General features: G+C 44.9%; 1 protein-coding gene across 1 annotated transcript; it reads left to right on the top strand.

The window, feature by feature from the left end:
* The first annotated feature begins 278422 nt into the window (after positions 1-278422).
* LOC146822828 (cytidine monophosphate-N-acetylneuraminic acid hydroxylase-like) lies at positions 278423-960507 on the top strand. The gene is made up of 15 exons (XM_085607021.1): positions 278423-278543; positions 440424-440627; positions 522136-522227; positions 635670-635782; positions 751060-751250; positions 757066-757213; positions 792716-792797; positions 797098-797235; positions 818369-818504; positions 835196-835339; positions 862461-862635; positions 915279-915395; positions 917826-917941; positions 928380-928493; positions 959709-960507. Exons 1-14 carry the CDS (start codon positions 278530-278532, stop codon positions 928465-928467), a joined length of 1758 nt encoding a protein of 585 aa, XP_085463147.1. The 5' UTR covers positions 278423-278529; the 3' UTR covers positions 928468-928493; positions 959709-960507.
* The last annotated feature ends 192926 nt before the right edge of the window (positions 960508-1153433 follow it).

Here is a 1153433-nt window from a genome sequence, read left to right as displayed (position 1 = left end):
CACGCACTCGGTACGCCCCAGCCCCTCACTGCACGCACTGGGTACTCCCCAGCCCCTCACTGCACGCACTGGGTACTCCCCAGCCCGTTACTGCACGCACTGGGTTCTCCCCAGCCCCTCACCGCACGCACTGGGTACTCCCCAGCCCCTCACTGCACGCACTGGGTACTCCCCAGCCCCTCACTGCACGCAATGGGTACTCCCCAGCCCCTCACTGTACACACACTGGCTACTCCCGAGCGTCTCACTGCACACACTGGTTATTTCCGAGCCCCTCACTGCAGCAGGGTTTACTCCTGAGCCTCCCACTGTACGCACGGTTTACTCCTGAGCCTCCCACTGCACACACTGGCTACTCCTGAGCCCCTCACTGCAACCAGTGGTTACTCATGAGCCCCTCACTGCAACCAATTGCTACTCCTGAGCCCCTCACTGCAACCAGTGGCTACTCCTGAGCCCCTCACTGCACACACTAACTGCCCCTGGGCCCCTCACTGCACACTAGGTACTCATGGGTCCCTCACTGCACACACAATGTACTCCAGAGGCCCCTCACTGCACACACGATTTACGCAGGAGCCCCTCACTGCACACACGATCTACGCAGGAGCCCCTCACTGCACACACGATCTACGCAGGAGCCCATCGATCTACTCAGGAGCCCATCACTGCACACATGATCTACTCCAGAATCGGAGCCCTCCCTGTGCTACAACGCACTCTCACTGCACGCACTGGCTACTCCTGAACTTCTACCTGCGCACTGCCTACTTCTCAGCCGCACACGGTTTACTCCTGCGGCTCTCACAGCATACATCGTTTAATCCCGAGAACCTCCCTGCACACACAGTCTACGGCTGATCCTCTCACTGGGCACACTGGCTACTCTGGAGCCTCACGCAGGACACGTCATCTACCCCAGCGCCTCGCGGCGGGCACACTGGCTGATCTGAAGCCTTTCACTGCACTGCAAATATGTGTGGAGAGATTAGGGGTGGTAGATTTAGGGGGCGGGTAAGAAAAAGCGCTCGAGGGAGGCGGGGAAGGGCAGACAGGTAAGGTGAGAGGATGAGGGGGAGGGGGGTGTAAAAAGGAGACGGGAAGATTTTAGCAGGAAACGTTAAAAAAATAAAGAGAAAGGCAGGGGCGGCTGAGGCGCGGGGGGCGAAAGATATGAGACTGCAGGAGAGAGGGAAAAGGAAGCGGAGACGGGTGGGCGAGGTAAGGTGGAAGAAAGGATGATGTGAAAGAGGGCACGAGGAGGTGGAGAGCAGAGAGGGGGAAGGGGAAAGGACGTTAGAGAGATACATGGTGGGGGGGACAGTAGAGAGCAGTCACCAGGAAGAGGCGTGAGGGGGGCCGAGGGGTGCATGGAGTGGAGAGGGTGAAAATACTGGGCAAGCATGAGGGCGAGGTGAGAGAGGAATGTGCCTGGCTAGAGAAGGGGGTGGAAGAGGAAGAGCACGGGTCAACGGAGAGGAGTGGAAGAAGAGGGAGTCGGCTTGATAGAGAGAGATGAGTGGGGGGAAGAGGGCAGGACAGAGTAGAGTCAGACATAAACAAGCACACCACCGCCTTTCTCCGAGGCAAAGCAGAAATGCCTCGGAGAAAGGCAGCGGCGATTTCGGATTCGGGGGCGTGTTCTCCTCTTGCCATTGGCTGGAGGAGATAATTAGATTTGTTGAAAAAAACACGCCCCCGAATCCGAAAAGTACGGGGCCTGATCGGAGTGACGGACCTCTTCTCCAATGGCTGGCCAGCATTCAAGAGGCCAGCCAATGGAGAACAGGGGAGAAGAGGGACGGGTTCAAGCCCCTCTAAGTAAATGTAAGCTCAGACTGCACTACTGACAGTTGTTAGAGTATAAAAATGTGCACACACTTTTTCAATATTTTAGCAATGTGAGGCTAAGTATACTGCTCTCAGAATGCTCTTCAATTAGATGCTAATATTTGAGGAAGCTTGAAAGGAAGACTTATAATTTTTTGCTTTCAAAATAAAATGATCACAAAAAATAAAGGCAAAAACATTACGCTAAACTACTGGAATAAAGTAGGTACCATTTCTTTGCAACATAAAAATTAGAAGGGAATGAGAGACATTTTATTAAACATATAAGGTCATTGTTAACGCCAGACCTAATTAGGGGCCAAATCATGAAATAAAGTGCACCCATGTCCTTGTATTAAGTGCAGATATACAACTGTTGTAAATTCACAAGACTTTACAGAAGTAGGCCAAGAAATAGTACTCCTAGAAAGTATTTGTGAACTGCAGTTAAGCATGAGAAAATATGCAGGTGTAGATTTGCTCAAGCGAAAATCTGAGTTATTCCAAGTCCACTTTTCCTCAAGCCAAATTTTTTTGTGAGCCAGAACTGTTGCTTATCATTACCTTCAGCCCCAGTATGTAGATCTGTGGGAAAGTGGCAACATAAAGGAATTGTTAGTATTCAAAGCCTACTATGGAAGGAGCCCTAACTTATATACTGACATTGCTGCCATAATTTGTCGCTGCATTACATGGCACAAAAGGGACACGTGTATTTTGTTACAGGGCAAGTATATTTAAGAAGCAACCTGCCCCATGAACAAGTAGATATTTCATTAAATTCCACACCCCTTTGTGCCAATCCCTACACCTTGAAACCTATTTTCAAACACCCTGAAAGATTGCACCTATATATTAAAACACATATTAAATCTGTACATATTGTATCCTTGAAACATTATAATATGAAGCACAGTTATTCAATGCACACTATCCTTCTGTATTGGCATATACTCATTACTAATGATCAATACATAAACATAATATAAACACAACATTACTACTTTTCCTATTACTCCTATCCTTTGTAGTCCCTGGCGAATGCGCTGTGTTTGAATGCATTTTAGCACATTCCACCGTACAATGTAATTTGTTACAACAATATTCTCTCCAACTCTGAAGAACCTAGGAATGAAAAACTTTATTATACATACACATTATTTCTTTTAGATACACATATAATAACAGCACTTCTCCTTGCGCCATTCAAATAGTCAAAACCCTTCTAGAACGCAATATACCTAGTGCGATTATTTTTATATATATATATATTCACTGAAAAAACCATAGGTTTCACACATGTTATAGTTAGCTGGACATTTCTCTCATACAAAACCAATGAAATTCCCCCGTTATAGTTAGTTCAGCTAACTATAACTCGCGCGCCCGCAATGCACTGCTGATGACGTCACATATTACATCACTCATGACATGGTCAGTGACATCACTCATGACATCACTGATGACATCTCAAATGACATCACTCATGACATCACTGATGACATCATCCAGTGAATGTCTGTTTTTCTGAAAATTAAATATGTTTTATATATGTATATCTCAAGGTTGATGGAAGAATAAATGGGTATATAAATGTCTAAATGGATGATTTGTTTTTGAAAAATTGATTGTGTAACTGACTGATTAAGTGTATCATAGTGAATACATGGCTTAGTGAGTAATGTTTAAATATGTAAATATCTGTATCAGTCTCTCACTTTGTGTATAAGTGGCTGCATGGGTTGGTGAGTAGCTACATGGGTGTCTATATAGGTTATTAGTTGGTTTTTTGAGTATCAGTCTGAGTGTCTGCATGATTCGGTGGGGGGTATTACGTAGTGCATAGGTGCATGAATGAGTGACTCACTGTTTGTATGTGTTGAACACAGCATGTGTGCAGGACTGTATGGGTGGATGAGTGTGTGTATGGTTGTGTTAGTGAGTGAATGACTGTTTCAATAGTGTCTTTATGAGTAACTACATATGTTTTAAACTAGTATATGTGACTATCGGTGTATATAAGTGAGTATATGTGAGAGTGAGAGATTGGAAGAGTTCCTGTATGAATAAGTATGTGTTTCTATAAGTGATTGTTTAAAAGACTAAGTATGTGTAAGTTTTCATAGAAGTAAGTGTGGTGGTGTGTGTATAACTGTATATGCAAGTAAATGTATGTTTGATTCTTTATTAGCATGAGTGTCTATGTGTGCGAGTAACTCTATGGATGAGTGGCATTGTGTAACAGGATGTATAGGTGTATAAGTACATATGATGAGTGAGTACATGTATGAGTGACTGTATATGACTGTTGGTGAATGAGTGGATGTGTATGTGTATCTTAGAATTACTGAAGAGGTTGTTGTAACTGGTATTGGTATGTCGATTGTTTTGAAAATTTTAGTCTCTATTTTTGAATGTGTGTATCAAAGGTTATATTAGGGGGAGAGGAGGTCTGCCACTCTACCACAATGATGATGTCATCAGTGATGTCATGAGTGATGTCATTTGAGATGTCATCAGTGATGTCATGAGTGATGTCACTGACCATGTCATGAGTGATGTAATATGTGACGTCATCAGCAGTGCATTGCGGGCGCGCGAGTTATAGTTAGCTGAACTAACTATAACGACGGAATTTCATTGGTTTTGTATGAGAGAAATGTCCAGTTAACTATAACATGTGTGAAACCTATGGTTTTTTCAGTGAATTTGCAAGGTTTTTTAAATGCTAATTCCTAACTATAACGTGTGTGAAACCTTTGGTTTTTTCAGTGAATTTGTACGGTTTTTTAAATGCTAATTTTTGAATTATTTAATTAAATATTTTTTTTTTATAATAAAAATAAAATTCCTATGTATTCACTTATATATTATCTGTATCCTTTTATTTGTTTTTGCTCTTTTTTTAAAATTTCAATTAGGATAAAGTTGAACAGTTTATTAAATTTTTGCAATTAATTTTTCTCCACTTTTTCTTTTTTATATAAATTCTTGGGGTGCGCGCTCTGAGCGCGCTCCTAGTACAATTTCGTACGTTTTTTATGAATACCGTTGTACGTTATTTACGTACGCATATATACGTCATAGTGCGCGCTGGGAGCGCGCACCCAGTACGTATGCGTACGTACGTACGCATGCGTGCGTGCGTCCTACGCGCTCCACGCGGTTCACTTCCGCATACGCTTAAATTACGCGCAATAATGTTCGCGTGTTCAACGTATGCGCGTTACGTGCGCGCATATGACGTATGCACATGCGCTCCTACGCGTTCGCGCATGCGTAATCACAAGGTGCGCGCTCGGAGCTTGCGCAGTGCTCGCACCTCGGGTTATATGCTTAATAAAACAACACTTCTTATTGGTTATCATTACTTTCAGTTTCTGATTGTTTCAACACCACACCCAATCCCCTCATGGCAAGTCATGTGATCATGAATCATCACTTTTGATTGGTTTGAAGTACTTTCAGTTCCAGATTCTTCCCAAACCACACCTACTCCCCTCATTATTAGTTCTGATTCCTTTGGAGAAGGAGCTATTCTGTTGTTGAGAGACAATGGCTGAACAGCAACCATCTTCAGACAGTGACCAGGACACTCTTGAGAGGCAGAGGAGCAGGAAGCAGAAAGACAGCTTTATATGGCAGTTTTCACTTTTCCAGAGGGACAAAAAAAGGTAAATGCACCTAAAGTTCCTTGTGTACTTTGTCAAAAAGTCTTGTCACGTGGGAATCCTAACAAGAAGTATTCTTTTAGCATTCACACTATGTTGAGGCATGTTGACAAAATGCATCCAGTGACTTTTCGTCGAGCTTCTGGAGCAAACCCTCCACCTGCTCAACCGACGACATCTGCAGGAGCTCAGCCGAGCACATCTTCGGCAGCTCAGGCGAGCACTTCTTCTGCAGTGGTGCCTTTGCCTTCTTCCACACCTCTTTTTGGACCACCTTGTTTTGCGAGGTTGTCCACACGCTGCATTGATTGCGGTCGACTAATTTCTGTGTGTAAGACCAGTCTTGATCTCATTGAGAGAAAATTTGATGCGCATGAGTGCAGTAGGCCATAGATGTTTTTTCTTTTTTTTCGTTTTCTCTTCCTGTTTCCCTCCAATAACTCAAGGGCTCTTTTAAGAGCCACTTAAAAACTAAACCCAAAACATTTTTGGGGGGATTTTTTTTTTTATTTTTATTTTGGGTGCGCGCACCCTGCGCGCACCCAAGGATGTTTTTTTAATTTTTTTTTTTTTTTTTTTAAATTTAATGTACAAAAAGAGGTGAAGAAATGGAAGCATGAAAAGGGAAGATTGAGAAATACAAATATTTTTCACTTATTTTTAAAAAAAAAAAATTATTTTGAATTTTTTTTTTAGTATTTTGCAAGGGAACAGAATTTTTTTTTTTTTCTTTCTAGTTCTGCAAAAAAAGAAAAAAAGTATTAATATTCAATCATACATTACAAAAAGCATAACATGTTTTTACATATTTTCCAAAGCAATTTTTTGCCCTTTTTTTGCTGTTTTCAGAATTTTTTAATTTTCACTTAAAATAGTGAAAACAATTGTATTCATCATTTAACAGCGGGAAAAAAAAAACAATCTGAAAGATTGTTTAAAAAAAGCCCAAAAACTATCCTCACTAAAATATACCTTGTTAGAAATATTACATATATATTACAAGTACTTTTCTAGATGAACAAAAATTTTCTAGATAAACCGTCTTTAAACCTTGTCGCAAAAGCACACATGCCAAAATAATTTCTGTCAAAGGAGTCCACAATTGTTTTTATTACTTTTCCTTTAGGCCAAATAGTAATTTTAAAATCCTTTTTAAGTGATATCTTCAATTATAATCCTTTAAAATTACAAACAATGCTTTCTTCAGATGCAGTTTTTAGTTTTCAAAATTTAGGTTTCAGAAAAATTAAATAAGAATTGGGTAAATGATAAGGCAAACGTTGCTTGAAAATCAATTGGGAATCATTACACAGTGTCCATCCTTTTTCACATTTAAGATAAACTGTGTAATGTCCAGAAGTTACAGTAGGTCCTTCATGAAAAATTATTGCAACTGTAACAAAAGTTTTTCCAGAAATTGATAATTGTTGTCCTGTAAACTTCTTTATTAAAGTATCCAATTTTGAACCATCAGCTCTACAACGTTGCATCATTAAAATTACATACTGACCATATTTCTGTAAAAATAACGTGGAAAACATGTCAGATTTACATTCAGAACATTCCATGTTGTGATTGGCATCTTTAACTAATTTACTAAAAGTCACTGATTTACTTTGTGGTAATGGTAAAAATATGAACCTTTCTGAATCAACATTACTACTACATGTGTTCATACAGTTTTCACAGCAATGTTCCCATTTGTAAGAGACACCAAATCAGTTTTCTACTTCTACTCCTTCATCTTCAAGTACACTCAAAATATATATTAAGAATTCCTGTGCATCTTGCTGGACATTTTCTTTAAACTGTGTAGAACCACAACATACATCTAAAAGATTTCTAACATCAGTAGCACTTTCTATTTCAGTTTTATCATTACTCAGCTTCTCATAAAGGAGACTCAGCAGAGAACACAATCTTTTTCCATGATTTACTATTATCTGTTCTAGCAACTTTTCAAGATAAAATACAACATTCAGCACTACATTTGCATAGCAGTTGACACCAGAGCTATTTTCAAAATGGCAACAAACAACCTCTTCAACACTGTCCTTTTTCTTTTTCCTTGCTATCACAGCACTGTCCTTTTTTTTTGTTCTGTTCATCCACATTACAGATATTTTCAAATCTCCTTTTCCGAGAAACAACATGTTTTTCAATCACAGGATACTGACCTAAATGAGGAGCATAGGTTCTTCTTAATCTATTATACTCCTTTACACAGTTTGCATCAGCACTAACTTTTGAGTCATCAAAGTCTATCATAAATAAACCAGATAATGTTTTCACTCGTGACAAAGCAACATATGCCATACCTTCTTTGAACACAGTAGAACCAATGTTTACAAAAGCACTATCTACAGTCAATGCTTGAGACTTGTGAATAGTTACAGCATATGCTAGAGAAAATGGAAACTGCTTCCTACGTACATATAAGTCTTTCACAAGCATGAAACGAACTGAACAACGACAAATGTCTTTAACTTCTTCTATCTGATCAAATTTTATTTTTAAACATTCAATTCCTTCTTTTTTCTGATAATTAATAAAACCCACAACTCTTCCCATAGCTCAATTCACTAAACCTTTTTCTACATCCAAATTTCTCCTTAAAATCACTCGACAATTCATGCAAACATAGGGGGCCCGATTCACAGAACTAACTTAAGACAAAATCCTAAACTTACTACCATTTTGGTATTCACAGAAGGCACTTACTCATTTTGGTATTCACAGAAGGCACTTACTCATTTCGGTATTCACAGAAGTTAGGAGTCCTAACTTTAGGACTCCTAAATGCCTTCTGTGAATACCGAAAGTCTTAAAATTAGGATTTTTCTCAGTTTAGCAGTAGTATAGTTAGGACTCCTAACTTTAGGACTCCTAAATGCCTTCTGTGAATACCGAAAGTCTTAAAATTAGTATTTTTCTCAATTTAGTAGTCCTAAGTCTAAACTTAGGACTACTAAATTGAGAAAAATCCTAATTTTAAGACTTTCGGTATTCACAGAAGGCATTTAGGAGTCCTAAAGTTAGGAGTCCTAACTATACTACTACTAAACTGAGAAAAATCCTAATTTTAAGACTTTCGGTATTCACAGAAGGCATTTAGGAGTCCTAAACTTAGGAGTCCTAAACTTAGGACTACTAAATTGAGATAAATCCTAATTTTAAGACTTTCGGTATTCACAGAAGGCATTTAGGAGTCCTAAAGTTAGGAGTCCTAACTATACTACTACTAAACTGAGAAAAATCCTAATTTTAAGACTTTCGGTATTCACAGAAGGCATTTAGGAGTCCTAAAGTTAGGACTCCTAACTTCTGTGAATACCGAAATGAGTAAGTGCCTTCTGTGAATACCAAAATGAGTAAGTGCCTTCTGTGAATACCAAAATGGTAGTAAGTTTAGGATTTTGTCTTAAGTTAGTTCTGTGAATCGGGCCCATAGATTTTTTTTTAATCCAGCTGTTTTGGAAATGTTCTTCTCTAGTGAATCCAATTTATTTTTCAGTTTGCCTGTTAATGTAAAAGTAATTCTTTCATGCTGAATTTTGTCCTCTGCTTCCATTTTCTTAATCTCTTCCTTTTCCAATTTCAAAAGTTCCTCATTGAATATTGAGCACTCACGTAGTGTTGGCATTAAGCAGATTACAGTATTTTTTTCAGCAATGTTCTTGTATATTTTCTCTGCAACTATTTCTTCATTTGGAAATAAATTATGTAGCAACCGACTCTGTAATGCTTTTTTGCCAACTTCTGTGAGTAGTCCAATTCTGATATCTTTCAGAATACTTGCATAATCTTCGTTGTTTGCTTGTCTCATATTGGTAGTGAGTTCTTTGTACTCAAAGAACGACCAAATATTCGCATTACCAATGCTTCCTAATGACTTCTTCGTGTCTTCATGTGTCACAGTATTAAACACTGGTTGTCCTTTAACTGGAGTGAGCTGTAAAAGATCTCTAAAAACTATGACGTGTTTACCTCCAAATAACACGTCATAGTCTCTCTTAAGAATTTGTTGCATTCTTAAATGCACAAAGGCAAGCATTAAGTTTGAAACCATGCTCACCTCATCAATAATGAGAACTTGCACATCTTCTTCAACACTCTTGAAACTTCGAAACATGCTTCTCCAGTTAGCTTGTGGTATTCTATTTTGTTCTCATGCTCCACTGGTAACATTAGCAAGCGATGTAAGGTAATTCCTTTTATGTTATAGGCTGCTAACCCAGTTGGAGCAGTTACCACACAAGACAAATTTGAAGCTGTTTTTTGCTGTAGGTAGCTTCTGATGACTTTTATTAAGAAACTTTTACCAGTTCCAGCTTGTCCACTCACATACATCCTGATTGGTTCAAATGATGTGCATGAGCACTGGTTTTTTTCATGTAGTAATCCATGATCAATTTTTTGGTGACTTCTTCATAAATTTGTTTTTGTTCTTCATTCAGTTGTTGTTCCAGATTTAGTAAGTCGATTGAATCTTCCTGTGCTTGATTCATAGCCGTTTCTACTTCAGTCATGGCTACTGCAGCTTCATTTTCTATGGTTGGTTGTCCTAGGGGATCTTGACTAAGTGTTCCTGAACTTTGGCTGTCTTGAGAACTGTCTCTAGCTACTTCAGCTGCAATTTTTGCTTCCTGTTCATTTTCTTCATTTAACATTTGAACATAAGTTGTGAAAGTACTGCATTCTATGCTATCTTTGCTAGCATTAAAAGAATCTTCATAGCTTTGAAATTCTCCCAGTAGTTCGTCCTCTGAACACCATGGTTTAAACAGCTGTAAAAGAGCCAAGTAGTAAAATTTCTTTTTGTCAGTAGTGTCGCAACTCAGCTTCCTGTGATTTATCAAACTTCCTTTTGTTTGCTTCACCAAACATCCTTCCTCACCAATGACTTTATATTTTCCATTGTTGATGTCTTCTGTGGCTTTCCGTGAAAAAATGTAGTTCTGCAGCACTTCATAGAGACACATGTTCTCAAGATGATGACTTCTTTTTGGGTAATATGTATCCAACATGTTTGTTTTCAAAATATCTGTACTTTCTGGGTCATTCTCGGCCAAATATTCTATTTCTCCAACAGATTTCAGTACCCGATTTCTCATTCCTGCAAGGCCTAAGCTTACCCAAATTATTCTTCTGGATTTCGAGTAAAGACTTGCAGATGATAACCTATCTGAGCATTCGTAGGATACAATTTCTCGATGCGATAACATCTTTAAACTGAAACTGTACAGCTTCTTACTGACAGTCTTCTCGTGAGAAATCTCTTCCCACATTTCCTTCAATTCTGTTTTCTCAGATTTAGTGATGTAAGATGTGACATACCGAGCAACAGCAATAGAATTGTCTGCCACATACTGAATATCCATGTTAGCATTCCACATGGATAAAATGACTGGGTTGAAGTCATTTATACATTTTCACTCTTCTTTTCTTTTTAGGTTGCATGTATTTTTGGGAGATTTTCTGGTTATAGTATGTCGCACAGCTGACATAAAACTGTTGACTCTTCCTTTTGAAAGAACAGGTCTCGGAAATCCAAATCGACACTTTGTGTAGAATTTATCTTTGGTCTTGTACTTCCGTCGACAGTATTTTCCACACCGATGACTTTGGAAACGTAAAACTTGTTCTTTTAACTTTTTCTCTTCTGTGCTTTTAGGTATAGCACATGTCGCATATTCTTCAATGAAAGATAACACTGCTTCATCAGCATCTGTTCCAAATTTTGGGGCATCCTTGATCCACAACAGCATATGAATATGAGGAGCACCTCTTGCTTGGTACGCTTTTCTCCAAAAGAAATCCACTACTTCTCCAAGAGGTGGATTTTTTTTATTGCAGATGAAGGACATCATAGCCTCAAATTTATGATTGAAATATCTGCAAACATTAACCGGATCCAATGAGCACAGTTCTCCTGCTGTCTTGTATTCAATGTTTTTAATGTTTGAATTTGCCTCTCGTAGAAAATCCAATAAATCATCCCAAGCGTACTCGGCACAGCTTAGGGTTACAAACCATGTAGGAGTTCCTAAATTCCGTAACATGCATTTTAATTCACCATGGCGTCGGTACCAATATTCATTTGTCCCATGCTGACAAGCCATCAGATTGATCAGTTGTGTTTCCAAATGATCATCTCGGTGCTGCACTTTCTCCATAAAATCCTTAGCAGACACATTATGTAGATGTACTCCACTTTTTAAAATGTGATTTACTGCATAAGATAATGCAGACAAGTCGCTTTCAAATAAAAGATGAAACAAATAAGGAATACTTTGACGAAATCTTGAATCTTCAGCATATAGGTGCCGATCACGATCCGGTAAAAACCGGGTACGAACCGTCGGACGGAGCATAATCTCCGTCCGACGCGTACCCGGTCGTCAATTTTTACAAACAAGGAATCACGATTCGCACGGGTACACCATTACCGTACGAATCGTAAAAAAGCCCGACCGAACCAAAAAACACCAACCAATGCGATCCGGGAAAGCGCCGACCTGACGTCGGGACGCTCGCAGCCAGCCATTCACGACCCAGGAATCACGATTCGCACCGACGTCACCCCGCACGGTGAATATTTTGCGGCAGCCAAAAACTGCCGGGAAATCAGGACGACGCGAACAAGGACCACCAGTACGCGACGGACAGACGACGACGCGAACAAGGAGGACCAGTACGTGACGGACACACAGGACGACGCCACCAAGGAGGACCCGTACGCGACAGGACGACGCGATCAAGGAGGACCCGTACGCGACAGGACGACGCGAGCAAGGAGTACCAGTACGCGACGGACAGACATGGACCCGAACCTACGAGTCATCCCTGCCCTCATATCAGTCCACCTCCTCTACAGGTTACGACGCAGACGCCGCAGAAGGTCAGAATAACTAAGGGAGGGGGGAAAGTGGGGTGGGGTGGGGGTGGCAGGACCAAGGCAGGCCACAAAACAACCACATAAGTCACACACCACACATGGCCTGGACATACCTGACTCCCATGCCCTGGTCACCACGAGGGGGTGGGGGCGTGTCCTGATAAGCCAGCGACCGCCACAACGGAAGTCCGTCACCACGCGAACCGGCAACACAACCAGACAGGTACGTCCCGTACCCACGCCTGAAGAGCGTGGGTACGAGTCGGACCACGCCCACACACGTCACCCCAACAATGGCGGGACGGATCGCACCCACGTGGCAAAGGCCTGGGTACGGGCCGCACAAGCATCACATAGCGTGGGCACGGATATGTACGGACCCTACCCCCACCCGCGTATGCATGGAGCGCACCCCCCATGCCAACAGTGTAAGTACGACTCGAACCCTCACCCGCGTATGCAAGGAGCGTACCCCCCAGCCCAACAGTGTAAGTACGACCCGTACCCCCACCCGCGTATGCATGGAGCGTACCCCCCAGCCCAACAGTGAAAGTACGACCCGTACCCCCACCCGCGTATGCATGGAGCGCACCCCCCATGCCAACAGTGTAAGTATGACTCAAACCCTCACCCGCGTATGCAAGGAGCGTACCCCCCAGCCCAACAGTGTAAGTACGACCCGTACCCCCACCCGCGTATGCATGGAGCGTACCCCCCACCCCAACAGTGTAAGTACGACTCGAACCCTCACCCGCGTATGCAAGGAGCCTACCCCCCACCCCAACAGTGTAAGTACGACCCGAACCCCCACCCGCGTATGCATGGAGCGTACCCCCCATGCCAACAGTGTAAGTACGACCCGTACCCCCACCCGCGTATGCATGGAGCGTACCCCCCACCCCAACAGTGTAAGTACGACCCGTACCCCCACCCGCGTATGCATGGAGCGTACCCCCCACCCCAACAGTGTAAGTGCGACCCGTACCCCCACCCGCGTATGCATGGAGCGTACCCCCCACCCCAACAGTGTAAGTACGACCCGTACCCCCACCCGCGTATGCATGGAGCGTACCCCCCGGCCCAACAGTGTAAGTTCGACCCGTACCCTCACCCGCGTATGCATGGAGCATACCCCCACCACACCAGTGTAAGTAGACTCGTACCCTCACCTCGAATGCATTGAGCGTACCCCCACCGTGTATGTTCCAAGCGTACATATCCTGAAATCGGAGGTGTGTGTGCAGAGTCCACCCAGAAGTGCCCTGAGACAGGAGGGGTGGGTGCCTATCACTCCCAGCATTGCCCTGAGACAGGAGTGGTGTGTGCAGAGTCCTTCCAGCAGTGCCCTGAGACAGGAGGGGTGGGTGTGGAGTCCTCCCAGCAGTGCCCTGAGACAGGAGGGGTGGGTGCAGAGTCCTCCCAGCAGTGCCCTGAGACAGGAGGGGTGGGTGCAGAGTCCTCCCAGCAGTGCCCTGAGACAGGAGGGGTGGGTGCCTATCACTCCCAGCAGTGCCCTGAGACAGGAGGGGTGGGTGTGGAGTCCTCCCAGCAGTGCCCTGAGACAGGAGGGGTGGGTGCAGAGTCCTCCCAGCAGTGCCCTGAGACAGGAGGGGTGGGTGTGGAGTCCTCCCAGCAGTGCCCTGAGACAGGAGGGGTGGGTGCAGAGTCCTCCCAGCAGTGCCCTGAGACAGGAGGGGTGGGTGTGGAGTCCTCCCAGCAGTGCCCTGAGACAGGAGGGGTGGGTGCCCATCACTAACAGCAGTGCCCTGAGACAGGAGGGGTGTAACACATGTGTGTGAGGCCAGAATTATCCACAGGCATACTGGCTACAAGGGAACATGTCCCCATGAACTCATGTCAACAGACTCCACACACAAGTACAGTGATCACCAAGGATGGCACGATTGTTGCAGGTGGAGACATGGCCCTGCATGCATGGCCAAAGTAGAAGGGCTCCGTCACACACACAGCTCATGTAGACACAGCTCTGCGCTAAACATTGGGAACACCCTGCAGGGAAGAAAGCTGGGTACACAGAGGAAGGAATACACCCTGGGACAAGTGCACCATGCAGTAACTGCTTACATGAACAAAGAAAGTTAGCCAACACCTTGTGATGGCACACAGATCACAGGGTCCCACCAATGAGCAGTACACTACTACATATCCCACACACCCAAACCCTTACACACCACCCAAAACCATGTAGCAGCCCCACCAACACCAGCATAGCAGTAGTGTGATAATGAAAACAAAATTAAGCTTTATTCAGCATGAGCACAATGTCCGTGGATCGCAGGTAGTTCAATCTTCACAAAGCCCATAGGGCAGTCAATGATTCTCAGCTGGATGGGGGACACAGTGGGATGCGTGTCCCCTACCTTGCCTGCACAGTCAAATGGCATCGTCTTCCACACTGGTGAGGGCATCAGGGGGGGGGGGAAGCAACAGGCACCGCAGGGACATCAGGGCAAAGGGGCGGCGTTGTGGGTGCAGGGATGGAGGACTCCACCACAGGGGGTGGGTCAGTGCCAAAGGCGGAGGCCAGGATGGCACTACACACCTTTGCAAGGTCCTCCAGGGAGTCCCCTGCACCCGAAGGGACCTCAGGCCCCAAGGAGGGGGGGGGGTCAGAGGGATGGGTCGCAGCGCCACCGGGGGAGGGTGGAGACAGGGGGGGAGACTCAACCACCCTGACCGGGGACCTCCTTGACCGCTTGCGTGGTGGTGTAACTGTGGGGCTCAGGGACAGAGCGGCCATGAAGGAGTCCTTGGGGGAGATGTGGCCAGGAGAGCTGAGGGGAGGGGATTTGGAGGGAGTGGACTGGGTGGAATGCGGACTCCCACTATGGCTGCGTGTCACACGTTTGCCCCCCGACCCAGTGGGTGTGCCTACCTCACCCTGTGTGTGCGTGTCAGGAGGAGTGCGGTGGACCTTCCCTGCTGGTGTGGTGCCCGTGTCCGTTGATGTGGGTGCATGCCGACGTCTGGGTGTACGTGGGACAGGCATGGGAGTGGGAAGTGTGGATGGGGCAGGGGTAGGTGGGGGGAGGTCGCGCTGCAGGAGACCCACTGCTGCAGTCAGTGTGGAGTCTATGGACCTCAGCAAGTTGCGTTGGTCAGCCTGCGATGAATGAATGCCCTCCAAGAAAGCCTCGATGTTGGTGAGGGTTTTGCCGTGGGCATGGAGGACATTAAGGATCGCAGCCTGACCAACCTGCAGTTGCCGCTGGATGTCCACAGACTCTGCATTGGCGGCAGCAGTGGAGACAGGGGCAGGGGGTGCGGTGCCTGGCAGGAAGGAGACATGCTGTGACCGGGCACGCTGGGAAGGGACACGAGCAAGTGGGAGGCGGCTGGTGGAAACTGAGGGGGCGGTGCGAGGTGTTGTTCCGCTGTCAGCTGCTGGTGCAGCCTCCGCCCACTCGGAGACATCCTCCTCGGACCTGTCAGCTTCGTAGTCTGATGTGCCAGTCGACAGGTCCTCGGCCACACTCTCCTCCGCCTCTGTCCCACTCGATGTGCCAGACCCGATGTCACGGCTGGCACTGGTGCTCGGTCCCTCCGCCTGGTCTGTGTCCATGTCTCCCTCTGTGTCCCCCGACGATGCTGTGGGCAGGGTGGAGAGACAGAAATTAATCAGACACCTGTACACATCTGTCACATGAGTGCAATCTACATAGGTAACATTGCATGGCCTGAAAAGGAAGATCCCTAACATCTACTGAACAGGGTACCGATGTAGGGCATGAAACACACAGTTGGTTGAGCCACCATGCCACTGAAATACCATGGAGAGCATGAGACAATAGTTAAACACAGGAAACGGAGTCTGACATAGCACCCAGGCCCTGGGGACAATCCAGCACTGCATCTGCACCACACAGCGTTGGCGAAAATACCGATGACCAGGGAGCATATCCATGAACTTGAGACACATGCTGCATAGGTAATGCTGAGAACATGCACAACATGACTCGGTCACTGCACATTGCGTGTGTGTCCAGACACATCACACACTGCCCAGACCCAGCAAGTGGAAATCAGGAGTTAACACATAGGCATTGCCCGCCCCAACAAGACCCTACACGAGGCAAATTGTTGTGACACAGGTGGCACCAACATCTCATAGTCTGGGTGATACACACAGGGGCAGGCAAAAAGCAAGATTGGACGCCAAACAGCCAAGGTGCGCCTGTACAAATAATGAGGTACCAGTGCCCATCCTCAGATGAGTATAAAAAGACACACAGGCACTGGCAACTGTGAGTATGAAGAAGGACAATCAGGTCAGGCTGCACAGTGGACACCTGTACAAAATAGCACGTCTATATACATGGTGACAGGGGACAATGGCACAGAGCACAACCTACGCTGTGGACACTGAGATTGGCCACGTTTATGATGACACATACACCACTGAGGAAAAGGTGCCCCAGGGGACAGTAGTGGGCACGCAACTACATGCTACTGAATGGTAATGACTGCAACACACGTCACCATCCCTGCACTATGTGTATCGCACACTCATGCACATCATGTCACAGGCCACTACATAGGACATGCGCGCTGTAAGGCATGACACATGAGAGACCAACTCCCATGTCTGGAGTCAGCATCAGTGCCAACTGACATGGAACCCACATGCAGTGAACTTGACAGTGCACAGACAAGGTCCCACAACCTGTTACACACCACCCCCACACATGATGCTACAGTCATTGTTCTCGTGGACAAAGCGCCAGCCTACATTACCTTGTGAAGGAGTGACTACACACAGACCAGGGAACACATTGCAAAGAGGGGAAGGGTGGCAGGGGCACAGCGCTATACTGGGGCAAACAGGATCTGCACAGCACCTTTAAACCCTGCCAGTGAATTCATGCTACTGTGCCCATACAAATGCCGGTGACACACAACAAACACACATGTACCTACCCCCTTCCGGCTGCTGCATCGCCTGTAAGCGCCTCTCCAGGTCTGGAAAGACCACCGGCAGCACACGCCTGTGGAGGTGGCTCAGACGGCGGCGGCCGCGGTTCTTGTGGCTCTCAGGTGAGTCCCCCAGCAGGAGCCGTGCAATCCTCCGCGTCCAGCACCGGATATCCTGCCAGCGTTTCCTCACCTGGGGCAGGCTCCGCCTCCGACCATCCACACCCCTCACGGCACTGACGGCGGTCAGCCAGATCTGCTCCTTGGCAGTGGCGCCTACCTGTGAGGAGGAACAAGTGACACCACATCAATACACCAGCCACATGTCACAGAGAGACATATGGGTACAAATTAGCTGGTTACAACAAGGCATGTCATGCAGCCAACGCATTGCACCTTTGTCATAGGGACATCATCCCCTGGTGAGGGCAAAAGCAGTACGTGCCACAGTGGGTACACAGGTGGAATGATGGCAATGTCACAATCAATGATCAAGGCTCACACTGTGCATCACACCCACCCCTCCTGTCTCAGGGCACTGCTGTGAGTGATAGGCCCCCACCCCTCCTGTCTCAGGGCACTGCTGTGAGTGATAGGCCCCCACCCCTCCTGTCTCAGGGCACTGCTGTGAGTGATAGGCCCCCACCCCTCCTGTCTCAGGGCACTGCTGTGAGTGATAGGCCCCCACCCCTCCTGTCTCAGGGCACTGCTGTGAGTGATAGGCCCCCACCCCTCCTGTCTCAGGGCACTGCTGTGAGTGATAGGCCCCCACCCCTCCTGTCTCAGGGCACTGCTGGGAGTGATAGGCCCCCACCCCTCCTGTCTCAGGGCACTGCTGGGAGGACTCTGCACACACCCCTCCTGTCTCAGGGCACTGCTGTGAGTGATAGGCCCCCACCCCTCCTGTCTCAGGGCACTGCTGTGAGTGATAGGCCCCCACCCCTCCTGTCTCAGGGCACTGCTGGGAGTGATAGGCCCCCACCCCTCCTGTCTCAGGGCACTGCTGTGAGTGATAGGCCCCCACCCCTCCTGTCTCAGGGCACTGCTGGGAGTGATAGGCCCCCACCCCTCCTGTCTCAGGGCACTGCTGTGAGTGATAGGCCCCCACCCCTCCTGTCTCAGGGCACTGCTGGGAGTGATAGGCCCCCACCCCTCCTGTCTCAGGGCACTGCTGTGAGTGATAGGCCCCCACCCCTCCTGTCTCAGGGCACTGCTGTGAGTGATAGGCCCCCAAACCTCCTGTCTCAGGGCACTGCTGTGAGTGATAGGCCCCCACCCCTCCTGTCTCAGGGCACTGCTGTGAGTGATAGGCCCCCACCCCTCCTGTCTCAGGGCACTGCTGTGAGTGATAGGCCCCCACCCCTCCTGTCTCAGGGCACTGCTGGGAGTGATAGGCCCCCACCCCTCCTGTCTCAGGGCACTGCTGGGAGGACTCTGCACACACCCCTCCTGTCTCAGGGCACTGCTGTGAGTGATAGGCCCCCACCCCTCCTGTCTCAGGGCACTGCTGTGAGTGATAGGCCCCCACCCCTCCTGTCTCAGGGCACTGCTGGGAGTGATAGGCCCCCACCCCTCCTGTCTCAGGGCACTGCTGGGAGTGATAGGCCCCCACCCCTCCTGTCTCAGGGCACTGCTGTGAGTGATAGGCCCCCACCCCTCCTGTCTCAGGGCACTGCTGTGAGTGATAGGCCCCCACCCCTCCTGTCTCAGGGCACTGCTGTGAGTGATAGGCCCCCACCCCTCCTGTCTCAGGGCACTGCTGTGAGTGATAGGCCCCCACCCCTCCTGTCTCAGGGCACTGCTGGGAGTGATAGGCCCCCACCCCTCCTGTCTCAGGGCACTGCTGGGAGGACTCTGCACACACCCCTCCTGTCTCAGGGCACTGCTGTGAGTGATAGGCCCCCACCCCTCCTGTCTCAGGGCACTGCTGGGAGACATCAGGCACCCCCCCCTGGGACCCCCCCGACAGTACATGGCATGTGTGTTACACCTGGACGCAATGGCAGAAGTCACAGTCACAACATAGGGACAGTCTGTGGCAGTGGCCTATGCACTCACCTGATACCCTGGTCGCCCATACAGCATGGAGTACTGTGGGAGGATCACATCCAGCAGAGCCATGTTCTCCTCCAGGGTGAATGGCTGTGTCCTCTCCACAGCCCTTGACATGGTTCCAGGGAATCAGTAGCAGCAGCTGGGTCGACGAATGCAAAGATGTGCAGGCAAGTGCTCCCTCATGGGACCTGGCTGCCTTATATGTGCCCTTCTGCCCAGTCTCATGCACAGGAGTACAGAGTGATTGGTCACTCACATTTGCATCCTATGTTTCCACCTATCCCTTCAAACCTAGCAGTCTGTGGGTTCTCTATCGGTTTCATTCTCCTGCATGATGTCAGCCCCACAAACATATTGCAACAAAGTAGAAGAATTCCAACTGACTTCTGCTGTGCACCTTCCAGAACAATTTCGAATTTTGAACTTGGTCTCCATGACAACCAGCATGCATGTAGGCCTTAATACTTGTCCCCTATGTAATTTGGAGCATCACACACAGGTACGGTGCGTTTCGGGGCCCTAGGGCACCCCAAATGCATGGCAACGGCCCGTACATGCATGCCTACGCTCTCCATCACTATGGGTCTGCACGCGTATGCGTACCCGTAGTGTTACGGACCGTACACACGCATGTACGCTCTCTATCACTATGGGTCTGCATGCGTATGTGTACCCGTAGTGTTACGGACCGTACACACGCATGTACGCTCTATATCACTATGGGTCTGCACGCGTATGCGTACTCCTAGTGATAGTGAGCGTACATGCGAGTGTACGGTCCGTACCACTACGGGTACGCATACGCGTGCAGACCCATAGTGATAGTGAGCGTACATGCGTGTGTACGGTCCGTAACACTACGGGTACGCATACGCGTGCAGACCCATAGTGATAGTGAGCGTAGATGCGAGTGTACGGTCCGTACCACTACGGGTACGCATACGCGTGCAGACCCATAGTGATAGTGAGCGTACATGCGTGTGTACGGTCCGTAACACTACGGGTACGCATACGCGTGCAGACCCATAGTGATAGTGAGCGTAGATGCGAGTGTACGGTCCGTACCACTACGGGTACGCATACGCGTGCAGACCCATAGTGATAGTGAGCGTAGATGCGAGTGTACGGTCCGTACCACTACGGGTACGCATACGCGTGCAGACCCATAGTGATAGTGAGCGTAGATGCGAGTGTACGGTCCGTAGCACTACGGGTACGCATACGCGTGCAGACCCATAGTGATAGGGCCGTACACACGCATCTACGCTCACTATCACTATGGGTCTGCACGCGTATGCGTACCCGTAGTGCTACGGACCGTACAAATGCCTGTACGCTCACCATCACGATGGGTACACATACGGCAGCACTCCCACAGTGATTTGGGAACATGCACAGGCCCTCTCAGCAGCAGTACGGCGGTTTTTACACATCACTGTGGTGATAGGCGACACACATGTAGGAATAGGGCGGACATACTTGTCCATGGATGGACATACTTGTCCAGGAATGGACATCAAGGCATCGTCTGTGCATTACTACATGTGTGGGGCACAGGTGTCACAGGCTGTGATGTGGAACATGCCTCCTGAGTGGAGAAGGCACCAGATGTATGATGAGATGTGTACATGTGTACTGTGTGAGGGTGCAATGTGTGCCAGGCATGCCCTTGACTCCTTTGACATGTGTGCATGTGGGACTGCGCACTTGGGGTGAGCGTCACTGGCATGGCACGGACACCAACACACGGAAGTGTCCCATGATGCCCGGTACAGGGGTCATGACACATGACTTGTCACTACCCACAGTGCACAATGTGACTATGTCATATATGTGTCCGGGATTTACATCAGGTTGATGTTGTAGCACCCTCAAAAGCTGCAGCCGTTGCAGCAACCAACATGTGGCTGTGTGTAGATTGTCATTGCACACTGTTCCCAACACCATGCCACATGTGTCATCGGATGTGAGGTGCACATGTATGCATGGGACACGGAGTAGCGTGACAAGGCCATGTCAGCAAACTCACAAGGAATGTGTGGTGAGTCATGACATGTGCACCTTCATGGCAAGGTGTGTGGGCTGGACTAGTGTAATGTCATGTGACCTGTGGCTCCAGTGTCCCGCTACCAGTCTCTGCAATCGGCATCACACTTCTGCTGATGTGTGGGTGTATGTCACTCCTGTCTTGCGTCGGGCAGTGCACTTGCACTGGGACACAGCTATTTCCATGGCGTGGCATGGGGAGGTTCTCAATCACCGTGTGTAGCTGGGTCTTGGAAGGAGTGTCACCTTGCATCCATACGTGTCCTGGGCATGTAGCACATGCCTGACTCCCTATGTGGCATGTGTGTATTGCCAGATTTACATGTGCTCAGTAGACATGAGTTGTTCTCGTAGTGCACTCACTCTTCCTTGTCACTTCCAAATTACTGCAGAGCGCCTCCTGTTGCCCGAAGAATTCCAGACTTGGCTACCATGCAGGAGAATGACAGGATCCGGCTCTACCGCTTCACCCAACCGTTGATTCTGGAGCTGACGGCGAGACTGGCACCACACCTGCAACCGCAGCACAGGTATCATACGGCACTGACACCCCAGCTGAAGGTAATGGCTGCCCTACATTTTCTGGCCACGGGTACCTTCCAAAATACCATAGCTCATGTTGGTGGCATGTCCCAGAGCATGTTCAGCGGTGTGCTGCATGATTTCTTGGAGGCCATGTTGATTCACCTGGATGACTTCATCAAGTTCCCAACCCCTGAACAGATGACTGAGGTCAAGCGTGGATTCTATGCCCTGGGAGGGATGCCCCATGTCATTGGGTCCATAGATGGGACACATGTAGGTTTGGTACCACCACACGCACGGGAGGTGGCGTACCGCAATCGGAAGCACTACCACTCCATCAATGCCCTTGTGGTGTGTCTGTCCAATATGGTGATTTCACATGTCTGTGCTCGTTTCCCAGGATCAGCACACGATGCCTACATCATGAGGCGTAGCGGGATGCCTGATATGATGATGCAGCTGCGCAACGAACGGGCATGTGTTGTTGGTGGGTACAGTCTGTCTGTCCTGTATTCTGGATAGCCGACCAGCACGACCGCTACACCAGTTCTAACGATGTCCATGTGCTTCCCATGTAGGGGACGCTGGCTATCCCAACATGCCTTGGCTGCTGACACCTCTCCGCAACCCCATCACGCCGGCCCAGCTCCGCTATAACACCGCCCATGGCCGGACAAGGCGAGTGATAGAGAGGACGTTTGGCATGCTGAAGAGCCGATTCCGGTGCCTCCACAAGACCGGCGGTGCACTCCCTTATGCCCCGGCGAAGGTCTGCAAGATCTTCATGGTCTGCTGCATGCTGCACAACATGGCAGTTGAAAGAGCTGTGCCACTCATCCTGAATCAACATGACGAGGACCATCCACCCGTGGAGGACGAAGGGCTTGGCAATGGGGCTAGTGATGTGGAGGATGTGGAGCCGCAAGAGGACATCCGGACTCGGCTCATACGCGACTTCTTTGCTTAGTGGTGAGTACCAGGGTCTGAGTGTGCACGCATTGGTCCCCGTGTGGCATGCGTTGTGATGTGTGTCTCCACCTGCATGTATGGCACGTGGGTCAGAGGTGTGTGTGGGTGTGTCACTGGAGTGATGGTGGCAGTGATGGTAGTATTTCCCCAGTCATAATTGTGACCTAGCATGTTGTCATCCATACATGTGTCGAGTAACTGCACATGCAAGTGGCTGTGCTTTTTGTGGCTGACTTCTTGTGTGTCTCTCTTCCCCAGGTACCTGCGCATGCCGTTTGCTGGTTGCATTGTTGTGGCACAGCTATTCCTCATGGACATGACATCGTGGGCTGACTCAGCGTTACAGGCATGGACACGTTTGGAAGTCTCCATGGGGTAAGGGATGCATCTGGGGTGTATTGGGTGTGGCAGTTGTTCACGATGTGTGCACTCTGCCCCGGTCGGGGTTTGGTTCCTCTGCAGACATGTGGCATCCCCATGGGACACGACATGCAGCTGGGTACACCTGAATAGATGGGCTGCCTGGTTGTCAGTCATCAGTGATGGGATAGTGGATTGTGATGATGGCATCAATGTGTGTGACACTGCCCTCGGACACATACGGTTAACATTGTCTTGACATGGCGTGGGACTTCCACATCAGCGGATGTATGGTGTATGGCAGGCTCTCCGTGAGCAGCTGTGGGTGTTTAGCTGTTAGCCGACGCTTGTGTGCCAGTTCCATGGCTATCACGCATTTGTGCTGCAGAAGGGGGGTGCCAGTGTTGGAGCCACATGTTACTCCACATGATGTGTTCATGTGTACTTCAAGTTGCCTCTGCAATCCCAAAAACATGACTAATAAAGGTGTCCCTATGCCTCCAAGGTGCCTCTTCTCAGTCAATGCTGGTGTGTTGGCACGGTGCATCCTGCATGTCTGGCATGGTATTCCCTGATTGTGGCTCTGTGTCAATGTGTCGAGTGGCAAGATGCAAGCTGTGTGTGTGTGCTGAGACTGTGTATTGGGCATGATGTCCATGACTGTGTGGGTATTGTGACATGTGCCATCCCCATGCATCCAACGTTGTCCATGACCCCATTCTCTGCATCCACCGGACTCAAGCTTGCAGGACATGGTTCTGCCACCTGTCTACACATACCTGGGTGCCCCCCAGGACACGGGCCAGGATCCCTGACCTCTGCGCATGACTGTTGCTGTACTCAATGTGTCTGTCAGCACGGTTGTTCGGCCACCCCCTCAGCTGGTTCTGACCATCACGGGTGTGTATGGTGCTCCATGTCTGTCTTGCCTAATACACTGTGACCCATGTGTCCTGTGCCAGACTCAGGCCCCAGGGTGTGGATGGTTGAAGTGAACAGATGACTCAGGCATGTTTAGACTGTACAAGACACATGTTAGGTAATAATGCTTCCAGCAGGCATCTATTCTTAATAGTGTGATTTATTATTGGGGGGGGGGGGACAAAGTGAGGGGCTTTCCGGGATTAGGGAATCCAAAGTTCAGTAGGGGAGTTGGTGTCCTTGCCATTGGAAATCCTCAGAGTCCATGCCACAGTCTTTGTCAACATTGGTCAGCCAGTGACCAGCAGGGCCATGTGGCAGAGAATGTCTCTTGATGCTGTGATGCTGTTGCTCCAGTGGGCCAGGTGCCAGGCCAGGTGTCCTGGGAGATGGTGATGTAGCAGCCACCCTCACGGTCCTTTCCGTGGACGACCCGGCTTCCTGCGGGGAACCTCAGCAGCAGGCCGTGACGACGTCTGGGATGCTCCGTCGGATGTTTCCTCCTCCTCCTCATGATCCCTCCCTGTGGGTGGTGATGTTCTCCGCCTTCTGGCACAGGGAGGGTCGGCCATGGTGTCGGCCATCCGACGGAGTTCAGCGTGAATCCCCTGGGACGCCGTCACTTGCTCAGCCTGTCTGTCATCCATCCTCCGTTGGTGTACCTGTAGACAGGCTATTAGCTCCGCATGTTGCTGGGCCTGCTGGACCTTGATCCCCTCGAGGACGGACACAACCTGGGCCATGCCCGTGGTGTCCTGCCGGTATGAGTCCAGGATGTTACGGACATGGGAAAATACCGGATCCCCAGCCAACTGGTCAGGCTCGCGCCTCCGCCGTCCTCCACTCCCACCACCCCTGCCCACTTGCGTCTGGCCTGCACTTGTGGGAACATCGGGTCTCCGGGACCCCTGAGGGGTGGCATTGGCGTTGTCGCCTGCCTCCTCCTGGGTGCCCGGGACACCGTGTCCCTCCTGGCGAGCCTGGCTGCATTGTGGTGTTGGGGCAGGGATCCTGGGTGTCTCCTGGGATGTGGCAGGAGTGGGGGTGGTGGTTGGCACGGTTGTACCTGACGCAGGTGCTGCAGGTGGTTGGACACCAGAGGGGCCAGGTCGGTCGGGGTCGTCCGCAGAGTGGTGAGAGTGGTCGCTGCCGGTGGGATCGGTCTCCTGCAGATCCGGGTCCTGTGAGTGTTCCCCCCCAGTGTTGGGGGGTGCAGCACGACGTTGACCTGTGTGTGAGAGAGAAAATGTTAATTTTGATCCATGCAACATCCATGTTTCATCCGTTACGAAGTTGGCACATTTCCTCTTGGAATTAGGATCTGTCTTGCATTCCACTCACAGTGCACTTGTGCATGGGTGTGTCCCTTGGGCACCAATTTGGCCCCTTTAACTATGTGTGGCACAGTCTTACTTGCTGCGTCAAGTGTGACTGCAGTCAGCAGTGGAGTGTGCATGTGTGGCGAGCCATGCATTTGCGCCTTCCTTGTAGCACTGTACATGTGCACATGGAGTGGATCCACACACTTATATGATGCAGGTGGCTGTCCTTGTGCTCGTGTACAGGTTGTGACATGGCCCTGCGTTTTGCCATGATGAAGAGGGGGGGTTCTGGCACTGGCCACCCTTGTCTACATGCACGCAGTCCACCTGCTGACGAGCAGACATTCCCACACACCAAAGGACTGATTTGCTCTCCCTCTGTCTCCCTCCTTCTCTGTCCCCCTCTCCCTCCCTCTCTGTCCCCCTCTCCCTCCCTCTGTGTGTCAGCCTCCTCCCTCTGTCCATCTTCCTGTGTCTCCCTCCCTCTCTGTCCCCCTCTCCCTCCCTCTCTGTCCCCCTCTCCCTCCCTCTGTGTGTCAGCCTCCTCCCTCTGTCCGTCTCCCTCCCTCTCAGTCCCCCTCTCCCTCCCTCTGTGTCCCCCTCTCCCTACCTCTCTGTCCCCCTCTCCCTCCCTCTCTGTCCCCCTCTCCCTCCCTCTCTGTCCCCCTCTCCCTCCCTCCGTGTGTCAGCCTCCTCCCTCTGTCCGTCTCCCTCCCTCTCTGTCCCCCTCTCCCTCCCTCTCTGTCCCCCTCTCCCTCCATCTCTGTCCCCCTCTCCCTCCCTCTCTGTCCCCCTCTCCCTCCCTCCGTGTGTCACCCTCTGTCACCTTGGCCCAGCTTCCTGGGCACACACTGTTGGCAGATCTTTGAGTGGCCCTTGGCCTGTTGATGTGAGTTTGTTTCTGATCTCCAGGCACCCATTTTGTCTGCTGTGTGTCTGTGCGCTGCTGCTGTGGTGGTGTGTGCTGCCACTCTTTCACAATGTTGGCTGTTCATTAGCTGCTGTCATGTGCAAAACAGTGCCTTCACCCCCATGTGTTGATGCAAGGCGTCCGCCATTTGCTGGCAAGTCATTCCTGTGTTGGGACACAGTGTTTGTCTGGCTGTGACCTAGGCCATATGGGCAGAGGGCATTGTTGTCTGCTTTGGAGTCGCACTATGTGATTTTTTGTGCCCAGCCTCCCGCCATCTGGGTTACCGTGTCATGTGTTGTTGTCTTCTGTGGCCTGTGACTTGACATTGTCCAGCTGGGTGCATGGGGCATGGTGGCAGCAGTGGCATGTGCCTGCTCATGGAGTGTGGTTGAGTCATGCTATGGCTTGTGGTGGTTGCGTGCCTGTTAGTAATTTTGGTTGTGGTTGCAGTTCCCCCCATGTGAGGTGCGTTGTTTGTGTACTCACCCGGGTCTTGGAGTCCTTCTACTCCTTCAACTGCCTCCACCGGCAGTATGGCCATCACCCTCTCCTCCCAGGGATGGTACTGTACGGGTCTGCGGGAGGGCCCTCCTCCGGTGGCGTTGGCCTGGTCGTGTTCCTCCTGCCTCTTGGCTCTGACCCTCCTCCGCAGATCGTACCACCTGTTCTGGCAATCCTGCTTGGTCCTCCTGGTGTCCGCAACGGCATTCACAGCATCGACGATGGTCTGCCACATGGCTGTTTTGGCTGCCTGGCTGGTGCTTCTGACCAATGTTCCAAAGATCTGTGGCTCAACTCTGAGGATTTGATCAACAAGGACCTCCAACTCTCGGTGACTGAACTTTGGATTCTTGGTAGTGGGCATGGTGAGGGGTGTGGGTGGGGATGGTGTGGGTGTGGGGGGTGTGTGGATGTTGGGGGGGGGTGTGGATGGTTGTGTGTGTGTGTGAATGTGATGAGAGGGTGTTTGTGAGGGTGGTCGTGTGAAGGTGTGCAAGTGTAAGGTGTGGTGTAGCTTGTAGTCTGGTTCTGTGGTGTCTGGCAGCAGTGAGTCTGTTGCAAAGGCTCATGGTTTGTGTGTGTGGGCCCTTTTTATTGGTCCATGGGTGGGTGTGGCAGTGTTTGAATTTTGGGTGGGTGTGTTATAAGGAGTGGTGGTGTATTGGGCCTCTGTTTGTTTTTGACAGTTGCAGGTCAGTGATTGTGTTATTTTAGTGGTTGTTGGCCATGTTTAGTGGCTGTGTGCCTTTCGAATGGTGTATTCTTGTGTTGTTTTGTTTTGTCCTTGTTGTGTACGTGCGTTTTGAGCGTGTGTACGGTGTGTACATGGGCCATTTGGTTGTACGATTATGTCCTTGTGTGTGGCTTTGTACGACTCGTACATGCGGTTGTGATGTTGGGGCATGGGGTGCGCTCCGTACTTAGGAGGTTGTGTTGGGGGTGCGCCAGGAACGTACTGGGGTGTAGGTACACGGGGGGTATGACACGTACTGGGGTGGGGGTACGACTGGAACGTACTGGGGTGTGGGTAGACGGGGCTATGACACGTACTGGGGTGGGGGTGGGGCTCGAACGTACTGGGGTGTAGGTTCACGGTGGTACGACATGTACTGGGGTGGGGGTACGACTGGAACGTACTGGGGTGTGGGTAGACGGGGCTATGACACGTACTGGGGTGGGGGTGGGGCTCGAACGTACTGGGGTGTAGGTTCACGGTGGTACGACACGTACTGGGGTGGGGGTACGACTGGAACGTACTGGGGTGTACATGGACGGTGGTACGACACGTACAGGGGTGGGGGGTGTACATTGACGGTGGTACGACACGTACTGGGGTGGGGGGGTGTACATTGACGGTGGTACGACACGTACTGGGGTGGGGGTGGGGCTCGAACGTACTGGGGTGTAGGTTCACGGTGGTACGACACGTACTGGGGTGGGGGTACGACTGGAACGTACTGGGGTGTACATGGACGGTGGTACGACACGTACAGGGGTGGGGGGGTGTACATTGACGGTGGTACGACACGTACTGGGGTGGGGGTACGACTGGAACGTACTGGGGTGTACATGGACGGTGGTACGACACGTACAGGGGTGGGGGGTGTACATTGACGGTGGTACGACACGTACTGGGGTGGGGGGGTGTACATTGACGGTGGTACGACACGTACTGGGGTGGGGGTACGACTCGAACGTACTGGGGTGTAGGTTCACGGTGGTACGACACGTCCAGGGGTGGGGGTACGACTGGAACGTACTGGGGTGTGGGTAGACGGGGCTATGACACGTACTGGGGTGGGGGTGTGGCTCGAACGTACTGGGGTGTAGGTACACGGGGGGTATGACACGTACTGGGGTGGGGGTAGGACTCGAACGTACTGGGGTGTAGGTTCACGGTGGTACGACACGTCCAGGGGTGGGGGTACGACTGGAACGTACTGGGGTGTAGGTACACGGGGGGTATGGCACGTACTGGGGTGGGGGTGGGGCTCGAACGTACTGGGGTGTAGGTTCACGGTGGTACGACACGTACTGGGGTGGGGGTACGACTGGAACGTACTGGGGTGTACATTGACGGTGGTACGACACGTACTGGGGTGGGGGTACGACTCGAACGTACTGGGGTGTAGGTTCACGGTGGTACGACACGTCCAGGGGTGGGGGTACGACTGGAACGTACTGGGGTGTACCTAGACGGGTGGGGGTATACATATACGGGGGGTACGTGTCGGACGTACGGGGGCTGGGGGGAGTGTTGGGCGCGTATGCAGGCACATGTCTCCATGGTTGCTGTAGGAGTTCGGTGCGGACGGTGTTTTTTCCATACGGTTGTAACCTCGGATGCACGGGATGGATCGTGATTCCTCGGTCGGACTTGGATTTTCACGTTTGTAAGGTGAATCGTCCGAGGACGTGCCGGACACATTTTCCGACCCGAGGACGTGTGGGGAATGATTCCCAGTGCGGTTCGTATGGACTTTTTACCATGCGAATCGTGATTGCCAGTTCGTACGGCACTTGTACGATTCGTACGGTAAAAAGACCCGATACGAGTCGCACGGGGGAATTTTTTACCGGATCGTGATCGGCACCATAGTCTTGTAGTCCGATACTCAGAAGCTGGAATCTGTTCTGGACATTCATCATATCGTCCACCTTTTCCTGTAGGAAACAGCTGAGGAAAACATCGAGCTTCCAAGCTCTTCTCCCATACACTCACGGGAGTTCCTTTTGCTTTCTTCATCTGAAACAGATCAATAGTGTCTCCCATAACTTCTTTTGAATGAAGAGGATGTATGCTAAAATGTTCATAAATTTCTTCTTCCTTTGACTTGTCCACGTTTTCAATTTGACCAGTTGGTGTTTCTGTGTCTTCTTGTAAATCTTCTTCTTCTTCATCTATATAAATTGATTCATACCATTTATTATTCCTTTTCAAATATAAATTTGCTCTTTGTACTTTCCGTACATCTACCAGCTCCTGCCAAATCTTCTTATTCTTTGTAGGTACACCATTAACCAGAATAACTAATGGTTCAGTTTCCAAAGTATCTGCATCAATAGTTTCCATATTTTTTTTCAAATCCAAGGGCAAATACACCACTCTTCCTTTTAAACCTCTCAGTAAATCTGAAGGAGGTAATTTACCAGTTTTGGGCTCCATACGTACTATGGTCTGGAACGGATGAACACATTAAATGAGTATAGACTCATATGTATTTAAATCAGAAAGTTCGGCAGGAATAGCATCCAATTCTAAATTATTATGTACAGCTCTGGTCGGCATTCTATTTTCTTCTAACTTGTTATAACAGTATTTACAAATACGCTGATCTTCACCCAATTCAAAACAATTTTCAAGAAATATATATGTTGCAAAATCTTTCCACTTATAATTATCTTCATTTTCACTTTTTTTATACAGATCAACATTCCTTGTTTGAATTTTATAATGGCTTCTGCGGCAACAAATACAAGTAATATTTGGTCTTTCATTAGAGATGATAGTAAATTTTGTCATTTCATCCTCAAAATTTTTAGTAATAATGAGTTCTACATTCTGTTCCTCATTTTCCTCATTAACTGTATCCTTTTCTGCACTTTCTTGTTCTGGACCAAAGTAACAAAACTGAATCTCATCAGTAACCTTCACTACATCTGATACAGATCCACGGAACAGAGCATTATTCAACTCATTCAACTTTACTGCTGGACTTTTAGCAAAATACAATGTTCTCACAAACTTTCTCATTTCAGTATGATGAACAGCCAGCATCCTAAAATGATGAAAAACACTTTTACACACTTTTCTAGATAGACAAGCCAGAGAGTGTCCTTGCAAACCAGTATTCTCTCTCACTCTGCATGGATCTAGTGTTTGAAGCACCTTCATCTTCTGTTTTACACTCTTTTTACTATATTCTCTTAGAAAGTCACGTAATTTATCAATAGATTCCTGACGCACAGTACAAATACTACTACAGTTCCAAGTGTACACTGGGGCTTTTGGACGTCTCCCCATAGCCTCAGCAGCCATTACTTCTTCCTCATTTCTTGGGACCATTTTCTCTTTTTCCATCACACAACCATCCTTAACTTCATATACTCTACCATTGGTGTCAACTGCATGCAACAAACTATTACTTTGAAGATAACTCTCTTCATTAAAAAATGGTTCAGTACTTGAACTGTGTTTCCATTCTCCCAAGAACACTTTACAAAAGTTACTTTTTTTCACTTCTCTTTTCCTTTTGCTTTGTGACTTCATTGCATTGACTAATTTATCTAATCTACGCATCCTATTCAAAATTAGAATAAAAAGTTTTCTTTTTATTTCCAAAGCCTTACTTACAATATTTTCTATAAAAAAAATTTTCGTAATAAATTTTGATTTTTTCTTATATTTTTTCACATCCTTTAGCAAATTTAACATCACTCTTCTCTGAAGCATTTTTCGACGAATGTTTTTAAAATCTAATTTTCGTGTTAAATCAGTTTTACATACTTCTGATTGTACATTAGCTTTTGTTTTTTGCTGTTGACTCTGTTGTTGCTTTGTACATAAAACACTGTTTGTTTTACATTTATTTTTGCCATTTTCTTTTTTTTTGAAGATATTTTTAAAGAAAACTTTAGTTTTCTTACCAGTAGAGTTTTTCTTTTTTCCATCACATGCTTCTCCTCCTATTTTTTTTTCCCCAGTTTTGTCCAGATATACTTGTTGTTGCTTTTCTTTCCTCTTTCTTGTCCTTAAAGGCATTTTTTAATTTTTACACTGTTGCTCAGCAATACCTGCAAGAAACTTTAAAAAAAATCTTTTTTGTAATTATAATTCATTAAAATATTTCTAAGCTTTTCATTAATTTCAAATATTTTACCATTTGCCTCTCATTTGTAATTTACTAATTTGTGCAGAGTGCTAACCACCACAGTTGAAAAAAAACAAGCTGCCCCTTTCCTGCAACTGCAAGTCTTTCAGAACAACTGCAACAGACTTTAAATCTCTGCCCACAATTCCTGTGCGCACACAGCCTCATGGTGTGATTCTAGGCAGAAAACAATATTTGATTGGCAATTTAAATGCACATTTACTACTGTGGTAGAGCAACTGATAATTGCTGTTACAGCCTGACACATTTTCCTTATAGTTTACAGAGACAGAAAAGAGCACATTTCCTAACAGCTACTTCATACCATAAGCATCTGCAACCTGGGTGAGTGTTTAGAGTAGAACAAAGAAAATGAGGCCTTGATGATGTTTTTATGTGTTTGCGTTATACACTGCTTTCTGAAACATCACACAGAGCTAAGTACTATGCATGGGAGTGTTGGAGAAACTGCTGCATGTGTGCCAAGAGTGTGTTTCTGCAGACTATGTATTGTCAGCTGCAAGAGAGATGAGCAAGGAGACTTCCAGAACTGCATGAAGACTGCAGGGATGTATGTAACAGTGCATGTGTGCTAAGGGATAATTTGTGTAAAGACAACAGGCTGCCCCTTTCCTGGGACTGCAATTCTTACTGAACAACAACTTCACAAATTTAATCTCTGCCCACAATTCCTGTGCGCACACAGACTAATGCCATCATTTTATGCACATAACACAGGCTGCCCCTTTCCTGGGACTGCAATTCTTACTGAACAACAACTTCACAAATTAAATCTCTGCCCACAATTCCTATGCGCACACAGACTCATGCCATCATTTTAGGCACATAACACAGGCTGCCCCTTTCCTGGGACTGCAATTCTTACTGAACAACAACTTAATAAATTAAATCTCTGCCCACAATTCCTGTGTGCACACAGACTCATATCGTCATTTTAGGCACATAACACAGGCTGCCCCTTTCCTGGGACTGCATTTCTTTCAGAACAACAACTTCACAAATTAAATCTCTGCCCACAATTCCTGTATACACACAGACTCATGCTATGTTTTTTGGAACAAAACAGTGTCCCTGAATAGAACCAAATTACTGTTACAGCCTGACACATTTTCCTTATCATTTACAGAGGCAGAAAACAGCACATGTCCTAACAGCTCCTTGAGACCATGACCATGTGTTACAGGGTGAGTGATTAGACTACATCAAAGAAAATGAGCCTTGGTGACGTTGAATGTGTTTGCGTTACACAGTGCTATCTGAAACACCACACAGACCTGAGTACTACACATGGGAGTGTTGGAGAAGCTGCTGCGTGTGTGCCAAGAGTGTGTTTCTGGAGACTGTGTATTGTCTGGTGCAAGACAGATGAGCAAAGAGACTTCCAAAACTGCATGAAGACTGCTGGGATGTATGTAACAGTGCATGTGTGCTAAGGGTTATTTTCAGTTTTGAACATATGGCAACTACCTGTGCCTTTGCTATTTTGAAAGGGAAATCTACCCTGTTGGTTTCAAATGTTTTAGCTTTTGCCTCTCATTTGCGATTAAGTAATTTCTGCTGAGTGCTAACCACCACATTTGAAGAAAACAAGCTGTCCCTTTCCTGCAAGTGCATGTTTTACAGAACAACTGCAACACAAATTACATCTCTGGCCACAATTCCTGTGCGCACACAGCCTCATAGTGTGCGTCTAAGCAGAAAACAGAATTTGATTTGCAATTTCAAAGCACATATACTACTGTGGTAGAACAAGTGATAATTACTGTTACAGCCTGACACATTTTCCTTCTAGATCACAGAGGCAGAAAAGACCACATGTCCTAACAGCTACATCATACCATGAGCATGTGCAATCTGGGTGAGTGACTACACTAGAGCAAACGAAATGTGCCTTGATGACGTTGAATGTGTTTGCGTTACACAGTGCTATCTGAAACACCACACAGACCTCAGTACTACACATGGGAGTGTGAGAGAAGCTGCTGCGTGTGTGCCAAGAGCGTGTTTCTTGTGACTGTGTATTGTCTGGTACAAGACAGATGAGCAAAGAGACTTCCAAAACTGCATGAAGACTGCTGGGATGTATGTAACAGTGCATGTGTGCTAAGGGTTATTTTCAGTTTTGAACATATGGCAACTACCTGTGCCTTTGCTATTTTGAATGGAAAATCTACCCTATTGGTTTCAAATGTTTTTGCTTTTGCCTCTCATTTCAGATTAAGTGATTTCTGTTTACTGCTAACCACCACATTTGAAGAAAAGAAGCTGTCCCTTTCCTGCAAGTGCATGTTTTACAAAACAACTGCAACACAAAATACATCTCTGGCCACAATTCCTATATGCACACAGACTCATGCTGTGTTGGTAGGCACAAAACACAGGCTGCCCCTTTCCTGGGTCTGCAATCCTTACAGAACAACAACTTCACAAATTAAATCTCAGACAACAATTCCTATTTGCACACAGACTCATGCTGTGTTGGTAGGCACAAAACACAGGCTGCCCCTTTCCTGGGTCTGCAATTCTTACAGAACTAATGCTAATTTAAAATGTGCTGCCATTTTCCTCTCTTTTCTTTCAAAGTGATTTCTGCTAAATCCTAACCATCACAATTAAAAACAAGCTGTCCTTTCCTTTCAACTGCAAGACTTACTTTTCAACAGCAACGCAAATTAAATCTCTGTCAACAAATCTTCTCTGCACACAGACTTCATGGTTTGATGGTAGGCACAAAACAGTATTCCTCATTCTTACCAGTACACATAAACTTATTGTGAAAACATACTCCATAATATCTTACAAGTTCAAAACAGTTAAATATCTTGCAAACCTCAAAATGTAAAACATAACTTTTGAAGAAGATTCACAATTCTAATATTTATCTCAAAAATCACCACATACATCCCCTCTCAAACTCATAACTCACCTTTTAAAATAGTTAGTTGAGAAAGAAATGTGCCACTCAAACAGCAGACTATCAGAGTCAGAATATCAGAGCTCCACACCTCTCTCTCCTCTCTCCAGAACCAGTAAATGGCAATGTTTCCCTCTCTTTTTTCACACATATACATGTTAATTTCAAATCTCAGTGCTTCCCACTTTTTTTCAAATGAAATCACACATTTCTATTGGTTGAAAACTTCAACCCCTTTCCAAATGTACCCATTCCCCAACTTGTCTCCTGCCTGCTACCATAGCAACAGGTCATGGAACACTGCTGTGAGGAGAGAGGTCAGAAGTTCAGCAGACAATGTTTCATATCCAAAGAGCAAGAGTGCTTGACTTTTCAAACCTAACAGCAAATCCATAGTAATGTTCTTTGGTAACACATTTTTCTGAACCAATACAAAACATGCTTTTTAAAATTTAAACATACAGCCTAGTTTTTAGTGTAGAATGGTTTGAAACAGCCAATGAGTTCTTTTTATAAAAAAAACTATGTGTGCCTCCATTTTTCAACTGTCTTTCATTTCATATTGCCTTTCTACTGAAAGACACCTCCTGAGTGCATCCAGATCTCCTTGGAAGATGTTCACAGTGTGGATTGTAGGTCACAGCTATGTCTTCTGGAGTGAAAAATTTGCAGAAAATAGAGGTATGGTGAGAGACCTTGCTTTGCCAAATGTAGACATTAAATGGATTGGTCAGAGAGGGTTAAAGTGGCACCAATTAATGCCTTTGGTGAAAACCTTTCTACATCTCCCACAGCCTAACCTTATTATTGTGCACTGTGGTGGAAATGACCTAGGCACTTTAACTGGGGTAGGTCTGCAAATGCTTATTAAGGACACCTTTGTGCAATTGATGTCGCTTTTTCCACAAACAGCCTTTGTATATTCTAACATATGCCAAAGGCAAAAGTGGAACTGGTCCAACCAATTTTGTCCGCACATTGACAAAGCAAGGAAGCACGTCAACAAATCTATTTCTGCTTTCCTCAGAGACTATGGTATGAGTTCTATATACCACAACAACTTGCGTTACAACATGCAAGACATTTATAGAGGAGATGGTGTACACTTCACTGATGAAGGCAACAGAGTCTTCCTCTTGAACTTTAGACTCTGCATCGGTACTTACTTGTAGGTACCAAAAAACACACAATAAACACAAGGGCTCTTTTTAGAGCCACCTTATATCTTTTCACTTAATTGCAAATTTTTATTATTTTTTTGTTTTAAAACATTTTTCGGGTGCGCGCTAGGTGCGCGCACTCGGCGATATTTTTTTTCAAAATATAAATCTTTTTTTTTGCCCTACAAGGTCCTACTGTGACCCCCTTACAATGCCTAGTGGGTCAATATCTCCCCACTCTGCCTCCTTTTCACGTTCTCCCCCTTTGTTTATCACCCCCTCTTTATGCGAGAGACAAAATGGCGGCCGCCGCTTCCTGATTTCCACCGATTCGAATGTTTACTGACATCTAACAACCAATCAGAAGTGCGCTCGCGCACGGCAGGGTGCGCGCACAGGACTTGCTCAGTGCGCGCACGCTGCGCGCGTACAGATATATATATTGATTTAAATGCTAATTTCTCAGGAAATACTGAACAGATTTACACCAAACCTGCAAAAGGCACTTCATGGACCTTATGGCTACCTCTCTGCCAAATTTCACATAATTCTGTTCAGCCGTTCGGGCTGTAGCTGCGACTAAAGTCCCTATGGAAAAATGCATGGGGAAAACGCGTTTTGGGACCCCCCTTTTTTCTCGGCCCCCGCTTGACGAATCACCCCGAAACTTTCAGGGTAGGAGCTGAGCGAAGTGCCCCATTAGTTTTGAAAATTTCGCAAGGATTCGTCAACCGGCACCAAAGTTATTCAAAATAGAATTTTGAGATTTCCTATGGAAACACGGTCCTAACTATAACTACCTACTGGCGACGGCCAGTAGGTAATATATATATATATACAACACCAGTCCCGCTTTTACCTTAAAAAACGGGTCAGACACATGCTGGAGATGCTCTGCAGTAAGTTTAAATGCCTCCATTCACACTTTATTAAAACAAACAAACGCGTTGTCCTCATGTAACAGCTCCTGGCAGACGCGTTTCGGTGGATGCCTTTATCAATGCCGGTTTTCAGCTGGATAGTCCAAAAGTGAGGATTTTAGCGGGGTGGTGTTTAAATATCTGTATGGAGGGATCTCATTGGCTGTCTGATGTAGCCATCGAGAGAGGACAGAGAAAGTTCCCAAAAGTCAGTACCTTTCCTCGCCCAACATGTCAATCAAGATTCCTCTCAAAATGCCCAGTGCAACGATCTTTTCGCCGAAAGGAATAAGCAAGTCCAAAATTGCGAGTGCGGTATAATAACCCGCCCGTGCATACAATTGTGCTCTGACAAAGTCAGCCTTTGTTCTGCTCATTACTTTACTCTGGCTTGGTCGATGGCGGACTTCGTCACTGCTGAGCATCTCTATCAGCAGACCAGCTGCTGCTCTTCCCCCAGTGCCTACACCACAATCCAGGCTGGGGGGGGCGCCACGCTGTGCAGTCCGTGCACTCAGCCACAAAGTTTGTCGGTAACGCGTGGAGCTCCAAATCAAGAGGCATGTCTGAACGCGGAGCCGACTTCCGCCATATGTACAACACCAGTCCCGCTTTTACCTTAAAAAAACGGGTCAGACACATGCTGGAGATGCTCTGCAGTAAGTTTAAATGCCTCCATTCACACTTTAATAAAACAAACAAACGCGTTGTCCTCATGTAACAGCTCCTGGCAGACGCGTTTCGGTGGATGCCTTTATCAATGCCGGTTTTCAGCTGGATAGTCCAAAAGTGAGGATTTTAGCGGGGTGGTGTTTAAATATCTGTATGGAGGGATCTCATTGGCTGTCTGATGTAGCCATCGAGAGAGGACAGAGAAAGTTTCCAAAAGTCAGTACCTTTCCTCTCCCAACATGTCAATCACATATATATATATATATATATATATATATATATATATATATATATATATAAATTCACTTAAAAAACCATAGGTTTCACACATGTTATAGTTAGCTGGACATTTCAGATATTACAACACTTATTTACCCATGTCTTCTTCCATTAATTTTTAGCTATACATATATTACAAATATATTTTTTTCAGAAAGACACATATGTCATCAGTGATGTAATATCTGACGTCATCAGCAGAGGATTGCAGTCGCGTGAGTTATAGTTGCCTGCACTAACTATAACGGGGGAATTTCACTGGTTTTTCACGAGTGAAATGTCCAGCTAACTATAACATGTGTGAAACCTATGGTTTTTTAAGTGAATTTGCAAGGTTTTTTAAATGCTAATTCCTAACTATAACGTGTGTGAAACATATGGTTTTTTCAGTGAATTTGTACGGTTTTTTAAATGCTAAGTTATGTATTGTTTTTTTTTTTTTTACGTTTTTAAGTTTTTTCACCGTGCGCGTACCAAGCGTCCACAATGCGTTGTTCGTGCCGTGCACGTACGGTGCGCGCACCCCGCGATTTTTCGCCAAAAAAATATTTATTTTTTTACCCTTGGGGGTCCTTCAGTGACCCCCTGACAAAGGCTAGAGGGTCAGGACCTGTCCATCCTGCCCCCTTCTCACGTTTTCCCCCTTTGTTTTTCATTGCCTCAGACTGCGAGAGACAAAATGGCGGCCGACACTTCCTGATTTCGACCGATTCGAATGTTTACTGACATCTAACAACCAATCAGAATTGCGCTCGCGCACGTCACCGTGCGCGTACGGTAAGCATACCGTACGCGCACGGTGCGCGCTTATAGATATATATATGCTTTTAACTGCAATTTTCTCAGGAACTAATGAACAGATTTACACAAGACCTGCAAAAGGCACATCCCTGAACTGAGGTCTACCTCTCTGCCAAATTTCAAGTAATTCTGTTCAGCCGTTCGGGCTGTAGCTTGGACTAAAGGTCCTATGGAAAAATGCATGGGGAAAATGCGTTTTGGGACCCCCCCTTTTCTCAGCCCCCGCTTGACGAATCCCCCCGAGACTTTCAGGGAAGGAGCGGAGCGGAGCGCCCCACCTATTTTGAAAATTTTGCGAGGATTCGTCAATCGGCGCCAAAGTTATTCCAAATAGAATGTTGCGGATTTCCTACGGAAACACGGTCCTAACTATAACTATCTACTGGCGACCGCCAGTAGATAATATATATATATGTATATATATATATATATATATATTACCTACTGGCGGTCGCCAGTAGGTAGTTATAGTTAGGACCCTGTTTCCATAGGAAATACGCAACATTCTATTTTGAATAACTTAGGCGCCGGTCGACGAATCCTCGCGAATTTCTCAAAATAGGTGGGGCGCTACGCTCCGCTCCTACCCTGAAAGTCTCGGGGGGATTCGTCAAGCGGGGGCTGAGATAAAAGGGGGGTCCCAAAACGCGTTTTTCCCATGCATTTTTCCATAGGACCTTTAGACAGGGCTACAGCCCGAACGGCTGAACAGAATTACTAGAAATTTGTCAGAGAGGTAGTCCTCAGGTCAAGGAAGTGCCTTTTGTAGGTTTGGTGTAAATCTGTTCAGTAGATTCTGAGAAAATAGCCTTTAAATCAATATATATATCTGAGCCAGCTTACGGTACGCTTACCGTAAGCTTACCGTACGCGTACGGTGGCGTGCGCGAGCGCGATTCTGATTGGCTGTTAGATCTTAGTAAACATTCGAATCGGCCGAAACCAGGAAGTGGCGGCCGCCATTTTGTGTATTTCACTCCGGTAAAAAAGAGTGATATCTTGAAAAGGGGGCAAGGGAGAGAGTTACAGACCCCCTACCATTTGTAAGGGGGTCAAAGAAGGACAGAAAAGTACAAAGAAAACATTTATTGATTTTTAAAAAAATCACGGGGTACGCGTACGGTAAGCTTACGGTAAGCGTACGGTAAAAAAAAAAAAGAAAAAAAAGAAATGAAATTCAGATTTAAGTGTTTAGATATTAGGGGGCTCTAAAAAGAGCCGTTGTGTTTATTAAGTGATTTTTTAGTGGTACCTACAAGTAAGTACCGATGCAGAGTCTAAGGTTCAAGAGGAAGACTCTGTTCCCTTCATCATTGAAGTGCACACCATCTCCTCTATAAATGTCTTGCATGTCGTAACGCAAGTTGTTGTTGTAAATGGAACCCATACCATAGTCACGGAGGAAAGCAGAAACAGATTTGTTGACGTGCTTTCTTGCTTTGTCAATCTGCGGACAGAAATGATTGGACCAGTTCCATTTTTGCCTTTGGCATATGTTAGAAAACACAAAGGCAGTTTTAGGGAAAAGTGAAAACAGTTGTGCAAAGGTGTCCTTCATAAGCATTTCCAGACCTACCCCAGTCAAAGTGCCTAGGTCATTGCCACCACAGTGCACTATTATGAGGTCAGGGTGTTGGATTTGCATGAAGGATTTCACCAATGGCATCAATTGGTGCCACTTTAACCCTCTCTGACCAATCCATTTAATGTCTACATTTGGCAAAGCAAGGTCTCTCACCATACCTGTTTTCTCTGCAAACTTTTCACTCCAGAAGACATAGCTGTGCCCTACAATCCACACTGTGAACATCTTCAAAGGAGAACTGGATGCACTCAGGAGGTGTCTTTCAGTAGAATGGCAATATGAAAAGAAAGACAGTTTGGAAATGGAGGCATACATATTTTTTTTAAAAAAAAAGAACTGATTGGCTGTTTCATACCATTCTAGAATAAAAACTAGGCTGTATGTGTAAATTAATAGAAGCATGTTTTGTATTGGTACAGAAAAATGTGTTACCAAAGAACAGTACTATGGATTTGCTGTTAGGTTTGAAAAGTCAAGCACTCTTGCTCTGTGGAATTGAAACATTGTTTGGCGAACTTCTGACCTGACTCCACACAGCAGTGTTCCATGAGCTGTTGCTATGGTAGCAGGCAGAAGTCAAGTTGGGGGAAGGGTACTAGGCAGAAGTCAAGTTGGGGGAAGGGTACTTTTGGAAAAGGGTTGGTTTTCAACCAATAGAAATGTGTGATTACATTTGAAAAAAAGGGGGAAGCACTGAGATTTGAAACTTACATGTATATGTGTGGAAAAATAGAGGGAAACTTTGCCATTATTTGGTTCTGCTGAGAGGAGAGAGGTGTAGAGAACAGAGATCCTGGCTCTGATAATCTGCTGTTTGAGTGCCACATTTCTTTCACAACTAACTAATTTTAAAGGTGAGGTTAGAGTTTGAGAGGAGATGTATATGGTAAATTAAGAAATGAATAATAGAAATGTAATTCTTTTTGTTGAAGTTGCGTTTATTATTTTCTGTTTTGGGAGAAATTTAAATGTGAGGAACATGTAAAATAATATGGACTATGTTTTCACGATAAATTAAGGTGTATTGGTATAAAAAATGAATAGTTTAAGGGTTTGAGGTTGGACTCAGTAATGCAAATACATTCAGCATCACTAAGGCTGGTTGCCCTTGGTGGAATGTAGGCAGTCACCCAGGTTACACATGTTGGGAAATATAGGCAGAGATTTATTGTGTACAACTCTGGTAATTTTATATTTGCATTAGTAGGAAAAAGGGGGAGCGATTTTTTGGTGCAGAAGCAGACTCTTAGCACACACCCAGCTCCTTTCCATGTATAATCATGCACAGTATTTACAAGCGAGTGGGGTTTGAGGTTTCAGTCTGTAATGCAAATACATTCAGCATCACTAAGGCTGGTTGCCCTTGCTGGAGTGTAGGCAGTCACCCAGGATACACATGGTGGTGGTCTGAAAAAGCAGTCTGGACATGGGCTTTTAAAAAAATCTGAAAAGTGGATTCATAATGTGTCAGTCTGTAAAAGTGATTATCACTTGCCAAAAAAAAAGAACAGTAAGTGTGCATTCAAATTGGCAAAGAAATTTCGTTTTGTGACTAATGTGAAAACATGACTCTGTGTGCAAATAGGAATTACAGGCAGAGATTTATTGCGTTTTGCTCTGGTGATTTCACAGTTGCATTAGTAGGAAAAAGGGGGAGCGATTTTTTGGTGCAGAAGCAGACTCTTAGCACACACCCAGCTCCTTTCCATGTATAATCATGCACAGTATTTACAAGCGAGTGGGGTTTGAGGTTTCAGTCTGTAATGCAAATACATTCAGCATCACTAAGGCTGGTTGCCCTTGCTGGAGTGTAGGCAGTCACCCAGGATACACATGGTGGTGGTCTGAAAAAGCAGTCTGGACATGGGCTTTTTAAAAAATCTGAAAAGTGGATTCATAATGTGTCAGTCTGTAAAAGTGATTATCACTTGCCAAAAAAAAAGAGCAGTAAGTGTGCATTCAAATTGGCAAAGAAATTTCGTTTTGTGACTAATGTGAAAACATGACTCTGTGTGCAAATAGGAATTACAGGCAGAGATTTATTGCGTTTTGCTCTGGTGATTTCACAGTTGCATTAGTAGGAAAAAGGGGGAGCGATTTTTTGGTGCAGAAGCAGACTCTTAGCACACACCCAGCTCCTTTCCATGTATAATCATGCACAGTATTTACAAGCGAGTGGGGTTTGAGGTTTCAGTCTGTAATGCAAATACATTCAGCATCACTAAGGCTGGTTGCCCTTGCTGGAGTGTAGGCAGTCACCCAGGATACACATGCAATATGTTCTGAAAACAGCAAAAATAAGGCAAAAATCTTTTTTGATAAATATGTAAATATGTGTACTGTATTATAAAATGTTTTAAAAATATTAATACTTTTTTCTTTTTTTTCAGATTGTTATAGAAAATTTTCGAAAACTAGAACCATTTTTAAAGCAATTTTTAAAAAAAACAAATGAATATTTTATTGAGTGGGTATGGTAAGTCAATAATAATAATTGTAGTCTCTCAAAGACCTTGTAATGTGATAATTGATTTTTAGTGTTTTTTTTAAAAAAAATAAAAAATACGCGCACCGTAAGCGTACGGTAAAAAAAAAAAAAAAAAAAAGTTTTTAAAAACATATATAAAAAAAAGATGAAAGATAAGGTTGGCTCTTAAAAGAGCCGTTGTGTTCATGCAGGGACAGAGGAAAGAAAGATTGGGAAAATTAGTCTCTGCGACAAGTGTGCTGATCTATTTTGAGGTTCACTAGGGAAACACTGGTCTCCCTATGACAAATTAGATCATGACAAGAGGCGCATCGAATATCAACCCTCAGAAATCGAGGGTTAATTTCCAGAGGGCCAGCAAAAGGAGATGCTCCCCCCACAGATGAAGGGCTCACCTAACCTGCAGAAGAAGGACTCAGCCCTGCAGATGATGGTCCAGGCTGAGCTGCTGTGGATGTGCTTGGTTGACTTACTGAAGGGTTACCTCCAGTAAGTCGAGCATGTGTCCTTTTGTGTACATCCTTGAGGTGCCTCATCATGGTATGATTCCCAAAGGAATACTTCCTGTCAGGATTACCTCTTGAAAGTACACGCTGACACAGTTTGCAAGTCACTAAGGGTGCATTTACCTTTTGCTGGCCTTCAGGAAAAGTAAAATAATCCCATACATAAGAGGTCTTTTTTTTCCTCGCTCTCTGCCTCAAGGTAGTGCTGCTAGTGCTAGCCTCACTCTCAGAAGGGCTCTGCTGTTCTGCCATCGTATCACAAAGACAACCCAGCTCCTTCTCCTAAGGGATCACAAGCAGAAATGAGGGGAATGGGTGTGGTGTAGGAGAGTTCTAGAACTGAAAGTAGTTTCAACCAATCAAAAGTTGTGTTTCATGATCACATGACCTACCGTACGCTTACGGTACGCTTACGGTACGCTTACGGCAAAAGTACGCATGCACGTAAAAAAGACACGCGCTTGCGCGCATGCGCGCATGCGCATAACAGTCACTACCCGACACTTCCGCGTAACGTGCGCGTGTAGCGTACACGCGTACGCGTCCCACACGGAGTTCGCGCAGCTACGCAAATTGCGTAACTATACGCAAACAGCGTAGATAGATTACGGACATTGCGTAAACCGTACGCTTACCGTAAGCTTACGGTACGCGTACTAAAAAAAAATAAAAAAAAAAGGAAAAAATGTATTGCTAATAAATTTTACCTGTTTATTTTATAAAATATTTAAAAAAAAACATATTATAGAATTTTAAAAATGTAACCATAGTCTTAAAAAAAGGATAGAAAATTAAAAAAAAAATATGTTTAAAAAATAGAAGAAAATAAAAAAATTAGCATTTAAAAAACCTTGCAAATTCACTGAAAAAACCATGGGTTTCACACACGTTATAGTTAGGAATTAGCATTTAAAAAACCTTGCAAATTCACTGAAAAAACCATGGGTTTCACACACGTTATAGTTAGGAATTAGCATTTAAAAAACCTTAGAAATTCAATGAAAAAACCAAAGGTTTCACACATGTTATAGTTAGCTGGACATTTCACTCGTAAAAAACCAATGAAATTCCCCCGTTATAGTTAGTTCAGCTAACTATAACTCGCGCGCCCGCAATGCACTGCTGATGACGTCACATATTACATCACTCATGACATGGTCAGTGACATCACTCATGACATCACTGATGACATCTCAAATGACATCACTGATGACAACACTGATGACATCATCCTTGTGATAGAGTGGCAGACCACCTCTGCCCCTAATATAACCTTTGATACACACATTCAAAAATAGAAATTAAAATTTTAAAAACAATGGACATACCAATACCAGTTACAACAACCTATTAAGTAATTCTAAGATCCACATACACATCCACTCATTCACCAACAGTCCTATACAGTCACTCATACATGTACTCACTCATCATATGTACTCATACACGTATACATCCTGTTACACAATGCCACTCATCCATAGAGGTACTCACACACATAGTCACTCATGCTAATAAAGAAACAAACATACATTTACTTGCATATACAGTTATACACACACCGCCACACTTACTTCTACAGACACTTACACATACTTAGTCTTTTAAACAATCACTTATAGAAACACATACTTATTCATACAGGAACTCTTCCAATCTCTCACTCTCACATATACTCGCTTATATACACCAATTGTCACATATACTAGTTTGAAACATATGTAGTTACTCATAGAGACACTATTGAGACAGTCATTCACTCACTAACACACCCATGCACACACTCATTCACCCATAGAGTCCTGCACACATGCTGTCTTCAACACATACAAAGAGTGAGTCACTCATTCATGCACCTATGCACTACGTAATACCCCCCACCGAACCATACAGACATCAGACACTGATACTCAAAAAACCAACTAATAACCTATATAGACACCCATGTAGCTACTCACCAACCCATGCAGCCACTTATACACAAAGTGAGAGACTGATACAGATATTTACATATTTAAACATTACTCACTAAGCCATGTATTCACTAAGATACACTTAATCAGTCAGTTATACAATCAATTTTTCAAAAACAATTCATCCATTTAGACACTTATATACCCATTTATTCTTCCATCGACCTTGAGATATACATATATAAAACATATGTAATTTTCTGAAAAACACACATTCTCTGAATGATGTCATCAGTGATGTCATTTGAGATGTCATCAGTGATGTCATGAGTGATGTCACTGACCATGTCATGAGTGATGTAATATGTGACGTCATCAGCAGTGCATTGCGGGCGCGCGAGTTATAGTTAGCTGAACTAACTATAACGGGGGAATTTCATTGGTTTTTTACGAGTGAAATGTCCAGCTAACTATAACATGTGTGAAACCTTTGGTTTTTTCATTGAATTTCTAAGGTTTTTTAAATGCTAATTCCTAACTATAACGTGTGTGAAACCCATGGTTTTTTCAGTGAATTTGCAAGGTTTTTTAAATGCTAATTCCTAACTATAACGTGTGTGAAACCCATGGTTTTTTCAGTGAATATATATATATATATATATATACATATATATATATATTATCTACTGGCGGTCGCCAGTGGATAGTTATAGTTAGGACCTATTTTCCATTGGAAATCCGCAACATTCTATTGGGAATTTCTTTGGCGCCGATTGACGAATCTTCGTGAAATTTTCCAAACTTTTGGCCAGCTCCGCTCCGCTCCTACCCTGAAAGTTTCGTGGTGATTCGTCAAGCGGGGGCCGAGAAAAAAGGGGAGTCCCAAAACACATTTTCCCCATGCAAGTTCCCATAGGATCTGTTGTCGCAGCTATAGCCCGAACCGCTGAACGGAATGACACCAAATTTGACAAAGAGGTAGTCCTCAGTTCGGACTCGTGCCTTTTGCATATTTGGTGTGAATCTGTTCAGTAGTTCCTGAGAAAATTAGGGTAAAAAAGTTAGTGATATCTATGGCTGCGGAGGATCCGCGGACCCTACCCGCACCGCAAGCGAACCCTCCCCGAACGGAGCGCGCACCCTCCCGATCGCGCGCTGAATGCTAATTGGCTGTCGAGCGTCTCTCTACATTCGAAACCAGGAACTGTTGGCGGCCATTTTCTGCCTCGGTAGAAGCGAGGTTGAAGAAGCAAGGAGAATAAGTGCGTAAAACATATAAAGGGGGCAGAGTGGAAATACTCTGACCCTCTAGAGGTGCTTAGGGGGTCCCAGAAGGACCCCCTGGGGCTCCCCTTTTTAAAAAAAAAAAGCGGCGAAATGCGCGCACGGTGCGCGCATCCTATCGCGTTGGATGCACGGATTCTCTTGCGGTGGGTGCGCGGATCCACGGCAACGTTTTTTGAAAAACAACAAGAAATCATTGGTTGTATAACAACTTTCTACACTGAAAGGTAGGGTGTATATTTTTGTTTTTTAAAGATTGTTATTGGTTAACAAAAGCAGATTGTAAGGAACATTATATATGATAAGCTGATATGTTGAAAAGTCAAGCACACTTCCTGTCTTGTGTAGGAACATTGTGTGCTGAACTTGTGACCTGTGAGCTCAGTGCAGTGTTCCATGACCTGTTTCTATGGTAACAGGCAGAAGGCAGATTGGGGGAAGGGTTGAAATGTATTTCAGTTGGAAAGGGTTGAAATGTTTAACCAATAGAAATGTGTGTTTGCGTTTGAGTTTATGTGCGAAGGATTGTGATTTGATGTTTACATGTATATGTGTGGAAAATGAACGGGAAACTTTTTCATTCTTTGCTTTTGCTGAGAGGTGCAGAGTGCAGAGATTCTGTACAAGGAAATATGGTGAGTGATTGATATACTCCTTAATCTACAAAAGAACTTGAAAGATGAGTTATTTAATTGTGAAGAGATGTATGTAGACTATTTTAATCAGACTAATGTATTTTTCCTGCTAAAGTGTAGGGAATACTTTTTTTCTCTACAATGTGTGTGCATGTAGAAACCATTCTGTGATAGGCATTTGTGTTTTTCATGTGTTTGTAGACAGATAACTGTGCAGTTTTTATATTTTGGTAGAATTAGAAACCAGTCATTGTTTATGAAATGAGTTATGTTATATTTCTATACTAAAATGTAGTACTGCTTCTAGATGAAGAAATGTGTTTTGATATAGTGCAAGGGATAGTGTTGTTTGTCTAGAATCACACAGTGAGTCTGTGTGCATTTGGGAACCACTGTGAGAGAAGCATTTGGTAACATCATGTATTTGCTGACAGATAACTGTTTTAAAACATGTTATGTTGTCAAGTTTTAGTAGCATTAGAAGACAGTTAGGGCTTATGCTTTCATTAAATGAGTCAGGCTTTGACATAAAAGTGCAGTCCTGAAATATGTAGATTGTGTGCAGTTCCCTTACCACTTGCACTGTAGTGGATGAGTTTTGGTAAACTGATAGGGATAGTGGTGCTTGTCTAGAATCACACTGTGAGTTAGTGTGTATTTGGGAGTGTGAGAGAATCATTTGGTAAAATCATGTATTTGCTGACAGATAAATGTTTTAAAATCTGTCATGTTGTGAAGTTTTAGTAGCATTAGAATCCAGTCTTTGCTTATATGTTGATTAAATGAGTCATGCCTTGACAATGATTTGATGTACTTAAATATGTAGATTGTGTGCAGTCCTCTTACCCCTTCCACAGTAGTGAATGATTTTTGGTAAAGTCCTAGGATAGTGTTGATTGTCTAAAATCACACTGTGAGTCTGTGTGCATTTGGGTAAGGATTGTGAGAGAAGCATTTGGTAACATCGTGTATTTGCTGACATATACCTGTTTTAAAACCTGTCATGTTGTGAAGTTTTAGTAGGGTTAGAATCCAGTCTTTGCTTATGCGTTGATTAAATGAGTCATGCTTTGACACTGATGTGGTGTACTTAAATATGTAGATTGTGTGCAGTACCATTAACTCTTTGTAAGACCTGGGGTCACCAAGCCCTAAGGGGGTAACGTGACTCGAGCGGCTGGGCACCCAAAGGCTTTTGTGTAAAGCGACCATACAACACACACCCCCTCTGAAGCAGGGAACGCACACAATAAGGGACGCCACACTGGAGGGTTTTTGCAATAACTCAAGTTTATCCAAGCAGATAGGCATAAAGACAATTCAGTATATGTAAATGCAATTCATCAGATGTAAATGCAGTTCATTAACGGTAAATGCAATTCATTAGATGTCAATACAGTTCATTAACGATTAGCATAAGTTGCACCCATCAACCATAACAGTGCTGTAGGGAGTATCTGATACTATCTGGAACAGCGCTCTAGAACCCAGCGCTACTCGTGATAATTGCGCCGTGAATCCTGGTGAGCAGAGCCTGCGGACACAGCGTTACTCGTACTAAGGGAGCTTCGAACACTCCAGAGCAGAGCCTGCGAACACAGCGTTACTCGGGATACTGGAGCCTTGACCGCTTTAGAGCAATGCCTACCAACACAGCGGTACTCGTAATAATGGAGCATTGAACACTTTAGAGCAAAGCTTACCAACACAGCGTTACTCGTAATAGTTGAGCATTGAACGCTTTAGAGCAATGCTTACCAACACAGCGTTACTCGTAATAATTGAGCATTGAACACTTTAGAGCAAAGCTTACCAACACAGCGTTACTCGTTATAATTGAGCATTGAACACTTTAGAGCAAAGCTTACCAACACAGCGTTACTCGTAATAGTTGAGCATTGAACGCTTTAGAGCAAAGCCTGCGGACATAGCGTTAATCGCAATAATGGAGCATCGGGCACTTCAGAGCAAAGCCTGCAAACATAGCGTTAATCGTAATAATTAAGCATGGAACGCTTCCGAGCTCAGCCTGCAAACATAGCGCTACTCGCATTAGTCGGGCTTCGAGTACTTTGGTGCAGTTCGTGGGGCACAACGCTGCTCGACAGTCTCGGAGACGAGGGGCAATCCCTCGGCGGGATGTCAAAAAAGTCTTGAGGGGACAGGTGGGACTCCCACGGAGGGGAACCAGGGTCTCAGGGTGCAGTGCTGCTCCCGGCCTGTAGGGGGCGCACCGGGTCCGGTCCAAGCCTCCCGGGCTTACCTTGATCTCGACGTCTTGAGGCGTCCCCACCAGCTCCGAACTCCGCAGTCAGTCCTTCCGCGACGGGGGCAGGCCACGGCCCCACACACCTTCACCAGCAGCTGCGACGGCAGCGACGGGGCACTGGGCTTCTCCGCGGGCCTCGACACGATGAGGGGTGATGATGCACACTTCAGGCTTCCGGGCCGCAGCGGTGAGCGCGCTCTGGTCCCCGCACTCCAAAGGGGGGGGTCAAATTAAGCGGAGAGGTCCGCGCTCGACGGGGCTTGCTGCAGGGGATCCCAGGCCAGGCCAGGGAGCGCAGGGGTCACAGCGCTACTACCTGGTCGATCCCCAGCAATTCCACAATCAGCTTTGGCAATAAGGTTCAGTTGTCAGTTCTGGCATGCAGTCTCAGCATTCAGTTTCAGCATGCCGTGACATGAGGTTTCAGCATTCAGTTTCTTCATTCAGTTTCTGCATTCAGTTGCTACCTGAATTCTTGATAGCGCAGATGTCTCTGGCGCCCTTGGGGGGTTCTGTTCCTGGGGGTAGGGATTGAGTTGGCGACTAGGTCCTTCCTAGTCAGGCTGGGCAGAGGTTCCCTGGGTCCTCCTACTGCTGGGCAAGATCAGTGGGCTTTACAGGATCCCTCACTCACTTAATAGGCAGCACCTAAATCCTGTCACTCTCAGAGGCATAAGTCCCTGGCTAGGCCCTACCGCCTAAAACTCCTGCGTGGATTCTCCAGCTCTGCTTTACCCCACTGGCCAACTAACTAGAAAAAGTTCCCTCCCTCACTTAAGTAGCCCTAGGTCAGGTGACCTCTAGCCAAGGCGGGAAAAGTAAAACCACACCTCCCTTCTAGAAGGTTCCAGCACATTCCAGGAGCTTCCCCATTCTACCTATGGGACAAAAAAGGCGGGCTGGTGTTGCAACATTGTTGTGGGGTTCCAGCCAGCTCCTGGCAGCTAGTGTGCTACTAATGCAGACCACTCTGCAGTAGCAGGGGCCTGTGGCAGCCATCTTGGGAGAAGGGAGCACCTGCACCTTAACACTGATTGACAATGAAAAGGCGCCCGGAGACCTAAGTCCAACATCAAAATGAAGGGGGAAAAAAATGAGGCACGATCAAAAATAGAAGGGGAGACCACCCTAGGGCTGACAGGTCCAACACGCGTCCCCCCAGCCGAAAGAGGGGAGAGCTCCCCACCCTCTCGGGAGTTCTCATCGCTAAGGCGGAAAAACCTGGAGAGACTGTCAGCATTGGCGTGGTCAACTCCGGGCCGATGTTCCACCCGAAAATCCATCCCCTGTAGGGAAATGGACCACCTCAACAACTTGGGGTTTTCGCCTCTCATCTGCATGAGCCAGCGAAGGGGCCGGTGGTCGGTCTGAATGAGGAAGTGAGTTCCAAAGATATATGGCCTCAACTTCTTCAGAGCCCAGACCACCGCGAAGGCTTCTCTCTCAATGGTGCTCCATCGCCGTTCCCGAGGGAGGAGTCTTCTGGATATGAAGGCCACTGGTTGATCTTGGCCCTCGGCGATGAGTTGCGAGAGCACCGCACCTATGCCGTGCTCTGAGGCGTCGGTCTGTACAATGAACTCCTTACTAAAATCTGGGGTTGCTAGTACTGGAGCGGTACACATCGCATGTTTCAGCGTGTCAAATGCTGAAACAGCCGTCCATATAACCTTGCGAGGTTGCTTCTTTGAGGTCAACTCTGTCAAGGGGGTTACGATGGTACCATATCCCTTGACGAACCGGCGGTAATACCCAGTGAGGCCGAGGAAAGCTCGGACCTCTGTTTGGGTCTTGGGGGGCTCCCAAGCCAAGATGGTTTCTATTTTGGTCTGGAGGGGTTGCACCTTACCTCCGCCCACCAGGTGTCCCAGGTACACGACAGATCCCTGTCCAATCTGGCACTTGCTGGCTTTAATTGTTAGGCCAGCACGTTGCAGCGCCTGCAATACCTCCTGGAGGTGCTGCAGATGGTCCTCCCAGGTGCTGCTGAAGACAGCTATGTCATCCAGGTATGCTGCTGAGAAGGACTCCAGACCAGATAGTACCTGATTCACTAACTGCTGGAATGTGGCCGGAGCATTTTTGAGCCCAAAGTGCATCACTCGGAACTGAAAGTGGCCCTCGGGGTGGAGAATGCTGTCTTCTCCCTTGCTCCATTGGCCATGGCAATCTGCCAATATCCGGATGTCAGGTCAATGGTGCTGAGGTACCGAGCTGCTCCCAGCCGGTCCACCAGCTCGTCTGCTCGTGGGATGGGGTGAGCATCTGTCTTCGTGACAGAGTTCAACCCCCTGTAGTCCACACAAAACCGAAGTTCCGGTGTGGTACCCGGTGGGGCCGCTTTCGGCACCAACACCACCGGACTAGCCCACGGGCTGCTGGAAGGTTCTATCACCCCCAGCTCCAACATCTTGGCTACCTCACGCTGGATGCTATCCTTCACTCGGTCAGAGAGCCGGTAAGACTTGTTCTTCACCGGGGGGCTGTTCCCTGTGTCCCCATCATGGGTACACAGATGAGTGATTCCAGGCGTGAGGGAGAACAACAAGGCGAACTGTCCCAGGACATGGTGGCAGTCCCTCTGTTGCTCTGGGGTCAAGGATGGGGAAAGGACTACACCTTCTACCGAGCCTTCCTTCTCCTAGACCGCTAGAAGGTCAGGAAGAGCTTCACTCTCTTCCTCTTCGCTCCCATCCGTCACCATAAGGAGAACAAGCTCTGATCGCTCATGGTGCGGCTTCAGGCGGTTGACGTGGTATACCCTCAGGGGCTGTCGGGGGGTCTGTGGTAAATAATTTTCCTTTACCAGGACTGAATTTGATACAGAAACATAATAAAATAGCTCAGTAAAATGAGAGGCAGAATCCGTGGTATTAGAGGTTCGGAATGGGCTTTATTCCAATAATCGATTATAATCGGATGCTCCAAGTTCCATCACCACGGGGGTTCAGGAAGTGAAGTACATACATTATTGACATGAAATGACTTTTATAGTACATACATTACAATGAAGCGAATGCAGTAGGCGTAACAATTGATAAGGAAAATGACGAGTTGTCTGCGTAACCGAAAATGGGTGGAACAAGGAGTAAAAAGGAACATAATTGGTTGTGATGTCACCTATAGGTGGATCTATAAGATAATACTTGGCATAGATGCGCGCGCAGCAGCATGACGTGTAATTGACGTGTAACTAGGGGGTGAAGGGGACTTGACATTTAGCTCTACATGTGGAGACAAGAAGTCTGGGGGGTCAAGTCAACCTAATCCCAAATCATATCTAACATCCTATGTTTAAAGAACTATGTTATCCATAAAAGAAGGACTCTCGGACAGAATCTATTCTATACTGACTGTGCGTGCGTGTACAAGCGTCTAAGTGTCTACACTAAATGCGAGGGGGTAGAAATATTCCATGGTGACAGGACTATGAATTACTTGCATGAGGACAGAGAAGCCGGGCCCTTTGCTTGGTAACTGGAAGAATGTTTACTTAAACTACTAGGCAGGAATGCATCGGCTGAGGGGGAAGCAGATAATTCGAAGGTGAAATACAGTTCTTGGCAGAGAATAGGCTGATGTCAGGCTTCGTGAGCCGCGCAGAGAATGAGACAAAGTTCATGGTCACAGATGCAGGCTCGAACTGGAGCTTTCAGAGGCAGAAAGCAAAAAGAGTTTGATGACAGAATCTGGGCCTACTTGCCTGGACTGTAAAATGGCATAAGTGAACCATATAAAGCCGGTGGCCTTTCATACTTAGGAATGGAATATCCGGCCTATTCATGGCGGATCTGACAGAGGACATGTTGACGGTGGACGCACATGTATTTGCGTCTTCATAACTGGAACTGGAGGGAACATACATGTACTTGTGACATGCACATAGAACCGTTGGGGTCCAAGATAGGGGACATAACTGACCAGAAAAATCCATATTTCCACATTCCCTCCTTGTCCCCTACTTGCCCGTTAAGAGATATCAATCTTCATTAATCCATTGATCTGTTAATATAACATCATTTGTTCTTCTTTCTTCTTCCGTGACGAATGAAATCTTGGTGGTGGAATACATGATGTGGCACACAGACCACAGATCGCTGGTCCACATTGTAGACATAGACAGCAATTGAATAGTATGAGAAGGCCAATACCTAGGAAGGATAGAACTCTCCATCCCCAGGCTGATATCACACTCCAAAACCAACTGGACCAAGTCCAAGTGCCTGGGTTCTGGTGTATCTGGTTTACAATCTTATGAAGGCGAGTTATGGCTTTATATACTGATGGCGAATTTTCTGGTATGAATACGCAGCAGCTTGATCCGATGACCCTACAAGCTCCGCCCCTATCAGCCAGGATGACGTCAAGGACAAGACGATTTTGAAGCACAACAATCCGCATAGCAGACTGCTCTTCTGTTAAATTGCCTAGGGCGGAAATAGTTTCATTCACTACTGCTTCAAGGGTTCTAGTTAATCTACGTATCAGTTTACTATTAGTAACAGTACCTATATAGGGAAAGATGCCTTTATTGAAATCTGTGTATTTCTCCCATGCTGTTTCAGTATAATCGACAATTGGGAGATCTCTCCGCTCTCTGTTGTGTACTAAATGAATATTTCTGTAATAATCCGGAGGAGCTAGAAAAACAGGTGGCAAAAGGAATGCAATGTAGCAGGTACCGTCCCAGTCTAGAGGCAGACGCATATATGCAGTCTGACCACATATAAAGTAGGAGTGGTGATAAGCTCTAAATGAAGATTTGCCTTGATCACTGAATTCTACTATAGTAGTGCATTTACTATGGCCCATATGTATGGAACCAACCTTTCTTACACATAATTCCCCTTTTGCTGGGAATACTGACATGGTGGGTAAGACTAGTTCAACTTCGGATATGACATTTAGAATCATGGGATTAGGTGTAAAATTACCTAATCCATATACTTCATTTTCTAGATTAGTTCCTGTTCTTTTGGGGCGACCCTCCTTGTCAGGGTAGCAGACCTTGAGTAAAACTAGGTTCAGATTTCCCCATACCCACTGATCTTGGTAAACAGCTGTGTCTGAATCTATGGAATTGATTAAACTAAACCATGCTCCACAGGAGCCGTTATGTGTAAATGGGTGTGGAAAGAATGGCAGGACTCCTTCATAATTCTGATAGGGAGGGAGCCGACCACACACCCAACAATTAGTGGCATTACTAGTCTGATGGGAATGATGTAACATACTAATGAAAGTGTTATTGCGCAGCGCAAGTCTATAAGACAATTCATGCGGAGGTAAGTCACTAAAAGAATGTTCAGCAGTAACATTATAAACATGTCTAGAAATAGGGTAATATATGTGCAACAATATGCTTGCAGTAATTATTAAAAGACTCAAGAAAAACAAGATTATTAATGTCACTATGCAATGGCTACGCAGTAATTTACAATACGCCTGTCGTTTCATCATTTTTCGCGACTGTCCATGATTCAGGTCTAGAGGATACATGTCAGAGACAGATTCAACCGCTTCACCTAGGAGAGGACTTAAACAATCAAACCGTCTGACGTTCTAGGCCTCAATTTAGCTTTATAGAGTTCATTTTCAGTTTTTTCAACCAAAGGAAGTTTTGAATTAGTCTGTGAGGGAGTGCAGGGCACAATGTCTATACCCGAGTATTGTCCATGAAATTTCTTGATATGACTTGAATGAATCCAGCCCTTGCGGCCCTCGATCTTCACGGCTGTCCTTGTGGTTAGCAGAACCAACTTGGGTGTCTTCCACCTGGGCTCCAGCTGAGTCTTTCGGTCGAAATTTCTCACAAATACAATATCACCCGGAACTACGTCATGGGGTTTCACCTCAGTGTTGTCGGGAAAGGCTGCAGCTACCTGTGAACGACAAGATTGTAGTGCAGACATCAAGGAAGCCAAGTAATCTGTCAGCATATTACAGTCAACATCAGTTATTTTGCGTGGAAAAGCGTCCCCCACATATTTGGTGGTCTGCCGAAGATCACCTCATACGGGGATAGCCCTGTTCGAGAGTGTGCTACCATTCTCATGTAAAAGAGTGCAACTGGTAATGCTACTACCCAGTCGACACCTTTCTCTCTGCATATTTTGGACAATCTGATTTTCAGTATCTGGTTATGTCTTTCTACGAGACCTGCTGCCTCGGGGTGTCGGACACAGTGGAATTTCCACTGATATCCTAACAGAAGTGAAACATGTTTCATTAATTCGGATGAGAACGGCTGGCCGTTATCTGAGTAGACAACACGTGGTAAACCGTATCGTGGGAAGAATTCTCGAACCAACTGTTTGGCAGTAGTCGGGGCAGTGTAATCTGAAACCGGGTATGCCTCCGTCCAACGGGACAGAGCGCAGACGACTACGAGAACATATTTGAATCCTCGACATCGTTCCATCTGGATATAATCCATCTGGAGCACTTCAAAAGGGTGATCAGGAGGATGAAATCCACCTTGTTCTACGGGAACGCTTTTTCCTGGGTTAAACTGACAACAGATCATACAGGTACGGACTTTTTGCTTTGCGGCTGCTCATAAATGTTTATTGAACCAAATGTGTTGAATGCTGTCTAGCATAGCTTTTTCTCCGAGATGTGCTGGACTATGTGTAGTGTTAATTATAACTTGGACCATTGAATCAGGAAGGAACCATACAGACTTTTCCTTCATCATCCATCCTTGGTCCGTTTGGATCCCTCCTAATTCAGTCCATTTCTTTATTTCGTCTTGTGTAGCATGTGTCTGTATGTCAATTACGTCAAGAGTAGGATCTTTAACTGTCATACAATGTGTCGGCATCGGGACTATTGTCTTTGTCATGTCGGGGGTTTGAGTTTGAGCAGTCTGTTTAGCTGTTCTGTCGGCTAGATCATTGCCTTGGGAAATTATATCAGTAACCTTCGTATGAGCCTTACATTTCATAATTGATATTGCAGTGGGCCGATGTATTGCATCTAATAAAGCATGAATGAGGGGTCCGTGCTGAATGTGGGCACCGTGGGAAGTTAAATAACCTCTCTCTCGCCACAGCACGCCGAAGTCATGTACAACTCCGAATGCATAACGTGAATCAGTGTATATGTTGACTTTTTTATTCGTGGCTTGAATACAGGCTTGTGTCAGAGCGATGAGCTCTGCGGCTTGAGCTGACAAAGTATTTATACGATTAGTTTCAATGACTTCAGTATCTGTTGTGACTGCGTAAGCGGCCACTAACTCTCCTGTACTTGTTCTCATACATGAACCATCTACATACAACGTCAGGTCTGGATCTGACAATGGGACATCGGTTAAGTCTTGTCTGGGTTTTGTCGTTATAGTAATAACTTCAATACAGTCATGAGCTAGTGGGTCTGTTCCGGTTACTGGCAAAAGTGTGGCAGGATTCAATGTGTTACAGCGTCTGATTTCTATGTGTGGCTGAAACAATGTAAGTTCATACCCTGTAAGTCGCGCTATAGTCAAGTGTTGTGTTTGCGTTCTATTTACAAGAACCTCTACTGCGTGTGGTACTTGAACTGTCAATGGATGTCCTAACACTATGGCATCGCTTTGTCTGATTGCTAAAGCTGTCGCTGCTACTGATTTCAGGCATGCAGGCAAAGCCTGAGCTACGGGATCTAATGTACTAGAAAAATAAGCACATGGTTTGTGTGCTCCTGCTTGTTCCTGTGTGAGTACTGACAAGGCAGTACCTTCGCGTTCTGTAACAAAGAGTGTAAACTGTTTTCTGTAACATGGCGTTGCTAAAACAGGTGCTTGACATAAAGCTTTCTTTAGGCTTTCAAAAGCTTGTGTATGTTCCTGAGTCCAAGGGAGAACAGTCGATGTGGCTGCCTCCTGTGTTGTCAACTGAATGAGTGGTTTTGCTAGAAATGCATACTGAGGGATCCACTGTCTACAGTATGAAGTGAGGCCTATGAAAGCCCGTACTTCCTTTTGTGTCTTGGGTATTGGCATGTTAGCTATTAACTGAATGCGGTCGGGTGTAAGCTGTCTTCCCTCCTTGGACAGCGAGTGTCCAAGATAAACAACTCGCTGGACACAGAATTGCAGCTTATAAGGGGACACCTTGTGCCCCTTTTCGGCTAGAAATTTTAAAACTGTCAGTGATGCTTTTTCACATTCCGGTTCGCTTCTTGCGGTGATCAGCAGATCATCGACATATTGAAGCAGAGCAGTGTTAACTGGCATGTGGATACTATCGAGTTCTCGTTTCAGTGCTTGGCTATAGATGCTGGGGCTTTCTGTAAATCCTTGAGGTGCGCGTGAGAATTTAAAGCTACGCCCATTTAAACTAAATCCGAACAAATATTGGCTTTCCGGATCTATTGGGACGCTGAAAAAAGCATTCTTGAGATCAATTACAGTAAAGAATGTTGCTTCGGAATCAATAGCTGTCAGTAATGACGAGATATCTGGGACCACAGGGAATTGTGGCACAATGCATTTGTTTAACTCGCGCAGATCAATAACCAATCGATAGACTGGCGGGGCCTTAGGATCTGTTCGTTTAAGAATCTGAATTATCGGTGAATTACATACATTGGAGTCCGTTTCCACGACTACTCCTTGGGCAATGAGCTCGTCAATGATTTGTAGTAAAGCCACTACAGCATCTGGTGGTAACTTGTATTGTCGCATTCGTGGTAGCACCACTCCTGCCTTTAATGTGACTCGATATGGTGCAATATTCATGCGTCCAACATCAGTAGGGCCTTGTGCCCATAGATGTGTAGGTAATGTCTGTAGTCGGGGATCCATGTCTCTAGACACATAGTGACCTTTAAAATCACGTAAAAACAACCTTACTCCTTCCGGAGAACAACATATTATGGCTCCTAGAGCTTTCAACGTTTTTATTCCTAGCAAGTTTTCTGGACATGATTTAGTAAGCAATAAATCTGTAGTTCGGGTCAGAGGTCCTATCGTAAGTGGCAGTGGCTGTGATACTTCATTAACAATAGCTTTTCCTGAAAAACCAAGGGAAATATTCTGTGAGCCTGAGAGGGGTGCCCCTGGAACTTCACTACGTTTTATGGTCGTTCGACTTGCCCCTGTATCGAGTAGAAATTTTCTGTCTTGGCCTAATAATTCACTATGTACATAAGGTCCTTCTTGATCTACTGGGATTTCAATAAGGGGTAAGTCAACTTCCCTCTCTAGGCTAGTTCATGCGTAACGCTGATACTCAGGATATTCATACTGTGCGGTCTGATACATTTGTCGTGTTGTTGTCTGTGTGGCAGCAACAGGCAACGGTGGTGCAGCTGGCACAAACTGTACTGGCTGTTGTGCGGCTGGCATGGCCTGGGCATGCTGCAGAGCTCCTTGTTCATTCTGCTCTTGTCTAAATGGCCGTGATCTTTCTTGTGTTTTACCTATGCTGATATTATGTTTTAAAACTGGACAATCGTGTACGTAATGACCTGGCTTTTTACAATAATTGCATGTCCCTTTTACAGGTCCTGCTGAATCGGAATGTGTCATACCCTTTTTATGTCCTTCAGCTGGAACTGTCTGGGAAACTAGCATTTTCATTTTCGTGTCTTTCATGCGTCTGTGTTCATGTTCTTGTTCCTCTCTAATTCTATTGTGATGGTACTGTAACATTTGTAACATTTGTGATGGAGTGTTACCTTGCCAGGTACTCTCGAATTTTAATACTCTATTCTTTACTGGGGGCAGGGCATTTTCTACTAATTTTGTTACAAACAGATGTGGGTATGATTCGCTACTTGCTTTTATGCCACTATTTATACCAAAACATTTTTCAAATCGGGCATAGTAATCACTAGTGTCTTCATCTTGCTTCTGTTTACAGGCTGAAATTGTACCCCAATCTTCCTTTTTCGTAGTTAATAAACGTGGCAGTACCTGTACTAATAAACCTGGCAGTGCTTTAGTTTTATCCCCAAGTCCTGCTCCTGCAGTTCGGGCCTTTTCTTCTGCTTCTAACACTGACCATTCTATCTTTTGGTCTCCTACCTCCCACTCTTTTTCCTTGAGTTTCTCATAAATACCAGCAGGCATCAATACCTTTAATATTGTCATAATGTCGGGATAGGTATACTCTCCCATGAGTAGCATGTCTTTAATTTCTCGGTGAAAACCCGCTGGATCTTTGTCATGACTGGGTACCACTTTTTTCATTTGTAACAATTCTATTTTTGATATGGGCGTATATACAAATACGCGCTTAAACTCGTTGTCCTCGCCTTTTATTGGGTGTACTTCTCGTAAGGGATTCTGTCTATCCATGTGATACGTTGTTCTTTTCTTGACGGGCAATGAGACACGGTCTGAACATACAAAAAGAATATACTGCTTTCTTGATTCTAGAATTTCTTTAATTAATTTAGTACCTGAACCTCTCCATTTATTCATAAGCAATTCGGTCAATATGTCAGGTAAGGGACCAGGGTCCGAATGCTGACTCCGATATAGTATAATGAGTTGTTGAATCATATAAATCCCAGCTAACCTCTGTTCGTCTGGGGTGAGATTCAAAAATGTGCGTGCTACTGTATCATCACTATATTTTCCGGGACTGTCCACCCAATGGACAGCTGCCCTGGCTAAATCTTGTTCATCCATAGAATCGAGAAAATGATAACCCCTTCGTTCTTGGAGTAGTTTGTCGGCGGTTTGGAACGAATGCTCGTTAGACCTTATATTAATTATAGGTATTTGGAAATTCCTGTTATTATCTGGACATATCGGACGTATCGAGTCAGTAAGACATCTATTACTATTACAAGATCTTCCTCTACCTACATAGGCTATGGTGTCCGACTGTCCGGTGGGCAGTCCTGACCCTTCTTCCTCGCTTTGTTCGAACTCGTCTACCTCTAATCTCTCTTCGTGTAGGCGTTCTATTTCTTTACGGATCTTTCGGCACATGGCTATTATACAATTTTGTTTATCATGTCTCCCTTCTGATATATTCTGGCTCCATCTTGTAAGAATTTTCATTGCTTCCGGGTCTACCCCCGGTCGGTCTTGATTTCTGATCACACAGTTTATGAGGAAACGTAACAGTTCCCCCTGTATCTCTACTTTCTGGTATTCCATAGCTCTGTTAATACATTCTGGATCTCGCCCTGTTTGGACAAAATGATATATTTTATCTAGATGCTCAGTCATTCCTGGTAACTTTCCTAAATACACTGCGGCTCGTCTGATACGCAATGATGCCAGGGTCATTTCGTCCTCTTTACCGGGCACAGGGTCATATCTGCAATCTATAAGAAGTTCCTTCAGCGTACGGGCACTTATGAGTTTCGGTGTACGTGGATGTGCTGACTCTTGAAAAGTAAGTTTATTTATTCTGGGTGGCGTAGAAAAAATGTTGCTAGCACCTTCCGTAGCCCCATCTGGGGTGTCGGGCGTGAAAGGATTCGTCGAACGTGACACAGCAACTACAGGTGTGGACACAGCTATAGAAGTAGCTGTAGGAGCGGATGCAGAAACAGATGTGCTTGCCGGAACTTGTGACTCGATTTGTTGCTGTAGGGATACGGGCACTGGATCTTGGCGTTGAACCTCCCTGATATGCGGTCTATGTGGGGCGGAATTTGCATACTCGGGAGCTGCGTCATCTAAATATGAGGAAAGAAAAACATCTTCTGCGGTTCTAGGATGCCCCTTAGGATGTACCTTTATTGGGAACAATGGGGGTGGCAAGTCTTTCGGTATTTCTGGAGTAGCCTTAGGTAATCCTTCGGCCAGAAGGGGATACATACCATTCATAAGGGCGTTTCTTTGCCTATCTACTTGTTCTGATTTCACTCGGATCCCTTCCTCAATTAATAGATTCTCTCGAACTTTATTTGAACTTTCTTTATTCTTTTCTTCCTGTCTACGTGCTTTTTCTGTGCGTCTATGAGATTCTTTACGCCATAACTCAACGGCGTCTTTCTGTGACTGTCTGACCTTCCTTTTCCATAACTCTTCCTCAACTTTCATGATGCACTCTGCATCCCAGGTTCCCGCTGTGGGCCCCCTCTGACTTTCTGGTAATCCCTTGGTGTAGTCTACCCATAAATCAAGAAATAATATAGCGTCTAAGCCATGTTTGTGATACATAAAGTGCCCTGGAGTGTCCCTAGGAGGAATAGGAACGGCTTCTTCGAGAACCCCTTTTCTCGTAGTGATCTGTCTTAATTTCGAAAAGAGCGGCATATTGAGAACTGACCTTATACTTGATTTTGACCAACTGACCTGATACTTGAATTTGAACAGACTTAATACAATAAACACGATAATGAACAGTCATTCATACCACAATATGCAGGACGTTTTTAAACACATTAAACATTAAACATTAAACCTTTAACTGACACAACAATGATGATCGTCTGCATAACTAATCACCAAGCTTAATTCTTGATACTTCGGAATACTTGATATACTGCTAAACAGTACAGATACACTGCTAAAACAGTGCAGACCGGATTTGTGTACCCAAACCCGTCTTGACCGGCACAACCTATGTGCACGTCAGAAATGCCTCCCCAGCAATGGTACTCACCGGGTAGCTTCGGAAACGGAAGGCCTCGGTAACTTGAACTTGAACCGGACTGGACTCGACTCGACTCGTCGGACACTGGACTTGACTTCGAACTGGTGGGTCTCTGTATACCTCGGATCTTGCTCTCTCAGCTAGGCTCTGGTCGGGATACTTCGCACTTCTCACCGCCTCGTCTGGGTGTTGATCGCAGTCTCAGTCGCCCCCGCTTGACCGGAGGGAGATACAGGAAATCCTGCTGGTACGCGTTATTGTCCGTCCAGCTGTGGCAGGGGACCGGGCCTGCAACTCACCGCCGGCGCGTGAGATGAGAAAGTGTCCCTGTTCGGGCGCCATTCATGTGGTAAATAATTTTCCTTTACCAGGACTGAATTTGATACAGAAACATAATAAAATAGCTCAGTAAAATGAGAGGCAGAATCCGTGGTATTAGAGGTTCGGAATGGGCTTTATTCCAATAATCGATTATAATCGGATGCTCCAAGTTCCATCACCACGGGGGTTCAGGAAGTGAAGTACATACATTATTGACATGAAATGACTTTTATAGTACATACATTACAATGAAGCGAATGCAGTAGGCGTAACAATTGATAAGGAAAATGACGAGTTGTCTGCGTAACCGAAAATGGGTGGAACAAGGAGTAAAAAGGAACATAATTGGTTGTGATGTCACCTATAGGTGGATCTATAAGATAATACTTGGCATAGATGCGCGCGCAGCAGCATGACGTGTAATTGACGTGTAACTAGGGGGTGAAGGGGACTTGACATTTAGCTCTACATGTGGAGACAAGAAGTCTGGGGGGTCAAGTCAACCTAATCCCAAATCATATCTAACATCCTATGTTTAAAGAACTATGTTATCCATAAAAGAAGGACTCTCGGACAGAATCTATTCTATACTGACTGTGCGTGCGTGTACAAGCGTCTAAGTGTCTACACTAAATGCGAGGGGGTAGAAATATTCCATGGTGACAGGACTATGAATTACTTGCATGAGGACAGAGAAGCCGGGCCCTTTGCTTGGTAACTGGAAGAATGTTTACTTAAACTACTAGGCAGGAATGCATCGGCTGAGGGGGAAGCAGATAATTCGAAGGTGAAATACAGTTCTTGGCAGAGAATAGGCTGATGTCAGGCTTCGTGAGCCGCGCAGAGAATGAGACAAAGTTCATGGTCACAGATGCAGGCTCGAACTGGAGCTTTCAGAGGCAGAAAGCAAAAAGAGTTTGATGACAGAATCTGGGCCTACTTGCCTGGACTGTAAAATGGCATAAGTGAACCATATAAAGCCGGTGGCCTTTCATACTTAGGAATGGAATATCCGGCCTATTCATGGCGGATCTGACAGAGGACATGTTGACGGTGGACGCACATGTATTTGCGTCTTCATAACTGGAACTGGAGGGAACATACATGTACTTGTGACATGCACATAGAACCGTTGGGGTCCAAGATAGGGGACATAACTGACCAGAAAAATCCATATTTCCACAGGTCTTTAGATCCACTACGTATGTGGTCTGGCCTCGTCGCTCCACAATGTCATACGGACCAGTCCACCGGTCCTGGAGGGCACAAAGCTCCCCAGGTTCCATGACCCACACCTTCTGTCCAACGTCCAACTCGACCGTCCGAGCGTTGCGGTCGTACCACTCCTTCATAACGGTCTGGCTAGCCTCCAGGTTCTCTGAGGCCGCCTTCCACAGCTTGGCCATCTGGCTGCGGGACGCCAGAAGGTCAGGAAGAGCTTCACTCTCTTCCTCTTCGCTCCCATCCGTCACCATAAGGAGAACAAGCTCTGATCGCTCATGGTGCGGCTTCAGGCGGTTGACGTGGTATACCCTCAGGGGCTGTCGGGGGGTCTTTAGATCCACTACGTATGTGGTCTGGCCTCGTCGCTCCACAATGTCATACGGACCAGTCCACCGGTCCTGGAGGGCACAAAGCTCCCCAGGTTCCATGACCCACACCTTCTGTCCAACGTCCAACTCGACCGTCCGAGCGTTGCGGTCGTACCACTCCTTCATAACGGTCTGGCTAGCCTCCAGGTTCTCTGAGGCCGCCTTCCACAGCTTGGCCATCTGGCTGCGGGACGCCAGCATGTAGCTGACAATGTCACGGGGAAGCTTCTGCGAAGCCTTCTCCCACCCCTCCTTCACTAAACTGAGGGGATCCCTAACGGGATGGCCATAGAGCAACTCAAACGTGCTGAACCCGACTCCCTTCTGCGGTACCTCCCGGTAGGAGAACAACAAGCAGGGGAGGAGGACGTCCCATTTACGCCTCAAGCCCTCTGGCAGGCTTCGGATCATTCCCTTCAAGGTTTTGTTGAAGCGCTCTACGAGCCCGTTAGTCTGGGGGTGGTAAGGAGTGGAGAACCGGTAGGTCACTCCACACTCCTTCCACATGGCCTGCATATAGGCCGACATAAAATTTGTGCCCCTGTCCGACACCACGACCTTGGGGAATCACACTCCGGTAAAAATCCCCAACAGTGCCCGCGCCACCACCGGTGCAGTGGTGGTCCTCAGAGGAATAGCCTCTGGGTACCTAGTGGCGTGGTCCACCAAGACCAGAATGAACCGGTGTCCCGCTGCGGTCGGAGGGTCCAACGGCCCAACAATGTCTATGCCGACCCTCTCAAAAGGGGTCCCGACCACCGGGAGCGGTTCCAAAGGGACCTTCAATTTAGTCCCAGTCTTGCCACTTGCCTGACAAGACTTACAGGTCTTACAAAAGGTGTCTGAGGCGATCCTCATCCTGGGCCAATAAAAATGTGGGAGCAACCGCGCAAAGGTTTTGTCCTGACCCAGATGTCCGGCTAAGGGTATCTCGTGCGCTAACTCCAGCAGGAAGGCCCGGTAACATTGGGGGACCACTATGGCCCTCGAAGATCCATGTACCGGCACCTTAGGCTCACTGTACAGGAGACCATCCTCCCAATACACATGATATCCGCCCGCCTCCTGACTGGCCACTTGGGCTTCGGCCTGTCGCCGCATGCCTTCAAGCGTGGGGCACGCCCTTTGTGCCTGACAAAATTCCTCCCGGGGAGGCCCTCCTTCCACATGCCAGTCGGCAAGGGTCAGCAAGTCCCCCACGGAAACGACATCCACCTCTGCGGCCTCCCCATCCATCTCATGGAGCGTGTCCTCTACCACCTTCTTCTTTCCACACTTGGCGTTGGGTTGGGCCATGATTCCAGGCTCCAACCCGGGTTGAGTTCCATGCCGGGCTGCCATGGACCGCGTGACTATGCAAGTCCACCCTGGTAATCCCAGCATCTCGGTATGCGCTCGAAACTCGACATCTTTCCACTTGGTGTGCTCCAGGTTGTTCCCTAGCAAGCACCCCACGGGCAAGGCAGGGCTCACCGCAACTCTCAGTAGGCCTTTGACTCCTCCCCACTCAAATGGAATACGAGCCACTGGATAGTGACTCACACTGCCGTCAGCCAATACGGCCAGATGGAACTCCTCGGGGACTACTTGGTCTGGGGACACCAGCCGCCTCACTACGGTGGTCATGCTGGCACCTGTGTCCCTCAGAGCCTCCACCTCCTCCCCGTTAACTTTCACCCTCTGCTGATATTTAGCAGTGTTCGGGGGCAGGGACACTATGGGGACCACCTCTCTATCCCCGAGTGAAACCAGGGTCAGGCCTGTCCACTCCCCTTCCCTATCTAAGGGCAACTCCACCCCAAGCGCTACACTACTTACCCCGGGGCTCTTCCCGCCCGGTGGGGCTGGGGGTCGCTTGCGACACTTGGGATCTCCTCTGTAGTGTCCAATCTCCCCACATTCATAGCACCTCACCATCCTTGGCTGCTGACTCCTGTCAGGGTAAGTGGGTTTTGGGGAATTGGACGGGGGTGGGGTTCCTACTCCTTTCCCAAACTTATTTTGGGGGCCTTTTGAGAACTCCACCTTTTTCTCTCCCCCCTCTTTCTTCTGGGGGAAACCCTGTCCGCCTTTCGAGCCATCTCCCCCGGGGCCCTTGTGAGACACCCGGGTGTTCACCCAAATATCTGCCTCCTCCGCAAGCTCACGGGGATCCATTAGCTTGCGGTCCACCAGATGTTGGCGCAGCTCCGGAAAGCACTTATCCAAGAGGTGCTCCCGTAAAAAAAGATTGTACACCCCTTGATAGTCCTGCACCTCGCTGCCACGCACCCAACCATCTAGTGCCTTGCGGGCATAGTCAAAAAAATCCACCCACGTCTGTGTGGACAGCTTATGGCTGCCACGGAATTTCTGCCTGTACCTCTCGGGGTTGAGACCAAATTTATTGAGCAAGGCCTCTTTCATCGGGGCATACCTGACCTGATCCGCCTTAGTTAAGTATAATAGGGTGTCCCTGACATTGGGAGGTATATAGCGATACAAGCCCCCTCCCCAATTGCTCTCGGGAACCCCATGGGCAGTCAAGGCCACCTCGTATGCTTCCAACCACTTAGCAATATCGTCCCCCACTGTGTAGCTGGCAATGACTTCTTTGGGTAAATAAAATTTTGAATCATGGGACTCTCTTGGTATGCTGCCACCATTGTCCTTATTGGATGCATTTATCTGGAGGGCGCGCAGCTCCAACTCCTTCAGCTGAAGCTCGTGCGCCAGCTTCTTTTCCTCCATTGCCCATCTCTTGTTTTCTCTCTCTTGTTCCAATTCGGCCAATTCCCTTTCTCTCTCTTGTTCCAAGTTGGCCAGCTCCCACTTTATCTGCCTCTCCTCCCTCCTGTCCTCATACTCCATTGCAGACGCGCTCCTACTAGACCCTGTCCTACTACTGGCCCCAGAACGTCTCCCTGGGGGCACATTTTCAGACACATCTACATTTAGCATGTCTAGTACTTCCTGGGCGCTCTCCTCCTGAGGTGCATCTGGCGCCTCCCGTCCCTCATCCTCTCTCCCATCTGGGTGGGCCTCTACCCATGCCCTTAAGGCGGTACGGAGTTCCGGTCCTTTGGCCCTCCACACCCCAGGCACCCCCATCCCCTGCCCGAATTCTCTCAGTTGCCTTACAGTGTACCCCTCGAGGTCAGCTAACCGGAACTCCATTGTGACAGGTGGGGACCTAGATACTAAGGAAGAAGAAAAAATTCTAGGGAATGGGTGACAGTTGCAAGCTAACCAGGATTTCTACACCCTCAGTCTGGACAGTGGAATGTAATCAGTGCAGTAATAACAGTTGCAGAGCTTAAATACAATAGGCGTTTAATTGTGGCGCCCTCCGCTTCACGGAAGGGTGCTGTATGGTCACAGGTCCTAATCCCACCGCTCGCCAACAATGTAAGACCTGGGGTCACCAAGCCCTAAGGGGGTAATGTGACTCGAGCGGCTGGGCACCCAAAGGCTTTTGTGTAAAGCGACCATACAACACACACCCCCTCTGAAGCAGGGAACGCACACAATAAGGGACGCCACACTGGAGGGTTTATGCAATAACTCAAGTTTATCCAAGCAGATAGGCATAAAGACAATTCAGTATATGTAAATGCAATTCATCAGATGTAAATGCAGTTCATTAACGGTAAATGCAATTCATTAGATGTCAATGCAGTTCATTAACGATTAGCATAAGTTGCACCCATCAACCATAATAGTGCTGTAGGCAGTACCTGATACTATCTGGAACAGCGCTCTAGAACCCAGCGCTACTCGTGATAATTGCGCCGTGAATCCTGGTGAGCAGAGCCTGCATACATAGCGTTACTCGTACTAAGGGAGCTTCGAACACTCCAGAGCAGAGCCTGCGAACACAGCGTTACTCGGGATACTGGAGCCTTGACCGCTTTAGAGCAAAGCCTACCAACACAGCGGTACTCGTAATAATGGAGCATTGAACACTTTAGAGCAAAGCTTACCAACACAGCGTTACTCGTAATAGTTGAGCATTGAACGCTTTAGAGCAAAGCTTACCAACACAGCGTTACTCGTAATAATTGAGCATTGAACACTTTAGAGCAAAGCTTACCAACACAGCGTTACTCGTTATAATTGAGCATTGAACACTTTAGAGCAAAGCTTACCAACACAGCGTTACTCGTAATAGTTGAGCATTGAACGCTTTAGAGCAAAGCCTGCGGACATAGCGTTAATTGCAATAATGGAGCATCGGGCACTTCAGAGCAAAGCCTGCAAACATAGCGTTAATCGAAATAGTTAAGCATGGAACGCTTCCGAGCCCAGCCTGCGAACATAGCGCTACTCGCATTAGTCGGGCTTCGAGTACTTTGGTGCAGTTCGTGGGGCACAACGCTGCTCGACAGTCTCGGAGACGAGGGGCAATCCCTCGGCGGGGTGTCAAAAGTCTTGAGGGGACGGGGGACTCCCACGGAGGGGAACCAGGGTCTCAGGGTGCGGTGCTGCTCCTGGCCGGTAGGGAGCGCACCGGGTCCGGTCCAAGCCTCCCGGGCTTACCTTGATCTCGACGTCTTGAGGCGTCCCCACCAGCTCCGAACTCCGCAGTCGGTCCTTCCGTGACGGGGGCAGGCCACGGTCCCACACACCTTCACCAGCAGCTGCGACGGCAGCGACGGGGCCCCGGGCTTCTCCGCGGGCCTCGACATGATGAGGGGTGATGATGCACACTTCAGGCTTCCGGGCCGCAGCGGTGAGCGCGCTCTGGTCCCCGCACTCCAAAGGGGGGGGGGGTCAAATTAAGCGGCGAGGTCCGCGCTCGACGGGGCTTGCTGCAGGGGATCCCAGGCCAGGTCAGGGAGCGCAGGGGTCACAGCGCTACTACCTGGTCGATCCCCAGCAATTCCACAATCAGTTTTGGCAATAAGTTTCAGTTGTCAGTTCTGGCATGCAGTCTCAGCATTCAGTTTCAGCATGTTGTGACATGAGGTTTCAGCATTCAGTTTCTGCATTCAGTTTCTGCATTCAGTTCCTACCTGAATTCTTGATAGCGCAGATGTCTCTGGCGCCCTTGGGGGGTTCTGTTCCTGGGGGTAGGGATTGAGTTGGCGACTAGGTCCTTCCAGGTTAGGCTGGGCAGAGGTTCCCTGGGTCCTCCTACTGCTGGGCAAGATCAGGATCCCTCACTCAGTTAAGAGGCAGCACCTAAATCCTGTCACTCTCAGAGGCATAAGTCCCTGGCTAGGCCCTACTGCCTAAAAGTCCTGCGTGGATTCTCCAGCTCTGCTTTACCCCACTGGCCAACTAACTAGAAAAAGTTCCCTCCCTCACTTAAGTAGCCCTAGGTCAGGAGACCTCTAGCCAAGGCGGCAAAAGTAAAACCACACCTCCCTTCTAGAAGGTTCCAGCACATTCCAGGAGCTTCCCCATTCTACCTATGGGACAAAAAAGGCGGGCTGGTGTTGCAACATTGTTGTGGGGTTCCAGCCAGCTCCTGGCAGCTAGGGTGCTACTAATGAAGACCACTCTGCAGTAGCAGGGGCCTGTGGCAGTCATCTTGGGAGAAGGGAGCACCTGCACCTTAACACTGATTGGCAATGAAAAGGCGCCCGGAGACCTAAGTCCAACATCAAAATGAGGGTGGAAAAAAATGAGGCACGATCAAAAATAGAAGGGGAGACCACCCTAGGGCTGACAGGTCCAACACTCTTCCAGAGTAGTGAATGAGTTTTGGTAAACTCATAGGGATAGTGGTGCTTGTCTAGAATCACACTATGAGTCTGTGTGCATTTGGGAACCACTGTGAGAGAATCATTTGGTAACATCATGTATTTGTTGACAGATAACTGTTTTAAAATCTGTCATGTTGTGAAGTTTTAGTTGCATTAGAATCCACTCTTTGCTTATATGTTGATTAAATGAGTCATGCCTTGACACTGATGTGTGTACTTAAATATGTAGATTGTGTGCAGTCCCCTTACCCCTTCCACAGTAGTGAATGAGTTTTGGTAAAGTGCTAGGATAGTGTTGCTTGTCTAAAATAACACTGTGAATCTGTGTGCATTTGGGTAAGGATTGTGAGAGAAGCATTTGGTAACATCGTGTATTTGCTGACAGATAACTGTTTTAAAACCTGTATTGTTGTGAAGTTTTAGTAGCATTAGAAGCCAGTCTTTGCTTATGCATTGATTAAATTAGTCAGGCATTGACATTAAAGTGTAGTCGTGAAATATGTAGATTGTATGCAGTTCCTTTACCACTTCTACTGTAGTGAATGAGTTTTGGTAAACTCCTAGGGATAGTGTTGTTTGTCTAGAATCACACTGTGAGTCTGTGTGTATTTGGGATCACTGTGAGAGAAGCATTTGGTAACATCATGTATATGTTGACAGATAACTGTTTTAAACCTGTCATGTTGTGAAGTTTTAGTAGGATTAGAATCCAGTCTTTGCTTATGCGTTGATTAAATGAGTCATGTTTTGACACTGATGTGGTGTACTTAAATATGTAGATTGTGTGCAGTACCATTAACTCTTCCAGAGTAGTGAATGAGTTTTGGTAAACTCCTAGGATAGTGTTGCTTGTCTAAAATCACACTGTGAGTCTGTGTGCATATGGGTAAGGATTGTGAGAGAAGCATTTGGTAACATCGTGTATTTGCTGACATATACCTGTTTTAAAACTGGTCATGTTGTGAAGTTTTAGTAGAATTAGAAGCCAGTCTTTGCTTATGCTTTGATTATATGAGTCAGGCTTTGACATAAAAGTGCAGTCCTGAAATATGAAGATTGTGTGCAGTTCGCTTACCACTTCCACAGTAGTGAATGATTTTTGGTAAACTTCTAGGTATAGTGGTTGTTGTATAGAATCACACTGTGAGTCTGTGTGCATTTGAGAACCACTGTGAGAGAGGCATTTGGTAACATCGTGTATTTGCTCACAGATAACTAATTTAAAACCTGTTATGTTGTCAAGTGTTAGTAGCATTAGAAGCTAGTCTTTGCTTATGCATTGATAAAATGAGTCAGGGTTTGACACTAAGGTGTAGTACCATGTACTATTCTGTTCACTGTGGCAGAACTGAAAATTTAAACGTTTTACCTAAGCACTGTCCTAGAAGTAGTCTGATTATTTAGTCAGAATCTAAGTACCAAATAGACTGCTTCAAATGTCTATGCAGTATGCATGTAGTGTTCTAACATACTATACACTTGTCTTTTACACCTTCAATTCCCTAGTCAGTATCCATACACTTCCAGGAAACATCCTGTCACTTCCTTTTCAGTCCTCTAGAGACCCATTCAACAGCAGGTACTAATCCATTCACTGTGCCAAAACCCAAACACTTATAAATTCACCCAGACACTCTCTTTCCAGTACTCTAATGATTCAGTCACTGCCTAAGTATTCATGCACAGAGCCAGGTCTTTGCATATGGACTTCTTAAAACCCCTATCCACTATGCATGCAGTCCTCTAAGCACATACACACTTGTCTTTCACTCCTTCAATTCCCCAGTCTGTATCCGTTCACTTCCAGCAAACACCCTGTCACTCCATTTGCACTCCTCTAGTGACCCATTCAGCATAATGTATTAATCCATTCACTGTGCCAAACCCTAATAAATTCACCCAGGCACTCTCCTTGCAGTACTCTAATCATTCAGTCAGTACCCAAGTACTCATTCAGTGACCCAGGCCTTAGTATATGGACTGCTTCAAACCGTTATCCACTATACATGCAGTCTTCTAACCACCTACACAATTGTCTTTCTCACCTTCAATTCCCTAGTCAGTATCCATACACTTTCAGGAAATACCCTATCACTCCCTTTGCAGTCCTCTACTGACCCATCCAGCATCATGTACTAATCCATTCACTGTGCTAAAACCCAAACACTTATAAATTCACCAAGATACTATCTTTGCAGTACTCTAATCATTCAGTCAGTGCCTAAGTATTCATACACTGAGCCAGGCCTTAGCACATGGACTGCTTCAAACCCCTATGCATGCAGTCTTCTAACCACCTAGATACTTGTCTTTCACACTTTCAATTTCCTAGTCAGTATCCATACAGTCCAGCACTTGTGACTGCCTTTGCACTCCTCTTGTGAGTCATTCAGTACCAAGTACTAATCCATTCCCTGTGCGAAAAGCCTAGCACTAATAAATTCACCTAGGCACTCTCTTTGTTGTAGTCTAATCATTCAGTCAGTACCCAAGTAGTTATGCAGTGAGCCAGGCCTTAGCACATGGACTGCTTTAAATGCCTATGCAGTATTGATGCAGTCCTCTAATCACCTACACAGTTGTGTTTCACACCTTGAATTCCCTAGTTAGTATTCATACTCTTCTAGCAAACACCCTGTTACTCACCCAGTATGTCTCCTGTAATCATTTAGTCAGTTAGCATGTAGTCTTTTAGTGAGGTAGGCTTTAGGGCATGAACTGCTTCAAAGTAGTATGCACTATGCATGTAGTGTTTTAACGATCGTCACACTTGTGGTTCAGGGCTATAGTTTCTTAGTCAGTTTTTATATAAAATGTGTTTGTACAGTAATGGAATAGTATAAATTTGAAAGTTATTAATATACATTTATTTGTGATTCTTTTTTACAGATACAGAATAGGAGTGTTTCTCATCCGTTTGCACTCTTCTCATGCAAGATTGTTTGGATGAAGGGTCCTTCGGTGTTTCATCATACTTGCCGGGCCGTACGAGTATTTCTTGTTAGGATCCCCTCGCAACAGAACTCTTTTGCAAATCTTGCACGTGACCAAGGTGGCATTGATCTTTGCTTGCCCCTTGGGAAAAGTAAAACATTTCCACACCACTGAAGGAAAACGTTGTGGGCGTGGTGCCTTCTGCAAAAAAAATTCCTCAGATTCGGTAAATATTTTAAAGCGGCAACAAATACAGTTTTTGTAAGTTAAACTTATAAAATTTTGTTAGCTGTATACATTTTATATATCTGTGATTGGTTTCTTGCGTATTTTGTTAAGAATACCATGTTGGTTTTTTTTAAACAATCTTTTTGATTTTGCAGGTCTGTCATCGACATACGTGGTTCCCACAGGAGTGTTCCGCTTTGTTGTTTTGTATTATGGTTGTTACATTTTGTTTATTAGTTTATTGTTTATATTTATGTTAATAAAAATATCAAGTTTGAAAATAGTTTAACGTTTATATATTTATTATTATAAAAAATAAAGTTTGAAAAAAAATTTAATAATGTTTTTGGTTGTTCTCTTAAGTGCTGTGTGACTCTTTCTTGTTCTTATTACTGTTATTTGATGGAGTCCACCATGGTGTTACATTTTGGGGCACTTATCGCTGGAATACTAGTGATATCTGCAGTTTGCACCAACTTCTGAATAGTGTGTTAGATTTCTCTGAACTTTACTTCCGTTAAAGTGCTGATAATGAAATAGAGAGTAGCCGTTCCAGTGCAAAAAGACATGAGGTGCACGTTTGCGATTTATTCTAAATACTAAAATCCTGTATTGTATTGCACTGAGGTATTGGCTGCACTTACAGTGTACCCACGAAATCTATTAAGAAATCTCATTGTATTTATATTGATTGGGAATAGTGTGTCAGGTGCTGGATCTTGACGAGATACACTACTCAGTTCGTATATTGTTCTGCACACGAAAAAAATCACATCACAACTTTCACAGCAATTGCAATGCGAAACAAATTCCGGCGATAAGACACGTTAGCACCAGGGATTTTACACCTGCTTTCTGCTGGTGTTAAGCAGGACAACTACCTGCACCATGAAAGGGAACACAGCCAAGAGCCACACCAGAACACCCACAGGTGCCATAGAGTCAATGAGCATGATACAGGGATACCCATGAGGGCCAGAAGACTCATCGCAACAACTCCAGGACCACCAATGCCCCCCAAACCCATATCTTAGTAAGTGTGTCCCTGTGGTCATTGTCTTAGCATGATAGGCACGAGCCCTGCAACATCACAGTGTGCTGTCACCTCAGCGTTGGCAGTGAGCCTGGATGTGTAGCTACGTACGCATCCTCCTGCATGCACAACTGGCGTGTGCTGGTCTGGGGTTCACAGGTCAGTGCAGGGGTGTGCCTATCCGGCAAGGGGAATGGGGTGTCTCGGACATGTCTGTTTACAAGAAGTGCGGTAAGTGTGTCTCTGTGTTCTGGTGTGGCCTGTTGCAAGAGCTGCAGCAGTCGATGTTGTAAAGTGGCATGCACCACCTCCAAACGGCACTGTGATGTTGTAGTTGGAATGTAGCAGGACATGCGCAAATAGGCATTACAATGGCGTGCCGTACGAGTGCACGAGATACAACAGCTCACCGTACAAAAGTGTGGGGGCTCGTGGGAGGAAGGAGCAGCCGTTTGGCAACATAACACACAGTGAACTCGACCATGTGCCACATGCTTGGCATCTCATCCATGATGACCACGGTCGCAGACATCCCACAACACCAACGACTGGCCTTTGTCCACATCCTGTATGAATGCAGCGTGGTTTTCACTTCTATGCTCGTTCAGTGGTGTGATTTTGGCGGGTTGTGTGACTTGTGCTCCTTGTTGGTGTGTTTCATTTTGGACATTGTTAGTCTATATGTGTGTTGTACTTAATTCTGCATGTGTGCCATTCTGCCCATCTCCTCCCCTCCCCCCACACCCTGCTTCTTCCTCTTCCTAGTGCTGTTGTGCCTATAATTTTGTTGCTGCACACATAAATACATGTAAACAATAAATTAGAATAGTTCCTTGATTCTTTTAGGTTTGAAAACTTCTCTATTGGTTTATTTTTAATTTTCCATATGAACTGTTTTTTTAATATTGAACAACACATAGAAGTCAGAAGTGCAACGTATTCTATCAACACACTTTCTAGAACATTCTACAACACGTGCAGGTTAAAAGTTCATCAATTTTTTAAAACTTAACGATATTTTTCTGTAACATTTTCGTGAATATTTAATGACACGTGCAGGTTAAAAGTTGATGATTGTTTTAAGTTCCAACAGTGCCTTCCAAATGCAAGTAGCAGGTGTGGTTGATCTGAGCAAATGTTATCCTATGATATGTACTCCACGTTGAAACTGCTTTTTCTTAACCAATCACAAAGATGCTTTTCCACAAAACTAATGTGCACCCTACTTTTAAAAAAGAATGCATTTCATGATATCTTTAGAGATAAGTTACAGATAGGAATTAGCATTTAAAAAGCCTTTGAAATTCACTGAAAAAACCATAGGTTTCAGGGGCGCTATAGTTAGGAATTGGCATTTAAAAAACCTTTGAAATGCACTGAAAAAACCATAGGTTTCAGGGGCATTATAGTTAGGAATTGGCATTTAAAAAACCTTAGAAATTCACTGAAAAAACCATAGGTTTCAGGGGCGTTATAGTTAGCTGGACATTTCCCTTGTACAAAACCCTAGAAATTCCCCTGTTATAGTTAGTTCAGCTAACTATAACTCGCGCCCCCGCAATGCACTGCTGATGATGTCACATATTACATCACTCATGACATGGTCAGTGACATCACTGATGACATCACTGATGACATCTCAAATGACATCACTGATGACATCACTGATGATGTCATCCATGTGATAAATTACAGCATCTTCTCACACCCTAATATAACCTTTGATACACCGACTCAAAATTTCAGACTTCCATTCTCAAAACCATAGATACTCCTAAACCAATATCTACATACCCACTCATTAACTCTTAGGTCTACATACACCCCCACTCATTCACCTGTACAGTCACTCATACTTACAGTCACTCCGTACAAGACTATCATATGCATTTATACACCTACATAGACACTCACACACCACCAATCATCCATAGAGGTACTCTCACACCTAGTCAGTGATGCAAATAATTAATTACACTCCCATTTACTCACCTATGCAGTTATACACACTCAAGTTCACTTACTCATAAAAATAGTACCACATTCTTACGCTCTTATACAATCATTGATACAAGCACACACTTATCCATACAGCCACTCTCACAATCATACACTCTTTCATATACCCACTCATATACTCTTACACGCATATATACTGCCTTTAACATATGTAGTTAGTCACAAATGTACCACTGAGATATCCATTCAATCCCTAACACACCCATACATACACTCACTCAACTATACAGTTCATCACAGATGCAATCTTAAAACCATGCACCCATAGAATCACCCACTCACACATCTATGCACAGAGTCACACACAGCCTACGCACACAAACACTCAGGCACCCATACAGATACTCAGACAACCAATCAATAACCCATATAGACACTCATATAGCTATTCACAAAACCATGCAGCCACTTATACACCATCACACAGACACATACAGACATTCACACAGTTTAGTCACTAGTCTGCAGTAAGATACATTTAATGACTCACTTATAGAGTCAGTTCCGCACCTAGAAAATCATCCATTCACACACTTTTACACCCACTCATTCTTCAACAGGCCTTTCAATATATATATTAAACATATTAAAACTTTACAGAAACACAGACTCACTGGATGACGTCATCAGTGATGTCATTTCAGATGTCATCAGTGACGTCATCAGTGATGTCAGTGACCATGTCATGAGTGATGTAATATGTGACGTCATCAGCAGTGCATTGCGGGGACGCGAGTTATAGTTAGCTGAACTAACTATAACAGGGGAATTTCTAGGGTTTTGTACGAGGGAAATGTCCAGCTAACTATAACGCCCCTGAAACCTATGTTTTTTTTCAGTGAATTTCTAAGGTTTTTTAATTGCCAATTCCTAACTATAACGCCCCTGAAACCTATGGTTTTTTCAGTGAATTTCAAATATATATATATATATATATATATATATATATATATATATATCTATATTACCTACTGGCGGTCGCCAGTAGGTAGATATAGTTAGGACCCTGTTTCCATAGGAAATCCGCAACATTCTATTTGGAATAACTTTGGCGCCGGTCGACGAATCCTCGCGAAATTTTCAAAATAGGTGGGGCGCTACGCTCCGCTCCTACCCTGAAAGTCTCGGGGGGATTCGTCAAGCAGGGGCCGAGAAAAAAGGGGGGTCCCAAAACGCGTTTTCCCCATGCATTTTTCCATAGGACCTTTAGACACAGCTACAGCCCGAACGGCTGAACAGAATTACTTGAAATTTGGCAGAGAGGTAGCCATAAGGTCAAGGAAGTGCCTTTTGCAGGTCTGGTGTAAATCTGTTCAGTATTTCCTGAGAAAATAGCATTTAAAAGCATATATATATGTGGGCGGAGCCTAACCACACATCTCATCCTGAGATCTGATTGGCTGTCAGCAATTCATCCAAGAAGTGTTGGCAGCCATCTTGGGACCAATATACATGATAGCACCTCATTAAAAAGCATTGCAGTTAATAGAAGGTTTTAAGACTTTAGTTACATTATAAATCATTTGTTGATGGTACCATACTCATTTTAGGAATTGTGGTATGTTCTAAGGTGATTTCACCATGTGAAAAAGCCTTCTGCTGGGATATCATGATTGAGAGAAAAATATTTTCTCATGCTTTTACCACAGAGGTTTGGAAGGTGATCTATAGGCTAAACTGAGAGCTTATTTTCTGTAAATTCACATTATCTTTCTCAGTCATGTGAGAATGAAGTCTGACATTCTCAGTAAAACATGTACATCCAACAAGGGCAGAGACTGTCAGTTGATTCCTTTGTGTTCTACTGCAGCTTCCCAGAGTGTTCCAAAGAACTACTAGAGCGCTAACAGTCCTACTTATGATAAACGTATGGCACACCTTAAGCCATCTTGCTTGGATTAAAGTGGTAACTCTTAAAACATTTAATTTAAAAAGGAACAAAATGAGGGGGTTCATTTTTCCATAAAAAGTATGATTAGTGCTGCAGAAAGAAAAATTAGGGCACATTTTGAGTGACTTCTCAAATCCTCTTCTATTTCATTAAAGAATTCTGACATGCAGACTGAAACATGCACTTTCAATACCAGCAGCAGTTTTCCCTGGTGAGCAGTAGCTTTACTACAGTGATCTAATGAGCAAAAAGAGTGCTAACATTCTGAATTTATGGCAAATGTGTGACACATCTGAATGCCTTCTTGATGGAATCAAAGTAAAAAACTGAAAGTATTTCCTACTGAGGAGACTGCAGTAAATGAGGAAATTAGGAAACTTCATAACAAATAAGTCTCCCAAGATGGCCACCAGAGACAAAAGAGCCCAAATGTAGCCCAAATATCACCCAGATGTAGCCCAAGTATAGCCCAATGACAGAATGTCCCAGAATGTTCTTAAAAACAACTGGAGCGCTTACTGTCTTCATTATGACAAAAGTAAGGCACACCTGAAGCCATCTTGATTGGAATAAACTGGTAACACTTAAAACATTTAATTTAAAAAGGAACACAATGAGGAGGTTCATTTTGCCATAGAAATTATGATTAATGCTGAAGAAAGAAAATGAGGGCACATTTTGAGTGACTTCTCAAATCCTCTTCTATTTCATTAAAAAATTCTGACATGCAGACTGAAACATGCACTTTTAATACCAGGAGCAGACTTCCATGGTGCAGTAGTTTTACTACAGTGATCTAATGAGCAACTAGAGTGCTAACATTCAGAATTTATGGCAAATGTGTGACATATCTGAATACCTTCATGATGGAATCAAAGTAAAAAACTGAAAGCATTTCCTACTGAGGAGACTGCAGTACATGAGGAAATTAGGAAACTTCATAACAAATAAATCTCCCAAGATGGCCACCGGAGACAAAAGAGCCCAAATGTAGCCCAAAATCACCCAGATGTAGCCCAAATATAGCCCAATGACAGAAGTGTGCAAAACACTTATTATTTTGTGTTTTTGCAGTGTTATATAGTGCAGACTTGTCAGGTATTGGAGTGCTTTACATGAGCATTGGTTACATCACACAAGAACAAATTCATTTTGGTTGTAGACATGGGGAGACTAAGTGATTTGACCAGAATCACAGAATGTCGAGCTGAAGCAGAAACTTCAACCTGGTTCCCCAGTTGCAAAGTCTGCAGTTCTGGAAGTAACACCACATCCTCTCCCCTAAGTGCAACATTTAATCAAGTGGTCAACTGGATAAAAAAACAAAGATAACAAATAATTTAAAAGTGCTTTGTCGCTATTTGAAAACTCAGAAAATATGTCCTTATTTTAGTCTTTTAGAGCACTAACCATAATTTTGATGCCAATAAGACCCTCTCATATATGTAATTTCTAAAGGAAATGCTCTAGGTATTACAGTTTTGATTACATCAAGATGATGTCAGGCGTTCCACACTTTTGTAATAAATATAGAATGTTAGCAATCTAGTTGTTCATTAGGATACTGTTGAGAGGCAGAGGCCAGGGGCACGGACTCTGAAAATTGAAGGCAGGTAGGAGGGTGCAAAGGCAACAATTTAACCACACTGAGCAGGCAGGAAGGGCCGTGGAAGCACAACAGACTATGGAGGGCAGTGGAAAGGGGGGCAGGGGCAACAAACCAACAATACAGGACTTGCAAGAGAGGCTGTTGGAGGGAAGATCTATTACGGGTCAAGGAAGCTAGGGGCGGTCCCCAGATCCCCGGGAGCCACCACAGAACTGAGCAGGAGAGTGAGTCAGGGACAAAAGGGGCACCTTAATTTGAGCCGGGGTGCCTAGGAACGCTTGCTCCAAAAATGAAGAAAACAGACATATGAGACATGGAATTGGAGGCAGAATATAATGGCAGTTTAATGAGAAGATGCAACTTCAAAGAAACCGCAGAATAGAGACATAAAGTACAAAATACAGAATCCAGATAATCATACAGCTGTCATAATATTCTCTGTATCTCAATTAATGTACTGACAGAGAGAGAGAGAAAACACATCTATAAATGCATCATGAGAAACAAGTTACACCAAGGAAAATGTTACCTAGGAACACTCACGTTTACTCTTAGAGCAAGCATTCCTGCAATTACAATACAAAATCTTTTAAATGCAAAAGTAAAGAGAACAATGGTTAAACATAACATGACATTTCATATAGGTAAAATAGAATAAGATACTTCAAGCAAAGCAGAGCAAGACATTTTAAGCAAAGGAAGACAAGAGCTCCCAGCTCTTGGGGAAAACCTGCACTGCCTGTTAACCTACATACAGACGGCGAGGTAGTCCGTCGATATCTGTGGGTGCTCCCTTTTTATATCATTTTGTGGGCTCCTTTGCACGCTACATCTACCTACGTATGCTACCCAAAAGCTTCGTCTGCAGATTTTACCAGACATTTCGTCATTTACCCACTTAATGCTGACAATGGACTGGGTGAAAAGGTCAGTCTCTCAGGCCAATCGCTTATCGTAAGTTCCATAGAGCAAGCAGAAAATAATGGGTATTGTACGGGAATTCAATATATTCATGTATAAAATCTCCTCAGTTCTCCTAACTTGACGCTCTGCGGTTGCCACTTCCTTAAAAGCGGGAAACCTGCCCAGGAAGCAAGTACCAGTCCAGGATGCAGCCTACTGTATGTCGACAGCTTCAGGGGGATGTTGAACTTTGATACCGAGCACGGAGCACTCGGGTAGGGTGGGGGCTACTAGTTTGGATCAGAAGGCCTCGCAGACCTGCCTTCAGACTGCTATACACTAAAATTGCAGAGCTATGGTCAATTTAACAAAGAGGCCTACATATTGAACAGAAGGGCCTACACAGGGGTTTTATGCTGGCTGAGTGGTAAGGATGTCTCAGGATAATTATATAGCAACACAGGACCCGCTGGTCAATTTAATACGGCCTACAAATGCAGCTGGCAGGGCAAGGACAAGGGTCTCATACTTCAGGTGTGGACAGAACGGGTCAGGGGCCCCCTGTGATACAAAATCTACCCTCCTTCAAGGCTGTGGCAATGTAATAGACCATTGTGGGCAGAAGGAAGAGGCAATGGTAGTACAACCATACATGCCAACAGACCCGATTCAGCCAGGAAACGTCCAATGTTTTTAAGCTCAAATGGGCTTTATTTGATCTGTCTCCTGTCTACAATATCCTCTTTTTCAATGTAACTCAAAGGGGAAAATCAATACCCCAGTTTTTTTTCAAAATCTCCCTCTTACCAAGTTCAAAATGTTCGCAAGTATGGTACATTGGATCATGGAAGGAAATGGGATAGGGACATGGACTTGGATAACAGAGGACAGGAGGGACATGGAGAGGTGCACCAAACTGACCCTGCAGGGCAGGCATCAGGGTTTGCAGCAGCACAATACACCACACAGGGCATGCAGGACGGGAGTGCAGCACAACAATCCATAGAAAGCAAGAGGGAGGGGACATGACCATGCACATGGACAACAGAGAACAGAGGGGCAAGAGGCAATGGTAGCTAGCTGACCATAATGGACAGACAGGAGAGAAAGCTGCAGTATAACAGACCATAAAGGGCAGAAGGGACGGATCAGGGGCATTACAATGGAACAGACAAGCCAGGAGGGAGGGAGTAGGGCTGGGGGCAAGGGGGCAGGGCAGGAGCAGCAAGATAGCCATGGAGGTCAGGCAGGATGGGCACTAGAAGCAAGACACACCATGAAGAGCAACAGTGAGACTGTGATGGCATACACACAGACCATGGAGGGAAGGTGGGAGGGGGTCAGGGGCAGCTAACTGACCACACAGGGAAGGTGGGAGGGGCCATGGCAGCACAGAAGACCATGCATGGCAAGTGGGAGGGTTAGTGGCAGCACAATGGCTATGATGGGCAAGAAGGAGGGTGGAGGGGCATGCACAAAGGACGATGGAGGATAGAAGGAAGGGTCAGGACCTGTGCACAGACAAGAAAGTTCAGGGGAAGGGACCTCACAACAGACCACACGGGGCAGGCAGGAGGAGCAGTTGCAGCACAATAGACCAGGGAGGGCAGAAGGGTGTGGCAGTACAATGGACCATGTAGGACAGGAGGAAGAGGATAGGGGCATGGCATGTGGACAGGCAGGGTGGAGGTGGCAGGGACAGGTTACAGTCATCTGACAATGCTAGGCAGGTGGGAGGGGAGTGGCAGCTCAACAGAACACTCAGAGTAGATAGGAGTGGCAGGTCCATGGGACATGGTGGGCAAAAAGGATGGAGCAGGGGCATGCACAAAGACATCGGAGGGCAGGGGGAAGGAGAATAGGGGCAGCAAGCTAAGCACAGAGTTTAAGCAGGAGGTCAATGATGGGGCATAGAATTGGGCAATGGAGGGCAGGAGGAGTGGACTGGTACATCATACTAAATTGAGGGCAGTGGCAGCACATCAGACCATGCATGGCAGGAGGGAGGAGGCTAGTCCATGGATTCACACAACAGAGGATAGGGAGGAAGGGGATGGGGCCGCAAGCTAACTGTTCAGAGAAGGCGGGTATTAGGAACTTTATTGTTTTTAAAACATTGTGTCTGTGCGAACTACTTAAAATATGAACAAGTATGCAGCATAATCTCACTTTTATTCAGGAAGAAGAGGACGTTTGTGACTGTGACTCCGGGCTCACTTGGCAGAAACACCCCCTGACCCTCCACCCCCTATCGCAAAATGTAATGCCCGTGAAAAGGGTAGGTGAACACAGTGTTATATAGAACATAGTCCTGAGAGCACGATTGAAAATGAAAACTAGATATAGTGTATGGTATAAACTATGCACCAAAAAGTGTGATATAAGATGAACCGGGCGTGAAATATAATATGCAATACATTGTGCGCAATGACAGATTCATGGGAGAGCGCGAGATAGCACAGGCACTAGCGCGTGCTATGCGATATGCGCCTTGGAGTGTAATATGCACAGGGCAGTGTTGTGTAACCTAACTAGTCTCTAAAGTTGTAATATAAAATATGTGCTGGGGAGTGTAACGTTGCATATGCACTGTGACAAAGATATGGATCCCAGATTGTAATATGTATGGCATAGCACTGTGCGTTATAACATAGGCATCGAGAAAGGCACGTTAGGTGGGGCAATATAACCCGTGCGAAGACAAGTGTGGCATGACATATTCACGGGGTGGTGTTACAGTGCATATGGGCTAGAGAGTGTCATAGCATATGCACTAGCTAGTGGAATACAACACAGAGGTGTGTGGCACTCGGCAGGCAATGGTGGGTGTAACACAGCATTGGGCTCTGTCAGGAGCACGCTGTGACTCTCAAGTGATGTTCGTCCCCTTTCCAGAGAGTAAAATAAAAAGTATTACACATCCGGCAGTGGATGTGTGTTTTATTAACCGTGAGGGGGGTTTCTTGCATAGTTTTGGTCGAATTTTTGTCGAATCCCCTTTGAATGGCTTGGTGTGCATGTGTATTAAATGTGCCCGTCAATAGCTACCCATGTTTGTATAAATAAACGACAAGGGTGTCTACCAGGATTAGGCACGGTAGGGCATCAGACATGTCAGAGCTTCACTAGTGGTGTAAATACATTCCACGTGGATTCATTGCATGCATAGTCGCCTTTTAATGAATATCACGCAAATCGTCATGGTGATAGGTACGTACGGTTTGTCCAGCATGTCCTAGGTGTGTCTATAAATATATATTTTTTTAAAATAATAAAAAACAGTGGCCGGCCCTGGGGATTGGGGTCAAAAAAATATAATTAGGAGACTGGCCCTGGGGGATGGGGTCATCAGGGCCAATAAATTAGAATAAGAAGGGGAACCAAACAGCCCCCCTTCTTAAAAAACTAAAATAAATAAAAGACTGGCATCGTGCCGGAGGCCATGCCCCCTCCGTGCAGCACTCTGCAAACGCGCCCCCAACAGGCATCTCCAGTATGCGCCAGGGAGCTGCGCTGCAGCCAGGTGTTCTGAGGCCAAGCCCCTTTTTACACCTCTCTGCAACGCAGCTCTGTGGCGCTTACTGGAGGTACCTAGTGGTCTAGTTTGACCCTAGGGACCCTTAGGATTCAGGGGGACTTAATCTCTCAACTTAGAACAGCCACAGGGCGCGTTTACACAGTGGTGAAGGGAGGGGACGGGGCCTGAGGTGACGTGTGCAAACACGCACTATGGCACGTTTTAAATTGGGGATATAATTTCCCTTCAATACTGAGGGCCCCTGGGGGCTAACTAGCCCACCAAGTGCTTCCAGTAAGCGCCACTGAGCTGCATTGCAGAGAGGTGGTCCAGGCCGTGCCACTTTTTACACCTCTCTGCAACGCAGCTCTGTGGCACTTACTGGAGGTACCTAGTGGGCTAGTTGGACCCTAGGGACCCTCAGGATTCAAATGAACTTAATCTCCCAACTAAAAATGGACACAGGGCGTGTTTACACAGTGGTGAAGGGAGGGGACGAGGCCTGAGTTAACGTGTGCAAAAACGCCCTGTGGCCTGTTTTAAGAGGTAGTTTTAATCCCCATGCCCTATTATACACTAGGGGCTTACAGAGGAGGTCATGCTAATCACAGGGGGACCCCAACGCATAATGTTCCCTAGTGTATGTAGGTGTTTTCACTGTATTCTAAGTGTCTTTTAACATAGCACTGGCTCTAGGACTGGTTAGTCAGACTCAGTTACCACCAGTATCCGTCTGAAAAAGTTGAGGGCACAGGATGATTTTGCAACAAGGCTTCTTTCTGCTCTTCTTTTTGTTCTTTCTGCACGTTATCCTTCTTCCTGCACTTATCTTCGTATTTGAGGACTTCTGTTGCTTCTTTCTGCACTTCTTTTGTTTCTTTCTGTGCATTTTTTCTTCTTTCTTCACATGTCCTATCTCTGTAGGCATAGTTAGAAATTAGCATTTAAAAAACCTTTGAAATTCACAGAAAAAACCATAGGTTTCAGGCACGTTATAGTTAGGAATTAGCATTTAAAAAACCTCAGAAATTCACTGAAAAAACCATAGGTTTCAGGGGTGTTATAGTTAGCTGGACTTTTCACTTGTACAAAACCATTGAAATTCCCCCGTTATAGTTAGTTCAGCTAACTATAACTCGCGCGCCCGCAATGCACTGCTGATGACGTCACATATTACATCACTCATGACATGGTCAGTGACATCACTCATGACATCACTGATGACATCTCAAATGACATCACTGATGACATCACTGATGACATCATCCTTGTGATAGAGTGGCAGACCTCCTCTTCCCCTAATATAACCTTTGATACACACATTCAAAAATAGAAATTAAAATTTTAAAAACAATGGACATACCAATACCAGTTACAACAACCTATACAGTAATTCTAAGATCCACATACACATCCACTCATTCACCAACAGTCCTATACAGTCACTCATACATGTACTCACTCATCATATGTACTCGTACACCTATACATCCTGTTACACAATGCCACTCATCCATAGAGGTACTCACACACATAGTCACTCATGCTAATAAAGAATCAAACATACATTTACTTGCATATACAGTTATACACACACCACCACACTTACTTCTACGGAAACTTACACATACTTAGTCTTTTAAACAATCACTTATAGAAACACATACTTATTCATATAGGAACTCTTTCAATCTCTCACTGTCACATATACTCGCTTATATACACCAATAGTCACATATACTAGTTTAAAACATATGTAGTTACTCATAAAGACACTATTGAGACAGTCATTCACTCACTAACACACCCATACACTCACTCATCCACCCATAGAGTCCTGCACACATGCTGTCTTCAACACATACAAAGAGTGAGTCATTCATTCATGCACCTATGCACTACGTAATACCCCCACCGAACCATGCAGACACTCAGACTGATACTCATAAAACCAACTAATAACCTATATAAACACCCATGTAGCTACTCACCAACCCATGCAGCCACTTATACACAAAGTGAGAGACTGATACAGATATTTACATATTTAAACATTACTCACTAAGCCATGTATTCACTATGAAACACTTAATCAGTCAGTTACACAATCAATTTTTCAAAAACAAATCATCCATTTAGACACTTATATACCCATTTATTCTTCCATCGACCTTGAGATATACATATATAAAACATATTTAATTTTCAGAAACACACACATTCACTGGATGATGTCATCAGTGATGTCATCAGTGATGTCATTTGAGATGTCATCAGTGATGTCATGAGTGATGTCACTGACCATGTCATGAGTGATGTAATATGTGACGTCATCAGCAGTGCATTGCGGGCGCGCGAGTTATAGTTAGCTGAACTAACTATAACGGGGGAATTTCAATGGTTTTGTACAAGTGAAAAGTCCAGCTAACTATAACACCCCTGAAACCTATGGTTTTTTCAGTGAATTTCTGAGGTTTTTTAAATGCTAATTCCTAACTATAACGTGCCTGAAACCTATGGTTTTTTCTGTGAATATATATATAGATATATATAACAACCAATTGATTCCCAGTGTCTGCGTGCTCAATACCTGGTGCAGGCAGCAACGGGTAGAATCGTTACCCGATATTTAAATACAGAAACACAAAGGATGCTGCACTCCAGAAATAGGTTTCAGAGTTGCTTTATTTTCACCACCACTACTACCAATTGTGGTGAAAATAAAGCAACTCTGAAACCTATCTCTGGAGTGCGGCATCCTTTGTGTTTCTGTTATATATATATATATTTGTAAAAGAATGTTGCGGATTTCCTTTGGATAATAGTTCCTAACTATAACTACCTACTGGCGACCGCCAGTAGGTAATATATATATATATATACAAATTCACTTAAAAAACCATAGGTTTCACACATGTTATAGTTAGCTGTACATTTCACTCGTAAAAAACCAATGAAATTCCACGTTATAGTTAGATCAGGTAACTATAACTTGCGCGCCCACAATAAACTGCTGATGACGTCACATATTACATCATTCATGACATGGTCAGTGACATCACTCATGACATCAATGATGACATCTGAAATTACACATTGTGGATTGCGGTCGCGCAAGTTATAGTTACCTGATCTAACTATAACGTGGAATTTCATTGGTTTTTTATGAGTGAAATGTACAGCTAACTATAACATGTGTGAAACCTATGGTTTTTTCAGTGAATTTGTACGGTTTTTTAAATGCTAAGTTATGTATTTATTTTTTATTTTTTTTTCTGGTTTTTCACTGTGCGCACACCCTGCGCGCACTGTGCGCTTCGCGCACCGTGCGCGCGCTGTGGGCGCTCGGTGCGCTTCACGCACCGAGCGCCCCCGTTGCGCAGTCCATGCCGTGGGCGCCTCGCCTTTTTTTACACAGTAACATTTGTTTTTTTCTCCCTTGTGGGTCCTTTAATTTATTTAATAAATGTGATTGTTACTTCTTTATTTTATTTTTTTATTTTTTTTTGCCGTGCGCGTATGGTAAGCTTACCGTACGCGCACTCCGCGATTTTTTTTTTTTAATTATTAAATGTATTTTCCGTACTTTTGGGTCCTTCTTGGACCCCCTGACAAACACTAGGGGGTCTGCAACTCTCTTCGTTGACCCCTTTTCACGTTCCCCACCTTTGTTTCTCAGTGCGAGAGACAGAAAATGGCGGCCGACACTTCCTGATTTCGACCGATTCGAATGTTTACAGTCATGTAACCACCAATCAGAATTGAGCTCACGCACGGCACCGTACGCGTACGGTAAGCTTACGGTAAGCGCACGGAGCGCGCTTATAGATATATATATTGATTTAAATGCTATTTTCTCAGGACCTACTGACCAGATTTACACCAGACCTACAAAAGGCACATCCTTGACCTGAGGACTACCTCTCTGCCAAATTTCAAGTAATTCTGTTCAGACGTTCGGGCTGTAGCTCGGACTAAAGGTCCTATGGGAAAATGCATGGGGAAAACGCGTTTTGGGACCCCCCTTTTTTCTCAGCCCCCGCTTGACGAATCCCCCCGAGACTTTCAGGGTAGGAGCGGAGCGGAGCGCCCCATTAGTTTTGGAAATTTCGCGAGGATTCGTCGACCGGCGCCAAAGTTATTCCAAATAGAATGTTGCGGATTTCCTATGGAAACACGGTCCTAACTATAACTATCTACTGGCGACCGCCAGTAGATAATATATATATATATATATATATATATATATATATATATATATATATATATATCTCCGCTCCGTCGCACCTTGACAGCGCACTCATGAGCGGGTGCTTTGATCGCGGAGGTGCGTCTGCGAAAAATTATCGGCGCTCACCCCTCTTGATTATCTGTATCCAAGAAAGAAGCACTCACGGGGATTTTTTCTCCATCCATTTTATTCGGGAGCAAACATGAAGCGTTTCGGCATCTGCCTTACTCTAATGTTTGAATAACGCACCAAAAGGTCGGTGCATATTCATCATGCCATATATCGGCATTAGGTCACCATTGAAAATAATAGACATATATTCAATACCATTATTTTATTTGCAACTAGCAAAACCGCTCCTGAGCATACTTGTTATGCCGTGTATCGGTATTTGGTCACCATTAGAAATAGTAAGCATATGCTAGATGTCACCTTTGATTAAAAAAGCCCTTTTGGTAATGGAGCACATTTCGAATTTAAAAGAATTCATACAGTATACATTTCATTTTCAATTGTTAACCACAGACAATTACATGATCTTAAACATATATCATCTCTCTCTCTCTCTCTCTCTCTCTCTCTCTCTCTCTCTCTCTATATATATATATATATATATATATATATATATATATATTACCTACTGGCGGTCGCCAGTAGGTAGTTATAGTTAGGACCCTGTTTCCATAGGAAATCCGCAACATTCTATTTTGAATAACTTTGGCGCCGGTCGACGAATCCTCGCGAATTTTTCAAAATAGGTGGGGCGCTACGCTCCGCTCCTACCCTGAAAGTCTCGGGGGGATTCATCAAGCGGGGGCTAAGATAAAAGGGGGGTCCCAAAACGCGTTTTTCCCATGCATTTTTCCATAGGACCTTTAGACACAGCTACAGCCCGAACGGCTGAACAGAATTACTTGAAATTTGGCAGAGAGCTAGTCCTCAGGTCAAGGAAGTGCCTTTTGTAGGTTTGGTGTAAATCTGTTCAGTAGATTCTAAGAAAATAGCCTTTAAATCAATATATATATCTGAGCCAGCTTACGGTGCGCTTACGGTGCGCTTACCGTACGCGTACGGTGGCGTGCGCGAGCGCGATTCTGATTGGCTCTTAGATCTTAGTAAACATTCGAATCGGTCGAAACCAGGAAGCGGCGGCCGCCATTTTCTCTCTCGCTCTCTGAGTTGGGCAGCAAAAACGAAGCCAAAAAATGGCTAAAGAGGCAGTTTCGTCACATCCTAACCACCCAGCATTGATATAGGGGTCCCCAAACAACCCTCAAGCCCAAAAAAAAACAATTTTTTTTTTTCGGAAATTCGCCGATTACGCTTACCGTACGCGTACGGTAAAAATTATAAAAAAAAAAATTATCCACATTCTCCCCACCCCGTGTGCAAATGGTGCCCGAAGGGCACCATTTGTGCATGGCATATTACACATATCAAATTAACAAAGAATACATTTCAAAAAGATGCGCATAATATGTCCCCCATGTGCGCACGGTGCCACCCCGTGTGCCAATGGTGCCCGAAGGGCACCATTTGTGCATGGCATATAACAACAATAAAATTAACAAAGAATACATTTCAAAAAGATGCGCATAATATGTCCCCGCATAATGTGGGCACGCGGTGCGCGCAGCGCGCCGCGTGACCACCGTGTGTGCATGGCACTAACTGCGTAAAGTGGGCGCGCGGTGCGCGAAGCGCACCGCGTGCTCACTGTGCGCGACGAACTGCGTTAACTGGGCGCGCAAGGCCACGAATGGCGTAAAGTAACTTAGCATTTAAAAAACCGTACAAATTCACTGAAAAAACCATAGGTTTCACATACGTTATAGTTAGGAATTAGCATTTAAAAAACCTTGCAAATTCACTGAAAAAACCACAGGTTTCACACATGTTATAGTTAGCTGGACATTTTACTGATAAAAAACCAATGAAATTCCCCCGTTATAGTTAGTGCAGGCAACTATAACTCACGCAACCGCAATCTTCTGCTGATGACATATGTGACTTTATGAAAAAAAAATATTTGTAATATATGTATAGCTAAAAATTAATGGAAGAAGACATGGGCAAATAAGTGTCTAAATACAGTATTAGCATCAGCAGAGGATTGCGGTCGCGTGAGTTATTGTTGCCTGCACTAACTATAACGGGGGAATTTCATTGGTTTTTTATCAGTAAAATGTCCAGCTAACTATAACATGTGTGAAACCTATGGTTTTTTCAGTGAATATATATATATATATATATATATATATATATATATATATATATATATATGTATATATTACCTACTGGCGGTCGCCAGTAGGTAGTTATAGTTAGGACCCCTTTTCCATAGGAAATCCGCAACATTCTATTTTGAATAACTTTGGCGCCGGTCGATGAATCCTCGCGAATTTCTCAAAATTGGTGGGGCGCTACGCTCCGCTCCTACCCTGAAAGTCTCGGGGGGATTCGTCAAGCGGGGGCTGAGATAAAAGGGGGGTCCCAAAACGCGTTTTTCCCATGCATTTTTCCATAGGACCTTTAGACAGAGCTACAGCCCGAACGGCTGAACAGAATTACTAGAAATTTGGCAGAGAGGTAGTCCCTATGTCAAGGAAGTGCCTTTTGTAGGTTTGGTGTAAATCTGTTCAGTAGATTCTGAGAAAATAGCCTTTAAATCAATATATATATCTGAGCCCGCTTACGGTACGCTTACCGTACGCTTACCGTACGCGTACGGTGGCGTGCGCGATTCTGATTGGCTCTTAGATCTTAGTAAACATTCGAATCGGCCGAAACCAGGAAGCGGCGTCCGCCATTTTGTCTCTCGCACTGAGTGTTATTTATCAAACATGATGCCCAAAAACATGTTACGGGGCTGTTTTGACAACTCCCTCCCACATAGTCATGTTGAGGGAGTCCCCAAACATCCCCCAAGAGCAAAAACGGTTTTATTTTTTTTTCGGCAATTTCGCCGACTACGCTTACCGTACGCTTACCGTAAGCGTACGGTAAAAAATAGAAATAAAAAAAACACTATCCACACTTACCCCACCCCCTGTGCTTTTGGCGGCCGTATGCCACCAAATGTACAGGGCTTATTACATCAGTAAAAAAACTATATTTTGGCAACATGAAATTATAAAATCGAAATAAAAAAAACACTATCCACATTGACCCCACCCCCTGTGCTTTTGGTGGCCGAAGGCCACCAAATCTACAGGGCTTATTAAAGTTGATAAAAACCGTGCACGGAACGCACTGCGTTAAGTGGGCGCGCACGCCTCGAATGGCGTAAAGTAACTTAGCATTTAAAAAACCGTACAAATTCACTGAAAAAACCATAGGTTTCACACACGTTATAGTTAGGAATTAGCATTTAAAAAACCTTGCAAATTCACTGAAAAAACCATAGGTTTCACACATGTTATAGTTAGCGGAAATTTTACTGATAAAAAACCAATGAAATTGCCCCGTTATAGTTAGTGCTGGCAACTATAACTCACGCGACCGCAATCTTCTGCTGATGACATATGTGTCTTTATAAAAAAAAATATTTGTAATATATGTATAGCTAAAAATGTATGGAAGAAGACATGGGCAAATAAGTGTCTAAATACAGTATTAGCATCAGCAGAGGATTGCGGTCGCGTGAGTTATAGTTGCCAGCACTAACTATAACGGGGCAATTTCATTGGTTTTTTATCAGTAAAATTTCCGCTAACTATAACATGTGTGAAACCTATGGTTTTTTCAGTGAATATATATATATATATTATCTACTGGCGGTCGCCAGTAGATAGTTATAGTTAGGACCGTGTTTCCATAGGAAATCTGCAACATTCTATTTGGAATAACTTTGGCGCCGGTTGACGAATCCTCGCGAAATTTTCAAAATAGGTGGAGCGCTCCGCTCCGCTCCTACCCTGAAAGTCTCGGGGGGATTCGTCAAATGGGGGCTGAGAAAAAAGGGGGGTCCCAAAACGCGTTTTCCCTATGCAATTTTCCATAGGGACCTTTAGTCCAAGGTACAGCCCGAACGGCTGAACAGAATTACTTGAAATTTGGCAAAGAGGTAGTCCTCAGGTCAGGCATGTGCCTTTTGCATATATGGTGTCAATCTGTTCAGTAGTTCCTGAGAAAATCAAAAGCAAAATCACATACATATCTGGGCGGAGCCTAACCACACATCTCATCGTGAGATCTGATTGGCTGTCAGTACTTCATCCAAGAAGTGTTGGCAGCCATCTTGGGACCAATATACATGATAGCACCTCATTAAAAAGCATTGCAGTTAATAGAAGGTTTTAAGACTTTAGTTACATTATAAATCATTTGTTGATGGTACCATACTCATTTTAGGAATTGTGGTGTGTTCTAAGGTGTTTTTACCATGTGAAAAAGCCTTCTGCTGTGATATCACGAACCATGTTTGAGAGAAAACTATTTTCTCATACTTTTCCCACAGAGGTTTGGAAGGTGATCTATAAGCTAAACTGAGAGCATATTTTCTGTAAATTCACATTATCTTTCTCAGTCATGTAAGAATGAAGTCTGACATTCTCAGTAAAACATGTACATCCAACAAGGGCAGAGACTGTCAGTTGATTCCTTTGTGTTCTACTGCAGCTTCCCAGAGTGCTCTAAAGAACAACTAGAGCGCTAACAGTCTTACTTATGACACAAGTATGGCACACCTGAAGCCATCTTGATTGGAATAAAGTGGTAACACTTAAAACATTTAATTTACAAAGGAACAAAATGAGGGGGTTCATTTTGCCATATAAATTATGATTAGTGCTGCAGAAAGAAAAACTAGGGCACATTTTGACTTCTGAAATCCTCTTTTATTTCATAAAAACATTCTGACAAGCAGACTGAAACATGCACTTTGAATACCAGCAGCAGACTTGCCTGGAGAGCAGTAGCTTTACTACAGTGATCTAATGAGCAACTAGAGTGCTAACATTCAGAATTTATGGAAAATGTGTGACACATCTGAATGCCTTCTTGATGGAATCAAAGTAAAAAACTGAAAGTATTTCCTACTGAGGAGACTGCAGTAAATGAGGAAATTCGGAAACTTCATAACAAATAAATCTCCCAAGATGGCCACCAGAGACAAAAGAGCCCAAATGTAGCCCAAATATCACCCAGATGTAGCCCAAATGTAGCCCAATGACAGAAGTGTGCAAAACACTTATTTTTTGTGTATTTGCAGTTTTATATAGTGCAGACTTGTCAGGTATTGGAGTGCTTTACATGAACATTGGTTACATCACACAAGCTCAAAGGGGCACAGACTCTGAAAATTGAAGGCAGGTAGGAGAGTGCAGAGGCAACAATTTGACCACACTAGGCAGGCAGGAATGGCAGTGGCAGCACAATAGACTATGGAGGGCAGTGGAAAGGGGGGCAGGGGCAACAAACCAACAATACAGGACTGGCAAGAGAGGCTGTGGCAATATAATAGACCATTGTGGGCAGAAGGAAGAGGCAGTGGTCATACAACCATACATGCCAACAGACCCGTTTCAGCCAGGAAACATACAATGTTTTTAAGCTCAAATGGGCTTTACTTGATCTGTTTCCTGTCTACAATCTTCTCTTTTTCAATGTAACTCAAAGGGGAAAATCAATACCCCAGTTTTATTTCAAAATCTCCCTCTTACCAAGTTCAAAATGTTCGCAAGTATGGTACATTGGATCATGGTAGGCAGGAGCAATTGGGGTAGGGACATGGACTCGGATAACAGAGGACAGGAGGGACATTGAGAGGTGCACCAAACTGACCCTACAGGGCAGGCATCAGGGTTTGCAGCAGCACAATACACCACACAGGGCATGCGGGACGGGAGTGCAGCACAACAATCCATAGAAAGCAATAGGGAGGGGACAGGACCATGCACATGGACAACAGACAACAGAGGGGAAAGAGGCAATGGTAGGTAGCTGACCATAATGGACAGACAGGAGAGAAAGCTGCAGCATAACAGACCATAAAGGGCAGGAGGGACGGATCAGGGGCATTACAATGGAACCGACAAGCCAGGAGGGAGGGAATAGGGGTCTGCACATGGAAACAGAGGGCTGGGGGCAAGAGGGCAGGGCAGGAGCAGCAAGATGACCATGGAGGTCAGGCAGGATGGGCACTAGAAACAAGACACATAATGGAGAGCAACAGTGAGACTATGATGGCATAAACACAGACCATGGAGGGAAGGTGGGAGAGGGTCAGGAGCAGCTAGCTGACCACACAGGGAAGGTGGGAGGGGTCATGGCAGCACAGAAGACCATGCATGGCAAGCGGGAGGGTTAGTGGCAGCACAATGGCTATGATGGGCAAGAAGGAGGGTGCAGGGGCATGCACAAAGGACCATGGAGGATAGAAGGGAGGGTCAGGACCTGGGCACAGACAAGAGAGTTCAGGGGAAGGGGCCTCACAACAGACCGCGCGGGGCAGGCAGGAGGAGCAGTTGCAGCACAACAGATCAGGGAGGGCAGAAGGGTGTGGCAGTAAAATGGACCATGGAGGACAGGAGGAAGGGGATAGGGGCATGGCATGTGGACAGGCAGGGTGGAGGTGGCAGGGACAGGTTACAGTCATCTGACAATGCTAGGCAGGTGGTAGGGGAGTGGCAGCTCAACAGAACACTCAGAGTAGATAGGAGTGGCAGGTCCATGGAACATGGAGGTCAAAAAGGATGGAGCAGGGGCATGCACAAAGACATCGGAGGGCAGGGGGAAGGAGAATAGGGGCAGCAAGCAAAGCACAGAGGCTAAGCAGGAGGTCAATGATGGGCCATAGAATTGGGCAATGGAGGGCAGGATGAGTGGACTGGTACATCATGCTAAATGCAGGGCAGTGGCAGCACATCAGACCATGCATGGCAGGAGGGAGGAGGCTAGTCCATGGATTCAGACAACAGAGGATAGGGAGGAGGTGGATGGGGCAGCAAGCTAACTGTTCATAGAAGGTGGGTATTAGGAACTTTATTGTTTTTAAAATGTGTGTCTGTGCGAACTACTTAAAATATGAACAAGTATGCAGCATAATCTCACTTTTATTCAGGAAGAAGAGGACGTTTGGGACTGTGACTCCGGGCTCACTTGGCAGAAACATCCCCTGACCCTCCACCCCCCATCGCAAAATGTAATGCCCGTGAAAAGGGTAGGTGGACGCAGTGTTATATAGAACATAGTCCTGAGAGCACGATTGAAAATGAAAACTAGATATAGTATATGGTATAAACTATGCACCAAAAAGTGTAATATAAGATGAACCAGGGCGTGAAATATAATATGCAATACATTGTGCGCAATGACAGATTCATTGGAGAGCGCGAGATAGCACAGGCACTAGCGCATGCTATCTGCTATGCGCCTTGGAGTGTAATATGCACAGGGCAGTGTTGTGTAACCTAAGTAGTCTCTAAAGTTGTAATATAAAATATGTGCTGGGTAGTGTAACATTGCATATGCACTGTGACAAAGATATAGATCCCAGATTGTAATATGTATGGCATAGCGCTGTGCTTTATAACATAGGCATCGAGGAAGGCACGTTAGATGGGGCAATATAACCCGTGCGAAGGCAAGTGTGGCATGACATATTCACGGGGTGGTGTTACAGTGCACATGGGCTAGAGAGTGTCATAGCATACGCACTAGCTGGTGGAATACAACACAGAGGTGTGTGGCACTCGGCGGGCACTGGTGGGTGTAACACAGCATTGGGCTCAGCCAGGAGCACGCTGTGACTCTCAAGTGAGGTTTGTCTCCTTTCCAGAGAGTAAAATAAAAAGTATTACACATCCGGCGGTGGATGTGTGTTTTATTAACCGTGAGGGGGTTTCTTGCATAGTCTGGTCGAATTTTTGTCGAATCCCCTTTGAATGGCTTGGTGTGCATGTGTATTAAATGTGCCCGTCAATAGCTACCCATGTTTGTATAAATAAACAACAAGGGTGTCTACTTGGAGAGTACCCACCAGCGGGGGAGCCGGGATTAGGCACGGTAGGGTGTCAGACATGTCAGAGCTCCACTAGCGGTGTGAATACATTCTACGTGGATTCATTGTATGCATAGTCGCCTTTTAATGAATATCACGCAAATCGTCATGGTGATAGGTACATACGGTTTGTCCAGCATGTCCTAGGTGTTTCTATAAATATATATATTTTTTTAAAAATAAAAAACAAAGGCCGGCCCCGGGGGATGGGGTCCCCGGGGCCATAAGTGGCCTGAGGAGGGGGGCAACACAGCCCCCCTCCTAAAGAATAAAAAAATAAATAAAAGGCCATGACCTGGGGGTTGGGGTCCCCGGTGCCGAATAAGGCCTTGGGAGGGCCAAATTAATTTTTTTCAACAAAAAAAATTAGGGTGCAGGCCCTGGGGGATGGGGTCCCCAGGGCTAATAAATTAGAAAAAGAAAGGGGGCCACACAGCCCTCCTTCTTAAAAATAAATAAATAAAAGACCGGCATCGCGCCAGAGGCCACGCCCCCTCCTTGCAGCACTCTGCAAACGCGCCCCCTGGCCAGTTGTAAGTTGAGGAATTAATTCCCCTTCAATACTGAGAGTCCCTGAGGGTCAACTAGCCCAACAGGTATCTCCAGTATGGGAGCTGCGTTGCAGACAGGTGTTCTGAGGCCACGCCCCTTTTTACACCCCCATGCAACGCAGCTTTGTGGCGCTTACTGGAGGTACCTAGTGGGCTAGTTTGACCCTAGGGACCCTTAGGATTCAAGGGGACTTAATCTCTCAACTCAGAACGCCCACAGGCCCTGTGGCGCGTTTTTAAGTTGGGGAAATAATTCCATTTCAATCCTGAGGGACCCTGGGGTCCAACTAGCCCACCATGTCATGAGTGATGTAATATGTGACGTCATCAGCAGTGCATTGCGGGCGCGCGAGTTATAGTTAGCTGAACTAACTATAACGGGGGAATTTCTATGGTTTTGTACGAGTGAAAAGTCCAGCTAACTATAACGCCCCTGAAACCTATGGTTTTTTCAGTGAATATATATATATATATATATATTATCTACCCTGAAAGTCTCGGGGTGATTCGTCAAGCGGGAGCCGAGACAAAGGGGGGGTCCCAAAACGCGTTTTCCCCATGGATTTTTCCATAGGAACTTTAGTCGCAGCTACAGCCCGAACGGCTGAAAAAAATTTGTTTAAAAAAATATATTAATAAATACATAACTTAGCATTTAAAAAACCGTACAAATTCACTGAAAAAACCATAGGTTTCACACACGTTATAGTTAGCTGGGCATTTCCCTCGTAAAAAACCAATGAAATTCCCCCGTTATAGTTAGTGCAGGCAACTATAACTCACGCGACCGCAATCCTCTGCTGATGCCGTCAGATATTACATCAATGATGACATATGTGTGTTTCTGAAAAAAAAAAAAAAAATTAATATATGTATAGCTAAAGATGAATGGAAGAAGACATGGGTAAATAAGTGTCTAAATACAGTGATGTAATATCTGACGTCATCAGCAGAGGATTGCGGTCGCGTGAGTTTTAGTTGCCTGCACTAACTATAACGGGGGAATTTCATTGGTTTTTTTACGAGGGAAATGCCCAGCTAACTATAACATGTGTGAAACCTATGGTTTTTTCAGTGAATATATATATATATATATTACCTACTGGCGGTCGCCAGTAGGTAGTTATAGTTAGGACCCTGTTTCCATAGGAAATCCGCAACATTCTATTTGGAATAACTTTGGCGCCGGTCGACGAATCCTCGCGAAATTTTCAAAACTAATGGGGCGCTACGCTCCGCTCCTACCCTGAAAGTCTCGGGGGGATTCGTCAAGCGGGGGCTGAGAAAAAAGGGGGGTCCCAAAACGCGTTTTCCCCATGCATTTTTCCATAGGACCTTTAGACACAGCTACAGCCCGAACGGCTGAACAGAATTACTTGTAATTTGGCAGAGAGGTAGTCCGCAGGTCAAGGAAGTGCCTTTTGTAGGTCTGGTGTAAATCTGTTCAGTAGTTCCTGAGAAAATAGCATTTAAATCAATATATATATCTGTGGCAGCGCTCCGTGCGCTTACCGCGCGCTTACGGTAAGCTTACCGTACGCGTACGGTGCCGTGCGCGAGCGCGATTCTGATTGGTTGTTAGATCAAAGTAAACATTCGAATCGGTCGAAACCAGGAAGTATCGGCCGCCATTTTCTGTCTGTCACACTGAAAAAAAAGGTTGATAACATGAAAAGGGGGCAACAAAGAGAGTTTCAGACCCCCTAGCGTTCGTCAGGGGGTTCACGAAGGACGAAAAAGTATGAAAAAAAAATTTAATAATTTTTTTAAAAAATCGCGGGGTGCGCGTACGGTAAGCTTACCGTACGCGTAGGGTAAAAAAAATTTTTACAAAAATAAAAAAATTAACAATCACATTTAATATATAAATCAACGGACCCCCAAGGAAGAAAAAAACAATTGATATTTTGAAAAAAATGGCGAGGCGTGCACGGTACGAAATGCGCAATGTGGGCGCTCGGTGCGCGGAGCGCACCGTGCGCGCAAAAATTAAAAATAAATACATAACTTAGCATTTAAAAAAACGTACAAATTCACTGAAAAAACCATAGGTTTCACACACATTATAGTTAGGAATTAGCATTTAAAAAACCTTGCAAATTCACTGAAAAAACCATAGGTTTCACACATGTTATAGTTAGCTGTACATTTCACTCGTAAAAAAACCAATGAAATTCCACGTTATAGTTAGTGCAGGCAACTATAACTCACGCGACCGCAATCCTCTGTTGATGCTAATACTGTATCTTTAGCTATACATATATTACAAATATTTATTTTTCATAAAGACACATATGTCATCAGTGATGTAATATCTGACATCATCAGCAGAGGATTGCGGTCGCGTGAGTTATAGTTGCCTGCACTAACTATAACGTGGAATTTCATTGGTTTTTTACGAGTGAAATGTACAGCTAACTATAACATGTGTGAAACCTATGGTTTTTTCAGTGAATATATATATATACTGGAGGGGTTGTGTGGTTCAGAGGTTTTGTGCGTTGCCACTCGCACTTGAGCCCCCACCCTCAAGAGCTCGGCGGATCGTGGCAGCATGGTGTAACGTCTCAAGGCGCTTGGGAAAACGCCGGACCACCGTAAACTCTCAACGCATGGCTTTGCCGGTGCAAACTGGGTGATGACTTCATCATGTTGCCTCTGCCTACTTAGGAGAAGGGATCCCGGTGCGCTGGTGGTGATATCGGTTGGGTGAAGGTCAGTGAATTCAGCCCCTTACACTACAAGATCCACAATGCAAAGGGAGCTGCAGGCACCGCCCACTGGGGCAAGGACTTCGACATGTGTTCCTGCAGCAAATGAACTCGAGGCAGCGAGTCCGGGAAATCTTCCTTTAATGGTGGAAGGAGTGTCGCCACCGACTTCAGTGAGACGCTCCATGTCTTCAAGTGAACAGTGAATTTTGGAACGAGCAATGGCATCTGAGGAAGGCACTTTGTGTTGAAATGCATTATGCCGCTCGCTTTTAACTGCAATTAAAGGACGTTGGATTCACCTACCTGTGTGGGCTTACATCTCTCGTACTGGAGGGGTTGTGTGGTTCAGAGGTTTTGTGCGTTGCCACTCGCACTTGAGCCCCCACCCTCAAGAGCTCGGCGGATCGTGGCAGAATGGTGTAACGTCTCAAGGCGCTTGGGAAAACGCCGAACCACCGTAAACTCTTAACGCATGGCTTGGCCGGTGCAAACTGGGTGATGACTTCATCATGTTGCCTCTGCCTACTTAGGAGAAGGGATCCCGGTGCGCTGGTGGTGATATCGGTTGGGTGAAGGTCAGTGAATTCAGCCCCTTACACTACAAGATCCACAATGCAAAGGGAGCTGCAGGCACCGCCCACTGGGGCAAGGACTTCCACATGTGTTCCTGCAGCAAATGAACTCGAGGCAGCGAGTCCGGGAAATCTTCCTTTAATGGTGGAAGGAGTGTCGCCACCGACTTCAGTGAGACGCTCCATGTCTTCAAGTGAACAGTGAATTTTGGAACGAGCAATGGCATCTGAGGAAGGCACTTTGTGTTGAAATGCATTATGCCGCTCGCTTTTAACTGCAATTAAAGGACGTTGGATTCACCTACCTGTGTGGGCTTACATCTCTCGTACTGGAGTGGTTGTGTGGTTCAGAGGTTTTGTGCGTTGCCACTCGCACTTGAGCCCCCACCCTCAAGAGCTCGGCGGATCGTGGCAGAATGGTGTAACGTCTCAAGGCGCTTGGGAAAACGCCGAACCACCGTAAACTCTCAACGCATGGCTTGGCCGGTGCAAACTGGGTGATGACTTCATCATGTTGCCTCTGCCTACTTAGGAGAAGGGATCCCGGTGCGCTGGTGGTGATATCGGTTGGGTGAAGGTCAGTGAATTCAGCCCCTTACACTACAAGATCCACAATGCATAGGGAGCTGCAGGCACCGCCCACTGGGGCAAGGACTTCCACATGTGTTCCTGCAGCAAATGAACTCGAGGCAGCGAGTCCGGGAAATCTTCCTTTAATGGTGGAAGGAGTGTCGCCACCGACTTCAGTGAGACGCTCCATGTCTTCAGGTGAACAGTGAATTTTGGAACGAGCAATGGCATCTGAGGAAGGCACTTTGTGTTGAAATGCATTATGCCGCTCGCTTTTAACTGCAATTAAAGGACGTTGGATTCACCTACCTGTGTGGGCTTACAACTCTCGTACTGGAGGGGTTGTGTGGTTCAGAGGTTTTGTGCGTTGCCACTCGCACTTGAGCCCCCACCCTCAAGAGCTCGGCGTATCGTGGCAGAATGGTGTAACGTCTCAAGGCGCTTGGGAAAACGCCGAACCACCGTAAACTCTCAACGCATGGCTTGGCCGGTGCAAACTGGGTGATGACTTCATCATGTTGCCTCTGCCTACTTAGGAGAAGGGATCCCGGTGCGCTGGTGGTGATATCGGTTGGGTGAAGGTCAGTGAATTCAGCCCCTTACACTACAAGATCCACAATGCAAAGGGAGCTGCAGGCACCGCCCACACCGGCAAGGACTTCCACATGTGTTCCTGCAGCAAATGAACTCGAGGCAGCGAGTCCGGGAAATCTTCCTTTAATGGTGGAAGGAGTGTCGCCACCGACTTCAGTGAGACGCTCCATGTCTTCAAGTGAACAGTGAATTTTGGAACGAGCAATGGCATCTGAGGAAGGCACTTTGTGTTGAAATGCATTATGCCGCTCGCTTTTAACTGCAATTAAAGGACGTTGGATTCACCTACCTGTGTGGGCTTACATCTCTCGTACTGGAGGGGTTGTGTGGTTCAGAGGTTTTGTGCGTTGCCACTCGCACTTGAGCCCCCACCCTCAAGAGCTCGGCGGATCGTGGCAGAATGGTGTAACGTCTCAAGGCGCTTGGGAAAACGCCGAACCACCGTAAACTCTCAACGCATGGCTTGGCCGGTGCAAACTGGGTGATGACTTCATCATGTTGCCTCTGCCTACTTAGGAGAAGGGATCCCGGTGCGCTGGTGGTGATATCGGTTGGGTGAAGGTCAGTGAATTCAGCCCCTTACACTACAAGATCCACAATGCAAAGGGAGCTGCAGGCACCGCCCACTGGGGCAAGGACTTCCACATGTGTTCCTGCAGCAAATGAACTCGAGGCAGCGAGTCCGGGAAATCTTCCTTTAATGGTGGAAGGAGTGTCGCCACCGACTTCAGTGAGACGCTCCATGTCTTCAAGTGAACAGTGAATTTTGGAACGAGCAATGGCATCTGAGGAAGGCACTTTGTGTTGAAATGCATTATGCCGCTCGCTTTTAACTGCAATTAAAGGACGTTGGATTCACCTACCTGTGTGGGCTTACATCTCTCGTACTGGAGTGGTTGTGTGGTTCAGAGGTTTTGTGCGTTGCCACTCGCACTTGAGCCCCCACCCTCAAGAGCTCGGCGGATCGTGGCAGAATGGTGTAACGTCTCAAGGCGCTTGGGAAAACGCCGAACCACCGTAAACTCTCAACGCATGGCTTGGCCGGTGCAAACTGGGTGATGACTTCATCATGTTGCCTCTGCCTACTTAGGAGAAGGGATCCCGGTGCGCTGGTGGTGATATCGGTTGGGTGAAGGTCAGTGAATTCAGCCCCTTACACTACAAGATCCACAATGCAAAGGGAGCTGCAGGCACCGCCCACTGGGGCAAGGACTTCCACATGTGTTCCTGCAGCAAATGAACTCGAGGCAGCGAGTCCGGGAAATCTTCCTTTAATGGTGGAAGGAGTGTCGCCACCGACTTCAGTGAGACGCTCCATGTCTTCAAGTGAACAGTGAATTTTGGAACGAGCAATGGCATCTGAGGAAGGCACTTTGTGTTGAAATGCATTATGCCGCTCGCTTTTAACTGCAATTAAAGGACGTTGGATTCACCTACCTGTGTGGGCTTACATCTCTCGTACTGGAGGGGTTGTGTGGTTCAGAGATATATATATATTTATATATAAAGTCACAAATCCCCACTTAGCCAATAAAAGAAGGGTCCGACACTGCCAGGATACAGCGGGAGGATTTAATTCAAAGTAGCTTCACAGCGCAATGCTAGGTAACAATGTGGCAGACGCGTTTCAGCAATTCAGCTTTCTTCAGTGCCTGTTACAAACAAACAAACAAAGAGTCTCGCACCTGGTGGCTTTTTAAATATTCCCTTGACCACTCCTGAAGTTTGGCTCGAGGCTCCTCCTTTACTTTTAAAGGGATATTGTAACTTGCGCTGTTGAAACGGACTGCTGCATACTGGGAGTCGTAGTCCATATACGGATCCCCCTTAAGTAAGTGGGAAATCCGAAAACACCAAGTGGCATCCCATCAATGTGGCCTCCGGACTACACCCAACCACAGCTTTCCGTTAATTAACAGTCATCTCTGAGACCGCTCGGTGCTCCCTACAGTCAGTGCTGCTCCTCTCTCCCCACGCAGTGATGTCTCCATACTGTGATGGTTTAGATCCGCGCAGGGGGGCGCCGCGTTGTGCATAAAAACAAAAGTCCAAAGGTTTGCTGGCTAACGCGGTGCTTCCTGATCGAGAGGGCGTGTCGGAAAGCCAGTGCCTGCAATACTGGCAAAACATAAAGTCCAAATCCCCACTTAGCCAATAAAAGAAGGGTCCGACACTGCCAGGATACAGCGGGAGGATTTAATTCAAAGTATCTACTTGTGAAGATGGTGGTGTTCCTGTTGCGGCTGATCACCTGTCCTCTTCCTCTTTGGACTCAGAAATGATGGGGCCCTTCTTCTGCCTGAATACCTGAGTAGAAAGAAAACTCGCAGCGCGTGTTAACTTATACAAATATATGTCTACTTTCATAATTTCAGTGTCACTGTTTGGTCGAGTTGATGTGACTTATACATATATTAATTGTTCAGGGAGAAGTATATGGGGCGTTATGTTGTTGTCAGAACATTGTAATATTTGTGAGTGAAAACAGAGTGATCCATGGGCAATAAACTATTTTTGCTTTATTTTATTTATTTATTTATTTCCTTCAATTGTGGCGCTTATTTTGCCTATTTTATCTTTAAGCAGTCCGTTCAGGCATTGCTGAAAGTTGTTCCTATTTATATTTTATTTCTAACCAGAAACTTAGGAAATAAAAACTTGTAGTGGTCGAACTGCAAAATATATGCAACCACCTCTAAAATCTGCAACTCTTAGAAGGCCTCTTTAAACTCACACCTATTATTCTGGCAATACTGCGATACTGAGCATTGCTTACCGTCTTTTAACATTGAAATCTACTTTATATCTGCACGTATTATTTATTCTTTCATATTTTCCTAGCACTGGGGCATGTGGTGGCTACCTGTGGTAATCTATTACTACAAATCTCTGGTTGTCTCATATTTTGAAGGCTGCACACAGCTGTGCATATCCGAAAGCTTATGCCTTACCTCCTCTCATCCATCTGCACATAAACACATACATATTCCTTCACTAAACTGCACAACGTGAAACCTGAAACACTGCATTCAATCTCGGCTTCCCCCGTTACCAAATTGTGTGATTCTAGGCAACTTATTTCTCCTTTTTTTTTTTTTTACCTTCCATATCCCAATGTATAATATATTTCTACACATACATATTTTTCCTCTCAATCTCATGTTCGTTGCCAACCACAGGAAGTCTCTTTCTTATCTGGCTCAACGCCCAGAATCTGTGGTCGACCAGGAATGCTACTTTTGAAGCAAGCCCAAAAATCTGTTAACCCTTCAACACCATGTAATATCCAGACACGTGTTGTCTTTAATTTTTCGTAAAATATAGCTTATTTTAAAATAATATGGCTTTTTTGTAAAGCGCACGCTTACTCAGAATGGTATTGTGGCGCAAAATAGCAAATCTTTATTGTTCCCCTAACTCAATGGTACTCATTTTATCCAACTTGGTCAGATGAAAGGCTGATGAGACCTAGCAGCATTTGACGTGTGACCATGAAGTCAAACCATGAGTGTAGCTAGCGTGCATTCCCCTCCATCATTTTACCTCTCCTCTTTTGTGCACTTCCGTGCACAAGAAATTGGAAGGGAACAGTCTTAACTTGCTTATTCCAATCTTCTGTCTAATGTTCACCATCTGCTCCGACATTTACATTGCTCTAAGTCTAGTGTCACTAGCTTTCTTGGCCATGAGACACAATTTTCAAAATTTTCTCTATTGACTAACCCCAACTGTGTGCTCTTTGTGCTCTTTGTGGCAGCACTTACTGGATCTGCCCTAGCATTCGGGCTACTGCTTGTGCCTGCTTCATTTGCTGCTGAATTTGGATGCAGGTAAGAGTAAATTATTCTGTACTTAGTTGCTCAGTACTGCAGCATTTGGTGTAATCTTCAGTGTGAATTATAATTGGCCATCCAAATAGAGAGATATTCATATGCATTTGAAACTGAAAGTATCTTCTTTTCTGCCAGGAAACTATATTACTTATATTGATGGCATTTTTAGTCTTTTAACATTATGGGCCACAGAACATTGTATGTACTATGTTAAGCCTATGATCCAAAAATATCAAAGGGAATAGCTCAATTTTACCTGGTATTACATCTTCTATCATTGTGCTCTGGGCGGTAAGGGATGGCAGTCCTTGACCTCACCTCATTATGTCACTGTTTCTTTTGTGTGGCTTGTCTATCATTTGACGCTGGTCCAAGTCTAGGGCGTAATAGCAACCAGAAAACGTAAAAAGGTGGCTTGTGTTGTGGCGAGAAATGCATGCCAAAGCCTTCCTCCCCATCTTTCTACCACTTTACTGAATATTCAAGTGGGAGGATCCTTTACTATGCCGTGACACACTCCTGAGGCGGAAAGCCGGGAGACTGCTTGTTTTTAATAATTTGCTGCTGCCAAATTGATTGTTTTAAGATTTCACTCACCCCCACTCTGCACGCTCGAAAAGCAGACTCAGCACTCACTGTAATTGTTGTGGGACGCTTTCCAGCGCCTCATTCAGCCCGCAGGCCACGCCCCCTGCAGAGGCCACGCCCACCGATCGTCACTACAAAGGGGACGCTGTTCACAAGCGTTCCCACTTGCCGTGACACACTCCTGAGGCGGAAAGCCGGGAGACTGCTTGTTTTTAATAATTTGCTGCTGCCAAATTGATTGTTTTAAGATTTCACTCACCCCCACTCTGCACGCTCGAAAAGCGGACTCAGCGCTCACTGTAATTGTTGTGGGACGCTTTCCAGCGCCTCATTCAGCCCGCAGGCTACACCCCCTGCAGAGGCCACGCCCACCGATCGTCACTACAAAGGGGACGCTGTTCACAAGCGTTCCCACTTGCCATGACACACTCCTGAGGCGGAAAGCCGGGAGACTGCTTGTTTTTAATAATTTGCTGCTGCCAAATTGATTGTTTTAAGATTTCACTCACCCCCACTCTGCACGCTCGAAAAGCGGACTCAGCGCTCACTGTAATTGTTGTGGGACGCTTTCCAGCGCCTCATTCAGCCCGCAGGCCACGCCCCCTGCAGAGGCCACGCCCACCGATCGTCACTACAAAGGGGATGCTGTTCACAAGCGTTCCCACTTGCCGTGACACACTCCTGAGGCGGAAAGCCAGGAGACTGCTTGTTTTTAATAATTTGCTGCTGCCAAATTGATTGTTTTAAGATTTCACTCACCCCCACTCTGCACGCTCGAAAAGCGGACTCAGCGCTCACTGTAATTGTTGTGGGACGCTTTCCAGCGCCTCATTCAGCCCGCAGGCTACACCCCCTGCAGAGGCCACGCCCACCGATCGTCACTACAAAGGGGACGCTGTTCACAAGCGTTCCCACTTGCCATGACACACTCCTGAGGCGGAAAGCCGGGAGACTGCTTGTTTTTAATAATTTGCTGCTGCCAAATTGATTGTTTTAAGATTTCACTCACCCCCACTCTGCACGCTCGAAAAGCGGACTCAGCGCTCACTGTAATTGTTGTGGGACGCTTTCCAGCGCCTCATTCAGCCCGCAGGCCACGCCCCCTGCAGAGGCCACGCCCACCGATCGTCAGTCCACTCCTCTATAAGTCATGTGCTTTCCCCGGAGGCGCAGCGGACGAGCGCAGCGGGCGCGACGAATGCGCGCCAAAGGTAAGCCAAAGGTAAGCCCGTCTGCGCCCGTCCGCGACCGACCGGGACTAGGGGCATCTCGTAATACCCAAACACCCCAGTATTCTAGGGCTGATTTATTGGAGTGCAATAAAAATATTGATTATTTACTGCTATCGAAGGACACACTCTTCCAGCTCTGTAAGAATGGTATATTGAGACAAGGCTGTCACCTTTCCACTCGTGCAGCATGTGTGGCTCTACCCAGTCCACCCCTCAATTCGCTTGTTATCCTCTACCTCAACACTCGTTCCCTTGTCAAGCATCAGATGGACATCTTTCTGTTGCTTGACACAGAGAAACCTGACATCCTTTTGCTGGCAGAAACGTGGCTATCTTCCACCTCAGCACCTGATATTATAGCAGCTCTACCACCTGACTACTATATTATCCAGGCAGACCGCGCTAGCGGGAAAGGAGGAGGTGGAGTTGCGGCGATCATTCGCTCTAGTCTGGATGTCACTACTCTTACTTGTCTGACACTAGTCAATACAGATAATCTTGTATTAAAAATTGTCACTACTCACATGACTGTAGCATGTGTTCTTTTGTACAGACCGCCCATCTCCATGGCATGGTTTCCCTTGGCCTTTAGTGAGCAAGTTGCTAATCTAGCTTTGGATCACGCCAGGGTCTTGTTAGTAGGTGATTTCAATTATTGGTATAAAGATCCATTAGAGGGCTCTCAATCGGCGGAACTGACCGACCTCCTGTCTAACCTCAATTTTAAGCAACTGGTGCTTTCCCCCACTCACGATAAAGGACACATACTGGATCAGGTGTGGTCTAATACCACTTGTGTGACCTCTCCGCTAACTTTGCCTTGCCTATGGTCAGATCACCTTATTCTTAAATTTAAAATTTGTGTTACTCACACTAGGACCACTGTGCCAATTGCGGGCAGATTAGCCAGGAATTGGAATTCTATGGATAAGACTGCTTTTTTACAGTCACTAGCCAATGATGTCCCCTTCCTGAACAATGACATAAATCTGTCAGTTTCCTCCTTAACTGACTGGCTACAAGTGGCCAGCAATCTCCATGCCCCGTACAAAATAATCAAACTCGCACGGCGCACGGATGCTAATAGATGGTCTTCCGCTGATCTGAAAAGCAGGAAACTGGCTTTACGTCAGCTTGAGCGCTTGTGGCGCCGTGATTATGACACTGAGGGGAAAATTAAATATACTAGGGCGAGGAAGGATTATATGAATGCCATCTCTGCAGCTAAGGTGGAGTATTTTTCTTCCCGCATTCTTGATTCCTCAAACAAATCTAAAGATATCTTCTCTGTATTTAATGAACTGACCAACCTGGAGAACGTTCGTCCTAAAGTAATCCCCACCCAGTGTCTGTGTGACTCCCTGAACTGTTATTTTAGTGACAAAATCACTGACATAAAAACGAGCATTCCCCAATCTAAGACTTTAATAACAACTGGCATAGCAATAAAGACTGGCTCTGCCACCCTTAGTAATTTTCAACCCATGACCAGCTTTTGGAACTAATGATAAGAGTCAAATCGGGTTCCCCACTGGATATCTGTCCCCCGCGTATCCTGAAAGAATGCTTCTCCACCTACCCAACCCCTGTCCTTGCCCTTCTAAATGACTCCATCTCGTCGGGCATAGTCCCGTCCGCTTTCAAAGAAGCCACGGTCATACCACTATTAAAAAAACCCGGAGCGGATCCTGGTTGTAAGGCAAACTACAGGCCCATCTCCCTATTGCCTTACCTGGCAAAAATCCTGGAAGCACACGTGGCGAAAACTCTTTCTAATTTTTGGGAGGAGTCCTCCTGCTTTGACCCTCATCAGGCTGGATTCCGGCCTGCACACTCTACGGAGGCAGTGGTCACTGCAGTGTTGGACACACTTCGAGACTGCGCAGACAGACATTCTCCCCAGGCCCTGGTGCTTTTGGACTTGTCGGCCGCCTTTGACACGGTCGACCATAATATTTTGGTCGAGCGTGTCGGACAGGCCGGCATACAGGGCGTGGCGGCCTGCTGGGTGAGGTCTTTTTTGGAGGATCGCTCCCAAGCCGTGCGTCTGGGGGACTTGACTGGTGTTAAACAGTTCATCTCATGCGGAGTGCCACAGGGTTCTTCCCTGTCACCCCATCTTTTTAACATATACATACTCCCCCTCATACAAACCTTGAGGGACAAACAGGTGAGAGTCTTTAATTACGCAGACGACCTGCAGTTACTCTTTACCATTGACAACTCTGAAAAATCCGTAAGTCATTTCCAGTCAACAATGAGGTTTATTAAATCCTGGATGGATCAAAATCAATTGAAACTAAATCCAGGTAAAACCGAATTGGTATTGACCGGGGACAGTGCTAAGTACTGGGGCCCTCACTACTGGCCTTTGGATCTGGGTCAAGCTCCGCAACCCTCACCATCGGCCAAAACGCTTGGAGTCATTGTGGACAGCGACCTTTCACTAAAGGCACAAGTAGGACAAGTGGTCTCCAAGTGCTTTTATCAGCTAAAAAAAAATAGGAAGGTCAGGCGATTTTTAACGCAAGAAGCAATTACCCAGGTTGTGATCGCCACTGTTCTGTCCCATCTGGATTACGCGAATGCCATTTACTTGGGTCTCCCAAACTAATTACTCAAGCGTCTCCAGATGGTGCAGAACCATGCTGCTAGGCTGATCCTGAAGCAGCCTAGGTGGCAGGCGGCTACTCCTCTTCTTATTAAGCTGCACTGGCTTCCGGTCATGCAACGCTGCTTCTTCAAAGCAGGCTGCATGATCTTTAAGTCACTACATGGTAAAAGCCCTAAATGTATTAATCAACTAATCTCCAGATATGTTCCTCCCCGTAATCTTCGCTCACTCCACTTAGGCTTTCTTCAAACCCCTCCCTTTAAACTCAAACGCTCTGGTGGACGTAGATTTGCCACACTGGCCTCTTGCCTATGGAACACCTTTCCCCTGGAAATCCGGTCCTGTCAAAATCTCTTACTCTTCCGGAAAACGCTGAAGACATGGCTCTTTAGACAAGCATGTTAATTCATTTCTTCCGCCTTTGATTGTGTTACTGTCAAGTTAGCGCCAAGAAACTAATCAGTGTTAGCGCGCTTAACAAATGACTTAATAACATAACATAACATAACATACTATGGGTGCAAGCACGCCAGAAAGGTGAGATGAGAAGCATGAGGTCTGAATGTACTTAATTCAGTGTGTAATGAGTTAAAATAGGGGAGCCTATTTAAAACCGTGCTCAAAAAGACGTAATTAAGAGTCGTGAAGGCAGCTACTTGGAAGCTAGACACTGTATTCACTGGATGCACCGCGCACCAATTGCGTGGTCTCTAATTGAACCTGTCTCAGTTAAAGTGGGTGTGCCTGGCACGTACCCAGATGTTCCTGCTGATCACTTCTCACTGCAGTGCACAAGAGACGTACACCTATATATAACATCTCATGTGGTACCACTGTGAGAGAAAGAGACGAGAAAGGCCCATAAGCCAGATAAGAGAGGGAGAGCATGTAACTGAAGAAGGCGGAGAACAAAGGACACTTTTTACAATGAAGAGAAAAAATTGAAAGGCGTTGGCTGCTGCCAGGCCTAAGATAGGAAACCACAATGCGATGTGATGAAGGAAAGTAGCTCCACTTTTAGAAGCACGCAGTTGAAAAAAGACACTTTTAATCTCAATGCGATAAGATGCCTCCCACTCATTGCAGAAATAAACGTTCAAACAATACAATCTACACCAAATAGGTAATCAAAATTCAAAACAAATTTGAGCTGCCAGACGCAGTCCCATAAACATGTATTTGTGGCACAAAGTAGGAGACGCCAGACGCAACCTCCTGTCGCCAAGTACATACTTCAAAATATAAATGTGAGGAACCATTTCAACAATTCGGTGTATGTTGTTGTGCATTACGTGGACAGTTATCTGAAAGTGACTTGTGCTAATTAAATGTGGTGTTGTGCCACATGGGTCAAACAGGCAGGGGGGGGCAAGGGGTAACTATATAATGCTACCTATACACAAAACAGGCAACAGCTTTGATATTAAAAAAATAGTAACAATCCTAGTTATTATTGGTCTTACTAAATACATGAAAGGTCGGTGCGCCAGGCACAGATGCTTAAAAAGACAACCACAATGCATGCTAAAAAAGTCCATAATAAAAAGACATTTGACCGTAAAATATTCGCACTTCAATTATACAAAATGTGAAGCATATTATGTACACGTCTATCTATATATATAAACCCACAGAGCTATTTGTGCATTCTCCTCTTCTGGCCTAAATGCGTACAGAAGGGTGTCTTAAAATAACATAGCAAAAAATAAACGTCTTTACATTTCATTTTAACACAGGAAGAGAACAAAAAACCACATTGGAAGGTGTTTTGTTCAAAAACCATAATCACACAATACTCATGTCTTTGGAAATAAAAATATACACTGACAGTCCCTCGCAAAAGCCGAGACAGTATGATAATTGTTTATCATAAATCCTCATGTGCCAGTCACAAGACGTAGAGTGGCACATCTTATCCGGGACTCGAACCACTCCTGAGCCCGCAAAAAGCTGAGATTTGCATCATGCAAACTCCTTGCCTTCCTGCACAGGCGTAAACTCTATCTCCGTTGCACAAAATATATTTATATACTAATAAAGAACCAATAATGTAGGTTCTAAAAAAACAATGTGAAAGCTAGCTAAAATATAACATCTAATACATCATCCCGGGGAGACCACTTCTTATCTACTCTCAACAGAAGATAACCATAAGCCCGTTAGCTAGGCGGGTTCGGAAATCAACCTCTTCCCTATTAGTATTGAAATAGGGGCCCCCTCTGAATCTTCAGAGAGGCACCAAAATGGCTGCTAGAAAACTCAAGACGCAGTTTACTCTTCCCTATGTAATTACGATAGGGGTATTCTCAGAAAAGCACATAGAGAACCACTGAAAGAAACCTAACGCAATCTTCCCAGGCTCTCAAAAAGGCACAGTAACAAATTATAACAACAATGAAGCAAAATGGCCACTGAAAGATGCCAGACGCAGTCTTCCCTCTGGCTCTACGAGAGGCACAGTAATAATCTATGTCTATTTATTGAAAGATAAACACATAATTCACAGAACTTCCTAACGTCACTCCCTGGCTCAGAATTCCACTTCACACACAATTTCCCTCAGCTTGAGAATGTATTATTTTTGTTTTTAGCGAGACCAGCTAGATAGAGAAGAAAACTGAAAGGAGCGGAACGCAGATGCCACACAAGCGCTCCTCTCAAAAACTGTTACCAAAAAGACACAAACACATCAGGCAGCAATCATAAACTTACCCGAGCGCTGTTCTCTGTAGTTCAGTCAGAAAGGAGGCACGAGTGTTTAATCTGCTCCTCTCCCGGTCCCAGCCGTCTCCTGTCTGCCGGTGCTGCTAATCCGAGTCACTGGGCACCAAATGTTCGAGGGAGATTTTTTAAAGGGTCAAGAGGGCAGTGGGCTGAGCACAGGGCTCAGGGAACCTTCACCGTATGATCGAGGGAGTGAGTTAGGGACAAAATGGGCACCTTCATTTGAGCCGGGGTGTCTGGGAACGCTCGCTCTAAAAATGAAGGAAACAGATATGTGAGCCATGGAAACTGAGGCTGAAAGTATAACAGTTTTATTAAGAAGATGCCGCTTCAAGAAACTTCAAGAAAAAGGCATAAAAATACAAAATACAAAAGCTAGTGACTTCGCATTCTCAGATAGTCACATGGATAGGAAGGCACTTCTGCATGGAAGCATTGAACTCGTTTGGAGAGAGACACTTCAGAAAACCTCAAAGACACATTTATAAATGCATTATGAAAAACATGAGTTAAATCAAGGAAAATGTTCTCAGAATGCAAAACACACTTGATCTAAAATACTGAGAATACTCACATACCTACCTAAAACCTAAAAAAAAGCAACCTTGCAAATGTAATATAAGTATGAAATGCTCAATAAGAAAACACCAATTTAGGGACAAAATAGCATAGCAAAATAGCATACATAGCATATACAGCAAATATATTGGTAAGTTAAATTGTATCTTAAAAACAAAAAACAAGAGTTCTTGGGGAGCACCCCTGCTGCAGATCGACGCATATAAATTCTCCCTACTGCCACGGACAGAGTAAATCTACAGTCACACCCACATACACTCTTCATACGCTAGGGCCCATCACACTAAATTCACACTATTACTCTATCCACACTGTATATAGGAGAGTAACCTAAACCAATCTGCATCTAATGCGAGGCCAATGCGACCTTAAAGAAATTGTCCTGAGTCATGATTTTAAACATAGGAAATACATCTGAAACTCAATAAATGACAAAGAAATAACCACCCGACACAAGATTTCAAGCAAATGCTTATTTATCTAAATTAGTTCAAAAATGGAAATCAATCATTAGCAAAATCATTATTCTCTTAATTACCTATTCTAGCTAAATGGGTCAGGACTGGTCTCTCGGTAAAGTCTCTCGAGCTGCCGTCCTCTGCATGAAGTCCAAAACGCGATGACCGCAAGGAACGCGATGAATGAAAGAAGCGCAATGAACATGGACCCTCTCTAGTCTAACATTTTTATAGGAAAAATAACAAATTAAAGTTACAAACAAATTTTAGATATCCGTTGAGCCGCTGAGCAGAGCAAGCAGGAAAGGAAGTCTCTTGGTTACATTTAGAAAACCTCCGCTCAGGGAAAATCACAAAAATAAAAAATACGGAAGAAGGAAACTCGAGTTTGCAAATGTTACTTTCATAAATGCTCTTCCTTGGTATCATAGCAGAGCCACCGCAGTCTGGTCATTGTTCATTGTGGCTTTATCCTTCTCCAAGGACAATTGGAACCGTTCCCGGAGCTACTGTCCTCACGGAAACTCTCTACACAGGCAGAAGCTGTGGTCAGGTGACTTTCGACCATGTTCAGCAAGGCCTCTCGTCAAAATTCAATCACTCGAGTGCAGGCTGTAAATGGCAGCCATCTTGTTTTAGGCCAAAACGGACAATCTTAATTAAAAGAAACACAAAACAACGTTACCACATCATAATGATTAAACAGTGTTAATTCCCACTAATACCCCTATGTGTATGTAATTATCTAGCCTTCTGCAACGCAATAAAGCATTAGTACACGTTATTTTAAACGCACAAACACAAAACAAATAGCACTTACAACACCCATTTAATAAACCCGCACATTATTATTAAGTAACATATATGCATCCCACGTGTAGTTTCTCTCATTAGTATTGTTGATTCATTTTAGACTTTTAACAAAACATACTTTTAATTAGTGATTACAAATTAGTAATATTATTCATAACATATAGACAAAACTGGAGCTTAAAACTCAATAAATTTTCAACAGAAAATTCTGCTCCAGCAATCCCCCCTTTGGTGATATCTTATCACCACAAAAACCAACCCAAAAAAGAAAAATTTAGTCCCAATTTTTTGATGAGAAATTGAAAATGTCTTTTATGAACATTAAACACCAGACTCTCTCACATCATCCCTCTTAGACTCCAAGTAAACACTCTCCCTCAATTCTTCTAATTCTATTTCTTGTGGGTCTCTCCTTGACCTCTTTTGTTTCTTTTCAGTATCCCTTCTAATTATTCTCTTTTTCCCTCCCCTGTTTTTACAACACAAACACCCCAATCTTAGTATCAATAAAGCAACAATTACACATGTCAATGGAAATAATATTTTACCAATAATGGTACTACCTATCTTAGCAATAAAACTCTTAACAGCAACTATTTTATTAGCTATTTTAGTCCAGATACTTTCAGCTTCCAGCGGTACTAATTCTTCATGCAAATCAGTAATATTTTTGATATAGACCTTTAGGTCTCTGCTTTCATCAGGAATGTAAGTGCAACAATGTTGAACTTTCAGCATTCCGCAGACCCCACCCTCCTTTGCTAACAGAACATCAAGGGCAAGTCGATTTTGCATAGACATGGCACGTACGGCAATCATCTCCGTATTTACCAAAAGAAACCCTCCAGCGGTACTTGTCGATAAACGATCCACCACTGTTGACAGTTTCCTAATCCCATATGCATTCAAAGAAATTCCCACTGCTGGAATCAAAGCACCAAAAATGTCACCTACAATTTCTGACCAACTTTCTCTCTTAAACGTGTTAGTAGATTAATATGTTCTACATCTTCTATCCTATCTATATGAAAAATCTTTGGAAAGACCAGGCCCACATAACACGTGCCATACCAATGGTCAGGCAACTTGTAATAAGCCTTGTTCCCACAAACATAATACACTCCTGGGAAAACTGGATCCTCACCACCTTTAAAACCCCATCCTGTTGCAATGAAGTATATATCATGACACTCACTAGTCCCAACAAAATATGTATCATATTGGGATCTCTTTCTGGTAATGCATAGTTTACCCTTCTGTGGCGCATCTAACGCCAAAGTCGGACTAGCCCCATTCTTCAACTCCTTTCCCATCTCAATGTCCCATATTGTCTCACTCACTTTATATTTCCCTGCCTTCTCATGCATGCTCATTTTCCTTTCCTCTACCATGTTTAGGAAAGCCTTCTCCTCTTCTTTCAGACTGCAGGTTAAATTGTTTCTAAAAATGTAATCTAAAGTTAATTCTTCTTTCTCAATAAAAATCTCACCAAAAATGTTAGCTTCTTTAGCTGGATTCAGCCTTTTGTCCACAGACAATTGCCCAAAAATATTATCTTTGTTAGACATTTCATAATCTATTTTCCCTAACAAATAAAAAACACTACTTAGCACACTACATGAAATTCCATACGTAGCTGGTAAATGGTGATAAGTAACACCCTCTGAAACGGATGCAGGTAATTGCATACAGACGTAGCAATCCCTAACTTCCATTGTCTTTACGTATTCATGCAACAACTTTGAAAAAACATTGCTAGAAAAATCATTAATTGACCTATCTTTATGTACGTAAATGTTACTAATTCTAGTTGGAACTACTTTCTGTGAATTCTTCTCTATATTAGTCACATTTTCAGTATGTATTCCAAAAGTATCTATTGTAACCCTAAATGTAACTAATAGAGCTAATACACCCCATAATAGCATTAATAATCCAGTACAGCAGCAGCACATTTTACACCATCTTTTCAAGAAGGCACATCTACTTTGATTATTCTCTGTGTTAGCCATTTTACTACTTTGACAGTGTCTTTTGACTTAGCCTCTTCTACTCCACTACTGAGTTTTAGAACTCTAGATTAATTCAAACAGCTAATTTTAGATTTTCCACTTTTCACTTTTTCTCCAAGTGACTCTTTCAATTCACTCAGTTTGGATTTTCATCACTTTTCACTTCTTCTTCAGCAACATCAAATTGTATCAGATCATCAACAACATCCTGTGCATCCGACTCTTCTCCAATGTCAGTCAGGATAACTTTCAGGATTCCAACAGTTTTCTCCTCAACCACATCTCGTACGGTCCCCTCTGGATTTTCTTGACTCTCTGCCTCTTCACCTTCAGACAGTGCCACGTACGTCCATTCCGGTGACCTATACTTCTGGTTAGGTTTTCTGATTCTCTTGATCTCCTCTGGTTCTTTTGTAACTTTTTGTTTTTCACCTTTTGTTTGATTCTGACTCGACACCTCGTTCACCTGTTCAGCTTTCAATGAATTTGCTCGTGTCAGTCTGTACCTCAGTCTCTTTATCCTGTTGGGCCAAAGATCTCCTCTTACAACCCTCTTTGGTCTTACCTCTTTATTATTTCTTTCTCCGATCCAAGTTCTCTTTCTCAGAACTCGACCCTCTGATTTCTCATTTTCACTCTCATCCGATTCTGTTTCATTTACCTCTTATTCTTCAACAATTTTCTTTCGCTCCACAGTCTTTTCCACCACTGATTGAGATTTCCCTAATTCTGTCCCTCCTCGGGTCTCCGACACGCAATCTTCTTGCTGTCTACTTGTCCCTTCACCTAGCTTATCAGGAATGTTCCCTACACCTCCTCGGGGGTCTTCCGCAATCTGTCCCTCTCTATCTTCTTCTGACCCTGCTTCTTCAGGTGTAATCTCAAGTGGATTTTCAACCTCTTCATCTGATTCACGTGTAATTTCTGTGGAACTGCTCTTTTCTCTTCTACTGCTTGTTGGAACCTCAGGCACTCTTACAGAATCCGATCTCTCCTCTGAGACTCTCAATGTTTCTCTTGAAGCCTCTCTCGGAAAAGGGAGAGAATCACTCAACTCTCTTTCACCCCTTTCAGGATGTTTCCCCCTTCTCACTGGTTCAGTTTCTGCATCATCACTGGAATCTGACTCTTCAAAATACTCCTTACCAGTCCCATCTTTTGGATTTGGAACTCTTAGAGTATGACTCGCATGCACCCAGTTTTTCACACCAGCACACTTTACTGCAGTTGTTGTAGTCAGAATAACTTGTCTTGGCCTTCCCCACCTTGGAACCAAGAAATTTCTTCTCCTGTGCACCTTAATCCTCACCCAGTCCCCTGGACTCAGATCATGGGCTTGCTTCTTCTCAAGTGTGGTAGCGTCTTCTCCAACCTGGTGAAACACAGAATGAACTGCGTCAGCCAGGCCTTTACAGTAATCCAAAATCATGTCATCAGTTATTGTCATCAACTTGTTGACAGGCACAAATGCATGTCTCATCGCACGTCCCATTAAGATTTCGTGCGGACTTAAACCTGTTGTTCTATCTGGAGTAGACCTAATAGTCATCAGCACTAGAGGCAAGACATCAGGCCATTTCATTCCAGTGGCTAAACACATCTTACCAATTCGATTTTTTATTGTGCCGTTCATCTGTTCAACAACGCCAGAAGCCTCTGGTCTGTATGCACAATGTAGCTTCTGCTGTATGCTCAATGCTTCACAAATTAAACCCATGAGCTCATTGTAGAAGTGTCCACCTCTGTCAGACTCAATGGTCACTGGGAACCCGTACCTAGGAATCAACTCTCTTAACAGTAACTTTGCAACTGTTATCCCGTCATTTCTCCTAGTCGGATAGGCCTCCACCCATCTTGAAAACAAACAGACTACCACTAGAACATACCTCAATTTATGCACTTGGGGCATTTCAATGAAATCTATTTGCATTCTGGTGAAAGGACCTCCTTCTCTGCCTATTGTTCCTAGGCTCACCACTGTCTTTTTCCCAGTATTGAACTGTTGACAAATCAAACATCTCTGACAGATGCTCTCTGCAATCAACCTGAACTTTGCATTGTACCAGGTTTGCTTAAAGGACCTAATCATTGCGTCCCTCCCCAGATGTCCTTGGCCATGATACATTCTTGCCATTGTCGACAGCATTGAGTTGGGCATGACTGGTCTACCATCTCTGTAGATCCAAACATGATCTGTTTCTCTTGGGGCACAACCTGCCTTGATCCAATCTCTCATTTCCTCATCTCCTGCCTCATCCTGCAACTGCTTCACTTCATCCCACGTTTCCAGGACATTAGTAAACATCACAGAACAAAAAGACATTTCCCTCTCTCGTGCCCTATTAATCGAATGATTGTTTTTGGCACAATACTGTGCTATGTCATTGGCAAATCTATTACCAAGAGTAACAAAATCATTTCCTTGTCCATGAGCAGCACATTTCACAACTGCTAACTCTTTAGGCAGCTGTATCGCCTCAAGCAATTTTCCAATCACTTCAGCATTCTTTATTGGAGTCCCACTCGACGTCAAGAAAACTCTCTGTAGCCAAAGCTGGCCAAAATCATGAACGACTCCAAATCCGTACTGACTATCAGTCATCACAGTCACTCTCAGATTTTTCCCAATTTTGCAAGCTTTTGTCAATGCCACCAATTCAGCCACATGAGCAGATCTTACTCCCTTCAAAGGCGAAGCTTCCATTACTTCTGAAACCTTGCACACCGCATATGCTGCACTCAGCACACCATCATCAGTTCTTAAACATGATCCATCCACAAACAGCACATGATCACTCTCAGGCAACGGCAAATCTCTTATATCTGGTCTTGGTTTCGTGCAGTAATCAAGCACATCCAAACAATCATGATCAACATCATCTCCCACATTCACATTGTCAGCATCCGGTAACAACGTTGCTGGATTCACATTCACACATCTCTCAAGAGTCACATTTGATGCTCCCAGAATGATTTTCTCATATTTAGTCAACCGACTATGTGACATGTCCTGCTTCTTGTTAAAAGAATTGCCACATCATGAGGTACGAATACCCGTACAGGATATCCCATTATTATACCCTCACTCTGTTCCAAGCTTCTGCATGTAGCAGCTACTGCTTTCAGACAACCTGGCAAACCCACAGCTACGGGGTCAAGTGTCGATGAGAAGTACGCAATCGGCCTTCTCAATTGTCCATGCTTCTGAATTAACACTGAAAGTGCACATCCATTTCTCTCACTGCAGTACAACTCAAACTCTTTCTCATAGTCTGGCATTCCCAAAGCAGGGGCTTCACACATTCTGCTCTTTAACTCTTCAAATGCTGCCATTTGTTCTCCATCTAGTTCCAATGGGTCTCTCAACTCACTTTTTTTTTTTTTTTTTTTTAAAAACCTTTATTACAGTTTCAGAGACATACAAGTATGGGCCTACAACCAACAGGCCGGCCGCTAATGCACACTATAAGCCTAGACACAGCTTAACAACCACATCGATGAAGCAATAAGAGAGCTACTGGAGTGCTAATCAACTCAGCCGGCCGCAGCCGCAGTCCATAGACAAGCAAAGAAAGGTTTCATATTTTTGAAAAAAAAAAAAAAACGAAAAACATCACACACACACAAGGCAGAGGAGGTTAATGGCAATAACATGTGCTCCCCGTATCGAAGGAGTTAACAAACCCAGGGAGACAGAGGGGGGGGGGGGACAGGCAGAAGAAACCAAATGCGCATGTCGCAGGAGCATATAGGAATGCGCGGGCTAGGGAGACAGAGCAGCATCCATCTCACGCGTCTGGGGCGGGGCGCAAATACCTCCACGATAGGAGTTCCAGGGACCCCACACCTTAATCCACTTCCCAGGCTTGCCTCTCGCCACATACACCGTTTTCTCTCTGAACATACACCAGTCCATGTGTTCCTTCCACGCTGAGACCGTTGGTGGCCTCTGGGAGCCCCACAATTGTGCAATGTCACGCTTCGCAACCATATAGCCCAGAGTCACCCACTGCGTCTCCATCACATTGTAATCAGTCGGCTCCCAGACATTCAGCAAACATCTCCGTGCCTCCGGCAACAAGGCAACATGCGTGACTTCTTCTAACACCGCATGCACTCCACACCAAAACCAAGTCACCTCCGGACACTCCCACAGGATATGGAGGAAAGTCCCCAGTAGTCCACAGCCTCGCTTACACAGACCATCCACCGAATACCCCATACGCATCAAACCAGGCCCCGTGACGTACACTCTATGAAGTATCTTAAGCTGGACGAAACGCAAGCGGGCCGGGATAGCCACCTCTTTCGGGGTGGTCACCGCTGACACCCAATCCTCGTCGTCAAGTTCCAAACCGTCGGCAATCCATGTCCCCCGCAATGAGGTCAGCAAACCCATTCGATCATTGATAAGCTTCTTATAAATCAGCGAAATGGTGCTATCCGGCACATAGCCGTCCAATACTCTGTCTTCCAACGGGGAGGACTCTGGAATAGCCGCCACGTCCGGGAACACGGAACACAAGGCATGATGAACCTGAGCATACCGAAAGTATTCCCTATCGTTCAACTGATATTCAGTTTTCAGCATGTCGAACGTCTTAAATTTCCCTTTCGTCCAGAGATCCCCTACCTTGCTGATACCAATCATATCCCATTTCTCAAAGCCTTTCGTAGTACACAGATAACCCAAACGCTGGGAAGCGTACAATGGCGTTGCCCGAGTCAAGCGATCCCTCCACCCCATCGCCGCATTTGCTGCATGCCACACCTGCACCGCGACCCGCGTCGGGCCTGTCAATCGCGCATCAAGGGACCCCGAGTATAGTGCTCGATTATAATCCCCGCTTGGCAATAACAATTTGTCCATCTCAAAAGCCGGGTTCAAAGCAGGCCCATACATCCCGTGATTGACAGCAGCCAACTGGGAGGCCCAATAATATCGTTTAATGTCAGGGAGAGTGACCCCCCCATCATACCACGGTAGGGTTAGTTTGGCAAGAGCAATCCGCGGCCGCCCATCCCAAAACAATCGACGCTGAAGACACTCCACCTCCCGAAAATAGCGGGCCGGCACTACGTTCATAGTGTTCTGTAGGGCGTACAAAAAGCGTGGAAGCGACATCATTTTGAACAACGCCGCCCGGCCGAGCGGCGAGAGCGGCAGCCGCCGCCAACCCGCCACATCCGCCCTTAGGCGCTGAAGGGGGGGGAGAAGATTCCGTTCATACCGGGCCACCGGGTCCAGGGTTATAAAGATTCCCAAATACTTGAACCCCGACTGCGCAACCTGGATAGGGCACCTCCGCGGAAGGGGGGGGGCCTCCCCGGAGAGAACGTACACACAAGACTTAGCCCAGTTAATGACCAATCCGGAGTTGCGACCAAAGGAGCTCAACACATCCACCAATACAATGAGCGATTTGCGCGGAGATGCAAGATACAAGAGAATATCGTCCGCATATAGGGAGACACGATCCTCGTATTCCGGCGTCCATCTAAGGCCACGCATCGAGGGGTGCCACCGCAGCCGCTCCGCAAGGGGCTCCAAACAAAGCGCAAAGAGAAGAGGCGACAACGGACATCCCTGTCGCGTGCCCCTACCCAAAACAAAGGGAGCCGACACCCGTCCGTTGACCACCACCTGTGCCAGTGAGTTATCATAAAGCAATTTCACCCAACCAATAAACCCCGGGCCAAACCCAAACTTTGCCAATGCTGCCCAAATATACGGCCATTTCAAGGTGTCAAACGCCATGGTAGCGTCCAGGGATGCCAAAATGGCCGGCTCACAGATGAATGGCACTCTGGCGAGGACGCCATGCAGTCGCCGCAGGTTCAAAGCGGTGTTGCGATGGGGTATAAAACCGGATTTATCCTGATGAATCAGGTCGCCCACGACCCGGATCAGGCGATTGGCCAGCACCTTGGCAAGGATTTTGGGCTCCGCGTTCAACAAAGAGATAGGCCTGTAAGAAGTACACCGATCCCGCGGCTTCCCTTCCTTATGGATAACAACAATAGTAGCAAGACGTTGGTCAGGGGGGAGGGAGCCCGCCGCCTGTGCCTCAAGGAACATGTCCCGGAGATACGGCGCAATCTTATCTGGGCGCAACTTATATAATTCGATGGGAAGGCCATTAGGACCCATGGCCTTACCAGAGGCAATAGAGCGAATGGCCAAAGCAATCTCATCCGGCGACGGGGCCGCGTCCATCAATAATTTATCCTCATCAGATAGAGATGGCAGAGCAATGTCTTTAAGCAGCAGTCGAGAGTCTTCCTCCGATCGCTCAGAGACCGGAGAGTAAACCCCGTGAAAATACTCCGCAAAGCAATCAACAATATCACCGGGGTCCGTCACACGCACACCATCCACCCTCTCAACAACCGGCACCACTCGACTCGCTCTCTCCTTTTTATCCAACCAGGCAATCAACTTCCCCGCCTTATCACCCATATCGTACAATCGCCCCTGTTGCTCCCTGCTCATACTCTTAGCAGATTCAGTAACCAGCGCCTTGTAGTCGGCCTGCTTAAGCCCCAGCACATGCAGTCTATCATCCGTAACACCTTGCTCCAAATCGATCTCCAACTCGGTGATCTCATTTTCTAGTCGAACCACCTCTTTCGCCTCGCATTTTTTGGTATGGGAGATAAGAGACAGAGCCTGGCCCCGGAGCACCGTCTTAAAGGCCTCCCAAAGGGAGACGGCGGAAGACACCGACCCCACGTTGTCGTTAAAATAGTGTTCCAGGGACTTAACCAGGTCTGCACGGATCGTGGGGTTTCGTAGATACCAGGGGTTGATCGGCGCCACCCTCCCCTCCGCCCCCAAGGCGATATCTAAGTGTAGCAAAAGAGGGGAGTGATCAGATATACCGCGGGCCAAGTGTCGCACCTCCCCAATCATCCCAACTTGGGCCGCAGGCACTAGCATATAGTCAAGCCTCGAAAGACTACCGTGGGCCCCGGAGTGTAAGGTATATTGCGCTTGTCCAGGGTGTTTCAACCACCAGCAATCTATCAGTCCCAGGGTATCCAGAAAGCCCCCCAGCCAGTTCTGGGCCCGAGGGAGGTCCCTAGGGGGGTGTCGATCCTCAACTCCGGAAACCACTGCGTTAAAATCCCCCCCCAAGACCAAAACCCTCCCCGGAAGCCCAAGTAGCAGGCGCCCCAAATCAGCAAAGGTGGCCGTCTGCAGGCCCGGCGGCACGTAGACAGTAACCAGCGAAATCAACTTACCCTCCCATCTCCCCACCAGCGCAGTGTAGCGCCCTCTGTCGTCGTGGAGCACCTCATCCACCTCCAACGGGAGAGAGGTCCTAATTAAAATGCCCACTCCCCTCGAGCCAGAGGTGAAACCAGAATGGGCCAGAAGGCGATATCCTCACCTGTTCATGGCATGGAAAGAGTTCCCTATGAGGTGCGTTTCCTGCAGAAACACAATGTCAGGCAAAATACGTTTCAAGAACGGCAGGACCACCCCCCGCTTTATCCTGTCCCCCAGCCCATTCACATTCCATGAAAGAAGTCTCAACCCCTTACCCCCCATCCCTCCCAGCACAAACTATCCCCCTCCCGGAGAGCACAATCATAATAGCACAACAGAAAACATTACCCCGCCTTGTGAAGCAAACAAACAAACCCCAACCCCACCCCATCAACCCCAACAAAACTCCCCCCTCCCTGCACCCCTGCGTGAGCCCAAACAGCCCCCCCAACGTGCAGTGTGCCTGTCGCCCCAATATGAAACTCACTACAAAAAAGACAAGAAAAACCCCAGAAGGAGGAAAGGGCCCCAGCAAGCCCCCCGCAACCTCCAAATACCCAAGGGCAAAGTGTTACAAACTGGAGTCCAGTGCAGCCACAGGTGCAAAACGTTACCAGTCCGGTCCATAGCCAGGATCCCAGTTCCATTCCTCCTCCGTCAAACACTCTCCGCTCTCCGCCATCCGACCTTCCCGACCTCGACCCCTAGGTAGGGCATCCAGCCACTCTCCCACCGCCTCCGGCCGGTCAAAGAAATGTGAGCGACCCTCTAACTCAACCCGCAACCTAGCCGGGAATAGCATTGCATATTTCAGCTCCATGTCTCTCAAGCGCCGTTTGATGGCCAAAAATCCCAACCGTTGCTTTTGAACCGCTTGCGTGAAGTCTGGGTAAAAGCTAACATTAGAGTTCTCAAACTTTAATGGCCCAGCCACCCTCGATGCCTGAAGGATAGCATCTCTATCCCGAAAATTAAAAAGTCGGGCAATGATAGGCCGCGGGGGAGCACCCACCTTAGGCGCACCACCTGGAATCCTGTGGGCCCGTTCCACAGCGAAGAACTTGCTCAGCCCCTTGGGTGCTAGATGAGTCACCACTAGATCCTCCACAAAAAGATCCGCAGCAGACTCCTCCGATCGTTCGGGCACCCCGATAATACGGACATTATTCCGCCTGGCCCTGCTTTCGGAATCCTCAAGGCCACGATCAGTCAGGTCACTGGCGAGCTGCAACCTCCGCACCTCCGTCTGCAAAGCGGCCACATCTACAGTTAGGCTCGACGCCGCTTGAGTCAATGAGTCGACCCGGTCATTTGTTTTGGACAGGTCCGCTCTGACCAAAGTCACATCAATCAACACCGAGTCCAATTTATTAGCCAAGGTATCAAATTGCTGGTTCACAGTCGCCTTCATCTCCTCAATGGCCCCCATAACATCCAGCAGAGTCAATTCGGATGATGTGCCCGAGGCCTCCTTGGGCGGCTCAGGCGATTTATGTGATCCACTAGGGGATCCCTTTGGCTGCGCATAGCGGTCCATGTTGTTGGCCTGGGAATAAGCTCCCCTCCGGGTAGATTTGGGTTTCAGCTTGTCGCCGTCCACTCTCGCCGCCATCATCAGCGACCACCAAGGTCAGCACCCTCCAGCACCCGGAGGAAGGCCAGGCGACAAGTGCAGGAGATCCGGGCCACCAACTGAAATAGGCCCGTTTACAGTTCGAGAGTCAGGCTATGCACTCCGTCCTCGGCGCTGCTCACCCAAAGTCCCGACGTCAGTTTCCGCAGATCAACTCGAAACTGAAAGTGAAAGCACAGGGTCCGGGGCAGGCCCAGACTGGCATGCCGCTGTTGTTCACTTCGCACCCGGGCACCTCACCAACTCGAGTTCAGGACCAAGGCCGGAGAAGGCCGCAAACTTCAGATCACCACCAGTCCGGTTCCCGGAGTCCAATTTCGATTTGGAAAACGAGTGGCACCTTAGCGCAAGATCATAGACAAAAGCCCGTCTAAAAAACCAGGATTATGACAGGATAGATGTGGGAGGTTGCGGAGGCCCTCGGGAGCCACAAGCCTACGCGGCCATCTTGGTTGCGCGCTAGGCTCCTCCCCCTCTCACCTCACTTTTTGTCAGCTTAATCAGTGGCTTTGCCATCAGGGAGAAATTACTTATCCACTGACGACAATAGCCCACCATTCCCAGAAACATCCTCACTTCTCTCTGGGTCATTGGGGCTCTCATTCCTCTGATAATTTTGATCCTGTCATCAGTCACCTTTCTCAGACCCTTTTCAATATTGTGTTCAAGATAATGCACCTCTTTCTTGCAAAATTGCAATTTGGCTGGAGATACCTTTAACCCTCCATCTGCCAGATGATTCAGTAAAGCTATGGTATCTACTTCACAAGCTTCACTTGTCTTCGATGCCACAAGTAAGTCATCGATGTACTGCACTAGTACTGAACTTTCAGGCATAATCAAACTCTCCAATGATTTTTTCAACAACTGATTGAATATCGAAGGACTCTCTGTATACCCCTGTGGGATACGACACCATGCTAAAATACGCTGGCCAAACCGGAATGCAAAAATCCGCTGGCTATCATGATGCAATGGAATTGAAAAGAAAGCATGACACAAATCAATCACTGTGTACCACTCAGCATCATGTGGAATCTGATACAAAATCACTGAAGGATTTGGCACAATGGGACAACATGCCACCACAATTTTGTTAACTTTTCTCAAATCTTGTACAATCCTGAACTTTCCATTAGGTTTCTTTAGCCCCATTATCGGTGAATTACACGGGCTGCTTAGTAACTCTCTCAAAACACCCTGTTGAATCATCTTGTCAATTATAGGAGTAATTCCCTCAATTATTTCCGGTGTCAATCTGTACTGAGGAATATTAGGATAAACAATCCCTTCTTTCACTGAAATTTTCACTGGATCTACATTATTCATCAATCCCACATCTTCTCCAGTAAAATCCCAAACTGCTGTTTTCACTGTGTGTCTCAACTCCTGTGGCAAATCATCTGGATTAAACACAGCATATGTACCAACAATCTCACTCTCTCTATTGTCTAGAGTCATTTTGTACAAAACATCCTCATCTGGTGTCTCAAAAGCTATTCCATCCGGAGTACAGAAAAGTATACAGTTCATTTTGCACAATAAGTCCCTACCTAACAAGTTCACTGGACTGGTGTCACAGACCACAAATCTGTGCATGTCTGAAAATTTCCCTATTCTTACCCTTACTGGTTCGGTAAGACGAGTCTTAATCTGTGTATTGGCTACACCAACTACTTGGATTGCTTCGTCCGAGAGAGGAAGATTTCTAATATCTGCTGACCTGACAGTTGATCTCGTCGCTCCTGTGTCTACTAAAAAAGTAACACTCTCCCCATTTATTTTCCCATCTACAAATGGTCCTGCCTGGTCTATTTCTAGAGTTGCACCAAGTATGCACTCTTCCTCCTCTCTTCGGCACCGTCAATAGTCCCCTTCAGACTCACTCCCCTCATTCTTTAACCAGTACTGCTGTACCAAGTTAGAACGTCTCGGTTTGTTTACCTGCTCATCATTGTAGAATCCTGAGTCCTGGTTATACTTTTGGGACCCTCTATTCTGCGGCAAGGGCGGTTTTGGCTCTTGACTCTGCTGTCTGACAACCTTCTGCTGTTGCTGCTGTTGATTACACCCCTCGTTATGCACCTGTTGATTTAAGGTTTTATTTTCATTACTCACTAATGGTGGATTGGTACACTCGGATCTCCAATGCCCCAATTGTCCACAGTTGTGACAAGGGAACTTCTTCTTTGCTTCCTCTAAATTCCCTTTTCCTTTTCCTGTAAATCTAGGTCTAATTGCTTTATCCTTCTCCAAAGACAATTGGAACCGTTCCCGGAGCTACTGTCCTCACGGAAACTCTCTACACAGGCAGAAGCTGTGGTCAGGTGACTTTCGACCATGTTCAGCAAGGCCTCTCGTCAAAATTCAATCACTCGAGTGCAGGCTGTAAATGGCAGCCATCTTGTTTTAGGCCAAAACGGACAATCTTAATTAAAAGAAACACAAAACAACGTTACCACATCATAATGATTAAACAGTGTTAATTCCCACTAATACCCCTATGTGTATGTAATTATCTAGCCTTCTGCAACGCAATAAAGCATTAGTACACTTTATTTTAAACGCACAAACACAAAACAAATAGCACTTACAACACCCATTTAATAAACCCGCACATTATTATTAAGCAACATATATGCATTGCACGTGTAGTTTCTCTCATTAGTATTGTTGATTAATTTTAGACTTTTAACAAAACATACTATTAATTAGTGATTACAAATTAGTAATATTATTCATAACATATAGACAAAACTGGAGCTTAAAACTCAAAAAATTTTCAACAGAAAATTCTGCTCCAGCACCCCCACCTGCCTGCCATCTACTAACAGACGGGTGGGGTAGTCCGCCGAGAATTGTGTGAGCTCCCTTTTTATACTGTTTAAGGCTATGAGAAGTGCCTACAGTAACTTCATCTCACGCCACTTCTACCTATGTCAGTCACTTAAAGCATGGTCTGGAAATTTTATCAGACGTGTCGTGTCTATCCTACTAAATGCGGAACGTAGACTAGGTGAAAGGTTATTTTCTCAGGCCAAGGGCTCGTCGTAAATTGCATAGGGCAAGCAGAAAATATGTAATGCAAAGAAACAAAATATATATATATTTATCTAGATATATGTGTCTGCGTTGCCACATTCATCACGCGGCTGCGGTGGGAACTTCTCTATTCTCATGTACAGACCCAGGATGTGATGTGCTATGTCGACAGAATAAAGAGACAGTGAACTCTGCGCCAGTGAAGTTTGTGCACGAGTAGGGTGGGGACTCTTTAGTTTGGAGAAAGAGGCCTCGCTGAGACAGGCTGGCTGTGATTCTTGGTCAGACAAGCCTAGAGCCTGCTGTTCAGTAAAATGGGTGCAGAACTCTGGTCAACTTAACAAAAGGCCTACAGATCAGGCTGGCAGGGCCTACGTAGGGTTCATGCTTTGCTGAGTTACAAGGATGGCCCAGGGTATTTGTTACATAGTAACACAGGACCCTCCGGTCAATTTAACACGGCCTACAAATTAGGCTGGCAGGGCAAGGACAAGAGTCTTATACCTCAGGTGTGGACAGAACGGGCCTGGGGTACCCTATGATATAAAATAGACCCTCTCTCAGTAACTAAGTAAAAAACTCTTATACCCCCTAAGAAAACAGATTGGACAACGTTAGCGTCTTGTAAACAGAAAGCGGATGAGTCAGTTTCTGATTTCTTTACACGATTTGAAGAGATATTCCATGACTTTAGTGGGCAGTCATTGACAGATGACACGGGTAAACATCTGTTCGTTGAGAAATTTGTCACTAACATTTTGCCATAAAATAGCTAGTCGCCTTAAGGCCAGCGAGAGTTCATGGACTACGTCTTCCCCAGTTTCCCTTTTGACTATGGCCCAGTATTATGAGCGTCAGGAATTGGAAGCAAAAGGCAAAGAGGACAAGAGGGTAAAGGAGTTAAAAACAAAAGTTATGTTGGCTCAAGTATATGGTCCACCATTCAGAGGTGGTGGTAGAGGTGGACTTGCAGTATATACCCCTGGTGTACCCCCTTTCTCTCGATCAACTTTGTCTTCTGATTATTGTGCTTATTGTAAAGAGATTGGACACTGGCATTCTGAGTGCCCCCTTTTATGAGGTCAGAAGTATCAACGGGGTCGAGGAAGTATGAGAGGATGCCCAGGGAATTCAAGAAATAGGGGCGGAATAGAAACCCGTCTCAGGTTTGAGGCAGTTGAACATGGGCCAAATTATTCTAATACTTTTGACAGACGGAATCAATATCAAATGTCAGATGGTCTTCGGGATTCTGATTATGCATAGGAATGCCTAGGATGGGGTAAGGATCCGGTTGAGGTCCCAGTAGATCAGAAAGGTCCCTATGTTGACTCAACAGTCTTGGGTTCTACTGATCGGTTTCTGGTTGATACAGGAGCTACTCGTAGTGCTCTGTCTAAAGAATTGGTTCCTAGGGCTCCCCTGTCTGGCGCAATGATATCATTGATAGGATTCAATGGGACACCTACATCTAGCCCACTGTCACAGCCACTTGCATTTAGTCTTGATAAATTCACTTCAGCATGTCCATTTTTGCTTTCCCCTACCACGCTGGATAACATTGTGGGTATCGATATGCTCAAACATTTTCATGCTACAATACGTTGTTCCCCAGAAGGTGTGCGTGTTATTTTAAATGATAACTATCCAATGGTTGAGAGGTCTTTTTCATAAAGAAGATATTGCTTTGGCATTGTAACCTAGTACTTTATGGGCTACATCAGATACTGATGTGGGACAAATGGTTATTCCACCAGTGCATATTCAAGTGAAGGAAGGTGCTTCATTGCCTTGATTGCCCCAATATAAAATATCTCGGTAAGGCGAAGAAGCATTGACGCACATTGTTCAGGATTTGATCAAGGTGGGGGTTGTGGAAGAAGTCCCTTATAACATTTGTAATAGCCCTATTCTTCCTATTTTGAAAAGAGACACTGATACTAAAATGTACAGATTCATTATTGATTTGCGGGAGGTTAACAAAATCGTAGTGCCCCAATATCCGGTCGTTTCTGAAATCACGACACTTCTCACTATGGTTCCTTCTACTGCCTCTACATTTAGTGTAATTGATTTGAAAAATGCATTTTTTTCAATACCTATTCACCCTGACAGATTTTATTTGTTTGGCTTCACTTTGAATAATAGATCAAACAGATTCTGTACAGCTCCACAAGGGTATACAGAGAGTCCTAGCATTTATAGTCTGGCATTGAAAAGGCAGCTTGATTCTTTTCCTGTCCTGACAGGGTTGGCTCTTATTAAATATGTTGACGACATCTTGCTGGCTGCCGATACCCCTGAACAGTGTAAAAAAGGAACACTGTCATTATTGTCATTTCTTACCTCTCATCGTCACAAAGTCTCTCGGAAGAAATTGCAATTTTGTAGACATCAGGTCACCTATTTAGGTCACCTACTGTCTAAGGAGGGACGTGCACTCACACCAGACCGCATTCAGACCATTCTAGACACTCCTGTGCCCCGTACTCAAAAGGACGTTTGTGCACTGATTGGCCTTACTTCCTTTTGTAGGCAGTGGATCCCTTGTTTCTCGTACGTTATTAAACCCTTGTTGGCGCTTTTGACTAAAGACACTCCAATGCCTCTCCCATGGACTACTGAATGCCAGAATGCCTTCCAACAGCTACGTCAAGCGCTTTGTTCTGCACCAGTATTAGGAACTCCAGACTACACTAAGACTTTCACACTCTATGTACACAAGAGGGAAGGTTGTACCCTCGGTTTTAACACAGACACACGGTGATAAACAGCATCCTTTTGCATATTTCTCAGCTGTCCTTGATCCAGTTGTCCGCGCGCTGCCTGGTTGTTTTTGAGCAGTGGCAGCAGCAGCTGTGTCCATACGTCAGAGCGAGGGAATAGTCTTGTCACATAGATTGTTTGTTAGTACCTGATTCAGTTGATGCCTTGCTAAATCAAACAAAAACACAGCATCTGACTAGTGCCCATTAGACAGGATATGAACTGACACTTTTGGCCCCTCATATCACGTTGAAAAGATGTTTAACTCTGAATCCTGCTACAATATTGCCATTTCCAGCTACTCAGTCTCAGTCACAAGAGTTACATGACTTTATATCCCTTACTGAAGAACAAACAATGGGTTGTGTTGATCTACAAGATACACCTCTTTCTAGTGTTGATGGGGAATTGTGGGTTTATGGGTCCTGCCTGAAGTTGCCTGATGGTACTACATCTGCTGCTTATGTAATTACAACACTTCAGACGGTAGTTGAGGCGGCTCGCATCCCACAGAAGTCAGCTTAAGCAGCTGAGTTGATAGCACTGACAACAGCATGTGAGCTTAGTACAGATTTGCTTGTTAACATTTACACTGATAGCCGATACGACTTTGGAGTGGCTCATGATTTTGGGCAACTCCGGAAAGAAAGAGACTTTCTTACTTCACATGGGACACAAATAGTGCATGGGAAATTAGTACATAATCTCCTTACTGGCTTGACCTATCCTAAGAAAGTAGCAATTGTTAAATGTAGCGCACACAAGAAAGTGACCGATAAAATAGGAGCAAGCAATGCCTTTGCGGATCACACAGCTCGGGAGACCACAATGCAGCGAAGTACCACATCTATGTATGTAGTCAAATCACAGACTGAACGTTGGCATGATGCCACGCAAGAGGTCCTGGACATGCAACAATCTGCCTCTGTTGCTGAAATAGACCAATGGTCCAAGGAGGGAGCATTGGATGATGAGGGCTGTTGGAGGAATAAAGAAATGACCAAATGGAATTACCCACAGCTTATTTACACCCTATGATTCACATGGCCCATGGGCCAGCACATGTTGGAGCATCCTCAATAGCAAAGCAACTTATGCAAGTTTGGGATCATCCAGAGATTGTCGGTACGGCTAAGAAAATAGTCCTGTCCTGTCTGATCTGTCTCCAATATAATCCTGGAAAAGGAACACAAACTCCAATAGGAGGGTTTGCAATACCTACTGCACCTTTTGAGGTCCTGCAAATGGATTACATACAGCTTGAGCGCTGTAACAACCTGAAGTATGTCTTGGTAGTGGTTTGTGCCTTCAGTAAATGGGTGTAGGCATACGCTACAAGGTCCCGCTTCGCCTTGGAGTTTCCTTTTGATTCGTGTTGAAACATTGTTACCTGCTGTGTCACAGCCGAGCTCTTTTGGCCGCATTGAAGCTCCCGCTGCTGGTCTCTGCTTGGGCCGTGTGGACGAAGGAAGGAGGGAAGAAAACTACCTTTCCCAGGCACCCTCTGCATACTTCACCTGTGCCTAGGGCCGCCCACCGGACCTCCCGCCCACAGGTGCTACAAAAAACCGCGCGGAACCCGCTGGCGCGGGTCCCGCTTCGCCTTGGAGTTTCCTTTTGAGTCGTGTTGAAACATTGTTACCTGCTGTGTTGCAGCCGAGCTCTTCTGGCTGCATTGAAGCTCCCGCTGCTGGTCTCTGCTTGGGCCGTGTGGACGAAGGAAGGAGGGAAGAAAACTACCTTTCCCAGGCACCCTCTGCATACTTCACCTGTGCCTAGGGCCGCCCACCGGACCTCCCGCCCATTGGCTTATATAATCTATCCTCAGTTTCCGCAGCGCGGAACGCGCGCGGGACGAGTCCGGGCGAAGCCCGGGACAAGGGCGGGACCATCTGTGGCCGTCAGGGGCCTAGGGAGGCCGTGCTGGGCCACCCCTCTTGGTCTTCCTGTATGATTGTTCTGTCTCTGGCTAAACGGCTTGTTAATCATTCATTCAGTCATTACTTGTATTTTTGATTTAATATCGTCCCCCTCACTTGTGTTTATGGCTATGTCTACACGTTCAGGAAAGGGTGGTGGGCATGGTGGAAGCACCGTTAGCGGCACTCTAGATCACTTTATTATACGTGCCTGCTCAGTGCTAGAAAAAGAAATTGCTATTACGGAACGCCGTCTATCTCTTGACCAGCTAAACACCAAGCGTTCGTCGCTGGGTAACATAGCAATTGCAGTCTCCCCTGTGCTAGGTTCTGCCCAGGTTATCGCGCCGAGTTCAGGATTTAATCATTGCACAGAGCATAGTGGGGTCACCTCTACCAATAGCTCCCCCAGCCACGGACCTCTTCCACATGGGCCATATGTAGGTAGCCCAATACCGGTCGGTAACGGCCGATTTTCGGTAATTATACCGTTACCGACCGGTATTTAGGCTTTTGATATGTAGGGGGATCATTTCTGTATTCGGTAATTTACCGAATCGGTAAAATTACAGAATCGGTAATTTTACCGATTCGGTAAATACCGAATACAGAAATGAGATGTAGGGGGAGTGTGTGGTGGGTGTGGGGATTCGTTATTTGCCACCAACTGAAAGTTGGTGGTAAATGACGAATGACTCAGTAAATGCATTTTTTGGCCCTTAGATGTGTGCAATGTGGCAGACACACATGCCCTCAGGGCATGTATGTGTGCCACATGTGCACACATGCAGGAATCAGGGGTGCGACAGGGTGTCAATGTGACACCCTTTCACCCTTGATTGAGCTCCCCCCATTACCGATTCGGTATTTACCGATTCGGTAATGGTAACTGGCTTCCCATTGATTCCTATGGGCCTCCTGGCCCATAGGAATCAATGAGATACAGGTTACCATTACCGAATCGGTAAATACCGATTCTAAAATACCGACACTTACCGAATTGGTATTTTTTTACCTACATTACATTTACCGATTCATAAATACCGAATCGGTAAAATTCGGTATTTAAGAATCGGTAAATGTAATTTACCTACATAAGGCCCTTAGACTCTTCCCACTCTCCATCGCAGGCAATTCATCTAGAGCCCCCTGAGCCGTCCTCTAACTTAGTTTTAGCCCGTGTCACTGCTCCTTCTCCTGATGCTTCTAATATCGCAGGGCTAATAGTTGTCCCTAGCAAAAGGAAAAGAGCAGGTATTGGTCATAAGGGGGATCGCCAAAAAGCATCTAAGAAACACAAATCTAAGTTATGTAACAATACCAATTCTAAATCTAGCCGACCAGTGTTACCTTCCCCTTGTTCCCAAAGAAACCACTTATCCCCTTTGCTCCCTACTAATCTAGCCCCTGATTCACTATCTGCTGAGCAGCCATCTCTTAACTTGGGTGCTCACGGCCCTGAGCCCCAAGCTACTCTAGTTGACCAAATTGAACTTCTCTTCAAATCCTTTACACTTCCTTTAATGCAAAGAGTGAAGACCTTGTCCGAGAGGCTTGAGAGGTTTGAACAGGCCTCTCTTGATAATTTCTTCTCTCTTAAATCATTGATCAAGTTGCATGCGAAGATTGGACAAGGCAATCCTGTTATTGCAGAACCTATTTTAAATACACCAAGTGTGCCCACCTCCCAGCCAATCTTGTTAAACTCGAATACCATCTCAAGTACCAGGCCCAAGAACGTAGCATTTACATCATGTCACAATCTTGCACTATCTTCATGTTCCCGGAACAACAACTCTACGAATAAAGACACTTTAGCTCATGGTCAAACCTCATGCCGTGATAGTGTAGGAGCGTTGACTCATGAGTCAGAATCTACCAAGAGCCAACCTAATTCATCTAGTGTGAACTCGGTATCAGGCCACTCGAATACTATTACTGCCCACACTCAGCAAGTATTACCACACATTAACCTACCTCCAGAGTGTCTACCTTATGTGGCTGTTTTAGTGGGAGTTCCTCATCTTAAAGCTGGTAAATCTGAATCTTTCTCCGAGCTAAAAAATAAAACAACCTATTGGCTGAATAAAAACAGGCTGCTTCCGGGACACCTGGATGGTCATGTTCTTCACGTCAGAAGGGTCTCCTGGGTGGGCAACAGACGTAAAAACATATCTGGGGACTGCATCCTTGTAAATTTCAGGGATCCTAGGGTCCCTAGGTTTATCTGTAATCATCATCCTGGTTCTGCTTTGAATGGCATAGGCTGTTTCGATCTTAGCCAATTCGATTCAGATTTGTCTTATTTCCAACACTCACAGTCTTCTTTCCATGCAGCCTATGATGGGTCTCAAGATGGGACCCAGTTGACCAATTACACTGACCCTGCTATTCCCTCCCTTTTTAGACATTATGCACCTCACTTCCAGTATGACTCCTATTGACATGGAAACTTTCCGTTGGTTGATTTCTGTATCCCTGTAGGCGAGGCTTTTAGTGATGCAGCAGAATCTATCCCTGAATTGACTGGGGATTCTCCCCCCAGCCCCTTTCTACCTTGTGATCTCAACCAGGGGCCACAGCCCGGCTTGCACCTCCAGTACAAAAACCATCTCCCTTCGGTCCCCTTACCCAATTGTCCCCACGGCGTCTCTAATCCAGCAACTTCACTACCCCCTTGTGATTCGCCTACAACTGATCCTCCTCTATTGATTCTAAGCTGGAATTTTGCTGGTATCTCTAGCAAACTAGATCTTCCAACTTGGAATTCCTTGATCGCGCCCTATTGCATCTGCATATTTCAGGAGACTTGGAGTACAGTGCCCCACCATATGGTGGGTTACATTACCTTCTTTGAGCCGGCCATTATATCCTCGTCTGGGAGAGGCCGCCCGTCTGGCGGTCTCCTTATCTGGGTTAGCATCTCCTTGGGATGCACTGTCAGGCAGGCTTGCCATATTTCTCCTGACATACTTAGGATCACCATCAAGGGAGCCCAGGGAAGCAAGTCTCTTGTTCTATTCAATGTCTATGCTAGAGGCTCAAGCAGGGGAGCCCTGCCATCAACTCTCATATCCCTTGAATGTGAATTGCGTAAGTGTAATCATGCATCTCACATTCTGGTAGCAGGAGATTTCAATTGCTCCTTTGAGCCCCTCTCAGTTTTAGATTCCCCCGAGTTTTTGGAGGACGATGCTAATAGAGGCATTCCCTCACTATCATTTCCTCCCATTAGGAGATGGTCAAAGCCAGTTATGCTTATGAACTCCATGACCCTAGAGTTTGGTCTAAGGGCGGCTAATGGCAGAACTCGATCGGACTCACATGGTGCTCATACCTATAACAGGATAGACCATTCTTCGAGGATAGATTACATTCTCCTAGATCTCAAATTGTGGCCATACGTCCAAGACATGGAAGTAATTTCGGCTGCTGATAGCGACAACAACCAGCTATCTTTAAGTATTTATCCGTTTTGGGAGGGACTGACTGGTCCCACGATACCGCCAGCCGGTTCTTTTATGTCAACTCTTGAAGTATGTCCCTCAAATTGTGAGAGACGCCTTAAATGGCGCAAAGTGATGCTTGACGCGAAGAAAGTCCAGTCGATTGGATCCATCTTATGTATAGCACAAGAAGAGTTAGCTTCCCTTCATTCCCACGAGACCGATTATGCCAAGGTTTCCACTCTTTTCCAAGGCCTCATTAAAGAATTGGGGACTCTATTCTTAGCAAATGGTACAGGTAGACAAGTAACTGGGGGAGCCAAGCAGAATCTATCAGGTGGTTGGTATACACAAGATTGCAGGTGGAAGAAATCTGCCCTAATCGGGGCCATCAAAAGAAGAGCTACGTCCGAGATCCAGCTGGCTAGGAGAGAGTATAGGCTCTGTGTGTCTGACGCCAAAAAGGCCTGGGAAGACTCGTATTGGCAGACACTTAGGGAGGCCTCCCTTAAGCGGGATTCTGGTCTCTTCTGGAGCACAATTAGGACCAAGAATAGACCCGTCCAAGATCTTATTACTTGTAATATTCCTTGTGCGGCTTGGTTTGAACACTTCTCCAAGCACTATTCTTTTCGACCTGAGAGTGAGGGGGAGCTTCCCTGCTTGGAGGTTCTCCCGTCCCAGGGTCAAGCGTCTATTAATCCCTTTTGCGAAGGGGAAGTGGTTAATGCCATCAAATCCATTGTCCCCCAGAAGGCAGCAGGACCTGACGGTATCCCTGGGGATATACTTAGACTAGATCCAGTTAGATGGGGGAAGCTTCTCTCAACTTTACTCAATGCCATTACCATTGGCGCCTCGGTCCCGGAATCCTGGAAGGGGGCCGAGGTAGTCCCGATTTTTAAAAAGGGTGGCAGGGACGACCCTGCTAATTACGGCCCCATTAGCCTGATAGACTCAACCCAGAAGGTTGTTGGGAAGGTGATCTTGGAAAGGATATTATCCTGGATAAATGATAACAATATCCTCTCAGATTACCAGGCGGGTTTCAGAATCGGGACAGGTATTATAGAGCAGGTTTTTAGACTGCTCCTTATCTACTGGAAGGTTGTTTTTCTTGGTAAGGGTAGCCTTTACCTCGCCTTTATAGATCTTAAAACAGCCTTTGACCTAGTCCCCCGTTCTACTCTTTGGAACGTCCTTGCCAGTATGAAGATTCCATCCTACTTACTGGCCCTTCTAGTCAAACTGCATGAGGGAAACTTCGCTCAGGTACGCTGGGGTCCCCAGGGTCAAAAAACGGTGAGAATTCCAGTGAACAGGGGTGTCCGCCAGGGATGTGTTCTTGCCCCTACTCTTTTTTCACTCTATGTGAACGGCGTAGTAGAGCATTTGTTGCAAGTTCCTTCCGATGCACCATCCCTGGCGGGCGAACGTATTCCAACTCTCCTGTTTGCTGATGATACTCTCCTACTATCTAAATCACCCATGGGTCTCCAAGCTCTACTAGACAGCTTTCAAACCTTCTGCAACAATAGAGGGCTCATAATTAATTCCACAAAAACTAAATACCTAATTTTGAACCCTCCAAAAAAGTTAGGTCGTCCCCCCGTATTAAACAGTCAATTTGGACAGGGTAAAAGAATTTGACTATCTGGGCATTCGCCTTTCCGATACTATGCAATGGTCAACACACATACACAAGATGCTCCTAAATCATAAGCGAGTTACTGGCGCCCTCCTCAGAGAGCATCGAACTTCCTCTTCGAGACCAATAGCACCCGCCCTTGAGATATACAAAGCTAGAGGTGTAAGTTCAGCACTTTATGGAGCTGAATTATGGGGCATGTATAATATTGACGAGCTTGCCAAATCCGACTCGAGCTTTTTCAAGGAACTAATGGCCTTACCTCAGAGTACACCTGTTGTACCCTTATTAATGGATTTAGGGTGCCAGGCTTTGAGAGATATGGCAAGAGTTCGCCCCCTTCTCCTATGGGCGCGGCTATGGCGTACTCCGGAGTTAGCGAAGTATGCCGAGGGTCTGTCCGAAATTCTTTCCATGCCTTGTTGGCACAAAATTAAATGGTTAAAGGACGTCAAGACTTTACTACTCGATCTTGGCCTAAAAGATGCTTGGGTGAATAGAACTTCTCCACCTAAATCTGAACTCAAACGAATATATTGGAGATGGGTCACCGCGAAGAGGATCTCAAGCTCTCATGGTGCTAGATGCACCATCGAGTTCTTAAGGCTCAAGGATGAAGTGCGTTATGAGCCTTACCTTGATATTATTCAAAAACCTTTTGATCGCGCACTTTACTTCAAATTCAGGGTTGGCACGCTTCCAGTGCGCGTATTAACCGCACGCTGGAAACCTCCCTTACAAACATCACCTTTTTGTCCTTTTTGCGAGAATAGGCCTGAATCAATCGCACACATTTTATTTGCATGCCAAGAGTATAAAAACCCAAGGACATACTGGCTTAAACCTTTGTGCAGAGAACTTGGGACAAGAGATTACACTATAGCTTTGCGCATCTTCAAATCTGATACCAGATCTTTGTATGTTTGCGCACTCTCTAAGTTCCTTAGGTGGGCCTGGCTTTTAAGATCTAAAGCCCTCGCAGCCCAAACGTAATGCGGATTAATTATTAGGTCATTTTGTCCTCTGTTATCTTTTATAATGCAATTGTCCTATTTATTACGTTATATGTATTGTTTTTAAATTCTATTTGCCTAGGAACTCTGGTGATGTTACTTTTTTATTCTTAAATTTTGTGATTTTATGATTGTTACTTTTTATAATTGTATGTGCTTTTAAGATATACTTATATCGAAATAAAGCTTATTCATTCATACAAAAGATAATACAGCTCTTACTACAGCAAAGGTGCTCCTAAAGAAGTTCTTTCCCCTATTCTGCATTTGCCGAGTTTTGTGGAGTGACAACGGGCCCCATTTTATTGGGCAAGTTGTTGAGTATCTCATGAAAGGGTTGGGAATTAAGCAGAGGTGTCATGCTGCTTTTCACCCACAATCAGCAGGACTAATGGAACGTTATAATTCTACCCTGAAATTAAAAATTGGCCAAGATACAGGCTTCCACATCTTTGAAATGGCCTAATGCACTGCCTTTAGCATTGCTATCCATTAAATCAATACCACATACACAATCTGGCCTCACACCGTATGAGGTGGTCTTCGGAAGGTCAATGAATTTTGGGGGATTCCTAAGCCACGCCCTAAACATGATGTACCCTATGTATTGATGAATGACTATTTGTCTCAGTTGACTGACAGTTTGTCTTCTATTTATCCACAGGTTCGGGAGACTCTTCCAGACAGGTCGCAAGGTGAGGGCCACTACTTGTGTCCTGGTGTCTTTGTGGTCGTAAAGTCATTCCAGAGGACCAGCTCTCTAGCACTGAGATGGCGAGGCCCTGAGCAGGTGCCGCTGGCTACCAGGACTGCAGTTCGAGTGACGAACCGGAAGAACTGGGTCCATGCGACACACTGTCGAAAAGTGTTTCAAGACCTAGTGATCCCAGCTGCATTGGCAGATCACCGCGATATCCTGGTCACCGAGAAAAGACAAGCCATATCACCTGAAGGATCTGAGGAAGTCTTTCCGGACCACATGATTCCTAGTACATCTTGATATCAGCTGCAACCGAGGAAGAAAGATACTTCGTTGCTGAAAAAGACTGGTTGAGCCACTGTCCTGGGTGGTTAAAGACTGACTACAAAGGGGGGTAGTCTATTAGTGACTACTCGTCTCAACGTTAGTGAAGAAACCAGCGCCTGCCCGGGACCGTAGGGCACCATCTGTTTTGTTATTTGTTGATGAAATAAATATGCCTAAGGAGGAGAAACCAACTGCTGCAAGAGTTTGTAGAAAAAGAACAATGATTGCTACTGGACTTACCTTGACTGTTGTTACTGTTGCTATAATAACTTGGATTGTAGAGGAAGTAGCTCCAGTCCGAAATTTACTGACTGCTACTACTCCTGTCCCCATTGAACATCACTACTTTACTCTTCCTTATCATGAGCAGAAGCACAGAATGTCCTACCTCAATGACACTTTCATTCAGATGTTGCACCATACACACAATGCGACGAACGTTACTAACTGCTGGGTATGTGGAATGGTGCCAGCTCATCAGAAAAAGGGAAGAACACCTTTTACTCCTTTGCCGTTTTCACATAATGGCTCCTGCAGAACCTGGTTTGCACTATTGTGGGCTTCTCATATCACTAATATTACTAACTTTGATGTAGGAAGACTTAACGCTCAATTGAATAAAGTCTGTTACCCTGATGAGGAAGGAGATCCACAAGCTAAAGGAACTGTATGGGAAGTAGAGGAGTATAATGGAAGAAATTCCCCCACACACTATTGTGAGTAGTTGGCCTGGCATATGCTGGTCACTAGTTATAGTGGCCACCTTGAACCAGTCCAATTCGACTCTTATGGTAGATAGGTTTAAGACAACCTTTTAAAGAAAGCTATCCTAGTGGTAGCTGTGGAGAGCAGCCTTTCAGGCTAAGTCTCAGAGGAATGTAAAGCAGCTTGTTTTACCTTAAAATCGCTTGAATTACCAAATGAAAGGGCACCACACAGGTATATATATCAAATATATATGTATTTATTACTAGACACACTCTACTAATCTCTTTATGAGATTAGAAGCCAGGTACACATTCAAATGTCAACGTTTCACAATAGATTAAGCACAAATTTGGCTGGAGCCCTAGGGGCGTACCAGACCATATACTAAAAAAATGGTATAAGAATGTCGACTTGCAAAATGACAAGACCTAGGGCCTGGGGAATCGCTGGGGCTTCACTACTGCAGTGTTGGCAGGTAAGTAACAGGCCCACGGGAGACGCGTGCAGTGTGTGAACACAGCCGCGGGTTCCCTATTCTTTCTTTCTTTCTTTCTTTAAGCTTTATTTCGGCTGATATAACCATAAAAGCAAGAATACATAAAAACATTTCCAACAAGTAAATATAAATACACAGACCAAATATTCAAGATAATACATACAGAGGGGCAAACAACAATTAATCACCTCATCAGTTGTGCAACTTGCAACTTTAAAATCAAAGACATACATAATAATTTTATTTAAAAAGCCAGATTTTTTTTTTTTTAACTTTTTTCCTAAAAACACATCAAAAAGAGGAATCAGTACATTTCATAATAACTAACTAGGTCAAGGAAGGGTGCAAACCGCATCGGTACATTACAACTTGCAACCTATCTGTTTCCTTGTAAGGTACACATTGAATAGAAACCTACTTATACAAAACACTACTAGTTGCGAGGTATTTGACTTGAGTATACGTTCTGCCTCTTTGTAAGACCTAATTCCCATGTTTTTACATAAGGGTTTGATCCAACGGTCCCTTGATTTTTTATAAGCTGGACAGAATTAAAATAGGTGGACATCATCTTCTTTTGCTTTTTGAAAGCAAAGGGTACACAGCCCACTGGCCTCCTTACCCCCCCACCTACAAGTGTTTGCAGAAGTCTGTAAGACCCCGTATCTAAATTGCAGATATAGTGTTTTTGCTAAGGGTTCCCTATTGATTACAATGGTGCAAATCGCGGTTTGATTTTTTAAGTTTTAGGGTACTTCGAGGAAGTCTACAAGCAAGCCACTTACTAGGTAAGTAATTCGACGGCCAACACACACTAGGGCACCGGAGTGCACGGGTTACCTCACCCAGGGAAGCCGGGTGCATAGGTGTCTTTTGGTGTTGGGTTGCGTCGCTGTTTTCTATGGGGACCAAAGAAGACTTGCTGCTTGCGTCGACTGAAGAAGTGTCCGGTGGAATCCAAGGGTGGATTCAAGATGCAGAAGACCTGAAAATTGAAGGGACAGTGTTCAAAGTCACTTGCCAGTGACCTGTGGCCAAGAAGATGGATGACCACAGATGTTGTGTGATTTCAGGTCATCGATGGTGTTTTGACTCTTCGCTCACGAGGTCCAGGAGGGATTGATGATGACTAGCAGGTGGATTTGGAGTGTCCCACAACGTCTGCAGCTGACTGCTGTGTCGGTAACCGGATTGGAGCCAACAAGCCTTGGCAACTGCAAGTCTTGTGTAGACTGAAGAAAGTCGATGGTGCAGACCAGTAAGGTCTGAGGGACTCACCCAGCGAGGGTAAGTGAGGGCAGGCCTGGAGCAACCAGGGGAGCCCTTTGAGTTGATAAAGTCTTCGGGGGACCCACTAGCCAACAGGCAAGTGATTGCAAAGATGCCTCTTCAGGAAATACTTCACAGGAGCCCACGGTCACTTGGGATGGGGTAGGCCTCTGATTTTCGCTGCAAAACCTGCTGGAGGCTTGAGACACAAATGTTCCAAAGCACAAGTTCGTAGAATGTCGTGAAGGGATTGCACTTGATAATAGTGAACGGTCCCTGGGTTTTGCTGTTCCTCGTCACTCGTGGGGTCCACTTGCCAAAGCTTTACTGGGGACTCACAATGGCCGTCAAGAAGTCAGGAAATCTACTTCTGGGGCAGCAGGGACTTCGAACTCCGGCCCGAGCGGGAAAGTTTGCAACCATTGATTAAGGTTTTTGGTGCCTGCCAAGCAGGGGAGTCACTCCTTGACTCCAAGGGAGATTCTTCTGTCTTCCAAAGGTAGTGGAACATTGAAGGGCCAGGATTCTTCTTTGCAGAGCGTCGTCCAGGGTTATCTGATTTGCAATGTCAAAGTTTGCTATCTTATAGTGAAGATAGGGGAGGGACTAGCACTATGACCACTCCTCAGGGAGGGTCAGCGTAGGGGGTGGTTACACCCACTTCCCTTTGTCCAGTTTCGCGCCAGAGCAGGGACAGGTAGCCCCTGAACCGGTTTGAGCTGGCATATGCACAGAGGAGCCTACTGCTCCCCCAGTGCAGGACTTCAAAGCACTCTAGGAGTGCATTCACCCAGCTCCAATACATTAAATCCTGTCTGGAAGGTGGTGACACCTCCCTGTGACAGGATGCCTTTTGTTGGGCCTCCTCCACTGCGAGTTTCAGTCAGCAGCAGGAGGGCAGCCCAGTGTCTGTGCTGGTGGCATCCATTTTGTGATACCAGGGCTCTATAGGATTTCTATCGTTTTACATGTCGCCCCTCAAGAAGGGTGGGATCATGCTCCCACATCATGGACTGATGTGGGGGTATGATTCCAAGTTGTTTGACACCAAACACAACATGTTTTGATGCAGTCATTCCAAAGTTAGCATTTTAATGCACTTAAGAGTATATGGTTTAACCACATCCACAAACAGCCATAGAGAATAGACGCTGGTAGCTGCAGAGGGGCTCTGCTCATGCAGAGGCACCCCCTCACATTGTAAACCAGGCACCCTGCCCTCAGGATTGATAGGGCCTGCCATAGGGTTGGCTGACAGGTTTATATGTGTGTGTATGGTGAGATATAGGAACCTATATATCTGTGAGGAGTGCTAACACTACCTCACACAGGCTGCAGTAGCAGGCCTGTGGTGTCAGATTGAGAATGCTTCCCAGGGGTGGCAAAATACATGCTGCAGCCCCTGGCAGACCTGTGAAGTGCCGATGCCCTAAGGTACCATAAACTAGGGGCTCACAAGGTACCACAGTATCCAATCACTAGTGCATCTAATATGCACACCAAGTCGTTTAGAGAGAACAGAGAGACTGGGGCCCTGATTAGCAGAGACCCAGCCAGACTATAGCCAGAAACCAGTGTATACATCAGAAAAAAGTGGGGGCAACATAAGCGCAGATCCTACTCTCCTACAACTATGTTTTCCCCAACACTCAAACCATCAAGGGAAATGGGCCTCCTGTTATTGCTGTTACTAGAGCTCGAGCAGATCTTTGTGTAAGCCGTATTGGCAATATACCTGCGGGAAAAATTGACTGTACTTTAGTGTTAAATATTACTGGAATGAACAATAGCAGTTTTTTGTCCTCACACAACACCTATTTCATTTGCGGAAGTAAAGGTTATTATCATCTACCTATTGGTTGGTCTGGCATCTGCTATGTGTCCTTTTTGCTTCCACCTGTGTTTTTGAATAGTTAAGAACAATGGTTCAAGTATGGCCCAAAAGGTCCCAAAGCAAGAGGGGTGACCCAAGGAGGGGCACTGCTTTTTCTAAAAAGTGAAATCAATTCAGTAGGGAGAAAGAGACAAAGTACGTAAAGGGTCATGTAGGTCAAAAGATGACAGGTATTTATTCAAAACAAATTCAGTTGTAGAGTGCTCACATAATAAGAAAGCGTGGTGTGAAAAAGTGATAGTGTATTTAAAAAGGCATCGCATTAACAACAATAAAGTAGTTGAACTCCATAAATGATTTTAACAAGTTATAAGGAATTCATGTTGTGGGGTGGTCGACGGCGTTTTGAACCCAATTATTGGGGTTCATCTTCAGGACAGTGGTGAGCAAGTTGAAATGAAATTAAAACTGCCCGTAAAGTTACGGTGTAGTTCCTAGAGGCAGTGAGACGGGCTGAGATCACACGCAACTGTTTCTGAGTAAGTAAGGAGACACAGCCAGTTGTTGCATTTGTGTGACGTAGTTTAACATATTGGTACAAAAGGGGTTGGTGATGGACGGAGCATCAGAACCAATCAAACACTCACACCCAGTCAACAGATCTGGGTTTGATCCATCACCGTTCTTTAGCCCACTCTGCCACCCCAGTTCAGACATGGCCATATGCAAATCAGTCTGACCCTGTGCCTCATGGGAACAGTCCAGCCCGAACTGCCAAGCCATGCCTTCCCTGGACCGGAAACAAGCTTTCTAGGACCGGTTTCTGGCATTTCAGCCGTCTTCAGCCAGGCTTGCTTGAATCCAGTGGCAAAGTGAGCAAGGGACTCACTTCTGAGCATACCCTGCCAACTTATGGCGAACAAAGCGGTACAAAAGGGGGTGGTGATGGACGGAGCATCAGAACCAATCGAACACTCACACCCAGTCAACAGATCTGGGTTTGATCCATCACCGTTCTTTAGCCCACTCTGCCACCCCAGTTCAGACATGGCCATATGCAAATCAGTCTGACCCTGTGCCTCATGGGAACAGTCCAGCCCGAACTGCCAAGCCATGCCTTCCCTGGACCGGAAACAAGCTTCCTAGGACCGGTTTCTGGCATTTCAGCCGTTTTCAGCCAGGCTTGCTTGAATCCAGTGGCAAAGTGAGCAAGGGACTCACGTCTGAGCATACCCTGCCAACTTATGGCGAACAAAGCGGTACAAAAGGGGGTAATATATTGGCACTACGCCACTACACAAAGGGCTCAACATGCCAGTCCCATTTGTAACCACCCTATGCGGATGTCATGGGTTAAGTCACCCAGTTAAGTAGTCAAAGTGTGGCCTGCATTAACGCCTGCAGCCACGCACAACACTGCTGGATTCCCCGAGCAGACTGTCATCACAGTGCCAGCCCCATGACGCCTGCTGCTCCTCCTGATCTCAGTTGCAGGGGGCGTTATACTGCTGCGACTCGTCATCTCTACACTGTCCCCCACATCACCTGCCCCAGTATTTGCAGCATGAGTAGTTAGGAGCACTTCAAGTGCACTTGTAACCTCAACAATCCCCCTTGAAACATCACAGCTGCAGTGTGCCAACCCTTCCTGCATGGCCACGGAGCACCTGCAGAGGAGAGAGGTGGCTGTGGAGAGGAGGTTCACCGCCTTTGTATGATTGTCCATCTTCTGCCTCTCCCTGCGCCGTGCCATCCTGTCCTCATCAAGTTTGCTGCACAGCAGCATCACTGAGCGGGACATGTCCCTCATGCCCTCTGCCATTTCCTTCATGCCCTCAGCGAGCGTCTTGTTCATAGAGCAGATGCCCTTCTCAATGTTCTGCATGTTGGCATTCACTTGCCTCACCTGCCGCTGCACTGATAGTATTGCTTTCCCTTGCAGGCACTGAACCTTAACCATGCTCGCCTCCAGTCTTGCGAACACACCATGCTCCTCACCCTTCAAATGGGGACTGGGTTCCCTAGCCCTGCGGCGTCTGGCACCTGTCTGTGCTCGCACTGTGGGGGACTGCGATCCTGCATCCACTGGCACAGTTGGCAGTTCGCCACCTCTGCTGTCTTCCAAGGACAACTCCATCTCTTGGAGTATGGCAACTGCATGCCTCCTGTGTCTTGTTACTGCCAGTGGTGACGCTGCTGCTGCTGATGGCAGTGGTGGTGATGCTGGCAGTGGTGTTGTTGCTGGCAGTGGTGGTGATGCTGGCAGTGGTGGTGATGCTGGCAGTGGTGTTGTTGCTGGCAATGGTGGTGATGCTGGTGGTGGTGGTGTGGTGTGCTCTGCAGTTGCACTGGCTTCCTCCGATCTCTCCCTCCGGGGTGCCCTTCCTGCCTTGTCATGTGCAGACCTGCGCGATGTCTCGCCTATGGACACAAATAGTACATTAGCTCACTAGTCTGGCAGGACTACGTACCAATAATAAATTTACATTTCTGACAATCTATCTTTCTGTCCTCTGCTTGCTTATCACTGATGTGTGTCACATGCCTTTGTGTCCAGTGGGATGTCTGTCATGATAGGTGTTACACTAACTACATCTCCCATCATGCATTTCTGGTGTGAAACCTGTACTGAAGTGGGATGTGCACTGGCTCATTGGGGAATGGGGTTAGGGAGTGGGGGGCGCAGCTTGGTGTGCATGCTTCTTACCTTGTTTGTTGGCAGCTCTGGCTGAGCTGTCTGCATCCCCGATTCCGCTTACTCTGTCAGGCTCTATGGTGGACTCCACCAGCTGCACCAGTGCAGGTGCCCTGTTTCTTCCTCCTCCTGTCAGGCTTGCTTGTTTTTTAATCGCAGTCATCTTCTTCTTTGTTTGACTCCTGACATCGTACCTTTTTTTTAGTTCTTCAAATTCACGAGGGTCACTTCTACCGCATTCACCTGTGCATGGATTCCAAGCCATATTCTCCGCTTCTCAGATTCTGGCACTTGCAAGGACTGCTTCCCAAACAGCTTTGTGTGATGTTTCACCACCTCCTCAATCAGGATCTGAAGCTCCCTTTTGCTAAATTTTAGCTTTCTTTTCCGTTCGGCAGCTTCATTTTTGGTGTCCTTGTTGGCCATTATGCTGTATTTTTCAGGTAACGTTCTCACTGTTGCTCCTGTGTACTCCTCTGCACTCCCTGCCTCTCCAGAAGGTTCAGATACAATGCACCTGCATGGGTGTGGCCACTTCCTGGTTGGGAGGTGGGGTGGATGCACAGGATTGGCTGATTCCTCAATTGCTGCTATTTTGAAATACCGAATCGGTATTTACCGATTCGGTAATACAGATTCGGTAATACCAATCGGTATTAAGGATTTGGTATTGTTTTTTCAGAATTTTACTGAATCGGTAAAAAATACAGATTTTTTTTACCTACATCGGAAATACCGAATTCTTAATACCGATTCGGTAACATTCGGTATTAAGAATTCGTTTTTTCACTTTTACCTACATATGGCCCTAAGTAATTTCCCATCTGCCCATGTTTGTCGGTAACTATTCCTGTGTAGGCCTATACCTTTCTATTTGTATCCACATGCTTACCAGTGCAGAAAAAGCTGTATATAAGGCCTGTGTTCTGTGACTTCAATGTACTACCTCAGGCAGCACTTGACAGTGCTGTGTGGACGTAGTCCCACTCATGAGTGCTTAATAGACGTGTTATTTGAATTCCAGCTTCAGTGCCAATCTCTATTTTGTTGCTCTAAGGACCCGTGGACAGAGAAGGGTGACCCCTGCACCTGTGTGCTCATTGAAAAGCACATTTCCACAACAGTACATACTTAAACTGCAGTGGGTACAAAATGCTGCCGCCAGGATGCTGCTGAACATTCCTAAGTTCCAGTCTGTGTGCCAAGATTTAAAAAAACTTCATTGGCTCCCGGTCAAAAAGAGGACAGAATTCAAAGCTCCTTGTCTAGCATATAAAGCTGTACATGGAACAGGACCTGCGTACCTAAAACAGCATTTCTTATGGTACCATCCTTGTAGAATGCTTCACTCAGCTCAGAGCAAACTTTTCCAGACACCTACATTCAGGAAGGTTCGCTGGGGAGGAAGTAGCTTTCTCCAGAACACCGTAAAATTCTGGAGCGTGCTCCCTTTAGCCATGAAAACCGCCCAACATTACTTTATTTTAGAAAAGCACTGAAAACTTGTATTTTCTCAAACTAAATCCTATGTCCTACTGTTCACCTCCGGCAGATTTCTCCATTGCAGCACCTAGACGCCCCAGGTTATTCGAGCGCGATATAAATTTCAAAATCAAATCAAACCATGTTTTTATCTCACATTTTGTGAACTGTCTGTCTGAACTGAGACCTTCCTACACAGGAAAATTCATTGTGTGAGAGTGTAGCCCAATACACTTGTCAGACGTATGTGTGCTGTGTGGCTACCACAATAGTGCGCTCATGTGATGCTGTTTAAGTGGCTAGAGAAATGCACAGATGTGGACTCGGGGAGCAGTGAGTTGGTAGAGGTCACACCTGTCCCATGGGTCCTTTTTTCACAATGATAGAGATGACAGCACCATTGCAAAACATATTAGCCTAATATCATCAGCATGGCATAACATGATATAATTTCCTGCCATAGTGACAGCAAGTGCACACAGGTGCTGATTGGGTAGATGGTGATGATTGCAGTGATGCATTTGCTGACTTGCATTTGCCATTTGTGCACATGGCAACATGACTGGGATGGTTAGACTGTGATTTAAATGCAATGTAGCTGAACCTGGCTATTGTGAAATTGTTTTGGCACTATGGCTCAACATGGTTGGATGTGATCAGTGGGTATGGCAAATTGTGATGTGACTGAGATGTTGTACAGTAATTTGAAAGATGATAAGGAACAAAGGTTTGTCAGAGTGTCAATCCTTAGTATGTATGCATTGTGGAGGGGTGTCCATGTGCATCAGTGCATGGTGAAGTTGTGGCTAATGCTTTTAATCAGTGAGTGAATTGTTGGCACATTGATGTGTACTCAATGTCATCACTCAGCACAACGTAGGAATGTCATATGCCAGACCCTAGTTATTCTCACCCATTAGCTATCATAATGGAGTCCACCGACTTCATCATCTACAGAATACACTATCCTGCCTTGGATCAAAGAGGGCCTGTCAGGTACTTGTGGAGATGTTGGTATGTGACATGTCACAACTTATGAAGGCCTCTCATGTTATTGTGCTTTGTCTACGTGACTACATTGTTACATTGGGCTTATTTGCACTTCATTAACAAATAAGATGTGGCCTTGTGACATATGCTGCAGTGTGAGTGTCAGAGACTTCAACTGGCAGTGAACAGCAGTGAGCATCATGTTACTGTGCATTTAGAGATGTGTGCTGTTGACATCAAATACATTGTAACATCTACACAGCTGACACCAATGGACAACTGTAGTTGTTCTTCAAAGCCCAACATAGTGGATTACAGGAGATGATCTCCCTTGCAAAAGGACATATTTGACTTTGTATCTGTGGTGTTCCATGAAATATACTTCATATGTGACTGAGACCACATGTTTGGATGTATAGCTATCTCACCTACAGGCACGTAGGTGTGCCTGCAGACAATTGTATGTGTGGTTACAGGTAGGCACAGGCCCAGCTATTTGGCTGTGTCAACACAACATGGAGCATGACTATCAACTAAGCATGTTTCCATGCATCAGCTGATGATTGCTTAAATGTGGCATATGCTAAAAGTACATGGAGTAGTTCAACATGGGAGTTTCATTTGCAGGATTGGAGTTTGTATTGCATATGATGTTTGTGAGTATGGCACTATACTGAACCTATGTCTCTGTCTCTTGCAGCATCTACGAGGGCAGGGAAGGACAGGGGCCCGACAGCGTTGGGGAAGCTACTGACACAACTGGGACACTGGAGTTTACTGACACTGAGGGGACCAGCTCCTAGGAGGGGGACAGGAGTGCCCTGGAGGATTCCTGCCCGGACACACCAACCTCCACCTCTTCCCAGTCCAGTGGTGAGTCCTCGATGTTGGCAGGCACCGGAAGTTCCAGATCTGCATCTTCTTCTGCCACACCTCGTCCAGTGCCCATTCTTCCAGATGCTTCCCCAAGTGCTATCTGTGCCCACAGCCCTAAGAAGAGTAGAGTCTCCTTCCCCCAGGCACCGCTGCCCCTGCCCGTCTCCCCTGCTGCCCTCAGTGTGGTGGCCGTAGACATTTTACGGCAGCTGTGTGTGGGTCAGACTGCTCTCCTGAATGCACTCCAGGATCATGGCAACAAGTTGTCACAGGTTGTTGGGTTCATGGAGGACATTCATTCGGACATGGGTGGCCTACACCGAACTGTCCAGTCTTTGTCCTTCACAGTGACGGCAGCCATTTAGCAGTTCCAAGCTCCCAGTCCAGCTCCTGTCCCTTTGGCAACCACTCTGCCGGTGGCCCCGCCTGACCACACACACCAGAGCCCTTAGGTATCCAGTCACCCACACGCAGCACACAACATCCACACTCTAAGCATACCAGACACCATACACCATCACCACAACACAAAACAAGCACACATGACCGCACGACAAAAAGCCCGTCACAGGACACTCAGGGACATAAGGCAAAAAATCTTGCATCCACATTACATTCCTCCAAATCATCACCATCCAAGGGCACTCCCATCCCCACACCTGATCCCAAAGATACACAAACACTTGCCCTGTCTGCAGTGAACCTGATGCCTGCCACAACTAAGCCCAAACACATTCTGAAGTCAGTTTCACCCAAAACTTCGACTCCCACACACACCCATGTGAAGCATGGACAAGAGAGCAAAGTGGGGAGTGTACATCAACAACAGGGGATGCAGGAAAAAAGGCAAGCCCACCCCCAGCGTACCACCAGGTCCATCAAATCCCCATGGGGAGAGTCACCTGTACCTGCTACACCTTTGGGGAAGAGTGAGGCTGTTGTACCCACCTCACTTCTCACTCCGGCCAAGACACTTGTGAGATATCGGATCCCCAAACAATTGAGACCCAGCCCTTAACATTCACCCTCAGCCACTGAGGCTCCACACAGCATGTCTCCGCCTCTCCGTGCCACCACTCCAACCGGTCCAAGCAGCCCTCAGGCTCCCACATCCATGGATCCCTCTACCTCAGCCAGTTCTCTCCCTCCCTGGTCCAGTCCTCCAACTGGCCCCGACAATCAGCCCCCTCCCAGTTCAACTTCAACCCAAAGTTGAAGCCTAGTCCCCCTCTCCACACCATTTCTCCCAGAGCGGTACCTGGACTGCCCATTCAAAGCCCCTGACCGGTGGTGATTCCCATGTCAGTGGACTGCGTTACTTATTTGATGTGCAAGTTTTCATGCACACATGTGTGGACTTGAAATTTGGACTGGCCAATGGCCTTGATGTTTTGCACTTTTGATGCCTATACAGAGTTTTAATAACGACTGTTACTCATGTTGTGAGCTTTGTCGCTGCCCATGCTATTGATGCAATGCAATGTATGTGTAAATATTCATGTGACACATGCTCTGTATGCCACATTCACATTGGCATATACTTGATTTTCTTTTGCAGAGGTTGTCAGAGGTTACAGCCACTTTGGTGCTTCTTGACTCAGAGGTTTGAGGGGGCAATGATGGTTGTCTGTGATGATCTACTCTTATTCTAATCATTCTATTGTCAGGTCTATAATTTTGTACACGTGTCATATTTGGATGTTGTACCACAACAGAAGAGAATTCTATTCACAGGATAACTTACGTGGTGGACAGGGTCCGTCATATTTGTGGGATCTATCTTGATGTGTGAACAACAGTGTAGATGTGTAGTCATCTTGTGTAGGCCTGGCTTCATAGTCACATGGGTACATTTGAATGTGTGCACTTGAGTAGTCATACAGTGTGATTGGCCTGTCATTGGCTGAAGTGTTGATGTGTATGTGCCCCTGAACATGACACCTACACACATGTATGATCCAGGTAATGAGTGCCTGTTCGTTTACATTATCAGATACGTGCTTAAGCTTGTGGGCCCATGTAGGAGTTGTTGGTTGAGCACTGTGCAGTGTGTCGGTATGACCTTGCAGTCCTTGGGTACACCTACTTGTTGCTGTCAGTTGTGACTATGCAGAGTGTGTCACTGCAATGTCTGCGTTGTGGTTTGATGATCAGCCATGGCTCTTGCTTATGTTTGTTTCTCATACATTGATGTCATTTTACACTTTTTTTGGACAACTGTATGGTATTAAGAGTCATACTATCCCCAATAGTCTGCTTTTGATGCCTACACATTGTGAATTACTCCTCTATGTGTGGATGGTTCACTGCATGTATGAGTGACTGTATGGGTGAATGAGTGGATGTGTGTGTAGACCTAGGAATCAATGAATGGGTATGTAGTAACTGGTATTGGTGTGTCTATGGTTTGGAAAATAGTGGTCTGTATGTTAGAGTGGGTGTATCAAACGTTATATTAGGGTGCGAGGAGGTGCATCAGATTATCATGTGGATGATGTCATCAGTGATGTCATTTGAGATGTCATCAGTGATGTCACTGACCATGTCATGAATGATGTAATATGTGACGTCATCAGCAGTGTATTGCGGGGGCGTGAGTTATAGTTAGCTCAGCTAACTATAACAGTCGAATTTCTTTGGTTTTGTACGAGTGAAATGTCCAACTAACTATAACGTTCCTGAAACCTGTGTTTTTTTCAGTGAATTTCTAAGGTTTTTATAATGCTAATTTCTAACTATAACGTTCCTGAAACCTATGTTTTTTCAGTGAATTTCAAAGGTTTTTTAAATGCTAGTTTCTAACTATAACATAGCAGTCGCGTTTGCAGAGTGGTGGAGAAAGGTGAGCGTGGCCTCTGAACACTTCTTAGCAATCCCACTGTGTGAGATTTACTGGAGGTAGCAGGAAGGGTAGTTAGCCCCTAACGTCAACCTTGGGGGCCAACTACCCCTCCTATTACCTCCAGTAAGGCCCACACAGCAGGATTGCTAACTTCTCATACTAGGCCATGCCCCCTTTCTCCACCACTCTGCAAACGCACCCCCTGGCGCGTCCTAAGTTGGGGGATTAATTCCCCTTGAATACTGAGGGTCCCTGCGGACCAACTTGCCCACCAGGTTCCTCCAGTAAGTGCCACAGAGCTCGATTGCAGAGAGGTGGACATAGGCCACGCCCCCTTTCTTCACCACTCTGCAAACACGCCCCGACGCGTTCTACATTGGGGGATTAATTTCCCTTGAATACTGAGGGCCCCTAGGGACCAACTAGCCCACCAGGTACCTCCAGTAGGCGCCACTCAGCTGGATTGCAGAGAGGTGGTCCGAGGCCACTCTCCCTTTTTATACCACAGTGCAAACGAGCCTCTTGGCACACTGCTGCTTGAGGGATGAAGTCCACTTGTGTCCTGAGGTCCTCAGGACTCAAGAGGACCTCATCGCCCCACCACCAGTGCGCCAAGAGGCGGGTTTGCAGAGTGGTGTAAAAAGGGGCATGGCCTCGGACCACCTCTCTTCAATAAAGCTGTGTGGGGCTTATTGGGGGTACCTGGTGGGCTAGTTGGCCCTCAGGGACCCTCAGTATTCAAGGGGACTAAATTCCTCAACTTAGAACGCGCCAGGGGACGCGTTTGCAGAATGCTGCAGGGAGGGGGCGGGGTCTCTGGTGAGTTGCCGGTTTCTTTTTTCTTCTTTTATGGACGGGGGACTGCATGGCCCACTTCCCTGGGCCACTTTTAGCCACGGGGACCCCATCCCACGGGGCCTAGCAGCCTTATTTTTTATTATTTTTTAATGTTTTGGGGGAGGGGGCCCACGTGGCCCTCCTTCCCTTGGCCACTCTTGGCCCCGGGGACCCCAACCCCCGGGACCTGGCCAGCCTGTCTTTTTCTTTTTAGGAGGGGGGTCGCGTGGCCTGACCTCTTTAGGACAATTATGGCCCCGGGGCCAGCCTTTCCGTGTTTTAAAAAATATATATTTAAATAATTGGGGAGGGGGGCCACTTCTGGCCGAGGACCCCATTCCCTGGGGCCTGGCCTTACCGTTGGGGACCATGGGGGAGCCTCAATGCCCCCACGGTCCCGCCAGCTCCCTGCCTTTTGCGGGAGCCGGCATTGCTTTTGAGCAAGGGGAGCTGCTGACAAGAAGCTCCCCTTGCTCAAAAGCAATTCTGCTTTGCTTCATTGAAGCGAGAGCAGGTTTTCCTGCTCTAGCTTCAATGAAGCAAAGCAAAGTTTGCTATTACAGGGTGGGAGCCGTGCTCCCGCCCTGCTACAGCAAACAGCAATGTCCCGGGGGTGGACACCCCGGGATATTGCAGGAGCCGGCCCTGGGGGGTAGCGGTCCCCAGGGCCATCAAGGGCTCGCGGCCCCCCTCATTTAATGTACATAGCCCCGGGGAGGTGGTAGTCCCTGGGGCCGGGGTCCACTATGGACCCACGCATTTCAAAGAGTATGTGCCCAGGAGAGGTGGTAGTCCCTGGGGCATGTGGGGGCTGTTGCCTCACCACACATCTTTTTAAAAATTATTAAACAGAGCCCCAGGGAGGAGGCCGTCCCTGGGGTAGCTTGGGAGGTGTTGGGACCCCCCCACGCATTCACTATAGAAGAAGCCCCTGGGAGGTGGCGGTCCCCGGGGCTGTGGGGGGCCGTGTGCCCCCCACACATAATTATCATAGCCCCGGGGAGGTGGCAGTCCCCAGGGCTGCGGGGGCCCCCACGGGTCCCCGCTATATATTTGTGGCATTGCCCCCGGGACCTGGCACACCCAGGGGCTCACTTAAATGAAGAGCGGAAGACCACGCTTCATTTTTTAAAATTGTTGGCAGAATTTGCGCACCCAGCGTGAATTCTGCTGATTTTTTTTTTTTTTTTAAATGCTTTTTTTGGCCTTGGGGGTCCCTATGGGACCCCCTGAGCAGGCCTAGGGGGTCAGGGTGCTTTTCTTGTTTTTACCCTTTTTTTCTGTTTCCTTGTGACTCGGTTACCGAGTCACAAGATGGCTGCCAACACTTCCTGGTTTGGAGTAATGGCAGCCAATCAGAGTGAAGCTCGTGCCAGGAAGGGTTTGCGAACCCTCCTCGGTGCTCAGATATCGATATTTTTCTCAGGAACTACTGAACGGATTTGCGCCATTAAAAAAAAAAGGTCTCTTTCTGAACCAGGGGCTACCTTTTTGGCAAATTTGGTGTAATTCCGTTCAGCCGGTTCCAATTTTTCCCATGGAAATTAACATGGGGCAAACACGTTTTGGGACCTCCTTTTTTCTCGGCCCCTGCTTGATGAATCACCCCGAAACTTTCAAGACAGGAGCTGACCGGAGAGCCCCATTGGTTTTGAAAATTTCGCGAAGATTCATCAAACGGCGCCAAAGATATTGGCAAAAGAAAAAACGCTTTTTAAATAGAAACGAGGCCCTAACTATAACTGCCTACTGGCGACCGCCAGTAGGTAATATGGTAAGTGTTTTTTTACGGTTTGGTGTGGGTATGGGTTTTTGCGTGGCAAGGGTCATTTTAGGGTGGGTATGGGTGGCAAGGGAATTTTTAGGGCTTAGAGTGGGTATGGGTTTTTGGGTGGCAAGGGGGGGTTTAGGGCCCGATTCACACGATTCACAGAACTAACTTAAGACAAAATCCTAAACTTACTACCAGTTTGGTATTCACAGAAGACACTTACTCATTTTGGTATTCACAGAAGGTACTTACTTATTTTGGTATTCACAGAAGTTAGGAGTCCTAACTTTAGGACTCCTAAGTGCCTTCTGTGAATACCGAAAGTCTTAAAATTAGGATTTTTCTCAGTTTAGTAGTAGTATAGTTAGGACTCCTAACTTTAGGACTCCTAAATGCCTTCTGTGAATACCGAAAGTCTTAAAATTAGAATTTTTCTCAATTTAGTAGTAGTAAAGTTAGGACTCCTAACTTTAGGAGTCCTAAATGCCTTCTGTGAATACCAAAAGCCTTAAAATTAGGATTTTTCTCAGTTTAGTAGTAGTAAAGTTAGGAGTCCTAACTTTAGGACTCCTAAACTGAGAAAAATCCTAATGTTAAGACTTTCGGTATTCACAGAAGGCATTTAGGAGTCCTAAAGTTAGGACTCCTAACTTCTGTGAATACCGAAGTGTGTAAGTGTCTTCTGTGAATACCAAAATGAGTAAGTGCCTTCTGTGAATACGAAAATGGTAGTAGGTTTAGGATTTTGTCTTAAGTTAGCTCTGTGAATCGGGCCCTTAGTGTTTAGGTGGATATGGGTTTTTGAATGTTAAGGGGTTTATTAGGGTTTAGGTACATGTGGGTTTTTAGGAGGCAATGGAATTTTTATGGTCTAGGGTGGGTATGAAACTTACATCATGGGAGCACGATGTACAAGCGGTTGAAAGCTCTGTGGTACAGCAGCCTTTACAGACTACTTCTCAAGTGGTGAAAGCACAACCATACTTTTTGGATTCAATTAATTCAGCGACCCGGACTGAGATACTTTACATGAGATCACTTGCTCTTCCCATTTATGACTTTAATCCACAGTGGCCCGGACTGGGTATCAACAACGCCTGCAGGTTATGCCACAAGAGCCAAGAAGCATATATTTGCAGCAGAGGCTTTTTCTAAAACCGGTTTCTCAGGCTGAGGGTTTACAGATTTGCAACAAGGCATCCTTTATTTGCTTCAATAGCAGGTCACCTCACCTAGGGTACTGGGAGGATGTGCCAAATATGAGAATTAATTGAAGCATCAGCTTTATCAAGCTGATGACGCTCATTGTCTTTGGTTGCGCTGGGACGCCCCGTTGCTGGGGCAGCCATGCGCTATATAAATCCGACAAATAAATAAAGTCACACCTCCCAGAGGGAACAAAGAAAGACCTTAATTACATCTTTTACCCTGCCCAAATGTAAGAACTATGTGGGCACAAAGTCAAGTACTGTAAATTCTTTGATACCTGATCAGCTCAAGTGTAACGGACAGTTTAACTGTTTAAATAAGGTTTTACGACTGACGGGGTATTTTAAAATGTTTTGTAAGAAGCTAAATAAAGCACATAACCAAAAACATTGGAACAGCAGGATGAGTAATTTAATGCATATGTGCACTTTAGAACAATGTGTTTAACCACAAAACCTCAGGAAGGACCTGAGGGAGGGAACTAGAGGCTCGGGGTGCTAGGAGAGGCAGCCTCCAAACTATAATGTTTACCACAAAAGAGCCGCTCCTAGTGTAGTGACCTAGGTGCTACAGTGTAATAGTGTTAGTTTGTGAGTGCAGGCATCTCACAAAAAGTGAAAGACTGGTCTCACACACCACCTGGTGTCATGCTTCATCATTGACCAGTCCTCGCCCTCTAAAAACTTGGTTTGATAGAGTGCGGTCATACACCTGAAGACAGGGATGCACTTCTAAAGCTAAGTGGGGGTCCATACAAAAAGTGGTTTAAAAAACCATTACAGGTGTCATACTTATTTTAATGTAACTGGCATCTGTATGTTGTTTAAAAACAATGGTCGGTGTGATGGGGATTCTATTGTCCCCCCACCGTACTACAAGTGGTCAACATGTTTCTGCCTGCTGGTCCCAAGGGGTCCGTGGAATTCATCAGGACCTATAATGCGTAAATGGGCCCCACCCTTACTGTGTTCTGTTGGTGAGGGTTCCACTTGTTGGGGTGAACAATTTCACTCGCCACCGTGTATGTGACTAAGTTTTTATGCCTGTAGAAAAGAAAACATAAGTAAAGTCCAGACAGAAGTGATACAATAACAAGTCTGGAAAAGGTCATATGGTATGCCACATACTCATGCATTTAATAAGTGCGTGGCTATAAGTGCATCTAGTCGTGCCATTCAACTGTGCACTTAGAAAACGGGAAACGAGGTTCCCAGTGCTTACCCTATCAGATGGGACCTATTAGCCCCATAGGAGAGTGAGGAGGGGAGACCCCTTTGGTCAAGCGCTACATGAGGAGAAAAAAGAGAAATCCCAAAGGGGAGTTTAAAAACATGTCCCAGGGGTATTCTGGGTACTGTAGTTAGCAATGATGTCAACAGCTAATCAGATGTATACAGCATGTTATCAGAATCATCAACACATTCATCCATCCATACTCTTACTGTGACTGGAAAGAGCTCCCGTTTCTACACCTGCGTCTGATCTCCTCGCTTCCTCGCCGGTAAATGGGAGAGTCAAACTATGCGCTATTTATACCCAAGGACGTCTATATCTGATCGTTAATTGGCCAGAAATAGCGAGGTTCCGGTGTCAGGGACCGAGCTTTGAAAGATTTGTCTGGCCTGCCTGTAGCTCGTTGAGGGCCGTAGCGACCCTTGTAAGGAGATCCGCTGTCCCCGAGTTTGTTTGCCTGGATGGTACGGCGGGGGTCTGGGCCGTGAACGCAGCTTGCAACCATCCGTTTCCAGCGCAGGCGCACCTGCTTGTGGGACACTGCGACTGGTTTCTTAAACCAATAGTCCAGAAGTCTCAATCCTATCTAAAAGATACCAAAGATGTTTTGTGCCTACTCGTAGGAATTGTGAAAAAGCCTTCTGCTGTGATATCATGAATCATGTTTGAGAGAAAACTATTTTCTCATCCTTTTCCCACAGAGGTTTGGAAGGTGATCTATAAGCTAACTGAGAGCATATTTTCTGTAAATTCACATTATCTTTCTCAGTCATGCGAGAATGAAGTCTGACATTCTCAGTAACATGTACATCCAACAAGGGCAGAGCCTGTCAGTTGATTCCTTTGTGTTCTACTGCAGCTTCCCAGAGTGTTCTAAAGAACAACTAGAGCGCTAACAGTCCTACTTATGACAAACGTATGGCACACCTGAAGCCATCTTGGTTGGAATAAAGTGGTAATTCTTAAAACATTTAATTTAAAAAGGAACAAAATGAGGGGGTTCATTTTGCCATAGAAAGTATGATTAGTGCTGCAGAAAGAAAAATTAGGGCACATTTTGAGTGACTTCTCAAATTCTCTTCTATTTCATTAAAAAATTCTGACATGCAGACTGAAACATGCACTTTCAATACCAGCAGCAGACTTCCCTGGTGAGCAGTAGCTTTACTACAGTCATCTAATAAGCAACTAGAGTGCTAACATTCTGAATTTATGGCAAATTTGTGACACATCTGAATGCCTTCTTGATGGAATCAAAGTAAAAGACTGAAAGTATTTCCTACTGAGGAGACTGTAGTAAATGAGGAAATTAGGAAACATCATAACAAATAAGTCTCCCATAATGGCCACCAGAGACAAAAGAGCCCAAATGTAGCCCAAATATCACCCAGATGTAGCCCAAGTATATCCCAATGACAGAATGTCCCAGAGTGTTCTAACGAACAACTAGAGCGCTAACAGTCTTACTTATGACAAAAGTATGGCACACCTGAAGCCATCTTGATTGGAATAAAGTGGTAACACTTAAAACATTTAATTTACAAAGGAACAAAATGAGGGGGTTCATTTTGCCATAGAAATTATGATTAGTGCTGCAGAAAGAAAAATTAGGGCACATTTTGACTTCTCAAATCCTCTTCTATGTCATAAAACAATTCTGACATGCAGACTGAAACATGCACTTTGAATACCAGCAGCAGACTTCCCTGGTGAGCAGTAGCTTTACTACAGTGATCTAATGAGCAACTAGAGTGCTAACATTCAGAATTTATGGCAAATGTGTGACACATCTGAATGCCTTCTTGATGGAACCAAGTAAAAAACTGAAAGTATTTCCTACTGAGGAGACTGCAGTAAATGAGGAAATTAGGAAACTTCATAACAAATAAATCTCCCAAGATGGCCAACAGAGACAAAAGAGCCCAAATGTAGCCCAAATATCACCCTGATGTAGCCCAAGTATAGCCCAATGACAGAATGTCCCAGAGTGTTCTAACGAACAACTAGAGCGCTAACAGTCTTACTTATGACAAAAGTATGGCACACCTGAAGCCATCTTGATTGGAATAAAGTGGTAACACTTAAAACATTTAATTTACAAAGGAACATAATGAGGGGGTTCGTTTTGCCATAGAAATTATGATTAGTTCTGCAGAAAGAAAAATTAGGGCACATTTTGACTTCTCAAATCCTCTTCTATTTCATAAACAAATTCTGACATGCAGACTGAAACATGCACTTTGAATACAAGCAGCAGACTTCCCTGGTGAGTAGTAGTTTTACTACAGTGATCTAATGAGCAACTAGAGTGCTAACATTCAGAATTTATGGCAAATGTGTGACACATCTGAATGCCTTCTTGATGGAACCAAAATTAAAAACTGAAAGTATTCCCACTGAGGAGACTGCAGTAAATGAGGAAATTAGGAAAGTTCATAACAAATAAATCTCCCAAGATGGCCACCAGAGACAAAAGAGCCGAAATGTAGCCCAAATATCACCCAGATGTAGCCCAAGTATAGCCTAATGACAGAATGTCCCAGAGTGTTCTTAAGAACAACTAGAGTGCTTACAGTCAAACTTATGAAAAATGTATGGCACACCTGAAGCAATCTTGATTGGAATAAACTGGTTAAACTTAAAATATTTAATTTAAAAAGGAAAACAATGAGGGGCTTCATTTTGCCATAGAAATTATGATTAGTGCTGAAGACAGAAAAATTAGGGCACATTTTCGGTGACTTCTCAAATCCTCTTCTATTTCATTAAAAAATTCTGATATGCAGACTGAAACATGCACTTTTAATTTTAATACCAGCAGCAGACTTCCGTGGTGAGCAGTAGCTTTACTACAGTGATCTAATGAGCAACTAGAGTGCTAACATTCAGAATTTATGGCAAATGTGTGACATATCTGAATACCTTCTTGATGGAATCAAAGTAAAAAACTGAAAGCATTTCCTACTGAGGAGACTGCAGTAAATTAGGAAATTAGGAAACTTAATAAGAAATAAATCTTCCAAGATGACCACCAGACACAAAAGAGCCTAAATGCAGCACAAATATCACCCAGATGTAGCCCACATGTAGCCCAATGACAGAAGTGTGCAAAACACTTATTTTTTGTGTATTTGCAGTTTTATATAGTGCAGACTTGTCATGTATTGGAATGCTTTACATGAGCATTGGTTACATCACACAAGATCAAATTCATTTTGGTTGTAGACATGGGGAGATTAAGTGATTTGACCACAATCACATAATGTTGAGCTGAAGCAGTCATTCTGACAATGCTAGGCAGGTGGGAGGGGAGTGGCAGCTCAACAGAACACTCAGAGTAGATAGGAGTGGCAGGTCCATGGAACATAGTGGGCAAAAAGGATGGAGCAGGGGCATGCACAAAGACATCGGAGGGCAGGGGGAAGGAGAATAGGGGCAGCAAGCTAAGCACAGAGGCTAAGCAGGAGGTCAATGATGGGCCATAGAATTGGGCAATGGAGGGCAGGAGGAGTGGACTGGTACATCATGCTAAATGGAGGGCAGTGGCAGCACATCAGACCATGCATGGCAGGAGGGAGGAGGCTAGTCCATGGATCCAGACAACAGAGGATAGGGAGGAGGTGGCTGGAGCAGCAAGCTAACTGTTCAGAGAAGGTGAGTATTAGGAACTTTATTGTTTTTAAAATGTGTGTCTGTGCGAACTACTTAAAATATGAACAAGTATGCAGCATAATCTCACTTTTATTCAGAAAGAAGAGGACGTTTGTGACTGTGACTCCGGGCTCACTTGGCAGAAACACCCCCTGACCCTCCATCCCCATTGCAAAATGTAATGCCCGTGAAAAGGGTAGGTGGACGCAGTGTTATATAGAACATAGTCCTGAGAGCACGATTGAAAATGAAAACTAGATGTAGTATATGGTATAAACTATGCACCAAAAAGTGTGATATAAGATGAACCGGGGCGTGAAATATAATATGCAATACATTGTGCGCAATGACAGATTCATTGGAGAGCGCGAGATAGCACAGGCACTAGCGCGTGCTATGCGATATGCGCCTTGGAGTGTAATATGCACAGGGCAGTGTTGTGTAACATAACTAGTCTCTAAAGTTGTAATATAAAATATGTGCTGGGAAGTGTAATGTTGCATATGCACTGTGACAAAGATATGGATCCCAGATTGTAATATGTATGGCATAGCGCTGTGCGTTATAACATAAACATCGAGGAAGGCACGTTAGATGGGGCAATATAACCCGTGCGAAGGCAAGTGTGGCATGACATATTCACGGGGTGGTGTTACAGTGCACATACGCACTAGCTGGTGGAATACAACACAGAGGTGTGAGGCAATCGGCGGGCACTGGTGGGTGTAACAGAGCATTGGGCTCAGCCAGGAGCACGCTGTGACTCTCAAGTGAGGTTCGTCTCCTTTCCAGAGAGTAAAATAAAAAGTATTACACATCCGGCGGTGGATGTGTTTTTTATTAACCGTGAGGGGGGTTTCTTGCATAGTTTGGTCGAATTTTTGTCGAATCCCCTTTGAATGGCTTGGTGTGCGTGTATATTAAATGTGCCTGTCAATAGCTACCCATGTTTGTATAAATAAACCACAAGGGTGTCTACTTGGAGAGTACCCACCGGCGGGGGCGCCGGGACTAGGCACGGTAGGGCGTCAGACACGTCAGAGCTTCACTAGCGGTGTAAATACATTCCATGTGGATTCATTCTATGCATAGTCGCCTTTAAATGAGTATCACGCAAATCGTCATGGTGATAGGTACATACGGTTTGTCCAGCATGTCCTAGGTGTTTCTATAAATATATATATTTTTAAAATAATAAAAAACAAAGGCCGGCCCCGGGGGATGGGGTCCCCGGAGCCATAAGTGGCCTGAGGAGGGGGGCAACGCAGCCCCCTCCTAAAGAATTTAAATTAAAAAAAGGCCATGACCCGGGAGTTGGGGTCCCCGGGGCCGATTAAGGGCTTGGGAGGGCCAAATTAATTTTTTTCATCAAAAAAAATTAGGGTGCAGGCCCTGGGGGATGGGGTCCCCAGGGCCAGTAAATTAGAAAAAGAAGGGGGCCACACAGCCCTCCTTCTTAAAAAAATAAAAGACCGGCATCGCGCTGGAGGCCACGCCCCCTCCTTGCAGCACTCTGCAAACGCGCCCCCTGGCCAGTTGTAAGTTGGGGAATTAATTACCCTTCAATACTGAGGGTCCCTGAGGGCCAACTAGCTCAACAGGTTTCTCCAGTGTGCACCAGGGAGCTGCGTTATAGACAGGTGTTCTGAGGCCACGCCCCTTTTTACACCTCTATGCAACGCAGCTCTGTGGTGCTTACTGGAGGTACCTAGTGGGCTAGTTTGACCCTAGGGACCCTTAGGATTCAAGGGGACTTAATCTCTCAACTTAGAACGGCCACAGGGCGCGTTTACACAGTGGTGAAGGGAGGGGACAGGGCCTGAAGTGACGTGTGCAAACACGCCCTGTGGCGCGTTTTAAGTTGGGGAAATACTTCCCTTTCAATCCTGAGGGACCCTGGGGGCCAACTAGCCCACCAGGTGCTTCCAGTAAGTGCCACTACTCTGCATTGCAGAGAGATGGTGCAGGCCGTGCCCCTTTTTACACCTCTCTGCAATGGCGCTTACTGGGCGTACCTAGTGGGCTATTTTGCCCCTAGGGATCCTCAGGATTCAAGGGGACTTAATCTCCCAACTTAAAAAACGACCACAGGGCATGTTTACACAGTGGGGAAGGAAGGGGACGGGGCCTGAAGTGATGTGTGCAAACACGCCTTATGGCGCGTTTTAGGTTGGGGAAATAATTTCCCTTCAATCCTGAGGGCCCCTGGGGGCTAACTAACCCACCAGGTGCTTCCAGTAAGCGCCACTGAGCTGCGTTGCAGAGATGTGGTCCAGGCCGTGCCACTTTTTATACCTCTCTGCAACGCAGCTCTGTGGCACATACTGGAGGTACCTAGTGGGCTAGTTGGACCCTAGGGACCCTCAGGATTCAAATTAACTTAATCTCCCAACTAAAAACGGCCACAGGGCGGGTTTACACAGTGGTGAAGGGAGGGGACGGGGCCTGAATTAACGTGTGCAAAAAAGCCCTGTGGCGCGTTTTAAGTTGGGGAAATAATTCCCCTTCAATCCTGAGGGCCCCTGGGGGCTAACTAGCCCACCAGGTGCTTCCAGTAAGCGCCACTGAGCTGCGTTGCAGAGAGGTGGTCCAGGCCGTGCCACTTTTTACACCTCTCTGCAACGCAGCTCTGTGGTGCATACTGGAGGTACCTAGTGGGCTAGTTGGACCCTAGGGACCCTCAGGATTCAAATGAACTTAATCTCCCAACTAAAAACGGCCACAGGGCGTGTTTACACAGTGGTGAAGGGAGGGGACGGGGCCTGAGTTAACGTGTGCCAACAAGCCCTGTGGCGCATTTTAAGTTGGGGAAATAATTTCCCTTCAATCCTGAGGGACCCTGGGGGCCAACTAGCCCACCAGGTGCTTCCAGTAAGCACCACTCCGCTGCGTTGCAGAGAGGTGGTCTAGGCCGTGCCCCTTTTTACATCTCTCTGCAACGCAGCTCTGTGGCGCTTACTGGAGGTACCTAGTGGTCTAGTTGGACCCTAGGGACCCTCAGGATTCAAGGGGACTTAATCTCCCAACTTAAAACGGCCACAGGGCGTGTTTACACAGTGGGGAAGTGAGGGGACGGGGCCTGAGGTGACGTGTGCAAACACGCCCTGTGGCGCATTTTAAGAGGTAGTTTTAATCCCCTGCCCTATTATATACTAGGGGCTTACAGAGGCGGTCATGCTGATCACAGGGGCACCCCAACGCATAGTGTTCCCTAGTGTATTTGGCTGTTTTCACTGTATTCTGAGTGTCTTTTAACATAGCACTGGCTCTAGGACTGGTTAGTCAGACTCAGTTACCACCAGTATCCGTCTGAAAAAGTTGAGGGTACAGGATGATTTTGCAACAAGGCTTCTTTCTGCTCTTCTGTTTGTTCTTTCTGCACGTTATCCTTCTTCCTGCACTTTTCTTCGTCTTTGAGGACTTCTGTTGCTTCTTTCTGCATTTCTTTTTTTTCTTTCTGTGCGTTTTTTCTTCTTTCTTCACATGTCCTATCTCTGTAGGCATAGTTAGAAATTAGCATTTAAAAAACCTTTGAAATTCACTGAAAAAACCATAGGTTTCAGGCACGTTATAGTTAGGAATTAGCATTTAAAAAACCTTAGAAATTCACTGAAAAAACCATAGGTTTCAGGGGCGTTATAGTTAGCTGGATTTTTCACTCGTACAAAACCATTGAAATTCCCCCGTTATAGTTAGTGCAGCTAACTATAACTCGCACGCCCACAATGCACTGCTGATGACGTCACATATTACATCACTCATGACATGGTCAGTGACATCACTCATGACATCACTGATGACATCTCAAATGACATCACTAATGACATCACTGATGACATCATCCTTGTGATAGAGTGGCAGACCTCCTCTTCCCCTAATATAACCTTTGATACACACATTCAAAAATAGAAACTACAATGTTCAAAACAATGGACATACCAATACCAGTTACAACAACCTATTCAGTAATTCTAAGATCCACATACACATCCACTCATTCACCAACAGTCCTATACAGTCACTCATACATGTACTCACTCATCATATGTACTCACACACCTATACATCCTGTTACACAACGCCACTCATCCATAGAGTTACTCACACACATAGTCACTCATGCTAATAAAGAATCAAACATCTATTTACTTGCATATACAGTTATACACACACCACCACACTTACTTCTGCAGAAACTTACACACACTTAGTCTTTTAAACAATCACTTATAGAAACACATACTTATTCATACAGGAACTCTTTCAATCTCTCACTCTCACATATGCTCACTTATATACACAATAGTCACGTATACTAGTTTAAAACATATGTAGTTACTCATAAAGACACCATTGAGACAGTCTATCACTCCCTAACACACCCATGCACACACTCATCCACCCATACAGTCCTGCACACATGCTGTCTTCAACACTACGTAATACCCCCCACCGAACCATACAGACACTCAGACACTCATACTGATACTCAAAAAACCAACTAATAACCTATATAGACACTCATGTAGCTACTCACCAACCCATGCAGCCACTTATACACAAAGTGAGAGACTGAGACAGATATTTACACATTTAAACATTACTCACTAAGCCATGTATTCACTAAGATACACTTAATCAGTCAGTTATACAATCAATTTTTCCAAAACAAATCATCCATTTAGACACTTATATACCCATTTATTCTTCCATCGACCTTCAATCAATCAATCAATCATATCACTTGTATAGCGCGCTACTCACCCGGAAGGGTCTCAAGGCGCTTGGGGGAAGGGGTCCGCTACTGCTCGAACAGCCAGGTCTTGAGTTGTCTCCTGAAGGCGAGGTGGTCCTGGGTCAGCCGAAGGTGGACGGGGAGGGAGATCCATGTCTTGGCCGCCGGGTAGGAGAAGGATCTGCCTCCGGCGGTGGCTCTTCGGATGCGTGGTACGGCGGCGAGGGCGAGGCTAGTAGTCCGTAGCTGGCGGGTGGGCGTGTAGAAGGTCAGGCGGTCTTTGAGGTATTTGGGGCTCAGGTCGTGGAGAGACTTGTGTGCGTGGGTGAGGAGTCTGAACGTGATCCTCTTGTTGACGGGGAGCCAGTGCAGGTCCATCAGGTGGCCGGAGATGTGGCGGCATCGGGGGATGTCCAGGATGAGTCGGGCGGAGGCGTTCTGGATGTGTTGGAGTCTTTTCTGTAGCTTGGCTGTGGTTCCGGCGTAGAGGGTGTTTCCGTAGTCCAGTCGGCTGGTGACGAGGGCCTGGGTGACCGTCTTCCTGGTTTCGGTCGGGATCCATCGGAAGATCTTGCGAAGCATACGAAGGGTGTGAAAGCATGATGAGGAGACGGCGTTGGCTTGTCTGGTCATCGAGAGGGAGGAGTCCAGGATGAAGCCCAGGTTGCGTGCGTGGTCTGTTGGCTTTGGGGCGGTGCCCAGGGCTGGGGGCCACCAGGAGTCGTCCCAGGTGGAGGGTTATGGTCCCAGGATGAGGACTTCCGTTTTGTCTGAGTTCAGTTTCAGGCGGCTGTTCTTCATCCACTCGGCGATGTCTTTCATCCCCTCGTGTAGGCTGGTTTTGGCGGTGTCGGGGTCTCTGGTGAGGGAGAGGATCAGCTGGGTGTCGTCGGCGTAGGAGATGATGTTGAGGTTGTGTTGGCGTGCGATGGCAGCAAGAGGTCTCATGTAGACGTTGAAGAGGGTGGGGCTGAGTGATGATCCTTGCGGGACACCGCAGATGACTTCGGTGGCCTCGGATCGAAACGGGGGGAGGCGGACTCTCTGTGTTCTTCCCGCGAGGAACGAGATGATCCACTCCAGTGCCTTCTCTTGGATGCCGGTGTTGCTGAGGCGTTGGACTAGGGTGCGGTGGCAGACAGTGTCGAACGCTGCGGAGAGGTCCAGGAGGATGAGTGCCACTGTTTCCCCGTTGTCGAGCAGGGCTCGGATGTCGTCGGTGGCTGCGATGAGGGCGGTCTAGGTGCTGTGGTTGGCTCTGAAACCGGACTGCGAGGGGTCGAGGGATCCGTTCGTCTCGAGGAAGGCGGCAAGCTGTCTGTTGGCGATCTTCTCGATTACTTTGGCAGGAAAAGGGAGGAGCGAGATGGGTCGGAAGTTCTTGAGGTCGGTGGGGTCCGCTGTTGGTTTCTTCAGTAGGGCACTGAGCTCAGCATGCTTCCAGCTCTCCGGGAAGGTGGCAGTGTTGAAGTAGGTGTTGATGACGTCCCGGAGTTGGGGTGCGATGGTGGAGTCGGCCTTGTTGAAGACGTGGTGGGGGCAGGGGTCGGTTGGAGATCCGGAGTGGATGGTGTTCATCGTGCGGGCTGTGTCTTCGGTGGTCACCGTGGTCCAGGTGCGGAGGGTGGCGGTGGGGTGCGTTGGTTCGACGTTTGGGTGCGTGGATGGTGTGCCTTAACTGTTGTGGATGTCGGCAATCTTGCGGTGGAAGAACGAGGCGAGGGAGTCGCAGAGATCTTGTGAAGGGGTGATGTCGTTGTTGCCGGTGCTGGGGTTGGAGAACTCCTTGACGATGCTGAAGAGTTCCTTGCTGTCGTGGGCGTTGTTGTCCAGTCGCTCCTTCAGTGATTTCTTCTTGGTGGTGCGGATGAGCTGGTGGTGCTTGCGGGTGGCGTGTTTGAGGGCGGTCATGTTGTCAGTGGTCTGGTCGAGGAGCCAGGCTTTCTCGAGGGTGCGGCAGGTCTTCTTGGAGTCCTTGAGTTCGTCGGTGAACCAGGGGGCCTTCTTGCTTCTGGGTCTGCTGGGAGAGTTCTTCAGTGGTACGAGGTCGTCGGCGCAGGTGGTCAGCCACTGCGTGAAGTTGCGGGCTGCTTCGTTGGGGTCCGTTGTGCTGGCAGGTGGGTTCTGGCTGAGGGAGGTGGTGAGTTGGTCGGCGGTGATCTTGCTCCAGCTCCTGTGAGGAACCTGCTGCGGGTGGTGGTGGGTTGTAGTTTTTCTGAAGCTGAAGTGGACGCTGCTGTGGTCGGTCCAGTGGAGTCCGGTGGAGTGGCTGAAGGTGATGTGCTGCTGGATGAGAAGACGGGATCAAGCGTGTGGCCGGGTTGAGATATACATATATAAAACATATGTCATTTTCAGAAAAACACACATTCACTGGATGATGTTATCAGTGATGTCATGAGTGATGTCACTGACCATGTCATGAGTGATGTAATATGTGACGTCATCAGCAGTGCATTGCGGGTGCGCGAGTTATAGTTAGCTGAACTAACTATAACGGGGGAATTTCAATGGTTTTGTACGAGTGAAAAATCCAGCTAACTATAACGCCCCTGAAACCTATGGTTTTTTCAGTGAATATATATATATATATATATATATATATATGTCGGAGGTTCTTGTGTGGATGTTAATTATGGAGCATGACCCACTCGCTACACTGGAACCTACGAGGGTGAAGCTAACACAGCGAATTACAGTGCAGCGATGGAAGGGATTCCGTGTGGAGAACTTCCACACTGATCGTTCTGAGGACTTGAGGTTTTGGACGGAGTCCGAGAACAGTAAGCATTCACTGTAATATTCAATCACGTGACTGCATTTATTTCAAGATCAAATGCATCGGCATAACGCAGTGAGCTCGGCATCAGCTGTGCCACAAGAATAATGAACTTTCTGAGGATGTATCCAGCATCACAGTGACGTTCCGAGTGCATTATGGAACATGCAGTTTCACAGATAGTCACGTGACTTAAACATTTAAATTGCGTGCATTAACGCACTTGTGGTTGACTTCCTTCCGTGATCAAGGCCCACCCGCTGAAACATGTTGGAATATGGGAAGCTTTTAAAAATGCCGCATGACCCCGAATAAAGCCTTTTGCCTCAGTATTGGGCCTCTCTTTGCTTCATTGGTGTGATGATTTGACGGGCTTCTCCGTGCCTGCCGTAAGAAGTCGCCCTGAAGTGTCGGGGGCTCCATGTCGGAGGTTCTTGTGTGGATATATATATATATATATAACTAAACAATAAACTTAAACGAATAAAGCCTATATATATATATATTTAAAAATATATACATAAATAAATATATATATATATATATACATAAAAAGTATAAAATACATATATATTTAAAATATATATATTTCCTACTGGTGGTCGCCAGTAGGTAGTTATAGTTAGAATGTATTTTCCATAGGAAAAGCGTTTTTTGATTTGCAAATACGGCGCCGTTAGATGAATCTTCGCAAAACTTTCAAAACTAATGTGGCACTTCGGTCAGCTCCTTTCTTGAAAGTTTCGGGGTGATTTAGCAAGTGGGGGCCGAGAAAAAAGGGAAGTCCCAAAACACATTTTCTCCATGTTAATGTCCATAAGAATTTTGAAACGGTTACTGCCCGAACTGCTGAACGGAATTACACCAAATTTGGCAAAAAGGTAGCTCTTGGGTCAGAAAGCGACCTTTTTTTTTAAATGGTGTAAATCCGTTCAGTAGTTGCTGAGAAATCAAAAAATAAAAATATCGATATCTGAGCACCGAGGAGGGTTCGCGAACCCTCCCGAGCACAAGCTCAATTCTGATTGGCTGCCAACATTCCAAACTAAAATGTGTTGGCAGCCATCGTGTGACTCAGTAACCGAGTCACAAGAAAACAGTACAAAAAAAGGTGAAAAACAAGAAAAGGGGGCAGGGTAGAAACAACCTGACCCCCAGGCCTGCTCAGGGAGTTCTACAAGGACCCCCAGTCCAAAATAAAGCAGGTTTTTTTAAACGGCCGAATTAGCGCTGGATTCGCGATGGTACAGGTACTGGGGGAAATCAGTAATTAATTTGTGGAGGCCTGGGGGGCCCCCACAGCCCCGGGGACCGCCACCTCCCCAGGACTTAGTTTATTGAATGTGGGGGGCACAGGTCCCCCGCAGCCCTTGGGACCGCCTCCTCCCCAGGGCTTCATTAGTAAATGTGTGGGGGGTTCCCAACCTCCCCACGCTGCCCCGAGGACTGCCAACTCCCCGGGGCATTTTTAATTATGAGATGGGGGCCTTGCTGGCCCCCCCAAGCTCAGGGGACCACCACCTCCCCGGGGCTTCAACATTTATTTGGGGGGCCTCGCGGGCCCCCCAAGCCTTGGGACCACCATCTTCCCGTGGCTATGCAAATTGAGGGAGGGGGCTGTGCGGCCCCCTCCAGGAGCCCTTGATGGCCTTGGGGACCACCACTCCCCAGGGCCGGCTCCTGCAATGTCCCGGGGTGCCCACCCCCGGGACATTGCCATTTGCTATGACTCCCACCCTGTCATAGCAAACTCTGCTTAGGTTTTTGGATGTGAGAGCAGGAAAACCTGCTCTTGCTTCCAAAAACTAAAGCAGATTGCTTTTGCAGAAGGGGAGCTGCATGTCAGCAGCTCCCCTTCTGCAAAAGCAATGCCGGCTCCCGCAGGAGGCGGGGAGTCGGCGGGACCGTGGAGGCATTGGGGCTCCCCCCCACCGTCCCCAACAGTGAGGCCAGGCCCTGGGGATAGGGTCTCCGGGGCCAGAAGTGGACTGGGAGGGGGGCAGCGCAGCCCCCCTCCCGCGATTTAAAAAACAAAAAAAAGAGGCAAAGCCCTGGGGGATGCGGTCCCCGGGGCAGGTAAAAGCCTCATGAGGTGACCACGCGGCCCGCCCTCAATTAAACAATAAAAAAAAGTGTTTCTGGCCATGCCCCGGGGTATGGGGTCCCTGGGGCTGAAATTGACCTCGGGAGGGGGGCTTCGCGGCCCCTTCCCGTTTTTTTGTTGTTTAAAAAAAAAAAAAAAAGGGGTCCAGGCCCTGAGGGATGGAGTCCCCAGGGCCCGAAAAATTATAAAAGAAGGAGGGCCGCATAGACCCCCTTCTAACAAAAATATTTTTAAAAGAGCCGGCATCACGCCGGAGGCCCCGCCCCTCCCTGCACCATTCTGCAAACAAGCCTCCTGGCGCGTTCCAAGTTGGGGAATTAAGTCCCTTTGAATACTTAGGGTTCCTGGGGCCAACTAGCCTACCAGGTACCTCCAGTAAGCACCACACAGCTGAATTGCAGAGATGTGGTCCGAGGCCATGCCCCTTTTTACACCACTCTGCAAACGCACCTCTTGGCGCACTGCTGGTGGGGCGATGAGGTCCTCTTTTGTCCTGAAGACCTCAGGACAGAAGTGGACTTCATCCCCCAAGCAGCAGTGCGCCCGGAGCCGCGTTTGCAGAGTGGTGTAAAAAGGGGGCGTGGCCTCGGACCACTCAGAAATGTTGGTGTGTGCCGCTTACTCAGGGTACCTGGTGGGCTAGTTGGCCCCCAGGGACCCTCACGAATGAAGGGGACTTAATACCCCAACTTACAACACGCCAGGAGATACGTTTGCAGAGTGGTGGGGAAAGGGGGCATGGCTTGTGTCCACCTCTCATCAATCCCACTGGGGCTTTCTGGAGGTGAGAGGTAGGCTAGTTGGCCCCTTGGTCCTTGGGGGCCAACTACCCCTCTTGTTACCTCCAGTAAGACGTCTTCAGAGGCCATGCCCCCCTTTCTCCACCACTCTGCAAACGTGCCTCCTGGCAGATCACGGGATGGGGGATAAAGTCCACTTTACTCCTGAGGGACTTTGGAGGCCAAGAAGCCCTCCTGGTACCTCGTCGTAAGTCCTACCAGCGGAATTCTTGAGCGCTGGTCGGAGGCCCAGCACCCTTTCTCTACCACTCTGCAAACGTGACTACTAGTTAAAGTAGCATGTTTCTTCACCTCTGACTTAGAGGTAGATTTAATCCCCCTGTCCTATTATATACTAGGCCTTACAGGGGAGGTCATGCCAATCACAGGGGTACCCCGACCCATAGTGTTCCCTAGTGTATGTAGGTGTTTTCACTGTATTCTAAGTGTCTTTTAGCATAGCACTGGCTCTAGGCCTGGTTAGTCATAGTCAGTTACCACCAGTACCCATCAGCAAAAAGTTGGGGGCACAGGATGACTTTGGAACAAGGCCTCTTTCTGCACCTCTGTTGGTTTTTTCTGCATATCTCTTGCTTCTTTCTGTACCTTTCTTCCTCTGTTGCCTCTATGCATTTCACTTGGTTCTTTCTGCGCCTTTCTTCCTCTTTCTGCACATGTCCTACCTCTGTAGGCACAGTTAAAAATGTGTATTTAAAAAACCTTTGAAATTCACTGAAAAAACCATAGGTTTCAGGGACGTTATAGTTAGAAATTAGCATTTAAAAAAACCTTTGAAATTCACTGAAAAAACCACAGGTTTCAGGGATGTTGTAGTTAGAAATTAGCATTTAAAAAACCTCAGAAATGCACTGAAAAAACCACAGGTTTCAGGGACGTTATAGTTAGTTGGACATATCACTCGTACAAAACCAGAGAAATTCGGCCGTTATAGTTAGTTGAGCTAACTATAACTCACACCCCCGCAATGCACTGCTGATCACGTCACATATTACATCAATCAATCAAGGAATTGTAAGTACGCTACTCACCCGTGAGGGTCTCAAGGCACTTGGGGAGTGGGGTCAGCAGATCTGTTTAGCCGAAGAGCCAGGTCTTGTGGGTCTTCCCGAAGGTGTTCAGGGAGAGGGTGCGTCTGATGTCTGAGTGTAGCTCGTTCCAGGTCTTGGCTGCAATGTGAGAGAAAGATCTTCCACCTGCTCTAGCTCTGTGGCTGAACGGGGTTTCGGCCAGTGTGGGGTTGGAAGATCGGAGGTTTGGGTACGTGGAAGTTGATTCTGTTGTTGAGGTATTTGGGTCCGTTGTTGTGTAGGCATTTGTAGGCGTGAGTGAGGATTTTAAAAGTTACTCTTTTCTCCACAGGGAGCTGTGGAGACTTTGTAGGTGTTGGCTGATGTGTTCGTGTTGGGGGATGCCGAGGACGAGTCTGGCGGCGGTGTTCTGTATTGTCTGGAGTTTGCGGAGTAAGAACTTGTTGATGCCGGCGTAATGTGCGTTTCCATATTCCAGTCTGCTGGTGATGAGTGCATGCGTGACTGTCTTGCTTGACTCAGGGGGATCCACTTGAAGGTCTTGCGGAGGATCCGGAGGGTGTTGAAGCATCTGGAGGTGACGGCGTTGACCTGTCGGTTCATGGTGAGTGATGAGTCAAGAACGATGCCGAGGTTCTTGGCGTAGTCTGGGGGGTAGGTGGGCTTCTGAGGGATGTCAGCCACCAGGTGCTGTCCCATGCAGAAGGTGTGTTACCGAGGACGAGGACTTATGTCTTCTTGGCGTTGAGCTTCGGGCAACTGTTGGTCATCCTGACTGCGACGTCTTGCATTCCTTTCTGGAAGTTGAGTTTGGCAGTGGTGGGGTCTTTGGTGAGGGAGACGATGAGCTGGGTGTCGTCGGAGTAGGATACAATGTTGAGGCCATGTTGTTGGACGATGGCTACGAGGGGGACCATGTAGATGTTGAAGAGGGTGGGGCTCAGTGATGAACCCTGTGGGACTCCGCAGGTGATTTTCGTGGGGTCGGAGAGGAAGGTTGGGAGTCTGATCCTTTCGTTTCTTCCGGTGAGGAATGATCAGATCCAGTCCAGGGCTGTTCCTTGTATGCCTGCGTCATGTAGTCTGGTGACTAGTGTGCGGTGGGAGACTGTCGAAGGCCACTGATAGGTCGAGTAGGATGAGGGCTGCGGAGTTGCCTTGGTCCAGGAGGGTGCGGATCTCGTCTGTGGCGGCAATTAGGGCGGTCTCTGTGCTGTGGTTGCTTCGGAATCTGGATTGGGCCGGGTCGAGGACGGCGTTCTCTTCAATGAATCGTGTCAGTTTCCCGTTGACTGTTCTCTCTGCAACTTTAGCTGCGAAGGGGAGGAGCGAGATGGGCCGATAGTTCTTGAGGTCGGTGGGTTTCTTGAGCAGGGGTCTGACTTTTGCGCTCTTCCAGTCGTCTGGGAAGGTGCCTGTTTTGAAGGTGGTGTTGATGGTGCGTTGTAGTTTGGGTGCCATGGCTGCGGTTCTGTGGTAGATGTGAGGGGGGCAGGGGTTGGTGGGGGCCCCCGAGTGGATGCTTTTCATGGTCGAGGCAGTGTCTTCGGCCATGATCGGTATCCAGTTGGAGATGGTGGGCTGGCTACTGTTTCTGGGGGGCGGGGGCCGTCTGTGGAGCCTGGTGGATGGCCGATGAAGTTGTCGTAGAGGTTTTGGATCTTGAGGTGGAAATAGGTTCCAAGCTTGTCGTAGAGGTCTTGGGATGGGGTGATGTCTGTGGCTTTGCTGCGTGGGTTGGTGAATTCTTGAATGACACTGAAAAGTTCTTTGGAGTTGGTGGAGTTGGCCAGGAATTCGTTGTGGATGAAGTTCCTCTTGGTGGCTCTGATTTGGTTGTGGTAGTCCGTCATGGCGTCCTTGTAGGTGGTGTGGTTTTCGGTTGTCTTGATGTTTCTCCAGTTCTTCTCCAGGCATCTGCAGGTGCGTCTGGCTTCTTGGAGAGCGGTGATGAACCAGGCGGCTTTCCTGGGGCATTGTCTGTCGGGGTTGCATAGCAGAGCAAGCTCGTCTGCGCAGTTGGAGATCCAGGTTTGGAGTTCTCTGGCTGCGCTGTTTGCGTCGGGTGCCCAGGTGTGGTTGTCTTGGGTGAGGGTGGAGTTAAGTTGGTCGTTGGTAACCTTGCTCCAGTTCCTTCGTGGTGAGCGTGGGGCTGGTTTGGGTGCCTTGGGTTTGTTGATGGCAAAGTGTACGCAGTAGTGGTCGGTTCATGGTGGCTGTGTTGTGTGGCTGAGTTGGACGCTGTTTCCTGCCATGAAGATGGTGTTGAGGGTGTGTCCTGCTCTGTGGGTCGGTGTGTTGATGAGTTGTTTAAGTCCGATGCTGGCGAGGTTGTCACGAAGGATAGTAGAGTTGGGGTCGCTGGGGTTGTCGAGGTGGAAGTTCAGATCTCCAATGAGTATGTAGTTTGTTGAGGAGATGGCGTGGGGTGCGACAAAGTCATTGATGGTGGTGGCAAAGGGTGTTAGGGGTCGGGGGGGTCTGTAGACGAGGGTTCCTCGGAGTGTGGCTTTGGGGGTGGTCTGGATCTGGAAGTACAGGTGTTCGACAGAGGGGAAGGTTTCGCTGGAGGTGGTGAGGAGGAGGGTGCTCTTGTGGGTGATGGCGAGGCTCCCTCCTGGGTGATTGGGGCGGTCTTTCCTCTGGATCTTGTTATCGTCTGGGATTGCGGTGCTGATGTAGGGGGCGGAGGATGTGTTGGTCCAGGTCTCTGAAGAAGGCGATGTCGGGCGAGAGAGATTAGAGTAGGCTCCAGATTTCTATGGTGTGTTTGTGTACAGAACGTACGTTGAGGAGGATGCATTTTAGGGTGTCGCCGGTGCTGGCATAGGCAGTGTTGGAGGCCAGGGTGTCGTTGAGGGTCTGGCGGCAGTAAAGGAAGGAGAACTGGCTGTGGGTCCTGATCGGCGAGGCCTGCTGGCATTCTCTAAGTCTTCCAGAGTTGAGTGCAAGGAGGGTGGTGGTGTCGTAGCGATGGGTAGTAGGAGGTCCAGGGTTCCTGGCGCTGGCCATGGTCGGGTCGTGGACAGGCGCAGACGGCTTGCCTTTGGCGCTCCTTCAGCACGCCGGTGGCGCGTCTGCTGCGCGACCGCGCAGCAGCTGCCATTAAGTAGGGGAGGTGGGAGGGAGGAGAAGCTGGGAGGCAGGAGATGGGGAATTCCAAGGGGGAATTCTGGGGGCGAGGAGCCGCAGGGGCAGCAGCGACAAAAGGCGAAAGGAACAGGCAGGCACGAGAAAATAAAAACAGTGGTGGCATTAGAGCAAGACACAGATGGGCACAATAACACTTGCACAATAGGGAAAAATTAAGAAAAAAATGGCTGAGAAAGGTTACGGTGTTTGCAGGCAGTCTGGTCCCAGTTGGAGCGGGCAGCAGGCGCAGGAGCGGGCAGCAGCCTCGAACCTCCCAAGGAGGAGGTCGGGGTCTGGAGGCAAGAGTTGGCACAGCGAAGCTGCGGGGAGAGAGTGGACCTAGACCGTGGGTCCGATGTCATTCATGACATGGTCAGTGACATCACTGATGACATCACTAATGACATCTCAAATTACATCACTGATGACATCATCCACGTGATAATCTGATACACCTCCTCACACCCTATTATAACCTTTGATACACCCACTTTAAAATACAGACTACCATTTTCGAAACCATAGATACACCAATACCAGTTACTACATACCCACTCACTGATTCCTATGTCTACACACACATCCACTTATTCACCCATACAATCACTCATACATGCAGTCACTCATCAATACAGCACTATCATATGCACTCATATACCTATACAGACCCTCACACATAGTGACTCACCCATAGAGTTAGTGACACACCTAGTCAGTCATGCAAAAAATCAGTCACACTCCCATTTACTCACCTATACAGTTGTACACACACCACATCACTTATTCATACAGATACTAACACATACTTACTCTCTTATACAATCACTGATACAAGCACACACCCACCCACACAGACACTCAGGCACCCATACAGATACTCTGGCAACCAATCAATAACCCATATAGACACTCATTTACCTACTCACCCACCCATGCAACCGCTTACACACCAACTGACAGACTGATACAGAGATTTACACAGTTTAGTTACTAACCCATGCATTCAGTAAGACACGTCTAATCACTCACTTATACAGTCAAACACCTACTAAATTATCCATTCGGACACTTATACACCCACTCATTCTTCGATACACCTTGCAATATATATATATATAAACCATACTTAAACTTTTCAGAAACACACAGTCACTGGATGATGTCATCAGTGATGTCATTTGAGATGTCATCAGAGATGTCACTGACCATGTCATGAATGATGTAATATGTGACGTCATCAGCAGTGCATTGCGGGGACGTGAGTTATAGTTAGTGGAACTAACTATAACAGCTGAATTTCTCTGGTTTTGTACGAGTGAAACGTCCAACTAACTATAACGTCCCTGAAACCTGTGGCTTGCGGGGTTGCGTCACACGTCCCTATAAAAGAATTTATGTCTGGTCCACAAATTTACATTTTAATAATCTATAATACACATAAACATTACGTTGTACGTTTTACCGTATTTAAAGGCGAAGGGTTATCGTTTATCTGGCGCTAAAAGAGACTGTTTTCCTTGAGGTAGTGCAACGTTACTGTTTCAGGAAGTTCAGTGTCGGTGAAGGATGGACTTGCACACTTGAACTTTGCAAGATAAACCTATTCAACTTGCACCTCCCCTGATCACTCCCTACCATCCAACTAGCGACTCACTGCTAAACTGCCCTCTGTTGAATAGCTGTGTCTTCTTGGCATCATAGAAGGAAGGTATGTATGTACTGGCCTGCCTTTGGCTTATTTGACAAAAAAATAATGGCTGCACTGGTTCGGTGTTGATTGGTCACTACTATATTAAAGCTACATCTGATGTGTCTGCCTTCATGAAGTCCATGTATTTGGAGAAGGTTTGGCGTATTGCTATGGTTTGGGTTTTAAACATTATATGGATTATCTGTTTAACTGTTCTGAGCGACGGAAAGCAGCGTTGGTGTTTGAAAATATTATTAACTGTCACACATCACTTTTATGTTTTTATTTAGTGGGATTATCAAAGTAAAGCTGTTATGAAATAATTCAAATTGTAGACTGTCTCTATGAAAAGTTGAACGCGAAAAAGAGTGGTGACTTGCCAATGTTTTACATGATGTATTATCAGCACTCACAGTTTCCCTTGTGTATCATTTAAACTTCAATCAGTCAATCAATCAGGGGGTTTTATTCGCTCTACTCACCTGTGAGGGTCGCAAGGCATGAGGATGGAAATTACTCGGGTCAGTCAAGGAGCCAGGTCTTGAGTATCTTCCTGAAGATGTGCAGGTTGGGGGCACGTCTGATGTTGATCGGGAGCTCATTCTAGGTCTTGGCCGCAATGTAGGAGAAGGTTCTTCACCCGTTCCTGCTCTCTGCGGATATGCGGGGGTTAGGCAAGTGCGAGGTCGGCAGATTGGAGGTTCTTCTTGGGTATGTGGAAGGAGAATCTATTGTTGAGATTAGGGTCCGGTGTTGTGGATGCATTTGTAAGCTTGGGTGAGTATCTTGAAAGATACTCTCTTCTCAACGGGGAGCCAGTGGAGGTTCCACAGGTTTTGGGTGATGTGTTTGTGTCGAGGGATGCAGAGGACGAGTCTGGCTGCTATGTTCTGTATGGTCTGGAGTTTGCGGAGGAGAGACTTGTTGATCCCGGAGTAGAGGGGTTTCCGTAGTCCAGTCTGCTGATTATGAGTGTGTGGGTGACGGTCCTCCATGATTTGGGGGGATCCATTTAAAGGTCTTTCGGAGGATGCGGAGGGTGTTGGAGCAGCTTGAGGAAACGGCGTTGACCTGTCGGGTCATGGAGAGGGAGGAGTCGAGTACGATGCTGAGGTTTTGGGCATGGTCTGTGAGGGTGGGAGGCCTGCCGAGGGCAGTGGGCCACCAGGTGTTGTCCCATGCAGAGGTAGAGGGTCCGAGGCTGAGGACCTCTGTCTTATGTAAGTTGCTGCTCATCCAGGATGCAACATCCTTCATTCCTTCCTGTAAGTTGAGTTTGGTAGTGATGGGGTCCTTGGTGAGGGAGAGGATGAGCTGGGTGTTGTCGGCATAGGATACTATGCTGAGTCCGTGCTGTCTGACGATGGAGGTGAGGGGGGACTTGTAAATTCTGAAGAGCGTGGGGCTGAGGGACAGTCCTTGGGGTACTACGCAGATGATTTCTGTAGGTCCGTAAAGGAAGGGTGCCAGTCTAATTCTTTGGGTTCTGCCGGTGAGGAAGGAGCAGAGCCAGTCGATGGCAGTTCCCTGTATGCTGGCGTAGTGGAGTCTGGCGGTGAGTGTGCGGTGGGATACGGTGTTGAACGCTACAGAGAGGTCAAGTAGGATCAGGGATGTCAAGGAGGGTGCAGATGTCATCTGTGGCGGCGAGTAGAGCGGTCTCAGTGGTGTGGTTGCTTCGGAATCCGGATTGGGAGGGGTCAAGGATGAAGTTTCCTTCAATGACTTTAGTTAGTTGGGTGTTGACGGTCTTCTCTGTGACTTTGGCCGCAAATGGGAGGAGGGAGATGAGTCGGTAGTTCTTGAGGTCCGTGGGATGTGCTGAGGGCTTCTTGAGCAGGGGTCTGACTTCTGCACGTTTCCAGTCATTGGGAAGGATGCCCGTTTTGAAGGTGGCATTGATGGTGTGTCGTAGTTTTGGAGCAATGGCGGCTGCGTCTCTGTGTAAGATGTGCGAGGGCAGGGATCCGTGGGGGCTCCTGAGTGGATCCCTTTCATGGTCGGTGTGGTGTCTTCGGTGGTGACTTTGGTCCAGGAAGAGATGGTGGGCTGGCTGGCTTGGCTGGAGTACAAATTGGTTTCGGAGTAAGGTGTCTGGTTGTTAAAGTTGACGTAGAGGCCCTTGATTTTCAGGTGGAAGCAGGAGCCGAGCTTGTTGCAGAGGTCCTGGGAAGGGGTGATGTCGATGGTTTCGCTGGGGGACTTGGTGAATACCTGGATGATGCTGAAGAGTTCCTTGGAGTTGCTGGAGTTGGGGAGGATATTGTTCTGGATCTGTAGGAGAGTAGGATCTGCTTCTTATAGTTACCCTCACTTTTTGCTGATGTTTCACTGGTTTTGACTTAGACTGGCTGGGATCCTGCTATCCAGGACCCAAGCCTAGCTGCTTTCTCCTATAAATTGATTTCATGTATTTTAGATACACTCCAGTTTAGATTCTGGGGTACCCTTATAAGTCCCTTGTATATGGTATACTATATACCCAGGGCATAGGTACCCCAGAGGCCTCTCAGGGGCTGCAGCATGTTTAATACCACCCCTGGAAGACCATTCAAAATGACACCACAGGTCTGCTACAGCAGACTGTGTAAGGTGGTGCATGCACCCCTTACTTAGATATAGGTTCACTATATCTATCCATATCACTGCACACATAAACCTATCAGTCACCCATATGGCAGGCCTTATCAATCCTGAAGGCAGGGTGCTGGGTTTTATGTGAGAGGGTGTCCATGCATGAGCATAGCCCCTCTGCAGCTTTCGGAACCGATATTCAGGGGTTGTTTGTGATGCAGCCAACCATATATACCAGCATGCACTACAAACCCAACCAAACCACATCTATACACCCTTCTATCCCAACTACCACACATACCCACCATCACCTACAAAAAGTACACAACTCTATCCTATAACACTAACCAATCCACTCATCACTAACACAACCCCATTCAACACCATACATAACTACATCCCATCCAGACACACGTCCCCTGCTCTAATTACACCTAACAGACCACCTTTAATCACTAACAAACATATATTCATCCTTCCATCATTTGTCCAAGCAACACCCTCCTCTCCCTACTACCATAATAACACTAACGCACAACACACACACTGCACAGCACCACACTTTTTAACTCTTGCATCACACCAGTCTAAGACAAACACTCTTACCTCTTCTTCATTCCCTCCTATACACAACTGACACTCTACTCATAAACACATCACAAACCTCTCTTCCTCACAACTTCCTCTCACAAACAATACTATACAACCAAATACATTGCATGAAACAAATACACCAGCCCCCCTTTTCACTACTCTTCAAAAACAAAACATGTCACACACACCAGCACAACAAGACCCTCAAAGCGCAAAACGTCAAAATACTTACTATCAGAAAATACAAACATACACCCACCTTTCAAACCACACAAAGGAACAAACTCCAAACACCACACCTAACACAGATACAGCAACACAGCAACTCTCTTCTAACAGCCTCTCATCCATTGGACAATTTAGGACCTTACTACATGACCCACATGCTGCACCACCACCCCTGACTCATACACCTTCTGCCATAAACATACGCAAACAACATAAGCGAAGTGCCACACCTCACAACTCTGCTTCCCCATGTCTACTGCACAACAATATTACACCACGAAAACAACACAGCACACCAACTCATTCTCAAACACCATCTCCACCACACACACGCCGACCCATCAAAATGCCTTCTTAGCATGATGGATGAGAAACATGATACAGAACAGCCACACGATTACTATCCTAATGCAGCTAATGCCAGCACTAAAAACACACCTGCTGCAAACACACACAATACTGTTCACTCTACTACAAAACAAAGTCTCACTATCACCAAAGGCCATTCTCTAAACTGTCTACTAATAAATGCTCGATCCCTCTCTAAAAACAAACATCACATCTACGACCTTCTCACTGATGCAAACCAGGCATACTATTCATAACTGAATCATGGTTGGGAGATGATATGGCTCCAGTCCTTTTATGAAGCCATTCCTCTAGGCTATCAAACGATCACCCAAAATCGTATAGGCAAAAAAGGAGATGGTCTAGCTGCTGTGTTCAGGCAAACATTACATAGCACTAAAGTTGATGACATCTCCATAAATAATTGTGAGGCTCTTCTAGCAAGATGCAATACTACACCGTCTTCATCCTGCAACTTCCTGCTCCTTTACAGACCTCCACCTAGCAAGGCGACATTCCCAGATGCACTTCTAGACACAGTTTCAAACCTGATAACAATACGCTTCAACCTATGTGTTCTGGTAGACCTTAACATTTGGTTTGACAAATCCAATATGACCCATCCAAAAACAATATTCACTGGCCTAGACGCACTGAACCTGCATAAGGTTGTCCACAAACCCACACACATTGCTGGACACATCCTAGATGTCATTTTTGCTAATAATTAACTAGTTACCTTTCAAACTATTAACTCCAGTCACATGGTCAGACCACCACTTGCTTGCTTTCCAACGTAAAACAACACTAAGGGACTCACCTAAAACTAGCCTACATCCATCCACTATCGTCCGAGGAACAAACTCAATTTGGAACACTTAGAAACACAACTAACATCAAGTACAAATCTGGAAACAATAACTTTGGTTCAAAATCTATATGAGTGGCTACAGGAAGCTTTTGACATCCTGATACCACTCAAAACCACACAACAGCACAAAAGAAAAAAAAGCGCCTTGGAGAAACTTAGAAATAAAATACATAAAACAACAAATTAGAAAGCTGCAACGTACCTGGCTCAAAACAAACGCCAAACAAGACAAACTTCACCTACAAAAAATTAACAGATTATACAAGTCAGCTATCAAAAAAGCTAAGAAAAGGTACTACTCAGATAGAATTCAAAATGCTAAATGTGCAAATAAAGAATTATATAAAATACTCAATGAATTTCGCAAACCAAATTGCCTAGAATGAACTCATCCTGTTACTCAAGATTTCACAAACTGGCAAGTCATTACACAGACAAAGCAGACACATTGGACTCGTACTTAAAACAGAAACAAAGCATCAGCACTAACCCCTGTACAAAACAACAATCCAAGAATACTCTAACGCAGCCTCTCTGTTTCTTCCAACACATCTCACACGATGAATTTAGGGACCTGGTTAAAGCAAGCAGGCCTGCTGGCAGCCCTTCTGACCCCTGTCCACCGCAAACTTTCAAGACAATTCTTTTAACAACCTCTGCTGCCACTCCAGTAAGAAGAATCATCAACGATTCCTTAACTACCGGAATATTTCCAGAAGAACTAAACAAAATCACACATACGCCCTTTACTGAAGAAAACAAACTTGGACCCGCTGAACCCTGACAACTACAAACCCATTACAAATGGACCTTTCCTGGGCAAACTGATAGAAAGAGCAGCGTTCGCCCATATGTCACAATTCATTGAAGAGAATGACATACTCTCAGACTTCCAAACAGGATTCCGTTCGGGAAGAGGCACTGAATCTGCCCTCCTTGCCATCTGGGATGACCTGAAGAATACAGTTGACAGCAGCGGGGTTGCTGCACTACTCCTCTTGGACCTCTCGGCTGCCTTTGACACGGTTGACCATGACACTTCGAAACAAAGACTCTATGAAGCCGGCATAGAGGGAACTGCTTTAGACTAGATCGCCTCCTACCTTCAAAACAGAACTAATGTCATCCATACCCCACCTTTCTCGTCCAAACCATACTCCACAAAAGCAGGGGACCCTCAAGTTTCTATCATCTCGTCCATGCTTTTCAACATCTACATGAAGTCATTACTAAGGGTGGGCGACAAATTCCGTTCCGCTCGCGGAACTTGCGAAATTTCAGCCTTTTCGTGTTCCACACGGAACCCGAAAATGTTGAAACTTCCGCGATCCGCTGCGGAACGGAAATATGCAGGGCAGGATTCATTCTGGCACGATGCTCCTGTCACTAAACCTCAACAGGAAGCACTTACAGATATAAATAAAGCAGGTGCCCGAGTTGAAGCTCAAATTCTGGAATGCATTAATCTGCCATTCGTGAACATGGTGGTGGCTAAGCAGATGTCAGTTCTCCCCATTTCCACTCTGAAATGCTAGCTGTAATCCTTGACAATGGTGTTTGCATCCTTCATTTTCTCGAGCGCAATACTCGTGTAGAATTTGTGAGCGTGGTTAAGCAGATGTCAGTTCTCCCCATTTTCACCCTGAAATGTTAGCTGTAATACTTGCCGGTGGTGTTTGCATCCTTCATTTTCTCGAGCGCAATCCTCGTGTAGAATTTGTGAGCGTGGTTAAGCAGATGTCAGTTCTCCCCATTTCCACCCTGAAATGTTATCTGTAATCCTTGCCGGTGGTCTTTGCATCCTTGATTTACTCGAGCACAATCCTCGTGTACTTCCTGTGACAAGGAGGTTCCTTCTCCTTGTCTGCCTCAGAGACCCTGCTCTGATCCTTTATAAACAAGAGGCATGTGAACTGGCCTAGAAGCCCCACCCGGTTGGCCCCACACACACTAGCAGTGTGCAACGTCTTCCCGCCCTTTCCCCACTATGATGGACAGCTCACTCAAGGGACCCCGGCGCCCATCGGCGCAGTGGCAAAGTTACAGGCACACATGGTCACTAGAGACAACTCTTCTGGCCCTTTACGCAGCTGTAGTGTAGGAAACGGACTATGCATTTACCCAATGAGGTAGCACTTACTGATTAGCCAGTAGAAAGTACTCCAGTTGAGTAGAGATATTGGACAAAAAGGTGGCATCTTCTTGGATAAACATGCAGGGAAGGATTCATTCTGGCATGATGCTCCTGTCACAAAAATTAAACCTCAACAGGAAGCACTTACAGATATAAATAAAGGAGGTGCCCGAGTTGAAGCTCAAATTCAGTGACAAATTAGTCAACCCAAAATCTCCGAGAGCACATGAAATTTAGCGTGTTCGTGGAGGTTTTTTGCCATTTTGCGAAATTTTGCGAAAGACATTTTCGCAAATTCCGCCCACCCCTAGTCATTACCGGTACTGATCAATCAATTTCACCTCACGTGCTATAACTATGCTGATGACACGCAAATACTCCTTCAACTGGGATGCCCCAAAGACATTGAAAAATCCCCAATTTTCAGTTGTCTCAGACCCGTGGATCAGTGAATGACTTGGTGTCATCTCAAATTGAATGCTTCAAAAACGGAAATACTCATGTTTTTGCGATTGGAAACATTACGACCCCCTTGCCGCCTGGCCTGATGAACTGGGATCACCCTCTAAAGTATCGAAGAAAGTAAGAAACCTGGTAATGACTTTGGACTCCAAGTTGTCGATGAATGCCCAAGTGGACAAACTAGCAAGATCAAGATTTGTCACTATAAAAACGCTGCGACGAATTTTCCCTCATTTGGAATTTCCACACAAGGTCCATGCTACCATCTCCCTTGTTCTGTCCAAACTCGATTACGCCAATAGCCTCTACCACGGATCACCTTTAAGGACCATGAAAAGACTACAACGGATTCAGAACTCGGCTGCCAGACTACTCTTGCATATCAAACCGCGAGACCACATCTCACCTGCCTTGAAAGCCCTGCATTGGTTACCGGTTGCCAGAAGAGCCACGTTCAAGCTACTTTGTATCACCCACAAAGCAATACATGGAATGGGACCACTCTTGATCAGGAATAAAATCACCAAACACATTCAACAAAGGAACCTACGTTCAAAAGGGGTATCTTGCCTCAAAACCCCAAGATACAAGAAAAAAACCATGGGTGGCACATCCTTCTCTGTTCAAGCAGCCAAACTATGGAACTCTTTACCCCCTAACATAAGATCCACCGACAACCACCTTATCTTCAGAAAACTGCTCAAGAATTGGCTCTTCCCCACATAAGCACCATAAACAAACAGAAATTTACAGCATATTCCTCTGTATATAAGCATTTATTTTCACTATAGATATGTACCTATCTTTGAGTATTGCTTTGTATAAACATATAGAATAATTATGTTGTTGTAAATAAATAAATAATTAAATTAAAAAAGAAAAAATCATCTTTGGTCTACATGTACTTAGTTCCATTGTGCATCTATATACCTTCCATGTACTTGGATCTGTGTGTCTGTTACCTTTCTCCTGAAAAAGCATATCCAGTGCACTACCCTATTTCTCATCCTGTACATCTATCAATATCTTTAATCTATATATACTTACCTCCTCTATGCATCTATATATTTTCAATGTACTTATGGATCTATATATGTATCCCTTTCTTTTAATTTAGCATTTCAAATGCACTACCCTATTTCTCAGACTATACTTCTCTCAATATATCCTCTGGCCCAACCTTCTGACTCATCTCAAACTTCTTTCTACTACTATTTCCAAAGCACTACCCTATCTCTCACCCTATACATATATCAATATATCCTCTACATCCACTCTCTCATTCATCCCAAACCCCATACCACTACTATGATCCCCAAAATAACCCTTTGCATTATCTGACACCTCTTTTTACTATACTGATCCCCCAAAACAAACCTTTATAAACTCTTCTCTCTAAATCTTCTCCTCAAACCCCTTTTACATATGCAAAAGCCTCCTCCTGCTGCTATGACCTAAAAAAAAAGAAATCTCACTCTACTGTTCCTCCACTATCCCTTTCAATCAAAATAACAGATTAACATGTTCACTTCTCAATTTCCATATTCCACTATACTAATTCACCATTAATCCTTTATGGGTTCCAGAGTAGCATGCTACTCGCCAATGAAGCGCCTCAAAACCCCATCAAGGGTTAACAAGCGCTATATAAATACAAACCTCTTTCCCTCTTCTATTCCGCAACCTACCCTTCTCACTCCAAATAACTGACTAATATGCACCACTCAAATTACTTTCATATTTCACCATAGTAATTCAGCACTAATCCTTTATGGGTTTCCGGAGTAGCGTGCTTCTAGATTCTGCTATCTTTCAGAATCCAAATAACTGACTAACCTATAACTGACTAACCTATCCACCACTTAAAATTTACTTGCATGTTTCACTATACTAATTCAACACTAATCCTCTATGGGTCCCGGAGTAGCGTGCTACTCGCCGAAAAAAGCGCTTTGACGCCTCGTACGGGGTAGTAAGTGCTATATAAATGCAATTACAATACAATACAATACAATATATACTTAAGTGCATTATAAGCTCGCGGTAAATGCTAACTTTAAAACTGCTGCATCGAAACATGTTGTGTTTGGTGTCAAATACCTTGGAATCATACCTCCACACCAGTACCTGGTGTGGGAGGTATGATTCCACCCTACTAGAGGGAGAAATATGACAACACCGGTGCACCCAGTACCAGCTTTACAAACTGTGGCATCACAAAATGGATGCTACCAGCCACAGACACGTGTCTGCCCTCCTGCTTCTGGATGAAACTCCGGCAGGGGAGGCTGGACAATAGGTTTCCTGTCACAGGGAGGTGTGACCACCTCCCAGACAGGCTTTAGTGTATTGGGGCTTGGTGAGTGCACTCTGAGAGTGCTTTGATGTTTGCACTGGGGGCACATTTGGTGTCCCTGTGTATAGTCCAGCTCAAACCGGTTGCAGAGGCTATCAGCCTCTGGTCTGGCGCAAAACTGGACAAAGGACATGGGTGCAGCCAACCCTCGGTCCTGACCCTCCCATAGGTGGGTCCCCAGAATTTGTCCCACCCCTTCCTTGAGTATAAAGTAGGAACTCCTGGCTACAGGACTTTAGATTTACCTGGATGAAACTCTGCTACAGAAACCAAGAACTTCAATTATCTACACTACGTTGGATGACCGAAGAATCTCCCTTGGAGTAAGGGAGTTACTCCCTTGCAAAGCAGGCACCTGAAACGCATCTGACCAGTTTTGCATCTACGCAGCTCCTGAAGGACTCCGAAGATTTTGCAACACAGGAGGTGGGTTCCCAAGCATCCCGAGGCCGACCAGTGCTCTCAGCAAACCTGAGACCCGCAGTCCTCGTAGGGACCGAGCAACCTGTACCCCTGGTCACTGTGCACATTTGCAGCAGTATATGCATTTTGGCGATCCCTGCGGCTGTGCTTTGGGTTACTTGTAGTCCAGACCCCGAGCAGTAATTCCACCGAAGATTACCGGCCTACACTCCACAAGTGTTCCGTGGGCTGGTATTTTGTGATTCCTCTCGAGGTCCCTTCGCGATCCCTGGTCCGTCGACCTGTGAGTCCCTGAGAAGGGAACTTTAACTTTCAGTGGGCTTTCCTGGTTGCTCCAGACGTGCCCTGACTCTCCATCGCTTGGGAAGTCCCCAGGACCTTGCTGGTCTTCACCGAAGCATCTTTTCTCTAACCGTGTGGGATGCAGTTGCCAAGGTTTGTTGGTCTCCAATCCGGACACTGACCCCCCAGCACTCGACATCCTTTGGGGGACAGCTTACCTGTGGACTTTGGTCATCGTCGACGTCTCCTGGTCCCCGTGGCAGCAGAGTCAAGCTTCACCTCATCTCACCTGAAACACCCGACATTGGTCGACATTCGTCTGTCGTGCTCCTGGTCACTGTGAAGTTACCCAGACTCTGTCCCCTCTGCTTTCAGGTTCTTCTCAGCTCCGATCCAGACTTGGATCTCACCAGACACTTCTCATCTTCCCGGCAGTAGCACTTTGCAGCATCACGCCATTGAAAACAACGAAGATTCCCGACACCATTTGACACCTATGCACCCGGCTTCCCTGGGTTAGGTAACACAAGTACTCCGGTGTTCACATGGGTGCTGGCATTAGAGCCTTCTAAGATTGAAAGGGTTTGCTCAAAGTCCTCTTCTAAGTGTCCTTAATGTTTAAACTTCCAACCACGACTTTCCCATAGGATTGTACGCAGCTTGCGGCTGTGTTCTCACACTGCACGCGTCCCCCGTGGGTCCCCTGTGTCACTACGTTGGGTGGTTCCTTGGGGTCCCAGCGATTCTACGTGTTCTAGGCACTGTGACTAGTCAAGTCGTGGTTGTTATACCACTTTCTTAGTATATGGTTTGGTCTCCCCCTGGAGCCCACTGTGTATTGTGCTATTTACTGTTGTTCTAGTGCTTTAATATTGTGTATCTTGTTCTCTAATCTCATAAAGAGGTTAGTAGAGAGTGTTTAGTAATAAATACATATATTTTAAATCTATACCTTGTGTGGTTCTCCTTTCATTTGGTCATTCAGGAGGTTATAATCTGGTAAACCAAGCTGCTTTACATTCCTTCGAGACTTAGCCTGAAGGCTGCTCTCCATAGCTACCACTAGGATAGCTTTCAATAAAGGTTGTCTTTAACCTAACCATCAATAAGTGTTGTTTGGACTGGTGCAAGGTGCCCACTATAACTAGTGGACACCATATACCAGGCCAACTTCTCACAGGATCATGGTCCTTTTGGTGGATCTGAAGCGTTGGTGGTATTCCGTCATGGCGTTCTTGTAGGTGGTGTGATCCTCCGACGTTTTGCTGTTTCTGCAGTTTTTCTCGAGACCTCTGCAGGTGTGTCTGGATTCTTAGAGGTTGGTGCTGTCTGTCGAGGTTATGTAGGGGTGCGAGCTTGTTTGTGCGCAGTTGGAGATCCATCTGTGGAGTTCTTTGGCTGCGAGGTTGGTGTCGGTCGATGTGGTGGGGGCATCGCGGTTGAGGATGGAGTTGAGCTGCTCCTTGGTGACTTTGCTCCAGTTTCTTCGTGGAGGGCAAGGTGCAGGTTCGGGCGGTGTGGGTGTGTTGACAAGGAAGTGTATGCAGTGGTGGTCTGTCCATGGGGGTTGCGTGGTGTGGCTGAAGTGGATGATCCCACCTGCGAAGATGGGGTCGAGGATGTGTCCTGCCTTGTGGGTAGGTGTGGTGACAAGCTGTTTCAGTCCGATGTTGGCAAGGTTGTCCAGGAGGGTGGTGGAGTTGGGGTCGCTGGGGTTGTCGAGGTGGAAGTTCAGGTCCCCGATGAGTACGTAGTCCATGGAGGTGATGGCCTGGGGTGCGATGAGGTCAGCGATGGTGGTGGCGAGCAGAGCGTGAGGTCCAGGGGTGTCTGTAGGCAAGGGTGCCCCGAAGTGTGGTTCTATGACTGGTCTGGATGTGGAAGTGCAGGTGTTCGGTGGTGGAGAAGGAGCCATTTCTGGTGGAGGTGGAGAGTCGGAGGGAGCTCTTGTGTGTGATGGCGAGTCCTCCTGGGCGATTAGGGAGGTCCTTCCTCTGGATCTTGTGTCCGTCTTGGCAGCGGCGATGTCGGGGGTGGAAGAGGCGTTGGTCAAGGTTTCTGTGAAGAAAGCGACATCTGGCGAGAGGGTGTCGAGGAGGTCCCAGATCTCTACAGCGTGTCTGTACAGGGAGCGCACTTTGAGGAGGATGCATTTCAGGGCTTCAGTGGTGTTTGCGTCCGACGTAGGGGCGGTGCCCGTGGGAGTGCGGAGGGTGGTGAGGGTTTGGCGGCAGTGACGGCAGGTTAACTGGCCGTAGGTGGTGTTCGGTGTGGACAGCTGGCAGTTGTTGTTTGTAGGAAGGTGGAATCTGACTATATGGTTGCCCCCACTTTTTTTCCTGGTGTTTTGCTATTTTATGATTTAGTTGGCCTGGGACCCTGCTATTCAGGGCCCCAGTCTATCTGCTTTCTCTATAAAATGGTTTCCATGTACATTAGGTACATATCTAATTGGATTCTGGAGTGCCTTATAAGCCCCTAGTATATGGTATACTATGTACCTAGGGCATAGGTACCTCAGAGGCCTACCAGGGGCTGAAGTATGTATTATGCTACCCCTTGGAAGCACTCCAAAATGGCACCAAAGGTTTGCTACTGCAGCCTGGGTAAGGGTGTGCTTGCACCCCTTACAGTGGTATAGGCTACCTATATCACTACCATTGCACACACATATAAATCCTATACGTCACTCCTATGGCAGGCCTTAACAATCCTGAAGGCAGAGTGCTTGGTTTTTATGTGAGAGGGTGCCCCTGCATGAGCAGAGCCCCTCTGCAGCGTTCGGAGTATCTCCTCTGATGCTGTTTGTGCTGCAGCCTGACCATATACTCTTAAGAGCATTATAACCTTGCGGTAAATGCTGACTTTGGAATGGCTGCAAGGAAAAATGTCATGTTTGGTGTCAAACGCTTTGTAATACTACCCCCCCCCCCCACACTGGTCTAACCCGGTAGGACTTTCAAAAGCCCTGGCATCACAAAATGGATGCCTCTGCCACAAACACAGGTCTGGCCTCCTGCTGCTGACTGAAACTCCGGCAGGGGACAATAGGTTTCCTGTCCCAGGGAGGTGTAACCACCTCCCCAGACAGGCAGATGTGTATTGGGGCTGGTGGGGGAGCACTCTCTGGTGCTTTGAAGTCCTGCACTGGGGGCACACTTGGTGTCCCTGTGCATAGTCCAGTTCAAACCGGTTGCAGGGGCTACCTGCCCCTGCTCTGACGCGAAACTGGACACAGGAAATGGGTGTAACCACCCCTCTTTCCAAACCCTCCCATAGGTGGGTCCCCCGAGTATGTCCAACCCCCAAACTTTGCATAAGTATGGGAACCCAGTCCTTGAGACTTTAGATTACCCTGGACGAAACTCTGCAACATATATCCTGGACCTTCGACGTTCTACTTTGCTTAGAAGACTGAAGAAATCTCCCTTGGGGTCAAGGAGTGACTCCCCTGCTTGGCAGGCACCAAAGAAGCAACTGACTGGTCTTCATCGCTGAAGCTCCCGCCGGACGCCAAAGTCTTTGCATCACCAGAGGTGGATTTCCAGACTTCCCCGAGGCTACCCTGAATCCACAGCAAAGCTGAGGCCCGTGGGTGACGTGGAACCGTGACTCCTGGACACCGTGAACTTTTGCAGCAACACTATCCTCCTGGTCTTCCTCGAAGTTGTGCTTTGGGCTCCGAGTAGCCCCAGCCTTGAGCACCTCCTGTAATGAAGATTGCTGACCCATGGGCCAGTTTCAAGTCTGACCGCTCGAGGCTCCTTCGTGATCGCTAGCCCTTTGGCTAGTAGGTCCCCACGAAGGCAACTCCTCTTCTACTTGGGCTTTCCTGGTTGCTCCAGATGTGCCCCGACTTACCCTCGCTGGGTGAGTCCCTCAGACCTGGCTGGTCTGCACCGCAGTCCTTTCTCTGATTTCCAGTGACTTGCCGTTGCCAAGGCTTGTTGGGTCCATTCTGGTCGCCGACACCGCAGCACTCGACAGACTTTGTATGACAGCTCGAATCCAGCTCGTGGACTTCGTCGACGCCTCCTGGACCTTGTGGCTGAAGAGTCAAGACACCCATCAACTCACCTGAAGCACCCAACATCTGTGGGCATTGGTCCATCCTGCCCCCGGTCACGGGCAAGTGACCCAGACTCCGTCCCCTCTGCTTTCAGGTTCCTTTAATCCTAGATGCAGGCTTGGATCTCTTCGGACACTTCTCCTCTTCACGGCAGCAGCAGTTCTTCGCCAGCTTCCATTGTAATCGACGACGTGACCCGACACCAAAAGACACCTATGCACCTGGCTTCCCTGGGTGAGGTAACACGAGTACTCCAGTGCTCCCGTGGGTGCTAGCCCTAGAACTGCTTAAGTCCAAAAGGGTTTTGTCCTGACTCTATTCTAAGTGTCCCTAATCTTTAAATTTCCAACCGCGACATTGCCCATAGAAGCTAACGGGGTCCCAGCGATTCTACAGGCTCTAGGCCTTGTGTCTAGTTCAGTCGTGGTTCTTATATCACTTTATTGGTATATGGTTTGGTATGCCCCTAGGGCCCAAACGTGTATTTGTGCTATTACTGTTGATTGCTAACTTGTAAATTAAGTACTTCGAACTCCACTCTCATAAACAGACTAGAGGGGTGTGTTTTATCTTAAATACATATATTTTAAATATATACCTGGTGTGGTTGTCCTTTCGTTTGATCACTCAAGAGATTATAGACTGGTAAAACAAGCTGCTTTACATTCCTTCAAAACTTAGCCTGAAGGCTGCTCTCCATAGCTACCACTAGGATAGCTTTCAATAAAGGTTGTCTTTAACCTATTCACCATAAGGGGTTGTTTGGACTGATACAAGGTGCCCACTATAATTAGTGGACTGCATATATCAGGCCAACTTCTCACATTGTTCCTTCCAGGGTTGAGTGTGAGGAGGGCGGCTGAGTGGTGGATGGTGGTGAGATCCAGGGTCCCTGGTGCTGGTTGCGGTCGGGTCGCAGACGGGCACAGACGGGCTTGCCTTCGGCATGCCCACTGCGCGCAGCCGCCAATAAATAGGGAGGGAGGGAAATGCAGCTGGGAGGCGGAAGCGGGAACCGGCAGGGGGGAGGGGCTGCGGGGGAAGCAGCAATGGGGAAAAAAGGTGGGAAGAACGGGCGGGGAAAACGGGCCGGGGGGCACAAAATAAGGGCACAGGTACAAAAGAGGAGAATAAAGGGTAAAAACACTGAGGGCAAGAAGAGGAGAATAAAGGACAGAGACCGAGAAGCAAGCTGAGATGCGAGGCAGAGTGGGAGCAGGCCTTGAACCAGGGTCAGCGAGGGTGCAGGAGACGGAGGCACTCAAGGTGGAGCTGCGCGCCTGGGAGAGCAGTACCCTGGCCCAAGGTCAGGGGTCTTGCTTTGATTGACCGTTTTAAATGATTTTATGACACATTTTTTACATTGGATTGTAGAATGGTACCAAAAGGTTAACTACACTTCTGAGAATATAATCTGTGTACTGCGGGTAACACGCAGTGGTCGGTCATTACCAGTAAGATAGCTCAGTAAGCTAAGCGCTTCCTGCTAACTGCAGCCAGTCCCTATTGAGAGAAAGTTTTATTCGCATTAAAACATTGATTGTATGGGTGGCCTCCTTTGGAAGGGGAGTATTTAAAACATGACCTTACAGTAACCACTAACTATATACCACTAACTAAAAATATTAACTGTCGCATGACCCTTTTATGTTTATTTATTGTGATTATCAAAGTAAAGCTGTTACGAAATAGTTCAAATTGTAGACTGTTTATGTGAAAAGTTGAATGCCGAAAAAAGCGGTGACTTGCTAATAATTTGGATTTTTTTTTTATAAACCTTTTTATTGGATTTTAACACGTTACAAGTCATACAGTAATCAGCTTAATCATTTCAGTAGCACAAATTACCAATATCAGCTTTATGACAAGGGTAGCGGAGTAAGCAGTCACATAGTGGATTCATTGGTGGAGGAGGGGTATCCCTCCCATCTTCTCCGCCGGAGGTGCCAGAAGGCATCGGGCGGCAGTTGGTAGTAGAATTACCGCCGTTCTCCGACCCGTATGCTCATCTCTGATCCAAAACCCCTGTGTAGGGTATCATTCATAGATAATCCAGTTTTCAAACTAAACTTGGGGGTGTGTAACTCGGGAACTATGGGGTCAGGGGGGGAGGGGAGGAGCCGGAGGCCGCAGAAAGCATGGGTCAGTGTAGAGGGATCCCATATCAGTACGCTAGCGTCGTGCAGTTTACCTACTCTTGGCCAATGCAATGATTCCGGGGGGATAACCCGGGTGTAGCTGTCGTCGTATGGAGGAGGGGAGGGGGGCAGGGAAGACTGGACGCGTGCGCGGACTGTGATGCAGGTGAATCTGGTGACACCTGGGGGTTTTGCGCGTGCTCTGTGTCATTCGTGTGCGCTTGTCTAAAGTCTTGTAGGAGTGTCGCCCATTCTAATGAGATAGGTCGCTGCTGCATACCACGGGCCTCCTATTGCGAATAAGATCTTCCTCGGCTGCGGCCCACTTCTGCACCGCCCCCCACCATGCAGCTATTGGTGGCCCCTCTGCCGCTCGCCAATGCGTTGCCACACCGTGCTTGGCCAACAGCACGGCTAGCAGGACAAATTTGGTCTCTACTTTCTTCCGTTTGTTGCGTTTAAAAATGCTTAGGGCACATGCCTCCCATGTATGGAAGTCTGTGAGATCTGCCACTGTCTGCATGGTGGTGTGCACCGTCGTCCAGAGGGTTTGTATCACTGGGCATGACCAAAACATATGAGCAAATGTGGCTTTCGAGGTGTGACATCGGGGGCAGTCAAAGTGGGATGTCGTGAAGAAGCTTTTGAGCCGCGCCGGTGTGAGATAGGCTCGGTGTAATATGTTGAACTGGATGTTTTTGAACCTCTGATTGCAGGACACTTTTGGTGGTGCTCTAGGGCCATCCGCCATTCACGATCATGAAGGGCGCGTCCGAAATCCTCCTCCCAGCGGAGCCGTAAGCGGGTTAGCGGTACCTGTGTGAGTTCCATAATGGATTTGTAGATCCATGTGATGTGGTGCCTGCCCGCCCCCATGCGTAATAGTGTGTGCAGCACCGGGTGAGTATTGGGTTCCCCGTTCCCGAGGTCCCAGGTCCACTCACAGTCCGCTATCAGCTGCCTATGCAACAGGAATTGGCCGGCTGGAAGCCCGGTCTCTTCGACTAGGTCTGCGAACGGGATCAGTTGGCCGTCGGAGAACAGGGCCTTTGTTTCCGTGATTTGGAATTCGGTCCAGATTCTAAGCTCTCCCGCGGTGTAGACCCCACGCCCCTTAGGGAGGCCAGCCAACGGTAGTAATGGGGAATACAATGGTGCTCCCTTGGATATGCGGTGAACTCGCATGGTACAGGCTCTGGCTGCCTGGACCAGCAGCGGATGGGCTGGATCGGGTCTGGTAGGAGCATTCGGGTCAGCTCCAGGACCGTCACTTGTCTGTCCTGGGACACCGTTTCCCCAAGGTTGCGATGCGCCGTCTACCGCGATATCCACTGCAGCTGCGCCGCCAGAAAATAGGCTTCAAAAGATGGGGCGCCCATCCCTCCCTGATCGCGGGGCAGCTGCAGGGCCGAAAGGGCCACTCTGCTGCGGCCCCTCCCCCATATCAGGAAAATTAGTAATGAATTGAGTTCCTGGAAGAAGGCCCGTGGCGGGACAACTGGAATATTGGTGAAGTAATATAGAAGTCGGGGTACCATGACCATTTTAGATAAGGCTACCCTCCCAATGGGGGCCAGGGGTAGGGTCTGCCAGAAAGCAACTTGACTTTTAAGTCCCAGTAGGGCCCGATAGTGGTTGCCCACCAGGAGGTCTCAGGGCTCATGACAGAGCCTGACGCCCAAGTATCGCGGGGCGTCGCCCGTCCATGCCAGCGCGGCGTCTCCGATATGTATCTCCCTATGCGGGGTGTGCGGATGCAGCGGTAGAGAGAGGATTTCTGCCATTTCACCCGAAGTCCCGCAGCCCTCTTGAAGTCTACGAGTGTGGCCCATAGGGTGGTGAGGTCCGCTGTGATGTCCCTAATGTATATAAGGAGATCGTCCACATACAGGCAGACGCAATGTGTGTGACCTCCCAGAGGGATGCCCCATTGCTCGCCCACCTCCCGCAGCTTAGCCGCCAGAGGCTCTATCGCAAGAGCAAATATGACTGGGGACAGGGGGCACCCCTGACGGGTGCTGCGCATGATCAGGATGGGAGAAGATACGGAGCGGCCTATTCTGACCCTTGTGGTGAGATCCGTGTATAAAAGCCGGGTGTACGCCGTAAATTTGGACCCTATACCCACCCTCTGTAGTACCACGCCAGGCTGTCGAACGCCTTCTCCAGATCCAGCACGAGGCACGCCGCCCTCGGGAATTTGCACCGTACCCCGTCCTGGACCCGGAACAGTCGCCGTATATTCTGGGAAGTATTTCTCCCAGGGACGAATCCACTCTGATCTATGTGGACTAGTCTGGGGAGTATGTCAGTCAATCTGTCTGCTAGGATCCTTCCCAAGATTTTACAATCCGTGGTCAGGAGGGTGATAGGTCGATAGGAAGCTCGGAGCAGAGGATCCCGATCGGGCTTGGGGAATGTTACCAATACAGATTCTCGCATCGATTGAGGGAGGAGTCACACTTCTAGCGCCTCCCAAAAGACTGTGTCATGCCACGGGACTAACTGCTGGGAGAACGTGGAATACAGTTTCATCGGGAACCCGTCGTCACCCGGAGCCTTGTTTTTGGCCAGGTGGTGTATGGCAGATTTGATTTCCGCTGGCGTGATCGGGTTATCTAACGTCTTCCGTTCCTCGTCTGTGAGTTGGATTATGGTACGTAATGTCAACATGTTCCAAATGGGTTCCCCCCTGTCCGGCATTGGCTCCCTATAGAGCATGGCATAGTAGCCATGGAAGGCATCTAAGATATCAGCTTGCGCATACACTACCTCCCCCGCGGCGTTTCGAATACTAGTGATCGGTTGTATGTGTGTGTCTTGACGGATGAGCCAGGCCAATAAGGTGCCTGCGCGATTACCTTCGCTGTGGACTCTGGTGGTGTACTTGCGGAAATTCTACCGGCGCAGATCAGCGCATGCCTCTTCGTATTTGGTTTTGGCCTCCGCCAATAGTGTGGGGGGGGAGCTCCCGTTGGTCGGCCGCTTTAGAGAGCCTAGCTACTTGTTGTTCTGTGGTCTGCACTGCTCTTTCTAGTGTCTGCTTCACTCCTGTGATTTGTCTGAAGCATTCTCCTCGTAGGACTATTTTGAAAGCGTGCCATTCTTGGGCCCTTGTCGAGGTAGTGCCTGTGTTTTCAGCAAAATAGTGTTGAATGGTTTCTGACTGTTCGTGTTTGAACACTGGGTCCAGAAGGAAGTCCCTGAGGAGGCGCCACGTAGGTATCGGTGGCGCTGGGGGTCACCACACTAGTGTTAAAGTGTGCGCGTCGTGATCCGAAATTACCCTGCCCAAGTAGTCCGAGTGCCTGATGCTGGGAATGAGAGACTGTGTGCACATAAAGCGGTCCAGACGGACTCGTAGGTCCTGTGATATCGAGTGAAATGAGTATATTTTGGAGGTCGGATGTGTGTGCCTCCATGCGTCCACCAGGGACCAGTGGGCAGCCCAGGTGCAGAATGTGGCTGATTGTGCATGGGTTGGGGAGCACGCGGCAGGGGTGTAGGATCTGTCCAGTGTGAGGTCCAGAGAGCAGTTGTAGTCCCATCCCAGTATCCACGGGGACTGTGTGTATCCTTCAAAACGGTGCCTGATCTACATTTGGGGGCGTATACACTGCCTACAAGGAGGGGCAGCCCATCCAACAGCCCTTCTAGTAGCGCATAGCGGCCCTCAGGATCCACTCGTCTGCCGGTTTTGCAAAAGGGCACTCCGGGCCGGATCCAAATGAGCGCTCCTCTCGCGAAAGCGGAGTAGGTCGTGCCGCAGAAGGTGCCCCACCACTTCTTCTGGAGTTTGCGCAGTTCCTCCCCAGTGAGGTGGGTCTCCTGAAGGGATATGGTCTGTGCCTGCTGTCGCTTGATGTACGCATATATTGCATAGCGCTTCCGGGCTGTGTGCATCCCCTGCACGTTTAGGGTTAAGAACTGGAAGTCCGTGTGTGCCATAGTAGAGTCGAAATTGGGTCGCAGTTGCGTTCTATTCCCAAGAGAGGGGAGCCTCCTTTCACTAGCCAGTGAGTGGCATGTGCGTAACTATTTGGGGATGTATGTGCGTGCCCCTGCCTCCTATCTGGGGAGTAACCAGAGATCATGGCGAATTGAGTGGGTAAACTGAACTGGGGTCGGGAAACAGTCCCAATACTGGGGACCTATCGCTGGGGGCGATACGTCCAAACTGACGCTCTGGAAGAAGGAGAGTGTCAACTAACAATTAACAACCTTGGGTATGGTGGTTCGTGTATGCAAGGGTGATCCGTGGACAGGTTCTGGAAGGATCACTGTGCGTCATTTGGTCCCTGACTGCTGCTGGGCTGTGGTGTACAAGTAGTATGAGAGACCTACCAGTGTATGTGGGGGGGTTCTCCCTCGATCAGCTGTGATCAGGGCCGCCCCGTGTCCATTCGCTACTAGAGTCCCATTACCGTTTCTCCCTTGCAGCCTCGGTGTCGTGAACCTGCGTGAATCCTACCCCATAAAATCTACTGTCTGGGGGGTGACCTGCGGCAGGGTGACGGAGTCCCCCTTGGACGATGCTCCGTCACTGTCCTCCTCGCCCGCGGAGGAAAACAGGCGCGGGGGTCTGTCCATGTCATCTGAGGGCGGGGAAGTCTGCAATGCCGAGACGGCCCGGAGAGCGTCCCGGCGCTCCTGCATAATCTGCTCTATATCAGGGGAGTCAAACGCCGGGCTCCTTGCCAGAATTTCCCTGCCCTTGTGTCCCTTATTGGGGATGCGTTTTCTGGGCCTCGGCGCCCTGTTCCTCTGTCTTCGCTCCATTCCTGATCCGGGCAGCTGTGGGCAGTACATGTCCGCCCAGTCTCTCGCCTCCTCCGCACATGTAAAAAATAAGTTTGAGTCTGTGTAGACGATTCTGAGTCTTGCGGGAAATAAAAGGGAGTACTGGATATTGTTCGCACGCAGCCGCCGCTTAACCTCCAGAAAGAGCGATCTCTGCTGCTGTACTGCCCTCGCGTAATCCGGGAAAACCGTCACTTGTTTATCCTCGACTCGGAGGGGGCCGGTTCGTCTAGTGGCCCTAAGCACAGCATCTCGGTCCCTAAAATGAAGAAACTTCGCGAGCATCGGTCGCGGGGGTGCTCCGGGTTGGGGTCTGCGCGCCTGGACTCTGTGAGCGTGTTCAATGGAGAAGAAGGCTGACCTGTCCGCAGCTGGGGTAAATGACTTCAGCCATGCCTCCATGTGACCCACCGGGTCTTGTCCCTCAATCCCCTCCGGTAATCCGAGCACCCGTATATTACAGCGCCTGGACCGGCCCTCCAGGTCCACCACGCGCCCCTCCATTATAGACAGGCGGTATAGAACATCCCAAATCGTCTTCTGCTGGTCTTTCATTGCAGGCTGCAAGTCCACCATGATCTTACCCTGTTCGTTGACCCTATCAGCCAGCTTCCGGTGGTCATCTTTGATGAGGGAGATGTCGGTCGTCAAAGTGCCAAGCCTCTCCTCCATTGACACTCAAGAAAGTTCGATGGCTGCTAACACTCGGTCAAGCTTGTCCGATATGGACATGTCGGAAGGGGTCGCTGTCAGTGCGGCCCCCGTCTTGGATTGTGACATGTTTTCGTGCGCAGTCTCCGGTACCGCGGTGGTCTGTGTGGTTCTAGGTTTCCTCATCATGGCACCCGTACAGTCCAGTTGCGCTCGGGTCCGCGCGATGCGGGATCGGGTGTCACGTGGGGCCGCTGTTCCTTCTGGGGTACGTTCTGGGTGCTGCGCGCTCCCCAGCGAGCACTTCCGCCGGTCCGTCTGAAGGCGACCCCCACTCCGTTGCGCGCTGTGGCAGGCACCGCGTAGGTTACCCTGTGGGGGACCACTGTTGCTGGCGCCCCCCTCCTTCACTCACCACCGTCCTTGGCAATGAGCACTCTCAAGAGCCTGGAGCAGTTGTAGTCCCCTCCCAGTATCAGTTCAGGCCCCCAATGCCTTGCCGTGATATCGATGAGTAGGTAGCTGCCGGCCAAGTGGAGGGGCAGGCTATCAGTCCTGGTGTCGAGCGGGCTGCCCCTTCGCCATCTTAGGGCCAGGTAATATGTACTGATGGGCTGTGGCGGTGGTGAAGGGGGCACCCCACACACCCCCGGTATCAGGTCGCCCCATAGGGGTGTTTAACCCCCACCACTCACCACCTGTAGGGTGCTGCCAATCTGTCCAGTGTTGGCCGGTGTCTCGCTCTCTCCCTGTGGACGCTCACCGGTCACCACCGCCGGGCGCCATGTTAGAGACAGGCGACCTCGGCTGAAATGGCGGCCCGGCGTCCTACTGCCGTGGGTACTTGGACCACCCATACAAGTGAGGTAACATTTCTATTGGGATACTTGGAGAAATGCTGGGGGGGTTGGAAATGTGTTGTTTCTTTCTGCAGCGTGAACATTTTGGCACAATAATGCATGGAGAATGTGACAGTCACATTTTGAGGTTTGCAGAACATTCAGGCACATGCATCAATGTAAAAACCGGTCGCAAACGGGCAGATTCTCAGAATCTGCCCCTTTGCGACCGGTATTTTTGCATTTGGGATGCATCATCCCAAATGCAAAAATCGCAATTTAAGGAATCCCTAAATTGCGATTCCTTAAATTGCGATTGCATTTAAGGAATCCCAAATTGAGATTCCTTAAATGCAATGCATGAAAGTGAAAAAATTTGCGATTTCGCTAATAGGGGGAGCAAATTACCATGAAGTTGAACTTCATGGTAATTTGTAAAAACTTTGAAAAATGCACTTTTGTGCATTTTTCAAAGTTTCATGTTGCGCACACACATGCCCTTAGAGCATGTGTGTGTGCAACATATGTGCACAGATCAATTTCAGGGGAGCAATAGGGTGTCATTTTGACACCCTTGCACCCTTGAAATTGCATGAGCAATTTGCGAGTACCTACTGGTACTCGCAAATTGCTCATGCAATCTCCAATTCATTCCTATGGGCCTGGAGGCCCATAGGAATGAATGGGACGGCATTCCTTAATTGCGACTCGCAATTTGCGAGTCGCAATTAAGGAATTTGTAGGAATCGCTATTTTTATAGCGATTCCTATATGCATAGGCTTTTGCAATTCCTTAATTGCGATTCCTTAAAAATCGCAATAAAGGAATCGCAAAAGTCTTTGTTGATGAATGTGCCAGATTGTGGGTAAGATAACTTGTTGGGATCCACAAGAGAGACATCACCTTGCACTCTCATGGGTGTTTAGTTTACGACAATATCTACAGTTGGTAGGTTTTTCTTAGATGAAATGTACACCTTGGCAGAGAGACAAAAAAGACAAAGATTACTGCACAGCCATCTAGTCCTCAAGCACACACACATACTGGTTGGATTTGGCACGAGGGCGAGTGATGGTTCAGTATATAACATTTTATTAACAAGAGATTTCATAAAAATGAAATACACTGTCAATAATTGAAAGGAGAAAAAACTGAACCAATGACTCGCAGGTCTTGAGCTCTAAAGCCACGTCAAAGCCCCAACCGCTTTACAGGCCATTCACACACCTTTCATACGTGATACACACAGGACCATTCACACCACCTGGCATGAAACCAACACATTACAAACTTCAATAAAAGGGACAAGGTACACCCTGCTTGAGAAAGACAGAAAAGACAAATATTTCTGTACAACCACTTATTCCTCAAGCACACATACATACTGGTTGGGTTTGGCTTGAGGGTGAGTGATGGTTCAGTATATACAGTTGTATTAACCAGATATTTCACAAAAATGAAATGCACTGTTAATAATTGAAAGGACGAGAAACTGAACCATTGACTCACAGCTCGTGAGCTGTAAAGCCACGGCAAGGCACCAACCTCTTTACAGGCCATTCATACACCTTTCATACGTTTGACACATACAAAACCATTCACACTGCCAGCCGCGGGTCCAGCACATTACAACACTCACACCAGCAGACAGCGCCATTCAAGGACCATCACTTTCACATGCCCACATTCCTGACACAGCAACCACACCAGCTCACGGATTGCGTGGAGTGGCGTTTGGCTAGCAGTGTGTGTAGTGACCAGCAGCAAGTCACTACTCACAAACTGCCAGCCAAGTGCCATTCCACGCACACCGCCAACCAAGCACCAGTCGACGCACATCAGCAGCCAAGCGCCAGTCCACGCACACCACCAGCCAAGCGCCAGCCTACACACACCACCATTACATTTAGGATTTTTTTATTCAAAAAAGAAAACACTAACTAATTGCAAATAGATACAAATCTACTAACACAAAATCTGAAACTAAATACACAAATGCCAACCTTGAAACTGAACAAAAAATATAAAACAATAGAGACCAGGCAGTCCACTTTAACACTCATGGATGCTCCCATAAATTATTTTACATGTGGTATATTCTAAAACAAGCAGGCACACACAGCGCAGGGTTAGAAGCACACTTTGGACAGTACATACGAGTCTCCCTCCGCGTACCTGTTCGCCAACAGACTCTACATCTCCTACTGGGAAAGTCTTTTGAGGGTGTGGGAGGAATGTGATCAGGAAAGGGGCGATCTTTCAATCTAGCCACATCCTCCACCACTCCAACTCTAGGAACACTTGCCTGTTCCACTACACCAAGGCTGCCTATTACAGACTCCTGAAACTTAGCAAAAGTAATAGTTAACTCAGGACAAGAATCCTTGAATACAACAAAAGCATTAAAGGTTGCCAAGTGGAAAAGATGGATAGCCAGCTTCTTACACCAAATGTAAGCCTTACGAAGAGCAGTGTAAGGTTCCAACCTCTGATCTACTCTATCAACACCACCCATGTGCCTATTATAATCTAAAATGCACACAGGTTTGCGCGCTTCAGCAACCTGGCCCCAAACAGTCACAGGTGAAGTGCTTTCATCATGGATGGTAGTCAGCATGTAGACACCTCACCTGTCTGAAAACTTCACAGCTAGAAGTTCCTCGCAGCGCACTGCACTGTCCCAGCACAAGCTTTTGACAAACAAGTTCTTTTGGGAAACCTTTACGTTTAGAGCGGATTGTGCCACAAGCAACAGTGTCCACTTTTGCCAATTCCCTGAACAACTGCACACCAGTGTAGAGGTTATCTACATATAAATAGTGACCTTTGTTAAAAAAGTCCTCTACCAAGTTCCCACAAAATTTTCTCAGTCACTCCAAAAGTGGACGGACAACCAGGCGGGTTAATCCTGGACTCCTTACCGGTGTACACCCTGAAATTAGAGACATATCCAATCCTACTGTCACACAGCATATACATCTTAATTCTACAGCGTGCCCTCTTACTAGGAATGTACTGCCTAAAAACCAAGTGACCCTTGAACAAGACCAAAGACTCATCCACTGCTATTTCTTTCCATGGAACATAGATCTCAGAAAATAGATCTACAAAGTGATCAATGACAGGCCGAATCTTAATAAGACGGTCACAATCAGGGTGATCTCGTGGCAACGCTAAACCTTTATCGACAAAATGCAACATCCGCGCAGAAGCAAATACCTATCACGACTCATGACTGCCGGAAATATAGCCGTGTTCATCAAGGGACTAGTAGACCAATATGAAGACAATGATGGCTTCCTTAGCAAGCCCATCAAAAAAGTTAAACCCAAGAACTTCTTCATCTGTTCCATGTTTGTGGTAGTCCACCAGGTAGCTCTAGAGAGGGGCTTAAGGCTGGCACTGTTGTCCCTCAAAAACTGTTCAACATACAAATTTGTCTGCTCAACAATCTCAGCCAAAAATACATCGTCCATAAACAACTGAAAAAAATTTATCGACAAAAGGTTTTCAGTATTCGCTCTACACTCTGGAAGACCAGTAAAGTCTGTCAATGCTGGATGCACCATGCCTGGGGAACCCAGAGGTCAGCAGTTCCAACGGGAAGCCTTGCAGCCCCAGTCTGCAGCCCAGATGCCTCTTGCTGAACTATCGGCACATCAATGTCCTCCTCTAAAACAGGCACTTCATCCACACTGAGAGTAGCTTCATCCGCACTGAGAGTAGCTGCATCATCCAATGATTCCATTTGGAGAGAAAACTCACTGCCTGAATCTTCCACTCCCTCCTCTGCCTCAGATGCAGAGTCAGTCTCTGAAGCATGGTCAGAGGAAGACTCAAAAACATACCAACAACCTGCTGAGCAGTAATCCTGCGGCTAGCCATTATCCTTACTAAGAAAGGAGACTGCACAAACAAGTCAACAACAACCTACACTGTGCAAAATAAGTAAGTAAAAAAATGTGTTCCTTTATCACAAAGATCTATATACTCAAAAACTATACGATTCACTTGCAAGAGACAGCTACACCCACCAGCACCTACTCTGCAGAGAGACAGCAAAAATCAACAATATCCCACTAGAAAGAAAAATACAAAACCAATTACTCACTAGACAACAAAATACACATCGAGAACAATTGCAAAAAGTTTTTGACACTCAAAAAACAGAAGCCAAACATACTGCTACACCATTGGCAAAAAACACATTAATGCAGAGAAATGAAACTAATTTTCATTGTACAAAAAAAGTCTCTTATCAAACACATGCAACTACACAAACAGCAGAACCACCAGTAATGAAACCGCAACCTAGAACAGTCTAAAGAGCAAAAACCTTGAACTAGAACTAAAAGGGTAAATAAAGCATTACAATTGCAATTCACAAGAAGTAAAACAATTAACATTATAACACGCTATGTCACTACCCAAATGGTCAATCTGCCAGATGGGCCTTCAAATACGGCTGAGAAACATGGGGGGTGATCTTGCCCAAGCGATCTGGTGAGGTTGTCTGAAAGACCGATCTGTCCCCCGGTGGGGCAGAAAACAGCAGACACAAATGTGCCTCCCTCCTCCCGCCTAGGGCAGAAAGGCCAAAAAAAGGGGCAGATTTGTCCCCAGGAGGGGCAGAAAAAACATGAATCAAATTGTACCCCCTTGGAAGCAACCATGTCGCTTCCATTACACGCAAAACAAAATCCCTGGTGCCTAGTGGGTTGGGGGGGCAGAAAGGCCAAAAAATGGGCGTACTCACATAAAAAAAATCTGCCCCCTGGAATCGACCCTTGCCCAAGGAGCCGGTTTCATTTTAATTTTAAAGAACTCCCTGGTGTCTAGTGGGGTTTCCTGCCCCCCCCCCCCCCGGGAGGACAGAAAGGCCAAAAAAACAGGGCGATCTGCCCGGGGGGGGGGGGGGGGGGGGAGGCAGAATGAAGTTTGCTCACCGAAAGCAATCCTTGCCCAAGGAGTCGCTTCCATTTAAATTCTAAATAACTCCCTGGTGTCTAGTGAGGTTTTCTGCCAACCCTGGGGGCAGAAAGGGGGGCAGAAATGCCAAATAAACGGGCCGAATACACATTAAAAAACAATATGTCCCCTGGAAACGACCCTTGCCCAAGGGGTCGCTTCCATTTTTTTTTTAAATCCCTGGCTCTAGTGGGCTTTTCTGCCCCCCCTGGGGCCAGAAATGCCAAAAAATGCAGGCAATCTGTCCCCGGGGGGGGGGGGGGGGGCAGAAATGTCTTACAAATATTTTGGCCCATAAGGAAGCAACCCTTGCACAAGGGGTCGCTTCCATTCAAATTTTAACACACTCCCTGGTGCCTAGTTGGGGGGCAGAAAGGCCAAATAAACAGACCGATCTGCCCCCAGGGGGGCCAGAATACACTTAAAAAAAAGATGTCCCCTGTAAGCGACCCTGGCCCAAGGGGTCACTTCCATTTACATTTTTTTAAACTCCCTGGCTCTAGTGGGCTTTTCTGGAAGGGGCGCACTTAAAACGTTACAATTCAGTAACCACTAACTATATACCAATAACTTATTTTTATCGCGTTCATCCATTGCTTTATTTGTGAAAGAAAGAATGCTCGAAGCGCTGCAAAGCCGGCGCAATTAAAGGTGTTCACTGGGAATACTAAGGCCGGTATCTTTAATCTACTACCTGGCACTCTCTGGCCCTTCTCACACCTGCAGGATCCCGCTTTCTGTTTATGATGCTTATGATCTTTATCTAGTTTTATTAGCATAACTATTAAGGCCTCCCACAACCTAGGTGGTAAAATCCCGCTCTCATATTTTTCCGCATATACTTCAACCAGCTGCAAGGCCAGCAGATCAGCATATGTCTTGTAGAATTGACCAGGCAGACCATCTGTGCCCGCAGCTTTAGCGTTCAGCAGGTTTTGTATGGCTTCTTTGACATCATCTACCGTTAGAGATTGGAGCAAATACTCCCTTTGTCCTGAAGAAAGCCATCCCAATGCCACATACTTGAGATAATCAGCTATCTCCTAATCTGTAGCCCCAGTTTGGAGTGCGTATAAACCACCATAATACTCAGTAAAAACTGATAATATTTCCTTTGTCATGTATCTCGGCTCCGAGTCTGTGTCCAATGACTCAACTATGTGACCCTGCTCTCTATGTTCAGACAATTTTGTAGCAAGCATCCGCCCTCCCCATACACTCTGGCCGTCCAGCGTCTAGACATATAGTGCACCTCCTGCTCTGCGGTTTCTGCATGTTCTGTAGTTAACTTCCTCATTCTTGCAAGAGCTTCAGTGTCGGTTGTAGCCAATACTGCCTTTCAAGATTTTGGAGCTTACTCTCTATGTCTGCCATCCTATTGCGCAAAGATCTCAAGACGCCCGCTTGCACTCCCATGAATTCACCCTGCATCGTCACTTTAAAGGCTTCCCAAAGTGTTCCTACCTTCTTTACCGACCCCTTACTATACTGGAAAAAATTGCTATTAGCGGTCCCTATTGTAGTGCAAAAAACTGGGACGCTGGCTTTAATCACCACTGAAGTGGGGCCCTAGTGAACGTCGGGATTGCCAGTTCCAATAAGACCGGAGCATGAACAGATAGCGTTCAAGCAAAATGTTCCACTCTCACTGCCCATGCACTCACCTCCTTAGATAACAGCCAATAGTCCAATCAGGACCAGGAACCATGCACAGAGGAGATAAATGTACCCTCTTTAACACTCAAATAACGTACCCTCCATGCATATACCAGCCCTTCTGCATGCATAATCTCCTGTACTGTAAGTGCCGCCTGTTTCCCATGCCAATCTGTGGCAGCAGACCTATCCATAACCGGGTCCAAGTAGACATTAAAATCACCACCCCAGATAACCAGGGTAGAGAGTAGTAGACCCAATCGCCTCCAAACTTCCCTATAAAAGTCTGGGTCATCAACATTCGCCCATATGTATTAATCATCACCACCCTCAACCCTCCCAGAATGCACTGTATCAACAGGTCTCTGCCCTGACAGTCCAAATTAGTACCAAGGAGCGTAAATGGAGTGCCCTTTTTTACTAGAAGCAGGACCTCTCTAGAATACGTGGAATATTACGAGGCCACCCTAACAACTGACCATCTCTTCCCCACATTCTGCTCAGTGTGCTTGGTCATATAAGTTTCTTGCAGCAGGGCCACTTGGATCGCATGTCTATCTAAGTATGCTAACACCGGCCTCATTTTTGTGGGATTGTTCAGGCCCCGGACGTTCCACGTCAGCATTTTAATAATTCCTCCCAGAGGTTCCATTTATGTTCTCAGGTCTCATAATCAGTTGTGATGTCACCCACCCCAACCAGACAACCCTGCAGACTCACACGCATGTATCCTGCACTGTAATTACAACAAAAACAGACTCTGCACACACCACCCCCCACCCACTTTAGCCAACCCAACTCACCAAAGACATTCCTTTCCCTCAGAACTTTGTTCACGCAACAATCGTACACCATCAAAAACATTTGGGGTGCTGCCATCTGGGGGCCGCTAGTGCCTGTACGTCCCCTCCCGATTACAAGGGAGATGGCCGAGTGTTCGTATTAACTCAGCAACCAGTGTGCTTATTTACTGTTTTCCATCAAATCGCCCCATTATCCCATGCCCTGTATATCAGCCCGATTAGTGGGATATATAGAGAAGCCCTCGTGCCTTACAACAAAAACAGACTCTGCACACACCACCCCCCACCCACTTTAGCCAACCCAACTCACCAAAGACATTCCTTTCCCTCAGAACTTTGTTCACGCAACATTCGTACACCATCAAAAACATTTGGGGTGCTGCCATCTGGGGGCCGCTAGTGCCTGTACGTCCCCTCCCGATTACAAGGGAGATGGCCGAGTGTTCGTATTAACTCAGCAACCAGTGTGCTTATTTACTGTTTTCCAGCAAATCGCCCCATTATCCCATGCCCTGTATATCAGCCCGATTAGTGGGATATATAGAGAAGCCCTCGTGCCTCCCACAAGCCCAACACCCTCATATTGACAACGACCCCCCATCTTACACAAAAAGAAGACAGTTATCCAGCATTCCCTGCCCCCTTACTCATCGTCAGATTGAAAGTTCACTGGACTTTTCATGTTACGCTGCAATGTCTTTACATACTCCATTGCACTCTTGGGGGTCACGAAGATCTTCTGCTTTCCCCCCACATCGAAGCGCAGCCGAGCAGGATACAGCATTGCATAGGTAATATTCTCGGCCTGCAGCTTCTTTTTCATTGGGAGATGTTCACGCCTTGCGGCCTGTACTGCGACGATGAAGTCCGGATAAAACTCTATTGCATTCTCTTCGTATGTTACCTTTTGTTTCTCCCTTGTTAGACGCAGCACAGTGTCCCTGTCTCGGTAATTCAGAAGTCGTGCAATCACCGGGTGCGGCGGGACCGGCCAAGCCGCCAACATTCGATGCGCACGCTCCACCAGCATGACCACAGAGAGATTCTCCGGCCCAAACACCTCCTTAAACATCGTTTCAATGTAGATCGCCATCCGACCCGTATTGGTGGACTCCTGCAGACCCAAAATGCGCAGGTTGTTCCACCGCAATCTCATCTCCAAGTCCTCATTTTTGGCCTGGATGACGGCCAGCACCTTTTCCATATTCAGGCTCTTATTTGTCACTGCTTGAAGGCCATCCTCCATCACCAAGATGCGCTGCCCTGCTTCCCTCCAATCGGGCACCTTGTTTGTCCAGCTGCGTTGCAAAATGGTCCATGCGCATATTTAAAGCATCTATTTTGCCATCGATTGACTGGAGGCAGGTTTGCATTGCCAATAACTTTGCCTCAAGTACAGACAATTCTGCCTCCAGGGGGGGTGGGTCCTGCTCCGAGTCAGACTGGTCTCAATGCTGCGATCTAGGGAGTTTGCGGGCCTCAAATGTGAGGCACATCTGCTGCTTGTCCATCTTCCCCATAGTAGGTTTTTTATCCTTTGTTTTGCACTATTCACTGTTCAGCCTGTGAATTATCCTGCAGCCTTGCAGCCCAGCAATGTAAACCCAGGCTAACTCCGGTTCACGCACTCTGCTCACTAGTTTTCCTCAGTATGAGCCCCAACACCCTGCAGCTCGCCTACTTCATCGAAGTTCACACAGGGCCCACACCATGCATCACCCACCAGCAATCTCCAGAGCCCGGCGATTCACTTCACTTTCCGCTCAGGCCAGCTCCAGACCCCCCCAGCTGCCAGGTGCACTGCGCATAGGCCCGGTCTCTTTATGTGCTATTGGTACACAGCCGTCAATGCAGCGCTCACGTGGCCCCTGGAAGCAGTCCTGCAGCCCGCTTCACACTTAGGCCGCAAGCTCAGCTATTGCCACCAGGGGGAGATAGGCCGCCACATATATTTTCCGGGCCCACAGGCCCCTTCAGCAGTTGGATCTCTCACGCCAAAGGCCAGTCCATACACCAGTTTCTCACTGGCACACCAGCCGGGCCACAGATGCAGTCAGGTCTCTCCTCACCAGTACAGCAGCTCCGATGCGATCCCAGCCCTCAGCACCACATAGCAGGCAGGGGCACCCCAGCCAGCTAAGACTCCTCGCCTGTTCCGTCCACCTCAGCCACAACACTTCCAGCGCTTGCAGCAGTCTCTACGCCCACAGGCAAGCTCTCACTCTCAACTCCGACGTGGAGGGGGAGGGTCACCACTCACCTCTGCTTATATCTGCACGCACTCTCGAGAAGACGGGGGCTCCCTCAATTTTCGCTCGTGCTTGCCGCAGCTACAGCCATTTTGCCAGACTCCCCCCGCTACTCCAGCACCGATCACTCCCGGCACTGGGAAGGGGGGGTCCACAGCACCCTCACAGGTTCATAGCAGCTCTGGCCCCACATCACAAGTATGGCAGCTGCCATCTTGCTGGTATGCATCCGGGCCTCCGGCTTCAAATTTAATTTTCTGGCTCAGCAGGGCCGCTCGCCCTCTGCTCCAGGGCTCAAAATAGTCACAGCTGTATTACCGGTCCGATTCTGCTGCTTACAGCTACAGATGCACCGCTGTAGACACCGCTACAAATATAGTTCCATTATAGGCACAAGACCCCACCCACACCACAGCAGAATAGGCATGCATGAATAAATACACAACACAACTTTTTGTTTGGAGAAAATATTGCTGCAGGTTTATTCCATACAAAAGTATGTAAATACGGTGGGTTATCTTACGGGCAATCCAAGGGCAGGCAGCTGTACCAAACTATGCTGCCCTGCCTGCCTGATGAGCCAAGCACTGTGGAAAACCCAATCAGCGCTACCCTTATAGGGGTGATCCCCTTACTGGATCACATGACACATTGGTCCCTTATTTCTCACGCCCCTTTCAGGGCGGAGCGTAGCAAGGCCCACAACTGCCCGAAGGACTAACGGGGCGCCAACGTCATTGTTTCAGGACTCTCCCATGAGGCTCCTGGGATTTGGCTCTGGCACCCCTATTGTGCTCTGGCAGAGGTATCCTTCTGTACCCAAACTGCTTCCAGATCGCCCTGTGACTCCGCCACAGCTCTGGAGGTGGCCCCGTCACCTAAAGAGCCCCCCCACCAACACAGCTGTATTCTCACTTGCCACCTGCAATTTCCTAGGCCTCATTCATGTCCAGTAAGAACAGATTCAAGCCCATCTGTGCCAGGTGCACCCCAACTTTGTCAAAATAATCTTTGGTGTTCGCCCGGCATAGCCCATGCCTGCTGGAGCCAAAGCCCCTTGCTCTGCGAACTTGCGCATGGAGCTGGTTATCCTTCTCTAGGAATGTACCAGTGCCTCACATGACCTGCAAGAAGGTGATGGCTTCCCAGGAGGGAGCTCTCTTAAACATCGCTATATTACCCTGCAAGCTGATGTGGCTCCCACCTCCTGCAACCTGTAGTTGCAGCCTTTCTAGCATTTTGTGCTCCCTAAAGCCTGTTTTCCCAATTTATGGAACAGCAGCACGCTTGCTAAGAAGACCGCTTCCACAACCAGCCTATATACTTTGGCTATGCGGACGGGACATTTCATGCTTCATAGAGCAACCCGTGACCTGCCCTGGGAGCAGAGTGCACCTACTTTGCTGAAGTTGACCAGACATGTGCACAGACCTTTGCGATTAATAAACCATGGCGAACAAGACTGCTCGCATAGCGCACACTATTGCAGTCACAGCAACCATATGGAGTGACAACTTACGCCAACTACCAGGCTTGCTTAACTAAAGCTGGATCACAGATGCCCACATACCTGCTAACCAGCTGTGACCCATGATGCTCTATAGGTCTTGCCCCCACTTTATTTATGCAGATTCCTCCAATGTACCCTTCTGCCCCTGTATGGGCGGGAACATATCTGTAATATTGCAGATCCCACTGCACTCACATTCTCAGGCAGTCCAGTGGGGGGGAGAGGTCCTTAGCATTGGTTCTGCTACATTGCCTGGCCTCCTAGCCTGCAAGCACCCCCGTCTGACAGCAGACTATCTGCTGTGTCGCCCGTGCAATGACCGCACCCTGGCACAAGATGTCCCGTTCTACACCTCTGATAACCGACTAGCTTCCGTGAGGCTGGAGTGAATGGTTGTATGTTGTGCAGCTGACCCTAAGAATTTTTAGTTTGCTTTGGCAGGGATCAAATCGTTGCACCTGTCACACTCAAAATAGTGCAATGTGCAGTTCTTTTGCATTCTACACTTCCGAGTGGGACTACATACTCCACGAGACCACGGAGTCGTGTGTATATTACCAATGATACGATTAGAATCTAAGGTTCCCTATGTCAATTGGCGACTATCCCGCCATGGAATATGTGACTCAAGCAAGGGAGTCTTTGTGCACTTGCCATTATCCCCCCTGTCGTACGGTAATTTTGCCTTTACAGTTTAATCTGAGGTATTCGCCCCCAGACTTCCCAGGCTGCGTACTGCTGGCGTAATAAGGGAAACTCCCGTTGCAACTTGCAATAAAACAACACCCGCTTGAATGTGCTACGTTGTACGCAATTAAGTGCCTAACATATCTCATCCCCTCGAAAAGATACCACAAACAGCACTGTTCATTAGAACCTTAAGCAGCTCACAATTTTCCCTGGGCATACCTCTAACTGAGAATGGCTCTACACATAACCTGTGTAACTCCATAACTCCATAAGGCCAGAAACACCCATCTTTTACATATTTTCTGGGTTTGCCACTTGGCACCCTTCTGGTTCGTGGTACGGAACCTTCAGCATAAGCTGACATCCTCCTGTACAATAGTCATACTGCTAAGTGGGCAATTGATTCAACACCCCTCCTTTCCTGCCAAGCTGTTGCCTGTTCAGTTTATTATGTGGTGACTGCACCCAGACCTCCCAGGCAGCTTCGTTGCTGACAATGTGACCAGTTGAAGGAATCTCACGCTTACCACTTGCAACTAAAGCAATTTAAATTAATATGATAGTGTATCTGCGAGAACTATGCTCAGGTAACTGACACTCTACCACGTGCAGTTGCTGTGAAACCTTTTAGACTAGCCCATCAAATTCAGCCACCCACCCCCCTAGGTGGAGTTTAGCAGTCCCAAACTTCTGCTAGTGTAAACCACGGTCACGCCTCTTGTTCAGTTGAATTTAGTAATTCACGACGCTGACAAACCCAGGGGCCTAATACTGGGCTGTGTATATGAGGCCCAAGATGACCTCACATAATCGGCTTGGAGTGGCTGGATGTTAACGTTGCCTAGCTGAAGTGCAATACCTTTGACTCCTGACAAGCTGTGCCAATGCAGAGAGAAGTAGAAATTATCCAGCCCGCCTTTCTTCCATCCCCAGATATCTGTGTATAGCGCTTGTTGGAGCATGACGCTTGTGTATTTTTGAAGTGCAAGTGTTCCCGTAGGCATGTTGCTGCTGGATCAGAGATCTTTCTTACCCCGCTACTGATATTCATTTTAACAACCACAGAAGGAAGGAAGGTTGATTGAAACCCGAAAGTGGCCAATTGTCTGACATCCCAGCGGGACCTGGCAGTCGTATTTCAACTTTATATCCTTACAGCATGGCAACACTCACCGCTGCAAGATGCCTTGGTGCGTAAACACCTGGTAGTTGCACTACTCCATACAGCGATTATTTAAATGAATAATACTGTGCATATGAATAAAACTATGCACCAGCAGCTGAACACTTTCACACGTTAGTAAATGTGAAACATATTGGATTTGTCCAGCGCATTAAGCCAGTCACCCCCCTGGTGAAGTCTTGCCCTCCAAAACTTCTGCTAGTATACCAGGGAGCAGACAAGACAATGGGAACAGAAGAGGAACAATATGTATCAATACCTGCCCTTTCTTGAATACTGGGAATGCCAAATGTTCTTCAATACATTGTAGCCTATTTTTGCCTTAACTTATTGCCCCCACACAGTTTGACCACAAAACTTTGGGACAACTTTAGTAGCAACATGCCCTTAATGGTATGTGACCTTCTACAAGCACTGCGCAGAAATCCCACTTTGACCTGCTCGAGCCTGTGGCCATTCTGCTGAAATCCCTGTGGGCCTGGGGGAGGGGAGTGCTACTAACCCTCAAGTCCTGGCAATCCAGAAGCATCCCTCACTGCTGCAGGTGCCCCAAAACATTTATTATAAATAGGCTGTCCGGAATTCGGTTAAAACCGACTCTGCCCGAGATTACCCTACCGATTGCAAATCAGCTGACCCGGTTAAACCGAGTATCGCAGAATTTTTCAAATTGGATTCACCACTCGGCCATTTGCACCTTTTGGCTACTTGAGGGAGCCAAAGCAGTACAATCCAGCATCCAAGCTAGGCATCGGTAATTCCAATGAAACATTTCACCCTCCTCCGCTGTTCATGGCCTGCAAACACACTTTTAATTTCAGCGCGGTGCTCTTGAAACTGGCGCTGTGCTTTGCACTAGGCGATAGTTCTGTGTCCCTCCCCGCTGTAGTGTATGTCTCCCCCGGGGCTTAAGTTGAAACCGGAGCGCCAGTGTCTTTTAATTTCAGCGCAGGGCCCTTGTTTTAATTGAAGTAACAAGAGGAGACACACTCCTCCTCTCACCCTGCTGTCAGCCTTATTTTTAAAAGTTATCATCCCTTTCGTGCTAATTATTTGGCACTGTTTTGCAACTCAATTACAAGTAGTTCCACCTTTAAGAAGGCGAGTCTTCTCCATAAATGTGCAACTTCCCCCAAAGCCTGGAGTTTCAAGCCATCTTCTGGTATCCGCTCCTCCCAGTTCCATGGGGTCTGCATTTTGTATTAACTGTGGGACTGAGACTCGCCGCCAGTGTCTGTGCCCTGAGGAGGAACTGGCTACATACACCACAGGAGGTGCCGAGGTGAGTGTTACACCCCTGTTGAGACACTTAACGAGGCATTGTTGTTCTTTCACCCGAGATTCAAAGGAGATTCAATAATAACACCTCGTCCGATTTTATGCAGGGGGGGAGGGGGGTGTTCACACATGGCAGTGCCTGCTGAAAACATGGAAGCGCGTCACCGGTGTTAGCATTGATAATTGCTATCGTTGCAGTGTATTGTTTACTTTGGAATCAGGACACGTGGGTCTAAGCCCGGCTTCACCACGTTCACACACTCAAATCTTTATTATTGCTTGCGCTTTCATAAATGACAGAGCTTTGAAACAATTGGGAAGTTAACCTCTTCCTCCTCGTAGCATTTCTTAATGTTAGCCCTGAGTGAGAAGGTGCAGCGGCAGCAGTGTGCAGTACTACATGTATTTATTTACTGCAGTTAAAGCGCCTCAAGCTTCCTTCCTGCTGCTTCAAAGCGCCGAATGAGCACAATGTTCATGCCGACCTTCTTCATCAAATTTGTTTGGTTAGAGGTTTTGTGAAGAACCGAAGGCATCTCAAAAAAATCTTGTGTTTATAAGATGAACTGGAACCTTTAGAGCCAACTGCCCTACTTACACACGCGGGTACGGAGAACAGGCACTGCACAGGCAGGAGCGGTGTAACCTCCCTATCATGCTGTAAATAGATACAGCTCAGGCAGAAGTGCTTAGTTTGTAAAAAAAAAAAAAAAAAAAGTGCCAGGGCTTTGTCAGGAGGCCACTGTAGCCTGCGCCACCTTATTGCCCCTGCAAGTCCAGCCAATGACAGTACCAGCAGAACTATTACCATCACACTGCTACAAGTGTGACTAGTCAGGCCATTCCAGATACCCAAGGCTGTTAGAATGGCTTGAGCAGAGGTATTTGTCGTTTCTAATGTATATCATGTAATAATACACTTTTGTACTAATTTCTAAATTAGACAAACAGTATGGCAGACTGTCATAAGAGTCGATGTTGACAATTCTGCCGAGCGCCAAAAACCACTGGCTCAAATTAAGCACAGGCAGCCACTGAACAAGCATCCCTCACACAGATAAAACAGGCAAAGCACACTTTCCTTTCACAAGCAGAAAGTACAGTGGAGAGACACCAGAAAGTCACTCGAGTTGAGCACACCGAACAGCTACATAACAGGCGCTAGAACTGAAACAGTACACTCATTAGGTGAGCAAGCTTCCGCCACCTAGGGTCGGTAAATAACAGACAGCAGCAGTGCAAGAGTCTATCAAACACACAATAGGAACAGCACAGCCATGCACCTTCCGCTGCACGCACAAAAGAGGCACAGCTCAAGTACAGCAGTGCAAGCTGTATGCACATTCACGGAACGTATACAGCTCGCAGTCCCAATAGACCTCACGCTCCATTCACTTCAGCAGCCACGGCAGTATTATATAGCGGGAACTCGACCCAAAGGTATTGGAGCTATATGTGAGCTGGGGCACCATATTCAGATATTGGATACTATGGCACAGCTGGCCAATGGTACCCACGCGTAAACAACGCAGAAAATGCAATATATGCGCTGTGAGCCATTAGTTTGAAAGACACCAAATGAAGTACCAAATAGCATTTCGCGCACTCAACACGTGTGAGGTCGCTATATCGATGATACAATGCAATGCAACACCCTCTGAGCAGGAGAGGGGTAGCGACTCTGGAACACAGACTGTAACTTCCAACTTGCTGAGTGACCAATTCACGCTTTCATTTAAAACAAGCATTTGCAATGCAATAGGTCTCGCATTTACGCGAGTTTGAGCTATTGGCATTGCAAATAACAATGCCTTTTATTTTATTTTCGTTTTTAAATACAATGCTAATAGCTTAAACTTGCATAAATGCGAGACCTATTGCATTGCAAATGCTTGTTAAATCTGAGCTGCAGAATCAAAGGACAATGGAAAGTATTTCATGACTGTATTAAGCTTCTGAAATGTAGAGCAGTATACAATTTCTGAAGAATGTTTTTTTTTTTTTAAGGTTAAGGCCCTTGAGGTATATATGTAAATCGATGTTTAGCAAAATATAAAACTGTAGAAAAAAAAAATCATAAAACAGAAAATATCCAGGGCTGGTTGCTCCGTGGACTGATACATCCATTGTAGGGACCTCTGTTTGACTTAATAGAACCTAGTTCAAATCCTGGCACATCCTTTCATCTTCTGAGGTTGAAAAGACGAGTGCCACAGAGTCGTGAAACAATAAATATCAGTTATTCAGCACTGTGGTGCTCTTTGGGGTGAAAATACACTTTCTAAATATACTTTCTGTTCTGCTCATCCAATGTGTAACTTTGTATTATGCTATGGTGGCACATATGAACACTTGTAAATCATGTCGTCCGAAGCTCCCAGTGATATTGTAGGGTAAATTATGAAAAATGATCCGAACTGTGAGACGTTGCTGGCTGCCACAAACGATTCTCTGTAATTCGTACCTATATACACTGCTTGGTCTGGTCAGATGGTGACATTCTGGCATTCATCTCTTCAGCACACATCATGATCGCCCTCTTATCCACTTTAAATGTCATACAGTGTGGTCCTTACCATGGCTGGGGCCTGACGAAGAAAGCAAGCAATAATAACAGCAAAGCATTCCATAAACACCGGTAAAACACTGTCTCAGTTGTTTTTTATGGTGCGAAAATGAGTAACCACTGAAAAGCACTGTTTTTTTGAGGTATTGAAATCACTGGAAAACACTGAAAAAACACCACCTGAATTTACCAAAAATAGAAACTGAAAACAGGAAAGCCTAATTATAAAACATTTAATGGGTAACAACCCGGTTTGCGCCCACCTTAATGTGCCATGCTGTGAGCAATTAGGTGCCCCACATCTCTTCCCTATGAAAAGATTATAAACAAATCGGCCAAAACACAATGCACAGGCAGTGAGTGTGCCCAATAAGACACCCCCAGTTCTGTGTGATACAACCCTAACGTACCCTGTGCCAGTTTGTGCATATCCTTTTGTGGTGACCAAACCCTATTGTGCCCCCTTACCTGGATGATCCCCAGTACAAGGGTACAGACACATGACCAAGTGCTGCGCCAGTCAATGAACATGTAGACATGGAGTGGTATTCGCTCCAATTAACGCTATCTCATGCACAACAAGGCCGCTCGGTGACCACCTCGCCTAAACAAGACATGGTTGGATCACCATGTCCTTTTTGCCTGCAACCCCCCTCCGTCATCTGCACGAAGTTGCTGTGTCGCCCTGCTGGTGTCCCACAACCAGCATATGTATCCCATAACAACTTTTACTACGGTATCCCAGTGTGCCAAAAGGTTAGCAAATGTATTTGGATATGAGGATAGGGAGTAAACATACGCAACTATACCTGCCCCTTCTGAAATAGAAATGCCAACTGTACTGGTAATTATCGGCAATTGTGCTACAGCCACATCTTCCCAGACTGCTGAAAGACAGCACCCATTCATAAAGCTCCTGGGATGGTGAGAACACAAACCTTTCAAATTTCCATTTCTGACTAATTGTGAATACCTTCACCCCATGGTATCTTGGTGCTGACTAACATGGTTATTGTTACTACTCACTGGTACTTGTTTTATCGACTTCTGAAGGATGAAATGCTAAGTGGACCTACCAGGCTCTGAACTTGTGACCAGGAGGTCGAACACAAGCCCCCTTCTGTTCTGCCGCTCCACAGACCTGTGAAATTGCATCCAAGTGCAGACCTCTGGCACTTGAACCCTTACTTGTACAGGCCCTAGCTAAAAACCTTCATCTAGACGGCCTGCCAGCCGGCTGACCGCTTCCCACACCAGAGTGTCACTCAGCCACCCCTTAGCCTGGAATCTCAACCAGATATAGATGTATAGGAAGACCCATCTCTTGTCAGCGGATGTATGTCGTTACAACGCACACTTTTACAACGCATGCACTTACAATGCATTTTTTACAACGCAACATCCACTACAACGCATTCCATTACATCGCATGACACTACAACGCATTTTTAAAAACTACCTTTACAACGCATTCCATTACATCGCATACTACCTTTACAACGCATACCATTACAACGCATAATATTACATTGCATTTAAGGTAAGTATTGGATAGTATAGGGTTAAAAATTACTATTCTTACTCCAGGGGGTGCAACAGTAGGGTAAGTGTTGGATAGTATAGGGGTAAAAATTACTATTCTTACTCCAGGGGGTGCAACAGTAGGGTAAGTGTTGGATAGTATAGGGGTAAAAATTACTATTCTAACTCCAGGGGGTGCAACAGTAGGGTAAGTGTTGGATAGTATAGGGGTAAAAATTACTATTCTAACTCCAGGGGGTGCAACAGTAGGGTAAGTGTTGGATAGTATAGGGGTAAAAATTACTATTCTAACTCCATGGGGTGCAACAGTAGGGTAAGTGTTGGATAGTATAGGGGTAAAAATTACTATTCTAACTCCAGGGGGTGCAACAGTAGGGTAAGTGTTGGATAGTATAGGGGTAAAAATTACTATTCTAACTCCAGGGGGTGCAACAGTAGGGTAAGTGTTGGATAGTATAGGGGTAAAAATTACTATTCTAACTCCAGGGGGTGCAACAGTAGGGTAAGTGTTGGATAGTATAGGGGTAAAAATTACTATTCTAACTCCAGGGGGTGCAACAGTAGGGTAAGTGTTGGATAGTATAGGGGTAAAAATTACTATTCTAACTCCAGGGGGTGCAACAGTAGGGTAAGTGTTGGATAGTATAGGGGTAAAAATTACTATTCTAACTCCAGGGGGTGCAACAGTAGGGTAAGTGTTGGATAGTGTAGGGGTTTTGATGTAATATTATGCGTTGTAATGGTATGCGCTGTAAAGGTAGTATGCGATGTAATGGAATGCGTTGTAAAGGTAGTTTTTAAAAATGCGTTGTAGTGTCATGCGATGTAATGGAATGCGTTGTAGTGGATGTTGCGTTGTAAAAAATGCGTTGTAAGTGTAGTGCGTTGTAAAAGTTGTGTTGTAAAGGTTGTTCCCCCTTGTCAGCTGTCTGCCACAAATTCCGCTGCATGTCCTAGTCTGTTAAAACCATCTGAACCCTTGACTTGGACGGGGCCCATGGCACCAGATGCGGATAACTTCTCCTCTGCTCTGCAGGTGTAAGATGCACTGACTGCGCTCGTCAGGGCACCAGCCACTAAATTATGAAAGCATATAGGAGCATTACCTTGGAATCTGCAGGTAATGGCTTTCTAGGTTGACCCATATGGAACAATGTTAATCTGGATTTCCATTATCGTAATAATAGGGTAGCTGCTTGAAACCAGAGCCAGGATGTGACTGGGGACTTGCTGTGACCTGCCCTGCCAATGTCCTGGTCAACGGTTCCCCTGGGCAGACCTTCGATCTCTTCTAGGCCGAACCTAACCCATTACACCTACTTATGCCGTGCCTGGTGTGGTCATCTCTAAAATAGACAAACAGTGGCGGACTGTCCCAAGTGCTAGTGTAACAATTATGTAATGGTGCCACGCACCAGAAACCGCTTGGTCAAATTTAGGTAAACTTGATGCTGTAATTTACCCTTAGTAGGCCATTGCAGCACTTAAAGGACAACACAGTTTGTGCGAAGGACACGTGAATATGCAAGCAACAAGCTGCCAAGTGGCTGCTTATGGCAGCAAACTCATTTCTTCTGGTGCACATGACCAGAAGCATGTTTCAGTCTTAAACTTCATCATCCGAAAAGATTTGACAAGCAGCGTCCCTCCCCTTCCCCCAATCCAGAAGCACACCAAAGGGAAGTATGTGCTCCAAGGGTGCTGATTATTTTGACAGCATGTCGAACGCAGACAGGTGTCACTACCTGTCACTATATAGACAGCCTCTGGCTTGTTATTGTGGTCTGCCTCATAGGCCTTAATAAGAGGCATCTAATGCCTCGGAACAGCAACATCTGATTCCCTAAACATGAAAACTCTCTTGTTTCTGTATTAAAGCTGTGTGTGCTATCCTTCTTATGTGTATTGGAGCTTATTGCTTGCATCCTGTAATAGTGCAGCTACACTTTGAGGCCTATCAGATCACGCATGACTCTAGTCTTTGAGGCTGCAGTTTGCCCCACTTAGGACACTGTAGGTTCCAACATGCCAAACTTTCACACCCATAAACCGAATGTAAAACACAACAGTGGAACAGTGCCACCCGGTGGCTAAAACCCGTGACACAAACTGCTGAGCCCCCTGTCTGGAGCCAAAAACCACCAAAGAAGGACAAGCCAATGCCAAAGCCACTCAGCCTCAGTTGCCAATGGGACCAACATTGCAACTAAAGCCCCAAAACCAACTCCAGTCCCCCACTGCGGCACAAAGTACAATCAATCGACCTCCCCCAATGAGGCCGGGCAACACCATGAGTTGGGTCTGCAGATGCACTGGCCCCGCGGGACCCACCTTGGCTGCATCAAACACACCAACAGATTCCGTTGTGCCTCGTAGTCAAGGGGCCCACTTGGTCAGCCAAGGCAGCAACCTAATGTCCCCGTGGTACTTCAGTGACCTACTTCACCCCTCTCCCCTCCCCATGGGAGACAGGAGCTCCAAGACATCTTCCAAACGGCCTGGAACAAGCGCTGAGAGGCCGAGCTCAAAGCATCTAAGTCTCAGGTAGGACTTGCCCGAGGGAGGTTTACAAAAGTGTGGCAAATATTAACGGCTACGCAGTAAATTGCCACACGGTAGGCACACTAGCACGTTTCTGATTCCATTTTCAGTCCCAACTGGATGGCCATCATGGAAAACCATAGGGTCCAGCAGTCGCACCGGGGCCGACGGTGCCACAACACATACCCTACTACTAGGAGCCGCACATTAGGATGCGCACCACTATTTCTTCGCTGTAACGATGAACTGCAGGCACGCCCTCGCAGCCGAGGCGCCATGCTGCCAAGCCGTAGTGCAGTGTACAGTGTACAGTGCGGACGGGACGACTGAGACAGTGGGCGCGCCTCTTTGCTTACAGCTTTGTCTGTTACCAGGATTACTTCCACCTATGCAAATAAATGTGCTCCACAGCATAAGGCAAATTATTAGGCAAGCTCGCTCTGTGCAATTAGGTAAAGGTACTTACGCCAACCTGTAGCGCGTTTCCACTCGCCTGTGCTGCGTAGCATATATTCCACCCCCTGAAAATCACGGCGCTCCACAAGCGCAAGCCCAGCCGCTCCTATGTCGAAAGCGTGACCCTCCATTCACCCCACGCCTGATAGCTCCAGGCCAGACCTGCCCCAAATACCCGCACACAGGGACAGCCGGCCCTAAACAGCCCTGTCGCCTCTGCCCCTGAAATCCAGCGAGGGATTCGCTTGTTGGAACCAGACAGTGGGGACCTGGCCGGTGATTGTCTAGCAGAAAATGTCTGGCAGAAAATGGGGGCTGGGGCGTGCCTAAATTCAGCTAGGGGCGCTATCAGACACCGCAAACCCCATGAACTCCGGTGCAGGCGGGCGACTGACCACCCTCGACCGCGGTGCCCTTTACAGGCACAATTGCCCGGGAGTACAGAACCTCCATATCTGTCGGCCCACCTGCCCCTCTCCTAACCCTACGCTGCAAATTGCTTGCGCGCTCCGTGTGGGGAGTGCCAACTCTCAGAACCTCAGGGGACCGTACTGCTCCTGCCGCCGCGGGGGCCAGTTCAATGCCATGGGTCACAGGCACCTCCACCTCCCCACTGAGGTTGGTGACAGTGTCCAGCACCATTGCCTAAAAACTGTGAAATTCTGACCTCTCCCTCTGAGGGTGCCGCCTAAGCGAGCAGCCTTAGTGTCAGAAAATATGTGCTGCTTCAAACAGGCGCACTTCTTCAAACAATGGCATACCATGAAAGACATGCTAGCGAAAGCTCAACGACACTCTAATGCGAACTCCCTGGCTAAAAGCACAGACCCGTCCTTCAACCGGAGAAGACATGCGTTAAAGAAACCCAGTACACACTCCAAAACGCGCTACTGTTTGCGGGGAACATGCTGGCTGAAACCGCCGTCAGCTCTCAAGATAAGCCCGATCGCATCCCGACTGCCGCTTCAACTTTTTGAATCGGGTGACTCAGAAACCCCATGTGTGGCTGCCGAATGTGTCCTGTCTGAAGGATGAAGAGCCAGCCGACCCATCACCCATGGGGAAACAAGGCGCATCAAATACACTTCGTGTCCGCAGACTCAGTGTAGTAAATTAACGCATACCCGTTGTGCTACATCTTCAATTACAGAAACACATTACACCCAATGCAGCAACAATAATCAGCGCCGGTGCCCGGTGGCAAGCGCTATAACCACCAGCACAACTTGAGCGCTGCTAAATTACTTACAAGGCAAACGCAGTCCTTTGTCTACCGTCACTGCAAACTACAAACGCGAATTCATGAGGAGACATTATCCCCTGCTGGGCCCATGTCACACGTTGTCCACAGCAGGGACGGCTACAAAGGTTGAATGCTCACTCTGTAAACACTTCAGGCCCGAACATCCCGGGAGACGATTGCCCCCACGGCTCACATTACCGAGCTTATCCAAAACCTCCCGGACCCCGCACAGTGGTGCCATTTTGGGAACACGAAGGAAAACCCATTTGGCCATAAAATAAGGGACGTGCACTAAACGTTGAATGAGGCATGAATCCCACAACTCCCAAAATTCAAACCAGAAATATGAACAATGTAGAGAGATTGGTCAAGTGTTACAATGGGGAAATAATCTAAAAACAGTAGCAAACCGACCCTAACGATTGCTCGTGTGCCGGCTTCGATCGTTCCTAAAATTACAACCCTGTAGGGAAGGCAAGAGGCTACACGTTAGTAGGCGCCTACTGCCATCTGGTGGCAGCAGTTAGTGTCTGGATAATGAAGGCAGCGCTGCAAAAGAAACTACCGTCAACTCAGTCACGCTGCCTTTAATCGAATGGGATGAGGCTGGCTTCCTTGTTTCCCATCAACGGAAACTGACCCGGACGGCGCGCCCTAGCCGACTGGACCCCCGTGCTCTTTCCGGTCCAAGTGCTCAACTCGCCCCAGGCCCGAACGGGCAACCCTTGTGCCTCAGCCCAGCCGGGACTAGCATGCAGACTAGCGCCTGGTCCAAGCCGCATCAAACAAGGCTGTACATTTGGGTGGTGAACACCCCCATCTGTTGATCTATCCCCGACCCCACACCGCAGCGCACTTTGGCGCATCTGCATCGGTGGCCAAAGTCCAGGGGCTCGAACCTGCACCCTCGGTGACAGAATAAATGAACGCACACCATGAGGACGTTGAATTTACGGCCGCCCGCTGACTCCCGCAGACTAAACCTCTCCGTGCCACAAAACCAGGGAGCCTGATCTAGTACCCAGGGAGCTCCTTAATATGCCCCCCCTCCCCCTAGGCATCACAAGTCCAGCAAAAGCCTGGCAGCGCCTACACCGTAAAGGCTTGGGGGGGGACAGATGACTCACCCTCACTTGCAGCTCCCTCAGAAGGCATGAAACTGAGCAAGGCAAGACGGCGGGAGACGACCGACCGGACGGCATGCCAGGCAACAAAGAGGGCCCAAAATGGAGGGGGGAGGCCTAAATACCCTCCCCACCCCACAGCACGCCGGAGATGACGTGTCTGGCGTGCCCAGTAAGCGGACTCCTCCTGGAGTCCCGCAGTAGTGAGTGGGGGTGGGGAAGTGCCCAAATGGATCTAAGGGGGGCCACCCTCTGAGGTGGCCCCCTGAGGGGGCCGTGGGCAGCCGCATTTTTGCTGCTGAGACCGGTCTGGCTGCTGTGGGAAAAGATGCTTTGAGAGGTGCGTGGTGCACTTTTGGAATCTCTACTAGCAGGGAGTTGCCATAGTTCAGTCTACATAGTACTAAGGTGTGAACAAGGTTTTTGAAGTCAGGCTGTGGAATCAATTATTTGATACTTCTACGTAGTCTAATTTGGAATTTTGAACCCTTCACAAGATTGCTGATGGATGCTCATAGGTTTAGGTGCATTGTGTGGGAATGAAACTCAGAGATTTCTCAGAGTCGTCAAAGGTTGAATTGCTCTTAAGAATGAGAGCCTGATTTAGAGTTTGCCGGCAGAGTACTACCTCACAGATGCAACAGATTACCTGTTCCACCACCACTTCGTCCGCCTGTTTTACTGTGAGTCAGTTGACCCACCAGCTTTCTTTTAATGGAGCCCATTGGTGCCATTGATGGAAAGCTTCATCTGATGGACCAGAGCAGTAGGGTCTGTTGGAGGGACAACATTACACCGGCCACCCTTTTTACAAAGTGTGGCGTAAAATATTTTATTTTAACTGTTCTTCATGGCCAGGAATAACATGGCAGTGACATACAGGAAACACGCATTTTCAATGCAATCGTTCTCGCCTTTGGGACCTTATAAGTATTTAGCCATGCAGCAGATTATCCTGGGTGCTGCAACATGGAAGCTTCAACACGAATAGGAACACCAATGAAATGTTGCAAACTTTCAACACACTACAGATCAAGCAGGAACAACACTACATCTTATACTGGTAAAAAGAACTACTGATGACAGCAATGTGAGCATACTGGAAAGGAAGGAGTAATTAGGAGCAAAATCTGAAGCATGTGTTAGTGTATTTAAAAAAAACATACTGTAGTATTAGCTCAGTTTTGAAAGGGGCTGTTAAGACATGACTTTAAAGCTTTGTCAGAAATACAGCTTTCAATGCAAGCAAGATGGCCGACGGGAGAGGAGCATACTGGGAGAGCTCTGCTTGCTTGGGATCACTCTCCGTGATATCCCTGTTAGCCCCATCGGAATCTTTACCGGACACATGGTAACGATCAATTACAACAAAAGTAACAGGAGCAGCTACATCGCTTACCTTGATAACAGCGGAGCAAAGTTCGAGGGCCGGAATCAATGAGCTTCACCATGTTGCAGCGCAACCGACATCCTGAAATCAGCGGTTCACACTAAAGACTCGATCCCCCCTGCGCGATTGGAAAACACGTCGACTACACTACCCCTACGGTTCGGGGACACAGGCGACTCGCATCAGGGTCTACGGGCTGATTCCCACCAGCGTGCCCGCTTACATCAAATCGGTGACCAGTGAGAAGGAGATACAAGATAAGGCTTCCAGCTGGACCCAGAGATCTAGATAGCGGGACATCTCTGAGGACAGGATCACCCCTAGCTGGCGAGATGGCCATGTCAGTGGACTGACTGCGGTGATCTGGAGTTGCAGTGCGGGGATGGCGTGCATCGCTACCTCCTCGACATAGCCGCGCCAGCTCTTGGCAGTTCTCACCATCACGCAAGGCAGCAAACGGGAGCTAGAAAGCCGAACGTCTCAACTAACCACACATGCATATCGCCCGGGAAGCGGGACGGTGTTGAGCCGTTTCAGTGCGCGGAGGTGCTCAGGACTGGCGCGTCTTTAAGATTTGGGCAGAGACACAGGTTTTGGCGCCTCCCCCACCCTGCTAGTGCACGACCATGAGCAGAGGACACTGAGGGACCTGTTAATCAGGTGAGTCAATCCGCGCGACATAAATGCAGACATGACTGCAGGTTCTGCATATAACTTGTGCATCATTTGGTACTGATATCACTATGCGCACGCTTGACACACTGAAGCAACTCTCACCGGGGCACAATACGAGGTACTCTTGACTCTGGGGGCGCATGGGTTTTCCACAGACTACAAACCACTCAAAATGGCCGCAATAGCTCCAAACAGCGATAAAGGAATAGCTAATCAGAGTTTGACTTCCCCATAGGATTCATTACTTGGAAAATAAAGAAAGGACCAATCTCCACTGTGTTGGTAGACATAAAAAAGGGACCACACCCTAGGAGGACACTTAATGGAAAGTGAAAGAGGACTACATTGCAAGAATAGGTCTAGACAGTAAACAGGGCGGCCATCTTGGACTGGCACATTCAAAATGGATGGACTCCCAAAGAACACAGACAACATCCTCATATCCTTACCCAACATTTACAAAGGTGAGAGTTCCATACATCAGACCTAGCTCCATCTCCTCACCAAGGTGCAAACCAGTGCATGTACCCCACACGGTTCCTCCCCCTATTACAAGCTTAATCTAACATTATGGAGCACACAGGCAGCCACACCTATTCCATTAAATACCCCCTTAACCTTACAAAAAAAGCAGCTAAAGGCTTTAAACATAACATTCTAAAAGCACACCCTGAAACCCCAATCTCAGATCACTACTTCTCAAGTAACTAAGGGCATATTACGAATGACATCATCTTCTATACTAAAAGAAGAGCTCAATGGAGAAAATAATTTCTCGCTCTACTCATGGTCACCACAAAGAGGAAAACAGCACACGGACTCATGTTATCTATCATCCCCTCCCCATTATACAAAGCAGCAGCTACAATCACTGTCTATCATAATGGGATCATCCTTATGCAATCATCGGACCGTAACCTAAACCTTCTAGAAAATATCTTTCCTCGCATCAAGAAACAAGTTACAAGAACACACCCCACCCCCCTAGCCAATCACAATCACGGTTCAATTACCAACTCCTGATCTGATTCCACATTAATACAGGATTCCAAGCTGTCCCCCCCTACGCATACACCCACCATAGACCTAACCGACGCCCGGGCTAACAGCAACACATACTGCCCTAAACCCCACTCGCACCCTAACACTACAACCACTCTCATGGCCCTACTCACTCCCCATACTCCTACTGCCCCTCACCCCGCCGTACCTCCCCCCCCAGCTCCTGGCACCAATACTCCCACAGTCCCACTCACTCCCCTCAACCAATCCATCACACTTCCTCAAGGCGCCACCCCTCTCCCCCATTCGTTTTCCTCCCCCTACAACAATAATAATCACACGGGTCCAACCACGGCCCTACTCACTCCCCATACTCCTACCACCCCTCACACTGCTGCACCTCCCCCGCCAGCTCCCGGCACCAATACTCCTACCATCCCACTCACTCACCTCAACCAATCCATCACACTTCCTCAAGGCGCCTCCCCTCTCCCCCGTTCGTATTCCTCCCCTACAACAATAATAATCACACGGGTCCAACCACACATATAACCCGTACCTCCCATCATCTTAACGTTGCAACCGTCACCTCCATCACCACTTGTTCTACCACAGTCCCTTACACAACCCACATCCAGACCCCACCACACCCAGCCTTTGCACTCCCCCTCACCATTGATAATCACACAATAAGACCTCAACACAAAGATAACCACACAGAAAGATCTCATCACAAAGATCCAGAATACGACTCCCCCTCAATAGCCATACTAGACATAACCACACCTCCCTTTCTCACAACCAATCCATTAAATAAGGAAACGCTCACTCCAGACCCCAGACTAGACGAGATATTACTATCTCTTCAACAAGTCAAAGCTGACATACAAACGCTACACAATTTGATTCTTCGGCAACCCAAGCTCACGCGCCCCAAATCCAACTTCAGAACATACACACACTTCAAAATTTCGAATAACACCCACCCACGACACAAAGTTAGAGTACAAGGCCTTACCCCAATGCCCCATCCCGCCCAATCAGGATGAAAAACCCCCTATCATCTAACAAACTATTCTCCCTACTCAGCTCTTACGAGCTATCACACCTCTCACCTAACACTGAGCACACAGATAATTCACATATGGATTCCCTAATCCAATCTATCCCTATCAACACCCACAGAGCAACAAAACACTTGTACAGAGACATAGTTGAAAACAACCCCACAAGAATCCCTCTCACACTTGAACCCACTACAGCACCTAACAAAATGCGGCTAAAATGCATGCTCCTAAATTGCAGGTCAGCACACAGACATGCAACCGATATAGCGGACCTTTTACTCGCTAACGAACCAGACCTCTTAATCCTGAATAAAACATGGCTGAAGGATTCATCTACACCCATCTTGGATATACTAGTACCCCCCAACTATGACATTACCATACTAGATAGGCCGGGTGGGGGGATCGCTTGTATACATCAGAGCAATCTAACAGTTAGTAACTCTAATGCCCCTGCATTATCCTCCTGTGAATACCTTGGTTTAAACATCTCTAGTAATAACAAACAAATATGTGCACTTCACACCTTCTTTCACCCTCCAGGAGAGAACCTCTCATTCATAGAACACCTCATGGATATTCTAGCTACAAATGACTTCCAACAAATTATGCAAATATTCTTGGGTGACTTCAACCTACACTGGGAGGACCAAAACTACCCAGGGGTCAATAGACTCAAAACCTTCCTCTCAGACCTTAATCTTTACCAAATCTGTAACAGCCCCACACACGACAAAGGCTCAACCCTCGACCTAATAATCACCAAAGCTGACTCCATTCAACTTGACTCAATCCTCCCCTGTGATTGGTCAGACCATCACATCATTACATTCCATGTCAGGGAATCAGTCAAATGACTTTCAACACAGCCCCCGAGAACAAAGATCTGGAAGAGGAATCTAAAAAAAGTCGGTTCCGACCTACTCGCAAGCTTTAATCATAACATCTTACAGCCCCCGGAAGACTTAACAGATGTACAAGGCTTGACCAACCACTATTTCCATTCCATGATCAGCTTATTAGACAAAATAGCTCCTTTACAACTTTAAAGAGTCACCACAAAAGACTCAAAACCCTAAAACCCTGGTTTGACAATAGACTTAATGAAGACATGCGATCTCCAAGATCAATTGACCGACGGTGGAGATATGCACCTTCAGCTGTCCACCTCAAGCTACTAAGATCCACCAGAAACTCCTACTTCAGAAAGATCAGACAATCTAAAACCAACTTCTTCAGTAAACAACTTGACCTAGCCAAGAACCGTCCCAAAAAACTATTCGAGTTAATCAAAGCCCAAACCAAGAGTGTACCCACCAACCCCAAGGCTACCCCCGACACCCTACCCAACTGTGAGGATTTTGCCTCCTTTTTCCTCACGAAGTCAGAAACCATAAAAACCGCCCTGCTCAACGACCTTCTTTCCCTTCCTGCCCAGCAAAAGTTCTCCTATTTGCCCCCGACAGATGCCCCAGCCATAGGCTCCACTAAATTCAACCTCAAAAACAACGCATCCTAGTCCTCCTTCTAAACGTACAGTGAGGATACTATACTAAAAATGCTAACCGCCTTAAATCCCTCCAATCACTTCACCGAATATCAATCAGGCTTCCGACCAGGTCACAGTACGGAATCAGCCATGACCCACATAATAGACGACGCACTAAAAATTCTTGATCAAAACGAAGCTTGCTTATTATTCTTACTCGACCTTTCATCAGCATTTGACACTGTCAAACACGACAACTTGCTAGAGCTCCTGAGATACAGAATGGGATTATCTGGATCTGTACTTACCTGGTTCACATCTTTCCTCCAAAATAGATCTCAAAGATTCAAGGTCAATAAATCCCTGTCCAACCCAGTGCCAGTCTTGTTAGGAGTACTGCAAGGCTCTTCCCTATCACCCACACTTATCAACCTATTCATGGAGCCACTCACCGAACTTCTCAGTCTCTCCAATGTCCACTTTCACATGTATGCTGACGACACCCAACTATACATCAGGATCCACTCACTTGAGGACCTCAAATCTCTCAACTAAACGCAACAAAAAACTCAAATATGGTTGGCCGAAAACCATTTGAAACTGAACTCTCTCAAAACGGAATTCCTCCTATTCGCCCCCCCTCAATAAATCTCACATCATCCTCGATTGGATGAAGCACCTAACAGCACTCAATGGACAACCTCTCGTCGTCGAATCAGTGAAATCGCTGGGTGTGACACTGGACAGAGATCTAAAGATGCCCAAACATATCAGCGCCGCCACAAAAGGAGCAAATTTCCACATAAACACCCTGAGAAAACTGAAACCCTTCTTACCAGCAAACGACTTCAAACAAGCTGTTCAAGCCCTAGTAATCCCAAGAGTGGAATATGGGGCGGTAGCCCTATGTGACCTCCCCAGATTGACGACAGCCCCACTTAGAGCCTCTATCAACTCAGCTGCGAGACTCATCACTGGTTCAAAAATAAACTCTCACATCTCTCCTGACCTTAGAGCCCTCAAACTGGCTAACGTTCGAAGCTAAAATTAATCTAAAAGTCGCTTGTATGACGCACAAGTCCTTACATGATAAAACTCCATACTACCTAGCTCAGAAACTGGTCCTCTCCTCTGGTAATAGCGCCTCCAGAAGCTCCAGGAATCTTCCACTGAGACCAAAACGATTTGCCAAAAAGAAAACTTACAGCCAATCCTTCTCTGGAATGGCTCCCAGGTTCTGGAATGCTCTGCCCTCTGAAACAAGACTGAACCCTTCCAAGACCTCATTTAAAAAAGAAGTGAAAGCGATTCTCATGGCCAAATTCACTTGATTTATTTACTTATTACTGTAATATAATTACTAGTCTGTATTATTGAGCACCTTGTATTGGAATCACCTATGTTTAGATTTTTTTTTATGCCTGTACCTGTTTCCGTCATGTGCCATGTAAAGCACTCTGATACCCGCAAGGGTCTTATTCGCGCTATATAAAACCTTCAAATAAATAAATAAACACGCTCTCATAAATATGTAGTGTCACTCAATTCCCTCCATACAGAATTATGTAGTGTAACAAAATGCACAACTAATTTGTATTTAACCAAAGCCAATCGGTCTAGGCAATCTAAGAGCTAATGGCATTGTCAATGAGTTTTAGCTATGTGTTGTGGAGTGGATGTATGACGTGTGAAGTGTATTTATGTAGGTTGGTTTGGAATTGTGTGCCGTGGAATTGTGTTATGTTGAGTGGAGTTCTGTGTAGTGAAATTGCGATTCTCCTATTAACATGACAAGAGAATCTGGATTTCATTAAAGACTACGAGGCTAAGATTATGCATATAACTTTTAATGCAGTCTCTAAGCAGCCACATACATCATAACGTAAAGGTGTTCCTAAATAGAACATTCAGAACAAATAAAAGGTATGAGCCCATAATACACAGCCTCTTTTGAGTGTGGCGTAAAACAGGAAAAGTCTCGTAAAATTGAAGTCCAAATAGTCCATTAAACCATCACCAAACGAAGAATATGAAGACTGGAGAGTGCAATCAAGGTCGAGATCAGATCATGAGAGGTTATCTGAAAAAAAGGAAAAATAAGTAAATAAATTCTTCAAAAAGAAAGACAAGAAGTAAAAAGTTTCTTGGGGTAAACAATGTCATTTAAAGAAGGTATTCCTGAAAGGAGAGAACCAACAGGTAAGTTAGGTACAATGATAATAGGCACAATCGAAAAGCAAGAGTAAATATGCTGTAAATATACTCCAAATAAAAAATTCAATAATAGGATACAAAGGTAACAATAAATGAATAGTAAGCTTTATAGTCTCAGGGGAAAGGGTGGATGGGATAATGTTAGCCTCCGAGTCTTTAATGAAATCCAGATTCTCTTGTCATGTTAATAGGAGAATCGCAATTTCATTACAAGATCGGAGGCTACCATTATGCATTTTGGTAGCCATGTAAATCTACCTCAGACATATGACCAATTGGTTTGCACTAATGCTGTGCGACAGTACTAGCATTAGACCAGTCGGCAGCTTTTAGAATATCATCCAATTTACCACCAGACCAAAAGGATTTACTGGCCATAGCACCTCTGATCGAATGAGCTTGGAACAACTTCAAATCAATGCCAGCTAAATTCATAACTATTTTGACCCATCTAGAAATAGAAGTAGAGGTTATAGCTTTGTGCGGTTTAACAAAGGAGATAAGTAATTGGTTCACACCTGGAGGGCGAAGAGGATTCATTCTGCAGTCATACTCTTTCATACAATCAACCATGCAAAGTTTTTTGCATAAATCGAAGGGTGGATAGAAAATAGAATCGGACATAGTCTTTGTTCTTTTAAAAAGATCAAATTTGACTCCAAACATGTTATAGGATCTACACGAAATTTCGAGAGCTTTAACATCAGAAACCCTACGACAAGATATTAGACAAAGCAGTGTGGCAGTTTGATAGAGAGGTTTTTCCTATTCAGGTGAATATTATCGGGCCATCTAGAAAAAAGATCAAGAATTAGGTTAATGTCCCAAAGAGACTGGTATCTGGGTTTAGGAGGTCTCCTGAGTCTAAAGCTTTTGAGGACTCTACAGATGATGGCGTTTTTACCTACTGTCTTACCATTGACGAGAGCATGACCTGCGGAGATAGTCGACCTATAACAATTAATAGATCTATAGCTAAGACCTCGTTCGAACTGTTCAACAAGAAAGTTAACTATGTCAACGATAGGTGCTTCCACGGGACCAGGATTTCCATATGCTGTTATATCGGTAGTGTGTACCGGGGGCCCAAGATTCTCCGAGAAGAGCTGCAGCTGTTGACAAAGGTTTTGAGAGGTCGTTGGATCTCCTGACACTCTCCAGGCAAGTAGGTTCAATGTCCCTGCTTGAACTAGTGGGTGAATTTGCCCGTCTACGTCTGTAGAGAAGGAATTAGGAAGGGAATGTCGTAAGCCAGTTCCAAGGTAGTGGGGAACCAAGCCTGAGACGGCTAGAAGGGAGACACTAGGACAATGGAGCATTGTTGTTATCTCACCTTCTGAAGGACTCTCTGGATCATGGAGAAGGGGGGAAAGGCGTATGCATTGGTCCACCTCCAGCATTGAAGGAAGGCGTTCACCGCTAGAGCACCCGGGTCGGGCATCCAGCTGTAGTAGTTCTCCAATTAGAAACTTAGTCTGCTCGCAAAGAGATCTATTTCTAAAGGACCCCATCATTTGTTGAGAGAATTGAAGATGGAAACGTTGAGTTTCTAGTCGCTGCGGTCTAAGAGGAATCTCGAATTCCAATCCGCACAGATATTGGTTTTCCCTGGAAGATATTCAGCTTTCAGAGCAATCTTGTGTTCCAGGCAGAACATCCAAAGTTTCTTGGCTAAATTCAAGAGATCTGCAGATTTCGTGCCTCCCAGACGATTTATATAAGCAACCACGGACATATTGTCCATCTTTAAAATGACTGATCTGCCCTGAAGAGAATGTTTGAAACTCATCAGTGCATAGAGACCGGCAATGAGTTCTAGGTAATTTATGTGGTGAGTGGATTCTTCTTGAGAGCAAACCCCGCCAGTGTTTTGGTTCAGGAGACAGGCACCCCAGACATGAAGACTCGCATCCGATTCCAGAATAAATTCTGGTGCAGAACCAAAGATTGCTCTCCCATTCCAGGCATCCAGGTTCTCCAGCCACCAGGTCAGTTCCAATCTGGCTTCCTGGTCCAGAGAAATGAGATCCCCATACCAGAGGCCCGATCTTAAAGCTCTCACTTTTAATCTTTGGAGAGCTCGATAGTTTAGAGGGCCCGGAAAGACAGCTTGAATAGAAGAGGAAAGGAGACCTAGAAGTCTGGCGAGTTCCCTTAAAGATAAGTTCAGTTGTTTCAGAACGCGTCTTATCTCTTTCCTGATTTTGGATATTTTCTTCGGTGGGAGTAGGAGAAGGCACTTTGTGGTATCTATGGTGAAACCCAGGAATTCCAGGGATCTTGAGGGGATAATATTGACTTGTCTCTGTTTATGATGAAGCCTAGTCTCTCTAGAAGATCTATTACAGACTTCAGGTCCCGGATGATTTGAGAATGGTCCTGGGAAAGGATGAGGATGTCGTCTAGGTAAATGATTAGACGAATGCCCTTTTCCCTTAACCCCTTCCCCGCTCATGACGGAACCGCTCCGTCATGAGCCACGGTTGCTGTGTGCTCATGACGGAACGGTTCCGTCATGCCACGACCGTTGGCGGCCGCTCCGCCCACGCGGCGCTGTTTCCCCGCCTGTGCGGGGGGACAACGCAACTGGGCGGAGTCATGACGGAACCGTTCCGTCATGAGCACAGCTCAACCGTGGCTCATGACGGAGCGGCTCCGTCATGAGCACAGCGCCACCGCGCTGCCCCCCGCACCCCCCAGCGCCGCGGCGGAATTCCCGCCGCGGCGAAGGGGTTAAGGAGGAGGCGATCGATCTCATCACCTTGGTGAAACACCATGGGGCAGAGGAGAGGCCGAAAGGGAGTGCTTGGAACTGGAAGAGATGATTCTTCCACATAAACTGGAGAAAGGGTTGGTGCACTTTGGCGATAGGGATGGTAAAATAAGCGTATTTTAGGTCTAATTTGACTAGCCAGTCCCCTTCCAATAATAAGTCTCTCAGAAGATGGATGCCCTCCATCTTGAAATGTCTGTAGACGAGGTACTTGTTGAGTTCCCTTAAATTTATGACGGGTCTCCAACCCTTGTCCTTTTTCTTGACGAGGAACTTAAAAAGGTTAGCATTTCCAGAGGAACTTCTATAATAGCGCCCTTCTGAAGCATAGACTGTATCTCTTCCACTATTATTTTCTCCTGATCTAGAGTGAGAGGAATATCTCTGAGGAAAGAAGTTTGAATTGGAGTTTGTAAGAAATTTATTGTAAACCCTTTCACAGTATTTAGGATCCAAGGGTCTTGAGTAATTAATTTCCATTTCTGATAGAAAAATTTGAGTCTGCCTCCCACCTTCGGGGAAAGGGAGGGGGGGGAGAAGGTAAAGTTGTATTCACTCTGGGAGTTGTTGTCGTTGGAGATCCCTCTTGCTCTGAGGCCTCTGGAGCGGGCGCCTCTTCCTCTCCTGAGGGTAGAATTGAGGGGTATTCAAGGGTTGATAGCCTCTCCCATATCCTCTAGATCTTGGATAGGGCCTGCGGTTGAAGCGGCCGGAAGAGAGACCCCTTCTTCCGGCCCTGCCAAAAAGGCTATTGTTGAAGACTCTTCTCATGTTTTGGTGTGCCTTGTCTAAGGCCGTAAATGTCATAACGTATTTGCCAAGGGTCTTGATAAGATCCTCCCCGAATAGTAAACCCTTGGGGTTCATGGAGGGTTCTTTATCAGCTAGATCGCCCAGCTTAGGGCTGATTTTAGTGAGGACCACCCTTCCCCTCGCGGAGTTCAGGTTTGCGTTTGCGTTGCCCAAGAAAATTAATGACCTCTGGGACCAGCCTCTAATTGCCTCGGTGTCTAGAGGTGTGCCGTTGATGTGGCTGTCTTCTGCTCTGTCAATGATCCTTGCAAGGGGACCGAGGATGTCGAGAACGCGATACTAGCACCCTTTAAGGGACTTCTCCATTCCCTTTCTCGGGTCTCTCCCGAGTTTGAAAAGGTATTTGATTAGCTCGGGATCGAGATTGGGAGTATGGCATACTTTTTCATCTATACAGGGTCTGGGGCATTCCGCTCTGAGTAAGTTACGGGTATCTCTCTCCAACGTGTTTCTGAGACACTTTTTGATGAATTTGCTGACATGCTCTTGCGGGTACCATTCGGAAGCTACGAGGGTGCTTTATATTAAGGGGAGAAAACATCTCTTCTCCTGAGGGGTCTAGGATAACGTCTTTGGAAGTAGAAGGGAGTTCCTCATCCAAGGATTGTTCGTAAAACTCTTGATCTTCATCGTCCAAGATGTATTCGTCGAAAGGGTCAGAGCCATCTTCTTGTCGTGAGTCATCATCATCTCCCAAAAAATTACATTGAGCACTAGGATAGTTTATGCCGCTAGGGACACCCATAAATTGTGTGCCGCTGAGGACACTTTTATAAGTTGTGCCGCCAAGGACACCCGATGTAATTGAGGTGCGGTGACCTCCGGTAATAGTAGAGGAGTTTGGACCTCCTGAAGTGCTCCTGGGGGTAGTATAGTCAATATTTTAATTCTTTTTAATTCTTTTCCCCCTTAATTCAATGAGATCATCAGCAAGGTTATTTTGCATGTTGCTTGTGTCGTCCACCACGATAGGGAGTGATCTTTTGGATGGCATAACTATTGAGAAAGTTTCCAGCATGTAAGATCTCATCTCATTATGGATGATGCTCTTAAAGGCCTGGTTATCCATACTAGGGATAGGGGCACTGGCCTCATCGGAGTCTATGTCAGACATTATCTCTCAGTATTATAAAGGAATGCCCCTTTTACATTTGTTTTTTGGAGCTATATAAATGAATGGCACCCTTTTTCTTCTACTTTTTAAAAAAAAATGTGGGTAAATGAATGGCACCCTTTTTTTTTTTTTTTTGGTGGAGAGAGAGACAGTAATGAGTCGCTAGCTGGAAAGTATAAGAAAGGCAGGTATTTGTAGATTAAATTCCTTTTCCGGACGATCGTCGTTAAAATTACCAGCTGATCGTGAAACGTGAGCAACCGACAGTAGGCTCGAGCGTCCGATCTGCTGGTGGCAGGTTGTCAGGGGAAACTGGAGGAAAGATCCCTGACAACGCATCTACGTGACGTGTGCGTTGCCAGGGTATCTTCCTCTAATGTGGGCTAAACTGTCTCCGAAGAGGGAGAGACGTGCTGAGGCGGTCAAGCGGGTCGGGGGTGGAGGGGGGTCAGGCGCCGGTCTCCGTAAATTGGAGAGTGGGATGACCAGGATATAGAAGAAGAGAGGAGCGCGAGCACCGTGAGATATAAAACGGTAGCAAACTAACACATTGATAAGCTTAAACATTGTTGAAGTAAAGCATCAGTAAGTCGGAACACCTGCAAGTCAATAAATTACAAGTTAAAGCATTTAGCAAGTAAAAACGTCGCTTAACAAGAAAGAGTAAATGAAGGCATAACGTTTAAGGCAAGAGTAGAAGCAAAGTAATGAACTTATCTGCTTGGAGCCGCATTCAAAAGAGGCTGTTTGTTATGGGCTCATGCCTTTTATTTGTTCTGAATGTTCTATTCTGGAACACCTTCACTTTATGATGTATGCAGCTGCTTGGAGACTGCATTAAAAGTTATATGCATAATGGTAGCCTCCGATCTTGTAATGAAATTATGTGGCATGGTGTGCAGTGGAAATATGTAAATAGCAATTATGTGGTAATGAGTGTACTTAGATTATGTGAAGTGACATTGTGTGTTATGGAGTGTAGTTAAACTGGTATTTTGTGTTGTGGAGTGGTATGTAGCATAGTTTAATTATGTGGTATGCTATTGAATTTTGTGGCATGGTGTGGAATTCTGTGATGTGTATTGGATTTAAGTGGTGTGTTATTTAATTGTGCTGTTGAGCTGAATTATGTGGTATGAAATGAAAGAAATTAACATGCTGCGAGTTTCCATCCCTCAGAGACAGCAGCTGCATGACTTTAAAATGGAATCACTGAATACAGCTCAGTGCAGTGCCCACTAGTGAATGTGCACATGTTCTAGCATGGCAGCAGAATAATTCATATAATGATTCATGGAGATGGCACCCTGCTCAGCAGAACATGAACGATGCAGGCTGGGAGACAGTATCCACGGCGAGGAGCCAAGCCCTGAGGGGTTTGGTGCTGTGTACTAGAATAATCTTAGCCCTAGTTTACAGTGAAGACTGCTGCTTGCTAACTGGGAGAGTAACTTCACATGTTAGATTATCCCCGATCAATAAAGGCTGTGTCGCTAATAGATTTGTTATCTAGACAAGTCTTAAAGGCAAATAAAAATGTGCAGAATTGTATAAAAAGCCACAATCAAAGCAGACATATTAGGCAATACAAAATGTGCATGTTGACACAAGAAACACTAAAGCCCACACTGGTGAAAAAAGGAAATCTGAGCAAAGGCATTTGTTTTTTACTAAAAGAACACTGTGCGCTTTTTACATGCCAAAGCTTGCACATAGACTGACAAGTTAGGGTTTTTTAAATATCTGTTGAATGAAGCAAAGTGGAAATACTCAAAAATGTTAAAGCTTTTGAGAGGAGTAAATTAGACCTGCTTCACCATGAATGAAGCTCCTTTGCACATGATGATTATAAACAGGGCTCTGAGTGGGCCAGGTCCTGCCCGTGCTCAGCACCGGCAGTTTTTAGAAGCAGCTGCCGAGACCAGTCCCTATTGGGCTCTTCATTTTTACCCTCAGGGTTACAAAATATACATCACTGCTTTTGATGTAACTTGAAAGAGACTCATTTTTCAGTTTAATATAGCGCAAACTTGGAGCGCTTTACATGAGCACCAGTTACATTGCACATGGACCTAATCTTTAGATTTTTTGAATCACAGGAAGTCAGGCTCGAACCTGTTTTCTCAGCTCCAAGCAGATTTGTAGCAATGATATGTGACAGGAATATCTGTCCTTATTCTTTTTGGTGCATTTTTTGGTGGTAATGTGTTTTGTAGTGTTTATGTTTTTGTCTTGCATAATTGCTTTGTGGTATTGCTGTGTTGAACTGTGGTTGTTATGTGGCATTTGTTTTTCCTGTCTTGTTTTGCCCTGTGTTGTTTTAGTTGTGTGTTTGCTTTGCTGTTATTGTGCTGTGTTCTGTTGTGATCTGTAATTACTTTAGAGATGTTAGCAAATGCTTTTCCACATTTCTAGCAAAAAAGCATATCATTCTTTTAAAAGTTCGATGGACAAAAACCTGTTTCTTGAGGTAAAAAATACACTGCTCCAGCCCGCCAACTATTATGGACACCAGTCAGCTCAAAACTATCTTGATGTCACTTACTTGGCCCCTGAATGTTTACCCCTGGATCCCGTTCAACAATATGGGTTTATGGACAGGACTGTAGCGGTCTAGTGGTTAGCCGCGTAGACCCCATAGAGACCCCACCCCAGAGCCGTACACCAACATTGTATCACCTTCTGGCCAGGCGTGGCCAGAAGGCTTTAAATAAAGGGACCGGAGTTGTTCGAGACTTCCGGTCCATACCAGTGGCCCATGTGTCCGTGTCTATCCTTTAATAAGCGTAACCACGTAGCTAACTACATGAGTGGCCTTTACCCTGGGTCAACGACCTAACACTGGCGACGAGGGTGTGAGCGTGCGAGACCCCTCACCTCCACTGCGGATCCTCAGCTGCCGACGGCGAGACCTGGTCATGCAACCCGGTGACTCCGGCCGCGTGGGATCCGCTCTGCCGGCGGATCGGGGTGCGCGACGTCGCCCGCGAGCGGTATCAGGTGAGCCCTGCCTTCGCTCCCTGCATCATCGCTCTGCTCCCATCAGCGGCGCTCTGGCTCGCGCTGCCCCAAAACCCACACTTGATCTGGGAATGCGCTGAGGCCTGCGCTCCTCACGGTGGGGCGCGCATGCACGTCAACGACCTTCACCTGCCCGGAGTGGAAGGTGCGACTGAGCCGGCTGACAGCGCTCCAATAACAAAACAAACCCCAACGGTGATTACCTGCCGTGCACCGGCAGAGGCAGTTTATCAGACACGCGAATACACAAAGTCAACAAGCATTGGCAAATTCACAAGGAGTCTCCAAAGTGCCGTCAAGCACTGGGGAAGGAGCATACTGTTTCCACAAACAAGCATTGGGAATGTCTCACACGTGAGCAGGAGGAAGAGGCCACAAGACCTCGAACACACTGCAGACCTCAGGCATGAGGAAGGGCAGTGTAGGGTGCTGAAAGATCACTAGGAAGCGGTGGATCATTCAAAAAAAAAAAAAAGGAAAAAAAGAACATCACACAACAGAGGGACAACATCACAAGAAGAAAAGAGTAAAGTGGATGGACCGAAACAGACCGAGCTCGCCTTGGGAAGTTGTGGCGAGTCCATGAAGAGCTGAGCGCCGCAGCGAGCGGGGTGATGTTAAGATGTTCGCGCATTGTCATGCCCCTAACCCTTCAGGACCAAGTAACTGCCCTAGCCCACAAGGGCCACCAAGGCACCAGGAGGATGAAAGCCAGGTTGAGGGAGAAGATCTGGTTCTCAAATCTAAAAGAAATCGTAGAAGAGTTTGTGCGCGGGTGCCGGGCATGTCAGTTGACAGGATGCTCGGAAGCTCCAGCCCCGGTGATCACTGAGGAACCGGCGCCGTCACCCTGGGCATGGCTCAGTCTTGACTTCTGGAGCTTCCCCGATGGGCGAGTGACAGCTGTCCTGATAGATGGATACACAAAATATCCAGTGGTGGAAGTGCTACCGTCAACTGCGTTCGACCACCTACTACCAATGCTGGACAAGACATTCGCACTCTTTGGACTACCGCAGGTGGTCAAAACGGACAATGGACCCCCATTCCAAGGGCACGAGTTCAAGGATTTTCTAGGGCACTTAGGCGTAAAACATCACCGCATCATGCCGCAGTGGCCCCAAGCAAACAGAGAGGTTGAAAGGTTCATGCGGACATTGAACAAGGTGCTTGGAATATCTGTGGCTGAATAGTCCGACCCGGAAGTCGCGTTCCAAAGGTTCCTGCGGGAATACCGGTGCACTCCGCACTGCACCACTCAAAGGTCTCCGTGGTCACTGATGCTAGCTGGGCAACAGCGGCACAACATTCCTGTAGCAGATAACTGGGAGCCTGAACCGTACGATCCCGTGGGCACGCAGGCAAGGAGAACAGGCAATAATGAAAAGGCGAGTAGGAGGAGACGATCACAAGTGCGGCCGATGACACCAGGCTGCGTGGTGCTAGTAAGGAATTGTCGTAGCGGGGAAAAATTCCGCACACCTTATCAACCAGGACTATGGGTAGTCAAGAGCGTGAAGGGCACGGCAGTAACAGCCGAAAGAGATGGGGAAGTCATCACTCAAAACATCTCGTGGTTCAAGAGACTGCCTGACTCAAGAGGAGAGAGGCCAATGATCGAGGAGGTCCCCTGCAGAAGCCAAGGTCAGCTAGGCGTAAGCCCAAGCGCGATAAGCAACCCGAGTACGGATGGAGCAGGTCAGGAGAGTCCCAGGGATCTTAGGTCAGAGGAAAGATCGACGGTGGAAGAACAAACAAACCCAAGAGGTGACAACTAACGACATCGGTACAACCTAAGGCCCCATCCGAAGCCCAATCAAAGGCTTACTGACTATGTGTGTTAATTTCATTTTGTTTATTCAGACTGATTTGGGATGGGATGTAACGGCCTAGTGGTTAGCCGCGTAGACCCCATAGAGTCCCCAACCCAGAACCGTACACCAACATTGTATCACCTTCTGGCCAGGCGTGGCCTGAAGACTTTAAATAAAGGGTCCAGAGTCACTCGAGATTTCTGGTCCACGTAGCTAACTACACGAGTGGCCTTTACACTGAGTCTACGACCTAACAAGGACCACTGACACAGCTGTTACGCATTGCAGCTTCAGATGTAAACCACCAATAGGGATTACTGCAAGAAGATATACTTACTAAAATAAAGTGTTATGCAAATGAGAAAATCAATATTTTTGTACATTTGTGAAGTATTGTAAAAGAACAGTTGATTAAACTGATGGGTATGTTGTAATAAAAAAACTTTAATGGATAGTAAACTTCGATGGCACCAAGTAATCGAAGGTCGTCGAACCGTACAGAAACTGCGCATCATAACATGCAAATTAACAGTCAGACATCTACAGCTGCTGTGACGCGCTACCCTGATCACTGCATGGCTGCCGCCGGGACAACAGTGGCGTCTGCGCAATGTGGTTTCTACTGGAGGCAATGTGAGCTGGCCAATGCCATGAAAGCTTAGCAACTCGTTGAAAATAAATCTAGTTTTGGAATTAAAAAGCAATAGAATGAAAACACGGCATTTGATATGAAAACTCATAAGAAACGTACCTGAGTGAGTGTAAAACCTGGAAACAAGCAGAGACAGTGGAAAGGGGACCGTCAGTGCAGTTTTATACCCTTTGAATATATATTCCTGATCCTAGTCTTCAGATTGTAAAGCTTCCGATTTCTAGTTTGGCAATTAAGGATTGCCAATAATCATAATAAACCGCAAGGCAAAAATGAAGTTAAACCGCTCTCTTCAACTTCTAGAACCCCCAAAAAATCTAATTCCTTTTACATGAACTGTCCCTGCAAGTTAATATAAAAGTTACAAGACAGACAAACAGTGGGAAACGTGGAAGATGCAATAAATTGGAAGCTACGACGGGCGGCGAAGCAAGCTGAGCACACATCCGAAGGAAGGTAAACAGTGTAATATGAATAGGGAACAGACGGAAGCAGCAGATTTAAACAGGAAACTTAAAGGCATAGCGAACTTCACAATTCCATTTGATTAAAAGTTGCGTGTGAACTATTAATAACACCCGTAAGCGTGTTTTTGTTTTTTCCACGAGGTTTGTACTAGGCAGAAACTTACTATATGTAAAACACTGCACAGACTGGCAGATGCTACGGCAAACAGAGTGCTATGAATAGCAGCCAGCAACAGCCATCGCTTACATTGTGCCTCTGTCAGGTCAAACCTCTTTTGCCCAATGTGAAATTTATTGTGTACAGTTGTCCAGCGTGCAGCGGACTAAAGTATATGTGCGGTTTTAGACAAAGCTCGTCCTTTTAAAAGAAAATGTTATTTTACTAACATGAGCTTCTGTTAGGATATCACTGCAAAACGAGCTGTGCACTTTAAAACTCTGTAAAAAGACGCCAGGGTCCTCTGCTACAGCGCTACTGAAACGTTGGTGTGCAGAGAGGTCAAATCGTATTTTGCAAGAACCAGAGAAATAAAGCTCCCTTTTGACTCAGGCTGGGAGGTTCGCCGAGGGAGGTACTTAACCAAAATAAGCCGACACGCAAGCCGCCGCGAATCAGATCTGACCGACCTCCCAAACATGCCAGCACTGCAGTGCGCTTCCCTTCCGCCTCTGCTGGGGCTGCCTGGGTCCTGGTAAACACCTTCCTCTTTGTGCACAGGAGCGTCTGTATAGTGGCTGTTGGACCCATGCGTAATATAGCCATCTGGACAGGTTAGGCAAAATATAGTGCTAACTCACCCAGCCAATCCCAGTAGAAAACAAGCATTTACGAATGCAATAGGACTCGTATTTATGCGAGACCTATTGCATTGTAAACAAAAGTGTGGACGTCCAAGAACATACGTACGGGAGAGGGGGTGGCCAGACAACTTACAAACTGCGGGAGGGAACAGGGGGAGGCAGGGGAACAAAAGAGTTTTTAAAGTAAAGGGGCTGATAGCCATGGAAAGAGAAAAAGGACGACACGGCTGTCAAGAGGAGGGACTTACAAGCTCAAAGCCAATGAGAATGCAGGATTTACAATTTAAGTCAATGAAAAAGATGCTCGAAGAGTGGGCGGAGCTTCCCCCCACTATACTGGATACTGCATGCCTCGCAAAGCGAGCAACGCATTGCACTGCAACGCTATGCGAGACCTAAAAAGACAATAATTACCCCACACAATGATCTATGTAAATTAATGGGAAAACAAAAAATTAAAAACCACATTAAAGGAAACCAAATCATAGAAAAACAATTTTAAGGAAAGAAAATTTTAATGAAATACAAACAAATAAAAAATTAAAGGAAACATTTCATAAGAAGTGTACTTTTAAGGAAAACCCCCAAATTACTTAAACTTGCATGAAGTTTAGGACTAGCGATGGATTTTGAGTTCAGGAATGGAGTTCAGGCATAGAAAGGGGTTTTTAGGGTTCAGGAATAGGTGGAGTCAAGGGGTGGCAAGGGCTTTATTGGAATCGGAAATGCATGGAGTTTAGGGGTGGTGAGGTGGTTTTATGACTTAGGGATTGGTGGAGTTTAGGGCTGTTGAGTGTTTTAAAGTTCAATGATGGGTAAAGGTTAGTTGTGGTAAAGAGTTTTTAGGGTTCAGGATTGGGTGGAGTTTAGGGTTTTGAGTATTTTTTTTAAATTTCAAGATGGGTAGAATTTAGGGGTGGTGTTTTTTTTAGGGGCATGGGTGGTGTTTAAGGGCGGTGATTTTTATTTAGGGTTTCAGGATGAGTGGAGTTTGTAGGCAGTGATGTTTTTTAAGGGATCAGTGATAAGTGGGGTTTTGGTGTTGAAAGGGTTTTTTAGGATTCAGAAATGGGTGGAGCTTAAAAATATTAAGGGGTTTTAGGGTTCATGGATGGGTGGAGTGTAGGGCTAGAAAGAGCATTTAGAGTTTAAAGATGGGTGTAGTTTGGGCGTGATGAGGGGTGTTTAAGAGGCAGGGATGGATGGTGTTTAGGGGTTGAGAGGGGTCAGAATGGATGGAGTTTGGGGGTGGTGAGGGGCCAGCATATTAAAAGCATCCAAAGCAATTGTTTGACAATGTAAAAAGATATTTGTCTGAAATAGAGTTGCCTGAAGTATAGCTCTAAAATAAATACCTCATACAAAACTGTTTGTGAAAGTAAGATTTTCAACCATTGTGTTAACACACATTAGGAAATAAGCATGCGAAAGAGAATTTTGAACAAAAAGACATTCTATGAATTGGTTTCCATTAAATGTAAAGTACCATTCATTCTGAGTACTTCGATTAAACAGTTTAGATGAAATGATTTCTCAATAATGGTATTCCATTCAATCATTTTTCTATTAAATCACATACAACCCCCCACACCCTGGGAGAAAACTGCCAGAGTGTGTGGGTCAAGCTTCCACTTTGGGATTTTCTTTGTGAAAAACAAAAAGTGTCAAAAAGTTTGGTGTACTGCCATTGAAACTGATTGAGGATGTAAACCAAACGTTTGTTGTACATTCTCATTGAAAGGAACCGCCATGACAGTGGTTCCTTTCAATGTACAGAGATGTCCATCGGTCAAGCGAACACCTGTAAATTTGGTGGGCTGTAGTCTATCAGTGAGGCAGAGGTAATGTCCTTCACTACCCTGATGTACTGTACCACCAATCTCTAAAGCAGGCCCTCAATCTTTCTTTGAGGCAAGTTTGGATTGGAATGTTGCAGTTGAGGAGTAAGCTATGGACAGCGTCTACTTACATCACGTTGAGATGATTAGAAAACTTCCAGGATTGATCCCTGTTGAGAACTTGAGCAAGCCCATCAACATCCTCTTGATCTGAGAATTGTGTGATTGGTGTAGAAATGATAATTGATGATTAAATAGTTTAAGAGGGAGATAAAAGCACTGATGACCCTCGTGGGGCAACACCTGCAGCAGGCCATTATTTTTCCTTTTCCTGTGTCTCTCGGCAGGATTCACTGCTGGTGCTCTCTCTGGTACAAAACGTCCTTTTTAACACAGGTTTTCAAGAAGTGTTAATGTAAGCCCATTAACAGGAGACGCATTTGCATCTGAAAGGCATCTCTGCCCTCTCATCCACTAGGCTGTTCAACTTGTGAAAGAAAAATAGCAGAAATCCAGAACTACACTTTATTTTTTCATTGAAACCACCAACAGTCCAGGAAAATATGTGGATACTGCATTTTACTTGTAATTCACACGTACACAGACCCTGTTTATTAGTCATTGCCGTTTTTATCTTCTTATCTGCATTACATGGGTTCAGGCCAATTCTAAATTTCAATACCGCATTTCTAAGCTTAGGGTTAGGCATGGCCTCGAGATAGGGGAACGTTTACTAAGAACTGGGTGGACGATTTGCTCCCCAAGTAACATAAATCTTCGTCTCGAGCCTTAGTGTTGATAATAGCACGTAGCACCTGTTTGGGAATCTGCGGCCCTGATTTCCATTGATCTGGTTCTAAGGAAAGTTTAGCACACAACTTATCTAACTTATGTCTAACTTAGGATGCCCAGTTAAGTCCACTTTCCTTTATTATTTTTTTTACAAAGGTTTGATATTTTGGGGCGTCCTTTCTCTGTTCAGTCTCTGCCAGAAGTTCAATGTAGCTTGCATTCCCAGGAAGTTCCAGGCTGTAAGTTGACATTCTACTCTCACCGCCTGTATCATAGTTGATGGAGGGAGAGCAAGGAGCTGTTTCACACATTTACCCTCCTCTAAACTCCAATCCAATTTGCCACCTAAAAATAGAACCTCTGCACCATATTGGAATTGTGGGCAGACCATTGCATTGAAAGCTGATACAATTGGCCGCAGGGAAGGGCCTCCATACTTCTGCTTAAATTGTTTAAGGCCCCATACTGAGGAGAGAGCCGTTGAGTTTAATGACTGTATGTGACCCCTCCAATTTAACTTGCTATCGAATCACATTCCCAAGTAATTATATTTGCCCACAACTTCGACTCTGACCTCTCCCAGTTGCCAGTAAAAAGAACTCTTTCTTTTCCCAGCACCATTATTTTAGTCATTTCTAAATTGACTGTGAGGCCTTTCTTTAGATAATAATAGTAAAAAATGTCCAGTTTTTTTTGCAAACCCAGCTCTGTCATGTCTGTTATCACTAGATTGTCAGCGTATAGCAGACCTGATATATGAGTCCCCCATCTTAGGGCTTAACCCACCAGCCTTACTTAATATGTTTGGTAAGTAGGAACGGAACACAGAGAATAACAGTGGGGCCGAGACACAGCCCTGGCGCAATCCATTCTTTATCTGAAATTTCTTGGATAGAGTTCCAAGGGTATCCAAAATTACCCAGGCCCAATTCAGTGAATGCATTTCCTGAATTAGTGAGAGTACTGTTTTGTTGATTCCGAGCTTTACCAGCATATTCCACAGTATACTACGATCTACTAAATCGAAGGCGGCTCGGATATCAACAAAACTGCAGAACAGTTTGCCTCGCAATTCAATTGCCTTTTTTGCCATTGCCCATAAACTAAGGCATTGGTCTATTGTTGAATGGCCCTCTTTGAACCCACCTTGCTCTATTGGTATCAAATTGTGCTGTTCTACCCAGGTCTTCAATACGCCTAACAATATCTTGGAGAATACTTTCTCCCCCACATCGAGGAGACTTATAAGGTGATAATTCTGGGGCTGTGTGGCGTCCTCCTTTTAATATATTGGTCTAACAATGGTCCCCTTTCAACTTTCTGGGAAAATCCCGGAAGTTAAAATATTTTAGAAGGTCACATTTAAAAAGCTTGCCCACCAGTCAGTGTTATTTTTAATATCATTGCTGGTAGGTTATCTGGCCCTGCGGCTTTAGTTAGTTTTAAAGATCGGATGGTTTCTTTTATATTTCTTGCACATCCTTGGACCTTATTTCCAAGGTCATGTCCAACCTCTTACCATTATACAAGTTACTCAATTGGTTAACCCAATTATCTTCTTCCACTAAACACCGCATTTCCCCTTGTATGTTTCCCTCTCTTACCAATCACCAGAATAATCTTATATTATTTGTGCTTATCACTTCTAACATTATTTGCCAATTTTTGGACATATATTCTATTTACCTTTCCTTCAACTTATTTTTATACACATAATATACAAAGGCTCATTGTTTCCTTATCCTGTCTTTTTCTTAGCTGTCTTTCCCATTTTCGTACCCTCAATTTTAGGCTCCTACACTCATTATTAAACCAACCATTTGTTATCTTTCTTTTCTTGGGTGCGGGTCCTGATTTTACATGTATCCAGTCAAGACCCTGGTCTCTAGTATTCTTGACAACACAGGAGCAGAACGATGCCTAGTTCCCAATGACCCTCTCAGAACTTTCCTGCTAGGTATAGTAATCCTTCACAGGTAAGTACTAAGGTGGGAAAGGGGATTGGGATAGAGAAGAGACAGCCGGTGGTATTCTGCCTGTTCTGCCTCGTCTTCTTCTTTCTTCTAACAGTGCTGTAAACAAGGACATTCCTTAACAACACTTCTCAATTCAAAACTTACTGTATTTTTAAATAAGAAATCTTGTCTTACCAGAATAACCTTGGAGCTATGCCTCTCTTCTATTTACTTCTATAATAATGTTGGATAACAGTTTATTGAGAAGGTATTAACTCGATTCTCTATCTTGCAGGATAAGACTGCACGTCTTCTAAGCGTGGCTCTTAACACAGAGAAACATGAGGTAAGTTAACAATATACTCCCGAATAACCAAAATGAAGACTATCGGAAAAAATACTAATTGTGTACTGTTACTCACTGAGAGTTAGAGTTTCCCAAATTCTGTATTTATGAAGGACTTCTATATTCTGACCTGAAACCCTACAGGTTTTTAAACGAAAAGAACAAGGATGGCTAGGACTGGTTGCACAAGGCTCTATAACTATAGGCTCAGCAGGTTTTGTAATTTATTTTTTGCCAAAATTAAAAACAACACTTGAGCCAATGGTTTAATGCTGCGTGAGGAGAAATACACGCCCGCATTAACCAGGACTCACAAAGTCTCACGTGGAACACTACTCAAAGCTGACATGCACAGAACTCGAAATGATGAGTTTCAGTAAAAGCGTTGATGATTCACTAGTCAAGTTTAAATGCGACGTGAAGAGTCATACACGCCCACATAATACTGACAGAACAAGGCCCAGGCGGAACACTATTCAAGCTGACATGTGCTGAACTTGACAAAAACGAGTTTCTGAGCATGTGCATGCTTCAACACTAACCTGGAACTCGGGGCTGATGACTGGAACTGCTGAAACTAATCACGAGACCCCGAACGAAGCTACCCTAACTAACAGTCACGACACAGATTCAAGGTGAGCTGCTGTTCGGGCAGAATCTCCGGTGAAGTGCGCCTTGGAACGTTGGTGCACGCTTCACAGACCCAAAATTCCTAAGAGAGACTAGACTGCTGAACAGCGGGCATGCTGGTGGCCATGTTTGAAGTCCAGCGCCGCCAGCATGCTCGTCGACTAAGGGCACAGCAGAGTCCCAAGCTAGGCCGGTGGGGTTGAGGGGCAGAGACAATGGCCACAGCAGAGCCAAGAGGAGGAAACCTCCTGTGAACCCTGACATATCCTTAAACAATGTACCACCAGCTCAATTATCTGGTTGTACCATGTTAGGGTTTTCTCTCTTTTCTCCAGATTACCAAAAGACGTATAATCAATCATCAGGACATTGACCAATTTCAGGCTGTCCTCGGTTATACGGGTGGTTATGCGTCTAGGGTGTTCTATCTGTAAAAGGACCACTCTTTCTGACTCTTGTTCTATCCTAATAAACTGTTGTAGGGGCCAGTGGTGACTGCCTTCACTCTGCAATACCTCAAATCCTTCTACTTCCTTAGAGTGTCAAGCTTTTATAAAGGCATAATCAATTGGGCAATTCTGATTCCCTATGCGTAAGGTCTTTCTTGTGGGTGGTCAGTCTCAGCCCGTCCATTGGCACAAAATAGACCTATGGATCCAAGAAACTTTGCTAGAGATTTGTCTAGTGCAGAACTACCTACTCCAGCAAAGATTGCTGGGGGTACCTGTGTCATGGTTAATAGGGGCCCGATTCACAGAACTAACTTAAGACAAAATCCTAAACTTACTACCATTTTGGTATTCACAGAAGGCACTTACTCATTTTGGTATTCACAGAAGGCACTTACTCATTTCGGTATTCACAGAAGTTAGGAGTCCTAACTTTAGGACTCCTAAATGCCTTCTGTGAATACCAAAAGTCTTAAAATTAGGATTTTTCTCAGTTTAGTAGTAGTATAGTTAGGACTCCTAACTTTAGGACTCCTAAATGCCTTCTGTGAATACCGAAAGTCTTAAAATTAGGATATTTCTCAATTTAGTAGTCCTAAGGACTACTAAATTGAGAAAAATCCTAATTTTAAGACTTTCGGTATTCACAGAAGGCATTTAGGAGTCCTAAAGTTAGGAGTCCTAACTATACTACTACTAAACTGAGAAAAATCCTAATTTTAAAGCTTTCGGTATTCACAGAAGGCATTTAGGAGTCCTAAAGTTAGGAGTCCTAAATTTAGGACTACTAAATAGAGAAAAATCCTAATTTTAAGACTTTCGGTATTCACAGAAGGCATTTAGGAGTCCTAAAGTTAGGAGTCCTAACTATACTACTACTAAACTGAGAAAAATCCTAATATTAAGACTTTCGGTATTCACAGAAGGCATTTAGGAGTCCTAAAGTTAGGACTCCTAACTTCTGTGAATACCGAAATGAGTAAGTGCCTTCTGTGAATACCAAAATGAGTAAGTGCCTTCTGTGAATACCAAAATGGTAGTAAGTTTAGGATTTTGTCTTAAGTTAGTTCTGTGAATCGGGCCCTAGATCTTTAAACAGTTTGTCACTAGGGGAAGGGTCCTGTTTGTGATTAAAACCTCCTAGTGTCATTATCAGTTGTGATGCCTTTGTTGTACAGATGAGCTCCAGATCTTCCTCTAGCAATACCTGTTGCTCTTCATAGTCTGGTATGGCTCCTGGCTGAATGTATATATTGATCACCATTATTTGTCTTCTTGCCCACGTGCCACTATAGAGCTCTACCTGACTAGCTAATAGCCACCTACAGTTACCTTTTAACTTGGTTACTTTGTTGGCTATTTTTGATGATACCAACGTAATCAACCCCCCTGAAGGGCACCCTAAGTTCATACTCACTGCCTCTCTAGTAAGCATAGAGAAAAGTCTATTGGTTCGGGACCTCGCACAACCACGACTACTGAAAACACATAATTTCATAACTATCCAACATTTCTCTAAAGGTGTCTTGGGTTACCTGTCTCTTATACTCCCCCTATTTTCCACGACAATATCCGTAGGCTGTGCGAGAACCCCACTTCCTAATCCAGGTCACTCAACCCTTCAGTCATATTATCATCCCAACATATGAAAGTGTCAAATAGTGGTTCAAATCGATTGTTCAACACTGAACCCTTTACAGCATTTGCTATTGTTACTTTTATCCCTCCCTGATTTTTATCAGTACAAATTCTTCTATGCTGGGCACTTAGTATATCATACTGTATTTGCTCCGGTCGTAGTCCTGCATGGTAGGTGAGGGCCCCAGGGTTCCCAGGGTTACTCCCTTCTATACCCAGTTCACCATCATGCACGAGTCTATTCCCCTCCTTTTCCAACTCTCCCTCTGTACTTATCACCATCTGCTTTACACATTCATAATAGAAGAGGACCTTTGTCACCTCATTTCCTTCCAAATCAGTTGCAAAACCTATTTGCCTTATATCATCAGCTGTAACCTCACCCAATGTAGGACATTTAACCTGTATTTGTAGTTGGTTTGAGCGATTTAGGGGTTTTATTTTCCTTTGCCGCTTTCTCCCTAACCTTCGCCCCCATGGTTCCATAAACACCCATAGGCTATCTCTGTTATTATACTTCCCTTTACTCCTCCCGACTATAGGTACTATTTTCGGTCTTGGGCAGACTCTTTTCCCGGGTTGATCTGATGAGGGCTCTCCCCTTATTCTTATGCTGGACGGCTCACCACCCACCCTGCTCCCCATTCTTTCCTTTTTCCTCTGTACTGCCAGGCCTTGGGTTTGCATACTTCCAAACGGTTTTTATGTCTTTTCTATTTAAATTCCCCCATTGATCCCTTTTTACTTCTGGCTCCATCTGTCAATCGTCTAGCTAAGTCTGGTGCTGCCACACCCTGCCCTTTCCTCCAACTTGATTTTAAACCCTTTTTCTTTTTTAACATTTTCTGCGGATTCCTTCTAATCATTTGCTCAGATATATACCTCTTAATTCTCACATAGGCCCTTCTCTTTATTACCAGCATTGGGCATTTTGAGATATATACGGTAGGTGATCTCTCTTCTCTATTACTGGTCGTACTATAGTAGGCATACGGTTGTTAACTTGTTTTAGCTCCTCTGCGATCTGCTGTAATTGGGTTTTATGGGTGTTCCCTTGTCCATTATTCTCAACTAGAGCTTCTAATATTGCCTGATGGGTCTTTTGCATTAAAAACCCCACTTCTAGTAATGACGAGGCCGAGGTTGCTGTCATATCGAGTGCCAAGGACGACTGTCGGGTATCAGGGGAGGTAGAGCCTAGCTGTAGGGTATCGGTTCCCTTCCTTCCCTGCGTAATATCTGGTTGTTGCGACGCTTCTCTATCCACCGTGGGGCTATTAATTCCGCTACGGGAGAGGCAGGGTGACGATGATATCCTAGGTTCGGATAAGAACAACCCCCCTTCATTTTTTACACTTGTTCCGTACTTTAAGCTCTCTTTACTGTCTTTTCCTTGGATACCCCCGACGCAGAGGAATGATCACAAAGATCAGGTTTCCTTTTGAAATATTCTCCCACAAATTCTTTTATAGATTGCCCCAGGGGTGTCCCACTCACTTCTTCTGTGGGGAGTAGCAATGTATCTTGCCTACTAGATGTCGACATTTCTTCTAGGGGGTCAATGATAATATTCTCTAATGACTTTGGATGCTGGTCCCTTTTGCAGTTTCTTAGTACAACAACTTTCGGTCCCTTTTTAGCCCTGCGTGATTTTCCTTTTGACGGCATTTCCCTTTATAACCTCTGGGTCTGTGGCTTCAATATAGCCTGTGACACGCGCGGTCAGCAGCCGCTGACTTTCTATCCTTCACGGCAGCCGCGCACTTTTTCGCTGCTCCTCCGTGCCGTTTTCTTGTTATCCAATCTCCTTACTGCTTTCCTACTGGCTCCTCCGCGGTCCTAGATGATTGTTAATCCAGGAAAATATATACCGTGTTTGACTCCCAATACATGCAAAGATCCTTTCTGCCTGTGCCTTTTTCTTTTTCTTTTTCTTTTCCTTAAAAAGGCTAATATTGAATGTCCCACTCCCCTGTCCAAATCCTTCAGTGGGCCTCCATAGCTTGGGCAGGATGAGGGCCCAATGTTAGGAGGAATAATGGGGGGATAGTGGGGGGGGTGAACAGGTAGAGTTTGGTCTGCTGGTCAGCTGCCACACTGTCTCTCACTACTCTTCTGCCTAAAATAACCTCTGCCCTAGCCCTCCCCCGCCTATGCTGTAACAAGTATGGGCAAGGGGAGGCTGAAAATAGTAGGGCAAGAAGGGCTGGTGCCAGACAGGGATCTCTGGAGGTAGACCGGGTTAGACAGCTGGGCGGGCGAACCGTAAGTGGCCACACCGGCTCGCAAGTTTCACCAACCTAGCGCCGGCCGCTTCTGCGAGGGCGAGTGGTGCCGCAGCTTCTGAGCTCCAAATCGCCGCCCACACCTCAGCGTCTTGTGGGCTGAAGCTGGTTGGCGCACAGCAGTTGTAATGCAGCAAGGGCGGGGCAAAGCAGCAAGACGAGCGGGATAAGGCGAATTCCCAGCGCAGCGCAGCGTAGCAGACGGAGTTCCTGATGTTGCCGATGGTCCCAAATGGAGTGCGCTGATGGCCGGCTCAGACAACAACCCCCTTGCTCACTGCTCACCGCTGCCAATGCCACCACCGCTTGCTGCTAGCCTCCTCTCACAGGGGACAGCATTTACAGCGCTGGTAATACCACGCAGGTAGGTTACAACGCGGACGTTACACCATCCGCGTTGTTACCACGCATCGCATTACATCGCAAGTCGTTTCTGCGACTTCCGCTAAATGGCGCGCAATACCAGGGAATGTACTGGATTTTAAATCTAACACATTCCCTGCTGTTGCGCTAACTGCAGTAGGAATAGTAATTTATACTATTCCTAAGTCCAGCGCGCCTTCTAGCGCAAGTCGTAGAAACGACTTGCGATGTAAAGCCATGCATGGTAACAACGCTGAGGATGTAACGTCCACGTTGTAACCTACTGCGGGGTAATAGATGGCGTAGTAACGTCATACATTCCTCGCTCACTCTGCTCGGCTCCGTTCGCTCCATCTGCTCTGTCTGTCAGCTTCTGCTTCCGCTCGTTGAAGGAGGTGCGCAAGTGTTAGCCTGACAGGCCTTGGCATTTAATGCAAGTGCACTAAAATACCTTTTGTTCTTTACAGGATGAAGCACCAGTAGAGTAAATACTTATTTTCGTAAAACGGATGCAGCCTTTGCAGAAAGAGTGCAAGCTTCCCTCCTTCAAAGGATAGGTACTGCTAGGGTAGCATCAGCACAAGCCTTTCCCATCACGGGACAGAAACAAATTGGGAAACAGCAGTATAAGCTTCGCTGCCTCTCAGAGTAAGGGCAGCATGGCAGAAGCAAAGCAAGCGTCCCTCTCTCACGGGAGGCGTAAGTACAATCTTCCATTTCCCACAGAACAGATCCTGCAGGGCAGAGCTGTACAAACTTTCATCGCTTACAGAGTGTGTACACTTAAGATGTGAGTGACATGTAAGTTAAAATCAGATCTCTAGAGTAGGGGCTTCACTCACTGAGAAGAGTTTATAGCAGGAACAGTGATTGAAAATGCAAGATATTTCAGTTCACGCCAAGTGCTGATTCTTTAGTTTTCCATGTATTGAGAAATTTCAGTAACCTAGTGGGTCAAATGATATTTGGAGCTGTCTTACTACACCCTAAGTAACTATGTTCTAGAGAAGCACACAGGTGCCAACATCTTAAAAAAGAAGTGAATGCATTTTCCTTAGGTTCGTGCACAATCCTAGCCTTGGAGCTGCACCTGTTCAGAAAGTTTAGGGCTGCCAGTGGGTAAGTGGTTATATTTATATACTCATACGGTACCCGTTTTAAGCCGTGAGTAGACCCTTTGAGTACATCTGCAGAGTTGCAATTTAAATTGGCTATTTTGATGCGATGAGTTAAACTTTCTAGGAATTATGAGAACCATTTAAGAAATGAGCTTTAAAGGCAATTATTTATTTGGGTCTTCTCAGAGAGTTATGGGTCGCTGTGTCAGAGACAATGGGGAGGCAAGAACTGCCTTCATCCTAAATGTGAAGGTTGTCATCGACTATATTTAGGGTTACAATTTCAATTTAGCTTCCTACTGTCAAGCCAGTGTGTAAATTACCTGACTTCTCATGTTCTTCAAGAAATAAATGGAATGAAATGACTCACGTTTCTAAAGTGCTATTTCACCCTGAGGTATCTTAGCACTAAAAAGAAACAATTCTGCCAGGACAACACAAGAGTCACAACTCTCAAACCTTTAAAGCAAAGAGCCAGGTTTCAATCAATTGCCTAAACTGGTGATGATTATTCATAGCTTCTATTTCAACAAGGAGGTACATCCAATATTTGGCAATGAGCAATGAAAAGGACCTGCCTCCCCAAGTACCACACTTCACTCTTGGCACCATAACATCCTCCCTCTCTGAAGATCCGAGTTGCCTTCCAGCCACCTAGCACTTGAGGATATTTTGGATTGGTCTTGGCCCTCTCTCATGCAGGGTCTTATGCACCATACACAGCATCTTAAACATTGATCGTTTTTTTAGGTCTCGCCTGAGCCAGCGCATACACTGTCTCAGGCTAGACATTTAGTATAGGGGATTTCAAAGTGCTACCAGCGCTGGCCTAACGCTTGCGTTCACTCGAGCGTGAACGTGCACAGCTGCCAGCTTTCAGCACCAACTGGAGCGTGATTGCATTGCTTTCACTTTTGGCGGTGCTGCGTGCGCACCACTCGCGTGTTTGCCGGCGCGCGCGCGCACCCCTGCAATGCTTGTTCCCTTGCTCTTTCTCAGTGAAATGTAGAGCAGTCAAGCAGCTGTTAAGTACAACAGGGCTGCCTAATGACTGCGCCGTTTCTATAGCTTGGTGTGAAATACTATAACGTAGACATTCTTTGTTTTTTTTTGTTACGTATGCACTGTCTTTGAAGAAATAGAGATTTGTTCCGCATTCTTGAGATTTTCATACAAGCCTTAAAGCGGGTGGCTACAAACCAAGGGCTGCAAGCAGCAGAGTAAACGCAGAAGTTATTTCCCAATGTGTACAGTCAGAGACAGTTAACAATTGCTGCAACACCTCTAAAACCTTTCTTTAGTTTGGGTGTGATTTGGCACTCCAGAATTGCTGCTAACTAAATAAAACGCTCACTTTGTTTCAGTGTGTATAGTGTTAGTTCATTATGGTCATGCATATCCAAGAGCTTCTCTTTATGGAAGAACTCCTTATGGAGGTTTTGCACATTGTGTAATCACGTGTTGTAGCCGCCACTTCAGCCGTCAATGTCGTTGATCCATTTTTTTCTTTGCCTCTTGTTTCAAAATGCGTTATATACCAAATACTCAAGGATGAGAATGATTAGTACTACGATTGTTGATCACCCTATTTCCACCGCGTAGAAATCAAAATTAGAGGCCTAAGCTTTGGCAACATCTTTCTGTGGTCACAGTTATGATCGAATATTATAAAACATGATACAGTTCTCTTTTTTTGTAATTATGGTGGCTGAAATACAATGATTAGAAATATTGCATGCAATGCAACAGGATTATATTCCCCTGGATCTAGAGACTTCACCAAAAATGCTATTCTGTCTGTTTGTCATTTTTGCATGATGCTACTCATTATAAAATCTCATCTATTTTGATTCTACTTGATTTACCCTAATCCTTTCACATTGTCGACCATTGTTCTTGCCATTTCTTCCTTCGTTATCTCTAGAAAAATGTTGCATTTATTTACTTTGTATTTTTTATGTGCCCTCTTGTCTTATAAATGGCCTTACGTTACTTTGGCGCTGTCATCTAAATTTTACGTTTTCACTCTAAATATTCTACTTTCATTCTTATTTCTTTATTTAGAAGCAAGGCTCATATTTATGAAGGCGATTCACAAATATGTTTTTTTTCCTAATTATCTGCTTCTTTCCATAATAACATGTCAGCTTGATTGTCTTTGATTGTGTCGTGCTTGGCATCTTCTGTTTTTCAACCTGAAACCGAAGAAAACTGATATGCTCTTTTTCTTGTCTCTATGACTATATTGCCACCAGTTTCTGTTTTATTTTTTCCAGCTCAACAGTTTTTTTCAGTGTCCGCTCATACTGATGGTTTTGTCTTTAATTCATTTATGAATATATTTCTCTTTGGTTACTTCAGTTGAAAATGTTTTACCAAATCCCATTTTATTTGCTATTTTGCCTCGGGACCCGTGTTTGCAGCAGCATGCTGCGTAGGAAGACAAATGTACAAAAATGAGCTTTACTGATATTCTTAGGGACTTTATCTGTATTTATATTGAAAAGGGGAGTTGCTTCAGAGTCATTAGGGTGCCTGTGCCTATTTTCTGTGGCAGTCCAACACTGGCCCCATCATGTAACTGAAAAGAGGGGTCATTCAAAAGGTATTAATATGGGATTTACCATCAAGAATGGTGGCCTGTTACACTGCACTCTCCTCATGGTCGGCATGCACATGTGAAATTCTTTGGTCCCTTAGCATATGTCAGATTAATTCAACGTGCATCTGTCTGATCCATGCAATGTAATTCATTGAGCCAATCCGGATTAATTATTGGTCTTCCTCTCAAATCTATGCCGGGGGCAGCTACAAGAAGGGTCCTGACAAAGACCCCTTTGAATGCTCTTGAAATGCCAGTGATTTTTGTTTGCACTGACTTTACAAAATAGTACAACTAAAAACAAGCATTGACAAAGCCAATAGATTTCGCCTATGCGAGACTCAGTGACTTTCTCAATGTTTTTTAAAAAATGTTCCACAGCAGCCCATGCTGCAACATGGCTCAAAATAAATTTTTAAAAAATGCTATGGCGTCCAGCATTGATGATAATAATGCAAAAAGTATTGGGACCCCCTCTACACACAGTACTTTTCCAAAAAGGTCAGGGAGAAGAGGGGAAGAAATAAACAACCTAACAAATAATGCTCCCTCTAGACCTATATTCTAATTTCCAATATTTAATCAAAATTTTAATAGAAGATCTTAATCAGCATGGGCTAGCACACAAAGAACAACAATTTATATCTTTTACTTCTGTTTATTATATTTTTGTATTATCCTTTTTTTAAAATAAATATAATAGAATTTTATACATATAAATCAATCTTCATTAATTACATCATTATATTTTACACATTTTTAATGTCAATTCCTTGATGCACAGTATATTATTCCAAAAACAAAACAAAAACACACGAGCAAAAACCCAGGGAGAAGAACACTGCACATTCATACTCTTCATTCATACACTCACATACCAATCACCCCTTATAGATGAATCTCAATAGTTATCCCAATTAGCGCACTTTAGTTGTAGAGTAGTCCTTATGACCCCCAACAGGGAGCTACTACAAAAGTTGTAGGATCTACAAAAAAGACTTGGTCGACGCGTTTCGGTGGCACGAGAAAACATAGGAACCACCTTCATCAGGACCCGCTTCTTCTCATATTGCAAGTTCTCTGAACCTGGGAATTCCTAAAAAGATACATATATATAAAAGTAAAATTAATCACTAGCCACAGAACAATATTTTTAGAAGTTTTATACACTTTAAAAAAGACACCGATTGAGCCAATTCATACATATAAGCACCAAGGTGAACCAAATAAAATATAAAGAAAACATGAACGAAACAAAGTTAGTCTAAGAAGACCAACATATATAACAATACAACTAGAGCTGCTATCTCTAATGAAAACAAATACTTTTTAAACGGAAATAATTTGATCAAAGTGTGGGAGGAAGTGGTCCCTATTGTACTCTACTCTGACTGCAAGAGTTTAAACTCAGCATAAAAAAAAGGTTTTATATTCTAATTTCTGCCATCAAAGTAAGCGAAAAATCCTTACTATTTAAAGGAATAATATTGATCTACAATGCTTGCTGTTTGTGCTGTAAGAGGTAATCACAGTATTTTCCTTTTTTCTTTTTTTCTTTTATCTGACGATACCTTGGTAAGATTTAAAACACAACAACCAAATCAAGGTAATTGCATTTATATATATCCATATCAATACCCTATTTAAATCTGTCTAGATCTTATTTTTAATTCAGCGCAGTATTTACATACCCGTGAGAATCACCTCAATGTCCCACTAGGTACAGGATAAAGCCACGGTCCATCCGGTATTTATTCAGTAATGTTCCATATATCTGTATAAAGAAGTTATTATATACTGCATTACCAATTGTAACAATTATAAGGGGATTCCTTACTATATTCTGGCGCCAAAATCAAATAACCATAGATACCTTTAAATAATGAATTTCGTAAAGGTCATCGGGGTATTTCTATTTCATCCGCACCCAAATCTGGGAAGGACCCCCAAAGAAACAAATACACAGTTTTACGATTCTTCGTGGTGTACCTATAATAACAAGGGTACAGAAGAATATAAATATATCTCTTTCCATAGTCAGAGAAAGATAAGGAAGAGGACAAAAAGAACACTGGAAATCACGTATTCTTAAATACCAAAATGTAGTGTCTAGGTCCAAAAGCAGGGGACCACAGTGAAGTACTCGGGCACAAATGATCACAATTATGCGCTACTTACCATAATCCTAACCCAAACTAGCAAGAACAAATGCAAAAAAGTATATCAGAAATCCCTATGAGGTCCCTATGAGGTCGATACCAAAATTACTACACAGCTCAGCACGGATGTCCGCCCACATTTATTTCCGAAAGGGTTACGAAACCTAATCTTTTGATGCCGCCGAATACCCAACCAAATGTTTGGCCACAAAGCAGAAGACTAAGCCAAACGGCCCACAGAGGGGAGAAATCTCAAAGTTACCCAAGTTCAATCACCGGTTCAACCCATTCCCTTCTGACTCACCATTTCTTGAAACATCCAAATCCTTTAATAGCACGTAGGCCTCCTCAGATCATCCTCCCGTCAGCAAGTGAGCCTTAACCCAAATGCGTGTCCCTACTAATACTACTCCGGTCTGCATCCAATCGACCAAAAATGCCTAAGCAGCTTAGCCTGCGAGTTAAGTAGCCACTAATAAGGGACTAAAAAAATGACGCTACTCAGAGCGCCATCTTGGAGAGGTATATTACATGCCCTAGTACCTTATTTCCAAATTCCCACAGCAACCTGATCTGTGACACATCGCCTAAAAAGATATATGTAATAATAGGCCACCTATATTTCGTAAGTTGAAACTCACACCTAAGATCCCCATACAGACCACACCTTCATACGTCGGTCCACAAGAAAGAGCGATTCTAAGCTAAAAGAACTTTTTTTCGTCAGCGCCATCTTGGAGTGGTATATATCAAGTCGTCAAAAAATGGGAAAAAGGACTAACAGAATGACGCTACTCAGAGCGCCATCTTAGAAAGATATGTTTCATGCCCTAGTATTTTATTTCCAAATTACACAACAACCTAAGTTGTACTACATCGCCTAGAAAAGTATAATCACCGGCCACCACTATGCATGCCGGAGCTCACACATAGGGCCCCCTAAGGACCCCAACTTCATAAGTCGGTCCACAAAAAGGAGCGATTCTAGGCTAAGATATCCATCAGCGCCATCTTGGAATGGTGTCTAAAAATTCGTCAATATTGGGAATCTAAGGATAATGCACATTAGGTCATGTGGATGAATTTTTTATATATATAACCCAAAAGAAAGGGGTCGCTTCAGTTCCTTTAGTCAATCAAATACAACAAAGACAGCCTACCACCCAACCACTATATTTCTGCTAAATTAAACAGTACATTGTGCAAAACATATGCCAACATCTATGTGAAAGAATCATACTTTCACTACAAAAGAAGAGAAAAACAAAATTCAAAGAAGGGCAGACTTTCTGAAGATATAAGCCACAGTCCAAATAACTATTCAAAAGGGCTATTATAAAAGCAATCAGATCCAACAACAACTCAAGATTGTCAAATGTACAATTTTAAGTGTCCCACTTAGAAGAGGCAAGCAAAGAAGAATATTTACCCTTAACAAGGGACTCATTAGAACTGTTCATATTCGAGTGTATGACAAGGTTACAAAGCAGTAAGGACACTCATTATTGCAGTCTAACCCCTATGTCATAAACGGGCAGCCGCCCGTTATCCAGATTTCATAGATGCTAACGGTAAGTCACTCATCGGACTCGCAAAGATATAACTCAGAACCGATAGACAAGAAGTGGCTGGTATCTAGAGATGGTAAAAAAGAAAAAAAAGAAACCTACCTAAGGACTCACCATGGTTGAGTAATATTCCATTGAATTTCCTCATTAAGGCCATGTTTCACGCTGTTAAAAGTAAAGATCCAAAAGGTCTCTCTCCTTTTTCGCAAGATTTCCATAGGGATCCCTACTTGGCCTTTTACTTTCTCAAGAATACACCATTTAATATCTTTTTCAGTGTGGTGTTCAATACAGAAGTGTTGGACAAGAGGAGCAGAGGCCTTACAAGTATGTATCGCAGACTTATGCTCGCTAAAGCGTACCCTAAATTCACGTGCTGTCTCCCCTATATATGCGAGATTACAAGGGCACGTGAGGATGTAAATAACATTTTGACTTCTGCAGTTTGTAAAATCTTTCAATTTAGCATTGTATCCCTGATACACAAATACATCCAGAACTAAAGCAGAGTCACAAGCATGGCAGGAGCCACAAGTATGATTTCCCATTATAACTGGTAGGCCCGTTATGGTAGTTTGATGTGGAATTTGGGTGGTGCTCGATCTAGTGTGCACTAATATATCACGGAGATTACGATTTCTGGATAGGCTACCAGTGGTTGTTCTAGCTGGGTTTCATCAGTGTTAGTGTTCAAGATTTTCCAATTTTTTTGGATAATATTTTTAATCTTGAAATTCAAAGGGAAATGATTGATCACACATACCACTTGTTCCTTGGTAGCACGTTGTGCTCCCTCCAATAAGGCATCACGATTGTAATACTTTGCCCTCTTATAGGCGTGACGTACTAATCTCTTCGGATATCCTCTTGCCAAGAGTCTCATTTTAAGGGCATCACCATGAGTATGGAAATCCGACATATTTGTGCAATTTCTTCTCACCCGTAGGAACTCCCCAAATGGGATAGAGTCCTTTTGGATGTTAGGGTGATAACTATGGTACTGCAGGATGGTATTTTTTGCAGTAGGTTTCCTGAATAGGCTGACTTCCAGGATATTGTTAAATCCCGAAATCAAAATATCTAAAAATTCCACAGAGTGGGCACTGCTCTTCACTGTGAAGTTCAGATTGTCATCACTTGCATTCAACCATAAAATATATTCACTAAGTGAATCATTGTCACCCTTCCAGATAAAGAAAATATCGTCAATGAAGCGTCTCCAATTCTCCACATTGTCAAAGAAAGGAGCCGCCTCATTGAAAACATGCTTGATTTCCCATTCCCCCATATAGGTATTGGCAACACTTGGAGCAACTGAAGCTCCCATACTGGTGCCTTTAACCTGTTGGTATAGGGAACCATTAAATTCAAAAAAGTTATTTAAAAGGACAATCTCCAGACAGTTTAAAATAAAATCGTCTGGTCTGTCCCCAGGGAACCTCCGAAGCAAAGAGGTGACAGACTGTAACGCCTGACATTGAGGTATGTTGGTGTACAAAGCCTCAATGTCAAGCGTTACCAAAATTTCAGTTATGGGGTTGAATGGTCTACCCTCAAGTTTACTGATGACATCTCCGGTATCGCGGATATAGGAAGCATAGGTCTGAGTAAGAGGACATAAAATGAATCCACATATTTAGAGACCGCATAGGTGGATTATGAACATCCTTATGAGTTTTAGGGAGACCATAGAGGGCTGCAGTTTTGGGACAAGTTTTGTTCAAAAATGTATATTCCTGTTGACAAATATCACCAACCTCCAATGCTCTAGTTCTTAATTCTTGGATTGTTTTTTTCAAATTAGAAAGCTCTCTGGGATGCGATCTTTTATAGTGTTGGGGACCAGCTAACATATTAAGGATTTTATCGTCATAATCATTCTTGTCCATGACAACTATTCCACCACCTTTGTCACATGGTTTCACAATAGGGTTGTTGTTGGATTTGATCTTCTTCAAGGCATTATTTTCAATAGGGGACAGATTGTTCCTTACCCATGGTAGATGTTTGGTTACTTTAACAATTTCCTTTATAACATTCTGTTAAAAAATCTGTACTTCTGGGCCAACCATCTGCAAAGTCGGAGTGAATTGAGATGGAGGTTTACACTTCGACTGGTTCTCATCATTAATTTCTGATGGACGGTCCAGAAAATATTTTTTCAGTCTGACCTTCCTGAAGAAGGTATACAGATCCTCATGTAATTTGAACAGATTTGGCCGTGTGGTCGGGACAAAAGACAAACCTCGATTTAAAACGGAGCATTCTTCTGTATCTAAATTAACAGATGACAGATTAAAAACGGGTAATACATCGTCTATTTTTAGACATTCGTCCATACTGATTACTGGCGCCAATATTGTTGGTTCCGGGTTTTCAAGTATGGCTGCTGATGTTGAGGGGCCATTGGTTGTGGGTACCCCCTGTCTGATGCCCATCTCCTGTTTCTTCCTCGATATTGGCCCCGTGATAAAAAAAGGTATCTGGCCACGATATGACTGTGCTCCCATCTGTCTGCCCCTACGAGCGCGGAAATCATACTGAGCCTCATCTGAGTCTTGTCTAGCCTCATTATCAGAGTCCGATGAGAACGTCTTCTTTGATAATTATTGTTCCTACCTGGATAATCTTGATTGTAATTTGGGTCTTGGTAGTAAGTGGGGCAAAGATATGGGTATGCCTTCTCCTGTGTATACCACCTGATATCCTTTCTTAGTTTATCAGTTTTTTTGTTGGTCAAATATACCTCAAAGTCCTTCATATCAGTGTTAATTTTTTCCAATCTAGCTTTTGCTTCCTCTAATGCCGTGGAGGTATTCAGTTTTTCTTCCAGGGATGTAATTTCCTTGCTCAGGCCCTCCATCATTTCCCTGGTGGTTTCTATTATAAGAATCATCCAGTCGCTGGAGCAGCGGTTCGCAATGAGCGACCACCGCTCCAGGAACTTGTGCATCAAGGAATTGACATTAAAAATGTGTAAAATATAATGATGTCATCAATGAAGATTGCTTTATATGTATAAAATTCTATTATTTTTTTTTTTTTAAAAGGATAATACAAAAATATAATAAACAGAAGTAAAAGATATAAATTGTTGTTCTTTGTGTGCTAGCCCATGCTGATTAAGATCTTCTATTAAAATTTAGATTAAAAATTGGAAATTAGAATATAGGTCTAGAGGGAGCATTATTTGTTAGGTTGTCCAGCATTGATGATGCCACAGCGCTTTGCTTTTATTTATTTTAAGCCATGTTGCACAACAGCCCGCGTTGCTGTACAACATCTTTAAACAAGCATTGGCATAGCCAATAGGTCTCGCCTTTGGGACCTTATAAGTGTTTATTTATCCAGCACAGTATCCTTGGTGCAACAACATCAAGTGTTGCATGGCTAAACACTTATAAGGTCCCAAAGGCGAGACCTATTGGCCATGCCAATGCTTGTTTAATTGGCAACTACTGTAGTCTCTTTAAACCTCCTCTTGCCTCCCACCTCAATTAATGGACTAATGTATGGGTATCCATAGGAGTAATCGAGCGGCCACATTCTGTGCTAACTTCAATATTGAGCACAGTAGGTGTCAACTACAGGACATTGCAATATTCCAAACGAAAAATTATCAGTGTTTGGATAATTGTTTTACAACATGGACAAGAGATATATCGAAATATTGTCCTCAACATTCTGATAAGGTAAAAACAAGAAGAGGCCACATGAATTCTCTGTGTTGCAGAGGCAAATTTTCTTTTTTAAACTACGCCCAAATTCTGAGCCAAGTCCAATAGTGGGGGCACGGTTCCAGATTCGGTAGGTAACCACAGATTGAATTGAATTGTTGGGTTAGAGCCAAATATTAAGATTGCCATCTCTTACCATTTAATTTTAGACAGATGGTCTTTATCCAAATATCTCACCCTAATGGAATTGTGAAATTGTTCTGCAACCACTAGATGATCTTTGGCAATATTAATCACAATTTGGGTGTCATCCAAATAAGATGGTAACCCAAAGCCGCTGATTGTACTAACTCAGCCAACAGGACCATATACAGATTGAATAGTTTTGGAAGGAGTGCAGAGCCCTGTGGAACGCCACACGGTAGTGCAAATGTTTGTGATTTCAATGGTTTGGATAACACTGTTTGCGTTTATCCTGTTTGTTGGACTTGGCCCTTTTTGCCTTCCTTCTGTATTTTTTCTGACCTGTTGTTGGCTGTTTATGATTCCGGGCACTTTACCACTGCCGATCAGTGCTAAAGTGCATATGCCTCCATATTATAAATTGATGCATTGATTAGTGATTTCATGATTGGGTTATTTGATTTACTTGTCAGACCCAAGTACAGTGCACCATGGGTACCCAGAGCTTGTGAACCAAATGCTGCTGGAACCGGTCCTAGGATGCTTGTTTCCAGTCCAGGGAGAACCTGGCTTGGCAGTTCGGGCTGGACTGTACCCATGAGGCACAGGGTCAAGACTGATTTGCATATGGCTGGGTTCAAACTGGAATGGCATGGTGAGCAAAAAAACGATGGATTTAGGCCCAGATCTCTGTACTGGGGTGAATGTATGACATTGTTCTGCATTCTGTCCATCAATTGTTGTTTTTGCAGCTGGTGGGCTTGCAGCACTGGTTGTGCCACTCACAGAAGCAGCCTGTAAAAGTGTGTCTAAGGCTTGCCATTGCAGAGCCTGTGTGCAGTCTGGTACTGCCATGCTGACTGGGCAAGTACACCCACTTGCCAGTCCCTAAACCTTCCCTTATCTTCATATTAGACACCCCTATGGTAGGCCCAAGTGCAGGGTGCATTGTAAGTATATGGTAGGACAAGCCCTGATGTGTGTGGCATGTCCTAATAGTGAATTACAATCATTTTCGTTTTTCACTATTGCAAGGCTACCTGTTCCCCATAGGCCAGAATGGGCAGTTTGATTATGACATCTTATAATCCTAACTGACTCAGGAAACATGGTAGAAATTCGAGTTTAGTATGCCTGAACTCAAGCCTACCTGTTCCCCATAAGCCAGAATGGGCAGTTTGATTATGACATCTTATAATCCTAACTGACTCAGGGAACATGGTAGAAATTCGAGTTTAGTATGCCTGAACTCAGAATGATAAAATACATCTTTTAGTGAAGTTGGTTTTAACATTCTGTGTTTGAAAATAACACTTTTAGAAAGTAGGTGTTTTCTTGTCTAACCGTCCAAACCTGCCTCTGCTAGGTTGTGTATTTCTTGTCTGGATTTTGAGTGACAGGAGCTGGGGGATTCCAGGAGGCAGGGTGAGTCAGCACAGGACTGAATAGAGAGATCTGCATCTAGATGGGTGGGAGGAGTTGCACCTGGGACCTGAATAGGGCTGTGCCTTCCCTCCACAATGCTGGCTCCACCTCCTGTGGTGCTTCTGCTGTCTCTGCCCTGCATTCTGAAAGGAAAGAAGGAGTCTTGTCAACAAAGTGCTCCAGGACTGACCAGAACTGCTTTGGACTAGGCAAAGACATCTCTGCCTTCAGAGAACAAAGAGAAACTGAGTATAAATATTAGGACCCAAACCCGAGAACTTTAGATCACTTTGGGAAACAAGAAGAAACCTTTGCTGAGGAGAGGAACCAGAAGAAACTGAGGACAGACTATCCCTAAGCTGAAGTGCTACTTGGGGGATTGGCCTGCAGTGGTTGCCTGACTGCCAAAGAAAGGAGACAGGAACTTTGTATGTACTTTATTCAACTTGTGAAGGATCTCCAAGGGCTTGAGAAAAGAGCTTGCCTCCTGCTGAAGTCTCAGGGACAACAGACTTCAACCACCAGCTCCCCATGAGTTCTTTGGCAGTGCCTGCAGCAGTATTGGGCCTTCTGAGGGACTGCGTGTCGCAAAGAGCTGGAAGCGCGACTCACAAAGAAGAAGTGCGTCGCAGCCGCTGCCGTCGCATCACTGAACAAGGGTGTCGCCTCTGTAGCTGTCGCATCGCATCTCATCACATCACAAGAAACGTCTCGCAACACCGAAGAAGCGTGTCGCAGCCGCTGTTGTCGCATCCCGGAACAAGGGTGTCACCGCTGTAGCTATCGCATCGCAGAAGCACCTCGCATTAACAGAGAAGCATGCAGCGGCTGCTGTCGTCGCATCACTGGACAATGGTCTCATCTCTGCAGCTGTTGCATCGAGCCAAAGCATCTTGCATCATCGGAGAAGAGTGTCGCCACCATAGCCGCTGTTGTCGCATCACTGAACAAGGGTGTTGCCGCTGCAGCTGTCGCATCGAGTTGAGACGTCTCGCAACATCGGAGAAGCGTGTCGCATCAAGAAGAAGACGCCATCTTTGTTTCATCGCACCGTATCTTCATCGCATCACGGCGTTGCTAGCCGCATCACCGTTCCTGCGTGTAAGGAACTGACACATCACCTTCCCTGCAACACTTTCGTTGTATAGCGTTACGCATCCAAAGGTACATTGACTCAAAGTGTCGCATTTTAACATCTAAAGAGAACTAAGGTAATTCTACCATTTTAAGTACAGTGTTGTGGATTTTTGTCGTTTGTAGTCTTGTGTTAAACCTATATAAAGAATACTTATTTTTAATATACAACTTGTGTGGTGTCCATCTGTAGTGTTGTCACTGGGTTACTGTATGTGTTCACAAATGCTTTACACACTGCCTCTGAGATAAACCTGACTGCTCGTGCCAAGCTATCAAGGGGGTGAACAGGGATTATTTTAGGAGTGTACCCCCTTACCCTGACTAGACACAAGGGTCCCTATTTGGTCAAAGGTACATACCTCTGCCAACTAGAGACCCCCAAATCTAACACTGTTAGTAAGTAAGACAGGAGCCTAAGAGCCTTAGGTTTTGTTTCCCATCTTAGAAAGTCACAGCAATAACAGAGTGGGTAACTGTGTCAAATGCTGCAGACAGATCTAATAATATCAGGGCAGTTGCACCTCCAAAATCAAGGATATTTCTAATGTCGTCTATGACTGACATCAGCACCGACTCTGTGCTATGTCCTTATCTGAAGCCTGCTTAAGAACAAATTGTAACCCTTTATGACTAGAAGCACTTCTTGACTAAGTGCTTTCTCCAAAAGAATCACTGGTAGTGGCTGGAGTGAAATAGGTCTATAGTTTTTACATGCCTTAGAGTCATCATTCGTTTTCTTTAATAGTGGAGTTATTGTAGCTTCTTTCCATGGATTCAGGAAAATGAAAGACTCAAGTGCAGAATTGTAATAGCATGAGGGTTTTAGTGATAATATCTGAAGATGTGTGCAGAATGTGTGGGGAGCATGGGTCAAAAGGTGAAACATTTAGATGTCAAAAGAAGTTGTTTAACTTGGGTTTTGGTTAAAGAGGTAAATCGCATTAGGGCTAGTGTCTGTGTGTCCGAAACTCGCTTTGTAATAATCTGCTTGAGATTGGGTAGAGTATCCAGCAGAAAATCTTGATAGATGTCTTTAATTTTGTCCTGAATAAATGTCTTACTGATTACACATTTCTTGGTAAGGAGAAAGCTTCATTTGAGTTTGTATAGGGATTCCTAAAATATTGGTTAGGAAAGAATTGATGTAGGATGAAGTTTCTTTTGGTCATCATGATCCGCTCCCTGGTTTTAAGTCTGATGTTAGGCAAGGTGTTTGATTTTACTAAAATTATATAGTATACATACTTATATGGGCTTTGAGATAGCACTCTTCATCCACTGCTCTTGTGTTATTCCAATTTTGCTTCAACCCACCACAGAATATATCAGGGGACAAATGATCTGCCAACTTCATCCACTGGCTCTCTTCACTGTGAGTGACAGTGTGAGAGATGGTGTTATTGGTGAGGGGTGGGGGTGAAACCCTACTGAAGCAACAACCAAAATACTTGTCAACATGAAACAAAAACAGACACTAAATTAACCGGTACTTAACCCTCTTCTAGCTTGAGTCAAAGCAGTCAGGCTTAACTTAGAGGCAATGTGTAAAGTATTTATGAAGCACTTCAAACAGAAATAAAGTGAAAAAACAAAACCGGAAAATCCGACACAAAAATAGGAAAATACATGAAACTTTAATAAATGATTTAAGAACAAAACGACAACATACAATTTGTATAACCTGAGATATGCAATTTGGAAGGTTTTGAAGAAAAGTAGCACTTAGAAGCTAGAAATTACCTGCAAGAGTGAGGTAAAGGGACAGGGTGTGTCTGGTGCTGGATAAAAGGGGCATGAGATGTAATCGAGAATACGCAGTGTTGCAGCCGGCTTCTCAAAGCCACTTTGCGTGTGTCTGAGAAGGCTTCAAAACTCTGGAGTAACTCAACGCAGAACAAATCGCTCAGCTGCGTTACTCTGCCCTGGGAAGACGTTCCATACGGCACATTTTTTTAATTGGATTGAGCAATGTCACCGAAAGGTTGACTCTAAACTGATGAGAATTTGATCCATGTACTGCGGGTAACACACAGTGGTAGGAAAATTAGGGATGGGCGGAATTTGCCAAATTCACTTTCGCAAATTATCGCGAAAATATAAAAAATCTCCGCAAACACGCGGAAATATCGCAAAGATGCGGAAGTTTTTTTCCCGCCCGTTCGCGGTATTTTCTGCGTGGTCGCGGCTCAACAACTTGTTTTCACTTGTCTCGCGGTGCATGATCGTGGGAAGAAAGACGTGTTTGCGCGACGAATGACGTTACTGCGGGAGCGAACTGTTGCGAGACAGCGCAAATGGCTACCAACAATCCAACATCTCATGGAGAACGCGACCGGATCGGGAAAACTTGACGGCGAACGCGGGGATTCAGGTAAGGCGATCGCGCGCACACGAGAATGTATTATTTTACAGCGCGAGCAAGCAAAAAATTTCCGGTAAAATGCGGATTGCGGAAATTTTGACATTTTCACGCTCTCCGCGAAACGCGAAAATGTCAAATTATCGCAATTCCCGCGAGCGGAATGGAATTTTAGCCCAGGCCTAAGGAAAATGCCTCATTGCCAGTAAGATAGTTCAGTGAGCTAAGCACCAGCTGCTAACTGCAGTCGTCCCTATCGAGAGAAAGTTTATTCAATTAAAATCTTTCATGAATAGGTGGCCTCCTTTGGTAGGGGCGGGTTTAAAACACGACTATTCAGTAACCATTAACAATATGCCAATTCCTATTTTTTAATGCTTTCATTAAGTTCTCACAAAAACACAGCGAGAATGATGACGTACATGCGTACTTGAGCGGGACAGTATGTATTTCACTAGTTTCTTCTACAAATAGGGCGGCACTCTCCAAGCCGTCAATATCAGAAAATGAACATTGTACACCTGCAGGGCCGGCTTTTGGCATGGGCGAGACTGGCCAATCTTCAGAGGGGCGCACAGAACTGTCTGCATTAAAGCCCTGCAGATAGCAGCGTCCTTCTTACTTGACTCCAGTGGTTCCGACTAAACTGCTTTTAATCAGTTTCACTTGCTGCAGGTGCCGTTTTGCACCCATTAACCCACTTCCTTCCCCTCCCACTTCCCTCTCACTACCCTGCCCACACACACCAACATGGCTATTGGGTACCACCAACAACTTGGCACTACAGTGATCGAGCTATGCTGTGAGTAAATCTGAGTACTTGGGGTAGGTGCCGAGAAGCCTGTGCTCAGAAGCCTGTCAGTGCTCTGATGTGTGGCTGGCCTGTGAACACAAAATTAATCCCCTACTAATTACTACCTGATTTTCTTCATCAGCTGCTGCGTAGGTGTCAACTTTCTCCAGCTCAGGGCGCTATGCCAGCAAGGTTCGGCTCTTTCACTTGCCAAAGACGCACGTTTACTGATGCACTGTTGTATAACTGTCAAGGTAGTCTGGGCTCCTCGCCCCATTGCTTTCTAAACATCAGTGCTTTTGTCCCGCACGATCGCCCTCAGGGGGAGGAGTCAATGTGTTGGTTGAACCAACCGCACCTAACAAGAGCCACTCGACTACGACTTTATCTTCCAAGCAAGATCGTTAATTCTGCTCTCGATTACAAGAGAGAGCTGTGAAGATGGCAGCAGCACCTGGGGCCAATATTATTGTACAGTTTTCCGTCCCAAGCCCGTGCACAAGTATTTGCAATTCTTTTTGGCGTCTTCAGCGCATACATTAACTGGATATAGCTCACACTTATTGACAGCAGAGCTCGATCACAGTTAGAGTCCTGTGCCCTGTGTTTCTGAACTTTGCTGTCAGCACAGGATACCTTAGCTAGAACAGGCGCGCAACACCCATTGGACTCAAAGGGCTTCATCCCCCCCACCCCACCCACCCCCACTCCCCCGTCGTGTGTGGCAGCCCGGGATGAGACAGCTTCCCGGGTACACACACAGCCCCATCCGAGCACTTCACAGGTCTTTAAAAGACCATTTGCATGTTAATGAGTCCTCGCTGTTGTTTCACCCCTTCTAAGAGCCCCTGCAGCACCACTCTGCCTATTGCTTAAAGATTCACCCCCCCCCGAAATTTTTTCTTAGCCCCCCCCCCCCCGAAATTTGGCTCTAGTTGCCCCTCTGAGCTAGAAAATATATCAAATGAATGTATGCACAAAAGTTGCCAAAAAGCTGGAACCCTAATCTCTGAGTGTTTGAGGGGTTTTACTCTGAACATATTTTGAGAAAACAATGCTAAATTTACATTTAGATCCAAATTTCATATACACTACCAAAACATCCAGGCGTTCTGAGTGACCTATTCAGGGCCGGACTGGGAACAGAAACCGGCCCTGGCAAACTGCTCAGCCGGCCCCCCCTGGGGTGAGGGGGAGTGCTACCGAGCAGTTTACGAGGGCCGGTTTTGGCCGATTTTGTTACAGGGGGCCAATATTGCCGACCCCCGGTAACAAAAACGGCCCCCCAGGGGCCCAAAACCGCCCCCCACCCTAGCGGCCTATAGGGAAAATGCCCGGTGCCCGCTATGGCCAGTCCGACCCTGGACCTATTCCAATATTGTCTTGTGCTGGTCAAGCCTTATTCTCCCCACAGAGGTGCTGGAGCTCACCCTTCCCAAGAATATCTTTATAAAAATCGGTGCAATACAATTAGGGCTCCTGGTTTTATGGTGTTTATTTATTTGTCATTTCCGTCTGTATTTATCCATATTTCTTTTTTGCCAATTTTATCTATATTTATCCATATTTATTATAGGTATTGTGAAAAAATAAAGCTGAACTTGGTATATTTCCACATTTATTTACCCAATAAATATGCAGTCATGCTTGAATGCCTGCCAGGTTTCAGTGATATGAACACCAGCAGAAGATAAATCTGTGCACTCATATGAAAATATGGACATTTCAGTATCAGCCTTGTACGGTTTGAGCTTCTTTACTAAAATACCTTCCATTTTTAACACCCTTACCTATCTATCCACACAGCTATTGGCCTGGCAGTCATGACAAAGTGTATTTAGAATCACTTCAAAAGCACGCAATTTCTGTTTTTATCCGCATTTAAAAATAAATACAGACAAGAAAATAAATGCTTTTCTGTCTGTATTTATCTGTAAAACTCAGTAAAATCGGAAAACAGGGATCCTTAAATATAGTTGATGTTGCTTACAGGCATCAAAAGGTTGATATCCGCTGGCCTAGTCAGTTTGGGTAGGATACTCCCACAAAAAACACAGCCCACCAGCTGGTCTGGGGCACAGGCCCATTGGCCGATGGCCGACTGCTCCCCTCGCCAGTCAACCCTGGTCCTCGGTCTAGCACAGGGGTACTCACAAACTTTCTCTTGGGGGCAAAATTTACAGTGTGGTTTGTGGCCGAGGGCCGCACCTTGGGGGCGGGGTCATTGGGGGAGGTGGCGGGGCTAGAGCAACAAAAAAAAATGTGACCATGAGGTGGAACACAGGTCCCTGCAGCAGACGCCTTCGTTCACTGAGCCACCGGACCCGGCATACACATATCTCTCTCTCTCCCTCCCTCCCTCCTCCGTCTCCCTCCGTCCTCCATCTCCCTCCCTCCTCCATCTCCCTCCCTCCTCCGTCTCCCGCCCTCTCTCCTTCTATCCGTCTCTCTCCCTCTCCGTCTCTCTCCGTCTCCCCCTCTCTGTCTCCCTCCCCCCTCTGTCTCCCTCCCCCTCTGTCTCCCTCCCCCCTCTGTCTCCCTCCCTGTCTCCCTCTCTCCCTCCCTCTCTGTCTCCCCCTCTCTGTCCCCCCCTCTGTCTTCCTCCCTCCCTGTCTCCCTCCCTCTCTCTCTCCCCTCTCTCCCCCTCTCTCTCTCCCTCTCCGTCTCCCTCCCCCTCCCTCCCTCCATCCCCCTCTCCCCCTCTTCCCCTCTCTCCCTCCCTCTCCCTCCCTCTCCCAGTCTCCCTCCCTCTCACGTCTCCCTCCCTCTCTCCGTCTCCCTCCCTCTCAGTCATGGTTACCTTTTTCCTTTTACACTCATTATTCTGAAATTAGTGAGTGCTTTTGCATGAAAAGGTAAGGCCATGACTACAGGGCCCGGAAGGGACCCGTTTCAGTGCCCATTGCTTATATTCTTTCGAAACATAGGCAGTATGGTATAAAAAGACCACATGCGTAAACACACAGTCGCTGTACACATTTTGTTTTCCAATTCACCCATCAAGCAGGTATTTCAGTACCTCCAGGCAAGGTGCACTTTCCCACACAGGGAAAACTATGTTGTTCAAAGAGAGAGGAGTAAACAAAAGTATCACTTCACTGGCAAACACTGTAAAGTGGCACTAATGTGTTTAGGTGTAAATAAATCAATCTGGCCACCTTGCAACCACTCTGTCTTGCTTTAATTAGTTATTTATTTTTCACATTTGGAATGTTTTATTTCTCTCCACCTGGAGGAGGCTGCACTTGTGTCAGAGAAAGACAACGTTTCCAGCAAAAATGTTATTCTTTTTTGGATCCATTTCACAGGGGAGCAAATAAAGGAAAGGAGGAAAGAGAGGGTAATACCCTTTCTTGAAGTCTCGGTTTTCATTAAGGAGCGAGATAGAATGAGAGGGAAGACTCGGAGGCTTAGATGCCGTCACCGTGGCGCGCACAGCTTAATTTATGGGGACTTGGGGAGGCTGAAGAGGATTGCTTCCAGGCGCAGCCGTCTCCCTCGCTTAGAGTGAGGGGCCCCTGGAGCGTGGGGGCCCGCACCATGGGGGATGCGTTATGCCCCTGGCAGCTGAGGCAGCTTCCTTTCCAGGGCACACACACAGCCCCACCCGAGTACTTCACAGGTCTTTAAGAGACCATTTGCATGATAACGAGGCTTTGTTGTATTTCACCTCTTAGCGCCCCAGCAGCTCCACTCTGAGTATCGCTTGAATCCCTGGGCCCCCACAGAGCAGAGTCTGTGTTTGCTGCAAGGTCCGCGGGCCGCCAAGAAAGGCTTGCCGGGCCGCTGCGGCCGCAGGGGCGGCCTTAGGCATGTGCAAGCTGTGCACCTGCACAGGGCCGCCAAATCCCAGGGGCCACCACGAGGAATCGGATACAATACATATTCGTGGCGGCCCCTGGCAGGGATTTGGCGGCCTCCGGCTTCCAGGAGGTTGGGGGGTTAAGCCCTATCGTTGGTGCAAAAAGTGCCCTCACCGCTGTATTCTCTGAGTGAGAGCATAGGGTACACCCACACCTGTCTCCTGCTGTGGCTGGAACCAACCTATAGGCCCGGTACTCGGAAATAAGTAGGGAGAAGAAGAGCATGCACAGGGCTTTAAGTTGGGTGAATCCTGCCGGTGGCGGTACTCCGCACTCCCAGTAAATGAAAAGGCTTCCCCCCCCCCTCCGGAACCATTAATCATGCCATTAACTTTACAAGAAAAACACTGATTTCTGACAATGTGTGCAAGAACCTTTAAGCTGATCCCAGTCAGTGACTCAGTCCCTGTTAAAGTTTGTTCGCTTTATGCAATGGTGAACTATGTGTGCACTTCTATTTCCTAAGAATATTTTCATATCTCAGATGGGTTGTTTCAGTGATGTTGTTTTTCATGCAATGTACGAATCTTGCATAACCGCACTGCAAGCCCAGTCACCTCAAGATGTCTGAATGAGTATAGGGTGTGGGTGATCTTTCATGGCTGGGCATGATTGAGAACTGCAGCTCAGGCTGAAAGCAGTTCGGCATTCTGACAGGGTCTCGTATCAAGGTGTTCTTACTAAATGCTCATCCAATCCTTGGCCTCTCTGCTGGGCGCATAGAACAGAGCAAAGGGTGTAAGTGAATAACAGAGATGGAGCCTGCAGCAGGAAGTGATGCGACAGGAAGAAAGTGAGTTACCCCTTCATGTACATTGGATAAAAATCAGTGCTAACAAGCACTGGTACAGCTAATGGGTCTGGCCTGTTTTAGGTGTTTGTGCTAGCTGATGTATGATGTTTTTAGAAGCACTACCAGAAAACACATATAAAGGCGCCGGAATACTTGTCAGGTGGCATGCAGCGTTCAGTTCACATTTAGGCCCCACCCATATTTGCATAGGCCATGCGTTTTGCAAAGGTTTCCTAGTTACGCCTAAATGGCAATGCCACTTTTGGAGACCCCACCATCGTTTCCATCCCACTTAGAGCACTGACATGGGAGAGGTGGTCCCACAGAGGATGCTTGTATGTTTTTTGGAGAGAGGCAAGGCTGGGAGAAGAAACGGGTTTGAAAGCCATAGGAGTACCACAGGTTAGTGATACAATACAAGCGGCGATTATTCAGCACTCCATCTTCCCTCCTTCCTCTCACATGCCACCTTTTCTGTTGCTTCCCTTTCCTTTTTCTTCTTCTTCTTCCCGCTTCCTTCTCCACTGCTGCACACTCACCCAGGACCACTGGAATGATGCGATGCTGCAGTTATGGTGTTTTTCTCATAATTAGTATTGTGCCACATATTTCATTAAAGGCCAGTGGACGTTTTATTAAAACACCTTCCTGAGCTCCGCCCCGCCCGGACCCCCTCTTCCGGGGCCCCCTACCTATGCTCTCTGCACAGGGCCACCACGAGCCTAGAGCCGCCCCTGGCGGCCGCACTATGAGTACCCCTGGTCTAGCAGGATGCCTATGCACACTTAAATGCCCTTGAGATGACCTTTGGATTCTCCTGCCAAGGCTCGGGTACAATCTGACTCACAGAAAGAGTGGCAGCACATGAACACACCACGCTCTTGGAGCTGAACGTAGCAGGAGAGCATGTGGGGGCTCTGCTCCTGCCCTCCTCTTGAGAGGGCGGAATATGGAATGGTTTTTTTTATTCATATCTATTGCAGCATTGAAATGTGCACAAAAAAGGGATGTAACTGTAATGTCGAGCCTAGAAATACTTCTATGACAAACACAAGTTATAACTTTGTTAAAAATGTGATTTGCTTCAAATAACTCGTCTGTACATTATGACACTGGAGTTAACTGTGGGGATGCTGTGTAAAGCGTTAAGAGCAAGAGTTCTAGAGTTAAAACTATGAAAATGTGAAAACGCAAAAACACATTTATGTTAAATTCACAATGGCGTCTTGTCTACAAAATTAGATACTAAGGGGCATATCAACAACAACCGGCGATAATTATCGCTCAGCGCTCTTAGCGTGAGGATAATTATCGCCGGCTAGCATGAATTTTTATCGCTGAGATAGCGTGCTATTAGCAACGCTTATCTCAATAGCGATAAAAATCTACACGCTAACAGGCTAACGTGAGATTATCGCTGGAAACCCAGCGATAATCACACGTCACCTTGTTGATAGGGACAGGCAAACTTAGCCATGATATCCTCCTTCCATAGGATATCATGGCTAAGTCTGAAAATTAGCAGACGTAAAAAAGCAGCGTTAACCGCGGTTAGCGCTGCTTTTTTTGTCTCTAACAGGGTTAGCGACATTCTTGATAAAAGGAGAAATGTCGCTTAGCGACATTTCTACTATTATTTTACTCTGGAACGCCCCCTTTGCATCTCATTAGAGATGCAAGGGGAAGCGTAGAGTAAAAGGGTGCTAACATGCAAATTTGCGTGTTAGCACCCTGTTGTTGATAGGGTGCTAGTTTTATCTCTGCTTTTTTGCCTTTTAAAGCCAAAAAAGCAGAGATAAAGCCCTTGTTGATATGCCCCAAGGCACGGGGTCGAAGTGTGCGGGATCTGAGAGGCGTGACGTGCCCATACTTTTTTAAACCAAGAAAACCAGTTCTCCTACTTTTCGTGGAATGACAATGTCCCTGGGACGGTTAATTCCGAGAGCTGAAATGCAGTTGAAATGTAAGGCAGGGATTCTCCTGTATTGTGCAACCAAGGGAGGGGCAGACAACTTAACATTTGCCATCTGGACTGAGCGAATGTAAATGTGCGCTATTGGTCAACCTGCAAATGTAGAGGGTGCCTCGAAGCCAGTATTGGCTTCAATGGAATCTCTTGAAGCTTTCTGATGAGACATGTATTCTTTTTGAGTGGTGTTGCAATGGATTTACCAGCTGAGCTGTGAAATATGTGCTTTTACAGGGCAGATCTAAAATAATTGGCACTATGTGCAGTCTGGGGATGACTACAATCTATATTTTGGAAGCAGTTTTTTATCTTGACTTTTTTGTGCATTTTGTAGCAGGCTACCATACCATGTGTAATGGAAGTTTCAAATAATGACTTACATATTCACAGTGCTTTCTGTCACAGACTGGGTCCTCGTAGCACTAAACATACACAAGACACTATTCTCTGCTGCACCCACCAGGATTCACTTCTGTGGCTCTCTGGTTGCACACACAGACCTCTGCGGTGCACTAACTAATAGAGGTTTCAGGGGGGCATATTATCAAGACAGGTGATAAAATGATCGCCGATTTGGTGGCAGAAAACTGCCGCTAAAACGGCGATAATGGGCTTGATAATATGTTCTATGGAATTCCAATTGAAGCCCATGTTAGACGTGCTTCACATTTAACATGGGCTTCAATTGGAATTCCATAGAGCATATTATCAAGCCCATTATCGCCGTTTTAGCGGCAGTTTTCTGCCGCTAAAGCAGCGATCATGTTATCGCCTGTCTTGATAATATGCCCCACTATTATTTGGAGGTTGTAAAAAAATTGAATGGTAGTACAGCTTTGCATTACTATAAAAGAATTGATGGCATCTCCACGAATTCGCCGTTTAATAATCTATAATACACATAAACACTGCGCGCGTGTGTTTTACTGTATTTAAATGCGAAGGGTTATCCTTTAACTGACGCTAAACGCCACGGTTTCCGCCGAGGCAGCGAGAGACGTCCTGTTTCATGAAGTGTCTGAAGGCTGGGCTCGCATACGTGAACAATGCATAGCAATGTAAACGGGTTCAACCTGCCTAACCCATCACTCCCTACCCTCCCACGAGCGCCTCGCTGCTAAACTGCTGCCTGTTGAACAGCTCTGTCTTCTTGGCATGATGGAAGGAAGGTATGTGCTGGTCTCTCTTTGGCTTGTATTTTTTTAAAAATAATGGCTGCACTGGTTAGGTGTCGATCGTCACTACTATATTAAAACGACCTCTTCTGCCCCTGCCTTCATGAGGTCCAGGTATCTGGAGGTGGTTTGTCATATCGCCGCCGAGTCTGTGGTTGGGCTCGCGAACTTCATATGGATTATCTGTTGAATTGTTCTGAGCGACGGAAAGTGGCGTTCATGTTGGAAAATATTATTAACTGTCACGCGACACTTTGATGTTTATTTATTGGGATTATCAAAGTGAAAGCTGTTACGAAATAGTTCACATGTTGACTCTTTATGTCAAAAGTTGCACGCGGAAAAGAGCGGTGATTTGCTAATATTTTAGATGATGTGTTATTAGTACTCGCAGTTTCCCTTGTGTATAATTTAAACTTTGGTTGAAAGTTTTAATTGATTATATGGCACTTTTTTGAAATTTGATTGAAGAATGTTGCCGAAAGGTGGACTCCACGCTGCTGAGGATGTAAACTGTGTACTGCGCGTAACAAACAGTGGGGCATATTATCAAGAAGTAGAGTTAAAATTATCGCCGCTTTAGCGGCAGTTTTTTGCCGCTAAAGCGGCGATATTTTTAACTCCATGCTTGATAATATGCCCCAGTGGTCGGTCATTTCCAGTAAAATAGCTCATTGAGCTAATCTACGCTGCTGAGAATGTAATCTGGGGCAGATTTATGAGACCCTTGCGCCACTTTTGCGTCACTTTTAACATGGAAAAAGTGACGCAAAAGTGGCGCAAGGGGCTCATAAATCTGCCCCTCTGTGTACTGTGGGTAACACTCAGTGGTCGGTCATTTTTTTGTGGTTTTATATAGCGCGATCTCGACCCCAAGGGAATGGAACGCTTTAAATCAACACCGGTTACGTTACACAAGGACACATTAATTGCCAGTAAGATAGCTCAGTCAGCTAAGCGCTTGCTGCTGCCTGCAGTCTGTCCCTATTGAGAGAAAGTTTTATTCGCATTAAAACGTTTCGTGAATAGGTGGCCTCCTTTGGAAGGGGTGCGCTTGGAACGTGACCATTTAGTAACCACTAACTATATTCCAATGATTTATTTTTCTATAGTTTCCAGTACTTAATTTGTGGGGGGGAAAACGGTGCCGGTGCTCGAAGCTCTGCGAAGTCGGTACTCTGCAATCAGTGGCAGGTGCAATTAAAGGTCGGCGCTGCTAATACCATGGCCGGTAGCTTTAATCCAGTACCAGGCACTTCCTGGCCCTTTTACTTACACGTGCAGGCTCCCACTTTCTGTTTATGACGGGGTTGCCGTCTTTTATCCCTGGTCTTTCCGATCTGTGTTTTCCTCTCTTGAACCCCATAAATATCTGATACGGGAACAATAAGTGCCAGTTCCTAAAATACAAGTGCCAGTGCCCCCTCACCTGCAACCACCGGCTCAAATTAAGCACGGCGTGAATTATGAGGCACGTGGGTAGCGAGCGCAACAGTTTGTATTTCACTCATTTCGTAGGACGAATGGGCGACATTCTCTCCTAGCTGCCAGTATCAGTTAAACAAGCATTTACAATGCAATGGTCTCGGCATTGTTAAAGTTGAAGCTATTGGCATTGCTCATGACATTATTTTTGTTTATGTTTTTGTTTTTAAAACATTTAAAGAAACAGCATTGTTATTTACAATGTCAATAGCTTAATCACTCTCAAATGCGAGACCTATTGCATTTACACCCACACACAGAGCCACACACCCAAAGCCACCCACACACACAGAGCCACCCACACAGAGCCACTCACATAGAGCAACCCACACACAAATAGAGCCACCCATAGAGCCACCCACAGAGCCACCTACACACACACACAGAGTTACCCACACACAGACAGACCCACCACGCATACAGCCACCCACAAAAAAGCCACCCACACACACACAGAGCCACCCACACACACACACAGAGCCACCCCCCCACACACACATAGCCACCCCCACACACACACACAAACAGCCACCCCCACACAGAGCCACCCCCACACAGAGCCCTGACAGGAAGGCAGGGTAATGCTGGCCTGGCAGGCTGCGTGTGGTCGGAAGTTTCAAGACTGGAGATAGTCGTGTTCTGTATTCACCACTGTGATGAGGAGGGGTTAGGAGTGCTCAGAATAAGGGACGTACTTCAACTCAAACTCCGAAGGAGAGGCACATAAAAGTGGGCCTTGTGGGTACCGCAGCCACAGAGTTCTGCATTAGAAGGGCAATGTCAGACATTCTATTAAGCTTGGTCTTTCAGAGTGTGCAGGACTGCCTCACGGAATCTTGCAAAAAGGATTAACACACAAATCCCCTTTTTTAGTGGCAGGTCGACGCCCCTACCAGCTGAAGCCCTTCCTGCACGTCCAATTTGCTCACACCGGAGCATGTGCCCAGAAGCCCCTTCGCTACTGTCGGGCAGATTTCACATGGCAGCCACTCACCTGCCTCCAACATGCAAGTCACCAACGTATAATAAAGATCTGTGCTAAAAATCTTTATACTGGCCTCTAGGTTTAATAAAAACATTTCGCTAAGAGAATAGAAAAAACCCAAATAGATGGGATCAGAAAAATCTGTGTGTTTAATGTCACGAAAAAGGAATCCCTTCCTCGGCCAGAACTCCATGAAAAGGAGCCCCGCATCGCCGTATGTAAGGCGAGGGTGTAATCAGAACACATCACGCCGCCCAATGACCTCGGCTGTGTGCAGGTGAAGGTCCGACAGCTGTACCAGCAGGCCTGTGGACGATGATTGCCGGGGAGGGGCTGAGACATACCAGAGCCTCCTAGCCAGGCATCGGAGGTGACTGACTACATGTCAGCTTTGCCTTTCAAAGCCTGTCCTTCCAGGGAGAGGGAGTGCGTCCGTGGGAGGGGGCGAGTACCTGCGCGCCACTCGGGCAGATGTGCACGCAGGCCACTGCCAGGGGTGTTGGTAACTCCAGAAGTCCCTGAACAGTTTACTGATATATAAAAACAGGGGATGAGGAGGGCGGGGCCGAGTCAGGCAGCTCGAGACCGAGGCTGGACTTAACATCCTGCGCTGGGCTCAAATGGTAGGGAGCAGGAAACAGAGCTAGAAAACACGCTGCGTGCGGAGCAGCAACCAGAGACCAGAGCAGCAGCCGAACACTGGAGCCGACAGCAGGGGGAGAGGACGCCCTGAACACCGCCACCTTTCTCCGAGGTCAAGCAGAAATGCCTCGGAGAAACGCAGCAGTGTTTTCGGATTTCGGGGCGTGTTTTTCTTTCTCTCCTCTTGCCATTGGCTGGAATGTTTACATTCCAGAGGAGAGAAAGAATCGAAAAAACACGCCCCCGAATCCGAAAAAGACGGGGCTTGTTTGGAGAGACAATTCTCCAATGGCTGACCAGTATTTCAGAGGCCAGCCAATGGAGAAGAGGTAAAAAAAAGGGGCGGGTTAAAGCCCCACTCCTAAACGTTAAATCTCGGAGCGAGACTGCGCAAGCGCAGCCTTCGGGCCGAGATCTAAAAACAGTGTACACCTTACCTTCATTTGCAAAGGACTGCACCTTTAACTCTACCTTTAGCCAGTTCGGGGTGTTTTAGGTAATTAAGGGATGGTTGGCCAGGTGGTGGGAGAGACCAGAATCTCTTGAACTTTTAACAGGTTCCCGGGCAATGCTCGCACAAAAGAAGTAAGGGGCATATCAACAAGAAATTGCGATAATTATCGCTAAGCGCTGTTAGCGCGAACATTTTTATCGCCGGCGAAGTCCTCTGTTTATCGCCAACTAGCGACGTATTAACAAGGCGCCGCTAGCCAGCGCTTAGAGATGGCGATAAAATCTTAGCGCCGGCGATAAAAAAAGTACGCTAAGCCGCGAAAAGTAGAGCTAAGCAGTTTATCTCAAAATTCAGCCTGACAATTGACAACAGGCCTGCATTTTGCACGCAGCAAGCGGGAAAATGCACTATAAAAGGCCCCCAAGCAGGGAAAAAAAAATGGATTCCAGTGACCAGAGAGCAGACCAGACCATAGACATGGAGGAAGCAGGACCAAGCGCAGAGACCGCAGCGAACCCCACAGCCAGCCAGGAGGAGCAGGGAGAGGACCAGGGGAAGGAAAAGAGGAGGAGGAACCCCAGGTTCAGCCACCAGGAGAATCAGGTCCTGTATAGCCTGGTGGCTGAACACCAGCAGGAGCTGTTCATAAGGAAGACAGTGCCAATGTCCAGAAAGAAACACATCTGGGAGGAGATCACAGCTAAGGTCAATGCTGTGGGAGAGAGGAAGAGGAGGACCGTGGAGGAGGTGAAAAAACGCTGGAACGACAGCAAGAAGAACACCAAGGAGAAGATGCCCGCTAACCGGAGGGCAGCCATGGCCACCGGAGGTGGTAGCCCCGTGCCGCAGCTGGAGCTGGATGAGCAGGAGGAACTGGTGGCGCAAGTCATCACAGAGGAGACGGTGGTTGGAGTGCCGGGTCGGGACACCGCTGCAGGTCAACAGACACAACCACAGGGTGAGTACAAACTATGGAGTGGGTGGACGGGGGTGGATGGCCACAATGGCACACATGTACAATAAATAGCATTGCATACCCACAATTACTGTGGTTCAGGTCCCAGATAGCCCTGTGCATGATGACATGAACACACATAAACATTGCTAGACACACTTTGACGGACACACTGACATCGAAATGTGCACTGAAACCTCAGAAAAACACAGTCTAGCTACATCATCAGACCACAAAATAAGTGCCACATCACATACCAAAAGGCCACATCACGTAGAGACGCACAATGCTCACAAAATGCACACCTTGCACCATCACAACCTATATCCAAATCATCTCCACAAGGCTGCAACTCACAGGTGCCAAAATGAGTATGCAGTGTGAATGTGACTGATCACGCGCACGTGTAAGCATGCCAACAGCTAGAACAGCACACCTGCAAAATAGCACATGTGGCTGACTTGAGTGCAAGGATGTGTGTGGCCAACCAGGGTGACTTGGCGGGCCACATACAACCTTGCACACGAGCCAGACACATGTGCAATGTTGCAGTTGTGCTGAGCCTGTCGCTGGCATGCTTACTCGTGCACGGGACCAGTCACATTCACACTGCATACTCATTTTGGCACACGGGAGTTGCGGACTTCTGAAGAATATTTGGATAAGTGTGGTGATGAGGCAAGGGGGACAATGTGACAACGCATGCCTGTACTACAAAAGTGCCCCCTTGCCTGTACATGCTATGCAGCACTGTGTACAGCAAGATGAGAAAGTAATGAGTCACTCCGCATACCGACAACACATGCAATGTCACAACAAAAATACGGATTATGGGGCATATTACCAAGGACGGCGTTAAAATATTAGCTGCTTGAGTGGCCGAAAACTGCCACTAAAGTGGCGATAATGGCCCTGAAAAAATGCCCTGGAGAATTCCAATACAAGCCCATGGTCACACCAGAACATGGACTTCTATTGGAATTCCCTAGGGCATATTATCAAGGCCATGATCGCCGCTTAACCCCTTGAGTGCCCCGCCCTTTCCACGCCCTGTGCCGGGCGTTTCATTAGCGGGCGGGGCTAGATAGTCTCGTCATGGGCACAGCGCAACCGCGGCCCATGACTAGACCATCTCGTCATGGGCACTCAAGGGGTTAAGCGGTACTTCTCTGCTACTCAAGTGCCGATAATCTGTAATGCTGTCCCTGATAATTTGGCCCTTAGTTGTGTGTTCTCCATTGCAAAATGCAATGTGGGGCGCACCATGAAAGCCATTCAGTCATCCAAAGGCAACTCACTTGCATGCACACATATCCCTGTCCATAATACCCACCACCCTCTCCCGCCCCACATCAACACATGGCATGTACTATTTTCACTAGCAAAATGTTAAATTCCTGAAGTCTGCGTAAACTAGATCTTCAGATCTAACAATTGTGCAAACCTAGGGACATATTACCAAGATCAGCGTTAAAATCATTGCTGCCTTAGCGGCAGGAAACTGACACTAAAGTGGCGGCAATGGGCTTGATAATATGCCCCAGGGAATTTCCAGAGAAGGCCATGTTCACACCAGAACATGGACTCCTATGGGAATTCACAAGGGCCAATCATCAAGCCCAACCCCGCCGCTATAGTGGCTGTTACCTGCCGCTAAAGCCACAATCATATTAACGCTGATCCTGATAATATGGCCCCTAGTCCATCTCCACTCACTATGGTGTTCATGTTTCTGAGCATAGGATCCTTGGCTTGTTACAATGACATGTCTCCTCTACTACCTTCAATATTAAGAACCATGTAAAAAGGGGCATACAAAACAATTAACAACACAGGCCATATAAACCAACATCACCAGCACTAATCCATACGAAAGTCTATTTCACAATCCCTCAAGGCATGTCACTACCCATGTTGCTCTGTACTCCTTGATAGCCTTACCAGTACGTAATCTGTGGTAATCTGTGTTATCCAGAAGCTAAACACCAAAAACACAATATACAGGCTGCCGCTTGAAATTCACCCATCATGCATGTCTACAATGGTGTGGAATGGTCACATCTATGCGCTATAAAGGCACTAGCCTGGTACCAGCTCACTTGGCTCAGTGTTGACGTTGCACTTACTATCTTCCACAAATGGGCCAAAGAAATGGTCACATGCCCTAGCCGCATCAAGTGATCCCTTGCCCACTGTACCCTTGACCAGTAGTAGCCTAACTATCCCATCACATTCTGCCCATTTGGTGAACTGGCACTCCCATTGATCTAAACTCGTGGCCCCACTTGCCTTCCAGTGCATCGTAATATCCCCTCATGGCCAAGAATAATACCCTATCCATAAACTTGCGGCAAGCACACGTTGAGCCGCGTGTGGGAAGCAATGTAGGATACAAGCCCCCTATGACAGATCAACCACCTTGTCTGTCAACACCTTCAATACTGTCATCAGTATGGTCCAATAAGTTGCCTAAAGTGGTCACCCCCAAATCATGTGAGGAAAGTTTGCCCCTCTCCCTGAACCCTTGTGCATGCCTATGAGTCAGTGTAGAAACATGCATTGACTTTCTGCCGGTGTGAGGTAAGGCAATGTAAAACATTTTAAATAAGCCTTTGGAAGCGGGTGTGCCTGCTGCACCTCCATGCTTACCCTACAATCTCTGCACAAGCCCTTTCCGGGATCTCTCAAACTACATCTACCTCCCATTTCAATTCAGTTTGTGCAAAGGGGGCAGCTCCACGAGACCCATGCGCATGTACAGGCATGTGACTGCCTTAAACTTTACAGCTGCTGTCAATATGTATTGGCACCCTACAGTAAGCTCAGGTCATGCTTGGTCCCCTTTACAATGCGCACAAATATCCGCTGTGATCGCTGCATGGAGTATGTAGTCCCCCCTTTGAAAATCAAAACGCTCATGCAGAGTCTAGAATGTTTGCGCCAGGTATGATGCACAATACGGCACAACACTGCCACACACACTCCACATGTGGGACAAAATCTGTGGGTAATGGGTGTGGACACTGTCTGCTCAGATAGCAACAACATTTGCCATACATGCTACACCATACTCTGAAAGTGTAATCCAAAAGAAGTGCAGGAAGCAAGATTAAACATGACAGACGCAATGCACACAACACAAATTGTAAGGAGCTAAAGCAACTTAGAGGCACATGTGTCCTACACAGTGCAGCTTTGTAGAAACAACACGGCACATATAATCAAGGAAGTTCTGAAAATTATCACCACTTCAGCGGCCTGAAACAGACACCAAAGTGGTGATAATGTGCCTGATAACATGCAGCCGAGAATTCTAATCAAAGTCCATGTTCACACCAGAACATGTGCTTCTCCTGGAATTATATGTGGCACATTTCCAAGGACATCTTTGCCGCTTGTAGCGGAAGTCTCCTGCTGCTAAAGTGCAGATAACACCATGGACGTCCATGATAACATGCCCCCAAGTAGGCTCCCATTGCCAATGTGCCAATAGTGGGCACTCATCACACATCACCAATAGCATACTAAACACATGCACATGTGCAAGCCCCCGCAAAGCTGCAACTCCTTGAGCCACACTGATAAGGCATGTGATAGGGCATGATGGATAGCATGCCTGCAGAACAAAGAGATTCACATGGTGCAGGAGACCTCACTGATGTTGCGGAGTGTAGAACTCATCCTCAAGGGAGCATGTCACACCCTGGCACAAACTTATGTACACACAACCCCTGATGTGAACAATACACTTGACGACCTACTATGCACAAGTGGCACTACTCTGACAAGGATACACCATCCACACAGATTTACACATGTCTGCATTGTCCATACACAGAAGTCAAAGGCCCATTTCATGAAAGGGAGAAGGGGCAGCTAAACAAAGGCAGCAGGTGCCACCATCACACAATGCAGTGTACACACATACTAATCGGAGTACATCAACATTGCCTAATAGGTGTGGCGGACTGCATCAGTCACATAACACAAACCAAGACACAACAGGTAGCATTTGTGTGTAGACACTGTCAAGACACATTTCTCACCTAGGCAACTTGTGATATTACAACGTACAAGTACACACACACATCTGTGATATCTCTGAAATAATCACCATCCAGTAACTAGCATGCATATTGTACAAAAGATCTATCATGTACAGTCTCCCTCAGTCTGATTGTTAAGTCAAATAATACATGCCCATACATGGATACCACTGTTAAACTGTATCTCCCATGAACATTTCAGAGGGAGCGACAACACCTCCTGGACAGCGGGATGACCCACTCCACCACGATGACTTGTCCCAAACACCAACTATCAATATGGACGAGTTTGAGCGTCTCCTCGATTCCTTCGCAACACCAACTCCAGTAGCAGGGCTACCCACCAGCATTGCGCCCAGCCCACCCCCTGCACAAACCACCCAGCAGCAAGCACCTCCAACCACAGCTGCCTCCCAGGACCCAGCCAGCACATATGCGGCCTTTCAAACCATGGTGCTGGAGGTCCAACGGGAGACACAGGACTTTGTGTGGGTGGGCTTGGAGAGCCTGGCAATTCAACTTTGTGGAGCTCAGGGGGTGTCTGAATCGCCTTGAAAACAACTTTGCAAGGCTGCCAGACATCCACACCTCCCTCAATCACATCCAACGCTCCCTGGATGACATTGCTGGGGTCCTGATCCGGAGAGTGGACACACTGTCCCAGCAGGATAGCTCCAGCAGTGTCTCTGCTGCATTATCCCGACTGGCAGGGGTAATGGAGTCCAGGGAGAGGAGGGAGCTCCAACAGATGGCTGCCACGGCTCAACACCAGTGCAATCTGGAACAGATATGGCAGGCCATGCTTCTCCACATGCCAGCTTTACCTCCCCACAGTCTTGTGACATCTGCTGCTTGCGCATCCACATCCTCAGCTCCGCACCCTGATGTGTCCGTGCCTCACAGTGCTGCTCCCACCATACCATCGCCCACATGTGAGACACACAACACATCATCGGACGAATCTGAGGATGAAACTGCCACCATGGTGATGCGCAAGTTCAGCTAGCAGTGATGTACAAAGGCCTGTCGGTTTGTACACAACAACATTTCACTGCCCTTCCTCTCCCACTGCCTGCCGACGGCCATCAACACAGAGGGTGGACCCACACATTGACCCACAGCAGATCTCCTCTTGTTCATTGACAATGGCACTGGCACAGCTAAATCCGCCTCCTCCCCTGGCTCTGTCGCTCGCAATGGACTGCCAATCCCATGTCCTATGGTCAAGTTCTGGTCAATGCCAAACCACTTTTTTTTGTAAATAAATGCACTTTAATCACACAGGTGCGTGTGTCCATGAACAATCAAGTATTTAACTTAGGTAATAAGTAAGGGGCAGTGAATTCACAAGAAGGTCCAGCAAGGCCTAATCAATCAATGTACATGTGTCACCTGACACGGATAGGCAGTGAGATGGCCGTGTATGTGCAAAAGCAATCTAGACAATTTTCCTATGACAACAACTTTAAAGTGCACCACTAACCACTGAGTGTCTCAAGGAGCGGGGGTGGGTGGGAGTCTGCCACTGCTTGCAAAACCCGTTATTGAGGAGTCACATTAATGTCAGCATGTGCTGTGCCTGCTGCAGGAGGGTGGGGAGAGTGTTCCAGTTATTTGCGTTGAGGTGGCATACTGAACTCCTGCAGGAGTTAGCTTTCCAGATGCGGGGGACTGTGGCAATTGCAATGTCAGCATAGCGGACCTGCTAGATTAGGCTGCAGAACCTGAGTCGTCTGTTGAGGTATGCATGTCCGGTGTTGTGGAGTGGCTTGTGTGCGTGGTTCTTGTGCGTGGTTCTTGTGCGTTGAGGTGAGACACTTGTTGGCGGTGAGCCAGTGCAGGTCTCACAGGTGGGGTGTGATGTGCTGTCGTCGAGGGATGTTGAGGACCAGGCATGCAGAGGCGTCTTTAATGCGTCTAAGTTGTTATTAGAGTTTGGTCGAGGCTCCTGCATAGAGGATGTTACTGTATTCCAAATTGCTGCTGCTGAGTGCCTGTGTGACTGTACTCCATGTCTTGGTGGTAATCCACCTGTTGAACTTGACAAACATCTGGAGGGTGATGAAGCAGGAGGACGAGATGTTGTTTTACTGCTTTGGCATGGAGAGAGTAGAGTTGATGTTGAACCCCATGGTGCATGCGTGGGTGGTTGTTGCTGGATCTGTTCCCAGGGCTGCCGCACACCAGGAGGTGCCTCATTGAGGATGAGCATTTCTGTCTTGCCTGATGTACATCTCCTATTGGCAGTCCTTCGTCCACTCAGCAACGTCTTACAGTCCTACATGGTGTATGGTTGTGTAAGTGAGGGTGGCCATGGTGAGGGAGAAGATCAGCTGGCTGATGTTCTCGTAGGAGATGATGTTGAGGTTGGGCAGTTGGGTAACGTGTGCAAGTGTTGACATGTACATGTAGAGCAATGTTGTGTGAGGGATGAGCCCTGGGGTAATCCGCAGAAGATTACTGTGGCAGGAAGGGTGGAGGAGGGTGGACTGGGTTTTGCCGTAGAGGAAGGAGTCTGTCCAGTCATGAGCCCTGTCTCGGATCTCGTTGTCGTGTATGCGTGTGCATAGTGTGCAGTGCAAGACAGTGTTGAAGTCAAATCACAGATACTGGTCAATGAGTGCTGCTCTTTCACTGTTGTCCATCTGTGGCATTATGTAATTGGCGGCGGAGATGTGTCCAGTTTGCTGCAGGAGTTGCCGCTGATGCGCAAATGGGACGGATCCTGGATGCTGTTCCCATAGAGTTAGTAGGTCAGTTGTCTGTTGATGGTCTTTGCAATGACACCTCACACGAATGGCAGCAGAGAGATGGGACGGAAGCAAAAGGCGGTCCTTGGGGTCAGTCATTTGTTTGTGGAGTAAGGGGTTGATATGAGCGTGCTTCCAGCTCGACGTCAATGTTGTATTTACGAGGGAGATGTTGATGCTCATCTGGAAATGGGGTGAAATGGTGGGGCTGGCTTTGGAGCAGATGTGGTGTGGGCATGTGCCTGACGTACATCCATAGTGGATGTAGTACCAGATGTGCATTGTGTTTGTGTTGTTTACGTTGGTCCAGGAGAGCAGGGGCTTGTCGTGTATGGGATCTGTGGTGATGGATGCCTCAGTGCTAGTCGTGGCAGTCGTGGCGTTGTAGCTGTCGTGGATGGCTGCACCCTTGCGATGGACAAAAGTAACTAAGGAGTTGCACAGGTCTTGCAAAGGTGGGATGGTGTTGTTGTTGGAGATGGTTTAGGAGAGTTCTTTCACTAGGTTGAAGAGCACTTAGCTGGTGTGTGCGTTGTTGCCAATGCGGTCTTTGAAGGAGGCCCAATTGCGTATCTGTGGAGTTGATGGTGTCTTTCTTCACTAGCTCATGGCAGGGCAGGGAGGCATTGAGGCCTGGTGTTCTGCATTGAACCAGCTGGCTCACTTGCTGGTGTGTCTGTTGGAGTGTGTCTTAATCTGGGCGAGTGGGTTTGCGCTGTTGCCTATCCCTTGTCTGACGTTCTGGGCACTGGAGTGAGTGTGGGTGGTTGTGCCCCAGGCAAGGTTGATGGTTAGCTGTGCTTCTGTGACTGTGCTCCAGCAGTGCCAGTGGATCTGTAGGGTGTGGTGGCGCGTGGTGTCTCCATGGAATGCGAATTTGCTGCGTTGATGGTTGTTCCAGTGGAGGTTGGCTCGGTGGTTGGAGTAGACGTGGGAGCTTGCGGATAATATTTTGTCAAGCGTGTGGCTGTTGTGGTGGGTGGGTGTTGTGACAAGTTGTATGAGCCTGAGGGTGGCCAGGGTTTTGGTCAGGGTGGTGGATACGGTGCCGTCAATGGACACGAGGTGGAAGTTCAGCCCGACGTGAAGGATGTAGTCTGTGGATGTGAGGGCGTGTGTACCGACAAAGTTGGTGATGGAGATGCAGAACTGTGTTCGGGGTCTGGAGGCTATGTAGACGCGGGTTACTCTGAGGGTGGTTTTTGAATTGTTGTGGATCTGGATGTGCATGTGTCTTGCGTTGATGAGGATGTTGTCGTGGTTGTTTGAGACTCTGCGAGTGTTCCGGTTGACGATGTCAATTCATATCCAAAAAATCAATGGTAGAATGGATCACTGGTCCTGGGAAACCAGGGTATTGCATGGACAGTACATTGTACCGTATAAGAAACCCTCATTCACGTTTTTGTTGGGATCGAGATTAGCGGTATATCTTGATTCTCCGCTGACTGTGGTCTTCAACGTGATCGCATAATCATTGGGTCAATCCAATGCTTCCTCCACCCGGAGGCTTTTAACCACTGGTTAATCACAGTAGTGATCGTGAATCAAAAAAGAAGGGTGAGGTGATCGTGATAAAAGGAAAAGTGTCTTAAAATTCTCGTAAAACCAGTAGATTTTTTTATTGGTACTGGGTTCGAGACCAAGATAAAAAAGTATTGTCGTTGTGCACGTGTCTGACTGGTTATGGTCAGGTGCACTGGTTAAAAACTGTGTCCAAAAAAGGTCGACATGTTTCAGCCCTCGTCAGCCCAAAAGGGTCTAGCGGGCTTTCTTCAGGACCTGGTGCAGAATGGGGGCCCGTGCTATGGGCTCCCTTGTGGATATGCAGGAAACTTATCCTATTTGAATGCACATTCAATCTTAATCCAATGGATTGAAAAAATGATTGTGGGAGGAAGGAAAGAAAGAAGGAAAAAGCATAAAATCATTGCGAATTCATTCTATATGCAATCATAAAATGGCAAAGCTTTGTTTTAAGGAGACCCCCAGTGGGGAACCCCTGGTATGGCAAAGTTCGACCCTCCTTTACTAGTAAGATGCAGATCTCGTACACAATCCATTTTGTCATATCCCAAAGCAATAGTATTTAATACTCCGACCAACTCCTCATGTCACAAACGATGTGTATGCTCTGTACACCCCTATGCGTCAAGTGAGGCTGAGGGGTTCGAGAGAGTAGCACCTACGAACGTTTGGTGAGGGCGGTAGGATCTCTGTTATTGCTTGGGATCAAGTCATTAATCAAAAAACGCGTTAGCCTCCACACTGTGGTATTTCGTCTATGCATTTAGTTCAGACAGTTTAGGCTAGGTGGTATATTCATGTCAGATATGAGCTCCCCAGTGAAAGCGAGAAAATCAAATAGACTAGATTAGCTAGTGCTGTTCAATTATTGTCAAGCGGCTATTAATCGTGATAAGACATAGTGATACATAGGACAGGGTGAAGGGATGCCGTAATTACCTTGTCTCCTATGTTGCAGGCCACAGCGGGTACTCTAGGGGAGTCGCATCACGCTCTAGTTGTGTTTAAAGAAAGAGTAATGCTTGAATAGGAAGTTGTTAGGGCAATACGTTACGTTTTTGTTGTGTGATCTCGATTCAGGCTCTCGGCGTTCTTGATCTCCTGCCAGTTACCTCTTCGGCGTCGGTCTGGGACCTGTGCTGACTCTGCCTCCTAGGACCCGGTGAAGACACTGGATCCGGGTCTGTTCGTTCTTAAATAGGCAGAGTGGTCATGAATAATGAGAAAAGACTAAGAGTCGAATTCTGACTTAGAGAAGAAATTCTGTCGTTTGCTAATATATATAAAAAAACGAATTCTATTCTTCAAACGCCAATTTGCGATCATGTAATTTGTAGGTTTATTGGCATACAGCTTCTGCTATACTGAAGGTAGCCGTAATGCTTGTATACAATTGTCGCATCGTATCATGTGACTGTTGTGGTTGGGATTACTTAATTATAAATGATCCTGTGTTTTGGACATTTCGTGACTGGGTGGGTCGAGTACGTAATTTGCTTAGTACATTGGTCAGTCCCAGTTAAGTAGGAAAACGGCTCTGAGTGACAAAGTATTGCGATCCCTCTACTGTTGCATTGGTCATGTCGACCTTTTTTGGACACAGTTTTTAACCAGTGCACCTGACCATAACCAGTCAGACACGTGCACAACGACAATACTTTTTTATCTTGGTCTCGAACCCAGTACCAATAAAAAAAATCTACTGGTTTTACGAGAATTTTAAGACACTTTTCCTTTTATCACGATCACCTCACCCTTCTTTTTTGATTCACGATCACTACTGTGATTAACCAGTGGTTAAAAGCCTCCGGGTGGAGGAAGCATTGGATTGACCCAATGATTATGCGATCACGTTGAAGACCACAGTCAGCGGAGAATCAAGATATACCGCTAATCTCGATCCCAACAAAAACGTGAATGAGGGTTTCTTATACGGTACAATGTACTGTCCATGCAATACCCTGGTTTCCCAGGACCAGTGATCCATTCTACCATTGATTTTTTGGATATTGAGACAAGGAAGCTGAGTGGATCTAAGCCCTTCTTTCTCCCACCTCATTGATTTTTGGATGTCAATTCATAGTCCTACTCCGTTGGTGCGGTCCCTGTGGTTGTTCTTGTAGCTGCACAGGATGGCTATGGCGAGGGAGTGTTCTGAGGTGGGGTACAATTAGGTCACTGTCATGGAGACCATGTCTGGGGAGGTAGAGTTGAGTAGGTCCCAGAGTTCACTTGTGTGTTGGCATCTGTGGCAGGTGTTGGGGACAATGCATCTGAGGTAGTTTGCTTACAACACAGTGGGTGGATTTGCAGATTCAATGCTTGTGACAATGCAGTTCCGAATGGAGCTGTGTCCTTGTGTGCGTACTGTTCTGGGCAGGAAGCAGGTGTGTGATCGTCCTATGTTGAGGGCGTTGAGTGTGCTAGCATCGTAGTGGCAACGTGTGTAGTTGCGTTAGCGGACCCAGGATGTTCCTGCACTTTGCGCGAACCCGGCGTGGATGTATGCAAGTGGAAGGAGAGTTTGGCGGATCAGCCTGGCATGTGGGTGTTACGAAACTGCGTGTTGCTGTGACGCTCAGCAGGGGAAACTGTGGCGGGAAGGGAGAGTGGAGGCGGTTTGAAAAACACGTGTCCAAATACAGGCTAAGAAATGTAAATGAGCAATACAACTAAACCCATCAGAAGGGGGCACAGTGTTTCAAAATAAATAACACTTGCAATGACGGCAAAAATGAGACAACCGGAGTCAGAGAGTGAAGAAGGCCCACAGGGTGCCCCACAAGATTACACGGCCAAAATTGCACTGACAACATTGATCCGATGGCACAGCTAGCAATATCCCAAATCTGGTCACATTACATGTATGACATGTGTGTGAGAAATTACTTTCAAGCATGGTATTCACCCACTTGTTGAGGAACTGCTGAATGGACTTTGAGTGAGTGTGCCCTGGACTCCTGCCAATCAGGTGCCCAGGGCCTATGTTCCTTCCCTAACCACTAACACTCACAATTGTTTGTCCATGGACAACTAACCTATAATGCACGTCTGGTTGGGAGGCTGCCTAGGCTGCCACACATCAGACATGTTGCTGGACCCCAGGGTGCACAGCCCCCGCTTCCCTGGGCCTGCAATAATGCACATGCTGTGCGGGGTGCTAGGTCTCCTCCCTCAGGATGGCCAGGGGGAACCTTCAAAGGCATGCAGACTCAGTGAGCTTCGACAGGCCACGGGCTGTACTCAGAAAACTGCCCCCAACACCCCATTCTGACACCCACTCTTGCGGGAAGACTGGCCGGAAACACAAAATAAGGAGAGGGTATGTTCCAGCCTGCCCACACCAACCCTCAGGTGGGGGAGGCGAGGTGAATCCCATCTCCGTGCGCTCTCCATCTTGGAGATGTGAAGCCCTGCACAACAAGGAATAGGCTACTGGCCCACTCCCACAGGTGAGTGGCAGGATAGTGTGTGTATCCACCCCAGGGCAGGGACCCATTGGTCCCTGCCCCGTACCTACCTGTAACGCAAAAAAAAATAGTATTTAGAGGCACCCTGAAGCTTCCTTTGCCTGATTTAGAAAAAGCAAGGAAGAGCAAGAAGAAAGAAACTACTGTGCAGCTGCTAAGAAGACGAAGACACCAACTGCTTTGGCCCCAGCCCTACTGGCCGGTCGACCCTTGAAACTGTTCCTGCCACAGCCCAGACCCACTTGTGGCCAACAACATCACAAATCCCTGCGGATCTGGCTACCTTGTGACTCAGATCATATGGGAGGCCCATGAGCAGTAGCTCTTCCCAAAGCAAGTTTCAAACCCCTGGCATCATCACGGAACGGCAAAGCCTGCACACCCTGCACTGGACAAGCCAGGCCTGTGTTGGAGTGGACAAAGACCCCGATGACGTCCCCCCGGCAACTGTGAACCCGAATCTGGCCACCAAGGTCCCACCGCGACGCTCATTACAACACTTGCAGCCTCAGAACCAGGGACCCCCACGGCCACAATCGACAGAGGGTAAGATTTACCAAGACCAAAAGTCACCCCAGCACCCGGCGCACTGCGGCCCCCTATGCCCGACTCCTGGGGACATACCCACCCTCCAAATACCCAATTTAACTCACAAAGTGGTGGGGGCACATGAAGAAACTGTGACCCCTATCTTGCAGCCTTGGTTTGCCTAGAAGCTGTCCCATTGCAGTCCATTGAGCGCACAAAGGGTCAAAGGCACCCTGCACCCACCTGCCCGAGTGGCCCTGGCAGTGGAACTTCTACTCCTACCTACTTCCCACATTTGCCCTGAGCAAGTGACTAGGACCCCAGTTCCCACAGCCGTGTGGCCTGCTAGTCAGCAGCCAGCAACCAAGGACCCCCTGCCTCCCATGGGATAACATCGTGCAAAACTCACTCTGCCCCCGTCCGACACAGTCCCACAGAGGGTGTACCAACTGTACAAACCTGAGCCTGGGTGAACCTTGAGTCTGTGCCCAGAACCTTAACTCTGCCAGTCGAGTACTTACCAAAAAGCCGATAACCCAAATGTATTCCATAGGGTAACATTGATTGGTTTCATAAGAAAATCCTTGTAAGTATTGAGATCCTAAAAGTTACAAGTTTTGTTTGGAAACAACCAACTAACAGAAATGGAACAACTCAACTGCTATTAGGAGAGATGCCAATGCTGGATCTTGTTGCCCAGCACTGACCCTGAAAACCACTCACAACCGTACTTACCAATCACACTATTTTCTTCCATAGGAAATCATTGGCAGTGACTCTGTCACATTTCTTCTTAGGGTCAAGTTTAGTACTTGCAAATTATTTCCGGAAAATCACAACAGCAACTACAACGGATATACTCACATGTTTCCAAGACCTTGCACAGGACTGAATATAGGATCCAGGCCATGACTTACAAAAGTCATCCTGGAATTAATCATTACCAAATCACTTCAAACTCACATTGAACTCAATGTATTATTGTGTTTGAAATTGTGTTGCCTATTGCAACAACTTGTAACTATTACCTACCAAAGTCAATGGCACATTGCCAAAGTATGTAACTAAAGCCTCACAATCTGAGTAAGTATCAGTTGATACCTATTGTTGGTTACAAAATAAAACAAACATATATTTTTCTATAAAAACAGTGGCCTTGAGTTCAGTTATTGAGTGTGTGAGACCACCTGCTGACTGAGTGTGTACAACAAAGGATTTGTACTGTCCTCTGATACTGCCTTACTGCTTGACCAAGGTGACACTTCATAGAGTAAGGTCATATCTAACTCTAACCTCTGCACAAACTCTGACTGTGGACTCTGTGCACACTGTACCTATTTTGGAACAGCATATACCTAGCTACTTTCTAACAATATGCATCTGTGACAACATGTACAAGTCTGTTGCAGGACAGAAGTAGTGTCGCACAGAACGATAGCAAAGCATACTCTCCTGGCATATAGCCAAACACGGGACGTGTTGGCCAAAGATTGTTGTGATGTAGCACATTGCATGTCACATCTCCAGGTGTTCACAACAGATTCACATTGCTGAAGAGACCCAAGGGCACAGGTCTAACATACATATATGGAACTACAAACTAAGCCACATCTGAATTTGAGTCCACAATACTTACTGGTTCCAAAGTGCATTGCGTCAGTTAGCGCCTACCTGTGCAAAACCTATGCTAAAGCTACTTCTGAGCACTGCCATGAAGTGCACACATATTGGGCAATGTGCCCACGGATGTCATTTGAACTGCACTCAGCATATAGTCTGGATCAGTGGCAAGATTACAAGGGTGTCATCACAATGAGACAAGGCGATAGTAACAGCTGGGATGAGTGGCTATGGCACTGTTGGTACAGGGAGCAATGCAGCATGTCACCACTTGTGTGCAGCACAACTGTGTATCTGCAAACCAACATCATCAGGTCCCAAGGCATTACTGTAATGAGTAAGTGTGTCACAAAAGCAAGAAACTCAAAGTTATGTCTGTATTCCGGACAGTGCTAATACTCCAAGACACCTGTGAGTGACCTCTATTCCAAACTCATTACTCAGTCTCATATAACTCATGTGACTCACTAACACTGTTGTGCCATGTGACATTAACAACGGACCCACAAATTTCAAACAGCATGCATGGAATGGAGATCGATTGGCCATGGCCAGGAACATGTGAGATGTTTGAGGTCACAATGAACTGTCGCCAAAGTAGGCTGTAAACCATAATTGCTAATCTATCAGACATGCAAGGTCATAGTGCTCACATCTAAGGTATCTGGGCTCTATCCATCCTGTTGAGTGACAGGTCACGACCATAGTTACACATACAATGATCACTCCAAAGATGGTATGATTTGCACACGACGGTGCAAGACCTACTCCCCCGCATCAGCCATGATATAGATGCAAGCAGAAATCTATGGTTAACCAGATTTATTTTACAAAGACATATATATATAAAATGATAACCTACACTAATCTATGTCCCTAATTCTAGCCCTAACCTAAGTACAAATATGAATGCTACCTAAACCTATCTTAAATAACTATTTACAAACACAGAACAAGAATAAATACATCAACCCCCCACCCAAAGATAAATGAAACCTATCCCCAAATTCTATAAAATACAATTAGTGAAAACAGTCTAAAACTAACCCTAACTAAGCCTACACTAAACCTATGCTAAACAACACATACAACTAGGACATAACACAACATATTAATACAAGGGGGACAGTGTGGGAAGGTAGAAGAGTGGGGGAGGTGAGAACTGGGGCAGTGTTCAGGGCAGTCCGAGGTGGGCCCGGATCTCATGAATCTGCCTGTTCAAGTATCGGAAGTCATGGCGGAGGTCATGGAGGAGGGTAGTGTGGCCATTGAGAATCCGCATTATCTGTGCCACTCCAGGGTCCATGGGGGCCGGTGCTGGTGCTGGTGCCGGTGCTGGTGCGGGGGCTGGTGCCGGTGCTAGTGCCGGGGCTGGTGCTGGTGCCGGTGCAGGTGGCGGTGCATGCTGGTCTGGCACAGGTGTGGCAGCAGGGGGATCGACATCCCAGGATCCCACGACGACACCTGAGGTAGATGGTGTTGAGCCGCTGCCAGTGGTGACACATTCTAGCAGCGACGTCCAGGTCCCTGCCCGCCTCTCGGCCCAGTACCTCCGTGCCATCAACTGGTAACCCTTGTGTACCTTCCGCACATGGAGGTACCGGTCCTTGGCGACCTGGAACCGGTGCTGTTCCTCAGGTGTCATGTTGTCTGAGAGAGAATAAAAATCTATGTCAGTTTTCTTTCCCTTACACTATGTAACCGTACAACATGAGATCTGTATCACAAGTGGAAAACAACATGTTAAGTCAAGGACTGACCTGTTAAACACAATGTCGACACATGATTAAATAACTACATGCTGTTGAGACTGACATGACAGTGCATGGCATGGGACATGCACTGGCACAACTGAAAGCTAAGGATACACTACAAACATGGCACCTTTGGACAACCGGGCTGTGTGTGACCTGTACAATTGACTTCATTCGGGAGGCATAACCCCTACGTGCACAGCTCAAACCTCTCCCACCCTGTGACAGACAGCTGCATCAGAATTACAATGCACATGTGCAGCCATGTGTGTCCCCCAGGAGCTGTGTGCAGTACATGAAGTCAGTGCCAAGACAGGCAAGGGGGTATGTGTGAAGGTGTGAAGACCTACCTATTGGAGTCTCACACTACATGCACAATAACAGGCCTGGGACTGCCCTACTCACACTTGTAATCATGCTGCATCATGCCGCACACATGGAAACATGTTTAGGGTATGAATGCGGACTTAGGCACTTACTCACTCCACCATTACTATGCAATTGGTGATAGTCATTCACTGCGAGGGGGATACATCATTGACCCACAACTGCCAGTCATGCATGTGTTGTAACCCCCAATCGCACTCCATAGTAGAGATGAGCACGCATGCTTCAACTATGCAAACTGTTACAATGGATTACACATTTTAATGGCACCCTGGGGTCATGAGGATTGTGTAATTGTTATGGCTAATGTGTACACACAGATCTTGTTGCGGAAGTCCTGATTAGCTCATCTATGTGACATCAAATGATGCATAGCTAATGCATGGCAATGAAATGTGTGTTAAGTGATGTCACCAATTGTGTCAGATGAGTTGGTACACATGATCCTGATTCCAGCCTGGTATGTCCACACGGACATAGCCTGTCAACACCATAGCAGTGCCCAAATATAAATTTGCAATTGACGTACACATCTATGGAATGTGTTGGTGTAACACACCATTGACAATATTGGATCTGAGCTAAACCCTGCCACTTCTGCTTCTGTGCTATGCAGCATACCTTAGGCATCACTGTGCCAAGATGTATGACCTTGTACGGACATAATAGCACTGCCTCATTGTGCACAATGCTACACCGACTGCACGCCCCTTGGACGATGTCAACTGCATGTAAGTGGGCCATCTTGCTTAGGCTGCGCAAATGAACATGGGAGTAAATGCTAGTGGCCTATTGCCATCACAACTGCAGTGGAAATGCCTAGTTGGCCGCATTATTAGCTCGCAAATAGGCACATACATTGACACGTGTATCAATGACTGTTGATGTACAAACTCACAACTCGGAATGAGATGCATTGTACTCCTTTACACTACCATATTAGACACAGTACGGAAAGGCTGAATACCTCAGCACATCATAGGCAATTGACATGCGATACACACCCATACTGATAATCAACAACGTGCTGCATTTGGCACAGACACTCATGACCACGCAACATGCCAATGTTTCTTGTCACTACTCACCAAAGGCGTGTGGGTCCCGGAAACGGTCAATGTCCCCCTGGGTGATCGGTTGGCGGCCATCTGTGAGGGGACAAATGCAAATAGGTGTTGTTAGGAAACCCCAGCAAACGTGGCATATTCACAATGTGATTTGTTACAGTGACAAACAATGCAACATCCCTGTGGTGTGGACTTCATGTTGGCAACATGACTGGGCCTACTTTGAATGGCATCCACACACAAACATGTGGAAGCAGAGGCTGCACAGCCAAAACATCACTGCTGGCCGAGATGCACTTCTGAGTTGTTTCACCCAATAGCAAGGCACCTCATCCACACAGAGCACAAAAAAATCAATTTTAATCATCATCCTTGACCAATCGCAGCGGCTTTCAGCACTGTCTCACAAAGGCCACCAATATGCAGACTCCACAAGAAAGGGATCCAAGACAAGGCCCTCAACTGGATCTGCTCCTTCCTCAACGTACATACGTGTGGGTCAGACACCCCTCTGTTGTGTTGGAGCCTCCAACAACCAGCCGTGGAGTTCCCCAGAGATCCTCATTCAGCCCTACAATCTTTCACATCTACATGTCTCCGTACGCCACAATCGTGATTAGCTATGGACTCAACATTGTATCATAGGCATACGACTGGCAACTCCTCCTCGACACATCCAGCAAACCCAACTCCAGCTAACACAAGTATTGCGAATCAATGGCAGAGCTTGCAAGATGAATGTCAAAGAGCTGCATACAAGTGAGCAACAACAAAAGAGAAGTACCCATCATGCGCAAAAACCTCCACACATGTAATTACACAGGCTCCTCACACGGCATGGGGGACCCACACCCCAACACAGCCCAAGCACGCGACATGTAATCCATCATGGACTCCGATGTCCAAGATAATTGCAAGATATATCCGGTCTCACCATCGTGCTTCCACACACTCTGCCTCCTATGTCAGACACTCAAATGACTCCTACTCAGACACACATAGACACTCACTCATGCCCTGGGCAATAGCTCACCCTACTACGGCAACACAGTCCATGACATATTTAACATGAACCACAACCGCAAGCTGCAGGACATCTCTAATGCAACCACAGGACTGATCATCACACTGCCAGGACCCTGTCACACCTCCCACCACATGCGCACACTCCACTGTCTCCACATCAAAGCTAGAGTCACATTCAAAATGTGCACCCAGGATCACACAGCCATCCACAACACTGGGCAAACATACCTTAACATCCAACTCTATTTCCATGGCACATCAAAGGACCCGACGATCCAACCAGCTGGCCCATGCCATATTCCCCGCCCCAGAGGGACCTGATTGTGAGTCTGCTCCTTTTCCTACCTTGCAGATATGGCCTGTGGCACACTTCCGCTACACCTCTGACAGGCAACGTTGCTCCCCATCTCCAAGGACTAACTCTGAACATTGCTCTTCGACAGACACACCCCTTGATATACTTCAACATGCAAACACCGCCATGCCCCTGCAACCCTTCCTGCTGAGTATTAGCTCACATTAGGCATGTGTGTTTTGGGATGTTTGACACCGGGGATGTCCATTCCTATGTGATATTTCCAGTGGCACAGTTACTCTACGCAGTCATTGCAACGCCAATCGTCACTCCACCTTGCACTGCATGGCGCACATCAATAATGTGTATTTTTCGAGACTATCCCAATACCTTCCGTACTGTTGCACACACTGTAGTGTGAAGAGTGTGTAATGCAAATCCAAGGTCAAGGACATCATGCGCAAGTATTTATCGAAAGTCGCATTGCATCAACCACGTTGTTACAGTATCACAGTCTTGGGACAGCATTAAAACATCTTGGGGCATATGTATCAAGCGATTTGTTATTCGCAAACGCTGACATTCGCAAGAAAACAGCTTTTGCGAAGACAAAATCTCAAAAGTGGATGTATGAGCCTTTTTTGCATCGCAAGAATGATGACTCGCTTTTTTTGGGTTTCATTAATTTGGCGTAAGCATTTAAGGAATCGCAAATTGTGATTACTAAAATGCTATGTAACAAGCACCCAAGTTGTGCGGCTTCTCCTTAAGAAATAGCAAATTACCAGCAACTTCAAGTTGGTGGTATGTTGCAAATTCATATTAAAAAGCACTTTTTAGCATTTTTCTATGTGCCATGTGGCGCACATTCAGGCCCTTATGGCATGTATGTGCGCCATATGCGAACACATGCTCATTTCAGGGGTGCATCAGGGTGTCATCATGACACCCTTGCACCTTAGAAATATTTCAGATTTAGCGATTACCAATTTGGGATTCGCAATTTAAGAATGCCTTCCCATTAATTCCTATGGGCCTCCTGCCCTTTAGTAATGAATGGGAAGGTATTCCTTAATTGCAATTTCGCAATTAGCTAATCGCAATTAAGGAATAATCTGATTTTGGTACATATGTGCACATTTTTACATACCTCCCATTTTGCAATTCTCAAATTGCGATTCTCCAAAAATCGCTATTTGCAAATTTCAACTACGGTTTTTGATACATATGCCCCATTATCTTCTTCTCACACACGTCACTCATATATGTACGTAACATTAGTTGTGGACAACAAGGGAATTGGTACTTACCACCCTGGATGCCAGGCAGGACACCGGTGTAATCAAGCAGGTCCGCCTCCCGCGCCAGCATATCCTGCCAGCGGTGCTTCCTCTGCGGCACAGTCTGGGTCACCTTGAAGCAGCGGAGCATCTGCGCCCGCTCGCGCTCCCACCGCAACTTGCGCACTGCAACACCATACCCCTGGAGGATGCGACCTCCCCTCTCCAGCATCAGAGGCAGGTAGCACCGCATCAGCCACAGTAAGCCCCCCAATGCCTCCTCAGACATCCGCCCTGACCTGCCCACCCCCAGCATCTCCACACACCCCAGTTCTCAACCCCAGAATACAAAACAGAAAACCCAAGGAGGACAACAGTAAAAAAAAAAACACACAAAACACAACAAGACTGAGGACAGTAGACAGTAGAAAGTAAATTAAATGTAAAACAATTAAAAAAGACACGTTTGACAGGACACAGTAACACTTCAAGCCACACTCTCCACCAGCACAATACCCAAAACACCTCCTCACTCATCCAAATCCAACACAATGTGCTCAAAAGAGAAAGTGAAAGTGAATCCCACACACATGGAGACAGAAAGCAGGCATAGATCACTTCCTGTGTGTCTGAGACAATTTTTTTGACAAAGCGACAAGAAACTGCACGCTAAGGGGCCGCTACTGTACTCTGGCTGATACTGTAATGGGTATGCGGCCTGTTTTCCTGAAAAGCGATCAAAATCTGCACGCTGGGGGCCAGCTAAGGGAATCATGCAGCATCCATGCGACCAGAATCTGCATGCTAAGGACCCGCTAATGTCAATATGCTTACTGTAATGTGTATGCATACAGTGTAATGAAAAGCGAGACAAATCTGCACGCTAAGGGGCAGCTAAGGGAATCATGCAGCATCCATGCGACCAGAATCTGCACGGTAAGGACCCGCTAATGTCAATATGCTTACTGTAATGTGTATGCATACAGTGTAATGAAAAGCGAGCCAAATCTGCACGCTAAGGGGCAGCTAATGGAATCATGCAGCATCCATGCGACCAGAATCTGCACGCTAAGGACCCGCTAATGTCAATATGCTTACTGTAATGTGTATGCATACAGTGTAATGAAAAGCGAGCCAAATCTGCACGCTAAGGGGCAGCTAATGGAATCATGCAGCATCCATGCGACCAGAATCTGCACGCTAAGGACCCGCTAATGTCAATATGCTTACTGTAATGTGTATGCGGCATCTTTCATAGCTTTCAATGGTTTTCTTCACGCTAAGAGGCTGATACTGGCCTGATGCTTATACCGTATTGGGGAGTGTGTCCAGCCATGTGCCTTTAAATGCACGTGGGATATATCATCGTGTTTGCGATGTGGATCTCACATCCTGGAATTCATATGCCAATGATGGACATTCAGGCCAATACTGTGGTCACTGCACAATAATACAATGTGAAGATAGGTTTGCACAATGACAGCCAACTCCATTTGAGGGTTACCTATTTTTTTAGGAAGGCAGGCTAATGTTGGGAACCCAGCTTGCTGGCTACATCCGGATGTCAGACGTGCACGCATTGTGTGCATTTACACAGTGTTGAAGCCGCCACCCGGAGGCCGGACGCATACCGGAAGAGCCAAAAAGCCACTAGGAGCGTCTTCCATTTTCCAAAGAATAACCATCTAGAACTGAGAAGTGGAACAATCATGAAAAAGTGCAAAAAGACACCCCTCCCCCAATAACCCTCCCACAACCCCACCTTCCGCAATAGTTTCAGCCTACCTAGATGAGAGTAAGCATACACAATATGTGTGTAAGGGGGCCCCCTCGTCACTCCACTGTGTGACCGGCAGAGGATGGTTGCCCCATCGTTGGTATGCGTGAGACCTGCAAGTACTTTGGGCATGTGACTTCCCTCATATCTCTCGACAATGAAGTCACAAAGGGGAAACACGGAGTGGACAAACTCTCTCACCCTTCCCTCTGCAGCCCGAGACAGGCGCTCAAGAGCTAATAGTTTCCTTAGGCATTGTAACCAGAACATGAGCCCTAGAAATGCCATTTCCCCCCACTGTGCTAGGATAACCAGCCTGTCCGACAGCAAAGCTGTGACTATTTGCCTAGTCCTGAGGGATGTTATTGAGAAGGCCTTCGGCTGTGAGAGGCCAAGGAGAGTGTACTCTGGTGCGCCGGGCATTGCTATGTCGCACGCTGTATCTATGTTATCTAAGGAATCACCACAATATCTCTACAATTTTTGACAATGCCAGAGTAAGTGCACGGGTGTACCAGTCATCCTGCAGCCCTGACAGCAGCAATCTGGCTGGCTGTTATACCAGACATGTAGTTGCACAGGTGTGTGACAACAATGAGAGCAAACCTTGTAGGGGGTTCCAGCCCCCGCTACACTGTGCACAGTGTGGTGTGTACAATACAGGATACCTTCCTATTCCTTGGCTTAGGTTGGCCTCCGCAACTACATTTCCATCAAAACCTGCACTTTTGTGCACTGACCACTCAGAGTGGTGATGAGCATTTTGTACAGCTCAGATATGAGGGAAGGTTTGTCCTCCTTACGCGCTGACCACTTTGCATGTGACGTAACCAACGTCGAGTCCCGTGACCCGGTGTGATATTGGCCATTATGAATACACAAAAGCAGCGTGAAAATCATAATCCTGCATGGGCCACAGACATGGCACAAGCCCTTCTAGATCAAAGATGGACCCTATGCTCTTGCAGCCCTGTTTTTGCCAGCAATGGAATATCACTGATTCCTGATCCGGGGGCAAGTTAAGTTTATCCACGCTGTAGTTCGTTGGTGAGGGGAAAGAAGCCCACCCCTTCCATACTGCCACCCTGTCCAAGACCTTGTGGGTGGGCGCACTAACTGGCAAGGAGTCCAAGCCCCAGGGCCAGTGCTTATGGGCTAGCCACAGTTAGATCCAGAGGTTTTTTCCCGCCACAGACTGGTCCATGAAGTTCTGTTCCTTCTCCCATAGCAGCCTATTCCATTCAACTATGTATCAGAGGCATGTGGCTTGTTAGTAGCCACCAATGAGGTGAAATCCCAGCCAGCCTTTAATTTTTGGCCATGTAAACTGCACATGTGGGAGGCAAGTCCGCTTGCCATCCCTGACTTAGTTATGATGGCTTGTAATTGTGTGAGTGCACGGTGGTGGGACACCATGTGTCCAAATTGACATACTTTAGAAATGCGTGGAAGACTCAACATTTACCCTCCCGCTATGCCTCAAAAACATGTGAGGCTCAGTTTGGAGCAGGAGTCCATCGCCTTATCCGTCTCATCCAATAGTGTTGGATATTTGAGCTTCTCTGTACAGGCAAGAGTTGGAGCAAGTTTTAGGCCCAGGTACTGTGTATCCCACTGCACACAACAGAATGGGAATTATTGTTCCATAACCAACACTTCCTCAGGGGTATACACAGACTACCTTTTATGTTCCAAGACAGTCAACACCCAAACTGGCATGTGACATTACTCATCCCCACATCTTTGTGTTATTTCACAGACATTCATAACAAAAAGGGATGTGAATTGTAAGGGTAGTACTCCCCTAAGGTGGTCTGTAGGTGATGAGTATGTGTGCAAATAAATCCGACAATAAGGGTGGCCATGATGTGCCCTACTCACATGTGCGGCTCCAAAAGCGCTTTGGGGGAGTAGGAGTGCAGCTCCAACTCATCCAAATAGACATGTCTTGTTGTTCCACATGTTAGCATGCTGTGTGTGAGATTGTGTGAATTTGACTTTCATATCATCCATGGCTTTGCTTGCGGCGTAGGGGGCAGCTCTCCCTCTGCCTTGTGATTTGCCGATCCCGGTCGAGTTTGCAAGGGCAAGGTTGTCAGAGCAGCTGTTCCTCTTGGGGATGTTGAGGTTGACTCTGTCATGGATGTCTTTGTGGCTGATGATGTGTAGTCAATTGAATGTGTGTGTGAGTAGTTAGCGGCTTACTTTCTCCTTGTTGTTGCTGCTACATTGTATGTTCTGCATGTGTTGTTTGGGATGTGGGTTTCTGAAGACAGGTGTGTCTGCGTCTTTCATGCTGTGTTATAACTTGTGTAGTGGCGTTTTGTATCTCCCTGCGTAGATTTTGTTGCAGTAGTCCAGTCTGCTGTGGATGAGTGAGTTTTGGCCAATTGTTATACTTCCTGGGGTTATACATTGTGATGGATTAGGTTCGGTCTGTAGGCAGCTGTAGCATGCAACGGAGTAGATCTTGCTGGCCAGGATGATGTTGTACTTGGGATGATGCCAAACTTGCGTGCATGGTCTGTCAGTGAGGGCGGGCTCACACGGGCTGTCAACCACCAGAGGTTGTCCAATGCGGATGTGGATGGAGCAGAGATGAGGAGGTCAGTCTTCTCACAGTTGATCTTTATTCCGAGGTGTTATCCAATCTGCTAGTTCCGACATTCATTCCTGTGAGCTAGCTTTTGTGTCTTCTGCGTTGTTCTTGAGGGGGAGGATGTGCTGTGTGTTGTCTGTGTGGGATGATATGCTTACCCCGTGCTGTCTAGCAATGGCAGTGATTGGGGACATGTGCATATAGCAAAACGTGTGTGTTAGTGACGCTCCATGTTGTACTCCAGGAGAGGGCTTTTCCTTGTATCCCCTTGTGGTGGTGTCTGGCATGTGGTGTGTGGTGTGTGAGAGGGTGTTTGTGGCTGCATAGAGGTGTAGTAGGATGTGTTGTCCACAATGTGACACAGGTCAAGTGGCATGCATATTTAAGCGTTGTCAGCATGGTGTAAGTTCTTGGTGCTGTGCTTGATACCCAAACAAGACTGGGAGTGGTCCATGATGGGGTTCTCTTCAATGTAGCCAGTCATCTGGGTGTTTATGTGTCTGTCAGTGACTTCGTCCACCACGGGGTGCAGGGAGATGGTCAGATAGTTCATCTTGTCTGTTGGGTCATACTGCCAATGAGCTGATTTGTTCAAAGTAGAGACCGGTCTTGACAGTCTTCCTGAAGGTGTCCAGAGATGGTGTGCATGTGAGCTCTGCTGGTGGCTCATTCAATGTCTTGGATGCATGCAGAGATATATTTTCATGCTTGGTACCATTTCACACCCCAATTTTACATTTGCACCCATTTTAGGACCCATTCTTTCAAACTGAGGCCCATTCAACACCCACTTCTCACCATTCCATGCCCAATTTTCAGATTTGGCCGGAAACTTTAACACCGAATTACCCATGAAATTTATAATTTGGCACTTACAAACACATGAAGTTTCCATTTTTAATGATAAGTACACCCTGTGAATCATGGTTTGCATGCTATTTGACACAAGCATTGATGAATTCTGTGCCAGATTTTACTCCTTGTAAAGTCAAGTTGTGCACGATTGACACCCTGTTAACTCTCTGTGATACTGAAACATACACCGCAGGATTGTCATTTTGGACTCTTCCTTGCAATTATTGTACAATGGTAACATTTCATAGTGATATACTTATGCAGGAAAGTAACTTGCAGACAGTTTATGTGTGTTGAGTTTGTTTATTGTCACAAACACTTCTTGAGGCAAATTTCCATATACATGTATTGCTTTTTGTCAGTCACAATGTGATGTGCGCAAGTGAAGTAATTGTTTATTATTCTGTCCCTTCGGGCAATTCCAGCAGCATTGGCAGTGGTGTGTGAGCCACCTCGTTGATCTTCTTCATCATCTTGGTCATCGGCCGGTGCTGCAGGCACTTCGATCCAGGGAGCATTTGTGCGGACACAAATGTTGTGCAATACACAACATGCTATTATTATTTTGTTGACCATTTCTGGGCTGTACAGCAGTTTGCCACCTGTAATGTCCAGGCACCGGAAACGTGACTTGAGCACGCAAAATGTACGCTCCACGATCCCACGTGTGCGTCGATGTGCAGCATTGTACTGCCTCTGTGCCTGGGTGGTGGTGTTTCTAATTGGTGTCATCATCCACGGGCAGAGAGCATATCCTTGATCACCTATGAGATGTAATAGGGAGATGTGTACATGATTCATTAGGCATACTATGTTGGAAGTGTTGACATATTTTGCGATTGTTCATTTTGCTATTTTTTGACTTAGGTTAGACATGTGTTGCTTCTGGCTATTTAGCGGCATCAATGCTGAGTACACTGTCTCTGTGTTGATTCTAAAACCATCCTTTTTAATGGTGTTTGCTGCACAGTTGCATAAGTGTCACTACAAGTGTCCAAAATGGGAATGATACCTGCACAATAACCACAGACACCGACAGGCAGTCTGGCTCTCCTAACATCTAGCCATAGCACTGATCCACACTCGTTGCAGTCACCACCATGTGAATGTTCAAATGACTTCGGCCACACATGGCACAGCTGACATTCAGACATGCATCTCATGCTGATGGCAGACCTGTGACACCACACAAGCCACGCAATTGTATGTCCCGAGGTAATACGGAGGAACAGACCACAGCCACCTCATCTGCAGGGCCCAATGGGGACAGTGAAGGTTGGCACACACCATCAACAATGACTTGTGACACCACGTGAACTTACTGGCCTGCGTCATCTGTCACTAGCAGAGCATTAGACTCACATGACACAACTTCTCACAATAAGTTTCAATATGTGGTTTCTTCGACAAGATCAAACTGTCCACACACTTCCACACGCTGATACACATGGCATGGCTCACCTTTGCACAATTCTTAGCATTTGTAATGGATTAGCATTTGAAAGGTCAATTACTACACACAAGTAGTGACCAAATACACATCCACTTACTCATCGGGCAACCACATGAAACACCATATGACAGGGTTGAGGCAGAGAAATATTTGTGGCAGAGTGAGAGAGGAGATGCTACTAGACACCATCAACAGCAGCATCCAACAACACTGCAGTCAACAACAATGGCGCAGTATGGTTGTTTAATGACACATTTTCCGGCCTATGCATGGACATTTGCCCCACTCTGCACTTCCTACAATCAAAGTGCATTGTTACAACCTTGGTCACGACAGAACGCAGACTTGACACACTGATTGTACATGTGTGAGTACTTGTGAAACGTTGGGTCACCCTAATAGGTCACCGGCAAAAAGTACTGCAACATGATCATCTTCATCAACCATGCGACCACACACCGGACTGGGATACCAGTCCGGATGCCTTTAATAAGGTAAATGGATAGCCAGGTACTGGGGGTTACTCTACACTATGGGTACTCACATACTTTCTCTCTAGTCCCAAATTTGCTGTGTGGTTTGTGTCCCTGTGGCACACAGATGGGTGCGGGGTCAGTGGGGAAGGGGGCAGGGCTAGTGAGTAAGGGAACTGACCATGTGGTCGGACAGAGGCCCCTGGTGCGCACACCCTCGGTCACTGAGCCACCAGACCTGGCAGACACACATCTCTCTCTCACTCCTCTCTCTCTGCCTCCCTCTCTCTGTCTCCCTCCCCCACTCTGTCTCTCCCTCCCTTGCTCTATCTCTCCCTCCCTCTGTCTCCCTCCCTCGGTCGCCCTAGGTCTCTCTCCCCCTGTCGCCCTCATCCCTCTGTCTCCCTCCCTGTGTCTCTTTGCCTCTCTCTCCCTCTGTCACCTCCCCCCCTGGCAGCCTGGGCTGGGACAGCTTCCTGGGCACACACAGAGCCACACCCCAGTACATCACAGGTGTTTCATTGAGCATTTACTTGTTAACTATTTTTTGTTGTGTTTCACCTCTTGGTGCACATGCATCTCCACTCTGTCTATCGCTGGACTCGCACAGCCCCCATGGTGCAGAGTCTCTCGGAGTCCGCGCAGTTGCGGCAGTGTTTGGTGGCACTCTTCTGACATCTGCAGACATGGCACACAGGTACAATGTCTGCAAGGTCCACGGACGAACAAGAAAGTCTTGCCAGGCCGCTGGCAGCACGTGGGCCATACTGTGAGTAGCCGTGCTCTACACAGTGGAGCCTGTATACCTCATCCTCGTACACAATACATCAACATGTGCCCATGCATTTTGTGCCCCCCCCCCAATCAGTACCTAGGCTATGTATTTACATCCTCCCTCTTGATGGGTCAACATGACTGTGTTTTTTGTGCATGTGTTGTGTTCAGTTGGTACTTACCGACAAGCAATGCATTTCCATATGTGCCATCCTGGAAGCGCTGGTTTATGATGCATTGTCTGAAGATGAATGCATCATGCACACACCCTGGAAATTTGGCAACGACATTTGTGAACAGTCCGCGGTGGTCCACTATTGCCTGCACATTCATTGAATGGGTGTGCTTCCTGCTGCGGTAGATGTGTTCGCTGTCCGCAGGGGGCACAAATGGTACATGTGTGCAGTCAATTGCACCAATCACCTGTGGTATGCCAGCAATGACATGGAATCCTTGCTTGATGGCAATCTGCTCCTGCACAGTGTTGGGGAAGTATAGGTGCTGTGGAATCAGGCTGTGTATGGCATCCAAGACGGTGGGGAGGAAGGTTGAGAAGGATGTCTGTGATACTCCACCGACTCTGGCTGTTGTTGGTTGGAATGTCCCAGAGGCCAAGAAATGCAGCACAGCGAGCAGTTTTGTCTGCGGAGGGATATTGGTTGTCCGCTGTGTTGGTGGCGTCAGCCTGTGGGCAATGAGGGTCAGGATGTGCTGGATGGATGTCCTTTTGAGCCTGTAGTGGGCTATGACTTCCTCTGGCCTTAAGTCTGTGAGGTAGACACGTCTGCGCAGTGAGCGCTGTCTTCTTCGACGCTGCATGGGTGGTGGTGGTCCTGGTGGTGGTGGCATTGGCGGTGGTTGTTGTTGTTGCTGCAGCATTGGTGGGAGTCCGAGCTGCAGGATGACTATCTCCATGGCTTCTGTGGCTGATCTGGGAAGCTCGGGCCAACTCTCCCTTATATACACCCACTTATCTCCTGTTTAAGTCAGGTTTTTATCAGGTGTTAGAAAATGGAGTTAGCGGGAATTAGCGTGCGTTTTTTTGTAGCTAAGCGTTTTGAAGATAACCTTGTGAATATGGAGCAGCTGTGTTAGCGACTTTTTTCGTGAAATTTCAGTCAGGAACGCCTACCTTGCATGTCAATAGCGATAATTATCGCTGGCTTGGAAGGCGATAAAAATCCGGTAGCTGTCGCCGGAAAACTCACGCTAACAGGGGTTATCGTCGCCTTGTTGATAAGGCGATAAAAATATCGCCGCTTTATCGCCGCTAAAGCGGCGATAAAATATTATCGCCACCTTGTTGATATGCATCTTAATCCCTATCTTAAAGGTAAGGAATTTACACTTTTTAAACCATTTTTAAGGAAAAGTTAGTGCAATTAGAATGTATTATCCCACTTGTAGGCTAAAAAGGGTCCAAGCAATGATTGGTGTACTTGTGTTTTAACTTCAATGGAAGGGAGGCAGTGAGGGTGGCATGAGCTGGGGCGGTGGGGTGTTGATCATGGGTTTCTATACTGTAACGATTTTAAGTAATCGCACGGTTAATAAACTACTTACTTACTGCATCTTTACTGGTGCACTGTTGCATAAATCTCAAGGTAGTCTGGGCTCCTCGCCCCTTGGGCTGCTAAACATCAGTGCATTTGTCCCGCACGATCGCTTTCAGGAGGAGGAGTCAATGTACCGGTTGATCCAACCGCACCTAACAATAGCCACTCGACTATGAACTTATCACCAAGTATGGGGCATATTATCAAGGTCCGGCGTTAAAATTATCGCCGCTTTATCGGCAAAAAACTGCCACTAAAGCGGCGATAATGGGCTTGATAATATGCCGATGTGAATTCCCATAGAATCCCATGTTGACACCAGAACATTGGCTTCTATGGGAATTCACATCGGCATATTATCAAGCCCATTATCGCCGCTTTAGCGGCAATTTTCTGCCGATAAAGCGGCGATAATTTTAACGCCGGACCTTGATAATATGCCCCCAAGATCGCCCGTTCTGCTCTAGATTACAAGAGAGAGCTGTGAAGAAGGTGGCAGCACCGGGGGCAGTACCATGATGCAGTTTTCCGTGCCGCGCACAAGTATGTGAGTTTCTTTTTGTCGTCTTCAGTGCACACATTAACTCAATATATCTCACAGTTAGGGCATGTTTTGTCAGCAGAGCTCGGACACAGTAAGACGCCTGTGCCCTGTGTTTCTCAGCTTTGTCATCAGCACAGCGTACATTAGCTAGAAAATATATCAAATTAACGTATGCACGACAGGGGCAAAAAAGAAATGCACTTATGCTTAATCTCTGAGTGTTTGTGGGGTTGGAGAAGGCTTCTATTGTGAACATATTTTGAGAAAACAATGCTAAATTTACATTAAGATCCAAATTTCATATGCACTACCACAAAATCCAGGCCTTCTGTGTGAACTATTCCAATATTGTCTTGTGCTCCTCAAACCTTATTCCCCCCTCAGAGGTGCTTAAGGTCACCCTTCCCAATAACATCTTTATAAAATTGGTACAATATAATTAAGGCTCCCTGTTTTTAGTTTTTACTGATTTTTACAGATAAATACAGACAGAAAACATTTATTTATTTTTAAATGTGGAAAAAACGGAAATTGGGTTGCTTTTTTAGCAATTCTGAATACTGTCTGCCATGACTGCCAGGCCAATTGCTGTGTGGATTGATAGGTAAGGGGGCTAAAAAAGTAAGAAATTTTATTAAAGAGGTTTTAACAGCTGTAGAAAAGCTCAAAATTGATACTGAAATATGCAAATTTTCTTATCAGTGCATTGATTTATCTTTTGTGGGGATTTACAACATTTAAACCTAGTAGGTATTCAAGCATGAGTGCATAATTACCCGTTAAATAAATGTGGAAATATACTAATTTCAGCTTCATTTTTAGACAAAACACAAAATAGATATGGATAAATACAGATAAAATTGGCAAAAAATAAATATGGATAAATACAGACGGAAATGTTAAAAAAATAAATATCATAAAACCGGGAGCCCTGAATATAATTGAGTTTGCTCACTCAAAATCAAATATGCAAATGTTCTATGTTATGCGTTTTGCAGAAAATATTTTTTTTAGTGTAGAAAAAATGCTACTTTAAAATGTTTTCTCTAAAAGTTAACTCCTAACAGAAAATATTCAGAATTTGCATACTTTTCTTGATGAGCTGTGTGGTTATGTTAGGAACGTTTGGCTGGTTTCTTTGAAATGTGAGCTTGCCTCTCACAAAGATTGCTTGCAGCTTTGTGGTCCTTTTTCTGTGTATCTGTTGTAGTGTGCTTGTAAGTGTGCTGGTAGTTCTGTATATTTTATTTATATTTCAATCAGTTTTTTTGCAGTATGGAAAAGAGACAAGAGCAACAGAGCATTTAACATAAGAATAGAAAGTAAACAATACCATAGGAAGTATAGCAATACCATTGGGAGGTTCAGTGGTATAAATCCACATCCACACACTCCATTGCATTAGCGATCCTGGATAATTATGGCATACTAATAATGGACGGGATGGGCAGAATGGGTGGACGAATAGGCATCGTTCTTAAAGACTCATTGAAAGTCGCCCTAATTGAAACCCTTTTCGAGGAATGAATAGAGATATATGTCTTTAAGGTACAACGCTCTCCCGAGGATTATTGGAAAGGAGCCCTTGTATATCCTCCACCAGGACCGGTGGGAGACTTTAATCTCAAACTTATGGAACTTATTGCCACCCATGTACTTTCATCGAAATATTTCACTTTACTGGGTGACTTAAACATACGCCGCGAAGACCTCTTAAATTTGGAGGCATCTTCACTCCTCGCTGACCTGTCTACGATAGCCTCAACCAGATTGTCATAGGTCCCACGCACACTGCAGGCCAAACGTTGGATTACATTTTTCCTAATTCTCCCTTTATGTCTGAGGAGTGCCCTTGCCCCCTCCTTTAGACCGACGACTCACTAATTTGGTTTTGGGTCACTTCCACATGTGCACCTTTACTCCTATAAAAAACCTACGCAAAATCTCATTAGACAAAGGCGCAAAGTCACTCTGGACGCCTTCACCAAGGAATTTATCATGCTGACAATAGGGGAGATGTCACTAGCAGATTATCATGAGTCCTTAAAAATAGCAATAGACAATTTAGCCCCTATGAAACACAAGCATGTATCCAAACATGGTCCACATGTCCCATGGTGCACTACACCCTTCAGCAAGGAGAAAGCCAGGTGCAAAAAACTGGAGAGACCATGGAGTTTAACCCACAACCCCAGTGACAGAGACGCCGATTTAAAAAAACATAGCGCTTTAGAATGGTAACATCAAGAAAGCGCACAAGGCACACATTTCCATACAACTTAGCTAGGCTGAGAACTCCCACAATGAGTTATAGAAAGTCCTCAAATCCTTTGTAAACCGTTTGCACGCTCAACCGATCCCCTTTTTCACAAGCTTTGTGTGATGCCCTTGCAAACTACTTTGAAGAAAAAGTTAATCTGAATCTGATTTACAATAACCTTCCTAGAACAGGGGATCACTTGAGGGTAGAATCCAACTTCATCCTCTCTATGGTTGAAAGTATTGGGAACCTATAGAATTTTGTACCTCTCAGGTCTAACTACGTTTGTGAAGCTCTGAAGGCAGTGTCTCCTTTAGACATAGTTCCAGCCAAGATCTCAGCATCTCTGGCTAATCAGCTCGCTCCAGCCATCTGCTCTTTACTAATCATTTGATGAGCTCAGGAAGGATTCCACAAGACTGGAAAGCCACACAGGTCATTCCTATTCGTAAGAAGGAGTCCCCCACCCCAGCCTCAGAATTGTCAAATTATTGTCCTTGCCTGCTCCTCCCCTTGATGAGTAAACTATTGGAAGGGCACGTTAATAGACAATTTATGGAAATTTTAGAATCCAAAAGAATCCTAGACTCTGTCCAATCCGGGTTCAGACCCATGCATATCACTGAAACTGTTCTCTTAGTGATTACAGACTATATCAGATGCTGTCAGAATGTAAACCAGTCTAAGTTAGTGCTGCTTGATTTGTCTGAAACTTTCAACACAGTGTCTCACCTCAGATTGCTCCAGAGATTAGAGGAGATAGGTATATGGGACCGAGCTCTGCAATGGTTATGAGTTTACTATCACATCGAACTCAGACCATCAACCTAGTAATGCTCTCGTGGCCGCCACTAATGAGTCTCTACCTGACAAACTCCAAGTGGTTCAAAACACAGAAGACCGCCTCATCCATAATATGCCTGCCAGAACAGCTTCTATTCCCCTTCTACCCTCATTCCATTGGTTTCCGGTGCGCACAAGTATTATTTTCAATATCTGCTACATAATGCACATATCATTGAATGGCAAAGGGCCCAGATACCTGGCAGAGAAACTCATTCCCTACCAGCTGGTCAGACCTTTAAGTTCCAGGGTCAAATAATTTCTCACTATGCCCCGAATTTGGAAAACATGCTCCGGGGGCAGAGCTTTCAATTACTTGGGCCTCTACCATTGGAATCAACTACCCATTCACATATGGAATTGCACAGACCACCTACATTTCAGAAAGCTTCTCAAGACTGAGCTATTCTGATTTTAGTGCTGCCTGCTTATGATTCACTGCGGCACTGAGATACCCCTCCCAGGGTGATTCATGCGCATTATAAGTTAAATGAACATAATATAAAATAACATGCTTTGAGAGGAACCTGGTGCACTTTGGGAATCCCTACTAACACGGAGTTGCCATAGTTCAGTCAGCATAGTACTTGGGTATGAACAAGGCTGTGGAATGAAGTAATTGATATTTCTATGTAGTCTAATTTGGAATGTTTCACCTTTCACAAGATTGCTGATGGATGTTCATAGGTTCAGGTGCTTGTGTGGGAGTGAAACCCAGAGATTTCTCAGAGTCTTCAATGGTTGAATTATTCTTAAGAATGAGGGCCTGATTTAGACTATGGCAGCAGCGTACTCCCTCACAGATGCAACAGATTACCTGTCGCACCAAACCCTTGATCCGCCTGTTTCACTTTGAGTCAGTTGAACCACCAGGTTACTTTTGATGGAGCCCATTGATGCCATCGATAGAAAGCTTCATCTGATGGACCAGAGTAGTAGGCTCTGTTGGAGGACCAACATTTCACCATCCATCCTATTTAGGTAGGGAGCTGTAATACCTTTTTTTTTACTCTTCATCATGGCCAGGAAAAACATGGCAGTGCAGACAGGATAAAGAAAATAATGACACCCACACTGATGTATGTGAATTCATGGACAAACAAAAAGTGAGAAATCACACCGGAGGAAACTAAATTGTGGTAAACTAATTTGAAGGAAAGACAATTTTAACGAAATACAAACAAATAGAAAACTAAAGGAAACATTTAAAAGGAAATGTAATTTTAAGGAAAAACCCAAACTACATTAAACTTAGGGCCAGTGAGGATGTTTGAAGTTCAGGGATGGGTAATGTTTATGGTTGATTAGGAGTTTTTATGGACCGAGATTGGGTGGAGTTCAGGAAGAGTAAGGGGTTTTTAGGTTTCAGGGATGGGTGGAGTTAAGAGTTGGCAAGGGTTTTATTGGTATCAGGAATGAGTAGCGTTTAGGGGTGGCAAGGTGATTTTATGACTCGGGGACTGATGGTGTTTAGGGCTGTTGAATGTTTTTAAGGTGCAATAATGGGTAGAGGTTAGTGGTGGTAAAGAGTTTGTTGGGTTCAGGATTGGGTAGAGTTTACGGTTGTGAGAGGGATGGGTAAAATTTAGGGGTGTTTTTTTTTTTAGGGGTATCGGTGGTGTTTAAGGGTGGGGAGGGTTTTTTTAGGGTTCAGCGATGGGTGGAGTTTGAAGGTAGTGAGGTGTTTTAAGGGATCAGTGATGGGTGGGGTTTAGGCGTTGAAAGGTTTTTTTAGGATTCAGGAATGGGTGGAGCTTAAAGGTTGTGAGGGGTGTTAGCGTTCAGGGGTGGGTGAAGTGTAGGGCTAAAAAGAACATTTAGGGTTCAGGGATGGGTGTAGTTTAGGTGTGGTGAGGGGTGTTTAAGAGACAGGGATGGAAGGTGTGTGGGGTGGTCTGGGATCAGAATGGATTGTGTTTGGGGTGGTGAAGGGTCAGCAAAAAAAATATAAATCTGAAATAAGTCTTCTGAAGTAAAGCACTGAAATAAATACCTCAAACAAAACTGTTTTAGAAAGTAAGACCTGCAACCACTACACATTAAAAAGTAAGCATGAGAAAACCAATTTTGAAGAAAAAGACATTCTATGAATTGGTTACCATGAAATGAAAAGTACCAATCATTCTGAAAATTTTCATTAAACAGGTTCGATTAAATGATTTTTCAGTAATGGTATTCCATGAAATCGTGTTTCTATGAAATCACATGCAACCCCCACACCCTAGGAGAAAACTGTCAGAGTGTGTGGGTCAGTAGTTTTTTACTTTGCTAAAACAAATTCCTTCTTTGGGAGTTTCATTTTAAAAAACAAAAACTGTTGAAAAGTTTGGTGTACAGCCATCGAAACTGATTGAGGATGTCCACCAAACGTTTTCTACATTGAAAGGAACCACCATGACAATGGTTCCCTTCAATGTACAGAGATGTCAATTGGTCCAGCGAACATCTGTAAGTATGGTGGGCGGTAGTCTGTCAGAGAGGCAGAGGTAATGTCCTTCAGTACCCTGATGTACTGTGCCACCAATCTCTAAAGCAGGCCCTCAAAATTTCTTTGAGCCAAGTTTGGATTGGAATGTTGAGGTTGCAGAGTAAGATATATACAGCTTCTACATATAACAGGCTACGTTTCAGATTGTTAGGAAACTTCCAGGATTGAGCGCTGTTGAGAACTTGAGATAGCCCATCAACATCCTCTTGATCTGAGAATTGTTTGATTGGTGTAGACATGATAATTGATGATTACACATTTTAGGTGGGAGGCAAGAGCACTGCCGACCCTCGTGGGGTAGCACCTGCAGCATGTGATGCACTTCTTTAACGCAGGGCTTATTATAGTGGTGGTGTAAGCAAACCACCTAAATCACACAATACCCGAACATGGGGTCACGAAGAGTGGTGGCAGGTCATTATTTTTCCTTTTCCTGTGTCTCTAGGCAGGATAAACTGCTAGCGCTCTCTCTGTTTGGTACATGAAGTCCTCGTTATCACAGGTTTTCAAGAAGTGTTAATGTGATCCCCTTATCAGGAAATGCCTGCATTTGCATCTGAAAGGCATCTCTGCTCTGTCACCCACCTGCCTGTTCAACTTGTGAATGCCCATAGGAAAAAAAGGCAGGGAGCCAGGGACCATATTTTATTTTACCTTTCACAATTCTGCACTTGTGCACTGCCACGGATACTAACATGTACTTTTTTCTGACAGCAACAGATTGCATTTTGGGGCTTGTAGTTTTGCTACTAAACATGTAGATTTTACATGAACAGTGGTCCCTCAAAAGAATAAGGTTGGAAAATTAATAAAGAAATGTAATGAGATCTATATTGTGTTGTCCAACCAGACGAAAGTATTTAATATTTTATATATTCACAAAAAACAAACAAACAATGAAGTGGAAACACAAACCATGAGACAATGAAAACAAGAAAAAAAGCTCAGGCATTTCTTAGAGCTTGAAAGGAATCAATAAATTGTCAAGCACAAATGAGGGAAAACACCTTAACACAATTCAATGATGCATGTGACAGTGTCAGGGTATTAAGGAGTCAACAACGTTTCAATCCCATACTCAGGAGTACCGGGATCAGCATCAGGACTTAGAAATATATGCCTGAGATTGATGCCGCTTGCATTAAAGGGGTGTAGTCCCGCCACGGACTCAGAAGAACTAGGAAGGCAAGGGTGTGCCAACTATAGAACCATATCCGCGGTCCAATAGATTAAAAGGTGTAAATAAAGTTGGGCCAATATGGGCAAACCAATTAGTGGAGAGCTGAGTGGCGTGCGGGATACCTCGGCAACAGGAACACTATGACCGCGGTCTCTTGCATCGGTCATAGTATTCCCGTTGCCGAGGTATCACGCACGCCACCCGGCTCTCCACTAATTGGTTTGCCCATTTTGGCCCAACTTTATTTACACCTTTTAATCTATTGGACCAGGGATGTGGTTCAGTAGTTGGCACACGCTTGCCTTCCTAGTCACACTGTCATATGTATCATTGAATTCTATTTTTTAGAGAAACCGCAGTGTGGGCTTAAATAGCTGCACCAGTATATTAGTTCCCATGAGTGTTTAAATAGCAGTGCTCCACTTTCGTAACCTCACTGCATAGTAGTCATACTATACGAGAAGAAAACTTCTCTTAGAATAAAGAAATAATGAAAAGGAGCATATAATCAAATATCTTAAATTTATAGATTATAAGCAATATCAAATTCATGCGATTTGAAACTAAATGAAAGTGCGGGAGTCTTGACATTTCTTTTCTTCATATAATCTTTATTTTCATTTCCAATCAGAAGACATTGGTGCGATTGGAATATCGATGCATATTTATATAGATCACTAAACTTGTTTGGTGATTTACATGAGCTTTTCCCAACTTGGATATATATTATTAACAAGACGTCAAGAGATTCTTGGCTTTCAAGATTTCACATTCGTAGATTGCTTGGCTGATCTTCGTGATCTGATTTACAACCCTGATGAAGTCCATCTATTGGACGAAACGCGTTGGCTGGGCTTTATGCTTCTGATTGGAAATGAAAATAAAGATTATTTGAAGAAAATACATTTCAAGACTCCCCGCACTTTAATTTTGTTTCAAATCACATGAATTTGATATTGTTTATACTCTATAAATGTACTATATTTGTTGCGCATTTTTTCCCTGGTATTTCCTTCTTTGCTTGGGGGCTTACTTGATATCTCCTGCTGCTCCTGACATCGAAGGTCCCCTTCCCGCCGCCGCTGCTGGTCATCTTGCGGCCGCCGAGAGGAGGGAGACTACATTTCCCAGCCTGCCCTGCTCTAATCACGACTCAGCTGACACCGCGCACGGAGGCGCTTTAAATTCCTGGCAGCCCCCGCGTCGCGGAATCGCGCGCGGATCGCGCCGGGCGAGGCCCGGGCAAAGGGCGGGCCCTCTTAAGCCCTCAGAAGCCAGAGGAGGCCGGGCTAGGCCGGCCCCTATTGACCGTTTATGGTGGACTTCATACTGGAGAGGTTGCTAAGTACTTTTCTTCATTTGTTCTAAAACAGTTCTTGATAATCGTGACATTGATACTGTTTTAGCAATTCACTTCATAGTTGTCATTCCATTTGGTCCATCTTTTAATACTACCCCATCGCACCTTCACGTTGTAAGATGTCTAAAGGTCAAACCTCAACAAGGAAGTCCGTGACAGGGGGTAGCCTGATAGGCACTATTGATCAATTCCTGAAGAAGGCTACTAACAAGATAGACCGCGACATAGCCATCGCGGAAAAACGCCTTTCTATTGAATTGATCTCAAATAAACGATCCTCCTTGGGTTCAAGTCAGTTATCCACTACTCCCCCATTACGTATAGTGAATACGGATATGGAAGATCCAGGGATCCCTCTACTTCTCCAAGATAGCTCAGTTTTATTATCACCCTCTCAGGGGGTCACTATAACCACAACAAATCTTGAACATTCCTATAACTCATTGAGGGAGGTTTACCCCCCTTTGCTACCTCCGGTCAATAAAACTGGCCTTAACCTTCAACCAAAGGACAAACTCCCACAGAGAGTAAAGGGGGCAACGTTCAAACATAAGAGGGGAGGGGACACTCACGCAGGTAAAAAGGCAAAAATATTTAAACCATCAACAAACTTACCCAAGAAGCAACCTCCTAGGGAAACACCTTTTGGCCCCTATAAACCACTCTCTGAGGGCTCTTCTCTAGAAGGGTTTAGGGAAGTTATGGAATATCTTCTAAAATCCCTCCTGTTGCCTCTCATAGAGAGAGTCAGGAGGCTGGGTGACCAAATGACCCAATTACTTGAAGTCTCCCACTCAAATGAAGAGGCCTTAAAACAAGTAAACGCTCAGATAAATCAAACAGTACCCCAGCGCTCTCCACCACTCTCTACTACATTCCATGGGGAACGCCCTCTACCAAAATCAGGGCTTGTCCATCCGGCCCTTGCAAGCACAGAGTTGCCTCGAAACCCTGTAAGAGAGAACACCACAACAGGTCCCCCAATCATCTCAAACACTAAAAACATAGCACCGCCGAGGGCACCCCCAAAGCATATGACCCAAAACAATAGCGGACTTTATACTGATTTACCTCCAGAAGCAGCAAATTATGTTATTATTCTGACTGGAGTTCCTGGGTTGGCTGAGGGTAAGACAGAACCCCATGCCAACCTTAAAAATAAAGTTATATACTGGCTGCGAACTAACAGACCTCTGCCATCACACATAAATGGTGACATAGTGTCTGTCAGACGATGCAATTGGGTAGGTCCCCGCCCAAAAGATATTGAGGGGGACGTGGTAATAATTAACTTCAGGGACCATAGAGTCGTCACCCACATCACTGACTGGTTTCTAGGGAGAGGAGATGGTGGTATCTCATCCCGCGATTTGAGCTATTTTTACCCCAAAGCTCTGCTGACCCATCCCAATTTATCATCAATTTCTGAAAGCTCTAATACTTTACAATCCCCCTTTTGGGACAGCCAAAATAGCATAAGGAGACCCCATATAATCATTCCTCCCCCCCCCCTTCCCATCTAGACGTACTCATAGGCCCCCCTTCATTAGTAGGGCAACTACCAACACATAAATCATAATGAGCTATGGAGTATTCCATTACGTAACCAATTCGAGCCACTGTCAAGCCTCTAGGACCTGGATTGACAGCTGAAGGTTACTCCATGCCCTCTGGAACCCGGTCCTCTACCTAGGATCTACGTACACCAACACCGGCGCGGGCATGACCCCTCTCCTGACAGCTTCAACACTACCACTGCAGTTAGCGAAGTCATCAAACCAATTGAAACAGGAAGGTCCTTTCCCATGCCCAATGGGTCACTAACTCAACAAATTCCACCTCCACTGTAAATGAGGGTACAGGTGGTGCAGATCGGAGCTTCCAAATCCCCTCTACTTCCACGGACGGAGTGATTTCTCAGTTACACGCACACACACACATCACACGCTGGTGGGGCCCATAACACCAACATTCATCCTACCACTCTATCCGTGCCATATATAAGGGAAACACTTTTCTTTACCCAACCAATCTGCATGTACCCTGATGTCAATGAGATCAACTAGTTGCTATAGACTTGGTGATACAACTTAACACTCTAAATATTCAATAAACATAACAATAAAATAACCACCCGACACAGTAATTCAAACAGAATATTGTTTATCTAAATCAAATTGTACGAAAAGCCAATTAAATGCAAGATCATTTTTCTCCATATTTACCTATTCTGGCTAAAAGTCGTTTTCTAAGTCAGAACTGGTCCTCAGCAAAACTCTAAAGTTTTCTAGCTGTCATGTAGAGTCACCGTCCTCTCCGTCAGCGTCGGGACCTCTGATCATTGGTTCAAGAAGAAGTGGCGCTAGACCTCTCTAGTCTACTAATATTTATACTAAAATTTACATTCCAAATGTTGCAAACATAACATTCGATTGGCGGAAATATGTCGTCTTGGTACATTAAGCTACACCATTAGATTTTCTCATGTATTGATAGTTTCAAATTCTAAATAGAAATTAGAAGTCCATAGCTAATTCGTTACTTTTACGGATGTCTCCTCAGGATAAAAATGTATCTCATCCATGGGACCATTATAAGTTCATCAGGTCGTATTTTAAAGTTGCCACAATTCTTCACGTTCAGGGGCATCTGGCAACACTCCCAGATTTGTCGTCATGTTCATGGCTTTTCAGTTCAATCAGAGGACAGGGTCGCAGTCAGCACAAAGCCTCTTTTCATATTTTCATCTACTCGAATGCAGGCTGCGGGTGGTGGCCATTTTATAGCAGGCCACAATGGTCAACTTAAGCGAAGAAAACACAAAATCATAATTACTACATGGAAACGATTATACAGTGTTATTCCCCTGCTAATACCCTTATGTGTATGTATTTATCTAGCCATTTGCGACATCAAAAGCCATTAATGCATATTGGTTATAAGCGCAAAACACAAAAACATCACATAAGCAACATCTATTACTGTCAATTTGCTCACCAACTTAATTCACTTATTATTTTAGCCATGCAATTGCATTCCCACGTGTAATTCTTCTGTTAATAAGGTTGGTTAGACAAGACTCGACAAATCTTTAGTAATTACTTATTAATCAGTAGTACTTTTAATAATGACATACGAAAATGAAACAGGTATTTGGTTTTAAAGTAAAAATCCTGCTCCAACAATCCCCCCTTTGGTGATATATTATCACTACAAAAATCAAAACCCAAAATCAATTTAATTTCCCCTTTTTGAAGAAATTCAAAATGTCATCTTGTTCATTTTTTAAAACTCTTGTTTCTTTATCATCTTCTCTTTTTGTTTCTATATACATACTTTCCCTCAATTCTTCTAATTCTATTTCTTGTGGATCTTTCTGGTTTCTTTTGTCTCTTTTTAACATTTTCTCGTGTTATTTTCTTTTTATTTCTTCTGTACCTACAACACATACACCCTAATCTAAGAATTAATAATGCAACAATTACACAGGTTAATGGAAATAATACCTTACCAAATATGGTACTACCTATTTTAGCTATGAAATTCTTAATAGCAATTATCTTATTAGCCATTTTAGTCCAGATACTTTCAGCTTCCAGTGGTACTAATTCTTCATGCAAATCAGTAATATTTTTGATATAGACCTTTAGATCTTTGCTTTCATCAGGAATGTAAGTGCAACAATGTTGAACTTTCAGCATTCCACAGACTCCACCCTCTTTTGCCAATAGAATGTCAAGGGCAAGTCGATTTTGCATTGCCATAGCGCGTAAAGCAACCATTTCAGTGTTTACCAAAAGAAAGCCTCCAGCGGTGCTTGTTGACAAGCGATCCACCACTGTTGACAGCTTCCGAATGCCATATGCATTCAAAGAAATTCCCACTGCTGGTATTAAAGCTCCAAAAATATCTCCTACAATTTCTGTCCATGTTTCTCTTCTATAGCGTGTTAATGGATTAGTTTGTTCAGCATTTTCTACTCTATCCATGTGAAAAATCTTTGGAAAGACCAGGCCAACATAACATGTGCCATACCAATGGTCAGGCCACCTGTAATAAGCCTTGTTCCCACAAATATAATACACTCCCGGAAAGACTGGATCTTCTCCACCTCTAAATCCCCATCCGGTTGCAATAAAGTATGTCTCATGGCACTCACTAGTCCCTATGAAATAATAATCATACTGGGATTTATTCCTGGTAATGCATAGTTTGCCTTTCTGTGGTGCATCTATAGCCATAGTTGGACTGGCTCCATTTTTCAACTCTTTTTCTTTCTCAATGTCCCACACTGTTTCACTCATCTTATGTCCTTCTGCTTTCTTATGCATGTTCAACCTTCTTCTCTCAACCATGTCTAGGAAAGTTTTCTCTTCTTCCTTCAAACTGCAAGTTAAATTGTTTCTAAAAACATATTCTAATGTTAATTCTCTAATTTCGATAAAAATCTCACCTAAAGTGTTAGCTTCTTTAGCAGGATTCAGTTCCTTATTCATAGGCAGTTGCCCAAGAATATTATCTACATTAGACATGTTATAATCTAATTTCCCTAATTGATAAAATATACTAATCAACACACTACATGAAATTCCATACGTAGCCGGAAGGTGATGATAAGTCACTCCTTCTGAAACAGAGGCAGGTAATTGCATACAGACGTAGCAATCCCTTACATCCATTGTCTTTACATATTCGTACTATAATTTTGAAAACACATTGCTAGAAAAATCATTAATAGACCTATCCTTATGTACATATACATTGCTAGTTCTAGTTGGAACTATCTTCTGTGAACTCTTCCCTATGTTAGTCATGTTCTCAGTATGTCCTTCTAAAGTGTCTATTGTTACTCTAAAAGAGATCAGTAGAGAAAGCACGCTCCAAAGTAGCATTAATAATCCTGTACAGTAGCAGCACATCTTGCACCATCTTTTCATGAAGGTACATCTACTTTGCTCATTGTTAGCCATCTTGTTAATTTGACCGTGTCTTTTGACTTAGCCTCTTCTACTCCACTACCGAACTTTTAGGGCAGCAAGTACCCAACAGATTATTACAATCTATTAATTCTTAATTTACTTCTTCACTTTCTTCTTCAAGTGACTTCTTTGGATTTACTCAATTTGGGTTTTCATCACTTTTCACTCTTTCCTCATCATCATCAAATTGTATTAGGTCCTGAACATCCGTTTCTTCTCCAATGTCGGACAAGATAACTCTCTGGATTCCAACTGCTTCTTCTTCTTCAACCACTTTCAGTAAAGCCTCCTCTGGATTTCCTTGACTGTCTGCCTCTTCTCCCTGTTCAGGCAGTGCCACATACGTCCATTCTGGCGACTTATACTTCTGGTTTGGTTTTCTGATTCTTTTAGTTTCTTCAGATATCTTTGTTTCCTCTCCTTTCGTTTGGTTTTGACTTGACACTTCGTTCACCTGTTCAGCTTTCGAAGAGTTAACTTGTGTCAGTCGATATCTCAGTCTCTTTATCTTGTTGGGCCAAAGAACTCCTTTAGCATTTCTTTTTTGTTTTCCTTCTTTACTGTTTCTCTCTCCAATCCAAGTTCTCTTTCTCAGAACTCGACCTTCAGGTATCTCATTTCCACTTTCATCAGATTCTGTCTCAGTTGCCTCTTGTTCATCAACAATTTTCCCTTCTCCAACAACTTCCTTTTCCCCAACAGTCTCTTTTTCCACTAATTGAGATTTCCCTACTTCTGTCCCTCCTCGGGTCTCCGACACGCAATCTTCTTGCTGTCTACTTGTCCCTTCACCTAGCTTGTTGTCAATGTTCCCTACACCTCCTCGGGGTTTTTCCGCAATCTGTCCCTCTCTTTCTTTTTCTGTCCCTTCCTCTTCAAGAATTATCTCAGGTGGAACTTTTCCAATTTTCTCATTTGATTCAGGTGTCACTTCTGTTGGAATGTTCTTTTCTTTCTTTCTTTTTGTGTTCGTCACTGTTAGTTGGGACTTCAGGCACTTCTTCAGAATCTGGACTCGTCTCAGAAGATTGCAATGTTCTTTTCAGAATTCCTTCTGGTGGGACAAAAGTTTCTCTTGACTCACTTTCCCCCTTTTCAGGATTCCTTTTTCTTTTTACTGTCTCAATGTCTGCATCATCACTGGAATCTGATTCCTCAAAGTATTCTTTTCCAGTGCCGTCACTTGGATTTGAAACTCTCAGAGTGTGACTTGCATGTATCCAATTTTTCACTCCAGCACACTTCACAGCAGTCGTTGTGGTCAGAACGACTTGCCTTGGCCTTCCCCACCTTGGAACCAAGCAATTCCTTCTTCTGTGGACTTTTATTCTTACCCAGTCCCCTGGGCTTAGATCATGGGCTGGTTTTCTTTCAAGTGTGGTGGCGTCTTCTCCAACCTGGTGAAACACAGAATGAACTGCGTCAGCCAGGCCTTTACAGTAATCCAAAATCATGTCATCAGTTATAGTCATCAGCTTGTTGACTGGTACAAACGCATGTCTCATAGCACGTCCCATGATGATTTCATGTGGACTCAAACCTGTTGTTCTATCTGGAGTAGACCTAATTGTCATCAGGACTAGAGGCAAGACATCAGGCCATTTCATTCCTGTGGCCAGGCACATTTTGCCAATTCTGATTTTGATGGTACCATTCATTTGTTCAACCACACCAGAAGCCTCTGGTCGGTAAGCACAATGTAGCTTCTGCTGTACACTTAATGTTTCACAGATCAAACCCATGATTTCATTATAAAAGTGTCCTCCTCTGTCTGATTCAATGGTCACTGGGAACCCATACCTTGGGATGAATTCTCTTAACAATAGCTTAGCCACTGTTATCCCATCATTTCTTCTTGTTGGAAATGCCTCCACCCACCTGGAGAACAAACAGACTACCACCAGGACATACCTTAATCTATTGACTTGGGGCATTTCGATGAAGTCTATCTGCATTCTGGTGAAGGGTCCTCCCTCTCTGCCTATTGTACCTAGGCTCACCACTGTTTTCTTTCCAGGATTGAATTGCTGACATATCAGGCATCTCTGACAAAGACTCTCTGCTAGCAGCCTGAATTTTGCATTGTACCAGGTTTGCTTAAAGTTCCCTTATCATAGCATCCCTCCCCAGGTGTCCCTGGCCATGATACATCCGTGCCATTGTTGAAAACATGCTATTGGGCATGACTGGTCTTCCATCCCTATAGACCCACACGTGGTCTTTTTCCCTTGGTGCACAACCTGCTTTCACCCAATCTTTCATTTCCTCATCTCCTGCCTCATCCTGCAACTGCTTCACCTCCTCCCATGTTCCCACCACATTAGTAAACATTAAGGAACAAGAAGACATTTCCCTTTCCTTACTCCGGTTAATGGAGTGATTATTCCTTGCACAATACTGTGCTATGTCATTGGCAAATTTGTTCCCAAGGGTGATGAAATCATCACCTTGACTATGAGCAGCACATTTTACAACTGCTAGTTCTTTAGGCAGCTATATCGCCTCAAGCAATTTTCCAACCACTTCAGCATTCTTTATGGGAGTTCCACTTGAGGTCAGGAAACCTCTTTGTAGCCATAACTGGCCAAAATCATGGACAACTCCGAAGCCATACTGGCTGTCAGTCATTACAGTCACTCTCACATTCCTCCCAATCTTGCAAGCTTTCGTTAGTGCCACCAATTCTGCCACTTGAGCAGATTTAACTCCTTTCAAAGGTAATGCTTCCACAACTCCTGAAACTGTACACACAGCATATGCGGCACTCAGCATTCCTTCATCAGTTCTCAGACAGGATCCATCCACAAACAACACATGATCACTCTCAGGCAGTGGCAGATCTCTTATGTCTGGTCTTGGTTTTGTACAGTAATCAAGCACATCCAGGCAATCATGATCAACATCATCTCTCACACCCACACTTTCAGCATCAGGCAACAGCGTTGCTGGATTCACATTCACGCATCTCTCAAGACTCACATTTGATGCACCAAGAATGACTTTCTCATATTTAGTCAGCCGACTATGAGACATAAACTGTGTCCGGCTCCTTGTTAAAAGGATTGCCACATCATGAGGTACGAATACCCGTACAGGATATCCCATTATAATTCCCTCACTTTGTTCCAGACTTCTGCATGTAGCAGCTACTGCTTTCAGGCAAACTGGTAAACCCACAGCTACTGGGTCAAGTGTTGATGAGAGGACGCAATTGGCCTCCTCAGACGTCCATGTTTCTGGATTAACACTGAAAGTGCACATCCATTCCTCTCACTACAGTACAGCTCAAATTATTTTTCGTAATCTGGCATTCTTAGGGCTGGAGCTTCACATAGCCTGTTCTTTAATTCTTTGAATGCTGCCATTTCCTCTGGGTTTAATTCCAATGGGTCTTTCACCTCACTTTAATCAGTGGCTTGGCAATCAAGGAAAAGTTACTTATCCACTGACGACAATAACCAACCATTCCCAGGAACATTCTCACTTCTCTTTGTGTCATTGGGGCTCTCATCCCTCTGATGATTTTGATCCTGTCAATGGTCACTTTCCTCAGGCCTTTCTCAATATTATGTCCCAGATACTGGACTTCTTTCTTGCAGAATTGCAATTTGGCTGGAGATACTTTTAATCCTCCATCTGCCAAGTGATTCTGTAAAGCAATGGTGTCTACTTCACAAGCTTCACGTGTTTTTGATGCCACAAGCAGGTCATCAATGTACTGGACCAAAACTGAATTTTCAGGCATTGTTAAACTCTCCAGAGATTTCTTCAGCAATTGATTAAATATCGAAGGGCTCTCTGTATACCCCTGTGGAATTCGGCACCATGCCAAAATTCTCTCTCCAAACCGAAATGCAAAAATCGGCTGGCTGTCATGATGCAACGGGATTGAAAAGAAAGCATGGCACAAATCAATTACTGTGTACCATTCTGCATCATGGGGAATCTGATACAAAATCACTGATGGATTTGGCACAATGGGACAGCATGACACAACAATCTTGTTGATTTTTCTCAAATCCTGTACTATTCTGAACTTCCCATTGGGTTTCTTCAGTCCCATTATAGGTGAATTACATGGGCTGCTCAATATTTCCCTTAACACCCCTTGCTGGATCATTTTCTCAATTATAGGTGTTATTCCTTCAATTATTTCAGGTGTCAGTCTGTATTGTGGGATGTTTGGGTAAACTATTCCATTTTTTACAGTAATTTTTACTGGCTCTACATTTCTCATCAGGCCCACATCTTCTCCAGTAAAATCCCAAACTGCTGCTTTTACTGTCTGTTTTAATTCTGGGGGTAATCCGTCCGGATTGAACACAGCATATGTTCCAATAGCCTCACTTTCCCTGTTATCTAGGGTCATTCTGTATAGGACAACCTCATCTGGTGTCTCAAAGGCTATTCCATCTGGAGTACAAAAAATAGTGCTATTCATCTTGCACAGCAAATCCCTGCCTAACAAGTTCACAGGACTGGTGTCACACCACGAATCGGTGCATGTCTGAGAATTTCCCTATTCTAACCCTTACTGGTTCAGTAAGATGAGTTTTGATCTGTGTGTTGGACACACCAACCACTTGGATTGCTTCATCCGAGAGAGGAAGATTCTTTATATCAGCTGACCTGACAGTCGATCTCGTAGCTCCTGTGTCAACTAGAAAAGTAACACTTTCACCATTGATTTTTCCATCTACAAAAGGTCCTGCCTGGTCCATTTCTAGAGTTGCGCCAAGTACGCACTCTTCCTCCTCTCTTCGGCACCGTCAGAAGTCTCCCTCAGAATCATTTCCCTCATTCCTTAGCCAATATTGTGACACAGTGCTTGCGCGTTTTGGCTTGTTTACCTGTTCTTCATTGTAGAAGCCCGAATCCTGGCTGTACTTCTGGGATCCTCTGTTTTGTGGCAAGGGCGGTTTTGGCACCTGATTCTGCTGCTTAACAGCCTTCTGCTGTTGCTGCTGCTGATCACACCCCTCACTCTGCACCTGTGATTTCAATGATGGATTGTCATTGTTAGCAGACGGTGGATTCCGACACTCGGATTTCCAGTGCCCTAATTTTCCACAGTTGTGGCAAGGAAACCTTTTCTTTGCTTCCTCAATATTGCCTTTCCCTTTTCCTGGGCCAAATCTAGGTTTATTTCCTGGGTTATTTGCTTGTTCAACCAACTGTGCTTCCTGTCTTTCTGCAACTTTCACCTGTGCCCACATTGCCTTCTCTTTCAGTTTTCTTTGCTTTGCCTCAATCTCATCACCAAAGTATTTTGCATGTCTCAAGATCTCATCAATCTTTTTGCTCAGCCAGTCTACGGTATGCTGCCTTATCATTTCACTGATTTCAGGTCGTAAGCCATACACAAATCTATATACAAAATGGCTCAGATCCTTGTCACCCAGATGTTCATCTCCACTGAACTGTTTAAAAGCTAGTATTAGTCTTTCATAGTAAGCATGGACTGATTCTTTCACTTCTTGATGTGTTCGATCTATTTTAACCGAGTCTGTTTCTTTGGGAGGTACCTTATTTTTCAAGAAAGCCATAACCTGCTCATACTTTTTCATTACCTCCGGGTCTGGAGCTCCTGTCTTGGGATCTCATGGGTATTCTTTAGTGGGCCAGTCTATGACTATCTTACATTCTGCCCACAAGTCTGCTGGTACAATTATATCAAACAGACTATTCAGGTCAATCCACAGCACTTTTGACAACTTCACAAATCTGTCAACCTGTCTATACCACTCAACGGGCTTCTCTCTCAGTCGATGGAAATCATTGGTAAATGACAAAATATCTTGTCTAGTCCATGGGACATGTACATACCCTCCTCCTGGAATCTCCCTCATGGGATAAGCTGTCACTGTTTTCTCTTTTTCTCTCATAGGGAATGTTGAGTAAGTTCTGTCTGCTGCATCTTCTCGTTTTTTATACCATCTATCTTTCCATTTCTCCACATCTCCCCATTTCCGCAGCAAAGCAATCATCTCCTTAATCTGCCCTGCTCGGCCTGCATTATTCAGATTCTCGATGTCTTAATCTGTAAAATCCGCTCGGTAAGGCTTTTGTAAAGCTTTTACCTTGTCCATGTCAATTCCCATTTCGCTGGCTATTCCTTTCAACCTGTCATGTGTGTTCTTTGCTCTCCATGTGATGCTCTTGCACAAAAATAGTATTTCCCCATCCTGGTAGTTTTTCAGCGTTTCTGTAGGAATTGTTCCTACTATTAGCTCCTCCAATTCCATACGTAGTTTAGCTACATCAATTGCCTGGGATTCCTTCTCTTTTCCCTGCAAAACTCTTAGCCAATCATTCAAATCTTCAGCAGTTATCCCCATAGATTTTTCTGCTCCCACTGGTTCTGTCACTCTTTGTGGTTCTAAGATCGATCCTCCAGTCATTCTGTTCCCTTCCACACAACCGGAATTCAAAACCGAGTTAGTCTGCACATTCAACTCTCCTCCACATATGGTGTGTCTCCACTGATTTTCTCCTGATCTCATTTCTGTCCGTTCTGGAGAAGCCACCAGTCTGTTGCCTACATATGGAACTGTTAAACCACCTTCACCAGTCCTCTGCTTCTCAAAAATAGGCATAACCGGACCTATTGTTACAGGCACCGTAACTGCTTCAAGATTTTTAGTCAGTTCTCTGATTTTCTCTGTCAATTCAAATTTGGTTCTTGCTAGTTCTCTTGTCTTTTCATCCTCAATTTCATTCTCCCTTTCTCTCTCTCTCTCTGCAAGAGAATTACTGCTTTTCAACTCAGGGGTCATGACTTCTGTCTTTATAATCCGCAGGGTGTCTCTCATTGGGGTAACTGGTGTTCCTACTTCTGGTTCTCGTCTATACGGGGGTGGTCTTTTGTAGAACATGTCATCTAAGACATCGTCTTCAGACTCATTCGCCCCATACCTCCTTGTTTATACATTATGTTCTTTCTCTGAACACTTTCTCCCTTCTGTCTCCCCTGCAGTTCTTAGGATATAATCCCTCAGTCATACTGGCATCTCGCCATCTTCTCATCCGATCATGATGAGTTTCACGATCATACTTTCGCCCGAACATATACCGGTAGTTTCCTCCACTCCTCTGCTTTTCTCGCTCATGCATTTCATCTTCCCATTCAGTCAACGCCTCAAACTGTATCGGCCTAGGCCGAGGTTCTAGATTCATCATCCTTTCCCTTAAGTTTCTCAATATGGCCAGATTAAATGAGCCATGTTCCGGGAAAGCTAAAACTCCATCTTCTTTGGTGTACTTTGCCCAATTGTCTAACCAAATACAGGTATGATACCCATATTTTGCAACCATGAAGGATACGGGGGTTCTTATCGGAGGAAGTAACTGTCCTTCCCTAGTCACAATATCCTTATCCTTGTCAAACCAGGTCTTAACCTTACTAAACAAGGATATCTTTTTCTTTTCCTCAGCGTGGTAATACATTTTCTTGTTTTCCGCAACCTTTTAGTCTTTTCTACAACTGTACGATCTCCTGTCCAATCCCAGCGCGACTCACACTAATACACCAATCCTACGTCACCCTCTATGTCTACCAATCCTTGCGCGGTGTACACCAGCACACCAATCACCGTGCTTCCACCGTTCTAACCCACTGTCCAATCACAGCGCGGTCTTCCTGACGTCAGCAGTCGCTGCAGCAGCTCCTGCTCCTGTCTCCTGTCTCTCGTCTACCCCTCCTTTACAAAACTACTCGGTAGACTTTGTTTCAACTTCTACGAGTCTGTTAGTTACAACATACAAACATCTCCATTGTCTGCTTCGCTAACCACAGAACAGCAAAAGACCTTTCCCACGAGAATTCCGCCTTTCCCCAGAGCAGCGCTTACCTCTGCCCTACTACGGAATCATTACTTCCGTTGATAAAGTAGCACATCTCTCTACTCTATCCTTCCAGCAAGCACCAATTAACTGATTTTTCCGGAATGCTCCTAAGAGTTTCACAATTAACCAGAATGCCTTCTCATTCACGCACTTTCACACCAGAAAATGTAGTACATTCACACAGAATCCTGTCTTTCCCGAGAACAGCGAACAGTCTGTCCTACTACAGAATTATATCACACGTTAACAAAGCAGCGCTTACCTCTGCTCTGTCCTTCTAACAAGCTCAGAGAATACCTATTACCTTTCTAGTGATAAGCGTTATCGGAATGCCATAAGGATCCCTGATACCTAAGACCAGAACTTCACAGTTAACCTTCACTATCATATACACTTCTCTCACACAGAAAATACGTTTCTAATGGCAACACACGGCGATGCTACCTCATCGAACCCAGACAATGCGACGCGCAACTTCAATTGTCACCCGTTTTCCCCTGTCTACATACAGGGCCAACAATCCCGCCTCTTCCGAGAGCAGCGCTTCCCTCTGCCCTACTACGGAACTGTCACCGACTTCCTACATCCCAGAAGCCGTACACACTACATAAAACTCAACACGACTTCAACATATAGTGTTAGTACATATATCAATACCAATCAATAATCAATAAGCTTATATACATGCAAATTCACCAAATCAAGACAATAGTTAACCATCATTCTGCTACCAAGAAACTGGTGCAGATCGCAGCTTCCGAATCCCCTCTACTTCCACGGACGGAGTGATTTCTCAGTCACACGCACACACATACATCACACGCTGGTGGGGCCCATAACACCAACATTCATCCTACCACTCTATCCGTGCCATGTATAAGGGAAACACTTTTCTTTACCCAACCAATCTGCATGTACCCTGAGGTCAATGAGATCAACTAGTTGCTATAGACTTGGTGATACAACTTAACACTCTAAATATTCAATAAACATAACAATAAAATAACCACCCGACACAGTAATTCAAACAGAATATTGTTTATCTAAATCAAATTGTACGAAAAGCCAATTAAATGCAAGATCATTTTTCTCCATATTTACCTATTCTGGCTAAAAGTCATTTTCTAAGTCAGAACTGGTCCTCAGCAAAACTCTAAAGTTTTCTAGCCGTCATGTAGAGTCACCGTCCTCTCCGTCAGCGTCGGGACCTCTGATCATTGGTTCGGGAAGAAGTGGCGCAAGACCTCTCTAGTCTACTAATATTTATACTAAAATTTACATTCCAAATGGTGCAAACATAACATTCGATTGGCGGAAATATGTCGTCTTGGTACATTAAGCTACACCATTAGATTTTCTCATGTATTGATAGTTTTAAATTCTAAATAGAAATTAGAAGTCCATAGCTAATTCGTTACTTTTACGGATGTCTTCCTAGGAAGCTGTATCTCCAACTAAGAATGGGCACTTTACCGCTTAGGTCCTTTACTTCCAGATGGGATTCCAACAATAATACTTCATGTCCCGCTTGTGGCTATATATTGGAGGATGAAAAACATGTGTTTTTCTTTTGCCCAACGTACTACTTGCACAGAAAACGCTGGGTAAAACCTATCTGCAGTAACCTTGGTTTTAGAGAGTGTGAAAAAGCCCTGCGAGTTTTGAAATACGACACCCATCCTCCAATTGTTTTTGCAGTCTCACGCTTTCTAAACGCTATATGGTTGCAACGCAGGAAATTTTCCACCAACTGTTAATTATTTGATTAACTTAAGTTTATTATTCCTATTTGATTTTGGTGGCTTAAGCTTGAGATCTGTTTATGATGTGACAATATTATTGTTTATATTGTTTGTAATTTCTTGTTGCTTTTATGGCCCTAGTGGCCGAAATAAAGTTTATGAACTGAACTGATAAAAATGTATCTCATCCATGGGACCATTATAAGTTCATCAGGTCGGATTTTAATGTTGCAACAATTCTTCACGTTCAGGGGCATCTGGCAACACTCCCAGATTTGTCGTCATGTTCATGGCTTTTCAGTTCAATCAGAGGACAGGGTCGCAGTCAGCACAAAGCCTCTTTTCATATTTTCATCTACTCGAATGCAGGCTGCGGGTGGTGGCCATTTTATAGCAGGCCACAATGGTCAACTTAAGTGAAGAAAACACAAAATCATAATTACTAAATGGAAACGATTATACAGTGTTATTCCCCTGCTAATACCCTTATGTGTATGTATTTATCTAGCCATTTGCGACATCAAAAGCCATTAATGCATATTGGTTATAAGCGCAAAACACAAAAAAATCACATAAGCAACATCTATTACTGTCAATTTGCTCACCAACTTAATTCACTTATTATTTTAGCCATGCAATTGCATTCCCACGTGTAATTCTTCTGTTAATAAGGTTGGTTAGACAAGACTCGACAGATCTTTAGTAATTACTAATTAATCAGTAGTACTTTTAATAATGACATACGAAAATGAAACAGGTATTTGGTTTTAAAGTAAAAATCCTGCTCCAGCACAGGTGGATTCCTTACAACCAATTCCCCTTCCCACTCTCATGGCTGGGGAATCTTTTGATACTGTGCTACACAAGGCACCAAATCCATCTGCCTCCTCATACTTATTCTTGTCCTGGAACGTGGCAGGGCTGTTAAATAAACTTGGCCAACAGTCTTGGCGGGACTTGGTGGAGAACTACCCCATCATATGTCTGCAGGAAACTTGGGCCATAGATCCGGCACACTTACTGGGGTATCGGACCTTCCACTCACCAGCTCTACCCTCCTCACACGGTAGAAACAGTGGGGGTCTATGCATATATCTTAGCATACAGAGTGGGCTTACTGTCTTAAACCAACTCCTGGCTGAAAACTATCAGATTTTAATTTTTAGATGGGGCATTTCTGTCAACATGATTTTAATTAATTTCTATAACAATCTGTCCACTGTCAACCTGGATAGCGTTATAAACAATCTCCTAAGTGATGTCTCCTCTACCAAGGAAAGAATAGGTGGAGAGTTTTTTCTGGTCTGGGTGGGCAATTTTAACTGTAATATTTGTCAGGACGGACCGAAGGGCTTGTGCGGCCTCGGTAACCCTACTGACCAGAACCAGAGTCACTTTGTTCATTCTAGACAGGGTGACATCCTAAATAATGTTTGTCCTATTTTAACCTCACATATATAATGAGCTATGCTCGCCGCTCCAACAGTCCCAGCCAACCTTCCATGGTAAAGGGTGTAATTCTACCATTGATTTTACCCTCCTTTCTAGAACGTATGCCCACTTAATAACTTCATGGGAGACGTTAGATGTCATTCACGGAGACCACTACCCAATTTCTTTCTCCATAAAAAAGGCAGAACCAGAGCGGATACGGAAGGGAATTAACCCCACTTACCAACTCTCGATCACCCTTGCGCGCAAAAACACCCTCAAATGTGACAAGGTTGATCCCGTGGGCCTTTTAACTAAACTGTTATCGAAGACGAGGAAGGAAATATTCATCTACCTCTCCCCCAGTGTCGACCCATTAATAATTTTGGATTCTTTTTCAAAAATCCAATTAGCCTTAAAACACTTATTGACCAGATATCATCGCCCGGAATCGAGCTGCCACTCTGGCTGGTTCGATCATAAGTGTACCACTGCACTAAAAAATTTGAAGACGGTCCTCCACGCTACTCCTAGATCTCCTCCTGAGATTCGAGAAGCCAGACAACTTTATCGTCTGGCAATAAAAAACAGGGAGAAATCACTGAAAAAAGAAGCATGGCAGGCCTTAATTTCAGCCTCCAAAAATAGGGACTCTAGCGCTTTCTGGAAAGTGGTTAACGCTCCTGTTTTTCGTGATGAAACCAATACCGTCGCGATAGATATCGCCATAAATGGTGAAACCTGGGTCACTCACTTTGAACAGCTATACGATAACAAAACCCCTTCCCTATTAGTACCTCCCCTTCCTACCATTACTCTCGGAAATGTGGAAAGTCCTTGTATGGGAATTTCGTTTACCTACGCCGAGGTTAAAATGGCAATCAGCGAGTGCCCCTTAGGAAAGGCGCCCGGCCCAGACGGTATACCATCCGATGTTTTTAAACACAAAATCGACCTCTGGGCACCACTTTTAACCAATGTCATGAATAGCGCATGCCAAGTGGGGATATTACCAACATGGACTGAGGCCATAGTGGTTCCGATATTCAAGAAGGGAAATAGACAAGATCCAACCTGTTATCGGCCTATTTCCCTTCTTGACGCACTAATGAAGGTGGCCGGTCGCATTGTCTTAAAGAGAATCCAACTGTGGGCTGAGGAAGCTAACATCATATCCAGCCTCCAGTATGGTTTCCGCATGGGAACAGTAGAGCAGAGCCTAAATTTGTATTTTTAAATTTCTAAGTACACCCAGGCCAGGAAGGGGAACCTTTTTATTACTTTCATTGATTTGAGCTCTGCGTTCGATTGCGTGGATCATAACCAACTTTGGTCCACGCTGTCGAACCTGAGCATCGACCAATCAATTTTAAATTTTATCAAGGAATTATACAGGGGCGCTGGGGCCAGGGTGCGCTTTGGCAAACAAGGTGAGTGCTCCTCCAAATTTTTCATCAAGAGAGGAGTAAGACAGGGGTGCATTCTTGCACCCCTGTTATTTACTCTATATATAAGCTCTATTGGCGAGCACCTCAAGGGATTCCCTTTCGATTTCCCTTCCTCCCAGGGCCACCCTGTCCCCATACTACTATATGCCGACGACGCGGCTATCATGTCGCAAACCAGGCTGGGGCTCCAGCGAGCTGTCAAAAAATGTAATACCTATATTAATGATAAGGGGCTAAAAGTCAACACTTCTAAGACGTATATCATGGCCTGTGGGCACGGTTCCAAGAAAGTACCCTGTTCTATATACCTTGAGGGTAAGAGGTTGGAGACCACCGACAAATTTCCCTACCTTGGAATAACCTTTGACAGGAAATGCACCTGGCACACACTGGTAAAAGCGAGAAAATTAGCCTTCTCGAGAGCGGTTGGCGCACTACACAACTTTGCGGCTAAACTTGGTGGCAGACCAGTCAAAGAACTAATTACACTATATCAGGCAAAGGGTACATCCACGGCCATCTATGGATCCGGTGTCTGGGGTATTGAAAATATAACACCTATTCAATTAATTGAAAATCAATACCTCAGATATCTGCTGGGAGCCCCAAAATCCTCAGCCACTTATCGTACCCACATTGAATTAGGTATCCCTTTTATTTCTGACACCATTAAAATTGCACCTATTCTTTTATGGCACAAGGTGTGGGTCACCCCGGAGACAGCTTTAAACCGCAACTTAATTATTGACTGCCTCACCTTGGATGGAGTCAGACATATTAAATGGTTGTCCCACGTGCAAGACCTGTTGACTGAGTGTGGCCATCCCGAGTTTTTCTCCACCCCATCTACTATGGAATTGATTTCTAGAAAATAATTGAAACAACTGGCCATGAAACATCTAGCTAACAAAAGATGGTCTATAGAAAAACTAAAAAACACTGCGTTGACATACCAGGAAATTACCATCAAACCTGGGCCGCAAATGTACCTCGTTGGTGACCTAACCTGTTTCTCAAGAATGTTGCTAACACGCTTTAGATTTGGTACTTTCTTCCGTATTGTTACTTTTCCATATTGCAATAATTGGTCGAGGGACTTGCCCTCTTGCCCCTGTGATGATCCATCGCCCCAATCTAATTTGAACTGTCTCTTATTTTGTAAATTTTATTCTGTTCCACAAATGATTATTTTGAGACCAATGCTTAAAGAGTGGGGCCTCCGCTCTTGTAGAGCTGCTTATGTGAGATTGCAACAGCTAGAGAACCACTCAGTGGCTCACGCTACCTCCAGCTTTTTAAAACTCCTGATAAAATTCAGAAAGTCTATGTAATGCACTTTATTCATGTACACATCAGTTTTTATATGGTTTTTATTATATCTGTTTTTACCAAATACGATATGCTCGATCTGTATCAACACTGTTTTTTAATCCTGTTTTTAACCTTGGTGATTTTTTGGTGTGTGTCTGTTTTTTAATTTGTATGCTTTTATGAATTCAATACAGAATATCGAATAAAGCTTTGAAATTTGAATTTGAATTCGATTATATGCTCCATTTCATTATTTATTTATCATGGGATTGTGCTAAGGTGTTTGCCCTCATTTGTGCTTGGTATTCAGAATGTTGCGAAGAATGAACAAATTATGTCTTGCTTGAGTCACGATTATGTCATGGGTAGCCAGAATGTCCCCAATAAAGTCACCAACAATGCCCACTTTATCTCTGGGTACAGTATTATGTTGGGGATAGCCAAACTGTCACCCACAAAGCCCACTATACATGATGGATGGCCTTCATCCCCATGCCCCCGTCATAGATTAGAACAGACCAAATATTTACCTGGAAACCATGAGTTAGTTGTGGTAGCTATATGGAAAAATCCATATAGCCCAGGGGTCTCCAAACTTTTCAGTACGAGGGCGACATTGTATATTTTACAAATATTCTTGGTGCAAAACCAAATCAGTTTTTATAAATGAATAAATACAATTTAAATGAATGATTAAAGATATAGCCTTAGTGATTAACACAATGTAAGTGACTCTCCCTTGGGACGTGTGCAGTCTCCTGGGTTATTATCTATGATCTCACTTGCACAGACATTTCACACTGCATGCACTCAAGAGAATGCCAGCAGCACCGAGTCCTGAGCAAGAACAATGGTGGAAAAAGTTAAAGCTAAAGACAAAAGCCAGAACAAAGCATGAAAATATAACAAAACTGTCAAAGCAAGTGCCAGAAGATTATGACGTACTGTAAAAAAGATGCCAAAGTGGGCTGAAAAATTAAAATAATTGATAGTTCAGCTACTGGTGCCTTTCACCCATCTCCTTACACAACAATCAGTATTATGCCATGCATTATCCCTTTCATTAATCCAGCATCCTCCTGAGTGGCCATTGCTTTTGGACGGTCATTCATCATCAATTTCAGTAACTTGCCAGCTTTGGCTGCAACTCTGCGGCACCAACACTAAATAGATGGGGTCATGTATGGGGGCAACACTGCAGATTTGTGAGCTCATTATGACACCAAGATAAGGGAACAATGGGGATGGTTTAATCCTGCTAAAACAGAGCTGTCAATCCAGTGCTTAATTTGTAAAATAATAAGTGCCATGGCCAGGGGCGGCTGGTGCATAGGGGCGAATGGGGCGTTGCCCTACCAGCCTCCGGACGCATTGCCCCACCAGCCTCCGGACAAGGTTCGGAGTCGGAGGAAGACAAGACAGACACCTTGAAACAGTGTTAGCAGTGCAGCCCAGCCTTGTACAAACACACACACACCCTACGCATGACGTGTGGTGGACGTTCGTTCGACTTCAATATCGCCCAAGTCACGCATGTGCAGAGTGTGTCTGTGAGGCAGTTGTGAGGGCAAGCAGGCGCTACTTGAAGCAGCTGGTTTTCCAGGACTTCGGTCGGATTTTCGGCTCGCCCTGATCTGACGTAGTCACGTAGCTCAGCTCAGAACATTCTTCTAGTTCTAGGATCGCGCCTCCTCCCCTGACTGGATGACGTTGATACAGAGTCACCCTATGACAAGAGGCGGGATTTCAAGTACTGCTTCCTGCGCGGAGTTCGCATTTCCCTCCTTCCTTGAACCAGCTTCAACCCGGTCCGAGAGAAACCCGCCGTGATCAAGCTGAAAACAGTGAGTACTACTTGATTCCCCTTATTGGAGCAGCAGTATCCAGGGTGGAGGGGGTGAGGAAGGAGTTTATTCCAGCGCCACCAGGTAATGATTCACTTCACCCTTCATGGTAAATCACTGAGTCCTTTTGTCGGAGGTGTTTTGGATGCTGAGCAGTTAGTTAGGGGTTAAACTACAACACCGCTAGCTTTTATTGTGTTTATTTATTAACCACTTCAGTTGTCACGGTAATGAAAGCTGCTCTGCTTTCCAAGGCCAGTACTCGGGCTCCCATCACCACCTTCCAGCAAAGAATGAGGGACCGTAGAGCTGCAAAAGCGGCTTGACACGGACCGCTCTGACGTTTGCCGCTATACAAGGCGAGCTACTCGCTCATTGGTTGGCAATACGTCTGAAGATCGGCCGATTTTTGTTTTATGGCTCAGATCCTTGTCACCCAGATGTTCATCTCCACTGAACTGTTTAAAAGCTAGTATTAGTCTTTCATAGTAAGCATGGACTGATTCTTTCACTTCTTGATGTGTTCGATCTATTTTAACCGAGTCTGTTTCTTTGGGAGGTACCTTATTTTTCAAGAAAGCCATAACCTGCTCATACTTTTTCATTACCTCCGGGTCTGGAGCTCCTGTCTTGGGATCTCATGGGTATTCTTTAGTGGGCCAGTCTATGACTATCTTACATTCTGCCCACAAGTCTGCTGGTACAATTATATCAAACAGACTATTCAGGTCAATCCACAGCACTTTTGACAACTTCACAAATCTGTCAACCTGTCTATACCACTCAACGGGCTTCTCTCTCAGTCGATGGAAATCATTGGTAAATGACAAAATATCTTGTCTAGTCCATGGGACATGTACATACCCTCCTCCTGGAATCTCCCTCATGGGATAAGCTGTCACTGTTTTCTCTTTTTCTCTCATAGGGAATGTTGAGTAAGTTCTGTCTGCTGCATCTTCTCATTTTTTATACCATCTATCTTTCCATTTCTCCACATCTCCCCATTTCCGCAGCAAAGCAATCATCTCCTTAATCTGCCCTGCTCGGCCTGCATTATTCAGATTCTCGATGTCTTAATCTGTAAAATCCGCTCGGTAAGGCTTTTGTAAAGCTTTTACCTTGTCCATGTCAATTCCCATTTCGCTGGCTATTCCTTTCAACCTGTCATGTGTGTTCTTTGCTCTCCATGTGATGCTCTTGCACAAAAATAGTATTTCCCCATCCTGGTAGTTTTTCAGCGTTTCTGTAGGAATTGTTCCTACTATTAGCTCCTCCAATTCCATACGTAGTTTAGCTACATCAATTGCCTGGGATTCCTTCTCTTTTCCCTGCAAAACTCTTAGCCAATCATTCAAATCTTCAGCAGTTATCCCCATAGATTTTTCTGCTCCCACTGGTTCTGTCACTCTTTGTGGTTCTAAGATCGATCCTCCAGTCATTCTGTTCCCTTCCACACAACCGGAATTCAAAACCGAGTTAGTCTGCACATTCAACTCTCCTCCACATATGGTGTGTCTCCACTGATTTTCTCCTGATCTCATTTCTGTCCGTTCTGGAGAAGCCACCAGTCTGTTGCCTACATATGGAACTGTTAAACCACCTTCACCAGTCCTCTGCTTCTCAAAAATAGGCATAACCGGACCTATTGTTACAGGCACCGTAACTGCTTCAAGATTTTTAGTCAGTTCTCTGATTTTCTCTGTCAATTCAAATTTGGTTCTTGCTAGTTCTCTTGTCTTTTCATCCTCAATTTCATTCTCCCTTTCTCTCTCTCTCTCTGCAAGAGAATTACTGCTTTTCAACTCAGGGGTCATGACTTCTGTCTTTATAATCCGCAGGGTGTCTCTCATTGGGGTAACTGGTGTTCCTACTTCTGGTTCTCGTCTATACGGGGGTGGTCTTTTGTAGAACATGTCATCTAAGACATCGTCTTCAGACTCATTCGCCCCATACCTCCTTGTTTATACATTATGTTCTTTCTCTGAACACTTTCTCCCTTCTGTCTCCCCTGCAGTTCTTAGGATATAATCCCTCAGTCATACTGGCATCTCGCCATCTTCTCATCCGATCATGATGAGTTTCACGATCATACTTTCGCCCGAACATATACCGGTAGTTTCCTCCACTCCTCTGCTTTTCTCGCTCATGCATTTCATCTTCCCATTCAGTCAACGCCTCAAACTGTGTCGGCCTAGGCCGAGGTTCTAGATTCATCATCCTTTCCCTTAAGTTTCTCAATATGGCCAGATTAAATGAGCCATGTTCCGGGAAAGCTAAAACTCCATCTTCTTTGGTGTACTTTGCCCAATTGTCTAACCAAATACAGGTATGATACCCATATTTTGCAACCATGAAGGATACGGGGGTTCTTATCGGAGGAAGTAACTGTCCTTCCCTAGTCACAATATCCTTATCCTTGTCAAACCAGGTCTTAACCTTACTAAACAAGGATATCTTTTTCTTTTCCTCAGCGTGGTAATACATTTTCTTGTTTTCCGCAACCTTTTAGTCTTTTCTACAACTGTACGATCTCCTGTCCAATCCCAGCGCGACTCACACTAATACACCAATCCTACGTCACCCTCTATGTCTACCAATCCTTGCGCGGTGTACACCAGCACACCAATCACCGTGCTTCCACCGTTCTAACCCACTGTCCAATCACAGCGCGGTCTTCCTGACGTCAGCAGTCGCTGCAGCAGCTCCTGCTCCTGTCTCCTGTCTCTCGTCTACCCCTCCTTTACAAAACTACTCGGTAGACTTTGTTTCAACTTCTACGAGTCTGTTAGTTACAACATACAAACATCTCCATTGTCTGCTTCGCTAACCACAGAACAGCAAAAGACCTTTCCCACGAGAATTCCGCCTTTCCCCAGAGCAGCGCTTACCTCTGCCCTACTACGGAATCATTACTTCCGTTGATAAAGTAGCACATCTCTCTACTCTATCCTTCCAGCAAGCACCAATTAACTGATTTTTCCGGAATGCTCCTAAGAGTTTCACAATTAACCAGAATGCCTTCTCATTCACGCACTTTCACACCAGAAAATGTAGTACATTCACACAGAATCCTGTCTTTCCCGAGAACAGCGAACAGTCTGTCCTACTACAGAATTATATCACACGTTAACAAAGCAGCGCTTACCTCTGCTCTGTCCTTCTAACAAGCTCAGAGAATACCTATTACCTTTCTAGTGATAAGCGTTATCGGAATGCCATAAGGATCCCTGATACCTAAGACCAGAACTTCACAGTTAACCTTCACTATCATATACACTTCTCTCACACAGAAAATACGTTTCTAATGGCAACACACGGCGATGCTACCTCATCGAACCCAGACAATGCGACGCGCAACTTCAATTGTCACCCGTTTTCCCCTGTCTACATACAGGGCCAACAATCCCGCCTCTTCCGAGAGCAGCGCTTCCCTCTGCCCTACTACGGAACTGTCACCGACTTCCTACATCCCAGAAGCCGTACACACTACATAAAACTCAACACGACTTCAACATATAGTGTTAGTACATATATCAATACCAATCAATAATCAATAAGCTTATATACATGCAAATTCACCAAATCAAGACAATAGTTAACCATCATTCTGCTACCAAGAAACTGGTGCAGATCGGAGCTTCCGAATCCCCTCTACTTCCACGGACGGAGTGATTTCTCAGTCACACGCACACACATACATCACACGCTGGTGGGGCCCATAACACCAACATTCATCCTACCACTCTATCCGTGCCATGTATAAGGGAAACACTTTTCTTTACCCAACCAATCTGCATGTACCCTGAGGTCAATGAGATCAACTAGTTGCTATAGACTTGGTGATACAACTTAACACTCTAAATATTCAATAAACATAACAATAAAATAACCACCCGACACAGTAATTCAAACAGAATATTGTTTATCTAAATCAAATTGTACGAAAAGCCAATTAAATGCAAGATCATTTTTCTCCATATTTACCTATTCTGGCTAAAAGTCATTTTCTAAGTCAGAACTGGTCCTCAGCAAAACTCTAAAGTTTTCTAGCCGTCATGTAGAGTCACCGTCCTCTCCGTCAGCGTCGGGACCTCTGATCATTGGTTCGGGAAGAAGTGGCGCAAGACCTCTCTAGTCTACTAATATTTATACTAAAATTTACATTCCAAATGGTGCAAACATAACATTCGATTGGCGGAAATATGTCGTCTTGGTACATTAAGCTACACCATTAGATTTTCTCATGTATTGATAGTTTTAAATTCTAAATAGAAATTAGAAGTCCATAGCTAATTCGTTACTTTTACGGATGTCTTCCTAGGAAGCTGTATCTCCAACTAAGAATGGGCACTTTACCGCTTAGGTCCTTTACTTCCAGATGGGATTCCAACAATAATACTTCATGTCCCGCTTGTGGCTATATATTGGAGGATGAAAAACATGTGTTTTTCTTTTGCCCAACGTACTACTTGCACAGAAAACGCTGGGTAAAACCTATCTGCAGTAACCTTGGTTTTAGAGAGTGTGAAAAAGCCCTGCGAGTTTTGAAATACGACACCCATCCTCCAATTGTTTTTGCAGTCTCACGCTTTCTAAACGCTATATGGTTGCAACGCAGGAAATTTTCCACCAACTGTTAATTATTTGATTAACTTAAGTTTATTATTCCTATTTGATTTTGGTGGCTTAAGCTTGAGATCTGTTTATGATGTGACAATATTATTGTTTATATTGTTTGTAATTTCTTGTTGCTTTTATGGCCCTAGTGGCCGAAATAAAGTTTATGAACTGAACTGATAAAAATTTATCTCATCCATGGGACCATTATAAGTTCATCAGGTCGGATTTTAATGTTGCAACAATTCTTCACGTTCAGGGGCATCTGGCAACACTCCCAGATTTGTCGTCATGTTCATGGCTTTTCAGTTCAATCAGAGGACAGGGTCGCAGTCAGCACAAAGCCTCTTTTCATATTTTCATCTACTCGAATGCAGGCTGCGGGTGGTGGCCATTTTATAGCAGGCCACAATGGTCAACTTAAGTGAAGAAAACACAAAATCATAATTACTAAATGGAAACGATTATACAGTGTTATTCCCCTGCTAATACCCTTATGTGTATGTATTTATCTAGCCATTTGCGACATCAAAAGCCATTAATGCATATTGGTTATAAGCGCAAAACACAAAAACCTCACATAAGCAACATCTATTACTGTCAATTTGCTCACCAACTTAATTCACTTATTATTTTAGCCATGCAATTGCATTCCCACGTGTAATTCTTCTGTTAATAAGGTTGGTTAGACAAGACTCGACAGATCTTTAGTAATTACTAATTAATCAGTAGTACTTTTAATAATGACATACGAAAATGAAACAGGTATTTGGTTTTAAAGTAAAAATCCTGCTCCAGCACAGGTGGATTCCTTACAACCAATTCCCCTTCCCACTCTCATGGCTGGGGAATCTTTTGATACTGTGCTACACAAGGCACCAAATCCATCTGCCTCCTCATACTTATTCTTGTCCTGGAACGTGGCAGGGCTGTTAAATAAACTTGGCCAACAGTCTTGGCGGGACTTGGTGGAGAACTACCCCATCATATGTCTGCAGGAAACTTGGGCCATAGATCCGGCACACTTACTGGGGTATCGGACCTTCCACTCACCAGCTCTACCCTCCTCACACGGTAGAAACAGTGGGGGTCTATGCATATATCTTAGCATACAGAGTGGGCTTACTGTCTTAAACCAACTCCTGGCTGAAAACTATCAGATTTTAATTTTTAGATGGGGCATTTCTGTCAACATGATTTTAATTAATTTCTATAACAATCTGTCCACTGTCAACCTGGATAGCGTTATAAACAATCTCCTAAGTGATGTCTCCTCTACCAAGGAAAGAATAGGTGGAGAGTTTTTTCTGGTCTGGGTGGGCAATTTTAACTGTAATATTTGTCAGGACGGACCGAAGGGCTTGTGCGGCCTCGGTAACCCTACTGACCAGAACCAGAGTCACTTTGTTCATTCTAGACAGGGTGACATCCTAAATAATGTTTGTCCTATTTTAACCTCACATATATAATGAGCTATGCTCGCCGCTCCAACAGTCCCAGCCAACCTTCCATGGTAAAGGGTGTAATTCTACCATTGATTTTACCCTCCTTTCTAGAACGTATGCCCACTTAATAACTTCATGGGAGACGTTAGATGTCATTCACGGAGACCACTACCCAATTTCTTTCTCCATAAAAAAGGCAGAACCAGAGCGGATACGGAAGGGAATTAACCCCACTTACCAACTCTCGATCACCCTTGCGCGCAAAAACGGTTACACCCTCAAATGTGACAAGGTTGATCCCGTGGGCCTTTTAACTAAACTGTTATCGAAGACGAGGAAGGAAATATTCATCTACCTCTCCCCCAGTGTCGACCCATTAATAATTTTGGATTCTTTTTCAAAAATCCAATTAGCCTTAAAACACTTATTGACCAGATATCATCGCCCGGAATCGAGCTGCCACTCTGGCTGGTTCGATCATAAGTGTACCACTGCACTAAAAAATTTGAAGACGGTCCTCCACGCTACTCCTAGATCTCCTCCTGAGATTCGAGAAGCCAGACAACTTTATCGTCTGGCAATAAAAAACAGGGAGAAATCACTGAAAAAAGAAGCATGGCAGGCCTTAATTTCAGCCTCCAAAAATAGGGACTCTAGCGCTTTCTGGAAAGTGGTTAACGCTCCTGTTTTTCGTGATGAAACCAATACCGTCGCGATAGATATCGCCATAAATGGTGAAACCTGGGTCACTCACTTTGAACAGCTATACGATAACAAAACCCCTTCCCTATTAGTACCTCCCCTTCCTACCATTACTCTCGGAAATGTGGAAAGTCCTTGTATGGGAATTTCGTTTACCTACGCCGAGGTTAAAATGGCAATCAGCGAGTGCCCCTTAGGAAAGGCGCCCGGCCCAGACGGTATACCATCCGATGTTTTTAAACACAAAATCGACCTCTGGGCACCACTTTTAACCAATGTCATGAATAGCGCATGCCAAGTGGGGATATTACCAACATGGACTGAGGCCATAGTGGTTCCGATATTCAAGAAGGGAAATAGACAAGATCCAACCTGTTATCGGCCTATTTCCCTTCTTGACGCACTAATGAAGGTGGCCGGTCGCATTGTCTTAAAGAGAATCCAACTGTGGGCTGAGGAAGCTAACATCATATCCAGCCTCCAGTATGGTTTCCGCATGGGAACAGTAGAGCAGAGCCTAAATTTGTATTTTTAAATTTCTAAGTACACCCAGGCCAGGAAGGGGAACCTTTTTATTACTTTCATTGATTTGAGCTCTGCGTTCGATTGCGTGGATCATAACCAACTTTGGTCCACGCTGTCGAACCTGAGCATCGACCAATCAATTTTAAATTTTATCAAGGAATTATACAGGGGCGCTGGGGCCAGGGTGCGCTTTGGCAAACAAGGTGAGTGCTCCTCCAAATTTTTCATCAAGAGAGGAGTAAGACAGGGGTGCATTCTTGCACCCCTGTTATTTACTCTATATATAAGCTCTATTGGCGAGCACCTCAAGGGATTCCCTTTCGATTTCCCTTCCTCCCAGGGCCACCCTGTCCCCTTACTACTATATGCCGACGACGCGGCTATCATGTCGCAAACCAGGCTGGGGCTCCAGCGAGCTGTCAAAAAATGTAATACCTATATTAATGATAAGGGGCTAAAAGTCAACACTTCTAAGACGTATATCATGGCCTGTGGGCACGGTTCCAAGAAAGTACCCTGTTCTATATACCTTGAGGGTAAGAGGTTGGAGACCACCGACAAATTTCCCTACCTTGGAATAACCTTTGACAGGAAATGCACCTGGCACACACTGGTAAAAGCGAGAAAATTAGCCTTCTCGAGAGCGGTTGGCGCACTACACAACTTTGCGGCTAAACTTGGTGGCAGACCAGTCAAAGAACTAATTACACTATATCAGGCAAAGGGTACATCCACGGCCATCTATGGATCCGGTGTCTGGGGTATTGAAAATATAACACCTATTCAATTAATTGAAAATCAATACCTCAGATATCTGCTGGGAGCCCCAAAATCCTCAGCCACTTATCGTACCCACATTGAATTAGGTATCCCTTTTATTTCTGACACCATTAAAATTGCACCTATTCTTTTATGGCACAAGGTGTGGGTCACCCCGGAGACAGCTTTAAACCGCAACTTAATTATTGACTGCCTCACCTTGGATGGAGTCAGACATATTAAATGGTTGTCCCACGTGCAAGACCTGTTGACTGAGTGTGGCCATCCCGAGTTTTTCTCCACCCCATCTACTATGGAATTGATTTCTAGAAAATCATTGAAACAACTGGCCATGAAACATCTAGCTAACAAAAGATGGTCTATAGAAAAACTAAAAAACACTGCGTTGACATACCAGGAAATTACCATCAAACCTGGGCCGCAAATGTACCTCGTTGGTGACCTAACCTGTTTCTCAAGAATGTTGCTAACACGCTTTAGATTTGGTACTTTCTTCCGTATTGTTACTTTTCCATATTGCAATAATTGGTCGAGGGACTTGCCCTCTTGCCCCTGTGATGATCCATCGCCCCAATCTAATTTGAACTGTCTCTTATTTTGTAAATTTTATTCTGTTCCACAAATGATTATTTTGAGACCAATGCTTAAAGAGTGGGGCCTCCGCTCTTGTAGAGCTGCTTATGTGAGATTGCAACAGCTAGAGAACCACTCAGTGGCTCACGCTACCTCCAGCTTTTTAAAACTCCTGATAAAATTCAGAAAGTCTATGTAATGCACTTTATTCATGTACACATCAGTTTTTATATGGTTTTTATTATATCTGTTTTTACCAAATACGATATGCTCGATCTGTATCAACACTGTTTTTTAATCCTGTTTTTAACCTTGGTGATTTTTTGGTGTGTGTCTGTTTTTTAATTTGTATGCTTTTATGAATTCAATACAGAATATCGAATAAAGCTTTGAAATTTGAATTTGAATTCGATTATATGCTCCATTTCATTATTTATTTATCATGGGATTGTGCTAAGGTGTTTGCCCTCATTTGTGCTTGGTATTCAGAATGTTGCGAAGAATGAACAAATTATGTCTTGCTTGAGTCACGATTATGTCATGGGTAGCCAGAATGTCCCCAATAAAGTCACCAACAATGCCCACTTTATCTCTGGGTACAGTATTATGTTGGGGATAGCCAAACTGTCACCCACAAAGCCCACTATACATGATGGATGGCCTTCATCCCCATGCCCCCGTCATAGATTAGAACAGACCAAATATTTACCTGGAAACCATGAGTTAGTTGTGGTAGCTATATGGAAAAATCCATATAGCCCAGGGGTCTCCAAACTTTTCAGTACGAGGGCGACATTGTATATTTTACAAATATTCTTGGTGCAAAACCAAATCAGTTTTTATAAATGAATAAATACAATTTAAATGAATGATTAAAGATATAGCCTTAGTGATTAACACAATGTAAGTGACTCTCCCTTGGGACGTGTGCAGTCTCCTGGGTTATTATCTATGATCTCACTTGCACAGACATTTCACACTGCATGCACTCAAGAGAATGCCAGCAGCACCGAGTCCTGAGCAAGAACAATGGTGGAAAAAGTTAAAGCTAAAGACAAAAGCCAGAACAAAGCATGAAAATATAACAAAACTGTCAAAGCAAGTGCCAGAAGATTATGACGTACTGTAAAAAAGATGCCAAAGTGGGCTGAAAAATTAAAATAATTGATAGTTCAGCTACTGGTGCCTTTCACCCATCTCCTTACACAACAATCAGTATTATGCCATGCATTATCCCTTTCATTAATCCAGCATCCTCCTGAGTGGCCATTGCTTTTGGACGGTCATTCATCATCAATTTCAGTAACTTGCCAGCTTTGGCTGCAACTCTGCGGCACCAACACTAAATAGATGGGGTCATGTATGGGGGCAACACTGCAGATTTGTGAGCTCATTATGACACCAAGATAAGGGAACAATGGGGATGGTTTAATCCTGCTAAAACAGAGCTGTCAATCCAGTGCTTAATTTGTAAAATAATAAGTGCCATGGCCAGGGGCGGCTGGTGCATAGGGGCGAATGGGGCGTTGCCCTACCAGCCTCCGGACGCATTGCCCCACCAGCCTCCGGACAAGGTTCGGAGTCGGAGGAAGACAAGACAGACACCTTGAAACAGTGTTAGCAGTGCAGCCCAGCCTTGTACAAACACACACACACCCTACGCATGACGTGTGGTGGACGTTCGTTCGACTTCAATATCGCCCAAGTCACGCATGTGCAGAGTGTGTCTGTGAGGCAGTTGTGAGGGCAAGCAGGCGCTACTTGAAGCAGCTGGTTTTCCAGGACTTCGGTCGGATTTTCGGCTCGCCCTGATCTGACGTAGTCACGTAGCTCAGCTCAGAACATTCTTCTAGTTCTAGGATCGCGCCTCCTCCCCTGACTGGATGACGTTGATACAGAGTCACCCTATGACAAGAGGCGGGATTTCAAGTACTGCTTCCTGCGCGGAGTTCGCATTTCCCTCCTTCCTTGAACCAGCTTCAACCCGGTCCGAGAGAAACCCGCCGTGATCAAGCTGAAAACAGTGAGTACTACTTGATTCCCCTTATTGGAGCAGCAGTATCCAGGGTGGAGGGGGTGAGGAAGGAGTTTATTCCAGCGCCACCAGGTAATGATTCACTTCACCCTTCATGGTAAATCACTGAGTCCTTTTGTCGGAGGTGTTTTGGATGCTGAGCAGTTAGTTAGGGGTTAAACTACAACACCGCTAGCTTTTATTGTGTTTATTTATTAACCACTTCAGTTGTCACGGTAATGAAAGCTGCTCTGCTTTCCAAGGCCAGCACTCGGGCTCCCATCACCACCTTCCAGCAAAGAATGAGGGACCTTAGAGCTGCAAAAGCGGCTTGACACGGACCGCTCTGACGTTTGGCGCTATACAAGGCGAGCTACTCGCTCATTGGTTGGCAATACGTCTGAAGATCGGCCGATTTTTGTTTTATTGCTTTTTTTTGTCTCACACACTACATTTGTCACCCTGGGGTGTTTGGGTGCTTTCTGTACTACCTGCCTCCAGCCTGGCTGTCACGTCATGCCACAGGCTTGCGTTTGCCCTGTGTGTAAAGGTCGCCCACAGTGGCAGGGCTGGGCGCTGGCATCAGCCTGGCCATTTGGCATGTAGTGCGCCTCCCCACAAAAGCAGGGGGAGGAGAGCACATGGGCCAGTGACTAAAGTCTCGGCCGTAGAACTGGACCCGAGTCTCACTGCTTGATCTTGGATAACGCACCTTACCTCCGAGTCCGCATGCTTGAGTTGATTCCTTCATTTCGCAAAGCTGGAGTTTACAAACAGGCATTGTTCGAGTAAAGTTGGTAATATGGACAGGGAGTTAAAATAAAAGCGTAAGAGGAGAGAGAGGGAAAGGAAGAGTGGGAATAAGTAGCCACGGATCAAGAAATGGAAAGGGCAGCAGCAAAGGGGAGTGCAAAGAGTGACAATGAAAGGATGGGGACAGGGAGTGCAGAAGAGAGAGAGGTTCACAGAGAGGAGGGATGGACAGAGGGGAATGCAACGAGTGACAATAAGAGGAGAGTGACAGGGATGGAGATGAGAGAGAAGTTTACAGAGAGGAGAAAGGGACAGAGGGGAGGGGAACGAGTGTCAATGAGAGGGGGTGACAGAGATGCAGATGAGGGAGATTTTTTGCAGGGAAGGACAGGACAAAGGGAAGTGGAAAGAGGTACAGCAAGGAGAGTCACACAGATGGAGATAAAGAGCGTGTGTTGTGATAAGGTTCATAAGGGCCAAATGAGAGTGGAAACAATGGCAATGAGAGGAGAGTGACAGAGATGGAGGTCAGAGAGAGAGGTTCACAGAAAGGAGGGAAGGGCAAAAGGGAGTGGAAAGAGTGACAGCAAGGTGAGAGTGACACGGATGGAGAGGAAGAGCATGAGATGAGATTCATTAGGGCCAAATGAGAGTGGAAAGAGTGGCAATGAGAGGAGAGTGACAGAGAGAGAGTTTCACAGAGAGGAGGGGAGGGCAAAGGGGAGTGGTAAGAGTGACAGCTAGGAGAGAGTTAGCGGATGAACATGAAAGAGGGTGCAATTCAGGCAGAGCTGTATGGGGGAAACAGGAGGTAGAAAGAGTGATGGGGAGACCTCAACCTGAGGGTGAAGTGCAGAGGGCAGCTGAGGAGAGGGTGGCAGAGATGGTGAAGGGTGTCAGACACAAAGACACCGAAACACAGAAATGAGTGGGAGGCAGAAAAAGGAAGGTGGTAATTTTTTTTTAACACAGAAAGAAACTCGACTTGCTGGCACAAGCACTCAGTATCTCCTCATCCTGCCCAGCACGTCTCCTGGAAGCTCCCAGAAAGGGGAAGGTGTGACCAGGGGTGCTTATGAGGTGGCACCGGGCCCAGTATGTCTGGCTGCGGGTTTTGTGTTTGTCACTTTGTGAGTAAATCGAGTATTTCACGTCTGCTTGCAGCTGCAGCGGTCTCTGTATACTTTTTTGTTTATAGGTCTTTAAGCCTAAACAAATGTTTGTGACTCGTGCTTTATGTGTGTACTTGAAAGAGTTTGAGTGTGTGTTTCTTACTTGTGTTGGGGTAAAGTTGATGGATATAAGGATGTTATTACAGATCCTGTCATAATAGTTTCACAAGTGCTTTATCAACCTTCCTGCTTCCTCAAATTTGCTTAAAAATGCTCCATTTATCCACTCTTTTTTCAAAATTTTCTCGGAGGAGTTGTTAGGGCTCGCTCGCTCACCTCAGTGCAGTACCATGATAACTTTACACCTCACCACTTTCAAATGTCACCAGCCGCCCCTGGCCATGGCCCTGACCAGGAGGCCACTGCAGCTTGTGCCACCCATTGCCCCTGTCATTGCTGCCAAAGACGATACCAAAACAAATACCAACCATCTCTCACGCCTGCAAGTGCGACAGTTCAGATTATTCCAGGTCCCCAAAAGCTAAGGGAATGGCTGAGGAGGCAGGTATTAGTAATTTTGAATGTATATTGTATTCATAAACGACCGTCACTCCGCTCATCCCTAAATTAGATGAGCAGCACCACCAATGGGCAGTCTGTCATAAGTGTGGTGTTGTCAATTAAGTGCCGCTGCTGAGCACTGGAAAATACAAGCTCAAATTAAGCACTGCGTCAATCAACTCAGCAGAAACTTCAGGGAGCACTGGATTCCCACCTGAACTTATTAGGGTCGTCCCTTCACCTGCTGTGCAGCCCTGCATGGAGGCTGCTGTCTCCAACTCTTACAAATGGATCCTGGGTGCCACATTGACCTCCAGGAGCTGTTAGGCAGACTGCGTGTCTTAGGGCCGCCGCCTGACGAAAAGTGGCCACAAACTGAAGAGCTTTCATGGCCACAACTTAACACTTTCCTCTTCTGACCATATTTGGTGCAAGTGGATAACCAGTTATCCTACAACATTGTTATAATTTGAGTGATGACCCCCTCTGGCTGATAACAGATATAAAACCCAGGAATTGTGTGGCCCATCCAACAGTGTCAATGCTATGTGTTTGAGGAGATTACTTGATGATGTGCTCCAACAATGTTGGTGCAATATGCTTGAGGAGATGGACTCATGGTGAGAATATAGTCAGGCAGCATGAAATGTGGGTGGACACTGTACTTAGATCGTGCTGAATCTAAATATGAAATCTTAGGAGCAGCCGATGTAAAGAGCACTCACATGTACCACAGCACCTAGTATATATTTGCTGAGAGGTCCCTGGCAATCCCATTTCTGAAGTAATTTACTGTTTCATCACCTTTGCGACTTCTGGGAATTTGTTCTATGTATTCAGTGACCTCTCAGTGAAAGCATATTTTCTAATACAGTATTTCTCATGGGCCCTGCCACTAGTATCACTTTCTTGGAATTCGTTCACTGTGTTCTAAAAGAGGAACAGCAAGCATTGGCAAAGTCAATCGGTCGTGCCTATACAAGAGCTATTGGCTTTGGCAATTTGTTTTTGCCATGTTGTACACTAGTATGGCTGCTGTTCAGCATGGCTAAAAGTTAGTGGTGTTGAGTGTCCTAGAGTGGAGTGGGGGAGTAGAGTGTTGAAAACTGGATTTGTTGGAGTAGAGTTGTATAGTGGAGTACAGGAAGTAGAGTGTGGTAGAGTGGAGTTGAGGGGAGTAGAGTTCAGTGGTTCAGTGGCAGAGAGTGTTGTAGAGTGCAGTTTCTTAAGGTCGAGTGCCGTAGAGTGGGGTGGAATAGGGTGGAGTGGGTTGGAGTGGATTGAGATAGTGGTTTGGATTAGATTAGATTGGGTTAGAGTGGGTTGGTTTGAGTGGAGTGAGGCATATTGAAGTGGGTGGAATGGATAGGGTGGATTGTATTGGAGTGGGGTGGATTGAAATGGGATGAGAAGTTGGATTGTTTTGGAAAGGAGGGGATTGGATTGGATTGGATTAGAGTAATATGGATTGGAGTGGGGTTCATTAGAGTGGAGTGAAGGGGTGGATTGGACTGGAGGAGGGGTGGATTGGATCGGAGTGTGGTGGAGTGGGGTGAATTGGATTGTGGTGGTCTGGATAGATTTCATTGAGGGTGGTAGACTGAACTGGGTTAGGGAGGATTGGATTGTAGTGGAGTGGGGTGGATTGGAGAAGAGTGGAGTGGATTTGACTGTGTGTCAGTGAGGCTCCTGTGAGGAAGACTCAAGAAACTGAAGTGCAGGCAATAAGATAATAAATTAATATCTGAGGGGCAGGGGTAGTGCTTAATTTGTAAATAAATAAGTGCCAATGCCATCATCAGGAGGGCACTGCAGCTCACCCCATCCATCGCCCCTGCCAATTACAGGATCTGCCCCAGCTACTAACCATCACGCTTCTACAAGTATGCCAAGTCAGATTATTCCAGACCCCCAAAGCTATAAGAATGGCTTAGGCAGCAGTTATTTGGTGTTTAAAATATCTATTGGATTAATAAACAACTATTGTTGTGCTCATTTCTAAATTGGACAAATAGCGCCATCATGTGGCAGACTTTCATATTTGGCGGTGTTATCAACGAAATGCTGGTGCTGAGTACTGGAAACCATCAGCTCAAATTAAGCACTGAGGTGGTGGTTGGAGACTTGTGTGCCTTACTGGCCCTCTCTGTAATATATATAGATGGCGAGAGAATGCTCTGTCAGCCCAACATGGATGTTACTCAATATTTCTGGAGAAAAAGATCATCTTTCATCATATAATTAGCCTTCGGAGGTACTTGGGGGCATATTATCAAGGACGACGTTAAAATTATCGCCGGTTTAGCGGCAGAAAACTGCCGCTGAAGCGGCGATAATGGGCTTGATAACATGCCCTGGAGAATTGCAATAGAAGCCCATGTTCACACCAGAACATGGACTTCTGTTGGAATTCTCAAGGGCATATTATCAAGCCCATTATTGCCGTTTTAGCATAAGTTTTCCGCCACTAAACCCGCAATAATTTTTAACACCGTCCTTGATAATATGCCCCTAAGTGGGAAATGTTGAATGCTTCAGGAGTCTACATTTGTGATACAGTGGACTTTTGTTGTGTGGTTAAATGGTATCAGTGGCATACTGTGGCCACACACTATTTGTGGAGCTTGCCTTTCAATAACTCCAATATGTACAAACATAAATATCTCACATTTTTGTGACTTCACTACTCTCCTTCTTCCACAACGAGTACATCTTTTTATGGTATGTTACCTGATTGGATCACGCACTACTTGTGGGCTGAGCCCATGTCTTCATTCCAATAAAAAACAAGATTAGCTGTTTAAGGCACCTTCGCTTTGACCTGTGCAAGCTTAATTTCTATCTCTGCAAGGGTTCACTTCGCATTACATCCCTTCGAAGCCTATGAAACACTGCAGGCGAACTAAATGGCACTCAAGCATGTCTACTTTGAGCACAGAATACGATAGGTATATTTGTACCTTATCACCAATTTTATCCAAAGCAACTGGTCGCGTGCATTCATGACAAATGTTTTGAACATACAGTTCAAATTAAAAGTACGTGCGTCCATTGCAAAACTATAAGTTTGAGAAAACTACACTATTACAGTTTGAGACATGCTACATTTTTTTCAGGGAAGAATTTAAATCATACTGACGGTGACACAAAGTGCTATTTAGGTATGAAGTACAGAGAGCGCACAAAAACAGAAGGAAAACCCCAAAGAGCAGAACACAAAGCCTTAGTGTTGCAAAAGTCCCAGAGGAATCCTCCAAAATTCACTTTATTTTACTGCCCTGCGAACACATAAAATAAGACTTTTGGTAAGTGTACAGGAGGTATTGTGGTGAAATGTGCCCTTCCAGGGGGCAACCCTTTATCCAGCTTGGGCCATTATCCTGGCCACGTCACTGTAAGCGGTTCTTGCACCGTTGCCTCCTCCATCAAAAGGCAGCCTGCCTCCCACCAGGGAAATCGAATCAGGAGTGTCTGTCTCCTTCCCCAGTCGATGTATGACACCATCAGGAACCATCTCCCTCCCCAACGATGCTACAATGTGTCCGCTGAGTCTCCGCTCACAAGTTACTGAATAATTACTGCCCACTTCTGTAAATGACTGGATCAGGATTGGTATAAACATGGCAACAGCTCCTAGAATAAACCTCTCACAACCTTATTGACTGGGATTCTTGCAAATAATGAGACTTCACTGGTGCCAGACCACTGCTTGGGAAAGAGGGATACAAACACACACAATGAGGGCCACTCCATTAGCACCTCACCAGGTATGTGCCCTTTGACCTTTTCCTAGAAAAGATATTCGCGTTTTAGCAAGCAAACAAATATAATATCAGTCAGTCAGTCAAAGAAGTCTTTATTCGATTTTCATCATAAAAGACATACTATACATAATAAAATTCATATGAAACAGTTATATCAACATAGCAATACATATGTAGATTATAAAACCAATAAAAATAATAAATATACATATTATTAAAACACGATGACTGTACATAGTAGGTAAATATAATAAACACATGATACCTAACCCTGTAGCCATAAAAATAACAGTTATTAAAATCGACAAAATGGCATATATAACACAAGTTAGGTTTTAACCTTCCGAGTCCTAAGAATCCAAGCCCAGCTGATAAATTTAGCAACACCTATAACCACAGGTTTTGACGTGTCAGATTTCAAAATTCTACTAGCAACCTGTGCAGAACGAGTTCTCATTAATCGGCATACTGGACGGAGCCACACACCCCGTAGAAATAGATATGCCGGACAACAAAAGAGGAAATGATCCAGAGTTTCTATCTGGTCCACACAAAAGGGGCACTTATCACTACCAAGAGGGCTCCAGCTTTTTGTTAGCCCTCGCAGTGGTAGGGAGCCCACTCTAAACTGGTGATACAGTTTATGATCAAGCTGCTTCGTAATAGTGTCTACCCGTAAGGGAAGCAAATCTCCTGGCCTTAATCCTACACCAGTAAGCATCCCTCAGAACAGTTTTCGAAAGGAAAACAGCTGTGTCCGGATTAGCCCAAAGATAACCCATCCCTATATCAATCAACAAAGTTTTGATTCCGGTCAACCAAGTAATCCTATGTGAACCCTCAAGCCCTTTGACTTCCAGTAGTGCTTTGGCATAAATAGAGAGTTCCGGTGTGGTCCACAGATGTCGCCAAAACGTGGGAGGGAATGACTATGCTCTTTCAACAAAGCTTCACCTAATTGGGCATGTTTGAGAACAAGGAGATCCAGCTGATGCTTCCAGCTACAATTCTCACTGAAGGTAACCCCCAAGTAGGTAAACACAGCCGTTTGCTCCAGAGTAGCACCTCCCATACGAACCTGCGCACTAACACGCCTTGGGCCACGGAAAACCATAAACTTAGTCTTGCCTACATTTATTTCCAACTCATGTTCGCGGCAAAATAACTCAAAACCAGACAGGGCCGACTGCAGGCCCTGTCTTGTCTTAGAAATCAAAAGAGTATTGTCCGCGAACACGAGGAGGGGGATCTTCATGCCAGCCAGAGTGGGAGCGTCCGTCGGATGGTCAGAAAAATAACTTATAACCCTGTTAATGAACAGTGAAAACAGGGTAGGGGCAAGCACACACCCTTGGCGAACTCCTTTCGAAACCTTAAATCTTTCTGTCACCTCCCCTGGTTTACACCAGCGAACACGGGCATACATGTTTTCGTGGATATTTACCAGGATCGACACTAACTCTTTAGGCATACCCATCTCCAAGAGTACTTCCCATAACTTAGCCCTTGGCACAAGGTCAAACGCGGACCGTAAGTCCACAAAGGCCGCAAAGAGCTTACCACCCCCGAGAAAAACCTCCTTCCAATATAAAAGGACAACCCTAAATGCTTGATCCTGGGTCCCTATATGGGACCGAAACCCCGCCTGTAGTGGAGTTAACACATTAGTTTTGATCATCAAATTCTGTATGCGACCCAGTACTAGGCGAGCTATGATTTTTTGCACTGCATCTATGAGACTAATCGGCCGATAGTTGGCCGGGGCAGAGCGATCGCCTTTCTTGTAGATTGGCAATATCTCCGCACCAAGCCACGAGTCAGGAACCGAAGCTCCACCCGCAAGGCCATTAGCTAGCATCGTCAAGTACGGGACCCATACGTCTTGCTCTTGTTTAAATAAATCAGCGGGGATACAGTCTGGTCCCGGGGCTTTGCCACTCCGAATACTTTTTAATACAGACTTCACCTCGCAAGGAGTAAATTCCAAGGGGGTTTCAAATACAGGGGACAATGTAATAGAAGCGGGCTTATCGCTGACCTTGAACTGCTCCTCGAAATACGCAACCCACAGCTGGGGCTCGACATGAGTAGTGGGCCGCATATCAAGGGGGCGATTGCCCCATTTAAGAAGGTGCCAAAATTGAACCATATTACGACTGTCACAAGCCTGGTATAAATCCCTCCAACGGTCCTCATCCCAATTTTGCTTTGCCTTTAATTGGGCGAGTTTGTAGTCAGCCCTGCATTTTTGGATGGGTACAGGTCACCTGGATTTAATGGCCTGAATCATAGCACTTTGGGCCTTTCTACAATGATTATCATACCAGGTACAGGATCTCAACTCTTTACCTTTATCTGTAGGTGGTAGAACTCTTACAAAAAAAGATTTAGGTTCTGAAAATAGTGCATTATGGATGTCCCGAATTTTATCCTTAATCTTTTCCTGGAACTTCAAACAGTTGAGTATTACCATTGTATTACTAACCAGGTTCCTAATTGAAACCCGTGTATCCTCACTTGTGGCGATCTTAGGCCATCGCACCCTTCTTTGATCATAGGTTAGAATTACATCTACAGATGCAGAAGCATCATCGGTCATAAGGGAGCTAGTAAAACTATTATCGTTAATGGATACGACGAGGGGATTATGGTCACTTTCTACTCTACTTGTTACCACCATATCAACAATAAGAGGCCACATTTCCAAGTTAACTAAAATATAGTCGATACGACTACCGGTTCTGCCATTGTCAAAAGTCATCCTCCCTAGCCTATCTGACTTAGTTCTCCCATTAACGGCCCTCAAGCCCATGTTTAAACATAAACCCTTCATATACAGGGCAGCTTGTGTCAATTTCCTTATTGGAGTCAGCTGCAACTGGGGAACACCCCAAAGAGAATCCTCAACCTCGGTTAGATCCCCTCTGTCCGCACCCAGAGGCTCAAAACAGGTATTGAAGTCCCCAGCCACTAACTTATTGATGGACTTCATTTCTGTCCCCAAGAGGGTCTCCAAAAGTAAACAAGTTGGAGAGCATCTCCCACCCGGGAGACCCCTCACATAGATGTTAATGATGAGGAGATTCAGGCCTTTCGTTGATTGAACCCTAGTTACCATTATATCTGGGCTATCAATCGGAACCTCTACCACTGTGACACCCTCACATTGGCAAACCCACGTGGTCAAACCACCCATCTGTCTACCCCTAAGGCCCTTGACCGCTGGTTTAAACATTTTTTTAAAACCTGTACGAAATAGGGGGACCGTTGCCCAGGTCTCTTGAAACGACCATATGTCTATGTCGTCAATTAAACTTGCCCAATCTGGTATATCTAACCTAGATACCAAGCCTGCAATATTCCATGAAGCAATTTTCACGAAAGAACTAGCAGGACTAGATACCACCACCTGGCATGACTCTTTAGAGGGGTAAGCTAAACAGACCCTAGGAGGCTCTGAAGTAGTGGAGGGGATAGCCAGACAATGAATTTCTCTGGGGATTGATGACATGGCACTATCCGGACCCGCTCGACAGGAAGGAACCGAAACCCCAGGTATTTTCGGCAGGGAATGGTCAGAGCTGACCCTACGTCAATCGTTTTACTCCAGAGACGATAAAATATCAAAACGATTAAATGTTGGAATGGGATGGATAGACCATGTGGGAATACTCTGCAAAACCCGGCAATCCCACTTGGACTGGGTTCTTCCTGGCTTGTAAAAAAAACCTAGTGGGAGAATTTTAATCACATTGGGCACAGTTGGCTGTTGAGAGACAACGTCAAGAATATATTCAACCAGTATTGGAGACCTGAAACTCAGCACCACACAATCACCTGGTAGGGACTTATGAGACTGGCCAATCCAATTAATACGCCTCACCATTTTAAATTCATCAAACAAGGCTTTAATGTTCCCTAGTCTTTTCCCAAGGTAGTACAAGGATATATTCTTAAGGTTAGACCAATGTTCATAGGTCCCAACAGTGAGAGGTGGAACATTTGCTAAAATTATTGTGTAAGGGGTAGCTTCAGGGGGAAGGTGCAAATTGGGAAGTGTGTTGTGAACCCCAGCTCCCTCCTCCTCATTTCATACCCTGTTAACTAGTAGAGGCCGGCTTTGCTCAGCAAGGAGATCGGTACCCCTTTTAGAGGCCACCTCCGTTGCTAAAACATGGTCCTTCACATCTCGTCTGGAAAAATTAGCTGCCGGGGCCCAAGTTGTCATAATGGATCTAACATTACAGTCCTCTATGGTTATGCTATCAGCCATTTCCCCATTTGACTGTGATGGTAACCTAGCAGCAGGAAACTTACTACTATTAAATTTAGCTTCAATCAGGTCTAACCTCTCTACCACTAGATCTAATCTATGTAAAACGGGTTGAATCAGGGCAACTAGCTTATCGTTAAAGCTAGCACTTAGGGAATTCAGGAGGGGCTGAATCATAGACTGTGTCCGTGGTCTACCCTTAGAGTCAGAACCCTTCCCTTTTGCTAGAGTCCCTCTAAGCTCTGGTTGGGCCATCAATACAGTTTGCTTGCACCTTGCCCTTTTCTTTTTTTACTAGGCGGTTCTCTCGTTTTCCCTTTAAGCGCCATCCTCCCTCTCGTAGTAACCCTAGGTGAGCTCGGTGTACTAACACTACGCTGGGACGAGTCATGAAACCCCGTTGTAGATGAGATAAGCAGGGAAACAGGAGGGGTACTGTCATCAATACAAGGATTGGTAGAGGTAGGTAAAACTACCGGGGGCTGGGCACTGGGCAATGAAAAGCCAGGTTCTAGAGAAAGTCTACGTTCGACAGCTTAAATCTCTTGATTCAATGCCGTCTCTGCCCTGATTAAATAATCGTCTAAAGTCCCCCCCACCCTGTCACCAGCCTTCCTCTTAGTCATGTTAAGATGAGTACCAAAGACCCACCATACACATATACAACCCACTTACGTTTAATACAAACTTAACAACCTACAAACGGAGAACGGGAAAACACTAAATAGAACAACTCCCAGTACAATCTCTTATGATACGTATAAATAGGCCCATCAAGGGTGCAAATACCACTGTAACCGGATCTTGTCATGAATATCAGTCCAAACACATAACCAGCAGCTTAGAGAGTAGGCCCAGCCCAGCCTCTTCCTGCCACTGACGGGCAAGGACGGGCCCGCCCTTGGCCCGGGCGTCGCCCGCGTGCGTCCCGTGCTGCGGGAGGTGCTCCCAATATTTATTGTCCTCTTCGCCCTCTAGTGGTGCTCGACGTCAGCTCGCACAGCCCCCTGGATAATGTAGGCAATGCACAAGCCGTTTGCCTCACGGCAATATCCTGAGAAACAGGCAGCAACACTGATGGGATTAGGAGTTAGAGCCCTCTAGTCGTTCCCCTCGCGGTGGCAGTAAGTACAGATTTGAATTTGGCGCTTATCATTGTGCTGCCTCCTCTAATGGGGCTGTCATCCGCAAGTGGGTTCAAGTTTTCAAGATCAAATTTCAAAGTTCAAGTTCAAAGTTTGTGAGATTTGTGTGGGTTCAAAGTCTGTGAGATTATAATATCTAATCAGGGATAGTAAGCGCTCTATAAATCCAATTTCAATTGAAAGCGTGCACTTCACAGCTCACTTGTTAACTCTTTGCACTACCACTGGAAAAAAAAAATCTTTGTCATCACAAAGCTTTGAGTGTTTGACCAATTAAAGCCAGAACGGGCTTGTCCTTTACATTTGCATATTACCCTAAACATTTTCAAATTAATTTGTAGCGCACATTCGCATTTCTTTCAGGCAGTGAGGGTATCACTGCCTGAAAGAAATGTAAATGTGCCAAACAAGTTAATCTGAAAATGTTTAGAAAGGATTATTTAGTTGTCTACCCAGCTTTGGTTTCACAGCACAGGAGACTCACGGTTGTATGACGTTACTACGCATTCTGTTGCAACGCATGCCTTTACAACGCATGCGTTACAACGCGAATGCCATTACACGCAAAACCTTTAGCAGGAATATGCCTTCACCACGCATACCTTTACAACTAATTTCGTAGTAAAACCATGCATGGTAAGGGCATATTCATACTAAAGGTTATCTTAGACCCCTGCCCCAATTCCATTTACTGCTCCCTTGCACCCTCCCCCCTCCTGCCCTCATATATATATATTTTTTAAATACCCCTACGCGACCCCCCAATCCTTCTAATAAATACCCCCGCCCTCAACCCTAAAAATGTTGTCCTGTGTGATTCCCCCACCCCCAAACCCTTCTAAGAAAGCCCCCCCTCCATGAGCCGACAGAACCCCCTAAACCCTTAATTTTTTTTTCTTTTAAACTAAAATCCCCCTTACCTCTCCACGACATCTCCTCTCCAAGCTTTTCCGATTTGTGCGGTGCACGTCGTATAGAGGAAGCGGAAGTGTCTTTCTCGTTTCCTCTAACGACGCCGATAGCCTTGACATCTTCTACCAATATATGTTTTGTGTCTGTGCATGCGACCAATAAAAACGCAGCTCACCAGCATTCTAGGTGGATCCATTTTGTGTACCCTACATGAGAGGTTTTGAATCGAAAATAGATTGCTGGTGATCTCCGTCTTTTGTATGCAAACTGATCATTTCGAAGTGAATGAAATTGCGTGTTGGTTAAATGTCACAGTATTATAATAATATTATAATAATAATTTTTTATAAGTATATAGAAACGAAACGAGAGCTTTTTTATGTGAACTTGTGTTTTCGACGTGAATATAACAGATTTTCACCTTTAACACACATACCTTTACTACGCATCTCGTTGTACAGATATGCGTGATAAAGGCTATGCGTGGTAACCACGCATGCGTTGTAATGCATGCGTGGTTAAGGGTAGGCATGGAAACAACCGCGTTGTAGTGGCTGTTTCCCATCTCACCGTGTGAGTAGTAGGCAGGGCCTTGAAGTCAGTGGCCCTCATGCCGAGAAGTGCCTACGGGTTTGCGCTGGGTACTGACAGCGTTTGATCGAAGACACCGTTTTAGACGTTCAAGTGTTGCTACCTTAGTGCAGTATGTGAGCTGATTGTCCAGAGGAAAAATAAACTCCTGCTAGTGCTCAAGTGTCTACATCTACAGTTGAGAGCAAATAAAAATAGTTATAAAATGTATGTGCGAGAGCTCCAGCAAGGTAAATTTGGAGATATGATGTACCAATCATATGCCACGGAAGTGTGAAATATTTTGCAGGAGAAAGAACATACAATTACAAAACAGCCTCTCCGTCTGAGCACTGTGTGCCAGCACAGTTGTACTCTAGCCTTGGTATGGCTAACACTGGGTTTGTGCAGCCAGATTCCCCCGGGCACTCAGAGCCCCCACTCTTCCCAGAGTGGGATCTACGAGAGAGCACCCCTGCAGTCACTGAGCAATAGGCTGAGCACCCCCATTGCAGCAGCTCCCATCGGAGCACAACAGCTGGTATTTTCTGGCTACAGCCGATGAGGAAATGAAAAGGGCAGAGTTAAAGCCACAACAATGAATGCAAATTGCTCTCCATTCCAAGCCGAGCCTGGGAGCTGTCTTTTGTTAGGGCTTAAAGGGAGAGCAAATGTTCAAAGAGCCGCAGGGAGACGAGGACAATGGCAGGATGAATTCAAAAGAATGTCTGTGGCATGGGAGGAGGTGGGAGGGATGAATGCTGCAATAAAATGCAAGCAGCCTAAGCTAAACATGCATCCATCGAAACACACGCAGGGAACAAAGAAAGAAATAGTCCCCCAAACAAACAGATAATCAACCACAGTGTAAAGATACACTACTTGGTCCCTGCTCCATGGGAGGAAATAAAATACAAAAAGTAGGGACAAAGAGGATGGATTGACCACTAGCAAGCAAGGATTTTTAAATTACAATGAAACAAACAAATGAAAAGCAGTGGGTGGGCTGTAAGCCCACAAGGCATATACAACAGGTCTCGAAGCTCGATCTAAAAAGGGACTCAATACATCATAATGGTTTGTCCAGTAGTTGGAACTAAAGATTTAATTTCATGTAAGAAAGCAACGGAGATGCTAGCTTTCCAGAGGCATCAAATCTTGGTGTTAGTACTTCATGTTGTGTAAATACCTTTAGAAACTAAAGCTGATTGTCAATTGATTCAATTTCTTGTGATTTTTGACTGCCATTTCTACTTGTATAACGGATGACTTTCCACATAATATTTCACGATGATTATTTGTTAACACCTGTGAAATATTTTAGTCTAGGGCCTAGAAACTCTAAAATATACCAAGTTGCTGCCAGCCAGATTTGGCCCGCAGGCCTTAGGGGCCCATTAGGATGGTGGGCGGATCACCCCCGCCGGGCCGGCCGTAGCCACTGCTGGCCCGGCGGGGGTGATCCACCCGCCATCCTTGCCTGAATGACCCCCCGCCATATTAGTATGGCTGGGGGGGTCCGTGGTGGACGGAAAGACCGTCCGCTGCTTTTCCGATGGTCGACTCGTCGACCGGGCAGAAAAAGGGCATAACATGGTGGCGGTGTCTGCAAGACACCGCCATCCATATTATGATAAGGGCGGAGGTGAGCCTTTCCATGGCGGCTTTACCGCCATGGAACCGCATGCGGTTTCCGCTTGTGGGGACCCGTTGCGGGCCCCCTGAGTGTTGGGGGGGTGGGGGGAGCACTTGGGCTGTACCTGTGGTACCCCCCTACATTGGCATGGACAAGGTGGCAGGCACCGTGTGGTGCCTGTCACCTTATGCATGCCAATGCACAACGTGCATTCCCAGCATTGTGGCGGGCGGTGCTGTGAGCACCGCCCGCCACAATGTTGGGAATGGGGTATGCCACGGTGGCGGTGGCATCCTAATTGCAGGTGCGGGACCGCCGCACCCCTGGCTGATGGTCCCGCACACCGTTACGGTGGCGGGCGGACATCGTAATGGTACCCTTAGTTTGGAGACTCCTAATATAGCCTATGATAATTTGACAACGGAAAAAAAAGAAAACGTAGTGTCTTTCATACCGTATATTTTAGCAGAATATTTTAGTAAAATGGAACCTGGCTGTGATACTAAATACTGAGGGGCCTATTTGTGAGTATTGTCGCGCAGGGCAGCGCAACAAGCCACCTTGCTGGTCTGCCCTGCATCACAGGGAAAGGGCAGAAATGCCCCAAATGTATCCAATACGGCACATTCCTGTCCTTTTCCCTTGCTCCGGTGCTGTTTAGGTAGCCTAGTGCCAATGCAGGCACACTTGCACCATGGAGCAAGGGTGCCTGTCTTGTAGGCATGATTGTTTTCCTGTACAAAAGCAATCCTAAGAGGGACAAACGAGGTGAAATAAAGGCATTTTTCCTTCTTATGCCTCTCCTGGGGAGACATATATTTTTAGCACTTTACAAGGTTTTGCAAATCTGGAAATGCGTCAAAAACCATGGGAGTTGCGTGGGAACTCCCAAGCAGCGCTCATGGATTACCTACCCAAGGCGAGTAACGCAATGCAGTGATTTGCACTGCGTTGTGTTACTCCATATTTTTGGACCCACTCAAAGCCATGTAAAGAAATTACTTATAGTTTTCGGCGCTCTTGCAACACGTTGCGTAGTGCTTGAGCAACACAAACCGGGTCTTAAATAAGGCCCTGAATACCTTTAAACTTTCATACTGGGACATACCACTGGCTGCACATGCAAATGACTAAAGCTACTGATGCATATGCAAGCTTACACAAACAAAGCACACAGGGAGGACTCGACATTTAAGAGCCCTACCCGAGACACCGCCATGTCCTTTATCCTGAAACTCCAAGGACCTTGAAATCTGTGTGTAGTACTAAACCTGTTGACCTCTAAATAAAAGAATCCTAAACCCCAGTCCTCATGAAGATCCTAGAAACCAGCCTCCTAGGTCAAACTGCACCACATACATCACAACGGGAAGGAGGGCCTAGTCTACACACATAAGAAAATATAGAGTGATGTACCAGGTTCACTCTTTGGCTATACTGTAGCCCCACTATGCAATAGTGTACAATCCAGAAGGGCTTGCGTTCCACATAGGGTTTCTGATTTTTATTTTTTGCATCAGATGTACCGATTCTGTATTGCATCACAGAACGTGTGGTCCATCGCATATTCACCCTGGTGCCTCACATGTGTTTTTTTTTGCAGGAGTATGCATGGAAATACTCACAACCAAATTCTCTATGTATTTATTCCTTTCAATACACAAACTACACTGAAATAAACGGATAGAAATGTAAGGTATGAAATGCACTGTTTTTTGAAAAAGCTTTTTCTCTGTCAAATTACCACAACTTATATGAAATCTTTTCCAGCTAGGGACCACAACTAAACTATGTCTCCTGCTTCTAATCTATGGTGTGTGTTTTCCGTTTTCTCTTAGTCAGCAAAGCAACACATACACAAAGACACACAGACACTCACACACTTCTCTAGCACACTTTTCTCATGCTCACACAATCATCCACTCTTCTCCCCTCACACTACACTACTTACTCTCCATCTCTCTTGCACTGTTCAACCTCATATTCACTCTCCACTAACACCGGCATTCAATCACATTCAGACTCACAAGGCCCATCAAAGTGCCAGAGCTGCTTCTTAATGAAGAATACCCGGAGTTCATCAGATGACACTGTGATGTTTTCAACACCAGCATTGTTTTCAGTGATACTGCGGTGCTCAGCACCAAAAATCTTTTTTAAAAAGTGTTCATTTCGAGCCTGTTGAAGCGATTGATAATGGAGCAGAAAAACACACCTTTTTAGGTCGAGCATGGGCAGCGCATGCGCTGCTCTGTGAGGCATGCTGTATTTGAGTATGGACTTGTAGCTCCACCCACTCCCCGCCCATATTTTTAATTGGCTAGTGTCATTGTCCCTTGTAAATGCTGGATTCTGATTCGTTAATAGGCTTGTTAGTCCCTCCTTAGTACCACCTTGTCTTCTTTTGAGACCTCCTATGAGAACTGGCACTTTTACTTCAGTATGTCTTATTTGGGACAGATGTACTAAGTATTTTTGCATGTGCAAACGGGTTTGTGACCCATTTGCGCATGCAAAAATACCTAAGGACCATGTTCAAACCCTAATTAGCGAGTTGCAATTTATTTGGGATTCGCTAATTAGGATTTGTGACTGGCTATTAGGAATGGGCGTTTCAAGGGTGTCCCTTCCTAATAGCGAGTCTGTGCCCTATGTATGACTATTTTGCAACCGCAATTGCGGTCGCAAAACAGTCGCAATCTACCACCTACTTTAAGTAGGGGGTAAAGCATTCACAAACTGGAAGGGATTTCCCCTTTGGAAATGCATGGGAAAATATTTTTTAAGGGCAGGCAGTGGTCCCTGGGACCACTGCCTGTCCTTTAAAAATGAAACGAAAAAGTTTCTTTTTTTTTTTTTAAATGCATCCTGTTTTCCTTTAAGGAAAACTGGCTGCATTTAAAAAAAACTGCTTTATTTAAAAGCAGTGCCGGACATGGAGGTCTGCTGAGCCCAGCAGGCCCCCATGCCTGGGATGGCCAGCCATTCCCAATGGGATCGCAAATTGCGAGTGGCTCATTAATATTCATGAGCCTCGCTTTTTGCGACCCCATTGGGAATCACTAACAGTGTCTCTGACACTGTTGTACATTTGCGACTCGCAATTTTTTGCAATTTGCGAGTCGCATAAGCAAATGGTCGTACTTCTGGCCCTTAGTCTGTAATCACTATTTTCTTTAATGTGCTTCCCCTACTGCAGGCATGACATACTGTTCTGCCTCTTTCAGCGTGCCATGCGCTCTTTCACTTTCCGAGCAGCCCGTCCCGTTCCAAGCAGCCGGTGGCGGTCGAGGTCTCGCATTTACAAGAGTTTGACCTATTGACATTGTAAATGACAGTGCCTTTTTATTTATGTGTTAATTATCAAAACGGATAAATAAAAGGCATTGTCATTTACAATGCCAATAGCTTAAACTCTCGCAAATGCAAGACTTATTGGATTGCAAATGCTTGTTTTACTACAGCGTCTCTGTCATTGCTGAACAAGAACCCCTGAAACGTTTTCAACTTTAAATGCATTTAGTTGTAAAGCCATACTGCAAGACCTAAAAGAAAATGAATCTTAGGCACAATGACTTGTGCTAAAACTCACCTGCCTCCAGAAGCACAGGTTTCCTTACTCTGCCGGACATATTGCAAGTTACAGTTCTTTGATATTTCTTTTGTATTTCTGGTTTGGTATGTGGTGGCTCTCTCTTCATGTATTTGGTTCAGACAGGCTGAATTCAACACTGCCTTGCAGTTAGCTGGTGTGCTTGTACACTAATACTGTTGACAGAATATCTAGGGACAAATATCGAAAGATAAAGTATGTATCGATTATCTATTCCTGACTCTACCTCTATGTACATTGAGGATACATATATCTTCAAGGGACATATATGTGGAGTTAAGAATTGTAAATGTACACTTCCTTTTGTGCACTTACCTCTCAATATTTTGCCTCACGATATTTGGTAAATGATATTAGTGTGCCACAATATCTTGACTGAATATTCCAGAGTACAATTCCTGTGTCTAAAGAGGTCCTTGGTTCAGTAGGAGGGTAAGGGCGAGTGGGAGTTCAGGCCTAGCTCTCTTCTGTCACTACACTGCATTCAAGACAGAACTGAAGAATACCACAGTGACGCATCTGGGGAACCTGACAGATTCATACCAACCACAGATGCATACCTGGCCCACAACACCAACCAAACCAACAACCACACTCTTCACCACACCCACAATAAAACACAAGAGAATACATAAACCACTAAATACACTCTTTGTCCAATGGATCATTTTTATTTAGACTATAGAGAGGAGGAGGCAGAGAGGAAGTCAAACAGGAGGGTCTAAAATATAGATTGTTAAGCAGATCAAGGATATCTCGAAGCAAAATACTATTTTGCCTTCAGCAAAATGCATACATCTCACAAACTTCTCCATCCCCTCTTTTCACATTGGTTCCTGTCATGTTTCTTTCCCTTCAGCCTGTTCACAACTCCCACATCCATTACTTTTCCCCTGGGATTGTTCTTAATTTACTTTCTTCCTTTGCTCCACCTCTCTATTCTTCTGCATACTTTACCTCTGTAATTTTCTTTTTTCCGTTCTGCCATTCCAATCTACCTCTCCAATTTTTCCAACTTTAAGTTCCTTATCTTTGTACTCCCATCCTTTCTCCTAGTTTCCTTGACCTATATACTCCTTCCTTTCTTTCCTGCTTTGTTCTCCCATCATCTATCTCCTCATCTCTATTTAACCCCTGTTTTCCCTCATGATGTCCTGTTTGCCTCACCTTTATCCTCCCCTTCTGTGTCAATCTCTTCTTAAAACAAGCATTGGCAGAGCCAATGGATCTGGGTTTCACAAGCTGGAGCGAGACTTAAAATCTTTTTATTTTTTAATGCAAGCATATTGCCCTCCCCCCAAAAATGTTTTTTTTTAAAAGATTGCCACTGCTTAAATATGGCAGCCATTGGGTCAAAATATTTTTAAAATAAAAAATATAGCCATCACATACGAAGTGCTTTCTAGTCAGCAGGTGTACTTAAACAGATACAGAAAGTATTTTCTATTTTAATGCACATCACATGACAATAGGATCCTCATTGGCATTTAGAAAAGGAACTTTGAATTACCATAATCAGAAGACTCAAGACCCAATTCACACTTGGCAGAGACCCCGCTGTCGTAACGGGGGCCCTGTAGTTGTGACGGGACCTCCGTACTGCAATTACCCATTGCAGAGGTCCTGCCACGACTGCGGGGTCTCCACCTCGAGTATGAAGACCCTCTTAGAATCAGGGTCATACCTTAAACATACAAGGATGACTAACAATGGACAAAGAATTAAAAGAAAAAAGGCATTGGCAAAGTAAAATATTGACCCACCAGCACTAGCACCGAAATGCACTTCTTTTTAGGTAGATGTGCACTCACAGTACAAGAGAGCCAACTGCTGGAGTAGGCTGATGAAGTAACCGGAGCTGTAGGCTGTAATAGTTGGAAGCAAAATGTGAGTGACAGAAGAGCGGGCTAACAAGTGAAGAAGGCTGACCCAAAGACCTTCTGTGCATGTTTATATCATTGTCAGACCCCATTTCAGAGGCCCGGGGAAAGCAGGGGTTACTGGGTTTCAGCCTGGGGTCTTTTGTTTCTAATGTCCTGGGGCACATCGTACTATAGCTCTGCAAATTGGTACTAGAACAACTAGTGATGGCAAGCAGTTAAGCTCAGCACTCAACAGTCACCCAGCAGCGCATCAGTTGAATGCTTAACCCAGTAATTCAGTTTGATGAGCCCATGCTGTCTGACGATGGCGGCGAGGGGGGCCATGTAGATGTTGAAAAGCGTTGGGCTGAGCGACGATCCTTGGGGTACTCCGCAGTTGATGTCAGTGGGTTCGGAGAGGAAGGGAGGGAGTCTGCTTTGCTGGGTTCTGCCGGAGAGGAAGGATTGGAACCAGTCAAGGGCGGCTCCTTGTATTCCTGCGTCGTGAAGTCTGGCTGTGAGCGTGCGATGGTAGATGGTGTTGAAGGCTGGGGAGAGGTCTAGGAGGATGAGGGCCGCAGTGAGTCCGTGGTCGAGTAGTGTGCGGATGTTATCCGTGGCGGCGAGGAGGGCTGTCTCGGTGCTGTGGTTTCTGCGGAATCTGGATTGTGAGGGGTCTAGGATGGAGTTCTCTTTGATGAAGGCAGTCAGCTGAGCGTTCACGAGTCTCTCGGTGACTTTGGCCGTGAAGGGGAGCAGAGAGATGGGCCGGTAGTTCTTCAGGTCTGTTGGGTCGGCCGTTGGCTTCTTGAGGAGGGGTTTGACCTCTGCCCTCTTCCAGTTTTCTGGGAAGATGCCGGATCTGAGGGAGGCGTTGATGGCCGGGTGCGATGGCGGCGGCCCTGTGGAATATGTGCGCTGGGCAGGGTTCCGTTGGGGCCCCTGACTTGGTTTTCTTCGTGGTCGTGTTGATGAGTTCGATGGTGACAGGATTCCAGGTCGTGACAGTTGGTTTGTCTGCAGTGGCGGAGCGGGGGGTGGTGTCTGTTCGTTAAAGTTGTCGTAGAGGGCCTGGATCTTGAGATGAAAACAGGAGCTGAGCTTGTCGCAGATTCTTGGGAGGGTGTGAAGTCTGTGGCTTCGCTGGGGGGTTTGGTGAGCTGCTGTATGACGTTGAACAGTTCCTTGGCGTTGGACGCGTTGGCCTGGAGTTTGTCTCTTACGAAGGTCCGTTTGATGTCTCTTATGCGCTGGTGGTAATCCTTCAGGTTGGTCCTGTAGTTGTCCTGTGCTTCCGCGGTTTTCTTGTTTTGCCAGGTTTTCTCTAGGCGTCTGCAGGAGCGCCTGGCTTCTTGGAGTTCTGTGGTGAACCAGGCGGCCTTCAGAGGGCGTTGTTTGGCAGGGTGGCGGAGAGGTGCGAGCTTGTCGGTGCAGCAGGAGATCCAGCGGTGGGATTCTTTGGCTGTGGAGTTGGTGTCGGTTGTTGCGCTGGGGGGGTCTTGGAGGAGGGTGCTCCTCTGTGATCTTGCTCCAGTTCCATCGTGGTGGGTGCTGGGCGGGCTTGAGTGCAGTGCGGGTGTTTGAAGGTGAAGTGGACGCAGTGGTGATCCGTCCAGTGGGACTGAGAGGTGTGGCTGAATCTGATGTCGGTTCCTCCTGCGAAGATGGGGTCGAGGGTGTGACCAGCTCTGTGCGTGGGCGTGTTGACCAGCTGCTTTAGTCTGAGGTTGGTGAGGTTGTTGAGGAGGGTGGTAGAGTCGGGGTCGTTGCTGTTGTCGAGGTGGAAGTTGAGGTCTCCGAGTAGAATGTAGTCCGTGGAGGTGATGGCGTGGGGTGCGGCGAGCACGACGATGGTGGTTGTGGATTGGGTGCGAGGTCCCGGCAGTCCGTAGATGAGGGTGCCGCATAGAGTGGCCCTGGGGCTGGTCTGGATCTGGAAGCTCTGTGTTGGAATAGGGGTCACTTGCGCTGGAGATGGAGAGTCGGAGGTGGGTCTTGTGTGCGATTGCGAGTCCTCCTGGGTGGTGGGGGCAGTCCTTTCTCTGGATCTTGTAGCCGTTAGGGATGGCGGTGGTGATGTTGGGGCCGGAGGTGGTGTTCGTCCAGGTTTCTGTGAAGAAGGCGATGTCGGGCGAGAGGGTGTCGATCAGGTCCCAGATCTCGACGGCGTGTTGGTGCAGGGAGCGTACGTTGAGGAGGATGCATGTCAGGGTTTTGGCGGTGCGTGCATCTGGCGGGCCTTCGGTGGTGGTGGAGGTTTGTCGATGGTGAAGGATCTACGGCAGTAAAGGAAATGTAGACTCACCTTGCTGGTGGATTCACAAGGTAGCAACAGAACGCATTTTACAATATAAAGCTCTTTAAAATAGATAAAAGACTTCCAATGTAAAAGGGAAACAATATGTGTGATGATGCCCAAGAACAGATAGATGTTGTATTCTGTGTTATAAAAAGTCAGGAAGATAACATTCTTAGACTCTTTTTTTGGGAGAGACTCTAGTGCCTCTGCCCCCAGGGCTAGCGTTATTTGCCTCTGTTGTCCCGAAAGCCTGTCTTACTATGGCTCTACAAACCATGTCAAGTACAACCCCATCAGCACTTGACTTTCTGCGGCAGCGACGGCAAGCAACCACATAGGCTCAGCACTCAACAAACACTCAAATACATAAGAACTTGATTGTCCTGCCCAGTGCTTATCTTTATAAAAAAAGAATTACTTCAATATGTTATATTGTTTTGTAAAGCGCACAGCTACTCAGCAGAGTGTCCAGGCCATAGGCAGTGGGAGATCAGACAGGCAACTGGATTAGCTGCCACAGAGGCAGGTTTTTACTTTCCTCTTGAAAATATCCAGGCAGTGTACTAGCGGAAGGTCTAATGGGAGTTTATTCCAAAAGAGTGGTCCTAGATAGGAAAAAGATCTCCCACCTATTATGAGCAGACTAATGCGGGGCACCCTTGCAAGGTACGCAGAGGAAGAGTGAAGGGTGCATGCAGGGATATATGCACTGATCCTCTTGCTGAGATAGGACGTGCCCGTCCCATACAGGGCCTTGTGCAGAATGACCATGGACCTTAAAGGCCACCCTCTTTTTTACCGGGAGCCAATGAAGAGCCCTCAGGCGAGGGGTCATGTGGGACCTAGGTGGAAGTCTAAGTAGCAGTATTGCCGCCGAGTTCTGCACCACCTGCAGTCGCCTAAGGAGATAGTCTTGGAGACCAAGGTACAGAGCGTTCCCATAGTCAAGTCTTGACGTAATCAGGGCCTGCACTTAAGATATATACTTTAAAATATAATCCTACACACTACAAATACTCACGCACTGAGAGACTCTGGAGCAGGGCCACTGTGCTACGTACAAAGATGCCCCAGCAACTCTACCTTCACCTCTACTTACTCTATCTCAATATTAGGATAACTCTTTTATGGATTGCAGGCACAGGTGCATTTCAACCCCTTCAATGTCCCGTATCGTGAGCTTGTTTCTCAGTATTTTGAATCTCACCAAATGTGCGTCTCAATGGTAGGCCTCAGACAGGCTTCTGTGACCTTCATTCAGTGTCTTCCTTGCTGTGCGAGGAAGACACACCTGCCACAGGAGGAACAGCCCTTTGCTCCAATCGCTGGAGTAGACGCCTGACCTCAGGCACTCTTTCAGCAAGTGACATGATCCAGCAGGAAGCAGATGACCCTAGGATGATCCGCTTGCACACAATCCAGCAGTGCTGTGGATCCTCTGCTTCAGCTGGGGTGATGGGCTCTAAACCGGGTTCAAACCGGTCACGCTCTTGGGGGTCACTGGTGGAAGGATCCTCAGTTCTCAGATATACTGCTTATGTCCACGATGACAATCAGCTCCTCCTGCAGGGCTTGCCCCTTTTTCTCTCTTCTCTCATGCAAGTCACTTTCAGCATCTCCAGGACAGGTAGAATGGTCTTCTAACAGATCAGACTACAGGTGATGTACCATCACCTCCAGGAAGCAGGCTATCATGCAGTCACAGTGCTTCATTTTTAAAAGAATTAGTGCAGGGCCCAAATCTCTGCTCAGAAGCTGTACCCATGGCTATTAAATGTCAATGCACCGAATGCCAAGGCTGCGTAGGCTTGAATCCACCTAAGGCTTCTTTCATCCACTGACAGTCACTCCCTCCTCTGACTCCTGCAGGTCCCTGTTTTATCTCTTTGCGACTGCTTTTCTGTCTTTCTCCTCCCCTGTCATTCCCCTTTGAGTGTTTTTCCTCTGTTGCCTTCGGAAAATGTTTGGCGAGGAAAAAGAAGTGCTAGTCCACAAAAATGAGTGTAGTAGCTCTCAAAGGACACCACTGGCACTTAAATTAAGTGCTGTATAGACAACAACTCATGTTAGGCAGCAATTCTCTGTGAAGTACCACTTCCTTCGTCAAAGAGAGAACTTGAAAGTGGAGCAACAAGAGGGTCAGCAGCCCTAGATATACCGCGAATATGAGATGTGTATTCTCAGTTTTCACTTTCGGAACTGGTTTGGGTCAGTTCTTATTTCAGTTGCCTTCTAACAGTAGGGTTGTCGCCAGGCTGGCACACACAGAACAGAGGTGCAACTTGGTGTGAGCATTCTGCACATGACTAAGAACAGCTGCCTGTCTTTTGTTATGTGTGGAGTTTTCTGCCCGACTGCAGACTTTCCGCACTTGTAAACTTATTATTAGAATACAGTTTTGTGAAAACTGAAAAAGTGTAAACTTACACAAACGTGCACATTTACCTTTGTGAATCAGGCACTGTGTGGTTATATTTCTCTCACGACACCACACACATCAAGATGTGCACTGTGTATTTTGTATGACATATAATTCTTCAAGAACTTGCTATTTTCCAATGCTCCTTCTGCTAACATATTGCATTGCATTCATTCACAATTATTTTCTGTTGTTTATGTAATTAGTCTGGTCTGACACGTTCAGATGACATCAGCTCAGAAGGGGGAAATCAATATTCATGTAGTGGGTTAGTGCTAAGATGGTAGGATTGTGTGATTTTTTAGAACATTGATGTATGATTTGATGACATTATGATACCTTTGCTCACACAATGCTGACTTTGCAGTTTCCCTTATTTTCGATGCTGAAATTGGTAATAACCCATGGATTTGGGGTTGAGCCAGACACTTTTACATTTTGCTCAAGATGTACTCTGGATTTCTATAGATTTGCTGGATGTTTGAGACTTACGGCCTGAGGTTTGGCAGATGGAATACTCCACCACAAATGTGACAGATACCTTGTCAGCCATATTACAAGTGTCATAGGATATAATGCACATGTGACACGCTGGACGGATATCTGTCACATTTGTGATGGAGCATCCCATCTGCCGAACTCTAAATCAGGCCCTTACTCTATTTTACAGATTTTGCTTAGTACTGCATTTTATCTTAACGTTAAATTCTTAATGCCAATTGATTCTTGGGTATCTTTACTGAGTTCATGTGATTGCTGCTTCATTTGCAGTCTCTATTTTCTGTATTGCACTTTAAAATGTAATGAACCGTCATAGATTTTTCCAAATTTTTTATCTCAAACTCCATTTTCGAGTCAGTCCTTTTATTGGCTGTATTTTTGAAACACTGTTTGAATTATATCTCTAGGGACACATTAGCTCATAGTTCGTGAGGTCAATGCTGTCCCTGACACCACAAATCAGGCACCACTATCATGCTGCTTATCTAAGTGATAGCGAGCTCACAATAACATAGAGACGTTTGCAACAGATGCATGACATGCTGACCTATGTTGCAAGACTGGAACTTGTGACCTGCAGAGTACACAGGGGTCTCTGCAACAAGCATTAATTAATTTACTATTTAAGGAGTTTTGTTTTGTACTGCTATGCTGCCTTCCAGCACTAGAAGGTGGTGAGAACACCTTTAGATTCTTTGTGATCCATAGATATAAGCAGTTGTGCTAGAACAAGAGTACATTAGTACTTTAAGCAATGTTTGGGAACACTTGATGAAAGTGATGTTCAGGTGGTCCGTAGAAGGTGAAAGATTTGAACAGGGTAATTGCAGACATCATGTCTGGAAAGTACATAATGCGGAGTGGGGCCCAATTCCTAAGAAGGAGTTGAGGAGTGAACACATTCAGACCATAGCATGCTAAAAGACTCCTTTGAAAGAGAACTCTTCATGTCTTTCTTGAACTTGAGGTACTTCACTTGACCACTTAAGGCTGTGCCTAAATTGTTTGCCCTGGATTTTTCAGGTTCTTCTTACATGTTTTAACATTTGAACTTGCTTTGCCAAAAACAGGAAGCATTAATGGACCAAAGACTTCTTGTGGATTGGTGTTGCATGGCCAGATTTTGCATATAGACAGCAGTTTTTCACATTTTACAAAGTATCTTGAAATGAATCCCATGTTGTAAGGGAAACCAATGCAGGTATTTGAAAGGAGGAGAAAATATGTTGTGCTTTTCACTGCCAGTTTTTGGAATCTTTGTCATTTCTGAATTTTTGATTTAGGTAGACAGACATAGATGCTCTTGCAGTAGGCCAATTCCTACAAGACTGAGGACCTCATTTAGGCTGCCATTTAGGGAGTGGGGATCATGACATTCACCACTCTCACATAGGACCATCCACCATAGTAAGAGATCCCACCTGCATGGTTGAAATCTGTATGCTGTAAAGGAAGCAGCCTCTAGGGCGGCTCCATTTACTGCTTCAAATGTTTGCCCAACACACCTTATTTAAAGTGTGCACTTTGCAAACTTTTCTAAAGAGAAAAGAAGTTCCCAAAGTGAATTAAAAATAAATGCTCTTAAGTGCAACAAGATTTCTTCCTGTGCTTGCTGGACATTCTGGATTTTCCCTGACTCTGTCCTCCATGAATTGCATAGGGGACATGCCAGATAAAATAAGTGACGGTGGTTCCGCCTTCAGCATGGCTGGATGACAGTCACTGTGGATGTTATCAGAGGTGCCACACGTCCGTGGTTTACTGGTGGAGTCGGCGGAGGCCAGCCACTGCAAATATGACACTTCTACTGACTCTAAATAGAGTGGATGGACCACAAGTTTGACGGATCTTGAGCGCTGTCAATTTACATCAATGCTCCCACTCTGCCATACTCTAAGTGAGTACCAAAGCCTCTTGTCACTTCAATGACATTGGTGACCTGAAGAAGAGGGCAAACCTTTCTCAGCCTAGATATGATTTGTGCTTTGTTTACAGCTTGTCTCTAAGGAGCAAAAGACAATTAATTATCAAAAAGGACTACAATTTGTTTTGTTGGAATTGGGGTTTCTCCTAGCATAGAAGGCCGTTTGAAATTTAGGAATAGGTTTGAGTTGGAATCACTATGTGTTTTCCCTATTTGGGCAAAAAACTTTCCTTTATTCATAAACATATATGCTTGTCGCATTTGGTGATGTTGATGTGTTCACCCTTTCCTTTCGTCTGGCTCTCAGCTGGCTAGATAGAGCAGGTTGCTGTCAGCATATATCTGACTGAATGAGAAATCTTTTTAGGATGCAAACCTGTTACATGCATGTCACACACAGTACTCGACAGATGGCACACTAGCCCCCTACATTATATTGTGATATTTCAAATCTATGAGCAGCAGATTGCACACCCATATCTGCACTAAGTGCAATAGCCACCTGATTCTACTTCTATTACACCCTGAATTCGGTCTCCCCCTTTACTCCAAAATAATTTCCAGTCGCTATCTCAATCATCAGAATTTTACGCCATAAGACGCTACTTTTTCAGTTAAATAACTGGCTTAAGTGGCATACAAATAATGTGTTGGTATGCAGTGCTGAATTTCAATATGTGAAATAGCTACTTTTATTGCATATATTGAGACTGAGTTTTGTAGCAGAAACTGCACTGCCACAGTTTTACCCAAGTACATTTGAACATGTCAATCCTGCTGAAATTTACCTGGCTAAAAATGCAGGGTATATGTTGAATGCAAGCGGAATTTGGTGCAGAAAGCATCAACTCTGAAGGTCATTCTTGGTATTTCTTGGGCTTTCTACTGAGTGCAGTAGCTATCACAATTCATTCAGAGATACTTATATGATTGGGGCTTCAGTACTGAGAATGGTGATACCACCCAATCTATAGTTTTGAATGTACCCATCTAGGAAGGATGGCAGACTTATGGGCTGATTTAGAGTTTGTCGGAGAGGGTTCTCAATCAGTGGTGTAACATCTCCACCAAACTGAAGGTCTGCCCACCTTTACAGCCTGGTGGACCCTAACTATGTCAGCGACAGAGGCTACTTAGTTTCTGCTGCTGACATACTTCTGTGATGGCCTGACATAGTAAGAGCTGTTGGAGGTTTGGCCATTTGACTGCCCACCCGATTTAGAGTGGGCGGTCGAATGGCCAATGTTCACTGTCTGTCACCACCAGGTTAAACCTGGCAGCAAGGGGCAGTAAACAACTCAAAATGACCCCCACATCATAGAAGTAAATGCCCATGGAGAGGGGTTCATTAGTATTAGTATTTTCAAAAACTAAAACCTGCTTTGGGAACTGTTTTCGAAAATACAAAAACATGTAAAAGTTTGACGGATGGTACCCTGATGTTGACAGAGTCTTCCATCAAACTTTTAGTACATTGCTAGGAACCTCTATGAAGGTGCCTGCCAATGTTGAGAGATGTCAGCTGAGCCTGTGGACATCTCCATATTTGCATACAGTTACTCCGTTAATGCAATGGAGTATTTTATTCTGTTGGCATGACGGAGTAATTAACACAGTTTGAACTCTAAATTAAGCCCTTTGTTTACCTTGTTAGGATTAGATCACCAGCACACCCTATTGGTTAGTGGCAAACAGTCAGCTCACTATGCCATCCTCCAATGGATTCACCTATTTTGTCATTTAAAAAAGGGTGAGTTTCTCCAAAGTACATTTAACATTTAACAACATGGTAGCATGTTTCTGGATTCTGTACATGAGTGGCAATACAGAGTTAGTCTTCAGTGGCGATACAATGATCCTTTCTAGATTTAGCTGTGTTTGGTTTAGCATCATTACATCAAATAAAGTGGTGAGCTAAAGGTATTGAGGAAGAAGTGTGAGGCTGGTCTAATTGGTATACATTTGGAAAGGTATTCCTGTAAGTGTTTTTGAAATCCAGTCATTAAGAAGGGGGTGAGCTAGAGAGAGAAAAAGTGATGAAGAAAAAATAGAGGAAAAGAGAAAGTGTGAAGGAGGTATAATGGACGATGTTGAATAGAAGTAAGTCATCGACGGGAGGTAACATGTTTGTGTGACTAATAATGGTTTTATAATCTGTGTATGTACCACATGGAGAGCGGAGTAGTGCTCAACGAATACACATTTTTTAAATATTATTCAAGAGTGGTAAGATTTTACTCCTTGACATATCTTTTTTCTAATACAAATTGCTAAGGACCCAAGAGGAAACCTTTGTCAGTGGACAAACTAACAAAACATTAATTACTGTGAGGCTCAGGGCCAGTCGGGAAAACAACATGAGCCCTGGCTAAATTGATCAAATGAGTCTCACACTGCCCACACTGCTCCAACTAGAGTGGTGCAAGGGAATATTCATTGGGTAATAGCAGCCCATCCTACTCTGAAACAAGGTTCGAGCCTAGAGACAGCCAGGGAATTGCAGAGAAGTGGCAGAGAATTGCAGAAAGGTGGCAGAGAATGGCCAGTCTGGCCTCATTGATGCACTTTGCTTCGGAACTTTTGGAAAGACTATGTTAAGTAACAAAGTTTTATGAACAAAGTTTTCTCTCAGACAGCAGAAATCCTGCTCTGCTGCACAAGACTATCCACTGAATGTTTATGGCTTAGACTGAGGGAAAAGTCAGAAGAATTTTTGGCTTGAACCACCCTCTGTTGAAATCTTCCGAGGTGTGGTTTTGCACAATTCTAGCCATTTCAGGCTGCTATTCAGCCACTCCCAGTGTAACATCCAATACAATAAAGATGATTCTTAGGTTGCTGTGTTCCAGATGTAGATTTATTGTTCATATGAAGTCATAGGATAAATAGACACAGCATATAATCAAGATAGTAGATTCCAGTAAAGACCCCACCAGGAGCAGCTGCCCTGCTGCTCAGCCTCAGGAATAACTGGCAGTACACTTAAACATACACAAATAGAACAGTGGATGACCTCACAGAGACTGGCTGAGTAGCAGAGTACAAGACACTAAGAAAGGACAAAGAAGAAGGAAGAGCAGGATACAACACACCTTCCCACTTTAACCGAAAAGATTAAGAAGATAAAACAGAGAGCAGAAGAAAGGAAGAACATAAAACGCACACAAATAAACACCCTCTTCACAATGGTGGAGAGAAGAGGTAAACACCAAAAGCAAGGGTACCAAGGTTGTACCAACACCATGAGCTAACAAAAGAATGCAAGAATGACTAAAAGTGGTTATGGTACACCACTTGAAAAAAATCCACATTAGAATGAAAATGGGAGGAAAACCCATTCTTCACCGGACAAATGGAACTGAACACCTCAATGGAAATTGAGCAATAAAGGTTCAGTACCGTCAATCATAAATAAAATATAAAATTTGAACACCTCTAACAATATAGAGCACTGAAGTGGTTCAGCATACATAAGCACCAACAGAATTGAGCCCCAAGCTCATCACCGGTAAATATAAATAGAACTGAGTATCTCAATAAGAATAGAACACCTCTATCGAAGTAGAGCACCTAAGTGGTTCACACCTAAGTGGTTCACAACATGTAATCACCAATAAAACTGAGCACCTCTACAGCTACTCACCAATAAAACTGAGCACCTCTACGGCTCTTCACCAATAAAACTGAGCACCTCCACGGCTCATCAACAATAAGCAAAACACGAATTGAGCACCTCAACAAAAGTCGAGCAAACAAATGGCTCAGTAGCAATAAGAAATAAAATTGAGCATACCTATGGCTCATCACAAACACTGAGCACTGTGTGCCCCATCACTAGTAAGCATAACGAACTGCGCACCTCAACAAAAGTTGAGCAAATAAATGGCTCCAGCAAGCATAACAGAATTGAACACTTCTACAAATCATGGCAAGAATAATTAAATATGAGCACCTCAATATGAATTGAGTACAAGAGTGGCTCCGATTAAAATACGCCATTAATAAAATTAAATGACTCAAAAACGCATCACCATAAATTTAATCTAAATGAACACCTTCAAGCAAAAAAATAACTTGGGTTCAGTTCAGTACAAATAAACTAAAGAGAGTGGAGCATCTCAAAATAATTAAAAGGAATCATAAATATAATTGAACACCTCAAATCTTGAGCACAAAAGTGGTTCCAAATTCCAAAAAGAAATCTCACACGCACACATCTGTAGCATGTACTAAACTGTCAATTGTAGCGGAAACAGCATACTGTGTAACTTAGTTAATATGCAACCGAATAGGTCACAAACTTTTAAACATAACAAGTTAAAACAATAAAAGTAGTCACCGTAGTCAAATGTTCGGACGTTGAAATCACACAGTCACAATCATCGTAGATCAAGAAATACAAGTAGGAATTCATTTCCATCTGACCCAGTAGCAAATATTTCCATTGGTTGATGGTACCATTGTCTCCTTCCAAATCGTGTTGTGCCCTCTCACCAATAAACGTGAATAACTGCAGCTCCCTGACGATATCTTCATAATGGTCATCATAACGAATCCTTAACTTGTTGGGGCCAGCCATGTACAACTAGAAGTACTCCTCTCTTCTGCTCCACAGGTTGCAGTGCATTGAAAACGGCGCGTACACATTGTGGTTGGCAACGTAGGAGAAAGGGTAAAAAGACTTCCCTTGATCCAACAATTTCAATATCAGTGTATAATAACTAACAATAAAAACATTTCAATACTATATCCAAAATCTATATTACAAGAGTATTTTATTGAGAAATGTTTTTTTTCCTTATTATTTCAAAGCAAGTAAAATCACATATCATATCACAATGGTCCAAAGGTCTAAAGGTAAAATTTAAAACAAGGTTTTTTTTAAAACAACATACAGTACATGATACTCTGAAAAAAATAATTAACAACAAATCACAATTATGACTAGCATAATAGAGACAGACACATATGTAAGACACAGCTTCTGTTCTTTGGGTGCACATCACATTAGACTCAAAAGAACAGCTCGTGATACATTGATTAAATCAGTATTTGACTCGTCTATGTTGGTCCTTGGATTGTGCCTTCAACAGCGTCAACGCGTTTCGATGGATTCAAATTAATCGTACCATCTTTTTCAAGACACAATAATTCTGTCTCCCTCCTATGTCAATCTTATTTCCTTATTCATAAATAAAACAAATATATATAATCATTAATCCAAATAATACATATTTTTCCTTGTTACAATGATTTTCTAATATATTCTTAAACTGCTTCTGGTTTCCCCATTGTCTCAATACAGTGGTACACCCAAGCATACCTCACTCAAACAAATGGGGGGGTGATAATAGAACCCTCCCATTTGTTATTAAGGTGTCTGGCCTCTCATTTAGTTGGTATGTCGAACGGCCTGCCTCTTCTTTTCTTATGTTTTGCAAAAACATATAGTTTATCTCTCTTCAGATCTCCCACTATTTTGGACTGTATTCTTTTAAATGTTGTTCGATCCATTATCTCCTCTTGAGTTGCGCCATTGTTATTACAGAGGCAGATCAAACACACGGAGAGAGCAAACGAGGCAGAACAACGTTTACCTACGGGAGTCCCAATTACTTCGCTATTGTTATAACCTGTACCAGTACCCGTCGTAAGATACAAACGAGTCTCTCTATTTATTATATAAATGTGACAGATTCTCACCTCAATTTACGATAAACTCAGTGCGTACTCGTAGTTTTATTTTGCCGCTTATTGAGCAAAATTATTCGTGAATCCAGCGTCCTTATTTTTATGTTTGTAAAACACTCCAACCCTCATAAGTCTAAATGAAAAGAAAGGGAGTATGCATGGTTTCGTTATCTGCAATTGTACATAATAGTGCCCCATATCAATTTCTATTTTTAAATCTAGCGTCTGTTATCCGTTATTCATTTACCTTTTTCCGTTTAAAAAAAATAAAAATACTTCCCGTATCGAGTTTCTGGGAATTTTTTATAAACGTCCCCGCACCGCGAGGCTTTAGTCCCTCTTCTTTTGCCGGGCGGGTCTTACAATAAAAAACATATAAGCATGTTTAGAGAAAGAGGGGGGGCGAGGTTATAACGATAGCGAAGTGATTGGGACTCCCGTAGATAAACGTTGTTCTGCCTCGTTTGCTCGCTCCGTGTGTTTGATCTGCCTCTGTAATAACAATGGCGCAACACAAGAGGAGATAATGGATCGAACAACATTTAAAAGAATACAGTCCAAAATAGTGAGAGATCTGAAGAGAGATAAACTATATGTTTTCGCAAAAGATAAGAAAAGAAGAGGCAGGCCATTCGACATACCAACTAAATGAGAGGCCAGACACCTTAATAACAAATGGGAAGGTTCTATTTTCACACCCCCATTTGTTTGAGGGAGGTATGCTCGGGTGTACCACTGTATTGAGACAATGGGGAAACCAGAAGTAGTTTAAGAATATATTAGAAAATCATTGTAACAAGGAAAAATATGTATTATTTGGATCAATGATTATATATATTTGTTTTATTTAGGAATAAGGAAATAAGATTGACATAGGAGGGTGACAGAACTATTGTGTCTTGAAAAAGATGGTACAATTAATTTGAAGCCATCGAAACGCGTCGACGCTGTTGATGGCACAATCCAAGGACCAACATAGACAAGTAAAATACTGATTTGATCAATGTATCACAAGCTGTGCTTTTGAGTCTAATCTGATGTGCACCCGTAAAGAACAGAAGCTGTGTCTTACATATGTGTCTGTCTCTATTATGCTGGTCATAATTGTGATTTGTTGGTAATTACTTTTTTCCGAGTATCATGTACTGTATGTTGTTTTAAAAAAACCTTGTTTTAAATTTTACCTTTGGACCATTGTGATATGATATGTGATTTTACTTGCTTTGAAATAATAAGGAAAAAAAAAATTCTCAATAAAATACTCTTGTAATATAGATTTTGGATATAGTATTCAAATATTTTTATTGTAAGTTATTATACACTGATATTGAAATTGTTGGATCAAGGGAATTCTTTTTACTCTGGTTACAAGTACCTTATTTCCCTTGAGAGTTTTAAGGGGTCCCTCTCCTTTTTTCTATAATGTAGGAGAAAGGTACACTAGATATAGCAGGAAATGAGTAGTACGCCAACCCTAAAATGGCGGCACATACGTGGTGCTGAGCCGGATGGCTCACGGCACATCTTGGGAGCAGAGCAGGCAAGCAACAGGAAGTTGCACGCGGCGAAGGCAACAGGAGACTGCGCGCGGAGACCAGGCTCGCGGTGAGAACGAGCAGAATCCGTTGGTGTGTGTCAACCCACCGACTTTAATCATGTTTTTAACTGATGAGACTTTGCCACTGCCTTACGTTTTAAATAAAATGAATGTCTCAAGAATGCACCCCGCCTAATCAGACACTCCACGCCGATACTTTACCCAACTAGAGGCATGAATCTCCACATTTCACAGCCGATATGCAATCCTTATCGGTGATCATCCCCAAAAGCGCAGAGTTCACAGTGTACAACTCCTCGCAGTTGAACCGCTAACTAACAGTTGTTAATAGCGCATCAAAACAGGTATATTTAACGGGAGACGTTAGTACCCAGAATAAGTAATCCTTAATCCTCTCACTCTCAATTATATAAACGTTGATACAAGGCAGCACAAATCATCCGTGGACTGTGCAGGTTTCAAACACATAAAGTTCCTTGGCATACTTTGTAGGCAAGTTCCAAGTTATTCAAATCAAATCAATTCAACATGTAGGCAGATCTGTAACATGTCCCAAGCCACATACCAATGCTCAACTTACTTCTGTAGGCTGTTTGATGTTGTAGACACCGGTGGGGCATCTAAGGCGTTGAGCAATGGGCTTAGTTCCTCTTAGTTTCTTAAGAAGTTTCTTCTTTGTGGTTCTGTCACGCGTAGTTCTGTTTCCCCAATCGTCGCCAGTGTAACATCCAATAAAATTAAGATGACTCTTAAGTTGCTGTGTTCCAGATGTAGATTTATTGTTGATATGAAGTCATACGATAAATAGATACAGCATATAATCAAGATAGTAGAATTCAGTATTGGCCCCACCGGGAGCAGCTGCCCTGCTGCTCAGCCTCAGGAATAACTAACAGTGCACCCAGCTCAATCTTGAAGGTGCCTATTCAGGTGGTGGGGAGAAGCTAAGAGCAAGAAAATAAAAAATGCTGCTTCCACAGGCCAGAGAAGTTCTGTGTCTTTGTACAAGCTAGAAGTTCTCGAAGCAGAGTTCCAGTACTCTGAAAAACTCTAAGCCCCCCCCCCTCCAAGGTTATGTTTTGGAGGGGGGGTTTGGGGGTTGTAGGATCTTGTGAGTAGTAAAATAGGTCTTTTAAAAGACTCTTGCCAATGGAAGCCACTAAAGTATTAAAAGCACAGGAAAAGTACAGTTGCATTTTTGGGTGTTTTGACAAAGTGAGCCACTTTATGGAGAACTACTCTATGCGTGGGAGGTTCTGTCAGAAGGGAGTTTTTATAGGACTGTTGATGATTATGTATTTGCAATCCAGGACACTGCAGGAGTCAAGCTGAAATTGTGGAGGTAAGGTCAATCGAGAGTGTCAGCTGGGGATAAATTCATGGGCATATTTATGTGAAAGTCACGCAGAGCAGTGTGTCACCTTGCTGCGCTGTGTGACAGGTAAAGGGCAAGAATGTTCCATATTTATGTTTAAATTTCTTTATTAATTTGATATATATGATTTCGATAAAACAATCACAGCAATAAAGGAAATATGCCATGTAACATCCCACAAAAGTAGGAGAAGCATTAAGACTTATCTAATCAACAACCCCAACATCCTTTCCCCTCCCCAATGTTCCTCCCGTCCACCCTCCCCTTCCCTCCGGCTGTTAAGCGACCAAAGCTATTATGTTGCATTCTAGGGACCAGTCTGAGTAAGATCTGTGAGGCGTAAAAGTTGCAAATATTTGGGGCAAGTGAGTTTTCTAAATTCGGAGGAAAGTAGCGCTAAAAAGGTTTTCCAAAGAACAGGGAACCAGGCGCTTTGATTGATGAGGGAGAGGGAGATCCGCTCCATGCCAAGAATGTGCCACAGCCTTCCTGCACATAAACAAACAATGGCGTTTTGCTTTTTCTATGTGTGATGCACAACGCAGCACACATGGAAACAGCAAAAACTAGGAGAAATAAGGCATTTCTCCTCGTTTCTCCTGTTTCAGACTAGGCTTTCCCTGGTCATAATTTTGGCGCTGCCTCTTATTTATGCTACGCTTGTACATAGGGGGCAGCGTCAAAATCAATGGGTGTCGTGGTGGAATTCCGCTACACCCATTGCCCTCCCCTTTCATGCAAAGTACATCGTGAAAAGGTGCCTTATTTACCAGGCAGTGTTAAGCCACGTTAAGTGGCTTAACACAGCCTGGTAAATAAGGCAAAGCAAATATCGCCACAGGAAGTGACGTTCCTGTGGCGAGGGGGGCTTGTAAATGAGTGCAGAAGAGGGGTTAAAGAATCGAAATTGAAAGAAATGTAGATTTTTTTGCTTCTTACATCACCCCCTTCCTCAACTATGTGGGGTGCACAGCCAACTTTTACAGTGGTTAAACCCCAAGGGCCCGATTCACAGAACTAACTTAAGACAAAATCCTAAACTTACTACCAATTTGGTATTCACAGAAGGCACTTACTCATTTTGGTATTCACAGAAGGCCCTTACTCATTTCGGTATTCACAGAAGTTAGGAGTCCTAACTTTAGGACTCCTAAATGCCTTGTGTGAATACCGAAAGTCTTAAAATTAGGATTTTTCTCAGTTTAGTAGTAGTATAGTTAGGACTCCTAACTTTAGGACTCCTAAATGCCTTCTGTGAATACCGAAAGTCTTAAAATTAGGATTTTTCTCAATTTAGTAGTCCTAAATTTAGGACTCCTAACTTTAGGACTCCTAAATGCCTTCTGTGAATACCGAAAGCCTTAAAATTAGGATTTTTCTCAGTTTAGTAGTAGTATAGTTAGGACTCCTAACTTTAGGACTCCTAAATGCCTTCTGTGAATACCGAAAGTCTTAAAATTAGGATTTTTCTCAATTTAGTAGTCCTAAGTATATTTAGGACTACTAAATTGAGAAAAATCCTAATTTTAAGACTTTCGGTATTCACAGAAGGCATTTAGGAGTCCTAAAGTTAGGAGTCCTAACTATACTACTACTAAACTGAGAAAATCCTAATTTTAAGACTTTCGGTATTCACAGAAGGCATTTAGGAGTCCTAAAGTTAGGAGTCCTAACTTCTGTGAATACCGAAATGAGTAAGTGCCTTCTTTGAATACCAAAATGAGTAAGTGCCTTCTGTGAATACCAAAATGGTAGTAAGTTTAGGATTTTGTCTTAAGTTAGTTCTGTGAATCGGGCCCTATATGTTCTAAAAAAGCTCAGTGAACTGAGCCTCAGTCCTAAAACAGGGCTGTGTTAGAGGATCTTTGGATAAAAGTCTGAATATTCCAATTAAAAGCAACATTTGCAGTGGTGATCACTCAACCAAACTCCTTGGCAAGCCATAGAAAAAATGTATCTCAAGACAAAATGCAGGAATTGTTCATGCTGCCCTTAAACTCATGCTGTCATTGCCAAGGGCAACACGGTAACCTACTGAATGATGACCCTTTTTGGTAAGAGGTCTGGGATGCGAATAGGGGGATGAGGCGCACCCAAACTGACCCAAACTCAGCAATTGCTAATCTGGGTAATTTTCCACTTCCAGCCACATAAATCACAGTCTAGAAGGGACCACGCAGACTTGAGTGTTGCTGGCCCTTTCACTGAAGACCATCCTGGCAACTGGAAACAAGCTGATAAAAGTTTAATAAATACTTGGTGGATGTGGGTCAAATGTATTCTAAATGCAACAACATAGCCTTCACAATTGAGAGTTGATCAACAGTATGAGGTCTCCAAGCGACAGCTTTAACACCTCCCTACAGAGTACACAAACCATCACTATCCCTGTTGAAATGAAGGTCCACTGAAGGTATTTATGGCTTTATCACTTTATTACTTTCCCTCATGTCCTGCTTCTCATATAATGTGTTTTAACCAGATATTCCAGCATGACTGCAAACTGAAGCTCACCCGCCTCAATCTGATTGACCAAGCTACTTCCCTCCATAGAGGGTGAAGCAAAATAACCCCTGACTGCCCCAGGACAACAAGACAATTCCACAAGTTCTTGGGGAAGTCGTGGACACTTATCATTTCATAAATTACGTTTTTACAAGTAAGGTATATTAAAAACCACAGCTAATGTTTGAAAGGTTCTGAGCTGTAGCCATTGATGGGCACAGGCCTGCAGGTATTATGTATGGATATAGGGTAAGAAGACCCCATGGCTCTAACACAGATGAGCTTACTGCAGGAACAATTGTCGGGGGTTAAAACACTCAGACCATGCGACTAATGACAATACAGGACCCCCATTGGAAGGGTCTAGTTTACCTCATCACCCCGCAACCCTGGAATTAAGGCCTCGCATTCTAAAAAGTAAGATATATATCTGATCCTCCCCCATTCGATGAACATTGCTACCGTCCTCAGTCCTTTCCTTAGTACATATTTAGCATTTTTAAAACGAGTAGGAAGATTTGGTCTATACAGCACCAGAGAAAGGTATTTGCTAAAAAAGGCCAAGATATATAAAATACCTGCAAACTATAGCTCTCGCCCTCCTTGTCAACGTTACTTTTCTTGGTTTTATCACCGGAGGATACAACTTTCTCTATTCCATATCAAAGAGGTATATCTTGAATGTTTACAGTCTGATGCGCTGGGCCACTGTAAAATCAAAGAGATTTATTGTACCTGTTTTCCTTTCTTTGCTATTAATCCCCAAAATCAAATAGAGCAGGGGTGCACTTGTTCCCAAAAGTAGCAGTGAGTTTACAAATGTGTTCTATTCTTTATTTGCTTCGATAATATTTGATAACTTTTATACAAATGAGCAGAAAGGTCAAATGTCAAAATTTCTCCTTAGTTATCAAGCATAATGCTTATTTGATTTTTGAAAAGGTGCTCTCTTTCAACCTACCTCCCACATATGTGCCACCCACGTGCATTCCATGCGTGTTTACACAACGCCAGTGATTCCTGGGCTCCTCTGCACTTCCAAATGCATGTGTGTCATGACTACAAACCATCTAAAGTCTTAACATCAAAAATGGTTTGAAAAGTATAGAAACCCCTTCAACTGCATAGGACACGTTTGGTGCATTTGTCGTTCATCGTTGTTTAGCCAAAGTCAGCGTCAACATTTTGGCTAACCTAAAAACGAGAAGTCTCATAGCAAACTTCTGTCCACCTCTCCTCTTCCAATGCACCGACCAGGTGTGCAGATGTCAGTGTGAACCGTCGGGTCTTGTGTTGAAACTGCGCTGCACAGTAATGATGCGGCATTCTGGGACATGAGAGCCCCTCCTGGTTCTCACAGGCCAGCTGAACTGCCTTCTTGTTCAACATAAGCACATTACCTGCCTTAACATGTCAACCTGGAATAGTACCAAGATTCAGCCATGATTTGATAGAAAATGTAATATGGAATTTTGGTAAAAATATACAACGATCGAGGAAGTACTGTCATTTTATGTGAGGGAGGTGTGGCGCAGCTGACAGAGCAGCTGACTCTGAAGCGCAGGGCTCACGGCTCGATCCCGGCGGCAGCTCAGCATCGCGTGACTCTGGCTCACTTAATCTCCGCGAAGACCCCCGTGTCCGATTCTTAGCAATTAAACTCCCTTCCGCCACTTTAATTTGCCCACATACATCTAATGAAGAATTAACTCGCAAATAATGGAGAATACACCTGCTTTGGTCGGTTTATATTGAATCCTGCCCTGGGATAAAGCTCCCCCACAATATATAACATTTCAGGCATGAGGTTGGAGGTTACTTCTGAGTGAACAGCGCATCACCAGCCTGTCACATTTCTAAAATGATGCTCTGGCCAAAATAATGACGCATGTCAATTGTTTCTGCCTTTGTGTGTGCACCCTGTCTAACACCTCTTTGCAGTGAGAATGCGGGTGAAGGTTTGTTCATGTGAATGAAACCTGTTGGCAGTATTTGAAGAAGATTCCGCCACACACTGAGATACCAATTGGCAGTACATAGAGAATATTTACCCACAAACTGAGATACCAACCCCCTCTCATGGCGACCATCACCATGTACAGCTGAGCGGGAAATAAATGGCATTCTGCGCATCTGATGTAACTGGTGAATGTTTTTCAAAATACTGCTAGCCTCTAGGCATTATCATATTCATAATAACCACAGGGCATCCCACAAAAGAAAATAAACACTGATTGATCTGGGAACACAAGCTATGTTACCACGTCTTCTATACTGTTGGATAGATTAGAACCTTAGCTAGTATTTTAGTTAGGTGAAGAAAGTGGCCTACACAATGTACACCTGGTGGTACTAGTCCCTGTAAGAACGTGCTAAGGTTAAATTTCTGCTTGTCCTACTTTTAAATACCATGTACCCTGCCTTGTGGGTGAAGAGGCCTATATACGGATGACTTATTTATATTCAAAAAGTTAGGTTTTGACCTGTCAAAAGAGTTTTGTTTGACAGGCCAAATTGCAGTGTTTAAACTGTTATGGTCTGGCTATAATGGTGGGTCTAAAGCCATCTTTTACACTGCCACTCTAGTGGATGGCACAATAGGTGCTGCAGTCAAACTAGTTCTTTGTACCTTGCAGGCACTGGGTACATCTTGTACAATATACTAAGGACTTATAGTTAAATTAAATATATCAGTTAGAAGTATGCCAATTCGACCTTGTTAAAGAGGGAGCACAGGCACGTTACTACATTGTTCGCAGGGATGTAGTGCACAGAGTTTTAACACAAACAAAATAGGGTCCAGCAAAAGGTGAAACATACACAGTGACCATGCAGAAAAGGCAGATTTCCTATAATACCTGTTTATAATGTTTACTGCTTCATAAAACTGACCTGTTGTAAATGTTCTTTCAAGTTTTCAGTCTCATCGGAGGATTGTGATAACTCAACTAGGGAATGTTGATAAATATTATATGTGTGTAAAATGAACACTTCCTATTTTTTGGTGGGTCTAATGATAGGGAAGATAGACATTGTGGGTTGCTGCCACATTTGTTTTGCCACTGTACAATAGGATGTATCGTATTCTATTCTTGTCTGTTAATTTAAAATGGAAAAATTGTTAAAAAAGGCAATATTCTAGTAACAATTAAAAATTCATATTCAATTTGTTAACTTGTTACCAAAGACAAAAACATATCAAGAGTAGTAAACATTGCTGCTGACAACCAAACTAATCAAAGTCAATCATTATAACTAGGCTTCCCTGCCCGTCCCAGCTCTATGTAGCATTGGCCCATAAGTGTTATCGAAGAAGCCTCTACCTGACCCGTGATACGCATCCTTATGCTCCACTGATACCACTAGCAGGGACCCCCAGAGGCAAAGTGAAAATATCTGAAGCTGAGTTGGCGACATCGCACGAGGCAGGGCTTGACGCGGTGGGCGACTTGTATGCAGAGGGTACTCTCCTTACATTTGATACACTGTCAGCAGAAAATGATGTTCCTGCAGGCCAGTTCTTTTTAAATGCCGCAATGATACGAGCTTTGACTGCAGCCTGGGAGACATAACGACTGAGCCCCATACACATACGCTTATCCAATACTTACATGTGATGAGTGAGGGGTCGCTTGTGGTGCACTGGTTAGTGGAGGCCCTACTGACGCACACACTGACACCGCCAACGAAACTTCGCGAGAGGTGGGCTGCGGATAGAGGACGGCCATGGACTGATAAAGAGTGGGATTCACTAATAGCTGGGTCCACATACATACCACGTAACTCGCGATTTAAACTTATGCAGACTTATATTATACATAGGGCATACCTTTCACCAGACAAAATCAATGACTATTTTCATCTCGACACCTCCGCCTGCCCCCGATGCCACCTGATTGGCGCGGATCTGCTACACATGCTGTGGTCTTGCACCTCATTACAGCTGTATTGGCATAAAGTTGTAGACACATTAGCAAAATGCACTAAGACACCACTACAGTTTAACCGGGAGACCTGTGTGTTGGGACTGTAACCGCGGACAAAGAATAATAAAGTGATATCCAGATTTAGAGATGTGGGTTTGATCACGGCCAAGCGCCTTATGACGAAGCAATGGAAGCACGTTGACCCTCCAGTGTCGGCCCACTGGGAGAAATCCCTCACAATCTGGGCGCAGGCTGAGAGCGCTACACTACACAACGAGGAAACTGCGGGTCTGCGCAAATATCTGATTGCGCAAACCTGGGATACTTTTCTTAAAGTGCTCACACAACCAGACACCGCAGCACAACACTCGTAGCTCCCCAATGAAGTAATAGAGGTCCCAATGCAGCCAAATCCTCCCCCCCTTTTCTCAACTCACATAACATTATCGGCTACCGCCGAGCATGTCTAGGCTATGTGTAGTAAGTCAATAACGAGATGCCCCCCTCACATACCGTAACTCTATCATGTGACTTTGCTATTGTATCTTCTGATTTTACAATACATTGGTCCACATACCCCTCTCACCTGTCATATAACATGGTCTCCGCAGGCTGAAAATGGCGATTTTTCCTTTATGTTTTGGTTGTCAGTTACAGTTTATTTAGATGGGCATCGCACTTACACCCTTGATACGCCCACTGTACGTAGAGACAACGTACATCCTTTGCATGACAAGCTCGTCAGTAACTGAGCAGTGATACAGGAATTGGGTCACATGTCTGTATGTAATAACTTGTTATTTAAATACATATCTGATCCACAGAGCTCCCAATAATGCTGATGTATAATTGTTGTGATGCAAGATTCATTAATACTCCGCTGTATGTAATCAAAAAGAAAATTTCAATTAAAAGATGTTAAAAAAAAAATCAAAGGCAATCATGCCACCATGCAACCACCATTAGAGGTCACGTTTGTTGTACAACCTGGTATGAATTAAGCAGAGGAACACATGACTGCAGACGGAAGGACACGCTGCAGGTCCTCTAGGCTGTTATGTTGTGTTTAAAAACACAAATCTAGGTCGCTGCAAATGTTAAATGTCCTTGATCAAATAAACTGGTTATTAAAGTGCAACTCACTACAAATCTACAATATGCATTAATATTGGGACTTTATGGAGAAGTAAAGAAGTTATTTGGACACGCCATTGCAGGTGGATAGAAAACAATTTAGTACCACATAGAAGCAGCAACACACAGTAAGACTAAGACTTAGGGGTCCATTAGGATGGAGGGCGGATGTCCTCCGCCGGGCGGGCGGTAGCAACTGCCGGACCAGTGGCGGATATCCGCCCGCCATCGAAGCACTGGACACCGTAGGGGCCGATTAGCATTGCGGTTGTGACCTCAGCTTTGTGATTTTCCTCCCGCCACTTTTCTGCCGGTTGCAGTACGCTCGCTTGCCTGGCGTGCGGAGCTGGACCGCTACAATTGTGGTGGATCAGGGCCAAGCACCGCCGACACCATTATGATGTCGGCGGTAGCCAGCTTTCTGCGGCGGTGGAACCGCCATGAAAGGGCATGCCGAGAATGTCTCTGGGGGCCCATTGCGGACCCCCAATGGGTTGAGGGGGTTGTGTGGATGCACTGGGGGGGTGCCCATGGTACCACCCTACATGTCCCTGTACCAGGTGGCAGGCACTGTGCAGTGCCTGCAACACAGTGCAGGGACTTGCAGGACATGCTTGTTTGGACATCGCAGCGGTGCTACTGGCAGTACCGCCCGCCACAATGTTAACCGCCGCTATCCGACTGCCGCGGTCGGATTTCCACTGCGGAGCATAATAATTGGACCAACGGTTTTCCCGCGGACCTGGCCGGCGGTGTTTTCCCGCTACCATGGCGGCCACAGTGATTTTCCGACCGCCATGCTAATGGGCCCCTTAATGTTGAGAATTTATAAAGATAGGATGGAGACAGTTACTCCTAAGTGTCCATCAATAGGTAGAAGATAATTATTGATAATAGCTTGCACTTGAATCAGTGTTTCAAAGTACTTGTATCTCGTCTAGAAGTTCATGCAGAGTGAGTCCTTTCTCTGATGCCATATTTCACTTCCATTTTGAGCAGGCTTTTTTGCATACTCCATTTTGTGTTTCTAATTTCAGCTTTGCCCAGCTGGTGGACTTTGAGAGCCATCAATTCACTGGTCTAAGGCCTAAAGTAAAACCTTGGATCAGGAAAAAGTGGCAAAATGAGTCCAGTAGCAAAGCGATCTTGGCTGTAATGAAATCCGTCTTTTCTCACTATGTGCTTTTGGTGTCAAAGCCATCCACTTCAGCTGAAGCTCGATGACGATATATCTGACTGTGAAGGAGCCTCACCAGATCCAGCCTTGGATATTGCTCCGCTAAAAGTGTATGTGTGCCAAAAACGAGGAGATTACTTGAGTAAAATATTTGATCAGGTTGACCTGCTTGATGTACCTGACCTTCACTCCAGTGCAGTCAGCCAGCACTGAGGTCCTAATCAACTAAAACTGATATTTTTCATTAGCACTTTACTTTTTCTACAAACTTCCTGTCTTAATGTTTTACAAATCTATATCTCTGGTCCCCCTTAACTTTTTTTGATCGTTTAGGTGTGTTTCTGATCATTATACTTTTCTAAATTGGTTCTGGAATTTTATTCTGTTGATTCATTGACTTAACCCCTTCCATGCAGGGCAAATTCCGCCGCGGTGTGAGGGGGGGCGGGGCTGGGCGTGGCGCTCAGGTGCTCAGGACGGCTCCCGGCCGTCATAAATCACGGTGGGCGTGTGCTCATGACGGCCGGGAGCCGTCCTGAGCATGGAAGGGGTTAAACATTGTTGACAGTGCTTGAGATTAGGTTTACTGAGACCTATGTTAAGACCTAACGAGGAAGTGTTTATGAAGATAGTGAAGGCAACATATTCCCACATTAATAATCCACTTCTGTGTTTAGATTTTTTTGCTTGCCGTCCCTCAAGGAAGCAAACTGAAACTGTTAATACTCTTGTCATCAAAGAAATTAATACAATTTATTTTGCACACTGACTACCTCATGCATCTGATATTCCACACTGGATGGATGCTGTTTTGAAATATAAATAAGAAAGGAAAACGAAAATGGGAATACTCCATGGACAAAACCATAGGTTCAATAGGTTTTGACATAAATACACCTGTGCCCAAGTCATAAAACCACACACAGCGTGTTCCTGTTTCAGGTTTTATATGAAGCAGCTGCACTTAACAGGATGTAAGTAAACATTGAGGTCTGAAGGATACGGTTGTTGTAAAATCGATGCGTGGCCGGCACAGTAAGGAGTGATGGGGCAGGGTGGAGAGGAGGGGAAAGTCAACAGACGACGGGATAGTTAAAATTAAATATAAAAATAAATAAAACCACTTCATTTGCTTAAGGTAAGGGGTTTTATTTATTTATATAATTAATTTTACCTATCCCGTATTCTGTTGATCCCCCCCCCCCCCCACACACACACTGCCCCATCCCGCCTTACCGCTCCTGGCCGCGCCTGATAATATCAATGTCTGCACACAGTACTTTAAACATCAAATCATCGAGAGTCTGCAGGGGAGTGCACCAAATACTAAGCAGTAATTCTCAATAAACTGAATCTTGCACTATCAAGAAAATAGACAAATTGCTAGAACTTTCAATTTACCAAATTTATCAATGAGTTGCATCGCCCTTGCACTACCCAGATGGGGTGCAAGAGCGACGCAGCTCATAGGATAGATTTATCAAGCCAGGCAAGGCTGCCTTCCATGGCACGGAGTGGCTTGAGCAATCTAGAGTAATGAAAAGCAGCTCAAATCGCTGCGTTGCATTACTCTGCCACAGGGGAGGGGTTCCATGGGTAGTGCATGGGTGTTCCATGCAACACTCATGGATTTTGGTGCATTCACAGATTTACCATTACTGGTAGACCTGGGAATGTGTCAAAATTTGACACATCCCCAGGGGAGGTGTAACAAGGAGAAATATCTTTATTTCTCCTCGTTTTTCCCTCTTTCTATGTGTGCTTCAGAATGCAGCACACAAAAAAAGAGTGAAATGCCTCAGGGGATTATTTTTGTGCAGGAAGGTGTTCCTTCCTGCACAAAATCAACCCTGCTTACAAAGCAGGCACCCTTGCACTATTGTGTTAGGGTGGCTGCATTGGTGCGGGAAACAACCTTTACATCGCAGTCATTACACCAAACTACATTTACAACGCAGTCATTACATCGCAACATCCATTACATTGCATGTCACTACAACGCATGACACTACATCGCATGTCACTACAACGCAGGCATTACATCACATGTAATTACAACGCATACCATTACAACGCATATTACCCCTACACTATCCAACACTTACCCTACTGTTGCACCCCCTGGAGTTAGAATAGTAATTTTTACCCCTACACTATCCAAACCTTACCCTACTGTTGCACCCCCTGAAGTTAGAATAGTAATTTATACCACTACACTATCCAACACTTACCTTAAATGCAATGTAATGGTATGCGTTGTAAAGGTATATTGCGATGTAATGGAATGCGTTGTAAATGTAGTTTAAAAAAATTGTTGTAGTGGTATGTAATGTAAATGTATGAGTTGTAAAGGATGTTACGATGTAAAAACTGTGTTGTATAGGCATGCGCTGTAAATGTATGCGTTGTAACATCATACATTCGTTGGTGCTAGGCAGCACATTGTGCATCGGCACTGGGAAATGACAGGAATGTGCCGTATTATGTTGAATTTGTGCATTCCTGCCCTTTCCCTGTTACACAGAGCAGTGTAGCAAGGTGGCTTGCTAGGCTGTGTCTTTTTGATAAATATGCCCCCATGTTTTTACCAACAGTGGCAGTCACCCTCATTATGTGCAGTTCAAGACTCTTGTTAGGGAACTAGTCCAAAAACACTATTTACGAAACAAAGCATCTGAAATAAAGCAATGACTAAAGAAAGCGGCCACAGTTACCCATACTTTAAAACCATGACGTAGTCCAGCTTCTGAAGGGCAGTGCTACTAATACACTCAAATATACAGAAAAGCGAGAAGGTATGAGCTGGTACCTGAAGGGCCATAGGCGTACACCATCAGGTATAAATCTGCCAAACCCCGGCAGTTCCAATACTCAGTATGTGCACAAACTTGGAGGGAACACCCTTCAAAGAAGAGCCCACCTGCTAATACAAATTGAAGTTGTGGTGTAGCTAATGGCACGTGGGATGTGCTGCCTAAGATCAAGTCACATTAAAAAGAACATTCTCAAAGAAACTTAAAAATCTGTGTGACACCAGCAAATCAGAGTAAAATATATGACATAATAATTTTGAAATATCACAACCATGACAGGATACCACACGTTGGCACTCCTGACACCAAATGGTGGGATTAACCCCTAAAAGAACCTAGGCCACTAACTCCACCCTTTTCTTCTTCAGCCCATGATATGGAAAGTCCAATGAGCTACCAACAATGATTGAATAACCAGACAATGTTCCAGTCACCAAACCAATTATGAAAAACCTAGAGTTTAGTGCCCTATTTGGAGTTTGGCAAAAAGGGGAATCTGCCACAAATGTAGTGAAGCAATCTACTTGCCAAACTCCAAGTTTCCCAGTTCTATTTAGAGTTGGGCAACCATCTTGTTTCTGCCAGCTGACTCTCCACCCTCTCTGCTGGCACAAACCTCGGATTGATGGCCCCACAGAACGAGCATTGGCATAGCCAATAGGTCTCGCTTTTGGGACCTTATAAGTATTTAGTCATGCAGCACAATATCCTTGGTGCAACAACATCAACTGTTGCATGGCTAAACGCTTATAAGGTACAAGGTTTAGCCATGCAACAGCTGATGTTGTTGCACCAAGGATATTGTGTTGCATAACTAAATACTTAGAGTTTAGAATCAATCAACTGTAGCAGAACAGAAGCGCGGCAGGACTGTTATATATAGTTTTAAGGCTCAAAGGGAGCGCGATTAGAGGTGCTTATGAAAGTTTTCACATTTTCAAGCAATTTGAATAAGCTCCTTTGAGTCCTTTTCCTTGGGGCAAAACAGAAGTACATTTATATAGAGTGAACTTGACCCAAAGGCATTGGAGCGGTTTACACATGCACCAGTTTATAATGCAGCTCAACTTGCAACTCACGGATTCCACTTCCAATAAATAGCCGACTGCAGAAATAATCAATGCTAGTAATATAGTTGGAGGGTTTGACGTCATAAATAAATGCGAGTTTAGAATCAATCAACTGTGGCAGAACTGAAGCGCGGCAGGACTGTTATATATAGTTTTATGGGACAAAGAGAGCGCGAGTAGAAGTGCTTATGAAAGTTTTCACATTTTCAAGCAATTTGAATAAGCTCCTTTGAGTCCTTTTTTTTTTTGCAAAACAGAAGTACATTTATATAGCGCGAACTGGGCCCAAAGGTATTGGAGCGCTTTACACGCGCACCAGTTTATAATGCAGCTCAACCTACAACTCACGGATTCCACTTCCAATAAATATCCAACTGTAGAAATATTGAATGCTACTAATATAGTTGGAGGGTTTGACGTCATAAATAAATGCGAGTTTAGAATCAATCAACTGTTGCAAAACACCATAGCCGTGCCCAAGGTGAATTTACAAATACAACTTCTCTTTTTGTATTTTTATCAAGCCTTCCGGAACAATTGTGCTTTTAAATCTGAGGAGATGCTGAAAAAAATAAAAGGAGACTTGTATGTGGAATATTCTCGGATAGTAAGATAGTTGGTGTGTGAAATGATGAAATTGGGCAAACAAAGTTTTAATCAAAATCGACCACTCAAACAATACTGCTTAAGACAGTATCCTTTTTTAAAAAAAATGGCTTTTGATATAGCAAAAAGGTTGGAGTTAAGCGTCAACTAACTAGCCTCAGAGGTGAAACAGCAATTACGGAGGATGTCTCTGTGTGGCTTCTGCTCTCCTGGCGCCGCAGGTCTGTTTACTGTTCACACGTGGAATTTCAAAACCATTCATCAGGGAGTAGGTCTCTGCCTGCCTTGTGGCACAATGGCACCTGTTGTCTGTTCGCGGCAGAGAGGAAGGAGCTGTAGAAGCAGGATTCACGCGCTTGTGGAGGAGGATTAATTGTTCACAAAAGTTAGCCTTGTCTCCAGCTTACACAGAGATTCGTTCTGACTAAGACCTTCCAGGCTTGTTGTTTCTAAATAGAGAGCGTGTGCATTTAGCTATTTACATTGCACCTTCTGAGCATAATTACAAAATGCACGCTCTGTGTATATTTTAAAACAACAAGCCCGTAATGTTTGACTAAGATGGCAGGGTGCTGGCATTTTTTTCATGTAAGAGTGGCATGGGCTGAAAGTAAATAATAAAAAGACGCACTCTGTGGTGAGGATGGGGGAGGCAGTTAAAGCGCTGCAGGACTGTTATATTTAGTTTCAAGGCACAAAGAGAGCACGAGTAGAGGTGCTTATAAAAGTTTTCACATTTTCTAGTAATTTGAATAAGCAAATCAGCTCCTTTGAGTTCCTTTATTTTAATAAAAAACAGAAGTACATTTATATATCGCGAACTCGACCCGAAGGGAGGGTTTGACGTCATAAATAAATGCGAGTTTAGGATCAATCAACTGTTGCAGAACACCATAGCCGTGCCCAAGGTGAATTTACAAATACAACTTCTCTTTTTGTATTTTTATCAAGCTGAAAAAAATAAAAGGAGACTTGTATGTGGAATGGAGAGAGGAGGAAAAGGTAAAGCGCCTGGTCCGCAATTATACCAAAAGTAAACAAATACTTTTTTTTTTCTAATTCTTTTGTTTTGCAGCAATCGCAGCACCAGAGGATTACCTTTCAGCATGTTAAAGTAAAGCGTTGATGCCGCGATTAAGGGAAAGGACGCTCGCTTGTGAGACAGGCATAAGGCTGATGAGGGAGCTCACGATGGAATTCTTTTGTTTTGCAGCAATCACGGCACCAGAGGATTACCTTTCAGTATGTTAAAGTAAAGCATTGATGCCGCGATTAAGGGAAAGGACGCTCGCTTGTGAGACAGGCATAAGGCTGATGAGGGAGCTGACGAAGTCTTGTGGGCACTGAAGCTCGACCTGTGAAAAAGCAGCAGGGAAGGGGGCGGAGAGGAGGCTATGAGGGAGATCGACGTAAAGTCATATGGCTGCTTTGCGTGCGTGCACGCCTCGTACACTGTAGCTCTATGCCAGCGGTAGCACTTTGAAAAGTCCCTTACAAAATGTCTCTCCGAGCCAGCGCATGCGCTGGGCTCAGCGAGACCTAAAGAAGGCTGTTGGTCTAAGTACCTCAGACTGTCCGCCCTATCTTGCCGGGATGTTCTGTCCCTGTTTGGAACCACCAGGGAAAGCAAAAATGACCCGCACACACTGGTCGAAAAGTACCAACATGTAATGAACATTTGCTTTTTTGTTGTACAAAAATAAACCCCCAATTTATAAGTCAGTGTTTGCAAAACAAAAGAAAATTGGTGTGCATGCACACTGATCATGGAGTCCTTACAGCAATGCTCCATTGCTTTCAGAACAGTCACTGTCGTGGCTTCTTCTCTGGAAGCAAAAGCTAACTGTGCCAGGCAGGTGAATAGCTAAATATGGCAGACTGTACCCTTCCAGTGCAGTGGAGTACATTCCTCCTCTGCTCTGTCAGAACAGAATACAGCTGAGCAGAGTTTAAATAATGCCCTAAGTCCACCACAAAATGTGAATATGTAGATTGCTCAGTTTTGAAAACACATTGACTAGAGCGAAAGATTGAGCAGTGTGCAAGATCACCAGAATGGGTGTAGATGAAGCAACCCAATGGTGGAAGCACACGTTCACATATCTGAGAAGCAGGAATAAGCACAGGTACAGAGGCTGAACAGCACAGTTGTCACTGGGGTGCATAACAATGTCCAAATGCACAAAGACACAAACATAAGTGTAACCAAGCCACCGAGAGTACCAAACAATGCTGTGTGAGATAGAATCACACATATCTGATGCCCACATACATAATGATTCGAAAAGGGTAAGGGGCAATACGACAGCAAGAAAATAACCACAACAACACTATGCGAAAGACAGAAGGCAAAATGTTTACATACCTCTAAAAAAAAAAACAGGGAGAAGAATTGACTCCATGAAAGACTTTGAGTTGAAGATGACATCAAGCTTAACTTTCTAGATTAATGCCCAAGGAAAGTAATAGTGCACCTGCAACTTTATAGACCAGCACTGCCATTAGTCACCTGTAAAAAAAGTTAAAGTTAGTCGAAAGTCTAACTTTACGACTTTCGGTATTCACAAAGGGCATTTACGAGCAGTTAATGCCCTTTGTGATTAACAAAAGTCTAACTTTACGACTTTCAGTATTCACAAAGGGCATTTACGAGTATGAATCTCACTGACCTAAAAACTATCTATTTGATTCAGTTGTAGGGTGACAGAATAGAACGGACCTGCAATTTTAATGACAATTATTTGCTCAGCCGATTAGTGCATTAAGATCTCACAATGTTTCTCATGTAAGCAGCTGGTCAAGAAAGGTTCCTCTTACTTTAGTCTATGGTTTTTTTCTCCTTCTTCTCATTAGGTCGAGCATTCAAGTCCTCTTGTATATACTTTAGTATATATACTTTAGTATATACCTATATGTGTATGTACTTTGTGGGCTCTGGAGATCAGCCCTAGGACTTGTCTGCTTCCGCTTAGGAACTTTTTTTTCTGTTCAACTGCCTCTATTTAACTGCTGAAAATGACCAGCAGAGGTCAGTAAAATACCAGAATTGATTTCTGCTGAGGGACTTTATTTTTTTAATTTTTCTGACAACTGCCTCTATTTAACTTTCTCGATAGAAAACGACCAGCAGAGGTTAGTAAAATACCAGAATCACTTTAGCATTCTCTAGATTCCAGTCCATAGAAATTGTCTTCCACGAGCACCCGTAGGCAATAATATTTTTTTCAAATCTTGTATTTTGAGTGATATGACCACCGAAGGCCCTGCTTATATATTAAAAATAGAGCTTTGGACTTTACCATTTCCCTCTGAAAGGCAATATTCCTCTCCATGTGTTCACATACCTGGTGTGTCGCGCAGTTTGGTGCTTACTTTAAAAGTTAATGAACAGTAGATGTTTCAGCACCCAGGCTAATGTGCTGCATAGCTAAATACATATAAGGTCCCAAAGGCGAGACCGAATGCATTGCATATGCTTGTTTGTAATATGCACCGGCTAGTTTTTGAGCCACCCCTTTCTCTGGAAAAGCCAAGAAGACAAAAAGTGGAGTGAGTGCTTAACTTCCACTCTCAGATTTGAGTCTCAGTGTCCCACCGATTGGGGTGTTTTAATATGTTGCTATCATTTTTCTAATTGCCTCAAAGTCTTCTCAACAGACACCATTCAACATATCCTTAAAAACAAGTTCACAAGGACTTCTTAACTGCAGCACAATACACTTTAAAATATGATCACCAGTGTTAAGATCATCTCCTGGTAAGTTCCAGCTCCTGAATGCCAGAAAACCCATTTGACATCATGGTTCAAAATATCAGCAAGTTATGAAAGATGGGCAAACCTATCTGTCCAATGTTCGTTGTACCTAGCTCTTGGATTCCATTCACTCTACAGAAGGAAAACTACAGCTAGGCAGGAAAGCCAAATTACAGCTACCAGGGCCAGCATTCTGCTTCCTCGAATTGGGGGAAAACCTGAATATTACTCAGAGATGTGGGCACTGCAGCAGTTTTTTCTTCCAGGACAGTATACAGGGTATGAATTGATAATGGGTGAGGGGTCTTTTCACCTCCTGACAGCTGCAGTACTTCAGATGGCTCTTTCGCAGTATCCTTCTTGGTGGATTTCCAGGCGGTCCCCTTGAGATTGAAGATATCATCCTTCTTTTCTTTTTCCAAACCATAATCATCAATTGCAGAAAGTGCAGTGAAGCACCAAATTATGTTGAGGTGCTTAATTGGGTCAGGAGGGGGTGAGAATCCCAGGGCAGTTCATCAGCTTGAGACACGTAGCCTCTATTGGTTGGGAAACTGATGTTTGTTGGGTAAATTAGGCCTCTCTGGTTCATTCTCCACTTGTCCCGCCTCCCTCTTTACTTTGTGAGGAAGCAGCGGTTTCAGCAGCCCACTGTAATCTTGTCTTTGGGTGTGTTGTAGCGGAACACTGGGCCCTTTTATTTTTTGTCTACTCTCAGCATTTTAATTCTTTTGACACTTACTTGATTGTCCGATGGATCTTGTATTGTACCTCTGAGAGGTGGGATATAGGAGAACTAACACCTGAATATCCAACGAGGATAAGGAATTGGATATTCGACTCACAAATTGATAATTAAATTCATGTATATGACTTTCAATACCAAGCTATATAAGTAAAGAATTATTACTGCTAGACCGAATCTTCTAAAGAAGTGTAATTGAACTACAATCAAATGAACCAGAAGTTCTGTTAGAGCAATACAAAACAATAACATCAATACCTCATGATTGGAGATCTCTTGATATTGATCTTTCCCTGTCATAAATGGATCAATTTGGAATGAACAATCAACTAAAGGAGACAAGCCATGATAAACACAAACTCCAGTTACGTTAAAAGCATAATTCAAGAAGTCATGCATCATTAATAAGCATTTAATATCTCAAGATTTCAAGACAATCTAATTTTTCTAGGGTTGCCATAGGGGAAAAAGGAGTTTTGGAAAGTTTAACAAGAACATGAGGCACAACAGATCATGGTCAGTGTCCCATCACGGAGAGATTCCATGAAAAGGTGCACACAGCATATGCATCAGTCCAAAAGGAAGAACAGAGAGTCCCCAACGGTTCCCAAAAGGCAGTCTCTGGGATCAGGTCTCATTTGAGTCGGGAAAAGCAGAGAGCAAGTATGCAAAAAATCCATCAGTCCTCCTTCAGATCAATGTATAATATAATCCCTTAGTTTTGGTGGTGATGTCTCCTTGGTCACCTCATAGTATCAGACCACTCAGTCCATTGGTCAGTTTATGTAGGATGATGGCATACAAGAAGAAACATATTATAGGAAGATGTGGTAAAAGACACATATTTTGTCAGATCATCTGGAATATGTAAATCTCCAAACAGTGATCCTTTAGAAAGAGGCACACGAGCGAGTGCATGAGGAAAGTTTCCCATAGTAGATGTTCTCAAAGTAACACATTTGTTGCAGATTGTCCTTATAAGCGAGTATGAACTCTTCCAGTAAGACCGTTTTGTTTCACATTGAAAGCTTACAGAAACTTCCCATGAGTGTATAACAAAGCAGAATAGGAAAATGCAGGCTTACGATGAAATTGTATTAAAATATGCAGAACATAAAGTAATGAAAAAATATGTTTCATAAGAGAAATGAATACTTCTAGAAGCATTTCAACATATAAGCACTCAAAATATGGTATATGTTGAATTATAAAGATCATGTATAACTAGGACACATTACTGCATTCCAATGTGGAAAATGATTTCAAATCATAAAATATTAATATCGTTTCAAATGGATTACATCAGTACATATATGAAGATGATGATCTGAAGGTTTCAGATCATTCACACTAGATATGACAATGCAGCACCAGTTTTCTCTTGTCACTTTTGGAGCATGATTTCACACATGCAGATGATGAAATTCAGAATGAACCCTTCAGTATCACATGTAAACAAGACATTCCGCTAAATCTTGTTAATTCTTTACACACATTACTATTTCAATGAGGATAATTAGGAGTTTAATAACACATGTATATCACATGCCCTTTTCATGCACTCTGCATTGTCAACTAAAGCTGAGCCTATATTATTTACTGTATATGATTTCATCTATCCTACAATTTATCTGTATGTTTTTACGATGTGGTAACAAATTTCTCTCACATTTATTTTTTACGTCTCTTTTAATGTGTGATCAGTGTATGTTTTACTCAGAGAAAAAGATAGACGATTAAGCTAGTGATGAGTGTCCGGAGAGGTAAAAAAAGAAGGAAAAACAATATAAATCTGATTTGATCCTCTGATATAAGATTAATGAGGAAACAGAATGTATTCTGTGTGCTTCACATACTATCCCACCCTTTTAACGTAGATAATTTGGATGTATCTTCCCAAAAGGATAGTATGACTTTGAGAGCAAGTGCAATGAAAAGATCATACAACAGAGGTTTAGGGGATATCTGTTCAAAGGTAAGGGACAAAGATCCTAAGAAAACATTTTAGAATGTTAACATTATATTACACTTAAATATTTTGATACATTTAGACCAAATAGATTTCCATAAATTAAAAACATGAGAACAATAATATAACGAGTAAGGTAAAGTGCCATTGTATGTGGAGCATGACCAACATAATGGAGATGCAGATGAATCAAATTTAGAAATACATTGTAGGAGTAATAATAGCTCTACTGTAAACAAAAGACAGAGATTGTGTAACACGTGCATCTATGGAGGTATTAACTATACATATATATTTTTTTTTATTCTATTTAGTAGGCAATATTCAGCAATTTGCCCGGAACAGAGGCAATACAAAATAACACATGGATGACGTGCACAAACATGCGTTGTTCACTTGCAGATAATCAGTAGCCACTGTAAAATAAACAACATCAAACATAACTTAGTGCAGTGAATATGGCAATGTGGTGCCATCAATGCTACAAGACAAAGAAAGCAGTCCGAAACCTCCCACCAAACTCATTACCCTCCCAGAAGTGTTTCATAGTGCGGTAGTTCTGCTTGGAATGAATAGTCCGTGTGCGTGCGACCCCAACCCATCTCACCCCTCTCACATTCTACGATGTTGGCTACAAACCTTTCTTCTCCGAGTGTCTCATTTACCATGACCCAGAAACAAGCTTGCACTTCCCACATCGTGTCCCTGTGAAAGGGTAGAGGATATCAATTTATATTCCTTCAGAAAAACGCTAGGTAAGTTCAATTTCAGTTGTAGTTGAGAAAAAGGTACAACAGAATTATGTCTAATAAGTTGGTGGGCAAACATAATACCCTTCTCCTTCTAATATTTAAAATAAAAAGATTTGTGACGATATTTGAGAAATATATTATACCATATTAAAGAGGATAGAAACCATTGATGGACATCAAGATTAGTCACAAATTTTGTATGCAACAAATGTTTGAAGTATTTTAAGATAGGGTTTTTGGATATAAAAGTACAATTGGGCATATGTACAACATCCTTAAATGAGAAAACATTCAGTAAGGTTATTCAAATGTAATCCATTGTGGAATGGGAAATTCCTGAAAATCATGAATGAGAGCATTACACTTTCAAAAAAGCAGAGTGATAAAGTTTAAGTTTACAAAATGGAAATTGAACTCCCCTATAATTTTTGGGATGTTGGAGTTTGTCTAGAGCAATTTGTGGATGTTATTTGTTCCATAGGAATTTGATACAAATGGTGTTAATTTGTAGAAAGTAATAATTAGGAATCTTAAAGGGCAGCATAGAGATTATGTAAAGGACATGGAGTACATTCATCATTTGATGGTATCTAGTCTACCCCACCAAGATAAATGCAGAGGAGACCAAGATAAGAGCAATGTTTGTAATTTGGATTTTAAAGTGGTAAAATGATGGTTACGTGTGTTGGAAATAGAAGAGGGAAAGCAAACACCAAAGTAATTGAGTTTGGAGGGACATCGTGTGAAATTAGTGCTAATAAACATGTATTGAAAACAGAGGGAGTTTGATCGTAACATTTCAGTTTTACCGGAAATTAAGTTTGTATCCAGAAATCTTAGAGCACAAAGCAGGTACTCAAAGTGCAGCCCTCCTGACCTTTAGATGCGTTCCCCTGGTCAACAGCAGCTTTGGGGTGCTGTCCACGCGACTCAGCACCAACATTAACAAGCATTTGCAATGCAATAGGTCTTGCATTTGCTGGAGTTTAACCTATTGGAAAGTGAAAGCGTGCATGGCATGCTCAATGTTGCAAGAAAGCATGTTGGGCCGGCAGTAGGAGAAATTAATTAAACAAAATAGTGCTTACAGACTAAATATCAAATACCATGTAATAACTGAAGTAAAAGGGCCAGTCCTCATGGGAGGTTACAAATGAAGACGAGACAGTACTAAGGAGGGACTAACAAGAAGCAAGATTTGCTGTTATTATCATTGCTTTTTTCCTCCATTGTCTTATTCGGGGACAGATGTTGGACTTTTAAAGTAAGGAGAGGCATTATTACTGGAAACAGGAAAAGCACAATGGAGGCTGTTTGGTGCAAAGTTCATCTCAATATCCACTGTAGGTTGGTGTGCATGGCTGAGTGGTGTTGCTGATTTACCAGCTTGGCCTTTGCTTTCTGTAAGTCTTCAGTCTTAGAAATGACTTCTGTGACCCTGCTTAACACTTCTCAATTTAAAGGCGCCATCCGGCGAGTGATGTCATAACGAATCTCAAAAACTTAAAAAGACGTCATCAAACAAAGCAACATGTTAGAACGCCAACTATTATTGATTGTAATGCTGCGGGAATGGTTAAATAGAGCAGTTTTCTTCCTTACACTGGATGGCTTCCTTAAAGGCATATGCACAACGCATGATCAACAAGAAGGGCCCAGGCGCCTTTAACACCTTCGCCGCGGCAGGAATTCTGCCGCGGCGCTGGGGGGGTTTTGGGGGCAGTTGCAGGTCCCCTGTGCTCGTGACGGAACCACTCCGTCACGAGCCATGGTTGAGCTGTGCTCATGACGGAGTGGTTCCGTCACGTCTCCGCCCACTGCGCTAATCGCCCGCACAGGCGGGGAATTAGCGGCGCGAGGGTGGAGCGCCCGCCAACGGCCACAGCATGACGGAACCACTCCATCATGAGCACAGCGCAACCGTGGCTCATGACGGAGTGGTTCCGTCATGAGCGGGGAAGGGGTTAAGGATGACAACTATCTTCCACATCAACGTTACCTCAGAAATGCTTCAGACTATGACTCTCAAGTATTACAAATGTGCCAAGAACAAGAACAAAGTCCTTGCAAAGGTCAATGTCCCAGCCATAAACAGCCCTCAAATAACTGTTTCAGGAGGAGCCCTGGACAAGCAGAAGGATGTGCTATGGTGGGGTACGTTTGATTTATGATTATAAGTCGATATCATCAGGCGGCCTTGTGGTGTAGCAGGAAACACCTTTCAATTACATAGAAAGTTGAAATAAGTGAAATAACTCGCTACTAAGGCTTCTTCCGGAAGGAATAAATATGACCATCGAGTTTGTTTTTTTTGTCTTCGAAGCATTTCACATACAATTACAACCCTCCTGTATCTGAAATAAATTAGGTGCATTTCAAAATATGAGAGCGCTGGAAAAGGAGAACAAACACAAACAAGGCACTGAGGGGTTACGTAGGTGTACCTTGATATAAATCTGTTTTTCTCCCCAGGTACTTTCCCGACTCAGTATTGCCGCACAACACTGATTCAAAACATTCATAACAACAAAAAGTATGAAGATACTTCACACGTATGTTTGTGTTCACTGACGAACCTCTATTTAAATGTGGCTTTGAAAATTCGAGTACATTTTTTTTTCATATCTGCCAAGGTTTCAGATCGGTATGTGACATTTTCATAGTTTTAGTGTAATTATGAGTGACATTCACGACTATGAGTGACACTTCCTCGCAAGCAAAATTAAGCAATGAAGATGAGGAAAACAGTTTGGGGTCCATTACAATGGCGGGCAGGCAAGGCAAGGTTCGCCCGCCATCGCAATGGAGCCAGGGACCGACCGCCGAAGTTGCGGCAGTCCCGCCAAGGGTATTAGGATGCGCCCGCAACACTGGCGGGCGCATCCTGGTCATTTTACATTGCGGGTGGATCTGCTGACTGCAGACCCGCTCACAATGTAAAAAGACTGTGCACAGCAATGCCATGCACTACATGGCAGGCACCACGTGGTGCCATCCACTTAGTGCATTGCAATGAGGGGGGTACCATAGGTACCCCCCATGTGCACCCCCAACACCCTGGGGGCCCGCAACGGGCCCCCAACAGCAAGGACTACATGCCTTTTCATGGCACCAACGCCGCCATGGAAAGGCGGGGGGTCATTCAGGCATGGATGGCAGACAGATCGCCCCCGCCGGGCCAGCGGTGGCTACCACCGGCCCGGCGGAGACGATCCGCCCACCATCCTAATGGGCCCCTTAATTATCAGAAATTACACTCAATTGAGGAATGAGAAACTCTAAGAAGATCTTGACATTTCTATCACCTAATTGGCTTGTAAAACAAATATCTAACCATGATAATAAAATTTCAACTCCAACTTTAGCAGGAACATTTATGTCAGCAGCATTCATTTCTTTTACACTTACCAAGTCTCTGACTCCCAGTGCAGCAGCTTGTAATATAAAGCCTGTAGGCCATGGGTCTCAATAGCCTCTTGGAGTCCGTCACCCTCCTTGGCTGCAGACAGCTGCTGGGAATAGGGATAAATTATCAGGGCCCTGCTTGCGCCTTTTGAAGACACTCAGCACCTAATCTCAGACTCAAGACAGTGGCTGGGCAGGAGAGCAAACAAGTGTCAAGGTCTGGAGGTGACAGGTGGAACACTGGCTTCCTACTGGAATTATTTTACTCGGCTCAGGAGGGCCAATTAACTCTTACAGGCTCCGCTTGTAGGAAATTGAGATAAAAATAACTCAGATAGCTCCGATTTTTGTTTTGAAATGCCTGCCTCGGCCTTGGCTTCATTTTTTCTTTTTGGACTGTACTAGCAGTCAGTGCCGTGAGCTTGCTGTACGGTCTGCACACAGCACACAGCAGACCGGTGTAAATTTTAAAAGGATGCTGCCAGTGAATGTATGTATCCAGAGCTAGGGCATCTCACCCGGCCCCCAAGCCTCGAGCAGCGCAGACGGCGCTGACAGCTTTAGGCAGTGCTAATTATTAAAGACCATTGAGAAAGTGTTATATATTAGTTTGTGATGCGGCGATGTTATCTGTATATAATGCTTCATAATAGAATTGGAAAACTGTAGAAATACCAGAGTTGGAGATTGCAGTGGTATTATTAGATTCATTGTGAATTGGGCCTAGTTTTTTATGTTCTGTTTTAATTTTTAAATAATTAGCTAGAATTTTGTAGTTGTTGTAAAACTTTATTTTTTCATGACCATAAAAGCATTTTAAACAGAATCTAACATTTCATTTATATTTAAAACAAATATACAAACATCTTGTGACATTGAATACTTAAGACATAATGTAACCTGCGGAAATCTATATTGTAATCAATCCTGGATCATCTCTGGAAATCAACTATTCAAACAATAGTATATGTGTTTGTATAAAGTGCTTGTATCAATCATAAGAAGATTATTAGCACCAAAACTGGGATCGGTAATGAGCACAACCATTCCTAGAGGCTGAATCCAGCCTCCAAGTGTCAATACCGGCCTCCTGGGGCTCCAGCCTCCTGGGAATTGCCCGCTTGTCCGGCAGGCCAGTCCGGCCTTGATGGGAAATAATAGCAACACCACCTTTACGAAGCTGCAAAAACGAAAAGGGAAACAAAATGACACCATATCTTAATAACAATATAGAGCATATTTAAGGTAACCTAATAATATTAGATGCCATATGAGCACTCACATGGTGGAATAGAAAAAAGAAGAGAACAGAAAGCAGAAAGGGAGTATAGAACAGAGTAAGAGGAGGCAGATTAAGGATAACAATCCAGATCTGAGAAGAAGAGCTCTAAAAGTAGCATGGGACTTGTCAACACATAACAAGAACAACAGCAGAGAGATGAAACATAAAAACAAATTATGTTGAATAAGCCCTATAAATATGAAGCATATGAAATTAAAAAGAACATACACAAATCAGAGTTTTAAGTCTGCTGAACATTAGTGTCCATAACATGCGGTGAGATGTCGTGAAGAAACAATTTCAATTTGGTAGGATCATCAAAGGATCTTGAGGTGCCTTCAGGAGTGACTTTCCATAGTCAAGGTTGAAGGATGCCGTAGTAAACTTTTAACTGTCTCATGAAGGCATGTCTAGGTGGACGTGCGCAGGTGAAGGTAAGCTTTCTTAAGTCTTGGGGCTCCATATTGCTTTGGAGCTCAGGGGTCCACTGCCATCCTGCATGGCGCGGAAGCCACGCCGAAGTGTGTGATTCCTTATTGTTTCCGACATATTTATGTAAATCATGGTTTTGATTGCACAATTTGCAGTGGTGAAAATTGTACTGGTGAACATGGCCATTCAAATTTTGAAGACTTCGCAATGTGCGAAAATATGAGCAATTATCGAGCTATCACCAATTCAGAGGTCTGAAAACTAGGAATAACGATGAATTGCACTGTGAGTCAATACCATGCATAGGGGTATTTTCAGCTTGCATCTGGTATCGTACACCTCTCATAATTATGGATAATGAATTCTCAAAGGCCTTCTATGATCGGTATCAGAAGCCTCTTTCAGGCCAGATTGGCTTTTTATTCCAACGGGCATTTGCCCAGAGGGCTAGAGCCAATTTAGGAGGATTTTAAAACCCCAAGGCTGCAGCTGGTGCCTCAGTCACTTCCTCAGCTCCCCAGATAAATTGCAGCAAGACCGGCAGACAAAAGCATGGGGCAGAGGGATGAAGAAGGAACAAGCGAAAAGAGACAAAGGAGTGAAGGATAGAAACTAACGGATGGATGGAAAGAGTGATTGAGCAAGGAGAAGAAAGGAGCAGACTGGTATGAACAATTTTACCAGGGCTGCTTTAGTTTCCTAGGCAGGCTCAGCACAAAACAGCTGTATTTTAGTTGTTCTTGATTCAGATGATCATGCTAGCCACACTGGTCACACGCTCAGCAGCCCCACAGACTCAATAGCCAAAGACCCTCAAGCCATTACACTTGTGGATTTGAAACAATTTCTGGCAAAAGGTTTATTGGCATGGATGTCAATTCACCAAAATGCCAGGGGTAGCGGAAGTGACATCATATATCCTTCGACCTTAATAATGTTACAGGGAGTGACGTCATATGACTTTATTAATCCTGATTAATTCTGATTATATCAGAATAATTAACATTACTGAAGTTACATAATTGCATATTTAATATTATATATTCTTCTAGGGGAGAGCAAAGGGTAGGGGTTTCTCTTCCCTGAGAAAATGTTAAAAATGGGCTTTATCAATGCATTTCTAATGCATAGTTCTTACATAAAGGCCAATAGTGAACTAAGAGGCTAATATGCTTTTATATGCACTCTTAGGGTGGCCTTGGTTCCTATTATACATGGTCAACATTATAGTTGATTTAATCAAATACAGAAGGTTTGGTACACCACATATCTTGAAGACATAGGCTCTAAAACACACTCACTAAATATTCAAGTCCTTTCATGGTGTGCCATGCTACTGAAATCTGACAGTCTCCATGAGTTCAGCCGCATTTGTTTTTAAAATGTCCTATGGGTGCCCCTTATGTCTAAAATTACCCCCATTTCTAGGACCAGCATTTTGCCATGGAGGTTCTTTTGCCCAACCAATACATACAATATGACAGTGCCAGAATTTTCCTAATTCTGTTTCCCTTGCACTATAGAGGTCCGTTATGTCAAAGATTATCTCTAATATGTCAAGGACCACATTTTGTAATGGATGTCCCCTTGACCTTGCCACAGTTGTCTTCCCATATGCCAAGAATTTCTCCAATGTGCCATCACAAGCAATTTGCCACTGGTCCCAACTGCGCCAAGAATTTCCTCCAGGAGGCCAGCGCTGGAATTTTTTCATGGGTGTTCCATACCAATACTTAACTACAGAGTGCCAGCAGTAGCATTTTGAAGAGAGTCTCCAATATGCAAGTATTGCCTCCAGTATTCCAGTGCCAAAAGGTTGTCAAGGGTGCTTCTATGAGACAAGAAGCATGTCAGATCCAACAGTGGATCTGCAGGCATAACAACACATGCTCACTTACATTCACTTATTCACACTCATTCTATCATTAGCACTGGCTTGCACTCATTTATTTTCAGCTTCTCATGTGCACTCACTCTCACCCTGAATCATTTATTCACACTCTCTCACTCACTCTTACTCTGACTCACTTATAGTTACTCACTCATTTTGGCACGCACACATCCACTCATCCACGATACAATATAAAAACATGCATGCTCACACATACACGCTCGCTCACCCAAACTCACTTTCACCCACATGCACGCACACAATATATATTAAAACCATGTATTTTTCTTATCTAAGATGCCAGTGAAGATGCAGATCTTGCTGTTCCATTTTTTATTACACTGATAGTGAATAATAAACTATTTTTCACTATTAATTTATTAAAGTGAGCAGAAAACGAGGTTAGAGCCTGATTCTGATAATGCGAAATACCCCTGTGTTCTTGGCACTGATTTTGCCACCTTTGAAGTCAGGGGTCATAAAGGTTGTGCCAGGGGTAGCAAGGGGCAAGGTAGGGAGGGTCGTAATCCTGGCAACCCCTAAATAACATCCATGTTTACTGGGCATTTTTTATGATATGCACAAAAATAGGTCTAGGCACCCCCAAAAAGTTGCTCACATTCATGGTGGTCAACCTTTTGTAAACCATTTCTTGGCTAGTACTAGGGACTCATTTGTGGCAAAGAAAGTGGTAAATGAAAAGTGTTTTTCCTCTTAACCATGCACATTCTTTCAGCTACCCTCACACAATCCCTTCACTCACTCCTTTCTGTCCATCTCCCCTTGATTCTTTGTCTTTCCTTTTCATTTTATTAGTCCTTTCTATTTTCTCGATTCACCTTTCCCCTCCGCTCTCCCTCCTCAGTCTGTTTTCCTTTCTTTTTCTCATCTCCAGCTACTTTATGCACGTTGAGCATGTCCCTTCTTTGACTGTCTTGTGCTCCACACCTGCTCTGTAGATGCAACCTGTTCTGTAACTATTCTTTGTGCAAGGAAACTTACATTACATCATTCCAAGCTACCTATATTTTGCGTTAGAGAAGCTTGGAGCAAACATTTTCACTCTATAAATGCCACACTATTGGCATTGCCAACACTTAATTAATAATGTAAATTTAAAAATGAACTTTGACAAAATATGAAAAACAAATTGTAAGCATAACTGCCGTGTAGCTCCATTTCATAAGTGACATCTTCAGCCTGTCTTTCTAGCCAATATAGCTTGGCTCTTGGGATATTTGAGGTCATAAAATCAAACTACAAACTGTAAAGTGCAACCTGCTGTTGACTGAAAACTGGGCCGGTGGATGGTTTCCTGGATCCGGAGTCACCTGGCAGTGGTATATAAAGCAAAGCAAAATGCAGGGTGTGTTTTTTCGTTCTTTTAATCCTTTCTCAACGGTATTTCATGCATTTTATTTGGGTATATTTTAGGATTGGTGTCTATGGCGCCTTCACCTTTAACTATTCATTACAAACATTGGGACATATTTACAATAGAACTCGGTCATTTGTTATGTAGGCATACCTCATATGTTCTGTGTGCATGTACGCCTTTTGTGAATGCTGCACATGCAGTCTCCTGTGTGTGTGATTATGCGCTGTGTGCATGCAATAGGCATTATGTGTTGTACTCTGCGTTATCTGTATGCCCGAGTAGGTGAACAGGGTGAACTCCGTGCGCTGTTTGCGCTCTCCGTAAGTGCTATCGGGCACATGCATCAAGCTAGGCAAATACGATTCCTTAATAGCGATTATTAAGGAATCGCTATTAAGGAATCGCAATTGCCTATGCATGTAGGTTTTGCAAAAATATCTGCGATTCCTACACATTCCTTAATTGTGAATCCCAAATTGCGATTCGCAATTAAAGAATGCCTTCCCATTCATTCCTATGGGCCTAGAGGCCCATAGGAATGAATGGGAAGGTATTCGCAATTTGCGAGTACCATATAGGTACTCGCAAATTGCGAATGCAATTTGAAGGGTGCTAGGGGGCCTTAAAGGCCACCCTGCTGCACCCCCAAATTTGGCATGTATGCTCATGTGGCGCAAACATATGCCCTAAGGGCATATGTGTGCGCCATATAGCACTTTGAAAAATGCACTTTTGTGCATTTTTCCAAGTATTTGCAAATTACCATCAACTTGCAGTTGATGGTAATTAGCAGTTCCTAAATGCGAAGTCGCATTTAGGAAAGGCTTTGATGCATCCCAAATAGGGAATCACAATTTGGGAATCGCTAAAATCATTCGCAATTTAGCTAATCGCAAAATTTGCGATTACCTATATTGCGAATGGGTTTTGGATTTGATGTATCGGAAATGGCATTTTACCGGCCGCAAACGGCCCGATTCTGCGAATCTGTCCGTTTGCGGCCGGTAAAATGCTTGATGCTTGTGCCGGTAAGTCTGTAAACTGTGATTTCTTCGTATGCACCCTGCATGTCTGTTCGTGCACAATTGCCTGCTGTGCATGCACACATGCTGTTTGCGCTGTGTGAGATTGCAGTGCACTCAGTCTGCATACACACTGGGCTCACTCTGTGAATGCTCCATATGCACTGAAGTGTCGAATTCTGAAGTTTTCATGTGGTAGAGGTACTTTAACCACGGCTCCCATGGTGGGCTTACTTTAAAACCCTTTATCTCGGCAAAAGAGGTTTTTTAACTTGTTATCCTGCCTTTAAAACTGCCCATATCTGTGAAAACAAGAGGGAGACAGCTACCTTTCACGATAAGGAAAGGTACATTTCAATGCGTTTACATTTCAAATGTCTTCCAGTCTGCACTCCAGACACAGCCTTTGTGTAGTATTGCCCCTCACCGCAGGGCTGTCTCCAGCCTGCAGCACCCCCAACAGAGGCACAAAGAGGTGTGAGGGCTCTCCACTGAAGTGTGATTGAGATAGAGAAATGCTTGGCCTCACATAGAGGGTCCCCTTCAACCTGCAGCTCCAACCCTACTCACTCATAGCATCTACAACAATCAGTTGAAATTCAATAGGTCTAGCATTCACGAGAGTTTCAGCTATTGGTAATGCAATAGCTTAAACTCTCGCAAATGCGAGACCTATTGCATAAAAAAGCATCTGTTTGTCAAGTTGAAAAAGAGATTTTTTTTTTGTAAAAGCGCCCACCTTTCTTTAGACGCGACTTTTTAAAGCTCCGCCTGGGCGCTAGTAAACAAAAAAATAAATAAAAACATAAGTACGCGCGGCAGCTATACATAAAGGAGACCGCTCTGCTAAAATACATTTTAAAAAAGAAACGTGGCCGCTATAGTTAAAGCCTACTGCCATTAGTAAATAAAATAAAAGCGGGCGGCGTGCTGCGACGTAGTGGGTGGTATAGAGGCACATCGTTAAACAAAATAGTGCTCACAGCGAAGATAAAACAGGCCGTGTAACAAGACAAGTAAAAGGCACAATCGTTATTTAAGGTAACTAATGCAGTCAAGGGGGTACCCACGTAGGAACTAACAAGCCTAATAACGACTCGGAAGCCAGCGTTTATGAAGGACAATGACACAAGCCAATTAAAGATATGGGCGGAGAGCGGGTGGGGCTTCAAAGCCATACTCCAATACTGCATGCCTCGCAGCAGCACATGCGCTGCCCAGACTCGACCTAAAAAGGGTAGAGCTTCAGGAAGTCATTTGCTATCAAAAGTGTTAATTTAATTTTTAAAGGGAGCCCTTTCACCATCCACACACTCACACCAGTGTTTGCATCCCCTGTTCTCCAGCCACTCCAATGCACACAATACTCTTTGGAAGCTGTCCTTGCCTTCCCTCTGGTGCCAATACAAACCAGAACATTTAAATGTATGCCACTCTGCTGTATAATTAATACTCCGAGTCAAATATGGGGACGAACACCAGAATCTCTTTTTCAATGTGGAATAAATTGCCGGATTACCTTAGACACGTCCTTGAAGAAGCACATTTTAAAAAGGAGCTGTAGACATTTTTATTCAGATTTTAGTGGGGAGCAAGGGCAACAATCTCTTGTCTTCACCTTTGACATACCGAAAAGCGCTGGGCACTCTTTTTGAGTAGCCGCGCTCTATACACATGCTTTATCCATTAATTCATTCAATGTGTGGATTATTTCCCATGTATTTACTTGACATGAGTCTAGCCATTATTTCTCGCTTTGAACCCTTGGTCTGTTCAACTGAGTTGGCTGGATTGGTGGTCTAGCAGTATAGCACAGTCTTCAGAAGTATATAATGTTGTTTTCTTTCTACATTCTTGCATCCTCAATCTACTTGCTGTCTCAAACATATTCACTGCAATCCTTAAATCTGACATTAAAAACACCCTGTCTTTTAATTAAAACTTCTGTTTCTCGCCTCTCCTTTTTTCTTCTCTTTCAAATGTCCCTCTCCTTCTCTTCCATACTCTACACGCCTCCTCTCTCTGAGCACAATCTACTCTGACATGTGCCCGTTTTACTATTCTCTATTTCAGCAAATTTCCCACAACTCATTTACAAGATCACAATCCCTCCTCCTTCTGCTGAAAGTCATACCAATGCAACCAAACAATACCTAATATCTCCTCTAACACCTGTATTAATCCCACCAATCATGTGCTTCCCCCCACTAATGATTACAACCAACCACTATTACTTTAGTCCACCATAAAAAACTGAAATGACTGCATGGAATGATTTGCTTTGAATGCACAAGACTAATCCCATTAACTAACAGTAACCAATAACACTGAACTAACCGTTAACCTTTGGTTCCGGAGCAACGTGCTGCCCGGCGTAAAGCACTTCAACGCCTCGTCAGGGGTAGAAAGCGCTATATAAATGCAATTATGCTTATACTTACAATTAATTCTTTATCTCATCCGTGAATTACATACACACAAAGTAATCAGTATGCCCTCTAGTTGTTGCTCCCTCCTGTTCCTTCCTCTTTCTCCTGTCTGTCTGTTTGTTGATCTTTCCAATGACTCCCTCTTTCCCTGTGTGCCAACTTTCTCTTCTATGTTTGTACTTGTCCAGAAACAGCATTGTCATTGGCAGCTGGCATCTGTTCTCCTGCAGTTTGTATTTGCACGCTTGAGGATGTAAATCAGCAACACAAAAAAAAACAATAGACACAATTCTGCTGTTGATCATTGGGTGAAACATTAACAAAATGTTTGATCAGCCAGCCACTCTTGCCGGATTTCAATTCATGATAAGCAAATAAACTTTTGGGGTGATGGTTGATGCCTGTCAACCAAGATAAGCCTCCTTTTTGGGTTATATCGAAAGATAGATTCAGCTGTATATTGGTCAGGCCTATTGTTTCCAATATACATAGAGTGGACTTTTGGTCAGCCCCTTGCGTATGACTGTATAGTTTTGTTGTCTATCTTAGTTGTCTCTTCTTAATTTGAAGGATTTATTCTTTATTTGTTGGTTTGTCCCACCCAAGAGCATTTGGGTATCACATACTCCAAAGCTCTTCCATTGTTTCTCCACCCCTTCTCTTTGGTGACCCCCACTTCATTTCTTAAAACGTTTTGGTGCTCACAAGGGTTTGGCAGGCCTCCATCTTCAATTTTTTTCTACTTTCTCAGGATAGCTGCCTGTGAGTGCGGTAAACAGTCAGAATATCGAGTTGTTATTCTCAACTTGCAATATCGAGTTTAAAATGTCAGGAAACAAAAATATTGACTGTCAGAATATCATGGTACAGCATATCGGATCTAAGGTACGTAATATAGTCTTTAACAATATCGAAGTCATTAATATCATTAGCAAAAATATAGTTGTTAAAAATACTGTTTTTTTAGTTAGTGTTATGTATTTTAGTATGTGTTTTAAATGTATGTGTACTTTTTTTTGTCTAAGTATTGCATTTGTTTTTTATTATATGTATTACATTTTTAGAACTTATCATTTTTTCCATAGAGGGTTGTGGGTTTATAGGGGAATAGGGTGGGAAGTAATTTAATTATAATAGATTTATTAATAATTTTTCGAAGTAATTAATTTTATTTTAATTAAATTTTGTGTTTTAGTTCCGTAACGGCTCGTGGGTTGATAGGGGAGTAGGGTGGGAAGTAATTGAATTTTAATTAATTAATTATTATATTAATTCATATTTATGTATTTATTTTTTATTGTTAATTGTGGTAATTAATTTATTATTAATTATTTATTAATTGGTTGTTAATTATTATTAATTAATTGGTAATTGTGTAATTATTTTAGGAGTGGGCCGGGGTTGATAGGAGAGTAGGGTGGGAAGTAATTTGATTTTAATTAATTAATTCATATTTTTTATTAATATAATATGTATGTATTTAATATTTTCTATTGTTAATTGTGGTAATTAATTTATTTCTAATTATTTATTAATTGGTTGTTTATTATTATTAATTATTTGGTAATTTCTTAGGAGCGGGTTGTGAGTTGATAGGGCAGTAGGGTGGGAAGTAATTTAATTGTAATACTTTTTTTATATTTTTAATATAATATTTATTTAATGTTATTTTGTAGTGTTTATTGTGTGAATTAATTTATTAATAATTGTTTTGATATTGTTTGTTAATTGTTATTAATTGACTAATTGTTAATTATGTTAATTGTGTCATGTTTTAGAACATTGGTGGTGTTATTTATAGGGGAATATGGTGGTAGGTAAATTATTTAAATTCATTAATTATTTGTTAAATAATGCTCATTAATTAATTAAACATTAAATATGTTAAATGTGAAATCATGCTGATGTTTGTGTTGTGGAGTTTTTAGTTGTAAATGTTGGGAAGAAATTAAAAAACAATAATGAATGATTTGTTGTTAATTGTTATTAATTTATGAATGCACAAATGGTTATGGAAATTGTAACAGTAAGGAAAGTGTTTTATTGTAGAGGTGAATAAACTACTATTCCCACTCCAGCAAGCGGCAACAGTAGGGAAAGTGTTGGATAGCGGAAGGGAATAATTTACTATTCCAACTCCAGCGAGTCCAACATTAGGGAATGTGTTGGATAGTGGAGGGGAATCATTTACTATTCCCACTCCAATAAGTGCAACAGTAGGAAAAGTGTTGGATAGCGGAGGGGTAAAAATGACTATTCCCACTCCAGCGAGTGCAACAGCAGGGAAAGTGTTGTATAGTGGAGGGGAATAATTTACTATTCCCACTCCAGCATGTGCAACAGTAGGGAAAGTGTTGGATAGCGGAGGGGAATAAATAACTATTCCCACACCAATAAATGTAACAGTAGGAAAAGTGTTGGATAGGGGAGGGCAATAATTTACTATTCCTATTCCAATGAGTGGAACAGTAGGGAAATTGTTGGATAGTGAAGGGTTAAAAATTACTATTCCCACTTCAGCAAGTGCAACAGTAGGTAAAGTGTTGGATAGCGGAGGGGTCAAAATTACTATTCCCATTCCAGCAAAGGCTACAGTAGGGAAAGTGTTGGATAGCGGCGGGGAATAATTTACTATTCCCACTCCAGCAAGTGCAACAGTAGGGAAAGTGTTGGATAGCGGAGGGTTAAAATGACTATTTCCACTCCAGCGAGTGCAACAGCAGGGTAAGTGTTGGATAGCGGCGGGGAATTATTAAATATTCCCACTCAAATAAATGCAACAGTAGGGAAAGTGTTGGATAGCGGAGGGGAATAATTAACTATTCCCACTCCAATGAGTGCAACAGTAGGGAAAGTATTGGATAGTGAAGAGGTAAAAATTACTATTCCCACTCCAGCAAGTGCAACAGTAGGTAAAGTGTTGGATAGCTTAGGGGTAAAAATTACTATTTCCACTCCAGCAAGTGCAACAGTAGGGAAAGTGTTGGGTAGCGGAGGGGTAACAATTACTATTCCCACTCCAGCGAGTGCAACAGTAGGGAAAGTGTTGTATAGTGGAGGGGAATAATTTACTATTCCCACTCCAGCAAGTGCAACAGTAGGGAAAGTGTTGGATAGCGGAAGGGTAAAAATTACTATATTTGTGTTTCTTTACATTACTTTGAAGAATGACTGCAATGAATGACTGAACTACAGCAGTTGTCCTGAAGTACATAGACTTTTTTTTACTACTTTTATCATCTTACGTTCAAGGAAGCTATCCGTTGTCAATAGGACCTAGTCATATATCAGTTTGCTTTATATAAAATAACTCCAGCTAAAGTCCCCAGAGGTGTGCTGCGGAAAACTATTTTGAGCTTTGCTGGCCATCACAACAGAAGTGTCAAAACTATTGCTTTTGTCAATGCTTTAATAAATATTGAAGTATGAAAAATGGTATATTGTTCACAATAACAACCCCCATTGACAAACCCCATATCTGGGGCCTTATTACTTAAAGTGCCCTGAGAATGTAATGAGTGTATGCTCCCCCTTTCTATGCCCCGGGACACTTTGGTATTACAGACAGTTCTATAAGCCTTTTTGTTATACAGATCACACCAGTGCACTGGTTCCATCTTATGGGGCATGGCACCATGCAAATGAGGGAAACATTTTGCCTCTAAACCTGCAACATAGTACAAAGGCAAAGAGGCAGTCAGGAGGATTAGTGATGGTGCACCACAAAGATGGAAAGTTTAGTAATATACTCATGCAACGTTGAGGGTCTGCAAAGTAAAATGGAGGATAAACACTTACTAGCTTATATAAACTCCTTCAGCTTGGTAATATTACAGGAAAATTAGGCACTGGTCCCTTTGGGTATACCTGCAATTCTCGGATTCAATAAGCTGGCTGTAAAAACACATATGCTAGGACACCCTGCAGGGGGCCTAGCCATCTATGTGGTGGCAGACAATAAGGATAAAATAAAAGAGATATAAGTCAACCATCCAAACCTGCCAGCCATGAAGCTAACTGAATGCAGCAAAACCCCTGGTTGATAATAAACGCCTATATTCACACTTTGCCTCCAAACAAGAAGGCAATATAGATCTTTATTGTCATTCATTACTGACCAAATGTCAAACAACCCTAAGCCTTATTTTCCGACAGGGGACTTTTACATGCATTTAATGCAGGAAGTTGTGCAACAACAAACTTTGGAATACAAAATCAAATTTGACAAATTCTGCCTTTTCACCCTGGACGCAAAGGATTGTCAACAGGGGTTTGGCTCTCGTGGCCGATCTGGAGCACCTGGGGTTGAGATCTCTAAATGAGTGAATAGGTTAAGGACTCAATGGAAATAAATAATTAAGTCATCCACAGACCTGTTGGAACAATTGTCACAGCTTTCGATTTTCCTCCTGGCCAATAAAGGTCACGACTCAAGAAGACCAAACATACAATTAAGTGACTATCCTAAGACACCTTCAGCTGAAATAGGTGCAGCAAAAAAGAAATTAAATCATGCCCTTAGGCTACTTCAAAATAGGCCAAACTGAACAGTGCATAGGCCCTCCTTAACTAGGGTAAGAAACTTATATAAAAGAGCAACATGGGAATCAGTCAAGAAGGAGACAGAACACTTCTGACCGAAATTTTTAGCAGCCTCAAGCAGCCTCAAGAAGAAAAGGTGATTGCGAATTCTGGAGGTTAGTGAACGCTTCCGTAGGATGTAGGCCCTCCCCCTGCATCGTCTAACATATCAGAAGAAGCATGGGTCCCCCATTTGCTGTAAGTGTTTGGGGGCAGAATGTCTACATCAGCTAAGCCCGAAAGAATGCTTCCAAACTAGTTGGTCAAATGAGCACATGAAGTTATCTCTTTTGCTGGAGTAACAAAAATATTCTCCTTATGGCTCTGTGATGGAGCCCCTGGCCCCAACAGTCTCCCACAGGCCATCTTTAAAGAGAATCCACAACACTGGGCTACCTTAAGTTAGGATTTTGTCTTAAGACCAAAACTTAAGTCAAACTTAAGACAAACTCCTAACTTTACTGCTTCTAAATGCCTTTTGTGAATACCAAAAGTCGTAAAGTTAGGATTTTGTCTCAGATTACTTTTGTGAATCGGGCCCCTTGTTAGAAACTAAAAAAAGGGAAGGAGGCACATTAAACAATGCTTTGTGGAGTGCAATATCCGACCAAGGCAATATTCAGGCACATGAATACATGTAACTGAGTATAAAAACACTGCAGGCTGTGCCACTATGTGATCTAACTCTTAGCCATGTGGTTTTCAACAAAGCAACTAACTCAGCAGTTAAAAAGCTTTCTTCCGTGACAGAAAAAGCTCTGCTGATAAAAACATCCCATGTATGTATAACAATCAACACGTGGTTTCTTGAAGCAACAACCGTATCTAGGGAAACTGTGTGGGCTGAAGGCGAGGCGGCTAATCGGGGGAGGGTCCAGTAGGAATCAAATTCGTCTATAGAATGAATGGTCTTTGACAAACACGGAGCTAAAACGGGATGAGGCTCTGGCAAGATAACGGCAACAATAGCGTAACCTGTTGCACCATCAGGTTACGCTATTGTTGCCGTTATCTTGCCAGAGCCTCCCCCGATTAGCCGCGTCTACAAGAATCTGTCTGCGGTTTCACAATATACCGCCCGGCCGGACGGCTTGCTTTAGAAATAATCCATTGTGAATGATCTCTATAGCTTGGGATCTATACATCTCACACCTTACATGCCCATTGCGGATGGTCCTATTAACTTTTGCTCTATAGCAGCCCACTGACTCTGGACTACATGTGATTTGACTCTACCCTTGAACGGATGTGTCCCTCTTGTTGCACACCTATTGTCTCTTCTATATCCTACAGAAGAGCTGATCTGTAAACAGTACCTTGGATTGAAAGGCTTCTTCTGTGTTGTCCCACACGCCTTACATCGTCGTTGCCCTGATGAAGGTGTAGCTCACACCGAAACGTGCGTTGGCTTCTGCCCTTTTGGGCTCATTGAAAGAATCTATCTACCCCTACAAAATGGGAATGTACGAGCCTATTTGAACTGTTATTTTTTTGAATTCTACATTGCTGATGCGATTTTAACTTTATTGGTAAAAGTAACCTGTATAATGTGTTTTACATGCATTAGTTCTGTCATATACATGAACGTGTTGTTTGAATGAGAGTATGCATGTTTGTCTTTTTGTGTGGGACTTTTGTTATATCTAAAATAAACTGTTTGCAATTTTGTTTATCTTTCTGGCAAAGATTATCACCCTAATATTGTTGTCTAAATAAAATATGTTCCTTTTATTTTCTTTGTTCTTCTGATTCCTTTGAGTCTGTCCTGGCCCGGGGCTCCTCTTCATTAATGTGACACAATCGTGGGCCTAACGAAATCAGTCTAGTGTAGATAGTGAAACAATACCTGGCTATGCCGAGGAATGACCGAACGTCACTGACATCGCGGGGTTGCGGTGTGTCAGCAAGTGCTGAGACCTTGTCTGGGTCTGGTCTCATGCCATCTTTGGAGAAGATGTGGCCATAGAACTTAAGGGTTGACTTGTTAAATTCACACTTGTCTCTGTTGAGTGTGAGATTGGCACTTAGAAGGGCATGGCACACACGGTCTAGGGCTTTGTCGTGTTCTTCACGTGTCGTGCCAAATACAAGTATGTCGTCACTGTAGTTAAATGAGTTGGGGATGTGGTGGATCACCCGCCGAATGGCTTCTTGAAAGATTTCCGCCGCTGACAAGATGCCAAAGTTGTGGCGTTTATATCTGAAGAGTCCTTGATGAGTGGTGAATGTGGTAATGTACCTCGATTTCTCGTGGAGTTCGAGCTGGTGGTATCCTTTGTTGAGGTCTAATTTTGAGAAGACCGTGGCTCCGTTCAGGCGGTTAATCATGTCTCTAAAATGAGGTCCAGGATGTCTTTCCCGCTCTATGGCTCTATTCGGGGCGCGCATGTTCACTCACAGGCGTACTTTGTTTTCATGCCCTTGCTTGGGCACTTCTACCACTGGTGACACCCAGGGGGTGGGTCCAGATGATCGTTCTATGATGTCTGCTCTCAGTAGATCTTGAAGCTCATCATCAACTGCTTGCTGGAGGTGAAATGGTACTTTCCTGTGGTGCTGGGCCACTGGCGTGACTTGCTCGTTGATGTGTAATTTGACTTTGACGTTGGCTAACTTTCCTAGGCCTGAGAACAGCTTCGGGAATTTGTTGATCATGTTGGGCGAGTCATCCACTTTGAATAGGATCTCTACCAGCCTCAGCCGTTCTGCTGTGGGTAAGCTGAGTAGGCAGTCAGCAGCTTCAGGGCCTTCTATGATATGAATTTGAGCTTGAATTGATCTGTTCTTGTAGGTTAGTGTTGTGGGAAAATGTCCCAGGCATGGCAGTGGTTCCTTGGACATCTAGGTGTAGACGCGCACTGCAGCTGGTTCCAGCTTTAGTTTCGGGCACATCTTTTCATATTCCGTTGTGCAGATATAGTTCAGTGACGCTCCCGTGTCCAGAACAAACTTGGCAGAGTAGTTTCCCATTCGGATATCTAGTCGGGGGTATTTCTTCAGCCGGTCTGGGTCAGCCATCATGCATACATATTCGTCACTGTCCTGCGATATGGGAGTGAGTGCGGACGATTGTCTTGATGTCAACCTGTGAGAACAATACGACGCCTGGGACTGGGTGCTGGACCTGGAGGAACTGGCTGATCGGTCTCTTCTTCCGTGCACTGCTCTCGCATGGTGACGTGTCCCGGCACTTCGTCTGACTGGCCTAGTTTCTTTACGCCTGGTTTGGCACATAGCTTCGAATGATTATCTCTCCCGCATCTATGACATTGTTGGCCCATGGCTGGGCACATGCCAGTGTGTGGATATTCTAGGCCACATCGGTAGCAGTGTTTCCGGGTTGTACTGCTTCTGGTCCCGCCGTGGGACGAGCTCGTAGGTTTGTCAGGCCTCCGATGATCCGGCCGACGTCTGGTGTCCGTCTGGGATTGGACTCGGAGAGCTTGCTTCCGCTTTTTCGTCTTCCCGGCCTCCATTTTCTTTGCGTGCTCTTCGGCTTGGTCATTTATGGATGTGAGTTCTTCAATGTCGTCAAGCGAGTAGTGTTTTTTAAGGAGTCGACGTCGCAGTGATTCGGATTGGCATCCCTTGATGATGCGTAAGCGAAGTGCGCCCTCAGTGTTAAAGTTGTCAAACTCACAATATCGTGCCAGACGCTTTAGTCGTAAGATGAAATCGCCCATTGATTCATTGCGGTCTTGGGACGCGTGATTGAAGGTGTAGCGTTCATAGTCTAGGTTGCGTTTATGGAGAAATTTTCTGTCCAGAGCGTCCTTCACGTCGGCATATGATGGAGTATCTGCTGGGGGCAATTCTTTGATTATCTGTCCAATGTCTCTGCCCACTAAATTTTTTAGCCCTATAAGTTGATGGTCAGGATCATCTACTCTTGAGCCTTTCATAAAGTCTTCGAAATCTTCTATCCAGTTTTTCCACTTGGGGCCCATACTGTTTCCTGACGTCAATATCAGAGGTTCGGGGGTCGCAGGAACGATACCCCCATTAATATTGGCCCTCATGGTGCAGCTGTGGCCGGACCGGGTGTTGCATTCTGTGTGGAGTCAGGTTGATTGGACATGGTGATATTCTGCGATCTTCACTGTCCCTTCTGATACTCCTTGTAGCTTTACAGGGCATCAAAAATTATTTTTAACAGGCTCAGGGTGCTTTTTCTCCTTCGCTTGACTTCAAAATAGCCGCAGAGTTGAGGCCAATGTCTTCCTACGGGGCTTGCCTGACTCTAAAATGGCCGCCGGACGGGACGTCTGTGTGCAGTTGGGGACATGAAAATTATAGTCCTTTCCCCAGTGCTCTGCACCATTTGCTTATTTGGGGCCTCAGGAACTCGTCTCCCAGGAGCTCCTTGACGTGGCTGCAAAGCTGGGCTGATTGGCAGTGTTTGCCTGTTTCTTTGGAGCGCGCCCTCTCTGGTCGTCTGGGCGCTCTTCTTGTCATGTGGAGTCGGAGGTGGGTGTCTTAGGATCCCACCCTCATCGCCAGGTTTAGCGTCGCACACGCTAAATGATACGCGACACTCACGGAGCTGATTATCTGTTCCTTTATTCCCCGATACCCTTGCCTTACTGTGCGGGCGCACTTGCGCCGCCCCCTCCAGTCGTCTTCCTGCCATGCCTGACCCGGAAGTCAGGAGTCGGTCAGGCATGACGACGCGACACCTGGTTCGGACAACAGCCTATATTCCTGATAATAATGTAGTATGTATGATGTTATCATAAAATGTCAATAAAGTTGTTAAAAAAAAAAAACACTCAGCAAACTATGGAAATGTGTTCTTGTTTCCCTATTTGTAATCTGCAAGATGCTCAGTGTTGTGTTATTTTTCATGTTTTCCGATGTAGAATAAAAGCATATGCACATTTTTTTTTCCTGGGGTGATTAGCAAGTTCCGAGAGAGAATGTATTTATTACTAACACGCCTTAAGGCCAGTTCTAACCTGCTAATCCAAGATTTCTGGGCTCAGCCACATTTTATACGACTCACAATACCTAATAAATGCAAAGCCACATTGGAAGCACAATTAGGTCTTGCCAGTGGTATATGTTGGTGCGGCCCCTTTAATGGATACTGAACTGCAGATACTGGTGACCAACACATTTTTACCTCAGATTAAACTGAGTTAATTCTTCTGACCAAGTGCCCAGATAACTAGTTCCAATAATATTGGCGTCTATTTTAACAACACTCTGGTTAAATAGATTATTGCGAGTGAAATAAAACAAGCAGCAGTAAAACAAATGTGTCTGCCAAAAATATTCTAATGCCTTCAAGCGCAGATATACACAAGTGTTCATTAGTATGTATTCCGGTAGTGCGGGTTTCATTTTTCAAACAACTCCATCGCAGACTGCGGTCAAATACAGTATTGTGGAATTGTCCGGTTATTGTGAAAACATCATTCATTCTGAAGTCTGGCCATATCGTGTTAAAAACATGTTTATGAGAAGTAATTTGTATTTTTTTTTAAGTTGTCTACACAGGTTAAAAATGCATGACTGGCTGAGCTAGTCTTTCATCCTTCTGGAGTCTACAAACTGTGATCTATTGGGTACTGCTTAGCAATACAAGTATTAATTATTTAGAGACATTCTTTCCAGGTTTCCTTTGCATGCAGTCTCCCTATGACAGAAGAGGGGCACATGAGAGGGAATTCTGTGCGAGGTGGGTGTCTGTTTTTTTGGTTTGACATATTTGTGCCTGAGGCTGGGCCTGTTCCGCCTGGTTACAGGTTGTTTCTGGCAATGTGAAACTGCACATGTAGGATCAGCCTCTATTTAATGATTGTAATTTATTGCGACACACAGGGCATATGGGGTTATTTGTGGGCATATATGTTTGTAATTTAGAAGCTATGTGTGTTGCTGTTATGGCTGGTCCGAGGTAAATGATACTTAAGGTTAACACATTATGGCGGTGCTATGGCATTCAAATCTGTGCCCGAGCATGAAGCTATGCTATGGAGTAGGATGGCTGTGGCTCAACTATGATGGATGAATGTCTGGTGGTTTGTGGCTTCAGCCCAAATATTTATTTTGTAAAGACACCATGGTCAATTATCAAATGACATCCCTTCCTGTGATGACACAAGGATCAAAGCAACTATGATATCACTTCCTGTGATGTCATTGCAGTCAAAAGCCAGGTGATGTCACTTCCGCTACTCCTTGTAATTTGAAAAATCGACGTCAATGTTTGGCGCACAGATAGTGCCAAAATGAGGATGCCCCTTTGGTGTGAGATAAGGAGTTCTTGAGGAGCCCCAAGCTTTCCTAGTGCCGTTACTCACGGCACATGCCTGCTGCAGACCTCAGTCCATGCTTTATGAGCTGCTGGTTCATCAGCATTGAAAGGGGGACAGGCAATTTGAAGCCGCTCTTCATGTTTCAATGCTGCTCTATTGTAGTGAAGGCATAGGTTTGCCAGCGAGCATGGAGTTGAAGGCTGTGTTGTAGCCTAACGTGGCTGCTCAGTAGATTAGGATCTCATGGAGTGCGTTCTGGGAAAGTTCTTCAATTAACAACATTCTTGCTTGGTTAGCTTTAGGTTGCCTTACATTGTAGGATTCAGTTGCCCTCAAAGTTGCACTCAAAGGGCAGGATTAGAGTGGAGTAGATTGAAAATAGTGGTTGAGTGACCCATCCAGTCCATAAGTAGTGTGGTGTGAAAGGTGAGGTTAGTACGTGATAAACATACTAAGAGCGGGGCATTGTTTGTTTTTGATGTCAGCTGGTTGAGTGCCATGTGGCTTGATCCTAGTTGATTGGCAGACTGAAAAAGGAGTCTTTCATGCTGGTATTATCTGTGGCTGTGCCACCTGCGAGACGTTCACTAAGGAAGATATTGTTTAAGCGGGAGAATGAAGTTGTGAGGCTGAGATTAGATATCTTGCAGGAGAAGGTAGAGCTGGGTCTGGATAGTTGGTAGCTAGTTGGTGATGGGAGGTGGCAGTACAGACTAGGCTACTGGCAACATGAAGTAGCAGGAGAGAAGCTTGAAGGAGCTGAAAGTTTGTGGCACCTAGAACATGCACCGATGTGCTGATCTCTAGATGACTGACAAGCATCTGCCTGCTTGGTTGGGTCAACTGGTGTCCTAGATGCTGTAATATGTGTGGAATAGGGTGCTGAGGATGTCTTTGGAGGTGGTGAGAGTCATGTCTCCATGATGAAGAGAGCATTGTGGGTATGCACAGTAATCATGGCTGGTATGAATGGTCCATGCAGGACTGACGGATGTGCGGTGTGTTTTCAATGCGTGTGTTCTGGGATTAATGGCATGCTGATGAGGCTGGTTGAGTTTGCTGACTGTGGCTCTTATGTGTGTTTACAGTATATTTGGGTATATGAGTCACAGGCATGTTTACAGTGTATGCGGGTGCATGGAGATGTAGGCAGGGTGCACATTTTACAGGTATGGATCCCACTATCAAATGTTGCACCAGCTCTTTCACTATTTATTATAGTCGATTCTGTAATTAAAGACAGAATTCAGTTAATTTATGGTTCCGTTTACGCGCAAAGCAAATATAGTAGAAGTCCAAATCATATTCACTTAGTACAAGAACTCTCTTGACACTCGTTTCATAGTTTGTTGCCATTCATGAGAGAAATGCCTGATACAATTCGAAATAACGTGTGGAAGAGAAATGTATTCCATCAGCTCAGACAAAAAATGACTTTACCTAACTCAGAAAGAGCCCTTATTAACATTCCACTGGTATGGATTACATTCTAACATATTGCAGCTGTCCTTCTGCAATGCAGTATGTTAGATGCAGTGCTATTTACTCACAATTCAATTATTTTACTGTTCACTTCACTCACATTTCAATTATTTTAGGAGTCGAAGTCATCACAGAAATCTCCTGACACGTGTTTCACAGGGTAAACAACGTTTACCACAAAGCTTTTTCCCCGCAGAGAATCACAACGCGGTCCACAGTGTTTGCCATTCAGAAGAAATGTTTTTGGTTCTGTGCTCTCTATACTAGCATGCATGGTGCTTCCTTCTTGTTCAGATGACGCCCTGATTAACATATTTGCAGCTCAGTTCAGTCTCGTTTCCCTTTTTATTTGAATTCCAGCACCTGCTCTGTCGTTATTGTAATTCTCCTGAGACGAGTTTCATGACTTTTGTCATTGGTTAGACAAGAGGAGATGTGTGCATGCTATTAACAGACTACAGCAGGAAAATACCAAATAAACGTGGTGCACCCAGAGGTTCAGACTTCCTTCCTGCCCGAAGGTGACTTCCTTCACATTTCGCTGCTGCGGTTCGCACTCTCACATGTTGCACCTTTTCGCCCTCAATAAATTAGGCTAGATGCACAGATAATTACTAAGGATACCTAAAAACAGTTAATTTTAAAGATGACTTATGGCTGCTAAAGAGTACTATTACGAATGTTAAATTTAACAGGTATGATTACAAAATGTGTCTTGAAAATGAAACCTGTATGATGAAAGGTGCAAGGTTAATGTAAATAAAAATTGTTAAAAAAAAAAACCAGTTGATTTACATTTATGTCTACTTGCATTTCAATTATTCCAGCTTTCCAACACCTGCTTAGTTGGGCCCAGCAATCTCCTAGCACGTGTTTTATGAGTTTTGCTTGTATGGCAATGAGTCTTAAAACTTTTGACTTCCGAGGACCCCTACTAAACCACTCAAGAAGCCAGGGACCCCAAGCTTTTTTCTACCCCATCATTCTGAAATCCTCCATTTTCATGTTTCATACATCATCACTTTCTTCTTCTGCACCCTCATCTCCTGCACATACTTCCTGTCATTTCACCCCCACCCCCCCCCCCCAAACACACAAAACAGAACAGAACACAACCATTCAACTGTAAACACTTTGGCCCTGCCAATATTCCCACAGCTTTCTTTCAGAAGACCCAAGGATTATGCTGAGGTTATGAAAAGTGCACCAGCACAATGGCAAATGGAGAGTGGCTGGAACAATGTGCTCTTGGCCACAGGAAGCCAATGCAGGGTGGTAAGATGACCTGTTATCGAGGAGCTACGAGGAAGCCCCAAGTTAAGGCTTACAGCGGCATTCATTACAACCTGTAGACGACGAATGCAAGAAGGCCAAAGTAGAAGGGATTGCCTGAGACAAGACAGGCCATGATGGTGGACTGAACCACTGTTCGCCGGAGGTCCAAGGGTGGAATTGTGAATTCTTTTAAAAACATGTAGATATAATGCAGATATAAAATACTGAGATAAAAGAAGCAAGTATGTAAACTGTCTGTCCGCCACTGCCATTGTAAGGTATAAATAAAAGGAGCTCTAATGTAAAGTAATTGCTAATCAGAATAACTATATTTAATAGCTGTCCTTTAAACCAGTACTGTCTTCATCCAAAAGTTATTGTGCAATTACAGAGGTTCGTAATTTGCTACAAATGTAGTAAATAGTAGAATAAGTTTAAAAAATAATAATATTTTGGCCTGTGTAAATGTTACATTTTGTCACAGATAGAAGGAAGCAGTACTTATGAATTCTTTGAGCATACAGGTAAGAGGTTAGAAGTGGTGTCTGGTACCTTCTTGCATAACGCATACATCTTAGGGGCTTCTCTGACCCCCCAGACTCTCAAACTCAGCCAAAGGCGATGCACTTATCAATTACCTTTTAGCATCTAATACCATTTTGAGTCAGGACTCACCTCCTTATCCGAGCTGGTGAGCAGCATTTTACATCACCCATCTCTCCCACCCTTGGGGAGAGGATGTGGTCCGTCGGCTGCGCTGCCGACTTTGGTGCTGAAAAGCCAGGGTTCGAGCCTCGGGTTTGCGTCCTCATCCTGTGATTCTGGGCAAATCACTTAATCTCCCGTGCCCGAATGTGTAATGTAAATCCGGTGCTCATGTAAAGCGCTCCAATACCTTCGGGTCGAGTTTGCGCTATATAAATATGCAAAAAAAAAAGGGTCCCAGTCAAGCTAGAGCATAGCCCCAGACTCCCTGAAAACAACCTTCTAAGACACTTCCGCTTTACAAAGTGAAGCGTACCAAAAAGTGATGAGTGGGCAGTGCTGGAAATGGAGTAAAAGTACTCCAGCTGGGGCAACACAAGGAGGCGGACTCATGAAAAGCATAGACTGACAGTCAACCTATACATTTATTTTTTAAAACTGCTGCAAATAAATTGGCAACAAGGACAAATGTAAAAATGCATCTGTTCAAAAGCGTGCATTTTTTTATATCTTTTAGGTATAAGGCACCTGTAACATAACTCTGGTTGCTCATGCACTTGCCAGAGAGATCTGTATTACAGTGCTGACTCAGTATAAGATAGCACAGAGGGTGAATGTGCCTGCTGCAAAGCATAATTTGTATGTAACATCATGCAGATTACAGGTTCTTAATTTCATGTAGATTGCCCAGAGTGTTACTGCTTTCCTCACAGAGATCCCTTTGTTACTTGAAGTTCACAAGTTACAATCCTTCTAAGATAGCACAGTGAGCAATGAACTGGCATGAAGGAGCTATATGCAAACTACAACATATAGGTTTTGAAACTTTGGGCCTTCTTCAGAAAGATAAACTTACACTTTTGTTTAAATTTGCTTTTTTTTGGTATTCACAAACTACGAGTTTAATTCTACTAATAGTAAGTTTACGACTGCTCAGATACTGCACTGGTTGCGGAGACTATGCACATAAAAGGGTAGGCCTGTCCTATCTTTATATGTGTAGAGTCTCCACAGTCATAAAATTACTATTAGTAAAATTAAAGTCAAACCTTGAGAACACAAAAAATAGTAAACTTACACACAAGTGTAATTTTACCATTGCGTAACAGGCCATTATTCACAATACTAAACTTTGAAATAGGCATACCATGTCTCCTATCTTCGCCATACTATGACTGGTTTGCAACTGCAGACAGTAATCCATTGATTTGTACCTAAAAGGGGATAGAATGCATTTGCAAAATGGAAGCTATCTACTTTAGAAGAAGACAGCAATGCATGCTCCTCCGGCGGCAAAAGTAGATTTACCTTTTTTTGATTGCAGCCTTTGATACAATTTTTTGACCCGAGTCCCTGCCCCTTAAAGGGACAGTGGTGGAATAAATGAAAACACACAATAGTAAAAGTCAATACATCTCACTTTTTAAGTAAAGCATTGCTAATGTCAATAGATCTGGTTTGTAACTGAAAATGCAACCCACGTCTTTCAGCATTGGTAATGAATGTTCATATTGTCTCAGCATTCCCATTTCTATTTTTGTACATTGCACCTTTTTAAATCTGCAATATGTAAATAACCAGAAAATATAAAAATACCCTCAACCAAATATGGCATTTGCATGTCTAAGAGTTTTGTAAAGCTGCAATCAGCAATTTCTTGGAGCAGAATGAAGTGCTCTCAGAAGGGGTCCTGCTAGTCAAACGTCTTTGAGGTAGCTGTAGGAAGCTGGCTCTGTATATACTATACCAACGTGAGGTATAGTGTGCACAGAGTCCAGTGGAACCCCAAAGGTAGGCAGAGGTAAAAGTAGACAGTACCTTACTCTCTATGGTAGTGTGGGCGAGCAGCAAGGCCTTATCAGAGGGTAGTGTTAAGCATTTCAGGCAAAAAATGATTTCACACACTGAAAGACTGAACTCTGACCAATTAGTTTGTACAAAAATATTATTTATGTATATTTATTTTCTAGAACCCAGACAGGCCTGCTACAGGTAAATATAGAAATACTTTACAATCACACGCAGTTTACATACAGTTTGAATGCAGTGAATTAGTTACAGTAGAATTACATTGTAGTAGCAGAAAGTCAAAATTACTATTTTTCTAACTCAGCCAGGTGTCTCTAGATACTAGGCTGGTGCATTTCCTAGAAGGAAGGAAAAAGAGCTAATACATTTTGCAATATTGTTACAGTTTATCAGGATTACTCATGATACACATTTAGTCTTGGGTGAACAAAATGTTGGTTATGGGGTCCAAAAGTAGGATTCGGTCAAATGTCCACTTGAGTCGCACCACCAGTAGCACAGAGGCGGCCGGGTGCAGAGTGCAGGGACCACACTTTAGCCAATGGGCTTAAGCACGGTCGTGGGTTTGGGGACGGCAGGCAAGCAGGCCACCAGGTTAGGAAATAACAAGCTCCTGGGATCGAGACCAGCACTTCAGAGGCCCAATGGCCAACAAGAGCTACACCACCAGTGGCGCAGAGATGGCCGAGTGTAGAATGCGGTTTGCTGCAGCTGCAGAGTCGGTCGGGAATCCCTCAGAGTCGGTCAGCGGCTGATGAGGCAGATGGGGGCTTTGGAAGTCGTTGTCCTGAGATCGCAAGCGTTCAGTGACGGAATCGGTCGGTCGGGCGGTCGGGATTTCTCTTTCTGGACCGCTTTGGTTACGGAGTCGGTCAGCGTGACGCCTTCTGTCGAGGTTGAGGGGACCTTCAAGTTGTTGCCGCAGGTTTGATTAGGGAGCTTGCTGAGGTTCGGGGGTCACATAGATCCAGGCTAGGATCGCTGGGGGGACCTCCTTAAGGTGTTGGTTAACTCGGGTTCGGGCACCGGGAACGGAGTGTGGGTGACTAACGGACTCAGCCGGAGTCAGAGTCGGTAATGTTTGAGCAAGTCCGGTGCTCACCGGAGACAAAGTCCTTTTTAGTCACGAAGGCATGGCAGGTTCTTCGGATTTTGAGGACTGCTGGCTGCAGGCCACACCGATGTTCTGTTGGAGGAGTCTGAGGTCAGGACAGGCCAGTAGGGCTGGGGCCAAGTCAGTAGGTGTCCTCCTCTTCCTCTTTCCGAACACTGTCCGGTCCTTCTTCTTCTTGTTTCTTTTATTCAGCTCTGATGGGCGGGCTTGGCAAAGGGGGGCACACCTCTCCTCCTAACTTGGTTTTCCAACCCCACGTGGGGGTCAGGACCGGTGGGGGTCGGTTGCTGGGAGAAGCAAATGGTTGGGTTAGCCCACAAAAGCGGCAAGTCTTTGAAGCTTCCCCTTCGTGGAACCTGCCCATCCTGGGGGAGGAGGCTTGGCACCTCATCCCAGGATGTGCTTTGTTTCAGGATCCCAAGAGCGACAGGCTCTTGACCCAGGGGTCCAAACACATGTCTAGTGGTAGCAGCTGGTGAGAAGCCACTCAGCCAGGACAATAGAGTTAGGTCATTTTTCAGGGGGCATCTCTAAGATGCCCTCTGAGTGCATTTGTCATTAACTCCCTCGCTGGCATCAGTGTGGGTTTAATGTGATGAGAAGTTTGATACTAAACTTCCCAGTTTTTAGTAAAGCCATTATGGTGCTGTGGAGTTCTTAATGACAAACTCCCAGACCATATATACTTTATGGCAATACTGCACTTACAATGTCTAAGAATTGACTTAGACACTGTATGGGTACAGGGCTCAAGCATATGTGCCCTCACCACTGGTATAGTGCACCCAGCTAGAGGGGTGGCTTACCTATGTCAGGGCAGTGGATTGTAAGCATGGCACACAGGGATGTGAGCCATGTCGACTCTTCACTTTGTTCTGCACCACAACACGCACCTTGCAATGGCAGTGTGGGTGTGGAAAGGTACAGGGCCTCCAAGGATGGCACAATAAGTGCTGCAGTTCTTCCCAGGTCACAGAGCCCTTGGTACCTATGGTACCTTTTACCAGGGACTTACATGTGGCCAGAGAGTTGTCAATTGGGTTTTGCAACAGTTTAGGGAAAGATCATAGACCCTGGATACCTGGTTGGCAGGAACCCAGGGCACACTCAGTCAAAGTACATCAACAGGCCACCAAATGTCCGAAATGTTCATGGAGTCACAAATAAATTATTTCTAAAGCACGCTGGTTGTTTATAGAAGTCTCTTAATGCATGGTGCTAACATGAATGGTCTGAGGGTAATTTTTCAATCTTCTTTCTGGGTGCAAAAAGGGGGAGTGCAATGTAGTGCTCTTTTTTACATTGTGACTCTCAAATCGTTCCAGTGCTGAAATAGAGCTTTGCATCAGGGCCGGCATTATTTATATGCTCTAAACAAATATGCTAATGCTGATAGTAGTCATTATTAATGGCCCAGGTGCATTCCTGTATGCTCAGGTTGAAGCCACCCTAATATCCATTGGAAATTCCCAGCACTTGCATGTAAAAACGAGAAAAATTCTGTTTCTAAAGTAGTAAGTTTTCCTACAATACAGTTGTGGCGACAATAAAAAGGAAAGTTTTCAGTGACAGTAAGGAAAGCGACTGATGCTTGTGACTTGTCCGCAGGTGGCCAACTTTGGGGAAAAGAGTAAAAAACACCTTTGCACCTGTACGCTGCTGTTGCAGCCAAATAGTTAGACATTAACATGGAATTCCGTAGACTTGATTCCATCCACAGGAAACTATTGCAAAACATCAGAGTCAATGTCTGTATGGGTTGAACCATAGTCTGCTGCCTCTGTACTACTTCTTATAAGTATTGGTAACATGTGGTCTCCCACACAAGTAAGGCTGGCAATAGCAGAACCTACAAACAGTGAGAAAAAAAAAAAACGTACTTTCTTGCCGCTTCCTTGCTGTGTTTTTCCTCCGTGGTCCCTCGCTCCAGGCTGGAACAGGAAGGACACCAAGGCTCTCCATAGCTAATGACAACGCTGTGATTGGTCTGAGCGCTGTGGTTTGGCACCAGCCTGGGAATGAGAGCCAGGGCATGTTCTCCATCAAGACTGTAATGCTGCCTGGGTGGAGAACATGCAAAGTGCGCATGAATGTTTGGCTTGCCTGAGACGTTTGGTCAAACATTCATGCGCATTAACAAAGTATGCTCACCCCTCCCTCACCTCCTATCGTCAGAGCAGCCCCACCCCACAGCAGGAACAAAGAAAATCATAATAACGTTGAGTTATTGTTATTTTATTTTTCCTTATTTCACTGCGAAAAAGGAGTGGGGTGATGCTTCTCCGCCTCAACGGAGGAGACGCCACTGTTTCGTATCCCACTTGGTAGGATTCGGGAAAATAATCCTGCATCACTAATATTATAAGAGTAGCATTCTGCAAATACTGCCGAATTACTATTTTCCTCTGCCACAGAGTGCAACATCAGCCTCCAAGAAGTCAGTGTGCAAAAACACACACTGCTTTGCACCATACCTTTAACATGAGTACCTCCTTTATAAACTGACATGTACTTCTCAATAAACATATACCAAAAAAAAAAAAAAAAAAAAAAAAAAAAAACATGAGTACCTCTTATTTGCTCATTTTTCAAAAAGTTCCTTTCAAATTTTGTTTAGTTGCAGTGGTGCAATGTACTCATTTATACTGTAGATATTTTATACATATTCTTGAGTAATCTTTAATGCTTATTGTTTTCACAGTGGTGAGCAAAGTGCCCAGGTGTTGCTGTCGATCAGTGCAGAGGAAGAAGGAAATCTTAAAGATGGGATCAATTTCATCAGAAATAAAGAAACTGGGAAAAATTATATCATATATAAAGATGGAGACCAAATGCGCGCTTGCAAGAATTTGTGCAAACATCAAGGAGGCCTGTTTATTAAGGATATTGAAGATCTGTCAAGCAGGTAGTATTGTAAATGTTAATACTGCTATTATCTTCTGTTTAAAAACAAATGGTTATCATCATTTTTTAGTTTGCAGGAACCCTCAGACACAGATATTTAACCCCTTCGCCGCGGCAGGAATTCTGCCGCGGCGCTGGGGGGGGGTTTGGGGGCAGCGCGGTGGCGCTGTGCTCGTGACGGAACCGCTCCGTTACGAGCCACGGTTGAGCTGTGCTCATGATGGAGTGGTTCCGTCACGTCTCCGCCCACTGCGCTAATCGCCCGCACAGGCGGGGAATTAGCGCCGCGTGGGCTGAGCGGCGGCCAACGGCCGCAGCATGACGGAACCACTCCGTCATGAGCACAGCGCAACCGTGGCTCATGAAGGAGTGGTTCCGTCATGAGCGGGGAAGGGGTTAAATACAGTGTCAAGTTCAATTTACAATAATGACCCTAGTAATGCTAAAAGTACTCCCCAGGCGAAGCCTAGGATGCGAAATCTGTACAGGACAATGATGATGCTAGATTGTTGACATCTGACAATGATACGGTACCAAATTACTGCTTGAAGTAGTATCTCCTTGCCATGCAGAGGGACAAAAAGTTAACTTTTTTATCATCACAAATATGGCCACCTAGAACCTCTCATGGCTAGATGCTTGTCCCATTGCCCATTGCATTACCAGTCTGTTTCATGTGGTAGATGAAACATTTTACCTGGAGTAACCTTGATTCAATCTGCCAATTGCTTCTGTGCATGTTTAAAAGAGGACGTGTAATTATAGCAGAGAATATTAGCAGCGTATTTAATAATCCAGGCCCAGATTTACTAAAAGAAAAATCGCAAACACAACGCAGCAAGTAAAGTTGCTGCTCTGTGTTGAGTAAACAGGACAGAGCCTCACAGCACTATATTTACTAAGATGTGGGACTGTTCTGCACTTGCCTTGTGTATGGGCACTTTTGACTGACATGAGCTGTATTACGGATAGTTTGTTAGAGGAAGGGGGCCATTCTAGTACAAAAACAATGTTTTAAGGGGTTCCCCCTTTGCATGTAAGCTATATAATGCAGCACACATACAAATAAGCAAACATTCATAAGTTACATGCAACACCCATGGAACACCCCCATGATGCAAAGTAATGTAAAGCAACACATTGCTCAGCTTTGTGTTCCGTTTTGCTAAAAAAAAGACACAAATCCGATGTAGTCTTTGTAAATCTGGGCCCTACAGAATATTAAAAAAATAATACTGGTGTGCCCAGAACATTCTTACAACTTTGGATGACCCAGAATTTGCCAGGTTGTCACTTTCGTTGCTGAGTGATGGTAACAGGCAGCCCTGGTACTAGCATTTGCCAGCAGTGGCAGGGACAGTGGTTGGTGCAAGCTGCTGTGGTATTCTGAGGTATATATTAGACCCTGGTACTGACTTTTTTTTAAAACAAATTAAGCACTGCCCCTTGCCCAAGAACCCAAAATACTAATGGTCTGTTGTCTTCTGCCCTGACTGACTGGCCCCTAAAGCTGGGTCAGGGCTAACACAACCGCTGGCTTGTCTCAGCTCGCTGAGCTGCTGTGACCGAATTCAGAATTTGGATACTCGGAGATGACAGCAGTGCCTATATCATCGTACAACAGCTTCTACTGGTGCCGGTACCAGCCAATCCTACCCTGGGTTCTCAGAGCTAAGTTAATGCACTTGACAGGTCTGGCAGGGTGGCTGATTTCAGAGGACAAAACAGAAGCATTTGCTAAGTGTTGTGCTTCTTCGAACATTTCCAGATGCAGGGCCACATTTACAAAAAAATGGCATAGGCCAGTGCCACACGTCTTTCTGCAGCTCTGCCCTACGCCAACTTGAAAGTGCAGGAATGCACTGTATTTACAAGATACTGTGCATTCCTGTTCTTCTAGCTAGCCACAGGTCACAATTTGGTGCCTAACGCCAACACAGACACCATGGTGCAAGGGTGTCTGCGTTGTCGGCAGAAATGTTTCTGTGCAGGAACGGGCAACTTCCTGCACAAAAGCAATTAGCAGAGGCGTTTTCCTTGTTCTATGAGTGCTGCAGAATGTAGCACAGTTGCAAAGAGGAAAAAATGAATCGAAATGAAAACATTTCTCCACGTTACTCATGCTCTGAGGAGGCATAAGGTTTTGGCATTGCTACAGAGGTACGTGATTTTGTAAGTCTAGGGCAGCGTCAAAATCCATGGGTGCTGCTTGGAAACACCTACCTCAATGCCCATGGAACGTCTCATTAACACAGAGTTTTGCGCTGCCTTGCCTTACTCTATATCAATGAGGCCATGCAAAGCCACGCAGGGTGGTTTGCGTCACCTCATAGATATAATTGAGAGGCCTGCGCCACCGGAGCGTCAAAAAAAGTGAGCCCCATAGTCTTTTGGAAAGCGGCACAGTGTGATTCAGTAGGCAACTAGGCTGAAACACTTTCTGTTTGTTAATGTTATAATACATGATCCCTGTGTCTGCTTTAATTTAAACAAGTCCTGCACAAGCAATAGTTCCTGCTACTTATCTCAACACATTAATTGCCCTTGAAAAAGCAGTTGGAGTTCATATCCAGCTCATCCTTTACAAACTTACAGACAGAAATCTAAAACTGTAGGTTAATGCATAAATAGCTCATTAATAATGAATATATGTATCAATTAAATATTAAGCTGAACATATTTTGTACAGTTGAATATGAGCAAGCTAAAACATCTTGGCAACCCTTTTCTTTACAAGACATCTTTACAACACTTCTAAAAAAAAAATGCTCACAGGGTACGAACAAAAAAGCAAAGCAAAAATAATATGCATTGCTGAAGTAAAGCAAAATACAGGAATTCCATATCAACTTACTGTGAGAAGGTGGCCTGATATATGCTGTCCACTAGTTCTAGTGGGCACCTTGTATCAGTCCAAACAACCCCTTATGGTGAATTGGTTAAAGACAACCTTTATTGAAAGCTATCCTAGTGGTAGCTATGGAGAGCAGCCTTCAGGCTGAGTCTTGAAGGAATGTAAAGCAGCTTGTTTCACCAGTCTATAATCTCTTGAATGATCAAATGAAAGGACAACCACACCAGGTATATATTCAAAATATATGTATTTAGGATAAAACACACCCCTCTAGTCTCTTTATGAGACTGGAGTGTGAAGTACTTAATTTACAAGTTAGCAATCAACAGTAATAGCACAAATACACGTTTGGGCCCTAGGGGCGTACCAAACCATATACCAATAAAGTGGTATAAGAACCACGACTGAACTAGACACAAGGCCTAGAGCCTGTAGAATCGCTGGGACCCCAAGGAACCACCCAAGGTAGTGACACAGGGGACCCACGAGGACTGTGTGTAGTGTGTAAACACAACCACGGGTTCCCGTTAACTTCTATGGGCAATGTCGCGGTTGGAAATTTAAAGATTAGGGACACTTAGAATCGAGTCAAGACCAAACCCTTTTGGACTTAAGAAGTTCTAGGGCTATCACCCACGGGAGCACCAGAGTACTCGAGTTACCTCACCCAGGGAAGCCGGGTGCATAGGTGTCTTTTGGTGTCGGGTCGAGTCGCATCGTCGATTACAATGGAAGCTGGCCAAGAACTGCTGCTGCTGTGAAGAGGAGAAGTATCTGAAGAGATCCAAGCCGGGATCTAGGATGGAAGGAACCTGAAATCAGAGGGGACAGAGTCTGGGTCACTTGCCAGTGACCGAGGGCAGGATGGACAAATGCCCACAGATGTCGTGTGCTTCAGGTGAGTTGACGGGTGTCTTGACTCTTCAGCCACAAGGTCCCGGAGGCGTCGACGAAGTCCACGAGCCGGATTCGATCTGTACCACAAAGTCTGTCGAGTGCTGCAGTGCCGGCAAGTCACTGGAAATCAGAGAAAGGACTGCAGTGCAGAGCAGCAAGGTCTGAGGGACTCACCCAGCGAGGGTAAGTCGGGGCACGTCTGGAGCAACCAGGAAAGCCCAATTAGAAGAGGAGTTGCCTTCGTGGGGACCTACTAGCCAACGGGCTAGCGATCGCGAAGGAGCCTCGAGCGGTTGCATTCGAAACTGGCCCACGGGTCACTTGTGGAGTGGAGGCCAGCAATCTTCGGTGCAGGAGGTGTTCAAGGCTGGGGCTACTCAGAGCCGAAAGCACAATTTCGAGGAAGTCCCAGAAGATAGTGTTGCTGCAAAAGTTCACAGTGTCCAGGGATCACGATTCCACGTCACCCTCGATAGCCACGGGCCTCAGCTTTGTTGTGGACTCAGGGTAGCCTCGGGAAAGTCTGGAAATCCACCTCTGGTGATGCAAAGACTTCAGCGTCCGGCAGGAGCTTCAGCGATGCAGACCGGTCAGTTGCTTCTTTGGTGCCTGCCAAGCAGGGGATTTATTTAGCAAAAATATTGGGGTGACCCGGTGTCCCTCAGAACCTGGGTATGCTTATTATATAAATACAATGGTTCTGTCGGGAATTTCTAATTTCTTTAGGGTGTTCAAAACATATATACATCGCATGTAACAAGTATCAGATGAATGAGGAAAGAAACACACACCAATAGGAGATTTCAATTTGGTAATTTAAAGGAATAAAGAGTATTATGGGCTGTCGTAATACATAAGTTCAAATGAAAAAACAAAATATTGGTGACTTGTGGTGAAAAAGTGACATGTGATGATAAATAATATAGACAGTATATTTCATATGTGGCAAAAGTGAATATGTAAAAGGGAAGGGTACAATTTTTGTTTTGTCTTTATGGTTTTTCACATACACTTCGCGATCCTTTGTGAATTAATCTGTGATCAGAAGCGTTGTGTAGACATATAAGGTGCGTCGACGTTTCGACCCCGTGTACTGCGCAAAATCTAATAAGCGTCACAGCGGGTCTTCCTCAGGACAGTGGGGATGGGTATACAGCTTATGGGTTGAATAAAAAGCTAATTTAGGGTGTGTGTTATGAGACCAAACAGTAAATGACTGTTCTCTATGAGGGTAGTAGTGCTTACCCACACGCAGATTTTCATGAATATCTGCGAGCGCAACGGGTTTCTCAGTCAATTTGTAGTCCTTATGAATCAGGAGATGGCCTATGGAGTGATAATGTGGTTATAAACACTACCATTAATGTAATTAAGAAGGCTTAAAACAGGGGGAAAACCTCCTGGCAAAAACAACAATTTATAAAGTGCAGGTAAGTCTATGCAAATAAAGACATACCTTGAAGGTATCAAGAATCTTTGGGGTAATGGATTATATCTTCATAACATTAGAATTAGAGGATTTAGGCCAGTCGCATGATTTACTGTAAAAATAAATGAAGAGGTGTGTAATTAATCAAATAAAAAAACGACAGCACTTGAGATTCAAAAGGCCTCTACAAGTGAACTCGGGATTACTCTTACCGCGATCTGCACGTCTTTTCAGCTCTCATTCAGTTGGAATACTGAGGCTGGAGACGAAAGCCTGTAATTTATGACAGGTGCTACGTGCCTGCGACATGCACGTTCACCCATGACGGTGATCACCGTGATGAAGGGCTACAGCTGCAAGCTGTTGCCCAGGTGTTAGTGCTAAGGGATGTGCTGTAAAGCGCCCCTCTTTTGTGTGTCATATCAAACCTGCTTGATTCTATCGAGTTCTCAAACAAACACATTGGTATTAACCCCTTGAGTGCCCCGCCCTTTCCACACCCTGTGCCGGGCGTTTCATTAGCGGGCGGGGCTCATGACGAGATAGTCTCGTCATGGGCACAGCGCAACCGCGGCCCATGACGAGACCATCTCGTCATGGGCACTCAAGGGGTTAAAAGGCGGTTTCACTAAGCGAAAATGTATTTCAACCTAGTAGAAAGATGTTGAAACATGGAGTTGGGTCGTGTTATGTTTCAATAGATAAATGGAAAGTCATTCAAAGCAAGTAAATTTCATGAACCCAGTGTAAATGCATTTTGAATGAATCAACGAATACATGCCAGATAATGGGCACAGCTAGTAAAAAGAAACACGCATTTGTAATGAACACAGTCATAGTGCTAGTCAACATAAAATATGCCAGAAAATGGGCACAACTGTTTGGAACAAAAAAAGGTATAAATCTAATACATCTGCTCCTAGCTTGTAACACATTTCGCCTGACATTAGCGCATAAAAACAGTGTAAAAAGCTTTTTAGACATAATCAACAACTACATGCCAGCTATTGGGCACGACTGGTGAAAAGAAACAAGTGTTTTGTTCAAGAAAGAATCAACGAATACACGCCAGATATTGGGCCCAATTTATTAAAGAGAAAATGTGCACTTAATTCGTAACTGATTGCGTCTGTTATTTTTCATTCAGAAAATTCAAATTAAACATCTTTGGCGATATTTTGCAACACTTTAGTGAAACAAGTGTTTGAACATATGAATCAAAAACATGTGGAATATAAAAAGGAACAAATGGATATTATTTTCCTATATTCGACTTAACCTGACAAGCGCATTAGGTCAAGTGTGTGCGATGATTATCATGGACAATCTAACTGGCTAAGGAATTGTTCAGGAAGTAAAGTATAGGTATGGTTATGTGTGGGGTTCTACAGTTTGACCATTTGCCTATATGTCTCCTCCTGCTCCTTTAGCCCATTTTTTATTGAGTCTAGCAGATGGATCCATCTGCATTCTTTATAGTTTAGAGGTTGGAGTATGCTGCCTCCTCTCGGATGCAATGTGGCTTTTTCTATTACCCACCATTGTAGGTCATCAGCAGTGTGGTTGCTTTTGGAAAAATGGTCTACTAAAGGGGCTCCCTGGACCCTGCAGCGGACTCTGCTTTGGTGTTGTAGGACCCTGGTCTTTACCTTTTGGGTAGTTTGGCCTACGTAAATTTTTGCGCAGTGGCATGGCATCTAATGGCATAAATCACGTTGACCTCAAGGGAGATTTCTTCCGTCTTCTAGTCGAGATAGAAAGTCGAAGGTCCAGGATATATGTTGCAGATTTTTATCCAGGGTAATCTAAAGTCGCAAGGACGGTGTTCCCATAATTATACTAAGTTTGGGGGTTGGACATACTCTAGGGACCCACCTATGGGAGGGTTTGGAAAGAGGGGTGGTTACACCCATTTCCTTTGTCCAATTTCGCGCCAGAGCAGGGGCAGGTAGCCCCTGCAACCGGTTTGAACTGGACTATGCACAGGGATACCAAGTGTACCCCCAGTGCAGGACTTCAAAGCACCAGAGAGTGCTCCCGCCCAGCCCCAATACATATCTGCCTGTCTGGGGAGGTGGTTACACCTCCCTGGGACAGGAAACCTATTGTCCAGGCCTCCCTTACCGGAGTTTCGGTCAGCAGCAGGAGGCAAGACCGAATGGATGCCTCTGTGGCAGAGGCATCCATTTTGTGATGCCAGGGCTGTAGAAAGTCCTACCGGGTTAGACCAGTGTGAACATGTCTCTCCCTCTAGAAGGGTGGAATGCTAAACCCGCCGCCAGAACTGGCGGGGGGGGGGGGTTAGTATTCCAAAGCGTTTGACACCAAACACGACATGTTTCCTTGCAGCCATTCCAAAGTCAGCATTTACCGCAAGGTTATAATGCTCTTAAGAGTATATGGTCAGGCTGTACCACAAACAGCATCAGAGGAGGTACTCCGAACGCTGCAGAGGGGATCTGCTCATGCAGGTGCACCCTCTCACATAAAAACCAAGCACTCTGCCTTCAGGATTGTGAAGGCCTGCCATAGGAGTGACTTATAGGTTTTATATGTGTGTGCAATGGTAGTGATATAGGTAGCCTATACCACTGTAAGGGGTGCAAGCACACCCTTACCCAGGCTGCAGTAGCAGATCTATAGTGCCATTTTGGAGTGCTTCCCAGGGGTGGCATAATACATGCTTCAGCCCCTGGTAGGCCTCTGAGGTACCTATGCCCTAGGTACATAGTATACCATATACTAGGGGCTTATAAGGCACACCAGAATCCTATTAGATATGTACCTAATGTACATGCAAACCATTTTAGAGAGGAAGCAGCTAGGCTGTGGTCCTGATTAGCAGGGCCACAGCCAGATTAAGGTCGAAAAACAGTGAAACAGAAGCAAAAAGTGGGGGTACCCATGTGTAGCAGATCCTACTCTACTACAGAAACCTCCCCGCAAACGCAGGGACATTAAACTAACCTTGACCAGTTGAGTCTTCATGTTCTAAGTGGAAATACCTAGAGAGTCCGTCTGTATTGGCATGGTTACTCCCAGGTCTATGTTCCACTGTAAAGTCCATCCCCTGTAGGGAAATGGACCACCTAAACAGTTTGGGGTTTTCACCCTTCATTTGTTTTAGCCATAAGAGGGGCTTATGGTCGGTCTGAACAAGGAAGTGAGTACCAAACAAGTATGGCCTCAACTTCTTCAGAGCCCAAACCACAGCAAAGGCCTCCCTCTCAATGGCTGACCAACGTTTCTCTCTAGTGGTCAGCCTTCTGCTTATGAAAGCTACTGGCTGATCCTGACCTTCATCATTCAATTGTGACAGGACAGCCCCTACCCCCAATTCAGATGCATCTGTTTGGACAATGAACTTCTTGGAGTAGTCAGGACTCTGCAGAATGGGAGCAGTGCACATGGCCTGCTTCAGGTCATCAAATGCCTTTTGACAGCTAGCTGTCCACTGAACCTTTTTTGGCATCTTTTTAGAAGTTAAGTCATTCAGGGGTGTCACTATAGATCCATACCCCTTGACAAATCTCCTATAGTACCCAGTCAGGCCTAAGAAGGCTCTCACCTGAGTCTGGGTAGTTGGAGCAATCCACTCCATTATGGTCTAGATTTTGCTCTGTAATGGTTGAACCTGGCCTCCACCTACACGGTGGCCCAGGTACACAACCTAATTCTGCCCTATCTGGCACTTAGTAGCCTTGATAGTTAGGCCTGCTTTTAGCAGGGCCTCCAAAACATTCCTCAGGTGGACAAGGTGATCCTCCCAGGTGGAGCTAAAGACAGCAATATCATCTAGATATGCTATACTAAAGTCTTCCAGGCCTTTAAGAACTTGATTCACCAACCTTTGGAAAGTGGCAGGTGCATTCTTCAAGCCAAAGGGCATTACCACAAACTGATAGTGCCCACTAGGGGTAGAAAATGCTTTCTTTGGCTTTGCATCATCAGCTAGTCTGATCTGCCAGTAGCCAGCTGTCAGGTCAAATGTGCTTAGAAACTTGGCTGAGGCCGAAGTATCTATTAGCTCATCTTCCCTGGGGATGGGATGGGCATCAGTCCTAGTGACTGCATTGAGACCCCTGTAGTCTACACAAAACCTCATCTCTCTTTTCCCACCACTGGTGTGAGGTTTAGGTACCAGGACTACTGGGCTAGCCCAAGGGCTAACTGAGGGTTCAATCACACCCAGATACAACATCTTTTGGGCTTCTGTCCTTATTCAGTCCCAGACATGGTCAGGTTGCCTGTAGATCTTATTCTTCACAGGCAGACTGTCCCCAGTGTCCACTTAATGAGTGCACCAGGTGGTCTGACTTGGAGTCAGAGAAAACATATGTCTAAACTGGCTGAGAAGGTTTCTGCAGTCAGTTTGCTGCTGGGCAGTGAGGCTGCCTGCCAAGGCTACACCATCAACTGACCCATCATCAGGGTTCTGAGAAAGCAGGTCAGGGAGTGGGTCACTCTCTTCCTCCTGTCCTTCATCAGTAGCCATGAGCAATCCCATGTCTGCCCTGTTAACATATGGTTTAAGTCTGTTGACATGAAGTACCCTGTGGGGACTCCTAGCGATTCCAAGGTCTACCAAGTAGGTAACCTCCCCTTCCTGTTCAACTATTGTATGAGTGCCACTCCATTTGTCCTGGAGGGCTGCTGGGGCCACAGGCTACAACACCCACACCTTCTGTCCTGGCTGGTAAACAGTCAGTACAGCCTTTTGGCCATGCCAGGCTTTTTGCAGTTCCTGGCTAGCCTCAAGGTTTTTGTTTGCCTTTTTCATGTACTCAGCCATCCTCGAGCGGAGACCAAGTACATAGTCCACTATGTCTTGCTTGGGGGGCTTGAGAGGTAACTCCCATCCTTCCTTCACCAAACACAATGGACCCCTGACTGGGTGACCAAACAAAAGTTCAAATGGGCTGTAACCAACCCCCTTTTGAGGCACCTCCCTGTATGCAAATAAAAGGCAGGGCAAGAGTAGGTCCCATTTTCGCCTAAGCTTTTCTGGGAGTCCTTTAAACATACATGCCCTTTAAGGTTTTGTTGAATCTCTCAACTAAACCATTACATTGTGGGTGATAGGGTGTGGTGAACTTGTAGTTCACTCCACACTCCTTCCACATAGCAGTCAAGTAACTAGACATGACGTTTGCATCCCTGTCAGATACTACCTCCTTAGGGAAGCCTACTCTTGAGAACACACTCAAGAGAGCTCTTGCCACCACAGGTGCTTAGTGGTCCTTAGGGGAATAGCTTCTGGGTACCTGGTGGCATGATCCACCACCACCAGTATAAATCTGTGCCCAGATGCTGTTTGGGGATCCATGAGACCAACAATGTTAATCCCTACCCTTTTAAAGGGCACCCCACCACAGGTAGTGGTATCAGGGGGGCCTTTGTCGTGCCATCTGCCTTGCTGCTGGCTTGGCAGGTTACACAGGAGCGGCACAACTCCTTTGTGTCTTCAGACATGTGGGGCCAGTGAAAGTGAGGGACAATTCTGTCCCAAGTCTAGTTCTGGCCTAGGTGTCCTGCTAGGGGAATATCATGGGCTAGTGTCAATAGGAACCCCCTAAACTTCAGAGGTATAACCAACCTCCTGGATGCACCAGGCTTGGGGTCTCTACTCTCTGAGTAAAGGAGTCCATCGTCCCAATAAACTTTATGGGTGCCACTAGCATTCCCAGCAGCCTCATCAGCAGCTTGCTTTCTGAGGGGTTCAAGAGAGGGGTAGGTTTTCTGCTCCCGGCTCAGATCAGACTTGGAAGGGCCCCCTCTCCCCAAGAACTCAACCTGGTCAGGTTCAAGCTCCTCTGGGACAGTTCCTTCTTCAGGCTCAAGATCATCTCCCTGAGGACACCGATCAGCATTCTGAGTCAGGTGGGAGGGCTCTGCCTTAACCCTACTGCTCCTACTCTTGTGAGGCACCTGGTCCATTATTCCAGAATCCAGGGCCTGTCCAGCTTTAGACATTTTGGCCTGTGACCTAGTCACAGCAAAGACATTAGCAGGGATCCCTAGCATTTCTGCATGTGTCCTGAGCTCCACTTCAGCCCAAGCTGAAGTCTCTAGATCATTGCCAAGCAAGCCCTGTACTGGTAGGTCTGCACTTACCACAACCTTTTTAAGGCCAGTTACCCCTCCCCAGGAGAAGTTAACAACTGCCAGAGAATGGTCTGTTCTGACATTGCCAGCATTGGTCACTTTGTACATTTCACCAAGTATAATCTGCCCAGGATCCACAAGATCTTTTGTCACCATTGTGACACTTCCTCCTGTCTCCCTGAATGCCCAAGCTTCTACTCCATTTATCAAAGTCTGCTGTCTGTATTTGCCAAGATTACTGGGACTCACACAGGGGGACATATCCATGCCCCTATCACAGACACGCACAGCCTGAGTTGGAACTCTGACTAGGCCAGAGTCCATCTCAGAACCCAGAGTCAACCCTACTACAATCTTATTCTGAACATTGCCACCACCTATTGTAGCTGTACTAGGGGGAACAGTTGCCTTAGGGGCAATGGTGGCTGGGGTAGATTTCTTGGCCTTGGTGCAGTCACTGGTCCAGTGAGTTTTCTGCTTACAGATTTTGCACCAAGGTTTTTTTTGGCCTTGACCCTTACTTGACTGTGACTCCCCATTAGAAGAAGATTTTTGGGGCCCTTGAGAAGACTTCTTGTCTTTACCCTTGTCCCCACCCTTGTCAGAGTTCTTAGAATCCTGCTTCTTTGGGTCACCACCTTGGTTCTGTACCTTCTGCCTCACCCTGGTTCTGACCCGTTTGTCTGCCTTCTTTCCCAATTCTTGGGGAGAGATCAGATCAGAGTCTACCAGGTACTGGTGCAACAGCTGATTTTGACAGTTATTAAGAATCTGCTCCCTCATTATCAGATTGTACATTCATATGAAGTCACACACTTTACTGCCCAATAACCAACCTTCCAGAGCCTTAGCAGCACAGTCAACAAAGTCAACCCAGTATTGATTTTGTGCTTTTGGGTGTCTCTGAACTTTAACCTGTATTGTTCAGTGGTTAGGCCAAACCCATCTATTAGTGCACTTTTCAAGACCTGGTAATCATCAGCATCCTCTTCTCTTACAGTGAGGAGCTTATCTCTACCTTTGCCTGCAAAGGAGGGCCATAAGCTTGCTGCCCACTGACATTGAGGGACCTTCTGTACTTTACAGGCCCTCTCCAAGGCAGTTATCAATTTGTGGATGTCATCCCCACTCTGGTAGGGAGGGACAATCTTACTCAGGTTTCTATGGTCATAAGACCTCTCCCTATCTCTAGGGAAATTGCTGCCACCAAGGGACTCTAGCCCCTCCTTTTTACTAGCTCTGTAGAGCTCTAGGGCGTCCCTATCTAAGGCCATCTGCTGCTTTCTGAGGTTGAACTTGTCTTACTCATACTTCAGCAGTCTCTCTCTCCTCTCCTGGGAGGTTTCCCTCCCTCTGTGAGAAGAGACAGAGGTCCCTATAGAGGAGTTAAACTGGATAGATCCCCTTGACAGAGATCTATCCCTTCTAGCCCTACCTTCAACTCTTCCTGGAGGAATAAAGGAAGGAGCATTGTTGTCATCCACCTCATCTTCACCCAGGAGAGCTGTGTTCACCAGATTCTGATCATTGTCATCAGTCTGGTCAGCATTAGAGGTAGGGTTAGGGGAATTGCTACCGCTAGCACCACCCTCACCTGCTGCCCCACCCACACTGCCTACCACATCTGAACCACTAGGTCCTGGGAGATCATCCAGCTTAAGTATCTTTATGAGATGCTGGGTGGTTGGGCTTTTGCCTGTCTTCAGCATAAGGCCCTAAGCTGTGCAAAGGAGAGATCCTCATATTTATAGGGGAGGAGCTCACTGGCTCCTAGCAGGGACCCACTGGTTTCTGGATGACTAGACATTACTAATGTGGTGTGGTGTATTGCACTACCTACACTAGCGTCGCCTACTAAACTCTCTTGAGTTGTATAAAGGGTGTGCTATCCCTTAACACACAACCCTAAGTTCAGTAGAACTTACTGTAGCTAAACTTGATATTATATGTACCTTAAGTACCTTTATTGGTTTTCAGTTGATCAATTCAATTGAGATTATCTGGTAAAACAATAGCAAGCTGGAATCTCACACGCTGTACACCAATGTGAGAAGGTGGCCTGATATATGCTGTCCACTAGTTCTAGTGGGCACCTTGTATCAGTCCAAACAACCCCTTATGGTGAATTGGTTAAAGACAACCTTTATTGAAAGATATCCTAGTGGTAGCTATGGAGAGCAGCCTTCAGGCTAAGTCTTGAAGGAATGTAAAGCAGCTTGTTTTACCAGTCTATAATCTCTTGAATGATCAAATGAAAGGACAACCACACCAGGCATATATTCAAAATATATGTATTTAGGATAAAACACACCCCTCTAGTCTCTTTATGAGACTGGAGTGCGAAGTACCTAATGTACAAGTTAGCAATCAACAGTAATAGAACAAATACACGTTTGGGCCCTAGGGGCGTACCAAACCATATACCAATAAAGTGGTATAAGAACCACGACTGAACTAGACACAAGGCCTAGAGCCTGTAGAATCGCTGGGACCCCAAGGAACCACCCAAGGAAGTGATACAGGGGACCCACGGGAACTGTGTGCAGCGTGTAAACACAACCGCGGGTTTCCGTTAGCTTCTATGGGCAATGTCGCGGTTGGAAATTTAAAGATTAGGGACACTTAGAATCGAGTCAGGGCCAAACCCTTTTGGACTTAAGAAGTTCTAGGGCTAGCACCCACGGGAGCACTGGAGTACTCAAGTTACCTCACTCAGGGAAGCCGGGTGCATAGGTGTCTTTTGGTGTCGGGTCGCGTCGTCGATTACAATGGAAGCTGGCGAAGAACTGCTGCTGCCGTGAATAGGAGAAGTGTCCGAAGAGATCGAAGCCTGGATCTAGGATGAAAGGAACCTGAAAGCAGAGGGGACAGAGTCTGGGTCACTTGCCAGTGACCGAGGGCAGGATGGACGAATGTCCACAGATGTCGGGTGCTTCAGGTGAGTTGACAGGTGTCTTGACTCTTCAGCCACGAGGTCTCGGAGGCGTCGACGAAGTCCACAAGCTGGATTCGAGCTGTCCCACAAAGTCTGTTGAGTGCTTCGGTGTCGGCGACCAGAATGGACCCAACAAGCCTTGGCAACGGCAAGTCACTGGAAATCAGAGAAAGGACTACGGTGCAGACCAGCAAGGTCTGAGGGACTCACCCAGCAAAGGTAAGTCGGGTCACATCTAGAGCAACCAGGAAAGCCCAATTAGAAGAGGAGTTGCCTTCATCGGAACCTACTAGCCAACGGGCTAGCGATCGCGAAGGAGCCTCAAGCGCTTGAAACTGGCCCACGGGTCACTCGTGGAGTGGAGGCCAGCAATCTTCAGTGCAGGAGTAGCTCAAGGCTGGGGCTACTCGGAACCCAAAGCCCAACTTCGAGGAAGTCCCAGAAGATAGTGTTGCTGCAAAAGTTCACGGTGTCCAGGGGTCACGGTTCCACGTCACCCACGATAGCCACGGGCCTCAGCTTTGCTGTGGACTCAGGGTAACCTCGGGGAAGTCTGGAAATCTACCTCTGGTGATGCAAAGACTTCGGCGTCCGGCGGGAGCTTCAGCGATGCAGACCGGTCAGTTGCTTCTTTGGTGCCTGCCAAGCAGGGGAGTCACTCCTTGACCCCAAGGGAGATTTCTTCCATCTTCTAGTCGAGATAAAAAGTCGAAGGTCCAGGATATATGTTGCAGAGTTTCGTCCAGGGTAATCTAAAGTCGCAAGGACGGGATTCCCATACTTATATTAAGTTTGGGGGTTGGACATACTCTAGAGACCCACCTATGGGAGGGTTTCGAAAGAGGGGTGGTTACACCCAATTCCTTTGTCCAGTTTCGTGCCAGAGCAGGGGCAGGTTGCCCCTGCAACCGGTTTGAACTGGACTATGCACAGGGACACCAAGTGTGCCCCCAGTGCAGGACTTCAAAGCACCAGAGAGTGCTCCCGCCCAGCCCCAATAAATATCTGCCCTGGGACAGGAAACCTATTGTCCAGGCCTCCCTTGCCGGAGTTTCGGTCAGCAGCAGGAGGCCAGACCCGTGTCTGTGGCAGAGGCATCCATTTTGTAGAAAGTCCTACCGGGTTAGAGCAGTGTGAACATGTCTCTCCCTCTAGAAGGGTGGAATGCTACCCCCGCCGCCAGAACTGGCGGGGGGGGGGTGTTAGTATTCCAAAGCGTTTGACACCAAACACGACATGTTTCCTTGCAGCCATTCCAAAGTCAGCATTTACCGCAAGGTTATAATGCTCTTAAGAGTATATGGTCAGGCTGCACCACAAACAGCATCAGAGGAGGTACTCCGAACGCTGCAGAGGGGCTCTGCTCATGCAGGGGCACCCTCTCCCATAAAAACCAAGCACTCTGCCTTCAGGATTGTTAAGGCCTGCCATAGGAGTGACTTATAGGTTTTATATGTGTGTGCAATGGTAGTGATAAAGGTAGCCTATACCACTGTAAGGGGTGCAAGCACACCCTTACCCAGGCTGCAGTAGCAGACCTGTGGGGCCATTTTGGAGTTCTTCCCAGGGGTGGCAAAATACATGCTTCAGCCCCTGGTAGGCCTCTGAGGTACCTATGCCCTAGGTACATAGTATATCATATACTAGGGGCTTATAAGGCACTCCAGAATCCAATTAGATATGTACCTAATGTACATGCAAACCAGTTTAGAGTGGAAGCAGCTAGGCTGTGGTCCTGAGTAGCAGGGCCACAGCCAGACAAAGGTCGAAAAACAGTGACACACCAGCAAAAAGTGGGGGTACCCATGTGAAGCAGATCCTACTCTCCTACACTTACAACTGAGTACAAATACTTAACTAATAGCCAGTTAAAGAGGGACAAGGCCTTTCTATACCAAGGCGACTTTAATAGCCCTGGGAAGCTAGAGGGATGTGCCATGTTGGGGAGTTGTGTGGAGTTGTCCACCTGCAAGTTTCGAGTGTGTGGTTCTGGCCACTAAAGTCACGTAATGCAGCTAAAAAAAAGAAGGCCTGGGGCTTCAGCCATGGGTCTTTTGCCACTATACCAATACAGAGTTCTATGTGTTCCTTTCTGGGTTAGTGGGCCCAGCAATCCCCAATAGGAGACAAGCCGACACAGGGATCCGTTGCTCCCCACCACTTAGTGGGCCTGATGTTGTGATACTTCCTCACTTGGGCAGTCGTCCCTCTTCTCTTGGAAGTTCTAATGGATGTGCCTGCCACCCCGCTGTGAAGTATCAGTCTGCATGTCAGCGGGGTGGGGCAGGGCTCTCTCATGCTGTGCAGCAACTTCTTCCCATATGACCAGTCTGGTGGTGCTGTACCTGGTGCTGCAAATGGTGTGAGCTCCCCACGGTCATTCTCACAGCAGCACAGAGAACCCCAGAGACAGCGTGGCCAGCCCGCCTCGTAGGCAGAGGTGATGAGGCCTGTGGTTTCTGGTTGTGATGGTTGGCCATCAACGGTGGTGCTGGCAGTGTGCACGTCAAAAGACACACAATTGATGGACGGAATGCTGAAGATCAAAACATTCACCCCCAGTCAAGAGATCTGGGTTAAATCCATCATTCATTTGCTCACCATGCCATCACATTTAGACCTGGCCATATGCAAATCAGACTTGGCCCTGTGCCTCATGGGAACAGTCCAGCCCGAACTGCCAAGCCAGGTCCTCGCTGGACCGGAAACAAGCATCCTAGGACCGGTTTCGGGGGATCACCCCTCTTCAGCCAGGATAGCTTGATTCCAGTGGCACAGTGAGCCTGGGACCCACGTCTGGGCATACACGGCGCACTTAGGGCGAGAAAGCCAAAGACACACAATTGATGGACGGAATGCAGAATAAATCAAAACATTCACCCCCAGTCAAGAGATCTGGGTTTAATCCATCATTCTTTTGCTCACCATATCACCCCAGTTTAGACCTGGCCATATGCAAATCAGTCTTGGCCCTGTGCCTCATGGGAACAGTCCAGCCCGAACTGCCAAGCCAGGTCCTCCCTGGACTGGAAACAAGCATCCTAGGACCGGTTTCAGGGTTTCACCCCTCTTCAGCCAGGATAGCTTGATTCCAGTGGCACAGTGAGCCTGGGACCCACGTCTGGGCATACCCGGCGCACTTAGGTCGAGAAAGCAAAAGACAAACAATTGATGGACGGAATGCAGAACAAATCAAAACATTCACCCCCAGTCAAGAGATCTGGGTTAAATCCATCATTCTTTTGATCAACAGCCTTTAAAGCGGGCATTCCAGATCAGTCACCCTAGACAAAAGGCATGGTACCCCATACACTGAGCACAGGGCTGTGGTACATGACTGCAGGGTGTGCAATACATGTCCCTACTGCCAGAGGTCACTGCTCTGTTTTTCTAGGCATGCCTACCATTCTATATGTGGGTAGGAGTTGGAGTTTCTTTGATGCTGTCTCGAGGTGCAGCTGCTCCCAGACCTGATCAGCGAGGTAGTCAATTTCTCCTGGTGTATGTCACAGTGAGAAGGACAGAGGTCTGCCCACTGCTTCCATGGGAATCTATTTAATATGAACACTTAAACAATCTGTGTCTGCTCCACAAAATAAAGCAAAAGGCAATTCACCAAATGGAATAATAAGGTTTATACACCTTCAACTTTTCCCATAAAAAAGATTTTAGATTTTTACAATTGCATTAAGATTTTAACCAGCGGGAAATCATAGTAATCAATGTATCGTCCACCTTTGCGCAATCCGGTTCTGCCAACATCAGTCAATATTACTACAATCAGAACAGTTTATTAATGTCCCTGTCTCAATTTTTGTAGTCAACGGTGACTCACAATCTACTTCACAAACCTGCAGTAGGCAAGAAACACAAAAAATTTATTAGACGCTCTTCTCAGTATCTACCCAGTGTCTTCTATTCTTACCTCAATATCCTGTAATCTTAGGCTATGCCAAGCCTGATATCTCTTCAACTTATTTACAATAAACAATGAACACATAAATTAATCAAATCATTCAACTCCAAATCACTTCTCAATAAACACAACAATTAATCTCAAATCACGACACAACACCCTATTAATATTCACACCTTCAAAACAGCAAGCACCATCAAAAATTGCACCTAGTCAGTTCTGGGCAAATGGCTTTGGGATTCGGGCATTACTCTAACTCGGGCAAGTATTTTATAGCTCTTCTTCTCAAGACGTTAAACCATATTTCTGCTACCAGAATACTGCTAGCGCGAAAATCAATGTAAATATAAACTATTTAATATCTATATCACACACCAACCAGGTTGATCCCGGCTTGGGGTGTTTTTGTCTCATAATTCTCTGTGGCAGACCTTTGCCGCCGTTTACAAGAAGATCAGGAGCTATGCATCACATAATTCAAAATCACAATACTATTTCTAAATTCAGTCAATAACGAGTTAGGTGTACGTTTTAAGGGTTTTATTTTCATTATAAGTTTAGTAAATTCTCGTTCTTTTTATGCAGTTAGTAAAAGTGTCAGTCAAATTACAGAACTGATCAAAAAAATATATGGTTCGAACAAATCATAGCAAATAATGCATTCATTGCGTTTCATGAAGGAAAGAATCCCTATTCTCAAGAATGGGGCGAAAATGGTAATGACTAAACTTCCCATAAACAGAGATTCACCAAACTCAATACGTCTCAGGAATGAAGCATGATATCATGCAGAAGCAGTAGTAGTAGCTACTGCATTCAGCAATCCAGTCGGAAAAGTTTAGCAAATCAGCATTAATCCTTCAGCATTAATCTGTTAGCATACAGCATAAAGGGTATGGAGCAAAGGTCTGGGAAATAGGCATGGCAATGCTAATGGCGGGATATAGCATTAACCTATTCTAGGAACAAGCACTAATATAAAAGAGTTGAAAAGAAATGTTGCAGTCGCTCTTGAATCTTTTTCTACTCCCATCCAATCAGCTTTCAGTTCTTGTGAGAACAAGCTCTCCTGCTGCTTTCTTACAATTTCACACAAAGAGCTTACAAAGAATTATCAGGAATTATAAAACATTATTAAAACTATGTCTATATATAAGGCCTTCTCGATTCTTAGACCTCCTTTCCCATGGGAATGTTCACATTCCTAACCTTCTAATAATATAAATTGTATGTTAGCTAAACAATAGGCTATGTGAATTAGAAACATCAGCTACAAAGAATATTATTCAGAACCATATCTCTTCATTACAAAAAATAAGGAAAAATAGGGTAAAGGATTAATATTTTATATTCATGCATTGTATTCAGTTAGTGAAATAAGAACTCATTTTATTCAACAATAAAGCATTTAAAGCAAATATTTCAAAACATTATTATTATTAATCAGGATCAGTCTGCAATATGACTTGCAGCTTTTTATTAAAGACATGACAGGGAAAGGTCAATTTTTGGGCATTTTGTGCACGTCTAAGCACATTTAGTAAAGTTGTTTGTAAAATGAAGCTTGTTTAAACATTTGAAGCCTAGTTCTAATAGGTATAGTTACATACTGCACTTTACACATTTTAATGTCGTGTTAGTTCAATCTAAGTTGCACATTAATGTTACACATGTGATTTTTAACTAAATTAATTTTGTGTTTTAATAAAACTTTCCCTCACCATCACCAGGTGTAGTGAGCATTCATACTTCAAGAGTATCATCACTGGTGAGATGGAGTACCTATCATGGTCAGCATACCAATATTTGAACAGTTCGTCTTAGAATGAGCCCTGTCAGCCCTAGCACCTAAATGGAGACTTTAGGAAGAAGGGCTAAGCCCTATACTTCATGGCCATGGCGTTAGTAGATGACCAGAAGTGAGAATTATTGTTGCACCTGGCAGGTCCTGACATTAACCAGCTTTCTCCCACCCTACAAAACGAACGCCACAATAGTTGCAGCACTCAACGCATACTTTGAGCCCATGGCAAATTCTAATGATGAGAGGCTCATCTTTCGACAATACTGGAATACTGGGCAAGTTACTTTCAAGCTTAAAAAACTGGCAAAAACATGTATGTTCAGGAATGAGCAAAAAGAAATAAAGGCTCCGATAATACAAGGGTGTGCATCATCGTAATTAAGGGAGAACATACTCTAAGAGCCAGGATAACCACTGCAGGACATACTAATGCTAAGATGCTCAAAGGAACTGTGTCACGCTCGAGCGGCACACATGGATGCTGTCCTGAACAAGCTGATCAAGAGTGAACCAATGAGTCAAAGCAACCAAGCCAATGCGGGTGAGAAGGGCAAGACCCAACAAGCTGCACAATGATCCTGTGAGTACTGTGGGCGCATGACTCATCAACAGGTTAAAAGCCTGGCAAAAGGAAAGGAATGTGCGTCCTGTGGCAAGCTAACCCACTTTGCAAGAGTTTTTCGCTCCACCAGAAGCAGCAAATTCCCTGCCATATCTGCTGCATCTGTGTTCACGCTGGGCCATGTCCATGTAGAGACTTGCACAGCACAAGAATGCTAGGTATCCATGGGGAGAACGCCAAAAAACATCCATAATTGACACTGGAGTGTCAATTAATATCATGTCACGAAAGACCTATAATACACTGGCTGGAAGACATGCCCTCCAGATGGCAAATGTGAGAGTCTATGCCTACAGTCAGACACGCCCTCTCTCACTGGATGGAGACTTCACTGTGGACATATCCCATGACCGCACAATGATCTCTGCCAAAGTGTATGTCATGACAGGGGGCACTGGCATGCTGCTAAGCTGTAACACAGGTGAGGTCAGGATATTTGGCATATGATTAAAAGTAAAGGCCTGGTCCTTACACAAGTCAGTGCAGCCCATAGCCCTGAGTCACCATAGAGTAGCATTTCACCTGAGAGCCAAAGTTGAGTCAGAACTACAGAAGTTCTAAGAAGCCACCATCATCAAGAAGGTGGAGGGCCTGACTCCATGGGTTTTACCCAACCCATTGTAGTCACCAGAAAACCTAAGCAACTGGGAGAGCTGCAATTGTGCATTGACATGCGCCTCTCAAATAAAGTGATTAAAATAGAGCGGCATTTCATGCCTACCATCGAACACATTGTGGGTGAACTGAGTGGTGCTGGATCGTTTTCGAAGATAGACCTAAGATCGGTGTACCACCAAATTATGCTAGACCCCAAATCATGCCACATTATAACATTCTCTACACATCTGAAACTCTGTAGTCACAACAGGCTCAACTTTGGAATATCCAGTGCAGCCAAAGTGTTTCAGAACATCACCTATGAGGTCCTCTCAAAGATATTATCTGTTATTAACGTTAGTGATGACATCTTAGTGCCTGATTCAGAAGTATTTCATGCTTTTTCAGTATTCACAAAACTACATTTTGATAGTAAGTGTACGAGTGCGGAGACTCCGCAATTGGGCAGAGAATTTCACACATAAAAAGATAGAACAGGCTTATCTTTTTATGTGCAGACATCCCCGCCCCAACTGCGGAGTCTCCATACTCGTAAATTTACTATTAAAATGCAGTTTTGTGAATACTGAATAAGCGTAAACTTGCACAAACGTGTAAGCTTACCTTTGCGAGTCAGGCCCTGTGTGTATGCCCCAACAGTGGAAAAGCACCATGACAGGCTAAAAAGAGTGCTCCAGAGAATAAGAGACTGTGGTCTTACTCTACATAAGGATAAATGTGAATTAATTACATCAAGGATTAATTTTTTGGGATATAAATTTTCAGGGAATGGGGTTGCCTCCGAACCAGGGAAGATGAAAGACTTCAAGAAAGCTTCACCACCATCCGATGTATCCAAGGTACAAAGTTTCCATGGGATGGCGAATTACTGTGGGTGTTTCATAAAAGACCTAACATCTCTTATTCAGCCCTTAAGAGAATTTACCAAGTCATAAGCCTAATGGATATGGAGTGAGGTACCTGAAGAGGCGTTCCAGTATGCGAAAGCCACCCGAGTCTACTTTAACCTAGCTAAGGACACTGAAATGTTGGTAGACACTAGTCCTACGTGGTTAGAGGTCGTGCTTTCCCAGTGTCAAAGGTGCGGAGTGTTAGCCCCAGTCGCATACGCCAGCAGGGCTTCTAACACCACAAAACAGCACTGCTCCCAAATAGAGAGAGAGAAGCCATAGCTATCCACTGGGTGTGTCACCATTTACAGTTATATGTGTACGGACATCCAACACTGACCATAAGTCACAGTCACCTGAAATGTTTCATTCTTCAAACATTTTTGGACTGCAAAGAGGGAAGGAGAAAGTCCTGACTTTGACTGTTGTTTTGACTCGGATGGAAAAGGCTAGTATTCCAAGCTCTGATCCCTACTCCTTGACTAGTGAGTTTTGTTCAATTATGGATCAAGCTCAAGGGCAGCAATTGAAGGCAAGTACTTCAGGGATCTATATCCTGTGCTCTCATGAGACGTAAAGGCCCTAAGGGTCTGCGGGAACTGGCTGAGACCGATGTGAGAGGTGGTCAGACCAGCATATTTAATTTACATGTAAGTCCATTGTAAAGTGGTATACCATACACCCAGGGTCTGTAAATTAAATAGTACAGTGCCATATCCCTTGAAAAACCTCCTCTACTACCCAGTGAGCCCAAGAATACTCTCACCTCAGTCTGGGTTTTGGGGGGCTCCCAGGCCAAGATAGTTTCTATCTTGCCTTGTAGGAGCTGCCCCTTACCTCTGCCCACCAGGTGTCCCAAGTACACCATAGACCCCTGCCCTATCTGGCACTTACTTGCCTTGATAGTCCGGTATGCCTGTTGCAGAGCCTGATGCACTTCCTGGAGGTTGAAAAGGTTGTCCTCCCAACTGCTACGAAGACAGCTATGTCATCCAGATAGGCATAACAGAAGGCCTCCATACCAGAAAGGACCTGGTTCACCAGCCTCTGGAAGGTGGCAGGAGATTTTTTGAGTCCAAACGGTAACTCTAAACTGATACTGGCCCTCTGGAGTAGAGAAAGGGGACCTCTCCTTTGCACCTTCTGTTAGGGAAATCTGCCAATACCCTGATGTGAGATCAGAGTTACTTAAGTGCTGGGCAGAGCCTAACCGGTCTTCCAGCTCATCAGCCCAGGGGATGGGATGAGAATCTGTCATTGTGACTGAATTGAGCCCTCTATAATCCACACAGAATCTGAGTTCATGTGTGGTGGCTGGTGGGGCAGCTTTTGTTACCAGAACCACAGGACTGGACCAGGGGCTTCTGAAGGTTTCTATCACCCTCAACTACAGCATCATGGAAACTTCTTCCTTAATGCTGGCCCTCACCTTGTCAGACAGCCAGTGAGATTCATTCTTGACAGGAAGTCTTTACTCTGTATCCACAGAAAGGATATACAGGTGGGTAGTTCCAGGGATGGGGGAAAAGGAGAGGAGTACTGACCCCAACACTTGGTTGCTCTCCTTCTGCTGTTCAAGATTCAGACCGGGGGACAGAATTATTCCCTCTGCTGAGTCATCTTTCTCCTTGGAGGCTAGGCGGCCAGGGAGAGATTTACTCTCCTCTACCTCCTCTCTATCTGTCACCAACAGTATGGTGAGCTCAGACCTCTCAAAGTGAAGTTTGAGGCGCTTGACATGGAGCACACTGTGGGGTTGCATAGGGGTCTTGAGGTCCAGTAGGTAGGTGGCCTCACCCTTCCTTTCAATCACTTCATAGGGCCTAGTCTCCAGCGATCCCGGAGGGCCCTGGGCTTCATCAGTCCCATTACCCACACTTAATGTCCAGGTAGAAAATCCACAGTAGTAGAATTTGGGTAATACCATTGTTTCATGACATTCCTGGTTGGCTTCTAAGTTGTTGGAAGCTTGCTTCCACAACATAGCCATTGGGCTTCTGAAGGCCAGCATGTAGCATACTACATCCTGGGAATCTTCCTGGGAGCTTGCTCCCATCCTTTTCTTTCCAAACTCACAGGTCCACTGACTGGGTGTCCATACAGAAACTCAAAGTGGCTGAAGCCCACTCCCTTCTGTGGCACCTCTGTGTATACTAACAGAAGGCATGGCAAGAGGATGTCCCACTTTCTTCTCAGGGCCTCCAGCACGCCTCTATTCATGTCCTTCAGGGTCTTGTTGTACCTTTCAACAACCCTATTTGTTTGTGGATGGTAGGTAGTAGAGAACGTGTAGGTTACAGTACACTCCTTCCTCATTGACTGCATATAAGCAGACATGAAGTTGGTGTCCCTGTCAGACACACCTCCCTTGGGAAAACCCAGTCGGGTAAAAATCCCCACGAGGGCCTTTTGCCACTGCAGGTTCAGTCATGGTCCTCAGATGGATTGCCTGTGGCTACCTATTTGCATTATCTACCAGAACCAGGATAAACCTGCTGCCTGAAGCAGGTTGGGGAACCGTAGGCCCTGCAATGTTGATGCCTACCCTCTCAAAGTGTGTGCCAATGACAGGCAAGGGATTAAGGGGGGATTTAAGCCTCTGCTCTGTCTTCCCACTGGCCTGGCAGGTCACACAAGTCCTACAGAACATATCTGAGAAAGCCAATAGAAGTGGGGAACAAGCCTTGCAAAGGTCTTGTCTTGGCTCAAGTGTCCTGTAGGGGAATTCTTTGAGCCAGCTCCAGTAGGAAGGCTCTGTAGTATTGGGGGACCACCAGGGCCCTTGTTTTCTCATGCACAGGACCTTAGGCTCACTGTAAAGGTAGTTGTCCTCCCAGTGAATGTGATGACTTCCAGAGGCATCACCTGCTGCTTGGGCTATGGCCTATTGCCTAATTCCCACAAGGGTTGGGGGCACTCTCCCTGTGCCAGGAGTGTGGAATTTAATAAAATATCTACTTGTCCATGGGGCAGGTTGCTTCACAAATCTACTTGTCCTGTAACAAAATCCATTTGTCCCTTTTGTGCCATGTAATGCGGAGACAAATTACAGCAGCAATCTCATTATGTAAGAGTTCTTATAAAGCCTCTCTAATTATGCTAGGGCTCGTACCATAGTAGGGTTTGAATACTAGCCATTCCCTTATGTTGCTACGTTTCTGCAGGTCTGCATACTGGGGCTGAAGGTAGTGGTAAGCAATAGTTCAAGGGTTGGAATGCCCTTTTGAGTCTGTGCAAACCTACTAACTTGCATGTTTTAATGGTTTTCACCAACTCTTTTCTAATCTTTTCCCATACTGAAAAAGGTTGGAAAAGTACTCCTGACAATGGCAGACGGAAAACTTCTTTCAGGGTTGGAAAAAAAGTGGTTGGAGGAAAAGTGAACTAGAAACATTCATATTTTCACATAAGCAAATTCATACATGCACATTTGCTCATGCTGAAATGCAGTTCACAAATATTTTCTAGGAGTACTATTTATTGGCCTACTTCTATAATTTCTTGTGAATTCACAGAAACTGTATATATCTACTTAATGCAAGGATATATACCATGGATGCACTTTTGAGACTCTTTAATAATTAGGCCTCTAATTAGGCCTGGCGTTTACCATGACCTTTTGTGTTTAATAAAATTATGTCTCTCTCTCTCCTTCTCTCGGTCTATCAGCTGGGTTTACTGTGAGTGACAGTATTCTGCTCTTTTACAAGGAGTATATTGGCACACAAAGTAGTTTTGTTCATTGCCTGGAAGTTCTGTGGCAATGTGTGCTTTTTGAGGCCAAAAACTATTTTTGCTTTTGCCAATGCTATTTAGAATGGTGAGGGCCCTGCTGCTCCCACACTGATAAGGTTTTACAAAAATCATGCCTAAACCAGTCACGCACTGAAAAAACCAAAAGCCTGACCACCAATTTTAGACCTACTGGCTTTGCCAATGCCTGTTTATTTTTGTTTACCACAATCGTATTTTAACTGGTTACATTGATTTTCCATTATGAATATTTTTGGGAAATACAAGCATGCATCAAAATGTTACTAAATGATGCTGCAAAGATATGGTACCTAAAATTTTACAGTAGTTTAGCAAAATATTTTTGTCCTACTTGCATTTTTTTGTGAACATTTTATTTTGAAAGCAAAGAACCATCACTGTTGCCTTCAAGCTTCTGCAAATATTTGCATATAATCGGAGAGCCTTCTGGGAGCATTATACATAACCTTATATTACTAAACTTTGAAAACGTGTGTACATGTTTATACTGGAACCACAGTCATTAGTGCAGGCCGAGCTTACAACATTTACTTTTAGTGCTCACCCTAATAATAAAGGCTTTGCATTAATGAACCATAAATACACGTTTGAACAGCATTAACACATGGACACACATGTTACCTTAACTGTAGACAATGCTGTTCCTTGATCCATAATGTGGTATTGTAAACTGACAGTTAAAGGGTTTGTGCTGTAGGGGGTTGGGCCTACTTGTCCCAAGGACAAAATACACATGAAAACTTGTTGCCCTTGACCCCAAACAACATGTCCCGGGCGTCGGGCTATAGGAATTCCACATCCCTGCTGTGCCCTACAGAACTCCTTTGTGGCGGGTCCTCCTTCCACATGCCATCTAGCAAGCTCTGGCACTTCACAGGGGGGAGCAGTGGACTCCAGGGGTCAATACACCTCACTGGGAATACATTTAGGGGATGATATCCCGCATCCTCTTCCTTTCCCCTTCTTAGAAGCTGGCTGGGCCATTTTTCCAGACTCCAGACCTTTTTGACTCCCATCCTGGGCAGATATGGACTTTGTCGTGGCATAGATCCAAACAGGTAACCCAAACATCTCCACATGAGCCTTGTGTGCTCAAGGTCATAACCTAGCAAACAGTCCACAGGCATGGCAGGGCTCACTGCAACCTTTAGAAGACTTGAACCCCCCCCCCCACTCAAATAGAACAAGGACCACTGGATAGTGACCCTCTCTATTGCCAGCCACCGCAACATGGTGGATGCATTGGCAATCACCTGCAATAGGAAAACCTGCTGACTCTTTACCATGAACATGCTGGCACCTGTATCCCTCAGAGCATCCACAACTTGCCCATTGATGGTGACACATTGCCTATAACTGAAGAATTAAAGGGCACGTGAATCTTATGAACCATCTCACTGTCACCCAGGGACACTAAGGTAACCTCACTAACTCCCCCCACCATTAATTGGGGCATACTCCTCTCCAAGCACTAAACTCACCACCCCTATAACCTTTTCTCCAGTGGGAGGTTATGCTCTTTTTTGACACATGAGGTTCCCTGTGTAGTGTCCCTACTCAAAGCACTATGGAATTTTGGGCTGCTGAATTTTGTCAGGTTAGTGTTTCTCATGGTGGCCAGATTGGGAATGAGACCCTTTTCCTTGAGAGTTCTTTTGGGGACCTTGAGAGAACTACTTCTTTTTATCTAACTCCCTTTGTTCCGAAGGGAACCTTGACCACCAGTTTGGGAGTCCCCCCCGATGCCCCCCCAGATACTAACCCAGATGTCCGCCTTCTCAGCAAGTTGCCTAGGGTCAGAAAGCTTACTATCAACAAGGTGTTGGCCCAGCTCCGGAAAACATGTATCAAGCATGTGCTCCTTCAAGAATAAGTTGGACAGCCTTGACTAATCATCAACTTTGCTGCCTCTCACCTAGCTCTTCTGTGCCTTGCTAGCATAATACAACAAATCCTCCCAGGTCTGTGTTAAGAGTTTGTGGTTGGCCCTGAACCATTGCCTATACTTTTCAGGGGTCAACCCAAACTTACTATAAGGTGACCTTCATTGTAATGTAGCATGACTGGTCCCTCACCTTTACTGTTAAGAGAGTGTCTCTCCCCAGTGAGAGCATGTACCTCCATAAACTACCCCCCCCCCCCAGGACTCCTCTGGGAGCTTGTGCTCTCTTAGAGCCACCTCAAAGGCTGCAAACCACTTATCCATGTCATCCTCGAACATATAACTGGCCACCAAGTCTTTGGGAATACAGATCCTTGACTCACCAGTGGACACTGTTGGATTCCTGGCACCATTACTGCTGGACTCCACCCGAAGTGCTTAATGTCCAGGTCTCTGAGACTGATCTCATTGGCCAATTTCTTCTCTGCAAGAGCCAGTTTCAACTTTGTAAGTGCCAGCTTGAGCTCCGTCTCCACCCTCCTGCCCAGCTCCTGTTGGGACAGGTTCTTTGAGGACACACTGCTCCCCTCTCTTGGAACCACTACAGCTTCCAGGAAGGGGTTGGCCCCCTCCACAGGTAGTCCCAGATCCCCATAAAACTCTAGGATCAGCTCATCCTCCTCCCCCTCTGGGACCTTAGCACCTGCATTATGGGCCTCTTCCCAGGGTCTCAAAGCCTTCTGCAGCTCCACCTGCAGGATGAAGCCTTTCTTTTGTGGGCACTTGAAACTTCTTGCAAAACTCCTTAAACTGGACCACAGTGTAGGACTCTAACTAGGCCAGCACAAAATCAGTTACTGCAGATGCAGTTGCTGCTTCTCTAGAGAGAGACCTGGTTTAGCAAAAACATTAAAAAAGCCAATTAGGGAGAGTTGCAAATTGTTTTAAATGGTATTTGTATAGAGTAGTAGTGAACAATGAGTTACTATATGGTACGGCACAAACACAGGCCCTAGCCTCACCGTTGACCACCAATGCTAGAAATAGGGCTTCTGGTTGGCAGAGGCATGCATCCTGCTGAAGTAGGAACCACCACTCTACTCAGGGTAAGCTAGATACACACTAAAAGATAACCTGTGCTCGCCCTCTGGTAGCTAGGCACAGAGCAGTCAGGCTTACCCAAAGAAGCAATGTGTAAAGTATTGGTACAACACACACACAGGAACGCAATGGAAACACCACAAACATTCTCCAGAAATATAGACATAATGTTATGAGTAAAGAAGACCTAAACGATAAAAATCCAATAAGTAGAACCGGAGTTATGAATCTTTAAAGAATATTTAGAAATATAGTGCTTAGAGTCTTAAAGCGCCAAACTGGGACATCTGGTCACGCTTAAGCAGGGTGAATCCAAAGTTCAGGCTAAACACAATGGAGCGCAGGTCAGATACAGCGACCAGCCTTTGCCGGCTGAGAAAGTACATTGGGTGGAGTAAGTGTGGATGTCGAAGACCCGATAAGAGGAGCACAGGAGGCAATGCATCTTCATCGATTGCTTGGATGTAGGCAATGCGCTGGTTACGCTTAGTTGGAGAACACCTTTGTGATGCAGGCGATGCATCATCGTTGAGCCATGCAGTCCATCGTCATCCAGCCATGCAGTCTGCTGAAGTGGTGTCCTCGAGCAACACTGTGCCGGCATCAAAGGAGATGCGTCGGCTCCGATCAGGCACAATGTCTACAATGCGGGGATTCTGCTGGGTCAGCACAGAAAAGTCACTTCCAAAGGTCTGGGACTGGATTTGCACCACTTGGCTAGGCAGGACTCACAGTTGTCAGAGTCCAGGTACTCTTGCAAGGTTGCAAAAATGCATTGATGTCCCTGAGGCTTCCGAGCAGGGGGCAAGACCTTGGAGTCACAGTTGGTTCACGGGGAGTAGGTCCAGTCCTTTTCAGCAGGGCAGGACATTAGAGCAGAAAAGCAGATCTTCCGGAACAGCAGTTTAGCAGAGTGGCAGTCCTTGTAGCAACACAGCAGTCCTTCTTCCTGGCAGAGTTCTTCACAGGTCCAGTAGTATACTGTCTTGTGGGGTCAGAGACCCAGTACTTACACCCAGCTACGCTTTTGAGGGGGGGACTTCAAAGATGGGTCTTTAAAGTGCACAGAGGTCCTTTCTTTCCATCACTGGCTCCAGACTAGCTGTAGGGGGAATCAGCCTTTTGTGTGGAGACAGGACACAACCTATTGAAGTATAACTGTCAGCTGCTCCCTTCCTTCCTGCCCAGGAAGGGATGTCAGAATGCAGATGAGTACTCAGAAAAACCTAGCCGTCCTGTGTTTGAGGCTGTTTAGAAGGAATCTTTAACCCACCCCATTTCTAAAAGTCAAAGAATAACGAGTTCCTTCGCCGATAATTATTCTGCCCACACAGTTTTTGAAAAATGATCACGTTTTTAATTATCTTGACCTTGTATTTATTTCTATAAATCTTTAGTTATTTTAAACCATGAACCTATACACTTTCCATATTCTTTGGACAACAACACCATACTTTTGTCAATGGTTAAGCCCACATACTTAAAATAATGAAGTACATGAATCATAAATCACACAACAAATTAATACCACAAAACAATACTACAATTACAATTTCATTATATTAGTCATCAATTCAAGAAATGGATGGAGTTTTCCTATTCAAAACTATTTCCAAAATGGGAACTCCTTATTTGTACGCGTTAAGAGGGGTTGACCCAACATTTATTTTTGATAGAGCAAGGTATCCAATGTCCATATAGGATTGCCTGTGAGTGGTTGTTAATTTTCACTAACTCCCTCGTGCAACGAGGCCAACGTGCTTCAAATTCCCCTTATTGTGGGTTATCCTCAGAACCTAGACTGGTTTCTGGTCTGATGCCAGAATAAAACTATAAAGGAAACAAATAAAAATATTTTTAAATACTATGTCATTTCACATAAGGGCTATGTCTTATTTACCATATATTGTCTGACATTTACCTGATGTTTTTCCTTTCAAAGGAGCTTTAGGCACAGTAAACCTTTCGTGTTTTTTTTAATTCACTTTCAAAATGTAGCCACCATCGTTTTCTTGGACAAAGTTAAAAACAATGGAGCACCATATTAGTCTGGGTTCACTTAATTTTCACTAATGTTTAAGCTGTGCTCTTTGTTAAACATGATTGTCGGTAAAATGAGCTTTCTTCCGACTTAACCATGCCGTGCCACAATGTGAATTCATCTAATAATAAATAAATCCGTATTTGTTAAGCGCGAACTACTCACCCTTACGGGTCTCAAGGCGCTGGGGGCCGTTGTGAAAATTAAGCGAGCTACTGCCCAGAGTCACACGGTGCTGAGCTGCCACTGAAGCCAGGGATCGAACCGTGAGCCCTGTGCTCCGAAGTCAGCTGCCCTGGCCGTTGCACCACACCTCTCCCTTGGACTTGGACTTGGTTTCCTCTTGTGAGCAGTCCTTACTGGATTCAATCTGTGATTCCGCGATAAACCATTTTTTTCCTTCTAATTTGTAGAAGAAAAGAGAGCAACTTACATTCTGCTGCCTCTCTGTTCATCACGTTATCCTACTTTTCATCTGTGGCTTGTGGTACTGACTTGGAGGGAATATACTTTGAAATAAGCTTCCTTTTCTCGTAATGGAAAGAATTCGGGCTGTGGGCCAAACGCAGTTCGAAACCTGAACTCCATTAATTATCTCTCTGTAAATCCTGTCACATTGTTGCTTAGCTGCAAGTTATCTTTCTATATCTATATCTTTCCTTATCTGCCAGCGAAAGTCAGCATGTGAAGTATAAATGAGAATGCCATATCTAACATAAATTTGCTTTGAATTTTTGCTCACTTTCCATTAGATGAAAAGTGTTCAGTCTGCTCTCTGGCTAGGCTCATTGGCTGTAACATTCTATACCCATGGTTTCTGATTGCATTTGAAGTGTTGGTCGCTTGGCTAGACCTGAGTAGTTGACTTCCCTATAATGTGAGTAACATTCTGGTCCTTGTAGTGCTCAGTGCGAGTTATAATCTGTGTTTTTCCAGCCCCATAACTTGTATTTGGTCCATTCATCTGGATGCCTTATGTCTTTTCTTACTTAACTCAGTATAGTTGGAGACCGAGTTTAGCATGTCCATCTCAGTTTATATTGAAACGTTCATCTTGTTATCGCTTGAGGTTGATTCTGCCTAGAGTAACATTGGTATGTCGGAATTTACCTCATGGTTAGATATATCTGTCAAACTATGCTCCTTTTGCAATATTTGATTTTCCAGCCTACTTGTAATGTGTTTATTTTTTTATCCACTTTACAATCGGTGTAGTTCTGACATCTCGTTTAATCCCGTACCTGTGGTATTAAAATGCAAGAATACGTATGCTTCCTTTTGTTGGAGAACTGCCTCTAAATATCCACCTCTTTTTTATTGGGCTGGACTACCATTAGGACTGTTCATTTGAAATATTTTTCAGTATAACCCATTGATAGGAAGTAGCTTACAATTGATGCCATAACTGCCTTTGTATTTATTCAAGATTTATGCTGGGCAATCCTTTGTCTAATCTCCTGGCTGGTTTTTTCATTGTATCATTTTTGGCAGTGACATACAATTCGGTAAACAACATTTTTTGTTTTACAATTGGAAAAAGTGGTGTGCCTCCATTTTATATTCCTCATCTGAAATTCTGTACCCTCTGCTGCTTGGCAACATGCCATGTATGATGCCACACTTATGATGTCCTTCCAATGGAGCCATATTCCAATGTTGCCTAAATATTTTTTTACTGTTTCTGTAGGAGTATATGCTCTGACCATGTGTCTACCAATGCTTGTTTTTTTCTTTAGTGCAGTGGGCTTACAAGGTCACATTCTGAACTTGATCTTAGGTGCCAGTGGTTAATGATAATTTTCTTTAAATTGTTTGTTTGGGGACAATATGTGGACATGCAGACTAACCTTTCCAGTGTTGGTTTTTCTTTCTTTTCTAGGAGGCTCTCTCTTGGCACATACCATGCTCGCTTGAGTGAGTGTCTTAGAAGGTTTATCGTATATCCATTTTCCTTTAGTTTTTCTTGTAAGGTAGCAACATTCTCAAAATAATCCTTTTGTGTTGTACAATTATGTCTTAGTCTTAGAAATTGCCCATAGGACAACTTTTCTCTAAGATTTCATGGGTGAAAACCTCTGAACTGTAACACATTGTTTTCATCTGTTGGCTTTTTGTAAAGTGTTGGGATAAGGTGGCCTTCAAAAACGTTTGCTTGTACATCTGGAAATGTGTGAGTATTTTAATGTTCAAAAATACTGAATTTGATGTCCAGGACTCTATTGTTCAACCAAATGTACAACTGGTTGAGGGTTTCTTCATTTCCAGTCCATATGCACCAAATATCATCAATGAATCTGAGGCATTTTGTTATGTTATTGTAGAAAGTATTGTTGTTAGATATTCATTTTTCATCATATGATGCCATGTATAATACTGTCATTTCTGGCGCAAAAGAACATCCCATGGCGGTCCCCTTTATCTGTAAAAAGAAGCCTTCTTCAAATTTGAAATGATTTCTTTTCAGTGCTATACTCCCCTTTTTTTAGAATGAATTGTGTTGGAACTCTATGTGGCCTAGGTCTTGCGTCTAGATGAAATTCAGTGGCCTCAGGCCATCATCTTGTGGCATTTGCGTATAAAGAGAAACCACGTCAAATGTGACTAATCATTGTTGAACTAGAATTGAATTGTGAACCATCAATTTTATCAATAAATCCATTGTGTCTCTTAGATACGATGGTACCTCTTTGATACATGGTTTTAAAAATGTAGCCACATATTGTGAGATTGGTGCCAAAACAGAGTCACACCCTGAGACGATCGGTCTCCCCAGGATAGGATAGGATAGGATATCCCTTGTAGAGCGCATTAATACCCAAAGATGTCAAGGGCCTGTAGCAGACAATGAGGAGAACAAAAGGAGGCACAAGGCCACAACCTAGGATGAAAAAAGCCAGGTTTTAAGATGTTTTAAAAAAACGGATTAGAGTCTGCGTGGGAAATAAAAGAGGGTTGGGAATTCCATAACTTGGCAGCCGCTACCGAAAATGAGCAGCCACCCCATCTTGTCTTCCAAAATCTGGAGATAACAAGTTTTTTTCTGTGAAGCGGATCTCAAGAGCCACCAAGGGGTCTACCATTGAAAAAGAAACTTCGGATGTGGTGTACCCTTGCTATGCATAGGTTTACATACCATGCTCAGAGCCTTAAAGCAGATTTGTTTCCTGATGGGAAGCCAATGAAGGGAACAAATCCCCTCCCTGGCAGACAGACGTTTGGGAATCTTCAAAATAAGACGCGCTGCCCGTTCTGTACCACCTGGAGCTTATTGAGGGAAACACCATTGATGTTCAGGTACAAAGCGTTGCAATAATCCAGCCGAGAGGTAACCAGAGCGATGACAATCGACTGGTGCAATTCGGACAGAATAAATGGCAGAACTTTTCTCAAAATCCTTAGAATATAGAAATATGTGCTAACCGTCCGGCTGACCTGTGTATCAAAGCTCAGACCATCATCGAAGATGACCCTCAGATTGTTCGCTGTCCTAACCGGGACCGGAAGGTGACTCACAGACCTCTGGCCATCAGGAGTTTGACCAAATGGAACTCTGCGAGCCAAATACCAGCACCACAGTCTTGTCAGCATTCCTGTTCAGTGAATTGTGTTTCATCCAGCAAATAATGCTAGACATACACTGATTGAACCTCTCTGCCACCCGTTGCAGGCCATTCGATATGAAGACGATAATTTGCGTATCCTCAGCATGGGATAGCACATGAAAGCCAAAGGATTGCACCAAATCGGCCAAGGGCATCATATATAGATTGAAAAGGGTAGGACTCAAAGATGAGCCCTGGGGCACTCCACAGGGATGACTAAAGGCCTTGGCTCTAAAGCCCCCGCAGCTGACAATATGGGCCCTCTTTGACATAAAAGACTGTAAAAGCTGTAAGGTTTTCCCAGAGAGTCCTACTTGCCGCAGGCGCTGGACCATACGCACTGGAAAGACGATGTCAAATGCCACCAAAAGGTCGAGCATTATCAGAACCGCTGCCCCGCCCTGGTCTACCTGCGCACGAGTACACTCGGTAGCCGCAATAAGGGTAGACTCAGTAGTGTGACCAGCACGGAACCCATTCTGAGAGAGATCCAAGATCTCCTGGGATTCAACATATTTCATCAGTTCTTTATTAATGAATTTCTCCAGGATCTTAGCTGGGTCAGGGAGAGGGCAGATTGGGAAAAGATTCTTCTGGTCCAGGTGGTCAGGGTTAGGTTTTTTAAGAAGCAGTGAAACAATGGCTTCCTTCGAAATGATCGGATAGCTACCAGATTTAAGCATGTCGTTAAATACCTCACACAGGAATTTAGCAACTGCCTCCGGAGCCAATTTGAGTGTGACAGGTGTGTATGGGTCCAATAGAGCACCCAATTTTAGGCCCAACAGAAATTCCATTGTTAGCTGAACAGTGATCTGAGGAAAGGAAGAGAAAAGACTGTTCCTAGAATCCTGACTGGAGTCAGCACAGACCAGTTCCTCCCCTCCACAGGGGACGAGATCTCGAACAATCTTAAGGACCTTATCTTGAAAAAAGACTGCAACCTTATCACAGAATTCTTGAGAAGAGTACAGCAACTGTAGGCTTGGAGGCTCAGATATCTCCTTTATGACTTTAAACAGCATACTGGAGGAAATGTCAGCCGACCTACTTTGAAGTCAGCCAGTGATCAACCTAGCTCAGGGGCTGGATTGCCTCAGTGACCAAGTTCTTACGGTTAGTGAAAATGCCATCCAGGGTATGACCTTCTATATGGGTCTGAGAATGAACCAGTTGCTCATAAGCCAGGTTTGTCATAAGATCCAAAAAACTAACTGAGTCTTTGTCCTGCTTGTTATTCCTGAGGGATTGTTCTCATTTTTATGTATTTTTGGTAGGCAGTACATGACAGGGATTCTTGGATTGACTTACAACAAAATTCAGGTCTTTAGGGCAAATAGAATCATTGTCAAATGCTTCTCCTTGAATGTTCTTATTCAGAGCAGTTGTTTGTTGCGGTAAAATTCTTGGTCTAAAATTTGTCTGTGCCCCTCCTTGATGTAGTTTTCCTTTGATCAAAGCACAACTGTGCCTCCTTTATTTGCCTGTTTGATGACAATTGTTTTGTCATTCCTAAGATTTTTGAGAGCGCTTTTGGTTGGTCTCTTGTTATATTCTGTTTACAAAAATCCCTTTTGTTTTCAAGTTTGCCTATGACGGAAAATGCTGCTTGTTCATATGTTAAAACTTCTTTTGAAAAGGTAATTTGTGTTGGGTTGAAGTTTGATAGTTCTTCTTGGTGGTATTCACAGTTGGAAAACAACATTTTAAAACTATTTTTTTCTGAAACATTCGAGGGCTTCAGTTTTTAGACGTGCATAAATAGTGCATACAGAAGGGACAAATGATAGCCCTTATTCTAAGAGAGATGTTTCTTTAGAAGTAAGAATCATTGGTGACAAGTTGACGATTGATGTTTTTCTTGGCTTTAGTAATACTGTCATCTTGTGCGCATTTCCCATGGTTGATTTGTAACTCTATATATTCCTCTTGATCTCTGTTGGACACTCCCTAAAAAATAACTTTGTCTTGATATGTTTGGGTTTTGATTTGAAAGTCCTTATCCAGTGTCTGATTCACCAGTTGACTGAGAAGATGAAGTTGCATAAAAAATAATGAATTTATTTTTCGATCTTCTTTGATATTAGGAGAGTAGCCTTGTTGATTCTTGTCTAGTGTAGAAATCTTCCTTTGAATAAGGATACACCGTTTCCAAATTAAATAATTCTTGTCTCTTTCTAGTTTTATATTTTTTTGATTTATAGTAAAATCCTTAAATTCAATTATGTCCTTTTCAATCTACTCAAGTAGCTTTCTAGCTTTTGGAATAGTTTGGTTGTCTTTTATGGCTTGCTCGAGTGCAAGAATTTCTTACTTGCATAATTATTGTGCTGTCTCTATGAAATTAACAATCCAATTGCGGCTACATTTGGTTCCAATAAAACTGAATCCTTTTCGATATTCAGGGTCTTCCACCAACATTACTGGCGCACAGCACACTTGTAGGCCCCAGTGGATGGCCCCTGCTTTAAGGGGTTCTAATAAAAAGTAAACAAAACAGGAAGTTCTGTCCTTATGTGCTTTTTTCTTTACTCTTCTCACTTTTCTACTTAATTTTTTCTTGTTTGGCAGTAGAGCTTAATGTTATGGAAGAGAAAGGTGAGGGGGTAGTTATTAGCCTTTGTATGTTGTCCTCAGAATATGATAGTGTCTCTTTTTCCATCATAGTATTTCAGCCAACCTTTCTAGGTAAGGCTACTTTAATTGAATCAAAAGCTTCTGTCACACACTTTATTGACTAATCATCTGCTCTCAAAGTACTGAGTTGGTGGGTTTGGCTGATTTACTTAGCTAGGGTGGGCCTCTTATAAATCATAGAACAATTAAGTCCCTTACTGATATTTATTCTGTCCAACCATTTTTTTAAAAATGATAATGTTTTTATTTTTCTTGACCTTATATTTATTTCTACAAACATTAGTTATTTTAGCCCATAAACCTGTACTCTTTCCACATCCTTTTTACAACAACACCGTACTTTTGTCAATGTTTAAGCCCACATACTTAAAATAACAAAGTACATGAATCATAAACCACACATCAAATTAATATTACAAAACAATACAACAATTACAATTTCATTATACCAGTCATCAAGTCAAGAAATAGATAGCGTTTTCCTATTCAAAACTATTTCCAAAGTGGAAATCCCTTATTTGTGCACGTTTAGAGGGGTTTAATCATCATTTTATTTTGATAGAGCAAGCTATCCAATGTTCCTTATAGGATTGCCTGCGAGTGGTTGTTAATTTTCACCGACTCCCTCATGCTACAAGGCCAACATGTTTCAAATTCCCCTTATTATCTGTTATCCTCAGTACTTAGACTGGTTTCTGAACCGATGCTGATATAAAACTATAAATGGAATAAATAAAAGCATTTTTGTACACTATGTCATTTCAAATAAGGGCTCTGTCTTATTTATTGTCTGACATTCGCCTCTCGTTTTTCCTTTCTAAAGAGATTTGGGCACTTCAAGCCCTTTGTGGGCTTTTTTATTCACAATAAAAATTTTAGCCACTGTCCTTTTTTGGAGAAAGATAAAAAAAAATGGAGCACCATGTTAGTCTGGGCTCACTTGAAGTGCCCAAAGCTTCTTTGGAAGGAAATAGGAGAGGTAAATGTCAGACAATAAATGATAACTAAGATAAATCCCTTATTTGAAATGACATAGTTTACTAAAATGTTCGTATTTATTCCTTTTATAATTTTATCCGGGCATTGGTGCAGAAACCAGTCTGCATAGCTCTCAAATAAAAAACAAGGCAATTACGGCACCAATTGTAGCCACTTCGTATCAAATGGACAGTCCTTATGGTAGTACAGCCCAATCCAAGAGGTAGAGATTTAGAGGCAGTTCTCCAACAAAAGGAAGCATATTTAATCTTGCGTTTTAATATAACAGCTATGGGATTAACTGAGATGTCAGAACTACACCGATTGTAAGGTGGATCAAAGAAACACATTACAAGTAGGCTGGAAAATCGAATATTGCATGAGAAAGCGTACTTTGAAAGACACATTTAACCATGAGCTAAAATCCAACATATCAATGTTATTGTAGGCAGAATAAACCTTGAGCGATAACAAGATGAACGTTTCAATATAAACTGAAATGGAAATGCCAAAATCGGTCTCCTACTATACTGAGTTAAGTAAAGAAAAAGTAATATTGAATCCAGATGAAAGGACCAAATACAAGTTATGGGGCTGGAAAAAACACATATTATAACTCACGCTGAGCACTACTAGGACCAAAATGCAACTGATATTATTGGGAAGTCGGCTACTCAGGTCAAGCCAAGCGACCAACACTTCAAATGCAATCAGATGTCATGAGGTAAAGACTGTTACAGTCAAGGAGAATAGCCAGAGAGCAGATGGAACAATTTCCATTGAATGGAAAGTAAGTAAAAACTGAGAGCGAATTTATGTTGGAAAAGGCATTCTCATTTACGCTTTGCATGTTGGCATATGCTAACAATAACAGAAAGCACCGTAACTTGCAGCTAGGCAACAATGTGACAGGATTTACTGAGAGATAATTAAAGGAATTCAGGGTTCAAGCTACGTTTGGCCACAGATATAATTATTTCCATTAAGAGAAAAGGAAGCTTATTTCAGTGTATATTCCCTGATTCTCTTCCCCACAGTGGCAAGTTGTGGAAGGTGCACTTGTGGAGGCTATTCTGTATTTTTCTACCTGCTCTCACTTTGCCACAGGCAGGGAAAATGAATGATGGTAGCTACCGTCAAAAGGGTGGGACGACCATCTTTGTAAATCAGTGGCCCTTGGCCAGATGGGCCAACAGATCAGAAGTTTAAACCAGCAGAGGCCATACCACTTAAACACAGCCCGTCCATCAACTCTAAATAGTGGAAATGGCAAAATTAGTGAAGCAGAAGCATAGTGGAGTGGTCCCGGTCTGCCAAACTCTAAATGAGACCCTAGGTCTTGCCTCTCTCTTTACTCCCGGTGGCTCAAGCTGCTTGCATTTGTATACAGTGCAAGTATAAAAGAAAACACACAAAAAGATCTGTTAAACAGCAAAGCATCGTTCTTTAGGGAGTACAACTGGCTGGAGGTAGTTTAGGAATTTCTGATTCATCCTATAGGAAGAGAAACAGCTACAACTCGAGGCTCTAGAATGCAACTGCAGATGGCAGCATATTGAAGGTGCTCTGATACCCTTTCATCAATCCATCATACTTATCAGAATTTAAGGGCACATCCACGAAAGGCGATATTATCTCCGTTTTAACTAAAGTTGTGCGGTGCACGTGATGTCTTTCTGGGCCAAGGCAACACCCTGTTTACATAACACCAGACGGTGATCTGTGGCTCACAAATGAGGTAATGGCATACTTGGCCTGCTTAATACTTCTTGGTGGAGGGCTCTTAGATTGCCTCATCATATATGCATGACGGGACCTCAGTGGAAACTATACTTACATTTGCTCAGACTCCAGCTCTGCCCTACATCATACATGCTAGGGAGCCTGCAATTACTGCTGGTATCCATGGGGGGTTACTCCCATGGCGTCAATACTGTATACCTGCCGAGTGTTGGAACTGTTGTTGGGGTAAGCGAGTGGCCATGGCCGCAGTCAGTGTTCCCTGTGGTACGAGCTGTTGTGACATGGCTGAGTGGGTAAGGCACCTGCTGTGAGCTGTGGCACATTTTTGTGATCCCCTTTGCCTTGTTCGTGCCCTTGAGCTCCTGAGGTGGTTCTTCATCTCCCTTCTGAACCGCACTGGGGGGCAGGCTCTAACTGCTGAGGCTGCTGTTCCCTTGTGGAGTGTGGTGGCTGCTTTATTCTGTTGCATTCGTTTTGGGCCCTTGAGAAGGGGCACCAAACTACAGAGCGACTGCACATCTGCTTAAGGCATTACACCATGCTTACCACGCCCAACCAGCTACATGTGGTCCTAAGGTGAGCTACATCGAGCCACTGCCCGTGCAGGTAAGAGCGGTGGGACCAGGCGGGGGATTTCGACAGACGATGACAAGGGAAAATTAAATAATTTTCCCTCGTTATCATCCGTCAAAATCCATCCCCCACCTGGCCCCACCACTCTTACCTGCATGGGCCAAGGCTGGCTACATCCAGTTGGCAAACATTAGAGATTTGGTGCTGGACCATTAAGTTTTATTGTAACTCTTGCATCTCTCTTTTATCAGCTAGAATGGAAACAACTCACAAGAATCACAACTCCCACATTTGAATCCAGAAAGACAACAACGGGACTCCAACCTAAGGGTGCTACACCTTCCCTTGAGACATCACTGGGAGCACTGACCCAAACCCACCGGACATTCAAACCCTACTACTTAATATGCAGAGCAGTCTATAGTCCATTGACAATTAAATAGATTTGCTTCTGCTACAAGTAGTCTCTATGCAACATCGCTTGGATAAGTTTGCTGAGAGAGTTGATGAAACTTAATGCCGAATTTCAGAGGTTGAGAATTAAACTATCTGTCAGCCAAAAGCAAAACAGCAGAATGTGAAACATCTGGATGCCACACAAGCAAAAAATGAAGATCTTAAGGTGTTCTTGTGGTGCAACAATTTATGAATTTTGGGACTGGCTGAGCCCAAAAATATGGGGAAAATTTAACTATTTGTGAAGCGGCTGCTCATCACAATACTTGGCGCCGGCAAACTTTCCTTTATGTTCTTCACTGAACAGGCCCACTGATGTCTGCTCATACACCCCCGCCTGCTGCACTGTCCAGACTGATTTTTAGCACTGAGTGTTGAATGCTGGGACTGCAATACGATTCTCAGACTGGTCTGCAAACTTAAAGATTTAACATGTGAAGGGTTACCTATCTCCATCTTTCCAGGCTTCACAGATCCCATACAGGAAGCTCATCATGCTTTTATACCAGCTATGAAAAATCTGAAAATATTGGGTATTACTTATGCTATACAATACCCAACTTAGCTCTGGATACAGCACAGGGGAAAACTGCTGTACTTTATTGACCCAAGGCCACAAGCACCTATTTGCAGGAGTGTTCCTTGGCGTAACTCTTGGGAGAGCTGGATATAATTCTCCATTGATGTTAGATGAAAATGTCTAATTGGCCACATACAGATTGCATCACATGCTATTGTAAAATATTGCTGTAAAGAGCATATAATCTTGTTGGAAATGCTTATTAGTTTTTTAAACCTGGTTCCAAGTACAGGTTAATTCTCTCATACATATCTAACTCTGTGCTCACTGACTTATCGCTTGAGTTCTAGTCACTAGTATAACCTGAGTAAGGACTCCTGTTACAATACCACTGTAAACACCTAACAAGTCGTATGCCCAACATCTCAGATGTAGACTTTAATCTTCCAATTGGTATGCCTTTTGGCTGTCCTGTGCTACACCCAAGCAAATTCCACACCATGGGTTTTGCACAGTTGGTTTGTTTGCTTAAGCCTTTGTTTCTTATGTGAGGATACTTTCAACTGTTCATTGGGTCTACAGTGTGAAGAGGCGGTGGGTGGGTGGGTTCAACGGGATAGTATTGTGTGTTCATTTCTTCTACAGCTTTATCAAGGTAATGCATTCCAGGATCCTACCATCCTTGGGTATTCCCCACTAATTTACTGTCAGACAGGTTATTCTGTGAAGAAATACATCAGGGCATACTTGACTTTTTTCTTAAGTGAGGGATCTGAAGGCAGTCAGACTACACTCTGGGAAGCCTTAAAAGTCACTATCCAAGGACTTTGTATTTCTAAACAGGTTCAGTATTACAATCTATCCAAAGCACATTCTCAGCCCTGGAGCAAACACTGAACCAGCTAGAAAAACACTTATGTAGATAAATAAGATCCCAGTGTCCTCTCCTTGATCTAAGCTGCATTTCTTCAATATAAAGAAGATGAGAGGGAGAATAAATACCTGGGGAAATCAGCTAGAGCGAGGTGCTATGGTGAGAGTGAGCATCTTGAATGTACTCTTGCTCTCCTTCTACAAGCTGAAATGCTTTCTTGGGATATACTGTGTGTGTGAGAGATGATAATGGAGCCCGACACACTATGTCTGCAGTCATATTAGAAATATTCACTCACTATTATAATACTTTATACCGGGCAGAAAGCGAACAGGGTGCCCCTTCCCTCAGTGAATAGTTATCCGACACTGCTCTTGCATGGTTTGAACCACACCAGCGGGGATCAGTCAGTCTCACAATCATTGTGGAGGAGATATCTGAAGCAATAAAATTCCTGCCCAGTTGGAAGGCCCCAGGCTTTACCTCTGAATTTAATAAGAAATACGCAAATATTTTAGCACCTAAAATGTTGGAGATATATGGTGAGGCACGCTGCAGTGGTGCACTCCCTTTGATCTTACATCATGCTATCATCACCGTCCTCCCCAAGCCGAATAAACCACTAGATGAGTGCACTTCTTAGCAACCTTTGCTCTTAACCTTGAAACAAAGATTTTGGCTAAACATACTGCTAGGCATCTACAACATATGCCAAACACAGTCTCACATGAGTAATCTAGCTTCATACTGGGTAGTTCCTCTTCTGACAATCTCTGTATCTTTTTTACCTTAACACGACAAATTGGCTCTGTTCTCCCTGTGGTGATGTTTTGATCAATGCTCATAAGGCAGTCAGGACCTTCACATGAACTTCTTTATGTGAATGCTCTCTCCCATGCTGATTGGTGTGGGACTTCTGGGTTGGATCCAACCACTTTATACCTAGCCCCAGGTAAGAACCAAAAGTGAATGGGCTGTGATCTCCAACGTTTGCTATATCAAGCAGCACTAGGCACGGATGTCCTTTATCGCCCACTCCTACTTGCCATCGCTACTGAACAGCTAGTCAGCATTATTAAAGTGGGACATTGCCATTGCTTACCCTATATTACAGGTAAAGGGTACCTATCCTCACTATATACCGATGACATTACTCATTAAGACAAACCCCCAAAATAACCTTAGCCCGATATTACAGAAAATCATAACCTCCAGACAATTCTCTGATCTTCAGGTAAACTGGATCAAATCATTAATGGTCTCTCCTACTCCTACCACCTGCAAGCAAGCGATAGAAAACCCTCTGCATTGGTGCAACTTCTCCCACGCTATCTAGGCATATAGATAAACAGGGATCATATTATGGTATTGCAGGGTAACCAGGGCCCTGTGGTTGAAAAAACTCAAAACATGCCCAAAGATGTATCTCTTTGCCTCTTTTGGTAGCTCATAGAATCGCTGTCTTAAACTGATTTTTTCGCCCTGGTTACTCTATCTGTTTTCAAACATTCCTCTGCCACTTCCCAAAGCATTATTTACTTTCCTCCAATCCATATTTATTAGCTTCATGTGGGCATATAAGCAACCTCAGATCAGTTGGAAGATGTTAACGCAGTTGTCCTCAAAGGGCGACTTAGCTGCTCCTAACTACTACCTAGTGTCACCAGCTAAATATTTATTTCATTGGACTCACCCCGAATTCTATCTGCCCTCTTACACGATTAAGTGCAATTGGGCAGGTGACACTCCATTAACTACCTTTGTCTCCAGAAAGGTACTAAGCCCCTGACAATATTCTGACTCTGTTCTTTGTATGGCCTACACATGGCATAGACTCGAATGGCCTGCTGGAGTAGACACTTTTCTATCTCCCTGGCACCCAATTTGTAACAATCCTATACTTCCTTTCTCCTATGAGCCAGGAGCACAGAAGAGACTCACTTCAATCAAGCTGTGAACGTTAGGTGACCTCTTTAATTAAGGTAAATTTCTAACGTTAGAGACAGTTACAAAAAGTGGGAACATTACTCCCATGGATGTGTTCCTGTACTGTAGAATAGGGAAAACATTGCAAATGCACTTCCCATGTCTCCCTGATACATCACCTACTTTCACTGCTCTAACCTTATCGTTTGCTTCTACCACTCCCCATGGGTTAATTACGAGTTTATACAAAGCGACCATAGACACTGCTCGTGGGAATGTGGCAAGATTTGAACATAACATTGACCAAAGGGATGTGGACATAATTTACTTAACAAATTAAGAAAGTATCCTTAAATGGTAGACATTGGATCCTCCATTTCAAATGTACACACCACATACACTTCGCTTTTTGGGCGTAATGTCTTGACCCAAAAAAACTTAGGGTCTGATTTAGATTTCGGCAGACGTGTTACTCCATCATAACGGTGACAGATATCCCGTCTGCTGAAATTTAAATCCTATTATAACCTATGGGTTTTATATTTCGGTGGACGTAATATTCATCACGATTGTGACGGAGTAATCCGTCCAAAGAAATCTAATTCATGACCACAACATGAATGTAGATTTGCGTAATGCTAAAACAGCTTGTAGCCATGGCCTGGAAGTCAGACAGACAAATCTTTTTTCAATTAATAATAAAAAGCATAAAATTACAACCACAAAAATACTACTCTGATACTTACAAAGCAATTAAAAGATAAAAATACATGAGAATTAACGAAAAAGGCATGATCCACAAACATATTATAAAGTGACGGAACCAGACTTAAAGCAGCAAAGAATTTTGAAGTATTTTAAGTGATTTTTTTGAAGCTCCTCTCAGCTTTACAAACCCGTGGGGACACTAACTTCTGTATGTATAGCAGTGCAGGTTTACATAAAAAAGCCCTTCCCTTTAAGCACAGGTGCCAAAGGTTGCCTGCTAAAATGTTAATAAAAAGTGACAAAAAAGACAAAGGGCAAGTGTGTTTGAAGCAAGGATTTGTCACTTGGACATGTTAAAATCGCTGCTGGGTTATATTGGCTAAATGAAATCCATCCTTAGCTTCTAAATATCCCCTTGGCTAAATGATGGTCGCAAATGGGCATGAGGGTGAATGTTCTGAGCTGAGAAGTCCGGTATTCAGACTGGGAAGATCTACCTTAGGGGTCATACTGTATGAATTGATTAACATTGCTGATTATAACCCACCCTAAGCCCAATAGGGGGCCTAGAATATTGTGGTGTGACATGATTGTGGCTGGTGAGCATGAAATCACCATGAATGGAGGTTGGGAAAGGATGAGTACGGGTGTGGTGGAACATGTAGGCGAGAGAGAGTCATGGAATGTATTCACAGTAAAAGCCTAAGGGCCTGATTTAGATCTTGGTGGTATTACGGTTGTCCCGCCACCACGGCGGTCCCAAGTTCTCATCCAGGGGATACTCATCAATAGTCATAATCTAGGAATAATCCCCGCCCATGTGCGGGATCCCGGAGCATATAGAAAATACATATATAAATGTGAGAACATATACATGCAGCCTAAAATGTTTCAAACATGGCAAAAATGCTGAAATTACATAGGTTTGCATTGTAGTACCCCTAACCCACAAGGAAAAAAGGAAGCACTAAACCAATTGTCTTACAACAATGCTTTATTGCCATGAAGCAAACTTGTAATTGCAGGCATTTGCCTGTAGGCTGCAGCAGAGTATTAGGAAACAAAGAAAACTGACACCTTGCCTTTAAGGCATTAGAGTAGGGGAACCGTGCCTTTGAGACCTGTAGGAGACCCCTTGCTCCCATGATGCACCACAGGTGACAGTTAGGTCAGTTCTTTTTTCTGGCTCCTTCTATGAGGATCCTGGAGCTTGAGCTCTTCCGTTTTTTGACTGAAAGTGATTTTTCTTCAGATTTTCTCAGAAAACTTGACATTTTCTGACTCCTTAAGGCTTATTCTGCTGGTTTTTTGGTTTACCACTAACTTTTTCCAGTCAGAATGCCTGCTTTATTCAGGAAATGCCCTTCCTGTGGCAATAAGATGGCACTGGCAGATCCACACTCTGTGTGTATTGTGTGTCTTCCATCCTCACACAATCCTGGCCAGTGCCCCCACTGCCAGAAATTTTCCAGGCTGACTCTGCATGACAGAGAGCGCATAAAGCTTCATGCACAGCTGGAGAAGGAAAGAAGCCATCATGGAGGTGACCATGGACTCTTCAAACCACCTTCTTCAGCCCAACAACACCGAAAACGGCGACATACCACCTCTCCTGAGTCCATCAAGAAGAAGGTTACAGGAGATTCGCCGTCGAAGTCGCCGTCGAAAAGACCCAGACATTCTTCGGCGTCAAGAGACAAATCACCATCTCGATGTCGAGATTCTCAGCCGCATGCAAGTAAGTCGGCGTTGAGGCACAGCACTTTGGGCTTGAAGGCTGTTGGTCCTATGAGACCTGGAAAGTCTCCGTCGACGTCGAGGATTCCATCGACGTCGAGACACTCTCCGCCATCCTCGAGGGGGTCGACGTCGAGAGTTACGATGGCAGACATCTCGCCGCAAGTGGGCTTGTCGACGTCGAGTGCTTCGTCGAAGTCCCATCACTTGGCTTCAAGAAGATCGTCGCCGACTCGATGTCGTGGGAGGTCGACGTCGAGATCACCAGCCTGACGGCGAAGGTCGACGTCGAGATCGCCAGGCTGACGGCGAAGGTCGAGGTCTCCGCATCGCCATAGGTGATCGACGTCGAGACCACCGTTGAGAGCGGAACAGCGTTCCCAGAGCAGATCTCCTCGATCAACACCGATGGTGATGCAGACTTCATCAACGTCGAGGGGTTCGACGTCGAGGGATAAAGCTGCAGCGGCCACAGAGGAGACCTGGCGTAAAGTGATATCCAGGTCCAGATCATCATCTGGGAACCAGTAATCATCCCCAGGACTGCATATCGTGCAAATTTCTCCTGAGAAATCTACTAAAGCTGCAGAAAAGTATGGTCTCTCGCCTCGCTGGCTGGAAGATGTGGGTACAGGTGACTTCAGAAGTCCGGGCTCGGACTACTCTTGCACTTATTCGCCCTCTAGGATCTCCCCGCGGAGAAGCAAGTCTCCTCCCAGTAGAGAAAGATCGCCTTCCACACGCCGATCACGGTCCACAGATTGTCCGTCTCATCCCAGAAGACCAAGATCACCTTCTAGACACCGATCAAGGTCCAGGGTTCATCACAGCTCACATCATGACCGTCCCCACAAGAGACGACGCACAAGATCGCCAACATGGTCTTCCTCCATGAGGTCCTCCGTCCGGGACTATTCTCCGACCTTTTCCTCGACTCCTCCATCACGGGTGTCTCCCATCGATGACATTGTGACCTTCTCCGATGTCCTGGGTAGAGATGCGCAGAAACTGAACATCACGTTGCACACCCCTGTGGTTCCCACATCGATCATCTTTGACACCTTACACCATCGCACAGCTCCCAGACCACTGCTTCCTTTGGTGCCAGGACTCTTGGAACCAGCTATGGCCACATTCCTCACCCCTGCTACGGTGGGCTCCGTGCCTTCCAGGATCGCCAAAAAGTATAAGGCCCCAGCCGAGGGTCCCTTATTCCTCAGAGCTGATCCACCAGCAGACTCAGTCATTGTGGTGGCTGCTATGAGGTCTCACTCAGCGTCGGTGTCATCTTCTGTCCCCCCAGAGAAGGACAGTAAGCAGATGGACTCCTATGGCAGGAAAATGTGCAATACGTCGGCTTCGTGCATGAAAATTGCAAGTGCCTCAGCCCTTCTCGGGCGATATGACCGATCTCTTTGGGACTCCCTCTTAAGGTTCACTGAAAATCTCCCTAAAGAAGACCGTCAGGACTTCAACGAAACTCTTCTTGAAGGTGGGCTTGTAGCCAATCAAATCATAAGTGTGGCAGCGGATGCTTCAGATCTTGCCGCTCATAGTTACCCCCATGGCATCTGTTCTCGGCGCTCAGCTTGGCTGCGACTAGCAGACCTTAAGCCTGATGCTCAGAAGAAGATTTTAAACGCAAAGAACACCGGAAGCGCTTTCGTCAGGGCGACAAACATTCTTTCCAGCAGAGGGTTCAAACCCCTCAATGGTCCTCCCAGAACCAGCAGAGGCCCCAATTCCAGCAGAGGGGTCGTGGCAGAGGAAGAGGGAACACCAAGCAGCAGCAGTCCACCACGAAGCAGCCTCCCAAACAGTGAGGCTTTACTTCCTCCACTCCCGTTCGCCACTCCGGTAGGAGGGAGTATCGTTTTTCACCTGGAAGAGTGGGAAACCATAACAAGAGACAAATGGGTGCTGAATATTGTGCAGCATGGTTACTTGCTAAGGTTCAAGTCTCCCCCTCCGCAAGTGCCCACGCAATTGAAGCATCTTCCTCAACTTCAAAATCGGCTTTTACAGGACGAAGTGTCTATTCTCCTCTCCAAGAGGGCCATAGAGGAAGTCCCACCTCTCCAAAGAAACCAGGGGGTATACTCTCTCTACTTTCTAGTTCAAAAGCGAGGAGTAACCAAAGAGTACAGACCTATCCTCGACCTGCGCCTGCTGAACAGGTTTATCAGAAAGGAAAAATTCTGAATGCTAGCCTTGCATCAAATCTTTCCGCACCTTCACCATAGAGACTGGATGTGTGCCATTGACCTGCAGGACGCCTACTTCCACATTCCTGTCTCAGTGAAACATCGCAAATTCCTCAGGTTTCAGGTCTCTCATCACCACTACCAGTATCGAGTGCTTCCGTTCGGCCTCAAATCCTCCCCACGGACATTCTCCAAGTGCATGGCGGTGGGGGCTGCCTTCCTCCGCAGGCAGAAGATCTTCGTCTATCCTTATTTAGACGACTGGCTCCTGAAACGTTCCACACCTGTGCTACTCCAGAGCCATCTCTCGTACTGCCTCAACCTGCTGCAGTCCTTGGGGTTGCAAGTCAACTACAAGAAGTCGGTCCTCAACCCCACTCAACGGATACACTATCTGGGCGCCCCCCTGGACTCCGCAGAGGCAAGTGTGTGTCCTTCGGAGGAGAGGTTATCATCAATGCTTCTCAAGTGCCAAACTCTTCTCGACACTGCACTTCCCACAGCCAGGCAAGTGTCTTCACTACTGGGACCGATGGCCTTGTGCATCTACATTGTACCCAATGCACGCCTTCACATGCGGCCTTTACAACAGGCGCTAGAGGATCAATGGTCTCAGAGGTCAGGTCGCTGGGAAGATCGTATCTCTCTCCACCAAGCTGTCAGGGACTCCATCAAATGGTGGATGAAACGTTCTCACCTGCTGCAAGGAGTCCTTTTTCATCAGATGCCTCCAACACAGACAGTGGTCACAGATGCCTCAATGCAAGGATGGGGAGCACATATGGACCAGCTTCAGGTACAAGGTCTCGGGTCCGAGACAGAAAGAAGTTATCACATCAACTTCTTGGAACTACGGGTGGTCCATCTGGCGCTCAAATCCCTGTACCCGTCTCTTCAATCCAGCCACATTCTGATTCAGACAGACAATACAACAGCTATGTTCTATCTAAACAAGCAAGGAGGCACCAGGTCACGAGTCCTGTCTCCGGAAGCCCAATCCATTTGGCATTGGTTGCTGGCGAGAGGCCTTTCAATCATCGCAGTCCATCTGCCAGAAACCATGAACGTGCAGGCAGACGGCCTCAGCAGAGACTTCGTAGAAGCGCAAGACTGGGTGCTCAACGACGACGTCGCTCAGGAGGTCTTCCGGCAATGGGGAGTGCCGGACATCGATCTGTTCGCAGACGCGGCAAACAAGAAATGCCCCATCTTCGCCTCCAGGTTCCCCCAGCAGGGATCACGGGGGAATGCACTTTTGATCAGCTGGTCGCAGACATTGCTATACGATTTTCCTCCTCTCCCTCTCATCCCGGCGGTCATACAGAAGTTCTACAGGACCAACACCAAAATGATCCTGATAGCACCAGAGTGGCCACGCCAGTGGTGGTACCCGGATCTCCTTCAACTGTCAGTGGTTCCACACCGGAGGTTGCCCTGCCTCCCGGACCTATTGACCAAGAACCAGGGGAGAGTGTTCCATCCCAATCTCCCCTCCCTCCGGTTGACTGCATGGCTCCTGAAGTCATCCAGTACGGACATCTAGACCTTTCAGCTGACTGTATGGACATTCTTCGAGAAGCAAAGTGGCCCTCCACTAGAAAGTCTTATGCCTTCAAGTAGAAGAGATTTTACCTTTGGTGTAGGGACAACGCTCTTGATCCGACTCAAGGTCAAGAGCAAGTGATTCTTCCATACTTACTGCACTTGGGAAGGTCTGGCCTAAAGTATTCCTCCATCAGGGTCCACTTAGCTGCTATCACAGCTTCTAGAAAGTCCCCTACCCAGACCTCATTCTTTCAACTGCCTGTGGTCAAAGATTTCCTAGAGGGGCTTAAGAAAGTGTTTCCTCCAGTGAGGTCCCCTTCTCCTCCCTGGGAGCTTAACAATTTTTCTCACAAAATTGATGGGTGCTCCTTTTGAGCTTATCCATAAGGCATCTTTACAGCATTTGACCTGGAAGGCTGCTTTCTTAGTAGCCATCACTTCAGCCCGCAGGGTAAGTGAGATTCAGGCCCTGTGCTGCAAGGAGCCTTACACTGTTTTCCATGCCAATAGAGTGGTGCTGCGGATTCATCCGAGTTTCCTGCCCAAGGTGGTCTCGGATTTTCACATAAATCAGGTTATCATGTTGCCCACTTTCTTTCCTCAACCAACTACTCCCCCGGAGAGAGCCTTACATTCTCTAGACCTCTGGAGGGTATTGAAGTTTTACCTTGCTAAAACCCTTTCGCTTAGAAAGTCTGACCGGCTCTTTGTCAATTATGGTTTAACAAATACCGGGCTGGCTGCTTCCAAAAGATCTATTTCTAGATGGATCGTTTCCATCAAGGTTCTGCAGGGCATACCACGAGCACACTCTACCAGAGGGAAAGCTTCTACTACAGCTCTCCTTCGCAGCGTTCCTATATCTGAAATTTGCAAGGCGGTCACATGGCGCTCGATACATACCTTTACACGCCATTACTGCCTAGATTAAGATGCGTAGGCCGATGCCCAGGTGTGCCAGGCCTCTTTGAGGAATTTGTTTGCATAACTGCTGTTTGAATGTGATGTTACTTCATGTTCTATATGCTCTGTTGCTCGTCCGCAAGACTTTGGGGATGGGCTTGCTACTCTATTCATAGATTATGACTATTGATGAGTATCCCCTGGATGAGAAGGATTAGTTACTTACCTGTAATCCTAGTTCTCATCCAGGGGTATACTCATCAAAGTCATAAGCGACCCACCCACCTCCCCAGACGAGCATACTCTTCAAGTTATTGTTTATTGATTGCAGATCTACTCAGGTGCATGGTCACCGTCAAAAAGAACTGACCTAACTGTCACCTGTGGTGCATCATAGGAGCAAGGGGTCTCCTACAGGTATTAAAGGCACGGTCCCCCTACTCTAATGCCTTAAAGGCAAAGTGTCAGTTTTCTTTGGTTCTTAATACTCTGCTGCAGCCTACAGGCAAATACCTGCAATTTGAAGTTTGCTTTATGGCAATAAAGCATTGTTGTAAGACAATTGGTTTAGTGCTTCCTTTTTTCCTTATGGGTTAGGGGTACTACAATGCAAACCTATGTAATTTCAGCATTTTTGCCATGTTTGAAACATGGGAGGGGATTATTCATAGATTATGACTTTGATGAGTATACCCCTGGATGAGAACTAGGATCACAGGTAAGTCACTAATCCTACTCTGTCAACCTGATGGCTGTCCATCTGCCATATTTATATTTTGAGGCAATAGGCAGGTTCCCGCGGTGGCTTGGTCTTCTTTCCTGTCTAATAGTACTCCGTTGCCTTCAGTCCGGTAGGATTGCGCCAAGCCAATTTAGATATTCCCATTGTGCTGGTGGTGTCTTTTTGGCGGAGTTCTGATGGAGTGCGGCCATGATGGTGTGGAGTCAGGTAAGTACTACTTATTTTCACCAAAATTTACATATATGTTGTCTATCTGACAAAATGTATATGGAGGTAATGTGTACTGCACATTTTTTTTACATATAGCATATCACGCACTATAGAATGTACACACACACGAATATTTTGAATACAAATATACACATAGCCTAGAAATAAAGGCTCTATATCAGCCAGAGTACCTACATATCAGGGTAAAAGGCTTAAATAAGTACAAACATAGCAGTGTGCTTTCTGTGCGTGGCTTTAAAACGACCAGCCAATCACATTACAGTCGACCGCACCTTACTTCAGAAACCTCCACTGGCTGTTCATCGATGAAAGAATCAATTTCATATTATTCTGTCTTACCTATAAATCCTTGAAATGTTCAGCATCCACCTATCTGCACGTGCAAATCTCATTCTACCTGCCCGGTCGACCTCTCCAATCCACCCATGCCAATAACAGGAACAGGCGATACTCTAAAAACTGAAACCATACCTCTTCAAGCAAGTGTATCTTGTCTCTCGGTTTCACAGGATATAATGACCCCCTAAAGGCACTAGGACCTCCCAAGAGAAAAAAATGCCAGTACTCCAACTGGTAAACTTTGCCACCTCCAACTCAGCTATTTCAACTCTCATACATCCCCTCCTCAAGACATAGAGAAATGGAAAATAAAAATAGCCTGCTTAATTAATTCAAGTGAACTGACACCATTACTTATCTTCACTGATACATTAACTCTATGCCCTATCACTATTGTGAGGAAATACTCTTTTTGCTTCTTTATCCCCATTTTATACTGAATTGTGGTGTTGTTTTTTTAGACCATGCACATTGGGACACTGTTGTCCTCTGCCTGCCCAGTGTAAGTTCTCAGACCTCTAAAATGTTTAGAAATTGACTTATTTAACTCTCCTATAAGTTTATAAAATATGGTGTAGAAACTGCAATAACAATAACAAAGACCAACACAATTAGCCCACAGAGGCCTGGTTGTATCTATAATATTAATCACAATGGTCCAGAGGGGCTCTTTCCAATCCTGGCACCTGTCCTAAATCGATTGGCGGTACCCTGACTGAAACAAACTGTTCCATGATTGTAATTAATACAATGTGTGGGCCTTCATTGCACATTCTCTATTCTTTATATATATTTCAAGCATCAGGTAGGTAACGAACCTACAATTGTCATGTAAAGTCCCAAGGTGCAGACGATGCAGTGAAGGTGAACTTCACACCTGGTTATGTTCAATTAAAAAGCAGCTTTATGTGATAATTCCGGGCCTCTCTCAACTGGACAAGTCCTCTGATAAACATATTGTCTCAATCTGAGATGGCGTTTACCAGGCGTCAAATCCCTCTCAGATTGAGAGGCAACCGCGGTTATGTGGATTCTTTCATGGTCGGACTCTGGAATAATTTGCTGAGCTGAGTCTCTTCTATGTTTCTGACATGGCAATAAAATAATTGCTAGATGATGTCAACATTAGCTATCCTAGCACCGAATTTGAAAATTGGTTCCAAATGTAACTGTGATTTGGAACAGGATTCTACAGGTGTATATAAGGGGAAGCTGTTGTGACCTGCAGTGAATCGGGCATTCTTGTTTCTTTCTGCCGGGGAGGCATCCAGGTATAAGTATTCTGGTGGGATCGTTATCCCAGAGTAGAACAAGTCACCGCTGCTGTCAGGCCGCATATTTCCTTATTTCTGCCCGCAACAACACCCTGGGCAGGACTGCAAGCCCCAAGGTGCACCGCATCACTGCCCTGCTACCGCTAACAAGGGGGAGGCACTATCAATCGCGTTTAAAGCACTGCCTCTCCCCCCTAACAGCGGAATTTTGGGGAACCCTGGACGGTTTAGTAGCATCATCTTGACTGTACAGCAGCAGCCTGAGGACTCAAAGGTATCTTTCCATTGCTTTGGAAACTATATCAATTGGTTGGAGAGAGGGGAGACGTGATAATGGTAGTCACTCATCTAATTAACAACGTAGCTCGGTTTAATATTACCATCACCTATTGTCCCTTCACTGTGCCTTTATTCAATCGCACTAAAACAACGGAGTAAATTCTATTGTTTCTACAAGAGCAAGGCGCCCCAACAGAACAGGGAATCTAAATATGGGCAAAAGAAAGCATACAGATTCGTTAGGAAATACTCACTCCCCTGACAAATCACAAATGTCATTACTATAATACATCACAGGAGCAATGGGGGCCATAGAAAAGCAGATACTCACAGTGGAAGAATCCCTAGGTGAGGCAACTAAGACCACATCAGTCCAGGTACTGGTTAATGACTCAAAAACCCCTGGAAGCACGACATAGGGGAGAAATTCAAGCAGGACGACTGAAGAGGCGTGAGCAAATACGGGAAATGGGTGCGTACAAATCATTTCTGAGTCTTTCTCACCCACCAGGTCTAATTCACCGCCACTCAAACGTGCAAAAAAACCTAGATCACAGGGTACAGTCTCTAAGCAAGCCAATAAGACAACAAGGAACAAAAAGGTAACTACCCATGTACAGGACCTGGCCCAAAACGAAACTGCCCCCGATAAAAGCCTCCCAGATTCCAATCAAAATAGCATTCTCAACAAACTGGATTCTTTGGTAGAAGCACTTAAAAATCTCGACCAACATGTAAATAAAATTCTAGGGAAAATACAATTCAGGCTATTAAAAGTAGAGACAAAAACCAGTTCATGTCTAGGAACTCCTGACAATCTTTTCTTCCCGACAAAAGATGAATTTAGTACATGATACTGTCCCTAACCTTCCTTCAGAACTTGCCAAAGAACCACTAAGCAAGAGAACTATAGAGGATACTGAATCAACAGGTTCTAGCCTACACCCCCACCACCATATAGCAAGTAAAAAGGTCACGGGTACGAAAACGAATGGGGCACGCTCTGGAGGCAACCAGAATGGATCGGACCCCACTGGCACAGCATTAGATATCCAAGAATGGCTCCTAGACCCTACAGAATATACAGAACAAATATCAGACAGTTTGAATCTTCCACCACCAGCGGCCCCTTATGTGGTAGTCCTGACAAATGTTCCCACATTAACCCCAAATGGTAAAGAAAGTTGGTCCTCCTTAAGAAATAAATCTCTTAACTGGCTGGGCACAAGATCAGGCCTAACTGACTTCAAGATGGCAAGAAGAGTGAAATGGGTAAGGAAGGGCAAGAAAGAACAGGCCGGTGACTGTGTGGTACTGTCTTTTGGTACACCGGAAGTTGGTTGAGACGGTTTTACATAGAAGGGGCTACATTAATAATAAGAGTAACAGGATCACTGTTTGACCTCTCGGCTATTTTTACTGTTCTTTACACCCAAAGAACAACTTAAGACCTCTCAGCGGTACCGACCAGAGACCGAGGCCCCCCATTTATAATATACAAACATCAAACAGATTCCACTGCCTGTCCACACTGGACGGGTTAGATTGACTCAAAAGGGAGGCCCAACTAGCTGGCAAAGAAAGCAGACAGGGCAATCTAAGTACAAATGTTGATGGAAACGCCTTTCCGATAATCCCTCAGAACTCAGGGACAATGCAGGGCACAGACTTCTGCTTGGCTGAAGCTAGTAACCTAGCCAATTATTTAGATAATAATCGAGGGGTCATATCACAGGAATCGCAGCGCAGAAACGTAGTATCCCCCATTAAATCTAACAGATACGCAAAATATTAAGGCAAATAGTAAAACGCCACAGCTTCCGGGCTGTCTAATCTGGAAGGTGGCTGACCTACGGAACAAAATACAGATTCCAAAGTGGCTAGACTTCATAGTGGATTATCCCATTATATGCGTACAAGAGACATGGCTCACAAAACCTATCCACATAAATGGATATAGAACCTATTTTACCTCAGCTGTCCCATCAAGACATGGCAGGGCGAAAGGGGGTCTGTGTACTCATATAGCTAATACACTGCAGTTCATACAAATTATCCCCAACGTAAAGAATTGCTTTTATCAAATAATGGTCTGTGAGACAAAAGGTGATGCAATAATGGTAATAATTAATTTTTATAATATTGCCACCACAAAACAAGTCATGAACCTTATCCAGGATCTAAATAACGATTTGGAGGGCATATGCAATACTAGTAAAAAACATCTGACGATCCTGTGGGGTGGAGATTTTAATAAGCTACAATGTATGGCATGCTCGAATAAACAGTGTGGTATGTCAGAGATTGAGGGTGAGGACCAGTCTCATTTTATGCACAGTCTATATGGCAATAAGATTAATGAACTGCTGCTTAAATTTGATCTAACATTTGCCAGCGAGATTGCAATCCCTCACGCTGTCAGGAAGAAAACGTTTAATGGGAGTTCTAGTAATAGTATTATCGATCATATTTTAGTGACAAAACGATCGGCTGGTTCAGTGTTTAATTTTTCAACTCATTCAATCTCACTCAGCGACCACTTCCCCTTGAGTGTGCAACTATCATCTGACCCGTTCTTTAAAAAAAAGGGGTCCGACCGTACCTCTCATCAGACAGAAAGAATAGAATTAGCCCAACCCAATGGTTATACCCTATGTTAGACCCAGGTCATTCCAGACGATTTCCTCAACCACCTGATAAGTAATAATAAAAAGGCTTTTGATCTATGCCTAAAGGACACCACCTCCCTTACTGAAGTTATTGCTGCCTTTCTGAATAAAACTCAGGGCGGAGGGAGATCTTGTTTGTTAATAGCAGTAGAACCAGAGAAAGGAGGGCGAAGGGCTGGTTTGACGCACCATGTATAAAAGCTCACAAGCTCTTGAGGGAGGCGCTGCATAGAATACTGAGAAGCACTGATGAGGCCCAGCACTGCAGAGCCTTGTATAAACAGGCATTGAAGAAACGGAAAATCCAGTTAAGAGAGGATGCCTGGGATACTTTGCAGCAGGCAAGCGTCTGTAAAGATGAAAGAACCTTCTGGAAGATAATTAACTCATCCCACTGGAGTACAGACGTGACCCCCAAAATCAAACTCGCAATCTTAGAAGATGAATGGATTAAGCACTTCTCAAACATCTACTCTTTACCCTCCCCGACAAACTCACAGCCGTATGGCCACATTGATAATGATAATCTAAACTCCTGTCAAACTGCCCCTATCTCCCCGTTTCCACTGGATGAGGTCATCAACACGATACAATCAAGTAAATGTAGCAAAGCTCCTGGTCCTGACGCCATCCCGGTAGATCTGTATAAAAGTAACATAACTCTATGGGGACCGCTACTGACTGTAGTACTAAGGGCCATATGCACTGTAGGCCTCCAGCCATCAGTGAGAGAGTCAATTATTTTTCCCATCTATAAAAAAGGAGACCGTCTAAATCTGGCGTGTTACTGGCCAATCTCTTTGATTGACTCTCTAGCCAAAACAGCAGGATGCATAATATTAGAAAGGCTACAGAACTGGGCAGAAGAACATCAGAAATGATCAGATCTCCAATATGGCTTCCGTAGCGGGATAGGCACAATTGAACAGAGTTTTAATTTAAATATGTTCATCTGGAAGTACGTTAAGATGAGAAAGGGGATGCTTTTCTTAGCTTTTGTATTTCTCTCATCAGCTTTTGATTGCGTGTTGCATGAAAAATTGTGGTCAAAATTGAAAGACATGGGGGTAGACACCCCGACCATTAGTTTCCTGAGAGACCTATACACAGGGTGCAGGGCAAAGGCTACGATTTGTGCCAAAGGGGTATATAAAAATCATTCAGGGTAGAGAGAGGTGTCAGGCAGGTATGCGTCCTAGCCCCCTTCTTGTTTACACTATACATTAACAGTGTGGGGGAAGCTTTAGTGGCTGTTGCAAAAGATCTTCCACAGATAGATACTCACCCTGTCCCAGCCCTTCTCTACGCTGATGACGCAGTCCTAATGGCCCGCTGCCCATTGGCCTTACAGTCCCTGTTGACTGGTTTTGTTGATTATATGAAGGATTTGGGGCTCAATGTGAACCAATCAAAAACCTACATTATGAAATGTGGGAAGAAAACCACTAAATGTAGGGACATAGTAATAACAGGAAAAAATTGGGTTCACTGACACTTTTTTTTATTTAGGGGTCCTATTCCACAAAGCCAGTACATGAAATAACGCAATCGAAAACAGACAGAACCAATTCAGTAAGGCATGTTGGGCCCTCAGACGTTTTGCCATACAACTGGGTTCAAACCCCCAGATACTCTGCTGAAAATGTATAAAGCAAAGTGCCTTAGCATAGCATTATATGGGGCGGGCATATGGGGATATAAGAAGTGCGGAGGGGCACAAGGAGTAGTAAACAACTTTATTAGATACCTTCTAGCAATCCCTAAAAGCACCTCAGCGTATGTATCCCAATCTGAACTTGGTATGCCCTTTGTTGAAGATATGATTAAGATAGAACCAATATTGTTATGGCATAAAATCTGGACTTCTGACCATACACACCTCAACAAAGCAATAATTGGCGACTGTTTAAAATCGTCACTTTATTCACGTATTCCATGGCTGGTATATGTTGAAAGGTACTTTGGCGACATGGCTCACCCTGAGTATTTTGAGAAACCGGAAACAATAGGGAGTATCAGTAGCAAATCTCTTAAGAAGGAAGCAACGGCACACCTGGAAGCTCTTAAAATGACTACTGAACTTTCTAAACACAGTGTCCTAAAAACCACCGGATTTTAACTATTATTACTATCCAGCCATTCCTTAAACTTGTCTTAAAGGCTCGCCACAGGTTTGTTCTGACCCACTTAAGACTAGATATATTTCACAGACTAATTACTTTCCCCACTTGGAATGATTGGTCTTCAAACTTGATTAATTGCCCCTGTAATGAAAACATGCCCCAGAATACAATGCATGTGGTGCTATTTTGTACATTTTATGCAAAATATAGAAAGAGGTATGTCCTACCGCTTTTTAAACACGTCTTTTGCTCAATGTCGCCTGCATATCTGCATTTACAATCATTATCGTCAGTGCGGATGTGCTGTACAATGACGTCTTTTTTATGGGCAGTGTTTTATGCCAGGAAAAAGAACTTAGGCTGTGACATACAGAGTACAAATTAGTTATGACTCCTTTTACAAGGTATAGCCAAATGCAGAAAAAGAATTTTTAATTCGAACATTGTATTTTATCTAATCCAAATTGGAATGAAACTTGAAATATTTGTGACTAAACCTAAACGTATTCTTTTTACTATGTAAATCATTTTGTAAATTTCATCTTATGTAGCCTCTTTTTATGAAACGTCCTTTTAACTGTAGTATGCTTTTATGATTTTATGACAAAAATCGAATAAAGCTTGTCTACTACTACTAGAGGGGCGAAGTTTATCAGTTAAAACTTCTTTTTAATTGTACATAATCACATGTCCACTTCACTTTCACTAGGTTGTCTACACTTTGTGACTTCACATGACAATTGTTTGATCTTTATCTACCTGATGCTTGAAAGGTATATAAAGAATACATACTAATTCACACACTGTATTACTTACAGTAATAGAATAGTTTGCTTCGGTCACGGTCCCTTCAGTTGATTTAGGACAGGCTGCACTATTGGCAAGAGTCCCACAGGACCATGGTGATTGTTATTTTTGAAAGTTAACTGTCACCTGTTGACTGAAGTCCCCACTGTGCCATCCACTAGGGTGTAACTTGCTGTGCAATCTTTAAAAAAAAAACTTTTTGCCAGATAAAAGACTACCTTTTAAAAGTCTCCCCTATGTGGGCCTTGTAAACCACAACATATGGAGCTTGGTATTTAAAAGTGGGACATGAAGAAAATTAATGTTGACTTGTCCCTAGAGTGAAAAGGCCCTAAAGGCTATTTTCACTGAGGCGGGCCTAGGTGTCCAATGTAGAAAATCGTTGTCCAGATTAAAATATTAATGCTTTATCTCCGGAATGTGACCAGCAAGAAAAATAATTAAACAACAATTTTAATATGATAAAAAAATCCAATTTAATGTGGAAGTCAGATTTTTTAATACATTTTATGGAAAGGTAACTTTTAAAAATGTCTTGCCTGAAGTTCGTGGAAGCTAGTTTTTATTAATTCTCCAGCTGCTCCGAGGCTGTGTTCGGTTTGAATTAGGTGTGAAATGCCTGCCGGTAGCACACAGTAGGCTGACGTAAAAGGGCAGAGATGACTCATCTGAGCTCAATGGAATGTGCAGGCTGGTACCTGTGACAATACAGTGCTAAATCCTGCCTGACAGGTCTGTTGAGCCACATGTAACACCTTGGCACATGTGAAAAATACAGTACAGGATGCCAGGGCAATATTTTTATATCCCTTGTCTCGTTGCTGAAAGACTGTGCTTTTGTTCTGCCAGAAATTCTGTCTATGATTTGTTGTAGTTGCAGTACCTACTCCAAACTGGATTTTAGTGTTAGACATGGGAGGACACTAGGATTACCATAGAACACTCTCCACTCACACCCCAGCTCAGAGTCAAGTTTAGTGTGGACAGACAACCTTCACCTTCTTGGATTTTCCCTGATACATTGCTTTTTTGGCCTGTTTGCAGTAAAGCAAACAGGAAGTACTGCATAAATGGGTAGGTAAGGGCCTGAAAATCTTTTATCTATTTTTTATAGAGGGACTAAAAGTGCCTTAGGGTGTCCTCCAGCCACAGGCTGGTGAACCCTACAGCGGTGGAACCTCATCCAGCCTTGATCAGAATACTGCTGGACTAGCAAAAGGATGCCACGGGGACTGAACCTGCTTCACTTGGCATCTGTGACCCGTGAAAAGGACTTGAGGAGGTTGGCCCCTCTTCCACTTGAAATCCATTGAAAGAAAGATCTCCAAGAATCATAAGGCTGATCCCCTGAGTTCCTCCAGGAAAAAAACAGCTGAAGAAGACAGTTCTGTGATGAATTCCAGCTGACCAGTGGCAACTGGACCTGGACTGGACTGTGTTTTTTTCCCTCTGCCTGACACCCTGAGAGAGTTTAAGTCCTCCCCGCAGGCCCTTGGGACCTTGGAGTGTGGCCCAGTGGTTGTTTGAACACCAAATGAAGTTTAGTCACCTTTTCAAAACTTTTGATTTGGAGCAACAAGGGACCAACTTCAATAATCAAGGAAAAGCTAGGAAAAGCGCAAGCAGGGTGAAAGCAGGAGTGGGAGACCTGCGGTCACACTGACACGCTAAAAGTCGCTGATGCTGAGAAAACAATAAGTAGTCCTGACACCGAGCCCTACAGGAGTTGTTGATGATCCAGGTCAAAAGACAGTGTACGGAGTTCAATTGTGATTGGGGGTTTTGCGGGGATGCGAGAGTGCTCCCGTAGGGAGTGCTATAGGACATCCAGAATATCTAGTGGAGACTCAGAGCTGTATAAGCACCTTCATTGGAATATACCTTGTGACTCTTCATATACTTGCCCTTGACCTGCTTTTGCTATACTGAGGAGCATAATCTGGCGCATATGTAAATACGCATTTACTAGTAGATCAAGTAAGTCACTGGAAATGCGTCCGGTAAAGAAAGATCTTTGGGTACTCCAAAAAAACGTGCTCGAAAAAACCAAGCACCAAAAGTGCTACATAAGGCTAAAACTCAAATTAAGGGGGCAAATCAGATGCTAATCTCACCAATAGCTAGGATGTTTGAAAAATCTACTAAAATCCCACAGAAATTTGACTTTATGAGAGATCCAACAACCGCACTCATGTCAATGCAATCAGAACCCAATCAAGCCAACGAACAAGTCGAAAGAGAATGTAGTTTTACTTGATGTAGTTGATGTAAATTGGGTTCCGGATCAGGTTAATGATCAACAAGCTAAAGATCTTGAAGGACAAAGAAAAGAGCAAACAGAGGATGTGGACTTATTACATCTAGTACATCCCTTGTATCAAATATTCTCTCCAGAAACGGGAAGAAGAGTGTCGGATAAAAATAGGATGGAAGTAACTATTAAGGAATGTAAACAAATTGATAACACCAAGAATGAACATATTGGAGGAGTTCCATTGCCACTAGAAGTTAAAGTTGACATTAGGAAAATAAATGAGGACTTAATCAACGAACATGCACTGACCACTAAAGCTCTATACCGAAATAACAATGAAAAGGAAAAAAATGACCATATATCAGGAAACCAACAAAAAGGCTCTACTGGTATAATTAACTCCATATATGGGCCAACTGTGCAAATAAATGCTAGTGGAGCAATTATCACGGAACAGAGTTATGAAAACCGAGAACAACGAGAACAGGCCGCTTTAAATCAATTAAAAACATCTGTTATTATAAATAAAACTCTAGGAAGCAATGATCAACTTGTACCTACAAATGAATATATCACTAATAATACTAATGTGCCAACGCCCAAAAATGCATTAGCATTTGCAGATAAAGAAAGTGGTCATGATGACATTAATATCTCATCGTGTTCTAAGGAAACAAACATGGACAATAAAACAAAAAATCAAGACAACCAAGATGTAGGATCCATATGGGATATATTCTATCAAACATCAGTATTATCCCTTCAAGCACTATCAGTACAATCTAACAAAATGGACACTTAAATTGACATACTAGGAGTTATGGCAAATGCAGTTGCCGGGATTGAGAATAAACTGGCCACTTGAATAATCTCATAATTAAAGCCCAAAGGGAAGCAGCGTCAAGTTATATCGAGAGTACATGTGCTCCCATTATTAACAAATTGGTAACTATTCCTGATGTTGTGAATACAATCTTAGAGGACGTTAAAGATATTGTATGCAAAAAAAAGGATTATCGTAAGGAGGACGGGCTCCATTCTGATAAAAGGGTATTTGCTCTAGCAGAAAAACAGGAGCAACCGAATGTAAAAACAGATACCGAGGACCTTACTAAATCAAGCATGCCAATATACAGAGTATAAATCAAGACATAAACAAGACAAAAGGTAATGAAATATTGTTGGACTCATCACATGAGCTGAATAAAGAAGGAGAAAACGATGCAGACTCAATAGCCTTTGAAATAACAAAAAGACAGAAAAAAACTACGTAAAGCAAGAAATAAGGCGAAAAAGGAAAGTACGCCACAAATAGATATTAAATTGGATACAAAAAAGGAAAGAACAGCAATAACAGATACTAAATTGGATCCTTTGTCTAACCCAATTGAAGTAGGAGGAAAACTAAGGAAAAAATCTATAGGAAACCAATACGGTAATATGAGTGGGATGAAATCTACAAAATTTATAAAAACGATTGACGGAAAAGAAAAATATTATGATATTTTTGCTCAGTCTGCGAAATCTTGTGGCGCACAAAATCTCGCCAGAGCAAATATAAGTACACCAGTTGAAAGTTCCAACCAAATGCTTTATGCCCCTGAATCCGAAGTAAATAGGGCCCATGAAAAAGAAGTACAACTCAAAAGCAATGGAAATGGTTGTGTAATAAAAGAGTTCACTCCTTGTGATATTCGAAGTGAACAAACAAAAAATATGACCCAAGACATGAGGCCCCGAAATATACTTGAACCTAGACCTACAATGCATAATCAGAACGATGAGCAAAATTATATAGGTCTATCGGTCCAGAAGCTAATATATCAAGACCAAGCCCAGTCAGGAATACGAACCAACAAAAAGATAATCCGGCTAAGAGCGAATTGTGGGCTGACAGAACAACGATTAATTCTTGGTAAGTAAAGGACATGGTAGAGGAAACGACGTACAAAAAAGCACAAGATAATCTAGTGATTGAAGAAGTGGCCAGAACTAGCAGATTACATTTGAGGAATATGGAAGAAGTCAGGACAAAAAAAGTGAAATAGGGCTCCCAAAAAAGTCAGCTCAAATTATCTTTACACCGCTATACGAATCGAGTGGAACACATGATATTTTAAATAGAGGAAATATCCTTCGGCTAATGAAAACAATAACAACACTAGAAAAGGTAACATCGTAGATATTGGATGTGTAGGTTTTTTTACCTAATCCTGAAGGAAGATATCCACTAACATTGTTAACAGTGGCCACTGTGTCTACAGCGGACTTAATCTTGAAAGAGCATGGGATCTTTCAAAATTGGGGGATACTAATCAGCCAACCGATTCCAAAGGTCTATCCAACACCTTTCTTAAAAAAAGGAAGCCCGATAAAAAATCAGAGTCTCAAAAAACTGACTCTGTCTTTTCCATATTAAAAAACTCCCTTGGCAAAATAAGTCTTGAAGATAAAAAATTGTCTAATATAATAAAAGGAGAAAACAGAAATGGAGTAAACGAAAAATGGATCGTGACAGCCTTACATGGTAATAAAGAACATTGACATGCTTCATCACAGGCAGTATTACAAGAACAGAATATGGACACTCCTATAATAAAGATCTGCTCATGGAACATAAACGGAATTTGTAAAAAACTAATAGATGCCCAAATACAAACATTATCAAATTCTAATCATGTAGTACTATTGCAGGAAACATGGGCAATGGACCCATTTATGTTAAAACAGTATAAAGGATATTTTGAACCTGCAATCAAATATCAAAAATGTGGTCGTCCTTGTGGGGGCCTAGCAATATTCGTACTGATTGATTTAAAAGCAAAACATGAGCGATTACTGACGAATAATTCTAATCTTCTTGCGGTAAAGCTACAATATATATCTAGCAAAAGTAGGATACAAAAACCCCTAATTCTAATCAACATATATATACCGACTAAACAGACCTCCAGGAAAGAAATGTGTGTTGCTCTTAATAAATTAGTTCTGGAGCAAATCTTGGAAGAGCCCTTGGCTGATTATATCGTAACAGGTGATTTCAATATGAACTTGTTAATACCTTTCCTACGGGATGACTTTGTTAAGTCCCAAAACCAACAATGGAAAATCCCTGAACCAACAATGGAACCTAGAACAACTAACAAACAAAATAGAATCGGGAGGAATTTTTTTTTAATGGACATCGAAGCGCTGGGAATAAGAATATTAAACGGAAGATTCCCAACGGACAGTCCACCTGCATGCTCATTTCATTCATATAATGGTAATTCACGCATTGATTATACAATGACATCATTGTGTACCTTCAACAAAGTGATTTCCTACCGCTTGACTAAAGTCCCGGATAGCGACCATAGCCAACAAATTATTGAGATAAAACTGTCCTGTCCAAAAACTCAAAAGTATTTGATAATGCATGGTCAGACTTGTACCATCAATTATAGGAAACTTATATGGAAACCAAATAATGCGGATGAAATTAAGGAAAAAGCGCAAAGTCTAGTTAAAGACTGTTTCAAAGAAACAACGATGAGAACAGTAATTGAGCAATGGGAAAAATTCACACAGAAAATAGTGAGTTATAATGAAAACACATCATGTGTACAAAGAAAACAAGCGACCCAGACTGTAACAAGAGAATCTAACATCTATCTCCCGTATACTGTGAAAAAAATTAGACGCACGCGTAATAGACTTAGGAAACAGTTAATCAAGTTTCCGCTTAAAGAGGAAATACGGGTTCTATTAAAAAATTGCAATTACCACCTGAGGAAACTAATTTGGAACGAAAAAAATAAAGCCAGACAAGAACTGTGGACAAAAATCTTTCACGCAAGTACCCTAACAAATTCAAGCGAGTTCTGGAGATTGATTAATGGTCTAGCTAGACCAAATAAATCTGCTGTGGTATCTGCCTTATCCGAAGATGAATGGGTTAGGTTTGTCATAAAACATCTAAACCCAGAAACTTCAGCAAATATTCAATGTAACAAACAGGAAAAGAAGAAAAAAACTGACCTGGAATGCGATTTTGACATTTATATAACCAAATCTCAAGTGGCCAAGCTGATAAATAAACAGAAGGATGGGGCCCCCGGTCCCAACGGTATTCCGTTTGCACTGTACAAGGAAGCACCAGATTTTTGGTCTGTCTACCTAACTGATGTTTTTAATGAAGTGGTTCAGAGTGGATTAATCCCGAAATCGTGGAGAGGCTCACTAATAACACCTATCTTTAAGAAAGGGAATTGGCAATTGCCGGAAAACTATCGTCTAATTACCCTTCAAGATACGGATGCAAAACTGTTTGCTGGGATTCTATTATCGATTTTAACAGATTGGGCAAAGGAGAAGCAGGTACTGCCCCCGAAACAAACCAGCTTCATTTAAGGTCTTGGAACATCTACAAATATACTAATATTATCTGTATTAATTGATAAGGCAATTTTAACAAAACAACCCTTATATTTTTGTTTCGTGGACTTTAAATCTGCTTTTGATTGTGTTGACACTTAAAAAACAAGGAATTCCTGATACATTGTTAAAAATGATTAAGCTCCTGCACTCTAATACTTGGGTCAGGGTGAGGATTGGTGACAGACGCACGCTAACTAACGAAATTCCAACATCTAGCGGTCTTAAACAAGTGTGCGTCTTGGCCCCCTTACTTTTTAATTTATTTTTAGCTGATCTCCCTACGGCTTTGAATGAAATCAATGTACATCCTCCAAAGTTAGCAGATAAACAGATATCCAACTTGTTGTATGCGGATGATGTTATCCTCTTAAGTTATACCAAAATTGGAATGCAACGATTAATCGACTTTTTTAAGTATTCAAAGGCAAATGGTATTGTAATAAATGAAGTAATGGTTATTACAAAAAAGATGCAACTTAAACATAAACACAAATGGTTTTTGAAAGACAATGAATTGAAACAAGTTGTTTTCTATAAATACCTTGGTGTTATTTTTAAGGATAATAGAAACTTCCTACCACAAAAACTGGATAGCACAAGGAAAGCAAATACCCTTGTTGCGGCATTTAGGACTATTCAGAAAGTCATAGGTGATTTGTCTTATCGCCCTTATTTGAAAATAATCGCTGCAAAACTACTCCCTACTTTAACGTATGGTAGCGAGGCAATTAATGGGAAAAATGCAGAGATCATTAATAGTGCGGTGGCTAAAACTTACAGAATCTTATTCACCTTGCCAAAGAATGCCTCACAAGCTCAGGTGAGGTTGGAGTTCGGGCTAAATAATCAGCTATATGCAAGGAAAGGGCAAGCACTTAAAGTATGGAATAGAATAAAAAATGATCAAGATAACCAAACGTCTCGTTTATTGTGGCAGGAAGTAAAAAATAACAGATATTTACATGTCTGGTTCTATCTAAATACAGCGATAGAAGAATTTGGTATAACACCGATTTGGAACACCACAATCGCACAGGACAGCTTAAAAAAAACAATTAATAAACTCACCAAGCATCTCTCCTTGATAAAGGATAAAGATATGTTTGTAAAAAGAAATCATGCATGGCTAATCATAAATGGATTTAAGGGAAAAAAGGTGCAAGAATATCTGGAAACATCATGGTCTAAGAAAAACAAACATATCTGTATCAACGCTAGATTTGGTTGTTTGCCAGGATTATGCCACTTACTACCATGGAAGAGAACAGAAGAAGACAAACTATGCAGGCTCTGTAAATCTGGACAAGAAAACATTATACATTTACTATGTCTTTACCCGGTTTTGGAATATGAAAGAAAATGTACCCTTAAGAGACTGTTTAATATACGTGGAGTAAGGACATGTAGGCAAGCCCTGATAGCATGTTTAAATTCTGAAGATTTATTAATGAATTCAGCATTTGTGAAATTTTTATGTGCAGTAGGGAAAAAGTTGGAGGTTTTTACCTGATTTACTAATGGATTGAGCTAACATGTATGATATATAATCAAGTTTTTGGATATAATTTTAAATGATTGATTGTTTTATAATTTTTAACTTTGATGACATTTTAGCTATTTTTTGTAAGATTTTAATTAATCAAACAAATAAATTAACTTGAAACTTGAAAAACCCATGGTTTTGAGTTGAATTTCAGTTTCTACCCGCATGGAAAAAAGGTTTTCGTTAGAAAAATGACCAAGTCTATTTTCAGATTGGGCCCAAATTCGTTTTTGAACATCCCTGCTTCCAGGCCCTAGAGGAGCCAATCTAATTTGTGTATCTGACCTGTGCTCCATCCCTGCTGGCCTCAAATTGCACCTAGGTGTCTTCCCCGACCATTGATTGCTATCAGAGCTTTGCTCTTCTTGGTGCTTTTTCCACTTACATCTTTAAAAAGACATATCTCTGGTTCCCCTGCTGTTGTTTTAGTGCCTTTTTGCTTTTTTTGCATTTTTCTCTATTTTTATAATTTGGGGAAAGATTTGTAGTGTGTTGGGTTTTCGTCTTTTTAACTGTTTTGGTACTTCTAAATACTTAACATATTTTCATTAAGTTAAGCGTGTCTACTCTGTGCCATAGCTACGAGTGGTTGGCCACAGGTTTAAATTATTGAAACCTTTGACTGGACCTAACAGGATAGTGACTTTATTATTTCTGGTGGACCCCAATCCATCCCAACTATCAAATGACTTTCTCACAACTATCATCTTTCAACTATGTATTTCCCTAAAAAATGTATGTCATGGAAGCCGACTTGTCTGGAGCAATCCCATGCACTTACTATTCTTTAAGACAGCAAATTGAGCAATTGTAAATAAGTCACTTTTACTCTCTCTAATAGTACCTAGAAGCAATTCAGTTCTGCAGAGTGCACTTTACAATGACGGTAAACATGAATGGAGCTGTAGCCCAGAAGCCTGAAGTACAATGGTGAGGCAGCAGTCTGCATGAAATTAGTTTCTCCATTGTCACTCAGGGCTAGTCTTATTTAACTGAATGGCAATGGAGAAACACAACAGCCCCTGTGAGCCTACAGCATGCAGCTTATTTCTCATTCCATGGTACTGCCAGAAGTCTTCCTCCATCAGTGTGAAATTAGAAGTGCACGGCTCATCGCTGAGTGATTCCCACTGTAGGGAGACACTGAGCTGTTGATGCCGAGCAGCATTATTGCAGCCCTTAGCGGCAGCCTGAAAGTTCATACAGTTGAATAGGCCCATTTTTACATATGTTTCAAAAATTTGCCAGCTCCTGGCACAGGTTTGGAAAAAATGTGTCAGGGTGCAAAATGCTTGCATGACCGACTCTTTTTTAACTCTTCGGTAAACTCTGCTTAGAAGGTTTAATAATTGACTTTTTTAGGGTTTTGCACACTTAGCCACTAAATACCATACGCAGTTGGGTTTTGAAATTACCATCCCCATGTGTAATTTTTTTTTACAGATATTGGGGCTGATTATGACTATGGTGAAGCAATGGTGGCGGAGGGCGCCCCGGCGGTCTGACTGCCCTATTACAAGTTTGGTGGTCAGACCGCCAAAAGACCACTGCTACCACCAGGGCTCCATGATCCCTGGTGGTATTGCAGCGGTCTGAGGCACACAATATGCATGGAGGTGCAGCTGCAGCACCGCCATGCATATTATGAGTTTCCTCACCACCAAAGTTTTCATGGCAGTGAGCCCGCCATGTAGCGGTGAGGAAACTAAGGGGGCCTTCAGGGCCCCCTGTTGCCTTAAGGCCAGGAGATCAATGCCCGTGGGGCACATGTCATGCCCTCCCTATGCATGCACCCCCAGTTTCTGCATGGCATGGACTTAACAGTCCATGCCATGCACAAATGCTCTATGATGGTTCCGCTGTGCTGCCTTTCTATGGCTCACATATGAGCCATTGAAAGGCACTCCCATGAGCCAGCCGCTGCAGGACCGCCCGACCTGTATTCCACTCAGAATATGGCAGACGGTCTCAAAACAAGTTTGGCCGTGTAGCAGCAGGGCACTGGCGTGGCGGCCAGCTGCCACACCAGCAAACTCGTAATCAGGCCCTCATTACGGATCGCATGAATACTATTTTGACCACACCATCAACAAACCAGCCCAACTGACCTTAACTGAGAGATGCAGTAGCAAGCACCATAATCACATATACTCCTATTATTGATAAAATGTGTGATCACCAGTTGCAACAAATATGTGCAGATGTGTGTCAGCAGGCAGAGGGTTACACTTTACTGTATGTCATGAGGTAGGAGATGCTGATTGACCTACGGAAGTAGTCATCTGATGACATTAGGCAGGGTTGATATATGTACTGCCACCATTGTACCTAACATATCCTGCGTTCCATCAAATTCCTCACTTTTATACTCCCACTCAACTCCACCACACCACTCGCGATCACTACACTGCTCACTGAGACCTAAGCAACAATTCCACCTTATACTGCTAATCACTATAACACTCACCTCAACAGCACCCCACCACTTGTCAACATCACCACAATGCACTACATCACTGCACCAGTCACCTCTGCCGTGTAACTTCAGTGCTCATTCTAGAACACACTTCTCATCACCACCACACTTAAAAGGAAATCACAGTCTATGAATGTTAGTAATATCAGGTAAGGTAAGACTCCTAAATAATGTTTAACACATTTTTCAAGTTGGATGTATTTGTCCATCAGAAAATGTCACTGTGTAGTTTACTTATCTATACAATACAGAAAAACAGTAAATATTTGTTTGACCAATATTGAGTATATAATTCAACAAATAGAACATTACAAAGTTGAACATTTTTTTAAGAGTCCTCATAGCAGTTATTTTGTTGTAATTAAAACAGCTAGGAGCACAGGTTTGGAAAAAACTCTGACTCAAGTTTTAAATAGATTTCTGTTACCTATGGCAACTAATTAAAGCAAAAATGCCGCATACCCTTTTATCTCTCGATTCTTAAATAACTAGCTGGCTTCTTTTGCCGGTTTGGGGCGTATCATGATGGACTGCTCTGGCTCAGTGCAGAGCTGGGCGCCTGTTTTTATACACCTGCAGTGTATACAGTGAATTAATTTAACCAGGTATTTGTCTGATTTTCAGGCTCAAACAGTGAACAGGGTTCCCTGGAGAACGGTCCTGGTAAATCAATTCACTTTTCAAACTGCAGGCGCATAAAAACAAGTGCCAGGCTCTGCGCTGAACCGGTGCAGCCCATCGTGATAAGGCCCAAGATGCCTTTCAGGCAGTAGCATAGCATCAGTATTCAGCACCTTCATTAATTCCTTTTCAAACAATCTGAGTAGAAAAGCTGCATTGGAATATATCAAGTTTAAACAGCACCACCAACAATAGCCCCCTAATTTTATACCGAGTTCCCACCCAGCCTTCTCTTTCAAGAGGCAGTTTCCACCCAAATTAGCTTTTCTGTTAAAATATAAAGATTTGGCAAACAAGATATGACTCTTTAAAACATAGGCTGGGGCAAAAACCAAACTCTCGTTTAACAGCCAATATAGAAGTTGCCGGGATAAGGAATGCATCATTCCTGTACATTGTCCTTTCCAGGCATCAATGAAAGTGCATGGTTGTCCTCACCACATATCTGTATCCAAGTAGCTGGAGGAAGAACCTTGCAGGTTTTCATAGCAGGGAGCACAGAATGATCCCCAAATCTCAAATCAGAATTCTTAAGGGCCTTAATATAGCCTTATAGCCCGCTACCCAGGGCTATACCAGTTGTTAAAAGCCCTGAATCCGAGTTATAGGAGGCCCAAGTTGCGGGTGAGTGCCTGTAACGAGGGAGAGAGCCTTTAACAACCGGTATAGCCCAACGCCAAAGGGCTATAAGGCTATTAGAACATTTCACCTACTGAGAGTAGAATGTTCTAAATTAAAAAGAGAGAAACAAAAAGACAAACATTGGAATGTTGGAGCCGAAGGCTTATACCAGCCTTTATAAGCCAGGGCTGCTCCTTTGTCTTCAATAGAGCTCTCAACAGTTCCAATATTCTAATTGTTAATCTGGAGCAGGATAAGCTTTTTAAATGCTTATTTGAAGATCCAACTTCAATCATAAGATAGCCCAAGTATTTGAAGGGTTTGACTTTTTTGGATTCCTTTTCCTAATACAACCATTTATCATTTTCCAATCAAACTTCCTTTCTAAAAACCCTGATTTTTGTCTTGGAAATCTTAGCTGTATAACAGCTACTCACTGCATACTCTCTACCTATGTTGCAAATTAAAGCCTGAAGGATTCATTTTAAAGAAAGACAAAACATAGGGATATATAGAGGCCCTATCGTATGTCAAATCCACACTAGGGGCAACAGTTCCCCTCTGATTAAGACAGGTAAGGAAGGGACTCAAAAAGGGACTAAGAGGCGCTGGAGCGCCGACCCTCTCCCCATTGCAATTAACTACGTGTACGTGTCGAACCCCCCCGTGTATGTTCCCCCCTGTGTATGTACACCCTTGTACGTGTCGAACCCCCCGTGTATGTACACCCGTGTACGTGTCGAACCCCCCGTGTATGTACACCCGTGTACGTGTCGAACCCCCCCGTGTATGTACACCCGTGTACGTTTGAGTCGTACCCCCACCCGTGTATGTACGGTGCGTTCACTGATAGAATATCGATTCCCAAAATATCCCCATACACAAATATTGATGCAAAAATATCGATGTCAAAATATCGACATCCTATATTTAAAATTGTAAGTATAAAAATATTAAAACAAAAAAATTGATGTAAAAAATATAAATGTACAAAATATCGATTTTTTTATTTAAATAAAAATGAATGTTAAATATATTAAGTATTAAAATTCCCTTAACATTTTTTATTTAGACTGAATAATTTTAACAAATGTAATAAAATAAATGTAATTTAAAAAATATTTACACATACATATAAAGTGTAATATATATTTATATATATATTTCCTTTAAAACAATTAATAAACTATTCATTTTATAATTTTATAAATATATAAAAATTTACAAATAAATATATTTACATACACTTATAACATAAAATCTCATAAAAAACATTATATTATGAATTAAAACATTAAAATATTTAATAGTTTTCAAAATTAAAGTTTGCACTCCATTGAGTGCAACAGTAGGGAAAGTATTGGATAGCGGAGGGGTAAAAATGATTATTCCCACTCCAGTGAGTGCAACACTAGGAACAGTGTTGGATAGCAGAGAGGTAAAACTTAAGGGCTCATTACGATGGTGGGCAGCCATCAATCCGTCCGCCATCGTTGCGGTGCTGGGACCGCCCATCAGACGTGCGGCGGTCTCACCACTGCAATTAGGATGTGCCCGCCATACTGGCGGGTGCATCCAGGGCATTTAACATTGCGGACGGTGCTGCTGGCTGCAGCACCGTACGCAATGCTAAAATGCCATGCTATGCATTTCCTAGCACTACGTGGCAGGCACCACGCGGTGCATTCCAAGCAGTGCAGGGAAATGCCATGGTACCCCCCCACAGTGCACCCCCCAACACAGAGGGGGCCCACAACAGGCCCCCGAATCCAGACTCTGCCTGTGTTTTTGTGGTGTGATGATCGCCGCGAAAAGACAGACGGAAAGGGATTTCCCTACGGCCGTGCCGCAATGCTGGCCTGTGTTTTGGTTCCGTAAGGCGGGCGTCAAAGGACTGTCTATAATATGTCAATGAGATTGGGCAGACCTGACTTATACAACTTTCCCGAAAAATTGGTGAGGGGAGATGTTAAGTGGGTTAAAGAAACATATTTGCGAATAGCCATTATGGCCAGAGAAGAGAGAGAGCTGGTAAAACCGACCGTAAGGGCACACCAATTGCTGAAGACTACAGTGACCATGGAACCATACTTAGATTTGGTCACGAATCCAAACCACCGATTTCTACTGGTTAGATTTAGATTAAATCAATTCCACTTTTTTTGTGTAAAATCGCCAGGCTGGAAGAGAGTGGAAGACCTAGGCGCCTGCACGTGTGATTATTCAGGTCAGGACACCATGCACTTTATTTTCTTCTGCAAACACCTTACTGGTATCAGGAAGCGTTTTATCTTGCCAATCTTAGTTAATAAGGGCTTTGTGCAAGCCAAGCCAGCATTCCTGTACCTGCAGTTATTGTTGAATATGTGGGAAATTTTTAATGTTTCTAGTTTTCTCTCTGCGGCTGTAAAAATTTTAAGGAAAATTAGCAAAACCTGAATTGCCTAAATGTTTTAGGAAAAATATAATGAATTGATTTTGTTGCTGTGGCTTTTGCTATGCTTTTAATGTTTTTATATGTTAATCAAGGTTTTAAATTTTTATTGACATACATGTCTTTTTTTTAGTATGCTTTTATGGTTTGTTTATAAACCGAATAAAGTAAATTTGATGATGATGACTGGCTTGCGGAACCGTGGCAGATGGACTTTCCGTCGGCCCGGGACAGATTGGGATTCCCACCGCCATCCTAATTCGGCAGTGGAAATATTCTGTGTGATGGTGGAAGGACGGTGGTGGCGGTCCTTCCGCCATCCTAATGACCTCCTTAATATTCTTACTCCAGTAAGTACAATAGTAAAGAAAATGTTGGAAAGCGGAGGGTTAAAAATTATTTTTCCCTCTCCAGTGAGTGCAACAGTAGGGAAAGTGTTGGATAGTGGAGGGTTACAACTTAATATTCCCACTCCAATGGGTGCAATGTTGGATAGCGGAGGGGTAAAAATTACTATTCCCAATCCAGTGAGTGCAACAGTAGGGAAAGTGTTGGATAGCGGATGGGTAAAACTTAATATTGCCACTGCAGTGAGTGCAACAGTAGGGAAAAAGTTGGACAGTGGAGGGGTAAAACGAACTATTCCCACTCCAGTGGGTGCAACAGTTGGGAAAGTGTTCGATAGCGGATGGGTAGAAATTACTATTCCCACTCCAGTGGGTGCAACAGTGGGGAAAGTGTTGGATTCCGGAGAGGTAAAAACTTACTATTTCCACTCCAGTGAGTGCAACAGTAGGAAAAGTGTTGGATAGCGGAGGGGTAAAAATTACCATTCCCACTTCAGTGGGTTCAACAGTAGGAAAAGTTTTGGATAGCAGAGGGGTAAAAATTACTATTCCCACTCCAGGTGAGTGCAACAGTAGGGAAAGTGTTGGATAGCGGAGGGGTAAAAATACTATTCCCACTCCAGTGAGTGCAACAGTAAGAAAAGTGTTGGATAGTGGAGGAGTAAAAATTACTATTCCCACTCCAGTTTGTGCAACAGTAGAGAAAGTGTTGGATAGCGGAGGGGTAAAAATTAATATTTCCACGGGAGTCAGTTTAAAATTAAAAACAAACAAATCAATAATGACAACACAAAAGATTTTTTTTAAAAAAAAACATATATTAAGGTTTTAAATATTAGAAAAGATAGAAACAGATTAGAATGTTAAAAATATCTAACAAATACCTAGAAAGATTATTTTAAAAATTCAAAAATATTTAAAAATCAAAAACTCTTTTTAATAGAAATTTGTTATAAACAAAAACATTATTTCTTGCCCTATAACACCACACAGTTCACAAACTTTTTTTACCTCCATAATTAACATAATTAATTATCAATGAAACATATATTATTCATTTAAAACAATTTAAAACAAATACAAATTAATTTACTCCTCCAACGTTACCCCTACACAAACAAAACACACACACAAAATAACAATAAACACTTACCATAAATATTTATCAATTGATAAATTAATATTAATAATCAACTAATTATTAATTGATTAAACATACATTACTTTCTACCACAATAAACACCACAACCCACACCTAAAAATCATTACACAATTTCCATAAGTAATTTTACATTAATAAATTAATATCAATTAACAGCAACTTCCCACCCTTTATCACTATAAACCCTACAACTTACATGCAAATTTAATTAATTAATTAGCATTAATTAACAAACAATTATTAATTATTTATAAATATATTACTTTCCACCCTATTTTCCTATAAGCCCCAACACCCAATCCTAAAAAAATTACACAATTAACACAATTAACATAATTAATTACAAATTAATTAATTATTAATAATTAACAACCAATTAATAAATATTTAGGGCCTGATTCCGATCCCAACTCAAAGTCCTCTGTAAGGCTCGGATCCGGAGGGCTTTCTGGACGAAACGTGCACCGAGCGTCCGAGCGAGCGAGTACGATGCGTCCTTAAGCATACGGACTCGATTAGGTCGGACTTCCATTGAAGTCAATGGGAGCCTGTGTACAGACGCGTACACAGGCTCACATTGCAGAAAATAGGTGGGTGGGGAAAATCATACACCCTGTGGCGGGCACCCCATGGTGCCCACCACACAGTGCATGCTTGGATCGGGCGGACGCATGGGCAACGTCCCCATGACCGATTCGGAGGGCCCTGGGTGAAGGGGGGTCTGTTAAGGCCCCCCGAAGTACACTTCCCAGAGCTTTTTCAAGTCGGAGGCTCCGACTCAATCCAACTGATCGACGCGTGCATCGAACTTGGTCGCTCGGAAATCGGATCCATTACGTTGCACGAGTCGACCATGTTGTAGTCGTCGGGAGGGCTTCGCAGATGGGTACAAGTTGCTCGGGCGCGAGGCGATATTCACATCGTACAGGCTCGCACGTACAGCGGTACGTGTCATTCAAAAACCAGGGCTACGAATCGGACTCGCTCGCTTCGATCCCGTTCGGAGCCCTTCCGAGCGAGATCGGAATCGGGCCTTTAATAATAAAATAACTCCCACAATTAACACTATAAAATATAAATTAAATAAATATGAATAAATAAAAAATATTAATACATTCATTACAATTAAATTACTTCCCAACCTATTGCCCTATAAACCCACAACCCGCTCCTAAAAAAATTACTCAATTAACATCATTGCCAATTAATTAATTAATTAATAATAATAAACAGCCAATTAATTATTAATTAATAATAATTGAATTCCCACAATTAACACTATAAAATCTAAATTAAATAAATACTAATACAAAATAAATTATAAATAATATATTATAATTAATTTACTTCCCACCCTATTCTCCTATAAACCCACAACCTGCTACAGAACTTTAAAACGCAAAATTTAATTAAGATAAAATTAATAACTACTAAAAATGTAACACATAAATTAAAAAACAAAACAAATTCTTATACAAAAAACAGATCACATACTTTTAAAATACATACTAAAATACATAACACTAATTAAAACATCGATATTTTAAACAACTATTTTTTTAAAACGATATTAACAACTTCGATGTTTCCAAAAACTATATTTCTTACCTGCAAGTCGATATTCTTGACCACGATATTCTTCCTGTCCATATTTCTGTATCACGATATTGAAAACTCTATATTTGTGTATGTCGACATTTTAAACTCGATATTCTGTCTTTTCACCGGATTTTTTAAAAACTAAGTACATAAAAAACAGTGCTACCAGTAAGCATTTGTAAAAATATAAAAGCCAGACGCACCTGCCTAAAATTAGACTTTTTCAGGATCGGAACTAAGAAGGTCTTTCTTGGTAAGTCATAAAAACTACAGAACATAAAAAAATGGACCGTGTCCTATGGGGATTTTCCATCACAAACACAGGGCAACAAACTCTGGCCCTTGCACTGCCCCCTTGGATGGGTGAGAAGGAGATGAAAGAGGTCAAACCGAAACCTGGTTAGTAAAAAACGATCATATGATTTCACAAAACCTAGTAGGTACGGTTCTACTGGATGTGTAGTTCTTAACATGATAAAACGATGTACACTGGGCTTCTGTAACTCCTTATCTTCCCGGGCAATTGACTGCTGTTTAAAAAAGGCCTCCTTAATGTTAATCAGATCTTTCTTGTTGATCTGTTCAGGAGTAGTAAAAAGGTCTCCTCTCCCATGCTTATAAGACTCTCATTGATATACATGAGCCGCTGTACTCGGGACACATGATCAAGAGCCAGACAGTCCCTTAAAATCAATTTATTTAATGATGTCCCCTTGCCGGCCCAGGTTGTTAACTATAGTGACACCGGGCAGTAGGCTATCAGGTCAGTAATATAAGTCAGATCAAGCTCCTCATGGACAGAGAAAGTGGGAGTCCCCTGGGGACAGATAAAAGCAGTCTCAAGAAATTATTTTCAGCAATTTGTAGAACATCAGGAATATTGTTACCCCTAATTTTACTGCCATACAGCAGTTTAGAGATACACTTGGCTTTATAGAACTGTAATAAGGCCCCCAACGGCCTTTTTCCCAATCTAGAAGCAAAGTTGAAGATTGCTGCAGTCTCCCAGGTAAGATAATTCTTCTTGCGAGTTAGTTGGGGCCCCCAGTTCAATTTGGCGTCCAGCAGGACCCCAGGTAGGAAAAAACACTCATCCTTGGGACCGGGTTGTACCCTACCTTGAAGATAAAGGGCCTACTTGAACGGGCACTGACTTGCATGACATAGGACTTAGAGTTGTTGACCAACAAGTCCTGATCCCCCATAATTTGGGCAAAATAATTTATTAACGTTTGCAGACCCAGCTCAGTCCTGGCAAACAAGACGGCGTTATCTGCATATAGCAGAACTGGAAGGCCACGCCGCCGCCACACCTGGGGATAATCCACTTTCGTCTCCAAAAGCACATTCTCTAAGTTGTTTATGTAAACATTAAATAACAAAAGGGGCCATAATGCAGCAATGGCGGACCTGTCCCTGGATAGGGAACAAGCGCGTGGCCTTGAGATCACCAGAGTATCTAACCGTCACCTTCGTTTCTCGATGGAGATTTTGTAGATAAAACCAATGTCCCTGTCCACCCCCAGGGATAACGGGGTCTGCCACAGCTTACATCTGTTCATACAATCAAACGCGGAGGAGAGGTCCATGAAGGGCAGGTAAATGGTGCCAGGGCAAGCAACTGTGTATTTATTCAGGATCAGGACTAGATTCAAACATTGGTTTATCATTGAACACCCAGGGATGGAGCCATATTGGGCTTCTGATAAGATGTTGTTCTCTGTAGCCCAGTTGGATAGCCTGTCCAGTAAGATCCATACCCACCACTTTGACCACGGAGTCTAACAGGGAGATAGGCCTGTAACAGTGCATACTATCTCTGTTCCCCTTTTAAAAACTAAAACAATGGTGGAGGTGGCCCATTAAGCCGGGGGACAAGACCTAACTGCCACGTTAATGACTGAGGTGAGCACTAGGGCCCACAATTCCTAGTTGGAAATGAAAGGTCGGGAGGGATTCCATCTGGTCCCGGGGCCTTGTTACGCGTCAACCTGACTATTCCCAACCTGACTTCACCCTCAGAGACTGTCAGGGCTGATTTGTCTGCTCCCGCTTCGCAGGATGCACACTGCACCAGTGGACCACAAAACGTTTTCCTCAAAGTGGCTAACCCATTTATTCTCTATGATATGGGCATCAAGGGCATGTGCTGTATTCACAGCCAAAAAAGGACTATTAACAATGCTCCAAAACTTGGTGCTGCTCTTGATGGTACTGGCCTCCATGAGCTTGCTCCAAGCTTTCTCCTTCAATGCCTCCTTTTGCCTGTCTAGGGCTTCTTTGTACTGCTTTCTACAGAATCTTACTAGCTATCTCTAGGGGTAGCGCGTAGTACTTCCTTGAAATTCCTAGCCGCATGTGAGCAGGCGGAATCAAACCATCTTGAGGCCCTGTCTAGGTGCCTTTTGGAAGCGGGAGCCATAAGTAGGTTTGCAATAGTGCAGGAAATAGTTACAAAGGCATTGACAGTGATCACTTGTGACTCCAGCTGCGCGGCAAAGCATGTCTGTATCTCTTGTTGACATTTGGCTGAGAGAATCTTGTGAAAGGAGTTAGGAATGATCTGGTCCCATTTAAGGCTTTTACCCCCGTCAGTAGACTGCAAAAGGCACTCCCTTCCGCCCCACTTCTTCAGACCCACTAAAGGCTAACTGGCTTTAAAACATAGCGGGTTGTGATCGTTATGGGCATTCGCTTTGATGGAAAATTCAGATCTTAAATAGTAAAAGGGGGTGGAGACAAAAATAAAATCTAAAAAGGAGTCGCTACCATTTCCCTTGAAGGTGGGGGTAATATAAGTCTGGCAGGATCCAATTTGCCCATCGCAGATAAGAAATCAAATTCGCACAATAGGGCATTTAAGTTATCACCTTGGCCGCTATGTTAGTCAAAGAAGTGCCCAACCGAGATATGTTACAAACCTCAGGTGAGGATGATGTAGCATTATAAAAATTCATAAGCAATAATATACAACATCCACTGGAAAGTAACAAGGCCTGCAAACATGGGTTATCCGTGGTAAGTTCAACAATACTACATTTTAATTTTAGAGAAGCGTAAACAAACAAGCCCCCTTAGATTGACCAGCCCTCGAGGGGGTAGCAGGTAAAATGAAGTCTCATACCCCTCCAAAAAATAGGAGTTTTCAGTGACCCCGTCTCCTGCAAACATATGGGTCCATGAACTTGCTTGCCAAACCGGCTATGTTCCATGAGATAAGATTACAGTAATTAAAATCCATTTAATTACTTTCAGGGATGCATTGGGCCGGCTTGTGAACGGGATCGGGCTACAATGTGGGAGCCGTTGAGTCCACAGGCGCTGACTCATTTCTAATGCTTTTGCCCCAGGGGGGGCCAAAGCATTAGAAACTTGGACGGAAAAAGTCACCTATTGAATACCACTGAGTCGTAAACTGACACGAAAGTGTCATTTTACCTTTGAGAACCAGGCCCAAGAGATTACACCTTTTCTGTATTGCAGAGAATATTGTTTGCCCATCTTTCCATAGGTCAGGTCATTATAAATGTGAAAAATTTAAAGCGATGTGACCCATTATTTCCTTCATGCGAAATAACCACATTCATATTTGTTCACCCTTAAACTGGAATAGGTAAATAAAATCTTATTATGAGTACATCGGTGGTGGAGGAAGGTAGTCTTAACACTGAAGCTCAGAAAACACAACAATACTGGGGTTTCATTTAATCCAGAGGTGCTGCAATAATGCGTATTGTCGCATTGGAAGCTCCCGTGTACTAATAATGAGGTCCATAGATTCCAGTACAATTAATTTACAAACCATGCACACGTCACCCCTTTCATTTTTTTTTAAAATACACTGTTACTATATTAAACATAACTCAGTACTTGTTTCTTCACGTACATTTTAATAAACTGATCATTAACTGTGCTTTAAAAGTTGCATCTGCAGGCAATGTGTTATGAATTTTTGTTGTAATGTTGCTCCTTCATAAAACAACATTCCCTATGTTTACCATGCATCTGCAAATTGTTGGGACCTCTGATTGTATTTTAATGTCGTTTGCTCAGGTGGGAGCTAACACTTATGATGATTTCTGTATATGTACACATATGATATGCATTAACCTTCGTTTTCAGTAGTAATATACATATTTGAGGAATAATCTGTTATTTTAAGGGATTAATAACTTTTGCTGGCACTGTACATATCTCTGGACACACAATAACCAAGTGGCTTCAATGTTTTACAGGTCCGTACGCTGTACCAAGCATAACTGGAGGCTGGATGTTAGCACCATGAAATACATCAACCCACCAGAGAGCTTCTGCCAGGATGAGCTAGGTATTGTACTCTTCATGTATGAGACTTGCAGCCTGATGTTGAGTTTGGTGGTGATGGACTTTTGGAGAAGGAGTTAGATCCGTATGAAATTCACTCCCCCTTGAAGCTACTTATAACCAGGACCACTGGAATTATATGGTTTTCCAGCTGCAGAGTTTTACGCACATTTGTGCATTTGTCGCATTGGCCACATAATCCATAATCTGCTGCGTAATCTGCAGATTTGATCAGAAAGAAAATTGTTTTGCTAACTCATATCAAAAGTGACAAATGTTGCTGCACAGCGGAAGACCCTTCACAAAGGTTGACATGTCACCTTTCTGTTTCGTATTGTTCAGTGAAGGAAGCCAAGAAAACATTTACTTATTTTACGTATTTTACTTATGGTTAAATATATATATATATATATATATATTGCATACAGCGTCTCCGTGGAGACAGATCCACTTGCACTCACGCACGAAGTTTGTACAACTTAATAATTATAAAGCTGCGATTTATTCAGCATTCCAGTAGTCCTCTACGCGTTTCAATCTTTACAAAGATCTTGTTCACGAGGTTAATACATCAAACTATGCCATATTTCTTTCTCTTATTTAAAGCTTTGCGTGGTGAGTTTCTGACATGACTTCCTGTAAAGCATTCTGGTTGCTGTAGTTCTTTAAAATAAATCGTTATTTATAATCAAATATTCTGAAAACCAAATATGTGCAAAACCTTTGTGACAATCATAATTGTACTTGTTGTTCTCAAATGCAATTCCTCAATTTCTACAGAATCTATGTACTATTTACAAATCTATTTACATAATTATCATTTCATTCTTTTTATAATGACCATCTCCTCATGACTACCATTTCTCGTGTTGAGTTGTGGCACACGGCAGAACCAACCTGGTCATTAATATCGCCACATATTATTCCTTGTTTTACTATTCACACCCTCCAGTGGGTATTGATTCTACTAATTCTTGCCCTTCAGTGGGCGAATTATGTGACTATACTCTAATTCTTTCACTACTCATTATTAACAATTTTGTTGTTACTTAGCTCCTCTGAGTTTTTTTCATTTTATCTTCCTCTCTGATGCATTTGAATTATCGACAAAATATATAACTGTGCAAATTCTACCAGTGATAAAAATAAAAAACAATAAACAAAAACATTGAATTAATAAATCCCACCACCCTAACAATTTCTAAAAAAATATTCAAGAATTTCTAAAAGTTAAAAATTAAGCAATTTGTTCCTAAAGTCCAATAAGTTTGGGTATTCTATTTACAAGTGTGAGTACAATTCCTCATCTTGATTCAGTCCTTTGGGAGTCAGAGTACGAAAGTTGAGAATGTGTCTCGATTCTTTCTGTCTAAGAATCTTTACTCTGTCTCCTCCTCTTATGTGTTTAGCTACTGCTTCCACGGCATAAAAAGTCCGATCTTTCCAGTTTCCCCCATGTTCTTTTTCCATGTGCTTCACGACTGCGTTGCTCCTATCGTTGTTAATTGTGGCTCGCACATTCTCCAAAATGCATTTTTTAAGTTCACATATGGTGCTGCCCACATATTTTAATAGGCAGGGACATTCGATGATGTAGATTACATATTGCCTTTTACAGTTTATTAGCTGTTGGATTTTCCAAGTTCGTTTGTTGGCCATTTGAATTTCTTCAGTGTTCCTTGCAATTGTGTAAACTTTACAGTTGGTGCCTTTATAAAAATCTTGCGGTTTCAACCAGGTCTCCTGCTTTTTTTTAGGTAGAAAGTGACTGTGGGTCAGCTAATCTTTTAGGTTCATTGTTCTCCGATATGTGATATTGGGACAGTCTCCTATTATTCCAGAAACCGTTGGATCTAAATGCAATATATGCCAATTTTTACGCGTGATTTTTGTAATTTGTTTATTTTCAGTGGAATGAGTAGTGATTAGACGTATCTTTTGTTCATTTTTTCTTCTTTTGTTGTTTGGGTGATTTTGTCTTTTAATAGATCAATTCTTGATACTTTCTTTGTTCTTTCTAAGGATGATGCAACAATTTTCGAATTGTATTTCCTTGTTTTAAATCTTTCAACTGCTAGTTGACAATTCAGTTTCAATTCCTCTTCCTGTGAGCAGATTCGTTTCATTCTGAGGAATTCCCCATTAGGGATATTCTTAATCAAACTTGGTTGGTGGACACTTTCAGCATGAAGGATAGCATTTGTTGCTGTGCTTTTGCGGTGCAATGTAGTTTGAACTTTGTTGTTTTCGATATAGATCTCAGTATCCAGAAATACAACACGTTCGTTACTGATATTATATGTGAATTTCAAGCTTGTTTCTGTATTGTTCAAGATTTTAAAATACTCTTGAAATTCCTCTTTGGTTCCATCCCTTATTATCAGTAAGTCGTCTATATATCGTAGCCACATTATGGTCTTATTTACATGATGTTCATTTTCAAATGTCATGCCACCACCCCATGGTGAGACAGGCATAGCTAGGGCTAAATGAAAAGCCCATCGCGGTCCCTTTCACTAGGTGAAATGTTTCTTGCCCAAACATGAATGTATTGTGTTCCAGACATATAGTAATCATCTCTTGCAGCATTCTGTTATGGTCTGCAAATTGAATATTTCTTACCTGCAAAAAATATTCACAAGCTCTCAATCCGATATAATTTCTTATGTTTGTATATAGTGATATCACGTCCATAGTGACCAATTTGTATGTGTCTAGCCACTGGATTTCCTGTATATGTCTTAGTAAGTCTCCAGTGTCCTGTAAGTATGATGTTAATCTCTTTACATAGGGTAGCAGGTACACATCCAGATAGTATGCCATACTCTCAAGTAATGCTCCTTTTGCCAAAATTATCGGTCTACCTGGTGGTCGTGTTGGATGTTAATACATTTTGGGGAGAAAATAGATTGTTGCCATCCTGGGGTGATCTATTGTCAGATACTTCACTTCATCTTCATTCAAGAGGTTATTCTTCATCCATAGTGTTAATTTGGCATTGAGTTCTTGTTTCCACCTCATGATTGGATTTTCTTTCAGTTTTTCATAATACTCCCTATTTCTCAATTGGGAGTATGCATCCCTCATGTATGCATCTTTCTCTATGATGACGACGTTGCCGCCCTTATCCGCTCTTTTTATTTCAATTGTGTCATCTTTTCTCAGGTTTTTCAATGCTTCTCTTTCCTTAGATGTAAGGTTGTCTTTTCTTTTATCATAATTAAGTTAATAAAGGTCTTTTATAATGGACTGATGGAATATGTCAACTTTATTGTGGATAGAATTTGGATCGAGTCTTTTTGCCACTTGTTCCTGCTCCTAGTTGTGGGCAGTATACATTTAGTTCTCTTGTTTCGAAATTAGGATCCTCATCTTTGGGTTTTCAGTAAAGATTTTTGCTAATTTTATCTTTCTAACAAATTTATAAAGATCTATACGTATTTGTGATAAATCAATATTGTTAGTTGGGCAGAAATTGAGGCCTCGTTTCAATACTATTACTTCCATTTCTGCCTCATGCTCCGTGTCAATGTTCCCACTCATTTTGTGTTTGTTGTTTTGCTTCCCTCTTCTCATGGGTTTGATCTTGCATATCCTCGTCCTCTTCCTCTTCCGCGATTGGCACTTGGTGTTGTTCCTATATTCTTTTCCCCAGTTTTTCTGCTGAAGAGCCAATCGCATTTCTCCTAAAAAAGAGCATTTCGGGCATACCTCACCTTGTTCTACCTCTCCTTCACTTGCGTCTGTAGAAGTGAGCGATGGCAAACTCCCTGTTGTACCTGTTGCCAGATTTAATTTTTCTTGTTGTTTGAATTGATCGAATTTTCTTGCGTATGTAAAAATGCGACCATTTAAGTAATCTTCCTTGTCGCATTGGAACTTCAATTGCTTTCTTGCTTTCACAGTTTCTTCGTGTTTTTCAACATAGTGTTCTAAATCTTCCTTAAATTTGGTTTGTTCTGAATTTAGTTCCACTGTGGCTAGTTCTTTCTCCAACTCTTTCAATTGTAGTGTCGTTTTTTCTAAGGGTATTTCAATGTGTTTTATCAATATTTGTAGCCATTTTGGGACCAACCGGCATTCACTAGGTTGAATTGCAACAATGTAACAATAATCAGTGCTCGCTAACCCTTTCAAGTTTCTGGCGCCCAGCGCTCCCCTCCAGTCTCGCCTTTCACGATCTGCTCGATCCGGTGTTCCACGAGTTCACTCAATCCTTGGGTCTATTTTCGCCAGCGTTCACCTGTGTCGATAATTCACATCCTTCCAAAGTCGGCCCACATTTCGACATCCAGGCGCTCTTGGCGGTGCATTCGCGGTACGGCAGAGCTAAGCCATTGTTTCACACACGTTATAGTTAGGAATTAGCATTTAAAAAACCATGCAAATTCACTTAAAAACCATAGGTTTCACACATGTTATAGTTAGCTGGACATTTCCCTCGTAAAAAACCATTGAAATTCCCCCGTTATAGTTAGCGCAGGCAACTATAACTCACACGACCGCAATCCTCTGCTGATGACGTCAGATATTACATCACTGATTACATATGTGTCTTTCTGAAAAATAAATATTTGTAATATATGTATAGCTAAAGATTAATGGAAGAAGACATGGGTAAATAGGTATCTAAATACAGTGATGTAATATCTGATGTCATCAGCAGAGGATTGCGGTCGCGTGAGTTATAGTTGCCTGCGCTAACTATAACGGGGGAATTTCAATGGTTTTTTACGAGGGAAATGTCCAGCTAACTATAACATGTGTGAAACCTATGGTTTTTTAAGTGAATTTGCAAGGTTTTTAATTGCTAATTCCTAACTATACCGTGTGTGAAACCTATGGTTTTTTAAGTGAATATATATATATATATATATATATAAATGTATATATGTATATATATATATACACACATATATACTTACATACATATATTCCACACGTAGCAGGATGCAGAGAAAAGCAGATCCACAAGCCCACTCGATCAGGTTTAAGGGTTTTATTGTTCTTTGATGTATATACATGCCTGAATAAATGGATTTTAGCAGCTTCTCTGGAGTCCCGTGGTGTTCTTCAACTAGAAACCTTGAGGAGATTGGTGCTTATGTTTAGGGGTGCTGCCACGAACGCCCCATGGAACACCCACCCCACAAGGAGTCCCGTGCGCTTTGGTGGCAATCTTTGGAGACACTGCAGAGCTCTGCGGTAACGTCAGGACACGCCGCTTGCCCGTAATTTTGCCTGGCCGCGATTAGTGGACTACGACTACGTGGGAGAGGTGCTGTTAACTTTGGCAACACACTTGGGCTCTATTTGGGAGTTCTGGCGGCGGAGTGAGGGACACGCTAAGCTGCTTAACCGCCCTACCGTAAGAACTTGGTGAGCATTGAGTTGACAGAAGCAGGGCCCACCCACTTGGGAAAGTACTTACGTTCAGGTGTGCCTGCTTCGCGAGAATCCACTTTTGTTTTTTTTGCTTCCACAGTGCTGTAGTCACCTGTGCTGCCTTGTCCAATCATGGCAAGGTACTTGCCTTTAAAAGGAGAGCGGGAGAACTATTGGTGTTCAAATCCAGGCAGCATTTGAAAAAGTTTTTTAATAAAACGAAACGCGTCATGCACTAATGCCTGAATAAATGGATTTTAGCAGCTTCTCTGGAGTCCCGTGGTGTTCTTCTCCTTGAAACCTTGAGGAGATTGGTGCTTATGTTTAGGGGTGCTGCCACGAACGCCCCATGGAACTCCCACCCCACAAGGAGTCCTGCGCGCTTTGGTGGCAATCTTTGGAGACACTGCAGAGCTCTGCGGTAACGTCAGGACACGCCACTTGCCCGTAATTTTGCCTGGCCACGATTGGTGGACTAAGACTATGTGGGAAAGGTGCTGTTAACTTTGGCAACACACTTGGGCTCTATTTGGGAGTTCTGGCGGCGGAGTGAGGGACACGCTAAGCTGCTTAACTGCCCTACCGTAAGAACTTGGAGAGCATTGAGTTGACAGAAGCAGGCACCGCCCACTTGGGAAAGTACTTACGTTCAGGTGTGCCTGCTTCGCGAGAATCCACTTTTGGTTTTTTTGCTTCCACAGTGCTGTAGTCACCTGTGCTGCCTTGTCCAATCATGGCAAGGTACTTGCCTTTAAAAGGAGAGCGGGAGAACTATTGGTGTTCGAATCCAGCCAGCATTTGAAAAAGTTTTTTAATAAAACGAAACGCGTCATGCACTAATGCCTGAATAAATGGATTTTAGCAGCTTCTCTGGAGTCCCGTGGTGTTCTTCTCCTTGAAACCTTGAGGAGATTGGTGCTTATGTTTAGGGGTGCTGCCACAAACGCCCCATGGAACACCCACCCCACAAGGAGTCCTGCGCGCTTTGGTGGCAATCTTTGGAGACACTGCAGAGCTCTGCGGTAACGTCAGGACACGCCACTTGCCCGTAATTTTGCCTGGCCACGATTGGTGGACTATGACTACGTGGGAGAGGTGCTGTTAACTTTGGCAACACACTTGGGCTCTATTTGGGAGTTCTGGCGGCGGAGTGAGGGACACGTTAAGCTGCTTAACCGCCCTACCGTAAGAACTTGGTGAGCATTGAGTTGACAGAAGCAGGCACCGCCCACTTGGGAAAGTACTTAAGTTCAGGTGTGCCTGCTTCGCGAGAATCCACTTTTGTTTTTTTTGCTTCCACAGTGCTGTAGTCACCTGTGCTGCCTTGTCCAATCATGGCAAGGTACTTGCCTTTAAAAGGAGAGCGGGAGAACTATTGGTGTTCGAATCCAGGCAGCATTTGAAAACGTTTTTTAATAAAACGAAACGCGTCATGCACTAATGCTTGAATAAATGGATTTTAGCAGCTTCTCTGGAGTCCCGTGGTGTTCTTCTCCTTGAAACCTTGAGGAGATTGGTGCTTATATATATATATATTCACTGAAAAAACCATAGGTTTCACACATGTTATAGTTAGCGGAAATTTTACTGATAAAAAACCAATGAAATTCCCCCGTTATAGTTAGTGCAGGCAACTATAACTCACGCGACCGCAATCCTCTGCTGATGCTAATACTGTATTTAGACACTTATTTGCCCATGTCTTCTTCCATACATTTTTAGCTATACATATATTACAAATATTTTTTTTTCATAAAGACACATATGTCATCAGCAGAAGATTGCGGTCGCGTGAGTTATAGTTGCCTGCACTAACTATAACGGGGGAATTTCATTGGTTTTTTTATCAGTAAAATTTCCGCTAACTATAACATGTGTGAAACCTATGGTTTTTTCAGTGAATTTGCAAGGTTTTTTAAATGCTAATTCCTAACTATAACGTGTGTGAAACCTATGGTTTTTCAGTGAATTTGTACGGTTTTTTAAATGCTAAGTTACTTTACGCCATTCGTGGCGTGCGCGCCCACTTAACGCAGTTCGTTCCGTGCGCGCACGGTGCGCTTCGCGCACCGTGCGCGCACAGTGAGCACGCGGTGCGCTTCGCGCACCGCGTGCCCACTTTACGCAGTTAGTGCCGTGCACGCACGGTGGGCACGAGGTGCGATGACAAAGCAAGAAAGCACGTCAACAAATCTGTACTTACTTGTAGGTACCACTAAAAAATCATTTCATAAACACAACGGCTCTTTTTAGAGCCCCCTAATATCTAAACACTTAAATCTGATTTTCATTTTTTTTTTTTTTTTTTTTCTACCGTACGCTTACCGTAAGCTTACCGTACGCGTACCCCGTGATTTTTTTTAAAATCAATAAATGTTTTCTTTGTACTTTACAGTCCTTCTTTGACCCCCTCACAAATGTAAGGGGGTCTGTAACTCTCCTCATTGCCCCCTTTCCTTGTTTTCACTCTTTTTTTTCAGAGTGAAATACACAAAATGGCGGCCGCCGCTTCCTGGTTTCGGCCGATTCGAATGTTTACTAAGATCTAAGAGCCAATCAGAATCGCGCTCGCGCACGCCACCGTACGCTTACCGTAAGCGTACCGTAAGCGTACCGTAAGCGGGCTCAGATATATATATTGATTTAAAGGCTATTTTCTCAGAATCTACTGAACAGATTTACACCAAACCTACAAAAGGCACTTCCTTGACCTAGGGACTACCTCTCTGCCAAATTTTGAGTAATTCTGTTCAGCCGTTCGGGCTGTAGCTCGTTCTAAAGGTCCTATGGAAAAATGCATGGGAAAAACGCGTTTTGGGACCCCCCTTTTATCTCAGCCCCCGCTTGACGGATCCCCCCGAGACTTTCAGGGTAGGAGCGGAGCATAGCGCCCCACCTATTTTGAGAAATTCGCAAGGATTCGTCGACCGGCGCCAAAGTTATTCAAAATAGAATGTTGAGGTTTTCCTATGGAAACGTGGTCCTAACTATAACTACCTACTGGCGACCGCCAGTAGGTAATATATATATTCACTGAAAAAACCATAGGTTTCAGAGACGTTATAGTTAGAAATTAGCATTTAAAAAACCTTAGAAATTCGCAGAAAAAAACATAGGTCAGTGACATCACTGATGACATCACTGATGACATCTCAGATTACATCACTGATGACATCACTGATGACATCATCCAGTAAATGTGGTTTAGTTTGAAATTTAAATATGTATTATATATATATATGCCAATCTGTATTGAAGATTGAGTGGATATATAACTGTCTGGATGGAGGATTTAGTAGCTGTCTGACTGTCTGTTTAAGTGAGTAATTAAGTGTCTCACTTAATATATGGATTAGTAACACAACTATGTGAATGTGTGCATCACTGTCTCTGTTGTTGTATTACATGCTGCATCAGTTGGTCACTAACTACATGAGTGTGTATATTAGATATTGATCAGTTGGGTGAGTATTTGTATGGGACACTGAGTTTGTGTGTGGTTGGATGGTGTGTGTGTAACTCTATGCATAGATGTGTGAATGGTTGATTGACTAGGTGTATAGGTTTAAGAGTGCATGTGGAAACAGTTGTTTGGGTGACTGAGTATATTTATTTGTGTGATGGTGAGCGAATATATGTTTTAGTTGTACATCTTCAACAAAGTAAAAAAATAAAAGGCATTGTATGTGAGTGTTGGTGTATATAAATAAGTATATGTAAGAGTCAGTGATTGTGAGAGTAACTATATGAATGAGTGTATTATTGTAATGGTGATTTTTTAACATAGTAACTATGAGTTACTATATGTTTGAATAAATGAGATGTTATTGGATAATTGTGTAAGTGAGTAAATGTAAGTGTGATTAATTTTTTTCATGAGTGAGTAGGATGACTGCATAACCGACTAAGATGACTGCTGATGTGTCAATGTCTATATATGTGTATAAGTGCATTTGATAGTTTTCTATTAATTAGTGACTGCATGTATCAATGATTCTGTTGTTGAATGGGTAGTTGTGTGTGTAGACTTAGGAGTCAGTGAGTGGGTATGTAGTAACTGGTATTGGTGTGTCAATGGTTTCAAATATGGTACTCTGTATTTTACAGGGAGTGATGAAAGGTTATACCAGTGTATGATGAGGTGTATCAGATTGTCACGTTGATGATGTCATCAGTGATGTCATCAGTGATGTCATTTGAGATGTCATTAGTGATGTCACTGACCATGTCATGAATGATGCAATATGTGTCATCATCAGCAGTGCATTGCGGGCGCGCGAGTTATAGTTAGCAGAACTAACTATAACGGAGGAATTTCTATGGTTTTGTACGAGTGAAATGGCCAGCTAATTATAACACCCCTGAAACCTATGTTTTTTTCTGTGAATTTCTAAGGTTTTTTAAATGCTAATTTCTAACTATAACGTCTCTGAAACCTAGGGTTTTTTCAGTGAATTTCAAAGCTTTTTTAAATGCTAATTTTTAAGTGTGATAGTAGTTATACCTATTTTTTTGTGCTGATTTTCCACAGTTTTTTAACTGTTTATTTATAAATATTGTATTCATTAAATAACATTATATATTTTTCAGAAAATTGCAAAAAAAAAAAAAAAATTGAAAACAATTCATACTGAAATATTGATAAATGTTTTTGTTTTCATTTTTTATTTTCTTATATTGATATTATTTTCTTTAAAAAAAATCTATTTTTTTTTCGGAGTCGCGCACCCAAAGCATACTCATCACGGTGGGTGCGCGGATTCTAGCCACCATTTTAGAAAAGTCGTGAAGGATCCGCGTACAGTGTGCGATGGCTGCGTGTTTTTCAGTTACATCATATACATTTAATATTACGTGATGCGACCAGTCCGCGACTCCTGCTCCCACGCATTCGCGACACATGCGCATTACAGTATGAGACGCTTGCGCGGTGACGGGTCCCGCGGGACATCATATACGTGCTGGGGCACGCTGGGTGCGCGACTCCCACAAAAAAATGTATGCTCTAAAATTATATGTATGTGTCTTTAATATACATATTAGTGCAAGAGATTCTCTAAGATATTCATAAAAATAATATTTGCACTTATAATAAACGTATATTATTTTTAAATATATTTTCGCGAAGTCGGGTGCATGCATTGTGAGCGCAGAGTGCGCTGGGCCCATGTGACCTAAAAAAAAAGATTTCATTAGTTCATAACGTTTCTCACTGTAACCATTGAAGGACCCCACCCATTTTAATCATTCTTGTTGGAGCATCTTTAGAGAGACATCTCTTTTCCTACAAGAACCCTTTCTGCTTGTTTTTTTTGGTGTTTTTCAAAAAATATCAAGCAGAAAGGCATCTGGACAGCAGCAGGAGGAAGTATCTTCTGAAGAAGAATTCTTGCAGGAGGCACCACGTCCACAGAGGCCGGAATCTGTCGTGTGGAAATTCTTCACTTTTCCACCTGGAGAGAAGAAAGTAAATGCGAGAAAGGTGACATGGAAAATTTGTGACCGAGCGCTGTCAAGAGGCAGTGAAAAAAAATACTCTTGTGGCACTGCTTCTATGTACAAGCATCTCCGGACCACACATCCTCTCAATCTTGCTTGGGAGGAAATGAGGCGATCTGCTTTGAACCCCTCACCTGCTGTGGCAAGTATGTCTGGAGTGTCCTCAGGAACACCTGCAATGGACATTAGGCCAGACTTTTGCCTTTCTCGAGCAACACTGCGTGAAGTGTAAGAAACATATGCTTCGGTGAGCAGTCGGTGGATGCAGTTTGTGCTGCGCAACGCAACCATCGTTGTTAATTTTTGTTTTTTTTTGTTTTTGGAATGATAAGTAATTCCAAAAGTTTTCTGTTTTATGCGTTCTTTTTTGTTCATTTTTTGAAAAAAACACCCCAAAATATTCAAAATTGTTAAAAAAAATACAAAAGAAAAAAGAAGAAAAAAAAAGTTCTTATCAGAACTACCATATCTGATTAAAGAAAGAACTATAATTGCAAGGTAATGTGTGAAAGTTTGGTTGAATATATGTATACAGCATGATTGACTGAAAGAATGCATTAGTAGTGTATGGTGAATTTGTAGGTGAAGATGTATGAGGAAGTAGTGCAGCGTGACACTGCAAGCTCTTTAGCTGCACTGCACTGTGGCACTTCCGAAGCACAGGGATGTGACATATGTACATGAATAAGTTGCAACTCTGTGATTCCCTCTACACTTCTGCACAAACTGCAGCCATGTGGTGAAACAGGCATCCTTGCACCATGGTGCAAGGATGTCTGTGCCGTGCGGAGATTGTTTTTGTGCAGGAAGGGACACCTTCCTGCACAAAAACAATCAGTAAAGGCATTTTCCTCTTTCAATGTATGCTGTGGAATGTAGCATGCATTAAAAGAGGAAACAATGAGGAGAAATGAAAACAATTCTCCTTGTTGCGCCTTGCTACACCAACTCTAGGATGGCGCAGCATTCAGACACATCTCCAGATTTACGATTTCTCATAAATCTGGAGATGTGTCTTGTTCTATGGGTGTTGCGTGGGAGCACCCACAGCAACACCTATGGAACGCCCCTTCAACGCAAAGTTCTGTGTATAAAGGGGGCGTATATACAAAGAGAGGAGAGACCACGCAGGGTGGCTTTTCCTCTCCATGTAAATATGAAGGAGTTCCTGGCGCCATCACTACGTTACAAAAAGTGACGTACTGGTGGCCCAGGGTGCTTGTAAATCTGCCCCATAAGTGCTTAGGTATTGGCAGACTGATACAATAAGAACATAGTGCTGGATGGGTGATTGAAGAATTGCATGAAACTGACAGGAGGTATCCTACGCTGCATGGGTACTACTTCAGTATTTAATGGAGTGGACCAATAGTATGTATCTGCTTAGAGATTTGTAGGGATTATGCACAGAATGTTTTATGTGTACTTGTGTTGGTGCCTAGGTCATTTTATAAGAATACCACAAGTAGCTGGAATGATGACAGCGCTGCAAACAGAGTGAACACTTAATTTATAAGTGCTTACGTATTGGTGGAGTGATAGGATAAGTAGATAGTGGTAGATAAGTGATTAAAGAAGTGCATGGGATAGACTGGACGATTCCTACACTGCATGAGTACTAACTGGGTATTTAGAAGAGTGTATCAATAGTATGTAGCTAATCAGAGGTCTGCTTGGATAGTGCACAACATATTATAGCTGTACTTGTGTTAGTAGCTAGGCCATTCCATAAGTTCATGACAAGTAACTAGAATAATTACAGTATTACAGAGTGTATAGTGAATTTATAAGTGCTTAGGTATTGGTGGAGCAATAGGATCAGTAGATAGTGCTGGATGGGTGATAGGATAAATGCATGGGACAGACAGGAGGATTCCCACACTGCATAGGTACTAACTGTGTATTTAGAAGAACGTATCAATAGTTTGTAGCTGGTTAGAGGTGTGCATGCATAGTGTACAAAATATTGTACCTGCACTTGTGTTAGTAACTACGCCATTCCTTAAGTATACGACTAATAACTGGAGTAATTTCAGTGTTGCAAAGAAAGTGTGTGCTGAATTTATAAGTGCTTTGGTATTGGTGGAGTGATAGGATACGTAGATAGCGCTGGATGGGTGAATGGAGAAGTGCATGGGACAGACAGAAGGATTCCTAGACAGCATAGGTACTAACTGGGTATTTAGAAGAGCGTATCAATAGTATGTAGCTGGTTAGAGGTCTGCATCAATAGTGTAAAAAATATTGTACCTGCACTTGTGTTAGTGGCTAGGCCATTCCTTTAGTATGTGACTAATAACTGGGGTAATTTCAGTGCTGCAAAGAGAGTGCATGCTAAATTTATTAGTGCTTGGGTATTGGCAGAGTGATAGGATACGTAGATAGTGCTGGATGGTTGAATGGAGAAGTGAATGGGACAGACAGAAGGATTTCTAGACTGCATAGGTACTAACTGAGTATTTGAAAGACTGTATCAATGTTATGTAGCTGATTAGAGGTCTGCATGAATAGTGCACAGAATATAGTAGCTGTACTAGTTTACTGGCTTGGTCATTCCTTAGGTACATGACTAGTAACTAGAATCATTTCAGTGCTGCAAAGAATGTTGAATTTATAAGTGCTTAGGTATTGCGGAGTGATAGGATACATAGATAGTGCTGGATGGGTGACTGGAGAAGTGCATGGGACAGACAGCAGGATTCCTAGGTTGCATGGGTAGTACTTTACTAAGTAGCTGGTTAGAGGTATATATATATATATAGTGCACAGCTGAATGTAGTTGTGCATTGATAGTGTTTGGATTACTTAATCTTACCTTGACCGTAGTACATATCAAAAAAAGCTAAACATTTGGATGGTCAGAGCCTTTAGGGCCAGAGAACTAGGTCAGCAGAGCTGCTTTAGAGCCAGAGAACCAGGTCACAAGAGCTGCTCTAGAGCCTAAGAACTAGGTCAGCAGAGCTGCTCTAGAGGGAGAGAACCAGGGCAGCAGAGCTGCTCTAAAGCCTAAGAACCAGGTCAGCAGAGCTGTTCTAGTGGCAGAGAACCAGGTCAGCAGAGCTGCTTTAGAGGGAGCGAACCAGGGCAGCAGAGCTGCTCTAGAACCAGAGAACCAGGTCAGCAGAGCTGCTTTAGAGCCTGAGAACCAGGCCAGCAGAGCTGCTCTAGAGGCAGAGAACCAGGTCAGCAGAGCTGATTCAGAGCCAGAGACCCAGGTCAGCAGAGCTGCTCTAGAGGCCGAGAAAAAGGTCAGCAGAGCTGTTGTAGAGCCAGAGAACCAGGTCAGCAGAGCTGCTCTAGAGCCTAAGAACTAGGTCAGCACAGCTGCTCTAGAGCCAGAGAAACCAGGTCAGCAGAGCTGCTTTAGAGGGAGCGAACCAGGTCAGCAGAACTGCTTTAGAGCTACAGAACCAGGTCAGCAGAGCTGCTTTAGAGCCAGAGAACCAGGTCAGCAGAGCTGCTCTAGAGCCAGAGAACCAAGCCAGCAGAGCTGCTCTAGCTGACACTGACTGACTGACACTGATTGACTGACACTGACTGACTGACACTGACTGATTGACACTGACTGCCACTGATTGACTGACACTGCCACTGACTGACACTGACACTGATTGACTGACACTGACACTGATTGACTGACACTGACTGACTGACACTGACTGACACTGATTGACTGACACTGACTGACACTGACGCTGACTGACTGACACTGACTGACGGACACTGACTGACACTGACTCACTACTCTCTATTACTCTACTACTCACTCTCTACTACTCTCTACTACTCTCTCTCTACTACTCACTCTCTACTACACACTCTCTACTACTCACTCTCTACTACTCTACTACTCTCTATTACTCACTCTCTACTACTCTCTACTACTCACTCTCTACTACTCACTCTCTACTACTCATTCTCTACTACTCACTCTCTACTACTCTCTACTACTCTCTCTCTCTACCGCTCACTCTCAACTACTCTCTCTCTACTACTCACTCTCTACTACTCACTCGCTACTACTCTCTACTACTCACTGTCTACTACTCACTCTCTACTACTCTCTACTACTACTCTCTACTACTCACTCTCTACTACTCACTCTACTTCTCTCTACTACTCTCTACCACTCACTCTCTACTACTCTACTACTCACTCTCTACTACTCACTCTACTACTCTCTACTACTCATTCTCTACTACTCTCTCTCTACTACTCACTCTCTACTATTCACTCTCTACTACCCACTCTCTACTACTCACTCTCTACTACTCGCTCTCTACTACTCGCTCTCTACCACCCTCTACTACTCACTCTCCACTACTCACTCTCTACTACTCGCTCTCTACTATTCACTCTCTACTACTCACTTTCTACTACTCGCTCTCTACTACTCTCTACTACTCACTCTACTACTCACTCTACTAATCTACTACTCTCTCTACTTCTCACTCTACTACTCTCTCTACTACTCACTCTCTACTACTCTCTACTGCTCACTCTCTACTACACACTCTCAACTACTTGCTCTCTACTACTCGCTCTTTACTACTCTCTACTACTCACTATACTACTTACTCTCTACTACTCTCTACTACTCACTCTCTACTACGCTACTACTCTCTACTATTCACTCTCTACTACTCACTCTACTACTCTCTCTACTACTCACTCTCTACTACTCTCTACTACTCACTCTCTACTACTCTCTCTACTACTCTCTACTACTCACTCTTCTACTCACTCCACTAGTCACTCTCTACTACTTACTCTCTACTACTCTCTTTCTACTACTCTCTACTACTCACTCTACTACTCACTCTCTACTACTCTCTACTACTCTCTATCTGCTACTCAATCTTTGCTACTCACTCTCTACTACTCACTCTCTACTACTCACTCTACTACTCACTATCTACTACTCACTCTACTACTCTACTACTCACTCTCTGCTACTCTCTCTACTACTCCCTACTACTCACTCTCTACTCTCTATTACTCACTCTCTACTCTCTACCTCTCTCTCTACTACTCTCTACCTCTCTGTCTCTCTACCTCTAACTCTCTACCTCTACCTCTCTACCTCTACACCTCTACCTCTCTACCTCTCTCTACCGCTCTCTACACGCACACATATGCACATATATATATGCATATATATGTCCGTGTGTATATATATATATATATATATATATATATATATATATAACCCACAGATTGCTCCTACTGGATTGCTCGACCCCAGAGAGGTGGCACAAACGCCGGCGGAGCACGCCGGCTCGTAAATGTCCCCACAAAGTCCAATGCTGCGCTCTCAGTCACCAGAAAATACCAGAATCCAAAATAATATCCAAAGAGGTGTTTATTCCTCACACAACGCGTTTCAACTCTACTACTCATTCTCTACTACTCACTCTCTACTACTCTCTACTACTCTCTCTCTCTACCGCTCACTCTCAACTACTCTCTCTCTACTACTCACTCTCTACTACTCACTCGCTACTACTCTCTACTACTCACTGTCTACTACTCACTCTCTACTACTCTCTACTACTACTCTCTACTACTCACTCTCTACTACTCACTCTACTTCTCTCTACTACTCTCTACCACTCACTCTCTACTACTCTACTACTCACTCTCTACTACTCACTCTACTACTCTCTACTACTCATTCTCTACTACTCTCTCTCTACTACTCACTCTCTACTATTCACTCTCTACTACCCACTCTCTACTACTCACTCTCTACTACTCGCTCTCTACTACTCGCTCTCTACCACTCTCTACTACTCACTCTCCACTACTCACTCTCTACTACTCGCTCTCTACTATTCACTCTCTACTACTCACTTTCTACTACTCGCTCTCTACTACTCTCTACTACTCACTCTACTACTCACTCTACTAATCTACTACTCTCTCTACTTCTCACTCTACTACTCTCTCTACTACTCACTCTCCTCTACTCTCTACTGCTCACTCTCTACTACACACTCTCTACTACTTGCTCTCTACTACTCGCTCTTTACTACTCTCTACTACTCACTATACTACTTACTCTCTACTACTCTCTACTACTCACTCTCTACTACGCTACTACTCTCTACTATTCACTCTCTACTACTCACTCTACTACTCTCTCTACTACTCACTCTCTACTACTCTCTACTACTCACTCTCTACTACTCTCTCTACTACTCTCTACTACTCACTCTACTACTCACTCCACTAGTCACTCTCTACTACTTACTCTCTACTACTCTCTTTCTACTACTCTCTACTACTCACTCTACTACTCACTCTCTACTACTCTCTACTACTCTCTATCTGCTACTCAATCTTTGCTACTCACTCTCTACTACTCACTCTCTACTACTCACTCTACTACTCACTATCTACTACTCACTCTCTACTACTCACTCTACTACACTACTACTCACTCTCTGCTACTCTCTCTACTACTCTCTACTACTCACTCTCTACTCTCTATTACTCACTCTCTACTCTCTACCTCTCTCTCTACTACTCTCTACCTCTCTGTCTCTCTACCTCTAACTCTCTACCTCTACCTCTCTACCTCTACACCTCTACCTCTCTACCTCTCTCTACCGCTCTCTACACGCACACATATGCACATATATATATGCATATATATGTCCGTGTGTATATATATATATATATATATATATATATATAACCCACAGATTGCTCCTACTGGATTGCTCGACCCCAGAGAGGTGGCAGAAACGCCGGCGGAGCACGCCGGCTCGTAAATGTCCCCACAAAGTCCAATGCTGCGCTCTCAGTCACCAGAAAATACCAGAATCCAAAATAATATCCAAAGAGGTGTTTATTCCTCACACAACGCGTTTCAACTCTATGCAGAGTCTTGATCAAGACTCTGCATAGAGTTGAAACGCGCTGTGTGAGGAATAAACACCTCTTTGGATATTATTTTGGATTCTGGTATTTTCTGGTGACTGAGAGCGCAGCATTGGACTTTGTGGGGACATATATATATATATATATATATTTCACCAGATGCAGATCCAAAGGGGAAGAAGAATCTACACGAGCCCGCTCGATCAGTGTAGCAGTTTATTTCAGTCAGGCAGAGAAAGACGACGCGTTTCGACCACGTCCGTGGTCTTGGTCACATATATACATACATATATAAACATATATATCATCTGCATATCTATATAAGTACAAATATAAATGCATGCATACATATACATATACATATATGCATACGTATGCATTTTATGTACATGAAAGTTTGAAAAAACACTAATACAAGCAAAGCTAAAAAGTCACCTAATTACAAACAGAATTGATTTCACTTAAACGAGGGCGAGACCTATTGCATTTTCAATGCTTGTTTACTTTGGTTCCATCAAGAAGGCATTCAGGTGTGTCACACATTTGCCATAAATTCTGAATGATAGCACTCTAGTTGCTCATTAGATCACTGTAATAAACCTACTGCTCACCAGGGAAGTCACTGCTGGTATTCAAAGTGCATGTTTCAGTCTGCATGTCAGAATTTTTTAATGACATAGAAGAGGATTTGAGAAGTCAAAATGTGTCCTAATTTTTCTTTCTGGAGCACTAATTATAATTTCTATGGAAAATGAACCCCCTCATTTTGTTCCTTTGCAAATTAAATGTTTTAAGTGTTACCACTTTATTCCAATCAAGATGGCTTCAGGTGTGCCATACCTTTGTCATAAGTAAGACTCTTAGCACTCTAGTTGTTCTTTAGAACACTCTGGGACATTCTGTCATTGGGCTATACTTGGGCTACATCTGGGTGATATTTGTGCTACATTTGGTCTCTTTTGTCTCTGGTGGCCATCTTGGGAGACTTATTTGTTATGAAGTTTCCTAATTTCCTCATTTACTACAGTCTCCTCAGTAGGAAATACTTTCAGTTTTTTACTTTGATTCCATCAAGAAGGCATTCAGATGCGTCACACATTTGCCTTAAATTCAGAATGTTAGCACTCTAGTTGCTTATTAGATCACTGTAGTAAAGCTACTGCTCACCAGGGAAGTCTGCTGCTGGTATTGAAAGTGCATGTTTCAGTCTGCATGTCCGAATTTTTTAATGAAGTAGAAGAGGAATTGAGAAGTCACTCAAAATGTGCCCTAATTTTTCTTTTTTCATCACTAATCATAATTTCTATGGCAAAATGAACGCCCTCATTGTGTTCCATTTAAATTAAACTACTCACTCTCTACTACTCTCTACTACTCACTCTCTACTACTCACTCTCTACCACTCTCTACTACTCTCTACTACTACTCTCTACTACTCACTCTCTACTACTCACTCTCTACTACTCTCTCTACTACTCTCTACTATTCTCTACCACTCACTCTATACTACTCTACTACTCACTCTCTACTACTCTCTCTCTACTACTCCCTCTCTACTACTCACTCTACTACTCTCTACTACTCACTCTCTACTACTCGCTATCTACTACTCTCTAGTACTCACTCTCCACTACTCACTCTCTACTACTCGCTCTCTACTACTTTTTACTACTCACTCTCTACTACCCACTCTCTACTACTCTACTACTCTCTACTACTCTCTCTACCACTCACTCTCTACTACTCTCTGCTACTCTCTACTACTCACTCTCTACTACTCTCTACTACTCACTCTACTACTCTCTACCACTCACTCTACTACTCTACTACTCACTCTCTACTACTCTCCACTACTCTCTCTCTCTACTACTCACTCGCTACTACTCACTCTACTACTCTCTACTACTCACTCTCTACTACTCTCTCTCTACTACTCACTCTCTACTTCTACTACTTTCTACTACTCACTCTCTACTACTCGCTCTCTACTACTCGCTGTCTACTACTTACTCTCCACTATTCACTCTCTACTACTCACTCTCTACTACTCTACTACTCTCTACTACTCTCTCTACTACTCACTCTCTACTACTCACTCTCTACTACACACCTTCTACTATTTGCTCTCTTATACTCGCTCTCTACTACTCTTCTACTCACTCTACTACTCTCTCTACTACTCTCTACTACTCACTCTACTACTCACTCTCTACTACTCTCTACTACTCGCTCTCTACTACTCTCTACTACTCACTCTCCACTATTCACTCTCTACTACTCGCTCTCTACTACTCTCTACTACTCTACTACTCTCTACTACTCTCTCTACTACTCACTCTCTACTACTCTCTACTACTCACTCTCTACTACACACTCTCTACTACTTGCTCTCTACTACTCGCTCTCTACTACTCTCTTCTACTCACTCTACTACCCACTCTCTACTACTCTCTACTACTCACTCTACTACTCACTCTCTACTACTCTCTACTACTCACTCTCTACTACTCCACTACTCTCTACTACTCACTTTCTACTACTCACTCTCTACTACTCTACTACTCTCTACTACTCTATCTCTACTACTCACTCTCTACTAGGGGGGAGGACACAATTGCGATAGATGCCCCCCAGATCACCTCAGACCTGGCTGACTAACTGATCGCTCTCAGGGGTGAAATTAAATCCCTAAAGAACATGGAAAGGATGGCAAATCTGTTGGGTGAAAACCGGACACACTTACAGCTTTGGTCCAGGGATCAACAAGACCACGAGATACCAGTGAAACTATCCGTATTGCACATAACGGGCCTATTATAAGGCCTGTCAATGGGACACAAAATGTGCATGTTGAGCATTGAAAAAATTGCCCACTTATTACAAAAGTAACTGTAGAAGTGTATCTCAACCTGCTGACATTGCATCTAAACGTGTGTGTGCCCCCTTGATGGATTTGTTGTATGTCAAATAGACTAAGGTAGATCTGGATTATAAATCCCACAGTTCTTTCACAAAAAAACCTATATAGGTAGTATAAATAAGGGGACTCCCGACAGCCAACACTTCGACCTTTACATGATCAATGTACCCAAGCCCTGAGGCCCCACACTGAAACATAAGAGGCTCTAGTGAAAAAAGTGATCCACTGGATTCGTCATAAAAGGGGATGTCGATCGTTAATAAGGGAAGACATAATTAAGGTCATAAGGTTTATAGCAGACAATCAAGAGTGGGACCATATCGTAGTAGCTTTCAGGGATACGGCACTAGCAGAGGGCCTAATTGCACTAGAATTGCGCTGTCTGTCAGCATTGACATGGTGGAAGAGCGACGTCAATTTAAAAGATTTTGGTGTACCATATCTCACAATCTTTAGCAAATTAATAATTACTGTGTGGCGCTATAGGGTGCTAAGGTGATATTCAAACTGCTACCATTGGTGATCACCCTGGTTCCTGTTAGCTACTCTCCTTGGGTCCAAGATCAATTCAGTCACTACAATTACACTTATCTGGTTATCTGTCGTGTTTCACAATTGTGAAGGGCCCTTTTCCTTTGAATCCAAGCACTTTGCAAGTACTGGGAGACCGCATAAGTCAAGAGCTCTCTGGTGTCCCTCCTAAAGAGTCTCGCAGCTTCCCAGTAATGTCTCACACCCATTTGGTTGCATGCAGCTAACAACCATTTTTTCCGTGCCTTCCGATATAGAAGACAGAATAACATGTAGTGGGTCACCGTTTCATCTACGTTTGGGCAGTCTGGACAGAACTCGGACTGAGTGAGTGCATTAGCCCATTTAGAGGTGTCGATCTCAGGGGCAGAACCCCACATCTGTATTGTACGTATAAACATTTGGACTGATATGGGAACATCCTATTCATGTATTATTCAAACCTCTTTTCTTTGCCCTTCTAACCATTTTGTTTGGATAATGTTGTGTCAGCATTTTGTTCTCAAGTACCTCAGCTTGTTCGTCATAGGTTTTGATGTTTGAGCAATCCCTTCGAATCCTGAGGAATTACCCTACCGGAAGATACTGGCGTAGTGATTTTGGATGGAAGCTCTCAAAGAGCAATAGACTGTTTTTGTCTGTACTTTTGTTATGGACTTTCGTTGTGACGCCGTCCGCAGTCATACTGATTTCCAGATCCAAAAAGATTGCCTCTTCTTTATTAATCGTGTGTTTGAATTTCAGATGTTCGTCTCTTGAGTTGACCCACTGTGCAAAGACCTCTGCTTCTTCAAGGCTACCGTGCCAGACGATATTGACGTTGTCGATATATCGCCGCCAGATTTTTATCTGCCCCGCATAGGGGTTATCCTGATGAAAGATGTGGTCCAGTTCGAATTGGTGTACATGTAGGCACACCATGCTGTGAGCAAAGGTGCTCCCAATGGACGTGCCTCTTATCTGGTGGTAAATGGTATCCTCATATTTGAAGAAGTTCTCCATGAGGGCTATGTCTGCGCACTCCATAATAAAGTATTTTGGGGTCATGTATTCCCAGTCCCTTTCCGATAGAATATGTTCCACCACACTGAGGGTACGTCTCTAGGGTATACTAGTGTAAAGCGCGTCGATGTCCATCGCGATGAATAGATCTTCAGCTGGGTTGATCTCCGTATCGCTGAGAAGGCATCAGACATCTTTATTGTCTCTTCAGTATAAGGCAGATGCTTGTACGATGGGTCTGAGAAACCAGTCGCAACGGTATGAGCGCTTATGTGTGGTTTACCTTCCCACTGCGACAAAGTAAAATGTAAGAAGCTCACTTTACTTTTACTACTTTTTATGTTTGGTTTGTAATTTCTTCAATTTTAGAGTGTGACTACAGGGGTCTCTCTCTCACTCTCCTCCCATTGGGCATGTAGGTATCCTTAACAGGGTAAGGCAGTGAGTTTTTCTCACAACTAGAACTTAATTTTACATGCATGTGGTTCACTCTTGCAGTGTCACATGCTACACATTTTTCCACTATATGTATTATTGATGCATGTAGGTTATCTTTCCATGACTGTTAACTTTGATGGCAATCTTTTCCCTCTTCTTTCTCTATTTTTACCCATACAGGTTTCATAAAATCTATATTAGGTAGAGTATGACATAGGTCATCCTATGCAGTGGTGTCATCCTACCAACATTTGTGGTAAGATAGGAGCCCTTTGTCTACTTTTCTTGTCCTGATGAATGCCGCGGACCCCTTGGGTTAGATAGGCAGAAACATGTTGACAATATTTACCACTACGGTGATGGGGCAATAAGCTCCCCTCACTCACCGGTCTTGTATTTTAATATCATATAATCCCCTCTTCAGAATAAATTCATTCTGGCGATTATACTGATTTTTAAACTCACTCACTTTATGGGTCCCCACTTAGTTTTCGAAGTGACTCCCTGTCTCCAGGTGTAGGCCCGCTCTCCACCAAACCGAGTTTTTGGAGAGCGAGGACTGATGATGATGAAGCATGACACCTGGTGGTGTGTGAGGACAGTCCTTCACTTTTTGTGAGATGCCATCACCCCTTTAACTTAGCATCGTATAGGTCAAAGTAGTTGAACATGCCAAGTTGAAGAGGCAGTAAACTGCCCACACAGGCACTGCAGTGGCAGGTCTGAGATAGGTTTGAAAGCCTACTTTTGTGGGTGGCTCAATCAGTGCTGCAGCCCACTAGCAGCATTTAATTTACAGGCCCTGGATATATGGCATACCAATTCGCAAGGGACTTACAAGTAAATTAAATATGTCAATCAGTTATACACCAATTTCACACATGTTTAGGGATGAAGCACATGCCCTTCTGTACTGTTTAACATCGGTAACATGATCAGAGTCCCAAGTCCAACAAAAAGAGTTAAGCAAAAAGAGAAGGAGGAAGGCTAAAAAGTTTGGGGTGACTCTTCAGAGAAGGCCATTCCAACATGGAGTTCTCACTAACCCTTTGACCTCTTGTTGCTCTTGGTTCTTTGAGCAGGCTAATTTATACAATAGTTGGCTTGACTGATAGATAGTCTGTGTAGGTCATTTGAAATACTGCTGGCCCAATTAAGTATGGGAGGTGTGGTTTGTAAGTTGAATGTTATACCTGCCAGTGCTGAAATGTTTATATTTATCTAGAATTTCAGTTGGTTCAAAAGTAAAAAAAATATATATGTGGGAAAGAGCAGTGCATTCAATATTACCCCTATTTGTTAGGAATAGCTGTGAAAAGCTCTTCAATAAGCTCCTATATTTCATTTTTTTAACAGACGCTAAAATAATGGCAATTTCACCTATTCATGCGTTATTTATCCTGTTGTCAAAGGTGTTAGAACTTTTTGAGGCAAGACTTAATGAACCTAAATATACAGTAAGTGCTATATGCATTGTAAACATATTATTTGCATTTTTATCTGGTTCTTTTAGCTGGAATGAGGTGGCCGGTGAGTATGAAAACTCCTACCACTACAGGCCTCCACTATCCAATTCAGTATGCTTACTGCTCATTGTCCTGTTTCAGGTGATCAGGAAGTAGCAAACACCTTTTATTCAAAGGCATCTAACACCCCGGAATGGCCTACCTCTAGCTTTACTGAATATTATCATCGTCTTATTTGGTGTCAGACCGGACATTGACAGCCATCCCATTCACTCTGTTCTTTATGCAGTTCACCCAAGGCTGTAGGGAGGCTATAAAAGGGCTTTAGAGGTGGACAGTAAGCGGTCTCTTCCACCAAACAATGTCTATTGTGGTGTAGTCTATCTGTTGTCTGTCCCATCACAGCTGGTCTGCTCATGGCTTTCTTTGTCAGTGAGAGCATCTGCGGAGCAGCAAGGGATGCATATTCCAGTCACCTGTCTGAGCAAAACATCTCCAAATGTGGGAGTCTGACATAGATGCCACCTCTCCCTCCAACTTGTTTTTCAAGCCTTCTAAGATTTCAGTCAGCGCCATTATTGTTATGCAGTCATTTTTTATCACCACACTTCAAATGTAGCTTTTTCAAGCCCTTTTCTTATGTATTACATATCATTTCTCACATATCCTCTCAAAGGGCTCAGACTCTATTGGAAATTGGGTGGCTGGTTGGGGGGGACCCTATTAAAGCAGAAACCACAATCTCTATAAGGGTGAAACACAAGCAAACACCAAATGAACCTGTGCTTAACCCTCTGGTAGCTTGGCACAAAGCACTGAGACTTAACTTAGAGGCAATGTGTGAATTATTTATGAAGCACTTCAAACAGCAATAAAGTGAAAACACAACACAAGAAAAATCCCACAACAATTTAGAAAACTAGATTCAAATGTAAAAAATAATTTGACACCAAAAAAACGCAAATCCAGTCAGTAGAACTGGAGATATGCAGTTTCAAAGATTTCAATGAAAATAGTGCATGAAAGCACAAAGCGCCAACTGTGGTTATCTGATCGCACCAGACCAGGACTGGGTAACAAATTCAAGCCTACTCTGATGGAGGGCGAGACGGCTACAGGGACCGAGTTAGGACCACTGAACAAAAGTACCCTAAATCCTGGTTGCAGAGCTATGCGAAGTACCGCGTTGAGGATGCGTCACACAGCAGAAGCAATGCGAGATCCTTGCGTGGAGATGCATCATGAAGCGGTGCTTCTGAGGGAGCAGCGGTGGCGATTCAAGATCCGTGCATGGAGATGCAAGTATATATGTTACGCAATGAGGACCCGCAGTGGCGATTCAGCGGGTCTGCAGACTGCGATGCGAAGTCCTGCATCGGGAATGCATCATGCAGCAGTTACGATGTGGAGATCTGAGAGGCGATGCTTCGTGCTGCATCGGTTCACCACAGATGGGCTCGCAGAGCCCCTACAGGCCAACTTTCAAGGGTCAGGGATCGAGGTGGCACATCATGTGGGACATTACTCTGCTAGGTTCAAGGTTGTTGGAGCGTGTTCTTTCACTGAGGCCTTTGGAGTCACTCTGGTGGTCCTGTGTTCAAGATGCAGGTTCATTTCTTCACTCGGGCAGTGGGGTAGCAGGTAGCAGGGCAGCATGGCAACAGAGTAGCAGTCCTTCTTGCAGAGTAGCACATCAGTCCTTCTGAGTCTTCCACAGGTCCAGATGTGTAATCAAGAGTTTGGTCCAAGGGTCCAATATTTATACCTAGAGCCAGCTGTGAAGTAGGAGAAGGTTCTGGAGGTTCCCGCCCTCAGAGGCCTTTGGGATTTCCTGCCTCCCTGGCCTGGGGCAAGCTTGTCTAGGGTAACAATAGACTAGTGTCAACCCCTTTGTGAGTGTGCTCAGGGAGAGCCTCGGTGATGTGCAAGTGTGGTAGGTGACAGCTCCTTCCCCTCATCAAATCAGGGACGGGCCACCTTGCCAAAACCTAGGCTCCTTTGTCTCACTGTCTGGGTGAAATACACAAAGAACAATTGTCAGCTACACCTTAGTCATGTGACCCAGGATACAGGCTGCAGACACCTAATGTTTGGGACGAGAAAAATGTCAACTTTCTAAAAGTGACATTTTCAAAATTGTGACTTAAAATCCGACTTTAAATTTAAGAAGGGCTTTAAAGGACAATTCTTTAGACACCAAACTCACTTATTAAATGTAATAAGTTAACCCGATGTTATCCTATGAAAGAGGTAGACCTTGCAGTATTGAAAAACGAATTTGAGAGTTTTTCAATACCAGGTCATGTAAGAGATCATGTCCAACATTTTAAAGTGCCCCTGTCCTATGGGCTGTTTAGGGCCTACCTAAGAGGTGACTTACATGTACTAAAAAGGAAGGTTTCGGCCAGGCAAAAGGTTTATTTTGCCAGGTCGAAATGGCAGATTAAAACTGCACACGTAGGCTGGAATGGCAGGCCTGCGACATGTTTAAAAGGCAACATTAGTGGGTGTCACAATAAGTGATGTAGTCCTACTAGTAGTATTTCATTTACAGGCCCTGGGTGCGTCTAATACCACTTTACTAGAAACTTACAAGTAAATTACATGTGCCAACTAGGTGTATGCCATTCTTACCATGTTTAAAGGAGAGAGCACAAACATTTTGGTAAAGTGCTCGGAGTCCTAAAAGCAGACAGAAATGGGTTCACAGGTTCAGAAAGCGGCAGGGTGAAGGCAAAATGTTTGGGGACGACCCTGCAGAAAGGGCCAAGTCCAACAGTCTCTAATTGTTCTTACTGCTAACCACAAAGGTATAACAGCGAATGTTTGTCTATATCACTAACCATACTATCTGTAGCAACTGGTCATTGTGTTTGCTGTCTTCGACTATGTTCGATCTTTGCAGAAGCGGAACATGTATTCTTTGGTTTGTTTGCTATCTCCTACTACGTTTGATCTTTGCAGAGGCAGAACATGTATTCTTTGGTGTCTAGTGGCCAAAGCGGCATCTATTCACATTACTCTCTTTGTACTTTGGGGAACTGTGCCACATGTTTATCTAACAGTATTCCTTGAGAGCACACAATGCTCTTTCATTTCCTTTCTTTGATATTGGTATTGTCCATTACCAGGCCTATAGTGGAATCAATGAATCATTGTGCATCCTCCCATAGACAAGTTTGTTTATGTGCAAAGTTAAGTAGACTCTTTTTTGCTGTCTATATTTTTAGTTCTATTTGACAAAACACAACTGCGAAGCTGACATTCACAGTTTGGGGAAAATAGGAGCGATAGATGACAGGAGTTGAGCAAAATGTGCCTGCATGCCTGATTACCACAAACCGACTTTATTCCTATTAGTGACACCTTTTAGTCCTTACCTAATCTAGCATGACTAAAGTCCAATAAATAGAGGTATTTGGAAAAATCACACTGTGATTTTCATTTTAAAGTTCACGCTCTTTCCTACTTGGGTAGTAGTAATTTCCCCCTTTTGGCCACGTTAACTTGTGTTCTATACTGCAGTGGTTCTATATTATTTAAAAAAAAACGTTTTTGCAATTTTATATACACATGTAGCACTCATTCACTAGTATTTAAAATTCTTCCTCCACCATTTAAAATTCTAATCGATTTTTTTCAGGACGCATGTTGTGAGGGGAAGAGCATATAATGGATAACTGAACAATCTTACAAAACACAACATTTTAGCTGTTAGGTTTGCTGTAGAACTTTTGTGCACAGATAATAACATGCAAAAGCATTCTTTATATTTAAATGTTTTACTGTCCTAAGCCTTTATCTGTAATTCTATTAATGTTTCTGATGTCAATGACTGAAAGTTCTAAGTTTTGATTAAAACGAGTGGTGGTGACAGTGGGCACAACTTTCTGGTTGCCCTTTTTTAAAAAAAAAATAGTTTATTATTTTCCTAAAACATATTGTTATTTGATTATACAGTTTCTCCATAGCAGTATAGCACATGACTCTACATCCAGCCCTTTGAAGACACTTCTATACAGTTTTACATTTCTGATATCAACGCCCCATGCGCCCGCCCCAAAGCCTTTCCCGTCAGTCTGTGTCAGAGGTATCATCTTCCTGCATTGGTGGTGGATCGCATATGCCTCCTCTGAATTTATTCCATGCCCCCCATACTTTACCCCATTTTTACGGGGGCATCCACGCCTGACGAATGCTGATCGTTCAGCCAGCATGGCTGCATCCATGTCCGTTCCCCATGCGGACAGCGATGGTGGTTCCCCCACCCCCCATTTTTGGGCTATGTTCCGTTTAGCTATCACAATCCCCAACGTAGCCCAGCTCTGAACTTGGGGGTTGAGGTCATTAGGTTCCCACACATTTAACAGACAGCGCCTAGGTTCCGGCACCAATGACACTCCCCCCGACTGTGACAGCGTCCGCATCACCCGCTTCCAATATTCTTGGATTATAGGGCACTCTCATATGGTATGAAAAAAGGTACCCTCCTCCCCGCAACCGCGTAGACAGAATTGGTGTGGTGCTCTACCTATTCCATGTAGCGTGTCTTAGCCTCGAGGGTATACCTGCCTCTCGCGGTGAAGCTAGCACCTCCCGCCATTCCGGGTCGTCAAACTCGCCTACATCACGGGCCCATTTCTCTCGCAGGGGTCCCATTGGGTCCGGCAGATTGTTTACTAGTTTACAGTATGTGAGTGATGTGGCCTTCTTTGGCATATAATCTGTCAGCAACCTGTCCTCCATGGAAGATGCCTCCGGAACCTCTGCGCCGGGCGCCAGTTTTGATACCAAGGCGTGCTTAATCTGCGTATATCGGAACCATTCCGAGGGCGCCAGTTCGTATTGTTGTTGCAGACGTGTGAATGGGACTACTGCACCTTTATACCACATATCGCCCACCGCGGAGATTCCGATGTTGTCCCAGCTGTCAAAGCCCTTGCTGTTCCTGAGCCGCCCCAACCGCTTTGTATCCCACAGAGTCGTGAGCTGGCTCAGAACCCCACACCATCCCAGTCTGGCCTGGGCCGTGTGCCAGATGGCAACGGTCTGTCTCAGAGGGCTGATTAACTCTGGGGCCAGTCTTCCGTCGTATAGGAGCGACAACATACCCCTCGTGCCCAGTATGTCCCTGTCTGCCTTAAATGCTGGGTCGGACTGCGGCACGTGGAGCCATTGCTTGATTATCTTCTGCTGTGCCGCCCAGTAGTAAAGTTGGTTATTGGGGAGCGCTATCCCTCCGTCATACCAGCCGCGGGTCAGTTTAGACTGCGCGATTCGTGCCGGCCCGTTACTCCATAGGAGGCTATTTACTTGCGCCGCAATTGTACGAAAGTAAGCGGGTGGTATCTGGTACGGGGTATTTTCCAGTACGTATAAAAATCGAGGCAGAGCTATCATTTTAAAGAGCCCTGCCCTCCCCAACAGGGTCAGCTGCAGCGCTCCCCAATGACGCACATCTCGTTTGAGGCAGTCCATAGGGGGCCGGAGATTCCATTGGAAGAAGTCTGCCTGATCGGCAGTGATGTATATACCCAAATATTTAAATGACCCCTCTGCCGTCCGGAGCGGGCAGTCCGTGGGTAGTTGCGGTGGAGGGCCGTGCAGCACATACATAACAGATTTGGACCAATTTATCGTGCATCCTGACGCTCTGCCAAAGACCTCACAAATGTTGAGTAGTGTCAGTATGGAGCGTCGCGGGGAGGACAGGTACAGCAACACATCGTCTGTGTATAGGGAGACTCGGTCTTCCCAGCCGTCCGACCATTTGAGTCTCCGTATCATGGGTTCCCAGCGTATCCATGCCACTAGCGGCTCCAGCGCCAGGGCGAAGAGCAGCGGCGATAGGGGACAACCCTGACGTGTGCCACATGTCAAGGGGAAATCTTCAGACATATGTCCATTTGCAGTAACGTGAGCCAATGGTTTAGTATAAAGGAGTCGGATCCAGGCACAGAATATTGGCCCAAAGCCCAGGTGTAATAGTACTGCAAATAGAAAGGGCCATTCGACCATGTCGAATGCCATTTGCGCATCCAGTGAAAGGAGCACCGCTGGTTCTCGCAAACAGTCCGTCGAGCCAGCGCGCCATGTAAGCGCCTCAAATTATGGGAAGTGCTTCTGCCGGGCATAAAGCCAGACTGATCTGGGTGTACGATTTAGCCTGGTCGCCAGTAATGTTGCGAGGATCTTAGCCTCCGCATTGAGCAGTGATATGGGGCGATAGGAGGTACATTTATCAGCTGGCTTACCCGGTTTCGGTATCACCACTATGGTGGCTGTGCGTTGATCAGGCGGAAGTTCACCCATCTGCAGACTGTCAGTAAACATATTCAGCAAATGAGGGGCAAGTGTCCCAACCGCCCTCTTATAGAGTTCGACCGGTATGCCGTTTGGTCCTAACGCTTTACCGGACTGCAGCGCTCCGATTGCCGCCTATATCTCTTCTACTGTGAGATCGGCTTCCAGGGCGTTCATTGCCTCAGGGGTGAGTTTGGGCATATCAAGATCTTTCACATATGTCAGCGCCTCCTCCACTGTCATAGAGGTGGCAGAATAATAGACCGCCTGAAAGTGGCTTGCCAGGATGTGCACTATTTCGCGCGGTTCAGTTGTTATTTGTCCCCCCTCAGCGCTAATCTGCGCAATCCACCTAGTGCCTCTATCCCTTCTATCTAACCATGCCAGGAGCTTCCCAGTTTTATCACCGACGTCATACATTTTGTGCCTCGTGGCTTCCACCTGCTGTCTGGTACGCTCCGTGAGGTGCTCCTTATACCTTGCCTGCGCTACTCGCAGGCTGTGAGAAGCCTCAGGAGTTGGGTCTTGGGCCTGTTGAACGTCTGCCGCGTGTAGCTCCAGTTCTAATGACTACAGTTCTAAGTGTTTACTTTCAAGAAGATTGGATAACTATAGTGTGCATTTCGTCATCCTTGTATGTTATTGATTCAGATTGCCTGCCAGACATGTTGCACCCATCATGAACATTGAAGATTTACTATAACCACATGTGAGACATAAGGACATCCGATTTTATTATCAGCAATGTTCAAAGGAACACAGACGCTTGTGTATTATCCTTGGATTAACGTTTCAGAACAGTACATTGATTGATGTTGTTTTAACATTGTGCTATGCCATCAAGCATGGTGCCGAGGGCCACATTGAACGTGTATTTTTTATATTTAAGGGAGGGTGGCAAATCAGACTTGTTAACTTGTAAGCATCAGCAGTACGATTTAGTGTGTTAATATCAATGCATTATTGAAGTGTGGGGAGGCATTCTGGGAAGTGTAGTTTGGTAATGTGAGGGAGTTAAATGATTGGAAGAATTAGGGGGCGGAGAGTACGTCAACACAGCGTAAAGCATGAGAGGGTGAAGTCAGAAGAGATATGCAGTGGAGGAAGGAAGGAAGGAAAATGGTGGGATATTTTGAAAATGCTGAAATGTAAGTATAGAGAAAGGAGCTGACTAAGGGGCTGTGTTATAACATAGAACGAGGGCAACTAATTAGTACTGAGTCATAGATGGATTAACGGTTTGGTAGGGGTGAGAAGCCTTTTTTGTTAAAACTTTGAGTGCTTTGTGAGGAGAGGGAGAACGTTTAATAGGGACCGGGGTTAACTAGGCACAGGAAATGATTGATATGATTTAAATCTACATTGAACTGTGACATTGGTTTTCACGAGGTAATGGTGTTGTTTTAAACATTTGCAGTAAATCCCTGACGAAGGGCAGAATAAATGCCCGAAATGCATTGGATTGAGGATGTTTTTAAATGTATCCGGCGTGTTGCAGGAAGAAAAGGCCTGTGCTGGCAAACTGCAACATTTGAAAATTTGAAAATTTGGAAAGACATTTGAGTGTCGCACATGTGATTGTCGATTCACATTAAGCATTGGAGGAACGTGGAAATAAATATAAAACAAAATTGGATTAAACAGAGTTATCGTTTCTTCAAGGGCTGTGCGTCCGTTTAGGAGTGCAAAATGCGCTCCATTCTTGACAGATTAAATATCACTGTCACCATTAACGTGAACTTTTGAAGAAAACATTTAAACAACCCCGTTCCCCCCAACCCCCTCCCTGCCTCCCTGCCATACGGACTTTGAACTGCCCGCCACCCCAACTCAGCAGAGTGCTCAGAGCCCAAATCCCACAACATTACTTGCGTGTAAAGGAGCGGGAGGTCTGAGGAAGACCAAGAACATCCCCTGTCCCAAGGTCCAATTGTCTATACGTTATAGCAAAGCTGAGTAGGCAACTACTCCAGCCCCGATAGTCCTCCAAGTTCTCTACACACCTCTAGTCCAGGAGAGGCGCTGATCGTCGCCCTATCCAGCCTCTCCCTGCGACCGCTCTGTCTCCTCCGCCCTTCGGTCGTGATCAACGAGGTCCTCCGTCCCTCCAGGATGCCGCCTCTGCTTGTCCGAGCGTCCAGAGCTTTACACCTGTTGCCATCCATCGAGCCAATCATGAGCATCCTCTGGCGTCTCGAAGAACCACGTCTTCCCATCCGCTACCACTCGCAGTCGTGCCGGGAAAAGCATGGAATAGGGTAGTTCTCGGGCTCTCAGTTTCTTCTTGATCTCCAGGAAGCTCCTCCGCCGCGCCGACACCACCGCCGTATAGTCCGAGAAGAAGACACCGTCGAATTCTGGATACGCAGGGGCGGCGCCACTCGGGCTGTTTGAAGAATGGCATCCCTGTCGCGGAAATTGAATATACGAGCCAGGACCGGCCTGAGGGGCGCTCCAACTTTAGGCCTGCCTCCAGGTACTCTGTGTGCGCGTTCCACCGAGAAGAAGGTTGAGAGTCCCCTAGGTTGCCATCTGGTTTTTATCAGTTCTTCCACGTATAGGTCCATGGCGGGGTTCCCCTCACTTTCGGGAATTCCCGTAATTCGCACGTTATTGCGACGGGAGCGCCCCTCCTGATCGTCCAGCCTCGTCGCCATGTGCTTGTTCTCTGCCTCCAGTTGCAAAACTTTTTGTAGCAGGAAATTAGTGTCTTTCGTCAGGGTAGTTGTCGCTTGCTCCACTTCAGTGACCCTGGCAGACATTTTCTGAAAGTCCGCTCTAAGGAGGGACACATCTGTGGAAATAGACCCCACTGTAGTTTGTACTTTATTAAGGGCAGCCATAATGTCCTCCAGCGTCACTTTAGGTGCCCCAGCTTCCTCCGCAACCTTTTCCATGCGCCCGTTTCGCTCCGGCGTCGGGGAAGAGTCTTTACTGTATGCAAATGTATCCAGTTTACCCTGCTTGTGCGCGCGATTTCCTTTCCCACTGATTTCTGAGAAGGTAGATGTACTTCAGTGTGACCTCTGCGTACTGTGGGCCAGTTGGTGGAGCAGGAAGCTCTGGTTAGACGCCCTCACTCGCCACTCAGTACAAGATTTATCGCCGTCTCGGTCCTCAACAGGTAACTCAATTTCCTGGCAAGAAGCACGTCTGCAGGCTCACCCCCGAGTAATCACAGGCCCCAAAGTCTAACTCGCTGCTGCCCGTGCTCGCTCAAGCCGTTCTGCGCACGTAGCACACCTTATATGACTCGCCTATGGGAGTCGGCGCACGAGGCATACAGTACCATCGTCTGGCGACGCCACTAGTTGTGTCTCATCCACTCCCTCATCCTCACGAGACCCAGAGGTAATGCGTGTAGTCAGCTCCCCCCCGGAGCGTGTCTTTGCCGGCCCCCTGCCAGGGTCGCCTCCTGTAGCTCGTGTTGCGATGTAGAGGGGTCCACCGTCGGACCTGTGCAGCGTTCGTGGGGCAGTCCTCCGGTGTTCCACCTCGGCGCCGTGTCTGTCCCGCCCTATATTTACTGTGTCCGTGCAGTGGTGACGTGACCAGGGCGTAGATGCCTCGTGCGTCCGCCGGGCCCCTCGCCGAGTTGCAGATCCTCCGGTGCACCACTCGGGCGGGTCTGAGCCTCCCGCACCATGCCTGGGCCATTGTGCTAAATCGAGGCCCCGGTCTCAGCCGCCGGCGCAGGCCGCAACTGACGGGGCAGCGCCGACCGTGTTCCGGGCCGCGGGGAGACCTCAAAGTTGGATCGGGCGGAGTTGCTTCCTCCAGACTCTCAGCCTACGGTCCTTGGACACAGTTTATGCCGCAGATTAGTGAACGGATTAGAGGGGAGTCGGCCTCACCCTCGAAGCTCCTTCAGGCTGCGGCCATCTTGCCTGGCAGCTAGCTACGCCCCCTTCTGGTTGCCCTTTTGACTATGATATATTTTACCCACAGTTAACTCTGGCTGATAGATTTTAAAACTCATTGTGAGAAATTGGGTTGTTGGTTGACTGGGCTGTGAGCCCTGGTCTAGCAACAGTGACAGTCCTCTGCACAGTGAACTACAAAAAGGCACTAAACTAACCTGTTCTTAACCCTGGGTAGCATGGCACAATAAGCAGTGAGGCTTAACTTAGAGGCAATGTGTTAAGTACTTATGCCGCACACAAACAGCGAGAATGTGAAAACACCACACAAGAAAAATCCCAGTCCAATTTAGAAAAATAGAGTAAATTTTAATAACGTATTTGACACCAAAATGACAAACATCCAATCAGTAGAATGAGAGCTATGAATCTTTAACGTTTTAAGTGAAATCTAGTGTCTAAAAGATCAAAGCGCCAACTGTGGACATCCGGTCGCGCAACACCATGTTAAAGTAAAACGTTAAAGTTGATGTGATGGACCGCTGTTCGGATACAAGAAGTGTATTCGGCCCGGTCAGCGCTTACCTTTGGAAACATTTTGAAAGAAAAATGTAAGAGAAGGTAGAAGTTTAGCAGGGTAAGGCTGCAGGAATGTCCAAGAAGAGAGCGTTGTCATCAGATGGCGTGTGAGGCGAAGACACGGTGAAAATTTTTACCTCTGGACTGTGCCACCGAAATGGAAGTCAAAATTACCATTGGGAAGAAACAGAGGGCAGTAGCCAATGACAATGCCATGAGTTCGGGTACCCCTTTGGAGAAGGACCCCTGAAACAGATTTGCTCCTGCAGAGAAGAACGTAGCAGGAGAAGCCGCAAAGTAAATCCAACTAGCGCTGCAACTCAGGCAGAAAGGGCGAGCAGGTCCTCCGTTTTGGAAATTCGCTATTTGGGCACCTTTAGCACCTCAACCATTTGTCCAGGAGTGGATGGAGACCTCTTGAGGGTTCAGGACTCACTCAGACTGGGTCCAGATGCAGGATCAAAATGGTGGGAGGCTGTTACGTCCCTGTGTTTCTGAACAGAAGGCAGAAAACTAGCCCATGGGGTCACTTCTGGCTGGCCTGGGTGGAGCTGAAGATGCAGGGTTCAACAGCAGGGCTGGACTCTGAGGGTTCAAGGCAGGCTTCTGGCAGCAAAGTAGTTCTTCCAGGCAGAGCAGCAGTCTGGCAGAGATCACGGCAGGTCACAGCAGCTGGCAGTCCTCTGAGAGGTCTGCACATGTCCAGTAGTGAACTGAAGTGTGGTGCCCTTCTCCTGGAAGTTAGGAGAAGCTACTGGAAAGGTTCTTTGAACTGCACGGAATTTCCTGAGTCCCCTGCCCTGGCTACAGTGACAATGCAGGGTTGTTAGGCCTATTGTGAGGAGACAGGACACTTCCTATTTAGGTGCTGGTGGGGCTGTGTTCAGCTCCGCCCCATCCTGTCAGTGATGGCCCATTGAGGCACACCTAAACCCTCAATTGTGTGACTTTCTGGGAGGAATTCACCAATTCTAACTGTCAGCTACACCCAGTCATGTGACGCAAGACAGGCTGTAGGCCCATAGGGCTAAGGGCAGAAAAATGCCAACTTTCTAAAAGTGCCATTTTCAAAATTACATTGAAAAATCCAACTTTTCCATAGGTACCAAACGATATATGTACCTTCTCTCAATTTGGAATCACAGCTTTTTAAATGTAATAAGGACTCTCCAGTGTTATTCTATGGGAGGGGTACACCTCAAAGTAGTGAGAAACCAATTTGGGAGTTTTTCACTACCAGGACATGTAAAACTTAATAGTACATTTCCAACCTTGTAAATACATAGTACCCTGCCCTATGGGCTACCTAGGGCCTCCCTTAGGGGTGACGTATATGTAATAAAAGGGGAGTTCATGGCTTGGCAAGGGTGTTGAAATGCCAAGTCGACAGGCAGTCTGACACTGCATTCAGGCTGCTGCAGTGGCAGGCCTGGGACAAGTTTCAAGGTGCTACTTAAGTGGGTAGCACAATCAGTGCCGCAGGCCCACTAGTAGCATTTAATTTACAGACCTTGGGTATATGGCACACCACTCTACATGGGACTTATAAGTACATTAAATGGCCAATTAGGTATATGCCAATCAAACTATGTTTAAGGGAGTAAGAACAAGCACTTTAGCATAGGTTAGCAGTGGTAACGTGCACAGAGTTCTAAGGCCAACACAAAAAAAAAAATCAGCAAAAATGTGGAGGGTAAAGGCAAAACATTTGGGGGTGACTTTGCACAGAGGGCTGGGTCCAACACTAATCATGACTTTGCACAAGTAGTTCATATAGTCCAACCTGGTCAAATGTCTTTTCTGCATGAAATGATTAGCTAGTAGTTTTCTTGTGTTGACTGGCGGAAGCAGGTGCACATTTTCTTTCTCCCTTCCTAATTCAAGCTATTTCTCAGCAAAATATATGACTAGAAGTGGAATGTATGACATTACAACGCAGTCTTTACACCGCGATACATTTGCAAAGCAGTCATTGAAATGCAAGTCGTTACAACGACTTGCGCTAGAGGTGCTGGACTTAGTAGTATAATTTACTATTCCAACTCCAACCTACGTAACAGTAGGGAAGCTGTTGGAATAGTAAATCATACTATTCCTTAGTGTATGCGCCATCCAGCGCAAGTCGTTGTAACGACTTGTGTTGTAATGGCCACGTTGTAAACGTATCGCGATGTAAAGACTGCGTTGTAACGGATGTCTCCCCTAGAAGTGTGATGTAGATTTGGGTTTCAATAGAAAATACACTGATTTGTGGGGGAAGAACATTTATAGGATGATGAAGGAAATACCGTCAGTGACCTTCCACCACATTTAGCTCGTCCATGACAAATCAGAGAATTTTCGAGGACCACTGTTTTCTCTATTATCGTGAAGTCCAGTTTGATTAAGGGTATGGCACTGAGTTATTGGCATTTCAGTATATCTCAGTCAGGTTTCCGCACCACCAATAATATTTCCGTTCAATTTGTGATAATAATGTGCTCTCTTTTTGTGCTTCTTCAAATATTTTGCTAATATCTGCAGAGTTCTAACCAACATATAGAAATAAAACTGTAGACCACCATAGTCTAGTGCTTTTTGTATATCCTATTTGTTTGTGTCATAGCTATTGTACTAGTACAAATGCATCAAGAAATATAAAACAGATAAATACATTTATACAATAATTAAAATTAATTTGTCCATTTTTTCCTGGAATATACTTAATGTTACCTGAAATGATACTATACACATTCTCAAACACTTTCACCAATCTAAAGACTACCACCATTAACAATGATGAGTTTCATTTAGACTTTATTTAATTCAATCTACCATTGTCATCTTGGCTGTAGCATTTGAAACATGAATCAGCACACGAATAGATACTTGTTAAATGACAGATGTGTTGCTGCGATCAGTATATTCAACACACAACGCAATAGTAAAATGTGAGATTCTTTCATAATTTAAAAGTATTTATAAATCAATCAATCAATCATCAATGCATTTATTTCAAGTAGGAATGAATAAATATGTAGCACAATAAAAAACAATTGTAAAAAAACGAAAATATACAATATGTCCACTAATACATAACAATCAGTTTAGATAATAAAGTTTTAAAGAAATGTGGCTGATAAAAGATTAAATAAAGTTTGATCGAGGCAGAAACAGGCATGCAGCTATTTTCATAAATTTCTCTTTTCTTCACTGATATAATAGCTATCATAACATTACTTAAGTTATGCAGTTGTGAAGTAGTGTTAAGTAAATCTGTCACCAGCGTACAGATTAGTAGACCTAAATGTATAGCCCCTACACTCATTTGGCAAAAATTTGATAATTACTATAAGAGTAATCTCTAATAACTCCATCTAATGTAAATATAATATTGTGAAGCCTGATTTATGCAAACCAAATTTACCGATTCCGGATTTGCGACTGATACTGAATCACAAAATAGGAAATGCTAAAGATGATTTATAACATTTACCTTAGGCAAATATCAATTTGTTATGATTCTGTATTTTAAATATCAGCTCAGTATGTGCGATTCAGTATGAATCACTAATTGCGAAAGTTGCACCTATGGGTAATGAGGACCACACTCAGAGCCTCATTTATGAGGACCCTTGTGCTTCCAAAACTTCTATTTTTGAGACATCCCGTGGTGCAGGAGCCTGCACGATATTTATCAGGTAACACTTAGCCACTTTTTTTTGGCTTAATGCTGCCTGATAAATATTGTTCCCTTTAACGCAGTTTTCTGCATTAAAGGGGCGTGCAATGGGTGTTGCTGGGGGAGTTCCCAGCAACATCAATGGCATTTTGACACTACCCCAGATTTATGAGAAATCGTAAATCTAAGGCAGCGCCAAAAACGTACACCTCCCTATGGGAGGCGTAAGGAAGGCACAACGAGGAGAAATATCCTTATTTCTCTTTGTTTCTCCTTTTTCTATGTGTGCTGCATTCTGCAGCACACATAGAAAGAGGAAAAAGCCTCTTGTGATTGTTTTTGTGCAGGAAGGTTTCCCTTTGTGCATAAAAACAATCATCCCCTCAACGCTGGCACCCTTGCACCATGGAGCAAAGGTGCCTGCATTGGCGTACGGCAGCCTATTGCATTTCGGGCACAGGGGGAAAGGACAGGAATGCACCGTATCTGAGTTGAATGGCCATTGTGCCCGTCTTCTAAATAATCTGTGAATAAACAGAATAATGTTTGTTTACTATGCATCACATTTTGAGTCATGTTTTCATTTACATTTGTTAAACAAATTTTCTTTACCTTAAAAATAGTTATTAGTCAGATCATCTTGACATGCACATCTCTCTGCTGCTCTGGCTGCATCGGGTCCTGAAGGTGGCAATCGGGAGGGATTCTCTTCATTCTCCTCTTCTGCATCATCACATGATGACTACCCACAGCTATGTTGTGTAGAATTGCACATGTTGCAAAAATCTTATAGGACATTGTAGGGTCATACTACAGGGCAACCCCACTTTTATGCAGACATCGCAATCTGCTTTTAAGTGCGTCAAGACACCCTCGGGTAATTGAGCACTTTAGAAAACTAATTGACATAACATTTAACATTAAGTAGGCCAAAGGTTTTTTCTACAATGAACCTTGTTTGTTTGTGGGCAGCATTATATCTCCTTTGCCTAAGAGTTTTAGTTTGTAAATATGGAGTCATACTCTACGGCCTTAAAGAGTAATCACTGTCACCTAAAAACTTAAGACAATTGATTTAGAGTGTCTAATGTTACACATTTGTACACTTAGGTAGTCATGTTATTCAAAATAACTATTCATCAAAATACTAGAGCATCCCACCTTGAAACATGCATCAATGGCACTTCTCAATTTTTCAGTCCCATTTGTATTCGCTTCTCATAAATCACATTTCTATAGATCATTCTACTCAACTGAATGGATGTAACATCAGTATTATTCTTTCATTTATCTATTTTCACCCTGCAACATTTAATGTCAAACCAATGTGTTGGGTATTTGTTATGAAAATCACCTTTTTATGTATTGTTTTTTAGCTGTCTGTAGGCAAACCTGTTGTTTCCAAAACATAACATATACTTAGAGTGCACTTTGGGTCAACCCCTTTCTCATGATCGGATGGCTTTGTTGTCTATATCAGTTTTCTGCTCTTCCTATTTTTCTGTTTGTCCTGCCCCGGAGGTTTTCAGTCTCATAGAGTTCAGATTTGATTTGTTGTATGCTTCCAAGGCTTACTTAATGGGACTATTTTACCGATTGTTATTGAGCACTCTGTGGGAATCTGTTTCTCTGCTATCTCACCCTTTCCCCGCCCTGCTCCCTATTCCACCTGTCATGTAACTTTAAATTTATTAACATTTTTACATTACAAGGCAGCTGCAAAATGCTGCTAGGCCATTCCTTTCCTTTCTCACACCATGCAAGCACCTTTTTTTTAAAAAAAAAACATTTTAATATATCGATCGAACAAGTCTGTCAACAATGTTAGAACAGTAAATAAAAAAGATGAAACATGCGTAATGACGTATACACCTTACACCACCCACGCATGTGCACGTGTTATGATTCATGTGTATGTATTGGCAAAGATCTTGAAATGGGTTTCCTTGAATAGAAAACCCATTTCAGCATAGCTTGCCATGAACGTGCATGCATGTTTTACGCATGTGTTTTCATTCCACTGCCAACAAGCAATGGCAAGCCAAAAATTCTGTGTTTTATTGCCAAGACCAGTCAGTTTTGCACATTTATGCTATTAGTGGGTATTTTTAGGCTGGATTTTGTTAAATATTTCTGTAATTTTCTTACGAATGCCTCTTTAATCCAGTGGCTCAAAAGTATTTTAGATGTCTTCCTACCTTGAGCATGTAAACTAAAAGTGACAACCGGACTGTCAGAATTCCCGTTATTACTGAATCTGTCAATGTCAACAAACAAACTTCGTTTAACGTCCAGCAAATTAAACTGTCTCTCATCCTTAGAGGTACTAAAAGTAAAGGAAGAAGGAAGTATAATTTCTTGAGAAAAATAAAACTTAGGGGGATATTCTCAAAAACGTGTGATAACCATCGCAAATTTAGCTTTGCGCAACTTTGCATATCGCAGTCTATCGCGGGAAAACAACACCATGTTCTCGTGGTATTCACAAGCCGGCACCACCATGCGATAGTCCCACGACAACGCGTCAAATGTCTGCGATAAAACAACACAACGCCGCAAAAATCAGAAACACCAATGCAAAAAAAGCTGTGATGATGCCAATAGCAAAAAAAAAAAAACAGCGAAATCCAGCGACAGGCCTGCAATTCCCACGACTCATGCTGGAAAACGCAACATAAAAGCAGAGCACAAAAACAGTGAGATGACAATGTACGAGGACACCCCCACATCCGTGAACTAGAACAAATGACCATCGTCCCGAATCACATCCTCACAGTCACAGTGTACATTGACACGCAGTCTGCATGTAAACTGCGCCAATGCAGACACATGCATTGAACACGCAGTGAAACTGCATCTCCCCACAGCATTGCAGAGGGACAAGCAACCCCTCCTGCACACAGATGTGTCTTGACCATGAGCAATCAATCATGCAAGCGTGGGCGGATGTAGGGGCAGTGACTCACGCTCACGTACATGTTCCACATGTTGTGAGATTTGATTCACAAGGGGCATCTCTGCATCATGGTGGTACATAACTGACCCCACAAGGACACCTGTTGTCACCAGTAGGCCACAAATGGCTCCAAAATGAAATGACCTGGACACATGTGAAACGCCGAAGAGTGGGATACCCTACCAAGTGTGACACACAGGACTGGCAGTTCGAATACGTGACACCCCAAACAGCCCCACTGCACAGTGGTGACATACCCACCATCCATGAACACATCACAAACACATGTCGCACTCACACCTGTCTGAGTGATGTGCCTGTACCGATGAGAGACATGCACTTAGTGAATGTTTGTTTATAAGGCATTTATTTGCACAATCCATGCCTGGTGTGCATGCATAGTGTACAAAATATTGTACCTGCACTTGTGTTAGTAACTATGCCATTCCTTAAGTATACGAGTAATTTCAGTGTTGCACAGAAAGTGCGTGCTGAATTTATAAGTGCTTTGGTATTGGTGGAGTGATAGGATACGTAGATAGTGCTGGATGGGTGAATGGAGAAGTGCATGGGACAGACAGAAGGATTCCTAGACAGCATAGGTACTAACTGGTTATTTAGAAGGGCGTATCAATAGTATGTAGCTGGTTAGAGGTCTGCATCAATAGTGTACAAAATATTGTACCCGCACTTGTGTTAGTGGCTAGGCCATTCCTTAAGTATATGACTAATAACTGGAGTAATTTCAGTGCTGCAAAGAGAGTGCATGCTAAATTTATTAGTGCTTGTGTATTGACAGAGTGATAGGATACATAGATAGTGCTGGATGGTTGAATGGAGAAGTGAATGGGACAGACAGAAGGATTCCTAGACTGCATAGGTACTAACTGAGTATTTGAAAGACTGTATCAATGCTATGTAGCTGATTAGAAGTCTACATGCATAGTGCACAGGATATAGTAGCTGTACTAGTTTTACTGGCTTGGTCATTCCTTAGGTACCTGACTAGTAACTAGAATCATTTCAGTGCTGCAAAGAATGTTGAATGTATAAGTGCTTAGGTATTGCGGAGTGATAGGATACGTAGATAGTGCTAGATGGGTGATTGGAGAAGTGCATGGTACAGACAGCAGGATTCCTAGGTTGCATGGGTAGTACTTTACTAAGTAGCTGGTTAGGGGTTTATATATATAGTGCACAGCTGAATGTAGTTGTGCATTGATAGTGTTTGGATTACTTAATCTTACCTTGACCGTAGTACATATCAAAAAAAGCTAAACATTTGGATGGTCAGAGCCTTTAGAGCCAGATAACTAGGTCAGCAGAGCTGCTTTAGAGCCAGAGAAACAGGTCACAAGAGCTGCTCTAGAGCCTAAGAACTAGGTTAGCAGAGCTGTTCTAGAGGCAGAGAACCAGGTCAGCAGAGCTGCTTTAGAGGGAGCGAACCAGGGCAGCAGAGCTGCTCTAGAACCAGAGAACCAGGTCAGCAGAGCTGCTTTAGAGTCTGAGAACCAGGTCAGCAGAGATGCTCTAGAGCCTAAGAACCAGGCCAGCAGAGCTGCTCTAGAGGCAGAGAACCAGGTCAGCAGAGCTGATTTAGATCCAGAGAACCAGGGCAGCAGAGCTGCTCTAGAGCCTAAGAACCAGGTCAGCAGAGCTGTTCTAGAGGCAGAGAACCAGGTCAGCAGAGCTGCTTTAGAGGGAGCGAACCAGGGCAGCAGAGCTGCTCTAGAACCAGAGAACCAGGTCAGCAGAGCTGCTTTAGAGTCTGAGAACCAGGTCAGCAGAGATGCTCTAGAGCCTAAGAACCAGGCCAGCAGAGCTGCTCTAGAGGCAGGGAACCAGGTCAGCAGAGCTGATTTAGAGCCAGAGAACCAGATCAGCAGAGCTGCACTAGAGCCTCAGAAGCAGGTCAGCAGAGCAGCTCTAGAACCAGAGACCCAGGTCAGCAGACCTGCTCTAGAGCCAGAGACCCAGGTCAGCAGAGCTGCTCTAGAGGCCGAGAACCAGGTCAGCAGTGCTGTTGTAGTGCCAGAGAACCAGGTCAGCAGAGCTGCTCTAGAGCCTAAGAACTAGGTCAGCAGAGCTGCTCTAGAGCCAGAGATACCAAGTCAGCAGAGCTGCTTTAGAGGGAGCGAACCAGGTCAGCAGAACTGCTTTAGAGCCAGCGAACCAGGTCAGCAGAGCTGCTTTAGAGGGAGCGAACCAGGGCAGCAGAGCTGCTCTAGAACCAGAGAACCAGGTCAGCAGAGCTGCTTTAGAGCCTGAGAACCAGGTCAGCAGAGATGCTCTAGAGCCTAAGAACCAGGCCAGCAGAGCTGTTCTAGAGGCATTGAACCAGGTCAGCAGAGCTGATTTAGAGCCAGAGAACCAGATCAGCAGAGCTGCTCTAGAGCCTAAGAAGCAGGTCAGCAGAGCAGCTCTAGAACCAGAGACCCAGGTCAGCAGACCTGCTCTAGAGCCAGAGACCCAGGTCAGCAGAGCTGCTCTAGAGGCCAAGAACCAGGTCAGCAGTGCTGTTGTAGAGCCAGAGAACCAGGACAGCAGAGCTGCTCTAGAGCCTAAGAACTAGGTCAGCAGAGCTGCTCTAGAGCCAAAGAAACCAGGTCAGCAGAGCTGCTTTAGAGGGAGCGAACCAGGTCAGCAGAACTGCTTTAGAGCCAGAGAACCAAGTCAGCAGAGCTGCTTTAGAGCCAGAGAACCAGGTCAGCAGAGCTGCTCTAGAGCCAGAGAACCAAGCCAGCAGAGCTGCTCTAGCTGACGCTGACTGACTGACACTGATTGACTGACACTGACTGACTGACACTGACTGATTGACACTGACTGCCACTGATTAACTGACACTGCCACTGACTGACACTGACACTCATTGACTGACACTGATTGACTGACACTGACTGACTGACACTGATTGACTGACACTGACTGACTGACTGACACTGACGCTGACTGACTGACACTGACTGACACTGACTATTACTCTACTACTCACTCTCTACTACTCTCTACTACTCTCTCTCTACTACTCACTCTCTACTACACACTCTCTACTACTCTCTACTACTCACTCTCTACTACTCACTCTCTACTACTCACTCTCTACTACTCACTCTCTACTACTCTCTACTACTCATTCTCTACTACTCACTCTCTACTACTCTCTACTACTCACTCTCTACTATTCACTCTCTACTACTCACTGTCTACTACTCACTCTCTACTACTCTCTACTACTACTCTCTACTACTCACTTTCTACTACTCACTCTACTTCTCTCTACTTCTCTCTACCACTCACTCTCTACTACTCTACTACTCACTCTACTACTCACTCTACTATTCATTCTCTACTACTCTCTCTCTACTACTCACTCTCTACTATTCACTCTCTACGACCCACTCTCTACTACTAACTCTCTACTACTCGCTCTCTACTACTTGATCTCTACTACTCTCTACTACTCACTCTCCACTACTCACTCTCTACTACTCGCTCTTTACTACTCACTCTCTACTACTCACTCTCTACTACTCTCTACTACTCACTCTACTACTCACTCTCTACTATCTACTACTCTCTACTTCTCACTCTCTACTACTCTCTCTACTACTCACTCTCTACTACTTTCTACTACTCATTCTCTACTACACACTCTCTACTACTTGCTCTCTACTACTCGCTCTTTACTACTCTCTACTACTCACTCTACTACTTACACTCTACTACTCACTCTCTACAACTCCACTACTCTCTACTACTCACTCTCTACTACTCACTCTCTACTACTCTACTACTCTCTCTCTAATACTCACTCTCTACTACTCTCTACTATTCACTCTCTACTACTCACTCTACTACTCTCTCTACTACTCACTCTCTACTACTCACTCTCTACTACCCTCTCTCTACTACTCTCTACTACTCACTCTACTACTCACTCTACTAGTCACTCTCTACTACTTACTCTCTACTACTTACTCTCTACTACTCTCTTTCTACTACTCTCTACTACTCTCTCTCTGCTACTCACTCTTTACTACTCACTCTCTACTACTTACTCTCTACTACTCACTCTACTACTCACTCTCTACTACTCTCTACTACTTACTCTCTACTACTCACTCTCTACTACTCACTCTACTACTCTACTACTCACTCTCTGCTACTCTCTCTACTACTCACTCTCTACTCTCTATTACTCACTCTCTACTCTCTACCTCTCTCTCTACTACTCTCTACCTCTCTATCTCTCTCCCTCTACCTTTCTACCTCTCTACCGCTACACCTCGACCTCTCTCTACCTCTCTCTACACGCACACATATGCACATATATATATATGCATATATATATGTATGTGTATATATATATATATATATATATATACACATACATATATAAACATATATATCATCTGCATATCTATATAAGTACAAATATAAATGCATGCATACATATACATATATGCATACATATGCATTTTATGTACATGAAAGTTTGAAAAACAGTAATACAAGCAAAGCTAAAAAGTCACCTAATTACAAACAGAATTGTTTTAACTTAAACGAGGGCGAGACGTATTGCATTTTCAATGTTTGTTTACTTTGGTTCCATCAAGAAGGCATTCAGATGTGTCACACATTTGCCATAAATTCTGAATGTTAGCCCTCTAGTTGCTCATTAGATCACTGTAGTAAAGCTACTGCTCACCAGGGAAGTCGCATGTTTCAGAAGGCATGTCAGAATTTTTTAATGACATAGAAGACGATTTGAGAAGTCAAAATGTGTCCTAGTTTTTCTTTCTGCAGCACTAATCATAATTTCTATGAAAAATGAACCCCCTCATTTTGTTCCTTTGCAAATTAAATGTTTTAAGTGTTACCACTTTATTCCAATCAAGATGACTTCAGGTGTGCCATACCTTTGTCATAAGTAAGACTCTTAGCACTCTAGTTGTTCTTTAGAACACTCTGGGACATTCTGTCATTGGGCTATACTTGGGCTACATCTGGGTGATATTTGTGCTACATTTGGGCTCTTTTGTCTCTGGTGGCCATCTTGGGAGACTTATTTGTTATGAAGTTTCCTAATTTCCTCATTTACTACAGTCTCCTCAGTAGGAAATACTTTCAGTTTTTTACTTTGATTCCATCAAGAAGGCATTCAGATGTGTCACACATTTGCCTTAAATTCAGAATGTTAGCACTCTAGTTGCTTATTAGATCACTGTAGTAAAGCTACTGCTCACCAGGGAAGTCTGCTGCTGGTATTGAAAGTGCATGTTTCAGTCTGCATGTCAGAATTTTTTAATGAAGTAGAAGAGGATTTGAGAAGTCACTCAAAATGTGCCCTAATTTTTCTTTTTTCATCACTAATCATAATTTCTATGGCGAAATGAACGCCCTCATTGTGTTCCTTTTAAATTAAACTACGCACTCTCTACTACTCACTAGCTACTACTCTCTACTACTCACTCTCTACTACTCACTCTCTACCACTCTCTACTACTCTCTACTACTACTCTCTACTACTCACTCTCTACTACTTACTCTCCTACTCCCTCTCTACTACTCACTCTACTACTCACTCTCTACTACTCACTCTCTACTACTCGCTATCTACTACTCTCTAGTACTCACTCTCCACTACTCACTCTCTACTACTCGCTCTCTACTACTTTTTACTACTCACTCTCTACTACCCACTCTCTACTACTCTACTACTCTCTACTACTCTCTCTACCACTCACTCTCTACTACTCTCTACTACTCACTCTACTACTCTCTACCACTCACTCTACAACTCTACTACTCACTCTCTACTACTCTCCACTACTCTCTCTCTACTACTCACTCGCTACTACTCACTCTACTACTCTCTACTACTCACTCTCTACTACTCTCTCTCTACTACTCACTCTCTACTACTTTCTACTACTCACTCTCTACTACTCACTCTCTACTACTCGCTCTCTACTACTCACTCTCCACTATGCACTCTCTACTACTCACTCTCTACTACTCTCTACTACTCACTCTCTACTACTCTACTACTCTCTACTACTCTCTCTACTACTCACTCTCTACTACTCACTCTCTATTACACACTCTCTACTACTTGCTTTCTACTACTCACTCTCTACTACTCTCTTCTACTCACTCTACTACTCTCTCTACTACTCTCTACTACTCACTCTCCACTATTCGCTCTCTACTACTCTCTACTACTCACTCTCTACTACTCTACTACTCTCTACTACTCTCTCTACTACTCACTCTCTACTACACTCTCTACTACTCACTCTCTACTACTCTCTACTACTCACTCTCTACTACACACTCTCTACTACTTGCTCTCTACTACTCCCTCTCTACTACTCTCTTCTACTCACTCTACTACTCACTCTCTACTACTCTCTACTACTCACTCTACTACTCACTCTCAACTACTCTCTACTACTCACTCTCTACTACTCCACTACTCTCTACTACTCACTCTCTACTACTCCCTACTACTCTCTCTCTACTACTCACTCTCTACTAGGGGGGAGGACACAATTGCGATAGAGGCCCCCCAGATCACCTCAGACCTGGCTGACTAACTGATCGCTCTCAGGGGTGAAATTAAATCCCTAAAGAACATGGAAAGGATGGCAAATCTGTTGGGTGAAAAACCGGACACACTTACAGCTTTGGTCCAGGGATCAACAAGACCACGAGATACCAGTGAAACTATCCGTATTGCACATATCGGGCCTATTATAAGGCCTGTCAATGGGACACAAAATGTGCATGTTGAGCATTGAAAAAATTGCCCACTTATTGCAAAAGTAACTGTAGAAGCGTATCTCAACCTGCTGACATTGCATCTAAACTCGTGTGTGCCCTCTTGATGGATATGTTGTATGTCAAATAGGCTAAGGTAGATCTGAATTATAAATCCGACAATTTTTTCACAAAAAACCTATATAGGTAGTATAAATAAGGGGACTCCCGACGGCCAACGCTTCGACCTTTACATGATCAATGTACCCAAGCCCTGAGGCCCCACACTGAAACATAAGAGGCTGTAGTGAAAAAAGTGATCCACTGGATTTGTCATAAAAGGGGATGTCGATCGTTAATAAGGGAGGACATAATTAAGGTCATAAGGTTTATAGCAGACAATCTAGAGTGGGACCATATCGTAGTAGCTTTCAGGGATACGGCACTAACAAAGGGCCTAATTGTACTAGAATTGCGCTGTCTGTCAGCATTGACATGGTGGAAGAGCGACGTCAATTTAAAAGATTTTGGTGTACCATAGCTCACAATCTTTAACAAGTTAATAATTACTGTGTGGAGCTATAGGGTGCTAAGGTGAGATTCAAACTGCTACCATTGGTGATCACCCTGGTTGCTGTTACCTACTCTCCTTGGGTCCAAGATGGATGTATGTCGTTACAACGCACACTTTTACAACGCATGCACTTACAACGCATTTTTTACAACGCACAATCCATTACAACGCATGACATTACAACGCATGACATTACAACGCAGGACACTACAACGCATTTTTAAAAACTACCTTTACAACGCATTTCCATTACAACGCATACTACCTTTACAACGCATACCATTACAACGCATAATATTAAATTGCATTTAAGGTAAGTATTAGATAGTATAGGGGTAAAAATTACTATTCTAACTCCAGGGGGTGCAACAGTAGGGTAAGTGTTGGATAGTATAGGGGTAAAAATTACTATTCTAACTCCAGGGGGTGCAACAGTAGGGTAAATGTTGGATAGTGTAGGGGTAAAAATTACTATTCAAACTCCAGGGGGTGCAACAGTAGGGTAAGTGTTGGATAGTATAGGGGTAAAAATTACTATTCTAACTCCAGGGGGTGCAACAGTAGGGTAAGTGTTGGATAGTATAGGGGTAAAAATTACTATTCTAACTCCAGGGGGTGCAACAGTAGGGCAAGTGTTGGATAGTATAGGGGTAAAAATTACTATTCTAACTCCAGGGGGTGCAACAGTAGGGTAAGTGTTGGATAGTATAGGGGTAAAAATTACTATTCTAACTCCAGGGGGTGCAACAGTAGAGTAAGTGTTGGATAGTATAGGGGTAAAAATTACTATTCTAACTCCAGGGGGTGCAACAGTAGGGTAAGTGTTGGATAGTATAGGGGTAAAAATTACTATTCTAACTCCAGGGGGTGCAACAGTAGGGTAAGTGTTGGATAGTATAGGGGTAAAAATTACTATATTATGCATTGTAATGGTATGCGTTGTAATGGTAGTATGCGTTGTAATGGAATGCGTTGTAAAGGTAGTTTTTAAAAATGCGTTGTAGTGTCATGCGTTGTAATGTCATGCGTTGTAATGGATTGTGCGTTGTAAAAAATGCGTTGTAAGTGTAGTGCGTTGTAAAAGTTGTGTTGTAAAGGTTGTTCCCCGTCCAAGATCAATTCAGTCACTACAATTACACTTATCCGGTTATCTGTCGTGTTTCACAATTGTGAAAGGCCCTTTTCCTTTGAATCCAAGCACTTTGCAAGTACTGGGAGACCGCATAAGTTAAGAGCTCTCTGGTATCCCTCCTAAAGAGTCTCGCAGCCTCCCAGTAATGTCTCACACCCATATGGTTGCATGCAGCTAACAAACATTTTTTCCGTGCCTTCCGATATAATAGACAGAATAACATGTAGTGGGTCTCCGTTTCATCTACGTTTGGGCAGTCTGGACAGAACTCGGACTGAGTGAGTGCATTAGCCCATTTAGAGGTGTGTGATCTCAGGGGCAGAACCCCACATCTGTATTGTACGTATAAACATTTGGACTGATATGGGAACATCCTATTCATGTATTATTCAAACCTCTTTTCTTTGCCCTTCTAACCATTTTCTTCGGATAATGTTGTGTCAGCATTTTGTTCTCAAGTACTTCAGCTTGTTCGTCATAGGTTTCGATGTTTGAGCAATCCATTTGAATCCTGAGGAATTACCCAACCGGAAGATTCTGGCGTAGTGATTTTGGATGGAAGCTCTCAAAGAGCAATAGACTGTTTTTGTCTGTCCGTTTGTTATGGACTTTCGTTGTGACTCCGTCCGCAGTCATACTGTTTACCAGATCCAAAAAGATTGCCTTTTCTTTATTAATCGTGTGTGTGAATTTCAGATGTTCGTCTCTTGAGTTGACCAACTGTGCAAAGACCTCTGCTTCTTCAAGGCTACCGTGCCAGATGATATTGACGTTGTCGATATATCGCCGCCAGATTTTTATCTGCCCCGCATAGAGGATTTCCTGACGAAAGATGTGGTCCAGTTCGAATTGATGTACATGTAGGCACACCATGCTGTGAGCAAAGGTGCTCCCAATGGACGTGCCTCTGATCTGGTGGTAAATGGTATCCTCATATTTGAAGAAGTTCTCCGTGAGGGCTATGTCTGCGCACTCCATAATAAAGTATTGTGGTGTCATGTATTCCCAGTCCCTTTCCGATAGAATATGTTCCACCACACTGAGGGTACGTCTCTAGGGTATACTAGTGTAAAGCGCGTCGAAGTCCATCGCGATGAATAGATCTTCAGTTGGGTTGATCTCTGTATCGCTGAGAAGGCATCAGACATCTTTAGTGTCTCTTCAGTATGAGGCAGATGCTTGTACGATGGGTCTGAGAAACCAGTCGCAACGGTATGAGTGCTTAGGTGTGGTTTACCTTCCCTCTGCGACAAAGTAAAATGTAAGAAGCTCACTTGACTTTTACTACTTTTTACGTTTGGTTTGTAATTTCTTCAATTTTAGAGTGTGACTACAGGGGTCTCTCCCTCACTCTCCTCCCATTGGGCGTGTAGGTATCCTTAACAGGGTAAAGCAGTGAGTTTTTCTCACAATTAGAACTTAATTTTACATGCATGTCAAATGCAGTGTCACATGCTACACATTTTTCCACTATATGTATTATTGATGCATGTAGGTTATCTTTCCATCACTGTTAACTTTGATGGCAATCTTTTCCCTCTTCTTTCTCTATTTTTACCCATACAGGTTTCATAAAATCTATATTAGGTAGAGTATGACATAGGTCATCCTACGCAGTGGTGTCATCCTACCAACTTTTGTGGTAAGATAGGAGCCCTTTTTCTATTTTTCTTGTCCTGATGAATGCCGCAGACCCCTTGGGTCAGAAAGGCAGAAACATGTTGACAATATTTACCACTACGGTGATGGGGCAACAAGCTCCCCTCACTCACCGGTCTTGTATTTTAATATCATATAATCCCCTCTTCAGAATAAATTCATTCTGGCGATTATACTGATTTTTAAACTCACTCTATGGGTCCCCACTTAGTTTTCGAAGTGCCTCCCTTTCTCCAGGTGGTGGCCCGCTCTCCACCAAACCGAGTTTTCGGAGAGCGAGGACTGTTGATGATGAAGCATGACACCTAGTGGTGTGTGAGGACAGTCCTTCACTTTTTGTGAGATGCCATCACCCCTTTAACTTAGCATCGTCTAGGTCAAACTACTTGTACATGCCAAGTTGAAGAGGCAGTACACTGCCACACAGGCACTGCAGTGGCAGATCTGAGACAGGTTTGAAAGACTACTTCTGTGGGTGGCTCAATCAGTGCTGCAGCCCACTAGCAGCATTTAATTTACAGGCCCTGGATATATGGCATACCAATTTGCAAGGGACTTACAAGTAAATTAAATATGTCAATCAGGTATACACCAATTTCACACATGTTTAGGGAAGAAGCACATGCCCTTCGGCACTGTTTAGCATCGGTAACGTGATCAGAGTCCCAAGTCCAACAAAAAGAGTTAAGCAAAAAGAGAAGGAAGAAGGCAAAAAAGTTTGGGGTGACTCTTCAGAGAGGGCCATTCCAACATGGAGTTCTTACTAACCCTTTGACCTCTTGCTGCTCTTGGTTCTTTGAGCAGGCTAATTTATACAATAGTTGGCTTGACTGATAGATAGTCTGTGTACGTCATTTGAAGTACTGCTGGCCCAATTAAGTATGGGAGGTGGGGTTTGTAAGTTGAATGTTATACCTGCCAGTGCAGAAATGTTTATATTTATCTAGTATTTCAGTTGCTTCAAAAATAAAAAAAATATATATGTGGGAAAGAGCAGTGCATTCAATAGTACCCCTAGTTGTTAGGAATAGCTGTGAAAAGCTCTTCAATAAGCTCCTATATTTCATTTTTTCAACAGACGCGAAAATAATGGCAATTTCACATATTCATGCATTATTTATCCTGTTGTCAAAGGTGTTAGAACTTTTTGAGGCAAAACTTAATGAACCTAAATATACAGTAAGTGCTATATGTATTATTTGCATTTTTATCTGGTTCTTTTAGCTGGAATGAGGTGGCCGGTGAGTATGAAAACTCCTACCGCTACAGGCCACAACTATCCAATTCAGTATGCTTACTGCTCATTGTCCTGTTTCAGGTGATCAGGAAGTAGCAAACACCTTTTATTCAAAGGCACCTAGCCATCCCATTCACTCTGTTCTTTATGCAGCTCATCCAAGGTTGTAGGGAGGCTATAAAAGGGCTTTAGAGACAGTAAGCGGTCTTTTCCACCAAACAATGTCTATTGTGTTGTAGTCTATCTGTTGTCTGTCCCATCACAGCTGGTCTGCTCATGGCTTTCTTTGTCAGTGAGAGCATCTGCGGAGCAGCAAGGGATGCATATTCCACTCACCTGTCTGAGCAAAACATCTCCAAATGTGGGAGGCTGACATAGATACCACCTCTCCCTCCAACTTGTTTTTCAAGCCTTCTAAGATTTCAGTCAGCGCCATTATTGTTATGCAGTCATTTTTAATCACCACACTTCAAATGTAGCTTTTTCAAGCCCTTTTCTTATGTATTTCATATAATTTCTCCCATATTCTCTCAAAAGGCTCAGACTCTATTGCAAATTGGGTGGCTGGTTGGGGGGGGGCCCTATTAAAGCAGAAACCACAATCTCTATAAGGGTGAAACACAAGCAAATGCCAAATTAACCTGTGCTTAACCCTCTGGTAGCTTGGCACAAAGCACTGAGACTTAACTTAGAGGCAAAGTGTGAATTATTTATGAAGCACTTCAAACAGCAATAAAGTGAAAACACAACACAAGAAAAATCCCACAACAATTTAGAAAACTAGATTCAAATGTAAAAAATAATTTGACACCAAAAAAACGCAAATCCAGTCAGTAGAACTGGAGATATGCAATTTCAAACATTTCAATGAAAATAGTGCATGAAAACACAAAGCGCCAACTGTGGTTATCTGATCGCACGAGACCAGGACTGGGTCACAAATTCAGGCCTACTCTGATGGAGGGCGAGCCGGCTACAGGGACCGAGTTAGGACCACTGAACAAAAGTACCCTAAATCCTGGATGCAGAGCTATGCGAAGTACCGCGTTGAGGATGCGTCACACAGCAGAAGCAATGCGAGGTCCTTGCGTGGAGATGCATCATGAAGCGGTGCTTCTGAGGGAGCAGCGGTGGCGATTCAAGATCCGTGCATGGAGATGCAAGTATATATGTTACGCAATGAGGAGCTGCAGTGGCGATTCCGCGGGGCTGCAGACTGCGATGCGAAGTCCTGCATCGGGAATGCATCATGCAGCAGTTACGATGTGGAGACCTGAGAGGCGATGCTTCGTGCTGCATCGGTTCACCACAGATGGGCTCGCAGAGCCCCTACAGGCCAACTTTCAAGGGTCAGGGATCGATGTGGCACATCATGTTGGACATTACTCTGCTAGGTTCAAGGTTGTTGGAGCGTGTTCTTTCACTGAGGCCTTTGGAGTCACTCTGGTGGTCCCGTGTTCAAGATGCAGGTTCATTTCTTGACTCGGGCAGTGGGGTAGCAGGTAGCAGGGCAGCATGGCAACAGAGTAGCAGTCCTTCTTGCAGAGTAGCACATCAGTCCTTCTGAGTCTTCCACAGGTCCCGAGGTGTAATCAAGAGTTTGGTCTAAGGGTCCAATATTTATACCTAGAGCCAGCTGTGAAGTAGGAGAAGGTTCTGGAGGTTCCCACCCTCAGAGGCCTTTGGGATTTCCTGCCTCCCTGGCTTGGGCCCAGCTTGTCTAGGGTAACAATAGGCTAGTGTCAACCCCTATGTGAGTGTGCTCATGGAGAGCCTCGGTGATGTGCAAGTGTGGTAGGGGGCAGCTCCTTCCCCTCATCAAATCAGGGATGGGCCCACCTTGCCAAAACCTAGGCTCCTTTGTCTCACTGTCTGGGTGAAATACACAAAGAACAATTGTCAGCTACACCTAGTCATGTGACCCAGGATACAGGCTGCAGACACCGAATGTTTGGGACAAGAAAAATGTCAACTTTCTAAAAGTGACATTTCCAGAATTATGACTTAAAATCCGACTTTAAATTTAAGAAGGGCTTTAAAGGACAATTCTTTAGACACCAAACTCACTTATTAAATGTAATAAGTTAACCCAATGTTATCCTATGAAAGAGGTAGACCTTGCAGTAGTGAAAAACGAATTTGAGAGTTTTTCAATACCAGGTCATGTAAGAGATCATGTCCAACATTTTAAATACAGTGCCCCTGTCCTATGGGCTGTTTAGGGCCTACCATAGAGGTGACTTACATGTACTAAAAAGGAAGGTTTATTTTGCCAGGTCGAAATGGCAGATTAAAACTGCACACGTAGGCTGGAATGGCAGGCCTGCGACATGTTTAAAAGGCAACATAAGTGGGTGTCACAATAAGTGATGTAGTCTCACTAGTAGTATTTCATTTACAGGCCCTGGGTGCGTCTAATACCACTTTACTAGAAACTTACAAGTAAATTACATGTGCCAACTAGGTGTATGCCATTCTTACCATGTTTAAAGGAGAGAGCACAAACATTTTAGCACTGGTTAGCAGTGGTAAAGTGCTCGGAGTCCTAAAAGCAGACAGAAACGGGTTCACGGGTTCAGAAAGCGGAAGGGTGAAGGCAAAATGTTTGGGGACGACCCTGCAGAAAGGGCCAAGTCCAACAGTCTCTAATTGTTCTTACTGCTAACCACAAAGGTATAACAGCGAATGTTTGTCTATATCACTAACCATACTATCTGTAGCAACTGGTTATTGTGTTTACTGTCTTCGACTATGTTCGATCTTTGCAGAAGCGGAACATGTATTCTTTGGTTTGTTTGCTATCTCCTACTACGTTTGATCTTTGCGGAGGCAGAACATGTATTCTTTGGTGTCTAGTGTCCAAAGCGGCATCTATTCACATTGCTCTCTTTGTACTTTGGGGAACTGTGCCACATGTTTATCTAACAGTATTCCTTGAGAGTACACAATGCTCTTTCAATTCCCTTCTTTGATATTGGTATTGTCCATTACCAGGCCTATAGTGGAATCAATGAATCATTGTGCATCCTCCCATATACAAGTTTGTTTATGTGCAAAGTTGAGTAGACTCTCTTTTGCTGTCTATATTTTTAGTTCTATTTGACAAAACACAACTTGGGTCCGGCAGATTGTTTACTAGTTTACGGTACGTGAGTGATGTGGCCTTTGGCATATAATCTGTCAGCAACCTGTCCTCCATGGGAGATGCCTCCGGAACCTCCGCGCCGGGTGTCAGTTTTGATACCAAGGCGTGCTTAATCTGCGTATATCGGAAGCATTCCGAGGGCGCCAGTTCGTATTGTTGTTGCAGGCGTGTGAATGGGACCACTGCACCTTTATACCACATGTCACCCACCGCGGAGATTCCGATGTTGTCCCAGCTGTCAAAGCCCTTGCTGTTCCTGAGCCGCCCCAACCGCTTTGTATCCCACAGAGGCGTGAGCTGGGTCAGAACCCCATGCCATCCCAGTCTGGCCTGGGCCGTGTGCCAGATGGCAACGGTCTGTCTCAGAGGGACGATTAACTCTGGGGCCAGTCTTCCGTCGTATAGGGGCGACAACATACCCCTCGTGCCCAGTATGTCCCTGTCTGCCTTAAATGCTGGGTCGGACTGCGGCACATGGAGCCATTGATTGATTACCTTCAGCTGTGCCGCCCAGTAGTAAAGTTGGATATTGGGGTGCGCTATTCCTCCGTCATGCCAGCCGTGGGTCAGTTTAGACTGCGCGATTCGTGCCGGCCCGTTACTCCATAGGAGGCTATTTACTTGCGCCGCAATTGTACAAAAGTAAGCGGGTGGTATCTGGTACGGCGTATTTTCCAGTACGTATAAATATCGAGGCAGAGCCATCATTTTAAACAGCGCTTCCCTCCCCAACAGGGTCAGCGGCAGCGCTCCCCAATGACGCACATCTCGTTTGAGGCGGTCCATAGGGGGCCGGAGATTCCGTTGGAAGGAGTCCGCCTGAGCCGCAGTGATGTATATACCCAAATTTTTAAATGACCCCTCTGCCGTCCAGAGTGGGCAGTCTGCGGGTAGTTGCGGTGGAGGGCCGTGCAGCACATACATAACAGACTTGGACCAATTTATCGTGTATCCTGACGCTCTGCCAAAGACCTCACAAATGTTGAGTAGTGTCAGTATGGAGCGTCGCGGGGAGGACAGGTACAGCAACACATCGTCTGTGTATAGGGAGACTCGGTCTTCCCAGCCGTCCGACCATTTGAGTCACCGTATCATGGGTTCCCAGCATATCCATGCCGCTAGCGGCTCCAGCGCCAGGGCGAAGAGCAGCGGCGATAGAGGACAACCCTGACGTGTGCCACATGTCAAGGGGAAATCTTCATTTGCAGTAACGTGAGCCAATGGTTTAGTATAAAGGAGTCGGATCAAGGCCCAGAATTTTGGCCCAATGCCCAGATGTAATAGTACTGCAAATAGAAAGGGCCATACGACCATGTCGAACGCCATTTGTGCATCCAGTGAAAGGAGCACCGCTGGTTCTCGCAATCGGTCCGTCCGAGCCAGCGCGCCGTGTAAGCGCCTCAAATTATGGGACGTGCTTCTGCCGGCATAAAGCCAGACTGATCTGGGTGTACGATTTCCAACAGGCGCGATGTTAGTCTGGTCACCAGTAATTTTGCGAGGAGCTTAGCCTCCGCATTGAGCAGTGATATGGGGCGATAGGAGGTACATTTATCAGCTGGCTTACCCGGTTTCGGTATCACCACTATGGTGGCTGTGCGTTGATCAGGCGGAAGTTCGCCCATCTGCAGACTGTCAGTAAACATATTCAGTAAATGAGTGGCAAGTGTCCCAACCGCCATCTTATAGAGTTCCACCGGTATGCCGTTTGGTCCTAACGCTTTACCGAACTGCAGCGCTCTGATTGCCGCCTGTATCTCTTCTACTGTGAGATCGGCTTCCAGGGCGTTCATTGCCTCATGGGTGAGTTTGGGAATATCAAGATCTTTCACATATGTCAGCGCCTCCTCCACTGTCATGGAGGAGGCAGAAGAATAGACCGCCTGAAAGTGTCTTGCCAGGATGTGCACTATTTCGCGCGGTTCAGTTGTTATCTGTCCCTCTTCAGCGCTAATCTGCGCAATCCACCTAGTGCCTCTATCCCTTCTATCTAACCATGCCAGCAGCTTCCCAGTTTTATCACCGACGTCATAAATTTTGTGCCTCGTGGCTTCCAACTGTTGTCTGGTACGCTCCGTGAGGTGCTCCTTATACCTTGCCTGTGCTACTCGCAGGCTGTGAGAAGCCTCAGGAGTTGGGTCTTGGGCCTGTTGAACCTCTGCTGCATGTAGCTCTAGTTCTAACGACTGCAGTTCTAAGTTTTTTTCGCGCTTGTACGCCGCAATGGAGGCTATAGCCTGCCCTCTAAGGACTGTTTTATATGCCTCCCAAAGGACAGTTGGGGAGTCAACAGAGGAGGCATTCTCCTGAAAGTAAAGGCTCGTCGCCTTCGCGATTGTTTCATGGACAGCGGGGAGCCGGAGATAGCCTGGGTGTATTGGGTAGATACGGCATCGTGTTAGGCGGTAGTTCGTGTATTGTAGGAGTATCGGGGAATGATCAGATATGCCCCTGGGTCTGATTTATATGCTGTCTATATTCTTGAGACTACTAGCCGAACCCAGAAAGTAGTCTATCCTTGTTAAGCTATTATGTACCCCAGAGTGGTATGTGAACTGTTGCATTGTTGGGTGATATAGCCGCCATAAATCTGTTAGCCCGAGTGCTTCGATAAAGCTCCCGAGGCGGGATACTCCTGTGCCACCCGCCCGTGCCGGGTATCTATCTGCGAGGTCGTCTATAACAGCGTTAAATTTTCCGCCCAGTATAAGCTCCCCCTCCGGCAGGTCAAGCAGAAATCCGCTAAGCGCCGGGAGCGCTGTGGCATGTAGTGCGGGGGTAATGTAAACAGAGACTATATTTAGGGGCCGCCCCTCCCATTGGGTGACGATCGCTGCAAACTGCCCCGATCCATCAGTTTTAACTTTGTGTATTATTAAAGGGGACTGTCTTCCCACCATTATGCCCACCCCCCGAGACCCTGAGGAGAATTCGGAGTGTACTACTATCTTGTACCCCCATCTATCCATCGCTTTACTAGTAGTGCCGGTAAGGTGGGTCTCTTGCAGCAAGACCACCGCTGGGGCGCACCTCTTAAGACCATGCAGGACCAGACCTCGTTTAATTTTGTCTCCCAAGCCACGCACGTTCCACGTGAGCAGAGAGGGAGGCTGTACTGGAGTTAGAGGTTTCTAAGCTGACGTCTCATGCGCTATATCAGTCATTACAATGGCTGGGGTAGTAGGTAACTGGCGTTGCGAATATATCGATGTAGGTCGTGTGTGCTATACTTGGTGCTTGCACTGCATGTCTAAATATCACTGTCACCATTAACGTGAACTTTTGAAGAAAACATTTGAACAACCCCGTTCCCCCTAACCCCCTCCCTGCCTCCCTGCCATACGGACTTTGAACTGCCCGCCACCCCAACTCAGCAGAGTGCTCAGAGCCCAAATCCCACAACATTACTTGCGTGTAAAGGAGCGGGAGGTCCGAGGAAGACCAAGAACATCCCCTGTCCCAAGGTCCAATTGTCTATACGTTATAGTAAAGCTGAGTATGCAACTCCAGCCCCGATAGTCCTCCAAGTCCTCTACACACCTCTAGTCCAGGAGAGGCGCCGATCGTCGCCCTATCCAGCCTCTCCCTGCGACCGCTCTGTCTCCTCCGCCCTTCAGTCGTGATCAACGAGGTCCTCTGTCCCTCCAGGATGCCACCTCCGCCTGTCCGAGCGTCCAGAGCTTTTCACCTGTTGCCATCCCGCGAGCCAATCGTGAGCGTCCTCTGGCGTCTCGAAGAACCACGTCTTCCCATCCGCTACCACTCGCAGTCACGCCGGGAAAAACATGGAATAGGGTAGTTCTCAGGCTCTCAGTTTCTTCTTGATCTCCAGGAAGCTCCTCCGCCGCACCAACACCACCGCCGTATAGTCCGGGAAGAAGGACACCGTCGAATTCTGGATACGCAGGGGCGGCGCCACTCGGGCTGTTTGAAGAATGGCATCCCTGTCGCGGAAATTGAATATACGAGCCAGGACCGGCATGGGGGGCGCTCCAACTTTAGGCCTGCCTCCAGGTACTCTGTGTGCGCGTTCCACTGAGAAGAAGGTTGAGAGTCCCCTAGGTTGCAGTCTGGTTTTTATCAGCTCTTCCACATATAGGTCCATGGCGGGGTTCCCCTCACTTTCGGGAATTCCCGTAATTCGCATGTTATTGCGACGGGAGCGCCCCTCCTGATCGTCCAGCCTCGTCGCCATGCGCTTGTTCTCTGCCTCCAGTTGCGACACTTTTTGGAGCAGGAAATTAGTCTCTTTCGTCAGGGTAGTTGTCGCTTGCTCCACTTCTATGACCCTGGCAGACATTTTCTGAAAGTCCGCTCTAAGGAGGGACACATCTGTGGAAATAGACCCCACTGTAGTTTGTACTTTATTAAGGGCAGCCATAATGTCCTCCAGTGTCCCTTTAGGTGCCCCAACTTCTTCCGCAACCTTTTCCGTGTGCCCGTTTCCCTCCGGCGTTGGGGGAAGTCTTTACTGTATGCAAATGTATCCAGTTTACCCTGCTGGTTCACGCGATTTCCTTTCCCACTCATTTCTGAGCAGGTAGATGTACTTCAGTGTGACCTCTGCGTACTGTGGGCCAGTTGGTGGACCAGGGAGCTCTGGTTAGACGCCCTCGCTCACCACTCAGTGCAAGATTTATCGCCGTCTCGGTCCTCAACAGGTAAATCAATTCCCTGGCAAGAAGTACGTCTGCAGGCTCACCCCTGAGTAATCACAGGCCCCAAAGTCTAACTCGCTGCTGCCCGTGCTCGCTCAAGCCGTTCTGCGCATGTAGCACACCTTATATGACTCGCCTATGGGAGTCGGCGCAGGAGGCATACAGTACCATCATCTGGTGACGCCACTAGTTGTGTCTCGTCCACTCCCTCCTCCTCACGAGACCTAGAGGTAATGCGGGTAGTCAGCTCCCCCCCAAGGACGCCTCCTGTAGCTCGTGTTGCGATGTAGAGGGGTCCACCGTCGGACCTGTGCAGCGTTCGTGGGGCTGTCCCCCGGTGTTCCACCTCGGCGCCGTGTCTGTCCCGCCCTATATTTACTGTGTCCGTGCAGTGGTGACGTGACCAGGGCGTAGATGCCTCGTGCGTCCGCCGGGCCCCTCGCCGAGTTGAAGATCCTCCGGTGCACCACTCGGGCGAGTCCGAGCCTCCCGCACCGCGCCTGGGCCACTCTGCTAAATCGAGGCACCGGTCGCAGCCGCCGGCGCAGGCCGCAACTGACGGGGCGGCGCCGACCGTGTTCCGGGCCGCGGGGAGACCTCAAAGTTGGATCGGGCGGAGTCGCTTCCTCCAGAGTCTCAGCCTACGGTCCTTGGACACAGTTTATGCTGCAGATTAGTGAACGGATTAGAGGGGAGTCGGCCTCACCCTCGAAGCTCCTTCAGGCTGCAGCCATCTTGCCTGGCAGCTAGCCACGCCCCCTTCTGGTTGCCCTTTTGACTATGATATATACAGTTAACTCTGACAGATAGATTTTAAAACTCATTGTGAGAAATTGGGTCGTTGGTTGACTGGGCTGTGAGCCCTGGTCTAGCAACAGTCACAGTCCTCTGCACAGTGAACTACAAAAAGGCACTAAATTAACCTGTTCATAACCCTGGGTAGCATGGCACAAAAAGCAGGGAGGCTTAACTTAGAGTCAATGTGTTAAGTACTTATGCAGCACACAAACAGCGAGAATGTGAAAACACCACACAAGAAAAATCCCAGTCCAATTTAGAAAAATAGAGTACATTTTAATAACGTATTTGACACCAAAATGACAAACATCCAATCAGTAAAATGAGAGCTATGAATCTTTAACGTTTTAAGTGAAATCTAGTGTCTAAAAGATCAAAGCGCCAACTGTGGACATCCGGTCGCGCAACACCATGTTAAAGTAAAAGGTTAAAGTTGACGTGATGGACCGCTGTTCGGATACAAGAAGTGTATTGGGCCCGGTCAGCGCTTACCTTTGGAAAAATTTTGAAAGAAAAATGTCAGAGAAGGTAGAAGTTTAGCAGGGTAAGGCTGCAGGAATGTCCAAGAAGAGAGCGTTGTCATCAGATGGCGTGTGAGGCGAAGACACGGTGAAGATTTTTACCTCTGGACTGTGCCACCGAAATGGAAGTCAAAATTACCATCGGGAAGAAACAGAGGGCAGTAGCCAAAGACAATGCCATGAGTTCTGGTACCCCTTTGGAGAAGGACCCCTGAAACAGATTTGCTGCTGCAGAGAAGAACGTAGCAGGAGAAGCCGCAAAGTCAATCCAACTAGCGCTGCAACTCAGGCAGAAAGGTGAGCAGGTCCTCCGTTTTGGAAATTCGCCATCTGGGCACCTTTAGTACCTCAACCATGTGTCCAGGAGTGGAGGGAGACCTCTTGAGGGTTCAGGACTCACTCAGACTGGGTCCAGATGCAGGATCAAAATGGTGGGAGGCTGTTACGTCCCTGTGTTTCTGAACAGAAGGCAGAAAACTAGCCCATGGGGTCACTTCTGGCTGTCCTGGGTGGAGCTGAAGATGCAGGGTTCAACAGCAGGGCTGGACTCTGAGGGTTCAAGGCAGGCTTCTGGCAGCAAAGTAGTCCTTCCAGGCAGAGCAGCAGTCTGGCAGAGATCACTGCAGGTCACAGCAGCTGGCAGTCCTCTGAGAGGTCTGCACATGTCCAGTAGTGAACTGAAGTGTGGTGCCCTTCTCCTGGAAGTTAGGAGAAGCTACTGGAAAGGTTCTTTGAACTGCACGGAATTTCCTGAGTCCCCTGCCCTGGCTACAGTGAAAATGCAGGGTTGTTAGGCCTATTGTGAGGAGACAGGACACTGCCTATTTAGGTGCTGGTGGTGCTGTGTTTAGCTCCGCCCCCATCCTGTCAGTGATGGCCCATTGAGGCACACCTAAACCCTCAATTGTGTGACTTTCTGGGAGGAATTCACCAAGTCTAACTGTCAGCTACACCCAATCATGTGACGCAAGACAGGCTGCAAGCCCATAGGGCTAAGGGCAGAAAAATGCCAACTTTATAAAAGTGCCATTTCCAAATTTCATTGAAAAATCCAACTTTTCCATAGGTACCAAACGATATATGTACCTTCTCTCAATTTGGAATCACAGCTTTTTAAATGTATTATTCTATGGGAGGGATACACCTCAAAGTAGTGAGAAACCAATTTGGGAGTTTTACTACCAGGACATGTAAAACTTAATAGTACATTTCCAACCTTGTAAATACATAGCACCCTGCCCTATGGGCTACCTAGAGCCTCCCTTAGGGGTGACATATATGTAATAAAAGGGGAGTTCATGGCTTGGCAAGGGGGTTGAAATGCCAAGTCGACAGGCAGTCTGACACTGCATTCAGGCTGCTGCAGTGGCAGGCCTGGGACAAGTTTCAAGATGCTACTTAAGTGGGTAGCACAATCAGTGCCGCAGGCCCACTAGTAGTATTTAATTTACAGACCTTGGGTATATGGCACACCACTCTACATGGGACTTATAAGTACATTAAATATGCCAATTAGGTATATGCCAATCAAACTATGTTTAGGGGAGTAAGCACAAGCACTTTAGCATAGGTTAGCAGTGGTAACGTTCACAGAGTTCTAAGGCCAACACAAAAAAAAACAAAATTAGCAAAAATGTGGAGGGTAAAGGCAAAACATTTGGGGGTGACCTTGCACAGAGGGCTGGGTCCAACACTAATCATGAGTTTGCACAAGTAGTTCATCTAGTCCAACCTGGTCAAATGTCTTTTCTGCATGAAATGATTAGCTAGTAGTTTTCTTGTGTTGACTGGCGGAAGCAGGTGCACATTTTCTCTCTCCCTTCCTAATACAAGCTATTTCTCAGCAAAATATATGACTAGAAGTGGAATGTATGACATTACAACGCAGTCTTTACACCGCGATACATTTGCAAAGCAGTCATTGCAATGCAAGTCGTTACAACGATTTGCGCTAGAGGCGCTGGACTTAATAGTATAATTTACTATTCCAACTCCAACCAACAGTAGGGAAGCTGTTGGAATAGTAAATCATACTATTCCTTAGTGTATGCGCCATCCAGCGCAAGTCGTTATAACGACTAGTGTTGTAATGTAAACGTATCGCGATGTAAAGACTGCGTTGTAACGGATGTCTCCTCTAGAAGTGTGATGTAGATTTGGGTTTCAATAGAAAATACACTGATTTGTGGGGGAAGTGTTTTTTTAAGAACATTTATAGGATGATGAAGGAAATACCGTCAGTGACCTTCCACCACATTTAGCTCGTCCTTGACAAATCAGAGAATTTTCGAGGCCCACTGTTTTCTCTATTATCTTGAAGTCCAGTTTGATTAAGGGTATGGCACTGAGTTATTGGCATTTCAGTATATCTCAGTCAGGTTTCCGCACCACCAATAATATTTCCCTTCAATTTGTGATAATAATGTGCTCTCTTTTTGTGCTTCTTCAAATATTTTGCTAATATCTGCAGAGTTCTAACTAACATGTAGAAATAAAACTGTAGACCACCACAGTCTAGTGCTTTTTGTATATCCTATTCGTTTGTGTCATAGCTATTGTACTAGTACAAATGCATCAAGAAATATAAAACAGATAAATACATTTATACAATAATTAAAATTCATTTGTCCATTTTTTCCTGGAATATACTTAATGTTACCTGAAATGATACTATACACATTCTCAAACACTTTCACCAATCTAAAGACTACCACCATTAACAATGATGAGTTTCATTTAGACTTTATTTAATTCAATCTACCATTGACATCTTGGCTGTAGCATTTGAAACATGAATCAGCACACGAATAGATACTTGTTAAATGACAGATGTGCTGGTGCGATCAGTATAATCAACACACAACGCAATACTAAAATGTGAGATTCTTTCATAATTTAAAACTCTATTTATAAATCAATCAATCAATCAATCAATCATCAATGCATTTATTTCAAGTAGGAATTAATAAATATGTAGCACAATAAAAAACAATTGTAAAAAAACGAAAATATACAATATGTCCACTAATACATAACAATCAGTTTAGATAATAAAGTTTTAAAGAAATGTGGCTGATAAAAGATTAAATAAAGTTTGATCGAGGCAGAAACAGGCATGCAGCTATTTTCATAAATTTCTCTTTTCTTCACTGATATAATAGCTATCATAACATTACTTCAGTTATGCAGTTGTGAAGTAGTGTTAAGTAAATCTGTCACCAGCGTACAGATTAGTAGATCTAAATGCATAGCCCCTACACTCATGTGGCAAAAATTTGATAATTACTATAAGAGTAATCTCTAATAACTCCATCTAATGTAAATATAATATTGTGAAGCCTGATTTATGCAAACCAAATTTACCGATTCCTGATTTGCGACTGATACTGAATCACAAAATAGGAAATGCTAAAGATGATTTATAACATTTACCTTAGGCAAATATCAATTTGTTATGATTGTGTATTTTAAATATCAGCTCAGTATGTGCGATTCAGTATGAATCACTAATTGCGAAAGTTGCACCTATGGGTAATGAGGACCACACTCAGAGCCTCATTTATGAGGCCCCTTGTGCTTCCAAACCTTCTATTTTTGAGACATCCCGTGGTGCAGGAGCCTGCACGATATTAACAGGTAACACTTAGCCACTTTTTTTGGGCTTAATGCTGCCTGATAAATATTGTTCCCTTTAACGCAGTTTTCTGCATTAAAGGGGCGTGCAATGGGTGTTGCTGGGGGAGTTCCCAGCAACATCAATGGCATTTTGACACTACCCCAGATTTATGAGAAATCGTAAATCTAAGGCAGCGCCAAAAACGTACACCTCCCTATGGGAGGCGTAAGGAAGGCACAACGAGGAGAAATATCCTTATTTCTCTTTGTTTCTCCTTTTTCTATGTGTGCTGCATTCTGCAGCACACATAGAAAGAGGAAAAAGCCTCTTGTGTTTTGTGCAGGAAGGTTTCACTTCCTGCACAAAAATAATTATCCCGTCAACACAGGCACCCTTGCACCATGGAGCAAAGGTGCCTGCATTGGCGTACGGCAGCCTATTGCGTTTTGGGCACAGGGGAAAAGGACAGGAATGCACCGTATCTGAGTTGAATGGCCATTGTGCCCGTCTTCTAAATAATCTGTGAATAAAGAGAATAATGTTTGTTTACTATGCATCACATTTTGAGTCATGTTTTCATTTACATTTGTTAAACAAATTTTCTTTACCTTAAAAATAGTTATTAGTCAGATCATCTTGACATGCACATCTCTCTGCTGCTCTGGCTGCATCGGGTCCTGAAGGTGGCAATCGGGAGGGATTCTCTTCATTCTCCTCTTCTGCATCATCACATGATGACTACCCACAGCTATGTTGTGTAGAATTGCACATGTTGCAAAAATCTTATAGGACATTGTAGGGTCATACTACAGGGCAACCCCACTTTTATGCAGACATCGCAATCTGCTTTTAAGTGCGTCAAGACACCCTCGGGTAATTGAGCACTTTAGAAAACTAATTGACATAACATTTAACATTAAGTAGGCCAAAGGTTTTTTCTACAATGAACCTTGTTTGTTTGTGGGCAGCATTATATCTCCTTTGCCTAAGAGTTTTAGTTTGTAAATATGGAGTCATACTCTACGGCCTTAAAGAGTAATCACTGTCACCTAAAAACTTAAGACAATTGATTTAGAGTGTCTAATGTTACACATTTGTACACTTAGGTAGTCATGTTATTCAAAATAACTATTCATCAAAATACTAGAGCATCCCACCTTGAAACTTGCATCAATGGCACTTCTCAATTTTTCAGTCCCATTTGTATTCGCTTCTCATAAATCAGATTTCTATAGATCATTCTACTCAACTGAATGGATGTAACATCAGTACTATTCTTCCATTTATCTTTAATTAAATGTTCTATTTTCACCCTGCAACATTTAATGTCAAACCAATGTGTTGGGTATTTGTTATGAAAATCACCTTTTTATGTATTGTTTTTTAGCTGTCTGTAGGCAAACCTGTTGTTTCCAAAACATAACATATACTTAGAGTGCACTTTGGGTCAACCCCTTTCTCATGATCGGATGGCTTTGTTGTCTATATCAGTTTTCTGCTCTTCCTATTTTTCTGTTTGTCCTGCCCAGGAGGTTTTCAGTCTCATAGAGTTCAGATTTGATTTGTTGTATGCTTCCAAGGCTTACTTAATGGGACTATTTTACCAATTGTTATTGAGCACTCTGTGGGAATCTATGTTTCCCTGCTATCTCACCCTTTCCCCGCCCTGCTCCCTATTCCACCTGTCATATAACTTTAAATGTATTAACTTTTTTACATTACAAGGCAGCTGCACAATGCTGCTAGGCCATTCCTTTCCTTTCTCACACCATGCAAGCACCTTTTTTTTATTTTTGAAACATTTTAATATACCGATCTAACAAGTCAGTCAACAATGTTAGAACAGTAAATACAAAAGATGAAACATGAGTAATGACGCATACACCTTACAATACCCACGTATGTGCATGTGTTATGATTCATGTGTGTGTATTGCCAAATATCTTGAAATAGGTTTCCTTGAATAGAAAACCCATTTCAGCATAGCTTGCCATGAACGTGCATGCATGTTTTGCGCATATGTTTTCATTCCACTGCCAACAAGCAATGGCAAGCCAAAAATTCTGTGTTTTATAGCCAAGACCAGTCAGTTTTGCACATTTATGCTATTAGTGGGGATTTTTAGGCTGGATTTTGTTAAATATTTCTGTAGTTTTCTTACGAATGGGAACGAAATGTTTGTCATTACTACCTCTATTATAACATATGTTAACAATCATTGGAAGCAACACTGGCATCCCTGAAAGCAAATATGATCATGATAATTTAGAGGTTTGTGCTTGTTAGGCACTGACAATTTAGGGACTGGGCAACATTGTTTCTGGGCAAAAACTAAAGGATTGTGTTCACTCAGCCATCACTTACATCCATTAGCATACTCAGTAGTTGTAGCATGTCCTTTAGTGTGGTAATTTGGGGAAGGGTACTGGCTGGATACTGATCTTCCATTACAGGGATGTAGGCCTTTGTGTAAAATTAGATCAATGTGGTTTCTAGCAGAACTAGGGAGTGAATTGGTCATATGGCTTGTCTTTTCTAGGGTACTGCATCCCTCATCTTCAACTAAATAATGGCAGTAACTACAGTGAGGTGTTCACGGTGTTCAATCTAACAATTAAAATTAATTAAGATTAACTTGAATCAAGACTATATAACGTGAGAGTCTAATGCCATAGAAAATGCCTGTGGTAATAGATGCTTAAAAACATGACTTTAAAATCTTGAAGAAAACATTAGGGTAAAATGCTGCATGTTGGAGCAATAAGTCTGCAACACTTTTTTCTCTGATGTAATCCAGACTATAAGTCATGTAGCCCAATTTTATGGGATAGTTTAACCGCCCACGTTCTTTTGAAACTTAACAACAACCATGTTGTCACAGGATTCGAAGTGCTCTGAATCACAAGTTTTATACTGTGGTAAATATTTAATTACCGGTACTATTTTTTATGCGGTAAAGTCTATTAAGAATAACTCAGTAAATATAAGAGGCAGAATCCGTGGTATTAGAGGTTTTAAAAGGCTTTATTCCTATACAAAGGAATACAATTCGAATTGTAGGCTTTCTATTCCATCACCACGAAAGTTCAGGTAGGAAGCGCATACATTATTGACAGATAAGCAGTTTTATAGAAAATACATTACAGTGAGACAGATGCAAGAGGCGTAACAGCTGATAGTACAGATAAAAGGTACATACGTAACTAACAAAGGCGTATACATGGGTGTAACTAAAATACGTCATTAAACATGATGTCACAAGTGGGTGGATCCATAAAAGAATCCTGCAATGTCAGCAGAAATATTTGGCCGAGATGCGCGCGCAGCCGCATGACGTGTGATTGACGTGCAACTAGAGGGTGGAGGGGACTTGACATTTAGCTCTACATGTGGAGACAGAAGTCTGGGGGTTATGTCAACCTAATCCCAAATCATATCTAATATCCTATGTTTAAAGAACTGTGTTATCCAAAAGGAAAGGTCTCTAGGATAGAATCTATTCTATACTGACTGTTAGTGCGTGTACAAGCGTCTAAGTGTCTACATGAGATGCGAGGGGGTAGGAATATTCCATGGTAACGGAGCTATGAATTACTTGCATGAGGACAGCGAGGCCTGGCCCTTTGCACGGTAGCTGGAGGAATGTTTACCTAAACTGCTAGACAGGAATGCATCGGATGAGGAGCGGAGTAGATAATCTTGAAGGTGAAATACAGTTTTTTGGCAGGCAATATGCTGGATCAGGCACCGTTAGCCGCGCAGGGAGTAGGACAAAGTTCATGGATACAGATGCAGGCTCAGACTGGAGCTTTCAGAGGCAGAAGGCAGGAAAAGGCTTGATGACAGAATTCAGGGCCTACTCGCCTGAATCTGTAAAATGTGGAAAGTGAACCACATAAAGTCGGTGGCCTTTCATACTTAGGAATGGAATATCTGACCCATTCATGGCGGATCTGAAAGAAGACATGTTGACGGTGGACGCACATATATTTGCGTCTTCAAAACTGGAGTAGGAGGGAACATACATGTACTTATAGCATGCACATGGAGCCGTTGGGGTCTACGATAGGGGACATAACCGATCACAAAATTCATATTTCCTCATTCCCTCCTTGTCCCCTACGGACCCTCAGGAGATATCGATCTTCATCAATCCATCGATCTGTTCATATAGCATCATTTGTTCTTCTTTCTTCTTCCGGGATCTTGAACGAAAACTTGGATGTGGGATACACGATGTGGCACACAGACCACAAATCGCTGGCCCACATTGTAGACATAAACAGCAACTGAATAGTATGAGAAAGCCAATACCTAGGAAGGATAGGATTCCCCATCCCCAGGCTGACAACACGCCCCAGAACCAACCGGACCAAGTCCAGGTGCCTGGACTCTGGTGTATCTGGCTTATAATCTTATGAAGGCGGGTTATGGCTTTATATACTGACGGCGAATTTTCTGGTATGAAAATGCAGCAACTTGATCCGATGACCCTACAAGCTCCGCCCCTATCGGCCAGGATGATGTCAAGGACAAGACGATTTTGAAGCACAACAATCCGCATAGCAGACTGCTCTTCTGTTAAATTGCCTAAGGCGGAAATAGTCTCGTTCACTACTGCTTCAAGGGTTCTAGTTAATCTACGTATCAGCTTACTATTAGTGACTGTACCTATGTAGGGAAAGAATCCTTTATTGAAATCTGTGTATTTTTCCCATGCTGTTTCAGTGTAATCGACAATTGGGAGATCTCTCTGTTGTCTATTGTGTACTAAATGGGTATTTCTATGATAATCAGGAGGGGCTAGGAAAACAGGTGGCAGAAGGAATGCTATGTAACAGGTACCATCCCAATCTAGAGCTAGACATATATATGCGGTCTGGCCACATATGAAGTAGGAATGATGGGAAGCTCTAAATGTAGACTTGCCTTGATCACTGAATTTTATTACAGTGGTGCATTTACTATGGCCCATATGTATGGAACCATTCTTTCTTATACATAATTCCCCTTTTACTGGGAATACTGACATAGCGGGCAAGATTGGTGTAGCTTCAGATTCAACGTTCGGGATCATGAGGTTAAGTGTAAAATTACCTAATCCATATACTTCATTTTCTAGATCAGTTCCTGTTCTTTTGGGAAGTCCCTCCTTGTTAGGGTAGCAGACTTTAAGCAAAACTAGGTTCAGGTTTCCCCATACCCAGTTGTCTTGATAAACTGCGGAATTTGAATCTAGGGAATTAATCAAACTAAACCATGCTCCACAGGAGCCATTATGTGTGAACGGATAGGGAAAGAGGGGCAAAACTCCCTTATAGTTCTGATAGGGAGGGAGTCGGCCACATATCCAACAATTTGTGGCATTGCTGGTCTGATGGGAATGATGTAACATACTGATAAATGTGTTGTTGCGCAGCGCAAATCTATAGGACAACTCATGCGGAGGTAATTCGCTAAAAGAATGTTCTGCAGTTATGTTGTAAGCACGCTTAAGAATAGGGTAATACATATGCAATAGTATGCTGAAAATAATGATCAGAAGACTTAGAAAAAACAAAATTAATAATGTTACTGTGCAGTGACTACGAAGTGATTTACAATACGCATGTTTTTTCAGCTGCATCTGTTGATTTCTTTCTCTATTCCGGTCTAGAGGATACATGTCAGAGACAAATTCAACCGATTCACCTTGGAGAGGACTTAAACAATCAAATTGTCTGACTTACTAGACCTCAATTTTAGTTTTTAAAGTTCTGGTTTTAATTGCTCAACCAAGGGGAGCTTTGAGTCTGTCTGTGAGGGAATACAGGGTTGAGTATTCACACTGGATGGTAGTCCATAAAATTTCTTGATATGACTCGAGTGCAACCACCCTTTGCGACCCTCAATCTTCACGGCAGTCCTTGTAGTCAGTAGAACCAACTTAGGCGACTTCCACCTAGGATCCAGTTGGGTCTTCCGGTCGAAATTCCTGACCAAAACCAGGTCACCAGGAACCATGTCATGGGGCTTCACCTCAGTATTATCGGGAAAAGCTGCGGCTACCTGTGAACGACAAGATTGTAGTGCAGACATCAAGGAAGCCAGGTAATCTGTCAGCATATTACAGTCAACATCAGTTATTTTGCGAGGTATAGGCGTCCCCCACATATTTGGTGGTCTACCGAAGATCACCTCGTACGGGGATAGCCCTGTTCGAGAATGTGCTACCATTCTCATGTAAAAGAGTGCAACTGGTAAGGCTACTATCCAATCGACACCTTTTTCCCTACATATTTTGGACAATCTAATTTTCAGAGTTTGATTATGGCGTTCCACGAGACCTGCGGCCTCGGGATGCCGGACACAGTGGAATTTCCATTGGTAGCCTAACAAAAGGGAAACGTGTTTCATTAGTTCGGATGAGAACGGCTGACCGTTATCTGAGTAGACAACACGTGGTAAACCGTACCGTGGGAAGAATTCTCGAACTAACTGTTTGGCAGTAGTCGGAGCAGTGTAATCTGAAACCGGGTATGCTTCTGTCCAACGGGAAAGAGCACAGACAACTACGAGAACATATTTGAATCCTCGACATCGTTCCATCTGGATATAATCCATCTGGAGGACTTCAAAAGCATGATCGGGAGGTTGAAATCCACCCTGCTCTACGGGGATGCTTTTACCTGGATTAAACTGACAACATATCATACAGGTACGAACTTTTTGTTTAGCTGCTGCTCGCAAGTGTTTGTTAAACCAAATGTGTTGAATGCTGTCTAGCATAGCTTTTTCTCCTAGGTGAGCTGGACTATGTATTGTGTTAATGATGACTTGAACCATAGAGTCGGGAAGAAACCATATAGATTTTTCCTTCGTCATCCATCCTTGATCCGTTTGGATCCCTCCTAATTCAGTCCATTTCTTTATTTCTTCTGGTGTAGCATGTGTCTGTATGTCAATTACATCAAGGGCGGGATCCTTAACTGTCATGCAATGTGTTAGTGTCTGAACTATTGTCTTTGTCATGTCAGTTGTGAGAGTCTGATTCTGAGCAGTCTGTTTAGCTGTTCTGTCAGCTAGGTCATTACCCTGAGAAATGATATCGGTAACTTTTGTATGGGCTTTGCATTTCATAATCGATATTGCAGTGGGTAGATGAATCGCGTCTAATAGGGCTTGAATGAGGGGTCCGTGTTGGATGTGGGCACCGTGAGAAGTTAAATAACCTCTCTCTCGCCACAGTACGCCGAAGTCATGGACGACTCCGAATGCATAACGTGAATCTGTGTATATATTGACTTTCTTATTTGTGGCTTGAATACAGGCTTGTGTCAGAGCGATGAGCTCTGCTGCTTGAGCTGACAAAGTGTTAATACGATTTGTTTCAATGACTTCAGTGTCTGTTGTGACTGCGTAAGCAGCCACTAACTCTCCTGTACTTGTTCTCATACATGACCCATCTACATACAATGTCAAGTCTGGATCTGACAAAGGGATATCTGTCAAGTCTTGTCTGGGTTTCGTCGTGATAGTAATGACTTCGACACAATCATGTGCCAATGGATCTGTTCCGCCCACTGGTAACAGTGTGGCAGGGTTTAACGTATTACAACGTCTGATTTCTATGTGTGGCTGAAATAATGTCAGTTCGTAACCGGTGAGTCTCGCTATAGTCAAGTGTTGTGTTTGTGTGCGGTTCAAGAGAACCTCTACTGCATGTGGTACTTGTACTGTCAATTGGTGTCCTAACACTATGGCATCGCTTTGTCTGATTGCTAAAGCTGTTGCTGCCACCGATTTCAGGCACGCAGGAAGAGCCTGAGCTACTGGATCTAATGTACTAGAGAAATAAGCACATGGTTTGTGTGATCCTGCTTGTTCCTGAGTGAGTACTGACAAGGCAGTACCTTCGCGTTCTGTAACAAAGAGTGTAAACTGTTTGCTGTAACATGGTGTTGCTAAAACAGGTGCTTGGCATAAAGCTTTCTTTAAGCTTTCAAAGGCGTGTGTATGTTCTTGAGTCCAAGGGAGGACAGTCAATGTGGCTGCCTCCTGTGTTGTCAACTGGATGAGTGGTTTTGCTAGAAATGCATATTGAGGGATCCACTGCCTACAATATGAAGTGAGGCCTATAAAAGCCCGCACCTCCTTTTGTGTCTTGGGTGGTGGCATGTTAGCGATTAACTGGATACGGTCGGGTGTAAGCTGCCTTCCCTCCTTGGACAGCGAGTGCCCAAGGTAAACAACTCGCTGGACACAGAATTGCAGCTTAGAAGGGGACACCTTGTGCCCTTTGTCGGCCAGAAATTTCAGAACCGTCAGTGACGCTGTTTCACATTCATGTTCGCTTCGGGCGGTGATCAGCAGATCGTCGACATATTGAAGCAAGGCAGTGTTAACTGGCATGTGGATACTGTCAAGTTCTCGTTTCAGTGCTTGGCTATAGATGCTGGGGCTTTCTGTAAATCCTTGAGGTGCGCGTGTGAATTTAAAACTTCGTCCATTTAAACTGAACCCGAACAAGTATTGACTTTCCGGATCCATTGGGACGCTAAAGAAGGCATTTTTGAGGTCAATTACAGTGAAGAACGTTGCTTCTGAGTCAATAGCTGTTAGTAATGAAGAGATATCTGGGACCACAGGGTATTGTGGTACAATACATTTATTTAATTCGCGCAGATCAATAACTAATCGATATACTGGTGGTGCCTTTGGATCCGTTCTTTTAAGAATCGGAATTATCGGGGAATTACATACATTGGAGTCGGTTTCGACAACCACTCCTTGTGCAATGAGCTCGTCAATGATTTGCAGCAAAGCCACAACAGCATCGGGTGGTAACTTGTATTGTCGTATTCGTGGTAGTATTACTCCTGTTTTTAGTGTGACACGATATGGTGTAATATTCATGCAACCAACATCAGTGGGGCCTTGTGCCCATAAATGTGTAGGTAAATTCTGCAGTCGGTGATCCATGTCTCTGGACACGTAGTGGCCTTTGAAGTCACGTAGAAATAGTCGTACTCCTTCCGGAGAACAACATATTATAGCTCCTAGAGCTTTCAATGTTTTTATACCTAACAAGTTTTCTGGACATGATTTAGTAAGCAATAAATCTGTAGTACGTGTCAATGGACCGATTGTAAGTGGAAGAGGTTGTGTTACGTCATTTATTATAGGTTTTCCTGAGAATCCAAGGGAAATATTTTGTGAGCCTGAGAGGGGTGCCTCTGGAACTTCACTGCGTCTTATAGTTGTTCTGCTTGCCCCTGTATCAAGTAAAAACTTTCTGTCTTCCCCTAATAGTTCACTATGTACATAAGGTCCCTCTTGGTCTACAGGAACCTCAATAAGGGGTAAGCCAACTTCCCTCTCTAGGCTATGTCATGTATATCGCTGATAATCGGGATAATCTGCTTGTGCATACTGATACATCTGTTGTGTTGTTGCTTGTGTTGCAGCAATAGGCTGCGCTGGTGGTGGTGCTACGGTCTGTTGTGGAGCTCCCTGTTGCGGAGCTAGTTGTTGCGTAGCTAACCTAGGTTGTGCATGCTGAGGGATTTGTTGTTGATTCTGATCCTGTCTAGGTGGACGTGCTCTCTCCTGCGTTCTACCTGTAGCAATATTATGTTTCAGGACTGGACAATCGTGTATATAATGACCTTGTTGTTTACAATAGTTGCATGTCCCTTTCGTGGGACCTGCGGAATTACCCTTTTGATGACCATCAGCTGGGACTGACTGTGCAACAAGCATTTTCATTTTTGTATCTTTCATACATCTTTGTTCGTGTTCTTGTTCTTCTCTAATTCTATTGTGATGATATTGTAACATCTGTAACATCTGTGATGGGGTATTACCTTGCCTGGTACTTTCGAATTTCAATATTCTATTCTTGACTTGTAGCAGAGAATTTTCAACTAATTTTGTCACAAACAGATGTGGATATGACTCGCTACTGGCTTTTATACCACTATTTATACCAAAACATTTTTCAAATCGGGAATAGAAATCACTAGTGTCTTCATCTGGCTTTTGTTTACAGGCTGATATTGCACCCCAGTCTTCCTTTTTCGTAGTTAATAAACGTGGCAGTACCTGCACTAGTAGTCCTGCTAGTGCTGTAGTCTTTTCCCCAAGTCCTGCTCCTGCAGCTCGGGCCCTTTCTTCGTTTTCTAATGCTGTCCAATCTATCTTTTGGTCTCCCACCTCCCATTCCTTTTCTTTGAGTTTCTCATAAACACCGGCGGGTAATAGGACTTTTAATATTTTCATAATGTCGGGGTAGGTATACTCTCCCATGAGTAACAAGTCTTTTATCTCGCGGTGGAAACCTGCTGGGTCCTTGTCATGGCTGGGTACTACTTTCTTCATTTCTAATAATTCTAGTTTAGTTATAGGCGTGTACACAAACACGCGTGTAAAGTTATTACCGTCACCTCTGATTGCGTGTACTTCGCGTAACGGGTTCTGTCTATCTATGTGATACATTTTTCTTCCTTTGATGGGAACTGGAACGTGTTCTGGGCATACGAAATTTAAATATTGGTTTCGGAATTCTAGAATTTCTTTGATCAAATCAGTACCTGACCCTCTCCATATGTTCGTTAGTAGTTCTGTCAGTATGTCAGGTAAGGGTCCTGGATCGGAGTATTGGCTTTTATATAATATAAGGAGGTGTTGAATCATGTATATACTAGCTAACCGCTGTTCGTATGGGTCAAGATTCAGAAACGTGTGTGCAAGTACATCATCATTGTAGTCGCTGGGACTGTCAGCCCATTGTACTGCTGACCTGGCTAATTCTTGTTCGTCCATGGAATCGAGCACATGGTACCCCCTTCGATCTCGGAGTAATCTATCAGCGGCTTGGAATAGATGTTCGGGGGACTTTGTATTTAACATAGGATTTGGAAAATGTCTATTATATTCTGGACGTAGTGGACGTATCGGGTCATTAAAGCCTCTAGTATTATTATGGGGTCTTCCTCTACCTACATAAGCTATCGTTTCTAATTGTTCTGATTCTTGCTCCTCCTCCTCTTCTGATTCTACTCTGTCTGTTTCTCGTCTTTCTTTATGTATTCGTTCTACTTCCTTGCGGATCTTTCGACACATGGCGATTATACACGCCTGTCTATCATGTTTCTCTTCTGATATGTTCTGACCCCATTTGACAAGTCTTTGCATGGTATCGTGATCTGCCCCGGGCCTGTCTTGATTCCTAATTACACAATTTATGAAAAAACGTAGTAGTTGTCTTTGGACATCCACTTTCTGGTATTCCATAGCTTCGTTAATACTTTCTGGACCTCGCCCTGTTTGGACAAAGCGATATATTTCGTCTAGGTGCTCACCCATTCCTGGTATTGTCATTAAATATAATGTAGCTCGTCTTATAAGTAGTGATGATATGAGCAATTTATCCTGTCTACCTGGTACTGGATCGTATCTACAATCCACAAGCTGTTCTTTAAACATGTCGGATGTCGCTAATTGGGGTGTACGTTGGAGTGCTAAATCTCTAAGGGTCTGTTTATTTCGCGGCGGGGTGGCAAACATGTCTGTCGTACCTCCTGTAGCACCATCTGAGATGCTAGGCACGAAAGGATTCGTTGGACGTAGGATAGAGATTGTGGATGCGGGAAAAACTGTAGAAACGGATGGACCTGTGGGAACTTGTGTAGGAGTTTGTAGTTGCGGAGGTACAGACGGATGCTCTTGGTGTTGAACACCATCGGCAAGCGGTATGTGTGGTATGGCATTAGCATACTCGGGAGCTACGTCATCTAAATAGGAGGAAAGGAAAACGTCCTTTGCTGTTTTGGGATGTGCTTTGGGATGTGCCTTTATCGGGAGTAATGGAGGAGTTAAATCTTTTGGTATTTCCGGGGTAGCCTTAGGTAACCCTTCGGCTAGAAGAGGATACATACCATTCATAAGGGTGTTTCTTTGTCTCCCTACTTGTTCTGAGTTTACTCGGGTACCTTCCTCAAGTAATAGATTTTCTCGAGTTTTATTTGAATTCTCTCTACCTTTCTCTTCCTGTCTGAGTGCTTTTTCTGTACGTCTGTATGATTCTTTACGCCATAATTCAATGGCATCTTTCTGTGACTGTCTGGCTTTCTTTTTCCATAATTCTTCTTCTACTCTCATGATGCAATCTGCATCCCAGGTCCCCGCTGCGGGCCATCTCTGACTCTCTGGTAATTCTTTGGTGTAGTCCACCCATAAATCAAGAAATAATACGGCATCTAGACCATGCTTATGATACATAAAGTATCCTGGAGTGTCCCTAGGTGGAATGGGAACAGCTTCTTCGAGTACACCTTTTCTAGTTTTGATCTGTCTTAGTTTCGAAAAGAGCGGCATTTTTAGACCTGGTTACTAGAACACACTTTATACGATGAACACAATAATGAACAGTCATTCACACCACAATGTATAGAACGTATTAAAACATTTAACATTTAACAGTTTTAACGAACAATGATAACTAATAGAAAACTAGTTACTGACATAATACTGACACTAGATAATACTTATTTATATGCAAGACATACTATATATACTGCTAAACAGTACAGATACACTGCTGAAACAGTGCAGACCGGATTTGTGTACCCAAACCCGTCTTGACCGGCACAGATTATGTGCACGTAAAATGCCTCCCCGGTAATGGTACTCACCGGGTAGCTCGGAACGGAAGGCCTCGGAACGGAACTGGACCTGGACCGGACTGGACTCGACTCGACTCGACTGGACTCGGAGCTTCGGAACCTGGTGGGCCTCTGTATACCTCGGATCTTGCTCTCTCAGCTAGGCTCTGGTCGGGATACTTCGCACTTCTCACCGCCTCGTCTGGGTGTTGATCGCAGCCTCAGTCACCCCCGCTCGGCCGGAGGGAGATACAGGAAATCCTGCAGGTACGCGTTTTTGTCCGTTCAGCTGTGGCAGGAGACCGGGCCTGCAACGCACCTCCGGCGCGTGAGATGAGAAAGTGTCCCTATTCGGGCGCCAATTTATGTGGTAAATATTTAATTACCAGTACTATTTTTTATGCGGTAAAGTCTATTAAGAATAACTCAGTAAATATAAGAGGCAGAATCCGTGGTATTAGAGGTTTTAAAAGGCTTTATTCCTATACAAAGGAATACAATTCGAATTGTAGGCTTTCTATTCCATCACCACGAAAGTTCAGGAAGGAAGCGCATACATTATTGACAGATAAGCAGTTTTATAGAAAATACATTACAGTGAGACAGATGCAAGAGGCGTAACAGCTGATAGTACAGATAAAAGGTACATACGTAACTAACAAAGGCGTATACATGGGTGTAACTAAAATACGTCATTAAACATGATGTCACAAGTGGGTGGATCCATAAAAGAATCCTGCAATGTCAGCAGAAATATTTGGCCGAGATGCGCGCGCAGCCGCATGACGTGTGATTGACGTGCAACTAGAGGGTGGAGGGGACTTGACATTTAGCTCTACATGTGGAGACAGAAGTCTGGGGGTTATGTCAACCTAATCCCAAATCATATCTAATATCCTATGTTTAAAGAACTGTGTTATCCAAAAGGAAAGGTCTCTAGGATAGAATCTATTCTATACTGACTGTTAGTGCGTGTACAAGCGTCTAAGTGTCTACATGAGATGCGAGGGGGTAGGAATATTCCATGGTAACGGAGCTATGAATTACTTGCATGAGGACAGCGAGGCCTGGCCCTTTGCACGGTAGCTTGAGGAATGTTTACCTAAACTGCTAGACAGGAATGCATCGGATGAGGAGCGGAGTAGATAATCTTGAAGGTGAAATACAGTTTTTTGGCAGGCAATATGCTGGATCAGGCACCGTTAGCCGCGCAGGGAGTAGGACAAAGTTCATGGATACAGATGCAGGCTCAGACTGGAGCTTTCAGAGGCAGAAGGCAGGAAAAGGCTTGATGACAGAATTCAGGGCCTACTCGCCTGAATCTGTAAAATGTGGAAAGTGAACCACATAAAGTCGGTGGCCTTTCATACTTAGGAATGGAATATCTGACCCATTCATGGCGGATCTGAAAGAAGACATGTTGACGGTGGACGCACATATATTTGCGTCTTCAAAACTGGAGTAGGAGGGAACATACATGTACTTATAGCATGCACATGGAGCCGTTGGGGTCTACGATAGGGGACATAACCGATCACAAAATTCATATTTCCTCAATACCAAGGAAAGCAGTATATGTGTGAGTTGTGGCCTACTGGCCAGAGCTTCAACTGTGGAACTGGGGAAACAGGCGCGAGTCACGCCGTCTGCTCAACATCCTGTGATTATAGGCAAATAACTTAATCTCCCAGTGCCTAAAAAAATTATTCTGACCTTGTGTAATGGATTGCTTAAATACTGGTAATCCCCATTACTCTTAGTCCTGCTCGCCGTCATCACTTTTGTGGTTTGACACAGCTTAGGACAGAGAACACAACTAGAATGCCATTCCTAACCCTACCCACCCTCGTCTGGGTGCTCAAATAGACTAGCATCTCCCCAGCACTTCCTGTAATACTAAGCCAAATCAAATGCCTGATCTGGGAAGGGTGGTATTTATGTGATGACCGGGATGAGGACAAGGAAGGGTAAGAATAATGAAGATAACTAGTATGTAATTGGGCCATTACTTCTAAGTCCCTCATCCCGATCATCACTTTTTTTTTTTAACAACACTTTTTATTAATCAAGTAGGCAAGGGCTGCAGGCCCCTGACAAACCAGGGGAAACTGCCACATAGTAAATAGCAACAACACTTGACATTTTGTCGTATAGAGGAACAATGAAGAGCTATTCATACGGCATTGATCAAGAAACCCCCCCCTCCCTTCCCAATGTCCAACCCCCTCCCCCCGACCGCACCACCGCCAGACACCACCAGAACCATCACCACACAGTTAGTATGCCGTACCACGCATGGCATTCAAGGAGGCCCCAAATCTCCATCCTCAGGGACCGGTGCAAGGAAAATGCCCCTATAATCGACCCACCGCTTCCAAATCTTGAAGTGTTTCCGAGGGCACCCACGTGCCCTAAAGATCGGTAGCTCCAGACCCATATTGAAATCCAGACCCCGTTTCCAAACATTGAGAGAGGGAGCCACCGGGGCCTTCCACGCACGGGCTAGATCCCGCTTGGCTGTCGTTAGGCCCAGAAGCAGCAAGTGGCCCTTATAGATATTGCCCCCAATATCAGCCATAACATGGAGCAACGCCAATCGGGGGTCCACAGGGAGATACCAGCCCAACACTTCGGATAAACACCCCAACACTCTCCACCAAAACCTATACACTGCAGGGCAGTGCCAGACCGTGTGCACCAAAGACCCCACCTCCCGCCCACACCTAAGGCAGTCCGGGGAGGCAATAAGACCCGCCCGCCACAGCCGCTGTCGCGTGTAATAGGTCCGATCATCACTTTTGAAGTATACCCAAGCCTACAGTGCATTTCACCTTTAACACCTTTAAAATAGATATAACCATACATATAAGCAATTTAATTAAATACCTCATGATTTAATGCAAATATTGAGCTCATAATAGATAGAGTTAGTAAAAACAAATGTCAATTATATTATTTCCTTATGGATTGCAAAACTCCTACACTAAAATCCTTGCTCTTGGGAAGAACATTCTGCAGTCATTAGTGTTTGCCAAAGGTGTGCTCAGAAGCCCAGGTCCTGGCTCTGCATATCTCTTCAAATGGCACACCTTGGAAATCTACCCTTGGCGCTGCCATTCCTCTGGTAGAGTGAACTTGAACCTCTCCTGGGCATTGTAAATCATGATTTGAATAAGAAAACAGAATTTCCTCTTTAATCCAGTGGCTCAAAGGGATTTTAGATGTCTTCTTACCTTGAGCATGTAGACTAAAAGTGACAACCGGACTGTCAGAATTCCCGTTATTACTGAATCTGTCAATGTCAACAAACAAACTTCGTATAACGTCCAGCAAATTAAACTGTCTCTCATCCTTAGAGGTACTAAAAGTAAAGGAAGAAGGAAAGATAATTTCTTGAGAAAAATAAAACTTAGTGGGATATTCTCAAGAACGTGAACCATCGCAAATTTAGCTTTGCGCAACTTTGCATATCGCAGTCTATCGCGGGAAAACAACACCATGTTATTGTGGTATTCGCAAGCCGGCAGCACCATGCGATAGTCCCACGACAACGCGTCAAATGTCCGCGATAAAGTCAACACAACGCCGTAAAAATGGGAAACACCAGTGCCAAAAAAGCTGCGATGATGCCAATAGTGAAAGAAAAACCAGCAAAATCCAGCGACAGGCCAGCAATTCCCACGACTCATGCTGGAAAACGCAACATAAAAGCAGAGCACAAAAACAGTGAGGAGACAATGTACGTGGACACCCCCACATCCGTGATGTAGAACAAATTATCATTGTCTCGCATCACATCCTCACAGTCACAATGTACATCGACAAGCAGTCTGCATGTAAACTGCGCCAATGTAGGCACATGCATGGAACACGGAGTGAAACCGCATCTCCCCACCGCATTGCAGAGGGACAAGTAACCCCTCCTGCACACAGATGTGTCATGACCATGAGCAATCAATCATGCAAGCGTGGACGGATGTAGGGGCAGTTACTCACGCTCACGTACATGTTCCACATGTTGTGAGATTTGATTCACAGGGGGCATCTCTGCATCATGGTGGTACATAACTGACCCCACAAGGAGACCTGTGGTCACCTGTAGGCCATAATTGGCACCAAATGAAATGACCTGAACACATGTGAAACGCCGAAGAGTGGGATACCCTACCAACTGTGACTCACAGGACTGGCAGTTCGAATACGTGACACCCCAAACAGCCCCACTGCACAGTGGTGACACACTCACCATCCATGAACACATCACAAACACATGTCGCACTCACACCTGTCTGAGTGATGTGCCTGTACATTTGAGAGACATGCACTTAGTGAATGTACGTTTGTAAGGCATTTATTTGCACAATCCGTGCCTGTGGTCATTCTGTGCTGTCCCATGATTGCCAAGGACAGTCACAATGTGACGTGATCATCAGAAGAAATTTGTAATGATGTCGTCTCTTCGGGCTATTCCTGCTGCAGCTGCAGTGGGGCGTGGTCCAGCTGCCTCATCCTCATCATCCGGTGCCTCCGGAACTGGTATCCATGGTGCTTTGCTACGTCCACATATGTTGTGCAACACACAACATGCAACGATCATCTTGCACACTATGTCTGCCTGTACAAGAGCCGTCCACCTGTGAGGTCCAGGCACCTGAAACGTGACTTCAATACGCCAAATGTGCGTTCCACGATGCCCCTGGTGCGTTTGTGGGCCACATTGTACTGCCTCTGGGACTGTGTGTTTGGGGCACGGAGGGGAGTCATCATCCAAGCAAAGAGTGCATATCCTTGGTCACCTGAGACAGTGCAGAGAGACATGAGTCGACAGTTGTTTCTGCATGATGTGTTGGCAGGCTCACTGTGTCATTGGTGTATGATATGTGTGACCATATGCTTCCTGTATGACATGTACTGCCTGTTGCATATGAGCGGCATCAATGTGTAGTACGTAGCCTCACTGCTGCTCCTCCCTCCCCCGAGTCTATTCACCAGTGTGCGCAGCGCGGTTGCATCACCTGCACCCCACGACACACCATTGTCATGCCCGTCTGCGTATGTCCACAAGCCTGACAACGACATAGTGATGTAGTTTGCTGACAGTGTACGGCCAGGTGAGTGTAGGCCTATTGTAAAGACAGGGCGGACACAGATGTAGGGTACATGCCTGGCCGAACTCGCCCTGCGCTTGAGTGTAGACCTCTGGCTCATGCTGCGGTAATAGCGACACACACAAGAGTTGGCATGTATGTTCCTCAACCACGCCCAGAGCCACGTGTTGAAAGACAACACACCACGCCGTAATGCTGTACGCTGGTCAAATCACTTATGTACACAGGGAGATCCGACACAGCCACTTGTCCAAGGTCTACACCACTGCCTGAGGTGACAAGGTTGCGCACGCTGTACACAGCACAATATGATGTGGTATGGCCCGGGGCCCTCATGCATACACAATGACCACACAGACACAATGAGATAATTTGTGGAACGGGCACGTGCGCCCGGCACCTTTATTGCCAGGGTCACACGTCCAGTGACACCTGTGCTGGATGGGTGTAGTGTAGTGTAAGCTACCCCTCAGGGGTTGGTTGGTGCTGGTAAGAACTACAACAGTGATCTGACTGTCAGAAGTCCAAAGTACAAGCAGCAAGGGTCCATGACTTGAGCTGCACAGTGTTAGTGGCCCAGGATGCACTGCAGCTGGCACAGGCACACCCTCAAGGGACGGTGACTTGTGATGCACTGAGATAGGACCACGAGAGCTGATTGGGTCCGCGTTGATGTCCCAGGAGAATCTCGTGGAGTGTTCTTGGTGACAGTAGAAGGTGTCCTTCCAGGGCATGATGCAGAGGGCAGAAGCAAGCAGAAACAGGCATAATGGAGGAGATGAATGCTACAGTCTCCGGTATCCCACCATGTCAGTATCAGCTACATGATGAAGACAACCCCCAGGCCATGGACTCAGATGCCAAATTAGTCCATGCCCATGACTCTCGTGGCACCTGAAATGGAAGGGGATGCAATCTGCGATGATGCCTGTACACTGATATCAACTCTGCAATTGAAAAATCAAGAGTCGGTTCCAAATGTGTGTTTAACTCGACTGCAGTGTGTGCCGGGGACAGGGGTCATTGTGGGGCAGCCGCTGTGCAGCCAGATCCTCTTGGATCTCTAACACACGGTGTTGGAATGGCATGTGGAAAGGTTTCCTGGGTGACAGAGGTGAAGGCACCAGAGCAGGGCGGGTGTGCACACTGCGACAATGCCCTGTCCTGGCTGGGACGGACTGGAAAGGATTTGTCTGAGGCCTGCTGGACAGGTGTGTTGGCCTAAGGCAGAAGTCTGCAAGGGCCCACAGACACGTGTGGTTGGACTGCTATGCACAGAGTTGGTGGAACCACATCAAAGGGAGTATAGGGATTTAATCTCTGCCTTAAATATGTACTCTGCCATTATGTAATCAAGACTCAGTTCCAAAAGTGCAACCTACTTGTCCGCTGTGTATGCCGGTGGAGTGCGTCAACGGGAAGCAGTACTGCAGGCCTTGCTCGTGGAGGCCGTGATGGTCTGAAGAGTTTGCCAAGGTCGCAGGCCTCAGGCGTGGAGCTAGCAAAGGCATGTGGTGGGCACTCTTGGAGACATGCTGGCAGGTGAGCAGTGAGGCCTGGATTCGCAGGAGCGAACTAGACTGGTTCGTGGAGCTGCAGCCCGGAGTGCGGCAGGTACACATGATCGCACGCCCCGCCGCACATGGCGTCGGACTCATGGCGGGGTGAGAGGCACTGCCCTGGCAGAGACGTTGGCCATTCCGGAGGAGAGCCACGCCCAGGGCTAGGTGCTTTTTATTCACACCCCTATGCTAGCCGGGCATACGCCGGGCAAGCCCACTCCGCACACGCTTACAGGGGGAACGTAACAAGCTACATTTCCGAGACCTTCCCCACTGGCTGTGGTGAAATGGTAGCGTCCACTGTCCACAACACTGCCAACACAAGCATATTATGTCTACATGGATATGCCTGTGGTCTGCATACTGCAGTCTGTCCAGCACATCCACGCCACACTTGGTAATGTGTGCATTCTCATTCATGTGTCACTCGCCTCCTTCGCACATGCCTGGTTGCCACCTACCTCCACATTCCGCTGGTGTGTGGCTGAGGTGCCATGCCATTGGTGGCTCATGTACATGGATAGCTCAGGTTGCCACAGTAAGTTCTGCTGTCGGGTCTGGCGGGTGGGCATGTTGTTTGGCATGTTGTATGTGGGTTTGTGACATGTGTATTGCCAGAGTTGTGGGTTGCATGAATGTGGAGTTGAGGTGTGTGGTGTGGCCAGTTGGTACTTACCAATGAGCACTGCATTTCCGCATGTGCCATCCTGGAGGCGCCTGTTGATGATGGAGTGTCGGAAGATGTATGAGTCGTGCACACTGCCTGGGTAGTTGGCGACAACATTGGTGAAGCCTCCCTGGTGGTCCACTATTGCATGCACATTGATGGAATGCGTGTGCTTTCTGTTGCGGTAATTGTGTGCAGTGTCTGCAGGGGGGACAAGTAGGACATGTGTGCAGTCAATTGCCCCCAAGACATGAGGGAATCCAGCTATGGCGTTGAATCCTTGCTTGGTCTCCAGCTGTTCCTGCGCAGTGTGGGGGAAATATAGGTACTCGGGTACCAAGCTGATGATGGCATCCAGGGCAGGTTTGACTAACTTGGATAGGGCTGGCTGTGAGACTCCTGACTATGACAGTTGTTGGTTGGAATATCCCAGAGGCCAACAGGAGCAGCACAGCCAGCAGCTTTGTCTGCGGAGGGATGTTGGTTGTCCGCTGTGTTGGTACCATCAGCCTGTGGGCAAATATGTTCAGGATGCGGAGGATGGTTGTCCTTTTGAGCCTGTAGTGGGCAATGACATGCTCTGGTGTTAAGTCTGTGAGGCCGGTGGGTTTCCTGAAGGTCCGCTGTCTTTTTCTGCACTGCCTCTGTGGTGGTCCGAGGGGGGGGAACTTTGGGGGTCCAAGTGGGGATGGCGGTCTTGGGGGTGGTGGTAGTGGGTGTTGTGGCCCTGTTGGGGCTCCTAGCTGCATGATGAGTAGCTCCATGGCATCTGTTGATCTTCAGGTGTGGCTCTGGGATGGGCTCCCTTTATGCTGCCGGTACCAGGCACCAGGTCGGAGCAGGTGTTAATTTCCTGCTGCTATCGCGCCTTATCGCCTGTTTTAAGATCTTATCGCCATTGTGGCTGGTCGCTGTGAATGTTGTGGAGTGGTGTTGTTGCTGCTTTTTGTTCGGGAACGCCTACTCTGCTTCTCATTAGCGATAGTTGCCAGGGTCATCCGTGGCGATGTTTTTTGAGGATGCTATCGCCGGAAAACTGGTGGTATCGGCTGTTTGCACCAGCTTGTGAATGGGGCGGTATATTCATCGTGACTTTGGCTGCACTGAAGTGCCAATAACTCGGTGATAGCTCCTTGAGAATATGCTCCATAGATTTAAATTTGGAAGAAAAGAAGGATCTACTTTAAGACCTAATGCATCATCCAAGGACTTAAAGGAAGGAAGTCGACACAGAGGAGCTGACATTGTGCAGATTTGATAGCAACAAGAAAAAACTCTTTAGAAGAAAGGAATTTTAAGTCTACTGTGTGTAATGGTTTAAAGGAGTGAGAATGTAGACATTTCAAGACCAAAGGAAGAATCCAAGGTGGAGCCAAAGTTCAAGACATAGGTCTAGCAATGGAATAGTTCTTGAATAGTCTTGATACAAGAGTCTCAGCTCCCTGCAAAGAAAGATCATCACCATGCAAACCATATCAAAGGTTGCTAAAGATTAATTCGTATCAAATCCTTCTAGCAAGAATTCAATAACAGAAGATACCAAGCAAGAATTTGAAGAGACCTTGTGAGATCGAGGAGATGAAAAAAGAGGCAGAACCTAAAATGGTTGAAGGGCCATCCTCTGTGAGAGAGGAAAGCACGTTCTGCGGGGCAAAAAATGTATCACTAGGATTATATCTGTTTTCTCCCTCAAGAAGCCTCTGGATCAATGGGAAGGGAGGAAATGCATATAGGAGATTCTTTGGCCTTTGAAGTAAGAGAACATCCACTCCCCATGCTTCTTTCACTGGGATTCTGGAGCAAAACTTCAGGAGCATGCAGTTTGTCTTGGATTGAAATAGGTCCAAAAATTGGGTGGCAAATCTCCTGCATATCTTCAGAAACACTGGCTTTGATAGAATCAGATTTTGTGAGGATAAAAACACCCTGCTTAGATGATCTGTTTCCAGATCGTCCTCCCATTTAATATGAACCACTGAAATGGAGAGTAGATGTGTCTCTGCCCATGGTCAAGTGTGCATAATAGTTTCTTGAGAGACCTTGATTTGGTACCACCTTAATGATTCATTTAGGCCGAAGTCACTATGTTGTCTTTTCTTCCCAACACCTTGCTCTCCAGAAGGTGCTGCTGAAACTTGAGCAGTGCCCGATACACTGCCATCAGTTCTCTGACATGTGAAGATTCTGCTTCTTCCTTTAGCTCCCGTAAACAGCAAGGTGATAGAAACTATACAGATGATTATCATCTCTGGTTTATCCAGTTTATGCAATTGATTCTCATCCCCGTACAAACTATAATTTAATAGGTGTCCAGGCCATTAAATATTAAACAGATGTCATCATTCTTCACTTCATATTTTTTGTATTAATTATGTTTTTTCTTTTTCGAAAGAATACTCAAATCTTGGCACCAATCTTCTATAGATAGTTTACTCAGCCATTTAAAACGTGATTGTTGGCCCCAATAAACACCAGACACCACAGTAAATGTAGGTTTCATGGAACATTGGTAGCATCTGGTAAGAAGTTCAGCAGAACTGATATAAGGGAAATACTTAAGTTAAAACCCAGGTCAGTAAATGTCTCATTTTAGTGCCATGTTTGTCTTATATAGTCCCACTTTGCATCTCAATGTGCTTTTACCCATTTGTATAAGAAAAAAGGTACAGAGTTGCTGCAGACTTTACTTGCAGGAGGTTTTTGGAACCATTATTTTGCCTCTCAAAGTTAAAAAAGCATCATGTATTGAAGTATAATAATCATACAAGCAATCCTCTGTATTATTTGAATATGTGGCAATTTATTGTGTTCACAAAACCATACATCCACCCGTCATGAGTCAGAATTAGTGCAGAAAGTGCAGTGATTTAGTGAAATGTATATAGATAAACTTGATAAAATTAAACGTACAATGAGTTGTCTAAGAGTTACCATTGATAGTCCATCCAAAGTCATGGAAACCATGTGGTGCAATCCTAAATAACATAATATTGTATTGTCACATTGTCAAGCATTACCCATCTGAAGCACAATCGGTTAAAATAAAATAAGTTAAAGTATTCTGGTGAGAATCTTAAATGTTCCACATGAAATCTATGCTACCTTTGATGAAATCCAGATACCGCCTTTCTAGCAAAATTAGTTCTGTCTGTCCCCATTAATTAATTTAAAGCTAAAAAAAAGCACAATTCCTCTGACCACATTGCTCTTTTTAGGTCTGGACTGACAGCACAGCAGTCTGAAGGACATATTGTTGCTAATTGCTTAAAATATCGGTACAGTAGGCTTAGGCTTAGGCTTCACCAAAGAAATAATACTGTGTCACCATACTCTTTTCAGTGTTTGCTGTATCATTCCACCTCCTAAGGAACACTTCCATTGTAATCCATTAATTGCATTATTTTCAGCAGCTGGCAGCGTGGTAAATTAAGTAACCACATTGTGCATGCTAAACAAATTCTTACATGAAGTATAATCTTAATAAGTATGTACATGGACCACATCACCTGTCACTTGCCATTTTTCTGCAAATCAAACGCTACACTAGAAATACAAAAGAATGGCTTTATTGAAAATGTTGATTTATAAAGTTTGAAAGTTCTTCTACATTAAAATGATCCACATTTCAAGTTTCTATTTTATTTTGTGTGTGTGTTTTTGTTTATAGATGGGGCTTTGATTAAGCAATTGTTTGTTTCAATTTTTTTAGAGGGACCTTTGTGCGAGCCATTGCCAGTGCTTAATTTGAGCCGGTGTTTTCCGGTGCTAGGCACTGGCACTTAGTTGTCAGCACCTGCTCTTATGACAGTCTGACACAAGGTGCTTTTCTTTGTCTAATTTAGAGATGAGCACATTAACAGTTGTTTTTAAATAAATACATATTGAGACGACTGATACCGGCCACCCATGCTTTTCTTACAGCTTTGGGGGCCTGGAATATTCTGAAATGTCACATGTGTGGGAGTTTGATGGTTAGTAGTTGTGTTGGTAGCACTGGTATGGGCAATAGGTGGTGTAAGATGCAGTGGATTTCTGACCAGGGCCCTGGCACTTATTGTTTTTACAAAGTAAGCACTGGCCATTGCCAGCCCACGGAAGTGACAGCCAGATGGTGGTTCGGTCACCTTCCCACTGTGTCCACCTTCCCCAGCCTGTAAATGAACACCACCATCCATGCTGCGACCAAACAGTATGCTTGCTTTTTTAACAATGCACATCTCTGTCAGCTTTGTGCACCTTGTTAATGTGTTTTGTTCTCCTAGGATTCACTAAATCTTGTTAGTTTACTCGGCCTTTAGTTTATGGACAAATCAATTACGGGCATGAGTGTTTGTTTATAGTGCATGTGTCGCTTTTAATAGGAATTATTACTGTTGCATGGCATGTACCTTACTGCTTGAAGTTTGCACTCCACGAGAAGCATTTTACTGTCTGAAGGGGAAGAAGGTAACATGTTTTCTAGCAAAGCAAGCAAAGAGGGAATCGGATTAAAAATTGAGCCTTGGGCTTTCCTACATTTTTAACGTAGATTAATCTATTTATGGTCCTGTGCAATTTGGCCGTACTCAGCAGGGTATCTGTTTGTTTTAACCTGTTCTTATTGGAAATGTAATGGTTTTACTTAACTATGCATGGTAAATAAATAATAATAACTTGACACACCTATCTGTTCTGCTTTTCAGTTTGAGAAATCACGTTGTAATCAGGTTCCTTCTCAGAAATGTTCATTTTTAGGTCAGGTGTTAGCCAAGACCTTTTTAGCTTACTTATATTATATGCATAATATACGTACTTCAAAGGACTTTCTGTCAAACCTCTTGATCCATTCCTCTGGTATTGTCATTTAGGTTTTTCTTCAGTCCACTACTGCATAAAACATGTGGCAGTGGGTAAGCCCACTTCAACCATTGGTTAACTTCACTGTGAGTGACAACATTCTGCCCTTCCACAAGGAGCACATCCGCACACAAAGTAGTTCCCTATGGTGACAGGCACTATTATGAAGATGTGCGCTTTTCGAGACAAAAAACACTTTTGTCTTTAGCCAATTATTTTAGATTGATGAAGACCAAAAATAAAGTTTCGAAAAAAATCATGGCAAATCAAGCACCAACAAAGGCAAACCACTAGAAGCAAAAGCAGACCTATCGACTTTGCCAATGCTTGTTCAATCAAGAAGCCACACACTTAATAATCTCTTTTTTCTCTACAACCTGACATCCATCACGATTAGTGTTTGGGCTTTCCTCTCCACGGCTGGACTGGGAACAGAAACCAACCCTGCCAGATTGCTGCTCGTCCAGCCCTGGGAGCAGGGGGGGTTGTTAGTAATAAGCACCGCTCCTGCTTTTATTACAGGGGGCCGATATTGCATTGCTGCACTTAGGCAAAACCGGCCCCCAGTGACAAAAATGGCCCGCTGCCCGATTGACAAATATAATATTACTGCAAAATCACTCCCTAAAACCGCACTGGGTATGTCTCAAGGAGTTTGATATATTTACATGTGGCCCTGTTTGTGATTTATTGGTTACACAGTGGCCATTGCTGTCATATTTAAAAAAGAAAAAGTACATATTAAAAAGCTTTGGAGAAGCCCATCTGTCTTGCTTGGTTTATAAAGTATTAATATTCATAATTAGATGTCATTAAAAAGTTTGAGCGCAAAATCCTCTGTTAATCTGACAAGAGACTATCTGGGATTACCGAATTCAATAAAATAAATTATGTTATTTCCCTCCATGAGAGATCTCATATTCAGATTAAGGGTTGGCGTTAATATGGATGGTTATAGCCTCTTCCCATTATTCCCAAAACCCTGCATGAAATCTAACCTTGATTTAAGCGTGATTCTGCCCTCTCCTCTTTATTTCGAATTACCCTCTCTTTACCTTTTATTCTCTGCATGCCTCCTCACTCTGAATATAGCTGCCTCAATCTCTTTTACGTCTGAAAATTACCACACCTTGTTTTCATCGATCACAAACTCTCCTTCATAAAACTATTAACCAATAATAATCAATAGCGACTGAATTACCACTAAACCTGGGTTTCTAAGTGGTGTGTGTAGGAAGGTGGAGTATAATGTTTTTATTGGTTGGGTAGGTTTAACCATGCAATACTCTCACAACCCCAAAGATGGTCCTTGGATTCACAATAATAAATCCTTAGCTCAGTCCTGGTAGAGTGGAAAATAGCAGTCAGGCTTTACTAGAGGAACATGTGTTAAATATCTCAGAGTACCAAAATGGACAATAAGTAATTGACAAGACTCCGTAAAACTCTGACATCAATTTATTAAAAATAAAGTGTATCTTTATCTTAATTTGGACACCAAAATGAATGTGATCAGATACATATAACCAGAGTGATGTATTTTAGAAGGAAACATAAATCACAGCAATTCAATACCACAGAATGCATTGCTGTCAATGGGAAAAAGTGGTAGTGCAGTCAGTCACTTGCAGGTCGCACTGCATATAACCTAAGGAGGGTGAAGGTGATGCAGGATCCAGGCCCAAGCCACGACAGTGAGATCAATTTTAGCTGGCCTGTGGAGTACATGTGCAGAACTGTCCTAGCTGTCCTTGGTGCTGAAAGGGAGCTGTGGGATAGATACTGCGGGGAACAAAGTGCAAAACGTCAAAAACCACACCTCTGCTGATGTCGGATGAAGGTTTTGCGGATTGCCATCTAGGTGCAGTGTTGAGTGAAGGGGTTAGTTGCCGAACTGGTGCCCAACAATCCTTGGCAGCGGTAGGCACAGCAGATAGTTACTTCGATGTCTGGTGGTCCCGGGGTACACGGTAGCTGTCTGTAACTTTGAGGAAGACAGGACTACAGTTTCCACAATGCACTGGAGCATCTGATTTTGAGCAATTCCTTGGAGGACTCGATGGCCAGCAATTCTTCGGACCTGGAGCGTTGATTTACCTGCAGTTTGCAGGGGACTAATGCCACTAGTCCCAGGTAGTCTGAGGTTGTTTCTGGCTCTTACAGGGGTTACTCTGTCTAGGGTAACTGACCTTTAGCCTTGGAATAGTCTCGTTCAAGCAGTTCCCGGAGTGTTGCCACAGGTGCAGATTATCCCTCTTTTGGCTTGTGCAAGTCCTGTTGTCGCAGACATGCACCTTTCTTTGTCCTCTTTGATGCAGGTTGGATGGGAAATGAGGTTCTGGTGTTGGGGTTGGCCCTTAAATCCTTGATTTATGGGCATTAGGGTGTGGTTCAAATGGCCAATGGGCTACTTATCTCATCGCCTAATCTGCCCCTGAGTGGACAACATCTGGGTGTGTAGGTCACCTTTTCTACCCAGAACTAACTATTTCCTTTGAGAGAAAACCTGGATGCATCTCAGAGGCGGTGCAGCCTTTGAAGCTCACCGCCTTGATATGCCACTACACTAACCACCATGTGAGGGAAGAGGTATGACCTCCCTCCTCCCAATGCCTTTGTTCCTGATCCTGGGAGTGTTCCCACTGTCTGACAGGAGGTCAGAATCCTGTTTTGGTGGCAGCAGCTGCGGGCTGACAGCCAGAGCACAGAGAAGCTGGGGCAACCTGGTGGGCAACCACAAGGTAACCAACCAGGATGCATGCCGCCTCACCCTTAACACAAGATTTGTGTAAGGGTTGAGAAGGCACGTTGTTTGATACCAAACTCAACATATTTAGGTGGTACCATAATGGAGGTAGGGACCCCAGGTTTGCCAGGGTGCAAGCCCGTGGTATGCTATAACCACCTATAGAGTACTTTAATGGTAAAGGCCACTATAGGGACATATAAACTAGCACATACATGCCTACACACAATACACTCTGCCTCCTGAGCTCATGAGGCCTTCTTTAGGGGTGACTGACATATATTAAAAGCAGTGCATTGCCTTTGCCACACATGGTAGGGCAAAATCTAAATTGAACTGTTCCTACAGCCTGCAATAGAAGGCCTTCTGTCAATAGTTGACTCATGGAGGTCCAAACATTGTTGCAATCCCTGTGGACCCCTTTAGCACCCATGTCGTGGGTACCACTGGTAGCATATGCAAGGGAGTTATAAGGAGAGAAAAGTCATTGTCAATTGGGAGTGCCAATTTACACATATCAGTTTTAGAGAAAGAGCACTGGCAGAGGGGCCTGGTAATCAGGATTCAATGCACTGCCAGAGTTGAAACCAGCATCTAGTAGTCCATATGGGGGCAAAAAGTGGGGGGGACATCTGCAAAAAGCCCTGTTTTCTTCCAGTGTGCTACTTGTCTTGAATGTTTTTGATGCATTGCACAATTGGCATGGGTCTCCCTTCCATTTTTTGCTGTTGCCTCATATGTTTTTGCTGGCTTTAGATGCTTTGGGCACTGTACCACTGCTAATCAGTGCCACAGTGCAAGTGCTCCCTATTGTAAATTGATGTATGGATTAGTGACTCCATCATTGGATTATTTGATCTACTGGTCAGACCCTACTACAGTGCACCATGGGTGCTCAGGGCTTGTAAATCAAATGATGCTAGTGGGCTTGCAGCACTGGTTGTGCCACCCAACAAAGCAGCCTGCAAAGTGTGTCTCAGGCCTGCCATTGCAGAGCCTATGTGCAGTCTGGTACTGCCAGGTTGACTGGCCAAGTGCACGCACTTGCCAGTCCCTAAACCTTCACTTCTCTTTATATCAGACACCCCTAAGGTAGTCCCAAGGGCAGGGTGCATTGTAAGTAAAAGGTAGGACATGCCCTGATGTGTGTCCTAAAAGTGAATTACAGCCATTTTCGTTTTTCACTATTGCAAGTCTACCTGTTCCCCATAGACAAGAATAGGCAGTTTGATTATAACACCTTATAATCCTAACTGACCCAGGGAACATGGTAGAAATTCGAGTTTAGTATGCCTGAACTCAAAATGATAAAATACATCTTTTAGTGAAGTTGGTTTTAACATTCTGTGTTTGAAAATACCACTTTTAGAAAGTAGGTATTTTCTTGCCTAACTATCCAAGCCTGCCTCTGCTAGGTTGTGTATTCCTTGTCTGGAGTTTGAGTGATATGGGCTGGGGGATTCCAGTAGACAGGATGAGTCAGCACAAGGCTGAATAGAGAGACCTGCATGTAGAGGGTTGGGAGGAATGCACCTAAGACCTGAATAGGGCTGTGCCTGCCTTCCACAATGCTGGCTCCACCTCCTGTGGTGCGTCTGATGTCCCTGGCCCACACTGTCAAAGGAAAGAAGGAGTCCTGGAAACAAAGTGCTTAAAGACTGACCAGAACTGGTTTGGACTAGGCAAAAGCCTCTCTGCCTTCAGAGAACAAAGAGAATATGAGTATAAATACTGGGGCCCGGGCCCCAAGACTTTAGATCACTTCTGGGAAACAAGGAGAACCTTTGCTGAGGAGAGGAACCAGAGGGAGAGACTGCAGGAGGAGACTATCCCTATGCTGTGTGCTGTTTGAGTATTGGCCTGCCGTGGTTACCTGATTGCCAAAGAAAGGAGAAAGGACGTTGTGCTACTTTCATCAACTTGTAAGACGATCTCCAAGGGCTTGAACTAGAGCCTGCATCCTGCCTAAAGTCTCAGGGATACAAGACTTCACCAACCAGCTCCCCTGCAGTCTCTTGCTGGGAATCTGAAGTGGTACAAAAGGGGGTGGTGATGGACGGAGCATCAGAACCAATCAAACACTCACACCCAGTCAACAGATCTGGGTTTGATCCATCACCGTTCTTTAGCCCACTCTGCCACCCCAGTTCAGACATGGCCATATGCAAATCAGTCTGACCCTGTGCCTCATGGGAACAGTCCAGCCCGAACTGCCAAGCCATGCCTTCCCTGGACCGGAAACAAGCTTCCTAGGACCGGTTTCTGGCATTTCAGCCGTCTTCAGCCAGGCTTGCTTGAATCCAGTGGCAAAGTGAGCAAGGGACTCACGTCTGAGCATACCCTGCCAACTTATGGCGAACAAAGCGGTACAAAAGGGGGTGGTGATGGACGGAGCATCAGAACCAATCAAACACTCACACCCAGTCAACAGATCTGGGTTTGATCCATCACCGTTCTTTAGCCCACTCTGCCACCCCAGTTCAGACATGGCCATATGCAAATCAGTCTGACCCTGTGCCTCATGGGAACAGTCCAGCCCGAACTGCCAAGCCATGCCTTCCCTGGACCGGAAACAAGCTTCCTAGGACCGGTTTCTGGCATTTCAGCCGTCTTCAGCCAGGCTTGCTTGAATCCAGTGGCAAAGTGAGCAAGGGACTCACGTCTGAGCATACCCTGCCAACTTATGGCGAACAAAGCGGTACAAAAGGGGGTGGTGATGGACGGAGCATCAGAACCAATCAAACACTCACACCCAGTCAACAGATCTGGGTTTGATCCATCACCATTCTTTAGCCCACTCTGCCACCCCAGTTCAGACATGGCCATATGCAATTCAGTCTGACCCTGTGCCTCATGGGAACAGTCCAGCCCGAACTGCCAAGCCAAGCCATGCCTTCCCTGGACCGGAAACAAGCTTCCTAGGACTGGTTTCTGGCATTTCAGCCGTCTTCAGCCAGGCTTGCTTGAAACCAGTGGCAAAGTGAGCAAGGGACTCACGTCTGAGCATACCCTGCCAACTTATGGCGAACAAAGCGGTACAAAAGGGGGTGGTGATGGACGGAGCATCAGAACCAATCAAACACTCACACCCAGTCAACAGATCTGGGTTTGATCCATCACCGTTCTTTAGCCCACTCTGCCACCCCAGTTCAGACATGGCCATATGCAAATCAGTCTGACCCTGTGCCTCATGGGAACAGTCCAGCCCGAACTGCCAAGCCATGCCTTCCCTGGACCGGAAACAAGCTTCCTAGGACCGGTTTCTGGCATTTCAGCCGTCTTCAGCCAGGCTTGCTTGAATCCAGTGGCAAAGTGAGCAAGGGACTCACGTCTGAGCATACCCTGCCAACTTATGGCGAACAAAGCGGTACAAAAGGGGGTGGTGATGGACGGAGCATCAGAACCAATCAAACACTCACACCCAGTCAACAGATCTGGGTTTGATCCATCACCGTTCTTTAGCCCACTCTGCCACCCCAGTTCAGACATGGCCATATGCAAATCAGTCTGACCCTGTGCCTCATGGGAACAGTCCAGCCCGAACTGCCAAGCCATGCCTTCCCTGGACCGGAAACAAGCTTCCTAGGACTGGTTTCTGGCATTTCAGCCGTCTTCAGCCAGGCTTGCTTGAAACCAGTGGCAAAGTGAGCAAGGGACTCACGTCTGAGCATACCCTGCCAACTTATGGCGAACAAAGCGGTACAAAAGGGGGTGGTGATGGACGGAGCATCAGAACCAATCAAACACTCACACCCAGTCAACAGATCTGGGTTTGATCCATCACCGTTCTTTAGCCCACTCTGCCACCCCAGTTCAGACATGGCCATATGCAAATCAGTCTGACCCTGTGCCTCATGGGAACAGTCCAGCCCAAACTGCCAAGCCATGCCTTCCCTGGACCGGAAACAAGCTTCCTAGGACCGGTTTCTGGCATTTCAGACGTCTTCAGCCAGGCTTGCTTGAATCCAGTGGCAAAGTGAGCAAGGGACTCACGTCTGAGCATACCCTGCCAACTTATGGCGAACAATCTGAAGTGGCTGCTGTTGAGCTGGGCCTTCTGAGAGACTGCGTGTCGCTGGAAGATGGAAGCATGACTCAAGACGAAGAAGCATGTCGCCGCCGCAGCAGTTGTCGTCGCATCGCTGAGGAAGCGTGCCGCCGTTGTCGCCATCGCATCGCCGAAGCACGTCGCATCACTGAAGGCGACTGTCACCGTCGCATCACCGGAGAAGCGTGTCACTGGACCTGTCGCAGCTTAAGAAGATTCACCGAGTCGCTGCGCGACCGTCGGGCGTGCACGCATCACCCCTTCGTTGTCGAAACATCAAGAAGACGCCATTTTTGTTCATTGCACCGGGTCGTCATCGTATCGCGGCATTGCTAGTCGCATCGCCACAGAAGCACAGTAAGAAACCGAAGCATCACCTCCCCACGCGGTGAAGAACCTATGCATCACCTCCTCTACGGTAAGGAACTGATGCATCACCGTCCCCTACACAGCAGTAGGGAACCAACGCATCACCTCCCCTGAAGCAAGGAACCGACGCATCACCTTTCTTGCGTTTAAGGAACCAACGCCTCACCTTCCCTGCAACTCTTTTGTTTGTACCGCGTTACGCATCCAAAGGTACATTGGACGCTAAGTGTCGCATTTACCATCTAAAGAGAACTAAGCTATTTCTACCATTTTTAAAGTATAGTATTGTGGATTTCTGTCGTATGTGGTCTTGTGTTAATCCTATATTAAGATACTTATTATTTTGAATGCAACCTGTGTGGTGTCCATCTGTAGTGTTGTCACTGTATTACTGTATGTGTTCACAAATGCTTTACACACTGCCTCTCAGATAAGCCTGTCTGCTCGTGCCAAGCTACCAAGGGGGTGAGCAGGGGTTATTTTAGGAGTGTACCCCCTTACCCTGACTAGACGCAAGGGCCCCTATTTGGTCAAATGTACCTACCTCTGCCAACTAGAGACCCCCAAATATAACACTGTATAATTTAAAGTACAATATGCCTATTAAGGCTAATGATGGAAGACATTTATGCCTTTTAAATTGTCCTCTTATGTTGTCTCATATTTTATTTGATTGTGAACTAATTATAAGCCTATTTCCTGTGTCCATTGTTTTTAAAATATAATTATCTTATCAGCTATTACATTATTGGAAGACATGAAATATAATGATGTGGCTTTTGCAGTAGGAAATACTATTTGTACAGTGTGCTGTGATGAACAGAGTGCTATTCTAAAACAGATTGCACATAACGTATGGTACAATCAAAGCCAGAACATAACTAAAAACATTACTTGGAGAATAACATAAGCATCACTGTTTTTATGTCCTTCTAAAACACATGCACGCACATCCTGGCCTGAATTCATCACAGTGTGGCTTGCTGTACCAAACATACCACCTGGCTACCCTAAGATGTTGATGACATAGTTTGGGGTGCTTTAATTTCATTAACAATCTAGAGACACGTACTTCTGCAAAGGCCAAATTGTATTATGTTTGGAAGCGTCTATTAGCCAAGTGTGCATTTCTTGTGTTCTGGATCTACCTGCTCTTCACTACCATAGAAATTCAAAGCCCCTTCTGCAGGGCTGCTCTGACTGAATGCCATGATCAGGGCCAGACTGGCTGTAGCAAGCACCGGGCATTTCCCCAGTGGGCCGGAGGGGTGGGGGCCAGTTTTGTGCCCGTGGGGGGAGGTTTTGTCACTGGGGGGTGGTTTTGCAGCACTGCGGCAATATTGTAACAAAAGCGGGAGTGGTGGTTCTTGTTAGCAACCCCCCTCCCTCCCAGGGCCGGTCGATCAGCAATCTGCCAGGGCTGGTTGCAGTTCCCAGTCCGGCCCTGGCCATGATGCACTGGATGTTTGCCTCCCTTAAGCACACTGGGTACAATTTCTACCTCACCCCAGACACCTTATGCCAAAGTGGTCAAAAATCAAAATTACCATTTGTTTTGTAGTTTTACATAGTTTACATTTAACCCGAAGGTCCTGGAGCACTTTACACGAGCACCAGTTTCATTACACACGATCAGATTCATTTATTTATTCGTTCCTTTTTATAGGCACAGGCAGATTAAGTGATTTGCCTAGTGTCACAGGAGGTTGATCTGCCACTGATATTCTAACCTGGTTCTCCAGTTCAATGTTGGCAACTCTGGCTGTAATGTCACTTCCTCTACTACATCTTACCACGTTGCCTCTCCCTACCTGAAGAAATTCACACTGCCACATCACTACGTTGCATAATATACACCACAGGAACAACTCGTAGACCAAAGCTGAATGTTGCTACCAGCACACACAACAACAATATCCAACCAGATGCAGTTTTATGAAAATCATGAGCAATTATCATGAAATACTCAAAATATCACAATAATAAAAAATGATGAGGCTAACTGTATTCACAAAGGATGATGTAAAGAGATCAGTGTATAAATTGTTATCTATTGCAATAGTATTACCCATGGGCATACATTAAATTAATCAGCACTCCGAAAGCCTGGGTAAGTAGGGGTTGTCAGAGTGAGGATATCCGACTCTCCCTCCTATTTAGAGTGAATGGTCTGATTTCTTTTCTGTCAATCACCACTAGGTAAAAACATGTAGGAACCAGACAGAAGAAATTGTCCCCCATACCATGGTAGAAAACTTCCAGGGTGTGGAAGTAATAATATTTTATGTCTTTCACAACAAACAAAACGTATGGTTCAAAGCCACCTGAAGCACAGGAGTCCGCACACCACACCTGGAGTGTCTTTAGTTGAATCCCTGTGACAGTGCTTCCTCTGAGGGCTCAGAGCTCACCACTGAGATTGTAGTGATCTCGAAATATCGTGAATGGTAGTCTGCCATGGCGATGATGTCTTCCACCCTTGCAGATGAGAGGGTTCAGCTAAGCTTCAAATTGGACCCTTAGTGGACGAATGCATCTGTTATTTCATTGGTTATATGTGTACTTATATTTTTAAGTCGAGCTTACCAGAGAGTACAAGCTGTCTGGTTGCACATGACGTATTGTGGGCTTACCAAGAACTTACAGGCAATTACAGCCCGCCCATTGCTTACCATTGGTTGGTTTTAGTGTCACTCTTGTTTGCTCGCTTCTTATTCGATGGTCTTCCTTGTCACAGCGTGTCCACCTTGTGTTTGTTCCTTCCCTGGAACATAGTCTCTTTACCATGTCTGTGATTGGCTGACGTCAACCCTTACACAGCTCAGTTTTAGCAAACGTTTTTATTCTTTGTCTTTAAGCACTGCATGAGAGTGTATGTGTATTCCAGCTCTCTCCCCTTGTGCTTGCCTCAAATGCCCACCCCCAAGTGCACTGTTTCTCTCGTGTATTTCTTCCCACAATGCCTCATGCTCTGTGTTGTTCTCACCCTCGTGTGCTTCTCCTCTTTGTTGCTGTCACTTTTGTGTGCTTCTCGCTTGCTTGTGTGCTTCTTCCCCTGAGGTCCGCATTCTTCTCTTTACTTCCCTCTAGCTTTGTGTTTCTCGCTCCATGTGTGCTTCTCCTCCCACATCTGTGTTGCTCTCTCCCATGTGCAGTGGCAGCCTACAAAGTTCATCTTAGCGGGGGTGCACACACACATGCACTCCCTTCACATGCAGACAGGGCCACACACACACCCATTCACAACATTCACTCACAAATACACGTACTTCCATACACACACCAAATAGTCCATAAAAACCACTTACCTGCAACAGCTCTCGGAGGTGTCAGGAGGTTTGGGACTGCTGCCTCCACTTTTGTCTTTCAATTTTTGGTCACTTTGTCTTTTCAGATCTAAGTCGTCTTTTTCCCTTGACACAGGAAACTTTCTTTCCTCCTGCAGCCTGCCACCTGCAACATCGTTTCCCTCTCGGGTTTCTCCAGCAGTGTTTTCCATTCGACATGCAAACTCTGACCCACACTGCTATATATTTCTCTAATGGAGTTGCTTTCTCCCCTGCATATTCATGGTCAACCTGTCGTTTTCCTCGTTCACTCCCTGCTATTCCTTATCTCCCCTAGAAGTGTTCCTTTGTAGTGTCTCCACCGGAAACGTTTCCTTGCAGTGTCAACACCGGAAGCAACTATCTCTCCTGCTAGCTCTAATCCCTAAAATCCAATCCTCCCCTTGCGTTGTCTCTTTCCTGCAGTCTGTTAACTCCTCAGCAAACTCTCTCTCCCCTTTCTTCCTCCACAGTATGCCTGAAAATGGGCCTATGTAAAGAATTGGACATGCTTTGGCATTTTGAACATTATCCACGACCAGACACCCCTTGCCCTTTTAGCGCACCCTTGCATTTTCTTTTACATCCCTGTTTTTCCGCTTTTGTCACGTTTTTCTGGTTGTTTTTCCTTCTTCTTTCCCCTTTTTGTGTTTTTCTCTTTCTTTCTCTGGGTCAAACAATTATGAGGAAAATTAAGTGCCTGTCCCAAAATAATAAGTGCTACTGGGCCCTATCTGCAATTACTGACTGAAATCAAGTACCAGGTCTACATCTGCATCAGTGGTTTTTAGCTGTGGACACGGTGGTTTCATAAGTGGTTAGCAGGACACAAGACTCTGCTAGACTGGCAATGTTGCTTAGGCATGATGAGACGAACCACATCCAAATGAAAGGTTGGTATAGGAAGGCTGACACACTCATCTGTTTATCTTCAGACTCCTCTTGGTTTCTTGTTTTAGGGTCCTGCTCATCCTCCCCGGTCACGAGGATTCAGCAGCTGTCCAAGGTCTACCTCCTCGTTGGCTTCCTTCCAGATTTTCCATTGGGGTTGTGGTTGTTCAAAACAATTCTTGAATTTGTATAGTGCCTGTTCACCTTTTGAGTACTAGTGAAATGTTAGAAGACTAGAGTGTGTGTTGTAATCTCATAGAGTAAGGGCTTGGACAAGGAAGACAGATGAGCAGGTAATTACTGGATACCTTTATTATTCTGAGTTCCGATCCTCCTTGTCGCAGTTCTTCATCCCAACCTCCCATTCCCTCCTTGCTTGTCCTCCTCCATGCCTTCAGGGTTGGTATTGTACAAGAAGATCTATAGTTAGAAGGAAATTTCCTTCCTTCCTTCCATCCTTCCCTCCCTCCCTCCCTAAAGGTTGCTAACACTGTTCCAATATCTCTGATCTGAAAAATGGCACTAAGGGCCAGAAGCACAGAAGATGAAATTTGAGAAATTTCCGAAAGCTCCAGAAATGAGAATTGTCATACATGGTCGGTAAAAGGAAATTCCAGGCGATGCCCATAGTCAGTGAAAGAGGTTTGCCTCTCTTGAAAGCTTGGAAGCCAAGAATGGACACAAGAGCTCACTGTTTTGTAACAAGGAAATATCTTATGTAGATGAATGGGTAAGGGCCAGTAAAGTGCCATGTGACAGTTGAATAGAGCTTTAAATGAGCATTTTATGCCAAGGAGTAAGCTGTGTAAGATGTAAAGAGAGCAGAAGCGAACAAACACAAGTTTGTTGGTTCAGGTCAAAGATGAGATGAACCACAGCATTCCGGATGTGCTGTCGTCTGTTGGTAAAATAGACTGGGAGACTGAGGTAAAAATAATCACAGTAGTCCATTCTTGAGATAATAAGTGCCTGGACCACTGACTGTGAGTAGACGGATGATTTTGCTCATATAGTGCAGACCTTGTTAAATTTAAGCTGCTTATGAAAAATGATCCATGGATTTCGAACTGTAGAAAAGAGTGCGGGCGGGGAACGAGTTTAGTAGGCCACCAGCTCTGAGACCAATGGGTTTTATTTCAAAAGATCGCAATTTCTGCGTAGTTGGGGGTTAGTTTGAGTTTGTTAAGGCTCGTCCACGTAGGTATGGCGCACAGGCAGCCTTTAAAGTTGCATTGGAGAGAATTTCTATTGGAGTCCAAACGCAGTATGAGTTGTGTCATTTGCATAGCAACAGAAATGCATCCCAAAGGACTCAATGAAAGTGGCCAAGGGAGAGACATAGATATTAAATAAAATGGGGCTCATCGCTGAGCCCATAGGCTCTTCACGGGGTGTTTTTGAAGTCTCAGAAGCAAAGGCCTTAAGCAAATGCCTATTTTCTTTCTTCAAAGAGGACAGTCAATTGGATGCAATGGAAGCAATGCAGTGGAACAGAATAGGGTGAGAAACCATATTACTGCATTCTTATGTGGCCTTTATGATGGACCAAAAAAACTTTGGGAAAGCAAACAAGTTGTTTATTTCCAGGCTGACACTCACTCTCATAAGCACTGTGGCATGGAAGAACTGAAGTCAGAGTCATAAAAATAACTTGTAAGCAACCGGTTTATTCTCTTGTCCTGCTAGGTGGCCCAAGCATGCCGAATGCAGGATCTGTTGCTAGCGGTTGACAACAAAGAGGCCCTCTATCCACCGCAGTGAATCTCTGGGATCGCTTCCATACGGCCATGCACATGCAGTAGCTAAGAAAGAATAAGGATTACCCATGCCCTGGGAACATAGGGAATCCCAGGGATTGCCTCAGTTGGGCTGCACACTGTTATCCTGGGTAAATCACACAGATTTTCGCATACACCATCTCACTGCTAATGTCAGAATGAAGCGATGGCTACTGTTGCCAATCCTAACATGGCAGGTGCATGGCATTCCGGAGGCAAGTATAGATTTATATGCACAAAAAATACTCTAACAGATCTGAGAGGAGATCTAACAAGATAAAGGAAGAGGGGGAGAAATGAGAACTCCTAAGATAAGGTTGTGCCTAATACAACCGTGGTCGTGGGGAAACTAAGTATTTCTTTAAGTTACCCTCACACACCCTAGTGGTGTCATGCTTCATCATCGGGTCACCCAGACCCCTAGAAGTCCGGGTGGGCTCGACCACAGTGTTGGGAGTGCTTTTAATATGTTTTACGGCAGAGGGAGTTAACTAGATAAAATACCGCAGGCAGATCCCCAGTATCCCTTTATTCTTGGGTCTGTCTGGGTAGTTAAAATAAATAAAATGGGTCTTTTAGGAGTATTATGGTCCTAGGACCCTAGTGCCGACATGTTTCAGTCCAAAAAGGGGCCAAAAAGTGGTCCAGGACTTTCTTCAGGGCAAAAAAGTAACTCCCCTATGTGAGTGAAATTACTCGTGATGGGGTGTCCCTATCCTGTCAGTATGGTGAGGGCAGAGTAGCTGCTCCACGTGATTTGATTAAGAGTGGATGTATGTCAACTGCCAGGCTCCTTCTGAAAAGGAAAAGTAGAGACAAACAACATATAAAAATATCAGCGGTAGAGTTGCCGCTTGGTTCATTTCTCCTTGAGCGGTATAGTGGTTACCGCAAGTGGACATGCGTGTATCTATGTGCGCATGCTCTCGTAGGGAGGAGTGTCCTCCTATCGTGCCACTCAAAAATAACTGTAACAGTTCGTTGTATTTGTGACAGGCATACTGTGCGAGTGGCGAAATGATTCGCATCCTAGCGATAACAGCGTGATGTCTGTTTTTGAAAGTAGCGTGCACACAGTGTCTCCAGATACTAGTGCACACGAGAAACGTGTATGTTCATGGTGATTCCAAGATCTATCTACGGGTGTGTTAAGGTGAAATATGGTAAAGATATACACATAATATACATGCATACAACACATTAATTCGTGCTAGGTTTACAGATATACTTTACCCAAATCGGGGAGGTTGACTGAATCTCACAGGACCAGAAGGCCAGATTGGGCGGTCCTGGGGGAACCGTGAAGAAAGAGTGTGTCACGGAGCAGACTACGTGAATCTGCCAGTATGTCGTTCCGAATCGGTAGGGCCAAAAAGCGAGTGCTGACACATAAGGAAAATGGGACATCGCGCTGGTCAAATTACTTACTTAATTAAGATCGGTCGCCCTGCCTGCTACCTGTGTGGTTCTGGTCCTCGGCTTTCGCAAGTTGGTAAAGCAAGGGTCGCGCATAAATAACATGGAAAGCGCGCCGGAACATCGGGCTGATTGGGACCACGCCCCTCGGTTACAGGAAGTGACGTGATACGTCACGGCGTATAGTGGCGATTGGTGAAGGGAATTGTAGTTTTGTGTGTAGGTAATGAGGGTTAATACTGACGGGCTGGTGATGGCTAAATCCGGGGAATGTCAAAAATTATACGAGTGCAAATATAAGCGCTCGTATGTAGTAAAAGCGGTATGGACGGGAAAGGGATAAAAAACGATAACTAACGAGCACCGCAGATACAATGTGAATAGCCAATTATGCCCAGAGGTATAGTATATAGTTAATATTGTATTGACTGCAGGTCCATCGATGCGGGGACAGTCTACAAATTGCTGTTCATTAGAACGTTAACAAAAACAGGGGTGGAGAGGCGGGGACTGAATGGGTTGGTTCAGATATGAACTCGTGTACAAATAAATATGGAGATCGTTATGCTTGGGTGCAATGATACACCCGTGATAGCATCTGTTGTCGCACTGGTAGTACTCATTTCCAGTCCGGCATCTCGATGAAGGGTTGATGGGGATGTAGAATATCAGTAGTAGTCATTAGACAAGGTATCTGTAACTCAGTGTTTAGGTGTAAAGTGGTGGACACATGGGGTGATTATTTATTAAGCTGACTCCACGGTATAGAGTCGTTAAGTCCCTTTTCATGTGTTCTCAAGCGATACACCCAACGTTGTTCTCTCTCTAGGAGTCTTTTCTGTAGATTTCTGGTACCATTGATCTTCTCAATGATTGTCCATCGTATGTCTGTGTCTTTATGATGTTTCTCCACGAAATGTGTTGTTAGTCTGGTAGCTGTGATCATACGTCTGATGGTGCTCCTATGTTCGCTTATCCGAATTTTTATTTTGCGGCTGGTCATGCCTATGTAGGTCAAATCACATGGACACTTGATGAGGTAGATAACTCCTTCAGAATTACAGTTGGTATGTGATCGTTGTTCCCAGGGGGTGTTTAGGCCAAGTTCGAGTGTTTTGCTGGGTCTGGTGAATTCACAGGCTACACAGGACCCGCAAGGGTAATGTCCGGTCACTGGTGGTGTATTCCATAATGTTGTTTGGACGTCACCCACATTACCATAAGTGTCTGTATGGATCAGGGTATCTCTCAGACTACGGTTCTTTTTAAAGGAGAACATGGGTTTGTCATATGAGAGTTTGTTGGAGGTGAGGATGGGCCACCTTTTATTTATAATCTTTTTTACATCATTTGAGGACGAATTGAATGTGGTAACACAGATCATGTTCTGGGGTTGTTGTCTTTCTTGAGTTTCAAGCAGGGCCTCTCTAGGAGTGTTCCGTGCTCTTTTTTTGGCTTGTTCAATTATTTTAATTGGATAGTTTCTTTCTTTAAGCTTGTCTGTGAGTGTTTCTGCCTCTTTTTTGTAATCTCGGATTTCGGAGCAATTTCTACGTATACGTAGGAATTGTCCTACCGGGAGATTTTCCCTGAGAGATCGTGGATGGGCGCTGTCGAATCTCAGCAGACTGTTTCTGTCAGTTGGTTTGGTGTATAGCGAGCTGCTCAATGTGCCATTTTTAGCAATGATGTTGATGTCCAAAAAAGGAATGGTTTCTCTGTCTTTATTGATGGTGAATCGTAAGTGAGGATTAAGATCGTTAATCCATAGGGTGAAGTTTGAAAGGCTCTGAGTGTCGCCTCGCCATACCATAAAGATATCATCAATATAGCGATACCATTTACAGATGTTATTAGTGTATGGGTTAGCATTCCAAATATGTTGGTTCTCAAAATGGCTCATGTATAGGCATGCTATACTAGGAGCGAAGGTGCTCCCCATAGAAGTTCCATGGATTTGCCAGTATAACTGGGATTCAAATTTGAAGAAATTTTCCGTTAGTGCCAGTCTCATTAACGTGATGATCCATTCCTTTGGTGCAGTCCATTGCCATTCCTCATTCTCTAGGAGTTGTTCAATGATTCCGATGCTTTCGGTCTGGGGTATACTCGTATACAGCGCTTCTACATCTAGACATACTAGAAAGCAATTCGTTGGGTCATACTCAATGTTAGTCAGAAGATTCAGGAGATGTTTTGTATCCTGTACATACGATGTTATCTGTTTTACCAGAGGGCGCAAAAACCAGTCAGTATATTGGGAGAGTGGTTCCAGAACCGAGCCAATTCCAGATACTATAGGTCTCCCTGGAGGAGGTAACTTCCCCTTGTGGATCTTGGGGATGGTGTAGAATAGCGGAATTCTAGGTTCCTCTTGATTCAAAAACGTGTTGTATTAGGCACAACCTTATCTTAGGAGTTCTCATTTCTCCCCCTCTTCCTTTATCTTGTTAGATCTCCTCTCAGATCTGTTAGAGTATTTTTTGTGCATATAGTTTGTATGGGAGGATATACTCTACACAATCCTGCCTCTCTTACCCCTTAAGTCATTGGGATTTCCCAATACTTTGATGTGTTATAGATTATTGAGCAGCGCACAGCTGTGGGTTTAAAATCCATTTTCCTGAGATCTCAAATGGTTTCTCTGAAATTTGAAAAAGAAAATAGCACAGTACCTCTGTCTCCTCTACTAGTTTTTATACTGCCACTTTAATACTCACACCTAAAGCTAGCATACACACATCACATACTTGCCATGGCTGAACAACTAGGGATTGGTTATACAGACGAGATGGCGTCTGCTATCTTAGCAGGACCATCATTACTTCCAGATACCAATATTGGTCAGAGTCTCTCCCAAGCACAGAATTGGGACGAATTAAAAGAACTCAAACGCTGTCAGATGAGAACCCTCCTGCACGGAGCCATCATGACAGAATATCTCCGTGGGAACATAGCACCAACAGGCTTGTTGGTCACGAATGCACCCAGGATCTTCCTGGATGACCCTCTTTTTAAAAAAGAGTGGTCACTCATTGCATGGCGCTGCTCGAGGGATTGGCTTATCCTGATAATTAACACTGCCAAGCGCTTATCAGATGCCATATTAATCAAAATCAAAACCAGCGAAGACCACCTAATTACAGAAATTAAACTATCACTCTACAAAAAGAAGCTTGAAGAAGTGAATAAAGAGATCATTGAACACAAGGAATATCTCATGCAAAAAAAGATTTCCAAATTACAGAAAGACCTTAAAAAATTTAGCCATGAGAAGGTATACCCTTACATAAAGGATGATTACAAAGGAGAGGACAATTCAGACACAGGTTCCTCACGTAATGACCGTTCGGGATCTTCCGATTCCGAACAGGACAGTTGGTCTAGTGATGGTTCGTATAAGAATTGGCAAAACAAACCAAGAAGACCTCGACGCGGAAACTTCAATCAAAGATTTGGACACCCACAAATGTACCCATGGTCTGGCCCATTTGGTCCAGTCCCCTTTCAAGGACCGCCACAATTTCCAATGGGACCCTACTTCCAACCTGAATTTAACCAGCATTTTTTAGGCCAGGGCGGAAGGAGGGGGAAACGAGGAAGACGTGGCAACAGAAGAGTACAATGGGAGGAGGACAGGCCAGGACCAAACACAAGGAGCAACTCCAGGGACCAACCACAACCGGGGACAAGCACAATGAGGGATTAGTAGTAAACCTAACAGACATAACCCTCACTACAGATGAGATGTCAGTCTTGGAAAGAGGCCTTGGATTCGTTCCAACTACCCACCTAGACAAATTCCAGTTACGCTGTGAACTTGGGGAATTCTTTAGGAAAATCAGACTCAAGGTTTTCTTCCAAGACAAGGAAGAAGTCATCAGCGATGGAGAGTACACTGATTTGAGACTTAAATCAACCTTCTATCCACCCTCAAACATGATGCCTCCAGAAGTACTAGCTTTTGAAGAAGCAGTTGCCAAAGAAGTAGAAGAACTACAACCCAGAGTTAATGCTTTTAATAACTTGAGTAACAAAGAACGTATGGCCTTGACAAAATTAAAAAATCGTACAGAAATAATAATCAAACCCGCTGACAAAGGGGGTGCCACAGTCATCCAAAGTTCATTGGCATACAAGACAGCATGTCTCACTCTGTTGGCTGACACGAAATTCTACAGAAAAATCAACCGAGATCCCACAAAGAAACTCAAGACAACTATATCAGTTCTGACATCAGATGCACTTGGGAAGGGGTGGATCACTAAAAAAGAACACACGTTTTTGAATCAAGAGGAACCTAGAATTCCGCTATTCTACACCATCCCCAAGATCCACAAGGGGAAGTTACCTCCTCCAGGGAGACCTATAGTATCAGGAATTGGCTCGGTTCTGGAACAACTCTCCCAATATACTGACTGGTTTTTGCGCCCTCTGGTAAAACAGATAACATCGTATGTACAGGATACAAAACATCTCCTGAATCTTCTGACTAACATTGAGTATGACCCAACGAATTGCTTTCTAGTATGTCTAGATGTAGAAGCGCTGTATACGAGTATACCCCAGACCGAAAGCATCGGAATCATTGAACAACTCCTAGAGAATGAGGAATGGCAATGGACTGCACCAAAGGAATGGATCATCACATTAATGAGACTGGCACTAACGGAAAATTTCTTCAAATTTGAATCCCAGTTATACTGGCAAATCCATGGAACTTCTATGGGGAGCACCTTCGCTCCTAGTATAGCATGCCTATACATGAGCCATTTTGAGAACCAACATATTTGGAATGCTAACCCATACACTAATAACATCTGTAAATGGTATCGCTATATTGATGATATCTTTATGGTATGGCGAGGCGACACTCAGAGCCTTTCAAACTTCACCCTATGGATTAACGATCTTAATCCTCACTTACGATTCACCATCAATAAAGACAGAGAAACCATTCCTTTTTTGGACATCAACATCATTGCTAAAAATGGCACATTGAGCAGCTCGCTATACACCAAACCAACTGACAGAAACAGTCTGCTGAGATTCGACAGCGCCCATCCACGATCTCTCAGGGAAAATCTCCCGGTAGGACAATTCCTACGTATACGTAGAAATTGCTCCGAAATCCGAGATTACAAAAAAGAGGCAGAAACACTCACAGACAAGCTTAAAGAAAGAAACTATCCAATTAAAATGATTGAACAAGCCAAAAAAAGAGCACGGAACACTCCTAGAGAGGCCCTGCTTGAAACTCAAGAAAGACAACAACCCCAGAACATGATCTGTGTTACCACATTCAATTCGTCCTCAAATGATGTAAAAAAGATTATAAATAAAAGGTGGCCCATCCTCACCTCCAACAAACTCTCATATGACAAACCCATGTTCTCCTTTAAAAAGAACCGTAGTCTGAGAGATACCCTGATCCATACAGACACTTATGGTAATGTGGGTGACGTCCAAACAACATTATGGAATACACCACCAGTGACCGGACATTACCCTTGCGGGTCCTGTGTAGCCTGTGAATTCACCAGACCCAGCAAAACACTCGAACTTGGCCTAAACACCCCCTGGGAACAACGATCACATACCAACTGTAATTCTGAAGGAGTTATCTACCTCATCAAGTGTCCATGTGATTTGACCTACATAGGCATGACCAGCCGCAAAATAAAAATTCGGATAAGCGAACATAGGAGCACCATCAGACGTATGATCACAGCTACCAGACTAACAACACATTTCGTGGAGAAACATCATAAAGACACAGACATACGATGGACAATCATTGAGAAGATCAATGGTACCAGAAATCTACAGAAAAGACTCCTAGAGAGAGAACAACGTTGGGTGTATCGCTTGAGAACACATGAAAAGGGACTTAACGACTCTATACCGTGGAGTCAGCTTAATAAATAATCACCCCATGTGTCCACCACTTTACACCTAAACACTGAGTTACAGACACCTTGTCTAATGACTACTACTGATATTCTACATCCCCATCAACCCTTCATCGAGATGCCGGACTGGAAATGAGTACTACCAGTGCGACAACAGATGCTATCACAGGTGTATCATTGCACCCAAGCATAACGATCTCCATATTTATTTGTACACGAGTTCATATCTGAACCAACCCATTCAGTCCCCGCCTCTCCACCCCTGTTTTTGTTAACGTTCTAATGAACAGCAATTTGTAGACTGTCCCCGCGTCGATGGACCTGCAGTCAATACTATATTAACTATATACTATACCTCTGGGCATAATTGGCTATTCACATTGTATCTGCGGTGCTCGTTAGTTATCGTTTTTTTATCCCTTTCCCGTCCATACCGCTTTTACTACACACAAGCGCTTATATTTGCACTCGTATAATTTTTGACATTCCCCGGATTTAGCCATCACCAGCCCGTCAGTATTAACCCTCATTACCTACACACAAAACTACAATTCCCTTCACCAATCGCCACTACACGCCGTGACGTATCACGTCACTTCCTGTAACCGAGGGGCGTGGTCCCAATCAGCCCGATGTTCCGGCGCGCTTTCCATGTTATTTATGCGCGACCCTTGCTTTACCAACTTGCGAAAGCCGAGGACCAGAACCACACAGGTAGCAGGCAGGGCGACCGATCTTAATTAAGTAAGTAATTTGACCAGCGCGATGTCCCATTTTCCTTATGTGTCAGCACTCGCTTTTTGGCCCTACCGATTCGGAACGACATACTGGCAGATTCACGTAGTCTGCTCCGTGACACACTCTTTCTTCACGGTTCCCCCAGGACCGCCCAATCTGGCCTTCTGGTCCTGTGAGATTCAGTCAACCTCCCCGATTTGGGTAAAGTATATCTGTAAACCTAGCACGAATGAATGTGTTGTATGCATGTATATTATGTGTATATCTTTACCATATTTCACCTTAACACACCCGTAGATAGATCTTGGAATCACCATGAACATACACGTTTCTCGTGTGCACTAGTATCTGGAGACACTGTGTGCACGCTACTTTCAAAAACAGACATCACGCTGTTATCGCTAGGATGCGAATCATTTCGCCACTCGCACAGTATGCCTGTCACAAATACAACGAACTGTTACAGTCATTTTTGAGTGGCACGATAGGAGGACACTCCTCCCTACGAGAGCATGCGCACATAGATACACGCATGTCCACTTGCGGTAACCACTATACCGCTCAAGGAGAAATGAACCAAGCGGCAACTCTACCGCTGATATTTTTATATGTTGTTTGTCTCTACTTTTCCTTTTCAGATGGAGCCTGGCAGTTGACATACATCCACTCTTAATCAAATCACGTGGAGCAGCTACTCTGCCCTCACCATACTGACAGGATAGGGACACCCTATCACGAGTAATTTCACTCACATAGGGGTGTTACTTTTTTGCCCTGAAGAAAGTCCTGGACCACTTTTTGGCCCCTTTTTGGACTGAAACATGTCGGCACTAGGGTCCTAGGACCATAATACTCCTAAAAGACCCATTTTATTTATTTTAACTACCCAGACAGACCCAAGAATAAAGGGATACTGGGGATCTGCCTGCGGTATTTTATCTAGTTAACTCCCTCTGCCGTAAAACATATTAAAAGCACTCCCAACACTGTGGTCGAGCCCACCCGGACTTCTAGGGGTCTGGGTGACCCGATGATGAAGCATGACACCACTAGGGTGTGTGAGGGTAACTTAAAGAAATACTTAGTTTCCCCACGACCACGGTTGTATTAGGCACAACCTTATCTTAGGAGTTCTCATTTCTCCCCCTCTTCCTTTATCTTGTTAGATCTCCTCTCAGATCTGTTAGAGTATTTTTTGTGCATATAGTTTGTATGGGAGGATATACTCTACACAATCCTGCCTCTCTTACCCCTTAAGTCATTGGGATTTCCCAATACTTTGATGTGTTATAAAGTATAGATTTACCCAAGGGTTTGGTTGGGTCCTGGCCCCCGAAAAGCACATGCAATTTGAACAGACAGTAGCTGAGGTTTTAGAGGCTGCAGACATCATATTATTTGGTACACAGCACTTTACATCATTACAATTTTTGGAACCCTAGAAGCGTGGAACCCAAGCCACGGAAGTTTTGATGTAATTTACTCTAGTAGTACTTCTGAGTTACTCCTTAGTTCCTGCAGTATGCCAGGTTTAAACCAGGGATACAACTGGCATACCCCTGGATGTCAGGAGTACTATAAGAGTAAGCCACACATATTTATAGGAACATCGTTGTGAATGTGCCGTATTTTATAGCAGCAGGAATTATGTGCATGCACACACATCAATGTGTTTACATTTAAAAAGATAAATGCAGTAAAAGACAGAAAACATCAACCACATTTGCATGCATTCTGTAGGATAACAGTGAATCTTATTGTGGAGCCTACAAATTTTAGAGTTATCCTAATTCTTCATGTCAAATTTTTGTATTGTAGTTATTGAAAAAGATGATGAGGGGACAGGGCTTTCTTTGATTGAGCTGAATCCTCCAGATCCATGGGCTGCTGATCCCAAAGACCCAGAGACTCTGGATTTTGAAGAGGTGCAGGTAAGCGTAATTAGTGATGGTATTATTTGTTTCCATTGCAGAAGCTGGCATAGTGCTTGCTCATGACAAATCCAATGTATTCCCACAGAAAAGGTGTATTGGGATTTGCAAAGTAGATATAGTTAAACTAAATGTTGAATACTGAATAGCACTAAAGACTTGGATGTCTCCGAAATCTGGACACAAGTGACTTTCACACCATATCACACTGGGTTGTATACTTGGCCTGTGAAACTATCCACGAAGCTCTTTTTTCATTCCAGGTGACGACACACGCCTCTATAAAAAGTCTAGAGCACATTCCCCAGACCTCCTGCACAGCACCAAAACACAATACTGATAGGTGACACACCTACCACCACGCTTCAACAACCATGCACAATAAACGGAGTAACTTAAAAAGACCTATATAAAAAGCACAATAGAATGCAATGATAATTATTGAAGTTTTCTGGAGAACATTTCCGTGACTTCTCTTTAATAGAACTGTTTCTTGTGCAGTAAAACCATTTACAGAAGGATCTCGGTTATACAATATAAACAGAGTACCTAAGCATTTACACATGGTGTAGCAAGGGCGCCATGAACCGTGGTATAAGCAAGGAAAGATATGTGTATGTAATAATGGAAAATACTTGATGTTCTCTGAAAGATGAGACAAAAATGTAACATACCAAACTGTTATAGAACACGTTGTCCATTGATCTTAAGGAAACGCTCACAGAAAACTTTTCGTTGATCTTAAGGAAACGCTCACAGAAAACTTTTCGTTGATCTTAAGGAAACGCTCACAGAAAACTTTTCGTTGATCTTAAGGAAACGCTCACAGAAAACTTTTCGTTTCCTAGTAATGGCATTTCTGCTACAAAGTATCTGCTAAAAAGCTCGCAATCATATGTAAATGTATGTGCTATCTTTCGTCATGTATATAAAATAAATTGGTGCATTCATAGAACAATTTCCTCTCTGCATGTATACAAGAGAACAGCTTTATCAGAGTTTATTAATTTTAAATGGCATCTGCTTTAATAAGGGTGACCTGTCAAGAATTAGTGAAACCGCCCCCTTCAGGCATATGAATCCAGCGATTGCTCACCACCAATGGTATAGCTCTTTCAAGACATCTGGGGGGAGGGTAGGGGTCGGGTTATCTCAGCAAGGCCCCTAGACCTCTACCCGTGAGGTTCACTTGCTACATATTTCTAAAGGACATCTTTTTTTAAAAAAAATGTATTGTCAAAAAGAAGTAAAATCAGAAAAGAAAAGAAAAATAAGATTTGATAGAAGGTGGGGATTATACTGAGGTATTAACAACAAAATATAAGTATAATAGTCAGTAAAATAGGGACTTGAACCCTGGACCCTAAACATACATTTAGAAATAGTTATAAACAAACAAATATCTGAAGGACCAAAAAGGACCAACATCAGCGGTTCCCAAAATAATTGGCCTATGTGTCTTCTAAGCAGCCCCATATGGATCTGTATTTTTGCAAGGCATGGATACCCCTTGCTTTAGCCCTTTCCCCAGTTTCCTTAACAATTAACCACCATTCCATCACAGTGGGGGGTTTGGGAAAGATCCACACCCTAGCGATCGCCAGCCGGGCAGCAACTAGCATGATTGCCATTATAGGTCTATACCGAACACTTCCTTATTACCAAGCATCTTTTCAGATGTCATGCAAAAGTTGGTCGCACACTGCTCGTCACACCAGCAAGTTGCCCCAAAGGACTGTGGTAAATGTAGTGGCGACGGCGGGTACGCCTATGCCACGATGTGTAAAAAGAACAGTATGTGTTGCGTTAGCCATCCCTGGACACGTGTTTCGAGGTAGTTGCCTCTCGTCAGCAGGGAGCAGGTCAGTGTAGAGGGGTGCCGTGTGGACTGCCAAAATGTAATTAAAACAGGTCAAGTACCTCTCATGGCGCGCAGGTGCAGATCCAAGGCTCGTCAGCCCGTTGGCTCAAGGGAGCCGTAATAAATTATGCAAAAGTTGGTCGCACACTGCTCGTCACACCAGCAAGTTGCCCCAAAGGACTGTGGTAAATGTAGTGGCGACGGCGGGTACGCCTATGCCACGATGTGTAAAAAGAACAGTATGTGTTGCGTTAGCCATCCCTGGACACGTGTTTCGAGGTAGTTGCCTCTCGTCAGCAGGGAGCAGGTCAGTGTAGAGGGGTGCCGTGTGGACTGCCAAAATGTAATTAAAACAGGTCAAGTACCTCTCATGGCGCGCAGGTGCAGATCCAAGGCTCGTCAGCCCGTTGGCTCAAGGGAGCCGTAATAAATTATGCAAAAGTTGGTCGCACACTGCTCGTCACACCAGCAAGTTGCCCCAAAGGACTGTGGTAAATGTAGTGGCGACGGCGGGTACGCCTATGCCAAGATGTGTAAAAAGAACAGTATGTGTTGCGTTAGCCATCCCTGGACACGTGTTTCGAGGTAGTTGCCTCTCGTCAGCAGGGAGCAGGTCAGTGTAGAGGGGTGCCGTGTGGACTGCCAAAATGTAATTAAAACAGGTCAAGTACCTCTCATGGCGCGCAGGTGCAGATCCAAGGCTCGTCAGCCCGTTGGCTCAAGGGAGCCGTAATAAATTATGCAAAAGTTGGTCGCACACTGCTCGTCACACCAGCAAGTTGCCCCAAAGGACTGTGGTAAATGTAGTGGCGACGGCGGGTACGCCTATGCCACGATGTGTAAAAAGAACAGTATGTGTTGCGTTAGCCATCCCTGGACACGTGTTTCGAGGTAGTTGCCTCTCGTCAGCAGGGAGCAGGTCAGTGTAGAGGGGTGCCGTGTGGACTGCCAAAATGTAATTAAAACAGGTCAAGTACCTCTCATGGCGCGCAGGTGCAGATCCAAGGCTCGTCAGCCCGTTGGCTCAAGGGAGCCGTAATAAATTATGCAAAAGTTGGTCGCACACTGCTCGTCACACCAGCAAGTTGCCCCAAAGGACTGTGGTAAATGTAGTGGCGACGGCGGGTACGCCTATGCCACGATGTGTAAAAAGAACAGTATGTGTTGCGTTAGCCATCCCTGGACACGTGTTTCGAGGTAGTTGCCTCTCGTCAGCAGGGAGCAGGTCAGTGTAGAGGGGTGCCGTGTGGACTGCCAAAATGTAATTAAAACAGGTCAAGTACCTCTCATGGCGCGCAGGTGCAGATCCAAGGCTCGTCAGCCCGTTGGCTCAAGGGAGCCGTAATAAATTATGCAAAAGTTGGTCGCACACTGCTCGTCACACCAGCAAGTTGCCCCAAAGGACTGTGGTAAATGTAGTGGCGACGGCGGGTACGCCTATGCCACGATGTGTAAAAAGAACAGTATGTGTTGCGTTAGCCATCCCTGGACACGTGTTTCGAGGTAGTTGCCTCTCGTCAGCAGGGAGCAGGTCAGTGTAGAGGGGTGCCGTGTGGACTGCCAAAATGTAATTAAAACAGGTCAAGTACCTCTCATGGCGCGCAGGTGCAGATCCAAGGCTCGTCAGCCCGTTGGCTCAAGGGAGCCGTAATAAATTATGCAAAAGTTGGTCGCACACTGCTCGTCACACCAGCAAGTTGCCCCAAAGGACTGTGGTAAATGTAGTGGCGACGGCGGGTACGCCTATGCCACGATGTGTAAAAAGAACAGTATGTGTTGCGTTAGCCATCCCTGGACACGTGTTTCGAGGTAGTTGCCTCTCGTCAGCAGGGAGCAGGTCAGTGTAGAGGGGTGCCGTGTGGACTGCCAAAATGTAATTAAAACAGGTCAAGTACCTCTCATAGCGCGCAGGTGCAGATCCAAGGCTCGTCAGCCCGTTGGCTCAAGGGAGCCGTAATAAATTATGCAAAAGTTGGTCGCACACTGCTCGTCACACCAGCAAGTTGCCCCAAAGGACTGTGGTAAATGTAGTGGCGACGGCGGGTACGCCTATGCCACGATGTGTAAAAAGAACAGTATGTGTTGCGTTAGCCATCCCTGGACACGTGTTTCGAGGTAGTTGCCTCTCGTCAGCAGGGAGCAGGTCAGTGTAGAGGGGTGCCGTGTGGACTGCCAAAATGTAATTAAAACAGGTCAAGTACCTCTCATGGCGCGCAGGTGCAGATCCAAGGCTCGTCAGCCCGTTGGCTCAAGGGAGCCGTAATAAATTATGCAAAAGTTGGTCGCACACTGCTCGTCACACCAGCAAGTTGCCCCAAAGGACTGTGGTAAATGTAGTGGCGACGGCGGGTACGCCTATGCCACGATGTGTAAAAAGAACAGTATGTGTTGCGTTAGCCATCCCTGGACACGTGTTTCGAGGTAGTTGCCTCTCGTCAGCAGGGAGCAGGTCAGTGTAGAGGGGTGCCGTGTGGACTGCCAAAATGTAAGATGTCGTAAATGTATATTCGACCCTGAGCCGGAGTTTGATTGCTGCTAATATCTTTTCCCAAAAAAGACTTAGAGCAGGACATGTAGCAAACATGTGGGTAATATCAGCTGCATATAGCCCACATTTTGGGCAATTGCAGCGCGTCCCTCCATAGACCACTCCCTGTCTAGCCCCCCTTGAGACCATCTGACAATCCTTTCCAGGGTATAATAAAGTATACAAAGTCTCCAAAATTGTTGCAGTCATAAATTTACTGAATGTACTGAGCGGACAATAGTATCAAAAGCTATCTTCACATCGTCTATAGCGATATTTATCTCGCTCCATCTAGACGCTAATTTCTCACACCCCTCTGCTCTAAACTGGCAGAGAGATCGATACGACTTGCTGACGATAGCCCACCGGTTCTGGGCATACAAACACTCCCACATATCTGAACCTGAAACACTTGGGATAGCTAAGTGTCTAACAAAATAATCTCTAACCTGAATATATTTAAAAAACAATTGTTGAGGAATATCAAACATTAGCTGAAGATTCTCAAATGACTTGAAACCATTGCAATCATACAATTGCCCAAGACGATACATACCATACTTTGCCCATTGACGGGCCGTAACATCCTGAAATATTGCGGGCAGCATTGGATTACCCCATAGAGGAAGTTTGTTATGTATAAGAGATCAAGAAGATCTGGCTTTAATGCCCTGCCAGATATATACACAGTCTCTAATAGTCTTGAACCGTACATGTTTAAAACAATTAGGATCGTTGATTCGGTATAGGAACATCTGGCTCTCTGAGCCGAGGACCAACCAATGCCAAAAATCCATTTGCTCTGGATTCAGAAGGCTGCTCAGACGGCAAACAAATGCGGCCCAAAAATAAAGTTTGAAATCAGGGAGTTCTAAATCACCCTGATTTTATGGGAGCTTCATTAGTCCGATAGGGCGTCTTGATTTTTTATAGCCCCAAATAAAGCTACTTAAAACCCCATCTAATTTACTGAAAAATGAATTAGGAATTCGTAACGGGATCCACCTAAATAAGTACAAAAACTTGGGAAGTATCTTCATCTTAATGCCGTTGCATCTGCCCAGGATACGTATTGGAAGCTTGTGCCATAACTTTAATTGCTTAGTAATAGCAGCTAATAGAAAATCATAGTTTAATGAATGAATAAGTTCAACTTTAGACAAAATGCGTACCCCTAAATAGATAGCAGTCGGGCATGCCCCTTCAACCTGGAGTTCCGGCTGGAAGTTAAGAAGGACTTGCGTTTTATTGCTATTCAATTTATAGCCTGAGAAAATGCAGAACCTCTTAGCCTCCTTATTAATGCTATCTATAGCCTCTTTTGGCTCCTCTGAAAAAATAGCGATATCATCTGCGTATGCAGTACGTTTCAGCGAGCGCTGCCCGATGTTCAACGGGCAGATCATATTGTTAAGCAGCAGTGCCCAAATGAATGGCTCTATATAAAGGGCAAAAAGGAGGGGAGAAAGGGGACAGCCCTGTCTAGTGCCACAGCTAATGGAACAAGCATTTACAATGCAATGGTCTCGGCAATATTATAGGTAGAGCTATTGGTATTGCTCATTATTTTTTTATCATTTTTGTATCCCTAAATAAATGGCATTGTCATTTCTATTGGCATTAGCTTTTTATTGTATATGTGATACCTATTGCATTAGCAGAGAGATAGTGAGATAGAGAGAGAGAGTGAGGTATTGAAATAGAGAGTGAGGTAGTGAGAGAGAGTGAGGTAGATAGAGAGTGAGGTAGTGAGATAGAGAGTGAGGTAGTGAGATAGAGAGAGTGAGGTAGTGAAAGAGTGAGGTAGTGAGGGAGAGGGATGTTGTGAGGTAGTGATATATAAGCATAGAGTGATGTTGTGATGTAGTGAGATAGAGAGAGAGGTAGTGAAAGAGAGAGTGAAAGTGAGTTAGTGAGATAGAAAGAGTGAGGTAGTGAGATAGAGAGTGATTGAGGTAGTGAGAGAGAGTGAAGTTGTGAGGTTGTGAGCTAGAGAGTGAGGTAGTGATGTTTTGAGAGAGAGAATTTGTGAGATAGTGAGGTAGTGAGATAGAGTGGAGTAGTGAGGTAGAGAGAGTTATGTAGTGAGAGAGAGTGAGGTAGTGAAACAGTGATGTAGTGAGGGAGATGGATGTTGTGAGGTAGTGAGATGTAAGCAGAGTGGTGTTGTGATGTAGTGAGATAGAGAGAGGTAGTGAAAGAGACAGTGAAAGTGAGTTAGTGAGATAGAAAGAGTGAGGTAGAGAGATAGAGAGTGAGCGATGTAGTGAGTTACAGAGAGAGTGAAGTTGTGATATAGAGAGTGAGGTAGTGAGAGAGTGCGGTAGTGATCTTTTTAGAGAGAGAAGTATTGAGATAGTGAAGTAGTGATATAGAGGGGAGTAGTGATGTATAGAGAGTTATGTAGTGAGAGAGAGTGAGGTAGATAGAGAGTGAGGTAGCGAAAGAGTGAGTTAGTAAATGTGAGAGGTATTTTCTGACGTAGTGAGATAGAAACAGTGAGGGATGTTGTGAGATAGAGAAAGATTGAGGTAGTGAAAGAGAGAGTGAGGTAGTGAGGGATGTTGTGAGGTATTAAGATAGAAACAGAGAGTGATGTAGTGAAGTAGTGAGATAGAGTGAGGTAGTGAAAGAGTGAGTGTAAGTGACTTAGTGTATTTGAGAGAGAGAGAGTGAGGTAGTGAGATAGAGAGAGTGAATTAGTGAGTTAGAAAGAGAGAGTGAAGTTGTGAGGTAGTGAGAGAGTGATGTAGTGAAGTTTTGAGAGAGTGTGTTGTGATATAGTGAGGTAGTGAGAGTGAGATAGAAATAGATAGTGATGTAGTGATAGAGAGTGAGGTAGTGAGATAGAGAGAGAGTGAAGTTTTTAAGTAGTGTGTTATAGTGATATATGGTTACTGTGGTAGTGATATTGTGTTGCTGTGAGAAAGAGAGAGCTGAGTAGTGAGTTAGAGAGTGAGGTAAAGAGTTAGTGAGAGAGAGTGTAGTATAGTGAGATATAGTGAGGTAGTGAGAGATAGTGAGAGAGAGAGTTAGGGAGAGAGAGTGACGTAGTGAGAGAGCCAACCCCACACACATACAGAACCACCCACACAGAGCCACACACATACAAAGCGTATCCCCCAGACATACATACAGAGCCACACATACAGAGTCAGCCAGACACAGATAGAGAGCTATCCACACAAATATTCAGAGCTGCAGACATCCACATACAGAGCCACTGACTTACACATACAGAGCTAGCTAGAGACATAGACATGTCCGTCAGGCACTGCTGCACCGCCTTAGCATCGCCAGTCCATGTGCCCCTCTGAGGCCCGACATCCTCCATGATGGAACTAAGCCTGGGAAGAGAGAGTAAACACGGTGAGCCATTCGCCATTCCCTGGCCGGTGTGCCACTCCAGGGCAGCTGCCCCGGCCAATTATCCATGCATGGCATCACTTTCAAACAAACAATTCCTATAGTTCGTTGCATTGCACGGGTGAAGTTGCTAAACAGTGCAGGGTAACAACATCAAACCAATGCGCCAGGCACACAAAATGCAGAAGAAGCAGATTGTTTGGGATATTTTAATGGGAATACGGTATAGGGAGCCCCGTGAGAGCTATCAATAAAAAATAGGAATTTCAGTAGTATGTTCAATGCAACATGTTATGTCCCCATTATTGCATTTATGAATAATTTGCACATCTTTGATTTCGGTGGCACATCGGAGAGGAGTGCACAATGTAGGAGGTAGACCCCCGGAGTGTACAGACGGGAGGGTGCCCCCCAACACCCCTTGTGTTCTAGCCATTTTTCATGAATCATGCACAATGTAGAACTGCCGATGGACCTCTTTTAAACAGCTACACATTGTAAGTGTTTAAGCACGTGCGCTCCCAGTGTTAGAAAAGCACGCACGTGGACCTCAATTGATCTGTCAGTTTCTTGGCATCTGCCAACTAACCATTAACCCGGGAGTACGGAGAGTCGATCCTGCGGATTACCATAATCACGCGCTTTCCCCAGTGGTATGCATTCTAACTAGGGAGCAGGGCTTTTTGTGAGAGCCACGCGCTCATTCTGATGAGGGTGGTGAAAGCCTCTCCCTGCACGAGAGCAGAAGCGGTGTCTGACCGGAGCTTCTGCGCCGCTTGCGCGAGCCGGGCCGCTAATACTTACACTGCGCCATGTGGCTGCCGTGTGACAAGCACTGTCACAAGGCACGCTCCTCCGCCCTACTGGCGTAGAAGCCGGATTGACAGAGGTAGGCAGGTATGTGGAAGCTCGTCTGCAACTGAATGACACCGAGAATTAGTAGCACTATATAGAACAGGGCATCCTCTGATTTTAGCGCTTTATTTAATGTTCGGACTTTACAACTATTGTCTAGCTTCGGAAACAGGATCTTTTTAACAACTTCTTTATAATTATCCCAATGTCTATTGTAGGGCCAGGGTATAGGGATGTACGCATTTGTTTTGAGACCTACATGCTTCAGTGCATTCTGACACAATCTAGACGAGAGTGCGCGGCCTTGTGCGGAAACAAGCAATCACGCCTTGTTGTGGGCACTGAAAGCAGGGCTGGAAACGGCGATACATGTAGCAGGACTGCAGAGAGCGTGGCACCCACAACTCGACCGCACTCGAAAGAAGTGGGGAAACTGCAATAAAGGCAACACCGCACGACTTCATTAGCACCTTCAAACTGAGGGAGCAGAGAGCAGGGGGAGAGGACAAGCACACCACTGCCTTTCTCCGAGGCGAAGCAGAACTGCCTCGGAGAAACGCAGCGGCGGTTTCAGATTTGGGGGCGTGTTTTTCTTTTCTCTCCTCTTGCCATTGGCTGGAGGAGATAATGAGAAAAGTAGCAAAAAACACGCCCCCGAATCCGAAAAGGACGGGGCCTGTTCGGAGAGACAAACCTCTTCTCCAATGGCTGGCCAGCATTTAAGAGGCCAGCCAATGGAGAAGAGGAGAGAAGAGGGGCGGGTTCAAGCCCCTCTTCTCCAAAACATTAAATCTCGGAGCGAGACTGCACAAGCGCAGCCTTCGAGCCGAGACCTAAAAAGGAGTTGTTTGAATATCAGAGTAAAGTAATCTAGCCATAGGGCTATAATACATAGCCTGAACCAGCTTCTGAAATTTTTCCTTGACCCCAAATGCAGTAAAGTGTAGCCCAGAGGTATTCCCAAGCCACCTGGGCGAATGCTTTTTCCGCATCCAATAAAACCTTGTCCAGATTGATTTTTAACTTCCCCACAGCATCATAGGCCGCCACTGCCATGTTGACATGGGCAGTGGTGTCTCTCCCATGAATAAACCCATGCTGCTGGGGAGAAACCAGGCTGGCCATCATTGGAGCTAACCGGGTGGCCAGTATCTTAGCAAACACCTTAGCATCTGCATTTATTAAGGAAAGTGGGCGGTAGGAGGCCCGTTCCTCTGGTGCTTTATCCTTTTTTTTTTTTAAATTATATTGGCCTTATTCTATGGATTTGGTACACGGCCAGTAACCCCAACTTGGACAATTACCTCTCTAAGCACCGGAGCCAGCAGGCTTTTGCTGCAATTATAAAACTCAGCCGGGATAGCATCCTCTCCAGCCACTTTCCCGAGCGGCAACCCCCCTATTGTTTCCATGATTTCCTCTACAGTGATCTCCTGCTCTAATAAATAAGAATCTTCCTCTGTCAGAGTCGGAGATTAATGCCTTGCAAATAGCTCTGCATACCAGTCAAATCTTGTGTTGGATCTGAAGAATATAATTGCTGGTAGAAGATGGAAAATTGATACGCAGTCTCCTGGGGCCATCTATATAAAGTTCCGCCCTCGCCCTTAATAGCTTTAATCTTCGTTTTAAGACGGCTGTCCATAAGCTGATGTGCTAATACCTTCCCTATTCTATCACCGTACTCATATTGTATTGTCTTGTGCCTAGTAAAGCAAGCCGCTACCTTCTCTTTTAACACCCTATTTATTGCTGCTCTATGCTCCACTAGAGAGACATACAGAGAATTTTGATCTGCCTTTTCCTGTCGGACAGCCTCAGCATGTTGGAGCCCGCTGATGGTAAGCCTTTGATAGGCTTCTTTTGTTAGTTTCTCGCATTCTCTAATTTGTTGTCAAACAAACTGTTGGGTGACTCCCCGGGATATATGCCTTCATAGCATCCCATTCCACACAGGGAGAAGTAGACCCTATACTGTCTGTAAAATATTCGGATAATTTTTTAGAGATAAAGACCAGATATTCAGAGTTCATAACCAGGTAGCATGGAAAAGAAAAGGAACGGGCTATTTTAGGTATAGGGTTGGCCAAAAATGATAATATTATGGGGTTGTGATCGAATGTAATCTTAGGACAGATCTCAATGCCTGACCCCAGAAAAATACTATCTGAAAGCCAAGCCATTTCAATCCTAGAGTACTGCCGATGCGGTATAGAGTAATATGTGTACCTAGGTTTTGTTGGGAAAATAGAGCACCAAGCATCTTGCAGCGAATGCAATCACCCTAATTCTAAAATGGAAGCCCTCACCTTCGTCATTCTAGAAGTAAGTGTGCCGGCTAGTAGAATCCAGACCATAATTGATGACACAATTAAAGTCTCCCATTACAACGAGCGCCACGTGCCATTCCACTAATTCCTAACAAATATCATCAAATAATGTCGGATCGTCAACATTAGGGCCATGTAATACACAAAACACATATTTCAGTCTATTAATCTCAATTTGAGCCATGACCCACCTCCCTCTTTGATCTGCTAATACCTTGTGGATTTGGCAATTCAGTGTTTTGGAAACCAGGATAGCAGTACCCCTTATTGACACATTTTGTGAAGTGCATATTATATTCTGAAAGCCCAGTTGATTAAGAAGGCCACGATCTTTGTACGCTAAATGCGTTTCCGTTAGAAGTACTATATGAGGTTTATATGCCCTAAACTCTTACCGTACTAATTGTCTTTTAGATCCTTGATTCAGTCCTGACACATTCCAAGACAGGCACCTAATCATTGCCATACCCATTGATGTAGACGCCATACCTCAAAACTGAAAAGTAATAGTCCCCAGATCCCCACCACCCAAACAAAAAGCTATGGACATTCTTTTTTACTTTTTCTTTTCTGTACCCCACACACCCCCAGGTGTTCTCATCCTCCTCCCCCTCAAAAACACCCCTACCACCCCCTCCCAGTTTCCTAAAGAAGGAATCACCCTCTCCAAAAAGTTGCCGCTGAATATGGCAGCTAACAACTCAACGCACCACAAAGCCAGTCCCAGCTAGCCCCCCGCAACCGCAAACACAAAAGGTGAGCCAAATAACTTGCTCAAAAGAAAAAAATATATATATATATGAACCAAATTAGCCCTTAACAGCCACAGAGGCTGCCCAAACCCAATCTCTAAACCATTCTAGTTCGCACCTCCATGCCCGCTTGTCAATTTACAAAATATTCAGCATAGTCAGCTGTATCAATTCTTATCAGTTCAATCAGTCCTGCCAGGTGTTCATGCCATTTGCCATTTACTCAGTGCTTGCTTAGCCTCCAAATCCATGACAAAAAATTGTGACTGCCCATCTTTGATGACTTTCAATTTAGCAGGCTTCTGCAGAAAAACTTGAGCCCCTACAGCTTTAATTGGATCGATGAGTTGTCTCATTTTCCCTCTTTTCTCCATTGTAGTTCGACTCAGATCAGATTAAAAAAAATACAGAGAAAGATTCAACAACTACAAGAGAGTTAGGCTGAGCCTTGAAAGACAATACCTGTCTTAAAAGAAAATTCCCCCCAAAAATCAAGATAGGTCGGGGATACCGAGAATTAGGTCTCTGCGCTTGTTCTCTGGTGGTTTCACTGTTTCCAGTATCTTCAGTACATTGCCCACTTTTCAAGCCGAGGCCAGAGTCCGACAAGTGTAAAATCAGTGACTTAACCTCTCCCTTTGCTTGAACCCATTTTCTTAGTGGGCTACTCTCCATGCCACCTCTCCGACGAGCACTGGAGCAGTTATCCCAGCTAGGTCCTTGCAAATCTATCGATCTCTTGCGAGGTTTAGCTATTTTAAGTTCCTTTTAGCTATTATTTTTATTTTTGTTCCCAATAGAGGAATTGGGAGTATTTTGCAGGTCCCGTCGGTTCTTCCCTGTAATCGTAATGTCAGGCGTGATATCAGGTGTAGTTGAGTTCCTATTTTTTGACTCAGCAGCCAGATCTGGGTGTGTAGGAGTAATGTCTTGGCCCCTTGGCATACTTTCAGAACAATACCCGTCCACCTCAGGGCCAGACGCATTAAACTTCTGGGAAGTACTGCTTGGACTCTCGCCATTGGCGTACGACCCCTTATCCTTATCACCCCCTGTAGCCGCATCAACCTCTTCTGATGTTACATCCTCCTGAGTGGCCGGGGTCTACCCCAACTCTAAAACCTCCACACCATCCAATACACTCGGTAGCCCGAAGGCTTCATCCGACTCTGTCTCAGCTTCTGCTAACCCAGCAGAGTCCTTGGCCCATGCAGGGCTCGGCTCTAAAGACAGGCTGTACTTAGCGGCCCCCTTCTGTATGCCTTTCTTGTCAGTACTGCATAATATAGATTAAATTGCAATTGCATCAGAGGTTTGGACCATAAGCTCACCCTCCGAAATTAGCTCAGCAGCTTTACCTGCTTCCAGAAGACGATGTGCGGGTCTGCCAACTCATGTTAGAGCACCTTTAGCACCATTCTTCATATTCCCAGCTGTCAGACCATCTTTCTAAACTGACATCTAAGTAAACTTCCAAGGTATTTTTTTCTTCAATTCAGAAAGAAACTGAAGACTTATCTCCTAAAAGGAAAAGAAAAAAGAAATGCGTGGATGGTTACATTAATCTTAGTCACTGGTAATAACTGTGGGCCACAACTCAGTACATAGGGGCAGATCTACAAGGAAGTGCCGCAGCGTGGCAACGCAAGCTCTTTGGCTGCGCCACGCTACGGCATTTCCGAAGCACAGGAATGCGACATATTTACAATAATATGTCGTATTCCTGTGCTCTCCCCAGCGCTGGCGCACAAACTGCAGCCACACGCCGGCGCAGGCACCCTTGCACCATGGTGCAAGGATGCCTGTGCCATGGGGAGATTGTTTTTGTGCAGGAAGGTGCACCTTCCTACACAAAAACAATCACTACAGCATTTTCCTCTTACAATGCGTGCTGTAGAATGCAGCACGCTTTGAAAGAGGAAAATACGAGGAGAAAAGAAAGCATTTCTCCTCGTTGCGCCTCGCTACGCCTTCCCTGGGGAGGTGTAGCATTGACACCCATTTCCAGATTTACGATTACTCGTAAATCTGGAAAAGTGTCTCCTTCCATGGGTGGTGCGTGGGAATACCCACAGCAACACCCATGGAACGCCCCTTCCTTCCACAGTGCTGTGTGTGAAGGGCCATATTTACAAGGAGAGGAAAAGTCACGCAGGGAGGCTTTTCCTCTCCTTGTAAATATGGAGAAGTGAAATGTGCCTCCAGTACATCACAAAAAGTGACGTACTGGTGGCACAGGGGGCTCGTAAATCTGCCCCATAGTTTTATGCCCACCATGCCACTTCAGATGGGAACCAGCCATATGCAAATGTGTGAAGGGTGTGCCAAGACATTGCCCCATATTTACTGTCCCACAAAATTCAGGCTATAACTTACTGATGAGACCTAATTAGTTCGAAAGTAGTCTGGGGTTGCTTGTGTTTCTGCCTGAAGGAAGGTTGCCTGGTCGTTCAAGCTGGTCTGCTCCTATTGGAGCAGGCTGAAAACGGATTTGCATATCTCTGTCCATAGTGGAAGAATGGGTGAAAAAGGATGTATGACGTTACAACGCACACTTTTACAACGCATGCACTTACAACGCATTTTTTACAACGCATAATCCATTACAACGCATGACATTACAACGCAGGACACTACAACGCATTTTTAAAAAATACCTTTACAACGCATTACCATTACAACGCATACTACCTTTACAACGCATACCATTACAACGCATAATATTAAATTACATTTAAGGTAAGTATTAGATAGTATAGGGGTAAAAATTACTATTCTAACTCCAGGGGGTGCAACAGTAGGGTAAGTGTTGGATAGTGTAGGGGTAAAAATTACTATTCTAACTCCAGGGGGTGCAACAGTAGGGTAAGTGTTGGATAGTGTAGGGGTAAAAATTACTATTCTAACTCCAGGGGGTGCATCAGTAGGGTAAGTGTTGGATAGTATAGGGGTAAAAATTACTATTCTAACTCCAGGGGGTGCATCAGTAGGGTAAGTGTTGGATAGTATAGGGGTAAAAATTACTATTCTAACTCCAGGGGGTGCATCAGTAGGGTAAGTGTTGGATAGTATAGGGGTAAAAATTACTATTCTAACTCCAGGGGGTGCAACAGTAGGGTAAGTGTTGGATAGAATAGGGGTAAAAATTACTATTCTAACTCCAGGGGGTGCAACAGTAGGGTAAGTGTTGGATAGTATAGGGGTAAAAATTACTATTCTAACTCCAGGGGGTGCATCAGTAGGGTAAGTGTTGGATAGTATAGGGGTAAAAATTACTATTCTAACTCCAGGGGGTGCATCAGTAGGGTAAGTGTTGGATAGTATAGGGGTAAAAATTACTATTCTAACTCCAGGGGGTGCAACAGTAGGGTAAGTGTTGGATAGTATAGGGGTAAAAATTACTATTCTAACTCCAGGGGGTGCAACAGTAGGGTAAGTGTTGGATAGTGTAGGGGTAAAAATTACTATTCTAACTCCAGGGGGTGCAACAGTAGGGTAAGTGTTGGATAGTGTAGGGGTAAAAATTACTATTCTAACTCCAGGGGGTGCAACAGTAGGGTAAGTGTTGGATAGTGTAGTGTAATATTATGCGTTGTAATGGTATGCGTTGTAATGGTAGTATGCGTTGTAATGGAATGCGTTGTAAAGGTAGTTTTTAAAAATGCGTTGTAGTGTCATGCGTTGTAATGTCATGCGTTGTAATGGATTATGCGTTGTAAAAAATGCGTTGTAATGGTAGTGCGTTGTAAAAGTTGCGTTGTAAAGGTTGTTCCCCGGTGAAAAACAATGGCCTGGAAGGGTGTCGTAAAGGACCGTCAGTTGCTGACATTAATTCCTTCCATCACCTTGATGTTTTTTCAGCAGATGTACTGAGTGCAACGCTTATGCCCAGATGTGGGATTCGTGCTCACTGTGCCACAGGACTCAGCTATACTTCACTAACGAGATCTAAGTAAGTCGAAATCTATTAGGGATTTCTTGTCTTCCTATTTAAAGGAGCCCTGGTTCGCACTTTTAGGCTGAACTGATCCTGTTGGAGCAGGTCCAAGACTAATATACACATGGCAAGTCTGTGTCCAGAGGAGATAAGGGTTGAAAAATTATTTTCAGGAATGTGGCCCTAAATGATCGCCAGTGGCTTAGATTTATTTGTGCATTCCTTCCATCACCTTGTTTTATTTTTAGGTACATGCCCTAAGTGTAACAATTTTGCTCAGATGTGGGTACTGTGCTATCTGTTTCACATGAGTCAATCTATTCTTCATTGATAATATAAAAATTGTTCAAACCGGTCTAGAGTTGCTTGTGTTTCCATCTGCATGGAAACTGGCCTGGCATTGCAGACTGCATTGTTCCTATTGGATCAGGGCCAAGAATGGTTTGTATATGTCAGGTCTCCGTTTGGAGTGGTCTTGTGGGTGAAAAATGATGGTCTGGATTGTGGCCTGAGTGATTTTCAGTGACTGAGTTTAATTCAAGCCTTCCTTCCATCACCTTGTTGTTCTTCTTTAAGAAGCATTACCAACTTGCGTAGTACAACTTATCTCTTCCTGCTTCATTGTAAATTATCTGAATCACACCCATGGGCTTTTACCCGCTGTGCTGTGCTGTGTTGCTGCACAAGGACAGTTACAGAAGCCGAAAGGGTATGCAGTTACTGGGTGGGTCACCCAGAGGGCAAGTACAGAGAAACAAGGTGTTAACGATTTACTTTAGGGGCACAATCTCCTCCAAGGAAAGTAAATAAGGAGGCAGGGGAATTCCTCCTTTCGGAATAAAGGCCCTCACACACCCAGCCAGCTAGGTGTCATGCTTCATCATCGGGAATGCTCCTCGTCGGGTCGGCGCTGCAATACCCGACGGGCACCCAATGATATGGCTTCTTGGCAGAGATCTTTTGTTCCCTGCCGTTTGTGAGGCGTGGGTGAGGGGCCTAGATCAGTGTAGATGTTATGTAGTGAAGGTGCAATTTAAAACAGGTTCGGTAGTCCACAAGAGTACTTTAATGGAGTGGCTCCTACCTGATTAAAAATAAAACTAGAGTGGCAACTCCTATCTTAAATTTAATAGTTCAAGATTATAGTGCTGTACTCTAAACTGGTCAACATGTTTCTTGCCACTGTGTCTGAGAGGTCAGACGGCAATTCATCAGGACCAATGTGTAAACTATCTACACCTCGTGATAGTGATTATTATCTAACTACCACGTATGTTATAGGATAATTACCTAAACACAGGAGAGAGTAATCCTGTTGAATCTCTGTTCATGCTTCAACAGTGCCGGCGGGATTGTGACACATCGAGGATAATTATCCTGTAGTTCAGCGTCACTGCGCCTGGTCACCTACCCCTGCCGCCGGTCAGGAAAAGTGGCAGTTACATACATACCCTCCATTAACTTTGGACCAGAAAAGAATAGCTGTACAATTAATGTTCATGTTGTGAATGAACTTTGGTGTATGGGGGTACACAGTGAAAGCAAGTGATAAGAGTGTTGTTTATGCTTCAGACAATAGAGCATGTTTCTGACCTCATGCTCACCACAGTGCTACTCACACTCCCATATGCAGACTTTGTGCATGGCCAGAGTGCTAGGCTCATTCGAAAGTAGACTCCGAATAATTTTAACAGTAACATTTGTACTTCCTAAAATGGCAATATACAAAAGGTACCTTTTCCCCAATCTGCACACACAAAAACAACTTTGTGAATGTACTCCATCCGCATAACGTACTTCTAGAGATTTTATGTATGAAAATATATGCAACTCGAAGATCATTAAGATTATAGTAAGAGTAAGATATGCATCTCTAGCTGAGGAACTTGACTAAAAGAAAGTGTTAGCTTTGCCTGTAATATCTACCTCCTAGGTAGAGCTCTCCCTATGGATACGTATAGGGAAAATTGTTAAGGTTTATAGTCTTTAAAATAATATTAACATTTCTTTTTACTGTAGGATATATAATGTAAAATATTATAAACTAAATAAAGTTTTGAAGCTCAATAACCCATCAAATGTGTATTAAATGATAAAATAATGTAAAGCTTTCATAGCTATTTAAACGTCTTACTGATTTTCCTACTTCAGAAGATTTTATTTAATTCAGGCTATTCATTTTGAGAATGTGGATTATTAGTTGGAGGGGATGCGACTCCTCAACAAATAATAATGTCACCATTCTGTACCATGTCCAGATGGGTCTCAATAATTTAAACCTGAACTCAACTCTTGGTAGCTGACAGGATTAATTTAGGAGAAATGTGTAAAGCATTAATCAGTACCTAAACAGGTAAATGTAACAAAATACAACACAATATAAATCCCAGTACAATTTATAAAAACAGAGTAAAAAGTAATAAACAAATAGGCACAAAAGCAACAGCAATCAGATGTAGGAAACCGGTGATATAATTTTTAGAGGTTATAAGTCAAAATAGTGACTAAATTGTTATCTTGCTGCGCTAGATTGAGTGCAACTCCAAAGTTAAGGGCGCCCTCGAGCTTCTGTTGGTCATATACAGGGACACAGTTTCTCCCGGTACCTTCTGACTTAGAAGATTTTGTGGAGAAAAGTCCTCATTGACAGGTCGTCATTGGGTCAGGGTGCAGGTTTGGACAAAAAGAGGATTCAAAAACGGCAACCAGGTGAAAATCGGGTCCTTGGTGTGACCCTCGGCTCTCATTGGAACCTTGGTGCGATCAATGTTGATGGCAGGAAAGCTGTGAGCAGGCGAAGTCCAAAGTCTGTACACCGGAAGGTCTCTCTCGGTGGTTGGATGCTGTTCGACTTCTCTGAAGAACCTCTACTTTCCTGACTTTGAAACTTTTGTGGGAGTTGAAATCCTTTCAGTGGGTTAAACCAGCGTGTTAAATTTGACCAGCAATTCAGTGTCAGCTGCTGCTGCTTCACCGTTGGTACCCAGTCTCCACCGGTTTTCTGGAGTACATTTTTTGTCCTGTTTTGGAGATTTTAGGGCCCTAGGAGCATACTCTGAAACCAGCCAAGAATGTATTACCTTAAGGGCACCACTAGGAGGTTAGAATTCTCTTTCGCAGAAGCTACCATCAGGGTCCACGGCAAATTCAGTTGAAACGGGTCAGCTGGGATCTTTCAAAAAGTATGTTTCCTGCAGCTTTTGTGGCCTTGTAGCTTAACAGGAGGTAAGTCAACTGGTCCTTAGAATCCACTTCTTTGCTCCGAGAGCACGTAGGAGCAGATCCAGCCCTTGTGGTCTATCTCCACAAGTTCAGCAGCAGGCGTGGGCTTTCTTCTGTTTTCCACAGGTCCAGACATGTTCTAAAGAGGGTACTGGGTTGTCACGTTTATGCCCAGTACCAGTCTATGGGTGGGGGAATCTCCTGGCCACTCACTAACTAATGGGGTAAAGGTTTCCAGGGTGTGCTCTACCCACTTTTCCGCTCTTCCTATGTGCTTTACTCAGGAACAAAAATGCACTGTGTTATAGTTAACACAGTGCATTTTTGTTCCTGAAACCAACATGGCAGAACCTTTCTTCCCCTGTCTAGAGATCCCTGTGCCCATCCAGCAGATTGACTATGATACTGGGCAAACCTTCTATTGTGGTCATCCAGAACTGGTTCAGGGTGCAGCCTCTCTCTCATTGGGTTTGGTACCTGGTTGGCTAGCAGGACAATAAAGGGGGCAGGCCTAGGTATGAGTTATATCTGCTTGTGACTGAGTAGGTAAGTTTTGAAGTTTAATTAAGTTCCTGGGCACAGTCCAGATGGCTATCCTGTATCGGGGAAATACATCACCCACACCCAAAGCCCTTTGCTCAGTGCCTGGGAGCAATACACATCTCACTACCGTCAAGCCATTAACAGTCAGGTGACACCGAACACTGGCAGTTAGGCACATTTGACTTAGGAAGGAAAGTGCCAACTTTATAAAAGTGGCTTTTTCAGAATTGTAATTTAACATTTGGCTTTACAATTAGGTTGGATTTTAAAGTACTATTAGTCTGCGTCCTTGAATCATTGTTCTACCTATTCCCAAACTGAAGTTATGTATTGGAAGGGGTTATAATGTAACCCACTAGGTTTCTTTAGGAGAACCAGTCTTGCCAAACTGAAAAATAACTTTGGAGGTTTTTCGCTGCCAGGAAATGTGCAACCTGAAGATTCATGTCCTACATTTTAAATACCATGCACCCTGCCCTGGGGGCACTTAGGGCCTACCTTATGTAGATTATAAGCAGGGCCACTGGAAATTTGCGATTGTGCAGCTGCTGCATTTTTTGCATAATTATTGTTTTGCTGCATTTGCCCCATAATCCATCATAGGCTGCATAATCTGCAGATTTGAACAAAAAGTGCTGTTTCTACCTCAAATGGCTCAAAAGTTACCAACAACGCAACATAACATGTTGCTGTGCTGTGAAAGGCCCTGTGCAAAGGTTAGCTTGTCACCTTCCTGTTGCTTATATCTATATTTGGCTGTGAAACTGGTGCTAATGAGGTGCACCCAATGCCTAGGCAGGGTTAACAAGTGAAAAAATGTCAAAATAATGAAGTAATACTATGATAAAATATGCCAGATTATGCTGCATGATTTTCCTTTTTTGCCACATAATTTATTCAACCTGCCACATAATTTGGCTCTCTCCAGCTGCATAATGCCAATGGCCCTGCTTAGAAGTATGAAAAGGGAAGATTTAGCCCTTGCTTTATTTAGCCAGGTAAAATTTACAGTTTTAAAAACTGCACACTCAAGCTGCAGGGGCAGGCATAAAGATATGCTATGCATTGTCACTTTAGTGGTGGCACAATAGGTATTGCAGTCTACATGTGAAATTTAACTTACAGGCCGTCGGTACACTGGGTACCACATATTAGAGGTAAGTTAAAAGTGCCAATCCGGGTTTTTAACCAAATTGACAAGTTTTTACGGGTCAGAGGACATGCACTGAGGCCTGGTTAGCAGGGTCCTAGTGTACAGAGTCTAAAAACCAACATCATCAGTCAAACAAAAATGGGGGTAATCATACAAAAAGAGGCATTTTCTTACAGACAGGATACATCAAAGATCATCAGAAGAATAGTGGACGCTTTAATTGTGAGACTGAGGGCCTCCCACAGCACACGTTGGTGGAGTAGGTGAGTGGCCAGTGTCACCTTACTATTTCTATAGAGGAGACGCATATCTCACTTAGCCCACGTGAGGCTATTGTTGAATGAGTTGTTCACAAAGCTCTTACATACACTTGCAAATGCGGCTTCACCAGGGGCTTTTTAGCTCTCTGTCACAGCATTCTAGTTTTTACCTCCTAAATGTGCCTGAGGGGGCCCTTTTACAGCTTCTTATCGCAGAGGGATTTGTCCAAAATGTACACTACTGTCCTTTAATTAAATACCTATGCTTTCAATGGGTTCTGCGAAATACCTTTGTGCATTAACTCGATAAATAAACACAAACAGGACTCAAAGTCTTTAATACCAAATGTAGATCCAACAGAAACATTTTAACTCTGAATGACTTTAAAGCTCAACCTAAGTTTTATATGTAATTACCAAAAAGTAAAATTGTATAAAAGTTTTTTTCACATTTTTATGTGTGATTATATTTGTACTAGTTCTACAGCTCCCAGGAACTGATGGTAGATGGTTTGATTGTGTTTTTAAATGCAATTACATTGTATTTTTATATGTGCATGAATAAATAACATATCAAAATGTAGATCACAGCTTATAAATAGGAACATTCTTAGTGAGGGGTACAATAGGTTTGTTACATCACTTCCTGTGGCGTGATTCAAGGTGGTACTACTGCACAATTCTTATGCCAAATAGTCTCCTACATTTGTTTCTACCTGTGAACCAAGACCTCCTACATATGCTTGGTCATTGTGTTGCACAAAACTCAAAACCAACATTTGAAAAATCTTTAGGCAAAAAGTATAGAGTTTCGACTAAGTTCGAAGCAAATGGATGCATTAGAACTGGTCTACCACCCATAAATGTATTATGAAAAGCTTTCAGGGGGCATATAAAGGAAAATATTGAAAGATAGGATGATATCATTGTTAGTGCTCTTTTAGCATGAACATCCATTACAGACCTAGTGGGAGTGTAGATCATGTTGAGCCTTTTCATTTTTTCTGTGTGTAAAGCAATGCTGCTTAATTTTAGGGATACAGGTGTTTAGGTCAAGCCTCCACAGCGCTTCGCTTGCACTGTCTGCAATACCTGTTGTAGCCTCTTCTCTGGGCTTTTGGCACACCCACCAATTGCCATTGGTTGTTATCTGTGGTATTCAGAAATGCTGGTTTGTTATTGGCGTTTGTCCATGTTGATCCCTTCTTTCTGTGTCTGTTATCGCCCCATGGCAATTTCACTAAGGGTTTCTTTTGGTCGGCCGCAATGCTCCCTCACAGCACGCGGTGGCCCCTCCTCCCGTCAGGGCATGCTTCGCATGATAGCTTCCAGCCACAGAGGTGCGAGACCAGCTTTGTTGATTTTTCTCGGTGTCTCTCTGTTCTCCCCCTCTGTGATATCTTGCTACTTCTCTCCTCTGCTTCAACTCTCCCCCAGTTCAGCCGGTTGCCCTTTCACCCTCCCATCTCAGTCTCTTTCTAGTTTAAACTTTGCATTCAAAGGGGACCGTAAGGCTTACTCGCAAACTACGGATTCTCTCTCCTTAGGTACTGCTCATTTCCCCATCTTTTCCATCCATGGAGGGGAAGAGGGGACTGGAGGGCATGATGTTTGCCTTATGTATCCCCGTGTCTGTGTGCAAACACTCTCATTTAAGTGTACAATCTTCCTTGGGAAGCAGTGGAGTGCCAGCCTCTCCGTATTGACTGTTCATGCGCTGATCAATACCCACGTCCAGCTCTGCGGGGAGCTATGAATGGCTCGGGCCCGCTCCTGCCATGGACTTCGGCCTTAAACTGTATTCATCTCCAGCATAAAAGGCAGATGAATTTTTCAGTGGCAGCTTTAACAAGCCCAGTAAATGTGGCTGTTTACCGAGGCCCATGGGACAGGGGCAGGGCAGGTAAAGGGTGGATTACACATGGGCTCCTAGCCGCAAGCATGTGAAGACATGTGGAAGCACTGCAAGGCTCCAAGCCCCGTTAACAAAAATCTGCTCAATTATTAAAGCTTTGCATTTGTCATTTTCCTGGTCAGAGTACAGATATTGAAACATTGTATTCTTTACCCCCCCCCAAGTGTCCTCCGCCCCAATGTTAAGGCGCTGGAAACAAATGTCCAGGCCCACATATTTGTAAAAGTTATCCTGGCTGTGCAGGCGTGCGTGCATAGACTAGTCAGGTGGCTGGGGTGAATTCAAAAAGTTCAAATTTCAGCAAAGCACACTCAGCCTCCCATCCAGTTCCATGGGCGGTTACTTAACAGTGACAACTGTTATTCACAGTGCTTCAAAGCAACACAGGAACTGAATCAATTATTCAGCAGAATACAAATAAAGTTAATTGACTCACATCCCCGCCACTCCATCTCACTCTCTCTGTTTTGTTTTAATGTTATCAAAGACCGAGATGTAGGAATGGAATCGTCTGATCGTATCACTCTAACGTCTGTCTCTGCTGATGGCTCGCTCCCAGCATTATGCGAAGCTGCCTGAGAACCAAAACCCAGCTGGGGAAGGGGCAGGGGCATCTCTGACCTCTTGTAAACAGAAGAGGCGGGGGGGGCGAGAGGTATTTATTTATTTATGCAATTTTATAAAGTGCGTACTTTACCCAGAAGTGTTTCAGCACTTTACAATAGAGTGAAGTACATTAGAACAGACATTACATGTAACCTGATAGAGGTGACTAGATGTATAAATAATAGAGTTATGCAGAGTGAGGGTTACATATTTACAAAATGTAGATTCACGAAAAATTACACATTGCAAACTAACGTTGGAGACATAGAACTTGTACAACAACGTATAACTACTACAGTTATGCAGAGTGATGCATACATATTTACAAAATACAGATTTACTAAAAAAAAATACACATTTGAAGCTAAAGTTGGAGCGATTGGGTTTTCAGAAGTACATATTCCATCATTAAATCGGAAGGACGAACTAGTCCTCCAGTGAGGAATATGAAACAGTCACAGAATTATTGCTAACAGTGTCTTTGGAAGAGAAGAGTTTAAAGGTCCTTTTTGAAGATGCGGAAAGAGGTGGTAGTACGGAGGTTTAAAGGAACGGAATTCCACATTCTAGTCGCACTAACGGAGAAAGATTGCGCCATAAGGCTTTCCCTTTTGAAAGTCGAAGGTTCGAGCAAAATGTTTTCAGCATTTTGTGAGGGTCTTAATCTGCCTGAAATTTTGAGTTTGTTAGGTAGATAGCAAGAGCTGGAAGTATAAATGGCTTTATAGGTGATATAAGCAGTCTTAAATATTGGCCTGGCTTCAATAGGAATCCAGCAAAGAGTTATCGACATAGGTGTGATGTGGTCATTTCATTTGGCACCGTAGACGAAACGCGCCGCTGAATGAAGGATGAAGGATTTCCAAGGAGAAAGATGGATTTTGGGGAGACCCGCAAGGAGTAAATTGCAGTCTGGAGAGAACCAGCGATTGAACAAAATTTCTAAGGTCATGTTCGGGAATATGGCGTCAGATACCCCTGAGAAGGCGAAGTTGGTATTGTGCATTTTTGGCTATAGTGCTGATTTGGGAATTTAGGTTAGGTCTCTTGTCCAGGATGACTCCAAGGGATTTAGCACTATCAACTATTGTTTGTTTACAACTGAGAATGTTCAGATTATCCATCTAAGATTGGACAGGAGGTAGGGAGTTTGAGTTTGAGATAGGAAGGAACTCAGTGTTTGAAGGATTTAGTTTTAGGTGTTGAGAGCTCAGCTATTCTTGCATAGAGTTGAGGGTGGTGACAAGGAGTGAAGTGCTCTGCTACACACCTTTCAGTGATTTTAGCAATGAAAGAGAGGTTGATGATATTATTTATTAAAGTTGTTCACATCGGTTGATTTTTTCTTTAGTAGTTGGGTCACCTGACCCGTTTTGAGGACATCAGTAAAGGAACCTTGGTTGAGAGAAAGGTTAGTCAGGTAAGACCAACAGGGGAGTGTGTGGGTATAAAGGTATATTGATAGGCCACTTGGGATAGGGTCCACACAGTGGTTGGAAGGTTTTGTTTTTAAAATGTTCTTTAGGAGGGCGTCAGAGGTGATGACATCAAAGCTGTGCCAGCAGCCTTTGGATGTGCCTTCCTCTTGTGGGACTGGATGTGAAGTATGGTCAAGGAGTGAATTGACTTTTATGTTGAAGAATTTAAGAAATTCTTCTGCTTTCTTGGGAGGGTCAACAAATTTGATGTTAGATAAGGATGGGGTATTAGTGGTAGTTCTGAATAAGTCGAAAGGTTTCTTTGGTCTGTTCTTGGCAGAGTCAAGGAGGGTTCTGAAGTAATTAAATTTTTCGCTGAAAATGTGTTTGTAGCAGAGTGATCTAGCATATCAGAAATTAGAAAGATTAATAGTAGAGGCTGAGTGTCTCCATTGTTTCTCCAAATACCTTAGATTTTGTCTTTCATCGTAGAGGCACTTATTGTACCAGGCGGAAGAGGGTATGGGCCTTTTCCTTTTGCTTTGAAGAGGGTCTAAATTGTCTATCAAGACAGAAAGGTTGGTGAGACATTGAGCAGTCATGTCGTTAACATCAGAGTTGGGGCTGATATCTTGAAGTGCAGTCTTAGCTGAATTGCTGGTTATTAAAAGTGATGATTTTTGTGTTTCAAAACCAGGTGATGGCCCTTTTGGATTGACCAAAAGTAACAATATGAGAGAGATGGAGTGAGAAGGGAATAAGGAAACGGTCAGACCAGTCTACTGGTATAGAACTATATACAGTTATCAGGTTAACTTTGGATATGATAAGGTCAAGAATAGAGCCTTTGGCATGTGTGGTTTTAAAATTCTGTTGCACAAGGTCATTTCCGGAGAGAAATGAGGTGAGCTGGTTGGCGGTCAAATCAAGTGAGATGCCCCAGTGCAGATTAAATTCACCTAGAAATATCAATCTATCACTTTGTGAGTATTGGTCATTTGCAAAGTCAATACATTCCTCAGTAACGGCAGAGCTGTCAACTGGTGGGTGATAAATGGTGTGCATCCTCATGGGGGAGCTGTGCTGATCAAGAAGTTCCAAAGTAAGGCCATTAAATGTAGAGAAAGAGATACTGGGTAGCATTAAAGAGAATTTTGGAATATGATTGTGACACCTCCCCCCAACTTTGCCAAGTCTGTAAATCCTGGAAATGGAATAGTTAGGGGGGAGCAGAAGATCAAAGATAGTATGGGAAGTGTCATTAAACTATGTCTCGGTGAGGATGAGTAGATAAACTTTGTATTGGGTGATGATTTCTGAGATTTCCGGCTTATGTTTTGTTGCTGATCTGCTGTTGTGAAGCATACAGCGCATCTCTGAGGTGACTGTTTTGGTAATGGGGGTGTCAGTGCTTTTAGTAACAATGTGAATGAGATTTCCACGGGTCAGTGTCTGGGTTGTAAATGGATGGTGTTTGGTTTGGACTAGGGAGATGATAGGTATACTGCGTTGCGTTGTGTTGACTGGAGAAGAAATTAGTCAGGGGGTAGGAGGAGTTATAGCTAGCAAGTAGATTGGTAATTTCAGTTGGGGATAGATTATGTACAGCTCTTTTTGGCCGAGGGAGACGCAAACTTTTTGGAGTTAAGTGTATGGAATATTGTGCTTTCACCAAGGGGAGTAAGGAATCAAGTTCAGTGGACATTGTAGAGCTTAAGTGGTAGATAGTGGCTTCAAGCTGGGAGAAAGTAGAATTGCGGAGGCCTAGTTTATTGTCAAGGGAATGCAGAGCTGTGTACGGAATGTTAAGCTGCTCAGCAGAGGCAACAGGTTTAGTGGAAGGTTCATCTCGCAGGAGAGCCTAAGGAAATGGGGGAGGTAGTAAAGAAAGGTAGGGAGGGAGAATTGAGGACTTGCCTATCGGAGACATTGTTCCGGAAAAAACAAAAACCTGGCTCTTCTGGTAGCTGTGAGGGATTTTGGAGGAGGATGTTACATTGACTGAGTTGTTGAAGATAGTATTCCAAGATGAAAGGTTGTGGGTGAAGAAGATGAGGTCGGTTTTGAGCCTTCCATATTGGCCGCTGTAGTATTGGTCTACAAAGAGTGAATCAGGAAATTGTTCATAGGTGGTTCTTTTAAACCTTTTTTTATGTGGCTTTGGAAAGGTTGGGAGAGTAAATGCGCCCGGGGGGTCAAGAGGCTGCCACAGAACCCGAAGCGCGGGACGCGCTAATCTTCCTGACTAAATATCACTTTTTGCACGGTTGCAGACCTGCCGTGAAAGGAACAGCGATTTCGGAAGCTTTTACCTGGCTGGAGGGCTGCTAATCATCGTGCGGGGAGCGGAACGAGAAACCACATCCCCCAGGAACCTCTGCTGTGGGCGCCGCCGCCTGCATCATCAGGCTGCGCCCGGGGGGTCAAGAGGCAGCAACAGAACCCGCAGCGCGGGACGCGCGCGGGCCATGCCCGGGCAAAGCCCGGGCCAAGGGCGGGGCCGTCCTAGGCCGTCAGGGGCCAGAAGAGGCCAGGCTGGGCCCCACCTCTGACATCTATCTCCATAGACAGGTAACCAGTGTGAAAGTGTACAAGTGGTGTGAATCATGGTGAAAGGGAAAAACCCCAAATCAAAAACACCTGTTGGTGCTGGTGCTACACTGGATTCATTCTTGATTAGGGCAACGAATCTTCTTGCACACGAAATTGAATTAACTGAAAGGAGATTGTCCTTAGAACCTGGATGTGCACCATTGAGATGCCAGGGTTCGCCTGCCCTCCTAACTTCTCAAATTAGCAATCAAGCCTCCCCAGGCATTCCACGAGACTTACTTGGTACCGAAGGTTCTACCACACATCTGACCCCAAGTATTGGAGACTTTAATTCAACAACTGGCAGCCATCCAAGTCCATCAACCCCGATAGAGGCCTTAATATCACCTCCTAAGTTGAGAGAGACTAGAACCAGGAACACGTTGGCCGTCTTTAACCCTATGGCCCCTAAAACGGCTTGCGTTACGAAAAAGAAAGTTTCTTTAAAAAAAACCACCAAAAAGCTTCCTCAGCCTAAAGTAACTCTTTTAACATCCAACCTACCCGTTCCTCATGTTATCAACCAGGCCTCAATATGGGATGACTTACTCAAGAAATTGGACTCTATTATTGATCCGATAATTGATAAACTGGCTAGCATCGAAGCAAGGATCTCCAAGCTGGAGTCTCAATTCGACAATTTTTCTGCAATAGCTCGGGACAATTACATCTCTGTTGGTCTCTCATATGGTCCTCAGCCAATCTTAACAGGAAATTCTCCCATGCCAGGGATACAGGCTGCTAAACCTTCGATCACAACAGCTCTACCCGTAGTACATACAGAAACCACGAGGAGCCCACAACATCCTAATGCTCCCCAATACAGAGCTGAAGGGCCCTGTGCATTAGCCCAGCCGAAAACACCTAAAGCTATATCCACTACAACGAACATATTACAAGCGCAACCAACGTTCCATCTATCTCCTCTAGCAGCTCCTTTGGCGTTGGTTCTGGCACAGGTACCCCCGCTAGCAGCTAACCAAAGAGAGTCTACTATTCACTTAATGGACAAATGTGCATATTGGATTTCGTCAAATCTTAGTGCCCCTGATTGGGTATGCCAATCACTTGTAAGCAAGATCATTATGGCGAGAAGAGTTCATTGGGTGGGCACCCAGGAGAAGAAGTTAAAAGGGGACTGCGTCATCGTACACTTTTCGAACACTAACGTCTTGCCTGTTCTCCTTAGAAACTTTCTTCCCCCACAAAGGAGATCATATGAAATAGTGCCTTTAACATCTGATTATTTTTATAATAAACGTCAATTTAAAAACACAAGCTTAGTTAGGGCAAACGGTTCCACAGTACAGTCTAGCGCCCCTATCACTGCCAATGTATCTTGTGCTAATACGTTACCACTCTCCAATAGATTCGAAACACTTTCCAATCTGGAAGAGTGCGACTGACTCGGAAGAAATTTTCTACCCTTAATACAAATCCCAAAAAAACATATGAAAGAAAATGCTAATGCTAGTGGATTTTGTTTTAACTCATATAGTCCAACCCATTTGTTAACCTATTGTGCATTGCCTAGTTTTAATGAACCAGACGTAAGGGAAGAAACCATAAACCCAGCTAATGTGGAGACTCCTTGTACTGAATCTCAAATCACTATAGTCCCCTGCTTAGACCTTAAAATCAGGATTCTATCTTGGAATATTGCTGGTATAAACTCAAAGATAGGTAACCCAGAGTGGTCCAAGTTTATATCAGAATATGATGTTGTATTATTCCAGGAGACCTGGTCGCTTGTGTCTACATTGTTCCCAGGGTTCTCGGTCTATAATGTAGCAGCAACTAAGGGGAACAGGGGTAGACCTTATGGTGGCCTCTCCATATGGGTCGCAACTTATCTAGATTGCACTATTTCTGAATTGGATTTCTTTTCATTGGATCTTCAAGGTCTGGTCCTTTTTTTTAAACCTAATTTTAAATTAATTCTTATTAACGTTTACTCACGTCCAACTAGCCTATCTCAAGATTCTCCGATTTTTGATTTACTATCTACTTGTATATCAGATTTACCTAAACATGATAGATTAATAATTGCGGGTGATTTTAATTGTCAATATGAACCGCTTGTTGATCTCCCATATATACTAGATAACGAGGAAGATAACTGTAATCTAATACCAGACCCCCAAATCCAGAAGGTAAAGGCATGGACTCCATTAGTTATGCAAATTAATGCATTTGTCCTTATGCATTCATTGAGGGCCTGTAATGGCCGTTTAAAATCAGACCAGCCAGGGAAACCTACCTTTAAAAGGGATAATTATTCTTCCCTAATAGATTACATTCTGGTGGAGGTATCTTCTTGGAACAGCATTGTTGATTTTTCTGTCATCTCTCGATTTGACAGCGACCACGATGCGTTGTTGCTTGAGCTATTAATCCCTGTCCCTCAAGTATCTTCTACTACTGGCCCTACGGCTGAACGGAATCTTTTTCTGGATAATAATAAAAGAAGAATTAGATGGGACTCAGTTAAACGCACTCCGGATAAATTGCAAGAACTTTATGGGTAGATCCTCCCAGCGCTTCTTGAAACTGAAAGGCTATTCACTCCACTTCCAAGCGTTTGGGATCTACAAGCGGTAGAATCAACTTATCTGCACCTCACTTTGGCTCTTAAAACCTTTTTTAATCCTTCCACAAGTAAATCCAGGCCAAAACATGTTTCTAATTCCTGGTATACTAAAGCATGTAGGCAGGCCAAAACTGCTCTTATTAATGCAATTAAAACAAACAACAAGGCTATATTGAAGTCCTCTAGGAAGTTTTATAATGAGACTATTAAAAAGGCAAAAAAAACATGGGAATTTGAAAAATGGGAGGCCCTCAAGATTACTCTTTCCAATAAGGATATGAGGGGATTTTGGAAAATTATCTCCAATACAGGTAATGAGGACGAACGATCCCCGATTCTCCCGAATATTGCAGCATCTGCTTGGGAAGTTCATTTTAAGTCTTTGTACTCTATTGGAGATGACCTGATTGCTGTGAAGGGCCCCCTCCCGTTAGCCCAATTTGAACCTTTTAATGAAATAACGGCCTCAGAAGTGGAGGGTGCCATCAAAACTCTTTCCACGTCCAAAGCACCTGGCCTTGATAAAATCCCTGGGGACCTATATAAAGAAGAACCCTCAATTTGGGTTCCATATTTATGGACCCTATTTAACGCCATTATGAAAGGTATGAGTATCCCAGACACATGGTTAGGAGCCGAAATATTTCCCATATTCAAAAAAGGATCACCATTGCTTCCTGTAAATTATAGGCCAATTAGCCTAATAGATGTAGCACAAAAGTTGTTTGCTAGAATACTACTCAATCGTCTGCATTTTTGGATGGAAGACATGAACATCTTGAGTGACTTACAAGCAGGATTTAGGAAAAGGGTGTCAACTGTTGATCAACTTCTAAGGCTGCAATTATTATTCTGGAAGACAGTATCAGTGGAGGGTGGCAGCCTCTATCTGATATTTGTCGACCTGAAAGCAGCATTCGATATGGTTCCAAGGGCTAAGCTCTGGGCTGTATTACATGAGATGGGAGTCCCCTTGGACCTATTAGCCATGATCATTAGACTGCACACTGGTAACTATGCGCAGGTCAGATATGGCAAGGCAGGCCAACTAACCGCGCGCTTTCCAGTCAACAGAGGAGTCAGGCAGGGATGCGTACTAGCCCCTACCCTGTTCTGTCTTTATGTTAATGCTCTGATAACCCATATCAACAAGACGGACCGTGGTGACTCCCCCAGACTCAATGGTAGAACGGTCCCAGTCATGCTTTTTGCAGATGACACCCTTCTGCTATCTAAGTCCCCGATGGGCGTCCAACGTGTTTTAGATAGTTTTTTAGCATTTTGTATCGACCACGGGCTCGAAATAAATATTTCAAAAACTAAATACATGGTTTTTAATCCAGCTAATACAACTCGACCTAATCCCACACTCAATGGAATAACTTTAGAAAAGGTCTCATTATTTGAATACCTAGGAATTACACTCTCAGAGTCTTTGTCCTGGGCTCCCCAACTAGACAAAGCAGCTATGCGGCTTGCCCAATTATCTGGTGCGATATTAAGAATTTCTAAATATACCACATATAGGGCTCCTGGCCCTGCCGCAGAAATTTACAAAGTGCAAGCAAGAAATGCAGCTGTATATGGGGCAGAGTTGTGGGGCCATTCCCAGCTGAAAAGTCTGTCTCTAATACAGAATAAGTTCATTAGACTTTTATTGGGCCTACCGCAAAGCACTCCTTTAATCCCATTACGTCTTGATCTGGCAATACGACCCATAGATGAAGAAGCAGGCCTACGTCCCTTAACATATTGGCGAAGACTTTGGCTCACAGATGAGCTAGGATCTTATTGTCGTGACCTTAGCTCAATAATTGCACTTAGCACTTCTAAGAAGTTTCCCTGGCTTGTTTACATCAAGGAAATGTCCTTCAGGATTGGTTTGCCTGAACTTTGGACTAATCCCGGGGCATTTTCTTTGATGCTTCCTCGCGCAAAACTGGTCCAGGCATATAGGCAGTATAGGCTAAGTGTATTACAACGAAATGAAACTCTTGGTAGTCTTTCAAGACAGTTTTTATTAAATAAAGACCAGTATATCTTTGAGCCATCCCTGAATGAATTGCACCCACCTCTGGCAAGGAAACTTTACATTCAATTTAGGTTGGGCACCTTACCACTTAGGGACTTTACTAAAAATTGGTCCAAACGAATAGAAACAATTTGCCCAGCCTTTGGAAGGTCGACCGAGACACTAATCCACGTATTGTTTCTCTGCGTTGCATATAGAGCTCCCAGGAAATATTGGCTCATCCCTCTGTGTAGGAGTTTAGGATTTACAAGATGTACTGAAGCCTATCGCATTTTAGCCACTGATACTAGTACTGTTGTAGTGTTTGCTGTTTCACGTTTTTTACATGCAATGTGGTTTAAGCGTCTTAGTTTTAAATAATCTTATGCTGCTATGTATATTTTGCCCCGGTCTATTTTAAAACCATTTTTTAATGTTTTTATCTGCCTCTAAATGTGTTTCTTAAAATGTATTTTATGCAACTTTTATGATCTTCTGATCGAAATAAAGTTTACAAATGGCAATGGTAAATGATCTGATAATAGTTGGCACAAGCTTTCACATGCTTGGCCAACATTGTTGTGAGATAGTGGGGTACCAGTGGGAATGGAGGTGAGGAGAGACCCAGGAGGAAAGTGGAAGCATGGAGAAGTATAAGGAGGCAGCAGTGCACACCTTCGGGGAGTCAAGATTAGACAGGAAAGAGTAGAGAGAATAGAAAAATGGGTGGGAAACAGGTCATAACCATGGGTATGGTAGTAGCAGTAGGGACATGGCAAAGGGGGGAGGGGCGATCAGATTACACCTGTATAAGCATGATATAGGCAATATTATACTATGAAACAAAGGAGAGGGTGCAATTGAATCACAACATTATAGTCAAAATATAATTTATTATTTATTTATTTGAAAAGTTTTATAAAGCACGAACAAGACCCAGGAGGGTATCAGAGCCCTGTACACAGAGGAAAATTAACGTTGATGTGAAGAAACAGTAATGGTACAATACAAAGAGGCAGCATAAGAGGAACCTGAGACATAAAAGAAAATGTGGGTGCTAGGTGAGGATGTGGTAGCAGGTGGACAAACAGGTAAAAACCCTACTAGACAAGGCCATACAGTTTAAGCAGCGCACTACGTCCAACCAATGACAAAATACATTTCAAATCCAAAGTAAAAGTGATTGTCAAGTACATATTTCGAAACATAAAGAGAAAAAGATTGTCAGGCATACATTTCAACACACAAAGTAAAAATTATTGTCAAGCACTAGAGGGGAGTGACTATCACATAGCCTAGAAGCTATTGCTGCTGAAGTTCCTCCAGAAGTAGCCATTTGACCTGTTTCTTGAATGAAGCAGTCAAGGGGTTGGCTCTGATCTCCATCGGTAGGGCATTCCAGATTCTAGGAGCCAGCGCTGAGAAGGTGCGATTGTAAGTACTTTTTTTTTTTTTTAATTTAGGTGGTTTCAGGAGTAAGGTATTGGAGCTTCTTAAGTTTTGACTGGAACAGAGAGCTCGAGTTTCTTTGCAAGGTAAAGGGGGCTATTGAAATGCATAGCTTTATGTGTCAGACAGGCTATCTAGAAGCGGATCCTTGCTTCAATGGGAAGCCAGTTAAGTTGAATTAAGATCATGCTTTCTGGAGCCTGTAAATAGTCTGGCAGAGGCGTTCAGAGTATCTCTCAGCGGACCTAACCTAGATTTGGGAAGCCCAGCTAGGGTCACCAAGCCATACTCGCGAGATAACAAGGGATTGGACAACTGACTGGATGTCCTCAGGAGGTAGGAAAGGTTTGATTTTCCTAAGAGTGTTTAGCTGATGATTGGCACTCTTAATGGTGGCACTGATGTGTCCTTGTATGTTTAGAGATGTGTCCAGGGTGACACCTAAAGAACAAGCGGAGTCCACCATATGCGGGGTGCAGTTGAGTGCAGAGATTTTTTTGATCCAGTTTGGCGTTGGGGTCTCTTGGTTGCGGGGGGTAATCAGGAGAAATTCTGTTTTGAGGGAATTTAGTAACAGATGGTTATGTGTTAGCCATTGTTGAGTTTTATGGAGCGCCCCATTAAGAGTTTTAATGTCATCTGGAGAGGAGATCTTCAAATACAGTTGCGTATCGTCCACGTACATATGGTACTGAGTGTTTGACTAGTTAAGAATAACAGTTAGCAGTTCCATGAAGAGATTGAAGAGCGTGGGCGAGAGTGCAGATTCTTGAGGTACCCCAATAGTGACTGTGGTGCTGGCAGCCAAAGATTGGTTGACTTTGATTCTTTGTGTTCGGTTATGTAGGAAGGAGGAGAACCAATTTAAGACAGGGACAGATAACGCCACCCTGTATTGCAGAAGGTTAATTAATTTATCATGTTTGATAGTGTCAAAAGCAGAGGAAGGTCCAGAAGAATTAAAAGAGAAGGCGTTTCTTGGTCAAGGGCTCTCAAGGCGTCATCAACAATGTGAGTTAGCGCTGTTTCTGTAATGTGACCTGATCTAAAGCCTGACTGATGTCAGTCTAGGAGCTGAAATTTCTGGATGGGATCGCACAGCTGTGTGTGAACACATTTCCCAAGCAACTTTCCTAAAGACATGATGCTGGTGATCGGCCGGTAGTTATTGGGGTCTGTTAGGTCTGCATTGGGCTTTTTGAGGATGGGTGTGACTTGCCCCATTTTGAGGCAGTCTGGAATCCTCCCCTGTAAGAGAGATTGTTGTATGATCTTGGACCAGAGAGGCAGAACGGCCAGGTTGAGGTCTTTGAGCAACTTAGCGGGGAGTGGATCACTGAAATGGTTGGATGGTTTAAGAGATGCCAAGGAATGTGATAACTCCTCCAAGTCCGGGAGTAGGAAGGCATTCCAGTCGGCATTGTTTTTGGGTGTGTACTCTGTGGGGTAAGGCGGAGCACTCACTGCAACATTATAATCTATATTCTTGCCCTTCCCGAGGGCTCGGTCAACAACTCCAGAAATACAATAGTAACACTGCGAGCTGAAAGTTAATACATTACTTGCAATTTTTATCAAGGCACACATTAACTTTATGAAATGCTGAGAAGTAAGCTAAATGCAAAAAAGTTAATAGTTAAACGCAATTCAGTTCACACTACATGTGTTGTATTATTGTGTCGTATACTCCCTATCAGTGGACTTGTTTTCGTTCTTCTTATCCAGCACATTATTGCAGTAAATGTTGGCATGTCGTGTCTATAACTTGCCCAATGGACTGAAAGCTGCCTGCTCTTCTGAAAAACACAATCATTTCTTCTTTGTATAGGGAAGTCTCCTCCCTCACCCCCAAATACCCCTCCCACTACTCTCTCTCTCTCTCTCTCTCTCTCTCTCTCTCTCTCTCTCACTGTCTCTCACACCATTCTCGCTTTCTCATGCAATAATCCAGCATTTCTCATATTAGTTCACTTCAGGTCTTTCAGCACAGTTTCTTTATCATAACTCTTTTTTAAAAATCCAAATGGCAAACACACGCTGTCCTCCTCTTCTTTCGGTCTCTTCTGCATACACCAACATAGCCTCTTTATACATTTATAACCTTCTCTCCTCTTTTTTCTCTCTTTCTCACACACTATTTCTAGTACTTTATTCATCACTTAATACACAAACTACCTATCCCTCTCAATCTTACTTTCTATTTTATACAACTCTCACCCCTATCGATTCACCATAGCACATAAATCCACTACACAAATACACTGCACCATACAATTCCACCCCACACAATTCCACAACTAACAATTCCAATTCAAACCACAAAGTTCCACTAAAAACAACATATATCCACTACACTATGAAAGAAAAAACCAATATCATTTACAACAGCAATAGCTCTAACTGTCACAAATGTGAGACCAATTGCATTGAAAATACTTTTTTTATTATTGTTAGCATGCATTTGGGTATTGGTGTAAAAGGGAACATCAAAACAGTTGTAACAAATTGTAACTAGGCATTTTTAAATCTTGAAGAATTTTGCTTTTTGCCACATAAATGAACATTACACAAAAAAGGCAAGGGGACACGCACTATTGTTAGAATGTCCACTGTTTTGACATGAAGATAATTTGATTTTCTTAAGGTCAGCTTGTGTTAGGATGTAGCATAATTTAAGACCAATGACCTGTAGAAATTAATTTATATTATGTAATTTCTGATTGAATTCATGATGAGTTTGTTGACTTGCACACACTTTTATTAATATAGGTCATGGGTACTCACAAACATTTTCTCAAGGGCCAAAAAGTTCAGTGTGGGGTGTGTCAGAGGGCCGCATTGATGGTGGGGCAACCCCAAGAAGGCAGGGTCGAGCGAGGAATTATGCAGACAGAAAAGAAACTCACACCTATTCAAAATAATTATGACAAAATGCTTTCTTTCAAATTATTTTGCACATTTTTCATCAGCCTATCTTTCACTATGTGTCTCCCATACCTATGATGTCTCCTGCAAATCAGTTCTTCTGTGCTTGCCAAATTCCATTCTTTACAATAGCTAATCTTTCGGACATGTAGCAACCTGATGATTAATCTGCTAGAATGTAACTTAGATGGACCACTGAAAACAGTGTGAGCACCCAACAGTCTGGAGAGAGGGAGAGGTTGGTCAGGCCGGAGGGAAACAACAATATGAGTTGGGCTACTGAAGTGCCCATTCACAGGTATCAGGCCTGGTTGGACTGGTGTTCTTGTGAAGCATGTCTCCCTGGCTCCTACTATGAACACTGTTAACGAGTCCTACAGAAGGGCGTGTGGTGCAGTTTGCAGAGCCGGTATCAGACATGGCTGAGAATGTCTACGTGTCAGACTGCACTGACCAGCAGCTACATTTGACAAAGCAAGCTGCGAAGCTCCCAGAACGTTAGAGGGCTCAAAGTCTCATCTGTAGTAGCAGGAACAAAGAGAGTGAAATTAGTAAAGAACCCACTGGCAGCTACCATCACCTGATAAGTATGACAATTTTCTGACCCTGTGGCAATGGTACTTGGTACTTTGAGAGAGAGAGAAAACTTTGTTTATTTAGACCATAGTCTTTAAACAATACATAACACACATTTGGGATCCTAATATTGGTGACAGTATGAATTCAATGATAAATAAATAAATCAACATGCATTTTAAAAAAAGTAACACCCTCAGGCAATCATAGTTCATTTAACACAATTTACAAAAGTCGAAATCCATAAAATTCTCATTAGTGGAAGGTCGTTAAAAACATTTAAGATCAATGCCCTCCTTTAATTTCTTCCTTACAAAGTCTTTTCTTGCTTTCAAAACTGTTCCCAATACAATTGTAATGTCTAGAGATGGCATATCCGTAAGTAGACAAACTGCTTGGGCGCGTGAGCTGACCTTGTATTTTAAAAATATTGGACGTAAAATCAGTTTCCGTATAGCTAAAACCAATGTGCAATCAAGCAATATGTTCAAAATGTCATTTCTTATTCCTAGCCCACATTTACAAATACCATCTGATTGGATCAATGCTGCCTTTATTTTTTCTTCCGCCTTACAAGGATTTATACCAACACGGACCCTTAGAATTTCGTATCTTAACCCTTTATTGGGCACAGTATCCAAATATGGGAACCAAGCTTCATTTTCTCATGAGCTTTTTACCACTGGACCGATTTTTTCGCACTCATATAATCTAGGTCCTGCGATCTTGAGTATGACAGCCCTTGGTCTCTAAGCATTTTCTTTGTAAAGTCTACTTCCAGGGATGGCTGTGAAAGTCTCACCTTAAGGCGCACTGCTATGCTCTGGAGGTTTCTTCCTACGTCCTTTGCCCAACTAAGGCTACTTGTTTGAATCTCCTCTCTGCACCAAAGTGAGACCTTCTGCACACCACCTGGGTCCTGGCGTTTCCAGAATCTTACCAAGGACATTTGGGTCTGTACGCTCCATGCTGTTAGCCATAATTCCTTTCTGATTGCTTGGATCATTGTACAGCTTGGTAAAGACAATAGCATTTTTAAAATCTTTCCTTCTTCACGATCCCACCGGCATTTACCACTCAGGTAAGGAACTTCTGCCCCGTACTGTACTTGGGGGGATCATTGCTTCAAATGCCTTTAACCCCTTGCATGCCCGCCCCTTTCCCCGCCCAGTGCCGCGCTTTGTATTAGCGGGCGGAGTTCATGACGAGCTGGACTCGTCATGGGCACAGCGCCACCGCAGCCCATGACGAGTCCAGCTCGTCATGGGCACTGAAGGGGTTAACAAAGGTCTGTGTGAAATATCACCATACTCTTTATTAATTTTTTTCAGCCCACAGACTGACGAGAAAGCTTTCTCTTTTTGGGCCTCCAGGTGAGTGCTCCATTTTAACGCGCTATCAAACCAGAGGCCTAAGTATCTATATTCTTTAACTATTTCTAGTTTGTCTTGACCTAAAAACCAATTAAAATATTTTCCTCTCTTCCCAAAGCATACAACCTTTGTTTTTTCCATGTTTACAGTTAAAAACTTTTTATCACAATAATTTTTAAAAGCATTTAGTTTCCTTTGGAGTCCAATTTCTGTTTGATCAAGAATCACAAGGTCATCTGTGTATAGAAGGCAGGACACTTTATTCCCACTCATTCTGGGACTTGCGCTTCTTTCTACTTCTAGCGCTGGAGGGAGATCTGTTAAAACAAATTGCAAATAACAACGGTGTCAAAACGCACCCCTGTCTAAGGCCGTTCCCTACATGTATTTTATGAGTTAGTGACCCCTGTATATCTCTAATAATCTTGTCTAATTCCCTCTATGTAACTCTTTTAAAATCATGGGGCAATGGGGGTATTAGCATTTTAGTTTAACGTTAGATGTGTGGCGCATGGCAGAAATTACGCTAGTTTCACTTGCATTCATTTTTTAATTACGGTGTGTGTATTACATTTTATATACAGTTCAGGTTAAAGACCAACAAAATATTTAAGTAATATTTTATCCTTTTTAGCTACTAGCTGCTCCCTCCTCCAACTCACTGCCATACCCTGTCCTTTTCACAGTTCCCATACTTTTTCTTCCATAGTCTGCTCAGATAAGCTTCCACCTATGAGCAGGCCAGCCTTGATGAGAGTACAAGCTTAACTAGCTGTAAAATCTAAAGCCCACAACTACAAGAGTATGGACATATGAACCCCTGGAATGTTGTTTCTTTGTTTTCTGATTCTGAGCTTTAGTTCTACAGTCATTTCAGTTTGGTTTTTTTACGTGCCGGGAAGTGCCGCTTATTAAACAAGCTGAACTGATCACAGAAAAGAGCCCAAACTCACCAAACGATGTTGCTTGGCTGGAAGCAATAACAGAAAAAAACAGAGCTGGAGCAGCTTTATTTCTCTGCTGCTGAAGAGGAAGGTCTGTGGGCTGCAAGAAAAGGTCTGTTGGGCCTAGAGAGGCCCACGGGCCGTACATTGAGTACCACTGATATAGGTTAACATTATTAATGCAATCATGTGATTGTTCCTTGTGAGATACACAATTGTTCTTTTCCACGCAACAGTATTCTGATTATTTCATGCGCAAATCTGACCAGTTTCAAATGTAAAGAGTTACTTCATATATTTTTTCCAATAAAAGTGTATAAATAATCCCTCAGAACATAAATGTATGATTCCAGGGGACTACGTATCGGTCAGTTGAGTGCCCTAAACATAAACTCTGAACTCCGGCTTTTCGAAGGGTGCTTGATTATATCCATTTCGGGTAGGTCCTCCTTCCTTGCCTTCTTGTTGGTGTTGACAAACAGAATGGTCAGGGCGCACTTCCCTTCCTTAATATCAGCAGGAAGCACAGGGAGGAGACAGCGAATGGGGCCAAACAGAAGGTTGGGATAGGACCGATGTAAGAAACTTGTGAAGTGTTTCTGAATGCTACTTTTAATACAGCTGACCTTCAATATCAATATATGAGTGGTGGTCTAGATCTTCACAAATCCAGTCACATTAGTTGAGATTTCAGTGTACTTTTGATTTACACATTTATATTATTTTTCACCAAAGCTCGTGACTAGCATCACAAGAAAGCAAGAAGAGCAATCAAAAGAAGCAGGGTCGATGTAATGACATGTTCACAGCTTCCTTGTACTAGCTGGAAGTACTTCCATATGCATGGCTTAACCTTTGAGACTAGGGGTGGGCATAACTTGCGTAATTCTTTGTGGTGTAATTACAGAAAAATTACTCGTAATTATGCGTAATTTCGTGAGAAGCATAATTGAGCAATTAACACTATTTTCTTAGTGTAAAATCCACCCTCGCGTCCAAAATGGGTCCAAAAAATAGCACTAAGTTCTACAGGACATGAGCAGCAGTAGCTAGCAGATGCTCACTCTCTCTTAGTTCATTGTTCCCATACGCCCGCTGTAGGATTTTGACCCCAAATTACTCTTAACTACACAAGTTGGCAATGCTTGTGTAGCACCTGCTATGTAAAAAAATCCTAAAAAAATAAAAGGAAAGTCTGGTGTTATTGATTTTCAATCATTTACATGTGCAGTGCATTTTGTGTGCTTCTGGGATTTATTGGTGCCAAAGACTCTTCATATCACTAACACTGTCCGTCTGTCAGAGAAATAGATACATAATTCCACTCTATTTGGTAGATCTGTTTGATAAGCTACCTCATAAATGCCTCCTTAGTAAATTATCCCAATTCTGATTCAACTGGAAGACATGAGTCATTATCTGACAAAATAAGTGCTCTTTTAGGAGCAGATCTCTTTTGTTATCAGTATAGTTTCCTTTATATCCTCTTATTTCTCACTAAGATAATGCTTTGAGTCTCTATTTCTGCCAACATTACCACCCATTACACTGTTAATGTATTGCTGTCCATGCTCTAAATGTCACCTTTCCTTCATACTTATCTAAAGAAAACATCCCTGTCAGTATGCTCAAGATTTTGATACCTCGAATTGAGCACTGAAACATATTGGGCCTGATTCACAAAGATAAATATACACAAGTACAAATACTCACATTTATACTTACTCCTACAGCTAGGTGTAACTGACCACTGGTCAACAGTATTCCAGACATTCCACGACAAACATGACAGTAACAACATTCTGTTGCAATTTTTTGGCATAGACAGGGTCATGATACACCCCAGGGGTGGAGACAGGGAGAAACATTTACGCACTTTGGAATCAAAATACATAATTGATCTCAATACCAAAATCCCGCACAGCCTTAAATTAACAGTGGGGATGAGTTAGTCACCCACATAGGATAGTCACCCATTTACTGAGACTCACACTTCCAAACACATATAGGGTTGTACTGAGGGTTACTCCTCTGCGATCACTCACGGTCTTTCCAGAGGATTCTGGTTTTGATTTTATCCCACGCTGGGTCACACATTTTGCACTTTATTCACTTTACCAATTTAAGTAGATAATGGTTCAGGGTGGCTGCAAATGAAAACAAACAGAGTGGCTGGTAATATAGACCAGTAAATTGCTAAAATGCCCACATCCAACACTGTTTTCCTACAGAATAGCTGAAGTGATGTCAGGAAGGTGCCTTAAGCCTGAGTTCAGGACTTAGCTGACTCACAGATAACAGAAAGTGAATGTCCAGAGCTGGTCTGACATTAACATGTATTATCATCAAGGTGGCTCAGTGAGCTAAATTCTTGACGCTGCAATGTTGTGATCTGTTGGAATATATGACGTTATCCCACATACTTTCACCCCGCATACCATCACTCTGCATTTTTTACAACGCATATACAATTACTCCGCGATACCATTACCCCGCAAACTTTCACTCCGAATATGACTTTACCACGCATGCCTTTACAACGCAAATGCATGCGTGGTGAAGGCATAAACTGTGTAAAAGTGCTTTACCTTAATATACATCTATATATATGATTGATTGATGGATGTACTTATAGAGCGCAGCTATCACCCTACGGGCATCTTGGCGCTTGCATTGGGAACCCATCCTGGTTTTTCCCTGTAAGATAACCCGTACTGGGCATCCCCAAGGTGAAAGCCAGGCATCCCGCCGCAGGGGGCCGTTGTGGAGATTAAGCAGGCTTGTTGCCCAGAGCTGCATAGTGTGAACTCGTGCTTAGAGTTGGCACCGAAGCGAGAATTATCAAGTCCGTGGACAATTGGGCTCTGGACCCTGCCGCGTCAGGAATCGTACCCAGGTCCCGGGTCTGATCTCTGCTTCAGGGTATGCCTCCTCTAACCAGTGAGCTACACTTCTCCACTTCTTCTATATCTATATAAATATATATTTATAAAAAAAATTATATATTTATTTTATATATATATATATATATATATATATATAACCCTAACCCACCCTGACCCCAAAAATTCCCCAGCACCCCAAAACCTAAACACACCCTGACCCTTAAAATGACCCCTGCACCCCAAAACCTGAAAACACACCCTGAACCACAAAAATACCCCACCACCCCAAAACCTTAAATGCACCCTGAACCCCAAAACCGAAACCCACCCTGAACCCTAAAAATACCCCACTACCCCAAAACCTAAACCCACCCGAAACCCTAAAAATACCCCAGCACCCCAAGACCCAAACATACACTTAACCCTAAAATTACCCCTGAACGCCCATAACATATACCTCTACACCCCAACCCCAAACCCTATCCTTACCCTATACTTACATTTAAAACACATATGCTTTTACCATTCATGCATTTACAACAAATTTCGTTGTAAAAATATGAGTGGTAAAAGCATATAAAATGTAGTGCCATGCGTTGTAATTGCATTGCAGAGTAAAGGTGTTTGCGTTGTCATGGTAAGCGGGGTGATGGTATGCGGAGTAAAAGATTTGTTGTAATGGTTGTTTACCATCTGCAGGCCCCAAGTATGAATCCCCGCGAGCCAATTCCACCTTGCTTGTTTCTGTGCTTGGTAAAATTTGTACTGTAAGATGAGGATGAGTAAGACCTTTTATTTACAACACTTAGGGGCATATTATCAAGGGCAGTTCTGCTGCTTTAGTGGCACTTTTAGCCGCTAAAGTGGCGATAATCCCATCGCCCCATTACCAAGGTGGCGCTAACATGCATCAGCGCATGTTCTCGGCCAAATTACTAACGCCACGCATCTTAGCGATATACATCGCTAATGAGATGCAAAGTAGGCGTTCCCTCCTAGGACAAACGGTGCAATGCCCGCAAAACCTACATCGCGGTATTACCAACGCTGCCTCTGAACAGCGAAGTGATGAGCAAAGGCGCGCTAAGCCCCCATCATCGCAATATTCCATTGCCTGAATCAAACCTGACATGCAATTAATGCCTATGGGAGGTGGATTGTAAGGTTAAGTCCACACTCCCCTATTACCAAGCTTAACATTAGCGCTGTGAAATCATCGCGGGATTTCACACGCTAATGTTCATTATCGCAGTCTATCGCAGGATTTCACATCGCCTGTCAGCTAAGCGTTGCTAATACGCCGCTGACACGGCGATGAAATCCAGCGATAGCCAGCGATAATTAAAATCGCGCTAAGCGCGCTTTGCGATATTTATCGCGGACTGTAGATAATATGCCCCTTAGAAACTTAAACGGGGCTGGATAAAGTACCAGATTAAAATAAAAACAGTCAGTACTAATTGTTGCCTTCTCCTCCGAATGCTCTAACAGGATCAGAATCAGCAGTGCAGTGCTAAGCAGGGTATGGAGAAGACAAGTATGGAATCAGGTCAGGGGAAAGTGGCATCTTTGGTGCAGGACAAAGACAGAAAGTTAGCGCTTCCTCTTTTGTACTCCTTGTCTTATAAACGTTTTACAAGTTCATTGTTTTGGCACAGAATAAGATACCCTCATATTAACTGCACCTAGCAGTTTCAATCCAATAATGTTACTCCTATAAAAATGTCCGTTTAATCAAAACTAGAGTTTGCAAACTTCTATAAAGAATTTGCCTACAAAATATTTCATTCAGATGGCAATTGCAAAAACACTGCATGGTGTCCTGCGATGTAAAGATAGAGGCCAAATGAGACCTCAATTGGACAGTGAGCCTCCTGTGGTTGCGTTTTACTGTGGTTAATCCCACGCATACGGAAAACCAGATCTGGCAATCAAGCCTTCTCCTACATCGCTCCTAAAGTGTGGAATGGCCTGCTGGTACACATGAGAGTCTCCTCCTCACTTTCGCAAGAAGCTGAAGATCTGCCTTGCCCAGTAGTCCCACGAGGCCCTTGGTGTGTTTACGCACACACCTGATCGGCGCTAGGATACACTCCCAAATGATAGTGCACTCTGCAAATCTACATAGCATAACATTTTCATGAATAAATAATAAGAATGAAAAATGATTTTTATGTTACATCCAATACACTAATGCTGAATTAACATTATTAAAGTTGAAGTGATATATATATATATATATATATCTTCAACTTTAATAATGTTATATATATATATATATTACCTACTGGCGGTCGTCAGTAGGTAGATATAGTTAGGACCTATTTTCCATAGGAAATCCGCAACATTCTATTTGGAATAACTTTAGCGCCGATTGACGAACCTTCGCGAGATTTTCAAAACTTGTGGCCAGCTCCGGTCCGCTCCTATCCTGAAAGTTTCACGGTGATTCGTTAAGCGGCGACCGAGAAAAAAGGGGGGTCCCAAAATACGTTTTCCCCATGCAATTTCCCATAGGACCTTTAGCCGCAGCTACAGCCCGAACTGCTGAACGGAATTACACCAAATTTGGCAAAGAGGTAGTCCTTAGTTCAGACTCGTGCCTTTTGCTTAAATGGTGCAAATCCGATCAGTAGTTACTGAGAAAATGACATTTAAAAGTACATATATATCTATGGCCTTGGAGGGTCAGCGTACCCTAAGCGCAGCCTAAGCGCACCCTGCCGTGCACGAGCTGTATTCCAATTGGCTGTCAGCACTTCAAATCAGGAAGTGTTGGCAGCCATCTTGTGCCTCGGTAGAACCGAGGCAAAAGAAACGCAAAAAACGCAAAAAGGGGGCAGGGTAGAAACTCCCGACCCCCTAAGCCTGCTCAGGGGGTCCCACAAGGACCCCCAGGGCCTTTTTAAAAAACAAATCGGTGAGATTTGCGCACCCAGTGCAAATTTCGGCCAAAAAAGAAATAAATTAAGCCCACGCTTCTTTGGTAATTGGCCCCCAGGGGGGCCAAATCCCAGGGGCATTTTCAAAAAATAGTGTGTGGGGGTCCCAATCCCCCCACACTGCCCCAGGGACCGCCACCCCGGGGCTTATTAATATTGGGTGGGGGGGCTCTCAGGCCCCCCAGCCCCGGGGACCGCTACCCACCGGGGCTTCTTCAAAATGTGGGAGGGGGCCGCGCGGCCCCCCTCCTGGAGCCTTGTCTAGGCCCTGAGGACCGCCACACCCCAGGGCCGGCTCCTGCAGTGTCCTGGTGTGCCCACCCCCGGGACACTGTAGTTTGCAATGACAGGGCGTGAGCCTCGTGGCTCCCACCCTGTCATTGCAAACTGCTTTCCTATTCGGAAGAGAGAGCAGGACACCTGCTCTCTCTTCCAAATAGGAAAGCAGATTGCTTTTCCACAGGGGGAGCAGCATGTTAGCTGCTCCCCATGTGGAAAAGCAATGCCGGCTCACGCAGGATGCGGGGAGCCGGCTGGGACCGTGGGGGGATTGGGGACCCCCCCACGGCCCCCAACGAAGAGGGGCAGCCCCGGGGGATGGGGTCCCAGGGGCTAGTAGTAGCCCGGGAGGGGAGCCACGCGGCCCGTCTCCTCAAAAAAAAAAAAAAAAAACGGCCCTGGGGGATGGGGTCCACGGGGCAAATTATGGCCTCGGGAGGGGGGCCACGCAGCTCCCTTCCCGATTTTTATATATTTATTTTTTTTTAATTGGGGTTAGGCCCTGGGGGATGGGGTCCCCAGGGCCAATAATTAGATAAAGAAGGGGGGCTACACAGCCACCCCTTCTAAATAATTTTTTTTTTTTTAAACGGGATCGGGCCGGAGGCCACGCCCCCTCCTTGCACCACTCTGCAAACGCGCCCCTTGGCGCGTTTGCAGAGGGGGAACTTATTCCCCTTGAATACTGGGGGTCCCTTGGTGCCAACTAGCCCACCAGGTACCTCCACTAAGCGCCACGGAGCTGCGTTGCAGAGTGTTGTAAAAAGGGGCGTGACCTCTGAACACCTCTCTGCAACGCAGCTCCCTGGTGCATACTGGAGGTACCTGGTTGGCTAGTTGACCACCAGGGGCCCTCAGGATTCAAGGGGACTTAATCCACCAACTTAAAACACGCCACGGGGCGCGTTTGCACAGTGGTGAAGGTAGGGGGCGGGACCTGAGGTAATATGTGTGCAAACACGCCCTGTGGCGCGTTTTAAGTTGGGGAATTAATTCTTCTTTAGTGAATTTCTAAGGTTTTTTAAATGCTAATTCCTAACTATATGAGGCCTGAAACCTATGTTTTTTTCATTGAATATATATATGTATACACCCAGGTGATGAAAACAGGAAGAAAGTCCCGAATCGTCCACACACTCACTCGTTCACCTCCATACATATCGTTCGGTAGTTCAATAAAGTTTTGTTGAAATAAAAACACATATTTTGTTGTTTTGGGCATATAAGGACTGAAACATGTTGGCCTTAGGGTCTTAGGACCATAATTTTCCATACGACCCTACCTTAATTATTTTAACATTCCTGTTAGACCCAAGAATAAAGGGATACTGGGGTCCAGCAGTGAATTTTTAATCTTTATCCCCCTGGTCTGTTATATTATCCAAGTGCTCCCTGAAATATTTGTCGAGCCCACCGCGACTTATAGGGGTCGCGGTGTCCCGATGATGAAGCATGACACCACTAGGGTGTGTGAGGGAAAATAAATAAAAGCAAGGACTTATCCTACACCACCCCGCAAGGGGCTGCTTCACACAGGGACAGCCCAAAACCTTTTTTCCTGTTTTCTTTCAATTAACAGCTTGATAAGAATAATAGCGGAGTGCTTTATTGTGATTAAGATTAAGAATCAGGAGGGTGTACTCCCTCTTTTTCTACCTCTTGGCCCTTCAAATATTCAGGACCTCGCAGTCCTGCATATCTAGTGTATTATGAGTCGGATTTCAATACAATTTATCACATGCCTTATATCACAATACCCACATGCCCATCAGTGCAATACTACTATTCCCATAGTGCACCTGCAATGTCAATGCATCATTGCAGTCCAATATGATAATGATGCTATTCATATGATGTATACGATATATACAGACATCTCAGTATAAGTTGTAGAAGGGTTTAATTTCCATTGTTTGGTCATGAATCTATTTGTGTTAATTTAATTCTATCTTTTTATTCTCTGACTTGCCTAAATCTGCTCCATAAATATTTTTTGTCTCCAATGTATTAACAGGTTTAGCAAATACTCGTTGGGAATATATTCCTTTCTTCTTTCTCTTTTTTTTATGGAATGTGTAATACCAAAGCAGAATTAATTGCAAACAAAATATTAGATAACAGAGTGATGTTATTTTCTATCCGTGTTTTTACATTTTATTGATTTTGGAAAATTTGAATTATCATGTTGCTACATTTCTGAGCATTTGCATTATGAAACATTTAGGTCAAAACAGAAAATGCTAAGGAGGAGAGCCTTTAAAACTGAGGGGCATATCAGCAACAACTGGCGATAATTATCGCTAAGCGCACTTAGCGCTAGGATAATTATCGCCGGCTAGCGTGGATTTTTATCGCTGAGATAGCGTGCTATTAGCAACACTTATCTCAAAAGCGATAAAAATCCTAGCACTAACTTCCAAACGTGAGATTATAGCTGGAAACCCAGCAATAATCCCACGAAGTTTGTCGATAGCTTGCTGATAGGGCCTCACATACTTAGCCATGATATCCACCTTCCATAGGATATCATGGCTAAGTCAGTTTCAAAGCAGGCGTAAGGAAAGTAGCGATAACAGCGGTCCTGTCGCTATGATGCTTTACGTGAGGCTTGGTAATAGGAGAAATGACGCTTAGCAACAATTCTCCCGTTATCCTGGGGAGGAACGCCCACTTTGCATCTCATTAGAGATGCAAAGATGGACGTTATGGGAAACGCGGATAAGGCAAGGTTTCACGCGATAGCGTGACCTTGCTGATCAGGCGATAAAATTATCGCCGCTTTCATCCGAAAACGGGCGCAAAAGCGGCGATAATTTTTTATCGCCTACTTGCTGATATGCCCCTGTGTTCTGTGAGTAGATCTAATGCAAACCCTTCTTATGTAATCCTTTATGGCTGGAGAAAGCAACCCTAGCTCCTGATACCCTTTCTCACTTAGTGATACCCTGAGGTATAACTAGGTGTCATCTGCACACTGGTGGACTAAATATTCAGTCATAAAAATTGAAAATGACAGGCTTAGAGTGGACTTCTATTGGATGTTGCAGGTGGCCACAAACCAGGCTTGGGCTTGTCTCACCGGTCACCGCAGTCTAAAATGATCTGACATGAAACATGTGAACGCATTCTGCACTGACCTCCCAGTCAGGCCTCCATGGCTTGCAAATGGATCCCATGATCAGTTGCATCAAAAACTGTAGAGAGATGAAACTTCATCAAGCAAAGCCAACAGGCACGTGCTGTCACCTTACAGTGTGGGAAAAACATTATCTCACACCCAGAGAATGGACTTCTCTTTGCTGCAAACAATATGAGATGGGGATTAAAGAATCCCTTCAAAGTTATCTCTTTATCCATCCAGCCCTCCTTGCGCTACTCCAGCTATGGCACTTGAGTAATACTCTGAGTCAGGTCCCTGAATCTAGAGCTGAAGGACCAGATGATGCTAAGAGGAGGAAAAATGTGCACTTGGGATCCTGTCAATAAGCCTGAAAGACATTCTCCAAATACTGGGAAGACTTCAGAACTGTAAAGTCGGCGAGGAGCAATTTTTTCTACAGATTCTTTCAGCCAGAATGCTTCCCTAATTTGGAGTTTGTCCCTAAACATGTGGGGGCAGATTTACGACCCTCTTGTGCTGCCAGTGCGTCACTTTTTGTGACGCACTGGCCCCGCATTTCTCTGCCCCATATTTACAAGGGCGTGGCTTTTCCTGCCCTTGTAAATATGGCCTCTTTTCACGCAGCTCTTTGCGTGAAAGGGGCGTTCCATGGGTGTTGCTGTGGGTGTTCCCACACAACACCCATGGAACCAGACACATTTCCAGATTTACAAGAAATCTTAAATCTGGAAATGCTACGTCTCCCCAGGGGAGGCGTAGGGAGGCGCAACTAGGAGAAATGTATTCATTTCTCCTCGTTGTTTTCCTCTTTCTATGCGTGCTGCATTCAACGGCACGTACAGAAAGAGGAAATCACCTCTGGTGATTGTTTATGTACAGGAAGGTGTCCCTTCCTGCACATGAACAATCTCCCCACGTTGCAGGCATCCTTGCACCAGGGTGCACGGGTGCCTGCGTCGGCGCATGGCAACAGTTTGCGCGCTAGTGCAGGGAGAAGCACAGAGATGCGACATATTGTTGTAAATATGTTGCATTGTTGTGCTTCCAAACTAACGCAGCACGGCGCAGCAAAATGACTTGCTGCACAGCGCTTCGTTAGTTCATTGTAAATCTGCCCCATGGTATCTATAGGGTATCACTTTAAAGTTTGTTAACTTTTAATAGGCTCGAATTTGTGGCATCTAGTGGCACGGTTTAAAAGGTTTGCTAGTGATTTCGGAGGTTCACCTTTACCTCAGCAGGGAAGATAATTCTGTTTTTGATCCTCACCACTTCAGTGGATCTCATATTTTCCTGTTACTGAGTTCTTGGTTTATGTGCCTTTACAAGTAGGGATGTGCACCGGTATGGTTATTCCTTATTGTATAAACTTCCATTAGCTTGACTACCTTCCTCTTGGTTCCAGGCCAGGACATTTGTGTGCTTGCCTAATGCATTCTGGGTGTTGTAGTCTTGTATTTCCATTGAAATAATTACACTAACACACCTGAGAACAACGAGTTGTAGGTGAAATGTTAGGACTGGAGACAGTATACGTAATGTCCTGCAGTGACGTGATTACCCTAACATTGTATGGAGAGCTAAATTGAAAACTGAGCCATTGGCTTTTAAACGAAAGGTCTTCATGGAGTGCTTCATCCTATGTTAGATCAATAGGGTCTTCATTGAGCTCTGTGAATTTCACTATTTAACTTGATATACCACTGCATATGGGATTTTACTTTAGCTTAATTCCACTCTGTATCTTTACAGATTTTTGTCTTGGTGCACAAGCTCCTGGAATGCTGTAGAAAAGATGACTTTTCCTGATTTTCAATATTTTCAATTATTTTTGAGAAACTTATCAAGAATAAACTTTGTTGCCACTGTTCTCTGTGTTACTAGGATCCATGTTTCATCGCATCGTTTTTTTTCTGTAGCTCCTCCACTTTCTAATCTAGAACATGGAATCCATCCATCCAGTCTGACGTTACCCCGGCGTCTTGGGATTTCTGCTGAAGACCATGTTACCCTTTTTGCGCATCTTTTTCTCCAGCGTTTGTTCTTTTGGTTCATTCCTCCATTGTCTTGTCATTCCCCCTTCCTGTACTTCCTTCATATCTGCATCAGTGTATGGGTTTGATCTATTGGACTTTGACCTGACCAAATTTTGGTTGCTCGCACAGAATACTGAGATTTCTCCTTTCAGAATGGGACCTTTAGCCAGGTACAGGATGCCAATTTTTATGTTGTGTATGCCGTATTTGCGTGACCTTTATAGCTCCAGCACTATTTCAGAGCAAAAGAGCACTTTACACAAAAGGAGGTCTACAAAGGGAAGTGTGGGCCTGGCCAGTCATGGCACGGCTAGATGGGCGACTTGAAACGGCCAGTGTGTCAGCCATTTTCCTTTTGGTGGCGGCCCTTCTGCCAGTGCCTGAATGCGTCACAGGCCAATCTACTGACGGTGGGTGGAAGAGAAAAGGGAAGAGTGAGGAGGGGGGTTTGTAGAAATTCAGCAGCATGGACAAGGATCATCAGATAAAGAGAAGAGAGGTTCTAGGAAAGAGCTACATGGGTCAACAAGTAGAACGGCAGCGCCGCGGTTGGTATCAGAGACATGGAAAGGGGAGCTGAGAATCCTTCAGATGGTTAAACAGCATGTCTAAATCTCTCACAGCTTTAAACACAGCCCACAATTTACATTCAGAATATCCCTTTCCTAAGCACATAAGCCTTTCCGGCTCCATCCATTTCTTTGGGAAAGATTTAATTTGTATTCAGTAATCAACAAAGCAAGAGCCGGAAACTCTAACAGGTGCTCTTATCTCTGCACAAAGAATGAAGGAAGAAACACCCATGTTGACTTGCTCAAATATAAACACGTGCCATCTGATAAGGAAGTAAATGTATAATGTCCTGAATAAGTCTGTTAAATTTTAATGAGTTTTGAGCAGTTTATACCATATGACCGACAGTCTCTATCATAGTGCTGGCTTTTTTGTTACTCTTGAGTCAGCTGTGTTTGCGCAATCATCCCTAAGGGCGCACAGTATAGATTTTGTGGTCGTATAAAGCACCTGTGTCGCCATAGTGCAACACAATAAAAACAATTCAGGAACATTGTATTTATTCCTCCTCCGTTCCACACCCATCTTCATTTTTAGGTCAAAGCACAGCAAGGATTTCAGTGGTTTGTAGAGGTATGTTCACACCCTGTTATGATTACAGTGAGTCCTTATTTCGTGCCAGTGTTTAAAGGTGGTGGTCATCGGCATGCATTTTTAGGGTGCAGGACATATTTTTCATCACCAGGCTTTGAGCAAGTGCAAGAAAGAGAGCAGTGGCGTCACTAGGGTTGGTGTCACCCGGTGCAGGTAACGCATGGTGTCACCCCCTCATGACTTACCTCATGGACCTCCTCTGCTCCGAGCCCGCCAGTGGACACAGTTGGCAAATAACGGGACCATACAGAATCATTAGCCCTCTGAGCTACCTTTCCATGAGTCAAATCTTCCATTAGACAAAATTCCTATCTCTCTCTACGAAGAACATTAATCACCAGTCATCATGACATTTTTATTGTTACCGGAAATTGCTGGAGGCCAGGAAGGAGGCAGCAAGCGCTTTTAAAACCATAATATACTTGCAAAAATGATGCCTCCACCTAAAGTCAGCACCTGGTGCGATCTCATCGGTTGCACCGCCCTAGAGCTGGCCCTTCTCAAGGGTCCTGTGATCTCAGTGACAAGGTCACTGTTGTTCTAGGGTGTGCTGCTTCATAGGCCTGCCCTCAAGACTGGAGGTGAACTTCAGTATGAATAGTGGTGGACAAGCCTTGAAGGTTAACCTACACTTGTCATGCTAGGGTCCACCTGCTGGTGCTACGACACCGGGGCTTCTAATGTCTTGCGAAGCCTTCTAAGGTCTAGCATGAGATAGTGCTTTCTCAGGAGAGTGGTCTGACGGACTGGTTAGTAAGGCTGAACCTGGTTCCCCAGTTCCAAATTCAGCAGATCTGGCCATAGTGCCACATCCTCTCCCCCACTGAACACCATACTGTCCCACTGAGAAAAACTAAGACTGCCTTCAAATACAACCCAATTGTTGCCAGCAATAAACACCTGGATGCGGCTCAATTTAAATTACACACTGGGCAAGAGCAATATGTGGCCTACATTTACAAAAAAAAAGTGACTGCATCCTGGAAAAAGCAAAAAATCATAGGGGATGCAAAATTTTACAAACCATGTGAACTGTAAGCAGGAACAAAATGGTTACCTTAACGCTTTTACACTCACTGTTTAGAAATCAGTGAGTGCTTTTGCCTGAAAAGTTAAGGACATGACTACAGGGCCCTGAATGGAACCATTTCAATGGCCATTGCTTATATCCTTACAAAACGTAAGCAGTATGGTAAAAAAAGACAACATCCCTAGATGCAGAGCAGCAGTACAAATTTTGTTTTTCAATCCTCACATTGCAATACCTCCAGGATTGGTGCACTAGTTCCAAGCCCAGGGAAAACAAAGCCAAGACAACAAAAATAGCGCTTCACTGGCAAATTCTGTAAAAGTGGCGCTAATGTGTTTGGGTGTGAATAAATAAAATCTGGCCAGTTTGCTACCACTCTGTCTTACTTTATTTATTTTTCATATTTTTAAACTTTTATTCCCGATGCTGCACTTTAGAATTAAATGTCCGCAAAATACGAAATTGATTTCCAGCAAAAGTGATTTTCTTTTTTGGATCCATTTCACAGGGGTGCAAAAAAAAGAAAGGAGTGGAAAGAGAGTGAGAACCCCGTCTTGCAGCCACTGTTTTCAGTAAGAGTCACAGAAGAACTGCCGGGCTAGCAGGCGAGAGGCCTCAGCATGTACACAGAGCTGCTGTGCCTGAAAGTCGTCTCTTCGCAGGCCTCCCGACAGCTCAAAAGATGGGCCCACAACTCGAGACGACGTAATCAGTGATCAGAGAGGCAGTGATCATGATCAGAGAGGCAGGCCAGACACAGCGAGGAGGAGAGCACCTCCTCCTCCTGAAAGGTTAGGTTGCTCTGCACTGCACACACCGGCCCTGTTGGTGTCACCCCGTGTGAGGGTGTCACCCGGTGCGGTCCGCACCCCCCGCACCCCCATAGTGACGCCGCTGAAAGAGAGGATACAAAGAAGAAGGAAGCAAACGGTAGGAAAGCAGTGATAAAAAGAGAAAGCTAGGATGGCAAAGAGCCTGAAGAAGGGCGGTAAAGAAGTGTGCGGTGTTGGAGGAAAGCAGCATGAGGTGGAATCAACAAATGACAACATTGGTATTGGGCAGCGCTGTCATCAGCAGTGCTGGGTGATAGGCCCCAGAGGTAAGCTTTGGGCCCTTGCACTAAGGCCCTCATTTATGGGAATTTGGCGTAGGGCAGTGCAGCAAGTAATCTTGCTGCATTGCCCTACGCCAAAGTAAAAGGGCAGGAAGGCACCATATTTAAACAATACTGTGCATTACTGTCCTTTCTCCCTGCGCTGACGTCATTTTATCTGCCTAGCGCCAACATAGGAACCCTTGCACCATGGTACAAGGGTAACTGTGTTGTCGGCAGGATTGTTTTTGCGCAGTAAGGGGCACCTTCCTGTACAGAAGCAAACCTAAGAGGCGTTCTCTTTTGAAGTCTGCTGCACAGTGCAAAACACATAGAGGAAAGAAAAAAAGGAGGAGGAATGAAGATTTGTTTCCTTGTTATGCCTCACTACAGGAGGAGTAAGGATTTGGCGCTTTCCCAGGTTTGAAAATCTGGGACAGCTTCAAAATAGGAAAATCTTCTGCAACTTCCATGGAACACCTCCCGAGTGCAGAGCAAGGCAACGCAGAACTTTGTGCTGCTTTGTCTTACTCTATATCTATGAAGCCATCCAAAGTCACGCATAGTGGCTTTGCTTAGCCTCATAAATATGATTTTGTAATCTACACCGCTGGGGTGTCACAAAAACTGACACTCCAGTGGCACAGGGGGCTCGCAAATAAGCCCCTAATTTCTTATACATATCAGTTAGAGTGCAGTGTGCCATTTACTGTGAAAAGAGAAAACACTTCTTTCACAATCCTTTCAACTAGGGGTCACATAAATAGTATTTAAGTAAATTCTGCTTAACTGACTCTTTGGGATTAGATTGGTGAAAACGTTTTCACCATCGCACTAGCTCTGATTGTGGGAATTAGAGGAGTGAAAAGAAAATTTAGCACTTGTTTGGATCCACAATCTGTACATGGGCTGAATGTGGTATGCACTAGAGGCATGGTGCAGGTGCAGCCGTACAGTGCGAAGGTGGGGGTGAGGGGGGGCCTCAAGGGGCTCCTAATAAACCCATGGCCAATGAACATCTGTGAGATATGGGAGAATTATGGACTCCTCATCACAATCTGTAAGGGGCAACATAATTTTGTGTTACGCCACTAGTATGCATCTTTTATTATGAACCGATGAAAGCTTCTGGTACAACATGCTCCCCTTGGGGTGTAGAAGGGACTTTTCTTGCTGCACCCCATTTTTACAAGGGGTGGTGCAAAATGTGTACTTGCCACAGACCATTTAAAGCACAAATACCCTAATGTTTTTCACATGAGTAATGGATTAAGTGGATGTTGACGTCATCAGGTTTCAGCCACTCAAGCCGTTTGACACATGAGAGATTTGCTAAAACATAGGCATGCATCGGTGCTCTAACATGTAAGGAAGCCTGCCCAGAAATTGGAGTGCAAGAGTGGCTTAAATCTCTTCCGATACCAACCCTCCCATCCCGCACCCAATCCTTATTGTAACTTGGATCGGCGGGGTTTTCCGTTGTGCCCACACACTCAAGATGGTTATTTTACATTCTGCTTGCTGTAAGCATGGTTGTGTAGATGTGAACTTACATGTGGACAAAAAACATGCAGGAATGTGTATGTTAGTGCCTGAATGCATGATGCTCTCTGTTTGTATGGATGCAAGTTGTTGATTTGCTTTCCTGCTGCACATGAACATAGATGCATGATGGTTTTACATGTGCATATGTCCGGTGATTGCTAGAATGTATGCGCAAGAGTGCTTAATGGTGTATTTCACTATGTAAACATGGACGTTTGACTGTGCATGCCTATACATATGCCTGTGGATGGCTGTGCAAATGTGCCGATGTTTATGTTGATCAGTATGTGTTCCTGGAACCTGCTGTTGACCTACCATGATCAATGATGACCAACTTTCCCCCTCCTATCGCCACTGCGGGATTTCTAGCTCAGATAATATGCGAAATATAAGGCAAGAGGCAGTCAGTGGCCAGGGCACTTTTGCATCTTGGTTAGCTTTGAACATTCACTAACACATAACTTATTTGTAATGAAAAGTCATAACAGAGACAGGTTTGTGTATGGTTGTAAACCTAATTACATGTCCATCAATATCATGTCCCAACAGTGGCGGCTCCTCCGTTAAGGCGGAGGACGGTCGCCCTACTGCCTAATGAGCAGTGCAGAGGAAAAATAAAATGATAAAAACGAAGCGCTATTATCATTTTATTTTTCCTTCCCAGGTGCAGGGAGGGGCGGGGCTGGCCAGAGCACGGGACGGAGTATGAATGATGAGCACATTCAAAGTGCGCAGGAATGTTTGACCGGCCTTTTCGGGACGGCCACACATTCATGCAAACTTTGCATGTTCCCCCACCAGGATGCATTACATAGCCTGGTCGGGAACATGCACAGGCTCCCTGTCCCTGTCTGAGCGCCGAACCACAGCACTAACACCAATCACAACGCCACATTGCAGCGTTTTCATTGGCTTTGGGAGCCCGGGTGTTTCCTGCGTGGAGGAGATGCGGCAGAAAGGCTGCGACTGGGACGAGACCATCAGGTAAGTCTGCTTATTCTTTATTTTTTTTATTTTCTTGGCCCCTCCACACCTCCCCTTGCCACCGTTCCCTACCAGCTTTCCCTGTGTCCCAAGCAGCAGGGGTCCAGAATGTTTCCTTTTCTTTCCATGTGTAAGGAATAAAATTAGTTCCCTTAACAAATTCATGTGCATTGGCAAGTAGAGTCCTATTCATGTGTACAGGCAATTAGTGCTGGTGGCTCTCACAGGCAACAGCCAGCTCAAATTAAGCACTGGTCTGACAGTGCACTCAATTAATGGCAGAAAAATGTGGGCTGGTCAAATGTGAATGACATGTACATCAAAAAGTGACAGAAGAGCTACATTTCTGCTAAAACTGCCTCTAGCCAGACCTAAGTTTTTCATATGTCAGATGGAGTGTACATGGGTTTATACCCAACAACACATTACAATATTCTAAACAAGACAGCGACAGTATCCTGGTTTTGGATTTAGGATAGTTTTCTTACTAGTTAGATACAACATTGACAAGTATATTAATTCAATATTTGTATTTATATTGCTTCTGGAGTGATCAACAAACTGCTGGAATGTCTAGGCACTACATAGTAAGCAGTCTACTCACTGGATGAAGTTCAGATCATGGCTAAATATACAGTTCTGATGTTTTTTTACAAAATGTTGCAAAGCTGTTCTCAACCCAATTGGCCGGAGCAAGGTTGCTCCAAATCTTGGCTCCTAATACACAAAAAGCTTTTCCTCTCCATGTTTCACCCCATGCTGGGGAACAACAAAAGACGTTGATTAAAAGATCTCAAAGTACGTTTAGGTGTGTATTTTTTTTAACAAACGTTTCAAAGCTAATGTCATGTAAAACTTTGAAAGGAACACAGGCTGTTTTGATCTTGATTCTATTACCAATCGGTCATGGACGTCGATTCACCAAAGTGCCGGGGGTAGCGGAGCTGACATCATTCACCCTTGACCTTAACAACATCGTATGACCTTTTATCCTCGTCCTAGGAAGTGATGTCACATGACCTCAACCCTGATGACATCACAATAATTGACATCGCTGAAGTCCCATTATAAATGTGTGATTAATATAATAACACAGAATCCCTCACTCACCAATGGTGACATGCTTCATCATTTGGGATTCTCCTCCCAGAGGAAACACCTAGTTCCTCTGGGGGCTACAACTCCCTCACTGTGATGGAGGAGCTCAGGGATGTTTTGATAATTGAGATGTTTGGATATACTAAATCCACAAATGTAGAGCTGATGGTATGAGTGAGGGCGCAGCGCAAAGAAAAGATTATTAGTGCATGTGAAAAATTTGAAATTTAAAACTAGCTCAAGAACGTGAAACACAACTTTATTCGTAATACGTGCTTGGCTAGGGTTAAAATAGTAGTGCACCAGCAGTCAATAGATTTTTTAGACCGTGGTGATGGTATAGTTGGTCAACATGTTTCAGCCATGTAGCCTCTAAGAAGGCACGGCTTTCATCAGGACCTAAATAGCTACTGCGAGCAAAAGAAGGAATGTGTAATTAACCCAAACAAAGGATACTGCTGGTACACATTCTTTCGGTGTATTCATAAATGATGTGATATACCTGTGAATACTGGGTAAGTCACCACACCTCTACCTGGCAACCGCTCAGGAAGGGAGCACCGCTCTGTCCGTCGGTACGCCAGCACTATGAGCACAAAGTGAGAGACTGATACAGATATTTACATATTTAAACATTACTCACTAAGCAATGTATTCACTAAGATACACTTAATCAGTCAGTTATACAATCAATTTTTCAAAAACAAATCATCCATTTAGACACTTATATACCCATTTATTCTTCCATCGACCTTGAGATATACATATATAAAACATATGTAATTTTCAGAAAAACACACATTCACTGGATGATGTCATCAGTGATGTCATCAGTGATGTCATTTGAGATGTCATCAGTGATGTCATGAGTGATGTCACTGACCATGTCATGAGTGATGTAATATGTGACGTCATCAGCAGTGCATTGTGGGCGCGCGAATTATAGTTAGCTGAACTAACTATAACGGGGGAATTTCAGTGGCTTTGTACGAGTGAAAAGTCCAGCTAACTATAACGCCCCTGAAACCAATGGTTTTTTCAGTGAATTTCTAAGGTTTTTTAAATGCTAATTCCTAACTATAACGTGCCTGAAACCTATGTTTTTTTCAGTGAATTTCAAAGGTTTTTTAAATGCTAATTTCTAACTATGCCTACAGAGATAGGACATGTGAAGAAAGAAGAAAAAACGCACAGAAAGAAAAAAAAGAAATGCAGAAAGAAGCAACAGAAGTCCTCAAAGACGAAGAAAATTGCAGGAAGAAGGATAACGTGCAGAAAGAACAAACAGAAGAGCAGAAAGAAGCCTTGTTGCAAAATCAACCTGTACCCTCAACTTTTTCAGACGGATACTGGTGGTAACTGAGTCTGACTAACCAGTCCTAGAGCCAGTGCTATGTTAAAAGACACTCAAAATACAGTGAAAACACCTACATACCCTAGGGAACACTATGCGTTGGGGTCCCCCTGTGATCAGCATGACCTCCTCTGTAAGCCCCTAGTGTATAATAGGGCAGGGGATTAAAACGACCTCTTAAAACGTGCCACAGGGCGTGTTTGCACACGTCACCTCAGGCCCCATCCCCTCACTTCCCCACTGTGTAAACACGCCCTGTGGCCGTTTTAAGTTGGGAGATTAAGTCCCCTTGAATCCTGAGGGTCCCTAGGGTCCAACTAGACCACTAGGTACCTCCAGTAAGCGCCACAGAGCTGCGTTGCAGAGAGATGTAAAAAGGGGTACGGCCTAGACCACCTCTCTGCAACGCAGCGCAGTGGCGCTTACTGGAAGCACCTGGTGGGCTAGTTTGCCCCCAAGGTCCCTCAGGATTGAAGGGGAATTATTTCCCCAACTTAAAACGCACCACAGGGCTTATTTGCACACGTTAACTCAGGCCCCGTCCCCTCCCTTCACCACTGTGTAAACACGCCCTGTGGCCGTTTTTTGTTGGGAGATTAAGTTCATTTGAATCCTGAGGGTCCCTAGGGTCCAACTAGCCCACTAGGTACCTCCAGTAAGTGCCACAGAGCTGCGTTGCAGAGAGGTGTAAAAAGTGGCACGGCCTGGACCACCTCTCTGCAAAGCAGCTCAGTGGCGCTTACTGGAAGCACCTGGTGGGCTAGTTAGCCCCCAGGGGCCCTCAGGATTGAAGGGGAATTATTTCCCCAACTTAAAACGCGCCATAGGGCGTGTTTGCACACGTCACCTCAGGCCCCGTCCCCTCCCTTCCCCACTGTGTAAACACGCCCTGTGGCCGTTTTTTAAGTTGGGAGATTAGGTCCCCTTGAATCCTGAGGATCCCTAGGGGCAAAATAGCCCACTAGGTACGTCCAGTAAGCGCCATTGCAGAGAGGTGTAAAAAGGGGCACAGCCTGCACTAACTCTCTGCAACGCAGAGCAGTGGCGCTTACTGGAAGCACCTGGTGGGCTAGTTGGCCCCCAGGGTCCCTCAGGATTGAAAGGGAATTATTTCCCCAACTTAAAATGCACCACAGGGCGTGTTTGCACACGTCACCTCAGGCCCCGTCCCCTCCCTTCACCACTGTGTAAACGCGCCCTGTGGCCGTTCTAAGTTGAAAGATTAAGTCCCCTTGAATCCTAAGGGTCCCTAGGGTCAAACTAGCCCACTAGGTACCTCCAGTAAGCGCCACAGAGCTGCGTTGCATAGAGGTGAAAAAAGGGGCGTGGCCTCAGAACACCTGTCTGCAACGCAGCTCCCTGGCGCATACTGGAGATACCTGTTGGGCTAGTTGGCCCTCAGGGACCCTCAGTATTAATTCCCCAACTTACAACTGGCCAGGGGGCGCGTTTGCAGAGTGCTGCAAGGAGGGGGCGTGGCCTCCGGCGCGATGCCGGTCTTTTATTTATTTTATTTTTTTAAGAAGGAGGGCTGTGTGGCCCCCTTCTTTTTATAATTTACTGGCCCTGGACACCCCATCCCCCAGGGCCTACACCCTAAATTTTTTTGTTGAAAAAAATACATTTGGCCCTCCCAAGGCCTTAATCGGCCCCGGGGACCCCAACCCCCGGGTCATGGCCTTTTTTTTTTTTATTCTTTAGGAGGGAGTTGCGTTGCCCCCTCCTCAGGCCACTTATGGCCCCGGGGACCCCATCCCCCGGGGCCGGCCTTTGTTTTTTATTATTTTTAAAAAAAATATATTTATAGAAACACCTAGGACATGCTGGACAAACCGTATGTACCTATCACCATGATGATTTGCGTGATATTCATTAAAAGGCGACTATGCATAGAATGAATCCACATGGAATGTATTTACACCGCTAGTGAAGCTCTGACGTGTCTGACGCCCTACCGTGCCTAATGCCGGTGCCCCCGCCGGTGGGTACTCTCCAAGTAGACACCCTTGGCGTTTATTTATACAAACATGGGTAGCTATTGACGGGCACATTTAATATACACGCACACCAAGCCATTCAAAGGGGATTCGACAAAAATTCGACCAAACTATGCAAGAAACCTCCTCTCACGGTTAATAAAACACACATCCACCGCCGGATGTGTAATACTTTTTATTTTACTCTCTGGAAAGGAGACGAACCTCACTTGAGAGTCACAGCGTGCTCCTGGCTGAGCCCAATGCTGTGTTACACCCACCAGTGCCCGCCGAGTGCCTCACACCTCTGTGTTGTATTTCACCAGCTAGTGCGCATGCTATGACACTCTCTAGTCCATGTGCACTGTAACACCACCCCGTGAATATGTCATGCCACACTTGACTTCACACGGGTTGTATTGCCCCATCTAACGTGCCTTCCTCGATGCCTATGTTATAACGCACAGTGCTATGCCATACATATTACAATCTGGGATCCATATCTTTGTCACAGTGTATATGCAACGTTACACTCCCCAGCACATATTTTATATTACAACTTTAGAGACTAGTTAGGTTACACAACACTGCCCTGTGCATATTACACTCCAAGGCGCATATCGCATAGCACACGCTAGTGCCTGTGCTATCTCGCGCTCTCCAATGAATCTGTCATTGCGCACAATGTATTGCATATTATATTTCACGCCCCGGTTCATCTTATATCACACTTTTTGGTGCATAGTTTATACCATATACTATATCTAGTTTTCATTTTCAATCTTGCTCCCAGGACTATGTTCTATTCACTGCGTCCACCTACCCTTTTCACAGGCATTACATTTTGCAAAGGGGGTGGAGGGTCAGGGGGTGTTTCTGCCAAGTGAGCCCGGAGTCACAGTCACAAACGTCCTCTTCTTCCTGAATAAAAGTGAGATTATGCTGCATACTTGTTCATATTTTAAGTAGTTCGCACAGACACACATTTTAAAAACAATAAAGTTCCTAATATCCACCTTCTGTGAACAGTTAGCTTGCTGTCCCATCCACCTCCTCCCTATCCTCTGTTGTCTGAATCCACGGACTAGCCTCCTCCCTCCTGCCATGCATGGTCTGATGTGCTGCCACTGCCCTCCATTTAGCATGATGTACCAGTCCACTCCTCCTGCCCTCCATTGCCCAATTCTATGGCCCATCATTGACCTCCTGCTCATCCTCTGTGCTTAGCTTGCTGCCCCTATTCTCCTTCCCCCTGCCCTCTTTGTGCATGCCCCTGCTCCATCCTTTTTGCCCACCATGTTCCATGGACATGCCACTCCTATCCACTCTGAGTGTTCTGTTGAGCTGCACTCCCCTCCCACCTGCCTAGCATTGTCAGATGACTGTAACCTGTCCCTGCCACCTCCACCCTGCCTGTCCACATGCCATGCCCCTATCCCCTTCCTCCTGTCCTCCATGGTTCATTTTACTGCCACACCCTTCTGCCCTCCCTGGTCTGTTGTGCTGCAACTGCTCCTCCTGCCTGCCCAGTGCGGTCTGTTGTGAGGCCCCTTCCCCTGAACTCTCTTGTCTGTGCCCAGGTCCTGACCCTCCCTTCTATCCTCCATGGTCCTTTGTGCATGCCTCTGCACCCTCCTTCTTGCCCATCATAGCCATTGTGCTGCCACTAACCCTCCCGCTTGCCATGCATGGCCTTCTGTGCTGCCATGGCCCCTCCCACCTTCCCTGTGTGGTCAGCTAGCTGCCCCTGACCCCCTCCCACCTTCCCTCCATGGTCTGTGTGTATGCCATCATAGTCTTATTGTTGCTCTCCATGGTGTGTCTTGTTTCTAGTGCCCAACCTGCCTGACCTCCATGGTCATCTTGCTGCTCCTGCCCTGCCCCCTTGCCCCCAGCCCTCTGTTTCCATGTGCAGACCCCTATTCCCTCTCTCCTGGCTTGTCTGTTGCATTGTAATGCCCCTGGTCCGTCCCTCCTGCCCTTTATGGTCTGTTATGCTGCAGCTTTCTCTCCTGTCTGTCCATTATGGTCAGCTAGCTACCATTGCCTCTTTCCCCTCTGTTCTCTGTTGTCCATGTGCATGGTCCTGTCCCCTCCTTATTGCTTTCTATGGATTGTTGTGCTGCACTCCCGTCCCGCATGCCCTGTGTGGTGTATTGTGCTGCTGCAAACCCTGATGCCTGCCCTGTAGGGTCAGTTTGGTGCACCTCTCCATGTCCCTCCTGTCCTCTGTTTTCCGAGTCCATGTCCCTACCCCAATTCCTCCTGCCTACCATGATCCAATGTACCATACTTGTGAACATTTTGAACTTGGTAAGAGGGAGATTTTGAAAAAAAACTGGGGTATTGATTTTCCCCTTTGAGTTACATTGAAAAAGAGGAGATTGTAGACAGGAGACAGATCAAATAAAGCCCATTTGAGCTTAAAAACATTGGATGTTTCCTGGCTGAAACGGGTCTGTTGGCATGTATGGTTGTACTACCACTGCCTCTTCCTTCTGCCCACAATGGTCTATTATTTTGCCAGAGCCTCTCTTGCCACTCCTGTATTGTTGGTTGGTTGCCCCTGCCCCCCTTTCCACTGCCCTCCATAGTCTGTTGTGCTGCCACTGCCCTTCCTGCCTGCCCAGTGTGGTCAAATTGTTGCATCTGCACTCTCCTACCTGCCTTCAATTTTCAGAGTCTGTGCCCCTGGTCTCTGCCTCTCAACAGTATCCCAATGAACAACTAGATTGCTAACATTCTATATTTATTACAAAAGTGTGGAACGCCTGACGTCATCTTGATGTAATCAAAACTGTAATACCTAGAGTATTTCCTTTAGAAATTACATATATGAGAGGGTCTTATTTGCATCAAAATTATGGTTAGTGCTCTAAAAAACTAAAATGAGGACATATTTTCTGAGTTTTCAAATAGCGACAAAGAACTTTCAAATTATTTGTAATCTTTATGTTGTTTTATCCAGTTGACCACTTGATTAAATGTTGCACCTAGGGGAGAGGATGTGGTGTTACTTCCAGAGCTGCAGACTTTGAAACTGGGGAACCAGGTTGAAGTTTCTGCTTCAGCTCAACATTCTGTGATTCTGGTCAAATCATTTAATCTCCCCATGTCTACAACCAAAATGAATTTGATCTTGTGTGATGTAACCAATGCTCATGTAAAGAACTCCAATACCTGACAAGTCTGCACTATATAAAACTGCAAATACACAAAAAATAAGTATTTTGCACACTTCTGTCATTGGGCTACATCTGGGAGATATTTGTGCTGCATTTGGGCTCTTTTGTCTCTGGTGGCCGTCTTGGGAGATTTATTTGTTATGAAGTTTCCTAATTTCCTGCAGTCTCCTCAGTAGGAAATACTTTCAGTTTTTTACTTTGGTTTCATCAAGAAGGCATTCAGATGTGTCACACATTTGCCATAAATTCAGAATGTTAGCACTCTAGTTGCTTATTAGATCACTGTAGTAACGCTACTGCTCACCAGGGAAGTCTGCTGCTGGTATTGAAAGTGCATGTTTCAGTCTGCATGTCAGAATTTTTTAATGAAATAGAAGAGGATTTGAGAAGTCACTCAAAATGTGCCCTAATTTTTCTTTCTGCAGCACTAATCATACTTTCTATGGCAAAATGAACCCCCTCGTTTTGTTCCTTTTTAAATTAAATGTCTTAAGAGTTACCACTTTATTCCAACCAAGATGGCTTCAGGTGTGCCATACGTTTGTCATAAGTAGGACTGTTAGCGCTCTAGTTGTTCTTTAGAACACTCTGGGAAGCTGCAGTAGAACACAAAGCAATCAACTGACAGTCTCTGCCCTTGTTGGATGTACATGTTTTACTGAGAATGTCAGACTTCATTCTCACATGACTGAGAAAGATAATGTGAATTTACAGAAAATATGCTCTTATTTTATTTATTTTATTTTGAAAGTTTTATATAGCGCGGACAAGACTCTTGCGAGTAACAGAGCGCTTAACAGGTTAAAGGTGCATTTCTGAAAGTCATAAAGCTTAAGCTATACATAGTGACAACTGAAGAGTAACAAACAGACAAACACCAAACATAATATCCAGAAAACCGCAGCAAAGTTCATGTGAATTTAGCCATGAGGATCGCTTTCACTTCTTTTTTGAATGCGGCAGAAGAAGGGTTCATTCTTGTTTCACTGGGTAAGGCATTCCAGATCCTAGGAGCCATGCCAGAGAAGGATCGGTTATAGGTTTGTTTTGGGCAAATCTTTGTGGTTTCAGAAGAAGTGTCTTGGCACTCCTGGAGGCTCTGTTGCCCGAAGAGCGCACCAATTTCTGAGCTAGGTAGTGGGGGGCATTGTGGTTGAGGGCCTTGTGGGTCATACAAGCGATTTTCAGATGGATTCTGGCTTCAAACGGAAGCCAGTTGAGTGTTCTCAAGTCTGGTGAAATGTGGGACTTTCTCTTTGAGCCTGTGATGAGTCTTGCAGCAGAGTTGATCGTGGCTCTTAGAGGGGCTGTCGATACCCTCGGAAGACCGCAAAGGGTAACTGCCCCGTATTCCACACGAGGGATTACTAGTGCTTGGACCGCTAGTTTGAGATCTTGGGCCGGTAAAAAGGGTTTTAGTTTACGAAAAATCTTCAGATGGAAGTTAGCTCCTTTTGTGGCGGCGCTGATATGTTTCTGCATCTTTAGGTTGCTGTCAAGCGTGACCCCCAGAGATTTTGCAGAGTCCACGACTAGCGGATGACCATTAAGAGCTGTAAGGTGTTTCATCCATTCCAGTATGATTGGAGATTTGTTGGGGGGGGGGGGGCGATTAGGAGGAATTCAGTTTTGAGGGAGTTTAGTTTCAAGTGGTTTTCGGCCAGCCAGGTTTGGGTTTTTTGTAGTGTGGAGTTGAGTGATTTGATGTCTTCCAGAGAATGAATCTTGATGTATATTTGGGTATCGTCAGCGTACATGTGAAAGTGAATTTCGGCAAGGCTGAGAAGATCGGTGAGTGGTTCCATAAAGAGGTTGAAAAGGGTGGGAGAGAGAGAAGAGCCTTGTGGAACTCCTAGCGTGACTGGCATGGTGTTGGACAGAGATTGGTTGACCTTGAAGCTTTGGGATCTATTTTGCAGGAAGGAGGTGAACCAGGTAAAAACAGAACCCGAAATTCCCATTCTATTTTTCAGGAGAGTGAGCAGGTTGTCGTGTTTGACGGTGTCAAAAGCTGAGGATAGATCGGGTAGAATTAGTAAACAGGCTTCGTTTTGGTCTAGGATTTATAGCGCTTCGTCAAGAATATGTGTCATAGCCGATTCAGTGCTATGATCTGCTCGGAAGCCTCATTGAAACTGGTTAAGTAGGTTGAATTGAGCAATGTGGTTGTTCAGCTGTGAATTAATGCATTTTTCCAGGAGTTTGGCCAGCATTGGGATGTTGGAGATCGGGCGATAGTTGTTTGGGTCCGAAGGGTCAGCTGAAGGTTTCTTAAGGATCGGAGAGACCTGACCTGTTTTCAGGCTGTCCGGGATGGATCCTTGAAGAAGGGATGAGTTGATGATCTTAGTCCAGAGGGGTAGGACTAGGGGAATGATGTCTTTTAGGTAATTGGCCGGTAGCGGGTCTAAGAAATGATTGGAGGGTTTCAGAGAAGTTAGCGTCTTTAATATGTGGTCTTCACTGTAAGTGTTAAAGTGGGACCATGTTGCGTTGTTTTTTAGTTTAAATTTTGGGAGGTCATTTTCTTGAGCCTCTGCTAAGGGCAGAGCTGGGTTCTTACTCTGGTCAGCAATGTCTGAGAGGTCTTTTCTTAGGTCTGATTTAATGGATTCCGTCTTGGTCACGAAGAAGGTGGCAAATTCGTCACACTTGGGAAGAGAGGGTGGGATCAGGTTAGGGAGATTGGGAGGGTTATTGGTCTGAGCTTTGATAAGATCGAAAAGCTTTTTGGGGCGGTTCCTGGCCCCGTCTAGTTGTGATCTGAAGAAGACAGTTTTCGCTTTTCTGATCTTACAAAAGTAGGCGTTTCTGGAGAATCTGAGAAGCTTGAGGTGATGAGTAGAGGGGTCAGCTCTCCAACAACGTTCCAGTAATCTGAGAGAGCATCTGTCATCATTTAGTCTCCCATCGTACCAGGGTTTTGACTCTTTTGTAGAAGTACTTTTTAGCTGAAGCGGGCAATATTGTCAAGTAGGTTGTTCATGGAAGGGAAGTAGTGACTGGTCAGCTCCTGAACATCCTTGAGGTCTTCAGGTGGGTGGAGATGGTTAGGATTAACTAATGATAAGAGGTTAGAGCCAGCGAATTTCAAGTTTCTCTTCCAGGTCTTAGTTTCAAGGGTTGAGTTGGGCGTCGTTTAATCGTTGCCAAGATTTGGAAAGAAATGACATGATGGTCAGACCACTCGCAGGGGAGAATCGAGACAAGTTGTGTGGCGCCCGCTTTGGAAATTATTAGGTCTAGAATGGCACCTTTGTCGTGTGTCGGGCTGTTACATATTTGGATAAGATTGAGGTCAGCAAGGAAAGCTTTGAAGCTGTTTACCCCAGAGTCGTTCTTGTCATCCCAGTGTAGGTTGAAGTCACCCAAGAAGATTTGCTTATATTGATGGTTGTCATTAGATGTTAGAATATCCATGAGGTGTTCTATAAATGTTAGGTTGTCACCGGGAGGGTGGTAGAAGGTGTGTAGAGAGCAAATTTGTTTGTTGTTATTGGCTATGTTTAAGCAAAGATATTCGCATGAGAGTACCGAAGGGGCATTAGAGATGGAAACTGTAAGGCTAATCTGGTGAATGCAGGCTAACCCCCCTCCTTTTCTGTAAGCTCTGTCTAGTCTGGTGATGTCATAGTTAGGGGGAAGCAGGATGTCCATGATGGGGGTAGACGTTTCCTTTAGCCAAGTTTCAGTCAGGATCAGAATGTCAGGTTCATTAGCAATAAGTAGGTCAGCTATATCCGCAGCGTGTCTAGACGCAGATCTGCAGTTCAGCAGGATGCAGCTTAGATTTTGCTTGATGGATGCTATGGATGGTTCACTTCTGAGGGGTGTTCTAGTAAGGTTATTTGCAACAATACCTCTGGGGTTGTGTCTGGTGGGTCTGTGTGAGTTGGTAGGTATAGCAGGTATTCTGGAGTCTGTGTGAGCCGTAGCTGGAGGTCCAGCATTATGTGAGGGGTGTGGTGGCTCATAAGAGTGAAGGAGCGCTTTTAATTCAGAGTCGGATAGATGGTTTAACATCCTGAATGGGCGTGAGATGTCATTCGGGAACGGGACAGTGCTCTCAGTTTAGCTTATAGCTCACCTTCCAAACCTCTGTGGGAAAAGCATGAGAAAATCGTTTACTCTCAAACATGATTCATGATATCACAGCAGAAGGCTTTTTCACATGGTAAAATCACCATAGAACACACCACAATTCCTAAAATGAGTATAGTACCATCAACAAATGATTTATAATGTAACTAAAGTCTTAAAACCTTCTATTAACTGCAATGCTTTTTAATGAGGTGCTATCATGTATATTGGTCCCAAGATGGCTGCCAACACTTCTTGGATGAAGTGCTGACAGCCAATTTGATCTCACGGTGAGATGTGTGGTTAGGCTCCGCCCAGATATATATATGATTTTACTTTTGATTTTCTCAGGAACTACTGAACAGATTGACACCATATATGCAAAAGGCACATGCCTGACCTGAGGACTACCTCTTTGCCAAATTTCAAGTTATTCTGTTCAGCTGTTCGGGCTGTACCTTCGACTAAAGGTCCTATGGGAAAATGCATGGGGAAAATGCGTTTTGGGACCCCCTTTTTTCTCAGCCCCCGCTTGACGAATCACCCCGAGACTTTCAGGGTAGGAGCTGAGCAGAGCGCCCCATTAGTTTTGAAAATTTCACGAAGATAAGTCAACCGGCGCCAAAGTTATTCAAAATAGAATTTTCAGATTTCCTATGGGAACTCGGTCCTAACTATAACTATCTATTGGTGACCGCCAGTAGAAAATATATACATATATATATAAAACCCTAAACCCGCCCTGAACCCCAAAAATTCCCCAGCACCCCAAAACCCTAACCCACCCTGATCCCTAAAATTACCCCAGCACCCCAAAACCTAAACACACACTGACCCTTAAAATGACCACTGCACCCCAAAACCTAAACACACCCTGAACCCCAAAAATACCCCAGCACCCCAAATCCTTAAATGCACCCTGAACCCTAAAAATACCCCCTACACCCCAAAACCCTAACCCACCCTGACCCCTAAAAATACCCCAGTACACCAAAACCTAAACACACCCTGAACCCTAAAATCACCCCCTACACCCCAAAACCCTAACCCACCCTGACCCCTAAAATTACCCCAAAACCTAAATACACCCTGAACCCCAAAAATACCCCAGAACCCCACAACCTTAAACGCACCCTCAACCCTCAAATTACCCCCTACACCCCAAAACCCTAACCCACCCTGACCTCTAAAAATACCCCAGTACCCCAAAACCTAATCACACCCTGAACCCTAAAATTACCCCTACACTCCAAAACACTATGCCACCCTGACCCCTAAAATTATCCCAGCACCCCAAAACCTAAACGTACCCTGACCCCTAAAAATACCCCAGTACCACAAAACCTAATCCCACCATGAACTCTAAAAATACCCCATGCACCCCAAAACCATAACCCACCCTGACCCCTAAAAATAACCCTGTACCCCAAAACCTAAATGCACCTTGAACCCCAAACATACCCCTGCACCCTAAATCCTTAAACGCACCCTGAACCCTAAAAATACCTCAGCACCCCAAAACTCTAACCCACCCTGACCCCCTACAAATACCCCAAAACCTAAACCCACCCTAAAAATACCCCAGCACCCCAAAACCAAAACATACACTTAACGCTAAAATTACCCCTGAACCCCATAACCTACACCCACCCTGAACCCTGAAAATACCCCAGTACCACAAAACCTAAACCCTAAAAATACCCCGGCACCCCTAGGCCCAAACATACACTTAACCCTAAAATTACCCCTGAACCCCCATAACATATACCTCTACACCCCAAACCCTATACTTACCCTATACTTACATTTAAAAAAATATGCTCACACCATTCATGCATTTACAACAAATTTCATTGTAAAAACATGAGTGGTAAAAGCATATAAAATGTAATGCCATGCGTTGTAATGGCATTGCGGAGTAATGGTATTTGCGTTGTCATGGTATACGGGGTGATGGTATGCGGAGTAAAAGATTTGTTGTAATGGTTGTTTACCATCTGCAGGCCTCAAGTATGAATCCCCGCGAGCCTATTCAACCTTGCTTGTTTCTGTGCTTGGTAAAATTTGTACTGTAAGATGAGAATGAGTAAGACCTTTTATTTACAACACTTAGGGGCATATTATCAAGGGCAGTTCCGACGCTTTAGCGGCACTTTTAGCCGCTAAAGTGGCGATAATCCCATCGGCCCATTACCAAGGTGGCGCCAACATGCATCAGTGCATGTTCTCGGCCGAATTACTAACGCCACGCATCTTAGCGATATACATCGCCAATAAGATGCAAAGTAGGCGTTCCCTCCTAGGACAAATGGTGCAATGCCCGCAAAACCTACATCGCTGTATTACCAACGCTGCCTCTGAGCAGCGAAGCGATGAGGAAAGGCTCGCTAAGCCCCCATCATCACAATATTCTATTGCCTGAATCAAACCTGACTTGCAATTAATGCCTATGGGAGGTGGATTGTAAGGTTAAGTGCACACTCCCCTATTACCAAGCTTAACATTAGCGCTGTGAAATCATCGCAGGATTTCACACGCTAATGTTCATTATCACAGTCTATCGCAGGATTTCACATCGCCTGTCAGCTAAGCGTTGCTAATACGCCGCTGACACGGCGATGAAATCCAGCGATAGCCAGCGATAATTAAAATCGCGCTAAGCGCGCTTTGCGATATTTATCGCAGACTGTAGATAATATGCCCCTTAGAAACTTAAACGGGGCTGGATAAAGCACCAGATTAAAATAAAAACAGTTAATACTAATTGTTGCCTTCTCCCCCGAATGCTCTAACAGGATCAGAATCAGCAGTGCAGTGCTAAGCAGGGTATGGAGAAGACAAGTATGGAATCAGGTCAGGGGAAAGTGGCATCTTTGGTGCAGGACAAAGACAGAAAGTTAGCGCTTCCTCTTTTGTACTCCTTGTCTTATAAACGTTTTACAAGTTTATTGTTTTGGCACAGAATAAGATGCCCTCATATTAACTGCACCTAGCAGTTTCAATCCAATAATGTTACTCCTATAAAAATGTCCGTATAATCCCACGCATACGGAAAACCAGATCTGGCAATCAAGCCTTCTCCTACATCGCTCCTAAAGTGTGGAATGGCCTGCTGGTACACATGAGAGTCTCCTCCTCACTTTCGTAAGAAGCTGAAGATCTGCCTTGCCCAGTAGTACCACGAGGCCCTTGGTGTGTTTACGCACACACCTGCTCGGCGCAAGGATACACTCCCAAATGATAGTGCACTCTACAAATCTGCATAGCATAACATTTTCATGAATAAATAATAAGAATGAAAAATGATTTTTATGTTACATCCAATACACATGCCCATCAGTGCAATACTACTATTCCCATAGTGCACCTGCAATGCCAATACATCATTGCAGACCAATATGATAATGATGCTATTCATATGATGTATACGATATATACAGACATCTCAGTATAAGTTGTAGAAGGGTTTTATTTCCATTGTTTGGTCATGAATCTATTTGTGTTAATTTAATTCTATATTTTTATTCTCTGACTTGCCTAAATCTGCTCCATAAATATTTTTTGTCTCCAATGTATTAACAGGTTAAGAACATACTCGTTCTTCTTTCTCTTATTGTATGGAAAGTGTAATACCAAAGCAGAATTAATTGCAAACAAAATTTTAGATAACAGAGTGATGTTATTTTCTGTCCGTGTTTTTACATTTTATTAATGTAGGAAAATTTGAATAATCATGTTGCTACATTTCTGAGAATTTGCATTATGAAACATTTAGGTAAAAACAGAACATGCTAAGGAGGAGAGCGTTTAAGACTGAGTTCTGTGAGTAGATCTAATGCAAAACCTTCTCCCACCCGCCATCAGAAGAATCCCCTCTCTTGCACGCTTCAAAAAGGAGGCCAAATCCTTCCTTATGGGCAAATTCATCGCTTAAACTTGACCTTCAACCGCCACAGAGACCCTGATCAACTCAAGGCTTTGCCTCCCTCTGATGACCCACCCACCTCACCATGTAACCTGGGACCTTGTCTTGAGCAACTGTAATGTAAACTGTACATTGTTATCGGTCCATCCCTATGTACCCGGCACCCTGCCCCCTCCCTATTGATTGTATACTTTATCATTTCACGCCTTTTGTACAACTCTATGACTCTGTAAAGCGCTCTGATACCCTAACGGGTCAAGTTCGCGCTCTATAAGGCTTCAGTAAGGCTGCTCTTCTCCGATGTTCTTTTTAAAATTGTATTGTTGTATTGTTGTGATTTTGTGCTTTGGCTGCTGTATTATCGAGGGAATTCAAGGAGGGCTGAAATTCTAATTGTGGGAATTTGCTTTACTATCGAGGGAATTCAAGGAAGGCTGAAATTTTATTTGCGGGAATTTGCACTGTGGGAACTGCGGGGAAGCAAACCGCCTACAGCGATCGACAGGGGGAAACTTCGTGGGCATTTTAGTGGCCATCTTGAGTGCGTTGCGCGTTGTGCGCGGTCAGCACTCTAGTTGTTACACGCTGTTCCCCCGGGCCCAGGCAAACCTTTTTAAACGGTCCATTCGGGCGGCGCAGTGCTTCAGTAAGGCTGCTCTTCTCCGATGTTCTTTTTAAAATTGTATTGTTGTATTGTTGTGATTTTGTGCTTTGGCTGCTGTATTATCGAGGGAATTCAAGGAGGGTTGAAATTCTAATTGTGGGAATTTGCTTTACTATCGAGGGAATTCAAGGAGGGCTGAAATTTTATTGGCGGGAATTTGCACTGTGGGAACTGCGGGGAAACAAACTGCCTACAGCGATCGACAGGGGGAAACTTCGTGGGCATTTTAGTGGCCATCTTGAGTGCGTCGCGCGTTGTGCGCGGTCAGCACTCTAGTTATTACACGCTGTTCCCCCGGGCCCAGGCAAACCTTTTTAAACGGTCCATTCGGGTGGTGCGGTGCTTCAGTAAGGCTGCTCTTCTCCGATGTTCTTTTTAAAATTGTATTGTTGTATTGTTGTGATTTTGTGCTTTGGCTGCTGTATTATCGAGGGAATTCAAGGAGGGCTGAAATTCTAATTGTGGGAATTTTCTTTACTATCGAGGGAATTCAAGGAGGGCTGAAATTTTATTTGCGGGAATTTGCACTGTGGGAACTGCGGGGAAACAAACCGCCTACAGCGATCGACAGGGGGAAACTTCGTGGGCATTTTAGTGGCCATCTTGAGTAAGTCGCGCTTTGTGCGCGGTCAGCTCTCTAGTTGTTACACGCTGTTCCCCTGGGCCCAGGCAAACCTTTTTAAACGGTTTATTCGGGCGGCGCGGTGCTTCAGTAAGGCTGCTCTTCTCCGATGTTCTTTTTAAAATTGTATTGTTGTATTGTTTTGATTTTGTGCTTTGGCTGCTGTATTATCGAGGGAATTCAAGGAGGGCTGAAATTCTAATTGTGGGAATTTGCTTTACTATCGAGGGAATTCAAGGAGGGCTGAAATTTTATTTGCGGGAATTTGCACTGTGGGAACTGTGGGGAAACAAATCGCCTACAGCGATCGACAGGGGGAAACTTCGTGGGCATTTTAGTGGCCATCTTGAGTGCATCGCGCGTTGTGCGCGGTCAGCACTCTAGTTGTTACACGCTGTTCCCCCGGGCCCAGGCAAACCTTTTTAAACGGTCCATTCGGGCGGCACAGTGCTTCAGTAAGGCTGCTCTTCTCCGATGTTCTTTTTAAAATTGTATTGTTGTATTGTTGTGATTTTGTGCTTTGGCTGCTGTATTATCGAGGGAATTCAAGGAGGGCTGAAATTATAATTGTGGGAATTTGCTTTACTATCGAGGGAATTCAAGGAGGGCTGAAATTTTATTTGCAGGAATTTGCACTGTGGGAACTGCGGGGAAACAAACCGCCTACAGCGATCGACAGGGGGAAACTTCGTGAGCATTTTAGTGGCCATCTTGAGTGCGTCGCGCGTTGTGCGCGGTCAGCACTCTAGTTGTTACACGCTGTTCCCCCGGGCCCAGGCAAACCTTTTTAAACGGTCCATTCAGGCGGCGCGGTGCTTCAGTAAGGCTGCTCTTCTCCGATGTTCTTTTTAAAATTGTATTGTTGTATTGTTGTGATTTTGTGCTTTGGCTGCTGTATTATCGAGGGAATTCAAGGAGGGCTGAAATTCTAATCGTGGGAATTTGCTTTACTATCGAGGGAATTCAAGGAGGGCTGAAATTTTATTTGCGGGAATTTGCACTGTGGGAACTGTGGGGAAACAAACTGCCTACAGCGATCGACAGGGGGAAACTTCGTGGGCATTTTAGTGGCCATCTTGAGTGCGTCGCGCGTTGTGCGCGGTCAGCACTCTAGTTGTTACACGCTGTTCCCCCGGGCCCAGCCAAACCTTTTTAAACGGTCCATTCGGGCGGCACGGTGCTTCAGAAACGCTGCTCTTCTCCGATGTTCTTTTTAAAATTGTATTGTTGTATTGTGATTTTGTGCTTTGGCTGCTGCATTATCGAGGGAATTCAAGGAGGGCTGAAATTCTAATTGTGGGAATTTGCTTTACTATTGAGGGAATTCAAGGAGGGCTGAAATTTTATTTGCGGGAATTTGCACTGTGGGAACTGCGGGGAAACAAACCGCCTACAGCGATCGACAGGGGGAAACTTCGTGGGCATTTTAGTGGCCATCTTGAGTGCGTCGCGCGTTGTGCGCGGTCAGCACTCTAGTTGTTACACGCTGTTCCCCCGGGCCCAGGCAAACCTTTTTAAACGGTCCATTCGGGCGGCGCGGTGCTTCAGTAAGGCTGCTCTTCTATGATGTTCTTTTTAAAATTGTATTGTTGTATTGTTGTGATTTTGTGCTTTGGCTGCTGTATTATCGAGGGAATTCAAGGAGGGCTGAAATTCTAATTGTGGGAATTTGCTTTACTATCGAGGGAATTCAAGGAGGGCTGAAATTTTATTTGCGGGAATTTGCACTGTGGGAACTGCGGGGAAACAAACCGCCTATAGCGATCGACAGAGGGAAACTTCGTGGGCATTTTAGTGGCCATCTTGAGTGCGTCGCGCGTTGTGCGCGGTCAGCACTCTAGTTGTTACACGCTGGTTCCCCGGGTCCAGCCTCACTGGTTATGTAAGATGACTGCCAGGAAGCGCAGCGGACGAGCGCTGCGGGCGCGCCGACAGCACGCCGAAGGCGCGCTTAAGGCAAGCCCGTCTGCGCCCGTCAGCGCACTGTCAGGGCATAGGGCATGCCACTCTGCCCGTCTCACCATCGAGCCATCCAGCCCAGTTACCCTGTCGTCTGAGTGGCTCAAATCCTTACAGCCACCCCGGTGCACTATTGACAAGGTCTGTTCCGTCCTCCCCCATTCAGACTATGTCTGTGATAGATGCGCTTTTCATTTTTTGCCTGAGCTTACTCCACCCGGCTCAGTGGACAGTACTTTATGTGCAGTCTCCATCTGCGCCTGCCTCATTAATGCTAGATCCGTGAACAAACATCATTTGGAGGTTTTTGACTTAATCACTGATAACAAACTGGACATCTTGTTTGTGACCGAGACTTGGCTTGATCCCTCTTCTAATCTCTTAGTCCATATGGTTACCCCCCTGGGATTCAAAGTCCACCGGGAGGATCGCTGCTCTGGCAGAGGGGGTGGCCTGGCCATTTGGTACAGAGACAATTGGACTTTTCAAAGTGAATCTTCTACTCTTTGGGGCAACTGTGAGGTCTTGCACTTCAATCTCCAACTATCGGCCCAATTCACTCTTGGTGGCTCTCTGATATACCGCCCCCCTGGTTCTGCTGCGAACTTTTTAGCATCCTTTGGCGAGGCTTTGGCTGAGCGCGCTTTGAGGTTTTCAAAGTTTGTTCTCCTTGGGGATGTTAATATCCACCTTGACTGTAGCGAAGAGGCAGATTCTGTTGCTTTTCTTGACGTACTTCATCTTGTTAACCTTTCTCAAATGGTCCTGTTCCCAACTCATCAGGGTGGTCACGCTCTGGATATGATTGCCACTAATTTCCCTACCTCGGTCATGAAGCCGCGTCCTGTGGCTTGGTCGGATCATTTCCCTATCTTTTTTTCCTGGGCTTTACAATATTCTTGTAAATCGGCCATCAGTAAACGCCCGCCCCTCTCAAAGAAAGTGGTTTCTTCTCAGCTCAGTCTCGCACTTGATGCTTCTCGGCCCACCTTTGGCACAGACATAGAAGTCAATGTCACTCAATTCGATGAGTGGATCTCAGGTGCTGTGGCGTCGGGGTCGACAGCGTGGCTGGTTAAGCTGAGAAGAGAGGCTCCTTCTAAGCCATGGTTCACTCCTTTGTTGAGGAGTCTTAAGCATACCTGCAAAGTAGCAGAGAGGTCTTGGCGTATCGGTGGATATCTTCACCTTGACAAAGTGCTTCTTAGATCCAAACAAAAACTCTATTACAGAGCGATTAGGGAGGCCAAGGGCCTGTACTATGCGGCACGTATTGAACGTGCAAATAACAACACTAAAGAGATCTTTTCTATAGTGCAGAGCTTCTTGGCTCCTAATGCCCAGGTAGCTGTGGCCCCTGTTTCGGATGCCTGGTGTAACACTCTGGCATCTTTTTTCAAGGACAAAATTATTAGCATTCAGGAGACATTTCGACCTTCAATGAAGTCGACTAGCCCTGAACAAGTCCCCATCCTGCCCAGGGCTTCTTCGACCAGTAGCTTTTCAGAGTTCTGTCCGATTGACTTGTCCAACTCCCTCAAAATTCTCAGAGCCCTCAAGTCTGGCTCGCCGAATGATCTGTGCGCGGCCAGATTACTCTCGGACGTGGCAGATACTGTCAACTCTGAGGTTAATTTCTTGGTCAACCAATCTCTTAGGGAAGCACATGTACCCAGGGCATGGAAACATGCTTTAATTCTGCCACTGCTTAAAAAGCCATCCCTTGATCCGCTGCTCCCTGAAAATTATCGACCTATCTCGCTTTTGCCTAGTCTGGCTAAAGTTTGTGAGAAGGCGGTCACGTTCCAACTGACCAATTTTGTCGAGGCGGCAGGTGTCCTTCATCCGGCGCAGTCTGGCTTCCGTGCCTCCTACAGTACCAAATCTGCGCTGCTGGAGGTTTCGGAATCCATTCGAGAGTGCTTGGACGCCGGTGGGAGAGCAGCATTGATACTGCTTGATCTCTCGGCGGCGTTCGACACGGTGCCTCATGCCATGCTCCTCGACCGCCTCTCTGACATCGGAGTTTCTGGGAAAGCTCTGCTTTGGATCAGCTCCTTTTTGGAGGGTAGGATGCAGCAGGTTTGGATTCCTCCTTGTGCTTCGGTCCCTTTGAGGGTTACCATGGGGGTACCGCAGGGGTCATCACTTAGCCCTCTGCTTTTTAACATCTATATGACTCCGCTCGTTTTTCTGGCGGAGTCTCTGGGGGCTAAAGTGATGGCCTACGCGGATGATACCCAATTACTGTTCACTTGGAATAAGGTGGACGACTCTGTGGTCAGACCTCATCAATGTCTATCTTCCGTCTTTCAGTGGCTGGCCAATGCACAGTTGAAATGTAACGGGGAAAAGTCAGAAGTCCTGCTTTTCGGCTCTTTTCCTTCTGAGTTCAGAGCAAGACTCTGGCCTTCTGGCTTTCCTTGTCCTCCGGCGATTAATGGAGCTGTCAAAAATCTTGGCGTATGGTTCGATGATAATCTGAACTTTGCCTCGCACATAAAAAAACTTGCTGGCACCTGCTTTGGGCTTCTGAAGAGCCTTTGGAAGTTTTTACCCTTGCTCCCAGTTAGGGACAGAGAGACGGTGGTATGTGCTCTGCTTCTCTCCCGCCTCAATTATGCTAATGCCCTCCTGGTAGGTTGCCCGGGCTACCTGGTATCGAAATTGCAGGTGGTCCAAAATTCGGCAGTCAGACTCCTGGGCGGTTTGTTCCCCTGGCAAAGTGCTCGGGCTCAACTTCGGACACTTCACTTGCTCCCCGTGGAATCTCGTCTTAAATTCAAAATGCTCTCCATTGTTCAACAGGCCCTTTATGGTTTGGGCCCCAAGTATCTGCAGGACAGATTCTCCTTCTACACTCCTAGGAGAAAGTTGAGGTCATCCACTTTGCTGCTTATAGAGACCGTCAAATTTAAGCGTGTACGTATGGGGGGCAATTCGTTTGCCCGCAGAGCCTGCCTCGCGTGGAACTCTCTTCCCTTGGCTCTGAGGGCTATCTGTGATCCGTACCTGTTTCGAAAATCCCTGAAGACATTGCTATTTTCATGGACATCTGCTGCTTGGCCGCCTTGTTTGTTGTTAGCGCCGGGACACTTCCGAGTAGCTGTGCGCTCAATAAATTAAAATAACATAACAACATAACAACATAACATAATATAAAACACAAAAATAAATAAAATACAATTCTCATGTAATCCTTGATGGCTGCAGAAAGCACCCCTAGCTCCTGATACCCTTCCTCACTTAGTGATACCCTGAGGTATAACTAGGTGTCATCTGCACACTGGTGGACTAAATATTCAGTCATAAAAATTGAAAATGACAGGCTTAGAGTGGACTTCTATTGGATGTTGTAGGCGGCCACAAACCAGGCTTGGGCTTGTCTCACCGGTCACCGCAGTCTAAAATGATCTGACATGAAATATGCGAACGCATTCTGCACTGACCTCCCAGTCTGACCTCCATGGCTTGCAAATGGATCCCATGATCAGTTGCATCAAAAACTGTAGAGAGATGAAACTTCCTCAAGCAAAGCCAACAGGCACATGCTGTCACCTTACAGTGTGGGGAAAACATCATCTCACACCCAGAGAATGGACTTCTCTTTGCTGCAAACAATATGAGATGGGGATTAAAGAATCCCTTCGAAGTTATCTTTATCCATCCAGCCCTCCTTGCGCTACTCCAACTATGGCATTTGAGTAATACTCTGAGTCAGGTCCCTGAATCCAGAGCTGGAGGACCAGATGATGCTAAGAGGAGGAAAAATGTGCACTTGGGATCCTGTCAATAAGCCTAAAAGACATTCTTCAAATACTGGGAAGACTTCAGAACTGTAAAGTCCGCGAGGGGCAATTCTTTCTACAGATTCTTTAAGCCAGAATGCTCCCCTAATTTGGAGTTTGTCCCTAAACTTGTGGGGGCAGATTTACAACCCTCTTGTGCTGCCAGTGCGTCACTTTTTGTGATGCACTGGCCCCGCATTTTTCTGCCCCATATTTACAAGGACAGGAAAAGCCACGTGGCTTTTCCTGTGCTTGTAAATATCGCCTCTTTTCACGCAGCTCTTTGCGTGAAAGGGGCGTTCCATGGGTGTTGCTGTGGGTGTTCCCACACAACACCCATGGAACCAGACACATTTCCAGATTTACAAGAAATCGTAAATCTGGAAATGCGTCTGAATGCTACGCCTCCCCAGGGGAGCACGTAGGGAGGCGCAACTAGGAGAAATTTATTCATTTCTCCTCGTTGTTTTCCTCTTTCTATTCGTGCTGCATTCAACGGTACGCATAGAAAGAGGAAATCACCTCTGGTGATTGTTTATGTACAGGAAGGTGTCATTTCCTGCACATAAACAATCTCCCCACGTTGCAGGCATCCTTGCACCAGGGTGCAAGGGTGCCTGCGTCAACGCATGGCAACAGTTTGCGCGCTAGTGCAGGGAGAAGCACAGAGATGCGATATATTGTTGTAAATATGTCGCATTGCAGTGCTTCCAAACTAACGCAGCACTGCGCAGCAAAATGACTTGCTGCACCGCGCTGCGATAGTTCATTGTAAATCTGCCCCGGGGTATCTATAGGGTATCACTTTAAACATTTTAAAGTTTGTTGACTTTTAATAGGCTCGAATTTGTGGCATCTAGTGGCACGGTTTAAAAGGTTTGCAAGTGATTTCGGAGCTTCACCTATACCTCAGCAGGGAAGATAATTCTGTTTTTGATCCTCACCCCTTCAGTGGATCTCATATTTTCCTGTAACAGAGTTCTTGGTTTATGTGCCTTTACAAGTAGGGATGTGCACCGGTATGGTTATTCCTCATTGTATAAACTTCCATTAGATTGACTACCTTCCTCTTGTTTCCAGGCCAGCACATTTGTGTGCTTGCCTAATGCATTCTGGGTGTTGTAGTTTTGTATTTCCATTGAAATAATTACACTAACACACTTGAGAACAACGAGATGTATGTGAAATGTTAGGACTGGAGACAGTATACGTAATGTCCTGCAGTGACGTGATTACCCTAACATTGTATGGAGAGCTAAATTGAAAATTGTGCCATTGACTTTTAAACGAAAGGTCTTCATGGAGTGCTTCATCCTATGTTAGATCAATAGGGTCTTCATTGAGCTCTGTGAATTTCACTATTTAACTAGATATACCTCTGTATATGGGATTTTACTCTAGCTTAATTCCACTCTGTATCTTTACAGATTTTTTTCTTGGTGCAGAAGCTCCTGGAATGCTGTAGGAAAGATGACTTTTCCTGATTTTCAATATTTTCAATTATTTTTGAGAATTTGAGAAACTTATCAAGATTAAACTTTTTTGCCACTGTTCTCTGTGTTACTAGGATCCATGTTTCATCCATAGTTTTTTTCTGTAGCTCCTCCACTTTCTCCTCTAGAACATGGAATCCATCCATCCAGTCTGATGTTACCCCGGCGTCTCGGGATTTCTGCTGAAGACCATGTTACCCTTTTTGCCATCTTCTTCTCCAGCGTTTGTTCTTTTGGTTCATTCCTCCATTGCCTTGTCTTTCCCCCTTCCTGTACTTCCTTCATATCTGCATCAGTGTCCATGTCAGAGTATGGGTTTGATCTATTGGACTTTGACCTGACCAAATTTTGGTTGACCGCCCAGATTACTGAGATTTCTCCTTTCAGAATGTGAACTTTAGCCCAGTACGGGATGCCAATTTTTATTTGGTGTATGACGTATTTGTGTGACCTTTATAGCTCCAGCACTATTTCAGAGCAAAAGAGCACTTTACAGAAAAGGAGGCCTACAAAGGGAAGTGTGGGCCTGGCCAGTCATGGCACGGCTAGATGGGCGACTTGAAACGGCCAGTGTGTCAGCCATTTTCTTTTTTGGTGGCGGCCCTTCTGCCAGTGCCTGAATGCGTCACAGGCCAGTCTACTGACGGTGGGTGGAAGAGAAAAGGGAAGAGTGAAGAGGGGGTTCGTAGAACTACAGCAGCATGGGCAAGGATTATCAGATAAAGAGAAGAGAGGTTCTAGGAATGAGATAAATGGGTCAACAAGGAGACCGGCAGCGCCGCGGTTGGTATCAGAGACATGGAAGGGGGGGCTGAGAGCCCTTCAGATGGCTAAACAGCATGTCTAAATCTCTCACAGCTTTAAACACAACCCACAATTTATTTACATTCAGAATATTCCTTTCACAGGCAGATAAGCCTTTCCGGATCCATCCATTTCTTTGGGAAAGATTTAATTTGTCTTCAGTAATTAACAAAGCAAGAGCCGGAAACTCTAACAGGTGCTCTCTCATCTCTGCACAAAGAATGAAGGAAGAAACACCCATGTTGACTTGCTCAAATATAAACACGTACCATCTGATAAGGAAGTAAATTTATAATGTCCTGAATAAGTCTTTCAAATTTTAATGAGTTTTGAGCAGTTTACACCACTTGACCTACAGTCTCTATCATAGTGCTGTCTTTTTGTTACTCTTGAGTCAGCTGTGTTTGCGCAATCATCCCTAAGGGCGCACAGTACATATTTTGTGGTCGCATAAAGCACCTGTGTCGCCATAGTGCAACACAATAAAAACAATTCAGGAGCATTGTATTTATTACTCCTCCGCCCATCTTCATTTTTAGGTCAAAGCATAGCAAGAATTTCAGTGGTTAGTAGAGGTATGTTCACAACCTGTTATGATTACAGTGAGTCCTTATTTTGTGCCGGTGTTTAAAGGTGGTGGGCATCGGCATGCATTTTTAGGGTGCAGGACATATTTTTCATCATCAGGTTTTGAGCAAGTGCAAGAAAGAGAGGATGCAGAGAAGAAGGAAGCGAAAGGTAGGAAAGCAGTGATAAAGAGAGAAAACTAGGATGGCAAAGAGTCTGAAGATGGGCGGTAAAGAAGTGTGCGGTGTTGGAGGAAAGCAGAATGAGGTGGAATCAACAAATGACAACATTGGTATTGGGCAGCACTGTCATCAGCAGTGCTGGGTGATAGGCCCCAGAGGTAAGCTTTGGGCCCTTGCATTAAGGCCCTCATTTACGTGGATTTGGCGTAGGGCAGCGCAGCAAGTAATCTTGCAGCACTGCCCTACGCCAAAGTAAAAGGGCAGGAAGGCACCATATGTATACAATATTGTGCTTTCTCCCTGTGCTGACGTCATTTCATCTGCCCAGCACCAACATAGGAACCCTTGCACCATGGTATAAGAGTGCCTGTGTTGTCGGCAGGATTGTTTTTGTGCAATAAGGGGCACCTTCCTGCACAGAAGCAATCCTAAAAGGTGTTCTCTTTTTAAATCTGCTGCACAATGCAAAACACATAGACAAAAGAAAAAAGGAGAAAGAATGAAGATTTGTTTCCTCGTTATGCCTCACTTCAGGAGGAGTAAGGATTTGGCGCTTTCCCGGGTTTGAAAATCTGGGACAGCTTCAAAATGGGAAAACCCTCCGCAAGTTCCACGGAACACCTCCCGAGTACAGATCAAGGCAACGCAGCACTTTGCGCTGCATTGCCTTACTCTATATCTATGAAGTCATCCAAAGTCAAGCATAGTGGCTTTGCTTAGCCTCATAAATATGATTTTGTAATCTACACTGCTGGGGTGTCGCAAAAAGTGACACTCCAGTGGCACAGGGGGCTCGTAAATAAGCCCCCAATTTCTTATACATATCAGTTAGAGTGCGGTGTGCCATTTACTGTGAAAAGAGAAAACACTTCTTTCACAATCCTTTCGACCATGGGTCACATAAATAGTAAATTCTGCTTAACTGACTCTTTGGGATTAGATTGGTGAAACGTTTTCACCATCGCATTATCTCTGATTGTGGGAATTGGAGGAGTGAAAAGAAAATTTAGCACTTGTTTGGATCCACAATCTGTACATAGGCTGAATGTGGTATGCACTAGAGGCATGATGCAGACCTCTGCAGCCGTACAGTGCGAAGGCGGGGGTGGGGGGGCCTCAAGGAGCTCCCAATAAACCCAAGGCCAATGAACATCTGTGAGATATGGGAGAATTATGGGCTCCTCATCACAATCTGTAAGGGGACCCCATCATTTTGTGTTACGCCACTAGCATGCATCTTTTATTTTGAACTGATGAAAGCTTCTGGTACAACATGCTCCCCTTGGGGTGTAGAAGGCACTTTTCTTGCTGCACCCAATTTTTACAAAGGGTGGTGCAAAATGTATACTTGCCTCAGACCATTTAATGCACATATACTTCAATGTTTATCACATGTGTAATGGATTAAGTGGATGTTGACGTCATCAGGTTTCAGCCACTCAAGCTGTTTGACCCATGAGAGATTTGCAAAACATAGGCATGCATCGGTGCTCTAACATGTAAGGAAGCCTGCCCAGAAATTGGAGTGCAAGAGTGGCTTAAATCTCTTCCGATACCAACCCTCCCATCCCGCACCCAATCCTTATTGTAACTTGGATCGGCGGTGCTTTCCGTTGTGCACACACACTCAAGAGGGTTATTTTACATTCTGCTTGCTGTAAGCATGGTTGTGTAGATGTGAACTTACATGTGGACAAAAAACATGCAGGAATGTGTACGTTTTAGTGCCTGTATGCATGATGCTCTCTGTTTGTATGGATGTGGGTTGATGATTTGCTTTCCCGCTGTACATGAACATAGATGCATGATGTGTTTACATGTGCAAATGTCCGGTGATTGCTAGAATGTATGCGCAAGAGTGCTTAATGGTGTATTTCACTATGTAAACATGGACGTTTGACTGTGCATGCCTATACATATGCCTGTGGATGGCTGTTCAAATGTACCCATGTTTATGTTGATCAGTGTGTGTTCCTGGAACCTGCTGTTGACCTACCATGATCAATGATGACCAACTTGCCCCCTCCTATCGCCACTGCGGGATTTCCAGCTCAGATAATATGCAAAATATAAAGCAAGAGGCAGTCAGTGGCCAGGGCACTCTTGCATCTTGGTTAGCTTTGAACATTCACTAACACATAACTTATTTGTAATGAAAAGTCATAACAGAGACAGGTTTGTGTATGGTTGTAAACCTAATTACATGTCCATCAATATCATGTCCCAACAGTGGCGGCTCCTCCGTTAAGGCGGAGGACCGTCGCCCTACTGCCTAATGAGCAGTGCAGAGGAAAAATAAAATGATAAAAACGAAGCGCTATTATCATTTTATTTTTCCTTCCCAGGTGCAGGGAGGGGCGGGGCTGTCCAGAGCACGGAACAGAGTATGAATGATGTGAGCACATTCAAAGTGCGCAGGAATATTTGACTGGCCTTTTCGGGACGGCCAAACATTCATGCACACTTTGCATGTGCCCCCACCAGGATGCATTACATAGCCTGGTCGGGAACATGCACAGGCTCCCTGTCCCTGTCTGAGCGCCGAACCACAGCACTAAGACCAATCACAACGCCACATTGCAGCATTTTCATTGGCTTTGGGAGCCCGGGTGTTTCCTGCGTGGAGGAGATGCGGCAGAAAGGCTGCGACTGGGACGAGACCATCAGGTAAGTCTGTTTTATTCTTTATTTTTTTTATTTTCTTGGCCCCTCCACACTTCCCGTTGCCACCGTTCCCTACCAGCTTTCCCTGTGTCCCTAGCAGCAGGGGTCCAGAATGTTTTATTTTTCTTTCCATGTGTAAGGAATAAAATTAGTTCCCTTAACAAATTCTTGTGCATTGGCAAGTAGGATCCTATTCATGTGCACAGGCAATTAGTGCTGGTGGCTCTCACAGGCAACAGCCAGCTCAAAGTAAGCACTGGTCTGACAGTGCATTCAATTAATTGCAGATAAATGTGGGCTGGTCAAATGTGAATGACATGTACATCAAAAAGTGACAGAAGAGCTGAATTTCTGCTAAAACTGCCTCTAGCCAGACCTAAGTTTTTCATATGTCAGATGTAGTATACATGGGTTTATACCCAACAACACATTACAATATTCTAACCAAGACAGCGACAGTATCCTGGTTTTGGATTTAGCATAGTTTTCTTACAAGTTAGATACAACATTGACAAGTGTATTAATTCATTAATGTGTTTATTTAGATAGCTTCTGGAGTGATCAACAAACTGCTGGAATGTCTAGGCACTACATAGTAAGCAGTCTACTCACTGGATGAGGTTCAGATCATGGCTAAATATACAGTTCTGATGTTGTTTACGAAATTTTGCAAAGCTGTTCTCAACCCAATTGGCTGGAGCAATGTTGCTCCAAATCTTGGCTCCTAATACACAAAAAGCTTTTCCTCCCCATGTTTCATACCATGCTGGGGGAACAACAAAAATAAGTTGATTCAAAGATCTCAAGGTACGTTTAGGTGTGTATTTTTTTTTAACAAACGTTTCAAAGCTAATCTCATGTAAAACTTTGAAAGGAACACAGGCTGTTTTGATCTTGATTCTATTACCAATCGGTCATGGACGTCGATTCACAAAAATGCCGGGGGTAGCGGAGCTGACATCATTCACCCTTGACCTTAACAACATCGTATGACCTTTTATCCTCAGTCGTCCTAGGAAGTGATGTCACATGACCTCAACCCTGATGACATCACAATAATTGACATCGCTGAAGTCCCATTATAAATGTGTGATTAATATAATAACACAGCATAGACAAATGTCGCTGTTGCATGCTACCTGCATTGGGGTGCTGACTTGATATTCAAAGGGGTCATTAGTTGTTTCTCTTAGTATTACATAACAAATTAAATGTTCATCTGAAGAGGATATAGTGACACAAAAAACAACAGCATCGAGACCCTAAATTTTGTATGCTATGCTACACACTGTCATGATTTAATAGTTTTTCATCTGTATACCACAATGAGAAGTGTGTCGATAAATGATAAGGAGAGAAAAAAGAGGTGTAAATAAAACAATAGTAGTTATGATCACATGTATTTATTGATGTAGACCATATATTGAATATGAACTATATTATTGACCTAAAGTATTCCTTATTGTTCATACATTTTGATATAAGATCATTCGCAAAGGTGCTATCACTCGTGTGAAGCATAGAGGTGCAGATTTTATTCAGAGGCTTAATTGTTTATGTATTCACAATAAAGAAACATGGCAACAACTTGTTTAAAATGTACATTTTAAGTTCATATCTTTATTTAACCAGAAGAGTGCAAATTGTGCTGCAGAATTCATTAATTTTACAAACTCTAATGTGCAGTGTCCCAGTCCCAGTCCTGATGGAATCTGCAGAAAGTAAACAGTGCTTAGCAAGACATTGCTTATCTTTTGTTCTTGAAAAGGGGGCTAGTGATTTTTAAAAGTGATGGGCTGTAATATTTGTCCAGAATTGTAATGAGCGATGAGAAAGAGCTTAGCATATTTTAGGGATGGTTCCGGGGTTCTTTCGAAAAAGGAACACAATCGTGTATTTAGAAGCACAGTTTCACGTAAATTTGATAAATTGTCTAGTACCACACAAACATTCCTTTTCACCATAGTGCAAAGGTGCGTGTATGATGTCTAGTAAAGGATTTGTATATGAAAGGTAACCTTCCAGTACAAAATACTATGGCCGATATTTATCAATATTTGGCACAATGCAGCAAGCCACCTTTCTGCGCTGCAGTGAGTGAAAGGAGAGGGCAGGAATGCGTCGTATTGAACACTATACGTTAAATACATTTCTGCTATCTGCCTACTCTGGTGCACAAACTGCTGTGCAAGGGTACCTGCATTAGTAGGCAGGATTATTTTTGTGTGGGAAGGGTTACCTTCCCGCACAAAAACAATCCTCAGAAGCATTTTCCTCTTTCTACGTGTGTTGCACAATGCAGCACACTTAGAAAGAGGAAACAACAAGAAAAAATAAAGATATTTATTTCTCCTTGTTGCGACTCTGATGGGAAGGCATATAATTCTGATACATTGAAGTACTGGGTATTTTAGACCCAGCGGTGCAGGGGCACACACCCTATGACTTCTGGGTTCACCCTGTTCCAGACCTACAGAAACACAGAGTCTTCTGGGTGAAGTCAAAGATTCATTTATTGGCTGCAGACCAATTACAGGTATCCTAGAAGTACAACAGCGTGTATGTTCTCAGGAGACTGCTGAAAATCATAGGAACGGACTTCATCTTAAATACCCTTTTTCTTGCCTCAAGCATACATTCCTAGGTTTTATGATACGGCCATTACAAGTGTACATTACAAAGAAAAGGCAGAGTCATGATGACCATCCCACATTCCAGTTCGGCCAGCCCACAATGATTTACACAGTAAGGTTCAGATCCCACATTTGATATCAATAGGCCCCCCCAATAAACATGAGCATCTCCTGTTTCGGGAAACAAGTCATAAAGCAGGAACAAGCAGGTGTGAAAGAGATTAGCCGGAGGATTGTGTAGAATGAAAGGGTTTTATGACGGGTCAAGCCCTGATGCTAATTACAGGTGGACGGAGGAAGGGGAGCTCGTGAGACCAGTTTGACCCGGGGCAGCAGAGCCAGCTGCCCAGGTCACAGAGAAGTCAGAGGAGAAGCCCATGTACTGTGAGGCCCGTATTTACTCCATTATAGCCTATGTGAGGGCAATGACAAGATGGCCACTGCTTCCAAAATGGAACCCGCGTAGTGAAGCAGAATAGCGTGTACACAGTGCATTCATAGCTAGAACGATATATAAAGCACTCGTACATACCGCATTAACCATTTGCGGTTTGCTAATACCAAGATAGACAGGGGTAGGGCCCTGTCCCCTACGCGGTCCCGAATATTAAAGTACGACAACATGCCCAGGTCTACATGTGTTAGTAAATCTGGGAATGTGTCCGATGACATGGGTGGATGCGTGGGATCCCCCATGGTCCACCTATGGCACACCTTCCTCCACAAAGTAACGCAAGGTACTCTAGATTTTTCATGCCAAGCAGGGCCACGCAAGGTTGCCTTATGTGGCTTGGTAAGTCTCATTTAGGTTTTACGTCACTCTTGCATTCCCTTACATGGCGGAAGGACGATGCAAAACCTTGATAAATATGGGCCTATGTTTAAAAAAACTTTAAAACTGTTCACTCATTGGATGTGTGATGTATAGTGCAGCACACATGAAATGCATAAAAACAAATTGAAGCATTTCTCCAACTTAAGCCTGCCTGCAGAAGGTGTCATTTTTTAGTGCAAAGTCCTGTCCAACATTATTAGCAGATTGGGCTATTTGTCAAAAAACCTGAGTTGTAGCATGGGAATGCCTATTTTACACCTGTGACTTGTAGCCGTAAGGCACAAAAGCGCAAAGCATCACAAAGGATTATTTGCACTAATTTGGGGCTACTTTCCAGTGTAAATAAGTTGTTATTTGGACAGAAAATAGTTTATCAAAACTTTGCACCAGTGTGCATCACTTTGTGTCTATGCACCAGGAAATATTAATAAATCAGCCCCTCAAACTCACTCACTCTCACTACCTGTCACTGACTCGCCATCACTTTCACCCACACACATGACATTTGTTCACCATACAGACAAACGCTCACGCATATACATGCTCGGTCTTGCACAAACGCACTATCACCTGTTTGTAAACTACATACATTGAAAAGCACTTTATTTTATTTAACACAGCTGCCAGAGCTGGCCTTATTCCAGCTTTTGATGTTTCATTTTCTATTATGCTAAGAGTAAATAAAACAATATTATTCACTATTTACAAAAGTTTTTAACCCCTTCGCTGTGGCGTGAATTCCGCCGCAGCGCTGGGGGGGTTTGCGGCGCCGCTATGCTCATGACGGAACCACGCCGTCATGAGTCATGGGCGAGCTGTGCTCATGACGGCGTGGTTCCGTCATGACTCCACCCACTTGCGCTAATCGCCCGCACAGGCGGGGAATCAGTGCCGCGTGGGCGGAGCGGCCGCCAATGGCCGCAGCATGACGGAACCACTCCATCATGAGCACACGGCGCCCGTGGCTCATGACGGAGTGGTTCCGTCAGAAGCATGCAAGGGGTTAAAAAAGGGCTGAAATTGTGGGTGGAGCACGACACCTACAAAGGGAAGACATCTCAATGTTCTTGGCACTGATTTTGCCAACCTCTGAGGCCAGGGTAACAAAAGCATTGTCACTGGTCATAAGGGACAAGCTAGAGATCTCAGCTACAGCTCCTTGAGACCCCTAAATGAAGTCCATGCAATGGTAACCAGTATAGCTGTGGAATATGGTTAGAAACAGGCTGAAATGGTTTTAAATTGGTGATAGCAATTGCAGCTATTTTATTTATTTTTGGTAGTCTGGAGAGTATAATTTGTCATACTGTCGTACAGAAGTATAGACGAGGCTGACTTAAATTTTGAGAACAAAGGAGTTGGCACACAGAAAAATACTGCAAAGTAATCGAAGCTGTAGTACATAAATCACCAGCTATGGTCATCACATATCATCAGTAATACCTAAGTTACGAAATCCCATCATTAACACATAGATACAGTGCACCTGTACCTCTATTATATGTTAGGGGGTAAAGTGAGCACCAACTGTAGGTTACAGGAACACCTGCATATCTGCTACAGTGAATCCAGTAATAAAAAAGCAGAGTCAGCAAGATCGGGGCCTCCGTCGAGGATTGTCACCCCATCCTGCTTCCTGATTCAATTTATCGAGGCCCCCAAGGTATGAGTGAACATAGGGGAGGGGGGCCACACACTGAAGATAAAAGTGGGGAGAGCAAAGGCAGCTGCCTGCGAGCGTGCGATGCAGCTGCTTCCTCCACAATGCCGCAAAAGCCGTCCCTTTCTCTGTAGCAGGAGCCTGTCTTTCTGGGGCTATTCTGCTGGAAGGCAGTGTGACGGCAAATCTTGGTGTTGATGCGGCCCCTCCTCAGAGCAGCTGTTGATGTTTCTGGTAGTAACTCTGCCCCCCAAGGATGTGTGCTGAGCAGCCAATGTGGCTGCTTCAGGAACTTCCCTGTTGCCAGTAAGTACGTTGGGAAGAACAGCGGCGTGTCGCTGAGCAGGGACACGCTGATCCTGAACACAACACTCCCCTTCACGGAGCCCCTCTCTCCTGTTAATTTTACTCCGGCAGGGGAGAAGGCTTTGGCAACATTGTGGCACCCTCGGGAGCAGTGACACAGGCTGGCTGCTTACACTGCAGGGTCACCCCGGCAATGCGGTGGTGATACCTTCCAGCTTCAGTCAGTGCAAAGGTGCTTGAGGGCAAACGCAGCAGGGAAATCTCCTCTGTGCAGTTCATAGAGGCCCTCAAAATATACTGTGGCCAAAACAGCAGGTGCTCAACCTACGCTGGTCCTGGGTGAATAAACCAACTTGGGCTAGTCTTCCTAAACAGGAGAACACTCCACAAATTGAAAGTAGTTTTGTGATAGCAAGTACATAGGGGAATAACCCGCCTAGTCTCTGGAGAACTCTGAGGGTGCAAAGGGCAGGTAGCAGGCCAGAATACAAAGGTAACCTTCAAAGTGGCAGTCTCTTCCAGCAGCCTAACAGGTGAGCAGGTCACCACAACAAAGCAAGCAGCCCCAGTGGTGGTTCCTCCTGGCAACACAACAGTCCCTGGCAGTGTGCACCATGAAGAGCCATCAGTGTCTGGTTACAAGTCCCACACAGTGTTAGAAACATGGGGTCATTGCCCCTGTACTTATACTCAAAATGTCTTTAATGTGGAGCTAAAATTCAAAATAACCTTAGAAGTACACAACACCCTATTTCAACCCTAGTCTTGGCTCCAGACAACAGCGGGGAGTAAACAAGCCCTTTGTGTGAGGGCATTAAACAGCCTATACATATGTAAGTGTGCCCTGCTTCCCTCCGTACCAGCCCAGGAAGACCATTCAGTATGCAGATGTAACCCTGTTAAACCCCAACTTCCCTGTGTGATGGCTGTCTTGAAAATATTTACAAAGTCTAGTTGTCACTCTGCCCTAGACATGGATTGGAGTCAGGCTGCAAAGCATAAAAAGTCAGAAGCACATAGAAAAGTCCACTTTCTATAAGTGCCATTTTTACAATAGTAATGAAAGATCCACCTGCAGCAATAGCAGATTTATCACCACTATTCCAAACATACCAAACATGGCAAAGCTACTCCTTTCAGATCATAAATTACCACTTACAAACGTATACAGAAATTCCAAATGCTAACCTATGAGAGGAGCAGCACTCACTGTAGCGAAGAACAAAATAGGGTTTTTATCACAAGGACTTGCCACACATAAAGGCGCGTGCCCTACCTTTTACCTTCACAGCACCCTGCCCATAGGGCTACCTAGTGCCTACCTTAGGGGGTGACCTACATGTAGTTAAAGGGGAATTTCAGGCTTAGTAAGTAGCTGTGGAAGTAAACTGCACACGCAGGCCCTCAGTGGCAGGCCTAAAACAGATTTGAATGGCTATTTCTATTGGTGGAGCAAGCAGCGCTGCAAGCCCTTTAGTAGCAATCAATTTACAGGCCCTGGATATATTGTATACCACTGCACAAGGGACTTACAGGTAAATTTAATATGCCAAACAGGTGTAAACCGGTCGTACCATGTTTAAAGGAGAGAACACGTGCACTTTAGCACTGATTAGCAGTGGTAAAGTGCCCAGAGTCCTAAAGCCAACAAAAACAGGTCAGACAAATACAGGAGGAAGGCACAAAGTTTGGGGATAACCCTGCAAAAAGGGCCAGGTCCAACAACCACTTAGTGTGCCACCCCTACCAACTAGAGACCCAGTGTCTCCTCAACAACGTTTTGATGCACGGCAGCACAGCAAGCCTTCCTGCTGTGCTACTGTGCATCAAAAGAAAAGCGCTGGAATGCGCTGTATTGTGGTAAATAATTTAATTACCGGGACTTAATTTGATACAGAAACATAATAAAATAGCTCAGTAAATAAGAGGCAGAATCCGTGGTATTAGAGGTTCGGAATGGGCTTTATTCCAATGGTCGATTATAATCGGTTGCTCCAGGTTCCATCACCACGAAGGTTCAGGAAGTGAAGTACATACGTTATTGACAATCAATTACTTTTATACAATAGGCATTACAGTGAGGCCAATACAAGAGGCGTAACAATTGATAGTGGTGATAATATATTCATACGTAGCAAAAATAGGCGTAACAGGGAGTGAAAAAAAACGTCATCAGATGTGATGTCATAAGAGGGTGGTTACATGAAAGAATTTCGCAATGTCAGCAGAAATACTTGGCAGATATGCGCGCGCAGCAGCATGACGTGTAATTGACGTGCAACTAGGGGGTGAAGGGGACTTGACATTTAGCTCTACATGTGGCGACAGAAGTCTGGAGGGTCAAGTCAACCTAATCCCAAATCATATCTAACATCCTATGTTTAAAGAACTAAGTTATCCAAAAGAGAGGTCTCTTAGAGTAGAATCTTATTCTATACTGACTATACTGACTGTTAGTGCGTGTACAAGCGTCTAAGTGTCTACATTAGATGCGAGGGCGGAATCTTCCATAGTAACAGGGCTATGAATTACTTGCATGAAGACAGAGAAGTCGGGCCTTTGCTTGGTAGCTGGAAGAATGTTTACTTAAGCTACTAGACAGGAATGCATTGGGCAGGGAGCGGAGCAGATAATTTTCGAAGGTGAAATACAGTTCTTGGCAGGCAGCAAGCTGATGTCAGGCTTCGTGAGCCGCGCAGAGAATGAGACAAAGTTCATGGTCACAGATGCAGGCTCAGACTGGAGCTTTCAGAGGCAGAAGACAAGAAGAGTTTGATGACAGAATCAGGGCCTACTTGCCTGGACTGTAAAATGGCATAAGTGAACCATATAAAGGCGGTGGCCTTTTGTACTTATGAATGGAATATCCAGCCTATTCATGGCGGATCTGAAAGAGGACATGTTAACGGTGGACGCACATGTATTTGCGTCTTCATAACTGGAACTGGAGGGAACATACATGTACTTGTCACATGCACATAGAACCGTTGGGGTCCAAGATAGGGGACATAACTGACCAGAAAAATCCATATTTCCACATTCCCTCCTTGTCCCCTACTTGCCCGTCAAGAGATATCAATCTTCATTAATCCATTGATCTGTTCATATAGCATCATTTGTTCTTCTTTCTTCTTCCGGGATCTTGAATGAAAATCTTGATGTGGAATGCACGATGTGGCACACAGACCACAAATCGCTGGTCCACATTGTAGACATAGACAGCAACTGAATAGTATGAGAAGGCCAATACCTAGGAAAGATAGGACTCTCCATCCCCAGGCTGATAACACGCTCCAAAACCAACCGGACCAAGTCCAGGTGCCTGGATTCTGGTGTATCTGGTTTACAATCTTATGAAGGCGAGTTATGGCTTTATATACAGATGGTGAATTTTCTGGTATGAAAATGCAACAGCTTGATCCGATGACCCTACAAGCTCCGCCCCTATCGGCCAGGATGACGTCAAGGACAAGACGATTTTGAAGCACAACAATCCGCATAGCAGACTGCTCTTCTGTTAAATTGCCTAAGGCGGAAATAGTTTCGTTCACTACTGCTTCAAGGGTTCTAGTTAATCTACGTATCAGCTTACTATTAGTAACGGTACCTATATAGGGAAAGAGACCTTTATTGAAATCTGTGTATTTTTCCCATGCTGTTTCAGTGTAATCGACTATTGGGAGATCTCTCCTTTCTCTATTGTGTACTAAATGAGTATTTCTGTGATAATCAGGAGGAGCTAGAAAAACAGGTGGCAAAAGGAATCCAATGTAGCAGGTACCATCCCAATCTAGAGGCAAACGTACATATGCCGTCTGACCACATAGAAAATAGGAATGGCGGGAAGCTCTAAATGTAGACTTGCCTTGATCACTAAATTCTACTACAGTGGTGCATCTACTATGGCCCATATGTATGGAACCATTCTTTCTTACACATAATTCACCCTTTACTGGAAATATTGACATAGCAGGCAAAATTGGAGTAGCTTCGGATTCGACATTTAGGATTATAAGATTAAGCGTAAAATTACCTAATCCATATACTTCATTTTCTAGATCAGTTCCTGTTCTTTTGGGAAATCCCTCCTTGTTAGGATAGCAGACCTTAAGTAAAATTAAATTCAAATTTCCCCATACCCAGTTATCTTGATAAACTGCAGAATTCGAATCCAGAGAATTAATTAAGCTAAACCATGCTCCACAGGAGCCGTTGTGTGTGAACGGGTATGGAAAAAGAGGTAGAATTCCTTTATAGTTCTGATAGGGAGGGAGTCGACCACATATCCAACAATTTGTAGCATTGCTAACCTGATGGGAATGATGTAACATACTAATAAAAGTGTTATTGCGCAGCGCAAATCTGTATGACAATTCAAGCGGAGGTAATTCACTAAAAGAATGTTCAGCAGTAACATTGTAAACATGTCTAGAAATAGGATAATATATGTGCAACAATATACTTGCAGTAATTATTAAAAGACTTGAGAAAAACAAAATTAATAACGTCACTATACAATGACTACGCAGAGATTTACAGTACGCCTGTCGTTTCAACATTTTTCGGGTGCTTTCTCTGTTCAGGTCCAAGGGATACATGTCCGAGACAATTCAACCGCTTCACCTTGGAGAGGACTTAAACAATCAAATTGCTCGACTCATTGGGCCTGAGCTTTAATTTATAAAGTTCGGAATCACTTTTTTCCACAAAAGGAAGTTTTGAGTCAATGGGTGAAGACACACAAGGTGTGGTATTCACATCTGATTTTAGTCCATGAAATTTCTTGATATGACTTGAATGAATCCATCCTTTTCTGCCTTCGATCTTCACGGCTGTTCTTGTGGTGAGCAACACCAGCTGAGGTGACCGCCACCTAGGTTCCAGCTGAGTCTTTCGATCAAAGTTCCTCACGAGGACCAGGTCTCCCGGAACCACGTCATGGGGTTTCACCTCAGTGTTGTCAGGAAAAGCTGCGGCTACCTGTGAACGACAAGATTGTAGTGCAGCCATCAAGGAAGCCAAATAATCTGTCAGCATGTTACAGTCAATATCAGTTATTTTGCGTGGTATAGGCGTCCCCCACATATTTGGTGGTCTGCCGAAGATCACTTCATACGGGGATAGCCCTGTTCGAGAGTGTGCTACCATTCTTGTGTAAAAGAGTGCAACTGGTAATGCTACTACCCAGTCGACACCTTTTTCTCTGCATATTTTGGATAATCTTATTTTCAGAGTCTGATTATGTCTTTCTACGAGACCTGCTGCTTCGGGGTGTCGGACACAGTGGAATTTCCACTGATAGCCTAACAAAAGTGAAACGTGTTTCATTAATTCGGATGAGAACGGCTGGCCGTTATCTGAGTGAACAACACGTGGTAAACCGTATCGTGGGAAGAATTCTCGAACCAACTGTTTGGCAGTAGTCGGGGCAGTGTAATCTGAAACCGGGTATGCCTCCGTCCAACGGGAAAGAGCACACACAACTACGAGAACATATTTAAATCCTCTACATCGTTCCATCTGGATATAATCCATCTGGAGGACCTCAAAAGGATGATCAGGAGGATGAAATCCACCTTGTTCTACGGGAACGCTTTTTCCTGGGTTGAACTGACAACAGATCATACAGGTACGAACTTTTTGTTTCGCTGCTGCTCGTAAATGCTTGTTGAACCAAATATGTTGAATGCTGTCTAGCATAGCTTTCTCTCCTAGATGCGCTGGACTATGGATAGTGTTAATAATGACTTGGACCATTGAATCAGGAAGGAACCACACAGACTTTTCCTTCATCAACCATCCTTGATCCGTTTGGATCCCTCCTAATTCAGTCCATTTCTTTATTTCTTCTGATGTAGCATGTGTCTGTATATCAATTACATCAAGAGTAGGATCTTTAACCGTCATACAATGTGTTGGCGTCTGGACTATTGTCTTTGTCATGTCGGATGTTTGAGTTTGGGCAGTCTGTTTAGCTGTTCTGTCAGCTAAATCATTGCCTTGAGAAATGATATCAGTAACTTTCGTATGTGCTTTGCATTTCATAATCGATATTGCAATGGGTAAATGTATTGCATCTAATAAGGCGTGAATGAGGGGTCCGTGCTGAATGTGGGCACCGTGAGAAGTTAAATAACCTCTCTCTCGCCACAGTACGCCGAAGTCATGTACGACTCCGAATGCATAACGTGAATCAGTGTATATGTTGACTTTTTTATTTGTGGCTTGAATACAGGCTTGTGTCAGAGCGACGAGCTCTGCTGCTTGAGCGGACAAGGTATTTATGCAATTTGTTTCAATAATTTCAGTGTCTGTTGTGACTGCGTAAGCGGCCACTAGTTCTCCTGTACCTTTTCTCATACATGAACCATCTACATACAACGTCAGGTCTGGGTCTGACAACGGGACATCGGTTAAATCTTGTCTGGGTTTCGTCGTTATTGTAATAACTTCAATACAATCATGTGCTAGTGGATCTGTTCCATTTATAGGTAAAAGTGTGGCAGGATTCAATGTGTTACAACGTCTGATTTCTATATGTGGCTGAAACAATGTTAGTTCATACCCTGTAAGTCTTGCTATAGTCAAATGTTGTGTTTGCGTTCGATTCACAAGAACCTCCACTGCATGTGGTACTTGTACTGTCAATGGATGTCCTAACACTATGGCATCGCTTTGTCTTATTGCTAAAGCGGTCGCTGCCACTGATTTCAGGCACGCAGGCAGAGCCTGAGCTACGGGATCTAATGTACTAGAAAAATAAGCACATGGTTTGTGTGCTCCTGCTTGTTCTTGTGTGAGTACTGACAAGGCAGTACCTTCGCGTTCTGTAATAAAGAGTGTAAACTGTTTACTGTAACATGGTGTTGCTAAAACAGGTGCTTGACATAAAGCTTTCTTTAAGCTTTCAAAAGCTTGTGTATGTTCCTGAGTCCAAGGGAGAACAGTCGATGTGGCTGCCTCCTGTGTTGTCAACTGAATGAGTGGTTTTGCTAGAAATGCATACTGAGGGATCCACTGCCTACAATATGAAGTGAGGCCTATGAAAGCCCGTACCTCCTTTTGTGTCTTGGGTATTGGCATGTTAGCTATTAACTGAATGCGATCTGGTGTAAGCTGCCTTCCCTCCTTGGACAGCGAGTGTCCAAGATAAACAACTCGCTGGACACAGAATTGCAGCTTAGAAGGGGACACCTTGTGCCCCTTTTCTGCTAGAAATTGTAAAACTGTCAGTGATGCTTTCTCACATTCGGGTTCGCTTCTAGCGGTGATCAGCAGATCATCGACATATTGGAGCAAGGCAGTGTTAACTGGCATGTGAATACTGTCGAGTTCTCGTTTCAGTGCTTGGCTATAGATGCTGGGGCTTTCTGTAAATCCTTGAGGGGCGCGTGAGAATTTGAAGCTACGTCCATTTAAACTAAATCCGAACAAATATTGGCTTTCCGGATCTATTGGGACGCTGAAAAAGGCATTTTTGAGATCAATTACAGTAAAGAATGTTGCTTCGGAATCAATAGCTGTCAGTAATGATGAGATATCGGGGACCACAGGGAATTGTGGCACAATACACTTGTTTAATTCGCGCAGATCTATAACCAATCGATATACTGGCGGGGCCTTCGGATCTGTTCGTTTGAGAATCGGAATTATCGGTGAATTACATACATTGGAGTCTGTTTCTACAACCACTCCTTGGGCAATGAGCTCGTCAATGATTTGTAGTAAAGCCACTACAGCATCTGGTGGTAACTTGTATTGTCGCATTCGTGGTAGTACCACTCCTGCCTTTAGTGTAACTCGATATGGTGTAATATTCATGCAACCAACATCAGTAGGGCCTTGTGCCCATAGATGGGTAGGTAAAGTCTGCAATCGGGGATCCATGTCTCTAGACACATAATGACCTTTAAAATCACGTAAAAACAATCTTACTCCTTCCGGAGAACAACATATTATAGCTCCTAGAGCTTTCAATGTCTTTATTCCTAACAGGTTTTCTGGACATGATTTAGTAAGCAATAAATCTGTAGTTCGGGTCAAAGGTCCTATCGTAAGTGGAAGAGGTTGTGACACTTCATTAACAATAGGTTTTCCTGAAAAACCAAGGGAAATATTCTGTGAGCCTGAGAGGGGTGCCCCTGGAACTTCACTACGTTTTATAGTTGTTCGACTTGCCCCTGTATCGAGTAAAAATTTTCTGTCTTGGCCTAATAATTCACTATGTACATAAGGTCCTTCTTGATCTACAGGGATCTCGATAAGGGGTAAGTCAACTTCCCTCTCTAGGCTGGTTCATGCATATCGTTGATAATCAGGATAGTCATACTGTGCGGTCTGGTACAGTTGTCGTGTCGTGGTTTGCGTGGCAGCAACAGGCAGCGCTGGTGCAGCTGGCACAAACTGTATAGTCTGTTGTGGAGCTGGCATGGACTGTGCATGCTGCAAGGCTCCTTGTTCATTCTGATCCTGTCTAAGTGGCCGTGGTCTTTCTTTTGTGATACCTGTGGCGATATTACGCTTCAGGACTGGACAATCGTGTACATGATGACCTAGTTGTTTACAATAGTTGCATGTCCCTTTTACAGGTCCTGCTAAATCGCCAGAATGTGTCGTACCCTTTTTATGTCCTTCAGCGGGAACTGTTTGGGAGACTAGCATTTTCATTTTCGTGTCTTTCATGCGTCTTTGTTCATGATCTTGTTCCTCTCTAATTCTATTGTGATGATACTGTAACATTTGTAACATTTGTGATGGAGTGTTACCTTGCCAGGTACTCTCGAATTTTAATACTCTATTCTTCACTTGGGGCAAGGAATTTTCAACTAATTTTGTCACAAACAGATGTGGGTAGGACTCGCTACTTGCTTTTATACCACTATTTATACCAAAACATTTTTCGAATCGGGCATAGAAATCACTAGTGTCTTCATCTTGCTTTTGTTTACAGGCTGAAATTGCACCCCAGTCTTCCTTTTTCGTAGTTAATAAACGTGGCAGTACCTGGACTAATAAACCTGGCAGTGCTTTAGTTTTGTCCCCAAGCCCCGAACCTGGACCTCGGGCCTTTTCTTCATTTTCTAATGCTGTCCAATCTATCTTTTGGTCTCCTACCTCCCACTCTTTTTCCTTGAGTTTTTCATAAATGCCAGCAGGCATTAATACCTTTAATATTGTCATAATGTCGGGATAGGTATACTCTCCCATTAGTAACATGTCTTTAATTTCTCGGTGGAAACCCGCTGGGTCTTTGTCATGACTGGGTACCACTTTCTTCATTTCTAACAATTCTATTTTCGATATGGGCGTATATACATATACACGTTTAAACTCATTGTCCTCGCCCTTTATTGGGTGCACTTCTCGTAAGGGATTCTGTCTGTCCATGTAATACGTGGTTCTTTCCTTGATGGGCAGTGAGACATGTTCTGGGTATATAAAAAGAATGTACTGCTTTCTTGATTCTAGTATCTCTTTAATTAACTTAGTACCTGAACCTCTCCATCTATTCTTGAGTAATTCGGTCAATATATCAGGTAAGGGACCCGGATCTGAATGTTGGCTTTTATATAGTATAAGAAGTTGTTGAATCATATAAATCCCAGCTAAACGCTGTTCATCTGGGGTGAGATTCAAAAATGTGTGTGCTACTGTATCATCACTATACTTCCCGGGACTGTCAACCCAATGGACAGCTGACCTGGCTAATTCTTGTTCATCCATAGAATCGAGAAAATGATAACCCCTTTGTTCTCGGAGTAATTTATCAGCTGCTTGGAATGAATGCTCGTTAGACCTTATATTTATTATTGGTGTTTGAAAATTCCTGTTATTTTCTAGACCTATCGGATGTATCGGATCAGTAAGACATCTAGTACTATTACGAGATCTTCCTCTACCTACATAGGCTATAGTTTCTGACTGTCCTGTGGGCAGTCCTGATGCTTCTTCCTCGCTTCGTTCGAACTGGTCTACCGCTAATCTTTCTTCGTGTAGGCGTTCTATTTCTTTACGGATCTTTCGGCACATAGCTATTATACAGTTTTGCTTATCATGTCTCCCTTCTGATATATTCTGGCTCCATCTGGTAAGAATCTGCATTGCTTCCGGATCTACCCCCGGTCGGTCTTGATTTCTGATCACACAATTTATGAGGAAACGTAACAGTTCCCCCTGTATCTCCACTTTCTGGTATTCCATAGCTCTGTTAATACATTCAGAATCTTGCCCTGTTTGGACAAAATGATATATATTATCTAGATGCATAGTCATTCCTGGTAACTTCCCTAAATACACCGCGGCTCGTCTGATACGTAATGATGCCAGGGTCATTTCGTCCTCTTTTCCGGGCACAGGGTCATATCTACAATCTATAAGAAGTTCCTTAAGCGTACGGGCATTTATGAGTTTGGGGGTACGTGAATGTGCTGACTCTTGAAAAGTAAGTTTATTTATTCTAGGTGGCGTAGAAAAGATATTGGTAGCACCTCCGGTAGCCCCGTCTGGAGTATCGGGTGTGAAAGGATTCGTTGAACGTGATACAGCAACTATAGGTGTGGATACAGCTATAGAATTAGCTGTAGGAACAGATGCAGAAACAGATGTGCTTGCCGGAACTTGTGTCAGAACCTGTTGCTGTAGGGATACGGGTACTGGATCTTGGCGTTGAACCTCCCTGGCAAGCGGTCTATGTGGGGCGGGATTAGCATACTCGGGAGCTGCGTCATCTAAATATGAGGAAAGAAAAACATCTTCTGCTGTTCTAGGATGCCCCTTAGGATGTACCTTTATTGGAAATAATGGGGGTGGCAAGTCTTTTGGTATCCCCGCAGTAGCCTTAGGTAATCCCTCGGCCAGAAGGGGATACATACCCTTCATAAGGGCATGTCTTTGTCTGTCTACTTGTTCTGATTTTACTCGTGTACCTTCTTCAATTAATAGATTTTCTTGAACTTTATTTGAATTCTCTTTACTCTTCTCTTCCTGTCTACGTGCTTTTTCTGTGCGTCTATACGATTCTTTACGCCATAATTCAATGGCGTCCTTCTGTGATTGTCTAGCTTTCTTTTTCCATAACTCTTCCTCTACTTTCACGATGCACTCTGCATCCCAGGTCCCAGCTGCGGGCCACCTCTGACTTTCTGGTAATTCCTTAGTGTAGTCTACCCATAAATCAAGAAATAATATAGCGTCTAAGCCATGTTTATGATACATGAAGTACCCTGGAGTGTCCCTAGGAGGAATAGGAACAGCTTCTTCGAGTACCCCTTTTCTTGTTGTGATCTGTCTTAATTTCGAAAAGAGCGGCATATTGAAAACTGATCTGATACTTGATTTTGAACAAACTTAATGAGAACTGATCTGATACTAGATTTTGAACAAACTTAATACAATAAACACAATAATGAACAGTCATTCATACCACGATATACCGAACGTATTTAAAACATTTAACATTTAACATTTAACTGAGCAACGATGATCTAAGAAAAATTTAATCACTAAACATAATACTCGACTTGAACTGAATTATTCTGAATTTATATACTTGATATACTAGATATACTGCTAAACAGTACAGATACACTGCTGAAACAGTGCAGACCGGATTTGTGTACCCAAACCCGTCTGGACCGGCACAACTTATGTGCACGCCAGAACGCCTCCCCAGTAATGGTACTCACCGGGTAGCTCGGAATGGAAGGCCTCGGAGACTGAACTGAACTTGAACCGGACTGGACTCGACTCGAACACTTCGGACACTGGACTCGACTTCGGACTTCGGAAAACTGGTGGGCCTCTGTATACCTCGGATCTTGCTCTCTCAGCTAGGCTCTGGTCGGGATACTTCACACTTCTCACCGCCTCGTCTGGGTGTTGATCGCAGCCTCAGTCGCCCCCGCTTGACCGGAGGGAGATACAGGAAATCCTGCTGGTACGCGTTGTTGTCCGTCCAGCTGTGGCAGGAGACCGGGCCTGCAACGCACCACCGGCGCGTGAGATGAGAAAGTGTCCCTGTTCGGGCGCCATTCGTGTGGTAAATAATTTAATTACCGGGACTTAATTTGATACAGAAACATAATAAAATAGCTCAGTAAATAAGAGGCAGAATCCGTGGTATTAGAGGTTCGGAATGGGCTTTATTCCAATGGTCGATTATAATCGGTTGCTCCAGGTTCCATCACCACGAAGGTTCAGGAAGTGAAGTACATACGTTATTGACAATCAATTACTTTTATACAATAGGCATTACAGTGAGGCCAATACAAGAGGCGTAACAATTGATAGTGGTGATAATATATTCATAAGTAGCAAAAATAGGCGTAACAGGGAGTGAAAAAAAACGTCATCAGATGTGATGTCATAAGAGGGTGGTTACATGAAAGAATTTCGCAATGTCAGCAGAAATACTTGGCAGATATGCGCGCGCAGCAGCATGACGTGTAATTGACGTGCAACTAGGGGGTGAAGGGGACTTGACATTTAGCTCTACATGTGGCGACAGAAGTCTGGAGGGTCAAGTCAACCTAATCCCAAATCATATCTAACATCCTATGTTTAAAGAACTAAGTTATCCAAAAGAGAGGTCTCTTAGAGTAGAATCTTATTCTATACTGACTATACTGACTGTTAGTGCGTGTACAAGCGTCTAAGTGTCTACATTAGATGCGAGGGCGGAATCTTCCATAGTAACAGGGCTATGAATTACTTGCATGAAGACAGAGAAGTCGGGCCTTTGCTTGGTAGCTGGAAGAATGTTTACTTAAGCTACTAGACAGGAATGCATTGGGCAGGGAGCGGAGCAGATAATTTTCGAAGGTGAAATACAGTTCTTGGCAGGCAGCAAGCTGATGTCAGGCTTCGTGAGCCGCGCAGAGAATGAGACAAAGTTCATGGTCACAGATGCAGGCTCAGACTGGAGCTTTCAGAGGCAGAAGACAAGAAGAGTTTGATGACAGAATCAGGGCCTACTTGCCTGGACTGTAAAATGGCATAAGTGAACCATATAAAGGCGGTGGCCTTTTGTACTTATGAATGGAATATCCAGCCTATTCATGGCGGATCTGAAAGAGGACATGTTAACGGTGGACGCACATGTATTTGCGTCTTCATAACTGGAACTGGAGGGAACATACATGTACTTGTCACATGCACATAGAACCGTTGGGGTCCAAGATAGGGGACATAACTGACCAGAAAAATCCATATTTCCACAGTATCTACAATATACGGCACATACCTGTCTTTTTCCCCAGCACTGGTGCACAAGGGCTGCCATGCACCAACGCAGGCACCCTTGCACCATAGTGGAAGGGTGTCTGCGTTGTAGGGGTGATTTTCTGTTTCCACAAGAGGTGTTTTCCTCTTTCCAAGTGTGCTGCAGAATGCAGCACACATAAAAAAGGAAAAATTAGGAGAAATAAAGATATTTCTCCTTGTTGCGCCTCCCGTACACTTCTCCTGGCGGAGGCGGAGGAATCTGACGTATTCCCAGGTTAACAAAACCTTGTAAATCTGGGAATGCGTAGGACTACATAGAATGCCCCTTTCACACAGAGTAATGCCTGAAAGGGGGCCATATTTACAAGGCCATTAAAAACTACGCAGGGTGCCTTTACGTGGCCTTGCAAATATGGTTGGGAACACTGCGCTGCCGGTGAATCAAACAAAGTGACGAACCAGAGGCACAATGGGCTTGTAAATAAGCAAACCAGGGGCATATTCCCAAGGAGCTATCGCCAAGTTATCGGCACTTTACCGCAGCCAAAGTCGCAATAAATTTATCGCCCCATTCACAAACAGGTGCTAACAGCCGATACCACCAGTTTACCTGCGATAGCAGCCGCAAAAAACATCGCCACAGATGACCCCGGCAACTATCACTATTGAGATGCAGAGTAGGCATACCCGAGCAAAAATCTGTGACAACACCACTCCGCAACATTCACAACGACCAGCCACATCGCCGATAAGAACACAAACCAGCCGATAAGGCACGTTAGCGGCAGGAAATTAATATCTGCTCTGACCTGGTGTAAAGTCGGACGACTACCTGCACCATCAAAGGGAGCACAGCCCAGAGCCACACATGAAGTACAACAGATGCCATGGAGCCAGTCACCATGCATCCCGGAGCCCGAGAGGGCAACAACACCCACCGCCACCACCCCCAGGACCGCCAACCCCCAACCCCCCCTGCCCCCCCTCCCGGACCATCACAGAGGCAGCACAGACAAAGACAGCAGACCTTCTGAAATTGCACCAGCCCCACAGACCCAACATCAGACAATGTGAATGCCCACTACAGGCTCAAAAGAACAACCATCCTCCGCATCCTGAAAATCATTGCCCACAAGCTGATGGTACCAACACAGCAGACAACCAACATCGCTCCGCAGACAAAGCTGCTGGCTGTGCTGCACCTGTTGGCCACTGGGACCTCCCAACAAACAACTGCCAGAGTCAGAGGAGTCTCACAGCCAGCCCCATCCAAGCTCCTCACACCTGTCCTAGATGCCATCATCAGCTAGGTACCCCAGTACCTATACGTCCTCCACAATGCGCAGGAACAGCTGGAGACAAAGCAAGGACTATACGCCAGAGCTGGATTCCTGCACGTGTTGTGGGCAATCGACTGCAAACATGTCCTACTTGTGCCCCCTGCCGACACTGCACACAATCACTGCAACAGGAAGCACACACATAACATCAATGTGCAGGCAACAGTGGACCACCAGGGACTCTCCACCAATGTCGTATCCAACTACCTAGGCAGTGTGCATGATTCACACGTCTTCTGACAGTCCAACATCAACCAGCGCTTCCAGGATGGCACCTATGGGAATGCACTGCTCGTTGGCAAGTACCAAATGAACACACCACACACCTCAACTACACAATCATGCAACTCACAACCAGCCACGGCCCGTATAGGGCATGCCACCGGGCGGTGACGTGAAGCGGGGGAGGGGCAGGGTGGGGGGTTGTAAAATGCGGCATACAGACGATTTCAGGTAAGTAACAGCGCGCGCAACAAAATTTGTTTTCTTTATTTTTTTCGTTACTTACCTGAAATCGTCCATATGCCGCATTTTACAACCCCCACCCTGCCCCTCCCCCGCCCCACATCACCGCCCGGTGGCACGCCCTATACGGGCCGTGGCTGCTCACAACTCTGGCAATGCACATGTCACAAGATCACATACAACATGCCAAACAACAAGCCCACCCACCAGACACGACAGCACAACTTACTGTGGCAACTTGCGCTATCCATGTACATGAGCCATCAACGGCATGGCACCTCAGCCACACAATAGCGGAATGTGGGGAGAGGTGGGAACCAGGCATGTACGAAGGAGGCAAGTGACTCATGAATGAGACTGTACACAATGCCAAGTGTGGCGGAGATGTGCTGGACAGACTGCAGTATGCAGACCACAGACATATCCATGTCTACATGTACTGCTGGTTCTTGGAGTGCAGTGGACAGTGGACACAACCATGTCACTGCAGCCAGTGGGGAAGATCGCGGAAATGAGCCTGTGACGTCCCCCCCCTGTAAGCGTGTGCGGAGTGGGCTGGCCCGGCGTACGCCAGGCCAGCATAAGGGTGTCATAAAAAGCACGTAGCCCTGGGAGGGGTTCTCTTCTGGAATGGCCAACGTGTCTGCCAGGGCGGCGCCTCCCACCCCGCTACAAGGCTGATGCGTCGCTGTAGGTGGTGTGGCCTGCGATCCTGTGTGCCTGCTGCACCCCGAGCCGCTGGTCCCCGAACCCGTCATGCACGCCCCTGCGCAGCCAGGCCTCACTGCTCACCTGCTGACACTGGCATGTGTCAAAGAGGGTCCACCACATGCCGGCGCAAGCTCCAAGCCCGAGGACCGTGACCTTGGCAGCCTCCTCACCCCATCACGGCCTCCGCAACACAGGCCCGCTATACTCCTTTCTCGTTGACATCCTCTACTGCTGCCTCTGGCCTACACTACGATCAAGTAGGTCACACATTTGGAACGGAGTCTTGATTATGCAATGGCAGAGTACACACTTTATGGCTGATTTTATCTCTCTGTACTCCCTTCGGTGTGGTGCCACCAACTCTGTGAATTGCATTCAAACTACACCTGTCTGTGGGCTCCTGCTGACTACTGCCTTCGGCCCACACTGCGGTCGAGTAGGTCACACATTAGGAACTGAGTCTTGATTTCTGCATGTCAGAGTTCATATCATTGTACGCTGGGAGATGAGTAAGAGGAAGACGCGGTTCAGTCCGGAGGAGAAAAGGATCATCGTTACGGAGGTGATCGAACACTGCCAACAACAGCTCTGGTGTCACTAACTCTTTGTATTGCGGGCCAACGACGTGTTGGTGTTGGCCCTTGCTGACCTCTGCCTCGGGCCTACACTGCGGTCAAGTAGGTCACACATTTGGAACTGAGTCTTGATTATATAATGGCCGAGTACACACATTAATGCAGAGTTTAAATCAGTATACTCCCTTTGTTGTGGTGACACAAAGTATGTGCATGGCATCCCAACCACACGTGGCTGTGGACCCTTGATGACTACGCCATCGGCCTACACTGCGGTACAGCAGGCCTCACACCAATCCAATCCAGTCCGTACCATGCAGGACACAGCATCGTCGCTGGCTAAACACCCGCTCAGCTCTTGTGCTTCGACCTTGTCAACCACAAGTCATCCTCACATGCCATTTCAACATTGTGTGTTAGATTTCCAGGAGGAGCCTGCTGATCAGCTGTTGGCCCGCGCTGAACGCTGCCTCCGGACTACACTGCTGTTTGAGTAGGTCACACATTGGGAACTTGATTTATTTATGGCAGACTTGATATCATTGTACTGGCCTCATATCGCAGTCTGCATCCCCTTTCAGCGCCGGTGCCACTAAGTCTGTTCCCCGACATCCATGGACACCTCCTTGTCGAACTTTGTTGGCAACTGAGTCTATGGACTAGGTGTTGTCTTTATCATCATGTCCGTGATACTGACTTTGTGGCAAAAAACGAGGCTGTAACATTCCACTCCTCCATTTGTCGCTTCCGGGCGACGAGGACCCGCTCAGCTCGCGTGGCCCTATCTCACTGCACCGCAAGTCACCATCCCGTGGCGGTGTGCCTGTGCCAGCCGCAGTGCATCGGGGGACACTAACTCTGTGCAACTCAAGTCATGGCCCCTGTCTGATGGCAAATTGGATGGCCTCTGGGTCGATGGACTGGGGGTCATCAAGGCCATGTGTCTGTGTCCCTGCGCTGTCCGTTGCCTCCGGCCTAAACTGCGGTCCACCTGGGCTCACACATCAAATCGTGTCCTGACCTGCCCGGACGTCGCATCACCGCAGGATGCACATGCCACCACCGCCAGGACCAACACCAAACAACAGGTGCCAGAGTCGGAAGAGTCCTACTGCCAGACTGAGTTGCTCACACCTGTCATGTGTGGCATCATCAGCTTGATACCCTGCTCAGCTTTTCAGGTGCCACTAACTCAGTACACAACAAATCATGGACCATTCTACTTGCATGTTGGGTGAACACTGTACTTTCTCAGGCTACCACCATGATGCTTCATAGTTGTTTCTGTTATGCTGGTGTTTTCTGTTTCCACTTTAATTGTGATCATTGTTCAAGTCGTTGCCAGCACTAACAACTCCATGAGGGCTGGCTTGCACTCACCCCACACACATCCAGCACATGCATCACTGTTCATGTGACTATGCCAATAAAGGTGTCGAGCGCACGTGCCCGTAGCCAGTTCAACGAACTATCTGAGTGTGTCCGTGTGCTCATGATGTCTGCACTAGGGACCTGGGCCCTACAACATGGCCCTACAAGCAGGCAGCGGGTGAGACATTGCACATGTAGCTTTGTCATCCCCCACTCAATATGTAAGAGGAGTGTACTGTGCCGGTGTACAGCAGTCCAGCGTGGGGGTGTGGGTGATTGTCCCGTGGCTCTGGGTGTGGTTCAGTACTAGAAATGTGCAACGGCATGTGTCTCTGTCGCAGTGTGGGTCTACCTTAGGGAGTGTAGGTTGTTCCTGATGGGCCTTAGACAGCCACGTATGTGATCTGGTTTGGCTTCCATGAGGTAGTACCCCACCCGCACAAGTTCGGCCATCCCCTTCTGGCAGTCTGACACCTGGCCTTGAAATGCGATGTGTGCTTCGGTGGGCTGCTGGGAGCCAGCCGTGGTGGTGGGTGCGTCTAGCTGTGTTGTCTGTGCAGGGGGTGGGGTATCCACGATGCAGCGGTGCTGCCCTGCTCCTAGAGGTCGATTGCCTAAGATATCCATGGACTGTTGTAGGGCATCGGTGTCGGAAGTGTGGAAGTCGTCTACAGCATCACTGTAGAGTTGTCTGGTCTGCTCCGCTGGAGGTTTTGTTTATCCCTCTGCAATGTGAAGGGGAGATGCTTGTTGACATTGTGTTGGCATGTATGTTGATGCATTGTTCAAGTTTACATACAGACTGCATGACAATGTACATTGTGACAGTTTGGGAGGGGCGGACTGTTTGATGCGGGACAGTGGACATTTCGACTACATGACGTAGGTGAGGTTGTACACGTACATTTTCATCTCACATTTTACTGCCATGTCAGATGCGATTGGCCATTTTCTACGCACAGGCGGACCCAGTTGTGTCCTCTGTTATGCATTGTAAGTGTTGCACTGTGTACCACATTGTCGTCCATTTGGATGTGCTGGCGTTGCTATGTGTGTGTGCTGCAGTGTGCCACGGGGATCAGGGACATAACCCAGGGTCATTGTGGGTGTGCGGTGTGCTGATATGAAAAGCTAGAACAGAAGTTGCGCACTCAAAATTTCTCCAGGTCAATAATTTAAGCAAAATTAGTTGGTGCAAACGAATTAATCCCCCTGAGTAGGGAATTCAAATCGTAGATAATGATAGCACGTTCCTGAATAGGAAAATGTCTTTCGTTTTGCACTCAATCTCAGAGATATGATCTCTTTTGTGAAATTAAACTTAGGTAAATCGGAATTTATTCAAGCATAACTTGAGTTTATTAACCGTTGTTCAAAGTTAATGAAGTCAAAGAATTGTATTCATTCTTTATCAATGCATCATATATCCAACTGCCCAATGCATTTCGGGCTTTTTTAAGCCCTTCTTCAGGGGCGGTACTCTGAAAGGATAAGGTATAGGGTTCAGTATATATATACATTTTATAAACACTCAATAGAAAAGAACAATTTTTATCCAAACAATTATACAGTAGATTTTGATTGTAACAAACATGATCATGTTGAAACAGTATTAAAAGTAATACGTTCGTAATAAGTAAAAAAAAAAAAACCCAATACCAGTGTTGGTAATTACCAAAATGGAGGTACACTACACATCAAAGTGATGTGAAAATATCCACTTGTTTTACATGTTAAAACAACATACTGTGATGTGCATTTACCAAGGTCATAAGAAATAGTGAAGCCGAAATGGACCAAGAAAGTTTGGGTGGTAGTGTAAGTAAAAAAATTAAATGAAAAAATGAAAATGCCATATAGGACAAAGTAATGTGGTGTGTTTTTGCCAAAATTGTAGGAAAAAGTAAAGACGAAATAAAAAGAAAAATCTGGATGGTGGTGTGGGTAACAAAAATACATACAGCGTGGGGCCTTTTAAAAGAATACAATCACTATCTGACAAGTAACGGAAGATCAAACTTACAGTTGGTATGGTGATGTATAGATTCTCCTGAACCCGGGAGAATCAAATCAGAAACGCTCCGGTAAGTGTAATGGATGGTAATCATGTGATATATAGACATGTGATAAGGAAAAGTGCGGGAAAAAGAGAACTACAAAGAAAACAGACTTGTAGTTCCAAGAGGTAATCATGTGATATGTGCTAAAGAAAAATGCGGGAAAAGGAGAACTACAAAGAAAACAGACTTGTAGTTCCAAAAGGTCAATAAAGTTTAGTGAAACTACACGTGCAAACAAAATATAAAATAATAAACAAAAGTGAGTGCAGTTAAATCTGTAAAGGAATTAGGCGCTCCCTTACAAGCTCCAGGATTTGGTAATATCTTACATTTTTTGAACTATCGCTTTTGGTTCGAATCACTCGAATTACATGTGTTTCTTCGGTTTCACACGCTGTCTATTCCATTTTTTTTACTTTTGGCCTAATTCCTTTACAGATTTAACTGCACTCACTTTTGTTTATTATTTTATATTTTGTTTGCACGTGTAGTTTCACTAAACTTTATTGACCTTTTGGAACTACAAGTCTGTTTTCTTTGTAGTTCTCCTTTTCCCGCATTTTTCTTTATCACATATCACATGATTACCTCTTGGAACTACAAGTCTGTTTTCTTTGTAGTTCTCTTTTACCCGCACTTTTCCTTATCACATGTCTATATATCACATGATTACCATCCATTACACTTACCGGAGCGTTTCTGATTTGATTCTCCCGGGTTCAGGAGAATCTATACATCACCATACCAACTGTAAGTTTGATCTTCCGTTACTTGTCAGATAGTGATTGTATTCTTTTAAAAGGCCCCACGCTGTATGTATTTTTGTTACCCACACCACCATCCAGATTTTTCTTTTTATTTCGTCTTTACTTTTTCCTACAATTTTGGCAAAAACACACCACATTACTTTGTCCTATATGGCATTTTCATTTTTTCATTTAATTTTTTTACTTACACTACCACCCAAACTTTCTTGGTCCATTTCGGCTTCACTATTTCTTATGACCTTGGTAAATGCACATCACAGTATGTTGTTTTAACATGTAAAACAAGTGGATATTTTCACATCACTTTGATGTGTAGTGTACCTCCATTTTGGAAATTACCAACACTGGTATTGGGTTTTTTTTTTTTACTTATTACGAACGTATTACTTTTAATACTGTTTCAACATGATCATGTTTGTTACAATCAAAATCTACTGTATAATTGTTTCGATAAAAATTGTTCTTTTCTATTGAGTGTTTATAAAATGTATATATATACTGAACCCTATACCTTATCCTTTCAGAGTACCGCCCCTGAAGAAGGGCTTAAAAAAGCCCGAAATGCATTGGGCAGTTGGATATATGATGCATTGATAAAGAATGAATACAATTCTTTGACTTCATTAACTTTGAACAACGGTTAATAAACTCAAGTTATGCTTGAATAAATTCCGATTTACCTGAGTTTAATTTCACAAAAGAGATCATATCTCTGAGATTGAGTGCAAAACGAAAGACATTTTCCTATTCAGGAACGTGCTATCATTATGTGCGGTGTGCTGCATATCGTTGTGCATGTGCGCCTTTGTGCCCGCCCCCCCCGCCGTCCCCCCCCGCCGTCCCTCCAGTCCCTGTTCATTACTCACCCTGTTGATGTTGTGTCAGGTCATGTCGAGCAGTGTCCGGACTCCTGACTCCTTGCACCGTCTCCACACTCATGACTGTGGTCACCATTAGCTCCAGCTCCTCCTGTGGCGCAGGACTTCCACCTCCATTCGCCGTTGCTGCCTTCCTGTTGGCAGCGGGTTTCTGCTTGGTTTGGCTTTTGACATCGTGCCAGCGCATCTTGGCCTCCTCGACACTCCAACTGCATTCACTATGGAATGCCATTTTTCCGTCTGTGTTGCCAATGACATGGTGGAGGTGACGGACAGTTGTTAGTGTTCTATCACCTCTGTGACGACGATCCAGTTGTCATGTGGACTGTACCCTGTTTTCCTCTTCCTCTTCTCCTTGGCCTTCCCCGACCCCGGGGATTCCTTGCTGGTCGTCTGTGGGGTTTGTGGGGTTCGCGTTGACCTGGGCAGTCGTTCCGGGTGCATCCATGTTGCTTCGCAGTTTATTTTGTTTGTGGTGTGTTTTTCTTGTTCAGCTTTTATAGTGCATTTTCCCGCATGACGCGTGATGATTGCAGGGCTGTCGCTGGTTATCGCTGATTTTTCTATCGCGGTTGGCCTCATTGCAACTTTATTTGCATTGGTGTTTCACATTTTTGCGGCGTCGCATTGATTTTAACACGGTCATTTGAAGCGTTATCATGGGACTATCGCATGGTGCCACCAGGTTGAGAATACTACGTTAACATGGTGTGGTTTTCCCGTGATAGACTGTGATATGCAAAGTTGCGTTAAGCTAACCTTTGCTGGTTATCACACTTTCTTGAGAATATCCCCCCCAATTTCTAACACACACACTTTGCAGATGTTCTTAACCACCAGTGAAATAAACAAAATTCAAAACTCAAAGCAAAAACATATCTTCTTTAATTCACGTCTCCTCATCTTTCGGTTAACCTTTATTTCACCAACATTCTAAATCATCCCAGCAAAGTAGCATTGATAACAAAGAGGCATATACAAAAGGGGGAAATGGTAAGAGAGGGATAGCTTTGGCGAACATTTTAAACATTCTGATGAAAATATTATACCATTAAAAAGATAAAGTTATGACAATAATTTTCATGGTGTATGAAGGCCTGACCCTAGTCTTGTGTTACATTCTGGTTTTCCTGTTCACTCCTCTGCCATAGTCCATATAGACTTTTGCATACTTTTCACCGAGACCGTGTGAGCTTCAAACCATTGACACCGCTAATGTCAAAAGTAGGTTATCACAACTTGACAAGTATATCAGCTTTTGACGTGGGCCTGCTGTAGCTTTACTCTCAGTACAGGCCTGCAGTGGCAAAACTGAAGACATGGGTGTAAAGTCATTCATGTCCGAAGTGTAAACGTACAAGCAGTGATGCTGGCGGGGATCAGGTTGAAGTCACACTAGGCTGATGGTGGTCACTTTAGTAGCTGACAGACTGAGTCTAATCTGAGTGGGATATGCTGCAATGGATTTGCAGCAGGTAGTTTGAGCTTTCTTTGGGGCCATGCAATAGGGAGACCTGATGAAATTGGTAGTATTATACCAAGACTGTGCCTGGGACTGCAGGCAGAGAGGCTGGTATCTATCTGTGCTCAGCAGATGATAGGAAACTAATGGAAGGGACTTTCCTCTTCATCGATGGCAGTGCACTTCTGCTGCAGGCAAGGTGAAGAACTTCCTTGTGCTGTTGCTTGTGTCACTGTATGGCTCAGTGCTTAATTTGACGCAGTGGTTTCCGGTGTTTGGCATTGGCACTTACTTGTCATCACCACACTTATGACACTCTGCTACATGGTGGCACTTCTCATGTAATTTAGGGGCAGATTTACAAGCCCCTTAAGACAATTATGCGCCAACGCAGTGGCGGCTTAAAAAACTGCTACCAATTTACAACGTGACGCATCTAGGGAGATGCGTCACGTTGTAAAGCCCTGAGTCACATTATACCTGCGTCAGGTATAAGGTATGCAGGGTGGGCATTCCCACGCAGGAAAGCCTCGTAGAAGTGACGCAGTGAAATCTACAAAATTTCACTGCATCACTTCTAGGACACCACTGTGTCAAAACCTTACGCCTGCTTGAAGCAGGCGGAAGGAGTGATGCAGTGTAGTGGGAATAGGCCTCAAAATGCATCGCTGGAGTTGCGTCGTCCTTGCGACACAACTCCAGCAATGCATGACTTTTGCCCCAACAGATGCGTCAGAATTTCTGACGCATCTGTCAATCCTTGCGCCATTCTGCACCGTATTGTGAATATGGCACATCCATGGTGGCACAAGGGTTTCTCAGGGTGGCGCAGGGAAAGTGACCCATCTCTACAGATGCGTCACTTTCTTATAACTCTGCCTCTTAGACATTAGCAGAACAACGGTTGTTTATGAATACAATATATATGAAAAAATACTAATACCTGCCTCCCAAGCCAATCCTTTAGCTTTGGGGACCTGGAATATTCTGAACTGTCGCACATGCAGGCGAGAGAGATCATTAGTGGGTGTTTTGGTACCGTCAATGGTGGTGCAAGCTGCAGTGGCCTCTTGGTCAGGGCGCTGGCACTTATTATTTTCCAAATTGAGCACTGGTGTGGCTGGTGGGACTAGGGGTCTCCCACTGATATTTGGAACTTTAGTGGATCCTCACAGAGCACCCTCCCAGTTGGACATCTTAAACGTGAGGTAAGGGCTATACAAATGTGTAAAATAGCTACAGATGATATGAGACACATTGTCTGCTCCATCATAGCCATAAACCATTGCTGGTGTTCAAATCAGGAGTGTACACTCATTCTAATTACCAATATGGTGGTCTGGCACATTCTGAAATTAGTTCCCTAGTTAGTGAATAGTTTGTTTTTTCAGGTTTCATAGCCTATCATTAAAGTTAGCTGCATTCATGGCAAGGGCTACTTATTCAAGGCTAGCACGAACAAAACATGTAGTAGCCAATCAAACATTCACTGGCCAGATTGTGTGCTTGCTCCAGGTTTTACTCTGACTAATAGGTTGATGTCATATTGGAAGGATTGACATTAGGCATGCCTGAATCCCATGAGACGCCATTGGGTGAAGGTTTTTTTTTTTTTAGAAAATGAAAAAGGGGGCCAATACTAGGCTCTCATCGTCTTTGTGTGGGGGAAATAGGGGCAATAACTCTCTGCTTCTCAGAGGTGCCAGCTAATCTACTAGGCTTTTGGACAAGAGTGAGAGCCAGATGGGTTCTCCCCCCATTCAGCATCGCGTGCTTGGAGGTAAGTGACAGGTACTTTTCTGTCTGCTATCCTGCAGCAACCAACATTGCTTCAGAACTTTAAGTGAGAAGAAGCAGTTTAATAGGAAGGGGAGATTCTTACCTAAATCTACATATCATTAATTGAACCTAAAAATGAGGGTACATCATATTTACCTTTAAAGCACACCGTTGTGCAAACACCACTGATAAGGGACATGCGCTAGAAAAAAGAATAGTCCAGCAGGGTACAAACGCTCCAGGAAGAGAAAAGACGTGGACTCGTGTAATCAATTTTGTGGGACATATTCTGCAAGAGGTGTGGGCTGATGGTGTGGTGGACCAATGTAGAGTCATGACCTAGAATGCCAAGGGACAAGGGAGGTGAGACATCCGCAGTGGAAGAGGGATAACATGGGAAGGGGCTCGATACAACTTTGCTATGATGTCATTTGAGGACAACTAACAGTTGCATCGACTCACTTTTAATATTTACGACTCCTTTGCTACATTAGAATGTACTGCTAGTCCATCCACAATTCATTCTGTAACATAATTATATTTCATTTTTGTTTTCTTTTGAACAGATTACATACATCACCCATGCATGCATGGATCTGAAATTTGGTGATAAGCACATGGTGTTTGATCCCTGGGTCATTGGGCCTGCCTTTGCTAGAGGATGGTGGTTGCTTCATGAGCCTCCTGGGGACTGGCTGGAACGACTTTGCCGTGCGGATCTGATTTACATAAGCCATATGCATTCTGATCACCTCAGGTATCTTAACAAAGTAACAGCGTATAAAACATATCTTATAAATGAGTACAGTCGGCATGTGTGTTTCAAAAAAATAATGTGCGTTGTTGTGCATCAGGGTTTGTGAACCACCCAATGGGTGTTCAATACACTGCCTTTTATAGAGGAAAATGATGCCCTGTAGGGCTTACCCATGTGCCCAGGCTAGCGAGAATCCTCTCCTCTAGCTGGGTGACATCTACGTAGTGGCCAATTACCATTAAATGAGCTATTTTTTCATATTTTGTTTCTCAGAATAAAATTGGCTGTGGGCACTTTGTACATCAGAATATCTTAGCCCAAATGATTCTGGCTGCATATTATGAGAGTTCTAACAATTGATACTGACTGTAATTTTCTGGCATCAGCCATTCTTAATGGTTAAGTAGTAGTCAATAGTGGGCCATGTGTGCCCTGCTGTCACACAGCCTAGATTATTGCGGGAAACAACCTTAACGCGGATTTTACACCGCGATACAATCACTACGCGGTCGTTCCAACAACCGAGTTGTTACAATGCAGTGCCATGACTACGCAAGTCGTTACAACGACTTGCGCTAGATGGCGCTCCAGACTAAGGAATAGTATGATTTACTATTCCAACACCTTCGCTTCTGTTACACACACTGGAGTTAGAATAGTAAATCATACTATTCCTAAGTCATTACTAGGCATGTTTCTTATCTGAGCCAACCCCTCTGGTCCACAAGACTTGTTATTAAGCACCATTTTATTTTTAAAATGTGTAGTCCCCAAGAAGACGATGTTAATGAACCGCCCTTTAGAAAACAGCCAAAGGGAGAACGATTAATATCTGCTATTGGGGGAAAAAGTTAAAGAGTGTCCCACCACCAATGGGACTGGTCCCCAACCTGAAACAACTACAGAAGCTCAGGAAGGCATTCCTGTTTAACTGATGCTCCATCTATAGTCTTACAAGGCTGGCCTTTTAGGTGGGCATACTGTACAATGTGGGAGACATAGAAATAGTTATAGTGGACTAGGATTGGTTCTTTGACTAGGAAACAAAAGTTTTGTCTGCATTCAAATGTTCATCATGAGTTCTGCTGACACCTCCTTTTCTTCACTATATGGAATGGTGGTTCAAATGTCTGCATGCTCACATCTGGTCTCATTGAGAGTCTTATGTTCCATTATGGATAGCAGTATTGTGGTTTCTACTATTTCATTAACATAAGGTAACAGAAACTCATTGTGCTTTGATAGTCATTCTTTTTCTCTGTGTATTATTGAAAAGGTTCTTTTCACTGTGGTTGAGTATTCACAGTATTGAATTTCTGCTTGTCCCTTGAATTCCTCATGATCAGTGGCCATTGCTACTGATAGCCCTAGTCTTGAGAATACCTCTCTTTTGGGAAGGATTTCAGCCATGGGACATTCTGAGATCTTACTGTCCTCAAGATGATCAAGTGTGATGCAGTGCTTAGCTCATGCAAATTCTGATGCAAATTCAGGTTCATAGCGGCTCTCCAATGAATAATTAGTTCACATTGAGGCTAACATCAACATTCAATACATTTTAATAATTTGAAGCACATTAGGTTCCAAAGGGAAGACAGGGAGTGGTTTAGTTTCAGAACTATCAAAGCTTATTTAATGATTAGCAAATTTACAAATTCAAATCATAAGAATTAGTTCTAATCTGTGATCAATAAATGAATGGAATAGCCAGTGAATAGTTGTCAACAAGTGCAAAGAGAAACTATAATACAGTTGTCTTGAAAGCAAATGTAAGCACAATCAGTTCCCACATAAACAGAGCACCCTACCCTGCTGCTATATCAGGAAAATTGTGCTAAGATGTCAAGAAAAGGGATTGTGCTATAAAGGCATTAGAAGGGCATCTGCCCTAAACTTATCTTTTGCCACGTAAGCAAAAAGGTAATCTCCCGTCGATTGCTTTAGCTTAAATTACAGCAATCTAACATTTCTCTTCACCACCACGATCCCTATATGATTCCTTCAGTTGAAGGTACATGAAGATAACACAGATACATTCAATTCACAAGACACTATACAAAGAAGCTACTATAATGTTCTTTGGACTTTCAGTTGTCTCCAACAGAACGAGATACATGTGTCCAAGGCTGTGCAACAGCTCGATAACACATTCTACGAGGATCACATAAAAGAAACATTTCACATGGAATCTGAAACCATCAATGACTCATTGAAATAATATACATTGAGTCGACTAGCTCCAGAAATAAATAGACTTGTAAGGAAAGCAAGATTACAACCAATGTGGCCTGCATTACCTTTAGCCAATCTTAACGTGAATAATAGAATGTAAAATAATTGCATGACCAGACCTTAATGCCAATATCAGTGCAAAAATAAAATCTAATATAAAAAATCTTTATAAATTAGTTTCAGTTCTCAGCCCCATAATGAAGGTACCCTTCCTTTGCACACTCCTTCAGACATCGAGGGTCTCCAGACATAACTCAACAAGTGTTTGTCTCACCTAGGACTTAAGGACTGGTGAGATGTTAGAGGTCTCAGTGGTGTCCCATTCCTCCGTTCCCTGCATAAGTCAGCTTGAGGGTCTCAGGTTGCATAGACAGTCCCTCTACATCGGAAGTGGCAACTATACTGTGCATTGTTGGTATTTTCCTCTGAAACCTTGAAAGAACCTTCACCTGATTACCCCTCACAATCAAAAATAATTAATGTGTAACCTGTGTGTAAGAGGAGGTCTAGTACTAGCTGTGCGGATTATGTTATCACATTCTTCATCATGAATAGCAGGTCTCTGTTTTTAGAGGTTTTTTATTTCTTTTTTGTGGAATTTTATATAGCGTGAACTTGACCCGCAGGTATTGGGTATCAGAGGGCTACACACGAGCACCAGTTGCGTTACATGAGGACACATTCATTTTTGTTTTGCACGGGGAGCTTAAGTGATTTGCCCAGTATCACAGGATGTTGCACGTCCTTGCCGAGACTCAAACCGGTTCCCAGATTTGAGGTCGACTGCCCTAGCCGTTAGGCCAACAAGTTTGCCATTTATATATGTGTGGCTGCTGATCTGCAGTAGTGCAGTATGCATTTGAGTGCCTATTTATGCTCAAGCCGAAACAGGAACCTCAAGACCTCAATGATTTATATTCGCTGCACTGACTTGATTCTCAGTTTAACTCTGCCTTTTGAGACCTTGCTACTGCAGTCCCTTGCAAATCGTAAACATTAGGGGGCATATTTATAATAACTGACGCATCCCTGCATATCAGCAGGGATGCGCCAGTTATTTTGCGCCCCAGCTCCGCCATCATGGATGCCCCGCATTTATAATGCGGCGCACCTTGGGGCAAAAACGGCACAGATGCGTCACGCATCTGTGCCGAAAAGTGGCGCATTTCTGGAGTTGCGTCGCAAGCGCGACGCAGCTCCAGCAAGGCTCGAGGGTGCCCTATCTGCACAATGCTGCGTCAATCCTTACGCCTGCTTCAAGCAGGCGCAGGGTTTTGACGCAGCATGGGCTCAAAAGTGACTGAGTGAAATCTTGTAGATTTCACTCAGCCACTTTTAGGAGGCGTTCCTGCGCCCTGGAACGCCTACATGTGGCGCAGGGCTTTACAACGTGACGCATCTCCCAGATGCGTCACGTTATAAATACCCCGCACCATGGCGGAGGATTTGCGCCGCTGCTGCGTCACAAAAGTGACGCAACGGCGGCGTAAATGAGGCGCAAGGGCTTCATAAATCTGCCCCTAGATTGCGACTGGATGTGTTGTCCGACAAGCCAGCCGTACCATTTTTTGAATCTGTTACAGCCTTGAAACTCAAAAATGTCTTTCTGATCCTCCTCACCTCTAAGGCCACAGTTTAAACTGGTTTTGAGCAGAGGCCAGAGGATAGCTCTATCCTCTAGGTTTCTGTCATGCTCACCCTCTTTTTGATTCCCTTTATTGGGTGCCTGTTCACAAACACATCGGGGCAGATTTATGATAACTGGCGCACCCCTGCATATCAGCAGGGATGCGCCAGTTATTATGCGCCACAGCTGCGCCACCATGGATGCGCCGCATTTATAATGCGGCGCACCATGGGGCAAAAACGGCACAGATGCGTGACGCATCTGTGCCGTAAAAGTGGCGCATTGCTGGAGTTGCGTCGCAGCTCCAGCAATGCTCTGGGGGGCCCTATCTGTACAATGCTGCGTCAATCCTTACGCCTGCTTCAAGCAGGCGCAGGGTTTTGACGCAGCATGGGCCTAAAAGTGACTGAGTGAAATCTTGTAGATTTCACTCAGCCACTTTTAGGAGGCGTTCCTGGGCCGGAATGCCCCCAACTGCCCTGGAACGCCTACATGTGGCGCAGGGCTTTACAACGTGACGCATCTCCCAGATGCGTCACGTTGTAAATACCCCGCACCATGGCGCAGGATTTGCGCCGCTGCTGCGTCACAAAAGTGACGCAACGGCGGCGCAAAAGTGGCGCAAGTGCAACATAAATCTGCCCCATCTTCTTCAAAGTACTTTGAACTACTCATCAGGCTCTCCTTGAGCATTCTTCCTTCTTTCTTCTAAATCTGAACAATACAATATGTCCACAATCTAAGTCTCTATAAAAATCAATAAAAATGTAATGAACAAAAAAAGAAAATGGGAAAAATAAATAAATAAATAAAACTGATTCAATGAAAACCCTTTCCCGCACCTCGGTTCCGTCTTTCCCTCATGTCTTTCTTGCACATCTCTCAAGAAACTCAAGAAAAGCTCTTTTCTAATAGCTGCTTACGTTTTATATTTAAAAACTGTTAATATTTCCTGTTTTATTGATTAGTCGTTATGTAATTAAAAATGGTAAAGCTGCAACTAATCTGACCCTTAAAGCTGTGACTAAAAGAGAATACACCATTGCGCTGTAGAATTTAAAGACTACAAACTGACCCTGATGGTAATAAAATAAAGTGTTGGAGTGCTATAGAACGTACATCATGCAGTTTATGGTGACTCTATGAGAAGCAGGGGGTATCTGGGTTCTGTCATAATTCAGTGACAAGATATGTGAGTGTGCAGCTCAGGAATACCTAAGTAGGATGCCAGATACATATATCCTTCAGGGCAGTGGAGTAGCGGCAGGGCCACAGGGACGGTTGCGCTGGGCACAAAATTCTTAGGGGTGACATTTTTTAAAAGAAAACAAATTTTGCAGCAGGTCTCTTTCTGGCAATTTCTTTTCCTTTTAAATTTTTTCGCCCGCGCTGGCTAGGGAGCTCAATACTTGCCATGCCTCGGGCACTTTCTTTTCGAAGTTTTATATAGCGCGAACTAGACCCGAAGGTATCAGAGCGCTTTACATGAGCACCAGTTGCATTAAAGACTGACACATCGTTTTTGTTGGGCATGGGGAGATTAAGTGATTTACTCAGAATCACAGGATGTTGAGTGTCCCTGCCGAGACTCGAACCCGATTCCCCAGCTTCGAGGTCTAGACATAAGGCCACATCCTCTCCCCAATGTGGCAACCCACGTTACGCAGATGCCTCAGGGTAAGGTAAGGGGCAATATATGCTGTTTACATTCAACGTGTCTGTGCTGTTGCGTGTTGTCAGGACATTCGCAAACTTTCATGAAATAAAGACCATGACAAGGAAGACTAGGAATCAATATAATGAAGGTTACTCTGAATAAATCTGGTCATTGTACCACACGTTAGACGTGTAAAAATGAGACCACAGCATTTTGAAAGAATATAAAGGTAAAAGAGTCATATGTAATGCTTGCTTGTTTGATCACAGCATTTTCCATATTTTCTTTTTGTTTTGCAGTTATCCCACACTAAAGAAGCTTTCTGAAATGAGACCTGACGTGCCAATTTATGTTGGAGATACTGAAAGGCCTGTCTTCTGGTATCTTGAGCAAAGTGGAGTAAAGCTAACAAACATACATGTTGTACCTTTTGGAGTATGGCAAGAGGTATTGTATACTACTTAAACATTTATATAGCACTTTATCATAGTTTTGTGGCCCCACATTGCCGTCATTGGATTGGGGTGATAGGTAAGCCAGGTATTTGGTTGGTACTGTACGTGCCAAATCCACAAAACGTTTGCTATGAGTGGGTGTGGATTACTCTTGTGGTACCCATGGATTGGTTGTGTTATGCAGGAGTAAGCCAGGAGTGCTACAACAAAAACCTACATCTACATCTATGTGAATCCGGCTCCAGGGAGGGGTATGCACACCACCAACAAAGTGCCAAACAGCTTTGGGAGAGCTGCAGGAGTTGCAGCAGCCCCTTAAGTGATGTTTATAAAAAGACTTTAAGTTGCTGAGGCCCTTAATGTCATAGCACCGAGGAAAGTTGATCATTTTTTCTATTCTTTCCTGGACTGCAGCTTTTGCTGTACAACTTGGGGGTGTAGGGACTTCTAGCCCTATGACTGAATGTGTTGTGGCCTGAGAAAGTAAAGGAAAGACTCTAACTCATTTGAAGCTTTTTAAAAATGCTTTATTTAGAATACTCTATTGACAATGGTTGCTGCTGATCATTAAAATGTACAAAAGGGGGTGGTGATGGATGGAGCATCAGAACCAATCAAACACTCACACCCAGTCAACAGATCTGGGTTTTATCCATCACCGTTCTTTAGCCCACTCTGCCACCCCAGTTCAGACATGGCCATATGCAAATCAGTCTGACCCTGTGCCTCATGGGAACAGTCCAGCCCGAACTGCCAAGCCATGCCTTCCCTGGACCGGAAACAAGCTTCCTAGGACCGGTTTCTGCCATTTCAGCCGTCTTCAGCCATGCTTGCTTGAATCCAGTGGCAAAGTGAGCAAGGGACTCATGTCTGAGCATACCCTGCCAACTTATGGCGAACAAAGCGGTACAAAAGGGGGTGGTGATGGATGGAGCATCAGAACCAATCAAACACTCACACCCAGTCAACAGATCTGGGTTTTATCCATCACCGTTCTTTAGCCCACTCTGCCACCCCAGTTCAGACATGGCCGTATGCAAATCAGTCTGACCCTGTGCCTCATGGGAACAGTCCAGCCCGAACTGCCAATCCATGCCTTCCCTGGACCGGAAACAAACTTCCTAGGACCGGTTTCTGGCATTTCAGCCGTCTTCAGCCATGCTTGCTTGAATCCAGTGGCAAAGTGAGCAAGGGACTCACGTCTGAGCATACCCTGCCAACTTATGGCGAACAAAGCGGTACAAAAGGGGGTGGTGATGGATGGAGCATCAGAACCAATCAAACACTCACACCCAGTCAACAGATCTGGGTTTTATCCATCACCGTTCTTTAGCCCACTCTGCCACCCCAGTTCAGACATGGCCATATGCAAATCAGTCTGACCCTGTGCCTCATGGGAACAGTCCAGCCCGAACTGCCAAGCCATGCCTTCCCTGGACCGGAAACAAGCTTCCTAGGACCGGTTTCTGCCATTTCAGCCGTCTTCAGCCATGCTTGCTTGAATCCAGTGGCAAAGTGAGCAAGGGACTCACGTCTGAGCATACCCTGCCAACTTATGGCGAACAAAGCGGTACAAAAGGGGGTGGTGATGGATGGAGCATCAGAACCAATCAAACACTCACACCCAGTCAACAGATCTGGGTTTTATCCATCACCGTTCTTTAGCCCACTCTGCCACCCCAGTTCAGACATGGCCGTATGCAAATCAGTCTGACCCTGTGCCTCATGGGAACAGTCCAGCCCGAACTGCCAAGCCATGCCTTCCCTGGACCGGAAACAAACTTCCTAGGACCGGTTTCTGGCATTTCAGCCGTCTTCAGCCATGCTTGCTTGAATCCAGTGGCAAAGTGAGCAAGGGACTCACGTCTGAGCATACCCTGCCAACTTATGGCGAACAAAGCGGTACAAAAGGGGGTGGTGATGGATGGAGCATCAGAACCAATCAAACACTCACACCCAGTCAACAGATCTGGGTTTTATCCATCACCGTTCTTTAGCCCACTCTGCCACCCCAGTTCAGACATGGCCATATGCAAATCAGTCTGACCCTGTGCCTCATGGGAACAGTCCAGCCCGAACTGCCAAGCCATGTCTTCCCTGGACCGGAAACAAGCTTCCTAGGACCGGTTTCTGGCATTTCAGCCGTCTTCAGCCATGCTTGCTTGAATCCAGTGGCAAAGTGAGCAAGGGACTCACATCTGAGCATACCCTGCCAACTTATGGCGAACAAAGCGGTACAAAAGGGGGTGGTGATAGATGGAGCATCAGAACCAATCAAACACTCACACCCAGTCAACAGATCTGGGTTTTATCCATCACCGTTCTTTAGCCCACTCTGCCACCCCAGTTCAGACATGGCCATATGCAAATCAGTCTGACCCTGTGCCTCATGGGAACAGTCCAGCCCGAACTGCCAAGCCATGCCTTCCCTGGACCGGAAACAAGCTTCCGAGGACCGGTTTCTGGCATTTCAGCCATCTTCAGCCATGCTTGCTTGAATCCAGTGGCAAAGTGAGCAAGGGACTCACGTCTGAGCATACCCTGCCAACTTATGGCGAACAAAGCGGTACAAAAGGGGGTGGTGATGCAAGAGCCATGGCAAGTATCAGCAGCTACATCCCTCTGGCAAACAGTGCCGACAAGGTCACCCCAGACAGTTCTGCTGCACACTCCTCTCTGCTCATGTTAACTTCAGGGCCTGGAGCACCAGAGGCAGCAGGAGGGAAACAGCCTATACCGTGCATGGCAACCACCACTGGATAAAAAAAAAAATATATATATATTTTTTGTGTGAAAAAAAAAAAGTTTACGGGACAATATAGTTAGGAAATTGAATTTAAAAAACCTTAGAAATTAATTGGAAAAAACAACGGTTACAGGGACGTTATAGTTAGGCTCGCATTTCACTCATACAAAACCATTGTAATTCAGCAGTTATAGGTACTTGAGCAAACCATAACTTGACCATGCCATGAGTGATGTAATATGTGAGGTCATAAGCAGTGCATTTCGGAAGCATCAGTTATAGGTAGCTCAGGTACCTATATCGGCTGAATTTCATTGGTTTTGTACGAGTGAAATGTGAGCCTAACTATAACGTCCCTTTAACCTTTGCTTTTTTTTCAGTAAATTTCTAAGTTTTTTTATATTCTATTTCCTAACTATAACATCCCTGTAACCTTTGTTAATTCAGTTAACAGTTAATTTTATTACCTAACTGAGTGGGTGTGTGACTGGGTCCATGAGTGTCTGACAGAGTCTGTGAGTGCATTTATGAGTGTGCCGTGGATCTGTCAGTGATTGCATAACTGTCTGAGAAGATCTGTCACAGGGTGTGTGAGAGTCTGAGTGGGTCTATGGGAGCACGTGTGAGTGAGTCTGCGAGTGGGTGTATGAGTCTCTGAGTGGGTCTCTAAATGCGTGCATGAGTCTCTCAGTGGGTTGTGAGTGGGTGTGTGGGTGTCCAATTGAGTCAGTGACTGCATGCACAAATATCTGAGAGGGTCCATGTGTGAGTGCATGAGTCTTTGAGTGGATCTGTGTTTGGGGGCATGAGTTTTTGAGTGGGTCTGTGTTGGTGCATCAGTCTTTGAGTGTGCCTGTGAGTAGCTGTAAAAGTCTGTGAGTGGATTTATAAGTGGGCGATTAAGTGCCTGAGTAGGTCTGTGAGTGGGTGCTTGAGAGGCTGAATAAATCTGTGAGTGGTGGTGTTAGTGTTTGAGTGGATCTATGAGTGGGTGAATGAGTCTCTGAGTGGGTCTGTAAATGGGTGTAAGAGTGTCTCACTGAGTCTGTGAGTGGGTGAATGAGTGTCTGAGTGGGTCTGTGAGTACATGCATGAGTCTTTCAATGGGTCTGTGAGTGCATGCTTAGGTCTGTGAGTGATTACATAAGTGTCTGAGTGGGACTGCGAGTGGGTGCGTGAGTCTCTGAGTGCATCAGTGAGTTTCTGCATGAATCTGAGTGGGTTTGTGAGTGGGTGCTTGAGTCTCTGAGTGGGTCTGTGAGTGATTACATAAGTGTCTCTGTGGGTCTCTGAGTGGGTGCATGAAACTCTGAGTGGGTTTGTAAGTGGGTGTTTTAGTATTTGAATGTGTCTGTGAGCGGGGGCATGAGTCTCTGAGAGTGTCTGTAAGTGGGGTGTAAGAGTGTCGGACTATGACTATCAATGGGTATATGAGTGTCTGAGTAGGTCTATGAGAGCATTTGTGAGTGTCTTAGTGAGTCTGTGAGTGGATGCATCGCAGCTCCATTGAGCAGCTCCAGACAGCTATCCCCTGACTGCTGACTGCTGCCAGCAACCGCAGGCCTGCCTGACCTAACAGTTGTCTAGCAGCAGTAAGTCCTGGGTTCCCTCTTCTCACAAGGACCAGCACCAAGGTATCCTGCCCCTAGAAGCCTTGCCTGACTTTTTGCCCCCACATATTCCTGCCATTTTCCCACTCTTCCGCGTCCCACTCCTCATTCTCATGCCTCCTCAGTGCCCCTCCAACGATCTACTTAATGGAGGCCGCAGCAGAGCAACATGCAGTGGATTTGCCAAAGGCATGCCAAAGACCCAGCAAAGGCAAGATCATCCTCACTTATCCACGCCTGGCCTAAACCCAGCACCAGGAACCCTGGTCCTCTAGACTCCCACAGGTACTTTGCTGCTGAGCTTCATACCCTAGACCCCAGACACAACAACAGCTGCTGCCTCGCATCTCCCCACTTCACGCCAGAACTGTTTACTTGTCTCCACTGCCCCATCACCTCCACTAAAGGACTGATCACCACCGCAGGAACCAGTACATTGCCCTCCACAGACCGGACTCAGCAATGCCATTGAATCCGAACACTATATCTTCCTGGGTGACCTCAACTTCTACCTAGATGACTCTACAACACCAACTCCACCAACATCCTGGAAAGACTGGACAACATTGGCCTCAAGCAGCTAGTCACTGATCCCATGTGCAAACAGAACACATGCTGGACCCCATCTTCATGTCTAGCAACAGAATCAGGTCCAACCGTACCTCGGAACTCACCTGGTGCGACCACTCCATCGTACACTTCACCATCGACAGACATACCCATACCATCCCCAACCGTCAAAGCACCTCCTTCTGCAGCTGGTCTAAGGTCACTCAGCAAGATTGGACTGAGGTCCTCAGCACCTCACAATCCAAGGACACCACCAACATGGACCACGCAGTACAGAACTTCAACGACTGGATCACCAGCGCCACAGACAAAGTCGCTCCCACCAAACCAGCTAAAACTCACAGACCCTCTAAACAAGCCAGCTGGTACACCCCGGAACTCAGCATATCAAAACGCAGGTGAAAACAACTTGAATGAAGATGGCGCACCAGCAGGAACCACACAGACAGATTCATCTTCAAAGTAGCCCGAAACGACTACCAATGACAGATCAAAGCAACAAAGAGAGAGGTCCTGACCCACTGGATCGACCCCAGCACCACCCAAACCAAAGAACTCCTCAGCATCGTCAGAGAGATCACCTGCCCATCAGCAACCGAAAACCTGATCCCCTCATCACAGGAACTCTGCAACGCCCTGGCCGACCACTTCCACAACAAAATAGTAACAATAGATAAGAACTTCCCCAACCCTTCAACCGCCTCAACCTCCAATCAACGACCACCCGCTCACCGTATGCAAATAATGCACCAAGCACAACCATCCTTATAAACTCTATCCACACGGGAGCACCCACCCACCCCTGCCCCCACCAACTCTTTAACCTCAGAAGAGACAAATTCAGCCACCAACTCACCACAATCATCAATGTCTCTCCAACCATGGCCACCTTACCTGAGGCCCAGAAACATGCCAAGTACAGACCCCATCTCAAGAAATGTTTCGGCAGACCCCAATGACCTCCAGAACGATCGTCCAATCTCCTTGCTCAGGCTCCCCACCAAAGTCCTGGAGAAGGCCATCAACCTCAAACTCACTGAACACCTTGAGAGAAACAACCTACTAGACCCCTCCCAATCAGGATTCAAAACCAACCACAGCGCTGAGACAGCTTTGATCGCCGTAACAGATGACATTCACAGCCTACTTGCAGAGGAGAATCAGCCCCCCTGATCCTGCTTCACCTCTCTGCCTCCTTCGACATGGTCTCCCACCACACACTTATCGATCCCCTACTCTAAATTGATATAATTGAGGGCGCGCTCAGATGGATGGCATCCTTTCTCACAGGATGCACCCAGAAAGTTTGCCTCCCTCCCTTTACATCGCAAGCCGAGCACAAAATCTGCGGCGTTCCCCAAGGCTGATTCCTCATCCCAACACTCTTCAATGTCTACATGATAGCACTTGCAGACAACATCAGATTGTACAACATTAACATAATTTCCTGTGCTGACCACACACAGCTCATCCTATCACTCTCTGCCAACCCCACCTTAACTAAGTCTTACTTCTACAACTGCATGAAGAACATTTCAGCATGGATGAAGGACAACTGCCTAAAGCTCAACACAGACAAGACTGAAGTTCTCATCTTCAGCAAAGACACCACCTTCTGGAACGACATTGGGTGGCCATCAGAACTCGGACCCACCTCCTCGCCAAAAGACAACGCTAGCAACCTCAGCATCAACTTAGACAGCGACCTCTCCATGAAACGTCAGGTCAAGCTGTCTCCTCAGTATGCTTCCACACACTGCATACTCCACAGAATCTTCAAATAGTTCCCTATCACCACCAGAAAGATGGTAACGCCAGTCCTCATCACCAGCCGACTGGACTACGGCAACACACTCTATGTAAGCACCACCACTGAACTTATACAAAGACTCCAGACAATCCAGAATGCAACCGCCAGACAGATCTTCAACCTGCCCAAGAGAGTACACATCACCTCAAAGACCTCCACTTGCTCATGGTCCAGAAGAGATGCCATTTCAAGCTCTTGACATATGCCTACAAAGCCCTCCACGACCTAAGACCCACCTACTTGAACCACTGGCTGCACTTCCACCATCCCTCCAGGAACCTCAGCTCCGCACCCCTCGTCCTCGCACAGATACCTCATGTTCGCCAGTGCTGCACTGGAGGACACTCCTTCTCCTTTCTTGCTGCCAAAGCCTGGAACACCCTGCCCCCTCCACCTCCACACCTCGCCGACCTGGTTCTTTGAATGAGACCTAAAGCAAGCGCTTGAATACCCTCTCAGGTGACAAGCTGCGCTTTACAAATAATGATTGATGGATTGATTGTTGAATCTCTCAGTGGGTCTGTGAGTGGGTGCTTGAGTCTCTGATTGGGTCTGGGAGTGGGTACGTGAATCTCTGATTGGGTCCGTGAGTGCATGTGTGAGTATCTGAGTGGGTAACTGAGTGTGTGTATGAGTCTCTGATTGGGTCTGTGAATACGTGCATGTGTGTTTGAGTGGGTCTGTGAGTGGGAGCATGAGTCTCTGAGTGGGTCTGTGAGTGGGTGCATGAGTGTCTGTGTGGGTCAATGAGTGGGTGCATGAATATCTGAGTGGGTGTGTGAGTGGGTGCATGAGTGTCTGCATCTGTGAGTGGTTGCAGTGGGTCTCTGAATGGGTGCATGAGTATTTGGAGGGCTCTGAGTGGGTTTATGAGTGTCTGAGGGGATCTGTTAGTTGGGGTGTGAATGTCTGAGTGGGTCTGTGAGTGGCTGCATGAATTTCAGAGTGGGTCTATGAGTGTGTGTGTGAGTCTCTGAGTGGGTCTGTGGGTAGATGCATGAGTCTCTGAGTTAGTCTGTGAATGGGTGCATGAGTATCTGAGTGGGTCTGTGAGTGGCTGTGTGAGCCTATTTGTGGGTGAGTGAGTGGGTGTGTGTCTCTGAGTGGGTCTGTGAGTGGGTGCATGAGTGTCTGAGTGGGTCTGTCAGTGGGTGCATGAGCCTCTGAGTGGGTGAGAGCGTAGATGCGTGGGTGCCTGAGTGAATCTGTGAGTGGGTGTATCAGTCCCCATGTGGGTCTGTGAGTGCATTCATAAGTCTCTCAGTGTGTCTGTGAGTGGGTGCATGAGTCTCTGATTGGGTCTGCCAGTGCGTGCATCAGTATCTGAGTAGGTCAGTGAGGGTGTGCATAAGTCTCTGATTGGGTCTTAGAGGATGTGCGTGAGTGTTTGGGTTTTTGAGTGGGTGCATGAGTTTGACTGGGTCTGTGAGTGGGTGTGTGAGTATCTGAGTGGGTCATTGAAGGGGTGCATAACTATCTGAGCGGGTCTGAGAGTGGTTGCAGTGGGTGTGTGAGTATCTTTGGAGATCTCTGAGTGGGTGTATGATTGTCTTTGTGAGTCTACCAGTGCATGCATGAGTGCTTCAGTGGGTCTGTCAGTGAGTGCATTACTGTGTGAGTGTACAAATATTTAGTTTTTCGGCGATATTTGTGAATTCATAGCAATGTTACACGAGGCGTGATGAGCGTCACTGTGAATTCACAAATTTCATCTGTGGCGCTGAAGAACATTTTCTTCAACATTTTCTACACAAAAACTGTCCCAGAAACACCCCCATATCCCACCCATGGGGTCAGGGTACAACCAGCCTGACCCTTTATGCTAGTTTCTGCCATGTCATTTGAGCCCCGGGGACTGTCCAATAAGCTAAAATGTCAGCCACAACTCTCTGCTCTGGTTACGACCAGCAAATCACAGCTTTCCTGCTGGTGTACGCATTTGCGAATCATCGCGAAATAATCGCAAATTAGTTGCAACCACAGATATACAAATTTGGACTTCCTTAAATCTTTTGACAACTACTGAACGGGTTTACTCCAAATAACTGAAAGCGTGATCTGCGGAACCAAATCTACCTTTCTGCCACATTTGGTGTAATTCCGTCCAGCGGTTTAGGCTGTAGGCTTGTCCAACACTCCTATGGGAATTAACATAGTAAACACACTATTTTTTTACTCCCCATTTTTCTTGGCCGTCGCTTGACCGATTGTCCCCAAACATTCCATGCACAACAAGAATCAGGGAGGCACTTTGTTTGAAAAATTTCATGAAGATTCATCAAATGGTGTCAAAGTTATAGGCAAGTCAAAAAATGCTTTTCCTATGGAAAAAGGTCTCACTATAACTACCTACTGGCAGTTGCCAGTAGGTAGTTAGATTACAATCTAGTTTCCATAGGAAAAGCATTTTTTGTTTCACAAATAACTTAGGTGCCGTTTGATGTATCCTCATGAAATTTTCAAAACTAGTTTGCCACTCACTGCGGCTGCTGTCTTGAAAGTTTTGGGGTGATCCGTCAAGTGAGGACCAAGAAAAAGGAGGTCCTAAAATGCGTTTTCTCCATGCAATTTTCCATGGGAACGTTAGACACAACTAAAACCAGAACTGCTGAACAGAATTACACCTAATTTGGCAGAAAGGTAACTGATGGTCACGAGAAGTGCCTTTTCTGATTTGGTGTAAATCTGCTCAGTAGTTGCAGAGTTATTAAAAGAAACTCAAATTTTCATATATAGAGACGAGAATTTTCCAAGGATCCCACAGTCCCTATGTTGAAATCTGATGGGCTGTCAACACTTCAAACCAAGAAGAGTTGGCAGCCATCTTGGCACTAGGCTTCAGGCGAGACCTACAAAAAATGTATTAAAAAAGAGAGAAAAGGGGCAGGGTAGAAATAGCCGGACCCCCTAGGCCTCTTGGGAGGGGTCCAAGAGGGAACCCGCCAATTAAAAAAACTTTTCAGCAGGAGCTGTGCTGGAGCCGCAGCTCCTGCCAAAAAAAAAAAAAAAACAGAGGCTCCCACGATTCTCTATTATTTAGCCCTCCAGGTGGGCCTGGTCCCGGCGGCATGTGGGCTTAAATAAAATGATAAAGGAGGGGGGCACAAGGGCCTCCCTCCTTGTGCCCCAGATACCACCACCTTTCCGGGGCTAATTGAAAAGAAATGGGAGGTCTAGTGGAAACAAATGCCCTGGTGACTACCACTTCCCGGGGCTAATGCAAAATAAATTGGGGGTCTCGCAGACTCCGTGCCTCAGACCTCACAGGGCTATTTTCTGTGTAATGGGGGGCCTCACGGACGCCTTGGGCCTCGGGGACTTCAAGCTCTCCGGGGCCAAATTGTATTTTCTCAGTCCCAGGACTGCCACCTCCCTGGCCATATTACATCAAAGAGGGGGGGCTTCATGGACCACCAACTGGAGCCACGTATTGCCCTGGGGACTGCCACCATCCAGGGCCAGCTCCTGCTATGTCCCAGGGTGCCCACCCCGGGACACAGCTGTGTGCTGTGGCTTGGTGGGAGCTTTAACCGTTCCTGGAAAGCCACAGCAAATACTCCGCTTTCAGCAAGCGAGAGTAAAGAAATGCTTTGCTTCCTGAAAGTGGAGCATTCATCTGTTTCCAAAATTGCTTACACACACAGGGAGCTGCATGTTTAGCAGTTCCCTGTATGTGAAAGCAATGCCGGCTCCCGCAGGAGGCGCGGAGCTGGCAGTGACTCTGGGGGCAATCAGGCTCCCACTATGGTCCCAGTGCAGACTGGGTGCCCCAGTGGCACCCAGGAAACTATGGCCAGGCACTGGGGCATGGGGTCGCAGGGCCCAAAATCAGCCAGAAGAGAGGGGCTGTGGGTCCCCTCCCCATAGTATAATGGTCGGACCCTGGGAGATGGAGTCCCCGGGGCTGGAAACTTCCAGGAGAGGGGGGGTCAGCCCCCTACACTTTTTAAAATTAATTATGTGAATGGCCGTACCCTGGGGAATGGGGTCCCCAGGGCCAAAATCAGCCCAGGTAGGGGGGTCTTGCAGGGTCCTACCCCATAGTATAATACCGGGTGGGATTGCTAAGACCTCGTTGGAGGCTCCACCTTTTTTATAACCCACTCTGCAAATGCTCCATATAGTGCACTACTGCTTAGGGGATGAAGTCCCCTTGGTTGCTAAGGGACATTGGTTGCCAAAAACCTGTGTGGTTGCAACAAGTAAGTCCCTCACAGCTGGGTTGCTCAGACGTCGTGGGAGGCCACACTCCCTTTCTCAACCACTCCACAACCGTGCATTATGGTGCAATAATGATGGACAGATGAAGTCCCCTTGGCTGCTGACGGTCGTTGGGGGGCAAAGAATTCCGATTGTTGCCACAAGTACGTCCCCCACAGCCAGATTGCTGAGAAGTCGTATGATTCCTCGCCCCTTTTCTCAACCACTCTGCAAAGGGGCTTTCTGGAGCACTACTGGGTGGGAGATGAAGCCCACTTGGCTGCTAAGGGGCATTGGGGCCAATATCCCCTATTGTTGCACCAAGTAAGTACCCAACAGTCCATTGCTGAGATGTCAATGGAAGCCCTCCCCTTTCTCAACCACTCTGCAAAGCTGCCTGCTGGTAGACTGCTGGTTAGGGGATGAAGGCCACTTCACTGCTGAGGGTCGTTGGGGGTCAAGAACCCCTATTGATGCCACAAGTAAGTACCCCACAGCAGAATTGTGCAGACCTCGTCAGAGGTCCTGCCCCCATTCTCAACCACTCTGCAAATGTGCCTCCTGGCGCACTATCTTGAGGAATGGCGTCTAAGGGTGAGAGCAACAGTAAACTCTGCTCTGTCAGCGGATGGCGAGGTTTTTGACAAAATCTGCATTCCATGTGGAGTGTGGAGTGGCAAAACTCCACAAACCCTGCTGGCGGAGCAGAGTTTAACATCCATTCCCATCAGAGACTCACATACCCACTCATAGACCCACCCAGACACTCATATACCCACTTAGAGTTCCACTCAAGCTCTCTCACACCCACTTACAAACCTACTCAGACACTCATACACCCACTGAGACACTCAATCACACACTCAGTGTCAAAGGTTACTGGTCATAGTTAGGAAATAAAATGAGAAAAACCTTACAAATTCACTTAAAAAAACAATGGTAATAGGGACATTATAGTTAGGAAATAGAATTTAAAAAACATAGACATGACTCAAAAAACAAAGGTTACAGGGATTTTATAGCTACGAAATAGAATAAAAAACCTTTGAAAATTCACTGGAAAAACACAAAGGTTACAGAGTCGTATAAAACCATAGAAATTCAGCAATTATAGTTACCTGAGTTAATTATAACTTACGCCCCTGCAATGCACTGCTTATGACATTCACATATTACATCAGTCATGACATGGTCAGTGACATCACTGATGACATCACTGATTATAATTGTCAAAAGCTACTGCTGTGACTTTTACGTTAACTTGATTTAGACGGTTGTTACTGCAACTGTATGAGAGGCTCGAATGAGTTTCTAGACCTGCTATTTATGTAGAGGTTGACTTCTTTTGGCTACTAATCGCAAGCTTCAAAACTTTTACTCTTTTCCAAAGAACTCTTTATGGGTTCTGCTAGACTTAGGACCCTTCTAGTTTAATGCAGTTACTATTTCCTTTATGGAACAAGCTGTTTTTTTTATCTGCCGTCTTTAAACATTAACTTTTCTTGATATTTCTGTAAATGGATTTACCTTTAATAATTGAATAAATAGACACGTAAAAATACTAAACTGAAATGAATCATAAGGGTTTTGAAAATTCTTACCAAACCTCTCATTATGGACTGATAAATTAAGGTCAATAGTTGCTTTTATTTCAGATGTTTTAATTCAGTGCTCCATTCTTAAATGGTGGCAAAGATCCTTTTGACAGAGGAGGAGTTGGCGCTAAGTTGGAGATCCTCATTGTAAGTCACAGGTTGAACTCCAAAATTAAATACTCATTTCCGCACCATCGCACATATGGGAAGAGAATGGACCCTGCTGTTACAAGATACCTTATGGGACTGACTGGAATACAGAGGAAATTGGGCACGCCATGGCATTGACTGGTTTATGGCTTAATTTGGCACCTCATGCTACACATCTGATGGGCAGTACATTGCTGACGTTGTGATTGTCCATGAGTTATGCCTGTTGGAAAACACCACAACGCAAAGTCTCACATTTTTTGCCAGTTATGGGCTCACTGTGTCAATTCGAGAGAGGGTATGTTTTAAGGTCTTGCCACAGACCGCTTGTGCTGTCTCACAGAGCTCTCATCGTCAACACAAAATTAAGTATTGGTGAAGCTAGTTGGTCTGACTTATAACTAAAGGGTACGTTTCACTGATTAATGGGTTTGTGTTTAGTATTATAGCTGTGCAAGTGGATAAATGGAAATTAATCTTTGGATAGTGTAGGTCACATAGGCCATAGATGCTTAAGCATGGAACTAATGAATGTAGCACGGTTGCTCTAGAGTTGTACTTGATTGGGGGGCATATTTACAAGCCCTTTGCACCACTGGAACATCACTTTTTTTGATGTTCTGGTGCACCACAGTGCTTATCCATACCTACAGTGCCACGTAAAGCCACCCTGCGTAGCTTTTCATGGCCTTGTAGATATGAAGTAAGTAGAGGTAGCGCAAGTTGCTGCCTTGCCTTACTCTGCGTCAAAGAGGCATTCCATGGGTGTTGCTGTGTGTGTTCCCACTCAACACCCATGGAATTTAATGCTGCCCCAGATTTACAACCTCAGGTAAACCAGGGGCAGTGCCAAACCCTTGCAGCTCCCGAGAGCAGCCATAACGAGGAGAAATGTTTACATTTCTCCTTGTTTTTTCTCTTTTCACCATGCTGCATTTTGCAGCACACACAGAAAGAGGAAAATGTCTCTTGTGTTTTGTGCCGAAAGGTGCCCCCTCCTGCACAAAAATAATCATGCCAACAATATAGACACCTTTGCACCATGATGAACAGCTGCCTGTGCTGGCGCACGGATGCAAAATGTGCGCCAGCTGAAAGGACAGGAAAGCACCATATCTTGTAAATATGATGCATTCCTGTCCTTTCAAATTGGTGTAGGGCAGCACAGCAAAAAGAAATTGCGACTCTACCATATGCCAATTCCTTGTAAATATGCCCCTTATAGTCTTCAAGAGTTATTAAACCAAAAATGGTATTCCTGTTCGTCTCATTTACGTGCCCTTGTTAGCTACCATTGAAGAGGCCCTGTCACCTATATCCTCTAAGTCGTCCGGAGAACGCGAAAAGATTTTATGATGTCCACACCCTGGGAAAGCTAGTAAGCTTGAATTTAATTGTCTGGAAATTGGTAAAATTCCCTTAAAAACATAATTGAGTAGAGACAGGGCCATTAATATAACTCTCTTTCTCATTGGGAGCCAGTGAAGGTCAAAAACTGCATCTGCATTGTTGTCATATGTCTTCAGATTGGCAATATAATAAACCACATAATTTGTGGCCATATATAGAATGTGTAGTGAGGAGGTCCTCACAGGTAAAATGTAATTCAGGAAGCTTTATTGTAGTTAGTTACAAGTAGATAAGATCTTGTCAAGCAGCCACACCAGGAGCAGCCTGCCTGCTGCCCAGCCCATGCTCAACTGTCACTTCACCTCACAGTCTCCCAACATTCCGAGGCACAACACAGCACAAACACTGGCTGAGCAGGAGGTGTAAATCACATAACAATAACAAGGGCATAATACTACAGAATGGTTAGAACGCGTTTAGAAATAATTTGTGCCTTTAGGCTATTGTTTGCAATCATAAGTTTCAATGCTGTCACTGAGCTTGTTGGATTGCACTGTTTATTATTTTTGTTTTATTCTTGGTGGCAAGTTATTTGGCTCACTATGGCACACAAGTCTAAGCGATTGTTTTTTCTCGGTGAATACCTATCTGGTGCTCTGCTCTAGCTGGTATCAGTCACTTCAATAACTTATGGTTTCTGTTTCTGGCTTTCTATTTCTTTGTTATGGTTTCTGTTTCTCGTTTTCTATTTCTTTGTTATGGTTTCTGTTTCCATCATGCCATCTTATGAGTCAAAGCATTTTTTAGGACATCATTTATTATCTTCTTTGCGTTCTTTCATGTTTCTGAAATTGATTTTATTGAAACTCAGACTTTAACATATTCTGCTATTTGTTTTTTTATGCCCTTGTTCGCTCTTGTAGTCATTTATTATTATATATTCACAGGAACTCTTCTTAACACGCTTTGCTTTTTTTTGGTTTCCTGTTTTTCCTTTTTTCTTCACTTGTTTGGATTTCTTATGATTCCCTTGGTGTCCTTCAGTTTCCAATTTACTCTTTGAGGTTATGGTAATTAACATAGCTCATCCTCTTTTTACATTGAAGCCTATTGAAGTAGCAATTCGGGGTGATAAATAAATTTTGTTAATGTTTTCATGATGAATATAGACTTAACATATGCATTAATGATGCTGCACTTAAATGAATTAAAGAAATGTTCGGAAGTGTGATTAATAATATAGTTTAGTTATGCCACAATTTCGTGAATACATCACTTTATGAAAATGTAGTCTCCAGTGTTTGCTCATTGGGTTCTACTCTTTCCCCCGCCAATCAATCTGCTTCTCTCTTGCCTGGGTAAGAATGACTGCACCTGCATCTGCTGAACCCAGGACCCCAAAGTGTCTCCAAGGGCTAGTTGGCTGGCCTCCCGACTGGAGCCTCAAGGACAGAAGGGTCCAACAACCTTGAACCCAGCAGCTGGACTCTGCCATCTGTGAGTCCTACTCTGCTACGTGGTGCCACCCCAGTCCTGGCCCTTTGGAAGCAGGCCTGAAGATGCTCTGCCAGCCCATCTGTGGACCCCTCAGAAATGATGCATCTCCTCTGGTGTGTGGCCAAAACCCCAGCAGATCTGACGCATCTCTGCTGCCAGGGTTTTTCTGACACAAATGACTGCATCAACCTCGCAGTCTGCATCGGAACTGCCACCTGTGCGAGCTCTCCCGACTCAGGCCCTCACATCACAAATCTCTCATAGACGGCACCCTTGACGACGACGCAGGTTCCTGCGCTGTTTCCCAGCTCCTCAGAACCGATGCATTGCCTCGACAGCACAACACATCCTCGATGCCAGACTTCACATCTTAAGCCTTCCTTGATGGCACAGGACTTATCATCGCAGCTCCTCAGCACCTCAGAACTGAAGCATGGACTCAGCGGAGTGATGCATCCTCGGCACGTGGCCTCGCAACGCTCAGCAGCCAGGGCTTAAGGTACTCTTGTAGAGCTGGCCTAACTGGGTTTCTGTAGCCGGCCTGCACGCCAGTCGACCTGCACTTGTGACTTTGTCCCGGTCCGGCACAACCAGATATCCGCTTTGTACTTTTTGGTGCTATTTTCACTGACTTCTTTAAGCCTGCATATTAAATTACTCTATTTTTCTAAACTGGTGTGGGATCCTTTTGTGGTGGATTTTCGCTGTGTTTCTCTTTAAAGTGTTGCACAAATACTTTACACATTGCTTCTTAGTTAAGCATTACTGCTCTGTGCCAAGCTACCAGGGGGTTGAGCAAAGGTTAATTTAGGGTTAGCTTGACAAGGATTGTGGTTTCTGCTTGAGTAAAGTTTCATCCCCCTCAACCAATAACCCCATATCTTACAATACATATACTTCCAAGCTCTAGCAAAAGCAACAGATGTTGGAAAGAAAAAAAAACACCGCTCTGTGGTATGAGGCCTTACTTAAAACTCCAAACCAACAGATTCAGCATATTTTGGCCTAGTGGAATGTAGAAGCAAATACCATTCTGGGACAAAACTAGAAATCTGAAGGGGTACAAAACTGTCTTGACTCACTCTCTGAGCTGGTAATTGATCCCAGCCAGCCTAACTCCATATGAAGAACTGCCTCACGTTATTCTTAATACTGCGGTCACAATTTCAATTGTCCAGCAACAACCTAGTAAAACTAACTACTCACACTTTCACGCCATTGAATATCACATAGAAACTCAGCCTCAAGTAGTAATGTGTAGTATAATCCACCTTACCTTTCTCATGCATAACCTGTTTGTAGCCCTGGTGGCAAAATCTTTTTGTTATTTCTACATGGATAGTTAGTAGTGGTTTTCACCTTATGTTGTGAGAATGAAGAAGTATACAACTGGTTGCCATTGTGAGAACTCTATACCAGTTAAGTCAAAATAGCTAACAAGCAGTAATAGCATGGGCTGAATGATAGTTTCTTGTGTCTATAGTGTGTGTGTCTTCACATGCTCGCTCGTTTATATGTGTTTGTGTGCATGACTCCCTGTGTGCGGAGCAGACGGGTCCTGAACCTTGTGGTAAACCCTCACAAAGTGAGACAACCCATTATTTCTCTGCAAACATGTTTCATCTTGCTTATCCTCCCATATGGGTTTGCTATCTATCTTCAGGGCATTAAAGGGGATCCCTACCCAGTTAGTGTAGTATTACACTCACAAAAAAGGAGACATAAGGCTCTCCTACCTGTCCTCAAGTTTGAGTATGTTGCCCTGATCGAGATTTTCTCTGTCATGTCGGCTTGGTCGGGGAAGTTGGGGCACTCCTCTGTAGTCACACATTTGTCACGGGTGAGGTGCACATCCAATCCTAATTTGGCCCCAGGACTGATCAAGCCAATATGCAGGAGAATCTTATGCCTCATTATTTCTGCATTTAATACTGCATTAACTAGATAGGGATCTCCCTTTATAAAACTGAAGAAAGTCAGCGAACCATGTGAGCTAAAACATGTTTGCAGAGAAATAATGGATGTCTGAATCATTTTATTTGAGGAAAAATCCACAAATTTGTCGTTTTACCATACCACGGGCAGCTTTAGAATAAACGAAAAATCTTTAAGTATACCCTAAGGTATTTTTAGATGAACTGGATCCCTGTGATTATACAGATACAAGAATTTTATAATGAACTCTCTGCAAAGGTTGAGTCCACCTGGGTGGTATTATCCATCTGAGGTGAGTATTAGACACCAGTGTTGACGCATGCCACTATGAAATTGTCGGTGAGGTGCCTTCAACTATATTTTGATACCTGGGATGCTAAGGAGCCCAACACTAAGTGAAACCTCTTTACGAAACTCCATTCACTAATTTCTGTAGATATGCCTTTGTGTTAGGGAAGAAGTGTGTGAGGAGCACATATTGTTTTGCTCTCTCTCCTTTGGCTGCGAATAAAGTGAGACAAACACCATCACAATGAGGTCCACAGTAGTGTGTTTGTGTGTGTGTGTGTGTGTGCGTGTGAGAGAGAGAGAGAGAGAGACCTGTAAGTTGTTTACACATGATGTTTACACACACTTTAATTATTTTGGTCAGTAGTCGTATGGTACGGGCAGAGACACATACCATTGTTACTGAGGTGTAAGTTTTACACTGACTTACTTATCACAATACTTCTCAGGTATGAAGCACAACATACTTGTCACTCACCTATCAAGACACTTGACACTTACCTAACATGTTATCCTGTTGCTGCGGCTTACGAAACGGGAAAGAGGGTATACTAGCTGCAGCATTTTGTTCTGTGATATTTGGAAGATGCCATAATTATATAGGTCGGTTTTTATTATTTTTCATCTGGCCATATGTGTCAGATATTTTTTGCTTATTTGACGGGGGATTTTGTACTCTCAATTTGAAATGGTGTATGACTCTGGTAGAGGGCAAAGGATTTTTATTTGCAACTACTTCTAATTCAGGCATAAGATATTCATGAATGATAGATGCAAAAAGACTTATGTTTTAAAAAACAAAATTATTTGAAGTTTTATATAGCGCTGGCTAGACCCGGAGGTATCAGAGCGCTTTACATGAGTTACAGTGAGTTACTGGTTACATAGTTACATTAATGAAATCAAAGAGTCACAGGGGGAGGAGGGGGAGGGGGAGGGAAGGAAAACACAACGGTGCAAACGAGGAAAACAATGTCAGATTTCCGGCTGGGTAGGTGACGGCCGAGGTGGTGAAACCAGGGCCACACTCCTCTTTAGCTGCATATGACAGCTCCACCGGGTATCGGCCAAGGTTGCTCGTGCATCGGGTGAGTACAAACAGTTTTGGTATCTGCCCAGGGGGCCTCGTCAAAGTCCATCAGAAGTTCCATCAAAGTACCATGAGGTAAGGGCCATGTTGATTCCGGCTCCGTGGAATGTACCGTGATCAAGGTTTCCGTCCGGGGGTCATAGATCAATTGGCAACACCAATCCCGGAGTTATAGGGAAGCTAAGAATTGCTGTTGGGTTGATATGCACTCGATATCAATGCTTCCAGGGGCCAGGCCATGACAGCCATCTTAAGGTCAGGCGTGTAGAATATGTAGGACCAGGGAAGTAGAGCACTTGGTTGATGCCCCATGCAATTCTCTCAGTGAGAGTGAGGTTGTCACAGGACAAGGTGTAAAACCAGTCCTATTGCTAGAGTTCAGCGCTGTGGAGACCCCCAATGTGAGCAACGAAATCACGCTTCAGGCGCCATATTAGGGGCAGGCAGAGTCCTTGCCTAGCCACCTTCAAGCAACTCTACCACAATTTTCAGCCATTTTTGAGTCAGGCGAGGTGGGAAAGGATCTTCCCCCCGTCCGTCTGGTGCCTCGTGTGTCCCTGACTCCCCCACAGCCTCACCATTGCCGGCGAGGGGTCACAGTGATTGTGTCTAACGGTGGGGAGCCTCCGCTTACCTCTTCATTGTCCGATGTGCGGCCGCTCACCGGCGGGTCTTTTCCCCCCTCACTCGCTAAACCCCAGCCACTCATAGCATCGGCGGGGAATATGTCCTAATTTTAGGTGGCCTTATCAGCCACGCACATCTCAATTCCTGGGTGCACCCAGCCGTCAGCCCCGGTTACGCACCCTGGGTCTCCTCCCTCTTAAAGCCACTGTTTGGGGGCAGAGTGGTCAGCTCAGGGCTAAGTCTGGGTCCTGCCAGCACTCACCACAGGCTCTAGTTTCCAGCCGCACTCCGGTGCGGCTCTACACGCTGCAATCACCACTCCACACGGCTTCTCACCGCCGCCGGCCGCAATTCCCCAAAAAACTTCGCTTCTCACTACATTGTGACAGGGAAGCCTCTTTAGGGCAGATGCGTGGCTCACTTTGGATGGTACTCAGGGTTAGAAGATGTTTCCTTGTGGGCTGGGCGTCAGCGACGCTCCGTGTATTTAGGGCTGTACCATCGGAAGCGGCAACTCCACTTCTGCTGCAGGCGCTCATTGGGGGTGCAGAGGGTGCAGCTCCGGGTCACGTTGCTCCTACGATGTAGTTTCCCAGGGAGCCCGCACCTAATTTTGCGGCACCTGCTCTGTTATACAAAAAAGCGGGTCCGCTTCGCTTCCAGCGCCATTTTGAGGCGCGATCACCTGGCGAGATTTATTATGTGGTAACATATATTTATATAACAGCACCACAATCCTCATAGGTATGCCAGGACTCGTTGGCATCGGTGTACGTCAGGGTATGAAGAACTGTAGGAACCCGGGGTCACCAGGCCCTATAGGCGGTAGCGTGGCGCGAGCCGGTCGGGCAACCAGAGGGCTATGTGTTAAGCAACCATACACCACAAGCTTCTCATGGACTAGGAACACACACAATAAGGGACGCCACACCGTTCAATTATGCAAATACTTCAAGTTTATCCAAGTTTAGTTGGTCAGATGCAGTTCAGGAAATAACAAGGTAATACATGAATTATAATACCATCATGACATTACATTCGACACTCTGGGTGATACTTATGCAGTGCCTAACCTTGTTCTAGCGCTGTGCGCGCTTACGTAAAGTCTTTCCCTGAACGGGCCGTCTAACTAAGCATGATACTTGAACGGGGACACATTGGGCTCACTAACATGACGCCTGTGGAACTGAGCGCTCCTCGTAATCAATGGCCCCTAATCCTGTGAAGTAAAGCATATGAAACAAAGCGCTACGCGCAACCATTTGTAGGTAATTACAGTCGAGCAGAGCATATAATACAATACGTTACTCGTGATCCTGGTGTAGAATTTCCTTCGTGCAGAACATAAAACACAATGCGCTACGCGCATCCCTTAGCATGTAATTACTGCCGAGTAGAGCATATAACACAAGGCGCTACTCGCATTTCCTGGCAAAACAATTACTATCGAGTAGAGCATGGAACACAGTGCGCTACTCGCATCTCCTGGCAAACAACTTCGTTCGAGTAGAGCATGTAACACAAGGCGCTACTCGCATTTCCTTTTAAGGTAATCACTATCGAGTAGAGCATATAACACAAGGCACTACTCGCGATCGCGGGCATGTGAATACTTTCGAGCGGAACAGGTCATACAGTGCGCTACTCGCATCCCTTGTCACTCCAGCGGGGGAAGCAGGGTCGGTGGCGGGAAGCGCCACACGAGGGTAATGTTAGTCAGTTCCTTTAGGCGGCTTCCAGCGGGGAGACTGACAGGACTTGCGGAGCGGGTCCCTATGCTCCGGTGCAGTTCACTAAGCACCGCTCTCAGTCTTACAGAAGGGGGGACACGGACAGGATCCCTCGGCGGGGTCTCTCCGTCGCGCAGGCAGGGGAGGGGATTCCCACGGAGGGGACGACCCGGGCCAAGTGCGGTGCGGTTTCCGGACCAGCAGGGGGCGCACCAGGGGGGATCTCGGCCTCCGGGCTTACCTCCGTCTCGGCGTCAGCAGGCGTCCGTCCTCACGACGTTGGGGGAACTCGGCCCCGACCTTGCGCACCTCCTCACTCGGCTGCGACGGCAGCGGCGGGGCCCCGGGCTTCTCCTGGGCCTCGTGACACAGCAGGGCACTCCTCCAGGCCTCCAGGCCGCAGCGGTGAGCGCGCTGGCTTCGTCGTCGCAGGGGGGGGGGGGCTCAAATTAAGGATGGGGTAAAGTGCTCAGCGGAGCACGCTGCCGGGGGTCCCAGACCAGGGTAGGAAGCGCGGGGGTCACAGCGCTAGTACCTGGTCGATCCCCGGTGTCTTGGCAATCGGCTTAGTATTTTGTTCACTAGAATAGCTTGGACACGCAGTCTCAGCTCTGGCATTCAAGGCTTACAGCTCGCTCTTGTCATGCAGTTTCAGTTCTTGAAGTTAGATTTCAGTTCTCAGTTGACAGGTGAAGTCTTGTGGCGCAGATGTATCTGGCGCCCTTAAGGGGTTCTGTTACAGGGGTAGGGATGGAGAGGGCGACTAGATCCTTCCTAGTCAGGTTGGCAGAGAGTCTCTGGGTCCTCCTACTACTGGGCAAGATCAGTGGGATTCACAGGGCACCTCACTCACTTAAGAGGCAGCACCTAAATCCTGTCACTCTCAGAGGCATAAGTCCCTGGCTAGGCCCTACCGCCTACACTCCTGGTGGATTCTTCCAGCTCTGCTTCACCCCAATGGCCAACTCACCACACAAGTTTCCCTCCCACTCTTAAGTAGCCCTAGGTCAGGTGACCTCTAGCCAAGGCGGCAAAAGTAAAACCCCACCTCCCTTCTAGAAGGTTCCAGCTTCTTCCAGGAGCTTCCCCACTCTAACTATGGGACAAAAAGGCGGGCTGGTGTCGCAACATTGTTGTGGGTCCCAGCCAGCTCCTGGCAGCTAGGGTGCTACTATCAAAAACGACCACCCTGCAGTAGCAGGGGTCTGTGGCAGCCATCTTGGGAGAAGGGAGCACCTGCACCTTAACACTGCCTGGCAATGAAAAGGCGCCCGGAGACCTAGTCCAACATAAAAATGAGGGTGGTAAAAATGAGGCACGATACAAAAATAGAAGGGGAGACCACCCTAGGGCTGACAGGTCCAACATGCGTCCCCCCCAGCCGAAAGAGGGGAGAGCTACCCAACCTCTTGGGAGTTCTCTTCACTAAGGCGGAAAAACCTGGAGAGACCGTCAGCATTGGCGTGGTCAACTCCGGGCCGATGTTCCACCCGAAAGTCCATCCCCTGGAGGGAAATGGACCACCTCAACAACTTGGGGTTTTCGCCTCTCATCTGCATGAGCCAGCGAAGGGGGCGGTGGTCGGTCTGGATAAGGAAGTGAGTGCCAAAGAGGTATGGCCTCAACTTCTTCAGAGCCCATACCACCGCGAAGGCTTCTCTCTCAATGGTGCTCCATCGCCGTTCCCGAGGGAGGAGTCTTCGAGATATGAAGGCCACAGGTTGGTCTTGGCCCTCGGTGTTGAGTTGTGAGAGCACTGCACCTATGCCGTGCTCTGAGGCGTCGGTCTGTACAATAAATTCCTTGCTGAAATCGGGTGTTGCTAGTACTGGAGCTGTACACATCGCATTTTTCAGTGTATCAAAGGCCTCTTGGCATGCAGCTGTCCATATGACCTTGCGAGGTTGTTTCTTTGAGGTCAACTCCGTCAAGGGGGTCACGATGGTACCATATCCCTTGACGAACCGGCGGTAATACCCAGTGAGGCCGAGGAAAGCTCGGACCTCTGTTTGGGTCTTGGGGGGCTCCCAAGCCAAGATGGTTTCAATTTTGGCCTGGAGGGGTTGCACCTTACCTCCGCCCACCAGGTGTCCCAGGTACACGACAGATCCCTGTCCAATCTGGCACTTGCTGGCTTTAATGGTTAAGCCAGCGCGTTGCAGCGCCTGCAATACCTCCTGGAGGTGTTGCAGATGGTCCTCCCAGCTGCTACTGAAGACAGCTATGTCATCCAAGTAGGCTGCTGAGAAGGACTCCAGGCCAGATAGTACCTGATTCACTAACCGCTGGAATGTGGCCGGAGCATTTTTGAGCCCAAAGGGCATCACTCGAAATTGGTAGTGGCCCTCTGGGGTGGAGAACGCTGTCTTCTCCCGTGCTCCGTCGGCCATGGCAATCTGCCAATATCCGGATGTCAGGTCAATGGTGCTGAGGTACCGGGCTGCTCCCAGCCGATCCACCAGCTCATCTGCACGTGGGATGGGGTGAGCATCTGTCTTCGTGACAGAGTTCAACACCCGGTAGTCCACACAGAACCGAAGTTCTGGCGTCGTACCCGGTGGGGCCGCTTTCGGCACCATCACCACTGGACTAGCCCACGGGCTGCTGGAAGGTTCTATCACCCCCAGCTCCAGCATCTTTGCCACCTCACGCTGGATGCTATCCTTCACTCGGTCAGAAAGCCGGTAAGACTTGTTCTTTACCAGGGGGCTATCCCCTGTGTCCACATCATGGGTACACCAATGAGTGATTCCAGGCGTGAGGGAGAACAACGAGGCGAACTGTCCCAGGACATGGCGACAGTCCCTCTGCTGCTCTGGGGTCAAGGATGGGGAGAGGACTACACCTTCCACCGAACCATCCTTCTCTTGTGCCGCAAGAAGGTCAGGAAGAGCTTCCCTCTCTTCCTCCTCGCTCCCATCCGTCACCATAAGGAGAGCAAGCTCCGATCGCTCATGGTGCGGCTTCAGGCGGTTGACGTGGAGCACCCTGATGGGTTGACGGGGGGTTTTTACATCCACAACGTATGTGGTCTGGCCTCGCCGCTCCACAATGTCGAACGGGCCAGTCCACCGGTCCTGGAGGGCACAAAGCTCTCCAGGTTCCATAACCCACACCTTCATTACGGTCTGGCTAGCCTCCAGGTTCTCTGTGGCTGCCTTCCACAGCTTGGCCATCTGGCTGCGGAACGCCAGCATGTAGCTGACAATGTCACGGGGAAGCTTCTGTGAAGTCTTCTCCCACCCTTCTTTCACTAAACTGAGGGGACCCCTAACGGGATGGCCATAGAGCAATTCAAACGGGCTGAACCCGACTCCCTTCTGCGGTACCTCCCGATAGGAGAATAACAAGCAGGGGAGGAGGACGTCCCATTTACGCCTCAAGCCTTCGGGAAGGCTTCGGATCATCCCCTTCAATGTCTTATTGAAGCGCTCTACAAGTCCGTTAGTCTGGGGGTGGTAAGGGGTGGAGAACCGGTAGGTCACTCCACACTCCTTCCACATGGCCTGCATGTAGGCCGACATGAAATTGGTGCCTCGGTCCGACACCACGACCTTCGGGAATCCCACTCGGGTAAAAATTCCCAACAGTGCTCGCGCCACCACCGGTGCAGTGATGGTCCTCAGAGGAATAGCCTCTGGGTACCTTGTGGCGTGGTCCACCAAAACCAAGATAAACCGGTGTCCCGCTGCGGTCCGAGGGTCCAATGGCCCAACAATATCGATACCGACCCTCTCAAAAGGGGTCCCGACCACGGGGAGCGGTTCCAACGGGACTTTCAACTTCGTCCCAGTCTTGCCACTAGCCTGACAAGACTTGCAGGTCTTGCAAAAGGCATCTGAGGCAATCCTCATCCTGTGCCAATAAAAATGGGGGACTAACCGTGCAAAGGTTTTGTCCTGGCCCAGGTGTCCAGCTAAGGGGATCTCGTGCGCTAACTCCAGCAGGAAGGCCCGGTAACACTGGGGGACCACTATGGCCCTCGAAGATCCATGTACCGGCACCCTGGGCTCACTGTATAGGAGACCATCCTCCCAATACACATGATAACCTCCCAGTTCTTGACTAGCCACTTGAGCGTCGGCCTGCCGCCGCATACCCTCAAGAGTGGGGCACGTCCTCTGTGCTTGACAAAATTCTTCCCGGGTAGGCCCTCCTCCCCCTTGCCAGTCAGCAAGGGTCGGCAAGTCCTCCACAGGAACGACATCTACCTCCGCGGACTCCGGGGGCACCTCTGCGGCCTCCCCATCCGACTCACGGGGCATGTCCTCTACCTCCTTCTTCTTCCCACGTTTGGGTTTGGGTTGGGCCATGATTCCAGGCTCCAACTCCGGGTGAGTTCCGTGCCGGGCAGCCATGGACCGCGTGCTCACGCAAGTCCACCCTGGTAATCCCAGCATCTCAGTGTGAGCGTGAAACTCGACGTCCTTCCATTTGGTGTGCTCCAGGTCGTTCCCTAGCAAACACCCCACAGGCAAGGCAGGGCTCACAGCAACTCGCAGTAGGCCTTTGACTCCTCCCCACTCGAATGGAACATGAGCCACTGGATAGTGACTCAAACTGCCGTCAGCCAATACGGCCGGATGGAACTCCTCGGGGACTACTTGGTCTGGGGACACCAGCCGCCGCACGACAGTGGTCATGCTGGCCCCTGTGTCCCTCAGAGCTTCCACCTCCTCCCCATTAATTCTCACCCTCTGCTGATATTTAGCAGTGTTCGGGGGCAGGGACACTACGGGGACCACCTCTCTATCCCCGAGTGAAACCAGTGTCAGGCCTGTCCACTCCCCTTCCCTATCTAAGGGCAGCTCCACCCCAAGCACTATACTACTCACCCCGGGACTCTTCACGCCCGATGGGGCTGGTGGTCGCTTGCGACACTTGGGATCTCCTCTGTAGTGTCCAATCTCTCCACACTCGTAGCACCGCACAATCCTTGGCTGCTGACTCCTGTCAGGGTAAGTGGGTCTTGTGGAATTGGACGGGGGTGGGGTTCCTACTCCCTTCCCAAACTTATTTTGGGGACCTTTCGAGAACTCCACCTTTTTATCTCCCCCCTCTTTCTTCTGGGGGAAACCCTGTCCACCTTTCGAGCCATCTCCCCCGGGGCCCTTGTGAGACACCCGGGTGCTCACCCAAATATCTGCCTCCTCCGCAAGCTCTCGAGGATCCTTCAGCTTGCGGTCCACCAGATGTTGGCGCAGCTCCGGAAAGCTCTTATCCAAGAGGTGCTCCCTTAAAAAAAGATCGTACAACCCTTGGTAGTCCTGTACCTCGCTGCCACGCACCCAACCATCTAGTGCCTTCCTCGCGTAATCAAAAAAATCTACCCATGTCTGGGTGGACAGCTTATGGCTGCCACAAAACTTCTGCCTATACTTCTCGGGGTTCAGGCCAAACTTCTTTAACAAGGCCTCTTTCATGGGGGCGTACTTAACCTGATCCGCCTTGGCCAAATATAACAGGGTGTCCCTAACAGTGGGAGGTATATACCGGTAGAGACCACCTCCCCAGTTACTCTCGGGTACCCCATGGGCCGTTAAGGCTACCTCGTATGCCTCCAACCACTTCATGATGTCATCCCCTATTGTATAATTGGCTATGACTTCTTTGGGTAGGTAGATTTTTGGTTCTTGAGGTTCCCTGGGTATGCTGCCACCATTGTCTTTGTTAGACGCATTCAATTGGAGGGCACGTAACTCCAGCTCTTTTAACTGAAGCTCGTGCGCCAGCTTCTTCTCCTCCATTGCCCATTCCAATTTTGCTAATTCCTTTTCCTGTTCCAATCTGGCCATTTCTCTTTCTTTCTCCTGCCTGGCCAGCTCCCATTTTAACTGCCTCTCTTCCCTTCTGTCCTCATACTCCCTTGGAGACGCGCTCCTGCTAGACCCTGTCTTACTACTGGCCCCAGAACGTCTTCCTGGGGGCACATTCTCGGACATGTCTACATTCAGGATATCTAGGACTTCCTGGGCGCTCTCCTCCTGAGGTGCATCTGGCGCTTCCTGTCCCTCATCCCCTCTCCCTTCTGGGTGGGCTTCTACCCATGCCCTAATGGCGGTACGGAGTTCCGGCGCCTTGGCCCTCCGCATCCCAGGCACCCCCAACTCCTGCGCGAACTCCCTCAGTTGCCTCACAGTGTACCCCTCGAGGTCAGCTAGCCGGGATTCCATTCTGGCAGGTGGGGACCTAGACTCTAAGGAGAAAATTCCTAGGGTGTAGGCAACAGTCAATAGCTAACCAGGCTTCTTGCACTCTCTACCTGGACAGTGGAACTAATGATCCAGCAACAATGGTTTCTGAGCTGTGGAACAAAAAAAAATGAAGGATAGGCGTTTAACTGTGGCGCCCTTCGCCTCACGGAAGGGTGCTGTATGGTCACAAGTCCCAAGGATCCCACCGCTGGCCAACAATGTAGGAACCCGGGGTCACCAGGCCCTATAGGCGGTAGCGTGGCGCGAGCCGGTCGGGCAACCAGAGGGCTATGTGTTAAGCAACCATACACCACACGCTTCTCATGGACTAGGAACACACACAATAAGGGACGCCACACCGTTCAATTATGCAAATACTTCAAGTTTATCCAAGTTTAGTTGGTCAGATGCAGTTCAGGAAATAACAAGGTAATACATGAATTATAATACCATCATGACATTACATTCGACACTCTGGGTGATACTTATGCAGTGTCTAACCTTGTTCTAGCGCTGTGCGCGCTTACGTAAAGTCTTTCCCTGAACGGGCCGTCTAACTAAGCATGATACTTGAACGGCGACACATTGGGCTCACTAACATGGCGCCTGTGGAACTGAGCGCTCCTCGTAATCAATGGCCCCTAATCCTGTGAAGTAAAGCATATGAAACAAAGCGCTACGCGCAACCATTTGTAGGTAATTACAGTCGAGCAGAGCATATAATACAATACGTTACTCGTGATCCTGGTGTAGAATTTCCTTCGTGCAGAACATAAAACACAATGCGCTACGCGCATCCCTTAGCATGTAATTACTGCCGAGTAGAGCATATAACACAAGGCGCTACTCGCATTTCCTGGCAAAACAATTACTATCGAGTAGAGCATGGAACACAGTGCGCTACACGCATCTCCTGGCAAACAACTTCGTTCGAGTAGAGCATGTAACACAAGGCGCTACTCGCATTTCCTTTTAAGGTAATCACTATCGAGTAGAGCATATAACACAAGGCACTACTCGCGATCGTGGGCATGTGAATACTTTCGAGCGGAACAGGTCATACAGTGCGCTACTCGCATCCCTTGTCACTCCAGCGGGGGAAGCAGGGTCGGTGGCGGGAAGCGCCACACGAGGGTAATGTTAGTCAGTTCCTTTAGGCGGCTTCCAGCGGGGAGACTGACAGGACTTGCGGAGCGGGTCCCTATGCTCCGGTGCAGTTCACTAAGCACCGCTCTCAGTCTTACAGAAGGGGGGACACGGACAGGATCCCTCGGCGGGGTCTCTCTGTCGCGCAGGCAGGGGAGGGGATTCCCACGGAGGGGACGACCCGGGCCAAGTGCGGTGCGGTTTCCGGACCAGCAGGGGGCGCACCAGGGGGGATCTCGGCCTCCGGGCTTACCTCCGTCTCGGCGTCAGCAGGCGTCCGTCCTCACGACGTTGGGGGAACTCGGCCCCGACCTTGCGCACCTCCTCACTCGGCTGCGACGGCAGCGGCGGGGCCCCGGGCTTCTCCTGGGCCTCGCGACACAGCAGGGCACTCCTCCAGGCCTCCAGGCCGCAGCGGTGAGCGCGCTGGCTTCGTCGTCGCAGGGGGGGGGGCTCAAATTAAGGATGGGGTAAAGTGCTCAGCGGAGCACGCTGCCGGGGGTCCCAGACCAGGGTAGGGAGCGCGGGGGTCACAGCGCTAGTACCTGGTCGATCCCCGGTGTCTTGGCAATCGGCTTAATATTTTGTTCACTAGAGTAGCTTGGACACGCAGTCTCAGATCTGGCATTCAAGGCTTACAGCTCGCTCTTGTCATGCAGTTTCAGTTCTTGAAGTTAGATTTCAGTTCTCAGTTGACAGGTGAAGTCTTGTGGCGCAGATGTATCTGGCGCCCTTAAGGGGTTCTGTTACAGGGGTAGGGATGGAGAGGGCGACTAGATCCTTCCTAGTCAGGTTGTCAGAGAGTCTCTGGGTCCTCCTACTACTGGGCAAGATCAGTGGGATTCACAGGGCACCTCACTCACTTAAGAGGCAGTACCTAAATCCTGTCACTCTCAGAGGCATAAGTCCCTGGCTAGGCCCTACCGCCTACACTCCTGGTGGATTCTTCCAGCTCTGCTTCACCCCAATGGCCAACTCACCACACAAGTTTCCCTCCCACTCTTAAGTAGCCCTAGGTCAGGTGACCTCTAGCCAAGGCGGCAAAAGTAAAACCCCACCTCCCTTCTAGAAGGTTCCAGCTTCTTCCAGGAGCTTCCCCACTCTAACTATGGGACAAAAAGGCGGGCTGGTGTCGCAACATTGTTGTGGGTCCCAGCCAGCTCCTGGCAGCTAGGGTGCTACTATCAAAAACGACCACCCTGCAGTAGCAGGGGTCTGTGGCAGCCATCTTGGGAGAAGGGAGCACCTGCACCTTAACACTGCCTGGCAATGAAAAGGCGCCCGGAGACCTAGTCCAACATAAAAATGAGGGTGGAAAAAATGAGGCACGATACAAAAATAGAAGGGGAGACCACCCTAGGGCTGACAGGTCCAACATGAACCCTATATATATATATATATATATATATATATATATATATATATATATATATATATATTAACACCCTGATCGTCTTTCCACAAACAGGCACCAACACCGTGAAGAATTATGGCACAGACGGCGATTTATTTCAAATTCAGGTCAGACGCGTTTCGGCGGTGAAACCGCCTTGCTCACTGCATGAAATGTTCTGTCAGTGTCAACCAAACAAATACCTCCACCATTTACCTGTGGTTGCCAAGACAACCAGTACATGTCATAGACATAGAAGTTTTTACACCGTGACTTTGCAAAATACAATTGTGCGTGAATATATGAAATAACATACATTGGTAATATAAACAGTATATATTCGCATCTGTAGGCAAATTTATTTCCTTAAATAAAGATCGAGTTCAAAAGTCACTCAAAATGGAAAAACACAAAAGTGATTAGGAGTGCTGCTCGAATAGGAGCGGAACAGCCCGTCTCAGTGTGTCCCGTGTAATGTGTTCTAAACCAATGTGGCGGTAATGGCATACAGAGGAGGGAATATGACATATGAATATCATATAGCCATAAGGGCGAATTTAAACGGCCTGCTTAGTCTACGTTAGTATATGCAGTATCAGAATACGAGACCACAAATACATCGTAATGCAAAGTGAAGCAAGTGGGGACTACCACTAACAGAAATTCCTTACATCCATATGGAGGGAACAGAGTAGATGACAAGTGCCACTACTTGTAAGAGATTAAAGGAAAAAGGAGGGGGGTGGTTTAAATATCACCGCTAAGGGATTATTCCGCCCAAGTGGGCAAAAGGATACATATGATTTATAATGGCAGGCCAGAAAAGGAATTGAATTACCTATTACCCTCCTACTATACCTGAACAGAAAATATATATACACAGGGATAGAGGCACATATAAAACGGGGTGGTATATACAGGTAAATGTGAATTGTCATAAAAATTTGAAATGATTTTTAAGGTTTAGAACAGTCATGCTCCGAGAAAAGGGTTCAAACGAAGAGGCCAATCTTCTCAAATAACGACTCAGAGATGGACATTAAGCGCTTCATCGGCATTCATCCCATGTGGGATTTTGGAATTGAGGAGAATGATATATTTTGATTCCAATCTCCTCAATGCCAATTGCCTGTTACCTCCCCTAGGATTTTTAGGGACACTATCAATCACAAAATAGGAGAGGTCCTGGGTCTTGCCACCGTGGCACAGATTGATATGGCGTGCCACTGGGTATGATTGGTCATCATTCGCAATTGCTCTCAGGTGTTGCAAAATGCGAACGTGGACTTGGTGGATCGTACTGCCAACATACAGTTTTGGGCATGTGCATTGAAGCACGTACACGGCAAAGTCCGTTTTGCAGTTGAAACTGCCACGGATAGCGTATGGTGAATGTCTGAAAGGCATTATAACAGACTTGGTGTTATTGCCGTGTTTGCAGGCTTTGCATCTACTACACCTAACAAAGCCTCTAGGTGATTGTAGCCAAGTTTGACTTTTCGCTACAGAAGGTGCGTTGCGTACCAATTCCTGTCGCATAGATTTAGCTCTTCTGTAACTGATGGCCGGGGTTTTGGGGCATTTAGGTCCCAAAACCGGATCACTACGGACTGTCTGCCAGTGTTTGTGTAGGATTTTTCTCAGTGTAGTATGGTATGCATTAAATCCTGTGATCAATCTCGGGATGCCTGCCTCTTTTCTTGCACTCTGTTCTTGTTTCTTAAACAGGAGATCTTCCCGTGTCTTTGACTCACTTCTGTTTCTGGCTTTCTCTAGGGTTTGTGTTTTGTACCCTCTGCTCTGTAGTCTACTAAACAATTTGTTAGTAGATTTTGTAAGACCTTCTGTTGTACTGCAGTTACGTCTCATCCTGAGACATTCTGCATAAGGAATGCCCTCCTTAACGCTGTTATGATGGAAACTATTTGCGTGAAGGATGGCATTCCCTGCGGTGTCTTTCCTATATGTTCTAGTCTGTAGACAATTGTTCTCAATGTATACTTCAATGTCAAGAAATTGGATGCAGGTTTTACTGGTGTGGCTAGTGAATGATAAATTCAGACTGTTGTTGTTCAATTCGTTGGCAAAGATTTTTGCACTTTCCTCAGTTCCCTGCCACAGTATGAATATATCATCGATGTAACGTACATAGATGTTCACATTTTCAGTCATGACAGTTTTGTGTCCCTTCATGAGTACTTGCTCCTCCCACCAGCCCATATGCAAATTAGCATAGCTGGGGGCGAAGCAAGTACCCATGGCTGTGCCCTGTAGTTGTTTATAAAACAGTTTATCAAAAATAAACACATTATTGTCCAGGCACCATTCTGCCATACAGAGTAACATAAGGGAATGTTCTTGCATGTGTGTTGGTCTTGTGTTGAGATAATGCTTCAAGGCATTGAGGCCATCCTTATGTCTGATGCTCGTATATAACGAGTTGACGTCAAGGGTAATCAAAACATAGTCCTCCTTCCAGTTTACATCGAATATCTTGCTTAGGAAATCACCAGTGTCTTTAATATGGGATGGTAATTCACAGACCAGAGGTTGTAAAAAGAAGTCGATAAAGCGAGAAGTGTTTTCAAATAGGCTCCCAATAGCTGCAATGATTGGTCTGCCAGGTGGATTGATTGCGTTTTTATGGATCTTGGGAATTAGATATAGTTGCGGTGTTACTGGATAGTCTATTTTCAGATAGTCAAATTCCGATTTGGTGATCAAATTCACACTCTTCCATTCGTATAAGGTTTTGTGATATTTTTCCTTAATACCTACTATAACCGTCGGCGCTATCCTACAATAGCAATCCTTGTCATTAAGCTGTTTCATTGCCTCCAGGTTATAGTCCTCTAGGGGCCACAAGACGACATTACCCCCTTTGTCTGACCATCTGACTACTATATCTTGATGTTCCTTGATTTTACTCATAACTTTGTTGTAGTTCGTTCTGTTAGTATTGTTTGTCTTGGCAAATTCTTTATCACTTTTAAGTGCCAATGTCTTAAGATCTTTTATCACGTTCTCCGCAAAAATGTCCAAACCATCCTTGGGCATCATAGGTGTAAATACGGATTTGGGTTTGAACGGTGTGGGGATGGGGTTACGTATTTCTTGAAGGGCAATGATCATATCTGTATCTGTTGTTTCATGATTTTCTTGTTGCATAAGTAGAAGACCCCTTAACAGAGTTTCGTCCGTTATTGATTCTTGCGTGTGAGTTACATCGAAGACCATTTGTTGTGAGTCTTTGTTGCTGCTATTCATAAAATATTTTTGCAGTTTTAGTTTTCTCACAAACTGAAAAAGGTCTATCCGTGTTTGTGAATAATCAAAATTAGATTTTTCGCAGTATGATAAACCAAGTGCAAGAGTTTTTTGTTCAATTTCGTTGAGATCCATCGTTGTTAGATTTATAACTTTGAGGCGCGATCACCTGGCGAGATTTATTATGTGGTAACATATATTTATATAACAGCACCACAATCCTCATAGGTATGCCAGGACTCGTTGGCATCGGTGTACGTCAGGGTATGAAGAACCCTATATATATATATATATATAATATATATATATATATATATATATATATATATATATATATATATATATATATATATCTATATATAAAATGCCCAAGCATGCCCAGATGCACTCGTCTGCTGTTGATAATTTTATTAGCATTGGCGGCCAGCTACTTCGCACCAGACAAAGTTTCGATGCCCAACGCGTTTCAAAGTCTGTTTGACTTCTTCCTCAGGGGCGACTGCATTCAAAACAACAGGAAGCACCAGCATGCAATTTAATATTGTCCCGCCCTAAGTGGGTGTGGCTTAGTGCCCAGGTGCACGCTGGAAGAAGTAGTTACCCTCAGTGGGTTCCATCAGTTTCATGGCAGGAGTAGAAATATACCTATGTAAGGCTCTGGATTGATTGCTGGTCCTGTTTGTGCCGCAACAGTAGCGCCATGACGAACGGGAACCCACTGAGGGTAATAAAATTATCAACAGCAGACGAGTGCATCTGGGCATGCTTGGGCACTTTGTTTATTAATATATATATATATATATATATATATATATATATATAGATACAGTCCACAAAGAAAGTGTAACAACGCTTAGTAACGTGCACTTTCTTTCACAGAAACTTGTTTAGCCAGAAAGCCGGTGAAAATGTATTTAGACATATCCCAAAAACCCAACGCATTGGGGCATCTTAACGCCTACATTCTCTGCCTGATTTAGTGGTAGAGAAACCAGTAGGTTATGGACGGTGGAGCCAGATCAGTATGTTGGAAGTCTCACCCCATTTAGGACTGGCTTTCCAGGGTACATAATTTCTGCCCAGGTACACATACCTGACCAGGAATAATGAGTAATGGCTTCCACATGGTGGAAGAAAACTCGCTGGTTATCAGGACCATTGCCTTTGAATTTATCACAAATAAACCCATGCTTAGTGGGTTGTTTCTGCAAAAAACAAATCTATGGGAGCTGACAACCAAGATATGGCTGCCAGCTGGGATTTCAGTTCTGATGAACGTGCGCTCCTCCTGGTGGAGGTGGTACTTTCTTGAACACGATCCACACAACGTGGTGGTGTTCTAGAAATAAGCAGGCAGTCCTCACCAAGCAGGAGGTTGCAGGGGCATCCGCGGAAACTTCTGGTGGACGGACAACGCAATGAGGTATCATTGACCTCAAATTGATTATCATATCAAGTACTTTTTATAAGGCATGTTTTTGGCCAGAAGGTAGATGTGCTCCTCTAAAGCAGACCACTGAGACAAATTGGCCAGGAATTATACACACGCCCTTTTTTTTAAATTATTTTGCCAATCTTTATTACAATAGCTAATATGTGGTTAAATTAACCCAGATCAGGAACTCTGTTTTAAGCTCATGCTGACTAATCTGACTAGTTTCAATGTATTTGAGGGTATTCAATGTCCCGGATGTATTTGAACTGAGTCTTGTGATGTGACTAAAACCTAAGCAATTTCTTTTGTTCCTTTTGTTTCCTCTAATTTTCCAGCAATAGTATTTGAATGTTATTGCCTAGATGTGTTTTACTTGTCCTACTGAACTCCCTAACGATTCACCCTTTCTTTGCTATCATTCACCCGCCTTAGTGTAAAGTAACATGCTTCAGTCAATAGTACTAGAGAAATGAGCCTTGAATTCTACAATAATGATAAAGTGGATTGTTCATCTACATACTATGACTGATGCAATATCATCAGCTCTGAGGATCTATTGCCGCTTTTCATCCTGACTCGGTTTATTGAGACACAGGGAAACGTTCACAGACTGTAAGGTTACTTGTCATTTCCTGGTTATGTTTGGGGGTTCATCCCTCTTAAAATCCTTGGGGTTCTGTCTCTCTCAGTCCATAACAAGCCCAGTGTCTGCTCCATCATTTAGAACTAAGTAACAGGTTGGGCAGGTGTCTTTCAAATCTCATGGGTGTGTAAAATGATTAAATTGACTTAATACCAAACATGTTAGGTCACATTCTAGTGCATCAATGAAATAACATCTGACATTTCATTTCATTGTAGGTGGATGAGCATCTAAGGTTCATGATTCTGATGGACGGGGTTCATCCTGAAATGGACACATGCATCATCGTAGAATACAAAGGTGTGATACAGCCTATCATTCCATTAAACAATACAGCAGTATGAAAAATATTTAACATATAACAGCATGCCTCCTTCTGAGATTAAAATCGGATTCAATTCATGTTTACTTCTCACTTTTATCTGGTTGTGATATTTTTCATATTCTGCAACAGCGTTGGGCGGCGTTAATTGGGACAGTCTCACTAAACATTGAGCAAAATCATTTCTCCCTTGGATAATGAATCCTTCTGTTGGCCCAACACAAAGTAAAGCTTCAGGGCTACGCATCTGGTGCTGCAGCTAAGGCACTTTAGGGTAAAAGCCGGTAGGTGCTGCTGTGTACCCTACACCACCTCACTAAATAGCCATTGTTTCACCACCAACGTAATGTACTGACCATGTCAGACATTAACCGATCCCACACCATATCAGTATCAGGTGAAATTGCAGAAGTTCCTCTCCCTTTGCTCTTATAACACATCTGGGTCCGTAAGAGATAAAGTGCCCCGGGTGCACAGTGGGCGTTTGCGCCCGCTTTGCACGTCCCTGGGGCACTTTGGTATTACAGAAGGGGCCACAGATGCTTATCTTCAAAGGGGTGTTCCCTCATTTGCATGGGGGCATGCCCCATGCAAATGAGGGAATCACTTTCCCTCTGCACCGGTGCCATATTACCAACGTGGGCACAGAGGCAAAGAAGCTCTCAGGAGGCACACTTACAGTGTGCCACCCTAAAAGGTGGTGCACTGTCAGGGGGTAAAGGGGTTCCCATGGACCCCCAGACATCCCCTTGCAGGTCACTCACTGCACCCGCCTGCAAGGGGATCTCTATTTCTCTTTAAAAATGCATGCAGGTTGCCTCATGCAGTGAAACAAAGAGCGGCTTTAAAGCAGCAGCTCCATATTTCAGGTGATTGCGCTGCCCCCAGAGCAGAACAAGTTCGTGGCTGCCCTAGGGGCAGCGCATTCCCCATAATGTGGCACATTTTCCAACATTGTACCAGGAGCAATGAAGGGAAATGTGTTGCATGTCTAATGTGGCACCTGGTGTGTCTATAAAGCGCACATTCACCTGTCAGTCTCTTGGCACTGATAACAGATGTATATTGTTTCCCAACTTAATGGTACTCATTTTTATCAACCTCTGAAGGATGAAAGGCTGGATGAACACACCAGGATTAAAATCGGTGACAATAATGTCAAACACAGATTCCTGGAGGGGGACACTTGTACGATGAGCCACTAAGTCGAATGGGGCAGGACTTTCTCTAGCACCAAGATCCTGCAGAAGATTAATCTCCAAGTAATTTGTGTCCCTGAAGCTCCTATGAAGCTCATGGCCAGTAGCAACCTCCTGTAAATCCTACATTTCTGCATTCCGCCATCTTCATATCATTCTCTGTTTTACACCAAGAACTCTTAAGATATTATGGAGTATTTTTCCATGATAGATCTGAATGCCAGGGATTACCAACGAATTTGGGAGAATTCTCCTGTGGCGGGTGCCCATCCCAGAAAAAATAGGCAAAGGGGTTTACATTACAGTTGAATGTGTCTGTTGTTAAGGAATGTGGGCTTTCCAGGAGCTATGCAGATATTTCACTCAACAGCTCCATTTATAATTCAACAAAATGCAGATTTTGCAGGAGCTGCTTAAACATGCCAAGAGATAATTTGCCGAATTACCAGTACTTTATTTTCTGAATAATTCTATATTAGTTTCTGTAGGAAATTAAATATCACTATTTATAGGATTTGTGCTGATCCGCCAGGAACAAGGCAACTATATCACTTTTCAACTTTGCTGACCTTTGCATAAATTACGGACCATTTCAAAACTCCCCAAAACGTCAAATAAATAGTTTTATATTCCATGAGGGTCCAAACAAAATTTCTGCACATGAAGTGCTTATTCTCATATATAATGTGATCCCCATGCAAATGACTCAAAGATGTTGACTAAATATCATATTCTCAGAGATTTTTCTTTGCACTTCTAGGGAAGGATTCCCAAAGAAATTGCTACCCTCTGGATACAAGGTGCAACTGTGTGTTTGGCAGTGATTTAAAAGTGGATTATTCTTTCACAGTAGTTTCATTGCTAAAACAAAAAAATGGCTTGCAAAAGTTATGCATGGACGAAAGTGTATGTGATTCACAAACCATGCTGGCCTCTATTTTCCCTAATCATTCGTCTGTGGCGCATCACAACACAAAGATACTTCTTACCAGGGGTTGGGAAATGAGGGAAATGCAAAACGCATTTTACAGTGAAAAATATTTATCTTCCAATTAACTTTCCCTCTAATATTCCATACTAGTCTAGAGCACTCCCAATTAAGAAAATCACACAAAAAGGTACAAAATGTATTACAATTTATTACAATGTATCTAGCATTAATTCATTATTGATTGCACATACACAACTCAATTTAGGATGCAAAAATTGGAATGGATATTGCAAATACGGAACAGAAAAGACATTGCACCATTGTGTCAACCTATTAGATACAACCCAATGCAGCAGCAATATACAAAACTTGTAAAAGTTTACCATGTACATGCAATTAGTTCAAAGATCAGACATAGGATGAAGAACAAAAATATAAATTAGTCTTTTTCTATGCTATGTACGATCAAAGTACACAGCCAACATGTGTTTCGCCTACTAGACTTCCTCAGGGCTTTTAGACTATAAGGTATAAAAAACATCCAAAAGTTGGAAGTGGGACAACCAAAATGCATTCCCTCTAAGAAGCCCTCTATGCAGATAAAAAGCTAAGGCATTATTTAGCATTTCTCAGGTGGGATACGTTGTCACAAACATGGGGGATGTCCAGTGCGCCGTATTACAAGTGCATTATGGGCTATGGCCCTTGTAAAATGGCAGACGGAATATCCCTAACGTTTTTGATGGAGTATACCATCTGCAAAACTCTAAACAAGGCTGTAAGTGTGGAAGTATGATTATACAGGACCAACGCCTGAGGCCTAAGATCCAGCGATCCATACCAGCAGTATTTACGTTTCTTCTAAGGGGTTATTTCTTTTATTCAGGTAGAAACATAGAGCTCCATTGGTGGTGGCCCTCCCCCAACCGGTCAACAGTATAATTCTTTCTCTGAAACAAACAGAGAAGAGAGCACTGTTTGTGAATCTGTTTCAATATTAATTTCCCTACTGGAACACTTGATGCAATGTTATCCTGAAACATATCGTTCTTGGCTAATGAATAATAGTATAGCATTTACACTCAAACATGCCAGCCTTGCGGAAGCTCATGAGTGTATGTAGGCTCCAAAACAACACCCAACAAAAAGTTTTGGGATTCTCATAATATGGATATGAGTGCTAAATAAATGAGAAACTTAGCACATCTAAGAAGCTAACAAGCACTGGTGTCAATGACCAAAATAACCAGATTGTGTAGCAATAACAAGTAATATGTTGCTGCATAAATCCACATATGTCATCAATACAAATAAACCGAAGATAAAAGTTGTACTACATCTAAAACTACAAGACTGTACCAAGTTTTGCGCTAGAGCGTTGAATGTAAGTTTAGAATTGTAGGTAAATGTGGAATATGTGTTACCCATGTTTGTGAATGAAGTCACAAAGTTATGCCTTAGTTTGTGTTGATGACGCTGCCACTGCGCGCCCATGACCACTTTGTCACTACACTGGGAATGGCTGCTTCCATACGTCTAGTTGGCACTTACGAAAGCAGAACGAATGAATAATCTCGGTGGATAAAGAATGTAACATACGTAGAGGCCACCCTCACATATAAAACTTAGAAAGTCCTTGCATTGTAACCATCCCATAAGTTGTGCACATGATTACCAAGCTTAATTCACATTTATGGACAGAAATACTTTTGTTCCCATTCCATTGTGCCTTAAAGCAAACAAATACAATTTCAAGGAACAACTGTGGCCACAAGGCAACTTCAGGAAGCGACTGACCCTCTGCTTAAAATGTCTTTATGATCAGTTAAATGCTTGATTGTATCCAGTTAGAACCTGAATACATACACAGTGGGGGTTCATATCATACATTTTCAAAAGCCCACTGTGCTATAAAATTATGGTGACCTTGTGTGATTTTCTACTACGTGGCAGATTTCCCTTTTTAACGAAAAAGACTGAATGCTATTGCATTTTGCTGATCAGTGGAAAGATAAATACTTGCAATGCAGGTTAGGATGCTTACCAAATGGAAACGTGTTTAAAAAAACTGATATCACCTCAAAAAATAATTAAACATTTCTCATGTCATCCGATTTCTCTAACATTTTAAACTCACATTCACCACAGGTCATAAAATACTTAATACAGTTGACTGCACGAGACCCAATGGTGGGAAACTTCCACATAATGTTGACCTGATGATGAGCGATTTTGCTGGTGGGGCATCTGGATTTCCAATGACATTCAACGGGGGAAAGTTTACAGGTACTTGTTTACATTACCTTCCAGGTATAATTACTGAGCACGTGTACTTGCTATTGCCTTAACATACATGCTTAAATTTGCAGGAGCAACAGGTCAAACATAATTCAGAGTGTTAGACTCTAAAAACTCTGCATAAACAATATGGGAGTGTGAGGCCTTTTCTGTGGTTTCTGTGGAAACATCCATGGTTATGTGACAATATCCATGCTCTTGTTTACCACTGGCAACCTGGGGTCTAGTATATGCATATACTTTAAATAATTAATCAAGTTACTTCATTTGTGCGCTTGACTCCTCATGAGTACCTATGTTGAGCAGTTAAGGTTATGTCCATGAGCTGTTAGTCAGGTTATAACTCAGATACAGTGATAGACACAAAAGAATAGATATTTATTTACAAAAAGACGATAAAATAATGAACAATAAAAAAAATAGAATATTACAAACTCTTTCTGGGTCTAAGAAACATTTTCAGGCAGTTTTTTAAGGGCGTATGTGGTAGGGTGCTATAATTCAAATAACACAGGTCTATGATTCTTTGGGACAGTGAAGGATTGTTAGGGGTTTCAGAAGTTTTCAGAGATCTTAGTACTCACTATGCCTTGGATTTTACTTTTTGGTGAACATTATGGATTTTGGTGACAGGTAGACGAAAGTCATAGCTCAAGTATCCAGTTGGCAGGGCTAATTGGCTTCAGCACTTAGGGGCAATGGGGGGCACTGGACCCAAATAAACTAACTCTATATTGCTTCTGGCAATCACCACTCATGTTGGATACACCTCTTTTTGGTTCAAATCTGTTGTATTATTTATAGTACAGGATAACATCAAACAAAAGTGTCATATGCTCAGGTTATATTGGGGCCGGAAGAGCTGGGGCTCTATTACTTGGCAATACACCGGATAAAAGGGTCAGGAAAACAAAACTACAGCATCAAAACCATCCCCTCCCTCTTCCTCCCTCGGCATTTACAAATCACATTATGGAGAAAAGCCTTGTGCCCTGGACCATGCACTGGTATTCTGGTTAGTTGAGTAGTGAGCCCCCAATCGAGCTATCATGGCCTCAGAGGAGTTCATCCCGGAGTGCTGGTCAGCTCGCCAGTAATAAGACGGAGAACTCACAGGTATTTAGGGCAGGTAAATTCATTAAACTCTTTGGAGAGCAGTGGGCTGAAGGAGATGCACAGTTCCTGAAATGTCTCTAAGCGGTGTTCTGTGGCCAATGTGAGCTCTTCCAAGCCTAGGGTCCACCACCATCTATATAGTCATTCTGTATATGTGGGGATTGTGGGGCTACTCCAAAAATGCAAGAAGGGCCTGCAGTGCTGCTCTACGGCTAACCCTATATGGTGCCCATTCCTAGATTTTAACAGGTATGTCAGGGGGTTGGATAGGCCCATAATCGTGGACGCTGGAAACAGTGGTAGTTGTGAGTCCATATGTGTGTCAATGTCCACTAAAATGTCTACCAGTACCAGGTTAGTTTGGGACAGGACCACAGAAGGTATAGTAGTGTGCCTGGTGATCCACAGTTTTGCCAACAGGACTTGCTACATGTAGGTTTCATCTTATGGAGCCAAGTGGAGGTGAGGTATCAATATGAGGTGACTTTGGTGGCTCTTTCGGTGCTCTCAATGTTACATGCTCTGTGGTGCGTGCTGTAGTATGTTTCCTCCCATTCTTTAAGTGTGTGAGGGGACATCGCTTTCAGCTGGGCTGGGGACTGCTCCTTCACAGGGGCTCTCAAGATGAGTGTGTAGAGTTCTATTATTATTAGATGTTTATCACCCCCTTTCAAAACAAGCCATTTCTAAAAAAAAAAAGGGTTAGGTGTCCTCTGCGTACCACTTCTAACACATGGCTGCTTACTCAATGTCGAACCTGGAGGTAGCAGAGATGTTCAGACTCTGGAAGGCCATAGAGAGATGCCCTATCAATTTCCACCCAGCTTGCTGCCAGATAGCAAATACTGTGTACACCCGGGGTGAAATGTGGATTGTTCAATCTTTGGGGACAGAAAAGTCATCAGTCCACTCCTTGTTGCCATGGAGTCCCATATACAGAACGTGGCCATTGTGACTGGGGAGGCATATGGTCCCACCACCCTGCGTTTTTGAGCAGTCCATGGTGAATTCCACACATGTATCCCAACTATTGCATGGTTCATAGAACAGCAGTGTCTCTCTGTCTCGCTCCAGTGCCATTCCATGAGAAAGCAATGCTGCATGGCCTGATAATATCAAATCTGGTTGGGGGTTCCCAGACCACCCTCCGTCATGGGACGAGAAGCAAGAAAAGGGTGTCGGCCATTCCGTACAAAGTGCAAGATCTCTGCCTGTATGGTTTTGAGGGTGCCCTGTAGGGGCATAAGCAGGGTTGCCTGAATTAGATAAAGTACCCTAGAGACTACTGTCATTTTCAGTGCCGCAATTCAGCCTAGCCATGAGATGTGGTAGGATTTCCATTTGGATCAAGAGGATTTGACCTGATAGAGTAGTCTGTGATAGTTAAGTTTAACTGTGTTGGCATTCAAGAGAACTAGTTGCACCCCTAGGTATGATATGGAAGATGTGGACCAACCCAGTGGGTATTGGGTCGCCAATTGCAATGGGAGGGCTGTTAGGACTGAGAGGATGAGGGCCTGTGTTTTTTTTGTTTTTTTTTTTAAATAGGTCTTTATTCAAATTTTCTTTGTACAGCAAAGTGAGAAACAAAATCCAATCATAAAGTCTTCACCATTCCACCCGCCCTCTCTCACCCCCCTCCCCTACCCCCAGCAGATCCAGACCAAATATTGTTGATAAACCTTACATATCATACATTACAAAACAGAAGGAAAGAGGGGGAAAAAAAGAGAAAGAAAAAAAAAGAAAGAAGGAACAGAGATATCTGTCTCCCTTCCTCATTCCTGTTCATTGATCAAGAGGGACCAGTTCATTAGGGGGGCCCAGATAGCTAACCCTTTGGTTTTCGCCCTGTGGCCTCTTCTAGAGTAAACAGCTCTTTCCATTCTATGTACTGCAGGAAATCTTTCAAGCCACTGTTGTCCAGACAGAGGAATAGGATCAAGCCAATGAGTGGCCAGACATAATCTAAAGACTGTCATGGCAATAAAAAGAAAGGATTGGTTTTGCTGTGACGATACAGGATGTCCAACCCCCAATACAATAAATTGAGATGATAAAACAATTTCACAGCCCACCATAGTTCTCAGAATATTGCTTACATCCTGTTTCAGAGTATCTAGCGCAGGACAATCAGCAAACATATGAATGATATCCGCCGCTTGATAGCTACACCGGGGACATGTTGATCCTGCTACCCTACCCCATTTAGCCATTTTAGCGGGTGTACAATAGAGGTTAAACCATGATTTAAAACATTGGAGCTGAAGATTAGCCGCAATAAATGCCGTCTGGGCTAGGTGTAATGAATCTTCGATTTCTCCCGGTTCCACCTGTAAGAGTCCCTGCCAGCGCTCAGCATGATTATTCAGATCATTCACAGTCAGCTTATTTAGCATTTGATATATCCCTCCCAGTGTAGTAGAGCACTTGAGCAATTCCTCAATCAGTTTCACCCCAGAGAAACCACAGGCACCCCCAGTTTTCTTGACTAAAAAATCTCTTATTTGTAGGTATTTAAAGAACTGCCGGTTATCTAACCCAAATCGATCTCTAATAGTCTCAAAAAGCACCACCTCGTCCCAGTTGTAACATCGCCCACCACCCTAATTCCTTTATCATACCAATACCTCATGTATAATATTTGGAAGACAGCTGTTATTCCAAACCTTATATGCACATAATAAAATTTTAAATGTAACCCTTTTATAATAGTTCAATACGGGAAACATCCTTTACCACGCAACCATTACAACGCGGTATGGTTACATCGTGGTTTTAACAACGCAAGTCGTTACACCGACTTGCACTGGAGGGCGCTGTAGGATAAGGAATAGTGTGAATTACTTTCCAACACCTTCCCTACTGTACGTAGACTGGAGTTGGAATAGTAATTCACACTATTCCTATGTCCAGCGCCCTCCAACGCAAGTCGATGTAACGACTTGCGTTGTTAAAACCGCGATGTAACATACCGCGTTGTAATGGTACGCGTTGTTACATCATACATCCGTTCAATACTGTATGTCGTAAAAGACACCCCCGAGCCTCATCCCCCAGTAACAACTCATAGGTAGAAGTAGGCGAGCCATTCTGCGTAGCCTCCGCCTTTTCATTAAGTAGTATCCCAGCCTTATATAACACAGAGGCCCAATGATAAAACTGGAGATTGGGAACTGCCCATCCCCCTCTTTCTCTTGGTATATTTTAGAAATGTTAGCGCTCTCCGAGGGCGGCGATTAGCCCATATAAACCTAGAAAATAAGTGATTCATAGCAACAAACCAAGAATTACAGACATTCAAAGGAATGGCCCTAAAAAAATACAATGATCTTGGGTAAAAAAAGCATTTCAATAACATTACATCTCCCTACCATTGTAAGTTTGAAATTTTCTAATCTATTAAATTGCGTTTTAAATTTAAAAAGCAGCACATTCAAATTATCTCCTGTAATCTTCGCAACGTCAGCCGAAATTTCTACACCTAAATAAATTGCAATCTGTACCACACGAGAGTCGTTCATCTGAAGACCTTTACTGACCAAAATCTGGGTTTTAGTTAAGTTCAGGCGTTAGCCGGAGATTTTCCCAGAAAGGCCAGCTTCTTTTTCAATCTCCCTCAATGCCGTCATAGGATTTAAAGTAATAATCGCAAGATCATCGGCATATACCAGTATCCTGGTGCTCCCTCCTATGCTCTGCACTCTTCAAATCCAGTTGTTGTGTTCGATCCTCCTCACTAACGGATCTATATATAATGCGAACAATAGAGGGGAGCACGGGCATCTCTGACGAATCCCCCTGGTGATCAAAACAGGGTCCGACATCTCTCCCATTATTGATAGTCTTGCCACAAGGTCTCTATACATTATTGCAATGGCGGTGATAAAGCCCTCCCCAAACCCTCTGCTCTTAAAGATGCCCATAAAAACGACTAGGAGACCCTATCAAAGGCCTTCTCAGCATCAAGCAGGATGAGCTCGATAGGGTCCCTGGTAATTCCTGCTTTATCAAAAAGAGCAATAACCCTCTGGATATGATCTATTGTACTCGGTCCAGGTACAAATCCATGCTGGGTTGGGGAAACCAATTTCTTAATAATTGTCGACAGTCGCTTAGCCAAAATTTTGCATATATTTTAACGTCGCTATTTATTAAAGTGATGGGACGATAAGACCCCATCTGTTTCACCAGTTTATCTTTTTTAGGGAAAAGGACAATATTAGCTGACCCCTAAGATCCCAGGACTCCTCTCCCCGCCTGAGCTTCCAAAAACACCCCCTTCATTAACTCCTGCAAAGGGGAGGCAAAAATGTTGTAGAATTCACCGGGTATAGCATCTGTACCCACCACCTTACCGTTTACTAGTGACCTAACAGCTTACTGAATTTCATCCACTGTTATAGGCATCATCACATCCTCATCTTCCGTTAAAAACGGAGTAGTCGAGTAATCCCATTTTAATTGGCTAGAGCGACTATTATCAGAACCTGATTGACCAGCACCGTGTTTTTTTCCCACTATGAGTTCTTCTTCTCTTGGTTAGTGAGGGCAGGCGTTTTTGGGTGCTAGGATTAGAGGGGGCACTCTCTGAGTCCGTACCTGTATTATCCATTCCTGAGGTCTCCCCTTCACTGAGATTGGATAGTTCAGAATCCTCATTTAGGGAGGAGAATTTTTCTCCGCACTCGTGGGTCACCCCAGCCTTCCCCAGAATACCAGTAGATGTAAGGTCTTTTATATTAACTGCCAATCACCGATAGCTCCCCGCTGCATTGATTGTCCACTGTTATAGCTGTTGTCGCTTCGAGTGCCCCTCTACCTTCCTGCACAGGATCATAAACCCCTTATGCAGCTAAACTGCTACTCACAGTGTCCTCTGGGGGATCAGTGTTCTCCTCCGTCAGCGCTGTCAAAGCCCCTCCATTCAAAACAGAAGTCTCTCCTTTCTCCACAATAGTCGTTTTCTCCTTTAATCTCCCTTGTCCAGCGAACATCCCAGGGATCACCCTGTGCTGTCTGACAGGTTCCGTCTCTCCCCCAGGACGCTGTTCCTTGTTTTGGATTTTGACTGTCTCCGCCTCCTTGCTGCCTAATAGGGGAGTAGCGTCCCCTGCCTTTCTCCCGCCCGGAGTCTTCCGCGGAGCCAGTGGACCTCATAGACTCCCTACGGCATTCCCTGTCAATGCGCCACTCTTCGCTCGATCCCGTGGAGGCTTTGCCGGTTTAGGAGGCATCCCGCTCCGTGAGGAACAAACTCGCCACACCCCGCTGCACCAACGGACAAGCGATTTCAGCACGGCTCGGACCAGCCCATTGGTTTCATGTAGAGAGCAAACAGTAGTGAGGACAGTGGGTAACCCTGGCAAGTTCCCCTGTGAATAGGGAAGAGGTCCGATGCAACACCATTGACCCTCACCGATGCTTGTGGTGCACTATAGATGCTTTGTACCCAGGTGGGGAATCTGTGCCCAAAGCCAAAGTGTGGCAGGGTGGTGAGGAGATAAGGTCAATGCACTCAGTTGAAGGCCTTCTCTGCGTCGACTGGCAAAAGTATCATCTCCCACCTGAAATGTTTAGCCTTATCGACGATGTGACGTGCTCTCTTAGTGTTAACCCCACATTGCATGTGGGAAATGAAGCCTGCTTGGTCTGGGTCTATTAAGGACGGCGTTAGAGAGTTAAAGTGTGCTGCTAAGATTCCTGTAAACAGAGACGTGGCTACGCAGCTTAGCGCGATGGCCGCAAGGTAGAGTCGCTTTGTGCAAACTGTCTCCCTCCCGTTTATCCGCCACACAGATCCGAACCCTGAGACGGGATTTCATCGTAAGAAGTTGAACAGACCCTAGCGAGCCAAGTCCCGAGGCTGCGAGACTTTCGCGGCCCAAGCTACAGCCGCCACCGGTGAGGGCCTTCTCTGGAGTTGAGGCCGGGCCGCCGAGTAAACGCTGGGGCCGTGTGCGTCGGGACACACGGCGGCCTGTGCCTGGCGCAACACCGGTGCCCGGGCCTGTGCCGGCACGGATCACATCGCTCTGAATCAGGAGCAACGACCAGCAACTCGGCACCCCTCCAAACACGATAAGAGACAGATAGGACTCAGGACCAACAGCGGATCAACCACTGAGGTGAGGCCAGCCTGGTGGTGGTGCGCCCATACTGCGACACTGGGGCCCCATCTTGAAGTCTCACAACTTCGGAGGGAACACGCTGCTGAGAAGGTGGAGGGTTAAGGCAGGAAAGAGACCTTGGGCATTGACTGTGGCCCCGGGGGCAATCTCTGAATACAACCGAGGCCCAAATACCTACCAAGGGAGGGTCTGGTGTGACCCCAATCTGTCTACGTTGTTTCCCAGGACATTCCCCGCAACTTGCTTGGGTCCAGACACTGCTAGACCTACCTACCGGGCTGTTATCTCAATTGCATCCATTGAGCTTGGTCTGCGGCCTACTCCTAAGCTTTGGCGGTGATGGAGAGGGGCCTAATAGACGCCATCGAGAGAGGTACACAAACGAGAGGCACCTAGAGTGATGATTCATTCGGCAGTACTAAGGCGCTGAACATCCCGCTCCCGCCTTCCTGTAACCATTGGCGGTGACACAGAGAGGGGGGCCCTGTTTGCGTCTTCCCCACCACACAGTGCGGTGGGACCCGAGGGGCTCGGTGTCCTACGGCAGCACACTCCCTTGCCGGTCTGACGATGAAGTGTAGGGAACAGCACCCCCCCACCTCACCGGCCAAGAACGAACCAGTGACCAAGTCAGAATGGGCCAAGATGTCGGGGGCAAAGGGTCCCAAAGTTACCCAGCAAAACAAACTGGACCGCTATGCACTCCCTAAGGCGACGCTTCAGGGCTAGCAGCCCAAAGACAAGTTAGTGGGGGGGGACGGAGGGAGATACCCCTGAACTCACCCTTAAAGATGTCATGGAGGCAATCACTGGAGTCAGAGCGTCACTGGAGCAGAAAATGGACTCCATCTCCTCGGAAGTAACGCTCATCAGGGCAGACCTCACAAAACTCAGGGAAAAGTCAAACAAGCAGAGATTACAACTGCAAGTCTAGTTGATGATACCTCACACCTACAGAACGAAATTCTGCAAACTTTTTGAAGATTCGCCGAAAGCAAGCTGGACGACGATGAGGGGCGCACCAGGTCCCGGAGAAGGTGGAAGGGCAAGCTACTGCTCTTTTGGTCGAGGACCTTATTCTTAACCACCTGCAAACTAAAGGCCTGTCAAAATTCTTTGTCATTGAGAGGGCACACAGAGTTCCCGGTGGGCGGACGAAACCTGGAGCACCCCGTCGTTCAATACTGGCCAGGTTACTTCCGTGACAGACGTTATACTGCAGAATGCCAGAGTGGCCCCCCGCTTTGTTATGAGAATGCCGAAATTGCCTTCTTCCCTTACTTTACTCAAGCTGTGCAAAAACAATGACGATCTTTTCTTGCCATAAAAAAGCAACTTAGAGACATAGGTGTGAAATATGCAATGCTATTCCCGGCCCGGCTCCGGGTGGAGGCTGACGGAAAAGCCTGGTTCTTTGATTTTCCAGAGGCTGCTTCTGAGTGATTGGCCACAACGAGTTCTAGCATGAAATACAATATAATTTGATGGAACCACTGAGCATTAACCCAGCCAAACTTTGTCTGTACTACTGACAGGAACAGATATTTCAAACTATGGCAGATGCTAGCTGGTGGGTCACCTCACATCCCTTATGAGCAAGATCCTGTGACTCGGCCCCTCTCGGGGTGTTCCATAGCTTTGGATATAATGGGGGGGTCAGTGAAACGGAGCACTGCATACCCCACTTTTCTACTTTTAGTTCACCAGTTGGGCAACAGGCACTCTGCATTTTTAATTTCATGGGTAGTTTCGAGTCCAGAGTGCAGCGGAGGGGGTAGTTGGGTTGGGGGATTTGAGTTTGTTCATGTTTTTGTTGAATTCGCAGATATAATATGCACCCTTCGAGAAGACTACACAAATTATACAGGTTCTATGGGTACGCACTGGGAAAAGAGCATTAACATGTTGGAACGGCAGTGGTCTTGGGGACAAGATTAAACGCTGGGTGATGCTACAATACATCAGACGGCAGGCCCCAGAAATTATCCGACTCCAAGAGACACACTTGGTGGGCAACTCCTGTAAGGCGTTAAACAGGTTTGGTTATAAACTAGTGGCCCACTCAGGTTTCACCACCGGCTCTAGGGGGGTGGGCATAATGCTGAGGAACTCCTTTCCCTTCTCCGTACATTCCACCTGGTTGGATGACTGGGGTCGATTCATAGTGATCACGGGACAATGGGAGGGCAACACGCTCACGTCAGTCTATGTCCCGCCTGGCTTGCAGAGGAGCACCTTTAAGGATTTGGGGTCCATACTACTCTCGTTCCTGTTAGGGCTCCTAGTGGTGGGAGGGGACTTTATTTCCGTAGTTTCTGGCACTCTAGACCGACACCCACCCCGAGAACTCAGGCCTTCGTATCGACTGCTGCCTGACTTTCTGAAGGCCTTGGGTCTCGCGGGTACGTGGAGAATCTACCACCCAGATTACATCCAGCACACCTTTCATTCGGGGGCTCACAACAGTCTCTCCCGTCTAGATTATCTCCTTGTCCCCGCTTCTCAAATTGCAAACGTTCAAGAAGACAGACACATGGCCCACGGCATTTCAGATCATGGGCTCATTTGGTCGTGGGTCAGAAGAGGGTGGGTAAAATCCTCCCTATTAATCCGTGGCATCTCCGTAACTCTGCAATCCGAAAGCTCAACTCCAAGCCTTTGACCACTACTTTCAAGACAATGAAGGGTCAGTTGAATCCCCCCAGACCCTGTGGGAGGCATTTAAATCAGTTATAAGGGGGCAGGCACTCTCCCTGATTGCAGGGACCCGAAAGGAGAAATTGAAGGCGCTAGTTGAGATAGAAAATGAAGTTCTCCGGATGGAGGAAGAATTGGGTGAGGAAGTCAGTCTAGTGAAGCTGCATATCCTGCAACTTAAGAGAGACGAATATAAAGGGATAGCCACTGACAGTGCCAAAGCTATGGGGAGGGAACAAGAAGGCAGGATACATGACCTCTGGGACAAGGCAGGGAAACTGATTGCATGGTTGGGCAAGAAAGATTTGGCAAGAAGTCTGGTGCCAGAGTTGATCGATGAGAATGGACAGACCATCACTGACCCCCAAAATATTGTTGACAAATTTGCTACTCACTATAGCACAATTTACCACACGAGCACACCGTACACCGCAATCGATTCTCAATTACTACTCCAAGACGTAGCACTCCCCATCCTGCAGGCAGAGGACCAGAGCCCATTAGAGAGTGACTTCACTAACGACGAGATAACACAAGCAATCAGGAGTATCCATTCAGGAAGGGCCCTAGGTCCTAATGGTCTGTCTATCAAACTCTACAAATTATGACCCAATAAACTAGCCCTGTACCTGCGTGCTATGGGCAAACCCAAACATGATTGTGCCTCCTATAGGCCCATCTCCCTGCTCAATGCGGAGCCCAAAACAGTAGCTAAACTTCTTGCGAATCGCCTAGTAAAAGTTATAAGTGGACTGGTGCATCCGGACTTGTCAGGCTTTATGCCCCACCGCAACACGGCATTGAACCTACGCAGAGTGCATGGCGTGATAGGGAGAATAGCCACAATCCAGGAGGCGGCAACAATAGTCTCACTTGATGCAACTATGGCATTTGACACCATCGAATTGCCGTACCTTTTTGCAGTACTTGCAAAGATGGGGTTTGGTCCTAATTTTACTCAATGGGTCAGACTCCTTTACTCGGAACCTCTGGCCCAAGTGGTGGTCAATAACAAAAAGTCTGAAGTGTTTGCCTTGGGCCGCGGGACCCGCCAGGGTTGTCCACTGTCCCCCCTCCTCTTTGCCCTTGCCTTGGAGCCACTAGCGGCTTGGATTCGTAGGGATCCAGTGATACGTGGATTGCGATGGTCGGTTACATGGGAAGACCGTACCTCCCTGTATGCATACGACATTCTACTGTTTCTAGCCTCCCCCAGAATGTCACTCAACCGCGTGCTAGATATTTTTGCAACCTTTGGCAGATACTCTGGGTACACTATCAACTGGAGTAAGTCTCTTCTATTTGTCCTCAGCGGGGCCCCGCCTCCCCCACCCAAAGACTGCCCAATACAAATCACTACAGTAGGCTTTGATATCTGGGTATTTTTGTCACCCCAGATCACCACCTCAGATTCGATCGCAACCTGCTACCACCCTTACAAAGGTTGAAGCGTGATATACTTAGCTGGAGGACGCTTCCGCTGTCACTGCTGGGCAGAGCGGCACTCTTTAAAATGATGTCGCTGCCGTGTTTCCTTTACGCACTGCAAAACTACCCTGACGTGGTTCCCGCACGATATTTCAGAGAGATAGAGAGTCTGCAGAGGGACTTACTGTGGTATGGGCAATCCCGTATAGCATTCACTAAACTCACCCTGGGTTGGTATGGCGGAGGGATCGGTCTTCCAGACCTCAAAAAATACTATTGGGTTGCCCACCTTACTGCCATCAATCATGGCACCTATTGTCGCCGTGATGACCTGGGATTTGCCATGGATATATGGCTGCTGTCGGGAGGGAATTACAACAGGGCGCAACACTCAAAAACGCAAGGCCCCCCTTGACGGGACCGACTAAACATTCGATTCAAATCTGGCACGCGGCAAACCGAAGCCTGGGGTGGGAGCATAAACTTACACTGGCGATAGCGAGACACTAGGTAATTTGTGGACATCGAAAGGGTTCGACAAATGGGATCTAATCGGGATCTCAAGAATAGGGGACTTATGGTCAAAAGGCGAAGTGATAACGTTCGCCTCCCTACAACAAAAACATGACCTAGCCAACTCAGAATACTTTAGATATCTGCAAGTACGCCACGCTCTACAAACACACCTACCAAAAGGGTCCTCCCCTCCAGAGTCCTCCTCCCTTGAAGACAGATTGCTCGACGGCTACTTACCAACAAAAGCCATATCACTGACTTATAAGAAATTGCTTAACAATACTATAGACCCCCACCAGCAATTACAAGGGAAGTGGGAGGGAGACGGCCTAGAATTAGATGACGAGAAATGGCGGGAGGCAGTCGTCTCCCTACTGGAAGAGGCTATTTCTGCTAGACCGAAACTTGTCCAACTCAAAATATTACATACAAATTATATCACCGTGCCTAGTGTAGTCCGCATGGGGAAAACAGAAACAGGGGATTGTAGAAGGCGGTGCACTTTCATGCACATACTGTGGGAATGTGACTACATTTAGCGGTATTGGCACAAAATACACGATATCCTTAGTGAGGTACTCGCACTCACTATTCGCCTGAAGCGAAAAGATGCCTCCTAAATGTATGGGAACTGACAGACCTGAATAGTAAAAGTAAGCTCTGGGTCTTGGTAGGTCTGATGATAGTGAAGAGAAAAATTACAGAATTATTGGGAGCCGCACATCCACCCAAAGCAGAGGCCTGGAAGACGGACATGGACTGGTGCATGTTCAGGGGGAAAAACGGTATACGTGGCACAGCGATGCCCCAAAAATTGGTCCTAGATTTGGAACAACTGGAACGATTACCGAGGTAACATCTGCAACCCCCCAAGTGCCCCCCTTTTTGACGATCCACCAACACCATAAATGATGTATTTCCTGATGTGTGATCATTTTATATCTGTAACTCTTGGGATAATCAATGTATTTGTGACTTACCTCCTCTCTGCTGTAAGCTGGTTAACCGATTCAATGTGTTTAATAAAAAGAATGATAAAAAAGTGTGTGTGATTTGAAGGTATTCTAAGCCATCTACGTCCCTGAGTGCCTTGACTCTCTGTGCCTGGCACTTGGTTCGCAATCTGTGAGCTGGCTGTCTGCCACATCTATCCCCCCTGGTGTAGGATTTGTGCTGGAGGTGGAGGAGGGCGTATTCTGTCCTATCTTGTGCCCACTAACTGCCTCCAAATCCGAGGCGTGCCGGTGCATTTGTGGATAGTTTCTAATTCCTTAACCCACTCCTCTGATCCCATCCTTTTTTTCTTTTTGCAGTTTATTGTGAGCTGCGGAGATAGCAATGATCTCCCCTTTCATCACTACCTACAGTATTTCCCAAGGGGAGGCTACGAATGTGTCGCCAATGTCATTGGTGGCCAGGAAGTCTGTTATGGTACACATCAGCTTTTGGACCGTATTGGACCGGTGTAAGAGAGAGTCTTGAAACTTCCAAGGGACTGCCGGCAGCCCAGGGGTCCCTAAGTTGAATGAAAGGTCCTGTGGTGCAGGACCAGAAGCGCCCGGGGTTCTACGGAGAACACTCGGACTCTATATGGCACCGCTGTGGATCCGAGGACATTATCAATGCTGAGTCTCTAGTGTTGGGGTGTGCCACGCTCCATAGGTCACCCAGCCCCACCTCTTATAATCATTCTTTACCCTCCCTAGATAGTGCCCCAAATTGGCCAAAATGCTGCCCAGATCTGGCTAGATCATTACTCATTACTAGGTTGAGTTCCCACCTATAAGGATTGCTTGTTCAGGAGTTTTCATTATGCCCAGGCCCGGCTTGTTTCAGGATCAGTTTCTGGTTATCATTTGGGGCATAGTCACTATCATGAGCAGAAGGAGCTCGAGAAAAGGATAGCCACCCTCCCATTCTTGGATGGGCCAGAGGAAAAATATTGATGGGGGAAGCATCATGTTCTCATCCTATGCTAATACTGTGACACCAAATGAGTTTCCTGGATAAGACAGATCTCTTCCCCCCACCTTCTGCAGCATAGAAAGCACTGCACTTCTCTTTGTGGGATTATAAAGGCCTCGTACATTGAGGCTAGTGAGTTTGAGGGTTAAGTGTGTGTGGGGAGTAAGACCATATTCGCCCAAATCCCAACCCTGGGGTGTGCACTGATGCTCTATTTAGCCTGCTATGTCGTGCGGGCCAGTGGTCTAGTGCGGGAGTCAGTAGCAGTGGTCTGTGCTTGATGTGAGTGCAGTCCCTCCCTTCACAATACAAACCATACAACCATGAAAACAACCAAGAAGTTAATCAACAATAGTCAAAGTGTGTAATGTATGAGAGCTGAGCCCGGTGGGGAGGGCGTGGCAACTGGTGTCGCCAGCCTCTACGCCACCCGCCATCCTCCTTGGGGGAAATGCAGCAAAAGCAGGGAGCACTCCGGCCCTAGTGCGGGGGGCTCAAATTCATTCTATTACTGAGCGATCTGTATCTCTAGTGATGCTATCGATGATGCTATCGATCCTGGGCTATAATTTCGGATTCCAGGCACATATCTGGTTGGGTGCTCAGCACCTGACCCCATCTGTACTCACGTACGTTGGCTGTTCTTTTGGACTGCTTGGGTGTTTTTTCTGGGTTGTTTTCGAGAATATCCAGGAGTTGGCGTGCATCCTCTATTGACCTGATATGGTGAAGCTTATCTTCCCAGTGAAAGATGATGCAAAACAGGTGGCCACAGCTTTAAGTCGCCCCTCTTCTCCTGAGGAATTCTGTGATATTGCGTTTATTAAGAGGCATTGCTGAGAGGTTGCGGTACAGTGTCACTTTATGTCTCTCAAAAAGCACTGGATGATCCCTTGCAGCAAGCATGAAGTTGTCCTTGAGAAGGAAGTCATGTATGCAGGTTAGGAAGCCCAGGGGTCATGCTCCATCCTTGCCTGTCTGTCCCACCCTGCGTGTCCCGTCTAGTTGTATTTTCGTCTGCTCAACTGCACCCAGGATGTGGCAAAAAAGTGCCTGAAAGTAATGTGCTATATCCAAGCCTTTCATCCAAATATGCGACCCCCTTATGCGAATGTTATTCCTGTGGGAGTGGTTGCTGCTCCCTCAGGCAGAGGACCTCCCGCTTTAGTTGTGCCAGCTCCTCGGCCTGGGCTATGGCACTTTCCAAATATCATGCAAGAGGTCTTCTTTGAGGGCTAAGTGATTCCCCACAGTGAGGAGAACATCGATTCCATAAAGGAGTGTGTGGGTAGTGTGTCCTCTTCAGTGTCAGGGCCAGGTGGATACTACATCATTGTGATGTGCAGAAGCGGGGTGGGCTAGCATGTCCTTGAGATTGCGGTATTTCTAACCCTGCGCCGCTGTCATGGACTGATCTCCCCTTGGCGGCTTGGCCTTTAAATATCCCACCTCAGCCCAGCAGCTGGGATATTGATGTCGCGTAGGGGCACCTCGGGCCTCAGCGAATGCCAGGGAGATGTGTCAGGGGGCCCTCACAGAGGGTCAGGACCCTGGATGTCTGCTTGTCGACCCCCCAACCAGCTCCCATCAGCAAATCATGGTGCGACACAGGCCCGCTGTGCAAGTCTTATTGGACGACTCACTGATGTGGCCCAGGTGGCAGCCAGTGGAGGCCAATATCCTGCGATCTATGGTATCTAGGGGTGCACAGGAGCAACACAGAAGAGAGAAGCTGAACGGGGTCGTGGATGTTCTACCACATGGTGTTCTCCTCGTCAATGATGTACTGAATGCCTGCTCTCATCCTAGACATCACCTCACCTACAGGCCCACCAGATCCATCAGATGGCCCCCAGTGCCCTGCAAGGCTCTGGAACATCCACAGTGATCAACCAGGCTGTGCAGCAGATGCAGCAGAAGAGGCCATCAGCTAGTGAAGGCCACTCTCCTGCAGTCTATGGTATCCAGGGGGCTACTCTACTGTAGGTGCTGTCCTAGGCCTGGAGGCTGCCACTGGACGGCACAGCGATCAGCTTCTCATGGGCTCCCGTAGGGCTGCAGCTGTCTCTCCACGAGGCATTCTGCCGACTGGGTGAGCCCCATACCCCGCCATGCAGCCTGTCTCCGTCACATCAGGAGCCATTTGCAGAGGGAATTGCCGGTTCTAAACTGAGTTCCAGCACCCTGCCTAGTTCCATGGTGTTCCCGGGGGTGTAGGCTGATGTTTCAGACCCTAGGAGTCGGCCTCAGAAGCATTTTGATGGCAGGTAGACAGAGACCGATTTGAGCAGCTCACACACCCTCCATCTTGGCCACATCCCCCTGTGGACACTTAAGTGTGTGTTATTCGGCATTAATTAATACTTTCTTTTATTAATAGAACACTAAACTGTGATCACACATAGACAGGAGCTAGGTCAAATCAAACCCGAGAAGCTACGCCAAATGATCTGGCCAACAAACATGCAGCTATCACTTACAGCATTGATGCGAGTACCAACAGAAGCAAAGAAATCTTTGCCATTGTGAAGGATTTCACCTCACCAGCGGCCGCCTCTAACCTCATCACCCCCTCTCAGGACTTCTGCAACAATCTCTCTCAATTCTTCATCAGTAAAATCACTACCATTTATAGCAACTTCAACCCACAACTGGACCCGACAGGCCTTGCCAAATGCCTCTCAATCTTATCTATTAACAGCCAATGCTAATCACATGGCCCTTCATCACCCCAGAAGAAACGACCATCACCAGATGCTTTGAAACACGCAACTGTCCTCCCATTACTAAAAAACCCATCTGCAGACCCTTCAATGCACACCAATTTAAGACCTGTCTCACTTCTACCATTCCCAGCCAAGGTCCTAAAGAAAATCGTCAACAGATGCCTCACTGAATACCTCATCCACCACCAACTTCTCAACACCACTCAGTCTGATTTCAGATCCAACCGAAGCATGGAATCTGCTCGCATACCTGTCACAGATTACATCCGCATGACTCAGGATGAAGGAGAAATGGTGGCTCACGTGCTCCTGGTCCACTCTCCAGCGTTTGACATGGTCTCCAACCCCATCCTCAACCAATGCCTACACGACATTGAAATCGAAGGACAAGCACTCTGATGGATCTGCTCCTTCCTGACTGGAAGGGCCCAGTCAGTTGGCCTGGCACTGTACATATCTTATGTCAATGACCTGATCTGTGGAGTTCCGAAAGCATCCTCCCTGGGCCAATTCTCTTAAACCATACATGACCCCTCTAGCAGCAGCATCGGCTCTCACGACATCAATGTATGCTGATCACAAATAGCTTATTCTCTCCCTCATGGACAAGACTCCTAGTACCGGGATCAAGTTCAATGCATGTATGACTGAAATCACCCACAAGATGAAGACCAACTGCCTCAAGCTGAACACTGACAAGACTGAAATTGTGAACTTCGGAAAGAGAACTTCGCTGTAGGGCTTCACCCAGTGGCGAACAGAGCTAGGACTGCCACTCATCCCCACCCCCTACGCCAAGAACTTCAGAATCATCACTGACCGCAAACTCAACTTGACCACCCATGTCAATGCCGTCACTGCCACATGATTCAATACCCTTAAGCTGCTGAGGAAGATTTCAAAATAGGTCCCAATCAGCACCTGTAAAACAGTCACACACACTTGTCACAAGCAAGCTGGACGTCTGGAATACCCTCTATGCCGAGATCAACAAAAAACTCATCGGAAGGCTGCAGACCATTTAGAACTCACCGGCTAGAATCACTCTCAACCTCTCACGGTGAACTCACATTGCACCACACCTAAAGGAGCTCCACTGGCTCCCCATACAGAAACGAGCACAATTCAAACTCCTCACCCACACTTTCAAGGCATTTCATAACACTGGCTCAACATACCTGAACAATCCCATCTGCTTTCACAAACCTTCCAGACACCTCAGCTTGTTCGGACTCCTACTTGCACACATCGCAAGCATATGGAAAAACAGGTCCGGCAGTCGAGCCTTCTCCTTCATTGCTCCTAAAGTGTGCAACGACCTGCCTCAACACATAAGAGCCTCCTCCTCAATTCCTGAATTCTGGAAGAGCTGAAGAACTGGTTTTTCGAGTAGTCCCACAAGACCCTAGGTTTCGCTAGGTTGACACTAGCTCAGCGCCAGGATAACCTGACATATGATAGTGCTCTCTATAATTCTGCATAGCACAATATCACTCAATGAGTGGTGATTACCAGGGCCGTATTACAGAGAGTGCCCCAACGGTGCAACAGGCATTTGTGCCTGCTTTGTGTTCCCCCGGGGCACTTTGGTATTACAGAAGGGGCCGCAGATAATTGTATGGCCTCTTCTGTAATACCAATTGCACTGGTGCACATTAGGTGCAAACGCTATCCGCAGGGGGCGTGCCCCATGAAAATGAGGGAATCCCTTTGCCTGTGTGCCCATGCCGTATTACAGAGGGAGGCGCAGAGGCAAAGAAGCTGTCAGGAGGCGCACTGTCAGTGCGCCCCCTGAGAGCAGCCCTGTGCAGGGGATAAAGGGGGTCCTATTGACCCTCAGATCTTCCCTTGCAGGTGGGTTCAATTACTGACTGTATCTGCCTACAAGGAGATCTCTATCTCCTTTCAAAGTGCAGGCAGGTTGCCGACTCCACAGAGAAACACAGAGCAGCTGTTTCAAAGGCGCTCCGCATTTCACTTTAATGTGCTACCCCCAGTGTAGCACAAGTTGGCGGCTGCACTGGGCGCAGTGCATTCTGTGTTTGCACCCTGCACACCGGTTTTAAGGTGTACCTGGCGCAAGGAGGGAAAGTGGCCCCAATACATGGCCCCAGAAGAGTTAGAAACAATGTTGAGTTACTTTATTTTTGTAAATATTTAATACCCTATTCCTTGTCGTAAAGGGGTTCCCCTTTTGTTATAGGTGGGGGGCACATGACACAGTTCAATGGGAAAAATGTACTGCTCCTTTTCATCTACAAAGCAGAAACAATGACACAACTTGTCATTTCTGACAGAACTTGTCAGAACTGAAAGAGTCATGGCCTGCTTTAAACCATGGCAGTGATCTAGAGTTATCTGCAGGAGGAATAGTAATCTCTGTGCCTTTACAGGGGCCACTGCTACAATGGTTCTTTTTTTTTTTTTTCAATGAAAACAAATTTTATTTGTCAAGTTGCACATAAATTGCAGAGCTCTGCACCCCAGAGGCGACTGCAAAATCAAACCACACAAATATGATGACTTTGACTTTTTCAAATAACATCTAAACGGAAAAAAGCAACACTTGAAAAGAATACCCAAACTCCCACCCACCCCCACCCCACCCCCCCTGATCGCACAAGATCCGCATAGTCATGCCCACATCCTGTAGATATAGCGGGAAGGGTGAACCCCTCCGGGTCCCCCCCTCAATGCACCCCACAGTCCAAATATAGACATGTAACTTATCCCAGTAGATGAACTTCTGCTACTGATGGCGGGTCTAGCAACAGGCCCCGATAGTCCGCCCATCGTTTCCAAATCTTAAAATGTTTGCGCGGACACCCCCTGGCTACAAAGATAGGTTGCTCCAGCCCCATGCAGGAGTCTAGCCCGTTCTTCCATGCAGCCACCGATGGGGCGCCAAGGCGCCTTCCAGGCCCTGGCGATATCACGTTTCGCCAGAGTAAAACCCAGCTGCATGAGGTGTCGCTTGTAAATATTGCCACCTATTCCCTCCATGACGGGAAGCAAGGCCAGCTGCGGCGTGCGGGGAAGCTCCCACCCCAGGACCTCCGAGAGGCATGCAAAAACCCCCCTCCAAAAGCGGTCTAGGGAAATACAGCGCCAAACTGTGTGGATGAATGTACCCTCCTCTTGACTATAGCGGAGACATACAGGAGAGGTGATCAACCCTGCCCTAAACTGGACAAAGCGGAGTCGCATCGCTATGGCTCCCCCACGCAGGGCTTCTTGGGCCTCGGTCAGTCCTCCTCCTCCAGTGTGCTCACACCCTCTTCCCATTCCCCTCTAAGCTTCTGTAGTGTGGGGGAGCAGTGAGTAACATGGGATTGATAAATCCGTGAAATTTTCCGGTCATTTAGATCTCCCATAAAAACCTTTGCCTCCAGAGGGCTGAATTCCGGGAGCGACTCCAGACCCTCTAAGCTAGGGGACAAAGCATGTCGAAATTGAAAGTAGCGGTAAAACTGGGACCACGGCATCTGGAATTCTTTCTGTAGTTCTTGAAAGGATTTGAACATCTGACCTTGCATAACATCACCCAGGACAGAGATGCCTATGCTGTCCCACCCCCGGAACCCCTGTAGAGCCGCCAGCTGGGGCAGGCGCCCATTTCTACAATGGTTCTTTTGAAGCACAAGAAGTTTGGTGCGCATCCACCCACCATGTTTCTGATGGTTGTGCACCAAACTTTTGTTTTCAAGCAACAAATTTCAAAAGCAAGAGTTTTCCTCTGAAAAACTGTAAAAAACAAATTGCTCTCATACCCTGGGAGTTTTCTCCCAGTGTGGGTGGGGTCATTTTTTTTCTGTTAGTGACAATCTGGTAGTGCCAAAAAAAGGACATCACCCCAACTACTCTAAATAGCGGGGGTTGGATGCTTGTACTCCAATAGCTTTTACACCATCAGGCCATCAGAGTACATTTTCCAGAAACGGAGCCAGCATAGCACCATGTGGAGTACCCTGTCTGTCCAACTCCAAATCAGGCCCTAAGAAAGTTGGTTGAAATGTTTGTGGAATCAGTTTGACCTCCAGAAGCAACAGGGACACTACCTAAAGACCTTGGATGAAAGGGAACAAATGTGTGTCGCGGTCACCTATAAAAGGGATAATACAGTATAAGACTATTGATGGATCGTACAGGTAAACAATTAACATCTCTGGACCTATAGAACATTTCACATAAAAATAACATAACAAACATTTTCACTCTATTCACAAAGTTTGACAAAAAAATGATATCTCACTCAATTAGATGCCTATTCAAGTGAATCAGTTGTGGCTTTATGTTCATTCACAAGCATTGTCACTGACACCCAATCCAAGCATCTGTTATAAATGCTTTATGTAAATACTTACCTTAAATGTTTGGTAGCCCCCTTACAATAACAATAGCACAGCTGCATTAACTTTCTTACAATTTTATTTTACATGAAATCAATATTGGACTTCTTGTAAATGGATTTACAACTTATATCTATACATCATTATTGCAAAAATAAATGCTAAATTGGTGTGCTTTGCTTTTGATTTTCAGAGACCTGGAAGGCCCAATTCATCAAAACTGAAAGGAAGAAACTGCTGAATTATAAGGCGCAGCTTGTGAACGACCTGAGTCCACGCATCTACTGCCCCTTCGCTGGCTACTTTGTTGAGGCACACCCTTCAGACAAGTACTGTTACACATTTCACACCCTGACCCTCATTTAGGCCTGGTTGGTGACATTAGCTCCACCCATTTATAAAAACTGCTACAGGGTATCATTCTCCTCCATACCTGTCGTTGATTTGTTAACTCAATTAAGGGTAATGCCAGGATTTAGCGTGTGAATGAAGGGTGGTGGCGGACATCAGCATGGTGGTATATTTACCACCTCAATGTAATCTTCTGTGTGGGTGCCCTAGGCTGCTGTGCAATGGAACCCATTTCTGCTAACACCACATTGTAGCTGCATGTAGCCATGGGGCCTGAGGGAATTGCAAGATTCCCTTCATACTGCCAAGAATGTGTAAGAATGCAGGAGCATCCCATGGATTTCCCACGGTGATGAGCTACTGTAATACTTAGATTAATGTCCTCTGAGGAGCCTAAATCCCCACCATGAAAAGAAGATTCCCACTCCAGTACCACATGCATGGGTGCAGTAACAGCATGGGACTGGCTAGGGGTTAACGACTGAGGTTCCCTCAGCCTTAGGGAGAGACGCAATCACATTCTGCTCATACCTGGCTGACACCATCACCTCCCAAATGTCATAATCTCTCTCTAGCCATGTAACAATTGGATGATAAGTACCACCATCCCATTTAGACATACGGGAAAGATAGGTGGGCTAATGGTGGAATTGTAAGGAGGATGCCAACTGACTGGCGGTATCTCCATCTTTGGGCTGCATTATAATTGTTGGCCTGAAGATAGGTAGGCGGATCTTGGTCCATAAAGCACTAAATAGAAGCTCTAAATGAAAGAGGAAGCAGGGATATATTTTGTGGAATGTTTTTAACAATGCAATTTTAGACACCATTTGAGCTTTTCTTTCACTCAAGGGGATTGTTAAAGGTACTTCTGTACAGTAGTCAGACAAACAAACACCCCCACAGTTCAACTGGACTGTGGTAATGAAAACATTTTCACAGTGACAGTTCAAAATACTAATGATAAATCCTGCAATCACAGCCGTATTGTGAGACTGCACTGCTGTGCAAAGAGCGTATATTGAGGAGGGGTGTTTGGAGTGTTACACCTCCCTAATAAATGCATTTTGTGTTTAGTAGTTGGGTGCATGGACTTCCAGTCTTCTATAAGCTACAAACTCTGCAGAATGCCGCAGCACGGCTCCTGTTAGGCATTCCAAAACATAAATCAATATCTCAAGCACTGATCCAATTACACTGGCTTCCTATACACAAACAGATTCAGTTTAAGGCACTCTGTATTGCCTTCAGAGCACTTCAAGGCACTGGCCCTAAGTATCTGAAGCAGAGTTTTTAACACTACATCCCGGCACGCTCCCAGTGTTCACCCACTAGCGGAAATCTCACAATCCCTACATTTAAGAAAACCAAATGGGGAGGGAGAGGATTCATTCTAAGCACTTCGAGGCTGTGCAACTCACTTCCAATACAACAAAAATCCAAGATAAACTTATTGGAATTCAGGAAGAGCCTGAAGAGTTGGCTCTTTAGTAAATAACCTGACCTTCCCTTAAGTCCTCATGCTGTCCGTTGCCGCCCAGCGCCTAGTTACCTCCGGGTAATTGTTGCGCTTTAGAAATGTTATTTCATTCATTAATTTCAAGGTTTGAATATGGCCCTCTCTTCAGTCAACCCTTCTATTTTCTGAACCGTTTTTTGTTGACTTTTAGGACTCTGTGCATTTTACAACTGCTAACCAGTGCTCTCTTTAAACATGGTAACATCGTCCAACCCCCAATTGGCACATTTAATATACTTATAAGTCCCTAGCAAAGTCGTACAACATGTTTTCAGGGCCTATAAATTAAATTTTACTGGTGTGCTAGCAGCACTTCTTTTGCCAACCACATAAGTAGCTCTTTTAAAATATGTCTCAGGCCTGCCATTGCAGACTGTGTGCAGTTTTAAACCTGGCAAAAACAAACATTTGCCAGGTTTAAACCTTTCTTTTTAATACATATAATTTACCCCTGTAGTATGCCATTAACAACCCATAGAGCAAGGTGCATTGTATTTAAAAAGCTGGACATGTACTTTTAGGTTTTACATGTTCTGGTGATAAGAAACTCTTAAATTTGTTTTTCGTGACTGCAAGGCCTACCTCTCCCATAGGAAATCATTGGGTTACCTTGTTATATTTATTAAGTGATAACTGTTGCTTGTAAACAGGTGGGAATCTCATGTTTGGTCTCTAAATGTGACTTTTGGTATGGCCTGCTCCACTGGAACCGCCTGTACCTGTTCCTGAACTTGCCTTAGCCGTGCTGGCCACTGCTGGAGTGAGTTCCTGATCCCCAAGAGGTGCATCTCCAGGTCCTAAACAATTCGAATTGTGTGGCATCAGCTGAGCTCCTCGTGTAAAGAAAAGAAGACGTCCTGAAATGTTTGACTGTTTGTAACTGCAAAAAGATCAATTTGTACCGAGATCTCACCACCGGCGATGACCGCCAATGCGAAGCTCTGGTGAACTGCCAGCGTCAGCCGGCAATGTGTGATATGCACTTTGCGCTACAGCATTTACAGCCCTCTGTGACCGACAACTTGAAGCTCCAGCAACAGCCTTCCACGACAACCGACAGGATCTTCACACTTGATCGACGACCATCCGTCAAGTACAGCCTGCTTTTCGTCTACAGCGATGACCCTCTGTGATGCTCTACATGCCCCTTGCGACTTCTTCCACCGCAGACTTGACACTTTACAATGAACTATGAAAAGGTAACTTTTTCAGCTGGACTAAACTGGCCCCTGTATCTGGGCCACGCTCCATCACGGTGGCCTTAACTTTTGACTTACCCCGTTCGGCACAACCAGATAACCATGAATGGCACTTTGTGTTTTCAGTATATTCTCACAAGGACAACCTCTTCTCTGCTCACGTTGACCAGGGTTACTAATACCTGTATACAAACAACGTCCACCGTGGGATTCTTTTCCAAATAATGAGCAACCCTCTACCCTCCATTTGGGGAAGCTCTCATTCAATGCATTTACTCATAAATTCCAAGTGGTATCTACACACTTTGGGGTTTCTTAATTTAAAAACAGGTGAATCAAAATAGTCAAGGAAATACCAACACAGGTTTCTGTGATTATTTTTCTGTATTGTTTAGCAAAACAAATTTCTTTTGATATGCAGGGAATAATATAGTTAATAACATAAGTGCCAGCGACAGAGTGCTCTTGTGTGAAGAATATACACAATATATACACATAAGACACAAGCAAACAAAAAGTTCACAGGTTCTATTTATAGCAGACAAGCACATGAACGCATCACATCACAGCATGTGACCTAATTAACAATTGAAGCAACCAAGTGAAACAAATGTCGACGTTTCGACCCCAGTTGGGTCTCAGGGTCTCCTCAGGACAATAGTCGTCTGACTTATAATCTGCAAAAATATGAAGGACAGAAACCAAAGCCAGTCATTAATATATATCCACTCAATGTTTGAGGTATTTGTTTTCAAGATAAGGCCTCACGCTACTCTGACTTACCAAAAATGAATGGCCACCTTCCACAGTCCCATGTATGTTGTTACATCTCATTTGAGTTAACCACCTCTGTTCAGTCGTGATTGTAATCTTATCACCATTCCAAAGAAGCATAAAGCAATCTGCCTATACGCTTGTTCTGCAAAAATCAAGCATATAGTGTATCAGTGGCTTAATATGTGTCATATGTCATTGATGCTAAGCAGGACAAGCACACTGCCTCAGTAATGACACCCAAGCACCCTTAAAAAAGTGCCCGTATTAAGTTTGTGCAAATGATTATATGTCCATCAAGTGTCATCTATTATATATCATTATACCATTCAGTCGAGTTACATACGGCATAATCAGACTCCTACATTCCATAATCGTCAAGTATACCTTGTTCGTGTGTCCCTTCCACGGATCATATGTGCCCGCGCTCATGCAACGTTGACATGTCCATCCCTATGCTCTAAATACTGAACCTTTGTGTTCCAATCTTCGTGAATCATATCGAACGAGGGGAGTGACATTGACTCAGCTATGTTAAACTTCAAGTGCCCCTCACGTGTCAAGGTAAAAAGCATCCTACTAACCTTATTAGCGACGCTGCCTCCATAAGACAGCGTACAGCCTTGTACACACTGAGATTCATACATGTCTCTCTGTGCTAGGTATTTTCATTTGTTGACTTTATTGTCAGGTACTAGCTAGTGGACTCCAAAACCGGAGTCTATGATATAGATTCAGTACTTCAATGTCCCATCTGTAAGAACCATCCTAAATGTCACCGTGTGGCTACCTATCCCCTTACAAAGTGGCGAGGAACATGTTGTGCATGTATCCAACCGCATTACACGTCAGTGATTAGCGGTCTGTCCAGACAAGGCCGGAAGTAGACGCGCATCTGCCAGTCTTGTGTCAAGGCAGCGTTAGATGTCACTTGTCACTAACAGCTTTGAGATTTATTCCAACCTATCGAACCCCTCCCACACCTACACCACACATAGCAGGACGGGTGAACACAAAGGAAACAACACATGTTAAGGCCTGATAGATCTAATGTTCTAGATATGAAGCCAACCAGCACCACCTGCTCCTCAGATTGGGTGGGACTGATTCACAGAAAATAGGCAAATCTGCACCAGGTGATCTGAAACCTCACCTGGATATAGATTTATTCATTTTCGAAATTCACAAAAGTTTACCAGGTTACGCCTGGTTACCTCCACAATTCACAGGTATCAAGGTGCACACTTCAAAAACGTTTCTGAATTTTATTTTTTCACTCACAAATTGACACACATTTTACATGCAAAAAAATCAGAGAAGCTTCAAAGACACTTACCTAAATGTTTCTTTCTTCTCAACAGGAAAATATATTCCTCTCTAAAGAAACCTTTCCATAAATCCCCCTAATGTTGTGATTTTTCTATTGCAAATCCCACCCAGAAAGGTATTTACTCCTGCCTCTGACAGGAGTAAATCTCCAACCTATTACAAGGTGGGAAACAGTTTGCTGAACACCACCAAACATGCACATTTGCTACTATTTACAGAGTTGCGGGGTTTTTGTGCTCTGTAACGGAAGCGCGGTGACAGTGGTGAAGGCAAGCATGCTGTCATCTGATTGGGGTTGTATTGCAGTTGGTAGGGATTAACCTATTTTTTGTACAATATACACAGATCTCTAATCTTAGTACTTGAAATGCTTCCGGAGTCTTGTTATACTTTTCATACTGTCACTTTTACCTCTAACACTGCACGACCTTCTACGTTCCCAACTTCTTAAACTGCCCACCTCCTGCTCACAGCATAACTTCTTGGGCCCACATTTACTAAACTAAACGTCAAGCAGACAACACAGGTGAAATCTGCAGCACAACACTGTGCAAATAGAGAAAGAGATTTCTCCACCAAACTAAGGGACAAATCAGCAAGGAGGCGATATAAAATTATCGCCGCTTTTGCGTCCGTTTTCGGGCTAAAAGCGGCGATAATTTTATCGCCTTATCAGCAAGGTCATGCTATCGCGTGAATCCTTGCATTAACTCCCTTTCCCATAACGCCCACCTTTGCATCACTAATGAGATCTTACGCCTGCTTTTAGTTTGACTTAGCCATTATATCCAATGTAATGTGGATATCATGACTAAGTCTGCCCTGCCCTATCAACAAGCTATCGCCAAAGTTTGTGAGATTATCGCTGGATTTCCAGCGATAATCTCACATTTGGCAGTTAGCGCTTGGAATTTTATTGCTTTTGAGATAAGCCTTGCTGATAGCACGCTATCTCAGCAATAAAATTCCACGTTAGCCGGCGATAATTATCCTAGTGCTAAGTGCGCTTAGCGATAATTATCGCCGGTGCTTGATGATATGCCCCTAAAAAAGTTTTGGAGCAATGTTTAGCATTGAGACATTGATTTCTTGTGTACAGTTTGTACACGAGGTACAATTTCCAGTCTAAATTCCTACACAATGGTCACCATTCAGTTAGTTGTACAAAATGTGCAATTTCAAAGAAGGTATTGGTTGTTCATAGGAATATCATGCAGTATTCCACTTACCCCTGTTGTGCACCTTGGATTCATTTGGTGCAAGGATTTCACACAAATCCAGATCACGCTGTCTTAATAGGTCTGACTTTGTGGGAATTTCAATGGGTATTGCCGTTTTTTCCACTCCATTGTCATCCCTCTGCATAGAAAATATGCGGTTGGTGCTGTGCTTGCGTAAGGTTTCTGGTGCAAAATGTACTTAGAGCCCCATGGTAATTAGGATCTTAGGGCCAGGTGTATGCAGCTTTGAGTTTGCGATTTCCTAATAACTAGGAAATCACAAAGAGCTATGCAGGGCCGGACTGGGAACCAAAACCGGCCCTGGCAAAGTGCTCGGCCGGCCCCCCCCAGGGGGGTTGGGGGTGCTGCCGAGCTCTATGCCAGGGCCGGTTTTCGGCCGATTTTGTTACAGGGTCGATTTTGCAGCTAAACGGCCCTGTAACAAAAACGGCCCCCAGGGGCCCAAAACCGGCCCCCACACGTGCGGCCCACCGGGGGATTGCCCGGTGCCCGCTACGACCATTCTGGCCCTCGAGCTATGTACAAGAGTGTGTTTTACACTGGTAGCTATTCCCAGTGGGTCGCAATTGACCTAACTCATTAATATTCATGAGCAAGGTCGCAATTTATGACCCATTGGGAATCGCTAAACACACAAGAAAGGTGGCCAACTAGGGACAGCAGACGACCATGTCTGTGTTTGCTTTTAAATAAAGGAAAACGGGATGCCTTTCAAAAAGAAAAATTACATCTTTTCTTATTATTCTTTAAGGGTAGGCCTGCTCTTAAAAAACATTATTACAATCATTTACTAAAGGAAAGGGGTCCCTTGTGGACCCCTTCCTGCTTGCAGTGGGGTACCACCAATGTAAATTTGGTGGGAAAAAGCGAATGTTTTGCGATCACGTTTCAATTGTGAAACATTCATTCATACCACTGCGAGTCGCTATTAAGAAGGGATGCCCTTAACAAGGCCCTTCCTAATACCGAATGGCTGCCCCATTTCGCGATTCTGTAATAGGTTACCGAATCGCAAAAAAGTGTTTGGTACATCGGAAACTTCCTTTTTACTGTCACAAATGGTCCAATTCTGCAAATCAGGGTGTTTGCGACCTGAAAAAAGCTTCAGACATCTGGCTCTTTGTTGGGTATGCTATGGTGAGAGTTGGGAAATTACAGGCTCCTCCCACTAAAGTTTTGCTGAACAGGCTATGCCCCTCGCTCTAGGGAATATAGTGGGACACATGCTGGAGGGATGCAGGGGTGGGGGTGCACTTTGGGGCCTTGTCAACAACCAACATCTCTAAATCTCACAGTGAGCCACAGGAACAAGAGCAGCTGTTCGGTGCATAGTGCAGCTTGTGGAACTTGCAGTGTGCCCCTGGTCTCACTGCACGATGAAAGTGCATTTTTTTTGCTCGTTTGCTTGGACCCCACCGACTGACACACTGTAAGGACTCCCGCCTCAATCTCTGCTCCTGCAGCATCAGGACGGTCTGTTATTATCACTCGCATGAAGTGGGTGAATGACGCATTTACTCAAGCATTGAGTGGGACATGCACTGTGTCCAGAGCCAGGGCAGGGGTGAATGTGGCATGAAGAAAGTGCGTGATGAGTTGTCCTTTCAGTGACCGAGGAGAGCAAGCAGTGAGATGAGAGCTGCATTCTAGCAGTGATACACGTGGCTTAAACTCAGTGAGAGATGCATGAAGCAAAGGAGGATATAGCAGGGAAAGAGTGAGTTAAGCATGCATAGGGACAAATGTGGTGGGGAGTGCAGCAAGTGTGAATGTGGCCTAAAGTGGGAAAGAGAAGCATGCAGCTCGGGTAATTGGGATGTAAAGGGAGTTATTGAGGCATGGGTGGGATTAGCGAGGGCTGAGCGTGACATGCAGCAGGGGTGAATGCGGCATAAAGGGAGTGAATGAGGTGTGCGGAAGGGTGAATGTGGCATAAAGAAAGTGAGAGGATTTTGCAGCTTGTAGTAGAGCATGAAGTCGGGTGAGTGTGCATCCACCAGAGATAAAGTGACACAAGTGGAGTGAGTGAGGCAGATAACCAGGGCAGATGTGGCATAAAGAAAGTGAGCGAGGCACCCAGGGAAAGGAGTAGAGGGTGTGACAGGTGAGAATGGCAGCATTTGGAGTAGATGGAGGGGGTAGAGAAGCAGAAAGGCAATGGATAAGCAAAGAGAGGCGGTGGAGAGGAGGAGGAGAGAGAGGTGGATAGAGAGAAGATGGAGATGTGGAGAAAAGGTTGGCAAGGCGGAGAGTAGGGTGACGCAAAGACAGGAAGGAGGGTGAGTTGGAGGAGTGCAAGTGAAAGAGAGTGAGATAGAGAGAAGAGTGTAGGGCGGAGGCAGAGTGGGGAGGTACAGAGATTAAGTGAAGGGTGAGGAAGGTAGAGGGGGTGATGAGCTATTGGGGCAAGTCTCTGGCAGAAAGAGAGAGAGGCAGCGAGAGAGGAGTGAAACCGAGAGGCAGAGGAGGTGGTGTGACTTAGGGAGAGATGCACTGTGACGTAGAAAAAGACTGCAGTATAAATTGCACAAGACCAACCTAAATGTCCATCCAAACCCGGGATTTACAAGTACCAACGGTCACAATGGTCCACATAGAGCTCATTTTCCAAAGAATTATGGGATGAAACAGAAAAGCAAAACGATTGTGCTATGATATTATGACCATCCAGAGCATAGGTTTCCGGTGCAAAAATGTGAATTTATTCACCTCATAAATCGCTTCGGAAAATGAATATTTGGGCATTGCAAGTGCAAAGTGACCCCCACATGAGCAGCAGTCACAACCAAATGAATATAGGAGACAATGAGTGAAAATCCAAGATATGTTGGTAAGCAAACAACCTTATAGTTCAGTTTTATTAGACCAGGCAGAAGGTTGTATACCCTCACACTGTTGTGAAGTATCAGGAGGTTTGTTTGCGAACAGTGTTGACGGCGTGTTGACCCCACAAGGAATTAGAGGGCTTCATCAGGACTGAGGATGGCCTGAGGGAACGTATGGCTTGAAATCAGTTCAGAATGAGGGCAGTGTGTGAACTACTTTGTGTGCAGTGCTTCAAAACCCCCTTGTGAAAGCACTAACATCAACATAGATATATGTATTTATCCTCACGTGTTGATGCCCCATGAGGCAAAGTTCAAGGCTCATGGATAGCCAAGGGGCATAGTTAGTAAGCCTACAGTAACTTCACAATGGGAGAAAGGTAGTGGTCTCAATGGGTCGTCGCTGTCAGTATGAAAGGCTACATATTGACAGTGACGGTCAACCATGGATACCTATGCTTTGGCTTGTCATGATATCATATCACAGTAATTTTGCAGTTGCATCTAATAATTCTGCGGAAAATTAGATCTATGTGAACCATTGTGACTGTTGGTACTGAGAAAAAGACTAAGCATAACTGAGTCCAAGTGAGTGTGACTGATACAGACTCAGTGTGATTAAGATAGAATAAGTGTGACTAAGACAAACTGTGAGGAAAATTGAGTGACTGAGAAACGCAAAGCCTCAGGGACTGAGACAAACAGACTGAGAGTGAGGCTGGCTCGCTGAGACAGAGACGCTAAAGAGAATGAGAGCCACTAAAACTTTGAGTGACAAAGACATTACAAAAAGAGTTAGTCTGACTGTAAGAGACAGAGACTGGGAGAAATTGAATGAGTATGAGACTGTGACTTACCACCCACCTGACCCACAGAGGTCATGGAACTACTGGCCTGCTTCGTGCGCCTCTCTTTCTTCCTTTCAAACCCTTACTCCATGAGTGCTGTTGGAAGCTGGGTTGTTGCAGCTAGGTGGCTTTAGTCCAAAATCTCTGCTAATGGCATGGCTTGCTCCACCATGTAGAAGCAGGAGTCCTCCAGTGTTGTTAGCAGGTGAGAAACAGTGTAAAGTGTGCATGTAGGGGGTTATGAAGTATTGACTGTACTACAAGATGGTCAACAAGGACCTGAGTGGCCAGACTCAGCTGGAGGATCTCAGCCTGTTCGTCCTGCTTGCAGCTTTCTGAAATGTGGAGACGGGGGAGCTACGGCCTGGTAAAGCTCCTGATTTAGTAGGGGGGGGGGGCTTGCTATTCTTGGCATATGGAGGACTTCCCTAGCCAAGCTTTCTGCAGAGGTAGAACACAATAGTACAACCCAATCTTCTCTCAGGAGATGGGTAAACAATATACGCAAGAGACTCCTGAGGGAGTTGTTTTTATAGAAAAGCTTGGGAAAATTAGTGTTTGGTCACATATGATCCAATGAAAATGAATCTATCAATGAGTACATTTTGCATGAATAGTTCATTAAGGGCAAATATATAGAAAGAAAGAAAGACATTATTTTGTACTGATGTATGAAAACGTGATAGTTTTTAATTATTTAATAACATACACATAAGGACTCTTGTAAAAGAAATTACACATGCGGGTTACTTGTATATCTTATATGTTGTGTGGTGTATAAATGTGGGCCTTTGTCTATCCCTTTGTTTTGTAAACAGTGTAATATGTACATATTTCTGTTATTAAATATTTAAAAACTCTTTCACACCTCAGACTAGAACACATACTTACTTTCTATATATTTGCCCTTAATAGATTTTCGCTTTAAACTGTATTCATTGATAGATTTATTTTGATTGTACAAGCTTTTTTTAAATATAAAATCTTCTTCAGGAGTCTCTTGTATATGTTTTATGCAGAGTTGGTGATGGTGACTCTTTAAAGCCATATAGCGACTCACCTTTTAAACCTGGCTGCCCTGCCTGCTAAGTTAAGAGGTCTGTAGGATCTTCTCAGATATCCCAGTTTGCACCTGTGTGAGGACCAAGGCAAGCAGAGAAAGTCCTATATCTCAGAATCTGTTTTGCCCTCTCCTCTCTCATTGTGCCTCCCCTTCACCATCCATTTCGCTCTCTTCTCCTTCTCTTTCAGACCCTCTTTTTCACTTTCTCACCCACTCTCTTTACCTCCTCGCACCTTCTCTCTTCACTTTCTGTCTCCCTATCTCTCTGTTATTCCACTCTCCCTTATCTTTCTCCATCTGCTATTCTATTTGTGCAAGGGATTAATGGGAAGTACTCAGCCGTCCGCCTAGCTGTAGGTGGGGGCTGGAGGGGAGAAAACGGTTATCTGAATTGTGGTTATGTCTTGACTGGTATGAATGTGGAGAATTTCTTGGGCAAAGAGGGTGGAAAATAGAAGTGGGAAGACCCTGACAGAATATTAGTATGAGTGGGGTTATTTAAAAAATAATATGGCATAGAACAGAAGTAGACATAATGGCTTGATGAACTGGACATTCGCCACATGGAGATACAGTATTCTGGTAATAATATTCAGGAATGGGAGGCACCAACTCAGCCCTCCATTTTCTGGTACCTGTGAATTGGGTGGTACTGAGTTGGGAGGTGGTGGCCCTGATCTTTGGAATACATGAAGACACGATGTGTGAAACTGGCAATAATTATCTTTCCCCATCTTCTGTCCCTGGCTACTTATTTGAAGTTCAGTCACCTTCCTGAGCTGCTCCATGCACACCTTTATCGCTGGGTCCCCTATCTTCTCTACAAGGCACTCTTGTACATTACGCCTTCTTGATGACAGCACAGTCATGCCACATCGCTTGCTTTGTTTTTTTCTATTTTTAGTTCATTGATTTGGCTCACATAATGGGTGGTAGCCAGGGAGAGGCGGGTGACTAGATGGGTGTTTGACAGATACAACTGGGAGAAGGCTTCTGAGAATACGGTTGGTTCTACTCACACCACACCTTCTGAGCTTTCACTAGCTTTGTATTCCCATGCATCCATGAACCCTTGACCTTCCTGTCTGGTCAAGTCTTCTTTCACCTTTACTTAGGGTTGTCAAAAGGGAAGAGAGCATTGTCAACTTCACAAACATCACTGCACATTGCTTGGTGCTACACTAGCAAACTGAATTGTGGTTAGTGATGTTTCAAGTGGGATCTAGGGGTTGGAAGGATTAGTGACACCCCATCTTGCTCTGTGATCTGGTGTCTCTTCTGACTCTTAGACCCGTCCGGGATGGAACCTAGATGATATTGGTGTTGCAGTGTGATTGGTGTACTGGCTCTTAAGTTGTACCAGCCTCCTACTTTAAAATCCTTAAACAATTCACAATCGAACTGTCATGCTGTGTAGGAAGCCTCACTATATTTCCTGGAAGAGGAGTGCTCCCATGTGGCTCGGATGGGCACGGGTTCACTGGCTTTCCGTTACACAGTGCACACTGAAGGATTGGTTGGTTGAAATATATGGTATCTCTGACTTATAGGTCTATCATTGTGCTTTTGAGATTAAAGATTTTACTCTTTTCACAGGCCTGCTATTGGGGGATGTTTCATTTGCCTTCATTTGGGGGTGGAGCCTCAACTATTTTGACCAGTCCTTCTATCCTGCCTCACAATCTTGTTGCATTTAAATGAACAGGTTCCTGCTGTGGTTATTAATTTGGGTCTTGCCTGGTGCCTACAGCAAGGTCATTATAGGGTTTTGGGAAGGGCGAAGATTATTGCCCAAAACCTATATTACTTCTCCGCATATATTATTACTGGTAAGCTATCAACCATGTTCAGACTACCAGTGGACAAATAATTGGGTAATTAGACAGTTCTAAAACTTATATCACTATCTATATCATACACTCCTTTCTTGGTAAAGAGATTGTAGTTTTCACAGTGATGGACAAGGAGTGGAAACGGGATCCTTCAAGCCACATCCCTCAGTCAGAGGTTACCAATCATCCCAGTCACATTTCTTAGGCAATCAACATCACCCTCTGCTAAAACATACTTGGCTCCGGTGGACTGGAAGGCAAAGCAGCAGTAAATTATACAGGGTAGACCTTGTATCTAGCAATGTTTTTCAGGGCAGGAAGAGAGATCTCTCACTACAGAACAGGAATGCATTCCGTCTGAGATTAACCTGCTAACATTCCAACAAACAATTAACAGAGTACTCACTCATCAGATGCTAACTTATACAATGCCAGTAAAAGAACTGGTCACCTCCTAAGCCAGTTTTGGCTATTCATAATTACCTTTGTCTCAGCCCTGTCATAAGAGAATCGCCTGATCTGATCAAAGTGGGAAAAAGTTGACAATTAGTACATTTACTTATGGGGGATGCACAGCCTACACCTGAATAAAAAAAGCAAGAATATTCCCCGCCCACTGTCCTCAGCTTTGTCTCCCAACTACAACTCCATACAGGTGCTATTTCTCTAGCACTCGTTGCACACTCCCCCTGCAATATTTCACTCTTCTTTTCCTGGATCTCTCCTTTTTCTGTCCTCTTACATTTTCTTTTTTTATGCGTTCCACATCTTCTCTCTTTCTTGCTATTCTCCAGTGCCCATTCCTCCCCTCTCCTTTCCGATCTTCTCCCTTCCTCTCTACCCCTCTTCCTTGCCCTCTGACCTTTTTATACTCTGCTTCCTGTCTCTCATTCTCTTCCTTCCTGGTTACTTCTCTTCTCTCTTGTCCTTCCTTCCTCTCTACTCTCTCTTCTCTTACCCTTATAGCCACCTTTCTTCTCCTTCCTGTTCTCTGTCCACTTTTAATACTTTCCTCTCCACTCTTTCCTACCTCTCTACTCCCGTGCATACTTTATGCTCCTCTTTAATTTTCATTTCCACTTCTGTCTTTATATCTCCCTTTCTACCACTCTAGTTTCCTTTTGTCTCTCCCTGATTACCTCTTTACTTTTCCAAACTGTATGTTTCCTTCCAGCCTTTCTACCTCGCTGTACTCTACTTTTCCTCCTACTTTTCCACTGTCTGCTGTTCCTTCATACCTTTGATACATATATATATATATAGATATATCTATATATCTATATATAGATATATGTCACACTCACCTCCCTCCTGGTTCCTGGTGGCCCATGGTGGGTTGCATCATAAGCAAAGGACCAGCTGGTCTGGAAATAGTATACTAAAGTACTGGCTGTGACAAATTGGGTTGTTGGTTGCAAGGGGTGAAACCCTACTCAAGCAACATCCACAATCCTTGTCAGGGTGAACCACCAAAAGTCATCAAATTAACCTATGCTTCAACCTCTTGTAGCTTGTCTCAAAAACAGTCAGGCAGTGTGTAATTTATTTATGCAGCACACAAACAGTAATAAAGTGAAAACATAAAAAGATAAATATTCCACACCAATTTAGAAAAAAGACTACAATTTCATACAAGACCAAAACAATGAGAATCCCATCAGTAGACCCGAATTTTTAAAGTTTAAAGTAAAAATTAGCACCTAAAAGATCAAAGCGCCAACTACGGACATCTAGTCATGCAAGATTGGGGCAAAGTTGAAAGCTATGGCCAACCCTGACGGAGAACGGTTAAGAGTCACCAAGTGGATTGAGCCTGGTCTCCACTTACCTTAGAACTTTTTGAAGAAAAATGTTTGAGAAGGTAAATTTCTGAGGTATAAGGCATCCGCCAGTGTCCGGAGAAGGCGTCGCGATCATCGGGTTGTCTCTGGACAAAGTTGCGGTGACAATTTACATGTTCATAGTTTGCTCTTTTATGGAAGTTGAAAATCTCCTGCAACACAAAGCTGTAGGCTGTAACTGACGAGGGCTCCACAAGTGCGGCTATCACTTCTGCAAGAAGCCTCTAAACAGCATATGCTGTTGCTGCAGAGAATGTAGCGGGAGCTGCCGCAAAGTCAGGCCAACTGATGTTGTATCTTGGGCGGATTGGCGAACATGTCCCTGTTTCCTCTTGGTTCTCAGAGCACTGTTTTGGCTGAAACTTTTCAAAATCCCAGGTTCTGGATTTGGGCTATCTGAGAATATTAGGCACCAGTTCCAAAGATCCAGGACTGGAGAGGTATTACGTGGAGGGTGAGTTCCCACACAAACTGGGCCCAGATGCGGGTTCAAGATGGTTGGAAACTTTTCTGTCCCTGAGCCTCTGATCAGGAGGCCAGATAACTAGCCACTGCAGTCACTCTGGAGGTCTTGGGTTCAAGAAGGAAAGCAGGTCTCAAGCAAAAGGGCTGTCCTGTAAGAGTACAAGGCAGACTTCAGGTAGAAGGGAATGGCTCTTGGTGCAGCGGGCAGTCCTCTAAACACATAGCAGGCCACAGGCAGCAGGGCAGTCCTCTGAAAGTCCTTCCACAGATCCAGAAGTGAACTGAAGAGTGGGTCTGAGGGTCCTAATTTTATACCTGTTGCTAGCTTTGAAGTCGAAATGACTTCTCGGGTTTTCCCCCATAGATGTGTCTGGAATTACCTGCTTCTCTGCCCTGGCCCCTGGTTGTCTGCAGTCACAATGGGCTAGTGTAAATGTCTTTGAGTGCGAGCTGAGTCAGTGGCTTTGAAGTGCATGTGGAGCTGTGCATATCCTGCTTGTATGGCCCACCCTGACCCTCTATTGTGAGCCTGCCTAAGAACAGTGCACAAATGCCATCTGCCATCTACACCAAGTTATGCGAGCCAGGAAACAGACTGCAGGCACCATATGGTTAGGACAAGAAAATGCCAACTTTCTAAAAGTGTCATTTTCAGACTTGTGACTTAAAATCCAACTTAATCTTTCAATAGGATTTTAAATTGCAATTCCTTAGACACCTAACATGACATTTCTGCCTGCTCCCAAACAAAAGTTATCACTTATTAAATATAATAAGGTTACCCAATGTTATCATATGGAGAGGTAGGCCCCACAGTAGTGAAAAACAATTTGGGATTTTTTCACTACCAGGACTTGTAACATTTAAAGGTACATGTCCAACATTTTTAACACAATGTGCCCTGCTACATGGGCTGTTGATGGTCTACCTTGTGGGTGACATATATATTTAAAAAAGGGAGTTTTAGGCCTAGCAAGTGCTTTATAATGCCAAGTGGAGCTGGCACTTTGAAACTGTTTACAGTCTGCGATGGCAGGCCTTAGGCATGTTTTAAAGGGCTACTACTACTCAAGTGGGCGGCACAATAAGTACTGCTGGCACACTAATAGCATTTCATTTACCAGCCCTGCGTATATGGTATACGACTTTACTAGGGTTTTTACTAGTAAACTAAATATGCCAATCAGATGTAAGCCAATGATGCCATGTTTTTAGGGAGTGAGCACAAGCACTGTCGCATTGGTGGGCAGTGGAACTAAGGTCCACAAAAATAAGTTTAGTAAGCTGGGGGAGAATGCAAACATGTTTGGGGAAAGACTACCCTAAGGCTGGGCCCATTTTGTCAAAACAACTTTGTGGAAGAAGTACACTGTGAGCTCATTTTCTCAGAGAATCTGCTGGAACAGAAGTGCATTGGCTTTGATCTAGCACAAACTCTGTAGGGACAGAAGTGTTTGGTGGGTCCAGTTTGTCCTAACATCTGCTGGTACAAAATACATTTGTGGCCACAATCTGTGCCAGCCTCTGTGGAGACAGAAGCGTGTTGTAGGCCAAATCAAATGTACTGCAACAGATACTGGGAAAATAGTACATTGTGGGAGCATTGTAGGTCCATTATGCCCCAGAATCTGTTGGGACAGAAGTTTCTCAGTCAACAATTAGCTAAATTGTGATCATAGACATCTTAGATCATTGTGTCTGCATAATGCTAATTTTTTCCCTATATTTTCTAGGTATATTAAGGACACTAATCTTAAGAATGATCCAAATGAGCTCAACAAACTGATTAGAAAAAAATCAAGTCACATATTAACATGGACCCCAAAACCTGGTACTATATTGGATCTTGCAAGAATGCTGAAGGATCCCACAGACAGGTAATATATGTATAGTAGTGTTGGAATGCTAGAAACAGTTAATGTTTATTTTAATGTAATCTGACCACACCTGGAGGTTTTGTTTAAATATAGTAGGTTCGAAACAGTGGTTTGTTTCAAACCAAAATAGATTTTGCCAGTTTTTTGAGGACAGTGATAAAATAATTAGTTATGAGACAACAGTATGTTTATATGAAAAGACAGGGCTTCATTAAAACCATTAAATATGTTTACTAGTCGAGATACAGCCTAACAACAATACTTCTACTACTACTACTACGACCACTACTATTAGTGATGACAATAACATTAATGACAATCATAATAATTCATAATATTATTGTTCGTGTTGTTTTTGTGATTAACATTATTATTGTTAAACTGAATCGTAATGTAACATATACAGCATGCATGTATTTCATTTAAAGACAAACTACTACATATCATACAAAACAAATAAAAATAAAGTACATCAAGATGCAAAAAAGGGGAAAGACAAAACGGAAACGTATTGCCTAGAATAAAATATTGACCCAAACAAAACTAAAGGCAAGACAAAAAAAAACAATTGGCAACAAATAAAAGAAAAGGAGGCATAGTCATAAAAATGTCATAATAGATTGTGACCTGCCGGGGGGGCGATACAACTAAACATGAATGCTTTTAGACAATATTGTTAGAAGGGATGCTTTATTATAACAATATTTCCTTCCTTAGTATAAAACTCAACTTTATAATTTTTATCAGTCCAACTTGGGCTCCACCAGATTAACAAGTCAATGTAAATGTGCACATTGTTGTCTTGCATCTATTTACAACTACTTTAACTCCTTCGCTGCTAGACTTCCCCCCCCCCCCCCCCCCCCTGTGCTAAGCCTTTTTTTTTAGCTATTTGGGGTAGTTTGCGCTTAGGCCCCTGTAACTTTTTGACCACATAAGGTATCCACGCCAAATTTGTGTCCTTTTCTTCCAACATCATGGGGAGTCTTAAGGTACCCAGGGTTTGTGGATTACCCTGGAGGGGACTCAGAAATGAACCAAAAAACAGATACATTTTAGTTTTTGGGGGGAAAAAGTGCTGCAAATGAAAGTGTCTGTTTTTTTCCATGCAAATGATATCAACAAAGGGTTTGTGGGGCTGAAATCACAATTTTCCCAGCTTTTAGGGACTGACAGACTTTTGTCTGAAAACAAACATTTTTTTCACAGTTTTGGCATTTTACTGGGATATAGCTTATTTTTGCTATTTTTTGTGCTTTCAACCTTCTTCCAGTTAATGGTAGAAATGGGTATGAAAGCAATAATGGATCCTGAAAAGCTATACATTTCAGAAAAGTAGACAGAATTTTGAATTCAGAAAGGGGTATTTGTGTCGATCCTTCACGGTTTCTTTATAGAAACTAACAGTTGAATATAGAAAAAAGTGAAAATTAGTTTAAAAAATCAGCAATTTGTGCCAACGTTCTCACCTGTAACTTCTTCTAATTGTGACATCTGTTTGAAAGCAATATACCATTACATCCGCTGGACCTTTCTGGTTGTGAGGATATATAGGACTTGTAGGTTCACCAAGAACCTGACGAACCCAGAGCCAATAACTGAGCAGCGTCTTGCAATGGTTTTATTATGTACTGGGTATATAGCTATTAATTTGGGAAAATATATACATGGAAAAATCGGTATGAAAGACACCTATGTATTTCTCAAAAATGGAACAAAATATAGGGGCATTTTCTCAAGAACGTGTGATAACTACCGCAAAATTAGCCTAACACAACTCTTCACTTCGCAGTCTATCGCGGGAAAATAACACTGTGTTAACGTAGTATTCCCAACCCGGCGGCACCATGTGATAGTAGCTGGATAACGTGCCAAATGACCGGCCAAAAATTAACGCGACGCCAAAAAATGCGAAACACGAACAAACCCACGATGCCCCAAATCGCAATACAAAAATCAGCGACAACCAGCGACAGTCCTGCAATTCCCACGCGTCATGCGGGAAAAATGCACTATAAAAGCAACCAACAAAACACACCATAACCAAATCAAACTGAGTAGCACCATGGATGCACCCGGACTGAGTGCAGAGGACAACACGAACCCCACAAGCCCGACAGAGGACCAGCCAGGAACCCCGTGTTTGGGGAAGGGCAAGGCGAAGAGGAAGAGGAATACGGATCATCGTCACGGAGGGGATAGAACACTACCAACAACTGTTCATCACCTCCGCGTCATTGGCAACACAAACAAAAATATGTCAGTCCATCGTCACCAACGTGAATGCAGTCGGAGTGTCGAGGAGGTCAATGGAGGAGGTCAAGAGGTGCTGGCATGAAGTGCACAGCCAAACCAAACAGAAACTCGCTGCCAACAGGAAGGCAGCAAAGGCGACTGGAGGTGGGAGTCCTGCGCCACAGGAAGAGCTGGATGAGCTGGAGGAAATGGTGGCCACAGTCATCAGTGTGGAGACGGTGCAAGGAGTTTGGGGTCAGGACACAGCTCGATATGACCTGACCCAACAGCAACAGGGTGAGTAACGACTAGGGACTGGGGGGACGGGTGGAGATGGGCACAATGGCACACATGCACAATTATGTGTAGCACACTGCACACCCACAATTAGTGTGGAACATGTCCCTGATATCCTTGGCACACTGCAGCACACATAGACACACCAAGTAGGCCCCCGTCCACAATGTGCACAAATGGGCCCCCTCCATATCACCAATGCCACAACCTACCCATGCACATGTGCTGAATCCAGAAAAGCAGCGGCTCTGTGAGCCACACTGACAATGCAAGCAACACTGCATGACAGATAGCATGGCTGCAGTCACAATACATGACATGGTGCACGAGACGACATTGAGGTGGCTGAGTGTGGACCACATCCGTAAATGAGCAGGTCACACTGACACATCCACGTGCACCTACAACCCATGACATCAAAAAGACATCTGCAGACAAACAATGCACAAGAGTACAAAATTTGTCCAGAGGCACAAATGACCCAAGTTGCAAACATCCCAGCAGCCGAAAAGCACACAAGTCAAAGGCACACCGACTCAAAGGGATAAGGGGCCGCCAAATCAGAGCTGCAGGGGCGACTCGCCAACAATGCAGCACACACACAGCAATTGCAGTACATCAACATTGACGACAATGTGGTACAAAGTGCAACCCTTACATCACAGGACAGAGGACACAATTGATGCCGCTCGTGCGTAGAAACTGGCCAATCACATCTGGCATTGCATGACACTGTGAGATGATGATGTACGAGTACAACCACACATCCGTCATGTAGTCGAAATGTCCACTGTCTCCCATCAAATAGCCAGCTTCACCAAAACAGTCACAATGTACATTGTCATGCAGTCTGAATGTAAACATTTACAATGTGTCAACCTACATGGAACACACTGTTAACCTGCATCTCCCCTTTACATTGCAGAGGGACAGTCAACACCTCCTGCAGAGCAGACCACACATATCTTCAGTGATGATGAAGAGGGCACCCTGCAAATATGTTCAGACACCCTCAAATGGCTCGTGGACAGCCTCCGCACCCCACCTCTAGGAGCAGGGCAGCCCAGCTGCATCGCGGTGACCCCACACCCTGCACAGACCACACAGAAGGAAGCACACACCACCACGGCTGGCTCCCAGGACCACCATGACCAACACATGGAATTCCAACGCCGGGTGTTAGGGTGCCAGGAGAAGATGGCTTATCAGCTGCAGGTGAGGTTCGACCTCATGGCAGTCAAACTCAATGCCATACGTGGGTGTCTGAGTCCCATCAGGGACCACTTACAGTCCCTAACGGACACCCACTGTCCGCACCATGCTCACCAACAATCCTTGGCAGACATCGCTGGGGCCATTGCTCAAATACAAGAACTGTCTAGTCAGACAGGCTCCAGCGATGACAGCACAATGTTGGCACAGATGCGGAGGACAATGGCGACCATGGAGCAGTTGCAGCCTGGAAGTATGGCTGCCACGGCTGAACACCAGCAAGATGTAGCTGGGATCTTCCATGCCTTGCAGATCCTCATCCTGCCATTGCTACCACTGAGCCTGTACCAGATGACTGCTGCAGGAACCTCGACACACACATCTCCGCTCCCTGACGCGTCAGTGTCACACAGTGATGCAGCCCTAGCACCTTCGCACACAGATGCGTCAGTGGCACACAGTGATGCAGCCATAACACCACCACACACACCAGACACACCGGACACTGAAGACGTCTCAGAGGAGTGAGATGTAGAGGGTAAAAACTATGTGAGGAAGGAGGTAGTAGAATCCGTCCCCACCATATGGCCTGTCCCTCCCTGGTTCAGCCCTCAACATCATGCCCTAGAAAACACCTCCCACTGTCCCTCGAAACACTCTGCGACATTCACCTGGACCCCGACATGGACTGCCATATCTGCTCTGCTACCAATGGCACAGCAATCCGGCTGCAGACTGAACTCTTCCTCTTCAGATTAACTTTACATTCCCCGAAGGGCTCTGGTTGGCCCACCACTGGGCAACCATGTTATGTGGGCTTGAAATGGCCATGTACTGCTACAGCTACAACACTCCCCAGAATGTGAACAAAACATTCCAAATCACACAGATGTGTCATGTCTATGTTCACTCACTGATAAAAGTTTGGATGAATGAAGGGACCTTGATTGAACTAAAAGGTACACCCTAGTAAATGTCATCAATGCGCATGTTTGATCCTGACCCACATGGCCAATTAGATGACTGTGAAGGTGTGAACTAGCTGTGACCTCATTGCGCATGACCAACAATCTCGTTAATCCCTAACGTAGCCCCACGTCCATGTATTAAATAGGGCTGTGAGTTGAAATGTCAAATTCGGTGGCAGTCCTGAAGTGGTGTCCCCCATCACATGTGACAACAGGACGACTCTTTGCATACCTACTCACACACATCTGTGTGGACACAGTCTGTTTTGATGGATGACCTTGATCTACAAGGCAAGAAGTTGTACACCATACTCACATTGCTAGAGACACATAAGAGCACACTTCTGCCAGCAACTATCCCAACCACAATGTCTGGCTCACAGAGGTGGAGCTGTCAATAGGGACTCACCCCCAATTCACAATCGTCAGTCAATCCCTCCCTGTGTACGGACAATGCACATGGAGGCACACAATTTGTCATTATAATCAACACTCATTACAGTTGTACACTTGTGAAGTTGCGTAGACTTTATTAGCATGTGCGTATCAGTACGGGCAAGGTAAGGGCCACAACATGCAGACCAATGTTTAAGACACTTACAGGCAACATAGGAACATGTTGAGGTGCAAGAAATGGGGTGGCAAAAATGAACACAAATCATTACGGATGTCAGCGGTCTCAGCCCACCTTGCCTTGCTGGACGAGTAATGTGATGTTTGGAGTCTGCTCATTGGCCCGTGTCAGGGGACATGACTCACAGCCCATGGGATCTGCATAGTGCTGTACCACCAGACTGCGCTGACTATTACATTGAAGGATGTGGAATTTGTAAAGTATACCTTCACTACCCTAAAAAGGTTCAGTAGAGATGCTATAGAAATTGGAAAATCGAGTGTACGCAAACATATGGTGCTCAAAACATCGCCATCCATTGAGCCCTTTCTTTTGTGGCCACTTTCTTCTCATGAACGGTTTTTATTGGTCAGGTTTCGTTTAGATTATTTTCATTTGTTGCTTGCTGCTCCAAAAGGGAGCTGCAGAGGTCAGGTGTTAGCATCCTGTGGCTGCGACACAGTGTCTCCTCAGGATTTGCTACACTTTATGTTTTTTTGAAAATTTTATGAAGTACCTTGCAGATATTTTTTAAGACCTCTTTTAAAAAAGTTTAATTTTATCCAGGTCCGCCCAGCTCTTTTTTATTTACAATTGTTGAAACCAGAATGTGTATCTTTTATAGTAGGCTTTCTGAAATCTTCATTGAGATCTAGGATCTGTATGGAGAGCTAGTAAATCTTTAATGTTGGTAGGCACCCTTCATTGTGTACTTTTTCCGCTTGATTAATTTTTTTGCACAAAATGTACATATTGCTGCTTTTTCTATAGGATTAATTCCCCTTGTTTTTATTGTCATCTATTGTATTGTATGGAATTGTGTAACTTTTATGGTTTTAACTCTAAAGGCAAATAAAGTATATTTTGATTTGATTTGACTGTGTGCTCTGCTGACAGTGAGCAGGTGAAAGGGTCCTACAAGGTCACATGTCGTACTACATTGCCATGTGTGTACTCTTCCCTCCCAGCAGTTTCTCCGATTTTGGAACGTTGTCAAACGATGCTGAGAAGCTCCGCCCATGGGACTGCATCACCTTGCACAGGTGTATGTGTACACACGCGTAGGTCCATGCACATACATTCTGAGTCCGGGCGAAGGCAGACATGTCCACTGTTGTGGTGGGATATGTGACCATTCCTCCAAGATGCTACAAGATGTGGGACCTGTGCTGTGGGTGACAATCAGTTGTGGCTGCAGGAACGTAGTTACTCGTCCATGAATGCGAGCGCAGCTTCATGGGCAATCTGTTCCAAGAGTACATCGTTGTCGAGTTCAAGAAACACGAGGGCCAGCCAATCCATTAACTGGTCCGGGCAACTGTGCTCTGTCCACGCCATTTCACCAATCCACAACACAGCCCAATAGGGGAGCCCCTCGATGTGGTCACTTCACACGAGGAGTTGTGCAATCTCCCATGCCCAACAGCCTGCACATATGCCAAATATCAAGGCATCCCATGCACAGGTATCACGGTTACACTCCTGTTCATGGACCAACATGGGACGCACACACAAGTCATAATCTAGTTCAGCTACCATTGTGTTGGATAGGCAGACATCCATGGGCCACTCGAATGTGCATGATCGACAATGGAACCAGGGGTGGATGCAGGTGATGTACGCAAGACGGAAGCTCAGACGGTAACTGATGTGCAACACTGCCAGTGGCAGGGATCCCAACAGATGCAGTATTCGCGCACGGTACAGTTCCACGTGACGGGTTGTGCATGTGCCCGTGATTGCCAGCCATTGCCTTTGTTGGTCTCGTAGCACCAGCACTCTTCTCACAGGCGGCAATTATGTGGCTGATATGCCACTGCTCGGAGCAATGAGTCGCATTTGTGTGCAACGTTTGGGTTATTTCTACTTATGTGTCAGGGGCATCCCATGCAGGTGTACCTCAAGCAGGAACAAGTGTGAGTGGGGTGTGGACACGTTGGTCTTTCATTCGCGCAGTTCATGGAGTCGGAGTCATCAAGATCTGGTATGGTATCTCTCGCAGGGACTGCCAGCCGCATTCAAGACCAAGGTCGGGGGTTCAGATGTCCTTCCGCCTTGTGTATTGAGACAAAGGAGCTTTCATTACTAATGATAGTCTGACTACTTGCATTTTTTAAATGTGATGTGGCCTTCGTGTTGCAATTGATGCCAGGCCTGTGACTTAGTGTGCACCAATAGCGATACACACACAACAGTTGGCGTGTATGAGCCAAGAGCCCGATTGGCCTTGTGATCCTTGTACAATCTCTCTCTTTCTCTCTCTTCCTTCCTCTCTCTTCCTCTCTCTTTTTCTTTCTTTCGCTCTCTCTCTCTCTCTCTCTTTCTCTCACTTTCTCTATCTCTCTCTCTTTTGCTCGCTCTCTGTCCTTTGATGAGCGTGTGATACACCTTCTGATCTGCAATTTTGTTTTGCAGGCTGTGACTTACAGATTGTCCTGAGAGGACCCGCCATGACTCTTCAAAATAGTTGTTTTTTGTTTATTCTGAATGAAACGAATTATTTGCAAATTCTAAGATGAATGTATGATTCTCATTTTTCTGACAACACATGTAAGTTAGGTGTTGTAATTCTGCGACATCAGGCACATTGTTTTGTTCATGATTTCGTAACGTTGATGTGCCATATCTTTGTCCGAGTGGGAGGGTGGAGGATGCCCGGAGTGGGGTCCTGGGGTGGTCCTGGGGGTGGTGGTGGTGGTTGTTGTTGCCCTCTTGGGGATCCGGGATGCATGGTCAGTGGCTCCATGGCATCTGTTGTTCTGCATGTGTGGGTCTGGGCTCCCTTTGATGGTGCAGGTTGTCGTCCGACTTTACACCACGTCAGACCAGATGTTAGATTCATGCTGCTAACGTGCCTTATCGCATGTTTTGAGATCTTATCGCCGATCTGGCTGGTCGTTGAGAATGCTGCAGAGTGATGTTGGCACGGCTTTTTGCACGGGAACGCATACACTGCATCTCATTACTGATAGTTGCCGGGGTCATGTGTGGCGATGTTTTTTGCGGCTGCTATCGCAGGTAAACTGGTGTTATCGGCTGTTAGCACCAGCTTATGAATGGGGCGGTAAATTTATCGCGATTTTGGCTGCCATGAAGTGCCGATAACTCGGCGATAGATCCTTGGGAATATGCCCCATAGAGTTTAGAAACAGTAGATATTTGCATATTTCCGAAATTGTGAGTATTCATACTAGCATGATAATTATAGGTCATTTTTCAAAATTACATATTTTTTACAGATTGTCTTTCATTTGGAAGGCAGAAATGCATCGCAAGTCAATAACAGATGCTCTACAATTCTGTGTTACCGTAACTCTCCCGATAAAAATTGTACCTCACTTGTGTGGGCAGGCCTAGTGCCCGCGACAGGAAATGGCTCAAAATGCAACGTGGACACACTTTATTTTTACAGTGAAAACTGACCCTTTTTTTGCAAAGTGCCAAGCTGTAGATTTTGAACCGTAGCTCTGCCGGCACCTAGGGAAACCTAGCAAACCTATACATTTTTAAAAACTAGACACACAGGGGAGTCCAGCATGGGGTGACTTGACTGGCTCTCACCAGGTTCTATTACCCAGAATCCCTTGCAAACCTAAAAATGTGGGAAAAATACCACATTTTCCTCACATTTCTGTGGTGGAAAGTTCTGGAATCTGCGTAGATCCACAAAATTCCACCCACCCCACGTTCCCCAAAGTCTTCAGAGAAAAATGGTATCTCACTTGTGTGGGTAGGCCTTGTGCCCGTGACAGGAAACGGCCCAAAACGCAACATGGAAACACCACATTTTCACAGTGAAAACGGACCCTTTTTTTGCAAAGTGCCTAGTTGTAGATTTGGAACCCTAGCTCTGCCGGCACCTAGGGAAACCTAGCAAACCTATACATTTTTTAAAACTAGACACCCAGGGAAATCCAGTATGGGGTGATTTGACTTGCTCTCAACAGGATCTGATACCCAAAATCCCTTGCAAACCTAAAAATGTGTCCAAAAAAACACATTTTCCTCACATTTCTGTGGTGGAAAGTTCTGGAATCTGCGTGGATCCACAAAATTCCACCCACCCCGCATTCCCCAAAGTCTTCCGAGAAAAATGGTACCTCACTTGTGTGGTTAGGCCTAGCGTCCGTGACAGGAAATGGCCCAAAACGCAATATGGCCACACCACATTTTCACAGTGAAAACAAACCCTTTTTTTGCAAAGTGCCTTGCTGTAGATTTTGAACACTAGCTCTGCCGGCATCTAGGGGAACCTAGCAAACCTATACATCTTTGAAAACTAGACACCCAGGGGAATCCAGGATGGGGTGACTTGACTGGCTTTCACCAAGTTCTGATACCCAGAATCCCTTGCAAACCTAAAATTGGGGCCAAAAAACACATTTTCCTCACATTTCTGTGGTGGAAAGTTCTGGAATCTGTGTGGATCCACAATATTCCACCCACCCCGCGTTCCCCAAAGTCTTCAGAGAAAAATGGGACCTTACTCGTGTGGGTAGGCCTAGTGCCCGCGACAGGAAATGGCCCAAAACGCAACATGGACAAACCACATTTTCACAGTGAAAACTGACCCTTTTTTTGCAAAGGGCCTAGCTGTAGATTTTGAACCCTAACTCTGCTAGCACTCAGGGAAACCTAGCAAATCTATAAATTTTTAAAACAAGAGACCCAGGGGAATCCTGGATAGGGGGACTTGACTGGCTCTCATCAGGTTTTGTTACCCAGAATCCCTTGCAAACCTAAATATTTGTCCCAAAAAACACATTTTCCTCATACGTCTGTGGTGGAAAGTTCTGGAATCTGCGTGGATCCACAAAATTCCACCAACCCCGCATTCCCCAAAGTCTTCAGAGAAAAATGGTACCTGACTTGTGTGGGTAGGCCTAGTGCCCGCGACAGGAAACGTCCCAAAACGCAACGCGGACACACCACATTTTTACAGTGAAAACTGACCCTTTTTTTGCAAAGTGCCTAGCTGTAGATTTTGAACCCTAACTCTGCCAGCACCGAGGGAAACCTAGCAAACCTATACATTTTTAAAGACTAAACACCCAGGGGAATCCGGGATGGGGTGACTTGACTGGCTTTCACCAGATTCTGCTACCCAGAATCCCTTGCAAACATAAATATGTTTTTAAAAAAACAAATTTTCCTCTCATTTCTATGGTGGAAAGTTCCGGAAGCTGCGTGGATCCACAAATTTCCCCACACCCCGCGTTTCCCAAAGTCTTCCGAGAAAAATGGTACCTCACTTGTGTGGGTAGGCCTAGTGCATGCGACACGAAACGGCCAAAAATGCAACGTTGACACACCACATTTTCACAGTCAAAATGGTCCCTTTTTTTGCAAAGTGCCTGGCTGTCGATTATGAACCCTAACTCTGCCAACACCTAGGGAAACCTAGCAAACCTATACATTTTTGAAAACTAGACACCCAGGGGAATCCAGGGTAGGGTGACTTTACTGGCTCTCACCAGGTACTGTTACCCAGAATCCCTTGCAAACCTAAATATTTGTCCAAAGCACACATTTTCCTCACATTTTTGTGGTGGAAAGTTCTGGAATCTGCGTGGATCCACACAGATTCCAGAACTTTCCACCACAGAAATGTGAGGAAAATTTATTTTTTTTACATATTTTGAGGTTTGCAATGGTTTCTGGGTAACAGAACCTGGTGAGAGCCAAACAAGTCACCCCATCCGGGATTCCCCTGCATGTCTAGTTTTAAAAAATGTATAGGTTTGCTAGGTTTCCCTAGGTGCCGGCACAGCTCGGGTTTAAAATCTACAGCTAGGCACTTTGCTAAAAAAGGGTCCGTTTTCACTGTGAAAATGTGGTGTGTCCACATTGTGTTTTGGGCCGTTTCCTGTCACGGGCACTAGGCCTGCCCACACAAGTGCAGTACCATTTTTCTCGGAAGAGGTGGGTGGAATTTTGTGGATCTACGCAGATCCCAGAACTTTCCATCACAGAAATGTGAGAAAAATGTGTGTTTTTTAAAACTAAGTTTGAGGTTTGCAAGGGATTCTGGGTAACAAAACCTTGTGAGAGGCATACAAGTCACCCCATCCTGGGTTCCTCTTTTTGCCTAGTTTTCAAAAATATACAGGTTTGCTAGGTTTCCCTATGTGCCGACTGCGCTATGGCCCACAATCCACAGGTAGGCACATTGCTGAAAACAAGTCAGTGCCTAGTGGGCTTTCTGCCACCCTGGGGGGGATTCGGGGGGGGTGGGGCCGATATGACCCCAAGGGGGGCAGAAAGACTGTGGCTATTTTTTTGGCAGGGGGGGGCATTAGTATGCCCATTCTGGGCAGCCCCCTCCCCCACGCATAAAAAAAGCCATCGTAATCGCTGGTGCCTAGTGGGCAATCTGACCCCCCGGAGGCAGATCAGAGGCCACTGACCCCATCCGCCCCCCTAGACTGGGGCATTTTTTGGGAGAGGTGTGGGCATTACCATGCCGATTCTGGGCTGACCTCTCCCCTGAATTTAAAAAAATATATATTTCCTGAGGCCTAGTGGGCTTTCTGCCCCTCCCCCCCCCCGGGGGGCAGACAAGGGGCTATAGCCCCAATATGTTTCCAGGGAAGGGCTGAAAGACTGTGGTAATTGTTTTTGGGGTGGGGGCATTATCATGCCCATTCTGGGCAGCCCCCACCCCTGCATCATAAAATAAAATCCCTGGTGCCTAGTGGGCTTTCTGCACCCTTGGGGGCATATCAGGGGCTACTGCCCCGATCTGCCCCTGGGGGGAGCAGAATGACTGTTGGATTTTTTTGGGAGGGTGATGAGGGCATTGGCCTGCCCATCTTGGGCAGCCCCCACCCCTACATCAACAAAAAAATCCCTAGTTTCTAATGGGCTTTCTGCCCCCCCAGGGGGCAAAAATACTGGAATTTCACTGGGGGTGGGGGCATTGTCATGCCCATTTTGGGCAGGCCCCACCCAATCATCAATAAAAAATATCCCTGGTTTCCAGTGGGCTTTCTGCCTCCTCGGGGGGCAGATTGGGGGCTACTGGCAGAAAGATTGCTATGCCCCCAAAAATATGGGGGGAGGAAAGGCCCTTGCCCAAGGGGCCGCTCCCCGCTCCTTGGTGCTAGTGGGTGGATCCCTGCTTGGGTATCGCCCTCCTGGGGTGATCCCCAAGCAGGGATCTAATAAGGAAGGGTATCATTGGAAAGGGGAGATTCCCCCCTTTCCAATCACACCTCTCCCATCTCTTTCAGTGCTTGGGGGCTGAGATATCCCCACATGCACTGAAACTGAGAAACTGAAACTAAGTTTCAGTTTCCTTCTCGTTGCAATGACGATTGTGTGCCATGCGCGCGATCGTCATTGCAATGAAATTTAAAAATAGGTCTGGGGATGTTGGTGAAGCTCTTCCCCACCTCCCCAGGAAAAGAAAAATGGGAAATATCCCTCTGCTGTCTGCAGCAGAGGTATTTTTTGAGCATGTGCTCATGACGGAATGGTTCCGTCATAAGCACACTTGAACTTGTGCTCATGACGGAACCATTCTGTCATGAGCATGGAAGGGGTTAACAATATCGGGACGAGAAGGAACAGTAGTGGGCCATATGTACAAAACATAGGAATGCTATTTCCTAATTGTGATTTTTACCAGGGCGATTTCCGAATTGCGAATCCTTGCAATTCGCAATTAGGAAATTACAAAACGGCATGTATGAAAGTCTGTTAAACACTTTCTTTGATTCCTAAGGGGTCGCAAATGACCTACCTCATGAATATTAATGAGGTAGGTCGCAATTGGCAACACCCTAGGAATCACAAAAATCAAGGGGATGGTGGCCTGTTGGGGTCAGCAGACCACCATGTCCGTGATTGCTTTCAAATAAAGCAAAATATTTTTTTTAAATACAGTCCATTTTCCTTAAAGGAAAACGGGGTGCATTTAAAATGAAAAATGAAAATGTTGTAATCTCTCTCCTTTTTCCCCTGCTACCTTCCCTTACGTGTTTCCCAGTTCCTTTTCCTAGTGGTAGCTTCCTTTCCTCCCCCGCATTTCCTCCCTCTTGGGACGGTCCTTGAGAGTTCACCTTGGAATGTTCAACAGGCTATCAGTAGCGGAGAGTGGATGACAGAATAAAGACGCTTGAACTTTACCCGCTTCAGAGTGTCTTCATTTCAACACTGGCGACGAATTGGCGAGGGGGGCCATTTCTGTCATCTCCCCTTTCTGTGCTCTCTCCTTTCTGCATTTCGGATTTACTATTCCTCGGTTCAGTGCCTGTGAGGACGCAGAGTTGGGGCTTTCCAAAGTTCCTTGACTGCTGGCGAAGGGGGCCATACATGTCAATTCCCCTTTCAGTGCTTCTTTCTTTCTGCATTTCGGATTACTATTCCTCGGTTCAGTGCCTGTGAGGACGCAGACTTGGGGCTTTCCAAAGTTCCTTGACTGCTGGCGAAGGGGGCCATACATGTCAATTCCCCTTTCAGTGCTTCTTTCTGTCTGCAGTTCGGATTGAATATTCTTCGAGTCAGTGCCTGGAAGACGCAGAGTGGGGGCTTTCAGGAGTCTTTGACGAAGGCAACAGTCTCCTGAGGTTATGCCTAGACCACCGTGGATTCTACTCGCTCCGTTGTGAGGTGCTGTCTTTGTGCCGCTCTCTCTCAGAAGTCGGCGGGAGGAAGTGGTGGTCCTGCGCACAATTTTCAGAAGAGGCGGTATCCACAAGATGGTAATTTCTACTAACAAGAAACAGACATGTTGTACACTAAACTACAAAGATGACTACAAGGATGATACAACTACTACAAAGAAAAGAAGACATCAAGAAAGATGAAGCACTTCGCCTTTCAGCCCCACCAATGGCCTCACCATATGGCCAGCCCTAAGACAGGCGAGTTGTGCTCATCTATACTTCAGATTTTGAACTTTGGCTTTACCACCACAGCCTGCTGCACTGCTATGCATTTTCTGCTACTCATACACTGCTCATCTCTTCATCTTGATTTTCAACACCAGTAGTTTGTGGCTGCTGAACGTATTGGCTTCCTTTTGCATTTGGCTGTGTGATCTTGAGCACTTCCCGCCTATGCTGTGTGACCCTGTGCACATTCCTTTGAGAGGGTGTTGCCGTGTGTGTTCACGTCGGAGTGCTGTGAGGGCTACTTCTACAATTCGTACTGTCTAGAATTCACCCCATACATTGCGTTGGCTTCAACTTTCACCTGCAATGTTCGTGTGCTTGGGAGACGCAACTCTGCTGTACACTCTGAGAGACAGGTGTATTTCACTCTTTAGACATTGTTCATGACTTTTACTACTAAAGTCTGCCTTCAACTGTCTATGAGGGTGTTCAAAGGGTGTTCATGAGGATCTCTTATTCTTCACTTTCTCTGAAGAAAATGTATCGTGTGTCCTTGTCATCGTGACCACCTTCAATCTGCTGAACAACCTGGATAAAATCCTCACACTAGCTACGACACCTGCAAATTTATTTGGGTTATTTCACTTCTTTCCTCATGCTTTTGCTCTACACATCGGCATCACGCTGTCTTATAATCGTGTATGTCACTGTTGGCAATGTGGTGACTGGCAATTTTCCATGAGTCAATCAGGTCTGTGGTGTTTATGTTGTGCCTACGTATCTGTCTGCATCGACTGGGGCACGGGTCATTACACATTTATTGCATCGTGATGTTTCCAGTTCACATTACGTTGGATGACGCTTGCTTTTGAAATATTTTGCTGTGGTGAGGTTATTTTCCCTCTTCATTTTGTTATGCTAAGCTGTCATGTGTCTATTTAACCGTGAAAACATTGGTTGCCTGTTCAGCGGCAGTTTAACTGTCAAACAATGTTCGTTATCTTGTGCGTACAGCGTTTACCTCATCCCCGAAGCAGCTCATTTCTGCTAGAGTTCCCTTTGTGACGTCAGGTTTGGAACTCTGCCTTTGCTGCTTCTTCACGTCTGCCTGCCTCAACGCGCTGTGAGCCTTCCTGCAGTGCGTCCTGTACGTGCTGCCATGTTTTCTTCAAGGAATCTTTGGTGCTATTTTACGGAGCTAAAGTCAAATTACGCCTATCCATCGTGCTTCACGGACTATGTCAGCCAGCCATCCAGTAAACACTCTTCTCAGCGTCCCATCGTGTATACTCATTTTCTACATGTATCCTGTGTCTTATCGTTGCTGCTTCTCCCACTTCTCAACCAGTAATAAAGTGAGTCTTTTGGGGCTTTGAGGCGTTTGACACTTCTCTGTGCTGTCAGTGTACGATGTTCAACTCAACATCTGGTTTTCTCAGTCAGTGTTTTCAAGGATTGCCAGTTTGTTCATCTCTCCAATTCGGGTTGAGTCATTCAACTAAGGTGGGGGTCACAGTACTACGGTGACACGCACTCCTTGAACTTTATTTCTGACACAGGTCAACGAGGACGTTTGCACAATTATTTGGGACATTTTGAAAAGTGATTGAATGTTTTTTTTCACATATGTTCTTCTACAATTTACGTTCACAAACATGGGACGGTTCTGGTCCATGCAACTTTTGCTCACTTTACATTATTGCTTCAGTTTGCATTCAGGTACTGTGGGTACGTACATGCCATTGGCATTCATGGTCCCAGCTACATGTTTACATATGTCTATAGATTTTTCCCTACATAGGGGTGGGGGTGGGTTTTGCCCATTTGCCCACATACATTTGGGATGGTTCAATTTGCATGTTCACATTATTTTTACCCTATACAGGGTTGGGAATGGTTCCGGCCCATTTGGCCGTATACCTTTACCTGGGAATGGGTTCTCCCCCATTTCCCTACATATTTTGCCTACATAGGTAATTTACGGTTGTTACCCTTACACAGGGAACCGGGGCATGGGTCACAGTCCCATCTTACATTTACATAGTACCCTTACACAGGGCACAATTTTATGGGTCTTTTACCCATTTACATTTACTCAGTCTCCCTAAATAGGGTGTCTTATGGGTTCCTTTCCCATTCAAAGTGCTCCTCACACTCTCTCATAGGAGTAGAGGACGGTCAAGGGTTTTAGTTCCAGTGACTGAATTTGTCTTTTTACATTCTGTAATTTTGCTGTTTTGTAGAACGCAATGTTACTCTTACATCGTATTGTTATTGTTTATTGAAAATGGAGGGGGGGGAAGTAATAGTTATACTGTATGTATCTACTTTGCCTCTTCTCCGTTTTCTTATCTGTCCAGTTTTCCTGGTAGTGTCTTTCTTTTTGCCACCTTGGTAGCACTCTTTCATGGTGGCTCTATTCAGGTTTCTTAAGGGTGCTTATTTTCACTATATATGCTTTCCCCTACACAGGGAGGGCAATGGGTTTGGCCACCTCCCTTGCACACTCTGGACATTTTGGGGTTCACCGTACGCTTGTGGACTTTTGGTACACACCTCCATGTGTTTTTGCTTGTTTCACGTGTGTACCACAGTACACCTTATTATACCCTTACATAGGGAGGGGATGGGTTCATGCCCCTTTTTGCCTACACATTATTGCCGTCATAGGTAAAGCACGGTTGGACCCCCAAAATAGGGCATGGGCTAAGGGTACGCTCCCATCCACTATTACCTTGATACCCCATACTGGGAACATATTTATTAGCTTTAACCATGTACATTTACTTGGGCTTCCTCTTAGGGCGTCTTATAGGTTAGAGTCCCATTCAAAGTGTTCCTCACCTCGTCATAGGAGTTGAGGAGGGTCAGGTGTTCGAGTCCACATGACTGATGTTGTTTTCTTATAGGTTGCAAGTTGGATTTTGTAGAACGCATGTCAATCTCACTGCATTGGGACTGTTCATTGAAAATGGGGGAAGCATTAGTTCACTGTTTGTACATCTTTGCCTCGTCTCCGCTTCCTCCTTGTTCAGTTTTCCTTGCGTTGTTATACCTTGTTTTCATCCGTTAGGTCGTAAGTTACTCTGCTTGATTTCGTCCTGTGTCTCTAGCCTTACCTCGTTCGCTCTTTCCTTCCTTTCTTTCACTGTCATGAGGTGATCTGTTATTCCCTTCTCCTTGTGTTCTCTGCAGGTAGGCTGGTGTACATTTTGCGTTGTGACTTGTTCGCCTTCCAGACCCTGAGGGTTTCCATGTTACTTATATATACAAGCTTTGTTACCTCTCAGGTTCACGTTACCCGCGCACCTCGTCCTTTTCCCCTGGTTTCCTTTCCCTACGAAGGGAGATGTGTTGTAATCTCTCTCCTTTTTCCCCTGCTACCTTCCCTTACGTGTTTCCCAGTTCCTTTTCCTAGTGGTAGCTTCCTTTCCTCCCCCGCATTTCCTCCCTCTTGGGACGGTCCTTGAGAGTTCACCTTGGAATGTTCAACAGGCTATCAGTAGCGGAGAGTGGATGACAGAATAAAGACGCTTGAACTTTACCCGCTTCAGAGTGTCTTCATTTCAACAGAAAAGTTTTCTTTTTCTTTTTTTAGAGCAGGCAGTGGTCCGTGGGAGCACTGCCTGCTCTGAAGAAAGTTTTTGCTGCTATTCCCATTGGAAATGGGTTACCACCTACTTGAAGTAGGTGGTAAATGCGAATGTTTTGCGACGGCATTCACAGTCCCAAAACATTCATACATACCATTAGGATTCAATATTTGGAAGGGACACCCTAAACACGCCCCTTCCAAATAGCGAATCGCAAACCCTTTTTGCGATTCAGTAACAGATTACCGAATTGCAAAATAGGGTTTGATACATGTGAAAAGCATTTTATATGTTTGCAAATCAGCCAATTCTGCAAATCGGCCTGTTTGCGAACACAAAAATGCTTGATACATGTGGCCTAAAGAAATTTTAGATAGCGATTCTTAATGGGGTCACAAATAGACCTACCTCAGGAATATTAATGAGGTAGGTCGCAATTTGCCAAGGATGAGGAATTGAAGCCATCACAGTGATGGTGGCCTGCCGGGGTCAGCAGATGCCCTATGTCTCTGATTAATTTTTAATAAAGCAATTTTTGTTGTTAATGCTGCCCATTTTCTTTGAAGGAAAATGGTATGTATTTTCCCCAAAAATAAAATCTAACGCTTAAGTTTCAGTATTAGTTCCTTGGACCATTGCCTGCTCCTAATAAATACTTGTTTCAAAATTCACAAAGGTGAACACCTGCTGCCACCCTTGAGGTGTCAGTAAAAAATGAATGTTTTGCACCCGTAATTGGGTCGCAGAACATTCATACATAATACTGCATTTGATTTTGGTATTTGGAAGGGATGCCCAAAACACGCCCATTCCAAATACTAAATAGCTAAACACAAACTAAGATTCTGTAACATGTTACTGAATCGCAATTTGTGTATTGTACACATAAAAAAGCATTTTTGCGGTCAGAAACAGCCTGATTATGCGAATCAGGCCATTTCTGACTGCAAAAGTGCTTCAGTACATATGCTCCTTACATCCTTTCTAATAAAGCAACTCATATTTTTTTGTTTTTTCCAAGGACTATCGTTTTTATTTGTCAGATTTTTAACTTAAAGTGTAACTGTTGGGAGGCGTGGCCCCGCAAGATGGCCAACAGGACGCATGTGTGAGTGGCTCCTCGTGAGCCCTGGAGAATTCCTTCATTATTCTGCCCAAAGCTGTATGCTGAAAGGTGCATCTTGACTGGTGGAGATGGCAGTAGATTGCTGCCCCCCCCCCCCATGACCTCCTTTTCCTGATTCTTGGGGAACCGTGTGGTGGGGGCCGAGCTCGATTCTGGGCGGGATTGCCAGCCGTGTGTGTGATGGTGAACCTGCAGTGGGGCATGATTCCTGGCACTCTGGGCCCCACTCATCCCCTGTGGAGGGCACTTGCTGGGCTGGAGAGCTGCATGGTTCATAAAGAAAGTGCCTTCCTATGCTGCCTGGGAGCGGGGGCATCATAGAGGAGCACCTGAACCGTGTCCCTCCCCCGCCTTTCTTGTTCCAAATGCCAGCCACTGAGGGACACAACTGACGAGGTGCAGGGTTGCGAGTGGGTGCATCGACCCTGAGGAAGCACCTTAGACTCTGAATCCTGCTGGCCTGCCGCACTGAGGAGAGTACAGCACACATAGTGCGGGCGGCCTGGGATGCAATAGCAGGCGATACCTCCGTGAGTTGTAGGTGACACTGGGCTGACTCGGGCGACTTGGGCCCTTGCTCCACTGCGAAGAGGCTCATGTCTGGATGTGCAGTGCACCCCTCCTTTTCTGTTGGTGAACTGGCTAGCGGTGGAGAGGAGGCCCACCATAACAGGACGGACACCTGAGGACTGGGGGTTCAAACTTGTGACTATCACACAGGGAGGTGGGGGACCCAGTGCGACACTAGGCTAGCGCAGGGGTCCACAGCGGAGGCTGAGCTCGGGGAGACGGGCCCCCAACACCTGTTGGGTGCTCCTGCAAGAAACAGAGGTGGTTCTTATGGTGCATTCGACAAGGGTAAGCCCCTTGCTCCCACGCAAGGGAACGCGATAGTGCACTACACCACCCAGATACAATGTCGAAGAGAAAGACTAATCACGAGGGTGTCCAAAATAATCCTGTGCAGGAACTGGCATTGTAGAAACCATCCTGTGTGGACATCTTGACGACTATCTAGGGGTCACGAGCGGCATTGGTGGGGAAGATCAAAACTGTCTCCAATGAGGTAAATCTCTTCCATGTAGATTTACGAAAAGTGTCTGATAAGGTGAGTGCAGCAGAGGGGTTCATTGATGAGCTCAAGGCAGAGGTGGCCACCCTAAAAAAACAGGTAACTAACTTGCCATCTAAGACCGGTACCCTGGAGGCATGGGCTGAGGATGCAGAGGGGAGATTTTGTCATAATAACGTCCGCTTTCTGGGGTTCCATGAGTGATCTGAGGGGTGCTTGACGGAACAATTTGTGGAGAAGTGGGTCAAGGACACACTTCAGCCTAGTGGATTTTCTGCTTTCTTGGTATGCCACCACAGGCAATCATTGCTTGGGCGCTGAACTACAAAGATAGAGACAGTATACTCTGTGCGGCCCGAGAGACTGAAACTACCTATTTTGAAAATCACAGGATTTCTATTTACCCAGACTACACTCAGAGTGTACAAGGGGACAGAAAATAATTTCTTGAGGTCAAGGGAAAGCTGAAGGGCATGGGCTTAAAATATATGCCTCTGTACCCAGCTAGACTGAGTTATCTAGGAGTTAAAGTCCAATTTCTTCGACTTACCTGAAGATGTTTGGAGATGTGGGATAAAGTGCCTAGAGACAAGGTGGGGTTCTGGAGGAAAGGACCATGCATTGATGGGGGAGGTCACGCCGTTGTGATTGGCGGCTCAAGTGTACACAGAGCAGAGGAATGGCAGAGGTGATGGTGAATCCAGAGAGTAGTGATTCAAGGGGATGGTTCTATAGCGCTGGACACCATGGTCTCTAGGCTGGGTAAAGTGGAGAGGCCTCCTGCCTCAATACTGGACACAGAGAAGGGGGGCACACAGCTTGATAAGGGGACTCTGTATCGTTGGTGAATTTTGGTGGGGGGTGGTATGTGGGGAGAGACACCCAGAACTAATCTGAGACAAAATCCTAAACTTACTACCATTTTCGTATTCACAGAAGGCACTTACTCATTTTGGTATTCACAGAAGACACTTACTCACTTCAGTATTCACAGAAGTTAGGAGTCCTAACTTTAGGACTCCTAAAGGCCTTCTGTGAATACCGAATGTCTTAAAATTAGGATTTTTCTCAGTTTAGGAGTCCTAAAGTTAGGAGTCCTAACTATACTACTACTAAACTGAGAAAAATCCTAATTTTAAGGCTTTCGGTATTCACAGAAGGTATTTAGGAGTCCTAAAGTTAGGAGTCCTAACTTTACTACTACTAAATTGAGAAAAATCCTAATTTTAAGACTTTCGGTATTCACAGAAGGCATTTAGGAGTCCTAAAGTTAGGAGTCCTAACTATACTACTACTAAACTGAGAAAAATCCAAATTTTAAGGCTTTCGGTATTCACAGAAGGTATTTAGGTGTCCTAAAGTTAGGAGTCCTAACTTTACTACTACTAAATTGAGAAAAATCCTAATTTTAAGACTTTCGGTATTCACAGAAGGCATTTAGGAGTCCTAAAGTTAGGAGTCCTAACTATACTACTACTAAACTGAGAAAAATCCTAATTTTAAGACTTTCGGTATTCACAGAAGGCATTTAGGAGTCCTAAAGTTAAGACTCCTAACTTCTGTGAATACCGAAATGAGTAAGTGCCTTCTGTGAATACCAAAATGAGTAAGTGCCTTCTGTGAATACCAAAATGGTAGTAAGTTTAGGCTTTTGTCTTAAGTTAGTTCTGTTAATCGGGCCCTATGAGAGTGCAGACACAGTTGTGTTTAATATTTCTGTAGCCTGTGTGAGGTTCCACAGGCAACCATTGCATTAGCTTAGGCATGGGCTCTGGGGGCGGGGGGATCATGCCCACATTTTTGTGGTGGGCTTTCCTAAAATTGGAGAGGGCTTAGGCTGCAGGTCCTGGCAGCATTGTTTCTATGGGCGAACAAGATGGATTGTTGTTCTGTTCTTTTTCTGGGGATGGGAGGATGGGGAAGATTTCTGGAGTTTGTGCCTCGAGTTCTAGAGGCAGTTTGGGGTTTACTTATGGTGCATGGTATACTACAAGGTGCTGCATTGCAAATTGAGGGGGTCTGACAGTGGGATCACCCCTCTGCATGTGAACCTGTCAGGGGCTAGGTGTGTGGAGAGTACTATCTTATGGCTGACTGTAACAACATAGAGACTTGGAATGTCTGTAACCTTTCAAGTATACACACGATGATACAGAGTCCATTCATTCCTGATGCACAGACAGACCCAGATTGCATGTCTATAGGAGGCCTACCTGATGGGAGATGAGGCTTAGAGATTTGCTAGGAAGTGTGGAGGGCAACTCTATTCAGCTAAGTATTCCTTGTACGCCAGAGGAGTTTCTATCTGGATTGCCCCTGATGTGCCATTCCATCACACCTACAGTGAAGTGGACATAGGGGAGTGCTACCAGTTTCTCTAGAGCATACTGGATGGTAAATATGTCATGATTCTGAATACCTATGCACCCAGTAGGGGTGATGGGGGGGTTCTTTGGAACGGTGTAGGGACTGCTAGTGGGCAGTGTGGATTACCCTATTATCTGGGCAGGCGATTTCAACTGTATCTTGGATGGTGACAGAGACCGGCATCCTCCGCTACAGGGGACGAAAACCAATATGACTAAATCTCTGTCAGAGGTAATGCAAAGCCTTTGATTCCTAAACAGTTGGAGATTTCTTCACCCACACACACAGGATTACACCTGTCGCTCACTGAAACATAATACATATTGCCACCTGGATAACCTGCTGGTGGCTGGGCTTAGATCATAGATGCTGTGCTTGGTAGTCCATTTAGGTAGATTACTTTTGGACCATGCACCTGTACTACTTCGGCTGCAAGGAGCAGAGGTATGCACGCAGGTAGATGCTGACACATGCCCCTCAGAAATGCTGACATACAAAATGTAAGGAATCATTGACAACCGCACTCACTGAATATCTGGAGAATAACTTGGGTTCTCTTCCTACTAGGGCCACCGAATGGGAGGCCCTGAATGCAGTCTTAAGGGGGGATATGCATAGGAACTACATGTGGGGTAAAGAGGCGGCTGGAGGCAGAGATTAAGATCCAAGAGTGGTGGCTGGCTACCTCCCAGAGAGGCTAGGCGACTTGCGCTATAGATCGGGAGGGGGCAATGAGAGCCCAGCACACCCTGAATATGCTATGGGACACCCTGGACAAATACACCCTTAAGACATAAAGGCAGAGCTTACATAGGGAGAGTGATAAATCTTGGAGGCTTCTTGCCTGGATGTTAAGACCTGAACAGGAGCCCCAGCCCATCCTTCATATTCGGAACCCAGAGGGAAGGTTCATGACAGGTACATTCTGGATACTCTGGGGGCGTATTTCTGTGATGTCTACCAAGCAGGGGAGACCAGTCGGGGAGACACTGTAGAGGCGTTTCCTGGGGTGAAGATACCCCGCCTGGTATTTGAAAGGGCACAGGAGTTGGACAGGGAACTCACAATTGAGGCCCTGAGATTGGCGCTAAAGGATCTTAATAAACTGAGAGATCCTGGGAGGATAGGTTCCCTGTGGAGTTCTTTCAAACATATTTGGCATTGCTCTCCGAGCACCTCCTGGGGGTCTTCCGGGAGGTCCTTCCCATCACAATGCACAAGGGCATTATTTGACTTATGTTGAAACCAGGTGTGAATGCCGAGCATCCGTCCTCTTATAGATCCCTTACCATCATAAATTCCGATGTCAAGGTACTCTGTAAATTATTAGCAACTAGGTTGCGGGAGGTGATACTGGAACTAGTACACGAAGATCAATGCAGTTTCATACCTGCACGCAGTACCACCTTTAATCTGACCCATGTAATGCATAAAACCACGGGGGAGATTGCAATATGGCACTAGTATCAATCAACTTGGAAAAAATAATTTGATACCATAGATTGGCACTATTTGATAGAGGTACTGCAGGGAATGGGATTTGAAATAGCCTTCCGAAAATGGGTGAAACTCTTATACACAGATCCTAGGGTCCGGTTTAGAGTGGGAGAAATGCTGTTAGACAGTTGGGCAGTTAAAAGGGGCACCCAGCAGGGATGTTCCCTCACATCGCTTTTGTTTGCCCGGACCCTTAAACCTTTGGCCATCCTGCTTCACCAGGAATTGGAACCATGGGGCATACAGGTGGGGGAATTCCAATCACATAGTCTCCTTATACACAGACTACACGCTGTTCTTTGTTCATTCCCCCAGGGAGGCGGTTCCGCTATTGATGAGGCTTATGGCTGAGTTTGGGGAGGTGGCTGGCCTGCAAATCAATATCCGGGAGACTCTATTATTTCCACTGGAGGGCCTTGTGCTGACACCTCAGGAGCAACTCCCAGAGCAAAGAAATTAGACAGGAGCTGGACAGCTTCTGCTATCTGGGAGTAATGGACACTCATACCAAGGCTCAATATCACCGGCTAAATATAAATAGAGTTCTGCAGATTCTCTCTGGATCAATAGGATTCTGGAACATCTTCCTTGGTTGGTTATGGGTCGGGTGGCCATTGCCAAGATGTTTTTTTCACTGAGATGCTTGTGTGAAATACAGAACTCATTGTACCTGCTGGACCCCAGAGTTTTTCTCAGAAATTGAACAGCCTCTTGACATCCCTGGGATGGGCAAGAAGGCGAATCAGGGTTGCCCTACAGGTACTAAAATGAGATCTGAAAGAAGGAGGCATAGCTCTCCCAGATATGCAGCTTTATTAATATGAAGTGAATCTTCAACACATGGCCAAGTGGATGGCTGAATCTGATAACTGGGAGAAAAGACTCCTGCGGGGATGGTTCAGGGGTGACACACTGGCATGCTTGTTGATGAGAGGGGGACACTTGGAAGTCCCGGTCCTATATTTGGTGCACCATACAGCCTCAATATGGGGAACAATGGTGAAATAAATACTCCAAAGGGCACCGTTCGAAAGGGAGTTAGGTCTGCAGGATCTTGCACAGTTATGTCAGATAGATGGTGATATGTTCATGGAGCGATGGAGGCCTGGAGGTTGCCTACAAGCTGGGGACCTCTTCCCAGGGCAGGTCTTCATCACCTTTCAGGATGTGTGAGGGGCCTTCCAAGTGGGGATGGGACACTTTTTGCATTATTCTGAAGTGGAAAGTAAGGCCAGGGAGCTGTGGAGTAGCTTCCCACTGCTACCGTTGTCTCAGCTGTTGGGCGGCTTGCTCAGATGGGGAGAGGGTAGATATTTTATCACCCTCTTCTTTATGGCGCTAAAGGTAGACATGATGAATCCCCCATTTCAGAGCTCAATGGCCATGGTAGGCGGAGATGGGGGGTCACTTGTGGACATGGAGTGGAATCGTATGTGTGCATTAGTCCACGCAGTCTCCTGTAACTAACAAGGATGATTGCACCAGGGAGGCATAGTGTGCCCGCTGTGGGGAGCCAGGTGCCACTTTTTTCCAACTTGCTTGGCTCTTTGATGAGGTCAATAGGTACTGGAGGGATGTAGTGCCAAGAGTAGAGACAGCTACAGGGATTACAGTTCCATTCACCCAGGGGGCATTTCTACGGGGAATAGTGAAAAGGCCAAAAGGGGGGAAGATGCCTTATACGTTTTTGCAACTCACACGTCTACTGGCAAAGAGATGGGTCGCTATTGACTGGATGGGCATGTGAGCACCGCAAATAACACATTGGGTTCAGGATGTGCTTGAGTGGGGGGTGGCGCAGGAACAGCACCTGCACCTCTCCTGATAGGATGAAAAAGCATTAGAGGATTTGTAAACGTAAGGATTACTGTTAGACAGATTTAACAACGACGGCGAAGATGATGCTGATTCAGAGCTTGATGAGGTGAGGGCATAAGTGGCCAGGGTGCACTGTTGTTTATAGCACTGTGGAGGCCAGGAGTTGCTATGATGTATACACTCTGGGGTGGCTTGTTGTCTTGGTCCAAAATGTAATAATTACCTTGGCTGCCATTGTGCTGCTGGAACTTTAAATGCACTGTGGAACACGTGTAGCTGATAACTTGCACCGTCTGATTTATTTATAACGTTGTGACATTGAAAACTGGAAAATAAAGGTTTATGAAGAAGAAAGTGTGACTGTTTGAGTTTCCTGTGCTTTAGAAAGATGCACCATGTGAGGAAAATGAAAATTCAGCCACGTTAAATGCAGTGGCATAGCAGTGGTTCTAAGGGCGATGGTGCAAGCAAGGTAAATGGGGTCAGTAAAATACAGCCATGTGTTTGGTGAATAGGGTTCCTTAAATTGCTGGGCGTTGGTGGCATTGCACCTACTGCACTATTGAAAGTTATACCCCTGAAGAAGGGGGCCCTTCCCCTAAACAATGACTGTGAGTCCCTGGGGAGTGGGGCAGTGACGTAATAATGATGCCCTGGGTCCTGGTTCAAATAAAGTGAATAGATCATCCATCCATTGACTGAACATTAAAATGCATCCAAAATGTGGGGGCATTAAGCCTCTGACAACATTGGACCCCGGTGCCACTGCACCTGCTGCAACATTGCGAGCTAGTTCTCTAGCAAGTGCCCTTCTCCTGGGCCTCATAGCTATTTTCCACCACTGTGAGGCCCAGTGGATGGGCTTGCCACCCTGGACCTCACAGTGGTGGACCATGGTTGTGAGGTTTAGTGGAGGGGTCGACTCCCCTAGACCTCACAGTGCTAGACCATGGCTGCAGTGCCCAATGGAGGGAGGCCTGTGGTAATGGTGCCATGGGCTCTGGTGCAAGAAAAGTACATGGGCCCCATGACCTGGCTTGACAGTAAAATATAGTTACAAGTTCAATGCATTGGTAAGCTAGATGCATGCGCTCTGGTGATTCTGTGAGTCTGGCCTTTTGTGACCGGAAAAATACTTTGTACATATAACCCTAAATCTCTAGCCTCTGTGATGGACAAGCCCACGCCAAAAGACTCTTCACTGACGTATGTGATTGCCTATGCAATGTAGAATCAGTATTTCATCCCATACATATTATAGGTTAGGTTTATTATGAAGTCAAAACTCCAGTCCTGTCAAACATATTGTGGAAAGGGCTTGGGTTGCACTCTTGTCAGGTGTAGTATAGGTAGGCGCGCTCCTGTTGCTTTGCCACTGGTGATGAAGCTCTAAGTTTGTGTGATTGGGAACATTCCTTTATTTCTCTGTTGTACCATTTGATAAATTAGATTTTATTTAACTTTCTTTCTTACACATATATTTCAGTAAGAGTATTATCGAGCCCCCGGAGGGAACCAAGATTTTCAAGGACTCATGGGATTTTGACACTTACACCAATGCCATCGATGCTTCGCTTGAGGATATGATATTTAAGAACCCTTTATGGAAGGAAGTATACTTCACCTGGGCTGGATTTACCAATTACAACCTTGTGATCAGAGTAAGTTGTCTCACAATACTGCTCTGCTAATTGTAGTTTCATAAAGATGTATGTACATGTATTTTGACAAATCTCTTTTTGTCAGACGCCATTGATGTCATATATATTGTGAACATGAATTTTTATTTTTTAATCCTTTTTGTCTCTCCTCACTCAAATGACCATTAGGATTTTAAGAAAACATCTGAAACATGGCTTTTTTAAAACTAAGGGGCCCATTAGGATGGCGGGCTGATCGCCACCGCCGGACCGGCGGAAGCCACCGCCGGACCGGCGAGGGCGATCCGCCCGCCCTCCAAGAATGAACCCCCCACATTAGGATGGCTGGGGGGTCCACGGCGGACGGGAAGAGCGTCTGCCGCTTTTCCGCCGGTCGACTCGTCGACCGGGCGGAAAAGGGCCTGAATATGGTAGCGGTGTCTGCAAGACACCACCATCCATATTAGGATGCATGCCTTTCCATGGCGGTGACTCCGCCACGGAAAGGCATGTGGTCCTTGCCTTAGGGGGCCCGTTGCTGGCCCCCAGAGTGTTGGGGGGTGGGAGGTGCACATGGGGGGTACCTATGGTACCCCCCTACATTGGCATGGACAAGGTGACAGGCACGCGCGGTGCGTGTCACCTTGTGCATGCCAATGCACAACGTGCATCCACAGCATTGTGGCGGGCGGTGCTGTGAGCACCGCCCGCCACAATGTTGGGGATGGGGGATGCCACCGCGGCACTGGCATCCTGATTTGCATGACGGGACCTCCCCAACTTCGGCGGACGGTCCCGCATACCGTTACGGTGGTCCGCCTGCCATCGTAATGGTACCCTTAGTTGTTTTTGAGCAGCCAGAAGTCTAAGTTCATAGGTTAAGCTCCTTAGCGCGATGACGCTGATACCTCGATACATTTCATAAATAGTCCATTACATTAGGTTAGGATATAGTCTACTGTAATCGTAAATTTTAAACATAAATAAATTGTGCTACCTTCTTTCAGTGCACCGAGGTTCAAGTTCGAAAAATGATCACCAAATACTTTTACAGGAAGATGTTTGTAGGAATGCTTTTTTAATTACACTGACATGTCTGTATACAAATGTTTCTGAGAAATAAAATCAGGAAGATATACCCACGTAGGATGCAGTATTTGTTTATCTGAAGTGTTCATTGTGTTCGTAGAGGCTGTACAAAACAATTTTTGGAGGGTGGTACTTAATCTCCTCCAAAGCACTCCACAAAACTTGAGTATGCAATCTGTTATCTCCAGAATGAGACTTAAACCAATTTTCTACTGGTTGAGAATCTGGTCGACCACTGAGCTAAAACCCTACAGGGTATGTCTTCGATGTTTCTTCTATTAGAATTGTGAAATCTCCCTTCTGGGTGAACGAGGAGAGGAAACTGATGCACTCAATAAATACAGGCTCATTAACAGATAGATTTAAAGAGATAAAACGAATTTCTTTGTTTGAGTCGTATATGGATGATATAAACCAACTCTTCACAAAAGCCCTTTATATAAGATTTTGGGTAGATTTACTGCTAAGTGGAAAGGGCTAACAGAAGTTAACAAACTTTGCCCAGTGCTTAGTGAAGTGGAAGAAACTGAAGAACATTTCTTATTCTTCTGCCCAAATTATTCCAGGCAGTGCAAACGTTGGATTGCTCCCCTATGTCGCACCCTGGGAATTCGTCAAAATCGGGTCGCTTTGAGAATTTGTAGGTCAGATACCATATCCTATGTTGTATTTACAATTGTAAAAGCTCCTCTCTAGCTCCCATTAAGTTAATATGACCCAAGCATTTAGATTATTTATTCCAACTAGCCAGGCCTGATATAGGATCATTGCTAGAACAATCCTGTTTCAAGGAGCAATAACGGAGGAGGGTGTTTTTGCTACAGTAATCCCATTAGTGCTTGTTCAAATATACCTAATAAGGCACTTTAAAAATGCCATAACTATGAGATCATATTATATTATTAGGAGCTAGAAGAACTTGAACGTATCCGTCATAGATCTAATATCAGTTGTTTTTAGTCCCAATTATTTTTAATGTATGCAAGATCAGCTTCTTAAAACCAGAAGCACTTTAGAGTTTTTGAATATTAAGTCATTTTTGAGGATGACCCTATTGACGTTTGTCCGACAGTGCTCATTAAAGCACTTTATTATGCATTACTGTTATGTTGTCTGGTCTGAATTATTAAATATTTGATATATCATACATATGTTTAGGTTTGAAATTGTAAAATAAATATGTTGATTTTTAGGTCTCTGACTTAAAATAAAGTGCTTGAAGCTGAAATACTGTAGATACATGGGTGCTGTTGAAATACATTTATTGTATTACTGCTGCAATGCCTGTACATGAACAGCATTCCTCTTTAACAGGCACTGGCATGGATGAAAGATGTAACCTCTATCTGAAGGAAGGATACGCTTTATCATCGTGGCCTACACAAATTCACAGGGCAGACCGTAGCACAGTGCAACCACTCTCTCAATAGCTTACTGTGTTATGTTTTTTTAATATTGCAAAGAACCGTAAGTATTCTCCTTGGCCCTTGCACGTGCATGATTTCACTGCTGCTTGGGTTTGCTGCAAGCCAGGTTACACTACTCAAGTGGATCTGGCTTTGCACTGCTCTGTCCTAGACATGCCCGCCTTGCATGAATTACCAGAGCGCTGATGCAAAGCTGTTGTGATGCTGCACCGGGGTCATCTTTCAGTGAGAAATATCTCTATCTTGCAAAATTCCATTGGCTCTATTGTTCGTGTTGCTTTGCGACCCTTTGCTTGGCTTTGCATCACGCGAGTGTCAGTGCAAACCTTCAGTAAATTTGGACCTAAACATATTAATGGAAAGATGCAACAATTTCTTCAAGAGTCGAGCAGCAGGAGAAAATAGTAGAGGCTTACGTAGAAAGTCTGCAAATATTGGCAAGAACGGGCACATTTACTGACACTTAGGAAATGGTAAGGTACGAAGTAGTGCATGAAGGACTTTAAAAATCACAAGAGAGGCTTTGGCGTCATGAGATCACCTCAAGAGAAAAAGTTTACTCTAGGAGGAGAAAAGGGAGAAGATGAAAAACCTAACAGTCAAATTACATATGCAAGGGTGAAAGAAAGTGTGAAGCAAACCGCGAAGCATCACCTAGGGGTGGGCGGAATTTGCAGAATTTTGCAGAAATATGCCAGTCGTGCTTCTCGCACTGCAAATTATCACCACTAGCATGGGCAGCGCTGAAAAATCAGTGTAAAGGGCACCATTCAAGTTAATTTTGCTGCCACTTGAGTAGTATATCTAATCAAACATCAACAAATGTACTCAAGAAGCAGCCCTCAAACTGCGACCGCTCACAACTGCTAACGTTAGAGAATTGCGCTAGGAGTCACCAAATCTCATTTTCATTTCTGGAGTCTTGCAGGAAATTATTCCGCCATGTGGCGATCAGTGGCGTAACTAGACCTGCATTTGCCGCCCTGCAGATGTGTGTGAAAAGAGCTCGGGGAGGGGGGTGCTGGAGATTTCCTCGGCGGCTGCCTCGCACCAGCCGCAGGTTGGAGCCCCCAAAACTCATGCCTCCTGAAGCAGAACCCACCCCTACTTGTTACGCCACTGGTGTCGATTGGTGGAATTTGGCCAGAACTCTGCATTAGAAGAGTAAAGCAGAATCAACAATATCCACTAATTGCGCAGGCGGAATAAAACTTTCCTCCCACCCCTAACATCAGCAGGCTGGAATGGCACGCGATAACAGGTACTCGAATAGTGTGTTCAAATTACTATCCTGCGCTGGATAAAATCTGTTGTCACTTTTGGACTTTTCAAGATTGCTGGAAGCTACATGCACCCTATTGAAGAGTCGAGTTTTAATGAAATTAAACACTTGGTAGAGGTGACTGGCATGGTTATATATGATGATGAAAAAGAACTACCTAATTCTGTTGTTAATTTAGATGGACAGTTGGGGTTTTAGTAGATAAAGGTTTGGATATAGGTACATTACCATGAAAATGATAGGACAAATGATGGACTGAAAGAAAGGTAAAAAAAAAAGCATTAGAAACAAAATGTGAATTATGAATAGACAAGCAGAAGGGAAGCTGTACATGGTAGGCACAGGTGTAAATATATTAGGATGGGCCAAGATGACAATTACTAAAATATTTTCTGCCTGTTATGCCGGCCGGCACGTAGGACAGCAATGAAGGACCTCCCTTTCTGTCTGTCTTGGGAGCATTTCTGTATGTACCCCACCTGAGCTTCAGAGTAGTTTGTACATTTCAGAATCTGATTGTGGTCTTGCACTTGGCTCTCAGAACTTCCGTCATTCTGTCAGTAGTTTCCTTGTGGCTTTGACTACTGTCAATCATGCATGTCTCATGCAGAGACTCTGCAAGTCCCTCGTGTCTAGATAATTTTTGTTAGCCTTGTGCCCAACCCCTAATGTGGAGGACCAGTGGATGAGGCTTCATCTGGTTACTATACTTTGACCTGTCCGGCTTGGGGAACCCTGCTAGTAGACTAAGCTTTTGCCAGCATAGCGCTCCAGATCAGTGAGTCACACAATTTACAAGGCTAGAAATTAGATTTAGGTACCTACCCTTGGGCCCTTTTTGGTAGACAGACAGGTCACAAACAGTGGATGCATATTATGCACTGATTTTATTTTAAACCTGACTCGTATTTTATGTTGCAATTGTTTTGCTGACTGGTACTGGTGGTAACTGACTCTGATGTCCCTGGGCTCTGCCTAGCCCAGGACCAGTACTATGGTGAAAGCACAGTGAAAACACACACACACACCCATTAGGGTACTCTATGTGTTAGGGCACCCTATGATTGGCATGAACTACCTTATAAGTTCCTAGTACATAATAGGGCATGGGGATTAAAACTATCTTTAAGTCCCAAGTATATAATAGGGCATGGCGGTTTAGAACCCAGCAGCCCTTTCTGCGCTTGCATGTGTGCACTGCTGAGAGCCTGAGGCCATTTTAAAAGCAACCCTGTGTTGCAGCACTGCTTTAAAAGTAAATTGTGCACAAACTCGACTTTGGTGGTAGGGGCACCTAAAAATTGATAGACTACTATATTTTGGCATATTAGATACCCCCAGGATCTCCCCAAGGTGCCCGGGGGGTTAGGTACTTAAAAGGAGGGTCCTAATGAACAATGTTTTATATTTCCTGGGGATAGAGAAATTGCACATTTCACATCCCCCATTGCAGTAAAGTGCTTCCCAAAATCGCTGTTTATGCAAGAAGCACTGTGGAATGAGGATCTACACTATCTTTGCATATTGAGGACCCCTAAAGTCTCCCCATGGTGTCCCAGGCATGGGAGGGGGGTCCTGTGACTATCATTTATATGCCCTGGTGTTGTAGAAACTGCACGTTTCATTTTCCCCATTGTGGATGCCCAGCCACATAGGTTAACATGGCAATTATTTATTATTGAAAAATTATTGCTAGGAATTCATAAAAAATATCATTCAAGGATCTAGGAGAACGGTATTGATAAATCCAATAATATGCTATTGTTGACTTTATCCTAAAATATACAGAAAATAAGTTATGAGACCTTTTTGTCTGTAAGCCAAAATTCAGCCTTCCTCTGGTCTCCCCTGATTGGTGAGAGTTAGGATAATTAGGCATGCTGCTTTGATGAAGTGATAAGTGGCACCCAGGAAGAGAAGTTATCTGGTAGGAGAGAGCTCTGTTACACAAGAATGCCAGAGTTGGGGGGAGGGGTCGTAAAGTATAAGCTTTAAAGGAAGAATGGGACAGGCAGAGAAGGCCAGGTCCATCTACCCCACCCCCTCTGACCCAGCCAGATGGCAGTCTTATGGAAGGAATTTTCAGCTATCAGGGCAGTGGCAGCTGGTGGAATTTGAAAGTGATGGGGCGCAAGAAGAATTACTCTATGAATGCTGGTGAGCAAGTGAAACAATCAAGCACAATGTAGATAAGGGAAGTTTGGGAGGGTTTTCCACTGCAAATTCTCCTAACAATTTACAGTGACACTTCAGGTTGGAGCTCACTTCCCCACCATGCTCCCTACCATACTGATTTCAGGGGATCCATACAGCCACTAGGGCTAACATGAGGACTTCTTTGCCTTATCCACATGTGGGATTCACCCATCTCTCCACTTTAGCTCCATTGGAACCACCGAGAGCCACCAGAACATTAGACAACATTCCCATACCATCCCAGTTCCGTTGAGACTTTCTAGACATCATTAAGCCACTAGGTCTATCATTCACCCGGGCGGCCCATATTGCAACGTTCCATTAATTTCCATTTCTCTATTGCAGTTACAGCCAATGATTACGTCTAATACTGACTTGATAAGAAATAGTCACTTTACTATGCACTGTTAGGAATATCCATTTTTCAAGCCATCCAGGTGGGAATGCTGCTGCAAGCCCATGCAAAGTCTGCAGCATTGAGTGTGAGCTTGTATTATCATAGGCTACACCGCTGAGTCAATGTACATGCCAAGGTTGAAATTAAGGTCTGCGGCATTCTATAAATGAGGAGGTGGGTTCTCAGTTCAACATAGCTATCCTGTCCCTTCCAAACTGGTGAGCTATTGAAACACAATTGGAGTAATCTAACCTGCTATGAGAGGCAGTATCAGGAAGCACAATCGGCACATGGATTATGGTCTCCATCTTTAGAGGCAAGTTCTTCTTCTACAAGAGCCTCTACAATTAAAAATGAGACAAGGGTAGCGGTCTGGCCTGTTCCAGCTCATGGATGCAGCTTGCAAGGCCTTTTGTGGCTTGTAAAGACAAGAACATGCTCTCTTTCAATTAGAACCCGGCATATGGTGATGGATTGGCCCAGAACATCGTTCCAGCAGATACATCCCACACCAGAAAAAAATGGTAGTGGCCCGGTGTCCTCTGGGCCTAGGTTGAACAGCCATGGTCATGGCTTCTGGTTTTGAACATTGTTATGGTTTACTGAACGAACCTACTGTTTCCCAGTCACAAAACAAGCTTTTCAAACTCAGAAGAGTAAAAACAAGCTCTGGATCAAATGCTGACCTTAGGAACACACACTGTTCTATGAACTCTCATTTCTTATTAAATTGCTCAAGTTTTGTTGTCTTTTCTCGCTGATCCAATTTTTCCAGCCAGACATTTCCAAAAGTGGATTTAGCACCAAGCAATTTGTACTTGCCCTATTTGTTTTTGAGTAGGGACATGTTTATTTGAAAGGAAGCAGCAGGGACCGTGGGAATAAATGCGTCCTCGCTCATTAGGGGGAGAATGAATGGCTCATCAACACAAACTAAATACTCGACAAAATGCCAAGTACACAAATGGTTGTTTTTTAAAGCAGTAATTGAATATATTAAATTCAATTATTCCTTTCTGAGGCTGTGCATAAAGCGAGTCATCAATCTCTACTATGGGGCATTCCTTTTCCCCGGAAGCCAATGGTCAATTTGTCTTCTGCCCTGGTATTTCAGCTTATTTCCCCAAGCATTCTTCAGTTTCACTGCTTAAGCTTTGGCTGAAATTGCACAGAGGCAAAAACGTCCAAAGTTAAGACAAATAGAGCAATGATAAGAAGACATGTCATCAGAGAAAGCAAGAGTACAAGCAGGAGAGAAGACGACACAGATACCCAACGACAGTGAGCGCAGCCAAACACTACAAATTTGAAAGATGTACACTTTCCACTCCAGCGCACTCCATGCATTCAATGTAATAAATAGAAAACTCGCTTTGACCTCACAAAAGTGGAAGCTGCGTGATACGCACAGTACTGCTGGAATACAGGTCTTTTGGAGCACAAAGGCTCTAAACCCACCCCTTCTCACTCGCCAGAGGTTTGGGTGGGGCCACTTATGTTTGCTGACCACACCCCACTCTGTGACGACTTGGGAAAAGGGAAGGATGCCGAAAGGCAGCATTGATGTTGACAGACAGCTCCGGGAAGTACAGAGCTGATACTGTACACTCCCAGGACTGATTCCAAAATCCGACGCTGCATCGCATCATTACTGGGCGGGCCCTGAGGACCCACTAGCATTGAAGTCCTGGGCTGGCAGCATGTCAGCCCGGAGACAGCAGAAAATTCATCTTTAAAACTGGAATACGTGCACTAGTGCATATGACCTAGAAAAACTACCTGACTGCCTATTTCGGCGAGCGTCACTAGTCTAGGCAGTCAAAGCAGGCACTGCAATAAAATGGAAACATGGATGGTAATAACTTTATGCAATTACCATCCAGAGCAGGCATTGGAATTTTGTACCCTCAGTATCACCCCAGATGCCCAGGACACAGAGTCTCCCTTCAGAGAGCAGCATTAAGCCTGTGTCCATTGCGAGTGTCCACACCACCCTCCTCCAGTATGGCTGAATAGTGGGACACTCCAACAGTATATTCATAAATGTTCCCTTCTGGCACAGATCATGAGTCACATATCGCTGTCATCCCTACCAGTTATGGCCAGCAGCACTCTGGTATAGTACAGCCTATGCAAAATATTTGACCCCATCTTGATCACCACCTCCCTAGGCCCGATGAGCGCCTAAGTGGTTCGGCCATAATTCTATCCTCAAATAGCTTGGCCTCAAGTATCTGGTCACCCCCTGGGATAACCTTAGCTAACGTGTGTCGAAGACATAAATATCTAGAAGACCTCCCACTCGCAGACCACTCAAAACTCTTTCATGGCTATGCCCGTCCAGGCATCTCCCAGATGCCGGAAACTGGAGAGGCCTCGTATCTCAGGCAGCTTCCTGAAATGCCACAGTGGGGTGTTGCCAGTTAAAGTCCCATCCCATCTGAAGGAGTGCCCTGTCCCATGCCTGAAGTACCACCCGAATATATGTTGGCCAGTGTGCTCTGCTTTTCTGCCCGTACAGGGCCGCCAAGTGTCTACTCAGCTCCATTAGTGCCCTATCCCTCTCACTGATGGTTCACAAAGATCGATGAATACCCAGTCATTAACTACTATTAGTTGGCTGGCACAGTAAGGTGAAGGACTGGAAGGCTATCCCGCCCTCATATATGTTGTCAAAGCAATCATTAGGCTTATAGATCTCCACAGCAGCCGTCTCAGTTCATGCTCCACACTCCAGAAGAAACTATCTGGGATGAGATACAGTGTGTTCTGCAGCACATACAGGAATTTAGATAAGATAATAATTTTCTAGAGGGCCATCCTTATCAGCAATGTTAGTGGTAGTGTTTACCAGCACACAGCATCCCTTTTTGGATTTTTCTAGTATGCCGTAGAAGTTATCCCTGAGGAAGTTCTCAAGGAAGCGGATGATGTGAAGCGTCAAGTATCGAAAGCCATGTTTAGAAATTAGTAGGTCCCCCAAATAGGCAGGGTAGGGCTCCATGCTGTGAGAGGATAAATGTCTGATTTTGACCAGTTAATGTGAAATACACTTTATTGCCCAAATATATGCAGATCTTGCATTACCGGGTCAATGGATGTTTCCAGACTGGAGACATACAATAGGATATTGCCTGCTTACAGTGAGATTTTCTCCACCCAATCTGTATTCCACTTCAGGTCACTTATCAGTGGTTCCCCTCTCATCCAACATGCCAAATTCTCGATTGACAAGGCAAATAGCATGGGTGATAGCAGGCAGCCCCGTCTAGTGCCCCTCTGTGCTGAGAATGTAGGGAAATACTCACCATTGACTCTCACACACGTCAGGGATCATATTAGAGTAATTTCACCCATTGCAGGCAGCGCTGTCCAATGCTCATTTTCTCTAGGACTTTAAAGAGATAGGGCATCTGTAGTGAAAAAACGCATTGGGCGTGTCTAAGGAGACAACCACCACTGGCGTCAAGACATCAGCGGTCCTGGAAAGACTCCCATATAGACAGCGGAGATTCAGCCTGGTACTCCATCCAGGCATAAAACTAGACTGAGTGGGGTGAACAAGGGCTGTTATTACTCATATTAGGTGATTTCATTCACCTTGGCCAAGATTAGACCTGAGCCTTTTAGGAGAGCGAGATGAGCCAAAAGGCGATATATAGGTATGCTGGTTTCCCCACTTTGTGAATGAATACAATCATGGCAGAGCAAGTTTCCTCTGCCATACAGCTCTCCTTCAGTGCTGCCTCATTCATCTGGATAAGGTGGCCTGGAAATCATGCTAGCAGTGCACTTATACATCTCTATCAGCAGACCTTTGCGCCAGGGGCCTTGCCAGACTGCAGTGCTCCAGTTGCATCCTGTATCTCCTCAACTGTTAGAGGTGCATCGGGTGCTGCGCTGTCGCTGTCTGGAAGGTGAGGGAGTAGGATATCTCAGAGGAAGGCCTTTATCTCCTCCACAGTAAATAGGAAAGTATACATTCCAGCGTAGTGGTGGACACACTCCTCCCTAATGAGGATGTTGCCTGTGACTGTCTCCTGGTTCTCCATGCGGATGTTCCCAACGCATCTTTCTGTTTCCTCCCTCTTGCGCAGCCATGATAAGAACCTCCTGTCCTTATTGTCGACCTCATAGATCTTTCTCTGCACAATGACATAAGGTCCGATTCACAAAGGTAAATTTAGACCAAAAGTCTAACTTTACTACTTTTCAGTATTCACAAAGGTAACTTACTACTAGTAAAGTTTGACTTCTGGTCTAAGTTTACCTTTGTGAATATCGAAAAGTAGTAAAGTTAGACTTTTGTACTGTATTTTTATCTTAATGTAGACAACAAAATAAATGTGATCAGTTGAACAAACAACCGGATTAATGGATTGTTCTTCTAAAGTATTTTAGTAGAAAACATAAATAACAGTAATTCAGTACTGCAGGACACTTCCATTGCCGTCAATAGGAAAAAGTGGTAGTGAAAAAGGTCACTTGCAGGTCGAATTGCGTGGAACCCACTGGGGGTAAAGGTGATTTGGGTCCCTGGACCAGTTCAAGACAATCAGTTCAATTTTAGTAAGCCCTTAGTGCAGAGTTGTCCTGGCTGTCTTTGGTGCTGAATGGGAACCATGTGGTGCAGATTTTTCTTCTTAGACAGTGCTAGGAGGAAACAGATTCAAAAGCTTGACAACAGGGCCACAGCAATGGTAAGTTGAAGGTGTTGCGGGGTTCCCTCTTGATGCAGTGTTGATTGCATGTTTTTTTTTTTGCCGGATTGGCGACCAACAATCATTGGCAGTGGTAAGCTCAGAAAGAAGCTTCTTTGACGTCCAGAGGTCCAGGGGAACACGGTAGCTGCCTGAAATATCGTGGAGGGCAGGACTACATTTCCTACAATGCACTGGACCGTCTTCTATAGAGCGATACCTCCGAGAGTCCAATGGCCAGTGATTCTTTGGATCCGGAGCGTTGATTTACCTGCAGTTTGCATGGGACTAGAGCCACAAGTCCAAGGGAGTCTGAGGTTGCTTCTGGCTCTCACAGGGGACCCTCTGTCCGGGGGAACTAATTTTGACCCTAGGTCAAGTTTCGTTCATGCAGTTGCAGGAGTGCTGCCACATGTGCAGAGTATCCTTATTTTAGTTTGTTCAAGTCCTGTTGATGGAGACACAGGTCTCTTCCTTGCCTCTTTGATGCAAGTTGTATCAGAAGTCAGGTTCTGGGGTCAGGAGGGGGTCCCTTACATCCTAGATTAAGGGGAGTTAGGAGTGTGGGAGCAAGTAGCCAATGGGCTTCTATTCCCTGCAGCCAGTCCGACCTCTGAGGTGACCACATCCGGGGGTGTAGGTCACCTTTTTTACCCAGAACCCACTATTGCTTCCTTCTACAAAAGTGGCAGAAGTATTCCTTATCTTCACAGACCATGCAGTCATCCCAAGGGGTGTGGCTAGCCACCTGGGAGTGTACACCTCCTGCATACCTAATTTCCCGCCTGCCTAGGTGTAGATGTGCCTGGGGCAGGGGGAGCGTGTTTCTCTTTTGGTAGTCAGTCCTGCTGCATATCAGAGGCCTTGTATCCTTTGAAGCTCACTGCCTTTATGTGCCACTACACTAGCCTTCATGGGAAGGAGGAGGTGTGACTTCCTTCCTACCCAGGCCTTTGTTCCTGACTCCTGGGAGTGATCACACTGCTTGTCTTGGCGGTAGCAAGCTCGCGCTGCCAGCCACAGAGAAGCTGGGGCAACCAGGTTGGCAACCTGTAAGGTAGCCACCTGGGTGCATACCACATCACCCTCTACACAAGATGCATATCAGGGGTGAGTAGGCAAGTTGGTTGGTACCAAAAATGACATATTTATGCAGTATCATAATGGAGCTGCCAACCTCAGGTGTGCCCTGTTGCCAGCCCATGTTATCCTATGGACCATCTATCTCGCATAGTGTACTTTAATAGTAAAGGCCACTATAGGGACATATAATCTTGCACTTATATGTCCACAATCTTAATATAATGCACCCTGCCACCTGGGTTTTGGGAGACCTTCCTTAGAGTTGACTGGAAAATGTTTCAATAGCAGTGCATTGACATTGCCTCACATGGTGAGGGCAGAGTCGAATTGGAGCAGTTTTCACTGTTCCTGCAGTCTGCAATGACAGGCCAGATGTCAGTAGGTTACTTGGGTCACTCAGGGTGGCACAAACAGTGCTGCAAGCCCTGGGATCCCTTTACCACCTATGTCCTGGGTACCACTGGTACCATATACTAGAGACTTGAAAGGGGAGGGGGGTTTAAGTCCTTATCAATTGGGGATTCCAATTTACAAATAACGGTTTATGGGAGAGAACCCTGGCACTAGCACTGGGGCCTGGTTAGCAGGCTTCATGACATTGGGGCCTAGCTATCAGGCTTCATAAGTTCATGGTCAAAAACTAGGATCTAGTAGTCCAAATGGGGGCAAAAAGTAGGGGAATATCTGCACAAAGCCCTGTTTTCTCACAAATCATGCAATGTAAACACTCGATAACCATTAACACTGTCAGAGAATAGCAATAATAATCCCTTCCATGCAACTAACGCGCGGGAGCTATCCGACGCATAAGTTCTCATATGCGATGGACGGCTCCCGCGAGTCCGACGCCATTTCTGAAGAAATCTCTCTGGTGCAGGCATGAGAGGGATTTCTTTTACTCCCCCAAAGCCTCGGGAGCTGGGGAAGAGCTTCCCCAGTCCCGAGGCCCCCCCCCATCTCTGTAAAATGTAATTACACAGAAACCGCTATCTCAGCCCCCTGAGCACGTAGAAAGACAGGAGAGGCATCATGGAAAGGGGAGAATCCGAGAAAAATTGTACCTAACTTGTGTGGGTAGGCCTAGTGCCCGCTACAGGAAACCGCACAAAACGCAACGTGGACACACCATATTTTCACAGTGAAAACTGACTCTTTTTTGCAAAGTGCCTAGCTGTAGATTGTGAACCCTAGCTCTTTTTTTCTCCCTTTTTTCTCAAATTTCTGTGTGGGAAAGTTCTGGAATCTGCGTGGATCCACAAATTTCCTCCCACCCAGCGTTCCCCCAGGTCTCCCAATAAAAATGGAATCTCACTTGTGTGGGTAGGCATAGTGGCTGCAACAGGAAATGGCCCAAATCATACTGTGGAGACTTTCAAAATTACCTCTAACAAAACTACCTGGTTTGGGGAGGGGCACCTGGGGTTTTGGCCCCGGGCTCGCCGCCATCTAGGGAAACGTACCAAACCCACACATTTCAGAAAACTAGACACCCTGGGGAGTCCAATGAGGTATGGCTTGCATGGTACTTGACCCACCCACACAAGTGAGGTACCATTTTTCTCAGAAGAGTTTGGGAAACGCGGGGAGGGTGGAATTTTGTGGATCCACACAGATTCCAGAACTTTCCACCACGGAATTGTGAGGAAAATGTGTTTTTTTTTTACAATTTTTTAGATTTGCTAGGGATTCTGGGTAACAGAACCTGGTGAAAGCCATCAAGTCACCCAATCCTGGATTCCTCTGGGTGTCTAGTTTTAAAAAATGTATAGGTTTGCTAGGTTTCCCTAGGTGCCGACAGAGCTAGGGTTAAAAAACTACAGCTAGGCACTTTGCAAAAAAAGGGTCAGTTTTCACTGTATTAATAAAGTGTGTCCATGTTGCGTTTTGAGCCGTTTCCTGTACCGGGCACTAGGCCTACCCACAGAAGTGAGGTACTATTTTTATCGGGGGACATAGGGTAACACAGAATTATAGAGCAACTGTTATTACCTTTTGAGTTCCGATGAATTTCTGCCTTTCAAATGAAAAGCATTGTGTTAAAAAGAAGTTATTTTGAAAAATTACCTATAATTCTCATGCTAGTGTGGGTAATCCCAATTACAGAAATGTTCAAATATCTACTGTTTCTAAACTCTATATTTTGTTCCCATTTCAGAAATACATAGGTGTCTGTCATACCGATTTTTTCATGTATCCATTTTCCCAAAATAATTGCTATGTACACGGTACATAATAAAAACCATTGGAAGACGCCGCTCAGTTATTTGCTCTGGGTTCGTCGGGTTCTTGGTGAACCTACAAGTCCTATATATCCACACAACCAGAAATGTCCAGCGGATGTAACAGTATATTGTTTTCAAACAGCTGTCATAATTAGAAGAAGTTACAGGTGAAAACGTTGACACAAATGGCTGTTTTTTTTAACTAATTTTCAATTTTTCATATATTTAACTGTTAGTTTCTATAAAGAAACCTTGAAGGATCTCCACAAAAGACCCTTGCTGAATTCAATTTTTTTTCTACTTTTCAAAAATGTATAGCTTTCCAGGATCCATTATTGTTTTCATACCCATTTCTATCATTAACTGGAAGGAGGTTGAAAGCACAAAAAATAGCAAAAATAGGCTATGGACCAGAAAAGTGACAAAACTGTGTAACAAATTTTGGTTTTCTGACAAAAGTCTGCATGTCCCTGAAAGCTGGGAAGATGGTGATTTCAGCACCACAACCCCCTTGTTGATACCATTTGCAGGGGAAAAAAACAGACACTTTCAACTGTAGCCCTTTTCCCATTTTTCCCCCAAAAACTAAAATATATCTGTATTTTGGCTAAGTTCTGGGTCCCCTCCAGGGTAATCCACAAAGCCTGGGTACCTTTAGAATCCCCATGATGTTGGAAGAAAAGGATGCAAAATTGGCATGGATACCTTATGTGGTCAATAAGTTACAGGGGCCTAAGCGCGAACTACCCCAAATAGCGAAAAAAGGCTTAGCACGGGGTGGGGGGGGGGGGGGGGTGTAAGGCCTAGCAGCGAAGGGGATGTACTGGCCAAATGATAATGTAACCACAATCCACATGGTAGGTTACATTCAACGAAAGTACAAAGAATTGTTGCATGAACGGACAAAAAGATACACTACTAATACAAACTATGCTATGTTATGGTGCACAATCACCTATGAGGGTAGGAGCATGGGCCCGAGGGTGGGGGCAGGAGGCTAGTCAAAGAGCCAGGTCTCAACTTGTTAATAAATTCTCAAAGCGAGGAGGGAGGAGGCTCTATGTGACCCAAAAGACTTCATGAGAACCAGAGAAACAAAGCATCTCATGGACAAAACAGAAACGACATGTTCACAGATAAGTCAGTAGTGAGACGCAGAGTAACATGTGCAACAGTGATAAAAATCCGAATTTGTGTGTCTGCTGATAATGTAAACCGACAAATGCAAGCGAAAAAGACATGTAATATACTCACAGAACATTTCTGAATGAAAACAATTTGGAAAAAGACAATATGAATAGAATTGTATCACTCTAAACAAGAGTCCTTTTGTTTATGTTGACTTCAGGGGCTATATTCACAAGTTACCATGCTCTCTAACTTACCAGGAATTAAGTAATGGTATAGATGTGCTCTGTAACTGCTAGCACGTTTCACAGTACTACAAGGCCGTTTCTTCAGTGCTGTATATAACAACAACAAAGGAAAGATGTATACATTTGGTGAAATTAAAGAAAAAATAAATTCCCAAACCTTATGTAATAAAACAGTACATGCACAATACAAGCAAGCAGAGTTAAAACCCTTTGCTCATAAACAGCAGTTATCATGCTTGTCCACCTCCTTACTCTTTTTTTGGATTGTCCGAATTCGCTTCTCTAAAATCAGTCGATTATATTTCCTTTAAGTGGACAGGTAAATATTGAAAATATTAAAACCCCAAATAGCAATTATATTTTTATATATGAAGTAATTTTCACAGAAATGTCCCTTAAGTTGATAGCCATTTGTTATATAGAGGCTTGAATATTAAAAATCACATCCATTTGAAGTTGTATTTATAAAAGGCTACACCCTATTTAACTCAACATAAATAAACTTAAGTTTGGAAGACGAAATATCCTGTTGTTTTCCCCACTGACGATTATCTTCACATCATTCCTATCAAATTAAAGTAAATTATATCTATAATTTGGTGAGGACAGGAGTATTTAAACTGATGTAATTCTCACCAAACTAATTATAAAGGAAGTAGGCATTCTAAATAGATAGTAAACCACCATGCCTGAGATGGCCTTCATTGAGTTGCATTAGCTTTAATGATTCACTTTCTTACGTGTTGCTCATTTTATAGCGTTCAAAAGTACAATGAGCCTCATTAAAAATAATGTGTAAACTTGAAAGTATCAGATAATATTATTAACCACGAGTACTTCCACTATTTATGAGTAAATTAGGTTTTAATCCAGAGTCTCATCCTACCCACCCTTGGTATCCATTGATTGTACTTCCGGAATAACAACATTATCAATAATTACCATATAAATGTCCATCATAAATCCTCAGAGTGCTCATATCAGTCAGTCAGTCAGTCAAAGGCTTTATTTCGATAAAAAACTTATCATAAAAGCTTCAGAGAAAAAGAAAAGCAAGAATTTGATTACATTTAACCTTAGTGCTCATATTGTAACTGATCTGAACAGTAAGAGCAATACTTGAGTTTTTTTCTCAAGTCCCGTTCATGTCTTATCTGCATTCTTCAGCTTCATCGGATTAGATCCCATACTGTTGTAATGCAAATGACTTGAATGTCCTCCTTTGGATGATAAGGGTTCTCATAAATTCAGTTTTTCAGTTCTCGGTCACTTACATGTGTAAATATGAGGCAGTCACAGTAGCTCCCATAGTAACGCTGTGTATTAATGTTGTCTCGTGTGGTTTGTTAAATCTCTGCTTGCCTGCATTTGTCCCAGGATACTTAGGGGCATATTTACAAGAAACTGGCGAAGCGCGTGTTAGCTCCAAAATTGCTAACGCCGCGCTCCATCACTTTAGAAACGCAGGGATGCACCGTATGTACAATAATACGGCACTTCCCTGCGTTTCCCACTGCGATGAAGCTAAATTCAGCCGCCTAGCGCCAGCGCAGGCACTTTTGCACCATAATGCAAGGGTGTCTGTGTTGAGGGAATAATTTTTTATGTGCAGGAAGGCCTCCCTTGCTGCACATAAACAACCCAGAATTATGAATTGCAACTCTTATGTGTACTGCATTGTGCAGCACACAGAAGTTGCAAATCGTAATTTTTTTAAATTATTGTTTATGTGCAAGAAGGGACACGTTCCTTCACATAAACAATAATTCATGGCAATTTGCAGTTTATATGTGTGCTGCACAATGCAGCACACATAGCACAAAACAAAAACGAGGCGAAATAAAGCATTTCTGCTTGTTTGCCATGTTAAGACCAGGTTTTCCCTGTTCTTAATGTTGGCGCTGCCTCCTATTTATACCACCCTTGTATATAGGGGGCAGCTTTAAAATCAATGGGTGTTGCGACAGAACACTCTCCGCACCACCCATTGCCCACCCCTTTCACGTTAAGCCTAGTGTGAAAGGTGGCCTTATTTACAAGGTGGCTTTAAGCCACGTTAAGTGGCTTAAAGCCGCCATGTATATAAGGCAAAGCCCCTATCGCCACAGAAACTTTGCAAAAAGTGACGTTCCTGTGGTAATAGGGGCTTGTAAATATGCCCTGACAGGCGCTTATCTGTCTTTACATCAGCAGTAAAGACCGCTAAATCTCAATAAATGTTTTCATCTGGTCACTTGCAACCAAATTTACTATTATTTGAAGCAGTACTATGCAGTCAAGGAACTTGCTGTGCCCTGTTGCATGAAACAGAGAGTCGAGAACAGTGCCATATCTACGCTGCACTGTATGCTGCCTAGCGACACTACAGTTACCCTTGCACCATGGTGCAATAGTGTTTGTGTTATTGCCAGGATCGTTTTAGTGCAGGTAGGTGCCCTTGTAGGCTTATTCCTCTTTCAATGTGTGCTGCAGAATGCAGCACACTTGGCAGGATGAAATAATGAGGAGAAAGAAAGATATCCATCCTTGTTCTGCTTCCTCTGTGGTCGGCTTATATTTTTGACACAATACCAGGTTAACTGCCATTAGTAAATCTGAGATTGTGTCAAATTGCATGGATGGAGGCACGGGAATGCCCATGCTCTACCCAGGGAAAGCCTACCACAATGAAATGTAACCCAGTGCAGTGCAACGCAGCAAATGGGGGCTTCAACTTTTTAGTTTGAAATCTTTTCATTGAGTTATCAACAAACAGGATGCATTGGGTAACGAGGCCTATATCGTAGGGCAGCATATATCGTAGTGCTGCGCAGAGCACCAGAAACAACAAACACCAAAATGAACCAACCTGCCCCCCTAGCCCTACCCTCCCCTCCCGTCTCCTCCCCCGTTTAACGTATTCCGGCAACAGATCGAAATACAGACTCAACACCTCAATGTGCCAGTTTATGATGTTTAGTTTGTACTTTGGCTTAGCTCAGGGAGGCAGAGCAGCCGCAGGTATCAAGGGCAGGACAGCTCCCGGAACTCAGTGCACAACAAAGAAACAAAAGGCTGCCACACCTCGGCAAAAGAGGCCCCATCACCTTGAAGTGAGTGAGAGATGCGTTCCATACCTAGAACATACCATAGTCGATCTAGCCATCCCTGCACCATTGGTGTTCTATCTGTGCCCCAGTGTGACAATATATTCTGTAGTGCCGCTCCTGAGGCTATACCCAGTTGCTTACCCCTATGAGACTTGAGGGTGAAGGTGAGCCTATCCGATACTCCCAGGACCACGTGTGCGGGGAAGCATAAGAGCGTGGTGGCAAAGTGACCGTCTATCTAATCTAGCACTTGTGTCCAATATGTGGTGAGGGCAGGACATTCCCACAAGAGGTGTAAGAGTGTGCCTTCAGCATCTCACCCCCTCCAGCAAGTGGGGGAGTGATCAGGGTCGCGCTTGTGCAGTCTGGAGGGTGTAAGATACCAGTATGTCATGATTTTAGTGGCTGTTCCAATTCTAGAAGTAATGCGCTCCGAATTTCGGGCTCTGTAGTAAACGTCAGACCATTCCTTAGGTGTCAGGGCCCGGCCAAGCTCGGCCTCCCACCGTCTTTGTCCTGCGGACTTAACCACTGGTTCCAGGGGGCGCAGGATGTGATGGAGTTCTGTGATCAGTCGCTTGGAAGTGTGCTTTCAGAGTAACCAGCGCTCATATCGGGTGAGGAGCCTCTCCGCTCCCGGGCGGACTTGAGGTTGCAGGATCCAGTGTCTAATTTGCATGTAATGGTAGTGTTCGGCTTCGGGTATGCGGAAGTCAGACTTAAAATCCTCGAAGGATCAGGGACTGTTGAGATCAAAAAAGTACCCAATAGACCTACGTCCCACTGTGTCCCATTGACAAAATGCCTCCTAGTCAAGGCCTGGGGAGATGTCCGGGTTTTCCGTGATGGGAGTAAGGGGCGACGGGGAAAGATGTCAGGCTATTGCGAAGGGCAGTGGCATCCCATGCTTTCGGTGTGGCACGGGCTATAGGGGAGCCATATAGCCCAGGGGGTCGGGAAGCTTTGCGAAGAAACAGGACCTTCCAGAGGGCTTTCTTTGCTAGCTTGTGTTCCGTAAACAGCCAGCATTTTTCTGACTCTGGCTGAGGTCATTCTAATAAAGTTCGTAGCTTTACCGCTTTGTAAAAGCGATCAATATCAGGGATCCCCAGCCCCCCTCCTCATGGGGTATAAAACCCAAATCCCTGCATAATGGTGGCCTCCTGTCTGCCCAGACGAAGGCGTTAAATTCAGACTGTAGTTGTTTTAGAGCACCCGTGGGAGGCTCCACCGGGAGAGTCTGGAAGAAATAAAGTATTTTGGGGAGTATGCTCATCTTGAGAGCTGCTATTCTGCTCAGCCAGGAGATATTGTATGGCCGCCACCGTTTGAGCTCCTGCTTAGTTTGACACAGTAGCCGAGAGTAATTCAGGGACGTTGTTTCAGCCGTGGATAGAGATAACGTAATACCAAGGTAGGGCATCGTTTTGTGATCCCACCTTATAGGGCATGCCTGGGACAAAGCTGTGAGAGTAGTTTGCATCAGGGAAAAACCCAGTGCTTAGGACTTAGCTACATTGACCTTAAATCCAGAGGTGGCTGCAAATGCCTCTAGTTCGGCCAAGAACGCTGGGACTGAGCTATGGGGGGACTCCAGTGTGGCCACAACATCATCGGCATAAAGGCTGATCATCTGGCATTCCCCCACCAAAAGGGTCTTCTGTATACCCTGATTCTCCCTGACTCGTTGAGCCAGTGGCTCCATTTAAAGAGCAAATAATAAAGGGGAGAGCGGACAGCCCTGACACGTTTCCCTGGAGATATTAAAGGGGGTAGAGGCAAAGCCATTCACTCTGACAGTGGCCGAGGGGTGGCAATAGCCACTAAAAACCCATTGTCGGAAGCGGAGACTGTTCCCGAATCTCTCTAATACAGTCTCCAGGAAGGGCCAATGGACCCTGTCAAATGCCTTCTCGGCATCTATTGATAGGAAGACATGCTCCTACGACTGTTGGTGGGACTTGTCCAGGAGGTGCAATAGCCGTCTAGTGTTGTCGCTGCATTGTCGTGTCACGACAAATCTGGCTTGGTCCGGGTCTATCAGTCCCGGCAGGAGGGGCCCTAGTCTGGCTGCAAGTATTCCTGTGAAAATCTTGAAGTCAATATTCAAGAGAGATATCAGCCTATAGGAGGCGCAATATCTACTGTCTTTTCCGGGCTTAGGCAAGACCGCCACGGACACTAAGAGCATCGTGAGTGGTAGCTCCCTATTGTCGTCAATGGCATTAAAGAGCCGTGTCAGTACAGAAGCAACTAGCGAGCAAAAGGTCTTGTAGAAAAGGGCAGTAATGTCGTCTGGGCCAGGGAATTTAAGGAGTTTAAGATGGGCTATGGCCAAAATAACTTCTTCAACTCTTATGGGACTATCAAGGGACCTCGCCTGGTCAGCCAGCAGCTTGGAGTGTGTTATGCCCTGGACTTATCCAGATGAATTTTGATCAGGCAGAGACTGTGCGGAGTACAACTTAGCGTAAAATTCCCGGAAGGTGTTTGCCATGTCCTCACCACGTGCTGTCTCGACCCCTCGTCAGAGTAAATGAGCGGGACTGTCACTGCCTGCCTTTGTGCGCGCAGTTTATGGGCCAATAAGCGGCCACATTTATCACCACCAGTATAGAATTCATGTTTCAAGTGGAACGCAGCATGTTCTGCCCTATCAAGATCAAGACAACTAATTGCGCCCTGACAGCTTTGAATTGTCTCCCAATTCGGGGCCCCCAGTCCTCCTGTGGATCCCTTCTAATTCAAGAGCCTGTTTGGAAAGTTCCTCCCTCTTCTCTCTGCGTGCCCTGTTGTCAGCAGCCGAAGTAGCGATAAAGTCTCCCCGGGCTACTAGTTTGAGGGTTTTCCACAGCGAGACAATGGAGGTGTCTTGCATGTCGTTTGTGGCTAAATAGTCTTCTAGCGTCTTTGTAAGACGGTCTACAACTTCGGGCCTATGAAGGAGGGTGTCCCTGAGCCTCCAGGAGTATGACGGTCTAGAGGTAGGGGGAAACAGCAAAGTCGTGGGCAGGGCCACATGGGCGGAAAGTGATTGAGGTGCGATGATCGAAGTCTGCGCTAATTGAAGGAGAGAGTGGTGCACTAAAAAGTAATCCAGTCTGGCATGTGTACCCCGGGTGTATGAGTAAAACGCAGAATCGCGCGTGTGAGGGTAGAAGTGCTGCCATAGATCCACTAATCCCAGGCCATGCCACCATTGGCGGTGCGTGCCAGAAAGAGCCCCCGTCTGTCCCTGTCTTTGTGCTGAACGATCCATCTGACCATCGACTACAATGTTTAGGTCGCCCCCGAGGAGGATTTGTCAGTCAAGCACAGATGTTAGGTCACCCATCACCTTGCACAGAAAGGGCTCCTGACCCTCATAAGGGACATATATAGAGGCCAGAGTGAAGATGAGCCCCCCTAGGGTCACCGAATGTGCCAAGAGCTGCCCTTTAATCTCCGTTATCTTGGCCCTCTCCCTCCCCTGAAACTTGCGGGCAACCAGAATAGCCACCCCGGCCTTTTTGGAAGGGAGGGAGGAGTAGTACTCTAGCGGGAAGGCCTTAGAGCGCATTCACTGAGTATCACTAGGCAGCAGATGGGTCTCCTGAAGTAAACAAATATGGGCCCCAGAGTTTTCCAGATAAGATAGGATAGCCCTACGTTTAACTTGTTTGTTGAGGCCTTTGACGTTTAATGTCAGGATCACTCCGCTCATCTACGTGAAATGAGGGGGAGCGGCCTGTGCTGCTGGTGACAGAGTGCCAGCCGAGTCGTGGTTGTCTGTGAGCTGGAGGTGCCCAATATAAGTTGCTGAAGGCGTGCATGAGTAATTGCCCAACGCACACATGAAAGGGACACAGCGAGGGGGAGGAGCCCCCAACATTGAAACAAACAAAGCCCCAAAAACAACAGAAACCCAACATGGAATGATAGATCAGAGTCAATGTCCAGAGCGTCATGCCCTTGGAGAAGAAAGGAAAGAGGAGGTTTGTGGCCCGCAACTCCCCGCTCCCACCACAGGGCCCTCCAATGTTTTCAGGCACCATCGGTTAGACACAAGGGTGTGACTGCAGAGCACCAGAATGCAAATAGTGGAGATGCCGCCTCACTCCGAGGGTGTTCCCGCGAGGGAGGACAGCACCGCTTGCCGCTCCTTGGCCATAGTGTCTGGGTCAGGATGTGCTGTGGAGCTCGGAGGTTTGATGGTGGTTCAGCCATGGCCGCTTCGGCGCCTGCGGGGATGTGAGTTCTGGTTTGGTTGATCTGGTGCTGGTTCATCTAGTTCCAAGAGTTTGTAGGCCTCCAAAAGAGAGCCCATTTGCCTCAGCTCCCCCTTGTAGCTGAAAATCAGCCGGCTTAGATGCCCCCAGGAATATTTTATGCCAGAGTCCTGAAGGTGAAGCGTGATGGGTCTGAACGACTTGCGTTTAAGCAGGGTGGAGGCTGTCAAGTCCTAAACTAAAGTGGGTTTCTGTCCCTGGCACATGAAATCTGGGTGCCTGCGTGACTCACGGAGTATCCTCTCCTTCAATTGATAGTCATGGACACAGGTTAGGATGTCCGTCGGGGGTGTGGGGGCCACCGTGCGTGGGCCAACTTTGTGAGTGCGATCTAGCCTGACCGGGAACTCCGGAGGTTCACCTAAAATGGAGCAGAAGAGGCCCGCTACAAAGGCTTCAAGGTCTCCGTCGCCATTGCTGTGTACCATGCACCAGATGCGGATGTTATTCCGTCGAGACCTGTTTTCTAGGTCCTTGGTATGGGCCTGCAAGTCCAGATTTTGTTCCTGCAACCGGAGTAGTTCTTGTTGGAGGGTCTTGAGTTCCCCATCGCTATCGGTTTCGTGCTCTTCCAACGAGTGGACTCGTTCTCCCAAGGAGTCCACATAGCAGCGGACATCCTGCAAATCCGCTTGTAGGTCATGTTTTATGGTAGCCAGGTCTTCTCGGAGGGATGAAAAGAGGGACTCCAGATATGAGCGGCTGATCGGGGCCTCCGGTCCCTCACTTCCATCAGTGTCTTCTGCACGCCCTGGACTCGTCTGGTGCTCTGGCTGTGAGGTGGACTTAAGCAGGAGCTCTTTGACTGTTCTGTCCTTCCTGCCTTTGGGAGCCGCCATAGTCGCTTTGTGCATGGTTCTGCTGCAGGAAAGGTGTAGGAGCAACAGAGGACTGCCAGAGAAGGAGGTCGGGGAGAGGCGGTGGAAGGAACAGATCAGCGAGAGGGCCACAGTCGCGCTGCTAGGGCCTGCCCCCGGGCACCGTCGTCGCAGCGGAGTCGCCTAGGGGCCGCCACCACTGCCCAGGCATCCAGGAGTGCGTGCGCCTGCTTCAGGAGCCCCCTCACCACCAGGGCGCGCCAAGTTCCGTGGCCCCAGTGCAGTGGTGTGAGCAGCATATGTGATGGCCCTCTCGATCCCCCGGTTAAGAGTCACCTCGTCGCCAGCAGGCGGTGTGTGTGGGCTGTTCCGGAGGCCCCTGCACACACCAAGGCACCCCAGTGGAGTGCCTGCCTAGGCAGGGCCGACCGTCAGCCAGTTGAGCTGCCGGGGGACGCGCTGGACTGAGCCAAGAGCCGCTGTGGGGCGGGAAGCCAGCTGCATCAGCGCGAAGGTCCAGGCAGCATCCTGAGCTGGCCGGTATGTAAGTGGGCCTGGCTACGCTTCTTCTACACACGTGCTCACCACCAGGGCCCAGTACTTGCTCAGGCCTCATCTCGAGGCCCTCTGGGCCCCTGTGTGCCTCTCTGTGTGTCCCAGCTCCCGGGGGCCATATCAGCACAGGTCGCGGGGCCAGCAGCTCAACGTCTGGAGACTTCCAGGGAGCCCTTCAGGGTAGAGGTGCGGAAGATGGTGCAGAAGGACACCAGGTGCCGTGAAGGCCGCAGGCGCAATGCCTCCCCTCCCACTGGCACCTCGAGGGTGAGGCCTCCTCCTACCTCGGCACCGGGGCCTCGCATGCACTCCACAGCCTGGGTCCTCTGGTGTAGCGCCGCCGGTGCCAAGGCAGCCCCACTGCGGGGTATCGCTCAGCAGCCACAGCGCTTGGCACAAGGGGGGTCCCTCTGTCTCCGCCGTGACTGTCTCGGCTCCTCCGATTGCCCTGCAACTCCCCGTGATTATTCGGCTACGGCAGAGCAGCTCCGGATCTCAGTATCTGCGTCACCGCTGCACCTCTCCACAGTACAGCTCCGCTTCAGTGATGCTTTCCGCCCTGATCAACACCCCCGCGTCGCCGGAAATGCTATGGTAGCCCGGGTGGGAGCGGAGAGCTCCGAAAACGCGTCTTACAGAGACGCCATCTTAGCCAAGCCCCCCTCAACTTTTTAACAAATTGGAGCAGCGCTGTGGTGGTCCTGATGGATATGAGGATACTGTTTCTTGATAGTCTACAGTCTGATGGTGTCCTGGCTACGGACCTGCCGAGAACTACCACACATCATTTTCAAAGACCAGGTTCATTTGTTCAATATCAACTGAAAAATGACCCTCTATCATGCAGTGTAAATTGTCACTCTCCAGGATGCCGAAACATTTCAATTTATTAAACATCCACGTAAATAGAAAGGCCTGTAAATATCTTGTAGGTCTAGTGATCAGCATAGGATCACGTTTCTTTCAGCTTATTTTGTATCTGGAAAAATATGAGAATTTTGAGATGGTTTATGCTAAGGCTGGTACTGAAGGCGATAAAAATAAGTAGAATGTTATCTGCATAAAACATCAATGCTGGTTCTCCTGTTGATGTTGTCATTCTAGCACTGAATGATGCCAAAATGCTATTGCTAGCAGCTCAAGTGCTAACAAGAAAATCAACAGGCACAGTGAGCATTCCTCTATCCTCTACTATTTGAGATTGACTGATAGAAAGACATTGCAGTTTACCACTGCTACAAGATTTGGATATAGCCACATAACTATACAATGGACCTGGTCTAGTTCTTTAAAAATCCTGAAATTAGTTGCCCAAGTCCACTCTATCAAAACATTTTCTTGTGTTGAGAGAGAAGGGCTATATTTTCATCCTCATCTTTTAGGAGAAAAAGGTGGTGTATATGGTTCGTTGATAAACTGCCTGGAACAAAAGCAACCTGATGTTTTGAAAGTATCTTAATGTCACAGTTAAGTAAAGAGATATGTTTAGTTAGCACATTACAGTGGGTCTCTGCCAGGTTAGGCATCAAAGATTATTTGCAATTTGTTGATTAAGGGGCGGAAATCCCTCTTTTCAGCGACTTCACAAAAAACAATACAGAGTATGGGCACAGCTTTGTCAGCTGTGACTTTGTCGGAGTCATTCGTGAACAATTTAGAATACAAGGAGGCAAATTATTTTATCAACTCTAATGGGCTCACACGTTTCATCATAGATTGCTGATATTCCTTGTTTCTGTCTGTTCACCTTCAAGACTAATAGGCTTCCTGTCTTGTTCCCATGTTCATACTTCTTCATTTAATAGGATGTGGTGCTTTTTCTGTTATAGATGTGAGCAAAGTATTTAATTCATATTGTCTGCTTATTAAGGCACTAATATTAGCTTACAAAGGGGAAGAGCGATAAGCCTGAATAGTTCAGTTATCAAGGTAATCCTCAGTTTACCTCTCATGGGCAGTTGCTGAGTCTTCATCATCCTATAGGTCTGCACATATGATTTCCCTGCTACTCACAAGTCCTAATAGGAGTCGACTGAATGTTTGTTGTTGCCTAGATACTTCTTGAATTGATTCTCATCTGGAAGTCTATACATTCATACAAATGGATTGGCAAGTGATCTGAAAATGCCACCTGTCTCAATGTCGCATATACACATTTTAAAGAGCATTCCGCCATTCAGTAAGATGTAGCTGATTCTGGTTTCAGTGCCATTGAAGCACAAAAGAAATTAGTATTCTCTGGCTGTTGGAAAATATAGGCACCAGAGGTCCAGGGGTTAATGATCCAACATCAGGCCTCTGCTCCTTGCATTTATGAGATCTGGCTGCCTGAATCTGGCAAGCCCTGTATCCATTGTCATGTTCCCATCTCCTCTGAAAATAACTTTCAAAGAATCAAATTCTGTACATAGTCTATTCTGTTTGAAGAAGAAATTTTGCTTTTGATCATTCAGATTGTATATAGAGCCAAGGATAAGATGTCCATATTTATAGTGTAGGTTTTGCAAATATATATCTTTCTTCTGAGTCAGACCATGCGTTCATTAGTCTGACTGGTAATCTCAATGTATAAGAATTGATACTGCACATTTCCAGTATGGTAATGCTTGGAAAACACGTTCTCTAACTTGATTTCTTGCTCCTGAGGAGAAGATTACTTTGCCCACACATTCTAACTATAGGTTTTCAGATTCTTTCTTTGATAGGTGGGCCTAATATATTAGTACAATATCCATTTTACTTGTTGTCTCCAGGTAGGTTATCATTTATTTGCGTTTGCCATATCTTGAGTTGTGACTTAACATTAAGTGCCATATAAAAAAGTCCAATTATTGGAATATGGGTAACATATGATACACTAACGACCACCAAAATATCAATTCACCACAATGTCGCCCAAAGATATTGCTTACCAAAATATCATTACCCATTAGACAAACAATAAAAATAAGTAGTGCACTGAAATGCAGAACCTGCATTTTTCTTTTTTCTGAACAAAAATGGGTGTGGCTCCAGTCAGCAAGGCTGAGCCTATAAACAAGTAGAACTAACAAAAGTGCCAATGCTGACGAATATTTTGAGATATTTAGCCGTAGAAGAAAGGAGAAAACAACTACGAACGTACTACTGAATAGTATTTAATCGCAAAGGACCTGCATTGTTGACATTGCGGCGGGTGCGGCTGTCAGCAGCACCCGCCGCAATGTTAAATATACAAGATGCGACCGCCATGGTGGCGGTCGTATCCTGATTTGTGGTGCGAGACCGCCGCATATATGGCAGACGGTCCCGTTTACAGCAGGATGACCGTCGACCATCCTAATGAGCCCCTAAGTGTAGAATATACTACAGAAAGCCTATTCGCTTACAAAATTTAAAGAACTATAGCCAAAAAGACCAAAGAAGTGTATAACATACTACAATGCAAAGTAAGTCTTTAAAAATACCAAAGGCCTCCACTGCCTAGAAAACTTAGCAAGAATACTACGATAAACCACCTAACAATCCACATGAAATTGACGTCCAACATATATCTATTAAATGAAATAGAATATATTTATTTAGAAATATTATTTAGAATATTATTATTAATCAGTGTAAATACAAATGTACAATTAGAACATATCCAATAACACTGATAAATAACAATAATTATAAATAAAATTAGTAAATACGTTAATCCAAACAATAAATCCCATTAATAAATATTTTCAAAAATGTAAAGCAACAAGCATATTTTTAAAAATACAAACAATACAAATTTGTTTAACCGTTTGGCTGCTTAGCCTTTCACCGCTAGAATGCTAAACTGTTTTTGGCCATTTGGCGTAATTTATGCTTAGGCCTCCATAACTTTTTTCCACATAAGGAATCCACACCAAACATGCGTCCTTTTTTTCCAACATCATGGGAATTCCAAGGGTACCCAGAGTTTGTGGTTTCCTCTGGAGGGGACAGAGGAAAAAGCTAAAATATAGCTAGTTTTTGGGGGTTTTGGGAAAAATAGGAATGAACTGCTTTCCAAAAAAGTGCCTTTTCTTTTTCCTAAAAATAGCATCAGTGAAAGAATTCCTGTGCCAAAATCACCATTTTCCAGGCTTTCAGTAACATCCAGAACTGAATAGAAAACCTATTTTTTAAATACAGTTTTGGCATTTTTCAAAAAGATACAATTTTTCCTAAGTTTTGTGCTTTTGACCTACCTCTATTTTGTGGTGGAAACCCAGGTGAAACCCATGGATAAACCTGAAACACTATAGATTTCTGAGAAGTAGATAGAATTCTGAGTTCAGCAAGGGGTCATTTGCGCAGATCCTTCACAGATTTCTCAAAGAAACTAACAGTTGAAATAAAAAAATATTGAAATAAGTAGGAAAACCATCCATTTCTGACAACCTTTTCCTTTCACAATGGCTGATTTACAAAAGCAATACACCATTATGACCGCTGGGCCATTCTGGTTGTGCGGTTATATAGGGTTTGTAGATTTTTCAAGAACCCGAGGTACCCAAAGCAAACAACAGAACTGGACCTTACAGTGTTTTTTCACTGTGTACCGGGTACAGAGAAATTCATATTGTAAAATGTAAAGACTGAAAAATGGGTATCAAGGAAACCTATGTACTTCTGAAATAAACACAGGATACAGAGTTTAGGAGCAGTCATTATTTGTACATACCTGAATGTGTGGGTACTCAGACTAGCATGTGATTCAGAGTTCATTTTTCAAAATGTCTTCTTTCCTAGACACTGGCTTACATTTGGATGGCTCAAATGTAGAGAAATACAATTGGTAATAACACATTTTCTACTATTCTGAATTTTCAATGTCTGCCGATGAAAATGGTATCTCACTTGTGTGGGTAGGGCTAGTGGCCACGGCAGGAAAGGTGCCAAAACGCAACATGGATACCTCGCATTTTTCCACTGAAAACCTACCCTTTTTTCCAATGTGGCTAGCAGTGGATGTTGGCCCCTAGCTCAGCGGGCATCTAAGGAAACCTACCAAACCTGCACATTTTTAGAAACTAGACACCTGGGAAAAACCAGGGCAGGGTGACTTGTGTGACTTTAACCAAGTTTTATTTCCTAGTAGCCCTTGAAAACATCAAACTTTCACACACAAAAAAAATAGGTTCTCACATTTTGTGATGGAAATTTCTGGAATCTGCAGTGAGCAACACATTTCCTACCACCTACCATGCCCCTAAGTCTCCTGAAAAAAAGGTACCCCACTTGTGTGGGTAGGGCTAATGGCCACGACAGGAAAGGTGCCAAACTGCAAGAAGGGAGCATCATATTTTTTCACTGAAAATGGACCCTTTTTTGTAATGTGGCTAGCTGTAACATTTGGGCCCTAGCTCAGCCGGCACCTAGGAAAACAAAGCAAGCCTGCCAATTTTAGAAAATTAGACATCGAGGGCCATCCAGCATGGGGTGACTTACGTGGCCCTCGCCAGGTTTTCTTACCCAGAAACCCTTGCAAACCTCAAACTTGACTAGAAAAACATATTTTGCTCACATTTCTGTGATGGAAATTTATGGATTCTGCAGGAAGGAATACATTTCCCACCACCAACCATTCCCCCACATATCCCAAAACAATAGCACCTTACTTGTGTGAGTAAGTCTTGTCGCCACAACAGGAACGGTGCAAAAATTCAACATGAACACATCACATTTTTCCACTGAAAACTGACCCTTTTTTTTGCATTGTGGCTAACTGTGGATTTTGGCCCAAAGCTCAGCCAAACCTAGGGAAACCTAGCAAACCTGCACTTTTTGAAAACTAATCACCTGGGGGAATCCAGGGTTGGGTGGCTTGCATGGCTCTTATTAGGTTTTCTAAACCAGAATCCCTTGCAAATGGCAAACTTTGACTAAAACACACATCTTCCTCACATTTCTGTGATGGAAAATGTTGGAATCTGCAGAGATTTCCTATCACCTACCATTCACCCAAGTCTCCCGATAAAAATGGTACCTCACTCACGTGGATAGTTGTGGCCAAAACAGGAAAAGGTGCAAAAAAGCGTCATGGGCACATCACATTTTTGCACCTAAACCTGACCCTTTTATGCAATTTGCCTATATATGGATGTTGGTCCCTAGCTCAGCCGACACCAACGGAAACCTAGAAAACTTGCACATTTTTGAAAACTAGATACCCAGGGGAATCCAGCGAGGGGTGACTTGTGTGGCTCTCATCAGGTTTTGCTACATAGAATACCTTGAAAAAGTCAAACGTTGACAAAAAATCAAATGTCCTCACATTTCTGTGATCGAAAGTTCTGGAATCGGCAGAGAGCAACAAATTTCCCACCACCTACTATTCTTCCAAGTCTCCTGATAAAAATGGCACCTCACGTGTGTGACTGGGCCTATTGCCCAAAGCAGGAACAAATCAAACCAAGTTTAATGAATGTCACTTTGCGAGGACTTCCATTGACCTTAGTTTCATGCATTTCTGTCACAGGCGCTAGGCCCAGCCCCACAAACGGGGCAGCATTTTATCGGGACAAGAGGAGGAACACTGGGTGGTAGAAATGTTGTGGATTTTTTCTGATTATGGGAAAATATGTCACAGACATGCAAGGAAAATGTGAAATATTAGGCAAGTTGTGGGGTTTGTAGGGCACTATGAGTAGGAAACCTTTTTTGGGTCCATAAGAGACACACCACCCTGTCATCCCCTGGGTGTCTAGTTTTCAGAAATGCCTGGGTTTTGTAGGTTTCCCTGGGTAGGAGCCAAGCAAATGCCAAAAAATCGCAGCTACACCTTTTGTTCTTGTTGCCATATTGCATCTTGGAGCTCACCTGTTTGCGGGTGCTAACCCATCCACACAGGTAAAGTACCATTTTTATCAGAAACCATTTGGAAACTCTGGGTGGGAAGAAATTTGCCGCTTCTGGCAGAGTCCAGTGCTTTGTGTAACAGAAATATGAAGAAAAGGTATGTTTTTAGCCTATTTTTGAGGATTGCTAGGGATTCTGGGTAAGAAATCCATGGGTGATACATGCAAGACATACCACCAGGGAGTCCCCCGGTATCTAGTTTATGAAAATATTTGGGGTTGGTATATATTCCATAAAGACAATGTACACCCTAATAGAGAAAGACAGAAAAGACAAATATTACTGCACCACCATCTACTACTCAAGTACACACTTACACTGGTTGGATTTGGCACTAGGATGAGTAAAACGTTCAAAATGTAAATTTATTAACAAAAGATTTCAAGAAAATTAAAACGCTGAAATCACTGTTCTTAAGGAAATTTAAAATTAGTAATACTGAACTAGTGACTCACAGCTCGTGGGCTATAAAGCCATTAAAAGGACTAACCGCTTTACAGGCCATTCACACACATTTCATGTGTCAAACACATGAAACTATTCACACTGCCAGCTGCGGGCCAACACATTACAACACTCACAACAACAAACTGTGCCATTCGAGGGCCCATCACTTTCAAACACCCACACGACCAACACAGCAAACACACCACCTGGCAGCAGGCGGAGTGTGTTGGCTGGCGTTTGGCTGCCAGTGTGTGTGTGTAGTGAACAGCAGCAAGTCACTACACACACGCACACCATTAGCCAAATGCCAGTTCACACACGCAGCCATCCAGATGCCAGCCACACCCACGCCAGCCAGACATAAGCTCAGATACAGCGATCAAACTGCCTGGCAGGTGCTGGAATGTATACACTTGCGTTTCGGCGACAGTGTGTGTGTGTGTGTGTGTGTATATATATAATGACATGTTGCTGGTCATTACACACACAGGCAGCTAAACCCCAGTCCACATACACTACCAGCCAAATGTCAGCCACACACACCGCCAGCCAAATGCCACTCAGACATCACCATGAAGCTCTACACCACTTAACTTTCTAAAGCACTCCCACAATGAACAGATTACACACAAAAAGCACAGACAGAAAAAATAAAACATACAATTAAAAACAGCACATTTTATTCAAATAGAAAATACCAACCTACGAGTAGAATATGAAATACCAACTATAACTGCATACATGACAGAATTAACTAAGCACATCAACTACTGCCAGATAGGTATCTAAGCAGACAATATATAGCAATACAGCCACAATCAGTTCCCTTTTACTGTTGTGGATGCCTCCAATACATCAGTTGGTTATGGTACAATTTGAAACATGTGGGCACACAAAGGCCAGAATTAGAAGGACACTCGGGCAGTACATGGAACTCTCCTTTGCTACTCCCCTTCGGACATAGACTGTACCTCTCCAACAAGGAAAGCCTTTTTTGGGTGTTAGAGGAATGTATTCAGGAAATTGACAATCTTTCAATCTAGCTACATCCTCCACAACTCCTACTCTAGGAACACCTGCATCCTCAACTGCAACAATGCTGCCTACCACAGACTGCTGAATCTTTGCAAAAGTCATCTTTGATTTTGGAGAATGATCTTCTAAAACAACATAAGCATTGAAGGATTCTTGATGAAATAGATGAACAGCCTACTTTTGGTACCACATATAGTACTTTCAAGATGCTTTGTAAGGCTCCGATCTTTGATCTAGTCTATCTAAACCTCCCATTTGCCTGTTGTAGTCTAGAATGCTCACTAGATTGCACACTTCTGCAACCTCATCCCAAACAGTCACAGGCAAAGTACGCTCATCGTGAGTAGTTGTGGGCATGTGGACATCCTTTCTATCTGAATATTTCACAGTAAGAAGTTCATGACTAGGCAAAGCACTGCTCTGTCTCTATTCAAGGTTTTTGGGCACAAGCTCTTTAGGGAAACCTTTACATTTAGAGCAGACTGTGCCACATGCCGCAGTGCCCACTATGAACAATTCTTTAAATATTTGCACACCTGTGTAGAAATTATCCACGTATAAATGGTGACCTTTGTGAAAAAGTGCTCTGGCAAATTCCCACACAATTTTCTCACTAGCTCCAAAAGTAGAAGGACAACCAGGGCAGTAATTTGAAGAATCCCTACCAGTGTGCACACTGAAAAAATACGCATGTCCAGTGGCACGTTTACACAACATATACAGCTTAATATCATAACGTGCTCTCTTTCTGAGAATGAATTGCCTGAAAACCAGACGGCCCTTGAACAAGACCAGAGACTAATCCACAGACATATTTTTCCCTGGAACATAGATCACTGAGAAACAATCTACTAAATGGTCAAGGACAGGCTGAATTTTGAAGAGACAGTCACAATCAGGGCGATCTTGTGGCAATGCTCTAGTATTATCCACAAAATGCAGCATTCACTCGCTGCAGAAGCAAATACCCATCTCGACTCTTAGTTGCTGGAAATATTGCTATCAATTGACTATTTGACCAGCATAAAGACAGTGATGGCTTCCTCTCAATCCCATCAGGAAAGTTAATCCCCAGAAATGCTAAATCTCATTGAGGTTTGTGGAAGTGTCAAGTCTCCATTGTCCTCAGGATTGTACTGAAGCTCAATGGGGTCCACCTCTCGACTGCCCCAATTCCGGAATATATGTACACACGGACTAATGAGATAGTCAAGCGAGGGAAGGAAAGGGTAGGGACAGCTTGGAGGGAGATCTGAGGAAGACACAGCAAAAAACACGGTAAATACACTGATCCCCAAGTACAAGTAAACAATCGAAATACCATATACTGAAACAGTAGGACTAGCTATTACACGCTACCTGTAAAAGAAAGAGAGGTGGTAGTACCAGGAGAGTGAAGGTGGGCATTTTGCAATTTTCCCAACACGAAAACTATTAGGAGTTAACAATAAACAGTGAATCTTGTACATGTATGTGAGACAGGCTTCTAATAGTAAAGAAGTACGAGAAAATACCCCACCTACCTGAATTAGGTGTTGAATGGCCTGAAGTGCATAGGCTGTATCCACCTGGACACCCCCCTACTATTCTCTCTCTCCTATGTGTAAACAAACACAAAATGACAGGTAAAAAGGGCAGGCTAGTACATTAATGGACATGTACTATCTCCTAAAGGAAGGGACTTTGTACTGTTAAATGTTCCACAATACCAAGGCAGAGGGGAGTTGAATCACAGAGCGTGTATAAAGAAAAGCTTGGTTTAGCACATAATGTTACGCTCTTTTTGCGTGAATGATGCAGTGCGCCAACAAGTAATGTAAGACAGCGTTCCGGGATTTAAGGAAGCCGAATACCAAATGTCACAGCGATACACTGTCTCTGAAAGGCTTTGAGAAAGAAAAACCAACGAGGAGTCACTGCGCTTCCCGCTCTGTTAGAAGTAGAGAGCGCGCGCTATGATCGGAAGAACAGGCACAAAAGACTGTCCCTCGTTACAAGAAGTACCCCCTGCCTGAAACCCCGGGAGCTGCCGGTTTCACCAACAGGGGATATTACCCACCAGGAAAGTAACCCCGAAGTGTCTCCAAGCTCACCTCCACATGAGACCGTACGAACGATCTTGCCAACGGAGGAGACGGGGGCACCACGGGTCAAGAACCAAAAGATTTGCAGCAGACTAGACTGTAGAAAAGTAGACACCGGTGCTACAAGCACCCTTACCACCTCAGACTTGGGAGAAACGTCTCTACGGTCGGAACATGATCCATCAAAATAATCGGCAGTGACCGGACTCCCTCACTCCAGTATATCCGGGTGATGTTCTGACCTCGTGGGGCGTGCCAAATGTAAGGAAACCTGGGAACTGTAGTTCTTTACTCGGATATCTACGATATTTGTCGGTCAGTGTGCGCCAGGTAGATGCGCCCTGACAGGAAGTCCACTGGGTAGCTCTGGAGTAGGTCTTAAGTGTGGCACTGTTGTTCCTCAAAAACTGTTCTGCATACAAATTAGTCTGCTCGAATAAATCATCTAAAATCACTTCATCGATAAACATTTGGAAGCATAAAATTCATGTTGGACAAAGGGAGCGTTTTTGTCCATTAATGATCCTTCCTTATAGTGTGTCTCTTGAAGGACGATTATATCAGCCTGTAAGGCATTAAACCATGCCAGCATAGATCGTCGCTTCACTCTATTCTTAAAGCTGTTTACTACCTTTAGTGATCGAGAGGAGATTTTAGTAAAAGCTATTTCACTCCCTTGAATTGACACACTTCTGCTACATTTTACTTTTTCTCCCCCTCCCCCAGTGAACCCATCCCCCTTCCCTCCACCTCCCACAAGTGCCCCCTTATCCCCCTCCCATTGACCACCTTGATAGCAGAGCCCGCTATCTGAGGCTCCCTGGGTGATCCCCCTCGGTCCCCAGTGGCCCTGCCCTCCTCCATCCTACCTAATTTATGCACTTCCTGCCCCTTCCCCCCTGCATTGGGGTGCTGTGACATAGCACCCAAGGTGGTGAGCTAATGGCTGGCGGTCTGAGATAGCTGATCCCTGTGCTCCAACCTCCTGGCTATTTGACCCCTCCTATTCCATGAGAGGGAAGAAGGGGGGTTAGCCACTCAAGTGAAGCCACCATCCAGACCAGCCATATCATCCCCTGCTCCCTCCCCCTCCCCCCGAATGTTGTAGGGACTGAAGGAACTGACTGAAAGATATGGACCTTCCCCTTGTGAAGGGCTCTCAATTTAGATTGCTAGATAATACCAGCCGGTTACTTGTTCAGTCTGGCGAGGCACAGTGTCTTCAAGATCAGATATGCGTTGTTTAGCCTCAGCAACCCGTACCGAAAGCTGGGGACATGAGATTAAATTGAGTTCAACTGTGATTCAGTCCTTTTTTGAGCTTCCTCTTGGGAAAGTTTCATATTTTTCAATTCTGCCAGAATTTGATATAGCAAAGTTTGTGTGGAGTCCTCTGATTCAACCATGTTCTTTGTGTTTAAAAGTGCTGGAGCAATCTGCAAAGTGGGCACATTTGTGGGTGCAGTCGTGAATAGTGTTTCAGCTTTGACCTCAACAGCAGTGATAAACATGGAAGTATCCAGAGTTAGGCTATCTCCTGTGTCTTGAGTGTCGAAGCTTGCATTGGGCTTCAGTGTCATGAAGCTTGTTGACTTAGGCTGGCTCTATATATTAAGTCCTGAGAACAGCGGGTAGGCTATGTGCTGTTTGTCGACTGGGGGAACCCCTGCTGACGATGATTCAAATGATGCGGTAGGGTTATTTCTTGTCTCGGAAGAGAGACATGACTAACTGTGCTACGGGGGGACTCTGAGGCATTATTAGGATCCTTTGGGTTAATCTTGTAGTGGATTCCACATAGAGGCTGAGTCCTTAGATCCTTTCTGAGCATTGGATCCCTGCTGACCATCAGATCCCTACTGAGCGTCGGATTTTTAAGGCCTAACTCTCCGGAAGCCTCATTGGGGAGTCCGTCCTGGATTCACCACTAAATAGTCTGAATTCTATCCCTTTAGGGGGTGGGCTCTTGCGGCGGTTTTTCAAACCCTTTTAGGAGTTTGCCACAAGTAGGGGTTTAACAGTAGCATCTCGGGACATTCTTTACATGGTCCTTGTACTTGTTTTTTCGTGGCACGAAAAAGAGGCTTGTGGGGAGGATGCAAGCCGCACATAAACCTAGTTGGGCTGCTTCTGCGCCCAACCCCCCTAGCCGCTTCTGTAGGGAAAGCCCCCCTCCTTCAATATCCAACCCCAAAAGTACTTTATTTAGCCGTATGTATGAACTGTTACTGACTTTATAGAATAGGAAAATGGAGATATCTTTAATATAATAAACAGGCTAAAACAAGCTAACCTGTGACTTTGCTCCCGTTTGCCTTCCTCAGCCTCCATATGCTGGCAGAGATGGCTCCCCCACCTCCATCCATCCGTCCATCCAACTGGCCTGCCATAGTCAAATTAGTGGAGGCACCCTGCAATGCCTTCCTTAAATGCTCCGATGAGCTCTCCTCCGGGCACGTCCCTCTGCTTGCATTCCTGCCTCAGTTACAGATGCCCGAGCCAACTGAAGGATTTCCGCTCGAGCCGCTATCCATCCAGAGCAAACTGCAACAGCAGCTGCCACTCCGCGCTACTGCCTGCAACATAGCCCATCCCACCTTCAGCCACAGAGCATGACGGGAGCTCCTGTGACCTATACTAGGGGCATATTATCAAGAAACGGCGTTAAAATTATCGCCGCTTTAGCGGCAGAAAACTGCCGCTAAAGCGGCGATAATGGGCTTGATAATATGCCCTTGAGAATTCCCATAGAAGCCCATGTTCTGGTGTCAACATGGGCTTCTATTGGAATTCTCTGAGGAATATTATCAAGCCCATTATTGCCGCTTTTTAACGCCGTGCCTGATAATATGCCCCCAGGTAGGTAAAAACTTGTAGTGTGAAATTACAATGGTGCAAATGGCGCATATTGCTAGATAGCTCTGGGTGCAGATGAGGATTTCTAATAAACTCTTTAATTTAGTGAGCTACTATGGACCCATTGAGGATTACCCTGAGATGCTACAGTCTTTTTATGATTTAGCAATGGCCCAAACAGGGTTTTTGCTGCTCGTGGTGATTTTAATTTATTGCTTGATCCCGCTATTGATTCTTCATGAGCACAGAAAACTCAGACAAAACCTAAATCGAGCTGGCTGCGTCAGGATCTAATACAGTATTTTGAGCAAGTGGATTGTTGGAGAGATGAATTTCCTAGCGAGAGGAAATACACATGCCATTCGAGAAGATTTCACTCTTTCTCTCGGATTGATTTTTTTCTCATCTCCCACTCTCTCTTAAACACAGAGTCTGAGATTATTGAAAATCCCTTCTCTGACCATTTGGAATTTCAGTACAATTTTAAATTCGAATTCAAACTTAAACTGAGTACAGATGGATATTTGATAAGTCTCCACTAGTAGACGAGCAGTGGGTGGCCCATATGCGCTTGACATTAAAGGAATTTCCTGAACTTAATGTTAACACAGCTTCTGAATTTGCAGTATGGGGTGCCCTCAATGCCTTTTTTAGGTAGGGGAGGTAATTGCCTATAAAGCCTTTAAGAGGAAAAAAGAGTACGAAGAAAGATCTCAATTAGAAAAATAACTCTCCTTAGCTATGGCAATCTATCTAGCCCTGCCCTCCTTGCAAAGTAAAAACAAGCTTCGCCAAGCGAAGCATAATTTACAATTTAGCTTTGTTAAAAAAGGGAAAGTCCAGAAGGAGGTATATTCTTATCAACCAATAAGTTTACTGAATGCCGTTTACAAGATCTTTAAGAAAATTCTTGCAAACCAACTAGCACAATTGACCCTTTATCTCATACATCGGGACCAAAACGGCTTTGTGCAAGGTAGGATTTTGGCTTCTAATACCCACTACTTACTTCAATCAATTGATTATTTTGGCACTAATAAAATCCAACCAGTAATTATAATGCTAGATGCCGAAAAAACTTTCATCAGAGTGCAGTGGAATGAATAATTTGCAATCATGAATACATTTGCGATACCATCTAAATTCTCTCAAGTAGTGAGGAATCTATACTGTGGTGCCCAGGCTTCCATAACTATAAATTGGAATAGGGCCGGCTATATTTCTATTAGCCGGGGGACGCGCCAAGGCTGTCCCCTCTTTCCAACACTTTTTCCCCTGTTCATTAAACCACTAGCTTTTGCTATTAGGCAGGATTACGCCATCTCAGCCTCAGTCCCTGGATGTGCAAAACTTGTTTGCGGATGATATGGCTCTGTATTTGGCCCCCGAGGAACATAACATCTCGCAAATCTTCATTAAAATACTTGAATTCACGGCAATCTGTGGGTATAAAATAAATCATGCAAAGTCAGAGGCACTGCTTTTAAACTGCTCTTCAGATATATTACCAGTCTCAATGCAGGGATATCATCATTCAACATCTCAACCCACAAGGTATATAGGGATATTTATAACCTCTTGTTTGGAGGACTTATTTTTGCTTCATTTTATCCCTACACTAAATAAGATACGTAATCTATTTACGCAATGGAATAACCTTCCCTTAACAATTATGGGATGAGTGGCTCTTATTAATATGAACATTCTCCCTCTATTTTTTATTCTTATTTTCTAATTTAATGGTTAAGGTCCCCCAGTCCTTTTTTGCCCAGATAAACTCTGAAATAAGACATTTTATATGGCACGCAAAGAAACCCTGATTGAAATTACAAACGTTACAATTAAATGTGAAAGATGGAGGTCTTGCTTTACCTAATTTTCGATCATATTATCAAGCCTCACTTATTAAGTGGCTGAATTACAATAATTCAGAAGAGATGTCACCCGACAAATTTTTCCTGACTTTTATTCTTAAGGAATCTGAGATCGGTCATGCTCCTTTCTTGCGAATTTCCAAGCTTCCCACAAAATTGTGTTATAAGATCCCCAGGGTTGTATCATCTCACTTTCGAAAAGTCTGGAGGTCCATAGAATCCCCTGACTCCCCTGAATCTACTAACATCCCAACTGATGTTAGTAGATCCCTTTGGGGCTCCAGATGTCTATTCGGATTTGAGGACAAGGAGCTAAGCTAAGTTACAAGACTATTTCAAAAGTAAGAAATCTTTTATCCTGGAAGGAAATTAAACAGCAGAACAATTAATACAAACATGTCCCTCCTTTTCAGCCACATCCAGATTAAGGAATTCTGTTCAGGTTTAATAAACTCAGAAAACTGTGACAGCTCTCAACAGGGGAAAGCTCATTTAATACATAGAACAAAAGTGCTGGGGAATTGGTACAGACTGTTTAAGTTTGCAGAGAATAAGCAAATAATTTCAAATCATTTAGAAATACATTTTTAGTCTATTGGCTGTCGCCTTAATTTCCATCAATGGCAAGGATTACAAAAACTGAGCTGCAAGGCAGTAAGAACTGCTAATCTAAGGAGGATGGCATTTTCCAGTAAATGGATGATTTACTATACTCCGCCAGACTTCATAAAATCTATACAGCAGTAGACCCAGGGTGTTTCAGATGCAAGCAAGCAATTGGGGACTGAATGCTTGTGGTGTTCACATGTACCCACTTAATGAATTTTTGGAAGAGTGTCTTAACGGAAATTGGAATAAGTCGATCTCTCTCCCGATGCTTCTGCTGCCCTTTTAGGGAGAGTAGAGGTTCGGTTCAAACTCTTGGTCAGGGACAATTCATCTTTATTGCCACCTTTGTAGCAAGATCGTTAATTCTTGCTAATTGGAAATCGGTGACCCTCACGACAATTTCCAAATGGGTAATTAAAATGCAAAGAGTTTTTAGGCGGGAAAGTACAAAAAAGGTGGGTTCAGTAGTGAAGCTGAACAGAATATGGAAGCATTGGAAGTGATTTATTTTACTGGTGGGTAAAAACACTTTATGATGTAGATAAGATGAACTCAAGCACTTTACTACCTGTGATGAATTGTGTATGCACTTTTTATTTTATGCATCACGTAACTGTATGAATATCAAACTAAATATGCACTTTATGTAAATGTCTGAAGAAAAATGAAAACTTGTTTAACGAAGAAGGAAAAGTTATGAATTATGCTTCATTGAAAATAAAGAATTAAAACGGAATAAATTGATAGGCCGAAGGTTCTCTGTATTGACTCTAATCCCTAAAACTCAACTTAAGGCAGGTAAAACAGGCTGCGCCGTGTTAGTGGCAACCCATGGTTCAGCACTTCCAATGAAAAGGCTTCCAGCCCCGGGCAGCAAGCCAGCTCGTTCTTGCTGCACTACCAGAATATCACTGTCCACCTCTAAAAGAGGCACTTTATCAGCACTAACAGGGGATTCATCATCAGATGATCCCTCTCTAGCAGGAAAATCACTGCCAGAATCTTCAACTTCGTCCTCTGCCATGGTTCTGAGATGCAGAGCCAGTCTCAGAACCATGTTCGGAGGTAGATTAAAAAAGCAAACCTACAGCCTGCTGGGCGGTCAGCTTGTGAGCAGCCATAATGCTTACTCATGAAACAAACACAACAAACAAGACAACACTAAAGAATGCTGTGTCAAATTAGAACTATCAATACAATCCACACAATTAACTTGATACTCTAAAAAGATTCCTCTCATTTGCCACAGATAGCTAAACTAAGGATCAACTCCACTTACTCTGCACTGACACAGAAAGCACCAAAGGTAGCCCAACAGAAAGAAAAGGGACAAACAACTTACACACAAGATAACACAATACAGATCTTGCACAAATCAAAATGTGAATTTAAGAAAAAAAATCATGAGCTACAATTATTTCAACTGTTTTACAAAACATTCAAGCAGGGCAATGATACTCATTTGAAGTAAACATTACAGAAAAGTTTCTTTACCATACACATGCAACTGCACAAACTGCACATCTATCAGTGCTGAAACCACAAACAGGAGGCACCACCAAGGAAATCAAAAGCTTTGCACTGCAATAAAAAGGTGAAATAAAATATTAAGGTCACATTTGCAAATGATGACAAGAAATAAAACAGTTAACATTATAAAAACACTATGAGGATTTCCCCTGGGGCAGATCGGCAACACAAACATTTGATCTGCCCCCAAGAAGAACACAAAGCAAAGACAAGAAATTGGAACACAGAAGGAATGACCCTTACCCATGACCAACTGCCAAATTCAAGTTAAACACCTGTTCACACACCACCCGCCAAATGCAGTCACACACTTTGCCAGCCAGAAGCCAGTCCACACACACCGACAGCAAAAACTCCATTGAAAAAAACACACCATCAGCCAAATGGCAGGCACACACAAGGGCCAGTACATGCACACTGCCGACCAAATGCCAGTTCTTTCTCACACACACACGTGTGCACCCACACACACACACTTATTCCCTAGTGTATAGTGGTTTTCTTTCTCCCTCCCGTGGGCAGATTGGCCTAAGAAAAGTCTTCTCTCCCCCAGGGAGAGCAGAGAAGAAAGGACTTGTGTGGGCAATAATGGGGAGAGACACTTGACCAAGGAGCTGCTCTAACAGCATATAATAAAATATTATCCCTGGTGTCTAGGGGTTGTCCGACCACCCCTCCGGGACAGATCGACCTAAGAAATCTCCCTGAGGTAGGGGGCAGTAAGCAACCAAACCAGGTCCCCAAAAATGGGGAGTGGCTCTTGCCCTAGAAGATGCTCCACAACATACATAAACAATAAAATCCCTGTTATCTGGAAATTCCAACCTCTCTTGGGGTCAGATCAACCTAAAAAATTACCAATCTACCCCCCGGGGAGGGGGGTGTAAAATGGCCAAAACATGTCCCTAAAAATGGGAAACGACCCCTGCCCAAGGGGCCATTCCCAACCATACATATACAATAAAGTCCCTGGTCTTTTGTATTTTTCTGTGTCCCTTGTGGCAGATTGGCCTAAGCAATGGTCAATCGGCCACTGGGGTGCTGGAAAACAGCAAAAACATGCCCCAAAAATGGGGATCTACCTTTGCCCAACGAGAGGGCAGAAAATGGAGAAGCAAATGCCCCGATATTTTAGGAAGCGATCCTTTCCCAAGGGACCACTCACCGGGATGCAGAAATTCGAAATGCATGATGTCTAGTCCCGCCCCCCCGGCCAGATTGGCCTACAAAATGGCTGATCTATCTCTGGGGCAAGAAACAGAGGAAAATTGTGCCCCTGAGGGGGAACAACCCTACCCAATTAGTCGCTCCGCGTAAAATACATATACAGCACAATTCCTGGTGCCTACTGGCTTTCCACCTTCCTGGGGCACAGATCGGCCTAAAAAAAATGGCCGATATGCCCCCTGGGAGGCCAAACTGGCCAAAACAAATTGCCAGATATTTTTGGGAGCATAACTTGCCCAAGGGGCTGCTCCCCACACTAAAAAGACATCTCTGATGTCTAGTGGGTGCATTACTGCTGTTTGGTTGCCGTACCTGCCGTGATCCTGCAGCGGGAATGCATTGAAGAGAGACACTGGGAGAAATTAAAAACTCTTTCCAACAACCATTGCAAACATTTCCCACCCAAAATAAAAAATTGAATCAACTTATAGTTCTGCAGCTGATGTCCATGATACTTTTCCAATCCACCAAAAATAAATCTGCAAAAAATAACCCTCCAAAAATTCAAAAATTAAATAGTCAAAAAGTAAATTCAAATAATCATCTCAGAGCCTAGGAAGACAAAAAAAGAACATTTTTAATAAAAACTGCACATGGATAGCCCCCAAACAATTAAGTTAAAAAGTAATCTTGGTTAAAATATTTTAAAAACTCTCCTCCAAAAAGAAGGAAAGGCTTCCTCTTGGACCAAGAAACCTATAACAAAACAACATATCCACCTGCACATAACATATATCCCAAAACATAACAAACAATTCAATACATATTTATCAAGCATAATGACATCATAAAAATGAATAACTAAGCTAACTACACTGCACATAATATACCAAGGCCTACTTCACTTACCTATTAAACCACTAAACCGAACACAAAACTGAACTACCACAACGAACCAATATACTGTTTTATACTACCTACCCCTACCCACATCCTCCCACCTCCAAAACCACAAACTGTTGACCACCAAATGAAACTACTACTAAAATCTCCCAACAATGTTAATAGACTAAAAATATAGACTAAAAAATATAGCTAGTAGTAAAAAACAATTGCCTCTAAATGGAAATAAAAAAGGCAATTTTGTAATAAAAATAAATGCAAACGCATTAAAAATGAATACAAATGTAAAATGTATGTGTTAAGAAAATGTAAAAATGTACACAAAATGTAATAAACAAGTTATAATATGTTGTAATTAAATAGCATTATATATTATTATAATAAATTATTAGTCCTGGTTAATATATACTATAAAAATATATATAGTTACCAAAATGGTTACATTTATTTTATATTGATTAAAAGTGGATGTTAAAACATTATTATTGCATTAAACTACATGTACAATTTCAATTATATATGTATATGTAAGATTACAAAATTATATTACATTTATTTACATTGCAAAATAAGTATGAAAATGTATTGTGCAAAAAATGTGTGAAAGAATATTTTTTCATATTTTTATAAAATAAAGTTATATGTAATAAATGAAAAAATATGTATTTGTTAAATCATTCAGAAATATATAGATGGGGCGTGGCTTGCAGCCGAGAGAAATGGCTGCGGCGTAGAAAAGCTCCGGGATCAGCACGCGTTCCCCGACTAATCCGCCACCATATCCTGCCAGAAATTTGCTCTCGAAGACACAGGTGAACATCGGAAAATGAGGTGCACCCTCTGATCCTGTTAGCGACTTTCCAACCGCATCGTACGAAGAACCCGGGCTGCACTGCTGGAGGCGGCCTATCAACAACGGTGACGCCGCGGCCTCGATTTATGCAGAGGTCCGGTGGGAACGCACGAACCATCGCGTCCGCGTAGACCTGGCGGCCAGCACAGACACTCAGACGCCCCAGAAAAATACGGCGCTGATTCTGAAGACAAGGGGCATCCCCGATCCTATCAGCAACCTTACAGCCGCATCGCAGGAAGAACCCGGGCCACACTGCTGGAGGCGGCCTAGTAACGAAGGAGACGCCGCGGTCTCGATTTATGTAGGGGCCCGGCAGGAACACACACGGATTGCCGCATCCAAGTGGACCCGGCGGCCAGCACAGACGCTTAGGTGCCACGGAAAAATACGGCGCTGATCCGGCTTCCGCGACCCTGCCTTCTCGGGGGAGCAACAGACGCAGTGCCCAGAAACAGAGTCCCTGACTTCTGAGGGGGTGGTGAGAGGCATAGCGCTGGTTGGCGAGGCTGCATAAAACACACCCTGCATGATACCAATGCCTAACAGTACCAAGGGCTCCCCCAGTTTCCACGTTGTACGCGGTATAACCAAGCTGCTTGTTGAAGCTAGAAGAGAAGACAGACAGGCGGAGATGCTTGGGACACTTGAGAGCACTTGGAGTGGAGGTATTCACCTAGGCAAGATACCCCCCAGTGAGCGGAGAAGCGAGGGCCTGTTGGGCACGAGAGCCAGCCGAGGGGGGCTACGCGAGGGCCCGTCCGACGTGGTCTATAACGCAACCACCGTCATCGAACCCAGGGGCAGTGGCCAAACAGAGTGATACGCTGCACGGAGGGGAGACCCACAGCCTGGAAGGTATCAATTTCAGAGGACACTTAATGTTCAGAGATGGATATGAGTGGCGTCACCCCCAAACTCGCGCGGTAACAGGCTCACTCAGCTGAGCTACACACAAGAGGAGTCCTGGCCGGTGTCAGCTGCGGCGCCTGTCGACCGGCCCACCCCCCCCCCCATCATACTGAGTGCCCGGGAAAACCGACAGGCCGCGTGTGTCTGGTAGGCACTCGGCAGGCGGCGGCGATTACCGTCCAGTGATTGGAGACAGGCACATAGAGATCTTGGAAGCCAGTCATAGATGGGGGGCAGGGGGCCTCGCACGACTCCGCAGCTCAAGCTGGATAAATATGCATATTCCAAAGACCCTTCAGCATTTCCTGAATGACGGGCCCCAACGGAGACAGCCCCCACACCTGGACGGTCGCCAAAAGTTACGCTTGAAGATATAATGTCCGCCCTCACTAACGTGCAAACCACAGTGGGTTCGATCTCCTCAGATGTTTCATTTCTGAGAGCGGACTTTCAGAAAATGTCCACTAGGGTCACCGAGGTGGAGAAGGTGGCGACCGCCCTCGCGACAGACACAAGCGACTTACAACGGAAGGTCCGCCAGTTAGAGGCCGACAACAAGATCATGGCGGCCAAACTGGACGACCAGGAAGGGCGCTCTAGACGCAACAATGTTAGAATTCCGGGAGTCCCATAGAGTGAAGGAAGCCAAGCCATGGATCTCTACGTCGAAGACCTCATCAACACTCGGCTTCAGCCCAGGCGGCTCTCCACCTTCTTTTCAGTGGAAAGGGCGCATCGCGTCCAGGGAGGCAAGCCCAAACCGGGGGCACCTCCCAGACCTATCCTGGCCCGCATTTTCAATTATCGAGATCGGGACGTCATACTACAGACTGCGCAGGTGGCTCCCCCGCTGCGAATCCAGAACTCAGTGATCTCATTTTTTCCCGACTATACTGCGGCAGTCACAAAGAGAAGAAGAAACTTCATGGAGGTTAAAAAAGAACTCAAAAGCAGAGAGTTATCATACGCCATGTTGTTCCCTGCCAGGCTGAGAGTGGTGGCGGATGGGAAAACATAGTTTTTCGAAACACCAGAGGAGGAATGGGATTGGCTAGAGGGCTGGCGTCGAACAGGAGGACCCCGACGGACAGGAAGACACCCACAACGACTCCAAGAGGGGAACAAAACCGAGGATCTCACTATCGAGAACAACAAGGAGGACTCTCCGCATCATAGGCTGGGCAGCGATGTCCCCTGTCCATAACCTGTTGAGCAATACCCCGTCGCATGGACCGGCCCGGGATCAGTAAAGAGCACAAAATAAAAAACAAACAAAGAAAGAAAAGAAATACGAGAGAGAAGGTAACAGTGGAGGTTGATCAGCGTTGCCGAGATCCGAATGACAAAACCAAAATATGAATGGCGCATCACATTGGAAATTTAGCGATGCACCTGCAAGATAAGACTGACGACCTGATTATCGTCTTTGAGCAAGGGGACACTGAGGCGCTTCTCGGACTTTCCCCTCTGCACGCAAGTACTGTTTAATGGGATCGAAGCACTCTGTATTGTTGGGGAGGCGGGTAGTTAGGAATCCGTCTAGCAGGGGAGCCGGGAGGGGGGAGGAGAGGGGGTTTGTTCTTTTTTTACCAAGGGGAATTTGTTTCATGTTTTTAATTGTTTTTTTTGCATTACACATACGAGCAGATGCACAGCTAATGGAATCAGTCACGCAAAAGTCACTACACATGCCAGATACAGCACTGTCAGGGATCAGTTTCCATGTCTTCGTCCTCACACCCATAAGGCTATGACAGACACGACCCTTAGCTCACAGGGGAATAATAAGCAGGCATTAGGGTCGCCATTAACAGTAGTCTCCTGGAATGTAAACGGCCTTGGTAATAAGATAAAGAGAGGCCTGGTGTTGCAATATCTCAAAAGGCATGCCCCATCAGTCACCCTGATACAGGAAACACACATGGTCGGTTCGGCAGTCAAGGCACTGGACAGATGGGGCTTTAAAATGGTGACACACTCTGAATTCACATCGGGTTCCAGGGGGGTTGGGATCCTACTCTGCAAGAGTTTCCCTCTGATCCTGACCGCAACCTGGACCGATGATCAGGGTCGATTTGCAGCGGCCTCTTGTCAGTGGGAAGGGCGAGTTCTTAACTTTGTCTCGGTGTACATACCTCTGGCATTACACACGATAGCGTTTAGGGCCCTAGGCAAGTTCCTGCTAGATCTGCCCCCCAGGGGAAGATCATCATAGGAGGTGACTTTAACACCATAATGAATGCCGCGCGAGATAGATGCCCCCCTAGGAGTCAGGGAACGGGTTCATCGCCCCTACAAGATTTCACCGACGCACTTGGCCTGGTGGATATCTGGCGCGTGCGCTACCCTTTGGAGCACCAATATACACACCACTCGGGCGTGCATAATAGTCTTTCTTGGATAGACTATTTTCTCACCGCCCAAACAGGGTTAGATGATAATCAAGAGGTCAAGCATCTACCGAGAGGCATCTCAGATCACTCACCTTTACTTTTAACATATTCCTCTCGCCTCATGGGTTGGAGACGTATTTTCCCCATCTACCCAAACCTGGTAAACCCCCTCAGGAGTGTTCCTCCTACCGACCGATCTCGCTCCTCAACTCGGAAGCGAAAATACTAGCAAAGGTGCTAGCGACCAGATTGCAACCCCACTTAACGACGCTCATACTTCCGGACCAGTCCGGATTTATGCCGGGCAGAAACTCAGCGATAAACCTCAGACGCTTACAAGGTATATTAGCTAGTGCACCTGGTATACAGGAAGAGGCGGTCATCCTATCCTTAGATGCCACTGTGGCCTTTGACCGGGTGGAGTGGCCATTTCTTTTTGCGGTACTGAGGCGCTTTGGGTTTGGACCCAAAATCTGTGCATGGATAAAGCTGCTATATTCGCAGCCACTGGCGCAGGTAGCGGTCAATGGGCGACTGTCGGAAGACTTTCCGCTGGGGCGAGGAACCAGACAAGGCTGCCCCCTCTCCCCATTGCTATTTGCGTTAGTGTTGGAGCCGCTTGCGGCATGGATTCGGGCAGACCCAGTGGTAAAAGGATTGAAATGGACAGATGACTGGGAGGACCGTATCTCCCTCTAAGCAGATGATATTTTACTATATTTGACACACCCGGAGCGCTCCCTCAATTGCCTGTCAGACATTTGCGCCTCATATGGCAGAGTCTCTGGTTAATCCATTAACTGGAACAAATCTGTGCTATACATACTCAACGGCCCTCCCCCGCGTCTGCCCAGAGGGGCTGAGATACAGATAGCAACTGACGGATTCAGGTATCTTGGCATTCACATCACGTCAAACCACGTGCACTTTATAGAGCGTAACTTGCTTCCGCCGCTGAAGAGGCTAAAGAGTGACGTTAGAAGCTGCCACTCCCTCCCGCTGACAATGTTAGGGAGGGCTGCGTTGTTTAAAATGATGGCTCTCGCCCGGTTTCTATACGCAATACAAAACACACCCATGTCAATACCCGAATCATACTTCAAAGCCATTGCGGCGGAGGTGGGTCACCTACTATGGGAGGGGAAGCCTCATCGTATAGCTGTGCGTAAACTAATGCGGAGCTGGTACGACGGTGGCATTGCGCTACCTGACATCAATCTATATTATTGGGCCTCCCAACTTATAGTGATAAACTAATGTTTGCACGCCCCCCAGGACGAACCGGCTTTATGTTTGGATAGACACTTGACTGGTACGGACGGAATAATGAGCGCCCCTTATGATAAATCCAAGATAAAAAAATTGATTGGTACGGTACACACGGTGAAGGTTTGGTACAGGGCACAGCGGGCACTGGGATGGGAGGGGACGATAACTCAACATACACCACTATGGGACTCTCCCCGGTTTGGCAAGCTGCGTAAGAGCAAAGGTTTTAAGCAGTGGGATCTGATAGGCATTTCCAGGGTGGGCGACCTTTGGAAAAACGGGGAGATGGTCCCTTTTGCGCAACTCCAATCGACGCACCAAATGGCAGGAACAGAGCAATACAGATACATGCAAATAAAACATGCCCTTACGAGGGCCATACCTCCGGGAAGTGATCTGCCAGAGTCCTCACCTCTGGAGGACCGTTTGCTGACTGACTCTTTAACCAAAAAAGCAATCTCATTAACATATCGGAAACTGGTCAATAACCAGAAAGACCCCACACAGACCCTTAGGGGGAGATGGCAGGCGGAGATAGGTGAGATGGACGAGCAAGATTGGCAGGAGGCGCTTGCGTCCCCACGAGAAGTTGCAACCCCCTCCAGACTGAAGCTTGTGCAGCTCAAAATACTGCATAGAACATACTACACAAGATCAACACTTCATAAAATAGGGAAGGCAGATACGCCACTCTGCCTTAGGGGTTGTGGGTCTATAGGCACATTCTACCACACCATCTGGGACTGTCCCAGCATTCAACAATATTGGAGGGCGGTGTTAGCCACGATGACCCAGGTCTGCGGGGTTGATGTCCCCCTTGAACCACGCAGATGTCTACTTAATGTGTGGGAGCCAACGGATCTCGGCCATGCAGCGCAGGAATGGGTAACACTGACCATTGCATTAGCCAAGCGAAACATCGCACAACACTGGGGAGCACCGACGATCCCCACCCATCAGCAATGGTGACGAGACCTTGATAGCGCCATGGTGGCGGAAAAGGCAGTTTTTATTAATAGGGGATGCCCCCGAAAATGGACACGTGTATGGGGAAACTGGAACACCTTTCGGGGAAACATATGTGCCCCACCACCCGAAGACTCAGAACCGGACTTGAGCGACTAAAGTTTACGATGTGATACCCATTGGGGGTCCTTCTAGGGGGGAGGGTTACACTGTGCGAATTATATTATAAGAGATCTGATCATATTTCAATCTGTACCGTGGACTGAACATGGATGGCGCAAGGTATGTGATACTAACCAATGACTGTATCAATCAGGATGATGTATTGCTCGATTATTGTATTAATTAATGATAATGAATACAAACATTTAAAAAGAAAAAAAAAAGAAATGTATAGATAAAATATATGTTAACCTATACAAGGATATTTTTAAAATGTCACACCACACTAACACTGTAAACCAATCAACACTACAAAACATACAATAACTAAATGAAATATTTCGATCCTATCCCTCACTACAACACATTATCCATTAAAATACAAAGTAAATATTTTAAAAACAGTGCACCCAGTAAAATCTTCTCGTGAACATATTAACATTAAAAACATATTTACGTATCCCACACCAATCTAAACCATTTAGGGGAAGTTGTAGGACACTGAAAGTGCCAGATTTACTATTCCACAACAATCTAAACCACTTTGGAGAATAGGAGAAGATAAAAATTAGAACTTTAAAAAAACCTGTAAATGATATACAATATAAACCTAAATATACTATATGAAAATAATTATTTGATAAAAACAATATGAATATATTTATTTATCCTTTAAAATCTCTGCACCCTTTTCCCTTATAAACCTACATCCAGCTACTAAAATGAATAATAAAAATTAACATTTCTGCGAAAAGTTTTATATTTATTTAAAGTAAAATGTAGTTAAAATATTATATAAAAAAACCTTACCTATTAAAAAAACGCAATACAAAACAAAAACAATTGCACAAAAACATACACATACGTTACAAAAAATTATTTACCACATTTTTAACAACTATATTGCTTTACAATTGTATTGAAAACGCCAATAAAAAACGACATTCTTACCTGTGAAATCTTGTCGACAATATTTTCCACATCACAATATTCTGGTGACAATAATCTAAAAACGTAATATTTTGTTTAAACACTCATGTGTAGTATTGTGTTACTAATCTTGTTTTTTTCGCCTTACAATGGGTTCTGCTATTTGTCTTATGGGTGCTTCTCTTCTTTTGTAGGCAACCTGCAGTATTTAATAGTGGTCAGTTCTGTCTGTTTTAAAGTGCCTAGGGTTTGTAATTAATAAGTTCACCTGTTTTGGGTAAAATAAGCTCTGGTATGTATAAATATATTGTCTGGGCATTGAGTTCTAAGAAACCCTATACCACTCTGATGAGTGCCATCATCTTTGAACAGCTTTGCCTTACATCTCTTTCTGAGACAACCACACTAAAAGTACAATATTTCTTATTAATTGTGTGCAGTTTGAACACTTTCAATTGCTCCTCAACATGATACTCACTCTCTTGTTAGTTCAATAAAGTTAACCAAAAAAGAGAAAGAGGGTACTTTATGTTTTAAGAGGCAATCTTGATTTCCCTTCATCTCTCGGCGAGTTCTCTTCGGCATGTTAGAGTGTCTTGTGATGTATCTGCACACAGTTTTGGTTCCAAGGCGAGAATTTTCTTCGGTTGGAGTTTGTGTGGGGTAGCTTTCATGCCTATCACAGTTCTTCCCATTTATTGATATCAGCATCTTTGCAGTGTCCAATAAGTCATATCTTAAGTCCTTATTCTTGAGTGAGGTTCTCAGCGCTAGGAATTTCTTGCTGATGAGGTTTGTTTCATAGGAGAAATTCACTGCAAATTATATCTTATGCTAGTTGTATATGTCTGAGCCATGTTTTTTGTATGTTTGGAATATCAGACGTGCCTGTTGGTGGCGCAGTAGACAGGATAAGATAAGTCAGCGTAATTATTGCTCAGCCACCTTCTCTACTGGAGTTTATGTGCCCTCTGAAATTTAACAGTGGCAGGAAATCTACATTCACAATCTTCAATAAAAATGTAATTAGAAATCTCACTATGTATCCCGCCTCTTTAGGTTCAGAAATCCTAAAGTTTAATACTTTTCCACTATGCAGTAGCAAGCCACCAAAAATATTTTTGGTTTGTTAGCACTACTAACAAGAACCAAAAACCACGAAGAAGATAGAGAAACATCACAATATCAGGGAATTTCGGAATAAAGCATTGAGAACATTGTAGTATATATAATACTGCAATATGAATTATGCAATGTACTTATGCATGCATATGAGGGCACCTTAATCAGTGAGGTTTTAATTTCCTTTTTGGACAGATGATTGAGACCGATGAAGAATTCAATCTGTTGCCTGGAGGATTAAACTATTTGGTTGATTTTCTTGACCTCTCGTTTCCAGAAGAAAGGCCAACTCGTGATCACCCATATGAAGAAGTAAGATTTATTTTGAAATTTCAGCAGTTAAATGTTATAAAGAATGTACTTATTTGTTTATGATTACATGGTTGAATACGAACGATATGCACTCCCAATCTATAACATTAACAATCAGATGTATGAAACAGTGGTCGCAAAATACTGGTCTCAAATTGTGACAGTAGTTTTGTAACCAGTGTGGAATTTTGTGAACCAGCCCACAAATTCAATTGGTGGTTCACAAAATTCCAAATCACAGTGGCTCACATTCTGACCTACCTCATCAATATTCATGAGGTGGATCTAAAAAATCAGCGCACTAAAATTGGTGGCCATCACAGGAATGGTGATCTGCCGAGGTCAGCAGATCACCATGTCTGTGATTGCTTGAAATTGCTCTAAATGCAGCCCTTTTTCCTTAAAGGAAACTATTCTTGTTGGTATATGTACTATACAGTACATTGGAACTTTTGAATGTTTTCAGCATAGACATACAACCATTCTAAGATTAAGCAATTGAATTTCAAATAACACATGGACCACCAAAACTGGCAATTCTTTCATCAAGCTAATGTGAAAAAAATGACTGCCCTTGTACTTTAAAAAACTCAGTATGGATAATGCCAGGCATCCATCAGGATGGTATAACTTCAAACAGCAGAAGGTTCTATCTAAGGGTATGCTGGAAGAGAAGAGTCTATCACTTGTGCATTTGGGGAAAGGGACTGAACTAAGAGTGAACACTCATGGTCCTATCCCAGGAGGGAATTAAATGACTTCATTCCGCGTGGGCCATTAATCTCAAGTTACCTTCGATTGCTCAAGGATACCGAGATACCATTGAAAACTGCAGATCCATTAGAAGTACAATTTGATTGGGGTATTGCATTGCTATTGCCCCTTCTTCTATAAATGTCTGCTCCACAATTACAGGCCCTAAGATTATAAAGGTCATTAAAATAGCACAGACATGTGTCCAGAAAATAGAGGGGCACTTTACAAAGAGCTTCTACAATAGTGGAGTCCAGCTGTAACTGGGAAAAACTGATCGAGATGTAATAGAAATGGAGAGGCAGGTGTCCACGTAATTGAAACAGTCATAGACTATTGTACAGTTGTGGGTTTTTTTAGGTCACCCATATTGCAAGTTTGTGACACCGGGAGATGAAGGGGCCGATATACAAACTGCACTTTGCAGTAACTTTATTAATACTACAAATGCACAACTCATGTACTACAAAATTATTTTCACACATCTGCATACGGAGACCTCAGCCTTCCCCTCTCCTATCTTTTCTATGCTCAGGGCTTCAACCATGTGAGCAAAGATCTATGCACATGTATGTATGAGTTGTAATAGTAAATGTGCAAGTAACCTGGTGGAGTGACTGGAAAAGGGAGAATATTTACTACTAAATGGGAGGGTATTTGGGAGGGGTAAGGAGGGGTTTAAAGAGGGACTTGCAAATACATACACTTACCCACTAAAGATGAAGCCCATTGGCTTTTCACAAATTGCTCTTCTGAAGTTACTACAGCCACAAAGGAACGAAACACTCATAAATGTAATTCAGTCCTGCCTTGTAGTAGGGCCAGGACCACACATGTCCATTCTCAGGTATGAAAACACACTTTCACAGAAAGGAAGAGGAAAATGCCTCTGTGGATTGTTTGTGTGCAGGAAGGTACCCCTTCCTGCACAAAAACAATTGTTCCTGCAACCCAGGCATCCTTTCAACATGACCCAAGCACTGGCATAACAAAACTTGAGGGGGTGCCCCTGGAAAGGTCATGGAGGAAATGCTCCATGCTCTGGACTCAACCAGGAGCTCTCAGGCCAGAGGCCATGCACCGTGCCAGAGGGGGCTCTCTGTAGCTTGGGGCAACCCGCACCAGAGAGGCTGCAGGGGCTATTGTTACGCCACTGGACGCAAGGGTGCTAGCAGTGGCACTTGGCAGCCAAAAGAGTGCCAGCACTAGGAGAGGACAGTATTGTGCCATATAATGGTAGACACAGAGCATTCCTGCCCTTTCCCTTTCACACAGCGCAGTGCGGCAGGTTGGCTTGCTGCCTTGCATTGCTGGAATTTTTGATAAGGGTCCTGAGAAGAGGACGGGCAATAGGTGGGCCATCAGGCTTCAGGTGAAAGGCAAAGAGCCCCCCATCAGGACATGCTGGAATGAAAACTGTAACAAATAGGGATCATAACATAGACCATGTATCTTGGGGGCAACTGATGCATAAAGCGTCTTGGCATATGAGGGAAACTGCACATTAATTGTCCCAAATCTGAAATTTTCAATAACACACAGGAGGGCGTGCCTGTTTGAAGTGCACTTAAGGCGTTTACAGTGGTTTAGCCCTGCAGTTTTTTTTGAAGAGACAATAACAAGTTATGTTTATATAAATGCATTTGAAAAAGCTCCAACTTTTTTACTCCCAAATAGATAAGGACTCGAGCTAGTGTGATGCGGCACGTGGTGAAGCGTGGTCTACTTTGGGATGATTTGTACATTGGTTTTCAGACACGACTACAGCGAGACCCTGATATCTACCATCATCCGTAAGTATTTCCAGTGGCTGATGTGTTGTGTTCAGTTTCCTGATGCATATCACAAGGAGTTTCCTATATCATTCTTTTACATTCATTTTTCATTCATTTTAGAATGTAACGTTCCCAGTACAATTTTAAATTAGAGTTTCACACATGTATAACGTGTTATACAATATACTTGTAGTAAAATCATAAAAAAGTAATGTTTTACCAGTTTGAACCAATTTGAGATTGCGTGTGACTCCGATGCAAGTACCTGAAAAAAACAGAGACGAAAAGTCGTTTAAGGCCCATGTACAAACCTTTTTTAGGTGGCACACTCTATAATCGGCAAGGCCATGGCGTTTGTCACTTTAAAGGAGTGTTTTGAACTGTACAAAGCCCATTTCCTAATTGGTAAAGTCTTTCTGAATCATGAAAGGGGTTTTGCAACTCATTAAGTATTCCAAATAGGAGGGCGTGTGAAAACTCCCTCCTATTTGAGGGCTGTATCATATTATGTCAGTGCATTTCAGTCGTAAATTCTTGATCGGAGAAGGTGGCATCTAATTTGCCCAGGGAAAGCTGTCCCTTTGGGAATCATCTTGGGACAGAGAGCCAACCTGAGTTCCTACCGTAGTATTTCGCTGAATAATACACTATGTTTTGGGCCGGAGTACATGGAGGCTGGTTTTAAAGGTTACTTTCCCCCAACTCTCTGAGATTAATTGCAGCATGCATGCAGGGGCTGCGAGATAGAGCATGAAAGAGAGAAAGGGAAGGGGAATGTAGAGAGAAAGTGTTCAGAGAAAAAACAAGAAAGAGAGGAGAAAAGGACAGAGAAGAATAGATGTATGGAAAGGGATTGTGTGGCTTGAGCATTTTTGCCAGTACTGCTTTTGGTTCCCCAGGCAGGCCCTGTTCTCTTCACTGGCTTCTGTGGAAAGATTGGTGTGTGCTATAGAAATTTCAGCCACGGAGAGCAACCTTTGTGTTGAACATCCAGACCTACCTCAGCACACAGGTCTCATTCAGAATATGGGGCTCTGTTGTGTAAGCAGGCACAAGTTATCAGTACATGCCACTGCACACAAGATACACACCTCGTCATATGAAATGGATCCCAATAAAGGTTTCTGATCAACTTTTGCCTTGAAAAAGGAGACCCGAGTTCAACAAAAGACGAATGCTGTTTGGGATGGAGGCAATACTGACAGTGGAAACGTGTGGTACTAGAGCTGACTCTAGTGGCAGCTGGTGATCTTTGAAAATGGTGAGGTATAATACTTGCCAGGCTTTTACCCCATGCTTTACTAAATTTGCCTTGAGAGTTCTCCATATGTTAAGAATTACCTTCATTGTACCAATGCCCGCATTTAGTAATGGGTACCCTTTTATGCCAAGAATTACATGCAATATTCCAGTACCAAACTTTTGTAATTGATACTGTCCCTATACAGTGGGTGGCCATATGTCCAAAATTACCTCCAGTATTTCAGAGTTAGCATTTTTTTAAGGTTTGCCTTTCCTAACAGGCATCCTCAACCCATAAATTCCATGGCTGCTGTTTCTAAGGCAATTAATTACCTCCAGTAGGGAGCGCCAGCATTTTGCCTTAGGTGTCCTTTTATGTCAAGAAATACTTCTAGTATTACAAGTACTGCACTTTGCCTTGGGGGCCGCCCTTATGCCAAGAATTACCTCCAGTGTCCCAGTCCCAGCATTTTTCCACAGGTGGCCGCCGACATTCTAAGAATTTCCTCCAGTATGCAAGAGCCAGCATTTTTCCACCAGGGGGCTCAAGCCAAGAATTACTTCTAGTAGGTCAAGGCCTGAATTTTGCCATGTGTGCCATTCCTTATGCCAAGAAATAGCTCTAATACGCCAGTGTCTGAGCTGAGCTTATATTACCTTGGGTGCAGCATAAACCCAGAACTATATTGAGTATGCCATGGCCAGCTGCAGACTTATAATCATAAAACACACAAACAAACACACTCTTACTCACTCACACTCTTTCACTCTCATCACTCCCTCTCACATTCACTGTCTTCCCCTCACTTACTGTAACTTTAACTCACACTCATCTTACTCATTCACACCCCCACCCACTGTTACTCTCTTACTAACATACTGATATTCATAAGTTCTCCCTTTCACTTACAAATACACTTACACACACTAACTCTTTCACACTCACTGACTCTGTGGCCTGGTGCAACTGCACCTGCTGCACCATAGATAGATACACACCTGACTCTCTTCCATGCCCTCTCACAATCTCCAACCACTCATTCCTAACACACACACACACTCCTTCATACACTCCCTCACACTCACTTTCACTTATTCATACACTCTGTCAATCTCAGGTTCTCACTTTCACTCTCAAACACACTCTCCCAAATACTCACACTCAATCTCATTCACTGTCAGTCACTCACAAACACACTCACAAACACATATGCTGCAACTCGGAGGTTCCATGGCAGCAGACATTAGAACCAGCAGCCTATGATTCCAAGCAAGGAGCCAGACAGAGAAGCAAAGTCAGGTTTGAAAAGGGAAAGACACCTCAATCCCTCTCCCAGTTTCTTAATAGGAGTAGAACCACATCTCTATAAGAAGTTGGGAGAGTGCTGGGGATCCTGCCTCCACTGCAATGCATGGCTTCCTATTGACCTCAGGGATGCAATGATGTGCACGTTGGCTGCCACATTTTAACAGATATACTGTGCTGCCTGAGGCATGTACAATATGTATTCTAAATAATATGGATTGTGCTTGTATAAGGTGATCGAAGTTGAACTACACCCCTCACATGCAATCCAGACATCCACCTACAGAGTGCTGAGTTTTTAGACATTACTCTGTAGGTGGATCATGCCTCAGCCCCCTCCTCTACCTGTCATCGGGAGCCTGGAGATGAGGCAGAGAGCTGACCGATATACTGGTAGCGTCCATGAAAACACAAAACTCATCTTTTCGTGAACACTGCTCAGTTAAATCATTAGTAGCAGAGGCAAGGGGCAGTAAGTAGGTCCCCTCAGGAGGCAAGGCTCTGCCCTAAAGCCCATGATACAGAGCTGCCACTGGAACTTGCACCAGCTTATCACATCAGGCTGCCGCATCTACTACACCCCTACCCCATCACTCTTTATGGAGTCATTCAGCTGCATTTTTAGACATGCACACGTCCCAGATTTTTTACATTTCAGAAAACAAGAATTTGCAGCATTGGGATACATGAAGCAACAGGTCAAGCTTCTTTTAGGAGTTACTCAGAGTCCAGAAACAGCTACAGTACTGCCAGTCGGTTCAGTACAAGTGAACTGGTGGCAGCAGGTAGCTAGATAAGCAGCACAGAGCAGGCGTCTCAGCAGCGATACCTGCATTGTCAACTTCAGTGTTGCCATTACTCATTACTACCCAGCTGGTCCAGGAGTATCTGGGAGCAGTGCAATGGGCTGGAAATGCAGACCGCGCCTGCAGACCATTATCATCCCTGCCTGAAGCTATTTAACAAACTCCTAGATGGCATACAAAACAGCAGAATGCTGCAAGCACAGCCCATGCCTAGCCAGAGCTCGATGCCTTGTTTTCCTGTTTTCCACCCTGTGGGCAGTGAGTTGCCTTGCTTTTTTTGAGTGTAGGTCATGCAGCAGTAGTGTTTTAGTTTGAGCACGGCTGTAATCCCTCAAATAACAGGACCCTGAGAGGAGTGCACAATGGCACTGGTTTGAGGCACCACGCACTGTCCTTCTGTGCAGTTCAGAAAATAAGAAAAAGGCACATGCAGTTGGTTCGGACATGCATGCTTAAAAGAAGTTTACTCTGCATACCTAGGTCAACCTAGGGCTGTATTATGTATGCAGCGCATTTCCCTGGTTAGCGCTAGGCGCACCTTTTAATACCTGTTACAATAAGTGCTGCAGGGTCGAGACTGATTTGCATATAGCCAGGTCTAAACTGGAGTGGCATGGTGAGCAAAAGAATGATGGATTTAACCCAGGTCTCTTGAATGGGGGTGAATGTTTTGATTTGTTCTGCATTCCGTCCATCAATTGTGTGTCTTTTGCTTTCTCGCCCTAAGTGCGCCAGGTATGCTCAGACGTGAGTTCTGGGCTCACTGTGCCACTGGAATCAAGCTATCCTGGCTGAAGAGGGGTGAAACCCCGTAACTGGTCCTAGGATGCTTGTTTCCGGTCCAGGGAGGACCTGGCTTGGCAGTTTGGGCTGGACTGTTCCCATGAGGCACAGGGTCGAGACTGATTTGCATATAGCCAGGTCTTAACTCGGGTGGCATGGTGAGCAAAAGAATGATGGATTTAACCCAGATCTCTTGACTGGGGGTGAATGTTTTGATTTGTTCTGCATTCCGTCCATCAATTGTGTGTCTTCTGCAGGCCCACTAGTAGCATTTAATGTATAGGTCTTGGGTACTTGTTGTCCACTTTACTAGAGACTTATTAGCAAATTAAATGTGGCAATTGAGTGTTTGCCAATTTTACCATGTTTAGAGGAGTGAGCACAAGCACGTTAGGACCAGTTGCGGCCCCTGCAGGTAAGCGCGGTAGGGTGGTCGGGGGGAAGTGACAAATGACAGAATAGGGAAAAATAACATAAATAAATAAATGAAACCACTTACCTTGCGCTCACCGCATCACAGACTTGATGCTGCATCATTGCAGCCCTTAAACCTTTGTTGCTAGTATTAGTAATGGTAATAATAGTTAAAACGACTTCAAAATATTGTAAACTCTGAAAATGACTTAAATACTTATTTACGCTTTTACATTTTTCCTCATATTCCCCATTCAAATTAAATTCAGCATGCTTCCTTAATGATATAATCAGTTTTACGGGTAAAATTATTTATGAATATATTAGAATAAGAAGTTAACAACTCTTCCATGCTTATATTCTTCAACTGAAATCTGAGGTACCAAATTTGTCCTTCAAAATTTGCTATTTTCTAATCTTAACTGCCTGATTACTAGTCTGGCCAAACAAAATAAATGCTTGCCTTTGCCACATCTGGCTTTGCTGGGTGTAGAAGCACCTGGGCCTATTTTTCCAGCAGGAAAAATAGGGCTGGAACAATCTCATGAGAGTTTAGCAGTACAGAAGCCAAGTCTCATGTCGCTTTTTTTGCTAACAACAGAAGCATACAATGCCCCCCAAAAAATACACCACCCCCAAGAAAAATACCCCTCTCTTCCTTACTCCTGGCCCCATGTACCGGTCCCCATAAACTTACTGTAAGCAGTAAATGCACATGTACGCAGTAAATGCACATGAAATGCACATAAAACAGGGGTTATGGTGTGGTTTTGTGACTGGTAGACTGGTAAAATCACCCCTAGTTGTAATTCTTCATTGCATGGGGTTTTACTCATATTTGCAGAGCATTGGGTTGATTTTACCACAGAGAAACAATAAAATTGAATGGAATTTACCATACATTAAAATTGCTCCAGCACCTTTCTACTAGTAATTAGTGTCTTATCATTAAACCATGGTCGTGGAATCTTTTCATCACTTCTTTTACTCTCCTATAAAGTTAAGACATCATGTAAAAAATGTTACTCCCTCTATATCCTTCATCATGTGTGCCTCGTTAAATTACAGCATCAGTACAAACCACTGTTTGCACTGGATTCGAGATGATGGGTTTGTGGGTTTACAGACAGTTCCATTTTTCCCCCATAAGATTTGGACGTCAAACCTGCTGAAATGTTCAGGGTAAAAAAGCCCATAAAACGGAAACATGTGGATTTCCGTGCAGTTATCACAAAAAGCTGCCTGTTATGCCCGATCTTCAGTAGGAAACTTGTAATTGATGTTATTTCATTGCTCACAATAAATCGAAATCCCCATGGGAGTATTATTTAACATGTATGTTAAATAATGTACCACTTACACTGAACTCGTTCTTGAGGCCTATGCCTCCTAACATTCCGGTCGTAGCCCTCTGAGTAATAGAGGGAAGTGGCACAAAGGCAGAAGGTATGAACAGAATCTTGCATGCCCCTTTGCTGTTACACACATAGCTGAATGCTAGAAATATTCATGCATTCTTATTTGGTGATACGTGGAAGCAAGATCAAACATAGAATATATCTCCCCCATAATAATGACACCCTCTTACTAATGTGAAGTAATCGACATCTATCTGCAACGCACACTTATTAAGTTCTCCCAGATCCACACAAAGATATATATTTCATCTCTTGTGTTTTTTTGTAACCACAACAAGGGTATCCATCCACTATTCAATTTCTAATTTGACCGCAAATTTCATTTTCATTGATTTGTATGTATGAATATCAGTGCTTGGATGAAGTTTCATCAACAAAAGTTTTGATGGGGCCATCCTAAGGTGCAGTGACCTTTGAGAGAAACATTCACCTCTCCCACAGTGTACAGTTTCATAAACCCAATACAATTTAATAAATGCCATTTAGGATAATTAATTCCATCCATGACCCCAAGTCCAAAGTCCTTTATTATCTGGATAACGTTCCCCTTAAGCAACTTTTCATATGATATATTGAGAATCATGGTTAATCTTGAACATCTATTGGACATCTAGTTTATTGGAACCCTTCCCATCAGTTTTTTTTCTTGTTACTGTTATTGACTTAAGCAATTCACCTGCCAGGATATCTAAAACCACTCCTTTTCAACTTCTCAAACCAGTTTGACTTTTTATTGCTCTTACAACATTTCATGAAATGTCCCTTCTTGCCACAGAGTTTGAATTTTACAGTGATTGCTGGCTGCTCTACTATTTGCCATGTGTTTCTCTTGACTTCTACTCTTTGGTATAAAGTGGTCTCCTCCAAATTTGCATGATGAAGCCAATTTCTGTAATTCAGTCACAAGTTCTTCTACTGATTGACTATCGTTATGTGCCTTCATAGGAAATTGTCTGTCAGAACCCCTTACACAGGGCCATGGGGGCAAGCAGAGGTTACTGTCCCAACTGCAGTGGTTGAGGCTTTTTACTCCTGATGTCCCAGGGCTCAACCTACTATGGATTCTGAGGAACTGAGCCACAATTCTCTTTCTGCACTTGACTCTCAGTGGTAGCAGTGTTGTTGAGTACCAGGGGGGGGGGGGGGGGGGGTTCGCTGCTAATGGTGCCACAGTTCATTAACATGTTTGACTAAATCCTAAAGAGTCAGAGTGGCTCTCTATCCTGAAGCAGCTCCCAAAGATGCGATAATTCAAATCCTTTTTTCAGCTCCTGACTGGAGCCCAGCGAGGGTGTAATGTTGTCTGCAAGATCCACACAAAGATATATATTTCATCTCTTGTTTTTTTTGTAACCACAACAAGGTTATCCATCCACTATACAATAATCAGCAGTCCTTGGGGTTCATCAGGGGCAGGTCTCTCGCCATGCAGGCTCAACCCGCCAAACGATGCCTCAGTCTTTTCCTTGGGGTATGGCCTGAAACTTCTTATCAACATTGGTACCGACAGCCCCTTCTGGCATACAGGGTTGCAGTGATACTTTAAAGCAAGGGTACAGACTCCTCTGGTGCAAACACTTCCACAATGGCGAATATAAAACTTACAGTAGCAACTTTACCTGTGGCTCTCTCCTAGCACATGTGGGTTGCAGAAGCGACACTCCTGCACATGGGCTGCAGCCTGATTGGTACATAGCTGAATCCTCACACCTTGCACAGGAAGTCCTCATGGTACAGTTCAGCACTGGACCTCACTCCCTCCAACGCTCTCCTCTTGTTCACAGGTTACATTGGTCTTAGCAACCACGCAGATGCTGGTGCTCTGGACACCCAGGCAGGTGGTCTGGGTGATGTCTCCTCAGCCAGCAGGGAGACTAGCAGGCCTTTGCACCCAGTCCTGGTCACAGACAGAAGACAGGCAGAGCTTCCCTTTCTCACACAGACAATCTAGCTGCTTGGCAGATAACAAAGTTAGGTGTCTCAACATGCCCTTCTGATAGTCCATTTCCAGACACCAAAATGTGATTTAGGGTCTGAGTCATTGAAGTTTTAAGTTGGAGTTCTGCTTCTTTTGAAGTGTCCACCTTTCTTTTTGTTCTTTCCCATTGAAAGTATGTCTGTCTCAATGGCATGACTCTAAAGTTGATTGACCCACTGCACAATTCATGGGTGTGACTAGAGGTCACACCTAAATGTCATTCAATGTTATTTGTGCATCAAAAGTTTAATATCAGGCTCCTAGCCCTACTCTTTATGATTCCTGTATCAGCACTATCTCCTTCCTTAGATGTTTCCAAGCCCCTTTCTTGTAATCTATCACTGAATTAAAGAGCAACATTTTGAAGTGTATAGGGAGGGACTATTCCTCTCTTCCTCCAGTGTGTCCCACCTAGCTTACAGAAATGCAGCAATACACAAATATATCTGAGGGAATTTCTCTCCTCTTTATGTCTTACCCTGGCCTAGGCTTCACAAAATTGAACCCAGGGTCCTCCATGTACTTTACCATTGCAGGCACACTTACTCAGTGTACATTATTAGCACAATTTCTGTCCAGTACCATTACCTCCATGCATTGTGCCGCTATATTCACACATGCCTTCTGCTCACACATTCAGTGTGTGTGCACTGTTCAGTACTGTTGCTTTTCTGTATGGTCTCAGGGTGTGCTATTTACAAACACACACACTGCCAGCACACACACTCACCAATCGTGAACTGCATCTTTCATGTATTGTACTTCATGCAAGCACACATACACCCAGCATATGCTATTATTGCTCATGCACTGCACAGCACTACATCTTTCATGTGATGTATTTCTTGCAGGCATACGTACACTCAGCACATGCACTAATCCCACATGTACTGCACAGTACTGCTCCATCCCTGTACTGTACCCTTCCCAGGCGCACATACATCCACTACAGAGTCACTACTTCTGCAGTGTGCAGCACTCCACATCTACATTATGTAGGGTGAGTGTGAGTTAAGCACACTGCAGAGGAACTTTTTGAAAGGTGAGTAAGCCGATGTCTACATTGATTGCTACTACTGTTCACTACACAGTATGCTACCACCACGGTGCTTGTGTTGCTCAGCTCTTGGTAAAGGTGGTAGCCTTCCACCACTATGAGGGTAGTGCTTTAGGTGCCCCTCCCGGTACAATAAGATCGCAATCTGTGAGACATGCCTATGTCATGGTGTACACGCATGATCCATTTTTGTCTATGACACTCAGGGCTGGGGACACGTCTTTAACCATGCAGAGGACGTTTCCGCCCCAACAATGTCTAAAATGGTATTACCTTTAGGTAAATAATGCAGGTCTAGCTTTGTCATATTTATGGCAATTCAATTCCAGTCTTGAGCATTTCCTTGCTCTAATTTTCATAATTTTTCATAAATGTCTTGCTTCTCTGCCCTGCAACAATGCATCAACAAAGATGTTTGCTATGCTGCACTTATTTGAGCTCCCACTCGAATTATAACAGACTCTAACATATGACGCACAGTTAACCCAGTCGATGTAACTCTAAGATGTGCGCTCAAGTATAGCTTTGTGCATAACTGAGTATACCCAGAACAGAGATTAAATATGTAGGTGTGCGTCTGCTTAAAACCTTGTGTTTGTATCACTACGCATACGCACTGGTGAAACACTGGTAATCCTGTGCATGTATTATTATTAGTAGTAGTACCAGTAGTAGTAGGAGTAGTATAATATTAATACTAACAATATTAATACTACCACTACCACTACAACTAATAATAATAATAAACGGTGTCATTAATTTTATGTTGTTTTTATTAGGCATGATTAATGTTATGTATGGTTATTCTTATTACTTTTAATGCAGTGTATGCTCTTAGAAATTATGAAAATTAATATTAGTATTATCATCATCCCATCGGCTTAGAAATCTCTGCAGAAAATCCTTCAATATCTGTCTCTGGTAGTGAGATTTCTGCCAGTCTGTGCGAGCTCTGTAAATGGGCTCCCAAAGAAGGGTTGCAGTTTTAGTACCTGTTGTTGCAGCATCCCTAATACTCTGGGTGGTGATTCTCAGCATGTTAGGGACACCATACCTATTTTTCTGTGACAGTGCATCTTCCTTGCTGTGGTAGGCGTTCATAAGGTGACTTCAAATAACGTCTCCGTCATGTTAGATCCTCCACCATTCCTGGTGGATTTACCTCTGCATGGAGGCGTGGAGAAGGAGCCAATGGCAGAGGAGGAGCAAAGCTCCTCAGGTGAATATTCTACATCTGCTGATCTCAACATGATGACAATTCAACCAGTCAGGTGTAGCAGTAAGTTGGTCACTACATGACTGATTTATGGTTACCACTCTCCATGAAATCATTGTGGTCCAATGAAGCCCTCATGAGCACCATCATATTTTGTTTAGAATGTAGTCAACATCTTTTTTGTTTAATGTTTCCTGCTTCTCATCCACAAATTTACGAGTGTTTTGTTCTTGCAGATTCTGGAATCACTTTCAAATCAAGCTTCCTTTGACCCCTCCTGACTGGAAATCATTCCTGGCAAACAGAGGAGAGAAGGAAGAGTAGACGGCTTTTCGACTGCACGTCTTGTTGTAAGTTGGGCAACCTGTTCCCCTTGTATCCAGATAACTGTGCAAATAAACCTATTATATAATTATATAGTGAATTGATATGTCTCAGAAATTCTAGGGTCACCTACTTGAAAGAAAAGAAAAATGGTGCATGTTAGACAGATAGTGGATGGAGAGGTTAGAATCTAAAATGGTGTGTCTTTAGCTTCTTGCATAGTTTGCACCTATGCTGGGTCAGGTGGCTTAGTGGACTAATACATCCACTGTAGGGGCCTGTGCTCAACCTCATAGTCACAGGGTGAAATCCCAGCAGGTCCCCCAACCCTTTCATCTTTCAGAGGTTAATGAAATGAGTACAACTGAGTTGGTTAACAATAAACATCTGTTATTCAGCGCCAAGATACCCTGGGATGAACGTGCACTTTACAAATACACGTATTATGTTATGAATTGCATGAGGGTTTTTCTGCCGCAAATCACAAGTGAAAACATCTACAAATTGCAGCCAGATTGCAATCTGGCTTTGGACACAAGCAGAAATGTATGCCTGAAACCAGAATTACCGAGCCATCATGAGTGGTTTCCAAATGTTGTTGTCCTTCAGTGATTATCCTATTTAGTTCGGAAGTGAATATGTACATGGATGACAAATTTGAATTAAATGGTGTTCAATGCCTATGCGTGTGTGCTATAAATGAAGCTTTCAAGAAAATGGATCAATCTCAACATAAGGGGTGTGCAACTTTTTTTCATTCAGCAACGTTTCGTGTAGCTCTTGATTTAGAGGCCTATTTGCGAGAATGTAATGCAGTGCTGAGCAGCAAGTCACCTTGTTGCGCTGCACTGCGTGAAAGGGAAAGGGCAGGAATGTGCTGTATTTAAGGCAATATGGTGCACTGCTGACATTTCTCCAGTGCTGGCGCCTTTTTGGCAGCCTAGCACCAAAGCAGGCATCTTGTCACCATGGTGCAAGGGTGGCTGCATTGTATGCAGGATTGTTTTTGCGCAGGAAGGGACACCTTCCTGCACAAAAAAAATGCCTGGAGGCATATGGAAGACACACAGTGAGAGGAAGAAATGAGGAGAAATAAAGATATTTCTCCTCTGTACACCTCACCTGACAAGGTGTATCTTTTTGGTGCATTCCCAGGTCTACCAGATCTGGTAAATCTGAGAATGCGTCAAAAACCATAGGAGTTGAAGCGGAACACTCATGCAACGCTTATGGAACGACTTCCCAGGGCAGAGTTAATCAACACCGTGATTTGAGCTGCATTGCCCTAATTTATAGAGGTACTCAGGGCCACACAAAGTGGCCTTGTGTGGCTTCATAAATCACATGTAAGGTTTCCGTCGCTCTACTCTTCCACCACCTTGCGTGGTGCAAGAGTGATGCAAACCAACTCATAAATAGGCCCCTTAATCTATTCATCCATGGAAGATTTTCCCCATTTTGCCACATTAATTTCAACATATACCATGATCATTTTCACTATATTCAAACCCAGTCAAGCTGAAAAATTGATTCAGAAAGTTATTTTCTGCAGACCTTTTATAAACACAAAAGTTTTGCACAGGAGAAGAACACCCTCATAAGAGTTGTGTGACTCCCAGTAGAGGTAATATTACATCTGGGGATTCTAGTAGTGTGATGTACAGTAAATCTGGATTTCTGTATTACCGCACAGTTATAACTCTTGCCCTTTGGAAGGGGGAATTATCATGGAAGTCTTTCTTTGCGCTTTTATTTCCACCAACTAGTCCCAAATATCAGACTGTTTTCCATAGTGCCAGTATTGAGCAGGCGTGAAAGCGGCCAGGTTCCGGCATCAGAGGCGGGCCGAAGGCAGGCTCGTGTCACCGGTGGATCGGCTCAGCATCGGCATTCAATGCAGTTGGACTGAGGGCAGGCTCGGATCCCTGTGGGCTCATGAAACATGCGGGCAGAAGATGGGCACCGTATAGGCTGGCAGCCACAGCACCGGACTTAATCCTGGTAAAGCCAGCGGGCGGAAAAATAGGTTCCGCATCCGTGGGAGAGCAGGCTCAGCCTCGGCATCGACTCCGGCAGGGGGAGTCACAGCAAGCGATGTCGTCGCCTCATCTGGGCACCACCAGCACGATTTACGATTCACTGGGCGACACCATTCAAGGCAAATCGCGGACCAGCTTTCCAGCAGGGCGCCGCTGAGATCTTCGGTGCTGGTAAGTTCAGAAAACCAGAACTTGTTCCTACGTAATTGCAGTTTGAAGTATACCTGGGGCGTGCTGCGGCGAGGAGTGGATGGCAGGGTTTTTTGGGGATAAAGACCAGATTTTGGTGAACCCCAACCCGGAGCTCTGGACAGAGCTCCTAGAAGGCAGCCATTTTACACGACTTGGAATCCACCGTTCTTAAAAAACATATTCACAACCCAGCTCAGTCCTCACTCCGGCCACTCCACCCTGCACCCACTCCGCCAAGTATACCCTGCATCTCACCAACCACTCCTGCCAGTGTCCTTGCCTTGGGGCGACCCAGCCCTGCCAGTGACCCTGCCTTGGGGCGTCCCGGCCCTGCCTCCCTGTCACCCATGCCTGCCATCCACTATGCCCCATTACCACCACACCCAGACCTCCCAGGAATCCCCTCTCCATCGAACACCGCAACTCCCCCTAGGATCCTCCTTTCATGTCTAGCCAGCCCCACCATCACACCTCCAGCACTCGCCAGAAGCGTCCCCAAACCCTTAACCTCCGGCCACCGGCCCCCTGTACCCCCGTTAGGTCTCACAATACTGATTTGGAAACACCTAATTTGGCCCAGAACTCTGGTCAAGTTAGCCCCTCCGCTAGGTTGCAATTTCAATCAGATGAAATCGCGCCCACCCGTTTGGCCCCTTGCCCACAAGACCCCCCCCTCACATAGGGACACGGATCAACCTAAGCCCCTCACTCTATCCCAATAGCACGCCGGCTTCCAGCCCTCAGCCCACCTAAACCCACCTCTAGGCTACCTGAACATACCATCAGAACTGCTCAGTCTTTCCCTATAGCTCACCTGCCACCAGCCCTCAGCACGCCTGAACCCACCGCTAGGTTACCTAAACATACCATCAGAACCGCGCCCCGGCAACGGTCCTCAGGCCTACCAGAACTTACCTCTCTTAATGATATTGATATTCTCCACCGCAGATCCTCAGAATTAACACGGAGCATCCACAAATCGATTCTGGCCCTAAAGCACCTCCTTCACATCACTGAACTCTCCTTCTCTAAACTATGGCTCTCACAGACTGCGGCACATCCCCTTCACGAAGCCCCTCCTTCACCCTCTACCTCTATCCCAGAGACACCTGCGCCCTCGCAAGCAACCCTGCCACCTCTCTGAGGAGGAAATTCTTGCTCTCCTCCACACCTACAAACCCTCCCCTGGCATGATCAATCCCTGAGAACTCACGGAGGATGAAGTAGTTGACCTCCTACGTAGTTACAAATCTGCCTCGACAGCCCCATGCCCTTTAGACCCGGAAGGAGAACACCCTATCTTCACGGTTGCAACCAACCCTAACAGAGCTGCTACCTGCTGCGTCTGAGGGGTGGTCAATAGCAACCTAGCTAAAGTTCCCCCCCTCTGCCTCTACTGTCGACACCCACTCCTACCCCTTCCTAGCCGGCCTCCTAATAAACTGCCGGTCAGCTGTAAAGCATGCATCCGATGTCGCCGACCTCATCATGAAACATAACTCGGACCTAGCGATCCTGACTGAATCTTGGCTCAAGGACTCCTCATCGCCCTACCTTGACCTCTTAGTCCCGCCCAACTATAGCATCGTAAGGTTGGACAGGCACTCAAAGAAAAAGGGGGGTGGCATTGCCTGTATCTACCGCTCCAACCTCCTTGTTACGGAACTGCCGGTGGACCCCACGGACTCTTGCGAATACCTCGCACTCGCCATCTCCAACAACACCTCACAGCTGTGCAAACTGCACATCTTTTACCACTCCCCCGGCAAGAACAACAGCTTTACGGACCTCCTCATGGAAATCATCACAGTCAAGGTGTCCCCAAGCTCTAACAACATTTTTCTTGGTGACTTTAACTTGCATTGGAACGATCCTAAAGATCCTCAGGTCAATGCCATCAGAGACATCTTGGCTGATCAAGCCCTAGCCCACTCATGCGAAAGGTGCCACCCGCGACTGGATCATTGCTAAGAAATCAGCAGTCAAACTTATCTCCTTGATCCTTGTGATTGGTCTGACCACCACGCCATCACCTTCCCCCTGCCCAGCACCCACAAATCATGGGCCCCCCAACCTGTGATTCCCAAAGATGGGTTAGGGACACCAAGAACCTCGACCACGAGAAACTGGCAGCTCGTTGTGAGTCTGACCTCCCCCCCCTCCACAGTGCACTTCGGTCACAAACCTAGCGGACCACTACTCCTCCACCATATCCGACATTCTTGATGACCTGGCACCGCTAAAATTAAAAAGAACACAGATCAAAGACAGAAATACCTGGTTCAGTGGATCCCTCAACAAGGAGAGGAGATCCCTGCGACAGTCTGAACGAATCTGGAAAAAACACCCATCTGCAGCACATCTAAAACTCCTTCCCCAGGCCAGAAATGCCTACAATAAGAAAATACTGAACACAAAAAAAAAATCTTCAGAACTGAACTGGAGAATGCTAAAAATCTGCCTCGTAAGCTGTTCGACTTGGTCACACACCAATCCAACAAACTAATGAAAACTGCCAAAGAAAAACCGAAACCCTTAATATCAAGCGAGGAATTCTCTTCCTTCTTCTGTGACAAAATCTCTGCCCTAAGAAATGAACCTAAATCTGCAACCCACCACCAAAATCAAAATCAGCCAGCTCCACCTCTTCTCTCCGTGTCGTCCTCCCAAACCTCACCCAAAAACCTAGCGCACTGGTCCAATTTTAAAATATATGACGACCAATCTGTCTCGAAAATTCTTGCCTCCTTAAAACCGAACAATCACTTTAACGATCCTCTCCCCTCTAACTGCCTAGCTGCTGCCTCCAAGGCCATCATCCCTTCCTGGACCTCAATAATCAACGCCTCCCTCCTACAGGGCTCAATTCCTGACTTGCTCAAGGCGGGCCAAGTTGTCCCCATCCTAAAAAAACCTACGCTGGACCCTGCCTCCGCCGAGAACTATAGACCCATATCCAACATCCCACTCCTTGCCAACGTTCTGGAAAAATGTGTGCAACAACAGCTAAGCCTACACATCAACAACTTTCACCTGCTAGATAACTTTCAATCAGGCTTCAGACCTGGACACAGCACAGAAACCACCCTCCTCCACATTGTTGATGACGCTCTCCAAGCCCTAGACCTAGGCAAAACCTGTCTCCTAATCCTTCTAGACCTTTCTTCCGCTTTTGATATGGTGAACCACGAAATTCTCCTTGAACGCCTCAAACTCAGGATGGGGTTGGAAAGCACCATCCTTGAATGGTTTAGATCCTTCATCCAAAACCACTCACAGAGAGTCCTCATCAACGGTGATCTATCCGCCCCCTCTCCAGTTTCTGTTGGAGTCCCCCAAGGATCAACCCTCTCCCCTACCCTTTTCAACCTTTATCGTGAACCTCTCACCGAGGTGCTTCGTGCCGCCAACATCTCCTACCTTATGCATGCCACACAGGTCTACATAAAAATCTCTTCCCCTGAGGACATTTTCTCCCTAAACAAGGCACTGAAGCTGACAGTCCACTGGCTCACCGCCAACCAACTTAAACTCAACACAAACAAAACCGAATTCCTTTTGATCTCCCCACTCAAACCAAATCCAGACATCCAGGAATGGATCAAGACCATCACTGCACTAAACTGCCCTCCTACCATTGTTGACTCGGCGAAATCCCTGGGAATAACCCTTGACGGCAACTTGAATATGCACAGCCATATAAACGCGATGGACAAAATGGCTAGATTCCACCTGAGCTACCTAAGAAACCTAAAACCCTTCCTCGATATGTCCGACCTTAAAATGGCAACCCAGGCCCTAGTAATTTCCAGACTTGAATATGGATGCTTTAATCTTGCAGGGCTTACCAAGAACTCTCTGGCCCCATTGAAAGCCTGCCTCAACACCGCCGCCAGACTCATAACAGGCTCAAAAAAGTTTGACCACATCTCTCCCCACCTCAAAGCTCTGAACTGGCTTCCCCTGGAGGCCAGAAAACAATTTAAAATGGCTTGCATAACTCACAAAGCTCTGTATGTGAACTCACCTACATTTCTTGCACAAAAACTCATGATATCCGGACAGGCCAGAAACTCCCGATCTGCCAAAAACCTGCTTTTGCAGCCAGCACGCTTTCAGAATAAAAAAACCTACAATCGAGCCTTCTCTGGGGCCGCTCCAAGAATCTGGAACTCTCTCCCACCCTCCATCAGAAGACTCCCGTCCTTGGCACACTTTAAGAAGGAGACCAAAACTTTCTTAATGGGAAAATACCTCATCTAACGAACTCTTTACAATCACCTCATAGACTTGTTTCCACCCGCCACCTCGGAATTATCCACGGCCTCCATAGATGACACATCTTTTTTGACTCCTGTGCATCCCCCCATGAGCTGTGACTGCGCGCCTCTTGTACTTCATAACTACCTGCTCTAATTTTTTATCCCACATGTAGCTTCGACCTCAGCTATGGTGCACCTCGTGGATTGGAAACCTTTTTATTTTTATCTGCATGCTTCCATTTTTCTCCCTCATGTAGCTTGGACTTTAATCTGCGTGCTCCTCCTGTATCCCTTTCTCTCTCAATCTGATCCCTCTCATCCTTCATCCTTATGCTTTATTTCCCCCCCCCCTTCAATCCTGTAAAGCGCTCTGATACCCTCACGGGTCTGGTTCGCGCTCTATAAAACTATAAAATAAAAATAGATGTATTCTGCCAGCTTAGCTGAGCATATCATAGCGTGCACACCATATGCAATGTTTGGAGCAATAAATAAGAGGAGTTAAGAATGCAACATCATTAAATAACTACACATCACAAGGAGTGATGCTGTGTCCTATGAAACTGTGATGGATTTAACCCAGATCTCTTGACTGGGGGCGTACGTTTGATTCATTCAGCATTCCATCGATCATTTGTTTCTGCAGCACTTTTTGTTCTAAGTTGTCAAGGGTATGCCCAGACCTTGGTCCCTTGCGGGCTCTACCACTGAATTCAGGCTAGCCTGGCTGATGAGGGGTAATTCCCTGAAACTGGTCACACAATGCTTTTTTTTGGTCGTGGGACACGTCTTGGCAGTTCAGGCTGGACCGTTCCCATGAAGAGCAGGGTCAAGACTGTTTTGCACATAGCTGGGTCCAAACTGGGGTGGCGTAGCGAGCAAAAGAACGATGGATGTAACCCAGATCTCTTGACTGGGGGTGAATGTTTGATTAATTCAGCACTCCATTGATCATTTGTTTCTGCAGCACTTTTTGTCCTAAGTAGTCAAGGGTATGCCCAGACCTTGGTCCCTTGCTCGCTCTGCCACTGGATTCAAGCTAGCCTGGCTGATGAGGGGTAATTCCCAGAAACTGGTCACACAATGCTTTTTTTTGGTCGTGGGACACGTCTTGGCAGTTCAGGCTGGACCGTTCCCATGAGGAGCAGGGTCAAGACTGTTTTGCACATAGCTGGGTCCAAACTGGGGTGGCATAGCGAGCAAAAGAACAATGGATTTAACCCAGATCTCTTGACTGGGGGTGAATGTTTGATTCATTCAGCATTTGTTGTCATATCCTATGAAGCTGCAGCATTAAAAATATACATATTGCTGCCACCAGTGTGGACCTTGACAGAGGGGTTAAGTGAAGCTACACCTTCAATACTACCTGGGTGGGGAGACCAATTTACCGACCACGGTTACTTCAAATGAAGCAAAAAGGGGGAAATTTAAGAGAACTTCCTAGAAAAAGGGGAAAAGTGGCATAGAAGAAACAGCAGACCAGATTGTCATAAACTTTAATGCTTACTTGGCCATTTTCAACCACAGGTGTTTTAACCCGTTCTGGGTTCTTTTTCCTTTTCATTGTTTACATTGTATTAAACATTACCTTCCATAATGTTGCATTCTATGTTACATATCTGCTACTTATAGATTTATTTGTTTATGCTATACTGTGTCAATGACATTGAAAGGCAATAACAATAATAAAGAACTTGTTTTTCATAATACTCTGTATGGTAAATTTGACATTTTTAATTACTGTGAATTGCAGATGTTACTATTACCCAATTTAATGCTACTTTATTAAATAGTTTGCATACATGTAGTATCTAGTGTCTAATAAAAATTAATGAAAAATTAACCTGGCATCTACCCGTCTTGCACAGCTGTCTGCTACTTTCCTTCTTCCCCTGTCATTAATGTCCCTCAGTAGCATGACAGTACATTGCAAATAGGGGTGGGTGTAACTCGCATAATTACGTGCAGTGTAATCCCACGGAATTACACAAGGATTATGCAAGATTACATGAAATTACGCCAGAGGAGTAATTCTGCATTTAGAACTATTTTCTTAGTGCAAAAATGCCCTGTTGTTCACAGAATGGATGCCAAAATGCATTTTGTGTGATTAACTAGAACTAAATGTAACAGACCATGAATAGCGAGTGCAAATACCTGATTGTGCTTGCTAAATGTCCACTTGAGGTAGGATTTTCCCCCAATTTACACCCAGATAGTTTCTTAGCTCAAAATGCAACCTTGCAACAAAAATGGATGCACGGATGCATTTTGTGCTAAGAAAATAGCGCTAAATGCAACAGAACATAAACAGCAGCATGAGCAGCCTCTCACGCTCACTAAATGTGCTCTCTCAGTAGTATTTTGTCCTACAAATTACTCTTGAATGCGTGAGTGGGCACAATCACAATATTATTGGCAATTCCACGTCAAAGAGTAATGCGGAATTCCAGAAATTGCTCCAATTACTCCGGCGTAGTTCAAATTCTGCTCAGGCCTAATTCCAAATCCATCACAGCCTGCCAGTTAAACTTGGTCACTCCTGCAAAATAACTTTTAGGAATTCTGTTTTCTCAGTTTAACTGAGTCTTGCTGCAATACTGTTGCTTTACCAATGATCCGAGGCATTATAAAACAAAAACAGCCTATACCTCTAAGGAATGTACGTTTTACTTGTAATAACCCAAAGGTTTGTCACCTTTATACATCAGGCTTTACACCTTTGCTATGACATGAGATCCCAAAATGGAGTAACACTTGTAATGCTATACATCAGCTAAGTGTGAGCTGCAACCTTCTGCTCTGTCCTAATTAGTTGTGGATTAAGATCTCTGAGAAGACTGCACACAACATGTTAACACACATGTTCATACATATAAGGTCCCAAAGGTGAGACCTATTGGCTATGCCAATGCTTATTATTAAAAAGCAACCAACACTAAACGGTTGAACTGCCCAAGATTGAAAGCATGGAAACAGGGTCTCTTCTACTCAAGTGACAGAAAGGTAGGTAGAGAAGCAAGCCTTCTTTCCGGGGTGCCTGCTCTTGAGAGAAATATAAATGTGCAATCAGTTAATCAGCAAAAGTATTTTTTTTAATTTATATTTTTATACAAGAAAACATTAGCAAACTGTTACAGGGTTAGCATACGTTGAACCAATCGTCGTTTATACATCAGTGTTTGTTTAGCTAACCCCACATGACGTTATTTAGTGAAAAAGAGAGAAAGGTAGAGAGCAAAGCGCAGGAAGACAAGGAGTGAAAAAAGAGGTAGGGGACAGGCAATGATAGAAATACATTCTTTATTAATTACATCTGACATTCTGTGGAGATGTTGGAGCACATGTTGGCACGCATGCAGGCCCAACAGGGCTATATTGGTTGAGTCCAGTTGGGACCAGTTAAATTCAGTTGTCTGGGTGGCGCGATCATAGGGGGTACCATAGTTTGTTTCGCCGGCCTAACATTTTCATGGAGGCTCATAAGAGTCTAGGTAAGTGCCCAGAGATTTCCACATCCTTCTGGAAGCCGGTTTCCAGGGTGAGTTCTGTCGTGCAATGTAGTCCGCTCCTCTAAGATGCATGATCCAGTTGATCCAGCCTTTGTAAGATCTCTTACTTGTGTCTTTCCAATTGGCAAGGACCATTTTCACTGCTGCTGTCAGTAGCAGGTCTAGTAGGTCCTTATCGTGTTCCGATCTCATTTCTGTGCTCATAAATGCCGTGGTGAGGGTGGAAAATTAGAGTATAGGGCATTGAAAGATAAGATGTGCTAGGTCCCCCTTTTCCTTGTTACAGTTCAAGCATAATGCGTCCTCCCTGAGGTCTAATGAGAATAAGCGTGCAGGGGTCAAAAAAGCCTTGTGGAGCAGCCAAAATGTTGTTTGTGCGAGCACTGTGGAGATCTTATTGCGTGAGGCCGAGGCCCATAGTATAGCCCATTCTTGTTCATTATGTGTAGTTTTAGTTTGTTTTTCCCAGTAGGCAACTGTCTTATCATTGAGTTTAGAGGATTTGGGGCGGAGGAGTTTGTAGAGCTGCGAGACCTGATGCTCTAATTTATTAATGTTTAACACATACCGAGAGATTGAAGGTTGTGACGCGGATAGATTGGTTTTAGACAAGGCCGTTCTGATTTTCAAAAAGTTATAGAATTCAATGTCAGCTAGATTATATTTTGACTGGAGGTCTGTGAAAGTAATGGGGTATGTTTCGTTTTCTAGTTGGTTAGGGTAGTAGATAGTAGATACCTTTCTCAATCCATGTATCGAAGGTTAGGCTTTTCCCTTTATACAGAATCTTGCTATTGGCCCAAAGTGACTCCATTTTAGACCCTTTAATGCTATTCTCCAGCTTCTTATCTACCTTTAGTAGTGTGAGTTTTGTGTTTTTAAAGATAGGCTTGTAGGTGTGGGGGTATCTATTTGCTGTTAGTAGAACCAGTGGGCTTAGATTGTTCAGGATGGCCTCTCTACCTGTAGCCATACCAGTACGTAATCGGACGGCAGTGATATCCAGTAGGAACCTTGTTTTGCCAGAAAAGTTAACTGAAATAATCTGATGTCTGCTAGGTTTACCCCTCCTTGGGTGTTATCCAAATTTAATTTTTTGATGCTTAGCCATGCTTTCTTCCCACGCCAGAGGAATTTAGAGATCAGGATATCTACTTTGCGGTGGAAATCATCTGTGAGGAGGAGTGGGAGCATACTGATCAAATAGTTAATCATCGGGTGATCATCATTTTAATAGCTTCAATTCTGCCCCTCCATGTTATGAATTTCGGAGACCAAGAGTCCAGAAGTTTCTTAATCTTTTCTAGTAGCAGTTTTTCATTGTGGTGTAGCCTGTCAATTAGGTCGCTACCAAAATTTATACCTAGGTATTTGATATACCCTGCCTGCCAGGCCAAGCCCGACCCCCCCAGGATGTCTTTCGTGCAGTGGATGTTTAGTGGTTTGCATTCTGATTTGTCTTTGTTTAGCTTATACCCTGAAAACCCGGAATATTCTGTTATCGTAGTCATCAGGGCCTCGATTGAGGTCTTTGGTTGTTCTGTTACTATTAGTATGTCGTCCGCATAGGCGGCTAGTTTTATTTCAACGCCATTGATATCGACCCCTTTTATGTAAGTGTTTGACTTGATATTTTGGATGACTGGTTCCAAGGCCAGTAAGAATAAAGAAGGGGACAGTGGGCATCCCTGTCTAGTACCTTGTTGCAATGTAAAGGGTTCAGAGAGTGATCCATTAACAACGATACGGGCTGAAGGTCCTCCATATAGGGCCATAACCATTCCGTATATATCCCTCCCCTAAGTTGAAGGATTGCATGCAGCGTTCCAGGAAAACCCAGGAGACTTTATCAAAGGCCTTCTCAGCGTCTAATGTGATAGCTACTACAGGATCTGATTCAGTGTAGTTAATTTCTTTACCTAACCTAATAGATTCTTCGGTGCTTAAGTGCGGTAGCCCGATTCTGTTGAGGTATTTTGTACATTCCTCTAAGTTAAGGCTCTGATCGTTTTTGTAAATTTCTTGATAGAACTCTTGAAAGGTCTTAAGGATGTCTTTGTGTCTTGTGTGGGTTTTGTTGTTTGAATCTGTTATGGATGAAACGGCAAACTGGTTGCGACTGTGTTTTAGGTAGGAAGCAAGAAGTTTCCCTGCTTTATTGGCTTTGCATAGGTTGAGGGCTTTGTATTTATTAAACCACAGTCCCGCTTTCTCACTCAGGATTTTGTTGTATTTTTATTTTTTTGTGTTAAGTTTTGCTAGGAGCTTGTTATCTTGTATGGCCTTTGCATGGGCAGTTTCTAGACTTTTGATCTCCTGCTCAAGCTGATCTAGTCTCAGGTTTGTACAGTTGTTTATTTTTGACTTAATTTCAATTATTGTGCCTCTGACGGTCACTTTCAGGGCATCCCAGAGTGTGTTGGTGCTAGTCCCCGGGGAGTCATTGAATTTGAGGTATTCTGTTATGGCCTCCTTAATCTTTTTTTTGTTCGCGGGGTCTGATAGTCCGTCGCTGTTAAAACACCACCTCCAGGGGACGGCTTCTTTGTGACACCCGCTCAGTTTTAGGCTGATACATGAGTGGTCTGATAATAGTCTTGGAGCTATGTATGAGTGTTCGATTAGGTGTGTGTGAGACCCCGAGATTAGTATGTAATCTATCCTGGTGTAGGAATTGTGTGGGTTAGAGTAGAATGTGTAGTCCCTAGTGCCAGGATGCTGGAAGGCGCCATGCGATCTTAAGGTTAAATTTGGAGCAAATATTTTGGACTGCTGCGTGTGAGTTCGTGGGGTGATATTGACAGGAGGATTGTCTATCCGTTATGTGGTCCAATGGGATGTTAAAATCTCCTGCCACCACCATGAGGTCATTTTGGGGGAAGCTATCTAATGTGCGAGCCACATCAGACCAGAAGGATGGGTCGTCCGCGTTCGGGCAGTATATGTTTGCTACGTGGATTAGCTACTCCTCCCTTCTCAAATGTGTACTAGCAGTCTACCTCCACTATCGTGGGACTGTGAGTCTATTGTTATGTTTGATCTTTTGGATATCAGTGTCAAAACCCCTCGTTTCTTTCTGTCGGCTGGTGAGCACGCCATCTGTGAGATCCAGTTACCTCTCACTAATTTGGCATCCTCCAAGGATAGTTTGGTCTCTTGTAGTAGAATTATATCGCCTTTAGTTTTCGCTTGGTAATCTATTATCTTCCGGCGCTTGATAGGGTGGTTAAGACCTTTGACATTGAGGGACACTATGTTGAGGTCCGTTGTCAGGGTGAGTGTATTATTGAGGGCCATCACCTAGGGTGTAGCGTGGTGGGTCCTCCGTTCAATATTCCCAATTCTCAGAATTGCTTACTTGGAATTTGGAATTGGGAGGCGGCCCTATTTGTTCTACCTCCCTTCTCACACGGTACAGTGTGTCTATGGCCCCCAGGTGCACTGCAAGCAATGTAAGTGTCCTCTCCGGGTGTGCATATATGCCAGGTCTCCCAAATGCGTTGGTTACCAGGGCATGCCAGATACAGATTGTAGAGAAAAAAGATGTGAAAAAGGAAATGGAGATAGAGAATATAGAAAGCAAAGAACTGAGAAACCCTAGTGCGGATTCCTACTCACCCCCTCACTCCCCCCTCTCACCCCTCCCGCCCCCCCATTGAAAATACTCGCATGTCGGAGGTGCGACGGCAGGATTGCCGTCCCCCCTCACGGAGAATCACTTTCGGGTAGTTTGATCCGCTGTTCTCCCTAAGGATTTGGGCCCAAACATTGTTACCTTACATACAGCGTGTTGGCGTAGAGTCCCTATACAGTATCATCGTCTATAAAGGATACGATGCTGAGCTTCTAATGACTTTCCCTCTTATCATTGGGTCGTCGTCACGGCGTGTCTGTTGGCCTGAGACAGTCGAGGTAGATATTGCATAGCTTAATGAGGTAGATAACGGTTACAGATCTCAACTGACAAAACTGTGCAAAGCGGGGTATATGTTGAGGTAGATATTGATTGTAGATTTCTTCTTAAAGCAGCTACAAGAAAACTGCCCTGCTCGTGAGGTGTGAGGTCGAGCTTCATCCGGTAATCGGTTCCGGCGACGATCTTCTTTTGCTGGAGCCGGCTTGTGACGTTTCCATGTCTTGAGCTGTTGGGCCATCCAGGAGGGCCGCCAGGTCCTTGGGGTCGCTGAAATAGTGGTGTCTACCTTTGTCGATTATCTTGAATTTTGCGGGGCCCACAAATGAGAGTTGCATGTTTTTGCTCCTGAGTTTGTCGCGTAAGGCAAGGAATCCCTTCCTGGAATCGACAGTGGGCTTAGAATAGTCTTGTGTAAGAATGATCTTATGACGTTTCTAGCTAATTTGGTGATTTTTGCGAGCGTAGTTAAAAATGGCCTCCGTAAGCTGCGATCTCAGTGGCTTGCAGATGATAGGCCATGCTGCTTGGCTTGCTGAGGATTTAAAAGTGGAAACTCTGTGCGCCCTGTCGAGCTCAAACTGACGGTCAAACTTTAGGTTGGTAAGTTTGGGGATCAGGTCCTTGAGAAAGGCAGAACAAGAGCCTGCTGCATCTTCCGAGCCCTCCGGTATCCCTAGAATTCGGATGTTCCCCCTCAGATTGCGTTCCTCAATCTCCACTGTCTGTTTCTTGAGTGACGCGGTAATTTTGGATAATGCTATCATCTCCTGACTTGAGCTGTGGGTAGTGTCCTCTACATCACTGATCCTTTGTTCAGCTGCTGCAAGTCTGTTGTTTACTGTATTCAGGTCCGCTCTGACCACTGCAATCTCGAGTTGGATCGCGTCCGTGGTGTGCTTTGTGGTTTTAGCCAAGTCGTGGACATCAGCTAGTTTTTTTAGGATCATTTCTAGGGTGCTGTTGATGTCTGGCTTTTGTTTGAGCGGGGAGTCAGATATCGCTGGCTCTCCCTTGCTCTTTTTTGGCTGTTGTTGTAGCCTCGACTCTCTGTCTGCCATGATGTGACCTTGGCGTTCCTCTGCGCTGTGCTTGCCTTTTCACCCTCCCAATGACTCTGTTGCTATCTATCTGGGTCTAGCCTTCCCTTTTGTTTTTTGTTTTTGTAGCTTCCTGTGGGATCCTTTTCATGGAGCGCTGCAGATCTGATAAAACTGGCACCATCCGCTTCAATTGTCTCCTAAGATTCCTGTGGATTAGCGCGAGATGAAAGAGGTCGGAGCAGTATGTAGCAAGAGCGCTCTTGATGACCACCCTTGTCGCTGCTGCAGCTCTGGGTAACTCACGTTTCCCTCTCACTTGCTCTCCCTCTCAGACTCTTGATCCCTCTGCTGTGAGCACTGTGTTGAATTCACATCAGGGCTCCTCAGAGTTCGATTAGGTAGTGTCCGTCCACTGCTGGATGATGCTGGCGGGTGGGGCTTGTGCTTTTCTGGCTTATCTCTCTCGGGGCTCCCGCCGCAGTACTGCGCTGCCAAGCCAAGCTGCGTTGATTTAATTTGGTTTTATGCTCCTTAACATGAGTGGGTGTGCCAGCGGCGCTAAATGGTGTCGGCACAGAGACGGTATCTTCCCTAAGCCTTTGTTACGGCGGGCGCCATTTTAGAAGACTGCCGTGCTGGGCTGAGTCACCGCTGTCAGTTTCGCTTTCGGTTTCGATCTGTTGTGGTTTTTTACTGAAGAATTGGCTTACTTTGGAGGGCTTGCCATCCCCGGTATACCTCAACTTCCGCTGATGAGGCGAGACTTCTCCCGCGTCCAGACACCTTGGCTCAGCTTTCGAGCCACATTCAGCGGCGCGCTGCAGGTCTGACAGGCGGCACTCATCCACCAAAAGGTCTCTTATCTTCCTGTCGCCTACTCCTTAGCGCAAAATATACCCGCCTCTCTAAGCCTTCGATGCGGTCTTTGTCGCAGCGGCCGCCATTTTTAGCGATCTGTCCTTGAGCTCAATTCAGTTTTGGTTTTGGGGCAGCCCGTTCTTACCAGCATTAGTTATATTCTGCTCTTTGTACGTCTTAAGAAGCCAAGTGTAGCCCTCTCCCGATCTTCCTGTCTACAGTGCGAGGCATCACAACACCGGGCAGCGCCCTCTCACTCTTTTGGCTCCTACCCCTACGTGCGCTGTGTCACCTGTGTTCCACAGGGTTTTGTCCACTGTTGTTGGTACCTGCTGGCTGGTGGGGTTAACAGTGCTCCGCCGTGTTTCTCTCCCGTGCTTCACCCACGTTTGTGTTAGGTTTCGTGTCTGTACGGAGCTGGGATGCCGCCATTTTGCTCTTCGCGTCTCCTCCCTGCGCCCGCGGCATAAGATCGTTTTTTCTCATTCCTGTCGGCACCAAGGACCCCTCGTGAGGGTAGCACCTCTGGCCAGGGCTCTTCCGATGTTCCAATTTTCTAACGCTGCCTCTTTTGCATTAGTTGTTTGTTTGAGTTTTTGGGTTCTTTCCTCCGTTCCAGCGGAGCGACAGGATCAGGCAGCCATTAGCTCTGCCGTCCAAGCCACGCCGGCCTCTTTGAAGTTTTGATGCGAAGAGGGCTGGCCTTCATTGGGAGAGACAGGTCCAGGTCCAGAGAAAAAGCATGCTCTGACCTTTAAGGGAGGCAGCCTCTTGGATATTTCCCAGTAGGCTGTGCATTGCTGTGGTTCCTGTAGAAGGGGCCACTGCGGACTGTGGCACAGTTAAGCTACAAGAAGGTGATGAGTTGGGTGAGTGGGGAGTGTAGGTGCAGATTGTGTCCTACTGTAGAGGACCTGTGGGGTGTTGCAGCGGAGCTGAAATATCTCCAGTTGAGAGATCACCAGGACTGGGCTTGGGTCAGGCTAAGAGCACTTGAAGGGAACGTGTTGCTGACAAGAGGAGGTAAAGGTGATGCTGAGGCCCTTGAGAGCTGAAGAACTCTTAGTGGCTGGTACTAGTGGCTGGGAAGGCACTGTGAAGCAGTAACCTCCAAACCAACCTGATATCAAAATAGTGTGGTCTGAGTTACCTTAAGTTAAAAGTGTTGTTTGCATGCTCCATTTTGTTCCATTTAATGGGTGCCTGAGGCTGTGTGCATGCCAACAACAAAAATGCATTAGCATCTTTTGGCAACACCGAGATCTCAAATAGTTGGAATACATTGACAAAGCCAGTAGCTCAGTAACTTTTAATAGGGGAGAGATGGTGTTAAGACAACAGGCCTACAGGTACATATATTGCTGCACGGAAGCTTGTAGATAAAAGCAGCTGACAAGGTTCATGCAGTTAGTTGCCCCATTTGCTATATTCTTAGGGTGTTTTATATGTACCTTAGACATTTTTGAAAGGCCCTATGAAGGGTCCTTCCAAACCGTAGTTTCCACTGTCACTGTGCACATATTGGTGGTTGAGTGAAAGCACTGACTGGATATTGATTCAGTGAGTGTTATGGTTGTATTTTTCTGAGTTCTGAAGTTCTAGTCCACAGCACCTCCCTGAGTCAGCCTCTGAGTGCCCCGCCTTGCTACTTGAGAGTCATTTGCTAAAAGGGTACTTGGCCCTCAGTTTGAGGGTCTGTGGCACAGAGGCCACAGGACATCACAGGTAAAGGTGAAACGATTAAGACCAAGTGATTACCCAGAGATACCTCAATCTAGATTTTGCACCGTACAGTGCCATAAAGTTCCAAAATGTAACACCACAACACAGAGCACAATAACTGCTAAAGTGTCCTAACCTGAAATAATAATACTGGGCTGAAGAGCCCTTGCATTGCTGTCTGTGTATCCTTGTTAGGAGTGACAATGGACTGAGTAACATTGGCATCTCTGCTTTGGGGTAAAGTACTGGGAAACCAAGTGATGACTTAGGAGCGTTGTCAGGGTATTTTTGTGGGTGTCTTGGTGTGAGTTGAAGGGGTGCTGCTGATCGAGACAGAGGGCCTTTTCGCTGCGTGTTTTGAGAGTATTGGGTATTGCAGTCTAGAGCTGAGGACACTGGCACAGGTATCCAGTTTGTCGAGCCATTGCTGGGGATGAAAGGGTTGCAGCGGTTTTGTATAGATTTTGGGAAGCATTAGAACAGCTGTCAAATACTTGGAGAGCAAGGTGCATTGCAGGGTAGGGGTTTCGTGATGGTAAAGTAGTGGTGAAGGAGAAGTGTGGTGCAGCAGCCAGAGCGTCTGATTCGGAGCGCGGGCTCATGGTTCGATCCCCGGCTTCGGAAGAGGCTCAGCATCATGTGACTCTGGGCAGTAGCTCACTTATTCTCTCCGACGGCCCCCCCAGCCCCTGGATACTCTTAAGGGTGATCAGTTCGCGTTTTACAAATGTGGAATTAGTCGATGGAGGTCCTCTAGGTCATATGAAGTGGATTCACAACAGTTTTGCCAGCTGCCACTTCAGTGAGTAAGCCGGTGTCTTGAACAGAGTCCAGACCAGCACTGTAGGTGCTAGAATAAATATGCACACTGCAGATGTATGAGTGGAGGACGGGTTGATCTTTTTTGCCCTCCACTTATATGAAAATCTGAGGGGAAAGGAAAGAACGCTGACTGTCCGCACTGTGCACTCGTACTGGCAAATATACTCCGGGACATTATCTGATCCCTTTCTTAGCGCCATTTAAATAGCACCTGGTCAGTCTTAGCCAATGATGTGAAGATGTTGGGGCTAGGGCGGTACAGAGTGGAACCTGTCAGTCAGCGATTTGGGAAAAAGGGGGTGGTGATGGACAGAGTTTCTGAATGATGCAGAATACTCTTACCAAGTCAAGAGATCATGGTTTTAATCCATCACCGTTTTTTAGCTCACTGCACCATCCCAGCTCAGAACCTGGCTACATGCAAATTAGTCTGTACCTGTCCCAGTGCATGATGGGAACAGGGCAAACCAAACTACCAAGCCAATTCTTATACTGGGAAGGAAACAAGCTTCCGGGGACCGGTTTCTGGCATCACAGCCTTCGTCGGCCCGGCTTGCCTGAATCCTGATGGTGCAATGAGCAAGGGACTCACGTCTGAGCATACCCTCCCACACTGAGTGTGGATAAAATCGATTTGGGAAAAAGGGGGTGGTGATTGACAGAGTTTCTGAATGATGCAGAATACTCTTACCAAGTCAAGAGATCATGGTTTTAATCCATCACCGTTTTTTAGCTCACTGCACCATCCCAGCTCAGAACCTGGCTACATGCAAATTAGTCTGTACCTGTCCCAGTGCATGATGGGAACAGGGCAAACCAAACTACCAAGCCAATTCTTATACTGGGAAGGAAACAAGCTTACGGGGACCGGTTTCTGGCATCACAGCCTTCGTCGGCCCGGCTTGCCTGAATCCTGATGGTGCAATGAGCAAGGGACTCACGTCTGAGCATACCCTCCCACACTGAGTGTGGATAAAATCGATTTGGGAAAAAGGGGGTGGTGATGGACAGAGTTTCTGAATGATGCAGAATACTCTTACCAAGTCAAGAGATCATGGTTTTAATCCATCACCGTTTTTTAGCTCACTGCACCATCCCAGCTCAGAACCTGGCTACATGCAAATTAGTCTGTACCTGTACCAGTGCATGATGGGAACAGAGCAAACCAAACTACCAAGCCAATTCTTATACTGGGAAGGAAACAAGCTTCCGGGGACCGGTTTCTGGCATCACAGCCTTCATCGGCCCGGCTTGCCTGAATCCTAATGGTGCAATGAGCAAGGGACTCACGTCTGAGCATACCCTGCCACACTGAGTGTGGATAAAATCGATTTGGGAAAAAGGGGGTGGTGATGGACAGAGTTTCTGAATGATGCAGAATACTCTTACCAAGTCAAGAGATCATGGTTTTAATCCATCACCGTTTTTTAGCTCACTGCACCATCCCAGCTCAGAACCTGGCTACATGCAAATTAGTCTGTACCTGTCCCAGTGCATGATGGGAACAGGGCAAACCAAACTACCAAGCCAATTCTTATACTGGGAAGGAAACAAGCTTTGTTTGTTTGTTGTAACGCTTTTCGCCCTAAGTGGGATGGGTATTCCCAGACGTGGGACCCGTGCTCACTACGCCACTGGAGTCAAGCTATCCTGGCTGATGACGGCTGATAGCCAGAAACCGGTCCTAGGATGCTTGATTCCGGTCCAGGGAAGACATGGCTTGGCAGTTCGGGCTGGACTGTTCCCATGAGGCACAGGGTCAAGACTGATTTGCATATGGCCATATCTAAACTGGGGTGGCGTAGTGGGCAAAAGAACGATGGATTTAACCCAGATCTCTTGACTGGGGGAGAATGCCTGCATTGTCAGCATTCCGTCCATCATTTGTTTGTTGTAACGCTTTTCGCCCTAAGTGGGATGGGTATTCCCAGACGTGGGACCCGTGCTCACTACGCCACTGGAGTCAAGCTATCCTGGCTGATGACGGCTGATAGCCAGAAACCGGTCCTAGGATGCTTGATTCCGGTCCAGAGAAGACATGGCTTGGCAGTTCGGGCTGGACTGTTCCCATGAGGCACAGGGTCAAGACTGATTTGCATATGGCCATGTCTAAACTGGGGTGGCGTAGTGGGCAAAAGAACGATGGATTTAACCCAGATCTCTTGACTGGGGGAGAATGTCTGCATTGTCAGCATTCCGTCCATCATTTGTTTGTTGTAACGCTTTTCGCCGTAAGTGGGATGGGTATTCCCAGACGTGGGACCCGTGCTCACTACGCCACTGGAGTCAAGCTATCCTGGCTGATGACGGCTGATAGCCAGAAACCGGTCCTAGGATGCTTGATTCCGGTCCAGGGAAGACATGGCATGGCAGTTCGGGCTGGACTGTTCCCATGAGGCACAGGGTCAAGACTGATTTGCATATGGCCATGTCTAAACTGGGGTGGCGTAGTGGGCAAAAGAACGATGGATTTAACCCAGATCTCTTGACTGGGGGAGAATGTCTGCATTGTCAGCATTCCGTCCATCATTTGTTTGTTGTAACGCTTTTCGCCCTAAGTGGGATGGGTATTCCCAGACGTGGGACCCGTGCTCACTACGCCACTGGAGTCAAGCTATCCTGGCTGATGACGGCTGATAGCCAGAAACCGGTCCTAGGATGCTTGATTCCGGTCCAGGGAAGACATGGCTTGGCAGTTCGGGCTGGACTGTTCCCATGAGGCACAGGGTCAAGACTGATTTGCATATGGCCATGTCTAAACTGGGGTGGCGTAGTGGGCAAAAGAACGATGGATTTAACCCAGATCTCTTGACTGGGGGAGAATGTCTGCATTGTCAGCATTCCGTCCATCATTTGTTTGTTGTAACACCTGTCAGTCAGCGACCATCTTTTCCTGCTGCCCTTCTGCCCATCCCCATACAACCTCTGGCCTCTGGCACCATTCTATGGATCCCACCGCACTGCTGGGCCTTCACAGGTCAGGAGGCCCAGTGCCAGCTCCGTGTGGTCTTGCTCCCTAACCTCATGCATTGAGGGGCTAGTTATATGGAGCATCGGAGGAGACGAGTGCTAGAGAGCGTCGGAGGAGGAGGTGTGAACGACGCCACCAAATAGCCGGAATATATCTGCGCGCGCATGCGCACAGGAGCGGAAAGTGACCTGTCGCAAAGCGACATTTATCGGCTTATAGTGCATCAAAAACTATTGCGGTAATTATTAAAAGAGAGCAAAATACAATCAATTAAAAACCTCGGGAGAACACAGGGAAACATCACCAGTTAGAAGTTAAATAATTAATTAAAAATTAAAAATAAATTAATATTTTAAAAATGGAAGCACGGGAAAGCTTCCCCTTTTCAATAAATTAATAAAAAAATATATATAAAGAAAGATAAAGGCTACAATGAACTAAGCAAGGAAGAAGCGATAGGAAGTATTCCAATTTCACTAAATTAATACATACAAATAATTAATGATAAAGGTATAGCTACACAGGACTTAAAAATTAAAAAAAACTAAGAAGGGGTTAAGTATAAAAGGGATTGCGAATGAAGAAGTGGTCGGAAGCATTCCCCTGTACAATAAAAATATAACATAAAACATTTTATTATTTCTATAAAAAGACATACTTTAAGAACGATGCTTGTTATAAAATGGTGCAACACTACCATCTGCAGACTAAAAATGGAAACGGAACTTTAGAGATGAACGTCAGAATTCTTCATTAAAAAGCAACAATATTAAAGAAATAATGAATTTACTAGGGTTCCGAAGCTAATGATTTCCGGATGAATCATCCAAGATTGATAAAAAATTGAATATTGACCACGATGTAGTCATATGCAACCTGAGGGCGAATAATACTATCGCACTCGGGAGAGATTAAAGGCATGCGGTGGAAATGTGAGCACAATGATGTTATTCACTGACACACATAGGTGAATGAGCACAAAGCGGTATTGAATGTCATATGTTTGGTTTCCTGAGCACAAGGCGGCTTTTGGTTGTCCTTTGAAGGATTGGTAACACGGGGACATGTATTGACAGGTATTCATTTATTGAAACTAAATAATTGCATTTGTGGGCAAAATTAATGTATTTATTGACGATGGTAAGCTGACAGCTTGATTTTAAATTAACAAAATGTATTTGATTATAAATGGGAAGCATTTTGGGAAAATGTCATCTGATGTTGGGGTAGGAATACCATATTTTCTATATTTAAAATCTAGCATTTGGGGTACAAAATGTATTCTCAGACATTTACTAGCTGATTGTGCCAATAATAACACAAGTTGGTTTACTAAAAATGACAACTTGACAAGCATAGGCATATATTTCATACTGACATTTAACTGTTAACATATGCTTATTTGTGATTGTTGGTGTAGGAAAGTGCCCGTTTTGTGTGGTCATGCCCACGCAAACTTTTTGCTCCACTGCTGATGACAATGACTCTGAATGTGCACTGAAGCCTGCTGCCCAGGTCCTGGTGCCAGTGCTCTATCCCCAAAACTGTTATGTTTAAATTGGCATTCCCAGTTGGCAAGGACTTATCGCCCTTGTAAGTCGTACCTGTGGTACCCATGGCATAGGTGGTAAAGATGACCCCAGGGCTTGGTGCCCAGTTTGTGCCAACCTGAGTGACCCAAGTAAACTATAGAGAGCAGGCCTGCCATTGGAGACAGCAGGAACAGTGTACAATGCTCCATTTTGACTTTGCCCACAACATGTGAGACGGAGCCCATGCACTTCCTTTAATATATGTCAGTCACCCCTAAGGAAGGTCTCTTGAACCCAGGAGTCAGGGTGCCTTATGTTCAAGGTGTGAACATGTAAGTGCAAGCTTATATGTTCCTATGGTGTCTTTTGCCATTAAAGCACCCAATAAGTGATAGGCGGTCCATAGAATAACAAAGGCTTGCACATGGGCAGATCCGGGGTCGCTAGCTCTATTATGATACAGCAAAAACCTGTTGAGTTTGGTATTAAGCAATGTGCCTTCTCATCTCTGATATGAATCCCAAGTCAAGGGTGAGCCGGCATGCACCCGACTGGCTACTTTAGAGGTTGCCTACCTGGTTGCCCCAATTCCTCTGTAAATTGGTTTAGGATTTTTCTTGTATTGTATTTTGACTTTACTACTTTTTGAGTACTGCACAAATACTTTACACATTGGCTCTAAGTAAAGCAGTCTGCACTGTGTGTGCCATAGTTACCAGGGGTTGAGTTCAGGTTACCTTTATTGACTTTAGTGGTTCCCTTTGAAAAGGACCGTGTTCATTATTTGAGGTGGGTGCTTACCCTCCTCAGCTAACAACCCCAATTTCTCACATTGCTGTTCAGCGGTGGGTCCAGGACTTGTGTTTTTGCAGTACCCCGGGGTGATTTGTGTTAAAACCAAAAAGTCCTTTTTATAATCTGACTTCAAAATTAATTTTTGATTTTTAAAGTCTCCTGAGTTTTAAATGGCAATTTTAGATTTTTGCTAAATTTCATTCCCACCCTCTGGAGTTTTGAAGCAGTGATTCCTGAGAGAATAGAAGTGGATCCGGTCAGCTTTGAGAGTCTCAGCATGACAGATCTTAGAAAGCTGTGCAAGGAGAGAAGGCTGGAGCTTGCAAAGAGGTCCAAAAAAGTGAAGTATCAGTTAGCCCTCAGAGAATGGGAGGCGGTCTTTATGCTACAGGCCTACACACAGGAGCAAGAGGACGAGGAGTTAAAGGAAGATGTATAGATGAAGGAGTAGGAGGAACATGGCACTGTAGAGGAAGAAAAGCCTAAATAATCCAGTTTCCCTGCCTTATCCAGAGCAGAGAGCCTAGTGTCTCCCAGGTGCTTGGCCCAGTCAGAGTTAGAGGACAGGCAAGCAGCGAGGGCCCTGAAGCTGTAACTGGCCACTGTAGCCATGGAGGGCAGCAAGGGCTCTGGAGGAAAATAAAATCTTGTTGGTTCATGAGGTGGGCCTGAATGCCAGGAGGGCCACCAACTCAAGTGAAGCCGGTGGCATCAACAGTGAAGTGCCTGGGAGTTTTAATAGGGGCCACATCTCCAACATATGGTGCCTTGATTTGTGAGGGGATTACATAGACAATAGAAGTGCACCAGAGTATCCAAAAATATATCTGGAAGAGACCGCAAGACGAGTGATCAGGTCCCCCCTCAGCAGACGCAGAAGGAGGTCCAGGATAAAGCAGAGAAGTTCCCCTGAAAGGGCCCAAAAAGAGTTTGAAGGAAAAGGATTCCCATACCTCTATTGAGAACAGGGAAGAGGTTCTGAAGGACAGAAACCCAGAGCACCATTTTACCCACCCAGGTGTCAGGAGTGGCCAATGAGCCCTTGGGGGAGGATGTCTCAGGAGGAGAGGGTAGAGTAATCCCAAACCATAGTTGTGCAAAGGTTGATTTTCACAGACCAGTATCTGCCAGGACTGGTAAGTAGGGTAATTCAAGCCCAGGACGTTTTCCACCCTATTACCCTGGCATCCCTGAAATGGAGGGGACATGACCCAGTGGAAGGCCATTGCCAGTCCCCAGATACCCATTGATTGCATCTTTGGCAATGAACTTCTACCGGTGAGAGAAGATCTGGGTGGAGATCCCACATCGGACACCCCAGAGCCTCAGATTCCTAGAGGTCCTGTCTGCAGACACAAAGTATGGAGGCCCAGATGCAGAGTAAGGGTTAGAAAACCCACAGTGGGAGGATATGTAGGTCCGGGGTTACCTGCTGTGAGAGAAGAGCACTCTAAGTTGGACCTTGGTGAGGCCACTTTTGACCTGGAGGTGCTGCATCTGCTGTCATGGAGGATGGGATTCCTGCCCCAGACAGAACACTGCACGATCCAGAGTGTTTCATCTTGAGGGGGGTGGTGGTGCCCACACCCCCCTCCCCAAAAGTCTTGGACTGCCAGGCACCTGTTCAGTCTCAAGGTACAGGTTCTGAACTGGGAAGCCAGTCTCAGAATACCATACCTGAAGTGGTAGAAGTATGAGTAGAAGGAATGTGTCTATCTCCTGAGGTTGTAGCCCCCCAATTTGAGGAACCTAAGAAGCCAGGTAGACCTCAGGGGCAAGTGGGGGGTTCCTTACCAGTACCACGACTGGAGGTGAGGCCTGTCCAAGGCCCTGGATTGGAACCATGACCTGCAATGGATAGTCATGGGCCTGGCTCTTGACACTGACAACTGTCAGTGGCCTCTCTTGGTTGATGTCCTTGTGGTCAGAGATTTTTATAGGTAGGGGACAGAGAGCTGACCCAGGAGGCTGAATGGGCCACATCAACTTGTTGGCCATAGTGGTACTATCTGCATACTGAGATGCATCTGTGAGCAAGCTAAGCTTAGGGGCGTCAAAGTTGAAGTCCACAGATCACGGCTGGACTGGGAACATAAACTAGCCCTGGCAGTTTCACGGGCCCGGTGGGCTTGTGCTAGTGTCAAGCACCGCTTTTTTACAGGGGTCCGATATTGCAGCAGTGCTGCAAAACCGGCCCCCAGTAACAAAACCGCCCCCCACCCTTATGGTCCTCCGGGAAAACACCTGGTGCCCGCTATGGCCAGTCTGGTCCTGCTACAGATGAGGAAAATGGTTCCCCAGGAGTTAGTCCGTGGCCCAGGAGGATGGTGACAGAGGTTTACAGGTAGGCTGCGAGAAGCATAGAACAGACAAGTGCCACTGATGAAGAAACAAATTCTCAACGTTCCATCACCTGAGCTGGGAAGCCCATCAAAGTATTAATTAATCTACCCTAGCTTTTACCTGGGGTTGAGGTCCTGTGTTACTAATTTCTCCTTTTTGCAAGGTCGTTCTGAATGTTCTTTGCCTTTTTGTTGAACCCTATTTTTGCGAGCTATAGAACTCTGCATTTTACCTCTGCGAATCAGTGGTAAAAGGCTTGTGCTCCTCCTTACAACATGGTAAAATCGGGTTATACCCGACTGGAATATTTAAGCTCACTACCTAACTGCTGAATTTCTCTGGTTTTGTACGAGTGACACCTGAGCCTAACTATACCATCTCTGTAACCTTTGGGTTTTTTCAGTGAATATATATGTTCAAACCTCCGGTAACAATATGTAAGGGAACGGCACTCCAAGTAGCTGTTTCCAGATTCGGCAGACAGAAATTTTAAAAAGCGTCAGACGTGTTTCGGTGGATAGCTCCTTGCTCACGGACCCGTAAGCAAGGAGCTGCTCCGAAGCGCGTCGAGCGTTTTCGCTCTATGGAAAAATAAAGAATTACACGCATTGAGGGAGTTGGGCTCGGCATCATTTTTCTTCATTGAAACAACTGCTTAATGGAAAATTTAGGTACGTGACCTCGTAGTGAGCTCGCAGCTACATTGTGGCAGGAAAACCTGCGCAATCTTTGGCTATATATATAAATATATATTTATATATTCACTTAAAAAACCATAGGTTTCACACATGTTATAGTTAGCTGGACATTTCACTCGTAAAAAACCATTGAAATTCCCCCGTTATAGTTAGTTCAGATAACTATAACTCGCGCGCCCGCAATCCACTGCTCATGACGTCACATATTACATCACTCATGACATGGTCAGTGGCATCACTCATGACATCACTGATGACATCATCCTTGTGATAGAGTGGCGGTCGCGTGAGTTATAGTTATCTGAACTAACTATAACGGGGGAATTTCGATGGTTTTTTACGAGTGAAATGTCCAGCTAACTATAACATGTGTGAAAAACTACTAGACAAGGGTATTAAGGCATAGGAAGCAAAAGGCGCTCTGCAAATAAACGTGTAAAGAACAAGACTCAGTGAATAATTATGGTGCAAAACAGGAAGGGGAAACCCTTACAACCCCTTGAAATGTGTAGGACAAAGCCCTGCAACAAAACAATTAAAGCAATCCTGTGCACACATATAGTTATCAAGTCAATGTTGACAGAGGTAAGCACAATGACGGAGACAAAATTGTTCAGATATAGACACGTTGTTCTTTAATCCTCATAGAGGCATGACCAGCCGACACGTGTTTCGTCGGGGAAACATAAACCCACGACTCTTCAGGGCTGGGAATGATACAAATATAAGGTTTCAACACAACTGAAGAAAAGATTAAGTTAACAAGAGGGGTCAACCTCTCTACTGTGAATATGCACAAAAGACACCAACATGACATGCCCAAACACATGAGTACTGTGATAAAATCATGAATCGATCAATACACCTAATGAGAATATTATGACGTCACATTTTTTGTCATTTTAAGAGCAAGGCAAGAATAAACCTGAATTCTAAGGAAAATACCACATGGGACCAGTGAACCAAGTTAAAATCCCAATCATTCCGGAAAAGAAATGAGAAACAACCCAATGTGAAAAGGATACTCAAGCAAGAATTCAAAGGAAAGATAAAGGAAAAGTCAAAAGAGTTTCAGAGAGAGTAAAGGGACCTGTGCAAACGCACAGAAAGAGAAAAAGATGAATCCGAAAATACCTGCCAAAAGTCGCATAAATGACGTAACATACCAGGGCGATACACCAATGTGATGCAAGATATCCTGTAGCGTTACACACAGCCACTTGTCCTTCGCAGAGTACTCGAAAGGGATTTCAATTTTTGGGGATTGAAACCATTAATCAAGTACTACGGGGTGGCAATAGAGAACTGCGATTGAGAAAGTCTGAGGCAATTTGGATAATGCACCTTCAGACGGTTAAGCATGGTCTTAACTATGATTCCGAAATGCAATATTTCCTTGGATAATTGTTTATATACATATGTATGAGATGACGTATCCATTGTAAGCAATTCCAAGTTCTGCTTTATAGGTACTGTGGCATTTGCTATGTGTTAATTATATCACTTTCATTCCTCATGCATTAGTCCGTACTCGGGTATTTTAGATGCCTTTTGATTTTGTATCTGGACTTTTGGATTTCTGTCATTCACTGTATTTTTGTATTACTCATGTTCAAATTCTATATAGTTTGGTTGTGTGTTCTTGTTACACCACAGCTGACTTCTAAGTCTATTTATTTTTACTTAATCTTTTCTTCAGTTGTGTTGAAACCTTATATTTGTATCATTCCCAGCCCTGAAGAGTCGTGGGTTTATGTTTCCCCGACGAAACACGTGTCGGCTGGTCATGCCTCTATGAGGATTAAAGAACAACGTGTCTATATCTGAACAATTTTGTCTCCGTCATTGTGCTTACCTCTGTCAACATTGACTTGATAACTATATGTGTGCACAGGATTGCTTTAATTATAACATGTGTGAAACCTATGGTTTTTTAAGTGAATTTGCAAGGTTTTTTAAATGCTAATTCCTAACTATAACGTGTGTGAAACCTATGGTTTTTTAAGTGAATTTGTACGGTTTTTAAATGCTAAGTTATGTATGTTTTTTTTTCTTTATATATATTTTTTATTTTTAAAGGTTTTTCACCGTGCGCGCACGGTGCTCGCACGGTGCGCGCACCCCGCGATTTTTTGAAAAAAAGAATAAAATGTTTTTTTCACCCTTCGGGGTCCTTCAGGGGCCCCCTGACAAAGGCTAGGGGGTCAGGAACTCTCTACCCTACCCTCTTTTCACATTCTCCACCTTTCTTTTTCCCTGTCACACACACAACACACAAAATGGCGGCCAACACTTCCTGATTTCGACCGATTCGAACGTTGACTGACATGAAACCACCAATCAGAATTACGCTCGCGCACGTTACGGTGCGCGCACGGTGCGCGCACGGTGCATGCTTATAGATATTTATGTGCATTTAACTGCAATTTTCTCAGGAACTACTGAACAGATTGACTCCATATATGCAAAAGGCACATCCCTGACCTGAGGACTACCTCTTTGCCAAATTTTAAGTAATTCTGTTCAGCCGTTCGGGCTGTACCTTCGACTAAAGGTCCTATGGGAAAATGCATGGGGAAAACACATTTTGGGACACCCCTTTTTTCTCAGCCCCCGCTTGACGAATCACCCCGAGACTTTCAGGGTAGGAGCTGAGCGGAGCGCCCCATTAGTTTTGAAAATTTCACGAGGATTCGTCAACCGGCGCCAAAGTTATTCAAAATAGAATTTTCAGATTTCCTATGGAAACTCGGTCCTAACTATAACTATCTACTGGCGACCGCCAGTAGATAATATATATATAATCTGGATTGGCATCGAAACGTTAGAGTGGTTATGTGATCTTCCCCAGTAACGCAGTAACGGATAATAGATGCAAAATGTCAATTTTATACAGGCTTACTGAGTGGCTAAATTGAGAAACAGAAACATAAAGAATAATTTGAGGGGGTAAATCCCTAATCTTGACACAGAGTATCCAAATTGGTGGAACTGTACCCTTTCTAAAGTGTTGCACATCGACCCGTGTTTTGCCTATGCACAAGTCTTCCCGTCTTTCTGATGCTTTTAGGTGTTTCATATACATGAGCTCTATTCTGGGATGTCAGCTGGGTTAATAGCACATGACATCAATGCTCCTAGTGGGATTAGCTTACTTAATGTGCTTGGTCAAAGAATAACTATACCACATAGCAACTACAAATTCAAACGTAGGAGCTATAATCACTCTTTAACCTGTATTCATCTGTACCTTACAAAACAACATGTGCAAACCATGCAAATCGGACCAGAGTCATCCTGTCAGAGTCACGGAATTTCCTCAATCGAAAATTTAGGGTTAAAAATGGTTTATGGATTGGGTAGATCGATCTGCAATTCTAGGTCAATACCAAAAAACGTTTAATTCTGAGAATTTTTACATCCAGGATGTATTTGATCTTGAACCACGCATAAATGTCCTCTGGCAAATATGATTTTCTGACTTAATGGGGCAAAAAAATACCTCCACATTTAATTGGGGGAGGTGCTGTAGAGAAAGGAGTCCCTCCACTAGAAATAAAAAATCCCGGAGAGAAAAAAATAAAATGTTGAATTATACATCTGAGTTACATTTGCAAATGCAGACTTTTTATTGTAAAATGTGTTATTTTTACTGCAAAGTTTCTGTATGTCTAAACTACTGGAAATTGGAAGCAATGTTCATCTTACCGTACAACCCCTCTGTGAATCAAGCTGTTAGAATGGAACTTTGGTGATAGCGCTAACCTGGTGAACTGACGCACCTTAACAGTGCCTAGAATGCTTGCTGTAGTGTAAAAATATCTGAGTAATTCCTGCTTTATTATAGTCTGCACTGTGCACGATTTACAAGTTAGGTAGTAATCGGGGGCAGATTTACAAGCCCCGTACGCCACTTGTGCACCGCCGTTGCGTCACTTTTGTGACGCAGCGGCGGCGCAAAGCTAGCACCATGCTGCGACAGATTTACAACGTGACGCATCTAGGGAGATGCGTCACGGTGTAAAGCCCTGCGCTACATTAAACCTGCGTCAGGTTTAATGTATGCAGGGTGGGCGTTCCGTCGGAAAAAGCCTCGGAAAAGTGACGCAGTGAAATCTACAAGATTTCACTGAGTCACTTTTCCGACGCTGCTGCGTTAAAACCCTGCGCCTGCTTGAAGCAGGCGTAAGGCATGACACAGCGTGTTAGGTATGGGCAGCCACTGAGCATTGCTGGAGTTGCGTCGTGCTTGCGACACAACTCCAGTAATGCGCCGCCCTTATGCCATCAGATGCGTCACGAATCTGCTTGTCCTTGCGCCACGATGCACTGCATTGTAATGCGGCGCATCTGTGGTGGCGCAAGGGTAAACTTGCGTGACGCACCTTTCCTGGCGCATCCCTGCTGATTTGCAGGGATGCGCCAGGAAACATAAATCTGCCCCCTAATGTTTTGGAATTATGAATGAATTGATTCTCTATGCAAATGATCGTCCAAAGATATTTACAACCTTCTATTTTGTTGCATTTTTTACAGGAACAACTGACGGCAACAGTGGGAAAAAACACTACAATAAACTTTCGCTGCAATATTGCTTTCGACAAAAACTCAGGAATGTTCAATGGACATCTGCAATAATGAATGTGATAATCCAATACGAAAGCGATACCAGGCAGCATCTTTAAAAAAAACATCTAATTGCCAAAGAAAATTCTTGAACGAGCACTTTTACCACGTCGCTATGCCTTACAGATTTTTATCCTATGACCTTGAGATGAAGAATGTACCACTTTGCTGCTGTAGTCCTCGATCCTCAGTTTACATTGTTATTGCCTCCTAAGTAGCCACACCAGAGCTGCTAACGAGGACTGGAAACACGCCCTCACCCGTCAACACTGTGACAGCATTTGTACATATAGCGCATGTTTACATAGGCACTTCCGTTAATCACACTTTAGGGGCATACATTAATACTTCAGGATGAGCGGAAGAGGTCCCTTCTGTACTAATCAGAGCAAAGGCACTGTTCGAGCCTTCACACACTCTGAAGGGGTGCACCATCACTTGTTCGGCAGCATGCCGCTTGGAAATGAGCAAACGCCGCTTCCCTGTGCTGCCATCACATAGTGCTGACCAGTTCACCTACATATGTGTGATTCTATAGCGGTTATTGTTTTATTTTTCAGCACACAGTTCATGTATACGTGTATGTTTGTGTATAAACCGGCACTTGAAGAGTTTACATAATTGGCCACTTTGTGCCCTATTAAATGTTTTAAATGTATATGTCACTTTTAAAAGCTTTATTGAAAAGAAAGAAAATATATAAGAGACCAACAATACAGGATAAACACAATCAATGAAGAAATAACGAAAGTATTGGTTAGCATCATTAAGAAACAATGCTTTTTTTACATTTTTATAGGGAATGAAGGGAAGAAGGGAGGTAGGGGAAGAGAAAAGGGGAAGTGAGAGGAGAACATTAGATACATTGCTATACTAGAATAGAGCATATTACAAAGGAATGTGAAAGAGTAACTAAGTAAATAATTCCATACAATAAAATATCAAGGGATAAGAAATAGAAAAAACAGAGAAAACATACATTCAAGGAGGTTTAAAATTCTCAGAATGTAAACAAGACTTATTCGTTAGGACTAGTTGATCTAAGTAATTAGTAAGGGGTAACCAAAAAAGATCTCTATCAATTCTTGGCTTACAAGCGGAGGCGAAAGCAGTGTCAAGACGATTAAATTGGCAAAGGCTATTCCACCAGTGTAATACAGATAATTTTGTAAGTGTTTTCCAGTTGAAGGAGATATGTTGGAACACTAAAGCAAGCATAAGGTCGTAAAGGCCATGAGAAGAGGAAGGAAGATCTATGGAGTCAGAAAGGCTTCCAGAGAAAAGAAGAGGAATAGTATAGGGGAATATATGTCACTTTTAACAGTGGCGGCCAGTAATTTGATAGGGGGGACACTCACACACACACACACTCATTCATTCACACCCATGCATTCACATGTGTCTACACGCTCACCCACCATATACATGCAGACGCACACACACACACACCAATTTGCAGCTTGCACTCACAAATACACATACATTCATCCATACACACATGCACGCACGCACTAAACATACAAAAATATATACTTTTCGGGCCAGAGTGGTGATCACAGATGGTGGGAGGGAAGCCTCGGTGGTTTCTGACAATTGGGACTGCCATCTCCTCTCATCAGCTGATATTATTATGGGACAGCCAATGAGAGGAGCCTCCAGTCCCTTACTTGTCACAGAGTCAGTGAGACTGCTGACCGCACCCCACTCTGTAAGAAGCGTCACTGATAGTCACTCGACTCTGGGCACTTCAGGGTTTAAACAAATGCCTAGGTCCTAGGCTATTAGTGATGGTCCTCCTAATCATGCGGGTAGGACCACAAAGTGCTTTGCTGAGCTAAGGAGGTCACGCCCACCGAGCAGTGAAATCTTCAGCACAGCAGAGTTCAGCTCAGGCATCCACCTGTCCATTTCACGGGAGGACATCACTTGGCTGCTAGACTTGAAGAGCGAGAGTGTCTGTCAGGCTCATATTTGCTCAGGCTGACAGACACTCTTAACGTTCGGAAAAGGTGGGGGGGGGGGGGCTCGGCCCTTAATGATGGGCCACTGCTGACTTTTAATACTGAGAATTTGAATATAATGAACCACCATAGGTATTTCTGGGAAGGTGTACATGTGAAGGGTTAATATATAATAAATGTATATGTAATTGTAAGGGGATACATTATACGTAGAGTTGTAGCTACCTGTAGATAGGATATCTAGTATATGCAACTGTGGGGGGGGGGGGAATTGTTTAATTGTATTTAGAATTTCTAGAAAGATAATTTTATTTGATGGTTCCTTGGTATCATCCACCTTTTGAAAATTGTTAACAATAATTTCAATGACCTTTGATAACAAAATGAAATAATGCAGGGCTTTTTTTTTAAATTAATAGTAGAAAGGGCATTAACGATCACACAATAAAACAATACTGGCGTGGAAGAAAATATTCATGTATGTATATGATATTAAAGTTCCTTTTCACGATGAATCTCAGCTGTGGCTCACATCTTTAGAAAATAAAAAAGCTACTAAGTACAAACAAAAAACAAGCAATTGCAAATTCACAAGGTTTGAGCTAAATTGGTCTAAAAGTGTTAACCAAATATATGGTATTGAATCCGAGCCCCAAACAGCGCCCGAATCCCCAACTGGGAGCGGTGCGGCTGGAAAGAGTAGCCACGTTTGAATATCTCGGCGTGACGCTCAACGAAAATATGACCTGGGGGACCCATCAGAGCAGGGCTAACCTTAAATTAGTGCAAATTACCGGGGGTATATCCCGGATGATGATTGGTTCGACCTACCGCCCACTGGGGGCCTTAATTCAGATATATAAAGCCCAGGCCAGGGGGGCGATCTTGTACGGGGCTGAATTGTGGGGCCACATTCCATGTCGGAACCTGTCTTCCACGGAAAATAGGTTTATAAGACAAATAACCGCACTTCCCCCTAGCACTCCACTTCTTCCTCTGAGGCTTGATCTAGGGCTACGGCCACTTGCCGACGAGATAAGTCTAAGACCCATTGCCTTCTGGCGCAGGCTATGGAGCAGCGATGATCTCGCCGACTATAGGGCGGAATTGGCCGAACTATTAAAGCACCCCAAGGCGCTCAGTATTCCCTGGGTCAAAAACATCCAGTCAATTTGCACCGATCTGGGGCTCCCTGAATTGTGGACCGAACCAGCGAATGTAGCACCAGGAATCTCTAAGAGATCCCTGGCGAATCTGTATCACGAACACAAAAGGGCAAGGGCCTTAGCTACCCAGACAGAGGGGTCCCTCTCTTCCATATTCCTGCAAACTAAGGATCTCTACAGATTTGAGAAGGCTTTCGATCCCATATATCCCATACTCACCAGAAAGTTATTTCTCCAGTGGAGATACAGTACATTGCCTTTTCGGTCCTTTTCAAGCACCTGGCTACAAGTCCCTTCCACCAAATACTGTCCTCTTTGCGTTGATAAAGAAGAAAATGATTTGCATGTGATCTTTTTCTGCCCAGCCTACAAGGCAGCCAGAAAGCATTGGCTGCTTCCCTTGATTAAGAATTTGGGTGGCAGGGAATATACACCTATGTACAGGATTTTAAAATCCGATGTTTCTGGCCCAACCGTTTTTGCACTTTCCAAATTCTTTACGAATGTTTGGTATACGCGTATTCGTCTTTTAAAAAATGCTGGGTAGATTTTAGAATCACTTCAATTCTTAATAACTGTTTTTATTGTCTGTGTTGATCTTAAAATCATGTATTGATGTTTTAACAAATCTGACAGAATTCATGTGATTTTTTTTGTATGTGCATCTTTTATGACCAAATGGTCGAAATAAAGATTGGAAAATGAAAGTTTCAGTTTTTTACCATAATTTTGCAATCTAGCAGCACTGCAAGATATGGGTATTATCTTGCAGTGCTATGTGGCTGAAAGATTTGCAATAATAAGTTTATCAATGAAAAGCTCAGTTAGTTGCAGCATGATTTGTACCTGTAATCTTTACGTTGCCACAGAAGTTTTTGGGGACATCATTCCACTGAGCTATCTGAAATGCCATGCCTGCTGGCCAAGTGTATCAAAGCGTGAGAGGATAGTGCGATAATGCCTTCTCTTCAAAAGGGTTGTATAGCATGTCCCAGCATCTTCTAGTATTTAAATAGCTCAGGTGGTTAATGTGTCTGCTGAAGTGCACTGTGTGTAACCTGCTGGTCATACAGTTGATCCCTAGAGCAAGAACTCAGTGGTTCATGCATTTACTGCAGAAAAGCAGGTGTAACCTACGGTCCACAAACCTCAGTGTTAATAAGGCAGCTTAGTGCGTTGTGGACTTTCTACAAAGGCCTATCCAATGTGCTGATATTTCTGTGCCCAGGCAATCCCAGGACCCTTGCAAAGCACCCCTGTATTGACCTGCAAAGTAAGCCTATTTTCCAGGGCTGAGACATTTTCCTAAGATTGTGCGAGGTCGAAGGGTGGCTGTCCGACTTCTGCTCACTAAAGATACTCAACTTCGAATTCAGGACCTAGCACCAGCAGTCCAATTGAAACCTTATCTCATCTGGGTTTAACGTTTTTCCTGGAAAATAGAGCACCTAAAAATGCCCACATAGAAATCTGATGCTGCCATGCACGAATATTCATATGTGCCTTTCAAGAACTAATACCGCAAAATATTATTTTGAGTTATTATAAATATACTAAAATACATGTACCGTCTAAAACATGAAAATATACCCCTAGCGTACAAATAGAAATAACTCTTGAACAAACATATTTCAAAACCACCGAGTAATGGAGCTGGAATTACCTAATGCTCTAAAATGGCTGGTGTATGAGTGCAGTACAAAAGCAAATCAAATAAAAAAAAGTACTTAAAACAATAAAATATTGATCACCCTAAAACAGCTAAGGGGCATATCATCAAGGTGCCGTGATAAAATGATCGCCGCTTTAGCATCTGTTTTCGGGCGAAATGCGGCGATAATTTTATCGCATTATCAGCAAGGTTACGCTATCGGGTGAATCCTTGCCTTAGCGCCCTTTCCCTCAACGCCCAGCTTTGCATCTCTAATGAGATGCAAAGTGGGCGTTCCGCACCAAAATAACGTGAGAAATGTCGCTAACCGATATTTCTCCTATCAACAAACCTCCCGCTAACTTGCATGGCGATTAGAAAAGTAGCACTAACCGCGCTTATCGCTACTTTTCTTACGCCTGCTTTCAATCCGTCTTAGCCATTATATCCAATGGAAGGTGGATATAATGGCTCAGTCTGCCCTGCCCTATCAACAACGTATCGCCAATTGTTGTGCGATTATCGCTGGAAATCCCGCGATAATCGCATGATTTCCAGCGATAATCGCACATTTGGCAGCTAACTCTGGAATTTTTATCGCTTTGGAGATAAGCGTCGCTGATAGCGCGCTATCTCTGCGATAAAATCCAGCGTTAGCCTGCGATAATTATCCTAGCGCTAAGCGTGCTTAGCGATAATTATCGCCGGTTGTTGCTGATATGCCCCTAAGATAGCTTCTTGGAGACTAATGGTGCCACCACCCCAACTGAAAAGCGATCAAACTGAATCCGTGATACATTCCGGTTTTGGTCTGACTGTGGGTTCTAGCTAACTGTAATTTGGGCAGTTAGTCTTGGGCTTCCACAGGGGAGAGTTGTGCCAGATGTGGGCTCTTATTTCGTTGGAATAAATGTCATCTAAATGCAACTGTTAGACTTTGGAAGAGTCCTTTTAAAATTTGTGATGATCTGTCTGGAGTGGAAGTTCATCGACATATATTGTTATCTTTTACAGAATTCCGGTGATTTCTGTACTTCGAGACCAGGATTTTCTCTTGTTGCCACCGTCTGTTAATGACGCAGACTCCGCTTTGGTTTCACTGTTTTTGACCCCGCTTTGCCTACTTCTCCCACTGCGTCAGGTGTCAGCACAATTGGGTTATGGTTGGCCGCAGCACAACTTGTTTGTCATGTGAGCTTATCTTAGCTCGTGACCCCTTCTCGCTCCTCTCCTTGCGGTGGCTTATCACTTTCTGACGTGACACAAGGAAGCATGCCATTGTCATTACGTGGTGTCCGGATGTAACATCAGGTGGCCATCTTTGTTGTGGGCAAAATTGCTATATGCTGACACGGACAAACTCTGCGTAGAATTTTGTCAGCTTCACTTTCCAGCTTCACACTACTCTGTAGTTCACCTCAGACGCTTTAAGCAGCATTTATTAGCTTCAGCTGCCTCTCTCAAGTATTCAATGAACCGAAATTGTATGTTAGTCTAGTGATTTAATACAACACTTGTTCCAGCACTTGGGGGGCTGGGTTTTTGATTTTGACCAATTACATTAATTCTCATAACTGTTTACCTCATTATTAAAATCCATGACTTGATTTCAAAATGTGTATAGCGTTTCTGCACCATCCTAGTGGACCACCGGTAAATTAGAAGAGTTGCTTATCTTCATTTTAGAACTACTTAATGCCGAGTAATGCATCAAAATTTAACCCAAAAGGAAAGCAGCACTTTTATTTAGTCATTAGCGCCAGAATGTTCAACAAGTTTTTGACAACCTAACTGAAGTTGATCATCTACCAGGGCAATTTGGCATTTGGAATGAATAAGTGGAAGCAGTTGCCAGACTCAACAAAACCAAGAAAAAAGTGTAAAGTTTTATTTTGGCTTTTAGGTTCTTGCCTTCTACTTGTAGTTTTGGTAATACTCTGGACATGTATTTAAGAGGCCAATTTGTGTATAGTCATTTATCAAAGAAAATACAGGAGTGTCTGTTAAGCAGTAGGGTTCCAACTTTGTCCAAGGTGATTGACATAACAAAAACATAGAACGCTCTATTGTCTCCATCGAGCGCATGGCTATTGAACATACTTCAAATACCTAAGCACCAACTATTTCAGTGCAAGATGTTAAAACTGTGGGTGATGTCTCTGTGAGAGATAAACCTTTAGAAATGTTCAAAAAACAGTATTGACTGCATGCCATATATCTGGTTCCAGGACACACTAAAGTAATAATACTAATTACCCAGCAAGTGGTATATGTTGTCACAAATGTAAGAAAACATGTTTACAAAACTGGTAAAATGCCAGTCAAAGTCAGTAGTGTAGAGTTGGAGCCATGTGAGTGTTCTTATTTATCCAAAATGGTTATGACAACTGAAACTACTGAGATAGATAATGTTGTCAATGGAAGGACCTTGGTGTGATGTGACTGTTTGCAATGTGAAACTGGTTATGATGGCTGATTCTGAGGCACCTATCACAATTGTATCTGATGTTCCAGGGGTGTGGAATTTATTAAAATATCTACTTGTCCATGGGGCAGGTTGCTTCATAAATCTACTTGTCCTGTAACAAAATCCACTTGTCCCTTTGTGCCATGTTGTGCGGCGACAAATCATGGCAGCAATCTTATTATATGAGCTCTTATATAGCCTCTCTGATTATGCCAGGGCTCATACCATAGTAGTGTTTGAATACTAGCAATCCCTTTATGTTGCTACGTTTCCGCAGATCTACGTACTGGGACTGAAGGTAGTGGTAAAGAATAGTTCCAGGTGTTTTGTCCAAATAATTATTCCAAGGGCCACACTTACCATTGGCCCGCAATATTAGGTAAGAAGGAGCAATTGGCAACGTGGAAGGTTCAAACGTTTATTAGCCACCACAGAACTCTATATAGAGGAGCCTCGTCGATCCTCACCCATCAGGTGCGCCGAGGAAGACTGCTGGCTCCTTGACAGTAACACGCTTTTATACATTATCAGTACAGCATACAAAACCATATATGTGGAAAAGTACCAGTTAGTCCTGGCGCCCCTAACGAGCTCATGCCTATTTCTAGTTTCGGTTACACATACAAAGGGTTACTATCTTTACAGAGAAGGTCGAAAGGGTGACTCCCTTCTCGTCCCAGGCCTAGAGGAATTTGCCTGATACTCCCTTTTAGCAGATGTGACCTTGCTTCTCAGCAACTCAGCCTGTCTCCTAATTAAATGCAAAGAAAGGGGAAAGCAGAGGGTGTGCGGAAAAGACCACGTGACTCCCAAGTGAGAGAGAGAGCCGCAATCCAAGATGGAGGCGGTTCGGTTTCTCGGCCCTTTTTGTCGTACTAAACATAATCGGGGATTCCGAACCGTTTAATACACCATAACGAGGTAGACTATCATTAGATATACTGCGCTAATCATATCGTAATATCTTGAATACCTCAGAACGGCCCTTTTAGCGCAGCATAGCTAATAACGAGGTCAGTCTTCGAAAATACCCTCATCAATCTGCATTAAGTCGTGCGTCTCCTTCTGAGCCTGCTGAGTGTCTATTCTGGTTTGGACGGGCTCGGGCCTAGGGATGGATCGGCGAACTTGAGCAGCACAATATGCACAACAAGCAGGCCCGCACTGGAGACAAAGGCAGCAGGTGAAAATGAACCCCACTCTTCCTAAAAGAATCATAAATAACTTCCATCCCCAGGTGGTCACCAAATCCCAAAACCACCCAGACAAAGACCAAGTACCAGTCTCGGTGTGAATTTCTGAAGCTAGCCGATGTAGTTTCTGAATGGCTAAATGGACAGAAGGGGCGGAGTCAGGTATATATACACAACAGGAGCTGCCGATGACTCTACAAGCTCCTCCGCGATCAGCTAGGATAACATCTAAAACAAGACGATTTTGGAGGGTCACAAGCCGGGTCGCCTGGAGCTCCACTGTGATATTAGTTAATATTCCTGCAGTAGTATTAACCACCCCTTCCACTACTCTAGATAGCCTCCTGACTTCTTTACTATTGAGGATGGGTCCCCATATAGGCAATGCCCCTTTTATGAGATCAACGAAGTGTTGGGCTGGAGTGTCAGTCTGGTCAGTGGCATCATTTCTGGCGGCTTCAGCTTTTAGGCTCCGCCTATTTAAGGAATGAGATTTGTGATAATCAGAAGGAGCTATGTAGACCGGTGGGTAAAGAAAAGATAAGTAACATCGACCTGCCCATCCCCTGGGTAGCCAAGTGTATGCATTTTCACCGCACACGAAATAAACATTGGGAGGGGTGAGTGTTGGGGGACTACTGAAAGTCTGTAGTTTATAAGTGTAATTACATCTACTATAACCTACGGATAGATGTCCAGTACCCTGCACGCAGAAGGAGGAGGACGTATTCAATACCGGGACTGGAATGATTTTCTCATCTGAGACATTTCGCTCCTGGAAATACTTGAAATACTCAGTAAAATTAAAGGTCATGAAATCCAACACTTCATCCCTCAACCAGGTATCATTCTCATGATCAGTGTATACGTTCATACAGGCGGTAGGATCAAGGGTACCATCCGTCCCCTCAGCATTAGGAGTAAAACCTTGGTGTGTCTCTATATAGGCTAAAATCAAGGCATAATCCTTCTCTGAGAATCGACGTTCATCTATAGCGTAGTGTTCATATAGCATGGATAACATTTTGAACCGGCTTCGCAACTACCTAAATAAGACAAGGGCATTGATATGAACAAATCTTGCTTATGCATCACTGACGGGAGAAGACCACAGACCCAACAATCAGTAACATTTGTGGAACTATGAGTTTGGTGTAGCATCTCAATGAAAGCATTATGTACATATGTCTGTCGGTGTCTCTCCTTATGGGAGGCAAAAGTCTGGAAATGATGTTCCTTAGGAGCAGGGGTAGACACTATCAAGGTGTGCACAGGATGGCGAAACTCTAGATATATAAACAGACCTAAGCATAGTACAAATGATACAATCAATATAGAAATGAAAACAATTTTAACACGCAAGCTCCATGAGGAGAACATTGGCAAATGCGGGGGAATGGTACGAGGTACTATGGGCCGCCCTTCTTCAGGGACAAAACGAGCAAAAGGGTAAATTTTCTCACTAAAAGTCCAATATAATCTCGGGAAAAGGGCTACGAGCAGTCCGACCTGCTGGAGGGTGCTTCTTTCCTGTGTCCGTATAGAGCCTCACAGGCAGACTCCTATTGTTCAGAAAAACAAAAAAAGAAAGAATAAAAACTTCTCGCGTTGGGGTCGCACTTGACGCAACCCTTGTTGAAAGGAAACTCCACCTGGGCCCCCACCAACCGACCAATGTCTCTACCTTCGTTCTGAACAGAGCTTTACTGAAAGTTCCATGCTCTCAACGAGTTCAGTCCAGTGTTCTACCAATCCTCAGGTCTTTGCCGAGGCTTCCAACTTCACTCGCCAAGGCTAGACCTGGGATTCCCTATTTCCGGGGCCGCAGGTGATATCGATCCCGACCAGGGGTTTCAGGATTCACAAACAAAGCAGGCACAGTGGGATCAGACGAGGAGCTGGGCTCCCGACCAGACGCCTCACTTGGAGCAATTGAGTGGTCGCAAAAAGGGTCTTTCAGGCTCACAGCACTCTCCCCTCACCCGTCAACTTCTCTGCGGGTGTCCAGGGAAAGTCGTTTTCTAATGCTGGGTTCGCCCTGGTTTGGCAGGCCTTCCTCCTGGTCAAGCTGCTCCCTTGGCAATGGGAGAGGAACTCGCTTAAGATGGGAGATATGGATCCAGCGCTGCTTACCCTCAACTTTCACCGCCGTTCGCGTTGCCAGGAGCACCTGGTACGGTCGGGACCAGCGCGGATCCAAACTCGATTTTCGTTGGTAGTTTCGAACCAAGACCCACTGTCCAGGTTCCACGCTGTGTCCGGGTCCCTCCGGCAGGGGCTGCAGTACGGCAGATATCTGTTGATGAATGGAATGGAGATCTTTAGTCAAAGCATACAAATAATCAGTCAACAGAGGATGGTCGATGTCCCTGAAGGATTTGGGCCAGGGTACTCCCCACACGTTGGCAGGTCTGCCAAAAATTACCTCATAAGGGGAGATACCACTCCGGGAATGGGGAGTAGTTCTTACGGACAATAGGGCCAGGGGCAGGAGATCAGGCCATTTGAATCCTGTCGTGTCCTGAAGTTTAGCCAGTTTTAATTTCAGAATCCCATTATATTTCTCAACTAGACCCGCTGATTGAGGATGTCGGGCTGCGTGAAACTTCTGCTGAATGGACAGACCCTTGCATACATGCTTAACTAAGTCAGCATTAAAATGTGTCCCGTTGTCACTCCAAATCACCCGTGGCAACCCATATCGAGGGAAAAACTCCTTTACCAGAGCTTTCGCGGTTGCCAGGGCAATATTTTCCTTTGTGGGATAGGCCTCCACCCATTTACTAAAAGTACAGATCACCACCAGCACGTATTTCAGATTGTTAACTCGTTCTAGCTGTATGTAATCCATTTGAAGTACTTCAAAAGGCAGGGTGGGCGGCGCAAAACTACCCGCCAAGACGGGAATGCTAACCCCAGGATTATGCTGGAGACAAATCATGCAAGGCTGAACCAGGTTCCTAGCTGTCTTATGGATATTAACATTATACCAGACAGGATCCAATGTGGCACAGATGCCCTGGACCCCTACATGTGAAGGTCCGTGCGCCATAGTTACTACTGCATTTACAAATGCGTTTGGCAGTAACCATCTACACCTCTCTGACAAGTCAGTCCAACATCCATTCTCATCAAGCCTCCCCACCTGGTCTTGCCAGTATGTCAGTTCTTCCGGGGTCACCTCCTTTTGTAACTCTTTCACACTGTCTATGGTGTTGTTAAAAACCCCTGCCTCTATCATTTTTGTCACTACAAACATGGAAATGGTGTCAGACTGGGCTGTTTCTTTGGCGATTCTATCCGCAAAGGAATTTCCTCTCCCCACATCATCAACTATAACCTTGTGTGCATTACATTTCACTATGGCCAGGGTTTTAGGCAATGTTAATGCAGCCAGCAATCGGTCAACTAATGGTCCATTCTTTATCTTTTCGCCATGAGATGTCAAGAATCCTCTTTCCGCCCATAACCTCCCGAAGCTATGTGCTACACCGAACGCATACTGGCTATCGGTGTAGACATTTAGCTTCAAACCTTTCCCCAACTCGCAGGCCCTGAATAATGCAACCAATTCGGCCGCCTGGGCCGACCGGTATGGTATCTTGGCTGCCTCGACTACCGTTTGCAGGGTAGTGATCGCATAAGCCGCAGCTGTCGTACCATCCGGTAATCTAAAACAGGACCCATCAACATACAATTCTCCTTGGACATCAGATAGTGGGGTGTCAGTTAGATCTATCCGGCCCTTGGTTTCTTCTTCAGTTCGAAAAATACAATCATGTATGTCTTGTCCACCATCCCCTGAAGGGAGGGGCAACAACGTGGCAGGGTTCAAGTTAACACATCGTTTGATCGTTATATGAGGTGCAAACAGGGTCAATTCGTACCCTGTAAGACGCGCACTAGTTAAGTGCTGCGTCCGTGTCCTGTTTAATAATACGTCCACAGCATGAGGCACCATCACTGTCAGATCCGTATTCAGGACTAGCCCTTCCGATTGTCTGATTGCTATAGCCACTGCCGCTGCAGCCCTCAGACAACTGGGAAGTGCTCTGGCGACATTGTCCAAAACCGCCGAGAAATATGCACAAGGCCTTTGCTTACCACCAAAGTCTTGTGTCAACACTGAAAGAGAATAACCGTCCACCTCATGCACGTAGAGCACAAAAGGTTTCCGGTAGTCAGGGGTGCCAAGCACAGGAGCAGAGCAAAGAGCAGTTTTCAGAGCGGAAAAGGCAGTCTGGCATTCATCAGTCCAAGGTAAAGGTTCATGCACATCCTTCGTAGTTAGATACAGGAAAGGTTTAGTCAAGAGGGAATAGTTAGCAATCCATTGGCGACAGTAGGAGGTTATACCAAGCAAAGCGCGGACATCACGTTGCGTGCGCGGAACAGGCATGTTAGTTATGGTTGCGATGCGCTCAGAAGTCAACCGTCTTCCCTCCTTCGACAGGAGATGACCGAGATAGGTCACCTCCGGTCAACAATATTGAAATTTAGAGAGCGACACCTTGTTACCATGAGTGGCCAAATGCCGTAGCAGGGTAACCGTGGCATCGCGGCAACCATGTTCTGTATCAGAGGCCACAAGGAGGTCGTCAACATACTGCAATAGGACATTACCTGGTGGCAATTGTAAGGAATCCAATACTCTTTTTAGGGCTTGGCTGTAGATACTAGGGCTTTCGGTATACCCCTGGGGGGGCGCGACAGAATCTAAAGCTGCGGCCCCCCAATGAGAAACCGAACAAATGTCTGCTATCCGGATGTATGGGAATACTAAAGAAGGCATTCTTCAAATCAATCACCGAGAAAAATGTGGCAGTGGGAGGAATCATGGTCAAAATGGAATTAATGTCTGGTACCACCGGATATTGGGGTACCACAATCTTGTTAATCTCTCGCAAATCAATCACAAATCGGTAGTTATCAGCATAATCAGGGTATTGGGGTACGGGGGCTCGTTTAAGAATCAGAAGAATGGGACTGTTACAGACATTAGAAGCCGTTTCCTCCACCACCCCTGTTCTAATCAAGTCAGAAATAATGGCCAGTAAAGCGCGTTCCCCTGCGGGGGCTATTTTATACTGTGGGATCCTCGGCAATTTGGCATTCTGTTTCAGGGTGATGGACACCGGGGGAATTTGTAGGAATCCTACGTCAGTGTCCCCCAGGGCCCAAAGATCCTTCGGGAGTTGTGCAAGCTCAGGAGGTAGTGAGTCCGTTTTCAAAAAACATTGAACGGAGGGGATAGAGGTATTCCGAATGGTCAGATAAACTCCATCGGGGGAGCAATAGATGTGGGCATGCAATCTTTTTAATATATCCATACCCAGGAGATTTTCCCCACACTGGGAGGTGAGGAGGAAAGGTGATTCTATCGTAACCGGTCCCAGAGTAAGGGAAAGTGGCTTAGAAATGGGGCTCACCACCGGAGTTCCAGAGAACCCCACGGACACATTAGTCTGGCCAGACAGAGCGGCCAGGGCACGTGAAACAGAACTGTTCATAGCCCCTGTGTCAACTAAAAACTTACCTGATGCATCCAACAATCGTGCATGGACATAAGGTCCAGCTTGATCTATCGGGATTGACACATGCCCCTTACTCTGTCCCTGGCTGTCCTATGCTTGAGTATACCCGGCGTCTTCGTTCATCACACGTCCATCATTGTAGTACTGTTTACCCTGGCTTTGGTCGAAATAATTCTGACTGTTCTCACCTCGGGCTGCCTGTTCTTGTCTCGTGTATCCACCTCGATGCCCACTCATCCTTCCCCGTCCACGACCCCTTGAAGCCGTATTCTGTTCATATAGTAACGGACACTGCGCTCTCCAATGCCCCTCCTTTTTACAGAAAGCACATTGATTTATTTCCAGATCTGTTCGCCCAGCTGTTTGCGTCGGTCCCGCCCCTCTTGGAGCGAAATTCTGCAACCCTCGTCCTCTTCCTCTACCCCTCTCCACTTGCTGTAGTAACACTCGTGTTTTCAACTCTTTTGACTTTCTTTCTGTCTTATCCTTGCTCTCATTCTCCCGATGCTCATAATACTGAGCCATGCTCAGTATCGTGGAGGGCGTGGTGGTTGTCCAGGTACTCTCAGCTGCCTGTAACCGAGCCGATATCTCAGGTAGCAAATTGGTTACAAATCTATTAACAAATAAACGTACACCCCCTTCCGTTGCCAAGTCCTGTCCGCTGAAGTCAATGAACACTCCCTCAAACCTCGTGAAAAAATCAGAGACACTCTCGTCCTTCTTTTGCTTACAGGCCGTCAGCTTGTCCCAATCTACTTTCCTGGGTGGGATCAGTGAATGCATATAAGTTATTATTCTCTCAGGCAAGGCCAGTATCTCAGGTCGGGGCTTGTTCCCTGGTTTACGATCTCTATCCCAGTTTCTCAGTTGATCCCATGTCCCACCAAATTCCGTAACATGGTCCTGGTCATGTACCTGGCGCCAAATGTCCACCGGTACTAATAAGGCAAAGAATAATTCAATGTCTGCCAACGTCATTACCGCTGACGAGGCGGCCTCGGTCAGTTCCTTGTAATATGCGGTGGGGTTCTTTCTAGGATCTGGCAACTGGCTTTTTAGGGATAGTACCTCACTCCGCTTCCAGGGGGTATAGACCCATTGTTCCTGGAACCGGGCGTCTACCCCGGGACGGGTAACGACGCCGTGGGCATCTACTACTGCGGCAACTTCTGGATGGAAGATAGGGTGCACTTCCCGCATAGGGAACTGGGAGAATCCGGCGGGAGTGGCAGACTGCAAACGAGTTCTATAAGAGACCAATGTCTGTACCTTCCCATACACCTCCTCCGGTGTCAACTGAGATTTATGGACCTGATCAAGAATATCATATAATATAGCCGGAGCCTTCCCTTCCTGATGTACCTGTTCCCACACAGAAATAAGACGGTTGGCCATATGCTCCAGAGCATGCTGTTGCATCACCGGTTCATAGTCTCTCATAGTACTCCAAATATCGGCAAGCGTATAAATGGGATGTCGCATCCACTGGGATGCTTGTGTAGCAATAGTTTCCCTTTCTTCCGTTCCCAAGGCCGAACGAGTGAACAACTTCCTACCCTCAGTTAGACTGGCCGGACGTATCGGAGTAGTTGCAGCTGTTACCGGCGTGGTACTGGCGGAGGAGGAGGGCAGAACAGAAGGGGAAGGTATTGACCCCAGCGACAGCTGAGGGGTCCCGGCTGCAGCTGTCGTCAATAAATTAGGCAGTATGGCCATAACTTCAGACACAGATGTCGGTAACCGGGAGAGGTTCGGCAGGGAGGGAGGGGTAGTGGTGGCCGGGGGAGCCGAAGCCGAGGCCCCCAGGGACATATTTGGAGCCGGGGCCGAGGCCCCTGATACCTCCGGATATATCCTCTGTGGTACATAAGGGGGTGGTGGTCTGGTGTCCAGTAAATCCTCTATCTCATCTTCTGCATTCGGGCGGGTCACATAGCTCTTATCCACCTTTAGTCGAAATTCACGATTCATGCAATCCAATCCCCTTTCTACTCTGTCTCGGTCATAGGCCATAGCTTTCTGAGTAACAGTCTGTCCTGCCTTGGCTCTGGCTACTTTCTCTTCCCTTATTCGCCGTTGTTTGGCCTCTTTCTGCCATGCAATGAGAGCGTCAAACATGGCCTTCCTACTTCGCCTAGAAAATAGCTGTTCCTGTAGGAACGCAATTTTCTTTTCATCAAATGAGCCCGTTTTAAGCCAGCGTAACTCCTCATTGCCCTTGGTATACTTATGCCACAGAGTGCAAAACAACAACGGAGAGATCCCATGTTTGACATACATAAAATGGCTCGGACTGCCCTCCGGCGGGGCAGGTTGACTCTCAGCTAGTCTGGAGTCACTTGTTCGACAGCAGCAGCCAAAACAGTTCAATTTACTAAAACAAGACATTTTTGTTAGTTTTCAGACATGTATACACAAACAACAATCAACATGAATCGTACACAACATACAATCAGTATCAGAGAACCAAGCCCGTCGACTCTGGTTCACAGTCCAAACACCAGACTGTACGCGGGATTCCGGCCACCCTCCTGGCTCACCACTAAGGCCAGCCCCAAACGAGGACTTGCCCCGTCAGGAGTATGCCCTGTGGCTACCCAGTCTAGGTCGCGGGTCCTTCCACGCACAATCTGTTTTATAATCCTTCGGCGCGCCGTTTTTATTCAAATCAAATACAACCTGTACGTACTTCGAGTCAAACCACGGTAATGCTAACCTCGATCAAGCAAGACACCACCCTCCGGTGATTGTCTTCAAATCAATGCACCGCTGTCCAGCGCGAGCTTCAAACAAATGCAATCAGTGTTCAAAATCAAAAAAACGCATCGTTCTCAACGAATGCTCTCAAATCAATCAAATAGCACATCGTCTTCAACGCGTGCTCCGTTTACAACGCGTGCGTCAAAATCAAATCAATACTCACCGGGTGCACCCAGATACGAATGTTCGTTCTCCGCTACCAACTCCTCCCGACCAAATCGATCCAGTTTCTGGGTTAAGCCCGTAGGACCCCGTTGAAGGGTAACTAGCAGCAGGGGACATACCGAAAAGTCGTGCAGGGTGGGAGAAATCCTCAGGCTCCTCTCCCGCCAACCGGTCAGGACGCCCCCAACCCCACCACCCGAATACGGGGGGGGGAAAAGACCCTTTCACGGGGTCCCTTCGTGGTCGCCAACTGTTGTGTCCAAATAATTATTCCAAGGGCCACACTTACCATTGGCCCGCAATATTAGGTAAGAAGGAGCAGTTGGCAACGTGGAAGGTTCAAACGTTTATTAGCCACCACAGAACTCTATATAGAGGAGCCTCGTCGATCCTCACCCATCAGGTGCGCCGAGGAAGACTGCTGGCTCCTTGACAGTAACACGCTTTTATACATTATCAGTACAGCATACAAAACCATATATGTGGAAAAGTACCAGTTAGTCCTGGCGCCCCTAACAAGCTCATGCCTATTTCTAGTTTCGGTTACACATACAAAGGGTTACTATCTTTACAGAGAAGGTCGAAAGGGTGACTCCCTTCTCGTCCCAGGCCTAGATGAATTTGCCTGATACTCCCTTTTAGCAGACGTGACCTTGCTTCTCAGCAACTCAGCCTGTCTCCTAATTAAATGCAAAGAAAGGGGAAAGCAGAGGGTGTGCGGAAAAGACCACGTGACTCCCAAGTGAGAGAGAGAGCCGCAATCCAAGATGGAGGCGGTTCGGTTTCTCGGCCCTTTTTGTCGTACTAAACATAATCGGGGATTCCGAACCGTTTAATACACCATAACGAGGTAGACTATCATTAGATATACTGCGCTAATCATATCGTAATATCTTGAATACCTCACAGGGTTGAAATGTCCTTCTGAGTCTGTGCAAACCTACTAACTTGCATGTTTTAAGGCTTTTCAACAACTCTTCTCTAATCTTTTCCAATACTGAGAAATGTTGGAAATTTACTCCTGACAATGGCAGAAGTAATCTTTCTTCCAGAGTTGGGAAAACAATGGTTGGAGGGAAAATAAACTTGCAAACACTCAGGATTTCGCATGAGCAAATCTACACATGCATATTTGCTCATGCTAAAATGCAGTTCACAAATATTTTCTAGGAGTACTATCTCTTGCCCTACTGCTGTAAATTTGTGTCAATTCACGAAAGCCATATTGCTGCCCTTAATGCAAGGACATCAGTGGCAGCTGGTGTTAAGGGGCGAAAGGGGCTTTACCCCACTAGCTTCGGGACTAGGATCCGACGGGGAGGAGATAAGAGCATGTGTACACAATGTAGCAGCTCCCTTCCTAGAAAAAAAAAATGGAATTTGTATTCAACATGATGCAGTGAGCACTTCATTTGATTCAAATGAAGTGCTCACTGCTTCGTGTGAATACAAATTCCGTTTTTTTTTAGGAAGGGAGGAGGTCACGTCAGAGACCTCCTGCGCATGTGCTGGCCGGGGAGAGGACTATTGCTCGCCCTCAATGCACAATCTAGAAGTGATGTCCGCATGAAGTGAGTGGCCAGAAAAAGCAGCAAATGGTTGGTTTTCAATAGGGCGTATATACTGTCGCCCAGGCGATATTAGCGCGCTATTTAAATGAATGGTAAGGGGCAGGGCTAGTGGGTGAGTGAGAGAGTAGTGGGTGGCCACAATTGGAGCACCCATTGCCTTCGCAGTACTTTTAGGCCTCCTCGTTGGATAATGGAAGCTGTGGGCGTGGGCTGTGGAAGAGTTGGCTGCACAGCTCTGATTCCGGCATAATCGGCTTGCAGGCATCAGGTGTGCTGTATTCCTGTTGGCTGCGTTTGATCAGGACGGACTTGCTGTGAACCCGACTGGCGATCCGGTAAGTACAACATTTGAGATAAAATCATGTTATGAAGATCGTGATATATATGACGGATGGGGCCTTATTTGCATGCATACGAATATAGAAGCAAAACCCTGTAAATATGGTGTGGTGTACAGTTTGTGTCACCTAAACATAAACTGTGCAATGGCTGTAACGCGAGGTAAGCTTTTATGCTCCAAGCCTCCCCCTTTAAAAAAATCACATTGCTACCTCTGTTGAGTGAGACATGGTCTGAAAGATTTTTGAACTTGCTTTTAACTAGGGCTTCCTATTACATATTATAAAGTTCTCGAGGGCACAGCATCTGCGAGATTTCTGCGGATAAGTCACACAATTCTGATAGCATTAAAAGTCCGGCATTATGTGTGAAGGGCAGTGGTGCACATGCACGGCCTCTTGGCGCCGTGTAATATATCTCTGGCTACTTCATTTTCAGTGCTGAATTCAAATTCGGGACGAGAACAATCCGTGCATAGTGTGTATATTGCTCAGATTTTCAGCAGGAAAAGATAGGTAAACGGCCACAGGTACGGGGTAATGAGAGGCCGGGACCGGTGCAAGGTGCAGCAGAGAGGTACTGAGCAGCAACAGGTACAAAGTGAAAGCGGCAGGGACAGTGAGACATACGGAAAAAGAGAGACGCAAGGCTGGATGAGACAGACGTACAAGCAAGGGCACTAGCTCTGTTCCTGCTACTTTGCATCCCTTCACTTCCCTGCATGAGATCCATGTCTCCTGTTTTCCTGCATGCCCGTCTCTCCCACTCACAAACCTCACCAGCCGCCCCTGAAGGACATATACCAAGGGTGCACTTTTGAGACTTTTTTAAATAATTGGGCCCCTAATTTGGTCTGGCGTTAACATGACCTTTTGTGTTTATTCAAATTCTCTCTCTCTCTCTCTGTATCGGCTGGCTCCTTGGTGAGTGACAGCATTCTGCTCTTTCACAAGGAGCATATCGGCACACAAATTAGTTTTGTTCAGTGCCAGTAACTAATGTTGCAGTGTGTGCTTTTTTGAGACCAAAAACAATATTTGCTTTAGCCAATGTTTGTTATAATGGTGAGGGTCCACAAGCTCTCACATCAATAAGGTTGTACAAAAACCATGCCAAAACAAGTCACGCATTGCCAAAACTAAAAAGCTGACCACCATTTCAGACCTATCGTCTTTGCCAATGCTTGTTTATTTTTATGTTTCCTAAAATCTTATTGAAACTGGTTACACTGATTTTCTAATATGAATATTTTGGGGAAATACTAGCATGCATCAACACATTTTACTAAATGATGCTGCAAAGAAATGGTACCTGAAATCTTACAGTAGTTTAGCAAAACAAAATGTTTCCCACTTTCATTTTTTAGTAACATTTTATATTGAAAGCAAAGAATCATTAATCTTGCTTTCAAGCTTCTGAAAATATTTGCATCTAATCAGAGAGCATTCTGGGAGCATTATGCATTGCCTCATATTGCTAAACTTTGAAACCATTTGTACACATTTTTATACTGGAACCACTGTCAATAGTGCAGTCAGAACTTAAATTTACCCTAATAATAAAGGCTTTTAATTAATGAACCATAAAAACAAGTTTCAACAGCATTAACATATGCACACAAATATTAACTTAACTGCAGGCAGTGCCCTTCCCTGATCCTTAATGGGGTACTGCAAACTAGCAGCTGAAGGGTTTGTGCTGCTGGGCGTTGGGCCTGCTTGTCCCAAGGAAAAAATGCACATTAAAACTTGTTGCCCTGACCCCAAACAATATGTCCTGGGCGTCCGGCTATAGGAATTCCACATCCCTGCTGTTCTTTTCAACAAGTACTGGCGGAGCAATGTAACTCTAACCAGGTTGGGGGTACATCACAAAGCATATGACGAACAAACATGGATATTTTAGGATATTTCGGTGACACAATAACATGCCTTGGTAGAAAGACTGGGACAAAAATGCATGTGACTATTAAGAGAGGAACATTGTTGGATGACAGGACCTGGCAAAACTAGGTTTCATGTTAGTGCTCGGGTCTGACACTCTAGTTGTTATTGCTAAAATGCTAATTTCTCTAGTAGAAAAGCTTTCTGAAGAAACACTTGAAAAAGTTGTAGGAAAGTTCCAGTCATTTTCAATAGAAAAATTGGTACTATAAAAAAGTTTGAAAACCTATTTAGATACAAAAAAATGCTGTGCCAGTTGTGCACAACTTGAAGCCATTTTCACAGAGTGCAAGGGAACTCAAGAGGTTATTAGATAAGTTAAACATTGAGTACATTATTCAAAGTACTAATTCAACTAGATGGGTTAGTCCCTTTGTGGTCATCTGTAAAAAGTCAGGGATTTCATTGTGTGCAGCTCATCGCACACTCAAAAAGAACATCATCATAGATTGTCACTTATTGCCTAAAATATATGACTTGTCAGCAAATTTAGGTCAAGCCAAGTTCTTTTCACTATAAGATTTAAGTTCAGCCTATCATCAAATCTCACTTGCTGCAAGTAAAGAAATGCCTCTTTTTGCATGATCAACCCCAAAGTTTTGCTCTGATGCTGCTGGTTTTTTGACTCTGAGAGTGCACCAATGCCTGCTAACTAGACTGCAGTGCCAGAGGTCTAACCCATTACAAAATGTATGTTGAAGTGGCTATTCTCAATTGGCATGAGCTGACTTACTTATAAGTCCCTAGTATATGGTACCAAGGGTACCCAAGGCATGTAACTTAGGGTGTCCACCCAGGGTTGAACCACTAACTGTGTCACCCTGTGTGTGACAAAGTACAACATGTATTCTAGCCTGTCACTGCAGCCTGGAAGAGCAGTTTTAGAACTGCTAGTTCAACTTTGCCATTTAAACCATTGGCAAAGCCCCCTCTTCCATTAACAACATATGTAAGTCTCCCCTAAGGAAGGCCTATAGAGCTCTAAGGCAGGGAGCTGTATCTTATTAAGTAGGACACACAAGCCCCCCAAATTGTTGATTTTGCTGTAGAAAAGTTAGTAGCCTCATTGGCTAGTACAGAGTTACTGACTGACCAGTCAGCCTTGCTAACATCTGAATGAGACTACTGAAATTGGTACTTCAAGGTATCAAGGTGACATTAAACCAAGTTTGATGTCCAACTCAAATGTAAGGAAAGGCAACTGTAGAAAGTTGCCACTCTGTTGCCCAGTATCCGGTGGGCTTTCACAGTTGCTGGCCACCAGACAGCCTTCTGCCTCCTGGGGAGAAGAGTGAATTACTCTGAGGCTCAGGAACAATAAAGGCCTGCTATTGAGGGAGGTGTTACCTCCCTCTTACAGGGAGCCACACAGAGTGTTGGCCAAAAAGGCAAGCTACAAAGGGGGAAACAGGTTTTGGTGGGCAAATGACGATCACACACATGTAGGGCTGCCCCTTTGTTCAGGTGGATGTGCTGGCAGCCAGAACAGAGAGGGGAAACCAGTGAGCAAACTGGGTTTCCCTCGGGTGTGTAGCCCCCAGGTAGTCACACCCCTAGGGTGGGATACTAAGTTCCTAACATCCAAGAAGTGTTCATACATCTTGGGCGTGGGCAGAATAACACTGTCTTTGATTGCTAGATGCCACACATTGTCAGAAGTCATCACAAGGCGGGAGGGATGCTGGTAGCCCATTGGCTTGTGACCGCATCATCCCCAGGGCACTTTCTGGGAATAAATATGACACCCTTGGCACCCTCAACCTCAGATCACACCTGAACTAGACAAAGGACCGAAGAAGAACTGCCCTAGATCTGACAAAAAAGGCTTGCCCAGTTGCTGGACTGCACCTTGTGCTAGCAAAGAGAGGACTGTGCTTGTGGGGGTTGGCTCGATGAAAAGTCACTCCTCAGCCACAGATTGATGTTGTGACACCAAGGGTCAGTCTGATGACCCGCTGCTCCAGCACCAGGGCTATAAAAGCTGTAGTAGCCTGTTCAGGCCAGTCAGTAGCCACTCACAAAGAATTGCTTTTAACTGCAGATGTGCAGCCAAGAAGACCTCCACCCCAGACACTAAAGTTGCACCTGTGTCTGCCGGACTCAGGAGAATCATCACAGAGTGGATTGGGCACCAAAGACAGACTCTAGCCTTTATCAAAGGATATTGCTGGGACCCCTGTGTCTGGAGATCAGTAGCCCAGGCTTTGCTAAACTTCTACTGGCTCAAAGAGGGCTTTGAGGGACTCTGACTCCTGTGGTCAAAGTTGCCTCACCTTGCACAGAGGAATAGCACCATAAAGTCCCTCATTGACCGCACAGCACCTAGGGCATCTTTCATCATCCTGCATCCCCAACAGCAGCACCACTCCAATGAAATCTAAAGAAGTTGTGATGTAAAATGTGGCAATGGACTTGAGACTGCTTTGATGGCCAGGTAACTTTCTAAATACTACTTAGGCCCCCCTACCTTCTCCCTGTCAGAACTGGTCATGCAGCTTAGGCTGGAGTAGCTGAACACACATCTTTTAAACTTTTCAAAAGTTTGTAAACTTTACAGTTATCAATGCTTGTTTTTGCTTTGGACTAAAAAGGTGAGATTTATGTTTTACTTAAAAATCTATATCTCCGGGACCCTCAGATAGATGTTGCTCATCTTGGTGTCTAAAAATTCTTAAAAATATAACCTATTTTTATAAACTGGTGTCTGGTTTCTTTCATGTTGCTTGACTTTTTCCTCTTTCGTTGTTTGGTGTTCCTAAATGCTTTACATTAGTTCCTTTTTTTAAGCCTTGCTGCTCAAAGCCGCAGCTAACCATAGTTGAGCTAAAAGTTTTAGAAACGAGCCTCAGTGGTCCCAAGACGGTTTTGTGAATGTATTACACAGTAAGGGGTCAAGACCATATCATAATACACCACAATCCTCACACTGTAGACACAGAAAATTAACACCTTTGTTACTTCCTTCGGTACAACAAGTTTTTGTGATTACCCTTTGGGTTGACCTCTGCAGCAAGTGTTTTCCAAAAGCAGACGGACACAACTTTTGCAGGTATTGTGGGTGTGCAGGCTTACCATGCTGATGTACTGATTTTGTGTAAACTGTACATGAACACAATTTTAATCTGGAAAGGGTTTTGAATATTTTTAGAGATGTCGGATTCACTCTAAAGTGACAAGTGTAAGTTTATCATGCAAGAAGTGGACTGTTTAGGTCACTGCAGTACACCTATGGGCATTAAGGCCAAGTTAGTTTCTTATCCAGACCATTCAAGATGCTGCTCCTCCCAAGGATGAGGATGCTTTAAGATCTTTGTTAGGTCTGCATGAGTATTATGAGTGTTAGACCTGTCATCCTTAGTGTGGTCTGCCCCCAGACTTTTTACCTGCCTACCTCCTCTTTTTGTTGATTCTTTTTGTTGGCCTAAGGAGTCTGAGCACTTTATCACTGCTGACCGGTGCTAAAGTGCATGTTCTTCTCCCCTAAACATGGTAACATTGGTGTACACACAATTGGCACATTTACTTTACTTGGAAGTCACTTGTAAAGTGGAATTCCATATACTCAGGGCCTGTAAATTAAATGCTATTAGTGGGCCTGCAGCACTGATTGTGCCACCATACAAATAGCCTTTCAAAACTGTCTCAGGCCTGCCACTGCAGGGCCTGTTTTTGAAGTCTACTGCCACTTTGACTTGGCATTTAAAACCCTTTGCCATGCCTTAAATTCCCCTTTTATTACGCATAAGTCACCCATAAGGTAACCCATAGTGCGGTGCTGCGTAAGTAAAAGTAGGGCATATACTTTCAAGTTTTGCATGTCCTTGCAGTGACAAACATCCAAATTAAGGCTTACTCCTCTCATAGCTTGACATTGGAAATTCCTTAATACACTTTTAAATTGTAATTCCTGATTAGAAAGGAGTAGCTTTATCATATTATATATCTTTGGAATGGCAATGGTAAATCCTCTTTACTAGTAAAGTTGGATTTAACATTACAATTTTATAAATGCCACCTTTAGAAAGTGGGCATTTCTCTGCTCTTGCTGCTATGTGTGCCTACAGCCTGTCTCCAATACTCATCTGGGTTAGGTAACAGCTTCACTTTGTATATTCCCTCTAGACATCCGCAAACACAGGATGGGTAGGTGTATCTGAGTGCCCATCTGCATTCGGATGGCTGTTCTTGGGCAGGAGGGAGGAGCTGAATCTTGCACTTGAATAGGTAGTGCCCTGTCCCCACACAAAGGGCTGATTACCCCCTACTAATAGTCTGGAGCCAGGGCTGGGAAGAAAGAAAATATGTGCACTTAAAAGACCCTTCTTTGAAGTCATCCCTATTTCAAGGCATAAGTGGGTATAAGTATTGGGTCTCTGACCCCTCCTAGCCAGACACTAAAGCTGAACACTGACAAGACCGAAATTGCAATCTTCGGGAAGAGCACATCACCGTGGGACTCCACCTGGTGGTCAACATAGAAAGGATCAACACTCACCCCCACTACCCACGCCAAGAACCATTGGATCATAATTAACAGCAAACGTGACGTGAATGTCCAAGTCATTGCCATTACCACCTCAAGCTTCCATTCCCTGAAGATGCTGAGGAAGATTTTCAAATGGCTACCAATGAGCACCATCATGCATGCCTTTGCCACAAGCATTAAAAAATAACGGGGAAAACCCAACAATCCACTGGAACTGGGTCAGTTGCAGTACAGAAATAAGTGGTCACAGTGGAAAAACCTTCTTCAATCTAGTCATGTCACCCCAAAAAAACACATAAATAACTTAGATTTCAAATTCAAAAGAGTATTTTATCAACATTGCAAGTAATCAATACACTTTAGCATACAAGGTGCTCCAATGGAAAGTGATAATAGTGTGCTAGGAATAGTGCTCATGTGAAAGAATCAGAGGGAAAGATATGAAAAATGTACAATATTTACAATCTCTTTACAAAGACCTGTCTGACCATCTCAGTGATAAAAGTTAAGTGCCTGTACACAGTGTTTATAAAGATACAGTTAATAAATCACTGTTATGTAACTGTGGGAATATCAACAGTACAGCTACACAATTGGGAACACTGTTTCTTTAGTACGTTGGTGACAAGCAAGCTGGACCACGGCAACACCTGTTATGCCAAGATCAGCAAAAACTTCATAAGAAGGCTGCAGATCATTCAGAACGTGGCAGCCAGAATCCCCCTTAACCTTCTACGACACACCCACATCACACCACATCTGAAAGAGCTCCAGTGGCTCTCCATTCACAAACCAGTTGAAAGTATCCTTTCAACCGGTTTGTTGTAAGCATACTGGCAAATCAAAGATCTTATGATTAGGTGTACGGCCTATTATAACTATTTGTGAATATGAGAAATTAGGTTGTTGCTTGACTGGAAAGTAAGTCCTGGCCAAGCATCAGCTACAATCCAATGCAGGGTGAACAACAAAAAGTCACTAAATTAACCTGTGCTTAACCCTGGTTAGCTAGGCACAAAACATAGTCAGGCTTAACTAAGTGGCAATGTGTAAAGTATTTATGCAGCACAAAAATAGTAATAAAGTGAAAACACAACACAGGAAATGTAGTGAAGATCGTTATCTACATATGTACAATGCTAAGTTAGCATAACCGCGTTAGATGTTAGAAAGCCATCTTGCCGCTTTTGCTACTTTTGCACACAACACTGTAGTCACATGTTATTGAATTGTGAAATGCTTACTCGACTTTGCTTCACATGAGAACTGTCTGTTGTTAACATCCCAAACAGTGAGCAGCGACCTTGGTCTGTACACAGTGTAAAAGAAACAGTCTGGTTCGCTAGACGGTGCATGTTGTTGAGTTCAGGTTGATCAGCCCACTAGTTTAGCTATAACACGCACGCAGCTGCAAATACCTGAAAGTCGAGTGCTTTTAATATTGCAGTGTTACATGTTTTCATTACATTCGGAAGAAGAGCGTTCCTAGGAGCAGAGCATAGCTGATCCTGTCTTGTGAACTCTCTGAGCTGATTTTTACGGTATGGGGTTCCCCATTCAAGCCTAGAGACCTTTTATTAGTCTAATAATACTATTAGTGTGTTAGAGAAAGGAAGGTGGCTTAGATCCACTGTCATTTTAGTATGATTGCTCCTTTCATTTTCTATGGTATTGTAACTATGCTGATGGTTTTGATTTTATTCGTTTGTCTGCTAATGTTAGCCAAACTGCTACATCTCAGGACACGAGGTTTATAAAATAAACTCTTTAAACTTTTACTGTGTCTCTGTTTATTCTGTTGTGGATTGGTACGAGAATAATTACGAAAAGCTATTTCTGATTCCCACCATTCCTGAGAAATATACTAAGTCGCTTGTTCTGGGTTGTCTATACATTGGGACCGCCGAGCTAAACCTCGGATAACGAATGGGACACTGATGCTGGCCGGATAAGGGGTTCTGGGTTCTGAGGTGAGTTTCTGGTACACCACAATTCACTGAGGGCCTGGGTTCCTGTGCATAGTTCTGCGCATAAGCAGAATCCCTGCAACATGGCGCACCTAACGTTTTGGTCTATTGATTTGAGACGCCTTAGTAGTGCTTGTATTAGTCCACAACACCATCACTCTGGTTTCCGGATAACGGGAGTGACGGTTTAACCTACCTGTCTTTCGACTAAATAGGTTCATTCAAGCTTGATCATTAAAAAGGTTATTTAATCTGAACCCTAGTGCTACTGATATATTGTAGATTTACTGTTAGTGTCCTCATAGCGGTCGATATTCCGGATCATAGCCGGGCACCCCTGAAACGTCATTTGGCGCAGTATGGGGTGCCGGACGATGGTATGGCTGTGATTTTTGTGGTAAGTGCCGATGCGTTGTTTCCGTTTGAGTTGTTCTACTCTTGGGTTACTTTGCCTGCAGTGAGTGAAGACGATGATACGTTCCACACCTATACTGCCACGCAACTACCAGCCAACTATACGCCATATAGGACTCAGGAAATTCCTATTTCTGCCTGGCAGCATAGCATTTGGTTTAATGCCGCCCTTCCCCATGCGGTTGTAGCGGCGAGAATGGGCCCTTTGTCGATTGCAGGGGCCACATGGCCAGTACTGGCCGGATATACGCCTCATCCCCGCTACCTACAGGTGGCGGTGGTTGAGTTGCGTGTGCTGCACACTGCCCTTATTACAGTACATAGGGCTTTAGGGCAGTACGTGTCACGCAACGTGCAGGTGGTCGCTACTGCTTTTGCAGGACAACCGACGGACCACCACGCGGTGGTTATTAGTCCTGTTATGGTCAATTCGGTTGTGGGCAAGCGACCCCAAAATAGGGATGATTTCCCTTATTGGCTTGCTGAGAAATTTGACCAGATAGAAGCGGTTTATCCGCGTACGACTCCTGTGGAGAAACACAGGATCCTTACCATCGCTTTGCCGAAAGACTTAGTCCCAGATATGGCCGATTGTGAGAACTGGGGTAAGGTCTTTGCAGCGACATACTCGAAGTGCTTTGGCACTCCGTCTCTGTCGGTACTGCCCTCCGTTATAAAATGTGTTCAGGAGAATCATGGTGCGGAGGCTGCTGTTGAGTTGGGAATGCGGCTTGTCGGTGTGTTCGACGTGGTTGCTACCATGATACTGGGCAACCTCAAAGGAGATGCTATGCAATTCCAAGTGCTTAATAAATTAGACGCAGTGAACGAAGACGACAAGCCAAGGGAATTCGCGAAAATTATCGCGAACGCCTATAAACAAGTTGGTCGTAGCGTTTTAGGTGTTAAACCAACTGTAAAGAATCCTGATTTAATAGAGCAGACAAAGGCAAATTCGTCTGGTAAGGACAAACTCCCTAATTTTCCAAAACAAAGTTGGCGGGCGAAAAAACAGGAGAAGCAGCAACACAAACAGGGGTCTCGTCCTGCCTCTCCAGTACAGTCAGGTAGTGAACGCACTTATGATCTGCGTGATCGTGCTACTATTAAGTCACCTGATCGATTTCAGGTCTCTGAACAAGGTTCTCCTCGTTCTTCACAGGAAACATCGGCTTCACAGTCCGGTGGCGGAGGCGCTGGAAAAAGTCGGGGTGCCCCGCAAGCACGTGAGCAGTCCCGACAGACTGACGGCAAAGGCAAGCAAGAGGACTCTGCACGTCAACGACCCCCGTTTCAGAAGAAGAAAGTTGCTGCACTGACAGCGAGGTATGCCTCAGATGGTACGGACGCAGCTTCAGAACCTGACATGGGCGCTAACGCTGCTAGACAGCGCGGCAGAAGTTACAGTAGTGCGACAAGCACTGCGTCCATATCTGGTGGCGACAGCAACTGATATATTTGTGAATATTGAAACTGCTGACACTCGGGTGTCTCCCCCTGATAGACTGTATAATATAGTCATTCAAATTGAAGGTGACATACAACGTACAATTCAAGGTTTTTTTGGGGATAATCTGACCACTACCTATGAAATTCTGTTTGCGGAGGCAGATTGCCCCCCGGCTTTCGTTTTAGATGCTCCTAGAGGGGAGGAGGTTATCCTCCCGTCCTTTGCGCACACAGTGCCTAAGGTCCTAGCTAAAAAGTACGCCTGCGGAATGGGCTCAGGTGCAAGCGCCTGCGTTATATCGTGAGATTCCGTTGCGGACTACGCCCCAACCTCAACCCCAATACCCCATGCGTCGCGAAGCTAGACCTCACGTCGCGTCGATCCTTGAACAATTGGAATATCAAGGAGTAATCGAAACATGTGTGTCACCTATGAATAATCCTTTGTTCACTGTGACGAAGCCTGACGGGTCGTACCGCCTAGTTTTGGATTACCGGCACTTAAACTCTCATTGCCGGACCTGTGCAGTACAGAACACCCACAGTTCGGCTCCCGTCGATAGTCTTGTGAGAAAAAGGTTTAAAACCACACTTGACAATTCCAATGGCTTTTACAGCCATAACTTGTCCTCTCTTAGTAGTGAGTGGTCGGCGTTCACCTCTGGTGGCAAACAAAAACAATTCAAAAGATTACCAATGGGCTATAAGAACAGCCCAGGAGTCTTTGCCGCTCGCGTGGTCTCCCTCTTGGAGGGTATAGACCCTGATGCGTACTCGTATGTGGATGACATTTATCTCACAGATGACGAGTTGAACCCGCATCTCCGTCGCGTTGATCGCATTATTATTTTGTTTGCAGACTTCGGTTACAAATTCAACTTTGCGAAGTCACACATTGCGGAATATACAGTGTTGTTCTTGGGGTACGAACTCAACAATGAAGGTCGAGGATTGGCTCCGCACTTTCTAGAGAAGTGCGCATGCCTCCGTGCTCCTACTTCGCTGAAAAAATTACAATCTTTGCTGGGTTTTCTGAATTTTGGTCGAACTTACATCCCGGAGAATGCCCAGCGTATCAAGCCGCTTTATGCCTTGGTACAACCTACTTTTTCCAAATCTTGTTGGCTGCCAGAACATTCAGCTATATTGCAGTTATTGCAAGCTGATCTTCTTGCTTCAAAATACTTACTGACGCGTGATAACCGCACTAACCTGGTCATAAGAATAGTGCCCGGCGCAGTTGGTTTCACATACTTAACGTTCAATGAAGGCCACACCGTCCCCATTGCTTACAAATCTCACTTGTACACTTCAGCTGCACTGCGTTTTTCCGCTGTCGAGAAAGTTCTGACGGCGGTGCAGATGGCGATTCTGAAAGAACGAGCGCTGTCGCAAGGAAAACGCATGTTGGTGGTGACACCCTATCCTGCCCTTGAGGCGGTGACGAAAGCAAGTGTACCAAATTCTAAAGCTTTGCATCCAAGGTGGATACAATGGGCCACTTCCTTGACCTCGCCGGACGTCACTTTTATCTTTGACGCGGCACTTCAGACTCAGGAGTTTTTGCAGTATGAATTTGTTCATCCGGCTCCTCTGTCCTTGCGCCCGCTCGAGGATTACCATTGTGTCATATACACTGACGGTTCTGCGCAACCCGCAACTGGATCAAAGCACGCCTATTCAGTGGCTTGCGCAATTGTAGTCGGTACTTTCGTAAATGGTGACTTCCAGTCCGATGTCGTGCATACGCAGTGATTGGGTGATTGTACCGCACAGCTGGCGGAGCTTCGTGCCCTGGTACTAGCGCTAAAAGTTTGCTGATCCCCGAGTCACTACCCTTATAGTAAGTGACTCCTTTTATTGTGTTCAATCTTACAACGACAATCTACATTTTTGGTCTCAGAATGACTACCATGATTCCAAAGGTAGAAACGATTAAGCATAAACTGCTTTGGGTTCGAGTGGCAGATCTTAAAGAACGTCTGCCCCTCGTGAATGTAATTCACACTCTTGGTCACCAACGAGTTGGTGTCCATGCTGTCGGCAACAGCCTAGCTGACGAGGCAGCAAAAACAGCAGTGGTGACATATTTAGTAGCAGCAGTTACAAGATCCAAAAGTAAGATCGATGATGACATCTTGGCAGCTATTGCTGCTACAGAGCAGGGAACGAAGCCACCGAGAGGTTTCCCTGCTCGTTACCATTATCGCTTAAGTCCTGATAAAGTCCCATTAGTGAGGATTAATGACGTTGGTGACAGATTGATTCCCAACGCGGACTGCAGACCTTCTTTGATATTAGCGGCTCACGAGGGCATGGCGTCCCCGCATGCCGGCGTTGCAGCTACTGTATCTCTGTTACAACAACGTTACTGGTGGTGCGGTTTGTATAAACAAGCCAGAGCTTATGTTCTTAATTGTGACATTTGCCAGCAGATTAAACCTTCGACTGCGGCGCGCCCACCACAACTCAGTTGTACATATCTAATAAACCAATGGGTTGTGTTTATTTAGATCATTGCGGTCCTTTTACCTCTGATACTGCGTACAAATACATCTTGGTTGCAGTTGATTCGTGCACACGTTTCCTGTGGGTGTGGCCACAAAGGAGTGCTGATTCTCGCACTGTCATAAAAGATTTGCATGTCTTTGTTGGGAGTTTTGCATGTGGTACCTTTCATTCTGATCAGGGCCCAGCGTTCGCCTCTAAGGCGTACAAAGAGACCATGAGAAATTTGGGGGTCCAAGTCAAATTTTCGTCTCCATACCGGCCTGAGGGTAATAGTGTAGTGGAGCGAATGAACCGTGACTTAAAGCAATCTTTGACAGCCAGAGTTTTGGGTACTGGCCGGAACTGGCTAGCCCACTTGTATGACGTACAACGTGCACTTAATAATCTCCCTAGAAGGTCTCTGGGTGGGCGGACCCCATACATGATGCTCTTTGGTGTACGAATGTTTGTTCCAGACCTTGATGGTCTAGACATGGTGGCGTCAGCCGCACCCTTTGACGTAGATGAACACTGTGCTGTATTGCAGAATCTTCAAGAAGCCAGAAACAGTCTAGCGAAGGAACACGTACCCTCCTCATCTGAAGCTGAAATTCAGATTCAGGTAGTCGGCTGGCTACCTCGAGTTGGTGATCTGGTCCGTGAGAAGGTGGAGAACAAGAAGGAGTTTGGCCCCTCTTATCGTGCACCCATTCCAGTGCTTGGAGTACAGGGTACTAGAACAGTCATTTTACCTCCACTTCCTGGTCGAAAGGATAACAGGTACATCTCGATTGACAATGTCAAACTACAGCGAGTGGCCGATTCTTCTTAGTATGACTCCGGCAGTTTCCTGCCCTTCGATGCTGAGAAATTCTGTTGTGGCCCGAGCTTCTGATACAGTGCCTGATGTTGCCATCGAGATGCATGCCGTTACTGGTCCCTTGTTGCCACAAACGCCTAGTGATGTGCTTGAAAAAGTTGAGTATGCTTATCCTGCGGATGTTACCTTGCCTGTTTTACAATCCACCACAGTTGCCCTCTCACACGACTCTTTTGATTCTCGTTCAGTGACTTCCATTGCCCCGTCCAAAGTTTCAATTTTTGTGGCTTGGTTCAAAAGACATTTCTTAATACCCCTTGGACTTACATTTGGCTGGTGCTTATATGTGTTTTTTTGTTTATGTCCATTGGCTTTGTGGTAGTGTTTTTTAGACTTATCAATGGCCACTACCTGAATGAAAGGTCTACGATTCGATTAATTAATGGAACTTTGGCCCCCCACTCCTCATCACACATTATGAAGAGGGACCAGACTTTTGTGAACATTACTGCGTGATGGGATCGCTTGGGATGCCGTTAAATTTCAAATTCATGGCCCCACTGAAGTGAATAATGTGCCAAATGTATTTCGTGTTTCTATGGGTGATGTCGTTAAGCAGAACATTCATTCAGATGATTGGGATGTTCAAGCCATAGAAGCACTGTTTTCTGATTTGAAATATTATGCTGCATTTGATGCTGAGGATTTGTATTTAGATACTGCTAATTATGATGAGCACTTTTGTTATCAACATTATGGCACGCATTTCCTGCACAAAGCAAATACGTTTAGAAATGTTGTAAATTATACGCAATGGGAACACTGCCCCGCCCCTAGGATGGGCAGCTCTGCCACGTTGGTGGAAAAATTCACTTATTTTTCTGATTTTAGTGTGTCAAATCCGGCCTCCTTTTATTTTAAAGTTGCACCTGAGTCTGCTTCTAAAGTTAGACTGACACACACCAAATTGTTGTATTCCAAGTCCTTTATGGACGAGTTGGCAAATGGCGGGTATGATCTGTGGAAAGCTACAGTAGATCTTAAATCGGTTTGGGGCTCCAAACGATGGCAAGCACAGGGAACAGAAGCTTTGCATCGTGCCTGTCTCATCCCGAATCACATGTTATTTTTAAATTCATCCATTTTTCAGACAACCTTTTTTGGATTGGCTACTACTAAAAAATTAAATTCTCCCTCCGTTCCGGGTCTGGGTGCTTATCCCAATTGGGGTAATCATACGGATCTATCACTTGCTATGTTGCAGACACAGGTTTCCAACACGTCCTTCAATATTTCTGAATTGAATCCGGAAGGGTGGTTGGTGTGGCAAACGAGTTCAGACTCCTGTCAACATCGGTTTCTGGATCTCAAGCAGGGGTATACACAGGTTCGTGTAGACCCCCGTTTCTAATCTTCTCACACTGTAACTACCTACTCAGTAGGGAAGTTATGCCAGTCTTGGCTGCAACATTCCACTTTAGCGTCTGTCAAACTTCATTTAGCACGTTTAAATGACAAAATAGATTTGAATGATTTTGTTAAGGGTCCTGCTGTTGGCAGGCCCAAACGATGGGTGTATGCTGTTTATAACGAAGTTTGGAAGTTATCACAAGTTGAGTCTGCATCCAGATTACGTGCAATTGATCAAGCCAATATGGAAAAAGTGTTGGCTGTCATAGATAATAGTATTAACACCCTCTCTTCTAGAATTCATAACTTAGATAATATTGTATCATCTGTGGTAGACATTGTGCAGGATGATTTGTCTGTATCGTATCATGGTCAAAATCAATTGCGCTCTGTTATGCAGTTTGCATGGACATTGCAAACTTTAAAGGCAGGGAAGGTCCCTTGGGATTATATAAATACTTCCTCTTTATTCCTCCCTTTTAATTTAACTGCAAAACAGCAATTCATGTCCATGAAAGATGCTACATATTCATTGCTACACATTGAAAAGTTAGAACCTTTGCCCTTCTCTGTTGCTGAATTGAATTCTGCTGTGTGGCTTGTACATGGGTTGATCACGTTACCGTTTCCCCTGTTTAAGTTTAGTTTGTGCATGAAACATTATGCTCTAGGCAGATACGAACAATTGGGAACTGCCTTCCTGCATGAAGTTTGGTCACTCCCTTTCACATACAGATGTGTGTGGGACGGCAAGGCGGTTTACTTGAAAGGTGAGGAGTGCACTTCCACTCCGGATCATTCTGTTGTGTGTAGGCACATTCAATTGCATGGTGCATGTAATGTGCACTCCCCTAATTTAGCTTGCGTCCTGAAAGGGATTCCTGTGCCAGTTATTACTCCGTCTTTTACGCTGCTTGCTAACGGTAGTTATTTGCTGTTAAATAATGAAGCTTGCTGTGTTATGTTAGTGGGAATTCCCTACATAGTGACTGTATCACAGAGAGTAGTTTGCTGTAATAACGTCCTGTTCCCACCCCCGCATGGCCGGCTCGATGTATCCATCTGGGCTTCCATTCCAACCTTGAAAGCAGAGTTCAACAAGATGAGCAGAATAAGGGCTCTATTGTCTCAAAAAGAAGTCGCGTTGACTTCGTCCCGGGAAACATTTGTCCTTCACGTAGCAAACACGCGCACTGAGGTGCAAGCACTTTTGAATACTGATCTACCACTTCATTTTGGGACTCTGATTCAGACTATCTTTAACGCCTCGTCCACAAGTGACAAAGCTAATTTTTTTTAAATTGTGGGCTCCAGCCTCGTGACCGCTTTTCAAGCTATTTTTGGTGTGATCCCGGCCTTTTTTCATTCTATTTTTTCCAGTGTCTTCGGAGGTCTCCCTTTACTTCTCGCCCTCATAGCTGGAATACTGTTGTTGATCTGCGCCCTGCGCTATGGATGCACAACTTGCGTCACACGACAACATGTCCCGGCTGCTTCATCTTCGTAACCGGATGCTTGAATACTATGGCACTTTGCCACTGGCAACTCTAAGCATAGCCTATGGATTGTCTTTCCGGTTTCCCTATTTTACCTGTGTGCAGCCCGTCTTTCATTGCCTAGATTGTCCGTTCCAATGGGCTCTGGATCTGTGTCTGTCAAACTCGGTGTCTCCTGTCCCGGATTACGATCGGCTAATGAGCCCCTTAGTGGCTCATGAGTTGGACTGTTCTGCCGTCGGGATTATGGCCTGTGGAGCAGCACATGGAGTCCTTGGGAATTGGGACATCGGAACGGCTGCGATTGACTTCTTAGCAAGAAGTTATCTTGAAGAACACGCCAGTTGTCCTCGTCTGGTGCTGGAAGCTCCGGTAGTTGAGGAGCATGTATGTTCCTTCCCCGTCCTGAACTGGATGGCAGATAATTTTGCGGAACGTTCCAATGATTTCCTCTTGGAAGCTGTTGCAACTTATTGTGCCTATACATTGATGGATTGACTTTTGTACTTTCATTTCGTCCTAGGTCCTTCAATGATGTTTTTTTTTTATCCTCTACATGGTTTTTTTACTACGTTTTAACTTTTTTCTTTGTTTTTTTTTTCTTCGAACTTTTTCACTTACCTTATATGGACTTACAGTTTATGCCCTTGGTTCCGTTCTATCAAACTTGAACTCTGCGTTCTTGCAAGTGCGCCCCTACTGGTTAGTGGTCCGATCAAGGGGGGGTGTAGTGAAGATCGTTATCTACATATGTACAATGCTAAGTTAGCATAACCGCGTTAGATGTTAGAAAGCCATCTTGCCGCTTTTGCTGCTTTTGCACACGACACTGTAGTCACATGTTATTGACTTGAGAAATGCTTACTCGACTTTGCTTCACATGAGAACTGTCTGTTGTTAACATCCCAAACAGTGAGCAGCGACCTTGGTCTGTACACAGTGTAAAAGAAACAGTCTGGGTCGCTAGATGGTGCATGTTGTTGAGTTCAGGTTGATCGGCCCACTAGTTTAGCCATAACACGCACGCAGCTGCAAATACCTGAAAGTTGAGTGCTTTTAATATTGCAGTGTTACATGTTTTCATTACATTCGGAAGAAGAGCAATCCTAGGAGCAGAGCATAGCTGATCCTGTGATGTGAACTCTCTGAGCTGATTTTTACGGTATGGGGTTCCCCATTCAAGCCTAGAGACCTTTTATTAGTCTAATAATACTATTCGTGTGTTAGAGAAACGAAGGTGGCTTAGATCCACTGTCATTTTAGTATGATTGCTCCTTTCATTTTCTATGGTATTGTAACTATGCTGATGGTTTTGATTTTAATCGTTTGTCTGCTAATGTTAGCCAAACTGCTGCATCTTAGGACACGAGGTTTATAAAATAAACTCTTTAAACTTTTACTGTGTCTCTGTTTATTCTGTTGTGGATTGGTACGAGAATAATTACAAAAAGCTATTTCTGATTCCCACCATTCCTGAGAAATATACTAAGTCGCTTGTTCTGGGTTGTCTATACATTGGGACCGCCGAGCTAAACCTCGGATAACAAATGGGACACTGATGCTGGCCGGATAAGGGGTTCTGGGTTCTGAGGTGAGTTTCTGGTACATCACAATTCACTGAGGGCCTGGGTTCCTGTGCATAGTTCTGCGCATAAGCAGAATCCCTGCAACAGTAACATCCCAAACCAATTTAGACAAGCATTGGCATAGCCAATAGGTCTCGCTTTTGGGACCTTATAAGTATTTAGTTATGCAGCACAATATCCTTGGTGCAACAACATCAACTGTTGCATGGCTAAACACTTATAAGGTCCCAAAAGCGAGACCTATTGGCTATGCCAATGCTTGTTGTATGTGTTCCCCTTTACAGAAAGCTGGTGGTGTGATGTTTTATTTACCTGCAGCTGTCCCATCTCAGCTGGCTTCTAGCCACTGCACGCGCCCCTTCAACTCGGGCCCTAAAGCAAAAACCAACTCAGCAGCAAGGGGAGCGCAAGGGGGCTTTATTCACTACCAGCTAAAAACCAGAGTAGGCAAGCCAAGAACCGTGATGCTAAAAAGCGAAGTAATCGTATACATAAATAAATAAAATACATCAATAAATAAATAAGAATATAAACATTCTCGGTGTCACTGGAAATGCATCCCTGCTTAATACTCTGCCTCAATTTACAGAACTCCTTTTATGACGCAGTAGAAAGTTACGCTGATTTTAGGACGTAATTAAGAATTTTAGGGGCATATTATCAAGACAGGCGATAAAATTATCGTCGGTTTAGCGGCAGAAAACTGCCGCTAAAACGGCGATAATGGGCTTGATAATATGCTCTATGGAATTCCAACTGAAGCCCATGTTAGATGTCCTTCACATAGAGCATATTAGCAAGCCCATTATTGCTGCTTTAGCGGCAGTTTTCTGCCGCTAAAGCGGCAATAATTTTATCGCCTGCCTTGATAATATGCCCCTTTATCCGTTACGGTGCAGAAGCGAACGGACGATTCCATTCTCGTGTTCTCACCAGTGTACATGTCATAACCTTTAGAGTGCTTCTCAGATATGGTGTGGAATTTACGTTCCAGTCGTGGAAAGGTGGGAAAGCAGCACAAGGCATCCCAAGCTCGCAACAGGGCTGTCCCGCTCTTCACCTGTGTATGAAGTACGCAGAGGAAGAGGCCTCTTGAGGCCAGGAGGCGGACGGCAAACTGCGCACTTTCAGGAAAAACAATGCAAATCGTGCGCAAATTTGGGTTCTTGAGTACAGAGGAAAAAGGGAGTCCTCTGCCCTTCCCCCATAGCTATACTGAATCTTTATGGCTTTTTGGTGCTGGCGAGTGAGAAGCTGCATAATGCGAACAGGCACAAACAAAACAAGATTAAGAAATAAAGTCTACGTGACAAACAATTAAAGAAAAGAGAGAGTGAGAAAGAAAAATGCAGAAAGAATGAAGGTTGAAAGTGAAGTAACAAGATAAATGGTCATAGAAAGAAAGGAAGACGGGGGGGAAAGAAGGAAGGAAGAAAGAAGGAAGGAAGAAAGAAAAAGAAAGAAATAAAGACTTCAATCACACAGAGAGGAAGAGACAGACAGAGGAACGCTTGGGAAAGTCAGGCAGTCTGTCGGGGTGCAGGCGGGGTGAGCGGAGGACAGATGGTGTGGGAAACCAATAGACGAAAGAATGGGGGCCGTAATGCGCGCACAATGCAGGCGCCTGCGCGCGCTCCCCTAGCACGAGCATTGAGGTTTGGCGTTAAAAGGTACTTAGCGTTTGTGAATCTGTGAGATGAAAGATCTCGTAATTAAAATCATTGCGCAGCCTTTGGAGGGGACAATAAAAGGCCAGTCACCCGCGTGTAAGTGCGGGTCTCAGAGTGCGAGGGCCTCTCTGCACTGTTCTGTGACTGCACGCAGTGCAGCTCTTATCTGACTGCGCCCTGATGACCCCAAGGAGGTTGTTTTAAGCGCAAGAGCCTCGCGATCAATTTATTTAAGAGCCCTGCACTTAAATTCCCTCTTGTAAACGTGCATTTTGTGCAGCGTCGACTCGTGCACGCCCTTTTAGTGCAGCGCCTCCTAATCACGTCTAGTGAGAACGCCGAGCTCTTTCGTTCATAAAAAAGTGAAAACAGAACGCATCTTCATTAGGGTAATTGACTGTTGTGCTCAAGACGCCTCTAATTGAAAAGCCAGTCTATTTTAATAGTGCGGTTTAAGAGCTGATTACATACTGTAACCAAACATGCAGGCACTAATAGTGCGGCGCCCGGGATAGTGTAGGGGACCAGAGTTTAGCCGATGCGCCTGTATTATTGTCAATCTATAGAAAAAGTACATTTCTATAACAGGAACTCCCTGCGCTCGAGATGTGCAAAGCAAGCACCCACCATCAAATCAACAACCACAGTAAACATTCCAGAAAAACGTCAGTTACTAGAAAGACAGCCTACCCCGATAAAAATGCAAAACCATAGTTGCACACCTGCAAAAGCTACTCCCTCTGTAATGGATAACCAGTAAGTAAATTCACTGAGAAGGCTTCCCCTCACTGAAAATGCACATTTAGATGAACGTGCACGGAATAGCTGCCCGACATTCCCAAATACTGAAGACTCACAACTGAAAGTAAATACCGGACCTCCCTCGCCCAAATCCCACTTCCACTACAGATGCACGAAGTCAAAGAAGAACCTGCGAAAGTTGACAGTTCTGTTTCTGCTCTGTGGCTGCAGACAGATAACAAATTCAAGCGAAGTTTTTGATCCAACAGTTACACAGCGTCGTAGTATTGTTTGTGCGTGTCCAGCACAGATGGCAGCGCTGAATGAGTAACGTGTGAAAATACACAAAGTTTTACTTCAAACGACTACCAAATTTGGACCCGGAGCCACTGATGTCAAAAAGGTATTCACTTCCAAAACGGATGTCAACTTCACAGATACCAAAATATGCATGAAATGACTGTTTCTTTTGAAACTAAAAAGATCCCATCCCAAGATGGGCATCATACATAAATGTACAGAGCTCCAATACGTTCGGGTCGAGTTCGCGCTATATAAAAGATGCAAAAAAACCAAGCATTGGCCGCGTGATCGTAAACGCGCGGCCGTGAAATTGATCGCGTTCGCGATCAAGCGCGGCGAGCGATGTGCTTAATGAGCATGAGGAGGAAAGCCTCTGCTCGTAAGCGCGCGCCCGCGCACATGCACTGTAGCTCTAGGCTGGCCATTGCAGCATTTTTTTAAGCCCCCTCACATAAACTCTCGAGAGACCAGCAGATGCGCTGGGTCAGACGAGACCTAAAAAAATGAGTAAATTTTAGCACATTATTTGACACCAACACAACAAAAATCCAATAAGTAGAACCAGATTTATGAATTTTTAGAGAATAAACTGCAATATAGCCCCTAAAGGAACAAAGCAACAACCGCGGCAATCTGGTCATGGTGGACCAGGTCAAAGTCAAAAGTTCAAGCTGACCACGATAGAGCACTGGACGGATACACTCTGATTAGTCCTGCTGATGGATTACCTTCTCAAGTTTTGTGCCAAGAGTCCCATTCGCATTGGAGAGGGTCGTGAGGAGCAAGGAGAGCGGTGGCAGCGGCAGTCGCAGTGGTGGGAAGAGCATGCCTGGCATCGCGGGTGGGCTACTGCTTTGCGTTGACGGTCCCCTGTGGGCTGTCGGTGCTGTTGTACGAAAAGGTGGGCTGGCCGGGGCTCCTGCTCATTTTCAGTACAAGTGGCGTGGTTCAGGTGTGAATGGGCCTGTTTGCAGTTGCGAAGAGTCCAAAAGCTTTAATTCAAGAGGTCAAGAGCAACACAACGGGTCCAGGACCTGAGAGGCACCTCTTGGGGGTTAGGAAGTTACTGAAGGCAGATCGAGGAGCTTTTGGGAGCCTTTTGAGTAATTCTGGGGTCCTGGGTTCAATATGGAGTTGCAGGCTCAGTTCTCCTTTCCCAGGCAAAAAGGGCAAGAGGACAGCATGCTGCAGGTCAGCACAGCAGGGCAGCAATCCTTAAGAACAGCAGTCCAGCAAAGTGGCACTCTTTGTAGCAGCACAGCAGCCCTTATTCCTGGAAAAGTATCCACAGGTCCCGAAGTGTACTCAAGAGTTGGTGTCTGATGTCCCCTTTTTACACCCTGGTGCCCTGGTTCTGGAAGGTGGGAGAAGTTTCTAGACAGTTTCTTTAAAGTGCACGGAATTCCCTACCTGCCCTATCCTGGTTCCAAGCTAGCTGAATGTTAGACCTGGCACCTTGGCGTGAGTTCCCCTTCCACTTTTTGATGGTGTGCCTCGATTGTTTTGCTGGTGTTGTCCGCTCAGGGCACTGCGCCACGGCTAATCCGTGCCGCAGTGCAAGTGCTCCCTAAGTAAAGTGTACCTGTAATTGATGTCCATGATTGGTTTATTGGATTCACTGTCAGTCCCCAGTAAAGTGCACCAGGGGTGCCAGGGCTTGTGAATGCCAATGCTGCTGGTGGGCTTGCAGCGCTGGTTGCGCCACCCACGGAAGCGGCCTTGTAAAGTGTGTCTAGGGTCTGCCACCGCAGACCCTGTGCGCGGTCCGGGACCGTCGCGCGGACTGCGCAAGTGCCCCCACTTGCCAGTCCCTAAACCTTCCCTTACCGACATATTAGCCACCCCTCTGGTAGGCCCACGGGCAGGGTGCATTGTGGGCATAAGGTAGGACATGCCCTGATGTGTGTGGCATGTCTTAGTAGTGAATTACAGCCCTTGTCGTTTTTCACTATTGAAGGCTACCTGCTCTCCATAGGCCAGAATGGGCTGCTGGGATCACGCCAACGCTGTGACCCCAGTGGACTCAGAGAGCATGGTAGAAGTGTCAAGTTTAGTATGCCTGAACTCAGGATGATAAAATACTTCTTGTAGTCAAGTTTATTTTAATATCCTGGGTTTGTAAATACTACTTTTAGAAAGTTAGTATTTACTGACCTGACCATCTCAGTCCGCCTCTGCTGTATGTGTGTGTGTTCTGCCCAGCAACAGTAAGGAGCAGGGTGGGGGGATCCCCAGAGACAGGTTGGCTGCCAGGTGGTGGGTAGAGAGATTACACCTGGATGGGTGGGAGGAGTACACCTTGACTCTTGAATAGACCTGTGCTCTGCCACCACAAAGCCGGCGCCACCCCCTGTGGGGCGGCTGATGTCTCTGCCCTGCTGCTGAAAGGAAAGAGCAGAGTCACCATAACAAAGTGCTCCAGAACTGGACTGAGCCAGGCCTAGGCCCCCTGGCGCTAAAGAACAAAAGAATCATGGTATAAAAGTAGGAGCCTGGCTCCTAAGAAATCAGAATCCTGTTTACCACAAAGGACCTCTGCCCGACTAGAAGGAGAAGAAGACGCCGGAGGAGCTGGCCTGCTGCTTGCCTTGCTGAGAGAGGAGAGGAAGAGACTTACTGAAAAGACTTTGCTACTTTGTGCTTGAACATTCTCCAAGGGCTTGATCTGAGCTTGCCCCCTGAACTGAACCCCAGGAACAGTGGGTTCTCTGTGCCTCTTGCTCGTCCTCCAATTCGAGCCGTGTGTGCATCCCGCTGGAAAAGAGACTGCGCCCCTCATCGCCCCTCCTAGGGCCGTGACACTCAGAAGCTCGCCTGCCTCAATCCCGTGAGAGCCCCGCTCCGTCCCGAGCCGCTCTCTGTCCCCGGGCCAGGCCGCCTGCATCCCTGTCACCGCCTGCTACTGGAGCGCGCTGAACGCGCTATCACCCCTCCTGCCGGAAGCCGTCCGACGACTGTGATCTACGCCGGGTCATCCAGCTGCACTGACCGTGCCCTGCGACCCCGCTTCGCTATCCCCGGACATCTCAGGCCGCGCCGCCCCCGCTGTGGAGACCCTCCTGCACCGCCGTGCTAAAGGGTCGCTGGCCGCGCCTGCCTACGTGCCCACACCTGCTGATTGAGGACCCAAGAACACTTCCCAAGCTGAGAGTCGCACCGACCTGTGCCGACTCTCCACATCACGAAAGAAGTTCCAGTATCGGGCTCGGGGCCCGCAACGCCTTATTTCCCCGTTCGCAGGAGCCGATCTCTGTGAGTACTGGAACCACAAGTAACATTTGCAAGAGACTGCAAAGAATCTATTGGAAACCTACAAACCCAGAACATTTGCCTACTGTATAACCTGGTGGCCTAGCGAAAACGTTATTGGTCTTGTGATAAGTCTGTTGAGATATATATACCTTATTTTTACATAAAGAATCGTATTTTTATATATATCCAAGTCTGGTGTCCGTTTCTGGGGGGATTGATGTATTTACTGTGTGTACGATTGTAAGTGCTTAACCAACAACGCCTGAGGAATCGCCTTGGCTGCTCACGCCACGCACCTAGAGGGTGAGCAAGGGTCATTCGCGAGGGGTTATCCTGCGCCCTGACGTGGAGGAGAGGGTTCCTGCTTGACACAAGGGCAACCTTGCGCCAACCAGAGACTCCCGCCTCTAACATTGTTGGCAGCGGTTGGGATTTCGGATTTGCACTTGTAATTTGCATACAGTGAATTATTAATCACCAGATAGTGAGAGCAGACCAAGTAACGCAGCCACAGGTTTTCATTCTCTGAACTTTGTTGAGACATCTGCCATTACTGCAACCATGCCTGGCTCACACTCCGCTGGGAGAGCACTCTCTGTGATTTCTGGAATCGATGAGGTGGATTGGGAGAGACTGGAAGGCTACTCGATGGAGCAATTGAAAGGCTACAGTGTAAAATTCCGAGTCCCCCATGCTGGATTCAAGAGGAGAACCCAGTACGCCAAGGCGCTGAGAGCCTGGAAGGAGTCACGAGACCCACGGAATGCGGGGGACATCGTTCCACCCGACAACCTTGAGGAGCCCAGCAGAGTCCGGTCGCCAGAGGAGCTGGCAGACAGGGCAGCAGACAGGGCGCATGCAATGGAGATGGCAAAGTTGGCAGGACAAATGGAAATGGAGAAGCAGAAGTTGGCCCTGGAGGCACAACAACGCCAAATGGATCATGATATCAGATTGAAGGAGTTGGAGCTGAAGGCGAAAAGTTTGGACACCGCTCCTTCTGGTGGCAGCACTCCACCAGCGCAGGTAGAGTCCAAGGTGTACATCCCCAAAGATGTAGTAAAGGAGTATTTCAGAAAGGATGACATAGGGCAGTGGTTTAGGGCCTACGAGGTGGCCATGTCCTCACACCGGGTCCCTGAGAAAGACTGGGGAGCGGGGTTGTGGGGAAGGTTCCTTGCTGAAGGGCGGGACACACTGTTAGATTTACCCTTAGAAGTCCAGACCTCATACCCCCATATGAAGGAAGCTTTAATGAGCAGGTATGGGTTAACTCCTGAGCTATATCGACAGAGGTTCAGGGAGACCAAGAAGATCCCTGAGAGTACGTATGTGGAATATGTGACCTTTTTCTGCAGAGCGCTGGATGGTTGGGTGAAGGGTAGCAAAGTGAATGATTATCAAGGGCTGCTTGATTTAATTGCATGGGAGCACTTGTCCAGTCAATGTTTTCCTGAGCTACGCCAGCACCTGATAGATAGCAAGCTGTCCAACCCGAGGAAGCTTGCTGAGGAGGCGGACCGCTGGCTCAGCACCAGGGTCCACAAGGGTCCAGTGGGAGACTCCGCCAAAGGTGGGCAGGGTCCCCAGCAGAAGAGTGGGGGGGACAAGGGTAAACAGAAGGGGTTCCAAAAAGGCCCCCAAAGTAATGCCCAAGGGAACCAGCAGAAGGGTTCTCAGCCTCCCCCAACCCCGCAGCAGAACGGGGCCCCGACAGGTAGACCTGTTCCAAAGGGGCCCTTCAATTGTTATAAGTGTGGTGAACCGGGTCACATTGCCTCTGATCCTAAGTGTCGCCTGTTTGGAAAGACCGCACCCACTGGTGCTCCACCCCGGCAAGTAGCTAGTGTTAACTTTGGGGAGGAAGTAGCAGTCCAGGAGGGTGGGGGTCCCGGGCAGATGACCCTAGTCTCGCTAGGAGACAGTGAGATGGTCCCTGTAACCTACCTGCCCTCTAACACTAAGAAATATGGGCAGGTGGTGACCATCAATGGAAAGAAGGTGGAGGCTCTTAGAGATACAGGAGCCAGCGTGACCTCGGTGAGGCAACACCTGGTGTCTCAAGAGCAGATTGTACCCAATGCCTACTGTAGGGTTGTCAATGCTGACAACGTAGAGAGTCGTTGTCCAATGGCTCAAGTTCCCTTTGAATGGGGGGAGGTCTCTGGTACTCTACAAGTCGCTGTGAGAACTGACATGCCTGTAGACTGTCTGCTAGGGAACGACCTGGAGAGTTCCCCTTGGGAAAAGGTGGAGAAGACCACGCATCTGAGGATGGTGGGTCTACCCGACTGGGCGTGCGTGACCACCCGGTCCATGGCAGCCAGTAGGGGTGTTGAGAGGGTCCTGGAGCCTGAGGGAGAGGTCCAGGAACCGGCCTTAGGGAGAAGGCGCAGGAGGCGCGGGAAACCGGCCCCCGAAGTTCCCACGGCCCAGGAGGAAGTAGACCCTGAGGGGGATGCTCTGGAGCCTACCGGGGAACAGATTGCCGAACTGGGAGATCTGCCTGAGCTGACCCATTGGCAGCAAGAAGGAGGTCCCTCCAGGGAGGAATTCTGCAGGGAGCAGACAGAATGCCCTTCTCTCGTAGGTATGCGGCAACAGGCTGCAGACCAGGCCAATGGTGTTCAGGCCAAAACACACTACGTGTACTGGGAGAGTGACCTCCTGTATTCCGAGCCTAAGGCTGCTGAACCTGGGTCAGCCCGTGTGCTGGTGGTACCCCAGAAGTTCAGAACCTTCCTACTGGGGCTGGCTCACGATGTGCCGTTAGCAGGACATTTGGGGATGGACAAGACCTATGACAGGCTTGTCACCCACTTTTACTGGCCCCAAATGCATAAGAATTCCGATTCCTACTGCAGAACCTGTCAGACTTGCCAGGCAAGTGGTAAGAGCGGAGGGAAGCACAAGGCTCCTCTGCAACCTTTCCCTGTGGTCGGTACGCCATTCCAACGAGTGGGTATTGACATTGTGGGGCCTCTGGACCCCAAGACAGCCCTGGGCAACAGGTTCATCCTGGTCTTGGTGGACCATGCCACCCGGTACCCTGAAGCCATCCCTCTGAGGACAGTGACGGCCCCCGTGGTGGGACGGGCACTGATGGGAATTTTCTCCCGAGTGGGATTCCCTCTAGAGGTGGTGAGCGACAGGGGGACCAATTTCATATCCACGTATATGAAATCCCTGTGGAAGGAGTGTGGGGTAACTTACAAGTTCACCACTCCTTACCATCCCCAAGGAAATGGGTTGGTTGAGAGATTCAACCGAACCCTCAAAGGCATGATCATGGGCCTGGACGGTCCAATGAGGCGTAAGTGGGACGTCCTCTTGCCATGCCTGCTCTTCGCTTACCGAGAGGTGCCACAGAAGTCTCTAGGGTTCAGCCCCTTTGAGCTTCTGTATGGTCACCCGGTAAGAGGACCTCTGAGTTTGGTAAAGGAAGGCTGGGAGCAATCTCCCAGGAAACCTCCCCAGAATGTATATAGTTACATGCTGGCCTTCCGAAACCAGACTCGGCGTTTCAGGCAACTTGCTGAGGCAAATCTGGAAGCCAGCCAGGAGGAGATGAAGCGGTGGTACGACCGGAATGCCACTCTGGTAGAGCTTCAACCTGGACAAAAGGTGTGGGTCTTGGCCCCAGTGGAGCCATGTGCACTTCAGGATAAGTGGACAGGTCCATTTGAGGTTGTGGAGCGCAAAAGTCCTATCACCTACTTGGTGGACATGCAGACTCCCAGGAACCCTTTGAGGGTCCTACATGTTAACCGCCTTAAGCCCCACTTAGAGAGGACCGAAGTGGGCATGCTGCTGGCCACTGATGATGGAATGGAAGAGGAGACCGAGCCTCTTCCTGACCTCTTAGTGGCCTCTGAGAAAGATGGGTCAGTGGATGGAGTTAACCTCTCACCCACCCTGACGCCCGAACAACAGGAAGATTGCCGCCACTTGCTGGGACAGTTTTCCGACCGATTCTCCCTGGTTCCTGGTGTCACAGATTGGTGCGTCCATGATGTGGACACAGGAGACAGCTTACCTGTAAAGCACAAGGCTTACCGGGTAACTGACAGGGTCAGAGCTTGCATTAAGGAGGAGGTCTCCAAAATGCTTGCGCTAGGGGTGGTTGAGTCCTCCAGCAGTCCTTGGTCCAGCCCCGTGGTCTTGGTCCCCAAAGCTGCTGCGCCGGGAGCCACACCTGAACTCCGGTTCTGTGTGGACTACAGAGGACTCAATTCAGTCACGAAGACTGACGCGCACCCCATCCCCAGAGCTGATGAGCTCATTGATCGGCTGGGGGCTGCCCGGTTCCTCAGTACGTTTGATTTAACGTCTGGGTACTGGCAGATCGCCTTGACCGATGGGGCCAAAGAGAGGTCAGCATTCTCTACACCAGATGGGCACTTCCAGTTCCGAGTCATGCCATTTGGGATGAAGAATGCCCCTGCCACCTTTCAGAGGTTGGTCAACCAGGTACTGGTTGGGCTGGATGCGTTCAGTGCCGCCTACCTGGATGACATCGCAGTGTTCAGTGCCACCTGGCCTGAACACCTGCGCCACCTCTGGGAAGTGTTGATGGCGCTGCGCCGAGCAGGCCTCACGATCAAGGCAAGCAAGTGCCAGATCGGGCAGGGTTCCGTGGTGTACTTGGGACACCAAGTGGGGAGTGGCAAGGTGGCACCCTTGCAACCCAAAATTGAGACCATCCTGGCGTGGGAACCCCCCAAGACGCAGACCGCAGTGAGGGCCTTCCTGGGGCTCACTGGGTACTACAGGAGGTTTGTCAAGGGCTATGGAACGATCGTTGCCCCCTTGACAGAGCTGACTTCTAAGAAGCAGCCCAGGAACGTGATTTGGACTGACACCTGTCAGAAAGCTTTCGACACCCTGAAGACTGCCATGTGCACGGCGCCCGTGCTCTTGGCCCCTGACTTCTCCAAGGAATTCCTAGTCCAGACAGACGCTTCAGAGCATGGTGTGGGGGCTGTTCTCTCACAGATGACTGAGGAGGGCTGGGACCAACCCGTAGCCTTCATCAGTAGGAGGTTACTTCCACGGGAAAGTAGGTGGAGTGCAATCGAGCGAGAAGCATTTGCTGTGGTCTGGGCGCTGAAGAAGCTAAGACCCTACTTGTTTGGGTCTCACTTCCGGGTTCAGACGGACCACAGGCCCCTCAGATGGTTGATGCAAATGAGGGGTGAAAACCCGAAGCTGTTGAGGTGGTCCATCTCCCTACAGGGTATGGACTTTACGGTGGAACACCGTCCTGGTACAGATCACGCCAACGCTGACGGTCTGTCCAGGTATTTCCGCCTTAGTGACGAGGAACCCCCTGGGCAAGGGTAGTTCTCCCCACATTTCAGCTGGAGGGGACACGTGTTAGACCTGGCACCTTGGCGTGAGTTCCCCTTCCACTTTTTGATGGTGTGCCTCGATTGTTTTGCTGGTGTTGTCCGCTCAGGGCACTGCGCCACGGCTAATCCGTGCCGCAGTGCAAGTGCTCCCTAAGTAAAGTGTACCTGTAATTGATGTCCATGATTGGTTTATTGGATTCACTGTCAGTCCCCAGTAAAGTGCACCAGGGGTGCCAGGGCTTGTGAATGCCAATGCTGCTGGTGGGCTTGCAGCGCTGGTTGCGCCACCCACGGAAGCGGCCTTGTAAAGTGTGTCTAGGGTCTGCCACCGCAGACCCTGTGCGCGGTCCGGGACCGTCGCGCGGACTGCGCAAGTGCCCCCACTTGCCAGTCCCTAAACCTTCCCTTACCGACATATTAGCCACCCCTCTGGTAGGCCCACGGGCAGGGTGCATTGTGGGCATAAGGTAGGACATGCCCTGATGTGTGTGGCATGTCTTAGTAGTGAATTACAGCCCTTGTCGTTTTTCACTATTGAAGGCTACCTGCTCTCTATAGGCCAGAATGGGCTGCTGGGATCACGCCAACGCTGTGACCCCAGTGGACTCAGAGAGCATGGTAGAAGTGTCAAGTTTAGTATGCCTGAACTCAGGATGATAAAATACTTCTTGTAGTCAAGTTTATTTTAATATCCTGGGTTTGTAAATACTACTTTTAGAAAGTTAGTATTTACTGACCTGACCATCTCAGTCCGCCTCTGCTGTATGTGTGTGTGTTCTGCCCAGCAACAGTAAGGAGCAGGGTGGGGGGATCCCCAGAGACAGGTTGGCTGCCAGGTGGTGGGTAGAGAGATTACACCTGGATGGGTGGGAGGAGTACACCTTGACTCTTGAATAGACCTGTGCTCTGCCACCACAAAGCCGGCGCCACCCCCTGTGGGGCGGCTGATGTCTCTGCCCTGCTGCTGAAAGGAAAGAGCAGAGTCACCATAACAAAGTGCTCCAGAACTGGACTGAGCCAGGCCTAGGCCCCCTGGCGCTAAAGAACAAAAGAATCATGGTATAAAAGTAGGAGCCTGGCTCCTAAGAAATCAGAATCCTGTTTACCACAAAGGACCTCTGCCCGACTAGAAGGAGAAGAAGACGCCGGAGGAGCTGGCCTGCTGCTTGCCTTGCTGAGAGAGGAGAGGAAGAGACTTACTGAAAAGACTTTGCTACTTTGTGCTTGAACATTCTCCAAGGGCTTGATCTGAGCTTGCCCCCTGAACTGAACCCCAGGAACAGTGGGTTCTCTGTGCCTCTTGCTCGTCCTCCAATTCGAGCCGTGTGTGCATCCCGCTGGAAAAGAGACTGCGCCCCTCATCGCCCCTCCTAGGGCCGTGACACTCAGAAGCTCGCCTGCCTCAATCCCGTGAGAGCCCCGCTCCGTCCCGAGCCGCTCTCTGTCCCCGGGCCAGGCCGCCTGCATCCCTGTCACCGCCTGCTACTGGAGCGCGCTGAACGCGCTATCACCCCTCCTGCCGGAAGCCGTCCGACGACTGTGATCTACGCCGGGTCATCCAGCTGCACTGACCGTGCCCTGCGACCCCGCTTCGCTATCCCCGGACATCTCAGGCCGCGCCGCCCCCGCTGTGGAGACCCTCCTGCACCGCCGTGCTAAAGGGTCGCTGGCCGCGCCTGCCTACGTGCCCACACCTGCTGATTGAGGACCCAAGAACACTTCCCAAGCTGAGAGTCGCACCGACCTGTGCCGACTCTCCACATCACGAAAGAAGTTCCAGTATCGGGCTCGGGGCCCGCAACGCCTTATTTCCCCGTTCGCAGGAGCCGATCTCTGTGAGTACTGGAACCACAAGTAACATTTGCAAGAGACTGCAAAGAATCTATTGGAAACCTACAAACCCAGAACATTTGCCTACTGTATAACCTGGTGGCCTAGCGAAAACGTTATTGGTCTTGTGATAAGTCTGTTGAGATATATATACCTTATTTTTACATAAAGAATCGTATTTTTATATATATCCAAGTCTGGTGTCCGTTTCTGGGGGGATTGATGTATTTACTGTGTGTACGATTGTAAGTGCTTAACCAACAACGCCTGAGGAATCGCCTTGGCTGCTCACGCCACGCACCTAGAGGGTGAGCAAGGGTCATTCGCGAGGGGTTATCCTGCGCCCTGACGTGGAGGAGAGGGTTCCTGCTTGACACAAGGGCAACCTTGCGCCAACCAGAGACTCCCGCCTCTAACACTGAAGTAACAATGTTGGATCATCAGGCCCGTTGTGTGAAGGCAGAGCAGAGGCTACTCAGTTTAAGTGGGGCAGTACTAAGCTCCGCCCCCCTCCATCCTGCCAGCAGATGGCCCATTCAGGCACACTCATCCCACTATTGTGTGACTTCACAAAGTCCAACTGTCAATGGACAATGGAACGAGGCGTTTGAAGCTTATTTGGAGGCCATTGAAGAAGCTGTATTTAGTATTTACGCAAAAGTAGTTGTTAACTATATTAAGACATTATCTGGGTCCCGAGGGAAGGAACAGTTTAAATCATTTACCTGTATCATGTTTAAGTAGGCAATTGCCATTAAAATGCTTGATACTAATTTTAAGAAAAAAAGAATGTATTTAATGGAGAGGCACACATTTTATGTTAGACTTCAGATGCCTGGAGAGTCTATTGAGTATTATGTTGGAGCCTTAAGAATCTTAGCAACCTCATGTGAATATAAATCATTTGAGGATGAAATGATAAGGGTTCAAGTAGTGGAAAAAACTAATAACAAAAAGATACAAGAGAAGTTATTAACTACAGAAACTTTAACCTTAGAAAAAACAGTTGAAGTTAGCATGGAGTTTACATGGAGCAGATGTCACTGAGTACACAGGTACATGTTGTGAAGGGGGTGGATTACTTCAACTATAAAGGAAAGAAAAGTGAGGAAAAAAGGAAAAATTTGGGAGCATATTTCCAAGCATCTATCGCCACCGGATCGTCACTTGATGCTCTGGTGGTATAGCACCATTTCCCATATTTACAAGGAGGAGCTAAGCCACTTAACGTGGATTAACACCACCTTGTTAATATTCCCCTTTCCGCCGCAGTCCTAGGCAAAGGAGCATGCAATGGGTGTTGCTGCGGGAATTCCACTGCAACACCCATTGCTTTTTTACCCTGCCCCAGATTTACAAAGTTGAGGCAGTGCCAAAAACAGAGTCATTCTAACGCTATGGATTACCAGGTGTTAGAATGACGATAAGAGGTGAAATTATTAATTTTGCCTCTTTTTTGCCTCCTCCATGTGTGCATTCTGTAGCATACACAGAAAGAGCAAATCGACTTTATTGATTCTTTATGTGCAGGAAGGTGTCTCTTCCTGCACATAAACAATCAACCCTGGAGTTTAGCCACCCTTGCAACTTGGCAGCAGGGTGCCTGCACTGCCACTAGGCAGCCCTGTTTGCACCAGCGCTAGGGAAAACACAGAGGTACATCGTATTCTTGTGAACACGGCACATCCCTGCATTTTGAAAATGTCAGAGTGGGGTGCTGCTGATTTTGACGCAGCTCCGCTCTATGATGTTTTTTGTAAATATGTCCCAAGGAGTGTTAGAGATGCGGAGCAAAAATCATTAGGGTAATGCTTCATGTCGTCCTGTTTTTGATAAAGTGTGTCTCATTGATGTATCAAGTATTCAAGTATTCTGATTAACATGATGGCACATTCTGCATTCCTTTTTTTAATAAGGGTCAAGCAGTGAGAAAGATTTGGTCATATGTCTCTCAGGAAGTCACGTGTGACCTGTTGCCTCTGGAAAGAAGCTCATAAAAGTGTTGGGTGAATTTGATGCTATTTTGAATTTCAGAGGTAATGAAAAGTGAGCCACAATGTATGTGGCTAAGGATGCATTGCTTCTTTTGGGGAGGATGGAACAGACAAACCTAGGAATCATCCTTGATCCAAAAAGTCCAGATCAAGTATTCTTAAGAAAGGATTTACAATGGTGTGTGTTATGGATGTATGCCTTTGGGTTAGTGCATTTCCAGACATTTTTCAGGAAAAATTGGGAAAGTTGAAGAGTTTCTCTCATCAAATCATCTGGAAGTAGGATGCCACTCTTGTACAAAAGGGTAGACATGTGCCCATGGCAATGAGGGATGAGTTTAAAAAGGAATTGAAAAATTTGAGTGACCAAGACATACTTGAAGCAATTCAGAGATCAGAATGGCTGTCCCCTATTGTGTTGGCAAGAAAAGCCAATAGGTCGCTAAGGATGAGTATTGATTTAAGTGGTCTGAATGACAGAATTTGGGTGGACAGACATCCCTTGCTGAACATAACAGAAATGCCTGCTTCACTTAAGTGTGTCAAGGTTTCACAACCCTAGATATGAAGGCTGTATATCATCAGATTGTACTGAAGCATGAATCAAGACATTTATAATCATTCCTTACTCATGAAGAGGCTTTTAGATTTAAGCACATGCCATTCAGTTTGGTTTCCGCTTGGTCAGTTTTTCCAGCGTATGGTGAAAGCGTTGTGCAAAGATATATCGAATGTAGGATGTTGTTAGAATGACATTTCGTTTTTTTGACAGGATATGTTTTCCCATGATAATTGCATAGGCAGGGTTTTGATAGTGTTAAAAGAGAAAAGTATGTAATTGAGAGCATATAAATGTTAATTTACCCTAGATTGTGTCAATTATCTGGGGTGCAAGATCTTGGCATGAGGCATTGAACCCAAAGAGAGTCTGATGAAGGCAATATTAGAATTTCTGACTCTTGTAAACGAAGACCAGGTACAATCAGTTTTTTCCATGTTGGAGTTGTATGCCGGATTTATCCCTAAGTGTGCTGAGAGAGCACACAACTTAAGGGTGATACTCAAGAAGAATGTGGATGAAGAATTTAAGGTAGTCAAACAAGAAGTTGCTAATGCTATTCCCTTGAAACTGTTTGACACATGTGACCCTTGTGTTATTGTCACTGATGCCAGTCAGTACTGGTTAGGTGCAGCATTATTGCAGATGTGTGAATGGAAAGATAAAATAGTTGCTTTCGCGTCTTGTGCACTTAGGGGGCAGAGAGTACTTATTCAGTGATTGAGCGTCAGGCTCTGGATTGCTGGTGGGGAGTTAACCATTTTAGGAACTATTTGTGGGGTTTTGAATTCGCTATTCATGTGAACCAAAAGCCTGTGGTTACATGTTCATCATTAAGAGCTGGTAAAGCCATGCCATGTAAAGCCAAATGGCAATTTAGGCTACAGGAATTTCAATATCATGTTGAGTACATACCCGGTGTGAAGAATATCTTTACACAATGTCTTTCTCGTTTGCCTTCAAAGGATGAGACTATCATGGAGGACACTGATGTGGAAGAGTCCAATATGACTGGAGTTGTTATCAATTTGACTAATAATTGCATTTCCGAGAGTGAATGGAAATCTGCTTCCGAAAGTGAAGACATTTTACAAGATGTAAATGATTTTATTGGCAAGGACTGGCCCAAGGACAAACCATATATGCACATTAACTCTTTGAAGCATGTTTTTCGGAACTGAGCATATCCATTGCCATACTAAAAAGAGGTGATTTACTAGTTGTACCAAGTGCTTTGCTTGGTAAAGTTTTGAATTTAGCACATGAAAGAATGAGATAGTTGGATTTTTTGCAATCTGAGTTCATGAGAGAAGGAGCTCCCAATGAGTTGGTGATGAACAATAGGGGTTCAGTTCACTTCCCGTGATTTTAAGGATTTTTTGTCACATTGGGGCGTGAAACATACGAAGACATCTTTGTATCATCCATTACAGCAACGGTTCAGTGAAGAGATGTAATAGGGTCATTAAGGACAACGTGCAACCATGCATTGCTAATGGACTAGTCTGGTGCAAGGAACGTAAGGATTTGCTGTGGGCCAATTGCACCACTCCTAATGCTATCACTGGTGTTTCTCCATTTACGTTCCTTAAGTGTCATATGCCTGCCACCAAATCGGTGTGTCCGTGGATGGGAGATTGTTTATCTAATGAGAAATTGTCATCAGTGAAAGATAAGTATGCAGTGGCACAGTAGAAGTATGCTGGTGTTACGGGGTTTGGAGGTACATGCACAGTTATGGTTAAGTCAGGGGATGTGGCATTTTAACCCAAGGTCAATACGAGTTTTCGTGTGCAAAGAAGGTTATTCAAGTCAAAGATCGTGTAGTCATGCTTTAAGATGGCAAGTGGTGGAATGTCTCCTCAGAGGTGTGGTGGTTGTCATGGTGGAGTGAGATCGGGTGTTGAGACTGAGAGTAATGATGGGAGTAATCATGAGGCTGGAAATTCTGAATCTCAATTTCATGGTGTGAGAGTGTTGAGAACAACGAAGGAAGGAGACCTTCTGTTAAACTACACGACTATGTATAGGTTTTGCCTTCCTCTTCCTGGGTGGATTGCCAATGCATGTCAACGTATTTCGTTATCCTTCTTTAGAGTATATTTTATTGGGATGCGAGTTATATTGTATTGTATTGTATTGCATTGTATTTTATTTTATTTCACATTGGGAATTTTTTTATGTTGTTTGAGGGGGAAGATGTGGTGGATTTTTGATTGTTAAAGCAGAAGAAAGTTGGTATGGAATGAGAATGTAAATTGTGTTTCTCATTGAACTGACCGGCAGTGGGAGCTGTTTCTCTGTCTAGTCAGTCGATCTCTATGGACTTACAATAAATTCTGAGATTTCACCTACATGGTCTTGTCATCTTCCGAGATCCCCACACATATGCTTTCTAAGCTCGTTCAGTCCTTCTGTATCCTATTGAAGGCACTAATTATTTACAATTTCTAAATGATTAGATCAACATAATTCATATAACAAGATTATTTTCGTCATTCTAGTTATTATCTCTCCTCATTTGTCTATTAACTCGTAATTTTGATTATTTCCAAGATCGTGGCTGTCGTCATGACGTCATTACATAACATTGAGTTTGCACAATGCCATCTCTATGGCTGTAGTTTCTAGATTCTAATTTAATTTATATTATTATTCAAACAACATTGTTTTACTTCATTTAAGCAAGATATTTTGGTGTATCTATGATCTGGCATATTCATACAATACATAAAACAGTTAATTTTTCATTATCATCGTTATTGTTCCTCGTATATTGAATCACTGGTCAGTTTGAAAAAAAATGGCTATTGGCGTCACTCGTCATGACGTGATGTCGAGTTCACATAATACTATCTCTATGGCTGTAGTTTTTTGGATTCAAATTTCTTTTTTATTGTTATTGAGACAAAAATATATTAGTGCCATTATACAAGACAATAAGCGGTGTCAATTATCCAGACATGATGCCGTTAATAGTCAGCTATTCCTTTTATTAGCACAACAGTCTGAAACTGGCCTTGGGGTGGGGAAAAGTGCTACCCTGAGGGCACTGCCCAGGGCAAAAAACTAGGAATACTTTTACGATACCCGACCAGTACAGGGAGTCTTATTTCAGGCATACATGCTGAGCAGATACATTTAAAAGGGCTCTGATACATACAATGCATTCAACATTGTAGCTAAGACAAAAATAAACAGCTCAATCCAGTAATCCAACAAGGCAGCCATGGTATAATGCGCAAGGAAGCAATGACCCCTCAGGAGTCAATTACACATGAATGTGATAATTAGTAAATATATTAATAAGAAGGGTAATTTGATCATAGCCATTTGATGAACATGTAATTTTATTTGCATAGATTTGGAGGTATCAAATGAGAAAATGCAACGGTGCAGTGAATATGTGCATAATATTGAAGTGGTGTGTGTATGTGTGGGTTTGGGTCACTATTCTTGTGGGGACTTGGGTGTGATGACACACTCACGCTGTGGGGACTTGACTGCACTGTGGGAACCTCAACCCAGGTCCCCATAAGGCAATGTCTTCCAAATGATAAGAAATTACTTCAGGAACATCTGTGCCAATTGTTACAACTTTAAAAAAAATGACTTTTAGGGATCTGTGTTTCATTAAGTGCGTTTATATTTTTACTCAGCTCTGCCCCTGTAGACAGGAGGCGGTACTGCAGTCTTAAACACACACAGCATTTAAACACACTTTGCTCACCAGAAAGACTCATTAGCAGCAGAAAGGACAGACATTTCAAAGTAAAAGCTGCATAGCCCTATGTTTATCCAAATAATTTTCATTCAAATTAACCTTTTCTCTATTTATGGATATAAAACGTTATTGCCATGAAACTATTGAATTTAGACTGGGTCTAAAAATTGTTAGTGGTTTTATTTTATAACTTTGCTAAAAGCAATTGGGGTCAGTTTTGAATCCCAGGTTACTTCACTATTGCCATTTGATCCTTACCTGCAATTAAATAATGATGGTGCAATGCAATGTGATGCAATATAAACTGATATGCTCCTTTCTGGCAAGTAACCTAGGGGCATCAAAGGCAATTGTTACAGTTTAATGCTTGTACCAGAAACGTAGAGACTATATTGCTTTGCCTTTGTTTAAATATGACTATGCAACATGGAATATGTTCTTTTAGATGATGGCTAGATGAGTGATAGACTATCGTTGTTTTGCAGTAAAGGCTACATTCTCCCAGGCAACTAACTGAAGCAATGTTATGCCCACTGACAGAAAAGGTATGTTCTTATAACAATAGTGAAATTCTTAGAAGATATATTCAAATATTGCAATAATCTGCAAGTACAGTTAAACCATTTGAATTGCTTAATGTAAAAACTGTTCATAAAGCTTTCCAAATTAAAACAGTTTGTTTCCATTCCCAAGGGGGGGTGAAGAACAAACATCACACTATTGACAAATGCAATAGGTCTTGCCTATGCAAGAGCTACTGGCTTTGCCAATGTGTTTTAAGCATTTTGTACACCAGCGTGGCAGCTGTTCAGCAAGACTAAAAGTTAGTGGCTTAGAGAAGAGTGGCGTGCAGTGGAGTGTCATGCAATGGAGTGCCATACAGTGGCGTAGAGTATGTAGAGTGGAGTGGTGTGGTGTGGAGAGGTGTAGAATGGAGTCGAGGGCTGTGGAGTGGTGTAGAGCGGAGAGGAGTGTTGTGGAGTGGTGTATAGTTGAGTGTCAGAGTGGAGTGTCATGGAGTAGAGTTGAGTGTTTTAGAGTAGAGTGCAATAGAGTGGAGCAGAGTAGAGTAGAATAGAGTGGAGTAGAGTTGTGTAGAATGGTATAGAGTGGAGTAGAGTGGTGTTGACTGGAGTAGAATGGAGTAAAGTAGAGAGGACCAGTAAAGATTTGAGGTGAGGAGAGTGGAGGGTTGCGGAGGGGCAGAAAGTGTGGATAAGTTTTGTGGAGTGTCCTGGAGTAGGGTCGAGTGGTGTAGAGTGGAGGGGCACAGAGTGGAGTGGAGAGTTCTGGAGTGACATAGATTTGAGAGGAGTGTTGTAGAGTGTGGGGTGGCATAGAGTTGTGCAGTGTGGAGTGGTGTAGATTGGAGTAGTGGAGTAAATTGGAGTAGTGTGCATAGAGTGGAGTGACATAGTGTAAAGTGGCATGGAGTTCATTGAGAGGGTTACGTAGAGTGCAGATTAGTGATGTACAGTGTTGTAGAGTGGAGGGGCAAAGAGTGGAATGTCGTATAGTTGAGAGTTTTAGAGTAGAGGGTCAAAAAGTGTAGAAGTGTAGAGTGTCATGGAATAGATAGGAGTAGAGCATTGTAAAGTGGTGTGGTGTATATTAGAGAGGAAGAGAGTGGAGTGCCATAGAGCATAGTGTCATACAGTAGAGTGGGATAGAGTGGAGTGTTGTGGAGTGGTGATGTGTAGGGTGGAGTGCCATTGACTTTACTGTCGTAGAGGGGAGTCAAGTGTCAGAGTGGCAAGCAGCTGAATAGCGTGACAAACAGCTGAGTAGAGTGGCAAACAGCTGAGTAGAGTGGCAAACAGCTGAGTAGAGTGGTCTAAAGTAGTGTGGTGTACAGTAGAGTAGAGTGGGGTGGCGTAGAGTGGAGGAGTGTAGAGTGGAGGGGTGTAGAGTGGAGGTGCATAGAGTAGAGTGGAGTAAAGTGTAGAGAAGAGGGGCATAGTCTGGGGTGGCATAGACTGGAGTATAGTGTCATAGAGAGGAGCATTTGCAGTGTTGTAGAGTGGAGTGGCATAGCGTAGAGTGCAGTAAAGTTTTGTAGGGTGGAGTAGAGTATAGTGGTATGGAGTATAGTAAAGTGGTGTAGAGTGGCATAGAGTACAGGGCATAGAGTGGAAGTGCGTAGAGTTGAGGGGCATAGAGTGGAGACGCTTAGAGTGGAGTGAAGTAAAGTGTGATAGAGTGGGGGGGGCATAGAGAGGAAGTGATTAGAGTGGAGGGCCATAGAAAGAATGTCTGTAGAAATGAAGGTCATAGAGTGTTGTGAAGTGGCATAGAGAGGAGTGTCATAGAGCAGAGGATCGTAGAGTGGAGAGGCATAGAGTGGAGTAAAGCAGCTTAGAGTGGAATAGAGTGGAGTGAATTGGCATAGATTGGAGTCATGTAGAGTGGAATAGAGTGCCGTAGAGTGGAGTGGCATAGCAATAAGTAGATAAAAGTGCCATAGAGTGATTAAAGTGTTTTGGAGTTGAGTACAGTGAAGTGTCGAACAGTGGAGTACAGAGGTATAGAGTGGAAGTAGGGTGGCATAGAGTGGCGCAGAGTGGCATCGATTGGCATAAAGTGGAGTTTTGTACAGCAGAGGGGCATAGAGTGGAGGGACATAGAGTGGAGGAGTGTAGCGTGGAGTGCCAGAGTGGAGTGGAATGCAGTAGGGGGTGTGGAGTAGAGTGGAGTGGAGTGGAGTGCCACAGGGAGTTGTAGAGTGTCATAGAATGGAATGTCATAGAGTGGTGTGGCATGGAGTGTTGTGGAATGTAGTTGAGTATTGTGGAGTGTTGTGGAGGTTCGTAGAGTGGAATAGAGTGTCGTAGAGTGGAGGAGCGTAGAGTGTCATAGAGGGATTGTATTGTTGTAGAGCAGAGGGGCACAGAGCAGAGGGGTGTAGAGATGAGACGCGTAGAGTGGAGGGGCATACAGTGCAGTAAAGCATCATAGAGTGGAGTAGAGTGGATTGGTGTAGAGTGGAGTAAAGTGGCATAGAGTGGCTTAGAGTGGAATGTCGCGGAGTGGAGTGTCGTAGAGTGAAGTAGAGTCATATAGTGGCTTAGAGTGGAGTGGGATAGAGTGGAGTTGAGTGGCCTAGAGTTACGTGGTATGGAGTGGAGTAGCATAGAGTTTTGTAAAGTGGAGTGGTATAGAGTGGCATAAGGAGCAGTGGAGTAGAATGCCATAGAGTGGAATGATGTAGAGTGGATTGGTGTAGATGAGTGTCATAGAGCAGCGTAGCGTAGAGTGTTGTAAAGAGTTGTATAGTGGAGTAAAGTGTTGTAGAATGGAGTAGTGTGCAGTGGAGTAGAGTGGAGGGCCGTAGAGTGGAATGGAATAGAGTAGAGTGGCATAGCACAGAGTGGCGTAAAGTGTCATAGAGAGGAGTGATGTAACATGGAGTGTCATAGAGTGGAGTAAAGTGGCATGTAGTGTAGTAGAGTGGAGTGACAGAGTGGCGTAGAGTGGTATAGAGTCTCATAGAGTGAAGTATCATAGAGTGGCGTAGAGTGGAATGGTGTAGAGTGCTTGAGAGTGGAGTGGCATAGAGTAGAGTGGAGTGTAGTAGAGTGGAGTGTCATAGAGTGTCAAAGAGTGTCACGGAGTGGCATAGAGTGGCGTGGTGTGGAGTGGCTTAGAATGGCATGGTGCAGAATGGAGTAAAGAATCATGGAGTGGCATAGAGTGGAGTGTCATAGAGTGGCATGGAGTGGTATAGAGTGGAGTGTTATAGAGTGGTGTGGAGTGTCAGAGTAGAGTGGCATAGAGTGTCATAGAGTGGAGTGGTGTAGTGTAGAGTGGTGTAAAGTGGGAGAGTGGAGTGGTGTAGTATGGAGTGTTGTAGAGTGGAGTAAAGTGGCATGGAGCGTAATAGAGTGGAATGGCATAAAGGGTTGTAGAATGGAATACAGTGTGATAAAGAGGAGTGGCATATCATGGAGTGTCATAGAGTGGAGTAAAGTGGTGTGGAGTGTGGTAGAGTGGAGTGGCATAGAGTGGTGTAGGGTAGAATTGAGTGAAGGGTAGTAGATTGCTGTAGAGTGGAGTGTTATAGAGTGGAGTGACATAGATTAAAGTGGTATGGAATGGCATAGAGTAGCATCAAGTGGAGTAGAGTGGAGTGTCCTACAGTGGCATGGAGTGGCGTAGAGTGGAGTGTCATAGAGTGGAGTGTTGTCATAGGGTGGCATAGAATGTCAGAGTGGTGTTGCGTAGAGGTGAATAAAATGTCAGAGTTGAGGGGTGTTAATATATATATATAGAAAAGGGAGTATCACGGAAAAAATACGTACAATTATTCATAGAGAGAGCACATTTAATTACCCTTTAAAAATTATTAAATAATAATAGCATACATCTGGCATCATTTACAGTATATCACAAGGAAACAGGCGTTTATACAAAGAAAGATACAGACACATATATCACATACCATCAATACAATATATAACAACAAACAATTAACCCAAACAAAAACATTTTTATGAGAGTGTCCCCTTAAGAGGTATCAGGCGGACCACTCGGAGGTAGTCAAACTGAATAATGGGGAACACAAGCAATGTGGGCAAATATAACCCGAACTTTGTTAGATGTGTCCCAGCGGCAGTCTGTAAATCACTGAAACTCAAGTGACTCCTCCATTCAATATCTGTCGACGTGACCACGTTTCAGCCACAGTGAACTTCAGGCCTCTTCAGGACAGGGGTTAAATGGCAAATGTATCTTCCAAATTTAGATCCAAAAATAAGCTCACTCGCAATCGATGGGAGCGTTCTAGTAGAGACTTAATTGCGCTTCAAGATTTTGCCTACGGCAGTGATCGGGACACCGTTTCACCGACTGAATCGCGCTTCACCACTTTGCCTTCGACAATGATCAAAGCACCGTTTCACCAACAGATTTAGGTCAAACACGGGCAGTCTTTTAACTCGAATTCTCAAAGGCACGCCAATCCAAACACACGCGGGTTCCAGAGTTGAGGGGTGTAGTATAAAATGTTGTAGGGTGGAGTAAAGAGGAGTGTAGTGTAGTAGACTGGAGAGGCATAGAGTGTGGTAGAGTAGAGTGGCATGTGGTAGAGTGGAATGGTGTAGAGTGGCCTAGACTGAAGTGACGTAGAGTGTTGTAGAGAGAGTGGCCTAGAGTGTCGTAGAGTAGAGTGGTGTAGAGTGTCTTAGATTGAAGTGGTGTAGAGTGGCGTGGAGCAGAGTGTCATAGAGTGTTGTGGAGTGGATTGGTGAAATGAAATGAAATGAAATGAGTTTTGTCATGCGCAAACTTTTCCCAAGGGGCGTCAAGGCGCCTAATTCAAATAATACAGCTCGCGAATCAAACCAGCATTCTCTCATTAGTAGGCTTTGGTAAAGTACCACGTCTTAAGGGCCTTTTTGAACAGATCAATTGAGGGAAGGGTTTTGACCTCGATTGGAAGAGAGTTCCAGAGCTTAGGAGCGGCAACAGAAAAAGCTCTCGCTCCCCATCTGGCTAGCCTTGTGCGGGGCACTACCAGTTGAAATAACCCAGCAGATCGAAGAGATCTGGTTGGGATATAGCGGGTAAGCAGAGACCCAAGTGCATCGTCCGTGCCAGCCGCAAGAGCTCTGTATGTAAGACATAGAATCTTAAAAAAGACTCTATGCTGAACAGGGAGCCAGTGAAGATCTCTCCTAGCAGTCGTGGCTGAAGATGCCAAGGGAAGGGCCAGAACAAAACGTGCTGCAGCATTCTGCATGATTTGCAGTCGATGGATAAGGCCCTTGTTGGACTCCACATACAGGGAGTTGCAATAATCGAGCCTGGAGCCAACAAGAGCGACTGCAATCTGCTTACGAGCCTGGAGAGAAAGATAGTTACGGATCCTATTTAGAATCCTGATAACACCCCAGCATGTGGCCACGGTCCTATTTACTTGGAGCATCATAGAGAGTGAGGTGTCAAAGACCACGCCGAGATTTCTGGCTGATTGGGAGGGAGTGTGGCAGGTGCTAAGAGATGAAGGCCACCACTCGCTCGACCAAACATCTTGGTCTTTCCCAAAGACCAAGACCTCTGTCTTGTCGCCGTTTAGCTTTAGGGAATTGATGATCATCCAATCTGCCACATGCTGCATGCATGACCTAAAGCTAATGGCGGATGTATGGACAGAGGAATGAGCCAGTGACACCATGATCTGGGTGTCGTCGGCGTAGGACACCACCTCCATCCCCTGCGATCTTACTAGTCTAGCAAGGGGGGCCACATAGATGTTAAACAGGGTCGGACTAAGGGCCGACCCCTGTGGCACCCCACATTGCAATGACTTGGCAGAGGAGAGGAAATTTCCAAGCTTTACTCTCTGTTCTCTACCAAGGAGAAAGGAGTTAAGAAGATTCAAGGCCGGCCAAGTAACCCCTGCCTCCCTAAGCCGAGATGTTAAAATGGCGGTAGACAGGGTATCGAACGCGGCTGTGAGATCTAATAGGACCAGTATTATAGTTTGGCCACTATCCACTTTACGTCAGATGTTGTCTACTACAACAGTAAGTGCGGATTCTGTACTGTGGTACTTTCTGAATCCGTGCTGTGTGTTATCAAGATACTCACTGGTCTCAAGAAAAGTGGAGACGTGGGAGTTGAGGTGTGCCTCCAATATTTTTGCAGGGGACGGGAGCAGAGAGATTGGCCTGAAGTTTTTAAGAAGGCCAGGATCCAAAGACGGTTTCTTAAGGAGAGGCTTTACAATAGCCTTCTTCCACACTGGTGGAAAGGAACCCTGGACAATAGCCCTATTCATGACTTCCAACATGGGCGGAAGAATGCTGTTTCTGCACTCCTTCAGTGTTTTTAGCGGTAAAGGATCCATTGCGGAGGAAGATTTAGTCCTATCGAGTAGGAGGTTCAGTCCTTCCAAAGACAATAAGGGAAATTGCCTGAATAGTTTGGAAGGGCCTTCACCCAAAGGGTCCAGATTGGCTATAGCAGAAGGAATATCCTTATCCAAGGAGTGGCATTGGGCTTCTAAGGCGATGTGAATGTCCGAGATTTTGCTGTGAAAGAAGTCAGAAATGTTATTACAAAGATCCTGAGAGCTAACTACAGGATCAGGGAGTTGGAGAGAGCATAGTGAATCAGCAATTTTAAAAAGTTCCCTGGATGAGGTTAGGGAACCTGTAAGATTGGAAAAGTACTCCTGCTTTTCCACTACAACTCTCTGTTTGTAGTCCCGTAAAGCGGACTTATGAACCTCTCGATCTTTCGGATCCCAGGATTTCCTCCAGCTTCTCTCGCTGCTCCTACACCCCTGCCTTAGGAGTCTCAGATGTTCAGAGAACCAGGGTGCAGTGGGTTTCTGCCGAGCTACATATCGAAGGGAGGCGGGGGCAAGCTTTTCCACTGCATTGGTAATAGAGTCCATAAGTTCTTGAGCTGCCTCATCCGCATCCTTCAAGGAGAAAGATTCCGAGATCCGAATGTGAGAAGCAATAGTGTCATCGGTAATATTTCTAAAGTTTCTCCTAAGAGTAAATGAAGTAGCGACATGATTAGCTAAGGGCAGGGCAGGAAGAGCAAGTTCAAGCGGTACTGCAAAATGATCTGTGCAGACCAACGGCAGAGGCGGGCCAGTAGATAGCCTAGAATCACTAGAAAATACCCCATCAAGAATATGGCCAGCCTTGTGTGTTGGGCTGCTCACCAACTGAACGAGGTCACAAGCTCCGAGTGACTCAATTAATGTCACGGTATCCTTTGAGTTGATTTCATCAAGATGGAAATTGAAATCACCCAAGATGGAAAGATAGGATTTTCCAAAATAAGGTTCTAGGATTCTAAGGAGATCTGAAGAAAAACTAGCCCTAGGGCCGGGTGGCCTGTATATGAGTATCCCAGTGAAAGAGACAGATGGAGCACACAAAATGTAAAAATAGAGTGCCTCAAAGCGATCTCCAGGCATTGATAGAGATTTAACAGTGCAAGAAAAAGAAGATTTAAAAAGAACGGCAATTCCTCCACCTCTACGCAGTGGTCTATCCTGCCTATGGAGAGAATAGCCATCAGGAATGGCCAAGAGTAGATCGTGACCGGAGGAATTCGAAGCCCAGGTCTCCGTGATAAAGACCCAGTCCGGCTGTCTTTCTTCCACAAATTCGTGGAAGGCAACATTGTGCTTGATCAGCGATCGCGCATTAATTAGGAAACCGGTTTTAGGCAGCGAAACAGAAAGGCATCCCGAGCGCGAATGGGATCTAATAGTACTGGGAGCGGGGCAGCGAAAGGAAACCTTACATGTCATGCATCGCTGGGAATGTAGGATGCCTTCAGGAGAGAAGCGGTGAGAGCATCGCTGCACTGATGGTCTACAAGCCGTGAGTTCCGACATAGAGTATTGCCTAGGCACCTCATAGAGTGGAGGGGGGTGCCAGCCGAGTCCAGCCAGGTGAGGAGTGGAATAGAGTGGAGTGTCATAGTGCAGTAGAGTGGCACAGAATAAAGTAGCATAGTGTTGAGCAGAGGGTCGTAGAGTGTAGTGGAATAGAGGGGAGTAGAGTGTTGTAGTGTGTCGTTGAGTGGAGTGGCATAGAGTGGATTGGAATAAAGTGGAAAGGCAAAGAGTGGAGTGCCATAGAGCTCGGTGGAGTAGAGTGGCGTAGAGTTGAGGAGAGTGGCATAGAGTGGAGTAGAGTGGGGTATAGTGGACTAGAGTGGGGTAGAGTGAAGTGCCGTTAAGTGTGGGAGAGTGGCATTTCATAGAGTGGAGTGTTGTATAGTGGAGTAGAGTGGCCTAGATTGAAGTGGTGTAGAGTGTTATAGAGAGGAGTGGCTTGGAGTGGCCTTGAGTGTTGGAGAGTAGAGTGTCTTAGAGTGTTGTAGAATAGAGTGGCTTACAGTGGCTATTTCCTTTTCTGTGCAGACTGTAATGCAGAGGAAAGACTAATTTTAAACATTTTCATTTCAAAATCTTTTAGTTTCGTGTGTTTTATTCTAATCATATGCAGCACACACATTTTTAGGACTTTGGGAAAGGGGAATAACAAGCAAGATAATTGTTTTTATGATCTAACTGGATTTAACACACATATTCTTCATATCATTGAAGTGGATATGCAGAACCTATTTTCTTTAACAGGATTTATTGTAAGTTAATTTGACTGTATTACGAAACTGCTGTTCTTGATTAAATAATATATCTGTGTACACAGAGTTTATGAAGACTCTGTGGTACTTGGAAAAAGCTGTACTATTTAAGCCCTTTTGGTATATTTGAGGACATTATGAAATCATGCAATAGATTAAGTATTGTTAACCAGTAAGTGTGTGGCATTCATATATATATATATAGCTTTTGCAAATATATACTCACATGTGGAAATGTTTTTAGTGTTTGCTGGATGAGATGCCACAATTATTAAGGGGATAGTTTGTGCAGTATATAGCACATTGTAACCTACTTAACAATGTTCAGATGAGAACTGCTGTAGAAATAGACTCTCTATGAAGTTTCCAGGATCAAGGAAACTGTCTCCTTGCCATGTTAATAAGTGTGGAGCTGTAAACTTGAGTCAAAGCAGGTAACTGAGACCCACAAGAAAACCGTATTGTTTTCACTGTACCTCGCTGCATTTGTATGAGACACCATTGCCACCTCCTCCTCAGCAGCAGGAACACCAAGGAAAGATTATTGCATTAGCATACCTATAAGGAGTCACACACCCTCCATCCCCCAACAACTTGCTTGGCCTTTCATTAGCAATCCATCTGAAGTTCGTTGGGCAGGTGCATCTGACTAGGAAATGGAGGAAACTGCAAGAAAAGGAGTGAACGATCTAGATGTTGTAGTGCCCTACCCAGCCGGGAGCATGCAAATGAATATGCTGCACACAAGCTCTAGATTGTATATCTTTATTCTCCACATACAATCACACTCTGCTCTCTCATTACACCATAACCAGTAATAACCACACCTTAACATCTTTTATGCAATTACCTACTTCCTCGATTAAGTCTCCCCAGGAGCACATGGTTCCCAGTATACATTGTCTCACAACATTACATCTGCCCCTTTGTTAAATGAAAAGTACAAAAAACATTTACATTATATTTCCACTGAGAGTTGTGAGTTGTCGAAACGCTCGCACTAGTCAGCCAGATCAAGTAGCGTGAAGTGGTTGAGATTCACTTTGTTAAAGCACTGATGGTACAGGTTCTGATTCTTGATCTGGACTGTCAGGTGAGACAGCCTCGTTTGTAGGTTCAGGATCTGACGATCTCAGAGGTAGGTGCTGAAAATGTGATGAGTTCCGAGTGATGGACTGTCCGGGACGATGTGCAGTCACTATGTGTCCTTTGCACGTCACAACTCTCAGAGGATCGACAGCAAATGGCCTGTCTGTTTTGCGCTTTCGCTCCTGCTTAACTACGGCTCACCCTCATTGAAGACTGTCTGTTGGGCTCTCCGACTGGCATAAGTCTTCATTTTGCACTTTCGAGAAGTGTCAGTGACACAAACTTTGTCAGCGCTCAAGGATCAGTCTACTGTCCATTGAGGCAGCTGGGTTTCAATGGCTCTCCAAAATAGCAAGGTGGCTGGACTTTAACCTGTTATGGAGTGGGGAGTTGACCAATAAGCACGGAGGGCTTGACACAGGGCTTGCTTTAATTCAATCCCCTCAATTGATGCTTGCTGAATTACTCTTTTTGAGTGTACCCATACATCGCTCCACAACACCATTTGCTTGGGGCCACAGAGGTGTACTCTTTTGATGCTTGAAATTCATGCTGAGTAGGAACTCCTGGAATTCCTTGCTGTTGCATGGTGGACCATTGTCAGATTTGAGAATGGCGGGGATACGCCACGCTGCAATTAGGTTGTCCAGCTACTCAATTACCTTGTCATGGGTTGCTGTGGACAACTCCTCTATCAAAGAGAAACGTGAATACTCATCAATGACTGCCATTAGATGGTGACCGTTTCCTAGGGGCCCAAAGAACTCAACAGCAATCCTTTCCCAAGCCTTTGTAGGAAGGTCAGACATGGTCAGGAGATGTTACATCACTGCTTGTTTTATTTTTGTGTTTTCTTGGTTTTCGTAAAACTTTATTTTTGAGGAGCTGTTGGGTCCTCACTGATATAAATAGAAACATTGGATAAAAGTTAAAATATTTTGGGGCCTCATAAAGTACACTTTGCCTTAGTAGTCCCTGGTAAAGGTAACTACTTTGTCATGGGTGTGCTCTTTGTGAATGAGCAGAATGCTGTCACTTTCAGTGAAATTAGCCAATGGCTGCCATGGACTGACCCACTGCCCCATGTTGTATCCTGTGGTTGACAGAAAAAGGTGAATGACAGTTCAATAGACCAATAGATGAAGTGGGCAGGCAGAAATCCCATATAACTAAGTATGGTCAGATTATTACGTTAGTAAAATCAGCCCTAAAAATAAAATCAATCTCATTGATATAGAGGAATCACAGGCCTCATATATTATAAATTGAGCGTTCAGATCGATGGAATGTCTGCCCCCACTTCCGCCCCCTCCATAGCTACAGTAAGCCTTTCAGGATGGACAGAAAATTGGCCGGGGAAATAAATTAAAGAGTAGACCCCACTTGTAAAATAGAAAGCTAAAAAGTGCCCCATGTTTGCAAAGTGGGGCAGTATTTAACTTGTAAAGACACTGTAGAATGGATTTGCAAGGTATGGCAAACTGTATGGATTTGAGCTTGCTGCAGGCAATGTGTGTTTTAATATCAGGGAAATCAACAATAAAAACTGGCCAAGCCGACCATAAAACAGACCCACAAACAGCTAAACAAGCATTGACAAGGCCAATAGGTCTCACCTATGCAAGAGTTATTGGCTTTGCCAACATGTTTCAGCCATGTTGCATACCATCATGGCTTCTGTTGAGCATGGCTAAAGGTTATTGAGGTAAGGAGAGTGGAGTGGAGTATCCTAAAGTGGAGTGGTATGGAATGGCATGGTGTAGAGTTGAGTGGCATGAAGCAGAGTGAAGTGGAGCCTCATGGGGTGTCATGGAGGGAGCAGAGTGTCATAGTGTGAAAGGGTGTAGAGTGGAGTAGAGTTGAGTGACCCAGAGTGTCAGAGTGGAGTAAAGTGTCGTGGAGTAGCATAGAGTGTCGTGGAGAGGTGTAGAGCAGAGTGGCGTAGAGGGTGGTGTAGCGTAGAGTGACGTAGAGCAGCGTAGATTATCATACAGTGGAGTGGAATAGAGTGGACTCGTGCAGGAGAGTGGAAGGGAATAAAGTGGAGTTGAGTGTTGTAGGAGTCGAGAGGCTTAGAGTGGAGTGGTATATAGTAGAGTGGCATAGTGTGGAGCGGAATAGAATGGACTGGCGTAGTGTGGAGTAATGTGTCTTGGAATCAAGTAAAGTATCACGGCGTGGAACAGAGGAAGTTGTGTTGAGTGTCATAGAGTGGGGTAGCTTTGTAAAGCATCATAAGGAGGAGTAGAGTGTTGTAGAGCTGAGTAGAGTGTCAGAGTGGAGTACAGTTTAATGAAGTAGAGTGTCTTAGAGTGAAGTATTGAAGAGTGGAGAGTCGTAGAGGGGCCTAGAGTGAAGTGGCATAAAGTAGAGTAATGCAGAGTAGTTTGCATAGAGTGCAGTTGTGTAGAGTGCATTTGGTTTTGAGTAAAGTGGTGTACAGTGTATGACGTGGAGTGTAATGATGTAGAGTAGAGTGCATAGAGTGCAATAGTTTAAAGAAGAGTACTAGAGTGCAGTGGTGTAGAGTGCAATAGAGGAGAGTAGATTGTTTCAAAATGGAGTGCAGTGGCATAGAGTTGAGTGGGACAGGGTAGAGTGAAGTGGTGCAGAGTAGAGTGCAGATGTGTAGAGTGGGTAGATTGCAGTGATGTAGAATATAGTGGCATAGAGTGTAGTGGCATCGAGTGCAGTGGTGCAGAAGAGATTAGAGTCATGTGGAGTGATGTGTAGAGTTGAGTGCAGTAGCATATAGTAGAGTGGTGCAGAACAGATTGGTGCAGAGAGCAGTGGCAAAGAGTACAGTGTTGCAGAGTAGAATAGAGTGTAGAGACGTAGAGCACAATGGTGTGGAGTACAGTAGGGTAGAGTGGTGTTGAGTTCAGTGGCAAAGAGTGCAGTCTTGTAGAGTAGAGTGTCATAGCACAGTGTAAAGTGGCACAGAGTAGAGTGGTGCAGAGTAGAACAGAGTGGTGTAGAGTGCAGTGACAGCGTGCAATGGTGTAGAGTAGCATAGCTTGCCACGACGTAGCGTTAAGTGCATTGAGTTCAGTGGTGTGGAGTACAGTGGCATTGAGTTCAGTGGCCGAGCGTGCATTCTTGCAAAGTAGAGTGGCATAAAGTGCAGTGGCATAGAGTAGAGTGGTGCAGGGTAGAGTGCAGTGGTGTAGAGTAGAGTGGCATAGAGTGCAGTGGTGCATAATAGATTAGAGTGGCATAGAGTGGTTCAGAGTGGAGTGGCATGGAGTGGCATAGAGTTCAGTGGTGCAGAGTAGGGTGGTGGAGGGAGCAGTGGTGTAGAGTAGAATAGAGTGGCGTAGAGTGCAATGGTGTAGAGTGCAGTGGTGCAGAGTAGAGTAGTGTTGAGCTCAGTGGTGGAGAATTCAATCTTGCAGAGTAGTGTTGTAGAGTGCATTGGCACAGAGTAGGGTGGTGCAGAGTAGAGTGGTGCAGAGTTGAACAGAGTGGAGTAGAGTGCAGTGAAATAGAGTGCAATGGTGTAGAGTGGTGTAACTTTCAATGGCATTGCGGGCAGTTGCATAGAGAGCAGTGGTACAGAGTACAATGGCGTGTTCAGTGCCTGAGAAGGCAGTCTTGCAGAGCAGAGTGGCATGGAGTAGAGTGGCGTAGAATCGTGTGACGCAGAGTTGAGTGGTGCAAAGTAGATTGGTGCACAGTAGAATAGAGTGGCTTAGCATGCTGTGGCGTAGAGTGCATTGTTTTTAAGCAGTGCTTAATTTGAGCAGGTGCTTTCCGGTGCTCAGCACCAGCACCTGATTCTCAGCACCGGTGCTTATAGCACCAGTTAAGGACACACTCATTTGGAAGGCACTTTATTTTAAATTGAATCACAGGATGTTGCGCCACGCCAAGACTCAAACCCCGTTTCCCAGCTCCAAAATCGGCAGCTCTCGCCATTATGCCAAGTCCTCTATGGAATGATAAATGCCAGGGCTCTAGTCAGGAGGCATTTTTTACCAGCACATTTCTCCTGTTAGCGCTGCCCCCCGAGCAGAGCCCTGGCACTTTTTATTTTACAAATTAACCAGTGGTTTTAAGTAAAGTGGTGTTGAATGCATTGGTGTAGAGTGCAGTGGGTTTGAGTAGAGTGGCGTAGAGGGCAGTGTCAGAGTAGAGTGGTGCAGAGTAGAGTGCAGTGGCATAGAGTGGCACAGAGAGGAGTAGTCTGGTGTAGAGTGTAGTGGCATAGAGTAAATTCTTTCTGAGTAGAGTGAAGTGGCATAGAATGGAGTGGTGGAGGGTAGAGTGCAGTAGCATAGTGTAGTGACATAACGTGCAGTGACGTAGAGTGGCGCAGAGTAGATTAGAATGGCATAAAGTAGAGTGGAGCAAATTGGAATAGAGTAGCATAGAGTAGATTGTTTCAGAGTAGAGTGAAGTGGTGTAGAGTGGCGTGGAGCAGGGTAGAGTGGAGTGGTGCGGGACGGAGTACAGTGGAACAGAGCAGTGGCATGGAGTGCACTGGCATAGAGTGCAGTGGCATAGAGTGCAGTGTTGCAGAGTAGAGTGGCATAAAGTGGAGTGGTGTAGAGAAGAGTGGAGTGGCCTAGACTGAACTTGTGTATAGTGCAGTGGTGCATAGCAGAGTGAGGTAGAGTGCACTAACATAAGAGTACAGTGGTACAGGGTAGAGTAGAGAGGCATTGGTGAAGTGGCATAGAGAGTCGCACCAGATGCCATCAGGCTAGAGCTGACCCTGGTGGTAGGCTGTTGTAGTTTCGGTGGAATATGTTCACCTATTTCACTGTTGACAACACACACATCCTTCAAATAGTATGAAAGCTATGGGACATATTCACAAGGGAATAGCGAAGCGTGGCGTTAAGTAGGGGTGGACGAAGAATTCCGCTCTGCCCGCAGAGTTTTTCCCACTCCGAAAAACTCCACAAAGTGCCACGGAGTGGAGTATTTTTTCTCAAGCGGCTCGCTAACGGGAAGTTGCCGAGCGCTTGCGAAAAAAAATTACACACTAGACCTCCTCCTGGAGAGATTTCTCATCATGGTGGTGGCTGCTGGTCACGACTGATCGAGTTGAGAGATCTGCCATTCACGTTGAGGAAGCTGCCGCTCAAGTAGAATGTCTACTCGAGTGGCAGAAAGCAGCAGCGTCCTCTGGCGCGATGCTTAGTGCTGTTTGTGCTGATTTTGCAGCACGAGACAAACTCCTGGCCCTAAAAATCAGTGCGAGCTGAATGACTTAACAGACTTCGCCACTGGAGGAACTTTGTGGGGCGCGGCAGAGTTTATTTTGCAGAGTTTCGCTGAGTCTAACTCCGTGAACTCTGCCCAGGCTTAGCGTTAAACAAACATTGCTGACGGCACGCTCCGCCACGGCGCTAGGCAGCTAGATTTAGCGCCAGCGATAGAGGAAACTCGGGGGAGCCCCGCATTCTTGTGAATATGGAGCATGCCTGCGTTTTCAAGAATGGCGGATGATAATTGATAATTAGTTTGATAATTTAAAGTTTAACAATTCAGACTTGTTCAGAAATGTATTGGAGGAGCAGAAGAAGGAGCCAGACTTGCTATGTAAACAGTACCTACTAAAATTGCATAGCATAACATGTATTTGTAAAGCGCATGTTCACCCAACCTTGGTGCTGAATAACAGATGTTTGTTACCCAACGGTACTCATTTTATCGACCTCAGAAGGATTAATGTACCCCCTGGGATTAGAAACTGTGACCATGAGGTCGAACACAGGCCAGCCACTAGCGTGAACGTATTAATCCACCAGACACAGCCAACGTTCTACCCGGAGACAAAGGAATCCATTGCGATATTTCATTCCTATAAACATATTAAAGCTACTGTTTTATCAATGTGTTGCAGATCACTTCTCTAAACGGATATCCGGCATGAAGTGGTCTATTGAGGGGTCTGTACCAAGTCCAGTTTCAGGGAGGAATAAGGAACATCCCATCTCGTTGATGATTATCAGGGTTCAGGAGTTTCACCCAGGCACCATCTCTTTATACTACATCAAATAGTGATCTCTGCCCTTAATCTCTATGTATTCTGTGCAGCTAGTTATACCGTGTCAATTTTTTTTAAAAAGGACACGTGTCATATGTATGTAACAACTTGTCCTCCTTTATCTGCACACGGTAGTATAAACTTGTTTATTTTTGTAAGCAGCACCAGATAGAATAGGCCCTTTATGTCTCTTAAAACATGGAATACCCTGTGTTTAGCAGTCTTTCCTGTTTCAGCAAGCAACAGAAAAGTCATTTGTTCTCCACCATTTAGTCCTGATAAAATGGTTCATGTAATTTTATGCTGTGACAGGATGCCGCTGAGGCTGAACATACACTTGACAAAAACATTTTAAACTGGCTTTGAGTGTATTCACAAGCTTATGACCGAGGACAGCTATTCTCCTCGTGCTAGTTTCACAGGTCAAAGAAAGTATAAACATGTTGATGAGGGGGGCAATTTCGTCTGATACCTACCTGCTATTTGGTATTGCTGAAAACACCCACATGTCCTTTTTTATCTGGCATATCCTGACTTTTTCCTGGTTTTTATCTGCACCATCCTCCTGCTGTTTTTCTTTAACTCAGGCATGACTTTAGGATGGCAAGCAACTTTTATTTCAATTACATCGCTCATGTTTCAGAGAATTGTGATCTCGCTTTCAAGAATATACAAGTCGCCTAGCCAGTGCTACTGTGTGTTAATTATTTAAAGAGTGGTAAATGTCTACAGTACAGGTGTTGAACATAGTTCGAATTCGAGCGAGGTCAATTAATGCCAGATCTTCTGGATCCTCGCCTAATGTAAATTTGAATACAATTACTTTAAATAGTACCCACATATTTATTGGATGTACTAAAATGCTGCAAATATCTAACCATTCTGTGCCTTTGTTGGACGCCACTCACAGTTTCACTACTTGTAAATCATGACTTTAGCAGAAGAGCTCAGCACGGAAGGAAAAGAAACGTAATATTATAAACATAGTGATTTTCGTAGAAGCAGTGCACCAGACGTCTATATCTCTAGAAAACACATACCTTTATTAAAAGTAGGCATCCCAGTTTCATGCTGGGTCTTTTTGGGGGACATTTCCGATTGTATTTGTCCGCTTTTATTTTGTGTTAAAAAAGTAAGTTTGAGCTAGTACATTTCCGCACTTACCTTACTAAGAAACGTATATTCAGACTTGGATGCCTTTGACTTTTACTGCCATATAAGTAATATAAAAATAATCTCCTGAAAACATTAGCAAGGCTATACACGCACCCATTCAAATGAACACTTAAGCTTCATTAGGGAACCATGCCCTGCCCCCTCACCCCACCCCCCTTTTTAGGTCCAGCATTCGAGACATCTTCGTGAAAGGAATTTCTTTGCGTATTCTTTTTTTTTTTAGGATTAGCGGTTATGATCAAATATGTTTAGATAATCCAGGGAATAAAAGGGAACCGCAAACATAGGGAGCAGATGGATGGCTTGTGTGATAAGAGATCCCAACATGCAGACAACGGGAAATAATCGGAAAGTAATGGAACTCTTTATATTGCCACTGCAGCCGCTGCCGGGCCCCGGGGGAAGCAGAGTCGCAGACTAGTCTTCCCCCGGGGTCATTCTTCGCGAGGGTAGGACCAGGCAGGGTCAGGGGGTGGAGTTAGGGGGTGGGTATATGAGCGCAGGGGAGGAAGGCGACTTCCTCTTCCTGCGCTCGGCACCATCGGGAGGGTTTAGCGAAGGCCACCCGCCCACCCTGCAGTTGGGGTTTGGGTTTCGGGGTTGGCAACAGCGTGCCCGTTTGGGACAGGCTGCGGGGGTTGGCGGTACTTTGGAGGGGTGGGGGGAGTCATTAGCGGGCACACCCATCCCTCGGGGGGGGGAAGAGTGAATGAGGTGGGGGTATTGGAGGCGTGAGTGAAATGGCAGAGGAGAGCGTTGAGGATGCAAGGAGGTTTGTGGAATGGTGAGGAACGGAAGGGGCATGGAGTGGTACAAAAGGGGAGTGTGGAGCGGGTGAAAGGAGTGAAGGATGGTAGAGTGTTGTGGAAAAGTTGTTATTTGAATAATGTTTGGTATGGTTTAATGTTGTGCAGCCTGGTCCTAATAAATGGCCTTTTACGCTTAAAGACACGGTGTGGTCTGTTTATTGCGCGATGTACTATTGATCGGTAGCAGGGGAGGGAGACACCATGGTCGCGCGTTCAGTTTTGCCTCATGTTCTGGTCAGTGGGATTGGTGTACACGCACACAGCAGCTGTTGTTCCGCAGCGCCGCGCGTTTTCTGCTATATATAAAGCTCGTTATTAAAAGGCAGTGAGTCGTCATGCGTGTGCCTGCTACTGCACTATGAGCACTTATTAAACGCACTTAATTACAGAGTCGCTGTGCTCCTGTGTGTGTGCCCGTGCCGCAGTTTACACCAGTACTGCTGTTTGTGGCCGGTAAGGGTGCCTTTCGTTCAATTGTGCAGTGTGTGTTAGATTACAGTGATATAGTTTGCAGATTACTATCCGTCTACACCCCTGCTGATGGTGTCTGCTCTCACGCCCGACTCAGAAACAACTGGCAGGCAGCATGTATGCCAGCAGTACGCAAAGAAATTTGTTTCACGAAGGAAAGGGTGCAGGACCAGGGACACCTAGGGACAGCCTGTGGTACTGCACCCTTTTCTTCGTGAAAATAATTTCTTTGTTTATGGTGATACTGGCATACTTTGAAATGAAATAAAAATTTGCATTTGCAATGTCAATAGCTGGTTTCCATTTCAAAGTATTCCAGCAGTACGCAAAGAAATTTGTTTCACGAAGGAAAGGGTGCAGGACCAGGGACACCTAGGGACAGCCTGTGGTACTGCACCCTTTTCTTCGTGAAAATAATTTCTTTGTTTATGCTAATACTGGTATACTTTGAAATGAAATAAAAATTTGCAGTTGCAATGTCAATAGCTGGCTATTTTGAATAATACGAGAGGTATTGCACTGCAAATCCTCTGAGCAGCCTCGTGGCTTCAGCAGTGAATATGTAATTGCGGCAGGAAGCAAAGAACAAACCTGCAATTTGCCCAATATAAGTTAAAAGGTAGGACAAAGTGAAAGGAAACACGCGGCTGAATGGAAGTGAGGTATCCTCTGATACAAGGAAACAGGAGGCTGCAAAGACAAGCGGCCGGAACGAGGGAGAGTAGGCCCCCCTCCCCCAACCAGATGGCACACTGTAAGCAATTTGGGGGCATATCAACAACAACCAGCGATAATTATCACTAGGATGGCTAAGTCAGAAAAATACCAGACGTAATTTTGTCTCTAACAGGGTTAGCGACATTCTTGATAATAGGAGAAATGTCGCTTAGCGACATTTCTCCTATTATTTTACTCTGGAGCGCCCCCTTTGCATCTCATTAGAGATGCAAGGGGAAGCGTAGAGTAAAAGGGTGCTAACATGCAAATTTGCATTTTAGCACCCTGTTGTTGATAGGGCGCTAGTTTTATCTCTCCTTTATGGCTTTTAAAGCCAAAAAAGCAGAGATAAAGCCCTTGTTGATATGCCCCTAAGTGCGATCAGAAGCGGACGAAAACAGTAATTATTCGCCGCTGCCTCAGGGACTACACGGAAGTTACCAGAGTATCAACAGCCAACGGAAATCAAGAAAACAGCAGCAATGCCAGACTTCATCCAATCGCGAGGAGCAGGAGAAATCACACAGAGTTGAAGCCAATATACAGATTACTTTAGGTATCGCTGAGACAGTGCATGCAGCACATGCGCTGCCAAGGCGAGACCTAAAAACGACCAGCTGAGGTCAGTAAAATACCAGAATCATTTTAGCATTCTCTAGATTCCAGTCCACAGAAATTGCCTTCCACAAGCACCCGTAGATGATAATATTTTTTTCAAATCTTGAATTTTCAGTGATATGACCATTGAAGGCCCTGATTTTATATTAAAAACAGAGCTTTAGACTATACCATTTCCTGCTGAAAGGCAGTATTTCTCTCCATGTGATCCCATACCTGGCGTGTCATGCAGTATGGTGCTTACTTTCCCTCCTCCCTCCGTCTTAATGTACAGTAGATGTCTCAGCACCCAGGCTAATGTGCTGCATAGCTAAATACATATAAGGTCCTAAAGGCGAGACCGATTGCATTGCAAATGCTTGTTTGTTTTATTGGCATCCAGTTGGAGACAATTCTCTGTAATCCAGGATGCAATATGTTGTAGATTACTTGTTAGCTTTTCTCTACTGCACAGCTCTGTTGGAGTTGGAATGTTGCATGACATCATGGAATGCCTGGGTGCCTCTCTTGAGAGGAGTTTGACAGTTGGTGTACTCAGGCTGAGCTGAATGGAGCTTGCTCCTGGTGGGGCTATCCTTGTACTTCCTAACTTCCTCCTGTTATCCTGACCACCTGTGATGGAACTAAGCTACCATTAAAGAAGTATCTTACATGAACCTATGGACTCCCGTACTTCTTTATAACATTTTGGCGACGATCTTAAGGACTGACGCGTGCACTAAGGAGTAAGGACTTCTAGCAACTAAGGAACCAAAAGGAGAGGAACTAAGGACTTTAAGGACTTTCAACACGTCAATTGAAACGCAAAATTAACGCCCTGGTCAGCCCCACCAGTGTCCTGTACCATCTGGACAGCCTGCGGCCTTGGCGTTTGTTTTCAGACCTCTGTGGAGCCTCCTGTCTCTTGTACGAGCTCATGGGGGAATGGTGTCTCTGGTAACAAGCCTGCGGTGTTCTTGGCTTGATTTCAGCCCCAGCCTGCCTGCAAGTGTTGTGTTTAGTCTGCACATTCAGGGATTTACCATCAAAGTCTCATTGTGAGAGCAGCGTCGTTTTAAAAAAGGGAGTGAGACTTCTGGTATCATTTTTTGGCATCTTGCAGTGAACGAGCTTTATTCATCTGGTGAGGAAATTGATGTGACGCAGAGCTACTTCTAGCTCAAGCCTTTGGATCAGTTACGAGACCTGCAGTGCCTGGGTGCCTCTGCGGAGAGATCGGCAAACTGGGTTTGTTTGGACCTGCGGAACGCATAGCCATCTGAAGCGGAGCGTTTTGAAGTGGCTGATGTTCGTGGGGCTGCGTGTGTGCTATATTCGGCTTTGGGGTACTTGTGCCATTTCTAAGGTAAAGATCGTTGGCTTTGTAGCCGTTTGTCATGCTCTGCGCAATTTTGAATGTTGAGTATTCGCCGCGAGCGCCAGCATGCGCGCACTTACCTCCGTCACAGACCCCTGGAGTTCCGTCATTCCCGCATCTTTTCACCTGCTCTTGGACGCTCTCCAGTGTATGCGTGCCGTGAGCCACCCGGCGCGGCGTCAAAATGCGTGCCGCCATCTTGGACTTGGGAACTCTTTCTTCATCCAAATCTTTACTGCGGTCTGCGTTGTCAATAAAGTTCTGCGGACAACAAGTCGTTGCGCAGTTCTTTCTGGTGGATTAAGCGGCGTGGCAGGAGAAGGATGGTGCGGCTTGGTAGGCGTAGGATGTGGCGGTTTTACAACTTCTGTCGCACATTAAGGTACTTTGGTGTGAAAGTGACATTGTAATATTCTACAGTCAACTTGAGCATGGGGAGCGCTAGGTACTTTGGACATTCCCATTCTGTGAATGCTCACTGAAGAAGCTGCGGAACTTCTTTGATGGGGAATTTCGGGTGATAGACCGATCACCGGTGCCCAGTGTTTCTTCTTGTCTCCTCTCATATAGCACTGTGTGTTTTGGCTTGTGAGAGGCATAGTGTACTCAATGCTTCATTTCATGTCTTAACACTGTTGTGCGTGGAGGTTAAAGTTTTTGGGCTGATCGTTATCTTTTCCTCTATCCTGTCATGGGGAGGTCTTGGTTGTTGCTTAACCCTATTCTATGTATCTTTTGCGGTACCCTACTAAGGGGAAGTTGTGTGTCTTTCTTGTTGTGTGCACTTGTGGTGTACAGGGGTGTACCCTTGTTTGGGGAGGTTCTGTCATTTGTGGGTAGTCTTTGCCCTGTATCTGTTCACATGCTGTGTATCTGTCCCTTTGGGGTGGTTTTGGCGGTAGTTATTGTCAGTAATTTCTTGGTCTATATATATAGTGTACCCATTTATTTGGGGAGGTTGTGGGCGTAATTCTTTTGCCTCTAATCTGGTGTTTCAGGGTTAGTACCTTGTGTACCCTTCTAGATGCAAACTAGTTAGGGGATGTGGTTCAGGTTGCGATTGTAGGTAGTCAATGCCTTATGTCTGTTCCCAGGGTCACTGCTCTGTGGCGTATCTTACCTAGAGGATATCGGGTGTCCTGAAGTGTTTGATTTTTAGTGTTTAACTTACTGTGTATCCTTCTAGGTGTAAACTAGTTAGGGGTTGTGGTTCAGGTTGCGTTTGTAGGTTGTCAATGTCTCTAAGTTGTTGTCTGTGTACTTAGAGTGTACCCATTTCTTTGGGGAGGTTGTGGGGGTAGGCAATGCCTCTATTTTAGTTTTCTAGTTTTCTTGGGTCTGTGTACTCTATGGTGTAGGGGAGGTTGTTTTGTGTTTTTTTCAAGGGTTAGTACTCTGTGTTTTTGGCGTGCTTGACTAATTTCCAGCTCTATCAATGGGTCTTCTTTTCTAGTTGACACTGTGTTTCAGCCGAAGTCCGCCTCCATGGAACTCGTGGCCAAGGGTTTCATGTTTGGAGGACTTTGAGTGTGCAGTTTTGTGTTTGATCTCTTGGTAACTCCTGGTGGATCTTAAGAGTCAGCTTGCCTTCTAGCCTAATCCTTGTTGTTGTTGTTTTTGGAGATGTTGTTTTCTTCCAAAGGTCTGTATTTACATCCACCTGGTTACAGGGTGTTTTCCCTGGGTGTACCCACTTTTGGGGAGGTTGGGTGGGTGTTCGTCTTTCTTGTTGCATTGTGTTTTTCATCTGTGCTTTGCATTATTTTCCCTAAGGGAGGGGGATGGGGCGTGTAGTGATGTTGTTTGTGATCTTTAACATATGTCTGTTCATGCCAGTCGTTTTGTGATACCTCGTGCATTACTCCCAAGGTTAGGTGCACTTTATTGCTGCACCTTCTTGCCTAAGGTTTATGGGGTATCTTACTTTACTTCTTTTGTTCCCTAAGGGAAGAGGATGTGTTGTAGATTACTTGTTAGCTTTTCTCTACTGCACAGCTCTGTTGGAGTTGGAATGTTGCATGACATCATGGAATGCCTGGGTGCCTCTCTTGAGAGGAGTTTGACAGTTGGTGTACTCAGGCTGAGCTGAATGGAGCTTGCTCCTGGTGGGGCTATCCTTGTACTTCCTAACTTCCTCCTGTTATCCTGACCACCTGTGATGGAACTAAGCTACCATTAAAGAAGTATCTTACATGAACCTATGGACTCCCGTACTTCTTTATAACACAATACCTAACATTCCTGCAGAGAAACTAGCTTTCTCACTATTTAAATCTTGATCAAGAGTTAATATCAACTGTATATCGTCAGCATATGACAGAGAAAGGAAGCCAAACTTTCTGGAAGATTTCCAAGATAGTGCTCAAGCAGGAGCCCTGGGGCACTCCTTAATCAAGTCTCAGGGAACGTGACTTAAACAAACCCACAGTAACAGTTTGGGAGTTGTCAGTTAGAAAGTCTCTGAACCATGATAAAGCCATCCCATGAATACCAGACTCCTGCAGTCGCAGCAGCATTCTAGCCAAAGCCAACAGTGCTTTGATAGATAAACCTCAACATGAACATTTGTTGCCACAGAAAGTGTGTGCGCCTCCTCCCTGCAAGGCTGTTTTAAGGGATATGTTACAGCCTCTTAAACTGGAGCACAGTAGAGGCATTAACCGGCTACAAAGGGCGAGTAATCTGCATTCCTCTTCCTTTACTATAAATGCTCTCATTTTGAAGTCACCGAAAGAAAAGTAAACACCAAGCTCCAGCAGAAGAAGGAGCCTGACATTTGACCTTTGTGTTTGAATGCACAGCAAATGTAACAAGGTAAGTACACCCTTTAAAGGACTGTTTACAGAAAGTGAGCTCTCAAAAGGATAAAGTAAACAAGGTTCAGGCATGGAAAGGGATGAACTGAAGCTGGACAGCTTAAAACAAATGTAGTCAGCAAATAGAAAGCAAGAAAAAAATGGGAGTAACAAACCACAAAGCTAATGGTAAGCAATGGGCTCAATGCATTCTCACAGAAGCTTTCAGTATGTCTCCAAGATGTTTTCAGCAAACCAGACAGCTGCTGGTAGGCTTTGACCTAAAAAAACAGCCCACACACTGACCTCTCAGGCAATCCCATCTGGCACTGCTTAATTGCTCTATAGGCCAGTGAGACCCTGTGGGGATTGTCCTACCCCGCCATGCTAACACATTTGATGAATGTAAGCGTGGCGCTGCCCAGAATCAGAGTCGCATTACAGGAGGTTGTACCACTGGATTTTCAAAGTATATTTTAAACATTCTCTGGGCTGAAAAAATGTATAATTAAAACTGGTGTCGTCATTCTTGTTGAGACTTCTTACAATGTAATAAACCAAAGCCCTGTTAAAACACGTTACATTTTAATAATGCTGATCAGTGTGGTTAATGTTTTAAGAATTGGGTATAATTCCATCCAAAGGTTTATCCGTGTTACTGGTGCATGGTTTTATTTTCTTCATGGGTTGATCATTACTGAGGTGATAATAAACAGTTTATAGCAATTTTTTACTTAAAAAAAATATTTTGTGCTATTGTTAGCTTTCTGTTCAGTCAGGTACTTCTCTCTGCAAGCCTGATTTGCCAGTCTGCATTATTCTTTCATCATGGACTTCGCTCTCCCTTGGGACCTCAGCGTTCTTTAGCTTTTCAGTCCCTTTACCTCGCTCTTTGATAGGCCTAGGATCAGCTTGGGAGAGGAGTTGGCCTAACGGCTAGGGAAGTTGACCTGGATCTGGGGAACCGGGTTTGAGTCTCGGCAATAACGCTGAACATCCTGTGATTCTGGGAAAATCACTTAGGGGCATATTATCAAGCACGGCGTTAAGATTATCGCCGCTTTAGCGGCAGAAAACTGCAGCTAAAGCGGCAATAATGGGCTTGATAATATGCCACAGAGAATTCCAATAGAAGCCCATGTTGACACCAAAACATGGGCTTCTATGGGAATTCTCAAGGGCTTATTATCTAAGCCCATTATCGCCGCTTTAGCTGCAGTTTTCTGCCGCTAAAGCGGTGATAATTTTAACGCCGTTTCTTGATAATATGCCCCCTAATCTCCACGTGCCTAACGAAAATGAATGTGTCCTCATGTAATGCAACTGGTGCTATGTAAAGCACTCTGATGCCCGGTACCGGGTCAAGTTCGCGCTACATAAAACTCCATAAAAAACAATTGGGACTAAAAAGAGGGCCGAGCGACAACATTAAAGTGGCCCCCATTAGCCCCCATTAGCGAACCAGATAGCTAAAATATTGACCCACATATCAGTTCAGTTTTGTACTGTAAAGACTGTATGGGTATTCTGCAAGGTATGGGAGAGTACATGCATTTGTGTTTGCTGCTGGCAAGGTTTGTGGGAGTATGTAGGATACCAACATTAAACAAGCTATGGCAAAGCCAATAGTTTTCGCCTATATTAATATTAATAACTTTATTTTTATAGGTTTTAGCTTGGTGAGCTGTTGAGTAGTTGTGCAATATAAGTGGAAGAAACACAGTAAAGGTGTTATGACTTGTTTTTGGCCTCTGCGAAATCTATTGGCTTTGTCAACGTTTTTCAAGCATGTACCACAGCAGCTCCAACTGCTGTGCAGCATGTCTTATAGTTAAAAAAAAGCGCTAACCCATTTCAGAAATGTGAGGCAGCAGAACTGTGGTAATAGTGAAGGTGAATGATAACAGCAACATATAATCCACTTCTGGACTTTTATGTGATAACCCAATGCATTCTGGGTTTAAAGTGATGCTTTGTTTCCATTGATCAAATTAGACTAACACACCAGAAAAGAGCAATTTGCAGGTGCAACGTTCAGGACTGGAGGCAGTGTGTGTGGTGTCCTGGAGTTTGGTGGTCACCCTAGTGCTGTTGCAACAACCTGCAACTACCGGAACAAATTAAGCACAGCATCTAACAGTAGAACTTTTCTATTTTCTCCAAATGCATTAACAGCATTCATAACTAAAATGGTCCAATGCTACTTTTAAATGAGGTAATGGTAAATTATAGTGCAATCTATGGAAGTATATGCTTTGTAAACATATTTTGAATCATAACAAAGGTAATTGGATTTATGCGGCACGGGAGGGCCTAATTATGTTACAGGGTTCAGTAAATTGTGCATCAAGAAAAGACAAATTATGCCCCATCATGCAGCACATTTTGAGATAGTATTAATGTTGACTCAGGTTTTGTTTATCAAAAAGGAGAACAGCGAGGCTTAGCAATCAGTAACAGTTTAAGTTTATTTAAACAATAACGGCCGGTAATAGCAGCCAAATCTCTTACAGTTGTGTGCTGGAATTCAATTTGCATTAGGTACATGGCATGCTTTATACTGTACAGTGGGTGCAATAAAGTGACTCTTGTCCCCATTTCGGAAGAAAATACTGGTACAGTGGGTCATAAATTGTGTGTTTAGATGCTTGATCCCACTCAGATGGAAGGGGCCATAAATACCTTCTGGAGGCCACATTCTGAGGTTGTCTAGGTGGCTGGGTGTGTCATGTGTGTTATCTAGGGTGACGCTTATTACTAGGCATTGTTTGGGATTTATCTGATGAATGCAACTGACCAGCTTCTCTGGCATTGTGTCCTTAGGCCGAATGCAAGCCCTCTACTGTGCATTTATTTTTGTTTATGAGTGTGTGCATCTCACTTGTTTCTTTACATATTATATCCTGGGGCCATATGTGATTTACTGCTAAAATCTTCCAGGTGTGTTTGAGGCTTGCTCCATACCTGGTGTCTCTATCACAAGAAGTGCTAACGGTGAAGAGAGAGCACTGTGTTATATTGATCTGATAAAGGGTCACTCTGAAACCGTAATAAGTGTTCTATGGTGAATTTGGGTAGCACAGGCAACAGTTGTGCTGTGGTGTGCTGGACTTCTAAGAGCTGGACCTTTCTATAAATTGATCCGTTGTGAACATTACTTCATTATTTTACCATTTTAAAAATTGATAACACTATCTGAGAATTAGTTGCACCTCATTAGTGCCAGTTTACTACCTAAATATAGCAATAAGCTACAGAAAGGTGACCAGTCAACCTTTGCAAAGGGCTTTCCACTGTGTGGCAATATGTGCCACTGCGTTCTTGGTAACATTTGAACCATTTAAGCTAGAAACCCTTTTTTTTGTTAAAATCTGCAGATTATGTACTAGAGGATGGATTATGTGACACATGTTGAAAATCTATAATAATGCGAAAATCTGGGAAGATCCTTTGAAAGATTAAAGCTTGAACAACCTACAGCCAATACATAGGGTTAATCTACTCAGTTGAGGAATATTCCTCCCTAACACCAAGGATGTCTCATGTTAATAGGTGAGCAGGGGTCTTTGGGTATAAACTCTTCCGTTGGCGGCACAATATTGTATGGCTTGTACCACGTGTGGTAAAAGTGAGCGCTTGTTGGACAACATAAACAGGATGGTGTGAGTCTGATACCCCACACCTTCTCAGGAGATGTTGCCCGTAATCCTGCTAGCTCACAGTGCATCATCTGAACACAGGGTAATAATGTGTGTGCAACCTTTAGAACATGAGAACCGCCCCCAAGGAATCATGGTAAGAGATGTGGGGTGCAGTAAAGTCCACTCTACTGGCAGAGTTCACAAAGTTTTGCCTCTCCACGATCCAATTGGAGTGTGGAATTTGGCAAAAACTCTGCCATTCACTGGTGGAGCGAAGTTTACTGGCGCGCTCACCCAAAGACACGATGTGAGTGCATGCACACATAAGGTTTGGCTTAAAAAAATCCTTCCGAGCATGTGCAGAGAAGAGACACTTCTCTTTAGAACATGCTCCTGGTGACACCACTGTCTGCCACATTCTTCTGAACGAGTGTTCCTTCCGAGACGACACAGGCTCGTGTTCTCTGGCTCTGTGAGCTCTCGGGCCTTTTATGAGTTGGCAGTGTTTTATGAGTTGGCTGTGTTTTCATGAGTTGGCAGTGTTTTTATATATGACCTATGTATTTTAACTGTTTTTTGTATACTTTAATGGTTTCTGGAGAATTGAATAAAGTATTAACTACTACTAATCTTGGGCCTTTCCCATCCCACTGTGCATGCTCACTGTTAGGGGTACAGGTACCATGCTTCCCTTCTGCTCTCCCTGTTGGCTGGGTGTCGCCCTGCCCCTCAGAATGCACACACTGGCACCAAAGTCACCCACGGGCCCATGTGTAGCCTCTGGTTGCTGCTATACATGCTTGTCTCCAGGAGGGGCTGCAGCTCTTCAGGTGGGAGTCCGATCCAATCCCTGGCATGACTCACTGACTCCGGACTCTGCGAGGAGGCTCAGCATCGAGCACCGCCAGCCATCTCAGAGGCAGCAACGAGGCTGGGCTGTGCTCCACTGTAGGTCAGTGCTCCCAGTGATTCCCGAACATTAGTGATCCTTAAACTTTATTGCACTTTCTCTTTAGTTTAACAGAGACTTCTACTGCCTTGCTGTAACCTTAGAAAATAGTAGTTGGTGCTGTCTGGTGAGTTGACACTGTTCTGCAATACCCATTAATCTGGCAGTCAAGCCACTCTTCTAGCAGGTGTACATTCCAGTGAACAGGTAGTTTTCAAGAGCTCAAGTTTATTTAGGTGATTTTATGCTGGTTACTGTTTTGGCTGTGCATTATTTACTTCACTTTATGAATGAATATGATGCCCAAAGCCCTGAGGTCACTCTTCGGCCATTTGACTCTGACACAACCAGAGTGGAAAGACATTAAATATTATGTGCATACTATATGTCCACTGAAACAATCCCATCTTTACATTTCAATGGCAGTCAGAAATACTATAAAGTAACGACGTGCTATGCCTAGGAGTGGCAGATGCAATTGATCCCCCTTACTCCGCTCATGCATGGAACTCCGCAGAATCTCACAGAGTTTTCCAGGAACTTCATGGCAATCTGCAGAGTGAAAATCTGCTAGCTCCACCCAGGCCTAGTAACAGATCTAGAACCCTTTCATCTGGATTCTCATGCATTTCCAAAGAAGTACACAAGAAATACTCAGCAAGGGGTTTCAATATTTATTGAAGCATGGTGATTCTTGCGTAAAATACATGTGCCACGATTAGGAGTAGAATTAAACAGATTAGCATAATTAGCATTACAAGAATAGTGAAAAAGATAAACATTTCCACCATTGTGCTAAGACAGTGAATATATGCAGGCATACAAGTACTGGTATAGTATACTCCTTCCAAGCTCTCCCTAACCTAGTCTTGCCTAGGGTGTGTCATCTGCCAAATCCCTGTTGGGTGGACTAACTCCCCATTACCCGTGGGTAAGAGTCATAAGGCTGTCCATCTTGGTGTTGGTAAACAGGAATCAGCTAAGCTGGACTTCCGATGGGAAGTGACCTTGCAGTGTCAACTGAGTGCTCCTCTGCTGAAACAAGGAAGTGTTTGTGTATTTATAATAACAGAACACATGTGGCTGTGTGGCAACCCCTGTTTAGGCTGCAACTGTTTATTCTAGTTTGGATACCAGTGTCACCAACCGAACACATAACAAATATGACATTTGCGAAGTGAACTTTATCCCTTGTACTAAATGTTCAAGGTGTTGTGATAATGTACCCACAAAGTAAAAATGTAAGCAATGCTGTTTCAGAAAATGTTATCCTTCATTGACAAGCACACAAATGTATGTAAAAAGTCATTGAGTGTAAAGAGAAGGCAACTTAAGAAACATGAGCATGTAAATGGCAGTGTTTCTGCTAGGCCGATCCTAACCACGTGACACTCACTCCTTGGACGGAAGTTGAGAAAGCTATCACTAGAAAAATGCTACAATCTAAGGGTGAATCAATATAGAGGAACCCTACCAAAATCTAAAAAGCATCATTCTTCTTTAAAAGCAAAGAGTATACTGAAAACCATTAAAATCATTACAATTATAAAAGCAAATGTAAAACAAATTTAAAAAGCAATTTTGCATTAAAAAGAAAAAGCCAAAATAAACAAAAATAGTTCCACGTTTCGAAACTGTTTATGTTTTCTGAGAGGTAGACGAAACATTGCTGTTCCCAGCAACCAGATGATTATCCCGGTGACACCCATCAAATCAGCTCCATATAGCAAACATGTTCACATCCATCCACTTTAGCCGCCATTGAAGAAGGAATAGCCAGTGTGAAATCTGCAGAAGCTCAGCCAGGATCCAGATCACTATGAGCAAAAGCATCCCAGGAAGACTCGTAAAATGTGTTTAGAAGCAACGGTAAGCACAAGGGACAACAGTGCAAGTGGGCTGTCAACAGGTTCACCGGTAAGTCAATGTCCCGAAACTGAACCAGTTGCGTTCCTAGACATACATACAGTGCACACTCGAAAGTGCACAGAAGACAGCAGAATATGCAGTGTAGCCACACGGGCTAAAAGGACAAGAACCAGTGTTCACTCAGTTCCTGAAGCAAGGGTGTGCCAAAATACTGTATCAGCATTCACGACCCAGGAGCACATCTGGAAGTGCTAGTTCCATTTGGCATCTTAATGGGACATCCATTGAACAGCACATTCCCAACAATCAGGAACAGGACCAGTGGAAGACCTTCAAAAATACTTCCCAACACAGTGTGTATGAATGATGGAATAACTCCGTAGACTGTCTGGTAGGTACTAACAAAGCCAGATTCTATTTTCTTTAAAAATGTACCACTCCTGTGGTACTTGACATGTTAAAAATGCGGTGCACAAGTTCCCCAAAATGCATCGCGAAATTAATGCAGAAGAAGACCTTGTAACTTGATGATCAAATGTCTTCTTAGAAGATGTTAAGGCCACATCCATCTGGAACAGCAAGGCTTTCAGTCAGCTCAAAAACATCAAAGTGCATGTTTGGAAGCTTGATCGAAGCCCAAAGCGTCACCTCTCTAACTGTACAGGCAGGTAGAAACAGTACTTGTATACAACAAGTCACAACTGCAGAAACCGTCACCAGATTGACTATTCCCGGTTTCATGCTGCAGCAGCTCTGATTGTTCAACATCAAATAACTCCAATTCAAGAGCAATCTGAAAGCCAAACGCATCACAACACCTGAAGATCCCTTCAGAAAACAGGACAAATTTGCCATTGACACATCACAGGCTCCATGAAGCGAATCCTCCCTGCACACCAAGGAATGTCCTAAAGTATTAGCGCAGTCTCACCCACTAAAAAATACCTCAGTTTCCCCATTCCTATAACGATATCTAAAAGGTAATTTCCATGAATTTTGCACATATCCTTCTCCTAGCCCTTCGTACCTGCCTAATTGATGGTATTGAAAACAGTATTGAAAGTGGGGATAGTTGAAATTGGCAGAGAAATAAACCTGTGAATTATCCAATCCACGGAAGGTGTTTGTCAGGACTTCCAAGGATCTAGACCTCTCTGTCTGTTCAACATGTCTACGATCAGCAATTTCATGTTTACCAAGGGTAAAGGCTATTACCTGGAAAGAAGCTTGGAGATTAAACTACTCCAAGATGGCCGACAATGCACGGCGAGTGCAGTTCTAGTCTTCCTCTGCAAGCTGAGTTACGTGAGGCGCTCGCAATGGAACGTTGATGCACTTCACCTGAACTCTTGACGGAAGCGCACGCACCTCAAGTATCTCGTGTTTAGTTAGTTAGTTTAGTCAGGTTATCGTCGAGTCCGTCGTGCATTCGGTTGTGAGTTTCACAGTATTCCCTAGTTGAAACGACTACGAGTTCAGAGCAGTTATTTCCTTTTCATGTGAACGCCTTCTTTCAGAACTCATGCGCACATCACTACTGTGGAGAACGCTACTTCTTGAACCTTGCGCTATTGAAGGAAGACGCTACCTCGTCGAGTGTATAGTGTCTGAGGAGGCGGAAAACTCAAAAGGCTTCTTCATCCACTCAGTTCAACGGAAATGAATGCTGAGACACCTCAAGCTGAGTACTAGAAACCAACGGCAGCCAGAGCTAAGTACCAAGATAATGTTTGTGCATTTAGAAGAATAGAACTATAATTTAGTCACTCCAGTAAAGTCTGCATGAGTAATACTATCAACTGATTCCACCCGTTGTTCACCTGAGGAGAAAGAAAATGAGAAAAAGATCATAATAAGAATAGGGTTAGTACACTTAATAACTAGAAAATATAAACAAACAGGATAGGTGGAAATAAAGATTAACTTAGTGTATGTTTCTTGATTGTAACAGAAATTCACCACACAATAAAGAATGGCTACTTAACGGTAGCAGAACACATGAAGACATTTGATGAGAAGCAAGGCCTAAGGTTATCTTGGTACGTGGGTTGGATACTAGAAGGGAATTAGAGTTTATATGACACTTGTGTTAAATTACTGTTTTGGGTTACAGAGGAAACGGCCGAGCTGGCAACATTAGGCGAAGAAGAAACAGAAGGCTGGACGCAGATAACCGCAGGCAGTCTCTTTGTCTTCTTATTTATTTTATCCACTCCCCCTTCCCCCCTTGGGAGATTCTGCTTGGTATTTATAAAACAGTACCTGGAGATCTCCTTGGAGGGGCATTGGGAAAAAGCATCTCTGTTCCTGCGCAAGTACTGGAAGCACCTGACAGTGTTTCTGCAACAGTGAATTTTAATTTCTCTTTCTTTTCCTTGTGTGAAAAAAGAGTACATTGTGTCCTTCCTTGCCATTATTGTCCGCTGTTTTGTTAGATTGTAGGGTAAAAACATGCTTGTGGCATTAATGTGTCACCATAATACACGACTCGAACAAAGTGTCTGCAGAGTCCAGCTTAACAACATGATCAATCTAAGCTGTAACTGCCCAAGTTGTAATGAGGACATGTCATTTTGTATGATGTCTATTGCAGATGACACAATGTTACCCAGAGAGTATATCCTAGAGGACAATGTATTCATACCATCATAGATCACTGCAAAAGCCCTTTCTAAATGTGCCCTGTCAATCTCTCAGCAGCCTCTTGCTGGGAAACTTTCCACATGTGATTATATATTGCATATAAGAAGCGCTTTTGATGTGGTTTTTGAGAATCTAATAAAAAGTCCGGTATTCCCATGACATCAGAAAGAAGGGACAAGTGTTCACTTCACTTGGGACAATATTGAGGTCTTTAGCCAAACAAGGCACAACTTCCCAACACTGTAAGTTGTTACCACCCCTGAGTGTTGTGTCTGCGAGTATTGTGGGTCAGGCCTGCTGATCCTAAAGCACTCGGTGTCACCCAAGAAACGTGCATGACATCCGTTAGTATTTAACAACCACAATAACCATCCCCCCCTGATTGGATCTAGAAGAATTGTATGATCCATTACGTAGCATGGTGTCTAATGTTTCCTCGTTGTTATCTGAGATCTGTTTCCAGTTCAAGAACCAATCAAATGTGTGAATGTTTGGTGTATTTAAATCTTTTATCTTAGCGAGGCCAAGATATGATGTTTTCAGCACTGTTTTGTTCAAGAAAATTAGTTGATATGTTATCTGGCATGCTGTAAATAATGCCTCGTTATCCTGAACTTGCCAATCTTTCATACCCCAAATCGATTTCAAATCAACAGTGTCTCTTCAAATGTCAAACCTTTGTGTAGCCAACTGGAAAAAAAAGATTTGGAATATATGAGCCTTGTGTCAGTAAACTGTGGGCCTGATTTATAAAGGTAAAGTGTGACGAAAGTCTAACTTTACAACTTTTGGTATTCACAAAGGGCATTTACTACTCATAAAAGCCCTTTGTGAATACCAAAGGTTGAACTTTATGACTTTCTGTATGAATACCAAAAGTCTTAAAGTTAAACTTTTGTCTCACTTTACCTTTGTGAATCGGGCCCATAGTTTTCTTTTCTGTTGTTGGAATGATCCTAAAATAATATGCACTGGGTCTGTTGTGTTATGGCCAGAAAAATGTGCAAACTTGTGTGATCTACCCCGTGGTGGTATAGGACATTGTTCCCATTGCATGTATTTAAACACAGCACATGGAGTACTTGCTTTATGCAAGAAATGATGACCAAAATGAGGATAAAAAGAACATTTAATCAGTTAGTTGTACCATCATACATTTCATCAGTATCAAAAACATTGAAATACTCTAGATCTTCTAGCATTTCATACACAATATCAATGTCCCAATCATCAGAGATAGTACTAGGGGTGATAATATCATTTAAGGCAGTGTGAAAAACATGTGGTATTTGCAGAAGTTCAGTTGGTCCAAATATATCATGCAATACCCTATCCCAAACAATTCAATCTGAAACTGGAACAGCAGAGATGTTCACCAGGGAAAGGTCTCCGCATTTTGTGTAATGAAGAATGAGGTGTTAAAACCAAGTTCTCAGTTTGCACAGCATAGCATTTTGGGATATTGTGTCAATTCAGAAGCAAGAAAAACACAGTAACAAAAACAATCCACAAGACATGGAAAAGTAATGAAATTGTAATCCAAAGGTATAGTCATGGAGGAACAAAGTAGGTCTTTTTCAGCCAAAAGTAGAACACATTCAATCTACCTCAGAGAGGTGGAACTGGAGATGGTAGTGGCTCTGATGAGTCTGTCAGGAAGTCATCAAAGTCAATGAAATAGCCGGAGGCCGTTCGATCTATTTTTGACAACTCTGGAGGTTGTGTGGAAGTTGGAGTTGACTTGAATTGTGGTACATTGACGTAGACATCATCCACAAATAATAATCTGTATTTCCGTACAAGCAGTTTGTATAGTTGTTGCTGATATAGCAGGTTGAAGAAATACTTCATTGTTTGCTATCCCCAGCCGGGGAGTAGAAGCTTCCTTGTTGATCTAAGCTTCCAATGGGACTTCCTTGATAGTAGCGAGAGGAGGCAGGTAACTACTCAGGATCCCACATGGCCTACTATGCCAAACCAGCCATATGATGCAGTTTGATGAGCTCTATTGACACAAATCTCTTGTTTTTGTAACCTGCAAGGGGCGATAAAATTACCGTTTTGGTATCTTCAACAGCCAGGACAGGTACAGGCCCAAATTCTTCCTTGTCCACCATCTTCTCCCTGACCAGCTCTCAAATCTTGAGGATCCAGCATGAAGTTGGTGGTTCTTCATTCACCTCAGAAATAGTGATGTGTTCCACTTTGACATTGCTCTGTGCGTCCCAGAAACTATTCAGTTCCTGTAAAACAGCCAAACGTTCATTTATATCAAAAGGTGTTTCTGCCGCCACTATGGTGGGACTGTCGAGGTCAGGTACCCACATCTCAACCCCAAACAGGATCTCCTAGTGAGTCCGTCCACCCAGGGATTTTCTAGGCACATTGTTGAGTGCTTTTTGAACCCCTAATAGGTGATGGACCCGACTGCGACTTGAGCCTAGTACCTTCGCTGTTAAAGACTGCTTTAGGTTCCAGTTCTTCCTTTCCACTACCAAATTACCCTCTGGATGGTGTGGGGAGGAGTACTGAACGGTCACAGCTAATTTTCCCATGGTGTCCTTGTAAGCATAATAGGTGAACGCCAGACCCTGGTCTGAATGGAATGTGCCAACTGCACATGTCCAGATGAAGACTTGTAAGTCTTTGATAACAGTTCGGGCATCAGCCAATCACTCTGGCCAAAACCGTAGGAATCGAGAGCAAGAATCCACTGCAACCGAGATGTACTTGTAAGCCCCATCTGATTGTAAGGGGCAGCTCTGAGTGAGCACTGCCTTCATCCCCTGTCCATCACTATGACAGAACAGGAAGATCTCCTTGTTATAGTCTGGGGTCCCAAGTATGAGTGAGTTTGTGATTTCTTCTTTTAATCAGGTGAAAGCATTCTGCATCTCTGGGGTCCATGTCAGTTGGTTACCACTGGACTTTTCATTCTTCATCGTGGCTAGCAAGGGGCTACGAGGGTGCTATAGTTGAAGGCCCGTTGCCTGACGTAATTGCAGAGCCCGAGGAATTTCTGCATCTTCTTCTTTGTCTAGAGTAGTGGCATTGCTCTAATGGAGTGTATTCGTTCGGGTGTGACCCATCTCCCTGAGGCTGAGATTAGCGGACCCAAATGGCTGACTCCTGTAGTACGTATTGTACTTTCTCTTTATCCACTTTGTAGCCTCTCTCTGCCAACATAGTTAGGAGGGCTATAGTGTCTTGTCTGCATACCAGTTCAGTGAGGCTGCATATCGGGATATCATCAGCACATTGTAACAGGGTCCTGTTACATTAAAAAGTGGACAGGTCACATCTCAGGATTCTTAGAAAGATACTTGGTGACTCACAGTACCCTTTAGGAAACCTTTCAAAAAGAGCAGTTGAGCTCTTCTAAATGTGAATACTGTTAGGTACTGGCTGTCCGGATAAAGCAAAATGTTAAAGAAAGCATTTTTAATATCTATGACTGAGAAGTACACAGAGTTGGTTGGGATGTTGGTCAGTATGATAAAGGGTCCTGGTATCACGGGGAACTCTGGAACCACAATATCATTTAGGGGGTTTAGGTCCTGTTCTAGACGCCAAGTTCCCCCTTTGCCTTCTTCACAAGGTGTATAGGGGTATTAGAGAATTACACCGCCGCACAGAATACTCCCTGATCAATGAGGGCCTGAATCGTGGGGACTATGCCTTCCTCTGCTTCTCTGGACAGTGGGTACTGTTTCACTCTGGGGAGGATGACTCCTTCCCTGAGTGTGATCCTAAATAGTTTGATGGTGTTGATGAGCTTGTCATATGGACTAGGTGCCTATAGCTTTGGGGGTGCTAATGTGAAATCTTGAACTCTGAGGTTTGTTGCCTTGGTGACAGGCACCGGAGGACCTGAGCTGCAGTTTGACTCTGATGTCTATGGGATCTTCAAAGACTATTGTTGAGGCTTCTGGGTACTCGCCAAACAGTTGTTCATCTGATAAGACCTGTACATGTTGACCTGGGTCTAAGAAAATTATGCATTCCCATGTGACTTGATTGTCGTCAGAGGCATCAAGACCCCGTAAGTGGGTCTGATCTCCACTGCCTCGACTGTCACTAGTTCCTCCTCCTGGGGCTCCTGCTCTTGGTGCCATTCCTTACAGAATACGAATTCCTTGGGCAGTTGTTCTTGTTTCCCTAATAGCATTGGTGGCATTGGCGATGAGGGGTCAGGACTGCCGTGGAGAATGTAGTCTGGTCTTTTAAAGAGTCCCGGACTGTGTCCCCCTTAACAGAGTTGGGTCTTAGAGTCGTAAGTCATAAGGGGGAGATCCCAGGGGTTGAGAAAGTCATGATTCCATCTTCTGAAAAGTGGATGGTCATGTTTAGTTTGCCCATTAGCTCTTACCCCATAAGGTTGATAGGGATTGAAGGATGACACAGTATTTGACCTTGGAGTTGGTTTCCACCTTTCTCCAAGTCAAGTATTTCAGTGAAGGGAAACATTTTCACAGTCCCTGAAAACCCATGCTTTTCCATGGTGTTCCGTGATAGGGGAACATTCATTTCCTTGAGGTAATATCTAGAGGCCACGGTGCCCACTTGGAAGGTGTAAGGTATGCCATTTATAGCCACCATCAAAGTGTGTTCCTCATCTGACCTGTGCATAACTGACAATGGAGACACATGGAGTTTCCTGGGTGCCTTCTTTGGACCCGTTATGGGCTCTTGGCTTAGACCAGTCAGCTCCCTCTCCATACTGTTGCTCCTCCTTGTGCAGCGAGGAACCTTGGGGATTTTGCTAATGTTTGGGATGGGTTCCTTGCTATTTGCTGATCCTAAAAAAAAAAAAAATACATATCACCAGGTAAGAAAAAGGGTCTGAGGGAAATTTATAGACCTGCGCGGATAAGTCCCCCTACAATATATATCAACAACATAGAATCCGCGGGTCTTTAGAAAAAAAATATATATACAGACAAGTGGCCAGCGCAATCCAAAAATGATAACATAAATTGGGGACCCATGGCTGTCCTGTATCCTGACTACCAAAAGGAGTGTTACCTGTTGTTCCTCAATAGAAAGAGAAGGTTGAGAGTGGATCATCAAGAAAACTGGATTAGACTCCAAGTGTGATATGTACGGAGTGGGTAATCCTTTTGTTGGATTTTAATGCCCTCACACACCCTTTCAGGTGTCATGCTTCATCATCTGGGCTGCTCGTCGTCGGGCCGGCGGTGCAATGCCCAACGGGCTCCCTTAAAAAGGGGCACTTTGTCGGAGTTCTTTTATCCAACAGCCGTTTGGTGAAGTGCGGGTATGGGGGCCTGATTGATGTAGATTAGCAAAAGTGATTTAAAACAGGGTCGAGAGTACCAATATAGGGAATCAATTTTATTCTAGAGGTCTCCTTCCCTGATTAAAAAGGTGTGTTTGACACTCGGTAGAGTTTAATGTCTCTAATTAGAGTGTTTAAAATCAGTGTAAGTGGTCAACATGTTTCTCGCTTAGAGCTCGTGCACTCGCGATTCGTCAGGACCTATAAACAAAACTATCTACAAATGGGCGGGGACTATCTGAATAATTAGTCTCTCAATCACAACAAGTAATGTGATAAAATCATTCATCTAAAATACCTGTCATGGTCTCGTGCTACCTGTAAAAAAGGGGGAGCGGTAGGTTAAACAGATCAAGGTTAAATCAAATTTGATCACAGGTAAACGATAAATGAGGAACCAACAAAAAGGCCGTCGAGGTGATCCGTCTCGGTCAAATTTAAAAGGATCAGTGGTGGTAACTGATGCAAGAACGTCAGAAACGCTCTGGTTAAGTGGTGTACCAACAAAGTGAACTAAGTGACTATTCACCTGTGTGGAACATGTAAAAAAAAAAAAAACATAAAAACAAAGCAGCAGAGAAGATCGAAGGACTCACCCTATTCAGTAGGACTGCGGACCACAACAGTGCTGGGTGGGCTCTGCATGAGCCGGGGAACCTCTAAAAGTAGGTCTGGACCAAAAAGTAGTGATGGACTTAATGGCGTGAAACAGGGGAGGGAGGGGGGATCACAAATCACAACATATAGATGGACGTGAAGACAAGAAGGGCATCAGTACAAAATCAATGATAAACAATAAATGACCACACTGGTGGGCTAGGTCTCAGAGGGTGTGTCCTGTATCCTGGCCCCATGTTTCCTTATTTCTGGTGAGATAGTTGTTTATCCCTTCGTCAGGCTTAATAGTCTCTGCTAGCAGCCCCCCGATTTGTCCGGGAGGTTGGGAAATGTTTCTCTCAGGGCCGTCTAGATCTGATGTTTATATGTAATAAACACTGCCCCATCGTGTTGGGTATTGGTCAGAGTTATTGCTGGTATGCAGGCTAGAGTGAACACGGCATTAGTCTGGTCGTGTATCAGGGTATTTACTATGTTTTTGATGTCTCCTATAGCAAGTGTGATACCTGCTGTCTTCTGTTCAAAGCAGGTTATCCACTTCCCTGCTCCTTTCTAATAGGGATGGAAGCCTAGTCGTAAGCCCTTATCCATCTGGGCCCAAGGGACATAAACAATCCCTGCCGCCCTCGCTAAAACAAGGGGAATTGTCTTGCTGCTGAAGTGGTGGTTGGTCTGTCCTTTTAAAAAAAAAAAAAACAATTATTGAGATTTTCATCAATCACAACATATCATTATTAGAATGTTTCCTAATTCAATACAGTAGTACAGATTCAACAGTTATGCTCCCTCACAAGCAATGAAGTATCCCTTGTGCGCATGGGTGATGATCCTGTCCTTGACGTATTCTTCCCACTACACAAGACGTTGCTGCATGTAGAGGAAGTCCCAATCTGGGTTTCTCCTCTCATGCCTAACGCATCCTCTGCCATGACCATGACTTCTGGCTCAAATGTCCCTTCCCGTGGCCAGGGCCTAGCATACTCGCCCTCTTTCCTTGTCCAATGGGCTTGCAAACTACAAAAAGGGTTCACATAAAATTTGGGCTGGGTAGTGTGGTCTTTTATTGCCCTTTCTTCGAACCAGAGGTGAAGGTTTGCCTCCCTACTTTCCCTCTTATGTCCTTTGTGTTTGGTAATTATGTGTGTTTTGGTATGCTCAATTATTTTGGGGTCGAATGTTTCAATCTTAGGCCACGGGTATGTTCGCGCTTTGGTTTGCAAGTGTCACTCTTGTCAGTGTTTACTCATTTATGCCTTTTCATTGGGGAAGGCTCCATGCATGTGCTCCAGACAAGTGCACACTTTGGTGATTTTAGGGGCCATGAAAGGGGCCTGGGCTTGCTCCTGATTGGTGATGGTGTGGGCATTCAGTAGTGCTCTGGTGGTCCGAATAGGCGGGGCTTGAAGTGGGCGGGTCTGCTTGGGTGTATCTTGTTAGGAGCTAGAGGCTAAAACTTGTGTGGAAAAAAGCAGTTTGCGTTTTAACTTGAGGCAATACAGTGGCAATCAAAAAGTTCTTTTTACATGCATACAGCCATAAACATTCTGGGGCGTGTTATGAAAATTTAATTATGAACATGAGGTCAAAATGCACAGAGAGCAGAAAGTGTGCATATGACCAGAATTCACATCTGAAGCAGCCCCCAAAGCTTAATGCGCACACAAGGAAATACGTATTTTGAGAGTGGGGTGCACAGTAGAGCAACAATCAATTTTTGAACACACAATACATACTCTCAGGAAAACAATGAGTGCGCTTATGACCAGAATTTGCATGTGAGGCACCTACACCGACTAACACGCACACAAGAAAATGAGCACTTTGAGAGTGGATTGCACAATAGAACAACAATCAAATTATGAACAAGTATTCAATATGTGCAGGAAAATAAAGAGTGCACGTATGACCAGAATTTGCATGTGAAATACCCCTAAAGACTAAGGTACACACAGGAAAATGTGCATTTTGTGAGCGGGGTACACAGTAAAACAACAATCAAATTATTAACAAGTAGTCAACATGCTCATGGAAAGAGTGTCCGTATGACTAGAATTTGCATCAGAAGCACCACCAAAGACTAACACACAAACTAGAAAATGCAGATTTTCAGTGTGGGGTGAACGGTGTAACTGTTTGTAGAGTATTTGTTATGTCAGCTGGGGTGTGCGCTTCAAGAGTGCACGCAAGGGCTTGGAGAGCAGCTGGCACACAAGAAGAAACAGTCTATTAAGGGTGGGGTGTGCTAGTCGGGCGTGGACGCGGCAATGAAAACAGCTGATTAATGTGATTGTACTAAACAATCTCTTCATGACCTCAGACAATGATAATGCAACTAATGAAAATATGCTTCAGAAGAGCAGGCTTCTCTCACTCAGACTACAACGATGCAAACAATATCAATGGTTCCTGAAGCGCAGGCTTCCTTCATGCAGACAACACTCACACCTCATTCATACGGCATTTATGTACATAACTACCTTAACTCAAGGGCACAATCGTTGTACAGCCCTTCCTTGCCTCTTCTAGAGTTAGGCCTAGTCTCCTAGGTACACTGTACCTATCCCAAATTGAAAACATCTTACTTTGTTGTTTTCCTCTCTCTATACTAATTTCAGATATTTGCAAATTCAATTTGCATTAGGTACATGGCATGCTTTATAATGTACACTGGGTGCAATAAAGTGAAGCTCAACCCCCTTTGGCCAGGAAATACTGCCTCTAAATTGCTTGTTTAGATGCTTGATCCCAGTCTGATAGAAGGGGCCATGAATATCAACATGGAGATCACATTCTGAAGTGGTCCAGGTGGGCGGGGGTGTCATGTGTGTTATCTAGGGTGACGCTTATGACTAGGCATTGTTTGGGCTTTATCTGATTAATGCAACTGACCGGCTGCTCTGGCATTGTGTCCTTGGACCAAATGCAGGTCCTTTAATGTGCATTTATTTGTGTTCATGAGTGTGTGCATCTGACTCGTCTCTTTAAGTATTACATCCTCGGGCCATATGTGATTTACTGCTGCAATCTTCCATGTGTGTTTGAGGCTTGTTCCATATCTGGTGTCTCCATCAGGGGAAGCGCTAGGGGTGAACAGAGGGCAGCTGTATTATGTTGATCTGATAAAGGGTCACTCTGAAACCCTAACAAGTGTTTTATGACAAATTTGAGTAGCGCTGGCAATAGTTGTTCTGTGACGTGCTGGACTCCTAAGAGGGGGACTTTTCAATAAATTGACCAGTTGCTAAAACTACTTCATTATTTTGTCATTTTTAAAATGTCTAGACCAGTGATACTCAAAGTATAGCCCAAGGGCCGCTTGCAGCCTTCATAACCTTTACATGTGGCCCCCCTGGTGAACAGCAGCACAAGCTACTGTTTAGTTGCTGAGTACTAATAGCCAGAATATTTTTTTAAATAAACAGGCAATAATTTATTAACCTGCAAAGAAATGCTTGCCTGTTTATTAGACAATTTCTTAGACCTCCGTACACAATCTCTGACCCCCCCAGACCGCCGACCGCCACCCTGCTGGCATCAGTGCGGCCCTCGGTCACACCACAGAACGTACTTTGTGGCCACAGGGAAAATGTTTGTGAGTAGTTTCCAAAAATCAGTAGGAACTGCGTGTTAATCATTGACATATGAATGCCTGATCATCAAAGTTCTCAAGTAATTGTATGACTCTGGCTGAAAACAGCCCAGAGCTATTCTTATACCCCTGTGGTAAATGGTAGACCTGTTTCTGAGAACTTAGTGCCGTGAAGGCGGTCAAATGTCTGCTTCCAGGCACTATATTTTGGCAGAAGAATCCATTTGAGATATTAAGTGTTGTTTTGTATTTTTTCCACACGTTATTCATTATTGCATCACTGTGTGCATTTTGTGCTGCAAATGTGCGAGTAGCTGTGTTATATGTCTGTAATCCAATACTAGACAGTATGATTGATCTGATTTTATAAAAGGAAACAGAGGATTATTCATTGAAGAGGTGCAACTTTTAATCACACCTTGATATTCAAGTTGTTTTAGGATTTCCCTAACCTGTTGTTTTGCTTCATTTTTTGGCACTCCTCTGGCAATAAATGCAGAAATTTCCGCAAATTTCTCAATTTACTGAAGCAGGTAACTGACACCTGCCGTATCCGTGCCGAAAATGAGAGATCAGCCTCCCACTTCACACCAAGATTTTTTATAATATCTGCAGGGGCGGGGGAAGGTTCCATTTCCATTGGCCACCAGAGATCCGGTGCTGGAGGTGGCTCTTTCCCAAAGAACATCACCTCCATCTTTCCTGAGTTTAAGATTGTTATTGTTCATCCACAACGCGATGTCTGTCAGGCAGCCCTTGAAACTCTTGAAGGAGTCCTCGGTCAGCTCTTTAAAAGTAAAGACCAGCTGGGTGTCATGGGCGAACAAAATTGCTTTTACCCCCCAGTTGGCTATCAAAGAGAACAGTGGAGCCAGGTAAAGATTAAACAAGAGTGGACTCAGTGCTGACCCCTGAGGGACTCCACACCAAAGCTTTTTCGGTTTAGACACAAAGGGTTGCAGCGCAACCTTCTGTGAGCGATTATTCAAGTAGGAGTTCAGCCAAGACAGTGCTGTACCCCCAATGCCCATCTCCTGCAGTCTCTGAGACAGCGAGGTGTGGTTGACAGTTTCAAATGCGGCCGATTGATCCAAGAGCACCAACATCGCAGATGCCCCTGAATCCACCGCCAGTCTCACTGTCTCAACCACCTCCAAGAGGGCCATCTCGGTACTAAAACCAGACCGAAAACCGGATTGGGTATCATGTAAGTTGCCCTTACTCTCAATGTAGTTGGTCAATTGTCACTGCACCAGTTTTTCCAGCAAAAAAGCCGGCAATATTATATTTTTTTCCTTTGGCTAATCCATTACGAAGTCAGGTGCCCCATCTTTCTCGTCCAGCAAAGTGTCATAACCTTGAGTGCGTTCCTCCCAAAAGAGGACATTAATAATTTTATGTTACTCAACAATTATGGTGGCTTTTGCAGAAAAATTGCCCATCAGTTTCATCTTTAAGTCCAGGGACGGTGCTGCGCCGTGTTCATTCTGTACCTGTTTTATGATTTCAGGTAAAACCGCCAGAGAAGGGGTACCATGCATTCTGGTATGTACTGCAGCAAAGACTGTACCGCAAGTAGAACAATCTTCTACCGGGGGAGCCATCCCCATTGGCAAGCAAATTGTTAATATTCTATGCTTTTCCTGTGGACCCATATGGGGAAATACTGCTTGAAGTTGATTTGTTTTTTGTGTGATCCAAAACAGAATTTCTTCCCTTTTGTGGGCAGTTTTCCCATTACCACATTCAATGTTTGAGAGCTAATGCCTGGTGCAGCTAAATGTGGTTCACTGGCTTGAACAGTTGGCGTAGGAGCAAGTGTTAATGTTTGCATTTCAAATTGTGTAAGACTTCTGTATATTGTTACTATATTATTATCGAATCCTCGCATTTGACCTGTGGTCAGACGATCAACATTGGGATGCGGTGTGTAACCGGCCAGGACTGGCCATGCCACCCCCTCATCTCATTGCTGAGTGGACCCAGTCTCACATCTTGTATACTACGGGGAAGGGTGCCTTTAAACCAATTGGTATGTTCTTGGTTGGTTAGAGGAATTTCTATTTCCTTATATGCAGTATATTCTTCAGGTCTTTCACCTGCTTCACATTCATGAAATAGCTGTGTAGCATCATCTACAGTAGTGAATTTGACCCAAGAGTAAAATACCTCTGTCCTAAATGCTTCGTGGGCCTCTACCACGAAGGTAACCTCCTCACCCTCTAGGGTGAGGCCATGTCGTAGTAGTTTTTGCGTGACTGCATATCTGCATTTCTCAGAAATATTTTATGCCATGGTGTTTAAGAAATGGATTACAATATTCAGCTAAGAGAGTGGGAACAATATACTTTCAAGCTTGAATTTACCAACAGTTAATACATAGGGTATACCTAGTTAGCCGAGGAGGATGTTCCCTACCACCACGGACGTTTTAAAAGGTGTATAGGGATCCCTCATGAACACTACTCAGTTGAGCCATACAATATAAGAAGCCAACCAATGTTGGCGGTGCCATGTCGTGTAGTTTCCACAAAAAGTAGGAGCTGCGCATTTGCGGATGACATAAACTTAGGATGGTGCCGGACTGATTCCATGCACCCCAACCGGATATGTTGTCCCTTGGACCAGCTAGCTCACAGGGCTACCATTTGCCCCCCTAAACCTGAACAGGGAATTAACAGTTCTGGCAACCACTGAACATGATAACTCTGGTCCCTCAGGAACCGTGGTGACAGACTTCAAACTTTCGCTCAATCACTTGTGCTTTCTTTTGCTAAGATAAATATGCAAAGAATACATGAACAGGCGTTTTTAATATTTATTGAACCGTAGTACTTCTTGTATAGAAAATATGGACTACGATGATTAATAGACAGAAACAGCCAAAAGTTATAATGAGTGCCAAAACAGTGAATAAAATAAAGAGTTCCGCCGTCTTGTTGAGACGGGTTAAATATGCATACATATAAAAGATTATAACAATCGAGCGTACCCTTACAATGCTACCTCTAATCTACGTGTCTAGGGTGTGAATGTATGAACGGCCAAGAGAAACTCCTTTTGGATGATCTAACCCCTTTACCTGGTTGGTAAAAGTGTATGACCCCATCTGGGTCACAAACTGGGCACCCCTCACGGAGATGTCAGTCAGCTGCTAGGTGAAAGATTCAGCATGCAGGGACCCCTTGAAGTCAGCAGAAGTGTCTCCTCTGATTGTGCTAGGAAACAAAATGCTATATATAGAAAATGGCACACTTACCTCAGGCTGAGATTGTCCCATATGGATGTCATAATAAACACATGTGTATTAAACACATGAGAGGCCTTGCACCAAACGCCAAGGCAGTGTGATAATATTCTCACGAAGTGTTCCGTGTCAGCAAGGTCGATGTTTCTACTAAACTAATCCAAGCGTCACGAATGCAAATGTGTCAAACGTCGATGTGGCAAAGAGAAGGCCACTTTAGGAGAAAGGATTGTGTACATGTAAGAACGGCACTCATTTCTAACTGACCTAACTCGTCCCATGACAAGACATTAGTTGCACCTCTTTAGTACCAGATTAACACCCAAATATAAGCTCAGAAACGTGGCCAGTCAACCTTTGCAAAGGGCCTTTCACTGCGCTGTAACACATGTCTCTGTATTCTTAGTAACTTTTGAACCGTTTGAGCTAAAAACAACTTTTTTGTTAAAATCTGCAGATTATCCAGCAGATGATGGATTATGTGGCAAACCTATAATTATGCTAAAATCGCTGCGGCCTCACAATCGCCGTGCCCATGATTATAACCAATGAGACTACGAATTAAATGCTGCCGACAGTCTAGTGAATCCTTGCTTGAAGCCCTTTGATCTTTCAAACGTTCTAGAATGGAGGGGGTATTTGGGAAGCAGAATGTTTTGTGCCTGCGATGAAAGCCCTTTAGTCATCAGTGTGAGGGCAAGGAATGGGGCGGGGTATGAGTAATCAATATCCTGTCTGTCCTGGCAGGCAACAAGTTATTGTCAGTATTGTAAATTAGCCATTTTTTGGCCAACGTCAAGGTGTTGCAGGCCCTTCCTTAACAACAGTTGTTGGACACAGTTATCAAAAGCACATGCTTGGGGGAAGAGGAATGGCAGATGACAGAGGAAAGTGAATACCTGAGCCCATTCTTTTATTTAACATTGTTCAGAAGTCCGTCACAAGAGTCAAAGCAAACATTTTATGTAAGTTGCTGATAAAAACCTTCAAAACCCGCTGGCTTCCTTTTAAAGTACAAGGCAATAGCAATAGATCTGTTGCAGAGCAGGTACAGCCACACTTTCTAGAAAATAAAACCTGTGCAATAGAGATCGGAGGATCTGGCCCTGGGAAACTGACTTTGTAACACATGATTTTTGCACTGAAATATTTGGGAAATGTTCTTTTAACACTCCTCTTGTCATTGTTTTTCCCACAATGGGGTTTCTCTCCCCAAGCAGTTGTATTTAATTCATATAAAGTTTTTGACAAACTGTGTCTCCATGGAAAATGAATCCATGTGCTACAAACTTGCTAACGGTTCCTTTCAGCGAGGACAACACACCCCAGTACCTCTGTTTTAAATTCTGTATTTGCTTACATTTGGTAGGGGCAGGACGACATTTTATGACCAAAAACAAATCAGAAAGGTGTTTGACAAATTACAGATTTATCATTGAAATGCCCCTGCTTTCAATTACACGCATTTATTAACATGTGTCACAAGCGAATTCTTTTGTTACAGTAACGAATCAACTTGAGCTACAATATCGCTGCCTGCACGTTCCTGCCGGGAATGGAATTTGGAGAACGTGCAGGCCAGTGGCGGCTGGTGACATTTGAAAGTGGTATGGCGTAAAACAATTGTCGTACTTCACTGTTGCGAGCGAGGCAGTCTCCCTTCAGACACTGTCCACACCGGCCAGTTAGCCTCAAGTGCGCACATTGCGTGCTGCACCCTACCAAGCCATGTGTTTATAAGTTTGTAAATGTAGGTGCACCTCAAATGAGTTCCTTAATCGGATGCAGTGCACTGTTTGCTTATTTACAGTCTGTTGGGCACATCTGTGTTTAGTATTCCGTGGCTTGGCTAGCCTGTATTCCACATGCACGACCATTCTGAAACAAGCATTGGCATAGCCAGTAGGTCTCGCATTGGGAACCTTATAAGTATTTAGTTATGCAGCACAATATCCTTGGTGCAAGATCATCAACTGTTGCATGGCTAAACACTTATAAGGCCCCAAAGGCGAGACCTGTTGGCTATGCCAATGCTTGTTTGGTCTTTACTTTCAGTCATGCTGCACAGCAGCCACAGCCAGTAACTCTTGCCAATACAAGACCTATTGGCTTGGCCAATGCTTTTTTCCAAAGATGGTTTAGAAGGAGCGTGGACTGCATCACTGGCTCAGGCGTGCTGTAGCTACACCCCACATTCAGAGCAGGGCAGCTGTGTACTATGGCTACTAGTGGATGGGGGCGCCGCTTTTGTCACCACTGCCTGGAAAAACCTGTAATCCAGAGCGTCCTCCGTGTAAAACAGAATTTTGGCTCTCCGAAGAGCAGGACCTAGCAGCCAGGATGCGCACTGAAACGCCGAACAATCCAGAGTTTTGGCTCTACTAAGAGCAGGACCTAGCAGCCAGGATGCACACTGAAACCCCAAACCATCCACTCTGCCCAGGACATGTAATCATGGAGGGTACAGGGGTGGGATTTTCTGTACATCACAGTGACATCTTTCACTATAGGATGATGATAGTGCCGGAGATAAAAACTGGGCTAATTCAAATAAATAACATAGCCCTGGTTTCTTCACTGTCAGGCTGTGTGTAAAGGATGGGAGCAGCCTAATCGTCGTTTGCAAGGTGAGGAGCATGTGCACCCCACTCTGCTGGCTGTTCGCGTGGATGGTTTCATGGCGAGAGAGGTGTGCGTCTGCAGCTTACTGGTCAGACTGTGTAGTTTTTGCAGCTCTCCGTAGGGATTGTTGTATACTTTTATGCTGTGTTTTTGCAGGGCTGCGTAAGTCAAAGCATGCAGTTCATAGGGCTCGGTTGGCCAGTGCAGGTTTTTCATAGGGTTGTGTACGTCTGTGCAGGTTGTTCGCAGGGATGACTACACGGTGAGGGCTATATACTTCTCTGTCGGTTATTCGCTGGTCTGTAGACACCTTTGCATAACTGCACAAAAAGAAAAAAACATAGCCTGCTATGGAAGCACGAGCTGCGGAAGGACACTCACTTAGAAAGGAAGCAGTTCTAGGGCCATGCTCCACTGGAGGTGCAAAACTACAAAGTGGAAGTAAAGCAGGCATGCAGTAACCAAACGAAAGCAAGGAAATGAGAGTGACAAAGTCAACCACTTGTATGCAAAGGACGAGCTGTAAGCTAAACAAAATGTCTCACAAGTGACAATGCAAGCACTGTCTCAGGCGAGACCTAAAAATGAGAATAAATCACCATTTAACTGGGTAGTGAAACTGCGGGCAAAATGTTTAAAGCTACTATAAAACAAAATGAAAAAAAACACTCTTTAAACCAGCTTTGCTACTGAACAGAAAGGATGTGAACACTGTGCATAGGCTTTTTTGCAGTTACTCAGAGTGAAGGAAAAGGAAACTACTGGATAAAAAGGGGGCTGACCCATTGCCCCATGCTAGATACTATGGCAGGCGAGAGCAAAATACGAATGACAATTTAAAAGACCAATGGATTAAGCTTGCTAACCTAAAGCCTCTTTATGTATGTAAACAATGTATGATTAAAAAACATAAAAGTCTGACAAGAAAAATCTTCCAAAGGCCAGACGTAAAAAATGACACCTGCAGTTATCATTGAAGAGTGGAGTCCACAAAAAGTACTTGCAATAATGTGCTACTGTGTTTGTCACTTCTACACTCTGTCAAGTATTGGCTGTTCATGAGGGTTGTGAGTGCATTATAAAGTGAACATACAACCTTCATTTTAGGAAATTAGTGCCCATTAGTTATTTTTATTTTCGGACTGAAGTACAATCAGAAAGAACCTTAATTTAAAAAAAAAACTGACATAATTCACCACTGGAGCCAAATTCTGCTGATGGGATTTCAATTTGGCAACTGCTGGTTGATACAAAGATCAGCAACACTTCGTGGCTCACTTCATATCCCTTTGATTGAAAATACGACAAGTTTCCATAAGATAGGGAAAGAACCCTTTAAGAAATACTTATTGGTACTTTTACCTATTACTCTTATGTAGTCCGTGATTGGTGTCTTTCAGAGAAAAATGTCAATATGACTTTGGAACTCCACCCTAATTTTGAGAATGGAATCATCAGTGGGTAACTAAATATTTAAGCCTTGGGGAAGTATTGGCGATGAGGTCAGACAAAACCGATAGAAGCTCTTCGATGAAGAATACAGAATAAAGGCACTTTGACTGAACTTTTTTGATGAAATCAAGATTATGTTCCTATGTGTGCTTGCAAGGACTTTATTTACAAATGTATACGGTGTTGTTGTTTTGCATTGTTGGCTATGTATTGAAAATGTGACCGCTCAACCATTATGCTCATGCTATCTGCCCCAGTTCTTCCTATCTGTGCCCAGTAATCAATCAATTCTGTGCAGGACCATGTCATATGGATGAACAATGCTTTTTGTGCTTTACATTTGGGACACTCATCAAAGCACCAGTCTGGAAAACTTCTATAGAGCCGGTGTCAAATATGTCCGATGCAGGAAATTAAAATGAGCCAGTATGAAACGTGCATTACCTGAGATGTCCTGCACTAAAACACGTTTTATCCCAGTTTGCCTAATATTTTATCCTCCTATGCAGGGCCGGCTTTAGTGCTGGTGGCGCCCTGTGCGACAATGTTTGTTGGCGCCCCCCCAATGACCACCTTCACCAGGGAGTCTCTCACTAGCACCCTTTAACAGTGACGAAGTCTCCATAACCACACTCTCTCAGATGCATTGAATTAGTTATATAGCGCCACTCATACCAGTGTAGGGTGTCCGAGCACTTTGGATCACACACACATTACACAGAGACAATCAATCATACGTGTGTAAATCAGTGTATAGGAAATGTTACATAAGCCAAAAGACTAAAAGTGTAGGAGTCACATGTCATCCATACTGGTAGGCAGTATAGTTTAAGAGTGCTTGGTGTGGAGAAGCACAAACTCAGAGTCGAAAAAGAAACCGCATAGATGGAAGTTCTCTTTAATAATAAGAATCGATTTGTAGCCAAATTAATCCTTTTTTCAACATTAATGAATGCTCTAATAATGTATATTTTGCAGTGTGTATGCAGTTCTAGGATGAAAGTTGATAGCTCACTATTCTATATTAGGGCCTTAAGTTATAAATTGCAAGTAACAAAAGGACGTTTCTTTTGAAAGCAGTAACCTGCTGATCTGTGTACATCATACGCACTCTGTAATCTACTTGGTACACGTTCTTTGCAGCAGGCATATTAACCCTCTGCACTAACTTCACATAAGGCAAAACCTCAACTATGCAAAATGCTGATCTCTCTCCAGGACGATAATTAATCACAGGAGTTATCTTGACATTTATGTGAGGCCTGGTAATTGCCGGGGAAAGGAAACGCTGCAGCAGGTGCTTTAAAGCGTAATAAAGGTTCAAGCACGGCGCCCCCAGGAAGCCAGCACCCGGTGCGGTGGCACCGGTCGCACCACCCTAAAGCCGGCCCTGCTCCTATGTCCACTTCCCATGCCTTCCTAGCAGTCATCAGGGCTCTTATTCTGTCTGCCTTCAAGGCTTTATAAAACCTCGAAACTTGGCATTTGTCTTCTCTGGTGGTTAGGATCACCTGCAGTGTCTCTGTGGCAATGGGTACATTTGGGAAGTCTATCACATTTCTCTAGTTTTTGTGATATCAAAGAGTACTGTAAAGACTGACTAGAGGTTACACCAAATGTTTCCTTAGCCTCCGCAAATGTAATGAAGAGCTTCCATGTATATAAATCCCCTAATATATTACATTCCCTTACCCCTCCCTTGAACCAAAGAAATCACATGAGATAAGCATCATAGGGCTGCAACCACCAGAGCTCCATTTGTCTGGAAAAAGGAGGGCAATCCAACACACTTGCTTTACCATTGAGCCCCACGCGCTCCCCACCCTGCACATTACCTCGAGGTATTCTTTATGACAAGCTGCCACCCTACATCAGGAGTACCAGTAGAGCAACCTATGTGATATTAAGCAATACCTTACCTAGATTCAATCAACTAAAAAGAGACGTGGGTGTAATAAAGTAACAAGCCAGTGATAATTACTTAAGTAACAATTCACTTAAGTATAACGAAGAAAGATAAGCCACACAAAATAAAACTGCTAATTCTCTAAGTGAAATGGAGGAATAAGTGACAGTGGTGTAATAGAGCAACAGGCAAATGAGGTGGAAAGAAATAACAAGGACCAAAGTTTAACGTTGTAAGATGCGACTGAGGTATAATAGCATAACGCTATTCAAACTTCGCAAACCGCCGAGGACGTCGCACAGCAAGTAAAAAGAGACTAAGATGCTAAGTTAGCCAAAAGTATACGGATATTATGAAGAGCCACCTACTAAACTGTTACAAACATGAAACAACATTGCAACATTATGAATAAATATATGACCAGAGCATTTGAAGCAGCAAGCAGAGTCAAAGTCACATCGCAGAAACAAGTAAACAAGTTATCAAGCTACAAGGGACTAAAGCATCAAGAAAGGAGCAACCAAGACATTACTAAACTACAAACGACCGAAACATTATGAAACAAGCATTGGCATAGCCAATAGGTCTCGCCTTTGGGACCTTATAAGTGTTTAGCCATGCAACAGTTGCCTAACTAAATACTTATAAGGTCCCAAAAGCAAGACCTATTGGCTATGCCAAGCGGCCGTGCGGCCGCAACAGTGAAAGTGATTGCGGTAAAGAGCGGCGTGCGCGCCCGCGCACATGCACTGTAGCTCTAGGCTGGCCTGGTAGCACTTTTTGGGGCCCTCTCAAAAAGTCTCGCCATACCAGCGCATGCGCTCGGTCAGGCGAGACCTAAAAACAATGACGGAGGCAATATAAAATATATGAACGTTAGCATTAAAAAGCAAAGGAAACAAGCCAACAGATAACGAACGGAGGGAGGGAGAATGGGAGCAAGCCATCAGAGACCACAAATGGAGGAAGAATGGAGAAAACTAACAGGAACAACAAACGGAACAAGCGGGCAAGGACCAAAGTTTAACGTTGCAAGATGCAACTGAGGTATAATAGCATAACGCTATTCAAACTTTGCAAACCGGCCGAGGACGTCGCGCAGCAAGTTAAAAGAGACTAAGATGCTAAGTTAGCCAAAAGTATACGGATATTATGAAGAGCCACCTACTAAACTGTTACAAACATGAAACAACATTGCAACATTATGAAGAAATATATGACCAGAGCATTTGAAGCAGCAAGCAGAGTCCAAGTCACATCGTAGAAACAAGTAAACAAGTTATCAAGCTACAAGGGACTAAAGCATCAAGAAAGGAGCAACCAAGACATTACTAAACTACAAACGACCGAAACATTATAAAAAAACAATGACGGAGGCAATATAAAATATATGAACGTTAGCATTAAAAAGCAACGGAAACAAGCCAACAGATAACGAACGGAGGGAGGGAGAATGGGAGCAAGCCATCACAGACCACAGATGGAGGAAGAATGGAGAAAACTAACAGGAAAAACAAACGGAAAAAGAAACGGAACAAGCGGCCATGCGGCCGCGAAAGTGATCACGATCAAACATCAAACATGAAAGTAATCGCGTCAAGCACGGCGTGCGCGCCCGCGCACATGCACTGTAGCTCTAGGCTGGCCTTGTAGCACTTTTTGGAGCCCTCTCAAAAAGTCTCTCCAGACCAGCTCATGCGCTGGGTCAGGCGAGACCTAAAAATATCTGATTTGGGAAAAGCAAGTTTCTAAAGCACAAATGTTTTCAGCTTCTCTCCCTTTAATACATCACTCATCCCCCCTTAACCCACTCTCGTGACACTGGTTAATGTATGTGCGGCTCCTATGCAAGAGGGGAGGGGAAGTGAGGCAGAAAGGGGATGATGTTGCCTGACGGGCGCGTGCAGGAGGGCTGGCTGGTGCTGGATGGTGCGCAGCAAACAGACGCCTGTTTTGTCGCCATTCATCTTGAGCCAGCTGGATCCCCCACAGCCAGTCAGCTTTCAACGTCTCTGACTCAATTGGGGACAATCGTTTCATCTTTTCTTGGCCGGTGTATATTTGATAGTTGATAATGGTGTTCTTTTAAATAACGTTCTTCGTTACGTTGACATTTGGCATCTAGGTTAATTCAGTGCTTTAAGTACAAGTATTGAAGCTGGCCATCCTATGGCATTGTGAACAGGACCTATATAGTATTTATGCAAAGTCCCTGTGTGCCAATCTTTATTGCCTTGTTTTTATATTTTTTCAATGACTGGCCCTTAGCTTTTCAATTTTGTTATTGTTCAGAATGATGTTAAAACGTAATTATGTTTGAGAATTTCACCCTTATGTCACCACGAAATGAAAAGTTGTTGATAAAAACGCCAAAGTGGTTGTTTCTGATGTAACAAGGGATACGTTACTGTACCAAGTTTCAGTTATAAACTGCCTTCTTTTAAATTCCACTCTTTAATGGAAATTCCGCGCCTTTTTTAAATGGTTCGTTGAAATAATTAGATATGATGCTGTTTCACAAACATTACTACAGCCTTTGTGAGAGCTCCTGTGTGAGACGGGCCAGCTGCCATGACGTCATGGACACAGCTTTGTGTATTTAAAGATGACCAGCACATTCCTGCCTCCCCGGCACTCATGTCTCGTCCTTTCCTCCTGGCTGCTTCGGCACTGCTTCTCTATCAGCCTTGTCCCTCTTGCCACAGTTGTACCTCTTTCTTTGATGAACATTTCCGTGTGTGCTGTTCCGCTTGTTGCAAACATAATCAAAGCAATAAAGAAGACAACTGGAACGCAACCTCAGTGCAAACCGCAGGAGGACCGCAGAGAAGGTATGAATCACAAGGAGGAGTGAAATTAAAGTATTCTGATCAGAGTACACGGCTATGAGACAGTCGCGGCTCGCGCTCCAATACTCGCCCGGATGGGGGGAGGGAGGGGAGGAGGGGGCCGCGCGGGGGAGGTTAAAATAAAGCAACATTATTAATATTAAATAAACTAAACTTACCATTTACCCGTGTTTACCCCCGACTTGGCCCCTGAATTTTCCTAAGAAAAGGTTTTATACATTTTAGCAACAGATGGCGGTCGGAGGGGGGCAATTGGGGGTGTTAAGAAACAGGCTATTGCCAGACGAGGACACGAGCTACGATAGAGAAGAAGGGCGGTCAAACAATTGACATAGGAGGAGGCTGGGAAGACAACAACTTGCTAAAAATGATAAAAATTCATGAAACTAACTTGCTGAAACTTGAAAAAGACACGATGAGCCACAGTCATGCTTTGAAATGAAACACACTAATAGGACAAATAAAGAGAAAGAGTAAACAAACCCGGACATGCTTATCTGCTCTTCTCATGACCCCGCGACAGAGAGCTCTAACTAAGTGGATGAAAAGGAGTACCGTAGGAGTGCACACCGAAAAAGTAAGCAACTGATGGGGGGAGAAGGGGAGGCTCTCTCTGAAAAGTTGAGTATGGTACTGAGAAATTCTCCATGCTTGTGAATGTGTCAGTCTGTAAGTGCTCCGATATCTGTGTTGTGGTTCACGCATGCTTGCTCACAAATGAACGGGCATATCATCAAGGGCAAAGCGGCGATATTTTTATCGCCCTATCAGCAAGCTGCCGCTAACAACTGTATCGACGACTTGCTGGCAATACCGCCCGTGTCAATGCCGCTTTGCATGTCAGCGATAATAATTGCTAATGACATGCAAAGTAGGCGTTCCCTAGGCGTTCCCTCAGGAAACAACCCTGGAAAAGTTGCTAACCGCACATCGCGGTATCATCAAGCCGGACCCCGATTCCCATAGCGATATACAAAACGGCGCTAACCGCGGTTATCGCCATCAGCTAACGTCTGCTAAATGTCAGACTTAGCTATATTTATAATAGGAGGTGGATTCTAAGCCTAAGTCCACATCTCCCAATTAACAAGGATTCCCTTAGCGCTGTCATTGCATCGCTGGATTTCCAGCGATGTTCCCTCATAACGCCGCTATCGCCGGAATTTTTATCGACGTGGAGATAAGAGTTGCTAATAACGCGTTATCTCGGTGATTAATTCCGGCGATAGCCGGCATTATGCAAATTTGCGCTATGTGCGCTCTCTGATGTTTATCGCAGTTTGTTGGTGATATGCCCCGAAGTTCGACGACAAACGCAGATGACAAGGAGTACTTGGGCCATGCACCACTGATAAGAAAAACACACAAAGAACAACAGGAAATAGCATGCTGCAACCATTAGAAACGGAGTAAAATTAAGTGGCAAGCACAAAGGAAAAATAAGGTCAGGAATGTCACGAACAAAAGAAAAGTAAGGGTGAGAAGTAAGCCCCTTTTAAGATTTATATTAAATACAATAGATTTCACAAGCACAGTGCTGTGAAGGTGAAACCTAATAAAGGCTCACCTGGACATAAATCAGGCCCACAAACTGCTAAAATCTGCAAAAATAAACAGTCCACTCACTGACCTCTCAGACCAGCCCTTGAGCACTGCCTGGTTGCCCTATCAGTCAGTCTGACCATGGATAGGCCTGTGCTTCATTCTCTTCATAGGCCTCATTCTCAGCTTGACCTGGGCTTTACCCTCCTCCTCCTTGAGCCCACTACTACCCGTGGCACAGTCTCATTATGGGCCTATATCTTTTCCGGGCCTTCCTCATTCGAGTAGGGCTCACTCCTGTGACCAGTGGTTCCTATTTGCCATCCTCTCCATGGGTGTCACTCACTCTTTGGTTCATATATCTGGTTACCCTCACTTTCCCCTTCTATCTTTCCATGGACTGCACTTTCGTTTGGGTTTCATTTTTCGTGGTCTCACATTTTCCATAGTTAGGACAAAACTGTCATGTTGCTCTAAAGTGGCCCATTGCTGCCAGGTAATGATTGCTGTTAAGTCGGCCATTGTTCTTGCCCATCCCTGGCCGCAGAGTCGATGTGGTAAATCTAAAACTTCATTAGCAATCCACCCTCATTCAAGAATATACAGTCTGGAAAGAATGAGCTATTGACATGAGGAAAAATAAGATGCTCACAGCTCCTGGTCGGGGAAACGGCTCTCCCCTTGTGCAGCTCTGTCGTCGTTGCGCCGCTGACCCCAGAAACTCTTTTGTTCCAGGTAGGTGTTTGAGGCCCTCCTCCAACCGCAGGCTCTCGTCTGCGCCTCATCGCTGGTGGCCCAGTGGGAGAGCCTTGCTCTTCTGCTGGTCCGCTCGGGCCAGCCTTTTTGTAGTTTTCACCCTTGTCTGCCTGTCTTTTGTCTTTCTGCCTTTTGTCTGTTCTGTGCCTTTTTTGTGTGCCTCGTTTGTGCAGTTTCTACCTGTTTGTGCCTTTTTGTCTATTTGTTTTCTTTGTACCTTTTTGTATATTTGTTTTCTTTGTACCTTTTCGTCTATTTGTTCTCTTTTTGTGCCTTTTTGTCTATTTGTTCTTTTTGTGCCTTTTTGTCTATCTGTCTTGTTGTGCCTTTTTTTCACTCTTCTTCCCTGTTTGCCATTTTATGTTCCCTTTCCTGCAGCTGCTGCCCCCGCAGCCCCTCCCCCCTGCCTGTACCCGCTCCTGCCTCCCAGCTGCTCTCCCTCCCGCCAAGCCCTACTTAATGGCGGCCGCTGACACGCCGAAGGCAAGCCTGTCGGCACCTGTCCGCGACCTGACCACGACCAGCACCAGGGACCCTGGTCCTCCGACCCCCCACCGCTACAACTCAGCAACCCTCCACGCACTCAACCCCGGAAGAAACAACAACTGCCAGCTGTCGATGCGGAACACCACCTAAGGCCATTTCTCCTGCCGCCACTGCCGCCACACCTTCACCCACCTGCAGCTCCTACAGCTACCGCCAACCCACCAGACGCCAGCACACCCAAACCCCTGAGCTGAATCCGCCTCAACGTATGCTCCCTGCACAGAAACGTAGTAGAAATCTGGTACCTCCTCAACATCCTCTCGCCCATCGTTGCTTTCCTCACAGAGACCTAGACCAACACCAGGTCCGCAACCGCCATCCCTGATGGGTACAAGATCCAAAGGAAAGACCGCCCCAACCACCCTGGAGGTGGCATCACCATCATACACAAGAACTCCCTCCAACTCACAACCGCCATCTCGAACGACTCCTCGCCCCCCCTTGGAACACCTCCGCATCCAGATCAACTGCAGAACGACACCACGCAGAACTCTCGCCTACGGACCTCTCGGACCCCACGCCCCATTTACCAACACCATCATAGACCTCATTGCGCCCCATGCCCTTGCCTCCACAGACTATGCACTGCTCGGAAACCTGAACTTCCACCTCAACAACCCCAGTGACCCCAACTCCACCACCCTCCTTGACAACCTCGCCACAATCAGACGGAAGCAGCTCGTCACCACCCCCACCCACAAGGCAGGACACACCCTCGACCCTAACTTCGCAGGAGGTAACAACATCCGCTTCAGTCACACTATGCCGCCCCTCTGGATAGACCACTACTGCGTCCACATCTCCTTCTCAAAACCCACCGCACACAAGCCTACACCAGACCCCCGCACAGTAACTGGAGCAAGATCACTGAAGAGCACCTCAACTCCACCCTCAGACGCACCCCCCACCCACCACAAACGATGCCAACTCTGCTGCGTATGAACTCCACAGATGGATCACCGACTGCGCAAACACACTCGCCCCCCCTCCAGAACTCCGACAAACAACGCACAACGAAAGCTATCTGGTTCACCTTGGACCTCCGAGAATGCAAGCACAAGTGCTGACGACCCGAGCAAGCATGGAGGAACAGCAAATCCCTGGAAGCACGCACCGCCTACATGACCACCATGACAGAACACCACCAACTCATCAGATCCACGAAGAGGAACTTCATCCAGGAAAGAATCCTCTCCAACTCCTGCAACTCAGAGGAACTCTTCAACATCATACAAGAATTCAACAAACCCCCCAGCGAAACCTCTGACATCCCTCCCTCCCAGGACCTCTTCAACAAACTTGTTGCCTTCTTCCATCACAAGATCAGGACTCTCTACAACAACTTCGACAAACAGAACAAAGGCACCGACACAACACCGCCTACCAGCAACGCCACCTAACCGACCATCACTACCTGGACCCCTGTCACCACGGAAGACACCGCAAAGGCAATGAAGAGCGTACACTCCGGAGCTCTGACCGACCCCTGCCCACCGCACATCTTCCACAGGGCTGCCTCTGCCATAGCACCTGCACTATGATGCACGATCAACTGCACCCTCGATACAGGCACGTTTCCCGATGACTGGAAATGTGCAGAAGTCAAACCCCTCCTCAAGAAGCCCTGCACAGACTCAAGGGACCTCAAGAACTACAGACCCATCTCTCTCCTCCCCTTCACCGCAAAAGTCACCGAGAAGATCGTCAACAACCAGTTTGTTATACCCTACTTAATTGTATAACATGTACTCCAGCCCCGCTGCCTCTAGCTGCTCAGCCACAGCGTGAGAAGGTCATGGAATGTTGGTGTGCCTGTGATGCGTGGAATGCCTGGGTGTCTGAGTGGATGAGTGTTGGCAGTTAGAGATGGGCTGAGCAGCTAGGCAGGCTGCTCCTGGTGGGGCTGGTACCACACTAGGCTGGCTGGGGTCAAGACAGATGTGACCTGCACTGGAGACTGAATAAAGAAGACTTAATAATATCTCCTGGCTCCAGGTGTCTATCTTCATAGATCACAACACAGTTCACAAACTTCATAGAATCCAACTTGATCCTTGACAATTCTCAATCTGGATTCCACAGCAACCACAGCACAGAGACCGCACTCCTAGCCGCTATGGACGACATCCGCACTACCCTTGATCGAGGCCACACGGCAGCCCTTATCCTACTAGACCTCTCAGCAGCCTTCGAAACCATCTCCCACCACACACTAGCCGCCAGACTCCAAAACGCCGACATACAGGGAACTGCCCTAGACTGGATCCACTCCTTCCTGCCTGCCGAACTCAAAGAATCAGACTCCCGTCCTTCATCTCCGAACCCACAGAGATCAGATGCAGAGAACCCCAAAAATCCTCCCTCAGCCCTATGCTCTTTCACATCTACATGGCCCCACTCGCAACCATCATCAGAAAACACAGCATCAGCATAGTATCCTTCGCCGACAACACCCAGCTCATCCTCTCCCTCACCACGGAACCCAACATCACCAGACACAGTTTCCAGGAAGGGATGAAGGACGTCGCATCCTGGATGAGCAGCAGCTGCCTGAAGCTAAACTCGGAGAAAACGGAAATTCTCCTCCTCGGATCCACCCCCTCCGCTTGTGACAACACCTGGTGGCCCCCTGCAACCCTCCCACTCCCACGGGCCACGCCCGCAATCTTGGATTCATACTCGACTCCTCTCTCACCATGAACGAACCGATCAACGCAGTATCCTCCACGTGCTTCAACACCCTCCGCATACCCTGCAAGACCTTCAAATGGATCTCCCCTGAATCCAAAAAGACCGTCACCCACGTACTCATAGCCATCAGACTGGACTATGGTAACGCCCTCTGTGCCAGAATCAACAAATCTCAACTCCACAAACTCCAGACCGTCCAGAACGTCACAGCCAGATTCGTCATCAACATCCCACGACAAGACCACATCACACAGCACCTACGAGACCTCCACTGGATCCCCATCGAAAAAAGAGTGACTTTCAAGCTGCTCACACATGCCTACAAAACCCTCCACAGCAACGGACCCCAATACCTCAACAAAAGAATTTCCGTCTATGCTCCCAAGAGGAACCTCCGCTCCGCTGACCTTGCCCTGGCTGAAATCCTACACATCGGCAGAACCAGAACGGGAGGAAAATCCTTGTCCTACATCGCGGCCAAGACCTGGAACAAACTTCCCCTCAGCATCAGGTGAACCCCCACACTGCAAGCGTTCAGGAAGAGCCTCAAGACCTGGCTCTTCGGATGAGTCGGAGCTGCCTGAAATCCCCCCAAGCACCTTGAGACCCTCACGGGTGAGTAGTGCGCTTTACAACCCCTGATTGACTGATTGATTGATTGATTGGGTATAAGGGAGAAAAGGGGTAATGGAACACAGGCTCGGGCAAGAGGGCTTTTTGGTAGGGAGAAGGGTGAAAGGAAGTTTGAGTCAGTGGGACCCTGTACTGTAAACGTTTGCCCTGGTTTGCCAAGGGCTATGGACCATGAATTTGGGTCAGATTTTCTGAGGTTTCAAGGCCTATTTTTGATCCCAGTCTGTCCCTACTGGAAATCTATACCAAAGAGAAAGGGAAGGACATTAAAATGCATAGTAAATGGCCAACCATCTCACTCTACCCAACTTTGCCGGAGAAGTTATCCCACAGACAGATGGGACCAGCCATCACAGGATGGGAAAGAGAAACCTGAAAAGAAGCGTAAGCAGTGAATAGCCAGCCAGACAGAGCAGTCCAGGAACCAACAGAAGGCTACCTCTCTCACCAATCAAGAGAGCATTAGGCGAGGGTAAGAAGCCATGCGAAACAGCTTACATAGATAGCCAGGTGGATATCCCTTCAGTGAAACAACGAAGGCAGAGCAGGAGTGTGGGCAGAGAATAAGCAGAACACTCACCTGGTCAACATTTAAACCAGAGCATTCACGGGCACCAAGGAAGAACGTAGGAGAAGGTGGATGACAAAAACATGTAATTCTCCCTCTCGTCAGGCCGAGGATAGTGCAAGAAGACAAGCACTTAGCAGCCAGAAGATGCCAAGAAACTGTCCCCAAAGATCAAGAGCCCTGCAAGGGTCACAACGACTGAGAAAATGAGTGACACCATTTCAATAGGGTGGAAAGCTGATGAAGTAAGAGGAAGAAACATCCCAGGCGCACAGTGTCAACGCAGGAAACAACAGGGAGTGACAAGGTACAGAACTACAAGCAGAACTCAGGAACAACTGTCAGCCAAAAACTGCGGGTGAAGAGCACAAACCGAAGTATTTTCTTTATGAGAAATCTATGAGCCCTGAAATTTCGAGTGTAGGAAGCTGGATAAATAAACAAAATGATCACAGCTGCTTGAGGGCAAGGACTATTTTGAGGAAGCACGCAACTTCTGCCCACTCAAAACATGTACTCCGGAATCCTAACATGTGGGTGGAGCAAAAGCTCCTCTCTGGTGATGCTCACAGAATTATCTGACACAAGATGCATTCTCAAGCCAGACTATAACAAACACCGGACTGGGTGACTTATGCAACAGCATGGAAGACCCTCAGCCTAGGGTAGGCAGAGTTCTAACAACCGACCAGCAATAGCAAACGCCAACCGAGCAACAGACACACATGAAAGCATTGCTGCAGGAATGCAGCCAGGACCAGAAGGACAGGAACACCTCAAGTAATCAACCAGGAACACCGCGACCAGCCCAACAATGCCCCCCACCCCCACCATTCTTGGTCTGTATCTCAGATATAGAGGCCCAAAAAACAACCAAAGAAAGCAGCCAGGTCTAAGGATTCCAAACGAATCCATGCACATAGAACTCCAAAGGGAGATACCACAAATGGTGAGCCAAGGTGGACACAAACCAATAAACAATGGTAAAACACCCATCACAAACGTGAGTGGGAGGTTCCCAAAACAAGCTGCATATTCTGCCACGGAAAGAGGGAAACAGGGCTGGAAGATGAAGGAGTCTGCTAGCAATTACCTGCCAGGGTCACAAAGAGAGACCCGTTTATGAAGGAGAATGATGAAACAGGATGCACTTTTGCCAGGGGAGGTTAAAATATTGCTAAGGGGAAGAAGCCAATAGAAAACCTTTTAGAAATGGAAGCAGGCAAATTTTTATGTCTGTCAAGTAAGGATTTACCTGATATGTTAGGACGGAGACAAGGAAAGGTGCACAAGGTGGTAATACTATGATTAAAATTATGAGGATAGTTTTGTTTTTGGTACAATCCCTAGGATTGTGCCTGAAAGGAGATTCCAAGTTGGAAGTCGCAAGCTTTTGAAAACCTGGCTCTTCTAAATCAGCGTGTCTTATCCTTACCATCTGAGCAACTGCTGGCGCTATGAGACCTTCGGGTGATATAGGCGCCTTACAAATACCAATACATAGACATAGACATAGTGATTCCCATGCATAAAATGCATACTCGGCTCTGTTTTTCCAGAAGTTAGTGGCAGGGAAAAAACAGAAGAGGATATTGTTGGCACATCCAATGAAATTATGATTTGTGCACCAGGAAACATGTCTAAAAGTCCAACCTTCGACTCAGATATGAACATAGAGTATTGAAATTAAAATGTTGTTCTATCAGAGACCATGGTTTTCATCAGGTTATACCAGTAGAAAGCCAGTGGATCAACAGCATGGGGTACAAAATGTGATCATGGGCAAATAGCACATATCCAAATAGGGCATGGGCAAGTACTGCCCGACTTGCAATTCAGTTTTAGGTGCAAACGGAAACTTGCACTTGAAACAGAATTATACAAAAAGTCGTACTTAAGACCAAAGTGACAAGAGGGCAAATTCTGATTGATCGAACAGCACAGGCACAAGGATCATCATATTTAGACAAAAAATACAATACTGAGGACATTCTGCCAGGAAGAAGAGCTATTGGACTGCCAGGAGGGACTGCCACTTTGCTGTGTTGGCCTGCTGACTGCTGCTTCTTACCTGGGAGTGAGAGGACTGGACTCTGCCCTCTGCATCCTGCTTTCAAATGTTTCTCCAAGGGCTTGAGTTGAAGCTGCCTCCTGTTGGAAGTCTCAGGGCCATCAAAAACTTCACCTGCATCTTGCTACCTGTGCTTGGGCTCCTCTGCTGTGAGTCCTGACCTGCCAAGTGGTGCCATAACCAGTCCTGGACCCTTGGTAGTGATTCTGGAGCTGCCAACAAAAAATCGACACATCAAATCCAAGCGTCACTTTGTAACCTGTGCATCCCTGAGAAATTGCTGCATCGCTGCTGCCTGCACCAGAGCCATGGTCCCCGCTCGCTTAGTGCACAATGCAACAACCGCAACTTACAACGCAAGCCCTGACAGCACCTCCAAAGCACCTCTGCTGCAAGAGTCTCCAACAGCGATTCGCTGAATTCCATGAAGCACTACTCAGACTGCGATGCAGGGCCCGGTTGTTGTAAATTGAAACTACGATGTGATTAAGCATTTACTAAAGACATGAATTCTCCCGCCTTATACATGTCTCTTTCGTTATGTTGACTGAAGTTTGGACTCCATTTTGTATTGTCATGTCTCCACGTGCTCAACACGAGGAGAGTCCTATCTTTGTGTTAGTTGCTCTTGTAATCTGCCTAGTAACAGTCTATAAATAGTTCCTTTGTCCGTCTGGCGCATGCCCAGACTTGACCACATCTGTTATCAGTTAGTCCTTGCTTGACCATGTTTTCGCGGGCTCAAGGAGTATGTCAGCTCCGCCCACATATTGATCTTGTATTGAAAATGTCCATAAAAGGTAACATTCTTCGCCTCATGTTGTATCCTCCCACTTATGAGCCCCTCTGTTGTGTATAAAAGGGGACCGTGTACGAAAGTTCTTTGTGCTACTCTATGCAATACTGAAGGGTATTGTATGGATTGTAGGACCACCCTTAAGGGTTAATAAACTCTGTCTTTGTACTTTGCAGTTTCCGTGCCAACTTCCTTATAGATTCCTTTACAGGAGAGCGAACCCTTGTGTCCTGCGGGCCTAGCTGGGGCCTGTATTCATCAATTGGCGCCCGTCACGTGGGGCTCATCGGCGACTCGGATGCTCGAAGGATTGGTCGCGACGAAGGTGAGGAATTTGGCCGGGGATGTGATCACTGCCAGAGGCATTTTTAGTCCTGGCATCCCGAGGTTTTTCTTCCTTCCCTTCCGACCTGACCATCTGGGTGGCGCCGGTCCTCGACTGAGACCTCTTCTGTCGGTCCTGCCGTGACAGCCGTTTGGGCGAATTTCGGAGCTTGGCAGTTGGAATCTGGACTCTTGATTGGTAAGAACCGTTGTAAGGTACTTGCTCCGAGTTTTTGAAGCCTGGGTTGGCTATTTGAGTTTGATTTGTGATGACCGGTCATATCTTGTATTGATTATTGTGAGAATATATGCGTTGCAACACATATAGGCAGGTAATGTGGAGATATTTCTCCGGAACTGTGTAACTTTGAACAGCACAACGTTTAAGTGCCATTTTTTTGGGATAAATACTGCATATTCTGCATTATTCTTGAGCATGCCTGCTTTTAGCGCACTCCGTAAGTGGTGCTGCTGCTTTGGAAACCGGTTAAACCTCGAGGAATCCGCTCCAGCTCCCCCAGAGGGGACTCCTAATAGGGATATGTATGTGTCTTTCCTCCATAATGTACAGCACAGTATGGAGGAAATATACCAAAAAGGATCCTGAGTTACGGTGGCCGTTGTATGGGTCGTTTGATGTACGTAAGATTGAGTATGTGGAACAGTGTATGTGTAAACGGCGTGCTCGTCAAGACATGTTTGAATGTGTGCGATTATGGGTGAAGGAAGTGCGTGAGCGAGAGAAACGAAAGAATGATCATGTGAGAGCGCAGGAAGCAAAGCGTCGGGAGGAAAGAGAACAGACGGAGAAGCAAGAGAAAGAACGTAGGTTACAAGTCTCGGGTCAATATGCTGTTCGTCAGCCACTCTATCCTGTCCTTAATAATCATGACGATGACTTTTATTTATTAGATCGTTCTCCGCCTCCTTATGTTGGCGCGTCTGCCCCGAGGCCACAAGATTCTGGATCGGGTTCGAGTAAGGTAGACACGCGGTCCATGTTATCTGCTGAGCGAATGGGTGAGCTTCGACAGTTTTCCTATCGTGCATGTAAGGGCAAGTTATCCCTTGCTGAGCTGTTGGATTCTTGGGAGTCGTGGCAGTATAGAGAAAGGTTGTATTTCTTGGGACACTTTTCTGATGAAGTGATTGCTGCCTTTTGGAAATATTCCAGTGTCTTTGAACCTGACGATGTGGTATTAGATGCTAAAGCATTGCGTAATGGTGTTTTCTCTCCCTCTAAGGCGCCTGAGGCGGTTCGGCGACTGTTTGCGTTGCGAGATGCGGCGGCAGATCTTAAAGAGAAAGCACGCCAACAAGTCGAGGAGGAGAAGCGGTCGGCTTCGCGTACCGGAGATGGCCATTCATCCACCTCTCAATCAGATAAGAGTGATCTAGTGCATGCTAAACCAATGCGCGAGGCGGCGCCTTTGTATGTTCCTCCTAAAGGAGCGGGGACTAGCTCGGATACTACCTCTGCCGATGCTAAGGGATATTTTGTGTATAATTGGGTTTATACTCCCTGGCACAGGGCTGACGTCATGGCATTAAAGAATGCGTTGCCTGATCCCCGCAAGAATCCAGCGGCCTTTTACGAAGAAGTCGAGGGGGCCTTGAATTCTTGTATTATGACCTTAGCGGATATAGATTTGTTCTTTGGGCTTATTCTACCACCAGATATGTGGAGATCTGTGCGGAAGGTGGATGATGCTGCCACTTTTAAGGCTCGATGGTCTGAACTTGAGGATGAGGATAGGGAGAGAAAGCCCGCGCAGAAACCACCTCAGATTATCTTAGATCTCCCCGCTGCTATTCTGACTAAGTTGAAGACAATCATTCCCCCTAAAAAGATTGACTGGAATATGCTAGCCTCGTGCAAGCAGAAAGCCGATGAATCAGTTGCAGATTTCTTTACGCGCTTTGAGGAGACGTTTCATGATTTTAGTGGTCAGTCCCTTACGGATGATACGGGTCGGCACCTTTTTGCTGATAAATATGTGGCGAATTTATTACCGGCGATTGCAGCTCGCCTAAAAGCGAGTGAAAGTTCTTGGTCCACTGCGACCCCGACAGCCCTCCTGACTATAGCTCAGTACTATGAGCGCCAGGAGCAAGAAGCGAAGGGGCAGGAGGAGAAGAAATCGAAGGATTTAAAAACAAAGGTGATGTTAGCACAAGTATATGGTCCGCCCCGACGGGGTGTAAATAGAGGTAGGGGAGGATTTTATGGTCCTCCCTCGGGCCGATCTGATCTGAACAGGAATCAATGTGCGTATTGTAAGCAATCGGGACACTGGGCCAGAGATTGCCCAGCGTTGCATGCTTCGCGGCAGGGACACAATCAGGGCGGCCCGAGAGGTAGAGGGGGTTTCTCGAATTTTAGAGGGAATTCTAATGATCACGCTCGCTTTGACCCTGCCGGGCAGCAACGAGATAGGTCTAATGTTTTCGATCGACAAAACCAGTATCAAGTGTCGGGGATTGACCGTTCTGGGTACCATGATTCTCAGCATGCATAGGAATGCGTTGGATGGGGGTTAGAATCAGTTGAGGTGCCGGTTGATCAGAAGGGTCCTTACGTATCAGCTGAGGTTTTGGGTTCTACTGATCAGTTCCTAGTGGATACAGGAGCGACTCGTAGTGCGCTGTCTAAACAATTGGTTCCGAGGGCTCCCCCATCTGGCTTAATGGTTACATCGGTAGGGTTTGATGGTACACTCTCCCGAAGCCCTCTTTCGCGGCCCCTCACATTTCAGGTTGATTCCTTCTCTGCGCCCTGTCCGTTTTTGCTTGCCCCGAACACGCCGGACAATATTATGGGCCTTGATATGCTGAAGCACTTCAGAGCTACGATCCGCTGTTCCCCTGCTGGAGTGCGGGTGATATTGAATGACAATTACCCCCTGTCTGAACGGATGTGTGTGGTTACAGAAGATGCTGTGTTAGCTACCCTCCCTTGTGCTCTGTGGGCCACCTCGGATACTGATGTGGGACAGATGGTGATTCCGCCTGTTCACATTAGTGTCCAGGAGGGGGCGGTGTTACCACGCCTTCCACAGTATCGTATTTCGCAGGAGGGGGAAGAGGCTCTTATACAGATTGTGCAGGATTTGATTAAGGTGGGAGTAGTGGAAGAAGTTCCCTATAACGTTTGTAATAGCCCGATTCTACCCATTTTGAAAAAGGATACGGATGCCAAAGTCTATCGGTTTATCATTGATTTGAGAGAAGTGAACAAGATCCTGATACCCCAGTACCCAGTGGTCTCTGATATCACAACGTTGCTTACTTTGGTCCCGCCTACGGCGACCACGTTTTCAGTTATTGATTTGAAAAATGCTTTCTTTTCAATTCCCATTCATCCCGATAGTCGATACCTTTTTGGTTTCACTCTAAATAATAGGTCTTACCGATTTTGTAGAATACCTCAGGGCTACACAGAAAGCCCTAGCATTTACAGTCAAGCTTTGAAAAGACAATTGGACTCCTTTGTTCTGCCTGAGGGTGTCGCCCTCATTCAATATGTCGATGACATCTTGCTGGCGGCCGACACTTTGGAGTTGTGTGAAAGGAGTACGTTGTCCTTGCTTTCCTTTTTGGCATCCCACAATCACAAAGTCTCTCGGAAAAAGTTGCAATTCTGTAGACCAAAGGTGAGTTATCTGGGTCACCTTTTGTCTAAGGAGGGGCGTGCACTCACACCAGATCGTGTCCAAGTGATTCTGGACACGCCAACGCCGTCCACGCAGAAGGACGTGCGTGCATTTTTGGGTCTCGTGTCGTTTTGTAGGCAATGGATACTAGGGTTTTCACACATAGCTAAGCCATTGTTAGCCCTTTTGACAAAAGACACACCTATCCCGCTTCCTTGGACGAATGAGTGTGACACTGCCTTTCAGAAACTGCGACAGGCTCTCTGTTCAGCACCAGTGTTAGGGACTCCTGATTATACCAAACCTTTTTCGCTGTATGTGCATGAGAAAGATGGATGTGCATTATCAGTTTTAGTGCAGATGCACGGCGACAAGCAGCGCCCTTGTGCATATTTTTCGGCTGTACTTGATCCTGTTGCCCGAGCATTGCCTGGTTGTTTTCGCTCGGTTGCGGCAACAGCTGTGTCAATACGCCAAAGCGAGGGAATTGTGTTATCTCATAAGCTGTTGGTATTAGTCCCCCACGCTGTTGACGCCTTGCTTAATCAGACAAAGACTCAGCATTTGACCAGTGCCCGTTTAACGGGATATGAGCTGACGCTTTTGGCTCCTCATATTACGTTAAAGAGGTGCGTGACGTTAAATCCTGCCACATTGTTGCCATACCCCGAGACTCGGTCTGAGGCACGGAAAGCACATGATTGTATCCTTGTGACCGAGGAACAAACAAAGGGTCGTATTGATCTCCAGGATACGCCCTTTTCAGATGTAGATGGAGAACTGTGGGTGGATGGGTCATGCCTGAAGCTACCAGATGGTACGACTTCAGCAGCGTATGCGATTACCACATTGCAAACAATAGTGGAGGCAGCACGCATACCACAGAAATCAGCTCAAGCAGCGGAACTGATAGCATTAACACGAGCATGTGAGCTCAGTACAGGATTGTGTGTGAATGTTTATACAGATAGCCGCTATGCCTTCGGAGTAGCGCACGATTTTGGCCTGCTCTGGAAGGAAAGAGGGTTCTTAACGTCACATGGAGTACAAATAATGCATGGGGAGTTAGTTCATAATCTTTTAACTGCATTGACATATCCGAAGAAAATTGCCATCGTTAAATGTAGCGCCCATAGGAAAGTAGTCGATAAAGTTGGAGAAGGGAATGCGTTAGCAGACCGGGTGGCACGGGAGACTGCGATGCAGCCCGGTGCTACTGCCATGTATGTAGTGAAGTCGCAAGTAGAAAGATGGCATGATGCGAAGGAAGAAGTACGAGAAATACAGAGGACCGCTTCTGACAAAGAACGGGAGCAATGGTCCAGTGAGGGAGAATTGGATGATGAGGGCTGCTGGAGAAATAAGCAGATGGATAGATGGAAATTACCCACGGCTTTTGTACAACCTATGGTTCAGATGGCACATGGGCTAGCACATGTTGGAGCTTCCGCAATTGTAAAATTGCTTACCCAAGTCTGGGAGCATCCAGAGATTGCTAGCACGGCAAAGAGGGTGGTGCAGACCTGTATGATCTGCTTGAGGTACAACCCAGGAAAGGGTACTCGAACCCCAGCAGGAGGGTTTGTAACACCTACTGCACCCTTTGAGGTTTTGCAGATGGATTACATCCAGCTTGAGCGTTGTAACAATTTGAAGTATGTTCTAGTAGTGGTGTGTGCCTTTAGCAAATGGGTTGAGGCATATCCTACGAAGGACAATACTGCAATGACTACCGCCAAGATGCTGTTGAAGGAGTTCTTCCCTCGATATGGCGTTTGTAGACTTCTGTGGAGTGATAACGGACCCCACTTTATAGCGGATGTTATAAAGTATGTTTTGAAGGGTCTAGGCATCACCCAGAAGTTCCACGCAGTATTCCACCCTCAATCTGCAGGACTAGTCGAGAAGTATAATGGTACACTGAAGCTCAAGATCGCTAAAATTCAAGCTTCGACGTCTTTGACTTGGCCAGATGCTTTACCGCTGGCGTTGTTGTCAATTAGATCGGTACCGCACTCTCGAATCGGTCTTACACCATACGAGATTGTCTTTGGACGTCCAATGAATATTTGGGGTCCACCAAAACCTAAGACTGTGTATGATGTACCTTGTGTAATGATGAATGATTATCTGGCACAGTTAACGGATAACTTGGTTTCTATTCATCAACAGGTCCGGGAGGCGCTCCCTGATCGGTCCACCGGCGAAGGACATAGTCTCCGGCCTGGAGACTATGTCATGGTGAAAATCTTTGACAGGACGAACAGCCTGGAGCCGAGATGGGTTGGTCCTGAGCAAGTCTTACTGGCAACGAGAACGGCTGTGCGAGTGTCCAACAGAAAGAATTGGATCCATTCCCTGCACTGCCGCAAAGTACCGCCCGGATTGGTGGAGCCTGCTGTATTGACCGATCAACGAGAGATTCTGACCACAGAGAAAGGCCGTGCTGTGGAATCGAACGACGCTGAGGAGCTCTTTCCGGACCACGCGACTCCTGGAGGAAGGCGATATGATCTGAGGCCAAGAAAGTGAATCCTTCAGTATCGGGGCATGTTGTCAGAACGGCCCTTGGGTTAGTGAAACGGAGAGCCAATGAGGCAAGGGGGGGGGATCAGCCCTGCATTAGCGTAGCGACACCCGTCTTGGCCCGTTGGTGAAGAAATCGACCGCTGCCCAAGGGGAAGAGTTCGACAAACCTTTTAGTTTCAGGAAGATATTGATTCTCTATTCTGACATGGAGAAAAAGAAGATCCTTTGTGCGACAGGTTTTATGCTCACAGTAGCTATTGTTGGGATAACCACATGGTTTGTGGAGGATGTGACTCCTGCTCGAGAGTTACTTGTGTTGACCACTCCAGTGCCTGAGGAGCACTACTTCTATACCCTTCCGTATCAAGAATTGAAGCATCGTCAATCTTATTTGAATAACACTTTCATCCAGATGTTGCATCATACCCACGTTGCCACAAATGCTACGAACTGTTGGATATGTGGTATGATGCCAGCTCATCAGAAGAAAGGAGGAACGCCATTCATACCTCTTCCTTTCTCTCATAATGGCTCTTGTAGAGCATGGTACACTTTGCTTTTTGCCACTCGGAAACCCACAGTGGGACCATTACTCTTCAGACTCAATAAAGAATGTCATCAGGATAAAGATGGATATCCGCAAGCGAATGGGACAATTTGGGAATGGGAAGAGTATCGACCAGACAATGAATCGATTCCTTATGTTTTCACGAACACCAGAGACACTGTGGGAAAAGACAAATTTGTGATTCAAGTGGCACAAGCTCAAGCGGACCTGTGTGTCCAAAGTGTGGGTTATATTCCTGTTGGTGTTAGCGATTGTATTACCATATTAAACATTGATGGGTTGAATAACAGTACCTTCTTAGCATCCCATAATACATACTTCGTATGCGGAAATAAAGGTTATTACCGTTTGCCAGCCGGTTGGTCCAGAGTATGTTATGTAGCATTTTTGTTGCCTCCTGTATTTTTGGCACCTGCATCCTATCATAAGGATTTGAAGTTGTTAAATAATGTGACTGTAAATAGGTATAAACGTACTCTATCAATTGATGACGTGGACCAGACTGACACCAGTCTGCAGCAGTATATTGATTTTAATTTAGGATTGTTTTTCTTCGTTGGAGCTGCCCTAAATAGTAGGAAAGTTCGAAGATTAACAAGAGTGGTAGAGGCTGTGACAAACCAAACCGCTGCTGCTCTTGGGAATCTTACGGAAGAATTACAGATTACCAGAATTGTTGCATTGCAGAATCGTATGGTGTTAGATGTTATGTTAGCTGATCGAGGTGGAGCTTGTAAAATTATCGGAAGTAGTTGCTGTGTGTTTATTCCTGACCACACACCGTCAGTCTATAATGCAATCAACAGGTTGCATAAAATTGCAGCTGAAATCCATACAGAAAACGGCACTTGGTCCTTTTCCGGATGGTTCTGGGCATTGATCACTGCTTGGGGTTGGAAGGTTTTAACTGGTCTCTGTATAATTATAGCAGTTCTGTTTTCTTGCTGCATCTGTGTCCAATGTGGTCCCTTGCTTTGTTCCTTATGTGTATCATTCTGTATCCCCGATAAGAAAGCTATCGCCAATGTCACTTATCAGAAAAGTTTAGCTAAGGAAGTAGAAGAGATGATGATAATTGACATATACGATGATTATCCTAACAAACCGGATGTCTTCAGTAAATGCTGAAAGGGTCGTCTGTTGTAAATTGAAACTACGATGTGATTAAGCATTTACTAAAGACATGAATTCTCCCGCCTTATACATGTCTCTTTCGTTATGTTGACTGAAGTTTGGACTCCATTTTGTATTGTCATGTCTCCACGTGCTCAACACGAGGAGAGTCCTATCTTTGTGTTAGTTGCTCTTGTAATCTGCCTAGTAACAGTCTATAAATAGTTCCTTTGTCCGTCTGGCGCATGCCCAGACTTGACCACATCTGTTATCAGTTAGTCCATGCTTGACCATGTTTTCGCGGGCTCAAGGAGTATGTCAGCTCCGCCCACATATTGATCTTGTATTGAAAATGTCCATAAAAGGTAACATTCTTCGCCTCATGTTGTATCCTCCCACTTATGAGCCCCTCTGTTGTGTATAAAAGGGGACCGTGTACGAAAGTTCTTTGTGCTACTCTATGCAATACTGAAGGGTATTGTATGGATTGTAGGACCACCCTTAAGGGTTAATAAACTCTGTCTTTGTACTTTGCAGTTTCCGTGCCAACTTCCTTATAGATTCCTTTACAGGAGAGCGAACCCTTGTGTCCTGCGGGCCTAGCTGGGGCCTGTATTCATCACGGTGTTTCGACATCGATAATTCACACAACAGGTAAGGGGTAGGAGGAATTAGTCCCGCTTCGGCCTCCTGCAATAACTATATTCCCACAATAAAGAAGATTGTCTGTGTACTCACAAGTGCTGTGATCAAAGGTAGGGGAAAACTAACAAGGGTGTAAAAACTGCCCTCTAAGACAGCGAACTGTGTCGAGCTTCATCACAGGGCTGCTAACACACCTCCGCGCAGACCAACGCAGGAGGTGGAGCAATAGGGAGGGGGAAGACAGTACAACACGTAAGTGAAAATAGAATGGGATCACAAGTAAACATAAGTGCAGAAACAGTGAATAAAACTGGTCACAGAGAGTCCCTATTATAATTTTAATGTTGGGTACCTTGTCCAGAATAAAATGATCACTACAAGACCAGTGGATGGTGGTATGGGGAACTTGAGTGGCTAACCCCTCCACTCTGCAAAACCATCGACTTGTTTCAGCCGGCAAAATAAAATACCCCGGCTTTCATCAGGACTCACAAAGAAATGATCCCATGGGTACTAACCCTATCTCCTTTGATCCAAGGGTAGAGGGAAGACACCCTTCTGAGTAACTACTCAGATAAAGTGTGGTAGAGCGCCTTGCTCTCCAAGAGGAACCTGTAACAGAATTAATAGAAACAAGTGTTAAAAGTACAGTGCAGTGCCCTCTGTGAAAGAAAAAATGAAACAATCAAAGTGGTGTGCACCCACCCAATGAAAACAGTAAATTGTCATGGGTGTCATACTACCGACACTGGCCAAGGGTGAAAATAATGGCCCAGCAGTATGTAATAGTCAAAGCTGACATCCCACAGGAAGCGCGAAATCCGCGCTTATTCATTCATCAAGGTAATTCCAATAAAAATCAGGCATCGCTGCTAGGAGACATGAGCACCATCATGCACATAATAAAAGCTTACCGGCAGGGAGGAGGACATGTACAAACACTGAAACGAAAACCTTTCTTTCCATGTTGGGAGTGAGAAGCTCGAGCGCGCGTGTGCACTCCAAGGCTGCCTGAACAGAATGAAAACACATGCTGACTTTTACCGCATGGGACAGAAAAGGGGGGGAGCGTATGCTGTGATAATAACCAGCAGAACAGCAGCGTGAGCTGGGCAGATGATTACATGAGGAGAGTGAGTGATAAATAAATCCCTCATGAGCCCTGTCATAAACAGTGTATATTAAAGGTGATCATAATACACTACCATTACTGTTGGTACAACCCTAGGTATGGCCTCATAACTCAAGGGCACAACATCCCTAGGGAGTGATAGGGCGAAGGAGGAACCCTAGGTCAGAACTCATGTTTGGAACAGTGTAATTCTGTCAAAGTGTACAGTATGCGTATGTGTAAAGCAAGAGTATACATTTTTATCTGGTCCATTACTGGAAAGAAATATAACTGGTGTCTTAAAGATTGTTCAGGGAGTTCCAGGGTATGTCATCGTTCATGCCTTCAGTGTGGCTCCCATCCCTATAAATCCATTTTTGTTCCCTAATGAATCTCTCATTTTCGGCCCAAATTCAGCAGGTCTCTGCTACTTGCTTAAGCAAATTGAGAAATCTCCGGAAATTTCTACATTTCATGCCATAAGATTGCCGCAAATCCGTAGTCCATGCCACAGTGACATCCAGGTTAGACTACGCAAATGGCTTATACCTTGGCCTTCCTAATTATTCAATTAGACGCCTCCAGATGATACAGAATGAGGCTGCGAGACTGATCAGACGCATACCTTTTCGGCATCTTGTCTCTCCGCACTTACATGCACTTCATTGGCTACCAGTAGCCAAAAGAATTTAATTCAAGGCCATGACTCTGGCCTACCGGGCTCTCAAGGGAAAATGACCCGGCTATCTTAAACAAAGACTCTGCTGCTATAAGCAAAATCGATCTCTGAGGTCAAATTCTCAAAATTTGCTTTGTACTCCCCACTTTGCGAAAGCACGTCTGAGTGGTAGAGCGTTCGCAGTGAGAACGGCCAAAATGTGGAATGCCCTGCCTGGGAACCTTCGTCAGGCTAATTCAGAGACGTGTTTCAGAAAGGCCTTGAAGACATGGCTCTTTAGGGTTGGCTGGGCTTGGGTTTCAGTGCCTTAATCTCCCTGCGTCGTAATGTCTGCTGCTAGAGCGCCGGGACACCTCTGTCTGAGGTAGCTGTTGCGCTATACAAGCTCCAGTATTATTATTATTATTATTATTATTATTAATAATGAACAGGGCATCATCTGGGTTTCTGGTGTTAGCATTAAGGTTTGGTTTATCCCAAACTGTCCAGCAAATGTCCTCAGCTGAGTGTTTCTTTTCCTTGTAGTGAGACGTGAGGCGACTTATTGTCCTTTGGCACCTGATGGTGGATCTATGTTCCTTGATCTTTACTTTAACCCTCCGTGTAGTCATCCAGATGTAAATAAGATTGCACTGGCACCTCTACATGTAAATAACATTGGTGGAGTTACAGTTGGTATGCCTCAGTTGTTCCCATGGATGGGTGAGTCCAATGTCCACTGTTTTGTTGTTTGCAGTCAGGTGGCACACATCTATGTCCCGCATCTAGTGTGTCACGTCACCGGGGGAAGCGCCCATGTCATCTCCCTCTCAGTGGTTGTTCCTGGTCTCGTTATCCTAGGTCTGGTGTGGACCAGTAGGTCTTTGATATTCTGACTTCTCTCGAAAGAGAACAGAGGTTTCTCCAGCTGTTTCAACATCCATGCCATGGAATCGACGCACAGCGCTGTGACATCGATGCATCATCAACACCGCATTGCCTTCAGGACCCGAGGTCTCACACCTGCAAAAAGTGTATCACCTTCTTGCGCCCGCATCGTCCTCGAGTATTATCTGCTCATGGACCCTGCACCACCTCCAGGAACTGAGGTATCACTTTGGTACAGTGACGCCTCACCTCCTTTGTGCAACGCATCATCCTCAAGTGTCAACGTGCAAACGACTTCCATAGCAGTAGGGAACGGACGCATCACCTGCCTTTGCGACGCCTCACCTCCTCTGCTCCTCACACTGTCTTTGACTTTTTGATGCATCCAGGGGTCCGTGCAGCCAACCCGTGCGCCATCGAGGTCAGACTGAACTTGTGGATTTGTCTCAGTCAAGCGCGACCAGATTGCCACAGCTGGAGCTATTGTTTTCTGAGTGCTATAACTGCATTTAATATTAAACATTCATATCTTGATTTGTGTATGTTGGATTTTTGTCATTGTGGTCTTGTTTTACTCAGATAATTATTGGCTATGTCTCTAAACTGGTTTGGAGAACTTTTGTGGTATTTGTACTGTATTACTGTGTGTGTGTGTGTGTGTGTGTGTGTGTGTGTGTGGGTGTGGGTGTGCACAAATACTTTTCACACTGCCTCTTTAGTTTAGCCTGACTCCTCTGAGCCAGGCTACCAGACAGTGAGTGCAGGTAAACTTAGTGTGTACTACACTTACACTTACTAGAGTGTGGGTCCCTACTTGGACAGGGTTTAAACCACTGCCAAGTAGAGACCACACACATGGAATCTTATTTCACAAGATTATTTGTGTTAAGGCAGCTCGAAATTTAATCTAGTAATCAGAAAACTAACAATTGAGCTCTGTGAACTCATTGCTGTGTCCAGCACTCTTCAGCATAATGTACGCAAGATAGATGAAGGAGTGTGCTGTGTGTGCAGAGAAGGTGTCAGCATGCAGTAGTGCTTAAATAGTAAAAACATAATTCCAGGGACAAAGTTATTTCTCAGAAGCTACTTTAGCTTGCACCATCCACTGTCTATGTTAGTGCTGTCAAATGTTAGTACCGGCTCTGCCTACTAACAATCACACTGCTAAAAATGTGACAGAATGCACTGTTCCTGGGCATTCAAACCATTAAGAATAGCCTGAATACGCAGGTAGAATCTGTTAAACGTATATTAAAATTTTAAACTTGCAGCTGAAGTACTCTTTTTAACCCCTTCAGTGCCCATGACGAGCTGGACTCGTCATGGGCCGCGGTGGCGCTGTGCCCATGACGAGTCCAGCTCGTCATAGACCCCGCCCGCTAATGCAACGGCCGGCACTGGGCGGGGAAAGGGGCGGGCACTGAAGGGGTTAAATATGTGTGAAACTAGAAATATTCATGTTTTCGTATTGCTTTATGTAAGTTAGCATTCACTGTACCATTTTCTATTTAGACACCATCTTGAACCACGATTGAAACTAATTCCTTGCTATTTCCGAGAAAATACCTCACTTATGTTTCGTTTATGCAACGTTAGGTTTTGCTACACTAATGAATGGACTCTTCTTATTAGCGCATACCTTTCACTCTAGATAGAGGCCCTCTCCCACTTGTCTGGTGACAGGAACAGGGTGAGACAACCTTGGGCAGTAATAGGGAGGTGTGAGATATGAAAACCAAAACTTATTTTTTTGTATTTCACTGTCCAGCTGCATCTGCTTGGAAAATTCCCATATGGGTGTGTTTTAGCCCAAGTTATGAAGTGTACATAATGTGTCTTTATGCTTATTGATTTAAGTTCCTGTGCAGCACTCCTAGCAACTGGGCAGACTGGGCTCCACTCTGACTGTATCTAATAAACAGTTATTGGTTTGTATTCTCTTCTGTCTGAGTGACTCTCCATTTAGTATGGATGGCTGAGAGGTGGTCATTAGTGACCCGGGTGACCCTAATTGGGCCATTTCCTTCATATATATGAACATTGCCACCATGTGGTAGACTATCATTTGTATGTGCCCGTGTTAAGAAATTAGTGCTCATGCCAAGCACTGGCAAACTCCAGCACAAATTAAGCACAGACATGCAGATCACAAATTCAAAGCTCAATGGGAGGCTTGCATATAAATTATGAGCCTTGATCTGGCACTGTTATTGGAGCAGCGTGTGACCTTTTAGAACAGACTAACATCCATGCAATCTCTGATGGCATTGACAGCGATAAAGGGCTTGAATTTTGGGAGTACTTTTAGGTTACATATAATACTATGCCATGCCCCCCGTGAGTCTCAGTCACAGAATCTCTCCTTTCAGGCATTACTCATGCATTACAGCCAGTTGAGGCTGCCTTGGAATGCAAGGAGTGAGGCGGGGGATGGATATAAATAAATAAACTTACCTTACCCGGCGCCACACGTCTCACCTTCTTCCTCATCTCTCTGCATTGGCAACACCGGAAGCACCCACCCTCCCGGAGTCTCCCAGCCAATCACGATGCTGAAGGAGAAGCATCGTGATTGGTCTGAGAGGCCTGTTTGGCTTCTCAGGAAGTGGTCCTGCGAGCCTGGGCATGTTCTCCACTGGGCTGTGCAACACAGCCAGGTAGAGAACATACTAAGTGCGCACAACAGTCATGCACACTTAGGGAGTGCAAGCCACTCCTCACTCCGACGGCAGTGAGCCTAGCTCCACCTTGTTATTATCATTTTCTTTTCTGCACTGCTCAAATAGCAGCGAGGTGGCGTTCCTCCCCCTTGGCGGAGGAGCTGCAACTGATTACAGCAAAGGGACAGGAGACCCAATTGAAACGAAAATATCAGAATTCTGCCCATAAAATAGAGTTGAACTTGTTGTAAATTCCAGTATATGAAATTGGATAATGCTGTGCTTCCTGAAGAGTGTTGGTAGTTAAAAGAGCAAACACAGTAAACACTGGTTATTTAAGACCTGTCCCATAGTGTCTGGTGATGTTTAAAGGAGCACAGCTACATTTTAACCAAGCCCTTTACATTTTTTAGGTGACCCAAAAGCTTATATCATAGTAAAGGAAAAAAGGAAAAGGAGCGCCAATGAACACCTATAACCTGGGAATAAGTGGGTCTTGACACCATTGTGAGATATTCGAATTCCCAGGAAGTCCAATCAGCCTTTCATTTTTCTTAAGTCAATATACGCATATTATTGATTTGAGTAACAATATTCTTCTTTTATCAGGAAATACTGCAATGAGAGTACACAAGGTGAATGCACACTCTTAATATACTTAGCGCCCTATTTCTAAAATGTGTGGCATAGGGCAGCACAGCCAGTCACCTGGCTGCGCTGCCCTGCATCACAGGAAAAGGACAGGAAAGCACTGGTGCTGTTTTGGCAGCCAAGTGCCAACCCAGGCACCCTTTGTACCATGGTGCAAGGGTAGTGTGTTTTAGGCAGGATTGTTTTGTGCAGGAAGGGGTACCTTTGTGCACAAAAACAACCCTGAGAGGCTTTTTCCTATTTCTATGTGTGCTGCAGAATGCATCACAAATAGCAAAAGGAAAAAAGAAGGAGAAATTACGATATTGTTCCTTGTTACGCCTCTCCTGGTGAGGCGTATCTTTTTAGGCACGCTCACAGGTTTACAAGTCTTTGTAAATCTGAGAATGCATCAAAAGCCATGTGGCTTGCATGGGAACACCCACCGCAACGCCCATGGAACACCTACTTTGTGCAGTGATTTGTGCTGCGTTGCCTTACTCCAGATTTTTTCAAGTCATTCAAAACCAAGCAAATTAGCTGTGCATGGCTTCATAAATCTGACTTAGAAGTTTGCATCACAAATGTACCACGTTTTGTGGTGCAAGCATGATGGAAAGCTCTCATAAATATGACCCTTGGAATTCAAAAATCCCTCAGCCGTGGAGGGAAGAAAGGAACGAGAGGGAAAGGGCCATTGTGGAATGCACCTTCCCAACCAATATACATGAAACAAAAACAATCCTGAATAAATGACAAGTTTACTAATGGACATTAACCGTTGTAATTAGTACACTCTGTCTATCCCGTGTGTCTCTTTACGAAGGAATAAACATATTTAAACAAAATGAGCAGTAACCCCTCAGACACCTGCCCAGGTGTCATGCTTCATCCCCGGCCTTCCTCATTCATCAAGAATAATTTTAATGATGAACTGATTCATACTTTGTAGGATCTTTTGGATCCAGAATATGTAACCAAAAATCTCAGAGACTGTCTCAATTGCTTCTTTAATGACTGAGGACCAGGGAGATGATTGAAAACGAAATAGGGATGCCTGATTGGGTTACTACTCCAGCATCGTATATGCCCTAAGCAGGACCAAGAGTGATTTTCATAGTGATAGCCCAAGGACCAACTAATATAGGACAAACTTTCAAGCATTGCTGTCCATTATGTTTTATATTTCAGAATAGAGCTAAAATGTCAACATAATTACTTGGTATATAACAAAACAAAATCCTTGATTTTCAAAGAAATAAAATCACTCTTCGGTCTCACAGCGCTGGATCATTGCTATGAGTCCCAATAGTGCCTTGTGCCCTGGTACAAGCAAGATAAAGGCCCACTCCCTCATCAACTCGCTGGACAGTAAAACCTAGCCATAATTTTGGTGCAATGTGTTCCTAGCACCCCTGCATCTGGAACCTGCTGCACTATTGATAGCTTTTCCCCAGAGAGGGGTTGCATCCCCTGGCCATCACAACCATGGTTCTGCACTGCAGGCTCTGCAAGCAATGAGTTTCTAAAGTCACCTTAATATTAAAGTTACTTTAAATTCAACTTCAGCAATGAGTTGGGTTTAATGTAACACCTAATTTGATACCTTGAAGTACTATATTCGGGAGTCCCAAACGGAAGTTAGCACAATTGGACTACTGGCCTTGCTACAGTGAAAACGGCAATGGTGAGTTTTCACTGTCACAATAGGTAAAGCATAAAGAAAGTATCTTTCTTATTAATATTTGGCACTCTGCATCATGGGCTACTATGGCCTTCTCTAGGGGTGGCATAAATATTAAAATAGTAGGTTTGGGCTTGGCAAAAGGGTTTATTTGTCATGTTGGGTCAGAGGTCTAAAAGCTGTCTGACTAGGCTGTCGTGACAGGTGCTAGAATTTTGTTTTCACCTTGTCACTGCAGTTGTGGCACAATGAGTGATAGAGTCTGTTAGTGACACTTAACTTACCACCCCTTGGTGCACTTTGTACCATGTACTTGGGCCCTTTTGGTAAGTTAAATATGCCAATCAGGTATCAGCCAATTGCACATACACTTTGAGGGGTCAGAGCACATGCACTGGAGCCTGCTCAACAAGGTTATGTGCACTTCAGAATCGAAAAACCAGCACCATTAGTCCAAACTTTTGAGGAGTGTGGTAAATAAAAATAAATATTACCGGACTGAATTTCATACGGAATCTTAAAATAAAGTAAAATAGCTCAAAATAACAAGAGGCAGAATCCGTGGTATAAGAGGTTTTCTAAATGGGCTTTATTCCATTCAAAATGGCCGACTCGAGTCGCGGCCTTCAGGTTCCGTCACCACGAGGGTTCAGGAAGTGAAGTACAATATTTTATTGACAGACATGTATTTTTATAATAAGTACATTACAATGAAACGAATGTAGAAGGCGTAACATTTGATAAGAAAAGTGACATAACAGGTACGTAATTGAAACTAGGCGTAATAAGGAATAAAAGAAACATGATTGGTTAGGATTATCAGACATAGGTGGATCTATAAGATAATACTTGGCATAGATGCGCGCGCGGCAGCATGACGTGTATTTGACGTGCAACTAGGGTGTGAAGGGGACTTGACATTTAGCTCTACATGTGGAGACGAGAAGTCTGGGGGGTCAAGTCAACCTAATCCCAAATCATATCTAACATCCTATGTTTAAAGAACTATGTTATCCACAAGGAAGAGACTTTCGGACAGAATCTATTCTATACTAACTGTGTGTGCGTGTACAAGCGTCTAAGTGTCTATATGAGATGCGAGGGGCAGAAAACTTTCCATGGCAACAGGGCTATGAATCACTTGCAGGAGGACGGAAAGGCTGAGTCCCTTGCTTGTGAGCAGAGGAAATGTTTACTTAAATCACTAGACAGGAATGCATCGGCTGAAGAGCAAAATAGATAATTCGAAGGTGAAATACAGCTTCTTGGCAGGCAGGCGAAAACTAGCCGAGGCAGGCACCGTTAGCTGCACAGGGAGTAGGACAAAGTTCATGGATACAGATGCGAGCTCAAGCTGAAGCTGTCAGAGACAGAGAGCAGGGAAAGGCTTTGAGGACAGAATCGGGCCTACTTGCCTGAACTGTAAAAATGTAGTAACTTAGCCATATAAAGTCGGTGGCCTTTCATACCTAGGAATCGAATATCCAGCCCATCGATGGCGGATCTGACAGAGAACATGTCGACGGTAGACACACATATGTTTGCGTCTTAGAAACTGGAACTGGAGGGAACATACATGTACTTGTAACATGCATATAGAACCGTTGGGGTCCAAGATAGGGGACATAACTGATCAGGAAAATCCACATTTCCACATTCCCTCCTTGTCCCCTACTTGCCCTTCAAGAGATATCAATCTTCATCATTCCATCGATTTGCTCATGGAGCATCATTTCTTCTTCCTTCTTCTTCCGGTATTTTGAACGAGAACTGTGATATGGAATGCATGATGTGGCACACAGACCACAAATCGCTGGTCCACATTGTAGGCATAAACAACAACTGAAGAGCATAAGAAGGCCAATACCTAGGAAGGATAGAACTCTCCATCCCCAGGCTGATATCACACTCCAAAACCACCCGGACCACGTCCAAGTGCCTGGATTTTCGTGTATCTGGCTTACAATCTTATGAAGGCGTGTTATAGCTTTATATACAGATGGCGAATTTTCTGGTATGAATATGCAGCAGCTGGATCCGATGACCCTGCAAGCTCCGCCCCTATCGGCCAGGATGACGTCAAGGACAAGACGATTCTGGAGAACAACAATTCTCATCACTGATTGTTCCTCTGTCAGATTGCCTAGGGCGGCTATAGTCTCGTTTACTACAGCTTCAAGAGTCTTGGTGAGTCTGCGTATCAGCTTACTATTTGATATGGTACCTATATAGGGAAAGATACCTTTATTGAAATCTACATACTTGTCCCATGCCGTCTCAGTATAATCGACAACTGGGAGATCTCTTCGCTCTCTTTTGTGTACTAAATGAACATCTCGATAATAATCAGGGGGAGCTAGGAAAACAGGTGGCAGAAGGAATGCTATGTAACAGGTACCATCCCAATCTAGAGGCAGATGCATATATGCCGTCTGACCACATATAAAGTAAGAATGGCGAGAAGCTCTAAATGAAGATTTACCTTGATCACTATATTCTACTATAGTAACGCATTGGCTATGGCCCATATGTATGGAACCAACTTTTCTCACACATAATTCACCCTTAACTGAAAATACTGACATAGTGGGCAGAATTAGTTCAACTTCGGATTTGACATTCAAAATCATAAGATTAGGCGTAAAATTACCTAATTTATACACTTCATTTTCTAAATCAGTTCCTGTTCTACTGGGGTGACCCTCCTTATTGGGGTGACAGACTTTGAATAAAACTAGATTCAGATTTCCCCATATCCAATGTTGTTGATAAACGGCTGTGTCTGGGTCTATGGAATTTAATAAACTAAACCATGCTCCACAGGAGCCATTGTGTGTAAATGGATGTGGAAAGAAAGGCAGAACTCCTTTGTTATTCTGATAGGGAGGAAGTCGGCCACACACCCAACAATTGGTCGCATTACTAGTCTGATGGGAATGATGTAACATACTAATGAAGGTGTTATTGCGCAGCGCAAGTCTATAGGACAACTCATGTGGGGGTAGGTCACTAAAAGAATGTTCACCAGTTATATTGAAAGTACGTTTAGAAACAGGATAATACATATGCAACAATATACTTGCAGTAACTATTAAAAACTCAAGGAAAACAAAATTAATAAAATCATAATACAGTGGCTACGCAGTAATTTACAATAAGCATGTCGTTTCATTATGATTCTGGACTCTACGTGATTCAGACCTAAGGGATACATGTCGGGACAGATTCAACCGCTTCACCTTGGAGAGGACTTAAACAATCAAATCGTCCGACAGTTTAGATCTGGACCTGAGTTTCTGTTTATAGAGTTCGGTGCTACTGGCCTCAGCCAAAGGTAGCTTTGAGTCAATGGGGGAAGACACACGGGCAGTACTGTCTGTGTCAGGAGGAAGTCCATGACATTTTTTGATATGGCTGGAATGCACCCAGCCTTTCCTCCCTTCGATCTTCACAGCTGTTCTGGTCGTTAGCAGGACCAACTTAGGAAGCCTCCACCTTGGCTCCAGTTGGGTTTTCCGATCAAAATTCCTGACGAGGACATAATCGCCGGGAATTACATCATGAGGTTTCACCTCGGTGTTGTCGGGAAAAGCTGCGACTACCTGTGAACGACAAGATTGTAGTGCAGACATCAAGGAAGCCAGGTAATCTGTCAGCATATTACAGTCAACATCAGTTATTTTACGGGGTATAGGCGTCCCCCACATATTCGGTGGTCTACCAAAGATCACCTCATACGGGGATAGCCCTGTTCGAGAGTGTGCTACCATCCTCATGTAAAATAGCGCAACTGGTAAGGCTACCATCCAGTCCACACCTTTTTCCTGACATATTTTAGACAATCTGATTTTTAAAAGTTGATTATGTCGTTCCACGAGACCTGCTGCCTCGGGGTGTCGGACACAGTGGAATTTCCACTGATATCCCAACAAAAGTGAGACATGTTTCATTAATTCGGATGAGAAAGGCTGACCGTTATCTGAATATACAACACGTGGTAAACCGTACCGTGGGAAGAATTCTCGAACTAGCTGCTTGGCAGTAGTCGGGGCAGTGTAATCTGATACGGGATACGCCTCTGTCCAACGGGAGAGAGCGCAGACAACTACGAGAACATATTTGAATCCTCGACAACGTTCCATCTGAATATAATCCATCTGGAGGACTTCAAAAGGATGGTCAGGAGGCTGAAATCCACCCTGCTCTACGGGAACACTCTTTCCTGGATTAAACTGACAACATATCATACAGGTACGAACTTTTTGTTTAGCTGCTGCTCGTAAATGTTTGTTGAACCAAATGTGCTGAATGCTGTCTAGCATAGCCTTCTCTCCTAAATGTGCTGGACTGTGAACTGTAGCTATAATGGCTTGAACCATGGAATCAGGGAGAAACCATACAGATTTCTCCTTCGTCATCCATCCTTGATCTGTCTGGATCCCTCCTAGTTCAGTCCACTTCTTTATTTCTTCTGCTGTGGCATGTGTCTGTATGTCAATTACGTCAAGTGCGGGATCCTTAATTGTCATACACTGTGTTGGTGTCTGAACTATTGGCTTTGTCATGTCTAATGTGCGATTCTGAGCAGTCTGTTTAGCTGTTTTGTCAGCTAAATCATTGCCTTGAGAAATGGTATCAGTAACCTTCGTGTGTGCTTTACATTTCATAATCGATATAGCAGTGGGTAGATGTATGGCGTCTAACAAGGCATGAATGAGGGGTCCGTGCTGAATGTGGGCACCATGGGAGGTTAAATAACCTCTCTCTCGCCACAGCACGCCGAAGTCGTGTACAACTCCGAATGCATAACGTGAGTCAGTGTATACATTAACTTTCTTATTTGTGGCTTGAATACAGGCTTGCGTTAGAGCAATAAGTTCTGCTGCTTGGGCTGACAAAGTATCTATACAATGTGTCTCAATAACTTCAGTGTCTGTTGTGACTGCATACGCGGCCACTAAATCTCCTGTACTTGTTCTCATGCACGATCCGTCTACATACAACGTCAGGTCTGGATCTAACAATGGAACGTCTGTCAAGTCTTGTCTAGGTTTCGTCTTTATTTCAATGATTTCAACACAATCATGAGCTAGTGGGTCTGTTCCAATTACAGGTAATAGTGTAGCAGGATTCAATGTATTACACCGTCGGATCTCTATGTGTGGTTGAAACAATGTCAGTTCATAACCGGTAAGTCTTGCTATGGTCAAGTGTTGTGTTTGTGTTCGGTTCACAAGAACCTCTACTGCATGTGGTACTTGTACTGTCAATGGGTGTCCTAATACTATGGCATCGCTTTGTCTGATTGCTAAAGCTGTCGCTGCCACTGATTTCAGGCATGCAGGCAAAGCCTGAGCTACGGGATCTAATGTACTGGAAAAATAAGCACATGGCTTGCGTGATCCTGCTTGATCCTGAGTGAGTACTGACAAGGCAGTACCTTCGCGTTCTGTAACAAAGAGTGTAAAATGTTTGCTATAACATGGTGTTGCTAAAACAGGTGCTTGACATAAAGCTTCCTTTAGGCTTTCAAAAGCTTGTGTATGTTCCTGAGTCCAAGGGAGAACAGTCGATGTGGCTGCCTCCTGTGTGGTTAACTGAATGAGTGGTTTTGCTAGAAATGCGTACTGAGGGATCCACTGCCTACAATATGAAGTGAGGCCTATGAAAGCTCGCACCTCCTTTTGTGTCTGGGGTATTGACATGTTAGCAATTAACTGGATGCGATCTGGTGTAAGCTGCCTTCCCTCCTTGGACAGCGAGTGACCAAGATAAATAACTCGCTGAACACAGAATTGCAGCTTAGAAGGGGACACCTTGTGCCCCTTGTCGGCTAGGAAATGTAAAACTGTCAGAGAAGCTTTTTCACATTCTGGCTCGCTTCTCGCGGTGATCAGCAGATCATCGACATATTGAAGCAGTGCAGTATTGACTGGCATGTGGATACTGTCGAGTTCTCGTTTCAGTGCTTGGCTGTAGATGCTGGGGCTTTCTGTAAATCCTTGGGGAGCGCGTGAGAATTTAAAACTGCGCCCATTTAAACTGAATCCGAACAAGTATTGGCTTTCCGGATCTATTGGGACGCTGAAAAAGGCATTCTTGAGATCAATTACAGTAAAGAATGTTGCTTCGGAATCAATTGCTGTCAATAATGATGATATATCAGGGACCACAGGGAATTGTGGTACAATACACTTGTTTAGTTCACGCAAATCAATAACCAATCGGTACACTGGTGGGGCAGTAGGATCAGTTCGTTTAAGAATCGGAATTATCGGTGAATTACATACATTGGAGTCTGTTTCTACAACTACTCCCTGGGCAATCAGCTCATCAATGATTTTCAGCAAAGCCACTACAGCATCATGCGGTAACTTGTATTGTCGCATTCGTGGTAGTACCACTCCTGCTTTCAGTGTGACTCGATAGGGTGTAATGGTCATGCAGCCAACATCCGTAGGGCCTTGTGCCCATAGATGTACTGGTAAAGTCTGTAGTCGGGGATCCATGTCTCTAGACACATAGTGACCTTTAAAATCACGCAAAAACAACCTTACTCCTTCCGGAGAACAACATATTATGGCTCCTAGTGCTTTCAGAGTTTTAATTCCTAACAGATTTTCTGGGAATGATTTAGTAAGCAATAAATCTGTAGTTCGTGTCAAAGGTCCTATCGTAAGTGGTAGAGGCTGTGATACTTCATTAACAATACGTTTTCCCGAAAAACCAAGGGAAACATTTTGAGAGCCTGAGAGGGGTGCCCCTGGAACTTCACTACGTTTTATGGTTGTTCGACTTGCCCCTGTATCGAGTAAGAATTTTCTATCTTGACCTAATAATTCACTATGTACATAAGGTCCTTCTTGATCTACAGGAATCTCGATAAGCGGTAAGTCAACTTCCCTCTCTAGGCTGGTTCATGCGTAACGCTGATACTCAGGGTATTCATACTGTGCAGTCTGATACATTTGTCGTGTTGTAGTTTGTGTGGCAGTAGCAGGCAACGGTGGTGCAGCTGGCACAAACTGTATGGGTTGCTGTGAGGCTGGCATGGACTGTTGCTGAACTGGCATGGACTGTCCATGCTGCATAGCTCCTTGTTCATTCTGATCTTGTCTAACTAATCGTGGTCTCTCCTTTGCAATACCTGTAGCTATATTACGTTTCAGGACTGGACAATCGTGTACATAATGGCCTAGTTGTTTACAGTAATTGCAGGTTCCTTTTACAGGAACTGCAGAATCACCAGAATGTGTCACACCCTTTTTGTGACCATCTGCTGGTACTGTCTGAGAAACTAGCATTTTCATTTTTGTATCCTTCATGCGTCTATGCTCGTGTTCTTGTTCATCCCTAATTCTATTGTGATGATACTGTAACATTTGTAGCATTTGCGACGGAGTGTTACTTTGCCAGGTACTCTCGAATTTCAATATTCTATTCTTTACTGGAGGTAATGCATTTTCCACTAATTTTGTCACAAATAAATGTGGATATGAATCACTACTTGCTTTTATACCACTATTTATACCAAAACATTTTTCAAATCGAGCATAATAATCGCTTGTGTCTTCATCTTGTTTTTGTTTGCAGGCTGTGATTGCACCCCAATCTTCCTTTTTTGTAGTTAATAAACGTGGCAGTACCTGTACTAGTAAACCTGGTAACAGTTTAACTTTATCCCCGAGCCCTGAACCTGCAGTTCGGGCCCTTTCTTCCTCTGCTAAGGCTGTCCAGTCTATCTTTTGGTCTCCCACTTCCCACTCTTTTTCTTTCAGTTTTTCATAAATGCCAGCAGGCAAAAGCACCTTTAATATCGTCATAATATCAGGAAAGGTGTACTCTCCCATTAGTAACATGTCTTTAATTTCTCGGTGGAAACCCGCTGGGTCTTTATCATGGCTAGGTACTACTTTCTTCATTTCTAATAATTCCATTTTTGATATGGGTGTGTAAACAAATACACGGTGAAACTCATTGTCTTCGCCTTTTATTGGGTGCACTTCTCGTAAAGGATTTTGTCTATCCATATAGTACGGCGTTCTTTCTTTGTGGGGCAGCGAGAGAGAATCCGGACTTATAAAAAGGACATACTGTTTACGTGACACTAATATCTCTTTAATTAGCTTGTTACTAGAACCTCTCCATCTGTACGTGAGTAGTTCCGTTAATATATCAGGTAAAGGACCAGGGTCAGCATGTTGGCTCTTATATAATATGAGGAGTTGCTGAATCATATAGATTCCAGCTAAACGTTGTTCATCTGTACTGAGATTGAGAAACGTGTGTGCTACGGTCTCATCACCGTATTTTTCAGGACTAACGATCCAGTGAACGGCTGATCTGGCTAATTCTTGCTCATCCATAGAATCGAGGAGGTGGTAACCCCTTCGTTCTCGTAGTATTTTATCTGCGGCTTGAAACAAATGTTCAGGAGACTTCAGATTCATTACAGGCGTCGGATACGTTCTGCTATTATTTGGACATACAGAGTGTATTGGATCAGAAAAACATCTAGCATTATCACAGGATCTTCCTCTGCCTACATAGGCTATGGTCTCTGACTGTCTTGCGGAATTCTCTGATTCGGACACTTCATCTTGCTCATACTCGTCTGTTCCCAATCTTTCTTCATGAATACGCTCTATTTCTTTACGGATTTTTCGGCACATGGCTATTATACAATTTTGCTTATCGTGTCTCCCTTCTGATATATTCTGACTCCATCTTGTAAGAATAAGCATTGCATTCGGGTCTACCCCCGGACGATCTTGATTTCTGATCACACAGTTTATGAGGAAACGTAACAGTTCCCCCTGTATCTCTACTTTCTGGAATTCCATAGCTCTGTTAATACATCCTGGATCTCGTCCTGTTTGAACAAAATGATATATGTTATCTAGATGCGTAATCATCCCTGGTAACCTCGCTAAATACTCTGCGGCTCGCCTGATACGTAATGATGCCAGGACCATTTCGTCCTCTTTACCAACCACCGGGTCATATCTACAATTTACAAGGAGTTCCTTAAGCGTACGTTCACTTACGAACTTAGGTGTACGTGAATGTGCTGACTCTTGAAAAACAAGTTTATTTATTCTAGGTGGTGTGAAGGTACTGCTAGCACCTCCCGTGGCCCTATCTGGGGCGTCGGGTGTGAATGGGTTCGTCGAACGTGACACAGCAACTATGGGTGTCGATACCCCTGTAGAGTCGACTGCGGAGACAGATGCGGAAACAGATGTGCTTGCCGAAGCTTGCGTCGGGACTTGCTGTTGCACGGGTACAGATACCTGATCCTGACGTTGAACCCCTCCGCCAGACGGTCTATGTGGTGTGGCGTTAGCATACTCGGGGGCTGCATCGTCTAGATATGAGGAAAGAAAAACATCTTCTGCGGTTCTGGGATGCCCTTTTGGATGTACCTTAATTGGAAATAATGGGGGTGGCAAGTCTTTTGGCACCTCCGTAACAGCCTTAGGCAGTCCTTCGGCTAGAAGGGGATACATACCATTCATAAGAGCATTCTTTTGCCTATTTACTTGTTCTGATTTCACTCGGATACCTTCCTCAATTAATAGATTTTCTTGAACTTTATTTGAACTTTCTTTACTCCTATCTTCTTGTCTACGTGCTTTTTCTGTTCGTCTATGAGATTCTTTACGCCATAACTCGACAGCGTCTTTCTGTGACTGTCTGACCTTTCTTTTCCATAACTCTTCCTCCACTTTCATGATGCACTCTGCATCCCAGGTTCCCGCTGCGGGCCACCTTTGACTTTCTGGTAATCCTTTGGTATAATCTACCCATAGATCAAGAAACAATATGGCATCTAAGCCATGCTTATGGTACATGAAATGCCCTGGAGTGTCTCTAGGAGGAATAGGAACTGCTTCTTCAAGCACCCCTTTTCTGGTAGTAATCTGTCTTAACTTCGAGAAGAGCGGCATATTGACAACTGATCTGATACTTACTCTTGAACTTACTTAATACGAGAAAAACACAATAATGAACAGTGAACAATGAACACTCATTCATACCACAATATGCAAGACATTTTCTGAATACTTTAAACATTAAACATTAAACATTTAATAATGGTCGACAATGATGACAGTCTGCTTAACTAATCACCACGCTGAATTCTTGACAATAACTGAATACTTCGGAATACTTGATATACTGCTAAACAGTACATATACACTGCTAAACAGTGCAGACCGGATTTGTGTACCCAAATCCGTCTTGACCGGCACAACCTATGTGCGCGTCAACACGCCTCCCCGGCGATGGTACTCACCGAGTAGCTCCTTGAAACGGAAGGCCTCAGAGAATGGACAGGACTCGACGACTGCGGACATCGGACCCTCTGGACGTCGGGATTTCGGAAAACCTGGTGGGCCTCTGTATACCTCGGATCTTGCTCTCTCAGCTAGGCTCTGGTCGGGATACTTCGCACTTCTCACCGCCTCGTCTGGGTTGATCGCAGCCTCAGTCGCCCCCGCTTGACCGGAGGGAGCTTACAGGAAATCCTGCTGGTACGCGTTTATGGTCCGTCCAGCTGTGGCAGGAGACCGGGCCTGCAACGCACCGCCGGCGCGTGAGATGAGAAAGTGTCCCTGTTCGGGCGCCATTATGTGGTAAATAAAAATAAATATTACCGGACTGAATTTCATACGGAATCTTAAAATAAAGTAAAATAGCTCAAAATAACAAGAGGCAGAATCCGTGGTATAAGAGGTTTTCTAAATGGGCTTTATTCCATTCAAAATGGCCGACTCGAGTCGCGGCCTTCAGGTTCCGTCACCACGAGGGTTCAGGAAGTGAAGTACAATATTTTATTAACAGACATGTATTTTTATAATAAGTACATTACAATGAAACGAATGTAGAAGGCGTAACATTTGATAAGAAAAGTGACATAACAGGTACGTAATTGAAACTAGGCGTAATAAGGAATAAAAGAAACATGATTGGTTAGGATTATCAGACATAGGTGGATCTATAAGATAATACTTGGCATAGATGCGCGCGCGGCAGCATGACGTGTATTTGACGTGCAACTAGGGTGTGAAGGGGACTTGACATTTAGCTCTACATGTGGAGACGAGAAGTCTGGGGGGTCAAGTCAACCTAATCCCAAATCATATCTAACATCCTATGTTTAAAGAACTATGTTATCCACAAGGAAGAGACTTTCGGACAGAATCTATTCTATACTAACTGTGTGTGCGTGTACAAGCGTCTAAGTGTCTATATGAGATGCGAGGGGCAGAAAACTTTCCATGGCAACAGGGCTATGAATCACTTGCAGGAGGACGGAAAGGCTGAGTCCCTTGCTTGTGAGCAGAGGAAATGTTTACTTAAATCACTAGACAGGAATGCATCGGCTGAAGAGCAAAATAGATAATTCGAAGGTGAAATACAGCTTCTTGGCAGGCAGGCGAAAACTAGCCGAGGCAGGCACCGTTAGCTGCACAGGGAGTAGGACAAAGTTCATGGATACAGATGCGAGCTCAAGCTGAAGCTGTCAGAGACAGAGAGCAGGGAAAGGCTTTGAGGACAGAATCGGGCCTACTTGCCTGAACTGTAAAAATGTAGTAACTTAGCCATATAAAGTCGGTGGCCTTTCATACCTAGGAATCGAATATCCAGCCCATCGATGGCGGATCTGACAGAGAACATGTCGACGGTAGACACACATATGTTTGCGTCTTAGAAACTGGAACTGGAGGGAACATACATGTACTTGTAACATGCATATAGAACCGTTGGGGTCCAAGATAGGGGACATAACTGATCAGGAAAATCCACATTTCCACAGGAGGATGATCATACAAAAATAAATATTTTCTTACAAAGCTCTTCTAGTTTTTATCATGAACTGACCGTGAACATGCCTTGTTGAAGTGGTGAAAAAATAAACACAATACAAGCTCTGAAGAGCTATAAGTCATGAAAAGCTTTTGTTTTTTTTTAAGGTATTTTTTGGTCAAAACAAAGTAACCAAAATAAATAAAGGTATATTTGCAAATGTTGTCTCCTAAAAATTTCTATAATTTGAACAAAGAGTATGAATCTGGTGTTTTAACAACTGTGTAAATCAAGTTAAAGATCAATAGTTTATACCTGACTCTCAAGTATATTTTACAGATCATCACACTAACCAATAAAATTAAGATATAGATTAGATGTGATATTACACTAACCAATAAACACAAGGTATAAGTCATAGGCTAGAGCCCAAATTTACAAATATTTTGCATCAGGGTTGTGTAACTTTTTTGGCACAGACCTGATGTAAAATCCATTGTAGTATTCCTCTGTACTGGAATTCAGGACAGGACTCAAGACCTGGGTGTTCAACTGCTCTACAATTGTCCTTTATGAATGCATGCTTGAAGATCACCCTATAGGTCACCATTCCTCTAGTCAACCTGAACTGGCTTCAGAAGATTCACACCTGCTGAATGATAAGCAAATGACTTCACAGCCATCTAGATAGAGTATACACAGATTGATAAAGAAACCTACCAGAAAGCTCAAAGATTATGACAAAGGAACTTATCTGCCCAAAGGAAGAGATCTCTTTCAAATAACTAGAGAGAGCTCCAAGAATAATGATAATAATCCACATTTGTAAAGCGCGAACAATCACCCATAAGGGTCTCTAGGCGCTTTGGGCCGTCGGAAAGATTAGGCAAGCTATTGCCCAGAGTCACATGGTGCTGGGCTAATCTGCCGCCGGTGCCGGGGATCGAACCGTGATCCCAGAGTCAGTCACCCTGGCCGCGGCGCCACACCTCTTCCTCCTCAATCAAGATCAAGAATAGGCATATTTGATCCTCCTTAGATACATGCCATACACAAGACTTTCATGTCAAAAGCCACGGGCCCAATCTAACACATAAGTGCACTCACATCAAGATACTGCCGCCATTCAATGGGCCATCACATTCATACACCACAGAATGGAATCCCCAATGTAAACACCTCTCAACCAATCACCAACCAACTTTCATAGAAAACACACCACAAGCAAACCTCTCTACATATATGGCCAGACATGTTGATGGTTGTTGCCTCAACAACCTTCACAAATGTTTAAGTTTTTAGTACCAGTCAAGTATCTGCCTCCATCAACGTTATGAGCATTACTGAACACGTGCCTAGTGAAACTTTACCAACAGCTCCCAAGAGAGCCACATGAGGCTCATGAAGATGTGCCTTTCATGCACCTTTAGTGTACTCAGTGTACTTAATCCAACTCTTTCCAGTTTGTGAAGGTGATTTGGGAGGTGTCTTAGGATGCATCGATGTCTAGATGCCTCAAACTGAGTGAGCCCATATGCTGAACTGTGACCATAATGCACTTGTCATGTGGCGAACTGAACATCTACCACATTCTGATGGAGGATGAACATGGCAAGCAGGCCACAAATATGAACCATATGTGTAGTCTTGGATGCAGACCTCTGTGTAATGTTATGTGTATGTGTAAAGTGCGCTAGCCTATCACTGGGGAAGGTATCTTGCTGCCGATGTGGGAGCAGTCACGGCAGATCCATGGACTGACCTAGTTGAAGAACCACGTTTTCAGCTTCCTGTGGATTGCAAGAATTTTCGAGCCAAAGCAGATGTGCAGAAGCAAGTTATTCCAGGGTTTTAAAGCAAGGTAGAAGAAAGCACTACTTCTTGTTCTGCGTCTGCGTATGCATGGAATGTGTGCGAGTTTGGTTGAGCAGAGGTGTCTGGAAGGTTTCTGAAATCTGAGGCGGCTGTTGTGGTATGGTGGGCCAGAGTTGCACAAGACTTTGAATATATGAGTCAGTAGTTTAGAGAGAGCTGTAGATGGGGAGCCAGTGAAGCTCTTTAAGGTGCAGGGTGTGTAAGTGGTGAGAGTTTGAGAGGGAGCCTGACAGCTGCGTTCTATCTGGTGTTGAGTCATCTCTTGAATGAGGGAGTTATTGAGTATTGGGGTGAGTGCGGTTGAGTTGATTCCTTTGGTGAAGATGAAGTGACAGCATGTGTATCTCTACTACTTTGACTATCTGCTTTCCACCTATGCCATATACCTGTGAAAACACACCTACCTTAAGCTTTTCCTACCTGTTTATGTCTCTGTCTCCTTTAAAGTCTTGACCAATCCCGTATACTTGCCGAGTGAACCTTTACTAAAAGCCTTCTGTTGTTAGCTACTTGAAGCTTAAGAAACCATGCCTTTCATGTGCCTTTATCGACCTCACAGTGCTAAATCAAACTCCTTTCAGTTTGTGGATGCAAGTTGGGGGAGGGTTAGAGAATGCCTCCGAGGTCTACATTCCTCAAACTGATTGAGCATATCTAACTTTGCAACTATGGGAAAGACTGACTAAGTTCCATAAAGAGCACTTCAAAACTACTAAAGACTTTAGGTTTAGCTACACATGGTACTCCATGACAATTAGGTCTATGTTCTGTCCTCCTTTATGTGCAGTGTGGTGACTGTAACACACTTGTCATATGGCAAACAAACATTTACCTTATTTATTCTGACAACAGATACAGATGTCAAACAGCCTGTAATCAAGTCAAACATTTTCTCAACTAGAGAAAACAATTTTAAAGGCTGCTTACCTTGTGAAGTAGTGGCCCATGGAAAGTATGTATCCATGTGCATCCCCTGAAAGGTATATAGTAGGAAACCTCAATCAATTTCCCCATACTTCACTTTTGAATGGTACAATGTAAAGCAAGTTGTAAAACATATGCCTGGCTGATATGGGCACTAGAGACAGTAACAACACGTCTCCTGCCACTCTACTTGCTTAGAGCAGACTCTGTAATGACGACATGGTCAAGTCTTTCTGGCTATTGCAGGTAAGCGGTCAGCAAAGTGCCGATCCTTCAGCCTTGCCACTTCCTCAAAAGCAGATGTATTGGAGCCTACTTCTTCAGCAACAAGACTTTCAATGACGGTCAACTGAAAGTCAAGGAAAGACATCAGTCTATACGCATGGAATGTTGCCATCTTGATAAGGTGGATAAGACTTCTCATATCATGTGTGAGTTTCACAACGTGCATTGACAGGCTGAAGTGCCTGGTCATTCTTATCCACTCTGCCTATGTACTTGTTCTAATCCTGTATACAGGTAGGCTTATGAACTTTGGCCAACTGACCCAAACTGTGATCAGGGAAGTGCTCTCTTCATGGATTTTGGTAAGCATGTACACATCCCTCCTATCAGAGAATGTGACAGCGAGCAGTTTACTGGAATGCAATGCAGAACTCTATGTTTTTTGGCGATTTTTACAAACAAGCTGCTGGGGGAATCCTTCGTGGAGAAATTGATTTGTACTGCATGCCACATTGCCAGCTTTGTACGGCCTGCTAACAGCTCTACTCTCATGTAGGAATTGTCCACATAAAGTTCGTAAACTTTATGAAGGATTTGTTGGACAAGCTCCCATACAATATTGGATGTGTGTGAGAAATTGGGTTTTTGGTTGACCCCTGTTATGGCAACGGCCACAATCCCTGACAGGGTGAACCACAAAAGTCAATAAATTAACTTTTGCTTAAACCTGGATAGTTAGGCACAAACAGCAGTCAGCTTTAACTTAAAGGCAATGTGTAAAGTATTTATGCAGCACACAAAGAGTAACAAAATGAAAATGCAACACAAGAAACATCCCACACCAATTTAGTAGAACAGAGTGAATGTAATACATTATTTGACACCAACATGACAAAAATCCAATCAGTAGAACTGGAGTCACACATTTTTAAACCGTTTAGTAAAAACTACACCTAAAAGATCAAAGCGCAAACCGCGGACATCAATTATGCAAGACTGCTTTAAAGTTAAAAAGAATGATTGGCCATCATTAATTGTGGGTTGGATACAAGAAGTGGATTGGGCCTGGCTGGCACTTACCTTCAAAGCTAAAAGAATTTTCAGCAAAAATGTATTGGGAAGGTAAAGTTCAACAGGGCAAGGCTAATGGCGATGTCCCAGTAGGAGGCTTCATTTTTGGTTAGATGCTGTGAAGATTCCTATGTTCGGACTTAACTTCTTTTTTTAAAGTTGAAAATTTCCAGTTGGCGAGGCTGGAGGCTGTCAATTATCTGGACACCTTTAGCACAACCTCCAAGCTTCCTGGACTGAAGAGGCACCACTTGGATGGTTGGGACTCACTCAGGTTAGGTCCCGGTCAAAATCGGAAAAAGTGGGTGACAGCGATGGAGCACCGGTCGGATACAAGCAGTGGATTGAGCTGGCCAGCGCTTACCTTTGGACTTAGAAGAATTTTCAAGAAAACTGTTCTGAGAAGGTAAAGTTCAGTGGGGCAAGGCTGCAGGTGGTGTCTGAGGAAGAAGCCTCATCATAGGGGAGCTACCAGATGAAGCTGAGGTGAAGATTTCTATGTTCAAACGTAGTCACTTTTTTGGAAGTCAAAAATCTTAAGTGGGATGAAGTGGGAGGCAGTGCTGATGAAAGTTCCAGGAGGCCGGATAACCCTTTGGCGAAGGACTGCAGATAAGGATTTGATGCTGCTGCGGAGAAGAACATAGTGGCAGGAGCCACAAATATCGGCGATGCGCCTTGGGTGGATAGACAAGCATGTTGGTCCGGGTGTTCCCTCTTTTCTTAGAGCAGTTTTTTAGCCAAAAAATGTCCAAGTCCCACGTTTTGGATTTTGGTTATCTGGAAACCTTTAGGACCACTACCAAGGGTCCATGCCTGAAGGTGCACCACTTGGGGTTTAGGTCTCACTCAAGCTGGGTCCAGGTGGGCTTCCAAGATGGTGGGAGCCTGTTATTTCTCTGTGACCATGAACTGGAGGGCAGAAAACTAGCTTTGGAGTCACTCTGGTAGCCCTAGGTTCAGGTGAAGACAAGATGCAGAGAAGGCCTCTGAGGGTTCAAGGCAGGCTCCCGGCAGCAAAGCAGTCCTTCCAGAGGCCTTAAAGAAGTCTTGTGGAGTATACAACAGGCTACAACAGCAAGCAGTCCTCAGAATCTTTCCGCAGGTCAAGAAATGGAAAGAAAGAGTTGGTCTGAGGGCCCCTTTTTAATACAAGTACTTGGAATTTTCTGCTTCTCCTGGCTCCAAGCTGCCTGCAGAAACAATGCAGTGGTGCACAGCCCATTTTATGAAAAAGAGCACAGCCTATTCAGTTGCAAGTGGGATCGTGCCCAGCTCTACCTCCCCCTCACCCTGCGAGCTGGTGGCCCATTCAAGCACACCTAATCTCTCTATGGTGTAACTGTTTGGGAGAAATTCACAAAGTTTAACTGCCCACTACACCCAGTCATGTGACCTAGGACAGGCTGCAGACACCAAATGGCAAAGGGCAACAAAAAAAACTTTCTAAAAGTGGCATTTTCAAAATTGGAATTTAAAATCCAATTTTACCATTAAAGAGAATCTTTATTTACAATTCCATAGACACTAAACATTAAATGCTTATCTGTTCTCAATAAAAGGTTAGTACTCATTAAATGTAATAACGCAACCCAATTTTATTCTATGGGAAGATAGGTCTCACAGCGGTAAAAAGCAAAATGTTGAGTTTTTGGACTACCAGGACATGTAAACCTTAAAAGTACATGTCCAACTTTCTAATTACAATGCACTTTGTCCTATAGGCTACCTAAGGCCTACCTTTGGGGTGAATTGTTTGCAATAAAAGGGGAGATTACGGCTTGGCAATGGGGTTATAATGCCAAGTCGAATTGGTAGTTTAAAACTGCATTCAGACTTCAATGGTAGGCCTGGGAAATGGTTTGTGGGACTACTTAAGTGGGTGGTACAAAGAATGTTGCGGGCCCACCAGAAGCATTTAACTTGTAGGTCCTGTTTATATGGTATACTACTCTACAAGGGACCTATCAGTAAATTAAATATGCCAATAAGGTGGTTTGCCATGTTTAGGGGAGTGAACAAATGCAATTTAGCACTGGTTAGCAGTGGTAAAGTGCAGAGTCCTGAGTCCAAAAACAAACAAATGTCAGCAGAAATTGCAGACAATAGGCAAAAGGTTTGGAGGAAGGCCTTCCTTAGGCTGAAAGGTCGAACACTAAACTCCTAATGTGGAAGGGCAACCTATAGGACTTAGGGCAGAGTCCTCCCATGTATACACCCTGAGGCTGTACACATAATCAGTAGAGCTCTCACACAGATGACACAACAAGCTGTTTTGCACTGCATGTGCAGCCTGAACAGGAGCTGCCCTTTGCAAAGGATCAAGGACTCATAAATGGCTATGTTCTTTCCAGGAGAATAAATCTCTGGAAATCTGGCAGACAAATGTTTCACGAGAGTCCAATTTTTAAACAACCTGTCAGGGTCTGGATGGTCCAGGAGCAATGCAGCAGAATTATCACAGAAATGCATCAAACACTGCAATAGTAAAAAACAATCTCTGCTCATGACCAGTGCAAAGTTGTGTTTTACCCAAACTGTGGAAATGGACCAGTAGGACTATATGCTTGTTTTGTGCACTACCCCCATTGTGCTGGCCTCCGCATGTGTCTGTGCTCTGGACTGGCCTACCCATCTACTGTCTCTGCACTGCACAGATTATGCTTGCAAAGGGACATCACGACCTTTGTCACAATGTTCATCAGCATCACAGGAAGATAAGTCACCAGATGGAACTTCACCAACTGAAATATTGCTATAAGATTCTGCCCCATTTTCTTCTCCCTCAGATGCTGTCTCAGTATCTGATCCTGCCTTAGAGCTGTCCTACATAACTCGAGTTAGGGCTTGGGTAGCAGTCATTCACTGAGACACCATCTCTGCTTACTCTCTAAAACCTTCCTTATAAAACAGTGGGCCTAATTATTGGATGGGTTACTCCGTCACAATGTGACGAATATCCCGTCTTCTTTATTATAAGTGCATTATACCCTATGACACTTGTAATAAGGCAGACGAGATATCCAACACTTTGTGACGTAGTAACACTCTAAATCAGGTGCCCTGTCCTACGTAGAAGGCAGAAGTATGATTCTATATCAGTTGGTGCGTTTGTGCAACTGTGAGATGTGTGGGACAAAGTTTAAAAGCACTTATCAACAGATGGGTGTGAGCGTCGGTGAGATGTGTGAGGCTGTAAAAAAGCAAAAAAATACTTAGCTTATCAATGCAGCTGCAGCTTCTCCAACAATACTACAAAAACAATAAAAAAAAAACAAAGTATTAATTCACCTTGCCGCATGCCCAATACTTCAACATACTTCAAAGTACAAGGGGTGAACCCATTCCAGTCACTGCTCATTTATTATGGCACTGACATGCAGCAGAGACATTTTTAGGTGGGAATCAACAAAAAAAAAACATGTCGGAGTCAGTCAGGGCTAATAACTAGAAACTCAGATAGCTAAATGACTATTTGCAAAGCAAAAACGCTGGCAGCGATCGACAGACCTATTTATCAATGTCTGTTTGTTCATAGCTTATGCAAAACGTTATTGTTGGGAGGGCTACTGGAACATTGCCAAAAACAATTTCCTGAAGGCAAAAATCTACTTTGATCTCAAGAATCAAACATTCAGATCGTAGCCCTGCAAGTTTGTTCACAGGCGTGCTCCTTGTGAAAATTCACAGTGCTATCACTCAGTGAAGTTAACCAATGACAGAAGTAGCCAGACCCACTGCCCCATGCTGCACTGGGTGGAAGAATAACGTGAATGACACAATGGACCGATGGATGAAGAGGGCTCTCTACAAACCCCCTACTAGCATTTCTTTTAAATTTGAGTTTTCTCCTAGGGGGGTGCAATCAACGCTCCCCTCCCCCAGGAGGAAAACACACTTCAAAAAAACATATATGGGTACAAAGAGGATCAACCCATATGCAAGAAGGGTTGAACTCCTAACTAACCTCCTAACTACATTTTTACTTTTTGAAATGTGTGTCCTTCCCTGGAGGGTGTGATCGGCCACCCAGGGGAAACACATATTTCATATAGAACTTTGGGGCAAAATGGGGTCAGCCTGTATACCAGGAGGGACAAGCCACCTGACAATTTCGTTTTATTTTTGTAAATCTTTTTTTTTTTTTAAATGGGGGGCACGATTACACCACCAGAGGAAAAAACACTTCTTTTAAAAAAATGTATGCCCCCAGGAGGGTCAGTCTGTACACCACAAGGGCAGACATCCCCAAACAAAGAAATGCCTGGTGGCCTAGTTTGTTATCTGGTTGCAGATCGTGGTGCAACCAAGATACACAAGCAGGAGTCAATTTCAGGGAGGCATTGTTGAAAAGGAGGGATTCTCCTCCTTTCCAGTAATGCTTCCCTGAAATGTGGGGACCATCAGGGGTTAAAACAAAAACACCAGAACGGGAGAGAGGACTCACCTCCTGGCTCCTCCATGTCCGTTTGGGATTCTGGATGTCTCGTGGCGCACTGATTTTACTGAAGGGCAGGAGGGGGGTTGATGTGGGCTTAAGTGAAAGCGATTCCACTCTGCCCCCACAAATTTCTTTTTTAAAAGGAAACCTCTTGTGCGAGCACCGGACGTTTCCTTTATGCCCTGCCCAGCGAGTGGCCAACAGATGCACAGGGGAGGGTGTGTGGGCACCGTCTATTGGCTGACGCCCACACCCATAGGGTTAAAGTGCGTGTTCTATACTGCTGCCACTCAACTTATGTTCTCCTTTCAAAAGATCAATATTGAGCTCCAGGACGCATTTAAGATCGGCCAACTAAAGTAGCAAGGTGGATGAATGATAGCTGTCTGAAGCTGAATTCGATTAAAAACTGAAATTTAGTTTTTGGGTTGCTCACCATCCACATTGGGCGAGAAAGCAAAAGACACACAATTGATGGGCGGAATGCAGAACAAATCAAAACATTCACCCCAGTCAAGAGATCTGGGTTAAATCCATCATTCTTTTGCTCACCATGCGACCCCAGTTTAGACTTGGGCATATGCAAATCAGTCTTAACCCTGTGCCTCATGGGAAAATTCCAGCCCGAACTGCAAAGCCAGGTCCTCCCTGGACTGGAAACAATCATCCTAGGTCCGGTTTCAGGGTTTCACCCCTCTTCAGCCAGGTTAGCTTGAATCCAGTGGCACAGTGAGCCCAGGACCCATGTCTGGGCATACCTGGCGCACTTAGGGCACAGGGTCAAAACAGATCTCTGTTCTGGGGTGAATGTATGACATTGTTCTGCATTCTGTCCATCAATAGTTCTTTTTGCATTTGCCACCCCGAGTGGGACGGGTATGCTCAGACGTGAGTCCCATGCACTCCATGCCACTGGAATCAAGCTACCTTGGCTGAAGAGGGGTGAAACCCGAAACCGGTCCTAGGATGCTTGTTTCCAGTCCAGGGAGGACTTGGTCTGGCAGTTCGGGCTGGACTGTTCCCATAGGGCACAGGGTCAAGACTGATTTGCATATGGCTGGGTCCAAACTGGAATGGCATGGTGAGCAAAAAAACTGTGGATTTAAGCCCAGATCTCTGTACTAGGGTGAATGTATGACATTGTTCTGCATTCTGTCCATCAATAGTTCTTTAGGTCTCGCCTGACCCAGCGCATGCGCTGGTCTGGCGAGACTTATTGAGAGGGCTCCAAAAAGTGCTACAAGGCCAGCCTAGAGCTACAGCGCATGTGCGCGGGCGCGCGCGCCGCGCTTTACCGCAATTACTTTCACTTTCGCGGCTGCACGGCCGCTTTGAGGTTTAATCGTGATCGCGATCACTTTCACTTTCGCGGCCCCACCGCCGCTTTGCATAGCCAATAGGTCTCGCTTTTGGGAGCTTATAAGTATTTAGTTATGCAACTGTTGCATGGCTAAACACTTATAAGGTCCCAAAGGCGAGACCTATTGGCTATGCCAATGCTTGTTTTGCATTTGTCACCCCGAGTGGGACGGGTATGCTCAGACGTGAGTCCCGTGCTCTCCATGCCACTGGAATCAAGCTACCTTGGCTGAAAAGGGGTGAAACCCGAAACCGGTCCTAGGATGCTTGTTTCCAGTCCAGGGAGGACCTGGTCTGGCAGTTCGGGCTGGACTGTTCCCATAGGGCACAGGGTCAAGACTGATTTGCATATGGCTGGGTCCAAACTGGAATGGCATGGTGAGCAAAAAAACTGTGTATTTAAGCCCAGATCTCTGTACTGGGGTGAATGTATGACATTGTTCTGCCTTCTGTCCATCAATAGTTATTTTTGCATTTGCCACCCCGAGTGGGACGGGTATGCTCAGACGTGAGTCCCGTGCTCTCCATGCCACTAGAATCAAGCTACCTTGGCTGAAGAGGGGTGAAACCTGAAACCGGTCCTAGGATGCTTGTTTCCAGTCCAGGGAGGACCTGGTCTGGCAGTTCGGGTTGGACTGTTCCCATAGGGCACAGGGTCAAGACTGATTTGCATATGGCTGGGTCCAAACTGGAATGGCATGGTGAGCAAAAACACTGTGGATTTAAGCCCAGATCTCTGTACTGGGGTGAATGTATGACATTGTTCTGCATTCTGTCCATCAATAGTTCTTTTTGCATTTGTCACCCCGAGTGGGACGGATATGCTCAGACGTGAGTCCCGTGCTCTCCATGCCACTGGAATCAAGCTATCCTGGCTGAAGAGGGGTGAAACCCCAAAACCGGTCCTATGATGCTTGTTTCCAGTCCATGGAGGACCAGGCCTGGCAGTTCGGGCTGGACTGTTCCCATAGGGCACAGGGTCAAGACTGATTTGCATATGGCTGGGTCCAAACTGGAATGTCATGGTGAGCAAAAAAACGATGGATTTAGGCCCAGATCTCTGTACTGGGGTGAATGTATGACATTGTTCTGCATTCTGTCCATCAATAGTTCTTTTTGCATTTGTCACCCCGAGTGGGACGGGTATGGTCAGATGTGAGTCCCGTGCTCTCCATGCCACTGGAATCAAGCTACCCTGGCTGAAGGGGCCTAAAACCCCAAAACCGGTCCTAGGATGCTTGTTTCCAGTCCAGGGAGGACCTGGCCTGGCAGTTCGGGCTGGACTGTTCCCATAGGGCACAGGGTCAAGACTGATTTGCATATGGCTGGGTCCAAACTTGAATGGCATGGTGAGCAAAAAAACGATGGATTTAGGCCCAGGTCTCTGTACTGGGGTGAATGTATGACATTGTTCTGCATTCTGTCCATCAATAGTTCTTTTTGCACCATCCACATGGGCAAATGCGTGGTTACCAACTGAACTAGGAGTAGCCCCATCCCCGGTGAATTCAGTGAGGAACCTAGGAAATACATTTTATATGATCCCTCCTATCTCCCTTAGCTGAGGATGGTGACTGGCACATATTTTTCACTCCTTAGTCTTTGAAAGTATTTTTAAAATTGTCCTTGAAAACACTCACAAGACCGTAGTCCGCTCGCTGATCACCTTGCGGTTGCACTATGCAAATATCTTATACCTCAGTTTGCCAAAGTACCTGGTCCATTGGCTCCAGTTGTTCAGAAGGAAGCTGCAAGTTGTTTTTTAATCTGCCTCGGCAGCAATCTATTATTCCACATCTAGAAAGTTTGCATTAGCTCCCCGTACCAATACAGATTCTCTTCTGTGCCTTGTGAAGCTAGCCCTGCCATTACGGTATCTGCTTTTACGTTTGAGTATTTTCCAAAGAATAACTTCAACTGTTTGTCAACTTCCTTTCATTCGTGAGTGAGCACCTTTAAAATGAGTCCATGTAAATGTAATGATTCTGGTTGTCCTCTCTAATACTGTTAACAAATTCCTCTCATTTCCTCTGTGGAGCCAGACTTGGGAAGGTCAGATTGTCACTTAGATGTTCTAGCAGTTCAGCTACTTAAGGATCGTGAACAGAGCGATCCCTGGCCTCCTCTTCTCCGGGGTCATTATTGTAGTCAACAGTCAAATCCAGCTTGGGTCCCTTGGGGGCTGGAGGTGATTCTCTGGCTCTGAATGGTGCCTATACCTCTAATGCAGTTTCAGTCATGTGTTGTAGCATTTGCATAGTTGGCACTTCCTCTGAGGCAGCAGCATGCTCCTCAGCAGTGTTTCCTCCAGGTGATTCACAATGGTGGTGCTTCAATGAGTATTTGCTTGGCTGATCTTTCATAGTGCTAAAGGACTACCAGGGAAGACCTGCTGTGACTGCTTTGGCTTGCTACCAATCAACCAAGGGCCTGGTTTAAGGTTTGGTGGATGAAGTAAAATCCATGAGGGTAATGGAGGACATTGCCTCCGCCACCCTGACAGACTACTTCCTGACCAATTTGCAGATGAACACTGTTCCCGTGGTTATCTCAGTATATTGAATGGACCCTACGTCATAGAGATTCACGTCAAAGTACAAAACGTTTGGTGGACAGTCACCAATGGTTATTACGGTTATCCAAAGACATGTATTTGTTTTTTTTAAAACAAACTCCAAAGGGGATGTTTAAATAATGACCCTCACACCTTGAGAGTTTTCTCCCAGAGTTTAAGAGCCATTATTGTTTTTCCATGATATTGGATTTTCTGTCCTTCACCACCAGTTATTTCCTGGCAGTGATAGACAGGAAAGAAAGAAATTTCACCATCCACCGTAAATATGGCGGGTGCTGTAATGGTCTTTCTCCAATGGCCCTTCTTCCATTTGGACGTCTTAGGAAGTATGCAGTGAACGGAGTCAACCGGGGCTCCGTCGTAGGAATACTTACAGTCTTCCCATCTCTAAACGTGGCTGGCGGACTGAGGGTTCAGCAGGCACTGTAGCATTTGCGATGGACTAACCTGTCTGCCGAACTCTAAATTGGGCCCCAAGTCTTGTGGTGGCCAAAGTATGGCGAGATCAGCCTTGTCAAAAAAAGGCAGAGCATGAGGCCTGGAATCTAAATTCAAACCATTCAGTATTGGCAATGTAAGTAACAAAACACTTAAAATATACCGCATCGGTAAGTCTTTATATTACATATATACCTTAGTGGTAGAAATTTGAAAAACCTAGCATGTTTAAGCCTGCTAAAGCAGAGCTTCAAATAAATGAAACCGCATTACGTGATTCTAACAATAAATTGTAAGACAAACTTACTAAAGCAGAGCGCCACAGCCATCTAGATTAAGAAAGCCCACTATAGCAGATCTTGTGAATAATGCATATTTCTCAGTCCCAATGGCTACTATCAAGTGGTATATAATGAAAAACTGCAAACGACCTCTACAGCAGGTCCTAATAAAAGGAAGAAATATATGAATCAATATGAATTTTTAATAAATAAAATTATAAAAACATAGTTTCTCCTACTATTGGAAGGTAACCATATGTCATTATAGACAGGAAAAAAAAACAGAAGTTATATCTGCTGCTTCCTCTTTTAGGTATTTTGGGCAACAATAGAGGGCACCCTGTTTTGATGAGCATTTCAATTTTAAGCTGGGATAGGTAATCAATGTCTGTTAAATGGGGCAATTGATCAAGGTGTAAGGCGTGTACCGAGGAAGAAGGACGATGAAGTAGCATGTAATATGGAAATTTTGGCTATAATGGGGTTAACGCAATATACACAAATCGTACTCCAAACGAGCCTGTGGAAATGATAAAACAAGCATTGACATAGCCAATAGGTCTCGCCTTTGGGACCATATAAGTGTTTAGCCATGCAACAGTTGATGCTGTTGTACCAATGATATTGTGCTGCATAACTAAATACTTATAAGGTCCCAAAGGCGAGACCTATTGGCTATGCCAATGCTTGTTTTTATAGCTCTGCTGTATCACACCATGCAAAGCCCAATTGAATAACCAACAAAACTCTTCACAGAAAAAAAACAACACAATATGCACACACCATCGCTCAACCTGTTTGCACAACATAAAATCAAACAAAAGAATCTCCCACACAACAAAACAAATGCTCTATTCAACATTCACGTAACTGCATGACCAATTTCCTACACACCAAACATAGAACAGAAATGTATAAAGGAAAACTGCATGGTTGAAGAGCGAATGACTGATACCAGTCACTCTCAACCACGCAAGCCACCCAGCAGCAGGGACTATGCCCTACTCTGCCATTCACAATACTAATTGTCACAGTGCTTATGCATGGCACACTATTCTGAAGATCATGAGAACGGAAGGCAGAAACCCATCAACAGTAATATAAGATGCATGTTGATTGTGCAATGATGAAGGAAATAATCCAGATTCAACACATTTAAATAGCCTATTTCCTGGGATTAATCTGTGCCTAAAGTCCCTATCCCTATTTCACACCTTGAACCATGAAGGTGGAGTGTAATCAATAATACTGCTTACAGTAAGTACCTTTTCATGGCTTGAAATAACACACAAAATGTACATAGGAGCCACTACTATGCTCATCTCTCTATTTCCAAAGCAGATCTGGCCTACTTAGCACTCACTCAGAGGATATTTATTCCAAGTCAGCACCGTGAAAATTCTGCTGCTGTCTCCGAAACCTGTTTTTATTGATGCTTTGTTTTTCCACGTATTAAGAAATTACAGTAACCCGGTAAGTCATTGTTATTTGGAACAGTCTCGCCACAGACTAAGTAATTACGCTCTATACGTGAACACAGTTGTCAATCTCTTGGAAAAGGCTGTGTGCACTCCCATCCTCGGTGCTGCACCTGTTCAAAATTTTGAGGGCCGCCAGTGCCTCTCAATATGGTGATTCTACTTGAAGCATTAATACGAAACGCTTCAGAGTGTTAAATATACTTTTTTTATTTTACAATTCTGAGACTCCTTGGCCATATTAAACATGATGTTTGTCGCATTGTTTATATGGTAAATATTATGAAATCTTATACATGGGCTCTTTGAGTCAAACAAGACCGACTTCCTATTAATATTTTGGGCTCTAACGCTGTCAGTGGTTATCCCTATTATCTACATGAATGGGGCCACCCTGGACCAGTGATTGAGCACATATCCGCCTATCTCTCGTACTCCTATAGAAGACGTCTCAGGGTGGAATGCTAGCCCTGTTTACCGTGATACCTGAGACACCAAGTAAAATCTCTCGAAAACACTCACCAGCAGAAGGAGGCTGTTCTTCCGTTCTCGCTTTTCTTGATCGGCCTGACATTATTTCTCCCGCCTGAAGGTACCTATCAGCCGCTCCCTTCTTACTCTGCGCGCCGCTTCCTGAAGAGGCGGAGAGTGAATTGTAGTGTCCGAGAGCCTCGGCGCTAGGGGCACCACACCTGCAGCACCCAACATGCGCTAACACATAATATGGCTTGACTCAAAGAAACTCGCCATGATGGAATGGACATCGCAAGAGGTAAAAAACGAGAAACCCCGAAAATCAACGCTTTTCCTGAACTTTCTTGTTAAAGGAAAGCCCCTGTACAGACAACAATTAGTCACAGTCAGGTGGACATATAATTAAACGTTTCTTATTACTGATGGTTTGCAATTGCAATACCGCTTTCAAAAGTTGTTTTACATTTGCCCAGTGTGAACAATATACACATTTTTGCAGAGGTATACCATGATATTTATAAATGACAATGCTAATCCCTTTAACAAAAAGCAAAACGAAACCCAATACATTGATGTGGAGCTTTTCAGAGACGACAAGAGGGGAATCAACAGAGAGTTTTAATTGTAGCATGTTTTTGTACCAAGTATGTGAAAGGCAAAAATATATCGCGCCTTGACATATACATCTTTATAACGCCTTAGAGAGAGAGAAAAACATTTTCCACTTCGCACCCCGATAATGTTTTGGGACACAATCCAAAATTTCCGCCTTGTTTCATAGATTTTACTAGTTACAGTCGACCCTGCTCACCTCCTTTCCAAGATGTCCGTCATACTCGCAAGTAGCTAAATAAAGGCGCGGGTGCTAGGTTCCCCTGGGCATCAATTACACATCACGTGATTGTAGCAAATCACTTTCTATTTCTGTGCCTAACAAAAAAGCGCGGTCCTGAAAGTGAAAGAGGACTACGCTGCAGCCGATCTCTTGTCTTTATGGGGCCATCTGTTAGAAACACATGGCCCCATAAAGATAAGAAATCGCTTACGACAGACGCAAAGCAGGCTAGCCAGTCCAAGTGGGCCGGCACAAAAAGCCAAAGGGAGGCAACACAGATAGCTTATTTCCAATGGCTGGCCACCGTTTAGCATAAACGGTGATGCCAGCCAATGGAAATTAGGGGCGGGGCTTAAAGCCCTTTTCTAAAAGTACTCATCTGCATTAATTCTCGCCGAGCGGCTACGCATGTGTGCAGCAACGCTAGGCGAGACCTAAATAACATGAGCTAGAAAAATCGAAATAGTAGGAAACACGTTGATTGTGTGAGTGTGGGAAAGAGACACAAAGGGGCATATTATCTAGGAAGTGGCGGTGAGAGGAGTTAGCCTCCTTGGCTTAACGCCTCTCATAGCCACTTCGGAAACGCCAGGCTGCACCGTATGTGTGCTGCTTCATGCAGCACACATGTAAGTTACAAAATGGCATTTTAAAAAAAGGTTTGTTTATGTACAGGAAGGGACACCTTCCTCTACATAAACAAACCTTGGCATTTTGCTTTTTCCATGTGTGCTGCACAAGGCAGCACTCATGGAAAAAGCAAAAACTAATTTCTCCTCGTTTCGCCACCTTAAGACCAGGATTTTCCTGGTCTTTAGTTCAGCGCTGCCACCTATTATCGCCTCTCTTGATAATAGGTGGCAGCGTTAAAGTGGATGGGTGTTGCGGTGGAACGCCCACCGCAACACCCACTGCACGCCACTTTCACTCTAATTTTAGCATGAAAGGGGCACTATTACCAAGACAGCGTCAAGCCACTTAACGTGGCTTTTAGCCACGTTATGTGGTTTAACGCTGCCTTGGTAATAGGGCGCTGACCCTATCGCCACCACAACGTCACAAAAAATGACGTTGTGATGGCGATAGGGGCTTGGTAATATGCCCCAAAGAAACATGTGTGTTTCTTAAAGTTTTAGTTAATGAACACATCCAGTTACACTGGAGTAAGAAATACAAAAGTAAACATGAAAAAGGTAGGAATGCATTTTGTGAACTTTTAAATAGTACAGTCCAACTATTTGAAAGAAATGTAAAAAATGTGAATGCTGAGGCGAAGCCACATAATGTTGTTATTTAAGAAAGGATGGCAGTGTTATGCACGCCTGCAGGTATCTCTTACCTTTTCCCACAACGACAAAAGCAGACAAGTGTGATCCTTATCACGAGGCGTTAGAAAGAGCGCCTGAAGGCCCGTGCATTTAAAACCGAAGACAAAGTACAAAACCCCCAGGCACAGAGGTATCAGCATCAGGAAAAAGGGATGAATGCGTGTTTCCTTTACATTAAATCATGCTGTAAGCATGGGATGCGTTCTAGCATTCTTTACACAAGGCCTTGATTTACAGACATACCGTCCTTGGTACAAGCAGAGGATTCACAGTTAGTTGCAGCAATTTGTAGACAGCAACAAAATAAACATTCTACCTACGGAAGTGCTTATCTTTTCCATTTTCAGGAGCCAATTCTCAAACCATCTCGTCATAAGCACAACTGCATGTTGTCATTTTACAAAGTGACAAGTGAGATGACATATGCGCTCTAAACAGAGAAAATTAAAAGCATACAATGGAAAAGCCAAATAGGTCATGCATTTCAAATCTATTGACTCTGCAATACCTCACATGATGAACAAGGGGGGAAAAGTGTAGCTACGTCATTCTGTAGGCATACGCATGCGTCAAAACGCATGCTTGTGACGCGGGTGCCATTATTTTTTTTTCCTGTTTGAAAATGAAAAAAAATGACAATGAAGTAGTGTGGAAGTGAGTGTTTTTAATTATAAATTGGAAGGGCAGCAATTTGCTGCCTGGCATGCCAAAAAAAAGATAAAAGAACAAAATAAAAGAAAGACCCAAAGTGGAAGAGTAGGTGAGGGTAGCAGGTGGGTGGAGAAAGAGAAAAGATACATGAGGGAAGGATCAAAAAGGAACAAAGGGAGAAGCACACAGGTGAGAGCAACACAGAGCAAGGACGGAAGAAGCACATGGGTGATAGACAGCAACATGTAGTGCAGAGGGGAGAGAAGCGCAATGTCTCTCATTGAGTGCTAAAGCAAAAAGAAGGAACTAGTTCACTAAAAGGGAGTAGTGGGCGGCCATAAGTAAAGAAGCTATGCTCTAGTGGAGGTACAAACAAAAGATGGACAAGACAAAACATTTGGCAATAATCAAGCAAATGATAGTGAGAAAAAAAGGACTTAATGTTAAGCAATTCATCATTTTAATTATTTCATTGGTTAATTGCTATTTTAATATTCAAGTGTATTTTGTAATTTCTAATTGTGTATAGTGGAATAACATTTTCTAAAGTTTATTTGCTAATTCATAATTTAGTAATGGGTTGTTAGGTTAGTTGGGGATTAAGGTAGCAACATATTGCAAATATTATTTATAGTTTTTTATTTAATGAGCATTTTAGGTACTGTTAGACCTGGGACCATCGGCGTGAGTCTCCCTTCTATTTTTTACTGATTGGCTCCTCTGTTTTTTATATGTATTGCTGGTTTAGATGCTTTGGGCACTGTGCCACTGCTATTCAGTGCCACAGTGCAAGTGTTCCCTATGTTAAATTGATGTACTGGATTAGTGACTCCATGATTGGCTTATTTGATTTACTTGTCAGACTTAAGTTTAGTGCACCATGTGTGCCCAGGGCCTGTAAATCAAATACTGCTGGTGGGCTTGCAGCACTGATTGTGCCACCCACAGAAGCAGCCTGTAAAGTGTGTCTCAGACCTGCCATTGCAGAGCCTGTGTGCAGTCTTGTACTGCCATACTGAGTTGGTAAGTGCACCCACTTACCAGTCCCTAAACCTTCCCTTTTCTTCATATCAGACACCCCTAGGGTAGGCCCAAGGGCAGGGTGCATTGTAAGTATAAGGTAGATCATGCCCTGGTGTGTGTGGCATGTCCTAATAGTGAATTACAGCCATTTTCGTTTTTTCACTATTGCAAGGCTACCAGCCCCAGATAGGCCAGAATGGGCAGTTTGATTATAACACCTTATAATCCTAACTGACCCAGGGAACATGGTAGAAATTCGAGTTTAGTATGCCTGAACTCAGAATGATAAAATACATCTTTTAGTGAAGTTGGTTTTAACATTCTGTATTTGAAAATACCACTTTTAGAAAGTAGGTATTTTCTTACCTAACCATCCAGCCTGCCTCTGCTAGCTTGTGCATTGGGTGTCTGGTTTTGTGAGTGACAGGGGCTGGGGGATTCCAGGAGACAGGGTGAGTCAGCACAGGGCTGAATAGACCTATGTGCGTGTAGAGTGGTGGTAGGAGTAGCACCTGGTTCTGAATAGGGTTGTGTCTGCCTTCCACAATGCTGGATCCACCCCCTGTGGTGTGTCTGAGGACCCTGGCCCACCCTGCCAAAGGAAAGAAGGAGTCCTGTAAACAAAGTGCTCCAGGACGGTACAGAACTGGTTTGGACTAGGTACAGGCCCCTCTGCCTTCACAGGACAAATGATTTAGTAGTATAAATATGGGGACCCAGACCCCAAGACTTTGGATCACTTCTGGAACAACAAGACAAACCTCTGCCAAGGAGATGAACCAACAAAGCTGTAGGAGTTGGACTGCCCCTCTGCCCGTGTGCTGTGTTGCTGGGTTGGCCTAAAGTGGTGTCGTCAGTGCCAAGGAGAGGAGAAGGAACTTTGAAAGAACTTTCATCATCTTTCAGTATATTACTCCAAGGGCTTGAAATTGTGCTTCCCTCCTCTGGAAGTCTCAGGGACAAAAGACTTCACCACCAGCTCCCCTCTGAATTTCCTTGCTGGGAATTCTGTCTGCAGAAGCCTGCGTGTCGCTGGGAGCTGGAAGCGTGACTCAACGAGAAGAAGTGTGTCGCAGTCGCAGCTGTTGCTGTCGCCTCGCCGGAGAAGCGTGTCACCGCCGCAGAGGTCACAGTCGCATCACCGGAGAAGTGTGTTGCAGGGCCTGTCGCGGCTCCAAGGTTACAGAGTTCGCTGCTCGGCCGCCGGGCGTGCACGCTTCGTCTTCACGTCGTCGCATCAAGGGTTCCATCTTATCGCATTGTAACTGGAACGCAGTACGAGAATCAACGCATCACCTCCTCTCCGGTAAGGACCAAGACGCATTCCCTACTCTGCGCAAGCATTGAGGCGCGACGCATCGTCTCCCCCGAAGCAAGGAACTGACGCATCTCCACCCCTGCGAGCCTTTTGTTTGTTTTGCGTTACGCATCAAGGTATTTTTGTGAGAACTGCGTCGCATTTGTCATCAACTTGAACTAAGTGACTTCTACCATCTTTAAGTCTATTTTAAGTACAGTATTGTGGATTTATGTTGTTTCTGGTCTTGAGTTAAGTCTATATAAAAAATACTTATTTTTATAAAACCTGTGTGGTGTTCATCTGTAGTGTTTTCACTGTATTACTGTATGTGTTCACAAATGCTTAACACACTGCCTCTGAGATAAGCCTGTCTGCTTGTGCCAAGCTACCAAGGGGGTGAGCAGGGGTTATCCAGTAGTGTAATCCCCTTTCCCTGACTTAGAAGCCAGGGTCTCTATTTGGTCAAAGGTACCTACCTCTGCCAACTAGAGACCCCCAGTTCTAACAGGTACGTTGATAGATTACTTGATATTCATTTACATAACCTATTTGATTGTTATGTCATTTATCTAATTTTAATTAATTGTTAATTTGTTGAAATATGTATTAAACAATAAGCTTTAAAGAATATAGTTCATATTTATCATTTGTTTTAATGTTTTGTATTTTGTTTAATTACGGTTTTAATGTTTTTTATCGTTTTTTTATGGTGTTTGTTGGTAGCAGGGACTTATGTGCATTTATTTTAAATGTATTTATTTTGTTTTATGGTTATTAATTTATTTGTATTATTATTTTTTATTTTTTCGAATACATTTAATTTTATTAATTTATGATGCATATATTTTGCATTCTAAATATGTTTTAATATTGTTTTGTTGTTAGGCATGTAAAGATTGTTTTTACTATCATTAGGAATTGGAAATCTAATCCGTCTAAAGTACAACATTTTATCTGCTTTTTCTAACACTGAAGTCAGATTAATACATTTAACCCATCCAAAATCCATTACTTTCCCTGATTTATGTTGGAGTGGAAATCGTAAATCTAACCCCTTCAAACACTTTCCCTGCTGTGGCTTAGATTGTAGTAGGAATAGAACTTTTATATATTAATCATATATTTAGTTCCCTAATATTTTTTAGATTATTTTATACAATTAAGTTTCATATATGTTTTTCTTATATGTTTGGTCATTTTACCATTCAAATTATTATTGTTAATGTTTTTAATGTAATGGCTTTTTAAAATGGTGTAATTGTTCTTGTATTTGTTAAAGAAAATAGATATATATGTATACATACATATAAAATAATTAGATTTTATATACATATATATGTGTATATGTATATAAAATAAGATTATTTTAATACCTTGTATTTTAATTATGCTATTATTTTGTATTTTCATATTTCCATAACTTACATTTAATGATATACATATTAATATTTTGAAATACTTATTTTTTTAAATGATGTTCTGTTCCACAATATTTTTATAGTCAATGTTTAAAAAAAAAAACATTTGGTGTAACAATATTGTTGTTCTCTATACTATGTCATACAGTGACTGCAGCAGTCAGACTACAATGGTGGCCTGAAGCCATATTTTCCTTGTCATACTAGTGGATGGCACAATAAGTGCAGAAGTCCACAGGTAACATTTAACTTTCTATGCCAATGGTGTATTTTCTTCACCATATGCTATGGTCTTATAACAAAGGTAAATCAACCAATTAGACATTAGCAAATGGAGCCATGTTTTTAAGGTCAAAGTACACTCACCAGGGTCTGTGGACATCAGTGTCCCAGAACACAAAGCCAAAAAAAAGCTGCATCAGTCCAAAGAAAATAGAGATGACCACTCAAAAAGGGGCACTTTCTCAAACATACCCATTGAACAGCACTCCATCTTATGGAGAATTATCCACCACAATGCAATGCATTCTAGGAATACCTATGAAGCAAACACATTTATGATCTGAGTGTGTACTACCATGATAAAGCCACCCAGAAATCCTGAAGCACGATTACACCTGGAGAACTGAATTCTACCATATTTTTCACATATACATCAGAGAAGCACACAGGGGCTAGACTGGTCTTTTATTCCAGCTACATTCGCCCCGGGGGGCTGGAGACATTGGAGGCTGAATTTGAAAGCTCGTGGCTGTAGCTTGTGACACTGTCAATTTCCCTAGCTCCTGGACTGTAATAGCAGCATGCAGGGCCGGCTTTAGTGCTGGCTGTGCACAGTGCAACAATCACTTTTGGCGCCCCCACGTCCCATGACTGCCTCCTAGGAGTTTACCACCTGCAAACGTTCCCCTCATCTCTCACATCATAATATATTGCTAAGCACTGCGCCCCCCTGAGGTCACAGTGCCCCCTCCACAGGTCAGCGCCCAGTGCAGCTGCACCAGTCGCACTGCCCTAAAGCAGGGCCAGGCAGCCCCCACAGGCAGGTTTTGGGCAAGAGTAATAAAAGAGAGAGGAGAGAAGGTATGGGAGACAGAGAGAGATGGAATGGGTGGGTGGATGGATGGATGGATGGATGGATGGATGGATGGATGGATGGATGGATGGATGGATGGATGGATGGATGGATGGATGGATGGATGGATGGATGGATGGATGGATGGATGGATGGATGGATGGATGGATGGATGGATGGATGGATGGATGGATATTGATAGAGTGAGGAAAGGAATGGAGTAGGTCTGATTTAGGCATTTTTTGCCAGGATTGCATTTGGTTCCCAGTGCGCCACTGAAGAATACAGTATACAAAACTAAAGAAATATTCCCTTGTGTTGCCTTATAATGAAGAACTGGCAATGGAGGTCTCCAGCCTTTTCCCCGCTTATTTAGACCTTCTGTTCAACATCTGTCACCTGCTGGCCAATTTTCAACCAGCAGCTCAATGAAGGCGAACCAAAACATGGAATGTGGAATGAAAGCGACAGGAGTAGGGCACTGATGCACTTGTCTTTGGAAAATGTGAAAATACTTGAGGAATATTACAGAAAAAATGTAAGCCTCTATTTATTCTATTTCAAATTCATTCCTTTCCAAGCCTGTCGTGAGATGGTTTTAGTGTTGAGGTTCACGAAGTAATTCATATTTTTATGAATGAATCAATACATCTGCAGACAGGACAACATCCAGATGCCTGTATGTCATGGGGCTCTGAGTTCACCATATGACTATCTTGCAATCAGAATAGTAAAACACCAAGTGGGCTGTACAAAAAAAGCAGAAACTGCATTGATAACATATGTATAAAGTAGAAGATCATGAAAGACGAGAATGTGTTGCTAAAACATGAAAATAATTTATAACATTCTAAATTACTAACCTAGCTCCCTTCGAACTCAATAAAGTCTGCATGCTTGGCTATTGAGCTGTGTAGATATGATAATGCCACTGGGGCCGATTCACAGAACTAACTTAAGACAAAATCCTAAACTTACTACTTTTGGTATTCACAGAAGTTAGGATTTTGTCTTAAGTTTGTCTGAAGACAAACTTAAGACAGACTTAAGACAGATTTAAAACAAACTTAAGACAGACTTAAGACAGACTTAAGACAGACGTAAGACAGACGTAAGACAAACTTAAGGCAAAATCCTAACTTAAGTCTGTCTTAAGTCTGTCTTAAGTCTGTCTTAAGTTTGTCTCAAGACAAACTTAAGACAAAATCCTAACTTCTGTGAATACCAAAAGTAGTAAGTTTAGAATTTTGTCTTAAGTTAGTTCTGTGAATCGGGCTCACTGTGCTTTATTTGGGCCATATGTCCAAGAAGTTAAACCAAACAGAGGGTAAGACAATTGTGTTTGGGTCTTGTTGAAGAAGGCTCAGTCTAACACCTTAATGACTGTATAGTGAAGGGCTCTGTACTAATGAACGTACTAATTGCTACATAAGAGGGGTTTTCTGTGGTTTTGATTGATGTTGAGTACTGACCTGTCAGTGTCTTGGTTTACATAGTGGCTATTATCCGACCTCAATATGCTCAAACATAGATTTGACTCCTAAAGTGTCATGGGGCCTGAAGCCACAGAGAGCAGTGGTGGTCAGGCATCAATTCCAAATGATTCCATTTTCTAGCCAAAGGTTATGCAGGCATCTGGGAGCGAAGCAATCGCAGAGCAAGACAGCGAAATGGGTTTAGATGAGGCCCATAAAAAAAAACAACATTGGACCGGAAAAGGTCACCGAAGAAGAAACCCGGTTTTAGAAAAAGGGAATCGAGATGTCAGCACTAGAAAGCATCACAGACACTCGCAGCACTGCATTACCTACTGAAGTTGCAGATGTTGCACAGAATGAGAACCCAGATGCAAGAACTCTAAGGGGCATATTATCAAGCCAGGTGATAAAATTATCGCTGCTTTAGCGGCAGAAAACTGCCTCTAAAACGGCGATAATCGGATTGATAATATGCTCTATTGAAGCCCATGTTAGACGTCCTTCACATCTAACATGGGCTTCAATTGGAATTCCATAGAGCATATTATCAAGCCCATTATCGCCGCTGTGCGGACATTTTTTACAGAAAGAGCTATGATTCAAAACCAAAAACTGAATTTCTTAGTTACGGCTACACCGAGACATGAACTGAAATGTATACATAGAGCTTACGCCCCGTGCACGAAATTTTATTTAAACATTTCATCCCAGAGCAAACGTTAGGGTATGGTGAAGCATTTGGATGCTTGTGAAAATCTTACTGAAATTTCAGCTTTGTAGGCAGATTTGCAAATATCATATGTCACACAACCCAGAGCGGCAACTAAAGTTGCTAAGCTGTGCTGTGTTGTGAGGGGAGCAGGATAGAACTATAGCTCAGATGTCACACTGGGGCATATTAACAAGGGCTTTATCTCCGCTTTCTTGGCTTTAAAAGCCAAAGAAGCGGAGATAAAAATATCACCCTATCAACAACAGGGTGCTAACATACAAAATCGCCTGTTAGCACCCTTTTACTCTACGCTTCCCCTTGCATCTCTAATGAGATGCAAAGTGGGCGTTCCAGAGCAAAATAATAGGAGAAATGTCGCTAAACGACATTTCTCCTATTATCAAGCTTCACGCTAACCCTGTTAGAGACAAAAAAAGCAAAGCTAACCATGGTTAACGCTGCTTTTTTACGTCTTCTAATTTTCAGACTTAGCCATGTAATCCAATGGGAGGTGGATTACATGGCTAAGTCCACCATGGGCTATCAACAAGGATATATCTATCCTTGTAGCTTTATCGTTGCATTACCAGCGATAACCTCCCAAAATGCCGCTATCGTTGGATTTTTTATCGCCTAGGCGGTTAGCGTTGTTAATAACGCGATAACCAGGCGATATTATCCAGCGATAGCAGGCGTTAAAAGAATTAACGCTAAGCGCCCTTAGCGTTAATTTTCCATGTTCCTTGTTAATATGCCCCACTGTTTCTCTCTCCGACTGCACAGCATTCTTTAAGCCTGCCTTGAGCCAACAACAACAGTGCAATGGTGTGTATGCCCCGCCTAGCTTTGACTTTGTATTGGAAGGGAAGCAGATATATTATTATTAATAATCATGATACTCATAATTTCAAGCAAGATAAGCAAACCTATCCCGAGTTCAGGCTCCCTTCAAATGTACATAGAACAAGTTGCGGGTCAATAATCAACATCACAAAACATATCCGCGAAGCAGCGTATCATTAGACGGTCAATCAATTAAATAGAGATCTAATCAAAGGCTTGAGCATGCTTATCTCAGACTCAACCTCTCCAGTAGCTCCTTTGCCTTGATTTTTGATGCAAAAAATGGGCCCTATCCTGAAGGATGACCTTCAGATTGGCTGGATTGAGTAGAAGGACCCGAGCTCCTCTGTTTTGAAAAGGTTGAATAAGTTGTCTCAGGCGTCACCTCCTTTCCACAGTGAAGTTGCAAAAATCAGGCCGCGCTAAAAATTAACAACTTTCAAAGGAGCGTTTCAGATCTGGACGAGCCAGATCAGAAGCTGCCTGTCGCAGAAGAAAATTACCAAAACAGATTACAATTGCCATTGGCGTCCCTCCATCTCTCCTGTAGAGACCAGGAATGCTGTTTAAATGGGAACCCATGGGCTCTCTGAATCTCTGAGGCCCAGTTCCAGTCAGAGAGTTCTGGGAATCCCCTCTTAAATAGCCCCACTAATTCCTCAACTTTTCTCAGAATCTCTGTCCCCCTTGGTCATTGACCATGCTAAACTCTTTATAATTATTGGGCTAATGAGGAAGTGGGTGGGCATACATTTGCAGAACTCACTGGTCTGTAAAGCAACTTAAATTTAGTACAGGAGATGTGCTCACCCACCCATGTGAAAGGCCATATGTTTCAGGTATGGTCCATTAACTTATCAGTAACTAATATCACTGTCTCCTTGTGCATTTGGTCACACCATTACTCACCCCTCCGAAACCCCCTCTTGTCCTGGACTTCTCTGTAGGAATTGTTCTTTTTAAAAAAATTTTTTTTATTGAAATCCATATAACAAAACGTTTTTTATCCATACATACATCCATAAAATTCATTAAATGTGTCGAATGATATAAAATCGTTAAATAACACCAATAGGCCGTAAAACAGTAAATCCTGAAATCACTAAAAGAGAGACAATATATACATTTAAGCCAGTATTCAAAAAATTAAATGCATAATATTTTGATACAGCGTCCACTGCCAATAATTAACACCAACTAAACGATTGATTGGACCTTAGATACCTTAAACATATACAGAGAAATCAGTGAGTATGGCCAGCATAATTTTTCATCCTATATTGATTAATACAGCTATGTAACAATAAAATATGAAGTGTCGTATAGTAAATTAAAGTGCTGATATTACTATAAATAGGATTCGAACATGCTGAAAATACCTCCTGGGATATAGGCTAAATTTTGAGATCTTAATCAAAATAGGCTGCCCAAACCCTATCAACCTTCTTAGGCCCGCCAATTCGCAGTGCATGGGCTTGTTCACTTTTTTTAACGTGCTTCATTTTCCAAACCCACTCATTTTTAGATGGTATAAGATCCGATCGCCATCTCTGAAGCAAAAGTGATCTAGCAACTGCCGTTGTAATATATAATAATTTGATCACCTTGTCTGAAAGAAGAAGATCTGGGTCATAGCCGATTATTCAAATCTGTTGTAATTAAGCATTCGACTTCCAAGTACTGAAAAATGTCCTTCCAGAACCTCTGGATCAGGGGGCATTGTAATATGATATGTGTCTAATTGGCTGAAGGATGGTTAAGGCAACGAAAGCACTGCCCAGATTGGTTGGGATAAACCTTAGATAGGAAAAGTGGGGTTCTACAAAGTAGCCATTTGCTAAAAAATAACATCCTTCGCCAATTAGCGCCCCTTAACGTACTAAAGTTGAGATATTAACTGCTCATCACATACTTGCTGTGATTTCCATCTCCTCATGCTTTCCCCATTTAGTTATAGCCTTCTCCTCAAGATCCATACCCTTGATAGAAACTAAACGCTTTTTCCATTCCCCAGGTTTTTTAAATGCAGTATCATCTAGTATTTCATATAAAAGGCATTTCCGTTTGATGATCTGAACCAAATCAAGTTTACTCAGAAACTTACTAAAAATGTGGTTTGACCCAAGGAGAAGGAAATCATTTGGAATTAAATGAGACATTTTGGCTATAATCAGCCATCTATCATTCCGTAAGAAATCTGAGATTTTCCCAAAGCCAGCCTAGGCCCGTTTTTGTGTAATTACAGACAAATCTCTAATCCCAGATAGTGAGATGAGACCAGATACCAGAGTTGAGGAGCTAATTACGGTGATTGAATATCTTCTATAAAAAGCCTGATATTTATGGAAAAACCACTGCATAGACTTATACCGTACTAGTTTAGGAGATTTTACGATTGTTAGTGGGCAGTGGATCTGATTCTCTTTGCAGATTAAGTTCATAAAGTAATTAATAAAAAAAACCGATTGTAGTTACGGCTTAAACCTTGCCATATATTGTGCAAAGTATGCAAAATAATAATCCCTAGGGTTAGGGAGAGCTAATCCACCATTTGTCCAGCTCCTCATATTAAGTGCTAAGTGCAATTTGAGGGACCTTTTTGCCCCAAAGGAAAGATGGAAACATAGACTCTAATTTAGCGAAGATGGAGGCCGTTAAAATACAGGGAATCGCAGAGAAAAGGAAATTAAACAGCGGAAGAACAGACATTTTTATCAATGCAACCCTGCCCAAAATGGTTAATGGAAGAGAATTCCATCGAAAGAATAAAGCCTGGACTTTTCGCAAAAGTGGGGCAAAATTTAAATCATATAATTCGGAAATTCGAGCCGTAAAATAAACACCCAGATATATTTTCGGTTTAGTATTTGGACAAGGGAGAATATCGAGATGTAAATCTGTAGGCGCGCAACTACACTGTATAATTTCTGTTTTTTTAAAATTGATTTTATATCCGCCAAGCGAGTCAAATTGTTCAAAAATCTCAAAGGGTTTTGCTTGCACCTCCTTCTCAGGCTTTATAATGAGCATGATATCGTCGGCGTATAATGTAGAAATTGTTCTTGAGTAGACCTTGATTACTTTCTTGAATCATTACACACCACCCAACCCAGTGCTCATGAAAGTCTGGACCTTCATATGGAAGATATATTCAACTGGCTAACAGTAGCCAGTAACACACATGCCCCTCTCCGAAAGCCCAATCAAGCTACGCACCATAAGTATTCCATATAGTTCTTGGAAGATCCATAAAAATAGCAAACTCTGCAATCCACCGAGCATAATGAAAATAGTGGTGTTAGAAATGGGGGTCTCTAGTTAGCAATGGTTTGCACCGTTGTCCAAATAGGGACCCTTCTTCCTAGTCAGGTTAAGGGGGATGCACTTCTAAAATAACCACTGCTCACCCCCTTGGTAGCTTGGCACAAGGCTTATCTCAGAGGCAGTGTGTAAAGCATTTGTGCATGCATACAGTAACACAGTGAAAACACTAAAAATGGAAACCACACCAGTTTAGAAAAATAGCAAATCTTTATCTAAGCCAAACAAGGTGAAAAACAACAAAAATCCAACATGCAATACTGAGAAATAGGTATTTTGCAAGTTAACCTTTAAATTGCAGAAATATCTCAAAAACACAGTTTTTCTGAGTCTGTAGCTCCGCACGGGGCTACCGCAATGCTGAAAATGACAGAGTCTACCAGTCCCTGCCGACCGCGTTAGTACAGGTCAGCTGTAGCGTCGACAGACTCGTAGACAGTATCTTTCTCGTTGTGGCCGATCCCGTTGGTACAAGTTGGACGGGGCAACCATCACGGTTGCGTTGTGAAGTGAAGTTGTGCGGCATGCAGTGCCCTCACAGCACAGTGGCAGTTGTCCAAAGGCGTTGGTGCGACCAGGGCTGAGATGCAGAGTTAGGCTGTGCTCGATGCAGTGCTGGCAGGTCACGTTGCAGGCGACGGAGCCGGTCAATGTTCAGGCAGGCAGCGATGGTGTCGGTAAGGTCCAGGCAGCAGAGTGAAGCAAGGCGGTGTGGAGTGCAGTGCCCACAGGACGCGGTGCAAGCAGCGGCTTGGAGACGGTCACCCAGCAGCGTCGATGGACCAGGGTTGCGGTGCAAAGTGCAGCGGTGCATTCTACGGTGCCTTCAGGACACGGAACCAGCGAGGGACACAGTGATGGAGTCAGCTGCTCTTCTCCTCTACAGCGACTGAAACCAGTGAATGCAGAGACGGTGCACAGAGGGAAGGTAAAGTCTTTGCTGCTCCTGAGACTTCTTGAACAGAGGACAAACTCTACCTCAAGACCTTGGAGATACTTTTCAATCAGTATACACAAACAGTTCCTCTCTTTGGCAGAAACAGCTACTGTAAGCAACCACAGACAGCACACAGCAAAGGGGCAGTGCTTCTCCTTCAGCTTTCCCAACTCTTCGCACCCAGTAGAGGTGCTTCTTAAATTCCAAGGATAATCTAAAAGTCTTGGGTCTGGGCCCCACTTTTAATAGTACATTTCTCTTTGTTCTCTGGTGTCCGAGAGGCTCTGTGATCAGCCTAAACCTGTTCTGTCATCTCTGGTGTAGCTGCCAGGCAGAAGGTGGAGACAGCATTGTGTAAAGCAGACCAGGCCCATTCAGGTGAAGAAACATATCCTCCCCCTAATCTAAATGTATCCCAGGTCTATTCAGCCCAGCCCTGACTCACCCTGAAAAGGCAGGACACACCTCACCCCCCCCAAGTTGCTGACTGAACAGGATGCACATCCCCAGCCCCTGTCACTCTAAAGCCAGACGGACAATACACAAACCTTGCAGTGGCACACAGGATGACTAAGCAAGAAAATACCCCCTTTCTAAAAGTGGTATTTTCAAACCCAGATATAAAAACTATCCTTACTAAAGATGCATCTTTATGTCCTGAGTTCAGGCTTACCAAACTCCACTTTCCCATATTGTTCCCATGGGCAGTTATACTTATAAGATGTTTTAAGTAAACTCCCCATTCTATCCTATGGGACAGATAGCCTTTCAATAGTGAAAAAGAGATTGGTAGAATTTCACTATCAGGACATGCCACACACATCAGGACATGTACTACCTTTCATCTACACTGAACCCTGCCCACAGGGGTACCTTGTGCCTACCTTAGGGGTGACTCACATGTAAGAAATGGAAAGGTTAGGGCCTGGCAAGTGGGTTCACATGCCTGGTCGACATGGCAGTATGAAACTGCACACAGACACTGCAATGGCAGGTCTGAGAACCTTTTGCACAGCTGCTTGTGTGGGCGGCACCACCAGTGCTGCAAGCCCAATAGCAGCATTTGGTTTACAGGCCATGGGCACCCACAGTGCACTATACTAGGGACTTAGTAGTAAATGAGATAAGCAAATAATGGAAACACTAATACGTGACAGCAATTTATAGAGGGAGCACTTGCATTTTGGCACTGGACAGCAGTGGTAAAGTGCCAAAGCATCTAGACCAGCAAAAATGAAGGCCAACACACAGAAAAAACCCAGGAGGCAAAGGCAAAAATACTGGGGAAACCCACACCAAGGATGCTAGTTCTAACAGGTGGATTACCTATTCAACAGAGGATAAGGAAGTCTATTCCGCCTATCTTAAAAAATATAAAAAATGATCAGACACACCAAGACTGTTTTCTTTTCTAATACAATCTTAGTCTCTCTGAATAAATCCAAAGAAATCTTTAATATAGGCTCTGAATTGTCTAATCCTGACAGGTTGACTATCCTCAACCAACCGATACAGGATCTTTGCAACACTGTTTATTCCTTCTTTATTGAGAAGATTAGAATAATAAAGTATAGCATCCCTGCCAGTCCCCTTCCTAATTTTACATCGATTGAAGATATTCATCCACCCAAACTATCTGTCTTCCCCACTATCAATAAGGAGGTTTTTCTGAACCTATTATCAAAAGTCAAATCGGGCTCCCGCAATGACACTTTGCCTCCGAGAATTCTAAAAAAGCTCTTCTCTTATGCTCCGATATAGGAATGTCCCTCCTCAACCACTCCCTTAGCCAAGGTATGGTACCCAACAACTACAAAGAAGCTATAGTGGTCTCAATCCAAAAGAAAATGTGCGTGGACCCATTGATCTTAAAGCCTTTCCAGATGAACGTGCTGGAGGCTCATGTTGCCAGTCACCTCTGTTCTTTTTTGTAGGAATATCATTTCCTTGAACCCATCAGGCAGGATTTCAGCCAGCTCATTTGACTATGACAGTCATTCTCTCGGTCAAAGATGAAATGCAGGAAGGAGCTGACAGAGGTGTTACCCAGGCATTGGTCCTTTACGATCTGTCTGCGTCCGTCAACACGGTCGACCATGAGCTCTTGATCTGCCATGTCAGGCTGCAGGCCAACAGAACTTAGCCTTAGCCTGGGTTGCTTCCTTTTTAAAGGACCGCTCAAAATCTGTCTGCTATCCCTCTTTAATTTCCCCAAGGTCCGTTTAACCTGTGGTGTACCCCAAGGATCCTCTTTGCCCCCCTATCTTTTTAATCTGTACATTCGTCTGCTGGTTCACACCCTTGAAAGAGATGCAAGCCAGAGTGTACAACTATGCGGACGATCTGCAACTGTTGTTTACCATTGACCAGTCCTCAGAATCCATGGAAACATTCCAGTATACCATGGTGTACATCCAAGATTGAATGAATTGTAATCACCATAAACTCAACTCATATAAAACGGAGATTGCCATTATTCACAATAAGGTCGATCTGTATAATTCTTCCTTTTTGCTCCTCACAATGAGTACTCCCGTACAGCCTAAGAACTCAGTAGAGAGTCTTGGAATCCTCATCAATAAGAATCTATCCATGAAACCTCTACTTGGAACGGTCAAGTCCTCTTGTTTTGTACAGCTGCAAAAAATCAAGAAAATCAGCAAATTCCTTACATCTGATGCCTTGGTCCAGGTCATTTTGGCCTTAGTCATTCCTACATTATATTATGCCAACTCTCTGTCTATTGCTATGGGGCATTGGGTGGTTTTATATGGGGTGTACTTATCTGGTAGTGAGTAGAGTGTGATTATGTGGAGCTGAATCGTGTTGCGTTTAGTTGTATTATATGGAGTGTAAATACGTTGGGTGGTGTTAAATTGTGTGGCGGTGAATTGTGTGGTCAGGAATTGTGTGATTTTGTATGTTACACTAACCATCCAGGTATGCCACAATGTACCCAGGTGAGTGAAGCAATTCTGTTTATTTCACACCTTCTTAAGACTATACAGATAGGATTCACATTAATGAAGATAATCAGATTTATCCAAGATTACACAATGTAATCAAGAGAGTGAGTCAGGATTAAAACCTAAGTCTACTGGGTCCACAGTCAGCAATTTAAGATCCTTTTCTTTTCAAAGAAATTAAATGCATATATGGCTGATGCTGTGGGACTTTGTGTGTACCTATATGGCTGCCAAAAGGCCTGCGTCATAGACTTTATTTGGTTTAAAACCAGGCTGGCAGGCCTGAACAACCTAGGAATGGACATATCACCCCATATTGAGAAAATTTCACTGGCTCTCGGTGGAACAGCATTCTATCTGTAAATTGAGCTGCTTCTCTTCATTAAAAAAGTCCTCAGGCAAACACAGTCTTTGATAGAATTTAGAAGGAGCCTCAAAACCTGGTTGTTCCCAGCAGCGTAAAGTCTCCAACTTGTCCTCTCGTGCGATAAAACATCTTGTCTGGTCAGAGCGCCTGGATACCCGTAGGGTTACAGTTTTCGATTTTTTTAATCTGCGCTATATAAATCCTTATAATAATAATAATAATAATAATAATAATAAAATACACCCCTAATCGCAACATAAGGTTCACTCATAAGTACCTCCTCACAGTCCCCTCATTTAAAAAGAAGAGACTGGGAGGTTTCAGACTTTCTGTTCTTGCCCCACACATCTGGAACTCCCTTACCTCTGAGTTTAGATCTTCACTTAACTATATGAGTTTGCGGAAGCTCTTGAAGACTTGGCTCTTTAGATGAGAGTATTATTATTATCTTCCTGCCTATAGTGAATTGTTTCTGGTAACCAGCATCAAGTAACCTAACCGGTGATTGAGTGCTATATAAAACCTTGTAACATAACATAACACAATGGGCCATATTCTCAAGGAGCTATTGCCGAGTTATCGGCACCTTAACGCAGCCAAATTTGCGATAAACTTACCACCCCATTCACAAGCAGGTGCAGCCCATATCACTAGTTTTCTGGCGATAGTGGCTGCAAAAAACATTGCCAAGGATGACCACGGCAACTATCGCTAATGAGATGCAGAGTAGGCGTTCCCAAGCAAAAATCAGCGACAACACCACTCCACAACATTCACAATGACCAGCCACATCGGCGATAAGAACACAAAACATGCGATAAGGCGCCGTAGCACCAGGAAACTAATACCTGCTCTGACCTAGTGCAAAGTCGGACCACAGCCTGCACCACAAAAGCGAGCCCAGCCCAGAGCCACACCTGAAGAACAACAGATGCCATGGAGCCACTAAACATGCGTGCCGGACACCCAAGAGGGCCACAACACCCACTGCCACCACCCCCAGGAGCCCAACCCCCGAACCACCACAGAGGCAGCACAGACAAAGACAGTGGACCTCCAGGAAACGCACCAGCCTCACAGACTCAACACCTGACAATGTCATTGCCCCCTACAGGCCCAAAGGACAACCATCCTAAGCAACCTGACCATCATCGCCCAACAGGCTGACGGCACCAACACAGGGGACAACCAACAACCCTCCGCAGACAAAGCTGCTGGCTGTGCTGCACCTGTTGGCCCCTGGCACCCTCCAACCAACACCCGCCAGAGTCGGAGGAGTCTTACAGCCAGCCACATCCAAGTCCCTCACACCTGTCCTGGACATCACCATCAGCCTGGTACCCCAGTCCCTATACGTCCAACACAATACACAGGATCCGCTGGAGACCAAGCAAGGACCATATGCCATAGCTGGATGCACGCACGTGTTGGGGCAATCCACAGCCCACATGTCATACCTGTGCCCCCTGGTGACACAGCACACAATCACCCCAACAGAAAGCACACGTCTCACATCAATGTGCAGGCAACATCCGAACACCGTGAAATCCCCACCAACGTCGTCGCCAAATACCCAGCCAGTGTGCATGATTCTTTCATCCTCCAACAGTCCATCATCAACCAGCGCCACCAGGATGGCACCAAGGGAAATGCACAGCCCCTTGGCAAGTTCCAAATGAATACCCCACACACCTCAACTCCACAACCATGCAACACACAACTCTGGCAATGCACATGTCACAAAATCACATACAACATGCAAAACAGCATGCCTACCCACCAGACACAACAGAACAACTCACAATGGTAACCTGGGCAAGCCGTGAACATGCGCCATCAACGGCATGGCACCTCAGCCACACAATAGTGGAATGTGGAGAGAGGTGGGAACCAGGCATGTGTGAAGGAGGCAAGAGAACCATGATTGGGAAAGTACACAATGCCAAGAGTAGCGGCGATGTGCTGGACAGACAGCAGTATGCAGAACAAACCCATATCCATGGCGACATACGACCCTGGTGTATGGAGTTCAGTGGATGCAACCATGTCACCCCAGCCAGTGGGGGAGTTCGCGGAAATGTTGCCTGTTACGTCCCCCCGTAAGCGTGAGCGGAGTGGGATGGCCCGGCGTACGCCAGACCAGCATAGGGGTGTGAATAAAAAGCACGTAGCCCCGGGCGTGGTCCTCCTCCGGAATGCCCAACGTCTCTACAAGGCGGCGCATCTCAACCCACCACGAGGCCAACGCCGTCCTCGTGAGCGGATTTGCCTGCGATCCTGTGTGCCTGCTGTACCCTGGCCCCCTGGCCCCCTGGACCCCGAACCCGTCAGGCTCTCCCCTGCACAGCCAGGCAACACTGATCACCTGCCGACACCGGCGTGTGTCAAGGAGGGCCCACCACATGCAGACGCAAGCTCAAAGCCCAAGGTCCGCGACCATGGCAGCCTCCTCAGACCATCACGGCCTCCACGACACAGGCCCGCTTTAGTCCTTTCTCGTTGACGTACTCTACTGCTGCCTCCGGCCTACACTACGGTCAAGTAGGTCACACATATGGAACTGAGTCTTGATTACACAATGGCAGAGGACATATGTTCATTGCAGATTTCACATGAGTGTACTCCCTTCGAGGTGGTGCCACCAACTCTGTGCAATGCATGCTCAAGACACATGTTTGTTGTCCCCTGCTGACTACTGCTTCCGGCCTACACTGCGGTCGCGTAGGTCACACACAATTTTGAAATCAGCCTTGATTTATTTATGGCAGACTTGATGTTATTATACAGGCCTCATCGAAGAGTGCATCCCCTTTCAGCCCCGGTGCCACTAAGTCTGTTCCCCGAGACCCATGGACACTCTCTGGTTGGACTTTGGTGGCGACTGAGTCCATGGACTTGGGGTTGTCGTCGCCATCATGTCGGTGATTCTGACTTTGTGGCGAAAATGATGCCGTGGCATTCCACTCCTCCATTTGCTGCTTCCGGACAGCTTCCACCCTCTGCATCATGCCCTGGAGGACAGCTTCCACTGTGCCCCGCAACCCTCCGCAACATACACCTCGGACATTGATGAGGACCCTCTCAGGTTGCATGGCCCATCTGACTGCACCACAAGTCACCGTCCCATGACTGGGTGCCTGTGCCAGCTGCAGTGCAACCGGGGCCACTAACTTTGTGCTGGTTAGGTCCGGAACACATTCTTCTGAGATATTGGATGGCCTCTGAGGTGATGGCCTTGGGGTCATCAACGCAATGTGTCTGTGGCCCTGCGCTGTCCGCATCCTCCGGACTCAACTGCGGCCCCCCAGGGCTCACTCATCAAATCGAGTCCTGACCGGCCGGGACTTCACATCATCGCAGGAGGCACATGCCACCACCGCAAGGACCACCTCCAACCCCCATCTGCCAGAGTCGGAATGGTGTTCCTAACAGACTAACGGAGTTGCTCACACCTGTCCTGGATGCCATCATCGGCCTGATACCCTGCTCAGCACTCCAGGTGCCACTGACTCAGTGCACCGCAAGCCTTCGTCCTTTACTGATTGGGTGTTGTGCTGTGGAGAGGTTGCGCTGCAATGTCATCTCAAGCAGTGTGGGAGACCTGGGACGTTGATGAGGATGATGATGCCGGTCTAACACACCCCACTGCATTTGCATCAGGAATATCTCTAAGGGACACAATCCGAGTCTTTTTATTCACACGAGCACGCTCATCTCTAGTGCCCCGACAACAGTGCACTTCAACTCACGGTCACTTATGTTTGCATGTAGGGTGTCCTCTGGACTTTTTCTGGCTACGTCCATGTTGCTCAGCAGTTGACTCTGTTATGCAGGTGTTTTCAGTTTCCGTTGCACTGGTGTCCACTGTTCAAGTGGTTGCCAGCACCAAGCATTCCGTGCGTGCTGGCTTACACTCACCCCACACACATCCAGCACAGGCGTCACTGTACATGTGGCCCTGCCAATAAAGGGGCCGGGCACACTTGCCCGTAGCCAGTTCAACATGGTATCTGCGTGTGTCCCTGTGGTCGTGTTGTATGGATGAGGGCCCTGGGCCCTACGACATTGCATTGTGCTGTGTACAGCAGACACAGACATGTCACCGCCGGCCGAGGGTTAGAGCTTGGACATGCATCTTTGTCGTCACCCTCTTAATTTGTAAGCAGAGTGGCCTGGGCCGTCGTACGCAGAGCCAACGTGGGTGTGTGACTGCTATTTGCATGAACCCGGGCATGGGAAGGAATTTGGAAAGGGAGGATGGCCAAACGACTGCACTCACCCAGCCGCCATCTTGGCCTGGGTGTGGGGAGGAGTTTTTCTTCCCTTGGCAGGGAGAACAGTTGGGGTGGACCCACAAAGTTAATTATGTTGAAAAGGGCCTGCCTCATCACAACTACATGCCAGGTGACACCGTGAGAGGACCTGAATCCCCCCCCCCACAATCAGGTAGAAACTAAACTCAGTGTGAGGAAACCTACACCCAGAACCGGCTTTGAGTAACACCATAGGAAATTGCTCATTGCCTGGGCCACACCTCTGCGTGGTCACACAGGCACTGCACAATGAGATAAGAGCTTCCCCATCTTGGAGTTTGAGGATAAGGAGCACTGTGGGAATGTTTGCAGCAGGCCAATCAAGAGCTGCTGTATACATGTGTATGGTTTCCCCTGGGAACTTTTACCCTATTGGTTAGGGAGGAGCAAGGAGTCACTCCCACTGACTAGTTGGTGCCAAGCATAAATGTGGCACTCCAAGGCACCATTCTTAGAACACTTCCTGGGCCTGTGGAAGAACAAAGGAAGGATTGCACCTGCTGTTTGAGACCTGTGAGGAGACATGAAATGCTGAACCTGCTCCCGCTTGTACCCAGGAGAAAGAAGTGGACTCCAAGGGTCAGTTTGCTCACCATGTGTGTGAATACAGGAACACATCAAATGGAGATATACCTTTCCCTGAAGTGCCCAGCTGACCAGTAGCTGCTGGACCTGGACTGACCCATGCTGGTGGCCTCTGATGGAGGCAGTTTTGACCTCCAAGTGCTGTTCCTGAGGTCCTGCTTCCCTTGGTTGTGTCCAAGTGGACTTTGAGTAACACCTCTGAAAAGATCAATTATAAATTGTTCATGGCCTGTTTTTTCAATTCAGATCTTTAAAAAGTGATATCTCAGGTTCCGCTTATTGGATTTCCGTCATTTTGGTGCCATTCTGTTTATTATTTATTCTCTATGTTTATAAATTGGAGTGGGATTTTTATTGTGTTGTGTCTTTGATATTTTAACTGTTTTGATACCCTATCCTTGAACCCTATCTGCTCTGTGCCATTGCCACCAGGAGTTTCAGGCTTAAATTACTGAAACCTTTGACTAGACCTAACAGGTTGGAAAATATTACTTGTGGTGGACTACCATCCATCCCAATGTATTATTTATTTTCTTACAGAATGTCTCCCCAGGACTCACTCATAGTATCCCTAGGTTGCATTGTGCGGCATTAACAAGCAGGACAGTAAGCGGCGGCTCCTCTGCAATGGCGGACGTCGTCACCCACTGCCTGGCTCAGAGGCAGCAAAGGAAAAATAAAACGATGTTCTAGCATTGTTTTATTTTTCATTTGCCAGCTCTGAGCCAGCTTGTGCAGGGAGGGGCGGTGCATAGGAGGAGAAATGCTATGTGCACTCCTTAAGTGCGCATATGTGTTTGGCTGGCCATCTCAGGCTGGCCAATCACACATGTGCACTCAGGTTTCAATTAAGCCGTTTGGAGAAACCCCACAGACTCCCTGCCCTGAGCCCAGCGTCTTTTCAGCCTGCTCAAGCCAATCCCTGCGCTGCTCTCATACGATGAGAGCAGCACAGGGATTGGATGGAAGTCTGTCCCAGGGGCTGCTGGGCCCAGGAAGAGGACAGGAGGCGCGATGCATGAGGTGGCCACCGGCTTCAGCTGAGTTCTTTTTATATATATACTATCACTAACACCCCCCCCCCCCCTCTCAGCGTGTTTCCTCTCCACCTACCTCACCACCCTTTGTTTGTGGCGGCCACCACTGAGTGCAGTGTGTTGGGTAAGTGTTCCTTTGTTGAAGTGCTGTTTGGTAGGTTAATCCTTCTAGGCTGCACTATGGTTGGATAGTGTACTTAGAACGGTATACAGTGTGATGAATTTATTTGCCTGGGATGCAGTGCGGTGCAATGCTCTCTGACACTCTAATACCAGTAGCAATGGTGGCTGGCGTTCAAGGTTTAACTGCAGGGTTAGTGGTTAGCATTCCTTGGACGCAGTGCAACATGGGTGGTTAAAGCCCATAGGATGCAGTGTAGTACGGTGCATTTCTAGCTTTAGGATGCAGTGTAAAGTTGTGCAGGACTGGAGTAAAAGCAAATTCAGCCCTGGCAAAAATGTTCAACCAGCCCGAGACTGTGCAGAGTGATTAGAATGAGGCCCAAGAGGTTTGGTTGGGTTATGTCAGCCCACCCTGCTGTGAAAGGACCCTCCTAACCAGCAGCCACGTCAGAGTGTCACACTGGCAATAGCTGAGCTGGTATTTTGAGTTAGTGTCCACACAATCCAGAGCAGTTTGTTGAGCTGGTGCTCATACGATACCGTGCAGTGTGCAGCCCATTAGTGACGCTCGTAAAAACACTGATGACCATTGTCAAGAAGCAGCTACAGTGGCAGGACGCTTGAACAGAATCGCAGCTTTTAGTAGTTTTTGCCCTCACATGGTTAATGAATGCAGGACTTAAGTTCTAAGTCACTGTGTGAGTCCTGCTGCTACCGGTCAGTCGTGTGGCGACGCCTGCGGGACTGGATGTTCCCCCTCACGTCTCTCGGACATTTGCTTCACTGTTTCCCCGGCTCAACGGTAAACATGATTATTCTGTTCTTAAAATGCTTGTTTGTAGTTTTGCTAAACTGTGATAAGATGATTAACTGCCTAACATAAAACGAATGTTAGGAATTGAATAGTGGGTCGCGCATGTGCTGACTGAGCTGTTTTGTGTGATAGGATTAGTAGTTAACGTTGCTTTGCATGAGGTACCTCACAGGTCATTCGTATTCCGGTGGTTGAATAAACAAGCATTGGTAATGCCAGTAGCTCTCGCATTTGCAAGAGTTAGAGCTGTTGGCTTTGTAGGTGAAAATGTTTTGGCTTGGAGTGGCGTGGGTGTATGTGTTTTGGAGTGGAATTATGTGGGTTGGATTTTGAATTGTTAGCTGTGGAATTGTGTGGCTTGGAATAGTGTGGTGTGGAGAGGATTTGCCTAGTGGAATTATATGGCAGGGTGCGTAGTGGAATTCTGTGGATGGCAATTATGTGGTATTGAGTGTGGAGCATAATTATGTGGATTGGTATTGTGTGTTGTGGAATGGTATAGACTGGAGTTTAATTATGTGATGTGCTGTTTAATTTTGTGGCATGTGTTGTGTGATTGTGTTATTGAGTTGAATTATGTGGTTTGTTGTTGAATTATTTGGTGTGGAATGGAAATGTGTGAAGTTGAATTGTGTGGCATGGAACTGTGTGGCTTTGAGTAAAATTATGCTGATTGGTATTATGTGTCATGGTGTGCAGTGTATTCATGTGGATTATTTCTATGTGGCATAACATGGTTTTATGTGGGGTGTATTTATCTGGTATTGAGTAGAGTGTAATTATGTTGAGTTGAATCATGTATATGGTTGTAATTAAATTGTGTGGCGGTGAATTGTGTGGTGTTGTATGTAACACTAAACATCTAGGTACACCACATGGTACTCGGGCAAGTGAAGCGATTATGTTTATTTTACATCTTCTTTAGACTATTTAGATAGGATCCACATTAATGAGTGTCTCACATTCATGAGTAACGCGGCTGTGTGGCCAGGACTCTGCAGAGAGAGCTGCCCGACCCGTACCTTGCGTCATGAACGTGTGTCTTCCTATGTCTCCTAGCTTCATCAGCAGCACAGCTCTGCTGAATGGCGTTCTGCAGACGAGAGCCACCCGGTCTGATCATGCGAGTGTGCAATCGATAGGCGCTCAGAGTCAGGCAGACCATACAAAAAGCATTGGCAATGGCAATAGTTTGGGCCTTAATTTGACCAACTGTAAATACGGACGTTTAAAATTGTTGTTTACATGCATTGTGTGCCCATTTGTTGTTATCACACAAGTCTGTTTCTTACTCGCAGTGGCAGCGTGTGTACTCATTTCAAATTATTTCCAAAGGTAAAAACACAAATGCATTCCTTTAGTTTCTTCTACTAGTTAATTTGGTCTGGCACCCCTGCCGGTTCTTGATTTGCCTGTTTGACTTTTGCAAAACCGTTATAACGTTCCCATCTCTCACAAGACTACAATTTCCCTTGCGGGAATGTTAACAGATTTTACTCTGTGCACAAAAAAATACCAAAGAATTGCCAAGATTTATGACTTTTAAAAATCTAAAACACTGGCTATGCCACTGTTTGTTTTGCTGTTCACATGTGTGTGTCTGTATGGGTGCGGAGGCAGGAATGAACAGGACCATCTGCTGCTACTAGCGGGCAGGCTGCCTCACAACAACCAGTTGTCTGTTTTTGGTAATTTGCATACCCAGAAGCCACTGCAAAGCCATAAGTACGTCAATTTCATTGTCTCAGGTAAAACGATTAATTTTCAGCATTGAAAATTGGAAGTAGGGTTATGTAGTTCTATATACGGGACAATCTTACATGTTTTTGCTTTTCGGCTGCCGTGATATTCATAAGTTATATTCATAATGACAATAGGCAGAGGGTGCTCTAACGCAAATGAAAATTACATTGAGGTCCATCTGCACTCCGCGTGGTAATGATAAACAAGTACATTTTTGGGGAGTTAATATCAAGAAAACCCATTGCAAAGTTTGAAATATATTTATGAGGAATAGGTACTAAAACACAAACCAATGTAGGAGATGAAAGATGTGAAAGATTCAGTTCATTGTTTTCTGAAAAGATGTATCTGGGGTGTTCGTGGCGTGCAGATGGTTACAGCCTGGTTCACTCAGGAAGGAGTCAGCACAGGTTTTGACAGATGTACGTGGAAGCTGTGGAAACACAGTTCGAGGTACTATGGCCCACAAATGACCACGGGAGGTGCAAGGCTTATCCTTGTTGCTATAAAGCATTCTCCTCCAGAACAAAACAAGCTCTGCTGATTATATTCTGCCTACCCACAATCCTGTGTGCACAAAACACTGCTGCATGGCATTTTAAATCATTAGAAACAGGGTGCTGATTGGTTCCTGGGTCAGTGATTCTATCAGATGTACGGCTTAGGTTTAAGGATCTGGTTGGTGGATAGGTTTAGGGTTTCTGATTGGTTCTTGGTTTTAAAGTTTCTATTGAACATAGGGCTTAGGGTTTCCTGCATGATTGGCTGCAGTAACTAGGGTTGGGACTACCTTCCTTATGCAAATATATATACATTCCATGTACTTATGTATCTATATATTTATTACTTTTCTTCTGATTCAGCATATCCAATGCACTACCCTATTTCTGACTCATCGCAAACCTCATTCTACTACTTTTTCCAATGCGCTACCCTATTTCTCACCCAATACCTCCATCAATATATCCTCTACCTCCACTCTCTCATTCATCCCAAACCCCGTACCACTACTATGAGCCCCAAAATAACCCTTTCTAGACTCTTTCCTCGTCTACCCCTCCTTGCATCATTTCATACCTCTTTTACTATTCACATCTTCCAAACAAGCCTTTCTAAACCCATGCCTCAGACTCTCCCCCCTCCACCTCCCCTTTACACACCCCAAACCCCCTCCTACTGCTATGAACACCAATAAAAAACAAAATACATTGTTTCAGACCTTTCCCTCTTCTATTCCTACTTCCCTCTTCTAACCCTCCACTATTCCTTTTCAATCCAAATAACAGACTAACATGTCCACCTCTCAAATTAATTACATATTTCCCTATACTACCTTCTCGCCACCTCCCCTTTACTCAGCCCAGACCCCCGCCCGGCTATAAACCCCAAAAAACGAACGAAAAAAAAAACCAATTTCAAAAACCTTTCCCTCTTTTATCCCTCCCACAATTCCTTTTCAATCCAAATACTAGACTAACATGTCTACCACTCAAATTAATGGCATAGTTCCCTATACTCATTCCCACAAATCCTGTTTAGGTTCTGGAGTAGTGTGCTACTCACCGAATAGCGCTTCAACACCTCATCAGGGGTAGCAAGTGCTATATAAATGCAAACCTTTTCCGGCTTTTATCCCTCCACTATCATTCTCAATCCAAATAACAGACTAACATATCTACCACTATACTAATTCACCACTAATCCTTTATGGGTTCTAGAGTAGCGTGCTACTCACCGAAAATACGCTTCAACACCTCATCAGGGGTAGCAAGTGCTATATAACTGCAAACCTTTTCCCTCTTCTATCCCTCCACTATCCTTCTCAATCCAAATAACTGACTCACTTATCCACCACTCAAATTACTTTCATATTTCACTATACTAATTCACCACCGATCCCTTATGGGTTCTAGAGTAGTGTGCTACTTTCCGAATAGGCACTTCAACACTTGACAGGGGTACTAAGCACTGCATAAATGCAATTACAATTCAATAAAATTAATGAAGATCATCAGATTTGCCCAAAATTACATATGTAGTAAAGTGAGAGAGTCAGGATTAGAAGGTAAGTATACTGGGTCCACAGCCAACCTATACCTTACGCTTACCTATATAGAAAATCACACACCCACTATCTCATGTATACAGTCTCTTATATACCCAGTCATTCTTCTATACAGCACTTACACTCCCACTCACTTACCCATACAGGCTCTTCCACAGCGAGTTACCTTAGTATATATCTTTAACACTTAGTAACTTTTAGAAAACACTCACAATCACTGGATGAGGTAATCCGTGATTTTATTTGGGATGTCATCAGTGATGTCACTGACCATGTCATGAGAGATGTAATATGTGAGATCACAAGCAGTTCATTGCAGGGGTGTGAGTTACAGTTAGCTCAGGTAACTATAACTGCTGAATTTCTCTGGTTTTGTATGAGGGAAATTTCAGCCTAACTATAATGTGTCTGTAACCTTTGGGGGCGCATGCATCAAGACAGCATTTTGCGATTTCCAAATAGCGAATTTTACCGATTCGCTATTTCAAAACCGCAAAATGCAATGCTTGTAGGAATCGCAAGAAAAATGTGATTCCTTAAAATTCCTTAAT

This window comes from Triturus cristatus, chromosome 5_2, assembly GCF_964204655.1.
Source record: "Triturus cristatus chromosome 5_2, aTriCri1.1, whole genome shotgun sequence".
Taxonomy (NCBI): domain Eukaryota; kingdom Metazoa; phylum Chordata; class Amphibia; order Caudata; family Salamandridae; genus Triturus; species Triturus cristatus.
Note: the sequence above shows the minus strand (reverse complement) of the source record. Positions and strands in the feature narration are given on the sequence as shown.

Coding starts and splice junctions, on each gene's coding strand:
- LOC146822828 (XM_085607021.1), top strand. Junction 792,798..797,097: donor CATCATCGTAGAATACAAAG/GTGTGATACAGC, acceptor CATTCACCACAG/GTCATAAAATACTTAATACA. Junction 835,340..862,460: donor CTGAAGGATCCCACAGACAG/GTAATATATGTA, acceptor CATATATTTCAG/TAAGAGTATTATCGAGCCCC.